Consider the following 1,136,147-nt stretch of genomic DNA (forward strand, 5'->3'; position numbering starts at 1 on the left):
GCAAAGAGAGAAAAGAATAGAGAGAAAAAGAGCAGGAGCTCAGGGAGTTGAATGATAACATGAGATGCAACAACAAACATGTCATGGGAGTTCCAGAAGGAGAAGAGAAGGGTAAAGATGCAGAAAGAGTATTTGAGGATATAATAGCTGAAAATGTCCCAACTCTCATGGAAGAAATGAACTTACATGTCCAAGAAGTGCAGCATAACAATCAGAATAAATCTGAATGGACCTATTCCAAGAAAGACACATACTACTCAGAATGTCAAACATCAAAGATAAAGAGAAAATTCTGAGAGCAGCAAGGGAGAAGCAAACTATTACATACTAGGGATGTCCAGTAAGACTTAGTGTGGATTTCTCATCAGAAACCATGGAAGTGAGAAGACAGTGATATGATACAATCAGGATACTGAAAGAGAAAAACTGCTAGCTGAAAATTCTTTATCCAGTGAAAGTGTCCTTCAAATATGAAGGTGCATTTAAAACGTTCACAAAGAGAAACAAGAGAGTTTGTAAAAAAGAATCCACCTTTGCAGGAAATATTAAAGGAAGCCTTATTTCCCAAAAGAAAAAGGCAGGAGAAAGTGGCTTTAAGGGGAGTATAGAAGAAAGACTAGCAGAAAGGGTAACCAAAATAGTAAAAAGACAGATGAAAATAAGATGTGATATATGAAAACCAAAGAAAAATGGTAGAAGTAAAGAATCCATTTACAGTAATATCATTGAATGTGAGTGGATTAAACTTCCCAGTTGTATTAGTCAGGCAAGATGAATGAAAATGAGAACATGATTTATAAAACTCATGGGATGCAGTGAAGGCAGTGCTGAGAGGGAAATTTATAGCCCTAAATGCCTATATTTAAAAAAGAAAAAAGAGAAAAATCAAAGATCTAACTGAACAACTGGAGAAATGAGAAAAAGAACAGTAAACCATTCCCAAAGCAAACAGAAGGAAAGAAATAGTAAAGATTAGAGCAGAAATAAATGAAATTGAGAACAAAAAATAGAGAAAATCAATAAAACCAAAAGCTGGTTCTTTAAGAAAGTAATTAAAATTGACAACCCCTAGCTAGACAAACGAAAACAAGTACGACAATGCAAATAAATACAATCAGAAATAAAAGGGGAGAAGTTATGACTGACCCCACAGAAATAAAAAGGATAATAATAGGATATTATGAGAAATCATAAGCCAATAAACTAGACAACCTAGATGAAATGGACAAATTCCTAGAAATGCACAACAGCCTACACCAATGCTACAAGAAATACAAGAACTTAATCATGTTTAAAGATATTAAATCAGTCATCAAAAATCTCCCAACATGCCAGTGTGGCTGAATGGTTGAACACTGGCTTCCCACATATGAGGTCCCGGGTTCAATCCCTGGACCCAGTACCACAAAAACAAACAAATGGGGAAGTGAATTTGACTCAATGGATAGAGCATCCGCCTACCACATGGGAAGTCCAAGGTTCAAACCCCGGGCCTCCTGACCCGTGTGATAAGATGGCCCATGCGCAGTGCTGATGTACGGAAGGAGTGCCCTGCCACGCAGGGGTGTCCCCCTCATAGGGGAGCCCCATGTGCAAGGAGTGGGCCCTGTAAGAAGAGCTGCCCAGTGCAAAAAAGTGCAGCCTGCCTAGGACTGGTGCCACACACACACAGAGCTGATGTAGCAAGACGATGCAACAAAACGGGACACAGATTCCAGGTGCCACTGGCAAGAATACAAGCAGACACAGAAGAACACACAGCAAATGGACACAGAGAGCAGTTGGGGGAGGGGGCAGGGAAGGGGAGAGAAATAAATTAAAAAGATAAATCTTTAAAACAAACAAACAAACAAAAACTCTCAACAAAGAAAAATCCAGGACCAGATGCTTCACAGGTAAATTCTACCAAGCATTTTGAGAAGAATTAACACCAATCCTGTTTAAACTCTTCCAAATATTGAATAGGAGGGAAAACTACCCAACACAGTTTATGAAGCCTACATTACCCTAATATCAAAGCCAAATAAAGGGACTACAAGAAAAAATTACAGACCAATTTCTTTAATGAACACAGATGCAAAAATTCTCAACATAACACTTGCAAATTGATTCCAATAGCATATCAAAAGACTTATCCATCATGACCGGGCAGATGTGGTTCAAGCAGTTGAGCACCTGCTTCCCACATGGGAGGTCCTATGTTCAGTTCCAAGTGCCTCCTAAAAAGAAACAAAACAAACGAACGAACGAACAATGAACAAACAAATGAAAATAAAACAACTCAGGGCAGCTGATGTGGCTCAGTGGTTGAGCACCAGCTTCCCACATCCTGGGTTCAATCAATCAATATACCACATTAAAAAGTTGAAGGGAAAAAACCACGTGATCATCTCAACTGATGCAGAAAAGGCATTTGACAAAATCTAACAGCCTTTCTTGATAAAAATACTTTGAAAGATAGGAATAGAAGGGAAACTCCTCAGTATGATGAAAGGCTTATATGGAAAACTCAACAGCCAGCATCATACTCAATGGGGAAAGGTTGAAAGCTTTCCCTCTAAGATTGCGAACAAGACAAGATACCTACTGTCACCATTGTTACTCAACATTGTGCTAGAAGTTCTAATTAGAACAATTAAACAAGAATAAAAAAATAATAGGCATCCAAATAGGAAAAGAGGAAGTAAAACTCACTATTTGTGGAGGACATGGTTTTATATTTAGAAAATTCTGAAATGTCTATGACAAAACTAATTAAGCTAATAAGTTCAGCAAAGTGGCAGGATAAAAGATCAACACCCAAAAGTCACTAATGTTTCTGTACACAAGTATTAACAATTTGAGGAGGAAATCAGGGAAAAAATTCCATTTACAAAAGCAACAAAAAGACTCAAATACTTAGGAATCAAATTAACCAAAGAAGTACAGGACCTCAATGCAGAAAACTACAAAACAATGCTAACGGTAATCAATGAAGACCTAAACAAATGGAAAGACATGCCACGTTCATGGATTGGAAGACTAAATTTCACAAAGATGTCAATCCTACCTAAACTGAGTTATAGATTCAAAGCAATACCAATCAAAATTCCAACAGCCTACTTCACAGAAATAGAAAAGCCAATTACCAGATTCATTTGGAAGGGAGGGCACCTGAATAGCCAAAAAAGCATTCTGAAAAAGAAGAGGGACATGGGAGGAATTTCACTGAATTGACCTTGAAACATATTACAAAGCTACAGTGGTCAAAACAGCATGGTATTGGCATAAAAATAGAAACATTGATCAGTGGAATAGAACTGAAAGTCCAGAAATAAACCCTCTTCTCTGCAGCCAAACCTACCAAGTCTGTGTTGACAGGACAATGCAATCTCTTCAACAAATGGTGCTAGGAGAACTTGATGTCCATAATCGGAAGAATGAAAGAGGACACCTATCTCACTCCCTATACAAGAATTAACTCAAAATGGATCAAATTCCTAAATATAAAAGCCAAGACCGTAAAATTACTAGAAGAAAATGTAAGGAAACATCTTAAAGACCTTGCAGTAGGTGGCAGTTTCTTAGATTTTACACCCCAAGCACATGCAACAAAAGAAAAAATAGATATTTGGGACCTCCTCAAAATTAAACACTTTTGCACCTCACAGGACTTTGTCAAAAGGGTAAAAAGGCAACTGATTCAATGGGAGAAAATCTCCGGTAATCACATCTGATAAGGGTTTAAATCCATGATATACAAAGTTACTACAACCTACAATAAAAAGACAAATGACCTGATTAAAAATGGGCAGAAGGATTGAATAGATATTTGTCCAAAGAAGAAGTACAAATGGGAAAAAAAAATTTAAAAATGTTCAACATCACTAGCAATTAGGGAAATGCAAATCAAAACTACAATGATATCATTTCACATCGATCAGAATGTCCACGATTAAAAAGACAGAACTACAGGTGTTGGAAAGGATAGGAGAGATAGGAACACTTATTCACTGTTGGTGGGAATGCAGAATGGTACAGCCACTGTGGAGGACTGTTGGCAGTTTCCAAAGAAGTTTAAGGTAGATTTGCCACCTGACCCTGCAATACCACTACTGGGTTTATACCCAGAAGAACTGAGAGCTGTGACAAGAGCAAACATCTGCACACTGATGTTCATAGCAGTATTACTTACTATTGGCAAGAGTTGGAAAGAACCAAAGAATGGATAAACTGTACTGTATTCACACGATGGAATATTATGCAACTGTAAGAAGAAATGAAGTCATAAAACACACAACATGGATGAACCTGGAGAACATTATGTTGAATGAAGCAAGCCAGACATAAAAGGACAAATACTATATGATTGTGCTACTATGAACTAAATATATTGTGTAATCTCATGGAGTTACTTTTTTTTAATGTTTTTTTGTTTTGTTTTTTAAGATTTATTTTTTATTTATTTTCTCTCCCCACCCCGCCCCACTCAGTTGTCTGCTCTCTGTGTCCATTCGTTGTACGTTCTTCTGTGACCACTTCTATCCTTATCAGTGGCATCAGGAAACCATGTTTCTTTTTGTTGCATCATCTTGCTGTGTCAGCTCTCCGTGTGTGTGGTGCCATTCCTGGGCAGGCTGCACTTTCTTACGCACTGGGCGGCTCTCCCTACGGGGCGCATTCTTTGCGTGTGGGGCTCCCCCACGCGGGGGACACCCCTGCATGGCAGGGCACCCCTTGCGCGCATCAGCACTGCGCATGGCCAGCTCCACACGGGTCAAGGAGGCCCGGGGTTTGAACCGCGGACCTCCCATGTGGTAGACGGACGCCCTAACCACTGGGCCAAAGTCCGTTTCCCTGGAGTCATTAACTTGAATACAGATCACCAGAAAATTGAATGAGTTTAGAGAATGGAAAGTTGAGGGTTAAGTTGTGCAGAATTGGTAAAAGGGATGTGTGTTAATCTTCGGAAATAAACAAGAAATGTGAAAGTCCAACATAGTTTTTGTAATTATGTGGGTATGAAAGTGGTTTAAAGGGAAAGTCTAAGGTCAGTGATATTACTAAAAGGAAAGCGAGGGGAAGCGGCTGTGGCTCCATCGGTTGGGCTCCCGTCTACCATATGGGAGGCCCTGGGTTCGTGCCCTGGGGCCTCCTTGTGAAGGCAGGCTCGCCCGCACGCCACAGAGCACCGCCCGGCCAACAAGGGCCGTGGAGAGCCAACTCAAGCAAGGTGACCCAACAACTACAACAAAAGGGAGACAAGCAAAAACATGGAAGAGTGTGCAGCAAATGGGCACAGAGAGCAGACAGCAAGCAAAAACCAAGGAGGGGGGGATAAAAAAATAAAACACAGGGAAAAAAATGACTAAAAAAAAAAAGGAAAGCTAAAAAAAAGTAACACGGATCTATAAAGCATAGTAACACTGCATATGAAATATGAATGTAGATAAAATTGCATACATAAGATCGTTTTTCTTTGAAACTGAACAAATGTTTGTTAACTCTACAAGATGTTACTATCAGACAAAAAAACCTGCATTATGTTAAGTGAAAGAAACCAGACACAAAATACTACATATTGGGAAGCAGACTTAGCCCAGTGGTTAGGGCGTCCGTCTACCACATGGGAGGTCCGCGGTTCAAACCCCGGGCCTCCTTGACCCGTGTGGAGCTGGCCCATGTGCAGTGCTGATGTGCGCAAGGAGTGTCCTGCCATGCAGGGGTGTTCCACGCATAGGGGAGCCCCACATGGAAGGAATGCGCCCCGTAAGGAGACCCACCCAGCGCGAAAGAAAGTGCAGCCTGCCCAGGAATGGCACCGCCCACACGGAGAACTGACACAACAAGATGACGCAACAGACAACTGGGGAGGTGGGGATGGGGAGAGAAATAATAACAAATAAAATAAAGTATAACGTATTGTATGATTCCATTTATATAAAGTGTAAATATAAGTCAATTTATAAAGATGAAATTAGATTAGTGGTATGTAGGGCTGAGGAAGGACTGCTAAGGGGTGTGGAGTTTTTCTTTTTGGAGTAATGAAATTGTTCTAAAATGTTTTGTGGTGATGAATGCACAGTATTGCGACTTTACTAAAGTCATTGATCATAAACTTTAGATCATATAGCATGAGAATATATATCAATGAAACTGCTTAATAAATAAATGACTGTGGAAAAATAGCCAGAAATAGCAGCTGTGTACAGCAGGGGAAGCATAGAGAGACTGAGAGGTGAAGAATTTTCTTGTCTGTCTTCTGTTTATTATTATTAGTGAAATAATGAAAATGCTGTAATAATGACTGAAGGGATGAATGTCCGACTATGTGATTATACCAAATACCATTGATTGTACGCTCTGGATGAATTGTATGCTTTACTAATATTTATCAATAAAATTGATTTGTTTTAAAAAAAAAGAAAACATAGAGGAACCTAATTTATACTGAGGGCTCAGGGACAGCCTCCAAGTTGAGAACTAGAGGATGAATGGGAAGAAGCAATGGAATCTGGGGACTTGGGAGGAAGAGCGGGACGAAAGAGCCTTCCAGGCAAGTAGAAGGCCTGTGCGGAGGCCCTGAGGTGGACGCGAGCTGGCTGGGTTGGAGAACACGAGTTGCTGGTTGTGGTAGGTGGGCAAGAAAATCTGGGCCGTGAGGCTGGAGAGGACGGCTGGGCCAGCTGCACCAGCCCTCTGGGTTGCCTGGTTTCCTGTCTTCCCGACAGTGCAAGAGAGGACCCATTTCCTGCACTTTTGAGACCAGCAATGTTTAGAGGAGCTGTCTTCCTGCATTACTTTATTGTGTGAACATTCCTTGAGTGTTGCCATTCCTTGATTTTCAATAAAAGTCGTCTTGAAAATTATGTAACAGCTCCCATTGAGATGGTCAGATTAAAAATGCACATCAAATTTACTTCACAACATTAACCAAATTCCCTGAATCCCTGTGCATCCCAGCCTATTTCTTCTATTTTAGGACTTAAGTATGAAAGAAATTTCCTGTTTCTGTAAAACCAATTTGTTCATGTAAAGCGAACTGTGTTTGCTCTGGTCAGTTCACATTCCCAGAAGCTCCCTCGGGGGTCCTGGATCCTGCCTGGTTCTAGCCAATGAAATGCAAGTCCTGGGTGGGAGGGAGAATGCTGGGCAGCGGAGGTTTTAGATTCATGCTCTCCAACTCCATCCCTGATGCACCTGGGGCTGCTGAGCCCAGGGCTCCCAGTTTGTGTCTCCTCTGAGCTCTCAGAGCATCCTGGGATAAGCCTGTCATCACAGACCCCACACTGTTATTTAATTTTCCCTCTTTGTGCTTAGTATTTATCGAATAGATGCATTATATTAGCAGAGGGTTAGAAAACATCTAAATTATGGTACAGCATTCAATGGAACACAATGCAGCCATTAAAAAGAATATTATAGGGGAGTAGATGTGGCTCAAGCAATTGGGCACCATCTCCCATGTGGAAGGTCCTAGGTTAGATTCCTGGTTCTTCCTAAAGAAGACGAGCAGATGCTGCAATGAGCTGATACAACCAGCAGGTGCTACAGACTTGGCAACAAGCAGACACAACCAGCAGATGCCACAAAGAGCAGATATCGCAACTGCCACAATGATCAGGCACTGCAAGAGCAGATGCTGCAACCAGCAGATGCCTCAAACAGATGACACAACCAGCAGGGAGTGGAAGTGGCTCATGTGGTTGAGCACTCACCTCCTCCATGGGAAGTTCTGGGTTTGGTCTCCAGGGCCTCCAAAAGAAAACAAGCAGACAACAGGCAGGCATCTCAGGGTAGGGGGAGAGGGGGAAGGGAATTAAAAAAAAAAAAAGAATACCATAGATATATACATATTAATATATAAAGATGTCCATGAGCTATTATATGAAGAGTCAAGTTACAGTACATATATGGTACAGACGTATTTTCTTTTTAAAACTGTATATACATATATACATATGTATGGGGGGAATGTCTATTTACTTACACATTTTCCTATATCATCTGAATTTGTTGCAGTGTTCATGTATTGCTTTTATAATTAAGATGAATGAATGAACAAATGGACATTTTAGGGCCCTCATAGGGGTCAGTAGAGAAGGAAATTTGACCTTTAAGTTTCTCTCTCTGACCTAACTACCAGATCTGAGACCTGTTCTGTCAACCCCATATTTGGACAGTAATTTTTTTTTACCATTTCCAAAAGTTGTTCATGATCTAATAAATAAAAAGGAGGTTCATAACAGGATTACCCCATTTTTGAAAAAAAAAATATAAAGTTCTGCAAGAAAATTGCTAAAAGGGCTATCCTTGGGTCTAGGGTGGATGAGGAGAAACCTGTGCTTTCTATTACTTGACTATTTTACAATGTGTACATCTTCCTTTTACAATCAGAGATAATAAAGGTTTAATTTTTAAAACTGTTTCCATATTTCCTTTTCATTCACAATTCATTGTCATCCAGTAAATGTGTATTGGGCATCAGCTACATACCTGCCATGGTGCTAGCTAGTTTTTCTTCTTAAGAAAACTCCTAAGTCTTGTAGGGAAGACTCACAGGAAAACAATGGGATGTGAGAGGATATATAATACAAAGTATTACAGGTCATCCCATCTGCCAGGAGAGTCAAGGAATCACCAGGGAAGGGGTCACTAGGCAATGTTGCTTAAGATGGGTCTTGAAGGATGTATAGGAGTTTGCCAGTTGGACTAGATGAGGAAAGACTTTCCAGAGAAAGAGATCACCTTATATAAAAAAATCTCTTGTAAAAATATGGATGAATCAAATAGGATAATCCTGTTCATGAACAGCAAGTAGATCAGGGTGGTGGAAACCAAGGGGATATGGAGAGAGCATGGCCTAGAGTACCAGACATCCTAGAGAGGGTCAGAAACCTTTGAAGGAGCATGCATGAGATGTAGTACAGGCATTATTTTCCCCTTTAGTAGTTGAGAAAACTGAGTTACAGAGAGTTTAAGTGACTTGTCCAAGGTCACATTAAGGGATGAAGCTCAGCTGGAACTTGAGTCTAGGAATCTTATGTTTCAAACCACAATCCCTGCTGGGCCAGGTCCTTTCTTTGAGAACCCTCCGATGTTCTGGTTTGAACTACTTCAAGTTGTTATAAAGGAAGGACAGGGAAGTGGATGTGGCTCAAGTGATAGGGCTCCTGTCTACCATATAGGAGGTCCAGGGTTTGATTCTTTGGTCCTCCTGGTGAAGGCGAACTGGCCCACGCAGGAGTGCTGGCCTATGCAGGAGTGCTGGCCCACGTGGAAAGCGGGTGCAGTAGGATGATGCAACAAAAAGAGACACAGAGGAGAGACAATAAGAGATGCGGCAGACCAGGGAGCTGAGTTGGCGCAAAAGATTGAGCACCTCTCTCCCACTCCAGAAGGTCCCAGGGTCAGTTCCCTGTGTCGCCTTAAGAAGACAAGCAGACACAGAAGAACACACAGCAAACGGACACAGAGAGCAGACAGCGAGCACAAAGCAAGGTGGGGGGCGGGGAGGGGGGCACGGGGCGGGGAGGGGGGCACGGGGCGGGAAGGGGGATAAGTAAATTTTCTTTTTAAAAAAAAGGAAGGCCAGGGCCAGCCTCACAGTAGGCTCTGACCATGCTGACCACACCCTTGTACCTAGAAGTCACAGGAGAGTTTTCTCTAAGACAGATTTTCCTGGTAAATGGCATGTACACACGTACCCTTAGAAGTTGGTGAGCGCTCTTTGAAAATGTTGAAGAAGGCAGGTCTCCTGCCACTCTCCTGTCCTGGGAAACCACTTTCCACCCTTGATGCCAGCAAATTAGTAGTACTTAAGCCTCTTGTTCCCACCCAAGACAGAGGGCCATCAATTTACAGGCGCTGAGACAGACACACCCAGATTTTCATGATATTACATGGGCTTTTGAACCAGGAAGACTGGATTCTTACACACCATAATGGCTAAAATGAAAAGACTGACACTTTCAAATGTTGGCAAGGACATGGAGCAACTAAAACTCATACATTGATCATGGGCAGATATAATGGCCCAACCACTTTGGAAAGCTGTTTGTCAGTATTCAATAACATTAAATACCTACTCTAAGATGAACATTCAAAATAGCCTAAAATTGGAAACCACCCAAATATTCAACAGGAGGATGGATTGATAAGTTGATTGGTTTGTTCATAAAATGGAGTACGGTTTAGATACGAAAACATGGACGAATCACAGAAACACCAAATTGAGCCAAAGAAGCCAGGCACAAGAAGCCTATGATTCCATTCATCTTCTTCCATATTAGACTCAACATACTCTTCCATAGTAAATCTCACAAAAGATTCAAGAATAAGTAAAACTAATCTATGAGGATAGAGAAGTTAAATAGCGGTTTCCTTGGGGTTGGAGGGAGTGGGTATTTATTAACTGGAAGAGGCATGAAAGAACTTTTGGAGGTGATAAAAATGTTCTATATTTGATTCAAGTGGTGGTTACATCGGTGTACACTCATTTAGCACCGATAGCTCAATAAAGCACTGTGTGAGGAAGAAAAAGAATGAGAGAGAGAAAGAAAGAGAGGAAAGCAAGTTTGGTTCATAGTTCTACCACTGTGGCCTTGCTCAAATTACTCAGCATTTCTGAACCCCTTTCTTCATTTCTAAAATGAGGATGATAAAAGTACCCTCTCCTAAGGTTGTTTTGAGGGTCAAATGAGATAATATATAAAAATCTCTAGGTACAAGAGCCTGCAAAATACTAAGCGTTCAGCCACCATCTCCTCCTCCAGGAACTGGCCTCTGAGGTCTCGTCCCTGGAGAAGGGTTCCTGCTTTCATGTTGGGTCAGAGCTCCAGGCCCTGCTGTCACATCCCAGGTCACCCAGTGCTGTCACACCCGCAGAACCCACGAGGCTCCAGTGACTAGAAAGACGTTTCATCGAACTCTGAACCGGAAGCAGCAGCGGCAGCTGCTAATCTGTGACCCGAATATAGCTATCCATTATCTCTCTGTGGTTTCTCGTTTCCCTGACAGAGGAAACGCCCACCGCTTTCTTGAAGTTATTCTAAACACTCGGTTCCTTGTTTAGCTCCGGCAGGATAATGTTACCCCTGGGCACTCCCGGGCTCTGGGCTCTGGCCTTCCCTGCCAGCCTGGGGCTCCCAGCTCAGCAGCCAACCTGCCCTGGCAACCCCCTGCTCCCCTCGGGGGCGCAACCAGGGGCAGGCAGGAAAGAGGCCAACTGTATCGAAAGGCCGTTGGAAGAGGAAAGAAAACAAAGCAAGAACCGCAAATACAACACCCATTTTCTTGTTCCTCTTCAAGAAACCAGTCAGGCAGAACTGACCCTTTGGACAGGATGTGTCACCAGGTTCCTCTCCTCATCGCTAGCTTCTGAATTATTCTTCATTCCTAGCTGCTTCCTTCTGGGGCCTGCGTGTCCAAGTCTGGTTCTAGGGAAGCAAATCTGTCCTCCTAGTGAGTTCACTCTCCAAGAAGGGTGTGTAGAGCAGGCTCAGGTCTCACATTTGAGCAGAAGAGCCCGAGTCACTCTTTTTTTCCCCAGGAGATACTGGGGTTTGAACCCAGGACCTCATACATGGGAAGCAGGCACTCAGCCACTGAGCCACACCCACTCCCCAATGAGATGCCTCTTCTGTTTGCTTGTCTTTTTTTAGGAGGTACCGAGGATTGAACCCAGGACCTCGTACGTGGGAAGCAGGTGCTCAACCACTCGAGCTCCGTGCGCTCCCTGCAGTTCACTCTTGTTCTTACAGCTCTCAGGGCTGAGGAGGCTCTCAGCCAAATTGCAAAGCAGGTAAAGTTTGTCTTCGGACTCTCCTGCTCCCGTCCACCCCTTCCCCAATCTGTTCCTACCAAAGGTTTTAGGATACCACTTAAAACCTATGATATTACTGTGTCTGGGGGATCATTCACTGCGAAGAATGAAGGATTTCATGTGTTATCTCTCTCAGGGGTACTTAAAATTTAAAAGAGGAATTTAACGAGAGTAATGCTTAAGCCGCCAAATGACTAAATTTCTCATTGACTTCTGCGCAGCTGTCTTTGGCGGGGCGGATGCGTTTTTAGGCTCTATCAGGCCCCCTAGTGGTTGTCACTTCTTCTCGGATCAGTTCCTCAGATGCAGATGATACAGCCTGACTCTAGCTTAAAAGACCGTTTTGTAGGGGAAGGGACCGGACTCAAGCAGTTGAGTGCCTACCTCCCACATGGGAGGTCCCGGGTTCGGTTTCCGGTGCCTCCTGAAAAAACAAACAGGCAAAACAAATGATAAAACCAACTCAGGGAAGCCGATGTGGCTCAGAGGTTGAGCGCCGGCTCAACCTCAGGCCACATGTGAAGTTCTGTGTTCAATCTCTGGCTCCCCAGGACTTGGGGGGAAAAAGGCTGTTTTCCGAGAAGGAACAGGAAGGTGAAACAAAATAGGGAAGTTGTAAAAGCAGGTGGATGCAAAGACCACGTGTTCAAAATTTCAAAATTTGCTTTTACAGCAAAGAGGAATAGAGGATCAGTGGGGGGAATTCTGAGGCCCAGGGGAAGCAACACCAGACTAGCAGGGATGAGGCCGGCTTGGTTCTGCCCCTAGCTGGGACCTGCGTCCCTTAACCTCATTCCTTCCAATTAAACTATTCCGGTGGGAGGGAACATGTGGAGATGTTTACAGTAGGCACCTCGGAGTGTGGGACTGCAGGTAGATTTGGTTTTCTGAATGCCTCTACCAGCCGGGTTTAATCAGAGAAGCAGAACTACCAGGAATGATGTAGAATAAGAGGTTTATTAAAGGAATTTGATGCAGTTTTCTGGGAGCTGGTCAGGCAGTATGTATATGACTTATTTCTGCTGCTGGTGTTGGGCCCGAAGTCAGGAGGCCAGGCAGTGGGGAGGACAGATGTGAAGGACGGGAAGTCAAGGACAAGCTGGAGCCGGCCAGAATAAGGGGGTACCGCAGGGGTGCATCAGGCTCCCCGGGCTTCCAAGCAATCAGTGGGCAGGAGAAGCTGGGCCCTTTGCCATGGAGCACAACACACACCTGGCTCAGGGGTTGGAGAAGCCGAAGGACAGATCTTGTGGGAGCTGAAGCAGCTGTGGTGTGGCCCCTTGCCAGGGCGAGCCGAGACATCCTGTGTGAGTTGCAAAAGCGCCCAACGCTACAGACCTTCTGAGCATGAACATGGCTTCTGCTTTCCAAATCTTGCATACATTTTCTTGTGGCTAACCCCAGCCCAGAACCTATTCAGGGAAAGAAACTCTGGAAAATCTTGTTCCAGTTTAACTAAGTAAGCTGGCATAGCACAGTCACCACGATGCCTTTCTATATTTCTATGTATACCTTCTTCAGTTAGCATGTACTACTTTCATAACCAGGAAAAACAAAAACTTTAAAACCTCTAGAATGTCCTCCAAATATATGAAAAGGTACTCAATTCATTAAGCATCAGGAAAATGAAAATGAAAAACACATTAAGTTATCCCTACACAGCCATCAGAATGGCTAAAATGAAAAAGACAGACAACACTAATTGTTGGGTGAGAACGTGGAGTAACTAGACCTGTCATCCACTGCTGGGAGGAGTATAAATTGCTACAACCACTTTTGGAAAACTGCAATATCTACTAAAGAGCATACACATAATCTGTGAGAAACAATTACATCTCTAAAATGCACGTATTCACCAAAAGATATGGATAAGAGTGTTCATAGCAGCATTATTTTTAAGAGCTTATACCAGAAACACTCCAAACATCCACCAACAATAGAATTAATGGGATAAAAAATAAATAAAAAACATAATATTAAGTGGAAAAAGTCAGAACGCAAGAAGGTACACACTTATAATTCCATTTATTCCAAATTCAAAAGAAGGCGAAATGATTCTTTCTGTTGATCTGTGTAGAGGGGTCACCCCTGGGAGGGCCTGAGGAGGTGGCACGTGGGGTGCTAGTGATGCTGCTGCTTCATTTAGGTGTAGACCACAGGCAGTGTGTTTGCCTTTCGAACATTTATAGAGCTGGATATTGATGATTTGTGCACTTTTATGTATATATATTGTCCTTCAATAAAAGTTAACAAAAAAGCAAAATAAAAAATCACTGATCCTTAGTTTAGGGCTCTAATAATACCACTCGTATCACAAGTTGAGGAGATCAAATGCAATAATATTTTTACATTGCTTGGGGGGAAAAAAACCCTGATGAGTATTTAGACATAGCAGTAAGAAGAGAGAATAATTGAGCTGGGTTGATAGCCTTTTTTTTTTTTAACTTTGAACGAGAGAAGGGAAGTATGTGTGCTGGCAGGGGAGGTGCTGGTTAGTGGGTGTTAAGAAGGGAAGACAGGTTTCCCAGGCCCTTATCAGCTTCTGTCATGGCCTGGCTTCATGTCGCAAGCACTTGCTCTGCTTTCTCATTTGAGATCTCGTGACCAAGAAGGAAAAGTCACTGCCGGTGAGGTCAGTCCCTTGACGGGCGGGAGGCGGTTCTCCAGCCCCCGAAGCCAGCCCAGACCGGATGTCAGGGATACCTACGAGCTCTAGGAGTGCCTTTGTGTCTGCGTGCCACTCCCCGAGTCTGCACACAAACCTCATCCGTGACCATCTCTGCCTCCAAAGCTTCTCCGCTCACCAGCAGCCGAGAGAAACACCAGGTTTATAAATTCCACCGGGGCTTTGAATGGGAGTCTCAGCACGACCGTAGTAGCACACAGTGTGGGAGGCTGATTTGCTCCCGGGGCGATGACATGCTCACTGAGGTCAACTGGTTCTTTATTTGGCTCCAACCCCAGCAGCAGCATCATGTGGAAAGGGGAAGGAACCCACAGCTCAAGTATTTACTCTGAAACAGAGACTAAGAATCACAGAAGAATCTGTCCTGGACAATACCACTGGAGAGAAGTTACTTTGTTCCCACTGTGTGCTCATCATGACACATCCAGCCAGACATCCAAGCGTCTCGGAGCCCAGAAGAGGGATCAGGACTCAGCCAAAGCCCTGGGTTGGAGCTCTTAAATCTGGATAGATTACCTTAGGCCACCAGTTCCCATTTTGCCCGGAAGCCCAACCAATCTGAGCATTCTCTTCTACTGAAATCAGGTTAAAATAAACGCCAAGTACCTGTGTATAAACAGAAGTCTGGAATGACAACAGTAGTAATCTCTGAGTGGTAGATGGGGTTCGATAGCTCTCTTTTCTTTGTACTTCTATAGGCAGCATCTATAATGTTTAAGTACCCGGTCTTCAGAGAAGAAACACTTGAGCTCAAATCGCTTTGCCATGTAGCCAGTGGGCAAGCCACTTCATCTGTATGAACTTTATTTTTCTCCCCTGTAAATGGGGATAATAACTTACTTACTCGATAGGTATATCATGAAGTTTGAAAGCGCTTTAGGGGGGTGTGGGCAGAAGGAGGGAGGGACTCAGCCTTGGAGCTAGGAGGGACTGCAAGCCTTTTTGGCCTCCAGCTGAGGCTCCATTGGGCTCAGCTCTGGGACACTGCCCCCTCCACGCCCAGCGCCATTGCCTGGATTAGCTCTACTCTGGGGACAGCTCTGTTTCCCAGAGATGCTTGGGGCATGCTGGCCACCAGGGGCTTCCTGGCCAGGGCCAGGGTCCAGGGTGACCTGACCAGCTCAGCACAAGGCTCCTCTCTTCATCTCCCGCTCTGAACACCGTGGCTGTGAGCACAGTTCTAAATGCTTCAAAATGGTTGGCCCGCTGGGGCCGCCTTCTCTTTAGTCCCTGGCGCTGAGAATGCGTTCTCTTTTCACTAAGACATTCACTGCGAGGACATAGTCAAGAGAATTGATTGAGACCCAGTTCTTAGGGGTACCGGCCTCCCTCCTCTTTCCTGTGGCTGTTCCTTGTCCTTTAAGGGGAGGCTGGCTCTGGCCCTCCAAGCCCGGCAATCCGCACAGGCCAGGGGCTTTGCTTTCTGTCACACTGAGCATGCCTCCTGCAGCCGCGGCCGGGCCACACATTCTCCCATATTTGGGAGTAAACCGGAGACGCGGAGGCATGTGGGTTTCTGTTTAAAATTCCAAAGCCAGCAGGGCATATATTATCCATTTCCTCAAATCCAACATGCTGTAAGAACATGAGTCAGAGGCGGATAAGCTGCTTCCCAGGGGAAGCAGTGTCAGTTGGTTAGTGAATATAATTACACAAGGACAGTGTTCCCTGGCATTAGCTGCAGATTAATGCAGAGGAAAACAAGATCTCCATCTTGAGTTCACAATATTCCTGCCACGATAACACAATTTCCCCAAGCCCCCCTGATCAGGGGAGGCAGCCCAAGGGGCGCAGGGAGACCCCTCAATGACCACTCCCCCCCCATATAAATGAATAATACCAATATTAGGGGCCTGGGGGGAGCATGCACATTTTCTATTATCTTTAATGTGTTTTTGTGAAAGGGGTCACATGTTAGCAATTATCAGTGAGGTTTATTTCATCTGATTGAATCCACTATCACCCCAGGTTGGGGGACTGAGAGCAGATTCTGGGGAACTAGAACTTGGGGCAGGTAAGATGTGATGAGCAGTGGGGAGGATATTGGATTTCCTGCACTTTGCGCCCCAATGGAGACCTTTAGGAGGTTGTGTCAGGAAGCCAGGAAGCAACACGGAGGCCTTGTGCTCCAGAAGGGCTAAGGGGGTGAGGGGTCCAGGAGGGAAGTTAGGAAATGGGGAGGGGAGGTGGGCCTAGCAAGCACTGGAGGCCGATGGCTTCTGTTGCACACATTTACCCAGAGAAGCCCTTCCCAAAGTCATGGAATGGTAAAATAGACTCTCAATCCTGGAAAGGCCCTTGGAAGTCATTTAATCCAACTCCTCTTCAGAGAAGAGCAAAGTGAGGCCCAGAGAGGTTAAGTAATTTGTCCAAGTTCACCCAGCAAGTTAGTGGTAGAGTTGAGATTTGATCCAGTTCTTTTTTTGTCTTTCTACCAAGTTGCTCCCAGGCACAGTTTCCGGGAATGACAGAAGCTAACTGCTGTCTGACTTAGGCTGGCCCCACTGGTCCACCCCACAAGTATCTACTTGGTCCTACCTTTTCAAATATAACTTCTGGACAGGGTGCTAGAAGTTGATGCCAAATCATTCCTGAGAAAGCATATTCTCCTTCCACTTAGGCCCTCCCAGCTTCTGCAGTATAAACAATTTCAAAATATGCATCCTCTTAACTCCAGTTTAAAATGTGATACATTTCATATAACTGAGGTTCAAAATATCCTGTTAATGGGAAGTGGACTTGACCCAATGGATAGGGCGTCCACCTAGCACATGGGAGGTCTGCGGTTCAAACCCCGGGCCTCCTTGACCCGTGTGGAGCTGGCCCACGCGCAGTGCTGATGCGCGCAAGGAGTGCCGTGCCTCGCAGGGATTTCCCCCCCCCCCCCGCATAGGGGAGTCCCACATGCAAGGAGTGCGCCCTGTAAGGAGAGCCACCCAGCGCGTAAAGAAAGTGCAGCCTGCCCAGGAATGGCGCTGCACACACGGAGAACTGACACAAGATGACACAACAAAAAGATACACAGATTCCTGTGCTACTGACAACAACAGAAGCGGACAAAGAAGAACATGCAGCAAATGGACACAGAGAATAGACAACTGGGGGGGGGAGGGGGGAGAAATAAAATCTTAAAAATATATATATATATATATATATACTGCTAACCACATCAATCTTCAAGGGTGAAAGAAAAAGGGAAATTGGATTTTCTTTTAACTCTGTGATGAAGCATTCCTCCTTCCACGCCAGCCGCCTTCCTTTTGAAGCAAAGAAGTTAGACATATAATTGATCAGTGTGTTTCCTTGTGTTTTTGTGTTTTCAAGTGCCTTTTCTGATGTATGTCAAGGCATTTTGTTTTGCTTAGATGTGAGATTGTACTCCTTCTGCTCAAATAGGATGGAAAAGACTTTTCCAAATAAGGAAGTTTTGGAGTGTGTGTGGCCCAGGCAGCTGTACGCTATTGCTAGAGTTCTCAGTACAGTGACTCCAGTAAACCAGGAAGTAGTTGGGAATTCATGGACACTATTGCACAGCTGAACCATTGTGGGGGGGTGTCGCGGGGAGGCTGCCAACAAAGGACTGTGGGAGCCAGGGATGCTTAACAAATTTACAAATTTGTAGACATGGCAAACTTTGACTTTGGCACACTCCTACTCTCTCTTGACCTTCCCTTCTTTTCACCCCCAAAGTTCCACTAGGGTTTGCTCTCTATCCAGAATGGGAAGAGGATGCTCTGCTGCTTTGTGATCAGACAGAATTGGGTTGAAATCCCAGCTCTTCACATGCACTCTATGTGACCTTCAATAAGTTACTTAACTTTTTGAGCCTATTTCCTTTCTTTTAAAGTAAAAATAATAGTTCTTATTTCATGCAGTTATTATAAGGAGTAAATGAGCGAGTAAATGCAATATGCATAGTTTGCTCTAAATTTCTCTTCCTTACACTCTAAAAGTACTCTTTTTCCAACCTTTTTTTAGTACCTTTTCTACTATCAGAACACTGTAGTTTGTGTCAACTGTACTTAACTAGGGGTTAGGAGAAAGGCATGATTATTAAAGTAATTTGTGCTCGGGTGTGAGTAACTACAATAAAACTTTATTAACCTTTATGAATTTCTAACTGCTGTGGTCAGAGATGTTGTAAGTGAAATGAGGAATTTCTTTGTGGTTAGGGGACATATTTTCAATGTCCCTTAACTTAGAGCAGTAGGCCTTGTTCTATCTACACCTAAGTTCTACTCAGTCTCTTAGGGTAAGAGAAGACAAATGCTCCATGAATGTCTATAGAATCCTGGACACTTGATAAATAGCCTCCTTCTTTTTCCTCTCTAGACCGTAGAATGCTAATCATATAATTTTAGACACTGTTGAAAAACACATGCTGTCTGATATCGCTAAAGTCTAGATCATAACATGGCAAGAGTCTTTGACAAAAGCATCTGACCTGTCAGTTCCTCAAAAAGTTAAATATAGTTACCATAGGACCATCAATTCCATTCCCAGGTAGGTACCCAACAGAAATGAAAATATATGTCCACAGAACAACTTGTACACAAATGTTCATCGCCGCGTGATCCACACTAGCCAAAAAGTAGAAACAACCCAAACGCCCATCAACTAGTGACTGATAAATAAAATGTGGGCCTTCCATGCAGTGTGGAATATTACTCAGTCACAGAGAGGAATGGAGGCCCGATATGTGCTACAACATGGGTGAACCTTGAAAACATTGTGAAAGAGCCAGACACAAAAGAGCACATTTTGTATGATTCCATTTATTTGAAATATCCAGAATAGGCAAATTTATAGAAACAGAAAAATTAGATTATTGCCTGTCTAGGACTTGGCGGGAGTGGATGGCTAATAGGTATGGAGTTTCTGTTTGAGACGAGACTTGAGCACAGTGCTTGCTACCTAGTAGGTTCCTGCACATTGATTGATGAAAAGGCCACAGGTCTCCTGAGGTCTGAAAATGGCCCTGGCATTCTGTTAGGACTTCCCAGTGAGTGGCTGCTTGTTGAGTCCACGCATGGACAAGAAGAGCCAGGAAGTGGGCCCCACACATGCACTGTTCTGTTCTCTGGTTCTCCTCACCAGAAACGTAAATAAGACAAAATGTGGCTTCCAGAGTACATTTTAATAGTTATTTATAGTATTTCTGCTGTTTCCCTTTAAAATCTAATTCCTCTTTAAGTTCTGGAAATAGAAGCAATATTAGTAAAGGGGAATTGTTATTTGAGATTGGTGTCACTAGAAAAATCATGTATTTCATAATTCCACAGTCTTTGAATAAAAATGGAATGCACAAATCAGCTACAGGGAGATGAGGCAGGATTGTCTTCAAGATGCTCAATTGCTAGTAGATTTCTTTTTCCCTAAAACTAAAGGACTTCAGGAGTCAAAAAGGAGTTGAATTAGAATGGCTTTGTTTCAAAGATCCAAATGATCAATGGAATATATTGTTTGTATTTATTTCAGGATCAGTTTTGATAAAAATGGTACCACTCAATTTCGTGAATTGTATTGCCCAGGAAATTCTCCCTCCTGATTTGTAAAATGGGAAAAAAAATAACTAATGCACAATTCGGACCTGAAATCAGCAGTATCCATTTTCTCAGTTAATCTAAAACACAGACACCAAGGAAGCAGGATCAAATTGCTGTTTGCTAGCTTAAAGCATGATTTGATAATGTGAGAATGCACAAAATTAAGGTTGACTTTAAACTCATTTTTTAAATTGCAAAAGCAATGCATGTTCATTATGAAAGTGTAAAAATGCAGCATTATGTGAATTAATAATAATTATTAATAATTAATAAGCATTTACAATGTGCCTGACACTCACAATATTACTTATGAGGTAGTAATTATTCTATAGTCCTCCATCTTACAGATCAGGAAAACAAAACTCAGAGAGGTTAAGTAACATGCCTAAGTTCACACAGCTTTTAAGTGGAATTTTAAATGCAGAAAATTTTAAAGTGGAATCAGGATTTTAAACCATGCAGTTATACTTCAGCACCGAAGCTCTTGAGTTCCTTTATAAGTTTGAAGTAAAGGCCCCTATGAACTTCTCTAACCCCCTCCCCCCAAATTAACCATTATTAACAGTTCACTACATATTAGAAAAATGAAGTTTAATAATGGGGAAAAAATTGACTTTCTCATAAAAATACCAATTCATGGACCCAGAGATGTGAAAGCATATGTCCACACAAAAACTTGCTCATGAATATTTATAGCAGCAGCATTCATAATAGCCAAAAAGTGGAGACGACCCAAATATCCATCAGTTAGTAATCGATAAACAAAACATGGTTTATTATTTGGCGTATTATTTGGCAATTAAAAAAATGAAGTATTGATAGTACAACATAGACAAGCCTTGAAAACATTATACTCAATGAAAGAAACCACACACAAAGGACCACACACAGTATGATTCCATTTTTATGAAATTTCCGCAATAGGCAAATCCATAGAGACAGGAAGTAGATTAGTGGTTGCCAGGGCTGGGGGTAGCGTAGTAGGGTAGAAGGGGGAGTGACTGTTAATGTGTAGGTTTCTTTTTGAGATGATGAAGAGGATCTAAAATTGATCATGGTAATGGTTGCACAACTCTGTAAACATGCTAAAAACCATTGAATGTTACACTTTACATGTGTGAATTTTATGAGATATAAATTATATCAATAAAATTTAAAATTTCAATTCATGATGGTGAAAGAACAATATGATCAAAACCCATTTGGGTGAGTTCTTGAATAATGAATGAGCTTGTTGTTCAGATATGGCAAGATTATGAGAGAAATGAGAAAAAGCACAATTTTAAAAACCACAAGAAATAACCACAAAATTACATGCTGGCCAGTAGAGGGAAGAAGTGTTAACTTACACAAGAATCTATAGCATGTCTCTGAAAAAAAGAAAAAACATTCATCTGTTTTGCTTTGGTAATTTTTAATTAAGGGATTAAACAAATATTCCCTGTCCCACCCCCCATCTTCTAGTAACCTCTAATCTGCTTTCTATAATATCTCTGCAAATTTGCTTTTACTAGTCATCTCCAGTAAGAGATATCATACCATATTTGATCTTATGTGCCTTGCTTATTTCACTGAACATGAGGTTGTCAAGGTTCTTTCATGTTGCACAGTCTCAGACCTTCATTTTTTTTTAAAGATTTATTTTTATTTATTTCTCTCCCCCCACTCCCCCGTACTCTCCCCCCCCTCCATTGTCTGCTCTCTGTCCATTAGCTGTGTGTTCTTCTGTGTCTGCTTGTATTCTCATTAGGCGGCTCTGAGAACCGATCCTGGGACCTTCTGGAGTGGGAGAGAGGCAATTACTCTCTTGCGTCACCTCAACTCTCTGTTCTGCTATGTCTTCTTATTTTCTGTCTTCTGTGTCTCTTGTTGCATCATCTTGCTGCGCCAGCTCTCGGCGTCGGCCAGCACTCCTGGGCGGGGTGGCTTTCCCGCACTGGGTGGCATTCCCACACAGGGCAGCACTCCTGCGCAGGGCGACATTCTGGTGTTAGCCAGCACTCCGCATGGACCAGCTTGCCACGTGGGCCAGCTTGCCCTCACCAAGAGGCCCTGGGCATCGAACTCTGGACCTCCTATATGGTAGACAGGAGCCCAATTTGTTGAGCCACATCTGTTTTCCCATTCTTTCTTATAGTCTAATAATATTCCATTTAATGTATGTACCACATTTTGTCTATCCATTAATTTCTGATGAACACTTGGGTTGCTTCTACCATTTAGTTATTTGTGTGTGTGTGTGCTGGAGATAGATATATATATATTTAAATATATTTTTTATTTATTTTTAAAAGATATGTACCACTTGGCTATTGTGAATAGTGTTGCTATGAACATTGGTATATAAGTATCTGTTTGAGATCCTGTTTGCTTTCTTTGGGTATATACCTAGAAATGGTATTGCTCATGCTTGGTTCTTCATTTATTTTACATGATTTTAAATATAACATTTCTGGCAAGAAGACAAGCAAAATCACTATGGTGGTTTGGTAGCTGATCTCCAAAGAGCCCCTGATAAACCTCTTTTTTTTTAAGATTTATTTTTTATTATTTCTCTCCCCTTTCCAGCCCGCCCCCGAAGTTGTCTGTTCTGTGTGTCCATTTGCTGTGTGTTCTTCTGTGTCCGCTTGTATTCTCGTCAGCAGCATGGGGAATCTGTGTTTCTTTTCGTTGCATCATCTTGCTGTGTCAGCTCTCCATGTGTGTAGTGCCATTCCTAGGCAAGCTGCACTTTCTTCACGCTGGGCAACTTTCCTTATGGGGCGCATTCTTTGCACATGGGGCTCCCCTAAGTGAGGGACACCCTTGTTTGGCATGACACTCCTTGTGTGCATCAGCAATGCACGTGGGCCAGCTCACCACATGGGTCAGGAGGCCCTGGGTTTGAACCCTGGACCTCCCATGTGGTAGGTGAACTCTCTATCCATTGAGCCAAGTCTGCTTCCCCTTTCTTTTTTTTTCAAAGATTTATTTTTTCTTCCCTTCCCCACCCTCCCCCCCTGCAGTTGTCTGCTCTCTATGTCCATTCACTGTGTGTTCTTCTGTGCCCGCTTATATTCTTTCCAGCGGCAGTGGGAATCTATGTCTCTCTTTTTGTTGAATCATCTTGCTGTGTTAGCTCTCTGTGTGTGCGGCGCCACTCCTGCACAGGCTGCACTTTTTTTGCACTGGGTGGCTCTCCTTATGGGGTGCTCTTCTTGCGCATGGGGCTCCCCTACACGGGGGACACTCCCAAGTGTCATGGCACTCCTTGCATACATCAGCACCGCGCATGGGCCAGCTCATCACACGGGTCAGGAGGCCCAGGGTTTGAACCCTGGACCTCTCATGTGGTAGGCGGATGCTCTATCTGTTGAGCCAAATCCAATTCCCTAAACCTCTTTTTATTCATGCTTTTGTGTAATTCCCTCCCACACAGAAATTGGGTTGACCCTCATTTTAACCAAGAGAATATAACAAAGTGATACTGTACTGGTTCCTGGCAATTTCCCAGTTTGCACTGTTGACAGTCCTGAACCACCACATCTTCTGGAGAGATTACATGGAGAGGTGACTTGGAGAGACCATGCTGAAAGGGAGGGATCTGATACTCCATGGAAAAAGAGATTCAGCCACCCCAACTCCCCAGCGAGCCCAGCCTTCCAGCCTCGTTCCAGACCCGTGGGTGGGCCCTCCTGGACGTTCCCATCCTAGAGAAGCCCCCGCGTGACTGCAGCCCCATCTGACAGCACCGGGAGCAGAACTTCCCAGCCAAGCCCCGGCAATCTGCAGAATCGTGGGGATCACCCAAGGACGGTGTTTTAAACCTCTGAATCTTGGAGTGGTTTATTATATATCGACAAATAACTAACTGAAAGGAATTTGTTGTTTGTTTTGTTTTCTCTAAATTCCTAATTCCACAGAGGTGCTGGTGGGCTTTGCTGTTCTTAGGGCCCTTTAGGCATGGAACTAACAGCACTTTTTCTTTTTAAAAAACTTTTTATTTGGAAATAATTCAGGAAGTTACGGAAGAGTACACAGAGTGTCCCTCTGGCTTCACCTAGATCTTCCACTTGTTATTTCTGAGTCATTTGAGAGTAAGTTGCAGACATGATGCACCATTGCCTTTTAATATTTCAAATTGTATTTCTTGAGGGCAAGGATACAGAATAACCATCAAAACTGGGAAATGAACACGGATCAATATTACCATCTAATCCAGAGACCCCATTCAAATCTCATCCACTGTCCCTTTACTGATCCAAGACCCAATCTGGGATCAGGTATTGCATTAAGTTGTCATGTCTCTTTAGTTTTCTTCAATCTGGAAGAGTTTCTCAGTCTTTAGGTCATCTTTCATGACTGCAATAGCTTGTTGTTGTTTTTAATTATTATTTTTTTAATTAGAGAAGTTGCAGGTTTACGGAAAAACCATGTAAAAAATACAGTGCTCCTATATAACCTCTATTGTTGGTACTTTGCATTAATGTGTTACCTTTGTTACAAATGATTAAAGGGAAACGGACTTTGACCCAGTGGTTAGGGTGTCAGTCTACCACATGGGAGGTCCGCGGTTCAAACCCCGCGCCTCCTTGACCCGTGTGGAGCTGGCCCACGCGCAGTGCTGATGCGCGCAAGGAGTGCCCCGCCACACAGGGGTGTCCCCCGCGTAGGGGAGCCCCACGCGCAAGGAGTGAGCCCATAAGGAGAGCCGTCCAGCGCGAAGGAGGGAGCAGCCTGCCGAGGAATGGCGCTACCCACACTTCCCGCGCCACTGACGACAACAGAAGCGGACAAAGAAACAAGACGCAGCAAAAAGACACAGAAAACAGACAACCGGGGGAGGGAAGGGGAATTAAATAAATATAAATAAATCTTTAAAAAAAAAAAAGAATATTAAAATTGTACTATTAACTATAGTCCATAGTTTTTATTAAGTGTATTTCCCCCTATATACCACCCAATTATTAACTCCTTGTATTAATGTGGTAGATTTGTTCTAATACATGAAAGAATATTTTTATACATGTACTATTAACTATAGCCATCGTTTACAATAGGTTCACTGTGATATATAGTGCTTTTAATTTTTACTCTTGTAACATATATACAACCTAAAATTTCCCCTTTTAATCACATATATAGAATTCAGTGCTGCTGATTATACTCACAATAATGTGCTACCATCACCACCATCTATTTCCAAAACTTTACAAGCAACCCAAATAAAAACTCTAAAAATTAAGCTTTAACTCCCCTTTCTCCACCCCTACCCCAGCCCCTGGTAACCTATATTCTAAATTTAACTCTATGAGTTAGTTTATTCTACTAGTTCATATCAGTGGTATTATACAATATTTGTCCTTCTGTGTCTGGCTTGTTTTACTCAAAATAATGTCTTCAAGATGCAGCCATGTTGTCACATGTATCAGGACTTCACTTTTTTTTTAATGGTTGAATGATATTCCACTGTATATATATATATATATCACATTTTGCTTATTCACTTATCGTTTGATGGACATGTGGGTAGATTCCATCTTTTGGCAGTTGTGAATAATGCTGCTATGAACATCAGTGTGCAAATGTCTGTTCAAGTCCCTGCTTTTATTTCTTTTGGGTCTATATCTAGTAGCACGATTGCCAAGGTCATATGGAATCCTGAGGAAATGCAAAACTGTTTTCCAGTGTCTGTACCATTTTACATTTCCTCCAGCAATGAATGAATGTGCCTGTTTCTGCACATCCTCTTCAACACTTGTAGTTTTCTGTTTTTGTTTTTTTTAATAGTAGCCATTCTAGTGGGTGTGAAATGGTATCTCATGGTGGTTTTGATTTGCATTTCCCTAATAGCTGGTGATATTGAGCATCTTTTCACGTGCTTTTTAGCCATTTGTATATACTCTGGAGAAATGTCCATTCAAGTCTTTTGCCCATTATTAAATTGGGTTGTCTTTTTACGAGTGAGTTGTAGGATTTCTGTATATATTCTGGATGTTAAACCCTTATTAGAGATGTGGTTTCCAAATATTTTCTCCCATTGAGTAGATTGTCTTTTCACTTTCATGATAAAGTCCTTTGATGTACCAACATTTTAAATTTTGATGAGGTCCCATTTATCCTTTTTTTTTTTTTTCTTTTGTTGCTTGTGCTTTCGGTATAAAGTCTTACCTAACACAGGATCCTGAAGATGATTCCCTATATTTTCTTCTAGGAGTTTTATAGTCCTAGTTCTTGGTCTTTGACCCATTTTTACTTAATTTTTGTATAGGGTGTGAGATAGGGGACCTCCTTCATTCTTTTGTATAAGGATATCCAGTTCTCCCAGCACCATTTGTTGAAGAGACTATTCTTTTCCAACTGAATGGACTTAGCAGCCCTGTCAAAAATAATTTGGTCAGGGAGCAGGTGTAGCTCGGTGGCTGAGCTCTGTTTTGCATGTATGATGTCCTGGGTTCAAGTTCTGGTACCTTCTTGAAATATAAATCAATTGGTCATAGATATGTGGGTCTATTGCTTTCTTTTTTTTAAAGATTCGTTTTTTATTTTATTTCTCTTCCTTTCCCCCTGACCCCATTGTCTGCTCTCTGTGTTCATTTGTTGTGTGTTCTTCTGTGTCCGTTTGTATTCTTGTCAGCGGCATGGGAATCTGTGTCTCTTTTTTCTTGTGTCATCTTGGCACGTCAGCAATCCGTGTGTGCGGTGCTACTCCTGGGCAGGCTGTGCTTTTTTCGCACGGGGTGGCTCTCCTTGCAGGGTGCATTCCTTGTGCATGGGGTTCACCTTTGTGGGGGACACCCCTGTGTGGCTTGACACTCCTTGCGTGCATCAGCACTGCACGTGGGCCAGTTCACCATATGGGTCAGGGGGCCCTGGTTTGAACTCTGGATCTCCTATGTAGTAGGAGGATGCTCTATCAGTCGAGCCAAATCCACTTCCCTATTTCTGAACTTAATTCAATTCCATTATGATGTCAGTAGTTTTGAAGAGTCGAAGCCAATTTCGGTTTCCCTCTGTTTCTTCATGATGTATATATTTTGCCAGGAATGTCACAGAAGTGATTCTGTGCTAGTCTCTGTACATATGGATTGGCACATGATGTCAATTTTTACCATTAATAGTGATGTTAACATTTATCACATCATTGCCATGGTGTTTGCCAGGTTCCCCATTGTAAAGTAATTAACAACTGTTTGGTGACAAGAAGCTTTGCCATGTAAATATCTTGTTCTTTATCAAAATTTTGCTAGTCTTACCATCCATTCATGATATTAACCTGAATAAATTATTACTCTGATGGTTACCTAATGGGGATTTTTAAAATCCTGTCATTTCTTCTAGATTTCTTAAATAGGATAGAGCTTCTCTTTCCAATCATTAATTTCTTAATATCTGTATGGACTCAGAATTTTTATTTTACTCACAAGGTCACACCTGTTATCATCATTATTTATTTTGATACTCAAGTTGTCCCAGACTTGGCCACTGGGAGCCCCTTTATTCTGGTTACTATGTCTTATAGACATGTCCCCTTCATTCTTTTTATTTATTTATAATTTATTTATTTATTTATTTCCCCCCCTTTCTCTCCTCCTGCCCTGCTGTTTTTGCTGTCTGTGTTGTCTTCTCTTCTCATTTTCTCTCCTCTAGGATTCACCGGGATTTGGTCCTGGAGACCCCTGATGTGGAGAGAGGTTCCCTGTCAATTGTGCCACCTCAGTTCCTGGTTTCTGCTGCACTTCACCTTGACTCTCCCCTTGTCTCTCTACGCATCATCATCTTGCTGTGTGACTCACCTGTGCAGGCACTGGCCCACCACACAGGCACCGGCTTGCCATGCAGGCATGCTTCTCTTCTTCTTTTTCACCAGGAAGCCCTAGAGATCGAACCTGAGTCTTCCCATATGGTAGGTGGAAGCTCTATCACTTGAGCCACATCTGTTTCCCTCCCCTTCATTCTTTGAGTACTTCTTTTACTTTTTTGGTATCATAAAATATTCCTAACACATCTTACATTTTCCCTGCTGCAGAACTGGAGCCAGTCATTTCTCCAAGGAGCTCTGGATTCTTTTAGTGGATAATGGTATTTAGTAACCAAGCTCTAAATATGCTTTTGGAAAGACATTGTTTTCAGGGCCTCTCAGTGGACAGAGTTAGAACACACACACAACTATATTCATTAAATTTTTAAATCTATCATCTATCTAATCTATCAATCACTTATCTAATATGTATCTATTACCTGTTAAAGACCATGGTACCAATAACCCTGATTGCTACTCAGTACTACAGGGTTTACTCTGGACTTCCCAGTTTCCATATTGGTGACACCTTCCTCTGATTGTGAGAAACCTGTATTTACATATTTACTTATTTGTCCGACCCCAGACATGCTAACCTTTAGCAAGACACTAGCCAAAAGCTCAGCCCCAAAGAAGGGGGGAAGAGGAGATGGCTTTCCCTCCCAGTATGTCAGAAACTTAAACAATGTATGTTGGCAAACATTTATGAATATTCAACTGGTTTGACCAAGTAGTTCACAGACCCTTCATTAGGTACCAGCAATTGAACCCAGGGGCTTGTACAAGGGAAGCAGGGGCTCAACCACTGTTCCCAGATGAGAGTTGGGTTTTTTTGCTTGTTTGTTTTGTTTTTATTTTTAAGAGGTACCAGGGATCTAACCAGGGACCTTGTTCATGGGTAGATGCTCAACCATTTGAACTACATCTGCTCCGCCCTTCATTCTTAGGCAACAAAAAGGACAAGCAAGTTTCCTTAAAGCCCCGCATATATTATTACTAAGATCTTAGCAAACTAGATTTTAAGCTGCATCTCTGAAATCTGTGAGATTGTGAGGTAGAATGAATTATGTTTAATTTCCTTCTCTAAGATTAATAGAGCAAACTTTGGTAAATTTCCTAACTTCTCTGAAATAAAATTTCCTCTTCTGTAAAATGGGATTGATGAAAAGGCATTACTCTTTTGAGGATAAAGGAGACAATGTATGTGCAATGGATTGTCCTAACAGAGACTGGATCTTGACATTTGTAAGGCAGAATAAAAAACTGTTAACCTAAAAGTTACAATGCAATTCCTGCCTTCTAGCAAGTGAAGACTTCAATACACATTTAAGGCAGATTGTCCTCTCTTCTGGGAAAGCATCCAGTTTGTTTTTTAAATTATGTAAATGTAAACAAAGTATCCATCCATTGTTCTTGAAAGAAAATCAAATACAGTAAGTAACTTAAATATAATTGCTGTAGATCAATATGTTAAATGTTTGATAATGTAAATTGGGTATACCTTTTAGCAACCTTGGAGAGCAGAGTTCAATCTAGAGTTTTCTACCTTTGGTCTTTTTTATGCCTCAATTTCTTGGGCTAGTTACTAAAATTTGCCCAAGATTTTTTTCAGTAGTCCCAAACTGCTTCTGTTCTCCACCGCATATAATCTTACTGCCCTTTCCAGACCCTTTTGATCAGTAAATTGATACAAATGGTTAAATTATCTCTGGACTGGAAGAGACAGGAGCACCTAAAGGTAAGATTCAAAGTCTGTGAGAAATTAATCTGGTTTTAACTTTAAAGTCCTAATCAAGTTTCCTTAACATTTCTATGTAGCAGATAGCTTTAACCAAAGGCTACATTGGAAACAGCAGAGAACAAAGGCAATGATTTAGAATTCTCTTATGGACTTTACCCTTTTTGACCTGGAGAAGAAAAAGGAGATAGAAAGAAAGAGGAAGAAAGTGGACAATCCATTGACTCACTTAGTATTGATGAAGTTTTATTGAACTCTCTTTGGCTCCAAAATTCGGAACAACTCCGGGCTGAAGGGCTGACAGTGGACAATAGAGTTTCTCTTCCATTTTGAGGTGCCTTTTGTTTGGGCCTGTTAGTGGACTTGATAGAGAAGAAGCTTAGGCTACTGTACTTGAAAGACATATCAAATACAAGTATCAAGTACTTCTACTTGATAGGAGAGAAGCTGAGGCTACTGTAGGTCCCTAGGTTCGCCTAGGTTGGAGAAGGGGTGGTCCTATCTCTCCAATCTGTTTGTGGGATCTTGTCTTTGTACTTTGGGTCCTTGCAGGTGGTCCCTACATAATATGAAAGATAATTATCCTATGGGTTCCAAGTCAATTCTAAACATATGCCTAACACTTTTAACTAATACTCTATGGTGACACAATTAGTTGGTTAACCCAACTACTGCTTCCCTTGCCTACCTCACATTATAGGGACTGAAAAAGCAAGTTACTCACTTCCTTGTCTCCCAATTTAGATAAAAGTTTTAAGGAGGATTTGACTTCTGCTTTTTACCAAGATGGAGTAATAGGAACCATATTTACCTCCTGCCTAATACAATGGGGGAAAAAAAATCACACAATATAAATGAAATAGTTATTTCAAACATTGGACAACAGGTTGAGAATGATAGTGATCTGAGAGAAGGGAAACAAGCAAAGTGAGCATTTCTATTTCTGCAAAGTCCTTATTTTGCTTTCATTTTTGAAAGGTGTGAACTCTGTGGATTGTTCCACCTGCCACTTCCAGATGGTTCTTTCCCCAGCTTTGGATAATTTCCTCACATGTGTGTGCTGAACAATGCTCAGCTGAAGACACAAGGGTGACCTGCTGCTGCTCTCTAGAGTTCTCCTTTCTGTGTAGCTCTCTCCTTCCTGATACTCTTTCTTGTGAACTAGCCTCCCATATCTCTTGGTCCTCCCAACTCTACCCTCCTCAGATCAAGGAGACTATTAGCCTCATTAGGTTCCTTCTCTCTATACTAGCAGTAAGCCAGAGGAATTGTAAGCCTCCTGAGAGGCTTCTGGGATAGTTTTTCTTTTACTGCTGCTATCCATCCGTGCTTCCTGCTTCTTTGGATGTGGTGTTCATTATTAGAGCTACAGCAGCTTTTTTTTAAACCACGAGGCAATAAGCTTGATGATGAAAAACCCAAACATAAAGGATGGAAAAGCAAAGACAGAAAAGAACTAGAATCCTTGAAGACTGATCAGCCAAATCAAAGCAAGCAACTGTCAATCTCCAATTTTTAATGTGAGCAAAATAAATCCCTATTTGTTTATATGCCCCCAAATATTTACCATTACATTCCTATTTGTTTATGCCCATCTTAGATTTTTTGCTATTGGCAGCTCAAAGCATTCTTAATGGGTACATATATTCTCTGCAGTAGTTTTAGTTGGCTCATAAATGTTTAGACTAAAACAATCTACTCTTTATCAAAACAAAGAATATAATAATTTTAAATAGTGACATACTAAAGTCATTATTATAAAAAGGGATGATTATCATTATCAATATATTTGACATATTGAAGACTGTAGTTGATGCAATAAGATAAAAAAAATATATATGGGAACAAATGTTCAAAATATAGTGGCCAAGTAAATTTGATTTTTCAGATGATATGGTTGCATAAGAGAAAAACCCATTAATTATTTATAATTAATAAGAGAATTTATCTCATGGTAAATCTAAAAGTAGCTTTTCTTCAAGTTAGAGATAAGGTCCTAGAAATGCTAATAATAAAAAAGCTATCCCAGTTAGCAACAAACTATAAATACTTAGCAATAAGTTTAATAAAAAAGGTGCATCTCTGTACGAAAAAAAAATCATTTTACTGAAGAAACACAAAATAAAACCTTTATAATCATCATATACAAAGTCTATATTTTAAAATACTATTTCCAAATTTATCTGAGGGTGGGATCATGAAGGTTTTTCTCTCAAAGTCTACCCATCCACAAATGACCAGCTAATGTCTGCCAATGGTCAGTTAATTAGGAAGTTATGCCTGAGTTTCCTATATTTTTCTTTGGTGCCCAAGCTAATGGTGCTGAATTCGATGTCCTTGTCAGTAGCACATCTGAAAGATGTCTGTTATGGTTGGGAAAATGCAGAGCTACCAGATGCTGTAGAGTCAGACTGTGTGACACATACAGTTAACAGTTGAGCTGGACAAGATAAAAAGTTGCAGATGATGATGAGCAACTTCTAAATGATCTCGGATGAAGACGGATTGGAGATAAATGGGTGCTATGCCTTGTGAGAATGGTTTACTAAATTTATAAATTTCTTGGATAAGATTTCTTCCATGAATTTCTGAAAATTGTGGCATTCCTGTACCAGGTACTTTTAGGGTTGGAGAGGCATGTTGCCTCCTGAGTCAGACTGTATTTTCCATATGTTCTTACAATGTGATTTTTTAAAAAAAGATTTATTTATTTATTTACTTACTTACTTATTTCTCCCCCCTTCCCTCCCCCTCCCCACCCAGTTGTCTGTTCTCTGTGTCTATTTGCTGCATCTTCTTCTTTGTCCGCTTCTGTTGTTGTCAGCAGCATGGGAAACTGTGTTTCTTTTGGTTCCATCATCTTGTTGTGTCAGTTCTCCGTGTGGGAGGCGCCATTCCTGGGCAGGTTGCACTTTCTTTTGCCCTGGACGTCTCTCCTTACGGGGCGCACTCCTTGTACATGGGGCTCCCCTACGCAGGGGACAACCTGCGTGCCAGGGCACTCCTTGCATGCATCAGCACTGCACATGGGCCAGCTCCACACGGGTCAAGGAGGCCCGGGGTTTGAACTGTGGACCTCCCATGTGGTAGATGGCCGCCCTAACCACTGGGCCAAGTCCACCACCTCAGTGTGATATTGATGTTCCTCCATTGAGGAGTGGGATCTCCCTAGAATCTGGTCAGGTGTGACTAAGGTGGAAATGATATTCATTTTTTTTGAGGTTAAGTTAGAAAAGGTGATACAGCTTCTGTCTCGCTCTTGAGCTCTTGGAAGATGTGCTGTTGGAGCTCTGAGGTCTGTGTAAGATGTGTGGCTACCCTGAAGCTAGGGACACCTAGAAATAGAAAGAAATGCTTGAAGAGTTCCATCCATTCAAGCACCCTACTCTTCAAGTCTTCCCAGTACAGGTATCAGGTGTATGAGTGGAATAGTCTCTTCAAGATGATCACAACTGTAGCTACCATCTGACTGCAAGTCATGAGAGACCCTCAGCTAGAACTTCCAGTCAAGCCATTTCCAAATTCTTGAGCACAGAAACCATGAGCAATAACAAAGGATTATTGTTTGGAGTGATTTATATGCAGCAACAGATAATGAATACACCTCCCCATTATACTAGATTTTTAAATTTATTTTCTTCCCATTCCCTTCCCCCCCACCCCCCGTTGTCTGCTCTCTGTGTCATTCACTATGTGTTCATCTGTGTCCGCTTGTATTCTTGTCAGCAGCATCTGGAATCTGTGTCTCGTTTTTGTTGCGTCATCTTGCTGCGTCAGTTCTCCATTTGTGTGGCGCCACTCCTGGGCAGGCTGGACTTCCTTTCCTGAGGGGCAGCTCTCCTTATGGGGCATACTCCTTGTGTGTAGGGCTCCCCTATGTGGGGGACACCCCTGCTTGGCACGGTACTCCTTGCGCACATCAGCACTGAGTGTGGGCCAGTTTACCACATGGGTCAGGAGGCCCTGGGTTTGAACCTTGGACCTCCCATGTGGTTGGTGGACACCTTATTCTTTGGGCCAAATCTGCTTCCCATACTAGACTTTATAAGCAAAGGAAAGAAGGCCTGTTGGGTAGGCAACCAACAGTGTTTACCCCTCTCATAAGTAATAAATGTGTTAAAGCAACAATGTAATGCCTACGAAAATAAAAATTCAAGGATATTTTTCAAAGCATTACTTAACAATAGTGAAAGATTGGAGCCAACCTAAATGTCCAATAATAGGGAGATGGTTAAGTAAATTATGGTTCTTGTACACTTCGAATGTTATATGGCTATAAAAAATCATATTTTTGAAAAACATTCAATGTCATGGGTATATGTTCTTGCTATAATAATGTTAAAGTGAAAAAAAAGAGGAAGAAAAATTGAACACTTAAAAAGGGTGAATTTATGGTATGTAAATTATCTCAAAAATTTGAGAAAAAACACACAGAAAAAAAGAACTAAGGTAATATAATAAAATGTTAATAGTAGTTATCTCTGGGAGCTGAAATTTTATGTAATTTTGAGCAACCTCCTTTGTAGCTTTCTCAAACAGTAGAGAAGATTGAAGTACAATAAAAAAAAGTATGAACATTATTAAAAGTGTAAAGCTCAAATTGATTTAAAGCCACGTAGAATTTAAAAATTATAATCGGTCAAGAAAAGAGAAGAGCCACACTTCTTCAAAGTGATGGGGAAAGTGGTTGTGGTTTTGGGTGGGGGTAGGGAGTGGGGTGTGGTGTACATGTCGGCATCTGGGGGTGAAGGGGACGGGGAAGATTGCCAATTGACTGAACCACTGTGTGGTTTCAGTGTGGGAATGGTGTGGAGAAGGGGCTGCTGAGGTGGTCTAAGTTGAGAGAGAAGGTGCATCTGTACTGGGAATGTGGTGTATGTGTGTTTGTGTAAGTTGAAGGTTCACCCATGTGGGCAGGAGGTGTGTGTGTTGGTACTGATAGGTGTGTTTTGAGAAGCTGTAAGTCCATCCTTAGACACATAGCCAATATACAGCAGCCCAAAAATGAATCAGAAGGACAGCACACAGAAACATGAAGAGAAACTGAACATCTCAACAAAATATAGAGCACTCAGGCTTTATACCAGCTGTATGCTTGACTAAAATTTCCATGACTTGTATTCACAACTGACAGTTGCTACTATGTCTCAATTTCCCAGTCTGTGTCATGAAAGAGAGCTATACTATACTTCTAGTTTTTTATCTACTTCAGAGAATTGCTTTGGACTTAAAATAATTGAAAATTTTCCCATGTCGTGGGGTACCGTGTAACTTAGAAATGCTAAACTTTTACCTGCCTTTTAATGTTCCCTATCGTTAATGCCCTTCAGATGAATAACATGGCAAAGAGTCATGCTGAACTAGCCACAACCAAAAGCACATTTCATACAGTTCTTAACCTCTGCGGGTCAATATCTTGTGGAAATTTTTCCTTTCATCCTTATCTTAAAGTTGAGTGAACATTCATATCAGTCTGACTAACTTAATCACGGTCTCCTAACAGGTTCCCACCTGCCGGCCTTGCTCATTCTGGAATGTCTGCCCTCTTGCCTAACCAAACATCTGTCCTTTAAAGGCCAGATTTAGGCCATTTCACCATCAGTTCTTTCTTACCCTCGGGCCCATAGTGATCTCTCTCTGCTTAGAACTTAAGTACCACATATTTGTGACTTAATTTTCTTAGTTTAGTGCAGACTATGAATTGACTTATCAGCTAACATTTTTTAAAAGTGCTTACTACGTGCTAAACCCTTTATATTGAATAATATGAAAAACATTGTTATCGCCACTTTATAGAGATGAGAAAACTGAAGCTTTGTGTATTAGTCAGGGTTGTCCAGAGAAACAGAACTGGTAGGATATATACATATTAAGAGATCTATTATTGGAATTGGCTCATGCAAACGTGGAGATTCGCAAGCCTTAATTCTGTAGGGCAAATTGGAAACTCTGATGAAGGTGAAGTTGAATTCCCCAGGAGAAGTTGTTGGGCTGAAGTAGAGACAGGAATTCTTCTTTCTGACTTCTGAAACCCTCAGTTCTGGTTCTTAAGAATACCAACTGATGGGATGAGGAAACTCCCCTCACTGCTGAGGACAATCTCCTTTGTTGACTATAGATGCAACCAACTGACCCTAGGTACAAACTCATCCATGAAATACCTTCACAGTAGCAATAAGGCAGTGCTTGCTTGACCAAACAACTGGGCACCATAACCTAGCCAAGTTGACACATGAATTTAACCATCACATTTGTACCTTGCCAAGTGTCGAAGTGGAATTGTGTGGCTTGGTACCCAGCTATAAATCCGGGGTTCCATTGTTGTGGAAGAAGAACAGAATGGATATTGGGGGACATCTAAAAGTCTCTGTCACAAACAGACAATAGACAAGTATAAAATGGTCATATAAAAGAACAAGTGTGGTAAGTGCTGTGAAGGAGAGAGGATTAATACAAACTGCTCATGCCAGGACCTTGTACTGTGAAATCATAAGGAGAAATGCACCTTGAAGGTAGGTATATTAGTATCCCATTGCTGTGTAACAAATTACCACAAATTTAGTGGCTTAAGTCAACACCCATCTATTATCTCACAGTTTTACAAGTCAGAAGTCCTGTACAGTGTGGCTAGGTTCTCTGCTCAGTATCACAGGCTGAAACCAAGGTGTTGACTGGACTAAGTTCTCATGGGGAGATTTTTGGGGAAAAAACTTCTTCCAAGCTCGTTTTTGTTCCTGACAAAGTTCCTTGCAGCTACGGGACTTCCTTGCTGGCTGTCAGGTATTCAGCTCCTAGAAGCTACCTGCATTCCTTGACACACATAGCCTCCTCTGTCTTTAAGCCAACAATGGCTTGTCAAGTCCTTCTCATGCTTCAAATATTTGACTTCCTCTTCTGTGAACAGCTTTAGAAAACACTCTGCTTTAAAGGGACTCATATGACTAGGCCAGGTCCAGCTGGATAACCTCTCAATTTGGTGTCTATGTCACATATAATGTAAGCTGATCACAGAAGTAAAATCCCTCATATTCATTTATTTGGGGCTTATGCAGAGTAAGTACACTATGGGTGGGAAATCTTGGCTGGCATCTTAGAATTCTGCCTACCACAGTAGGTAAGACGTAGACAAGCAGACAGAGCTGTCTAGGTGGGAAAGAAATGTGGGTAAAGGCTCAAAAGTGAAACTCCACCAGGCCTTGTGAATAAGTTTATTTGTGACTGCTCCAATAGTAATAACATCTCCCCGGTACTGAGGGTGCCCTGGGTGTTTTATATAAGTGCACACTCACCAGGGCCTTACGGCAGCTCTATGAGGGTGGTATTATCCTACTTTGACAACGAAGGAAATTCAGGCATAGAGACAAAAAGTAACTCACAAGTTTTCTATCCTAATCAAGTTGCAGAGCTGGTATTACGGCTTGAGCTCGGGATCACTCTGAGTTTGTGCTCTTTGCGTTGTTTAACCTGCCCATCTGTGGGCCTGGGTGGGGAAGCAGAAGACGGTAGAGTTTTTCTGGGCTCAGATCACAGAGGTCATTGACATTACAATGTGTTCACAGGTGCCATGGGAGACTTTAGCATGAACACATTAGAACTAATGTGGGGGAGGAGAGGAGGGAGACAGAAGCGGATATGGATGTGGCTGGCACAGAGCACGTGGACTGCATGCGCAAGGTGGTATTTTAGGGAGGTTACCATGACCAGTCAGCAGTAGCCTGGATTACAATATTGGAGGCAGGGACGTTAGGTTAGTTAAAAGACTACTGCATGATCAAACCTCTTTGTCCTGCTGCCAATTTTACAGGAAATATGTAGGATAGAAGAAAACGTTAAACTGCAGAGAAGCATACTATCAGCAAAGTGGGGACAGAGTGGGGATTATAGGAAAAAAATCATATATAGCCCTGTCACCTAAATATAACCATTAATGTGAAGCAATGGACAGAAAAACATCTGGTGATAGGACTAGACAAAAGTTTTAATAGTTTTGATGAAAGGCTCCATAGGGAGGCGGAGTTCCCAGGGAGCCAGTTACAGTTAAGAGTTGGTCACCATCAACCAGGGTTACCATCTGTGTAACCAGGACTGGTTTCATGGTTGTGCAATCAGTGCAGTTGCAGTGTCCTACACTCAGATGGTCCCTACCTTTGGGGTCTGATGTGCTGCAGCCACTGTTAATTCTTCATAATTTTATCTTTGAGTTTGTGCTTTAGAAGTGAAGTTCAATCAGACAGTCGTGCAGGCACCAGGGGCTTGGAGCTTCAGCTGATGCATGGTCCTGCCTCCTGTTGCCTCCCTAGAAGGTTCTCAGTTGCCTGCTCCCCTCTCTCCTGGCACCCTGGCCCTGCCTGCACTTCCTCTCCTTGCCCCTTCCCAGGGACTGCTGCTGCCCTCTCCCCCAGTGGCCTGAGCACAGGGAGGGTCAGAGTTGGGTATGTGCTCCTTACAGCATCTTGGCCTGGGGCCATGCTGTGTTGGGCATGGCCACCCTAAACTGGCAATGCCACAGTATGTTTGATGGTCACTTGGGAGGGTTGAGCCTCTCACCCACCTCTGGTCCAGTTATAAGTGTGGAGGATGAAATATCTTTGGGGGTCACCTACCCATGTGGATTGGGATGGTAGGTCTCTGGAAAGGGGACTTGACTCCCCCATCCTCAGCTGTGGAGCAGCATGTTGGGCCTGTGTCTGGCAGGAGGGGGATCCCAGCAGGCAGTGGGTAATATGGGTACTGAGTTATGGGGCTGGGCCCCCAAAGTTCCTGGAAAGGTCTACACTTGCAAAGTATCCTTATGCCAAGAGAGTGTGACATAAAATAGCAAATAAAACCCACCATGTCAGATTGAAGAAGAGATGACGGAAGAAAGGAAAAAGCGTTACATTATAGTATCTTTAATAGCGCTTTTCCCTGCTTTTTGAACAAGGGGACCCACATTTTATTGTTCCATTGAGTCCCACAAATTGAGCAGGTAGTCCTGAGTGTAACTGGCTTAGACAAACTGCAGAGCTTCAGTTTCCTCCTCTGTGAAATGGGGGAAGGATATTATAAGGGTATTGCATACATGTCAATTTAAATAAGGGTTTATTACAGGGCCTAGAATTTAGCACCACAGAAATGTAATTTGATATAGAAAGATAGTAGTCCACTGCCTGCAAGGATATGGAAGCAGTAAAAAGTGAAGGTATTATGAGAAGGAAAAGTGCAGGATTTGGAGGTATGCACAGCAGACACAGTGGATACATAATATAAAAAAAAATAGCTTCAGAAATTACACAAGACTACACGTTGTTTTGCGTCTTTTGCAAATATTTGGGAAATATTTGCATTTATTTGCATATGACTTGAGGATCTTTTGCTCTGTGGCATTAGTGAAAGTGTTTTGTCTCAGAATGGGGAAGCTTGGACAAGAGTAAGCCATTTGAAAGATGTCGTATACAAAGTGTGGTGTGATGACTGGGTAATTTTGTAGCATCTATCGAAATATGAAATCTTCGTACTTTTGCACTTGTACTTCCCTCTAGGTATCTGCCCTAAGTGTACCTGTCCACATCACAGAGACAAGTACAACGATGTTCATTTTTAGTGGAAGACAGATTTAGTGAAAAACATGTTTAGTGAAAAACAGAATCCAATCTAGACGTCCATTACTAGGTTATGTAAATTACGTTTTATTTCAGGCAATGGAATACCACACAGGCATTAAAAAGAATGAGGCAGGCCTATACATAGCCAGCAGGAAAAGATAATCAAGAAGTTTTAATTAAGGGGGAAATTCAAGTTCCAGGAAAATGTTGAGAATCCCATTTACATATAAAATATGTGTCCAAGTAAATGCATAGACGAACTTCTAGAAGGCTACAATCCACAATGGAGTATGTATGTGTGTATAAATGAATGCGCCGCTCATGTTTCTCTGAGCACTTCTGTTATTCGAGCCTTCTACCGAAAACGTTTTCAAGTATTCTCAGAGGAAATCGAGAATTTTGAGGCCTCTTATGAAGGGAAAAGTTGGAGAGGGGGCGGCGAGACCCAGGGCCCCTCGGCCAGCTCCGACTGGCGCCCGCGGGCGGCGAGGTGACCCCGCCCCGCTGTGGTGATTCCGCGGAGGGGCGGGGCTCTGCAGATCCGAGGCGAGGGGCGGTCCCGGGTGCGGGGCCACCCGACTCCAGCCGCACGCTCCGCTCCCTCCATGCCCTTATAAGGAGCGCCCCGCGTTAGGGCTCGGGAATCCGGTGCCAGTTCCTGCGGCGCAGCCCGATCCCGGGCCCCTCCCTCGGGAATGGGGGCGGGGCGGGGCTTGGCGGCGCCGCGGCGGCGGCGGAGCATCTCGAAGCGCGACCAATAGGAGCGGCGGCCCGGCTCGTAGCGGCGCTGCCATTGGGCGCGGCGGCGCGAGGGGGCGGGGCGGCGCGAGGGGGCGGGGCGGCCGCGAGCCTGGTTACGCGGAGGGAAGCCGGGCGTGCGAGTCGCCGCGCCGCTGCCAGCCCGAGTGCGCCCGTCCCGGCCGCGCCGACCCGCGTTCTCCTCAGCCCGCGGCTCGCCGCCCCGCTCGCCGCCGCGATGCCGGTGTTCCACACGCGCACGATCGAGAGCATCCTGGAGCCGGTGGCGCAGCAGATCTCGCACCTGGTGATCATGCACGAGGAGGGCGAGGTGGACGGCAAAGCCATCCCCGACCTCACCGCGCCCGTGGCCGCCGTGCAGGCTGCGGTCAGCAACCTCGTCCGGGTGAGCGCCGGGCGCGGGCGCGGGCGGGCCGCGGTGCGTGGCCGCGGTGGGCGCGCGGGCGCGCGGCGCCGTGACCTTGGGCGAGCCCCCCGCCGGGCCCCGCCGGCCGCCAAGTGGCCCTGCGCCCCGTGCCCGCCCCGCGCCGGCCTTCTCGGGAGCGCTCGGCGAGGGGGCCTTGGGGAGCTGCCCGGCGCCGCGCGTGGCCGGGGTGGGCGCCCGGCGAGGGAGGGTTCCCAGGGGGTCCGTCGCCTCTTGCCCTCCGCGGGGCAAGACCCCACGTTGGCTCCCTGGGCGGCAGCTGCTTTTCGGCACCCCCCCTCCAGCCTGGCCTGCGGGCTGGCGGACTCCCCGGCCTGTCCCCTGCCTTCCCTCCCGGGGATCCTTTTTGGAGCCCCGCTGTTCTCCTCCTACTTCTGCCCCTCGCCCCGAGACCTGCCTCCCCCGCCCCCCTCCCCGGCGCTCCCCGCGCCTGGCCCTTTTGTCCACTTGTCTGTCTCACTGGCCACTCGTCTCTGTCCGCCCCAACTCCCCTGCTGGACATTTCACCTCTCTCTGCTCACACCTCTGGCACGAACACCGGATACTTCCCTTACGCAGTAATTCACGGCCACGAGCCCCTTTTCCCCTAAAGCTGCAGCCTTCCTTTTATTCCCTTCTGTGGAGATTTCCACTTGGCGTTACCTGCTGTCAAACTGCTTCCTCCCACTGGGGCCTTTCAGACTCGGGGGCCCTCCCCCCGGCCCCTCCTCCTGGCGGGAAGCAAGATGGAGCTGCTGCGAGAGGCCCGTGGGATCTGGGATCTGCAGCCCCTGCTGGAGAGCAGGAAGGGGTGCCCCCTCTGCAATCCATAACTTTTTTTTGGGGGGGTGTGCTCAGTGATTTTGCAGACCCCTGCGGCCCACAGCTTGTGACTGAGAACTGAGGTGATTCCTGGGGGAGGTAGAGCTCACTTCTGAAATGGAAAAAAGGGTGTTGTCACCGATTCCCAACGCTCCCCTGGCTAATATCTTACTTTTCTTTCCCACTCTGAGTGGCTGACTCAGACGACTGCTGCCTGTGAAACTTTTTTTGGAAAAAGTTCATACTGCTCCTCCACTGAGCCGTGTAAATAATTGTGTCAGGACAGTTGGGAGGTTGGGAGGCAACTGTGGGTGTGGGTGGGGCTCCGGTGATTTATCTGATTAGAACACTTTCCTCTCTAGAGTCACTTCAGCTGCTGACAGTCTTTCTCAGTCTTCGGGGGCCCCTTGACTGTCTCAGGCAGTTTGGGAAACTGGTATCTAGGAAGACTGGGAGACACCACTGACCAAATTCCTGGTCGGGTAACAATACTGTATTTATTCTGAGTGTCCAATTCTACATTATTCTTGTTCTTTTTATAACTAATTTTAACCTAAGACTGGAGAGTGCTTTCTTAGGTAGTGTTTTGTCTAACACGGCTACATTCCAGGTCTCCATTTTTCAACAAGTAGGAGACGATGTAAAGAGACAAGGTAATAGTGTCCTTCTATGTAGCGGTGCAGGAAATGAAATCTTAAAACCACATGTTGCACTTGGAACAGAGCTAGTGTAGTCTAAGGACTGATCTCTAGTTAGGCTATTGAGAAAAGTTATTTATGAGCTTCAGTGCTATGAATTGATAAGCATTGACGCCTGCTGTGTAGGGAGCATTGTAATGAATCAGTGGTTCTCAGATTGAGGTGTACATAAGAATCACCAGTGGGGCTTTTTAGAAATAAAGATGTCCAGCTCCCACCTCAGACTTACTGAGGAGCTCTCAGAGGTCGGGTGCAGGTCTGTGTGTTTTTAAGAAGCTCCGTAGGTGGTTGTGATATATACCTGAAGTTAGATAACACTGTTTAATAGGCACTGTACGAAAAAAAAAAAAGAAATAAAATAAGGCCAGATATAAACTGAAGAAAAATTACGTAAAGTTACATACTTCCCAACACATGCAAAAGAAGAAATTTGAGATTGGCTGGAGATATGAAATAACAGAAAGTGGGAAGGGTTGTGCTGATAAGTAGCAAATCATGAACAAAGGTATTTGTGAGTGAGTCACTTTGTAGATTGTCTTGATTGTAGATGAAGAGGCAAGTTGGAGAGAAATTGGAGCTGATGTTGGCTCATGACATATGGACAGTTTAACAGAAGGCCCTATGCAACAAGATGAACAAAGAAAGAAGGGAAGGGAGAGAATGAGAATGTGTGAGGAAGATTTTATATGGGCTGCTTTCTGGGGAGACCAGAGGACCTACCAATTGTAGCCCTTAAATATATGTTTCCAAGTATTGTTATAAATTGTATACCTACCTCAAGTTCCTAACTTGATTAGGTCTTAAGAACAGGGTCCATTTAATATTTCTTTATATGCTCTACAGTTCCTACCCTCAACATTGGCACACAGGATGGATGGATTATTTATTATTGAAGGAAGGAACTATGGCAAAGGACACACATTTGTAGTCTTTTAAGATTAGTTGGTCATGAGAAAATTGAGGGCCTGGAGTATGGGTGTGGTAGGGAAAATGGAAAAGGAATTAATCAGAAATAAGATGGAAGAAGAATTAGCAGGACTTGAGAATGGACAGAACTCTGAGGTTTTGCTAGGAAAAAAAACCTGGTGTTGCCAAAAAGTAATGAAACTTGTTTTTGAACAGATATTCTGGAATTTATATAATCCAGGTGAGGGTTCTATTCCAGTGCTGCTCTTAGGGAATTTCTTTCAGATTATTTACATTCATATGCCAAATTAGTCTTATTTTGGTCAAGAAAATGTGCATTTTGAAGAGGGCATTCCTTAGCCCAACTACTTTATTTAACATCTTGAGTATAAGTGACTTTTAGATATTTCTGAAATTTACCAGATGAAGATCTAATTCTCAATGCTGAGTAGTCATTTATCGAACAGGTATTTATTGAGACCTTTTCTATTGCCAAAGCAATAAGTATGATATTGAGTAGAATAACTATGATACTGGATAGAAAGTCCTAAGGGGCAATAAGGAAGTAAGATGCTGTGGAAAGTCGGAGGTAAATGAGATTACTTTTGAAGAGAGTGCCAGAGAAGCCTTCTTGGAGGAAGTAACATTTGAGCTGGGCCTTACTTAAAGGCAGGTGGGATTTGAACATTTAAAGATGTGCTAAGGAAGGCATTGGAGGTGGAGGGAATTTTACAAGCAAAGGCACCCAGTTGTTGAGAATATGAGGACCAAGTTTTGAGTTAGGGCAACATTAAGGCAACTAACTATGTTCTTGAGGATAGGACTCATTTGGATTTGTAATTTCATGTATATTTGTTAAACAAAAGTAGTCTTTTTTTTCCTTTCTTTTTGTTGCGTCATCTTGTTGTGTCAGCTCTCTGTGTGTGCTATGCCATTCCTAGGCAGGCTGCACTTTCTTTCGCGCTGGGTGGCTCTCCTTAGAGGGCACATTCCTTGTGCATGGGGCTCCCTTACGCGCAGAACACCACTGCTTGGCAGGGGACTCCTTGCGCACATCAGCACTGCGCATGGGCCAGCTCCACACCGGTCAAGGAGGCCCTGGGTTTGAACTGCGGACCTCCCATGTGGTAGGCGGACGTCCTGTCCATTGGGTCAAGTCCGCTTTCCAAACAAAAGTAGTCTTGACATTTTATATACATATCATATCTCAACTGAGTCATCGCTTTTACTCCACACTTAAAAGAAAGGAGTAGGATGGGAATATATACATGTCCGTTTTTACTTTGCAGGATTCTGACAAGACCATTTTTTTAAAACAACTTTATCGAGATAGAATTTACATATCATACAATTCACCCATTTAAAGTGTACAATTAAATGTTGTTTTTAATATATTGGCAGGGTTGTATAGCCATCATCACAATCTAGTTTTCGAGCATTTTTCTTTGTCCCCCAAAAAAGAAACCTCATATACATCCTCAGCCCTAGGCAACCACCAGTCTATTTTCTGTCTCTCTATGAGTTTGCCTATTCTAGACATTTCATATGAGTGGAATCATATATGGTCTTTTGTGTCTCGCTTCTTTCACTTAGCTTGTTTTCATACATAATACATGTATGATATAGCATGTATCAGAATTTCCGTTCTTTTTTATTGCTGAATAATAGTCCTTTGTATGGAATAAGACAATTTTAAACAGTATTTCTGGTACCATATTAAGATGAGAAGGGGGAGGAGAGGTGAGGGTGGGAAAGGAAAAATGCAGAGACACAGGAAGCTCCAAGGATGGGATTCAGGAAGCATTGTGAAAATGTTGGAAGGCTTAGACTGCCTCACCTTGTAGTATGGTATATAAATTTTTCTTTTTTTCCACTTGACCATTATAGTCACTCCAGGTTTATTAATGGGTTTTCAGACATGTTGCCTTCTCCTTGGCATCTGAGGTCATGCATTGTAACTGTCCCTTGGGCTCATGAAATATTTATTTTGGGAGTTTTTGTGGCTTTGACTTTTATGAGCTTTACCCATATATCATACTCTCTTGGAACTAGCTCTGAGACAAATAGCAGCATTGTCTTCACTTTAACGATAGAGGGGAAAGGCTGCTCTGCTCTTAAAAAGAGATAAGCAATTAATTTGGTCCTTTGTAAATTATCAACACTAGCACCTGAAATTACTTTTGCTTTGATATTGTTTTGGTTGGTGTTTGACTTATTTCAGCTGAAAATAAATAATAATATTTGGATGATAAGCCTGTGGGATATTGGTTTTCTTAACACTTTTCTCTTTTCTAGTTTTCTAAATGAACATATAATTTAAATATTAAGGAAAAATTTAATAATTAATAACATTCATATAAGCCCTATAATCTCCTAACAATCCTGTAAGGTAGATATTGATATGGTCCCTGTTTTACAGACAAGGCAACTGTAGCTCACAGAAATTAAGTAACCTGCCCACAGAGGCACAGCTAGTAAGTGGCCGAGTCTGGACTCAGCTCTGGTCCTCTTCCTGTGGGTCCTCTGCTTTTTTCCACGCCACATTCCACCCCACTCAGAGCAAGCTTGTTAAATATCAGTGGAGGTTCTCCACTTAGAATCAGAAGCAACAAGAATGTCATGTCATAAAGATTCCACTGGCCCTGGGCCTGACCAGGTTACCTGTGTGTAGCCTTGCTGTGGCAGAGCTTTGCATGAAGGGCCCAGATGAGAAGAATGATGGGAAGGTAGGGCTTGTTTTATAGCTGCACTCAATTTCACAACATTTTTTTCTTTTTTAAAAGGAAGAGTAGATATAGATCAGCATAAAAGTCTTACAGATGCAAAACAGATAAAGGCTTTTTATAGTATCTGTGCTTGCTTCACACGAAGCCTTAAATTAGAGTTAAATAGGACTTCAGATGGCTTTAGAGAACCATGAAGTTTCATTTGAAAAACTTTGTCTCCAGTTCAAAAGAGATACAAGGAGACCCATCTGAATATTGTTCCAATAATAGTTAACATTTACTCATGTGACTATTTGAAAGAATAGAAAGTTTTTGGAGATTGTTTCTACAACTATACCTATAATTTTAATGGCATCCCAATTTAAATGTTTGTTCATATATATCTACAGAGTGGAAAGTTGGGTTTTTCCTAAGCTGTTTTATAAATGGCACTGTTGTAACTCTAAGTGGACAAAATAAGAGTCAGCAAAAGTCCTATGGAAATGCCAACAACAGTAGACTGTTGGTTTTTCCTTTTATTCTCCAGGAGTAAGGGCAGCATCAAGGCAACTCTAATGGGGCCAGAACTCCTTTTGATTTTAACATTTCTGATATATTTGTTTAAAAGCAAAGTCATTTTATATACTTATTAAATTACTGATCATTATTTACATATAAAATATATTTTATATACATCACAAGTGAGAGGGTTGTCAATTCAAAAGCTTTCTATCAACTTCCTGGGAATAGCCTTGATATCCACAGCAGACAGTCCAGCATAGCATGTATATGCTCCCTTATCCACATCTCCTTGTTCTGTGTTTATCTTCTCCACTAGATTGTAGGTCCTTGGTGGCAGGGACCTTGTCTGTATATGTTCACCCCTTTATTTTCAGTGCCAGGCTGGTCATAGGTATGCACTGTAATTTTTTTTTTTTTTTTTTTACAAAACATATGCCTCGTACTTATTTTTTCATTTGCAAAATATTTTAATAGTAATTATTGTGCAACCAACATTTTCCATCCCCAGCTTTCAAACATCCAAAATAACCAAATTGGAACAGCCTTATCAAATTCGCAATGTGTTTTTTTTTTTTTTTTTTTTTTACTGAAACAAGTAGAATAGACTGTATACTAGAGGGAGGAATGAATGGCTGACTGCCCATTGTTTGAGATAATAAAAGTGTTCAGGCTATTTTGGGTTGTGGTTCTCTGTTTCAGAGTCATTTCAACTATGCAGACCACTTACAAGATTCATAACTGTGAGGATATGTTGCCTCCTATCTGAAAGTGGCTTTAGGCTTTTAAATTCTCTTCTTGGGAGTGTCTTTTTAAAATTTAATGATTTAGACCAGGTGTTGATATATTATTTGGAATCCTGCTGCTTTGTACTATGAGTCATGAATTCCTCATAAAAGATCTTTATTTCCTTGAACCATATGGTAAGAGACAAAGATAGCATAAAGTTGATCTGTTGTTTTTGCCTTTCTGGCTGATCTGGGCCCAGTCTTTTCATTAGATCTTCTGTCATGGTTATGACAATGGGGGTATATTTTGAAATAATAAACCTGCGTTAGAGCAGTGTCAAGGAAGTATGGTACTTAATGAGCAAATGTCAGATATTAGCTGGTATCTCAGCAAGGTTCTCTCCAGAATAATGCTCTGTGCTAAGAATTCTTGATGAGACAAGGTCATTTAATCAGTTCATGTGCCTTCAGGCAAGTCTGCCCCTAAACCTTCCATACTTATAAGACTAGAGGAAGAAAATATAAACTTCTGCCTTGGCATGTTTAAGCTTCAGTGGCCGTTAGTATTATGTAGTGTAAATCCTTCAGAGTGAGCTTTATGGAGTGAAGTTCAAATCTGTAGTAAGATTCTGAAACTTCAGTAGAACAAAGTAGATAAATTGGAGGAAGGACCTCACACCGGAGACTTTCATGTATCTTTCTATTCCTTTACATTAGACCTGTGGAATTCTTGCACTATGTGTTTGGGTAGATTAGGCTACTAAGACAGTTAAGTATAGATAACCCCAAATTTAGAGTTACATGGGTGCTGGAGCTTTCTTTTATCCAAACATTTGTGTGACTTGTTCTGTTTCCATTGGAAGTGGTTGTGAAGAGGAAGGTTATCTTAACTTTTTTCTTCTTAACAATTTACGCAAAGGTTTTTTAGGGAAATAAGTTGAGATTAATATGTAAGTAGGGAATTTTTGTTCATTTGTGTTTTTATCATCATAATTGAAGTATTTTATCCTTTGTACAACACTAAAAACCATACAATTGAACAGTATAATATTAATAATCACTTTTTGCCATGCTGAGCCTTCATGATGCTTAAAAAAAATCACATTTTTTTCTTCTTACAAAAGTATTACATGTTCATTGTTGAAAACTTACAAAATCTATCTTTACTCACATTTTTATCTGTTTCCCAGCCTTTTGCAGTCTAGTTGAGTTTGATTTGTGCTTTACTGTCTTTTTTTTTAAAGATTTATTTTATTTATTTATTTCTCTCCCCTTCCCCCCAGTTGTGTGTTCTGTGTCCATTTGCTGCATGTTCTTTGTCCGCTTCTGTTGTTGTTAGCAGCATGGGAATCTGTGTCTCTTTTTGTTGTGTCGTCTTGTTGTGTCTGCTCTCCGTGTGTGCGGCGCCATTCCTGGGCAAGCTGCACTTTCTTTCGCGCTGGGCGGCTCTCCTTACAGGGCGCACTCCTTGCGGGTGGGGCTCCCCTATGCGGGGGAAACCCCTGCGTGGTGCGGCACTCCTTGCGCGCGACAGCACTGCGCATGGGCCGGCTCCACACGGGTTTGAACCCCGGACCTCCCATGTGGTAGACGGACGCCCTAACCACTGGGCCAAGTCTGCTTCCCCTTTACTATGTCTTAATCACCTTTTTCCTTTACCCCACACCAATTTGTGTTTCCCTGCATAAAAATACAAGCTTAACTATATAGAGCAGCAGTGTGGCAGTTTGATATTATTTATGAATTCTGAAAGATATTAATTATGTTTGTAAACGGGTCTTTTCCTCTGGGCCATGATAACCTTTGATTCTATTAGATTCAGCTGAGATGTATTTGATTAAATTATGTTAAGATGAGGGCTTTGATTTGACCACATCATTGGTGCCTGCAGGGTAGGGTTGAGTCCGGATCCCTTTGGTGGGCTGATAAAACAGACTCACAGAAGAACCCAGAGGAAGAGAGACAGCTCATGAGATATGGGAGAGGCCCTGGGAAGAGAGAGGAGCCTGATAGTCTATACCTGTCCTGGTGAAGAGAGCAGAGCAGCTAAGCCCAGAAATAAATGAGCCCCAGGGGAGAGATAAGCTTTAAGCCAACCTACAGCTGAGATCAGAAGAAGCTGGAATCATGGAGCCTTATAAGAAAGAAGGAAGGCTCACCCCTCACAGACATCTCCCACCATCTTGCTTCAACACATAGCCAGTGACTTTGGGTGAGAAAGCACCTCTTACGATATCGTGAGTTGGACTCTTTAGGGCCTCATGACTATAGGCTTTTATCCTAAATAAATATCCTTTATAAAAGCCAGTAGGTTTCTGGTACTTTGCATCAGTACTCCTTTGGCTGACTAATACAACCGGCTCCCCTCCCTTTCACCATTAAAACAAACAAACAAGTAAAAATAATAAACCTTTAATTCACTTTCTTACTCAAGAATTTGTAAAGAAGAGTGAGGAAATCCAGTCTGCTACAACATCCCAGGACTTTCTTGTCCTGTTTGGCTGTGCAAGCTAACTGCTATTTCAGTAGGTGTGGAATGAAATAAATTCAAAATAATGAGCTAGTTTCTGAAAAATACTTCTAGTCTATTTAAGTATATGCATTATGTGTAGACAAATGAATAAAGTCTAATAGAATAGTTGGGAAAGGGGGATTTATATAATTAAATATATGAAATTGGGGATTCATAGTTTTCTTTCCATTCATGCTTTGTTGATTTTGTGTTCTTATATGCTGGGTTATGAGTCCTTGGATGATTGGTTACATTGTGGGTTTTTCCTTCCCCTGCCCTCCCTATTTCTATAGGGTATCTTTTTGGTTTCCTGAGGGCAAGGCCTGGATCATAATCTTCCTTTTTTTTTTTCTAAAGCAGTTTTGAGATATATTCACATACCATACAACCCATCCAAAGTGTACAATCAGTGGCTTTTAGGGCACAGAGTTGTGCAATTATCACCACAATAAAAAATAGAACATTTTCTTTACTCCAAAAAGAAAAACTCCATACCCCTTAGCAATCACCTCTCATTCCTCTATCCTTCCCCAGCCCTACGCAACTGCTAATCTAATTCTCTCTATATAATTTTTTATATATTTATTTTATTCTTTGTCTCTATAAATATATTTATGTTTACATTTTATATAAGTGGAATCAAACAATATGTATTACTTTGTGTCTGGTTTCTTTCACTTTGCATAATTTTTAAAAATTATTGTAACTTTTAATTAGAGAAGTTGTAGGTTTACAGAAAAGTCATGTAAAAAATGGCATGTTCCCATATACTGCCCTATCGCTGACGCTTTGGATTAGTGTGGTACCTTTCTTACAATTAATGAAGGAATATTAAAATATTATTGTCGGGAAGTGGATGTGGCTCAAGTGATGGGGTTTCTGCCTGCTGTGTGAGGACCCAGGTTGAATCCCTGGGGCCTCCTGATGAAAAAGAAGAAGAGAAAAGCATGCCGGTGCAGTGAGCCAGTGCCCATGAGAATGCCTGCATGGTGAGCCACTGCCTGTGCAAGTGAGTCGTGCAGCAAGATGACGACACATCAAAAGAGAGGCAAGGGGAGAGTCAAGGTGAAACGCAGCAGAAACCAGGAACTGAGGTGGCGCAATTGACAGGGAACCTCTCTCCACATTGGAGGTCACCAAGATTGAATCCTGGTGAATCCTAGAGGAGAGAAAATAAGAAAAGACAACACAGACAGCAAAAACAGCAGGGCCAGGAGGAGAGGAAGGGGGGAAAGTAAATAAATCAAATAAATCTTAAAAAAAAAGTTATTGTTAACTATAGTCCATAGTTTACATTAGGTGTATTTTTCCCCATATACCACCCTGTTATTGACACCTTATAATAGTGTACATTTGTTATAATTCATGAAAGAACATTCTTATATTTTTACTATTAACCATAGTCTAGCATCCACAACAGGGTTCACTGTGTTATACAGAACCCCTGTTTTGTTTTCTAACTTTCCTTTTGGCAGCATACATGGTCCAAAACTTCCCCCTCCAACTACATTCACAAAAATAATTCAGTTCTGTTAATTACATCTCACAAAAATGTGCTACCATCACCATTATCCATTTCCAAATATTTACAATCAACCTCAATAGAAATTCTGCACAAATTAAGCATCAGCTCCCCATTCTTTACTCCCAGATCATATTCTTTGTGTTGGCTTATCATAGCCCCTTGCTTATGGTAGTCCTTTGATAAGTGGATTGTGCTTTGATACTTGATATGCCAGCTAGACATTATAGGTTATTTCATGATGATGAGGATAGCTCACTGTGTTGCCTCCCTTGGGAGGCATGAAGATTCTCATTTATTGCCCTCAAATGTTGCTATATATTAAATGCCTATCTAATCACAAAGAGAAACAAAGATTCACAAATTAAAATATATTGGGTTGGTTACTTTTCAATTCCAAAATTTCATGTCAGCATACCAGATTGGTATCAGTGGTGTGTGTGTGTTTTGAGAGTGAAAGGTAGTGAATCTTAGAACTAAATCTGTTTAATAAATACTGTTATGTTGCAGAAAATAGACTCTTTGGCCCAGAGAGAATTTTGCACTGATAAAATTTCCAGTTGAATGACTTTTAAAGGAAAAGTGCCTGTATTTCACTGCGGTTCTTACCATAACTGGCCAATATCCAAGATAGTCATTTCACCTTTTGAAATAAGCTTAAGTTATTCCCATGAGTAAGCTTCCTGTGAAGAAAGAGTAATGGCACATTTATCCTTAGAGTTGAAAGTTGAGGGACTTCTATTATCTAGCATCCTTACATTTCCAGCCTTTTCTCTGTTCCCACCCCACTCGTGGAGAACTGGCTCACCTTTTATCTGCATGGTGGACATGTTCTTATATAATTAAAGTAGGTAAGTATATATGAATGTGCTAGTAAATCATATAGAAAAAAATTCTATAATAACAGTTCTTAATTTTTTATGCTACATCTGTTCTTCCCAAATAGCAAAAGTATGTATCACATTCTAGCAATGTACATTGTTCAGTGTTGTGAAGGATACTAGGATATAGAAGATATATATATATATATGGCCTCAAATTGCTTAAAATACAAGTGGAATTTTTAATCTTATAAAAGGTATCTCTTACCTATATCCTCTCTACCTATGAAATTGTTGCAGAATTGAAATTATCCCTCTTAAAGGATTGTGCAGTAGTACTATAAATACAGTGTTTTTTATTCCTTGGAGTGATGGACAAAATATAAAATGGTAGTAATGTGGGGAAAAATGATAAACACACAGTAAAACCAGCTGCAGATAGAGAGGGGTGAGCTGGTGGTAGACTCCATAGTTAGTAAAGGACCTTTGAACATTAGTCTAACTTCTTTCTGCTTTTTGTACCCAAGGCACTCTAGGTTTTCATTTCTTCCTGTGCACAGAGCTTCTTGGGCTCTGGGCCTTCCCATATGCTGTACCCTTTGTCTGACCTGCTTTTCTGCAGTTCTTGACTTGACTAGTTTCTGTTAATCCTCGGGTTCCATGTTGAATGTCAATTTTTCAGGGAAGCCTTCACTAATTATACTTCCCACCCTAGATTAGGTCCCTCCATCATATGCTCTTGTAGTCCCCTAAATATTTGTCCTTATTGTACTTATCACAATTGTAAGTAATTATTTGTGTGATATTACTTGTGTAACATCTTTCTCCCCTCTAGAGCCCCAGAGGGTCATATATTGGCTCTGCTTGGTTTGCCCTTGAATTTTTAGCACCGCTCATAGTGCTTGGCACCAGTAAGATCATGAGAAATATTTGCTGAATGAACAAATGTTTGTTGAATGGGAAGACCATTTGCTTCCTCCCTATTAAAAACTGTTTAAGCTTCTTTAGAAAAATATATATCATGCTGTGGGTGAATCTTGATGAAATTGAATGATCAATTAGGAAAGTAGCTGTAAATCATTGCTTACATGTAGTCGGATCATCTAATACATGCTTTCTGAATGAATGAATTTCAGATAGAGTCCTGGGGGTGGGGTTGGAGGGTAATCCTGCCCAACACAGGATTATGCAGAATATGTAAATGTGAATAAAAATATAACATGGATTTGATGTTCTCTGTTAGTTTTGATCCTCTGCAAATTAAAAGAATAGCCAACTTTGGCAAAATTCATCCAAAATGAGTTAACAAATTCCAAAGTCAGACTTTAGATACAGATACTAGCTAAATTAGCATACAAACATGACAAGGATCTTGGGAGGCAATAGAGTATAATGGTTAAGAACAACATTCTAAAGTTAGACTCCTAGGGGTTCAAACCTCACCGTTGATACCTGTAAGGTATGTAATATTGTTAAAGTTATTTAATCTCTATTTCTCATAGTCCTTCTTTGTAAAACAAAGCTAATAGCAGCACATGACTCATAGTGGTGTTGTGAGGATTAAATCAGTTCATAAACATGTTTAGAATTATGCCTGGCACATAGTTAAGAGCTCAGTGAGTGTTAGATATTATCATAAATATATTTCTCTGATTTTTTAGTCCTATTTTAAATGTTAGTCTAATGAAAAGGCAGTGTTGATTTAAAAAAAAAAGTCTAGGCATAGTTTCTTACTTTTACTCAACAAGGCAAAATGCCAATGAAAGCTTTCAGTAGACTTCCATATGTTGTGGAATATACAGTTTTACCAACTGGGGAAAATATCACTCACATTTTTAAGTGTCTAAACCTCTGATTGCCAGTTTCCCATGATTAAAATCAAAACCTAAATGTTTGATAGATCTCCCTTTTGTTTGGAGCAATAGTGAGGAGAAAAGTACTATTTTTTCCAATTTGAAAGCAAGAATTAGGATTTAGGATATGGGGTTTTTAGCCCAAGCATTCATTGTCTTATTTTCTGAAAAAAACTGAAGGGGTGGCCTGGTCACTCACTGAAATAGTAAGATGGAATCAGCCTTCCAGATAAGAGTCAAGAAGTATGACAGTTTGTGAAAAAGAATTCATCTTATTCTGGAACAGCTAAATTACTTTAACAAATATTTAATGGGCACATATTATGCCAGGTACTGTTGTCTGAAAGGAGAGAATCTCTTTCAAGACAGGAATAACAGAGTTGAAAATGAGGATCAGGGGACCATTACTACTATTTTGGAAGATATGCTCACTATTTCCAGTCTTTCACTGGTTTTCTAGAAAATTTTCAACATGCATATTTAACTTCAAAGTCTTAAATTAATTTGCATCCTTACTGTTTTCCTGATTAATATAAGGATCTTAAAACATAATTCCCATTGTGTCCCCTGTTGTCTAAGATTTCATTTCTGCATTGACTTTTTTTCTCTCCACAAATTAGACACTATTGTTGCCTTAAACAGTCTTTTCTTTTGCATTTGTCTACATATATATCATTTTCTTTGAGATGCAAGAGAAATGAGAACAGACCTTCCTTTTGGGTATATTTTCCTTTTTATCACTTTGAAGATACTATTCCACAGTCTTCTGTCTTCAAATCAGCTATCATTCTAATTGTTATTTCACATTGGTAATGTCTTTTTTTGCTAGGGCTTTTAAGATCTTATTTATCTCTTGGGATTTTTTGAACTCCCTGATTTTGAGGATTGATTTCTTTCGTCAATCCTGGACAATTCTTAGCCTTCATCACTTTGAATTTTTGCCTCTTCCCTCACTCTATTCTCTCCCATTAGAAGTCTAATTAGAGATATATTTGACTTTCTCATTTTATCTTTCATGTCTCTGAACAGTTTATATTTTCCATTTGGTAATTTCTTCAGCTCTTCCGGTTTGCTAATTCTCTTGCAGCTGTGTCTAATATGCTGTTTAATCCATCCACTGAATTTTTAATTTAAATGACAGCATCTTTCATTTCTAGAATTCTGCTTTGTTCTTTTTCTAAATCTGTTTGTCAGTATTGATAGTCTCTTGTTCTTTCATCATACTTTTACTGCCATATGAGGCCTGGATTCTGTCCTAAGGGTATAAACCTCGATGGGCCTGGACTAGGTCTGTGAACCCAGCCTCTGATGACCCGGAGCAAACATGTAAACGAAGTGGGACAAAGGACTTTTTTGCACAGTTTGGTGGGAAGACAGGAGGGGAGTTAATTCTACCTGAGGGAGGCAGTGTTTGAAGCACAAGGAAGAGTTTGCCAGCCAGAGAAAATGGGAGAGCCTTTGTGTGGAGCTGATAAAAAGATAACAGAGATGGGCCTGTGCAGTTAGGGAGTGGGGACGGTTTAGTAATGAGCCTCTAAGGTAGATTGTGCCAGATTATGAAGGGATTTTTTAATATGCTATAATAAACAGCTAAAAATACTTCATATTTTAATAGGTAATAAATTCACCTGGTTCAAAATTGAAAAGGTACAACAAGGTGAAAGTGAAAAGTCTCCCTCTTGTCCTTGATGTGAGTTGCTTATTTTTTTGTTTTGTTTTTTACTAGGTACCAGGGATTGAACCCTGGACCTCATACATGGGAAGCAGGCATTTAAACCACTGAGTTGTACCCACTCCCTTCTCCTGTCCTTGAACTCCAGCCACCCTGTTCTCTCCTACCAAGTGTCTTGGGTATGCTTCTAAGATAGTTTATGCGTATTCAAGCAATATGTATTCCCTTTTTTATACAAATGGTGATTTATCATATACATATTGTTCTGTTCCTTGATTTTTCTCTCCTTTAATATATTTTGGAGAACATTTCTTGTAAGTACCTAAAGAGCCTTCCCCTCTTTTGTGCATTTATGTAATAGTCCAATGGTGGTTATAACGTAATTTATTTAATTAGACCCTTATGGAAGCACATTAGATTACTTGTGATCTTTTGCTATTTTAGGTAATATTGCAATGAATGTCACAGTACATATGTCATTGTATGCATGTGCAAATACATTTATAGGATAATTCCTAGAAGTAGAACATACTAAGCATAGGATGTTAGACAGCAGAAGGATTTTGAGCTGGGATATAATGTGAACAGTTTAGGGGTTTGGTAAGATAACCCTGGTAGCAATGAGAAAGATAGACTGAAGCATGAGACACTGTGGTTGGGGAGCCATCTATCCAGGCAAGAGATAGTGAAACTGCCATAAAGCAGCAAGAGGAATGTGGATAGAGAAAGGGCAAATTCTAGAGGGAGCCTCTTTGTTACTTAATTTATATTTGAATTCATAGTTCTCTCAATTTTAAAAATAAGTCAATAAAGCAAATGAGATTTAAAAATCATTATTTCATTTATCCTTAGGAAAACTCTGTATGGTTATTATCCCCATTTTATAGATGAAGAAACTAATGCTAAGGCTCAAAGAATTTGAGTAAATTGCCCAGCTTCCAGTGCTAGTAATTGGTGGGCTTTTTTTTTACCAGAACTTCAGTATTTTAATTATGCAAATGAACCCATTTTAAAGTTCAGGACAGAAAACCTAGAATCCCTATCAGATCTAAAAGGTGGCAACAGGGAAGCGGATTTGGCCCAATGGATAGGGCGTCCACCTACCACATGGGAGGTCCGTGGTTCAAACCCCGGGCCTCCTTGACCTGTGTGGAGCTGGCCCATGCGCAGTGCTGATGCGTGCAAGGACTGCTGTGCCACGCAGGGGTGTCCCCTGCGAGGGGGCCCCACACGCAAGGAGTGTGCCCCATAAGAAGAGCTGCCCAGCACAAAAGAAAGTGCAGCCTGCCCAGGAATGGTGCTGCACACACGGAGAACTGACACAACAAGATAACACAACAAAAAGAAACACAGATTCCCGGTGCAGCTGATAATGATAGAGGCAGTCACAGAAGAACACACAGCGAATGGACACAGGGAGCAGACAACTGGGGGGAAAGGGGAAAGAAATAAATAAAAAATAAATCTTTAAAAAAAAAAAGGTGTATATATTAAACAAGACATGCCCATACCTTTTTGCTCTCATGTGGAAGAAAGAAAAGTCTGAATATAGTGGCTAGTAGCATGGATTCTCTTATGGAGATCCTGGAAGAAAATAGAACAAAAAGGTCAAGTTGAGGTAGGATCTTGAAAGCAGTCTGTATGGGAAGGACTATACCTACCCTTGACCTCAGGTTTGTCATTGGGTTGTTGTTTTTTTTTAAGATTTATTTTATTTATTTAGCCTGCCCCGTTGCTGCTTGCTTGCTGTCTGCTCTCTGTGTCCATTTGCTGCACATTCTTCTGTGTCTGCTTGTCCCCCTTTGTTGGGTCATCTTGCTGCACCAGCTGTCCATGGGCGTGGGCTGTTAGCGCTCTGCAGGCATGGGCCAGCTTTCCTTCACAAGGAGGCCCTGGGATGTGAACCCAGGGCCTCCCATATGGTAGACGGGAGCCCAATCAATTGAGTCACATCTGCTTCCCTGCCATTGGTTTTTTTGCTTTGTTTTGTTTTGTTTTTATAAAGAGTATTTATTTGGGGTAGAAGCTTGCAGTTACCAGGCCATAAAGTGGTAAGTTACTTCCCTCACCAAAGTCTATTGCCACGTGTTAGAGCAAGAATGCTGTTGATGTCTGCCAGGGTTCAGGCTTCCTGGGTTCCTCTCTTTCCAGGGATCATCTCACTCTGGGCTCAGCTCCTCTGTTTTCTCCACAGTGTCAGCGGTAGACTATGAGGCTCTTTAGGCTTTGCCTTTCTCCACAAGGCATGCTATAGTTTATCAGGCAACTGGCTCTGTCTCTCTCCCCAGGGGCCATTGGTTTTTGTTTCTTTTTTTTGTCTTTATTTTTTTAATGTTACATTAAAAAAATATGAGGTCCCCATATACCCCCCACCCCCCTCACCTTACTCCTCCCCCCATAACAACAATCTCCTCCATCATCATGGGACATTCATTGCATTTGGTGAATATATCTCTGAGCACCGCTGCACCTCATGGTCAGTGGTCCACATCATAGCCCACAGTCTCCCCCATCCATCCAGTGGGCCATGGGAGGAAATACAATGTCCGGTAACTGTCCCTGCAGCACCATCCAGGACAACTCCAAGTCCTAAAAATGCCCCCACATCACATCTCTTCCTTCCACTCCCTACCCCCAGCAGCCACCATGGCCACTTTCTCCACACCAATGCCACATTTTCTTCGATTACTAATCACAGTAGTTCATGGATAGAATATCAGTAAGTCCACTCTAATCCATACTCTATTCCTCCATCCTGTGGACCCTAGAATGGCCGTGTCCACTCCACATCTATATCAAGAGGGGGCTTAGATTCCACATGGATACTGGATGCAATTCTCCTGCTTTCAGTTGTAGGCACTCTTGGCTCCCTGGTGTGGTGGTTGACATTCTTCACCTCCATGTTAGCTGAGTGGGGTAAGTCCAACAAACCAGAATGTAGGAGCTGAAGTCTGTTGAGGCTCAGGGCCTGGCTATCACATGGTCAGTCCAGAGATTCAGGTCCCCTGGGTATACATTAAACCCCAGCACCATCTACAGTTCCAGTAAAAGTAACAGGAGAGGCTTGTGAACAAAGATCACATCTGAGTCCAGCTCCATCACACAGAAACACAAACTCCAAAGTAGGGCCAACTGACATGGCACTGAACTCCATCTGCCATGACCATAGAACCTATGGGTCTCTGTAGCCCTCAGAAGAATAATCACTATTATATATTCCAGACTGGCATGGAACATCTATGCTGTTATGATGTTAAGCAAAAAACAGTAGGATGATATGCTTAGAATGATTCCATTTTGTATTTTGCTTTATGTAGAAAAGTATGTATTAAAATGTGGTTACATTTGAGTGATGTGATTTCAGATTTTTAAATTTTTTGCTTCATTTGTGTTTTCCCCCTTAACAATGAACATGTGTACCACCTTTTCAAATTGAGGTGAAATTCACATAAAATATATATTGTAATATATAATATATTTTAAAGTGACTGAGCATTTAGTGCATTCACAATGCATGTATTACTTTTGAAATGAACATGGCTAATATTTTTCCATATCTTTTGTTTTTTACATCATTCTCACTGCCTAAAATTGCCTTTTTTTCTTGCTGAAACAGGCACAGCTCAGCTGCTAACCTCTTTATGAAGTGCTTGCTGGCTTGTTAGTTGAAATTAGTCTTTCTCTTTGCTGTGTTCTCATAAGGCTGTATTATCTTACACTTTCATGATTTGGGCTACTTGTGTTTGTGTGGGTCTCCTGCTCCTTCCTCCACCCCCGACTCAGCTTTCAGTTTTGAGTACTAGAAGGCATCTTGTGCTCCCAGAGAGTAGGATTATTTGCATTTGGTAGATGGCGTAATGTTGAATCTCTTGTATTTGCAGCACCACAGTTTTTTTATTCCCCCTAAGAGTAGTACTCTGTCAGAGCAAGAAAAGATAGATGAAATTCTGAGTCACAGTCAGCAGGATGATTTTAAAATTCTGAGGGTAGTGATATGTATGTACACCAGATGAATACTCTTTCCTAATTTGGGAAGACTGCTGAAAAGTCTCTGGAGCATAAGTAAATCAACATCATCTCTAAAGCTGCCCTATTTATTGCATCACCAAAACAAAACATGAATGCTGCATTTTATCTGACATCCAGGTAGACAGAGGACTCTGTCTTTGAACTGGAAGCTCCAATTTGGACTGTTTTAAACCTTCTATTAAAAGACAAATTCTTCAGTTAATCTACTTCAGTCATATACTATACTCATGGCACTGGTGAATGGGAATGCAAAAATCTTTGTCTTTTTTTTTCCTTCTTGTCTGGAAATTGTTCTCTTTGGTTATGTTTGCCAGGTAAATATTCTCTCTCTTCTCCTCCCCCCCATCCCCGTCTCTCTCCCTCTCTCTCCCTCTCTCACTCCCTCTCTCTTTCCTTCTCTCACTCCCTCTCTACCCCTCTTCCCTCACCCCCTCTTCCCCTCCCTCCCCTCCCTCCCCCTCTCTCCCCCTTCCCCTCCCTCCCCCTCTCTCCCCCTTCCCCTCCCTTCCTTCCTTCTCTCTCTCTTCATGTTCTGTTGTCCTCCTTTCCCTGTCTATTTTCTTCTTTTCCTCCCTCAAAGCTACCGTTCTAGATCAGGCTTTCATATATTCCTTCTAGATTATTTTCTCTTCTAATCTCCCTTTTATTTGCTACTGCCAGGAATTTTCTTGCTTAGAAACCTTCTGTGTCACCCCTCCGCATACACACACACACACTTCTCACCCAAAGTCTTCTAAATTAATTTAGATCCCTTATTCTAGCTCTTAATGACCATCACCCTCTGCCTCTCCTTTCCTATTTTATTACTTCTTTAAGGAGAGCAGAGGACAGCAAACAGTGGCTCTGAGACCAAATCCTGCCCTCTACCTGTCCCTGTCTGCCTGTTTTTATATTGCCTGGGTGCTAAGAATGGTGTTTATTTTATTTTATTTTATTTTTAAAGGAGGTACTGGGGATTGAATCCTGGACCTCATACATGTGAAGCAGGTGCTCAACCATTGAGCTACATCTGCTCTTCTACATTTTTTTTAAAATCAAAAGAAGAACAATATTTTGTGTCATGAAAATTTTATAAAATTAAAATTCAGTATCCATAAAGTTTTATTGGCACAAAACCAAGTCCACATGTTTCCATATTGCCCATGGCTGCTCTTCCACCACAATGGCTGAGTTAAGACATTATGACAAGAGACTGTGGCCCACAAAGCCTGAAATACTATCTATGACCTAGAGTTATAGATTTGCAGCATTGTAAATCTATAGATTTGTAGACCTCATATGTGCTAATCCAACTCCCTCATTTAAAAAATGAGAAGAACATGGATTCTCAGACATAATCTGTGTCAGAGGGCTCAGAACTTGGTGAGTGGAGAAGCCAAAATCAGAATCCAATGCTCGTCCTCCCTCATCATAGTTCACCTCCCATGAAGCCTCTTGGCATTTCATGAATAAACCCCAGACCTCCTACCCCTACTTCTCAGCACATACTGCCACTTCTCTCTACCTGCGATACCTTCTTCTCTCCGAAATTACACCCATGCTTTAAGGCTCAGCTCATACATCTCCTCCCTGATGACTCATCTGATCCCAAACTGGATGCCCTCACTTTGCCTCCTGACCCTCAGAGTGCTAAGTTTTAACTCCCTTTGATGTTCACCAGAGTCATTTATGTGGTCCTGATGTTCTTCCAGACCATAAGCTCCCTGACTCTCCATCTCTGTGTCACCTGAGGATGTGTCATCTGCACAGTGCTTTACACATAGACTGCTTAGGTGCTAATTTAAAGAATTAATTAATCTAAAAATGGCAGGATATAAGAGATGCCTTTAACATCTCTAGTTTACTACTGTTCTCTTAAAAACAAAAGGCAGTGGAAATAGAACACCACAGAATAATAGTTTCAATAAGATCAGCTATATAGGAACTTTTATAGAGCATTTATCTACATCACAGTTGATAGTAAATTGATAAGGTCAGTACCCTGGGGAGAGAACTTGAATTTGTCCTAAGGAAGATTATGTAGTTGTGTGTGTTTAACTAAGCTCTTAATGTATTTCTTGATTATTTGGCTTATAGAAACTTGCTTGCTAAGGTAGGAATTCAAACTTTAAAATCAAATTCATCAGCGAAAACCTGCCATGTTCTCAGTCTTCAGGGATTCTCTGCTGTTATATCTCTCATCTAAGCTCTCAGTTTGAGAAAGGAAACTCGCAGATTTCCAGTTATGAACTAAATATAGCCGTGTATTCTTTAGCGAACTATTAGGAGTGAACCTGGTATTTAGTAAGGACTGAGGATAAAAGGATCGCAGATTAGTGTATAGGTGTTTTGCCAGTATTGTCTTTAATATTTTCCTTAAAACAATAATGAAAGAGATGGAGTAATGGACTCTTATTTCTGGCTAATTCTGTTTCTTCCTTTTGCCCAATTGGGAATAAGTTAGTTGGGACCTTAGAGCTGGAATTTAGAGCTGATTTAGTTGTCTGGGGCAGTGGTTCAACATCTAGGCTGCAGTATTGACATTTTGTATTAGTAAGCAAGTGAAACAAAAGGAAATACACTCATCCTGGTATAAGTTTTCTCCAGGTTTAGACCAAGGCTGTATCTAATCTATTAATGTTATGTGAAGAGCAGTAATGAAATACAATCTTCAAAAGACTCACACAGCTAGTATTGCTGGGGATAGTTTACAGCTCTTTTTCTATCATGCATCTCTGCCAGCTTGATCTGGAAATGCTGCAGCTGTTCTCTTATTTTGCTTTTCAGCAAGTTTAGAACCAAATCTGAGCTCAGCCTATATGTAGTCAAATGAAATTTTGTTTGCAGTAGTTGAAAAGAAAGGCAAAAACATTAAGAAGAAAAGTCGAAGGTAAAACTTTGGGGGCTTATTTAGTTAGTATGGGTACCATAAAACGAGTCATTTCTGTGAACATTTAATTGGCAGCTTTAGCCATTTGGCACATTGATATTACAAAGCATAGAATTTCCAGTTCTGGCTGCTTGTGAGAAATGTTTGTAGTTTGAACAAGGAAATAGAGTAGTTTTGCTTAGGGCCTTAATTTAATGGGTCAGTGTGTCTATTAGGGCCTAGAGTCAAATTCAATTACTAAACTGTAAAAGTGACTGTGAATAATCTCCAATTAGCAAGCAGGATCGCTTCCAAGATTAGTAAAGACTTTTAAAGACTTTGCCCCTGGGTTACTATTTCACCTTTTGGCCACACCTGTAAATTTATTTATTTATTTAAAGGAAGACTACCTTTTTGTCAGTCCAATTCCTTGTTTAATTTCAAAAGCTAAGTGAGACCTGGTTGACTTAGTTGATTGTTCCTATATGAATAAAAGTTAAGAAGCTGAAGCTACTGGATCTCTAGTGAACCTACCCAATCTTGGCTCTGGAAACCTTGCAGCTTCTAGGAATGAAGATCAGGACAAATGGACATTAATTGTCAGACTGTATCCTGATGTTTATATTTATTTGCCTGTTATGAGCATGAAGTTTATCTTGTGTCAACCGCTTATAAGTTCCTCTTGCCATCTGATAGATAGCTCTGTAGAATTACAGAATCATGCACTGTAACAGCAGAAAATCGTTAGACATCATTGAATTCCACTCCCTCATTTTAAAAGGACATAGTAGAGCGGTTTAGGAATAGAGCCTGGGTGTGCGGAAGTCAACTCCACTCTGTGTGTGATTTCAGGCAAATCAGTTAACCTCTTTTTGCCTCTGTTGCTTATCTTAAAATGGGATAATAATGGTACCCACCTCAAAGGTTTGTTATAAGAAAATGGAAATTACAAAGATAAAGAGACTAAAGTTTATTTAGCACCTGTTATCTGCCAATGTGCTCTTTTAGGTGCTTTACATATGTATTACATCATTTAATCCTGAGGGGATTGTACTTTTCCTATTTTACCGATGAAATTATCTCAAAGGAATTAAGTTAGTTGCCCAAGGACACAGAGCTAGTAATAGCAGAGAAATGAAATGAAATTCAGTTGACTTCATTCTAAAGTTCCAGTTCTAAAGTTCCAGCTGTTGCTTTCTAGGATGGGAACAAGTACCTAGTATTTGTAACATGGAAATGAGTTGCCTTACACATATACATTTACAAATCGGTTGTTTGGAGCTATTTTTCTATAGAAACAGTGCTTTATGTGGTGGTTACATGCCCAGCTTATCTGCAAACACTACAATGTAATTGAAATACTGCAATTTTGTAAACTAAAACTGTTGAAAAAAATTGCTTTTGCAATTCTAGCTATTAAAAAAAAACACAACCAAAAAATAAGGGATGTATTTGAGATTCTATGGAGTTGCTGGTGGAAGGCTCTGGGTTCTGCGCTTCTAGGTTCTTGGCTTATGGCATATAAAAGAATTTAAGGACAGACCATAGGGTAGGCAAGGAAGTAAAGAACTTATTAAAAAACAAGAAAAGAGTACACAGCCCTTAGTCATGGCCTGTGGGCTTGCCCAGCACCTGGGGTCCCAGGTTAGGCTTTTTAAAACCTTTACTCCTCCGGGTGATAATGTTGGGGAGGGGCCCTGGCTGTTTGCTGTTCTGATTCATTGCCTTATGACCCCGCCTGTTAGCTCGCAGTGGCCCAATGAGGAAGCCTCTTTGTTTATCCGGGACTTCTCCTTGATCCTGTAGAGAGTTCCAAACACGATCTGTCGTCAGGGCCGGGCGGGGGCGGGGGGAAGGAATCCCTCTGAAGGTTTCTGGGGCGGGGTCTTGTGGCCATATTTTCTGCTGTGTCTGCTGTGACCCAAGTCTTTCCTTTCCCTATGCTAACCTGCCTCAGAGTGATAGTACTTTGAGAAAGCAGGTTTGGTTAGGGAGTGGGGAAGAAGATGGAGCAGGAGAATTCTGGTGGGGCCTCTGAGAAGCTTTAAGGAGCTAGGCATTTAGAGTACAGGAACGTTCTACATTTGATAACTCTTTGAGGGCATGCAAAGCACGTTCATGTGCATTATTTTCTTTCCCTTATAATCATGCATGAGACAGGACAGGTGGTGATGTCAACATAATTTTCTTTAGCAATATTTAGCTTTCTCTTGTTTATGCTTTTAACCATTATTTTTTTCATTAGCATGTGGTTGCCCAACTAGTCACCTGAATAGTCACAGAGTTTGTAAGTGTATTGAAGAAGGAATGAAAATAAAAGGAATAAGGCTTTCCTGAGCTAATTAATTGTGCAAGAATTAGAAGGAATGGAGGACAGATATGAAAGAGATTCTGTATGGTTAAATGGTAGAATTAAATGTTAATCTATTTTACTAATTATCCTTATCACTTTACTTATTTTGGCTGGCATTTATTTTCTGAACACTTACTATGCCCCAGTCACTGTTTTTTCAAGGCTGTGAGGGAAAGAGACAGATCCTACCCCAGATGAATTTGCTCTTTACTTGAAGCATCTACGAAAGAATACAATGATCCAGTGATCCAGTGATCTCTTCCCTCCCACCAGTGTTTATGAATCAGCAGTGGATAATTAAAAAGAGTGGGGATAATACTGAGTTCTCATTTTTTTTTTTTTTTAAGATTTATTTATTTATTCAATTTCCCCCCCTCCCCTGGTTGTCTGTTCTTGGTGTCTATTTGCTGCGTCTTGTTTCTTTGTCCGCTTCTGTTGTCGTCAGCGGCACGGGAAGTGTGGGCGGCGCCATTCCTGGGCAGGCTGCTCTTTCTTTTCATGCTGGGCGGCTTTTCCTCACGGGCGCACTCCTTGCACGTGGGGCTCCCCCACGCGGGGGACACCCTTGCGTGGCACGGCACTCCTTGCGCGCATCAGTACTGCGCATGGCCAGCTCCACATGGGTCAAGGAGGCCCGGGGTTTGAACCGCGGACCTCCCATATGGTAGACGGACGCCCTAACCACTGGGCCAAAGTCCGTTTCCCTGAGTTCTCATTTAAGTAATCTTTTTAGTAGCTAAATAAACTTGAAAACTAAAGGAGATTATTTGTGAAAAATAATCCTTTTATTTTCCATAATTTTAGCTTGTTTTCTTTGTCAATAAAGGCAAAACTAAAGGGTAGGATATGGGGAACCTTTATATTATGTAGCATTTGCTTATGTATGTTTGAAATAAAAATGGAAATCACTTTAAGTAGGAAGTGATATTCTAAATGAGTCTAAGAATATTTATCACATATATGTCTTGTTTGGGAAGTAAGGAAGTGCACCTGAAAACTTTGAAACTGAAATCAAATTCAAGTTCTGCAACTTTCTTAGAAAAGTAACCTCTCTGAGACTCCTTTTTAAAGTGAAGAATTTGATTTATATTGCCAAATTATTTTTCACTCTCAAATTCTCTATGAAATTGAAGGAATGTATATTGTGTTCCTTTGAGAAAGTTAGGGAGAAAGTGGGTCGTAGAGAGAAATTTTCTGTACTGATTAACTGTTCTGCTGTTAATTTGATGGTTGTCCAGAGAACAAGTATAAATGCTTGTGAAGTCTCTAGAATACTTTTTTTTTCACTTTTTAAAAATATGTTTATTAGAGAAATTGTGGGTTTATAGAACAATCCTGCATAAAATAGTGGATTCCCAAATACCACCCTGTTATTAACACCTGCATTGGTGTAGTGCATTTGTTAAAATTGACGAAAGCACGTTTTTATAATTGTATAATACTATTGATTATAGTCCAAGGTTTAGAAGACTCGAGCTGAGGGAGAGAATAAGATATTTGCAAATTGGAAGCCTGCCCACAGTATCTTCATAAATAGGGATCTGGTGAGCAAAGTTACTTTGCTAACATTTGTCTAGCCTTAGTTGATACACTCAGTCTCAAATTGGGTTAGGATACACAGCTGCTGCCACGGCATCTTAACTTTGGTTCTCAGGAAAGTACGTGGTATCAAATGAGCTGTTTGACAGAACTTGATGCAACATGGTTCATCTGCTTTTAATCCTTCTGATTGAGTTATTTATACACATTTAAGTTAAATTGTTGGCAGTTGATCAAAATTTGAACTTTTCAGGCACTAGTGGTTTCTCATTACTTCACAGATTATTTACCAAGAATATCGTTGATACCTTTTAGAAATTTAGTCTATATTTTTCTCTTTATTCTCTTTATGAAGGCCATGCATACTCATTTTATAAAAATCTGCAAAGTATAGAAAAGGATTAACAAGAAAATAAGAATTGTCCAAATTCTGCCTCCCATAATGTGTTTCCTTCTAGTCATTTTTTTTCAATTGTGGAATATATATTTGGGAGAGAGTGGGACATTTCATTATTAGTGAAATAGCTGAGGCATAAGTAACATTTCACATACTACTCATGATATTGGGGAACTTGTCAAATGTTCTGTGCTCATTAAAGATAGACTCTTATTGGTTAAATCCTGTAGCACAAACTCAAATAGGTAGTGAGTGAATCAGGCCGGTTATAGGAACCAGGGAGTGGTGGGGCCTCTGGTAAACTGAATAATGCAGAACTTGACTGAAGAAAAAAACTATTACTATCTCCAGCTTATTTTTCCCATGGGGAAACAGGATCCAGTGTTACCAGATCTTCCTAATTTTCAAGAAAAACTGGAAATCAAGATGTTTTTTGATGCAAAATTTCCCATTTTAAAAAATACTGTACCTTTTCAAACAAAATATGTCTCTGGGCTAGAATTGGCCTGTATACTGTCAATTTGTCACTCTTGACATAAACACTTTTCAGACTTTTCAAAGCTTCCATCAAGAAGAGTACTTTTTTCCTTTATTTTTAAAGTTTTAGATGACATAAATGTTATATAAAAAATATAGAGGATTTCCATATACATCACTTCCTCTCCCTCCCACGTTCTCCCCCATAAAAAACATCTTTCATTAGTGTGGTACATTTGTTACAATTGACAAACACATATTGAAACATTGCTACTAACTATGGTCCTTAGTCTACATTATGATTTTTACTTTGCACCGCACAATTCCATAGGTTTTGACAAAATGTATAGTGTCCTTCATCTGTCACTGCAATACCATGCAGAACAATTCCAGTGTCCCGAAAATGTCCCATGTCACACCCATTCTTCCCTCCCCCACTCCTTAGCATCTCTGGTGACCACTGTCTTTATATCCGTGTTAAAAATTATTCTATTACTAGAATAATAATAAGTCTACTTTAGTCGATTTGCATTCCCCCCTTACGTTTGTTCATTCCTCAGTATTGAGGATTTGGGGATGGTGGTACCCACTTTGTTTCTGACTGAGAGGGGCTTAGATCCCATGGGGCAGGTGGATGGAACTGTCTTGCTTGCTGTTGTGGATACTCTTTTTTGGGGGGATGGGCATTGTCCATCATCATCCTTTTGTTAGTTGTCCTTGGTGAGTCCCATGAGCTGGAGAGTAGGTGTGGCTGCAACTCTGCTGAGATTCAGGGCTCAACTGGCATATGAACAGACCAAAGATTAAGTCTCTGGGACATATATTTAATGGGTATAGTGCTAATTATAAGTTCAAATAAAAGGGACAGAAGAGCCATTTGTAGGAAAATTATAAATGAATTTAACTCTGATACATTAGGGAGATAGGTTATCTTATATTCCAAGGTAAGGCCCCCCGATGGGCTGCCAATTTCCTGGGGTTGCCTGCCCTGCCTATAGTGTCCAGATAGATGCCTCTAGAGCTCTCAGGAGCAGCCCTATTTGAGGCATTGCTTACTGTGGCAGTCAGTGAGATCCTCCTGAGACGTGCATAAGCATAACCTCTGGAATGACCTCCTGACTTATATTGAAATCTAAAAAGGGCACTTTTACCACTAATAAGGAGGAGGTGATGGACAAACAACATACCAAGGAACCAAGAGTGCCTACAACTGCAAGCAAGAGAGTCCCATCCATCAGGTGTATGGGACTGAAGCCCCCCTCGATTAATGGTGGAGTGGACATCACCATTCCAGAGTCCTAAGGATTGGGGAAATGAACTATGGACTAAAATAAACTTACTAGTATTCTGCTGTAGACTTACTGCGATTCTGGCAATGGAAAAAATACCATTGTTGTGGAGGCAGTGACCCATGGATTAGGGATTAGGGAGAGGGAAAAACAGGTGTAATAGGGGGGCATTTACGGGACTTGGGAATCATCCTGAATGACATTACAACAACAGATATTGGCCATTATGTATCCTGCCATAACCTACAGAGTGGAATGGGAGAGAGTATAAACTACAATGTAAACTATAACCCATGCTTAGTGGCAATGCTCCAAAATGTGTTATCAATTGCAATGAATGTACTACACTAATGAAAGATTTTGCTAACATGGGAAAATGTGGGAGGTGTGGGGAATGGGGCATATGGGAATCCCCTGTATATTCTCTGTAACATTTATGTAATCAAAGTATCTTTTAAAAAATAAAAAAAGTGAAAAAATAAAATAAAAAATCACTTTTATAAAAGAAAGTTTAGAGAGGAGTTGGATGAGGAAGTTCTAAGAGTGGCTTAAGGGTGTTTTTCAGTCTGTCTAGATATAAGCATGGTAAAACCCAGATACCCACAGAGATCACACAGTAACAGAAATGAGTGAAATGGACTAGATATTAAGATTACAGGGAATGGTACAGGAAGTATATTCTTCTGCATGGGACATCCTTTGTGAAGTCCCATACAATTGTTCCTTGCTGAAATGCAGGCCCAATATGGTAGATATTCAGATATTTCAAGAGATGTCAGCAATTTAGATACAGGTGAATATTTTTTTTTTTTAAACCCTGTGTGGAACAAACAAAAACTACCTATAGCCAAAATTATGTATGAAGGCCACTAGTTTGCAACACCTGGCTTAGGTCATTTTCTCCTAATTATGTTCTACAAATCCTAATTACATTGTAGGTTAATAGGTGTTATTAAAAAAAAAAGTTCGTGGTCAAATTAATTTGGGAAATAGTGAGATAACACAAAATTAAACAGATTCCCTGACTGAAGTTTATCTTAGATCCCTAAGAAGGCTAATGTGCATTGTAAATGCCAAAGAAGAGGATATAACTTACAGATACTAATAATTACAGTTATCGCTCTAGTGCCACCCATTTCCCCCATCATTCCTCTCCTTGCAGAGGAAGAGGTCTTTCTACCTGTTCTCCAAATTCTGTCCCACCTGTCTCTTCAGGGACCTTGCTTAATAATCAGTCTCTCTTCCTATCATCTTTCCTTCAGTCTGTCAACATGCTTGGTTTTCTCTTATTTAGCAAAACGATACCTTTTTCTTTACAACATGACAAAAATTAACTCCAAATGGATCATAGGCCTAAATGTAAGCAATAAATACTATAAGGCTCTTAGAAGAAAACAAAAAGATTAAATCTTCATGACCTTGCTTAGACAAAGCCTTCTCAGATACTACACTAAAAGCATGAATGACAAAATGGAAAATAGATAAATAGGACTTCATCAAAATAAAAAACTTCTGTGATGCAAAGGACACCATTAAGAAAGTGAAAAGACCCACAAAATGGAGAGAAAATATTTGCAAATCATATATCTAATCATATATCTAATAAAGGACTAATATCCAGAATATGTAAAGAAGTCTTACAACTCAATAATAAAAAGACAAATAACTCAATTAAAATATGTGCAAAGGATCTGAATAGATGTTTCTCCAAAGAAGAAATACAAATGGCTAATAAGCACATAAAGAGATGTCACCATCATTTGCTACCAGAGAAATGCAAATCAAAACCACAGTCAGAGCGACACAGTTCTGTTACCCCTGTTCTCATTTCAGACATTTTCTTCTCAGCAATTTTCACCAACATGTTCTTCAAACAGCCCGGTATCCTAATGCTGTGTCTCTTGATTTCATTCATTGTTCACCGGTTTTAGAACCACCTGATTGCTTGTTACTTCCGGATTCATTTCTCTAGCTAAGGCAAGTGAACTGTGTAACTATCCATTTGCTTATTGGACATCTCCACCTGAACATCCCAGTTACTAATTTGTTTCCCTCCCAGATCTGGCTTTCTTCCTGTACTACCTATAGACCCAGTCCTTTGAAAGCCTGGGAGTCATCCTAGATTTTTCCTTTCATCCTCCACATTTGAGTGACACAGAGAGTCATCTCTCACATCTTTCCTCTTCTCTCCGTTCACACTGCTGATACTTTAATTCATCTTTGGTTTATCTTTCACCAAGACGCTTAAGGTCCATGAGATCATCATGGTCTGCCGTACTGGGCATGTAGTTTGTTATTTAAATATTTGTTGACTGGATGAATGAATTAACAAATGAACTTTTCTTCCCAGTTTCCTTCTCTCTGATCTGTTCTTCACATTGCTGTTAAATTTATCTTTTTTGAAATGAAAACCTAGTAATGTCTTTTGCTTAGACCCTCTAAGTAATTTTCTGTTACTTAGAGGATAAAGTCTAAACCCATTGCATTCATACCTTCCATGATGGAGCCCTCTTCTGATTCCCCAGCTTCCTATCCTTTCCACCCAGTACCCTGTGTTCCACCTGGGTGGCTCTAGGTTCCCTGAACTGGCCATGCTTTCACATAATGCTGCCTCACCAACTGTTTTGCTCCTAATCCCATCACACCTGGAAATTTCTTCGTCATCCTTCCTAGAGAGTCTTCCTCTGTGAAACCTCCCCTATGTCACTGACACACAGCTGAAACTTGGATGTAATTCTATTAGAGCATACATTACATAGTATTGCAGTTATTTAAGTGCTTGTCTTGTAGGCAAGGACTGATAGAACTTATTTTTGTATCCCCTTGATATACATAATGCCTATCACATAGGAAGTACTCAATAAGTGCTTGATTATATGAATGAATGAGAAGAGCTCAGCATAGGACAGAATCCTGATTTTTCTGGGTATATAGCTTCTCTCTCTCTCTTTTTTTTTTTAAGATTGATTTATTTATTTCCCCCTCTTCCCACCCTGCTATTTTTGCTGTCTGTGTTGTCTTCTCTTCTCATTTTCTCTCCTCTAGGATTCACTGGGATTCAATCCTGGAGACCTCTGATGTGGAGAGAGGTTCCCTGTCAACTGTGCCACCTCAGTTCCTGGCTTCTGCTACACTTCACCTTGACTCTCCCCTTGTCTCCCTTTGGATGCGTCATTATCTTGCTATATGACTCACTTGAGCGGGCACTGGCTTACCACGTGGGCACTCGTGTGGGCACTGACTTGCTGCACAGGCACGCTTTCTCTTCTTTTTCACCAGGAGGCCATCTTGTGGATGATATAAGGGGCACCAGTGAGAGGGTGAAAGGAACAGCACAAGACCATCATCACTGCAGGGAAACAATTAATATGAAAGTGTTGCTAATAGTGGGTTATGTACCTACATTATTATTATCCTGTGTGTGTGGCCCAGGCTCAGGACACACTAGGCCCAGATCCACATCGGATTGGTTGTTCTTCTTTTTCTTTTTTTTTTTTTAGGAGGTACAGGGGATTGAACCTGGGAAGCAGAAGCTCAACCTCTTGAGCTGCATCCGCTTCCCTGTCCTTATAATGGATTGATCAGCCTAACACTTGTGCCATAAGGGACATAACACTTGAGCCAAACTAAGGACATGCAGATAGTGCCTGTTCTCTTGTCTGGTCACAATCAATTGGCCTTATAGCTTGGCTTACATTTCCATCATATGTGTCCTGTTGTCTAAATACATGAAAAACCCCTGTTGGTTAGCCTCTCCCCACCACACTTTTAAATGTAATACTCTATATAATTACTTTTACGGTACAAATCAGTAACAGTCCTCCCTGGGGTGTTTTGTCTTGCTGTTTTCTTATATATAATCTAGCTAAAGGAGACATTTATATTAGCATATTTTTAAAGTCTGAGTAGTGCGTTGAACCAGTTGAGCTTTTTTTGCTGGAAAGAAACCAAATCCCTCTACTTACTGAACCAGATTGAGTAGGTTGTGATGAAAGGAATAACAATAACAACAGCAGAAGACAAAGGACCTCTCACATAGAATTGTGAACTGAAGTCACATGTTGGACAAAAGATATTTAAATTAACTACTGAATAAAGTAAGAGCTCTTCAAAAGAAACAGGGCTTCCTGCCAAGCCCCCTAAAAATGCCCTCAGGCCTCTTAGTCACTGTACCATTATTTCAGTTTAAGTGTCTAGGGATGTTTTATTTCTTATCTCATTCTCATCCCACCACCTAGTGGACACATATTTGGCACTTATTGCCTGTTTATTGAATTGAATGGAATCTGTCCTCCAGTTAAAGGCAGTGCTCTGAAGAAGAAAATAAAAGAGAAATAATTTTAGCAGTGACTAGACCCAAAAAATCTGTTTCTCTCAAAACTGGGATAAAGTTTAGAAGCAATAGAATGTATTATTATAAAGTTAAGTTCCTCCAAAATCGTTGTTTTTAAAAGCTTACTTGAGGGAAACGGACTTGGCCCAGTGGTTAGGGCGTCCGTTTACCACATGGGAGGTCCGCGGTTCAAACCCCGGGCCTCCTTGACCGGTGTGGAGCTGGCACATGCACAGTGCTGATGCACACAAAGGGTGTTCCCCGCGTAGGGGAGCCCCACATGCAAGGAGAGCGCCCCGTAAGGAGAGCCGCCCAGCGCGAAAGAAAGTGCAGCCTGCCCAGGAATGGTGCCGCCAACACTTCCTGTCCTGCTGACGACAACAGAAGCGGACAAAAGAAATAAGATGCAACAAATAGACACAGAGACCAGACAACCGGGGGAGGGGGGGGGGAATTAAATAAAATAAAAAATAAATCTTTAAAAAAAAATAAAAAACTTACTTGAAAAACCTTCTCAGAGCTGAGACTTGACTTATTTTTCTTTCCTCTATTTTTTTCCTTTACCCTGTAACATATAGATCTTTTTTATAGAGGTAATAAGATTTATTTTAAGATTAAAAATTAGACATTTGATTTAGTTGAACCCCATAATCATAAAATGGATAAAATATACAGGAAATGAATGCCTTTAAATTTTGTGTTTATTAATCATTGTAATAAAATGATTGTTCCCCCAAAAGGCCTTAAGGTAGAAAAACGAAACTTAAAGGTAAGTTTCCTTTATTAGAGAGGCTAAAAGGGAGTTTGGTCAACTCATAATAGACAAGGAAGGAGACACCTAGCTAGGTAGATCACAAAGTGTAGAAGAAATATTTGAGTGATTAAATGATTTATTTAAGGTCACAGAGCCATTTATTATCTAAACTGGAATTAGAAACCAAGCCCCAAATTTCCATGCATGTACTCTTAACATGTATGTAGTAAAAACATATGACTTAGCCAGCCAAGTATTTTGATGACGTTTACATTCAAGCCCTGGTGCTGCACAGGTTCGAGAATCTAGCATTGTGACTGACCTGCTTGTTTGCAAAGCTGTAGCCTGTATGGGTAAGTATGCTTCTCCATACTAAGGCAGACCTCCAGGAATGTGTTTGCATAAGTCATCAAAATTCCAGCCAGATAACAAAGAACATTTTATGAATGAATTTTCTTAATTGTTTGTTCTACTGTATATTTATTTGGAAAGGATCGTGCTATAGAAACTGTTTCTGTTTTGCTGGTGTGGGGAGTGAGTAGGAAAGTACATTTCCTATCATCTCCTGATTGGCAGCTTAAAAACTTGGAGGTTTGTCTTTGGGTCTCCAAGATAGGCTTCTCCAGTTATTCACAAATAGATGCCTAGAAAGGACCTGTACATTTTTAGAAACTGGATTCTTTGGAAGCTCTTGACTTGATTCTTCAGCGATCAGGATACTCAATTGGAAAGATCTAGAACAGAGGATGACAACTTTTTAATAAATGGACATGTCATGTTCCATAATCCTCTGCTTTTACTTGGCACACAAAGTCTTTCTGAAGCTCACTTCAGTTTACTGGTCTCATTTCTTGTACTGAAGGCACACCAGCCTGTCTTTCTTGTCCAGTCAAAGCACGTACTCAAACACATCTGGATCTTTGTCTTATTCACTAAGCTTTAGCCACTCTGGCCTCCTTCAGGTTCCTTGAATACACCCTGAATAGACCAAGTTTATTTTTATTCCCTGTTCTTTCTGCTTGGCTGGCTGATCCCTCACTTTCTACCTAGCAAATTCTCTTTTTCCAAGCCTAGCTCCTCCTTCTGTGAAAAGCCCATTGTAGCAGTTTGATATTATTGATTAATTCCAAAAAGAAATATTAGATTTTGTTTATAAACTGGTTTTTTTCCTCTGGGCATATGAGATTATATTGGATTCAGAGGTTTACCTGATTACTTAATCAAGTAAACCTCTTGTGTAAGTGGGGTATTGAGTACCTGCCCCTTGGTGGTGGTGGGGGGGAGAGACTCGCAGATAAAAAGCATGGCAAAGGACAGAGTTGAGCATTTTTGATGTTGGAATTTGATGCTGAAGCCTTAAGCTGGAGCCCTGAGAAGAGAGGAAGGAACCCAGGAAGCCTGAACCCTTGTCAGCAGCCATCTTGCTCCAACATGTGAAAATAGATTTTGGTGAGGGAAGTGACTTATGCTTATGACCTGGTATCTGTAAGCTCCTACCCCAAATAATTACCCTTTATAAAAACCAACTGATTTCTGGTATTTTGCATCAGCACCCCTTGGCTGACTAATACACCCATATAGCAAAGGCATAAATAAAGATTATTCAAGCAGCTGCATGAAGTATGGCTTAGAAGGGGAGGCAGGAGAAGGTGACAGGAAGACCAGTTTTAGGAGACAAGCAGACAATGAAGGTCCTGTAGACCTGCACTGTCCAATATGATGGCCATTAACCACGTGGCAATTTAAACTTAGATTTGAATTAATTAAATAAAAGTGGGGAGCAGATGTGGCTCAAGCGGTTGAGTGCCTGCCTCCTACATGGGAGGTCCTGAGTTTGTTTCTGGTACCTCCTAAAGAAAACAAGCAGACGATGAACAAAAACAATGAGCAGACAACAAGCAAAAAACCACAATAATGAGCAATGAACAAAAACACATGAGCAGACAACGAGCAAAAACAAATGAGCAAAACAATGCACAAACAGATGAGGGAGCCAACAGAGGGAAGCTGATAAAAAATGAGATAAAAGTTAAAGCTCAGTCCCTCAGTTATACTAGCCACATTTCAAGTGCTCAGTGGCCTCATGTGCCTAATAGTTACTGTATTGGGCAGCACAGATTAAGTAGGACATTTCTGTTATGACTGACAGTTGGACAGCACTGCCAAAAATCAATTCCCCGAGTAAAGGTGGCATTCATTCTAAATAGTCATGTTTTATGTGTTGTATCTTATAAATAGGGCTGTTCATTGTACCTAAACTAATTCTAGGCTGAATAGATTGAGAATTGGAGAGATTGTAGATATTACCAATGCAGGTATGTGTACAGCTTAGAATAAAGAAATCAGATTTAGTACTCATCACTTAAAAACGAGGGGGGGAAAAGCTTTGAAGTAAGTATCCTGTATCACTTGAGTATGTTTTATCTATTTCTCTTCCCCCTTTTGCCTCCACTCTTAAAAAAAGTCATAGAAGAATTAAATAAAATCATTCTTTAGTAATTACCTCTCCTAGGGCCAGAATATTTGCTATTTGCAAGCCACTTGAACGGCTTTACCCTTGGATGACAAATCTTTCTCATATATGAGCCTTCTAGCATTGCTGCCTTTGAAGACGTTTCATTTAAATTATTTAGTTTATATGATCTTGACATTTATTTGACCTAGAATTCATTTTTGTTTTCTCTTTTTCTTCCAGCCCTTTCCTCTTCCCATACTCAGCCCTGGCCCCCAGTCAGGAGCAAGTCCTTTTAGTTCTGTCTCCCAAAAATATCACAACTGTGCTTTCTTCTTCATCTCTACCTTCACGTCTTCTTCTAGGTTGCTCCGCTCTCTCTGGATTACTCCAATAGCTTTCTAATTGATCTCACTATTTCCTCTCTTGTCCCTGCAATCAGTTCTCCATGATCTTCAAAAAAATAAATCACCTTTGCATTTATTTGCTGCTGTTGTCTCTGAGTGATATGAGCAGTTATACGCATGGGATAAAATAATATTGGGCTATTGTAAATCAAAATGGAGTAACCATTTCATCTCTTCTCCATGGTTTAGACATTGGTAAAATCAATCAATCAGTCAGGGGAGCAGATGTATCTCAAATGGTTGAGTGTCTGCTTCCCATGTATGAAGTCCTGGGTTTGATCCCTGGCATCTCCTAAAAACAGATGAAAAAACCAGCTCTCACTGGGGAGTGGATGTAGCTCAGTGGTTGAGCACCTACTCTCATGTATGAGGTCCTAGGTTCAATCCATGGTACCTCATTAAAAAAATAAAAATGAAGTAAACCAGAGCATATCAATCTTTTGTTAAGAATCCTGCTTCCTTTGTACTGAGAAAAGATTTCAAACACCTTACTATGGTCTAAAAGGCTCTTTATAATATGGCCTTTGCCTTCCCCCCAACTTCACACTTCCCTTACTCACTAAGCTTCAGCCACTCTGGCCTTCAGGTTCCTTGAACATACCTTGAATAGACTAAACTTATTTTTATTTTCTGCTCTATCCCCAAAACCTAGAACAGTGCCTGGCACATGTAGTTGTGCATAACAAAGGTTTATTAACACTGAATGAATGAATGAATGCTTTCTAAAGGAGGTATAAGAAAAATGTGCCTTCCCCACCCCCCATATGTATAATATGTATGTATAATAAAAGGAATTTCCATGTGTCTAAAATGTGAATACTGTTGTAGGCCCTTTATAGTTAATGTGAACCAGTGACTTTGTGGCTGAACATCATCTTTTACTTCATGAAGTCATGGCCCCCAGCTTTTTGAATGGTTGGTTTTAGCTGGAAAATAAAGCGAACAATACATCTGGAAATATTCTGTCGTGTTTTGATCTGAGAAACTCTAGAGAACCAGCTGCTGATTTGAAAGGCTTTTATTATGATACAGACAGTCTATTGTCTGCAAAAGCACTGGCTATTACACAGTGGTATATGTGTGCTGCTTTTTCTGAGCTGTTAACTTGAGAGAAAAACTTGTATTCATTAACTTATGCATGACTTGTATTTCTTGAGAATAGTTTATTGTGTTATATTCTTCAGCTGATTTACTGTGCATTTAGAGATTTTCTTTCCCTGTTCTTTTTTTCTTTCAAGTAAATCAAATGTTAGATGGTTAAATAGCAGGTTTGAGATACTTTACATTCTGGGTTGTAAAAATTTCATAGATTTCTGCACTAATATGTGGTTTATATTTATGACTTAATACTTCTAGGTAGCTTTATGTTGATAAAATGGGTAAATGTTACCATTTACTATGTTAAATTTATACTTCTTGTAGAGTGCTTTATAATATTTGATATAGTGAAAGAAAAATTAACATCCAAACCCAGCATAGGAAAAATTTTGAAGGAAGTGAGTACGTGTATTATTTATAATACACATGTGTGTACATACATACAATCTGGTTAGTGTGATTTTTAATACTTTGATATAACCTCTTCTTTTTGGCCATTACTATTTATGTAAAATGACATAATTAATAAAATTATTAGGTAATAGGAAATAATTGCATCTAAATGTGAGCGACTCTGCAAACAATACTACTGCTGTTAACATTTTGTTTTCTATTTTCAGTGTTTTGCCTTTTACACGTGGACTTTTTTGTTTTGTTGTAATTGTAGTGCATTTATTATTTTCTCTCTCCTTTCAAATGAAATATAATATCATAAATGTTTTCCCATAATCCTGAGTCTTCATATCCATTGCTTTAATAGCCCACAATACCCAGGGTAAAAGATATGTCATAATTTACTTGAACTGCGCCTCACTATTGGAGCAATGATTTTACAGATTTTTTTTAACTTATAACTAATTATAAAAGTGAATACTTTTGTGAATACTGTTATTCCCACACTTGGTATTATTGCTTATAAGAGATATTCTCAGAAGCGGAATTCTTAAATATCATTTTTATGATGCTTAGCACACATTACCAAATGTTTTTTTTAATTACCATTTTACCAGATTACCATTTTATATCGCCAACTGCAGGGTGGAAAGTTCCCTATTCCATTGTAGCATTCAGCATTACATATTATTTCTTTTTAAGTTGCTCTGATATTGGGGGAAAACACCATGTTGTTTTAATTTGAATATTTTTGATTATTGGTAAGTTGCATATTTTCATGTTTGGTTTCTAGTTTCAAAGTCATAGTAGCTTCAAATATTTTTACCAGTCCTAGTTACTTCTGTTTTTTTCTATATAGTCACTTTAACCTAATTCACTTGATCCATGTACTTCATTGTATTTTTTTGAGATACCCAGAGTTCGTCAGTGAAACACATATTTTCAATGATGAATTTCTTTTTTTCTCACGATGCCTTTATTTTTTTTTTAAGATTTATTTTTTATTTATTTCTTCCCCCTCCCCCTCTCCCGTTGTCTGCTCTCTGTGTCCATTCGCTGTGTGTTCTTCTGTGACCGCTTCTATCCTTATCAGCGGCACCAGGAATCTGTGTTTCTTTTTGTTGCGTCATCTTGTTGTGTCAGCTCTCTGTGTGTGCGGCGCCATTCTTGGGCAGGCTGCACTTTCTTTCGCACTGGGTGGCTCTCCCTACGAGGCATACTCCTTGCACGTTCACAATACTTATTCTGGAGAAGGAGAAATACAACATTATGGTTGTACTCCTTATTATCCAAGTATATTGTAGAAGCATATTATGGGAACAATTTTAGTAATTTCAAAATAAAAAAATCCGTAAATTTCCTTTGAATTCTGAAACCCCAATGATAGATTATGTGTGAAGTATATGCTTCACATACATTTAAGTAAGCGTTTTTAAAAGCCTGAAAATTCAGATTTGAATTATGACCCTTTTTTCCTCTCATAGGTTGGAAAAGAAACTGTTCAGACCACTGAGGATCAGATTTTGAAGAGAGATATGCCACCAGCATTTATTAAGTGAGTAATTAAAAATTTCTTCTGTTGCTAAGCAGAAGTAATTCTGTAGTTAGGAGGAAAAGTAACTGATTCTAGGAGCAAACCCCCTTCCATACTGCCCCCCCCCCTTTAAAATATAAAACATCTGTCTACAATTGGAATTTCAGCTTTTCATCTTGTCAGCACTCAGCTTTCCTCCTGTTGATTTTAGTCATTGATATTCAGCATTTTGGACATAATAATTTTTAATTAGAGCATGACTTCCGAGTTTTGTTTTCCACAATAGAAATAATTCAGAAACATATTCTGACTATAGCATATGTGAACTTGAATGGTATACTAAACACCTTTGCTTGGAGATAAGGGAATACCAGTAGATACAAACTTTCAAAAAAATGATTGTGACACATTTCAGTAGCATTTGAAATTTGTTTTATTTTCATATTATTTAATACTTGTACAAATAATTTCCAGACATCTTAACCCATCCTAAATAAAATGAGCAGCAATACTATCTTTGATTACATACGTTTTCTCAGGTTATTGATTATGATGTCTCCAAATGATGGCTTTGTTCCATGTGGCAGTCAAGTCATGAGTACAGGTAAAGACTGATGCATATGACAATGGAAACTGAAGTGCAGAACTCCTACAAATCAGTAAGAACAAGGCAAGACTATTCAGTTAAAAAAAAGGGGGGAAATCTGAATGGGCCATAAACATGAAAAGGTGCTGAATTTCATTAATCATCAGGAGAGTATAAATTATTTTATTATAAACCTTTAATTCAAAAGTCTGACAATATTCAGTTGATGAGGATGTGGAGCAATTGGAACTCTTGTACATTGCTATTGGTAATGTAAATTGATGCAGCCACTTTGGAAAACAGTTTGGCATTTAGTAAAGTTGAAGAGAGGAAGTTCTACTCCCTGGTATATTCCCTATAGAAACTTGTGCACATGCACACCAAAATCCATATACAAAAATATTTATATCAGCATTGTTCATAATGACCCCCCTGGTCTATCTACAGTAGAGTGGATAAAAACAGTGATAGTCATAAACTGAAATATTAATCTGTAATAAAATGGAATGAATAAATCTCAAATAATTGAGAGAAATGAACAATATGTAATTAGATAGAATGGTTCCATTTATTTAAAGTCCAAAAACATGCAGAAGTAAACTATATTTCTTAGGGATGTCTATTTATATTGTAAAAATAGAAATATAGGCAAGGAAATAATTATCACAAAAGCTAGGGTAGTGGTACCTGTGGGAGGAAGGAAGACAGTTATATTCAGGGAGAGACACATGGGGACTTCTGAAGTGGTAATGTTTTATTTCTTGATTTGGGTGATGAGTTACAAGGATGTTTGTTTTATATTATACATATGGTTTATGTAATTTTATCTGTGTATGCTATATGTCACAATGTTAAACAAAGCCAAAAGTGTTCTTTTATCCTCTTTGTGTCCTATTATTTCCATTGAACAAATGCAAAATTTTCACCCATATTGATGTCTTCTTTTTAACTTGAGTGGGTGCTTCTACCGCTACATTTCTGTTAATTTTGTAAAATGTCTTCATGTGTCAGGAAGTAAGGTACAGGAAGCATCTGTTTTTTGTAGAAGCTGTTTTGTGGTTGTATCTTTTTGACTTGCCTTTATTGGACTTGCTGATTTCCAAGATTCTTTCCAGTTCTAAGCTCTGTGAAGCCTATCATGCTATTCCATCAGCATGGTAACAGTGGGAGGAATCCTATGCTGTCAGTTAAACATACCATGATTTAACTTGCATTTATCTTACATTAAAAGCACACCTCTTGTTTATACCAGGTTGTCCCTCACACCCTGGAAGGTATAGAGCATGATGGGATAGTTTGTACAGCCTAGTGGCTTTTGACATCAGGTGGGTAATTGGACTAGATGGCCCCTAAAAAAATGTTCCTTTCCACCTTGAGATCATAGACTATGAATATCATTTGGTGTAAATGAATTTCATTAGGAAAGTCATTTCTGCTCATTCCCAGAGATATATCCTTGATGTAGGTTTTGTACTCTCACAGGTTTCTTGGGAATTTAGAAAAATTAAAGAGAAATATGTCCTAGTTGTGATAAAATTTTCAAAAAATTAACTAACTTGAAAGTAAAAAAATTAAAACTTCATTGCTCTCCATTGGTAGTAATTAGGGCACAACACCTTACTCTCAAAATTGGTAATAAAATGGAAGAATTAAGCATTGATTCTGCCTTTCCTGTACACGCTTTATCTCAGGGTAATAGTAAGGGAATTCTAACCAATATATAAAGGAAGGGATGACAGAATTGTGCAACTTTTAGCAAAACAGCTGATTCAGGGAAGGATCATCAATGGATGAAACCATTCTGGGATTTTTACCTTCATCCTGCCATGGGGAAAAAATCCAGAACTCCATGGGGACTCAGGGAAAAATAGTTTATTATGACCAATTCAAAAATTTACTGGGCAATTTTTAAAAAGTATATAACTTAATATGCCATACTCTGAAATATTACTTGAAAACAGCCTGGAGTACAAACAACAATATGACTGTGGTTGTCAAACAGATTTGGGGCAGATAAATATTCTGGCGATTTAAAGCATGATGCCTTTTTTTTTACTTTTCTTGCTTTTATTTAGAATGCAAAGTTGAAGCAGAAAATAACTAAAGTAGATGCCTTGACTGGGAGGGGGAGGGGACAGAAAGAGAAACAGATGGAAGCAATTAATGACATCCTTGGAACTGTTGAGTAGGACATTCTTTTGGGCTGTTTGGTTGATGTTTTGAGTTTCCAGGGCATGATAGACTGAAGCTTTCTCTGTATTCTACTTTCACAAGGATTTCTAAATAGTGACTGCTTAGGCAACAGTAAGGAATAAAATAAGTTTAAAAAAAATTGTACTTAGTTTTAACCTCTGCTCCTACAAAGTCAGGGCTTAGAAAACAGAAGGCTCTTGGTCTGTAGATAGAATTATACCTAAGCCACCCAATATATATTTAAAGAATTTTCAAGGAAAGATATGCAATTTTCAGTATTTTTGACATTCTCAGGATTTAAGATTCTCAAAATCAAATCATAGGCTATTTGTGTGACTGGCAATTAAAGGCATTTTGGAATGTTGGAGAATGTGTAATATAAGTTAAAAAGTATATATTTGAATTGTAATTGTTGATGGGGGACCTCCCATCCTTAGGTAATTCCTTATTGTAAAAGTGAGAACTGTTTTAATATAGAACAAGATTTGCATTGTCATAGGAAAGCTTTCTCTTGGGTGGAGCAAAAGTTATCTGATCCCTGCCAGGTAGAGTTCACAATTTACTAATGTTACCCAAGATTGCAGTAATAGTCACACTGTTGCACAAGAGGTGTAGGGTTGCATAATTACCATGGAAATGTCTGTGCTCTTCATTACTTCAGGAGTGCAAATGGCCCTTGTTAAAATACGTATGACTTGTCCAGTAAGAAGTCATTTTTTCCTTTAGAGGCTGTCAGCAAGGGAGTCAGCTTGTATTTTATGTCATCATCCTCCTCAGGCAGCAGTCGCAGTAATTACCATTTATGTGTAATTGATTGATTAATAGGCTAGAAACACTAGATGGTTAATTAAGTTTATTGATTGCCTTTGTGGGTCTAGCATGCTAGATGCTACATAGAACAGCAGTTCTTACCCGTGTATACGAATGATCACTTGTGAGATGTGTTATTAAATACAAGTAATTTTTTAAAAAGTAAACTTTATTTCAACTTAAAAAATAAAAAAATGAAAGGCAGCTTAACAAATTATGGATGCATTACACTAAAAAATTCTGTCCAAGCACATTTATCCCATTTAATCCTAAAAACAAACTTAATTGTTTCTCCAGTGTTCAGAAAGATATATAAATGAGCACAGATTGGTTAAATGACATAACCAATGTCTCCTTGTTAATGAAGAAAATGAAGGGAAAAAAATCATATTCATATTTCATAAAACTAAACCCTATATTCTTTTTTTTTGGCCTTTCACATTTATATATTACCTTTTTTTGCCTTTGCTACAGAAATATATTACTACTATCAAGTAATTTTTAAAATAGTAATGTATCAAAATTTGCAAATGTTTTCAGTGTTTTTTTCCTTCAATAAATTGAGTATATTCAAAGTCACATTTATAATAATCCACTCATTTCTGATCACCAGGTTTTTTTTCCCGTCTTCCCTACTTTCTATAGATTATAATAGACTCACTTGCTTTTTACTGTGCTTTCTTCAGTGGGAGAGAAGTTAATGGATTTGTAACTGTTGAGACTGGAAGTTGTGGATCATCCCAAGTACACCTGTGGGGGTGAAATATTTGTGATATTCATTTTTGTATTATGGAGGAACAAAGGTGGAAAACTGCTGCAAAAAAATGAAAAGAAAAGAAATACTCCTTGGCCAATATATAGGATGAATAATAAGTGCAAGTGCTAAAATGAAGAATATACTAAGTGTCAAACTGACCAGATTCGTTTTCTGTCAGTGTGGATTTGCTTCAAACTGATTCTTTATAGGAAGAAAGTATTTTTTTTTTTTTTTTAAAGATTTATTTATTTATTTAATTCCCCCCCCTCCCCTGGTTGTCTGTTCTTGGTGTCTATTTGCTGCGTCTTGTTTCTTTGTCCGCTTCTGTTGTCGTCAGCGGCACGGGAAGTGTGGGCGGCGCCATTCCTGGGCAGGCTGCTCTTTCTTTTCACGCTGGGCGGCTTTCCTCACGGGCGCACTCCTTGCGCGTGGGGCTCCCCCACGCGGGGGACACTCTTGCGTGGCACGGCACTCCTTGCGTGCATCAGCACTGCGCATGGCCAGCTCCACACGGGTCAAGGAGGCCCCGGGTTTGAACCGCGGACCTCCCATATGGTAGACGGACGCCCTAACCACTGGGCCAAAGTCCGTTTCCCAGGAAGAAAGTATTTATGGCAAACTATTTTATTTGCCTTGGAGAAAATGTTATTGCAGTATATATTGGAATTTCATTCTTATTTCTGCAATGGAACAGAAATGAATAAGGGAGGCAGTTTTTGGATCTTATCCAAGATCCTATTCTGTTTGGTATTTGAATGCATCAAAAGGTGTCACTACTGGGTATCAACTCATTGGAAAGGGCATAGTGCACATTTGTCAATTGGCAGGCAAATGACAGTATCATTTAGAACTTGGAAGTGTTGTCACTTCTTGCTTTAGTGCTACTCTGAACAGTCTGCTTGAAGTCATCAAAACTTGGATTGATTCACCAGCTTGGACTATTTTTGAAACATATTGTAACATCTAGGCATTCTCAGTAAGAGAATGTTCCTGAAATACTATGTTTTTTCAGGGTGCACTATTGCTACATGATTGCATTAACAATATTTTCTGGTTTAATCCTTAAATTTTGTCAGTTCAGTACAATTACAGTCTATATTTGTATTATTTTACCATCACTGAAATTCACATGCAAAGAAAAATTTGAAAAGGGTCAAAATATGTGAACACTTACTTTAGATCTCTTTTGACCTAAAGTAATAGTGTCATATTTTTAGATCACCAGCTCTTATATTTAGCTTTTTCTTTGCTTATAATCTTGAACACTCAAAATAATTTGTGATGAAATTGATGTTTTTAAATTCTCTTATGGGTGAAAGTGCCCAGAACATCTTTATTTAGAATTCTTTGATCATTCCACTGAACACATTTTGCTTGTCTGAGCCTGGTGTATTATTCTAATGTTTTGTTTTTTTAACTCAAGTTTTTTTTTTTTTTTTATTTTTTTTATTCTTTCCATTGCTTTTTAAAAATATTTTTGTCTCTTAGCATGGGTGACCAAGTTTTTGTGAGATAATCATTCACATCTGCCAGCTGTCTTGCTGCATTTTTGACCTAAAGCAAGCATATTTGAACTATAAATAGTTCACCTTTGGACTTGATATATTAAACATAATTTCACAGACTTTCTCAAACAAAATAGTTTGGAAAGTTTTGAGACTTCTCAATAATGAAACCTGAGTCATTTTGTTCTACATAGTTTGCCAGGGATTTAACCCTTTGTTTACTTTATAATACTTTTTATGATTAAGAAATAAACAAAACTTTAAACATGATACTTTGTTTTCCAATGTCTAGAGAGTAATCAAAATCACAGAATTGAAGGGAACTTAAGGAGAACTTAAGGGAATTCACATTTATTGAATATCTATTGTGGGCCACGTGCTTATATATTTTCACTTTCTCAAATAATTCTCCGTACAATGACTTCAAGGTATTGAGGAGCTCCTTTTACTCAGATTTGACAAACTTTAACTAACCCATGGTCTCTCAGCTAGTAATTGGCAGGAAAGGTTTTTGTTAGTGGTCTCATGGCCTCCACATCCTGTTCTTGGCACAGTCTAACCTTCCAGGAAGTCATCTGGTCCATCCCTTGGTCTCCAGACAGTACTAACTCTTAAAAAATAACAATTTACACTTTTTCTAAGTATTTCCACAAGAAGGAATATTACAGGTTATGATTTGTGATGTACTGCAATGTCTTGCATTTCTTAAGCTGTAAAGGAATAAAGTCAGAAAATGTTCAAAGTTAAAAGGAATTAGAAATTAATCTAGGAAACGGACTTTGGCCCAGTGGTTAGGGCGTCCGTCTACCACATGGGAGGTCCGCGGTTCAAACCTCGGGCCTCCTTGACCCGTGTGGAGCTGGCCCATGCGCAGTGCTGATGCGCGCAAGGAGTGCCCTGCCACACAGGGGTGTCCCCCGCGTAGGGGAGCCCCACGCACAAGGAGTGCACCCATAAGGAGAGCCGCCCAGCGTGAAAAGAAAGAGCAGCCTGCCCAGGAATGGCGCCGCCCACACTTCCCGTGCCGCTGACGACAACAGAAGCGGACAAAGAAACAAGACGCAGCAAATGGACACCAAGAACAGACAACCGGGGAGGGGGGGAAATTAAATAAATAAATAAATCTTTAAAAAAAAAAAAAAAAAAGAAATTAATCTAATTGCTTTATTTTACAAATGAATTGTCATCTGCTATTCCTACGCCACTCTCCAAAAAACAAATACCAAAAGCAATTATTATCTTGACTTTTCCTGTAGAGAAATAGTCTCAAGTCAAGAAGTTCTCAAAATGTAAAATCTTAAAACTGCAATAATTTAAATTCTTTATTGTTCTTTCCTATAAGAACAATATATAATATATAAGAGAGCCTTATATACATAATTCCTTTATCAAATTTCTATGAGCTGGAGAGTTTATGTTGTAGTTATTTAATCTACTTCATCTTGCAAATAAGGAACCCGAGAGACTCAGAGAAGCTAAGTTCTTGTTGAAAGTCGCCTATTACATAAATGGCAGAGGCAGGATTCAAATCCTGAACTGTCTAACTCCAAGGCTTGTGCTTATTCTTGTAGGCTAAGCCCACTTTCTCACCCTTCTTCACAAGAATCTCTTGTAATAGTTATTGTGAGGTTCAAGTGAGTGAGAGAATATATGTGAAAATACCTGGAAAAAAATAAACACTAGGTGATTATTGGAGTCCTTCCTTATTTTCTCAGTTTTTTCTTCATAATAAATAAACCCAGTTACTTTTAAATCATTTCTCACAGATATTCTACCCCGCCTCCCTCCCCCCATATTATGGTCTCCTGTAGTAAGACTTTTGCTTCTTAAATCATTATTGTTTATCTTTATTTAATGTTTTTCTGTATCTACTAAGATAATCATAAGTGTTCTCCCTTACTCTGTTAAGATGGTCTGTGGTCTACAACATGAATATAGATGTTCTGATCACAAACCATTCTTGCATTTCTAGCATAAACCCTACTTGGTTGTGTGTTTTTTTTTTTTTAAAAAGTGTTAAATTCAATTTACTAATATTTTAAAAGAATTCTGCTTCTTTGTTCATGCAGGAGACTGAGCTATAATTTTCCTTTCTTGTACTTGACCAGTTTTGGTGTCAGGATTATTTTAGCTTCATAAATTAAGTTCTGCTATTAAGTTTTTATGAAATGTTTTTCATAAGATAATCTGTTCATGAAAGTTTGGTAAAACTTTTGCATCTGAAATTGTCTGGGTTTATTGTGTTTTGGAGGAGGAGAGTTGAATACACATTTAGTTTTTTTGGTTGTTGTGTGATTCCGGTTTTAAAATTTCATTTTGAGAAAATTTTGGTAATCTGATAACATTCCAGGAAACTATTTCATGTAAGCTCCCAAATTTATTCTTGTAAAATTTATAGTAAATTATTAGTTTTCATCTCTGTTGATCTCTAGTTATAACATTGTTTTTGTTCTAATATTATTTCTGCCTCCTCTTTTCACTAATTTAGAGGCTTATCTGTTTTATTAGCTTTTTTTCCTCTCCAATCATCTATTTCATTGACTAATGCACTCAGACTTATTATTTTTCTTCTTTTACTTTCTTAAATTCATTTCTGTGTGTTTTTATATCTCTTTATTCTAATACCTTATTTTCAGTTTTTTAATCTTCTTGTTCAGTCTTTCTTTTTAAAAATGAATATATTTTAGGCTCAATTTTGCTCTATGTCCTACTTCAAGTTTAGGTTATGGCAACGGGTACTTTAATAGTCACTCAGCCCTAAATATCGTTTAATTTTGGTTGTGAATTCCTATAACTGTATGAGTTATTTAGGAGTGCATTTTAATGTTCTCAAACTTTTTTTACAATATTTTTATTGTTTTATTTCTAATTTAATTGCATTGTGTTCAAAAGACATGATTGGGATGCTATCAATTCTTTGAAATTTTGCGAAGCTTCGTTTGTAGCTTAGTAGGCAATCAGCCTTGGTAAGTGTACAGTGCGAAGAGGAAGTGTGTTCTCTTTTGCTTAGGTATAATCTATTTAAATCAGGCCAATGAATAAATATTATTGATCAAATTTTTATAGCCTTATTACTATTTTGTTTCTTTGAACTATCAGTTTGTAGTTGAGATATGTTGAACTCTCCCACCATGATTGAGATATGCTAAAATCTTCCAAGCTAATTGTAGATTTGTCAGTTTTCCTCATAATTGTCAGTTTTTACTTTGTTTCAAAGCAATATTGTTAGGTGGTTACAAGTTTAGTTTTTTTTCCCTCCCCCTCCCTCCCCCACCCTGCTGTTTTTGCTATCTGTGTCCATTCGCTGTGTGATCTTTTGTTACCTCTTTTTATCTTCTTGTCTTTCTCCTCTGGAATTCACCAGAATTCGATCCTGGGGACTTCTAATGTGGAGAGAGGTTCCCTGTCAATTGCACCACCCCAGTTCCTGGTCTCTGCTGCACTTCACTTTGACTCCCCCCTTCGTCTCTCTTTTGTTGTGTCATCATCTTGCTGCGTGACTCACTTGCGTGGGCACTGGCTCTTTGCACGGGCGCTCAGCTCTCCACGTGGGCACTGGCTCACCGCATGGGCACTGGCTTGCCACACGGGCACTTGGCTCACCATAAGGGCACTCAGCTCGCCACGCGGGCACCCGTGTGGGCACTCATCTCACCGTGCAGGCTCTCGGCTCACCACTTGGACACTGGCTCACTGAGCAGGCACACTTTCTCTTCTTTTTCACCAGAAGGTCCCAGGGATTGAACCCAGGTCCTCCGATATGACAGGTGGAGGCCCTATCGCTTGAGCACATTTGCTTCCCTAAGTTTATGATTCTTATGAGTCCTGAATTTTATTATTTTTGGTGTATATTTTTCTTTTTAAAAGTGAGTGTTAATGATGTTAGCCTGCTGTTGAATTGTTTCTGCAAACTTTGCTCTTTTTACAACACCCTCGTTTTTGACAGCTTTCCTCATAAGCAAAAATATCCTTTTAGTGTCTCTATTTCACTTCATTCTGTTTTTAGGTATCCATATCTCTAACTTGTCCATGACATTTCGCTGTAGAACAGTGATTGCCAACTTGTTTTCATCATGAGGACCTTCAAATAATAATAGTGAGACTCTTTATTATTTGTTGATTGAGAAATGCTTAAGAACAAAATACAGAGTGAGTTTAATAATGTTTTAAAATAAATTGTTATTTTATTGTCACAACAGCATCCACATACATTTAGAAACTTGTGGTATGTGTATCTGTCAGACACACTTGTTTCTATGTTCAGCTGTTTCTGCCCTAACCTTGGTATGAGATGGAGGAAGGATTATAGGAGCAGATACACCTGAAGGTAGCAGAGTTGTTGGCTGAAACTTGCAGGCTCAGAATCTTTTCTCCTTGTACTGATACCAGATTTAAACGGGATGAAGAAAGTGGGGAGAAAAAATAGGACTAGTTATTCAGGCTTTAAAGGATTAGAAAATTGTGACTTATACTCTACCTTTCAAATAAGCTCCCTTCCAGGACTTGGGGAGCAGTGACACTTAAAACCCTCCTGTTCCCAACCTTCTGCTTCCCTTTCAGTTATGTCAGCTCCCTCGACGCAGGCAGAATCCTCAGTTTTGTTTGAAGGTGAAGTCAAAACTGGCGGCACAGCCTCCTATTCTCAGGTGAAATAAGATAATTTAGTGAGCCTGTGGTTTTTTTTGTGTGTGCATGTTTTATCATCTCAGTATGCATGTTCTAGCAAAGAAGGGTTTGGTGTTACTCTTAAAGGCTTTTGAAAGTTCTCAGCATAGCTCATTCTGGTTTTTAATTTTAGTTTTTGGTCGTACACTTGCAGTGTTCTGTACTATCACTGTTTGGCCTTAAAAGAATGAGAAGACCCCTCTGCATTGTGTTGGCGGTTTTAGGGAATTGGGACAGGGAAAGGAATAATTCATGGATGAGGCCTGTGGGATCTCTAAATCTAGGAGCACGTGGTTGGAACAGCATGTTTTAATGTTATCACATTGTGTACACCCTGATGGGTTAGTGCTATGTACTTGAGACTTGTACTAGATTAAAGCTTGTCAGTGTACTCTGTGTTCCTGAGTCACTCCTAAAAACTCTATCTATGCTTGCGGCCTTCACTCCGGTTTCTGGATGACTAACGACTAAGGATCCTTGACCTTTCTCAAAATGGTAACTCCAGTAGCAAAACATGTTAGCTGGTACTGAGCTGCCACAGAATGAATCTACTTCTGCTGTTTTAAAGTCAGATTTGTGCCAAATGGGTAGAATATAAAGGAACAATTTCCACACATCTCTCTGAGTCTTTTGAAATGTTTACTTATATTATCTATATTATTATTTTTATCTTATGTATAAATGCAAAATATCTGAGGAGAGAATGAGCTGATTATAGAGGCAGTACTTCCTATTTAAGGAATGCTAGAAAGGCCTAACTGGTAGTTGCTGATGGCTGAAATTTCACTGGAACTCATTCCTCAGGTTAACAATTTAAATATTTAAATATCTAGGAGAGAATTTTTGATGCCTCAGGAGCCATTTTCACTTAAGTATGGATTGCTTTATCAGACATTTGGTAGAGGGTAGGATCTAATAAGTGGGAACGCAAAGAGAATTTGAGATCCCCTGTCCTCTCACACAGATCTCATATTCATGAAGGGCCTGGATGTTAATATTATCTTCATGAGGCTATTTATCCAGTCACAGAAGAAAAAAGGAAGTCTTAAAAGTATATGTTTAATGTGGAATTTAAATTATTAAATCTAAGTACTTAATACTACTACCATGTGTATGACCCTTCATTTGTAAATATGATGAGCTTCTTGAACTTGGAAGTCATCTGAGCCCATTTTCATCTGAGAGACCCTGCCCAGATAGCAAGGGAATGTCTCAACAAGGGTAAAAAGAGAGAAGTAATAGCCCTCTCACTCAGTTTTTTAAAAAGGTTTATTTTTATTTATTTCTCCTCTTCCCCTTGTTGCTTTGTGCTCATAGTCAGCTTTCTGTGTCTGTTCGTTGTGTGCTCGTCTCCTTTTTAGGAGGCACCAGGAACCAAACTTGGGACCTCCCAGGTGAGAGGGAGGCACCCAAATGGCTTGGGACACCTCTGCTCCTGCTTGTTGTGTCTCTCATTGTGTTTCTTCATTGTGTCTCTTCTGTTGCTGTGTCAGCCCATTCCATCAGCTTGTTGTCTTGCTCGTCTTCTTTAGGAGGCACTGGGAAATGAACCCAGGACCTCCCAATTGGTAGGTGGGCACCCAACTGCTTAAGCCACATCCGCTTCCCTGGATTTTTTTTTTTATTTTTATTAGAGAAGTTGTGAGCTTACAACCTCTCACTCAATTTTGCCTGCCAAATAATTATGCCAGGATCAGACTAGTTGGAAATGACAGTGATGATGGTGCTGGGTACAGTGACAGCAGTGAGGAAAGCATTATGATGAGCTGATCACATTCTTTTCCTTCTTTCCACCAGTGTCCTTCCAGTCTCCCAGGGGAGGTCAGGGCTTTGTGTGATTGGCTATGCTTGAGGCCTCATCAACTCTGTCTGAAGCAGAGGTCCCAGGATGTAAACACCTGCTTCCTTGGTTGTGCCAGGGTGGCCTGCCTGCCATGAAATCAGATTTTCAGGTGTTCTGCTTCATAGCACTTCAGTGTTTAACAAACAGAATGCATTCTTGTGACAAAATACCTAAATGACTGTACTGTCTTAATGTTTGAGGTTAGGTTTTATTAAAACAGTGAAATTGATACAGTATAAATTTTTTCTCCCCCCAAACATGTTTTGGAAGGGGACTGTGAAAATTTAACATGTTGAATGTTTCAGAGAGCTTTAAATTATGGACCAACGTATATCTAAATAGACCTGTCAGACCATCTCCCTTTATATTATTTGTCCAAAGTTTTCTCTCCTTTCTGTGACTAAACTAGTGAGCCAGGATAGGATAATTGATTTTTATAGAGGCAGAGTGAGATTACTTGGCTTCTTGGTGAGTGAGTTACCTGGAGTTTGTGATGGTAGACTGCCCTCCCTGCTAGAATCAGGCCTATTGCGAATGTATGGTATTTTTCACAAAAAGGCCTCGCTGGTATGTGTATGTGTGTGTATGTGTGAGAGTTATTCTATTGGAAAAACAACTCAAAGAGATGCTGTGAAGAGCATCCTCTTTAGAAGCAGTGCTGAGCTTGTGAGGGTAGAAGGGGTGTTGTCACCTTTTTCCTCACTACTTTCCTAACATCCTCAGGTAGAACTGATTACTCCCTCCTTTAGGCCCCTGATACTTCTTTGAGTACATACTTCTAAATACTAATTTGTATTTGTTTGTTTACATGCCTGTCTCCTCGTACCAAGGTGGTAACCCCTTGAAGGTAGGGCCTTTTTACTTTAATCTTTCTACTAATAGGATTTATATAGTGTGTAGTAGGTACTCAATAAGTTAGAGGAATAAATATATGAAATAATTCAACTAAAGGAATTTAAGATCAGTAACACTTCCGGATGCACTCAGGAAGAGCCTATAAAAATGACCTGTGGGGAAGTGGACTTGGCCCAGTGGTTAGGGCGTCCGTCTACCACATGGGAGGTCTGCGGTTCAAACCCCGGGCCTCCTTGACCCGTGTGGAGCTGGCCCATGCGCAGTGCTGATGCGCACAAGGAGTGCCCTGCCACGCAGGGGTGTCCCCCGCGTAGGGGAGCCCCACGCGCAAGGAGTGCGCCCCGTAAGGAGAGCCGCCCAGCGCAAAAGAAAGTGCAGCCTGCCCAGGAATGGCGCTGCACACACGGAGAGCTGACGCAGCAAGATGACGCAACAAAAAAGAGACACAGATTCCCATGCCACTGACAACAACAGAAGCGGACAAAGAAGAACACACAGAGAACAGACAACCAGGATGGGGGGGAGGGAGAGAGAAATAAATCTTAAAAAAAAAAAAAAAGGCTTGTGGCAATTTTTTTGGTACTCTATTTTTGTATTCTATTTTTCTTAAGTAAAATAATTCATTAACTACAAAATTCAGCATAAACTTAAACTTCTTCATTAGAGATAAATCAAAGCACATAGAACTGAGTAGTTTGGCCCCTTCTTCTAAATTATACAGAGTTATATCATGTGGTAATTCTGGTGAGAATGGATTAATGGGTCATGAGTGAGCATAGTTAGGGGTCCCATGTGGCTGTCATTGGCCCATTTGCTTTATTACTTTTTTTTCAATTCAGTGCATTAAGTTTTTTTTTTTTTGTATTTTTAAAAAATCTTTAGATTATATAAATGTTGTTTTGAAAATATAGGGAATTCCCATATACCCCATCCCCTCTCCCTCCCACTTTCTCCCCCATAAAAAACATCTTTCATTAGTGTGGTACATTTGTTACAATTGACAAATACATATTGAAACATTGCTACTAACTATGGTCCTTAGTCTACATTATGGTTTTTATTTTGCACCACACAGTTCCATAGGTTTTGACAAAATGTATAGTGTCCTGCATCTGTCACTGCGATACCATGCAGAACAATTCCAGTGTCCCTAAAATGTCCTATGTCACACCCATTCCTCCCTCCCCCACCCCTTAGAACCTCTGGTGACCACTGTCTTTATATCAGTGTTAAAAATTCTTCTATTACTAGAATAATAATAAGTCTAGTCGATTTGCATTCCTCCCTTAGTTTGTTCATTCCTCCATCTTGAGGATTTGGGGATGGTGATACCCACTGTTTCCGACTGAGAGGGGCTTAGATCCCGTGAGGCGAATGGATGGAACTATCTTGCTTGCAGTTGTAGATACTCTCTGTTTTTTTTTGGGATAAGCATTGTCCATTATTACCCTTTTTTTAGTTGTCCTGGGCAAGTCCAATGAACTGGCAAGTAGATATTGGCTGCAAGTCTTCTGAGATTCAGGGCTCAACCGACATGAACAGACCAAAGATTTAAGTCTCTGGGACGTATATTTAGTGCATGTGCTGCTAATTATATGTTCAAATAGAAGGGGCAGGAAATGTTTTACATCCAGTACTTTTATTTTTAGGAGGCACTGGGGATTGAACCTGGGACCTCGTACATATGAAGCAGGCGCTCAACAACTGAGCTATCCCTGCTTCCCCCATTTGCTTTATTTATTATTTTTTAAAATTTTATTTATTTTTCTCCCCTTCTGCCCTCGCCCCCATTGTCTGCTCTTGGTGTCTATTCGCTGTGTGTTCTTCTTTGCCTGCTTGCATTCTCGCCGTTGGCACTGGGAATCTGTGTCTCTTTTTTGATGTGTCATCTTGCTGTGTTAGCTCTCTGTGTGTGCGGTGCCACTCCTGGGCAGGCTGCGCTTTTTTCGTGCAAGGCAGCTCTTCTTGCTGGGTGCACTCCTTGCATGTGAGGCTCCCCTACGCAGAGGACACCCTGTGTGGCACAGCACTCCTTGGGTGCATCAGCACTGTGTGTGGGCCAGCTCACCTCACGGGTCAGGAGGCCTGGAGTTTGAACCCTGGACCTCCCATATGTTAGGCGGATGCTTTTTCAGTTGAGTCAAATCCACTTCTCCCCATTTGCTTTAGAGCATAAGTGTTTTCTAAAAATTAGGTTGAAGATTCAGTGACAGAGAGAAGCCTTAACCTGTACTAGTTGATTAATTTAAAGTATTTAAATCAGTATTTTTAGTATATAGTCAAAGTGTGCAGTTATTTAGGAAACTGACCTTATCCCTCCTGTGATTCTCTAAAAAAAAAACTTTTTAAAAATTCAGATTTGTTTTATTATGTAGACTACCACTTTAAGAAGCCAGGCAGCCTAAATGTTTAAATCAAATCTAATTTTCCACAAACAAAACAGACTCCTTCCTGTTCTGACTTCTGGTTAGTCATGGTAGGATTTGTTCTGGCTCTTCGGAGTGCCATTAAATTTTAATGTACAGATAAGATATCTTTGTGTAAAAAAGAAATGTTACAGTATCTGCTTTGGCCCTATCATTTTACCATGCAAGAGAACCTTCAGTGGAGAATAAATGTTTCCTGCAAACTTGTTCATTTCTTTTCTTTTTATCCTTTTTTTCCCTTTCCCAATGGTGGTTATTTCTGTCATTAGTTTTTAGTTTTTGTTTTGAAACTTTGAAAAACTTATGCAGTAGCTTGGTCCTTGTAAACAGGGGTAGCAGAAGAATTGCATTCTATGATGCTTATGTTTGTATGCTATACTTTCATGGAGGTTCATGATCCCTGAAAATAAAATAACCTTTGTGGCTCTTTAAAGTTAATGATTTTCTTCAATGATTTCTATAGGATAGGTGATTTCATTATTGCCTCTATTTGGTGAAAATTCATTTATTTGTCCAACAGATATTTATTGAGCATTTCTTGCATGCCAGCCGTTGTACTCTGGAATGAATACATTAATGAACAAGGTAGGCAAGGTCTCTGGCTGAATATACAATCTGAGATGACTAAATCTGAGGGAGCACTAAATCCCACAGGAGCACGTAGGCGAGGGAGGCATCCATAGATTTGGTAGATAAGTGATGGTTTCCTGAAGGAAGAGGTCTTTAAAGCATACTGTAAGAGAATAAATAGGAGTTAGACAAGCAAAAGAGGGGAGGGAGAGAGGTGTTTCAGTTAGAGGGACTATTGTATAAAAAACTTTTAAGCAAGAGGTCGTGGTCTTCAACTAGTGGTCTTAGAGTGTGGTTGGCTATCTCTAAAGGACTTCTGAAATATTTCTTTTGAGTATTTTAAAGTTTTTATTTAAATATTTTTTCATTGTAAGTTTAAATAGTTGCAAAGCATGTGTTTTCTGCCATACTGTGTTTCATGTACATGTCTTAATATATTTCTGTGCAAATTTAGCTGTAATTTTAGCTCATTTAATTTATGGAAAACATCTGCCATATAACTTCTTTCACAAAACCAGTCTTCATTGTCTAACTAGTTAACCAAATCAGATTTACTTTTTTGACTTTACTTTTTAAAAAGTTTTTTCTTTAATCTCTCAATTACCTTTTAAAGATACTTAAATAATAAGAAAAAAAATCTTTTATATTTACACACATAGTTACTATTTCCAGTACTCTTTATTCCTTTGTGTAAATCCAGATTTCCATCTGGTTTCATTTTCCTTTTTCATAAAGGAATTCCTTTAACATTTCTTATACTGCAGATTTGCTAGTAATTAATTCTTTTCAGCTTTTGTATGTCTGAAAAATCTTTATTTTGCCTTCATTCTTGAAATATATTTTCACTGGACATGGAATTTTAGGTTGACAGATTTTTTTCTTTCAGTGCTTTGAAGGTATTGCTCCCCTGTCTAATGACTTATATTGTTTCAATGAAGACTGCTATTTTTATCTTTCTTCTTTTATATATAAAGTATTTTTCTCTGGCTGCTAAGATTTTCTCATTATTATTGGTTTTAAGTAATTTGATTAAGTTGTGCCTTGGTATACTTTTCCTGATATTTTTTATGCTTGGAATCTGGAGTTTTGTAGTTTTCATTATGCTTGGAAAAATTTTGGGATTATTTCTTCACATATGATATTTTTCATCTTTAATTATTCTATTTGCATCTTTTTTTTTTTTTTTTTTTTTTTTAGTATTTCCATTTGTCTACTTAGCATGCCCAGTCTTTTCTTTAGCTTTTCGAACATATGGAATACAGTTATAATAATTTTTTTAAAGTTTTACATTTTTTATTTTTTATTTCTCTCTCCTTTCCCTGCCCCCACCCCCATTGTCTGCTCTCTGTGTCCATGTGTTCTGTGTCCGCTTGCATTCTCAGTGGCACTGGGAATCTGTCTCTGTTGTGTCATCTTCCTGCGTCAGCTCTCCGTGTGTGCGGTGCCACTCCTGGGTGGGCTGCACTTTTTTTTCATGGGGTGGCTCAATGCGGGGCGCACTCCTTGCATGTGGGGCTCCCCTATGTGGGGGACATCCCTGCGTGGCACAGCATTCCTTGTGCGTGGCAGTACCACATGTGGGCCAGCTCGTCACACAGGCCAGGAGGCCCTGGGTTTGAACCCTGGACCTCCCACATGGTAGGCAGATGCTCTTATTGTTTGAGCCATGTCTGCTTCCCTATAATAATTTTTAATAGGTGATAGTTTCCTAAAGGAAGAGACGTTTTGCCTACTAATTCTGTTGTCTGTGTTATTTCTGTATTGGTTTTGAATGATTAGTTTTTCTATTCATTATGAGTGCTATTTTCCTGCTTTTTAGTGTGCCTGGTAATTTTTGATTGACGCCAATTTCCTACTGCTTATATAACAAATCACTATGAAATTAGTGCTCTAAAACAACACGAATTTATTATCTTATTAACTTTATTATGGAGGTCAGAACTTCACATCGGGTCAGTAGGGCTGTGTTCCTACTGGAGACTCTAGTAGGAATGCATTTACTTGCCTTTTCTAGCTTCTAGAGGCTCTCTGCATTCCTTGGCTTGTGGTCTCATATCACTCCAACCATGGCTTCCATTGTTGCATCAACTCTCCTGCACCCATTGTCATGTCTTAGTGAAAAATGCCTTCAAAGTGCTGAGAAAATAGCTATCAACCCAGAATTCTGTACTACTGAAATAGTCTTTGAAGAATGAGGGCAACCAAATATTGAGAGTTTTTTACCTGTAGACACTTACTAAAGGAAATTCTAAAGACTGTACTTCACACAGAAGTTGAATGATTCCAGATATAAGGCCTGAGATACAAGAGGGAGTTATAAGCCAAAATACTGGACAATTTGCTGGTCAATACAAACAAACTTTGATGTATAAAACAATAATAATAATAATATCAAACAAGATATAAAAGCTTAAAATAGAAGATAAATGAAAAAAGCAAACATAAACATGAAACAAAAACATGAAAACAGTAATAGAATAGTCAGGAAGGGAATAATTGAATACATATCCCAAGATCTTGTATTATTTGGAGGTAAAATAATATTTGCTTTAGGTTTTGTCTGTGTGTGTGTGTGTGTAGGTATGGGGGATTGAGCCCAGGACCTCATACATGGGAAACAGGAGCTCAACTGTTGAGCTACATCTGCTCCCCAATGAGAGGTAGTTTTTCATTTGTTTGTTTTTAGGAGGTTTTGGGGATCGAACCCAGGATCTCGTACATGGGAAACAGGCACTCAACCACTTGAGATATATCTGCTCCCCTTTAGATTTTTAAAATGATAAGTGTGCATGATAAAATATATAGGTTAACCATAAAAATAATTGAAATAGAGTGTGTAACTGCTAAAGTAATGAAGGGAATAAGAAGAAATAAGAGAGGGGGAAAAAACCTCAATCCAAAAAAAGGACAATGTAAGGAGGGGAAAAAAAGAATTTGAAAAAAAAATAGGGCACAGAGAAAATAAAAAGATGTAGAAACAATATGAAATATACCAGTAATATTAATAAATGTAAATGGACTAGATTAAGTTAAAACTTGTTTAACTTGATTTAAAAATTTATCCATGTGGTATTTATAAAGTACACAGCTACAACAAGGACACAGAGATGGAAATAAAAGAAGGAAAGATAAACCTATCAAAGTAATCAAAGAAATCTGTTTTGCTCTATTAATATCAGACAAAATAGACATTAAGGCAACAAACTTTTGGAGATAAAGAGAGGCAATACATAATGATAAATATTCAGGTTATCAGAAAGATATAATTATAAACATATGTATGTAAAAAGATAGCTGTGATATATATAAAACAAAAGGAACTACATAGAAATGGACAAATCTAGTTGTTATGATGGGAAATTTTTAACACTTAGTAATTGATAGATAAAATGGCCAAAAACTCAGCAATGATATAGAAATTTGAACAGTACAATATGTAAAACATTTCACCTAACCATCAAAGCACATTCATTCTTTTCAAGCAATGTAGAAAATTGTAAAAATTAATCATGAGTTATACCATTAAGCTAGCTTCAACATATTTCAAAGCTTTGTTATCTTACCACATTCTCTGACACAATGTTTTTGAGTTATAAATCAATAATGAGGGAAGCAGATTTGGCCCAATGGTTAGGACGTCCGCCTACCACATGAACCGCCTACGGTTCAAACCCAGGGCCTCCTGACCCATGCGATGAGCTGGCCATGTGCAGTGCTGATGGGTGCAAGGAGTGCACCCCATAAGTAGAGCCGCCCAGCATGAAAAAAGTGTAGTCTGCACCAGGAATGGCACCACACACATGGAGAGCTGAGGTAGCAAGATGATGCCAAAAAAAAGAGACACAGATCCTGGGTGCCGCTGACAAGAGTACAAAGCGGATACAGAAGAACACACAGCAAATGGACACAGAGCAGACAACTGGAGTGGGGAAGGGGAGAGAAATAAAAAAAATAAATAAATAAAAAGAATCAATAATGAAAAGATAACAAGAAAAGTCTCTTATATTTAGAAGTGTAATTTTAAGTTTTCAAACAACTCATTTTCAAAGAAATCATAATGAAAACTATTTAGAACTCAATAAAAAAATCATATCAAAACTCTTGAGCTCATAAACAAGAGGAGAATAAAGCTCAGTTTCATTAGTAACAGAGAAATGCAAATTGAATTCACAATAATTTATTTTACACTGGCTAGATTGGCAAAATTAGAAATTCAGACAATGCCAAGTGTCAGTGAGGTTTAGAGTAATTGTGAACACTGCTGATGGGAGTATGAAATTGGTATAATGACTTTGGAAAACTTTTTGGCATTGCCTGGTAAAGTTGAATATGTGCATTTTTTATAACCCAGAATTTCTGCTACCAGATATGTCACCTAAACTCTGAGCATGTTTACCAGAAGCTAGTAAAAATATGTTCATAGCAGTATTATTCATATTAACACCAATAACAAAAACAATTACCTAGAATACCTCTAATTTCTAACCAGCTGTAGAATAGATAAGTTGTGGTATATATTCATCTAGTGGAATACAGCACAGTAGTTACACTCATCAATGTGATAGATCTCAAAACCATAATATTAAAATAACAAAAGAACAGTCACAGACACTTACTTAACAGTATGATTCCACTTATTTAAAGTTCGAATACAGGCAAAACCAAATAACATATTGCTTAAATATGTACATACGTAAGTAGTAAAAGTACAAAGAAAATCAAGGGAATAATTAGCACAAAATTCAGGATAATAGTTACCTCTGGAGAATAGGAAGGGGAATTTGGGGTGGGGCTTCTAAAAAACTTGGTAATTTTTTTTTTCTGAAGCATGATTGTTGGGTACATGGTATTTGTTTTAACATAGAGCTCCTATAGTCGTTTATGTGTGTGATTTTATTTTGTGATTTATAAAAATATGAAAATATCCTCAACCTCACAGTAATAGGAAGGAATGTAAATGAAAACTATACTGTGATACCAATTTTGATCTGTCATATTAGTGAAGATACAAAAATTTGATTTCACACTGAGTTGGTAAGACTGTGAGAAAACAGGTCCCCTCTTGCAGGTAGGAATGTAAATTAATATAACTTCTGTGGAGGGCAATATGGCAACATTTGTCAAAATTACAGATGTCTGTACCTTTGGTGCAGCAATTCCATTTCTGGGTAAAACAGTGCAGAGATTGTGCATTGTATGATCCTATTTGTGTAAGAAATGGGTGAAGCATACAGATTTGTTTCTGTGTGCATAAAGTATCTTTTTGAAGAATACAGAAGAAACTTGTAACCTTGGTTGCATGTGGGATGGAATTTGAGTTCCTGGTAAATGGTGGGGAGAAAGAAACTTCACTATGCCCTTTTATTTTTATGTATGTATATCAAATTTGTGTAATATATATGAATATACATGTTACATAATTTAAAATCGAATTAGAATTTTAATTTAAATAACAAGAAGGAAAAGAAGACAGCCAGTCCTTTAAAACTAATCAAATACTACATCAGTGAGGTTTTACTGTTTATGTGGATGATTAGTTGAATGGATGAATACGTTTTATTTTATTTTATTTTTTTGAATGAGTACATTTTAGTGCAAGAAGGTCAAGGAGAATACTGTTGCGTTCTTCTTTTAAACAAATTGCCCTGCCCCCACCCCCCACTCTTGGCTGATCTAATGGTCTGTGTTAAACTCAAGTTCAGTTATTAATGCTAATGACCTTTTAATTAGCAAGATAATTTTATAGAGCTGTTGTCAAACAGTCCAGTGGACTCTCAAACAAATCCATTTAGCTAGGTGAATGAGAAATTTATGCATTACCTCATACTTTTCCCTTGTGTTTCCTCCTAATCCTTTTCCTCATCTGGTTTTTAAATTCCATTTAATATAATGCTTTGGAATTGCATTTCCAGATGTTAAATCTGAAAATGCTGTCAAGGATTTCAGTTCTTTGTGCAGTATCTTTTAATGGCAGTGTGCATAGAAGAGGTAGGAGTAAGGAAACAAAGAGGTTACACATATATAGGAACCTAAAACAAAAGGCCCCAAACATTTTCTCATTATTTCTTGTTGCCAGGAAATAGCGAAGAACGAGGGCTTAATGGAGCGAGTGAATGAATGAATGAGTAAATATGCTGCTCTTAACTCTAAATTTTAAAATCCAAAATCCTAAGTTTTATTATCAATTGATCTTAGCAGTTTCCCATGTAGGGAAAAAATGTGAATTTACATGTTTTGCATTTGCACGAGCTGGTCTTCTGTTTGGTGTCTGCCAGTGAGTTAACTCAAGTTCCTCCACACAGGGTTGAAAATGCATGCACCAAGCTTGTCCAGGCAGCCCAGATGCTTCAGGCAGACCCATACTCAGTACCAGCCCGAGATTATCTAATTGACGGATCAAGAGGAATCCTCTCTGGCACGTCAGACCTGCTCCTCACCTTCGACGAGGCTGAGGTAGGCAGCCCGAGGCCCGCGCAGCTCTTCTTCCTCTCTAGCAGGAGGCTGAACACGAGTCTGGTTACCTTACACAGGTTTCCAAGGACTTACAGGTCTTTTCTAGGTCCCTTCCAAAAAACGTTTGGAAAGGTATAACCCGTCACTTCTTAGCTTCTTATATTCTAACAAAATGTCACTGCGATTTTTACAACTCACCCATTCTTGAGAAATGACCGAACCTTCCCCAGATAAAAAGCTTAGTCTTATAGACCGTAATGGACGATTGATACTCGTTTAGGATGAGAAAATGATGAATAAGCTACACAGCTGCATTACCATATTTCTTACTCATTGTCTACCACTTGGCTGAATACTCAAATGTATTTTCAGGTTCGCAAAATTATCAGAGTTTGCAAAGGAATTTTGGAATATCTTACAGTGGCAGAGGTGGTGGAGACTATGGAAGATTTGGTCACTTACACAAAGAATCTTGGACCAGGTTAGTCATACCCAATTTTTATAGTGAAATTTTTAATGGATTGTCCATGTTTGATCAAAAAGAAAGGGGTATGCCGTACCTTCTCCCTCTGCCTTTTTGCAGAAGACAGGTAGTGATCTGTTGGGCTTTTAGGTGTCTATCCTCTGTTGATGGAGCTGATGCTGTTTCTACTGAGGAGATGTTGTTGTCCCTGAAAGCTGAAGCTGCTTTCTAAAAATCCTGGCCCTGTCTAATGAATTAAACCAGACATTGCAAATGTTGCTGGAGAATGTAGGAAATACTTTTCTATTACTGTAATGCTGAAGGCCACCCTGAATTCTGACCTCTCCATTTTACATTGCACAGCATTCCTTCACTGTCTGCCAGCTGGCCGGTAGCTCTTTCTGACCTCTTAGCTTTTAATTATCCCGCCTACTATTATGGATTCTTTCCCTCGCCCAAAGCTTCATAATATAATCAGACCTAGAAGGAGAGGACAGCTACTGTAGTTGAATGTCACTTTGAAATTATTGTTTTTGCTTCTGAGAATTAATTATTCAAAATAGGTGAACAGATACCAGCTTGTGATATTAAAGACATATAATGTGAATTTGAGAGTCCTTAAAATATGAATGAGATCAAGCAGAAAACCCGTCAGAGGTTTAGCTTGTCAGCATTAAAGATCACATACCACATTATAAGAGTCTTTTGACAGAATATTTTTAAGAGAAAAATGTTCTTAAGTGACTTGTCTTAAGTGAAATGTTGAATTTTAAATTGACAGTATTTTCACAAGGTTCTAGTGTAGTCATTTTGTAAATTTATGAGAGTTAAGAATTTCTGTGAGCCAGCATTGAAGATCACTGGGAAATGATTTTCTTTGATGACTTTAGAGCAGTACTCTTTAAACTTTCTTATAGCGCTGGGAGAAAAAATTCCCCCTAAAAGGTAGTTTATGCAAAATCCCAACATATAGTGGAGCTGTCCAGATGAAGGAGGGCAGCCCCACCTTTCCTACCTTCCTGATACTCTTTGGTGGTCTGTGAGACAACTCAAAAACTCCTGGGAGGAGTTTGAAAATCAAATCTTTAGAGAATCATATAGCACCTTTGAATATTAACCAAAGTAAACAAAGAGTGCTGGCGGCAGGCTGATTCCAAAACACCAGATGCTTTCAAACACTATCATCATTATAATTATTTTTATAAATTTCTTTTTATTTCTAATTATGAAAGTAGTATATGCTTATTTTGGACAAATTGGAAAGTACAGAAGAAAAAGAAAAAGATAAAACAGAACGTACTATAGTAATTCTTGACTTTTTTCTGGTCACCAGAGTCTCAGTATTAGGTTCGTCTGAGAGTCTTGCATAGCATAGACACAGTGGCCAGACATGGAATTAAACCTGTATACATGGGAGCCTGGCAAAAATATTTCCCCCTGACTGGTAATTTATTTTTTGCAAACTCTATTCATTTTGGTATTTTTTGCATTTGTGAATGTATTTGTGTCATACATATGAATACTATATTTACAATTTACATCTAATAAGTTGTTTCTGTAAAAAAGAACAAAATTGCATTAAGCCAGAATGGTCCTGAAAAATTTCTACATTAAAAATGCTAGAGTTATGACTGCTTAAATAAGTAGACAGTTTGGACTTTCCTAGTAATTCCTAATAGGTATGGACAGAGAAAGCCAGACTCATGGAATATTTCACTACTCACCCGTACAATTTGCTCCTTTTGCACCAGGAATGACTAAAATGGCCAAGATGATTGACGAGAGACAGCAGGAGCTGACGCACCAGGAGCACCGAGTGATGTTGGTGAACTCAATGAACACTGTGAAGGAGCTGCTGCCAGTTCTCATTTCAGGTATTTCCTGCCTGTACTTTATTTCATAGGAAAAAAAATGTTAATGTGTTCTAACCTATGAGGTTCATTTTCTTTTGCTGCTGCTTTGCATGTCCTTCAGTCTGGGTAAAAATAAGACTTGATTGATGGGGTATGACATGATGACTATAGCCGATGGGCTGAGAACTAGTATTCATCTCTCTAATGCTCTCCTTACCCTCCCCTTCGTTTGAAACTGCCCTTCCTGTAACCTAGTTTTGTTCTCCTAAAGCTCGTACAGGCTGTTTTGCTTGAGCTGGAATTTCCTCTAAAAACTCTACAATCTTGAATGTATGGAAGTTGACACCTATATTTGTGTTATGGAAAAGTAGTTAGGACCTGGAATGGATATTCTAGTGATAAAGAAGTGATATGTGATAAAGCTGTAACCCAGAGCCCTTTTAAGTATTATATTAACCCAATTTTTCCTAAAAGATACTTATTTGTTCTCTACATTTATGAATAGATCAGATCTACGCTCACCAGCTGGAACCACCTTCCCATTAGGCAGAGTCCAAAACTGCAAATGCAGTGGTTGCTTTCTCAACCAGTAAAGGGAATCGCTCTTATTGATTGTCTAGTCTGTGCCAGACATCTCAAGATTTACATAGGTTATCTTAGTCAATCGGTAGGGAGCTTTATTTTCTGAATCTTTTGGAGGCATGTCATTTTGACCCTCACCTACTGCCTACCTGCTTTGGCATTCAGTTAGTAGCTCATAAAAGAAATTTGAATGTAAGAGTTCAGAATGTCCTCATATGAACTAGAATGGGAAACAAAAAATTATAAGTAGAATCTTATAATCTTGGTAAGAAATGTGTTTTGAGGCCAGTTGTTCTATGTGGCAGAAGGCTTGTTGGGAATAGGGTTTCTTTCTAATTCGTATAACTCACCAAAGTGTTAGTTGTTAATTATTTTATGAAAAGATACTCTCTTTTTCTACTCTGAAGTCTCTGCCTTCTAGCTAGGTCTGATATAAATGGAGACACAGAAACAGACACAGAGGAAAAGGAAGCCACTCTATTGATCCTGCCATGTGAGAGAAAGGAGTCCAGTATCACCCAATTCAATTTTTTGGAGTTAGAAAGTTACTTTTATATGTTGAGAGAAATCTGGAAGACAAACTATACTTTTGGATCTTTCACTGGGATTGGGGATAGCAGGATACCCTAGTCACAGTTTTACTGTTTTTATCTTGTCCAATTAGGTTTGTATTGGATGTGGCCAGTGGTAGGGCCAGGATAATAACTGGTTTAGAAAGAGATTGGATGTTGCTTTAGTTTGCCAAAGGGCTGCCTATGCAAAGTACCAGAAATATGTTGGCTTTTATAAAGGAGATTTATCTGATGTAAAAGCTTACAGTTCCAAGGCTGTGAAATGTCTAGATCAAGGCATCAGCAGAGTTACATTCTCACCAAAGTCGTCTGCCGTATGTTAAAGCATGATGGCCACCAGTCTCTACCATGGTCTCTACCTTCCTCTCCAGAATCTGCTGTCTCCTGGAGCTCAGCTCTGGGCAGCCCGACACAGGGCTTTTCTCTTACCAGGCTTCCTCTCTCAGTCTCAGCTGCTCTGCTTTCATTCCAAGTTCAACTGTGAGCTCTTGGGCATACGGCTTATCTCTCCCTGGGCCTTGGCTCTTTGAGCCTCTTAGGGGCTTCTCTCCTTGAGCTCAGCTGTGGGTGAAACTGGACTCCTTTCTCTCACATGGCAGGATCAATAGAGTGGCTTCCTTTTCCTCTGTGAATGTCTGTTTGTGTGCCTCTATTTGTATCAGACCTAGCTAGAAGGCGGAGACTCAACCTGAGTCACGCCTTACTGACATAGTCCAGTTGAAAGGGTCTCACACCCACAGGAATGGATTAGTTCAGAAACATAATCTTTTTCTGGGATTCACAAAATTCACACAGTTACAGATATTTTGTTATTCTAGGTTATCAGTATATACATGTCAAATTAGTTTGCTGATCATTTTGTGTGATGTTTGGTACCTTGAGTTGCTTTGCAGTGAAGTTTGCTGTTATAGGAACATTATTGGCAGGCTTGCAATGTTTGTTTTTTATGACCATATAAGTCCAAAGCATATATTTAAAGCTTGGAGCATCTTGTATGAATAATGTTATTCAGGAAGATTAAATTTCAAGCTTAAATTCTGATCTTTCATTTATTTTTACAGCTATGAAGATTTTTGTAACAACTAAAAATTCCAAAAACCAAGGAATAGAGGAAGCTCTCAAAAATCGCAATTTTACTGTAGAAAAGATGAGTGCTGAAATTAATGAGATCATTCGTGTATTACAACTCACTTCTTGGGATGAAGATGCCTGGGCCAGCAAGGTAAAGTGTCATTTGGAGTGAAATTGAACAAAATCCTGAATTCTCCCCTCCTAGGGATTTTGACTGTCATCTCTTTCACATTTTATCTTGTAATTGTATCTAGCACAAGAACACTGAGATATTGAGAAAGTAATTTCCCCTTCACTTTTATTTCATGAATTACTTGCTGCCTTTGCAGATTTTGTTTCTTATCAATGTAGAGTAAATAGTCATGTGGGATGAATCTTGGTTGAAGTCTGAGAAGTGTAGCTTTCCTTCAGGCTGGGGTTTCACTAGTGGGGCTGGTGGAAGAATTCTGGCATGCCGTACATGCCCCTTAGAAAGGGCCCCAGGTGAGGGAGCCCTGGCAGTACTTTGAACGCTGCCTTTTTTGTGGGTGGTTGTTGCCAGGGCACTAAATAAGATACAAAATACTCCTGTGATACTGAACCATGTGGAAAACTTTTCCTCAACCAACCTTTGACCCAGAAAAATCTACAGAGGCAACTCTTGGCAACTCTTGATCATTTCATTGTCCCTAAGGAAAACATAATTAAAATAATAGGTTTCGTATTTTCAGCTAGTTTGAGGAGTCCCTTAGGAAAACTTAATTAAAATATTAATTTTCATATTCATTAATTAAATTGAGGGGTCCGCTCTCCCTTTGTCTAGAATCTTTTCTTGGGCTCCTAAGGTGTAGGTGAATTCCTTCCAGAGCCTGTGAGCAGCAGGCTGCTCATGCTCTGATCTGTTTCTCCCTGTGTAGTGACTGTGAACAAAGCTTCCAGATCTGGGGGAACAGAGCTACTAGGCTCACAGTTTCCTTGCAGGAGCTCAAGATGCAGGCAGTGGTGTGAACACACTGTCTCCAGGATCTATCTTCCCCAAGTAGGATTGAAAAGTGGTCTCAAGGGCCACCCACCTGGCCAATAGCAGAGCTAGAAAAGGGAATTTGTAGTATGACTTCTGTTGGGCCGTTCAAAAGGGCCATGTTTGTCCTCTAGAAAGCCTGGAGGTGAGGTCAAAACAGGACCTAAAATCACCTTACCCAGAAAGGTAATTTAAATATGCAGACTACATTAGTCATCGTATATAACAGTGGATTTGTTTACAGAAACATTCTCATTAATGTGAAGTTCTTGAACAAGTTCTAAGACTATTTTAAATATAGATATTACCTAAAAACCATTTTAAGTCTTTGATGCTTAATTTTGCTTTTGCATACTTTATAACTTTCACTTCCCTGTTATGACTTCTTTATGCATCTTTTTTCTGTTCTGTTGTTTGTTTTATTCTTTTTCTCACGTTTAGAAGGTAAGCTTTCTCTTGCCCTCCTGTTTCTTTTTTTGCTTAAAACGAGAAAAAGCATGTCTTGTGAGGTTTTCTTTTGTGCTGTGTGCCGTGCCTTATTCCGTGTGCCGGTGTGTAGCACTGTGCTCGAATATGCGTCAGAATGTGACTGAATCTGGGACCCTGGGCTGTGGGGGGCAGGCTGTTTGGCTCTGGCTCATATTGAGCTATTCTTTTGGGGAAAACAAAAGGAAAAGACATTATTCTGGGATATCAGGCTTTCTGTATTTCGTGGGTGCTTTCATCTCTGTGAGCAGGCTCCTGAGAACGTTTTTGCCTGGTCATTTCCTCGGATGTTATTTGAGGCACAGGTTTCCCCAGGGTGAACCCGGAGTTACCCGTGGGCCCTGCGCTTAGGAAAGATGACCGCAGGCTGATGCCATCTCTGTATTTGCCTCTCCCACCAGTCTCCTTTGTAGGCTCTAGAATTTGGCTTTTAGAGATCGGTCATTGATATTTTAAGCCATAATGAAAATGGGTAGACTAGCGTGCTTAGATGAGGTACCTGCCTTCATAATAATCATAGGCTTAAAAAAAAAAAGCAAGGCATATCTGTATCTAAAGGTTTCTAACTTGTCAGTCGCTCACTGCATGTTCTGTCTCTGCTACAAAGTCTGCCATAGTTCTCCATGACCTCATGTTTCCCTAACCTAATCTCTTTTTTATTCTCTCTCCTTTGCTATTAGCAGATGAGAAATAGAAATAAGAGAGAAGAGGTATTGCAACTGAAATCTTCTAATGTTTTCAGAGAGGAAAGGTCATCATTTAGTAAATTGCATTTCGTCAGTGTTAATGAGCTTTATTTTGTGCAAGTACCATTGAGAGCTGCTTCTTTAAAAAAATGTCATCAGTTGAGTTTTTCAGGATTAGGATTAGGAACTAGAGGGGATATACATGGGAGATAGACCTGGGCCTCACTGCATATAGTCCTGTAGCTGATCTAGGAGAAACGAGATTGTTTTGGCATTCTAAAACTAGCTTTGCCAGGAATGGAAGAACGAACGTAAATTAAATAAGTTCAGCCAGAAGAAGCTCAAGTACACGATATCAGAAATGTTTCTTTTTTTAACCCAGTTTTGCTTTTGTTATATATTACCTAGTTCAAAACTTAAAATGGTATATAAACCTATCACTTATCTTTATTAAAAATGATAAAACAATTAAAATGACATTTTAAAAAGATACACATGAATCTTGCTCCCAACCCTTTCCCCATCTATTCTATTCCCCCCCTCACTCCCTAAGAATAATCACTTTTATTAGTTGTAAGAAATTTAGAAAAAAATGTTACCTTGAAAATGAAAATTGGTAACTAGTTTAGTAGCAGGATGCATCTTTCAGTGCTCAGCTAAAAGCTGTGAATTAATCAGAGACCTTGTGTCTTCCTGTGACCATGGAGTTCCCATTCTGATTAATGATGTATCTTTCATCTCCTCTCATATCTACCAATGAAGAATTAACACTCTCTTACCATACTTGTTTCATGCTTCCCCACTGGTGCAGTTTTCTTCTGGAAAGTGGTGATTCCTCTAGAAAAGTGGGGGAAGAAAGTAAGTGGAAAAATTTTTTGGTAAAAGTGCGTCTTGCCAAATAAGTTAAGATTTTAAAGAGGTTAGCTGATCATTTTAGCTTTTATACTATATTCAAACTGCAGATTTATATTTTTAAAAGTAACTTTGACTTCCATTTTATTTTGAAAATAAAAATCATCACATCCTAAAATCAAGAATCAACCTTCAGTGACCATTGAGATTTAAATTAGTATTTTTCCTGAGAATATTAAAAAAATATGCAAGTTAAACACAATTCTAATTCTACCCTTTGTAAATTTAGTACTCTGTATTTGCAGTTTTATATATAATAATTTTTTTTTTTGTATTTAATCTGCTTGTGTATCCCATGCTGAAAATTAAAGATGAAGTCAGAAAGACTTAAAAAGCGTTTCATTGCTATGAAGTTTTGAGCCCCACATAGGCGTTTCTTAGCTCTGCCCCTTAAGTCATTGGATAGTTTTATTCAGAATTTGTTCCTGTGGTCGATCTCTGCCCACTGTGGTCCTAGGCTGGTGGTGGGTAAATGCAGTGACTGAGTCAGATGGCTTCCACAGAAGATTGCTGTACTTTACCAAAGAAGGAAACATTGGTTAGAACATGCGATCTTGTAATACTTGCCCTTCCTGTAGACCACTGAGATTTAAGGGTTGATTTTTATTTCTTTTTATTTTTTTTTAAAGTTGTATATGAACTATTTTTTATTAGTCTCTTAGTGTTTTATTTTAGCAGCTGATATAATGAAGGATTTATTTCTAGGAATTTGAGATAGTTGAGGCATTTCTAACTCTTTATTCTCTTCCCCACCCCAAAAGGGTGAAAATGTCAAAAGGCCGAAAATGTCAAAGGAAGTGATATTTCCCTTCTGATCTAAGTGATCGTTTGGTTGCAGCATCTGATTGTGTGCTCATAGGTGGCATTGGTTTTTAGAACTGGGCAGGTACCCTTGGAGGTGCCTAGCAAAGGTAACGAGCCTGTAGTCTTCAATGTGGTTTGTAAGATTTTGTTCTCCTGCCCAATCTGTTCTTTCCAGAAACATCTTTATTTAAAACATTGATTTGGGGATGAAAATGTGGCCAGAAATGGGATGGAGTGGAAAGGGTAGGGAGGGGAGATGTGAGCCAAAGAAGGGATTGTAAGTTGGGCACTGAAAGACAGGGAGTCCTTACCCTTCATATTTTACATTTTAAAGAGTCTCCTGCTACATTACTTCACTTCTCTGACTGCGCTTCCTCTTGGTTGTTTGTAGGAAGAACTCACTATTATTCACAGGGGTTCCTGAAGTCTAAATCTATATTAAGTTCCAGGAGTGTTTCAGTTCCTGGAAAAGCATGTAAAATGGGGTTCCTTTAGATTGTCCTTCCACCTTCTGGTATTCAGTGAAAAGTACCAAGGCCTTGAGCTTTTTTTGTTTTTTGTTTTTTTTCTTTTAAAACTTAGAACTCATGAAAGTTTTATGGCAAAGGAGACTGTAGGAAGAGGGGACCTTTTCCTCAGCTTTCCTTAAAGCCTCATGATTAGACCTGTTTTTTTTACACTCACTCTAAAAAAAAAACCAAAATGAAACCAAAAAAAATCATCAGGTAAGGAAGGGATTGGTAGAGACTTTTCTCTTTCCTAAATGAAGGTATAGATTTTTTGTTTTTTACTCTTATATTTCATACTCAGATTGTTCTCTGGGAATTTAGACTTACGTGACAAGGTTTAAGAAAAATCTATGTTGTTTGCCATAAGGGTGATGGTTATTTTTATCCTTTAAAAATATATCTCGAAGTTGACTTCTCCTATTCCTAATCCTCCAGTGAATTTGCTTGTATCATGTCTGTTAGTATACTTTTTATGTTACTATACATTATCTCACTGTCATAAAATACTGCTTTTCAAAAGAAATATACATGAGATTCTCAGGAGACCAAAATACTTGTTCCCATAGACACCTTTTTTTAAAAAGAAGAAATCAGATTATACAAATGTCCCATAGACACTTTTGTTTTTAATGGATATAACATTAAAATTTATTATGCCTAAATCATTATTTAGAATCTGCCCCATTCCAGAATTGTCTAAAATGCATACTACTAAAAACTTTGAAACCAAACGAAGTTTTAAAATGCAACTTATTCCAATTTTGCCATTAATTCTTTTTGGAGAAAATAGTCACCTCAATTTTAATTTCGTGATGTTGTCAGCTCTCTCCCACTGAGGAGTAAATTACTCACTTCCTGAGAATCACATTCTTTGCTTGCAGTGTATTGGCAATTTGACCTTTATTAGGAAGAAAAAAAAGAAATGATTTGTGAGGATACTGAATAAGGGCAAAGCCAATTTTTCCACTGTGTTTCAGATCATTTTTTGTGCCATGAAGAATAAAAGTAGTCATTTAGGCTAGTGAGGATTATGAATTTGATTTCTAGAGCTTATTTTTTGGGCAGTATTAACCAAAGTCAAAATTAGCAAAGGAGAGATTTGCTGATGTAGAAAGTTAGTGGAATCCTTTGCAACTCCTTTAGTAAAAGAAAAAACTTAGATTTTATTTGATAGAAAATAATGAGTTTTGGAGTCAACAAACCTTAGATCAAATTGGGTTTCTATGATTTATCAGTTGTATAGTAGGCAAATTATTTAACCTTTCTTAATATGTAAAATTAAGAAGTTTGATTAAATTTGAGGTTTGATGAGATAATGGGGGGGGGGGATGCCTAAAACAGAACATACCATGCAGAAAATGCTCAATTAAAGTTAGTTTCCTAATGAGTCAGTCTTTAATATGAGAGCAGATACTAAATAATGTCTGACCTTCATTCCCCTGAATTTAGATTTTTTGAAATATAAAAAATATTCTTTGGTTTGTGCACTGAAAATATAAGTATCCTAGGGAAATAGTTATTTACACGTTTTAAATAGAATATTTTTACATTGACTTAATCTTTTTGAGAGATTACATATATTTTCTGGAAGCTTGTGATATTTAATCTGTATCTAGACAAAGTTCTATAACTTGAGTTAGACCCTTGAGGTTATCAGAGTTGACTTTGAGGTTAGGAGTTACTTGAGGCTCTCTTTAAAAAGGTATTGATTTGGACCTCTCTAATTTGGAAATAAGCTAAGGTTCACACTTGCATACTTTAGATAGGGGATTTGCTGAACAACGAATATAAAACAAGATGGAAGCGAGGAGCAGGTATTTAAACCACTGGAGAGAGTCAAAGCACTTTCAAAATCCCACTTGCTACTTGTACCAATTACAAATGGATTTTGAAATAGACCTCCCACGACTCTGGCTCAGCAACTTTTTATTGCCAGCTTCCATATAAGTTGAAAGTAAAAAATACTCTCAACATTTTTTCCCTGTGATTTAGATCATCTCCTTTTAGTTACTGTGGCTGAAGATTTTCTGTTTAGTGCCTTTGATAGCCTAGTTTACAACCAGGGCACAATCTGTACCTGTTTAGATGGGGAAGGAGAGATTTCTAAAGCTGAGAGTCCTGTGATTTGAACACGCACTTTGGAAAAGCTGGGGTCAGGCCTGAGGGCTTCCTGGGCTTATTTCTGTCAGTGCTGTCTTGTTTGAATTGGAAGTGGGGGAAAGTTGCCCCCTTGTGGAAAACTGGTGATACAACACCTTTAAGAGGCCCAGGTCTGCAAGAGCTGGAAATTGAAGAGTTAGGCATTTAGAGCATTGCATCATATTTCAGAGGTTAACTGTGCTTTTATAGACTGGACTCTAGGAGTCAGTTCCCTAGAGCAAAAGAAAGACAGACTGTCTTAAGGCTAAGGTCTTAACTGTAGACTTAAGAGATGACCAGTCTGTCACTTCTAAAGATGGGTACTTGGGTATCTGTAAAATTGTTCTCTTCATTTTTTTGTATTTAAAAAAAGTGGCTAGCTTTTTGTCTCAGATTCTCATCCTGTACCCTAGAAGATAGAAGTTATGTGCTATTCATCCTGAATCTTGTTGTGAATAATAAATTGAGACTCACTTACTTTATCCTCCCTCTTCTTCCAGGTTAGGGACGGTAAGGAAAGAGAAGGCTAGGAAGATCTTTCTCTTGTATTGTATTTAGTGGCTTATTTGTAGAATTAAAATCAAATTGCTGGCAAGTGGATGTGGCTCAAGTGATAAGGCCTCCGCCTACCATATAGGAGAACCTGGGTTTGATCTCTGGGGCCTCCTGGTGAAAAAGAAGAAGAGAAAGCATGTCTGCACAGTGAGCCAGTAACCGCGTGCCCGTGTGGTGAGCCGAGTGCCCACGTGGGGAGCCCAGTGCCTATGCAGTGAGCTGAGCGCCTGCTCGAGTGCCCGCATGGCGAGCTGAGTATCCACGTGGGTGCCTGCGTAGTGAGACAGTGCTTGTGTGGTGAGCCAGTGCCTGGGCAAGTGAGTCATGCAGCAAGATGATTACACACCAAAAGAGAGATGAAGGGGAGAGTCAAGGTGAAACTCAGCAGAGACCAGGAACTGGGGTGGCGCAACTGACAGGGAATCTCTCTCCACATCAGAGGTCCCCAGGATTGAATCCTGGTGAATCCTAGAAGAGAAGACAAAAAAAAAAGAAAAGACACAGAAGATCAAACAGTGAATGGACACAGCAAAAACAGCAGGGTGCGGGAGGGGGAAAACAAAACAAATTGTTAGATTAACATTCTGTTTTCTTTCTTCACCAGTAATTCAAAGCCTTTTAGATTAATTAAGTATAGTGAGACGTGATCCAATGTGTGTGTGTGTGTGTGTGTATTTCAAAATGAGATGTAAAAGAATGGTGATTTGTGGCACCACATACTAATGAGGCTTCCCTTAAGCTGGGAGGGCTTTGGCAGGGCTGCAGTAGATGAATGTTGACTAGTGGAAAGGCTGATAATGAGGCATGTGACAACAGGGCTTTTCCTGCTGAAGACAGTCAACATCTTTTGGCTTGAGCGATTGTTAGCAGTTTTTGCAGTTTTAGCAATAGGAACACCAGGAAACAGTAGAATTAACTGGAGATTTGCATGCAAGATGCTGCATTTTGACAGAAAGAAAAGTTGCAGTGTGGTGAGATTATTTTAAGGTGTTACAGAACTATCTTAGCTAGTGTATGTTAATATTGTCACTTCTTCTCTGTCTTACTTTGTATCACAGTATCTCAGTTTTTGCAAAGAAAATAATGGTAGGGATTTTTCTTCAAAGGACACTGAAGCCATGAAGAGAGCGTTGGCCTCCATAGACTCCAAACTGAACCAAGCCAAAGGTTGGCTCCGTGACCCCAGTGCCTCCCCAGGTAACCTTCTGGCCCTGCTTTTCTGGTAGATACAACAAAAGGCTAAAACCAGGCAAACAAAATGAAAGAAAGCAAGAAATCCTTCCATAATCTCATAAGCCTGAGATGACTACTCTAACATTTTTGGGCATTCTCTGTTCTCTGATAGTTTTGGCTAGGCATTACCGGGCCTTCTCACCTGGGCTGTATCACTTCTCATTGTGGAGGAATAAATCAAACAGCTGGGCACTCTTTGCAAAGTTATTAGTTCACTCTTTCCCTGAATTAGAAAGGTAATTGTTTTGAATAAAAGCTCTTCTAGTTCCCATTGGGCAAACTTCCACTTATGTCAACAAAGTACTTAATTAAGCAGGTTAAATGATGATGCCAATAAGAATTGGAAGGCAAAGTTGATTATGTAAAGATTAGATCCAAATAGGTTATTGAACTAGGCTTTATGGATTTTCTAATCTATTATTTATTCAGTTTTAGATTAATATTTGAATGAATGTGGAAAGCCTAATGGAGGTTGGAGGTGCTAAGTACTATTACACTGCTTGAGCCTCTTTTCATCATCCATACTCTTACCACAAGCTGCTTACTATCTCCAGATGGGTGCGGTTCCAAGTATCTTTTTTAGCAATGTCTGTGGTTGAAACCTCACCTTATGGTTGTAAGGGCACTGTTTGGCTGTTAGCTATCAGATGCAGTGCCTTCTCTTCACTTGCCATTGATAATCAGCCATTCCTCCATGAATGAAATGACTTGTAAAGTATCCTTTCTAAATAAGGCATCAACAATGAGATATTGAATATCTCTTTTTATTTTAGGGGATGCTGGTGAGCAGGCCATCAGGCAGATCTTAGATGAAGCTGGAAAAGTCGGTGAACTCTGTGCAGGCAAAGAACGCAGGGAGATCCTGGGTACCTGCAAAATGCTAGGGCAGATGACTGATCAAGTGGCTGACCTCCGAGCCAGGTAAAGTACTTCTGCTCTTAATAGGGTAACACAGAGGATCTCATTCCTACTGGAAAGCAAGTCTGCCAATTTTACTGAGTATTCTTTGTCTAATAGATAACATAGATATTATATTCTATTAATTCTTTTGAGGTTGAGGTGGCACTTTCCCATTGCCGAAAGATTTTAATATGCAAATACTTTGTAATAAAGTTGAAGCTTATTCTGTAATTGGAAGTGAAATAAAAATCTGGGTATTCAGTTTCTCGCCATAGGTTTGTGGAAAATAATGGGCAGTGATGAAGTCTGGAATGGGTAGATAATCCTTAATGAAGGATGGATAAAAAGAAACCTAGAGTGAAAACATTGGCTTTATTTCATGTGTCATTTTTAAAATCAGTTAAGTAGAGATTATACTCTAAGTTAGCAATTTCTGGGCTCTTTTGAGTTTATATTTCATTGTTATTCATTTAGTTGAATAATTCTTTTACCTCACACTTAATACTCCTCAAGTTTTGACTTTAAATCATTGTCCCCTCCACAAACTAAATATATATAGTTTGCTATTGAAAAAAACTCAATGTAATATAGATATTTGGAAGCAATCCATGACGTTCTAAAAGATCCTCATTTTAATGGAATTTCATGGTATGGACATTAAGAAAAATTGAAGTATGATGAAACTCTACTGCAGACAAAGTTTAATTTTGTTTGAGAACGTCATGAAATATCTTGATAATTAGTATAAGCAGGGCATCCATACAAACAGGACTTGAAGTGCTTCTCGATATGTTGTTTACCATGCACCTGATCTCAAGTGTATTCCCATAATAGACTTAAGAACACAGATCTTACAGGAGTAATTCTTTTATGAATCAAGATACCTTTTATAATCTGATGAAAGTCATTAACATCTATGTAAAGAGATGCATATAAACATCCCGCACAATATTATATATAATTTCCAGAGGTTGGTGGACTCACTGTAGTCCTGGAAGCTCAACTGGCTTCAGGTTAAGAGTCTCCACCTTAAAGGAGAGAAGGAACAGCCTAAATAAACATGATCCCATTAGGCTCAGTGAGCCTTCCTCTCCTGCTGCAAAAGCATTCTCTCCTGTCATGAACATGACAAGAACTTTGCAGAAAGGACAAAAAGTTCTGTTCCCATTTGGAAAAATGCCAGTGCAGTTTGACAAGATTCTTGGCTCTTCTAATTTCTCACTGTTGGCTCTTTTATCTGCAGCCTTTTCACAGAGTGGTAGACAGTTTTCGCTTGGAATTTCCAAATACACAGTTGTATGTGTTTAGAGAATGATGGATACGAGCAAGAGAATGGGGTAGTTGTTCAGTGGGCTCAGCCATGAATCTTGGAAAGAGAAAAAGTTAGAAGAGTGGTGAGTGGCTGTGGGCTTGCTTCACAGTAGAGCCGGCAATATCCTTTCATGATGAAAGATTAGCAAGCTAACTCCTTGTTATTCCTTCTTAAATATGCCCCGCTCTTTAGCATTATGGTGGCTGAAAAGTGGTAACAATTTCCTGATTGATATTCTTCTATCTAGTCAAGTAGGATCTCTAGGTTTCAAGTACATAAGTCCCAAAAGTACTTAATAAGCTTTTTGTTTTGAGTGAAAAAACTATGCAGTCTATAAGCAATTTTGCTATTTCACAGTAGAACTCTTATACCGAAAAGGTTCCTCACCATTAGATTGAAGGGCAAAAGCCAATTAAATCAAAACGAGTATGTTTCCCCTCAAGTGTAAGTAAAAAAAAGTGTAGTACTTTTTATACCTGGCAATGAATTTTGGAATTCATTACCTTGAGTATTGTATAGATGAAAAATAGAGATGGAGTATAAAAGAAGATAGATGAGTGAAAGGCAGATCTCTACTATTATTAAGGAAGGTAATGATATTTTGGAGTCTGTCCTAAAATTGGAAACTCAGATTAGGATGATTAGCTGCTCTACCAAATATTAAAATTTCTGCCCTTATCATTGAATTTATCAGGCTGGGTGGACTAAAAAGTATCTGAGCTTGCATGGCAAATTTTATGTTGTTATGACTTGGAACGTCTTTTACTTAGGGAAAACAAGGTTCCATCAAGCATTCCTCTTCAGAGAGAGGAAAAGAGTAAAATTTGTTATTTAGGAACTTAACGGTGAACAGTGGTTTCTTGTACCCTCTGTACTACCTTGTTTTGATATTTACAGATTACATAGGAATGGAAGGTAGGCATTTAGAAATTATCTTTAGGTTCATTATAGGGATAATAATTCAATAATATATAATATATAATAGGTTATATATTTGTGTTGCTGTATTTGCCAGAGTGTTCTCAAAGATATATCTTGATACTCAAAGTAATTCTCTTAGATAAAGCAGGACAAGTATTGCTACCTATAACACCCTCATTTTATGAGTTAGACAGCTAACATCCAAGGAGGCTAAACAACTTAAAACAGGGTTCTCCAGGTACCAGCAGTCAGGATTTGAACACAGATCTGCTTGGTCCCCATGCAGTATGCTTTTACACTGTGTGTGAAACACTATGTATATTTGTCCATAAATAAGACAATCTAATATGCTATTTCTAAAGCATTTATTATTATGGTTACAGAACCCTCCATAGCAGTAACACAAAGCACGTTTTCCCCCCAAAGTATAGTTTTGATTACATAATCACTACCAAAAGGAAAAATCATTATCATCAAAATTTACAGGCCTGGTCTTCAAAGTGGTAGTAGAGGTCCATGAAGCTAATGCATATATATTTTTTAAAGCAAAGGAGAAAATAGATGGTTTAGGTGTCTTGCTTTGTTCATTTCTGTGTTTTTTGTTTGTTTTTTTTTTTTGGTATGCATGGCATCCCAGATTTACTGGGGAAGAGGGAAAAAAAGAAGACATACTAACAAAAATAAAAAGGACATGTTCTTTGCTGTTAGGAATATTTTGCTGTTAAGTATTAGGGCGAGTACAGTGGCAGTCAGCATCTGTCTGTTTTGAGTAGAGGACAAGGAGCATCCCCAGTGACCATGCAGAAAGCCCAGCAGGTGTCCCAGGGCCTGGATGTGCTCACAGCAAAAGTGGAGAACGCAGCCCGCAAGCTGGAAGCCATGACGAACTCGAAGCAGAGCATTGCGAAGAAGATCGATGCTGCTCAGGTAGGAATGATGGACTTTCAGGCAGGGTCGGGAAATAGGAGAAAAAGAACAATCCACAAATATCCCCTCTCTCTCTCTAACTGTCATGCCTGGGAAAGAAAGAGTAATTTATTTCCTGGCCTGTTCCTGTGGGTGATAATGGGTGTTTCTGAGTGATAACTGATTTCTCTGTAGTTGCCTAGGTTTACCCCTCCCCTACCGCTACGGATTTAGACTAATGATTTCTGATATCTTCATCTCATTTTGACTACTTTGATTAGTTAAAAGTAAGCATCCTTAGTACCAAGAGAATCCTAGTTCCTTATATAGATGACAATATATTAAAATGTTCCTCAACTCAGAATTCACAACCATATTTGGTCAAACCAGTGTCAAAGGGTTAAAGTTTTCCGATACTAGTTTTCTGTAAAGTGATTTTCAAGCATTTCACCACACAAATATTTAAGAAACTGCAGAATTAATGTGATTAATACAAAGATGAGGCCAATCTTGTGAAGATATTTTATTCTAATGAGGATAAAGAATCGTTATTGAAAAGATGAAGGTTTGAGTGGATCTTTCCTGAGCTAAGACATATGTAAAACAATAAGGATCAGTGTAAAAAAAAAAGATTACTGGCATGTTGTGTGAGTACTTTAGGATTATTTTTTATGGCCTTATTAAGTTTAGTAAGATGTGGTTCGTGAGTAGATCACATTTGCTTCTTCCCCATTTCTATGTGTATAGAATTGGCTTGCAGATCCAAATGGTGGACCAGAAGGAGAAGAACAAATTCGAGGAGCTTTGGCTGAAGCTCGGAAAATAGCAGAATTATGTGATGACCCTAAAGAACGAGATGACATTCTACGTTCCCTTGGGGAAATATCTGCTCTGACTTCTAAATTAGCAGATTTAAGAAGACAGTATGTATTTAATCCTTTCACTTGGCCTTGAATCTTTCTCTCCTTTCTTAGCACATACGTAGTTGAATTCTCATAGGTTAAGTGCACGTGAAGTGTTTCTCCACTATATTCTCATTGATTTTGTGTGAGAGGGCTAGGTCAGATGTTATCTCTGCTTTATAAATGATGTAACTGAGGTTAGGGATTTGTTTCTGATCACATAGTTTTAAATTAATAGAAGGATGTTAAGAACTCCTTTTTTTTCATTAAAACAAAACAAAACAAAAAACCTATGCAAGGCCTTTTCCTCTTACATGATGTTTGAGCAAGACAACTTTTGTGGTTAGCTCTGGAAAGACTCCCGCATGTGTGTATATGTGTGTGTGTATGTGTGAGAAAGAGAGGCGTGTAAGAAGGTACTTGTTTTTCTTCCTTAGCAATGTTATATCTTAAGTAGAAATTACAAAGGATCTTCAAAATACATCCAACCTCCTCACCATAGCTTCTTCTCTTAAAGGCTTTCATGGCACCTGCTTTTGACTATTTGGAAAAGAGGTATTGCTTTCTTCTTTTGATAGTTATTTTTTGCTCTTTAAGCGCACACACATGCACATACACAAAAGCTCATGCCAGTGGGGGGAAAAAAAGAACACTAAGGAAGGCAATTGTAAAATAGTAAAAGTTGTTCTTTGTAGTTCTCCAGTATTGTTCTCTGGGATAACCATAGTCAAATATCTTGCAAGAGATTCCTTTTCATTTAATTTGCATGTTTTATTTCCTTTCCTTCCATGGGAGAGTGTCTAAACTTTTTCCGGTAAGAAGTGCTTTAGAGTTCTTTGAAGTCTTTTATTGACTAAGACTAAGAGGGCAATGTTGGCTGAAGAAAGCAAACTTTTGTTTAAGGATGTGAAATAGATTTGGTGGGAGCAGGGTACATATATTTTAGTGGGGACGGTGCAGTAATGGAGACTTTTTAGGTAACAACTCAAATTTGATTATATAGTTCAGTCATTTGTGGATTTCTGCTTTATGCTCAAAATCTTGAATTATTCATGTGAGAAAAATATTTTTACCAATTTTAAAATATAATTTACAAAGTTATATCTATGCTCATTAATATTAAGACAGTAATGCTCCAAAATGTGTTCATCAATTGCAATGAATGTACCTCACTAATGAAGGATATTGTCCAGGGGGGAAAATGTGGGAGGTGTGGGAAGCAGGGCATATGGGAATCCCCTATATAAATATATATTTTTTAATGTTTATTTCTCTCCCCTTCCCCCACCCATCCCGGTTGTCTGTTCTCTGTGTCTATTTGCTGCGTCTTCTTCTTTGTCCACTTCTGTTGTTGTCAGCGGCACCGGGAATCTGTGTTTCTTTTTGTTGTGTCATCTTGCTGTGTCAGCTCTCCATGTGTGTGGCGCCATTCTTAGGCAGGGTGAACTTTCTTTCCCACTGGGCGGCTCTCCTTACGGGGTACACTCCTTGCGTGTGGGGCTCCCCTACGCAGGGGACACCACTTTGTGGTAGGGCACTCCTTGCACGCATCAGCATTGCGCATGGGCCAGCTCCACACGGATCAAGGAGACCCGGGGTTTGAACCACGGACCTCACATGTGGTAGGCGGACACCCTATCCATTGGGCCAAGTCCGCTTCCCTGAACATTGTTTCTTATTATTGAGTGGACTTGAGTTATAAAATGAGTCAGACTCTTTATATGTTCATATGGTTAGACTCTGAAGTCTTTGGAATAAGGTTTGGAGCAGTTTTCTCCTTTTGTTATCTCCCTATGTGATGTATTATGGTTATCTTTATTTTTTTTTAATCAATTTTATGAAGATATATAAATAAAGCATACAATTCAACCAAAGTATAAAATCAGTGGTATCTGGTATAATCACATAGTTGTACATTTATTACTCCAATTATTATTAGACAATTTTCATTATTTCAACAATAATCAAAAAACAAAAAACAGACAAAAGACATCACCTCTCAATTTCTCTATGCTTCCCCTGCTGTACTTAGCTGCTATTGTCTTTCTTTCTTTCTATGTTGATGTTTCTGTAGTTTTTTTTTTTTTTTTTAGGAGGTATCAGGGATTCAACCCAGAACCTCATATATGTGAAGCAGGTGCTCAAAACTACTGAGCTACACCCACTCCTCTGTAGAGGTATTTTAATTGCAAAGAACTAGCTCAAATAAAAAGTGGGAGTTTATTGAGAGCTACAGAGGAACCTAGCAACTTGAAGTGTGGCTAGGCTTTGTGGCACCTGAAAGTACCTTTCTCCTATTAGTAGTTGTGTAGAATCTTTTATGTCTGTTTCCTTTTTCTTTGGGGAGGGAGGATTTTTTAAAAAGTTTTGTTACTGGAGAAGTTGTGAGTTTACAAAACAGTCACGCATAAAATACAGGATTCCTGTGCACCACTCCATCACCCACATCCTGTATTGCTGTGGAACATCTGTTACTTTTGGTGATGGCACTTTTTCTTATAGCTGTACTTTTTAAAAAGTAAAAAAAAATTTTTTTAGTTAGGGCCATAATTTATTAAGGAAAGGAGGGAAGAGAAATTGGAGAAAATAACATATTATGGGTCCCAGGTAGAAAGAGAAAGATAAAGAGGGCTGATTTATCAACTACAATTCCCCAATAAATATTACAAAATGCCCAGGTTTACTTGCGTGCTGTTCTAAGCAGGGGAGAAAGGGAAGAACAGCTGTACTATTTTTTTAAAATAATAATTACCTTTGTTACAATCGATATAAGGTTATTAAAATTGTTCTATCATCCATTATTTATATTATTTTTCCTCCATACTCTACCTATTATCACCACTTTGTATGGATATCATGTTTGTTAAAATGCATGAAAGAACATTCTTATACTTGTACTATTAACTATAATTTATCATCTACAATAGGGTTTACTGTGTTGTACAGTCCTATGTTTTATCTTTTAATTTTTATTCTAGTAATATATATATTCTAAAATTTGCTTTTTAAACCTATTTACCTATAGAGTTTAGTGTTGTTGATTACACTCACAATAATGTGCTACCTTCACCACCATCCATTTCCAAACTTTTACCATCACTGTAAATAGAAAATCTGTTCAAATTAATCATCAGCTCTTTGAGGAGTTTTATAGCCCTGGTTCTTAAATTTAGGCTTTTGATCCATTTTTTTACTTAATTTTTGCGTATGGTATGAGACAGGGGTCCTCTTTCATTGCTTTGCATGTGTATAGTCAGTTTTCCCACCACCATTTTTGAAGAGACTATTCTTTTCCAGTTAGCAGCCTTGTCAAGTATCAATTGTTGATAGATGTGTCTATTTCTGTACTCTCAATTTGATTTCATTGGTCAATATATCCTTATTATAGTACCATGATGTTTTGACCTCTGTAGCTTTGTTATATACATTAAAGTCAGGAAGTGTGAGTCTTCCCATTTCCTTCTTTTTTCAAGATGTTTTTGGCTATTTGAGGCCCCTTATCCTTACCTAAATTTGATCATTGGCTTTTCCGTTTCTGCAAAGTAGGCCTTTGGACTTTTGATTGTGATTACTTTGAATCTGTAAATCAATTTGGGTAGAATTGACATCTCAATGATATTTAATCTTCCAATCCACACAATGTCCTTCCATTTATTTAGGTCTTTGATTTCTTCTTAGCAATGTTTTGTAGTTTTCTGAATATAAGTCCTTTACATCCTTGGTTAAATTTATTCCTAGGTATTTGATTCTTTTATTTCTTACTGGAAATGGATTTTTTTCCCTTGATTTTTCTCTTTAGAATGCTCATTCCTAATGTAAAAAAAAGCCTGCTGATTTTTGTGTGTTGATCTTGTATCCTGATACTTTGCTGAATTTGTTTATTATCTCTAGTAGCTTTGTTGTAGATTTTTTCATGGTTTCTAAATATAGGATTATGTCTTCTACAAATAGTGAGTTTTACTTCTTCCTTTCTGATGGAGGACTTTTATGTCTTTTTTTTTTTTTCCTAATTGCTCCAGCTGGAACTTCTAGAACAGTGTTGAATAACAGTGCTGACTGTGGGCATCCCTGTCTTCTTCCCGATCTTAGGGGAAAGCCTTCAGTCTTTCATCACTAAATATGATATTGGCTGTGGGTTTTTTAGATATGCCCTTTATCTTGTTGAGAAAATTTCTTTCTATTCCTATCTTTCAAAGTGTTTTTATCAAGAAAGGAAGCTGAATTTTGTCAAATGCCTTTTCTGCATTAATCAAGATGATTATGTGGTTTTCCCCCTTCAATTTGTTAATGGGATGTATTACATTAATTGATTTTCTTGTGTTGAACCACCCTTGCATACATGGGATAAAATTCACTTGGTCATAGTGTATAATTCTTTTAATGTGCTCTGTTGGGTTAGATTTGCAAGTACTTTGTTGAGGATTTTATCTGTGTTCATTAGAGAGATTGATCTGTAATTTTCTTTTCTTGTAATATCTTTATCTGGCTTTGATATTAGGTTAATGTTGGCTTTATAACATGAGTTAGGCAGTGTTACCTTCTCTTCAGTTTTTGAAAGAGTTTGAGCAGGATTGGTATTAATTCTTCTTGGAATGCAATGATTTGTAGAGTTCACCTGTGAAACCATTTGGTCCTTCTCATGTCCATGGTTTCTGATGAGAAATTGGTGCTTAGTCTTATTTCAGATCCCTAGTATGTGAAGAATTGCTTTTCTCTTGATGCTCAGGAGTCTCTCTTTGTCTTGGCATTTGACATTCTGATTACAGTGTATCTCAGAGTAGGTCTCTTAGGATTTATTCTGTTTGGAGAACACTGTGATTCTTGGATATGTATATTTATGTCTTTCATAACATTTGGGAAATGTTTTGCTCAAATATTCTTTCTGCTCCGTTTCCCTTCTCTTCTTCTAAGACAACCGTGACACAAATGTTTGTCCACTTCATGCTATCAGTCAAATCCCTGAGACCCTGCTCAATTTTTTCCACTCTTTTCTTTATCTGTTCTTCAGTTTATAAAATTGATTGTCGTGCTTCCTAGTTTGCTGATTGTTTTTTTGACCTGTTCAGATCTGCTGTTGTATGTCTCTACTGTATTTTTTATCTCTTCTGTTGTGCCTTTCATTTTCCCATAACTTCTGTTACATTTCTGTTTATAATTTTTCTTTACGTTCACACAGCATCTTCTTAATATGCTTTATCTCTTTAGTCATATTTTCCTTCAGCTTGTTGAATTGACTTAGGAGATTTGTTTCAACATCTTTGATTAGTTGTTCCAAATTTTTGTTTCTTCTGAAGTTTTAATTTGTTTCCTTGACTGGGCCATACCTTCCTGTTTCTTAGCATGGCTTGTAACTTTTTGCTGATGTCTAGGCATCTGATTGTCTTGATGAGTTTACCCTGCAGGTCAATTTCTCTCTCTTGTCTAGGGTTTTATTGTTGACTGGCTTCAGTTAAGGCTCTTCTTTAATGCTTGGTTCAACTTATTCTAGACCTTTAGAATAGCCTGTGTTTCACTGGCCAGGTTTTTGCAGCTCTTCATCTGATTCTTACCCTGGATATTGGTATAATTTTTAAGGCTACACTTTTTGTGCAATTGTTTCACCCCTGGAAAAAGCTTCCTTTCCTTTATTTCTCCTCTGAGAATCTTAATCTGCTCTTTTTATTTTTGTTTTGCTGCAGTAGTAGTATTTTTCCCCCATTTCTTTTTTTATCTGTAGCTGGCTTTTCCTGGAGAGCATATTCTAGGGGGAGGGTCACCCTGGAGATGACTTTTGCAAGTTAGTATTACCCAGTCAGAACAGGGCAAAGGACCGATGAAGGGCACGATGAAGGGCACATAGACCGGCTCCAAAGTGCCCTGGGGAGGTGTTAAAAAATGAATTCCAAAAGCTACTTTGATGGTCCTTGAAGCTGTGCTTCTCTGGTGCTGTGTCTTTAAATCTCCAGGGCTGGTTGAAATAATAGCTTAAAGTGGGACCCAGGGATTTGAATTTGCAAATCAAAGGCTATGATCAGTGCTCTGCCCTGTACAGTGATCAGTGCTCTGCCCTGTACAGCTCCGCTGCCCCCCCCCCCCCCCCCCCCCCGTACTTCTTGTTTCCTGTCCTTTACTGTCAGCAACTGCTAACCAGGGACTAGATCCAAAGGTGACCCACCCTGAGAATGGGGATGGGCATTGGCAGCCACCACGTGGAGAGAGCTACTCCCTTTTCTTTACTGTAGTTTATCAGCCTCTAGATGCTGGATGCTGTACAATGTTCTTTTGGCCTCCAAAACTCCAGAACAGTTGTTACAGACAGTTCCTGGCTGTTTATTAGCTGTTTTGTAGGAGGACTGATTCTGGAGCTCCCTGCTCTGTCATCTTCCCTGAAGTTTTGCATGTATTGGGACTTTTTCACCTGGCTTTGACCTGCCATTGCCCAGGCTTTATATGACTTTCCAGCTCCATTCCACCATTGGCTGACTCTACAGTGATTCTGAAGATGGACCAAAGGCCATCTACTTCAGAATCACCTGGGAAGGTTGTTCAAAATGCAGATACCTGGACCCTGCTCCAGTTATGCTGAATCAGAATCCTTTTTGATGATGGCTTTAACAAGTTGTATTTAAAAATAAGATCCCATTTACCACAGTTTAAACACACACAAAACAAGTGAATTTTATTCACGCAAAACTTTGAGAACCACCAAAATCTAATCGGGTGCGTTGTCTGACTGTGGATGTGTTGTGTTTGAGTTAGGTAACTACCCAGTCCAACCAGTCTGGCAAGGATTAGAGATTATGAGATACCAACATAAGCCAGTGCTTTTAGTAGCTAAGATCAAGGGCTCTGAAGTCTGTGCTGGGTTTGAATCCTGAATCCACCACAGTTAAGTCATGGTACCTTGGGCCAGTTAGCCAACCTTTTTTGTGCATCAGGTTTGTATTTTGAATAATGGGGCAATCCTTTTAGATAGAAGTAAATACCAGTAGTGAGGATTTTTTTTTTTTTTAAAGATTTATTTATTTTATTTAATTTCCCCCCCTCCCCTGGTTGTCTGTTCTTGGTGTCTGTTTGCTGCGTCTTGTTTCTTTGTCCGCTTCTGTTGTCGTCAGCGGCACGGGAAGTGTGGGCGGCGCCATTCCTGGGCAGGCTGCACTTTCTTTTCATGCTGGGCGGCTTTCCTCACGGGCGCACTCCTTGCGCGTGGGGCTCCCCCACGCGGGGGACACCCTTGCGTGGCACGGCACTCCTTGCGCGCATCAGCACTGCGCATGGCCAGCTCCACACGGGTCAAGGAGGCCCGGGGTTTGAACCGCGGACCTCCCATATGGTAGACGGACGCCCTAACCACTGGGCCAAAGTCCGTTTCCACAGTAGTGAGGATTAAATGAGTTAATACAAGAAGAGTGTAACAGTACCTGGTAGAGTTAGGATGCAAAAGATATTACTGCTACTAGTACTACTACTCCAACTACTAGTCCAACAAAAATCATTGCTGTCTGGGCCCACCTTTACTAGGCGCTGTGGGTACCAGTGTTTTCAGAGACCGCAAGCTGAGAGGTCAGTTAACCTAGTACCCTTGACTGCTCCAAACTCATGTTTAATGTTTTCATTGGGACAGACAAAACGACCTGAATTTAAATTATTAACTTCTTATTCAAGGTCCAATAGGTAAGCTACTCTCCTTTCAAACCAAGTTAGTGATAATCATTCTTGTCATTGGCAATTAAGTCATCTCAGTGTAAATAGTGTCTGTGTATAACAGGATGGCTGTGTTTTTTCCCTCTGCAGGGGGAAAGGAGATTCCCCAGAGGCCCGGGCACTGGCCAAGCAGGTGGCCACAGCCCTGCAGAACCTGCAGACCAAGACCAATAGGGCCGTGGCCAACAGCAGACCTGCCAAAGCAGCTGTCCATCTGGAGGGCAAGATTGAGCAGGCACAGCGGTGGATTGACAATCCTACCGTGGATGACCGCGGAGTCGGTAAGCTCATAGGCACGCTTAGCCCTCAGTAAACCAGCCTCAGTGAAAGCAAGCAGAAGTACTATCTGTAATTAGGTGCAGGAGGGGTTCTTCAGCCACTGGTGAGTAACTTACTCTTCATGTGACTATTCTCAGATATGGCCAATATGATTCCTGTGATTTAATCAAGAAGTATTAGAGAATACAGGACTTTCCTGTAGATAAATAGAAAAGTCTTCATGTGGGAATTGAAACTTTGAACTAATTACTTCTAGTCCTATGTATGCTTCTACTCTCTTGTATTTCTTAATTATTATAGTGCTTGCAAAGTGCCCAGTTAAATTTAACTTTTGAAAATGAATAAAAGGCACCTAACTACCAATGTTATTTTCAGCTGTGAGAGTTCCTGCATCACACAGCTACCTACCTAGAAAGCTATAGAGTTGATAACCTGAAATTTTGATTTTTGGAAGGCTTTAGAAATAGCTCTATAAGAATGTAGGTCATATTATCATAGCAAGCCTACTGAAACTGAAAAATCTGTTTATTCCATTTGCTGTATTTGTTGGATAAAAAGGTAAATTTTTAAAACATTGCTATCTACTATTGGTAGAGGTTGGAGAATCAGGCAGCTATATAATTTACAGGTGGGAGAATAAATTGATACAAACTTTATGAATGGCAATTTGGTATTACATGTTAAGAGTTTTTAAAAAGTTCGTACTCATTGACTCAGCAATCTGACTTCTAGAAATTTATTTTAAGAATTAATTATACATGTTTCTAAGAATATAGATGAATGTGTATAAACAGTGTAAATGTTTAATAATAGGTAAATGGCCAAATAATTATGGTTAATGTGATAAATTTTACAGAGATTTTAGATTATGATTTTGAAGAATATTTAATAATGTGAAAAAATGCTCATTTTAAATAAAAAGCAAGGAATAAAAGTTAGCATACAGTATGAGCCAGTTTTGTAAAAAGTGTGTGTACAGGTGCATGCAATGCACAGAAAACAAACTGGAGGGAAATGTTCTAATATATTCATCCCTGAGTGATGGGATTATGGGCAGTCTATTCTTATTTATACTTTTCTGTATTATGTATTTTTTTTCTGTTTTTCTTTTTCAAAAAATCCACTAAATTTTATTATTTAAAAAAAGAGAGTTACCAGAAAGGCTCTGCAGTTGCTGTCCTTGTGAGTTTCAGTGTTTTCCTCTTGGTCCAGGTCAGGCTGCCATCCGGGGGCTCGTGGCTGAAGGGCATCGTCTGGCCAATGTCATGATGGGGCCTTATCGCCAAGATCTTCTTGCAAAGTGTGACCGAGTGGACCAGCTGACGGCCCAGCTGGCTGACCTGGCTGCCAGAGGGGAAGGGGAGAGTCCTCAGGCGAGAGCGCTGGCATCTCAGCTCCAAGACTCCTTGAAGGTAGAACTCAGGACCACCTACCATTAAGTTTCCTATGCTTACTATTACTGAAAAACTGCGAGAGAGAGGGTTTTTTAAAAAAAAAATAGATCATTTATTGAGTCTAGGAAAAGTGAAAAGAGGGTGACCAAGGATATAAGGAAATCCAGGCTGATTAGGGAAAAGCTCACCATTGTTTGGCAGCAGCTAAAGCTGTATTCCCCAAATTTCACTCAGTCAAGACTTGCTTCATGATTTTTGCTCTATATACTTACCACCTGTACTTTTATTTAGTCAATATTTTTCTTAAAATGGACTCTTTTTTAACTTAAATTTATTTAAAAGAAAACTTTGTAATAATCCTGCAGTCACGCGTTTGATGAGCTAGTTGTATTTTTTCTAATATTCATTAAAAGAAACACATAATTACTAGAATAAATGCATTTGTTTATGTAACATCTAAAATCATCTCAGGTGTTTCTAGACAGTACCTGCCACTCACCTTTAGAAACACTGGGAGTGATGGAGACATCTTCGTATAAATTCAGGAAACTTAAATTGGACTAAGGGTGATAACTAGACAGAAAGGTTTTAGTGACTTCTATGAATCTTCTTCTTTAGACCCATGTTAAGAAATGCATACATATATTGATTATCAAGTTTTTCTAGAAATTTAAGAAAACCTGGAATGAAAAATTCCCGTTCTTGTTTTCTTTCCTCTTGAGATAATAACATGAAAATTAAGTTTCTTATGTAAAATGAGGAATTTGGCACTGTACCCACCAATCCTTACCATTACTGTGATCATTATCAAGCTCCTTTGGCATTGGGAATAGCCGCATGACCTTCCTCAGGTTCAGCCTCATGATCCTCAGTGTCGAGGCCACTAAGAAAGGAAGGACAATTCCTTGATTGGGTGCAGTCGTCTCTAGGGAAATGTGATCATGTCTTACCCCTTCTACTAGAGAGCAGCCTCTTAGAGGGTAGGATTTATGTCCTACACCTGTTCTGCGCTAGCTCAGTGCTCTGTACACAGTTGGCACTCACTAAATAAATGAAAGAATGTCAGGGAAGTGAAGAAGGATATCGGTAGAAGTGCTTGTTGGACATTTCTGGCAATTTTCATTTGTAACCAATGTTTTCAAGGATCTGAAAGCCCAGATGCAGGAGGCCATGACTCAGGAGGTGTCAGATGTTTTCAGTGATACCACAACTCCCATCAAGCTGTTGGCAGTAGCGGCCACTGCCCCGCCTGATGCACCCAATAGGGAAGAGGTAGGTATCTGAGGTCTTCTGTTTCTCCTGCTGAACTGTGATCACAGTGTACCTCATGGCAGTGGTTGGGAGATTGTGGATGAACAGGACGAGGGGGAAGGCGCCTTTTAGTCACCAGCTATGCCACTAGGAATGTCTTTAGTTGTAAACAATGAAAGACTTAGTTAGCAGAGACTAAAACATTTAGGGGTACATGATTGTTCTTAAACCCACAACTTCTCTAATAAACAAATAGACATAAATGGGTGTATTTTTCTTCATATAGCAAGAAACTTGGAGGTCCGTAACCTTGGCATTGGTTCAGCAGCCTAACACAATTAAAGCTGGCACCTCTGTGATTTCCTGGTCCTGTTCTAATGGTGTGAGTTAGCAGTATGGTCAAGACAAGAAGAAGTGAGAGACGGGGTGCTCCAGTAATAACTGCCTTTTATTGAGGCTCTTTATTCTCAACACAGAAGCTAGGGTGATCCTTTTAAATCATTTGATATTCTTCAAATGCTTCCAGTGACTCCCCACTGCAGAGTAGAGCTAGAGTCCTTACAATGAACAGAAAGGCGAGGGGGTACTGGTAATTCAGCTCTCCAGGGGGAGAAAGCCCTGGTTTATAGTACTTGTTGATTTCCATGATATAAATATTCCCACCTCAGGCGTTTCAATGTGACATCACTCAAAGTAAAGTTTGGAAGAGGAGGCCTAGCTGGCTCTTGTGAGCTGGTGTGAGTAGACATCAGCTGGCTTCATCACACCACTGAGCAAGACCTGTGTGGTCTGGCCCCCACTGAGCTCTCTGGCCACTCACGGAACCCCGCTTCTCCTTCACCCTCCTCTATCTGCACTGGACTCCTCACATTGTATTTCTAGTATTCCTTGTCTATTCTAGAATGTCCTAATCTTGCAGGCATTTGTGCTTGCTGTTTTCACTGGTTTTCCCACAGTTAAATATAGGTACTATTCACTTACTTTCTTCAGCTTTCAAATCAAATGTCAGTTTTGGGTGACCGCTTATATAAAACAGCAGTCCCACATCTGCTCTAGGCCTTTCCTAATCTTGCTCTTCTCCTTAGCATTTACCTGTTTTACTGGTGGTGGTTGTTGATCTGCCTCCCTCACATTTGCATGAAAGCTTCGTGTGGGCAGGGACTATGTTTTGTCAATGCTTATTCCCAGTTCCTAAAACAATGCCTGGCACATTGCGGGTGCACACTAAATACCTGCTGAGTGACTGGATGAACGTGAAGGCTTTCCCAGAAATCTTCCATGAACCTTTGCTTATGCCTCAGTGGCTAGAATTATCAAATGGCCACCCCTAACTGCAAAGGAATCTAGGAGAGCAAGTATTTGGTTTTTCAGCCTCTATTGTGTTGGCAGTGCAGGATAAGTGGTTTGGGAATACTTGTCAGGTCAGGCACACAAGACAATGCAGAACTCTTAAGTGGAGATCTGTGTTATTCTTATTTGTTAATTACCCCCATTTTCCTTCTCTAGCCACGGTTACTGGGCAGTTCAGTTAGTCGTTTCTGAGGCTGAGATGATTTGCTGTATTCCATTCCAGACTTCTCTGAGTTTTCAGAATAGCAGATCCAGCTATATGCTGGTCTTCTCCATCTAGATACTTCATAGGTCTCTCTGTATGTCTCGTCCTTCTCCTGTTCTCTGGACATTTGGGAGTTGCCATTGACTCTTCCTTTCCTGTACCTTCTCCTTCTTCATTACCGACTGGTAATGAAGGCCCTGCTAATTTGATCTCAGAGATAGTTCTTTAATCCTTTCCATTTTCTGTCCCTGCTTCCACAGCTCCTCTAGTTCCGGTCCTTGGCCCCTGCTGCCTGTCTGACTGCACAGCCCTGGCTGGTCTTCTTTGAATCTGTCACTAGGCCACCAGTGAAAGAAGAGTACAAATCTGACCCTGTTATTTTCCTGCTTATACCCTTCAGCTCTGTGAGCTGGTTCCATAATACCCTCTCTGTATTTGTTTCCCAGAAACTTGCCTTTTATTCATGCTCCAGCAATACCTAATTGCTTATAACTTTTCACGTACTCTGTCCTTTCGCTCTTTCATGTCTTTGTTCTTTCTGTCTCTCTGCCCAACTCTCTTCTCCTTCTCTTTTGGATAATTCCTATTTATTATCCTTTGCTTCCTGGATAGGTCAAGTGCCTTTCCTTTTGTTCCCATAGTATCAGTGCTTAGCTCTATTATCACGTGTCGTGCAATGTATCATATTGTTTATGGACCTTTCTCTCCACCCAGAGCCCCCACTAAACTATAAGCAACTTGAGAGGTTTTGTCTTATTCATCCTTGTATGCTCAGCACCCATCCCAGGGTCTGAGCTATAGTAATTGCTCAATAACTTTTGGTTGAGTGGCAAGAAAAGCAAACTAAGCAGTTAAGTCAGAGGGAACAGCACACCTGGTCTGGGATCTCGTGGTCAGTCAAGGTAGGCAAAGCCCTGCAGATCTAGAGCACAGGACACCAGCTAAGGGAAGAGCTAAGGGATGGAGGCCAGGAGAAGGGAACTAGGAGGTCAGGGATCTAGGCAGAACATCTGAGCATTAAAGGACAAGAACCCAGGTAGCTGAATCCAAACAGGAGGCCAGGGGGAGGAGACTTCAGTGGATAGACACAGAGCCCTGGCGATGAGAATGGAGCCTGGCAATGAGCCAAGAGGCCTTCTAAAGCAGGTGGTCATTGGAGACTGTCTGCCAAGAGCCAGACCTACCAGGTATGGGCAGGTAGACCTTCAGGAGGGAGCAGAGGAGAAGAGGGCGTCTGCTAGGCAGTTCCTGACACACTCTGTATAGTTTAAACCCGACCCAGTGCTGTTCGATATACCTTGCTTTTTTTAAAATAAAATTTTATTGAAGTATATCATTCAAACATGAACTTACAAAACAAACATGCATATCCTCTTATGGCTCTTCCATATATAACCACCACCAACACCCTGCATTGTTGTGAAACATTTGTTACAAGCTATGAATTAGCATCATCAAAATATTACTACTAACTGTAGCCTGTATCTTACATTTGATACACTTGCTGTTGAAGCTTTGGTTTATCTAATAATACTATCCAAACAAATGACAGAAGAGCTTTTGGTATGCTACCTTGCATACTATCCATGTAAAAGGGAAAATTAACATTTTAAAATTTGAGAACTGCACGAACAATTTAGCAGTGGGTAGTTTTACATTTTGGGTTAAAGAAAGTCAGCCTTTTTTGCCCTTGTGTTCAGCATGAGCGTGAGAACCAGCTTTCATGTGTCCTGTGGAGGTCAGGGAAAGATTTTTTACAACATCGATGGCAATGGGATATAGAAGGGATGGTGCCCTAGGGAGCAAGAGCTCAGGTTAGGATTCTCTGTGGGTAGTCTTGACTTTTAATGCACCCAGGCTTCTGCAATGGAGTTTGGACTGAGTTTGTCTGTCTTCTTTAAATTAGATGATAAGTTTTGTGGGAGTGGGGATTATTTAGTCTTCATATTCTGTGAATTCCTTGTTGCACAGTACATAGTGCTGTGAATCCTCCTTCCACAGGTAAGCACTGGGTGTACTGAAATTCATGTGTGTGTGTGTTTGTGTACAAATACATGATGGCTATGGCCAAAGTTCTGAGGAAGTTCTGAGGCCAAGCTTAGCATCTGAATGTTATTTTATTAAGTAGGATTTGATGTCATCTCTAAAGTCTTTGTTCGAGAAGTTGCTGCCTCTGCTTAAACAGACTTTTTCTTAGACTACCAGACCCAGTTTTTGAAGTGAATTTTCTTGAGATCTTTGTTTTTTCCTCAAGGTATTTGATGAAAGGGCAGCTAACTTTGAAAACCATTCAGGAAGGCTTGGTGCCACTGCAGAGAAGGCGGCTGCTGTGGGAACTGCTAATAAGTCAACAGTGGAAGGAATTCAGGCATCAGTGAAGACAGCACGAGAACTCACCCCCCAGGTTTGGCTTTTGCTGATTTTTCATTTAAATTCTCATCATGTGTTAGTCATTAAAAAACTAATTATAGAACAGTTTATATACATTTTTGGGAACTTACTGTAAAATGCTATTAAAAATACACACAGTGGGAAGTGGGTGTGGCTCAAGCAGTTGGGCTCCCATCTAACATATAGGAGGTCCAGGGTTCAAAAACCAGAGCCTCCTGGTAAAGGCAAGCTGGCCTGCACAGAGTGCCGCCCTGCGCAGGAGTGTCAGTCAACTTGGAGAGCTGATGTAGCAAGGTGACATAACAAAAAGAGACAGAGAGGAGAGACAGAACACACAGTGACTGGACACAGAGAATAGACAATGGAGGGAGCGGGGAGAAAGAAATAAATCTTAAAAAAAAATACAGGGAAGCGGACTTGGCCCAGTGGTTAGGGTGTCCATCTACCACATGGGAGGTCCACGGTTCAAATCCCAGCCTCCTTGACCCGTGTGCAGCTGGCCCATGTGCAGTGCTGATGCGCACAAGGAGTGCCGTGCCACGCAGGGGTGTCCCCTGTGTAGGGGAGCCCCACACGCAATGAGTGCGCCCCATAAGGAGAGCCACCCAGTGCGAAAGAAAGTACAACCTGCCCAGGAATGGTGCCGCCCACACGGAGAGCTGACACAACAAGATGATGCAACAAAAAGAAACACAGATTCCCGAGCCGCTGATAACAGAAGCGGACAAAGAAGATGCAGCAAATAGACACAGAAGAACAGACAACCTGGGTGGGGGGGGAGGGGAGAAAAACAAATAAATAAATAAATCTTTAAAAAAAATTACACAGTCATAATGTCAAACTCAGTGCTCTCTAGTGTTAGGATTATAGGGGACTTTTTACTTTATCCGTTTTTGTATTGGGATTTTTTCCTGCAATGACCATATATTGGGAAGCAGCTGAGGCTCAAACAACTGGACTCCTGTCTACCATATAGGAGGTCCAGGGTTTGATACCCAGGGTCTCCTGGTGAAGGCGAACTGGCCCGTGTGGTGAGCTGGCCCACGTGGAGTGCTGCCCTGCACAGGAGTGCTGGCCCACATGGAGAACTTGCATAGCAAGATGACACAACATAAAGAGACACAGAGGAGAGATAATAAGAGATGCAGCAGATCAGGGAGCTGAGGTGGTGCAAGAGAATGATCGCCTCTCTCCCACTCCGGAAGGCCCAAGATCGGTTCCCGCAGCCGCCTGATGAGAAGACAAGCAGACAGTGAAGAACACACAGTGAATAGACACAGAGAGCAGACAATGGGGGGTAAGGGGTGGGGGGTGGGGGGAATAATTTTTTTAAAAAAAGACCATATATTAGTTTTGAAACTAGAAAGAAAAAGTCCCCCTCCCCCATGTATATAGGAAACTATCTGGATAACCTTGAGGGGTTGGTTAGTTTTGATTTTAGAGATATACCTTTCCCCAGATCTATGAGGGTTTTTCAAATTCAGCTGTGTCCATAAACTGATGTTCCTATTTCTACTTAATTTTATTAGTAAGAGCTAGCTAGTATGCTGTGAAAAGTATACTGAAAAATTGGGAACAAAAGAAAACAAGTTAGACAGGAATTAAAATTCTGATAGGTGATAGGTATTATTAAAAAATATTAGATGTTTTCCTGTATTCAAATTACAGAAAATTCACTATTTTTAAAATTCATTTATTCATCAGCTATTGAGTACCTCTAATAAATTAAAAACTGTGCTTGATTTTATAATTCTGTGATACTGCCTTAGGTGGGAACTTGGAAGGAGAGACAGGGAAATAAGCATTTCTTTTAAATCTTTCAACTTTTGCCCATTTGGCATGTTGACAAGTTAGATACTCTTGACAAGTCACACACGTGAATTTCTTTTAAAAAAAAATTCCATAAAATATGGACAGTTCCTCTCATATAGAGTTTCAATAGAAAACTGAGATTCCTAAATAAGAGAAATAGGAAACTGGGTTTTAAACACCATTGGAAGAGCAAAGGACTTGGAGACAGATGTAGGCTTGAATCCTCTGTGACCTTGAGGCTTAATTTCCTCCTCTGTAAAATGGAGATAATTCCTACCTAATGGATTGCACTGAGGATTAAGAAGATGTGTGCACAGCACACTGCGCCTGTAATTCACCAGATCCTCAGTAGATGTTAGTTCCTTCCCTTTGTACTATCTTTGACTAGCTGGAGCTCTGGAACAAGTCACTAACTTCCCTGAGTCTCAGTTTTTGCATCTGTAAGGTGGACCATTACCTGTTCTGTCTCTCTCACAGGGTTGTTGTGAGGATGTAGTAAAATAATGGATGTGAAAGTGCTTCTTTAACTGTAGGCAGGTATTTGTATTGTATTATTCATCAATCAGTTTTCTTTTGAAGTAACACATGCACACCTATTCACGTGGTCACTTTATTACTTTCTTGCAGTCAGACTGTGACTGTGAAACTATGTACAAGGTTCCTTCTCAGGAGCTGTGTATGAGATCAGACGTAAGGTATGTGTCCAGGCTTAGGTTCAGCCTCAAAAGAGACTTCCCTGTGAAAACCAATTTTTGAATTTATAGTGCCATCTGTAGGTAAAGAAGGAGAAAGCTTCCCCGATGTTTGTATTTGAGGGTGAGGGCACTCTGGTGTTAAAAGGCTGTTTTGTCATTGCCAGGTCGTCTCCGCTGCTCGCATCTTACTTAGGAACCCTGGAAATCAAGCTGCTTATGAACATTTTGAGACTATGAAGAACCAGTGGATTGATAATGTTGAAAAAATGACAGGTAGAGTCTTGTGCAGAGTTCATGTCTAATCGATGAGGAATGACTTCTGAGAAGCCCGAGCAGGACGGGGCATGTCCCTCCGCTGTACTTGGATAAAGGGACAGCTGTGTGTTGGGCAGTGTCCTTGGCCCTAGGCAGGGCTGCAGAGCAGCAGGGCGGCTTCTCATTCAAGCCTTGCGACTTTGTCTGAAGAGGGACTCTTTGAGTCTCTTTTATTTGAGTGCCGTCCTCCTGGTGTGATGTTTATTGTTAAAGCTCCTATCTTCTTTTTGAACAGTGTCTTTGCCCAGTCTGAGTCAGAGTTTGGTTTCAGAGGCTGGGAGGCGGTGTTTGTGGATACAGTAAGTGTCCTTGTCATTTTCAGTGGGTTCCCATTTCAAGGAGCCACAATAGCTACCATTTAATACAGCTTGTCTCAGAGTTTCTTCTACCTTATCAACTACATAGTTAAAAAAAAAAAAAAAAGAAGAAGCCAACCACCAACAAACCTGTGTCTGTGCAGTTGAAGTGGCACCTCCGAATCTTCTTCATTCTCTGTGGAAGGAGGGATAGGAGAGAAGGGAAAAAATGAGAAAGGTAGGCCCTTTGGCTTCCCAGTAAAACCTGCTCTGACAGGGGTCCATAGCAGCCAGAGATGAAAGTGGAGCTTCCGAGGTGTCTGAAGAGAGGTAACCGAAACAAGAAACAGGCTGTTAGGGTTATTGGAATCCTCCGCGCAGCTCATCTTGAGCACTACAAGCTGCCAACAAGCAACAGGTGGCTGGGGAGGGAGCCGGGAAGGGAGGAAATGTTATTAACAGAGAAGGTGCTGATGCGGTGGAAGTTTCAGATGCAATCCTTATTTCTTCCGAGGTCATTGCATTTCTGGTTGACTGTGGTGGACTCAAGAAGGCTGCTGACCACAGCACCCTTCCTTGCTTTAAGGGTAGTATTCAGTGAGAAGCTTTTGGTTGTGCGGGAAGAGCTTTGAGCTGCAGGAGCGAATTCTGGATCTTGTACCTTCATGTGAGAAGCTTGAGTGGACAACAGGGTTTCAGAGTCTCTGTTCTTCTAAAATAGAAAATAAATTTGCTTTCTGTTCTCCTGACAGGGCTGGTGGATGAAGCCATCGATACCAAATCTCTGCTGGATGCTTCTGAAGAAGCAATTAAAAAAGACCTGGACAAGTGTAAAGTAGCGATGGCCAATATTCAGCCGCAGATGCTGGTGGCTGGGGCAACCAGCATTGCTCGTCGGGCCAACCGGATCCTGCTGGTGGCCAAGAGGGAGGTGGAGAACTCTGAGGATCCCAAGTTCCGTGAGGCTGTGAAAGCCGCCTCTGATGAATTGAGCAAAACCATCTCCCCGATGGTGCTGGATGCAAAGGCTGTGGCCGGCAACATTTCTGACCCTGGTAAGCAATGCATGGTATGGTTCCCTTCAGCTGAGAGGTTACCTTAGGAAGCTGACAGAATGGTGAGAGAATATGCACTCCACAACTTCCTTATCCCAAGTTGGGAGCAAAAACTACAGAGTTAATTTGAGAATGCTCGATTAACTTTTTTCTGTCCAAATCCCTGCAACGTTGGGAGGGTTGTCGCAAGTAAGCTTCTCTGGACTAGCTTCTCTTGCTTTCTTAATATTGTCTGGCTAAATAGTTCCTGGTCCTGTTTATTCAGCCATTATTTTGGAAATTTCTCAAAAGATGCATGATAATCAGTTCGCTAAACGTTTAGCATATGTAACTGGTGTAACTTCTCTTGTGATTTTCTTGAAATAGTTTTTTTTTCTTTGTAAAACTGTCTGTCAAATCTGGGGGGTTTAAGGCATCTCCTAGAACTCCCTTCCCCTCAAAGAGTCTTTGTTGTCTTTAGCTGGATTTTGACCATGTTTTCAACACTACTAAAGCAGATCATAATTGGAATCACACATTTGTCTAGTTAGAAACATCTGAACTTCCTGTCCTGAGCACCCAATGTATCGACGAATAGAATCCAGTCGATGTGCGAGAGCGGGAAGGAGGGGCTGCCCTGTCCATCCCTGGCTCAGGCCAACTCACCATCAGTAAGGACGCAGTCATTTTCCCAAATGGAGTTTCTAAGTTTGAGGGGGTTCCTGATTTCCAGCTCAACACAGGGGTTAACTTGCTGAAAGTCCAGGAGCGCAAAGGAGCAGAGAGAAAGGTGAGAAGTCCTCCGGGGAGCGAGTGTGTGCCCAGCCCACAGCTCACCTCTGCGGTACCCTCCGTCGGGCAGGCTGCTGCTCAGGAGAGACGTGGTGGGCACCACCTGAGCCCCAAAGAGCCGCGTTCACTTCAGGGATCTCCTGACCGCCTGTCAGTAGTTCAGGGACGAAGGGACCTGAGCACAGCGGGAACAGCTGACTTCCAGCTCTTTGCAGGCCACAGGGCATCTGCCTTGTCCTTCATTCCGCCCCCCTTCGGTGTCTGCCTGCGATGCTTACTGGCAGCTTCACATCCAGCTTTTGTTAATGGAAACCAGTTCTTCTGCTGGACAGACAGTGCTCCAGGGCACTGACCTGCCCCGCTGAAAGTGAGGGTATCTTGTGTTTAGGCCTGCAAAAGAGCTTCCTGGACTCAGGATATCGGATCCTGGGAGCTGTGGCCAAGGTCAGAGAAGCCTTCCAACCTCAGGAGCCTGACTTCCCACCTCCTCCCCCAGACCTCGAACAGCTCCGTGTAAGTGAATTCAGAGACGGGGAGAACTGAGCAGCAAGGTGTTGGCACTATAGCAAGGGAGAGGTGACTGTATTCTGGAGCCTCAGTCACCAGGTGACTTGGTTTAACTTTAACTGAGCTTCACCGGAGACAGAACCTGATTTTTATTCCTAGATCCAGTGGAGTCCACAACCTAGTGCTTATGTGTGGGGTGTCTGGGTAGGGGGTGACAGTGTGTTGGCCTGCTATGATGGGGAGTGGCTGGAGAGGAGCTGGCTCTGGTAAGTGTGGATTTGATGAGTATTGACAGTTTATTTTTCACTCAAACTGTAACTTAAAATCTCTTGATGCCTCCCCGAGGTACCGTGATTATATTCTCCCGCAGGCGAATGGTCTAGGAGGAGGCTAGCTTGACAGATCCTAGAAACAGAAATGGTGATTGGTTTTAGACATGTACTTCAACAGTGTTGGCAATAGCTGGACCTTGAGTATAGCCCATTAAGACAATAGTTTCTTAGACCCTCTTTGATTTACTTTCCTATTTTTAATGTCAGCAAAAGATCTAAGGTGATTGATAACAAAATTGGATCATTGTGCCCATAGATAAGGAAGTGTTTCCCCAGCCTCCATCACTTCCTTTGATTCTGTCCATCTGGATGGGTGAGGGGTGTTCCTCTCTTCTTACATGATCAGTAATCATGGCCTTGGCCAAGGTCCTAGAGATCGCTCAGCCTAGCCACACATCATTGACAGACGAGGGGCCTGAGGCCCAGGGGAGAAGTTACTTGCCTACACAGTTGCCTTTCAGCAGAAACAGAACCAGAACTTAGGTCTGTTGGTACTGTGAATGCTTCCCTGGGAAAGGACCAAAACACTAGCTACTGGCTTCTTGTTGGAGAACCGGGAAGAAAATATGCTACTGTTGAGATTGAAGCAGATGGTCCTTGTGGCTCAGTGTGGGCAGTCTCTGGTAGAGTGAATGTGGGTAGCTCTCCTGGGCTGCTTTTTAGAGGAAAGAACTCTAGAGGGGAGTAGTTTCTAGGGCTTTAATTTACAACCTGGTGATTCTCTTCCTTAGCTAACAGATGAGCTTGCTCCTCCCAAACCTCCTTTGCCTGAGGGTGAGGTCCCTCCACCCAGGCCCCCACCACCGGAGGAGAAGGATGAAGAGTTCCCTGAGCAGAAAGCTGGGGAGGTGATTAACCAGCCAATGATGATGGCTGCCAGGCAGCTCCATGATGAAGCTCGCAAATGGTCCAGCAAGGTAAGGAATGAAGCGTTTCTTGTTGAGAAAGGATGAAGAATCAAGTGCACAGCCCAGGAGGAAGGGTCTATTTGGAAAGTCATGCCTTCTCTCTGCTTTGGTTCCTGTGTTGCCAATAGCATGCTCCTCTCCTTACTTGTGGTTGAGTGAGGTGGTTTCTGGTACTTGGTGTTTTCTCTTCTAGCAGCAGAGAAGTAGGGTGCCTGAGGTTTGAAGAGTGTTCCTTTCCTGTTTGTCCATTAGTGTCAGCTGTCCCGACCCTGAACATTTGGGTTCTTTTTAAAACGACTTTTCTTTCTTGGGAGTGCTGAATGTTTTTAGATGCCCTCTTGCTAATTATTAGAGCACCAAACATGAAACTGTCTTCTTTGGGCTCTGCTTCAATTAGATGAAATGTTTGTTTTCTTCCCTCTATTCTTTTTTCGTAGAAGCAGATAGATTGGTATCTTAGAAACACGTGCTTTGTCCTTTCTCAGAATCATCTTCTCTATCAAGTAAAGACAGCTCCATGCTAACTCCAGCTCAGCAAATATGAAACAGTGTAAATATTAATGTGGTTGGTGAAAATTTGAATGCTGCAGCAGTCATGCCCCTTGAATAACTTGCCTAATTTCCCCTAAATATGAAAAGTAGTAGTTTTTCTAGACAAGAGCTAAATATTATTGCTAACTTGCAATGAAATGTAGTTCTGAGTTCTAAACTGTTTTTAATATGACCCTGTAGCTTTGTTCACGCTATCTGTTTACACTTATCCTTTTCACATTCTCAACTCTCTCAAGCTCTTGTATTGAATGTAGTTCTCCAGGGACCTCTTGCACATGCACGTGATCTTGAATTTTTTTCAGGCTGAGAAATTGACCTTGTTTTAACTCTGTTCCCTGATTGTTAGCTGTGAGCCCAGGTTTTAAGAAGGAATAGAGAGACTTTGCTGGTTTCTAATGGACCTTACCTGTGGAGTCCTTTATAATGGTCTCTCTCTAATTGGGGCATGCACCCCCGAGGGACCATGAGGCAGAGTGTCAGTGGGCATGGGGAGTAGGGAAAGGTGGCAAGGAAAGTTGGTTTTACTCACAGATTTTAAATTTACTTACCATTTAAATTTAAATTTTGTTCCAGTAAACTCAGCTACATTATGGGTGCAATACAACATACATGTGATTATAAGGATGAAACTTGAAAGGCTTTGAAGTGCAGATGGTATTGGCGTGCACATTTGGCCCACTCCACTATCTGTGGTCAGAAGTCCTTAGGTCTGACTTAGGAGGTTTGGATCATCAGGGGGTTGCTGACTTTGAGCTGTGAAGGCAGGAGCTATTTGCAGGAGCTACTCTGAACCCCAGCAGCAGTGAACTGGCTATTCCTACGAGCAGTGGGGATGAGTCTTGGTTGAGACAGAGTTTAGGTTCTTCTGTGTGGTGCCTGAACCCCTTGTCGGTCCTGAATCGTCCAGCCTTGTAAACACCTGAAGAAAGGCTTCCTCTGCAGGCTGAGACCTTCAGGAGCGATAGCAACCTCAATTAAAATTCTACACAAATGTCTGTTTTCTCTTGGTCAGAGATGTTTGATTGAAAGAACCTGTATTTACCATTCTTGGTCTAAGTGGTTTGGCTTCATTGGGGCAGTTCCTTTTATTTTCTTTCCACTCCTGCCTATCTTAGTGTCTGATCTCCCTTGGCTTTTCTCCTGGCCTTTTAGAATCCCCATCCCTGGTACTAAATCCATTCTCTTCCCCTCATGTGCACGCAGTTTCGCATTTCTCTGAGGGCACCTCTGAGCTCAGCCTTGGTCAGTGGCCATATCCATATGTTGTTTTATCTGTGAACTAGATAAGGCAAGTTCGGGGTGAGAACCCTATTTTGCAACAGAAGAGATTTAAGTTGTACCCAGTGAGAAGCTTCCTGAGGTGGTACAAGAGATTGTGGAAACTCTGTCTCTGGAGAACTTGAGGGGAGAGAGAGTTGATCTTAAGTGTGGTTTTCCTTGAGGTGGAAAGCCAGATGTGGTGTCTTATTGAGGCGCCTTTGAGTTGGGTGATTGTGGGGTACTCAGTAAGTCTTCTTCACTCACTGTTGTGTTTTTCCTACCTCTTTCGAGTTTGGTTTTGCTACCTCCAAATTTGGGGGCTTTTAACTCCTGAAAGAAATAGTTACCTGGGTCTGGTAGCTGCAGAGCTGACCCAGGTTGCTTCCCACATCCTAATATCGAACAGTGTCCATAGGAGCCAGCAGGGTGTTCACTTTATTATGTTCAGAGCAAGTTGTATGGCTGCATTTATCTTTTTCCCTCTGAATTCCTTTCAAAGGCACTCAGCTACTATTGTTTGGCTCATTAAAAAATATGACATGAGAATTAGTCTTGGCAAGTTTAACTTTGGTGTTAAGCATATAAAAAGTGAATGTCATTTGCTTCCTTGGCACAGATAAAGCTGTGTAGACCCTCTGCCTTAGAGTGAGTCTCCTTCCTTTACTCACCATGTGGGGCTCCGGCTGAGTGGTGCTGGGGCTGAGGGCTCCTTCTCTGTGGAGCGTGGTTCATCTGGCTCCTGTGCCATTTTCTTTCCCATCCCTGTCGAGCTTTGGTTACTAAACAAGCTGAAGCTTAGTTTCCAAAGTCATACTGCTCTTACTAACCTTGTCCCTGTTTCTCACCCTTCCCGCCATCGACAAAGCCGAGTAACCCAGCTGCTGAGGTGGGTATAGGTGTTGTAGCTGAGGCAGATGCGGCTGATGCTGTTGGGTTCCCTGTCCCCCCTGACATGGAAGACGATTACGAACCTGAGCTGCTGGTAATGCCATCCAATCAGCCGGTCAACCAGCCCATTCTGGCCGCGGCTCAGTCCTTGCATCGGGAAGCTACCAAGTGGTCTAGTAAGGTACTGATTAGCACCCCCAGTTGGGGGCTGCTCCAAATGCATCCGGCCATGTGCAGCCTTGACACATTGCATCACTCATGATCTGTGCAGTCCTGTGAGTCTGAGCAGGGCGGGCATCTGTCTGCACCTTATTGTTAGGACTGGCTTCACAAGTTCAATAGGTCTGCTAATGCCAGATTAATTGAATTGCATTTGTGTTTGGGGGCTGGAGAAAGATGGGGTCACTTTTTGAAAGGATTCCTTTTCTGACCAACAGTTGGAACCTTAAAGCTCTTGGGAAGCCATGGGTGAGTCTCAATGACTTCCAGGTCAGGAACCATTGTAGACCATTCAGGAGGTCACCTGACCTGACCTTTGAGCTTTGCCTGCCCCCTGCTGACCTCTCACTGATGGCTCCGAGGCAGATTTGATCTGAGCCAGAAGCGGCTTTCCATGGCAGTGTCTCTGGAGAGGACTGCTTGCTGCCCTGCACTTGGCTGTGTGGCAGATGCTGGCCTTGAGGGGCATCCCCGGGAAAGAGGGCTTCACTGATTGCTTGTCTAGGTGTCTCAGTGGGAGTGGGGAGGAGTGTGCAAGGCTGCAGGGGACTGAACCAAGCTAGTTGACAGGGAGGGGGATCACTTTTTTTTTTCCCTTTGAAGATGGCTTGTGGCAAGAAGAAAGGGTTTGAAGAGTGATGGGTAATAACTAACCCCGGCACTACACTGTCTTCTAACCAAGGTCATGAAATCCTGGAATGATCCTAGGTCTGCACTGGAAGAGGAGGGCCAGAGGGCCTTGTCCAGCACATCCCCTTACCTTATGACTTCCTCTAAAGGACTGCCTTCTTCTCTGCCTCCTTTTCATACCTGTGTCCTGTTTGGCCTCAATTACCGCCTGAAATGTCACACACCTCCTGTGATAAACAGTCAGCCGCTTCACGGTGCCTGTGGAGGTCTCACGGAGCACCCTGCAGTGGCATGGTTTGTGTATGCCTCACTGCATTTTATAGAAATTGAAAAGCATGAGGGGAAAAATGAGTAGAGCCTGGATTTTTGGATAGTTTGGAACATTGCCTTACCACTCTATAGTTGTTGATATTTTTGGTTATTAGCCAAAACATGAGTATTTTTGGGGGTATAACGTAAATTACTTATACATTTCTTTAGTATGTCCCATGAGGATTTTAGTGAACTAAAAAGTCAGGTCTAAGATAAACTGCCGTTAGTTGGAGTAGGGGTTCAGTGTAGAGCCTGACTCATGATTTTTATTTTTCTGATGCTTCCCCAGGCTTCACTTAGCTGAGGGGACTGAAGAATTGATTCTTGACCTTTTTAAATGTGGAAAAATAAAATATTGTGTTTTTTTTTCAGGCTAAGAGGATAAACAAGAGGCAGTAGGGGGAGGACAGGGGCAGTCTAGATCAGAAAATGTATCCCCCCCTTTTTTTTCTTCAGGCTGAAAATAGTTTCTTGGGGTTTTAAAATTCTAGTTCAGCAAGGAGAGTTCTCGATTGCTGTTTGCAATGAGGGTATGGGTGAAGAGGATGATTTCAGCATCTGGAAAGGCTCCTCTGCATTTTCCCCCTCAGGCCAGCTCTACTGCTTTCCCCTTTAGAAATGGAAATACCTGTTTAACCATGGGGTCTTGTCCCCCATTTCGCTGTGGTAATTAACCTGGAGATGCTGAAGTGCTTGTTTAATGCTGTGCCTGGGGCATACATTTTGCTCTTTCAAACTAATATCCACATCTTCCTTTTTTCAGTTGGGTGCTATTTCTTTTTCTCTAATCCAAGGCTAGGAAGAGTACCCTGGGTCACTTTTCTCTTTGTTTCTCCAGTGCTATCCGTAAGACTGAAAAGAGGTCCTTTTATCCTCTTCTCGCCCTTCCGGAAGGGCTGCTTGGGTAGCAGGCTCCCTCCTCTCTTTGCGCTCCTGCTTCCTGAGTTGGCCAGAGGGGGCACCGGGCATCCCACTGTACCTTTGCTTCTCTCTAGGGCAATGACATCATTGCAGCAGCCAAGCGCATGGCTCTGCTGATGGCTGAAATGTCTCGGCTGGTAAGAGGCGGCAGTGGCACCAAGCGGGCACTGATTCAGTGTGCCAAGGACATCGCCAAGGCCTCAGATGAGGTGACTAAGTTGGCCAAGGAGGTTGCCAAGCAGTGTACAGATAAGAGGATTAGAACCAACCTCTTACAGGTATTGGGGAAAGGAGGCCGTGGTGGTGGTGAGGGAGGCATGTGTCAGAGGGGGGAGATGTGGGAGTGAGAAAAGCAGGAGAGAGAACTGGGTGAGTAGGGGAGGAAGAGGTACTTCAGTGGGGTATGAAATAGCAGATGGTAAATTCACATGTATTTGGGAAAGACAGATTCAGAAAAGTTTATTTCCTAATGAAATGAAGGGACTTTAAAGTTTCCATTTCTGGAGAAAGAGGGACTGTGCCGACCTTGGGCAGAAAAGTAGTGGAATCTTGCTGCTACTTAATTGAGTACCTTCTGTGTGGCAGTCACTGGAATACAGAGGCGGACAAGTCTTGCCCTCCAGCAGCTTGCATGCAAGACAGACTTGGAAACACATTAAACTTTCTCCGTAGGTATGCGAGCGAATCCCAACCATAAGCACCCAGCTCAAAATTCTGTCCACGGTGAAGGCCACCATGCTGGGCCGGACCAGCATCAGTGATGAGGAGTCTGAGCAGGTATGTGTGTGTCTGCTGCTTCTGGTTTCTTGCCAGCAAGTCAGTGCTATTTTGGAGCAATTTAATTCAGCTTTGGAGAAATTTTACAAGTGAATTGAGTATTCAGTATGTGGGATGCACTATTAGATCCTGTGTTGGTGAGGTGTGTCAGAAATTTGGAATTGAAAGTAAACCTATAGCTCTTATGCCACTTTTATAGATGGGAAATTGGGCCTAGGGGGAGGGTGTCTGAAATAACACTAAATCAGTGGCAGAGCTGGGAGTCTACTTAGTTCTTTTCCTTCCCTGGACTAGGTTTTTGGCTCTCTTGAGGCCTCTCCCAGTGCCTGTCCACACTCACCCACTGCCTTCTTTCGGCTAAATATTCCAAAATTTAAAAAAAGATAGAAAGTGACATTGTGGTAGAGTGGGAAAAACACAGGGTTGCACATGACGAAGTCTGGAGTCCTCATCCTGACTTTCTTGTGTGATTTCAGTTGGCAAGTCTCTGCATCTCTCTGGACCTCAGCCCCTTTTTTGACCAAATGAAGAGATCAGCCGATCAGAAATGCTAGCTTAGAGTTAGGACTCTCAGAGCCTACAGACCCTTTGAAATTGCATGTGCAAATTTTGTGCATGTGAGCCTTTTTCTGGGAATGAGTCCACTATATCAAATCCTCAAACGGGGTCTTTGAATCAAAAGTAGTTAAAAATTATGGGACTAATTGATCGCTGAGTTCCCTGCCTTTGTATGATAGCCTTGTGAGTTTGTGTGTTTAGGTGAACTTATTTAGATTTTCATGGATTTATAAGGTGGTTGGTTGCATGGGTGGTCTGTTCATTTGGTCTTTTTAAGAAATTTGTTTGTTCATTCATTATTTATGCAGAACCTACTCTGTGCCAGGCACTGTCTTAAACACTGGGGGTACAGCAGTGAGCAAAACTCACAAGAATCTCCATCCTTATAGAACTTAAATGTTAGTGTGGAGATAGACAAACAGACAAAAACTCAGGTAAAATATAGAGTATATCAATTAATGGTGATGGGCTCTATGGAGAAAACTGAAATAAGAAAAAATTGAGGAATGTTGGGCTTTGGGGGCAGCGGGCACTAATATAAAATAGGGTGAGCAGGTGACATTTGAGCAAAGATCTCAAGGAGGTGAAAATATTCCTAATAGAATAGAATAGAACCTAGGGGGAAAATATTCCTAATAGAGGGAACAGCAAGAGCAAAGGCCCAGAGGCAGGCAAATGTTTGAAGGCCAGGAAGGAGTACCTGCTATCTGCTGTCTGAGGGCACAGCACACAATCAGTGATGGATCCAGTTTTAGGTTCTTTCCAGTGATCCAGTGAAAGCACCAGTAATTTGAGCAAGTACACTTGATGGCAGGTACAGGTGGATTAACTGCAGTCCACCCACCCCTGCCTATAGCCTTTTTAGGGGGTAGCTGTGTTAGGGACTATGAGTAATAGAAGGTTCTTTCCTTGCAGGCCACAGAGATGCTGGTTCACAATGCCCAGAACCTCATGCAGTCTGTGAAGGAGACTGTGCGAGAAGCAGAAGCAGCTTCAATCAAAATTCGAACAGATGCTGGATTTACACTGCGCTGGGTTAGAAAGACTCCCTGGTACCAGTAGGCACATGGGCAAAACTCTCTGGCACAGAAACCCCTAAGCAGAAGGAAAACGATCAGAGTCCCAGGAGCTTTCCAGAGTTGCTGGGCAGTTGAAAGCCACATCCTGGGCTGTCACACCAAAAAGGATGGGGCCTCTTCACATTAGAAAACATTTGTACTCTTTTGTCATGGAGGACACTTTGAAATGTGTCTCGTATAAAGCTTATATTCTCAAACACAGTTATACCTGTGCACATTCTATCCCAGTAGGCAGACTGGGTTTCTAGTCCATGGACTTCACATAAGCTCAGAATCCATGAGTGAACACTAGCCAGGCACTCTGCTCTGCCCTTGCCCCTAGGAGCCAGGTCCCACAGAAGAACCCTTTCTGCTTTCCATTCCCTGCTCCCACTCTCCCTTTTAGGTTCCCAACTCTCAGGGCCCAGGCAAGTTAGTTAAGAAGGAAATCACTGTGCCTCCAAAACTGAACTGGGCTTTCCATGTTGCTGCTGATTCTGCCTCCCTGCCCTGGGCTGTGCTACCTGGGCCCTTTTCAGAAGTGAGCTATGCTGCTGCAGGGGAAGGGTAGTCTCTGGGGAGTCCTAGCATATGGGCCTGGGTGCATTTTCTGTCTTTGTCCAATTTAATCCTAGTTTCCCACAGTACAAACAATACCATTTTGTCAGAAGGAAATCACAGAATCACACGATTCTGTCTTCTTCCCGCCTTAGAACAATGTTTGCGCTAGGGAAACTTCCTGTTCAATTTCCTAGCCCACACCTGCTTAGGTAGCCATCCTGTGAACACTGTTTTCTGGTGCTTTCTGCCACTGGAGGGGCAGAGTACCGGGGGGTGACCCTGCCCAGCCTCCTAGCAGGACCACTTCCAGGTGCTCCATGCTTTGTCACTGCCTACAGAGGCCTGTGCTGAGGCCTTTTCATTCATTCTTAGCTCTTATTGTTCTTTCTGAGCTGAAATGCTGCATTTAATTTTTAAGAAATCATGTGTCCTATTTTGGCTTTTGTAGTTTTCCTCTAAACCTTTCCTAAACAAGATTTTAAAGATCTGTAGGGGGAAGGATATGGCTCAAGCAGTTGAGTACCTGCCTCCTACATGGGAGGTCCTGAGTTCAGATATTGGTGCCTCCTGAAACAAAAACAAACAACAAGTAGAACAAATGAGAAAACCAACTCAGGGAAGCCAATGTGGCTCAGTGTTTGAGCACTGGCTTCCCACATATGAGGTCCTGGGTTTAATCCCAGGTTGTACAGAGGTTGTTCCTCTGTAATTTTGGAAGACCCTTTTGAAATTTAGTCCTAAGAATTGGTGCTTGCCCCCAGGAGTATTTATTGGAAAGGCAATCCTGTCTGAAGGACACTTCCTACCTGAGGGAGAGTGGTATCTGCAGATGGAAATTCTGACACTGCTGGGGATTTACATGATGTACCAGTGGGAAACATAGTTCCTACCCCCTACCACCCCCACACAGCCACGCCCTCTGCTTCCACCTCCTCTCAATAGGATTGATTGTTCAAGAGAGTAAAGGGTATGATATTTAATTATCACTGTAATAAGTTTCCTATTAGGCAAAGTGAGAGAGAAGGCAGTTTTTCTTTTTTGTCGTCTAAGCATTCCCCAGCACATGAAAGGACATACTTCTTCCTAAAGCCAGACCCAGATCAGTAAAGGAATAAGCACCCTTGCCTGAATGTCTTTCCTGTGAACCCTTAATTTGTATTAGATTTCAACATTGAATGTGTAAAACTTGTCTTAAGTTGGTCCTGTACACTCAGGCTTCCTCTATTTCATTTTATCTGAAGATTATTTTCAAGGTCCTCAGTGTATTTGTATAGTTGCTTTCCTGATATAAATGCAATATTAATGCCTTTAAAGTATGAATATATGCCAAAGATCACATTTCACTTTACTTAGAGGGAAAAAGAAAAATCTTACTTGCTTTTAAAGTTCTTCCAGTGTTTTCAGACATTGGTTCACACTTTATGCCAGATATGCTCCCCGCCCCCATATCAGTACTCAGTAAAGCAAATTTCAAAAAAGGAAAAAAAAAAAAAGCCCTGAATGATTAGATGTCATCACTAAAAAACTACATTTATAAGCTATGATTTGTTATATGCAAGTATTTTCTGCCTCTTCTTTTGTTCTGTTTAAAACAATAAAGTGCATTTGTATACATAATGCTTTACATGATGAGTATGCTTGCTTTAGCAAGAATTTTTAGGTTGGGGTTCTCCTTTGCTTTCAAGACTAGCTAATGAAAGTAATCCTCAAGATCTGAAACTAACAGTTTTAATTTAATCCAAATATGGTATTGGGTAAACTAGAAATCAGCAGTGGGTTTATTTACTTAGTAAGGATCTATGTGATAGACAACATTGGGGTTTATGAACTAAAAGAAGTGACGAAGGTTAACAGTAGGAAGAAAGCAGAAAGATGATGTGGATCACAATCCGACTAAAAGTCTTCACCTTAGAAAGCCATTCACGGAGACCAAAAGGTGAAGCTGGTAAGTGTGCTGGAGAACCACAGGTCCATTTTTTATATTCCAAAGCCCAATATAGGAAAGTAGGGTTGCCAAGGGACCATCAAAATTATGAGGCATTAGCTTTGGGGGACATATTCCTCTTCTTGCTTGAGGGAGCTCTAAAATAGGGACACGCTTTTGGAACAGAGCTTGGCAATGCTGCTTTTGCCTTATTTTCTAGGCAGATATCATTAAAGGGGGATATTTGGTACTGCTGACTGTATTTTTCACTGCTTTAACTTAGAAAAGTTGCTAATGTGAGTAGTAGATTCTAGCCTGTTTGAGGGAAATGTCCAGCTAATGAATTGGCTCAGGGTCTCTGCAAACAGTATTCCTAGCCACTTCCCATATGTTCACTGGTGTTGCCTTCCGTTGTATTGTAGTGATTTTCTCAAATCATTTGATGCTAAGGAAATAAGCAGCATTTTCCAAGTGTTCTGTTGCATCACTTCTGGAATGACTCCCTTCAGATGAATTCCCTTTGAATAAAATGATGGTGACTCCCACGTGCAGAAAATGAACATCTACTTCATTTGCTTTTGGGATATACTCCCTTAAGAATTTAAAAAAAGGGGCTATTGTGGGATTATCTGGAACTCTTGGCTTGAGAAATATTTCACTACTACTAAGCATTCATGGATCTTTGTTATGGGTAGGTGGTGGTGGGAGAGTAGCTCTGATCCTTTATTGCTCCAAGTCTGTAACCAGCAGGGTGATGCTTAGAGAAAGCATGCATGACTGTTGATACACTGAAGTTAGGTTAGGAGCACCATGCAGCAACCTCACACCTTGTGTGATGATAAGAGAATAAATGTGATTATATTCAGCTTGCTCAGGCACTGAGATATGAGAACGCTCAATTAACAGTCAAGCTAAACAAATCACTTACTGTATTCATCTTTTTATTGACAATATAGCCAGAGCTAGAGAAAGGATTTGTTGGAGTCTATCATATTAATAAATACAATAATTTAATTGTAAAAGAAAACAGTTGGGAAGTCTTAGCAGAAATCTCTAGAGGAAAGGGACTCTTGGAATACAATCTGGTTGTATATAAGAAGACTGCCAAGGAGGAAAACTGGACAGTCCAGATACCGGTGGTTGAGATGAGGGATTCTGCAGAAAGGAAAGCAAATCATCTGTGTTGCTCTTTTGAGGTAAAAACTCTGAAGAGCAAGGCATTAAAAATGAAGAAGAAATTGAACTGGGTAACCAATCTTAGGCAAAGAGAATAATTGGCAACATCTTGATTTTAGCTACTGATTTGAGACTGGTTACCCTAGGCCAAAAATGGCCCTTTCTTAGAAGAAAGGCAGGTTGAGTGCCTGAGGCAGGCCAAGGTAAGAATGCTGCTGTATAGTGGGTTCCTTGTACCAGCACCAACCACTAGCCCTTGACAGGAGAGATGAGATGTAAGAATTATCTTTAGCATGATAAGGGAAAGGGAGTTAAAAGCTGAGAAGAGTAAAGAAGAATGGAGCTACATGAAGAAAGCTAATAATATAAGAACAAGAAGGAAACAGAACCAGCACTAATATCTTGACTTTCAGCCTTTTTCCATTTTTTCATGTCTGATGAGGCAAAAATAACTGAGCAGGGACTTCCACTTCCAAGCTACTGGAGTGAAATGTAGACTGACTTGCTCATCACGGTCAATGTGTTATCAGCAGTCTTACTGAGGATTTTATTTATGTCTCGACGTAATGAACTTGTCTACTTTGTCAGTACAGTAGAGACATTCATGTACTCCAATGACAGTGATGACAACAGTTTCAGGAATCTACTGAATATAGACTTGGGAAGCACAAAATATGAAAAGGAAGTCCCCCCTCCAGACAAAAGATGCAGGCAAATTTAAGCGCTTAAGAACAAAGAAAAAGATGAGATTTAAAAAAAAATCAGAGACGACTGACTATTGAGGCAGGCACATATTCCTCCTTTTGCTGAAGTGGGGTGCGAGGCATTTAGGCTTACTGGTTTTAAGTGGTGTTGATAAGTTTTATAAAACATGAAGATGGCAAAGGCTTCAGCTTAAGTTTCTTTTTACTAAATTTACTTAAGACCTCAAACTCTTGTGCTTGCAATAACTTTCTAAAAGCAGAAGTAGTGTTGCGTTTTATTACCTTAATAAACTATTCACCTCTTTGAAACAAGTAATTTTTACTGTGCTATCTAACAGCTGAACCAGTGGCACAAAATTGAGATGGTATTTACTGCAGCAAGGTCCCTGTAAATCAAAATCTGAGCTTTATGTAAAAATCTTATTTATAAAAAGTACAATACTAAGTACAGTGAGAATGGAGCCTGGAGCAGCAGTGCTCCCTGGCAGGGCCGTGTAGAAGTGGCTTTTGCTACAGTGCTTGCTTAATGGCACAAGTGAAAAGCTAAATAAGGCAAACACTTTAAGAGGCAGTTTTCTGTAAACTTCTTGGGGTGGGGGCCTTTCTCTCTTGGGACAAATGCTGATTTGGGATGGGTAAGATCAGAAGGTATGACATTTGGCTATACCTGACACATCACATCACAGATTAGGACAGCTCCTGCTGGCTGATACCAGTTTACTTCTTTTTAGGAGAGAGGTTATCACTGTAGCCGTCTGCCTTTAACTGTTACAATGTGCAGTGTCCAGCTTCTACCCCCTATGGAGGAAATCACCTCCATAATCTTTCTTACTGAAAGATACAAAATAAGCTAAGTAAACAGAAAAGTTTCCTTAGCTTAAAGCTCCATAAGAACCCTACAATGATTACTAAGCTACTTTGTAAGGGGTATGTAGCTCGACAAATGCTTTAACTAGAATATGTATTCCCTCCCACTTGGTACCCAGTAGTGATAAACTCTAATGACACTTGGAAAACAAACTGATCTTGAGGAATTTTGGCTTCTTCTCATGTTCTCACTTGGAACTTCCCAGCTTTTGTGACATATTTGACTCCTTTAAACGGCTTATATTTCTCCCCATACATGTCTAAGCGGTTTACTTTCAAGCCTGTGTCAAAAAGAAGAGGTAAGGAAAGGAAAAAATTATCTTCCTGATCATAAGAACCAACACAATATTTGTTTAACAATGCGCACTTATCAGTAAATCTATATTAACCAATGTCCCTTCTACCATTCATGCTTTATGGCACTGTGAGGGTATGGTTTTGGTGAAAACTCCCATGTGGACAGGAGAATGTCTTTAAGGAAAATTCCATTTTGTCTGAGTATGACTGTATCCCTCTTTGGTGCCTAACTGAAGGTAGGAGTAAGGGGAAGCTCTGTGAAATAACGTGGTCCCCAAAATCACCAGTACCTGAGAGGTTGGTCACACAGTGTAAAGGCAAACCAAACCTGTTGCTCTTTCTAGACAGGGAATGTTAATTACCATTCTAAGTTCCCAATAGTTGAGCTCAGCAAAACTCAAATTACCCTTAAACAAGTACATGGTTACCTGAAATAGCAAGCTGTTGGATCTTGAACTGTATGTTGAGGCTTGGATTCTCTTCTGGCTTGGGTGCTCCAGACTGTAAATTAACCAGTCCTTTAAGATTTGGGAGCTTCTGTGGAGTAATTTTTCCCACATCCCATGTTAGTACCTTAAAAACAAAATAAAAGCCAAAAAAACACCTGAACCACTTGGTAAAGACAAATATTCCATCAACTTCAGTACAAAACGAAGCAGAGTCTTAGAAACAAGAGACTTGGAAATCTACACAGTTTTACCACTAATTGGTTCTGTGACCTTGAACAGAAAGGAAGAATGGAGAACCAACATTTGTTGAATATCAACTTTTGAAATATAGCACTGTGCTTAGCACTACTCATACATTATTTCATAATAACATCTAAATTAGGTTATGTCTTTTTTTTTTTTTTTTTTTTTACAAAGGAAGAAATTAAGGCTTAGATTTAGAGATTAAGTGACTCACTCAAGGTTACAAAGCTAGAGACAAGGTGGGATTTGAACCTAAGACTGATTTATAGTATTTTTTCCATTATACCACTTTCTTTACTTTTCCCTGGGCCTGTTTATTTTTCATAACATTAGAATGGCTTAGATTGGTGTTTCTAAACTTTGTTCAAATGAAATCTTTAGTATAGAAGCTTAATGGTAGATGAAAGTAAAGCCGTTATAGCTGAAGATGGGGTTAAGGGCCAAGGATCTTCACTTCCTAGTCTTGAGTGATCTCTGGGGAGGTTCTTCAAATCCTTAGGACTGGGCTGGATGATCTTTAACATTCTATTATATCATTCAGAGATACATACGCCTTTTCATTTATCAGGCAGCTCATCAGTGATTCTGTTGTTGAAAAGAATCATATTTTTTAACACAAGCAAGGTGAGAGAAAATTCATCTTTTATAGCTTCTCTGAAAACTGTCTGCTAGAAACATGTACATGTAGGGTGAGGAAGCAGCTTTCCTGGTTCAACATCCCCTATGAAAGGGTATGAAATGATGCTTTTAAACTAAAAGGGAAGAGAAAGGTCCTAATGATCAACTTCCAGAGAAAATTTGACAATTACTAGACTCTAACATAGTCTTATCTCCACATTATGCTTTTCTCTTTTTAAAAAGCTTTTCCATCTTCTTTCTCATTAGATCGTGGAAGGAGTCTCCAAATTATCAATGGTTAAGTAAAGATACACTCTGAAATCTCAGTGGTGCAGTCTATTCTGTTCACCTTGTCATTAGCAGATTCAAGATTCTCTCCACAGCCAAGGGCAGAAGCACAGCACAGTAGGTTCTCTAGGTTTTGGTAGGAACTTTAGTTTTTGTTTTTTTTTTAAAAGATTTATTTTATTTATTTCTCTCCTCTTCCGCCCTCCCCCCCAGTTGTCTGTTCTCTGTGTCCATTTGCTGCATGTTCTTCTTTTTGTTTGCTTCTGTTGTTGTCAGCGGCACGGGAATCTGTGTTTCTTTTTGTTGCGTCATCTTGCTGCGTCAATTCTCCGTGTGTGCGGCACCATTCCTGGGCAGGCTGCACTTTCTTTCGCCCTGGGTGGCTCTCCTTACAGGGCGCACTCTTTGCGCGTGGGGCTCCCCTACGCGGGGGACACCCCTGCATGGCGGGGGACTCCTTGCGTGCATCAGCACTGCACATGGGCCAGCTCTACATGGGTCAAGGAGGCCTGGGCCTTGAACCACGGACCTCCCCCATGTGGTAGATGGGCGCCCAAGCCACTGCGCCAAGTCCACTTCCCGGAACTTTAGTTCTGAACAAGATACTGCCACATCCCATTCCTCCCCCCTGTCCCCCAATCACAAAATAAAGATTACAGAAACACTTGCTCACTCTTGATCTGAAGTGGCTGTACCTTGGTGACTGGATCAAATGTATAGCTGCCTTGTGTTGGTGTCAGGTTCATATTCAGCACAACTTTTGGCATGTGAACTGTCACTGTAATTCCTTCAATAGTTTTTCCCATATTCTGCTTTGGTCCAATGGTAATATCAAATCTGCCACAAGAACTGTTCTCCTTAAAGCTGATGCTATGTTTCACATACACTGGAATTGCCACTAGACTAAAGAGAGAAGAAACAAAAGCATTTATACACAATTAATGGTGTGGGACAGCTCCAGAGGTGGCCTGAAAGCCTAGGTCCAGAGTATCCTTCCCTGTCTCCAACCCCAACTCTTGTGCCTTCAGTCTCCAGAGCTGTAAAATCAGTATCTGCATAAGGTAAAGCTGGGTACAGCACAATGTTCTCATACCATTGGATGGGAACTGTATGATTTCTGAGCAACAAGTATACAAATCAAGATAGAAATCTGAAGTTTAACTGCAGTATGAACAATTGAGGCAAATGGCCCTAGGTAAAAAAATGAATTAAGATCTCATAGAATAATTCAAAATTCTACAAACTAACTAAAGCAGTTCCTATGTGATGAGCCAAAACAAAAAACAAAACAATTCCTCTGCTTTTAAGTCCTATCCTGATATTACCCAAATACTTCATTCTGTTTTGAAAAGGACAAACCAGCTACAAATCACCATGTTAAACTGTTCATTTAAACTCAATAAAGAGAAGAGTGACTTTTTAAAGCTGGTTAGATAGGAGATGTCCTAGAGAGACATGGAAATAGGTTTGTCTCCTGCTGTTAGCAATGAAGTTTACAGCCGATGGTATAATTAAGATACGCCTTCATGGTTTGCTCAGGTCATGCATTTTCTAAATTCCTACTCTCAGCTATACATTTTACTATGGTCCCATTAACTACTACTCTATACTTTTAGATTCAAGGTACACTGATTACTTTAGACATGTATTTTAACCAATTTTCACTGGGTCTCCTGTGACATAGCTAAAGGGAGCAATGATGAACTCAGGTATCCAACTGCCAGATGAAATAGGAAAAGGTAAATTCTACCCATGACATTGGAAAATGATGGCAGATTCTGGATGCTCCATTAACCTACTTTTGTGAGCTGACACGGTATGATATTAGTCGGAAATTTCCATCTGGAGGAATAAATGACAAAACTCTTTCAGATTCCCAACGCTTGAACCTGATGCAGGGGTGGAAGCTGACATCATCCAGAAGCCTTGGGTTCTGCCAGGAAACAGGAGACAGCCATATTCATAGAGTAACTGTACACAGATATTATGAAAAATTATGTTCTTTAAAGACAAAACAATCATATAAAAGTTTATGATACTTTATAGTGTTTTATAGTGCTTTAAAAGTTTGCAAACACTTTATATATCCATATTTATATTTGAATCTCAAGAACTCTATGAGAAAAGGTGAGTAGTAGAATTTCCATTTCATAGATTAAAAAAATCAAAGTTCAAAGAGCTTAAGGTCAACACAAATTAGTGGAGGAGGACCAGAACTCATTTCTCTGGATTGTTCTTAACAAGAGTGATGCTGAATCTAAAATGATGTAAAAGTCCAATGCCCTTTCATATCAGTTGATAATTTTGTAAAAAAATGACACTGTAGATTTGTAGAAATAAACCAGCCAATTTAAGCTGTGTCTAGCACACTCAGGCAAAGCCCTTTCCTCAGCCTTTCCATAAAGGCCATTTTCATCATGTAAGCTATTGTCTTGGAAAGCCATACCAGGAATATTCTGAGATAATCCTTTGCAATCTTAAGATGCAAACCTGTCTCAGTAATTATCATTTATTTGGTGTTCCCTATATGTGGCTGGCATGCAAAGGGCTACAAAACAGGAGAGCAAAACTTACCATGAAAGAAAGGGAAAGATCAGGCATTCCAGACAGTTTAATGCAAGCATCAATGACCCCCTGAATTTCTGCAAAGACTGTAGATCCTGAAGAAAGAAAGAAAATGGTGATAGCATCAATGGAATCTGGGTCTGTACTAGAGTTATCACTATATCTGGAGTACTGGAGATCCTCCAAGGGTGTCAGACTTACTGAAAGCTTTGCACCTCTATTAACAGGTCAGTGGACAGAGGATCCATTTACACCAGGCCAGACAGCATCTTCACTGAGTGCCCTGGTCTGTACCTAACTCTGGTTGGAATGTAATTCAAAGGAAAATCAAACCTTTTTCCTTCATAGCATCACCCTTGTAAGACTGCTGGATATGAAGTTAAAATATTTCTAAATTCTAGAAACAAGTTTCTCAAGAAATGGACTAAGCTCCCTACTAATTTAAAAGAAATAAGAGCTATGATTTATTATTCTGTAGGATGTGATACATATAATGAAAAGGGCACACAGGAGAAGATATATTGGCAATAATTCACAATAACTCATCATCGTCATACCAACTAGCTATCTGAACTTAGGCAGGTCACTTAACCTTTTCTGGGCCTTAGTTGAATTACGTATTAAAATGGCAGATTGGATTACGTATTTTAAATAATAAAATTTTATGATTCTAATAGATTATTTTGTCTGGTTAAAAAAAGAGGCAGAAAGGGGACTCTAATAGTAGTACTGCACATAAAATTGAAGCTAAAGAATGATATATGAGGGAAGCAGATTTGGCTCAATGGATAGAGTGCCCACCTACCATATGGGAGGTCCAGGGTTCAAACCCAGGGCCTCCTGTCCCATGGTGAGCTGGCCCACGCGCAGTGCTGATGCGCGCAAGGAGTGCCGTGCCACGCAGGGGTGTCCCCCACATAGGGGAGCCCCATGCGAAAGGAGTGCGTCCCGGAAGGAGAGCTGCCTTGAGTGAAAAAAGTGCAGCCTGCCCAGGAGTGGCATCACACACACACACAGAGCTGATGCAGCAAGATGACGCAACAAAAAGATTCCCGGTGCTGCTGACAAGACTGTAAGTAGATACAGAGGAACACACAGCAAATGGACACAGAAAGCAGACAACTAGGGGAGGGGGGGGGGAAGAGGGGAGAGAAATAAAAAATAAATCTTTAAAAAATAAGAATGATATATGATAGATGCTCAATAAATGTTAGAATGAATAAATGGCAATAAGAAGAGGTATATAGGGAAAAGACTGGATTAAACGAAGATATCACAAAACCTCATTTAAAATGTTTTGGAAATCTCAACTAAAGTGGTTATGAAAATGATATATAACCCTGGGCAAAACAAACATTCTTAAACCATGAGAAATGAAATGCTTTTCTGCTTAAGCCATACTGCCAAGGGATTTCAATATTCTTACTGCTTGTGTCAGCCGAGTAAGACCATATGCACTCAATTACCTGATTTATCTATAATTGCATCTATTTCTTCAATGACATCAAAATAGGCTTCGTTGTTTGTATACTTTACCCCTGCCCGGCGCCATGGGATGTTGGATAGCTGCCCAGTGGGGAGTGTGTCCCCAACATTACTACTGCCTAGAAATCAGAAAAGGAGAAAGCAAAGCTGATGCATGAAATGGTCATCAAAAAACCTATTAACAGGAAAAAAAAAAAGAATGCTTAAGCTGCTTCTTCAATGTTTGGGCTTTTCTTTATTAAAGTTGTGGATAGTTTCCAGGAGAATTGTTGGAGACACAGCCATATCAACATGATCAAATTTCTAGAAGACAGAAATAGGCCATTTGGTCCTCTCTACCCGCCACGCCAGTTAAATCCATTTGCTTATCTTTTGCTTCCTGTGTGTTAGCAGTAACCTAACCTAATTTCAGCAGCTGAAAAACAAAATCTAACGCTACAAAAAGAGGCTGGTTGTTTAAAACCTGCTGATAAAATGTTTTCACTTAGTATACAGAATGATATCTAGGTCCTTTGGTATTCAGCTTAATTTTACATGAGATACTGCCAGGCAGACCTCAGTGGAGTAACTGAAGAACATACTTTAGCTTTCCCATTTTAAGGTCAGCATACCCATACGGCTACAATATGGCAAATGTTTAATATCTGGCTAATTTCCAGGAAAACTGACATAGGTCTGGAAATAAGTCTGGTTGTCTAAAATAACATAACTTGAGCTGTGACATTTAACATTTTGGTTACTTTCCATTTCAAAAGCAGAACATGCTTAATAAAGAAAATGTGGAAAGTTCAGAAAAGTGATAAAAAAACAGCCTATCTTCTAGTCATCAAAACATAACTACCATTAACATTTTGGTATATTTCTTTAGAATTTTCCCCCATACATAGGTTACAATTATTATTTTTTCTATTTTAATAATTATGTTTTTTTCTGATTGTACTTTTATATATAGTTGCAATCATACCATCTATATAATTTTATAGTCTGCTTATGGTTGGTGTTCCTGCCTCCAGTTTGTTGTCTTCCAGAATAATCTTCCAAAAACATTGCTCTACTTCCGTTATCATCTTACTCAAAAAACTTTCAATGTTCCTCCACCAGCTTTATAATTAAAGGTAAACATTTAGCCTAGCATTCAAGGACTTCCTCAGCTTTCCTTAAAACAGTCCTTGCTTCAGCTAAATGAATTAATATAACATCCCCTTAATAAAACTCAGTTTTTCATTTGTTTTTTCTCTCATACAGTTCTGTCTGTGGTGAATACTCTCATTCTTCCCATTCTTACTAAATTCTACTGATTCCCAGGGCCCTGCTCCAGGGTTACCTACTCTAATTCATCCACTGAACTATTCTCTTGAACTTTATAATATACTGCCTTATGAACCTGTCATATTCTTTCATTCTATATTTCAATAACTTTTTTCTGACTATAAAATACATTTCAGAAAATTAGGAAGTGTAAAGCAAAAATAAAGATTATCTGTATTTCCTTACCAGGAGTTAATAAATAGAAACATTTTTTTTTGTGTGTGCATATTATATATAATTGAGAAATTAAAATACATCTTCTGCATAGATGTGGAGGAGATATACTCTGTGGTGAAGTCTTAAATTTTCTACAATCTAGTAATTGTGTAGTTGCAACATAATGGCATATTAAAATGTAGGTTTATAATCAGACTAAATGTTCCTCTAAGTTAACTCATGTACTGGCTTTTTTAGGGTTAACTGGTAAAATTCAGTTTTGTTATTTAGTGTTAAATAATAGTAATAATATTGTTGTGGTCTGATGGAAAAACCTACAACAAAAGAGTAATAAACAAAAGTTCTTTATCATGTAAGACCTAGCCTTTATCCATGAAAAGAAATATACATCTATTTTGATATCACCACTACTTCAATTCTGGCCAAATTTACTACCTTAATAATCTGTCACAAAATAAGCAGCAATGAGTTGTTTATAAAGTTTTAACTGCTCAGTTCCTAATAGAATGTTTTTGCCTTACCTGTAATAGAGTTGACGACAGAACGTAGAATTGTTGGTGGTTTAATCAGTTCTTTCAAAATGTTAGATTCAGTAGCCAGTGGAAATCCATTGTCTAACATTTCTTCCAAGAGCTCATATACTATGACCACATTATCCTTAATTGCAGCCTCTGAACACTCACCAAAGTAGTCCTAACAAAACAAACATAATTTATACAATGGAAGGCGCAGGGAGGCTTGCTAAGTACTTTTTGTTCTGAGGGTAAACTTACATTAGCATAATTCACTGTCTAAGATGTTGAAAATATGTAAAATGGGAAAAAAACCTCTATAGTTCCTGATACCAATCCTCAATATTTTGTTAGTATTTTTAGACAAATTAATTCCTGTTAAATTTAGACAAATGAATTCCTGTTAAATATTGTGTCAGAAATTCACTGAAATACTCAACAGGAACGTGAGCTATAAAGTACATTTGCCCTGATTAGCTAGCTACCCAAAACACATATAAATAAATTTAAAATCATTTGTACATTCAGTCAGATGAGAAAAATAACAAAATCTAAGTATTAGAGTTCATAACTGATATAAATCTTGGAATCATCCAGAGAATTGAATGTGGAGGGCACTATTGTTTCCTGAGGACATAATTTGTTAAACACACACACACATATGAATGAAAACATGGCTTCCATGACTAGGAGATTGTACTGTTTTCCTAAAGTAGTCATATGTGCCACAGTACACCTTTCAGAAATGAGTTTATGAATATACTTAACTGAAAAGAGGAACAAACAAGAGAGTGAGAAAGACTGAGACTACACATCAAAAGCTGTTTAAGTGGGGGAATAGATGTGGCTCAAGCAGTTGAGCACCCACCTCCCAGGTAGGAGGTCCTGGGTTTGGTTCCCGGTACCTCCAAAAGACTACAAACAACAAGCAAAAACAATGAGCAGACAATGAGGGAAAAAACACAACAAGCAGATGAGAAAAAAACCAAAAACAGGGAAGCGGACTTTGGCCCAGTGGTTGGGGCGTCCGTCTACCATATGGGAGGTCCGCGGTTCAAACCCCGGGCCTCCTTGACCCGTGTGGAGCTGGCCATACGCAGCGCTGATGCGCGCAAGGAGTGCCCTGCCACGCAAGGGTGTCCCCCGCGTGGGGGAGCCCCACGCGCAAGGAGTGCGCCCATGAAGAAAGCCGCCCAGCGTGAAAAGAAAGAGCAGCCTGCCCAGGAATGGCGCCACCCACACTTCCCGTGCCGCTGATGACAACAGAAGCGGACAAAGAAACAAGACGCAGCAAATGGACACCAAGAACAGACAACCAGGGGAGGGGGGGAAATTAAATAAATAAATAAATCTTTAAAAAAAAAAAAAAAAAAAAAAAACCAAAAACAAAACCAAAAAAAAAAAAAACAATGAGCAAAACAATGAGCAAACAATGAACAGACAACAAGCAAAATAAAATAAGCAGGGAGATGTAGCTCAAGGAGTTGAGTGCCTATCTCCCACATGAGAGGTCCTGGGTTCAGTTCCCAGTACCTCCTAAAAGAAAGACAAGGAACAAAAATAACGAGTGCAAACAATGAGCAAAAATTAGCAAGCAACCATGGGGTGGGGGGAGGAGGGAGGTGTTTAACTGAAGAATATCATCATGTGTCTTACCCTCAAACTAACATGGGAAATTTGAGTTCTAAAGGTCTGATGAATAACCAACCTGAAAAGTGTCAGCAACTCGATGTAGGAACTCAATTACAAAGAGAGGTGGCACTTCAGTCTGTATGACAGAAACAAAGAAGAGCTTGTCCCGGTAGATACTGATGAGGTAGTGGTGAGGTGTTGGAATGACAGGTGGTACATTTTCAACATCTGCAGCTTTCTCTTGAGCTTCAAAGAAATAATCACAGACAGACTGGCTCACAACACTTTTCCAGTGCTTTTCTAGAAATATGTCACCGGAACAGTTTATGAGAAATAGACTGTGGATCATTTTCTGTGGGGGGAAAAAGTTTAAATTGATTATATATCAAAAAGTATTCTTACATTACATTGACACTAAAATAAAAGACATTACAAGAAAATTACAGATGAATTTCCTTACAAATAAAGATGCAAAAATCCTTCACTAGGCAATCTAGTTCAGCAACAAATAGAAAAGATTATACATCATGACCAGTGGAATTTATTCCAGGAATGAAAGTTTGATTAAAAAAAAAAATCAGGGAAGCAGACTTGGCCCAATGGATGGGGCATCCGCCTACCCCATGGGAGGTCCGTGGTTCAAACCCTGGGCCTCCTTGACCCGTGTGGAGCTGGCCCATGCGCAGTGCTGATGCGCTCAAGGAGTGCCCTGCCAAGCAGGGGTGTCCCCCGCGTAGGGGAGCCCCACGTGCAAGGAGTGCACCACATAGGGAGAGTCGCCCAGTGTGAAAGAAAGTGCAGCCTTCCCAAGAATGGTGCCACACACACGGAGAGCTGACACAGCAAGATGATGCAACAAAGAGACACAGATTCCCGGTGCTGCTGATAAGGATGGAAGTGGTCACAGAAGAGCATGCAGTGAATGGACACAGAGAGCAGACAACTGGGGTGGGGGAAGGGGAGAGAAAAAAAATCTTAAAAAAAAATCAATGTAATACAATAGTAATAGAATGAATTAAGGACAAAAACCATCATCATCTCAAAAGGTACAGAAAAGGCATTTGACAAAATCTAACACCATTACATGAAAAAACTCTTAAACTAGGAATAGAAAAGAATGTCCTCAACCTGATGAAGGGCACCTATGAAATCCCCCACAGCCAGCATCATACTTAATGGTGAAAGACCAAAAGCTTTCCCCATAATATCAAGAAAAAGACAAGGATGTCTACTCTCACCACTTCTGTTAAACATTGTACTGGAGGGCCTAGCAAGGGCAATGAGGCAAGAAAATGATATAAAAGGCTTCCAGATTGGAAAGGAGGAAGTAAAACTATTCCTATTTGCAGATGACATGATCTTGTATACAGAAAACCCTAAAGTATCCACACACACACAAAAACTATTAGAGCTAAAAAATAAGTTCAGCAGGATGTAGGGTATAAGATAGACATATAAAAATTATTCTATTCCTATACATTAACATTAACAATTTGAAAATGAAATAAAAAAACAATTTCACTTACAAGTAGATCAAGGCGACTAGTAGAATGAAAGTTACAAAACATTGTTGAAAGAAACTAAAGAAGACCTAACTAAATGTAAAGACTTCCATGTTCATGGATTGGAAGATTTAATATTGTTAAGATGACAATACAACAAAAATCGAGCTACAGAATCAGTTCAACCCCTATCAAAATCCCAGCTGCTTTATTTTATGAAAATTGAAGGGTGATCCTAAAATTCATGTGGAAATGCAAGACAATCAGAATATCCAAAACAAAAAGAACAAAGTTGCAGGCCACACACTTCCCAATGTCAAAACTTACTATTAAGCATCAGTAATCAAAACTGTGGAACTGGCATAAGGATAGACATATAGACCAATGGAATATAAGTGAGAGTCCAAAAATAAGCCCTTACATATAAGGTCAACTGATTTTTGGCAAGGGTGCCAAGACCATTCAATGGGGAAAGAAGAGTCTCTTCAACAAATGGTGCTGTGACAGTAGGATAACAACATGGGGAAGAAAAAAAAAGAAGTTGCATGGACTACTATTTCGCACCATATACAAAAATTAAGTCAAACTAGATAAAAGCTTAAATGTAAGTGCCAAAACTATAAAATTCTTAGAAGAAAACAGGCATAAATCTTTATGCTCTTGGATTAGGCAATAGCTTTTCAGCTATGTCACCAAAAGTACAAACAATAAAAGAAACTGCTAACCTGGACTTCATCAAACTTAAATACTTTTATATCTCAAAGGACACTATCAAGAAAGTGAAAAGACAACCCACAGAGTGGAGAAAATATTTGCATATCATATATCTGACAAGGGCTACTATCCAGAATATATAAACAAGTTTTAAAACTCAAAATGAAAATACAAATAACCCAATTAAAATACGGGTAAAGGATCTGAATAGACATTTCTCCAAAGAATATATACAAATGGCATGTACCCCCATTTAGAGGTTTTTAATCTTAATCCACATTCCTGCGTGTGTGACTCCTCTGTAAATAGAACCTCTTGAAGACATTATTTTTAGTTGAGGTGTGGCCAAATTGAAGCAGGATGGGTGTTAATTAGGATTATTGGAAGCCTTTAAAGACCACTGGAGAAGACTAAGAACATCACTATGTGATGGAAGATTGCCCACACCAAACCCAGAAGAAAGCAAGCCTTGCCTATATCTAGATTTTGGACTCTTTCTTTCTTTCCTTTTTTTTAAAAAAGATTTATTTTTTATTTATTTCTCTTTCTCCCCCTCTCCCCCCAGTTGTCTCTCTGTGTCTATTCGCTGTGTGTTCTTCTGTGTCTACTTGTATTCTTGTCAGCGACACCGGGAATCTTTGTCTTTTTTTGTTGCATCATCTTGTTGTGTCAGCTCTCTGTGTGTGCGGCACCATTCCTGGGCAGGCCCTTTCTTTGAGAGGGGCGATTCTCCTTACAGGTTGCACTCCTTGCGCATGGGGCTCCCCTATGTGGGGGACACCCTGTGTGGCACGGTACTCCTTGTGTGCATCAGCATTGTACGTGGGCCAGCTCACCACATGGGTAAGGAGGCCCTGGGTTTGAACCCTGGACCTCCTGGGGTAGGCGGACGCTCTATCAGTTGAGTTAAATCCTCTTCCCTGGACTATTTCTTGCCTCAAAATCATGAGCCAATCATTTCCCATTATTTAAGTCAACCCATTGTGTGGTATTTGTCAGAACAGCCTGGCAAACTATGACATCAGGGAAATGCAAATAAAAGCCATGTGAGAGACAATTTCACACCCGCTAGGATAGCTATATAATCAAAAAGGCAGACAACAAGTGCTAGAAAGAATGTGGAGAAATTGTAACCCTCACACATTAATGGTAAGAATGTAAAATGGTGCAGGCACAGTGGAAAACTGTTTGGCAGTTCCTCAAAAAAGTTAAAAATAGAGTTACCTGATGATACTCCTAGATATATATCAAAAGAATTGAAAACAGGTACTCAGGGAAACGGACTTGGCCCAGTGGTTAGGGCGTCCGTCTACCACATGGGAGGCCCGCGGTTCAAACCCCAGGCCTCCTTGACCCGTGTGGAGCTGGCCCATGCGCAGTGCTGATGCGCGCAAGGAATGCCCTGCCACGCAGGGGTGTCCCCTGCGTAGGGGAGCCCCACGCGCAAGGAGTGCGCCCATAAGGAGAGCCGTCCAGCGCAAAAGAAAGTGCAGCCTGCCCAGGAATGGCACTGCCCACACTTCCCAAGCTGCTGACGACAACAGAAGCAGACAAAGACACAAGATGCAGCAAATAGACACAGAGAACAGACAACCGGGGGAGGGGGGAGGAATTAAATAAATAAATCTTTTAAAAAAAAAAGAAAAAAAAGAAAACAGGTACTCAAATACTTACGTGTATGTTCATAGCAGCACTATTCATAATACCAAAAGGTGCAAGCAACCCAAATATCTATCAAGAGATCAATGTACAGGGAAGTGGACGTGGCTCAACTGATAGAGTGTCCACCTACCACACAGGAGGTACAGGGTTTGATATCCAGGGCCTCCTGGCCCATGTGGTGAACTGACCCACATGCAGGGCTGCCATGTGTAAGGAGTGCTGTGCCACGCAGGGGTGCCCCCCGTGTAGGGGTGCCCCATGTGTAAGGAGTGCGCCCCGCAAGTCACACCATGTGAAAAACGCAGTCCACCCAGGAGTGGCGCGGCACACCCGGAGAGCTGACAAAGCAAGATGACGCAACAAAAAAGAGACACAGATTCCTGGTGCTGCCTGACAAGAATGCAAGTGGACACAGAATAACACGCAGCGAATGGGCACAGAGAGCAGACAATGGGAGGGGAAAGAGGGAAGGAGAGAGAAATAAATAACATAAATCTTAAAAAAATAACAAACCAAGAAATGAATGGATAAACAAAATGTGGTATATAAACAGGGAATATTAGTCATAAAAAGTAATGAGTTACAGATACATGTTACAACATGAACTTCAAAACATGTTAAAGAAGCCAGTCACAAAAGATCACACATTGTATGATTCCATTTGTATGAAATCTCCAGAATATGTAAATTCAGAGAGATAGAAAGTAGGTTAGTGGTTGCCAGGGGCTGGGGTTGGGGTGGGGATAAGGGATGAGAAAGAGGGGTGAATGGTAATTGCTTTGCTGTTTCTTTTGAGGTGATGAACATTGTCTGAACTGGACAAAGGTCATGGTTGTAAAACCCTGTGAATATACTAAAAACTACTGAATTATATATATTTAAAATGATGAATTTCATGGTATGTAAATTGTATCTCAATTAATAAAAACTATTCTTAACACCTTGAGCCATATAAATCCACTCTCACGTACATATTCAACAGAAATGTATACACAAGGGCACGAAAAATAAGTATATGAGTATTTCTAACAGCCCAAATCTACCACAACCCAAATGTTTACTAATACTACAATGGAAAAAATAACTAACATTTATAAAATAAAACATTACAGAGCAATGAAAATGAAGTAAACATGTATGGCTCTTATAAACATAATGCGGAACAAACAAAACTAGATACAAAAGAATACATACTGTATGATTCCATTTATATGAAGATCTAGAACAGGCAAAACTAATATGGTACAAGAAATCAAATGGAGGAGAGTGGAAGTAGTGACTGAGAGGGGGATAGAAGAGTGGTCTTCTGTGGTTCTGATGTTTTATTTCTTGATCTCAGTAATATTTACAAGTTGTGTTCATTTTGTGATAATTCATTGGGTTTTATGTTAATACTTATATACTTACCTGAGTATAAGTTATATCAAAATAAAAAAGTCTATTTTCTCTGCCGTATGGAGAACAGTGGAAAAATGTCTAATTAACTTGTCTCTTTTATGTGGATAGCATCAGTATCAGATGTTTAATCTAGGTGTCTAATCATTCAACATTAATAGTACTGTATAATAAATGCAGCCTGAGGAGAAAGAGTTTACTATCTCTGAAATTACCTTCTGTGCATGGCAATAAATTCCAATGAAATAAGGAAGGAAGGCTTTCCAGAACTGATTCATTCAGTTCTGTTGACACAGAAAACAATGACATCAACCTGACCAGTTCTTTTTGGAGGAAATGAAGTCATTTATTTTATGAAAGCACTGACATTTAAAGACTATATGGTGATGAGTTCCCCTTCCCATTTGACATATGTTCAGTAGTTATCAAGTAAATAATACTAAGACATTTGCTTTAGTAACTACTTATATTAATGAAGTCTAAATAGTTTAGGGTTCCTGTTTATTAGGAATAAAAAATGTGTTTTTATTCAAAGCTATCTGTTTAAGCAAGCAATCAACTTGTGTTGGTAGCAATAAACCCTAACACCTCAGGCTTGGGACCTGCTAAATTTTCCCACTGTATCCAGTCAGATGCTTGCTTAGTAGGTTTGCTTTGTGTTAGACATATTTCTATTTTGGTATTTGTGATGGTTAAGTTCATGTGTCTACCTGGCTAGATTATGGTGCCCAGTTGTTTGATCAAGCAAGCACTGGTCTCACTGTTACTGTGAGGATCTATCATGGATTTCAATTATCACTAAGTTGAGTGCATTTACGGCTGATTCCATCTATAATCAACTTAAGAGAAGACCTTCAGTGATGAGAGAAGTCTCATCCAATCATCTGAAGGCCTTAAAGGGAAAACATGATTACAACACTTAGAAGGGAGAATTTCAATCTCTACTTCAGCCAGGCAGCTTCTCCTGGGAAATTCCTTGAAAACTTTTATTGAGTTCTCAACTTGTGGTCTGCCCTATGGAACTTGAATTTGCCCTGGTTGTGTGAGCCAGTTTTTATAATAAATCTCTTAATATTTATATCTCTTTATCTCCTGTTGGTTCTTTTACCTTGGAGAACCCTGACTAATACAGTATTAAAACCCACAATAAGTGGGTTTAAATCTTGGCTCTGACACTCATTGCGTGATCTAAGCTAACTGACTACCATATTGGACATTTCTGCATTGAACGTGTTTCCGATAATTAGTCCCTAAGGGCAGGTAAGAGCAGGAGTTCCAGATTCAACTGGATCCTACATGGGCTTTCAAGTTTAATTCTCAAGCTTTTAATTTTTTTCTTCAATTCATTCTACCATCTCCACCTAAACTTTTCAAATTCGATATATTCCAAACTAAACACATCATCCGTTCTTCTCAAAATTCCTCAAGTGAGAGCTCCTAATTTTATAGAGGAATCACCCTCTTGGTCACCTTGGCCATAAACTTTAAATTCAATCCAAAGCCCCATATCCAACCAGTCACATCTCATAATATTTCCGTACTCCCTGTCACCTCTGAGGTAGCTCCCCGTAACCTCCTCACGGTATTTTCCACCCCAGGCGCATCCAGGCGCCATCCTCCAACAGGACGTCCGCTCAGCTGTCAGGGGTTTTGTTCTACAAAGTGGAAGCCTGCACCTGAGGTGCGAATCGTGGGCGCTTTAGTTCAGTGTGTGTGACAAGATCTTTCTCCCGAGCCAGAGCGTGAAGAAAGACCCTAAATAACTTGAACCTCGCTGGCCCGAGGAGCTGAGAACACCCGGCTGCAGGTGCACCGCTTCCTTCCGGCCCTGCTGGCAAGAAAGCACTGGAGGTCGGGAGGGAGGCGCGGCCCCTACGCACAGCACGGGAGACGCTCCCGCCACCTAAGCTGGAAACAGGAGCCCCAGGTATTAGGCCTACTCCCCATTTTCCAAGTCGTTCCCAGAGTGCAGACTTCCACCCCTCACACTCACCCCGGTACCTGGTCCCGTCAGTGATTCGGCGCCAGGTCCTCTCCCGACCTAGGCAGAGATAGCTGAGAAGGCCGTAAGGACCCAACAGTTGGAGTGCCCAGGAGATTGCCTGACTAACAGCTTCAAAGACACGGACTCGGTCTGCAGTATTGGAAAGATTAAATAAGCCGAAAGAAGTTAAATGAGAGGAAAGACGTTTCTTGAGATTGAGGATCTAAATCTTCTAGGTCATCCAGGATCTAGAAGAACGGGGATTTCGTACCTTCTAGACGCAGGCACTCATCCGCGGCCTAACTCAGTCTGGGGTCCCCTACAGGCGGGGGGGCGGAGTCAGGAGGGGCGGGGTATTGACTGTGGGGCCGATGTTACCCATCGGCCAATGGTTGTGGACCGCAGAGGCACGGACTGGGCGGGGCCTGAGGAGGCGGGGAGAGGGGCGTGCTTTGGAGGAAAAGAGGCGGTGATGCGGGAGGGGCGGGGCGCACCGGAGCAGAAGTGGGGTGGAAACGCGAAGATGGCAGCGGCCGAGGAAGAGCCGAAACCCAAAAAGCTGAAGGTGGAGGCGCCGCCAGCGCTGAGGTGAGCGCTGCCGGACGTGGGGAGGAGGGTGGCAGCGGCTGCCGCAGGCCAGCGCCCACGTGGGGTTGCGCGGCCCTGGCGCTGGGTGGTGTCTTGCTGCCGGCGTGGAGCCAGCGCGCGGTACCGGCTGAAGGGGAGCTGCCCGCGTGGCCGCGACTCCTCTCCCGGTGCCCGCCCAATTTGTCCGAGTCGCCACCTGCTCCCGAGAGGCTCAGGCTTCGGGCGCCCTTGACCAATCAGCGTGACCCGCCTGGGGGCAGAGGCGGCGCGCGCAGGCTGCCGGCGCCACGTGCGAGTCTCCTCGGCTGGGCGGGTGCGACCCTGGAAGACCAGACTAGACCAGTATACAAACGGCCACCTGCTCTTCTCCAGGGACCCGTGGGGGAGAAGGCCCTGAGCCTGCCCCATCCTGGGGCAATAACAACTACTAGTGAATTTTCGGGGATTTTCCGGAAAGTTTCGTGGAAGGGCGCCTTGACCTTGCTCTTGGCACACATGCTGAAAGCTAGCAACTTTGAAGACCCTCTCCCTGGGACCCTGGAGTCCTGGGACCCAGATCCCACCTCCGACGCATTGTGGGGTGGCATTTGGCTGAATGGATAGGAAAGGTTAATTTTTCTTTTCTCTTTGCACTTTTGAATAACAGTGGACGCAGTTCTGTCCCTGACACCTGTCTCGCATGTGATTGGCATTGCAACTTTTACTAAAAAAAGTTGTTTATTAAAAAGACTTTAACCCTAAAGTAAACCATGTACTGTAGTTAGTAGTACAATTGATAAAATGCTCTTTAATTAATTGCAACATATGAATCACACTAATGCAAGGTGTTAATAATAGTGGTATATAGAAATTCGATTTTATGCATGATTTTTTAATAAACCTACAAATTCTCTAATTAAAAAAAAATACAATGGTTAAAAAAAATACCTTTTCCTAAATAGTATGAAGTGCAGCATCAAAATCACTTGACGATTTTGAAATCACTGGGAGGTCAGTGATTTTTCTGTCTAAAAATAGACATAAACTGATTTAAAACTATTGGGGCACTCCTGATCCAAATCATATCCTATTTATTCCAACATCATTTTTCACCTCCGAAATAATGAATCACTACAGTTGAACAGAAAAGGTCACTTAGGGGTCTGGTGATGTGGTCAAGCTATTTTGAATGGTGAGTTACCAAATCCCTGCCAATGCTTTTAATGTATTCCTGCTACTTTCAAAGGTTTAGTGTGCCTATTTTACACTTATAAAATAAACTTTTTTTTTTTAACTTTTCAAGATGTCCCAAGTTTTAATATAAAGCTTTCAAACTCTACATAGAGTAAAGCAAAAACGTTTGAATCTGATCTACCTGGGTTCCATGCATGTGCTTACCTGACTCTGCCCTTCATTGTAATATTTCATTCACAAAGTGTTCCTCACCAAATTGGAAGATAGATACACCTTTTTTGTACTGTCCCATTATACATACAACCCTTGGATTTTCTTAGTAAAATACTTTATATGTAATGCTTATCCATTTTCAATGTACTTTCCTATTTATTATCTTATTGCACAGCTCTGTGATTTAAGGAGGACAAGAATTCTCCCATCTTGCAGATGTGGAAATTGAAGCCCAAATGAAACAACTGATTAAAGAATTGAAATATGAACCCAGCACATTTGGGTGCAAGTTCATTGATGCTTTACTCTACCATCCTTGCCTTTATGCAGCCACCCAAGATATGCTTCTCTCTGCTTATGCATCCCTAAAAGTAATGATAAGTAATAACGTTTAATACTTAAGTATATATGTCTAGGCACTGTTTCAGCAATGTACCTATTGTAACTAAGTCACTTCCCCCAATAATTCTATAAGGTGGATACTATAATTATCTCCATTTTATGAATGAGGAAACAGGCATAGAGAGATTAAGTAACTTGATCAAGCTCATCTATCTAGAAAGTGATGACGCTGGGATTTGAATCCAAGTATACTCTTAAATACTATGCTATAATTGTTAACTTCAGTTGACCAAAAACACCCCTAGTGAACTGTTAAGGCAGTTTTTGTTTCTCTACTTTCTCTTCTGTTTTCTGTTAGTGTAAATAATTGTTTATATTAACATATGTGCTTATGATACATAATAATACTTAGATATATATGCTGTAGTTTGTATGTCAGTAGTGTCTATTTAAATTTGTTGACCTTAGGCAACTAAAACTCATTTTATACAGTATCAACTTAGTATCATCTGTAGACATGAGCTTAAATTCCTTTGAGGGTGAAGATAAAAGATTGGACACTGTTGAATACTGGGACAAATCTCTTAATCTTGTGCAAAGACACAAAAATTGGCAATTTATGCTTTCATTATATTAGTTTGGCTTTATATGTCACAGTATGATAATGCATTGAGAGGTTGGACTGCGTCATCTGTGATGACTTCCTTAAAATTTAGGAATAGCTACCAGTTTTGGTTAACTCTTTAAGGAGAATGACTTAAAAAGTCTAAGCGTAAATTTGATGGGTAGAATCAGCCAGTGGGGGAACAAATTTATGATCTGTATTTGTAGATGTCAGGGAAAGGATTTAGGCCCTATGGAAATTTCAGTTAGCCCTAGGGCAGTGTTTCTCAACTAGGGGAGATTTTGTCCCAAGGAGGCGTTTGGCAATATCTGGAGACTTTTGGTTGTCATAACTGGGTGAGGGTGGGGAGTGCTACTGATGCTTATTGGGTAGAGTTCAGTGATGCTGCTAAACATTCCACAGTGCACAGGGCAGCTAGCCACAACAAAGAATCATCAGGCCAAAAATGTCAGTTGCATTGAGGTTTAGAGACTCTGTTCTAGGGAAAGCATCCCACGGTCACCTTTCTTTCTTAAAAGTCCATTATTTTTCTAAGCTGGTTTGCCTCTCAGAGTATAGCAGTTGCTAAAGGTGGAAAGAAAGAAGAGACTCCAGCATGTTTTCAGCTGGGATTGGGGAAAAGAAGGGAATACTAATTGAGTACTTACTGTATGCCAGGCATTATACTAATGCTTTATATATGCTATCTCATTTGATTCTCTCAGTACCTCTGAGATGGGAGCAATTTTCCCTGGGTTACAGATGAGATATTTGGGACCGAAAGAAGTTAAAAAGCATTTTCAGGACTGCTGCCTAAATGAAGGTGTTCCATGATGATTACCTATGTATTTAGGACCACTTAGTTTTCTTTCCTCTCGTTAGGAAATCTCATCCAACTTCATTTCTTTAGCAGTCACCTCTACAAGGATTCACCTCCCTGCAGTGCGTGTTGAACAACTGCCAAGTCTGCTCTTTCAGTCATTCTTTTAAGTGTCTACTATTTTAGGCATGGTGCTAGAAACTGGGTACATAAATAGAAAGAGATAAGATATAGGTACCATCCTCCTGGTTTGAAATGAGTGGGGTTTGGGAAAATGATACCTGAGCACCCTGAAGGATGACTAGGAGTTAGCCAGGTATAAAGTAGGGGAAAAGTGCCTGGCTTTATAGGAAGTTTGGAGCCAGAAATGTGAGTGCTGCCTCTGTTAGGAGACCACAGATGGTTTGGTTTGACAGAAGCAGAGGGCTTGGTATCCAGGCTTTGTACTGGATACTATCATGTGTGTAATCTTTCCTTCTCATTGTCTGTAAACTCTCAGACCCTAATTTCAACGGCCTGCTGAATTATCACCTGACACTTCAGAGTCATACATATCAACCTAAGTTAATTTTTTATCCTAAACCTGCACCTTCTCCCATGGTTCCGGTGTCTGTTAATGGTACTACTATCTCCCTTTCTCCAAAGTTTGAAACCCAGCTATTTGACTCATTTTCTATCCACATATGGTTATCAAAGTTGGTCTTCCTCAGTAATCTTTCATAAATGCCTTTCCTTTTCCATTCCTGCCACCACAACGCAAGTGTAGACTTTATCTTTTGCTTAGGTTTTGTACTGGCTTCCTAACTGGTCTTCTGTCTCTAGTCTCAAGTTCTGCTTACTCTTTTTCTGGCACATCTCTGCTTCATCATAGTTTCAAATATTTTTAAGCTCTGAAGTTGTTGTTACAATGGGTTAAATGCTAAGAGTCCATATCATAATTTCCTCAGACATCAGCAATTAAGGATTTTTCCTGATCATGACTTTTAACAACACTAAAAAAACAGCAACAAAAACAACTGTGATTTTCTCATCAAGTACTGAATTTTTCCCAAATTATTATTACCTAACCTTTTCACTTTGTACTGATTTTATTCTTTCCCTTCATCTCCTACCTCACCTGTGTGGGTGGGTTTTTTTTTTTAAGGAGGTATACCGGGGATCAAACCCAGGACTTTGTACATGGGAAGCAGGTGCTCAACCACTGAGTTACTTCCACTCCCAGTGAGAGTTGGTTTTCTCGTTTGTTTGCTTTGTTTTTAGCAGGTATTGGGGATCAAACCTAGGACCTCTTGCATGGGAAGAAAGCATTCAACTGCCTAAACTACATCTGCTCCCCCTCACCTGTGTTTTTAAACCACATAGTAGGAGTGGTTTACTCAGTGGTTGAGCACCTGCTTCGCATGTACAAGCTCCCAGATTCAATCCCCAGTATCTCCTAAAAATTAAAAACTAACAAGCAGGGACGCAGCTGTGACTCAATTGATTGGGCTCCCATCTACCATATGGGAGTCCTGGGTTTGCATCCCAGGGCCTCCTTGTGAAGGCAAGCTTGCCCATGCCCACGGAGAGCTGATGGACCACGCCTGCAGAAAGCTGATGGCCTGTGCCTGTGGAGAGCTGGTGCAGCAAGATGATGCAACAAAGGGAGACAAGCAGACACAGAAGAACACACAGCAAATGGACACAGGGAGCAGACAGCAAGCAAGCTGCAAGGGGGGGGATAAATAAAAATAAATAAATCTTTAAAAACCAAACCAGGGGGAAGTGGATTTGGCTCAATGGATAGAGCGTCCGCCTACTACATGGGAGGTCCAGGGTTCAAACCTAGGACCTCCTGACGCGCGCAGTGCTGATGCATACAAGGAGTGCCGTGCCACGCAGGGGAGCCCCACATGCAAGGAGTGCGCTCCGTAAGGAGAGCTGCCCAGTGTGAAAAAAAGTGTAGCCTGCCCAGGAGTGGCACTGCACACACAAAGAACTGACACAGCAGGTTGACACAACAAAAAGAGACACAGATTCCCGGTGCTGCTGATAAGAATATAAGCGGACACAGAAGAACACACAGCGAATGGACACAGAGAGCAGACAACTGGGGGGGCAGGGGGAAGAGGAGGGAAATAAAATAAAAATAAATAAATCTTTAAAAACAACAACAACCAAAACCAAAACAAACAAACAGCACATATAGTAAACCCAGGAAGGGATATCTATATATTCCATAATCCCATCTTCCAACACATTTTTTTTATCTTTAAGAAAATTCTCTGGAAAATGACTTTATTTCTATAACCTGAGCATATTGTTCTGGGAGTGGTCTGTTTTGAAGATTAAATGAGAAAAATAGATGAGAACCCTGGAAAACAGAAAGGATGATCCTGTGTCCCAGTGTTTTGTGCAGTGCCTGGTCTTTAGGAGCTGGTAAATTAATGTTGAATGAATTATTAGCATAGCATAGAGTGGGACTGCTAACCTTCACTTTTCTAGGCCCTTGTTATTTATTTTCAGAAGGGCAGTTATCAAGGGCAATTATATTTGTTGACCCCATTTAGCTAAGACCTCTGAAGTACAAAGCTAGTATGATCTTATTTTACATTTGTTATAGGGGCCAAAAGTTACACAAACACATAGAAAATTCACAGTTCCATTCTTTTCTTGGACAATTCCTCATTGATCAGTAGGGCATTTCAAGATGGAAGACAATGGAAGGTGAAATAATTGTACCTTCCCAACTTTTTCTCCCAACCATAAACAGAGTGCCTGGCACATAGTAGGTGTTGAGTAAATGTCCAGAATCATAGCTGATAAATGGCAGCATCAGATCTAACTTCACAAATGGATTCATTCCAATAGCTGGTTCTTCCCCTAGTTTCAGAATCATGACTTCCTGTTCATTATGCTGTCTGTGATCAAGAATACTCCAGTTCTGTCCATAATCTGTAATTTGCATCAGCAATTCTGCAGGCATGAAAGCGTTTTAAGGCTCGAAGGTCAAAATGGAGGGATCAGAATGCTTTCTCCTCAAAGTCGCTACCTATCCTTGGGGTTCCTTGACTTGTATCCCTCATGTCATTTGGTAATGTCCTCTCCTCTCTAGAACCTTTTAATATTTCAATAATGCAGCCTAAAAGCATTTTGACTCCTTTTGCTAGTCACAAAGCCTGGATGGATGGTCCAGGGTATCCAGAATAAGCATGGAAGTGCTTGAAGCCCAGGGAGAGTGGGAGAGTGGGAAGGGCTCTAGAAAAAAGCCAGGCATTGAAACTATGTTTTTGATTTAGGGTAGACCTAGATTAAATAACACAAAAATAAAGTATGAGGCTAATCTGCTTCGTTTTACTAGGAATATGATTCTGATTCCCTCCTATCAATTAAATTCTGCCTATTTACAAAATGTTCACAATTCAGTGTGTATGTGTGTGTGGGGGAATAAAAGTTATAAATAGACTTCAGGTCAGGATGGAGTTGTCAGGCTAGAGCAGTGGTTATTAAGAGCATGGGCTCTGGAATCAGACATCTAATTGACTACTAGTGATCTTGGGAAGATTGCTTAATAGCCTTGTGCCTCTGTTTTCTCACCTATAAAATGGGCATAATGATAATTTTTACTTCAGAAGATTGTTGAGAGGATCTGATGACAAAATAAATATAAAACTGGCACAGAGTAAGTCTTTAATAAATGTTAGTTCTTATTGGTACTGCTTTTGGCTCTTAATCTGCTCCAAACACTGCAATTACAAATTAAAAAAAGAAAGTGAAAAGATACAGATATTTTCAAAAATAAGATAAACATTTCCAGGACAAAAAAATGGAAAAGAAACATGCAGTTAGACTCCTTGGCTCAGGAGCTGGTGGAAATAGCTTGTGCAGAGGAACTGAAGTCAGACACCTTGGATAAAACCAGGAGCTGGGTTGGGCCTGGATGGAAGGAGGCTGAAAGCACCTGCTCATGGCTGTTGCTTTAAAAGCTGTGGAATGGAGTGGTGATGGATGAGGCAGAGCTGCCAGATGGTTCAGCTTCAGGAAACGTAATTCCCTGCTATCACCCAGAATAGGAGCACGTGCTGAGAAGTCTGCAGTGCTAGGAGGGAGGTGTCTATCTGAAAACCACTGGGAAAAGCGGGGAGAGTCTGAGCCTACAAATTTGTAAGGAAGACCAATACTGAGAAACAAACACAAGCACCAGGAGATAAGTTTGCTTGAAATCTAATGAAAATATTAGAGCAATTTCAGAATGACTTCCAGTATTTTAAAGATCCTTAAAAAAGACAAAAACAGTAATGACCATCAAAAAACAAGAGGTTACAAATCAAAATTTGGTAGATATGAAATAGATAGCCATGTAAAAGATAAAAGTTATTGAAATTGAAAACAAAAAACAAAATAGGTTGGTTAAACTCTAGATTATACAAAATGAAAGGAAAATTAGTGAATTGGAAGTTAATACTAACTCATCCAGATGTAGCACAGAGCAAAAAAGAGGAGACATAAGTATATATTGAGAGGCACCACTTACATCTAGCTGGGAGATGCAAAAAGAGGAAATCGTGTGAATGGTAGAGAAGCAATGTTGGAAGAGATAAAGGCTGAGAATTTTCCAGAATTTAAGAAAAACCAAAGTCCTCAAGTTGAAAGGTCATTCCAGGTACCTAGTAAGATTAAAACAAAAATTCACACTAAAACTTAGACAGATATGTGTTAATATAATTAGATTAACATATATTCATATTAATGTATATATACAAAGAGACTAAAATTAGACACCAGAAATGTAATTGTTATTATTACTAGGTGATAGAATTATGGATTATTTTTATTTTCCATATTCTTTTTTGTATTTCCCAACTTTTCCACAATAAGCAAGTATATCAGGAGAAACTTGGTATACACTGAATACATATTTTGGCTAAGAACTGAGTGTCTTAATGGAACCATTATAGAATGGACCTCTGGGATACCAAATAAATATGGAATAAAATAATTATTACAATTTTATTATAGGTTGCAATCTTTTAATCTGCATTTCTGAAATCCAGAGAGCTCTGACAACTAGAAGGTTTTAAAAAGCTTGAGATTAATTAATTTGGCAACAAATCTTGAACTGATATGAGACTTTTTTCGGCATTTATTTGTCCCACACAAATTTACATGTTTTACTATAGAAATATTGTCTGTCTGGTAATGGAACACTGCATGAAAACTTCCTGGGTGGTTTTCAAAATATGTAGTACATGAGCTGTGTTATCTTCCTAAAATCCATAAAATTCTGGTTTCCAAAACATACTTGACCCCAAGCGTTCAAGAAAGGGATAATGAATTTTTTTTTTTTAAAGATTTATTTATTTATTCCCCATTGACCTGCCCCTGCTTGTTTGCACTGTCTGCTCTTTGTCCATTTGTTGGCATTCTTCTGTGTCTCCTTGTCTTCTCTTTTCGTCTTCTCTTCTTGTCTTCTCTTTAGGAGGCACTGGCAACCGATCCTGGGACCTTCTGATGTGGGAGAGAGATACTCAATCACTTGAGCCACCTCAGCTCCCTGGTTTATTATGTCTTTCACTGTCTCTCCTCTGTGTCTCTTTTTTTGTTAAGTCATCTTGTTGTGCCAGCTTGCTGCCAGGCCAGCTTACTTTCACCAGGAGGCCCTGGGAACCAAACCTGGGACCCTCCATATTGTAACTGGGAGCCCAATCACTTGAGCCACATCTGCTTCCCAGGGATTATGAACCTTTATTTAAAAAATTTAATAGTCAACTTTTAAAAGTTTTTCTACTCTGTAGGAACAATACTTTCTCATTAGGGTCAATTACTAGATTTTTCCTGTAGTCCCCATTCTGCACTGCATTTCAAAGATTTTTTTCACTAACTTCATAATAGGTATTATTGATGGGGATGTCACTGAGTTGTTAGGCTTTACTTCCTGTCTAATAGTAACTGACTAAGGTAAAGACTTCTCTTCAGCTTTTGGATTGCTAGATTTGGAAGACTATTTTACTGAAGTGGTCTCATAAACTAAAGTTTTACATACTACTTTAAAAAGATATTTTCTGAATATTTTCCAAAGCAGACTTATAGTTGTTGCCCTCACATTTTAAAATAAATTTTATTGGTACATATTAATAAAGCAAACAATCCATCCCAAGTGTACAATCAATGGTGTTTGGTATAATCACATAGTTTTGTCTTTTTTTTTTTTTTAAAGATTTATTTTTATTTATTTAATTCCCCTCCCCTCCCCCAGTTGTCTGTTTTCTGTGTCTTTTTGCTGCATCTTGTTTCTTTGTCCGCTTCTGTTGTCGTCAGCGGCACGGGAAGTGTGGGCGGCGCCATTCCTTGGCAGGCTGCTCCCTCCTTCGCGCTGGGCGGCTCTCCTTATGGGTGCACTCCTTGCGCGTGGGGCTCCCCTACGCGGGGGACACCCCTGCGTAGCACAGCACTCCTTGCGTGCATCAGCACTGCGCATGGGCCAGCTCCACACGGGTCAAGGAGGCCCGGGGCTTGAACCGCGGACCTCCCATGTGGTAGACGGATGCCCTAACCACTGGGCCAAAGTCTGTTTCCCAGTTTTATCTTTATCACTTCAATCTTTATTAGAGTACCTCACATTTTTTTCCCCAATGTTTTTGTTTGTACTTGCTTGGACTGTGGCTTTATATGATTTCGTTAAAAAAAGGTTTGTTTATAAACTTAAAATCTTTGAAAAAATTGTTCATGAACTTAAGATTTAAAGAAATCAGTTGGCGGGAAATGGACTTTGGCCCAGTGGTTAGGGCGTCCGTCTACCATATGGGAGGTCCACGGTTCAAGCCCCGGGCCTCCTCGACCCGTGTGGAGCTGGTGATGAGCAGTGCTGATGCCCGCAAGGAGTGCCGTGCCACGCAAGGGTGTCCCCCGCGTGGGGGAGCCCCCACGCGCAAGGAGTGTGCCTGTGAGGAAAGCCGCCCAGCGTGAAAAAGAAAGTGCAGCCTGCCCAGGAATGGCGCCGCCCACACTTCCCATGCCGCTGACGACAACAGAAGCGGACAAAGAAACAAAAGCAGACAAAGAAACAAGACGCAACAAATAGACACCAAGAACAGACAACCAGGGGAGGGGGGGAAATTAAATAAATAAATAAATCTTTAAAAAAAAAAAAAAAAAAGAAATCAGTTGGCTTTTAACATAAAACACCTGAGTTCCCATTTGTGTTTTGCATACATCATTTCAGCATCTTCTCTAGACTAGAATAAGTAGATATGTACAACAATTATCATTTAATAAATTCTTACTCTCTCAAGACATGTTAGTTTGGTTACTGTATTAACAGGTTCCCATTATTTGTCAGCAAGCTACATTTAGTTACTCATAAACCCTGCTATTTTTCTGTGTTACCTGCAAATACAGGATTAGAGATATGAGGGAACTTTGTGATCACATGATAATTAATCATTAACAAAATTAGGGATATCAGAAACCATATTGAAGTGGCCAGTTGGCTGTTTGCTTTCCAGAGGCTGAAGCTGAACTTGGTACATCCCTAGAGATATAAATCTTTTAAGTATCTGAGCTACTCAATCAACTTACATACTTGGGAAGTTCAGCCAAATAAGACTTATTCCAGAAGAGCATCTCTTGCCTATTGTCCTTTGGTATTGGTTTTATTTCTCACATAGGTTGTTTTCAGGTAAGAAGAAAGATGGTGGTCCTTACCACAAGGCAAAATCTCATGAAAGCAAAGAAGAGATTTCTTTTTCCATATCCATGTATCAGTTACCTGCCCTGCCTGGGTTACATACCCCTGCACCCCGCCCTTGAACGAATTACACTTGTCAGAGGTGGGAATTTTAGCCTGCTTTCAATACATTCTTACAGCCTCCCTCCCCTGTATGTATGTGTGTGGGTATGTGTGTGTGTGTAGGGAGGGTGTGGGTATGTGTAGGTGGTGGTACTATATGTGGGGGAGCAGGTGGCTGTTGAGGAGGACACTGTTATCATCAGCTCCACCTGGACCTGTCATTTCCCCCAGCAGGAGAAAAATCCATTATTGCAGGTATAGAAAAGATTTATTAAAAACAAATAAAAATCCCCCACAAAACTTTATACTCAAAGTGTTGTAGCCACAGTGCTATTTCTCTATACAAGTTTCCTAATCACCCAAACTGGAAATGGCTCCTTCTCTAGCAGTTTGTACTTTATACTTTGCTTTATAGCTGTATAAAGTGTACATATCATCTTGCCAACTGCTACTTAAGGTCAGGAAAGTAGTTGAATAGCTCTCAGTGCCTCACAGTTGATCACTTCATTGCAACATAAGGGCTCTAAAGTTTTGTTGAATTAATGAAGAAGCTCTTAAATGAAAGCAAATTATTTTATTAAAGATGTTTTAAAGTTAAATTTGTAGCACTCAGTAATGCAAAATGGATTCATGTATTAGCTGTAAATTCTTACGTATTCATTGGCATTGATATTAAGAACCCTTACTTGAAAACACTTCATGGTCCTTACACCTTTTGTTTTTCTTGTTATATAGAGTGAGTTTGTGTAAGAAATAACTCCAATACCAGGAGGATAGTAGAGGTAAGAGATGCACTTCTAGGTAGTATAATTCTGCTGACTGGAGTGAATTTAGACTTTAATAATCATTTCTTGCATTCATCCATGGGGAAAATTCCCTCAATAAATATATTTCTCCTTTATAAACAGAAACATTTTATTAAGGTATATATATGTATATGCAAAACATTTAGTATACATATGTGTGTATATATATATAAATTGTTTATTTGCTAAATGAATGAATTCTCTGAAAGGGAATTTACAAAGAAGATCTCAGTGACCTATCAGAATGATGAATCTCTTTGCTCTGGGTTAGCAAGTCTTTAATTAGCTAAGCTATTTACAGTGTAATTAGAACTCTAAAAACCTTGAATGTTAGCAATACTGGTTCTGAGTTTTGTAGTGTACATGTAACTTTGTGTGCTATGAAACCAGTGGATAATATCACAATTCCCTTTCTGAGAAGTTTGTCTCTATTGACTTATCTAAGAAGGGTTACTTGAAAACAACGACAACAAAATAGTAAAGGAATCAAATTCAGATATCTCAGGTTTTCTCAGATTCCTTAAGCATGACATAGCAAACAACTGTGTTTTACTCTCAGCTCTAGAGCCGAAGTCAGAAAATGAATTTCAGTGTTTGACTACAAAAAAATGATCTGCTTTAAAAATAAATGGTATTGGGAAACGGACTTTGGCCCAATGGTTAGGGCGTCCGTCTACCACATGGGAGGTCCGCGGTTCAAACCCCGGGCCTCCTTGACCCGTGTGGAGCTGGCCATGCGCAGTGCTGATGCGCGCAAGGAGTGCCCTGCCACCCAGGGGTGTCCCCCGCGTGGGGGAGCCCCACGCGCGCAAGGAGTGCGCCCATGAGGAAAGCCGCCCAGCGCAAAAAGAAAGAGCAGCCTGCCCAGGAATGGCGCCGCCCACACTTCCCATGCCGCTGACGACAACAGAAGCGGACAAAGAAACAAGATGCAGCAAACAGACACCAAGAACAGACAACCAGGGGAGGGGGGGAAATTAAATAAAAATAAATAAATCTTTAAAAAAAAAAAACAAAAAAAACCCACCAAAAAACAAAAAATAAATGGTACTAATGTGTTGTCTTTGAAGTTAACCACATTAAATATTAGAACATTTTCTTGTTTTATAAGCATGATTGAGGAAGTCCTTAGGTTCCTCCTAAAATAGAGTTCCTCTGTAATGGTTCTTCCTAAACCGAGCTGAGACCTTAGTTATCATTTATAGTTTTGAGTTTTTTTGAAGATTTAAGAGGTTAAGCTGTAGAAGTGATACAGACTTAACATCGCTGGTATATCTGTTCTCACCTATCAAGATGAGCTGATTATATTGCATTTTCCCATGGGATAGCATGCTGATGCACACTATATAGTATGCTGACAATATTCTACTTTGTTTTACTTATCATCCAAATGTACAGAACTGGATTGTTTAGATTAGCGATATTACAACAAAACATGGTTACATTATTAAATTCAAGTACTAAACGTTTTGCATTAAAACTATTTTTTTTAGTTAAAAAACTTGAAAAGATGTCTTTTTGGGGGGGAAGCGTAGGTTCTTTTGTACATGGTAGGCTTGACTTCTTTGGGCGCACTCATCCTTGTTTTTGAACAACCTGAAAGTGTTCTGTAGAGAAAAATATAAACTTCTAGACTTACAGTGACAGAGCCTTAGAATTGGGAGGGAATTTACATTATCTTTGCCTAAGCTTCTACAAAAGTGAGGAATCCCTTTTTTAGTACTCCTCTTCCCCATTTGTGCAGCATTCCTCCCCTAGATTCAGTGCATATAAGGAAAGAGTATATTTTCTCTTCTAATAGAAAAAAAAACACATCAGAGACCTTTGACCTCAGTACTATGTTAAGCTTCAATAAACCCACATTCCTGAGAAGACTTACTAGTGTCCTGTTCATACCAAGTCCAGTTCAGAGGTCTCTAACTAACTCATTTCCTTGGTTGACCAAGATGTTCCATCTTTACACTCTAAATTAAACTAGTTAAAGCAAGTTCTCCCAGAGTTTGCCTTTGAAAAGCTACTTTGGTTTCTCCAAACACAGCGTGGGGAATGCTGGTGGGAAATGGGGGTGGGAGGAGGTGAGAGGAGATGGCTAAGAGTACACATCTCCCAGACAGAGTGAGAAATATTCCTCTCCCAGAGCTGGGATTTCCTGCAAGTCATGGAGCAGTTGTTTCATGTATAATAAAGGAATACGTTTTTTTTTTTTAGGAGGTAGCAGGGATTAAACCCAGGACCTCGTACATGGAAAGCAGATCTCACAGTAAGATGTAGCTTTTCAATAGTTGGCAATTTCATGTCATTTTTGAAAACTCTTTGACTATATTTAGACTCTTCAGATTGTTAGTACTTGACAAGGTACTTAAAAGTAGAAACTAATATTTATCATGTACAGTCGTGGGAATTGAACCCCAGAGAGGTTAATTGAGATTGGTAAGGTAACACAGCTGGTAGTATCTGAGGTGAGGTTTGATCCCAAGTTTTATAACTTCCCATTGTATTAGGTGCTAGAACAAAAAATCGATTTTCTTCGGGGCTTTTTTTTTCCTTTCCAAGATCAGGATAACATACTTAAGATGGTCTATCAAGCCCTTCCATTTATATTTTCTTACTGATCCTTACAAGAAGGCCACCAGGTAATCAGCAAACTTACTTCTGTTTTCAGCTAAGGAAATAGATCTAGAGACTCCGATTGATTCCCTAAGTTGTGAGCTTGCATTTCATATTCACCATTATACTAGGAAGATACAAACTGAGAAGTTGTCAAAGGTGAATTATTCTGTATGTGCTAGAGCAGCACACCTATTTAAAGAAATTTTGTGGCAGGTGTTTTGTAAACTTTTTGTAAATTTTTGTCTTTCAAGTTTTCTTGTTCACACATATGTAGTTATCTCCTAAGAATAAATATTCTCTTGTGGCATGTACTTAATGGTATGCTTTGCAAGTAGATTGACTTGGTGAACTTGAATTTTAAGCAAATTGTGATTTCTAATTAAATGTGTTTGAAAACCAATTTTGCTTATGTTTTAGAGTTAAAATGTTTCAGTTAAGAACACAATTTTTAAGCTTTAATTTACTTTGGAGACTGCACTTTTTCCTAATATTAACAATATAAATCTTATGTCTTTAGAATTATTATAAGATAACCATTGCTATCACTATTTACAGATGAAGAAACTGAGATTCAAAGAATTTAAGTAATGTGCCCAAGGTCACACAGTTAAGTGGCAGAAATAGGATTCTGATCTGAATCTGTCTTATTTTCATATTTTTTAGTAATTATATGTAATTTTCAGGATTGTATAAATAACAGGTTTCTTATTTAGGAGTGATTTATGTGATTAAAACTTTAGACAGGCCCTTTGCTTCAAATAGTATTCCTTTAGGGGAGCAGATGCAGCTCAGTGGTTGAGCACCTGCTTTCCATGTACTAGGTCCTGGGTTTAATCCCTGCTACCTCCTAAAAAAAAGTATTCCTTTATTATGCATGAAACAATTGCTAGTAATATTCTAAAAAGCTATTAATCTTTTAATGCTGTTAATGATTTAACATTTTATAAAAATGTTCTACTGGATCTGAGTGGCAGTTATGAGGAATCCTTTTCATTAGAAGTGACCCACAGTCAAAATTAGCCTTGAAGCTCATACAAATTTTAAAAAGCAACCTTTTTTGAGAAAATGTAATATTCACTTTGCAGAATAGCACAACACTTCATTAAACACAATTGATAATGTTTAAAAACCTCAATTTCATAGTACTGGGTATTATTTATATTGTACAGTTGAGGGATTTAAAGCCTAGAGAGTTGTGACATCAGTAAGGTAACAATGAAAGTGGGAAAAGGAAGTGTGGGGAGAGCGGAATATAGATCTGTGAACAGGGAGGGGGAGGAGGAAAACAAGAAGTGCTAGAAAAGGAAATGTCTCAATTCCCTTTAGCCATTTCTGATTTTTATATGACTTCCAACCTCAGGCATCTCGACTTTTCAGATTTTTACTCAGCTCATGAGTATGTGAGTTTATGAGAAACTTACATTACCTATGGTTGTTGGCATGGTGCAAGGAAAAGAGATTTGGATTAGGAGTCAGGACACCTGGATCCTATTAAGTAAGGTTTCTGCCTAGATTTCTGTGCACCCCTGTAAAGTGAGTAGCATCAGCTAAAATGTTTTTCAAATTTTAGATTTTGCAGTCAATTTGGTGGGCCACACAACTAGTATTTTATAAAAGAGAAATTGGATACAAAATGTCAGTGCTCCAAACCTAGTAAGAGTCAGGGTAGTTTAGTGAACATTGTTTCAGTTATGTGTGTGTGTATGTATATATATAGGATGCAGTGTAAAATGTATTTTTCATCCTGAGTTTGGTTTGTTATTCTAAAACTTGGTATCTTAAAATAACATTTTTATTAAATTTCATAATTTTGCTGTTCAGGAATTCAGGCAGGCCCTGGCTGGTTGACTCTTCTGCTCCATGTGGTGTTGACTGGGAGCACTGGAGCTATTTAGCTGACAGCACATCTGATCTGGAGGGTCCAGGTTGTCTTTACTCACATGCCTGGTGCCTGGAAAGCTTGACTCAGTTTGGCTTCTCTCCCTCTCCATGTGGTTTCTTCAGCCAGGGTAGTTAGACTTCTTTCACCATAGGTAGCTCAGAGCTCTGAGAGACCAAGAAGGAGATGTCAGTCCTCGTAAAGGCTAGCCCCAGATCTAGTATCTTATTGATCAAAGAAGTCACAGGCTAGTACAGATTCAAGGGGAGGGGAAGTAGACTCTTGTTCTTTGATGGAAGGAGGAGTATCCAAGAAATTTTGGCTATTTTTAATCTGCCACAGTTATAGTAAAATAGTGTTGAAAACATGACTAAATTATATCCAAGCTCTGAATTTTTGTTATTGCTGTTTGAAAGATTATTGCTTTTATTTTATTTTTTTCCAGGAGGTACCGCAGATTGAACCCGGAACCTCTTCCAGGCAAAACAGGCACTCAACCACTGACTTACACTTGCTCTGCAAGATGATTACTTTTTAATAGTTGTATTTCCCCACATGGAGAGATGTGTTTATTTTTATTTTATTTTTTTATGGAATACTGAAGGTTTTATGTTTTGAAGAAGTGACTTAATGTTTAGAAATTTCTGTGGAGTCTTAGATGCCTTTGCTAAGGAACACTACCTAAAAAGTCTAATTGGCATAAAAAAGAAGCAGCCTTCTTAAAATACCTGAAGATTGCATTTGGAACTAATTTTAAACCCTCTTTTCATACACACTCAATCTTAGGCTGCATTTTAGTTGAAAAACCTGAAAGAGAAATCTGCCACCCCATCCTACCCTTCAGTAAAGAAAGCAAAAACATTGAATAAAAGAAAAGTTTTTAGAGGTCAGTTCCATCGTTAGCAAACCACCAGGCAAAAATATTTCTTTTGGCATTTTTTTCATATAAAATTACATATTCAGTCTAAAACCACATTTATTTTTACACTCACATAGAAACATCTTCTGGGTGAAATCATAATGGGATATTATGAAATATGGATGTTTATAAAACTTCCAGACTTATGTCAGAATATTTTAGGTTTCTTTAGTGAAACCATACTGCACAGTAGTAATTATCTCCAGTTCAGGAGTCAGAGTACCAGTGTTTGGATTTCTGTACTGTAATGTGTGACTTTGGGCAAGTTATTTAAACTCTTTGAGCTTCAGTTTCTGTAAAACGGTAATAATAATATATATCTCCTGATAGGATTAATGTGAATTTCAAATGGGTTAGTGCTTGTAGAATATGTCTCATGGTATCTGGCACTTGTTTTTAGTGTATCAATAGGAAACAGTAGGCATTCTGGACTAAGAAAAAAACATCTTTTTCCTAAGTCTGTCTCCATCCCTTCAGTCTTCTCTCTCTCCAGCCTTCCCCTTTTAGCTCAGTAAAGAGCAGCACCACCCACCCAGTTTCTCAAGTGTAAAATCTGGAAGTTACTCTTAATTCCTTTCTTTTCCTTTGCCCCTTAACCAGTCTGCCAGCAAATCCTGTCTGTCTACCTCCAAAATGTGTCCTGGATCCATCTTCTCTCCATACCCACCACTATCTTTGTGATTCAAACCACTATTATTTGTCACTTAGATTACTGTGGTAGGCTTCTAATTTGGTCCTTCTGCTTTTGTGCTCCTTTTGTCCATTCTCCACCACTACAGGCCGGGTGATCTTTTAAAACAAAATTAGATCATGTCATTCTTCTGTTTAAAAAACCTAATTACAGTGGCTTCCTGTTCTGCTTATAACAGAACTGAAGCTTCTTAGCCTCATAAAACCTAAGCTGATCTGTTCCTTGCTCTGACCATATACCTGTCTTTGTCTCATCCTCCTCTTTCTTTCACACTGGCCTCCTCTTCTTATCTCAGGGCCTTTGCACTAGCCATTCTTTCTGGAATGCCCTTCCCCTCACCTGCCTCTTGCTTGTCATGCAGTTCTCTCCTGGTGGACGCCTTCTCTGGCTGAATCTACAGTAGACTTTCTCTGTGGGCACATCAGCTGGTTTTAATTCTCTGCGTGGCACTTATGTTCATTTTGATTATTCATCTGTGTCCCCTTACCAGATTGGAAGTTCTTTAAAGGCAGCACACATACTTGACCATTGCTGAATCTGTAGTATCAGGGCAGTAGAATAGATGCTCCATAAATATTTGTTGAGGTCATGAATGAATGATTCCTAAAAATTTGTTTGTGAAGAAGTAGAATATACCAGATCTATGGTGAAATGATAAAAATAAAAAAAATCTTTTATATATAAAATATATTTCATAACATAATCCTTTGGGTAGGGTTGTCTCTTATTCTGTGATATCTTTCCTACTTTTTTTTTGTGTTAAAATGTCCCTTTATGAAATGATAGTGTTATTCAGTTGTAGTTAAAAAATATGTTTTTACTTCACAGCATAAGTTATTGGGAAGCACTCACATCCTGTACTTTTAGACCAGAAGTTTCAGAGATTTGTAGTTCACTGAAGAATAAAGCAGCACCATTTGGGTGTGCCTGGGAGTGTATTTTGTTGAGAATTCTTACAAAATAAAGTTAAGTCAATCAAGTGTTATTGTAATCTTCAAATTCTTCAGGGATATAAATTATCAGGTTCTGTTTAAAGTATGTATTCTGTTTGCATATGTAATACTAAAGGGAAACACCATAAGAATCTACAGATAATTAAAAAGAACTAAAAAATAATCTTTTATTATGTTTTTTGGCAGAGTTTAATACGTATAGCAGTATACCTTTGAATAACCTTATCCATAATGAAAACTAATTTAAAATTGCATGACTTTTTTATTGCATCACAATTGACCAACTCAAAGAACAAAACAAAACAATTTGTGTTGAGACACAAGTAGGCAGTCCTTTCTTTCAGTGTCTAATAAGAACTGAAAAGGACCTAAGATGTCACTAATGACAAACTCTTGTGTTTCAGATAAGGAAACTGTCAAAGAGACGACTTATCAAAAGATATAAAGTTATCAGTAGGTTCAGGGTTAGAATTCCTAATCTCCTCACTTCATACTATGTTATACTATCGTAGGGAGTCAAGTCTTAAGACATTTCTCATTTTGGAGTGTGATATAGCTTGCTTTAAAAAAATGTTATTTAAATTGAGGGAAATTATTTTTAAGTAGCATGTAGGGAAGACATTATTGTCATGACAGCTGGCCTATGAAAGGCTATGCAAAGCTCTAAGAGTGGTATTTATACTTTTAACTTTTGTTAATTATAATTTGAAATTCTTAACCAAGAAAATCATGGACATTTTGTTTTTATTATTCCTGTCTTAAAGAATCTTTAAAAATGTACAGATGAGACATTTATATAAGCCCAGATTCTCTAAAAATAAAGGTGGTTTTGATAGTTGGGATTTAAAAAAGTACAAGTTTAGAAAAAGGGCAGGTGGAGTAGATGTGACTCAAGTGATTGAGTGCCTGTGTCCCACATAGGAGGTCCTAGGTTCGGTTTCTGGGGCCTCCTGAAAACAAACAAACAAAAATAAATGAAAAAACCAATTCAGGAGAGCTGATGTGGCTCAGTGGCTGAGCACCGGCTTCCCACTTATGAGGTCCCGGGTTCAATCTCCTGCCCTGGTACCTCAAAAAAAAAAAAAAAAAAATTAATACTTAAAATATACCGATCAGTATTAACAAGGAAGCAAAAACTCTCACATAATTTTACTTCCCAGAGACAACCAAGAATAACATTTTGGTGTGTTTCTTTTTAATCTTTGGGGCAAATATGGCATTTTTTTTTTTAAGACATTCAAAATCATACTGTATATTCCCTTAGTTTGTTTGCTTTTTTCAGTGAACATTATATCACAAGCATTTTCCTACATCCTTAAAAAGTCTTTAGTGTGTGGGTATAGCCCAGAGGTTGAGTACCTGCTTCTCATGTATGAGATCCTGGGTTCAATCTCCAATATCTCCTAAAAATTTAAAAAAAAATAAAAAATTTAAAAAAGAACGAGGCATCTTTCAAAGAAAAAAGTCTTTGGAAACATTTTCTAATAGCTTTATAACATTCTACTCTGTTTAATCATTATGCTATTTTTGGGTTATTTAGAATATAATAATTTTTTGCTATTATTAATGCTGAAATGAATAACTGAGTATACAAATTTTTGTTTCACTTTGGTATATTTTTCTTACTATAGTTGCCTAAAAGTGGAATTGCTGACACATATTGCCAAAAAGCTTTCTAGAAATGTACTAATTTATACTCCCACTAACTGTGTGAGAGTGTTTTATTACACCTTAAGAACACACTGATTGTATTTGAAGAAAACCTTGCTATTATTTGGGGGCATTTATTGAAAAAATTACTAGGTTGGTTCTATATTTTGTTATGCTGCCCCAGATTCACTTAGCTGTTTGGGGTAGCTATCTATTTGCTTTAATAGTGGCAGGCTAGCCTCATGATTAAAGTAGATAGAATACTTACTTTTCACTCTTACCTTAAGCAAACTATTCTGACCCATTTATCTTGCTTGAACTATTTAAGTTGTGAGAAGGCCAACTATTGATTGCTTTTCCCTAAAGTTGGAGAGTTGAAATAAATTGCTCAGAAAATTGATCAAGAGTTTAAGTAGTTACTCAGTAGCTAACTGTTTGTGTGTTTGTGTGTATTGAGAAAGTCTGGATGAAAGGAGAGGATAGGGAAAGATTAGGAAAAGAGCATGAAAGACTGAAGAAGGAAAGGTACAGTAAATAAAAAGAACTTATGTCTTTACCTGAAAACACAAAAAATAGAAACCTTGTGCTTTACCTTTAAGATACCTTCCAGATTGACTCTGAAAGGAGCCCTGTTTACTCAGATATTTTTTGTGTCTGTAACTGCTGAAATGAGTGATACCTAGATCCATTTTAAGAGAAGCTTTCGGTAAGTGGTACTGATTGATATGAGTAAGAAACATTTAAAGTTTTGATTGTTAGATGCAAAGTGCCGCCATCAAAAATAAGTTTTCTTTATTGTTGAATGTGGTGTGGCTTCAATTTGATTAACTATTTTTATATTGCAGCCCCATATCCTTCCTTAATTACATAGAGTTGGGTATATTTGTTAAAAAAATAACTATAATTTCTAGCGTAGTTGTTTTGGTACCAAACTTAGTGTTGCTTTTTAAAAAATTTTACCTTATTGTTAAAAATCAAAAGTAGAAATTGTGGAAGAATGTTAAGTATGAGCAGAAACTCATTTTATTTTTCACAAAGCCAAGTTCATGTTAGCTTTGTTTCCTGCTTTTCAGAGATGTAATTTTAACTAGCCTGATAATAATATAATAAATATGCGATGTACCACTCTTTTAGACACTTTACTACACATAATTACATTTTAATTTTCAAAATGCCCTGAAAAACAAGTAATATGTGAGTGAAAAAAACAGATAGGTTAAGAACTAGCCCAAGGTCACACAGCTCATAGGAAGTCAAGCAGGGTTTTCAAATCCTTGCTTTCTCAGCCTGGTTCAGAAACCAGAAGATTGGCAAGATTTGGGAGTATAAAGAAATGTAAGATCTTAGCCGCCAATGAGCTCTATTGAATCATGTCTGCATTTTAACAACCCTCAAGTGATTTGTATGCATATTAAAAGTCTGAGAAAAAGCATATGCTGCTTCCCATATTAAAAGTTACAGTGAGTTTTTGAAATCATTTTTTAAGGATCATTCCTTGTTTGATTTCAATCCATGTGGATTATCTATTAACATTTTCACAATAGGAGGAGGGAACTGTTGCAATTTGTCAGTGTCTCAGCTGCTTCAAATTGCTATCCAGCTGCTGCTTTGATTCAGATCCTGTTTTAATCTAGAGGAATGACTAATTCTGCCTCTGGACATTTAATCAAAGTCTTAACACACCAGGTATATCTCAGTGTTTTAGCAGCCTTTACCTATGGGCCAGACACAGATTTGTTGTCCATGGTTTCATTCTGGGTAGGCATTTCCTAAATAAAAGAGAATAATGCTAAAAATAGCATTTTTAAGGAAACAAAATCTTTTGGAGTATTTGATGGTTTAGATGTTTAGCAAGGAAACACAGAGCTGTGTACACTAGCTTCCCTACTAATTTCATTTTGTGGATGTAATTCTGTCACAGGGGCATTGATCACAGCAGGAAGAAAAACAAGGCCACCTGATTAGACTTTAGAACAGCATTGTCATTTAGAAGTATATATGCCAGACCTATATAATTTTAAGTTTTCTAGTAGCCACAATAAAAAAGTAAAATTTAATTTTAGTAATATATTTTACTTAATTCAACATATCAAAATATCATTTCAACATGTAATTAATATAAAAATTATTGCTGAAGTATTTTTATATATATATATTTAATACAAAATCTTGAAAAATCCAGGGTATATTTCACATAGCATCTCAGTTTGGATACTAAATTTTCAATGGTGAAAGTGAAATATAGTCCAGTCAAAAAATGCAGTTGTTTTTAATGGAAAAATATCATATAGTGCTTCAGTTTTAAAAAACTAATAAAAAAAAATTCAATTCTTCATCACATTACTGCATTTCAAGTGCTCAGCAGTTTCATGTTGTTAGTGGCTCCCATGTTGGATAGCATAACTTTAGGAGGAACTTCTGAAATCAGAATAAAATGTAGGAAGCGGACTTGGCCCAGTGGTTAGGGCATCCGTCTACCACATGGGAGGTCCACGGTTCAAACCCCGGGCCTCCTTGACCCGTGTGGAGCTGGCCCATGCACAGTGCTGATGCGTGCAAGGACTGCCCTACCATGCAGGGGGTGTCCCCCCGCGTAGGGGAGCCCCACGCACAAGGAGGGCTGCCCAGTGCGAAAGGAAGTACAGCCTGCCCAGGAATGGCGCTGCACACACAGAGAGCTAACGCAGCAAGATGACGCAACAAAAAGAAACACAGATTCCCGGTGCCGCTAATTAAGGATAGAAGCAGTCACAGAAGAACAAACAGCAGATGGACAGAGAGAGGAGAAAAGGGGGGGGGGGGGGGGGATAAATAAAAAATTCTTTAAAAACAAAGAGTGAAATATAAAGTATTTTAATATTTTTTTAATATTAAGGGCCTAGAAAAATGAGAATGCTCATATTTCTCATCAGCAGATATTATAAAGTTATACATAATATTGTCTCCTGATGTTGGGCTGTGTTTCTGATGTAACTGAATTCAGACCATTGAAATTGATCATTATCCTATAACAGCAGTAAATGCCAGAGTTATAGTCTGTTAATATAATAAATTTTATCCTACAGAGAATAAAAAGAAAGAAATGCTGTTTAGGTCATAAAGCATTCACTGAGTACTTTTTTCCTTCCCACTCTTTCCCCAGTCGAAAATAATTTGCCTGTCTTGTATTACTGGTTCGCAGTTTACTTCTTAACCACACTAAATTGTATTTAGGGCTGGGCGTTATAGTTCTTTCAAAATTTCCCCCCCTTTGCTGTTAGATGCTTGCCCTATATCGCTGCCTATCATTCAGGAAAATGTGATAATCTCGTAATTATGTGCAGCAAACAGGTTAGTTTTAGTTGGGTTAATTTTGACCCCGAGGTATGTAGGCTTCCAGTTTTCAAACTTATATGTGTACCTGGAATCACCTGGAAACTTGCTAAAAATACCGGTGCCTGGGCCTCACTCTTCCAGATTCTGATTCACTAGGTTTAAAGTGAAGCCCGCACACTTGCATGTTCAAAGAGCCATTCTAGTTCTGATGTCCAAGAACGTTTGGGGATCCTCGGTCTAAAGCAATCGTCTCTTAAAGGCTGCGGTTCCTAATTCGGCATCTCGAGCTGCTGTTGCCACACATTCGATTTTCCCCCAGCCTGAGGTTTCCCAGGTGATTGCTTTCTAATGTAGATGGGTTTTGCAGGCCGTTTAGCACCATCGCGACAGTTCCTAGGTTTCCTGGCCAGTGTTCTTTTCCCAGGTGTTCTGGCGACCTGAGCTGGCCGAGGTGAGACCGTAGCCATGTGACTGCTGAACCAGTTGCCAGTCGAAGCAGCCATTTTTGAGGCGGGCATCCCACCTCCTGCCCTGCAAGCCGCGAGCTGGGAACGCTGTTACCAGGACTCAAGATGGCCCCCGCGCCCGCTAGCCCCGCGGCTAGCCCGCGCGCCCGCCGGCCGGCACGAGACTGGCGGGCGGCGGGCGGTGGCCCGCGGCCCGGGGGCCGGTCTCGGGCTGTCGGCCCGGGGCGGAGCGCCCGCCTCCCTCCGGCGGCGGCCAATCAGGGGCGCCTGGCCGGCTCGGCCCGGGCCGCCGCGCGCGGGGTGTGAGGACGCGCTCCCAGTCGCGGAGTGCCTGAGCAGAGGAGCAGTTGCCGCGGTACCTGCTGTGCGGGTGCGGAGCATCGGCGCGGGCGCCGCTGCGCGGGGCAGGAGGGTGAAGCCATGACGTCCGTCAGGTAAAGAGAGAGGGCGACCTCCTAAACTGCTGCCTTGCGGGGCGGCTGCCTTGCGGGGCGTCCGTCGCCCGCCCGAGAACTGTCGCCACTTCTCCTGGGTGGTCTGGAGCCTCGCCAGTGCCCCCGGTTCCCCTCACGTCGGTGGTTCTCCCCGCACTTCTCATTTGGTCATTTTTGCTGTCCTCAGAAGTTTTTGGGGCGGTGGCAAATGGCAGAGCCCTGTAAGTAGCCACTCCGCGGAGGTGACTGTCGTCCAGATTCCAGGGGTTGAATCTTGCTTGTGTGTGTAGAGGGTTTCTTCTGAAAAAGTGTAGCTGCCCTTGTCCTCCGCGGTGGTCGAGGGCCCGAGAGAGTGTGGCATGCACCCAGCGTGTGTGTGTCCATGCCTTCACGTCAGGCCGCCTGACAGAACTTCATGGTGGCAATGGCCAGAACTGCAAAGTGACGCAGGTAGGTTGCCTCCAAGTTGTGAAATTGTGTGTCCTTAAAAATGTTTGCTTATGATGGGAATTAGTACTTTGGTGCCATCTGTTTACTTACTTTTATCAGAGGAGCTCAAGTGAAGAGAGTTTTGTGAAATGCGATGAATGCAATAAAACAGGAACTTGCCCCCAGTGGCTCTTCCAGACTTTTGAAGATTCCCTTTTGTTAATGATACAGGATAATGGGCCTGTGCACTTTCTGCATTGCCTCAACTATTTACAAAAAGAGAGATGAAAACTGCCTTACTTACCTAGTGTTTTTACCTGCCCCTTTTAAAGTTGGCCTCTGCCTTTTTCTCCAGAGTAAGACACCCCAGCACAGATGTGAAAACAGTAAGTTAAATTCTTTTTTAAAATTTTATTTCTCTCCCCCTCCTTCCCCCCCCCCCCCCCCCCCCCCCCCCCCCCGCCCCAGTTGTCTGCTCTCTGTGTCCATTTGCTGTGTGTTCTTCTGTGACCACTTCTATCCTTATCAGCAGCACCGGGAATCTGTGTTTCTTTTTGTTGTGTCTTGTTGTGTCAGCTCTCCGTGTGTGCAGCGCCATTCCTGGGCAGGCTGTACTTCCTTTCGTGCTGGGCGGCTCTCCTTACGGGACGCATTCCTTGCGCGTGGGGCTCCCCTACACGGGGACACCCCTGCGTGGCATAGCACTCCCTGTGTGCATGAGCACTGCGCTTGGCCCCCTCTACACGGGAGGCCCGGGGTTTGAACTGCGGACCGCCCATGTGGTGGGTGGATGCCCTAACCACTGGGCCAAGTCCGCTTTCCCAGTAAGTTAAATTTTGATCTATGAGCTTCCAGGGGCCTAAGTCCCCAGTAATTTAACAGCTTTTTAATGGTAATTTTGACTATACAACATTTAAGAGGTAAGTTTCAAACCTAAACTTCAGGTAAGATAAAGTAAAATGCAAGTCACCTGAATTTGGATGTAGGTGCCTTAGATTGCATCATTCTGTACTAACGTAGAATGTAACTATCTCATTCAGAAAGAAATTCAGGTGTTGAAACATGGAGACTCACAGGGAAAGATTTCACAGTCACTTCTATTGGGGCATATACATCTAGCTTTTAAAACTAACAATATTTTAAGATGCAGTAGGATTATGTTGCTAAATCAAGAGTTAATCCCCACTCCCCTTTCCTATTCTCATTCCCATCACAGCAGTCTCCTATTTAAGGCAGCTGCTAATTAGGCCTCTGGTCAAATAATTTCTATGTTAAGAATCAGCTTTTATGTGGACTCAAGGACAATTGACTACCATTCTGCTGGCTGCTACTGCATGGAGAAGCACCCAAGTCTGAAGCTTCTACTGTTTAGTAAGTGACAGCAGTATGTCTTTTAATATAGGTGTTGAATGGGTGTTGTTTTCAAAAGGCTGATTTAAGTTTGCTACCATCCTTATTTGACTTATTGTGAAAGAACAGATAACTGCTAATAAAGTTAGTCTGTTTCTTCAGACTTCAGTCTGCATTTTACATAGTCTTGAGTAGAAAAAAGATTGCTAGTTATTATCTAATACAACTACCACATTTTATACCTGAAGAAACTGGGACCAAGAAGAGTTGAGGGCCTTGTGCAAAATAGATTAGTAGCAGTTAGGAAACTAATCCAGATCACCACAGTTCTGTCATGCTGCCTTTATGGGTATAACACACTAAATTTCCTGAAGAAGCTGCTTCTATAGACAAAAATGTATAGTTAAGTATTGTGAGAGACAGCTATAGTACCTCTTGCTTTCTTTTAGTCTTGCAACGTGCTTGATATCTTAGGCTTAGGAGAAAACAAGGAGACTATTGAGGCAAGAAGATAAGGCATCTTTTTATGGTGACTCTTTTAGTAAGTTGATAATGCTACAAATACCAGCCATTTCCCAGTGAGGATTGCATTTAATACAGTTGTATCATACCTTTAGTTTTGTAAGAGGGGAATAATTCAGATGCAGGTTTCACAGTTGTAATGTTAGGCATGTTCTTGGTTTTCTGTCAATAAAATAGGTTTTATTGGTTGTCTTTTACTGATGAGAGAGATCAAGGTCACAAATTTTCAAAATCTGACTTCCTGTTCAGTGTTCTTGTTTTTGCCCCATACTTAATATAATTGTTCCTAAATATAGTAATATTTTGCTCTGCAGTGACTATGTAAGAGTGTAGGATTGGAAATCAATGAGGACTAATAGGAAGTCAACATACCTGGGTTCTAACTGAAGATCTTTTTCTGAGTTACTGATCTTTCTTTTCTCTTCGTTCTGCTCTGGACATTGGTTTAATGAAATAACTCAGTGATGGTGATGTTAGTATGTATTCCACAGTGCTTTTAAATTTTAAAACATTTTTATAAATGCTATATGTTCTTATTAAAAAGCATTTTGAGTCCTCAAGAGAATAATATCATCTGAAAAGAAATGCCTAAATCATAAATTTTAAAATAGGAAACAAACTTACCTAATTCCCTCATTTTACAGTTAAGAAACTGAAGCCCAGAGATACTGTAACTTGTTCAAGTTCAGATAAATAATTTCATATCTTGAACTAGATCTCCAGACTCCTGGTCCAATGTAGCATTCAACTATTAGTTATTCTAATGATTGAAAACAAAAGCATTTCTTAAAAAACTTAACATCTTTGAATGAATATGGCTGGAGATACTGTCTTTGATTTTCATAATTTGTATTCTACTCTGCTACATCATTACTGAGCCTAAAAGTTAGGTTTTTAAACCCCAGTTATCCTCCAAGAACAGCTTTTATCGTTTTCTTTGTTATGTATTCAAGATTCCAGCTTGTCTGTCTTTAGGAAATTATGGCACATATTTGAGAAATTGAAGCTTTTTGTCATTTTTAATTGGTAGTCCAGTAGGAAAGTCAAAGCCTGTATTAAATCTAGGACACGTGTGAGAATACACAATATCAAACTGAGAGGGTCTTAGCGAAAATTTTTTTGCCTTTTCTTTCTCTCTGTTGTACCTGGAAGCCCAGAATGAAGTAATATGTCTTTATTAGACAGTAGTAGAGCCCATGATAACACTTGGATCTTCTGACTCCTACTATATGCACTTTCCACTGAGCAATGTTCTTTCAAAATCTCTTCTGAATATTGCCTTGTTTTCCTAACATCAGTGTCTAGTCTGGTTTTGGGCAATGGTTACAGCTTGGGTTTGGGCCAGCAAAGACTGGGAAAATGGGTGGAAAGAGAGGCAGAGTGTTTGCTGTAAAGCAGAGTAGCCCTATTTCAACTCTGTACTCTGGCCTGCCCAGACAGACCAGGTTTGGTCTAAGACTATTCTGGGATTCTGGAAATGACTGTCCCCTACGCTGTATTCTGGAACTACTTCTGTGGTTCAGGCCTACGTTGGAAAATTTATATAGTCTGTGGGTGGGGTCTTGGGATATTTTTCTTCTAACACTCAGGATATTTTGAGGTGCAGCCACTAGGATCTGCCAAACCACTAAAAATGGGGAACATTCATATGGAGTCGAAATCTGGCTAAGATTAAAACTACCTTTGTTGAATTGGTTTCTTTACAGCCTTGAAACAAAATTTTCAAACATTTCTTTCATAAGAACTGTAAATTTCAGATAATGGCACTAACTTTTTAGGATATAGAGCTTTTTGCTGGGGCAAATGAGCTTTTTAAGTGAAATTGTTTCAGTTATGAAATATTTTGAAGAACTAAATCAGTTTTTCTCTCAGAACCATGCAGTGTTGTCTGCTGTTAATTCTCATATTTATAAATAGGTCATCTTTGTTTGAAAAAGCATACAACATTTTCTGACTCCAAATCTTTCTAGCTACAATATTGCTACATTAAGCAGAACTGTCAAAGATAAAACAGGAACTAAAATGTCTAGACTGAATATTAACACTTTCCTGCAACATTAGTTAACTATCATGTCTCTTTACCTCTTCTTACCTCCTTGGTTTTGAATTAATAAAAAAAAAAACCAAAACTGTAATAAAGCATAACTATGGACTTTTATCTCTTAAATAACAAAACTTACTTGTAAATAGGATGACCATATGTCCCAGTTTGCCAAGGACATTCCTAGATCATGCTTGTTATCCTGGCAAAATTATTAATAGCGCCTCCTTTATTCTCAAAAGTGTCCTGTTTGGATTACAGATTATCTGGTCACCTGCTTATTCACTATAATAATACTTATTCACTACAATAATTTTTAAATACTATTTTTAAACAAATTTTATTGATAGGTATTAAGAAAACATAGTCTTCCAAAGTGTAAAATCAATGGTATTTGGTTTAACCACATAGCCGTGCATTCATCACTTCAATCACTGTTACAGCATTTTCATTATTTCACTAATAAAAATAATAAAAAATAGACGAAAATTCTTCACCTCTCAATCTCTCTGTGCTTCCCCTGCTGTACATAGCTGCTATTTCTGGCTGTTCTTGCACAAATATTTATTTATTTTAAGCAGTTTTATTGAGATATATTCACATACCACCAAAAAATTTTAGAACAATTTCATTACTACAAAAAGAAGTCCATACCCCTTAGCAGTCACCTCTCAATCCCTCTGTCCTTCCCCCAACCCTATATAACCACTCATCTAATTATGTTGACATTATGTTGAGTGAAGCAAGTCTGACACAAAAGGACAAATACTGTATGACTGTGCTACTACATTTTACACAAGGCAAGCGAATTTGGCTCAATAGAATATAGCATCCACCTACCACATGGGAAGTCCAAGGTTCAAATCCAGGACCTCCTGACCCCGTGTGGTAAAGCTGACCCATGCGCAGTGCAGATGCGTGCAAGGAATGCTATGCCATACAGGGGTGTCCCCCATGTAGGGGAGCCCCACGTGCAAGGACTGCGCCTCGTAAGGAGAGCCGCCCCGCACGAAAGAAAGTGCAGCTTGCCCATGAATGGGGCTGCACACACGGAGAGCTGATGCGGCAAGATGACGCAACAAAAAGAGACAGATTCCTGGTGCCGCTGATAAGAATACAGGCAGACACAGAGGAACATACAGCGAATGGACACAGAGTAGACAACGGTGGGGTTGGGGAGGGGAGAGAAATTGAAAAAACAAAATAAAAAACATAATATATTTAGCTTTTAGCATAATATGGGTCACCAGAAAATAGAATAAGGTTAGAGAGTAGAAAGCTGAGTGTTAACTTGTGCAGAATTGGTAAAAAAGGATGTGTATTACTATTTGGAAATGACTGTAATAATTTTATCTAGTAGGTTTTGGTTGGTGAAATGTTATTTAAAATAGGATCATAAGATAGGTTACTATTATCCTGTTCTTGCTAGATTTGGATTTTCACAGTTTATCACACTTTTCGGAACATATGTTTCCTTTTCTATAAAACAGATCATAACAATACCTATCCTACAGGGTTATTGTGAGAATTATTAGGAGGTAATGTATTTAATAATGTTTTATAAGCTGTAAATTGCTGTATAAGCATTAGTCATTATGTCAGATATGTGCTCCTGAAAATTCAATTTAAAATGAGTGATTTTAGCTACTTAGGGATTTTGCTATTTAATGGTGCAAAGACAGCCTTTTAAAAGTGTTTTGTTTTAAAGGGGATCAGGGAAATAATTTATGGTAGTTGGAAACGCATGTGGGATTGAGGTATTTTTGTGTGTGTGGGGGGGGCAGGAATTCCAACATATTTGTATGTTAAAAGGAATGATCCAGTAGAGAGGGAGAAATAGATGATGCTTGACTGAGAAATGGGGTCAGTATCCTTGAGTATGCAAGAAGGAATAGGATCTAGTATACAAATGTAGGGATTGGCCTAGATATCTTCAGGGACACAAACATTACCTACTCTGTTCACTCTTAAAAATTTTTTTTTAATGATATTATGCAATACAATTTACTTAAAATGTAATGTACATTACAATATACTTTGCATAATAAAGCACACAGATCTTAAAAGCTCAGTGAATTTTGACAAATATATATGATTGTGTAACCAATACCTATGTCAAGATACAGAAAGCCTTCAGACATCTCCCCACAAAGTTCCCTCCAGTACCCCCCTTTTTTTTCTTTTTAAAAAAATTTTTATTTTTAAAGAAGCTTTAGATTCCATATATGTTACATCAAAAACATACTAGATTGCCATATACCCTACTCTTTCCCACTCCCACACTCTCCCCATTAACAACATCTTTCATTAGTGTGGTACATTTTTACAATTGATGAACACATATTGAAGCATTGCTTCTGACCACGGTTTTTAGTTTACATTATAGTTTACACTTTTCCACTGCACAATTTTATAGGTTTGACAAAATGTATAAAGATCCATATCTGGCATTGCAGTGTCATGCAGGACAATTCCAATGCTCCAAAAATGTTCCATGTTCCATCAGTTCTTCCATTAGTAGAATAAGTCTAGTTTACTCCATAGTTGCATTTCCCCCTTAGGTTTGTTCATTCTTCAATCTTAAGGATTTGGGGATGGCGTTGCCCACTCTTTCTGATTGAGAGGGGCCTTAGATCCCTTGGGGCAGATGGATGGAACTCTCTTGCTTACAGTTGTAGATACTCTGTTTTTTTGGAATGGGCATTGTCCATCATCATCTTTTTTAAGATTTGGCCCTCCTCCCTTCCGCCTCACCCCCCTGTTTGTTTATGCTTGCTGTCTGCTGTGTGTCTGTTTGTCCTCTTTTTAGGAGGCACTGGGAACTGAAACCAGGACCTCCCATGTGGGAGTGCCAATCACTTGAACCACATCTGCTCCCTGCTTGTTGTGTCTGTTGCCATGTCCCCTCTCTGTCTTGCTCATCTTCTTTAGGAGGCACTGGAAAACAAACCCAGGGCCTCCCATGTGGTAGGTGGGCGCCCAGCTGCTTTAGCCACATCCTCTTCCCAGTCATCATCCTTTTGTTTGTTGTCCTGGGCAAGTCCAATGAACTGGAAAGTAGTGTTGCAACTCCTCTGAGATTCAGGGCTCAACCAGCATATGAACAGACCGAAGATTTAAGTCTCTGGGACATATATTTAATGAGAATAGTGATAAATATAGGTTCAAATAAAAGGGGCATAAGAATCATGTGTAGGCAAATTATAAATGAGTCTAACTCTGTTACATTGGGCAGCATATATTCCAAGGTAAGACCCACTGACAGGGTGCTGAATTCCTGAGATTTTCTGACCTGCCTATAGTGTCTAGATGCCTCTAGAGCCTTCAGGAACCCCCGTTTGAGTTGTTAAGTTTTTTTTTTTAAAGAGGTACAGTGATTGAACCTGTGACCTTGTAAATGGGAAGCAGTTGCTCAACCACTTAGCTACAACTGCTCCTTGTTCCTCCAGTCCCCTTTTAATCAGGCCCTCCCAGCCCACCCAGGCTCTTTCTGATTAGTGTTTTGCCTATTCTAGAACTTAATGCAAATAGAATCATACAGTTCTTTTTTTTTTTTTTTTTAAAGATTTATTTATTTATTTATTTATTTATTTATTTATTTAATTCCCCCATCATCCCCCTGTTGTCTGTTCTCTGTGTCTATTTGCTGCGTCTTGTTTCTTTGTCCGCTTCTGTTGTCGTCAGCGGCACGGGAAGTGTGGGCGGCGCCATTCCTGGGCAGGCTGCACCCTCTTTTCACGGTGGGCGGCTCTCCTCACGGGCGCACTCCTTGCGCGTGGGGCTCCCTCACGCGGGGGACACCCTTGCGTGGCACGGCACTCCTTGCGCGCATCAGCACTGCGCATGGCCAGCTCCACACGGGTCAAGGAGGCCCGGGGTTTGAACCGCGGACCTCCCATATGGTAGACGGACGCCCTAACCACTGGGCCAAAGTCCGTTTCCCTACAGTTCTTTTTTGTATCTTGTTACTTCAGCTCAGCATAATAATTTTGAGCCTCATCCATTTTGATGTGTATATCAGTAGTTTCTTTTTTATTGCTGAGTAATATTCCATTGTATGGATATAGCAATGGTTCTCTTGTACTTTGGGATTGGCTACAGTGAATAAAGCTGCTGTGACATTCTTAACGTTAGTCTTTGTGCGAACTTGGATAAAAACTTAGAAGTGGAATTGCTGTGTCCTAGGGTAATATATGCTGAAGAGAAGCTATCAAACTGTTTTATGATCTGAAAAATTTATACATTTTACATTCTTATCTGCAGTGTTAGGAGGGTGCCAGTGGTTTCACATTCTTGACAGTGTTTGGCACTATTAGTCCTTTTGAGTTTAGCCATAATGATGGATGAGGGGTATTTCTTTGTGGCTTTAATTTGCATTTCTTTGATGGCTAATGATGTGCTTGTTGGTCATTTATCAAGGCTGACCCAGTCATGACCACTCCATTTCCTTTTTTTTTATCCCCCCCCCCCCCCCCGTGGCTTGCTTGCTGTCTGCTCTCAGTGTCCATTTGCTGTGCGTCCTTCTGTGTGTCTGTATTTTTTATTTACCATCCCCCCCCGCCCCTTGCGGCTTACTTGTTGTCTGCTCTCTCTGTCCGTTTGCTGCGTGCTTTTCTGTATTTTCACTTGTCTCCCTTTTTGTTGCCTCACCTTGATGAGTTGGCTCTCTGCGATGCTTGTGGGCTGGTGGCTCTCCATGGTATGAGGGCAAGCCTGCCTTCCCAAGGAGGCCCTGGGACGTGAACCCAGGGCCTCCCGTATGGTTGACGGGAGCCCAACTGATTGAGCCACAGCCAGTTCCCTCCATTTCTCTTTTATTTATTTGTATATATTATTATTATTTTTAACCAATCCATTTCTTGCTGCTATTTTGGCTTCAGTTAAGGCATTGATTGTAATGGAGTTTTTTCTTTCTCCCATAATGGGGGAAGTGTTGGGGATTGAATCATGTCCCACACAAGGCATGTTCAGATCTCAACCCTTGGTTCTGTGGGTGTGAACCCATTTGTAAATATGACCTTCGAGTTGTTTACAAACTGAGTGGGGGTAGGCTTTAATCCTAATGGCAGAGGTCCCTATAAGCAAAGGAACTTGGACACAGAAGGAGAAACCATGGGGAACAGCCAGAAGCCAGAAGTTAGTGGAACCAGAAGAGAAAGGAGAAGATTCAGCTATGTACGTTATCATGTGACAGAAAGGCCATGGACCAGAGGTTGCTGGGAGACAGCTTCAGAATATCACAGTCTTCAAGGAGAAATCATTGCCTTGCTGATGCCTCGGATTTGGACTTTGAGTTTCAGAACTGCGAGCCAATAAATTCCCATTGTTTATGCCTTTGTATGGTAATTGTTTTGGCAGTTAGGAAACAAACTGTTTTGGTACTGGAAAGTGGAAAGTGAGGTGCCGCTATTGGTGGAAGGCTGTGGGTTCTGGGCTTCTAGATTCTTGGCTTATATTGCATAAAAGAATTTAAGGACACCTCATAGGGAAGGCAAGGGAATAAAGAGTTTATTAAGAAACAGGAAAAGAGTACACAGTCCTAGACATGGATGCGGACATGCTACAGGATGAGTTGCACGTATGGGGCCCCAGGTGAGGCCTTTTTAAAGCCTTTTCTCCTCCCCCTTTATATTGTTGGGCAGGGGCCCCAGCTTTTTGCTATTCTGATTGGTTGCCTCGCCTATTAGTTCTCAGGGGCCAATGGTGAGGCTTTTTGTTTGAAGGTATTGGGGGCTTCCCCTTGACCCTGGAAAGAGTTTCAAACGGGATCTCATGGCCAGGGTCTCTAGGGATCTTTCCAGCAGCCTTCCCCTTAGAGGGTTTGCGGGTGGGGCCTTCACCTTGTGAAGGTGTGGTCTGTCCACCATGTTGTCTGATGGGCAGGTTTTCTACTGGGTCTTCAGCTGTGACCCAGATCTTCCCTTTCCCTGTACTAGCTTGCCTCACTGCTGTGACAAATACCTAAAGATGTGGAAATGGTGTTGGAGTTGGATAATGGGTTAGAGGGTGGAATAATTGTGAGATGCTTGTAGAAGAAGCCTAGATTTCTTTGAAGAGACTGTTAATAGGAATGTGGATGTTAAATAGACTTCTGATCAGGTCTTAGAAGGAAATTAAGAATGTGTTATTAAAAGCTGGGGAAAAAAAAAAAAGCTGGGGAAAAGGCCAGTTCCTTTTTATGAAGTGGCAGAGAACTTGGTGAAATTGTGTTCTGATGTTGGATGGAAAGCAGAACTTGAAAGCAGTGAACTTGGTGTTTAGTTGAGGAGATTTCCAAGCTAAGTGTGTAAGGTGTAGCCCGGTTTCTCCTTGTAGCTAATAGTGAGATGAGGGTAGAACTGGAAACCAATGAATAATTTGGAAAATACTTGGCCTGCCCATAAATCTTGCTCTGAGACTACGGCTAGTAGTAGCTCTATTAGGGACCTTCCTGAGACCCAGAGAACAAGTCTTCATGAGAGGGTTTAACCAAACAATCCTTGCTAAAGAGCGAGGCTGATCATCAATTCAGTGAAGTTAGGACTGGAAATGCAGTTATCCAGGAAGAATCTATGGAAAGTTTACTTGTCTGTTTTGGACCCACTTTCACTTGCATGCAAAACTGATAAGATTTTGGCGCAATTTATATGAGCAGAACCACTGCCATCCTTGACTGAAAGGGTCAGAAAAGGCACAAATTGAAGGAAGAATGACTTTAAGGATAGAACTACAGAAGCAAAAGTCTGGACTGAAAGGTTCTCAGGCCAAGAGAGCAGGCCCGCCCATGTGTGTGGAAAGGGTAGGTCTGTGGTTGGAGCGGGGAGACTACCTGCTCTGGAGCTTGGAGGGGATAGGTCTTGTGTCCTGTTTTTTTCAGGGAGAGTCAATACTTGGAGATAGGGCCTCTATTCTGGTGTTTGGGGAGAGCTTGGCCACCATTCAGATGCTTGGAGAATAGAGGGCCTTTACCTCAATGTTAGAGAGAGAGAGCATGGTCACTGGGTAAATGCTTGGAAGGGGTGGGACTACTGCTCCAAAAGACCCTGAGGACAGGGAAGTGGACTTGGCCCAGTGGTTTGGGCGTCCACCTACCACATGGGAGGTCCATGGTTCAAACCCCGGGCCTCCTTGACCCATGTGGAGCTGGCCCATGCCCAGTGCTAATGTGTGCAAGGAGTACTCTGCCACACGGGTGTCCCCCACATGGGGAAGCCCCACGTGCAGGGAGTGCACCCCGTAAGGAGAGTCGCCCAGTGTGAAATAAAGTGCAGCCTGCCCAAGAATGGTGCTGCACACAAGGGAGAGCTGACACAAGATGACGCAACAAAAAAGAAAACACAGATTCCCAGTGCCGCTGATAAGGACAGAAGCGGTCACAGAAGAGCATGCGGCGCAGCGAATGGACAGAGAGCAGACAACTGGGGGCGGGGGGAGGCGGAGAGAAAAATAAATAAAAAATAAATCTTTAAAAAAAAAAACCCACAAAAGGCCCTGAGAACAAAACATTGATCCATAGATAATTCTCAGAACTTAAGATCTCAGACCTTGAGATACAGTGGTTTGCCCTGCTAGGTTTAAGACTTGTTTGGGACCTGTGACCCTTGTTTTCCTTCTAATTTCTACTTTCGGGAGTGTTATGTTTATCCTATGCCTGCCTCATCATTGTATATTTGAAGCAGATAACTTGTTTTCTAGGTTTAACAGGTCCACAGCTGGAGAGGAATTTTGACCCAGGACAGACAACATCCAGAACTGATTTTTGACAAGACTGTACTTAGCATTGTTATAAAACGACAGGGAGCAGGAGGAAGAAGTGTGATATGGGGCATTTTCAGGACTTGAAGTCGTCCTGAATGATACTGCAGGACCTTGTATATCCTGCCATAACCTACCAGATGAATTGGGGGAAGGTGTGAACTACAACGTAAACTATGGTCCATGTGGTGTGGCAGTGCTCCAGGGTGTATTCACCAAATGCAATGAATGTGCCTTACTGATGAAAGGGGATGTTGATGTGAAGGAGTGGAGGTGTGGGGGTATGGGAGGTGGAGGGTGCGGGGGAGCGGGGTATATGGGAACCTCTTTTTTTTAAAAAAAAGATGTATTTATTTCTCTCCCTTTCCCCCAGTTGTTGTCTGCTCTCTGTGTCCACTTACATTCTTGTCATGCGGCACCGGGAAACTAGCTTTTTTTAATTGTGTTATCTTGCTGTGTCAGTCCTCCATGTGTGCTCCTGGGTGGGCTGCACTTTTTTTGCGTGGGGCGGCTCTCCTTGCAGGGTGCACTCCGTGTGCGTGGGGCACTCCCATGTGGGGGACACCCCTTCATGGCATGTACTCCTTGCACGTGGCAGCACTGCACATGGGCCAGCTCACCACACAGGTTAGGAGGCCCTGGGTTTGAACCCTGGACCTCCTATATGGTCAGTGGATGCTCTTATCAGTTGAGCCACAACCACTTCCCTCTTGTGTTTTTTAACATAATGTTTTGTGTGATCAATTTATCATTTTTAAAAAACAATAATAAAAAAGAAAAGAAAAAATCCCACGATCAGGTTTCTTTTGTTATATTTATTCCTTGCAATTCAAGTAATCATCCTTTGTAAGTGGCTTTGGGCTACTCAGAAATGTTGTCTAACCTGTAATAAGCAAATAAAAATTAAACTAAGCTAGTGATTAGGTTCATTTTATTTTTGTTAATTTGTGTCCATTTTGCACATCAACTTTCAGAATTATTTCTAATTTGTGCTTTTTTGTCTTTTTTTTAAAAATTTTAGTGAAAATATTCTTTTTGGAATGGGAAATCCTCTTCTGGACATCTCTGCTGTAGTGGATAAGGATTTCCTTGACAAGTAAGTATTAGATTCTTCACATGTACTATGTGGAACTTATACCTGAAGAAAAACTCAAGAAAGTTTTATAATTGAATTTATTATCTGTCACCTTGAATCGGAGGAAAACTGAGGAAATTTAAACACATGATTAAGTTAAACATACACTTATTATTTGACCTAATCATTCTGCTCTTGGCACCCAAGAGAAATAAGAACATATGTCCAAGAAATGTTCCTGAATATTCACAGTGTCTTTGTGAAAGCTAAAAACTCGAAATCACCAATGTCCCTCAACTTGTGATTTGTTAAGCAAATTGCTTAACCATACAATGGAATACTAGTCAGCAATAAAAAGGGAGCGAAGTATTTATTGGACGAAACTGAGAATAATTGTGTTGAATTGAAAGAAGCTAGACAAAAAAAAAATCATGTATTGTATGATTACATTTATATGAAATTCTAGAAAATTCAAATTCATCTATACTGGCAGAAAGGAGATCATTAGTTACATGTGGATGGGGCCAGGTTATGATGGAAGAGGAAAGGAGAGATTACTCAGCAGGGAGCTTTTTTTTTTTTTAAATTTCTTTGTCTTTCTTTTTTTTTAGTGTTACATTAAAAAAATAGGTCCCCATATACCCCCCCACACCCCAATCACCCCGCTCCTCTTATAACAACAATCTCCTCCATCATCATGGGACATTCATTGCACTTGGTGAATATATCTCTGAGCTCTGCTGCACCACATGGTCAATGGTCCACATTATAGTTTACACTCTCCCCCAGTTCACCCTGTGGGCCATGGGAGGACATACAACGTCCAGTAACTGTCCCTGCAGCACCACCCAGGACAACTCCAAGTCCTGAAAATGCCCCCACATCACATCTCTTCTTCCCACTTCCCACCCTCAGCAGCTTCCATGGCCACTTTCTCCATCTCAATGCTACATTTGGTTCCATTACTAATCACATTAGTTCCAGAATAGAATATCAATAAGTCCACTCTAATCCATACTCTATTCCTCCATTCTGTGGACCCTGGGATGGTTATGTCCACTCCACCTCTGTATCGAGAGGGCACTTAGATTCCACTTGGATGATGGATACAATTCTCCTGTTTGCAGTTGTAGGCACTCTTGAGCAGGGAGGTTTTGGGGTTATGTTTATTACTTTGATGGTGTTGATGATTTTACATATGTATAAATGTATGAAAACTCATCACATTGAACACTTTAAGTGTAAATAGTTTATTGTCCATTACACCTCCAGAAAGCACATATGAACAAAACAATCAGTTGAACTTGAAATCATTGGTTTGAAGTTAGATCTCCTTTATTTGTGAGATGTTTTCTTCAGGAAGCTACCAATTCATAATCATTCCTTAAAAAAAAAATAAAGAGAAAGTAAAAAAGTATTTGAAATTTTATTATAGGTAAAACTACTTTAATTGTTTTGGTAACATGCTTTTAGACATCTCTAGGTGCACATAACCTAGAGATAAATGTTTATTTTTATGGGGTAATACTGTGTGCACTCTTATGTGTAGTTTGCCCTTTTATATGCAATAGTGTGTGGGATGAATATTTTTTAAAAGTTCACATAAATAGGATCAGAATGCTTTTGACCTGGCAGCGTGCTGACTGCTACTGTGAAATCAAGTAGCTTCTTTATTTTACTAGCAACTGATCCTAAATGGCTGTCTGAAGAATTTTAATATTTTTATTTTGGGAAGATTTTAACTTTTAACCTCAATTTTGAAATTAATACTTAGAGATAACAAGGAAGTTTTTGGATTCAAACCATAAAAGGTAGAGACTTCCCTATTATTATGTCCTTGACCCTTTCTTCCAAAATGAATTTGAAAATGTTTCTTATTTTAATAGGATATGCTTAGCCTTGTATTACAGAGCAGTCTAAGTAAGTATTTTACATTTGAACTGTGTAAAAATAAATTATCCCAGAATAGTTTGCTAAGTACTATACCAAGGGAATTAAATATATGCTTATTAGTGTCTTACACTTTGATAGTGAGTTAACTATCAAAATTATTTTCATGAAATATTTGTATTTGTGGTTCTTTGTGTGTTAAAGCATTTGGCCTTATCAATAAAAACTGAGGTAAAACTAATACTAGTTAAAAACAGAATTAGTATGGAAGGTTTTTTTAAGGGAAAAATGTCAGTCTTTTGCAGCATCTTCGACCTCTTTCCTTGCTTTTAGTGATCTTTTTCCAGAAGAAACCATTTTAAATTCTATTTGCTGTTTTTTCTGGTATCTGCCTGATTTCAAGGAAATATACTAATATTTCTGTGTGTGATTTTCATAAAGGTGCTTGATTGGAGACACAAAGGATAAAAGTTCCTTTGATGTAAAGAAAGGATCTAAGAACATGATTACATGAGGATGGCTTCCAGAGCAGAGGACACAATAGCACTCCATATTCAAGGGGCAAACTTCCTGGCCTTCAAGTCCCTATGGAGAAGATTACCTAATCATGATATTGGGTGATGGAGAGGATTTCTTCAGACTCTCTGAGAAGCTTGCTTTTGCCATTCTTGGGTTTTTTATACTCACGTGGTCTTTTTAACTGTTGAAGAGTTTCTGGTTATTTACCACCTTGCTTACCAGGTTTTAGAAACTGGTAAAAACTGTAGCACAATCTGACTGTAGAGGCCCAATTGGGTAGAAACAGGTGAGAAACTGAGGCCTACCTACAATCATGTAAGTGAGCTTGGAAGTGGATTCTCCATCCCCTGTTGAACCCTGAGGTAACTGCAGCCCCGGTTGACAGCCTGACCTCATGAGAGACCTTCAGCCAAAATGGCTCAGCTAAGCCACTCCTAGAATCCCGACCCTCAGAAATTGTGTGCGGTAATAAACGTTTGTTGGGCCAAGCCGTTAGAGTTAAGTTTTTATTCAGCAAAATATTACTAATAAATAAAAAATATTTTTTTCCAAATACACTCAACGAATTCTTAAAAAGTTGGTATCCATGGCTGAAGGGCTTTATTATAGCTTGATTGTGCTAAAAGCCTACCTTTTTTGAGGGGTGACCCCTAATACTAGTATTTGGAAGTCATCTTGATCTCAATTTTTCATGGAAAATTCTTATAATTTTCTTTCTGGTGGGCAGGGGAAGGGGACTAGAGGTACCATAATAGGCATTTTCATCTATATCTATGGGCTGTTCCTGTTGTGCCTCTTGTCCCTCTTGCCCCCTGGTTCAGAGCTTTTGTTTGGTCCTCCAGAGACTAAATTTCTAGTTTCTTCTAGGAATTCTAAGTTGTGATGGTGAGATGGCAGTCAGTTTCCCCCCTTCCCGCCCCCCACTTTTAGCTTCATGCCTTATCCATGTCCTCTGAGGTACTTGGTGCCTCCGGAGATGAGCTGAGACTCAGGGTTTATTAAGCATGTATTAAGCATATTTGCATATGATATCATTTTACTTCTCATGACTACTTTATGAGATAGATATTCTTATAAGGAAAACTTAGATCTTAAGAGATTTGTCCGTGATCACAAAACATTACAGAGTAGAGATTCAAAATCTAGGTTTGTTTTAATTGTAAAACCTGTATTCTTTATTCTCTGCTATATTATTAGAGGTATTAGTTTGAAAGTGAAAAACTCAGTTACATATCTAGACATGTAAAGGTTTATATTTGTGAAATTGTGTTTTCCTTCAATTATAGCCATAGCTTAGTTGAGAAAAATGTATGTAATTTGTGCCAAAAATTGTTAATGCTTAGTTTGAATGTATGTGTTAGAATAGATGAGTCAGTTTCTTTGTGAGTGATTGAAAGACTCAACAATTTTCTTGTTGATTGAGTTTTCAAAACAAAGCAGTTCTTGTATTGGAAGGTTGGTAGGTTGCCTAGAATTGAACTGATTCCAGAATAGAGCAAGCATTGCTGTGATTTAGAAATATCAACTAGATATTTAATAGTCATCCAAAAATTAAATATTTTTTTTCCTGGAATTCCTCATTGTTGATTTAAAGCTACTTTTTCCACAGAATAAAAAAAAAAAAAGGGATCTTTATCTAATTGGAAAAAAAAAAAGATTGACATGTGAGAGGCAAATTAAACAACTGAAAATTAGTAGGAGTCCTTGTGGCAGGAAGTAGGCTACTGAAAAGAATCTTTTCTAGTGTTTTGAAGAGACACAGTGGATATGAGGGGAGTAGAAAATTGGGAATTACAGATACTTCCACATAAGTACTGGTTTAATTTTGGAAAGGTTGTATTTTAAGAGGAATGGGAAAGGAAAGAGTAAGACAGGTGTGCCTTGGCTTTTCCTGATACTTGATAAATAACATGGTAGTAAGAGGAATGAAATAATTAAATGGTAATTGGGAAAGAAAAACCATCATTCGAAACACAAATATTCAGTTTTAATGAAGGGAAGCTAAAGTAGCTGAGGAAATATAGGTTTTTCTGACAGATCTAAATATTTAATAATATATGCTATAAATACTAGATAAATCTTAGTTAATATATGCATACATAAAAGATTACTCAGTGTTCACTCTAAAAATATTCAATGTAATAATAGCTGGTCATAAATTTCGGTGCTAATTTTCAATGTCAATAATTTACAAGTAAATTATTTGTATAAATGAAGATGCATTACCACTATAATGAGTGTATATTAAATTTGAAGGTGGGGGTAAGGGGGAAAATTTGAAAGTGAAAAACTGTTTGTAGTGTCACATAAGACTCCATATGTTAGGTTAAAAATGATCATTGTTTTGCATTAAAATTAATTGGAAAGTGCTCTGACATTCTTGTAGTTAATTTTTTATAAAGCTATTTTATTATATTTTCTTAAGTTTTAACATTATTCTTAGTTCTTTAATTGGCCTTTACCTTAGGTCTTTAATTAACATTTAGGGGTTTAATTGTTTTTTTTTCCCCATTAATTTCTCATTACTAAATTCTTAAACCATACATAAAATAAAGCAGAAGATAAAATTTAAGCATTTAAAGATTACAGAGATTTATAATTAAATATAAAATAGAAACTGATCCTGAAAGGGGGGTGACACATTGCGTTTTATCCATTTTTGAAGGTTTGGAAACATAAACCTTTCTATCTGTTCACAAAGGGTATGAAATAAATGCATTAACAATGTTTGTGATTCTCAAGAGTGCTCTAAGAGTACATCCTTTTGTTCATTAATGAGAAAGTATTTATCAGTGATTTGGAATAGTCATAGAAAAACCATGCTAAATTTATAAGGGAAGGCAATATGCAGGTCATGTTTCCCACTGAGTTGGCTCTACCCCCAAGAGAAAATCATTTATGGAAAAGTATTTTATTTGAAATCCATTTTTATTTTGAAACTTAATTTGAACTTTATATCTTTGGATGTGTGATTTTAAAAGGAGCTCACTGGTTCATTCTTCATTATGATTGCTATTCTAAATTTGGAGTCAAGCATGTTTACACATTAAGCATCTCCAATTTCATATGCACTATTTAATGTAAATTTGGTTTAATTTATATGTGTGTATATAAGAAGTTGTGAACTTAGAAAACAATCATGCATAATGTGCAGAATTCCCATAAAACACCCCTCCACGAACACCTTAAGTTGTCGTGAAACATTTTTTAAAGATTATGAGAGAACATCATCAGACTATCACCACTAACTATAGTCTGTACCATATTTTAGGTTTATTTTTTCCATACCCCCCTATTATTAACACAGTACCTTTTTTGACACTTAGGCAAGAATATTACAATATCGTTGTTAACTATTGTCCATAAGCTACATTCTATTTTCCCCATGCATCCCCATACTCTTACCACCTTGTAATAGTGATGTATATTTGTTCTAGTGCATAGAAGAACATTCTTATATTTCTACTATTAGCTACAATCCTCATTTGCCTCCAGGTTCCCTATATTCAGTCCCTAGATTATTCTCTAGTTTTCTTGCGGTTAACATTTATAGCTCTAGACTACCACTTTCTGCCACAATCCCATTCATAAACCAGCTGTGTGATAACTGTTATACTGTGTTACCATCAACTCTTTCCATTTCCACACTTTTATAGTCAAATTACTTAAAAATTCTGTATACATTGCATATCAGTATTCCTTCTCGGTCCTCATCCTGTCTCCTAGTAACTTATATTCTTGGTTTTAACTCTGTGTTTATCCTTCATATTTAGTTCATATTATTGAGTCCATGTAATATTTGTCCTTTTGTGTCTTGCTTATTTCTCTTAGCAAAATGTCCTCAAGGTTCATCCCTGTTACCATGTGTCCGAACTTCACATTTCTTTCAGCAGCACAGTATTCCACTATATGAATATACCATATTTATTTCTCCCCATCTTCTCCAGCACTTATTATTTTGTTTTATTTTAATAATGGCCATTCTATGAGGTATGAGGTGATACCTTATTGTAGTTTCGATTTGCATTTCCCTAATAGCTAGTGATATTGATGAATTTTTGTCATTTGTATGTCCTCTTTAGAGAAATGTCTATTTGTCTTTTGCCTGTTTTTAATTGGATTGACTGCTCTGCTTTTTTAAATTTTTAATTATATATTTTTTAGTTTTTTGCCTAATCTTTTGTTGAGTTTTATGCTCTCACTATAGCACATGGCAATCAAACCCATATCAGATACTTGGTTTCTAAATATTCTCCCATTGAGTGGACTGCCTTTTCACCTTCTTGACAAAATCCTTTGAATCAGAAAAGTGTTGAATATATATCCAGTTCTTCCAGCACCATTTGTTGAGTAGATTGTTCTGCCCCAGCTGCGTGGGCTTGACAACCCTGTCAAAAATCACTTGACCCTATATACTTATTGTTTATGTATGTTCTTGTATGTTTTTCAAAAAAAAAAATCACTTGACCAGAGATGTGAGGGTCTGTTTCTGAACCATCAGTTTGGTTCCATTGGTCTGTATGTCTGTCATTATGCAGTGCCATGCTGCCATGCTGTTTTTACCACTGTAGTGAGATAATATGATTAAAAAGTCCAGAAGTGAGAGTCCTCCAACTTCATTCTTCCTTTTTAAGATGTTTCTGGCTATTTGAGACCCATTACCCTTCCAAATAAATTTGACAATTGAGTTTTCCATTTCTTTAAAAAAGCTATTGGAATTTTTATTGGGACTGCTTTGAATCTAAATGAATTTGGGTAGAATTTACATCTTTTTTTAAAAAATTAATTTTATTGATACATAGTAATGAAGCAAACATCTATCCAGAGTGTACAAAGTGATTATTTGCTATAAGCACATAGTTATACATTTCCTCACTTCATCATTGTTAGAGCATTTTCATGATTCCAATAATACAAAACAACAAAAATAAAGCATCATTTCTCAATCTCTGTGCTTCCTCTGCCATACATAGCTCTATTCTCTTTCCATCTCTCTAGTTTATATTTTGTAAAACATTCTTAATATATGCAGTATTATATTACTCATTCATATTTCACTTGAGGTTTCACTATGTTATACAGTCTCACGTTATATTTTTTATTTTTTTTTTAAGATTTTTATTTAGTTCTCTCCCGTCTCCCCCCCCCAATTGTCTGCTCTCTGTGTCCATTTGCTGTGTGTTCTGTGTCCACCTGCATTCTTTATTAATAAAAATTTTTTTAAAATTTATCCCCCCCCCCATTGTGTCCATTGGCTGTGTGTTTTTCTGTGTCCACTTGCATTCTTGTCAGGTGGCACCGGGTATCTGTGTCTCTTTTTGTTGCATCATCTTGTTGCATCAACTCTCCATGTATGTGGCGCCATTCTTGGGCAGGCTGCACTTTTTTCACACATGGCGGCTCTCGTTGTGGGGCGCTCTCCTTGCATGTGGGGCTCCCCTATTCAAGGGACACCCCTGCATGGCGCAGCACTCCTTGCACGCATCAGCACTGCGTGTGGACCAGCTCACCACATGAGGCAGGAGGCCCTGAATTTGAACCCTGGACCTCCCACATGGTAGGCGGACACTCTTATCAGTTGAGCCAAATCCACTTCCCTCTGCCTGCATTCTTGTCAGCAGTACTGGGTATCTGTGTCTTTTTTTGTTGTGTCTTGTTGCTGTGTCAGCTCTCCATATGTGTGGTGCCATTCTTGAGTGGGGTGCACTTTTTTTTGCATGGGGTGGCTCTCCTTGCAGGATGCACTCCTTGCGCATGGGGCTCCCCTACATGGGGGACACCCCTGCGTGGCATGGCACTCCTTGCGTGCGGCAGCACTGCATGTGGGCCAGCTCACCATACGGGTCAGGAGGTCCTGGGTACCAAACCCTGGACCTCCTATATGGTAGACGGATGCTCTATCAGTTGAGCCACATCCGTTTCCCATGTTATATTTTGTAGCTTTCTCCTTTTATGCCTTTTAATTTCCAGCTTTATTCCGTTATTATATAAAATTATAAAATTTTGTATAATTTTGATCTTTAAATTTATTGAGACCTGTCTCATGACTCAACATATGGTCTATCTTGGAATAAGATCCATGAGCACTTTATTTTTTTATTATCATTGTAGATTTTTATTTAAGATTAATAGGAAATAGCATGTGCATTGATTCATGCTTTATTCTGCATATACATGAGCACTTTATTTTTTTATTTTTTATTTTTTTTAAAGATTTATTTATTTATTTAATTTCCCCCCCTCCCCTGGTTGTCTGTTCTTGGTGTCTATTTGTTGTGTCTTGTTTCTTTGTCCGCTTCTGTCGTCGTCAGCGGCACGGGAAGTGTGGGCGACGCCATTCCTGGGCAGGCTGCTCTTTCTTTTCACACTGGGCAGCTTTCCTCACGGGCGCACTCCTTGCGCGTGGGGCTCCCCCACGCGGGGGACACCCTTGCGTGGCTCGGCACTCCTTGCGCGCATCGGCACTGCGCATGGCCAGCTCCACACGGTTCAAGGAGGCCCGGGGTTTGAACCGCGGACCTCCCATATGGTAGACGGGCGCCCTAACCACTGGGCCAAAGTCCGTTTCCCTACACGAGCACTTTAGAAGAATGTAAATCTTGCTGTTTGGGGCTGCAATGTTCTGCATATGTGTATTAGATTTAGATCATGTATTATAGTATTCAAACTTTTTTTATTGACCCTTGCCCAGATGTTCTATATAGTGATGAGAGTCCTGTATTGAAGTCTCTAACTATTATCATAGAGACTTCTTTTTCTCCCTTCAGTTTTGCTAGTGTTTGCCTCATGTAATTTGGGGCCTCCTGGTTAGGTGCATATACATTTGTGATTATTTCTTCCTGGTGAATTACCCCTTTTATTAATATATAATGTCCTTCCTGTGTCTAATAGCAGTTTTTATTTTATTTAAAAAAAATTTTTCCCCCTGAAATGGCTCCCTCATCTGTTTGTTTGTTGGTTTTGCTCATTGTCTTTTTGGCTTGTTGTCTGCCCGCTGTCTGCTTGTTGTCTGTCTGTCTCTTCTTTTGGAGGCACTGGGAGCTGAACCTGGGACTTCCCATGTGGGAGGCAGGCACTCAACTGCTTGAACCACATCCTCTCCCTGCTTGCTTTTTGTTTTGTTTTTTTTCTCTCCCCTTCCCTGCCCTCTCCTCCCCCACCCCAGTTGTCTGCTCTCTGTGTCCATTTTCTGTGTGTCCCACTTACATTCTTGTCTGTGGCACTGGGAATCTGTGTCTCCTTTGTTGCATCATCTTCCTGCGTCAGCTCTCTGTGTGTGCGGTGCCACTCCTGGGCGGGCTGCACTTTTTTCAAGCTGGGTGGCTCTCCTTACAGGGTGCACTCCTTGCGTGTGGGACTCCCCTACTCAGGGGACACCCTTCCTGGCAGGGCATTCCTTGTGCGCATCAGCACTGTGCGTGGGCCAGCTCATCACATGGGTCAGGAGGCCCTGGGTTTGAACCATGGACCTCGCATGTGGTAGGCGGATGCTCTGTCCATTGAGCCAAATCCTCTTCTCCCTGCTTGTTTCTGCTTGTGGTCTGTGCTCATTGTTTGTCTTCTTTAAGAGGTACCAAGAACAGAACCCCATGCCTCCCTGTAGGAGGCGGGACCCAATTGCCTGAGCCATATCTGCTGCCCAACAGCTTTGCTCTTAAAGTGTGTTTCATCTGATTTTCTGATTTAAGTCTAGCTACTCCCCTCCCTTTTTTGTTTTATTTTTTGTTTTTTGTTATTGCATGCATGGAATATCTTTTTCCAGCCTTTCACTTTCAATATATTCGTATCCTTGGGTCTAAGGTGAGTCTCTTGTAGACAGCATATAGATGGCTCATATTTTCTTATCCATTCTGTTTGTATCTTTTGATTGGGGAGTTTAATCCATTAATATTCATGTTACTACTGTAAGGGCAGTTCTTCACTCCTTTTGACTTTAGGGTTTTATTGTTATTTTCACCACTCTTTTTTACACTTTTAGTTACTTTTACTGATATAATCTTCATTTCTAGACTCGCTTCCAGGCCTCTGTCTCCTGTCTTTTCAGGCTGTAGCACTCCCTTTAATATTTCCTGCAGATCCTGTCTCTTGGTTACAAACTCTTTCAGTTTCTGTTTATCTCTGTGTATTCTAAACTCAGCCTCATTTTTGAAGGACAGTCTTGTTGAATGTAAGATTCTTGGTTGGCAGTTTTTCTCTTTCAGTATCTTAAATATATCACTGCCTTCTTGCTTCCATGATTTCTGATGAGAAATCAGCATTTAAGCTTATTGTGCATCCCTTGTATGTGATGCATTGCTTTTCTCTTTCTTCTCTTAGGTTTTTCTTTGTATTTGACCTTCAGCATTCTTATTAATACGTGCCTCGGAGTAGTCTGTTCAGAGTTATTTGGAAGGGTGTACGTTGTGCTTCTTGGACATGGATATCTATCTCCTTCAGTAGGGTTGGGAAATTTTCTACCATCATTTCCTCACATATTTCTTCTGCCCTCTTTCCCTTCTCTTCTCCTTCTAGGATACCCATGATGTGTATGTTTGCATGTCTTTTGCCATCATTTAGTTCCCTGTTTAATTTTTTCCATTCTTTATCCTTTTTCATGTTCATTTTCAGAGGCCATGTCTTCGCGCTTACTGATCTTTCTTCTGTCTCTTCAAATCTGCTGTATATACCTCCAGTGTGGTTTTTTAAATTTCACTTTTTAAAAAATTTGGGTTTTTGTTTCAGTGTGTTTTTTATTTTGTTTATTGTGTCTTCCATTCCTTTATTAAGACCTGCTCTTTTTCTTGTATGATTTCAAATTCTTTTTGTGCTCACCCAGCGTCTTCTCAATATCCTTAATCTCTTTATCCATCTCATTGAATTTATTAAGGAGATTTGTTTGGACAACTATGACTAGCGTTCTCAACTCTTTTATGTCATCTGCAAGTTTTGCTTGTTCCTTTGGGCCATATCTTCCTATTTCTTTGTATGGATTGTAATTTTTTGATGGGGTCTTGGCATCTGGTTTACTAGATGTATTTATTCTGGGTGCAGTTTCTGTCTTTAGGACTTTCTATTTGATTGGCTTTTTTTCCGCAGACCCACTTTGATACTTGGTTCAACTTAATTTGGAACTTTTTTAGTAGCCTGTGCTTAGTCAATCTGAATTTTTCATCTCTTTTTCATCTGTCTCTTGCCCTTTCTCCCTGCCTGGTTGCATGGTCAGAGCTGAGGTTGTGGTTGGTACTGTAAGCCGTTGAGGCTGAAGCTGCGTGCGTTGCCCCAGCAACCCATGAAGCTTTTCCCACCTTTCTTCCCTGCTAGGGGTTTGGACAGAGCTGCAGCCTTGTGCAGTAATCCAAGCTGTGCACGCCTAGACCACTTGTAATCGTCTGGAGAGGCTGATCAAGCTTCATGCCCCTTTCTTCCTGCCTGGGGTGGATATGGGGCTGCAGGTGTGGGCAGCAAACCAAAATGTGTATATCTAAACTGGCCATAGTTGCCCAGAAAGACTGACAAAGCACTGGCCCATCTCCTCCCCTCCTGGGGAGGGTGGGAGAGATTGAAGTCTCAGAAGTATCCCAACAGTCTATTCCATGTGGACTGAAAGTGCCTTCAGTTGCCCCGAGAGTTTGAGGGAGTACTGTCCCTTCTGCCCTTTCAGGAGTGGGGATGGAACCACAGGAGTGCCCCAAAATCTCACTTGTGCAGGCTGAAAACACCTGAGGTTACCCAGAGAGGTTGAGGAAACACTGTCGCCCTCCTGTTCTTTCGGGGTGGGGAAGGAGCCATAGGTGTCCAACGGTCCAGTCTGTGCAGGCTGAAAATACCTGCAGTTGCATAGAGAGGCTGGAGAAACACTGTCCCCCTCCTATCCTGTGGGGGACGTGTAGAGCCACAGTGTCCAATAACCCAGTCCATGTGGACTGAAAGCGCTTGTGTTGCCCAGAGAGGCTGGAGAAACACCACTCCGCTCCTATCCTATTGGGGGGTGGGGAGAGAGCTACAAGTGTCCGACAATTCAGTCTGTGTGGGCCAAAAGCTACTGCAGTTGCCCAGAGAGGCTGGTGCAAGTCCCTCCAGTTTCTTCCCTGCAGGGGGTGAGACTGAAGCTAGGCTATGGCTGCAATCCAGCCTGAGCTGAAAGAAGCTGGTTCCTACAGTTAACTGTGATTTTTAATCAACTTCACTTCCCCTCATGCTTTGGGTGGAGTTAAAGTGGAGGCTACTGGTCACTTTCTGACTTGGACAGGCTCAAACTTCAGCTGTTCTTTGGATTAGACTTTAGCCAGTCGAATTTACTAACCAGTTGATGAAGTTGGTGCCTGACCATCTCTTCCTCCCCCATTTTTGGGATATGGAGCTTCCAAGTCCAGCCATGGAATAGCTCTTGAGCAGCTTGTGCTGCCTGAAGGGTTTGGGCACCAGTGTCTGCGACTTGGAGCGCTCGACTCAGGAATCTTCACTGCAGATGGGTAGTGTCCTCTTGTTCTTTTATGGATGTTGCGAATGCTCTTCTGGTCTCCTGGGCCCCCCAAAACCGTTGTTTAAATAGCTCAGGGTGGGAAACGGACTTGGCCCAGTGGTTAGGGCATCCGCCTACCACATGGGAGGTCTGTGGTTCAAACCCCGGGCCTCCTTGACCCGTGTGGAGCTGGCCCATGTGCAGTGCTGATGTGGGCAAGGAGTGCCGTGCCACTCAGGGGTGTCCCCTGTGTAGGGAAGCCCCACGCGCAAGGAGTGCGCCCCGTAAAAAGAGCCGCCCAGCGCGAAAGAAAGTGCAGCCTGCTTAAGAATGGTGCCACCCACACGGAGAGCTGACACAACAAGATGACGCAACAAAAAGAGACACAGATTCCCGTGCTGCTGACAACAACAGAAGAAGCAGACAAAGAAACGACGCAGCAAATAGACACAGAGAACAGACAACTGGGGTTGGGGGAGGGAGGGGAGAGAAATAAATAAATCTTTAAAAAAATAAAAAAATAGCTCAGGGTGAATGCTAACTGTACTATAGGACAAGCTGACTGTTGGAGCTGCTTCTGCTGTTGCCATCTTGCCCCTCTCCCCTGAATTGATTTTTGTATGTGTTATGAGTAGAGATTCAATTTCTAGAAAGTTTTCCTTATGGGGAACTAGTTGTGCATCCTTTACCCATTGATCTGTAATACTATTTTTTTTTTTCTATAACTTGGTTTCTAGGTTCTCCATTAGTTTCTGTTCGTCTATTTTAACTACTTATTATCTTTATTACTATAGCTTCACAGTAATTCTTGATATCTGGTTCTGCAATAAGGTTCTCCACTTTAAGAATTTTCTAAGTTATTGTTGATCCTTTTCCATATAAATTTTGAATGAGATGTAAACTTCCACAAAAATTCTTTCTGGGATTTTCTTTGGGATTGGATTAGATTTATTAATTTGGGAAAAGGAGATCTTTACTACCTAACTTTTCCTGTCTATATGTATATTTCTTTATTTTGGGTATTTTATGTCTTTCAAAAATATAAAATTGAAATACATTAAAGGACTAAATGGTTAGGTTTGTTTTCTCTTAGTCACATCTTATGATAATAATCATTGCTGATTTTTTAGTTTCAAAAATGATAAAGAACAAATTATTGTTTTTGGAAAAACAACCTATCTGTAAGTGGTGATGGCAATGTATGTCTACCATTTCATATGGTAACTACTAGTCATATGTGGCTCTTGAGCATGTGATATGTAGCTAGTACAATTGAATTTTAAAATTTCATCTAGGTTTAATTAATTTAAATAGCCATATGTGATTAGTGGTTATCATATTGGACAGTACAGCATAGTTTTTTTTTGGTAGAGTTTTATGGTTCCCTTTACAGGTGCACATTTTTAGTTTTATTCTAGGCATTTTATTTTATTTATTGCATTTCAAAAATAAAGTTGCTATTGTGGGATTTTTTTCTGTAACATTTTGTAGATTATTGCTGATATTTGGTAATGTTATGTGAATATTTTTCTTTTACTGGCTACTTTGTGAGCTGCATTAAAATAAAAGAAATGTGCTCTTTGGAATTCTAAATTCTTAGAAATTGAAATAGAGTGGTATTTGACTCTGAATCTGTATATTATTTTACATATTAAGTGATTAGTCCTGAGTTGCTTTTGGGTTTCCTTAAGTAAGACCTAAATTATAGATACTAAATGAACACAGATTCATTTATTAATCCATCATGTTGCCCCAGATATTATAAATTGGTGTTCATTATGGATTCTTTGTTATTCAGACCTGACTTTGGCTGAATATCTGGGAAATGATACTTGTGAAGATTACCTAAACATGGATAATTATTATTTTTTAAGAAAGTGCCAGGTATTTTTTAAGGAGGTCCCAGGACCTCATACATGGGAAGCAGGTGCTCAACCACTGAGCTACCTCCACTCCCCAATGAGAGTTTTTTTTTTGTTGTTGTTGTTTGTTTTTAAGGAGGTACCAGGGATTGAACTTGAGACCTCATACATGGGAAACAGGTGCTCAGTCACTTGAGCTATATCTGCTACCCCCCAATTTTTTTGTTTGTTTTATTTTTTTCTTAGGAGATACTGGGTATTGAACCCAGGACCTCATACATTGGAAGCAGGCATTCAACCACTGAGCTATATCCACTCTCCAAAGAGAGTTGTTTTTTCGTTGGTTTGTTTTGTTTTTAGGAGGTACTAGAGAATGGACCTGTGACCTTGTTCATGGGAAGCAGGCACTCAACTGCTTGAGCTACATCTACTCTCTTGGATTTATTTTTAATAATTTCAGGCCAATATGAATTTTGCGGGCACCTTCCTCGTGTTCAGCATTATACCACATACTGGGAATACAAAGTTAAATATGAATTAGTGTCTGGTTGAGGAGACAGACTAGAAAGAAATACTTCATTACAGTGGAAATAAAAGAACTTACAGTGGCATTATACAAAAGAGTGTGCTCTGGAGCCTAGCTTTTTGACCTTGGTTATCTTGTTTAATCTGTGGAAGCCTTTGTTTACTCATGAGTTATATAGGAAATGATAAATAGGCTTGAATGTGATAGTGTATGTGCTTGGCCTATGTTACTTAGTGTTATTGGCTACTAAGGAGATGGAATATCTCTCATATTCTCTCCTAAGGGAAATGGAAAACACCTGAGGGTATTTAAACAAGGTGATGACATGGTCAGAGTAGGTGTTTAAGAATTATACAGACTTCTGTGTCTGCAATGGAGTAGTGGATTTGAGTTGCTAGATTAAAGGAGAGGAGGCTAGTTAGATTTATTGAGATATGGTAACCTAATCATTGTAGTTAGAACAGTTGGGAGAGAGTACAATAATATTTCAGAGTTAAAGGTAGGACTTGGTGATTGATTTCATGAATAGGGCAAAGCAGTGAGGTGTGGCAATTCCAATTTTTGTTACGGTGACAGGGTAGATGGTATTTACAATTGAGTTAGGGAATATGAGAGGAGGATCATCGTAGTGCAGGTGGATAGTTTGATTTCAACTTTGTTCATGTATGAGATGATTAAGCAATATCTAGGTGGGCATTTTCAGGAGACAGTTTGATTTATATTTCTTGTAGGTAAGGAGTGATAGCTGGAGAGAGTGTGCACAATAATACACATTTAATTGTACATTGACATGTTATTTAGTAAATGTTTATTATTACTACTATTACTATTATATTTATTATTATGCAACCAGGAGTTGAGCTTTTCTAGAGAAAGTGTAGAAAGGAAAAGAATTGGGCTGCAACACAGAACATCTAATGGATGGAATGATAAAGAATACTTATGGAAGGAATCTGAAAAGAAATTGTGAAATTAGCAGAAGTAAACACAGGTCGTATGAGGTATAGTGGGTTTGTATGACAGAGTGGTCAATAATGTTAGACAGAGACGTCTAATCCACAGATTTGACAATATGATGTGTTTGGTGACGTTAGCTAGGTAAATCTCAGTGGAGTGATAGAGATAAAACGGGATGTGTGGTATAAAATGGGCTGGTTGTATTGATGTAATTCAAGAGCCAAGAAGTGGCATCTTCCGAGTATCAAATGTTTTAAATTTCCTTTAGTGAAAATCCATGGCTAGTCATGTATTTTCACTAAATAATTATCAACGATTTTTTTAAACCAAAGAAACATAAGAAAAATTTAAGAATACAGAGAATATCTGTGTTATGAATCAAGGTTTAAATTTAGTTCAATTTTTTTTTCCTTCATCACCTTCTAATTGAGTTTTTTTAATTCTCCGCCCCCCCCCCCATGGCTTCCTTGCTGTCTGCTCTCTGTCCATTTGTTGTACGTTCTTCTGTGTATCTGTATTTATTTATTTATTTATTTTTAAAATTATCCACCCCTCCCCCTTGCATCTTGCTTGTTGACTGCTCTCTGTGTCCATTCGCTGCACGCTTTTCTGTGTTTTCACTTGTCTCCCTTTTTTTTTGTTGTTGCGTCAGTTTGCTGAGTTGGCTCTCAGCTTGCGGGCCGGCGGCACTCCTCAGCGCTTGTGGGCCAGTGGCTCTCTCTGGTGAAAGCAGGCTCGCCTGGAAGTACCGCGCAGTGCCGCCTGGCCCACGAGCGCCGCAGAGTGCTGCCTGGCCTGCAAGTGCCACGAGAGCCTACTCAGCAAGGTGACACAACAAAAAGGGAAACAAAGCAAAAACACAGAAGAGCATGCAACAAATGGATACAGAGAGCAGACAAGCAAGCTGCAAGGAGGGGAGGGAAATAAATAAAAATACAGACACAGAAGAACACACAGCAAATGGACACAGAGAGCAGAGAGCAAGCAAAAAGCCGCAAGGATGGGGAGGCGGGGGAGGAAAAAAGTTACTGGAATTGCACCTTATTATGAGGTAAATGAGGCCATTCTTTAGTTTCTTTAATTTTTTCAATTCAGCCCTTTCCACAAATAATACTCTTTTTTAGAATAAGACAATATTTAGCATCAGTTTTATTTCTTTTTTCCTTCAGAAGTATATGTTGCTGAAAAATCTGGTTCCCGTAATCAATTGGATGTTAATGGTCAGGGTTTTATTTAAGTAGTATGACGTGGTCACTTGGGCTCCTCTATCATCAGATGATCTGTCATCAAAATTATTTATCTGAAAGCCCATAACTTGATTAGGTTCACCTTCATTTTTGTTGGAAGCAAAGAATTAGAAACCACCTGACTTGACAGTTGCTAAAGTTCTTAGGGACATGCAATTCTGGGTAATAAACCAAAAAAGGCTTACTGACTAACTTAAATTGTAACTATTAATTATATCTGATTAGTTACTTTCTTAGAGGCATCATGTTTAACTTAATTTTTTCAGAAAGTACTCGGAAAAGTTAAAAATTGTTCATTTCAATTTACCTGTATCAATATTTTTTGATAAAATGTTTTTATCAAGTGCTTTAAATGTATTTCATTCAGAGTTATTCAGTTTAAGGCCACTGTCTGCTTTATAACCTCATTTGCAAAACATTTCTTCATTGTCAAACCAATCAGATTTACTTTCTTTTTTTTTTTAATTTAATTTTATTTATTTCTCCCCCCCCCCCCGCCCCAGTTGTCTGTTCTCTGAGTCCATTTGCTGCGTGTTCTTCTTTTTGTCTGCTTCTGTTGTTGTCAGCAGCACGGAAATCTGTGTTTCTTTTTGTTGCATCATCTTTTTGTGTCAGCTCTCCGTGTGTGCGGCGCCATTCTTGGGCAGGCTGCACTTTCTTTCGTGCTGGGTGGCTCTCCTTACGGGGCACACTCCTTGCGTGTGGGGCTCCCCTACGTGGGGGGCATCCCTGCATGGCAGGGCGCTCCTTGTGCGTATCAGCACTGTGGGTGGGCCAGCTCCACACGGGTCAAGGAGGCCTGGGGTTTGAACTGTGGACCTCCCATGGGGTAGGCGGATGCCCTATCCACTAGGCCAAGTCCTATTCCCCAGATTTACTTTCCTGACACAAAAGTACCTGACTTCATTTTTCAGTTCAAATAAATGGGTTGATATATGTCCATGTATAGCCATCTTCTGATATTTTGTCCTTGGTAGATAGATCTGAGAGCAAGGAGCCTTGTTTTAAAGTTTGTTGCCTGGAAGAAATAATTTGACACAGTCTTTGTCTTTTTCTTACTGGAAATTCTCTAAACTTTGCTTCATAGGAGGACTTTTCCAGAAAGTAATGAATCTTTGATGATAATCAGGGTATGGAAGAGATAAACTTTATTATAAATAAAATTTGTCATCAACTTGTGCTTTATTCCACAGTGTATCTGCAAATAGAACATTCTATCACAATTCCCATTTCTAATTTCTAGCTATATTCTTTACAGAAATATTATATAAAACAGGATTCACTGTAGTCAGTTTGTGGTACCTTAATTAAAGAAGATTTTACAGACAAAAATATTGCTAATCATTTCTTGTGTAGCACTCCAGAGGTTCTTACACCCTAGGCAATGTAATACAGTTCAATTCAGGATGAGTGAGAGTGTGCTGTTCTTTTTATAATGTGGGTAAGGGCACTTGTGAATGGGGAGGTTGGAAAGGAGAACCAACGTGACTTTTCCACCCAAATCTCTGGTGCATTTTCAGGCAGATTAATTTTAATGAAAAGGCTGAGTGCAAATGGGATTGAAAATTTGAGAGTTGTCCATGAAACTATCTGTTTATCCTTCAGAATGTTTATTTACCTTCAGCAGTGTAAATATAGGCCACTTTGAAAGACTCTTACCTAATGGTTAAGGGAACCTATATTTTATGGAAAGGGAGACGAGACTTAGATGAAATACTTTCCTGTGTTCATTGAGCTATCAAGTGGTTCAATCAAAGCTTATTTTTCCCACTATGGCCTATTACCTAGTACATAGCCTGGTGCATGATGAGTTGATAACTGCATTTTTTTTTTTCTTTTGAAGTCAAAACCAAAAGCTTTTGTGTGTGGTGTGTGTGTGTGTGTGTGTGTGTGTGTGTGTATGGGCTATAACTATGGGAATTTATTAGCTTACAAGCTTACAGTTTTGAAGCCATGAAATGTCCAAATCTAGTCATTATTAAGATGAATGCTTGCTTTCTGAAGATTGCCAGCTATAGTTTCTTGAATTTTGAACTACTGGATGCGTCTCACATTATAGATGTGAGAAGGTTATTGAAGCTATCTTGTGATTTCAAACCATCCTCTAGTTGATCCCCCTTCAGTCCCTTGGGTGTTGTTAGTAGAAGTGACAAATAGAATGGCCAAGTACCATTTGCTTGGACATGCCTAATGTTTCATCAGTTAAGACAGAGACCTATCTATAACTATAGCAATGCTTGTTTGAGGGGGTAAACTGACTGTGTGGATGGTCAGATGTTCATGAGGCAAATGTACTTACATGTTTGTTTAACCAGTGTAATTTTGTTCCTGTTATAGGTATTGTCTGAAACCAAATGACCAAATCTTGGCTGAAGAAAAACACAAGGAACTGTAAGTGTATTAAACGCTAGGTTGTACATAGTTTACACTGTCTGTGGAGCCAGTATATGAAAACAATCTTATTTTTAAAATTATATAAAATATAAAGATGTAGTTAACACTATGGCCTTTATCCTAATCTGATTAGGATACTCTACATTAAATATTGAGGAAGTTAATATGAGGAATAATTGTTCCCATATGTGTATTAAGATATGTAGTATTGTATTCTATCATCTAGACTTAATTAAGGGCATTCTGGGAAATAATATTTCATTTTCTTTCCCCAGATAAAATATTAAATTGTCATTGTTAATTTTTGGCTCTAATTCAGTTGACTCCCCCGACTCCACGTGAAAGATGGAGAATTTTTTTTCTTTTGTTGATTAATACAAAACTAAATTCCTAGCTATTATTTAGCAGAAAGTAAAGCACTTTAAATACAAAGTTTGAAATGATGATAGAATTTTGTCACCTCTTTAGATTTTAATGTACTTAAATTGCTTTCACCTAAAAAAATTGTACATATGATTCTGGGGTTTCTCCATTGCTATTTTTCTGTCCTATTATACTATTTAAAAGACTATCACTTCACAGCAACTGTGAGGGTTTTAGTTAAAAATAATAGTTTTGGGGACTCTTCTAATGCTTCTCATTCTTCTTATCCTAAGAATGCCCAAAGAGAGAACCTAAAAAAAAATATGTTCTTGTTTTTAAATTAGCCTATTTTTCACCCTGTGTACAGTAAGGAAATTCTTATAATGTTGATTATTTTGTAAACTCAATATCAAATAATAGTATAGAATTTAGATTTTGAAGAATTCAAGGCCAAGTACTCCTTCAGGTTGGACCACACTTATTCTTGGTAATAGTTCAGGTTATATCCTATTTACAAATAAATATATTGCTGAATTTTATAAAGGTCCTTGGGAGTTTCTCTAATGTCTGATGCTCCCTACTGTTAAAGACATTTTATTTTAACATCTAACTCAGGTTTTGTTTTAGTTTAATGTAATATTCATCTGTTCTCACCTATATGGAGAACAACTTTTTGTTTAGTTAGAGTACTTCAAGGATATTATTTCCTTCTCTAGATTAATAATTTTCCTAGGTATTTTTTAGCTTTTTTAGAAGCCCTCTCCTGAATCATTTCCAAAGTTTTTTCTTTCTTCTCTTTTTTTAAAGGTATCAAAATTTTAATAATTGTAAGATGGTAGGACCAATGTGTAGGGAGGGAATTTCTTACAGTTTGTATATCTTATTGTTATGCTAGCTTTTCATTGATCAGTATTTTTGTATGTTTTCTATCACCATTTGATTATAATCTCCATAGTGTGTACTCAAATATATTGTAAGCGAATTTTGTGCAGTTTCTTTCTTTACTGCCATGAATAGTCAGTGACAGATGGTACCTTTGACTGTATTACTGATTGGTTACTTCTTATTTATAGGTCTGGTAACAGAACTTTTTTGGTTTGGAAGTTAAGGTAGTCAACCAGCCTAGAGGGTCATTTGGCCTTGGTAGACTATGACCTGTATTAAAAATACCAGAAATCTCCTTTCAAACAATGTATCCATATTATTTAATATGTAACCCATATTAATATGTTTCTCCCCTTGAAAAGTTTTTAGTTAAGATATCATTCACCCCATGGGTAGAGTTTGGCCAACTGAACTTTTTTTTCTTATATTTTATTGTGTGAAATTTAAACATATAGTAACATATAGTATGTTACCACCTAGGTATTATCAGTAACATTTATTTGCTTTAACACTTACCTCTTCATTCTTCTTTCTACCAATTTATTCAGCAGTTTTTTTAGATGCATTTCAGAGTAAATTGTAGACATCAGTATGCTTCCCCTTAACTATTTCAACATGTGTACTTATTAGTCAGGGTTCTCTAGGGAAACAGAATCAACAAGAGATATCTGCTGATAGTAAGAGATTTTATATGAGTCTCTCACGTGACCATGGGGATGTACAAGTCCAGGTTCTGCAGACAGGCTGCAACCAGGGGCTCCAATGAAAGTCTGGTGCAGATCTTTGATGGGTTCTGGGAGACGATGGCTGTCCAAAGATGACCTGGGAAATTCTCACTCAATGCTGGAATCCTTTCCCTTTTAAGGCATTCAACTGATTGGATAAAGCGTCACTCAGTGCTGATGGCAATCTCCCTGATTGATGTAATTGTAATCAGCTATCTATGATTTACCACTACAGTTAAGTCAGTGGTGACTAAAGTCCATAATGCCCTTGTATTACAATTAGCTCAGTGCTTGCTTGACCAAACAACTGGGCACATTTACCTGGCTGAGTTGACACATTAGCCTAACCATCACATGTACCATCAGAGTGGGGGTCTGTGGAAAGATTTTGGGGGTTGTGAGCTTGAACTGAAAATTCAGAAAAACATGATTTATTTTGATTAGTGTACATGAGTGTAGTGGATAACTGCCTACAAAAAGATTGATAAGGATGATGGAAATGGTTTTATGATACTGTGAGAAAACTCTAATTTCTAAATATTTGCCAAAAATGACCATTTGAACAGATGTTGAACCATGTTAGGTTATCAGGTATTGAAATTATGGGAAAGTTGTAAAACGTAATTTTGAATAATCCTAAATTTTAATTTAAAGACATGCTTGATATTGAGTTTCATAACACTATCTGCTGCTATGTTCTGAGAAGAAGTCCGTGGATTTCACCTGTCTGGCAAAGGAGTTTGGGGAACAAAAAAGATTAAGAACCCCTACCCTAGAGGGTTCTTTTATGTCCCTTTGCTGTTAATTCCTACCCCCACCTCCCAGAGGGTAACCACTTATGATTTTTTTCCACCATAGATTAATTTTGGCTGTTCAAGAATTATAAATGGAATCATACATACATAATGTCTTTTATAAGGCTTCTTTCACTCAGTATATTTTTGAGTCATCCATGTTGTTGCATGTATCAGTTAATTTTTATTACTGATTACTATTTTATTTATCCATTCTTTCCTTGGTAGACATCTTGGACATTCCCATTTTTTGGCTATTATGTATTAAATTGCTATGAATATTTTTGTACAAGTCTTTTTGTGAACATACTTTCATTTCTCTTGGGTAATTAGCCAGGAGTGGAATTGCTAGGTCCATAGGATAGCAGCATATTTAATTCTATAAAAAACGGACTGGTTTTGTTCCAAAATAGTTTTACCATTTTACATTCCTACCAGCAATATATGGGAGTACCAGCTGCTTCACATCCTCACCAACTTTTTTTTTCTTTCCCCTCTGGCCCCCCTCCCCACTGTTGTGTGCTCTCTGTGTCCATTTGCTGTGTGTTCTTCTGTGTCCACTTGCATTCTTGTCAGTGGCACCGGGAATCTGTGTTTTTTTTTGTTGTGTCATCTTGCTGCGTCAGCTCTTCATGTGTACGGCGCCACTCCTGGGCAGGGTGCGCTCTCTTCTCATGGGGCGGCTCTCCTTACGGGGCGCACTCCTTGTGTGTGGGGCTCCCCTACACGGGGGACACCCCTGCGTGGCACAGCACTCCTTCTGCACATCAGCATGCGCATGGGCCAGCTCACCACACGGGTCAGGAGGCCCTGGGTTTGAACCCTGGACCTCCCATGTGGTAGGCAGATGCTCTATCAGTTGAGCCAAACCCACTTCCCCCTCATCAACTTTTGATGATTTCATGTTTCTAATTTTAACTCTTCTGATGAGTGTGTAGTGATATCTCATTGTGGTTTAACTTGCATTTCCATAATGACTAATGATGCTGACATTTTTCCTTGTGCTTATTGACCATTCATATAGCTTCTTTTATGAGGTATCTGTTCAAATATTTTGCCCATTTAAAACAAATGGGTTCTTGGTCTTCTTATTGATGAGTTGTTGGTATTATTTATATATCCTGATACTAATCTCGTGTAAGATATGTTTTTTTCCCAGTCTTTGGCTTGCCTTTTTTGTTACTGATGTCTTGTGATAAACAGAAGTTTTTAGTTTTGGTGAACTCTATCAACATTTTTTCTTTATGAAGGCTGCTTTCTTTGATCTAAGAAACTTTTGTCTGTCCTGAAATTATGAATATATTTTCCTATGCTTTCTTTTAAAAGCTATATGTTTTAACTTATTTTTAAAAAATGGATTTATTTATTTCTCTCTCCCCCCCATCTCCTCCGTTCTCTGCTCTCTGTGTCCATTCACTGTGTGTTCTTCTGTGTCTGCTTGTCTTCTCATTAGGCAGCTCTGGGAACCGATCCTGGGACCTTCCACAGTGGGAGAGAGGGGATCATTCTCTTGCACCACCTCAGCTCCCTGATCTGCTGCATCTCTTATTATCTCTCCTCTGTGTCTCTCTTTGTTGCATCATCTTGCTGTCCCAGCTCTCTGCGTGGGGCAGCACTCTGCACAGGGCAGTACTCTATGTGGGCCAGCTTGCCTTCACCAGGAGGCCCTGGGCATTGAACCCTGGACCTCCTATATGGTAGATGGGAGCCCAGTTGCTTGAGCCACATCCGTTTCCCAGTTTTACCTTTTATGTTTTGGTCTGTGATCATTTATATCTGTGTATGTTGTGAAGTAGACGTTGAGGTTAATATTTTTTTCTGCGTTGATATATAGTTATTCCAGCACCATTTGCTGAATGTACAGCCTTTCCCATGTCCATTTGGCTGCTTTGACCTTCATAGAAAATCAGATGACTGTAAAATGGTGGGTCTTTTCCATTCCCCTGATTTATTTGTTGATTCTTACGCCGGTACCACACTATAGTAAACACTATAGTCAGTAGTGTAAGTTCTCCCACATTGTTCTCTTTCAAGATGACTTTGGATATACTAGATTTGTTACATTTCCACGTGTATTTTAGAACCAGCATGGCAATTTCTATAAAAAACCTTGTTGGGATTATCATAGGGATTATGTTGAATTTATTTAGGGAAAACTGACATCTTAACAATATTTGGAAAAATAAAAATAAAAAATAAAAAAATAAAAAAAAAAACAAAAAAACAATATTTGGGTCTTTACTTTTAGCAGTGGTTTGTAGTTTTTCAGTGTAAGTCTTGCATGTCTTTTTTGGCTAACTGATTTTTTAAAAAAAATTATGTATTTATTTATCCCCCACCCCCTTCATTGTCTGTTCTCTGTGTCCATTTGCTGTGTATTCTGTGTCTGCTTGTCTTCTCTTTAGGCAGCACTGGAGACCGATCCTAGGACCTTTCAGAGTAGGAGAGAGGTGCTCAATCTCTTGCTCCACCTCAGCTCCCTGGTCTGCTGCATCTCTTACCGTCTCTCCTCTGTGTTTCTTTTTGTTGCATCATCTTGCTGTACCAACTCTCCATTTGGGCCAGGACTCCTGTGAAAGACCAGCACTCCGCTCAGGCCAGGTTGTTGCACTGGCTGCACTCTGCGTGGGCCAGCTTGCCTTCACCAGGAGGCCCCTGGAATCGAACCCTGGACTACCCATATTGTAGTTGGGAGCCCAATCACTTGAGCCACATCCACTTCCTCCAATTGATTTTTAAAAATTTTATTTTTGACATATATTTTTTGCTCTTTTGTGGTAACATAGAAATAATCTACAGTTAGCCATTTTAACCTTTTTTAAGAGTATAGTTTAATGGCATTAATTACATTTACATTTGTGCTGCCTCAAATAATTGAGATGATCATGTGATTTTTCTTCTTCAATTAATATAGTGTATTGATTGATTTTTTTGTGTTGAACTACAGCATTATTAAGTGAAATAAGCCACATACCAAAGGACAAATATTGTAGGGTCTCATCAATATGAACTAAATATGATAAGTAAACTCACGGAGTTACACTCTAGAGTATAGGTTACTAGAAGATAGAATTAGGGTGGAGAAGGGGGAGCTGATGCTTAATTTATGTAGAATTTTTAATAGGGTTGACTATAAATGTGTGGAAATGGATAGAGTTGATGGTAACACATTATAGTGAATATAACTAACACTGCTGAATTATAAATGTGATTGTGGCTGAAAGGAGTAGTTTAGGGATGTAAATATCAATTGAAAGAAAGCTAGAGGACAATCTAGGTTCTGTGTAACAGTGACCTCAGCAGTCAGTGAAGATTGTTGTTAATAGTACAAATACAAGAATATTCTATGAACTAGAACGAATGTATGTCCCTATTACAAGGTGCTAAGAATATGGGGAAAATGTAACTGATGTAATTTATGAACTACAGTTTTAACAGTAATATTGTAATATTTTTGCATTAATGGTAAAGAAGGTACTATATCAATGCTAAGGGTCAATAATGGGGGTAAGGGATTTTTTTCCTATTGGAGTAAGGCAAACATTCTAAAATTTACTGAGGCAAAGACAACACAACTCTGATGAAACTGAGAGCCACTGAGTGTACCCTTTGAATGGAGTGTGCAAGGCATGGAACAATATCACGCAGTGAACCATGTGGTAGATGATGTAATGTGGTTAATAGTACAAACGTGAGAGTGTTCTCTCATGAATTGTAACAAATGTACAGTACTAATACATCATGTTAATAACAGATGGTTTATGGGAAAAAATACACCAAATGTAAGCTATGAACCACAGTGAGCAATAGTATTTTGATGATGCAATTTAGAATTGTTTCTTTTACTGTTTTAGCTGCCTGGAAACTATTTCTCTGCTTTTCAGGACAAAATCTGTTGTGGGGGAGGGAGCCCAAAACAAGTTCCCTGGTTCAGTCTTTCAGAATTCCACCAGATAGACTGGCACTGACAAAAAGTACTCCAGCATGCACAGAGTAGTTGTTGGAACAGGGCCACAGTGGGAGAGCAGGCTGGCTCCACGCTGACTGGGGAGGTGTTGGAGGAGTCAGTAAGGTCCCTGGGAGCTTCTCCTGTGGATTTTGGAGATAAGTTTTCTTGATTTGGCTCTCACCCATTTACTGCATTGTGGAGGAAGGGTACTGATTCCTTTGCAGCTTACTTGAGAGCAATTGGAACAATGGTAGCTCTCAGAGCCAGCCCCCAGTGATCTGAAGTAGCTGAGTAAAAGCAAGGATCAGAATCAAACCACACCTTCCCCAGAGTTTGTAGTACTAGGTCTTTACATCCAACCTGGCACCAGCATGCTGCACCAGGATCCTGGGCTAGAGTCCTTACTGCTCCTTGCTATAAGGTTAGGTAAAGGGGGATGACACCTACTGCAGAGAGGTTGGAATTCACCAGTTTTCACTGCAATTTTCCAGTCTCTTTTTCCATGTCTTCCTTGGATGCTGCTTGGTGTTCCTTTAGACTCTGGCATTTCAAAATAGTTGTTTCAGACAGATCCTCCAAGTTCAATAGTTGTTTTGGTAGAAGGACTGGCTCCTGGAGCCTTTTACTCCCCCATCTTTCCACAATTCCTTCCCTCCTCCTTTTGGAGAAATATGTGTTTCCCTAGACTTACCATTAGTCGGAATTGGATTATGTATGAGTTTTGGTGTCTCATTTAGAATTCATTTAGAGAAGCAGAACTATTGTGAGTATTATGAAGTAAGGAGTTTATTGTAGGAATTAAAACTTATTGTGGGAGAAAGTGAAGAATTCAAAGTTTAAAAAAAGATCAGAGGAAAGTCACTAATCACTTCTAATGTAGGGTAATTTGGTGGAGCTCTCAAGAACTTGGTAGGTATGTCAACTGCTGGAGTGAAACTGTGAAGGCTGCTGGTGCGTTGTGGACTTTCTGTACCTACTACCTTTATGAATTTCTAGTGATGCATCCAGTGGTCGGCTTGGGTTGCTGTTAGTCAGCAGGACCAGCATTGTTCCATTGTTTGCGCTCACTGTCTGGTTCTGTGTCAATTCATTGTGTCCTTGTCTTCTGTTTAGGAGGCACTGGAAACCGAACCGAGGACCTTCCATGTGGTAAAGAGGTGCTCAATTGCCTGAGTCACCTCTGCTCCCTGCTTTGTTGCATCTCTCATTGGGTCTCCTTCATTGTGTCATCTTGTGTCACCTTGCCACACCAGCCGGTTGTGCCAGCTTGCTGTCTTGCTCGTCTTCTCTAGGAGGCACCAGGAACCCCCTTGAGACCTCCCATGTGGTAGGCAGGGGCTCAATCGCTAGAGCCACATCCGCTTCCCGAGATATAGTTTTACTTTAGCAAAGTTGGTGTGATATTAACTACCATCTGTTGGCTAATAACTTAATCTTCTGAACTTAATTTCCTCATTTGTAAAATGATAATTCTATTTTATTTTAAAAGGTTTCATGAGGATTAGGCAAAAATTATTATTATTATATATGTGAAAATGTTTTGAACTGTGAAGAAGTATAGAAAGATCAGTTGTGGTATGGTTTATTTGAATATGTTATTGATTCTAAAAAACTTCTTGAACTGGCTGCTGTTACTCATGGAGAAGCTGTCTCAGATATAATTGTAGGTTTAGTTTAGTACTTTACTATTTAATTATTGTTCATTATGCAAATGATTTATTTAATCTGTCCTTCTCCCTTTTCAGTATATTCATTTAACCCTTGAGGTATATAGCGCCTGGATTTTAGCATAAAGTTTTTGAGAAATAAAAAATGGTAATGCCTTCTTTGCTCCCCCAGTTTCTTAATTTTTTTGGCAAGAATGAGGTATTTCCTGGAAACTTAATCCAGAGCTTTTCTGTCCAAGCATGGTTCATTGATACCTTGCTACAAACAGTTTATCTGACATCATTTCACTCTGTGATAGATGAGGGGTGAATGTTAATTGAGGGCACTGTGGGATGGAGAGAGAAGAATCTACTGCTATGCTGAAATATCCTTGATCTATGAGAAACAGCTACATTTTGAGAATGAAGCTGTGGGAGATATTTTCATGGAAATTAGTCTAGGGTTATAGCCACATTTCCTCCTAAAGATTAAGAGTTGGGAAGCAGATGTGGCTCAAGCAATTGGGCTTCTGTCTACCATGTGGGAGGACCCGGGTTCAATCCCTGAGGCCCCCTGGTAAAAAAAAAAAGCATGCCCATGCGGTGAGCGGCGCAGCAAGATGATGATGCAACAAAAGAGAGATGCAGGGGAGAGTCAAGGCAGGACACAACAGAAACCAGGAACTGAGGTGGTGCAAGCGACAGGGAACCTCTTTCCACATCAGAGGTCCCTGGGATTGAATCTTTGTGAAGCCTAGAGGAGAAAACGAAAAGAGAAGACAAAAAGAAACAGACACAGAATATCACACAGTGAATGGACACAGAAGGCAAAACAACAGGGTGGGGTGGAGGGGGAGAAAAAAAAAGAGTCAAAGCTTTTGGGAAAAATATAGATTTGGGGGTTTTGAGGGGAATTTTTACTATTATTAGCTAATTGAATCCTTTAAACAGTCTCTGTACCAACTATAATTACTGACTTCATTTTGGAAAGTATTAAACAGGCAACATATGTTAAAAGCAAGGAAGGAGGGCATGATTTTAATTACTTTCATGATCTCATTTAATCTCATAGCAGCTCTATCTGGTAGATAAAATCATTTCCATTTTATAGATTAGTAAACTGAGGTTTGAAGAGATTCCATGGCTTATTTTATAGTAGTAAGGGTAGAACTGTAATTGATTTCAGATCTTTTTGACTGAAAGCCTATGTGCTTTTTACTTTGGATATGTTTTGTGAGTTAGGAAAAATATCTTTTTTACTTTTTTGGAAGAATTGATTTCATAAAGTATTATATTTCATAACTTTTAGTATGGTTTACTAGAAATATGCCACAATTTGGCTGTATTTTTGTTTTTTTTTTCAAGTTGACTGTAAAACATTAGAGGATAATCTGAGCTCATGTTGATGAATGGAAATCTGGTATTTCCAAGACACTAGATCTTTATTATAAATTTATTCTTTGTGACTAACTCCCTCTGTAGAAATTTGTTAAGATAGCATCTTCATTTTTTCCCATTATTTAAGTGTTTGAAACATTATCTAGAAGAGATTATAAAATTCCCCTTGTCAAATTTCATTTTATCTTCTCATTAGTTCAGAGTATTTTTCTTGTTAAAATGCTATCTTTGTAAGTCTGTCTCACTTTGTATATACTAAAGTTTATTAGTGTATACACACACACACACACACAGAAACCTCCTTCTTTAAACAGTCCTACTTTAGTGTTTGTTTTTTTTTTGAAAACCAGAGAGAGGGGATTGTGAATTCTCAATCTATAGTTCTGAAAGTCCAGAGGAAGTAGGAAAAAAACAAATAGAAGATTTAAAAAAAACAAACAAAAAATCTGGACTTTAAGTAGATTCTGTTCATCATATTTGAAGACCACAAAACTAGGGATGAAAACATGCTAATTATGAGATAGGAAAAAAACCTAAGTACAAATGCTATTTTAATTTACGAAAAATTTGCTATTGTTATTGAAGACTTTTGCCTGGATCATGCATGGGTAAGCTTTTAAACAAGTTTGCAGGATAATTATCTTTGAACCCTTCATTCATATTAAACATGCTTATTATACTGTCAAAGTATAATATAATTTTTACAAAGAAATGCATGCAATAGGGTGGTAAAAGAAGTTATAGATGATTCTTTGACGTCAGGATATCATTTAAAAGAATAAAATTGAACCAGTTTTATTAATGTAACAAATTCATCCTTAATTATATTTAATGCACGTATTATTCATTTGAAATAGAAATATTATTTTCCTATATTGCTTAAAAAGATATAAGGACAAATTTTTTCTGGCAGTTCTTATCATCTTTAATCTTTTTTACCTGTTGCTTTCTCACAATTTCTAAGGGATAACTAACCCGCCATCTGCTTCCATTAGATTCTGGAGAAGTCTCCTGAAGTGGACTTTCCTTTATATTATTATGGGTTACTTAAGTGTGTGCAATCTTGCATTTTAGAAAGAACCACATGGAAAGGAGGAAAGGCTCTCTGAGGTGTGGAGAGTGAATTGCTAGTGAAGAGATGAAATAGTCTTGTTACATAGTATCCTTCTAGAAAATGTTTTACATTGCAATTCACACTCTTATCTCATGTGTCCATTCACAACTGAAAGAAGGTTTGCTGTCTCTTCAGTATGCACAAAGGTGTCCCTCAAAGAATAAACAAAAAACCTCACAAAAATCAAACTATGATGAGTCTCCACAATAAAGGCATCAGCATTTTTACCTTCTTTCCTTGTAGGAATTAGTACAGCGCTCTCTTGAATTTGGTTTAGTCTATGTATCACATGTAGTGGTGTTAATGTTACTACTCCCTGAATAATTTTATTTAAATTTTTCTTTATATTGGCTTTGTTTATTTGTTTGTTTTTTGAGGTACCAGAGCTGGGGATTGAGCCTAGGACCTTGTATGTGGGAAGCCAGTGTTCAACCACTTACCACATTGGCTCCCCTGACTTGGTGTTTTCTTTGTTTGCTTGTCGTTTGCTTTTTTGTTTTTCAGGAGTCACTGGGGAGAGAACCCAGGACCTCCCATGTGGGAAGCAGCTCAACAGCTTGAGCAACATCCACTCCCATATGTTGGCTTTTTAAAAAATTAGCCCCATCTTATTAATGTATAAAACCATGGGTTTATATGTTAATTTAAATGAATAATTTTTAAAATAAGAAATAAAATTGTCTCAACTACAAATTATCATGTATCTCCTGATGTGATGTACTGAGAAAGATGCATCTTCACATGTATAGTCCTACCAAAAAAGAGAATGTGTGAACCTAATCATGAGGAAACATCAGACACACCCAAATTCTCCAAAGAAACTAGCCTGTATTCTAGTCACTGTTAAGAAAGATAAAGAAAGAATGAGAAACTTTTCTAGATTAAGAGAAACTAAAGAAACATGACAACTAAATGTAATGTATTATCCTGGATTGGATCTTGGGAGTGGAAGGGGGGATGCTATAAAGAACATAACTGAGACAGTTTGCAAATTTGATATGGAATGTAAATTACATAATAGTATTGTATCAATGTTAATATCCTTAATTAATGACGGTACTGTGGTTATTAAAAGACAATGATCTTGTCCTTAGGCAATAACATACTCAAGTATTTTGTGGGAAAGAGTACTAATGTATGTAAAATATTATACAATTGGCTCAGCAATAATTATAATGAATAGTTATATATATAGTGAAAGAAAACATTGTGGTAAAATGTTACTAGGTGATATAGATGAAGTTTATATAAGAGTTATTTGTATAATTCCTGTAATTTTTGAATTTGAAATTATTTTATAATTAAAAAAAAATATTTATTATTTCTCTCCACCTCCCTTGTTGTCGACTCTCTGTGTCCATTCTCTGCATTCTTCTGTGTCTGCTAGTTTCTTTAGGCAGCACCAGGAACTGATCCTTGAACCTTCCAGAGTGGGAGAGAGGTCCTCAATCTCTTGCTCCACCTTAGCTCCCTGGTCTGCTACATCTCTTATTGTTTCTCCTCTGCGTCTGTTTTTGTTATGTCATCTTGCTGTGCCAACTCTCCACTCGGGCCAACTTGCCATGCGGTCCAGCACTTTGCTCGGCCAGCTTGCCATGTGGTCCAGCACTCTGATTGGGCCAGCTTGCCTTAACCAGGATGCCCCTGGAATCGAACCCTGGACTATGTCTACCTGGTAGACGGGGTAGACGGTGTCACTTGAGTCACATTCACTTCCCTATTAAGAAGTTTTAATAAATATTGTCTAAAGTTTCATCAATGGTACACTGTACTTTGGAAATCACTTGACTCTTTGGGTCAGCAATGACTGTGCTAGATATTTTCACAAAGGCAAATTTTTTAAAAGAAAACTTTGGAACTTCTTTCACCCTAATTTTACCAACTTCTGTTCATCTTTTAAGGCTCAACTTAGATATTAACTCTCTGGTGGTCTTCTCTATTGAATATCTTTCCTTTTACTCTGCGATTAGTTAGATGCATACCATTAGGCAAACTGGAACTAGAATACTGGTTTTGAGACTTAACTGGTTATGTGACCTTGGGCTAATTACTTATTCCTTTAAATGTTTCCTCATCTAAATTATGAGAATGATAACTTTATAGAATTATTACTGTGAAGATTAAATAATTATGCATGTAGAACAATTCCATGATGCCTAACATGTGAATAACTATTTCCAGTACTACTTTTACTATTTTTCATTTGCGCTTGTCTTCCCTTGTAGACTGGGTCTTTCAACACAGGGTCCATATTTCATTCATCTTTGTATTCCCGGGCCTGGCACATGTTAGATGCTTAATAAGTATTTGTGAATAAAGTATGTTTCTAAAGATAGTCTGCATTGTATCTCTGTTGTTTTCAATTCATATATTTGTATAGTTTAGTTTTAAGTGGGTTTATAGTTAAATTACGTTTTCATGAAAGTAATCATGTTTAATAGCAGACTGCTTTAAGAAAATAAGGTAGACTTGTATGATATAATTAAGTGCCTTTCTCATTTGTCCTTAAATTTTACCAATTTAATCTAAGTAGTATGTTTATTTGTAATTTGTCATCTTTTCTTAGCAGAGAAAGATGCTCCTCCTTCCCACCCAATATTGGGACTGCTTATGTTTTTAAGTGGGACTGCTTATGTTTTTAAGTGGCTTTACTTCTCTCTCTCTTTTTTTAAAGTTTATTTTTATTTCTTTCTTCCCCACTCATTGTTTGTGCTTGCTCTCTGTTTGTCGTCTTCTTCTTCTTTTTTTTTTTTGGTAGGAGGCACCGGGAACCAAACCAGGGGCCTCCCATGTGGGAGGAAGGTACCTCATCGCTTGAACCACCTCCACTCCCTGTTTTGTTGTGTCTTTCATTGTGTTTCCTCAGTGTATCTCTTAGTTTTGTCATCTTGTTGCATCAGCTTGCTGTCTTGCTTATCTTCTTTAGGGGATACCTGGAACTGAACCCAGGACCTCCCATGTGGTAGGTGGGAGCCCAGCTGCTTGAGCTACATCGGCTTCCTGGCTTTATTTCTAATAAGCCACTGACAGCTAGTGTTAAGGATCAGATTTATCAAGTTTTGTATAATTTCTGTGTATGCTCCCTTAAGTCTGGATTCTAAAGACTTTTTTTTTCGTATTACTATTTTTAAGTTTCTTTAATTAGAATATTTTCTTCTTTTTAAATATGTGGTAGATGAGAGCATAAACTTTCGTAACTAATTTTTTCTGAAGTATTATGATGTCTTTGGCTGCACTTAACAGATACCCAACACTTGAGCCATATTCACTTCCTGTAGAGGATTTTTTTTCTTCTTCTCCTTCCCCACCCTGCTATTTTTCTGTCTGTGTCCATTCTCTGTGTTATCTTCTGTATCTGTTTCTCATTTTGTCTTCTCGTTTTCCTCCTCTCGGATTCCCTGGGATTCGATCCTGGGGACCTCTGATGTGATGAGAGGTTCCCTGTCAATTGCACCACCTCAGTTCCCGGTCTCTGCTGCACTTCACCTAGAATCTCCCCTTTGTCTCTCTTTTGTTGTGTCATCATCTTGCTGTATGACTCAGTTGTGCCAGCACTGGCTTACCGCATGGACACTTGGCTTGCTGCGCAGGCATTTGGCTCGCCCTGCAGGCATTGGCTCCCCACGCGGGCACTGGATCACCATGTGGGCATTCAAGTGGGCACTCGGATTGCCATGTGGGCACTCACGCAGGCACTCGGCTCGCTGTGCAGGCACTTGGCTCACCACACGGGCACTTGACTCACTACACAGGCACTTGGCTTGCCATGCGGGCACCCACATGGGCACTTGGCTTCTTGCGTGGACACGTGGCACACTGTGTGGACACTTGGCTCACCATGCAGGCATACTTTCTCCTCTTCTTAACCTGGGTCCTTCCATATGGTAGGCGGAGGCCTTATCACTAGAACCACATCCACTTCCCTGGGAAGAACTTTTTAAATAGAAAGTTCTGCCTTAATTTTTGTAATGCTAGTACATATTTATGCTTTTCATTACTCTGCCCAGCTTTCTTTTGTTAATATGTCAGACTTCGGGTAAATTATAGCAATAATGCTGTGGTTTACTAAAGATTATAATAGTCTCTAATCTTCCAATATTCCTAAGAAATATTATTTGGCCTCTTGTCAACACATTAAATGAAGGAGGTATTACTGCACCATTTTATTTTGAATTTGTTATTTATTGTTATTATTAATTTCTTTCTTACTAGTTTCCTTATTGATCCTAATTATGCCCTCAGGAATTACATAGTATAAATTTGATATGTTTTCTATAGGATGGTTTGCAAGGTATTTGAAGGTGAGTAAACTTTTTTTAAGGGTTGAAACTGGCAAATTTGTATCCCCAAGGCTCAGTAAATCCCTGTATTTGTTGACTGTTTTGATTGAGCACTTAATGTGTGATAGGATGAATCACTGTCTTTCATTAATTTGTATAATTGAGGGATTGTCTACTATTCTTAATTTAGACTTGTAATCTGGAAAGTATACCCTGAAAAATGTACATTTTCATAATTGTTTTATCTTGGTCTTCATTAGGCAAGTATTTTAAAGCTACAATAATCTAACCCTTTAATCCCATTATTAATTATTTATAAAAATGAATATGGTATGATATGAAGCACTTTTTATTGCTTATTCAATTTCACCATCTGGGAAACCCCTATGTGAAGTAGCAGGCCTGCTGACTAGTAAGCCTATCTTCTTTTTTTGTCTATTAATAGAATGAGGTTATCTCATTGACTTTGGAATTGGTATTGTTGACATTGTTGTCACTATTATTATTTAGTATCCTTTGTCCACATTTGTAAGACAGAGTAAATAAAGCCATTAGATTGAGTTTATCTTCTAGGAATGATTTACATACAGTTTTATGTCAATTATGAATTTTATTTCATTTAAAACTTCTATTTTTTTTCAAGATCATGGTCTTTTTAAGACCCTCTGTTGCTCACGGCCATTTTAGGAGTAAAATTTTTGATGGTAAAAATTGAATGTGTTATCAGCTTAAAATGAGTGATTCCTTTTGCCATCAAAAAATGTATCCATCTTAATGATTAAATGTGGTTCAATTTTCAAGAATATTTTTACTTGCTAACTTAAACTACTTTTGATTTTTTGTTCTTAATACATTATAAATGATTTCTTCCTATGTAGTTTTTCGAAAGAGTGTTAATAAGGTAAATGTGGAAAATTTTAAAAATCTATTTTAAAAGGTAATACCACCAGATGGTGCTGTTTCGCCTGTTTTGTCTTTTAAAATGAACCAGCTAAATGAATAGAGAACTTTAAGAAGTATATGGAAGATATCTTAGTATTAATATTGTTTAGGCATAATATTTGGTGGAAGATGAGCTAAGTTGAAGGAAATATTCAAATATGGAAACTTGTATTCGGCACTGTGTGCTTACATTAATAAAGATAGAGACTAATTTCCAGAGTTTATTTGGCTGAGAACCTTCTATTGAGTCTAAAAGTATTAAATAGGGAAGCCGATGTGGCTCAAGTGATATGGCCTCCGCCTACCAAATGGGAGGACCTGGGTGCAATCCCGGGGGCTTCCTGGTAAAAAAGAAAAAGAGAAAGCGTGCCTGCGCGGTGAGCCGAGGGCCCGTGTGAGTACCCACGTGGTAAGCTAGTGCCCGCAGAAATGAGTCATGCAGCTAGATGATGATGCAAGAAAAGAGAGATGAAGGGGAGAATCAGAGTGAAGCGCAGCAGAGACCAGGACTGAGGTGGCACAAGTGATGAGGAAACTCCCTCCACATGAGCGGTCCCCAGGATCGAATCCCAGTCTATTCTAGAGGAGAAAGGAGAAAAGAAGACAAAAAGAGAAATAGATACAGAAGATCACACAGTAAATGCACACAGATAACAAAAACAGCAGGGCCAGGGGAGGGAGAGGGGGAAAAAGTATTAAATAGATAATTTTCTCAAGGCTGAGGTATATGTAAATCCTCTCACTGATCCATTTGCGTGACAAAAGCAATTATAAAAGCAGGTGTGTATTACAAAAATTTATGTTTCAAGTTTTCTTTTGACATAAACAATATTACTCTCTTACTTGGGGTATATAGTTATTTACGAATTAGGGAAAGCAATTTGATTATTTTATGTGTCTTGAGTATTTCCCAAGTAAGGAGAGTAAATTTGGCTTGAGTTTTCATTTTTTGAAGAGGGAAAAATGACTTTTCTAAATTGTATATTAGGAAAGAAGCAGCTCTGTTGTTAAAATACTAATTTTGATGCTTCAGGTGAATAATTACCCTTTATAATTAAAATGGTAAGTTAATGAAATACAGAGATCTTTTAGTCAAGTATGAAAAATGTGGCCAATTCTTACTAAGGTTTCTAGGTTTTTAATATGCTTACTTAGATTGATGTATTTGTAGGTGTTGTTATAATTATTTGGCAATGACATTACAGTCTATGCCAACAATGATTTTCTTGGTATATATTTTTAAAAAAATAATAAGGTGTGTTGGGGGGAAAATACTCCAAATGTAAGATATGGCCTATAGTTAGTAGTAAGATTTTGATGATATTCTTCCATAATTTGTAACAAATGTCTCACAATGCAAGGTGTTGGTGGTAGGGTGATGTATGGGAGCCTTGTATGATGTTATGCATGTTTGCTTTGTAAATTCACAACTTTTACTATACACTTATTTATGTATGTTCATGTATGAATGATATAAACAATAATAATAATAATAGGGTGGTTTTGGGGAAAAATACACCAAATGTAAAATACTTTGGTTAGTAGTAATATTTTGGGGATGCTCTCTCACCATTTGTTAAAAATGCACCACAACACTGCAAGGTATTGGTGGTAGGATGAGGTATGAGAGCCCTGTATGATGGTATGCATGTTAGTTTTGTAATTTCACAACTTTTACTATATGTTTATTGTTTATGTATGTTTATGTATGAGTAGTATATGTCAATAAATTTTTTAAATGAAAAAAAAAAGATTATGAGCTTTCTAAGGCTCTGTCTGAACTTGTTTCATAGCATTTTTTTTTTACTTTGTATTATAATTATAGAAGAGGTGTCATATCCCTCCTACAAGAATGTAAAGTTCGTCATGCCTTGTTTTCCTCATTAACCATAGCCCATTGTTTTATATATGTGACATACTTTGGCGATATTGTGGGTTTGATTTCAGAACCCACTGCAATAAAACGAATATCACAATAAAGCAAGTCACATGATTTTTTTGGCTTCCCAGTGCATATAAAATTGTTTATAAATTCTAGTCTATTAATTGAGCAATATCAATATGTCTAAAAGAACAATGTATACCTCAATTAAAAAATACTTTATTGCTAAGAAAATGCTAACTGTCATCTTAGTCTTCAGTGAGTCATAATCATGTTGGTTTGAAGGTCTTGCCTCCATGTTGATGGCTGCTGACTTAGGGTGTTGGTTGCTGAAAGTTGGGGTGGCTCGTGGCCAATAAGACAACAGTGAAGTTTGCTGCATTGATTGACTCTTCCTTTCATGAAAGATTTCTCTGTAGCATGCAGTGTTTGATAGCCTTTTACTTATGGTAGTACTTCTTTCAGAATTGGAGTCAATCTTCTCAAACCCTGCTACTACTTTATCAACTAAGTTTATGTAATGTTCTAAATCCTTTGTTGTCATTTCTGCAGTGTTCACAGCATCTTCACAGGGAGTAGATTCCATCTCAAGAAATCACTTTTCTTTGGTCATCCATAAGAAGTAACTTATCATCCATAAAAGTTTTATCATGAGGTTGCAGCAGTTCAGTCACATCTTCAGGCTCTACTTGTAATTCTGGTTCTCTTGTTGTTTCTAGCATATCTGCTATTACTTCCTCCACTGATGTCTTAAACCCTTAAAGTCATCCATGAGGGATAATAAGACTTGAAAGTTGAAATGACTGTGATCCAGGGGCTGCCGAATAGATGTTGGGTTCGCAGGCATGAAAACAATATTCATCTCATTGTAGATCTCCATCAGAGCTCTTGGGTGGTCAGGTACATCGCCATTGAGCAGTAATATTTTGAAAGGAATTTTTTTTTCTGACGAATAGGTCTCAACAGTGGGCATAAAATATTTAGTAAACCATGTGGGTAACAGATGCGCTGTCTTCCAGACTTTGTTGTTCTAGTTAAAGAACCCACAAGAGAATCAGCCTGTCATTTGAAGCTTTGAAGCCAGACATTGACTTCTCCTCTCTAGCTATGAATGTCCTAGGTGGCATCTTCTTCCAATAGACGGCTATTTCATTTACTGTTTAGTGTAGCCACCTTGGTCAGTAATGATAGCTCGATCTTCTGGGTCAGTTTCTACAGCTTCTACATCAGCACTTGCTGCTTCACCTTGCACTTTTATGTTATAGATATGTTTTTTTTTTCTTAAGCCTCATGAACTGACCTCTGCTAGCTTCAAAGTTTTCTTCTGCAGCTTCCTTACCTTTCAGCCTTCATCCAACTGAAGAGAGTTAGGGCCTTGCTCTGGATTAGGTTTTGGCTTAAGGGAATGTTGTGGCTGGTTTGATCTTCTATCCAGGCCACTAGAGCTTCATAGTTTCTGCAGTAGGCTATTTCGCTTTCTTATCATTCATGTGTTCACTGGAATAGTACTTCAAGAACTTTGCCTTTGCACTCACAACTTGGCTGTTTTGTGCCAGAGGCCTAACTTGTGGCTTGTCTTGGCTTTCAACCTCACTAAACTTAAACAGTTCTAGCTTTTGATTTCAAGCAAGAGCCAGGCAACTCTTCCTTTCACTTGAACCTATGGTATGGGTTATTAACTGGTCTAATTTCAATATTGTGTCACAGGGAACAGGGAGACCTGAGAGAGGGAGAGACATGGGGAACTACTAGTTGGTGGAGCACTTGTTTATTGATTAAGTTTGCCATCTTATATGGGCATGGTGTGTGGCACCCTAAAACAAGTAGAGTAGTAACACCAAGGATCACTGATCTCAGATGGCTATAACAGGTATAATAATGATGAAAACATTTGAAATATTGGGAGAATTACCAAATGTGTCACAGACACTTGTGAGCACATGCTGTCGGAAAAGTGGCACTGATAGACTTGTTTGAAGCAGGATTGCCAGAGAACTTCCATTTGTAAAAAACAATATCTGTGAAGCTCAATAAAGTGAAGCATGATTAAAAAAAGGTATGCCTGTAGTAACGATCAGTGTATATTGCATGAATGAGTAATTTTTTCTTTATGCCAAAATAATCTGTGTTATAATAGAAAGGAAAGTATTTATATAGGTTTTTCCCATTTGTAAGAATTTCCATAATAACAGAGTATACTATATCCTACGGTTTTTATTTTATACTTCTCTTTTGAAATGGCTTTTTGTAGTTGGTTTACCATCTCACTAGAATTGCTTAGAGTCACATAGTAATGCATTCTATCATCATAAGGATAAGTAGGGTGTATTTTTAGTTCAGTTTTTTTTTTTTTTTAACTAAAAAATTCTGTTGTCAGCCAGGTTTCATCTGAATCTTGAGTATTAGAGATCATTTAGCCCAGCAGTAATCAAAGTGCGCTTCAGGGACTTGGGGTCACTTCCAAGACCTTTTACGTCTGTTGAAGACGGAGCTATTTTAATACTCCAACCTTATTTGCTCTTCTCACTCATCCTCTTCTAAGTGTAAGTGGTGTTTTTGAGAGGCTACATGATGTGTAATATAATGATTGAATGCATAAGTATATGAGATTCTAGCTGTATTCTATTAAGCCAGATATTAAACAGATTTTCAAAAAAAGGTAAAACAATGCTCTTCGCACTGGTTGTTCTTTTGGAAATAGTTATTTTTCATAAAATGTTACTTATGTTGACATTTAGTGGGTTTTTTATTCTAAAAGTAAATTAAGAAACATGTATTTTAAAAAATTGTTTTAAAATATGTTTTAAAAAATAGGGAAGCAGATGTGGCTCAACTGATAGAGCGTCCGCCTACCATATAAGAGGTCCAGGGTTTGGTACCCAGGGCCTCCTGGCCCATGTGATGAGGTGACCCATGCGCAGTGCTGCCACGTGCAAAGAGTGCCATGCCACAGAGGGGTGCCCCCCATGTAGGGGTGCTCCATCCACAAGGAGTGTGCCATTGCAAGGAGAGGTGCCCCATGTGAAAAAAAAAAGCACAGCCTGCCCAGGAGTGGTGCCACACACACGGAGAGTTGATGCAGCAAGATGACACAATAAAAAGAGACACAGGGATGCGGATGTGGCTCAACATACAGAGCATCTACCATATAGGAGGTGCAAGTGTTCGATACCCAGGGCCTCCTTGACCTGTGTGGAGCTGGCCCACGCACAGTGCTGCTGTGCGCAAGGAGTGCCCTGCCATGCAAGGGCGACCCTGCACAGGGGAGCCCCACACACAAGGAGTGCGCCCTGCAAGGAGAGCTGCCCCACACGAAAAAAGTGCAGCTGGCCCAGAAGTGGCGCCACACCCACAGAGAGCTGATGCAGCCGGATAATGCAACAAAAAAGAGACGCAGCTTCCTTGGTGCCACCTGATAGTGCAAGCAGACGCAGAAGAGCACACAGGGAATGGACACAGGGAGCAAACAATAGGGGGAAGGGGAGAGAAATAAATAAAATAAATCTTTAAAAAAAAAAGTATTGAGGACTTCAAAGGGCTTTCATGTTATGGGTTATATTTACCCCTACTTAATAGGCATTAAAACAATTTTTTTGTTGTTTTTTAAAGATTTATTTTTATTTATTTCTCCCCCCTTGCCCACCCTCCAACCCCATTGTCTGCTCTCTGTGTCCATTCACTGTGTGTTCTTCTGTGTCCGCTTGCTTTCTTGTCAGGTGGCACTGGGAATCCGTCTTTTTTTTTTTTTTTTAAGATTTATTTATTTATTCCTCCCCCTCTTCCCCATTGTCTGCTCTCTTGTTTCCATTTGCTATGTGTTCTTCTGTGTTCGCTTGTATTCTCATCAGGCAGCACTAGGGATCCGTGTCTCTTTTGTTGCATTAGCTCTCCTTGTGTGCAGCACCATTCCCAGGTGGGCTGCGGTTTCGTGTGGGGTGGCTCTCCTTGTATAGGGGCCACTCCTTGCACAGAGGGCACCCTTACATGGGGGCATCCCCGCGTGGGCTGGCACTCCTTGTGCGCGGCAGCACTGCACGTGAACCAGGTCACCACACGAGCCAGGAGGCCCTGGGTATCAAATGCTTGGACCTCCCATATGGTAGACAGATGCTCTGTATGTTGAGCCACATCCACATCTTCGTGTCTCTTTTTGTTGTGTCATCTTGCTGCATCAACTCTCCGTGTGTGCGGTGCCATTCCTGGGCAGGCTGTGTTGTTTTTTTTTCACGTCAGACCCTCCATATGGTAGGTGGACGCTCCATATGGTAGGCGATGCTCCATCAGTTGAGCCATGTCCAATTCCCTCAATACTTTTTAAAAGTTGTAAAAAGTTGTAAGATCAAAACATCTGAGGAATTGCTGATCCTAATTCTTTATCCTCATTTCACAGATGAGGGTGCATACCTATTCACAGATCAGTCACTCAGAGTGGCTAAATGATTTAGACAGGCACATACTGTCAGTTTTTGGCTTAGCTGGTACATGTATTGTTGAATTCTGACTGTTTTTTTTTAGGTATTTGGCTGATCTGATATTGCCCAAACTAGTACAGACCCTGAACTCCTTAAACTGTTTTTTTTTTTTTTTTTTTAATCTGAGATACTGGGGGCAGGGGATTGAACCCACCACCTTGTGAGAGTGAAGCTGGCACTCAACCCTGAGCCAATAAGTTTCCATTGTTTAAGCTGACCCATTGTATGGTAATTGTTGCAGCAGCTAGGAAACCAAATCATTGCCTTTAAATATTGTATTTGCTTGTATTTAAATTAAATCTTTAATTTGAGCAGAGAGTTAATCTCTGCAAAATAAAAGTTTGTAAATTTTTACTTTAAAAGCTACTTAGTTCAGTAGTGTATTAGTCAGCCAAAGGAGTGCTGATGCAAAGTACCAGAAATCTGTTGCATTTTATAAAGGCTGTAAATGATAAAAATGACTCAAAATAACAGGTTATAAAATTAACATGCTGAAAATCAATTGCATTTGTATACAATAGCAACAATAAAGATAAAATACTTGGGTATAAACTCACCAACAAATGTCTGAAATATATACGAAGAAAACTACAATCACTTTAAAGACATAAAAAGTCGACTTAACAAATGGGAAGACATCACTCATTTATGCTTAAAAATTCATAAGTTATCAAAATGTCCTTTTTTCCTAAGTCAATTTATAAATTTCATGTTTTCCCATGAAAAAGATACAGAGAATAAGAAAAAGAAAAGTTATGGGGGGGGGGCGGGTCTAGTCCCAACAAATATTAAAACATACCACAAAGCTTCTGTAATTAACAGAGAGTACAAAAATAGATCCAAGTACATGTAAGTCTAGTACATGATAAAGGTGGTATCTCAAATCAGTGGGTCAAGATAGACTCTTTAGTAAATGGTGTTAGGACAGCCAGCAGTCTCTGGTGGGTTATTCCTCCAACAATATGAACATATGTATGCTCAGAATTATTTATTGCAGCATTATTTTTATTTGCAAAATTTTGGAAACTACTGAAACATCTTAGCACAGGAGAATTGTTAAGTGATCTCTCCATGCATTGAAGCACTATGAAGCTCCAGAAAAGAATGAGGAAGACCTTTGTGAATTGATATGAAGTGATTTCCAGGATATATCAATGAGTGAAAAAGAAAATTGCAAAAGAACATACATAATATGTTAGTTTCCCTTTGTGTAAGAAACAAGGGGAATTAACTATCCAAAATTACTCATCTTTATTTAAAACAAAAACCGTACATGCAGAGGAAGAGTAAACTTGAAAATAGTGAAGTTAGTTACCTTCGAAGGACAGCGATTGGGCAGAATGGAAAAGATATGAGACACTTCTCTACTTATATATTTTTTTGGTATGGATTTGGAAGCATGTTTATGTTAATATATATATTTTTAAATTAAATCAACAGGGATTGGTGGTGGTGGCATGAAACCAATGGATCTGATTGTTTTTCAAGTGAAAAACCTAACCACACGCTAGGGGGAAATCTAATTAAAGTAAAATTCTCCCATTCTTGGGTAGCAGGTAGTGTGGAAGAGTGGGGAGAAATGAACAAATCTGGAACTTTTCATGGGTTTGTTTTCAGTAGTGGTAAGATGATGTTGAGAGACAAATTTCTCACTATCAAGAGGGAATTACAAATGGGAAATGGGGAAGAAAGCAAGAGAATACTTAGCTGTTGGAACGAAGTTGGCAGGGTCATTGTGGACTCATGATTTCTAAAATGTTTATATTGTATATATATGAATACAGATGCATATATATTAATACATATACTTATGTATGTGTGCTTATGCACATATATTATACATATCTTTCCTAACCCTGTCCACTGAAATGGCCTAATGCGAAGAGACTCAGTAACAGCACAGCTATAACCCAGCTCACCATTTCTTTCTTTTTTAAAAAAGATTTACCTATTTATTTCCCCCCCTTCCTTCCTCCCTGCCCCCCCAGTTGTCTGCTCTCTGTGTCCTTTTGCTGTGTGTCTGCTTATATTCTCATTAGGTGGCTCCGGGATCCAATCCTGGAACCTTCTGGAATGGGAGAGAGGCGATTTTTCTCTTGCGCCACCTCAGCTGCGTCTCTTATTCCCTGTGTCTCTTTTTATTGCTCATGCTACACAGGCTTTCTATGTGACCCTGAACTCCTGCATGGGGTAGCATGCCTGCACGGGGCAGTACTCTGTGCAGGCTGGCACTCCTTTACCAGGAGGCCCTGGGTATCAAACCCTGGACCTCCTATATGTTAGACAGGAGCCCAATTGCTTAAGCCACATCTGCATCCCCCAGCTCTTCATTTCTAATATCATTCTTAGCTAATAGAACCAGAACTCCTTGGGGAAAAGACTGATTTCAGGTCTGGAGCATGTGATGTTTATGATAAGCCTGGAATATCTTGTTATGTCAGAAAGCAAGGAAGTATGTGTTACAGGGACACAAGCCAACTTGAAAGAAACTGACTTACCAAATCTGGGACCAGTTGAGCAACAAAATGATTAAGGACTGTATTGAATTATAGACCATTGGGTAAAATAGGAGCTCATGAATACGTATCAATAATTTTTAAAAAAATGAGGAGAAAGTACAGCTCTTGCTTAAAATAAAAAGCAACGTGTTGGCTGGAAAATGTGGAAAGAGTACTGAGAATAGCAAATCATCATTCTACAAAGATCATAATAAACATTGGTTCAGGAAAAATCATTGAAGGTTGTTAAATATAGGGTGGAAAGTTTGATGAGGAGCAACATAATTACATGGTCTTAAAGGGTTTTCCCACAGATAGTCTTATTAGTTGCAATTAATTAATAGTAACCACAGAGATGAGAAACTGGACAAACACCTTGACTGGGTTAGCAAAATGAACATCGCCGTGAGGGGCAGATGAGCATTGTGTGCCTCCAGATGTGATACCATGAACAGGATATATATGCCATCACTTATGTACTATTCCAGCTAGGAATGGATAACCCGAATGTAAGTATAAGGAAAAAATCAGATAAACCCAAAATGAGGACTATTTTGTATTTTTAAAAGGAACTTCATTTTTCAAAACTATCAATATCTTAAAAGGATAAAGCCTTTTTTCAGATAAAGTAGGCTAAATAGACCAACTATAATGAATATGCCTGGGTAAGGGGTATACTGATGTTCTTGAACTATGCTTTTATCTTTTCTTTAAACTTGAAATTATTTCCAGATGAAAAGATAAAATACATACATGCACATGCAACTTAAATGTTTGTCTCAAACTGAAATAATATATTCCATGGGTAGTTCTATAAAGATAAAACTCTGGGAATGGTTTTCTTCATTCCAAATATGTAAAAAAAAAATCTTTGTGTTGATTCTAATTTTTTTTTGTCTCCCCTTCCCTCCCCTTCCTTTTCCTCCCCTTTCCTTGTTTACTCTTTTTTTTTTTTTTTTAAAGATTTATTTTTATTTATTTAATTCCCCTCCCCTCCCCCGGTTGTCTGTTTTCTGTGTCTTTTTGCTGCGTCTTGTTTCTTTGTCCGCTTCTGTTGTCATCAGCAGCACGGGAAGTGTGGGCGGCGCCATTCCTCGGCAGGCTGCTCCCTCCTTCGCGCTGGGCGGCTCTCCTTGTGGGTGCACTCCTTGCGCGTGGGGCTCCCCTACGCGGGGGACACCCGTGTGTGGCACGGCACTCCTTGCGCGCATCAGCACTGCGCATGGGCCAGCTCCACACGGGTCAAGGAGGCCCAGGGCTTGAACCGCGGACCTCCCATATGGTAGACGGACGCCCTAACCACTGGGCCAAAGTCCGTTTCCCTGTTTACTCTTTTGAACAAGTACCAGGACTTGAAAACCAAATGTTAGGAATAACATTATGGACTTTGGGGCAGTACTTATTTAAAGTAGGATTCATTAGTATTCGCATATTGACCCCTGTAAGCGTAATTATTTTGCTCTCATTTTTAGTTGGAGTGTCATCCTTATGAAGGAGAAGCTTCTGTGTTACTAATTAAATTTTAATTCATTTTACTTTTTATTTGTTCTCCAAGACTTCTCGCCTACTTGGTACATTTTTTGGAATTGGAAGGAGAAAAAAAAAATGGATTAAACACTGTGTCTTTTCCTCTTAGTATTTACTCTATGTTGATTCATTGTGTTTTCTAATAATTTATAACTCCTCAAAAGTAGAATTAATGGAAATACAGCAAGTAGTTAGAAAGAATTCTTTCCTGTAATTTTAAATGTTGTACTCTTGAAATGTATCAATAAGGTTATATTTCTGTTTAAGGCACCCTGTAAAATCACTAAAAGGAGTTTGGTGAATTTGCTTTCTTGTGAATTCTATCCTATGTCTTTCTAAATATAGAAAATAGCATAGCTAGAAGTCAGAAATTTCAGAAAAGTTTAACAAATATATCAAAACAAATATTAAAAACATAGGAAGGATTAATATAAAGGATTAATATAAACTTACTGACTTTGATGTAAACTGACAGGTATGGTTTCTTCGTATCATTTTGAATGGTAGCTTTGTTCCCTTCCTTGTCTTTGCTGTTTCAATGTAATGAGAGTAGTGGATGTGTATCCTTCCTGCCTCCCTCCCTCTATTTCTAGTTTCACTTCGGTTTTTGGTTACGGTAGTAAGGTCCAGACTTACTGAAATTTCAATTTTGATAGGGTTAAAGCCATTGAAAATTTCATTTGTTAGTCTTGCAATAGATAAATAGTTTTTGAAAATTGATTTAAAATTGGCCCACTAGTTCCACTGATTTAAAGTGCCAGAAAAATTTATCTGATTTGAATGGAGATAGTTGATTAAGAGACCAGATGGAACACATGGTTCTTAAGAATACGAAGAAGAAACAAGAAGAAGGAATAAAATTAATCTCAGTATTTTAATCTAATTATATATGTTGTGTGTGTACATAGGTATGTAAGAGTGGATGGGGAAAAATTGAGAGAATTTACAGAAATCCAATTCCCATAAACCCATCATGCAGCAGAAGAAATATAGTGTTATCAATAGCTTGGAGACTCCCTGTTTGCTCCTCCTGGATATTCTTCCCTCTCCCAACTTCTCCACATGAGTAACTATTCTCTTGAGTAAAGCTTTTTTTCCCCTTAAATTATCCCTTTTCTTTATAATTTTACCAGAAATATGTATTTCTAAACAGTGTGTTCTTCAATTTTGTTTGTTTTTTAACTGTATCAAGTTAATGTTTTTGCCTGCTTCCATGGTTTATCCCAGTTGGTGCATATAGCTGTAGTTCCTTGGTTTTCAGTGTTGAGTTGCTAGTGTTCTATTGCATAGTCATACCTCTCTTTATTTTTCTATTTGCCTGGTGATGGACATTAATGTTTCCAGTTGTTTTGCAATTATGAACAAAACTGCTATGAACATTCTTGATGTGCCTCCTGTTGTCCATATGCAACAGTTTATCTAGGCAGTGCTTGCTACCAAACTATTGTCAACTGCAAGTCACACTAAGAATACATTTTATGCAGCATGTGTGTGTGCACAGAGATACCTCCCCCCCGAACTGAAATGAATATTTCATGAAAAAATACTCTAACTAAATATAATAAAACAAAAACATAACCAAGTTTATAGTAAATATGATTTCTTACAGCTAGACAAATAACCTCAAAATAAACAATATAAAAATGAAAATTTGGAAATATTTATGAGAAGATTTTATGATGGGTATTTTTGCCTAATCAAAAATTCATTCCAAATTAACTGCATACAAGAACAATGCTATGTGGTCATCTGGTACGGTATTGAGCCTGTTGGTTTTCTTTGTTTTTAATTAAGTCAAGTTCGAAATCCTTGTTCAAACTCTTAGTGAACAATATGCTTTTTCTATTTAACAATAGAAATTTCTTGTTGTCTTAATCTTAAAGTAATTCATTCTGTTTGGCCATCAAATTTTATGTGATTATTGACTCAAGATTTAAAAAACAAATAGAGCTTTTATCCAACTGTTTTTCTCTAATGTTTCTACTTTCTCTCTTGAAATTAGTGATGAAATATTTTACACAGAGAAGTGAGAAGTTACAATATCTCATTTAGTTCAAAACTGTCTTCATTAAAAATGTAATGTTCTCTTCAATAAGCTGCATAATGTTGGGAACTTATTGTAACTAGGTAACTAGGGTGTTTACTTTTAAGAATTATTTACCATAACAATATTAGCTTCTGGAATTCTTAGGTATATCTGTTGTGTTAAAATATATAATTATTTCTTCCCTATAGTTTCACACTTTCTTCTTTAAAGGTGTTGAGAATAATATATTAAATATACCTATTTTGTCCAGCCAGTTTATCAACAGTATTTGCCAGAGGAGATTTTCATTCACTAGAAAAAAAATAAAGTTATATTTTAGTCATGTAGTTTTTGCCATCCACTCTCCTTAGTGTTTTGTTTTGTTTTTTTAAAGATTCATTTTATTTATTTCCTTCCTTCCCTGCCCATTGTTTGAGGTCACTGTCTGCCCTCTGTGACCGTTTATTGTGTGCTCTCTCTGCTCGTCTTCTCTCTAGGAGGCACCAAGAACTGAACCCTGGACCTCCCATGTGGGAGAGAAAGCGCTCAATTACCTGAGCCACCTCAGTTCCCTGGTTTGTTGTATCTCTCATTGTCTTTCTTCTTTGTGTCTCTCTTGTTGTGTCATCTTTTTTTTTTCATCTTTTTTTTTTTTAATGTTTATTTTTAACTTTTCTTCCCTCCCCGCCCCGTTGTCTGCTCTCTGTGTCCTTTTGTCTTGTCAGCAGTACTGGGAATCTATCTCTTTTTGTTGCATTGTCTTGCTGCGTCAGCTCTCCGTGTGTGGTGCCAATCTTGGGCAGGCTGTGCTTTTTATCACATGGGGCAGCTCTCCTTGCAGGGCGCACTTCTTGCACATGGGGCTTCTCTACATGGGGGACACCCCTGCATGGCACAGCACTCCTTGTGCGCATCAGCTCTGTGCGTGGGCCAGCTCACCACATGGGTCAGGAGGCCCTGGGTTTGAACCCTGAACCTCCTATATGGTAGACAGATGCTCTATCAGTTGAGCCAAATCCACTTCCCTGTTGTGTCATCTTGTTGTGCCAACTTACCTTATCCAGGAGGTACTGGGAATGGAACCCAGTGGTAGGTGGGAAGCCCAATTGCTTGAGCCACATCTGCTTCCCTTAGTATTTTCTTAACAACCAATGTTATATCAGTATTTTTTTTTTTGTAAGTGTGAATTTGGCTAGTTTTAATATCTGAACAAAATATTTTAGAAAGTTGGCTCTTCAGTGAGCTTTTTATTAAATTAATAGTTTGTGTTACATTTTACCCATGAGATTTGGTAGAATTTCTGTGTCAGAGCTTCATTATGTTAAACAGTGATTCCAAATAACTATTTTAGTAGTCTCCTATTTTTAAGAACAATCCAATCCTAGTTTTCCATTCAGATTTGTTGTTCTATCCCTTGTAATTTCAGTAATAGTTTTAGTCTAATTTACATTGATCAACAGTGTACTTTCTAATTCTATAAATATTTTAAACCAGTCATATGGGGGTTAAAATTTTTTTTTTTTTAATTTTTTTATTTTTTATTGACTTTGTAATAATATTACATTAAAAATATATATGTGAGGTCCCATTCAACTCCATCCCCCCACTCCCCCTCTCCCCCCCCCAACAACACTCGTTCCCATCATCATGACACATCCATTGGATTTGGTAAGTACATCTTTGGGCACCTCTGCACCTCATATACATTGGTTCACATCATAGCCCATACTCTCCTCCATTCCATCCAGTGGGCCCTGTGAGGATTTACAATGTCCGGTGATTGCCTCTGAAGCACCATCCAGGGCAGCTCCATGTCCCAAAGACGCCTCCACCTCTCATCTCTTCCTGCCTTTCCCCATACCCTTCGTCCACTATGTCCACTTTTCCCATTCCAATGCCACCTCTTCTATGTGGACATTGGATTGGTTGTGTCCATTGCACCTCTATGTCAAGAGGAGGCTCAGATTCCACATGGATGTTGGATGCAATCCTCCCATTATCAGTTGTAATCACTCTAGGCTCCATGGTGTGGTGGTTGTCCTTCTTCAACTCCATCTTAGCTGAGTGTGGTAAGTCCAATAAATCAGATTGTAGGTGCTGGAGTCTGTTGAGGCTCAGGACCTGGCTATCACATTGTCAGTCCAGAGATTCAAATCCCCTAAATATATCTTAAACCCCAACATTAACTGCACCTCCAGCACATTGGCATGAAAGTCTTATGAAGGGAGATCCCATCTGAGTCCAGATTCATCACACATAAACACCATTTCCAAAGAGGGGCCATCTGCCCTGGTAGTTAACCCCATCGGCCATGACCATAACTCCCGATGGTCTCTTTAGCCCTCAAAGGAACCAATATCTGGGGGTTGTATCTGCTTTATCTGTCTCTCTGACTCTGCTCAGTTGTGCATGAGGGCAAACCTTCTGCCAGCCTCCAGACTCTTTTTTAGAAACTCGTAGCCATATAAACTCATTTCTCCTTTCCATTTCCCCCTTACTTTAGGTCAAACAGCATTTTAAAGTCATGGTATTTTATGTAGACATGGATATTCTGCTGATCCGCATTGAACCTTCCGTATAAGGTCATTTTCCAGTTGCATCATCAGTTGGTAGTTGATAGTGGTCCCTCGTTGCCAGGGAGGCTCATCCCCGGGTGTCATGTCCCATGCTGGGGGGAAGGCATTGCATTTACATGCTGAGTTTGGCTTCGAGACTGGCCACATTTGAGTAACATGAAGGCTGACAGGAGGAAATTCCCAGGCACAAAGTTGTTCTAGGCCTTGTTCTTATTTTGGGTTTATCAGCTCACAAGCATAGTCATTAGCATCAGGGGCTCACTGTTGAACCCTCACTCCCTCCCGGTCCCCGCCACTGTACCTGGGAGACTGTCGCTGCTCCCCTAGGGACCACGACAGAGCACCACTGGCCAGGAACCCAGTATCCCCCCTACTGTGGTTTTTAATTGTTGCCACTATGAGTATATCCAAACATTACCATGCACCCTGGACATATGTTCTGTACAGCTCCCTGTCAGCCATATATCACCTGTCATTGGTACCCCATACCAGTATCCCTCCATTGCCATTGTTGAAACACTCTGTGGTCCAGAACTCCCCGAAATTTGAAGCCCAATATAATTTCATGGTCCCTTGCTAGGGAATGGCATATAGCGATGAGCTTAAAGGATAGATAAAGAACTTGGATAAAGTTAGATAAAGAACTTACATAAAGAATGTTGGCTTGAAAAAATTCCACATCCTATCTTTTTCTTCCCCCCCCCCCCCCCTAATTATTCAGCTTTTCTTCACAGGAGTCCTAGACCACAGCAATGTATATATATAATATACAGCACTCCCACACATCCACCAGAAAACCTTTTCCCTTCTACAGTGATACTCTTACGCCCTATTCATATCATATTTACTTAAAGTGATGTACAGAGTCTGAGACATTAGCTTTCTAACAGGGTGACATCTGTGCTTACATTGTGGTGCATACTTTAGGATACACAGTTCTTTACATTTTTAGTTATCCTATGTTTTACATTATGGTTTACATTATCAGTCTGTCATCTCCTATATGTTATAGTGTAATATTACATGTTTTATATCCATCCTTGTGTACTCTCAAGAAACTCCTCTCTTACCCCCCATTTACTTTGGTTCCACACATTTAACGTCCATTTTCCCTTGCACCTTGGTGTCCTCAGTGATAGCCAACCTCCGTTTCCTGAGGAGCCACTTCCAGAGATAGATGGAATAGTGTTCAGGTCCTAACTTACTCAACTGCCCCAATGCCCTGGGAGCCACCCTTTCTCTCGAGGGATAGTTCCCTCTATTTGATGGCATTAGTCCTCCCCAGGATGTGGGTCCACCCCCACTCTCACTACTTGGGTTTCTACCCCATGGTGTCACCCACTCTGGCAGAATGAGCATTTAGGCATTCCCCAGGAGCCCGTCCTGCATCAGACCCTCCCCTCCGAGCATTCTAAACAGGTAACTCTCTTTATTATATTTTGATATGATTTTCTCGGCATTTTACCCTCCACCAACACCTGACCCTCTCCTGGTTCGTATGCTACCCCTCCCTCCCCCCACTTTTGGGCAACGTTACCCATCCGTCCCTCCCCAGCCACCCTCAAACCCGCAAAGCCCCAAGCAAAGGCAACCCCTTGCCCCCCTTTTATCTCTTCTTTGTGTTCATACTTACCACCATCTCGTCTTAAATTCGACCCCTGCAGACATCGGCTCATATCCTTCCTCCACCCTCCGATTTCCTGTAAGCCTATCGTTCAGTCTCTTGCTATCTAGGGCAGCTTGTTTATTTCATATCATTGAGGTCATGTAGTATTTGTCCTTCAATGTCTGGGTTGCTTCACTCAACATAAGGTTCTCAAGATTCATCCATGTTATCACATGTGTTTGTAGTGTGTTTGTTCTTACAGCCGAGTAGTATTCCATTGTGTGTATATACCACATTTTATTGATCCACTCATCTGTTGATGGGCATTTGGGTTGATTCCAACTTTTGGCAATAGTGAACAATGCTGCTATGAACATTGGTGTACATATATCGGTTTGTGTTCTTGTTTTCAGTTCTGCTGGGTATATACCCAGCAGTGGTATTGCTGGGTCATATGGCAAATCTATGGCTAGTTTTTTGAGAAACCGCCATACTGTCCTCCAGAATGGTTGGATCCTTCTGCATTCCCACCAGCAGTGGATGAGTGTTCCCCTTCCTTCACATCCTCTCCAGCACTTGTATTCTTCTGTTTTTTTCATAGCTGCCAATCTTATGGGTGTAAGATGGTATCTCATTGTAGTTTTGATTTGCATTTCCCTGATAGCTAGAGATTTGGAACATTTTTTCATGTGCTTTCTTGCCATTTGTATTTCTTCTTCGGAGAAGTGTCTGTTTAAGTCTTTTTCCCATTTTTTAAATGGGTTGTTTATCTTTTTATTTTCAAGATATAGGAGTTCTTTATATATGCAAGTTATAAGTTTCTTATCAGATATATGGTTGCCAAATATTTTCTCCCACTGTGTGGGCTCACTTTTTACTTTCTTGACAAACTCCTTTGAGGTGCAGAAGGCTTTAATTTTGAGGAAGTCCCATTTATCTATTAGTTCTTTTGCTGCTCGTGCTTTTGGTGAGATAGTCATAAATCCATTTCCTATTACAAGGTCCTGTAGATGTTTCCCTACACTGCTTTCTAAGGATTTTATGGTCTTGGCTCTTATATTTAGGTCTTTGATCCATCTTGAGTTGATCTTTGTATAAGGTGTGAGATGGTAATCCTCTTTCATTCTTCTACATATGGCTATCCAGTTCTCCAGACACCATTTGTTGAATAGGCCACTCTCTCCCAGTTGAGAGGGTTTGGTGGCTTTATCGAATATTATGTGGTTGTATATGTGAGGTTCTATATCAGAGCTTTCAATTCGATTCCATTGGTCTATGTGTCTCTCCTTATGCCAATACCATGCTGTTTTCACCACCGTAGCTTTATAGTATGTTTTGAAGTCAGGTAGTGTGATTCCTCCAATTTCGTTTTTCTTTTTCAGTATGTCTTTGGCTATTCGGGGTCTCTTTCCTTTCCAAATAAATTTCATAGTTAGTTTTTCTAGTTCCTTAAAGAAGGCTGCATTGATTTTTATTGGGATTGCATTGAATGTGTAGATCAGTTTTGGTAGGATAGACATCTTAATAATGTTCAGTCTTCCTATCCATGAACAAGGAATAGTCTTCCATTTATTTAGGTCTTCTTTGATTTCCTTGAACAATCTTGTATAGTTCTCGGTGTATAAGTTCTTTACCTCTTTAGTTAAATTTATTCCTAAGTATTTGATTTTTTTATTTACTATTGTGAATGGTATTTGTTTCTTGATTTCCTCCTGATCTTGCTCATTATTGGTGTACAGAAATGCTACTGATTTTTGCGCATTGATCTTATAACCTGTGACTTTACTAAACTCATTTATGAGTTCTAGAATCTTCGTTGTAGATCTCTCAGGGTTTTCTATGTATAGGATCATGTCATCTGCAAATAATGAAATTTTGACTTCTTCCTTTCCAATTTGAATGCCTTTTATTTCTGGTTCTTGCCTCAGTGCTCGAGCAAGTACTTCTAAGACAATGTTAAATAGGAGCGGAGACAGTGGGCATCCTTGTCTTGTTCCTGAGTTTAGAGGGAAGGAGTCTAGGATTTCTCCATTGTAAACAATATTGGCTTTAGGTTTTTCATATATACTCTTTATCATGTTCAAAAAATTCCCTTGTATTCCAACCTTTTGGAGTGTTTTTATCAAGAAAGGGTGCTGTATTTTGTCAAATGCTTTTTCTGCATCAATAGATATAATCATGTGATTTTTTTCCTTCAATCTGTTTATATGGTGTATTACGTTGATTGATTTTCGTATGTTGAACCATCCTTGCATACCTGGGATGAATCCCACTTGGTCGTGGTGTATAATACGTTTAATGTGTTGTTGAATACGATTAGCAAGTATTTTGTTAAGTATTTTTGCGTCTAGGTTCATTAGAGAAATTGGTCTGTAATTTTCCTTTCTTGTGATGTCTTTGTTTGGCTTTGGTACTAGGGTAATGTTGGCATCATAGAAGGAGTTGGGTAATGTTCTTTCTGTTTCGATGTTTTGGAATAGTTTCAGCAGGATTGGTGTCAGTTCTTTCCGGAATGTTTTGTAGAATTCACCTGTGAAGCCATCTGGCCCTGGGCTCTTCTTAGTTGGGAGATTTTTAATAACTGATTCTATCTCTCTGCTTGTGATTGGTTTGTTAAGATCATCAATTTCTTCTTTTGTCAATATGGGCTGTTTATGTGTTTCTAGGAATTTGTCCATTTCCTCTAGATTGTCATTTTTGTTGGAATATAGTTTTTCAGAATATCCTCTTATGATAGTCTTTATTTCTGTGGGGTCAGTGGTGATATCGCCTTTCTCATTTCTTATTTTGTGTATTTGCATCTTCTCTCTTTTTTTCTTTGTTAGTGTTGCTAAAGGTTTGTCAATTTTGTTAATCTTCTCAGAAAACCAGCTCTTGGTCTTGTTTATCTGTTCAAGTGCTTTCTTATTTTCTATTTCATTTAGTTCTGCTCTTATCTTTGTTATTTCCTTCCTTCTTCTTCCTGTTGGGTTGCTTTGTTGTTGTTTTTCTAATTCCTTCAAATGTGCAGTTAGTTCTTCAATTTTTGCTCTTTCTTCTTTTTTGATATATGAATTTATGGCTATAAACTTCCCTCTCAGTACTGCTTTTGCTGCATCCCATAAATTTTGGTATGTTGTGTTATCATTATCATTTGTTTCAAGGTAGTTATTGATTTCTTTTGAGATTTCCTCTTTGACCCACTGTTTTTCTAAGAGTGTGCTGTTTAATTTCCAAATCGTGGTGTGAAATCTGGGCTTCTGTCCCTTGCAAATCTCCAGCTTGACTCCACTGTGGTCAGAGATAATGTTTTGTATGATTTCAATCTTTCTGAATTCGTTCAGCCTTTCTTTGTGGCCTAGCATATGATCTATCTTGGAGAATGATCCATGTGCACTTGAGAAAAATGTATATCCTGCTGTGTTTGGGTGTAGCGATCTATATATGTCTATTAGATCGAGCTCCTCTAATATACTATTCAGATGTTTTGTTTCTTTGGTGATTCTCTTTTGAGATGTTCTGTCCAGAGTTGATAGTGGTGTATTAAAATCCCCCACTATAATTGTAGATGTATCTATTCTTTCACTTAGTTTTTCCAGCGTTTGCCTGACGTATTTAGAGGCACCCTTGTTAGGGGCATAGATATTTATGATTGTTCGATCTTCTTGTCAGATTTTCCCTTGGACTAAAATGTAGTATCCTTCTTTGTCTCTCACAATTGTTTCACATTTAAAGTCTATTTTGTCTGATATTAATATAGCTACTCCTGCCTTTTTTTGGTTATTGTTAGCTTGTATGATTGTTTTCCAGCCTTTCACTTTCAATCTCCATGCGTCTCTGGGTCTAAGATGTGTCTCTTGTAGACAGCATATGGATGGGTCATATTTCCTTATCCAATGTCCCAGTCTGAATCTTTTGATAGGTGAGTTTAATCCATTGACATTCAGTGTTATTACTATCCAGGAATTATTTGTGTTAGCCATACTTTGATTGGATTTGTGTTTGTCATATTTTGTTTGTATATTTTTTTTTGGTCTTTTTTGTCGTTGTTGTTGGTCTTATACTCTCCTCCAACTTTGCCTTTCCTGTTTTTTCCTTTCTTCCTGCAGCACTCCCTTTAGAATTTCTTGAAGGGGAGGTTTCTTGTTGGTATACTCTTTCAGTTTCTGTTTGTCTGTGAATATTTTGAACTCTCCATCATATTTGAATGCTAGTTTAGCTGGATAAAGTATTCTTGGTTGGAAATTTCTTTCCTTTAGTACCTTGACTATATCATACCACTGTCTTCTTGCCTCCATGGTTTCAGAAGAGAAATCAGCACTTAATCTAATTGAGCTTCCCTTGTATGTGATGGTTTTCTTTTCTCTTGCTGCTTTTAGGATTTTCTCTTTGTCTTGAGCATTGGATAATTTGACAAGTATATGTCTTGGGGTGGGCCTGTTGGGGTTTATGACTTGTGGAGTGCGCTGTGCTTCTTGGATATGTACATCTGTCTCTTTCAGTATATTTGGGAAGTTTTCAGCCATTATTTCCTGTAACACTCTTTCTGACCCCTTTCCCTTCTCTTCACCTTCTGGAATGCCTATAATACGTATGTTTGAGCGTTTTGCATTGTCATTCAGGTCCCTAAATCCTAATTGGATTTTTTCTATCTTCTTATTGACCCCTTCTACTATCTGTTTGATTTCTGATGTACTGTCTTCCACATCACTAATTCTCTGCTCTGTCTCTTCTAGTCTGCTGATATTTGCTGCAAGTGTATTTTTGATTTCTTGAACTGTGGTGTTCATTCCCATCATATCTGTTATGTTTTTGCGTATGTCTGCAATTTCCCCTCCAAGTGATATCTTCATGTTGTTAACCTCTTTCATTACTGCATCAAATTTGTCGGTGATAAATGTTCTAAGATCTTTCATTGCTTGTGCCAAGTTTTGCTCCCCTTCGTGATTATTGGTTTGTTGATTGGATTCAGCCATGTTTTCCTGATTATTGGTTTGGTTTGTAGATTTTTGTTGCTTTCTGGTCATCTCTTTATTTTGACGAATTTAATCAGTTCCTTAGCTTCTTTGTCTGCTCTTGGAGGTTAATTAGTTGTTATTTTTGCATAGGTGTTATATCTTCTCTTTGTCAGATTTTTCTTCTTATTCTAGTTACTTGTTGTTGGTTAAGTTCACTTTAGAGGAAAGTATTAGCGTTGGGGAAAGGCAATTGTGTAAGCAAGGGAAAAGTGTAAAGTTGTATTGGTGATGTATGTTAACAAAGCAAGAATATGAGATCTGGAAGGATGGAGGTTAGATTCATGTAGATTGTATAGAGTTATAGCTGTAGGTAGAGTACCTTTTATGAAGTAGATGACTGAATTTGGGAGGAATATGGTATGAACTACAAAGCTATTGTTTTCATGAGAGAGGGAGAAAGAAAGGAGAGGTAATAGTTTCAAGAGTGGATAATAGACAGAAAACAGAACAAAGGTATTAGAAATTAAGAGTTAGACACTTTGTGGATCAAAGAACGGGCGGTTGGGGGTGGAATATAGGAGAGACAGTAGATGATAGTGGATATCAAGATGCAGGGGAAGGGGGATAGTGTAGGTAGCCTAAATCAGTTCACACAGAAATGAGGCAGTGGAGGATCGGAAAACCCAGCAAATGTGAGGTGTTCCCTGTAGCACCTATTGTATACTTGAATTAAAATAAAAATAAGTGGAAGATGAGGGACAAGAGGGAAAGAGAAAACCGAAAAAAAAAAACTAATTATAATAAAGAAAAAAGAAAGACAAGAAGAAAGGAAGAAAGAAAAAGAGGATGGGCAAACGATGGGGAACGGATAGGGAGAAGAGAGATACAGGTATACACGTGTCACAATTGCAACACTATCTAAAACAACAACTTCCCCCCGCTTTGCCCTAAAACCCCCCGTCTGTCTGCCCAAATGGGTCTGCAAGCACCTCCCTTCCCACAAACCCCCAATAGGCCGCCCAGGGCCCACGAACTCCCCAGTACTGCAGATGCTCCAAAAAAAAAAATATAAATAAAATAAAATAAAGTAAAATAAATTAAAAAAAAAAGAACAGAAACCCCTCCGCAGGCCCGGCTCCGCCCGCCGCGGAGGCTTGGACCGGCTCTGCCCGGCTCCTTACGCCGCCTCGGCCTGGCCTGGCTCCGCCCGGCTCCGCTCTCTACAGCGGCCCAGCCGGCTCCCACGTCCACCTCCCGCCACCGCGGCCTGGACCGGCCCCGCCCGGCTCCGTACCCGCCGCGGCCTGACCCGGCTCCGCCTGGCTCCGCTCGCTACAGTGGCCCGGCCCAGCTCCGGCGTCCGCCTCTCGCCACCGCGGCCTGCACCGGCCCCGCCTGGCTCCGTATAAAATTTATATATTACAAAAATCTTAAATGGTCTTCCCACATATGTCTCATATACACGAAAGAGTAAAGCAACTTGAAATATTGCAACTCCTATCAAGTTGGATCATGAATTTTATACTAGGCTAAAACTGAATAAACACTGTTTCTTGATATTCTGGATTAGTACAGATTTTATGCAATAGTGTATTATCACCAAAATATATAGCTTTTGTTAGTTCTTTTATTATTAAAGAAAAATGTATCTACACAATCTAAAAGTAAAAAAAAAGTGTTCAATGACTGCATGATTCATTTTCTTTTGCTAAGGGTTAGGCAACTAAATGATGATAACAAGAATGACTAAGAATCTTTCTGGTAACTTTGTCTTATCTTTTTTCTTTCTCTGCAAATATTTCCGGAATGTTGAGCATGCTGTGTTTCCAAGTGTATTTATTTTTTTCTAAATAGGTATTGTTTGTTAAGACTTATACTCTCTTGGAGGAAAAGTTATCTCGTATTGTCCATTACTCTACCAGGCTCACCAAGTATCTTTACTTTTGAAGGCTTTCATTCTTGTTATAAAATACCATTACACCTAATACTTAGGGTTTATAATTTTTATTAGTTTTTACACATTTGTTTAAAGGTCTGCACTTTTTTGGAATGATGATCAAGTAAAATCTCTGAATGAAAAAGAGATGCAGTTTCCCAGTACTGCGGGATAATGCAAGTGGACATAGAAGAACACAGTGAATGGACACAGAGAGCAGACAACGGGAGGGGGAAGGGGAGAGAAAAAAAAAATCTTACTACTAACAATAGTCCTTATCTTACATTTGGTGTATTTTCCCCCAACCCACTCTGTTATTATTTTTAAAATATATCTTTATGACAGAAGTTGTAAACTTACAAAACAATCATTCACATGTGCAGAATTCCCATACAACACCCTTCTATCAACACACCACACCATTGTAGAACATTTGTTACATAGTATGAGATAATACCATCAGATTATCATCAGGTCCATAGCATACATTTGACACATAAGAAAGTCATTTTGAAAGTGATTAAAATTACCTTATATTTAATTTGTTAACATAAACTCAATCAGTATGATATAAATACATTACAAAACTGTAAAAATTGAAGACAACTGCAGTTTTATAGATCACTCAATTTTTACCTTTTCTCTTTGATATTATTTTATAATATGTATTTGCATTTTAAGAAACTTAAATGGTTCATTTGTTATTTAATAGTCACAGTTTCAAAATCGTATTTATATACATTTTAAATAAGGAGTGTGCTGTTATTAATACTTGTTTGAAAAATATAGGTGTTATTAAAGCAATTTATAATTTATTGACACCAATTCAGCATTCTATATTATTTTGGAAATTTAATTTAAAATAATATCTATATAGATAAGATACTTTAATCTTTCTACAAGACATTTTTATGGCAGTATGGGTTGTTATAACTAATTATGAATGAATAAAATTTATACTATAAATATATAAACCAATATATGATTAAGATTATTATTTTCTGATATTAGATTTCTACTCTAAATGATTACTTTAATCTAGGCAATAAATTTAAACCATAGAAAAAATGCAGTGTAACTTGTACTGTAAATAAACTGTTAGCAATGAGCATCACAGTGAGATCTGATAGTATATGAATTATTCACTGCAGGCTTATTATCTCTGTGTCATTACCATGTAAGATAATGAACCTAATTACTATGACTTTAAACTCAGGGGAGTGAGCAATTTCTGGGTGGAATTTTCTGGGCTGTATTTGGTGTGTGCAAGTACATTGAGATAACTATTGACACTAATTCTGTATTCTGTTGCTAAGATAATCTTTTCCTTATTTGCTGCTTTGTTGATAAATTGTTTTATATTTGTTTTTAGAATAAGAATTATAGGATTTTCTCTTGTTTCAATTTCTTTTTAAAGGAGTTAAGAGAAACATTTAAGTATTTAATGTGTTCTTTTTATTGTAATTCAGTATTGTAGGTAGACAAAATAATGTTGGAATGTACTTTTCATTCATTCCATAAGTTAGCATCATCTGTTATAATACATTACCATAAACAATATAATTACTTGAAAAATCAGGGCTAAAAGATTAATAATCAGTTTTCTCCTTTTAAAGGATTTGGACTAAAATGACTTACTTTCAAAGTATTCTGTTTTAGCATATAGCCCTTTCTAATCTATAATCTTGTGTCTCTGATCTTAATTTAAGATTTTGATGACCTTCTTGCTTTTATTTTCTCTTTTATATTATAATGTAAATGATCTGTAATAAGCCATCCTAATTAAAGTTAGTAAATTCATAACTGCTTCAATTGTACACTAATCATTTATACACTAAATTAATTCTTTAGCAGGGTACAGTATATCATTAGTTGGTTTCAAACTTAATACAACAGATTTAAAAGTAATCAAAATTTGAGGCATTTTATTTAGTTAAAAAAATTAAGAATCAATGTCCAGTAATTAACATATCAACTGTAATAAACTAAGGCTCATTTCTAAAAAGTGAGGAAGTGCAGCTACCATTGATGTTCATTGTTGAGTGCTATGAATGGAAATGGAGATTAAGGGATATGTTTTGATGTTAATACTATAATACAATTTTGTTTTCTACCTTTTTTCTTAAATTTTTATCATTGTCTTATGATTCTAAGTGATTTTCTATGACATGGTTTTTTAACATATGTAATACATAATATATATAATATGATAGAGACATACCTTAATTCAGTTCTTTAAGCCTTGTCATGACCCAAATAAAGCATATTTACTACTAATGTGTTCTAAACATGTAAGTATATGCTTAAATGTAATGTTTCCTAAATTATGTCAAAGAAAAAAGACTAATATAAAATATAAGAAATTATATTTAATAATTAACTTGAAAACTTTTAGCAAAGTGATCTTTTTTTTAAAAATTAATTAATTATTTATTTATTTTTAATTACATTATGAAAAATATGAGGTCCCATTCAACCCCACCGCCCCCGCCCCCCACTCCCCCCACAGCAACACTCTCTCCCATCATCATGACACATCCATTGCACCTGGTAAGTTCATCTCTGAGCATCACTGCACCCCATAGTCAATGGTCCGCATCATAGCCCAGACTCTCTCACGTTCCATCCAGTGGGCCCTGGGGGGATCTATAATGTCCCGTAATTGTCCGTGAAGCACTATCCAGGACAACTCCATGTCCCGAAAATGCCTCCACATCTCATCTCTTCCTCCCGTTCCCCACACCCAGCAGCCACCATGGCTACCGTTCCCACACCCATTCCACATTTTCTCTGTGGACATTGGATTTAGCAAAGTGATCTTTTGTTATGATTTATTCTTATTGAGATAGTGTCGTACATGTGCCTCAGAATTGGTAGGAATGGATTTTGAAATTAAGGTAGCAATTTTTCTCATTTCGTCATTGATTTAAATGATTCAGACTGAATTTTATTACATATTTTTTCTCTACATGTTCATATTTTTAGTTGCGAATACTCCCTTTCCTACACAGCTTTCTTCCTAATAAATTAGTATTTCTTTGTTCCTCTTTTATTTATAAAAATGTTCTAGATGGTGGGTTTCTAAGTTTTGAAGTCTATGTTAAATGTACTTCACCCTTTTGAGAAAATTAAGTTATTTTGGTACCAAATGTCAGGGAGCTCCATGGGCCTTTGATCCATTATATCTCAGGATCATTTTTTAAAAACTCAAAAGTAGTGTATGCACACGGTTTAAAAATCAAATAGTACAGATGGTCTTATAATTAAAAATGAGAAATTCTGCATTACATATCCTCAACCCCACTCCCCATAGATTTTTAACTATTTCTGTTTTGAGTACTTGTGTTTTTCTATACCTATGATAGGATTATATATTATTTCTTGATATTTCTGTTTTTCCATTTTATGATTAGATGAATCTTTATCTCCTGTCACTTCTACCTTTTCCTCTACCCTTCCTAGTTTTGATCACTGTCTTTTGTTCCTAAATTGGTTATTTTGTAACTTAGACTAATATAGGGAAACATAGTTCATGTTTTATTAGCTGTGTTCCTTGCTTTCTACCTCTAAGTGTCCATTAATTATTTTGTTTACTTATTTTTAAATTTTATTGATGTATGTCACTCATACATGAACATATGTAAACAACGTAAATAGTAAAAATTGTGAACTTACGAAATAAGCATGCATAACATCATACAGAGGTCCCATACATCACCCCATCACCAACACCTTGTATTGTTGTGAAACATTTGTTAAAAATTATGAAAGATGGGAAGCGGACTTGGGCCAATTGATAGGCCGTCCACCTACCACATGGGAGGTCCGCAGTTCAAACCCCGGGCCTCCTTGACCCGTGTGGAGCTGGCCCATGCGCAGTGCTGACGCGTGCAAGGAGTGCCAGTGCCACGCAGGGGTATCCCCCGTGTAGGGGAGCCCCATGCACAAGGAGTGCACCCTGTAAGGAGAGCCGCCCAGCACGAAAGAAAGTTCAGCCTGCCCAGGAATGGCGCTGCACACACGGAGAGCTGACACAGCAAGATGACGCAACAAAAAGAAACACAGATTCCTGGTGCTGCTGATAACGATAGAAGTGGTCACAGAAGTACACAGCAAATGGACACAGCAGACAAGGGGGCGCGTAGGGGGGATAAAAAAATAAATCTTTAAAAAAAATTATGAAAGAATATTGTCAGAATATTACTACTAACTATTGTCCACATCTTATATTTGAGGTATTTTCCCCCCAACCAACCCTATTATTTTTTAAAATATATTTTTATTACAGAGGTTGTGAATTTATAAAACAATCATGGACATATTAGAATTCTAATACAATGCCCCTTAACCAATATACCACACCGTGGTAGAACATTTTTTACAGATTATGAAGTTATGAGATAATATCTTCAGACTGTTACCACCAATCATGGTTCATAACATATTTAATGTCCATTAATTTTAACATCATCAAAGTCAATAATGCTAAGGATTTAACAGTAATTCTTGCACCTATTTGTAAACACCTATTAGTATTCTCTTACCTTTTCCCCAGTGCTCCTGAAGCAACCACTTCCATTACTATTAGCTTGTTTTTTCTGGTACTACTTATTTCTATGTAATTTGCTTATTCAGCTTTTCTTGATTAACCTATTTTAGATGTTGTCTGTTGACCTTTTTATGATGGTTTAGAATTCACACTACATAGTTACTCCTCTATTTTAAAAAATTACATCATAATGACCATGTAAGTATTGAGTAAAGTAATGTATTATATTACATTTGTTTATGTAAACAAATTTTGGGGTTCTCCCCCCTCCTCACCTCCCTGTTATTTATTGCCTTTGCTTAGTGTCCTATAGGCTGATTTGCTAATTTCCCCCTCAAGGTTTCAACAGGTCTCTTAGGCACCTATCCTTTTTTTTTTTTTGTATTTCAACATAGGTCCAAAAACTCAATGAATTTTTTTTTTTACTGGAGACCTTCTTTACCCTCTCTTCTGTTTTAATTACTTCTTTTTACTTTCCACAATTCTGGTCCTGGAATTCCCCTAGTTGCTCTTTTGTTGGATAATTTGCTTTTTGGTTGTTTTCCCTCATTAGTTTACTCCCTTGTTTATCATGTGATTAAAAAAGAATGTGTGAAAAGAAAAGTTTTGAGTACTAGCAGACCTAAAACCTTCAACATTTGATTGGTATTTTGACTGGGAATGATATTGTAGTTTGAAAATAATTTTTCCTCAAAATTTTGCATCCGTTGCTCCATTAGTAGCCAAGTGTTGTGTTCTAGTATGTGACCTGTGCTTTCCTTTTGTTCCCCCACTTTTGAAACTTTTAGGGAGGATTTGAAACTTTTAGGTAGGATCTTTTCTTTATCCCCTATTATTCTGGAATTTCTTGATGTGAATTTTTTTTTCTCTGTGCTGGGCATGTGATGGGCCCTTACAGTCCAGACTTAAATGTACTTCCTGCCATTTTTTTTCTATATTTTTAGGTAATTTCTTCTCTCAGTTTTCTCTCTGGAGCTCTGTTTGTTTGTTTTTTTTTTTTGTTATTGGTTTTTATGCCAATTTCCTATTAATGGATATTTTGGGTTTTTCTAATTTTTCACTACCAAAAACTTGTATTTCTTTTTCTGCATGTAATTTTACAAAATTGTGCCAGTTTTTCTCTAAGAGATAACTAAAAGGAATATACATCTTCTTTGAGTAGATGCCAAATTGTCTTTCATAACAGTTACGTCAGGTACTTAGGATAGACTGTTGTAGTGCTGCAGTCTGTTTACATGTGCCATCAGTGCTGTTGGTGAACACATGACATTTAATAGTTCTCATAAGCTTTTTTTATGGATCATTGGTAAGGTTGAGAGCTTTTTTTTTTTTCTTTTTTGGCCATAAGACACAAGATGTTTTAACCTTAAATTCAAGATTTGGCCTTTACTCTGTTCTTAAGTGCTTCCTCTGAGAGAAGAAAGAGGGAATGAGGGAGAGGTTTTGAGATTCTCCTACTTGTTGACCTTTAAATTCTGAAATGAAACTTTAACACAGAGAACTGCTTCATCAAGCCCTGTGTATTTCCAGTTTATCATATATTTTTTAACTTTTTTTGGTCTTTATTTTATTTATTTAATGTTACATTCAAAAAATATGAGGTCCCCATATGCCCCCCACCCTCCCTCACCCCACACCTCCCATAACAACACCCTCCTCCATCATCATGGGACATTCATTGCACTTAGTGAATGCATCTCTGAGCACTGCTGCACCACATGGTCACTGGTCCACATTATAGTTTACCCTCTCCCCCAGTCCACCCAGTGGGCCACGGGAGGACATACAATGTCTGGTAACTGTCCCTCCAGTATCACCCAGGACAACTCCAAGTCCTGAAAATGCCACCACATCACATCTCTTCTTCCCACTCCCTACCATGGCCACTTTCTCCACACATTTTCTTCGATTACTAATCACAATAGTTTATGAATAGAATATCAGTAAGTCCACTCTAATCCATACTCTATTCCTCCATCCTGTGGACCCTGGAATGGCTAGGTCCACTCCACATCTATATCAAGAGAGGGCTTAGATTTCACATGGATGATGGATGCATTTCTCCTGCTTTCAGTTGTAGGCACTCTTGGCTCTTTGGTGTGGTGGTTGACCTTCTTCACCTCCATATTAGCTGAGTGGGGTAAGTCCAATAAACCAGAGTGTAGAAGTTGCAGGTCTGTTGAGGCTCATGGCCTGGCTATCACATGGACAGTCCAGTCCAGTATATCATATTTTGTGTTACCAATTCATTAAGCACAAACAGAAGCCAACATGGAACACATTTCATACTGATAAATAAATAGGTAGTTTTGTTCATTTCGTATTCATTTACTGTATTCATTTAATCATGTGTTAAATCTTTGGGGATACAGTAGTGACACTGTACTTCCTCTCCTGGAACTTAATAGTCCTAGGGTTTGGTAAGAGCTTTACCAGTAAAACTGTATCTTGTGCTTCTCAGCAACAGCAGCATTGGCTAATCCAAGAAAACTTTTAAACTGGGTGAAAGACTTGCTGTAAATAGAATATGATGTCTGCTTGTTTCTGTTTTCATGAACACTTCTATTAGCTTTTTTTTAAACTAGGAGAGAGTAGAGTGTCTTATTTGGCAAAAAGACATAAAACTCATAATTGCTATGAGTTCTTCAATTGTTGCAAAACAGAAACATTTAATAAGGAATTGAGCAAAATAGTTCCAATGTTATTTAAAACATATGTTATAGTTGACCTCATACCTAAACGGCTTGGTTCAGGAATTCACGAATTATCCCATGGGTAATTCTTATAGCAAAGATTTATTTTTTTCATGCTGAAATACTTGATTTCCGTGAATACTGTACAGGGAATTGTATAAGAAGTTAAAAAGTCGTAAGGAAAGAGAAACCTTACCTTTCTACTGCTTTACTAGGAAGTAGAAAACACTTCTGGTGATAGGTTGTGCTTCATCATGGAAATATAGTTGAGTATTTTAGGCTTTCACAAATTTGATTTCATTGTTCTTAATGATGGATGTTAGTAAGCTGAGAGATGGAAAGAAATTAAAGAATAAAGAGTAAGTCTCAAACATGCATGTGGTTGTGTTCCACAGTTTATAGTATAGTTTTCTTGTTTTTAGTTTTTCCTTATGAAATATTAATACGTAAAACATTTAGCAATACTATAACAAATATCCATATACCCAGTATCTTACTTGGTCATATGTTAATACTGTAATATATTTGTTGTTTTTTTTTTTTTTTAAAGATTTATTTTTATTTATTTAATTCCCCTCCCCTCCCCCGGTTGTCTGTTTCCTGTGTCTTTTTGCTGCGTCTTGTTTCTTTGTCCGCTTCTGTTGTCAGCGGCACGGGAAGTGTGGGTGGTGCCATTCCTGGGCAGGCTGCTCCCTCCTTCGCGCTGGGCGGCTCTCCTTATGGGTGCACTCCTTGCGCGTGGGGCTCCCCTACGTGGGGGACACCCCTGTGTGGCAGGGCACTCCTTGCGCGCATCAGCACTGCGCGTGGCCAGCTCCATGCGGGTCAAGGAGGCCCGGGGCTTGAACCGCGGGCCTCCCATGTGGTAGACGGACGCCCTAACCACTGGGCCAAAGTCCGTTTCCAATACTGTAATATATTTGTAGAAGATTCGCAGGGCATAGAACATTGCAGATACACTTGAAGCCTTCTGTGTACCTCTCTGCAATTCCATTCTCCCTCTTTCCAGAGGTCACTGGTATTCTAAGTTTGATGTTTATAGCTGTATTGCTTTTCTTAGGGTTTAAACTATATATATCCATGTGTCCGTAAACAATTTGAGGGATTGGTTTACAGTTCTAAAATGTTACATTAAGTGCTATTTCACTCTGTCTATCCTTCAGTTAGTTTTTCTGTGTGCAAAATTATATTAAAATTATCTGTTGTTTATACTCAGATCTGTAATTTATGTCATACAATAATGCAATACTGTATTAATATTAATATTGTAGTAATGTAATATAATAATATGTATGAATATGTCACAATTGTTCTCTGATTGAGCACTTACAGGTTTTTTTTTCTCCCTGCCCCTTCCCCCCCCCCACTGTTTTTGCTGTGTGATCTTCTACGTCTATTTCTCTTTTTGTCTTCTCTTCTTGTTTTCTCCTCTGGGGTTCACTGGGATTCTATCCTGGGGATCTCCGATGTGGAGAGAGGTTCCCTGTCACTTGTGCCAACTCATTTCCTGGTTTCTGTTGCATCTCACCTTGATTCTCGTCTCTGTCTCTCTTTTTGTTGTGTCATCATCTTGCTGCGTGGCTTGGTGCCTGGAGGCCCTAGAGATAGAACCTGGGGCCTTCCATATGGTAGATGCAAGCCCAATCACTTGAGCCACATCCACTTCCCACCTTATAGGTTTTTCACCATTAGAAACATTGTTTCAATTAAGGTTCTTGTATTTACCTGTTTTTGCATGTGTGAAAAATTCTCAAGGGTTGCACTGTCCAACAGGGTAGCCACTAGCCATGCATGGGTATTTAAATTTAAATTAATTAAAATTAAATATAATCAGTTCAGAGCCTCATTTCCAGTGTTCAATAGCCATGTGTGGCCAGTGGCCATTGTATTGGGTATTATAGACAGAATATTTCCATTGCAGATATTTCTTTTGGATAATGCTTCCTAGGGTTTACACATGCAATTGATGGGTCATATTGCACTTATTGCTGAATTGTTCTTGCCAGCAACATCTGAGAGTTCCCTTTTTCAATGCCTTTCTAAGAGTTGTTTTTTCTTTCTTTCTTTCTTTCTTTTTAGGATGCACTGGGAACTGAACCCCAGACTTCCCATGTGGGAAGCAAGTGCTCAGCTGCTTGAGCCACATTCACTCCCCAAGAGTTGGTTTTTATCAGAAAGCTTAATTTACTTAAATTTTGATAGGTATGAAGTCTACCTCATTGTAGTTTTAATTTACATTTAAAAATTTTTTATGAGTTGAGCATCTTTTGCTATTTATTTACCTTTCAGAGTTCCTGTTAGTTTCTTTGCTCTTTTTTTTTTCTGTTGTATTTAAAATTGCTGATTTGTAGTTCTTTATATTTCTGTATACTAATTCTTTGATTATATTTGTTGCATATTTCTGTGCCCAGTGTGTGACTTGTCTTTAACTTTGGTTGTGGTGTCTTTTGTTGTTTTTACATAATTTTTATAATTTATTATAATCAAGTTTATCAATCTTTTTCTTTTATGTTTTTCCTCTTATATCTTAAGAAATTCCTTCCTACCCCTAAATCACAAGAGTTTGCTATGTATGGTCTCTATATTTTGTTTTTTATTCAATTGGATATAATTTTTATATATGTTGTGAGGTAGTGTTTGAGATATTTTGTCATATATGGATAACCAGTTATTCTAGCATAATTTTTTGAACAGCCCACTATCATATACCAAGTTTTCTATGTATGTATGTTTCTGGGTTCTCTAGTTTGTTCTGTTGGTCTGTTTATTACTATACTAGTACTTCATTTGAATTTTCTTAAAATAAAATTATTTACAATGGTGTTTACATGAAGCCCTCCTCTCAAAATTGATTTAACTGATGATAAACTAGAGGATTGTAATTTGCAATACAAAATATTAGAAAATGTTATTACTATTAACAACTGACTCAAAAACATTATTTTCCTTGATAGTATTTGAAGAAAGCTCAGCTCAATTTTCAAAGAGTAACAAAATGGGTGACAACTTTTTAAATGTCAGAACTCTTCCAGATAATGTAAAGTGGTGGATGGGCCTAAGATTTCGGAGATCTAATTTTTACTTTTAATACCTTTCGTTTTCTTCTTAGATATAGCTGGTTCATTTTTCACCACTTGAATGATTTACCACCAATTTTATAAATTGGATTTGTGCTTTGGCCACAGTGTAAAAAAAAGAATTAAAAAAAAGCTGCATAGGCCATATAAGTAATTATAAAGCAAATGGGCTTTGGAGACACACTGTCTGTCCATCCAATGATTTGTAATCTTGTATTGTCGATGGGAGACTCATGATGATAAAATGTAGGTAAAGCACCTTGCATGGTACCTGGCAAAGATCAAGGCAGTACTAAATAGTTGTTCCTAAGGTAACTGGACAAATTGTTAAAGTAGATTTAGAATAATTTGATGTGTGTGTATATATATATATGAATGGGAAGGAAAGAAGGAAATGGCTTTGGAAAAGTTGTTAAAGACAGGAACAATTGGAGAATAGCAGCAAAAGGCAGTGGAAGACGACAGTGAGTTAGCTAGTGCCCAGTAAAAGACACTAGGTGGTGCCATTAGCCTAGACTGCCATTCACTGAAGACTGAATAGCTTTGGGATAGAAGGCTAAAAAGGCAGTCACAAATTAAGGGCTTAGTCAGGAATTCTTTTATTTAAAGGTATGAATTGATTTATTACAAGTGATATGAGAGTTCTTCTGTATTCTCTTTGAATGGTCATTTTGAAAAATTTTCTCTGAGGTAGTTTTAAAGAGTTAGTCCACCAAATAAATTGTACTTTAAAAGTAACATCCATTTGTTTTCCAGTTTTAAAGATTATATATAAAAAAAATTTCCATTTAGAACTCATATTAAAACAAGAAAACAGATTTTCACCTTGAAATGATACAGTCAGAAGGAACTTGGTGTTTTAGCTAACTAGCCTTTGTGGGTCCTAGGTCAATGAAAAACCTATTAGACTTTTTGAGATACTGAAAATCGTTCCTTAACCCCTGTTACTATCCTTTTAGGAATAATTGAATACCTGTTTAGTTTCTGGGGATGGTTTAAGCCATGAAATTTTTATTGATAGCTATATTGAGCAAGTGGCAGAAACTTCAGTTGAAGCTTGATCCAGTGGCTCAAATAATGTTACTTAGACCCTTTTCAACAGTTAGCTCTGCTTCTTTTTGTATTGAATCCTCCTGCAAAGGACCATTACTTCCTAGAGGTAGGTAAGCTGCCAGCAGCTGAAGGCTTACATTCTTACCACTTTTTTGTCTCTGTTCTATTGAAAAAGTTGTGGTGTTATGTCATCTGTTTGGCCTGCCTTGGACTACATATCTACTTCTGCAGCTGGAGATAGAGTTATCCATCCTTTTGGTGGAAATTATGGATTGAGAGTGTTGGACGGATGGTACCTTAAAAGCAAATTTGGAGTCTTGGAAATGGAAGAAAGTGACTGTGAAATGACGGTCCTTTCTATAAGAAAATCATCTTAAAGCTATTATTTTCATTCCTTCAGATTTGTTTTTACTTTAATCACATCGCAGTTACATACTAGTTATGTGACTTCTCAGAGTCCATTTGTTCATTGGTAAAATTGGGGATATGATGCCTATTGATATAGTTATCGTGTTGATTAAAATAAGATAATATATGTGAAATGCCTAGCCTATTGTCTGAAACACATTATATATTCAAGAAATGTTAGCTCATCTCTAAGATGGTTATTAGCTAGACAGTTTTGTATTTTATCAATATTTGCTCAATGTTTAATATTGTCTATTTTCTGTGAATATCACAAACATAACTTTATAACCAATTTTAAAATCATCAATTTAACTTATTGATTACAACTCCCAGAGCATAAAATGACAATTGATAGATCGTATCTTATTCATGACTTACCTGTATTCATATACTTATATTGCTTGTGCAGATTTAGCTTGTGAAAGATTTTTGTAATTAATCTATGTTGGGAAATCTTTAAAGTCTAGCAATAAATATAGTGAAATTGTGATAAATGGTTCTGTTGTTTGGGGAAATAATATAAACTGCTTCATATATTTGTGAAGAATGAAAGGAAGTTGGCAGCAAGGGAAAAAGAAGAATGATTAAGTATGGTTTAAACTTGTTTTTTAATTAAAGTACTTCATTGCTGTATATAATATACAGAAATGTATTTTAAATTTAAGTAACATTAATTTTTCAGTTACCATTCATCTTTATTAAAAAATATTGCTTGTATTTATCATAATTTTTTCTACCAACTATAATAATGCTTTTATAATCCATTTAAGTTAACTGGTATATAGTCTCAAGAAAAGAACCTCCATAATAGTTTTTAAACTATTTGAACATTAGACATCTGGAAACCCACATTTCCAATAACTAACAATGCACTTGAAACTCTAGATAGTCACAGAATAGAACTAATCTTTTTCCTTATAACATTATGGTGTTATATCATTGTTTGACTTATGCCATATTTAAATCTGGTTAGCTACAAGTTGTGTTATAATGGTATCTTTTTATTCAGAATTGATAAATATCAAAGTAAAATATAAAGAAGTCTCTTTTACTTCTTTTTACCTTATAAAATTTATAGACTGAAAGTCACTTCAGAGCAAGAGATGGGTGAACTGATGGAACCAGTCATTTTAGTGTTGGTATAGTGTTAATTATTCTGTGCTGTGTTTGCTTTGTGTGTGTTTTAGTTATAATTCATTTTTAAAAATATTTTCTTGTGTAGATGTAAAAGCAGTCAGAATGGGTAATCATAATAAGGAGAGAGAAGTAATCATAAGGAGAGAGGTAATCAAGATGATGGAAATAAAAGTAAGAGAATGTTTCAAAAAATTGAAAATGGTGAAAAGTTGGTTTGTTTAACAACAGGAATTATTTTGAAGCACAAGGCAAGTAGTAAATTTGTGAAAAGTGGTATGCCTATGCCCCAGAAAACTATTGCTTAGTGGATTCTATTTATTGATGTTTATCATATAAGAAATTAAATTTGAGACATTAAAAATTAATACAGCTAATGATAGCTATAATAAACCCATTACATGTTAACATAAATAACACATTTTTATAAAAAAAACCTGTATTTTCCATAACAAAAAATTGTAAAATGAGTGGCATTGTTTTACACTTTTGCAAATTCCTGTGTTCCTCACTTAACAGAAGACAGCTGTAATCTCCTCTGCTTCCACGTTTGATCTATTACAATGTGTTGTTTTGGTTGAAGTATATGAAGGAAATATGCCTCACAGTGATATATAAATTACACAGGGAAGCGGATGTGGCTCAAGTGATTGGGCTCCCATCTACTTATGGGGGGTCCTGGGGCCTCCTGGTGAAGGTGAAGCTGGCTTGTGCTGCAGAGAGCTGTCCCCTGCTGTGAGCTGACACAACAAGATGACACAACAACAATAACAACAAAAAGAGACACAGAGGAAAGATAATGAGAGATACAACAAACCAGGGAGCTGAGATGGCTCAAGCAATTGAATGCCCCTCTCCCACATTAGAGGTCCCAGGATCGGTTCCTGGTGCCTCCAAAAGAGGAGATGACGGGAAGAGAAGACAACACCGAAGCAAACACCGAAGAGCTCACAGTGAATGGACACAGAGAGCAGACAGCAAGCGCAGGCGGCAGTTGTGGGGGGAGGGGCAGGATAAATAAATCTTAAAAAAAAATTACACAGGTAACCAGAGAATGCTATAAGAGCACATAGATGTATTGAGAACAAACTTAATTAATCTTTGAAAACACACATATTAACCCCCTAGATCTGTTAACGTAAAAATTCTAAAAAAAAAAAGTACATTAAAAAAAATACAAGAATACACAAGCATCCATCCCATTAGCCTTCGGAGTGATGTCATCATGCTATTCAGCCTCTGGAATACTTCACAGTCATGAGAGAATAGTGGGAAAGGCAGATTTATCTTTGTTTTATCTTTGTGGATCCCCTAAAGGATTTTGGGAAGAATGTATGAAGGGACAGTTCATTTTAGACTAAAGAGCAAATGGAACTTAAGCTGTTTATAGATAAAGGAGCTTCTGCATTGAGAATTTTTCTTGGTATATTGTATATTTATCCCAGTATCAACTTGTGGAGCTTTTTCGTTTGTTTTTTTATTGTTTTCTATTTGTTTGTTTGTTTGTTTGGAGGTTTTTGATACCTTCAAATTAGCAGTCCTTTAGCAGAGGCATGGAGACAAGACAGATCTTGGTTAGTGTTTGCCAGTGCTTAAGTCACAATTCTAATGTCAAAAATTTTAGCGCTTACATTTTATTGATCAATTGCTTTAGCAATTTATGTTTTTATTAGTAGGGACTAAAAGTATATCTATTTATATATTTTTATTCAAGCATATTTTAAGGCAACTTTGCTTTAAATATAGTTTTTTCTTTTTAATAATTAATGTTTCTTAAAATTCTAACCATGTAGTATGACATAGTCACTTCACATTCTTGCTTTAGCTTGGATTTCCCATTGATAAGTCAAGCAAATAAATACTTGTTTTTCTGAGTTGAAACCACTTGTGTTGCAAATCCATTGAAATTAAATTATTTGTAGGGGTTTAACATGTAGGGAAACGTTAATTATTCAGAATATACTTAAGTTATGATGTGTAGATGATTTGTTTATTCTCTTTATGTGACTCAGACAAATTACATGTTGTTATTTGCATAAAGGGGAAATGTTCCTAATATCGTGTGCATTACTAAAAGTTACATATAAAATTTTCCTTGTAAGGAATGTGGCTTTTTCACTCATCTCTGTTTCTTATTCAATATCTGCAAAAATTTAGATTTATCTTATTTTTTAAACTTTTAAAAATATACATTCTTGTTAGAGAAGTTGTGAGCTTACAGAACAATCCTGCATACTGTGCAGAATTTCCGTACATTTCCCTTCCACCAACACCTTGTATTGTTGTGGAATATTTGTTACAGATTATGAAAGAACATCAATCTTGTAATAGTGATATACATTTGTTCTAGCTCACAGAAGTACATTCTTGTATTTGTACTATTAAAAAAAAAACCTTTATATTAACAACTTTATTTCAAGTTCACAAAATAACAGGAAAAGGCAGCTCAACAAGTTATGGAAACATTACTCCTAAAAGGTTCTTTTTCAGGCACTTTTATCTCATCTGATTCCAACTGCTAACTCACTTGTTCCTCTAGTATTGTTAAAAATACACAGATGAACACAGATTAATGACTTAGTAATGGTCTCATTATTAATGAAAAAAAGTGAGGAAAAAAAGCTCAATTGTATTCATCTCTCACAAAACCAAATTCCATGTTGTTTTTTTTTTACCTTTAGAATTAATATAGTACCAGCTTTGCTTTTGCTACAAAAACATTACAATGTTGTTATAACTGTAGTTCATAAATTACATTAGTTATACTTTCCCATGTATCACCACATTCTTAACACCCTGTAATAGAAGAACATTCCTATATTTATACTGTTAAGCACAATCCTCATCTATTCCTGGGTACACTATGTTATTGAGTCCCTAGATTATTCTCTAGCTTTTTTTCAATTGACATTTATGTTAGTAAACTTTCAGCCACAATCCCATTTATAAACCAGTTGTTTAATTATACTCACCATAGTGTGTTACCATCAACTCTATCCATTTCCATGTTTATAATATAAAGAGAGTGGAACAAAAAGATAGGAAGCATTATTGGTTGCAGGAGTGTTTGCTAATAAACTCTCAGTCTCAATGGTTTGCCTGGCTCTCTGCCCATAAACAGCAGATTAAATAGGAAGAATGGTTGATAGACTCTAGGAGGATAACTCTCTGACTTCATTTAGAACATTCTCACTCACAATGCTTCAATGGCATGGATCTTCTGTTTCTTTAACAGATAGATGCTTTTTCCTACCTTGGGACCTTTGTATATTCTGTTTCCTGTTGCTGAAATGTTCTTCCTTCTGGTCTTTGTAAGGTTGGCTTCTTATCTTTCAATTCTCATCTCAAATGGCACCTTCTAAGAGAAGCCTTCCCTGCTGAAGCTACTGAAGTAGCCATGCTTCCCTCTCCTGTCACTCTTTGTCTTGGTCACCCATAATGCAGGACATTTATCACTATCCGAAGCGATTTTCAGAGAATCCAAATTGAAACAAGGAGGTTTATAGACTTCATGTTGTTCTTGAATCCTTTATGAAATTCTATGCAACATATTTTTGTGGGTAAGCATTCTTCTACAGCAGTGGTTCTTCATCTTTTTGTTCCACAGACCCTTTTGCCAGTCAGGTGAAATCCACGAATCCCTTACCAAGTCCACACTATACTGTATATTATTTAATAAAAATATCACACCTGCACCAACACGTCCCAGTAAGAATAATGTTTTTTTTTGAATTTTCAATTTAAGCTCACGGACCCCTAGAAATCTTTCTGTGGACCCCTGATTAAGAACCCCTGGTCTACAGCTTTTACCATATTACTGGTAAATAGGCTTGAAAATTGCAGGTCTTTCTCATAAAGGACTTAAAGAGATCAGAAGGAAAGGCTTTTGATTTTTTTGGATTCAGGGTCAAACTCAATATTGTAAACCTTTGAATCTGGTCACTATCAAAGCCAAAGCTTTGTTGATATGAGGGTATTCTCCCGTGACACAGCAATTAACTCCCTGCCAAGGGCCTCTGGAGCTGGTTCTGTTACACTGCTGCAATGACTCTTGGAAGTTGTGAAAAAAGTGATGGCTGGTATTAAATGAAGTAGAGATGTCAGAGCTGCATGGCAGACATATGAGCAAGGGATCAAAAGTCTCAGAGAAGTGAGCATGCTAAAATGCACGTATTATGTAAGGTTGGAAAACTCACCCATTTTCCTTGGTGGTGGGTGTTTGGAAGACACTCTGTTTATTAAGTTAATAAGGACTGCAATGGTGAGGGAACACCAACAGCATAGAGAAGCTCAGTAGTGGCTGTTTGTTTTAAGTGGCAGATTTTAGAAGATGCTTTTACAAAACCGGGCTCCCCTTCCTCTAGTCCCTGCATTCTGCTTTCTGTTTCTCTGAATTTGCGTATTTTATTTATTTCATAAAGTCATACAATAGCTGTCCTTTTGTGCTTTGGCTTATTTCAGTCAATATGCTGTCTTCAAGGCGCATTCATGTTATAGCATGTGTCAGCACTTCATTCCTTTATACAGTTGAATAATATTCCATTGTATGGATATACCACATTTTGTTTATCCATCTGTTGATGGCCATTTGGGTAGTTTCTGCCTTTTGGCTATTTGGTGTACAAATACCTGTTTGAGTTCTTGCTTTCATTTTGTTTTTGGTATATACTTAGAAGGCGGGTACCAGGCTTATAGTAATTCTGTTTAACTTTTTTGGGAGCCACCAAACTATTTCCCACAGTAACTGTACTATTTTACATTTCTACCAACAATATTTGAGAGTTCCTATTTCTCTGCAAACCCACCAATATTTATTTTCTGTTTTCTTTCAATATTAGCCATCCTAGTGGTGTGAAGTGGTATTTCATTGTGTTTTCTTTTTTAAAGATTTCTTTCTTTCTTTCTTTCCCTTCTTCCCTCCCTCCCTTCCTCCCTCCCTGCCTCCCTCCCTCCCTCCCTTCCTTCCTTCCTTCCTTCCTTCCCTTCCTTCCTTTCCCTTCTTTCCCCTCTTTCCTTCTTTCCCCTCTTCCCACCACCTCCCATTGTCTGCTCTCTGTGTCCATTCACTGTGTGTTCTTCTGTGTCTGCTTGCATTCTTGTCAGTGGCACCGGGAATCTGTGTCTCTTTTTGTTTCATCATCTTGCTGCATCAGCTCTGTGTGTGTATGGCGTCACTCCTGGGCAGGCTGCACTTTTTTTGCATGGGGCGGCTCTCCTTGCAGGGCACACTCCTTGCGTGTGGGGCACCCCTGCATGGCACGGCATTCCTTGCGTGCATCAGCACGGTACGTGGGCAAGCTCATCACACGGGTCAGGAGGCCCTGGGTTTGAACCTTGGACTTCCCATATGGTAGGTGGACACTCTATCAGTTGAGCCAAATCCGCTTCCCTCATTGTGGTTTTGATTTGCATTTCCCTAATGGCTAATGATGTTAAGCATCTTCTCAGGTGCCTGTTGGTCATTTGTATATCTTCTTTGGAGAAACGACTGTTCAAGTAAAATATTTATTTTATTTATTTCTTCGCCCTCCTCCCTGGTTGTTTGTACTCACTGACTACTCTGTGTTCATTGTGTGCTCGTCTTCTTTTTGAGGAGGCACCAGGAACTGAACCTGGGACCTCCTATGTGAGAAGGAGGTGCCTAATGGCTTGAGCCACCTCTGCTCTCTGCTTGTTGTGTCTCTCATTTTGTTTCCTTGTTTTGTCTCCTACAGTATAATCTTGTTGCATCAGTTCACCACGCTAGTCCATTGCATCAGCTCACTGTCTTGTTTGTCTTCTTTAGGAGGCACCAGGAACTGAACCCTGGATCTCCATGTGGTAGACAGGCGCCCAACTACTTGAGCCACAGCTGTTTCCCTCTTTTGTCCATTTTTAGATGGAATTGCTTGTTTTTTTGTTGTTGAGTTTTACAGATGTTAAAAGTTTTTCTCTTTTGTTGGTTTTGTGACTCAAGATCTTTTCTAACTGGCTTTGGTTTATATAAATGAAAGTTACTTACTTAAATATTAATATTTGTACCCATCTGCCTTACCATATTTTCTTATTACTTGTAGTAAGTTTTCAGTTAAATTTTGCTGGGTATTTTTAGTCATGCAATAATAAGAGCGTCAAGAAGTAATAATAGTTCTATATTCTTACTATTTATACTTCTTATTTCCTTCATTTTTTCTAACGGTGTTGGCTAATATTGCAGTATAATATTAAATAGTAGTGGAGATAACAGGCATTCTTGATTTATTTCTAAGTTTCCAAGTTAGTGGCATCATAATACATTCCTTGGTACTTCCCTCACCTTCCAAAAGCTCTTTTATAGGCTCTTTTTGTGAATTTCCACCACGTGACCCTGTCGCCATGCTTTGTGTTCATTGTCATACTTCATAGCAGCTGCTTTTGGCAGAGCTTACATGTCTATATTTATATCTGGATATCCAGTTGTCCAAAACCATTTTTTGATTACTCCATCTTTTCCTTATTAATTTTCAATGCCTGCTACTATATTTGTTTCCTAATTTCACTGATAAAGAAATGTTTTTTTCACTATCTGTGATATTAATATTTTGTGATTTCTAGGAGGAAGAAAAGGGTAACTCTTCCATGAACATTAAAAGTTCTAGTCAGAAGTTTCAAAATGAAAGGAGTTTTCTGAATTAACTGCAACTCCATTTTTCTTGTTTTCTGTGTAGAATTGAAATACTTAACAGTTTAAGTTTGAGTGAGCTTACCCTCTCTCTACCCCCACCCCTTCCCTTGGGATGCTAGCTGTTGTAAAACCAGCTTATCCAAAGTAGACATTTTTAGATTTAGCTATTCTAAATCTTAGTAGTATGTTTTAGTTTTATTTGTTGTCAAACTTGCTTTTGTGTTTTTGAGACAGTGCTCCATTGTTTTCTAGCTTTCAGTGTTTGCTGTGCAGAAATCTGATGCCATTCTGATTCTTGATCCTTTGTTTGAAATTTGGCTGTTCTATCCTTTTAGAAATTAACTTTTACTATCATTTTAATTTCAAAGGGCTCTTATTTATTCTCCAGTTCTTTTCTTTAATAGCACCTATTTTTGTCTCATGGATACAGAATCTTCTCTCATCTCTCTGAGGATATTAATAGTAGGTTTCTCTCATGTTTTTTTTTTCCCCACATGTCTCTCTTACCTCCAGGCTCTTGTCTTTTATTTTTTATTTATTTTAGCCTCTGTCTTTCATAGTAGAGGTTTTCTTCAAGTGTCTGGTGATCTTTGCCTCTTTGCTTACTTTTAAGAGTGGGAAAATAAAAAAGCCAATAAATGTGCATGGGTGGGACTTGTTGGCTGTTTGCTTCTCTGTGAAATGATTCAGCAGAAATTATTCTGTTTTGTAGCACAATTCCTGGTCTTGATATCTTTAGATCTTTTCTTAGAGTAGGTGGATTTCAGGAAGGTGTATTTTCAACTCTTACTTCCTTCGGGGAGTCAAGAAGAAGAAAGTTAGAGGTCCCAAAGTTTAGCATGTAAACTTTCTGTTAATCTCCATGTGCTCAATATGTTTTTCTAGTTCTCTTTTTTGCCTTTTCCAGAGAATGGCCCTCCAGTCTTTGCCTGGATGAGAAAGAGAGGCTTCTGCCCGATGTAGAGTGTAGGAGTGGATCCAGAAGGCTAGCATCTTCTTAAACATTTGTGCCCTACCTTTCCTCTTATTTCTCAAGATTCTTAATACTACTTACTGTGTTGCTTTTTAGGGGTACAGCAGCATAATTTTTTTTTTCTCAGTTTTTCCCCTTATTTATTTATTTTTAATGTTACATTAAAAAAATATAAAAGGTTCCCATACACCCCCCAACCCGCCTCACCCCACTTCTCCCACATCAACAACCTCCCTCATCATCGTGGCACATTCACTGCATTTGGTGAGTACATTTTGGAGCACTGCTGCACCACATGGATAATAGTTTACATTGTAGTTTACACTCTCCCTCAGTCCATTCAGTGGATTATGGCAGGATATATAATGTCCAGCATCTGTCCCTGCAATATCATTTAGGACAACTCCAAGTCCTGAAAATTCCCCCACATCACATCTCTTCTTCCCTCTCCCTGCCCTCAGCAACTACTGTGGCCACTTTCTCCACATCACTGCTACAATTTCTTTCATTACTAGTCACAATAGTTCCATAGTAGAATATCACTAAATCCACTCTAATCCATATCTTATTCCTCCAATGTGGACTCCAGGATGGTGTTGTCCACTCCACCTCTGTATCGAGAGGGGGCTTAAATTCCACATGAATGATGGATGCAATTCTCCTGCTTGTAGTTGTAGGTACTCTCATTTCCCTGGTGTGGTGGTTGACCATCTTCAACTCCCTGTTAACTGACTTGGGTAAGTCCAACGAACTAGAGAGTAGGAGTTGCAACTCTACTGATGCTCAGGGCCCACCTGGCACATGGGCAATCCAGAGATTCAAGTCTCCTGAGTATACACCAACCCTAGTGCCAATCACAGGTTCAGTAAAAGTGACAGAAGAGGCATGTGTAGAAAGGTCACATCTAAGTCCAACTCCATCACACTCAGGAACACAAATTCCAAAGTAGGGCCAACTGACACGGCACTGAATTCCAGAGCCATCTGCCATGACTATAGAACCTGTGGGTCTCTGTAGCCCTCAGGAGCACCAGTACCTGGGGTTGTATCTACTTTGGCTGTCTCTGGGGAGCAGCATAAATTTGATTGCTTTCCAACCTTGTTCTGGTTTTCTTCACTACTTTTTAGGATTCAACTTTATTGGGTCTGTTAAGTTAGTCACTGCTCTGCATTCTGCTTTCCAGTAACCAAAGTTTTTCTCCGTTATTTCCTTTCCTTTTTTTTGTACCTTAGAAGTAGTTTTAGAGATTTTAGGAGAAAGAGGTTTATGTATGTACTAAGTCCTTTGATTTTTACTGAAAGTCTGGTACATTTTTTTTAAAAGATTTATTTATTTGTTTCTCTCCCCTTCCCCCCCAACCCCAGTTGTCTGTTCTCTGTGTCTATATGCTGCATCTTTGTCCGCTTCTGTTGTTGTCAGTGGCACGGGAATCTTTTTGTTGCGTCATCTTGTTGTGTCAGCTCTCTGTGTGTGTGGCGCCATTCTTGGGCAGGCTGCACTTTCTTTCATGCTGGGCAGCTCTCCTTACAGGGTGCACTCCTTGCACATGGGGCACACCCCTGCGTGGCAGGGCACTCCTTGCACACATCAGCACTGTGCATGGGCCAATTCCATATGGGTCAAGGAGGCCCGGGGTTTGAACTGTGGGCCTCCCATGTGGTAGACAGACGCCCTAACCACTGGACCAAGTCCGCCCTCGGTACATATTTTGATGCATAGCTTTTATCTTATTTTGTCTTTCTTAATTCAAATGGAAAATTATTGCATTATATAATTGTTTTCTAGTGAGATATTTGGTTAATAGATCACTATAATTAAAGTTGTCCACATTTATATATAATAGGTATTATATAATATATGTAAACTGTTCACTGGAAGCATATAAAGGAAATAATGATTATGGTCTATTACTACATGCAAGTTGTGAAGATTCTCTTGATTTGATGCTTTGCTTTTGCTATTGCTGACTTGATGCTCCAGTTTTTATCACTTAGGTGCCCATGTGCTTTATGGATGCTGGATTCTTTTTTACCTTCAGGGACAGAATCTGAATTAATCTAAGCTAATGACGGTTATTTCGTTCCCTTTGCCAGTGACTGATTTAGTAAGAAGTAGCCAGAAGACTTGAGAAGAAGTTCATTGGGGGGATTCGGGCTAAGTTTTTTCTTTTTTTTCCTTTTTTTCTTTTTTAAGAGATGTAAGGCAGGGTATTCTCTTCTGACTTTTAGACATTATTAGGTAAAGTGATACTTGTAACTAATGAAGGTACTTGACTCCATTAGGAGACAAAAGTCATCACATTAAGGATGGCACAGGGAACACTGAGGAACCTACATCCATGATGATTATTTTTGAGTCATAAATTAACTAGCCCTGGATCTGCTCTCACTGTGGACTGTTAACGTGAGATAACTTAGAAAACCAATCAAGATATTACTTGAAAGTAGTTAAAAGAATCCTGAGTAATCAAAGGTGCAAATTACATAAATATTGAAGATCAAAACTGCAGTTTTCTGAGAAGCTAGGGATTGTTTTTCGCTAAAATGAGATGAATTGGAAATGTATATCATGTTCTTTCATTATTGTTGCCTTTGCACGTAACTTGAGTGGACCTGATGCTTTAATTGTTTGTTAAAAATGGTAATTGTAATCTTTTGTTGTGGTATGATTTAGGTTGATCTGACATTTTAATAGGTCTGACTACTTGGACTGATTAAAAAATAAATTTATTATTTGTTGAAAGATGCACATTTTCATCATGAAATTGGTTTTCATTTTTTTAATCAGTGACTTGTCTTGCCAAAGCTTATGAAGCATATGTTTTTGATACCAATGTTACTTTTAATTAATATTTTAGATGCAAAAGGTGACAGTTTAAAAGATTGTTTTGTTAGTAGCTTATTCTTTAAAGCAAGTGGCATTTGGTTTTATTTTACAATAGAATTTAATCATACATGTTTTTTGTTAAAGTAATGTTGCCCAAAAAATCTTTTATTGAACTATTTGTGGTGAGCTTTTTAAGGATGTTTAAGATTTCACATGCAGTTTAACTGATCACAGATGAAGTTGTAAATTAATACCTCATGAGCGTATTTGACTGCAGGGCATTGTTTGTGAATCAAAACTGCTTTGTTCCTGTAAACTGTTAAAAGGGTTTAAGCATATAGATTAAAATTGCATGGTGATACCAACGTCTTTATGAAAAGACACTGTAGTTGGATCATTTAAAATGTACTAAAATATTATGAATAGCCATAAAATGTAATAATTCCCTTAAGCTTTTAAGGTTGTAGGATTTAGTTTTATTCCTTTGTTGGACTTAAAACTGTGTACTGTAATAAGTATAACCATTTATATTGTATAGTGATAAGAACAGTTGAAGTTTCCCAGAAAACATGTATTTTTGCACAAGAATTCATATTGTTTTTACACAAGAATTACATTTGAATCACTCTCTTCCCAGAACCTTTAGAACAAACAATTGTTCACTGATATTTTGTTGTATAACATCACTAAATAAGCAAGCCTGGTTTAGAGTAAAATCAGTTTTTGTTTTTGTTTTTATAAAATATATGGAAATCACCTGAATGTAGGATGTATTCTTTTGGCCATGACAAATGGTCAAGTACCTATTGAAAAAACACTTGAGAATAGTCTGGGACTTGTTCTCAAAGACAGCAATAAATTAAAAGGTAGCGGAAGCAAGCTTTAATGAACCTCTTTAGTCAATTAGGCAAATCCTAGTTAGGCAAAGGGAAAACCTGGGAAGCTTTTGGAGTTCTGATCTGTACTCCCCTTTTTGACAACTCCACATTCTTTGAAAACTTTATCTGTTTTGCAAATATTCTGTTTTCTGCTATTTTTTTAGTTTCTGTCATGTAGATGAACTTTCCAGCACTGGTTCACCTACTTCTTGTGCTCCTTTATCATTACTCCTTATATCTCCATTCCACTTTAGCAATTTTTTTTTCTGACCACATTCTGAGCCTTATCCCTACCCAGAACTGTTTTAAAACAAAACAAAACTACATCAGCTCCTGTTCATTCCTTTCTAGTTTCACTTTATCTCTATCCAGCCTTAGTGGCATGTTTAGTTATTTCAGGCATATTTTACCATTATTCTCAATTCGCTTTTCCCTCTGATCCTGCCAGTTTCTAAACCTGGATCACTTTAATTGTGTCCCTTGCTTCTTGACTTATCACTGTCAACTTTGTCATATTAGACACTTCTAGCCATCTTTGATCCCTACTTTTTAAAACTTCATAATCTCTTTTATGTGATGCTCTTACCATCTGAAGTGGCTCTCAAATATCACCTTTCTTTGCTATTTTCATGTTTGTGGTCCTTATCATGTCTTGCATTGAGTACCGTAGTCCTTTCCTTGCTTCATTTCTCCAATGGTTCCCTTTCCCACTTTTTCTATCCCTGAAACACAGGAGGGATTTGGTCTCCACATACCCTCCTACCACTCTCCCCGCCACTACGTAAATAACAGAAGCATCCTTTAATAATAATGCTCAATGGGTGCCACGTTTTCTGGGTCTGAGTGTAGATTTTGTATGTGTATGATTTGTGATTTGGTCTTGAAAACACCCTTCCAAGATACTAAAGAGTCTTTTGCAGGTGTTCCTTAAATCCATTTTCTACAGTGCCACAGGAGACATCTTTCTGAAACAGGAATTTATTCATTTTACAAATATATAACAGCTTATTTTGTGCCAAATACTGGACTAGGTGCTGGTGTTAGGAAGAGAAACACTAAGGTATTTTTTGAAAGAAATATTAGACAGAGGAACAACTATCATGTAGTGGAACTTTTATTAAGTGCTAGGTACTTTATGTGCTTATCCTTCAATGTAGATGTTATCAGTCACTTTACAGGTGAGCAGACTGAATCTCAGAAATTTAGTAGTCAAACAGCTAGTAATTTCAGTAAGCAAGTAAGGCATGTTGTAACAGATACTTGAAAAGGGGGCTCTGAGGGCATCAGGGAGAGAGAGCTAGCTTAGATTTGGAAGATTAACATTAGGGTAGGCTTCACGGAGAGGATGGTGCCTTAGGCTCAGTCTTGAGAGAGAAGAAGTTTGCTGGATAGACCAAGAAAGTGATAGGAAGGTGAGTGTGTGGCATGGTTATACTGGTGAGCAGTATTTGCAAAAGTACAGAGATATGGAAGGTATTTTATAGGAATACCCAAATATGACTGAAGCATAAAGCATGAATTGGAGAATTGAGAGTGATTTTCATAAACAGAAAGGCATTAAATCAGATTGCATTTTATATGTATTCTCCTAAAAGGTTTAGATTTGTTTTCAGTAGATGATTTTAAATAAGAGAGTTAATTGAGTAATCAGTGTGGATAACAAATTAGAGGAAGGCCTTTCGGGAATAAAAAAGACCCATTACACTATTTTATGAGAAATGAGACCCTAAAATATGGCATTGGTAGATTTGAAGCCATTTGGGAGGTGGAATCAAGAGTCTTAGTCATTGATTGGTGTAAGAAGTAAGTGAGAGGAATGATTCCTCAGGTTATACTCAGATTGGATGGGTAGTTGTGTCAATCTGAGATAAGGCATATTAATAATAATACATAGTACATAATGTAAGATATCCTTAACTCACGAAATTTGTATAATCTGCTTCCTAAATGGTCTCCCAATTTTTTATTGACATGCATTCTTTAAAGACTTTGGCAGATTATGGACATTGAGGCCTTTTAATTTGTCAAGCCTTTGCTGATTGACCAGGGGCTCAGGTACGTTCTGGATCCTGAGAGAGTGCACAGAAGAAGTCACGGGATCTGTCCATGTACTGGAAACTCTTGAGTTTAAACAGCTTTGGAACTTCCTGGTTTCAGATTCTCCAGGATTGAAAACAGATGGATAATCTTGCTAGGTACAGCAGACACACAAGGAAGGAATTATTGATCCTGCTTCATAGACAATGAAATTGAAGTTAACTTGTCCAAGGTCAGGAATATGACTCCCAATATACCTAAGGGCCAGTAGGTCTGGACCTTAGGAACTTCAGAACTGTCATTTATGCATTGTGGCAAATCGTTCATGTATGAGACCATGTTCGGTGCTCACAAAAATGCAATCATGATGTAGTCATTATTATGTCCATTTTACAGATGAGAAAACTGAGAACAGAGACCTGCTTTTAGTCCCATAATTAGGAATTGACAAAGCAAGATTTGAATTTAGGTGGTCTCATTTATCCTGAAGCTCAGGATAGAGATCTCAGATGAGAGGACTAAGTCACAGTATAAGGAGATCATCATTAAATATATTTTGTCTAAAGCTTGAGTACAAGATTATTTGCATTGACATAGAATTATTTGATTTAGAAATATATTTTGTAAGTATATCTGTACTTATGTTTTACTTAACATATTTGAAATATTTGTAAATAAATGAATAAAATTAATGTGGAAAGTTTCTAATTACATAATTTTGGGGGGCAGGTAGTCATATAAAGTAAAATCTATTATTGAAATTGTTAAATCAGCCTATGGTACAATGAATCATGACTAATAGAAAACATATAATGAAAGACAAGATGGGATGAAATGGTTACCTCTTTGAAATCTTAAATGATACTAGAGATTATATAAATCTTATTTGCAGGAAAAAATCAAAGTAGCCATAATATACAGAAATAAACTTTTTAAACTTCTCACTAGGGTCCTTTTTCCTGAAGGTCTCATTGTTTTTGCCAGCTTATTTTAACTATTAAAATACTACATTGAAATTGAGCTATCTTAAGGATGTCTAATTTACATACCCCTGGTGTGGAAACTTGACAGCTATATAATATAGGAAGTATTTCATGACCTTTGAGGAGAAAAAGCAAACGTGCTGGTTCCAACCTTAAAAAGGAAAATAAGGTCTAAAATGGGTAAAATCATTCCTTTTTCTTTTTGATATCCATGGATGGTATTTTGTCTTAAATTATTTTCAGAGATTTAAAAAAATGAAATGTAAGTGATGTTTTATAAGCCTGTGTTACAATTGCTATTTTGTGGGAGTGAGGGGCATGAGATGAGATGGGACTTGGAAAATTACTTTGGAGGTGAGAAATGAAGATTAAAAAAAAATTTTTTTTTAATTATATAAAAAAACATTCATAGTCTTTTTTTTCTTCATGTATTCTTTCTGATTTTAAGTGTTACATTTATTGTTGAGACTTGGGAAAATAAAAAAACAAATGAAAAATAGAAAGAATGGAGCTGCCTTTCTGAAAGAGATGACTACTTCAGGAAAGTAGCTATCAGTTTACTTTCTTAAATTGATCTTTTTCAGCAAACTTGGCTCTGTAGTGAACTACTGTGGTGAATCCTATTTTGATGATTTTTTATGAAACAAAAAAGATGTCAAAAAGGACAGGAAAGTCTCTTTTGTCATAATATACATGAAAATTCATGCCTTTTGGGAGAGTTATTTCCTTAAAATAAATATATTTACAGGCATTAGGATTCTTGGCTATAAGTGACAGGAAACCTAACCAGCACTAGCTTAGGCTAAACAGGAATATAATAATTCAAATTTACTGCCAAAAAAGTAGGGGTGTTGTTTGGCCTTGGCGATGACTAAATTTAAGGACTCAGACATTGTCAGAACATTCTTCTGTTCTTTCCTCTGCCTGTCTCTAAGAGTTAGCTTCAGTTTGTCAGACTGCCTCTCTATACTTCTTGCTCTCTTTTTTCGGTTTGACATCCTGTGTTTGTAATGGTCTTGGACTAATTTTTTTTTTTTTTCATTTGAAAAACTATCAGTTCTGCTCATTAACTTGTAATTTCATATATTGTTTTTACAGTTGCTTTAATATGCAAAATAAACACGCAGCAAAAAATAGCTTGGTTTAAGGTTTGATGTCAGATTTACAATGTATTTTTTCACTATTCTTCCTCTAAAGGGTAATCGCAAATGAAATAAGTGATTTGACTCTCATTTGTTTAATGGCTGAGAAAGTCTTCCAGTTTAATGGTGGTGATGGTAGCACAACATTGTGAATGTGATTAACCCACTGAACGGTATGCTTGAGAGTGGCTGAGTTGGGAAAGTATATGGTATTTCCCAATTAAAAAAAAGAGAGACTGAAAAGACAATAACAACTAAATGTGGTATATGATCCTGGACTGGATTTAATTATGGAGGAGATGAGGCCAAAAAGAACATCATTGGGACATAAAAAAAAGTGGAATATAGACTAAGCTTTATGTCAATTTAAATTGCCTGAACTTGATAACTGTACTTAATGTGATTACATAAGTGAATATCCTTATTCTTAGGAAAAGTATATGGGAGTATTAAGTGTTCAAGGACCACAATCTATACAGCCTCTTAGATGTTTAGGTGATGGATGGATGGATATAATGATGCAGGAAATATAGAAATTTAAAAAAGTGGATCTGGGTGGGGATATGTTGGAGTTCTTGGTATGGGTTTTGTATTATTTTTGTAACTGTCCTGTAAGTTTGAAATAATTTTTTTTAAAGTTTATAAAAGTTTACCTTACTGACCAGTAGATAAACTTTCGAAAGTATTTGTGACCTTTCTATTTACTAAGGCATTACATGCTTTTATGAAGGAGACAATTGTTTTACCTAAACAATGAGAAAAATTAGTTTCATTTTTTTGGGATTTGTGAAGTTTCACCTTTTTTTTTTTCTTCCCCTGAATACTGCTTCTTTTTCCTAACTTTATGTAGTTACAGGATTTTCTTCTTGCTTACCATCTAATGTGCTATATGTATTTTTTAAAAGTGACCCTTTAAGATTGCTTTTCTGAAGAGACACTGAGTTTTCTAATGTTGTCGAAGAGGTTATATTTAGCTGTTGGTATTTCAAGTTGGAACACTTCATTCTACTGTGTCTTTAGTTAATGAGTCATCTGGAGAAAATGGGCTGCCTCTTGCTTTTAGGAAGAGTTTGTAGCAAATAATAATTTAAACACCATAGGAAAGTTTCTGCCAAATGTCAAAACTAAATGCAAAATGTTTTGTAATACTTTTTATTGCTCATATGTAAAATATATATTCAAGAATATAGAAACGTTTTGCTTATTATTACTCCCAGCTCATCAAAACAAAAATAAAAATCTTGATTTCACCCATAACTAAGCATTTTTTACCAAAGCATTGTGTATATTGTTGTGTGAGTTATAGACAAGTTGGAAGCCAGCACAGACTATCAAATTCCTTCGTACACAGAATATACAGTGGTGGTCAAATGAGAAATGTCACTAACTGGGGAAAGTATTTTGGTTATTGAAATATTAATGTCTTTTTTCAAGTATGTTTATATTAGATCAGGTGAATTTCAACAGGGTTTTTTTTGCTTGTTTTTTTGGTTACCTCATATGTATTTAGTGTGACGACCTTACTATATTAGGAAATCTTTGAGGGGTAGTTAGATGGCAAAAGATGTAGGAGACACTGATTCTAATTTTGGTTACCTTTATATTAGATATCGCACAATAACTGCATCAGTTTTTTCATCTATATAATATTTTGTTCTTCATGGCTTTTCATGTAGGAATGAAGTGACACAGACTAACCACTGACTAGAACCATGAACGGTGGTGTCTTTATATTTTCTTTTTCCTTTTCTCAAATTTATTTTCTTAACTTGGATTTATTCATTCATTCCATTTGTTTAATATGAACTGCTTTGTGCTGAGCCTTGTCTACTATATCAACACCACCAGTCCCTTACTCAATTTATGCATTTAACAAAAATCATCTGGAAAATACTGGAGGGGAATTTGGGTTTTCAAGTTTCTCTCATTCTGTAGCATTCCTTTTTTCATACTGATGGCAAATTTATCCTTCTAGCTGTTCAGGCTGCCTTTGAGTTATTCTTGACTCCTCTCTTTCATATTCTATATCCAATCTTCTAGGAAATCCTATGGGCATCACCTTTGAAATATATCCTCAATGTGTAATCACTTCTCATTGTTTCCAGTCTGAATCTACCACTTTTTTTTTCAATTATTATTTTTTTATTTCTCTCCCCTTCCCCTTCCCCCAGTTGTCTGCTCTCTGTGTCCACTCGCTGTATGCTCTTCTGTGTCTGCTTGTATTCTTGTCAGTGGCATTGGGAATCTGTGTTTCTTTCTGTTGTGTCATCTTGTGTCAGCTCTCCATGTGTGTGGCGCCACTCCTGGGCAGGCTGGACTTCCTTTCGAATGGAACAGCACTCTTTACAGGGCGTATGCCTTTCGCATGGGGCTCCCCTCTGCGGCACTCCTTGCGCGCATCAACATTGTGCATGGGCCAGCTCACCACATGGGTCAGGAGGCTCTGGGTTTGAACCCTGGACCTCCCATGTGGTAGGTGGACACTCTATCCATTCAGCCAAGTCTCCTTCCCTGGATCTACCACATTTTATTTTTCTATTCATTGGTTGATAGACACTTAGGTTGCTTCCATCTTTTGGCAATTTTGAATAATGCTGCTATGAACACCTGTGAAAATATCTTTTTGAGTTCCTGCTTTCAATTCTTTTGGGTATATACCTGTTAGCACTGCCTTTTCTGCATCCCATAAGTTTTTATTTTTTTTAATTTTTAAAAAATTTTTTAAATTTTTATTTTTTTCCCATAAGTTTTGGTATGTTGTGTTTTCATTTCATTTGCCTCAGGATATTTCCTTATTTCCCTTTTAATTTCCTCTTTGTCCCATTGGTTGGTTAATTTCCACATATTTTTAAACTTTCCATTTTCCCCTCTGTTACTGATTTCTAGCTTCCATTGTTATAAGGGAAGGTACATTGTATGATTTCAATATTTTTAAATTTATTGAGACTTGTTTTATGACTTACGTCTCTCCTGGAGAACGATCCATGTGCACTAGAGACAAATGTATATTCTGCTGCTGTTGGGTCAGGTGTTCTCTTTATATGTTAGTTGTGGTTGGTTTGTTGTCATGTTCAAAGCTTCTCTTTCTTTATTGATCTTGTAGCTAAATGTTCTATCCATTACTGAAAAGTGGAGTTGTCTATTTCTGCCTTTAATCTGTCAATATTTTCTCATATATTTGGGGGCTCTGCCTTTATGTGCATATATATTTATTATTTTTATGTCATCTTGTTGAATTCATCCTTTATCAGTATATTGTGATCTTCTTTATCCCTCATACAGTTTTTTACTTAGTTTTATATGGTATTAGTATAGCTACCCCAGGTCTCCTTGGTTACTATTTGCATGGTATATTTTTTTCTGTCCTTTCACTTTCATTCTACTTGTGTCTTTGAATTAAGGTGAATCTCTTGTAAATAGCATGTAGTTTTGTATCCGTGCTTCTCTTTTTGACTAGAGAGTTTAATTCATTTACATTTAAATTAGCTACTCATAATGCATGGCTTTCTTCTGCCATTTTGCTATTTGGTCCTTGTAAGTCTTACATCTTTTTTGACCCTCAGTTCTTCTGTTAATGCCTCCTTTCATATTTATTTGAAATTTTGATAGTGTACCATTTTGAGTCCCTTCTCATTTCCTTCTGTATATATTTTTCAGATATTTTCTTTCTGAAAATGGTGATTACTTTGGGACCTAAATTTAACATCCTAAATCTGTAACTGTCAAATTCAATTTGATACCAGCTTAACTTCAATAGTATATACAACACTGTTCATAATCTGCTATCCCCTCACCTTTTTGTTGTACTTGTTGCAAATTATATCTTTACACATAGTATGTCCAAAAGTATACATTTATCATTACTTTTTATGCATTTGCATTTTAGAACCTGTCAGAAAGTAAAAGTGGAATTAAAAACCAAAAATACAATTGTACTGGCATTTGTAATTACCCATTTGGTTACCTTCGCTGGATATCTTTATTTCTTTATGCCTCTTTGATCCACTTCCTGGTTTTCTTTCCTTTAAGTCTGAAGAACTCCTTTCAGTATTTCTTGTAGGCCAGGTCTAGTGGTACAAACTCCTTCAGGTTTTCTTTTCTTGGGAATGGTTACACCTTCATTTTTGAAAGATATTCTTGCCAGATATAAAATTCTTGATTAGCAATTATTTTCTTTCAGCACTTGAACTATTTTGTCCCACTTCCTCCTTGCTTCTCATGAGAAATTGACACTTAATCTTACTGGGTCTCCCTTGCACAAAACTTGTTGCTTTTCTCTTGTAGCTCTCAGATTTCTTGTCCTTGACATTCAACAGTTTTACTACAGTGTGTCTGGAAGGGTATGTCTTCAAGTTTATCCTGTTTTGGATTCATTGGGCTCCTTGAATGTATATATTCAATGCTTTTGTTAAATTTACCAGTATTTCTTTAATATTACTTCTGCCTCTTTCTTTCTTCTCTTTCTGCGACTCCCAAAATGTATATACTGTTATGTTTTATGGTGTGCTACAGGTCTTTTAAACTCTGTTCACGTTTTGTTGTTGTTTTGTTTGCCTTTGAGTTCACTGATTCTTTTGCTAGATCCAATCTGCTATTGAAATCCTATAGGGCAGTTTGTATTTCAGTTATTGTGGTCTTCATCTTCTGTATTTGTTTGTTACCTTTTTAAAATTTCTCTCTTTATTGCCATTTTCATATTGTTCATTCATTGTTTTCTTGATGTCCTTTAGTTCTTTCTCCATGTTTTCCTTTATCTCCTTGAGCATATTGAAGATCTTTGCAAAGCATTTGTCCAGTATGTCCAAAGTCTGCTATTTTTTGTTGATGCCTTCTAAATTTTTATCTTGTTTTAGATGAGACATCATTTTCTGTATTTTTGTTTTGTATTCTTGTTGTACACTTTCCATTTTAAAGTGTTAAATTGTAGTATTTATTCCCTGAGCTGTCTGTTCTTAAGTTTGTATCCAGCTGGTAATGTGACAGATTTTCTTGTTCTAGGAACTAACAAAAATAAACCAAAGCAAAAACAACAACAACAACCAAAAAACACCTTTCACAGTCTTTTCAAATTTGGTCTGTGTTCACTGGTGCTCTCCTTCGGAGTTTAACAATACTGTCAAGAAGATTAGCCTGAGGTGACAGTGAAGTGCAAGGTCCCTCTGTCTTTTCTGAGCCTTCCCCTTGCCCTTGGCGCATGGCCTTAGGAATTCCCCTGTTTACAGGATCTGAATGTCCCCTCTATTCCCAGTGAAAGAGAAAAAAATCAGTCTTCCACTGAGCCCTATGGTAGGTCTTAAAGCTAGTAATCTCTTGCCCCAGGTCACTAGGACTCTAATGTTTCATAGACTGCTTTAGATGACCACAAGGTGCTTCTGTCTGCAGGGCAATACCTGGGAGAGTGAGCCAGAGAAGAGTTTTATGGCCTAGTTTTTCCTGTTGCCACCAGAAACATAGGCTCTGACATATAGGCACTACAGTATGCACATAGGGTTTATTCTTCTCCCTCAAGAGCACAGCTGGTGACCCACAGTGGAAGTGCAGGGCAGCCCCACAGTATGCCAGGTTGTGGGTTGGGGAGGGACCACCAAGGGTGCCACAGGCTTCTACTGTTTTTACAGCTGTGTTTTCTTGATTTGGGACTTACCTGGTAACTCTTTTACTATTAACTGTAGTTTTTAGAAAGATTTCTGTCTTAGCCTGCCAAAGGGCTGCTGACGCAAAGTACCAGAAAATGTGTTGGCTTTTATAAAGGGGTTTTATATGGGGTGAAAGCTTACAGTTCCAAGGCTGTGAAAAGTCTAACTCAAGGCACACCATAAGAGGTGCTGTTTCACCAAAGTCAGCTGCCACGTGTGGAAGCAAGATGGCCGCTGATCTCTGTTCATGTTTCAGCCTTTCCCTCCAGCTCTCCTTTTCCTCTTGAGCTCTGTGGGCCCAGCCCAGCCTTTTGAGGCTTCATGCTTAAGTGATCTTGTAGTCCTCTCTCTCCTGGCATACTGCTTGTTTTTTTCCAGGCCTCCTATATCAGTCTCATATGTTCCACTCTTTTCCCAAATTCAGCTGTAAGCTATCAGGCAAATGGCTTAACGCTCCCTGGGGCCTCAGCTGCTTGAGCCTTCTCCATTCTTTCACATGGCAGAATAAAAAATGACTGAGCTCTCTATTCCTGTGCCTCTCTGTCCCTGTGAGTCTGTTTATATCAGACCCAGCAAGGGGGCGGGGACTCAGCCTGAGTCACGCCTTACTGACATAGTCTAATCGAAAGCCGTAAAAGCAGTCTTAACAGGTAATCTAATCAAAGGCCCCTCAACTGAATTTAATACAAAATCAAAGAGTATGGTACTCAGAGGAATAGATTAGTTTATAAACATAATCTTTCTCTTTTTGGAATTCATAAATAATCTCAAACTGCCACAATGGCTCTACTAAATTTTGCTAGTTGTTCAAAGATTCTGTGATGTAAGGGCACCCTGGAGTGTCTTATGCCATCTTCTAGTTCAACTTGAACTCTCTCCTGCTTTTTATCACCATCATCTTTTGCTTGGATTATTATAATAAGTTCTTAACTTGACTCTCTGTGCTCTTGCTGCCTGTGTATTCTCAGCATAGGATACTGGTTGATTCTTTTAAAACAGAATAACTTTCTGTTTCATAACTTTCTTATGATCTAATATCATAACTCACTTAGATAAAATAAGTTGTAAAAATGGTAAAAAGAAAAAAGAATTGCTATTTGCTGATGAAATAATGATATTGTTGTAAAACTAAAAAAAATAAACTAAAATGATTAGAAACAGAAACATTTATTTACAAGGTGGATGGTAACAGAATACACAAAAATAAATAACTTTCAATATAAAATTTACCATGAATTATTTAAATTAACAGGTATATAAATAAACAGAATACTACCACACATCAAGAGATTAGTCATATGACCAAGTGGGGTTTATTCCAGAATAAAAGAATAGTTCAATATTTGGGAATGTAATATATTCCCAAATAATGCTATATTAATAATATAATTTCCCATGCTTCCCTGCCTTTTGTTCCAGAGGGTTTTTACTATTTGCCCAGGAGGTTCAGATAAACTAAACAAATAAACTTTTGTGTTATCCAGCAGCTAAACCATACTTTTTACACTGAGGTCTGACCAGCTTGTCCTTCCTTGGGTATTCTTCATGAGCCCTAGGGTACCAAATGAAGTTTTATTACATCTTATAATTTCTCTTTTAACAAAGGTAATTATATTATTTATATTAAACTTCCCCTGTTTAACTTTGTGGTTTCTTTCTCTTGATTGGACCCAAACTATGCCATATTATTAGATTTCTTGAGAAATTTTACATGATTGCTTCCACAGATACTAAAGAAACATTTGACAAAATTCAACATTCATTCTTTCATTAAATTTTTAGTGATGTATATATAGCACATATGACAGTGTGAACTTCTTTTTTGGAACCCAGAAAGAGAGAGATTATGTTTTTGAGCTAATTCATTCCTATGGGTGTGAGACCTTTTTGACTGGACTGTGTCATTATATCAGTGAGACATCACTCGGGTTGAGACTCCACCCTCTTGCTGGGTCTAATATAAATGGAGACAGAAAGAGAAACACACGTGAAAAGGAAGCTCCACCATTTTTTTAAAAGCAGTTTTGTTGAGATATATTCACATACCATACAATCTATCCAAAGTTTATAATCAATAACTTTTAGTATAATCACAGTGTTATACATTCATCACCACAAAAAAATTTAAAACAATTTCATTACTACATAAAGAAAAACTCCATATCCTTTAGCAGTTACCTCTAAATCCTTCTATCCTTCCTCAGCCCTACATAACTGCTAAGCTAATTCTATCTTTATAAATTGATTTATATTTACATTTTACGTAAATAGAATCATATAATATGTAGTACTTTGTGTCTGGTTTCTTATACTTAGCATAATGTTTTATTTTTCCTGATTTTAACATCTTGTAATAGTAACATGTATAACATTTGTTCAGTCTTATATAAGCACTATTACCCATATTCATATTTCACATGAGGTTTTATTATGCTATACAGTCCCGTGTTACATTTTTTAGCTTTCCTTCCAGTCATATAGTGGCCTTAGAATTTCCCTTTCAACCATTGTCATACCCATATAATAGCACAGCTAGTTACAAACATCATGGTGTGCTTTCATCTTTTCTATTCATTTCCAAAGATTAACATGCACCCTTTTTACCGATTGTATACAAGTTAATCCTCAGTTTTCCATTCTCTAACCTCATTCTATTTTCTGGTGACCCATATTCTAGTTTTTAACTCCATGAATTTATGCAATATATTTAGTTCATGATAGTGCAGTCATACAGTATTTGTCCTTTTGTGTCTGGTTTGTTTCACTCAACATAACGTCCTTCAGGTTCATCCATGTTGTCATATGCTTCATGACTTCATTTATTCTTAGAGCTGCATAATATTCCATCTTGTGTATATACCACCAAAATTTGTTTATCCATTCATCAATTCATGAACATCTGGGTTGTTTCCATCTTTTGGAAGTCATGAATAATGCTGCTGTGAACATCGGTGTGCTGATGTCTGTTTGTGTCACTGCTCTCATTTCTTCTGGGTATATACCCAGGGGTGGTATTTCTGGGTCACGTGGCAAATCTGTATTCAACTTCCTTAGAAACTGTCAAACAGTCCTCCATAGTGGTTGTACCATTCCATATTCCCACTAACAGTGAGTAAGTGTTCTTATTTCTCCACATCCTCTCTAACACTTGTAGTTCTCTGTCTTGTTTTATGTGGCCATTCTAATAGGTATGAAGTGATATCTCAATGTAGCTTTGATTTAAATAGTTTCATTTTATAACAAATGCAGAATGTAAAACAGTAATAACTGATAATCATTCACTCATTTGTTTTATAGTTTTAGAACCTGTTCATATATATATGTATATATGTGTGTGTATATATACATTTATTTATAGGCAAGGGAGTAAAGAGTTTATTAAAAAACAAGAAAAGAGGTAATACACACCCCAGACTTGGTTGCAGGTGTGCTACAGGGTGATGTTATATTTTAATTTTTTTCTGTTTTTAAAGATTTGTTTTTTAATTTATTTCTCTCCCCTTCCCCACCCCCCTGCCCCCAGTTGTCTGGTCTCTGTGTCCATTCGCTGTGTGTTCTTCTGTGTCCGCTTATATTCTTGTCAGCGGCACTGAGAATCTGTGTTTCTTTTTGTTATGTCATCTTGCTGCGTCAGCTCTCCGTGTGTGTGGTGCCATTCCTGGGCAGGCTGCACTTTTTTCGCACTGGGCGGCTCTCCTTACAGGGCTCACTCCTTGCACGTGGGGCTCCCCTACACAGGGAACACCTGTGTGACACGGCACTCCTTGCATGCATCAGCACTGCGCATGGGCCAGCTCACCACATGGGTCAGGAAGCCCTGGGTTTAAACCCTGGACATCCCATGTGGTAGGCAGACACTCTATCCATTGAGCCAAATCCGCTTCCCAGGGTGATGTTATTTTTGAGGAACTTTTTTATAGCCATCTGTGGCAGATAGGTAGAACAGTCATTGCTTTATTCATACATTATAGAAGAGAGAACTAAGCCTGTGTGAATAAATGACTTCTCTCACAAAAGGATGGCTTTTATATTTTTAAATGGTTGGAAAAAAAGCAAACGAATATTTTGTGGCATGTGAAAGTTACATGAGATTCAAAGTTCATTGTCTATAATTACAGTTTATTGCATGACAGTCATGCTCATTCATTCATGTATTGTCTATGGGTATTTTCCTAAGGCAGAGTTGATTAATTGTAACAGAGACGATGTAGCAGTCTTTCAAGTGCCACAAATATTGATGTGCCATGTGGAGCGAGTTGCTACCTGGTGTCTTGTTGAAACACAGGCTCAACACAACAGAAATTTCAGCAAGTCAACGCTTCATTACTTATGCAGCACAGTGGGTCCAAAAGAGCAGGCAAAGAGATTCCATTGTGGCTGGTATCCTGGGAAGGACAAACTACTCAGGGCAGAGTTGGTACCTGGCAGCTTCTCGTGCTCTGCTTCATGTCAGAGAAGAGAAACAAGTTTGTGCTGCCCAAGGTGGTGAGGTATTTATCAGGGGAAGAGGTCCTGCCACTGAGAGTTTCCTGTCCTGAAAAACATCTGGGTTTGCTTGTTCCCAGTTTCCAGATTTAAAGTCTAGTCAGGTCTTTTTGTTAGACCTGACATCTACCCTGGGTTGTGGAATGGAAATAGATGAAACATGGTCATACAACAGAGGAGGAGTTAGGGAGTAGGCGTGGCTGGGAGATGGCTGCTGAGTGTGTGTCCATGACTTCCCCAGTAGCCACAACACTTTATCATTTTAGTATTAGTACATACCCATCATGTCAAAACAAATGAGAAACATGGACTTCAGATCTCATGGTTTTCAGAGAGAGTGGAACATGGATTATTTTTATCAAATTAGATGATAAAGCACTGGATTGACCACACTCTTCCTAAAAGAAGACAATGTAAGTCACCATCGCGAGGCTAAGTACTCAAAGTATTCTAAATTCACAGGAAAGCAACTGTCATAAAAATTAAAAATGGAATATATTATCACAGCAGTTTCTTCACATGCACAAAATTGAAAGTGAAAATGAGACTGCACCCAAAGTAAGATGTCAAGTGGCTCATTTGTTAGCCAAGCAAGGAGTGCCATTACCAGTTGTGAGTTAATTAAACTGTGTTTATTGTAGCAGCTGGATAAATGTGTCCAAGGGAAATAAATTTATTAGGACTGTTAGGTTTTGTTGAAAATATTTGCTGCAATCATTGGGAACAACATCAATAGTCAATTTAAAAAGAAGGTCTTGAGTTTGTGTGGTTTTCGTCTGCTCTTGATGAATCAACAGATGTTACTGACACTGCTCACTTCTTTATTCAAGGAGTCAAAGCTATGTTTGAAATGCCTGAAGAATTAACTAGCCTCTGTACAAAGTCTGTGTAGAAAAATTCCAGGCAACAATATTTTCAAAGATGGGAAAACAGTAATTCAGTATAACCTGAAGTGGAATCCGTTAAGACATATTACAACTGATGGTAGTAAAAATATGCTTGGAACAGGAAAAGGGTTTGTTGGGCCAATCTACAAAGTGTGTGAAAATGTAAGGTTTTTAAAGCTATGGTTATTCATTGTGTTATTCATCAGGAGGAATGTTGTGGAAAATATTTGAATGTATTGTTTATCATAGAACAAGAAGTGTCAACAGTGACCTTTTTTTAAAAAAAAGATTTATTATATTTTTATTCCCCACCTCCTTGTTGTCTGCTCTCTGTGTCCATTCGCTGTGTGTTCTTCTGTGTCCGCTTGCATTCTTGTCAGCGGCACCGGGAATCCGTGTGTCTTATTGTTGCATCATCTTGCTGCATCAGCTCTCCGTATGTGCAGAGCCACTCCTGGGTAGGCTGCACTTTTTTTCCGTGGGGTCGCTCTCCTTACAGGGCACATTCCTTGCACGTGGGGCTCCCCTATGCAGGGAACACCCCTGCATGGCATGGCACTTCTTGCACACATCAGCACTGCACGTGGGCCAGCTCACCTCACGGGTCAGGAGGCCCTGGGTTTGAACCCTGGACCTCCCATGTGGTAGGCGGATGCTCTATCAATTGACCCAAATCTTCTTCCCAACAGTGAACTTTATTTGCTTTCATGAATAGACAGTTTCATCAGTTTTTGTCAGCAATTTAAGCAGAGTATTTAATTGGCCCTACCACCCATCACTTTGAAACATGTAAAATCTCATTATAGATGGTTAGCAATCAGTTTTGATGATAGGGAATACAAACTTTGAACTCCAATTAAAGGAAATATTCCTTCCCCAAAATAATTATATTCTTCATTAGTTTGAAAAACAAAACCTTTTATTCTGTTATTACATCTTGAATTTTCTCAGTAAAATTTTTTGTAATTTTTTTCTCTTGATTTACAAGTACCTTCATAATATCCTTAATTTTGTCTCAACTCTCAAAGCCTAAAATATTTCTTGCCTGTTCCTTTACAGAAAAAGCTTGCCTCCCCCTGAAAGAATAATAGTATGTCAAATTAGCAACGAGTAGTGCATTGGGTTAATTGTCCTTCATTCTCATTTTAGAGTTCTTGCATTTAGAAAATATTAAAAATGTTAGGGAGCAGATGTAGCTCAAGTGGTTGAGTGCCTGATTCCCATGTGGTCCTGAGTTCAATCCCCAGTACCTCCTTAAAAAAAAAAAGGAAAAAATAAAAGTTCAAATTTGGAAAAATTTATGTCTTCATATTGTAACTTAAATCTTTGAAATGTTGGAGAAGTGATTCACTTGTAAATTATGTATCAGTGGAGTATATCCTGTAGAGTATTCTGCAACACTTTTCCCGTGAGTTACTTTGGAATTGAAGGCTTTTTGCAAGTTTTACCTTTGTTTATTTTGCTCCTAAATTGACAGATGATGGTTTCAGTATATACTGAAAATAATTTATATTCCACATTCCACATTGTACTGAATGTGTTGTTGGTTTTCTTTTTTCTTTTTTCAACAATATGAATACTTTAAGTTAGAAAGCTTGATGGACAGTTTTATTTTAAATTCTATTGTGAAATTTAAGTTTTAGGATCTCATGTAGCATGTAGTCTTGATATATTTGATATTATATATTTTGACAAATTATCTTTTTTATTGAACAAACTTTTGCATTTATATTAACTTGATGCATAAGAAAAACGTGTCTTGAATATTGTTTGACTTTTGGCTTTATATAAATTAACCCATTTAATCTGTGAAATAACTTTTTGAGAGTTTATGATCCCATGAGAGTTTACAGCTGGTGAAACATCTTTCACAAAAGAATATTTGTTATCTATTCAGAAGTAATGAAGCATAATAATGAAACAATCACCTGTAAACACATCATTCAGTATTCTTTTGTTAGCAATTATAAAAGAATTATTAATGGTTAATTTCTGGTTGTTAGTATCTCAATAAAAACATTATATTCTCATGATTATTTTATAATTAAGACTTGAGCCCTTGTCTTTATTTTTAGTTTCCTTTTATGACACATTTTAGTCTCTTGGCACTTTACTTTTGAATTACAGTTCCTTGATTTTTCCCCCCAAGTCTGTTTATATTCAGTGGGATTAAAAACACACTTGCAGTTTTAGAGCAGATTTATCATCTATGCTTCAGGCTGTTCTTTAATATGGAGCTCTTAAGAATGAATATCATAAGCTATTCCCCAGATGTTTTTAAACTTAAGCGAACTTCTGGTTTTCTTTATTGGAATTTCAGTTAGTATTTGGAAGATGAAAGAAAGCATCTCCTCAATATCTAAACACTTTACATATTGGTTTTAATATCTTGCTGCAAAAATATGTATAAGATAAAACGCCTATACTGGTGGAATGTCAAGATCCTCGATTTTAATGGTCATCAAAATGAAAATTACATTAACAGTAATGTAAAAATATTGAGTTGTTTTTTTGTTGTATGTACTTTTGAATCTGCATTGTTTAATGGTCTAAGTGTTGTTTCGCTGTAACATCTGTTTAATTGTTTAATTAGCTGTGCTGTAGATTTTGTTTTTCATTACATCATAGTACAGTAGGGATTGAGAATGGTTTTATCAAACATTTTCCAAAAGTTTTGTAAGTTTGATTTTTAAAATTTAAATATGTCAGTCATCTAGTTCTTTTTTTAAGAAATGCCTCATTAAAAATTCTCTGCAAAATCCAGACATAAGTTATTCCTCTATAATTATAAATATAGTTGGTAACATTTATTGAATGCTTACTATGGTAAAGGGCTGACATGATCTTCACAGGAGAGTGGTGATGTTTTGTATTAATTGAAAGGAAGATAAATAGTAAATGAAAGGGTGAAATAGTATGCTCAACATCCCCCCCCCACACACACACACATACACACATGCACATGCATACTGCACACACATACAGTTTCTTATCCTGAGCTACTGGAGGGAAAGCAAGTAGGAGAACATTATATTTTCTCAGTTGTCTTGAAATAATTTTGTTTTGTTTTTTTTACCACTTAGCATCATATCTATGTGTGAACCTAAAATTTGCCTTACAGCTAAATTTCTGTTTAATAACAATTCTCATTTTTCTGAGTTCTTATGTCTTACTTTTCTATGGGTGGGACACAGGGAAAACCAAATCCATGTTAAATTCTTTAAAAAAATACTCCAGGAAAACCTAACTTTGTTAGAATTTTTACGGTTTGGTAATTTCTTTACAATTTTCTTGAAAATCCAACAATAGCAGCAGCAGCAGGATCTCTCATTTCATCCTTCCATAGTTGGTTCTCCCATTCATCATTTATCCATGTTTTTGAGTGTGTGTACTTAGTATCTGTCAGGAATTATGCTTAAATATTGTAGAAGACAAAAACAGATACAGTCTTTAATACCCTGTCTTACAAATCCATGTCATACACTTAGAGGAACATGGAATTAAGGCCAGGTCTAATACCAGACCTTTTGCTTTTAACCATTAAGGAATGTTTTCCTTCTTGAAATGCCACTCTTCCCTTGCTCTTTTTCTGTCAGGTGGGTGTTCTTTTCTTTTATTTCTGCCTTCTACTTTTAAATATTGGTTTATATATACTCTCCCACCTCTACCCCTCTGAACTCTTCTCTTGTATTTATCCTGTTTATCTTTGGGTTTCTCCCTGTTTGGAATTTGCTGAACTTCTGCAGGATTATGTCTTTAATCAAGTCCGTGAAGTTTTCTGCCATTAATTTTTTTTTCAAAACATTTTTCTGCACTGTACTTTTACTCTTCTTTTAGTACTTCATTGGTACAAATATTTGGTCTTTTAATATTATCCCATAGATCCCTGCATCTGTTCATTTTTTTCTTCAATCATTTTTCTCTTCACTTTGGGAAATTTTTATTGATCTGTCTCCAGGTTTACTGACTGTTAACTTTGCTCTGTTTTTCTATTGACCCCATCAGGGAGTTTTTAAATTTCAGTTACTGAAATTTTCAGTTCTAAATTTTCTATTTTTTCTTCTTTATAGCTTCTGTTTCTTTTCAGAGACTTAATTTTTCCAGATGTTTTAAGAATCCAGGGCTTTGCAGTTCCTTGTTTTCTCCTTTTCAGTTCTCTAGTCAGAAAACTTTGTTTTCCCAGCAGTACACTTCTTGCAACTATACCCATTCTGGTGCTAAGCATTAGGCAGACAGAGAGAAAAAAGGAATGAGGTTTTGTCCCATCGTCTTAAGACTACAGCGCCTTTGATTGGAGAAGAACTTATGTAAGAAAAAAAATTTAGAAGAGAAAGAAAAGCAGGGGCTATCTCCATTTTCTCTGAAATTTAAGAAACCCCTTACCTGCTCCTCAGATCAGAACTAGAGAGCTTCTGTTGGTGCTCTCTTTGTACATGGACATGCCTATTTCTTGGTTTCTTGCTTAATTGAACTGTGGCTGGGCATACTGGAGGTAAAAAATGGTAAGTTCACACTTGGTTTGATAATACTTCCACTTTTGATCTTCTTTCCCAATCTACCTATTACTATTATTTTTTAAAATATTTATTTATTCCCACGCCCCCCCCCCCCCCAGCCCCATTGTCTGCTCTCTGTGTCCAATTGCTGTGTGTTCTTCTGTGTCCACTTGTATTCTCATCAGGTGGCACTGGGGATCTGTGTCTCTTTTTGTTGTGTCATCTTGCTGCGTCAGCTCTGTGTGTGTGTGTGGCACCACTCCTGGGCGGGCTGCAGTTTCACGTGGGGTGGCTCTCCTTGCTCAGGGGCCTCTCCTTTCACGGGGGGCACCCTTACGTGGGGGCATCCCTGCGTGGGCTGGCACTCCTTGCACGCAGCAGCACTGTGTGTGGGCCTGCTCACCACATGTGCCAGGAGGCCCTGGGTATTGAACCCTTGGACCTCCTATATGGTAGGGTCTATCTGTTGAGCCACATCTACTTCCCAACTATTATTATTTTTTAAAGATTGATTTTTTAAAATTTCTCTTCCCCCTCCCCCGCTCCGCCCCAGTTATCTGTTCTCTGTGTCCATTTGCTGTCTGTTCTTCTCTTTGTCCGCTTCTGTTGTTGTCAGTGGCATGGGAATCTGTGTTTCTTTCTGTTGCGTCATCTTGTTGCGTCCACTCTCTGTGTATGCGGCACCATTCCTGGGCAGGCTGCACTTTCTTTTGCGCTGGGTGGCTCTCCTTATGGGGCTCACTCCTTGCACATGGGGTTCCCCTACACGGGGGACACCCCTGCGTGGCATGGCACTCCTTGTGTGCATCAGCACTGCACATAGGCCAGCTCCACATGGGTCAAGGAGGCCTGGGATTTGAACCGCGGACCTCCTGTGTGGTAGATGGATGCCCTATCCTCTGGGCCAAGTCCGTTTCCCCTATTATTTTTTAATAGTTCTCAAATTGCTGCTCTATGCATTCTCTTCATTTTAGCTGCATTTGGTGGGGAAGCAGAGTGGAGTGTGATTTCAGTCTGCCTCTAGTTTGTCTGTTTCTTGAGTTTGACCCTCTTGGGCTTTCATTTAAGACCAGAACAAATAAGACCCCCAGAGGTTTCCAGCTTAATTATCTTTCTGCCCCACCTACCTTTAAAATTTGGCAAAAATCTCAAGGGAGAAACTGATCTTTTGTTTTGGGCCCTCAGTTTCCAATTAAAAAAAAAATCATTTTAGCCATAATTGCTACAATTCCTGTCAGTTTCCCTCTCCCCCATCCCAGTCTTCTGCTAAACCCCAATCCTTCATTTCCACTTCTAGATGGAACTAGAATAGATATGTCCTCCCTCACCTGCCATAGGAATAGGATACATGTGGATCCTTAGTTTTAACTCTCGACTCCCAGGACTTTCATTTCTTTCCTGTTGTGTTTTCAGGTCCTCTTTTCTTGGCATATCTTTTTTTTATAAGCACAGCCAGACTGGGAGGGCTTTCTGACTTTCAGAGGATTTTGGTTAACCTCCTTAGCCTACCATTCAGTTTTAGAATTCAGCAAATGTGGTGTGGGATAGACCTGCTGTGTATTTGAGGTCCTTGAAATGTCAAATTTTGACTCTCCCAATGCTCCTGCTCAGAGCTTTGCTGATTTCTTTTACTTCAGCATTGGTCCTCCAGCCATGCCCACAATCCTCAATCTCTGCTTATTCCCAGAATTTGCAAATGTGGCCAGGTGGGCAAGCCAGTTCTGGCCTGACCCTTTAACAGTTCTCACTTCTGTGGAAATTTATCTATTTGATCATTTCTTTTTTTTTTTTTTTTAAAGATTTTATTTATTTATTTAATCCCCCCCCCCCCCCCCCGGTTGTCTGTTCTTGGTGTCTATTTGCTGCGTCTTGTTTCTTTGTCCGCTTCTGTTGTCATCAGCGGCACGGGAAGTGTGGGCGGCGCCATTCCTGGGCAGGCTGCTCTTTCTTTTCACACAGGGCGGCTTTCCTCATGGGCGCACTCCTTGCGCGTGGGGCTCCCCCACGCGGGGGACACCTCTGCGTGGCACGGCACTCCTTGCGCGCATCAGCGCTGTGCATGGCCAGCTCCACACGGGTCAAGGAGGCCCGGGGTTTGAACCGAGGACCTCCCATATGGTAGACGGACGCCCTAACCACTGGGCAAAAGTCCGTTTCCCTGATCATTTCTTCAATAGCTCTTTGGAACCTTAACAATATGATTTACTATTTATTTGGCTTTTTTTTTTTTTTTCAGTGTGAATGTTGGCTGTGACTCACTATTAGGAGTTCCAGTTACTTATTTTTTTAAAAATTTATTTATTGATTTATCCTCTCTGCCCCCCCCTCTTTGTGGCTTATTCCATTCTTTGCTATTTCTTCTCTGTGTCCATTTGCTGCGTATTTTTTCTTTATCTGCTTGTTTTCCTTTGTTGTGTCATCTTGCTGCACCAGCTCTCTGACACACACAGGCCGTCAGCTCTCTGAGGCCCACTGGCCATCAGCGCTCCACGGTGCATGGGCCAGCCTGCCTTCACAAGGAGGCACTGGGACACAAACCCAGGGCCTCCCATGTGGTAGACAGGAGGTCAACTGATTGAGCCACAGCCGCTTCCCCCAGTTAGGTTTTTTTTTTTAATTTTTAAAAAATTTATTGAAATATCACTCATACATAAACAATACATGTATAATAGCTGTGAACTTACAAACCAAAGATATATAACATCAAACAAACATATATAACATCTCACCCTACCACCAATATCTTGCATTTTTTAAACCTTTTTAACTAACAATTAAAGAGCATTGTCAAAATATTACTACTAAACAAAGTATTTTCCCCTAACCAATCCGATTATTATTATCTTTACATCATTTATATATGAACATATTTAAATATTTAAGTGTATAGTAAAAGTTGTGAACTTACAAAGCAAACATATATAACATCATTCAGGGGTCCCATACGTCAACCCTCCACCAATGCCTTGCATTGTCATGAGACGTTTGTTACAAACTGTGAAAGAACACTGTCAAAATCTTACTACTAATCCTAGTCCTTATCTTATATTTGGTGTGTTTTCCCCCCAACCCACCCTATTATTATTTTTTAAATATATTTTTTTATGACAGAAGTTGTAAACTTATAAAACAATCTGCACATGTGTAGAATTCCCAAACAACACCCCTTCATCAACACACCATAATATGGTATGTGTCATTTGCTACATACAGGTAAAATAATATCTGACTATTACCATGTCCATAGTGTACATTTGGCTCACATTTTCCATACTGCCTCAGTATCAACACAGGACATCTTTTGTATAGATGCAAGAATATTATATTATTACTACTAACCACAGTCCATAGGTCACTCCAGCTATATTTTTCCCATGCTTCTCCACATTCCCAACACCCTGCAGTAGTTATATACAGTTATTGTAGCTAACAAAGGACACCTCTTGCATCTGTACCATCAACTGCAATTCTCAGCCACCTCTTGGGGTACTGTGCTATCCAGTTCCTAGATTATTCTCAAGCATTCTGTCAATTGGCATTTATATAACTGCACTACCATTTTTAGATACATCCCCATTTATAAACTAGCTGTTACTCACTGTGTGTTACCATCCACTCTATACATTTCCACAGTTTTACAGTAAAGCTAATTAAAACTAATACATGCACTAAACATCAGTAGTACACTCAGTCCTTCTCTTATCTCCTTTGAGAATCTACCACCTACTGCCAGGTCTTGAAGATATTTTCCAGTAATTTCTACTAGAAGTTTTGTGTTTTTTTAAAAAAGAATTTGTTTATTTATTTATTTCTCTCCCCTTCCCCGCGCCCCCCAGTTGTCTGCTTTCTGTGTCCATTTGCTGTGTGTTCTTCTGCGTCCGCTTGTATTCTTGTCAGCAGCACCAGGAATCTGTGTCTCTTTTTGTTGCATCATCTTGCTCCATCAACTCTCCATGTGTGCAGTGCCACTCCTGGGTGGCCTGCACTTTTTTCATGCGGGGCAGCTCTCTTTGCAGGGCACACTCCTTGTGTGTGGGGTACCCCTATGTGGGGGACACCCCTGCATGGCACTCCTTGCGCACATCAGCACTGCACGTGGGCCAGCTCACCACGGGTTGGGAGGCCCTGGGTTTGAACCCTGGACCTTCCATGTGGTAGGCAGACGCTTTATCAGTTGAGCCAAATATGCTTCCCTCTTCTAGAAGTTTTATGGTTCTTGCTTTAATTTTTAGTTCTTTGACAAATTTTGAGTTAACTTTTGACTAAGGTATGAGATAAGGGTCCTCTTTCCTTTTTTCATCTATGGATGTCCAATTCTTTCAGCACCATATGTTGAATGGATTGTTCTGCCTGAGCTGTGTGAGTTTGACAGGCTAGTCAAAAATCACTTGACCATACCTGTGAGGGTCTGTTTCTGAACCATAAATTTGCTTCCATTGGTCTATTGTGTCTGTCTTTAGTCCAGTACCATGCAGTTTTTACCACTATAGGTGGGTATTATGATTTAAAGTCTGGAGATGAGGGTTGACTTTTCCTTTTTATGATGTTTCTGGCTATTTAGGACTCCTTACCCTTCCAAATAAATTTAATGATCATGTGTTCACTTTTTTCTTTAATGCTGGTAGAATTTTTATAAGGATTGCATTGAATATATATCAATTCGAGTAGAATTGATGTCTTAATATATTTAGTTTTCCAATCCATGAGCTTGAAGTGTTCTTCCGGTTATTTAGGGTTTTTTTTTTTAAGATTTATTTATTTTATATTTATTCTCTTCCTTCCCCACCCTAGTTGTCTGCTCTCTCTGTCCATTCGCTGTGTGTTCTTTTGTGTGCACTTCTTGTCAGTGGCCTGAGAATCTATGTCTTTTTGTTGTGTCATCTTGCTGCGTCAGCTTTCCGTGTGTGTGGTGCCATTCCTGCGCAGGCTGGACTTTCTTTTACGCTGGGTGGCTCTCCTTATGGGGCGCACTCCTTGCACATGGAGCTCCCCTATGTGGGAACACCCCTGCATCACACGGCACTCTTTGCGTGCATCAGCACTGCGCGTGGGCCAGCTCCACACGGGTCAAGGAGGCCCAGGGTTTGAACAACGGACCTCCCATGTGGTAGGCAGATGCTTTATCCATTGAGCCAAGTCCACTACCCTATTTAGGGCTTTTTTGATTTGTTTTAACATTGAGTTGCAGTTTTCTGAGTACAAGTGCTTTATATCATTGGTTAAGTTTATTCCTGACTATTTGAATTTTATCTGTCATTTTATTTTCTCCACTCTTTTGACATTTTTAGTTACTTTTATTGATATAATCTTCATTTCTAGACTCTCTTCCAGGCCCCACTCTCCTATCTTTTCTTTTCAGGCTCAAACACACCCTTTAGTATTTCCTGAAAATCTGGTCTCTTGCTTAGAAATTCTCTCAGTTTCTGTTTATCTGTGAATTATCTAATTTCGCCCTCATTTTTGAAAGACAGTCTTGCTGGATATAAGATTCTTGACTGGAAGTTTTTCTCTTGTAGCATCTTAAATATATCAGACCACTGTCTTCTTGCCTCCATGATTTCTGCTGAGAAATCAGTACTTAATCTTATTGGATGTCCCTTATATGTTATGCATTGCTTTTCTCTTGCTGCTCTCAGAATTCTCTCTTTGTCTTTGTCCTTTGAAATTCTGATCAGTATGTGTCTTGGAGTTGATCTCTTTGGATTTTTTTGGATGGGAGTATTTTGTGCTTCTTGAACAGGGATATCTGTATCCTTCAATACGGTTTGGAAATTTTCTACCATTATTTCTTTAAATAGTCCTTCTGCCCCTTTTCCATTCTCTTCTGGACACCCATGACAAGTATGTTTGCATGCCTTTTGCTGTCATTTAGTTTCCTGAGACCTCGTTCAATTTTTTCCATTCTTCATCTGTTCTTTTGTATGTTCACTTTTAGAGGCCATTTCTTCAAGCTCACCAATCCTGTCTTCTGCCTCCTCAAATCTGCTATTTTATGATTCCAATGTTTTTTTTTTTTTTTTTTTTTAAAGATTTATTTATTTATTTAATTTCCCCCCCTCCCCTGGTTGTCTGTTCTTGGTGTCTATTTGCTGCGTCTTGTTTCTTTGTCCGCTTCTGTTGTCGTCAGCGGCACGGGAAGTGTGGGCGGCGCCATTCCTGGGCAGGCTGCTCTTTCATTTCACGCTGGGCGGCTTTTCCTCACGGGCGCACTCCTTGCGCGTGGGGCTCCCCCACGCGGGGGACACCCTTGCGTGGCACTGCACTCCTTGCGTGCATCAGCACTGCACATGGCCAGTTCCACACGGGTCAAGGAGGCCCGGGGTTTGAACCGCGGACCTCCCATATGGTAGACGGACGCCCTAACCACTGGGCCAAAGTCCGTTTCCCTCCAATGTTTTTTAAATTTCATTGATTGCACCTTTCATTCCCATAAGATCTGCTATTTTTCTATATATGCTTTCAAATTCTTCTTTGTGCTCATCCAATGTCTTCTTAATATCCTAAATCTCTTTAGCCATCTCATTGAATTTATTAAGGAGATTTGTTTGAACATCTATAATTAGTTGTCTCAACTCCTTTATGTCATCTGGAGGCTTATGTTCTTCCTTTAACTGGGCGATAGCTTCCTGTTTCTTGGTGTGGATTGTAATTTTTTGTTGGAGTCTGCACATCTGGCTTCCTAGAGTATTTACTCTGGGTGCAGTTTTTCTCTTTATTTTAGGGCTTCCTATTATTTCTCCCTTGCTGGTTGCACAGTAGGAGCCAAGCATGTAGTTGGTGCTATAAGCTGTGGAGGCTCAAGCCACCCTCATTTCACCAGGGACCAATGAAGCTTCTTCCAACTTTCTCCTTTGCTAGGGGTAGGGACAGAGTCACAGCTATGTGGAATAATCCATGTGCAGGCCTAGACTGTAGTTTCCCAGAGAGACTGATGACGCTACACATCCCTTTCTCCCCTGCCTGGGGCAGGGATGGGGCTGCAGGTGTGGGCAGTAATCATGCAGTGTGGGTCCAAGATGACCGCAGTTGCCCTGGTAGACTTTTGAAAATCAGTCTGTCAGCCAAAGTTACCTTCATCTACCTGTATAGGCTGATCCTCAACCTCCTCCCCGCCACAGGCAGGGCTGAAGCCTAGGCAGGCTGCAGGCTGATCCCCGGGAAAGAAACTGGTTCTTGCCGAGACTGAGAGTTTCAGGCAGCCTGGCTTCCCCTCAGGCTGGGGCAGAGTCAGAATGGTGGCTACTGGCTTCTTTCTAACTTGGGCTGGTTCATACCCCAGCTGTTCCAGGGTTATCTCTTAGCCAGCCACGTCTACCAATCAGTAGCTGAAATTGGCAGCCAACTGTCTCCTCCTCCCCTGTGTCTGGGAAATGGAGCTTCCAATTCCCATCACAGAACAGCTCCTGGGGTGGCTCGTGCCACCAGAGTAGAATGATCACTGGCCTTCGTGGCTTGGCCGACAATTTCCCCGAGAGGCTGGTGCAGGTCCCCGCAGCTTCCTTCCTGCTGGAGGTGACACTGGGGCCTAGGCTAGACCTACAATATGATCTTGATGGGAAGAAGCCGGTCCCCACCAGCACTGGGATCCTCAGTCTACCCTGCTTCCCCTCGTGCCAGGCACGGAGTTAAGATGGCAGCTACTGGCCTCTTTCTGACTTGGACAGGCTCAAACTTGAGCTGTTCCCAGGATTATACTGTAGCCCACAGAGTTTCCTCATCAGTAGCTGAAATTGGTGCCCAACCGTCTCTTCCTCCCACATTTTGGGGTAGTGGAGCTTTCATTTCTAGCCATGGAACAGCTCCCGAGGTGGCTTGTGCCTGCAGTGGATGATGGGCACCGGCCTCTGTGGGGTGGAGCGCTCTACATATGAATCTTCTCTGCAGATGGGCAGTCTCCTCCTTCCACTCCCCCAAGGACATTGTAGGATGCTCTTCTGGCCTCCTGGCACCCCCAAACAGGTGCTTCAGCTAGCTCCAGAGAGCTCTGGGGGTTTGCTATCTGTCTTGTAGCAGGAGCTGACTGGAGAAGCTCCTTACTCTGCTGCCATCTTGCTGGTTCTACCAGTTATGTTTTGATAAGAGATTTAAGTATTTGAATGTTTTTGATCGGTGAGATTTTTGAAGTTTGGTAGAGAGAAATGATTAATTATTGCTTGGATATTTTCTCTCTATTCCTCTTATATATGTTTCTAGAATTTTTCTAAGATGAGAAAACCTCAAGCCTATTACAAGCAAAAGCAAACCAATTATATATATATACTGCTTTGGAACGGTCTATGGACACACAGATGACCGTTTGTGTTTAACAGGAGACTATTCATCTCATTTTGAGAACCACTGTTCAGAGATATTTCTCTTTTCCTTAGTTATGGTTGTTCCTTATATGGTTTAAAAAATAAATGTCAAACAGTCATATTCGTTAATGAAAAATTTAAATTGGTTTATTGAAAAAGAATTTTTTTGTGTTTTTATAATTGAAACTTAATATACTATGCATCTAAATGTAGGATAATTCATTTTATTTAAATCATCTATACTTACATATGAAGTACTTCTCAATAGTACATTTGGTGATTTCAGTGCAAAAAAACTTCAGTTATCTTCAAAGTTAGAAATGGAAATAATGAAAGTTTTAACAATTTTAGAATTGAATAAGGGCTTATCTAAGCAACATATGTTAAAACTGCTTCCTTATCAAAGAAAATAAAATTAGTGGTTGGAAAAATACCTTCAAGTTACAATCCTTATGAACTGATAGTTTAACCTTAGTTTTGAATGATTGTTACTTTTCACATCTTTTAAAAATACACTTAAATATAAACACATGTGGGAAATGTTCTTTTGGCTTTTATCAAACTGACGTTTAAGTGAATTTTTTTCAACCTCACTAAACATTTGTGGTAAAAGATTTCAAAGCTTTGAATCTTATAATTTGCCTATGGATTTTTCCCCTTTGCATTATTCTATTAACATTTGGTCTTAATAAGTATAACCTGTTTAGAATTACTTATGTTTTTCATTCATTTGTTTAGATGAGGCATTTAGGAAAGAACTTCATCAGAAATTCAATTTTGTAGTTATGAATGCTTTCTTAAGAAAGTTATATTTTTTCAGTTTATTGTAAATGTTTTAATTAAGTGTATTGTCCCTCATGTCTCCAGTCGTTATGAAATGTTCAGAATGTCCAGTGTTCAGTTTCTGTGCTATAGTGATGTTAACACAATGCGATATATCCTGTAATCCTCTGATGCATGCTGAGCTCGCTTTCGCTTTTTTTTCCTCCTAAGATTCGGATAAAAGAGTGACTTGAGTTTCTTTGAGTGTAAAGCAGTTGTCCTTAGATAGAATAAATTGTCAAGCAGGGTTTTATGGACACTTTCCTATTCATAGTTCTTATATCTTGTTTATAAGTACTTTTTCATACAGCTTTTGGTGCTAAGTTATAGGGTGTAACCATGAAATTTTCTTTATTTCAAGTAGTGTTTGCTTCATAACTAGAAAAATTACACGTTAAAAATTGAATAGCTATTTATATTCTTTAATTTTGTCTCTCGTTTTCCTTATCACTTCTCTGTACTTTTTCTATTTTTCTGACTTTTTAGTATGTATCTTCTAGGTATATCCTAAAAACAATCAAGCCACAACTGCCTTTATTTAAAAAGTAATTGCCACAGATGTTTTATTCCAAGTAGTCTCATTTTTATTTTATATTATCCTAATGTATTCTTTTTTTTTAGTTTATTTTTTAAAATTTACTGTTCATTGGAACACCATTGGCCATGAAGAGAAACTTGTGTTTTACCGAAGAAAAATATCTAAACATCCAAAAACTTATGGGGGAAAAAATTACAAAATATAGAATAAATTTAAAAAAAGGAAAGGAAACTTTGAACCTTATGTACTGAGCAAATGCCAGGTCTAGCAAACATATGCTAGTCCTCGATTACTTATTGATTTAAAAACAAATGAAAAAACCCCACAAAAATAGTAAAATATAAAAACTAATTAATGTTTTCTAGACCCTGGGAAAAAGAATTTTCAGCAAAGTCCAAAAATTTAAAGCATTCCTTTCTTTAATTTTGTAATTCTTTACTGTGGAATAGTTCAGGATGTCGCTTCTGTTTTAGATAACTGATAACTGAGCAAGGAAACATAATTGGATTATAAAATTTTTGCTTTAATAAAAGTTCCTTAAACATAATTTTTTTTTAAACTTTTATTTATCCTCTCCTTCCCCCAGATGGTTTGCTCATCTGTCTGCTCATTGTTTGCTCACCTTCTCCAGGAGGCAGTGGGAACTGAACCTGGGACTTACCGCAAGAGGCGAGTGCCCAATGGGCTGAGCCACATCTGCTTCCTGTGGGCTGTGGCCTCTGGCCTCTGCTTGTTGTGGCTTGTGGCCTCTACTTGTTGCAGTGGGGGTGGAGTCTAGCTCCTTTTGGCAGGGGCGGAGTCTAGCTCTGTCAGGGTGGGAGATAACATCTGCTCATCTTCTTTTAGGAGGCACCAGAACCCTAATCAGGGACCTCCCATGTGGTAGGTGGGCGCCTAAGTGGTTGAGCCACATGTGCTTCCCTAATGTATTCTTAATTACTTGGTGGATCTACTCGTAGTTAAGCTGTGTTAGTTGTGAGAAATTGATCAAAAGTCACTTAAACTGAGTTTGGAGGATAATGAATCTGAATGTCTTATCCTTCCTCAAAGTGTAAGATTAACAAGAGACCCAAATAGAATCGCACATGACCTTCAGAATTTCTAGGAGATAGAACATACCAAGAATTTAAATTATTTGTAAGTAATAGAATAAACACCATAAGAGCTCTATTGAGCAATTACTGCTTGTATAAGCTTGTATGTTTGGAGAGCAGGGTTAGGTGGAAGACTTAAGAGACTGTCAAAATGAGGAGAGTGGGCATGGAGAAATTAGATCAAGAAGAGATAAATCACTCCTGAAAAGCAAAATATCCAACATAGGTCCCATACCTGTGCTTTGGACTTGAGTTAGGATAAGGGGACCCTCTTCCCAGTGTGTCATCCCTGTCCATTCCAGTTAATCTCCATTTTGTCCTGACCTCAGAGCCAGGAATATCACTGTGGGGAAGAAGGGAGATAGATCATGGAAAGGGAGAATATAAGGATTGGGGAAGAAAATTTTATTTGATTGGAGTTGGAGAGATCCATATGAACTGGTGATTTCAAATAATTTCATATATACAAAGTACATCTTCCTAGGAAGTTCCCACTGAGGTATTATAAATGTTAAGACACATGACATATACAGCCTACTCTCAAATGGTTCAGAAAAACTAAGTATATATTGATAGAGCAAATGAAAAAACATATACAGAATGTTAAAAATTGTTGAATCTTGGTAAAGGATGTTCAGGCATTCTCTGTTATTCTTGTAAACTTTTCATAAGTTTGATAACATTTCAAAATCAATATTTTAAAAGCAAGTCTCCTAACCTGTACATTTGTGTCTTCACTTAGAAAGTTGAGATAATTGTATTAATCTTACCTATCCCATAAGATTGTTTTGTACTTCAAATGTGTTTCATCTGTGTCTTTGCATGTCCATGTTTGTGTTTATCTGTTTAAATAGGTAGGTAGGTATATATAGTCTTTTGGAATTATCTAGATCATTTCCCTAAGCACTGTTTCCTTCCTTCCTTCCTCCCTTTCTTTCTTCTTCGTTCACTCCCGCTTTCCCTCCTTTCTTTCCTCCCTCCTCCTTTCTTTCATAAATCAGGTTTATCATGGTATATTGAATATAATTTAAATACAGTAAAAGTCACCCTTTTTATGTGTATAGTTATATAACCGTTACCAAAATGGAAATGTTTCAATTTTCCCCAAAACTCATTCCTTCATAGTCTCTTACTCCTCCTACGTTCAACTCCTGGTGAGCAGTGATCTGATTTCCCTCCCTATAGTTTTGCCTTATGCTGAATATCATAAATGGAATCATACATTATGTAGGCTTTTAGTTTGACTCTTTCATGTAGCATAAAGCTTTTGAGATTCAGCTAAGTTATTCAAAGTATTAATATGTTTTCTTTTTATTGCCTAGTAGTATTCCATTGTATAGATGTACCAAAATTTGTTTACCCATTCACTAACTGGTTGACATTTGGGTTGTTTCATGTTTTTCAGATTTTAAATAACACTGCTGTAAATATTTGTGTACCCAAACTATATGGTTGGTTACTGTTTTATTTTGTAAGAAATTGCCAAACAGTTTTCCAAAGGGGTGTACCATTTTTCATTTCCACCAGCAAGTATTAGTTTCAGTTGCTTTACATTCTTGTCAGCACTTGGTATTGTCAGTTTTTACTTGTGTTTTAAAGAAGTCCTTCTAATTTCTGTATCTCCTGGTGGTTTTAATTTGTATTTTCTTATTGGCTAATGACATTGAACATTTATGTGTATATTTGCCATCTGTATCTCTCCTTTGGTAAAGTTTTTATTAATTTGCTTAGGTTTTTCTTGTTTATTTTCTTACTGAGTTGTGAGAGTTCTTTATGTATATAGTATATTCTTTTCAAAGTTAATATATTAGGGTAAATATAAAAAGTATTTATGTGGTAGAAATGAACAGTACAATAGTAAGTATAGTTTTGGAATAGTTGATCAGTCATGTTTAAGTAAGAAATTATAAACAATGCTTTAATGCCAGTAGTAAGTAGACTCTTAATTTGACATATTATTCAGACTGAACATAGATTGTCAGACTTGTCTGGAATTAATTTTACTTAGTTTATTTAGTTATACTTAGCCACTTCATTTTTTATAGGAGTGTCACTTAGTTTTTTGTTCTTTCATTTTTTTTTTTTTTTGGAATGTCGTTTAAAAAGTTAATATTTCTAAAGTTTTCTATTAAATCCCTCTATTGTTTATGTAATTTTGTGTTTGACTTGCTGGTTTACATAATTGTTTCCTTAATTTATTTAGGGTTTTGAAAGAGATTTTTGGAAGCCATTTATTATTCTTAGAACCTTCATTAAAAAATAGGAAATCAAAATGCCCTAGATTTAAATTTTTTTCTTTGAACATTACAGACTGAATTAGCCCATACTTGATCCTTAGATTATAGAGTTCAAACTTCATTCACTCAGATACTTATCCTTGGATCACAGTGAATGGAATTAAGAATTCTGTAATTGTTTTTCTAAGGTATAATGAATATACATGGTTATGTTAGCATCTTCTAACAAATACTGTTTCCTTAGTTGTCACAAACCTGATTACTTTTGTGTGCTGGCTAGTCTTAATTCCTGAGAGCTAAATTTTCTAAGTTGAGGAGACATTTCTCATGGGATATAATGTATTAGTCTATGGTTGTTTCTGCTATTATCCAACCTCTTAAAACCAATGAAAAGTCATTTATTCTTTGTTCTTCATTCTAACTATGTAATGTAGAAACTGGCTGGGAATCTTAGGAAATGACCAGTACACTTTAATGACAACCAGAAGAATGTAGCCACTCTATCTTCTGTATAGCATCACTTTCATTCAATTGTTCAGTTACTGATGTTTCCATAACCTACTACCCATGTTGTAGTTAGTAAAATAATCAGTACCTTTAAGCAAGTGAATCCCTCTGTAACATACCATACTGTATCTATTTCCATTAAAGCTTGTGCCTTGATTTCAGTGCCAAAAGAGCTTTTATTTTTGGGGAGGGATTATGTTAACTTGCTTATGTTTACTTTTTGGTCATTTAGTCACTGCCCAGTTGTTCCACAAGAAATTCTTTGTTTCTGCCGGCGCCCTACAAATTTTCTTTGTGTACATGAAAAATGCATTATATTCAGTAGTATGCTTATGATCATCAGCATTATTTTCATTTTTACCAGAAGTCAGCACTATCTTTGTTTTAGTGGACTTCTAATTTCCATATTCAACCATTTTCATACTATTCTGAGGTGGTGTATATCTTAAGAGATTTAATACTAAATTAGGATCAAATGACTGATATTTAGTCACAGCTTTGCCTATGACATTAGCCTTTGACAGTTTCTCCATTGCTTTATACTATGTTTTTCTTCTCAAAAGCCAAATAGATTGCTATCACATGAAATTTTCGAGGATTATCACTTGTTTATGAAGTATTTCATAATGTGGTGTGAATGCGGAAAGCCATTACTTGGAATTAAATTTTCCTATACATTTCTTGAACAAGTATTAAAACTTCTTTAGAAGGATGTAGTATTGTTTTTTGCTCTTTTCTGTAAGGCTAGTCCTTAAGAAATTCTGAATTGAATTCCAATGACAGTTTTTATTTAAATGTTCTTTTTTAATGAAAATGTTTCCATTATAAAATTAATATAAGCACTGGTCAAATTGTACAAAATATAAAAAAGAAAAAGGCACATAGTATCAAAAATGTTGTGCATATGTTAAAATATTTCCTTCTGATCATTTTCTGTTAATTTAAAATAATTTTTGTATTTATTGAAGTATATCATTCATACACAAACATACATAAACAATAAGTATATAGTAATAGTTGTGAACTTACAAAACAAACATATATAACATCATACAGAACTTTCATAACTCACCCTACCACCAATAACTTGCATTGTTGTTAAACCTTTTTAACTAATGATTAAAGAGCATTGTCAAAATATTACTACTAAACAAAGTATTTTTACCCAACCCACCCTATTATTATTATCTTTATATCATTTATATATGAACATACATAAACTATTAAGTGTATGGTAAAAGTTGTGACCTTATAAAGCAAACATGCATAACATCATATAGGGGTCCCATACATCAACCCTCCACCAACACTTTGCATTGTCTTGAGTCATTTGTTACAAATTATGAAAGAATATTGTCAAAATCTTACTACTAATTATAGTCCTTATCTTATATTTGGTGTGTTTTCCCCCAACCCACACTATTAATATTTTTTAAATATATTTTTTATGGCCAAAGTTGTAAACTTATAAAACAGTCATACACATGTACAGAATTCCCAAACAACACCCCTCTATCAACACAACACACTGTGGTGAAACATTTGTTACAGATAAGATGATATCATCTGATTGTTATCACATCCATTGTGTACATTTGGCTTACATTTTCCATACTGCCTCATTATCAACACAGTACATCTTTGGCACAGATTCAAGAATATTATATTATTACTGCTAACCACAGTCCATAGATCATTCCAGTTGTATTTTTCCCATGCTTCTTCACATTGCCAATACCCTGCAGGAGCGATGTACATTTGCTCTAGCTCACAAACGACACTCTTGCATCTGTACTATCAGCCACAGTTCTCATCCACCTCTTGGTTTACTGTGCTATTCAGTTCCTAGATTATTCTCTACCATTCTGTCAATTGACATTCACATTCCTAGACTGCCATTTTCAGCCACATCCCCATTTATGAACTAGCTGTTACTCACTGTGTGTTACCATCCACTCTATACATTTCCACAATTTTATAGTAAAGCTAATTAAAACTCCTACATATATTAAACATCACTAGTCCATCTCAGCCCTCCTCTTATCTCATTTAAGAATCTACCACCTACCACCAGGTCTTGAAGATATTTTCTTACAATTTCTTCTGGAAGTTTTATGGTTCTTGCTTTTATTTTTAGGTTTTTGATTCATTTTCTATTAATTTTTGGATAAGGTGTGAGATAGGGGTCCTCTTTCCTTCTTTTGGCTATGGATATCCAGTTCTTTCAGCACCATTTGTTGAATGGTCTCTTCTGTCCAAGCTGTGTGGGTTTGACAGGCTAGTCAAAAATCGCTTGATCATACATGGGAGGGTCTGTTTCTGAACCATCAGTTTGGTTCCATTGGTCTATGTGTCTGTCTTTATGCCAGTACCATACTGTTTGGTTTTTTCTTAAAGATTTATTTTTTATTTATTTCTATCCCCCTCCCCTCCCATGGCCTGCTCTCTGTGTCCATTTGCTGTATGTTCTTATGTGTCCACTTGCATTCTTGTCAGCAGCACCAGGAATCTGTGTCTCTTTTTGTTGTGTCATCTTGAGGCATCAGCTTTCTGTGTGTGTGTGGCATCACTCTTGAACAGGTTGCACTTTTTTTCGCATGGGGCCTCTCTCTTTGCAGGGCGCACTCCTTGCATGTGGGGCTCCCCTACCCAGGGGACACCCCTGCATGGCATGGCACTTCTTGCGTGCATCAGCACTGCGTGTGGGTCAGCTCACCACACAGGTCAGGAGGCCCTGGGTTTGAACCCTGGACCTTCTATATGGTAGAAGGATGCTCAATCAGTTGAGCCAAATCTGCTTCCCAGTACCATGCTCTTTTTACCACTATAGTTAGGTAATATGGTTTAGAGTCTGGAGATGAGAATTCACTTTTCCTTTTTATGATGTTTCTGGCTATTCAGGACCCCTTACTCTTCCAAATAAATTTGATAATATTGTTTTCAATTATTTTTTAATGCTGGTGGAATTTTTATTGGGATTGCATTGAATCTGTATATCGATTTGAGTAGAATTGACATCTTAATGATATTTAGTCTCCCAATCCATGAGGATGGAATGTTCTTCTAGTTATTTAGGCCTTTTAAAATTTATTTTAACATTGAGTTGCAGTTTTCAGGATACAAGTGCTTTACATCATTGGATAAGTTTATTCCTGACTATTTGAGTTTTATCTGTCATATTTTATTCTCACCACTCTTTTGACATTTTTAGTTACTTTTATTGATATAATCTTCATTTCTAGACTCTCTTCCAGGGCTCTCTCTCCTGTCTTTTCTTTTCAGGCTCTTGTACACCCTTTAGAATTTCCTGAAAATCTGGTCTCTTGCTTAGAAATTCTCTCAGTTTCTGTTTATATGTGAATATTCTAATCTTGCCCTCATTTTTGAAAGACAGTCTTGCTGGATATAAGATTCTTGGCTGGAAGTTTTTCTCTTGTAGTGTCTTAAATATATCAGACCACTGTCTTCTTACCTCCATGGTTTCTGGTGAGAAATCAGTACTTAATCGTATTGGATATCCCTTATATGTTATGCATTGCTTTTCTCTTGCTGTTCTCAGAATTCTCCCTTTGTCTTTGGCATTTGACATTCTGATTAGTATGTGTCTTGGAGTTAGTATATTCAGATTTTTTGAGATGGGAGTACGTTGTGCTTCTTGGACATGGATATCTATGTCCTTCAATAAGGTTGGGAAATTTCCTACCATTATTTCTTCAAATATTCCTTCTGCCCCTTTTCCCTTCCCTTCTCCTTTTGGGACACCCATGACATGTATGTTTGCATGCCTTTTGCTGTCATTTAGTTCCCTGAGACCTGGTTCATTTTTTCCATTCTTCATCTGTTCCTTTGTTTGTTCGCTTTCAGAGGCTGTGATTTTGGTCCTGGCTTCCCCTCAGTCTGGGGGCAGAGTCAAAATGGTGGCCACCTTGGACAGATTCAAACCCCAGCTGTTCCTAGGGTTATACCTCAGCCCACTGAGCCTACTAATCAGTAGCCAAAATCGGTAGCCAACTGTCTCCTCCTCCCTTGTTTTTGGGAAATTGAGCTTCCAATTCCAGCTACAGGACAGCTCCTGGGGCAGCTTGCGCTGCCAGAGTTGGACAATCACCGGCCTCTGCAGCTTGGCTGGTAATTTCCTGGCGAGGCTGGCGCAGGTCCTCGCAGCTTCCTCCCTGCTGGAGGTGGGGTTGGGGCCTAGGCTAGAGGTGCAACGTGTTCTGGATGGAAAGAAGCTGGTCCTCACCAGCACTGGGATTTTCAGTCCACCCGGCTTCTCCCACTGCCAGGCGCAGAGTTAAGATGGCACCTACTGGCCTCTTTCTGACTTGGACATGCTGTTCTCAGGATTATACTTTAGCCCGCTGAATTTACTCATCAGCAGTTGAAATTGGTGCCCAACGTGTCTTCCTCTCCTGTTTTCGGGAAGTGGAGCTTTCAATTCTAGCTGTGGAACAGCTCCCAAGGCGGCTTGTGTCTGCAGTGGAGGATGGGCACTGGCCTCCGTGGGGGAGCGCTCTACTTCCGAGTCTTCTCTGCATATGGACAGTCTCCTCCTTCTTTTCTTTCAAGGATGTTTCAGGATGCTCTTGTGGCCACATTAAACCCCCAAACAGGTGCTTCGGATATCTCCAGATAGCTCTGGGTATTTACTAACTTCCCTGTCACAGGAGCTGAATCTAGGAGCTCCTTATTCCACTGCCATCCTGCTAGTTCTCCATTTTCAATTAATTTATTTTATAAAATAATCTGATATTTTCATTGAAAAGCAATTATAAGGAGTTTCCTTTATTATGTTTTAGTTTTCATAACTGCAAATATTATGTCATACATTTTGTATTCTCTAGACACTATCTTAATTTTTTGTCCTTTAATGTCATTTTTACACATTGTTTAGCATATTTATTCACAGTATTTTGTTCTTATTTTCATAAAATGTCATAATTTCTTCCTGGAATAATACAACAGATAGGTAATTTTAATAGTGTTATCATATTCCTTTCAGTGATAATTACTGTAGTTTACTTAAAGCATTCCTTTGTTTTTAGATATTTAGGTTGTTTTTAGTTTCCCTTTATTGAGTATGGTAGGAAGAGCAGTTTTGGCATATAGCATTTTTGATGATTTGGATTACTTCCCTAAGGTAGAGTCCCAGAAGAGGTATTTTATGATAACGTGTAAACATTTTTGTTATTTGATCTGTATTGCCAACTTAGTTTCCTAAAGAGTTCTGTTACTAGCAATGTAGTGGTTATGCCAGCTTTTCAAAAATTTTTACACCCCTCTAATGCTAAGATTTATACTTTAAACACTTGCCTGTGTTTCAACTTGTTTCTCAGGATATGCCACATTATTTTGTTTTATCCTCAGCTCTGAATATTTTTTTCTCCCTTAACTGTCAAATTGCAGTTTAAATGTTAAACTTTTCCTTCCTCTTCATTCAAAATCACTTTTTTGCTTTGTGTTTTTGTTCTGTTTTGTTCTGCATTTAGTTCTTTTTAAATAATTATATGGAAATTGCCATTTTTCTTCTATTACAAAATGAAGTTGATTTTTAAAATTTTCTTATTATGGGCACGTTATTACACAGATAAATATATAGAAGATCCATAATTGTTCCTAATTTGGAAATAGCCATGTTAATCCCTTGATTATTGTATTCCTCCAGATCTTTTACAATTCTGTTTGCAAAAAAATAGGATTATATTGTGCCTATTCTTTGATGACTTAATATTTCCAAATTGAAATATATGGAAAATACGTATCAATAACTATATATAGGACTATAATGTTTTAAATAATTTAACTCCTTAGAAGAAGCAGTGCATACACACAGTGAAAACTAATTAAAGATAAAAATTGATCAGTTCTCTCCAAGACTTCTAGGTTTGGAAAATGGACCTACCCTACCATTCACCAGGATTTATAAAAGGCCTAGATTTTTTGTGATCTAATATCTTCCCCAAAAAAAAAACAATAAAAAATTTTAAAAAAAGTAAAAAGGCCTAGATTTGGAACAAGACCAAATTCTTCCTTTACCGCCACTGTTATTTGTTCTTTAGCCATGTTATGCTGGAGGTCCTAGTGTCTGCAGTAGTCAAGAAACAGGGAAAAGCAAAATTGCTCTTATTCACAAATGATGGTTAGGTATGGAGGGCAAAAACACAGATAAATCATTGGAATTAGTGATTTTAGCAACTTAGCTGGATTTTAAAAATTGCTATGAGGAACTATATTTCTAAAGGGCCATCTACAAAGAAATTAAGTTTCAGCAAATAACTTTTACATAGTATTAAAACATAGAAAATATGAAGTAGTAACATATAAAAGATGTGCAGGATTTATGCCTGAAATTATTAAATTTTATTGAGAATATTAAAGAACAAACTAAATAAATATACTTTATATTTTTTTATGGATTGAATGATTTAATTTTCCTTTTTCCTGTATATATAGAGAGAACCAGTGTATTCCCGTGTTTATACATGAACCTCTATAAACAATATGTGTGTAGTATAAGTTGTGAACTTACAAAGCAAATGTGCATATCATCATACAGGGCTCTGGTATATTGCCCCACCATCAACACCTTGCATTGTTAAGAAACATTTGTTACAAACTCTGAAAGAGAATCCTTCAAAAGAGCAGGGGAAGAGGTCTGGTCCCCTGGGGAGATGTCCTGCTCCGGTTAGAGATGGTAGATGGTGGCTCCTGATGCCACTCTTCACCTGAGTGGTAGATTTTTATATATCCCAGGGTGAGGGGGCCCTCCACTGCTCAAAAAAGCATATATCAAGCAACTGTTGTGCAGAGTTCCAGCCCTGGCAATCAGCTGAGGCTGCTTATTTCCAGTTTCAGTTTCTTGTTAAAGGTATGGTCAGGCTGTTCTGTTTCTGGGTAGTTTGTTTTTGACAGTTGAGACCTAATGTCTTCCCCAGGTTTTGAAAGGAAATATATGAAAACATCTGCATGCAAACAAGAGAGAGGGGAAAAGAAAGCAGGTAGGGGAAGGCTGGGAAATGGCCTCTGAGCCATGTTAGTGCACTTGCGCTATTATACCTCTTCTTCCTTTCTCATGTTTTTATACATGTTATTTTATTCTTTTTCATTTTTCTACTGAATGGCTTTATGGCTTTAAACTATATATATCGAACATTTTCTTTTAAATTTATTATTTATAATTGAGATGTTTATGGACTCTTTTCCATGAAGGTGAGGAAATTGGCACCTTTTTCCTTCCATGAAGCTAGTAGCTACCTTATTGTACCATTATGGTTCTACATCAGTATGGTTTAAAAAGAACATTAATTTTGCTAGATGCTCTAGAGAAAAAGGATTACATGACCAAATAAGCTCAGGAAATGTTTATATATTTTTTTTCCATCTTGAATTTTCACAGTGCCTGTGAGCACATTAAAAGCTTTGAGATGTTCTGAAACAAAGAAACCCATTTAACTCTTACGTAGTTTTTCTAAAATTTACAAGGTCTCAGAACCCTCTATGGTCTATGGTTTTAATTTCCATACCTAACATTATTGAGTATTTCTTACATGCCAGTTGCTGTTTTAAGCATTTTATCTAAGTCATTTTATTTAATTCTCACTACAATTTTATTGAGGATGGGTGCTATGAGCCCTGATTTACCAGTGGGAAACTGCAACATAGGCTTAAGTGACATGGCCAATGCTACAGTAAATGGGACAGCAAGAATTCCAGTCTGTAGCCAGTTTCCAGCCTTTCTCCCCCAGGGTGTGGTGTTCTGGGCCAGTTGACCCTTGGTCCTTTACTTTTCTGTTACATAGCAGTGTACACGGTGATGTCTTCTTTCTCCTTAGAAGTCTGTTGACTTCCGACTTCTCCCTGTGGCTCTCTCCCTCCTTGTCTGAATTACATTCTGTTTATAAAGGACTCTAGTAATCTGGATTAAAACCCATGATTTAGTCAGGCTACTCCTTAACTGAAGTAACATCATAAAGAGATCCTTTTTACAATGGGTTCTTATCAGGGATTGGGATCTGAACATGCCTTTTATGGCTGACATGGTTCAATCCCCAACAATCAGTATGCTATATGCCTTCCAAAGTAGAAAGTGAGATATTTCATTAAACATTTTTCATTATACTTTTCCAAGTTCTTAGAAATTAGAGTTAAGTTGGTTTACTGTGGTTTTAGTTCTTCCCAAAATATTATAGCTATTTGGTTCTTAGTTGTTTGAAAGGAGAAATTGGTGATAGATGAAAGAAAGGATGGCATATTGGTTCCCTAAGGGCTGCTGTGACAAATTACCACAAACTGGGTGGGCTACAACTACAGAAATTAATTTTTCAAAGATTTGGAAGGCCGCAAGTCCAAAATCAAGTCAGCAGGGTCCCTCTGCCTCTGAAGAGTCTAGGGGAGAATTCTTCCTTGCTTCTTCCAGCCTTTGATGGCTATCAGCGTACTTCGGCTTCCTTGGCTTGTGGCTGCATAACACCAGTCTCTGCCTTTGTCTTTTCATGGCCTCCTCCTCTGTGTGTTCTCTTCTTCTGTCTATTATAAGGATACTTGTCATTGGATTTAGGGCCTCCCGGGATAATCCAGGATTATTTCAAGAACTTTAACTCAATTAGATTTATAAAGACCCCTTGTCCAAAAAAGGTCCCGTTCACAGATTCTGGTGGACATATCTTTTTGGGGACCATCAATCAACCCACTATGCATGGGATCTAAAACCTTTGGAGCAATTGGTTTTTGAAATGTAAGGAACTTTAAATGAACCCAGTAATCTATCACTCTGTATTTACTTTGATCATTTACTCTCTTTCTTCCCCAATCTCTATAATTGATCTTTGGTGAAAAATGCAATTAAGAGAAGTAATTAAAAGAGAACTACCCCTACCCTCACACTGCCACGACTACTCACCTGTCTGCATTGTGCCCATGACTTTGCCTTCTCTCCTGTTATTACTGTATTGGTATTATTAGCGATACATGAATACTGCTGTCAAAATTTTGGACTGCTTTGCTAAATGTGTTATTGAAATCCTGGGATTCCATGGAAGGGTTCCCAAGTCAATTGGAATTTTGAGGGTAGGCAGAATTCCATTTTCCCTACTCCTGATCAAACTATCTCTGCGGTTATTTATTTATTCATTCATTCATTTAAGTTTCTGTGAAATGTTTAGTTTGAAAAAAGGACTCTATTACTTTACTTAAAAAGTTTTAAAATATACTTTCCAATACTGAAACGTTTGCGTACTCTACTTATACATCCCCATCTTTCCCTTCTTTGACCTTCTGTAGCACTTGCTGTCTATGTTGTATAATTTTATTGGATAACTTGCTATTTTAGAATTTTCTCAATTTTTTCACATGTATTCATCCATTTGTCCACTCAAAAATTTGTGAATTCTTTAAAATTAACATCCATACTTATGCTACTTGCTTATTGTCTGACATATAAGAAATATGTGGTAGGGGATATTGAATTGAAAAACATTAATAAATGTCATTTGATTGGAGAATCATTCAAATCAGTGTCCTTAGTCCCCTGGCTAGGTGTATATGTTTGTACATGTGTGGGTGAACGTGTTTTATTTTTTATGTAAAATTTCATAAGTAGTGACTATGTATCTGTTTCTCTGATACCAAAATAATGATATATCAGTATTTAGGTTATTTTTTTGCCTTTATTTGGTAGATACAGAAATTGTGTTACCAAGAGCATAAGCAACTTGCCTTGAACCATGCAACCCAATGTAATTTACCAATTCTATAAATTATAAAATAATCATTATGATATCTAAAATTATTTTAACCATATTAGAATATACATTTGTAGGGATTTAGAAATCATTTAATTTAGGAAAATGTGCATTGCTTGTAAATAATAATTTATTAATTTTAATTTTTCTCCTGTTTTGTTTAATGGTTAATTATGGATAGCCTATACATTTTATTTATTTTTTTGTTTAAAAAAATTTTTTTAATTCTATTTTTTCCTATACATTTTAAATTCTTATGGGTGTATGTTTATGGAAAAAAACCTTCAGTATGGACATTTAGAGCAGTTATTTGTCACACAGTATTTTAATTCATTTATTAAATAGTTATGTAATTCCCAAATTTGCACTAAGGTTGTGATTCAGTACAGTTCTTATCTAGATTTGCATTGCAGCAAATGAAAGATGCTAACTTACTTTTTTCTACTGTGATTTCCTCTTAGGTTTGATGAACTTGTAAAAAAATTCAAAGTTGAATATCATGCTGGTGGCTCTACCCAGAATTCAATGAAAGTGGCCCAGGTTGGTTAATTAATTTTATAGTTATAAGAAATGGATTTCAAAATGATGTTAGAATTTTTACTATTGTGCATGGTTCCAATCTATATTTTGTTGCTGTATAATAGATTTGTAGATTAAGAATTGGGCTTTTCAAATTTTAGTTCAGAGTTTCAATATTTACTTCTTAATAAAAATAAGATATATAAATACTAGTTATATTTGTGGCATCCCTACATTGTTTCCAAGACTAGCTAGTATCTGTTTTTTTTTAAAGTCATTGCCTATCTAATAAATAAAATTATTTTATTTTAATTGGTATTTTTTATAATTGATAAGCTTGAGCATCTTTTCATATGTTTATTGTGTTTGCATTTCTTCTTGATTTCTGGCCAAATCCTTTGACCGTTTTATATTTTAAAATGTTTGTGTATGCATGTGTATATATATATGTTTGTATGTATAAGTCTATATATCTATATCTTTCAATATATCTTTCAATGATTAAATTAATAAACTCATTTTGGCATATACTTCTGTCACCAGCCTAACATAATCTTGAGTGAGAGTTTTATTGATCTGGTTAAATTTTGAACTTTGAGGGCCATGGTAAAAAGCTTTATATACCTCTGTCTTACCTCTGCAGTTTAAAATTAGTTCAAAATCCCACTCATTGCAGTCATAGGTCAACTCTAATGGGCTAGGGTCATTTTGTATTTTTATTAGTTAATGCTTTCGCTTACAATTCTAATTAACTCCAAGGACTAGAGAAGTGAAAAATTGACAACTGAGATAGAGAACAATTTCTTTTCATTTGAAATAACTCTAGTTGATTTGCACTTATAGTGTAATTACCCCACATACTTCTCAAGCTTAGATTTGATCACAATATTAAAGTATTTTAGGTTATAAAAATTCATCTTTATGAGGTCATCTTTGTGCAGAGCCCTGAGGAGAATGTCTTTGTACTTTTCATTTGATTTGTATTGTTTTGGTAAATTATCTTGCTGGTCACTTTGTGAACTCAGGTAATAGTAAAAGGCCAATTTACTTTTTGACCTTAGATATCAATCCTAAGATCTTAGTCTATCAAAGCACATTCTACTATGTCTTTAGCCTTTTCTCTTCCTAGGTCTTGAGGGCCATTAGCATCCCACTAATGAGGTCTCTCCTTTCATGGATATCTTTATTGCTTTCTCCCTTCTCTGTTACCCTCAAATTTATTAGTATAATAACTTTTATCCTCTCAAATCTTAGCTCAGATTTCTACCTAAATCACATTCATAAAAGTAATAACTGTTTTTATTTTGTATTTTTCAGCATATTACATATTTATTGTGACAATGAATTTTTATCCAGTGTTCTTATTTTTTTTATGGTATATTTGGAGTTGAAATTCTTTCTGATTCCCAGATTAGCAGTCTTTATTTTATACCATATGCAGAGCAATTCGCTTCTGTTCACCAACATTTATTTGTATATGTAAAGCACCATGTCATATGATAGATACAAAGATGAACAGGAAATTTTCCTTGTTTAAACAATTGTTGCTTATGAGGTGAAGAGAGAATCAGTATGTATGAATATTCTGGTAGTGTGGCCCTTCTACTCACTAGGGCAGGTGTTCTTAACCTTTTTAGTTCCACAGACCCCTCTGCCAGTCAGGTGAAAACCAAGGACCCCTTACTAAGTCCACAGTATATTGTGTATCATTTAATAGATATATCATACCTGCACCAACATGTTCCCACAAGAATAAAGTGTTTTTAGATTTCAATTCATGCTCACGGACCCCTTGTTAAGAACCCCTACTCTAGGGTTTCTTGTACCCTAAGTTGTGTCCCAATTTTCTCCCTTGATTCTTGCGGTGGGTTTTAAATTGTGATTTTATTATCTTAATTTGGTCTTTGCTGCCCTCTGCGATACCTTGTATTGTTCTATACTTTGAGGCTACCATTGCTTAAAGGTAATTTCTCCACATTACAGCAAGTTTAGATGTATTTTTCCTGGTTTTGAAAGTTGGAAATAACTTAATGCTCAATGATAGAGGAATAGATAATTCATGGCAAAGCCAAATGTTGGAACCTTATTCAGCCATTAATGAAAGTAATTTTTAAAATAAAATTGAAAAGTGCTCATAGTATGAGTAAATAAGATGCAGAATTATGTGGTCCTAATTTTGTTGTTAAGCATATTATTTAGGTGTTTGTGTATGTTAAAAAAACTATAACAAAAGACAACTTAAAAAAAGACAACTAAGTATTTTCTGAATGGTAGAATTATGGTTGATTTTTCTTTTCTTCTATACTTCTCCTGTACTAAAATTTTTCCCTACATTACTTTGGTATTATTTTTTAAATATTTAAAAATAGGATATTGTTGAATTATAAACATATGAAATTTAAATGGATTAGATATGCTAAACATTATTTTTTTGTCAGAATTTTAGGGAGAGTGTATCTGTTCTTGATATATTTTGTAGCTCTTTTTCTGTCAATTTTATAATCTTTGAGTACCTTGAGGGTCGAAACCATATCATATTAGCCTTTGTATCCCAGAGTTTTCAACAAGACCTGGAACAAAGTATTCAAGTAAATGTTTGAAGGAAAGTGAATGTGAGTCTATAGAAACATAACTTTATTTTAATAACATTAGATATTAAAAAATATACTATAGGACCTTTAAAAATTACTGCAGAGCAAGACTAAGACTCTTGTAAGCTTATTGTAGGAGACTTATTGGACAGCTCAGCTACATGAATTTCTTTCTAGAATAGTTCTAATTCTGTCCTACTAACATTACATGATAGTAGTTTTGACATTAACATGTTTACCGTACTGTGGATTTTGATTTTATCAATGATTTGTATTGTATTTATGACAGTTTTATAAATTCTATAACATAATCCAAATCTTCTTTTATTATAAATTCAGGTGAAAATTCTTCCTACTCATTTTTCCTTTTTCTATAACTACTATCCCTATTAATAAAGGTTCTATTCAGAATTCATAGTGTGATTAATTGCACTTTTTCCAATGAAAATCATTATGAACCTTTTTAAGATTTTTGGGTAATCCTTATATATCTTCAACAGTTTTCTAATAAAAATTATTATTTTCTTATCTATTCAAAATATAATTTAATTGATTTTTTAAAAAGAATGCTTTTTTTTCATTTTTAAATTTATTTCTCTCCCCTTCCCCTCCCCCCCAGTTGTCTGCTCTCTGTGTCCATTCGCTGTGTGTTCTTCTGTGTCCGCTTCTATTCTTGTCAGCGGCCCCAGAATCTGTGTCTCTTTTTGCTGCGTCATCTTGCTGCATCAACTCTCCATGTATGTGACTCCATTCCTGGGCAGGCTGGACTTTTTTTCGTCCTGGGTGGCTCTCCTTACGGGGCGTACTCCTTACGCGTGGGGCTTCCCTACACGGGGGACACCCCTGTGTGGCACGGCACTCCTTGCGCACATCAGCACTGCGTGTGGGCCAGCTCCACATGGGTCAAGGAGATCCTGGGTTTGAACCATGGACCTCCTATGTGGTAGGTGGATGCTCTATCCATTGAGCCAAGTCTGCTTCCCAGTTTAATTGATTTTTTAAATATCTGTTTTCCTCTGCTAGTCAACTACACATTTCAAACTGATTTTCAACCCTAGTTTGATTATCAGGGTCTCTTGGAGAAGTTTTTAAAATACAGATTTCTGAGCTTTTCTTTGGTTAGAGTGCTTTGTTTATTAAGTAATTATATGTATACAAATGCAAACATGTACATATTGTTCTTTCATTGAGATAATTGTAATTAAGGCCATAATTCCAAAGTGTCTTTTATTATGGCAATAATTTTAATGGTAGTCAGCATGTTTTATCCCACCTCCACAGAAATTCAAAGTGTATGGTAAAGCCTTCTAGGTGATTACAACCTCAAAAGAAAATACTAAATAATTGTTGCTCTAAAGAGAAAACCCTAATTTGAGGGCAATTTCAGGTACAATTGGTTGGTTTCTTGGAATCATTTGCTTCTTAGCTTTATTTATATATTTTTAGATCATTTTTACCTATAGTTTGTTTTAATCTGGGTAGAGACTAATTTAAAAAAAGTCCAAAATGAGTGAGTTGGGGGGGAAATACACCAAATGTAAGGTATTGGATAGTTAGTACTAATATTTTTTAATTAATTAATTAATTTTTTATAGCCCCCCCCTTCCCCTCCTACCCCCACCCCGTTGTCTGTTCTCTGTGTCTATTTGCTGGGTCTTCTTTGTCTACTTCTGTTGTTGTCAGTGGCACAGGAATCTGTGTTTCTTTTTGTTGTGTCATCTTGTTGTGTCAGCTCTCCGTGTGTGTGGCGCAATTCTTAGGTAGGTTGCACTTTCTTTCACGCTGGGTGGCTCTCCTTACGGGGTGCACTCCTTGTGCGTGGGGCTCCCCTATGTGGGGGACACCCCTGCGTGGCATGGCACTCCTTATGCTCATCAGCACTGCTCATGGGCCAGCTCCACACGGGTGAAGGAGGCCCAGGGTTTGACAGACGCCCTAACCACTGGGCTAAGTCCGCTTCCAGTAGTAATATTTTGACAATGCTCTTTCATATTTTGTAACAAATGTTTTACAACAATGCAAGATGTTGGTATGGAGTAATATATGGGAACCTTGTATGATAATATGTATGTTTATTTTGTAAGTTCATACTTATTATTTATGGATATACATGTATGAATGATAAACTTTAATATTTAAAAAGTTAAAAAAATCTGAAATAGAATAATAAGGCAAAAAGGTGGGCAGCATTCTTTTTAAGGTCATAGAATGACAGGCTTACCCAAATACTATATGAAAGAATGTACTGTTTTGGACACACAGCCTACTATTGATTAATAGTCGCTGACTTAATTTTTGCTGGAACATTTATGTTAGAAGAGATGCAAAAATTTCTGTCCTGTAGAAAAGATAGCCTCAATGGTTGATTTTTTACCCTGAAGGGCATTAACCAGTTTTATATCTAACCTCGTACTGGTAATATAATTCTAACATTTGTTTATTAGCTGTTCTATAAATAGGTCTTCAGTGCTATTAGAATTAATCTCAATATCTTATTGGTTTTCTCATGAATTAATATGTTAAATAATATCTTTGAGACATGCTTATTTTATGTTTGCATAAGAATTTTGTGTTTAACTTTCTGGAAGTTATATTTTAACTGGAATTTTCAGTATGAGTCTTGATTTTAAGTTGGTTTTTGCCAATGTTTTATATATATATGGTACTTTTTTTTCAGTACTCATTTGAGTATGTAGGTATGTTTGTGAAATTTAATGCATGATTTAGCAGTATAAAAAAGATTTTATGATTCTGTACATGAAGGATAGAGCATCTAATTTCTTTTCTGTTTTTTAAATTTATTTGATTTTAATGACTCTGTCAGCATTATCAATACCAGTCATTGGACTATAATGTATTCATGTCCTCTGTAGCCTTTACTATATTTAATGCTGTTTTCCACTACACTATGAAAATAGTGATAATTCCTTACCATTATATAGTTGTTGTTTTTTTAAATGGTTTTTATGGTCTGTAATCTCACAAAAATATGGTTAACATTTGTTGAGCACTTTCCATGCCAGCTATGGTGTTAAAAGATTTATATATATATTATCTCGCTTAACTCTCAAACTCCATATTGGGGATTTGGGAAAGATGACATTGTCAGCCTACTTTTTAAAAGAAGATTTATTTATTTATTTACTCCCCACCCCCACCCCCATCCCCTATTGCCTGCTCTCTCTGTCCATTTGCTGTACATTCTCCTGTGTCTGCTTGTCTTCTTTTAGGTGGCACCAGGAACTGATCCTGGACCTTCTGGAGTGGAAGAGAGGTGCTCAATCTCTTGTGCCACCTCAGCTTCCTGGTCTGCTGTATCTCTTATTGTCTCTTCTTTGTGTTTCTTTGTTGTGTCATCTTGGTGCACCAGGTCTCTGCTCGGGCCAGCACTCTCTGTGGGCCAGCTCGCCACACAGGCCAGCTCACTTTCACCAGGAAGCCCTGGGAATCAAACCCTGGACCTCCCATATGGTAGATGGAAGCCCAATTGCTTGAGCCACATCTGCTTCCCAGCCTACTTTTTTAGTCTCTCCCAATTCCCTTCTAAGGATAGATAGGACAACTAGGTAGCAAAATAAAAAAGTCTTAGCATTCAGAACAAAACTTAGTGCATGGTATCCATATGAATTCCTAAACATTGTTATACTGTGATTAACCACCAGCATCAACAAACGCTGCATGGTTGTGGCATACGTGTGAGAAACTAGACAATGGGAGGGGATTTGGCATATGACAAGGTCAAAGAAGCAGAACCTCAAAATAGCCAACAAGTATAACTGGAAAATTTGGCAGGCCGATTTAAGAACAGCAGCTAAAACTGAGAGGTTTTGCCCTGTCCATTTCAGGGTTGCACAAGGGGTCCATAGTAAAAATGTCCTAAGAGACTGAAATGGTCTAGGCCTGTGAGCTGTAAAATCTGATTGGCCAGGTCTCCTCTCTAGGACAGGTCCCCCATGCTGAGGAGAAATTGATAGAAATGGAATAAAATTTGAGCATGAAGGGAAAAGAGAGAGGAAGGAAAGAGAATGTCCAAACCAAAATGGGGAAGGAGATGAAAACAAGGAAATCTCAGAAGCAAGCCAAAAAGTGATTTTGAATACCACACCAAACAGGGCTCTCTGAGGTTAGAAAAGATTTCTTAAACTCTGCTTCATTTTAAAAGTTCAGGAAAACTAATTTAACATAAAAATTAGCTGCAAAATAGTAGTGAGTCAAATGCCACAGAATGATTAGGAAAAAGAGAGTAAGAATCAGAATAACTATCCTCCAGAAAATGAAAACGTACCAGAAAGATCTCAAAGAACAGATCAAAACTGAAACCTCCTATTTCATCATGAGCTAAAAGGTATTAAGGAAGTGATAGAAGAAATGAAATAAATTGAATCAGAATTACAAAATCTCATAAATGATGTGACAGAATCAGGAAAGAATTTAATAGAGGAAAAATTATTTCATATATTAAGACTGAACTAGAAGGAACAGAAGATTAATGCACTAAGATATAGAAACAGGAAAAAATTGCTTGAAATGAAGAAAGATTAAAAATTTGAATGTGATAGATGCTGAAGATAGGCATATCTGTACATACAGATGCTAGGAGTTTTTGAAGAATAAAACCAAAGCAGGGAAACAATGTGTACTAAAACATGTAATTCAAGAAAACTTAATCTACATAAAAAGATTTGAATCTACATGTTGAAACCACACACTCTATTCCCAAGAATCTTGACCCAGAATGATTGTCACCGAGACATAGTCTAGTAAAATTACTGGACTAGGGGAAACGGACTTTGGCCCAGTGGTTAGGGCGTCCGTCTACCACATGGGAGGTCCGCGGTTCAAACCCTGGGCCTCCTTGACCCGTGTGGAGCTGGCCATGCGCAGTGCTGATGCGCGCAAGGAGTGCCGTGCCACGCAAGGGTGTCCCCTGCGTGGGGGAGCCCCACGCGCAAGGAGTGCGCCCGTGAGGAAAGCCGCCCAGCGTGAAAAGAAAGAGCAGCCTGCCCAGGAATGGCGCCACCCACACTTCCCGTGCCGCTGACGACAACAGAAGCGGACAAAGAAACAAGACGCAGCAAATAGACACCGAGAACAGACAACCAGGGGAGGGGGGGAAATTAAAATAAATAAATAAATCTTTAAAAAAAAAAAAAAAAAAAAAAAAAATTACTGGACTAGGAAAATAAAAGTATGAACTTAAAAGGGCACAAGATTATTATGAGATATTTTAATGCAATGCTGTATGCCAAAAGAAAGTGACATATTTAAGATAAGAAAAGAAAGTGTGAGCCAAAGGATTTCATATCTGTTTAAGACTGACAGTATTTAAACAAATGGGCATTACTGTTTTCCAATGGAACTTTTATTTATAAAAACAGATAGACACTATTTTGACTTGTGCACCAGTGTGCCCTCTTTTGTATCTGAGAACAAACTTTAGTCAAGAGACAGATTTAAGAACCAGCATTAATTCCTGCCATTTAAAAAGCCAGTGAAAAATACCATTTTGTAAAAAATTCCATTTTGCGGATGAGGAAACCGAGGCTGACAAAATTTTAGTAACTAACATCAAATAACACAGTTAATGATGGAGTCATTTATTTATACCACATCTGATTTGAATTCAGAGTCTGTGCTCTTAAACAGGGTTGTAAACTGGTTGCTTATAGCTAAATATGACCCATTCATGGCCTCATCTCTTTTTTTTTAAAGTTTGAATAAATTGCCAACAATTGGGAACTTGTCATGTGTTATGTAAAGATCTGAATTCTTAATTTCTCTTTATAAACTGGAATATCTGGACTTAAATTTCTGAGCAGCAATTTTCTGCTGGGCTAAGGAGGTATTTACTCTTTGAGTAGTTTTTCTTTTCTAATTTACCATGAATTACATTCCTCATTATTACTTTCTGACATTAAGATAAAGTTACCAACTCACCAGTTTTAGCATGGGATGTCCTATCTCTCAAGAAGCCCTTTCCTGGGATACGAAAAGCTCCCCCCCCTTTTTTTTTTGGGTGATGGGCTGACTACAACACTGATTTTAATGTCCAATTTATGTGACATAAATTATCCATCTTCTGTATTTTCTCCTCACCACCGATGTTGGCAACTATGATTTGTGGTTCACAATAACAGATCATGCATTGTTGTATATGACTTAAGTGCATGTCGTAGATGGAGTACCAGAATAATGGTCCCTCAAGGGTATCCATGGCCAGCGCTTAAGAACATACCTTACATGGCAAAAGGGATTTTGCAGATGTGATTAAGATTATTGGACCTTGGGATGGGAAATTACTGTGGATTATCTGAGGGCCCAATCTAATCACATGAGCTCTTAAAAGTAAAAGGAAGAATGAATGGTTCAGAGATTTGAAGCATGTGAGAGACTTGACCACCTGCATTTGAAGATGAAATAAAGGAGCCCTTATTTGACATCCAGTCAGGAAATTAGGTCCTCAGTGCTACAGCTGTTTTTTTCTGAATTCTACCAACATCTGAATGAACAAGGAAACAGATTCTCCCTCTAGACCCTCCAGAAAGGAACACAGTTCTGCCAGTGCCCTGATTTTAGCCTGGTGAGACCCATGCCAGTCATTTGTCCCTTGTCAAAGTAAGATAATACATTTATGTTGTTTATACTGATAAGGTTATGGTAATTTATTTTGGCAGCAGTAGAAAACTAATACTTTGTGTAACAAGTGCAAATAGTAATTGTGAATGTTAACAGTCTGTCTTTGACTTCATGGATTAACTGATGTACTGTATATTGAGATAGTGCTAAGTTAATTTTTAACATTGTAAATATTGTGGCCATGTTTTCTAAGAGTTTGGATAAAGAAACTGACAATAATTTCAATACTACTATCATCATGGCCCAGATATCACCAAAAGGAAGGCTAAATGACCATTTATTTCATGAAAGACACATAACTGGATAACCAAAACAGAGCATACTTCATAATATGCAGAAAATAATTTAGGATTGGACATGGTAGAGAAAGTGATTTGAAAACAAATATTAAGACTGAATCTCATAAGTCCAAGATGAGATAGGAAAGTACTTCTAAATCAATCAAAAGTTTAGTTTCCCCCTAAAGCAGGGGTTCTTAACAAGGGGTCCATGAGCTTGAGTTCAAAACACGTTATTCCTGTGGAGACATGTTGGTGTGGGTGTGATATATTTATTAAATAATACACAATATATAGTGTGGGCTTAGTAAGGGGTCTGTGGTTATCGCCTGACTGGCAAAGGGATCCATGGAACAAAAAAAGTTAAGAACCCGTGCCCTAAAGACACCAATGCTTAGTGTAAAATACCAAGCTTTTAATTAGGTTGGGCATATCACATAAATGAACATGCATTATCATATTTTTCCCTTGATTATTGTATGAAACGATAAAGTTACGTCTCCTGATTGAAAGGTTGCAACTCAGTTGTCCTTTGGCAAACTGAAGAGGGCATTTTGATAAAGGCTCTATTGGTCCATTATAGCACAGAGTTCTTCTGTTAGATCTTACCAACCATCATGCTTAATACAGAATATCAAGTGATGTATCAGATCATGGCCATAAAAAAATATTCCCTTTAGTTCTTAGGTACTTTGATTTGTCACATCAAGTTCCTGATGTTTTTTATGCAACTTCTGACAACATAAAAGAAAATATTGTTGATATCTTGTCCAAATACAATCAAGACTTTTTTCCTCTATCTGCAGAGAGTGAAAATATAAATATTGGCAAATTCCATTCAGTACTAAATTCCATTAGTAAAGAATATTAAAAGAAGACCATGCCTCTTCAGTATCACCTCACACCTTATATACAAAACTGCTAAAAGGTGGTATAGTTTGTTTCTTTGACATTGACCCTTTCATTATGAACTTCTTGGGTCCTGTTTCAGTTTTCTCAAAATGTGTGGAAGCACTTAATGAGATTTTTTTTAAAGAAAAAGAAGAGGAAAGTCTCGTTGGACAAGATGGCTATCATTGTTGCTGATCATAGGAAAGATGTCCTATACGATATTTTCAAACTGTGGGACAAGAAGACTGTCTCTTGTCTAGTTTGGCAATATGTTGAGCATGAGAATGGGGGAAAGGATGACAGAAAAGCAGAAATTTAGCTGCTATTTCTCCAAAACTGATGATATTTGAAGAGGCCATAAGGAGCCAAGAAAATACTCATGCAGCAAAGGAATGTCTCATTTTCAGGAAATAAGTTTGCTTCAGAGCTTAAATAGATGTCACCAGAAAAGAGCAGCCAAGTTAAATAGGACTTTCTCAGTTTCTTTACTAAAACTGTAATTTACTTGGAATCCAACATTGGCTTCACAAATTACCACTATGCTTTAAAACCACTTCTTGGAGAAAGAATTTTATATTATGACACCCAGTATGCTTCTGAGTGTTTCAAAATGATGGACATTATAGACATGGATAGCCTGTATGATGAATGTATAAATGCAAAGGACATGATTGATAAATAGCTGGCATAGTAAAACAAGCCTGTAGATACAAGGTAGTTGGACATTTTTTAGAGCTAGAACTAGTTCCTGTACATCTAAACACCTGCTATTGCTAGTAATTAAAATCCTAAGTATTCTATGCTTAAACATTTGTTGAGAGGATATCATACTGGACTGGCACTGGGAATTAATGAGCTTGCTAAGAGTCATCAAAGTGGGTTTTATGTTTGATAATATTGTTTTATCACTACCTAAAAGAAGGATGTCCAAATTGTGCTAGTCAATTCAGACAAGTATTATTAGAAAAGGAGACAAAGAGTGAAAAAAGTAAAAATATTCTATTATTTCATGAGATAGAAAGAAACATGCTATTATTTTAAAATCAAATATAGGTAATATCTGTTTATTAGTTTAGCTGTAGTCACTTTCCCTTTAAAAGTGTTACATTTATGTATTGTAAGAATATACTATATAGCTTACAAAATTTAAATATCAAATGAAGATTTGAGTTAAAATAAATTGGTATATTTATTTTAATAGAAGCATTTATGAAGATATTGTTATATTTTCCTCATTTTATGTGTTTTATTAGTCCTACAATGAAATATTACTAGTTGTCACTGTTAAGTAGTCCTGTTCTTTTGTTAAATAGCGGCATTCATTTATCAGAAAAGTAAATAATACAGAATAATAGATAATTTCAAATAAATATCCTTTTTTTCTTTTTTTTACATTAAAGTAATAACATGTATAATTATCATATAACATTATATGTATATATTTTTTGCCTTGTATAGCTTTGTCCTGGGTTGGTTCTCTAAAAAGTTGGTCACCCTATGTTTAGACCGAGGGTCCAGTGTTTTCTATTCCCATACTGGAGCTATTGGTTTTCTTAAATCAGTCTTACTTCACTCATTTATATTAATTCTTTGCAATCCTTATTCTATACTACCGTATGTTCTCTCAGACATTAGATTTTCACAGCAACCTTTCAGAGAGACAAGCAAATGTGGTCACTGTTTTAATGAGAAGGATTCTGATTAAATAAGATAGACAAAATCCTATCGCAAGTAAAGTAAGCCTAGGAGACTTAGAACCCAACTGGTAACATCAGATTGTTCTCCTTACTGGCAATGTTTCTTTTCCCTGGAGAACCGGGTTTTGACTTCTCTGTATGTTAGAGATTTTGAGTAGTGTGTCACATACTCTATCCACTTCTTGTCTACTTCAATTTGGGAAGAATTGGAGGTTGTCAGAGAGAGTTAAGTATCCATCATTATAAATACAGTTCTGAGTAAATTGACTCTTTCTTTCATGCTTCTTTGGGACAATAGTTTTCCTTGATGCATAGATACCTTTTTTACTCCTTGGAGGTGTATGCTTTTATCTGACATTGAATTTTTCAGAAGACTGGTGACCAACTACATGAGATATTTCTGTATTGTTTTAAGTTATAAGACTTGACTCGTTTTTTTTTAAAGATTTATTTTTTATTTATTTCTCCCTCCTTTCCCACCTCCCCAGTTGTCTGCTCTCTGTATCCATTTGCTGTGTGTTATTCTGTGTCCACCTGTATTCTTATCAGTGGCACCCGGAATCCGTGTCTCTTTTTGTTGCGTCATTTTGCTGTGTCAGCTCTCTGTGTTGTGGCACCATTCCTGGGCAGGCTGCACTTTTTTTTGCGCCAGGCGGCTCTCCGTACAGAGCGCACTCCTTGCACGTGGAGCTCCCCTACGCGGGGGACACCCCTGCATGGCACAGCATTCCTTGCGTGCATCAGTGCTGCACATGGGCCAGCTTATCACATGGGTCAGGAGGCACTGGGTTTGAACCTTGGACTTCCCATGTGGTAGGCGGACACCCTAACCGTTGGGCCAAGTCTGCTTCCCTATTTTTCCTTGCAATACGTACAATGTTGAGGCTATTTGGATTTTTATGCCTATTCAATAATAAAGAGTGAGCATTTTCCTGTTGCTTTAATAATGCCTATCTTTCTAAATGAAGTATATATTTCTCTCATTGAAAGCAAAGATCTTTGGGGGTAAAATAGTACTTCTTTGTTATAGTAGAAATCATTTCATGGAAACTATTATATCTGTATATGTTCCTTGCCAAACTCTGGTCTCTCCTGCATTTTACTTAAAGCAAGAAAGGTGAAATTAAGCTCCTAATTAAAGATTTTCATCTGTAATGATATAACCGAAGCCATGATTTTTTTTTTCAACACAAGCATTAAATATTTAGCTCAGTTTCTTTTTGACTACTCTGATCCTTATTTCCATTTTATAATTTCTTGCTTTGTACTTGGATCCTAGGCTTTTCAGTCTTCCAGTTTCACATTTTACTTCCATTTAGTTAAACCTCCATATCTGTATTTAACTTCTAGTAATTTTTTTAATCAGTTTTTCTTTATTATAATTAAATTTAAGAGAACTGTGTAAATGCCAGTGTGTTTACATTTTTATACCTGATTGCTCCTAAGGGGATGCTTTTAACTATCTTTTTCATGTAAAAAATTATGCTGTGAACCACTTTTCAGAATTAGGTTTTACAGCTTTCTCCAACCCTAAGTACAGTGAATTCCTAGTAACATTAAAAAACAATTTATAGAATTTTGTTGAATGAAATAGAAACATGTTAAACCAAAGTGTGAGAAATTGTAAAGGTGATATTTCAAGAATCATGTAACTTTTCCAATTGACTCATGGTATTTAGAAGTTAAAATTGATTAAAGTCATGAGCCTATAAAAGGAAAATCTTGAAAAATCCATAGCATAGCTACTAGAGCTCATAAGTTCTGTAAAGTGGCAGGTTACAGTATCAACACACAAGTATCAGTGGTGTTTCTATACACTAGTAGTGAGCAATCCAAAGAGGAAGCCAAGAAAAAAATTCCATTTACAATAGAAAATAAAGGAATCTCATATCAAGGAATAAACTTAACCAAAGATGTAAAGGACTTAAACATGGGAAAATGTGAATTATTGCTAAAAGAAATTAAAAAAGACCTAACAAAGTTGGAGCACTCAAACGTCCTCATTTTTAAACTTATTACAAAGCTGCAGTACAAAACAGCATGAAACCGACCCAAGGATGGCTACACCAACCAGTGGAATCAAATTGGCAGTTCAGAAATAAACCCTTACTCCTATGTCCAACTGATTTTTGACAAGTGTACCAGATCTACTTGGTGAGAAAAGAATAATCTCTTCAACAAATGGTGCTGATGTAATTGAATATCCATGTTCATCAGATTGAAGGTGGAGCCCTACCTCACACCATATACAAAAATTAATTCCAAATAAGAATAAAAACTATAAAACTCCTAGAAGAAAATATAGGGAAACACTTTAGAATCCTGTTAGCCATTGGTTTCCTAGACTGTACACCAGTGTTAGCCATTGGTTTCCTAGACTGTACACCAAAAGCACTAGCAATGAAAGAAAAAAAAAGATACATGAAACTTCATCTAAAATTAAAATACTGTGCATCAAAGGAATGTATCAAGAAAGTAAAGAGACAACCTACAGAATGGGAAAAATACTTGGAAACCATGTATCTGGTAAGGGTTTAATAACCAGAATATATAAAGAACCAAACAAATCAACAATGAAAAGACAACAGGTACAAATAAAAAATGGAAAAAGATGTGAATAGACATTTCTTAAAATATATAAATAGTTGATAAACACATCTGGGAAACAAATCAAAATGACTGTGATATACCATTTCATACCCACTAGAATAGTTACTATTTTTAAAAAAGGAGAACAGCAGATGTTGGAGAGGATATAGAGAAATAGGAACCTTATTTCTCCAGCGTGAAATGGTACAGTCATTGTAGGAAACAATTTGGTGATTCCTCAGACAGTTAAGTATAGAATTACCGTATGATTCAGCAAGCCTGTTTCTAGGTAAATAGGTCAAGGAATTGATAACAGAGACCTGAACAGATATTTGCATATTGATATTCATTGCAGCATTGTACACAGTTGCCAAAATGTGGAAGCAACCCAATTGTCTGTCAACAGATGAATGGATAAAATGCAGTATATACATCGAGTTGAATATTATTTGGATAAACAAAATGTGTATATATACAGTGGAATATTATTTAGCCATCAAAAGAATGAAGTTCTGATGCATGCTACAATGTGAATGAAATCGAGGACGTCATGTTTAGCAAAATAAGACAGACACAAAGTAAGAAAAATTGTATGATTTCCTTTATATGAAATAAGCAATCAAATTCATAAAGACAAAAATAAGAATACACATTATCTGAGGCCAAGTGAACCACGGGGAATGGGGAATTAATTTCAAGCTGGTACAGACTTTCTGTTTGGGGTGATGTTAAATTTTGGTAATGGAGGCACAACTTTTGGGGATGTAATTAACACCACTGAGTTTTATCTTTGAAAATTAACAAAATGGAAAATTTTAGGCTGTATATAAGTTATTGGAATGAGGGGAGGAGGCACTTAGAGCTGTGCAACACAAAGAGTGTATGCTAAAGTAAAGTGCATATTATAGTTAATAGTGTAACTATAATAATAACTCATCAATTGCAACAAAGGTATCAAACTAATGCATAATGGTAATAATAGGCATCTCCCCCACAGAACGTTTGAACTACCTGCAAAAACTGGCAGAAACATCTTTCTTAACGCTCCAGAAAACAGTTAAGGAACTGCAGTAGCAGGGCAAGCTCTGAATCAAGAGAAAGGCTTCTTAAAAGTAGTAGGGTCTCTTGGGTCCCTGACTGGCCACTCTTCCACCCCTCCCTCGCTAGGTAGGCACAGAACCAACCCATGCTCCCAGGACAGATTCCAGGTTCCAGCTCCAGAGAGAGCAGAGTAACCCTCATGCATGTAGTGGAAGCATACATTCTTGACCCAACAACTGTGATTTGATTCTCATTTGTTTAATAGCCGAAAAAGTCTCCCAATTTTATGGTGGCTATGGTAGTATATCCCACTGAATGGAATGCTTGGGAGTGATTTAGATGGGAAAGTTTGTTACATATGTTCCTGCAAAAAGCCAAAAACCAAGCAACTGAAGAGACAATTTAGTGCGATATATGATCCTGGATGGGATCTAACAGGGAAGGAGTAAAGGCTCAAAGGGACATTATTGAAATGAAAAAAATGGGATATGGACTGTAAGCTTTTTATCAATGTTAAATTTTCTTAAAATTGATAACTGCACTTAAGGTGGTTATAAAGTGAATATTCTTCTTAGAAAAGTATGTGGAAATAAGTGTTTGAGCAGCATGATGTAATTAACCTTTACTCAAGTGTTCAGATAATGGATTGATATACTAGATCAATGGATGGATACAGCAAATGTGGCAAAAGATTGTGGTCAATCTGTGTATTAGGAGGTGAAGTAGGGTACTTGAGTTTGCTTTATAGGGTTTGTAATATCTTTGTAACTGCCCTGTAAGTTTGAAAGTATTTTTTTAAACTGTTAAAAATAATGTTAATATTAGGGAAAACTCCATGTGTAAGAGGGGAGTATATGGAAATCTCTACTTTCTGCATGATTTTTCTGTAAATTACTAACAATTAAAAAAAATTAAAAATAATAAAAATAAAATAATCCAATGAAAGTTGAAAGCCTCATTTTGCTTTTCTTTTGTAGACCTTTTTCATGTTAATCTAAATTGTTTTTCCATATTTAAAAATATTATTTTTGTTTGCCTCTTTTTGTGAACTATTTCACCTGGAAAAACTAGAGGTTAAAATGCTTTTTACTAGACATACCTCTGGGGATCTGGGAGAAGTCCACACTGCTTAGATCTGAAAAGAAGAAATGACATTGGAGTGATCAAAGAGAATTCTCTGTTCTAATGCTTTACACCTGGAGCAGTTTGTAGAAATGTCATTAGGATGACTGTATTTATATATATGAAAGCAGGATGTGGCAGATGGTGATGTAACACAGGGTCTCCTCAAACCTTTTTACAATTAAAAAGGAGGTGCCTGTTAGTGCCAATTTTAAGATTAAAGAATAGTTTTAAGCAACATGGATCTTATAGAAATAAAGTTGATTATCCAAATTGCGATTTCATCTTGTAGTTTTTAAAACTTTAAATATGAATTAACACCTCCCTGCTTAGTGGATTTTTTTCTTTGTTGACTTAGATTGTGAGATATTTTTGTTTCTAAAAAAAAGGTGAAGAAAGCAAGGTTTTAATGTGTTTTTGATATTCTAAGTTATGTCAGATCTGTCAGGTAAAGCAAAATCACTGTTCCTTCTTTCCTTGCTTTTTTTCTTTTCTTTCTTACAGTCTTTCTTCTTTTTGCCTTCGACCTTGTTTTTATACTTTGTGTTAGAGAGCTTGTCTTACCACTATCACTAAAACACGCTTTTAGATTCATCTCATTAGTTATGCTTCTCCTCTGAAATTGTCTATTGTAGGTTTACATGCACATTTTACAATTATCCACTTCATAAATGAAAGGCATATCTCTACTCTTTTGGGCTTTGATGTACTACATTGTCCAGGGTCTGACATTAACCAAGGGGACAATTTGAGACAAAAATTTCCGTAAAAATACTGGAAGCGATAGGCGTGAATTTTATCCAGGGGATAAAAAAGCCAGTATTTCATCCCTTATCATTCTATCTTGGAATTATTTTCCAAGATAATATTTTTTCCAAGAAACATTATTTTTTTCTCACTGATGGTGTATTCATTTATCTGAACTGAAAAATAGAAAATAAAATGCTTGAAAGAATTTTTAATTAAACCTATAGTAGATTCCTTTTTAAATGAAAAGTCTTTTTAAAAAGAAGATAACGATTGATCTCTAATTTATCAAAATTTATTTAAAGTCTAGTAAAGGCTTTCTCTTCCACAGCATACTCCTAAAAGCCAGGGTTTGTGAAGTTTTGTGGTATTTCTTCTTAGGTTTTCATGTCAATTTCCAGTTAAATAAGTACCATGAAAGCTTAGAGCATAGTGTAGAAACCAGGTTTTGACCCTAATCAGCCTCTTTTTTTCCTTCCATGGGTTAGATCACTGAAAGTATATAAAAAATGCCCTCATGTTTCTGGATGCTAGTGAATCAAGAATTGCTCCAAACCTTAATATCTAGTTCTTTGAACCTATTTGTTCTGCCTAGTTGGGTTTTTGTGTGTCCGCATCTTTCCATTTGTTGTTTCCTCTGCCCAGAATGGTCTTTACCATAACCTTTTTTCTTCCCTTCTTTTGTTCTCAACTCACTTATCATTTCTTCAAGGAATTTTCTCTGATCTTTCTATTCTCCATATTATAAGCTCCTTTATTGCCATGCATATCTCTTTATATAGCACTTAGTCCAGCTGTGCCCATATATTTATTTGTGATATTCTTTGGTAATTTCTTTCTTCCTCTCTAACTTATATGGACATTGGTCATGTATTTTTTGTTTATTCATCACTTTATCCAGATTACATAACTCAATATGTAACATATAATGAGCACATAAATGAATATGTCTCTATATTGCTTTGTATTATTTGACCCTTTGATGATAAATACTTCTATGTCTAGGTAAGTCATCCCTAGATCATGCCTGAATTTGCATTCTAGGATCAGAATCTATTTTATAGCCTTTTGTCAAGTGAAAAACCAACCCTGATTTTAGATAAGGAGAGACTTTATTTGAAAGGATATTTCAAGAGGGAGGAAAGTGAGTAATGCTATAGGCATTGCTATACTTGAAACCAGCCTGTTTGTTCTAGAGACAAGCTGCTAAGGAGGGATTTGTATACAGGCTCAGGCTGAGTGTGGGTCAAAGTTCAGGAATCTGGGGGAAGGAGAGGAGGGTAACAAAGTTTAGTCAAGTGAAGGTAGCTAATTAATCAGTGGATACAAACACTTGGACTTTTTCAATAAGTGAGAAGTATATTGGTTGGACGAATGGATATTTGCTGACCAATGCGAAACTTTTTTTGGATAACAATAGCAGGTGGATTGCAGGTAGTATGTAGTTAAAGAACTTTGTCTTTTTGTATTTGTGCACCTAGATTATGATTTAATAATTATATAACATCGTTACATACTAAACAATTACTTCATTTTCATTGGTGAGAATTTCAGAAATAAGAGATCTGACCAATAAATAAGAGAAACTGAGAAACTTAGAAAAGCGATACCAATCATAGTCCTTTATGAAGATGGAATCACATTTACGCAAATGTGAACAAGTATAATAATATGTATCATTAAATCAGATTTCTTTCCATTTCTGTTAAGAATAGTAATTTATACCTATTTATTGACCACTGTGGATTTGTGCTTTAGGTAAGTTGTCATTTATTCTTATATTAAAAATCAAAAAAAAAAAAAAGGTTTTGTTCAGTTCGACTAACATAGGAAATTAATATTTGAAATATGCTGTTTTTTTTTTAACTTTTAAGTACATAGAGCATATCTTTAAATTGTGTGAAATGGGTCATTTTTTTCCTTCCCCAAACTTAAAGATTTAATCCTACCCTGAGGAAAATTTAACCAAATGTGAACTATCATAGTCACTTATAGTATCATTAGTGATTTAATTTTTTAAATTAGGTATTTTCAATGCTTAACTATCTCTATTAAGTCCTTAAGGGATGGATCTTAATATTATAGTAGTAGTGGCAACAGGTTTTATATAGGACTTGGAACATATACAAAGTTTCATATTTGACAGGATTTATACTTTTGAGAGTCTGTATAGTAGGCTGATAAACAAGCTCTGCTGTTGGACTCTTCTACAAGTAATTAACCTGGCCTCTGAGACAGTGTGGCAGATTTCACACTTCTTTGAGATACCAGGGGCCAGGGATTGAACCTGGAATCTTATATGTGGGAAGCTGTCACTCAATCCCTTGAGTTTGTTTTTTCATTCATTTTGTATTGATTTCACTTGCAATTTCTTCTTTGATCCACTGATTATTTAGGAGTTTGTTGTTCAGCTTCCACACATTTGAGAATTTACTTTTTCCTGTCTGTTATTGATTTCCAGTTTTATTCCACTATGATCTGAGAAGGTGCTTTGTATAATTTCAGTCTTTTCATTTTTATTGAGAGCTGTGTTGTGCCCTAACATGTGGAGTATAGTGGTGAAGGATCCATGGGCACTGGAGAAGAATGCATAACCCACTGTGTTTGTTTGTTCGTATTGTTCAAGTTCTCTGTTTCCTTGTTGATCTTTGATCTAGTTGTTCTATCTAATGATGTGAATGGGATGTTGAAGTCTCCAACGATTATTGTAGAAATGTCTCTTTCTCCCTTCAGTTTTGCCAGAGTTTGCCTCATGTATTTTGGGGCACCCTAGTTAGGTGCACTGATGTTTATGACTGTTATATCTTCCTGGTGGATTGCCCCTTTTATTAATATATAATAGCCTTCTGTGTCTCTTACAACTTTTTTGCATTTAAAGTCTGTTTTGTTCAATATTATTATAGCTACCCCTGCTCTTTTTTGGTTACTGTTTATGTGGAGTATCTTTTTCCAATCTTTCACTTTCAACTAGTTTGTATCCCTAGATCCAAGGTGAGTTTCTTATAAGCCGCATATGAATGGCTCATGTTTTTTATCCATTCTGTCAGCCTGTATCTTTTGATTGGGGAGTTTAATCCATTCATATTCAGTGATATTAATGTAAATGCATTATTTACCTCCACCATTTTATTCTTTGGTTCTCATACGTCATAGCATATTTTCATCTGTCTTTTTACTCTTTTGTTTATCCTTTCTGCTATTCTTTCTTTTATACACTCCTCCAGGCCTCTCTCTCTCTTATCTTTTTCTTTCAGGTTCTAAGGCTTTCTTTAATATTTCCTGCAAAGGTGGATTCTTTTTTTTTTTTTTTTTTTACAAACTCTCTTAGTTTCTGTTTGTGAATATTTTTATACTCAGGTTCATATTTGAAGGACAAGTTTTCTGGATAAAGAACTCTTGGCTGGTAGTTTTTCTCTTTTGGTATCCTAATTGTGTTCTCGACTCCAGGATTTCTGATGAGAAATCCACACTAAGTCTTACTGGGCATCCCTTGTATGTGATGGTTTAGCTTCTCCCTTGATGCTCTGAGAATTTTCTCTTTATCTTTGACATTTGACATTCTAAGTAGTCTGTATTTTAAGTAAGTCTATTTGGATTTATTCTAATTAGGGTACAGTGTGCTTCTTAGATATGTAAGTTAATTTCTTTTGTGAGAGTTGGGAAATTTTCTGCTTTTATTCCCTCAAATTCTCTTTCTGTCCCTTTTCCCTTCTTTTCCCCATCTGGAACTCCCATGACACATAAGTCATTTCGTTTCATGTTGTCACTCAACTCTCTGAGCCCCTGCTCAATTTTTTCCTTTCTTTTCTCTCTTCAATTTCAGCTGTCTTATTTCTTTAGTATCACTTATTCTTTCTCTATCATTTCGAGTCTGCTGTTGTATGCCTCTAATGTGTTTGTTTGTTTGTTTTTTAAAGATTTATTTTATTTATTTCTCTCCCCTTCCCTCCCCCCCAGTTGTCTGTTCTCTGTGTCCATTTGCTGCGTGTTCTTTGTCCGCTTCTGTTGTTGTCAGTGGCACGGGAATCTGTGTCTTTTTTTTGTTATGTCATTTTGCTGTGTCAGCTCTCCATGTGTGAGGCGCCATTCCTGGGCAGGCTGCACTTTCTTTCCCGCTGGGTGGCTCTCCTTATGGGGCGCACTCCTTGTGCATCGTGGGCCTCCCCTACGTGGGGGACACCCCTGCGTGGCGGGGCACACCTTGCGCGCATCAGCACTGCGCATGGGCCAGCTCCGCACGGGTCAAGGAGGCCCCAGGGTTTGACCTGCGGACCTCCCATATAGTAGATGGACGCCCTGCCCTCTGGGCCAAGTCTGCTTCCCTCTAATGTGTTTTTTTAATCTCACCTTTTGTGTCTTTCATTCCCATGAGCTCTGTTACTTTTCTCTTCAGGATTTCAGATTTCAAATTCTTCTTTGCGCTCCCTCACTGTCTTCTTGATGTCGTTTTGTCTTTCAACTCATATTGTCTTTCACCTCATTAATTTGATTTTGGAAGCTTGTGTGGATCTTGCTAATTTGTTCTCTCAAATCTTGTATCTCTTCTGGGGCTTTGATATTGTCCTGCTCTTGGGCCATATCTTCTATTTTCTTAGTATGGCTCATAATTTTTTGCTGACACATCTGATTAGGATGTCGTTAACTCAGATGATAAGTTTCTCTTTTGTAGGGATTTAGTAAGAGGAGGCATTGTTTTACTATTTCTCTTTGATTATTAGCTCAACCTTGTTAGGATTGTCCCAGCTACGTGGTCATAACTGGGCTCTGGACCCAGTAATTGATTGCAGACCCACTTCCTAGGACCTTGGCGTGGGAGGCTATAAAAGCTGGAAAAAGCTTCTCTCACTTATTTTTAATTTTCCCATGTGCACTTCCTTGGTCTGCCAGCAGAAGGCACTCTTTGGCAGCCCTCTCAGTTCAATACCCATTTGGAGTGTGTTTATTGTGACACAGGCTAGATCAATGTAGTGGAGCTTCCTGCCTGGAGGCTAGGAGCCTTATAATTAAAATTTTCTCTGTGACAGTTCTCTAGCCTTCTGTGGCAGCCCCCTCCCTTCTCCCAAATAGGAAATATTTCTACTGCCCTCTGGGTCCTCAACAATCAGTCCTGGTTAGTAAAGAAGTAGATTGGGAGGGTCCCAAGGTAAACAATGGCCTGATCCCACCTAGCCTGGAACCTGGGACACAACAGACCAAATTTGTGTGTTAAAAGCTGAGTTAGCCTTAGGCTGTGTTTATTTCTTTCCCCTTTCCTGGGAAAGTGCAAGCTGGGCAAGCCTGGGGATGGTCCCACCAGGACTGGAAGGCTGGTGGGACACAGCAGACCAAATTTGTGGGTCATAAGCTGAGTCAGCTTTGGTCTGTGTCCCTCTCTTTCCCCTTTCCTAGGGTGATGGATCCCTGGAGGCCCTGTTCTGGAGCCCCCATTGTCTGTAGCTGCAGACCCAGAGGCCTGAGTATTTTAAAGTGCCCTTAGTGTGGAGGAGGGTGCCAGCAGCAGCAGCTGGTTACAACTCACAGTTCTGTCATCATTATTCCCCTCCTTTGTCCCTATCTCCTTTGGGAAGTGTCCAGCCTTGACCTGGTGTCCTAAACCCTGGAAGATTTTTTCCCAGGCTATTTCAGCCTGTCTTCTAGCTGTTTTTCTGGAGAAGAATCCCATGTCTTTCTAGTCTGCCATCTTCCTGGAAGTCTTTAAATGATTTTAATTTTAAAAATTTTAACATGTTAGTAAATTGAAAAGTAGAGAAAGGAAGAAGAACAACAGCATTCTCTTATTTGTTTTTTATTTTCTTCCAATTGTATGTGAGTGTGTGTGTGTTTACATAGTTTCTGTAATTTTTATCAGTTAGGGCAAACAAATTGTTTCGCTCTGTTTCTTAAAATAAGCCCAGGAGAGCAGATGTAGCTCAGTGGCTGAATGCCTGCATACTACGTATGAGGTCCTGGGTTCAATCCCCGATACCTTCTTAAAAATTAAGTAAGTAAGTAAGTATATAAGTAAGTAAGACCAGTTTGTATCATGTAGCTTCACAGAGCCACTAAAATACTATTTTAGGAAAGATAATGTAGGAATAGTATTCCAAATCAAAGAAAGTAGTCTAAGTATAGCATATTTCCTGAGAATAGTGCTCAATTCTAGGAACTATATATTTAGATGTACATGGCAAACTTTTTACTTGCTGTACATATGACCTTGGACAAATTTACTTGGTTGTTTTGTGCATCACTTTGCTCATTTATACACTGTAAAATAAGGATATGGATAGTATGTACCAGTATATAAAGGGCTGACATGTAAAAGCATTATGATAACTCTTATTAGATTTCATTAGCATCATCATAATCATTAATAATTTTGTGGTTTAATTTCACAGAATTTTCACAAAATATTTATATCAAATAAATAATATACATTGGACAAAGCCAGTTTCAATTGGTTATATATTAATATTCCCAGGTACTTCTAAATTTATTTTTAGTTTTATATCATTAAATTTCTGCTCTAACTACTGTGTCCAGTAACATTCATGGTATTAGAAGCTGATTTTAGATATCAGCAAATGTCCCTCTTGGACTGAAGTGTGTGTCTTCATTTCATAAGTGTTATCTACCAATATTGTCTGTTCTCCTTTAGATTAATCCTGAAAGTTCATCTTCCACAGAATAAATGAATTTTTAAAATATAGAATAGACACATTTAAAAAGTATGTCCATAAGTTCTTTAAAGGTGGAGATGAAGTTCCCTTCTTTTGAATATGGGCCAGACCAAATACCTTGCTTCTAATAAACAGCATGTTTGGCAATGATAGTGTGCTATTTCTGAGGCTAGATCTTTTAAGACATTGCTGCTTGTACTTGATTTTTTCTTTGGACACCCATAACAGGATAGTCAACTGCCTTGCCACAAGAAGACTCAGTCAACCTATGGAGAGGCCTTCATGGGGAGGAATTAAACACTTCCACCAACAACTAGCCCCAACATGTTAGCCATGTGAATAAGCCAGCCCAAATCGAATCTTCAGGGGATTGGAGTCCTGTTCAACTTATGCCTGCAGCTTCATGAAATAACCTGAGCCAGAACTGCTCAGCTAATCTCCCAAATTTCTAACACACAAAAAAATGTGAGTTATTTTTTTATCACTTTAAGCCAGTTTTTTACAGTAACATAACTAGTATGCGTATAGTCCAAAATTCAAAATTTACAAAAGTATATATAGTGAAAAGTGTAGAATTTTTTTCCTGACTCTATAATCCACTCACCCAGTTCACATCATTATATTATTTCTGTAACCAGTTTCTTGTGTATCCTTAAATTCTATTCTTTTACAAGTAGGTCCATCTCTATTAAAATGTGTGTATTATTCATATATATTAGCATAGTGCGTACACACTTTTGTGTCTTGGGTTTTTATTTCTTAATGGTATATCTTGGAAGTTGTTCCACAGGAGTGCAAAATAGATCTATCTAATTCTTTTCAATGGCAATTATAGTCCATTTGATTCTCAATTTGTCATTCTTATCTATCTTTATTTAATGAATCCCCTGTTGTTGGACTTTTGGGTAGCTTACAAATATGCTTCAGTGAATACGTTACTATACGTTTCATTTTCCACCTGTATATCAGTATAAAATATTCCTAGAAGTAGAATTGCCGGCGGTATTAATTCCCTGGTGGGAAGCGGATTTGGCCCAAAGGATAGGGCATCCACCTACCACATGGGAGGTCCAAGGTTCAAATCCAGGGCCTCCTGACTCATGTAATGAGCTGGCCCATGTGCAGTGCTGGTGCGCGCAAGGAGTGCCGTGCCATGCAGCGGTTTACCCCAGCGTAGGGGGAGCCCCATACACAAGTAGTGCTCCCTGTAAGGAGAGCTCCCCCATGTGAAAAAAGTACAGCCTGCCCAGGAGTGGCGCCTGCATACATGGAGAGCTGACACAGCAAGATGATGTAACAAAAAAGATGATGCAAGATGATGCAACAAAATGAGACAGAGATTCCAGGCGCCGCTGACACAAGCAGACACAGAAGAACGCAGCGAATGGAGACAGAGAGCAGACAAGTGGGGGGCGGGGTGGGGAAGGGGAGAGAAATCAATAAAAAATAAATCGTTAAAAAATGAATGAATTTCCTGGCTACTAAAACAAATACTGTACAATAGGTTGGCGGAACCAACGGGTATTTATTAGCTCACAGTTTTGAGACTAGGAGAAGTACAAACCAGAGGTGTCAGATGGTCATGCTTTCTCCCCAAAGACTGTTTGACTGGGACTGGCTGCCCTCAATCCTTGGTTCTCAGCTTTTCTGTCATGTGGCAATGCACGGGGTGGCCTCTTTTCCTTTCTCTTCCAGGTTCTATTGACTTCCAGCTTCTGACTGCTCCTCGTGGCTTCTCTTCATGTCCAATTTCCTGTGTTTATCTGGATTTTAGACATATTGGATTAAAGGGCAGCCTCATTCATTTTGGGCGTACCTGAACTTTATAACTTCTTAAAGGTCCCATTTACAAATGGGTTCAACCCATAGGACCAGGGGTTGGAACCTGAGCACTCTTGGATGGGGGGCATGATTCAATACCTCTAAGGGCATTGGCATGAAAAATTTCTCTATTAGGTGTCAGATTTCACCACATGAAGATTTTGCAACTTTCATTTCCACCAGAACTAAATGGATTGGTGTGGTTTAAACTACCTTCACCATTTCAGTGTTATTAATCAAAGTGTTGTTTACCAAGATGATACATGAAAAATAATTTCCCTTTGATAGTTTACATTTATATTTTCTGGATGAAATTAATTACTTTGATGGAGTGAATTATTTTCCAAGAGAAATGAATTTTTAAAATCATTTTAAAAGGCATAGAAATGTGAATGAATGACTACCTTGCCAATATAAGAAATAGAGCAAATTATCAAAGAGCTTCCTCCCCACAAGAGCATACTTCTGCATTGTTTCACTGGGAAAATGTTCCAAATCTATAAAGGACCGGATAATTCCAAGATAATTCTAAACAATTCAGAAGCATAGGTTAAAAAAACAACAAACAAAAACTTCTGATTTCTTTTTTAAGAAGCTGGCATCTAACTGGAATACTATAACCCAACAAAGATAGCAGAAAGAAAAACAAGAGCATAAAACTAAAAGAAAACTACAGATTAATACTACTTATGACTATTGTTATTAAAAATCTCTAATAAAATATTTCAAAACAATTCATGAGCACATTAACAATAGACGATGACCTAGTTGTGTTAATTCTGGGAGTGCATGGATGGTTCAATTTTTAATAAAACAATATTTGGACACATATCAATAAAACAAAAGCCAAAAATAGTATCTGCCTTTTCGTAGCCAAAAATCGTCCATTCTTGATAATGGATGTGTACTTTCTCAACTCCAATACCAACATTATATTTAATGGATAAATACTAGCCAAGGGTTTTCATTATCACTACTATTATTTAACACTATTCTGACATTGCTAGTCAGCTCAAATAGATAAGAAAGCTAATATAAAATTTAAAATAATTAAAGAAAATTAACACTGTTGGTGCTATTGTAGAATACCCAACAGAATGAAGTGAAAAACTATTAGAAAGAATTTTAAAAATGACTGGTTTTTAAAATACTTGAAGCATTTAAATTAACAGGCTATATAAAACTGATTTACAGTAGTAAAGACATTGTTTTTAACCTTATAGTCTTTGCTACCTTCCCCCATTTATATTTCCTATTTTTATTTAAACCTTTTCTTCCCTCTTGTTTTCATTATCTTCTCTCCCTGTTCTCCCATTGCTATGTAACTTTATACATTCATAGTATTGAGCCAGAAGAGTAATTTAATTCCCAGAAATATATGGCTTATATTTTACATCACTATTATACCTTACATCTAAAAGTAAATAAATAAGCTACTCTAGCTATGGTTTATTGTTTACAGATGAAGGGAAATGGCCAAATTTAATTTTACATACTACAGTGTGTTTTGGAAGTTTTCAATCATACTTCCAGTTTTGAAAAACCCTTTTGATTTTTATTAATCATGAGCATGATATTTTTGAATAAATAGTGTGATGAATGATTATACAAGCCATTTTACTGCAATCCAAATAGGAGAGCCTGAATAATTGAATTATGTTTCCCAGAAGAATAACAGGATAAATTGGTGGCAATACTATATAACATTAGTCTGTATTTCTATTTCTTTAACTTTAAATAATTTGTTGCCTTTAGCTGAATTATATTTATTGAGTTTTAATTAAATAGAAATAAATTTTGCTAATGTAAAAAATCAGTATGTACTGTGATTAGTAATGTCATACTCTGTCAATCTGATGCTGTTCTAAAAATTACTCATCATAATAATATCACATTAGTGGTGTGTGTGTTGGGTCTATGTGTGTAATTATGAAAGACCCTAATATGATTGTATATCTTTTAAAGTGCACAATATACTCACATATTTTCTATCACCAATTTTTTAAATGGTATAGCATAAAGAAATGTATTATGATGAGACTATGAAAAGATAAATTTATGGTTAGCTTCCAGATCTGCTCTAGAGTATATTACCATCTGGTCTCTTTGGAGACTCTTATAATTATTCATGGGAATGTATTCAACACAAGAAAGCATGGTTTGTATATTGGCAGAAAGTAGAAATTATGAGTAGTTTAAACCATATGTAGTATTTTTAGAGTGAGGGAAGAGAAATGAACTGAAGAGCTAATTGAGAGTCATCAGTAATGATGTGGTTTGTCTCAATTTTGTTAGAATTCTTTCATAATTAACAAAATACTGTGCACTAAGAAAAACTGTATGCACTAGAAATACGACAATAACTACATTTGAAGTATTGTTATCTTCATTTTCATCAGCGAAACATAAAGTGGTTTCACATAAATCTCGGTGTAAGTCTCAGAAGCAAGATGAGAAATGTATGTTCAATTTTGACGGCTTCATGTTCACAGTAAAATAATTCTGGAAGAATGCCTCTTTTAAAGGTATTTGTCTTAAATTTAATGCAAATATAATATTTTAAATAATTATATATATATATAAATATCCTCTTGGTAATCAGAAGTATTTTATAATGTTTCTGAAGCTTAAGCTGGTTTAATAGTAAAGGATAAAAATCAACTTTCACTTTTCTAATCTAAGATTTAGGTGAAGAGAGGTCTATAAAAACTAAGATGACAAATAAAAAATTGAAATTGTCTATTCTTATTCAGCTCTTTTAAAAGAAAAATGCCTAGTTGGAAATTTAAATTTGTGATTAAGAATGAGAAATGCATTTGTAGTTTTAAAAAGATATCGTATTAAAATTAGGGTATCTACTGTAGTGTGCAGTTAGCAGGAAAATGTATTACATCAGATGGTATGTAGTACTTTAGAGAGCTAGTATGGTGACACAAATGACGAATATAATTCCACAGAAGGCATGGGCATTAATAATCCAGTCAGAGAGGAAGAATTTTGTTCTCTCTCATGTAACATAAAACAGATGTTACATTCTATTAAAAACCTTAACTACAATGAATGTTTAGATCAGTGGTCAATAGGAAAACCATGAAGAATGGTTTAACAATTTTCAGAATTTATCCTGTTTGCCAGTTAATATAGTAGTGGGAAGGTGGAGGGAAGGCTGCCAAAGGGTTTTGTATTTTGTATATCTTAATTTACAGAGCAGAAAGCCAATAGTAAACTATACAGATTTTTAATGGATTGTGTTTTGCCAATTTAAACTATTTTTTTCCTCAGCAATTTTTATGAAGGCCAAAAGATTAGAAACCATGAATCCTGATTTAATAAATTTGGAAAGGTTGTTTATCTGAAAGGGAAATTATTTTAAGTTCAAAAGAATGCTTGGAAATATTGCTAAATAGTTGGCAGCTGAAAATAAACAGATGCATAAAGGGGCACCAGGGATGTTATCACAAGGTCCTAAGAATCTTTTTTTTACGATTTACTTTTCTTCCATTTTAAAATTATGGTATAATTTACACACAGTAAAGTCAGACTTTTTTAGTGTACATTTCTATAAGTTATAGCAATAAATACATACAATCATGTAGCCACTACCACAAACAAGATGTAAAACAGTTCCGTCACACTAAATTTTCCCATGCTACTTTGTAGTCAACGTCTTTCTGTACCTCAGCTCTTAGCAATCACTGCTCTGTTTTGGTTTTCAGAGACAATCCTCTTTGCTTGATGTGCCAAGACTGTAAGGCTCTGGCTGCTCTTTTTCCTGGGGGCATTTATTAGAGTTGTTTATACAGCTGGTAAATTTGAGAGATGAGGTAATGTCTGTCCCTAGACGAAGAGCAGGATTAGTTATTGCTTGCTGTAAAATTGGTGGATTCCCCAAGCTCAGTGTCCCTCAGCTGTTATGTAAACCCACTGCATATACAGCATCCATTTTGGCAATATCACATAACCCACAGGTGACTTTGGATTAAGGAAACTGGTGTAAATATGCTGATGTTCTTGTGCCTTACCATGAATAATAGAGCCCTTTGTCTCTTACCCAGGAGTCTTGTATCTTCTGCCAGCTTCCATGAAGTAGTAGCAGACCAACTTATCCACTTTTTAAAATATGGTAAAGTCAAATTCCATACTCTGGTTTTCTGTCCTGATAGTTTTGCATTTTCCAGAGTTACATATAAATGGAATCATATGATACACAGCTTTTTTTTTAGTCTGGTGTCTTCCAGTTGGCATAAATGCATCTGAGATTCATCCATTTTATTATATATCAGTGGTTTGTTTCTTTTTATCACTGAGTAGTATCCCATCCTTTTGGTATCCGTCCTCACTAGAGAAACATTTGGATTGTTTATAGATTTCAGTGCTTATGAATAAAGCCACTATACTATAAACGTTAATATACACGTTTTTGAGTTAATGAAAGAAACTGCTCCAATGGACCTGTACCATTTTGCATTCCTACCTGCAGTTTACACTTGGTTTGTCAGGTTCTCTTATTTTATCTCTTCTATATCATTGTTTTCATTTGCACTTTCCTAATGATGTTGAGCACATTTTCTTGTGCTTATTTGCTATCTGTATATATTATTTTGTGAATTGCCCAGATCTTTTTCTGATTTCTTTTATTGCTTTTTCTGTAATTATTGTATTTTAGGAGTTCTTTATATATTCTGGACACAAATCCTTTATCAGATATGTATTTGCAAATCTTTTCTCCCCACCTGTAACTTGTCTTTTTATTTTCTTTATTAGTATCTCTTGAGCAGAAGTTCTTCATTTTCATTAAATCTAGTTTAGCAATTTGGTTTTTTTATGGATTGCGCTTTTGTTTCTTAGTTAGGGACTCTTTGCCTAATCCATTGTTTCAACATTTTTCTTCAAAATTTTGTACTTTTTTTTTTTACAGTAAGGTCTCTGGTCCATTTTTAGTTACTTTTTAATCTATTTTATTGAAACATTCATAAACCATACAGTCCATCTAAAACTGTACGATCAGTGGCACTTGATATAATCACAGAGTAGTGCATTCATCACTTCAATCAATATTAGAGCATTTTCCTTACTCAAAAAAAAAAAGAAGAAAAAATTAACAAAAAACAAAAACAACAAAATTCCTTCTTCTTGGTAGTCTTGTCACACTCTTTTTCTATCCTTCTCCTATCATACATAACTGCTATTCTATTTTTGTATATGGGCTGAGGTATAGAAGAAAGTTCTTGTTTGTTTATTTATTTATTTGCTTTGGCATATGGCTATGCAATTGTTCTTTTACCCTTTCTTAAAATCTTTTTCCCCGTTTTAGTCCCATAAACTGCTTTGTACTTATTTCCAAAATCAATTGTGTGATTGTATTTCTGGAGTCTATCTTCTGTCCCATTGATCTTTATGTCTCTTCTCCAATGTAGTGCTGTCTTGATTATTGTAACTTTAGAGTAAATGTTCATGTGTTTGCATTTTGTGTTCTCTATAACATTTTGTTGTTTTTATATTGATGTATAATGTTTCACTATTGTTGAACTTATGTGTATATATTTTATTAGAGAAGTTGTGAACTTAGAAAACAATCATGCCTACTATGCAGAATTCCCATACAACACCTCTCCACCAACACCTTACAAACATTTGCAGATTATGAGAGAGCATCATTAGATGCTAACTATGGTCTAAAGTGTACATTTGATATATTTTTTCCATCCCCCCCATAATACCTTTTGACGTAATGGACATACTAGAAATTATGTTTTTAATATGCAGAGGAAAGTATTGTTAATTTACAGTTGAAGAAAGGTCTTAACTAGTAACTAATAAGTATACAAAGTAAATAGGTAGGAGGAAGAGGAAGGTATGTACACCTTATTTATTGTCACTGGTTATTATCTTCCAAACATTTTTATTTTTAAGGAGAATTATTATGTTGGGTGGTTTAATTTATGTAAGTTTCCCCAGCAATGGAACCCAGGACAAGAATTTTAAAACAAGTGGCCCATTTGGGAGCTATAGGAAACACTGTCAGAGGTAAAGTATTAATACAGGGAAACGTATATGACTCAACCAATTGGGCTCCCATGTACCATATAGGAGGTCCAGGGTTTGATGCCCAGGGTCTCCTGGTGAGGGCAAGCTGGCCCACGCAGAGGACTGGCCCACATGGGAATGCTGCCCTGCGCAGGAGTGCCAGCCGACGCGGAGAGCTGGCGCAGCAAGATGATGCAACAAGAGACACAGAGGAGAGAAAATAAGAAGACGTAGCAGAACAGGGAGTTGAGGTGGCGCAAAAGAGTAATCGCCTCTGTCCCACTCCGGAAGGTCCCAGGATTGGTTCCCGGAGCCACCTAATGAGAATACAAGCAGACACAGGAGAACACACAGCGAATGGACACAGGGAGCAGACAACGGGGTGAACAGGGTGGGGGAGAGAAATAAGTAAAACAAATCTTTAAAAAAAAAAAAAATGGGGAAGCGAACTTGGCCCAGTGGTTAGGGCATCCGTCTACCACATGGGAGGTCCGCGGTTCAAACCCCGGGCCTCCTTGACCCGTGTGGAGCTGGCCCATGCGCAGTGCTGATGTGCACAAGGAGTGCCGCCCACGCAGGGGTGTCCCCTGCGTAGGGGAGCCCCACTCACAAGGAGTGTGCCCCGTAAGGAGAACCGCCCAGTACGAAAGAAACTGCAGCCTGCCTAAGAATGGCGCCGCCCACATGGAGAGTTGACACAACAAGATGACGCAACAAAAAGAAACACAGATTCCTGTGCCACTGACAACAACAGAAGCGGACAAAGAAGACGACGCAGCAAATAGACACAGAGAACAGACAACGGGGCGGTGGGGGGAAGGGGAGAGAAATAAATAAATAAATAAATCTTTAAAATAAAAATAAAAAAGAGAATAATACAGGGAAGACAAATCAGCCAATAAAGTTATTAAGCCAACTACCACACTAAGTTTCTGGAACTTTATTCAGCATAGAAATTCTGGGAAAATTAGTTTAAAAATCAGTTTCAGTATTAACTCATCTGAGGTGTGAGAGAGTGAATGTGTTTCCTGTTATTAGTTATGAAGTATCTGGTGCTTATTTTGGACATAGCAACATTTAGCAGTTGAGGGGAGAAGCCCTCAGGTATAGAGATGTAGATATTAGCTGTTGGAAATAATTTGGAGCTAGGGGAAATGGTTGAGTCCAAAGAGTATGAGAAGGGCACTGAAAGCATCTGCTCCATGTTCTGTGGCTCCTGAGTGTCTTTCCTGTGTTGTCATAATAAATAGCTTTAATCAAATCATTCCAATGATTTTTCCAAATAAATTAGATTACATTTTCTATGCTTATGTTCGTATCAACTTTTTATTCATAAAGCTTCCTTACATTTTTAAATATTTATCTCTGTTACTTTACTATTTAATTACCTAGAAGGGCTTAGTAAACACAGACTTGGACATATATTTGCCTCTTCCCTTTTCAAACTGTGTATTAAAAAATGTTAAGTGATGAAAGAGGATATGTAAGATGGCAAATAAGCACATAAGGCCTTGTCAATATCATTAGCAATCAGTAAAGTACAAATTAAAACCACAAAGAGATACTCTTTCATACATTATCAATTATCCAAAATAAGAAAACTACTGACAGTAGCAAATGCTGATGGGGATGTGGAATGCCTGGATCTCTCATACATTGCTGGTGGGAATGTAAAATGGTCCAGTTACTCTGGAAAACAGTTTGGCTATTCCTTTAAAATTAAACACACACCTACCATATAATTCAGCAATCGCATCCCTGGGTATTTCTCATAGAGAAACAAAATCTTAGGTTCACACAGAAACTATTAGACAAATATTTATAGCAGTATTATTTGTAATTGCCACAAATTGGAAACAACCTAAACGTCCTTAACAGGTGTATGATTAATTGTCATACATCTAAATAATGGAACGCTACTCAGCTTTAAAAAGGAAGAGAGCATTGACACTGGCAACAACTTGAATGGAGCTCTAGGGCATCATACTGAGTGAAAAAAAGCCAATCTCAAAAAGTTCCATAGAGCATGATCCCAGTTTTGTAATAGTCCTGAAATGACAACATTATAGTCATATAAAGCAGTCCCGTTTTTGCTGGGGGTTAGGGATAATGGGGGAGAGGGGAGTGGATGTGATCGTGAAAGGGTTGCGCCAGGGAGCTTCTTTCTGGTGATGGAACACTTTCTGAATCTTGATTGTGGTAGTGGTTACATAAATCTGTACAACTGATAAAACTCCATAGAACTACACACACACATGAAAGAGTGCATGTGAAAACTAGTGAAATTTGAATAGGGTCTATAGTTTCGTGCTATTACAATATCAAGTTCCTGAATTTGATAATAGAGTATGGTTACATAATAGGTTACCATCAGGGGAAGCCAGGAATCCTCTGTACTATTTCTGCGAGTTCTTGTGAATACAAAATTAGTATTTAGTTATTCAATTAGTTTTATTTATTCATATCCTTTGTATCTTAAATCTAAGATAATTCTCTGTTCATGACACTGTAATCACATGATATGTATTTTTGAAATAGCCTTTTGTACAAAGGCTTAAAAATACCATGAAACTTATTGCTTAAAAATACATTTTGTAAATGTTTTTTCTTTGCCTGTTACTTTCTTAACCTGTTCACAAAATTCCAGTATTACAAATATAAATAAAACAGCTTTTATTTTCAAAATGATCCAGTTTATAGAGGTACCTTTTTCTCCAGAATTCTATACTGTAAATTAATTCTTATGGTCACCTGTCTCAATGATATAAATATACTCCCTCTGTCTATAACTTTCATTTTATACACATGACCAGTTTTTACCTATTTCATATACCTCAGTTAAACATCACTTTCTTGTGGTAGTTTTACGTCTGATACACCTTTTTCTCCCAAATCTGAGTTTGGTGCCCCTCCTATTTGCTCCCATACCAAATCACCCAACTGAAACTGTGGGTATAAGATTCCAAATACTTCCTAAATCTCAAAATGAACAAATAAATTATTCAAAACATGAGACCACCCAACCTATTCTAGTGACTTTTAACAGAGATATATGTATAACTGGTTTAAGAAGAATCACTCCCTAGGTACAAGATCAATTGCTGTTCATTTTATTCACCTAAAGATAAATCACTTTCACAGATTTTGCAGACTTCTTCTTTTCCTGAAAAAATGATTTATTAAAGTGGTGGTTTCTTTACTGTATCAATGCTGCCTTACTCTCTCCTTTATAATTCTATATTGAAGGAAGCAAGAGGCCAAGGGTAGTCTTGTCTGTGCTGTTCTTTATTTCATTGTTATTTTAAAACCAGTTGATGAAATTGCCTTCCATTTTTGAAAGGCCATTTTTCACCTATGTGTAAGAGAATTTAAGCAATCTGAGCTACCATTGATGGATTCCATTACTCTAAATTCTTTACTTGGTTTAAAAATAGCATATTAGTTCATAGTCATTTAGCCTAATTTTAGGATTAAACTCTTTCAATCAGAAGAACCATATTTTTTGTGAGTGGAGGGTAAGGAAAAAGTGTTGAACACTGGCTAAAAGTCTAAGTAAATTTTTTTTTAACATTTCATCACGAATCTGTATTTTGAATTGTTTGTATTATATGAGAAAAACTTAGTTGTTTCTCTCTATTCTCTTATATTTTTAGACAACTTAAGTAATATATCCTTTGTTTATACAACTAATGAAATTTCATTTTTAAAATGTTTTCTAATCTAGGTTTTAGATGATATGTTTCTAATTTCTAGTTAGAAAACTCTGATACGATCCAAACTGTAAACAGATCTTTTATGAAAACAAGGGCATAGGTCGCATTTGGTTTGATAGAACTCTGGACTACTGTAGAAAATCTAGCATACAGTTTCAGTGTATATAGTTATCTGGGTGCATAGACTGACAGATTAAGGTATCAGAATGGAGTCAAGAAAGACATATAGGAAGGGAAATTTGGTAAGAATCCATATGAAACTGGCAACAAGTGGGGAAAAACTGAGGAAAATGCTATTTGTGGAATACTTATTTTCTACTCGTACTGTTTTATTGTTATAATGCAGATATAAATTTTAAATAAATATGTAATTCTGAAGACTTAAAATGGCTAGCAAATTTGTATAGCTGTAAAATTCAACTTGTTTGAAACAAGGTGCCTCAATCCATTAACAAAGTATGTAGAACAAATGTCCCTTTTTTGGACTAAATCAATGAAGAAACAATTTCTTCATTAAATATTTAATCAGTGCCCACATGTAAAATATAATTAAAATAGGAATAGTATAATGTGTAGAACTGTGGAAGATTGCCTTTGAAATACTGTGGTATAAATCCCACTAACTTCTTCCCTAAGAAATATTTCCTAAAGATTGTAAGACTGCTCTATTCTTTGAACATATAGAAATTTAGAGAGAAATATTACCATCTGCTTGAAGAACACTTCTTATTTTATTATGCTATAGTTTTGTGATATCCAAAGTTAGTTTTTTGCCCAATGTTATTTTTTTCTTCTGTTTGATAATATCCTACCACGAGTATATTCAAAGCTGAGTGTCCTAGATTTATTTCCTTCATATATGATTTTAATCATTTGAGGAAATGCTAGACTGTTTTCCAAAATGACTCCACCATTCTACATTCCCACCAGCATATAAGGATTCTGATTTCTCCATCTTGCACTTCAGGGATGTGAAGAAGTGGTATCTTCTTATGAGTTTACATTTTACCGTGAGTAATGATGCTGAGCATCTTTCAAGGGCTTGCCATTTGTATGTCTTCCTTGGAGAAATGTCTATTTAGATACTTTGCCATTTTTTTATCTGTTTTTTAAAGATTTATTTATTTATTTCTCTCCCCTCTCCTCCCCCCAGTTGTCTGTTCTGTGTCTATTTGCTGCATCTCCTTTGTCCGCTTCTGTTGTTGTCAGTGGCATGGGAATGTGTCTCTTTTGTTGTGTCATCTTGTGTCAGCTCTCCGTGTGTGCGGCGCCATTCCTGGGCAGGCTGCACTTTCTTTCGCGCTGGGCGGCTCTCCTTACGGGGCGCACTCCTTGCGCATGGGGATCCCCTACGCGGGGGACACCCCTGCGTGGCAGGGCACTCCTTGCATGCATCAGCACTGCGCATGGGCCAGCTCCACACGGGTCAAGGAGGCCCCGGATTTGAACCACGGTCCTCCCATGTGGTAGGCAGACGCCCCATCCATTGGGCCAAGTCTGCTTCCCACATTTATTTTATAAATAAGAAAGTAAAGCCGAGGTACATTAGGTATGTTGCTCAAGATCATAATTAAATATAACTCAATTAACAATTTTTTACTTAAATTTAGATGCGACTTAGATGATTCTCATACAAGTAGATTTATATTTTTTATTTATAGTTTATTGCCATTTAAAATAGTGTTCCACTAGTGATATTGATCAGTGTTTTACAATTATAATAAATAATGTCAGTTAATCTAAATTTTCAATGATTTCCAGTTTCTAATCCGTTTGACTTTTGTGTCATATTCTTATGTTTTATTTTTTCCTTAAAATAAAAATTTCTTAAAACTGTGGGGAGAGGAATCATTAAAAACATTTAATGCAAGATTAAAAGGGTTCCCTAATGTAAAAGAAAAGTAAACTTGATTTTGGAAATATTCCATTTATTTGACTTTGTATATAGACTTCCTTAAGGATTTAAAGAATGCTTTTATGAATTTTTTTTTTAAGTTGCAACACAGAAACAGTTTGGAAAAGATCTCGAAATCCTTCTGAGTGTGAAAAAGATTTTCATTGTCACACACACAAAATCCCATCACTTTAATCAGGGTTTAAAAATATACATTAAACAAAGTGGTGTGTGAATTGTAATATAGGCAATTAAGTCTCTGGCTTTGGTTAGTCCCTGACTGATTACTACTGTTGAGCAGAAGTTGCATATGAGAGTAGGAAAAAGGGAACTCATCATTCTCTTGAGCATCTGGAATAAGTTCCTGCCAGAGGCAAAATAGTAATTTTTATCTCCTTATCAGTATAGCAAATCCTATGCTACCCTAAAATGAATCACATGCCCAGCTTCCTTGACTCTCACAGACATATCCCAGTGTCTTATGTGAAATTTTTTGCTCAGAAAATTGCATATCTGTTGTCCCTATACAATTATACAATTCATTCCTAACTGGTAAAAATTTCCCTTTGAAACAGTTCCTTTATCCTTAACATTATTTGATAATTATCTGTGAGATCCTAAAGTGGGTATTTAAACAATCATTATGTTTGAATGAAATATCAACTCTGAAGTACTGCTTAAGGAAAATCATGATAAATGTTATGTCTTTTATTTAGAGAAATGCTCTGTTTGTATATCTTCATATAAACTTTATGAAGATCTAGGATGACAGAAACAGTCATACCAAGGAGAGGCCAGGTGTGATGAGAACTCAAAGACTATATAATATAGAAGGAATACTTCCTGCTTTGTCATCAAGTGCTGTGTGATCTTGAGCAAATGACTTAATCTAAGTTTCAACTTCTTTACCTATTTAAATGAGTATTTTAGACTGACTCCCAAGTTCCATTATGGGACCAAAATTTCATGGCAACTCCCAGGTTTTGGTGATACTGTTTATTATCTAAGTAAAAAAAAGAAAACATTATTCTATTCCAAAGAAAAGATATAGCACTTAAATTTTAGTTGATAGGTATCTTATGGTTTCCACTTTTCACTCTGCTTTCAATTATGTATTATGTTTGTTGTATCATGATTACTCAAGCAAAATGCGTTTGTTGTGCAATGATTAAGCACAAGCATCAAGGAAAATTTTGAAGATTGTGGTAAATCACTAAAACTTCAGGTATTTGTTCATTCCTTGGTTTTGGTTATACTGTGGTCAATTTTTTTCTAATTTTCTATGCATATCTTGAGAGTTTGTTATTTGGCCAAGCTTACAAAGCTAGATATTGTGGTCAGACTAAGAGTAGAAACCAATATTTCCTGACTAAATTTACTCTTACAAGGTAAACCACATACTGGTTAAAGTGCTTGCTTTCTCATCAGATCACTTCTTGCAGTAGTTCACAAGGCATATACATATATATATGTATAAAATTTGACTTTTTAAAAACTTCTTGGGCAAATATGGCTCAAGAAGTTGAGGCCCTGCCTCCCACATGGGAGGCCCTGGGTTTGATTTCTGGTGTCCCTAAAGAGGACAAACAAAACGAACAGATATTGAGCAAAAACAATGAGCAGACAACGAGCAAAACCAAACAAGTAGGGAGTGAATGTGGCTCAAGCCGTTGAGCGCCCACCTCTCACATTGGAGGACCCAGGTTCGGTTCCCAGTGCCTTCTAAAGAAAAAACAGAAAACAAGCACAAACAAGCAAAAATAATGAGCAAAGAGATGAGGGAGCCATCGGGGGGTGGAGGGTGTTGGGGAAACTTCACTGTTAACTGGAGGAACAATGAAATCACCCAAAGTGGTAGAAAAAAAATATTTTATATAATACATAAAGTATTTAGCCTTAATCAAGAGTTAACTATGTAATGTTTATGGACTAAGGCTTAATTTCATTATAGCCCCTCTTAGGGGTAGTGGTTGTTTCATATAGCTTTTATCTTTTTTAAAGCTTAGTATAGTGCTAGAAATATAGAGCATGGGAATGAATTACTTGGGGAATTCTCAGAAACTGAACAGAAAATAATATTATCCTTGGAAGGCTTTTAAAAGCTGTCTTGTCCACCTCTTTCATTAAGATATTTAACCCTTCTCACTTAGGACAATCTAAACATTTTTTCTGTTATAGTTTAGTCTATTCCTTTTATCTTGTCTTCCATCGGAATTGGGACAGTTAGTCTATGTCTCTTCTAATTCTTACAATATTTAAAACTCAAGTTTCCTCTATTTTATCAAGCATTTATTTGTTTATAAATACTAAGGACTTTATATATAAATTCTTAATTCTTGTATATAAAGTTACTCTTCTGCCAACCAAATCTGCCAACCCACACAAATAAATTCAATTTACATTACTACTAAGTATATGTTTATATGTGTATATATGTAACTGAAAAATTACATATATACTTGCAATGTACATTGGTATTTTTTTCTATGCTGTTAGATTTTTTAATGATGGCTGTCACCAGTTACAATTGTCATCTGTACAGTTATCATACAGATATCATCTTTTCTGTTAGATTTTTAAATGATGGTTGTCACCAGTTACTGTTTGAAAATTACTCTGAGAGAGATTAATTAGAATAAATGGAAGACTCTTCTTAGTCCTGATTGTATAGTAGAAATTATTGGATGATTCATCTCATAAGATGGTCTATATCTTATTGCAAATGGATAGTTTTCTTTCCTTTTTTTTTCCATTTGGTAGCAAGTGAGTAAAAAGGACTCCCGTTAGTATATTTCTAGAAGTCCATTCAAAGTCCTAAAGTCACAAATAATCAATTGCTTATTAACGATCTTTTATAGGCTAATACACCTAAACCGTAAAATACTAATCTTTAGCTTTGATGCACCTCTTTTTATCACCAATTACAGATAGGAAACTGCATGTTGGGAGACAGTTCTCCATGGATCACTCATGTTCCTGTGCAGTCTGGGCATTCTAAGCAAAGGCATTTACAATGCCAGTGTTTGTATACGGAGACATTCCAGGAGAGTTATGCTAGACACGTGTCCCTCCCTGGAGACATCCCAAGGTAATAAAAATAAAGGTCTCTTTCTCCTGGCTGGAGTAGGTTTGCTTACAGTCTAGGGTAATTAGTAATCTCTCTCTCTTGAGCTGAGTAGAGCTGCAGCCCTACATAACAACATAGTTTCTTAAGTTTAGGCTTACTTTCCTGTTATGCTCTCCACTACATAGGAGCTTGGGGAATGGGCACTAAGGACATTGCTTCGGTTGCTCCTTTTGCCAGGGGTAATAAACTATCTTTGTCTTTGATCCAGAGGTCTTGAGTCCTCGGGCAGACTAATTTGTTAACTTGCAAGTAGAGTTAAATATCTGACTTAACATTGTGGTTTATAGAAGTTAAGTTATTTGAACAAGGCTATGTTGTTAGTGAATAGCAAAACTGCAATTTGAACCTAAGTCTTTTTCAAAATCTGGAATACTTTCTATGCTTGCTTCTTTACATTGATGAAAAAAACTAGGAAATATGGTGCTAATGACTTGAATTTGGTATAAATAGATAAAATAAATAATGTCATATTTTTATGTGTATAATCTTTGACCCATGAGCAGCCTTCATTGTCTGAATGTTTTTCACCATAGATATTAATTGAAAAAAGTGATAGGCTGGGGTATATGAGGAGTGAAATTCTATTTATATCAAATTTATGTATGTGCTGTGCACTATTGAAAAATAAAAGTTATTTTTATTCGTTAAAAGAACTACTTACTAGTGGCCACAAAATAGGAACACTAGAATTTTTATCATTTTTCTCAGCAATTAGATTTGTTATGCAGACTGAAAAACTGTGAATTTATTCATAATTTATTTAACATCAGAATGTTTAAAATAGTCTAAATTTATCTCATAATTGTGACAGAAGCAAAATTGTAGTACATTTTTATACTTGTTATATCACAAGTATATAAGTATATCACAAATACTGGTTTCAAGTAACAGTGTTTATGTGATATTCTGAGTATTATTAATCCCATGTTTACCTGGGTAGTTTATAATGTAAATTACCCCTGGGGAAACTCTAAGGGAATTTCCTTATATTAGCATTAGTGTGGACTTTTAAAACCAACTGGAATGAACACTTGATTTAACGTTACTTGTGCCTAATACAAACCTAAGTTTCATTCATTTCAAATTTTATTGTCAAATACAGATACAGGGTATGTGAAGATTAAATTTATGACCCGAAAACTATTCCTCATTCTATTTTGAAAATCTAGGCAAGAGTTTATGCAAAAACACATGGATTACCCTTTTTTTGTCTCTCCCCTTACCCCCCCTGCCCCAGTTGTCTGTTCTCGGTGTCTATTTGCTGCGTGTTCTTCTTTTGTCCTCTTTCTGTTGTTGTCAGCAGCCCAGGAATCTGTGTTTCTTTTTGTTGCATCATCTTGTTGTGTCAGCTCTCCATGTGTGTGGCATCATTCCTGGGCAGGCTGCACTTTCTTTCACGCTGGGCAGCTCTCCTTATGGGGCGCACTTCCTGCGCGTGGGGCTCCCCTACGTGGCGACACCCCTGCGTGGCACGGCATTCCCTGTGTGCATCAGCACTGGGCGTGGGCCAGCTCCACACGGGTGAAGGAGACCCTGGGTTTGAACCGCGGACCTCCCATGTGGTAGACGGCTGCCCTAACCACTGGGCCAAGTCCGCTTCCTGGATTACTTTTTTTATGAGTATAATTTTATAACAGTCCCTCCACACCACACAAAGATATATATTCTCAGACTAGGAGGTAGGAAACTCTATTACTACAGCCTCCATCCTTAGAGCAAATCTTTAATCTGTGTTTCATTACAGCAGACAGATAAAGGGATTGTTTTATTTATTAAGCTATTGTCAACAAATATTTGTTTCATTTCTACAGATTTAAGTATATCTGAAACTGTTTACAAGATTAATTGGAAAAAAGTTTTTACACACATGCGTAAAATTTGTATGTATTGACTACTTATTAACTGAATTACAGTTATTTGAAAATATATATCATGCCAGAAGAAATGAGAATGATAGCAGATAAATAATGGGCAGGAACTAGTACCTGCTTAAAATCATGCAGATTGGTACAGATGCTAAATGTTTCCAAACACAGTTGGGACCCCAACCTGTTCTTCAATCCTTTTGTTTCTGATCAGCTTTCTTTTTTTTTTTTTATTCAGAATTTACTTAAATAATTTATTCCTATCCTATGCATGACTCCTATCTCTCAACTGAGAACTTCTCAACTTCTATTAAATCATTTGAGGCTTTATGTGGAAACCTCTTATATTTTTTAAGGTAATTTTTTTGGTGATCTATGTATCTTTTTTAAAAAAGACAAATAAAAATTATTTTTTAAAAAAGAAGTAATCTCAATGTCTTGTATGTAGCCACACTTAATTGCATCCATGGCTATACTTTTATTTTTGCTACCCAATATCTGAGGAATGGATATTTTTCTTCTTTCCTTCTATATTTAAACTTCTGATTTGGGTTTTTCTTCTCAAGCTTTGAGTTGCCTCTCAAAATTTATCGATACCCAGGACTTTATTAACTTTGTTATAAATGTGCTTGAATTTTCTCCCATCCAAATATAAAATAAGAAATCTCTCTCCAACATCCACCTTATCTAACCTCTTTCCTTTTCTGTTAGATTTCTTGAAAATGTAGTCCACACTTCTTTATCTCTAGCTTATTCAATTGCTTTCACCACTTCACTGAAACTCAGCTGGCACCCCTGACCTTTAGGTTGCCAGATCTACTGAACACTTTTCAGTTATCTCATTTGACTAATCTGTGGCATTTATCACTGCTGACCTTTGAAACTTTTTTCTATCTTACTTAGCTTCTGTGATACCTCTCTCTCCAGGTTTTCCTCCTCTTCCTGTTTTTATGCCTCCCTTTCCATAAATGGATCTTTTTATTCCTAGTCTTTCTCCAGTGTTTCTGTCCTTCCTTCAGTCTTTAACCCAAGGCTATCATGCTGTCCTTTGTGTTCTCAAAATCCTTTGCAGATGAATTCCAACTTCCTTTCTAACAGATTCTAGCACTAAGCTGGAATGTTATAGACACTATTTGCGAGTTTTTCTCCTTTATCTGCCTGGTAGGCTTAAAAAATTTACCCTATGTATCACTATTTCCCCCTATTAATGTGTTTAGTACATACATAACGTTGTTTAAACATTGCCTCTATTGGGTTCCAAGATATCTTCCTCACCCCAAAGGAAACCCCTTACTCATTAAGCAGTAACCCCTGATTTCCCCCTCCCTCCAGCCTCTGGCAACCACCAGTCTGCTTTTGTATGGATTTACCTATTCTGGAGGTTCCATATAAATGGAATCGTACAGTATACGACCTTTTGTATCTGGCTTCTTTCACATCCATGTTTTAGCATGTGTCAGTACTTTATACCTTTGTTTTTTGTATGACTGATGTTCCTTTGTATGGATATACCACATTTTGTTTATACATTCATCAGTTGATGGACACTTGGATTATTTCTGCCTTTCGACTCTTATGAAATAGTGCTGTCTAAACATTGAGTACAAATATTTGTTTGAATGCCTGTTTTATTGTTGAGTTGTAGTTCTTTATATTTCCTGGTTACTAGGCCCTTATTATATTAATAATTTGCAAATATTTTCTCCTATTCTTTGGGTTGTCTTTTTACTCCCTTAATAGTGATAGTGTTTAATTTTGATAAAGGCCAATTTATTTTTTTATTATTCCTTGTAGTTTAGGCATCATATCTAAGAAACCAATGCCAAACCCAAAGTCATAATAATTTATCCCTGTTTTTTTTTACTAAGAGTTTTATAATTATAGCCCTTATATTTGTTAGTTCTTCAAACCATTTTTATTTAATTTTTGTATATGTTGTGAAGTAAGAGTCCACCTTCATTCTTTTGCTCATGATGTCCACAGCTCCCCATACTGTTTGTTGAAGAGACTCTTATTCTACCATCGAATGATCTTGGCATCTTTGTTGCCACCTAGTTGATCATAGATGCATGGAATTATTTCTGGACTCTCAATTCTATTCCATTGATCCTTAGGTCAGTGGCTCTTATGCCCATTCCACAGTGTTTTCATTGCTGTTGCTTGTTTTTTTTTTTTTTTAAACTATATGTTATATTTATTAAAGTGGATTATGGGTACATGTGTTCATTTTAATAATTTTTGTGATTGACATGTTATATATATTCTTTTCAGTGTTCTCAGAAATAGATAAAACTTTTAAATTTTAAAAACTGTAAACTGTAGTGGATGCTCATAGTCTTGAATTGCTAACTAAAACTTCCTCACCAAAACTAGCTTTAAAAGTGACCATGTCGGGGAGTGGGTATAGCTCAGAGGTTGAGCACCTGCTTTGCATGTATAAGGTCCTCGGTTCAACAAGATCCTGGGTTCAATCCTTGGTTCCTCCTCAGTTTCTTCCACTTTGTCAGTGTTGGCAATCATGGAGGAAAAGAAAATACATGCGTGGTCGAGCCGAAGCGAATCTGCAGGCCGGGTGCCGTCTCGGGCCGGTCGCCCTCAGCAGTCTGGGTGGTTTGGGTGGGCGGGTGGACGGCGGCAGGGCCAGGCCTCTTCCCCTTCCCCCGCACCCCTCCCCTACTGCCGCCCCACCCGGGCTAGAGAGCGCTAGGCCTGGAGTAAGTTTTGAAATTGGTTAAGTGTAAGTCCTCCAACACTATTTTTCTTTTTCTATATTGTCTTTTCTTGACTATTTTGGGGCCTTTGAATTTCCATATGAATTTTAGGATCAGCTTTTCCATTTCTGAAAAAAAATGTCATTTGGATTTTGATAGGGATTGCATTTGGAGGAGTATTGCCATCTTTACATTATTTAGTCTTCTAATCCATGAACATGGGCTGTCTTTCCATTTGTTTAGGTCTTTTTTCATTTGTTTCAGCAGTGTTTTATAGTTGTTGGTGTATAAGTCTTGCACCCCCTTGATTAAGTTTATTGCTAAGTGTTTTTTTCTTTTTTTTTTTTAAAGATGTATTTTATTTATTTCTCTCCACTTCCCTCCCTCCCCCTCCCCCCCGCCCCAGTTGTCTGCTCTCTGTGTCTATTTCGCTGCATGTTCTTCCGTGTCCGCTTCCATTGTTGAATTGTTGTCAGGGGCACCAGGTATCTGTGTCTGTTCTTGTTGTGTCAGCTCTCCGTGTGTGTGGCCACCACTCCTGAGCAAGCTGAACTTTCTTTCGTGCTGGGCAGCTCTCCTTATGGGGTGCACTCCTTGCGCATGGGACTCCCCTACGCAGGGGACACCCCTGTGCGGCAGGGTGCACCTTGTGCACATCAGCACTGCACATGGGCCAACTCCACACAGGTCAAGGAGGCCCGGGGTTTCAACCGTGGACCTCCCATGTGGTAGGCGGATGCCCTATCTATTGGGCCAAGTCTGCTTCCCTTATTGGAACTTTATATAAATGGAGACACAGAGGGAGAAACACAACAAAAGAAAGCTGACTTTTTTGACCAGCCCCATGAGAGAAGAAGACTCAAGGATCATGAGTAGCTAAAGCTGGAACGTGAAACCCCCAAGAGACTGGACCCATGGAGCAACTCAAGGCTGAAGAGACTAGCCACATGCCTGATAGCCCACAGCTGAACTCGGGAAGAAAGTGGAAGAGCCTAGACTGAGAGGAGGCCAGGAAGGAGACAAGCCATATGCCTGATCATGCATGGCTGAACTCTGGGAGATCATGAGCCTGGAGGGGAAGGCAGGGGCCTTAGCAGAGGTCAGCTGCTATCTTGCTTCGCCATATGGCAGGATCTCAGGATCACCAGTAGCTGACTGGTGAGCAGACAACATCTCTGCTTTTGCCTTGATTTTGACATTTCACGGCCACAGAACTGTAAGCTTTTACCCTAAATAAAACTGCCATTATAAAAGCCAACTCATTTCTGTGGCATCGGAGCCCTGTGGCCAATTGACAGAAATTGGTACCAGGAGAGTAGGGGCCATTGCTTGCAATTACCAAAAATATTGAAATGGCTTTATAAATGGGTAAGGTGTATTTTTGGAGGAATTGTGAGATGCTTGATAGAAAAGGCCTAGGTTACTTTGAAGAGACTCTTGGTAAAAATACAGATGCTGACGATACCCTGATAAGGCCTTAGATGGAAATGATGAATATATTATTGGAAACTGGAGGAGAGGTGATACTTGTTTTAAAGTGGCAGAGAACTTGGCAAAATTGAGTTCTGATGTTGGAAGAAAGGCAGAACTTGAGAGTAATCAACTTGGATATTTAGCTAAGATTTCCAAGCTAAAAGTGAAAGATGCAGGTGGCTTCTCCTTGCATCTTGTAGTAAAATGCAAGAGGAAAGAGATAAGCTGAGAACTGAACTCCTGGGCACAAAGAGCCCAGAAATTGATGGTTTGGAAGATTCCAAGCTTCTGGAAATAAAGCCCCCAGAGGATAGTGCCCCATGTAAGGACTTAACTAAACTCAGAACTAGCCAGCCATTTCCTTAGAAGTCAGGGGTGGAAATGCCATTATCCAAGAAGGACTTGTGGAAAGTTTTACTGTCTGATGGCTTGGACCCCTATGAATTACATGCAAAACCAACAAGCTATTTGCAGTCTTGTGTGAATGAAACACCATCAGTGAGGCATGACTCTGCCCTCTTACTGGAGTTTTTTATAAATGGAGACACAGAGAGAGAGAGAGACAGAGACAAACAGAGACAGAAGCAGAGACAGAGAAAAGAAGCCACTACTTTGATCCTGCCATGAGAAAGTGAAAGAGAAGATTGCAGGAAAACAAAGAAGCCCCTAGAGGCTGAGAGAGGTCCCAGAGTCTAGAAACAGCAGAGCACAGCGACATGGAAAGAAGCCCCCAAGAGACTTGCCCATGTTGCAGATCAAGGCTGAGGAGTCAAGCAGCCCTGCCATGGGCCTCTTCATCCATTGCTGAACTCCAGGAGATGGTAACCCTTAAGAGGAAGGTAGCGACCTCTGCAGAGATCATCTGCCATCTTGCTTAACCTCATGGCTGACTTTGGTGAGAAAGCATCTCTGATGGTGCCTTGATTTGGACATATCATGGCCTCAGAACTATATTATTTTCCCCTAATAAAATCCCCATTATAAAAGCTAACCCAGGAAGCGGATTTGGCTCAACTGATAGAGTGTCCATCTACCACATGGGAGGTCCAGGGTTCAAGCCCAAGGCCTCCTGACCCTTGTGGTGAACTGGCCCACTCACAGTGCTGATGCGTGCAAGGAGTGCCATGCCACGCAGGGGTGTCCCCTGCATAGGGGAGCCCCACGTGCAAAGAGTGTGCCCCAAAAGGGAGCCCCACACGCAAGGAGTGCACCTCGAAAGGAGAACCACCCTGTGCAAAAAAAGCACAGCCCGCCCAGGAGTGGTGCTGCACACATGGAGAACTGACACATCAAGATGACACAACAAAAAGAGACACAGATACCTGGTGCTACTGACAGAATGCAAGTAGACACAAGAACACACAGCGAATGGGCACAGAGAATAGACAACGGGGCAGGGGGATCGGCGGAGGGGAGAGGGAAAAAAAAAGCCAGCCCATTTCTGGTACTTTGCATTGGCAGCCCTTTGGCAAACTAAGACAATATTCATACAGGATATTGCTTTGTAATTTTCTTGTGATGTCTTTGGCTTTGGTAATAGGGTAATGCTGACCACAGAGAATGAGTTAGGAAGTATTCCCTACTCTTCTATTTTTCGGAAGAGTTTAAGAAGGATTTTTGTTCATTTTTCTTTAAATATTTGGTAGAATTAGCTAATGAAACCATCTGGTCCAGGGCTTTCTTTTTGTTGGGATGTTTTTGCTTACTGAATCAATCTCTTTACTTGTTACAGGTCTATTCAGATTTTCTTTTTCTTCTTTAGACAAACAAAGTTTCTTGGGAACAAAGTCCATTCTCCCTTCTAAAGAAGGTACCCACAATGCAATGGATTGCAGTTTTCTAGGCTGTTACAAAGCTGGGGAGATGGTGGCACTAGGGAAAGTTAAAATGCCACAAAGATCTCTTAGTTGTCTTTCTACCAGTTAAGGATTTGCTTGGTTGATGTAAACCTTTGACTATCATCTAGAGTTACAGTAAGGCTCATTCTGATGCTTTCTGCTAGAATTTTTGGTATTTTGGGGAAGATGAACCCCCAGAGTTCCCTACTCTACCATTTTTTCCTGTCTCTCATCTTTTTTATCTTTTTCTAGCCCCCCTTCTTATGGTAGCACATAAAGTCATTCATGATCTCGCCCCTCATTGCCATTACTACTTTATTTCTCAGTTCCCTACACATACTCTTTATTCGAGACATACCCTACTAAAGGCTTTTTTTCCCGCAGGCTCATGCTCTTTCAGATTTTCATGCCCTCAAATATGCTGTTCCCTCTTGTGTAATATTCTTTGCTTTCTGGGTTTGTTTATTCTGCTGACTCTTAATCATCTTCAAAGTTTAGCTCAAGCATCACTCTGGGAAACCTTCATGATTTTCCTGTCAAAAAACACATAAACATATTGAGGACATTTATCAAATACTTATTAAAATCCAAGTACCCAGGACATACAATAGTCTTGTATCATTTGTGTTTTCCTGAAACTTGTTGTCTTAGTGATAACTATTTCCTAGTTTTAAACCCAGGAATATCTTTTTAATGAACAGATCCAGAAAGTTCATCAAAGAAAGGCTACCTTTTGACCGATAGAGTTCTCTATTATTATATGATTTGTTTTTCCTAATTCTTTGAATATTATCAGCATCCATAATTATATTCTCAAGTTTTCTATGGACCCTACCTGCTTAAACCATATTAAATTATTTTTCATCTTTGCACTAAAACACACAGTATCTTTTGAAAATTTTAATATAGAACATTCCCATATAACAGGTTTTTCACACTCTAATATACAGTTATAAAAAGGGTATAATTTTTTATAAATTAGCTGAAGTAAATGCTAATAGTTTTCTCTGTTATCCACTTTTTTTTTCTGTTTTAAAAACTATCCTTTGCTTTCTTGTTAGTATTTCACATTTACCAGGTTAAGGTGTCAGTTGCAAATCAGAAATAAAAGTATTTTGACAATCTTTCAAAGAATCTTTTTCATTGAGGCTAAAGGGATACTGGATTACAATCAGCATTTTAATGTTTTATAGAGAGAGAAACAAAATTATAAAACTGTTATCAATATGCTGTGAAACTCCACACTTTTATGTGCCCATATACCGTAATTGGAGCGTTTTTAAGAAGCAAGAAGAGATCTCTAAATTAGTTTATACATTTCCTTTCTGCCTATGTTCTGTGGATTATTAAATAGAAAGTTTACAAGGAAGGAAAAAAACATCTGTTATAGAAAGCAAGGAAAACTGAATGTATTTTATCTATACTAATCATTGTTACAGTAAGCATTAGAAAATGTAATATGATCATAGAGAAATGACTGTTGTGCAAATATGAAAAGATTTAAATATGGTTTAAATCTAAAGTGGCACAGAAAGGTACTTTAAAAATCATTTGCCTAGAACTGTTAAACCGGCATTTTAAAATTCTGGTTTAGCATTTTTAGTTGGAATGTACTTTATGAAGGGGATCTATAAATCCACTGAAATGATAACCTATTAACATGTGCGTTTTTTTCTGTGGACATATTATCAGGTCCTTAAAAGATATCCAAGATTCAAAAAAATGTAAAGAACCACTGATTTAAAGTATTGATAAAGGATGTGGTAGATACTGCATTATGTATAACTGATGAGAGACATGGAGGCTATCCTATATGACCATTTGATGTCTTTTTTAAAAAATTTAATATTACTGATTTTCTTTTTGTGTGAGTATTTGCTGACATTAAAATGCGTTTAGGGGAAATGGATGTGCTTCAAGGGATAGGGCTTCCGCCTACCATATAGGAGGACCCAGGTTTGATTCCTGGGGCCTCCTGGTGAAAAAGAAGAGGAAGTGTGCCCATTCGGTGATCCAGTGCTCATGCAAGTGAGTCATGCAGCAAGATGATGATACAACAAAAGAGAGATGAAGGGAAGAGTCAAGGTGAAGCACAGCAGACACCAGGAACTGAGGTGGCACAATTGACACCTCTCTCCATATTAGAGGTCTCCAGGATCGAATCCTGGTCCTAGAGGAGAAAAAATGAGAAGAGAAATAGATATAGAAGATCACACAGCAAATGGACCCAGACAGCAAAAACAGCAGGGTGGGGGGAGAGGAAGGGGGGTAAAAAAGTAAATAAATAAATCTTTTAAAAAATATTTTTTAAAATGCAATTAGGGAAGTGGATGCGGCTCAAGCGATTGGGCTCCTGTCTACCATTTGGGAGGTCTGATTCCTGGGGCCTCCTGTTGAAAGACAAGCTGGACCGAGCAGAGAGCTGGCTCATGTGGAGTGCTGGCCTGTGCAGCAAGCAGACCCAGGCAGAGAGCTGGTGCAGCAAGATGATGCAACAAAAAAAGAGACATAGAGGAAAGTCAATAAGAGATGGAGCAGACCAGGTAGCTGAGTAGCATAAGAGATTCAACACCTCTCTCCCACTCCGGAAGGTTGCAGGATTGGTTCCCAGTGCTGCCTAAAGAGAAGACACAGAAGAATGCACAGCACACTCATTTTGAGTTAATTTTTATATAAGGTGCAAGATAGGGTCCTCTTTTTTTCTTTTGGATATGGATATACAGTTCACCCAGAACCATTTGTTGAATAGACTGTTCTGGCATAGCTGGGTTTTAGTAAATAAAATTTCCTTATAAATTACTTAAAATACTTTGTGATTATTATTTGTGTTAGAAATTATTTGATAAACTAGGAATAAACTATCTTGTGAAATGGTGATTATACTCTATTATTGCCTGTTGAAACAAATTCAACACTTAATTGTTTTGGCAATCATTTTCAAAAGTTGTATACCTGTTATGAATACATCAGAAGCATGAAAAATGAACATTTAATTGAAAACCAAAAACAAGCCAACAAAAAATTAAATCACAGTGTATTAATCTGCCAAAGGGTACCAACGCAAAGTACCAGAAATTTGTTGACTTTTGTAAAGGGTATTTATTTGGGGTAAAAGCTTAGAGTTAGAAGGTCATAAACAGTCCTACTTAAGGTTGCTTTCTCACCAAAGTCAGTTGCCATGTATTGAAGCAAGATGGTTGCTGATTTCTGCCTAGTGTCTCCTTCCTGGACTTCCTCTTCCTCTTGTGGTTCCATGGGCCCAGCTTCTTGATCTCACCTGGAGCCTGGCGTATTGCTTGTCTCTCAGGACTTCCTATATCTGTCTCTGGCATAGGGCTTGTTTCTTTCTGGGCTTTCTCAGCTGCTCAGCTGCAAACTATCAGGCGAATGGCTCCTCTGTCCCAGGGCCCCAGGATCAAACATGACAGAGCTCTCTTTTCTTGAGTTTCTTCCGAGTGAGTGTCCATTTACATGGGCCATCCAAGGGGCCAGGGACTCAACCTGAGTCACACATTACTGACTTGGTTAAAAAAAAGCCCTAATCTTAACAAGTAATTTAATCAAGGGCCCCTCAACTGAATCCAATATAATCAAAAGGCTGTCACACCCAGAAGAATAGATTAGTTTGCAAGCATAATCTTTCTCTTTTTGAGACTCATAAATAATCTCAAACTGTCACAGTATGGGATAATATATCTCTTTTATCTTTATTTTCCTTTTGTGTTTCTGAAGTCTAAAGATGTTTACGTTAATTTTGTTGTGGCTTGTATAGGTACCTATCAATGATTCCCCAACTCAAAGGTGAAAAATAATTTAACCGATAAAGGTCTAATTTCATTGTTCTAACCTGATCATCCTAGCTTCAGAGTTTAATTAACTCTCTTTTGTTTTTGCTGCATCATGTCTTCACATTGTACATTATCATCCCTTATAATTATTTGTATGAAATATAATATTCTGATCTCTGACTAAAAGCTTTCATACTTTGCCGTTTTCTCAGACTCTTCTGTTTTACCATTTCTTCAAGTGCATAAAATACTCTTTTTTTTTTTTTTAAAGATTTACTTATTTATTTAATTTCCCCCCCTCCCCTGGTTGTCTGTTCTTGGTGTCTATTTGTTGCGTCTTGTTTCTTTGTCTGCTTTTGTTTCTTTGTCCGCTTCTGTTGTAGTCAGCGGCACGGGAAGTGTGGGCGGCGCCATTCCTGGGCAGGCTGCACTTTCTTTTCAGCTGGGCGGCTTTCCTCACGGGCGCACTCCTTGCGCGTGGGGCTCCCCCACGCGGGGGACACCCTTGCGTGGCAAGGCACTCCTTGCGCGCATCAGCACTGCGCATGGCCAGCTCCACACGGGTCAAGGAGGCCCGGGGTTTGAACCGTGGACCTCCCATATGGTAGACGGACGCCCTAACCGCTGGGCCAAAGTCCGTTTCCCCATAAAATACTCTTGACCCACTAAGCTTCCTGCCAGGAGTACTCCAGAATTTGCCATTTCACTGTACTTGAACTCTTCCCTCTCATTTCTTATGTACCCTTGTCTTTTCATTCCTCAAAGTCTAGCCACCAATTTAGATCAGTCTGATTAACCATATACTTTCCTTATACCTTGGATACTGAGGCCGTTAGAAGAAAACCATGGTAATACTATGTGAATTGGTCTCATTGCAAATTGCTGGTTTCTAAACCCTCACTAAGAAAGCTGTTTCTGTAATATTTTGTGTAATAGTTTTTCTTTTTAGAAATTCTTTTGAAGATCTCCTTCTCATAGAATTTTAAATAAATACTTTGTTATCTACCCACTTGGAGGTTACCCATTTCCAAAGAAGGAATGAATTCTTGCCTGATTGCTCTAGCCAAACCTCTTGCACTATGTTGAACAACAGTGGTGATACTGGGCATCCTTGTCTTGTTCCTGATCTCAACAGGAAAGCTTTCAGTCTTTCACCATTGAGTACAATGTTAGCTGTGGGTTGTTCATATAATGCCCTTTAACATTTTGAGAAAGTTTCCTTCAATTCCTAACTTTTGGAATATTTTCATCAAGTAAGGGTGCTGTCTTTTGTCAAATACCTTTTCTGAGTCAATTGAAATGATCATGTGGTTTTTCTTCTTTGATTTAATAATGTGGTGTATTACACTGATTGATTTTCTTGTGTTGAACCACTCTTGCATGCCTGGAATAAAACCTACCTGATCATGATGAATAATTCTTTTAATGTGTTGTTGGATTCGATTAGCAAGTGTTTTGTTTTTTGTTTTTTTATCCCCCCGCCCCTTGTGGCTAACTCGCTATCTGATCTCTGTGTCCATTTGCTGTGCGTTCTTCTGTGTGACTGTATTTATTTTTATTTATTCTACCTCCTCCCCGCTGCAGCTTGCTTCTTGTCTGCTCTCTGTGTCCATTCGCTGCACGCTTTTTTGTGCTCTTACTTGTCTCCCTTTTTGTTGCATCACCTTGCTGAGCTGGTTCTCTGAGATGCTTGTGGGCTGGCGGCACTGCAAGGCACTGGTGAGCCTGCCTTCACAAGGAGGCTTTGGGATGTGAACCCAGGGCCTCCCATATGGTAATGGGAGCCCAACTGATTGAGCCACAGCCACTTCCCTAGCAAGTGTTTCGTTGAGGATTTTTGCATTCATATTCATTACGAAATAGGTATGTAATTTTCTTTTTTCATAATATCTTTTTCTGGCATTAATATTAGGATGATATTGGCTTCATAGAATGAGTTTGGTTGCTTTCCTTCTGTTCAATTTTTTTAGAAGAGTTTAAGTAAGATTGGTATTAAATACTCTTTGAATGCTTGGTAGAATTTACCTGTGAAGCCATCTGGTCCTGGGCTTTTCATTTTGGGAAGTTGTTTGATGACTTTTTCAATCCCTTTACTTGTGATTGGTTTCTTGAGGTTTTCTATTTCTTCTAGAGTCAGTATAGGTTGTTGGTACATTCCTAGGAAATTTTCCATTTCGTCTACGTTGCCTAATTTGTTGGTATACACTCATTCATAGTATCCTCTTATAATCTCTTTTATTTCTGTGGGGTCAGTAGTAATCTCCCCATTTTCATTTCTAATTTTATTTATTTGCATCTTCACTCTTTTTTTTCTTTGCAGTCTAGTTAAAGGTTTGTCAATTTTGTTAATCCTCTTGAAGAACCAACCTGTGTTTTATTAATTCTCTGTTGGTTTTTCCTCTCATTTCATTTATTTCTGCTCTGATCTTCGTTATGATCCTTTTGCTTGCTTTAGGAATAGTTTGCTGTTCTTTTTCTAGTTTCTCCAGCTGTGTAGTTAGGTCATTGATTTTAGCTTTCTTCTTTTTTAATGTAGGCACTGAGCCATAAATTTCCCTCTCAGCACTGCCTTTGCTGCATCCCATAGGTTCTGATATGTCATGTTCTCATTTTTATTCATCTCAAGGTATTTACTGTTAGCTCTCGCAATTTCTTCTTTGATCCACCGATTATTTGAAAGTGTATTGTTTAATTTCCATCTATTCATGAGTTTTCCCTTTTTCTGCCTGTTGTTGATTTTCCAGTTTTATTCCATTATGATTAGAGAAAGTGCTTTCTATAATTTCAATCTTTTAAAATTTATTGAGATCTTCTTTTTGACCCTGCATATGGTCTATTCTGGAGAAAAATCCATGAGCAATTGAGAAGAATGTATATCCTGCAGTTTTGGGGTAAAATGTTCTGTGTAAATCTATTAGGTTTAGTTCATTTATCATATTCCAGCTCTCTGTATCTTTTTTTTTCTTTATAAATGGATTTATATTTGCATTTTATTTGAATGGAATCATACAGTATGTAGTACTTTGTGTCTGGTTTCTTTCACTTAGCATAATGGGTTTTCTTGGTCTGATGTTAACATCCTGTAACATTAACAAACATTTGTTCAATTTCAAAGAAAAACAGTCTTATATATGCAGTGTTACCCATATTCAAATTTCAAATGATGTTTTACTTTGCTATACAGACCCATGTTACATTTTTTTAGCTTTCCTTTTAATAATATAGGTGACCTTAGACTTTCCCTTTCAACCACTGTCATACCCATATAATAGTGCTGCTAGGTACAAAGATTATGCTGTACTTTCACCTTTTCTATTCTTTTCCAAAGATTAACACAAATCCTTTTACCAATTCTGTAAAAGTTAACACTCAGCTTTCCATTCTCTAACCTCATTTTATTTTTTGGTGACCCATATTCAAGTTTTATACAATATATTTAGTTTATAATAGGGCATTTATTCAGTGTTTGTCCTTTTGTGTCTGACTTGCTTCATGCAACATAATGTCCTCCAGGTTCATCCATGTTGTCATATGCTTTATGACTTCATTTCTTCTTACGGCTGCATAATCATTGTATGTATGCCCCACAATTTGTTTGTCCACTCACTGGTTGATGGATACCTGAGTTGTTTCCATCCTTTGGTAATCGTGAATAATTCTGCTGTGAACATTGGTGTGCAGATGCCTGTTCATGTCACTGCTCTCAGTTCTTCTGGGTATATACCCATTAGATGTATTGGCGGGTCACATGGCAAGTCTATATACAACTTCTTAGGAACTGCCAAAGAGTCCTTCACAATGGCTGTACCATTCTACTTCCCACCAACAGTGAATAAGTGTTTCTAACTCCTCTCCAACACTTGTAGTTTTCTGTATTGTTAAAAGTGGCTATTCTAATAGGTGTAAAATGATATCTCATTTTAGCTTTGATTTGCATTGCCCTAATCTCTAGTGATGTTGAACCTGTTTCATATGTTTTTTTTTGCCATTTGTATTTCTTCTTTCGACAAATGCCTATTCAAGTCTTTTCTCCATCTTTTTAATTGGATCATTTGTCTTTTTATTGTTGAGTTATAGCATCTCTTTATATATAAGAATAGTAAACCCTTATTGGATATGTGATTTCCAAATATTTTCTCCTATTGAGTCAGCTGCCTTTTTATCCTTTTGACAAAGTCCTGTGAGGTACAAAAGTGTTTAATTTTGTGGATATCCCATTTATCTTTTTTCTTCTGTTGCTCGTGCTTTGGGTGTAAGGTCCAAGAAACTACACAAGATCTTGAAGATGTTTTCCTATATTTTCTTCTAATAGTTTAATGGTCCTGGCTTTTATATTTAGGTCTTTGATCCATTTTGAGTTGATTCTTATATAGGGAGTGAGATAGGGGTCCTCCTTCAGTCTTTTGATTATAGATATCAGTTCTCCCAGCACCATTTGTTGAAGAGATTGTTTTGTCTTGTTTACATGGACTTGGTAGGTTTGTCAAAAACCAGTTGAGGGAAGCAGCTGTAGCGCAATCAGTTGGGCTCCCGTCTACCATATGGGAGGGCCTGGGTTCATGTCCTGGGGCCTCCTTGTGAAGGCAGGCTCGCCTACACGCTGCGGAGAGCCTCCGGCCTGGGTGCCACAGAGTGCCACCAGCCTGCAAGCGCCGCGGAGTGCTGTCAGTCCACATGACCTTAGAGAGCCGACTCAGCAAGGTGACACAACAAAAAGGGAGACAAGGAAAAATGCAGAAGAACACACAGTGAATGGACACAAAGAGCAGACAGTCAGCAAGCTGCGGGGGGGGGGGGGGGATAAATAAATAAATTAAACAAACAAACGAATAAATAAATAAATAAATAAAATTTTAAAAAAGGGAACAGCTTTAATGTGAAGAAAGTATTGAACTAACTCAAATTATTGTATCTGCCAATTAATAATGTACATGATAAAAACCATTGACTCTAATTGGATTATATATTAAAAATCATCATTTAAAAAAAAAAACCACCAGTTGACTGTCTATGTGAAGGTTTATTTCAGGATTCTCAATTCTATTGCACTGATTGATGTGTCTGTCTATATACCAGTACCATGCTGTTTTGACTACTGTAGCTTTGTAATATGTCTCGAGGTCAGGCAGTGAAATTCCTTCCATGTCACTCTTCTATTTTAGAATGCTTTTGGCTATTTAGTTGCACTATCCCTTTCAAATAAATTTGGTAATTGTCTTTTCTATTTATGTAAAGTAGGCTGTTGGAATTTTGATTGGTATTGCATTGAATCTATAAATCAGTTTGGGTAGGATTGACATCTTCATTCATGATATTTAGTCTTCCATTCCATGAACTGGAATATTTTTCCATTTGTTTAGGTCTTCACTGATTTCTTTTAGCATTGTTTTGTAGTTTTCTGAATATGGGTCCTGTATTTCTTTGTTAAATTGATTCATAGATATTTGAGTCTTTTAAGAAGATTTGTTTGAACATCTATGATTAATTGTATCAACTCCTTTATCCGGAGGCTTAGCTTGTTCCTTTGGGCCCTATCTTCCTGTTTCTTGATATGGATTGTAAATTCTTGTTGGTGTCTTGGCATCTGATTTAATAGATGTATTTATTCTGGGTGCGGTTTCTCTTTTTATTGTCAGGCTATTTGATTGGCCTTATGCTTCAGCTCCTCTTTGATACTTGGCTCAACTTATTTTGGAACTATATAGTAGCTCATCTTTAGCCAGTCTGATTTTTGTCCAGCTCTTTGTCATCTTTTTCTTGCCTCTTCTCCCTTGGTGGTAGCAGAGTAGGAGCCAAGGATGCAGTTGGTACTATAAGCCATAGAGGCTGAAGCTGCACTTGTTGCTCCAGGAACAGAAGGAGCTTCTCCCACCTTGCCTCAGCCATGTGCAATAATCCAAGCAGTGCTGGCCGATACTGTTTGCAGTTGCCTGGAGTGACTGATTAGCTCCACAGCCCTTCCTCCCTTGCCTGGTATGGGTATGGAGCTGCATAAGTGGTGACGGCCAAAACTGACTGCACTTGTCCAGCACCTTCCATTCCTCCTGCCACATCAGGGGCAGGTTTGGAGCCAAAGGTGGTCAAACAGTAGACCGAAAATGGCCAGAAATGGCTGCAGTTGCCTGGAGAAGTTGAGGGAGAACTGTACTTATGTTGAACCATTCTTGCAATCCTGGAATTAATCTCACTTGCTCATGATATATCAATATTTTAGTTTAATGTTGGATTTGGTTTGCCAGAATTTTGTTAAGAATTTTTGCATCCGTATTTAAGGAAATATTGGTTTGAAATTTTCTTTTATTTTTTGAGCTTTTTAAAATTGTTGTAACATGGTGGGAACCAGCAAGATGGCAGTGGAGTAAGGAGCTCCTAGAGTCAACTCCTGCTATAGGGCAGTTAGCAAACACCCAGAGCTCTCTGGAGCTAGCTGAAGCACCTGTTTGGGAGCTCCAGGAGGCCAGAAGAGCATCCTGCAACGTCTTTGAAGGAGTGGAAGGAGGAGACTGCCCATCTGCAGAGAAGACTTAAAAGTAGAGCGCTCCATGCCACAGAGGCTGGTGCTCATCCTCCACTGGAGGCACAAGCCATCTCGGGAGCTGTTCCACGGCTGGAGTCGAAACTCCACTTCCCCAAAATAGGGGAGGAAGAGATGGTTGGGCACCAATTTCAGCTACTGATGAGGAAACTCTGTGGACTACAGTATAATCCTAAGAACAGTTCAAGTTTGAGCCTGTCCAAGTCAGAAAGAGGCCAGTAGCTGCCATCTTAACTACATGCCTGGCATGAGGGGAAGCAGGGTGGACTGAGGATCCCAGTGCTGGTGGGGACTGGCTTCTTCCACCAAAATCATTTTGTAGGTCTAGCCTAGTCCCCAGTGTCACTTCCAGGAGGGAAGAAGGCTGTGGGGACCTGCGCCAGCCTCTCCAGGAAATTGCCAGCCAAGCCACGGAGGCCAGTGATCATTCTGCTCTGGCACGAGCCACCCCAGGAGCTGTTCTGTGATGGGAATTGGAAGCTCCATTTCCCAGACACAGGGGAGGAGGAGACAGTTGGCTGCCAATTTCGGCTACTGATTGGTAGACGTGGCTGGCTAAGAGATAACCCTGGAACAGCTGGGGTATGAACCAGCCCAAGTTAGAAAGAAGCCAGTAGCCGCCATTCTGACTCCACCCCAGCCTGAGGGGAAGCCAGGCTGCCTGAAACTCTCAGTCTCGGCAAGAACCAGTTTCTTTCCTGGGGATCAGCCTGCTGCCTGCCTAGGCTTCAGCCCTGCCTGTGGTGGGGAGGAGGTTGAGGATCAGCCTATACAGGTAAATGAAGGTAACTTTGGCTGCCATAGATTGAAAATCAGAAGTCTACCAGGGTAACTGCTGTCATCTTGGATCCGCACTGCATAGATTGCTGCCCACACCTGCAGCCCCATCCCTGCCCCAGGCAGGGGAAAGGGATGTGAAGCTTCTTCAGTCTCTCTGGGCAACTACAGTCTAGTCCTACACGTGGATTACACCACATAGCTGTGCCTCTGTCCCTACCCCCGGCAAAGAAGAAATTTGGAAGAAGCTTCATTGGTCCCTGGTGCAATGAGGGTAGCTTGAGCTTGCACAGCTTACAGCACCAACTACATGCTTGGGTCCTGCTGCACAACCAGCAAGGAAGAAATGATAGGAAGCCCTAAACTAAAGAGAAAATCTGCACCCAGAATAAATACACCCAGAATAAAGACACCAACAAAAAATTACAGTCCACACCAAGAAACAGGAAGCTATTGCCCAGTTAAAGGAAGAAGAAAAGCCTCCAGATGACATAAAGGAGTTGAGACAACTCTTCACAGATATTCAAACAAATCTCCTTAATAAATTCAATGAGATGGCTAAAGAGATTAAGGATATTAAGAAGACACTGGATGAGCACAAAGAAGAATTTGAAAGCATACATAGAAAAATAGCAGATCTTATGGGAATGAAAGGTGCAATCAATGAAATTTAAAAACATTGGAATCATAAAATAGCAGATTTGAGGAGGCAGAAGAAAGGATTGGTGAACTTGAAGAAATGGCATCTGAAAGTGAACATACAAAAGAACAGATGAAGAAAAGAATGGAAAAAAATTGAACGAGGTCTCAGGGAACTAAATGACAGCAAAAGGCATGCAAACATACATGTCATGGGTGTCCCAGAAGGAGAAGAGAAGGGAAAGGGGGAAGAAGGAATATTTGAAGAAATAATGGTAGAAAATTTCTCAACCCTGTTGAAGGACGTAGATATCCCTGTCCAAGAAGTACAATGTACTCTCATCCAAAAAAATCTAAATAGACCAACTCCAAGGCACATACTCATCAGAATGTCAAGGGCCAAAAACAAAGAGAGAATTCTTTTTTTTTTTTTTTTTAAGATTTTTATTTTTTAAATTTATTTCTCTCCCCTTCCCCTGCCCGACTCCAGTTGTCTGCTCTCCGTGTCCATTCGCCGCGTGTTCTTTTGGGTCTGCTTCTATTCTTGTCATTGGCACCCAGAATCTGTCTCTCTTTTTGTTGCATCGTCTTGCTGCATCAGCCCTGTGTGTGTGTGGCGCCACTCCTGAGCAGGCTGCACTTTTTTCGTGCTGGGCGGCTCTCCTTACGGGGAGCACTCCTTGAGCGTGGGGCTCCCCTACATGGGGGACACCCCTGCATGGCACGGCACTCCTTGCATGCATCAGCACTATGCATGGGCCAGCTCTACACGGGTCAAGGAAGCCCTAGCTTTGAATTGTGGACCTCCCAAGTGGTAGGCAGATGCTCTATCCATTGAGCCAAATCCGCTTCCCAAAGAGAATTCTGAGAGCAGCAAGAGAAAAGCAATGCATAACATATAAAGGATATCCAATAAGATTAAGTGCTGATTTCTCACCACAGACCATGGAGGCAAGAAGACAGTGGTCTGATATATTTAAGATACTACAAGAGAAAAACTTCCAGCCAAAAATTTTATATCCAGCAAGACTGTCTTTCAAAAATGAGGGCGAGATTTGAATACTCACAGATAAACAGAAACAGAATTTCTAAGCAAGATACCAGATTTTCAGGAAATACTAAAGGGTGTGCTAGAGCCTGAAAAGAAAAGACAGGAAAGAGAGGACTGGAAGAGAGTCTAGAAATGAAGATTATATCAATAAAAGTACCTAAAAGTGTCAAAAGAGTGGTGAAAATACAATATGAAAGATAAAACTCAGATAGTCAGGAATAAACTTAACCAATGATATAAAGCACTTGTTTTCAGAAAACTGCAACTCAATGTTAAAACAAATCAAAAAAGCCCTAAATAACTGGAAAAACATCCCATGCTCATGGATTGCAAGACTAAATATCATTAAGACGTCAATTCTACTCAAATTGATGTATAAATTTAATGCAACTCCAATAAAAATAACACCAGCATTAAAGAAAAAATAGAAAACATGATCATTAAATTTATTTGGAAGGGTAAGGAGTCCTGAATAGCCAGAAACATCATAAAAAGGAAAAGTGAACCCTTATCTCCAGACTTTAAATCATAATACCCACCAATAGTGGTATAATCTGCATGGTACTGGACTAAAGACAGACACAATAGACCAGTGGAAGCAAATTTATGGTTCAAAAACAGACCCTCACAGGTATGGTCAAGTGATTTTTGACTAGCCTGTCAAACTCACACAGCTCACCCGTTCAACAAAGGGTGCTGAAAAAATTGGACATCCATAGCTGAAAGAAGGAAAGAGGACCCCTATCTCACACCTTTTCTAAAAATTAACTCAAAATGGATCAAAAAAACTTAAAATAAAAGCAAAAAGCTTAAAACTTCTAGAAGAAATTATTGGAAAATATCTTCAAGACCTGGTGATAGGTGGTGGATTCTTAAAGGAGATAAGAGAATTTCTGAGTGGGCTACTGAACTTTTAATTAGCTTTACTGTAAAGTTGTGGAAATGTCTAGAGTGGATGGTAACACACAGTGAGTAACAGCTAGTTTATAAATGGGGATGTGATTGAAAATGGTACTCTAGTTATGTAAATGCCAATTGACAGAATGCTTGAGAATAATCTGGAAACTGGATAGCACAGTACCCCCAAGAGGTGGATGAGAATGGTAGTTGATGGTACAGATGCCAAGAGTGTCCTTTGTTAGCTGGAACAAATGTATGTCACTACTGCAGGGTGGTGGGAATGTGGAGAAGCATGGGAAAAATACAGCTGGAGTGACCTATGGACTGTGGTTAGTAGTAATAATATAATATTCTTGCATCTATACAAAAGATGTACTGTGTTGATACTGAGGCAGTATGGAAAATGTGAGTCAAATGTACACTACGGACATGGTAACAGTCAGATTGATATTATTTTATCTGTAGCAAATAACACACCACATTGTGGTGTGTTGATGCAGGGATGTTTGGGAATTCTGCACATGTACAGATTGTTTTATAAGTTTACAATTTCTGTCATAAAAATATATTTAAAAAATAATAATAGGGTGGGTTGGGGGAAAAACACACCAAATGTTTGATAAAGACTATGACTAGTAGTAAGATTTGACAGTGTTCTTTCATAGTTTGTAACAAACGTCTCATGACAATGCAAGGTATTGGTGGAGGTGATGTATGGGACCCCTGTATGATATTATGCATGTTTGCTTTGTAAGTTCGCAACTTTTACTATCCACTTAATTGTTTATGTATGTTCATATATAAATGATAAAAAGATAATAACAATCAGATTGGTTAGGGGAAAACTACTTTGTTTAGTAGTAATATTTTGACAATGTTCTTTAATCATTAGTTAAAAAAGTAAAAACAATGCAAGTTTTTGGTGGTAGGGTGAGATGTTATATATGTTTGTTTGATGTTATATATCTTAGGTTTGTAAGTTCACAGCTATTATACACTTATTGTTTATGTATGTTTGAGTGATATATTTCAATAAATTTAAAAAAAAATTGTAACATAAAATTTGCAATTTTCTCTCTTTATTTTTTTAAGTTTATTTTTTTGTGCTGTCTTTATCTGGCTTTGGTATCAGGGTAATCCTGGCCTCATCAAATGAGTTCTGAGGTAAACTCTACTCTTTTATTTTTCATATCTTTTTATTTATGTTAGAATTCAGCAGTGTAACCATCCGGTCCTGGACTTTCCTTTGTTGGGAAATTTTGGGTTAACGGTTAAATTGTTTTACTTCCATAGGTCTGTTGAGAATTTTCTACTTCTTCTTGCTTCAAATTAAGTAATTTGTATATTTCTCAAAATTTGTCTATTTCATCTAGATTTCCTAATATGCTGGTGTATAATTGTTCATAATAAGCTCGTATAAACTTTTTTATTTCTGTCAGATTGCTAGTTATGTCCCCACTTTCATTCCTGATTTTAGTTACTTATGTAACTAAATGGAAATGGAAACTATGAGAAAGAAGAGAAAACAGAAGTAGTGCTCTTTAAGAATCCTATGCAGTTTTTGACTGGGGTTTGGAACAATGACCGTCCCCACCTCTCTGAAATAGCTGATCCAAAGCAGTGATCCATGATCAGACCACACTCCTGGATCTTGAAGTACTAGGTCCTTATTGCCCACTCCAGCTCCAGCTAGCTGTCCCAGGAACTTGGGCTGTAGTCCGTATTGCTTCCTGCTATACGATTATGTGGTGTGGTATGTGTAGAGGCTGCACAGAAAGTAAAATTCATAATAGACCACAATTTTCCAGTCCCTTTCCTCCAACTCTTCCCTGGATGCTGTACAGTGTTCCACTAGACTCCAGAGTTCCAAAATAGTTGATTCAGACAGTTCCTGCCTGTTTAATTGTTGTTTTGGTGAAAGGACTGATTCCTAGAACTTCCTACTCTACTATCTTTCTACTCCACTATCTTGACATCATTAGGAAGAAAACAAGCATCTCAATTGAAAAAGCCAACAAAGAATGGTTGGATAATTCATGTAAGAAGAAATATGAATCACTAATAGATGAATTCTGTTCACCGAATGAACAATCAAAAATTTTGAAGTTAAATATATATATTACGTAGTTGTATGTCATATTGGTAAAAAATACACTGGTGAGTATATAGTGCTAGAGATGATATGAAACAAAGAATACTTTTATACCCTTCTGGATAGGTATAAAGGTACACTTTATAGTACAGCAATTTGACAGTACCTTTACAAATCAAAAATGCATATAATCTTTGTCTCAGTAATTACTAGTTTAGGTATCTTTTCTATAGAAATACTATTTGCATAAGTAGTATGTAATATATAACACTGTACAGGGAAACAGTATTTATAATATAGAAAACTGAAGATAACCTAGATGCTCCTCATTAGTGTATATCTATATATATGGAAAATGAGCCAGCTATTAATTTTTAAAAGTATAATAGCAGATAGCATTTATTGATTGTCAATTATGTATCCATAAGCATGTTTTTGAAAGCCATTGGTCCCATATGATTAGGATCACAAAGATTTTCCCCTGTGTTCTTTTAGAGGCTTTTTAATTAAGCTTTTATATTTTTTTGGATTATGATCCATTTTGAGGTATTTTTGTATGCAGTTTCAAGAACAGGTTGAAGTTCACAAAAATATATGACTTTGCATATACATATGAATTTATTCAACTATGGTTGCTTGTTGGAAAGCTATTCTGTTTCCACTGAATTGCCTTTAAACCTCAAAATCAGTTGTCATGGAATTGAGAGTCCAGAAATAAACCTATCCATTTATGGTCAATTAATATTTGATAAGCATGCCAAGACAACACTCCATTAGTGAAAGAATATATTTTTTGGGAAATGATTCTGGGAACACTGGGTATCCACATGCAAAAGAATCGAGTTGGACATCTACTGCCCACCATTTTCAAATATTGTTGGTGAAGATCTAGAGAAATTATGCTGGTGAGATTATAAAATTGTGCAGATGCTTTGGAAACAGTGGCATTTCCTCAAAAGGTTAAAGATGGTTTTACCATATGACACAACAGTTCTACTTCTAGGTATATTTCCATGGAAAAGGAAACATATGTTCTCACAAAATTTTTACATGAATATTCATAGCAGCATCATTTATAATGATAAAAAAAGTGGAAACAACCCAAATATCTATTAATTGATGAATGGATAAACAAATTATTGTATGTCCATAAAACTGAATATTATTCCACAACGAAAAGAAATTAAGTATCCTTTTTTTTCTTTTAGGAGGTACAGGGATTGAACCTGGGACCTCACATATAGGAAGCAGGCAATCAGCCACTGAGCTACACCCACTCCCCTTTGAACACTTTATACACTTTGGACGAATTGTATTATTTACTTATAGGCATCAGTAAAATTGATTTGTTAAAAAAGAAAAGAAATGAAATACCAGTACATGCTACAACATGGATAAACTTTGAAAACATTGTGTTAAGTGAAAAGTCAGTCACAAAAGGCACATGTTGTGTGATTCCATTTGTATGACATGTCAGGAATAGATCTGTGTATAGAGGCAGAACGTATTGCTTAGGACTATGGGAATAAGGAGTTTAGAGAGTGACTGCTATTGAATATGATGTTTCTTTTTTGAGTGAGGAGAATTCTGGTTATAGTTGTTTTTTGTGATTGTGTTTATAGTTGCATGACTGTAAATATAGTTAAAACCATTGAATGTACAGTTTAAATGAGTAAATTAATGTCATATTGATTATAAAGAAAGAAGTACTACTCTATTTGCAGAAAACATGATTTTCTCTGCAAAAAATCCTAGGAAATTCACGGAAAAAAAAGTACAATTAATAAATGAGTTCAGCAAGGTTGCAGGATATATGATCAATATGCTAAAATAAATTTTATTTCTATGCAATTGCAATGAATAAACTGAAGTGAAATTAAGAAAATTTCATTTAAAGTGTATCAAAAAAATGAAGTCCTTAGGAATAAATTTAACCAAATAAGTGTAATACTTATACTGTAAAAATATCATAATATTATTGGAATAACTTTAAGAGAACCTAAATAAAAGGAACAACATTCCATGTATTTGATAACTTAATATTTTTAGGATGCCCAGAATCTCCAAATTGATGTGTAGTAAATTTCCTGTCAGGGAAGCGGACTTGGCCCAATGGATAGGGCATCTGCCTATCACAAGGGTGGTCCAAGGTTCAAACCCAGGACCTCCTTGACCCGTGTGCAGCTGGACCACACACAGTGCTAATGCGTGCAAGGAGTGCCCTGCCACACAGGGATGTCCCCCGCATAGGGGACCCCCATGCGCAAAGAGTGCGCCCCGTAAGGAGAGCCGCCCAGCACAAAAGAAAGTCCAGCCTGCCCAGGAATGGCGCCTCACACAGAGAGCTGATGCAGCAAGATGACACAACAAAAAGAGACACAGATTGCCACTGACAAGAATAGAAGCGGTCACAGAAGAACACACAGTGAATGGACACAGAGAGCAGACAACTGGGGGGGAGGGGGAAGGGGAGAGAAATAGATTTTTTTAAAAAATCTTTTAAAAAAAAATTTCCTATCAAAATCCTAGCTGGCTTCTTTTTAGATATTGATAAGTTGATTATAAGAGTCACATGAAAATCCAAGGGACTCAGAATAACAAAAACAATATTAAAAAAGAACAAAGTTGAAGGTCTCACACTTCCCAAGTTAAAAACTTAATATGGAGCTACAGTGTGGTCCTTGGATAAGAGCAGCATATAGATCAGTGGAATAGAATTGAGAGTACAGCAGTGAGCCATCACAGTTATAGTCAGTTGATTTTCAGCAAGAGTACCAAGAGAATTCAATGGGAAAAGAGTAGTCTTTTCACCAAATTGTGCTGGAAAAACTACAGATCAACATATGAAAGAGTGAAGTTGGACCCCTTCACACCATATACAAAAAGTAACTCAAAATGGATCAAAGACCTAAATGTAAGAGCTAAAACTATAAAATTCTTTAAAGAAATCATAGGACTTGATCTTCATGGCCTTAGATTTGGCAATAGTTTCTTAGATATGATACAAAAAACAAACAACAAAAGAAAAAATACAGTGGACATCATCAAAGTTAAGACTTTTTGCTTGTAAGGACACCATCAATAATTTGAAAAGACAACCTAGACAATGGGAGAAAATTTTTGCAAGTCATGTATCTGTGGCATCCAGAATATATAAAGAATTATTACAAGGCAATAATAATAAGGCAAATAACCCAATTAAAAAATGGGCAAAGGATGTGCATAGATATTTCTTCAACAAAGATATGGAAGTCACCAACAAGTACATGAAAAGATGCTCAACATTGTTTAGCCATTAGGTAAATGCAAATCAAAACAACAAAGAGGTATCACTTTCTACCCACTGAGATGGCTATTAAAAAAAAACCAGATAATAACAAGTGTTGGTGAGTGTGTGGAGAAATTGGAACCTTGTGAAGTTGTGGTAGGAATGCAAAGCTTTGAAAAACAGTCTGGCATTTCCTCAAACAATTAAGCATAAAGTTATCATATGATCCGGCAGTTCCAATCCTAGGTAGATGCCCAAGAGAAATGATCTACAGAGAGAGAAGGTAGATTAGTGGGTTGCTTTGAGATCAGGGTTTTGGGGGAGATGTCTAAGAGGCATGGGGATTCTTTTAGGGGTGATAAAAATGTTCTAAGATTGATTGTGGTAGTGATTGCCCAACTGTGAATGTTGAATCTAAGACTTTAAATGGGTAAGTTGCATGTTGTGGTGAATTACATCTCGGTAAAGCTATTATTTTTTTTAGAAATTCATTATTTGAGAAAGTATTCATTCATTAAATTATGCGGTACTGGCAAATGCTATAAAAATGTCTGATTTGTTAATCACACTACCAGCCTCAGTAAAGTACTATTTAAGTATCAAGAATTTCATCATAGGTGCAGAGGTGCCCAAAGATGTACTTACCAAATCCAATGGATGTGTCATGATGATGGGAACGAGTATTGTTGGGGGGGGGGGAGAGGGGGGGTGGGGGGATGGGGTTGAATGGGACCTCACATATATATTTTTAATGTAATATTATTACAAAGTCAATAAAAAATAAAATTAAAAAAAAAAAAAAGAATTTCATCATGGTAGATATGAGTTTTACAAAATTATAATTTTCAGTTGAAATCTCAAATTTTACTACCAGCAATACATGCTGACTTTTTTTTTTTTTAAGTTATAGGCTTACTTTTTTTATTTTTCAAGAAATGTCTGCCATATACCCATGTCTCAATAACAGCTGTTTGTCAGTCGGTATTTCAAATATAAATAGGTTAGCTCAATCACTCAAGTTCTTTTCCTTAAGAAACCATTGTACTTCATTCATACTTTCAGTTTCCTCATACAAAATATCAAAAAGAGTTTAAGAGTCCATATTTAATAAAAAATCAATTTTGCTGCTGCTTCAAAAAAAAAGTTTGATTAATTTGGTGTTTTTTTCATACACGCGTAGGAGATACAGAATACACTGACAGCTCGATTCTACTGCCTTTATTTGTGCTTAGGCACGAGCAGATTTACCCACCATTGAATTCACCCTGTCAAAGCAAATGTCAACACAGTAAAAGGCAAATCATATCTTAATATTATTGTGAATGTTGATTTCACCTTGCAGATTTACTTACGCCACGTTGAGAATCTCTGGCTTATACCATGTGATGGTTAGGCTATTGTGTTAACTTGGCCAGGTAATTGTGCCCATTTGTTTGGTCAAACAAGCACTGGGCTAACTGTAATACAGGGGCATTTATGGACTCTAATCACCACTGACTTTACTGCAGTGGTAAATCATAGATAGCTGGTTATAATTACATCAGTCAGGGAGACTGCCATCAGCAGTGAGTGATGCTTAACTCAATCAGTTGAATCCCTTAAAAGGGGAAGTGATTCCAGCATTGACAGAGAATTTCCCAGCTCCTCTTTGGACAGCCAACATCTCCCAGAACTCGTCAAGAATCTTAACTGGACTTTCATCGGAGCTCCTGGTTGCAGCCTGCCTGTGGAACCTAGACTTGGGCATCCCCACGGCTGCATGAGAGACTCTGATAAATCTCTTACTATTGACAGATATCCCTTGTTGATTCTGTTTCCCTAGAGAACCCTCACTAATACATACCATAATGGTGTCCAATACTTCTTCTTTAATCCTGACCTCTATCTGTATCTACAAACCTGTGGTTCTAATGTTCCAGTAGATAACTCTGCCCAAATATTCCCATAACTGTGTATGTTCCAAGCTCACCTCACCTTTCTCTGGTCTGTTCTTAAATTATCTTTTTTGCATCCATGACATAACCAACTACCACTCATCCAATTAGAAACATTATAGTCATCTCAGCTTTACATTCTCCCTCACCCCCCCACATCTACTCAGTCCCAGGTCTTATCAGTTTTGTATCCTAAAATGCCTTTTACTGTTGCCTCCTTTCCTTAGAATTCCTTAACTTGTCTCCTATAATATACTGAATAGCCTTGTGGTTCGTCTTCCTGTGTCCCGTCCTTGTTTTCTCTTCCTTTTTATCAGTAACTGAAGGGTCTTCAATTTTACCGTACTTAACAGAGTAGCCTGACACAGTTTCATCGATGCTGACATAGAAGAGAGCCTCCTATCTCAAAAAGGACTTCACTGCCCAAGTCACAGCATAAAGCATAAGCTTCACATTTGCATTTGTTTTGATTGCCTCTCAAGTCCCAAGTGGGCACAGGTGGATGCTGTGCTTACAGTGAGTTTGCATTTCACTTGAAGGTCCTGGACTTAGAAAACCCCAACCTTTTAGTTGGACTTCTTGGGCTTTGTCATCAGGGGGAGACACAATCTCTACCGTCTAAGGCTGTTTGCTATATACATACACTTAAAAGAAATGTGAGCGACCCATGGAAATTGTCTTCCAACATTTTCTGGCCAGTCTTCTTATGCCCAAGTTACCTTTCTAAAATGCAGATTTTATTGTATAACTCTCTGGCTCCTACCTGCTTTTCAGTGCCATGGACCACTCATTTTTTATACGATATGCTATTGTGGAACACATGTTTTAATAATTCGTATTGAATACCATGAGCATAGTGTCCCTCTGCATCTTTGCACATAAAACTTTCTCTTTAATTTTCTTGTTCTCAGCCTGGTAAAATCTTCAGCCTCTAAGAATGAGCTTATTTGTCATTTTCTCTTTGTCCTTTTTTTAAGATTTATTTTATTTATTTCTCTCTCCTTCCTCTCCCCCAGTTGTCTGTTCTCTGTGTCCATTTTCTGCATGTTCTTCTTTGTCTGCTTCTGTTGTTGTCAGCGGCACGGGAATCTGTGTTTCTTTTTGTTGCATCATCTTTTTGCGTCAGCTCTCCGTGTGTGCGGCACCATTCCCGGGCAGGCTGAACTTTCTTTTGGGCTGGGTGGCTCTCTTTACGGGGCGCACTCCTTGAGGGTGGGGCTCCCCTACGCGGGGAAACCCCTGTGTGGCAGGGCACTCCTGTGTTGCAGGGCACTCCTTGCGTGCATCAGCACTGCACGTGGGCCAGCTACACACGGGTCTAGGAGGCCCGGGGTTTGAACTGCGGACCTCCCATGTGGTAGACGGACGCCCTAACCACTGGGCCAAGTCTGCTTCCCTCTTTGTCCTTTTCATTACTCCCCAAGCTCCTTGGTACTTTCAGAATATTTTGTCCATATCTGTAATATAAGACTCGTATTTTAATTGTTCCCATGCTGCCTCCTCCACCAGATTGAGAATGTCTCAAGATCTTATCCATGTTAGTATTCCTTCTTAGAGTACTTCAGATGTAACAAGAGCTTAATAGACATTATGAGATTAACAAGTGTTTAATACTATTGTGGGTACCCTGTAATGTTCTTATTTTGACAATGTTATAATTGACTAATAAGCTTCTTCTTGAACTTTCTACATGTAAATCTTTGTCCTAAAAGAACTCTGTATATTTTAATTATTGGATCAAAACTAAAACAACAATATTGTTGCTAGTTTCTTATCCCCAAACATAAGAAGAAAATGTTACCACCCACATAATTGATACTGGCATTCTGCTCTTTTCCATATGAAAATGGTATTTTTGCCTGTCAGATAAACCTCTCAGATAAAAAAAAAGTGGTTTCCCATTATTTTGATTTGCAGATCTTCAGTTACTGTGCTAAAAATACATATGTTTATTGTCCATTGCTATTCATATCATTGCCCAGCTTTTTTTTTTATTGCAGTTTTTCAAAAATAGATACATGCAAGCTAAAGTATGGGTCCACCAGAGATATGAATATACCTGGGAAATTGTCCTTTGCCTCACCTGGCCTCACAGTCACATCTTGGGAATATGGTGCAGTTGATACCAGTTGCTTATACTTCATGGATAGTTCAGGTTCAAAGCTATAATGTCTAAGATAGTTGGAAAGTGCCATAAGCACCATAAGACTAGCAAAGGGAGCTTCTTGAAAGACTTCATGGCATCCTCACCCTGAATAGGAAGTAGCATCAACAGTGGCATCCTTAATACAGATATGACAGCTAATGAACATGCTCTTCTCTCTGTGAAGTGCTGCTGATTTTCTCACTGTGTACAGCCATCTCTGTACTTTTTAAATGCTTATACTCTTTACTCACATCAAAGGGGTGTATATATCATTGCCTGTCACTGTGGGCATCACTCCATCGGTCACCATTGTTCTTATAACAATCTTGCTGTTCTTTTTCTTGTTGATTTTTGAGAGTGCTTCATATGTTAAGGATACTGACCCTCCGTCCCACCCTACCCACATGCACTTCTTTTTCCTGGGTAGTGACCGTAAATTTCAATCTAGTCAAAGCTATCTGTATTTTCCTTTATAGTGTCTGGTGTTTATGCCATGGTTAAGAAATCTGTCCCTGCCTTAATGTTATTAAAGTAAATAGCCAAATTTTCTTCCACTCCCTTTCGAGTTATATTTTTTACATGGTTGAAGTGTGAGTTAAGGGAATGGCTTTCCCCCCCCCAAAATAGCATGTACTTACCCAGCTTAATTTACTGAGTACTTCTCTGACTTACCATCTCAATGATATGTTACCTATATCTTATATTGTATTGCCATAGGTACTTGGATCTATGTTTGAACTCTTCTTTTCTATTGATCTATTTCACATTTTATCAATTGCAGTTACCATATGATACATTTTTTTCTCTCCCTTTCTCCCCTCCCCCAGTTGTCTGCTCTCTGTGTTCATTAGCTGTGTGTTCTTCTGTGACCGCTTCTATCATTATCAGCGGCACCGGGAATCTGTGTCTCTCTTTGTTGCGTCATCTTGCTGCATCAGCTCTCTGTGTGTGCGGCGCCATTCTTGGGCAGGCCGCACTTTCTTTTGCCCTGGGCAGCTCTCCTTACGGGGCGCGCTCCTTGCACGTGAGGCCGCCCTATGCGGGGGATACCCTGCGTGGCATGGCACTCCTTGCGTGCATCAGCACTGCGCATGGGCCAGCTCCACACGGGTCAAGGAGGCCCAGGGCTTGAACCGCAGACCTCCCACGTGGTAGGCAGATGCCCTATCCATTGGGCCAAGTCCGCTTCCCATCATATAATACATTTTAATATCTAGTAGTAAAGTTCTGTCCCTACTCTCCTTTCAGCCCCCTTCCCTGTCATTATTACTCTTCTTTTTCAGACTTTAGTCACCTGTTCTTCCAGATAAACATAAGAATCATATTGATGTGTTCAAATTATTACCTTGGAATTTATAGGTTCATTGGAAAGCAGTGCATTTTTATAATAATTTTTTAGGGTAAATGTCTTCTTTTTATGTCATTTAACTTCCTAGTTTGTGTTTATGTATGCATCTTTTTTAGAGTAGAAAATTTCAAACCTATAGAGAGTAGAGAGAACTATGTAACAAACCCTGTGTACCCATTATCGAGCTTCAACATTTTGTGCAGCAACTCCCAGATACCTTGTCATATCATCTATAAATACTTCAGATTGCCTCTCTAACAATGACACTAAAAAATAAAATTACCATGCTATTTACCTTATGAGATTAATTCCTCATATACCATTTAACATCCAGTTCACATTTCAGTTTTCATAATTTTTCAAAAATATATTTGTATGGTCTGTTTATTAAGAAGCAGAATCTAAGAACTCAAACATGGCATTTGTACCTTGACTTTTTTAGTAGGTAATTTCCTTCCCTTTTTTTTTTTTTTTTTGGTATCAATGACCTGTTTTTAGAGAAACTGAGCTCTTCTATAAAATGTCTCACTTTCTGGATTTGTTCAGTTGCTCCTGGTAGTTAGATCTAGAAGTTCAATTACATTCAAGTTTCCTTTCTTTCGGCAAGAATCTTTTCAAAGAGGTGCTCTGTAATTTATTTTGTATCCCATTTGACTCTTAATATTATTCTGCCTTTAGTGATGCTAAGATTTATAAGTGAGTTTATGTGTGGTTTCTTCTTGCTACCATCATGTATAGAATTTTTTTCCTTATTGTTTTTCTCTTTAGGAACTGGACATCTTACCAAACTCTTTTTACTATTTCCAGTAATTTTCCAGTGAAGTCTGTTTGGGGACCCTTACAGAATAGTGACTGAAACTTGAGCTTTGGGAGCTAGTCTCTCTAGAGTTAAGTCCCAAGGAGGTTACTTAACCTTTCTGTGCCTCAGTGTTTTTCATCTGTAACAAGATCATAACAGTACCTACCTCATAGGGTTTTTAATGACGGTTGATTTATTTCTCTTAATTGGTAGAAAATAAATGTTTTTGTTTTTTACTTTTCTACATCTCTTGCAAATTGTGATGTTATGCTTTCTAATATTCAATATTTTTAATGCTTTACTTAATTTTAAGATATAATTGTATTGCCCCTAACACTTATTAAATAATAGCTGTGATTACATGCATCCTTCAATAACATTAATAACTCTTTCTCAGGAATATTTGATGGTTATCATCCAAATAAATTTTTAGTATCCATTGATCGGTTTCTTTCCTTTGATCTGTTAATAAAATACAATTCATCAGTTATTTATTTGTTATATACTGTGTTTCAGATGCTGGGATGCATCAGTAAGCATTACAGACAAAAATTCCAGTTTTGTGGAGCTCACATTTTAGCAAGGGTGAGAGATAGAAATAGAATAAATGTAGTAAGTAAATTAGAAGTTGAATAGTATTTGTTGTTGTTTTTTTCTTATAGAAAAGCACCAGGTTTAATACCTTACAAAATATAAATGGAACATGAGCATTCCTGTAAGATACAACTCAAGTGTCGAAATTGAATGATAAATGTAATTGGATAATCGTTATAATGAAAAAGTCTAGTTGGTTAAAAAACAACATAAATGATAAAAATATTTTATATTAAACCATAAAAGATAAAAAGTATTTTAAAATGTGCAACAAAACTCTAGCCACTAAGTTTAAACCTTGATTTACAAAAAGTAAATATACATACACAATCTTTACATTTTACATATTTGTTATTTTTACATGATGTTTACTAGTAGGGCAACGGAAAACAAGAAGAGGTGCTCTTTCAACCATTTATACACAGAAAAAAATCAATGTGGGGGGTGGTGGAAACCTAAAGTAGCAGCTAAAACAGGAAAAGACAAGGACTTTATTAGTGGAATCATCAGACAGACCTCACCACACCTGCAAGCTAGGAAACAAGCAGTTTTCACTTCAAGACGTCAGTGCAGGGACTCAGTGTCCCTATTTGAATACTATTTGTGACATTGGGAATGTAAGAGCAGAAGGAGCGTTTAACCATATTAAATAGGATGGGTGGAACAAAGTTTCTTTGAGGTGAGATTTGAGTAAAGACTTTTCAAGATAGAAGAGGAGTCATGTTTATCTGGGGGAAGTCTATTCTCATGGAGCATTCAGTGGTTTCTAAGGGAGAGCATGATTGGCATGTTTCAGAATCCTACCTGAGTTGAGCATGGTAGTAGCAGGATGTGGAATGTATTTGGACATGAGGTTAGAGAGGTTGTAGCAGGCAGTGGGTAAGGGTGTGTTTTGATCCTGCAGGACTTTATAAAACTGTTGTAAGGATTTTTGCTTTTTATGGAGTAAAGTTGGGAGTGTGACAGTGTTTTGAGCAAAGGAAAGACATGCTCTGACTTACCATTTTAAAATAATAGTTCTATGTGCATGAATCAAGGATGCAAGCAAGAAGATGACTTAGGAAACCATCAACAATTCAGGTGATAAGATATGGTAACTTGGATTGGTGATTGCAGTGGAGATCATAAGAAGGGGTTGAAACCTAGAAATAATTTTTTTTCCTAGAAATAATTTAAAGATAGATAGCTTTTCTAATAGACTGGATATGGGATATAACTATCTCCTTGTTTCCTCTCCTTTAATCCTTTCATACAGTAACAAAAGTGATACTTAAGTTTGATAATTTCACTTTCTTGTTTAAAGCCCTTTAGTGGCAAGCTGTTGCACTCTGAATAAAATTTATTCTCCTTACCGTAGCCAACAAGGCCTGCATGATCTAGCACCTGTGTATTTTTCTAACCTTATCTTTGTTATTTTCATTTCCTTCATTGAGCTCCAGGCATACTAGTTTCAGTTTTGTGTGTGTGTGTTTTTTTTTTTTTAAATATGTCAAGCTCTCTCTTGCTTCCGAATCATTGCCCATGCTCTACCCTGTTTTTGGAAAGCCTCCCCACCCACAAACTCCCCCTTGCATGATTGACTTATTCGTGTACTTCGTGTCTCTGCATAAATGTCCTTGAGCTTGTTTTGACTACTCTATTTAAAGTGGATTCCTTCTTCCTCCCAACACCCCCCCCCACATTGTCCTCAGCCATTTGTTTTTTCCTTTATAGCATTTATTACAATTATTTAATTTCTGTTTAGTGTTTTTGTTTGTTTTGTTTGTTTTGCTTTGTTTGGACTCTCCATGAGATAGGGACCATGTCTGGCTGTTCATCTGTTTTGCCAGTGCCAGCATGTTGCCTGGCCCGTAGAACCATTTCCATAAATATTTGTAAATTGGATTGACTTACTGAGTAAATAAAAAAATGAACAAACAAAATATTTATATTCTATGCTAGACTAACAGCCCTGGATGTTATACCTAATTTAGGTTTTGATACAGCCTTATTATTATGATGATGTTCTCCATCCTGAATCAGCAATTGCGTACTGCTTATTATTAAAAGGTCATAAGTGGTTCTTTATCACTAGAAGAATATTTCTTCATTGCAATTCCTTTAGTTATTAATGTCTAGGTAAGTCTTTAAATTTCAGAACATAATTATATTCACGCAGTCATATGACCTGTCAGGGAAATGTTGTCAAGTGAAATGTGAAACAGTCGCTTTTAGAGGTGCCCCCCTACCCCCGTCTCCTTTTTCCTCGATGCTATTATCCTAGAGGAAGGGAGGGAAAAAAGAGAAATCTATGGTGTGAGTTCAGGTTTACAACAGTAAGTGTTTAAGAAATGGCCCTGTTACCATGACAACAGATGCATGAATTTCATGTGGAAAATTTTCAGCATATGGGACTGGTAAAATTGTAACATCACTTTTCTCTCTGGTATAGAATTGCTCTTTGCCTAGTTGAAAAAAAAAAAACCCTGAAAACCCCTGTGAAAAATTAATTTTTAAGTGTTCCTATGGTACTATTTTCAAATCATTTATTATAACTTAAAAATTATAGCTAAAAGAATATATAGTTTCCAGAGATCTGTCATGCAGAAGATTAAGCATTTGATTTGACATTAAAAATTACTTTTCTAATCTCTACTAGATCTTTGCTAAGTGGTAAATAAAATGATGTATAGTTTAATGTATTGGGAGTTCTTGACAATAGAAGATGACCTGTCACTTTATAGATTCCTTTGCCTTAAATGCTTTCTAACTCCAGTAGAAGAAAGCTTTAAGTGCTCTGTCATATTTGCAGGCTTTTATAGTAGAAGAGAACAGCAGTCAGCAATGATGATAGAAAACGATGGCAGGTAGACTTAAAACATCATAAAGCACAGAGACAATTGTGTGTAATGCCTTGAATTGAATCTTTTTGAATGAAATGATCAGCCATATGTGCCACCCTTATGGACCCTGTAAGAAGAGGAGAAGAAATGTGCCCTAATGCTAACTGTGCATGAAATTGCAGTGTTAGGAGATATTGACCAGATGTTTCAATCTCAACAAATAGCTTGTTATGTGACTGAGTGAAAATCTCTTTGCTGCTTTGATCACATACACCTTGAAGGAAGGGGTAATTTAATCGAGGCTGTCATAGTTCATCATTGTCAATAAACTTTGGCTTGACCTTTGCCGTATGTTTTTGATGTTGCTACTCATACGTGTTGATGGGCAGATGTTTACTGCCGTGGGGGATTTTGTTTTTTATATACTGTAGGTCAGAACTAGTAAAGGAAAAGGGTTTTTCTCAGTTCTTCTCTAGCTCTCTGGTTATTAATTGGCATCCTTCTCCTTGGATTTTAGAGTTTTGGGGCAAGTGTTCAGCTTTTGTAGAGTTTCTGGGTGAATGTTTTCTTACCTCGTTTCTTCCTGCCTCCCTACCTCTCTGACCCAGTTTTAATTTGCTACAGTAAATGTCTATGGTTGTTTCTTCTTATTTTGTATGCAATATATTCTTCTCTTTCTTCATAAAATTAGAGAATCTTGGAGCTGGAAATAGTGGATCTCTTAGAACATCACCACAATTCCGAGTTTCACAGTTGAGGAAATATAAAGAGATTTGAGTTACTTCCACAGGTTCGCACACTTACTTATTTTCCCAGCAAGATCCAGGTCTGAAGACATGTATTCCAATATGCTTTTCTTTACTTGCCTTTCTTTCTTTATATCTAGAGTAATGATTAAGGGTATACCTTCTAATCAATCAGACAGACATGGGTTTTCATCTGAACTCTGACGCTGATTTACCCTCTCTATTTTTTCGTCTGTAAAATGGTGGTTTAGATTAAATTAGATAGTATAGTAGGCATAATGCCCAGCACGTAGTAAATATTCAATAATTTAGCTCTGAGCTATTGTTTTTAACTCCTCTTGGGTTAATCAGTGTTTTCTTAGCTGAAACTTGGGTTTTTGTTGTTTTTTTAACATGATTTTCTTTAAATTACTGGGTGAAAATATTTGGAATATATGGGAAATATGATAAAGTTATTTTTAAATTATGAAAAATATATAGAGACTAATAAGTATTTTAAACTTCAGAGTAGCTACTTTAATCTGAAGATGCTTGATGGTATTGCCATGTATATTTACAGCCTTCTTTTACTGGGACTGAAATTAGCTATTTCAATTAATGTGGACAAGCTACATTGAATTTTTTTTTTTTTTGTCTTTATCTTTTGTAATATTACATTAAAAAAATATGAGGTCCCCATATATACCCTATCCCCCTCACCCCACTCCTCCCATATCAACAACCTCTTTCATCATCATTAGACATTCATTGCATTTGGTGAATATATTTTTGAGCACTGCTGTGCCACATGGATAATGGTTTACATTATAGTTTATACTTCCCCCAATCCACCCAGTGGGCCATGGCAGGACATACAATGTCTAGCAACTGTCCCTGCAGTACAACCCAGGACAACTCCAAGTCCTGAAAATGTCCCCACATCATATCTCTTCTTCCCTCTCCCTACCCTCAGCAGCTACAGTGGTCGCTTTCTTCACATCAATGCTACATTTTCTTCCATCACTAATCACAGTAGTTCCAGAATGAATATCAGTAAGTTCACTCTAATTCATACTCTATTATTCCATTCTGTGGACCCTGGGTATATTTATGTCCACTCCGCATCTCTATCGAGAGGGGGCTTGGATTCCACATGGATGATGGATGCAATTCTCCTGCTTGCAGTTGTAGGGACTCTTGGCTCCCTGGTGTGATGGTTGACCTCTTTCACCTCCCTGTTAGCTGGCTAGGGTAAAAGTCCAATAAACTAGAGGATAGGAGTTGCAAGTCTGTTGAGGCTCAGGGCCTGGCTATCACATGGACAGTCCAGAGATTCAGGTCCCCTGAGTATACACCAAACCCCGTGCCAACCACAGGTCCAGTAAAAGTAACAGGAGAGGCTTGTGAACTAAGATCACATCTCAGTCCAACTCCATCACACTCAGGAACACAAACTCTAAAGCAGGGCCCACTGACATGGCACTGAACTCCATCTGCCATGACCATAGAACCTGTGGGTCTCTGTAGCTCTCAGAAATACCAATACCTGGGCTTTATCTACTTTGGCTGTCTCTGGGACCCTGTAAATTTTGTTTCTGATGACATTTTCTAGAGAACTTTTTTTTTTAAGATCTGATTTCTCCTTAACAGATCCCTGTTTATTCCAACCAAAATGAAAGACTCACTTCTGAGTGCATAAGTAAGAAACTAAAAGGAAAAGTAGACTTGGCTTTGAAAATTGTGGGAAAACATAAAAGTGGAATGTATCCTGGCATTTTATAGGATCCTTGTTGCTTAAAGGCTTCTGGTCAAAATCAGACTGAATAGAAACCTGAAGCCTGCTATAACACCATATTCAGGTATTATCTTTCATCACATAGTTTTGGAGACCTTTGGAAATTAACCTTTGCTACCTTTTTATAAAAATGTAATTTACAGAAAGTAATTCAGTAAAAGTTTTGAAACATATAAGTTTTAAAAAGCATTTTAAAGTTTAGATAGATAGCTTTGGATTTAATTATGTTCTTGATTAATTTAATGCAATCCTTTAACTCTTATGTTTAAATAAAAGAAAGAAAAAGAAGACTTCTTGACTGCCTGTAGCTTCATCCCATCCTCCCAGCCCCTTCCCCCGCAGGTAGGTAGCCTAGACCCTTTTAGGAATCTGATGAAATCTGTGAATCCTGAAAAGTACATTAAAGCTTCCTTAGAATTTCAGGGGGTTCGTGGATTCCTCCTTCCCCTCACATATACCCTGTACTTAGGGGTCCATAGATTTCATGTTGGTCCAATCATAAAGCTATTTATCTTTGAATTTTGCCTAAGAGAAATGGGGAACCATTTAAACACCTTTTTGGAAGAGCAGTAGTTTGGAGGGAAGCAGAATTGAAGACTGAATGAGATGTTTTTGCAAATGGAATATTTCACCATAAAAAGGAATAAAGTCCGGATGCATGTTACAATATGGATAAAACTTGAAACATGCTAAATGGAAGAAACCTGTCACAAAAGACAAATATGTTACAATTATGTTTATATGGAATGTCCATAGTAGGTAAATAGACAGATAGAAAGTTGATTAATGGGGAAGTAGATCTATCAACTGATAGAGCATCCACCTACCACATGGGAGGTCCAGGGTTCAAACCCAGGGCCTCCTGACCCGTGTGGTGAGCTGACCCATGCACAGTGCTGATGCGCACATGGAGTGCCGTGCCATGCAGGGGAGTCCCCCACATAGGGGACCCCCACGCGCAAGGAGTGTGCCCTGCAAGGAGAACTGCCCCACACAAAACGCTGCCCGCTCAGGAGTGGCACCACACATGGAGAGCTGACGCAGCAAGACAACACAACAAAAAGAGATGTAGATTCTCAACGCTGCTGACAAGAATGCAAGCGGACACAGAAGAACATACAGAGAGCAGACAATGGGGGGAGGGGAATGGGAGGGGAAGGAGAGAGAAATGAGTAAAAAATAAATCTTAAAAAAACAAAAAAGTAAATTAATGATTACCAGGGGTTGAGAAGAAGGTAGAATGGGAAGTGAATGCTAATTGGTTTGGATTTTCTTCTTGAGGTAATGACAATGTTCTGGAGATAGATAGTTGATGATTGCACAACCATGTAAATATAAAGAAAATCAATGAACTGTACACTTAAAATGGTGAATTTTATGGTGTGTGAATACATTACAATTTTTTTTTAAACTGAAAAAAAAAAAAGAAGTTTTTGCAGTATTCTAAATGAGACAAGGTGCTGGCCTGCACTAAGACAGCAATGACAAAGATGGAAAGAGAGAGATTTGCAAGAAATTTAGGAATGTGTAGTGGGCAAATAGTCTTCAGTAAGCATTTGACATTCAGTAGCCCAGTCAGGACTAAACTAAAAATAGAAATGAGGAGTCATGTAGATGGCAACTGAAATCATGGGAATAGATTAGATCACACCTAGACGCAGTGTGTAGCGTGAAAGGAGCAGGTAATCCTTGGATCCAGCCCTGAGGAACACTAAAGGATGGGGAGAAAAAGCCTTCAAAAGTGATAAGAAAGTCTTCTTTATCCATTATGACTAGAATGATGCTCCCAAAATAGTATTCAAAAAGTGTTTGTGGAATGAGTTGAATGAAGAGATTAAAAATTATTCTTTTCATATCTCAGTGCCCTGTTATCATCATCATCATCATCAATACTCTAGGAGACAGTATCTTAGGCAGTTTGCTTACATTATGTCATACAGCTTTTACAATAATTCTGAAAGCAAATGTAATCTCTGATCAACCCTACAGATGGGAATGAATTTATATACATCTGAATCTAAAGTTTATGTGTTTACTACTAGGCCAAAGCGTCTCAATAGATGGAATTGGGAATAGATGTTAACAGGTACTTAACATAAAAAAATAACAAAAGAACCATTGCTGGATATAATAGTAGAATTATTGGGAAACGATTTATTAATATCATACTTGCCAGGGGGAAATGCAAGTTTTAGTAGGAAAGGATTACAGCATTCTAGGTATTGAGGGTAATGAATTCTTAATACAATTTATGAAAATTTTGTGTTTTACCCTTTCTTACTGATAGTGTGGCAGTCATCTGAGAGGATTAATTCCGTACTCTGGGTGATATATGCTATTTTCCTAACCAGTCTACTTCAGTTTTTATTTCCTCATCACCCTTTGCAATCTGCTTGTTGCTGTTATTTCCCAGTTTTGACATTTAATTTATTTTAGTTGTGCTTTACAGTTTTCCTGAAATGCGTCATTGAGTTTTCTGGTATAAGATTTCCTCTCTTTATCTTGCAACTATTTTAGCATCTAGATATTGTTCTTCACAATTCTATTATGAATTGAATTAGCATAAATATGGCATTATTTTAGAAGTGACTGGCTCTTGAGTATCACTGTCAGTTATATCATCCTAAAAATTGCATTTAGGTGACAAAGAGGAAATTCACCTGGAAGGTGAAGTTGATATTAATGGAAATCTTTCTATATATTGTTAAAGACTCTTGGTGTGAATCTTAATATGCCATTTATTCCAGTCCTTATTTCAATTCAGTTGTAAATTTTCTGCTATTAATGAGACATCATCACTTATCATCTCACTCCTTTGCTCAAAAACCCTCATGTGTACCCTTCTACCTACAGAACTTCTACCTGCCTGAACTACAGAATTTAATGATCTTGTGTCGATCTACCTTTCTTATTAATATTTTCCTTCTCCACAGTATCTCTATCATCATTCTCCTAATAGTCCTTTATTTATCTTTTTCATTGTTTTTGTCAACACTATGTTCTTTAGTTTCTCCAATTGTATACTTGATACTCACAGGGGCTCTGCAGGATATCTTAGAGTTTTGAGGGAAACAGTGACATTTGTCAGATACCAGATGAACTCCTAGCTACGAATATTTCACCTTTTTAATATTAGGTGGCGTCTTATCTTTGCAAACTGGGTTTCTGATGGTTTCTTTGATGAAAAGCTAGTGCTGCACAAAAAATTAGTGTGAAACAGGAAGTAAGGATGGTGATAACCAAGCAGATAACCAAGGATTGAGAATTGTAAATTGCCCAAGAGGCACTAAATTGGAAATATTTGTTAAATTATTTAGGACTAACTACTTAATAAATGGAATTATTAAGTATTACTTTTGCTCTAGGCACAATGATAAAATCACTAAGACACAAAAGGAGCTGCGTGCACAATCTGTGCCTTTACTTTCCTTCCAGTGTATAGCCATTTTTCAAAATCATACCTATCCTTCAAAGACCAGTTGATAATGTCACCATCTCCTGAAGCTTTTTCTGATCCCCTCACCTACAATTAATCTCCCTTTTGGGTGTTTTCTAGAACTTTATTTACTATGTAAATTTTAACTTTCTGCCGTTATTTTAAATTGAATTAAACTAATTTAGCTATTTATTTGAAGTTACCAATTATGACTGGGGCTTTCCTGCTTTCCAGTTAGGTGCAGTTACTTACAGAAAGGTGAAAGCCCTTTATACTCTGTATTTAAGTGATACAAATATAATAATAGGGGAAACGGATATGGCTAAACCAATTGGGCTCCTGTCTACCATAGAGAAGTCCAGAGTTCGATGCCCAGGGCCTCCTGGTGAAGGCAAGCTGGCCCACATGGAGTGCCAGGCCATGTGGGAATGCCGCCCCGCGCAGCTGTACCGCCCTGCGTCGGAATACTGCCCAGTGTGGGAAAGCCACCCCGTGCAGAAGTGCCAGCCGATGCATAGAGCTGGCACAGCAAGATGATGCAACAAGAGACACAGAATAGAAAATAAGAAGATGTAGCCGAACAGGGAGTTGAGGTGGCACAAGAGAGTAATTGTCTGTCTCCCACTCCAGCAGGTCCCAGGGTTGGTTCCCGGAGCTGCGGGTAGGGTGGGGAAGAAATTTAAAAAAATAAATCTTAAAAAAAAAGAAACCAAATACAATAATAGGTTTCATTTATTGAACCAAAGTGCACATCCTATTAATTTATTTCAAATTTTTGCAATGATCATAGATTATATTATCCATACTTTTTTGCATTTTTATTAGCAAATTTTTATTGTCTTTTTTTTTTAAAGATACATAGATCATACAAAATGTTGCATTAAAAAATATGAGGTTCCAACATACCCCACTCCCTACCCCACCCCTCTTTTCCACATTTTATATTTCAAGAAATTGGGGTTTAGCAATGTTTGTTTCTCTCTTTACAACATACCTGTAAACCTTTGATTATTCTAGCTTCCTTGCCTTTCACTATTGTTTATAGAATCAGCTTTTCACTATCCTCAAAAACACTTTTGAAATTTTGATTGGGATTGCATTGAAATCTATGGATCAGTTTGGGGAAAAATTGCTATCTAAAGAATATTGAGGGAAGTGGATGTCGCTCAAGGAGTTGGGCACCTGCCTATCACATAGGAAGTCCCGGGTTCAGATACTGGTGCTTTTTAAAGAAGATGAGCAAGACAGTGAGCTAGGACGACAACGGTGCGGCAAGTGATGCAACAAGGAGACACAATGAGGAAACAATGAGAGACTCACAAGCAGGGAAAAAAGATGTCTCAAGCAATTGAGCACCTCCGTCCCACAAGCGAGGTCCCAGGTTCGGTTCACAGTGCCTCCTAAATAGAAGATGAGCAGACATAGCACACAAGGAATAGACTCAGAAAGCAGACAATGAGTGCAAACAACGAAGGGGACAGGGAAGAAATAAAATAAATCTTAAAAAAAAAAAAAGAGTATCGAGTTTTCTAATCTACATGCATGTCATAGCTCTCAAAGTATATAGGGTTTTGCTTTTTGTTTTTTTTCACATCAGTCTTTTATACTGTTCTATGTATAGGTCTTGCCTGTATTTTGTTAAATTTGCCCTTATATATTTCATTTTTAATGCTATTTTAAATGACATTGTGCTTTTAATTTTGATTTCCAGCTGTTCCATGATAATGTATGGAACCATTAGATTCTCGTATATTAATTTTGTATCCTGAGACCCTGATAAACACATTTTTAAATTCTAGAGCATTTAGGTAGATTCCTTATAATTTGCTGTATACATCCTAAGCCTGCACAGGTTAATATCCAGTCAAAGTCTCAAGGAGAACTTTATATAGATTTTAGCTCATTCCTCTCTTAAACCCGGTCCCACAATTTCTAGTCTCCTGAGTCTTCTCGAACTCTTATCTCTATCCCCTCATTTCAGTGAGAATGCCAGGCTCTGTTTGGCTTCTTTCCCCTTGAACCATAGTTTGGAAATTGCCTTGTGGCAGAGAGCCTGCATGATGTCAGGGCTCACCTTATTTCTTTTCTTTCAGAGATCACAGCTCTGCCCTGCCTTGGTTCTATGTCTGAAGACAGTTATTGTTTCCTTTTGGTTCCGCTTTCTAGTTGTTTACAGTACAAGGTTAATTCTGGACCCTGCTCGCCCTCATGGCCAGAACAGAAGTTAAAGATAAGTTTTAAGGATATACTATACATATATAAATGAAGAGAAGCTGGGCAGTTTATTTCAGTTGAAAAAAGTACCATAATCAGAAGTTAAGCATAAGGTTGGATTTTTCCTGGAGAATCTGAAAATGTAGTGGCAGTGACTTTGAACACTGTCTTTTTAATCTTTCTATCCCATGGTAGGCACACATTAAATGTTTACTGATTGTCAAAATAGTAGAAAACAGATTAATTAGATCTTGGTGACATTTTGTTTTTGGATTAGAGTTAAAATTCTAACAGAACAGCTAGCAGATTAATTTAGAAATTAAAAATCTAATGTTGCAACTTTTTCAATAGTAACACTTTACTCAGCTAGATTAAGTGCTTTGAGGCAATTAACGTGGCTTCTACTTTGTGTCTCTGCTTTGGCCTACTAAATTCTAATGCTAGATTCACTGACTTCTGGGTGGGAATCACTTATCCAAAGTAAAATTCTCACATTTTATTCATATCTAATATCCTAATATCAGAAATGGCCAGAATTTCCTCTGCTGAAATATTCAGTAACTCAATTATAATAAAGCATGCAAAATATTTGTTTGCCCCATTTTGCCTTGCAGATTCAAGTAATATTAATTTTTAATGGAGACATTTCAATGCATTTAAATTCTGAATATGGAATCTTTCTAAGTCATTTTTGAGCCAGGCCCTTGATATAGCCTTTATTTCAGACTATGTTTGGAACAGATAAGCTCTCAGGCTTTAATTAGGCTGAATTACATTATAATGGCTTCTCTCTTACTGAATGAAGTTTCCTATTATTTTGATGTCATAGTAAATTACTTAATCATAAAATTGTTATTTCTCTTTGTTTTTTATATTTTACTACATAAAGCAGATATGCTGATAATCTAATCATTCTTTCTCCATGAATAAAAGTGAATTACAGAACAACACATAGATATTCTCTGCTGTTAAATTTATACTTTCCTTGAATGTGATTTATAGTGTTTAAAATCTGCTAGGTATTGTTATTGGTTAAAGTATTGCTTAACTTCATATGTTTACTCATTTTATAAATGGAGTGATAATATCAAAGATTGAATAAATTAGATTTAAAAAGTATTATTCTTTAAAAGATATGATTAATTTATAGTGTCTTTGGCCTACCCATTTTTTAGGAAAATTTTCTAAATTATAGAAAAGTAGAATAGTAAAATTAAATGTATACCCTTCATATTTCACTTTCTTTCTCTGTGTATAAATATGTGTATGTATCTTTACACTGAATCACTTGGAAATATTTATCTCCTAAGAGCGAGAGTATTTTGTTACATAAGCATAAATATCAACACAGTCATGAAATTAAGCATTGATACAATATATTTTTCTGATATATGGTTCTTTTTCAACTTAACAAATTGTTCTAAACAGTATTCTTTATAGATATATATTTTTTCCTGATTCCAGGATCCAGTAAGGACCACAGATTCATGGTATATTTTCATGTTTCTTTAATTTACTTTGATTTGCAGTAGTCTCTTTCCTACTTTTTGTCTTTCATGACATTTCCTCCTGTTAAGAGTCCATGCCAGTTGCTTCTAAAATGTGCCACAGTCTCTGATTGCATCATCATGATAAGATTCAGTTTGAACATTTTTGACAAGAATACTACATGGCCAATACCATGGGTTCTGATCGTTTCATAGCAGGAGGCATATAATGTCAGTTTATTACCTTATTGGTGAGGCTTAGTATGATCATTTGGCTAAAATGGTATCCCTCAGATGTCTTCTTTGGAAACGTCTTTTCCCTTTATTACTAATATGTAATCTGTGGAGTGATACTTTGATAATATGTGTATTTTCTGTTCCCACAAATCCTTTTACTCACTGTGGTTTTAGTGCCCATTGATGGTTCTTACCTAAATCAATTAGTTGAGGCAAAGTGGTGATTTTCTAATTCTATCATACCTTCTATATTTATTAGCTACCTTTTTCTCTGAAAACAAAACAAAACACCTTTCTTTTTCTACTCCCCAGCTGTCTTTTTAATATGAATATAGTACCCATGGGTGTTTTGTTTTAATTCAATGTGTTATAATCTTATAGCAACTTTATTCCTTTTTGATGGTCAAATTATCTCACATTGTCCAGCGAGAGCCCATTCAAGCTGGCTCCTGTGTCTTTTTTTACATGACTCTGTTAAACTTTGAGCACTTCCTTGCTTTCTGACACACATGTTCCAAACTCACCATCAATTTTCACTTTTCCCATCCTGTGATCATTTGACAAAGTAGACTGCTTTGTGGGGAAGGATAGCCAAGATGTAGGCACTATGTGTTCTTGCTATGTGTTCTAAAAGGATCATTTCTTTTAGGCTTTTCAGTGGACAGAATTAGGCATTTATAAATTTTAACTGATAACTCCTGTTGAAATCTAGCAAATCTAGAGATTTTTCCTCATTTTGCCTCCTTCTCCTACTGTTTAAGCATAGTTCCAAACAATATGAGTTTTATATTCATTTGCTCTGTCCTACAATTCATGCATTTTTTTTCATAAGTACTACACCAACAATAAACCTACCAAATAAAGTTCAAGATTAAAAAAAATTTTTTTCTGTTGTTCCTTATACTATATCCCACTAAGGATGTGCAGTCATAATAGTGTATTAGAATATTATTTTTTTCTGTGATTAGTATTTTCTTTGTTTCTGTTGTATTTACCTTCAGAGTTTGGTTTGGTATTTTTTCAAATTGAATTGAATTTTAACATGTTTGAAAAGTCAAATTTATATGAAAAGGTATATTCAGAGAAATCTTGTTTCTAACTCTCTTCCTCGTATCTAATACCCATAGAAAAACCATTTTCTTTAGTTTCTGGTTTATTCTTCCTGTCTTTCTTATTGGAAACTCAGATAAGCAAACTCAAAATTATATGTAAATTCTAAAAGAATATGTGTATACACCAAAAGAACATACATGTTCTTAATTCTTAATGATTCTTTTTAAAAAAATTTTTATTTTTATTTTTAAATTTATTTATTTTAAAGAAACTTAGATTATACAAATGTTACATAAAAATATGGGGGATTCCCATATGCCCCACTCTCTCCATTTCCCACACTTTCTCACATTAACAACATCCTTCATTAGTGTGGTACATTTTTTACAATTGATGAACACATTGAAGCATTGCCACTTAACCATGGATTATAGTTTACACTCCGTCCCATGCAATTTTGTAAGTTATTACAAAATATATAATGACCTGTATCTGCCATTGCAACGTCATGCAGGACAATTCCAATGTCCCAAAAATGCCTCCATGTTATACCTATTTTTTACTTTCCCTCCCCTCAGAGGCTCTGGTGGCCACTGCCTTTATATCAGTGATACAAGTTCATCCATTGCTAGAATAACAATTAGTCTATAGCAGAATAATAGTAAGTCTACTCTAGTCCATTGCAGTTGCAGACTCTCTCTGTTCCTTGGGATGGGTGTTGTCCATCATCATCACCTTGTTAATTGTCCTGAGTGAGTCCAATGAACTGGAGAGTAGGTGTTGCCACTCTGCTGAGGTTCAGGGCCTAACTGGCATATGGTTGATCAAAGATTTAAGTCTCTTAGGCATATACCTATCAAGTATAGTACTAACTGTAGGTTCAAATAGAAGGGGCAGAAGAGCCATGTGTAGGGAAACCACAAATGAGTCCAGCTCTCACACTGGAGAGCATAAATTCCAAGGTAAGGCCTACTGGCAGTGTACCAAATTCCTGAACCATCTTCCCTGCCTGTGGTGTCTGGATGTCTCTAGACCCCTCAAGAGCCCCACTATTTGAGGCACTATTTACTGTAGTCGTCAATAAGATCCTGCTTAAACATGCAGATGTGTAACCTCTGGAATGCCCTCCCAACTCACTTTGAATTCTCTTAGCCATAAAAGCTCATTTGTATTTACCATTTCCCCCTTATCGTCAGCTTCTTTTTTCAGGTACATTGCCAGTTGATGCCTGGTAATAATCCCTTGGAGCCAGGGAGGCTCATTCCTGGGAGTCATGTCCCATGGCAGGGGAAAGGTAGTACATTTATTTTTTTTTTAATTTTTTTAGGAAGGTATTTTTAGATTATATAAATGTTACATAAAAAATGTAGGGGATTTCCATATGCCCTGCTCCCCACACTGCCCACATTTACCCACATTAACAACATCCTTCATTAGTGTGGTATGTTCATTGCAACTAATGAACACATTTTGGGACATTGCCACTAAGCACAGATTATAGTTTGCATTGTGGTTTACACTCTCTCCAACACTATTCTGTAGGTTATGGCAAGATATATAATGGCCTATATCTGTCTTTGCAGTATCATTCTGGACAACCCAAAGTCCCAAAAATGCCCCCATATTATACCTGTTTTCCCTTTCCCTGGCCTCAGAACCTCCAGTGGCCACTGCCTCCATATCAATGATATAAGTTCTTCCATTGCTAGATTCACAATAAGTCTATAGTAGAATACCAGCAAGTCCACTCTAGTCCATCGTGCATTTCCCAATCCTAAGGGTTGTGGGATGGTGATGCCCACTCCACCTCTAATTGAGATGGGGCTTCAGTCCCATAGAGTCAGTGAATGGGACTCTTGCTTGCACTTGTACACTCTCTTGGTTCCTTGGTATGGTGGTTGTGGTTGTCCCTCCTTACCTTCTTGTTAGTTGTCCTGGGTGAGTCCAATGAACTGGAGAGTAGGTGTTGCAACTCCATTGAGGCTCAGGACTCAGTTGGCACATGGACAGCCCAAAGATTCAAGTCTCTTGGACATCTACCTACCAATTCCAGCACCAACTAAGCCGATGCCATCTTGCTGGACCTCCCTTAATCATTCTTAACACATAGCATATATATTCTAGAAGCTTGTTGTTTTTTTTTTTTGTCAAATGCTTTTTCTGCATCCTTTGATCATATGATTTTTCTTTTTTCGCCTTTGATATGATGGATTACATTAATTGGTTTTTAATGTTGAACCAGCCTGGCATACCTGGCCTAAATCCCACTTGGTTTTGGTATATAACTTTTAAAATTCATTATTGGGTTGATTTGCTATCATTTTGTAGAGGTTTTTGCATCTCTGTTCTTGAGAGATATTGGTCTGTAATTTTCCTTTTTTGTAATATCTTTTCTTTTGATATTAGAGTAATGGTCTCATATGAGTTAGAAATTATTCTGTCTTCTGTTTTCTGGAAAGGATTGTATTGAATTGGTATCATATCTTCTTTAAATGTTGGGTCAAATTCACTAATAAAACCATCTGGGCCTGGTGCTTTTTGTTTTGGAAGGTACTTAATTATTGATTCAGCTTCTTTAGTAGTAAAAGCCTATTCAGATCATCTACTTCTCCTTGTGTAACTTTTGGTAGATTGTGTCTTTAGAACCTTGCTTTTTTCATTTAACGAAATACCCTGAATATTACTCCATATCATTTCACAGAGCTTGTCTTTAATTCTTTTTTTTTTTTTAATTGGATGTGTGGTACATTGAGTAGATTTATCATAGTTTGTTTGTAGACATAAATAGTTTATTTATGGATGGGCATTTGAGTTGTTTCCAATACTTTGCCATTACAAATAATGTCTCTATGACTACTTATATATATATGGTGTTTCTTATTTGTAGACATGTATTTTCAGGGTAAATTCCTAGAACTAAATTTGTTAGGTTATTGGGTAGTTACCACATCTTAATCCTACAGTGTTCCTTTTGTTACTTATTGCTTATCTCCTCATTGCTTTACCTCTGACATGTACATGCATTTCTTTTATCCTCCAAATATTTGAGAATATGATGAGTTTTTTACATCTTTTGACTTTAAATATGAAGTATTTTGCTTCCTATAAGTGTTTGAAACAAAGTAGGTGGTGGTTTTAGAACAGCTAATAAAAGTATTACAAAAGGGACTTGAAGGGATTTCAGTGAAGGTATTTCAAATCAGTGAAAAGTATGCATTTCATAAGAAATCTGGTATCAATTTTTTTTTTAAAGATTAATTTTTTTTTTTTTAATTTCTCCCCCCTGCCCCCAGTTGTCTGCTCTCTGTGTCACTTGCTGCGTGTTCTTCTGTGACCACCTCTATCCTTATCAGCAGCATGGGGAATCTGTGTTTCTTTTTGTTGCATCATCTTGTTGTGTCAGCTCTCCGTGTATGCGGTGCCGTTCTTGGGCAGGCTGCACTTTCTTTCCTGCTGGGCGGCTCTCCTTACGGGACGCACTACTTGCGCATGGGGCTCCCTTAAGCGGGGGACACCCCTGCGTGGCAGGACACTCCTTGCGCGCATCAGCACTGCCATGGGCCAGCTCCACATGGGTCAAGGAGGCCCCTGGTTTGAACTGCGGACCTTCCGTGTGTTCAGTGGATGCCCTAACCACTGGGCCAAGTCCGCTTCCCTCATTAATTTATAGCAAAGAAATTAACGTCTGTGAGATACCTTATGAAAACAGATATTTGTAATTAGAATTCTTAACCTTTCTTATTTGAGTTTTTAAAAGAATTTACTGGGCATAAGCATATACTAACTTAATTTACATATGAATAATGGCAATAAGTATGACAATAATAGTGGAAATAACAGTTCGTGTATACTTTTATGCTAAGTTATGTGTATACATTAAGTTATATTTTAATTCATATTGTTTCATTTGATCCTCAACAACCTTAAGAGATATTTATAATTATTATCCTCATTTTACACAATTTCCATAAGAGGAAAGTGAGGCACAGAGACAATTAAATGATTTGCTCCTACATACCTGAAAAGTTGTAGAGCCAAGATTTGAACCCAAGCAGTCCTAAATAAAGAAGTTTAGGCTCTTTATGACAGTACTGTAATATCTTTATTGGGACTCATTATTATTTTCCTAGATCAAACCATCATTTGACCCGATGTCTCTGTGAGTTTAGATTTTGAGCTTAACTACCATGCTCTGTTTCTCTCCCTTGATGTAGTATAATAAGATTTAACATGTTTTTTAAATAACATACCAAACTTGTTACCATAGGTGAGAGTACAAAATTGAAATTCCATTCATAACAGCCACAACTTCTCACAAAGCATCCTTTTTTGCCACTGTTCATGGCAGAATATTGAGCTATGTGTACCATTTTTCCAACCCATTAATAATTTATGTTCCTCTTTTTCAGTGGATGATTCAGCAACCACACAAAGCAGCAACATTTTTTGGGTGCATTGGAATTGATAAGTTTGGGGAAATCCTGAAGCGAAAAGCTGCTGAAGCCAATGTGGATGCTCATTACTATGAGCAGAATGAACAGCCAACAGGAACTTGCGCTGCTTGCATCACTGGTGACAACAGGTCAGTGTAATTCCAAGGGAAACACTATATTAATTGAATATATATACACTGGTAAAATCTGAATTCCAATCTGAATTTGAAATTTGAACCTCCCATTTATAATTGCTTTTAATGTTTCATAAACCCTTATTTCCTTTCTCCTTTATTTTTTTAATTGATCTCTTTTGAGACTCTTGTTATCGTCAGGGTTCATAATAGGATTGTAGACATGGAATGGAAGTTTAACATTTTCTAGTTAGAAAAGGAAAATATTCTACTCAATTTCTTGTACCTAGTTTGTTACTGAGCTGTGATTTGGATATTTTCACCATATCCTGAGATTGGAATGTTAAAAATAATATATATATATTATATATGCACACACACATATATGTAAAATCTATGTTCTTTATATAAAATACGACATGACATCCAGTTTTCTATGAATTAGCTCATCTAAGGCATTTTCGTAAGTACTCATTTATCTATATTAAAAACTCCAGTTATGGGTAATGTCCTGTTTAAGAAACAATTTGTTACATTTCTATACAATTTTGCTTATTAGAAAAAATCTTTACATGAAGTTGAATGTATCTGTCAAGTTCTTCCATGCTTGATGTATTTGTTTCTTTTGTAGCTATATGGAGTTATTCCTTCAGTACATTCATCCATTGCTAACATTGTTCTACCATGTTGTTAATTGACAGAAGCTTTTTTCTTCTTTGCAAGGGAAAAACAAAATATCTTTCCCAACTATTATATTGTTAGAATCATCAAAGATTATCTTTGTGAATAATGAATCACTAGAAATTTTGCCTCTCTCATAGTTAGAAATGTTTAAAATCTGCCCTTTCTACTCTGTCTCCTTCTTTCCTTTACCTTTCCTTCTCTCCTTTAAATAACAAAATATAACTTCCAAGAATAATAAGGGCACCAGAGCCATTTCTTGATATGTTGGACTTAATGATTTTCAGTTTCCAATAATCCTTCCATCTATTTGTGTTTTAAATGCTAAACCATGGAAACATTGAAATATATTTATTTAGACCTTTGTCTTAAGTAAGGAAAGGATATGCTTTAAAGAAAAAAATATAACCCATGACTGTTAACATTTGTTTAGAAAATGAGAACAATTGGCAAAATTATTTTCTGAATTTTGGGTCAGAATGAGAAAGAAAAGTATATTAATTTATAAGTAATGTAAATATTTATTTCATTATTTTTATTTATTAGGCAATAAATAAAAGATCTATGTGCACTTCTAGCAAGATTTTAAGTGCAGTTTCCTGCTTAGATTTACCAACTGCGAAACTGGCAGTTAGCAACTATAGAAACTAATTTTAATTGATTCCTGTTCTTCAAATGTAAATGGTTTGCAAATTAACTTCTCATAGTAAATATGGTCCACATTTCTATGTGTTTCAACATTAAAGTAAATAGAATATATATAGTATACTGATGCTTATTTTTATAAAGGTATTTTTATTGCTATAGTAGCATAGGTGTGTGGGTTTTTTGTTTTTTGTTTTGTTATGTTTTGTGTAACAACATAATGCCTTTATTTCTTGTCTGTATTTTGAACTGACATTTTAAAGTAGGTAATCTTATCATATTAGTACCAAAAGTATACTTAAATGCCAGTTTCTCAGAATACCAGGTGAGGCTTAGAACAAGGATTAACATAGTGTCTCTGTTTACTCAAAGGCAACACAGAAATCTCAAAATGTTCTCAAAGCAAAATTTCATATTTTATTAAAAATAAATATACAGCATTTTTGAGGAATAAGAATTGAAATGTTATAAAACAAAAAAGTTTCAAAAAATACTCAGAATTAACTGTGTGCATAAACATGGTAAATTTGGCTATGGTAAAAGTAAAATCTACTTGCTTTTTTCTTTGGTTTAGATCCCTTATAGCTAATCTTGCCGCTGCCAATTGTTATAAAAAGGAAAAACATCTTGATCTGGAGAAAAACTGGATGTTGGTAGAGAAAGCAAGAGTTTGTTATATAGCAGTAAGTATTTACTTAATTCATGTTTCTGGCACTTATTGACACTACAGATTATAGTTGTTGCCTTTTGTGCATTTTTTCATAATTGTCAAAATTATTTACCTGCCTCAAAGCGTATGTTAGGTTCACTACTATAAATACAGAACAAAATAGGAACATTCTACAGTAACATAATTAGTACTGTTTACCTTCAGTTCTGTGTCTATAGATAGGTTCGTCTATCAAAACACAGAATTATGTATTAAATCAGTTTCTTAAAGGTCTTTTGAAATCTGCAAATTTACATTTTACGTTTTTAGGCCACTTGTGAATGATATATGCATTGTGTGGAAAAATACTATTAGCATAAGTACTCACTGCAAGCTCAGTTTATTTGCCTAAAAAATCCTAATTGCTATTTATTCCATAGTAATTACCATGACAGCTTTTAATTTAATATTTCAGAAACATTGATAACGACAAATCTCTTAAATCTGAGAATGAGGGCAGCATGCAATCTGAATTATTAAATCTTCTGACATAAAAATAATTGGTTAAGAATTCATTTCTAAAGTAGGACTGTATTCAGAATCCATCTGAATTAATCACTCTTTGATGAGCTTGTTTTTATTTAATATGTGTTAAATGTGGCTGATCACAAATAAGTAGATACCTAAGAAAAATTAAGTGCACCTCATATGCATATAATATGTGGTTTTGTTATAACAGCTGTTGCCATTCCACTACCTGAGCTGTGTGGAACAGCTGGTAACAAAGTGTAAAAAATTGATTATCCAGTAGAAACATGTTTATTGGAAATATAATTATTTCTTTCAGTCTAGTGTTAATGCCTTCTACAGCATATTTATGTGCATTGCTGTAGGCTTTACAAGGTTGTTATTGATTCATCTGTATAGCAAATCCTATCCCTTTAAAACTGTCAAAAAATGTTTCCATTGAGAAGATGATATAAAGGAAAGTCATGCTATCTCTCTTGCATTGCAAAAATTCAAGATTTTCCCCCTTAAGTATGTTATATTTTATTTTACTTTTTATTTTTGTAATAAACTATTTTCACAGAATTTTTAGATTTATATTTACAGAAAACTTGCACTGAAACTATAGGGAATTCCCATACTCCATACCCCCATACACAGTCACCCTGATTATTAACATCTTACATTAGTGTGATATATGTCTTACAACTGATGAACCAATATTGAAGCATTGCTACTAACCAAAGCCTGTAGTTTACATTATGGTTTTTACTTTGTGCTGTACAGTTTTACAAGCTTTGACATATATGTAATATCATGTGTTCGTCATTGGAGTATCACATATAACAATTTCACTGCCCTAAATATGCCCTCTGTTCCAGTCATTCATCCGTTCCCCTCGCTTCTAAACCCCTGACAATCACTATCTTTATATCAGTGTTATTTTATTTCTCAAATGGTCTCAGTTTTCACTAATGTCTTGGTGGCATGTTTTGGTAGTGTAATTCTTTAGCGGGGGTTTATGTACTCTTTCAAGTCAAGTAATACATAGTTTAAGGCATAATATGTTATATTACATATTTATATTGTGAAATATGGCAATATATTTTGCTAAGTGCTTTTTTAACTTGACAATTACAGTTCTCTTTAGTTCAATATATAGTAGTTGGCCCCAAATTATGAGCACCCAACTTGCAAATAACCCATAGTTTTAATAATTATATACTATAATGTATCTAGCCATTTTTGAGTAAATGGAATTTTTATAGCAGTATTAATGATTTATACAAAGTGCAATTTTATACAAGGCCTAGAAGTATTCAGTGATCAGTTTTGATCAAATTAATAAAGAAGATTGAATTATTATTGAAACTTTCATGGAATATTCAGCCAGAGTAAATATAAAAATCAATTCCAGTTGATATTCCTGCTGTGAGTTCTTAGGTTCTATTTCAGTAATTTCATTAAAAAGTATATTCTTTCATATTTCCAGGTAAATCTATACTTTTCTCAGAGTCTGGCTATTTCAAATTGGCTTGAAAAATAACCTCATATTGGATACCAGGGATGTTGTGTATTCTTGGTGGACATTCAACAAATATTTATTTTGATAACAAAGAATAATTCTTATTCATTCAAACATATGAACTCTCTTCTGAAATGTAATGTTATTTCCATAGAGTAATTCTGCACTTCCTTTAAGTCTTTAATTCCCTTTGAGCTTAGACGACTAAAAATTGAGATATTGCCTAATATAGCCATTTCTTATATTTGCTTAACACACGAATTATGTTGAGTAGATATATCTCTACCTATTTTGACAAATCAGCAGAGGTCCTATTGCCCCCATTCTTTCAGTTGCTTTAGGTTAGCAGTCTCAAACATTAATCTTATAAACTATTTCTGTTTAACAAGTTTTGATTTTCTAAACTCTTTAATTAGAAAAATGTTGATATAAAGAAGAACGGCGTAAATCTATTCAACAAACAATTAAGACATCTCTTTGCATTGCATAAAATAAACTAGATCTATCTACTTGGCTTTTCTTGCCACTGTTCTGTAAGTTTATGGAAAAAAACATAATGCCAAGCATCATGAGCATTTTTTTCTTTATTACTATTGTAGTTATTTTCTTTGTCACATAATGCAATGAATCTACAATGTAGAATTTTACATCAAAAACTTCCCTGATAAAAAGCTGAAATTGAATATGGGTATGTGGAGCAAGTTACTGGATGGTGTGTTATCTTGGGAACACAGGCTCAAGCACAACAGAATCTTTTAGCAAATGATCTCTTTATTACTTATATAGTATAGTGGGTCCAAAAGAGCAGGAAAAGAGATCCCATCATGGCTGATCTCCCAGGGAGGCCAGTTGCTTGGGTCAGTGTCTCTGGATGGCCAATCCACACACCTCCCTTTTCCTTGGAGAACAGAGACCACGTGGCATGTATTGTTGGTATGTTGAGTATTTATACCTCATGGGGCGGGGCCTTGTCACTGAGGTTATAAAGCATGTATCAAGCGACCTTTGTATAGATTTCTGACACTATCAAGCAGCTAGAGCTGTTTGTTTCAAGTTTCAGATATGATCAGGCTGCTCTATTAGACCTAACACCCCCTGCTCCCTACCGCCCCCCCATCCTTGCTGTACAATTGAAACATATTGAAAAAATGGAAAAGGATGGGTGTAGGCATGGTGTTGGAGATGGCCTCTAGGTGTGTATGTGAGACTTCCCAAGCAGGCAAGTTGAGATCTTTTTTATCTTTCTTGAGAGAAATTTTTAATTATGATGACTTGAGGGTTGCTACTGGATTCCAGGGGTAATGCTAAACATCCTACAGTGCACAGAACAGCCCCTAACAATGAAGAATTATACATTCCAAAATAACAGTAGAGTGAAGGTTGAGAAACCCTGGTCTGTTCCCTACTGCTAGGCAAGACTTTCCTGAGTACTCAATGCAATGCCTCGTGAATAATGAGTTTTTCCAATCTAGGTGGTGGGGACACTATTTGCCATATGTATACCCCAGGCACAATTCCCTCTAAATTCTACCTCTAAATACTTTTTACTCTTATAGTTTCAAATGGTTCTTTCCCAGGCACTGATCACTATTCTCTTTTTTTTTTTTTAAGCAAATTTTTGTCTTTTTTTAAAAGATACATAGATCACACAAAATGTTACATTAAAAAATATAAGAGATTCCCATATACCCCACTCGCCTCCTCCCCACTACTCCCATATCAACAACCTCTTTCATCATTGTGGCACATTCATTGCATTTGGTGAATACATTTTGGAGCCACTACTACACTGCATTGATTATAGTTTACGTTGTAGTTTCCACTCCCCCCAGTTCATTCAGTGGGTTATATATCAGTGGATATATAATGTCCTGCATCTGTCCCTGCAGTATCATTGAGGACAATGCCAAGTCCTGAAAATGCCCCCATATCACACCTCTTCTTCCCTCTCCCTGCTCTCAGCAACTCCCAAGGCCACTGCCTCCACATCAGTGATAGTTTCTTCCATTGCTAGAGTCACAACAGTTCTATAGTAGAATGCCAGTAAGTCCACTCTAATCCATATTTTATTCCTCCATCCTGTGGACCTTGGGATGGTGATGTCCACTCCACCTCAAAATTGAGAGGGGGCTTAGATACCACATGGCTGATGGATGCGATTCTCCTGCTTATAGTTGTAGACTCTCTCGGTTCCCTGGTGTGGTGGTTGACCATCTTCATCTCCCTATTAGCTGACCTGGGTAAGTCCAATGAACCGGAGAGTAGGTGCTGCAACTCTGCTGAGGCTCAGGACCCAGCTGGCACATGGACAGTGGAGAGATTCAAGTCTCCTAAGCATACACCAATCCCAGTGCCAAACACAGTTTCAGTAAAAGTGACAGAAGAAGCAAATGTAGAGCGGTCACATCTGAGTCTAATTCCATCACACTCAGGAGCACAAATTCCAAAGTTGGGCCCATTGGCAAGGCACTGAACTCAAGAGCCATCTGCCATGACCATAGAACCTGGGTGTCTCCGTAGCCCTCAGGAGCACCAGTACCTGGGGTTGTATCTATTTTGGCTGTCTTTGGGATCCTGCTGAGACGTGTGTAAGCGTGACCCCTCTGATGACCTCCTGACTCATTTTGAAGTCTCTTAGCCATATAAACTCATTTGTCTTTACCATTTCCCCCTTTTATTCAAGGTCTTTTTCTAGTTGCATCACCAGCTGGTGATTGGTAGTAATCACTTGGAACCAGGGAGGTTCATCCTCAGGAGTCATGTCCCACTCTGGGGATTAGGTAATGCATTTACATGCCGAGTTTGGCTTAGAGAGTGGCCACATTTGAGCAACATGGAGGCTCTCAGGAGATAATTCTTAGGCACTTTGCAGCTTTAGGCCTAGTTGAAATTTCAAGAACATAGGCTTATAAGCATAGTCATTAGTATCAAGGGCCCATCACTGGACCGTCCTTCTTCACTGGTCTTTGCCCTTGTCCTTGGGGGATCAATATTCTCTTGAATCCTCAAGAGTGACTTAAGGGTTCTTTCTGCAGCTTTCATTTTGAATAGTTGCTATTAGAATGTCTTCATATTTACTGATCTGTCTTCTGCAGTGTGTAATCGTCTATTAATCCTGTCCAGTGTATTTTTCCTTTTTTTTAGGAGGTAGCAGGGATGGAACCCATGACCTCGTATGTGGGAAGCAGGCACTCAACCATTGAGCTACATCTGCTCCCCAATGACAGCTGGTTTTCTCATTTCTTTGTTGTTTTGGGGTTTTTTGTTTGTTTGTTTGTTTGTTTTCAGGAGGTACCAGAGATCAAACCTGGGACCTCATACAAGGGAAGCAGACACTCAATCACCTGAGCTACATTCACTCCCCTCCACTGTATTTTTTTTTTCACTTTCTTTTAAAAATTTATTGAAGTATATCACTCATGCATAAACATAAATATACATAAATAGTAAGTGTATAGTGATAGTTGTGAACTTATAAAACAAACATACATAACATCATGCATTGTTCTCATACCTCACCTCACCCTACCACCAATATCTTGCATCATTGTAAAACATTTTTTTAACTAATGATTAAAGAGCATCCTCAAAATATTACTACTAAACAAAGTATCTTACATTTGGTGTACTTTTCCCCCAACCCAACCTATTATTACTATTACGATTATTACTATATCATTTAGACATGAATACATAAAAAATAAGTGTGTAGTAAAAGTTGTGAACTTACAAAGCAAACATGCATAACATCAAATGGGTCCCATACATCAACCCACCACCAATACCATGCATTGCTGTGAGATGTTTGTTACAAATTATGAAAGAATATTGACACAATCTTACTAAATATATTTTTGTGACAGAAGATGTAAACTTAAAAAACAATCATGCACACATACAGAATTCCCATACAACATATATCTGTCAACACAGCATACCACACCGTGGTAGAACATTTGTTACAGATCATGAGATAATATCATCAGACTATTATCAGGTCCATAGCGTACATTTGGCACACTTTTCCATACTCCCCCATTATCAACACAGTACATCTTTGGCATAGATGCATTAATATTACATTATCACTGTTAATCACAGTTCATAGGTCACTCCAGATGTATTTTTCCCATGCATCTCCACATTCACACCACCCTGCAATAGTGATGTACATCTGCTTTAGCTCACAAAGGACACTCTTGTATCTCTACCTCAACCACAGTTCTTATCCACCTCTGAATTTACTGTGTTAGTCCCTAGATTATTCTCTAGCTTTCTTTCAATTGTTATTTACATCCTTAGACTGCTCTTTTCATCCATATTCCTATTTATAAACTGTTACTCACCAGCTCTTCCATCAACTTTATACATTTCCACACTTTTACAGTCAAATTAATTAAAACTTCTACATATGTTAAGCATCAGTAGTCCATTTCAGCCCTCCTCTTATCTCCTTTAAGAATCCACCACCTACCATCAAGTCTTGAAGATATTTTCTTACATTTTCTTCTAGAAGCTTTATGGTTCTTGCTTTTGTATTTAGGTTTTTGATCCATTTTGAATTAATTTTTGTATAAAGTGTGAGACAGGGATCCTTTTTCCTTCCTTTGTCTATGGATATCCAGTTCTCTTAGCACCAGTTATGCAATGGGCTATTCTGCCCAAGCTGAGTGGGTTTGACAGGCTAGTCAAAAATCACTTGACCATAGATGTGAGGATCTGTTTCTGAACCGTCAATTCAGTTCCATTGATCTGTGTGTCTGTTTTCATGCCAGGACCATGCTGTTTTTACCACTATAGCTAGATAATATGATTTAAAGTCCAGAAGTGAGAGTTCTCCATCTTTGCTTTTCCTTTTTAAGATGTTTCTGGCTATTCAGGGCACCTTATCCTTCCATATAAATTTGATAATCATGTTTTCCTTTTATTTAAAAAATACTGGTAGAACTTTCATCAGGATTGCATTGAATCTGTATCAATTCGAGTAGCATTGACATCTTAATGATATTTAGTCTTCCAATCTGTAAGCATGGAATGGTCTTCCAATTATTTAGGTCTTTTTTATTTCTTCTAATGAAGAGTTGTAATTTTCTGAATACAAGTGTTTATATTGCTCATTAACTTTACTCCAAAATATTTGGGTTTTATCTGTCATATTTTATTTTCACCATTCTTTTGACACTTTTAATTACTTTTACTGATGTAATCTTTATTTCTTGACTGTTTTCCAAGATTCTTCTGTCTTTTCTTTTCACACTGTAGTATACCTTTTAGTATTTCTTGCAAAGATGTTCTCTTGGTTAAAACTCTCTCAGTTTCTATTTATCTGTAAATACTCAAAATTCACCCTCATTTTTTATGAAAGACAGTCTTTCTGGATATAAGATTCTTGACTGGAAGTTTTTCTTTTACATTATCTTAAATATATCACACCACTATCTTCTTGCCTCCATGGTTTCTGATGAGAAATCGGCACTTAATCTTATTGGGTATCCCTTATATGTTATGCATTGCTATTCTTTTGCTGCTTTCAGAATTCTCTGTCTTTGGCATTTGACATTCTGATTAGCATGTGTCTTGGAATTGGTCTGTTTAGATTCATTTGGATGGGAGTATGTTGTGTTTCTTGGACATGGATATCTGTGCCCTTCAATAGGTTTGGGAAATTTTCTCCCATTATTTCTTCACATATTCTTTCTGCCCCTTTTCCCTTCTCTTCTCTTTCTGGGACCCCTATGACATAGAATGTTGGCACGTCTCTTGATGTCGTTTATTTCCTGGAGACCTTGCTCAATTTTTTCCATGCTTTTCTTCATCTGTTTTTTGTATGTTTGCATTCAGAGGCCATTTCTTCAAGCTCACCAATTCTTTCTTCTGTCACCTCAAGTCTGCTAGTATATGATTCCAGTGTATTTTTTATTTCATTTACTGTACCTTTCATTCCCATAAGACCTGCTATTTTTTCTATGTATGCTTTCAAATTCTTCTTTGTGCTTATTCAATTTCTTCTTAATAGCCTTTATCTCTTTAGTCATCTCATTGAATTTATTAAGGAGATTTGCTTGAACATCTATGATTAGTTATCTCTACTCTTTTATGTCATCTGGAGGTTTATCTTGTTCCTTTAACTGGGCCATATCGTCCTGTTTCTTGGTGTGCATTGTAATTTTTTTGTTGGTATCTTGGCATCTGGCTTACTAGATATATTTATTCTGGGTGCAGTTTCTGTCTTTAATTTAGAGCTTTCTTTCCCTTTCTCCCTTGCTGGTTGTGTAATAGGAGCTAAGGATGTAGTTGGTGCTGCAGGCTGTGGAGGCTCAAGGTACCCTCATTGCCCCAGGGACTGAGAAGCGTCTCCTAACTTTCTCCTTTCCCAGGGGTAGAGACAGAGCCACAGTTATGTGTAATAATCCAAGTTATGCAGGACTAGAGTATAGTTACCCAGAGAGACTGACAAAGCCTCATGCTTCTCTCTCCCTTACCTGGAGTGGGGATGGAGCTGCAGGTGTGGGCAGCAATTTATGCTGTGCTGGTCCAAAATGACCACAGTTGCCCCGGTAGATTTCTGAGTATTCAGTCTGTGCCAGCCAAATATTCCTGCAGTTACCCAGAGCAGCTGGTGCAGGGCTCACCAGCTTCCTCTCTGTTAGAGGTAGGACCGAAGCCTTGGCTAGGGCTATAGTCCGATCTGAGTGAAAGAAATGGGTCTCTACCATCACTGTGATTTTCAGTCAGCCTGGCTTCCCCTCATGCTGGGGGTGGAGTCAAAATGGTGGCTACCAGTCTCTTTCCAACTTGGACAGGTTCAAACTTTAGCTCTTCTTAGGGTTATACTTTAGCCAGCCACATTTACTAATCAGTAGCTGAAGTCGTTGGCCAACCATCTCTTCCTCCCCTGTTTTTAGGAAATGGAGCTTCTAACTCGAGCCCCGGAACAGCTCCCGGTGCGGTTTGTGCCACCAGAATATGATGATTCCTGGCCTCCGCGGCTTGGCCTGTATTTTCCATGAAAGGCTGGCGCAGGTCCCCCCAGCTTTGTCCCTGATGGACGTGGGGTGGGGCTTAGGGTAGGGCTGCAGTGTGACCTGGATGGAAAGAAGCTGGCGCCTACCACACTGTGATTTACAGTCCATCCCGCTATCCCTTGTGCCAGGGGCAGAGTTAAGGTGGCAGCTACTGGCCTCTTTCTGACTTGAACAGGTTCAAATTTTGGCCGTTCTTAAGATTATACTTTAGCCTGCCACATTTACTAATCTGTAGCTGAAGGTGGTGCCCAACCATTTCTTCCCCCCCCCCATTTTTGTGAAGTAGAGCTTCTAATTTGAGCTGCGGAATAGCTCCCGAAGCAGCTTGTTCCTCCAGTGGAGGTTGGGCACCAGCCTCCGTGGTGGGGAGGGCTGTCCTTATGAATCTTCTCTACAGATGGGCAATCTCTTCTTCCATTTCTTCAAAGATGTTTCAGGATGCTGTTCTGGTCTCCTCGAGCCCACTAACAGGTGCTCTGGTGATTACTACCTGCCCTGTGGCATGAGCTGACTCTAGGAGCACCTTACTCTGCTACCATCTTGCTGGTTGTCTCCCTCCACTGTATTTTAATCTCAGACATTATCATTTTCATCTCTTCAAGTTCAATGTGGGCCTTTTTTACTGCTGCCATGTCTCCATTCAAAATGATCATTTTATCTTCTGCCATTATTAGCTTATGAAATAAAGTTATAAGAACTGTTTTAATGTCCTTGTATAGTAATTCTCATGTATGTTTATTCTGGGTCTTACCTTGGCCTTGAATTGTTTCCTCATATACGTGTACTGAAGACATGAAGGGAAATCTCTGAAGATCTCCAGAGGTCTCTCCTTTTGTAACTCTTTCTCCTCTGAGCAGCTTTCTTCTCTTGGTGTTCTGCCCATGTGAAGGCCACCTTAGCCTTCCTCAACATTGGAGATTACCATGCTCTATTTAGGTGTCCCCCACTGAACTGCAGCCTAGAAAGTCTCTCTAGGGACTAGGTCAGAATAATTGTCTGAAAACAGCTTTCCATTTATTCAGCTGTTTATGGTAGAGTTATACTCCTTCTTGGTTGGCAGCAGAAGTCCCAGATTGATTTTGATTTTTCCCTTTTTTAGGTGACTTGCTTTTTCTGCAAGGTTGCCTAAATAATATTTTGTTTTTATTTGAGCCCATTAATAACTTAATCAGGATATATTTCTGTGTTCATTGTTCTATACTGACTTTTCCTAAAATGTGATATTTGTTTTAAACTTCAGGTTTACTTCTCAGTTAACCCAGTCATTTCTTTCTTTCCCTGTGCCTAAATTTTATTTTTTCTTTCCTTGACCTGATTATCAAAAAATGATCAAGGGAGTGGATGTGGCTCAAGCAGTAGAGCATCTGCATCCCACATGGGAGGTCCCACATTGGATTCCTGGTGCCACTGCACCCACCTCTGTTTAAATCCGCATGGAAGACCTAGTAACTGACCTTGTTCTGTACAGCCCTGTCTCAGGTCCCTGTGACTGACCCTGGTTTGCTACCCCAGGCCTGTTCAGCCCCTTCATGTTTTTTAATGAAGGAACCTCTGTTCAGCTTCACTCCAGTTATTCATTAGTACCCCTAAGTTATAAAATATTCGTATTTCTACAGACCAGGGAGGCAGTTTTGGGCCAGAAAGCCTCTGTATTCCATTGCTTATGCAACCAATAAAAACTCTTTCTCTCTTTGAAACCCCATTGTCTCAGGAATTGGCTTTACAGATGCATTGGTACCTGCTTTTGCTTGGTATCAGTATTTATACTAAAAGATAAGATTGTATAAAACATAAGAAACTTTGATCATTTTGATTAATTATGTAATTTTAGAATGTACTTGCAATATTCCTGGCTCTGTCATGAAAAATATGGTTGAAAATGAAGGTTATACTGAAAAAAATTTTTTAAATAATGGTAACCAGATAGATATAAAATTTAAAGGAAACAATCATTGCTTTAACATATATGTTTGAGATTTGCATTTTTAAAAATTGGACAGTTGAAGATAAAAAAAAGTTTCACTAATTTATTGGTAATTAAATTGCCATAAAGCCTATTAGACAATAGAAAAAGCCTTTGTGACATGTTTTGAAACCTATGTAATTTTAATATATATACAGTAGCAGAGTAAGTGAACTAATGGGTCCTTTTAAAAAGAATTTAAACTATTCTATGAATGACAGTTAATTTAATAATGTCATAGTTCTGTATATTTATAAAGCATTTAAATCGAGTTCAAAGCACTCTAGTTTGTTAATTAGTCTTTATACTATTCTCCTGAGATTATTAGTTAAGGAAGAGGGATTGTTGAACTACTTCCAGCTTTATTTTTATCATTGCTTTCAAATGCAGTTTTTTATTTTTATTTTTTAATATAATCTGGACTGTAAGTAGATGCTTTCAGGCATTTATTTATTTATTTTTAAGATTTCACTTATTATTTCTCTCCCTCCCCCCACTCCCCATTGTCTGCTCTCTGTGTCTGTTCGCTGTGTGCTCTTCTGTATCCACTTGCATTCTTGTGAGTGGCACCAGGAAATCTGTCTCTTTTTGTTGCAACATCTTGCTGTGTCAGCTCTCTGTGTGTGTGGCGCCACTCCTGGGCAGGCTGCGCTTTTTTCGCGCGGGGCAGCTCTCCTTGCAGGGTGCATTCCTTGCACGTAGGGCTCCCCTACACGGGACATCCCTGCATGGCAGGGCACTCCTTGCGCGTACCAGTACTGTGCTTGGGCCAGCTCACCACACGGGTCAGGATGTCCTAGGTTTGAACACTGGACCTCCCATATGGTAAGGTGGACACTCCATCACTTGAGCCAAGTCCACCTCCCAGTTTTTGAATTCTTATGTATTGTAACTACCATGTTTTGGTTTAATCAGTGATCATCATATGGCTTTATTCTTGTTTTTAGCTCAAAATTTTTACCTGTTCCATTCTGGATTGCTTTATTAACTTCTTTAGGAATCAATTATGAAGTTTTAAACCTTTGTTAGAAAATATCCTCACAGGTGACCTTAACTACCTTTGTAAATTCAAAGAATAAAATGAGAAGAAATGTGGGGTTATTTCTTCTTTCTAGAGCTATTCATGTTTGTATATAATTCCTGACACTTAATACATATGAATATTTGTTATTCAGGTGTTTAGACTTTGATGTTCCGAGTTGACATTCCTTCATATAAAGCCCAAAACTATTCAAGACGTCTTTGTTTAACCTGGAAGCAATATATAGTTTTAAGACTCACTTAATTATGTTGCTTTTTAAGCATTAATATTATAGCTCAATTTTTTATTTTTTCATATTCCATGTTATTGATGTTTAGTGAGTTACACAAATGATTCGTCCTGAATAAAGGCAACCTTTGATTCTTACTAGAAAATTTTTTTCAAATGAAAGTATTATTACAGTGTTGCCAGGGTGGGCCTCCAGGTTCTTGCGGACGTTGGGAGAAAGAATGCAAGGACACACCATATTTTAAGCAGGCAAGTATAAGAATTTAATGAGAAGCAAAAGAAAGAGTATAGACTTGAGATATCTTAGAGTACAGGCATGCTCAATGGCGAGATGTGCAAGCTGGGGCTGGGGTTAGGCGTTATTAAGGTTGCTTTTCGTCCTCCTTCTTCCTGTATGCTCAGTAGGGATTGTGACCCCAGTGTTTTGGATGGGCTCCTTTCTGGGCTTCCCATTGGCCTATAATGTAGCCCCCTTTATCTACCCATCGGTTTCTGGGGACCAATAAGGGGCCCTTCCTGTTTAGGGCCCTCTGGGGCTTTCTCAGCCAGGACTTTCAAATGGGACCTCATGACCAGGTTCTTGGCAGGGTTTCACCTGTGATGGTTACAGCTTTGTTCTCCATCTGCCTGCCTTCCCTTATTTCCTATGCTAACCTGTCACAACAGAATCCTATTTGTGTTTATTTTCAATTTCTCTAGAATTCTTCTTTCTGAGTAGGTTAAATTTTACCACTATCATTTTCTTAGAGGCTGAGCTTGTATTTTTGTAGATAAATATTTTCTCCAAGTTGGGTACTTTATTCCCCTTATCCCTGTAATTTTTCTTAAGTTTTAATGGAAGGCCTACTATTTTTGCCTGCTATCAAAAGTAAAACTATCTATAAAGAGGGAGAGAAATCTTTGGAAATATTAATGTTATTTTTCTTTAATCAGAATAATCTATTTACATACCTAGAAGAAGTAGGAGCGTTTTCATTATGGAACCTTAGCTCCCTGTAAATAAAGTTTGGAAGTTTTTGTGTCCTGGAATTTGTGTGTGTGTGTGTTTGTGTCTTGGAATTTTATGTGAGATGGAAACTATATTATGTGCTAATTGCCTAAGAATGCAACAAAATAAACATGTATAGCATTTTAATTGTTGAGACAGTAGGCCCTTTTACAGGGCCTCAAATTAATTAACAGACCATCTACTGAATTTTTTCCACTTGTATTTCAGGCCAATCAGCAATTGCTTGAGAAAATGAAAATTTCTAAATCTCTTTACTAAACATGATTATGTCAGGGAATATTTATCAACATTGATAACTATTCATTTTTGTATGCTAGTTATCATATCTTTGAAATTATATATAAAATGGACATAGTCTATTTTCTATAGAAGTATATTTGTTTTCCAGTTTGAATACTGAACAACGTAATATAATCTTTATAAGTTAGTTTTATTTAGCCTGTATGTTCTGTTGTACCTATCCACCCAGATAAATAAAATTGGATTTAATCTTTTTAAAGGATTTTATTGAGATATAATTTATATGTCATAAAGTTCACATGTTTAAAGTATACAATCACTGGTTTTTAGTATATGTACAGGGTTCTGCAGCCATTACTATAATCTAACTTCAGAACATTGCATCACCACAAAAAGAAACTTCATGTCCATTAGTAATTAATCCTCATGCACCTGGATCTAATCTTTTCTTTTTTCATTGAATCTTATATCCACATCACTCAGTAATTTCAGCAATATTCAGGTGTTATGACTAAAAAATATATACATTTTCCTAAATTAAGAAAATAACGAAAGTCACGATAATTCTTTTCTGATCTCTTGCTCTTAGCTTTTTCTCTATCATAGGCATACTAAAAAGGCTCTTTTAAATTTGTGTTTCCTTTTATTTCTTCCTGATATAAAGCCACTACATTTTGGAGTCAATTAAATTTGAAATGTCAATTAATTTTTTTTTTCTGATTTGAGTGGATAGCATGTGGGAATTCATGAATGTCAAATAACATTTCCCAGGTATATTGATATGCTTAGTAATGACTTTTTTTAAATTGTTTCTCTTTTAAAGGAGGTTGTAGGTTTACAGGAAAATCATGCATAAAATACAGAGCTCCCATGTACTTCTATTATTAATACCTTGTATTAGTATGGTACATTTGTTACAATTCATGAAAGAACATCTTTATATTTGTATTATTAACTATAGTCTGTGGTTTACATTAGGGATCACTGTGATATATAATATTTTTTATTTTTCTTCTAGCAGCATAGATACAAACTACAATTCCCCCTTTTAATCAAATTTAAATATATAATTCAGGGCTGTTAATTATGTTCACGATAATGTGCTATTCACCAGCTTTCATTACCAAAGCTTTTCCATCAAACCAAATAGAAACTATACACTTTAAGCATTTTTGCCCCATTCCTACACTATTTGTCCTTGTGTAGTAGTTTTTCAGCTCTGAACCTTCCCGGAAAAATTCATTTACTCATACAATTTTCGGAAGTTCATAGATTTTTTTTTTTTTAAGATTTATTTATTTTATTTTATTTCTCCCCCCCCACCCCAGTTGTCTGTTTTCTATTTGCTGCGTGTTCTTCTTTGTCCGCTTCTGTTGTTGTCAGCAGAACAGGAATCTGTGCTTCTTTTTGTTGTGTCATCTTGCTGTTAGCTGCCGTTCCTGGGCAGGCTGCACTTTCTTTCGCACTGGGCGGCTCTCCTTACGGGGCACACTCCTTGAGCGTGGGGCTCCCCTACGTGGGGGACACCCCTGCATGGCAGGGCACTCCTTGTGCACATCAGCACTAAACATGGGCCAGCTCCACACAGGTCAAAGAGACCCGGGGTTCAAACTGTGGACCTCCCATGTGGTAGACGGACGCCCTAACCACTGGGCCAAGTTCGCTTCCCAGGTTCATAGATTTTAAATGAGTTTTTGCTAATTCTTAGAGTCCAGATCAAGAACCCCTATTATATTAAGTAGTGATTTAAATTGATATGTAACTCTACCTATAGTTCCATATTAGAGAGTTGTCCATTCTGGATTTCTAGAACTTTTCTTACTGTGGATATATATTTGCTTTCTTACATCAGGCAAGAACTGGTTTTGCAAAAGTATATTAAAGTGGGCAAACAGATTCAATAGTAAAATAATGTGGTTTAATGCCAGCAATAAGCAGTGTTCTTTAAAATCATTCAAAGAATTTTAATTTATTTTCTTGTAAAAATATCTGTATTTTTTAACTACATGAATATAACCAAAGACCTTTTTTTCCCCCTGAGACCTTTTAGTACCTAGTTCTTCTTTATAAATATTCCCTAGTGTCACTTTTTTTTGAAGATTTATTTTTTATTTATTTCTCTCCCCATCCTCCTATTGTCTGCTCTCTGTGTCCATTCACGGTGTCTTCTTTTGTGTCCGCTTGCATTCTTGTCAGGCAGCACCAGGAATCTATGTCTCTTTTTGTTGCGTCATCTTGCTGTGTCAGCTCTGTGTGTGTGCAGCACCATTCCTGGGTGGGCTGTGCTTTTTTTCATGCAGGGCAGCTCTCCTTCTGGGGTACACGCCTTGCACAGGCGGCTCCCGTACGCAGGGGATCCCCTGCATTACATAGCACTCCTTGCACGTGGTAGCACTGCACATGGGACAGCTTACCACATGGGCTAGGAGGCCCTGGGTATTGAACCCTGGACCTCCTATATGGTAGGTGGATCCTTTATTAATTGAGCCACATCCGCTTCCCTCCAATGTTATTTTTATTTCAGGCTGCCAAGGTGGTGATTGTGATGTTTTAAGGTATACTATAGCATTTTCACTTCCTCAGATGAGCTAAATTCAGACTATACTTTGTGGGAGGTTTGTTATATAGTATGTAAACATTAGTAAAACTCAGAATATCCACTCATTCTTAGTTTCACAGATGATTTTATAATACTTAGTGTACTCTTGGGTATATTAAATTATCATAACCAAACAGCAATCCTGAAACACACCATTCTTATAAAGTCATGTTTCTGAGAACATCAGCAAACTTTGTATGACAAACCATGTTAATTTCCATAACTAGCATTACCAAGAGTGGTAGTGTTTCTAGGCATGGAGAATCTCAATAAATCCACTAAGATAGCAAGTATCAACTTTTCTAATCATGAGACCTGATTTCCTTCAATCCTACTTGAATCATTTCAAAAATGATAAGCATCCTCTTTTTCTTATCATGGATTATAAAGTATTTATCTAAGTACACAATATATCAAAACACAATATTTTGAATCACTATTTTTTAGTGCCTCATGTTCATGTTATGAACAACAACTTCATTCTGCCATGTTTTATACCATATTTACAATCACAAATGATTTTTGCCTTAAGTGGAAAAGAAACAGCTGACAGATATATAGGTTAATTTGCTTTTTAACATTGCAGCAAACTGTTCTGTGATTCTTTTGTGCGTTTGAGGCTGTTTAGTGGAGAGAGAATTTATCAAGCAACATTTGGGGGACATTGGCCTTTGTACCCTTTCCTAAATAAAGTTAAACAGAAATCTGTCAACCCAAGAATAAAATATTTCTTTGTAAATTCTCACCTGCAAATTACTGATAATGGAAGGAGCACCTTTTTAATCCTTATATTTCCTTTCTCCCAAAACCAGCCTTTAGATTATAGATAAACTTCCCAGCTCAGTAATTAACTGAGCTCAGTCATTGCACCCCGTATCATGTGATTTTTTTTTCTTGGGTGGAATACATTATTAGAGCACTTACACAGCCAGTCTAGCTGCAGCAGCCCGGGCGGCAACAGCAGTGCCATTTTTCACAAAGAAAATGTTGAACAGGAGCCAAATGTTTGGTGGCAGTCTGTTGCTAGGAAATCAAGGTCCTGAGGCGATTAATGACAAAGCAAGCAATAACAAGAAGGCAGAATTACAGATTTAAAAGAGAAAAAAGTGGTTGGTGTTATAATTACCCAAAGAAATCCGCACTCATTAAATTGGCTGTTTTTATGATTGACTTTAATTGGAGGTTAGCTCAGATATTTAGCTCCTTTCCCACCCCTTTAAACACACACAGGCACATAATCTGCAGAACTGCAGACTTGTTTTTCTAAGCATTGAGAGGAGCTTGCCCTGTAATTTGATCCCCACTGACAGATGCATTTTCTATGCTGCCATTTTGAATTAACCTATTGTAGAACAATTTTCTTCAGCCCTGTTGAATAAAACATCCAGTCTGATTACCTCCAATGGATTTGATAGAGTAAAAGAATGTACTTCTCATTGAAGTAGATTGTTTGCATGAACTCTACTGATTTTGGACTCTGCCAATAAGCACAATCATTTGTAATAAAATTTCAAAGAAATCTGTGGAGAGAAGATAATGACATCCACCCTTTTATAATTTAATATTTGGGTACCTGCATCAAAATAATATTATTCTTATATGATAGCTTGCTTTTTTCCCAGTAAAATTGTCACATGAGTTTAGGAAAAATATTCTGACTCTTCATTTAGAAGACTGCTGATATTTTTAGGAGTAGGATCTTGTATTTATATGCTTCAAAGTGACCAGTCTACCTCCCCACAACCATATTTTAATTACAGGAGTCAATATGAATCAAAGCACTCTGTTGCAGAAATATGTTTAATATATAAAATATTTAACTAAAGCGATTTTAAGATCTGCTTGTTTTACTCAAACATATGGGATGCTTTTTAAAAATTCCTTTATTTAAGTTTTCTAGCATTTGATAAAGCATATTACCAGAAAAGTATAGATCATTCTTTCATGAACAAATACCAGAGGAAGCTTCACAGTTTATTTACCTTTCAGAAGCCTTTAGAATAAAGTTACATGATGCTACTGCTCTCCAGATTTCTAATCAAACCCGGGAACAAAAGAGCCAAGCACATTCTATCTGACAATACACACACTGCTAATCAGATGCCAATGCCAAGCTGTCTGCTTTGTTAAATACTTAGCTTCCTAGAGGCAGGAAGACAGCTGCTATAAGTATGATGAAATTTGGTAGTTCAATCTATTTTTGCTACCCTTGGGCTACCAAGATACTGTTAATTTGGACCACCCCAATTGGTACACTTTAGGGAGTTTTTTAAAGTGTTCGTAATTAAAATGATAAAACATCATTATTACATTGAAGACCTTCTGTAAGTTTTACATTTGGCAGATACCTACTGAGATAACCCCAGCATGTAATTTACAATGATGTAATGGTTGTAATTGCATTTTGGAAAAAAAATAAAAGAGGAACTATAGGAGGCAAGCGCTTCCATTAGAAGTTTTAAAATCGGCTTCTATTTCATTTAAATCTGCTTCTATTCCCCAGTTGCCTACCCATAATTAACTATAGCACCCATAAACCTTAAGAAGATAGTATCTGAATATTAAAAAAAAAAAAAAGTTATCAAACCAGGCACTACCACCAGGGGGAAGAAGCTAAAAACTTAAATGTCTCAACTGATAATGATACTACCAACAAATAGATTTTGCTGCTTAAACCTATATAGCTAACCACTTTCCCCAGATGACCCTACCTTTGGAGACATGATTCTCAAATTTAAGTGAACTCTATGTAGATTTAACACACTATTTAAATGTAAATTAAAATAAAAACTTCCATATCCTAGTGATTTTTTAAGGGAGAGAGAGTATAAGTAAGCAAACTGAAGATTTTTATTTTTCTTTTATCTCCCAATCTATGTGAGGAGCTATTCTTCTGAAGATGAATGTACTTTAGAACTATAAAACTGAGCATCTATCATATGTCTTCTATGAAAACCAAATAATCACGTAACTGATATAGCAAATTGAATAGCTCCTAAGGTAGTGTTTTAGATTCCTAGTTGCTAAAACAAATGCCATGCAATATATTGGTTTAAACAAGAATTTATTGTTTTGAGGCTAGAAGTCCAAAATCAAGACATCATGAAAGTGGGGCTCCTGCCCAAGATGCTTGGTCTTTGGCTTTTCTGTCACATGACACTGCACATGGTGGCCTCTCCTGGCTGGCTCTCTGGCATTGTCCTGTGGCTTTCCCTGTATCTGAATTTCGTTCTTCTTATAAAAAGGGCTCCAGGAATAGGATTAAGGCCCTATTAAGTTGGGCCACACTTTAACAGAAGTAACCTCATCAGAAGTTCCTATTTACAATAGTTGCAACCCACAGAAATGGATTAAGATTAAGAACATGTTTTTTAGGGATATGTAGCTCCAAACCACCACAGGTAGTTTTCCAGTTTGTTGTTGCCACAGTGTATTTTTTTTATCGTGTATTTTTGTTTAATATCTCTCTAGTAATAATTGAAAATTCAGCCTCAAATATTTGTGTGTATAGCTTGTAGATTCTTGGAAGAATATTTTATACATGCGGAAAATAGGTGCTTGGGATCAAAACCCAAGTCTCTTATCAAAGTTGATCTCACAATCTCACATGTTACAGAATAATTCCATGCTATAGCTAATTAAAGAACTCAGGTGTGTTTTCTCCAGTCTAGAACTCTAAATTGGTATATTACAACCTCTCTCTGATTTCTTTAATTAGTTAAAATATTAAAAATACGTAGACTGGGGGAGAAGAGTAGTTGTCTACAAAGGGGCACAGAGGGCAATTTTTAAGATAATGGATCTCTTCTCTGTGGTATTAGAATGGTGAATACCTGACTCTACATTTGTTGAAGCCATAGAACTATATATTATAAAGAATTAACTTGATTAAAGTATGCAAAATATTTTTAAATGGCGGGGATCCCAGGATGGAGTGCAGACTGTAACAAATAAATATTAACTGTATTATGAATGTATGGCATAACCTCACTGAAGGGGTGGGGATAAAAGGAGCTGACCTAAGTAATAAGTAAGCTTAGGTCACTACTTTTGAAAGTGATGTTTGATTGTAAAATTAAGTTAAAGACAAAGGAACACTATATAAACACTGTATTCTAATTGGTAAATTTGTTTTTCACAGGGATATGGGTTGACAATTCTGAACCTGCTTTGCATATATACTGAGGTTGAACAGATAAGTGGATGGTGGATGAAATAATAATTACAGAAATAATTGCAGCTATGTGTGTATATATGGGTTTAAATACATACATATATTTCCTAGCTCTGTCTACTGAGAGGGCCTAGAAGCAAAACATCCAGTATTAACAATCATACCTCAAACCCAGATCTGGAGGATTCTAGGGCTGGGGCAGGGAAAATATAACATGAGCATGGAGTATCTTGTGGTGCCAGAAAGCAAGAAAGTACTCAGAAAAGAAAAAGGTGGAGGATATAAAAAAGACACGAGCCAACATGACTTTCCAATGGCCAGAGCTAGAACAATCTGAGCAACAAAACAAATCACATAATATTGGATTAAGTCCAAGTTATAAGATAAATATACATGAGTTCATAATTAAATAAATAAATAAATCAGGAGAAGAGATAAATCTTCCTATTGAATAATATAAAAAAATAATAAAAATAATAATATAGGATCCTCCCCTTCTCTAGGGTGTGGAGCTTGATGACCCTCCCTTGAGTATAGGCTGGATTTAGAGATTTACATCCAGTCACTTTACTATTATTGTTTCCAGTAGAGAAATCTGACAAATAGCTACCAAAAACAAATGATTAAGGCTAATATCACAGTTGAAAAGTATCATGTACTTTCTAACCTTGTGCTCACAGGTTAGAGGAAACTTCACCTCTTGGTTATTTTCCTCCAACCTATAGCCACAGTCTAATCCTGAGAAAAACATCAGACAAATCCAAACTGAGATGCATTCTACAAAATAGCTAAACAGTATTCCTCAAAACTGCCAAGGTCATAAAAAACAAACTAAGACTAAGAAATTGTTCACAAACAAGAGGAGAAGAAGACATGACAATTAAATGTAATGATTTTTTTTGTATTAAAACCCCAAACAGAAAAAAGATACTTAGTATAAAAAACAGATGAATTCTGGAGTTTAGTTAATAGTAATATATCAATGTTTGTTTTTTAGTTTTGTTTTTTTGTTTTTTTAAAGATTTATTTTGTTTATTTTTTCCCCTTCCCCCCCATTGTCTGCTCTCTGTGCCCATTCGTCATGTGTTCTTCTGTGTCCGCTTGCATTATCAGGGGGCACTGGGAAACTGCGTCTCTTTTTTTGTTGTGTCATTTTCCTGTGCCAACTCTCCATGTGTATGGCGCCACCCCTGGGTGGGCTGCGTTTTTATCACGCAGGGCAGCTCTCCTCGTGGGGTGCACTCCTTGCCCATGGGGCACCCCTACGCGGGGGCTCCCTTGCGTGGCACAGCACTCCTTGTGCACTGCAGCACTGCACGTGGGCCAGCTCACCACACAGGTCAGGAGGCCCTGGGTATTGAACCCTGGACCCTCCAAATTGTAGGTGGACACTCTATTAGTTGAGTCATGTCCGCTTCCCTGTTTCTTAGTTTTGACAGATGTATCTTGGTAATGTAAGATGTTAACATTAGAGGAAACTGGATAAGGGTATATGGGGATTCTCTGTATTATATTTGCAATTTTTCTGTTGATCTAAAATTCCCAAATAAAAATGAACTTAAAACATACACTAAAACTCCCATGTACTCACCACCCATCTTAAGAAATAAAATATTACCAATTTCTTTTTTTATCAGTTTCTTTTAATTTCTATGTGTCCCTTGTAATCCCATAACTGTCCACCCCACAGGTAACCATTATCTTGACTTTTATGATTATTCCCATGCTTTTCTTTATAGGTTTACCACATATGTATCCCAAATCATTCTACTGTATATCTTAACCTCTTATCCATTGTTTCCCTTTCTTTGTCTTCTTTCTACATTCTATATAATTTCTTCAGATCTGCCTTCCAATTTTTCTGTCTTCAGAATGTCTTAAACTCTGTTTTACCTGTCCATTGACTTTTTTTTCTTTTCTTTTTTTCCATCTAATAAACTTTATTTTTAAAGAGGCTTAAGATTATAGAAAAGTTACATCTAAAGTATAAGGGATTCTCATATAAACTGACTTTAATAACCATTACCTTATTTTTCATTTCCAGAAGTTATTGTTTCTCTCAAATCTTCTGCTTGTTTCATTATTTAATAGATTATCACTTCCTTCTCATATTTACAGTCCTCTCATTTCCTTAAATATTTTAAATTTACTTGTTTTCTATTTTGTGCTCAGAGTAATATTGAAATGTTTTCACTGGCTCTTCCTCAAGCTGCCTTATTTTCTTGTGTGTTCTATGATTCTTCTATATATATACTGTTAGCTTATATTCTTTATTTGTGGTAATTTTTGTGGCTGAGATGAAGGTATGTTTCCAAAGAGAAGATTCACATTTGAATCTTCCACTGGACATGGTCAACCTGGGAGAATTTGGATTTAAAGTTTTGTGAGCTGCACAGGTATCATGAGTTTCAGATCCATAAACTTTCACGAGGGTGGGCTTGTACTTAAATTTTCAGGGATGATATTTTTACCTCCACCCAGAATCAAGTTTGAAACTGGCAGACTTCCTTACTGACTAGTTCTGAAGGGCTGACTTACTTTTTCACTCCTACACTAAGCATGTAGCTCTTTGTGGTCCCAGCTTTATGTGGCAATCTGGAATTAGACTCTTCATCTTTGATGTACTCCAAGAATTATCTCTAAACCTTGTGCTCAGTAGTGTGGTAGGAAATAATGAGGAACTAGCTTTTGGGAAAATGAAGCTCTTGATTTGTACCATTTACTGATTCCACACTCTGGTTGATTTCAAGCCACCAACATAAAAGTCATTGATCAGAAAGTTGGGAAAAGATAGGTGCAGGTAGCTCTCATGAGCCATTTGCAAGCCAGCTATGACATACCACTGCCAGCTCTGCACATGGCTGTGAAATCTGAAGCTCAGTTCAGAGGGTGTGGCATATCCCCCAGGATGAAAGGTTTGGGTGTTTGCTTACCTCTCTAGATTTCCATTTGTACTTTGTTTTAGGTTTCTGGGTATTCTGTGCCAATACAGCAAATTTTTTTTTTAAGATTCTTTTTATTTGGACCCAGCATTTGTTTTCAGCAAAAGGGTTGTGTTAGGGTACCTTATCCAGCTTACTGCCAGAAATAGAAGTCCTTTTTGTGGGAAAATGTACTTTATGGGATTGAATTTAATTGTAAAATTAATGCATAATAAGTATATCTGACTTGAAAAATATTAAAAAGTACAGAGAATATTAAAATCACCCATAATTCCATCACATACTTCTTTTATATGCATATACATGAATATCTCTTTGAGTATTTATGTAATTTGTGAATCATACTATATCTACTATTTTATGTTTTTGTTAGTAATATCTAATGAATATATTAAATATTCCTATATAAATATGTCCCTCCCCCAAATTACATGTGAAAGTAAAGATCAAAACAGGCAGATAGGAATTAGAAATCCGTATTATAATCCAGGAATAATCTTTTGCTAAGGCTGTTCATTACAGTATTATTAATAATAGCAAATTGTTAAAAACTATGCAAATGACTAAGCATAGGAGATTGCTTGAATAAACTATGGTACATACGCACAACAGAGTGCTATACAGCTTTCAATGAACTGGAATACTCTAGTTTTTCTTTAAACAGATATGGAGTGATTTCCAGGATGTATTATGTGAAGAGGAAGGCACAAAAAAGGATATATATTATGCTACCTTTTATGTAAGAAAAAGGAAAAATAAAATATGCTCATATGCAGGAAGGATAAAGAGGAAAAAAAAAACAGCTCAGTTACGTACAAGTGGTAGAGTGGAAAGTGAGGTAGAAGAGATACAGGAGGGACTAGCACTTTGTGTAGTATAATTTCTTGGTATAGTTTTGAACATTGAGAACATGTTAATATCTTATATATTCAAAAAGTAAAATAAAAATGGTAAAGGCTGGATGGGGTACCTAAAATTGTAGGCAAACTGAAACTAACAAACTTGTTTGTCAAAAGTCAGACGAATACTGTGTCCACAGTGAAGAAGGTTAAAATGGGAAGAAGTGGGGAAGAGGGGACTAATCCAACTAATTTATGAGCACAGTATTAGACTATATACCTTCAGTTTGGGGCAGAGTAAGAGAAGTGGAAAGAATTGCAAAAAAATCCTGAACTCTTTTTAGTAGGTTTATTTATTGTCATGGTATGAGTGAGGCAATTCTGAAATTTTGAGCCAATGAATAAATAAGTTGATATATAGAAGCCCAGGTTCTCTCTGTGGAAGAAGGGACCTAGAGATATGGAATGGGGAAAGGCTAGGAAGAATAGTGTAGGATGGATTGGATTGGAGGTATTTCTGTAAATGTGTGTGCATGTGTATTTATTTGCATGTGCATGTATTTGTATGTATGTGTATGTGAATATATATGAATATGTTCCCTATCTCTGTTATCAAACGAAGCTATTTCCCACTAAGTAGTAGCCATTCTAGAGGTATGAAATGATAGCTCATTGTGCTTTTGATTTGTATTTCCTTAATGACTAATGATGTTTTCATGTGCTTGTTGGCTATTTGTATATCTTGGAGAGCTGTCTATTCAAATCTTTTGCCCATTTTTTAAATTGGGTTGTTTGTCTTTTCGTTGTTGAGTTTCAGGGCTTCTTTATATAATCTGATATATCCCTCATTGGATATACAGTTTCTAAATATTTTCTCCTGTTCTGTAGATTGTTTTTTGTTTTCATGATGAAGTCCTTTGCACAAAAGTTTTCAAAATTTGGATGAAGCCCTATTTATCTATATTTTCTTTTGTTGTTTGTGCTTTGGGCATAAAGTTTAGAAACCATTGCCTACTGCGAGGTCCTAAAGATAACTTCCCTGTGTTTTCTTCTGGGAGTTGTATAGTTTTGGATTCTTATATTTATGCTTTTGATTGATCAATTTTAAGTTAATTTTGTATATGGTATGAGGGAAAAATTCCTTTGCATTTGGATATCCAGTTCTCCCAGCGCCATTTGTTGAAGAGATTATTCTTTCCCCAATGAGGCACCCTTGTCAAAAATCAGTTAGCCATAGATGTCACGGTTTATTTCTGAACTCTCAGTTTGATTGCATTGGTCTATATATCTGTCTTGTGCCAGTAACACATGATTTTCATCACTGTACCTTATGTGATTCCTCCAACTTGGTTCTTTTTCAAGATGGTTTTGGCTATTTGGTGCCATTTACTGTATTAGTCAGCCAAAGGGCTGCTGATGCAAAGTACTGTAAATCTGTTGGGTTTTGTTTTTGTTTTTTAAGATTTATTTTATTTATTTCTCTCCCCTTCCCCCCACCTCCCCCCCACCGTTGTCTGCTCTCTGTGTCCATTCACTCTGTGTTCTTCTGTGTCCCTTTGTACCCTCAGTGGCACTGGGAAACTGCATCTCTTTTTTCTTGTGTCATCCTGCTGTGTCAGCTCTCCATGTGTGTGGCATCACTCCTGGGCAGGCTATGCTTTTTTCACACTTGGTGGCTCTCCTTGCAGAGAGCACTCCTTGCACGTGGGGCATACCCAAGCGGGGGCGCCCCTGCAAGGCACAGCATTCCTTGAGGGCAGCAGCTCTGCACGTGGGCCAGCTCACCACACAGGTCAGGAGGCCCTGGGTATCGAACCCTGGATCTACCCATATAGTTGGCAGAGGCTCTCTCTGTTGAGCCATGTCCACTTCCCTCTGTTGGGTTTTATAAAGGCTATTTGGAGTAGAAGCTTATAGCTACCAAGCCCTAAAGAGTCCAACTGAAAGTACCGTAAGTGCTACTTTCTCACCCAAAGTCATTTTTCATGTGTTGAGCAAGATGGTAGGCGATGTCTGCGAATGTTTAGCCGTCCTCTTCCCCTTCCTCTTAAGGTTCTGTGGTCCCAGCTTATTCCAATCTCAGCTGTAGGCTGTAATAAGTCTCCCCAGGCTCATTTCTCTCCAGGCTCACCTGCAGCTGTAAGCTATCAGACTCATTCTCTTCCCAGGGCCTCTGCTGTGTTTATGGAGCTGTGTCTATTCCTCTGTGTTCCTCTCCAGTGTATTTACATCCCCAGTCTCAAGCATTAAAAACTCAAACTCTCCCCTTTGCTCTGTTGTTTTCTCTGTGAGCCCCTACCATGTCCTACTCATATGGCTGAATCAAAACCCTAATCATAATTTAACCAAGTAAAAGTAAAACTTCGGAATTTACTACAGTTTAATATGCCCAGAGGAACAGACCAGTTTACAAACACAATCCATTATCTATTTTTGGAATTCATAAACTGTACCAAACTGCCAAACTTCCCAGAGGAAATTTGATTTGCTTCCCCTTTTCTTCACAGAAGGCTGGGGACGTTTGTTGGGATTGTGTTGTATCTGTAAATTGCTTTGGGTAGAATTCACATCCTACCAATATTTAGTCTTCAAAACATGAACACTGAATGTCCTTCCATTTATTTAGGTTTTCTTTGATTTCTGTTAGCAGTGTTTATAGTTTTATTTGTACAAATCTTAATTTACATCCTTGTTTAAATTTATTCCCAGATATCTATTCTTTTAGTTACTATTATAAATGACATTTTTTTCTTGATTTCCCCTTCAGATTTAAAAAGAGGTTGTCCATTGCTAGTAGAGAACAACACTGCTGACTTTTTTGGTATCAGCTTTATTGATATAATTCATATACCATACAATTCATTCTTTTAAAGTATACAATGTGATGGTTTTAGAATATTCATAGATTTATAAAGGTTGGTTTAAAGTTTTGTCTGTTTATTGCAATAATATCTATATCATCTCAGATTCTTTTTTTCCCCCTGAATATGGGTCATATTTTCCTGTTACTGTGTATGTCTGTGGTTTTTTAGGAGGTACCTAGGAATGAACCAGGACTTTATACTTGGGAAGCAGGTGCTCAACCACTGAGCTACATCTGCTCCCCAATGAGAGTAGGTTTTTTTGTTTGTTGCTTTTATTTGTTTTGTTTTTAGGAGCTACTGGAGATTGAATCCAGGACCTTGTACCCAGGAAGCTGGCCCTCAACCATTGAGCTCCACCTACTTTCCTCTAGTGACTTTTGAATGGATCCTGGTCATAATGAAGGTTATATTGTAGAGAGTGGATTTTGTTATGTTCCTTTGAAGAGTGAGCTTTTAACATTTCTGTTAACATTTTTGTTTGTTTCTGTAGTGACAAAATCAGTCATGACCTCTGCTCATCAAACAAGCCAATCTTAGATATGCTGCTGCTTCTGCCAGCAGCTGGGGCCTGGAGTCTGTGAGATCACTTTCTATACCAGCCATCCTCAGCCTCATTAGCTCTGTTCAGCTTCTCTAGCCACAGTCTCAGGGGTGTTTGTTGTTTGTCATTTATAGCTGTAGCTAATTTGGGTGGTTTGGGATCAATAGCAGATATCTAACATAGCATTTGACCGCAATTTGGGAGAATCTTATTAAAATTGCAGACTTTGAATTACATGTAGCAGTATGCATCAGTCTCTTCATTGTTAGTCTTTTATAAACAAGACTGAATTTCTGATTTGGCATAACAGTTTAATTACTTAGTTCTTTTTCAGTTTTCTTCTCTTTCTAAAACTATTATATGGGGAGCCGATGTGGCTTAGTGGTTGAGTGCCAACTTCCCACATACCAGGTCCTGGTTTCAATCCCAGCCCTGGTACATTTAATTAATTAATTGATTAATTAAAATAAAACTTATATGCATCACATAGAGATAAATATGATTTTCCCATAAAGCTTTATATTTCTATATTTTTATATTGCTCTTAATGAAACTTGATTGTTTCTGAAACCACATTCTTAGGATATACCGTACCTGGGCCACTCACTCCCTGTGAGCTCTTTGTAAGTTGAATGCTTTTTTAAAATGTTTGAAAAGGGCTTCTGAATTCTGGTAATGGCAGAGTAGTTTGGTTGGGATAACTCTCCCACAAACAATAATTATACACCTGCTGAGTTTGGAATTTGAACACTATTGATTTTTGCATGTTGATCTCCTACCCTGCCACTTGACGGAATTCATTTATTAGTACTAGTTGCTTTGTTGCAGATTTTTCCAGATTTTCTGTATATACAATCTTATCATTTGCAAATAGGGAGAGTTTTACCTCTTTTCCAATTTAGATGCTTTTTCTTTCTTTTTCTTGTCTAATTGCTCTGTCTAGAATTTTCAGCATAATGCTGAATAGCAGTGGTGATAATCTTGTTCTTGATCTTAAGGAGAAAGATTTTAGTCCTTTAACATTGAATATGATATTACCTGTGGGTTTTTCATGAATGCCTTTTATCATGTTGAGGAAGTTTCCTTCTGTTCCTATTTTTCTGAATGTTTTTACCAAGAAGGGATGCTGAATTTTATCATTTGATTTTTCTGTGTAAATTGAGATGATCATACAGTTCCCCCCCCACCATATTCTATTAATGTGGTATATTACATTATTTAATTTTCTTATGTTGAACCACCATTGCATACCTGGAATAATCCTACCTGATCATAGTGTATAATTCAATTCATGTTCTATAGGATTTTGTTTGTTAGTATTTTGTTGAGATTTTTTGCACAGATATTAGTCTGTAATTTTCTTTTCATGTGGTATCTTTACTTGGCTTTTGTATTTGGGTGATGTTGGCCTCATAGAATTAATTATGTAGTTTTCCCTCCACTTCAATTTTTTAGATGAGTTTGAATAAGGTTTTTCTCTTTTTTTTTTTTTTTTGAGGTACTGGGAATGAACCTGGGACCTCATGTGTGAGAAGCTGGCACTCAACCACTGAGCCACATCAGCTTTCCTGAGTTGGTTTTTTATCTGTTTCACTTGTTGTTTGCTTTTGCTTTTTCAGGAGGCACCAGGAACCAAACCCAGGGCCTCCCATGTGGGAGGTGGGCACTCAACTGCTTGAGCCACATCGGCTCCCAAGGATGGGTTTTAATTCTTCCTGGAATGTGTAATAGTATTCACCAGGGAAGCCATCTGGTCCTGAACTTTTCTTTCTTAGGAGGTTTTTGATTACCAATTCAGTACCTTTACTTGCTGTAAATCTTGCCAAGCTCTTCTATATCTTCTTCAGTCAGTGTAGGTAGTTTGTGCAGTTCGAGGAATTTGTCCATTTCATCTAGGTTTTCTAATTGTTTGACATACATTTGTTCATAGTATCCTGTTAAAATCCTTTTTATTTCTGTGTGGTGTGGTGGTAAGAATGTCCCCCTTTTATTTTTTATTTTAGTTATTGTGTCATTTCTCTTTTTTCATCATCAGTCTTAACTAAAGATTTGTCTATTTTGTCGATCTTCTCCCTATTTTTCTTTAATTCTGTATTCCATTAATCTCCACTCTTTTTTGTGTTTCCTTCCTCCTGCTCCTTTGTGTTTGCTGGTTTGAGATCATTCTTCTTGTCTAATGTAAGCATTTAGAGGTATAAATTTCCCTCCCTGCTCTACCTTTGCTGTATCCTGTAAGTTTTCGTATGTTGTGTTTTCATTTTCGTTCATTTCCAGATATTTCCTAGTGGTGCATTGGTTAAGAATGTCTTGTTTAATTCTACATATTTGTGAATTTTCCACTTTTCCCTCCATTTTTTTTTTCCATTTTAAAAACAATTTATTGGAGTGTTTCATTCAGACATGAACATACAGAAAAAATAAGAGATAGTAAAAGTTGTGAACTTACAAAACAAACATGCATAGCATTGTACAGGGCTCCCATACATCACCTCCCCACAAGTACCTTAAATTCTTGTGAAACATTTGTAACAAATTATGAAGAATATCATCAATGTATTACTAGTTACTGTAGTCCATATCTTACATTTGGTATATTTTCCCCCCAACCCACCTTATTATTTTTTTGTTCATAAACCACATAATTTATCTAAAATGTACAATCATGGCATTTTGTATAATCACCAAATGGTGTATTCATACTTCAGTCAATATTAGAGCATTTTCATTACTAAAAAACAAAAATCACTAACATACCCGTAAGTTAGCCCTACTAATTACAAATCCTGTGATGTGCTTTCATCATTTCTATTCATTTCCAAACATTTCCAGACAACTTTTTACCAGTTCTGCATAAATTAAACCTCAACTTTCCATTCTCTAACCACATCCTACTTTCTGGTGACTTTATATTCTATCTATTAACTCCATGAGTTTGCTCATGATCTGCGAAATCATACAATGCTTGTGCCTGGCTTATTTCACTCAACATAATGTCCTCCAGGTTCACCAACCTTGTCATGTGCTTCACAACTTCTTTTCTTCTTACAGCTGAATAATATTTTCACATATTTGTGGATTTTCTACCTTTCCCTCCATTATTAATTTCTAACTTCATTTCTTTGTTATTGGAGAATATAATTTTATATTTTTCATATTTTTATTTTAATTGAGACTTGTTTGCAACCTAACATATGGTCTATTATAATAGCCCTGTCAACTTGTTGAAATGATACCTTTATCAGTATGTCATGACCTTCTTTGTTCCTCCTAACAGATTTTTACTTGGAGTCTATTTTTTCTGATATTAGTACAGCTACCCCAGCTCTCTTTTGTTTACTATTACAAGCTGTACTTCTTCCATCCTTTTACTTTGAACCTACTGTGTTTTTGATTTGAAGGTAAGTCTCTTGTAAGCAGCATATAGCTGGGTCATGCTTTTTATCCATTCTGCCAATTTCTGACTTTTGACTGGAGAGTTTAATCCATTTACATTTAATGTAACTACTGATAATGCATGACTTTCTTCTACCATTTTGCTTTTTGGTCTTAGTAAGTCTTACACCTTTTTTGTTCTTGTAGTCTCCCATTAATGCCTACCTTCATATTTAAATGATTTTTTGTAGTGTACACTTTGTCTCTCTTATTTCCTTCTCTGTATTTTTGAGATATTTTCTTTTTGGTTACCATGAGGCTTAGATTTAAAATCCTAAATCTATACCAATAATGTTCCTTTTGATACCCGCTTAACTTCAGTAGCATACACAAACACTATTCCTGTAACTCTCCATCTTCCCACCTTTTTGTTCTACTTGTTACAAATTGTATCTTTATATATTTTATGTCTAAAGCCATAAATTTTTTTCCAGTATTTTTATGCATTTTCATTTAAGAATCTTTAAGAAGTAAAAAAGGGAATTATATACCAAAAAATGCAATGCAATAGTATTGTCATTTATAATTATGCATATGGTTACCTTTACTGGAGTTATTACTTTATCCCTCCTTGATCCACTGGCTTGTGTTCTTTCTTTTCAGTCTGAAGAACTCCCTTTATCATTGCTTGTAGGACTGGTCTAGTGGTGACAAACTCCCTCTGCTTTTGTTTGTGTGGGAATGTCCTAATTGTTTACTTATTTTTTAATGAAAGCCCCACCAGATATAATATTCTTGACTGGCAGTTGTTTTCTTTCAGCACTTTAAATATTTTTTCCCACTGCCTTTTGGTCTCCATGGTTTCTGATGAGAAATTGCCACTTAATCTTTCTTACTAGGGAGTCATTGGCATAGCACATTACTTTTCTCTTGCAACTTTTAGAACTTGCTACTTGTCCTTGGCATTCAACAGTTTGAGGTTCCCTGGGCTTCTTGAATGTGTATATTCATATCTTTTTCTGTCATTATTTCTTTCAATAATTTGTATCCGTCTTTATCTCATTCTTCTCCTTCTGGGACTCCCATAATGCATATATTAGAATGCTTAATTGTGTATCACAGGTGTCTTAGTCTCTTTTCATTAGTTTTCTTTCTTTTTTCTATCTGCTTCTCAATCGTAATCATTTTAATTGCCTTATCTTCAAGTTCTTATTCTTTATTCTACCAGTTCCAATCCCCTATTGAAACCCTTGTTAATTTTTAAAAAAAGATTTATTTATTTATTTATTTACTCCCCTCCTCCCCCCCCCCGCAGCTTGTTCCATTCTTTGCTGTCTCTTCTCTTTGTCCATTTGCTGTGCATTTTTTCTGTATCTGTTTGTCTCCCATTGCTGCGTCATCTTGCTGCACCAGGTCTCCACAGTGCACAGTCCAGCCTGCCTTCACAAGGATCCCAGGGCCTCTCATATGGCATCCCAGGGCCTCTCATATGGTAGACGGGAGCCCAACCAATTGAGCTACAGCTGCTTCCCACTTAAGTTAGTTTTTCATTTCAATTATTATGTTCTTTAACTCCAGTATTTCCATTTAGCTCCTTTTTAAAATTTCTCTCTTTATTGAAATTCTAATGTTATGCATTTATTGTTTTCCTGTCAGTCTTTAGTTCTTTCTTCAAGTTCTTTTTCCTTTATTTCTTTCAGCTTATTGAAGATCATTTTTTAAATGTCTTTGTCCAGCATATACATAGTCTGGTCTTCATTGTTTCCAAATTTTTACCTTGTTCCTTTGGATGGGCCATGGTTTTCTTTTTCTTTGTTGTTTTGTAATCTTTTGTTATACACTGTATTTTTTTTTTTTTTACTTTTATTCTACTTTATTTTATTATATAGGACAATCATTAACCTTGCTAAACAATGAATACTTTCCTTTTTTAAAAAATGCCACTCTTTATTCTAATTTTAAGTGCTTCTCTTTGAATATTGATTCATCTTATTCTTAGGTTTATAGTATCAAGTTATCTTTGATTTCTTTCTTTTTTTCACTTTTTTAAAAGTTGAAATTTATCCTTCATACATGAATATCCATAAACAAGAAGTGTATAGATAAGTTATGAACTTACAAAACAAACATGCATGTCATCATATAGGGCTCCCATACATTATGCACCACTAACACCTCGCATTGTTGTGAAACAATTGTCACAACTATGAAAGAGCATTGTTAAAACATTACTACTAACCATAGCCAATATCTTACATTTGGTGTATTTTTTCCCCAAACCACCCGGTTAATGACACCCTGTATTAGTATTATATATTTGTTATAGTTCTCATATTTATCCTGTTAACCATAGTCCATCTTACACCACAGGATTCTTTGTGTTACACAGTCCCATGCTTTGTACTATCCATTCAAAGTGTATACTCAGTGGCCCTCATTTTTATCACAGAGTTGTACTGTCATCACCTCAGTCAATTTTAGAATGCATTCATTACTCCAAAAGGAAAAATCCCATACCCCCTTACACTGCCTGCATTGTTGTCCCTTAGAATTGATGTAATATCTTCTTTGCCATTGCTGTAAAAATATTACAATATTACTGTTAACTATAATCCATAAGTTACATTAGTTGTTATTTTCCCGTGTATCACTGTATACTTATATACTTAACACTTTGTAAAGGAAGAACATCCTTATACAGTTAACCACAATCTTCATCCACCACCAAAATTACTGTTATACAGTACCTACAATTCTCTAGCTTCCTTTCAATTGAAATATTACAGCCACAGACTCCCCCTTTCAGCCTCAATTATATTTATAAATCAGCAGTGTTAGTTATACTCACTATAATGTATTACCAAACAACTCTATTCATTTCCAAACATTTAAAACAAATCTTATTAAGAATTCTACATAGGGAAGCAGATGTGGCTCAAGCAGTTGGGCACCCGCCTATCACACTAAAGATCCTGGGTTCAGTTCCCAGTGCCTCCTAAAGGAGACAAGCAAGACAGCAAGCTGACATGACTGGCTGGTGTGGTGAGCTGATGCAACAAGGTGACACAACAAAGAGACACAAAAAGCAAACACAATGAGAGACACAAGTAGGAGTGGAGGTGGCTCAAGCCATTGGACACCTCCTTCCCACATGGGAGGTCCTGGGTTCAATTCCCAGTGCCTCCTATAAAAAGAAGACAAGCACACAACCAACAGACGCAAGAAAGCAGACAGTGCACACAAATAACGACGGGGGGGGCAGGGAGAAATAAATAAAATCTTTTTTAAAAAATTCTATATAAATTAAGCATCAGCTCCCATTTTCAACCCACATTCAATTTCCTAGTAACCTGTACTCTGGAGTTTACCTCCCATGAGTTTACTCATTATTTTAGTTCGTATTACTGAGAACAGAGTATTTGCCCTTTTGTTTCTGACTTACTTCACTTTCTTTCTTCATGTTTTTTTCCCTTTATTTCTTTGAGTATACTGAAGATCATTTTGTAAAAGGTTTTGTCCATAGTCTGTTCTTCTTCTTTGATTATTTCCAAATTTTTACCTTGTTACTTTGGGTGGGCTGTCATTTTCTTTTTCTTTCTTTGTCTTGTATCTTTTGTTGTACACTGTACATTTTTTAATATGTTAACTCTGGGATTTAGTCCCTGAACTGTCCATTTCTTAAGTTTGTATCCAGTTATGACATAGATTCTTTGAGTGCCAGTAGCTAAAAAATCAAACAAACCAATAAAAAAGGTCTGTTCACAGTCTTTGCATCCTGCCCCTGCACTTTGAATGTCTTAAAACAGGTAATCTTTTGCCCCAGACTGGTTTAATTTAATTGTTTCTTACACTGCTTTAGCTATCTGCAAGCTGTTTTTGCCTACAGGACAAGTTCTGGGAGGCAAGTCAGATATGATTATCCTGGTTCACCTGAGAGATTGGCACCAACGTATCATCACCAGTGTATATGCTCATAAGGTTTATTTTATTCCCTCTGAACACAGCCAGGGGCCCACAATGGGAGTGAGGGCAGGCTCTACTCCATGTTGGGAAGGAGTTAGAGAAGGCACCAGCCAGGAGCTTTTTAAAGTTGTGTTTTTGTGATTCACCATTTACACAATTATTGCAACACTTTAACTGTTTTCCTTAGTTTTAAGGAAGATGGCTCTGCCAGATTTGCTTGATGTTCAAAGGTTCTGTGGGGAAAGGGCACCCTGGAGCGTCTTATGCTGCCACCTTGGTCCAATCCTTTTCTCACAAAAATTTTTCATAGGTTGGTTGTTCGATTTGATAGAAAAAGAGGAGGTAAGGGTGACTCAATTTACCCGGTTCATGAGAATGATATATAAAAAGTAATATGTTGGGAAGCGGCTGTGGCTCAATCAGTCAGACTCCCATCTAGCATATGGGAGGCCCTGGGTTCGTGTCCCGGGGCCTCCTTGTGAAGGCAGTCTCACCCACACGCTGCGGAGAGCTGCTGGCCTGCAAGCGCCGTGGAGAGCCGACTCAACAAGGTGACACAACAAAAAGGGAGACAAGTAAAAACACAGAGGGGCACGCAGCGAATGGATACAGAGAGCAGACAGCAAGCAAGCTGCAACGGGGGGAAATAAATAAAAATAAATACAAACACACGGAAGAATGCACAGCAAATGGACACAGAGAGCAGACAGCAAGCAAGCTGCGGGGGGAGGGATAAATAAAAGGTAATATGTCACCTTATTTTTTTATATCGTAGGACATATAATTGTCACATGTATCAAAATGTGTATATGTACATGACCCAAAAATTCCTTATCTGTAGGCAAACTTGCACTGGAAGCTAAATATTTTTTTATGGTAAACATAGAATCAGAATAAGGTGATTTAATATCATCTGAACAAGGCATATTTATGCCAGAAATATAAAATATAAAAAGCCAAAGCCTGTGGATTTAGGCCTCCTAAATTACTTTTTTAGGCCTCCTGATATACTTTTTTTAGGTAGTAGTATCATTTATCCTTCTTTCTTAACTTTCAACACCAATGCCACTCGTACTCCCAACACATTCTTTCTCTAGATCTGTTAATATATTCAAACAGGATATGTTACATCCTTTTCTGCTTTATTTAGTTTATGGTTGGCTAAAAGGCAGAGTTACTATTCCTGATTTCCATTTCTTTGAGGATGCCTGTCATTGTGTTCTTATGCTGACATTAGGTGTGATGGTTAAGCTCATATGTCATTTTGGCCAGGTAATGGTGCCTAGCTGTTTGGTCAAGCAAGCACTGGCCTCATTGTACTGTGATCACATTTCATGGATTTAAATCAGTGATTTGACTGTATCTATGGCTGACTACATATATAATCAACTGAGGAGATTGCCTTCAGTAATGAAATTCATCCAGTCAGTTGACGGCCTTAAAAGGAGAAGTGATTTCAGCACTCAGAGAGAGAATCCCCATCTCTACTTCAGACAGCCAGCTTCTCCCAGGGAGTTCATGGAGAACCTTCATCTGAGTTCCTAGTTGCAGCCTGCCCTACGGAATTTGGACTCATGCATCCCCATGGTCGTATGGGACAATTTTTATAAAATCTAGTAATATTTACAGATATCTTCTGTCAGTTCTGTTTCCAAAGAGAATTCTGACTGATACAACAATGATATATGATTATAGACAAATTTTTTTACTTGGATAAATGTAGTACTGTGGTAGATATTATTGAAACTGAGTTAAGTGGTATATTATTTACCTAGAATTGCCAAGGAAATAAGTGAATCTTAAACAAAGGAAACACTGAGGGAAACCCACTTTAAAGTTTTATATTTCAGATACATAAATAAAGCTATGAAGATATGTTCGAATTCATAATCATCTTTCCTATTCAATTCTATGAATATAATTTAATTTTTCTTCATGACTCAGGATTATACTCATACTTTCTGTTTTCTTGGAAAGTGAAAAATCTAGCTAATAAGTTTTGGAAGAGAGACAAAGTATCAAAGGCTAAGTTTTTAGCATTTGGTTTTTCTTGGACCTTTTCTGCTTCTTGTTCCTGTATGTAGTCTGCATTCCTCAGATTTCAGTTCGTGTAAGGTTTTACTTTGCCAGGTGAGTCAGCATTAGGTCATATGTGTCTTTTAGTTGGTAGCTCCTTTGACTCTATGAAAGCAAATACTCTTACCTAGTTATCAACCTAACATAGAATTATTGCATTGATAAAATTAGCAAAATGGATCATCAATAAGTGTTTATATTGCAAATAGCACATCAGAGTCTCATAAGCTCATTTCATTAAGAAATTTACATACACAATAGATTTTAGAGTACATATTCATGATGGAAGTCTACTTCCACACTGTTTGTGTTTGAAAACATTCAATAGCCAGTCTTGAATTTAAAAATTTATTTGAATGCTTAAAGAATTTTAAGTGTTCCTTTCCTTAGCTCTAATGCTAACCACAGTGCTTTTCTAAACTGCTGAGAATGGACTGAAAAATCTGCTGAGAGTTGTAGATACTTATCTGCCTAATTGAGCCATCATTTGTTGACATGAGGAAAACCATGTGACCTGCTTAAATGCATCTCTCAGTAGCAGCAGGAGGCTAGAGTGTGTTTCATCCAAGAGTAACACTAGCAGCAATATTATTAGACTTGTGAAAATAGCTTGGGTTATGAAATGCTTGTAGTAAAAGATGAATAGCAATATAAATGCATATAATTATAATATAAACAGTAAATAGTGCATTTTTTACTTTTACTTTTATTTTATATCCACATATTTTGATCAGTTAAGTCAGTCATTCATATAGTAGCTGTTTACTGATGTTCACAATTGCTAGATATATGTTAAGGGGATTGTTGACTTGTCTAAATTGATTCATATGAAAGCAGCAGATAAAGGTAAAATTTGTGCCTTATCATGGAGGACTTTAGCAACTAAGCAGTATTAAAAATTTTTAAGTAGGAAGGAAAATTATAGGATCAAAACTCCGCCGGAAGTTATAACCTGATCTGGTTTGTCTTAAACTGGAGGTGTGAGAGATTAGGTCTAGGCCAAAGAGTTTAAGAGTCTTACCTAAGATAACAGTAAGAAAGCCGTAGAGTGATGCAAGGTGTTGGAAAGGAATGTTTTTGTGTATTAGAATAAAATGAGTTAGATGTTATCCTTTTGCGTAACTTGAGTGAATCACGGCTCCGTTAATAAACCCAATGGAAGAGATGATTGTCTAGGTATAGAATTAGTTTGCTTCAGGCCTTGTTACAATATAAATGCCAACAGTATATGCCAAGTCCAAATTCAACTCTGAATCTTGGGAAGTAATAGCTGTAGGTGCAGATTTGGGGGACAGCCATAATGATGAATTTGGTAAAGCCTTCAGAGTATTGCAATTACCAGGAGATAGAATATAAAAAGAATACCAAAAGTAACATCTTGAGAATGCTTTCTAAGTGGAAACAGATAGTTTTAAAACCAACAGAGGAGGTAGAAAAGGACAGTTCTGAAAGACAGGATTTTGTAACTGAGTAAAACAACTAATGGATTTGGTGATTATACCACTGGTGACAGTAAAATATAATTGACTAGAGCAAAGTATGGTCTGATAAATATTTGCTTCTAGTCTGGAATGAGATAGATACAGAAATTAAGAATAAGCATATTGGATGTAGCCTAGAGTGTCTACAACTGAAAGCAGGAGGAGTGCATCCAGTATCCATATGGAATCTAAGCCCCCACTTGACATGGATGTTCAATGGACACAACTAATCCAATGTCCACAGAGAAAATGTGGAATGGGTGTGGGAAGGGTAGCCATGGTGGCTGCTGGTTTGGGGAATGGGAGGAAGAGATGAGATGTGGAGCCGGTTTCGGGACGTCGAGTTGTCCTGGGTGGTGTTTCACGGACAATTACGGGACATTGTAGATCCCCCCAGGGCCCACTGGATGGAACGTGGGAGAGTGTGGGCTATGATGTGGATCATTGACTATGGGGTCCAGTGATGCTCAGAGATGTACTTACCAGGTGCAATGGATGTGTCACGATGATGGGAGCGAGTGTTGCTGTGGGGGGAGTGGGGGGTGGGGGCGGTGGGGTTAAATGGGACCTCATATTTTTTTAATGTAATTTTAAAAAATAAATAAATAATTTAAAAAAATAATAATAAAGGAGAAAAAAAAAGAATAAGCGTATTGGAATGTAATGTAATATATTATGACAATAATAGCACAAAGGAGGAGGTGTGTTAAAGTAAGGAAATGTGCCCAGATGGTAACCTAAATCAGCGGAAGAAATAAGAGGACTGGAATGGTAAATAAGAAGGTTAATATAACAAATGCTATAAATTTCCCTTGTTCCCTTGTCTTCTCTCACCTTCTTAAAAAGACAAAAAATATGTATAAAATAATAAGTTTAACAATGTATTGATGACTGTGTGGCATATATAGTTAATATATTTAATAGTAGCCCCAAAGTCGGGAGAGTCTAGGGCTATCTGGCAGTAAAGGTTCTTTAGCTCACTGGAATTAAGTTAGAATAATCTGAAGTAGAGTCTAGTAAGTCAAGGTATATATGGTTAGCCATAGTACAACCAATTAGAAAAAATCTTAGAAATATAGTTAAAAGTCATTAAAGGATAAAAAGTTGTTACAGGTCCCATATAAATATGCTCAGCTGATTTTTGACAGGATATTAAATGGAGGAAGGAAAGGGTAGCCTTTCCAAAATGTTCATACAGCAATTGGGCATCCTTAGGCAATAAATGAACTTTGACCTAAATATCACATCTTATACAAAATTCTCCTTAAAATGGATCACAGGCTTAAATGCAAGATGTAAACTATAATATTATAAACTATAATACTATTAGAAAAAAATCAAGGGAGAAAATTTTACGAATCTGGGTGTAGGCAAAGAGTTCTTGGACTTGACAATAAAACTCAATACTTAAAAGGAAAAATTTATATATTAAAACTTTTTTCTCTCTGAAAGTCTATATGAAGATGATGAAAATACGAAGTACAGACTAGGAGAAAGTATTTACAAGCTCCTTATCTGATGAAGGATTGGCAGCTAGAATATTTAAAGAAATCTCAAAATTCAATAGTACAAAAGCATGGGAAGTGGACGTAGCCCAGTGGATAGGGCGTCCGTCTACCACATGGGAGGTCTGCGGTTCAAACCTTGGGCCTCCTTGACCCGTGTAGAGCTGGCCCATGCACAGTGCTGATGTGCGCAAGGAGTGCTGTGCCATGCAGGGGTGCCCCCCGTGTAGGGAACCCCCACACGCAAGAGTGTGCCCCGTAAGGAGAGCCGCCCAGCGCAAAAGAAAGTGCAGCCTGCTCAAGAATGGTGCCACACACACGGAGAGGTGATGCAGCAAGACGATGCAACAAAAAGAAACACAGATTCCCATGCCGCTGACAACAAAAGAAGCGGACAAAAAGAACACACTGCAAATGGACACAGAGAACAGACAACTGGGGCGGGGGTCGGGGGAAGGGGAGGGAAATAAATAAAATAAATCTTTAAAAAAAATAGTACAAAAGCAGGCAACACAATTAGAAAATGGGCAAAAGACATGAACAGACATTTCATTGAAGTAGATATACTGAAGGAAAATTAGCACATGAAAAGATGTTCAACATCTTTAGCCATTAGGAAAATGAAAATTAAAAATGAACTAAGGTATCACTGTGTACCTGTCAGAATGACTAAAAATTTTAAAATAGTGAAAATAGCAAATGCTGGTCAGGTTGCAGAGAGTCTGGATAACTCATACTGCGTTCTTCTGTGTTGTATTTCTTTTATTTCCTCTCCTCCCTTGCATCTTGCTTGCTGTCTGCTCTCTGTATCCATTTACTGCACGGTCTTCTGTGTTTTGTTTTGTTTTTTTTGCTTGTCTCCCTTTTTTTGTTGTTGTTGCATCACCTTGCTGAGTTGGCTCTCGGCAGTGCTTGCAGGCCGGGTGGCTCTCCACAGCATGCGAGCAAGCCTGCCTTCACAAGGAGGCCCGGGATATGAACCCAGGGCCTCGACATGGTATACGGAAACCCGACTGATTGAACCACAGCTGCTTCCCGAAATAATACTTTTATAAAAGCAAACAGACTATTGATACACAAAAACAACTTAGATGAAATTACAGGGAATTCTGCTGAGCAAAAAAATGGCAATCCCAAAAGGTGACATATTATTTGATTTCATTTGTGGAACATTTTTGATACAAAATTTTAGAAGGACAGATTAGTAGTTGCAGGGAATAGGGGTTGAGTGAAGGAGAGTGAGAGGAATGTGAACATGATAATAAAGAGCGATATTAGGGATCCTTGGTGTTGCAGCTATTCACTATCTTGACTGTGGTGGTGATATCCTAAACTAAGCAGGTGATAAAACTTTATACAACTGGGTGTATATATATAAGTTATTGTACACATATAACATACACACAAGTACATGTGCAAGTGAGAAAATATGAATAACTTTGGTGGATTGTATCAAAGTCAATAGCCTGGTTGTGATATTATAATATCCTAGAAAATAACCACATAATGCAAAGAAAGCTGTAAAGGAAGGAAAAAGGAACAACAAAGACATGAGACCCGTAGAAATTTTTAAAAATCAAAATAGCAGATGTAAATCCAGTTATAGCAATAATAGCATTAAATATGAATACATTAACCAATGCACTCAAAAGGTCAGAGATTGTCAGACTGATAAAAAAGCAAGATCCCACTGTATGCTGTCTACATCAGCCACAATTAGAGTCAAAGATATAAATAGGTTGAAAGTAAAAGAACAGTAAAAGATATTCATGCAAGCAGGAACAATAAAAGAGTTGGAATGGCTGTGCTAATGTCAGACAGTATAAACTTTAAAACAAAAAAACTGTTAGTAGAGATAGACTGATATTTAATAATGATAAAAAGTACAATTTATTTGGAAGATTTAACAGTTATAAACATTCCTACCTAATAAAAGAGCTCCCAAATTTATGAACCAAAAGTTGACAGAACTGAAGAGACAGACAATTCAGCAATAATGAGAAAACCAACTCAGGAAAACCAACGTGGCTCAGTGGTTGAGTGCCAGCTTCCCACATACAAGATCCCAGGTTTAATCCCTGCCCCCAGTACCTCAAAACAAACAAACAAAACCCAAAAAACTTAATAGTTCAATATTTAAGCAGATTTAAGTAACAGTATCTTCTCCAATCACAACAAAATGAAGCTAGAAACCCTTAACAGAAAGGAGACTGGAAAATTCACAAATATGTGGAAATTAAACAACATAGTCCTAAATAACCAATAGGTCAAAAAAGAAATCACAGAGGAAATTAGAAAATACTTTAAGATTAATGAAAATGAAGACACAATATACCAAAACTTGGTATGGGATGGAGCTAAAGCAGTGCTTAGATGGAAATTTACACTTGCTATTGCCTCTATTTGAAAAGAATAAAGATCAAAAAGTATTAACCCTAACCTTCCACCTTAGGAAACTAGATAATATAAAGAATAAACTAGATCCAAAGCCAGCAGAAGAAAGGAAATGATAAATAGTAGAACAAATAAATTGAAGAGAATAGAAATACAATAGGAAAAAATCAATAAATCTTTGAAAAGATCAGATTGAGAAAACTTTAACTAGAATGATGAGGACAAGTGAAAGAAAACTCAGATTACTAAAATCAGAAATGAAAGAAAGGACATCACTAACAGCCTTACAGAAATCAGAGATATAATAAGGAAATACCATGTATAACCATCTAATCCCTCCTAAAATGCCACCTCCATGAGAAGGAAAGATCCTTTTCTGTCTTATTAACTACATTATAGTAATTATTATAGTTACTAGATTTAATGTACGCTTGATATGTATTTGTTGAATCTTATTTTTTCTGCATAGTCCACAGTGCTAAATTCAAAGTGGTCTGATATCTGATATATATAAATTGGTGGATGTTGTATATCTCTTAATTTTTTGTCATTTTCATAGTGGGCCTATTTCTTTTCTTTTTATTCGTTATATTATCACTTTTTTCATTGTATGTCTTAAATTTCATGTGGGCATGTTGAAATGCATACCCTTAGTTAATACTGTTTGTTCTCTAATTGTATGTCTTCTATATACAAATTCTTATCTTCAGTGTCATAGCTACCGCCTCTTATACCTTTATGTTAAATTAGACTGCCTAAGAAAATGTCAAGTGGATTTGTTGCTTACGGTCCATGTTCTGAACCATGATTTAATTCTGGAAGTTGGGGTCAGCATTTTTGCAAGTTTTTAAATTGTAACACTTTATAAAATGTTATATGTAAAACAGTGAGTAACTTTTTTGTTTAATACATTCTAAAAGCTGAGAAAGTTATTTCTTTAGCTTTTACCGAGATAAGTTTAAAAATTTTATCAAAAAGGATTATAGAAAGAACAGATTTATAGCTACTGTCTGATATATGAGCAGAATCTCCATGTTCAACTATACCAGACTTGCCCTAGTCTTTCTGGTGCATAATGCCCTTAGCAAGTACCTTTCAACAGCTTTTTCAGGAAGCAATATTTTCCTTCAGTAAAAGGGTCATTGTACTGTCTTTCTTTTTCCTTCTCCTGTCTTATCTTTTGAGTTCAGGAAGTACTTTAAATTTATAGGCAGCTTTGAAGGCATGAAGCAAGTTCAGCCCCAGAAGTATTTCCTGTTATGGCATTAATCTAATTCCATGAAAGTAGGACTGATTTTTCATCTGTAAAGTAGATAAAGTGCCTAGAGCAGCCAACCATTATTCTGGGTTATCATGATAAAGAGGCTTAGTTTTGACACGAAAGAGTTTATCAGCCTAACCAGTGAAAGATTTCATCCTTTTTGTTGAAAGATATGTTAATGGATTATAATCTGTTGTGGCTTCCTAAAGAAGGCCCCCTTTCATATTGAAAACGTTTACTTAAATCAGAAAATATGGTTTTCAGGTCTTTTTAATTTGCCAAGTTCAGTAAATTAAACAAAAATACTGTAGGCATGGCATAAAATTAAATCTCTATTTTATGTTCATTTTAATGTTCCACTTGTCTCAATCTGAAGTAGCCAGAAAATTGCAGTACAAACAAAATTTCAACATATAAACGTCTCTAATATTACCATCTATGTTTGGTATTAGTAGTCCATCTTAATTATTAGGTCATATGTAGAAATAGATTTCTCATAACAAAATATTCCTTTTAATAGTCATATGGTAAAAGTTACTTGGTTATGCATGTCTTTTGCTAACTTATTTTGAGTATATAATACTTGCAAATGATACATAATTCAAAAGGTACAAATTCATCTTTTCTCCCTCCTTGTCTTCTATTTCTCCACCCAAGCTTGGACATTTAGATTAATGCTGATAGCTTGGTATAGGTTAAAGAATTCTTTAATTTAAAAGTTGATTCCACAATGGATATATTTGTGGTATTTCCTTGAATAGTAGTAACTTACTTCAGTAAGTGGTAGATTTGGGACTGGCACTCAGGTCCTCTAATACCAGAGCCCACGTTTATAGCCATTATACTGAAAGTTCTTGGAAATAAGCAGCCATTCCCCAATTCTGCCCCTTATACTTGAGAGGAACAAAATATTCCAATAAACAATATTATAGGTAGTTTTTTGTTTTGTTTATTTAAAAATAAGTGATCTATTCATGTTCACAAACAAAAATGATGACATTATCTTATTATAGATATTAATGTTTTAAAACCTGTATCATCTCTATCTCCAATCTGTACATGAAAAATCTCAGGACATTTGGAATTAGGTGTTAGCGTCATTAAATCAGTGCATAATTGCATATGATCATCATTTCTCAATTGTGAACTGAATAGTAACATTCTTTTCAATCCTAGAGAGCATTGTGAAGGTAATGTGATTTCAAATGTATTCATTTAACCAACATTCATTGAGTCTGCCTACTGAATATACCTTTTTAAGCACTGTGACAGGTACAAAGATGAAGAAAACATGGGTGCTGTTTTTATAAATTCTCAGCCTTCTAGAAGGATAATACCTATTGTGATGAGTGCCAAAAAGAAGTGTAAGCACTGTAAAATAATCTAGGAACTGAAAGAAGAACTGACTTTCCTTAATGTATCTGAGGGTCTCCTCCGCTAAGGTCCAAATATAAGTTAACTGTAGTTTTATCACCTGAATACTAATTGCAGCAACAAACTCAGGGCCTTTCTTCTACCTTCTGAAAACAGATACACACAAAACAAGAGATATTAATAAGTATTTGAAAAGATGTTCAACATCATCAGCCATCAAGAAAATGCAAATTAAATCCACGAGATACAATTTCACATCAACTAGGATGGCTGTAATAAAAAAGATATTAACAAGTGTTGACAAAAATGTGAAATTGGAATCCTCACATACTTCTGGTAGAATGTAAAGTAAAGCAGCTGCTTTGGAAAGCATTCTGGCAGTTTCTCAAAGGTCTAAACATAGAGTTACCATATTACTCAGCAGTTTACTCCTAGGTATATTCCCAAGAGATCAAAACATGTATCTATTTTAAAAACTGGTACACAAATTCTGATAGCATTATTCATATTAACCCGAAATGGAAACAACCCAAATATCCATCGGTTTATTAATGGATAAATAAAATGTGGTATAACCATACAATGGAATATTATTCAACCGTAAAAAAGAACAAAGTTCTGATACATGCTACAAAATGGATGCACCTTAAGATCATCATGCTGATTGTTAATCCTCCCAGGGCTCACTGGATGGAATGGGGGAGAGTGTGGGCCATGATGTGGACCAATGACCATGAGGTGCAGAGATACCCAGAGATGTACTTACCAAATGCAATGGATGTGTCATGATGATGGGAATGAGTGTTGCTGGGGGGGGAGGGGTGCGGTGAGGGTGGTGGGGTTGAATGGGACCTCATATTTTTTTAATGTAATATTTTTACAAAATCAATAATAAAAAAAAAAAGATCATCATGCTGAGTGAAAGAAGCCATTTATAAAGGGACACATTGTATGATTCCATTTATATGAAATGTCAATAATATGCAAATCTGTAGAGACAGAAAGTAGCTAGATGGTTGCCTAGTGATGAGAATATATGGGGAAGTAGGGAGTGAGTGCTAATTGATACAAGATTTTTTTTGGGGGGTTAGGAAAATGTTCTGTGATTGATCATGTAATTGTACGTCTCTGTGGATATACTAAAACCCATTGAATTGGATACTTCATATGGATGAATTCTATGTGAATTATATCTCAATAAAAGTTATTGCTTTAGAGTCTAAGAGACAGATAAAGTAGATACAACCCCAGGTATTCGTTCCTTTGAGGGCTAAAGAGACCCACGGGTTCTATGGTCATGGCAAATGGCCCTTCTTTGGAGCCGGTGTTTCTGCGTGATGGAGCTGGACTCAGATGGGATCTCTTTGCACAAGACTTTCATGCTACTTTACTGGAATTGTAGTTGGTGTTGGGGTTTAAGATATATTTAGGGGATTTGAATCTCTGGACTGACAATATGATAGCCAGGCCCTGAGCCCCAACAGACTTCGGCTCCTACAATCTGATTTACTGGACTCACCTCACTCAGCTAAGATGGAGTTGAAGAAGGACAACCACCACACCATGGAGTCTAGAGGGCCTACAACTGAAAGCAAGAGGATTGCATCCAGTATCGATGTGGAATCTGAGCCTCCTCTTGACATAGAGGTGCAACGGACACAACCAATCCAAGGTCCACAGAGAAAAGGTGGCATTGGAGTGGGAAAAGTGGACATGGTGGCTGATGTGTATGGGGAATGGCAGGAAGAGATGAGAGGTGGAGGCGCCTTTGGGACTTAGAGTTGCCCTGGATGGTGCTTCAGGGGCAATCACTGGACATTGTAAATCCAGGGTCCACTGGATGGAATGTGGGAGAGTATGGGCCATGATATAGACCATTGGCCATGGGGTGCAGAGATGCCCAGAGATGTACTTACCAGGTGCAATGGATGAGTCATGATGATGGGAGTGAGGGTTGCTGGGGGGGGGAGTGGTGGGGTGGGGGTGGTAGGGTTGAATGGGACCTCATATTTTTTTAATGTAATATTTTTACAAAATCAATAAAAAAAAGTTATTGCTTTAAAAAGATGTTAAAAGAACTTTTAGACTGCTTAGATCACATGGCACACCTAGGAACAGAGCATCCAAAGAGATTCATATTAACAAGTAAATTTATTTCCAGTAAAGGCATAGAATTATAGAGGGAAAGGCATGTAATACCGCAAAGAAATGTATCTTGTAAAAGTGTTATTACTGCTATTTTATTTCTTATTTTCGTTGAAATGTGAATAAGACATTAATGAATACGTTAATACTGTGATGGTGTTAATGTATTCATTACACTGTAGTCCCTATTGGATAAATAGATTGTAGTATTTAGAATAAAACTCACGTGTTGGTAAGCAAGTGTGGAAGAAGTGATATCAGAACTTGATAGATCGTTAGTTCTATCTCTTGCAGTTACATCAACTGACCTACCTGCTAGTATCTTTGGCACATTGGTCAGTCCTTCGCTAGACTATCCAGTGTGCGCAAATGAGCAAGCTGCTCTAAGTTAACTTGTAACTTAAAGTGCATTTGTCCACAAAATAACCTCATATACAAATACTGGTTAATTTCCCACAATAATCCGTGCATGCTTTTCCCTTACTGAAGTTAAATTGAAGCATTAATTAGGAAAAAAGGAGGAAACCTGCAGTGAAAAGGAAGAAAGAAACTTCTCATTCCTGAGGATTGATCCTGGCCCCAGATTTTGAATTTTAAGTGGGGCAGATTTGTCTGTTTTGTGATAAACACATAATTGGATCTTAGTAGACTTGCTCATCTCCTGCTTGATCCATATCATAGAACAGATTTGAACCTTTTTCTTTTTTAAGCATCAATATCTTTGAATTGTTCTCAAACCTTCCCTGAAATGATTCACACTTTCTAGAGTAATTTTGAAATGTTTATGATAATTTGTAGATAAGGGAAGTCATTACTTTGTAGCTGGGGGGCTGGGGAGAGTTGGCATACTCTAAGGCAGCTTCTTCCTCTGGCAGCATCTCTCTCCTACGACAATAATAAAGATATATAATTTATGGAACATGGAAAAGGAGAGTTTGGTCTTTTAAGGAAGGCATTTTTTGTTAGTCCAGAGTTGAGGGGATTTAGATACTTTTTCTTTAGGAGCTAGCAGTGAGTTCAGGAGTGATGGTTATTAATATCTTGATCCATTACTTTTTATTTTTGAAAAAAGATTTTCTTCTCATGGTGGTTCATTTGTCTGACTGCTATATTTCCCACCAGAAATCACAAAATCCATTTTCTGTGACAGTATAATAATTTTCACAATGTCTGATTATAGTGTCACATACACACAGAGGATTGAAGATACGGGTTAGAAAAGAAGCAGTCAGAAGACATTGAAAATAAACATCTTGATGTATATTTTTAATGTCATAATCACTAATTTACAATAACAAACATTAACAATGGTTTATTAATAGATTGTTCAATATTTTCATAAAGAATCAATTCATTACATGCACATTTATTTTTTAACTACTGGCCCAGGTGTTTTTCAAAAAAAAATTCCTTTTATCTTGCCATTCTGAAATGAAATTTATACATTTTATACAGCTTCTGTTGAAAAGACCTTCTGTTAAAATCAGTTCCCATAGCTTGACATATCTTGAGTAACTAATGATTAACATGTTAATAGCAAGTGTGAATGTCATTAATGTATCTATAATTAATTTCAGTGTTAGCACCTTATGCTTATTATTCATTCCTCAACTGAAGGAAAGATTTTCTAGTTTATAACTGTGGCAATTATATATATAATTTTTATTTAATAAAGGCACATAAAGAATAAAGTTTGATGCTATTAGTAATTGCCTCCTTTGTTTATAACATGCTTTCATAAACATTCTTTTATATAATTTGTTATTATATCGTATTTTTTAAGTCCTTTGGGTGAAGGAAAGTAGTAGAAATGTAAATGAAGCAACATGGAATTGTTTGGAATTGTCTCTAATATCACATCTTAGTATGTTTTCACCTGCTTGAAGGAAAGAGTAAATTATTTCCTGAGAACCCCACAGTTATATAGCTAGTTCCACCTCTGATCTGCTCTGAGGCATTTAACCTCTCTTAACCTTGGTTTCCTTATTTAGAGGAAGTGACTGTTGAGTCTTACCTAAATCATAAAGTGAGTGCAAGTAATTGTTTACTGAGAATTCTAAGAAAGGCTAATGGAAAATGTCAAGTATAAATTAAGGAGTTATAACTGCTCTCCTCCCTCAAAGGAACTGCAGTTCATGCATTGAAATTCTATCATGAATCTATCTTTTATATATATATACATAAATGAATATATATAGTATTTTGATTTTAGTTACTTCAGTAGTGATTTAGAAATAATTGAAGCATACAGGTTAAATAGTTTTTTCTTACACTTAAATAGTAGATTAACCAAAACCCAATGAATAAGTTGGGACAGATCCTGCCAGGTAAATGCTAAAAATGAATATGCTGTAACTTTTTTATTTTACACTGATTTAAGATTGATAATTTATCTCTGTACTCATAATAACTTGACTGTGATTTTTGTTGTTGCTCTGCCACTATGTAACCCTTGGTTAAGTTACTCACTTTCTCAACAATCCTTTCAACCCCCCAATCTTTTAATATGCTGATGTTCATTGTGAATTTTTCAAGAGATAGATGATATATGCAGCTTTAAAAACTCTTATTTGTCACTCAAGCCTTTTTTCCAAGAGAGCTTTTCAACCTCTCCTGTAGAACAGTTTGCTAAATACTAAGCTAGGTTTTGTGTGGGAAAGTGGGTGATGAAGGTAGAAGAGTAGATAGAGGGCAGAAGGACTTTAAGGCTAAGGAGTGTAAACTCTGTAAGCAGTTGGGAACCATAAAATCTTTTTAAGCATTTAGGAACAATACTAGTGAGAATTAATTGGCCACTAGCATTTAACCCTTTATGTTCATGGTTCCCAGATACGTAAAGTGAATAAAGTATAGAAATCAAAGATGATCAGCTATTCTTCAGTTTCTTTTCTTGTTTTTAGAGATTGGAAATGTTAAGAGACAATTGTAAACCCATCAACATTATTTGCTCTACTTTGTATACCACAGTGATTTTAAACAAACTTTTTACATTGATTTCGTAGGCCAAAACTTATTTGATTAGTCTCTAAAGCCCCCTATTGTCCTCACTCACTGATTTTCATTTAGGAATTTAACAATTTTGTTCTGCTTTCTTAATGCTTTACCCAAAGCATTTCAAATCTTTACCCTTTCCAGTAATTATTTCTATCAACTGTCTTCTTTTAATATCTGTAGGCTGATTATTAAATTAGCAACTGTGCTATTTGCTATATTTTCTTAAATACCCTGCCCGCACTCTGCCATGTAAGTGGGGAAGAGTGACTAAGGAATACTTCCCAATACTACAGTGCTGAATGCAGATTATTCCAAAGCCTTGGCTAATGACATATTCTTTTCCTCCAATACCCTGCCACTCTGTGTCAGTTTCCCATCTTAGTTCCTTCATCTATAAAATGGAGATCATGATAGCACTTACTTCAAAGGGTTGTAAAAAATCAATTTAAAAGAGACATAAAAGTGCTTAATACAGTGACCTGAAGTACCACAAAGCACATAGTAAGTGCGCAATGAAAGAATCATTATACAGTTAGGGAATCATTTCCTTCAGAGTTTATAGTATAGAAGAAAGAGTTGGGGCTATGGAATTAGATAGGTTTGCATTTGAATTCTAATTCTGCCACCTATTAAGTATGTGACCTTGGACAACTCTAAGCCCCAGCTTTCACATCTGTGAAACAGGAATAATAATATCTATTTCATTAGATTATTATGGGGATTAAATGAGGCAGTATATATCCGCTACCTCTTATATCCTCTTTCTAGACAGACTTTCTAGGCTTTCCAACTTGCCACGGGATAAGTAACTTTCACATGAAACCATGCCATCTTTACTCTGTGACACTGCTCATTGCCTACCTCTGTGTAAAGTTACACAAAGTGTATGTTGACATATACTTACTGTTTTTTTTGTTTTTTAAAGATTTATTTTTATTTATTTAATTTCCCCCCCTCCCCTGGTTGTCTGTTCTTGGTGTCTATTTGCTGCGTCTTGTTTCTTTGTCCGCTTCTGTTGTAGTCAGCGGCACGGGAAGTGTGGGCGGCGCCATTCCTGGGCAGGCTGCTCTTTCTTTTCACGCTGGGCGGCTTTCCTCACGGGCGCACTCCTTGCGCGTGGGGTCCCCCACGCGGGGTCACCCTTGCGTGGCAGGGCACTCCTTGCGCGCATCAGCACTGCGCTTGGCCCGCTCCACACGGGTCGAGGAGGCCCGGGGTTTGAACCGCGGACCTCCCATGTGGTAGACGGACGCCCTAACCACTGGGCCAAAGTCCGTTTCCCTACTTACTGTTTAAAAGAACTTCTCTTCAGTTTTTCTCTATAACTGTGCCCCTTTAATTGAAAAGCAAAGTTTAGCAAGGAATTTTTAAGAATCCCTAATTTATATCAATACTAGTTCTTGTATTCACCTCAGTTCAAACTTGCATTGACATCTTATTTTGTATACACACATACACGAACATATATAGGCTTTCTTAATAAACAAATTGCTCTCTTTTTCAAGTAAAGACCAGAGGAATATGTTCCTTGAAAATTCATACTATAATATGGAATAATCAGGTTTTATCAGTCGGGATTCAACCAGAGGAGTAGAACTAGAGGAAGAGAAATTGATCACAAGGAATTGGGTTTTGTGATTGTAGGGGCTCACTAAACAGCCAGGGGAGATTAACAGTAGCCTAGAACTCCCCGGGCACAGGTTGAAGCTGTTACGCATAGGTGGAATTTCTTCTTTCTGTCAGGGAAACTTCAGCCATGCTCCCAAGGCCTTCCAGCTTATTCAGCTGTGAAATACCTTCACAGGAACACTTAGATTGAAGAATTAGAGTCTGTAGCCTAGCGATGTTGTCACAGAGGATAAATTTTTTGGAATAGCAAGTTCAAGGTATTTGGTCTTTAAAGAATTGTTCATATTATAGCATTCTATTTTATTTTTTGAAAACCTGTTATATACATAGTGGAGTATAAAGGAAACAAAAAAGATATCTTAAATTCTTTTCAGATCTTAACATCTTGAAGTTCTTACAAATATTTTTCCTGAAATCATTGATTAAGGATTGACAGAAGAGCTAGAACCTGAATGATAAATATGATTTAGATGAATGGAAATGAAGGTGCATTGTGTTCTGGAGTGTGATTAGTAATGGATTGAGAGAAGAATATGTGTGGTGACTAAGAGGATAAAAAACTGAAAATATCAAGGATTCAACTAGACTGTGGACTTTAATGTATGTTATTTAGCCTTGTATCTCCATGTTCTGGCACAATATGTAGAAAAAAGGTGGTAAACAAGTGTTTGTTAAGTAGATTAAGTTAATGACCAAAAGCATAATTTAAATCCTATCTATTTTATAGTGGGTTCCATCATATGCATCCAGATCTGGTTAGAGTCAAAAGCACCATATCTGAACAAGTATTAAAAATCGTTATAGTCCCAATTTCAAAATTAGATGAAATCATTTTCTAACACACACTCTCCCACACAAGAATGTAAACCCTTTGATGGCAAGAATTATTGTGCAATTTTGGATGCTTTTCTCAGTGCTTTTTTGCTTTGTATTGAACCAGATACTTAATAGATATTGCTTGCTGAATCAATTAAAAATAACATACAGAAAAAATTCAAAGTTAGTTTTTAATGTTTGTCACTTGAGACTGAGAAGAGAAACCAAAATATTTGAAATATATCGTGTATTTTAGGAGGCACCAGGAACTTAACTTGGTATCTTATCCCTGCCAAGCAGGTCTCAACCACTGAGCTGTACCTGCTCTGCAACTGTGTTTCTACACTTCTAATTAAGTATTAGAAAAATGTCAAAAACTAGTTTCCTTTTCATGATTAAAATTTGTAGGAATCCTGGTTCCTCTGCTTTTTACTATCTTCATTAATAAAGGAATTTTGCCTGGGATTTTTTGACAAAAGTAAAATAATAGTTCTACTTATTTCATAATTTTCTTTTCAGTTTTTCTTGATTTTAGTCAGCTAACGAGTGTCATGAAGATTTCCATGTGGGGAGGGGGAAGGAGTAAAAAGTATCCTAACCTGATGGCTTTTTAGTGATTTTATTAGAAAGATAAACATTGCCTTATTGTTTCTTCTAGGTAGTAAAGTTGTCTGTAAACTAGGTAACAAAACGCAAAGCAGTGTATTTTACTTTCCCACTTCCCCCCACCCCGCCACCAAGAGACAATAAAAGCAGTGTTCCACTGGAACAATTTGCTAACTATGCTTTCTTAGGGAGTAGTGGTAGCTTTTTATCAGATGATTATAGATATAATGAAAAATGCTAGTGAAAGAGGAGAATACTTTCTTTTGCTTGAAATGTCACTTAAAATTTAGAAATGAAACCTATTTTCTAAGGTGACATCATCACTTGCAGTGCATTTTCATCAGATAACCCGATCCACTTTTGCTAGCTATTCAGAAAAAAAGGTGGGGGTGGGAGGGCTATAATATAGCAAAGCTACTGAAGTGACTATTGGAGTGTTTCATTCCATCTGTCAAAGCTTCACAGGGAGTAAGAATTTGGCACAAATATGTAATTCATTCTCATTTTACAAAGAAGTGAATGATAGAACAAAATCGTCTTAAAATGGAGTAAAATGCCAGAACAAGTGAACAGAAGAAAACATAATATAGTATTTTTAAAAGAACAGTAGCAATATTCTTAATATGAAAGAATAATTATATAAATAAATATTTGCTTACTCTTTCCTTTATTTAGTATTTGGGGAAAAGAAACTTGAAAGAGGTAGATAATCATATATGTGATTAAATATTCCAATTTCCTGTTTTGCTTCCTCATAATGGAAGGCCTTATAATTGATTGTTCAGAGTGTAGACATACTGTTACACAAAAATCAAGCTCCATATAATCATGCATTAAAAGAAAGATATACCTTACCTTGAGTAAATAGTTGTGTTTTTTTTAGTAAGTTTGCAACAAAGAAATAAGACTTTTGGTTGAAAAAGAACATGAATTATGTATCTTAGATAAATCAATTTTTAAATTTCAAAATAACCTAGAATTTTATCTGCATTTGGATAATGTCATTGGCTAGAATGTGGAAATAGGCATTCATTCTACTTGTCAATAGCTTCTCTAGAACTGAATTATGGTATAAAGCGTTGTGGTGCTCCCTACTTCACAGCTGTTAATGATTTGCTGTTTCTTGCAGAATTTTTGATGTTAGTCTCTAATTGATCAACACACATAAATGTGGTAGAAAGAAAGGAGCTTAGATGATGTACACACTTTCTTTTTTATTTTAACATTATAAAACCTTGAATTTATAAATAGATTTAGAAACCCAGTCCTTTTGATATATATCAGGAAGTTTATAAATGGGAGCCTCGTATTGCTACAGAAATAATAATATAAGAATTCTCAACCAATATGTTAAAAAACAATCTTTCATGGCAAGTTAATTCTTGGTCAGCATTTTCATATTGATTCTAACTTGTCTCATGACTGATCACAAGTTTTTGTGATTTCAACTACCATGTACACTTAGTGATTATAACTAGAACAGCTGTTAAAGGATTCATGGTAAACAAGTACAATGTGATGAGCAATTTTCTGGTTTGCTTCCTGCCACAGACTATAAGAACTTTTTACCACTCTATGTTACTATAATCTCTAAAGTTTTCAGCAATGCTCAGTGGTAATATCCTCAAAAAAAAAAAAATTTTCCTGTTTTACTATAATAAAATTAAGAACTTATATAAGCTTCATTCTTAACAGATATTTATACATACTTAATCAGATGTACTAATTTTTAAATTAGCCTCATTTTGCAATAATTTCTCGCCCTGGTTATTTGAGCAGTTCACAGTTTGACATAAATTAGTCTAGTGGTGATAGAGATATGTTTAACTAAAATTCAAGCATATTTTTATAGATCTTTCTGAAAATCTCATGAATTAAATGATTTGTTACAAAGGGTCAAGAAGTTATCAAATTTTAAAATCTGGTACCTTCCAGATATTTCTTTTTTTTTTTTTTTTAACAAAAGTCCAAACAGTGAATGGCTAATTTGCTCAACATTTCAGGCAAAGATGCATTTCTGTAGGACTGAAACTATGCATCCTATCTCCTTGACAATGGCTTTAATTACCTCAGCTTAGCCTGATCAATATTTGATCTTTTTCTCACCATACAAATATGTTGCTTAGACTGTCTCTTTCTCTTCCTTTTGGATAATTTGCAGCCATGTGAGAATGGTTTATTCTGTTTGTTCTCCCTGGCTTGAGGCCAGGGGTCTCTTTTTAGTAGAATGCAGTTCATTGATGTGAATTTTGTTGGTCTCCTGGGTAGTTTTTCACAAATTTAAGGCAATTAAAAGGTTTTATATGGCATTTCACTTTAAATTATTAGAGGTGTTTCAGTGATTTTGCTTTTAAAAATTATTCATCATTTTATGATTATTTCCTTTCCCTCTCTTTTCTCTCCCCTTCCCAACTATAAAAGTCTAGAAAAAAGGTTTAAAGCAACCATATCATTGATTGATTTCATAGCAAGTAACAATTTACAAACTTGTAAGTTAGTAAATCTTAATATTTTAATTAACACAATTTTAAAGGAATAGTGAAATTTTGGTTTTGTTTTATAAGAGCAGGTTTGTTTTAAGCTTATATATATTCCTGATGGAATCAATAATAATTTGGAGAATAATGACAAGAATTGAATCTATAAGTTATTTAGCATTGGCTGAAAAAGCATACATACATTCTAAGCATTTCCTTTTTTTAGTGAGAGAGTATAGTCTTTCTAAATTGGAACTTCACTAATAACAAAATTTTCTCATAGCCTACAGAGGTACATAGTATTGTTGGGTTTGTTTGTTTGTTTGTTTGTTTTTAAGGGACTGGGACCAGGAATTGAACCTGGGACCCCATATGTGGGAAGCCGGTGCTCAACCACTGAACCAAATCGGCTCCCCTGAGTTGGTTTATTTTGCTTGTTTTTTTTTTTTTTTTTTTTTTTTTTTTTTTTTGAGGCACTGGGGACCAAACCTGGGGCCTCCCTTGTGGGAAATAGGCGCTCAACCACTTGAGCCACATCTGTTCCCTGTGTTGGTTCTTTAACTTTTCCAGTAAATGGATATTCTTCTAGCACATCAGAAATGAGAGTGTTAAACAAAGGTCACTCAAGTCATTAGGAATGCCACAGCATTAATCAGGTTATAATCTTTTTACTTCACTTGTATGTGGGAATCATTGCTACCATTTCTCTATTCCTTCTCTATTCTAAAAATAGTTTTTAAGTTTGTTTTCTTAGTATATGTCAGTGGCATAGTTTCATTCACTACTTCATTCCATTGTTTCATTAGGTTACTTGATTATTTTGAAAAAACCGTTAGTACTCACAGTCAAGGTGACTTGGAAAAGTTTTAAAGTATTGCAGTGAAGATATGAAAAAGTCATATTCATTTATGCAATCATTCATGGTGTTTTTATAATTTAAAAACTTTTAGATATAAAAAGAAAAACAAATATTTATTAAGAACTCTATAGTATAGCACATACAGTGTATTATTAATAGCTAAGTAGATAAGATGAGGAGCAAATGTGTCTCCAGCAGTTGTGACTCCTGCCTCCTACATGGAAGGGCCCAGGTTTGGTTCCTGGTGCCTCCTGAAACAAAACAAAACGAAACAAAAAACCCACAAGCAGAAAAATGAAAAAAACATCTCAGGGAAGCCAATGTGGCTCTGACGTTGAGCACTGACATGTGAGATCCTTTGTTCAATCCCTGGCCCCTGGTACCTAAAAAAAAAAGCATTAACCTATCAGGATATAAATCTGAGTTCTACTACTTAATAGCTGTAATCTTAGGCAAGTTAACTTCTGAACCTTACTTGCTTCATCTGTAAAATGTGGGTGCTAATAATACCAACCTAATAAGGATAAAATGAGACTATAAGTATGTGTAGAACAGTGCCTGATCTATAATAAATACTCACTAAATGCTTGCTATAAAGATATTTTAATTTTTATTATCTGACAAGCTGTATGTTAAATGTTGTATATATACTATCTGCTTTAATCATCAAAAGTAACTAATAAGTGCATGTTATTATTTGAATCCCTATTACAGAGGGCTCAGAGAAGTTATTAAACTTATCCAGAATCACACAACTAGCAGGATGTATAGCCAAGGATTTGAACTCAGATATGTCATACTCCAAATCCAAAAGCTGTACAGCCTTCTGATAATGGTCTTATTTCCCAAATGTTCTCTTCTACTTACTTTTTATGATTTAAGAAGCTCTTTCAACTCTTGTAAATTTCATATTCCCCAATGAGTTTCTTTATTCTATAGTTAAGTGAAGAATGTCAGAGAGAGAAGTTGGATCCCAATAAAAAGAAAATTTGTATATAAAAGAAATAGCATCTTTGGCAAATAGTTTATTTGGCATAAGAGACCGACAGTTAAGGAGGACCTCATTTTATGCAACCAATATGTAGATTTACCCTTTGCATAAATTGAAATTTGTGCATAATTGTGAGCCCCATACATGTTTCTTGCTATACTTCTTTTATAAATAAGGCAAATAGACACTCTAGTAACAATAAGTAAACAAAATTGAACATAGAATTAAATTTTTATTTCTCTCTGCCTTTATTTTTTTGTTCAAAGATTTATTCCTTTTTTTCTCCCCCTCACCTCATTGTTTGCACTCACTGTCTATTCTCTGTGTTTATTCTTTGTGTGCTCATCTTCTTTTTTTTTTTTTTTAAGGAGGCACCAGGAACCGAACCTGGGGCCTCCCATGTGGGAGGGAGGTGTCCAATTGCTTGAGCCACCTCCGCTCCTAGCTTGTTGTGTCTCTCATTGTGTTTTCCTCCTTGTGTTTCTTTGTTGTGTCATCTTGTGTCAGTTTACTGCTCCAGCCCATCATATCAGCTCACTGCCTTGCTCATCTTCTTTAGTAAGCACTGGGAACTGAACCCAAGACCTCCCATGTGGTAGGTAGGCGCCCAATTGCTTGAGCCACATCTGCTTCCCGCCTTTATTTTATTTGATTGCCAATCATATATACCTGGATTCATGTGTTTATGTAAAATAAGGTCCTACTGTATAAGGATAAAGACAGAGTGATGTTAGCAAGATTGTGAATAAGATATCACAAAATCCCATTGCCAAGAGAAACATTGAAACACAAGTAAAAACTGAACAGACTTTCTGAGAACTCTGGAAAACAGTCAAAGGTTAGCACCAACCAATAGAATGCTAAATAAAAATTTTAAAGAACAAACAAACTTAAAAATTGTAGGAAAGCCTGTGGCACTTAGACTAGACCTACTTCCTTCACTCCCCCCCCCCCCCCCGCCCCCCCAGCTTAGTGCAACAATAGCTTGTACTGTCAGTGTGGGTCCCTTGTTCCAGGTTCCAGAGGGAGCAGAGAATCTGTTATTCTCATATGGGTGTGTATATAAGCTTGTTCCGACCCCTCTGGTGGCTTCCTGAAGGAATGATCTAAAGTGCTTGTCCCCATCTAAACTATCACAGAACTTGTTCTGGATAGAGAAGTGGCTGATATGGCCACTAAAACACTGTGCGATGAGGGAACAATCAAAGCATAGCCACTGGGGCAAAAGGTTACAGTTGAGAAATACAGTAAAGTGCCTGGGGTCCAAGAGGAAAGGCTGCGAAGAATTTCCTGGGAAAAGTGGGGCATTTGGAGTATCTATGTACACAGGGGAATTTATATGACCACAACATGCCCAAAGCAGTGCTCTGAAAAAAAACCTAAGAGGAACCTCGGGCCATTCTCTATTCTCAGTGAATGTTGGATGAGCACTGAAGGAGACCCCTAGCACAAAGATTGAAAGAGATGGTCTTTTACTGCATTTTTGTTTGTTATTTTTTGTTAGCTCTGGATATTCAAGCAAATCTTTGTAGTAACACTAGATGACTCCAAATTAATGGAACAGAGATTTCAGTGACCACACAGGAATATAATCTTTGCATAAAGAATTTATAAAATCACCAAATAAATAGACTACTACTGTCTTTAACAATTAAAAACAACAACAACAAATTAGTAAACACTGGAGAATGGGGTGTTCTGATTTCCAGAGTTGGCACATTAAAATATTCAAATGTCCAGATTTCAACCAAAATCACAGGGCATTCAAAAAAACAGGAAAAGATTGCCCAGACATTGAACTTATAAGACTTTAAAAAACTGTATTAAATATAATCAAAGAGTTAAAGGAGAGCATGGACAAAAAGACCAAAGGAAAGCAGAGAAACAATATATGACTAAGATGAAAATTACAATAAAGAAAAAATTAAAAGGAGTCAAACAAATTCTGGAGCTGAAAAGTATAATAATTGAAATTAAAAATTCCCCAGAGAGGTTCAATAGCAGGATTTGAGCTGGTGAAAGAAATAATCTGTGAACTTGAAGATAGAACAATTGAGATTATCCAGTCTTTGGAACAGAATGATGAAATAATGAAGAAAAGTAAACAGAACCTAAGGGATCCATGGGACACAATCAAATATACTGGTATACATTAGGGCAGTCCCAGAAGGAAAAGAAGAGGGAAAGAGGCACATAGAATTTTTGAAAATATAATGGCTAAAAACTTCCCAAATTTGACAAATGACTTGAAGATACACATCCAAGAGAGTAAAAAAAACCTCCAAATAGCATAAACTCAAAGAGATCCACACCACAACCCATTATAGTTAAACTGCCAAATGTTAAAGACAAGGAGAAAATCCTTAAAGCAGAAAGAGAGAAGTAACAGGCCACATGCATGGATTTCTCAACAAGATTAACAGCTAATTTTCATCAGAAACTGGATTTAGGGGGATGACATATATATAGTGCTGAAAGGGAAAAAAAATAAGCTTTCAACCAAGACTTCCTACATTCTGCAAAACTCTTTCAAAAGATATGGGAAAATTTGAGATATTTTCAGATCAGATTAAAAAAAAAAAAGCTGAGGGAGTTTGCAACCATTAGACCTGCCTTACGAGAAATTCTAAAGGGAGTCCCTCAGAATGAAGGAAAGAATACTAGACAGTAACTCAAAACTCTATGAAAAAATAAAGAGCTCTGTTCAAGGTATATAAATATAAATGCCAGAGTTGTGTGGTTTTGGTTTGTAACTCCACTTTTTTATTTCTTATATGATTTAAAATTCAGATGCATATAAAATAATTATAAATTTATGTTTTGGATACACAGTCTATAAAGTAATTTGTGACAAGAACAACAAAAGCGGGGACCAAGTGGGTTTAGGAATTTACTTTGTGCATGCTATTGAAATTAAATTGGTATCCATTCAGACAAAATTATTTTAGATTTATGATGTTAAATGTAAGCCTCATGATAACTAAAAAAAATCTTAAATATATATGTATAAATAGAAATGAGAAGGTGTTCAAATGGTTCACTACAAAAAATCAGTTAAGTACAAAAGGAGAGGTGACTTATGCAATCTAAAATTTCTGTATAATGTTTATTGTACAGAGGGAAAAATACAAAAGGTGGCAATAATGGAGGAAATAAGGGACAAAAGCCGTATAAGATAGACAGGAATCAGCAAAATGATAGAAAGCCTGCATTATCAGTAATTACTTTAAATATAAATGGATTAAACTAGCCAATCAAAAGGCAGCATTATCAGAATGGATAAAAAAGGATGGTCCACCTATATGCTATTTACAAAAGACTCACTTAAATTCAAAGATGCAAATAGGTTGAAAGCAAAAGGATGGGAGGAAAATATTCAATACAGATAGCACCCAAAAGAGAGCAAGGGTGGCTATACAACTATCATACAAAATATATTTTAAGTAAAAAACTGTTACAAGGGGCAAGAAACATTAAATATTGATAAAAGGATTAATTCAGCAAGAAGATATGACAATTATAAATACATATGCACCTGACAACAGAGCCACCAAATATATGAACAAACATTTATATATTTGAAGGGAGAAATAAACAGTCCTATATTAATTGTAGAAGATTTTAATGCACCACTTTCAGTATTAGGTAGAACATCTAGGTAGATGATCAGAAAGGAAATAGAGGATACTTGGAACAACACTATAAACCAAATAGTCTTAACAGACTTCTAGAACACTTCATTCAAAAGAGCAGACTATATATTCTCAAGTTGCACATGAATCATTCTTTAGAATAGATCATATGTTACATCCTAAATACAGCTTATTAAATTAAAAAGTATTGAATTCATATAAGATATCGTTTCCAAACACAAGAGAATGAAGCTGAAAGCAATGACAGAAGGAAGACTGGAAATTCACAAATACATGGAAATTAAACACACTCTTAATGGGTGAAAGAAAGCACAAGGGAAATTAGAAAATGCGTAGAGGGAATCAGATGTGGCTCAAGCGATTGAGTGCCTGCTTACCACATGGGAGATTCACGGTTCACTTCCCAGTGCCTCCTAAAGAAGACAGCGAACTGGTGCAACAGGCAGGCACTGTAAGCTGACACAAGATGACTCAACAAGAAACACAAGAAGGAGCGGGGACGGGAAGAGAAATAAATAAAAAAATAAACCTTAAAAAACAAAAACAAACAAACAAACAAAAACCAAGAAACACAAGAAAAAAAAACATAATGAGAGACATAACAAAGCAAGGAGCAGAGGCTCCCGCTGCCTCCTAAAGAAGATGAGCAAGACAGCAGGCAGACCCAATGGGCAGGTGCGGCAAGCTCACACAAGATGGCACAACAGGAGACACAAGAAGAAAAACAATGAGAGACACAGCAAAAGCAGGGAATGGAGGTGACTCAAGCAATTAGGTGCTTCCCTCCCATATCAGAGGTCCCGGGTTCATTTCCCAGTGCTCCTAAAGAAATAAGGAAGATGAACAGACATAGCAAGTACAAACAATGAGGGGGTAGGGAGAAATAAATAAAATCTTTGGGGAAAGAAAAAAGAAAATGCATAGAGACAGTGAAAACACAACATGTCAAAACAATGGGATGCAGAAAAGGCAGTGCTCGGGGGAAATTTATATCTGTGTATATCTCATTTATATAAGGTAAAAGAAGAAAGATCTTAAATCATTAACTTCACATCTTAAACAACTAGGAAAACAAGGGCAAGTTAAACCCAAAGTTAGCAGAGGGAAGGAAATAATAAGAGCAGAATTAAATGAAATAGAGACTAGAAAAAAACTAGAATTAACAAAAGTAAGATTGTTTTTTGAAAATATGAATAAAGTTGACAAACATTTATCTAAACTGAGAAAGATAAAAAGAGAAGATGCAAATAACTAACATGAGAAATGAAAATGGGACATTACTGCCACCTTTACAGAAATACAATGAATTATAAGAAGATATTGTGAACAATTGTATGCCAATAAACTAGATCATTCATATGAAATGGGCAAATTCCTAGATGTATACAAGTTACCTAAACTGATTTAATTAGAAATAGAAGACATCAACAGATGAATAAAATTGCAATAGTAATCAAATACCTTGCAATAAAGAAAAGTCCATGACCAGAGGACCTCATCATTCAATTTTAACCAAACATTCAAAGAATTAATACCGGTCTTTCTCAAACTCTTCCAAAAATTTGAAGAGGAGGGAACACTTCCTAACTCACCATAAGGCCAGCATTACCCAGTACCAAAGCCAAATAAAGACATTACAAGTAAAGAAAATTACAGACCAATACCCCTAGGAATACGGAAGCAAAAATCCCCAACAAAATATTAACAAACCAAAACCAACAGTACATTATAAGGATTGTACACTATGATCAATAGGATTTATCCCAGGAACGCAATGGTGGTTCAATGTAAAGCAATCAGTGTAATACACCACATTAATAGAACAAAGGGGAAAATACACATGCTCATCTGAATTTAAAAAAAGGCATTTGACAAAATTCAATACCTTTTCTTGATTAAAACACTCATAAAACTAGGAATAAAAGGTAACTTTCTCATCATGATTGAGGGCATATATGAGAAAACCACATCTAACATATTCAGAAAGCATCCCCCCTAAGTTCAAGAACAAGACAAGGATGTCTGCCTTTAGCACTGCTATTCATCATTGCATTGGAATTTGTAACCAGTGTTGTTGGTTAAGAAAAAAAAGAAAGAAAAGGCATCCATATTGGAAAAGAAAAAGTAAAACTTTCCTTATTTGCAAATGACATGATCCTATTATTAAAATTTCCAAAGAACAAAGGAACAAAGACGCAGCAAATAGACACCAAGAACAGACAACCAGGGGAGGGGGGGGGGGGAATTAAATAAATAAATAAATCTTAAAAAAAAAAAAAATTTCCAAAGAATCCACAAGAAAGCTTACTAAAGTTAAAAAATGAATTCAGGGAAATGGATGTGGCTCAACTAGTTGGGCCCCTACCTGCCACATGGGAGGTCCCGGGTTCAGGTTCTAGTGCCTTCTAAAAGAAGATGAGCAGATGCCGATCCTGCCGCAACAAGCAGATGCTACAAGACAGCAGACACCACGGCCTATGGGAAACAGATGTGGCTCAGGCCATTGGATACGTGCCTCTCATGTGGGAGGTCCTGGGTTTGGTTCCCGGTGCCTCTTGGGGAAGGCAAGCGAACAATGAGCAAACAGACAAGGAAACCATCTGGGGTAGGGGGGATAAGTAAAGAAAAATAAATCTTTTTTAAAAATGAATTCAGCGTAGTAGCAGGGTACAAGATCAACGTGCAAAAAATCAGTTGTGTTTCTTTACACCAGAAAAAATAGATTGTTTTTGTTCTTCATTGGAATAGACCCATATACAAATTCATTTCAGAATGCCTAACTTTTTCTTTTATGTTTGAATAAAATTGAGTAAATACCTTCTGCTTATTTCTTGGCTATTCAGAAGCAGCTTACAGTGTTGACTTCCTCAATTATATAAGAAATAAAGTGGTTTATTAATTCAAACAATATGATCAGAAGCTCCATGTTTGATTTCTTTACTCAAGTGACTTTCATTCATGTAAAATTGGAAACACTTAATCTTTTTTTTTTATAAATTGTTACCTCACCTAAATTTAATGAGTATTTCTGAAACAATTTTTATTGTGCATTTTAGTAACCTGGACTTAAGACACACAAAACTATTCCTCTAAGCAAACCTTTGAGGAGGAATTTTGGAATCTTTTCAACTTCTAAAAAATGTCCTTTCTTGTGTGGTTTTACCTGCCTCTCTTACCTGTCTTCACATAACGTTCTCTGAGCCCCAGCTACTCTTGCCTTCTTTCAGTTTTGATCCTTTTCTGCTAGGGCAGCTCTCTCATCTACCTATCTTCCTTTACCTAGTTAACTTGACATTTCCATCAGATTTCATGTCAGTCTTCACTTTCTGACTTGGTCAGTTCCACTTAATATTCTCTCTTTCATAAGTCCATGTGACAGTCACAGATTCAGTTACAAATGTTCAATGAATCCATACCATTTACATTAGGTACCAGGAATACCACTGAAACAAAAGTCCCTGCTTCCAGGAATCTTACATTCCTAAGTGGCAGGGGGAAAAGGACACAATAAACAGATATACAGTAGGTCAGGTGGCAGTAAGTACTTCGTGGAAAAATAAACCAGGGAAATGAGTGAGAGATCCACTGACATGAATGGGGAGATGGTCTCTTTTGAATGTGTGTTCATGGGTGATATCTTTACGGAAGGGACTGTTAACAGAGGCAGAAATTAATGAGGGAGCACATCATGTACCTGGATTACTTGTATCCCAGTAGAGGGAACAGAAAGTTTACATGTTTTGTGTTTTCAAGGAACAAGTAAGCCTTTGTGAGTGGGGAGAGAATTGAGGTGTGTGAGGGAAAGAATGTTTTGTGGCCCTAGAAATAGTGGTTAGTACATAGCACTGATCAGTATATATTTGTTGAATGACTGACCTCTCTGGCCCAGATCAATGCATTATTTTCATGACAAAAGCAAATAAACAAACTTTTTTTTAATTAATTATACTCTTGGCTTACCTAAGCCCTTGACTTCTAGACTGGCTTTTAAAATATCAGGAAATATGTTATATCTTCTTGACTGTATTTTCAAATTTTTACATTAAAATTTTGTACCTGATAGGATTTTTTTTTTCCCAAATGGTCAAAGTATTTTATTTCTCCCACAATTTTTTTTGTTTAATAATTTTGAATCTTTTTTTCAGGAGGTACCAGGGTTTGAACCCAGGACCTTGTACATGGGAAGCAGGTGCTCCACCACTGAGCTCTATCTGCTCCCTTCCCATAGTTTGTAAAATAGAAACATTCTGTAATTCATCCACAGTCTCTACTTCCAGGTAGCTTCTTCATTGGGTCTCAATTCCCTTTCAAATAATATGCTCTTGTTCCAGAAAGCAGTTAACTTTTCATCATTCTTTCTGTCTAAATAATATCCGAAGACAAATCCCATAGGGACAAGTATATGAACCCAGTAGTCCCATACAATCTGAAGTAAATTCACCATGATTGTGGCGATCTTGGCGCCAACAGTGACTCAAAGACCAAGGGCAGCCACGAGCTCAGCCACAGGCGCCAGCGAAGCTGCGGCCTTGGGACACACACAGAAGGGAGGGGCGGCCCTGGGAAGTTGCACTTTTTCTTCCTCTTAATGTTTGAATCTTCTCATACTTATTTTAGCTCTAAATATCAGATATATACTTAAAATAAAATGTTATGCCTCTTCTGTCACTTTAACTGAACCTGTGGTTTGCTCTGGGGTTGGTGTATACTCAGGAGACCTGAATCTCTGGACTGTCCATGTGACAGCCAGGCTCTGAGCCTCAGAAGATTTGCAACTGCTGCCCTTTGGATTATTGGAGTTACCCCGGCCAGCTAACCGGGAGGTGAAGAAGGTCAACCACCACACCAGGGAGCCAGGAGTCCCTACAACTGCAAGCAGGAGAATTGCATCCATCATCCATGTGGAATTTAAGCCCCATCTCAATATAGAGGAGGGTGGACATAACCATCCCAGGGTCCACAGGATGGAGGAATAGAGTATGGATTAGAGTGGACTTACTGATATTCTACTGTGGAACTATTGTGATTAGTAATGGAAGGAATTGTAGCACTGATATGGAGAAAGTGGCCACAGTAGCTGCTGAGGGTAGGGAGAGGGAAGAAGAGATATGCTATCGGGACATTTTCAGGACTTGGAGTTGTCCTGGGTGGTACTGCAGGGACAGATGCTGGACATTGTATGTTCTGCCGTGGCCCACTGAGTGGACTGGGGGAGAGTATAAACTACAACTTAAACCATTATCCATGTGGTGCAGCAGTGCTCCAAAATGTATTCACCAAATGCAATGAATGTCCCATGATGATGAAAGAGGTTGATGATGTGGAAGAAGTGGGGTGAGGGGGGTGGGAATATATGGGGACCTCTTATATTTTTTTAATGTAGCATTAAAAAAAATAGGAAAAATAAAATAAAACTTAAGTTGCAGGTGATGGGATTTTTTGGTGGAAGAGCCATCTCCTTCCTACAGCTTTGTTCACCCCTCCCCAGAAGATGGTCGGATGTGTTTATGTTTACATGGTACATCTTAAAGCAATGACTAAATTGATCATAAATATTAGAAACTATAAAAAAGTTAACTAAAATGTATATCATACACTCATGTATATATATATATACATATATTTTAACACAGGTTAAAAGGGCTATTAAAGAAAATCAGTACAACACTGTTTTTAGTATACAGGTAAAGAGTGAATTATGCGTCAGCACTTTGTTAGTGTGAGCAAATAGCTTGGGGTTAGGTGAAGACTTCCAAACAAAACTTTTTGGTTAATGTTTTGTTGCCACAGATACAAAAATAAAATCTGAATGATTTCTCTCAAATGATTCATGTCAGTACGGCAAAGCTGATAGAAAATACTACTCACTCTTCAGCGCAGTGTGGTGATTGAAGGCATATTTACATAAGTATTCCCATGTCTGTCCTTGTACCCTTAACTGCTGCTTCACAAACCAAAAAGTATATGTGAAATAAGATTCACTAGCTAAGTCTTAAAAGGGGTGGAAAAGGGTATGGGATAAAGGAAGGCAGAAACAAATAACTAAGTAGAAGTCATTACTAATGTATGTTTTGTTAGAGCTCAGTTCAAGTGCCCCTATCTATTTTAATAAGAATATACATATCCCAGCTACATTTAATTTGTCCTCTTTATAAAATATGTTAATGTGAAATTCCCATTAATTTTTAAAACAGATCAGTTTATAGATATATTTAATAAAGCATACAATCCATCCAAAGTGTACAGTGGTTTTTGATAATCACATAGTTTTATATTCATTTATTTATTCATGATAGACCATTTTCATTTTTCCAATAATAATATTAAAAAACAAAAAAACACAACTCATCACCTCTCCATCTCTCTAAGCTTCCCCTCTGGTACGTAGGTGCTATTCTGTTTCTGTCTCTATCGTTTGTTTTTGTATTTTGTATAAATAGAGGCAAGTAATATTATGGTATCTTGTGTCTAGTTTCTTTCTCTTAGTATATTTCCTTTTTTTTTTTTTTAACCCTACTGGGAGTTTTTTTCTCTCTTTTATTTTTTATTTTATATATATATTTTGCCTGATATTAACATCTTATAATATTAACATACATTTGTTGAGTTTCCAAGAAAAATAGTCTTATATGTGCAATATTACCCATATTCATATTTCACACAACATACATCAATAGATAGAACAACTAGACAGAAGATGAACAAGGAAACAAAGAACTTGAACAATATGGTAAATGAGGTAGACCTAACAGACATACACAGAACATGGCATCCCAAATCAACAGGTCATCCATTCTTCTCAAGTGCTCATGGATCTTTCTCCAGGAAAGACCATAGGCTGGGTCACAAGGCAGCTCTCAATAAATAAAAAAATATAGAAAGCACCTTCTCAGGCCATAATGGTATGAAACTGGAAATCAATAATAAATGGGGAAGGGGAAAAATTCCCATGATTTAAAAAAATAAATATCCAAGAAATTATAACCTCAGGTTTGCCTCTCAGTTCCCTCACATTGCCCACCCCCCACCATTCCGCCAGTTTGAAATTACCCCTCTTTTCTGGCAGGAATGGATGTTCTGAAACCTATTCCAAAGAAAAGTTCTACATTATTCAATTTGGCTTTGGAAATTTTATTATTTACCTGTAGTTCTAGTAAAGTGATACTGATCTGGTCTGTTATAAACCGTTCTATATACAATACCCATCTTACCAACTCCCACTTGTCTCAGCCTCAGAAACAACAAACAAAAGTAAATAGCTTTCTTTCTGTACCATTTATTTCTGAAATACTCATCTGACTTGCATTTAAGACTAGGCCACAGACCACCTACTCTTTCTTCCCTGATCATAGATTTCTTTTGATCAGATAAGATTTAATATGAGAAAGAACAAGAAATAATTTCCCAAAACTTTGATTAATATTAGTTTTTTTTCTTTAAACATACACACATATTCTCTTCTCTAACATATGGTAAAAAGCATTTTTTGCCAAATTATGTTCTATGAAAAGGGAGTTTCATTTCCAAATACACTGTAAAAGGTAAGGCTAGACAAAAATTGAGCAGATTTTCTTACTAAGGAACAGAACCCTTTTTTCACAGAACATCTTTTTACATCTCAAGGGACCCTAGAGTTCAGCAGGACACAGTTTAGGAAATATTAGTACAAAGAAGCAACTCTCAAGAGTAAAACATTTTCACTGCTAAAAGAAGAACGTTTTTTTTTCTCCTTGCTTAATTGCCATATCAGCCTTTATTGGCTCTTGCTTGTCTCTGAATGATTTAAAAAAGAAAAAAGTATCCAAATATGTCCCCAGCCCGACTCCCCAGTGTGCCCATGATCTCTTCTTTCTTTATAGCTTCCCTGTAAGAGCAATTCTGCCCAGAATTACATCACAGTTTATGAAATAGAAGACTCTGCTTTCTCTTCAAATTTCAAATCAGGAAGAGACTTAAGTTTGGAAGCTTGTTTCTATCTTTGACTAACTGTTATTCCACCCCAAGGGAAAAATATGGTGAAAGAACTGCCATTGAATGCTCTTTGAAGCATGCTCCTCCCAAGCTTACCCTAGATAAAGCAGTTTTTAATGGCTGAAAAAAACACAGGCACATAAAAACTCCATATCAAAATAATCTCTTTGTGCATAGAAAGTATGTGATGCTGATCCACACACATGGTAAATTAAATGATTTTGATGGTATGGGGTAGGGAGAATATGTTTATTTTTAGTGTTTATGAGTGTGCTGTTCTGAAACTGAAATTTCATACTAAAGTATATCCAATTTGTTGGTTTGATTTTTTTCTCCAAAAATTCCCAATCCCCTAGTAATCTCTAATCTATTTTCTGTAAATTTGCAGTTTCTTAACATCGCTCATAAGTGGCATCATATAATATTTGTCCTTATGTATCTTTTTATTTCACTCAGTATAATGTTTTCAAGATTCTTCCATGTTCCTGCGTATCTCATAACTCTATTCTTTCTTTTGGCTGAATAATATTCTATTGTGTGTATGTACCACATCTTGATTATGCATTCATTTAGTTGATGAACACTTGGGTTGTTTCTGCCTTTTGACTTCTATGATTAATGCTGCTAAATATTGATGTACAAGTATCTGAGAGCCTGTTTTTACTTTCTTTGGGTATATACCACATGTGGTATTGCTATTATATGTTAATTCTATATTTAACTTTTTTGGAGAAACACCGTATTTGTTTTCCATCTAGCTATATACTATTTTACATTCCCACCCACAATGCACTAGAGTTATCATTTCTCCACCTCATGTCCAACACTTGTTACTTTCCATTTTTTAAATAATAACCATCCTTGTGGGTGTGAAGTAGTATCTCATTTCCCTAAAGCCTAATGATGTTGAGCATCTTTTCATATGCTTATTGGCCATTTTGTGTATCTTTTTAGAGAAATGCCTACTCAGGTCCTTTGTCCATTTTTAAATAGGATTATTTGTCTTTTTGTTGTTGAGTTTTAGCAGTTCTTTATATATTCTAGATATTAAACCCTTATCATATATATGTTTAGCAGTTATTTTCTCCCATTCTGTAGGTTGTCTTTTCACTTTTTTGATAATGTCCTTTGCACAAAAGTTTTCCATTTTGATGAATTTGATTTACCTATTGTTGCTTGTGCTTTTGGTGTCCTGTCTAAGAATCCATTACTGAATCCCAGGTCATATGGACTATTTATAAATAAAAATAGCAATTTATATATATATATAGATAGATATAGATATTTATGATAAAACTGTAATGATTAGTCCTGCCAGTTTCCATTTTACTCAATATTCCTTTGTCAGATTATGTCATCACAATGGACTTGTAGCCAGGAAATTCTGTCTTACAGATCAATGAATAAGGAGCACTGATTTTCTAATAAAAGACACTATTGTAAAATTCAAATACTGCTCATAGGGGTTACCGGTTTTCTGTCTTTAAATTTACAGTGCATCTTCTGTAATTGAAGTACCGAATACTTACTTAAAGCAAGTCCTTTAGAGTAACCAGTAGAATATAAACTTGAGAAGCCAGAAATAGAAAACATGTCCTTTTGATAATGTCATTTACATTCACATCCCCAATTGGTTCATCTGTTATATACTTGTTCCTTTGTCTAAAAATAATCTTAGCAAATAACAATAAATGTGATTTCTTTCTTTACTCAAATAACATCTGTTTTTATCTGCACATTGATTCTGTTTCAAAATTTTCTCACCTTCCTAGAATGAATGGCTTATGTAGCTCTATATTATTATCATTGTCAGAGCAAAGACTTTGATTCTTTGTTTTAGCAGACTGTCTTGGCCATACTATTTACATTTCATTTCATTGTTTTGTTCTGATTTAAAATGTGGGATATTTTAGAAATATCCCCAACTCTTCTCTATCTCATAAATAATACTATTTTTCTATTTAGCATAAAGTCTTACAAATATATACTCCCTTTATAACTTACATAGAGCTTTACACATAGTAGGTGTTCAGTATGGTTAATGATGATTATGAACTCATATGTATTTTGTAAGTTAAATATAACCTCTGCTGTTTGCTCTACTTTCTTAGCTAGACTTTGCTTAACAGGTATTAGACTTTAATACTTTGTTTAGGTAATGGTAAATTCATGGTATATCTTCTAAAGTAAACTTAGAAAAACATTTTTGCAATATTTCCAAATTGTAGAATCGTACATAATAATAAAACATCTTATCTGTACTAGGATTTTATTGTACAATAATTACATCATTTTCATGTGCTACATTATAGCCTGTTAACTAAAAATAAATGAGTATTTGAAATGGAAAATGAAATTATCCTGTGGCCTGAAATATCTTAATTCAGTTTTTATTACAGGTTGCATATGGTATCTGTTAGAACTGTGAACCTATGCTGGTTGTTGAATTATTATGTGGATTAACTGTTGCATTTGAAAGTTATTGACTTTAAAAGCATGTCTGTTTTAAATCTTGTATAAATTCCTTACAGGTTTTGAGGATAGTCTCTAATCTCTTTTTTTGTGTGACTTTTTCTTTATTTGTGTTTGTTTTTGTTTTTACCAGAGCTCCAAAACCTAAGCAGCAGCAAATATCATTAAAATATCTTTAAATTAGATAAAGTCTCTAAATTATTGAACTATTGTAGGTACCATAAAAAAAAAACATTTTAATAATTTGGAAAAATTACCAAAAATTATACAACAGCTTAAGAGAGAAATCTTTCATCCTGGCACACTTAGGAAAAATAAAACTTATTCTTAAGACTACATTTTAAGAGCTTTTCTAAAATTCCATAGATCAGTCTACAGAGAAAAGTGTTTGAAAGTATAGGAAAAAAATGTTTAATTATAGGCGCTGTTCTCTTCTAGAATCTCTGGTTTTCAAAAGTTATTCAATAGTGGATCGGGTATAGCTCTGTGGTTAAGGTCTAATCCTAACCCTAACCCTATCCCTAACCCTAATGCTAACCCTCACATATATGAGGTCCTGGGTTCAATACCCAGTACCTCCTAAAAATAAATAAATAAATATAACATATGTTTCCTACATAATTTTAAAAATTTAGTGTTTGTGTTCCAGATACCCAGTAGAGTCCTATAGTTTAGTCAGAATTGAATCATCTACTTCGAAATGAGATAACAAAATAGTCCCTTGGTATTCACAGATTTAGCATTCATAGTTTGACTCAAATTTATTGTGACCTTAGGTAGTGAATGAGTCTAATCATGCACTGCAGGACATGTTTATTGTCATGTATAGCTTATCAAGTATGCATTTGATCAATAAGAAGTTTGTTTCCTTAAAAAACAAAACAAAACAAAAAGCCTTTAAATGAGGTGAGAAAACTATAGTAAGGGTAAAAAGTTATTTAACTTTTAGTTTCTTTTTTTTTTTTTTTAGGAGGTATCCAGGATTGAACCCAGGACCTCATACATGAGAAGTAGGCATTCAGCCCCTGAGCTATACTTGCTTCGTAATTTTTGGTTTAAGTATAAACATAGAAGAAAGATAACACTTAAAATTTAGAATAAAAACAAGTTTTAATTAGCATCTGCATAGTTAAGGTATTTAAGGATTTTTGAAGATCTCAGTGCTGTCTTCTGGAATTCTCAGGTAGTAATGATTCAAATTTTAACAATAAACATAGAAATATCCATCCAGTGTTAATTCCAAAATTGTATTTTTTCCAAGCTAGTGATTATTTTTTTTTAGTTGTACATCTTTTAAAACTTTTGGAAGGAAATAATTAGAGAAATTATGAAAATGCTATATTCTTTACCCCGTTTCACCAATCTTTCATACATTTTCAGTTGTATCACTATTTCCTTTTTCCCCATTGGTTGACAGAAGGCTAAAAGCATATCTGTGTTGTATAGATTATGGCATACATTTAAGGGTTATTTTCTGTTTCCACCAACTTTTATTTGTTGTATCTTGTCTTTTTTACATCCTTCTAAGGCCCGTTAATTCTTATTAGGAGCTAGGTAAGGTTTAAGTAAAATAACTACAAAGATTTAAGAAAATGTTCTTAGGAAAATGGGATCAATATTTTAAAACAGATCCTAAATACGTCTTTATAAAAAACATCATAAGCAAAACTTTTTTTAAAGAAGAGATTTATTTAACCCCTACCCCCACTGTTTTGCGCTCTTTGTCTGCTTTCTGTGTCCATTTATTGTGTGTTCTTTTGTGTCTCCTTGCCTTCTCTTTAGGCAGCACCAGGAACCAATCCTGGGACCTTCCAGAGTAGGAGAGAGGCACTCAATCTCTTGCACCACCTTAGCTCTCTGGTCTGCTGCGTTTCTTGTTTTTTCTCCTCTGTGTCTCTTTTTGTTGCATCATCTTGCTACGCCAGCTCTCCATGTGGGCCAGCACTCCTGTGCAGGCCAGCTCTCCGCTCAGGCCATCTTGCCATACAGGCCAGCTTGCCTTCACCAGGAGGGCCCGGGAATCAAACCCTGAATCTCCTGTATGGCAGACAGGAGCCCAGTCACTTGAGCCATGTCAGTTCCTGCAAAACTTCTTAAATTGAGTTTTACCCAATTAGAAAGGACTGTGTTTCTTTTATGGTTATCCTGAATTAGTGTATATCCTAGATTTCTCATCACATGTGTTACTTGTATGCTACCAGAATTATACATGGGATCTTTAAGCATCTGTACAAATGAACATTGACTTCCAAGAAAAGTCTCAGCAATACACATTTTTCTATGTTCTTTGTGTTCTGGTTTCTGGAAATTTTCATCTTTGTTAAGAATAGCATGTGGGTGTCCTCTTAGTCTATTAAAATAAGAGCCTATAAATGATTCATGGAATGATATTGTTTTTAAGTTTTATTATATCCTTTTCCCTTATAACTTGAAAGGATATTTCATAAAGTTTTAATTATTTTTCTTCAAGAGATTTAGAATCAGAAGTTCAAAAGATACCTTGCTTTTGGAAATGTACCTAAAATTAAATGTTGTTTTGTAGGGAATCATTCATTCCTATTAAACACTTACTACCATGTGTCTGGTACTTTTCTAAGGGCTAAAAATACAGAAGTGCTAAAACAAAATTTGCTCCCTTCAATGAGTTTATATTCTAGAGGATAAAGACTTTAAATAAAATCGATAGTATGTTAGATAGATGGTAATGAAAACCATGGAGAAAAATAAATCAGGAAAGGAGGTGAAGTAGTCCTTCGACAGTGGAAAGGAGTTTACTTTCAAATAGGGTCACTAGGGAAAATCTCACCAAGAAAGTAATATTTAAATAAAAATTTCAGGAAGTTAAGAGAGCAAGTCATGGCCATATTAGGGGGAAAACGATTTAGACACAAGGAATGAACAACAAGTACAAAGGCTTTTGGTCAGGAGTATAACATGTATGAGAAACAGCAATGAGGCTCATATATGGAATGATCAATGGGAAAAATAGTGGGAGATGTAGTTTTAGAGGAAAGAGTGGGAGAGGGCATATTGAATTAGACCTTTATAGGCCATTGTAGAGTTTGCTCTTTCCCCTGAATGAGAGAAAAAGCCTTTAGTGGATTTTCTTCAGAAGAGGAAAATAACATGACTTACATTCTATGTAGGATTATTCTGGGTGCTATGTTGAGAAGGAACCAAATAGGGCAAAGTTAGAAATAGGGAGATCAATTTGAAGGCCATTGCGGTAATCTTGGTTGAAGAGACGATGATTTGGGCTAAAGTGTTGCCAATGGAGGTGGTGAGAAATATAAGATTCTGGATATTGTTCACAGGTAGATACAATAGAATTTTCTTTTAGATTAGAAGTGTAGGGTGTGAGAGAAAGAAGTAGGTCAAAATGGAACTTCCCTTAAATAAGATAGGGAAAACTGGGATAAATTTGTCTAGTTTTATATAAATTATACACTTTTTTTTTATCATTGCCAAATATCCTATGCCCAATACGGTACCTTTGTCCATAGTTGGATAAGTGATAGATATTGACTAATTTCATATTTTTCTTTGTCCTGGACTTGATTAGACTTTGTTAAACACCTATGTTTATAATGAATGAATTGGTTTCTGCTTCTTAAATTTGTCAGTGTCATTATTTATATTTTATTTATTTATTTTTTATTTATTTCTCTCCCCTCCCTCCCAGTTGTCTGCTCTCTGTTTCCATTCACTGTGTGTTTTTCTGTGACCACTTCTATCCTTATCAGTGGCACCAGGAATCTGTGTTTCTTTTTGTTGCATCATCTTGTTATGTCAGCTCTCCACGTGTGCAGCACCATTCTTGGGTAGGCTGCACTTTCTTTTGCGCTGGGTGGCTCTCCTTATGGGGTGCACTCATTGTGCGTGGGGCTCCCCTACGCAGGGGACACCCCTGCATGGCAGGGCACTTCTTGCGTGCATCAGCAGTGCGCATGGGCCAGCTCCACACGGGTCAAGGAGGTCCGGGGTTTGAACCGCGGACTTCCCATGTGGTAGGTGGATGCCCTATCATTGGGCCAAGTCTGCTTCCCATTTATTTGTATTTTATAATGGGTTATATAAAGCTGTGAATGGATATGTAACTTGAAGTTTCCCCCCTCCCCCTTACTAATGTTAAATAAAAATACACATATATGATGTTTTTTGTCTCGGTGACATATTTGTAATCTTCCCCCACCCCCACCTTTTTGGCAAACTTGTTTGAAAGTATAATGTTACAAGTTATGTCCTGGGTATACTAGAGCACATGTGTTCAATACAGTTCATAAATGGAAGCAGCTGGTTTCCTGTGCAGTTAAGAGGAGGCATGCACACAGCTGAGATCTTCAAACTTCAGAACTCATTGGATTCAGTTTCTATCCGGTGTAGGCAAGCTGTGATTTCAATTAGTGGAAATGTGTAACAAGCTTCTTTAATGGCTTAAAAAATTATTTTGTTTCTATAGTTGAACTGCTAAATCTGGTTAATGTTCTTTCCCCCTGCCCTCAGTCCCAACTCACCCATCCCTACCTCTTGATAAAGAACATTACTCCTATAGTCTTAGTTTTACACTTGAATCTGAAAAGGCCTTGGCAAGGAGAAAAAAGTTATCTCCAAGGGAAAGGCTGAATTCATACACAGGAACTGCAGGATTACTTTGGCGTTTTACTAGTCCCTTGTAACACTAGCAAGTCCCATAAATACCTAATGGAAAAACAGCAGCAAATGAGACCTGTAGCAATCTTTTGAGATTGAATTCATGTTGCTGAACATTTTTTTGAGGTTGCATGTATAAAGGTCAAAGGAAAGTGGATAGATTAAAGTTGCTGATTTTTGCAAACTTAAGGCCACTTGTAAAGGTTTCTCTTACCATGGCAAGAAAATTTCAAGATAAATGGCTTTGCTTCATTAGCTGAAATGTCATGTCTTCATTTAATATCTGTTACCCAAGACTGTTAGTGATTTAGTAGTATTTACTTGTTATAAATAGAATCCTCAATCTAAGTTAACAAATGTAGATAAAGAAATTAATTTGTAAAATTGCAGCTCTTCCCAACAAGAGCTTTTGGTAACTGAACCTCTCATTGTTTAATTTTCTAATTTAGGAGAATTACTTTGTTTTTCACTTTAGAATGTTTCTAGATTACAGGTTCCAAGTTTTTATTTTATGACACAATGGGATACTTTGCAAAACATGATCAAATTCTCAAAAGATTATTAATAAATATGTGTTGTTGCCATTTATATGTTTTTAATGATTCATTTTACACATTTTCAGATAATATGGAATTGAAATATATAAACAAAGTTTTCTCTTTTTTTTGAGTGTAGTTTATTGATGCAGTGGCATAATTACCCCCTTTTTTTCCAATTATTGTAACTGTTACACTATTACAGTATAGGTAAAAATGACTTCAAAGGAAGGACAGTAACATCTTTTAGCATTAAAACAAAAATTTGTGGATGCTTTTACTGTTCTCTTTATAACAGAATAACCTTCTAGCACTATATCACTGTTGTTAACCTGTATCAAAGAACTGTGAATTACTAGGGTAATTCATATTAGACTTAGTTCTGTTAAAAACAATAAACTGCCATTCCTCTACCTTGAAGTGATACTACAAAAAGCCACAACATGTGTTACCCCGAAGTTATAGATAATTTATTTCTCCAGGGATTTCCTTGGGTCTTTGATTTCACAGTCCAGATTGCCCAATTTATTAATACTTAGAGAACCAAAGGAATGAGATAAAATTTTGTGACTTATTAAATTTAGTGCTACATTATAATAAAAAGTTTTCATGGAAATTATCCAGATAATGTCAGAGTAGAATAGTAATATATGAAATCTTTTGTTTTTTATGATAGTTTGAAAATTAATAGTAAAACTTTTTTTTTCTAGGAAGTGAGATTATAGAGGACTTTTCACTTTCTATGTATTTCTCTATTTGATTTTCTCATGACAAACATATTTCTTTTCATAAGGAAAATACTAGTTTTCATGTTTTACTTGTTTAGAATTATATACTGAACATTAACTACTCTTATAGTGCCTGGAATCACAATGGATATAAAATGTTATTTTTGCATGATATTTCAGTTTGCAGTCATAATTCATTTCTATTAACTCAGGTAATATCTTTGGAGAATTGGATATAGAGAGATCACATATCATAATCAATGACAGCCATTTCTCAAACCCAGGTCCCCTTTTTCCTTTATAACACACTTCCTCATCAGTTCTCACTACACTCTATAGGTAATTTCCTCCTCTAAACTTTTAGTATTTTATTACACTTTTAAAGTACAGCCATACTTCTCAAGTGCCAGTGACCATTCAGTACTGTTTCTATTCAAAGGTCCCAGGTGGGCAATGATTCTGATTGGAAAAGAGGGAGAAAGTGGTGGTGTGGCTAGAGGTATTAAAAGGCACTTAGGAATGTAGATTCCTACGGTTTCTTCATTTAAAGAGAGCCTTCTTCCCCCTTCCTCCTCAAGACAAAGACTGTGCCTTAGCTGATCCTAATGCCACACTTACTTTTGAGACTGCCCTTTAGGGACATCTTTGGGACTGTTTCTCATGTTGTTGAGATCAGGAACTCAAACTTAAATTGAATCAAAAGCTCCTTTACTTTTTTTAAAAAGATTTATTTTTTATTTATTTCTCTCCCCTTCCCACCCCCCCCCTCCCAGTTGTCTGCTCTCTGTGTCCATTCACTGTGTGTTCTTCTGTGACCGCTTCTATCCTTATCAGCAGCACCAGGAATCTGTGTTTCTTTTTGTTGCGTCATCTTGTTGTGTCAGCTCTCTGGAGGTGTGTGCGGTGCCATTCCTGGGCAGGCTGCACTTTCCTTCGAGCTGGGTGGCTCTCCTTTGGGGCGCACTCCTTGCACAAGGTGCTCCCCTATGCAGGGGACATCCCTGTGTGGTACGGCACTCCTTGCGTGCATCAGCACTGCGCATGGGCCAGCTCACCACATGGGTCAGGAGGCCCTGGGTTTGAACTGTGGGCCTCCCCTGTGGTAGGCAGATGCTCTATCAGTTGAGCCAAATCTACTTCCCTAAAAAGCTCCTTTACTTTTCTAGTTTAAAAACCAAAACAAAACTTTTATTCTCCAATCTTTCATAAGTAATTTCTAGTGATCCTTTCAAATATTCTATGCAGTCATGTCGCTTTTTAATGAAAATTTTTCGTGGAATGCTTTTTAGTATTTTAACTAGCTATAGAGACAATCAGTAAAATTTATAACCTGTGCTGATTAGTAGAAATTTTATGAAAGTGTCAATATCATGTAGTGGATAGAACATTAAATGGCAAATTAGGTTTTAAATATTGTTAGGGATAGTTTGCCTCTAATTTATATTGTGTGCAAGTTTAATAATGTTTCATTAATGGTGTAGCAGTTTGATATTATTGATGAATTCCAAAAAGAAATATTGGATTATGTTTGTAAACTGATCTTTTCTTCTGGGCATATTAGATTCTGTTGGATTCATAGGTTTACTTGATTAAGGAATTATGTAAAACCTCTTATGTGCCAGTAGGACATTGAATCCCCCCCCTTTGGTGGCTGGGGACTCACAGATAAAAGACATGGCAAAGGACAGAGTTAAGGGCTTTTAATGTTGGAGTTTGATCCTGAAGCTGGAGCCCCACGGAGAGAGAGAGAGCCGTTTTGCCTAATAATCTACAGCTAACCTTGTGGAGAGAGGCAAAGCCTAGAGAGCCTCATAGTCTACAGTTAACGTTGTGGAGAAAACAGAGGAGCTGAGCACAGAGGAATGCAGGAAGCCTGAACCCTCACAGACATCTGCAGCCATCTTGCTCCAACATATGAAAAGAGACTTCAGTGAGGGGAGTAACTTATGCTTTATGGCCTGGTATCTGTAAGCTCCTACCCCAAATAAAAACCCTTTATTAAAAACCAACCAGTTTCTGGTATTTGGCATCAGCACCCCTTTGGCTGACTAATACAAATGGTAATCCTTTAATATCTTCTAATGCCAATTCTATGTTAAAATTTCCCATATCATTACAGTAATCATGGCTTGTTTTGTTTTGTTCAAACAATAATCCTGACAAAATATTTATATATGTATATATGTATGTATGTATGTGTATATACACACATATATATATATCATCCAGTTTTGAGATCTTTATTCTGTAATGGATCTTTTCTCCTACAGTGCCCCCTGCCCCTCTTTATCCTCCATGCCATTCCCATTGGTTTGCCAGAAAAGGCAGGTAATTTGTCCTGTAATGTTCTATACTCTGAATGGTTCAGTGCTTCCTTGTTCTGCATTTCCCATTAAGAGCTAGAGCTGCATTATCCAATATGGTAGCCACTAGCTACATATGGCTATTTGCATTTAAATTTTTTTAAATTAAATTCTTCTGTCACACTAGCCACATTTCAAGTGCTTCGTAGCCATATTTTGCTAGTGGTTACCATATTGGGCAGTGAAGAGAAACATTTCCATCATCACAGAAAGTGATAGCGTATAAGGAACTGATGCATTTTTGTCTTTTCCTGATACTATTTTTTCTTTTTTCATATTCTATATTCTATTCTATTCTGTTCTATTCTGTTATGTTCTATATTCATATCTAGTTGTCTCTGTACCACTGTGGGGTGTATTAGTTAGCCAAAGGAGAGCTGATGCAAAATACCAGAAATTGGTTGGTTTTTATAAAGGGTATTTATTTGGGGTAAGAGCTTACAGATGCCAGGCCATAAAGCATAAGTTACTTCCCTTTCCAAAGTCTATTTTCACATGCTGGCGCAAGATGGCTGCTAATGTTTGCAAGGGTTCAGGCTTCCTGGGTTCCTCTGCTCAGCTCCTCTGTTTTCTCCACAGGGTCAGCTATAGACTATCAGACAAACAGCTCTGTCTCACTCCCTGGGGCTCCAGCTTCAGCATCAAACTCCAACATCAAAACTCTAACATTAAAAGCCCTCAACTCTCTTCTTCGCCTTGCCTTTTATCTGTGAGTCCCCACCCACCAAAGGGGTGGTACAAGAGGCCCTACTGGTACAAGAGGTTTACATAATTCCTTAATCAAGTAAACCTATGAATCTAATATAATCTAATATGCCCAGAGGAGAAGATCAATTTATAAACATAATCCAATATTTCTTTTTGGAATTCATCGATAATATAGAACTGCTACATGGGGTATTGTCAGATTTTCTAATTTTAACCAACTCTAATGGATGTCTCATGAGTATTTATTCTTCAGTAGTTTTAATTTGAAATATTTTTAGATTTCCAAAAGAGTAATAAAAATGTTCTAAAATTGTCTCATCTGGTGACAGCACAGCTCTGTGATGAGACTGAGAACCACTGGTGTACACTTTGGGTAGATTGTGCAATACATGGGACTCCATAACACTGTGAACCCTGTGGTGGATGATGGATGGCGGTTAACAGGACATATATGAGAATGTTCTCTCATGGACTATAACAAATACACAGTGCTAATACAGGGTGTTAATAAGAGTGTGGTTTGTGGGGAAAATACACCAACTGTAAGCTATAGACTTAAAGGTAGCATTAATGTTTTAAGGATATTCTTTCATCATTAGTAACAAATCTTCCACAACAATGCAAGGTGCTGGTGGTGGGGCGATATATGGGAAATCCTGTTTGTTATGCATGATTGTTTTGAAAACTCATAACTTCTCTAAAAAAAAAAAAGATCAGCACTAAAAAACAAGATTATTATTGCAGAGAAATCTCATATACCTTTCATCCAGTTTAGCAGTTCTCGTACTGCTAACATCTTATATAACTGTGTGTTTGGTATAATACTGTTGACTGAACTACAGAATTTATTTCCTCCGTTTTTGAACTAATGTCCTTTTTTCTGTTCCAGGATACTACTTATTTAGTAGTCATGTTTTCTTAGTCTTTTCCTATCTTTGGCATTTCCTTAGTCTTTCCTTGTTGTTTATGACCTTGACGTGGTGAAAAATAATGGTTAGGTATTTTGCACAATATCCTTCAGTTTGGGTTTTCTGACATTTTCTTGTGGTAAAACTGAGATTATGGATTTGGAGAAGAATGCCAAAGAGTTGATGTTGCTTTCTCATTGTATCACATCAAGACATATGAAATATCAACCTGATTTATTACTGGTGTTGGTAACTTTAATCACTTTGTTAAGCTAGTGTCTGCCCAGTTTCTCTACTGCAAAGGTACTCTTTTTCCCTTTCTATACTTGTTCCTTAGAAATGATTCACCAAGTCCAGCCAACAAGCAGGGGAAAGAGAATTAAGCTCCACATCCCGGAGTTAGGAGTATCAAAGAATTTGGATACAGATTAAAGCCGCCATAGTAATTAATAAATATTTGGGGGGAGATACTTTGAAACTATGGAAATGTCCTGTTTCTTTTTATAGTTTTGCCCATTGATAATTTTCTATTTATTTCATTCCTTCTACATTTATTAATTGGAATTCTTTTTTAAAGAAAATTTGTCCCTTTTCTCCCACTTCTTTATTCAGCCATTGCTTACATCAACATGGCCTCCTGGATTTATTTAGTTTTCATTCATTTATTTTATTAGAGGATCTTGAACACAGGCGTCATTTAACATATCTGTGCTTCAATGTACTCATGTCAAATGGAGTTATAAAAGTGCGTATCTCTTAGGGTTAGGCAGATTTCATCTCAAGAGATACATAAGGATATAATTAGCAGAGAGTTTTTGTAATAAATATAAAAATAATATCCTGTCTAGAGAAATTCAGAGAAGAGAGGGCTGGATGGACAAAGGAAGGTCTTATGGTTTGGCTACAGCTTAGAGAACTGAAGAAAGGAGGTTTATTCCTACCAGGGATAATGGCTTAAATAAGGCCACCGGTTGTATATCCAGTGGATAAACTGCTTGTGTGTGTGGGTATGTATGTTAAAAAAAAAATCATTTTTTTTTTAATGCTTAGATTTTAATTACATTCTGATTTTAAGAGTTCATTTTCCATCTGCATCCTGTTTCTGATAGCCTTTTTTGCCCAAGGCATTCTTTGAAACAGGGACATACCTACTCCTGAAAATGCTATTATTGTGCCAGACTCAGAACAATATGGGATAATTTTCTGATTATTCTCCTACCAGATCACATTATGTTGGCTCAACCCAAGGTCTGTGTAACTATTAAATGCTAACTCACAGAATTAAGCCAATTTCCAGCTTTTCCAGTTAAAATAGAATGCGCAAACTTTTTTTTTTTAAGACCTAAGACACATTATTATTCTAATTCACTGAAACCACCAAGTAACATGGAGAAAAAGTGTCTCATGTAAGTAGGAACAATATACTGGAGTTTGGAATGCTTTCTTAAAGTCTTTAAAATAATGTAAAATGATTTGAGTTTTTATAATCTTTTTGACTCACAAATAGCCATATCAATTTTATTTTTAATGTAATAATGTTTAAACCCATATTTTTTAAAGCATTACAGAATTTAAACAGTATTTCTGAAAATGAACTATTATGGCCATCTTTATATACTTTAAAATACCTTCCCTTTATTCCTTCTTCCCAAATCCATGGCATCTGATTTTGGAAAATATTTCAATAAGGAAGAAAGTATGTATAGTTTTAAAATATTTAGGAACAGTTTTCCAAATTATTTCGGGAAATAAAAACTTCTTTGTGCATTCATTGCTATATTGATGTTATCAATGTGTTTCTGTAAAGATACTTCTAACTTTGAATAGATTTAACATATGGTAAATGTTATATGTTATGTAATTAATGATAGTGTAGAACTATGTTAGCCCACAAAATATTGCCAGGGATTTACTAACAGCCACAAATTTAATTATACAGAAGGGGAAAAAATTGCAGTTCAAAATGCACTTTTGTCTTTTTGCAGCCTCTCTATATCTAGATGGTATCAGAGATATTGTATCCATCCCTATGCAGTATATATACTCCCAGAATGCAATGCCACAATTAAAACAAAACTTTAGAGCTTATTTAGCTCTAATAGTTATTTCCATAGTGCTAGTAAATAAAAGAAAACCCTTTGACCCAGTGTATCAGCTTAGATTTTCTAATTTAAATGAATCAGAAGTCCTAAGACTTCATCACCATTCATCTCTGCCTGATAACAAAGGTTTTTGTGGAGTTTTTTAAGCTTTTTTTTTTAATCCTTACGCAAGTCAGTTAATTCATCTTTGTCTTGTTTTTCCATAGAAGAATCCAACAAGATGATCCCACAAGCCTCTTCTGACTTGAAAAGTCTATGGATTTTTTTCCCTTAATAATTTAGAAACTTACAGATTGCTTCCCAGGATGGAAATAGTAATGTATACACCCCAGTTCCAGGTATTGGATCAGATTTACATCCATAGATATCTGTGATCAATTCTCAAAAATATGATATAGTGGCCAATCACTTAGGCCACTTATCCTTATAAAGATCTAGGTAATTGTAATTGGAAAGGAAAATTATACCTTGCTCATCTTTTTTATTCACAGTGCCTTTTATCGAGAAGATATTCACTGTTTGTTGAGTGAATAAAATGTCTTTACCTTGTGCATCCCATTTTCTTAAAATCTTATTTTATTATGAAAGTGTTCAAAACATACATAAAAGTAGAAAAATGGTATAATGAATCCCATATACAAATTGCTCAGATTCAACATTTTAAGGTTTTGCCACACTTGCCTTAATCTGTTTAAAATTTTTTTTTCCATTGAAGGATTTGCTTTCAAATACTTGACCCTACATATTTTAAAGAAAGCAGTTTTAATTTTTGACACAAACCAATAGGCAACAAGCCAAATCTCCTTTCATCTTTCTAACAATTGACTATATATTTGATATGTCTTACCATTAATTTGATAAATGCTCTTTCATTTTCAATTTGTCCTTAGTAACCAAATAGATAAGTAAGGGTCTGGGTTTATTTGAATTCTTTGAATTTTTATCATTCTAATGTCGTTCTATCCCTCCTCCCATTCTAACTTATGATAGTAACAATAGTAAGTAGTATGTGTTAAGAGTATGAGGATTTGGAGCTGGGAATCTCAGCTCAAATTTGGATGTGAACAGGACATATAAGTCCTTTCAGCCTCAGGGTGTGCTTTTTTGTTGTTGTTTTACTTTTTTCTTTTTCTGGTGTGTGTTTTGTTAATATTTAATTTTGAAATAAATTCATATCCTCAAAAGTTGCAAAAAATTTTTAATGTATTCCCATATAATATTTTACCATATTTGATTTATCATCTGTATAGTTTTTTTCCTAAACCATTTGAGTAAGTTGCAGAAATGCTTCTTTACCTGCAAATACTTCAGTATGTATTTACCAAAAATGGACATTTCTTACATAGCTACAATATAACAATCAAAAACAGTAAATTAACATTGATAAAGTATTATTGTTTTGTCTAGAGACCTCACCCAATTTTTCCCAACTTGCCACTAATGTCCTTTATGGTAAAAGAAAAAATATATCATTCTTGGATTCAATACAAAATCACAAGTTGCCTTTAAATGCCATCGTCTCTTTAGTCTCCTTTCATTTTACTTTGTCTTTCATGACTTTAATATTTTTCAAAAATACAGGCTGTTTTGCAGAATGTACCTTAATTTAGGTTTTGGGTTGTTTTTTTTTTTAATGTTTCCTCACAATTAGATTTAGGTTGTGAATTTTTGGTAGACTACCACAGATGTGGTGGTGTCTTCATTTTGTGCGTTGTATCAGGAAATACAGGATATCTATTTGTCCCATTCTGGTGATGTTACCTTTGATTACTTAGTTAAAATGATATTTTTTAAATTTCCCCATCATAAAGTTAATATTTTCCCTTTGTAATATGTATCTTCTGACAGTATACTTGGAGACTAGGTAAATATCCTATTTCTTGTCAAATGTTCACACGCTAGTTTTGATATACATTGTTAATTCTTGTTGGAAATAGTTATTACTGTGGCAATTGGGAATTGTATAATAGTGATTTTTTAATTCTATTATTTTTTCTGCATATTTTAGTTGACATGCAACCTCAATTTTTCCATCTGTAAAATAGGAATAATAATATCCAACTATAAAAGAAAATAAAGAAGAAAAAAAATCCAATTAATGTAGTGTAGTCTTGATAAGATAAATGCTCTTGATGGAACACAATGCTTTATGACATAGTAGACTCTATAATACTAGTTTTATAATTTCAATTATGAAAGTATGTACATGACAGATAAAGAGACCTAAGTTTAAAGATCTTTAAAGGGCCATAAGAAATGTTAAAATATCAAATATGTCTTGTCTTCCCCACCTTGAATGTTTTAGTTTTACTTGATTTTTGGTGGGGTCAGAGGTGAGGTTAGAACTAATAACTATCACTTCTGTATCATTTTCATTTACCCTTAGGTAATTTATGTAGTCTTTGATAATCTGTGCAGAAAATCAATTTACATTGGACTTCCCATCATATATACAGTATTTAAAATTCTTGTTTTAATGTAATCATTAAATAAATATTATGATTGAGGCATAATACATTAAGTTTTGGTTCAATACATTAAATGGTGAAATGAAAATTTTTATGGTTATTTTATTCTTATAATTTTAGAAAGTTATTTAAAAAGGTAAATGCACATTGTTAACTCAGTTTATGCTTACGGGTTTACAGTGGAAAAAAGCAATACTCTGATGCCCTTTTTAGCTGTTTTCTGTTATTTACTTACTTCCATATTTCTATTTTCCACTCTATCCATTTTAGATTTACTTATTGTACTCCCTATTATGATAAGATGAATATTTAACTCTATTACACACATAAATTTTGCCTTTTTTTCCTCTCCAATTCTCCTGATATCGTTTTGTTAGTTCTATTCCTTCATATTATTTTTCTTCTTTGGGACTCAAATAATATGAATGTTATTATTCCTTTGCCTGTCTTCCATTTCAATTATTTTTTCTCTGATCCTTTTATTTCTTATCTCATTTTCATTCTCTTTCATATTCCTGACTTTCTTCACTGCCCCTTATTAAATTTTCATTTGAGTTTATATTCCCTTGGGTACCTTGTAATTTATTTTTCACTTCAGAGATAAATTTATTTTTGTCTTCCATTTCTTTCTTGAGTTCATCCAATTCTTTTTGCTGTTTTATTTCTATTGTTAGTTTTTGAATTTCACCTTCATATGAGTTTTCATATTTTTAAATGCTTGATTGAGTATATTTAATTCCATTTGTGATGTTGTCCAATCATTTTCTTCTGCTTTGTGGTTGTTTTTTTCTGTAACAATTTTCCACAGTTATGTGTTCATTTTCAATGATGTTTACATTAGTTATCTGTTACTTTTTCTCTTGTTCATATTTTTGGTATATTGTGGCGCTTTAAACGATCCCTTGTTTAATGGTATCCTATTCCGTCAGTACATCAAAGTGAAGATTCCTTAAGGAATTTGTTTTGGTGGGGAGTGGCAAGAGTAGGGGTTATGAGTTCTCCAACCTTGTGGCTGTTGTTAGAACCCTGAATTTCCTCCTTTGCTTCTTTTTCCCCCTTCCTGACTCAATTGCCAAAGGGACTTTCCCCCTCCTTTTTGCCTTTTTTCTTCCCCAGAAACTATGCATTTCAAATTGTGTCCCTTCAAATTTTGTGTGCTTGTAAGGCCCTCTTCCCAAACGTTTTTCTCAAAACATCTTTGCTCACCATAAAGCCTTGGGGTATGGCAGGAGTAGAGTATAAGCGTAAGCAGTCTTGCAATAGTATTTGATGATTTTTCTCTTTTGAAGTTTATGCATTCTTTTTGTCTTCTATACTGAGGTCATGGTATTTTTTATTAATTTTTCCATTCTTCTATATTGATTTGGAAGTAAACGAAGACTTAGATGGCAATCACTGCTACTCAGAAGTCCTCCACTTAATTTGTTTCAACTTTAAACACTATCTTTTCTTCTGCCTCTCTCTGGACCCTCAGCAGATCCATTCATTAAAAAAATATATTTAATGAATGCCCACTAAGTTCAAGGAATTGCTTCCAGTCCTGGAGATATAATAATGAACAAAACATACGTCCCTGCCCTCATGTATTAGATTCCAGTGATAGAGGCAATGAATAAACAAATAAATATATGAATATATAATATAATATTAGGTAATAATGAATGCTGTGTCTAAAAGAACAAGTAAATAAAGTTAGATAAAAATAACCCGTGTGGGGAGGTGTGTGGTCCTATCTACAATAGGATAACTGAGGAAGACCTCACTGAAGAAGTGATATTTGAGCAAATTGCATTACAGGACAGTAATATACATCTCCTTATATTAGCGTTTACCTTATGCAAATCATAAATGTTTTTACCACTGGTCAGGGTTCCATGATGAGTAAATCAATTAATTCTAAAGCCTCTGTAGTAGGGCAGACAGTAATGTGTACTAGATGAGAAAAGACTTTTGCAGAAAGTACAACCTCAGATTGTATACTGTTCAACTCTTTTCTCACCCTGCTTTAGAGAACTGATATTTATAGAAGAATATGTGAGGAACATATAGTCTATTCTTTTCTATAGAAACTCCGAATTACAGTCTTGGATCATTAGAAAACTATTTACTTGGTCTTTACCCCCATCTGCCTTGCTTTCATTAAGTTGTCTTGGAAGCAAGGCCTTATTCTCTCATTGAAGAATGCTGCACTAAATATTATGAAATCTGTTCTGAATTTGTTGTTGGGATGTTGTTGACGACAGCATAGTTTTATGCATTAATCAGTGTTCAATATATTAAGCTGCTTAGTAATTTATTTTCAAATATTTCTCATAAGGAAAAGGTATAAAAACAAGAGGAAAAAACAAAAAAGGTATTTTCAGTTTCTTTAAGAATGAAAACAAGGTAATGGGACATGTCTCACTTTTTACTTAATCTGAAAAGAAACTTAGGACCATATTTAGAGCTAACTGAAGATCACTGTACCCTGTATATCTTTTTCTCCCTATATCTTATCCCTTTCTTAATCTTAGTTAAATTTTCCCTGATCCTCTCTTTCTCTTTCTCTCTCTTCTTTCTTTTCTTTCTTCTCTTCTCTTTCTTCTCTTTCTTTCTCACTGTCTTGTTAATTGTGGACCTGGGCAAGTGAGTAGATTCTTTGGTCAGTAGAATGGAATTCTATTATCTCCCCAAATCATTTGTTGTCTGCCCATGGGCAAGTCAGGCAACCTCTTTGGGCTTTATTTCCTCATCTGCAAAATGAGATATTTAATAGATACAATATTTTAACTTGCAGAAGGCTGTTTTCATAAGAAATAACTTGGAAGCCCAGTGTATAAACCAAATAATAGCAGAGCTGCTGTAGTTGGCTAAGAAAGATTGGCTCAAAAGGATGAAGTAGGCAGGGCATTCCACACACTTGCTTTCTTTCCTGAATACATTTTGAAACCAGGATTAGATGCTTTGAATTTGGTGTTTATATGTGCAGAATCTCATTTGGAATGTCAGGTGGATACGTAGTTGTAGGGATACTCATTCTGATTTTGAGCCAGATAATATTAGAATTGCTTTTGAAACAGAGAAATGACCTTTACTACTCTACTGCAAACAAATCTTCTATTTTGGAGGGGACTCTTTTTTGCCATCTTCATGAAGATTTTGAGCCTCTCTAAGATAGATGAAATTCTTAAATATAATAAATGAATATTTCATTATTCTACATCAGTGGTTTTCATTGTTTTAACATTTATCAAAATCACCTGGAGCACTTATAAAAACACTGATTGCTGTTTCCCACCCACACAGTTTCTGACTCAGTAGGTCTGAGGTGAGGCCCAAGAATTTACATTTTTAACTCCTTTTGAGGTGATGCTGAAATTGCTCATAAAGTGCTGCCCTAAATCAGTGTTAAAACACATTTTGACCACTTTTCTTAATTTTAAAATTATGTCAAATCGTATAACTTAATGGATAGCCAGAGGACAATATCTAAGTAATATATAATACCTGAAAAATGATTTTTAATTGCCATGCAAAACATCCATTGTCATGAAGTAAAGTGGAGAAACCTGGTTTAAAGTTTTCATATCTAACATCAAGGGCTATCTATATCTTTTTGATTCTTGTGCTACTGTTTTAGCAATCAGCAATCAGTAATTAGGGTTTGTTTCAGCAATAAAGAAATTCTTCAAGTCTAAAAGCAATCCTTCTCCTTTGACCTGCTGGTAGCATCTGAGAAGAAAATGCCTGGATCTATGTAAGTACTTTTAATGACAATTTGACTCTTTCCTCTGTTACAGAAAACAGTTTGAAATTTGTTTTTTATCAAAACAAAAAAACAGGCCACTTAAAATGATAAAGCAATAATTTTCAGATTAGTCATTTTCTAGTTATTACATGATACTTTCATAAAATAAACAATGCAGACTCTAGAAAGCCAAAACAATTGCTCAGAAAAATAGTTGCATTTTTGCCATTTTGGAACTCAGATTTAAAACAACTGTGTCTGGTAGTATCTGGGGAGAAATCTCTGTTTCATGTTCCATTAAGTAACTACTTAGGTTTACTTCAAGATAAAATATGGCCCCAAAGAACAGTCATCTCATTGTAAGAACTTAAAGTTCATTTGTGTTCTGTATTACTTTTCTTCAAAGCCTGACCTGTGTATTTATTAAATTTTCCATGTGTATGTTATATATGAATATATGTACATTATGTATGTATGTATATACATATATATTCCTCTTAGAACTGGGGTTTTTAAAATTTTCACCAAAACCTCAATTAATTAACTTCACAAATCAGAAGTTAAAATTAGTTGCATTTCTACTGTACTAAGATTTGTCAGTTTCTGGATAAAAGGGGGTTCTCTCTTCAGACATCCCTTTAAATCTTTTTTTATACTGCACTTTTGATATGTACATGTTTTTTTGTTATTCAAAAAATATCATGTAAAACATAGCATTGAAAACATAACTTACTTTTAGAGTTTTTGAGATGGAAGGGATTCTCAAGTTCATCCAGCCCACTCTCCATCTCTAATATCTATTTTTTGCAAATGAAGAAACTGAAGCTCTTCAAGATTGACTATATTGCTCAGTATTACAAAGTAGCAGACGCAAAACCCAGATCAGAATTTGAGTATCTGCATTCCTAGCCAAGTGGTTATTTTTTCCTTTTTCATCTTATTAAATATTGATTATCTCTTGCTAGTATCCCAAGTATAAATTTTACCTGAAAACAAAGACAAAGAAACATATTCCTTTGTACCACTTATTTTAAAGAGAGGGAGACATATAGAGGGTGTTTATCAGAGTAATTTGCAATACCTTCTCAATTAGAGAAGGCACCTTATATTTTAATTCTAGTCCACATATGCTGGTTTATCAACCCCAAACTTCTACCATCTGATTATAAAAATTCAAAACTTGATTTCATTGTAGGGGAATAAAAGAGTTTTTAAAAATCGGTCAATTTTATTAGCACATTCCATAACTAGACAATTTTTAGCTTCTTGCAATGGATAAGGACACTCAGAGAGCACAATAATTTCATGAATGATTGCTTTTGCCCTACTTTTAGAAGCTAGAAGATCTGCTTTCAACAAAGTTGTTTTCAGAGGCATCCAGGAGTAGGTTGAGTGAGGTTGAGGAAAAGATGGAGAGCCGCAGCAACTAAAGCGAAATACTATCATAGTCTCTGGAAAGTGGATGTTATACTCACATGAAGGAACATACGTTGATTTGGCACTAGCGTCAGAAAATTGTTAAATGTCCTCGTTTCAAGAGAGGGCATTAAGAAATGTAATTATTGTACGGTTTCCTTTTCTCTCTCTAAACCTACTGTAATGTTCAATTTCAATAGTGAGAGATAGCGCACTATTATTGTCAGCACCCTACTTTGGATTTCCTGTTAATATTTCTATGCAACATTCTTTTCATCTGGATGTTTTTTGTTTTTTTTTAAATATCCACTTAGTAGTATGTATTTCTTCCTTTTCCTTCAGTTTATGGGTCAGCAAAATAAACCCATGGGCCAAATCCAGCCTACTTACGATTTTTTATAAATAAAGTTTTATGGGAACACAGCCTTGCTCATGCATTTTTGCATACTCTGTGACAACTTTCAAGGTGCAATGGCAAAATTGAGTAGTTGCCACAGAGACCATATGGCCCACAAACCTAAGTTATTTACTATTGGCCTTTTACAGGAAATGTTTGAGGACTCCTGTTTTAGTTTACCAAGCAGAAGGTAAAGAACAGATTCTAGATAGTGAATAAATATCACTAGCAAAGGAAAAGCTATGGGAAGGCATAGAATATGTACTCCACGTCGTCAGAGTAAAAGCTTCATGAAAAGTGAATAGTGGGAGACAACATAGGAAAGATAAATTAATGTCAGTTTTAGAGGATTTTCAATGCTATATCAGGAACTTGAGCTATATTGTTTAGGAAATGAGCTATATATGGTTTTTGAGCAAAGGAAATTTGCTAAAACAGAATGCTGTTGCAATTTTACAAAGTAATGAAGATTATCAACGAAAGCAGTATTTTGGGAAAAATGGCATAGTTGCAAGAGTTACTATGGAATTAAAAAGGAGAAGACATTAGATAATTGAGGTGTGGGGCAAAAGAGATAATAAATTTTAGATTCAAAATTCATTAAACAGAAAGAATGGAAAAATATTTATTATCAAGACATACACATATTTGTTTGTTTGGGGGACCGATGAGCTAATTTTTACCAAAGGTTTGTTAACAGAGGGATTATAGCACAACATAGGGTAGGAAGCAAGTCAAAGTTGATGACTAGGTATCTAGTAACAACTAATGTTAGATCACCCCTGTCATAGGCAATTTCTCATTCACTATATTTTACCTTCAGGGCACCCAGCTGTTATCATCTTGTCAGGGTCTTTCTCTCAATAAAATCCTATCTCCTCTGCTCTTCAAAATGCCACCCTGACATCCATATTTACTTATACTACCTCATGCAGAGTAAATTGCCTCCATTTTCTAAGCACTCTGAACCATGCCCAGGAAGTGCTTTAGCTCTCTTAAATAAAAAGACTTAACAGCTAGTGCCACAGTTCCCAAACTTTGCACTGAGATACCTGGGGTTGCTGCAGCCAAACCCACAGGGGTTTTACAGGATATTTTCCCTCACGGTAGTTCACAGTTCCATTGTTTGTGCTTATTCCTGTGGGATGATGAATGGTAGCTGTGATTAAAAAAATATATATAAATATTTTAAAAAGCAAATACCTGGTTAAAAAAAACAAAACAATGCAGAACAGGAAATGAGGATGGCAGTATCCATTTGGAATCCGAAGTTTTAAAAGTTGTACAGTACCCCATAAGCACACTTATCCCATTAGTAAGTATTTTTGTTTGTTTGTTTTTATTTCTCTCCCCTTCCCTACCCCCCCCCCCAGTTGTCTGCTCTCTGTGTCCATTCACTGTGTGTTCTTCTGTGTCTGCTTGTATTCTTGTCAGCGGCACCAGGAATTTGTGTCGCTTTTTCTTGCGTCATCTTGCTGCATCAGCTCTCCATGTGTGCAGTGCCACTCCTGGGCAGTCTGCACTATTTTTGCACTGGGCAGCTCTCCTTACGGGGCACTCCTTGTGCGTGGGGCTCACCTACGTGGGCACACCCCTGCGTCGCACAACACTCCTTGCGCACATCAGCACTGCGCATGGGCCAGCTCATCACATGGGTCAGGAGGCCCGGGGTTTGAACCCTGGACCTCCCATGTGGTAGGAGGATGCTCTATCCATTGAGCCAAATCTGCTTCCCATTTTTCAATGGAGTAAATATTTTAGTTTATGTTTATTATGTGGTTATTAAGTACTTAGTGAGTTGTTCATACCTGTTAAAAAACAGAATTGTTAGATATTTCTTAGGGCACCATGAAAAATTTACTTGCATTTTAAGTGTGTAGTGAACTGAGGTAATTTGGATCCTCTGAACTCGAGAATTGTCCAGATGAAAATAAGTATGCTCACTCTTCCCTTAGCATGTGAAAAGGCTGCAGTCTTTTCTTTTTCTTTTTTCATTTCTGATACAAAGAAATTGATGTATAGTCTCAGTAAAAACTTAATTCATCAGATATTTTAAAGTTATCTCTATATTGTGCTTTGTGCTGTAGAAAACATAAAAATAAGGAGGTGTCCTCTTGCGCTTACATGTACAATCAAGTGAGGGAGGTAAGGCATACGCAGGTTGCTAATATTAAGCAACATAAATAGCCATGAGTATTTATTTCATAACATTACATGATATGGAGATTCAAAGAGGAATGTGTACATCTGATAGTAAGAATGCTGAAAGGCTTTTTTTTCCTCTCTTTTCAGTTTTTGCTTGAAGGAGTTACATGACTCAAGTTAAAAGCAGACCTCAAATGGTTACATTATACAAGCTGGAGGTTTTTAAACTTGTGACAGGGTACATAAGGGAAATTTTCTACTCATTGCAAGGAAATCCTCACTTAACCTTCAGTGAACCACAAGCACTTAAAACCCATGAACCTTCAGCTGGTCTTCCCTAGTCAGTCCAGTCTCTACTAGGAACGGGCATATGTTCTTGCACTGGTCACCCTGTAGCTGAATCACTTCTCCATAATGTTCTTGGTGCTCCATGACAGTACCATTACAGGCAGACTTCTTAAACGCTTTCACTAGTTTCTTCTTATGGTAACCATCAGCAATCCTTTGGCAGTGGTGAGTGTCTTCCTGCCGTTTCTTGGTTGAATTCTTATATGGATATAGCCCTTGGTCCCAGCAGGAAGCAAGTCATCACTCTTAATTGCATCAGCAAAGGGTGGAAAAAGTGGAGTTTCTTGACAGTGGATAGACAATTTGATTTCCTCTTCCTCGGTGGAGAGGGCACATGGAAGAAGGCGGCAGGAGAAGGGCAGTGGGTGGAGGCTTCAGACAGCAAAAAGGCTCCGGGGGGGTGGGGCTGCTGAGTCCTCAGTGGTGGCTTGATACAGTTTGGGAGATGAAAGGCAGATTTCAAAAGAAGGGGTAAAATGTCAGCTGGTAGGGAGGGAAGATAGTCAACACTTCAGACAGAAGGTACATACATAACACATCAGATAGCAGGAACATACAGAATGACTCAGAAGATTTGTTTTGGGAGAACCAAATCATTCTTTCTATTGAAGCAAGGGCATATGTTGTGGAGTAATAGGCGCTTATAGCTGGTTTACTGTGTAAGTCAGAGTACTATTGTGGAGAGTTTTGAATGCTGGGGTGTGAGCCACTTAGACTTAATTCACTAGCAAAGAAGAGTGAGTAATTAATCTGTTAGGGATATATAGGGTGATTAAATCAAGAAAAAAGGGAGAACTTTTGGAAAGGGAATGATGAATTTTGTTTTATGTGTTTGTATTCAAAGAAAATACCTAACTGTAGATCACACAGTTCAAAAGCATACTTTTATTATGCATTAAAGCAGCTGTAGAATTCACTATTCCTGGAAATTGAGAACGTTTTAATGTTCTTGATATTGGTACAGTAATCATTATCAATAATGTTAATAAAATGTGAATATGTATGGAATATATACTACATGCCAGCACCTGTGTTAAGTTCTCATTTAATTCTCACAATTACCTTTTTACAATACAAATAAATTATAGAGACAGAAATAGATTAACAGTTTATGTATGGCAGAAGGATAGAGTGATTGAGAAGTGACTACTAAGGGATAGGGATTTTTTTTCCATTTATTTTGTTGTTTATTTTTTGGAGTAATGAAAGTACTCTAATATTGATTGAAGTGATAAATATTCAACTCTGTGATTATACCTCATACCATTGATTGTACACATTAGATGGCCCTTATGGTTTATGAATACATTTTAGTAAAGTTAATTTTAAAGAACTCAGTTACCTTTTTTCAAATAAGGATAATGATGTATTGTGGGAAACTGGCTTACCTGTTCCCTATTTGTTGCACTTGTCCCCAGTGATTGTAAATGTTGCCATACTGATGAGGAACAGCTGCTTTGGAGTTCCTAATAAAAATGATGCAGAAACTAGGGTCGAGGCTCTCAGTTTCCAGAAGCTGTGAGTTCCCTGGTCCCACCTTTATCTCCTCTCTTGTGTCTTTCTCTCTGTCCTTTATTTCGTAAAGTTCTGCATTGCCTTCCTTTGAGCCAATCTATCTCTGAGCTGATCTCAGCTACTGATGCCCAACGTGGGGCCCAAAGTGAAGCTCAGCAACTGGTGCCCAATGTGGGGCCCAAAGGGAAGCTCAGCAACTGGTGCCCAACATGGGACGCAAAGGGAAACTCATCAACTGGCACCTTAACAGGGACTTGAAGGGAAGAAGGATCTCTTCAAGCGAAATTAAAGTGGTTGTAACACAGAACCCCGAATGGTTTGGAAAGCCTTCGAAGTCCTCGAGGGTTTGCTTGTATTTCCCCAGGAGACAGAGAATGTCCTGTATGGGTACCAGCTCATCGGATAACGCCATACCTTGAACACCAAGAGATGGTAAAAGTTCCTGTGGAACCCAGAACCTCTGGTCATGCAGATGGAGAGATAGATGCTGGAAACTGCAAGGCTGGGTCTCATTCCGAAGACTAGAATGGCTTTACATCAAAGTATCTAAACTACAGAATTTGTTCAAGCATGGCATCATAAAGCAAGTATGCTTGACAGAAAGAAATTGAGAGGAGGAGAACTGGAAAAGAAATGTTGAATTATAGAAAGAAGCAATGAAGAAATTCTAGATTAATAGATTTGGAACCACTTTTGTGTTTGTTTTTTCAATGTCAGTGTGTGTTGTAATTGTTTCAGTGTGTGTAATCAAAAAAGAGAGAGAGGAAGTAAAAAAAAAAAGGAAAAATGAAGGAAAAAGAAAGAAAAAGAATGGAAGGAAAAAGAAAGGAAGGGAAAAGAAAGAGAGAAAGGTAGGAAAAAGAGAGAAAAGGAAAAATAGAAGAAAGGAAAGAAAAAGAAAAAAGGTAGGAAAAAAGGAAAAAGAAAGGGAGAGAAAGGAAGGAAAAAAAGAAAAGAAAGAGAAGGAAGAAAGGAAGGAGAAGGAAGGAAAGAATTGTCACTGTATATTTTGATACCTCTGGATGGTGATACAATTTGATAAATAAAAGGTTCTGAAAGAGCTCTATTTAAATGGCCAAAAATGAAATAAACATTTATATTATTACCTAAGTTTAAATTCAGCACTGAGTTGTGGCCCCAGGTCCAGTGAAGATGCTAAGAGCAGGACCAAGGAAGCCATTGAAATTATGTAATAAACTTCCAGCTGTCCCACAGCCCAAAATGGGAAAATAACAATAATTTGTCATTGTCTATGCCTCAAACTATACAAATCGGGGGAAATGAGGTCATTTTTGATTGAGGACTGGCCTATATATAGCCTTGCTGGTAGGAAATCTTAAGCCCATGAGAAATAAGCCATCGCTAGTTGGAAGTTTGTATAATCTCCTGTAGTTATGGATTATGTATAAAACGCTGTTCTAAACTTGGAAGAAAAATTACAAAATGTAAATACCCAACTGAGATTAACATGTGATTGGAATGTATCTAACTTTTGTGTAACCCCACATGTTTATAATAATAGTCCAGTTGCAAGCTGATGTAATGGGTATTCAGAATGCTGATCTGAAATTGTTACTTAAATAATGGCTGGAATTGCAGATGAACTACAGTCACTAAACCCTATGACTTAGGGGAAAAGTTGGGGAGGAGATATTCTGGGAGAAATGTTGCTTGTTTGTCTTTGTTTCTTTTGAACTTAGCCCTCAGAAACACACAAGGAGCCCTTCGGGATATGAAGCAGCAAGAAACCACCAAATCTGCCTTTGTTGCTTTACAAAAACAAAAACGGGGAAATGTGGGCAGCTGGCTTACCTGTTCCCTATTTGTTGCACTTGTCCCCAATGATTGTAAATGTTGCTGTGTTAATGAGGAACAGCTGCTTTGGAGTTCCTAATAAATATGATGTGGAAACCAGGGCGAGGCTCTCAGTTTTCAGAAGCTGTGAGTCCCCTGGCCCCACCTTTATCTCCTCTCTTGTGTCTTTCTCTCTGTCCTTTATTGCATAAAGTTTGCGTTGCCTTCCCTTTGAGCCAGCCTATCACTAAGCTGATCTCAGCAATGATGCCTAGGAATTAGCTCAAAGTAACATAGTTAATAAGTTGGCAGATTGGTAAATGGTTAAAATAATATGTTGGGTTAAGTGTGTGTGAACATGGACACAATTCCAATTTGATGTATGTATTTCTAGTTCTTTTAAACTCTATTAATAGTGTATATTCACCACAAGTCCCTTATCTTTTCCCCTAGAAATGGACTTCTGGAGTGCCTCATACTCCCTTTTACCTACAGCAAAGCAGTGATAAATATCCTTCTGCTTGTCCCCCTAATACCCGTCTTCTTTCTACTCCACTGTGCTACCTCCTATCATATATATATATATTTATTCAAAGATTTATTTATTTATTTTCTCTCCTACCCCTCCCCTCCCAACTCCCCCCTGCCCTGCTGTTTTTGCTGTCTGTATCCATTCGCCGTGTGATCTTCTTTATCTATTCTCTTTTGGTGTTCTCTTCTCATTTTTCTCCTCTAGGATTCACCTGGGGACCTCTGATGTGGAGTTTCCCTGTTAGCTGCACCACCTCAGTTCCTGGTTTCTGCTGCGCTTAACCTTGACTCTCCCCTTTGTCTCTCTCTTTGTTGCGTCAGCATCTGCTACATGACTCACTTGTGCAGGCATTGGCTCACCACATGGGCACTGGCTAGCCACGCAGCCACGCTTTCTCTTCTTTTTTACCAGGAGGCTTCAGGAATCCAACCTGGGTCCTCCCATATGCTAGGCAGAAGCCTTTTCGCTTGAGCCACATCGTATCCCTCATATATTTTTTTGAGGGGGTTTTATGGGATGGAATAAAAGCTGACATCTACATTCATGCTATTGTTAAGAGTGCAGGTATTTTAATCCTTAAAAATATTAAATATATTTGGAATAGGTGATCTCATTTGTGTTTCCAAAAGGAGCCACATAGGCAGGAATATCTAGGTGAATTATTCTTTTCTTTTCCGTCGGTGCATTATATTCAGTCAGTGGTGAGATCAACTTTTTTTTTAAACAAATCACTTTTATTGATACATATTAATAAAGCATACAGTTCACCCAACATGTCTGATCATTCATCACTTCAATCATTATTAGAGCATTTTCATTATTTCAATAACAGTAATAAACAAAAAACAAGAAAATTCATCATCTCTCCATCTCTCTATGCTTCCCCTGCTGTACATAGCAGCTATTTCTGGCTATTCTTACACATTTTTTTTTTAAGGAGTTTTATTGAGATATAGTCACATACCATACAGTTTTCCCAAAATTTATAAGCAATAGCTTTTAGTATAATTATTGCCAAACAAGTCTAGGTCCGTCAGAAAAACCCAAGTGACACTCGGAGAGATGGAGGAACTCAGGTTTATTGCGTGCATGGACCCAGAGGAGAGTTTGGTCTCCAAATTCTGGACCCCAAGCTGTGGTTTTCAGAGGCTTATATAGAGGGCAGGAAGCAAGTGGGAGTACAGAAGCAAATTTTGCTGTCAGCTAAGATAAAGGGACACAGGCTGAGGCAATGGCTGCTGGCCCAGATTAGCCTGCTGACTCTCACAATCAAGCTCTTACAGGTGCCCACCCTGCAGCCCACAGCACACACACACCCAAGGGCAGCATTATCAGAAAGCAGCTTGTTTCAGCATTGCACAACGGAAAGAAGGAAGGGGAAGGGGATTCCTTCAACATAATAACAATGTGTATTCATCACCACAAAAAATTTTAGAATTTCATGATTTCCAAAAGAAAAACTTCACACCCCTTAACGGTCACCTCTCAATCCCTCTATCCTTCCCTAGCCCTGCATAACCACTAAACTAATTTTATCTTTATAAATTTTTTTTATATTTACATTTTATGTAAATGGAATCATATAATATGTAGTATTTTGTGTCTGGTTTCTTTCACTTAGCATAATAGGGTTTTTTTTTGTCTGATAGTAACATCTTGTAATATAAAAATACATTCGTACAATTTCAAAGAAAAATGGTCTTATATATGCAATATTTCAGATATTTATATTTCATGTGAGGTTTTTTTTTTTTAAGATTTATTTTTTATTTATTCCTCTCCCCTTCCCTCCCGTTGTCTCCTATGTCCATTTGCTGTGTGTTGTTCTGCGTCTGCTTGCATTATCCTATAGTACTGGGAAACTGTGTCTCTTTTTTTATTGCATCATCTTGCTGCGTCAGCTCTCCATGTGTGTGGTGCCACTTCTGGGCAGGCTGCACTTTTTTCACGTGGGGCGGCTCTCCTTGCAGGGCACACTCATTGCACATGGGGGACCCCTACACGGGGACATCCCTGCGTGGCTTGGCACTCCTTGCACGTAACAGCAGCACTGCGCGTGGGCTAGCTTACTACATGGGTCAGGAGGCCCTGGGGAGTGAACCCTCAATATGGTAGACCAACGCTCTATCAGTTGAGCAATGTCCGCTTCCCAAATGTGAGGTTTTACTATGCTATACACTCCCGTGTTAACGTTTTTTAGCTTTACTTTTAGTAATATACATTTCCTTAGACATTCCCTTTAAACCACTCTCATACCCATGTGATAGTATGGCTAGTTACACAGATTATGTTGTGCTTTCACCTTTTCTATTGATTCCAAGATTAACACACATCCTTTTTACCAATTTTGCACAAGTTAACCATCAGCTTTCTATTCTCTAACCTCATTCTGTTTTCTGGTGACCCATATTCAAGTTATTAATTCCATGTAGTGTACTACTATATATTTGTCCTTTTGTGTCTGGTTTGCTTCACTCAACATAATGTCCTTTAGGTTCATCCATGTTATCGTATACTTTACAACTTCATTTCTTCTATAGCATTCATTACTTTATTTGTCTTAGTTTTCTTCTTTTACAGATTCTGTTGCTGTCATTAGTAATTACATTGTAATTGTATATGATTTATGCATTATCTTAATTGTTGTCAAAGTCAGAATTTTCCTTACAAGAAGATAGGAAATACGCTTTGTCATCATTCTTATTGGATCCTCCTACTTTTACAAAGAAATATATTTTACAGTCTCTGGGAAAATCACAAAACATGGAGAACTTATTACGAGGAAGAAAAGAATGCTGTAGGATTATTCTATTTGTTATTCTTGGTTTCTAATTTATTCTTTTTTTCAACCTGTTTTCTGACTAGTGTTACTATGTCATCTTAGTTGTAGCGTGGAAAACAGGCTAATTACGTTCTTTAGAATAGACGATAGTGGTACGTCTTAAGACACAAGCATCTGGTACTTTCAGCCTTCCTCATCAGTGCCACCTTGGTGGGGCGCTCTCTAGTTGTCAAAATATTTTTCTGGTATCACACATCCTTCCTTATTTTCCCTTTTGCTTCTACCAATAGCGCTTTATACTCCCTAATGTCACTAATCCTACATTCAGCCTGTTCCTTTTTGAGTCTTCTGTATATTCAAAGACATAATGTAGGCTTACTCCCAACTATTTATCTGCTTATTGTTTATCGTTTATTCAATAAAATCTATTGAGTTAAACTTCTCATTATTTATAAATGTCTCGTTTAGAAATTTACTTCAAGTGAATAAGATACTTTTATGTTTTAAACAATTTTATCATTAAAGTAATCTACCTACCTCAGCAAAAATTTAAAAAATAAAGGAACTATTAAAGTCATCCATAATTTTTCTACCCAGATTTAAGTTTTGTTGTATATTTCCTCTAGTCTTTTATTTCTGTTGATTTAATTTAGTTGGTAATCACACTGTACACACTATTTGTATATCTTGTATTTCATTTAACATTTTGTACCATAAACATTTCCCACTTTATGACTTTTTTCATAATCAGCTTTTACAATTTCTTCAGAATATTCTTTGTAGCAGTGCTATCCAATAGAAATATAATAGGAGCCCCAAATGTTATTTAAAATTTTCTAGTACCCACATAAAAAAGGCTTAAAATAAGGTACAATTTATATTAGTAATATATTTTATTTACTCTAATATAGCTAAAATATGTATCACTTCAACATGTTAATCATATAAAAATGATATTTTAACATTCTTTTTTTCACATTAAGTCTTTGAAATTTGATTTGTATTTTACAGTTTATAGCACATCTCAATTCAATAACCCCTAAATTTTCAGTGGTCAATCTGAAGTATAGTCCTACCAAAACAAAAACGTTGTGTTAAAGAAATATTTTACACTGCTTCAGTTTTTTAATATGTAGGGCTCAGTTACACTAGCAACTATTTAAGTAATAAGTAGCCAGCAATTCTTATTTGACCATTTATTCCTCAGTTGCTAGATATTTACAGTTTTCAGGTTTTAAATAAAATTGTTTTCCCATATTTTCATATTATCTCCTTAAAACAGAGTCTCAGAAGTAGAATTATTCAGTCAAAGAATATGAATATTGTATGGTTCTTCATATATATTTTAAAATTATTTTCTGTCCATTGCATTCCCACCAGCAGTGCTAATATATCAATTTTACCAAACTTTACTCATCATTATTACCATGTGGTTTCTTTAATTGCTTGAGAAGGAGTATTTGTCTATATAGTTATTGACTAGTGTATTTCTCTTTTAATAGAATGCTTTTTAATGTTCTTGGCTCATTTATATACTGGTTCCCCAAAGTGTGTTTGTTTTCATCTATTTGTTCAAGTTCATTATAGATTAAAGTTATTAACTCTTTTAATTATATTTACCATAATATATTTTTATGATCCTTTGCTTTTTACCCCCTTTCAGGAATGGAAAAGAATTAACTGAAATTACATTTTTATGTAGCAAATATTTAATTTTTTCTCCTTGGGTTTGAAAGTCACTCCCACTCCAGAAGTTTGATATTTACTTCTGTTTTATGACAGGTTTTCTGCATTTTGTTCTTGTTTTAACTTAACTCTTTAACCAAACTGGAATTTGTATGTTATGTGTTTGTGAGAAAAAAAAAACTAAATTAAAAATTCTTAACCTTCAGTCAAATACAGATGTTAATTCATTGTTTATAGATGAACTTCAGGGGGTTGCAGATACCTCCCTACCCAACACACACATGTACATATGCAGTTTTATGCATATGTGTAATTAGGTGGGAGTTTGGTGGCTCAAATAGGTTGAAGAACCACTGGTCTGAATGTTTCAAAATAAAAGATCTATTTCTGTACTGTTACATTCAGATCAGAGTATAATTCTAAACAAAAACATAGGACTTTTTTTTCTATATCACTTTTTCCACAATTGACAATTATATATATGGTTCCTCTCGATAGTTTTATTTCCTTTTGTATTACAATAGAATTATACTTTTGAGAGTTATAAATCCCTAAACCTTACATAGGTTTGTATGTACACACATACATATCTGTTCCACAGATAACTGCTAATGGAAATAATAAGAGTTTGTACTCTAAGATAGAAAAAAGAACCCAAATGATCACCCTGAACTAAAGTAAACACATGAAAAAAGTAAAAAGCTCAATTCCTTTCCTTAATAACAGCTTAGTTTCTAACATTCCCACATGTTTAACTTACCCTGAGAAATCTTTAAGAGAGAGTATTGAATGACAGTCCTAAGTATTTGAGATTTCCAAGCGTTAAGTCTGGCGCTGCCTTAGTTTTTGCCCATCCCACTGACCTCGGCCTTTTTGTTTTGTTTCTGTGTTCCATTTTTATGAACTAAAACATCCCATTTCACTTTCATTGTTCATTAGTATTATCCAACTTCTAAGTGTTAGAATCTACTTTATTTTTGGTTGCTTATAGGAACAAAGACTCAACAGGGTTAACTCTGGTATAGACTGAAATCCCTAATTAGAAAAGAACAGAATCTTCTTGGTTATGTAGACTATTTTCCTAAACTTAAGCAGTATAAATTATTAGCCTGCTTGTATTGCAAACTCAATACTTGAAAATTTTTTTTCTCTAACACCACTGCTTTTATTTTTGGTGATTCTATAATCTGGAACATGTGGCCAAGCAAGGATATAAATCAAGGAAGAAAAATTATGGTTGGCATCAATTTTAGTCTTTATAGTCTCACAGAGCACAAGTCAAAAATTATTTGAACACTAAATATTTATTTTTAAAAAAGCAAGAGACCATTCAAAACTGGAATTAATTTAAATTGTGAATTTGCCTTATTAAATAGCTAGTATGTTTTTGTATATTCTTTAAAAATTAACAAAATGGACGTTATACTGTCCACATCACAATATTCTTGCTTTGCGTTTTAAAGTAAACCTCACATACAACATACACACGTTGGAATGAGGCCAGATTTTGACTCCAGGGACATACTGTTCTGCACCTTAAATTACAATCAGATGTATTTTTAGAACAGATCGAATTTTCAGTCTAAAATTGGTGAGAAGCCTAATTATTTGACCAGGTTACTATTTATGTAGACCATTCTGTAGATGTCTGTGGTTAAAACAGCTGGCAGAATGCTAGCTCTGGGATGTTTTTATTTCAACCTGTAACAACATTTTGAGGAGAAATAGGGAAAAGCTTTAAACTCTTCTCATTAAATGGAAGACTAAAAGGAAGAACATGCATATTACTATGGAGACAAGATGCTGCATAAACTGTTCGTTTTAATTCTACAAATGACAGAAATAGCAAAGGAGCAGCTTGGATGCTCATAGTTTGTAAGTGACATGGCATTTTGTGGGGGGAAAAAAACAAGATGGAAATATTTAAACAATAATGTTTTCTATGATCAAATTAGTAGCTATGAATTTTTACGGGACAAGAAAATATTAATATTGTTATATTGCAAAAGTATTATTTAAAAGTCTCTCTTAATATCTCAGAATTTACAGGGCAGAAAAGTCTTCAAAGATGGATCCCAGTACACGTGACTCCTACAACAAAATTAATTCTTTTACTCAATACTGAAATATGAAAGTAATAAAAAATCTTTTCATTCTTTTTAAACTTACAAAAGTTTGCATGATGGAAGTGTTTAGTCCCTGAGTCATAAGTAAATATTTCAACCACAGTTTTGTAACTTTTGTAAGTTTCTTTTTAATTTTCAAGGTTATTTCCTCTATAAACAGCATTTCTTCCCTCTTGGTTTCCTTTGAGCCCACTACTTTGCTCTAGTTATCCTCCTTCCTATGCTGCTTCGTTCTTCTCTTTTTCCATTATATCCTTTTCTTTGAAAAGCAAAACTACCCAAACCTTACCTATTCTTAAAAACAATTGTCCCTCTCACCCCCAGATAAGAACAAAAACAATAACATCAACAAAAAAAACCTTCCCTTTCCTTCTGTATTATCTACTCTAAGGGCATGGTCTCTTGAGTCACTTGAATCCAATAAGCTGTATGACCTGGGGGTATTTCTTCTTTATCTTGCTTTCTTTATAAAATTGCAATAATAATAGTATCCACCTCATAGGTTTGATGTAAAGAAAATATGATAATAAATGAGTTAGTGTACATATACCTTTTAGAACAGTACCTGGCACAGAGGAAATGCTCAGTAAATATCAAATTATTTTATTATCATTCATTGATAAAGCTCTCAAAATAATTCATAATCCTTACCCTTAAGTTCTCACCAATCCTTCAACAACTGTCTATTTTTTATCAATGTTATTGAAATATATTCATAAACTATACAATCAATCTCAAGTGTACAAATAGTGGTATTTGGTATAATCACAGAGTTGTGCATTCATCAGTTCAATCAGTATTGGAGCAACAACTGTTTTTACCTTCATATTGAAAGTGCTTTCTCCTAATCATCAAACCCTATGGCTTTTTTTTGCTCTGACCTTTCTTTTTCTACTTCACTATAGCATAGTACCTTTAGCACCTTCTAGAAATTCCCTTCTTGGATTTGTCTATAATTTTTGCTCTCTTCATTTGCCTTCCTCTTATTCTTTCCTTTGACTTTTTTCTTTCTTCTGTCTCCTAATATTTTTTCTTCTTTATTCCACCCTTTGTCCTCTTCTCTTTCTATGTTCTCTTCCTCAGAAATTACAAACCCTGTTTTACTATCAGCTTCTTCCATGGCATTACTCTTAGTCCAACTGTCTGATAAATATTTGGAGATCCCTTAGCACCTCACTTTAGTATGAATACATGAACAGCCTCTCTTTAACATTTAAGCCGGTCTTATTTTCGATTTTTTTTTTTTTCTATTAATGGTAGAACCAGATTCAAAGTGTCTGTCATCTTATTGTTTCTGGATTTTTAAAACTTTTTATTTAGAAATCCTTTGTCGGTCTTTTGACTCTTCTCCATTGCCTTCCACATCTTAAACAAACACCTAGTCCTGTATGTAATACTACCAATATGGTTTTCTTTTACACAGTCAAATGCAGGGTTTTATTAACTTGATGAATTATTGCTATCCCAATTAACTTTCCTTCAAATTTTCCTGTAAACAGCTGTTCCTTTCCCTCAAGGAAAACTTCATTACCCGACATCTATCCCCACCCTACCCCTACATTGCCTACCAAAGGAACTCTAACTTGCCTCTTGAAGGCCCTTTTTATTTTTAACTCAACTAACCTTTCCAGCTTCATCTTCTATTACTGCCCCCTCTGTATGGTCCTTCACACACTTGTGCTCCATCCAGATCAATTTCCTACATAATCCATGTCATCTTTGCCCATAACTTTCTTCCATTTAGGAAAGCATAAATATAATTTTTAAAGAGTTTTACTAAGTTTAAAGATAAAGATGAATATGATTTTAAATATAGGTTTTCTGGCAGGAATTTTTAATTAATGTATTTTCATATTGCAATACTGAGTTACTTTCCCATAATTTATAAATTATAATTCCAAATCTTCTTCTAAAATTCATAAGGTAACAAACTATAATCTTAGTAAACAAATTATTTTTTTAATTTAAAAATATTTATTGTATCATTCGTACAAGAGCATACATAAACAGTACATGTATAGTAAAAGTTGTGAACTTATAAAACAAACATGCAGAATATACAGAACTCCCATATATTACCACACCAATAATACCTTGCATTGTTGTGAAACTTTTGTAACAAATTATGAAAGAACATCATTAAAACATTACTGCTAACTAGCCAATGTCTTACATTTGGTCTATCTCCCTCAACCTACCCTATTATTTTTTTTCATAAACTATATGATTTATCTAAAATATACAATCATTGGCATTTGGTATAATCACAGATTTGTGCATTCATCACTTCGATCAATATTACGGCATTTTTGTTACTCAAAAAAAGAGGAAAAACAATAAAAAAACCATTGGGGAGCAGATATGGTTCAAATAGTTGAGTGCCTGCCTCCCAAATAGGAGGTCCCGGGTTCAGTTCCCGATGCCTCCTAAAGAAGACAAACAATGAGCAGACATCAAGCAAAAACAACAAGCAGACAACAATAAGAAATGAGCAAAAACAATGAACAAACTGACGAGGGAGCCATTGGGGGGCGGGGGCAGAATTAGCACTACTAATTACAAATCCTATGATATGCATTAACCATTTCTGTTCATTTCCAAACATTTCCAAACAACTTTTTACCAATTCTACACAGATTAAACCTCAGCTTTCCATTCTTTAACCACATTCTGTTCTCTGGTGACTATTAACTCCATTATAGGTAATTCATAATAGCAAAATCGTACAATATCTCTCCTTTGCACCTGGCTTGCTTCACTCAACACAATGTCCTCCAGGTTCATCCACACTGTCATATGCTTCACAACTTCATTTCTTCTTAAAGCTGAATAAAAGTCCATTGTGTGTGTATACCACAGTATGTTTGTTTATTCATCAGTTGATGGACACCTGGATTGTTTCCATCCTTTGGCATTTGTGAATAATGTCACTGTGAACATCTGTGTGCAGATGTCATACATGTAACTGCTCTCAGTACTTCTGGTATATACCTAGTAGAGGTATTGCAGGGTCACATGGCAGATCTATATATAACTTCCCTAGGAATGGTCAAACAGTCCTCCGCAGTGGCTGTACTATTCTACATTCCCACCAACAGTGATAAGTGTTCCTATCTCTCCACATCCTCTATAACACTTGTAGTGTTCTGTTTTTTCAATAGTAGTCATTCTAATAGGTGTGAAATGATATCTCATTGGGGCTTGGATTTGCATTTCCCTAACAGCCAATGATTAAACAGATAATTTTTAAAAATAATCTGTTTCTTAATAAATACCTCGTCGCTTGTAAGATTTCAAACTCTTTATAACAAGATAGATGGATCAAAACTTTTCACTACTATTTATCTAATTTAAATGTAATTATGGCCTGAGTGAAACTTTTCAAATATTTTTTTAATGTAGATTCACAGAAAACTTTTAGTTTTGAGTATATAAATCTCATACAGAAATAATATTTTATACTCTGAGGTAGTGGCATATATCAAGCATATAGTATTCATAAGATGAACTTTTCTTCTTGTCATATGTTCCTATTTACTGCATTCCATTTTATAACTGTATTTTTTTGTAGGCTTTTGTATTTTGTATAGATTTCATTTGGTTTCACTGTGAGTGATTCTGGAAATGGGATTTCTAATTTTCCCTCCTTTTTCTTTATCCAGGGCTTTTTTCTTACAGTTTCCCCAGAATCAATATTAAAAGTGGCTCACTATGCTTCTGAAAACAACAGAATTTTCACTTTGAATCTGTCTGCACCATTTATTAGCCAGTTCTACAAGGAACCATTGATGAAAGTTATGCCTTATGTTGACATACTTTTTGGAAATGAGACGGTGAGTTACCTCTTTTTTTGATTCTGTTTAAAATATATAAATTAAAATCTAAATATCTGATATACATACTTGAGAATTATACAGAAAACACCTCAATTCTGACCACTCTAATTCAGTATTTTCATTTTTTTCTTCAGTATTTTCATTATTTCCTTCTTATTTAGTAAAAATTTTGTTTTTTAAAAAAAAGGTTTATTGAGGTATAATTTACATATAATAAAAATTTACTATTTTTAGTGTACATTTCTAAAAGTTTTTACCAATGCATACATAACATGGAACCACAACCTCAATCAAGATAAAGCATATTCTCATCATCCCCAAACCTTCCCCTCAAACCCAGCTCTTGACATCTACTGCTCTGTCTTCTGATCAGTAAAATAATGTTTTCCACTGAAATTTTCATAGATTAAGGTCAGGGACCTCTTAGCCTAAAATAAATATCTTATGAACTTAATTATTTTTTTACATTTTGTGTATTTAATTTTAATTTACTAAATTATGAGTAAATGTTGGTATGATATAAATTTGAGTTAAATTTCTGTAATAGTGCCATTTTTACTAATATTTCCTTGTTATAGTTGAGGGAAATAAGATAGAATTTCATTTGAACTGTTACAACTTTTGCTTTTTACAAGAATGTACTTCCTTTCATTCTAAATTAATGGATACTGATGTCTTTGTTTTTATATCATGTTTACTCTGTAGACCTTTTTTTCTTTCTCTTTTTTTTTTTTTCCTTTTTTTCTTTATTTTTTGTCTGTAGACTTTAAAAATCCATGAAATAGGGGAGCAGATGTGGCTTAAGCAGTTGAGTGTCTGCTTCCCACATGGGAAGGCAGGTGGGAGGTCCCAGATTTGGTTCCTGGTGCCTCCAAGAAAAAACAAACAACAAGGAAAGCAACTCAGAGGAGCCAGTATGCCTCGGTGGTTAAGCACCAGCTTCCTACATATGAGGTCCTGAGTTCAATCCCTGGCCCCTGGAGAAAGAAAAAAAAAAATCCATGAAATAGAAAATTTGAAGCCTTCAGTATATTTTCATATGACCTTGGCCAAGTCACTTAACTTTCCTTCATCTCAGGTTTTTTTATGTATAAAAATGAAAGTATTATAATAATCATCCCAGAAGTCCATTATGATGCTCATTTTGTGGTTTCAACATAGTTTGATTATATTTATTGGTTTTATGTCTAAGTAAGATAACTGCTATCTGCCTAGAATAACATAAAATTCAGGCTGGAATTAATTTATGAGATCACCTGTGTGAGGACTGAGGGGCCAATTTGTAGAAATATAACATGTGTGAGGATCTGCAAAGGCAGTAACCGCTTAAAATCCTACATTCTTGCCATTTGACAAACTGACATGAAAGCAAGTATAGTGGTAATTGAAACTTTCAACTGCTAGATATGTGCTGGAAATCTCATTTGACTAAAATCAGAGCATCTGAGGGAGGTTTAAGTTTTAGATTTACCTTATTGACACTTTAATTTTCTGAAGGGTAAAGGAAATAACTAGGGAAAGTAATAGTCTAGCCCTTTGGATAACACTGAAGAATTTGTTGTATCGTATATAGCAGTCTCAGAATCCTTGTGGAAAATTGATATTTGATCTCAGAGTTTATTTTATAGTCAGGGAGAATCAGACTGGCAATACTAATTATGTGCTGTGGACTTTAAGAAGATAAATTTCAGGAGTGGATGTTGCTCAAGCAATTGGGTGCCTGCGTTCCACATAGGAGGTCCCAGGTTCTTTAGGATGCCGCCTGAAGAAGGCAAGCAGACACAATGAGCTGACAAACTAACAGAGACAACAAGCAGGAAGTGGATATGGCTCAAGTGGTTGGGCACCCGCCTCCCACATGGGGGGGGGGTCCCAAGTTTGTTTTCTTGTGCCTCCTAAAGAAGTCACGCAGACAGACAGAGCCATGGGGGGAAGGGGGAGAACATAAATTTCAAAACATTTAAAAATGATAACTATGATTCCAAAGAATAAGACTTTGGAAGTAAAGACGCTTGAGATGATTAAATATGCTTTAAAAATGCAACCCTGAATATACTCAAATAACCTTAATTAGGAAGAAAATGTGGAAGGGCCTTAAAAAACATTACAGAACACACAGAGAGCTCTTTAATAAATGTTTATATTTGCAAAAGACACATAAAAAAGATAGAAAGCATTTACAGAACCAAAGAAGAATGCTAAAAGTTTGGCGGATTTAGGAGAATAAGACAGAATAGAGGGAAGTGGATATTTCTCAAGCATTTGGGCTCCTGTCTACAATACAGGAGGTCCAGGGTTCCATTCCTGGGGCCTTCTGGTGAAGGCAAGCTGGCTCATGCCAACAAGCTAGCCAGAGTGGAGTGCTGGCCCGCACGGAGTGCTGGCCCATGCAGAGTACGAACCCGTGCAAAGAGCTGGTGCAGCAAGATGACACAACAGAAAAAGACATAGAGGAAAGACAATAAGATGCACAGCGGGCCAGAGAGCTGAGGTGATCCAGAAGACTGAGCACCTCTCTCCCTCTCTGGAAAGTCCCAGGATTGGTTCCCCATGCCACCTAAAGAGAAGATAAGCAGACACAGAGGAACACCAGCAAATGGATACAGAAAGCAGACAATGAGTGCAAAACAATAAGGTGGGGGCGAAATAAATAATTCTTTAAAAAAAAACAACGAAAGAAAGAATAGAAGCCTGAGAAGAGTTAGGTTCATAGAAATGCAGATGATATCAAAATAGTCTTTACTTTTCAAAAAAGATTGATTTTACAAACCCGTAAGCTTAACTTTTGCTTAGGGATTAGTATAGATTATTAAAGGAATTATTTTTGCCCATTTAGAAGAGGAAGTGGTAATACTACAAGCTGCCACATGACTGTAGGTCATGTCAAGATAGACTTTTTTCTTTTGATATGGTTACTATTCACTTGAATTTAATTCAACAGATACTTATTTAGTACCTATTATAGCAGCCCAATAGACAGTGGATAGATCTTGAATTTCAGAAGATCTGTCATGATGCATATTATAGAATAATAAAAGGTACAGCACAATTAAAATTAGAATTAGGGGTGCTGATAAATAAATAGATTTCTTGTGTCGTGTGTCATGGTTTACCCTTAACTTTGCTAAAGCGAACTAGCAATGACTTGGTTAAAGCTATATTTGCAGATAATGTAAATGCAGAAAAAAGGAAATAATGCAACATTGTGATAAATATTACATAAGCTGAATGTCTGTCTCATAGGTCTAAAAAAAATTAAATCCATGTACTTATTATACATTACTAAAATGTCAGCATTTATCAAAGCCAAACACACTGGGCCCTTGTTTTCTTCCTGATGCTACCTTCTGTTTCCCAAAGGGGTGTGTTCTAAAAAGGAAGCTTTACAACTTTCCAGATAACCTCTGTATAAAGAATTCCTTGTCCACTAAGGCTATCTCTTCATAGGCAATGAAGGATGGAAATCACTGTGAAACAGGAAAGAAATGAAGTAAGGCCTGTGGTTGCCCAGGCTTACTGCCCAGAGAATTTCCAGGCTGCAGCACAAGGAAGGGGAACTGAGGTAAAGCCTGGCTGTCTCTCTGAATTGAGAAGATTTTGCTGGAAATTCAAGGAGTTTGCAAGTCAGAGTACCAACAGAAAAGAACTGAATACTAGACAACTAGTCTTCAAGTAAGAGTACCAGACAGGAAAGAGCTGCACAGAGAGAGATTATGGGAAATTTCTTAAGCTTAGTACTGATTGGTGCCTTTTGTGAAGACACTCAGGAAGCTTGGGAAAGAACCACCTGAAAGGATTAGAGGGAGCATTCCTCAAAGTGCCCCTAGGGTCTGTGACTGTTCTGTTACCACCAGCCGGATTGGAAAAATCTCGTTTAAGCCATGGGGATTCACAAGCATTTTGCCTCAGTAGTGGAATATAATTAGCTCCAGACTAACAGCTGCTCTGGTCCTTCCTAATTAAGCTAAAAAGCAAGACCTGAAGGATCAAACTATTTTCAACTAACTTAACTATGCTGCAGAATAAAGTTTAAAGATACTGATACTGAGCAATTGCAAGTTCCTTCTCCCCGTCGCTCTATAAAGACTGGTTTCTGAGACAGCAGGGTTTCAAAGAGAGAAACAGTTCGTTAGCAGGAACAAAGGTGGGCAGTTGCCTTAGATGACTCAAAAACTGCCTCCTCGATTTGCAGAAATTCTAATATTTTATAGCATCAGGATGCTAAGGAGTAATTGTTATGGAGTTTGCAGTTTCTTTCATTAAGAAACATTAAGGGGCTGAACAGGAGGGGAGTGGGTACCAAACCGAGGTGAGTCACAAAGTTACAGTCATTATCAGAGATCAAGGCATATGGGAGAGGGGTAAACCGAAAACTAAGTTATTAATACAAGGTTTTTCATATGAATATCAAACAGGAAGGTGGAGTGGTCATCCTTTCAATAAAAATGTTCATATATAAAGGTAAGATCCATCTGGAACGATCATTATAATAGTAGGTACAAGTGGCCATAGTCAAGGGTTAGGTCCAGCTTGAATAATAATTACAATGGCAGGTTTTTAATCGGAAATTGCCACATATAAAGGGTAAAGTCAGTCTAGCCAGTTTCAGTAATTTCAGATATCAACCTTTGGCTATTTTATAATTTTCTGAAGTGAAATGGCATCTCTGTAATGATTTAGTAATCATGATTATTTGTTAATTCTTAACCCTCAGTTACAACATGTATAGGAAGATAAAAAATGTCCACTCAAGAAAATAAAATTCAAAATGCCCAGCAGCCAATCAAAGATTACCATAGAAACAGGAAAATATGATTCATAATAAGGAGAAAAATCAATCAGTTGAAGCCAACCCAGAAATAACACATATTCTAGAATCAAAAGACAACAGCATTAAAACAGCTTTATAAATATACTTCATATTCCAGAAGATAAAGGAAAGCATAAGCATGGTAATGAGAGAGAGGATGGGAAACATAAAAAAGACCCAAAACAAACGTCAAGACATGTATAATATATCTACTGTGAAAAATATACAAATGAGAATTAATAGAGTAAACATTGTAAAAAATGTCATAGCAAAAGAATGTCCCTGTAATAAAGCACAGAGAGAACATAGACTAGAAAAAATGAAAAGCGTGTATGTAAGCAGTTGAAGTGGCCTTTTGTAATTGAAGTCACAATAGAAGACATGTAGAAGTAAATGAGGAGGGAACAGAAAATACATTTGAAGAAATAACAGCTGAAAAATTTTCAAATTTGATGAAAACTATAAGCTCTCAGTTCCAAGAAATTTAACGAACCCCAAGATCAAGAAATAAGTAGTAGACTACACCATGGTACATGTATTAGTCAACCAAAGAGGTGCTGATGCAAAGTACCATCTGTTGGGTTTTTATAAAGGATGTTTATTTAGGGTAGAAGCTTATAGTTACCAGGCTATAAATGTAAGTTAATTCCCTCACCACAGCCTTTTGCCATGTGTTGGAGCAAGATGGCTCCTGACGTCTGCGAGGGTTCAGCCTTCCTGTTCTCTAAGGCTCTATAGTCCCAGCTTCTTCCAATATCAGCTGCAGGCTAGTATAAGTCTCTTCTCTCTCCCAGGGCTTGTACCTTTCTGGGCTCAGCTGCTCTGGTCTCTCCACAAGGTCGGCTGTAGACTATCAGGCTCTCTCGTCCCTAGGCCTCTGCCTATTGAGCCATCTCTATTCCTCTGTATTCTTCTCCTGTGTTTACTTCCCTGGGCTCCAATACCAAAACTCTACCTCTCTCCTCTGCCATGTCATTTTCTCTGTGAGTCCCCCCCCACCAAGGGAACGGGACTCAACGTTCTTCTGACATGGCCCAATCAAAGCCCTAATCATAATTTAATCAAGTAAAAGTGAAACTTCTGAAGTTAATACAATCTAATATGCCCAGAGGAATAGACCAGTTTATAAACACAATCCAATATCTGTTTTTGGAATTCATAAACAATATCAAACTGCTACAGAACATAATAATCAAATTACTTAACAACAGTGACAAGAAAAACAGTTACGGGAAGCAGACTTGGCACAATGGATAGGGCGTCCACCTACCACATGGGAGGTCTGTGGTTCAAATCCCGGGCCTCCTTGACTGATGTGGAGCTGGCCCATGTGCAGTGCTGACGTGCACAAGGAATGCCGTGCCGCGCAGGGGTGGCCCCCGCATAGGGGAGCCCCACGTGCAAGGAGTACACCCCATAAGGAGAGCCACTCAGCGCAAAAAGAAAGTGCAACCTGTCCAAAGAACGGTGCTGCACACATGGAGACATACACAACAAGATGACACAACAAAAAAAGAAACACAGATCTCCGGTGCCGCTGATAAGGATAGAAGTGGTCACAGAAGAACGCACAGTGAATGGACACAGAGAGCAGACAACTGGGGTGGGGAGGGGGGGAGAAAAAAAGAAATCTTTAAAAAAAAAAAAGCAGCTACATACACAGAAACCAATATAAGGATGACTGCAGATTTCTCTTCAACAGCAATACAACCCTCAATATCATTAGTCATTAGGGAAATGCAAAGCAAAACCAATACCACTTCACACACACTAGAGTGTCTGTTATTTTGATAAGAACAATAACAAGTGTTGGTGAGATGTGGTGAAATTGGAACCCTCATTTTGCTGCTAGGAATGTAAAATAGTGCAGTACTTTTGAAAAACAGGTTTAGCAGTTCCTGAAAAAGTTAACCATAGAATTACCACTTGACCTAGCAATTCTACTCATATTCATTACCCACTTAATTTCAATACCCCCCAAAAATTGAAAACAGGCACTCAAATATTTGTATACCTATGTTCATAGCAGCATTATTCATAATATCCAAAAGGTAGAAACAACCCAAGTGTCCATCAACAGATGACTGGATAAACAAAATGTGGCATGAATAGACAATGGAATTTTATTCATCCATAGAAAGGAATAAAGTTCGGATACATGCTACAATATGGTTAACCCTTGAAATTATTAATATTTTTCTAAGTAAAATAGCCAACACAAAGAGCTCACATGTTATATGATTTCACATGTTATATGAGTTATCTAGAATAGACGAATTCATAGAGACAAAATGTAAAATAGAGATTACTAGAAACTGGGGAGAAGAGAAATTGGGAGTTATTGTTCAATAGTTTCTGTTTGTGGTGATGAAAAATTTTGGAAATAGTTAACGGTGAAGTTTACACAATATCAATGTAATTAAAGCTACTGAGCTGTACACTTAAAAATGGTTAAAATGGCTAAATTTATTTTCTCTATATATATAAATAGATCCACAGTAAAATTTTTTTAGAAAGGATGCTTTTAACAAAATTTAAAAATAAATCTATACAACCCAAAGACTGTGGAACAACGTCTTTAAAGTAATTAAAGAAAAATTCTGTCAATATTATACCTTACCTAATTGGTATAGTAATTCCATAGCTGATGAAAATAGCTTTTAGAGGACAAAGGTAAAATAAAGATTTTTTCAGCTAAATACAAGCTGAAAACTGTTTAACTTACAAAAACCATCTTTTCATCATACCAATTCTGGAAAAAAGTGTGGCTATTTACCTAATGCACATAAAGTTTCTACATAGTACTTGGCACAAAGAAAGTACTTAGTATTAGGTGGTATTGGTGGTAGTGTTAAAAGGAGTGGTTATATTACTATCTTATTTTGCTTAACTGTCTTGCTTGGCTTGGATAACCTATACTCTTCCTTACTTTGGTAAAATGTGACCAGCAGTAAAGTGAATGAGGGAAAATGTGGCTATCAGGGTACTTTCTGGTATATGATCTTCTGTTTCCAACAAGTTATTTGCCTACGAAGGTCCAGTTTTGTTTGTTCCTAACCCTTTTATCAGAATTTGTATTCATTATAACTATTCAATAAAGTATTATATAAACTGATAAAATGTGAGTGTTTAATGAGTTATATTGAGCCACCCTGGCACTAAGTAATTAATACCAAGCACCAATTAATGATGCATTTGGAGAAATGCCTAGACCAAAAGGGGGAAATAGTAAATGCAAATGAGTTTTTATGGCTAAGAGAGTCGAGCAGTCATTCCAGAGGTTACGCTTATGCATGTCTCAGGCGGCTCTCACTGTCTGCTCAAAGGGGGCGGGGGGGGTGCTCTTGGGTTATCCAGATACATCGGGACACTATAGGCAGGGCAGATAACCCCAGGAAATTGGCATCTCATCAGTGGGCCTGACCTTGGAATATGTGATAACCCATCTCCCCCAATGTATCAGAGTTAAACTTTTATAATTTTTCTACACATGGTTCTTCTGTCCCATTTATTTGAACCTATAATTAGCACTATACCTGTTAAATATATGTCCTAAAGACTTAAATCTTCCAGCTGTTCATATGCCGGGTGAGCCTCGAGTCTCCAGATTTGCAACCAAAACCTACCCTTCAGTTCATCAGACTTACCCAAGACAACTAACAAGAGGATGATTTTGGACGATACCCAACCCAAGAGTATCTTCAATTGCAAGCAAGACAGTTCCATCCATCTGCCCCATGAGATCTAAGACTCCTCTCAGTCAGAAGCAGAGTTGTGCACCACCATCCCTAGATCCTCAAAATAGAAGAATGAACAAATGTAAGGGAGTAAGGCAACTATAGACTAAAGTAGACTTACATTATTATTTTAGTAATGGAAGAACTTGTAATACTGATATAAAGACTGTGATCACCACAGGTTCTGAGGAAAGGAAGAAGGATCAATAGGTGTAACATGGGGCATTTTTGAAACATTGGAATCACTTTGTAGGATATTACAATGACAGATACCAGCCATTGTACATTTTGTTAAAACCTGTAAAATTATGTGGTGCAACGTGTAAAAATGTAACTACAGTCCATGGTTAGTGTTCATCATTTGTAACAAATGTACCACACTGATGAAAGATGTTGTTAATGGGAAATTGTGGGAGGGGGAAAGGGTGGGGTATATGGGAATCCTCTATATTTTTTTGTAACGTTTATGTAATCTCGCCTTTAAAAATAAAAAAAAAAAATTTAAGGAAACTCAATAAGGACAATTGCTTTTAAAAATTGTCATCAAATTAGATGTGGGAATGAAAAATGTGAAGGATGAAAGGAGGGGGAAACAGATGTAACTCAAGTGGTTGGGCTCCCACATGGGAGGCCCTGCGTGCCATTCCCAGGGCCTCCTGATAAAGGCAAGCTGGCCCATGCCATCATGGAGAGTGACAGCAGACAGCGAGCCCAAACAACAGGTGGGAAGGGGATAAATAAATAAATAAGGTAAAATAAGTAAATCTTTTTAAAAAGAAAAGATGAAAGGAAGAAAATAATTGTAAAAATTCTAGAAGGAATATGTACTCCAAGTGCTTCATAGGAATCTTCATAAACTATGATTTATGGATCTAGTTCTATAAGAAAGATTCTAGAACATCAGTGAGCAGACCCATGTTCAGAAGTTTTGACCCTACTTTAAATGTAAGTAAGTGAATGTATATTTTTTCAAAATGTATTTTTATTACAGAGGTTGTGAACTTAAGAAACAATTATTCACATGTGTAGAATTCCCATACAATACCCCTTCCCCAACACACCACAATGTGGTGGAATATTTGTTACAGATTATGAGATAATATCATCATTATTACCACCAACCATGGTCCATAGTGTTGAATTTATCTTTTTTTAACAAATGTTTTTGATATATATTAATAAAGCATACAATCCATCCAAAGTGTATAATCACTTGTATTTAGTATAATCACATAATTGTAGCTTCAGTATTTCAATCATTATTAGAGCATTTTTATTATTCCAATAATAATAATAAAAAACAGACAAAAAACTAATCCCCTCTCAATCTATGCTTCCCCTGCTGTACATAGCTGCTATTCTGTTTCCATCTCTAGTTTGTCAGAAAGTCTTATATATGCAATATTACCCACATTCATATTTCACATGAATTTCACTATGTTATACAGTCCCATGTTACATTTTTAACTTCCCTTCTAGTGAAATACATGCCCTTAGACTTTCCCTTTCAACCGCTGTCATACCCATATAATAGCTCTTTTAGTTACAAACACTATGACGTGCATTCACCATTTCTACTCATTTCCAAACGACCTTTTTAACCATCCTGTACAGATTAAACCTTAGCTTTCTGCTCTCTAATCTCATTCTATTTTCTGATGACATATTCTAGTTATTAACTCCATGAGTTTACATAATATGTTAAGTATCCGTAATAGCATAATCGTACAGTATTTATCCTTTTGTGTCTGGCTTGCTTCACTCAACATAATGTCCTCCTGGTTCATCCATTTTATATGCTTCACGACTTCATTTGTTCTTACATCTTCATAATATTCTGTATGTGTATACACCACAATTGTTTATCCATTCATTGGTTGATGGACATTTAGATTGTTTCCATCTTTTGGTGATTGTGAATAATGTCATTATGAACACTGTTCGTGTCACTGCTGTCAATTCTTCTGGGTATATAACTAGTAGTAATATTGCCCAGTCACATGGCAAATCTATCATGTATCTTTATATATTAAAATAAAATGTTTGTTATTTTTGATATCTTCATTAACTTGACAATTTATTAATCAACTACTATTCCTTCAATTTCCTCATCCATAAGGTGAGAGAATTTGTATGGAATTTTTTCTTATAGCTTAAAAAATGTTACGAAGAATAAAATATGGATTAGAGTGGACTTACTGATATTCTACTATAAAACTTTTGTGACTACTATAGAAGAAATTGTATCATTGACAGGGAGAAAGTGGCCACAGTAGTTGCTGAGGGCAGGGAGTAGGAAGAAGAGATGTGATGAGGGGGCATTTTTGGGACTTTGAGTTGTCCTAAGTGATATTGCAGCATCAGATGCTGGACATTATATATCCTGCCATAACCCACTGAATGTACCGGGCGAGTGTGAACCACAGAGTAAACTATTATCCACATGGTACAGCAGTGCTCCAAATGTGTTCACCAAGTGTGATGAGTGTGCCACAATGATGGGGGAGGTTGTTGGGGTGGGAGGAGTGGGGTGGGATGATGGGGGGGTATATGGGAACCTCTTATGTTTTTTATAATATAACCTTTTTTGTGATGTATGTGTCTTTAAAGAATACAATTTACAAAAATGGTTGGGGTGGGGGAGGGGGGTGTGAGTTATATGGGAATCTCATGTTTTTTTAATGTAATGTTCTATGTGATCTATTAACTTTAATTTTAAAAGTTTTATTAAAAAATAAAATAAAAAACCAAAAAAATGTTTTGAAACTGGGAAGCAGATTTGGGTAAACTGATAGAGTGTCCGCCTACCACATGGGAGGTCCAGGGTTCAAACCCAGGACCTCCTGACCTGTGTGGTGAGCTGACCCACGCACAATGCTGATACACACAAGGAGTGCCTTGCCATACAGGGGTCTGCCCTGCGTAGGGGAACGCCACACGCAAGTAGTGCGCCCATAAGGAGAGCTGCCCCACGCAAAAAAAGCACAGCCTGCCCAGGAGTGGTACCACACAGACAGAGCTGACACAGCAAGATGACGCAATAAAAAGAGACACAGATTCCCAGTGTTGCTGACAAGAATGCAAGTGGACACAGAAGAACACACAGTGGGGAAGCAGACTTGGCCCAATGGTTAGGGCGTCCGTCTACCACATGGGAGGTCCACGGTTCAAACCCCGGGCCTCCTTGACCCGTGTGGAGCTGGCCCATATGCTCAGTGCTGATGCCACAAGGAGTGCTGTGCCACACAGGGTGTCCCCCGCGTAGAGGAGCCCCACGCACAAGGAGTGCACCCCGTAAGGAGAGCCGCCCAGCGCGAAAGAAAGTGCAGCCTGCCCAGGAATGGCACCGCCTACACGGAGAGCTGACACAGCAAGATGATGCAACAGAAAGAGACACAGATTCCCGTGCCGCTGAGAACAACAGAAGCGGACAAGAACACGTAGCAAATGGACACAGAGAACAGACAACTGGGGGGGGGGGGCGGCGAAAGGGAAGAGAAATAAAATAAATCTTAAAAAAAAAAACACAGCGAATGGACACAGAGCAGACAATGGCGGGGGGAGTGGGGAATGGGAGAGAAATAAAAAATAAAACCTTTAAAACAATGTTATGAAACTAAAGATCATTTTCTACAACATTCTAATATTCAGTAACTGACTAGTTCTATTTTTAAATCAGCAGATAAAGTCTTTGTTCTGAAACCTAAAAATATTATAATGCCTAGCATATTAATTTTACGAAGTTATTCTTTTTTGTTAGTGTAACAAGCTTAACTATAGCACCTATTTTTCCTTAATTCAAAATCCCTGGTCACCTGCTACAATTGTGTTTTGTACTTTAAAATTATGCATCCAAATTGTGATTGGTTATTCTTATTAAGGTAGTTTTGAAACGAATATATATGCTCTTTTTTTTTTTTTTTTTTAAAGATTTATTTAATTAATTTCCCCCCCTCCCCTGGTTGTCTGTTCTTGGTGTCTATTTGCTGCGTCTTGTTTCTTTGTCCGCTTCTGTTGTCATCAGCGGCACGGGAAGTGTGGGCGGCGCCATTCCTGGGCAGGCTGCTCTTTCTTTTCACGCTGGGCGGCTTTCCTCATGGGCGCACTCCTTGCGCGTGGGGCTCCCCCACGCGGGGGACACCCTTGCGTGGCACGGCACTCCTTGCGCGCATCAGCACTGCGCATGGCCAGCTCCACACGGGTCAAGGAGGCCCGGGGTTTGAACCGCGGACCTCCCATATGGTAGACGGACGCCCTAACCACTGGGCCAAAATATGCTCTTTAAGTGCAACATTATATTTTTAATTTGTTTCTGACATCTTCACTGTGTACAACCAAAACATTTTCCCTTCAGTAACATCATATGTTAACTAGACTTATATGTAATAATCTTAATAATGGATATTCGACATGCAGGTAATTATATCCATCAATACCTGCTATTGCAAGCTGCTTTGTTCATTGTCTAACGATACATGACCAAAGAACTTGATGATTTTTAGTTTTCATTTTTATTAAGAAGTTTTTTTAAAATAGTGTTTTGCAAATGGTTCTTAAGAATAATGTTGTTCAGAGCTCCATAATCATTAGATAATTAACCTGCCAGGATTAAGTATACTCAACTTTGCCTCAGGATGCTTAACTCTCAAATAAGGTCAATTATCTGGCGATAATAACTGCTTTGTCGAGAGTTATCACTTAATTCCACAGTGAAACTTCATGTCACCCATACAATGCTTTCTAAAATAGTTTAAATAATAAAATACTGCTTGAAACCTGGCAGAAGTACTCAGTTTAATTTTTATATGGATTTGGAATGATATATTTTAGATCAGCCTCCCCCTCACTGGCCTAGTATTTTGAACCTCATAGATGATTACAAGTTATAAAGATAACATGTAGCTCTGTATATTCAGTTCTTTTGCTGGCAAAATTCCCACAATGGACACTTTCTTATAGGAAATCCCATTTTAAACCTATTGACCTCACAGATGATTCAGTGTATTAAAAATTTCCAGTAGAGACCAGGAAAATTGAAATTATTCTTTCTATCCTAAGTGGCAATATAACCTTTAAAAGAAATATCTAGCTTATCAACAAATGGATTATAAAACAGTGGAAAAAATTCTGGAGTTTGTTGGTGTAGCTGTTTCTGTTGAGTAGCCCTTCAATCACATTAGAATAGTAATTTGGTGGTACAGTTAAAAATGGGATACTGCTTGACAGATCAGAACATTTTAAAGAAAAATAAAGTTCGCTTTAGTTCTTTGAAACCATGATTTCAAATTTATTAAATTATAAATTGATTTTAACATTTGCCTTGGAAAGGTGTTATAATTTTCATTCAGAAATATGACATTCCATAGGATTTGTGTTCATTATTTTCAAGACCAAATGGATATGGTTTTTCTATTAAGTTATTGTTTTTATTGTTAAATTATTGTTCCTTTTGAGCTGTAATGAACAATTCATTTGAGATGCAATGTATATATTCAATTTTTGATCTGACTAAAACTAAATATTAAATATGGAGATGTTAGTTAATAGAATGGGTATTAGTACTGATTTGTTTGAACTAAGTTAGAATTCTTAATTTGATAAATAGAATACTTTTATTCCAGCACCAAGCCAACTTAGATTGATAGTTTGTGGAAAGAAAATTTCTTACAACATGAGAAAACACAAGTTTTCTTTCTCTCAATATGGTATTAATGCAAAAATGACTTCTTCACTTCCTACCTCCTCCAGCAGGGGAATGCTGGTTAGGAGGTGAATTTATTTACCCCTCCATAATTAAGCTTCACATCCATTATGCTGAGGTCAAAGTTTATCTTTCTTGTTTTGTGGAACCCAGAAATGTACCACAAGAATACTGAAAAATAAATTTCCAGAGTTTTGCTTGTTGCTGAGGACATTTAGGCTGCTACAAAATATATGTTTAAAAAATATAAAATGTGCTGTCAAGAAATATTAGCACAACAGGATGGTATTTAATTCAGGAGTGAATTATGTATGTGTTCTTCATTATTATTACTATTTTTAAAATAACAAGTGGAAGACACTTAAGATTTATGAGACTGGCTTGTCTTTAAAAATGTCATTTTAATGTGTTAATAATTACTGTGGCACAGCATGATAAGATATAGCCCTTTTCTAGAAATATTCTCATCTCTATTTCTTTAGTTCTCTTACTTTTGATTTATATTAACTAAGCTCTGGATTTTCATTTCTTTTTCTTCTAAAAAATGTGAAAATATTATGAGATACCACTGATTTAGTTATCAAATTCCCTTCATCTCTGGGTATAATAGGGAGTAACTAGGTAAAATGAGAAATTGAAATATTTCTGTAAAGGATGCTACTATCTAGATTAATTTCTAGTTAGAGCTTTTAAAAATTAATTGTATTGTAAGCCAGTAGAATGCCCTGGATAGTGGAGTAGATATATAGATGATTCAGGGACAGTGTGATTTGATACTCATCTTTTGGTAACTGTCATTCTTAGGAAAATAACTGGGAATGTAGTCGGTTGAGAAAAAAAATGAAATGTTGAGAATTTATTTTATAATGATAATTTAATAAAATGTTAAAAATAGTTTCTTCTCCTGGAGGTTTATAACATCTCTACCAATATGAGATATCAAAATAGATTAATTTAACAAATTACAGGGTCATGGATTATATATTTTATCAAAGTACTTTTGAATGCTTTTTAAAATTTTTCTTATAATAATAATGAATCTCCATCATATGGACTGAAAAATACAGAATCATGCAAGAAAAAAAGTAAAATCATCATTTGCCATATCATTAAGCATTAATTACTCTAAATATTTTTCATGTGTTTCCTTGCAATGCTTTTCCCAGATGTGTTTTTAAACTTTTAAGGAGGTAGGGGGACTTGAACCCACAACCTTGTCCATGGGAAGCTGGTGCTCAACCACTGCACTACACCCACTACTTTAAACTTTTTATTTTGAAATTATTTCCAACTTAGAGAACAGTTGTAAGACAAGCACAAAGATCTCCCCTGTGCTTTTCACCAGTTTACCAATTAACATTTGCCTCATTTGCTTTCTTGCATTTGTGTGCACACACTCCCTTCCCCCTTATCTATCTCTCAATATTAATTGTGAGGCTATCATTTTGTATGACAGTATACTATATTTTTATAAATCTATTGTTGGGCATTTTACTATTTCAATTTTTTCAACTATTACAGTTGAAAATACAGTTAAGAAGTACATCTTTGCAAATAAATCTTCATGGTAATTTTAATATCTGAGTTCATCTATCAAATATTTGTTAAGTGCTTATAACAAGGATCAAAAACAGCAAAAATCCTTCAGAAGAGGATCTTTGTGATTCTGAATATAATCAGAATGGAAATTTGGAAAAGGGATAAATTACTAGGTAATAATGTTGCCAAATTTAGCAAAGGAAAGTACAGATGTCTGCTTAAATTTGAATTTCAGATAAACAACAAATAATTTTTTAGTATAAGTATGTCCCAAATATTGCATGACCAATCTGAAATTTCAGTTTAACTGGACCCCCTGTATTTTATCTGGCAATCATAGCAGAGGTTGAGTATTCATGAAATGGTATGGGTAGATGTGATGGCAGGGAGGAGAGAGGATGATTTCACACAGAAGGAATGCCGTTAGAACCAAAGCAAGAATAATCATAGTTTGTGTGAAATAGGTTCTAGTAAAATAACCTTGTATCATTCACTGTTGTATCCCAAACCCCTTAAACAGTGCCTGCGTATTATAAGCACTAAAATATTTGCTGAATGAATAGAAGAAATTGCCCTTTAATTAAAATCAGGCTTTTTGTAACAAAAGTTACCTGTCCTAAGCAGATAAGGATCAAATTTCTGTGAGCATGTTAAATGAGGTGGAAGAATTTGAACTTCCTTCCTACCTTTATTCATTTTTTTCCTAACAATTTATTAAGTGGCTTCTATGTATCCTGTTGGGGATACATTGGTGAACAAGAAAAGACATGGTCCATACCTTTGTGGCTTTTACAGTCTAGTGGGAGAGCTAGATATTATTAAGATACTTGTTAAGACATAATTACAAACTGAATATTGTGAGGGAAATGTGTTTTATTCTAAAATAATATAGAATGAGGGTACTTTATCAAAAAAGCCTGACCAAGGGAAGCAGATGTGGCTAAAGTGATAGAGCTTCCACCTACCACATGGGAGGAGCTAGGTTTGATCCCTGGGGCCTCCTGGTGAAAAAAAAGAGAAAGCGTGCCTGCATGGAGCACAAGCGCCCACACAAGTACCTGCTTGGTGAACCAGTGCCTGCACAAGTGAGTCTCGCAGCAAGATGATGATGCAACAAAAGACAGACAAGGGAAGAGTCAAGGTGAAGTGCAGCAGAGACCAGGAACTGAGTTGGCTCAATTGACAAGGAAGCTGTTTCCGCATCAGGAGTCTCCAGGATCCTATCCCAGTGAATGCTAGAGGAGAGAAAATGAGAAGACAACACAAATAGTAAAAACAGCCAGGCAGGAGGAGGGGAATGGGGGGAGAGGGGATAAATAATAATTTAAAAAATAAAGCCAATGGATGTTACGAGAAATTTGAAAGAAAAAAAAAAAACCTGACCCAGTCAAAAGTAGGATGGTGTTGTGTCAGGGATGACAGGTCCTTCTCGTCTATGAAATCTTCATTCATTAATTTCCACCCTGAGATTTTAGAACATTCTTTGGGCTTTCACACTTGGTTCTTACACTTCATTGTATTTTTATCTTTTATATTGACAGTTTGGTTTATATATTTGATTATAAATTCTTTGAGGAAAGAGGGTTTTAAGATTTACTTTAGTCTCCTTTAGTTTTTTTTATATAACAGGCATTAATTATTTTCACACTGAGTTGCTGAAATTTTAACGGATCCTTTAATAACTATAGATATGCCATGTGGATATAAGTAACTATCTCTGGTTTCTTTGAGCATCCTAAAGACACTTATTGTGCCTACTTGACATTCTCCGTTCATAAATCTCATGACAATTGTAGGTTAGGGACATGTCCAGTGATTTGCAGTCAGGGAGCTTTGATAGCGTTGTCACTGGTGACAGTTTGAAGCTTTTTGTGCCTCCCAGGAAATACCTTCTTCAAGCTAATCAATTCCTGTGGTTGTGAAACCCTTGGATTGGATCAGATTCCTTTGGGGCCTTTGATTGGATTATTTCGGTGAGTTGTGGCCCAGGGTGTATCTTGGTCCTCTTGCTGGAGTCCTTTATAAATGGAGGACTGAAAGCAGCAGACATACAGAGGAAAAGCAGCAGACACAGTGAAACCTCAAGAGCCCAAGAGAGAGGTCCCAGAAGCCAGAACCTAGAATCAGCAGAGCACAGAGGCATAGAAAGAGACCCCTAAGAGGCTGAAAGAGAGGAGGCCCAGAGGAGAAGGGAGAGATGAGTCATATGCCTGATTACCCTCTTCTGAGCTCGGGGGAAAAGAAGGCCTAGAGAAGGCAGAGACCCAGACCAGCAGAATCTCCATTGTGTCTTGCCACATGGCAGGAGTCCAGGATCACCAGCAGCTGACCTTTGGAGAGAAAGCATCTCTAATGATGCCTTGATTTGGACATTTGCACAGCCTCAAAACTGTAAGTTTTTAACCTTATAAATTCCCATTATAAAAGTCAATCCATTTCTGATATATTGCTCCCAGCAACTCTTAGCAAACTAAAATCGTCAAATAGTAAATCAGAACAGTCATTTTTATTAATAAACTCTGCTTTCAGTATATATAGAAAATCTGACTACTACTTACCACCTCCATGCCTACCTTTTATCCGTGACTACGTTCTCTCTTGCCCAGATAATTCCAATAGCCTTATAATTTCATTCTCAACCCCTGGTCTTGTTCCCTCTGCAGCACCAAAAGGAAGATATTGAAAGTTTTTAAGTAGTGTGGAAACATCACTAGATCTGTGCTTTGACATGGCTACATAGTGTTAAGTAGATTGGTGATCTGAAGCAACTGAAACACTCCTTTCTACCATTTCTTCATGGGAGGAAAGGGAGTAGAGTTGAACTCTAACTGGCATAGATGTAAGCCATTTGGAACCAAGGAATAAAAGGTTTGTGCCTTTAGCGAAAGGAAGTTGTTGGCCTATGAAGAGGATGATTCAGGGCTCCAGTCTTTAAAAGTTTGAATGAAAATGTACAATTCAGGCTTTTAAACTCAAAGAATCTAAGTAAATATTGTGTGTTTAGAAATAATGATCGAGTTATCTCAATTTGAAGACTATTGTTAAAAACACAAATTAGAGAGTAAAATATCAAACTGATAAATCTGTGCTTTGTGAAAATGATTTTAAGGTAATGATTTATAATTGTCTATTAAATTAATAAATACACCTTCTCCATTCTAATGTTTTCATAATCAGTATTAGATGAGAGAAAATGCTTGAATATTGAAAATAATGGAAAGCCTCTAAAATGAATTTAGAGGCACGTACTCTCAATGTTGTAGTTCTAAAGAACAAATAAAGTGATCACTAATCATTCATAAAAGGCAGAAAACATAAATAGGATAATGTATAGTCATTACAAGTTAACTATGTCTCATAAATATATACTAAGATATAATGAACCATTTTATTTGTATTATAACAATATATTTGTTCTCTAAATGTAGGTTTTACCTCTAAGATTTTTGTAACCTTAGAAGATTTTGTGACTTCAATTGTACATTTTATAATCTTAGAAAGAACTTTTCTAGTGGGAGAGAGAGTGGTTTTAAGTGAATTTTCAGAGTATATGCCAGAGTTAAGAACCATGAAAAGTTCAGCAAGGAAGATTAATGGAAGGAAATGTGGTCATGTATAATTTTCCCCTACACAATAACCAATACTAAGAGTGGAAAACCATTTTACTAAAGGCAGAAAATATTTTGAGGCCATATTTGTTCTGATTTTATGCATTTACTTAGTAAATATACATACTCTTGACTTATAGATTCATATATATATGGCATAAATACATTTTAGGGTCTTTGTAGAGATAGGAATAACTTCATTTTCCCCCAGATCTTCCTCTTAATTCACACCCAATCATGAAATATGCCACATTTATCCTGCCTAAACAGTTCTTTCCACTAATATTTTACATTGATAGAACGTTTTAACGATAATGGTGGATATACCTAATCAAAATATTATTTTATATGGGTATGATAGTGGTTTGTTTTTTCTTTTTTCTTTTTTTTTTTTATGGAGTAATGAAATTCTCTAATTTTTTTTTTTTTAAAGATTTATTTATTTATTTAATTCCCTTCTCTCCCTCGGTTGTCTGTTCTCTGTGTCTATTTGCTGCATCTTGTTTCTTTGTCCGCTTCTGTTGTCGTCAGGGGCACGGGAAGTGTGGGCGGCGCCATTCCTGGGCAGGCTGCACTTTCTTTCGCGCTGGGCGGCTCTCCTTACGGGGTGCACTCCTTGCACGTTGGGCTCCCATACGTGGGGGACACCCCTGCATGGCAGGGCACTCTTTGCGTGCATCAGCACTGTGCATGGGCCAGCTCCAGCTCCACACGAGTAAAGGAGGCCCGGGGTTTGAACCGCGGACCTCCCATGTGGTAGACGGACGCCCTAACCACTGGGCCAAGTCCGTTTCCCAAATTCTCTAATATTGATTGAAGTGATAAATATAGAACTCAGTGATTATACCAAGTGCCATTGATGGTATCTTTCAGATAAATTATATGGTTTATGAACCAGAAAAAAACAATGTGGGTTTGGGGAAAATATACCATGTGTACATATGGACTATAGTTAGTGGTAATAGTTTGACAATGCTCTTTTTATGATATATTACAAATATTTCACAACGATGCAAGGTATTTGTGGTGAGGTGATGTCTGGGATCCCTGTATGATGTTTGTTTTATAAGTTCCAATTTTTACTATATACTTATTGTTTATGTATGTTTATGTATGAATGATATACTTCTATATAATGTTTTTAAAATTTTAAAAAAAATTTATAAGCCACTATCAGCTCTTATTTGAGATATTATGACATTTTGTACTTCTTTGTTTTTGTATTATTATCTTTATAAAAATGGTTCATTTTCTGAGATGGTCTCATTTTCCTAAGATAGTTTAAATATTATTCATAATTGCTAAAATACGGAACCAACCCAAGTATCCATCAACTGACAAACAACATGTGGTATATACATACAATGGAATACCATTCAGCTGTGAGAAGAAATGAACTTGGGATGTATATGACAACGTGGATGAACCTAGAGGATATAATGTTGAATGAACTAAGCCAGACACAAAAAGATGTATGGTCTCACTAATATGACCTAATTACGATGAGTAAACTCATGGAGGTAAATTCTAGAGTATCGCTTACTAGGAAATAGAATATAGGTTGAGAATGGGAGTTGATGATTAATTTATGTAGCATTATTCATAAGGTTAATTGTGAAAGTGTAGAAATTAATAGAGTTGATAGTAACACATTACAGTGAGTACAGTTAACAGTGCTGATTTATAAATGTGATTCTGGCTGAAAAGGATAGTCTCTGGACATAAATGTAAATTGAAAAGAAACTAGAGAATAATCTAGGGAATGTATAACTGATTTGGTGGTGGATTAGGATTGTGGTTAATAGAATAAATATAAGAATGCTCTTCTTTCATAAAGTGCTAAGAATATGGTGATACAATAGAAAATTACAACTAACGTAACTTTATAGGTAATAGGTAACAGTAATATTGTAATATTTTGGAACAATGACAAGAAGATATTATTTCAATACTAAATTGAAATAGTAAACTGGGGGTGGCAAGTGAGATTGGCTGCAACCAAGCACAGAGGAATCTTTTTTTTTAACAAATCTATTTTATTGATACATATATATACATATTAATAAAGCATACAGTCTATCCAAAGTGTATGATCAGTGGTATTTGGTATAATCGCAAGGTTGTACATTCATCACTTCAGTCATTATTAGAGCATTTTCATTATTCCAATGAGTTAAAAAAACAACAAACAAAAAATTATCACCTCTCAATCTCTCAATGTTCTTTCTTGGCAGTTATGGAAATCTAAAAGTGGATTGTGCCATTGTTTGCACAATGCACAAAAATCATGACTTGTGCACTGAAAGAAAATAAATTTTGTTATGTAAATTACACCTCCATAAAGCTGTTGTTTTTTTAAGGACACCATTAAGATAATGAATACACCAACCACAGATAGAAGAAAAAATTCACAATACATGTATCTGACAAAAGATTACATTCAGAATATATAAAGAACTCCTATAAGCCAATAATAAAAAAAACAGCACAATAAAAATGAGCTAAGGGAGAACCCGCAAGATGGCAGCAGAGTAAGGAGCTCCTCGAATCAGCTCCTGCTCCAGGGCAGTTAGTAAACACCCAGGGCTATCCAGAGCTAGCTGAAGCACCTGTTTGGGTGTACCAGGAGGCCAGAAGAGCATCCTGCAACATCCTTGAAGGAATGGAAGGAGACTGCCCATCTGCAGAGAAGATGCCTAAGTAGAGAGCTCCACACCACAGAGGCCGGTGCCCATCCTCCACCGAAGGCACAAGCCGCCTCAGGAGCTATTCCGCAGCTGGAATTAAAAACTCCACTTCCCAAAAATGGGAGGAAGAGACAGGTGGGCACCAATTTCAGCTACTGATAAGTAAATTCAATGGGCTAAAGTATAATCCTGAGAACAGCTACAGTTTGAATCTGTCAAAGTCAGAAAGAGGCTATCTTAACTCCACACCTGGCACAAGGGGAAGTGGGGCAGAAGACTGAAAATCACAGTGCTCATAGGGACCAGCTTCTTTCTTTCCAGATCAGATTGCAGCTCTAGCCTTGGCCCCAGTGCCACCTCCAGCAAAGAGAAAGTAGCAGGGACCTGCTCCATCCTCTCCAGGAAATTACCAGCCAAGCCACGGAGGCCAGTGATCATCCTACTCTGGCAGCACAAGCCACTTAGGAACTATTCTGTGGCTGGAGTAAGAAGCTCCATTTCCCATAAACAGGGGAGGAAGAGACAGTTGGCTGCTGATTTCAACTAGTGATTGGTAGACTTGGCTGGCTAAGATATAACTCTAGGAACAGCTGGGGTGTGAATCAGCCCAAGACAGAAAGAGGCCAGTGGCTGCCATTTATACTCCACCCCCAGCCTGAGTGGAAACTGGGTTGACTGAAAATCACAGTGATAGTAGAAATTGGTTTCTTTCACCCAGATCAGCCTGCAGCCCTAGCCTAGGTTGCAGCCCTGCCTCTGGCAGGGAGGAGGCTGGCAGGCCCTGCACCAGCCTATCCAGGTAACTGCAGGTAACTTTGGCTGGCACAAACTGAAAATCAGAAGTCTACCAGGGCAACTGTGGTCATCTTGGACCCATACTGCATAGCTTGCTGCCCACACCTGCAGCACCATCCCCACCCCAGGCAGGGGAGAAAGGGGCATGAAGCTTCATCAGTCTCTGGGCAACTACAGTCTACAACTGCATGAGTTAGATTATTTCACACAGCTGTGACTCTTTCTACCCCTGGCAAAGGAGAAAGTTGGAAGAAGTTTCATTGGTCCTTGGTATAACGAGGACAGCTTGAGCCTTCACAGCTTACAGCACCAACTACATGCTTGGCTCCTACTGCACAACCAGTGAGGGAGAAAGGACAGGAAGCCATACAGTAAAGAGAAAAACTGCACCCAGAATAAATATTCTAGTAAGCCAGATGCCAAGACACCAACAAAAAATTGCAATCCTCACCAAGAAACAGGAAGCTATGGCCCAGTTAAAGGAACAAGATAAGCCTCCAGAGACAAAAAGGAGTTGCAACAACTCTTCATAGATGTTCAAACAAATCTCCTTAATAAATTCAATGAGATGACTAAAGAGATTAAGGACATTAAGAAGAGACTGGATGAACACAGAGAAGAATTTGAAAGCATGCATAGAAAAATAGCAGATCCTATGGGAATGAAAGGTGCCATACATGAAATTTTAAAAGCATTGGAATCATCTAATAGCAGATTTGAAGAGGCAAAAGAAAGGACTGGTGAGCTTGAAGAAATGGCCTCTGAAAGTGAGCATAGAAAAGAACAGTTGAAGAAAAGAATGGAAAAAACTGAACTAGGTCTCAGGGAACTAAATGACAGCAAATGGCATACAAATATATGTGTCATGGGTGTCCCTGAAGGAAAAGAGAAGGGGAAAGGGGCAGAAAGAATATTTGAAGAAATAATGGTAGAAAATTTCCCAACCCTATTGAAGAACATAAATATCCATTCCAAGAAGCACAACATATTCCCATCCAAAATATCAAAATAGACCAACATACTCATCAGAATGTCAAATGCCAAAGACAAAGAGAGAATTCTGAGAACAGCAAGAGAAAAGCAATGCATAACATATAAGGGATATCTAATAAGATTAAGTGCTTATTTCTCAACAGAAACCATGGAGGCAAGAAGACAAGTGGTCTGATATATTTAAGATACTACAAGAGAAAAACTTCCAACCGAGAATCTTATATCCAGCAAGACTGTCATTCAAAAATGAGGGCGAGATTAGAATAGTCACAGATAAACAGAAACTGAGAGAATTTCTAAGCAAGAGACCAGATTTTCAGGAAATACTAAAGGGTGTGCTAGAGCCTGAAAAGAAAAGACAGGAGAGAGAGGCCTGGAAGAGAGTCTAGAAATGACAATTATATCAGTAAAAGTAACTAAAAGTATCAAAAGAGTGGTGAAAATAAAATATAACAGATAAAACTCAAATAGTCAGGAATAAACTTAACCAATGATGTAAAGCACTTGTATTCTGAAAACTACAATTTAAAAGAAATTTTAAAAGTCCTAAATAAGTGGAAGAACATTCCATGCTAATGGATTCGAAGACTAAATATCATTAAGTTGTCACTTCTACTCAAATTGATATACAGATTCAATGCAATCCCAATAAAAATTCTACCAGCATTATAAAAAAAATTGAAGGGGGCGGGGGGCATATGGGGACCTCATATTTTTTTAATGTAACATTAAAAAAATTAATTGGACAAAAAAAATTGAAAACATGATCATCAAATTTATTTAAGATATGGAGTCCTGAATAGCCAGAAACATCATAAAAAAGAAAAGCTAACCCTCATCTCCAGACTTTAAATCATATTACCTAGCTATAGTGGTAAAAACAGCATGGTACTGGCATAAAGACAGACACATAGCCCAATGGAACCAAATTGATGATTCAGAAACATACCCTCACATGTATGGTCAAGTGATTTTTGATGAGCTTGACAAAAAGACACAGCTTGGGCAGAACAATCCATTCAAAAAATGGTGCTGAATGAATTGGATATCCATAGCCAAAAGAAGGAAAGAGGACCCCTATCTCACACCTTATCCAGAAATTAATTGAAAATGGATCAAAAACCTAAAAATAAAAGCAAGAACCATAAAATTTCTAGAAGAAATTGTAGGAAAATACCTTCAAGACCTGGTGGTAGGTGATGGATTCTTAAATGAGATAAGAGGAGGACTGAGATGGACTACTGATGTTAATGTATGTATAAGTTTTAGTAAACTTTACTGTAAAAGCGTGGAAATGTATAGAGTGGATGGTAACACATAGTGAGTAAAAGCTAGTTTATAAATGGGGATGTGACTCACAATGGTAGTCTAGGTATATCAATGCCAATTGACAAAATGCTAGAGAATAATCTAGGAACTGAATAGCACAGTAAACTAAGAGGTGGATGAGAATTGTGGTTGATGGTAGAGATACAAGAGTGTCCTTAGTGAGCTAGAGCAAATGTACATCACTACTGCAAGGTGTTGGGAATGTGAAGAAGCATGGGAAAAATACAGCTGGAGTGACCTATGGACTGTGGATAGTAGTAATAATATAATATTCTTGCATGCGTATGAAAGATGTACTTTGTTGATGAGGCAGTATGGAAAATGTGAGCCAAATGTACACTATGTACATAGTAATAATCAGATGATATTATCTTTTCTGTAGCAAATGTTCCACGACAGTGTGGTGTCTTGATGGAGGGGTGTTGTTAGGAATGCTGCATTTGTGCGTAATTGTTTTATAATTTTACAACTTCTGTTATTAAAAATATATTTTAAAAATAATAATAGGTTGGGTTGGGGAAAAACACAACAAATATAAGATAAGGACTATGATTAGTAGTAAGATTTTGACAATATTCTTTCATAATTTGTAACAAACAACTCACGACAATGCAAGGTGTTGATGATGGGTGGGTGATGTATAGGACCCCTATATGATGTTATGCGTGTTTGCTTTATAAGTTCACAACTTTTACTATACACTCAATTGTTTATGTATGTTCATATATAAATGATATAATAAGGTTGGGTTGGGGAAAAATACTTTGGTTAGTAGTGAAGAAGCATGGGAATGACAATGAGCATGAGCATGACAATGCTCTTTAAACATTAATTAAAAAGTTTAACAACAATGCAAGTTTATTGGTGGTAGAGTGAATTATGAGAGTCCTGTATGATGTTATATATGTTTGTTTTGTAAGTTCACAACTATTATTAATCACTTATTGTTTATGTATGTTTTTTGTATGAGTGATATACTCCAATAAATTCATTTTTAGAAATAGAGCAAAGGCCTTGGACATTTAACAAAAGGATGTTTTCTAATGACCAATAAGCACATGAAAAGGGGTTCAATGTCATTAACCATTAGAGAAATTGACACAACAGTGAGATACAGTTACTTACCCGCTTGAATGGTTAAAATAGACAGTACTACCAAGTGTTGACAAGGATATGAAACAACTAGAACTCTCATTCTTCACTTGATGGGATCATACAGCAGTACTACAAATTTGGAAAATTGTATGGTGATTTTTAAAATAAAGTAAATCATATATTACCCTAAGACCCAACAAATCATTTACTCAAGAATAACAAAAACATATGTCCACAAAAAAACTTGTTCAAGAATAGTCATAGCAGAAGAATAAAGATGTCCATTAACAGGACAGTTTATCGACTAATTGGTATTGTTGTATAATAGTATACTACTAGACAATAAAAAGGAATAAACTACTGAGACTCCAAACAATATGGGTGAATCTCAAAAACATTTAAGCAAAAAAAGAGAATACGTTCACAGAATAATACATATGACTGAAATCAGAAAGCGGGTTCCTAGGTTAGGGGGTGTAATAATTAAGTGTTAAGGGGCAAAATAAAACTTTCAGGATGATGGAAATGTTGTTTATCTTGTTTTGGGTGAACATTTAAGATCTGCATCATATTTTATGTAAAGTTTACCTCAGTAAAAAAAAAATTTAATGCTGTAAATAATAGCCAGTTGCAAGCCAATCCAACAGCTCTGCTAATCTTTTTTTTTTTTTAAGATTTAGATTTATTTATTTTTTTATTCCCACCCCCCCGTCCTCCTCCAGTTTTCTGCTCTCTGTGTCCATTCGCTGTGTACTCTTCTGTGACCACTTCCATCCTCATCAGCAGCACCGGGAATCTGTGTTTCTTTTTGTTGCGTCATCTTGCTGCATCAGCTCTCTGCGTGTGCGGCGCCATTCCTGGGCAGGCTGCACTTTCTTTCCTGCTGGGCGGTTCTCCTTATGGGGCACACTCCTTGCGCGTGGGGATCCCCGATGCAGGAGACACCCCTGCGTGGCATGGCACTCCTTGCACGCATCAGCACTGCGCATGGGCCAGCTCTACACGGGTCAAGGAGACCCAGGGTTTGAACCACGGACCTCCCATGTGGTAGGCAGATGCCTTATCCATTGGGCCAAGTCCGCCTCCCTCTGCTAATCTTAATTTCTCTGTATTTTGGTCATTTTCTCATTCTGTATTCTAAGTTGGTTTGTTGGTGCTTTCTAGTACTATGTTTCTAAAATTCATTCATGTTGTGTGTGGCTGTAGTTCATTAATTTCCATTGATATATAATATTCTATTGTTGAGATATGCCATGTTTTTTCGCCTTTTTCCCTTGCCCTCTTTCTCATCCTTTGAACCCCATAACGGTCATAAATCAGCAAAATCATCAATGACTTCACATGTATGTAAAGCTTTTAACAAAGAGTTGAAATTATGACTTAGAAATATAGATACCATTAGAAATCCCTTCTATTTTTACAAGCAAAGTAAGCTATATGATTTGCATTTTTATAGTAGGGTATGAATTATATAGTTATAATGACAGCTGCCGGGTAGAAAGTTTTAACACACTAGAATGAAATGTATCTTGGAGACATTCTTAGTTTCTGAAGATCAGTATGCTCCATATGGTGCCACTAAACCAATGAGTTTGAAGAAAATATTCTGACTGCTGAAACAGCACAAAGTATGAATTATTCTTTTGAAAACAATTACACATTTATCGTCTTTCCAACTTACTTTCTTCATGAATACTGCTAACGTACATTTTATAAGTTAAAACAACTATTGAATTATCTTAAGCATATAAAGTATATTGATTTTAAATGTAATGTGCTTTATTTATGTGTAATTTTCCTCCAGGTTCCAATAAAATGATACTATATTTTCTAAGTTAGAAAGTTATTACAATGAAAACATGATTTCCAGTGCAAAATTAGTACCCTAGTTATAAAATATGGTAAAGTTTAGTACTTTCACTATAAATAAAAGTCGTGATTCTGGCATGGAGTGTTTTTTTATGTTGTTTTTTTTTCCCAGTAATCTATTTCGAGTTTTAAGTCTTTGGAATCAGATTCATTTAGCTGTCCCATAAGCCAGCATTGTGGATGGGTAGGCAGACAGAATTGTCAGAGAAGCTTCTTTTCTGTTCCTACATGGCATCATACAGAAAATTTAAACTTAAATATACAATATTATAGATACCTCATTAAATGCAGGATAAACAGTGATTGATCTAAAAGCAATTAAGGATAATCTCTAGTATTGGCCAGAAAGCCCCTAGAAAATTGAAATAACTCTGATTCCAAATCAGAGATTTCTCCCCCTATTAACTACCTCAGAATCTGATTATATGATCCTAACTGTAGACTCAAACCTCTGGAGATGATTAGACAGAACATTCTTCTAATGACCAAGACTGAGACTCCATCCTTATATCATATAGGACACTGCACGTATTTTTTTGGAAACTTACATATCTAATAATAATACTGAAACATAGGGATGAAAAGACATTATGGGGAGTAAAGCCTTATTAACTTGCTTTAAAAAAAGGAAAAGGGAGGGTAGACTTTTATTCTAATAATTCGTACAACAATGAAATTTTTTAAATGTATGTGAAAGGAAATCTAAGTTATTGCAGCTCTAGGGCACCAATTACTTATATATTGACAACTTATATATGTTTTACATGCCCGTTTGCTCTCCTGTGCACTACTGAAATGTAGTTACCATAGCAATGAACACATCACATGGTTCCTGTGCTAGTTCTAAAATAGAGAACAGCAATATGCCATATGAGCTATGCTTATTTTCTACATAAGTACTGCATATACAACTTGAGGCTCTTCTACTATTTCTCAGTACAGATAGCTTATCGTTGATTTAGAAAACTTTCAAAGTAAAAATTGGTGTAAGTACCTTTTGAGTCTCCAACCTCTCCTATGGCCTATATCCTTTGCCACAGACTCAACAAAGCAGTTTCACTAGCTTTGACCAGCAGGGATTCTGCTATTATATATTTAGCTGAATATCTTCTATAGGCTGTCTACCGTAAAGGAGATTGGGGGTTGGGAGGGATAGCATTTATGGAAACATTTTCTCAGTCATATTGACCAATCTTAGCTTTTCTACTACTGTCTTCCTTTATGTATCAAGGAAAAAATATATAGAAGTCTCTTTTAGAAGTTGAGGTGAGGAGGATGCCAGAAAGAGCTGGAGGCATGCTATCAGATCCCTTCTAGGATTGTTACTTCTCTGTAAGATTTAAGCATAGGCTGTAAAATAATGTGTCTATAGAAAAGGACTTCAGGTTTCTGTGATCCGTGCTGTCAGGTCCCCACATCTGCCTTATCCTTGCATTCTTTAGAGTATGCACTATGCTGTCAGAATTCAAGAAAAAAAAATAGTCCCTGCGGTATTTGAAACAGCCCAAGTGCTATAGCTTATTAAGGTATGCTATCACTGTGTAACTGTTTCTAACCAAGTATAAAATAAGCAAAATAAATTTCAGTTTGAGCTCATGGCTGTACTTATACCTATTGTCACTGGACCTCCACATTAAAATTTTAAAATATTCTGTATTGAAACTACTAGGAAGAGCTATGCTGCATAAACTGAAGGAATCCAGTGCTTTAGTCTTTCATGATCTTATATCCTATACTGAAATTATAGGTCCTCAAACACAATTAATAAATTTAGGAAGCCATATAGATATATGTGTTTGGCTACTACTGATAGGATATATCTTGAGTGTATATTTGTGTGTACCTTTTCATCCCTTTTATAATTTAAAAACAATATAACTCAGTAATACATAAACTATATAATATTGGATGCTTCTATATCCAAATAATTTGCAACCAAGCAAAACACATGACCAGAGATGTTATTGTAATCTTGTACTTGAAACTTACTTTTTATTTCTGGATCATTGTTTAAAATTTGGACATTACAGAAATAGATAACGCAGGAAGGAAATTCTGTCATAATCTCATCCGTATCTCATAGTGAGATAACCTCTGTTAATTAGTTTTGTGTGAGTCATTTTAGATTTTTTATTATATTAATAAAAGTATTAAAATACTCATTTTAATAAAACTGTATTAGTCAGGGTTGTCTAGGGAAACACAATCAACAAGAGATATCTGTCAATAGTATGCGATGGTGTAAGAGTCTCTCACATGACTGTGGGAATGCACAAGTCCAGGTTCCGCAGACAGGCTGCAACCAAGGACTCCAGTGAAATTCCGATAAAGGAGTTCTGGGAGATGTTGGCTGCCCAAAGACAAGCTGGGAAATTCTCATGCAATGCTGGAATCACTTTCCCTTTTAAGGCATTCAACTGATTGGCTAAAGCATCACTCATTGCTGATGGCAATCTCCCTGACTGAAGTAATTGTAATCAGCTATCTATGATTTACCATTGCACAAAGTCAATGGTGACTAAAGTCCATAAATGCCCTTGTATTACAGTTAGCCCAGTGCTTACTTGACCAAACAACTGGGCACAATTACCTGGCCGAGTTGACACAATAGCCTAACCATCACAAAAACCATATGCTGTTATGCATTTTTTTACCTAATAAAACCTCTTTTCTTGTTTGTATAAAATTATCTGATATAATTTTTACAGTACTTGTGTTATTGTCTGGATGCACCATGGTTTGTTCTATTGAGAAACATTGGGTTGTTTTCTAGGGTTGTTTATTATAAATAATGCTGCAGTGAATATAGGTTTAATATCTTTGTGAAAATATGTCTATAGAATCAATCTCTAGAAGTAATATCACCAGTTCTTAGGAAACAAATATTTTAAATTTTGATAACCTCAAGAGAGGTTCTATCAAATTATATTGCCAGTTTAAAATGACATCTCATTACTTTAATTTGCATATCTAGAATTATTATTGAAGTTCAACATCTTTCATATGTTTATATGCCATTTATTAATATATTTTCATCTTCCGTCAGTTCATTTATTCTTTGATCAAATGATTCCTTTTTTTCATACTATTATTTTTTTTCCTTTTGTTTATTGGGGAAATAAGTCTTTCATAAGTTGTATTTCTTGCATTTTGTCTTTTTTTTTTAAAGCATAGTTCTCTATTTTTTTTTCATTTTTTAATCTTTTTTTTGAAAGATGCATAGATCACACAAAATGTTACATTAAAAAATATGAGAGGTTCCCATATACCCCACTCCCCACACCCCCCACTCCTCCCACTTCAACACTTCTTTCATTAGTGTGGTACATTCATTTCATTTAATGAGTACATTTTGGAGCATTGCTATACAGAATGGATTATAGTTTATGTTGTAGTTTACACTCTCTCCCAGTCCATTCAGTGTGTTATGGCAGGATATATAATGTCCTGCATCTGTCCCTGCAATATCATTGGGGACAACTCCAAGTCCTGAAAATGCCCCTATATTACACCTCTTTTTCCCTCTCCCTGCCTTCAGCAACTCCCATGACCACTGTCTCCCCATCAGTGATATAATTTCTTCCATTTCTAGAGTTACAATAATTCTGTAGTTGAATACCAATAAGACCACTCTAATCCTTATTTTATTCCTTCATCCTGAGAACCCTGGGATGGCGATGTCCACTCCACCTCTAAATCAGGAGGGGGCTTAGATCCCACATGGCTGATGGGTGGGATATCTATAGATGCAGAAAAAGCATTTGACAAAATACAGCACCCTTACCTGATAAACACACTGCAAAAAAAGGAATATAAGGAAACTTTCTAAACATGATACAGGGCATTGTAGCAGTTTGATATGGTTATGAATTCCAAAAATAAATTATGTTTGTAATCTAGTCTGTACCTGGGCATGATTAAGTCATGATTAGGGCTTTGATTGGGCCATGTCATTAGGACATTGAGTCCTTGGTGGGTGGGGACTCACAGATAAAAGACATGGCAAAGGACAGGGTTGAGGGTTTTTAATATTGGTGATTTGATGTTGGAGTTTGATGCTGAAGCCTTAAGCTGAAGCCCTGGGAAGTCGGTTTACAGAGGAAAGAGAAGCAAGCCCCAGGAAGGGAGGAACCCAGGAAGCCTGAACCCTCACAGATGTCAGCAGCTATCTTGCTCCATACATGAAAATAGACTTTGGTGACAGAAGTAACTTATGCTTTATGGCCTGGTACCTTAAGCTCCTACCCCAAATAAACACCCTTTATAATAACCAACCAATTTCTGGTATTTTATATCAGACCCCTTTGACTGACTAATACAGAATTTGGTGCCAAGGAGTAGGAAAGTGCTTTTGCAAATATCAAAATACTGGAACAGTTTTATAAATGGGTAAGAGATATTTTTTTGAGGAATTGTGAGATGCTTGGAAGAAAAGACCTACAGTGCTTTGAAGAGACTGTTGATAGCAATATGGATGCTAAAAAGACTTTTTATGATGCGTTAGAAGTAAATGATGGGAAGCAGACATCGCTGAACTGATTGAGTGTCCATCGGCCATGTGGAGGGTCCAAGGTTCGAACCCCAGGGCCTCCTGACCTGGATGGTAAACTGGCCCACGTGCAGTGCTGCCGCGCACAAGGAGTGCTGGGCCATGCAGGGCGCACCCATCTAGGGGTGCGCCCCACAAGGAGAGCCACCTCATGCGAACAAACTCAGCCTGTCCAGGAGTGGCGCCACACACACAGAGAGCTGATGCAGCAAGATGACGCAACAAAAAGAGGGACAGATTTCCAGTGCCACCTGATAATCCAAACAGACGCAATAGAACACGCCGTGGATGGACACAGAGAGTAGACAATGGCGGGGGGAGGGGAAGAGAAATAAATAAAATAAATCTGTAAAAAAAATATATGATGAAACTATTATTCGAAACTGTAGGACTTAACTTGGAACTTGTAAGTCAGGATTGAAGATGCAGTTATGTCAGAAAGACTTGTGGAAAGGCTTACTGTCTGATGGCTTGGACACCTGCTTCCTGCAGGCTACACCAACAGACTTTTTGAGAGACTGTGTGAACAAAACCACTGTCAACCTGGAATAAAAGGGACATGGAAAGGAGAGATTGAAGGGGAAACGACTTCAAGAGGAAAAACATGGAAGCTGAGATCTAGAATTAAGATAACACCTTGGGTCAAGAGAGGAACCCCACCTATGTGTACAGAGAGGGTGAGTTTACTCCAGCAGTTGAAGAGAGTGGATGTTCCCACCGGATGTTCTGGGAAAGTTTGCTGCCCCAGGGTACAGAGAGGGTAGAGCACATTCCTCAAGGATTTAGGCAGTTAAGGTCAGCACCCCACAGGTCTGAGAGGGGTGGACCTGTCCCCCAAACGTTAGGGAAAGCCAGGTGGCCAACTCTGCTCTGAGAGGGTTGGGCCTGTGTGCCAAAGATTAGGGGGAATGTTTTCTTAACATCACTATACCATTGGGGTAAAGACTCTAACCCTGGGAAGCTGACTTGGCCCAATGGATAGGGCGTCCGTCTACCACATGGGAGGTCTGCGGGTCAAACCCCCGGCCTACTGACCCATGGGGAGCTGGCCCATGTGCAGTGCTGATGCGCACAAAGAGTGCTGTGCCATGCAGGTGTGTTCCCCGCATAGGGGAGACCCATGTACAAGGAGTGCGCCCCGTAAGGAGAGCCGCCCAGTGCAAAAGAAAGTGCAGCCTGCCCAGGAATGGCGCCACACACACGGGGAGCTGACACATGACACAACAAAAAGAAACACAGATTCCTGGTACCGCTGATAAGGATAGAAGCGGTCACAGAAGAACACACAGGGAATGGACAGAGAGAGCAGACAACTGAGTAGCGGGAGGGGAGAGAAATAAATATATTTTTTGAAAAAAGGACTCTCACCCAAAGATTGGGTAAGGTGTGGCAATTACCCCAAGGCTCTTGGAGGGAGAGGTCTGGAGCTTGGTTGACACCCAGCTGCTTGATGAGGGTGGAACCAAGAAAATGGCCCTTGGGCAAGCCTGTGGAAAGGCTAGGTTCTCAAAAGGCACCGAAGAGAAGAAACCATTGTCTTAAGAATGACTCTTAGACTGAAATCAAATGGAGGATGCCCTGCAGGTTTACTGAATTGGAGAGGATCAGTTACTCATGTTTCCCTCCCAATTTCTCCTTACTGTAAAGAAATGTTTATCCTTTTTCTGTCCTTTTGTGTATTGGAAACAGATAAATTGTTTTTTAAGTTTCAGAGGTCAATAGCAGACAAGACTTTGCCCCAAAACAAACTGTATTTCTTTAAATTGATTGTGATAAGATTTAGTACTTGCATTGTTACTGATTTAAGGTTTTTTCAAATATTGTAATGTCTTTTTGGAATTCAGAGGGTTGAGTGTAGCAATTTAATATCTCCATGTATATTTCTGTAGCAGTTTGATACGGTTATGAATTCCAAAAATAGCTATTGGATTATGTTTGTAATCTGATCTGTACCTGGGCATGATTAAGTTATGATTAGGGCTTTGACTGGGCCACATCATTAGGGCACAGATAAAAAACATGGCCAAGGACAGAGTTGAGAGTTTTTGATGTTGAAGTTTTGATGTTGGAATTTGATGCTGAAGCCTTACGCTGGAGCCCTGGAAAGTAAGCTCACGGAGGAAAGAGAAGCAAGTCCCAGGAAGGGAGGAACCCAGGAAGCCTGAACTCTCACAGATGTCGGCAGCCATCTTGCTCCAACACATGAGAATAGACTTTGGTGAGGGAAGCAACTTATGCTTTATGGCCTGGTATCTATAAGCAGCTACTCCAAATAAATATCTTTTATAAAAACCAACCAATTTCTGGTATTTGCAGCAGCACCCCTTTGGCTGACTACTACAGGTATATATCAAAGGTCCTATTTTGTCTTTTGGTTTTATTTTTGGTGTTTTCTGCTATACGGGAGTTTTTAATTTGTATGTAGTCAAACTTTTTAGTCTTTATAGCTTCTGGCTTATACCTTATTAATAACATATTATACATTTCATACACATCTAGTGTCCTCTTTCACTTATACAGAATCCAAAAGCATTTGAGGCCTATAGCATACCGAGCATCTGCTAGATAATGGGTCAGGACTGCATACACTACCTAAGAAGTGTGTAATCATATTTGGAACAATGATGTTTTAGCTAAGTAATAGACCAAATTCTCTAGAATGATTACGAGCTACTTCTGAATGTCATCTTAATGCAACAGTAACATGTAACAGAAGCAGTTTGACTTCTTTAACTCTGACATTTTGTTAATTTAGCATTTTATGTATCTTAATATTTAGAAATATTAACTCTGTGGCTAAAACATGTACTTGTCTCCAAGCTATGATATGATTGTGAAAGACATGGCTACTGGCTTTCAAACAGAGCAGAAAATTCCTTTAGATAAAAACCAAACCACAATTATTTTTAAAATCCTCATTGTACTTGTATAAATTATTAAAAAAATAAAAATTTATTGAGTACCTATTTTATTTCTGAGCTCTTGTATGAAAAAGAGAGATGTGGAATTCTTAAGTGCATAAGCACATCAAAAGTTAAGTAGTAGGGGGGAAGTGGACTTGGCTCAATGGATAGGGCATCCACCTACCACATGAGAAGTCCAGGGTTCAAACCCAGGGCCTCCTTGACCCCTGTAGAGCTGGCCCCCACACAGTGCTGATGCGCGCAAGGAGTGCCGTACCACACAGGAGTGTCCCCCGCGTAGGGGAGCCCCATGCACAAGGAGTGCTGTAAGGAGAGCTGCCCAGCATGAAAGAAAGTGCAGCCTACCCAGGAGTGGTGCTGCACACGCGGAGAGCTGACACAAAAAAACTGTCGCAACAAATAGAAACACAGATTCCCGGTGCTACTGATAAGGATAGAAGTGGTCACAGAAGAACATACAGTGAATGGACACAGAGAGCAGACAACTGGGGGGCAGAGGGAAGGGAGAGAAATAAATACAAAATAAATAAATCCTTAAAAAAAAAAGTTAAGTAGTAGGGAAGCGGATTTGGCTGATTTGGTGTCCATCTACCGTATCAGAGGTCCAGGGTTCAAACCCAGGGCCTCCTGACCTGCATGGTGAGCTGGCCCACACACAGTGCTGATGCATACAAGGAGTGCCAAGCCACTCAGGAGTGTCCCCTGTGTAATGGAGCACCACATGCAAGGAGTGTGCCCCACAAGGAGAGCCGCCCCGTGCAAAAAAAAAGCACAGCCTGCCCTGGAGTGGTGCTGTACATGGAGAACTGACACAACAAGATGATGCAACAAAAAGAGACACAGATTCCCAGTGCCACTGACAAGAATCCAAGCGGACACGGAAGAACACACAACGAATGGACACAGAGCGCAAACAATGGGGGAAGGCAGGGCAGGGGCAAAGGGGAGAGAAATAAATAAAAAATAAATCTTAAAAAAAAAAGTTAAATAGTAAAACAAATGATCATTACCCCCCCAAAAAAAAAACAATGTATAAAGACCCACACTTCACTCCAGACCAAGGCAAAACAAAACAACTAAAAAAAGTTTCAGTCTCTTCTGTGGCAGGATTACATACCAAGGAAATGTTACTGATGCTAAGTTTAGTTGCAATTATTTCCAAAATGTAAAATGAAGAAATTATTTAAAAAAAAAACACTTAATGCTGCCAGTTTAACAAGTAAGTAGTGTAAGTGTTCACCTGAGAGTTTCTGCATCTAAGTCTCCTAGATCTACTTATTTTCTTGCTTATGTGTGACATTCCACCATTGCCATTTTGTCTTTTGTGTGAAAGCTTTCACACCTATTTAATTTTCATCTTCTAAAATTTTACCATGTTAAATATTTTCCAACAATACCACAGTGTGGATAAGTTTAAGATCCTTTCCTCATCTTAGTTTTTGGCTATAGAAGAAAAGATAATGAGAAGACTAGAAGTCCGAGGTAAGGGAGAAGATGAATAATATGATTGAGGGCATAAAGCTTCAAAGGTAACCTTTGCATGCCTCACAGTTCCATCTGACTATACATGTGCCTAATCTCCACATCCACTTACCTCTTTGAAATTGATTGGGACAGTTAAAATGTTTAAAGATGTTCACTGTTTCAGCATCATTGTATTAGCATGAGTCAGGTATAATCAGAAAAGCAGAGCCAGTAGAAGTTACACATAAAGATAGAGGTAGGGAAGTGGACTTGGCCCAATGGATAGGGCATCCGCCTACCACATGGGAGGTCCAAGGTTCAAAGTCCTTGACCCGTGTGGAGCTGGCCCACGTGCAGTGCTGATGCGTGCAAGGAGTGCCGTGCCACGCAGGGGTGTCCCCCGTGTAGGGGAGCCCCACGCGCAAGAAGTGCACCCTGTAAGGAGAGCCGCCCAGCGCGAAAGAAAGCTCAGCCTGCCCAGGAGTAGCGCTGTGCGCACGGAGAGCTGACACAGCAAGATGACACAACAAAAAGAGAGACATTCCCAGTGCTGCTAGCAAGGATAGAAGTGGTCACGAAAGAACACACAGCAAATGGACACAGAGAGCAGACAACTGGGGGGGAGCAGGGCGGGGAGGGGAGAGAAATAAATAAAAATCTTAAAAAAAAAAAAGATAGACATAAAGAGATATGGATATTGAGCTTTATTACAAGGAATTGGCTTAAGTACTTGTAGGGGATGGCTAAGCAAGTTTCACTCGGGAATGGAAGATCATCTGAGGGCTAGAACCCCATGGGCAGGAAGGTTGACAGTCTGTAAACTCAGGGCAAGCTTGAAATCTCTGTCAAGGGCCTCACTTGATTAGGTCTAGCCCACTAGGTATTTTTTCTCCTTTAATTAACTTAAAGTCAGCTGATTAGTGACTCTAAATGCATCTGCAAAATCTCTTCACAGCAGCACCTAGATTAGTGTTTGAAGGAATAACTGGGAAGATTGTTCAGTCTGTCCAAGTTGATACATCAACATCAAAAACATCACAGTTATTTAGAAGTAATTTAAACAAGAATACTTTTCTTGATTCTAATTCACTAAAACACTTCCGCTACAAGTGGTAACCCCACAAATCATTTTCAGTTATTTAATAATTATACTCCACTAGCCCTAGCCACACTCAATGTATAATGCTTTGCCACTGGTCATAAAATACTTTGGAACTAAAGGGTCTCCTTAAAAGGCCTTCTGAATCTATCCCTTCATTTTACAGGTGCAACATCTAAAGCCCAGAAAGGCTGTAAACTTTATTTTTTTGATACCAAAAAAGGAACCATCTCATTTAGGAATATATTTTGGTTGACTAATCTTTCATCTGAAGCCCTATAAGAATTGTCTAAGAAAGTAGAACCCTGAAAGTTCTCCTTTTCCACTTCAATTAAACTAGTTGCCACTTTATATTGCTGTTCAAGTGATCCCGGCACCTAGAAATATGTTTCCATGTACAAAGAATATTAGGATGCAAAATTAAAATCTGGATATTTCTTAAACTTTTGTAAGATTGTGAATGAAAATGAGTTGTGTCCCTTTAGACATGTTCTAAGAAGTCTCATAAGTCTTTGTGACACAATATTACTATTTCCTCTTTGCCTTATAATTTAATTAAAAAAAAATTTTTTTTGAGGTACTGGGGCTGGGGATTGAACCAAGGACCTTGTATGTGGGAAGCCAGTTCTCAACCACTGAGTCACACTGGCTTCCCTGACTTGTTGCTTGTTTTCTGTTGTTTTGTTTTGTTTTAGGAGGTACCAGAATGGAATTTGGGACCTCCCATGTGGGAAGCAGGCACTCAACTGCCTGAGCCACATCTGTTCCCTCATTTTCACCCTCTGATATTACTGTCTAGGGTTAAGTATAAATTAAATTTGATTGTGGAGTTGTATTGTGTTTGTTTATAGCTAGTGTTCTGGAGCATGTGAGCAATTTCCCCAATACTGCCTAGGTTTCTAAAAACCATGTATTTGAAAACTATTTAGATGCCTACTGTGTGCCACATATTTCTCTTCATGCAATTGTGATCAAGATAGCCTAGTAGGAAAATGAGACAGCAGAACACCAGCATTAGTGTGTTAAGTATAGGGAAACTACAAGAGAATTATGCATGTTTGGTGTTTTTTTAGGGGCTCTCTGCCTTTCACAATTGCTGACATATAGTAGATGTTTTATAAATGCTTTTGAGTAAATAATGCCTTTTTTTTAAGGTAATGAGGATGCTTTTTTAAAGATAAGTAGCTATGGCACTTGGTACAGAACTAGGGTGATTGAAATAGATAGAAAACCAATGAAGATTCAGAGTTGTGAATGGACTCAAGACTTGAGGGTATATTGGAATTGGGGCAAATATCCTTTCACTGATTAGCGGTTTGCTTCATTTTCTTTAGAGATGGTTTTAACTTGTTTCTGACCTTTACTTGAAATTAGTGCATCACTTTGTACTAATTGGAATTGCTAGTGACCAAGTGAATATTACACGTCTATAAAAAACAGATTAAAATGGCATCCTTATTATGTTGCTGCATCACTAATCTGGGCTTCCAGTTAAATGCCAGAATATAAAATAGACCTCTTATCAAATCTGGCACATAAAATTTTAGGATCCTTTTTAATGTAGTACATGTGCTTTCAATAAATGCCTGCTTTGGCAAGAAATTAAATCAGTGTTCTTTGTGTCAAATACATTTGCCTTATAGTTTATGCTCTGTAACTTTAAAACTGTCCTTGTTAACCAGGTCAAGGGCAAAATTAAATTTGTTTTCTGCGTTTGGTTTTACATTCAACAAGTATAATTCTTCCTTGTATTTGTTATGTTGTGTTGTAGGTATTTTGTTTTGTTTCACTTAGAACAAAATTCAGAATCCTTAAAAATCTCGCCACTAAAACTCTTAAAAATCTTAAGAATCCTTAAAAATCTCTCTAAAAACTCTTCTCCAGTCTCACTGGCCTACTTTCAGTTTTCAAAACCACTGAGCTCTTTTTCCTGTCCCCTTGGGTTCTTTGCACATGTTCTTCCCTCTGCCTTGACCTATTTTTACCCCATTTTCGGGGGCTGTATTTACCCAGTTAACTTACTCATTTTCTAAGTCTCAACTTAAATATCCTTCTATCAGAGATTTATTCTTCTGCCATACCTCCAAATCACAGTTAGATTTCCCTTAATCTCGTCTATAGCACAAGTGCCCAGCACAGTGCTTGGTATGTAAAAGAATGGATAATATGCTGAGTACTTACTATATTCACTGTAAATGCCCTCATGGAATTCACTCTCTTAAGTTGAGGTCCAAAGGGTTAAGTTATTTCATAAATTTTCTTAGAGTATATCAAGTCATACAACCTTATAATTATCATGCTAACATTGCTATGAGTCCAAATCTCACTTTATTCTAATTCATAAACAACCTCTTATGCTGTTGGTAACCTGAAAAAGGAAAGGCTGAGTTTTCTTCTCCATTTCCACAGCCAACCTGGTAACTAATCTGCCACCCTATTCGTGACACAAACTGCTTCAAAATTAATGTTTTAAAACTCTTCTTCAAAGTGGATCACAAACTCATTAGTACATTTAAAATTAATGTAAGGGGGAAATTAGCATTTTCAATGAAAGAGAATAAAAATCGTGTGTTCATTTATATAAATGTTTGTATGCACATGTCTGTGGATAGCAAGTTTCAAAGTAAAGCAAGCATCTTACTGTGGGCTGTGGTCAAGAAATCATGAAAGCCACTATTTTAGTGTGAATACTGTTATATAATGATTTCCCAACAGGTATGTCAACCTGTTTTCACTTCTCAACTTTCCCAGATAAGTCTCTGTTCTCTTCATCTTTGGTTTCTAACAGTCTTTTGCTCAGAGTCAAAAGCTGGAATCTCACAAACCTCCCAGAAAGACCATTTAAATTAAATGAACCCATCAAGATTGGGGGGACTGGGAGAACTGTGGAAAGATGGCAGACTAGGAAACTCCAGAAATCAGTCCCTGCACCAGAACCACTATTAAACAGACAAGAACTGTCTGAATCAACTACTGCAAAACTTTGGAGTCCAGTAGAACACTATATAGTATCCAAGGAAGAGCAGGACAAAGAGCCTGGTAAATTTGGTAAATACCAGTAAATTGCTCTCTTCACAAGGCAGTTACTGTCACCCAGCCCTCTTCTTGCAGAAGACAGCAGCGAGGTCTGGTCCTGGCATAGCTTGCTGCTATCAGAAAGGTCCATAGAAATCCACTTTCCAAAGAGCCAGGGTGGGCATGGGCAGTTGCTGATCACGGCTTTTTATTAGTTACTTAGGATCATGGGGCCCCAGATGTGAGGACAGCCATTGTTCCACAAAGACAAAGGCAGAGGAAGAGACCTACAAATGGTATGCTTCCTCAGAGCTGCAGAGGAGAGCTGAAGCACTGCATTTGCTGAGCAAATTAAGAAAATGCAGCTTTGAGGAGCCGTGGAAGAAGTTCCACCACCCTTCCAGGCCTCTTCAGAATCCTCTCTTCAGGGCAGTCTGAAGGCTGCCAGTGCTCCCTTTGGGTCCCTGGCCTTGTTCCAGCTAGAAAAGACTGACTTGGGAAACTCCTCTCAGGTGTGCTCCCCCTCCCAGAATTTTCTCTCCAAGCCAAAGCAGCCTCAGACAATTGAAGAAATAATTGATGCAGACTGCCCAGGGAAGAGGCTTCCCTGCTTGGAGTGGAACACCCTGGAGAAGAAGAGAAAGTTTGCTCCTGGGAAGGAGAGTAGTTCTTCAAACTCCTGTAAACAGGGGAGCTCCTAAGGTCTCTAGCAAGCAAAGGCCCAGAAAAGACAAGGATGACCCTATACTTTGCATTCGCCTTGGGCCAACCTTCCTGATAGGACAACTGACACACTAGAAAATCTGTCATATTACCAGCTTGTTACAAAATCAAGAAACAGACATCTTAGGGAATAAATCCCAGAGTCACCATTTTTAAATATTAAAATTACAGTGTTCAACAAAAGATTACAATACAGAGAAACAGGAAATGATGGCCTATCCAAAGGAAGAGGAAAAAACAAGGAATATCTTGTTTAACTAATAAAACAATTCCTTTCATCTGCCCCACAATATCTAGGTCCCTGCTCAGCATGAAGCAGTCAGAACACACATCATCCCAAATCCCTCAAGATTAAGGAATGAGCAAACATAAGAGGGAAGTGTAACCAGACCAAAATAGATTTATTGTAACTGTAGTTATTTTCTTGTGTTAATGGAAGAACTTATAACATTGCTATATAGATTATGGTTGGAAGGTGTATTAATCAGCCAAAGGGGTGCTGATGCAAAATACCAGAAATTGGTTGGTTTTCATAAAGTTTATTTATTTGGGGTAGGAGCTTGCAGATACCAGGCCATAAAACATAGGTTACTTCCCTCACCAAAGTCTATTTCCATGTGTTGGAGCAAGGTGGCTGCTGACATTTGTGAGGGTTCAGGTTTCCTGGGTTCCTCCTTCCTCAGGCTTCTTTATTCTGGGCTCAGCCTTTCTCTCCTCCTGGGGCTTGCTTCTGTTTCCTCTCGGAGCTTACTTTCCAAGGCTCCAGCTTAAGGCTTCAGCGTCAAACTCCAACATCAGAATTCCAACATTAAAAGCCCTTAATTCTGTTCTTTACCCTTTGGTGGGTGGGGACTCAATGCGCTACTGGCACAAGAGGCAGATTACTTAATCAAGTAAACCTATGAATCCAATATAATCTAATATGCTGAAAGGGGAAGATCAGTTTACAAACATAATCCAATATTTCTTTTTGAAATTCATCAATGATATCAAACTACTACAGAAGGGTTTAGAAAGGAGGGGGAGGAATAAATGGGTGGAACACAGGGCATATTTGGGATGGTGAGATTGTTCTGTTAATGGTATTACAATGATGGACACATGACATGCATTTGAAAAGGCCTGTGGAACTGTACAGCACAAAATGTAAGCCATAGTGTAAACTACAGACTTTGGCTAGTGGTAAAGTTTCAATATTGGTTCATCAATTGTAACAAATGTACCACACTAATCTAAGATGTTAATAATTGAGGAAACTGTGTGTGTGTGGAAGGGGGAGGGGTTATATGGAAATTTCCTATACTTTTGGTATAATTTTTATATAAACATAAATCTAAAACTTCTCCAAAAGTAAAGTTTATTATTACAAAAAAAGTCAATGGTTATATCTTAATAAAAGAAAGAATCCAAAGACTCGAAGACAAGACAGTTAAAATGAATCAAGCTGACAAGAAAAAATAATTATAAAAAGTGAAAATAGGGAAGCAAATGTGGCTCAACCACTTTGGTGCCTGCCTACCACGTGGAAGGTCCCAGGCTTGGGTCCCAGTGCCTCCTAAAAAAAGAAGATAATCAGATGCCACCTCCTGCCACAATAGAGCTAGATGCCACCCACCACAACAGAGCTAAACGCTGCCTCCCACTGTAACAGCTAGATGCCGCCCCTGCTGCAACAAGCAGAGGCCACAAGCCATCACACCACAGCCCATGGGGAGTGGATCTGGGCTCAGTCCATGGGCACTAGCCTCTCATGGTCCCAGGTTCAGTTTCTGGTGCCTCCTGGAGAAGGCGAGGAAACAATGAACAGACAGACAAGAAAACCATCTGGGGGAAGGGAGTGGTAAATTTTTTTTAAAAATTTTTAAGGAAATCTAATTTTAAAAAGTGAAAATATTTTAATAGACCTATGGGACACTGTCAAGCATACCAATATATGCATTATGGGGGTCCCAGAAGTAAAAAAAAAAAAAAGCAAAAAGGGCAGAAGGAATATGCAAAGAAATAATGACAGCAAACTTCCTAAACTTAGCAAAAGATGTGAATATGCACATCTAAGAAGCCCAGAGAACACCAAGCAGGATAACCGTCAAGTTAAATATGCCCTGTCACATACTGGTGAACTGTCAAATGCAAAGGCAAGGAGAGAATTTTGAAAACCTCAAGACAAAAGCAATGTGTTATGTGCAAGGGAGTCCCAAAGTGCTATTTTCTCATCAGAAACCATAGAGGCAAGAAGACAATGGATTGAGATTCTTAAAGTGCTGAAAGAAAACAATTGCTGTTCTAGAATTTTATGTTCAGTAAGATTTTCTTTCAAAATTGAGGAAGAGGTTAAGACATTCCCAGATAACAAAACCTGAGGGAATTCATCACCACTAGATCTGCCCTACAAACAATGCTAAAAGGACTTCTTCAGACTAAAAGGAAAGAGCACTAGACAATGGTTTAAAGCAGCATAAAGAAGTAAGGACCTCTGGTAAAGGTCCAGTACTGTTTCACTTGACATACTGTCCTCAAGGTTCATCCATGTTGTCAAAGCATCCCAATATAATTTCTCCTTACAACTGAAATATCCATTCCACTGTATGTATATAACACATTTAGTTTATTCATGCATCAGTTGATGGACGCTTGGGCTGATCCCATATTTTAGCAATAATGAGTAATGCTGCTATGAACATCGGTGTGCACATGTCAGTTCATTTCCTTGCTTTCTGTTCTTCTGAATATATTCCTAGTAATGGGATTACTGGATCATACAGCAGTTCTATATTCAGATTCCTGAGGTACTGCCAAACTGCCTTCCACAGAGGCTGCACCATTCTTCATTTCTACCAACAGTGAAAGAGTGTTTCTGTTTCTCAGCATCCTTTCCAACACTTGTAGTTTTCTTTCTTTATAATAGTGGCCATTCCAATAGGTGTGAAATTATATGTCTCGTTGTAGCTTTGATTTGCATTTCCCTAATTGCTAGTGAAGTTGAACATGTTTTTATATGTTTTTTCACCATTCGTATTTCTTCTTTGGTTTCATAGATTTTGATATGTTGTGTTCTCATTTTCATTGTCTCAAAATATTTACTTATTTCTCTTGCAATTTAGTCTTTGACCCACTGATTATTTAAGTGTGTCGTTTAATCTCCATGTATTTGTGAGTTTTCCCTTTTCTGTCTGTTACTGATTTCCAGCTTCATTCCATTATGATGAAAGAAAGTGTTTTATTTAATTTCAGTCTTTTTACTTTTATGTAGACTGTTGTGACCCAACATACGGTTTATCCTGAAGAAGGATCCATGAGCCCTTGAAAAGAATGTATATCCTGTTGTTAGGGGTGTAATGCTCTATAAATGTCTGTTAGGTCTAGATCATTTATCATATTGTGCAGGCTCTCTGTTTCCTTATTTATCCTCTGTCCAGATGTTTTATCCAGTGCTGAGAGTGATTTATTGAAGTGTCAAACTATTATTGTAGAGATGTCTGCTTCTCCGTTCAGTTTTGCCAGTGTGTGCCTCATGTATCTAGGGGCACCCAGGTTAGGTATATAAATATTTATTATGGTTATTTCTTCTTGGTGAATTGCCCCTTTTATTAATATATAATGACCTTTGTCATGTCTTATAACAATTTTGAATTTAAAATCTGTTTTGTCTGATGTATCACTACTCCAGATCTTTTTTGATTACTGTTTCTCCATATGTAATATCTTTTTCCAACTCTTCTCTTAGGTTATGTCCTTACATCTGAGGTGAGTCTCTTGTAGATAGCAGATAGATGGCTCGTTTTTAAAATCCATTCTGTCAATCTATGTCTTTTGATTGGGGAATTCAATCCATTAATGTTCAGTATTATTCCTGTAGAGACATTTCTTCATACATTTTATCCTTTTCCTTGCATTGTCATATCTTACTACGTTACCCCTCCTAATAATGTTCATTTCTACACTCCTCTCCCAGTCTCTCACACTTATTTTTTTCCTTCCAGGCTGTAGTACTTTCTTTAGTAGCTCTTGTATTTCTGGTCTTTTGGTAAAATACTCTCAGTTTTTGTTTGTCTGCGAAGACTAAACTCACCCTTATTTTCAAAGGTTATTTTTGCTGGATAAAAAATTCTTGGTTGGCAGTTTTTCACTTTCCATACCTTAAATACCACTTTCTTCTCACCTCCATGGTTTCTGATGAGAGATCTGCCTTAGTCTTATTGAGATTCCATTGTATATAATGTTTCTCTTGCTGCTTTCAGAATCCTCCCTTTATCTCTGGTATTTGTTATTCTGAATAGTGGTGTCTCAGAGTAGGTCTATTCAGATTTATTCTGTTGTGGGTGTGTTGTCCTTCTTGGATATTGATATTTTGTCTTGGTCATTAAAGGAAGTTTTCGGTCATTATTCGCTCAAGTATTCTTTTTGCCCCTTTTCCATTCTCTTCCCCTTCTGGAAAAGTGTTCCAGTATAACACTTGATGTTTGTGTTATCAGTGTAACACTTTATGTTTGTGTTTCCCATTGTCACTCATTTCCCTGAGACCCTATTCCATTTTTCCCATTCTTTTCTCTTTCTGTTCTCCTGTCTTTTCAAGATCACATGCTCTGTCCTTGAATTCACTAATTCTGTCCTCTATCAGTTCAAATCTGCTGTTGTATGCCTCTACTGTATTTTTTTTTTACTTAATTTTTAAAGAAAAATTACATTAAAAAATATAGGGGATTCCCATATACCCCATCCCCTCCCCTCTCACATTTTCCCTTATTAGTAATACCTTTCATTAGTGTGATACATTTGTTACAATGAATGAACAAATATTGAAGCGTCTCTACTAACCATGGCCTATAGTTTGCGTTATGGTTTACAGTTTGCACCATACAAACTTATAAGTTTTGACAAAATGTATAATGGCCTGTAGTTGTCATTGCAATAACATGCAGAACCATTCCAGTGTCCCAGAAATGCCCCATGTGCCACCTATTCTCCCCCACCCCTACCCCCCAGAACCTCTGGTGACCACGATCTTTATATCAGTGTTCTTCCATTACTAGAATAATAAGTGTACTTTGATCCATGGTTGCATTCCCTCCCACCCCCTTATGTTTGTTCATTCCTCAGTCTTGAGGATTTTGGGATAGTGATACACTCTCTGCTTTCAGTTGAGAGGGAGCTTAGATCCCATGGGGCAGATGGATGGAACTGCCTTGCTTGCAGTTGCAAATACTATCTGTTTTTTGGGAAGAACATTGCCCATCATCATTCTTTTGTTAGTTGTTGTGGGCAAGTCGAGTGAACTGGAGAGTATGTGTTGGCTGCAACCCTGCTGAGATTCAGGGCTCAATTAGCATATGATATTTATCCTTTCAGGCAATATTTGTCCTTTAGTGACTGGCTTACTTCACTCAACATAAGGTCTATGAGATTAAGCCATGTTGTCATGTGTGTCAATACTTCATTCCTTCTTACAGCTGAGTAATATGCCATTGCTATGTGTACACTACGTTTTCCTTATCCTTTTACCTGTTGATGGACTCTAGGGTTGCTTCCAACTTTTGGCAATAGTAAATAATGCCACTGTGAACATTTGTGTTCATGTATCTGTTTGATGATTGTTTCCTCCAATATTCTTCCTGTCCCTTTTCCATTCTCTTCTCCTCTGGGACACCAGTGTGTATGTTTCTTCATTTTGCCTTATCATTCAGTTTCCTGAGACCCTTCCATTTTTTCCATGCTTTTCTCTGTTCAGATGCTTAGTTGTCCAATTTACTAATTCTACCCTCCACCAATTCAAATCTGCTCTTATATGCCTTCAATATATTTTTAATCTCATACACTGTGTCCTTCATTCCCATAAGCTCTGTTACTTTTCTTTACAGGCTTTCAAATTGTTTTTTATGCTCACCCAGTGTCTTCTTAATATCCTTTATCTCTTCAGCCATATTTTCCTCCAACTCCTGAATTGATTTAGGAGATTTATGTGACTATCATTGATTAGTTGTCTTAAATCCTATGTCTCATCAGGATCTTTGATTTGTTTGGCTGGTTCCTGTTTCTTAGTATGGCTTGTAATTTTTTGCTAATGTCTGGGTATCTGAATATGTTGGTAAATTTACTCTGATGGTCAATTTCTCTCTTGCCTAGTTTTCTGTTGTTGTTTTTGGTTTTTCAATTTTGGTTTGAACTTGACTTTATTATTTTGTAAATGTGAATTTTACAAAGCACTTCATAATTAGCAACCTCATCCTTTTACGTTGGTGATAGATTCTACTGCATGGTGCACCACTTGGAACCCTCAGGTTTTCCTGGTCATTGGGGATATTTCTGTTATTTAGTTATTGATACAATGTCAGACTATTTCACTATGGCTCTTTTTTTTGTTGTTCAGCTTGTTCTAGACTTTAAAATTTTCCAGTGTAAGTTAGCAAAAACCAGGGTCAATGACTCACTAATGGGGCACAAATCTGCCCCCAGGAGTTTGGGGCAAGAGACAACTAAAATTGGTTTTTCTCCTTGCAGTTCCCCAGTTGGCCAGCAGGTAGCACTCATCAGGGAATCTTTCCACAGAAGTGACTCTTTAAACCTCCACTTGCTGGTGATTCTTGTCTGGCCAGAGTCGAGATTCAAAGCGGGTTCTGCTGGCCAAATTCACTGACTATGCCCCCTGCCATACCCACCTTCCCAGGAAGTCATCTGTTCCCCCCTCAGTTGGCTACAATGAGCCAGGAGTTTTATCAAAGCTGTTTGCCTTGAGGATGGGGAATGGGTGCTATTCCCGGCCACAAGGTTTATTAACTCATAGTTTTGTTTAGGCTTTTTTGTCTTTCTGTCCTTCGCCCTTCTAAGGGATCTCTCTCAGCACTCTCCTGGTCTACAGACCCCTAAAGCAGGACCCTCAAACCACTTTTTGCCCTCTCATTTTTTGTGAGAGAATTGTGCCCTATTCCAATGCCATCTTCCTGGAAGTCCTAAGACCTACTGATTTTTGACAAGGGGGTAAAAGCCACTCACTTGGGAAAGAATAGTCTCTTCATCACATGATGCTGTGAATATGTATGTCCATATGCAAAACAATGAAGGTGACCCCTATCTCTTTCAATGTATAAAAAAATTCATTCCTAATGGATTGAAGACCTAAATATGGAAACCAGAATTATAATTATAAAATTATAAAATGGAGAGAAGCATTTTCAGGACTTATGTTAGGGAATGGTTTCTTGGACTGTAACACAAAGCACAAGCAAGTAAAGAGAATATAGATAAATGGGACCTATTGAAAATTATAATCTTTCATTCCTCAAAGGATTTTATCATGAAAGTAAAATGACAGCCTGTGCAAAAACATTTGGAAACCACTTATCTGATAAGTGCTTAATATCCAGAATATATAAAGAAGTCCTCAGGAGTGGGTGTGGCTCACATGAAAAGGCCTCCACCTACCGTATGGGAGGACCTGGATTCGATCCCTGGGGCCTCCTGGTAAAAAAGAAGAAGAGAAAGCGTGCCTGTGCAGTGAGCCAGTGCCCATGTGGCAAGTCGAGTGCCCACACGGTGAGCCAAGGGTCCATGCGGTGAACAAGTGCCTGTGTGGTGAGCCGAGTGTCCACATGATGAGCCGGTGCCCGCACAAGTGAGTCACACAGCAAGATGACGATGCAACAAAGAAGAGATGAAGGGAGAGTCAAGGTGACATGAAGCAGAGACCAGGAACTGAGGTGGTGTAATTTACCAGGAAAATCTCTCCACATCAGAGTTCTCCAGGATAGAATCCTCATGAATCCTAGAGGAGAAAGACAAGAAGAGAGGACAAAAAGAGAAAGAGATACAGAAGATCACATGGTGAATGGACACAGACAGCAAAAACAACAGGGTGGTGGAGGGGGAGGAGAAGGAAAAAATGAAGTCCTCACTCACTAGAATGGCTAACTTAAAAATCAAATGGAAAATTACAGGTGTTGGGGAAGATGTGGAGAAACAGGAGCACTCATTCATTCCTGTTTGGGCATGTAAAATGGTGCAGCCACTGTGGAAGACAGTTTGGGAGTTCTTCAGGTAGTTAATTTATGATATGATTTATCATATGACTGGCAATCCCACTTCTAGGTATATACCCAAAAGAATTGTATGCAGGGACTTGAACAGATATTTGCAGATTGGTGTATATAGCAGCATTATTCACAATTGCCAAAAAATGGAAACAGTCCAAGTGTCCATCTGCCAATGAGTGGATAAGCTAAATGTGGTACATACACAGATGGAATATTATTCACCTGTAAAAAGGAATGATATTCCTATATATGTGACAACATGGATGAACCTTGAAGACATTATGTTGAGGGAAATAAGCCAGACACAAACTGACACATATTGTATGATCTCATTGATATGAAATAATGAAAATAAACAAACAGTCAAAATCTGGAATATAGATTACCAGGGAATTAGGTAGGGGTAGAGAATAAGGAGTTAAGGCTTAAAATGTACAGTGTTTCTATTTGGGTTGATGGGGAAATTTTGCTAATGGATGATGGTGATAGTAGACTACATAGCGAAGGTAATTATCAGTGCTGAATTATATTTTTTAATGTAGTTTAATGGGGAAATTTAAGATTGTATATATGTTACTAGAATGAAAAACTAAAAAATCCATGGAACAGCACAGCACAGTGGACCCTAATTTAAACAATGGACTACAGTTAATAATAATATTAAAATGTGCTTTCATCAATCGTAACATACCACACAGGGTATTAATAATAGGATGGTATAATTGGGAATCCTGTACTTTATGCATGATTGTTCTGTAAACCCGCAACTTCTCTAATTAAATAATAATTTTAAAAACATTATTTGGAGAGAGCCACTTGAATAAATAAAATGCTATATTACATTCTACCTTTAATTTTTAAAACCCGGAAGTTTTCTCAAGCCCAGGAAAACTAATGGCATATCATCTGTTCTCTTTGGCCCGTGGACCCAATCTTTTCAAAAATTATTTTAACTCAATTTTATTGACATATATTTACATACCACGTAATCTTCCAAAGTGTATAGCCAGTAGCTTTTGTATAATCACAGTGTTGTGCATTCATCACCACAAAAAAAAAAATTTGGAACAATTTGATTACTCCACAAAGAAAAACTCTACACCCCTTAGCAGTTACCTCTCAATCCCTCCATCCTTCCCCACCCCTACATAACCACTAATCTAATTCCTTCCTTATAAATTGATTTATATTTACATTTTATATAAATGGAATCATACAATATATAGTACTTTGTGTCTGGTTTCTTTCACTTAGCATAATGTTGTGGGTTTTTTTTCATATGAAATTAACATCTTGTAATGTTAACATTCATAACATTTGTTCAGTTTCAAAGAAAAGCAGTCTTATATATGCAGTATTACCCATATTCATATTTCACATGAGGTTTTACTATGCTTCACTATCCCATGTTACATTTTTTAGCATTTAATAATATTTTCGCTTTTTTTCTTTTACTCTTTTTCTTCCCAGAATGCCTTTTCAACATCCAACATAGGAATCCTTTTTCTCTAATAAACTTTTCCTGATTAATCTTATTCCATTCTTAAGAATTCTTTGAATTTTCTCACTATTTTGTTATATATTTCTCAATATTTCTATACTTTATTACAATGTACTTGATGTATCTAAGTTATTTTGCATTGGAAGTAAGCTTATTTTGCATTATTTGTGCCCTTCCTCCTTCAACTTGCATGTGCCAAAAGGGAAAAAAAAAGTCACTTGTTTTCCTTAAATTAAATGAAATCCAATCTCTTTCCTGGTTAATTAAATATAAATCAGTTTGGGGTGCTTTTCTTTACTTCCCTAGGGCTCTCACACAAAGTGAATCTATCCGCTGGCCGTGCTGAGATGCCCGCTGTTAAACCACACAAGCTCTTACGGTTCAGAGCGCTCCTGCTTCCTGGGCAGGATCTAGCTGGGCTCTAGCTTCCTATCCTGATTATTTTCTCTTGGCCCCTCCAGGTCCACTTTTCACTCTTTTCCTTCATTTTCTGTGCCTGAGGGTGCTGAGAAAGTAAGAAAATTGTTAAGAATTAATGAGATGGAGAAAACAGGGATATAGAGCTTGTGGAACCCTAGGTTATTTTAAGGACTTTTTAAAGTCCTGTGAGCCAGAATATTAGGTGAAAGTTAAAAGGGTTCAGAAAGGGGGAGATGGAACATAAAAGTCAAACCACAAATCTGACAATTAAGCGTAGCGCCATCAGTGCTTCTGAAACATTACTCAATCCTTAACATATGCTTAATTGAGTTAATGAAACAATATTGTACACTAGCCCCCTCAACAGAATGAGGGAGTTAAAGAGTTTAACAATTACCTGTGAGACTGTGAGACTGTGAATTTTAAACAAGTGTTCAGATCAGGACAATGTTTAGGAAGGAAAAGATCCCACTTGTAATTTTTTTTCAGATTAATGAGTATGATTAAAAACTAAAATAGTGTAAAGTTTTTAAAAGACAGTTAAATAAAATCCAAATTTGGTGGAATAAAGTCCAAATTGTTATTTTCAGTTGTATATTGCATATTTCCATATGTTCTAAAAATCCTTAAGAACTTGGCACAAAGTTCTACTGCAATAATTTTTGCCTCTGAAATGACAGGTGCCTCATCTTTTATTGTAGTATGAATTAAAAATCTTATCAAGTAAGAAAACACATAATAAAAAAGATAAGTTTCTGAGCATTTACCTCCTGACTTTAGCCACAGAATCATTCTTTTAGGTCAAGAAAAATTCATATTCGGCCTCTTGTATATTCTTCCTGTCCTTTACCTTTGGCTTCCTTATGTCTTTATTTTCATTCCTTTTCATTTTACCCACATACATTTCTCTATCAGATGGTTCTTATTTCTTGTTCTGAACACATTTAAATGCCATTTATAAAATCAGAAATTCTTATTGAATCTGTGCTTAAACCTGTTAGGATTCAGCCTTATTTTTAAAATGAAACAAAAGTATTAAATGTGGATTTTAATACCAGTGATGATTCACATTTTCCAATTTGTTTGTTTTAAGGAATAAGGAGAAAGGTTTTTAAATTTTGACCCAGTAGGAAACAATAGGTATCTAAAACTGCTCACCAATTTAGGACCGTCATTTTTAATCAAATCTCTGGACTTTTTGCTTAAGGGACCCTTTTTTTTCTATTATTAATTTTTTTATTTTTAAAGAATCTTTAGATGACATAAATGTTTTATAAAATATATATATAAGGGATTCCCATATGCCCCACTCCGTCCCTCTCCCACACCTTCCCACATCAACAACATCCTTCATCAGTATATTATATCTGTCACAATTGATGAACACATTTTTTTTTTAAGATTTATTTTTAATTTTTCTCTCCCCTTTCCCCCACCCCCAAATGTCTGCTCCCTGTGTCCATTCACTGTGTGTTCTTCTCTGTCTGCCTGTATTCTTGTCAGCGGCACCCAGAATCTGTGTCTCGTTTTTGTTGCATCTTGTTGTGTTAGCTCACTGTATGGGCAGCACCATTCCTGGGCAGACTGCACTTTTTTCACGCTGGGCAGCTCTCCTTACGGGGCGCACTCCTTGCACGTGGGGCTCCCCGACGCGGGGGACACCCTTGCGTGGCAGGGGACTCCTTACGCACATCAGCACTGCGCATGGGCCAGCTGCACAGGGTCAAGGAGGCCCGGGGTTTGAACTGTGGACCTCCCATGTGGTAGGCGGACGCCCTATCCATTGGGCCGTATCTGCTTCCCAGATGAACGTATATTGAACTACTGCTACTAACCATGGACTAGAGTTTACATTATACTCTGTCCTGCACAGTTTTGTAGTTTATGACAAAATATACAATGGACAGTATCCTTCACTGCAATATCATGCAGGACAACTCCAGCATTAAAGGGACCCTTCTAAGTAGTCTGTCCATGGTTGTTAGGGGCCTCTCAAAAAAATGTTTTTTATGGCTATTGAATTTGGAGTTAGAAAGGGCTTTAGACAGGGTTATAAACCTCCCATTTTAGAGATGAGGAATCTGAGGAAGAGAGAAGAGAGTTTGTATGTTGCCTCAAAGTCACATTAGAAAGTAATAGCAAAGGAAGAGTTTCTTGATTCAAAGTCAAGAGCTCTTTCTTTTTATACCATTATCTTATAAAACTTGAAAAGCAAGCTGATTATTTACCTAAAGTTCATCATACTGCTAATATCTTAGAACTTGTCGCTTCTGTCCTTACCTATTTGAATTAACATATTTTGTGTTTATCATCTGCTTTCTGATTTACCATCTAGGAATCTTCATCACCCATCATCCCTGTTACATCTAGTCTGCATACTGCTGCTAAATAAATTAATCTTTCTAAAATATAGTTCTAATTATGTAACTTACCTTCTAAAATACCTTAATATCTCCCACCCCTTTCATCTGCCTACCACATAGTTAAATGAATTAAATCTAATCTCCTAACTCATTATAGACTTAAATCTATCTTTCAAATCTTAGTGCCCTCTGCTCCGTACTTATCCCTTATGATCCAGCCAAATTGGACCACTTGCTATTCTCAAGACTCACCTTGTATATTCTATAACTTTGTATCCATCCTTATATACAATTTCACCTAAAATTTTACAAATTTTTCTAGACTTACCTCATATCCCACTTCTGCCATAAAGCCTTTTCTTTTGTTCTCTTTTAATTTCATGGCAACCTACTGTATTGTGACTTTAAATGTTGCTTTCATCTTAATTTGTCTTATTTTTGCTTAATCAGATGAGCCTAACATAGGGCTATTTAATTTTAGTAATAAATGTATCTAATATGTTAATTGGGTGGTAAAAATTTTTGAAGCACCTGGAAGATAGTTATTCCTAATCTCCATTTACTCCCACAGCAAATGATCAAAAGATCTGCCTAGGTTATCACAATCCAGAGAAGCCCTGCAAGTCCGAAGCCTGTCTGGTACTATTAAATAGTGTCGAACATTATCACAGTGCTCACTTGGAGGCTGGAGCTATTCGTCATTATTAATGTCTGCTTTGACTCTAGCAGTTGCCAAATCTCACAATTTAGTTCACCACCTACAGAATATACCAGTATTTTGCTTTGATGGTACTAATGAGAATGCATATTTTTGTTCTTACACAATTCACTACGCAACTGTTGACGATGGCTGCTCTGTTAGCAGATGCTGTGTCTGGTAATACACGCAGTGATTGAAGGTGCTTCTGAAAACCCTGGATAGAACAGGCCCTGAGACTGTTGGTGTTCTCACATACATGATTTACAGGTTTTCTTCTCAAGAATAACCTTTCCTTTCTTGAGACTCCTGAGTTTCCTTACCACAATTTCGGGATAAGAAAAATAGATTACCATCACCTATTGATTAGCAGGGGATAATGTGAAGATGGGATAAGAGAAAGAGATGTTACTGATAATTCATAAACTCTATAATAACTAAACCCCTGTTAAACGTTGGCTGTCCAGGGGAATGCTATCCACAGTAAGTTACTTAAGTTATTCCATTTAAAGTGTGGGGGTAGGCCTGAATCCCTGCCTTACAGCAGCCCAGGCCTAAATCCAGCCTCCTTTCCTTCACCCTCTTACCCTCTTAAGAAATCCAATATTGCCTGATTACCAGGCTCTACTAGGTTGATGAGCACACCTCAGACCCCTGTTGTGTCTAAACCATCTCTAATCTGCTTTGGTCGATCAAGAATTGACTTTGCTTGTTTGTGAGGTACAGTTTATGTTAATTAAAGTTGTAACACACATCATTCCTTTCACAACAAGGTTTTAAAGACTGTTACCATAAGTGCCTAGGTTCTATTTTCAAAGCATTCACTATCTGAATCAGATCTTGCCCTTGGGATACTTCGTTTAGATAAACTTACTTCGAGAAGTCTCTTCTGAAATAAGAAAATTTAGCAGTGCATCTTGAGCTACACGTGGTGGTGTCTAAAATGATGCATGCACTGACAGTAAAAAATGACATCGATGGGTATATATTAGTGTCTGTTTACTGGGGCAGAAACAAAAGTGTCATTTTAAAGTTGTGGAAGTGTAGCACAGTGGAATATTGCTTGCTATAAGCTCATTTACACTTATGTTTCTATCCCACATGCTATAAATTTTCTAATGGTATTTGTGTCAGCAAAATAAAATAATAGCTTGTCATAAAATTGTTCTTTGTTGATAATTTACCAAGTGCTCAAACTGAGTCTGGACTTCCTATTTACCTCTGTTATTTCGTCTATATTTAGAATGTTGTTTTATGGTTTTTGTTTGGTTGTTTTTGTTTTGGGGTTGTTTGTTTTATTTTGGCTATTCTTGCTTCTTCTAAAGTTAACCTTTGGCACTTAACTTTGTTATTGTGCTATATGTTTTCATTGATAACTACTATTTGCTAGTAATGTCTGGACTAAATAAATTTTTGAGAATATAATTATAATGCACAGTAAAATATTCTTTCAAGGAAAACTATTTCCCTTGTTATTTGTGTGACTCTTGGAAATGAGACAAATATGAAAATCTTTTAGGGTAATTTCCCATGTAGTACAACTGCAGGGATGGCTCCAATACAAGTACTTTCAAGGATCACATCAGACCAGCATTTTTGCAAGTTTTTAGCCAAATCTTAGATCTCATTCTTGAAATACTCAGTGCATCTGAGGAGAATGATCTCTTATGTTTTTTAGTAAAGATTCTATTAAATTAATCACCCTAACTCATTACAGTGCACGTTTATTTATTCCATTCTATATATGAAGCACAGTTCTAGGATAGAAACAAAACTTTTGTTTCCAAGGAGCCAATAATTAGTGAAGAAAATAAACCATGTAAATAAATTATAATGAAGTATAATAAATAACAGAATCTATTTTTTATCCCAAAAATAAAGCATGAGCCAGAAGGAATCAAAGTAAATCTAAAACCTAGATAGTTGAGAGCTTCTCTTGTCTTCTTTGCTAAAGTAGTTTGAGTGTTTTGTCCTTCTCATTTGATAAATCAACAAGGATTTATTATCTATTCAGCAATATGTTAGATGCTGTGAGGATACAAAGACAAAAAGAGTTTCTGCTTTAAGATTTTATAAACTAGTAATGGATATAAGATCTCTATACAAATAACTATATTTCCAATCTGTGCAAAATTGCCACAAGAGAAGCCTTTACAACCTGAGCAAAATGCTTCTGGAATGTAGAAAATCACTTCTGGAGGTAGAGGAAGAGAAGACTGTGAACAATTCAAGGTTTCCTTTAAGCAGAAGATGGTTAGACTAACCCTGGGGTGGGAAGGCTAGAATTTTGACTAGGGTAGCTGTAGATATTCTAATCCACTTAGGGCCTACATGTGCAAGGCAACATGAAGGCTGAAAAGCCTAGTGCATGTTCAGAGAATAGCAAATATTCTAGTTTGAGAGGCTTTTGATACATAGATAAAGGAATAGTAAAAGATCAGGTTAGGAAGGAAATTTAGGGACACTTTTTGGAGGATCTTTGAAACATAGGCTATGAAACTGGAATTTTAATGAGGAACCAGTTGGTAGCTTTTTGAGCAAAGGCTAATAAAAGCTGGTGTTTAGAAGGGTGAACAAAAGTGAGTTCAAATTAGGTGAGACTAGTACCAGAGATTGATTAAGAGACTATGGCAGGGAAGCAGATTTGGTTCAATTGACAGAGCATCCACCTACCATATGGGAGGTCCAGGGTTCAAACCCAAGGCCTCCTGACCTGTGTGATGAGCTGGCCCACATGCAGTGCTGATGCACGCAAGGAGTGCCCTGCCACGCAGGGTGTCCCCGGTGTAGGGGAGCCCCATGTGCAAGGAGTGTGCCCTGCAAGGACAGCCGCCCCACACAAAAAAATCACAGCCTGCCCAGGAGTGGCACTACACACACGGAGAGCTGATGCAGCAAGATGACACAACAAGAGACACAGGGGAGAGAAAATAAGAAGACGCAGCAGAATTGGAAGCTGAGGTGGCACAAGAGAGTAATCACCTCTCTCCCACTCTGGAAAGTCCCAGGATCAGTTCCCAGAGCTGCCTAATGAGGATACAAGCAGACACAGAAGAACGCATAGTGAATGAACACAGCAAATAGAATGGGAGGTGGAGAAATAAATTAAAAATGTTTAAAAAAAAAGGAGACACTGGGAACCAAACCCGGGACCTCCAATGTGGGAAGGAGGCACCTAATAGCTTGAGCCACCTCCATTCCCTGTTTTGTTGTATCCTCATTATGTATTTTTTTCCTTTTAGTATCTCTTGTTACATCGTCTTGTTGCATCAGATTCCTGTACCTGCCCATCGCATCAGCTTGCTGTCTTGCTCATCTTCTTTAGGAGGCACAGGGAACCTCCACTCCCCGCTTTTTTGTTCTCTCATTATGTTTTTTCCCTCTATCTCTTGTTGCATCAGCTTGTTGATCTTGTTGTCAGCTTGCTGTGCCTGCCCATTACGCCAGCATGCTGTTTTCTTTAGGAGGCACTGGGAACCAAACCAGGGACCTTCATGTGGTAGGTGGGAGCTCAGTCACTTAAGTCACATCCACTTCTCAATACATTTATTTGTAAAGACTTATTTATTTATATCTCCCCCTTCTCCCCTCCTGCCCTCATTGTCTGCTCTCTGTGTCCATTTGCTGTACATTCTTTTGAGTCTGCTTGTCTTTTCTTTAGGCAGCACTGGGAACCAATCCTGGGACCTTCTGGAATGGGAGAGAGGCATTCAATCTCTTGCTCCACCTCAACTCCCTGGTCTTCTGCGTCTTATTGTCTCTCCTCTGTGTCTCTTTTGTTGTATCATCTTGCTGTGCCAGCTCTCCCTTCGGGCCAGCTTGCCGTGCAGGCCAGCACTCCACTCAGGCCAGCATTCCCGCGCAGGCTAGCTCTCTGTGCGGGCCAGCTTCCTGTGCGGGCTGGCTTGCCTTCACCAGGAAGTTCTGGGAATCGAACCCTGGTAGACATAGAATCAAACCCATATGGTAGACAGAAGCCCAGTCGCTTGAGCCATATCTGCTTCTCTCAGTACACTTTAAATATGATTACTTTGTAACTGTCTCTGTGCTGTATTACCTTCAATTCCTAATTGTTGTTGACATCTTACAGAAATTCATCATTTGTCATGGAGACTACAAAATACCACAAGCAAGCACTAGAGTTGAATGTTTTCTCTCAGATTCTGGCTAGAGATCTGGGAGACAGAAAGACAGACATGTTTCTTGATTCTATGTTTTGTTTTGTTTTTTAATTTTTTTAATTCATTTTTTAAAAATATTACATTCAAAAAATATAAGGTCCCATTCAACCCCACCACCCCCATCTTGATTCTGTGTTGTAGATGAAATACAAAATAGGTTGGCTTCCATTTCAGTGTCAAGTGAAATGTGAGCTTTTCAGAAGTATTCACTATCTCTTCTAACCAATTTCTTTTCATACAGCAAAGCTAGGTGAGTCATGCTTTTATTTATTAAATACCTAGTACATGATATATTGATGTTTTCTATGGGTTTTCTTCAATTTAATAGACTGAATTGTGCATTTGACCTGTTTCCTTTTCATGCGCATTAGTTTTTTTTCCTCTGATTTTAGGTTTTTCCTTAAGAGACTTGTGTTGACTGTTACTTCCATGACTATCCTTGCTACTTCCCACAGGCCATTGTGGAAATTTTGAGTTTGTGTGCATTGGAATCATTTCAAAGACAACAGCATTGCAATACATGGTGTTGCAATGGTGTTCCCTGTCCCCTGCCCTTCTCCGTCCCCTGCCTTGCTGTTCTGCTGCCTGTGTCCATTTGCTGTGTGGTCTTCCATGTCTATTTCTCTTTTTGTCTTCACTTCTCATCTTTCTCCTCTAGGATTCACCGGGATTCAATCCTGGGGACCTCTCATGTAGAGAGAGGTTCCCTGTCAATTGTGCCACCTCAGTTCCTGGTCTCTGCTGTGATTCACTTTGACTCTCTTCTTTGTCTCTCTTTTCTTGCATCATCATCTTGCTGTGTGACTCACTTGTACAGGCACTGGCTCACCACACAGGCTCTCGGCTCACCATGCGGGCACTGGTTTGCTACGTGGGCACTGGTTTGCCACGCAGGTACTGGTTCGCTGCACAGGCACTGGCTTACCACACGGGTGTTCGTGTGGGCAGCTTGCCACACGGGCACTCGGCTTGCTGCGCGTGCACACAGCTCACCATGTGGGACCTCGGCTCACCATGCGAGCACTCAGCTCGCCACACAGGCACTCAGCTCACCACACAGGCACTCAGCTCGCCACGTGGGCACTGGATTGCCATGCAGGCATGCTTTCTCTTCTTTTTTTCTCCAGGAGGTACCAGGAATCGAACCCAGGTCCTCCCATATGTTAGGCAGAGGCCCTATCACTTGAGTCACATCTGCTTCCCTGCAATATATTTTTTACAGAATAACAGGATTGTCTAGCAAAATGGAAGAAAAAATACTGGTTATTTGGGGATATAATGTGTTATATACTTATCCATTTGTAAAAATTCTGATAAGGGGGAATATACCTTTACATTTCACTAGAGGTAGGAGGCTATATACTACTTTGTTTTCACTCTATTATGTTAATAAGCACAAGGTAGTTCTATGGGCTCCTTTTTTATTTAATCCAGTAATATTTTGAACTATAAATGTTACTAGGTCTTCCAATTTTATTCCATCTTCTCCCTCAAAAGACAAGGGGAGCCAAAGAATAGGGGAGCTTTGTGGCTAGGCTCTACAATTAGAGGCAGAACAACGAGAAACTGCTATTGTCTTCAAAATCAGTATCACTTTACCAGATCTCCTACCTTACTCTTGTCCTTTTTTCACAATATTTTTTTAAAAACTGCATCTGGTGTACTTATCCATTTATGTTTTATACATTGCTTCCTTTCCACTTGTTTTTACCATATTTTCTAGGAAAGTTAATTTTGCAAAAATTCCAAAATAGCATCAATTCGGGCTGTCACAGTGGCTCTGGAGAGTGGAACTTGTAGTGACAATGATTATCACAACCTGACATCTTAGGAATGCTCACAGAATGTGGAAACCATAAAGGACATTGGTGCATTTTTGAACTGAGAGTAAAGGAATTATTAGAAAGCCACTTAACTAGGAGGCTGATCTTTCCCCATCTGAGGTTTTTCTCTTCCCAAAACCTCTCCTCATCTTTCTTTTTTTTTTTTTTAAAGGTTTTTATTTTTTATTTATTTCTCTCCCCTTCCCCCTGTTGTCTGTTCTCTGTGTTCATTCGCTGTGTTCCTCTGTGTCCATTTGCATTCTTGTCATGCGGCACCAGGAAACTGTGTTGGGTTTCTTTTTGTTGCGTCATCTTGCTACACCAGTTTTCCGTGTGTGCAGTGCCAATCCTGGGTGGGCTGCGCTTTTGTTGTGCAGGGCAGCTCTCCTTGCGGGGTGCACTCCTTGCGCGTGGGGCATCCCTATGCGGGAGACACCCCTTGTGTGGCACGGCATTCCTTGCATGCGGCAGCACTGTGCATGGGCCAGCTCACCACACATGTCAGGAGGCCCTGGGTGTCGAACCCTGGACCCTCCATATGGTAGGCAGATGCTCCATCAGTTGAGCCACAAACTGCTTCCTATCTCCTCGTCTAACTTTCAATGCTGATCAGTTAAGCTTTCTTATTGTCCTCCTCCTCTATAAATAGTATATAAACTCATAAGAATTGGTTATCTATCTTGTCTTTTACTGTCTTTATTAATGTGGTTTGGGTGTTAGGCTTTTGCCAGTGAAGAAAGGAAATAAGCCCTATCAAAAGATATATTGCGGGGGCGGCAGACTTGGCCCAGTTAGGGTGTCCGTCTACCACATGGGAGGTCTGTGGTTCAAACCCCGGGTCTCCTTGACCCGTGTGGAGCTGACCCATGCACAGGGCTGATCTGCACAAGGAGTGCCCTGCCATGCAGGGGTGTCCCCCTCGTAGGGGAGCCCCACGCACAAGAAGTGTGCCCTGTAAGGAGAGCCGCCCAGCGCCAAAGAAAGTGCAGCCTGCCCAGGAATGGCGCCGCACACGGAGAACTGACACAGCGAGATGACGCAACAAAAAGAAACACAGATTTCCATGCCGCTGACAACAACAGAAGCGGACAAAGAAGACATAGCAAATAGACACAGAAAACAGACAACTGGGGGGGGGAGGGAGAGAAATAAATAAATAAATAAATAAATAAATAAATAAATAAATAAATAAATCTTAAAAAAAAAAAAAGATATATTGCAGAAAGCGGATTTGGCTCAACTGAGAGAGCATCCGCCTACCACATGGGAGGTCCAGGGTTCAAACCCAGGGCCTCCTGACCTGTGTGTGGTGAGCTGGCCCATGCGCAGTGCTGATGTATGCAGGGAGTGCTGTGCCACGCAGGGGTATCCCCCGTGTGGTGGAGCCTGACGTATGGGGGGTGCACCCTGTTGGGAGAGCCGCCCCACACAAAAAATGCAGACTGCCCAGGAGTGGCACTGCACACGTGGAGAGCTGACGCAACAAAATGACACAGCAAAGGGAGATGCAGATTCCCAGTGCCACTAACAATAATGCAAGTGGACACGGAGGAATATGCAGCAAATGGACACAGAGAGCAGATGATGAGGGGGCGAAAGGGAAATAAATAATAATAACAAATCTTTTAAAAAAAGATGTATCTTACTTATCTTAAAAGACATGTTATATACAAAGGAACAAGCATAAGAATGAGAGCAGTCTTGTAGGAAACAAAGCAAGCTAAACTTGGAGCATTATCTTTATTATTTATTTTATTGACTTTGTAATAATATTACATTAAAAAATATATATATATGAGGTCCCATTCAACCCCACCACCCCCACCCCACCTCTCCCCCACCCAGCAACACTCCTTCCCATCATCATGACACATCCATTGCACTTGGTAAGCACATCCCTGGGCACCTCTGCACCTCATGGTCAATGGTCCACATCATGGCCCATACTCTCCCCCATTCCATCCAGTGGGCCCTGTGAGGATTTACAATGTCCGGTGATTGCCCCTGAAGCACCATCCAGGGCAGCTCCATGTCCCAACATTATCTTTAAAGTACTGAAAGAAAAAAATTTATCAACCTAGAATTCTATACCCAGTGAAAATATCTCTCAAAAACAAGAGCAAAGTAGACTTGTTCATACATTTAAAAGCTGAAAGAATTCACCATTAGTGGTCTATCACAGTCTATTCAAAAGGCCACGGATCCAAAAGCCCGTTATGCCAATTACCTACTATATGGTCTTGGACATATTTTAATCTCTCTGCACCTTCAGCTCTTCATCTGTAAAATGAGAAGAATACTTATTTTACAGGATTTTTGTGAGGAGCATATGGAATAAAGAAAAAGAATTGACATTTCTTGAGTGCCTCATTTATGCCAAGCACATGCTTTCTTATTAAAATGAAAATAAAATGCCCAGTAAGAGGACTAGTACCCTGAGAATTTTCTTATTGTAAGCTCTCTCTTCTCTCTTAAGTAACTGAAAAATTTGAGTTGTTCTAAAGGAAAAACAAAACCTAAGTAGCTCATCAATTTTAAATTTTGATGAAGTACTTTGTTTTCTTTTAGTTACCACCCTTAAATATGCTTAAAGGTGGGGATGAATAACTCTCCTTTCTAGACCAGACTGGTCAGCTAATAAATCACTTTGTGGAAGGGTTAAGTCTGTTGTAAGCTAAGCCTAAATTCTTTGGCCTGTGTTTTGGCTGCCTCAATTTTTTTTCCAGTTACATTTATTGAGGTAAATTTATATACCTAATTTTTATTATAAACCTATTGGATAGAGGCCTTGACTGTCTTTATAGCTATGTATTGCCCCACACAGATTTTGGCACTCAATAAATGTTAAATAATATTTCTGTTCAGCATTCCTCAGACAGGAAGCATATGGTAATAAATGTCAGCACACAGGTTGAAAATCTCCAAAAAGTTGAATGTTATATTCCTTGGAAAAACCAGTACAGATATTTTCATGAATGAAATTTATTTTTAAAGATAGGTTCCTGGGCTCATATTTTACCTGCAGATTTTCTCTATCTTCATTTAATTTACTTACAAATTAAAGCTTTTCCTCATCAGAAATAGTATAAAGTTAAAAGTAATATAACATTAATACAGTCTCATAAGAAAGTACATAAATAATTTTATAGTTAGCATAAAGAAAAGGTAATTCATATTTTGAGGGATAGCATGAGGATATAGTAAAAGGCTTAAGCAACATGTCTTTATGTTATGATGTATGGTATGCAAAGAAGTACACACAGGTAATATTTTATCATAAGACTTCATTATGATGTAAAGGTATGTCACTGCTAAGCTATTGCAGACTTTATAATGGTATCAGACTTTGACTCAATATTTTTCTCACTGGTGGATTCTAGCATGACTTAAAATCTTACTGTATCAGTAAAGTAACCATTACTTCAGAATAATGAAATAAATGTAAATTTTAACTAAACAAGAAATTATCTGAATTTGGCCATGTTACTTAATTTTCCTGAGCATTAAATTCTTCATATATCAAATGGAAATAATGGTTTGTAACTCAGGGTTATTGTGAGGAATACATGAGGTAAATATAGATAAGTGCTCAGCATGATCAGTGGAAAATATTGGCTCTCTTTTTACAATAGCCCATCTCAGTGCCCAGTGATAGCCATAACTTCATGACTTCTCCAAGCCTAAAACACATACTGCTGCATGAAAAATTACCTCCAAACTTAAACTTCAAACCAACATTTGTTATCTCAGTTCCTGAGGAAATGGAATCCCAGCATAGCTTAGTTTGGTGCCTCTGACTCAGGGTCTCTCATACAGCTATCATCAAGGTGTTATCCAAGGCTGTAGTCAACTCACGGCTCTACTGGGGCAGAATTCAGCTCAGGGAGGAACCACTTGCAGACTTCCACCTCACTCGCAAGGCTGTCGGCAAGCCTTAGGGCCTGACTGGCTGTTGTCCATGAGCCGCTCCACGGTCACTCACAAGATGGCAGCTGGTTTTCCCCAGAGCGAAGACTCAGCGCGAACGTGGGTGCATGCAGGAGAGAGAGAGAAAAAGACAGCCACTAGGTGCAGCTCACACCCAGAGGGAAGGGTTTGAATAACAGGAATCGGGGATCCTTTGAAGCTACCTATTAAACATATGGTCCGCAGGTAGGACAAATAATTCTGTTCTGAGTTCTCTGAAACCATATTTTTGAAATGGTCCCATGATCCTGCCAAGAACTTGAATTCCATAGGCAAAATTATTTTGTAGTTTCATATAAAATATTCCATTTATTCCCAACAGCTATCCAGTGCTGAGTACTGAGTAATTTACTCAAGATTACATAGCAAATAAGCTGTAAAACTGGTGCCTTAATATAGGTCTTCTGATTCTAAGCTCTGTATACTTTCCATTTTGCTAGTACTCATAATCAGTACTATCATGCATTTAACACCATTCAAAGAGAGCATTTCTTAATTATCTTCAAATCCTTGGCCTTACTATTGAGGTAGATTTTGTGTTTGCAGAAGCTGCAGGGGTGTTTTGTTTGTTTGTTTTTTGTTGTTGCTGTTGTTTGCTTGTGTTCTTTTTGGAAGTCCCAGAGATTGAACCCAGGACCTTGTACATGGGAAGCAGGCACTCAACCACTGAGATACATCTGCTTCCCTGAGAGTTGGTTTTTTCATTTGTTTGTTTGGTATTTCTAGGCAGTACCAGGGATCGAGTGCTGGATCTCGTACATGAGAAGCAGGCGCTCAACCACTTGAGCTACATCCACTCCCCTGTATTTTGTTTGTTTGTTTTAAAGATGACTTTATTTATTTTTCCCCATCCCTTCATTGTTTGCATTTGCTGTGTCTGTTCATCATGTGCTCATCTTCCTTTTAGGAGGCACCAGGAACTGAACCAGGGACCTCCCATGTAGGAGAGAGGCACTTAATCACTTGAGTCACCTCCATTCCCTACTTTGTTGTGTCTCTCATTATGTTTTCCTCTTTGTGTCTCTTGTTGTGCCATCTTGTTGCATCAGTTCACTGCACCAGACTGTAATGTCAGCTCACTGCCTTGATCATCTTCTTTAGGAAACACTGGGAACCAAACCCAGGACCTCCCATGTGATAGACAGGAACTCAGTCACTTGAGCCACATCCACTTTCCTGTGTAGTGTTTTTTGTTTTTTAAAGATTTATTTTACTTATTTATCTCTCCCCACTGCCTCATTGTTTGCACTTATTGTATCGGTTTGTCTTCTTTGTTTATTTAGGAGGCTCTGGGAACTGAACCTAGGACCTCCTATGTGAGAGGGAGGCACCTAATCACTTAAGCCATCTCGTTCCCTGCTTCGTTGTGCCTGTCGTTATGCTTTTCCTCTTGTGTCTCTTGTTGCATCATCTTGTCACGTCAGTTTGTTGCACCTGCCCATGGTGCCAGCTCGCCATCCTGCCTGTCCTCTTTAGGAAGCACCAGTAACCTCTGCTCCCTGCTTTTTTGTTGTGTCTCTCCTTATGTTTTCCTTCTTGTATCTCTTGTTGAGTCAGCTTGTTGTGTCAGCTTGCTGTGCCTGCCTGTCATGCCAGCTCGCTGTCTTCTTTAGGAGGAACTGGAAACTGAACCATGGCCTCCCGTCGGTAGGTGGGAACCCAATCACTTGAGCTACATCCTCTTCCCTGTAGTTTCTATTTGAGGAGAGTTAATTTAGGCGACATGTAACCCATACACTTATATGTATAACTTGCCTAGTCTTAGGTCACATTATTGAAATTATTTTGGCAATTTAAAATGTTCACAATTGTTACCGTAGTGAGGTTACCTCATATGTAGTGAAACATTTCCAGAAGGAAAAAAAAATACATGAATTGAGAGCCCAAACTTTTCTCCTGCTTTGGAAAAGAAACTCTTGCTTTGCTGCCGTGTCAAGCACAAAAGAGCACATGCTTTAGTGGAAGTTAACTCCCTCCCATTTATTTCAAGTAGGATGGGTAGCCAAAGACCTTTAATTTGTTTTGGTTGCAGCATGAAATTTTTAATGCATTAGGCACCATAGTTCTTTTCATTTTAATGGATTTAGTTAAAGTTACAATGAGATGCACCTTATGGGCATGAAATTGTGATGACTTATTTATATATTTAGAATCCTTAAACTGTTGGTATGGGTGAAAACTCTTAGATATGCCAGCAAATTTATTATGAATTATTTATAGTATATAAAATACCATTCATCTATTTGTTTTGTTTTTAATTTTTTTTTTTTAATTTCTCTCCTCTCCCCCCCAAACCACCCCCACCACCAGTTGTCTGCTCTCTGTGTCCATTCACTGCATGCTCTTCCGTGACCACTTCTATCCTTATCAGCGGCACCGAGAATCTGTGTTTCTTTTTATGGGGGCGCACTCCTTGTGTGTGGGGCTGCCCTACGCGGGGGACACCCCTGTGTGGCACGGCCCTCCTTGCGCGCATCAGCACTGCACATGGGCCAGCTCCACACAGGTCAAGGAGGCCCAGGATTTGAACCGCGGACCTCACATGTGGTAGGTGGACACCCTATCCATTGGGCGAAGTCCACTTACCCATCTACTTGTATATAAATTTGTTTGCATATAAATTTCTCTTAGTCTCCATAGATAGCTAGAGGATGGTCTCTCTATATATACACACATATACACAAATATATGTTATTTATGTACTTGTGTATATACTTTTCATATAGAGAAAGTATATACACATAAATTTGCATATAAAGATATGAATTTTATATACAGTGACAGGAAGAAATACCATCCTGTAGCTATTAACCTAAAACCATATTTAGGAGGTAGATATTTGTTGGATGGAGAGATGGACAAAGTAAAACAGAAACTTTGTTTCACTGAAGCCTCCCTTTTCCTTTGGCTTTTCCTAAAGTTCTGGACTCCCTCAATTATGGGAGACCTTGTGGACTCCCCGTGAGAGCCAGACCATCATATACTCAGAATCTTCTGCTTCTTCCTTGCCTTGGAGCAACAAAGTAATCTGTCTGGGGTGGATGAACTGCTTTCTTTGGATAGTCAGAAGGGACTTCTTTGGTCCTATGTTGTACCTTCTCCCTTTGTGTTTCGGGACATGACATTTCAACTTACACCCAAGGCCCCTCATGTCTCAAATCAAAAAGCAGTTTGGTGACATAAGCAGGCAGCTAATAGTTCTAAAGTGGGTTCAGTGCCTTGTATTGCAGAGCAGGAAGTCAGGAGGGCAAGGGTTGTGAGCTGTCCTAGAAGTGGTGGTCATCACACCCTTCAGATCACCCTGGACAAAAGAGAGGTGAATTGTTAGCTTTCTTACTTCTCAAAAGAACTGTGCAGAGTGGGTATGTTAGTTAGAATACTGACGACTATCTTTATTCGCAGAAGGTGGAATCATCTGTAGGAAACCCTGAAGAATCTCCATAAAACTCAAACTAATTAAGTAAATTTGTCAAGGTCTCAGGATTTAAAGTCAATATAAGGAAATTAAGTGTATTTTTGCAAAACTCATAATGAATAATTAGAATTGAAATAAGGCTGTGGACAAGTTTTATTTTAGCTCAATATTGATTCCTGATAATTCTGTGGTTTAAATAAGAACTGGGGTATTACCAGATAAAATACAGAGGAAATAGTTTTCTCCTCAATTGAATATAAAGGAAACAGTTGTCTTTTATACAGACAAACATGCACATGTTTCTCTTTCCTTTCCTATATAATCTGAAGATTGTGCTTATTAATAGTGATTTGCTAATCTCTTTAAATAACTCTTAATGTAAGTATTCCATAGTATTCATTAACCATGAATTTTCAGCCTTTTTTAAAACCTTAATTAAAAAACCTCACTTGGTTGTTGTTCCACCAGAACCCTTTTAGCCTAGTTGGTGAAGCAGCAAACCTGCTGTAAGTCCTAAATGGCACAGTATAGATGACTTTAATTATATGTCATTTTATTCACAACACTCAATTCCAGGAAGGGAAAAATGACTCTGTTTTCGTAAAAGACATATTATGTGAGAATCATTCATTGTAAACCAAAAATGATACTGTATTCTAGCATGGACAACAATGGGAACTGATTCTGAAAATGTGACCTGCCTGAGAAACTGAATAATAGTGAAAGTTATCAAAATGGAAAGAAGTATTAATGTGAAATCCAGCCCTCTCAGAAATACTCTTTCCTGGCCTGTTTGCTTTTGTTGCTTGTCATGCATGAATGAAAGAGCTACACTCTCAGGGGAGCAGTAAAGCCTCTATCAGTTGTTTATTTCCTTAATCCCTCCTCCTTTGTGATTTTTTATGTCAGATCTAAAATGGAAAGCCTGTAAATATAATGATTATCACATGGATAATCACCTGCATTAGGAACCGCCCTGCTTCTCTGCGCTAACCCTAGCTGTTCTCCACATGTCACATCCACTCTGGGGTTGGATTTTAACCTGACTGCTTCATTAGATTTGTGAAACTCAGTACGAGGCGCCCTGGGGCAGCACAGATGGGGACTTGCTTGTTTTCTTTTCTCACATTTACTGCAAAGGCACACTAAAAAGTCCTTTTCAATTTAGTCTGATCAGTTTGCGTGGAATTATCCCTGATATTTGGAACCTACCTCACTCTTCTGCCTACCGTCTATGCCACTTCTTTCTTCCTTTTTTCTGACCTAATGCCCTTTCTGTCTGTCCCATGTGGTGAATGTGAGGACCAGCGTTCTACTTAAAATTCCTCCTGGGTCAAACTGTTCCCATGTTGTTTTGTTTGTTTTGCTGAGAGGGAAAAATAAATGTTTCATCATTGTATCTACAAACACCTCCAGATCAGAGGTTAGCTGTGGGAAAGTCTGCAGTGATGTGAGCCAGCTGCCTTTTCTAATGGAGTGACTTGGGGGCACCAGCCCAAGATCAAAGGAAGGTGGGAGGAAATCAGGAGATAAGATCTCTTTAAGCCACAGAACAAGTGCTTGGCTTTTCTAGTGATAGGGCACGGCTCTGAAAACCTGTGTGAGGGGGAGCTGAGACAGAAAATTCAGTTGACTTTTCTTCAGCATGTCCTTCCTAAGGCAGAATATGTTGACACTTAGAATAGTTTACAGATGTGGAAGTGTCCTAGGGCCCAATTTCCTTAAAAAAATAACAGCTTCACACCAATTTGTGTCTTCTTGCAGTTAATTTTAGTTAGTTCTAGTATATCATAACAGGTCACAGTTAATTTCTTACTACATTTGTGTGAGCAAAACTAGATGTTAAAAACCAATTTAACTATTGTACATGAACTTTGAGTCATTAGGTTTTAGTGCAATTTTAGTCCTACACATAATTTGTTTTAACTTTATATAAATAAATAGTTCCAGCAGAGCTTTATGGTTGTCCTTTTAATATAAAAAAAAAAAAAAATAGCTTGGTTAATTATGTGACAGCTTGGAAAAGCACTACATTGATATCTTTTGAACCTTATCCTTTTCCTTGACATAGAGGCCAACAAATATTATTGACTATTGGTTGTACAAAATGATGATAATTTTTTTTTTAGCAACCTAGTCAACTTTATGTTTTTCTACTGAACAGAGAACCTTCAGCTTATCTCTTTCTATTAACTTCAGTGTTTTCAGCTCTAAACACGCATTTTGACCTTTTCAAACTTTCGAAATGATTCTCTAACTATACATATTATTAATATATTAGCCCATAACTTCATGCGTACATTTTTTCCCAGTGTTTTTCCCAACGTGTAGATAGTACCCAAATTTGTGCTGGAGACATTGACTATTTTCTGCCTTACATGGTTTTGTGCAGCAGTTCATTTCAGTTGAGTTGGATCTGCTTACCACTCAGGCTCAAATCCCATCCTTCTAATAATATCTCTTGGCAAAGATAATTTTGGAGGAATGTAAGTTAAGATGTAGAGGCTCTTGACAGTTGTCTGAAAATTTTTTTCATTTTCAGGAGGGAAGTAGTGTTGAAAAATAATATTGCCTCCGTTTTCTATCAGTCCTAATGTTAAAATATAAGCACAAAGCAAAGAATAAAGAGAAAGGATTTGGTTACACAGACATGCCTTGGTCATTTGATAACCTGCTATAAAGGCATTGGGGTATATAATAATGTTTGTCAGATTGTGCCCTTAAGATTTTTAATATCTAAGCATCTTAAAAAAGGTCCATGTTTGTTTAATGTTTAACTTTTGTTACCTGACTGTCTTTTATATTAAAGAGAAATTTTTTAACCGTTTTATTTTGGAAATTTTCAAACATATGAAAAAGAAGATTCTGAACCTCTACCTACTACATACATTAATATCTAGATTTATCAGTTAACGTTTTGTCAGTTTTGCTTCATTTTAATTCTTTTTGAAGTATTTTAGAGGAAATTACACGTACCATGACATTTGATCCCTAAATACTTCAGAAGGCATCTCTAAGAAATAGGACATTTTCTTTATCATACTCAATAAAACTGATAATTCCTTAGTTTTACCTAATTCCCATTTCATATGCAAATTTCCACACTTGTCTCCAAAATGTTTTTTTTATAGGTGATTTATTAAAAGTATGATTCAGATAAGGTCCATGCCTTTCTTTGGGTTGTTTCTGCCTCCCCCAGTTTTTCATGAAATTCACCTGTTGAAGGCATCAGTCTAGTCCTGTAGAACAGCCTACCTTATGGATTGTCTAAGTGCTTCCTCAATGTATCATTTAACTTGTCCCCCTTTCCCTGTATTTCCTATGGACTGCAAGTTGTTGAAATAAAGTTTTTAGTAATTCATGTTAAAAGTTTTTGACCAGAACAGAATACTTTATAGGTGATAATGTATACTTTATATTGCATCACAACAGAAGGTACATCATATTTGGCAGTCCCACAAGATCAATCACCTGGTTATGGTGATAACAGGGTGATCCTTCCCTTATAAAGTTATGCTCTGCTCCCAGTGGCCAGTATGTAATCTGTGATACTTTGATTCAATGGAAATATCCTTTTACCTAATGAATTTAGCATGCATTGATGATCCTTGCTTGAATCAATTTTATTACTGGGCTTGCAAAATGGTGATGTTTCTGAATCTATACATTTATTAGCAGGCATTACCTAAAAGAGAGCTTTCTGAGAGATATTATTTTAAATAAAAATCTATCTACCAGATTGTTCCATAGGTTCCATATGATTGTCTTTCTTTGCCAGGTCAAAACACCTGAACTCACTGAGGCAGCTACAGTAAAAACATGTACTACATCCTCTTTATTCCAACTTGGGAAGTGTGTTGACATTAGGCTGCCTTTTTTTTTTAATGCCAATAGAAAAAAAAGAAATCTTTTTTTTGGTGTAAGAATGAAAATTGAACTATGTGGGTATATTGAGATAATTTTGTAAAAAGAAGACTGAGTTTCAAAATGGATTATTTCTTCATTACCTAGCACTTTATAATTAACTGTTCTTTTTTTTTTTTTTTCAGGAAGCTGCCACTTTTGCTAGAGAGCAAGGCTTTGAGGTGAGTTAACCCACAATTGCACACTAAACAGATCCTAAAGGTTTTTTCTAGCTGATAATGAAGTTCTTTTGGACAGTGATTGATGTGCTATTATACTCTCAGAGCCTCGCAGCAGTTGCCATGGAAACTTGGCAGTCGTCATGGTTTCTTTGTTCTGCCAGCACAGTGTTATGACGCACTCTGCTAGGTCTGCACCCAACATCGCCTACAGATGTTATTTATTGAATTTTGAAAAGCCTCTTGGGAAGCCAAGAGGTTGGGCACGGTTTCAAGCTGCCTCTGCAGATATGGGGCCTGTCAGTTTGTTCAGTTAAAAAGCTAGCTCATTAGCTGCATTACATTTCATAAGGATTCACTGCTAAAGCAGTGGTGGAGCAAGACTAAATAGTGAAATATAATGTCGTTTAAAGAATTTCAACGCCACCACATGTAGATTATCATTATGCAAATTAATTTCCTAAAGGTTGTACTTAACAGTTGTTAGGAACCTATTAATTTAGATCTTGCTTATATAAACTTCCTGTTTGCATTTTTCTTCTCCCTTTTGTTCTTTTCTTTTTTTCATGGCATAAAATATACATAAATTTTCTGAAACTAAATATCAATAATTGGCTTTAATTTAGGCCCTGATTCTATTTTCCTAGTAGAATTATTATCCTGTCAGGATTCAAAACTCCATGTGGTTATCGTTGGCTAAATTAAGATAACAGTCAAGATTGTGTTTTTACTTATATGTAATATCCATCTTCAAATCAATTTTTTTAAAACACTTAATGTAACTGAAGCTGGATTAATTGACAGAATGAGCTGAATTGGAATCTTTTGTGACTATCACATTTATAAAGCCAGTACTATGTAGGATGCTGTGTTCTAAGCAGCAACTTGGAATGTTTAGTGATAGTAATAAAATAAATTTTAACTTGCATGAAAATGGAATACAGAAGCTCCCTCTTTACTTGCTTACTTATAGAGTTCTTTACCATCTCGATTAGACATGAACATTGACTGGATGGAATTAGTAAGCCTACTTTGATCTCTTTAGAGAAAGGTGTTATGTAAATTTGTGATAGAACTGTTATTTAAATGTACTAAAGATGGATTCATTATCAAGCAACAAAGTAATACACATACATCTTTCCGTGCCATAGGGGTTGACAACCAGACAGATTTTCCTCTTCATTAGAGTGAGATGATGAGCATGTGGTATAAGTATTCTACTTTGAATGTCCCATGAAAGAACTACTTTAGGGCATGAAACCCTGCCTCATTCTCAATTATTGGGAACTATGGTAGTTCTTTGGGTGTTTGTTTTGTAGGTTGAGTCACATATAAAAGTTATAAAGATTTTTCTGTTTTTTTTTTCCCATATACATTTCACTTTGTAATTTCCCAAACTGACAATTGATATATAGTACTAAATGTAATAAGAGCAACATTCAGTTTAATAGTCAAATGTTTGATCATGAGATTATAAGTAAAATTTCATTGATATAAAATTTTAGTAAAAATTTATATCCTCTGTTGTTGTATCAAAATTCTCAACAGATAAAAGCTTATAGAATATAAATTTGTATCCTGTCAGTTTTCTCTATTAGCATAAGAAAATGTATTTTGGTTCTATAAAATAACCAATTTTGCAGATGCGTAGAAATGTAACATGTTGCATAACAAATGAACATAATCCTGTAATAACCAGATAATACTTTTTTAAAAAACAGTTTTGCCTGACTACTTTATACTTTTGTTGCCCATTTGAGCTATATGCTTTGGCTATACCTGGTTTAAATTCAGTCTTAGTAACAGACTATTTTTGCTTTTTTCTGCTAACTAGCATCATATTAACCTTTTCGTAAGTTTTTATTTTTATTTTTTAAGGAAGTACTGGGGACTGAACCCAGGACCTCCTACATGGGAAGCAGGCGCTCAACCACCTGAGCTACATCTGCTCCCTCCATTAGTTCCTACTTACTTATTTCTGAATTGTTTCTTTTTCTATAAATCTGCCATAATTGATTATAGCGTATGAACAAAGTGATGATAATTATAATCACATACCTTATTACCTCCTGACAGAGCAAAACTGGTCTCTTGGTTATAGTGACAGTGTTATGTTATATTGACTAAGCACACAGTGTCTTAATATGTCCCTTCATGGGGTCCCTAAGACATTAGAAACATTGCAGAATATATATGAGCCATGAGTCAGAAAATTTCAAGTAATAATATTAATAAAATACAGTACTTTTATGTTATAGAATGCTATTTGGAAAATTCAGTGATTTCAAATGTCATTAAAGTTTCCTTAGTTCATTTGATAGTAGTATGAAAGCATAGGTTTAGAACTTGGTATTCTTAAAGACTCAAATAAGATTAAATCACTTTATCTTAATAGTTTTCTGTCTATAGAAATTTATTAATGCGCTCAAGTCTTCTGTGACAAACTAGACAAAGTCTACATTTTAATCCCTCCCAACTTTAATTTTACCTTTAAATTTGGAACATAATGAGAGGAAAGAAATGAAAAGATTAAAAAGGAAAAAAGGTGAGCATTTTTTTCCTTCTCACCAGCTCTGTTGTCCTACTATCTTTTCTATTATAAATCCCAATCAGTTCCCAAAGCCACTGAATTTTGCCACTGGTGATCTGTCTGTTGAAGACCAATTCAAATGCCTCTAAAAATAACCAGTGTTTATTCATCAGGAAATATCTCAGTGGCATTGTTTATGATATTCTGGTTAGCTTCTCTGCAGTTTTTAGATAATCTTTCTTTTAAGGAATCTTTAATCTTTAAAATGAATTGGGCAATTTTCAGTAGCTTAAGAGGGCACTGGAGAATGAGATAAAAACTGGAGCTGGGCAGAGCACAAAGCAGTGGAGAGGGGATATATATATATATGTGTGTGTGTGTAGGTGATGGAAAATTGCATAGTGTCTGATTTAAATGACAAACCTGCTAAGAATTTAAAATGGCAATTCTTGGGGTAAAAAGTTTCATAAGGCTTTTTATTATTCTGGAAAATCAGTTCAGACAGCAGTGTGCCTTTAAATCTACCTCATCTTGAGCTGAACCAATTAAAGGTTTTATTTTTAGAACCTAAATAAAAATAAGGTGCTTAAAAGCATATCTCATTATGAAGACTTTAAAAAACAGTATTGAAAATTGTTTTAAATTAAATAAAATGAAGAAAATACCCCTAAAAGCTAAATATACGTATTCTATTTCCATTGTGCAAGAGTATGTGCCAAATGATTCAGAAAATTAATACCTTCTCTGCTGAATTATTTATTTGCTTTTACTCCAAGCAACAAATTTTAATTTTCTTATTTTAGTCTTTAAGATATATAATATATCTGTCCACAGAGGGGAAAAGGCAATCCTTCTCCTTTTTCCTACTTTTCCCACAGCCCCTACTCTATCTAGAGGATCCCAGACTTGTTTCCATTCTTGACCAATGATTATATCTTTTTTTTTTAAGGTATGTTTTCTTATTTATTTCTGTCCCCTTCCCTGCCCCTCCCCACCACTTGTCTGCTTTCTGTGTCTATGCACTGTGTGTTCTTCTGTGTCTGCTTCCATTCTTGTTAGCAGCACCCGGAATCTGTATCTTGTTTTATTGCATCATCTTGCTGCATCAGCTCTCCATGTGTGCGGCGCTATTCCTGGGCAGGCTGCACTTTTTTCTCGTTGGGCAGCTCTCTTTACTGGGCGCACTCCTTGCGCATGGGGCTCCCCTACGCAGGGACACCCCTGTGTGGCTTGGCACTCCTTGCGTGCATCAGCACTGCACATGGGCCAGCTCATCACTTGGGTCAGGAGGCCCTGGGTTTGAACCTTAGACCTCCCATGTGGTAGGCAGTTGCCCTATCTGTTGGGCCAAATCCACTTCCCTATATCATCTTATACCACTAAGAGAGGACAAAATAAAATTGTGCTCTCCAATATTGTTAGTCATATGTGACTATCCAAATTAAAATTAGGTAAAATTAAATAAAATTTAAAATTCAGTTATTCAGTCATACTCGGTGCATTTGAAGTGCTCCGTAGCCATACGTAGCTAGTGACTGCCATGTCAGACAGGGCAGATATAGAACATACACATCATTGCAGAAAGTCTCATGAATAGCACTATAGAGGGGTGTTCATTCCCAAAGAATTCTTCAAGGTGATTCTAAGTTTCCTGTGTTTCTCACAAATACAGAAAATGCAATAATATTCTATATTTGCAACAAAGCCAGAGTTTCTGGGAATAAGACACTCACTAAGTCGGGTCCTACTGGTTAAGAGAGTGTAATACTGCTTTCGAAGGTGCCTGGGCCCCCAAAGGAGATGGTTTTTAAACAGATTAAGGAAATGAGGATAATCTTCAGATTATCTTCATTTTATCATTTATTCATTCAACAAATAGTTACAGAACACTTACTGCATGCCAAACTCAAAGACAAGGTAGACGCTGCTATACAGGGTATTGTGAAAGAGTGGGAGGGGGCCCTATTTTAGATATCATGTTCATGGAAGGACTCTCTGAAGAAGTAAAACCTGAAAAATACAAATGTCTAGCCATGACAGGGAAAAACAAGACAAGACAAAAAGAGAAACAAATTTCAGAGGAAACAGTAGCATACAGGCCCCCAAGAAAGAGCATAGTGTACTGCAAGAACTAAGGGAAGGCCGCTGTTACTGGAAGGAGTGAATGAGCAGGAGGGAAGCATGAGATGAATACCATTAACTATTGTAGGAGTTTGGAAATGTTATAGTTAAATGAGGCAATGTGTGGGAATACCACAATTGGTATTCCACAGGAATATGTAGATTGTCACACTACTGTTTAACATTTGTATCACCAGCTTGTTAAAAGTAGAGAGTATATTCTTTAAGTTATAAGGCAGGGCTAAAATTATGTGATCAGTGGCAATAAAAGCATCACTTTACAATCATAAAATACTTCACTGCTTATAAAACCTCTTTTCCTACATGTCATTAATATATTTAATGCTCACACACATACCTTTGGAGATATGTAGGGTGTGTATTGCAATATCAGTTCAACAATTAAAAAACAGACTTCATGACTTGTTCAAGGTCACATAGCCAAGACATAACAGAGACAGAACCAGAGCTTGCTTCTTTCAGTCTGGTACTCTTTACTGTACTGTACTTTATTATACTGCTCTCTCCTTCAAATTATAATAATATTAGATTTCAGAATGACTTTGAAAAAATGAGAAATACCTTGAAATTTAAATATGGAAATTCACTAGGGTAAAATACAAGCCCATATAATTAAGAAAAATAGTAACTTAAATACAACAGCAGGAATGACTTGTGGATGTGGCAGAAAAAATGATTTAGAATGAACATGCTATAGTTTTGTGATAACAAAAAGCATACTGCCAGAATTCATAAAAACAAAATAATCTGTAGGTAGCATGGAATAGTGATTGAGTGTGATCTCTGGGATCAGACTGTGAGGGTTAGCTCTGGTTCCACTACTTAGTCTATTTATGACCTTAGGCAAGTTACTTCTCTGTGACTCGATTTCTTCATCTATAGAGTGGGGATGTGATAAGAGTACCTGCTGCCCAGTGTAGTTAATATTTAATGAGCATTTTAGAACTATGTACATGTCCCATAATTCAATCGATGTGAGTTTTCTTCTACTTCTCCTACCCCCTTTTGTCTTTCTACTTCCTTATTAGATACCAAAATTGAATTCTTTTTTTAATGATATGTTTTTAAATCAATTTTATTGATACTTATTAATAAAGCATACTATCCATCAAAATTGTACCATCAGTGCTATTTGGTATAATTACAAAGTTATGCATTCATTTCTTCAATCATTATTAAAGCATTTTCATTATTCTAATAATAATAAATAAAAATCAGATTAAAAAAAACTCTACCCCTTAATAATCACCTCTTAATCTCTCTATGCTTCCCCTCCTGTACATAGCTGCTATTCTGTTTCTGTCTTTCTAATTTATTTATATTTTGTATAGATGGAGTCAAACAATATGTAGTACCTTTTGTCTAGTTTCTTTCACTTAGTATATTTCCTACTATTTTACCCTTACTGGAAGACTGTTAATATATTACTACACTAATGTCCATATTTTGCTTTGGTTGTGTTTTTGCCTATTAACAGCTTGTATTATTAGAGATTTTCAAGCAAATTCAGGATGTCATGGTTTTGGAGAATATTAAAATGAGAGTATTAAAGTAAGGAAACTAATACATACTAAGTGCATAGCATGTACATCCTCACAACCACTATTTTTAACTTTTTATTTTGAAATAAGTCTAGACTTAGAGAAGTTGCAAAAATAGAGTTGCAATATGCCCTTCACCCAGCTTTCCCTAATGTTAACATCCTATATAACCAAGGTCTAATGATCAAAACCAGGAAATTAACATTGGTACAATACCAATATCGCAACTGCAGACTTGATTTATTCTGATTTCACCAGGTTTTCCTCAAATTTCCTTTTTCAGTTCCAGAATCCATCCCATGATTCCCATACTGCACTTAGTTAACACTTCTCCTTAGTGTCCTCTTATCTATGACAGTTTTTCACTCTTCCCTTGTCATTTTTGACCTTGATACTTCTGAAGAGTACTGATCAGTTACTTTGTAGAATGTCCCTCAATTTGCGTCTGTTTGATATTTTCTCATGTTTAAGTTGCGTTTGGACATTTTTGGCAGGAATACCACAGAAGTGATGTGTCCTTAGTGCATTCCTATCAGGAAGGGACATGATGTCACTGTGTCTTAGTGCTGGTGAGGTTAACCTTGATCACTGGGTTAAGGTGATGTCTGTCAGTTTTCTTCCCTGTACAATTACTGTTTCTAGTAGTAACTATTCTTATGGGGAGATACTTTGAGCCTATATAAAATATCTTGTTTCTCTTCAAACTTTTAGTCACTAATTTTAATATACATTGCTCACAATGTGTTCTAAGGTAAATATTATTTTCTTAGTTTTTTTTTAAATGAGGAAACAGTACCTCAGAATGGTACTATACAAGGTCACAAAGATAGTTTAAGTCCAGACCGTCATATCTAATGTCCTTTGAAATTTATCATCCTGTTACGATGTGTCAGTTTAAGTGCAAAAAAAAAGAAATTACCAGGAAAAAAATTGTAGATCTAAATTGTAGTTTTGGGAGGTTAACACTGAGGTTTTTGGAAAAGTTTTTGTACTTCATGGTGAATCAGCTGTTGAAGGCAAAACAGTGGCTCTTAAGGTGAAGTAAGAAATTTAGGTGTTTACTGATAGTGAACCTAGACTGGGTGACAAAGAGATTTTGTATGAACTGTGGATGTAGAGTAAGCATTAACCATTCTGTAAAGATTATGGTGTGTATTTAGAAAGGTTGTTTTTATAAGTTTTAATTAAGAAATGTTTCTTTGATTAGATTACCAAAACTCCCATAGAATAACACATCCTATTATTATAGTTAATAATACAAATAAAATAATGTTCTTCTACGAACTAGAACAAATGTACATCACTATCACAAGGTGGTAAGAATATAGTGATGCATGGGAAAAATATAATTAATGTAACTTATGGACTATAGTGAGCAGCAATATTGTAATATTCTTGCATCAGTGTCAAAGAAGGTGCTGCATCATGCTAACAGTCAATAATAGAGGGGTATGGGATTTTTTTTCTTTTTGACTAAAAAATCTTTCAAAGGTTTACTGGGGTGATGACTGCACAACTCCGTGATGAGAGTGAGAGCCACTGAGTGTACACTTTGGACAGAATGTACGAGGCATGTGACTATATTTCACAGTGAACCATGTGGTGGAAGATGGTCTGTGGTAACAGTAAAAATATGAACGATAACAAATGTACACCACTAATACATATTGTCAATAAGGGGTGCATGGGAAAAATATTTCAAGTGTACAGTATGGACCATAGTTAGTGGTAATAGTCTGATCACGTTTTTTCATAATCTGTAACAAATGTTCCACAGCAATGTAAGGTTTTGTTGGAGAGGTGGTGTATGGGAACTCTGCACATTATGCTTAATTGTTTTGTAAGCTCACACCTTTTCTAATGAAAAAATAAAATAAAATATATATTACTTGGCCACACACCCACACATGCACACAATACATCCTCTCACAGGGTCAGTAGAAGATAACCATGAAATCTCATTCTTAATTTATTCCTTTTACCACCTTGAAGAAAGACTTCTTTTTCAGAAACATCTGATATATGCCTAGGATTCTTTTCCTAGTGAATCTGTTTCTCAAAGTGAATCTGTTTTAAAGTTTTCACCTTTCATCTTTATTAATCATCATAAGCAAGAATCCTATAGTAGCTAAACGTTTTTGTGCTAAAGAAGTTGGGAGAATGTAAGTGAGTCGATATAATTAAATGTGTGCTTTAAATGAGTGAAGACGTTATTATTATTTTTTTGGTCCTTTTGAGTATTACTGGTCATTTCTATAATCTGTTCCCAAGAACTAAGGGGATTTCTTTTCTTATTTTATCAGAGTTCAGGCTTAGTTCTGTTCTAAAATAAGCAACAAAAGTGAAATAGTTAGCATATTTGAAAGGTCAGTGGTATTGTCCTACCACTAAAGACTATTCTTTTCAGAAACAACAGATCTCTGAAAATCATTAATATTAGGTGTAATAGAAGCTTAACTTCATATATTATCTGAAAAATTTTTAAGTATTTAATGAACAAACAACATACAAATATTTCACTAGAGATTGTCTTACCTTTAAAAACGTCATATTTTCTGATGTTGCTTATAACCATTATAACTTGTCTGCTTTGCTTAACCCAAATTTTTCCATCCTATATATCCTCATTAACTTCCTTTATATCACTCATACAATTTCTCTCTAATATTTGTTTCTCTCACCATAACTGTTTGAAACTTTGCACAGCAATAGGAGTAAACTGCCAACAAAGCCAAAACTGTGGAGAGCTTTAGAGGCCCACTAAGTTCAGACAGGGATTTTTCAGTTCTCTAAAATGGGTGAAAACATGATTCTAAAAGCCCTATCTTTAGCTCAAGAGTTAGATTTCACATCAGAACATTTATGATACAAACGCCATGACCTATGCTATGTGAAAAATAGCATCGAAGTTTCTAGAATGAATTTGTAATGTTTTAACTTTATCTTTTACAGAAAATTAAGTCTAACCAAATCCAAAAACACATTTTAAAAAATTACACATCACGATCAAGAGGGCTTTATACCAGGTAGGCAAGGGTGGTTCAACACAAGAAAATTAGTGTAATACACCAGATTAATAAATTGAAGAAAAAAATTACATGATCATTTCAATAGATGCAGAAAAGGCGTTGGACCACACACGACATCCTTTCTCAACTAAAAAAAAAATTCTAAAAGATAGGACTAGAAGGAAACTTTCTCAATCTGATAAAATATATATGAGAAAAACCTATAGCTAGAAGAAGAAATGAATTGGGGAAGCACATGACAACATAGAGAAACATTGAGGACATTCTGTTGAATGAAATAAGCCAGTCACTACACTATTGTATAGTCTCACTGATAGGAATGAAATACAATGAGTAGACTAATGGAGTTGGACTTTGGAGTATAGGTTGGTGGGAGACTGAATGTAGGTTGAGAAGGAGGAGCTGATACTCAATGTATGCAGAATGTTTAATAAGATCAATTGTAAATAAGTGGTAATGTATGAAGTTGATGGTAGCACATTATAATGAGCATAACAAACACTGTTGATTTATGGATGTGACTGTGGATGAAATGGGTAGTCCCAGGGAGGTTAATGTTAGTTGGAGAACAGCTAGAGGATAATCTAGGGACTGTATAACAGTGATTATGGTGATAGATGAAAATTGTGGCTAATAATATAAATACAGGGATGTTCATCTACTATAAGGTGTTTAAAATATGGTGTGATACATAGGAAAAATATAACTAATGTAGTTTATAGAGTATAGTTAATAATATTGTAATATTTTTGTAGCAAAAGGAAAGAAAATACTATATCAGTGCTAAAGGTCAACACAAGAACACGGGGCTTAGTTTTATGAGATATGATTAAGCATTTTTTTCTTCAAATTCTTCATTTACTCGGAGACCTTGTTCATGTCATTTAACCAATTTGTGTTCATTTGCGTATCTTTCTAAACACTGGAGGAACAAGTGAGTTTGTTTTTAGGATTGTGTATGATAAAAATGCCTGGACAGAATTTTTTGGAGTAACGCTTCCATAACATTAATTTGCCTTTTGTCTGTTATTTTATTTTCTGAATTTGAAATAGTTTACTTTTTAAAAAATTAAGTCTGTGTAATAGAAGGTTAACATTTGATATTATAGCAACTGTATTATTTCCTAAGTCAGCATAATTATGCTCTATATAAAATAATTATGCTATATAAAGTAATTAAATATTGCTCTTTTTAAAAAGTTCTCTTTAATTAGAAATTTGTAATTACTGAGTATTTATTGATACTAAGGAATTATTATTTTTTAAGAATGGTAATAGTTACATGGTTATGTCTACTTAAGTCGTTCTTTTTCAGAGCTACATTCTAAAACACTTATAAATCACTATAGTATCTGGGGGTTGCTTCAAAGTAATCAGGAAGCCAGAGTTAGTGAAGGTATAAATGAAATAAGATTTGTCATAAGTTTAAATTGTTGCAGTGTGATTATTGGCTTCTGGAAGTTTATTATACTTTTTCTGTCCACATTTATATATGGCTAAATTTCTTGAAAAAATATCTCTTAATAGATGTTCAGGTCTCTCATTTTGGTTATGAGACATTAAATCCTTAATCAACTAGTAAAGTTTTGCTTTACTGTAATGATTCTGAGAGCATTTTTCCTTCTTTCTGTCAATAGACTGAAGACATTAAAGAGATAGCCAGAAGGACACAAGCTCTGCCAAAGGTGAACTTGAAGAGGCAGCGAATTGTAGTCTTCACCCAAGGGAAAGATGACACAATAATGGCTACAGGTACATGTGAGAACCGTGTGCGAGAGCCTATATTACGAAGATTAATCATTTACAACAAAATTCTATATACCTTCTCTTATAATGATTCAAAACAATGTAACTTTTTTTCATTTTAGAAAATTTTATTGTGGTATGTTAGTCATACGTAAACATGCATGACATCATACAGGGCTCCCATATATCACCCCACCACAAACACCTGCATTGTTTGGAATCTTTTGTTTTTTTAAGATTTATTTTATTTATCTCTCTCCCCTTCCTCCTGTTGCCTGCTCACTTTGGCAATTCGCTGTGTGTTCTTCTGTGTCTGCTTGCATTATCCGGTGGCACTGGGAAACTGCATCTTTTTTTTGTTGCATCATCTTGCTGTGTCATCTCTCTGTGTGTACGGCGCCACTCCTAGGTGGGCTGTACTTTTTTCACATGGGGCAGCTCTCCTTACAGGGCACACTCTGCACATGGGCACCCCTATGCTGGGGCACCCCTGTGTGGCACAGCACTCCTTGTATGTGGCAGCACTGAATGTGGGCCAGCTCACCACACAGGTCAGGAGGTCCTGGGTATCGAACCCTGGACCCTCCATATGGTAGGCGGACGCTCCATCAGTTGAGCTACGTCCGCTTCCCGTCTATCTTTTATTTGGTGTAATTTCCCCCCAACCCACCCTATTATTTTTTTGTGTTTGTTTATAAACTATGTAATTTATCTAAAGTGTACAATCAGTGGCATTTGGTATAATCACTGAGTTGTGCATTCATCACTTCAATCAATATTAGAGCATTTTCATTGCTCCAAAACAAAAAACAAACAGCTATCATACCCATATGTTAGCACTACTAATTACAAATCCTATGATGTGCTTTCACCATTTCTTTACAAACAACTTTTTACCAATTCTGCACAGATTAAACCTCAGCTTTCCACTCTCTAACCACATTCTTCTGTCTGATGACTTATGTTCTAGCTATTAACTCCATGAGTTTGCTCATTATATGTATTTCATAATAGTGATTTCATACAATATTTATTCTTTGGTGCCTGCTTGCTTCATGCAACATAAAGTCCTCCAGGTTTATTCACGTTGTCATATGCTTCATGACTTCATGTCTTCTTACAGCTGAGTAATATTCCATCGTGTATATATACCACTGTTTGTTTATCCTTTCGTCAGTTGATAGACATGGGTTCTTTCCATCTTTTGGCAATTGTGAATAATATTGCTATGAAATCAGTGTGCAGATGTCTTTTCATGTCACTGTTCTCACTTCTGGGTATAAACCTAGTATTGCCAGGTCACATGGTAGATCTATATCTGACTTCCTTGGAACCACCAAACAGACTTACACAGTGACTGTACCATTTTCATTCATTTCCCACCAACAGTGAATAAGCTCTCCACATCCTCTCCAACACTTGTAGTTTTCTGTTTTGTTAATAGTGGCCATCCTTGTAGGTATGAAATGATACCTCATTGTAGCTTTGATTTGATTTGCCAGTGATGCTTAACATTTTTTCATGTGTTTTCTTTTTCCTGCCATTTTTCTTTCTTCTTTAGAAAAATGTCAGTTCACGTCTTTTGCCCCTTTTAAAAAAAAAAAGATTTGTTTATCCCTGCCCCTCTTTGTTGTTTGTGCTTGCTCTGTCTTTTCATTTTGTATTCATCTTCTTTTTTTAGAAGGCACTGGAACTGAACCAGGGACCTCCCATGTGGGAGGGAGGCACCTAATCACTTGAGCCACCTCTACTCCCTGCTTTGTTGTATCTCTCTTTGTGTTTTCCTCCTTTTGTCGCTTTGTTGCATCTTCTTGTTGCATTAGCTCACTGTGCCAGCCCATCATGTCAGCTCACTGTCTTGTGCATCTTCTTTAGGAGGCACTGGGAAGCAAACCTGGGACCTCTCATGTGGCAGACAGGAGCTCAAGTACTTGAGCCACATCTGCTTACCCTTTTGCCTATTTTTTAATTGGGTTATTTGTCCTTTTGTTGTTGAGTTGTAGGATCTCTTTATATATCATGAATTTTAGACCCTTTTTGGATGTGTGATTTCCAAATATTTTTTCCCTTTGAGTAAGCTGCCTTTTTACCCTCTTCACAAAGTCCTTTGTGGTGTTCAATTTTAAGGAGGTTCTATTTACCTATTTTTTCTTTTGTTGCTCATGCTTTGGGTTTAAGGTTTAAGAGACCCCCACCTACTACATGGTCTTCCTGGCATTTCCCTACATTATCTTCTGGGAGTTTTATGGTCCTGGCTTTTACGTTTAGGTCTTCGAACCATTTTGAGATGATTCTCATACAGGGAGTGAGATAGGGGTTCTCTCTCATTCTTTTGGTTATGGATATCCAGTTCTCCCAGCACCATTTGTTGAAGAGACTCTTCTGTCCCAGAAAAATAGACTTGGTAGGCTTATTGAAAATCAGTTGACCACAGAGGTGAGGGTCTATTTCTGAACTCTTAATTTGATTCCAATGATCAATGTGTCTATCTTTATGCTAATACCATGTGGTTTTGACCACTGTAGCTTATAATGCACTTCAAGGTCAGGGAGTGTGAGTCCTTTAAGTTCACTTTTTTTGGAAAGATTTGGTTATTCGGGATCCCTTTCCCTTCCAAATAAATTTGGTAATTGAGTTTTCTATTTTTGTAAAGTAGGCTATTGGAGTTTTGATTGGTATTGCACTGAATCTATAAATCCTTTTAGGTAGGCTTGACATCTTCCTGATGTTTAGACTTTCAATCCATTAACACAGAATGCCCTTACATTTGGTTAGGTCTTCTTTGACTTCATTTAGCAGTGTTTTGTAGTTTTCTGAATACAGGTCCTTTACATTCCTGGTTAAATTAATTCCTAGATATCTGAGTCTTTTTGTTGCAATTGTAAATGTAATTTTTCTCTTAATTTTCTCCTCAGCTTTCTCATTAGTAGGATATAGAAACGCTCATTTTTTGTGTGTTGATCTTGTATCCTGCGACTTTTCTGAACTTATGTATTAGCTCAGGTAGCTTAGTTGTAGATATTTTGGGGTTTTCTAAATATAGGACCATGTCATCTGCAAATAGTGAGAGTTGTTTCTTCTTTCCCAATCTGGATGTCTTTTTCTTGTCTAATTGCTCTAGTTAGAACTTCTAGCACAATGCTGTGTAACAATGTGACAGTGGGCATCCTTATCTTGTTCCTGATCTTAGAGGGAACACTTTCTACCTCTCCCCATTGAGTACAGTGTCGGCTGTGAGATTTTCATACATATGCCCTTTATTTTTTTTTAAAGATTTATTTTTTATTTATTTCTCTCCCCTCCCCCCCACTCCTGTTGGCCGCTCTCTGTGTCCATTTGCTGTGTGTTTTTCTGTGTCCTCTTGCATTCTTGTCTGTGGCACCAGGAATCTGTGTCTCTTTTTGTTGAGTCATCTTTCTATGTCAGCTCTCCATATGTGCAGCGCCTCTCCTGGGTGGACAGCACTTTTTTCGCACAGGGCAGCTCTCCTTGCAGGGCTCACTCCTTGTACATGGGGCACCCCTACACAGGGGGCACCCCTGCGTGTCACGGCACTCCTTGCTTGGGCCAGCGCACCACACGGGCCAGGAGGCCCTGGGCACCAAACCCTGGATCTCCTATATGGTAGGCAGACATTCTATCAGTGAGCCACATCCACTTCCCATATGCCCTTTATTATGTTGATGAATTTTTTGTCTGTACCTATCTTTTGAAACATTTTTATCAAGAAAGGATGGTGGTTTTTTATGGTCAATTGATTTATTTTTTAATTTTTAATTGTCTTTTTTTTTTTTTAAAGATACATAGATCACAAAAAATGTTACATTCAAAATTATAAGAGGTTTCCATATATTCCACACCACACCCCATCTGGTGGTTTTTTTCAAATGCCTTTTTTTGCATTAATGGAGATAATCATGTCTTTTTCCCCTTTTATTTGTTAATGTGTGGTATGTCATGTTAATAGATTTTCTTATGTTGAGCCACCCTTACATACCAGGAATAAAACCACTTGATCATGATGTACAGTATTTTGTTGAGAATTTTTACATCTATGCTCATTAGAGAAATTGGTCCATAATTTTCTTGTAGTATCTTTATCTGGCTTTGATATTAGGGTGATGTTGGCTTCATAAATGGTGTTGGGTAATAAACCCTTCTTTTCAATTTTTTGGAAGAGTTTAAACAGGATTGGCATTAATTCTTCTCAAAATATTTGATAAAATTCACCTGTGAAGCCATCTGGTCCTGGACTTCTCTTTGTTGGAAGAGTTTTGATGATGATTCAGTCTCTTTGCTTATGATTGGTTTGTTGAGTTCCTATATAAACAATGTACCTTTAATACTTTTTAAAAATAAATATACCTACTTCCTATTCAGTAGAAAAATTTCATTTTTAAGAAGATAATTTTTAAAAATTAAATTGAGTTTAATTACTTTGATTTAGTTTATTTTCTTTGATACTTAGGATCTGAGATTTTGTCCATCTAAAAACTCTTTCCTGGAAATCATACTTTTTATTTATAAAATACTTGTACTATAATACATTTATCCATTGTGGACATATAAAATCCAGAAATAAGTTACTTCCTCAGTTTTCCCTTCAAGAAGAAAATTCACTTTTGCTTTTCCTTAGTTCTTTGCTTTTCCTTAGCTGTCAGTGAAATACTTGTGGAAATACAATAAAAGTTTCATCTAGTAAATAAACATTTTATTGATTAAAATGATGAATATTGTTAGTATAGTGCTATTTACTCTTTAGGCCAAAATGCAAAACCTTTTAATTCCATCTGAGCCATTTAGATTCAAACCAGTTAATAATTATTGTAAGCAGTAAGAATTATTAGTGTCTGTTCAGTACTCTGCCAAGCATTAAAATATAAGATACAAATCTTAAAGGTATAACTAGGAAATAAAATTATACACATAAAAATGTGAACACAAGGAGAAATGTAACTACAATTTTTAATTATTGGTGCAGACTACATAGGTTTTAATGACACTGAGAAGGAGATCAATAAAGCTTAAAGGAAGATGCCATAGAGAATATGAAGTCAATTTTTATTGAATTAAATATATTACCTGAAAAGGGTTAAAGAAATTATTGTCAAAATTTTGATAGAAAGGACCCTAGAAATAAATTCATTCCAACTTTCTTATTTTAGAGTCATCAAAAGCAAGATTCAGAGATTTGCTTCAAAATGTTTGTTTCAAAGTATTTAATTGAGTGATAGAAAGCTAAGTGGGGGTAGACATGAAATGAAATGGGCCATGAGTTGATCATTGTTGACGCTCAGTGATACATATATGGAAGATTGTTATGCTTTTATCTCCACTTGTGTATGTTTGAAATTTTCTGTAATTAAGAATTTAAAAGAAAAGAAAGTAAAAAATAATTATAAACATGTCAAGATTCAGTGATATTAAGTAACTTTCTCAAGATACATTAATATCCTTTCTTATCCTTGTATTCTAGTAAGGATTTTTAAAAAGGAGAGCAATCCAGGCAAAGAGGCACCTGGTACTATATAATGTTTCATTATTGTAGCAGGGAAAGTCATATTGTTAATATGTACAAGAGAGGAAAGAAATAAACCATGCAACAGACATCTTGCATTGATATAAACTATGTAACTTACTGTCTTCCTATGTATCTAGTCTATTCCTGCTTAGCAATGAACACTGTTTAGAAAAGTGAAAAACATAGAGGCTTTGTTTCATATATGTCCTGTAACCCTGATTCATAAAATGCTATTTAGTTGTTCTCTGTGGAGATATTCCTTTTATTCCAAGTATATAAATTGTACAAGTTCTTTTTATTTCAATAACAAATTATTGAAGTATATAAATTTCCATGATCTTTTCTATATTGAAGCCTTTAAAATTAGCCTCTCCATCCTGTGATTGAATTTTCTTATGAACTCATTTTATTCTTTAAAACAATATTATTAAATCTATTAAACCATTCTCAGGAACACTTACAAACAGGAACTTATTTGAAGAAAGATACTGGCTAATCTTGCCATTTGTACCATATGAAAATGAACTTAAATTAGAGGATGCACTATATCTGCAATGCATGATAAATACAAGATGGATAGAGAATCTGTTCAGTGGTGTCAGCTACAAAAGCTAACATGATAAATGTTAATGCAGTTTTGAGCCCTGGGATAAGCTATTCACTACACAAGCATAGCTGAATCTCTTTGCTATGTTGTTATTCATGGCAGCCAAATAAATGTCAATAATAAAAGAGAATTAAAGATTTTCATTTCCCAGAGGCAGTCCTCTAATACGGCTTGATCTTTCATTTCATTTGTAATTCGTTCTCATGTCAGGATGCAATCATTCGCCAGGCTCTGGGTGTCATGTTAAGTCATTTAATAATGATTAAGAACATAAAAATGCTTGGCCTGTGGGGCAATTCACAGAAGAGATGCCAATTTGTTATTGTTTTCCCTCCTTTCCTCTTGAATATGGATCAGTTTTTTCCCACCTCCTAGCATTAAAATACTAATGGGAGATAGGGAGGGAAAGTGTACTTTAATTTACCATAAGTGACATTCCAGAATGGCACAAGGCAGTGCTAACACACTTATTAAAACACTAATTAGGGATTATTGTGCCTTAAACCTCACACGGTAGGCTCTTTTTCAATGATCACTGCTAAGTTTGTGGCATTTAGCAATAATGTAACGAAATCTGTGTTCTTGGTATTTTATTCTAGAGACTTATCTCCTTTTGAGATATGGTATTTATAATTCCTTGAATTCTTCTTGTTTAAACTGCCTTTGAATCTAAAGTCTTTTTCTACTCATCTTGTATTGGTCATCTCCTTTTCATTTTGACTATCCATCCTCTATATCCATCCAGCCCAGAGGTTCTGTCACATATCAATTATTGCATTTCATTACCTGCAGGGTAGTAACTGACTTTCACACTTTTTTTTGAGAGAGAGAGTAATAAAAGAAGTAAGTGGACTAGGATAGAGGGCAGAAAAGGAAAAGATGACAGTCCATTTTGATCCTTTTAATAAATGTTGAATGAACCTGTTTAGTAACATGGGAATCAGATCAAGGAAAACCTTTCTGTACATCTATAAACTTTACGACTAAACTCTCTCTTTTCCTAATGCACAGCAAATGCTAATGAGGTCCTCTTATATTAAGACCTTATTATATTAAGGATTATAGTGATATGTATACCTAGTTTTAATTTTTCAAAGTTTCTACATTAAATAAGTCCCTAAAAATTAGAAAAAGCAGCAGGACTTTTGTTCTAAATGGATAATAATACATTTCACATAGATCTTATGAGACAATAAAATAGATCCACTGAAGAATAAATTGTAGACTTTTCTTTTCTGAATACTTTCAGTGTTCTTTTGGAACTCTTAGAATTGTAATTTTGCCCACAGGGAGGAAGTATGTTAGGTCAGGGGTTTTCAACTGGAAGACTGGTCCAATCCTATCAGAATCACCTAGTAAGCATTTAGTAAACACAGCCCAGCCTGCGTAAAAGCATCTTCCCCTCAGTCTGATATATCCCGTTCAGAAGTTAGAATAGCCACCCTCAAGATGTATGAGGATGAAAATAGTGGGGGCTAAGGGAAAGGGAATATAGGGTTATATATCTGCTGAAAAAGCTACATAGGCAATTTAGCAATGCTATCCTCCTCCTCTCACTTTGAAAATCATTGGATTAAGTGATTTGATAATTTTGCCTCAAATTCTGTTCATCCTGTGTAATGATAGAAAGTGTTCAACGCTGTCCATTACTCTTTTAAGAAAAAGTCAGTATGATTTTCAGTCCTGGTGCAATTCTGCACAGAAAGTAGTAATAGAAAATGCAAACTCTAAAGAAAAACAATATCAGCAAACTGGAAGAATAATGTTGGCACATCATCACAACTCCTAGTGCTACAAAATATTATTATAAATCATTTTGAAAATATCTCTACTACAGCCAAACCAATTTTAAATGATGATCTTGTTGCCCATAGATGATGTGTTCTATAACAAATTAAGTAGCTTTCTTTTAGGATGCCTATGTATGGCATTCAAGTGAGATTTTTAAAATATATATTTCTTATCTATGAATATAAACAACTGAGTTATTAGCCCATGTTTTATTTTTAGATCATTCCTGCCACGAAAGACAAGGACCTTTAATTAGTCAAGAGGTGGAATATAATTTAGAATGACATATGTGAAGCTGTCACATTCCTGACAAAGTATTATAATATCTTTGGGACATGGTTCGTATGATTTCGTGATCTCAGGCTTGTCAAGAATTGAGACTTCTTTCAACTCTCTCCTTTCTGTCAAATAGTATCTGCTAGAAGGCAAAATGGGAGGCAGCCTATACTAGCCTTAGTAAGCCTTATTATAACATTTATTTCTGGAAGGCCTTTTAAGTCAGATTTATTGAGATAGAGATTGCACATAGTAAAATTCACATATTTTTTACTAAGTAACATGTAACACCCACCACAATTAAGACATAGAACATCTCACAAAATTTGTAGTAAAGCATAATTTGCATATAAAATTGGTACAACTTTGTGAACCCATCTGTGTAACCACTGCCAGAACATTTTAGCACTTTAGAAACCACCCCTTCTGCCCCCTCCCTAATCATTATCTCTACCAAAGGTAGCCATTATCTTCTGTCACCAAGACTTAGTTATGCCTGTTTTGAAATGGAAATAACCTAGGATGTAGATTTTTTGGTCTGGCTCCTTTTACTCATTATTTTTGTGAGCTTTATCCATGTTGTTGCATATTAATAGCAATAGAACATGCTCGTTGCTACATAGTATTCCATCATGTGAATACACCACAATTTATTTATCCACTCTTGCTAATAGTCACTGCATCATTACCAGTGTTGTGCTATCATGAATAGAACTGCTATGTGCCTTCTCATTCATCATTTGGGTATTCATGGAAGTAGACTCTATGGGTTGTAAGTTACATAAATGTTTAACTTTAGTAGGTACTGCTACTTTTTCACAGTGGTTGTACCAATTTACACCCCCATCTACAGTTTATTACAGTTCTAACTGTTCCACATCTTCACCAACATTTGATCATTTGATATTATCCATGTTTTTATTTACCCATTCTGGTAGGTGTATAGTGTATCTGACTGGGTAGAGTTTTTTGTTGTTTTATAATGTATTTTTTATTTATTTTTAAAAGACACTTAGATTACATAAAATGTTACATAAAAAAATATAAGGAATTCCCATGTGCCCCACTCCCCGTACCTCCCCACATTAACAACTTCTTTCGTTAATATGGTACATTCATTGCAATTAATAAACACATTTTGGAGCATTGACACTATAGCAGTTTGATCTAGTTATGAATTTCAAAAATAGATATTGAATTATGTTTGTAAACTGGTCTGTACCTGGGCGTGATTAAATTATGATTAAGGCTTGGATTGGGCCACATGAGTAGGGTGTTAAGGGTCCACCCCTTGGTGGGTGGGGATTCATAGATAAAAGGTATGGCAAAGGACAGAGTTGGAGGGTTTTTAATGTTGGAGTTCATTGCTGATGTCTTAAGCTGGAGCTCCAGGAAGTAAGCACACATAGGAAAGAGAAGCAAGCCCCAGGAAGAGAGGAACCCTGGGTCCAGGAAAAAGCAAGCCCTGGGAAGAGAAGAGCCCTGAACCCAGAGAGAAACAAGACCCTGGAAGAGAGGAACCCAGGAAGCCTGAACCCTGGCAGACATTGGCAGCCATCTTGCTCCAACACATGAAAATAGACTTTGGTGAGAGAAGTAACTTATGCTTTATGGCCTGTTATCTATAAGCTTCTACTCCAAATAAATACCCTTTGTAAAAACCAACCAATTTCTGGTATTTTACATCACCATCCATTTGGCTGACTAATACAGCCACTAAGCATGGATTATAGTTTACATCATAGTTTATACTCTCTCCCACTGAATTCTGTAGTTTATGGCAAGATATATAATGGCCTGTATCTGTCATTGCAATGTCATTCAGGTCAATTCCAAGTCCTGAAAATGTCCCCATATTACACTTCTTTTTCCCACTCCATGACTTCAGCACCTGCAGTGGCCACTGTCTCCACATCAATGATAGAATTTCTTCCATTGCTAGAATCACAATAAGTCTATAGTAGAATACCTGTAAGTCCACTCAAGTCCATATTTTATTCCCCAATCCTGAGTATTCTGGGATGGTGATGCCCACTCCAACTCTAATTGAGAGGGGACTTCGATCCCATATGGCTGAGTGTTCACCCCCTTGGTGGCTGATAGATGGGACTTTCATCCTTGCAGTTGTAGACTCTCTTAGTTCCTTGGTGTGGTAGTTGTCTATCCTCACTTCCTTTTTTTTTTTTTTAATTTCTCTCTCCTTCCCCCCCCACCCGCCATTGTCTGCTCTCTGTGTCCATTCGTTGTGTGTTCTTCTGTGTCCGCTTGCATTCTTGTCAGTGGCACTGGGAATCTGTGTCTCTTATTTGTTGTGTCATCTTGCTGTGTCAGCTCTCTGTGTGTGCAGTGCCACTCCTGGGCAGGCTGTGTTTTTTTTTCATGTAGGGCGGCTCTTCTTACAGGGCGCACTCCTTGAGTGTGGGGCTCTCCTAGCGGGGGACACCCCTGCATGGCCCAGCACTCCTTGTGCGCATCAGCACTGTGCATGGGCCAGCTCACCACATGAGTCACGAGGCCCTGGGTTTGAACCCTGGACCTCCCATGTGGTAGGCACACGCTCTATCTGTTGAGCCAAATCCACTTCCCCTCACCTCCTTATTAGTTTCCTCACCTCCTTGTTAGCTGTCCTCCAATGAACTGGAGAGTAGGTGTTGCAACTCCACTGAGGCTCAGGGCCCACCTGCCATATGGACAGCCCAGAGATTCAAGTCTCTTGGACGTACACCCACCAACTCCAGCACCAACTATAGTTTCAAATAAAAGGGAAAGAAGAGGCATGTGTAGAGAAGTCACATCTGAGTCCAACTCTGTCACACTCAAGAACACAAACTCCAAAGTAGGACCCACTGGCAAGGCACCGAGTTCGGGAGCTATCTGCCATGACTGTAGGAGCTGGGTACCTCCAGAGCCCTCAAGAGCCCCACTATTTGGGGTAGTATCTACTTTGGCTGTCTATGAGATCCTGCTGAGACATGCATAACTGTTATCTCTCTGACAACCTCCGGACTCACTTTGAAGTCTTTTAGCCATATCAACTTATTCATCTTTACCTTTTCCCCCTTTTATTCAAGGTCTTTTTCCATTTGCATCACCAGCTGGTACTTGGTAGTAATCCCTTGGTGCCAAGGAGGCTCATTCCCAGGAGTCATGTCCCATGCTGGGGGGAAGGTAGTGCATTTATATGCTGCATTTGGCTTAGAGAGAGGCCACATTTGAGCAACATGAAGGCTCTCAGGATGTAACTCTTAGGCACTCTACAACACTAGGCTAAGTTGTAAATTCAAGAGCAGATGGGAAGCAGATTTGGCCCAATGGATAGGGCATCCACCTACCACATGGGAGGTCTGTGGTTCAAACCCCGGACCTCCTTGACCCGTGTGGAGCTGGCCCATGCACAGTGCTGATGTGCGCAAGGAGTGCCGTGCCACGCAGGGGTGTCCCCCGTGTAGGGGAGCTCCGCGTGCAAGGAGTGCACCCCGTAAGGAGAGCCACCCAGTGCGAAAGAAAGTGCAGCCTGCCCAAGAATGGTGCCACACACATGGAGAGCTGACACAACAAGATGATGCAACCAAAAAAAAACACAGATTCCTGATGCCGCTGATAAGGATAGAAGCAGTCACAGAAGAACACACAGTGAATGGACACAGAGAGTAGACAACTGTGGGGAGGGGAAGGGGAGAGAAATTTAGGAAAAAAGAGCAGAAAGCTTATAAGCATAGTCTTCAATATCAAGGGCCTATCAATGGACCATCCTTCTTCACTAGTCATTGCCCCTGCACTTGGAGGATTGTTGCTGTTCCATTGGAGAATGTGGCAGAGCTCCCCAGGTTGGAAATTCAATATTCTTTCAGTTGCTGTGTGAATCTCTACCCACTGTGACAATGCCCCATGAACATTTGAACGTATTTGTGTATTTTATATGTATGCCCAGGTGAACTTCCGCCCATGTATCCCCCATCACTGATACCACAGCAATGATCCTCCCTTGCCATACTTGTAACCCTCTGTGATCCAAAATTTCTTCAAAAATGAAGACAAGACTGCACCCACGGAGAGCTGGTGCAGCAATATGACACAAGTAAAGGGAGACAGGCAGACACAGAAGAATGCGCAGAGAATGGGCCCAGCAGATAGCAAGCAAGGAGCAAGCGGGGTGGGGGGGAATAAATATTTTTAAAAAATGAAGCCAAGAATATTGCCAAATTCAGTTAATAGGAAAATATATAATAATGGTAGGTTTAGACATATGAAATACATAATAATTTAGAAAAACTAAAACTAAAATAAAGAAATGGAAAATTGGGGTATTAAAAAAATGAAAAATGTATTTTTTTAATTTTTTGATGTTTTGCCTTGGATCACTGTAATATCACTTGTCCTGTAGGTACAGTGACATTTTCTTCCATTTCTTCCCCAGTGTCTTATTTTTTTTTTCATTTTGTCTTCAAAGAAGTTTTAAGTCAGAGTATAGTCACATACAGAATATAGGGGACTCCTATATACCCGACATCCTCCCCTTTTTCTGCCTTCCCTATTAATAACCTTTTTACATGTGGGTGTTACATTCACTGCAACTGATGTACAAATATTGAAACATAGCTACTAATAATGTCAATGGTTTACATTATGGTTTACATTTTAGACATACACTTTTTTTTGTCTTTATTTTTTTAATATTACAGTAAAAAATATGAGGTCCCCATATACCCCCCAACCTCCTCACCCCACTCCTCCCCCCATAGCAACATTCTCCTCCATCATCATGAAACGTTCATTGCATTTGGTGAATACATCTCTGAGCACTGCTGCACCTCATGGTCAGTGGTCTCCATCATAGCCCACACTCTCCCCCATCCACCCAGTGGGCCATGGGAGGACATACAATGTCCGGTAACTGTCCCTGCAGCATCACCCAGGACAACTCCCAAGTCCCGAAAAGGCCTCCACTAGACATACACTTTTATAAATTTTTCATGAAATTTAATATGGCCTGTATCCATCATTGCAAGATCATGCAGAACACGTCCATTGCCCCCTAAATGTCCCCTCTTCCATCTATTCTATTCCTCCCTCCCTCTCCCCTCGAGACCCACAACAACCACCAGGCTTCATTCCTTGAAGGACAAGATTTATAGATAACCTGCAACAATGCTGAGCACTTGACACACTAATGTGTCCTCCCCTATTAGGAACTGCCCATGCTCTTGAGAGACACATTTCCCTCTGTTAGAGAATATATCAGGGCTCCCCAGTATGGGAGTCCAACTCCCACTCATTATGTGGATCTCCCCCCACTGATACAACACACTATGACAAAATGATCACTCGTACATTCTCTAGAAGACTGCCCCAGGTGCACCCTGTCCCAAATGCACCCGCCATCCAACACCCTAAGTCAATAACCCTTCCTTGTCATATATGTCAAAAGAGTTTTCTCAACATTGTAATTTCAACCACGTACCTACCAATCCCCAGTGTTCACCTGCTCCCTCCCCCAACCCTCCTACCAGTTCCATGAACTATCTGACCCATCCTCCCCACCCTACCCCCTGTCAAGCTTGCACCACCCAACCCAGTAGTATCCCTACACCCCTGTCATATCCCTTCAGGGTTCCTTTTTAAGATTTATTTTATTTTATTATTTCTTCCCATCCCCTCATTGTTTGCACTTGATGTGTCTGCTTGTCTTCTTTGTTTCTTTTTTAGGAGGCACCGGGAACCAAACCTGGGACCTCCAATGTGGGAGGGAGGCACCTAATCACTTGAGCCACCTCCACTCCCTGCTTTGTTGTGTCTCTCATTATGTTTTTCCTCTTGTGTCTCTTGTTGCATCAGCTTGCTGTGCCTGCCCGTCACGCCAACTTGCTTTCTTCTTTAGAAGACACCAGGAACTGAACCAAGGACCTCCCATGTGATAGGCAGGGAGCTCAGTTGTTTGAGCCACATCCACTTCTCTGTTGTTGTTTTTAACTTTTTATTTGGAAATACTGTTAGACTTAGAAAAGTTGCAAAAGAAAACCAAGTTCCAATATAACCTTCACCCAGCTTTCCATAATGTTAACTTTATATAACTTTATTTGTTAATCTTATATAACCAAACTAATGACCAAAACCAGGAAATTAACTTTGATATACTAATAACTGAACTACAGACTTTATTCTGATTTTACCAGTGTTTCCTCTAATTTACTTTTTCTGTTCCAGACTCCAGTCCATTTAGCTGTCATGTTTCCTTAGTCTCCACTATGCTCCACCAATCTGTGACAATTTCCCACACCTTACTATTCACAACCTTGATACTTTTGAAGAATACTGGTCAGCTACTTTGTAGAATATCCCTCTATTTGGGTTTGTTTGATGATTTCTCATGATTAAGTTGAGGTTATGCATATTTGACAGGAATACCATAGAAGGGATGTGTCCTTCTCGGTACATCATATCAGGGAGGAATATGACATCAGTATGTCTTGTTGCTAATAATGGTAACCTTGATAACTGGGTATAGGTGATGTCTGTAATTTTATCCTCTCTCAAGTTACTATTTTCTCCATAAATATCTTGGAGGAGATACTTTGGGACTATACAAATACCCTATTTTGCCTTCTAATTTTAGTTTCCATTGGTGAATCTTGACTACAGCAATTATCACTATGGTCTTCTAATGATTATTTTCTATTTTCTTCATTCCTTCTATATTTATTCATTTGAATTCTTCCATAAGGAAGAGCTATCCCTTCTCCTGCATTATTCAATTACTTATTTTATTATCATGGACTCATGAATGTTAATTTTATTTTGGAAGGCATAATCCAATATCATCATTCATTCTTTCCTTGCTCAAATTATTCAGCTTTGGCTTTTGGGAACTCTTTCAGGTTACCTCTGGTGGCCTTATGACATGTCCCCATCCTTTTTGAATATTCCCTATTCTTAGATACCATAAAATACTCCAGACTCGTTGTATTTTCCCTGTGGCAGTCTTATAATCAAGGTACCCTGATTCCTTTTACTGGAGAATGGTATTTAGAAACCTAGATCTGGGTGTTAGATATATAAGTTCAGTGCTACTGGAGTGTCATTTTTTCTAGGTTCTTTTAGTGAACAGAGCTTGGTAATATATGTATGTATACTAATCCATGCATATCTAACCATCTATATTTATTTCTATATCTGTTTATATATTTAAAAAACCATGAGTTCAGGGAAGCAGCTGTGGCTCAATTAATTGAGCTCCCGTTTACCTTGTGGAGGACCTGGGTTCAATCCCTGGGACCTCCTGGTAAAAAAAGAAAAAAGGCCTCCCAGACCTGCACTGTGGGGTGTGGAGAGGCGCAGGCCCCCGTGTGTCAAAGTGACACGCCAAAAAGATGATAATACAACCAGATAAAAAATTAAAAAAACTTGAGTTCATACTGTTGCCTCTGATTCCAGTCCAGCAACACAAGGGTCATTCTAGCCTTTGTCCTTTCCTTGTTTATAACTTCTTATGACATTGAAAATCTCACTATAGTATGTATTTCCTAATTTATCCCACTCTGAAGTAATTTCAGAATTGCTTACCCATATGCCTGTGAGAAACAGATTTTACAGCCTTATAGTGTTCAATTAATGTAACTTTACTGCTTTTCAAAGTAACTTAGGTTGGTTCTCTTCTTTCTCATCCTTTTCAGTATGGTTACATTATTCATTTGTAATACTGTTAGGTTCACTTGTCGAAGTTTGTGTTCTATTTTGGTTTCCTTCCACATACTGCTTGTTTGTTTATTTTTTTAAGTAAAAGTCATTCTTTGCAGTATTAAGGTCTATGGGTTTTGACAAATGCATAAGACAGTGTGACCGCTACCATAGTCAGTCATGCTATAGAAAAGTTCCATTTCTCAGTTCGAGTTTTCCAAAGTGGTGGTACCAATTTGTACTCCCACCTGCTGGATATGGGACAGTTCTAATTATTCCATATCTTCACCAGTGTTCACTACTAGCCATCATTTTAATTTTAACCATTCTGGTGAGTGTGTAATTTTAATTAGAATTTTCCTGATGTGTAATGATAATGAATACCTTTTCTTCTGCTGTTGTAGTTTCCTGAGCTGCTCAAACAAATACCATGGAAAGAGTTGGCTTAAACAATGGGAATTTATTAGCTTATAGTTCTGAGGCTAAAAGAAAGTCCAAGTCAAGGCATTATCAAGGCAACACTTGCTCTCCAAAGACGTGGCTTTATGGGGCTAGCTGCCTGCAGCTATCACATGGCAAGGCACATGATGGCATCTCCTGGTGTTTCACTTATCTTCTGGGTTCCATCAGTATCCTCCCTTTGCTTCCTGTGGCTTTTTCTGTCTGAATTTCATTCCAATTATAAAAGAACTCTAGTAATAGGATTAAGACCCATCCTGACAGGTGGACTACACCTTCTTAACTGAAGTAAATTCATCAAAAAGTCGTACTGACAATGGGTTCACACCAACAGGAATGGAGTAGATTTAAGAACATGTTTTCTGGTACATACAGCTTCAAACCACCATATTTGTTTAAGGATATTTAGATATCTTTTGTAAATTGCCTATTTTTTTTAATATATAATAGTCTTTATTTTATTTTATTTTTTTCTCCGCTTGCCTCCCCATCCCCCAGTTGTCTGCTCTCTGTGTCCACCCACTGTGTGTTCTTCCATTACTGCTTCCATCCTTATCAGCTGTACTGGGAATCTGTGTTTCTTTTTGTTGCATCATCTTGCTGTATCAGCTCTCCGTGTGTGCTGCACCATTCTTGGGCAGGCTGCACTTTCTTTTGCGCTGGGCGGCTCTCCTTATGAGGCGCACTCCTTGCGTGTGGGGCTCCCCTACACAGGGGACACCCCTGCGTGGCAGGGCACTCTTTGCGCGCATCAGCACTACATATGGGCCCGCTCCACATGGGTCTAGGAAGCCCGGGGTTTGAACTGCGGACCTCCCATGTGGTAGGCGGATGCCCTAACCACTGGGCCAAGTCCACTTTCCTGTAAATTGCCTATTGAAGTCTTCTGCCCATATTGAGTTTATTGATTTGCATATTTTGAGAACAAGTTTTTTATTAGATAAATGTATCATAAATATCATCTCCCTCTCTGTGGCTTGCCATTTTACCTTTTTCATTGTGTCTTTTAATGACCAAAAGCCCTTAGTTTTAATTTAGTCCACTTCATAATTTATTTCCTTATCGTTAGTTCTTTTTTTGTGTTCTTTGAAGAAAAATCTTTGCATATCACAAGCTTATGTTGATATTCTCTTAATTTTTCTAAATTTTCATTCTTTTATTTCTTTTTTATTTTTATTTACTTTTTAAACACTTTATATTTTGAAATAATTTCAAATATACAGGGTGGTTGCAAAAATAATACAAAATGCTTACAGAGAATTTTAATATACTCCTACCCAGAAACCCACATTTACCAACTTTTAACATTTTGCTACATTTATTGTATCATTATATTTATCTAACTTTTTAAAAACATTTTAGAGTTTGCATACATCATGCTTCTTGGACACTTAATATTTCCATGTATTTTTCTGTAGCAGTTTGATATGGTTATGAATTCAAAAAATAGATATTGGATTATGTTTGTAATGGTCTGTACCTGGGCATGATTAAGTTATGATTAGGGCTTTAATTGGGCCATATAATTAGGGCATTGAGTCCCCACCCGTTGGTGGATGGGGACTCACAGATAAAAGGCATGGCATAGGACAGATTTGAGGGATTTTTGATGTTGTAGTTTAAATGTTGTAGTTTGATGCTAAAGCCTTAAGCTGGAGCCCCAAGAAGTAAGCTCACAGAGGAAACAGAAGCAAGCTCCAGGAAGAGAGGAACCCTGAGCCCAGGAAGAAGCAAGCCCTGGGAAGAGGGGAACCCTGAACCCTGAGAGAAGCAAGACCCTGGAAGAGAGGAACCCAGGAAGCCTGAATCTTGGCAGACATTGGCAGCCATCTTGCTCCAACACGTGAAAATAGACTTTGGTGGAGGAAGTAACTTATGCTTTATGGCCTGTTACCTATAAGCTCCTACTCCAAATAAATACCCTTTATAAAAACCAAACAATTTATGGTATTTTATATCAGCATCCCTTTGACTGACTAATACAGAATTTAGTACCGAGGAGTGGGAAAGTGCTTTCGCAATTACCAAAATGCTGGAACAGTTTTATAAATGGGACAGGTTGGTTTTTTTTGTTTTGTTTTGTTTTTGAGGAATTGTGAGAAGCTTGAGAGAAAAGACCTACAGTGCTTTGAAGAGACTGGTGATAACAATATGGATGCTAGAGAGACTTTTTTTTTTTCAGGATATATCCAAAATGTTTATTGGGATGGTATTCCACTCATCCTCCTTCAGGGTGCCTTTAGGGCTGCTTCCATCTGAAGGAGCATCCTTCTGTACACCTTGCTTTTCCTCGTGTAGGTTGGCAAAGGACAGTGGAGCAAACAACACACAAAACTACTGTTTGTGCATGACTGAAGACTGTGGTAATTTTTTTTTTTTTTTAGATTTATTTTTATTTATTTAATTCCCCTCTCCTCCCCCGGTTGTCTGTTTTCTGTGTTTTTTTGCTGCGTCTTGTTTCTCTGTCCACTTCTGCTGTCGTCAGCGGCATGGGAAGTGTGGGCGGCGCCATTCCTTGGCAGGCTGCTCCCTCCTTCGCGCTGGGCGGCTCTCCTTACGGGTGCACTCCTTGCGCGTGGGGCTCCCCTACGCGGGGGACACCCCTGTGTAGCACAGCACTCCTTGCGCGCATCAGCACTGCGCATGGGCCAGCTCCACACGGGTCAAGGAGGCCCGGGGCTTGAACCGTGGACCTCCCATGTGGTAGACGGACGCCCTAACCACTGGGCCAAAGTCGGTTTTCCAAGACTGTGGTAATTTTATAGCATCCTGGGCATTTACATCCATGAAGTAGGAATTGGGGCTCTGCACTAGATGCTTCTTCTTGTGTTTCCTCTTTTCCTCTTCTGGAGAGGGATGGAGGAGGTCCTTTGTGAGAGGCATGTTCTTGTGGGGAGGTTGTCACCGCCGGAAAAGCGAGAGACTTTTTATGATGCCTTAGAAGTAAATGATGAAACTATTATTGGAAACTGGAGGAAAGGTGATTTGTGTTTTAAAGTTGCAGCAGGCTTAGCAAGATTAACTCCTGCTGTTTTATGGAAGGCAGAATTTGAAAATGGCAAGCCTGGACATTTAGCTGAAGAAATTTCCAAAGTAAACCCAGTGAATGCGGCTTGGCTTCTGCTTGCAGGTTATAGCAAAATTCTAAACGAGAGAGATGTGCTGAGGACTGAACTCTCAGGCACAAAGAAAACAGAAACTGATTCTGGAAATTCCAAGCCTCTGGAAATCAAGCTCCCAAATGAAAGTGCCCCATTGGAGAACTTAACTAAACTTGGAACTTGTAAATCAGGATTGAAGATAACAGGGAAGCAGACTTGGCCCAATGGATAGGGTGTCCACCTACCACATGGGAGGTCTGTGGTTCAAACCCCGGACCTCCTTGACCTGTGTGGAGCTGGCCCATGTGCAGCGCTGATGCACATAAGGAGTGCCGTGCCACACAGAGGTATCCCCCGCATAGAGGAGCCCCACACGCAAGGAGTGTGCCCTGTAAAGGAGAGCCTCCCAGCATGAAATAAAGTGCAGCCTGCCCAAGAATGATGCCGCACACGGAGAGCTGACACAACAAGACAATGCAACAAAAAGAAACACAGATTCCCAGTGCTGCTGATAAGGATAGAAGTGGTCACAGAACACACAATGAATAGACACAGAGAGCAGACAACTGCGGGGGGGGGGGCGGGGGGAAGAAATAAATAAAAAATCTTTAAAAAAAAAAAAAAAGGATTGAAGATACAGTTACCTAGGACAGACTTATGGAAAGTCTTACTGTCTCATGGCTTGGACCCCTGCTTCTTGCATGCTAAACCAACAAGCTTTTTGAGACAGCTGTGTGAACAAAACCCCTGTCAGTCTGGAATAAAAGGGACATGGAAAGGAGAGATTGAAGGGGAAACCACTTCAAGAGGAAACCCATGGCAGCTGAGATATGAAATTAAGACATCACCTTGGGCCAAGTGAGGAACCCCACCCATGTGTGCAGAGAGGATGAGTTTGCCCCAGCAGTTGAAGAGGATGGATGTTCCTGTCCGATGTTCTGGGAGAGTTTTGCTGCCCCAGGGTACAGAGAGGATAGAGCATATTCCCCAAGGATTAGGGTGGTTAAGATCAGCACCCCACAGGTCTGAGACGGGTAGACCTGCTGCCTAAAGGTTAGGGAAGGCCAGGTGGTCAACTCGTAGTTGTGAGAGGGTTGAGTCTCTATGCCAAAGGTTAAGGAAGGCCAGGTGGTCAACTCATTGCTCTGAGAGGGTTGAGCCTGTATGCCAAAGGTTAGGGGGAATGTCATCTTCACATCACTATACTAGGAGGGGTTAAGACTCTAACCCAAAGATTGGGTGAGGTATGGCAATCACCCCAATAAATTTGGAGGGAGAGGTCTGGAACTTGTTGAACACCCAGATGCTTGATGAGGGTGGAAACAAGAAAATGGCCATTGCCCAAGCCTGTGGAAAGGGTGGGTTCCCATAAGGCACCAAGGAGAAGACACCATCTTCTTAAGAATGACTGTCAGACTGAAATCAAATGGAGGATGCCGTGCAGGTTTACTGAACTATAGAAGACCTGTGGCTCATGTTTCCCTCCCAGTTTCTCTTTATTGTAATGAAAATGTTTATCCTTTGTCCATTTGTGTATTGGAAGCAGATAAATTGTTCTGTCAATTTCAGAGGTCTATAGCGTACAGAACTTTGCCCCAGGACAAACTATATTTCTTTAAATTGATTGTGATATGATTTAGTACTTGCATTTTTACTGATTTAAGGTTTTTTCGAACATTGTAATGTCTTTTTGGAATTCAGAGCGTGGAGTGTAGCAGTTTGATATGGTTATGAATTTTGAATTACAAAAAATAGATATTGGATTTTGTTTGTAATCTGGTCTATACCTGGACATACTTAAGTTATGGTTAGGGCTTTGACTGGGCCACGTCATTAGGGCATTGAGTCCCCACCATTGGTGTGTGGGGACTCACAGATAAAAGACATGGCAAAGGACAGAGTTGAGGAGTTTTTGATGTTGGTGTTTGATACTGAAGTCTTAAGCTGGAGCCCCAGGAAGCAAGCTCACAGAGGAAACAGAAGCAAGCTCCAGGAAGAGAGGAACCCTGAGCCCAGGAAGAAGCAAGCCCTGGGAAGAGAGGAACCTAGGAAGCCTGAACCCTCGCAGACATCGGCAGCCATCTTGCTCCAATACATGAAAATAGACTTTAGTGAGGGAAGTAACTTATGCTTTATGGCCTGTTATATGTAAGCTCCTACCCCAAATAAATACCCTTTATAAAAACCAAACAATTTCTGGTATTTTGCATAAGCACCCCTTTGGCTGACTAATGCAATTTCCTATTGCTTTTTTTAAACTATGTTTTTGTTAGAGAAGTTACTATTTAAATAATGTCCTTGTTTCATTAATTCTAATGACTTATCTGTTGATATTTTTGTGTTATTGTATTTCTGCTATTAACCACAATTTATCCATAATTAACAGTAATACTGTAATATTTTTTCATCAGTCACAAAGATGTACTGTGTTAAAAACTAAGAGGGTATGAAAAAAATATACAAGTGTATGCTAGAGACCATAGTTGGTGGTAATAGTCTGATGATATTATCTCATAATCAGTAACAAATGTTCCACAATGTTGATGGAGTGTTTTGTATGGGAATTCCACACATGTGCATGATTGTTTTATTATATCACTACTTCTCTAATAATAATTATATATATATATCTGTATGTATGTATGTATGTATGTACATATGTACATATGTATATATGATTGATAATGCCCCTTTACTGTGCTGGAACTGTTTGTATAAAATTGATGTTATTTTTACTTATTTGGAAGAACTCACCCTTCAAGGTATCTAGGCCTGGAGAATACTTTGTAGGATGGTTTGTTTTGTTTTTATTTCTCTTGTTATTGGAACAGTTGTAAATTTACAGAAAAATCATGCAGAAAGTACAGACTTGAACAGTGGTTTTTAATTACAGATCCTATTTCTTTAATTAAATAGCAATGTTCAGGTTTTTTTTTCCTGTTTCCTCCTGTGCCAGTTTTGATAAGTTGTATTTTTCAAGGAATTTGTCCATTTTATCTAAGTATTCAAATTTATTAGCATAAAATTGTTCATAATAGTCTCTCATCTTCTAATTACTGTAGTATCTATACTGCTGTCTCCTTTTAATATCCCTGATATTGGAAATTTGTGCTCTCTCTCTCCTTGATTCCTCTTCCTAAAGGTATGTTTTAGTTTGCATCCTCAGAGAAGCAGATACCAAGTTGGAATTCAACCTGCAAAAGATTTGTTGGAAGTACACACCTGTGAGTGAAAAATGGAGTGGGAGCTGGTATAGGCAAGCAGACCTGTAAAATGTGGTGCAGTTCTGACCCTTGAAGAGGACAGAGGAAGAAAGACAATTTGAATAGGAAGAAGCTTAGACTGTAGTCCAGTTAAGAAAGTTTTGACAAGTCCAGTGGGAGTCCTTGAGCCAAAGTTGTATTAAGAATGTATTTAGAAGTTTTAAATAACTTGACTGTAAAAGTGTGGAAATGGGTAGAGTTGATGATAACACAATATAGTGAGTAGAACACAACTAGTTTATAAATGAGATAGTGGCTGAAAAGGATAGTGTAGGTATATAAATGTCAATTTAATATAGGGACTGAATAACATAGTGAACCCAGAAGTGTATGAGAATTTTTTATTTAAAGATTTATTTATTTATTTATTTTTCTCCCCTTCCCCACCCCGGTTGTCTGTTCTGTGTGTCTATGTGCTGCGTCTTCTTTCTTTGTCCACTTGTGTTGTTGTCAGCAGCATGGGAATCTGTGTTTCTTTTGGTTGCGTCATCTTGCTGCGTCAGCTCTCCATGTGGGCGGCGCCATTCTTGGGCAGGCTGCACTGTCTTTCGCCCTGGGCGACTCTCCTTATGGGGCGCACTCCTTGCACATGGGGCTCCCCTACACAGGGGACATCCCTGCGTGGCATGGCACTCCTTGCGCGCATCAGCACTACACACGGGCCAGCTCCACATGGGTCAAGGAGGCCTGGGGTTTGAACCGCAGACCTCCCATGTGGTAGATGGACACCCTAACCACTGGGCCAAGTCCACCACCAGTGTATGAAAATTGTTAATAGTACAAATACAAGAATGTCACTTTTGCAAGGTGGTAAGAATGTGGAGAAGCATGGGAAAAATACAATTTAAATGTAACCTGTGGGATATAATCCCCACATGTTCACCATTGTTTTGTAAGTTCACAACTTCTCTAATAAAATATACGTATATTTTAAAAAGTTGTATATCAAAGGATTCCCTTATCTCTCAGAGATATATCTCCTTAGTATTCCTGATGAGTTTCAGTCATTGACTCAGAGCAACTCATGGGAAGTGTGACCTCATCATGGACACAATAGTTGCTTAAGAGCACAGCAGCTGGGGCCACTGATCTTGTATGTTCCACACATTTTCATGGCCACCACAAGTTTTATCAATTTTTTAAAGATCAGTACTGTTTTTGTTGAGTTTCTTATTGTTGATTTTCTTGTTCTATGTTTGTTTACTATTGTTTAAATTTCCAGTCTTTACTATTTTCTTTATTCTAATTTCTGTATGTTTACTTTCTTCAAATTCAATGTCGTATTTTCATTATTTTTAATTCAAAATATTTTATAATTCCTGTTGTAATTTTTCATCTTTGATCCACAAATTACTTGTAATCCAAATATATTTTTTCTACCTATCTTTTTGTATTGACTTTTGGTGTAATTTAATTATGGTCAGAGAACAAATGCTGAGTAATTTTAGTTCTTCAAAATTTGTTTGAATTTTTGCTTTATTGCCTTGCATATGGTCAATGTTATACGTATACTATGTGCATTTCAAAACAATGTATATCCTCACATTGTTAAATATGGTCTTTTATATGTACAATGAAGTCCACTTTATTAAGTAAGTTGTTAAGATCACTTATTTTTTGTATGCTTGAGTTTTTTAAAATATTTTTTAACTTTTTTGCCATATTTGCTTCATCTTTTGTTATTTTTTAAGATTTATTTATTTACTTCTCCTTCTCCCCCCCCCCCCCCCCCCCCCCCCATTGTCTGCTCTCTGTGTTCATTCACTGTTCTTCTGTGTCTGCTTGTATTCTCATTAGGCAACTCCAGGAACAAATCCTGGGACCTTCTGTAGTGGGAGAGAGGTGATCATTCTCTTGCGCCACCTCAAGGTCCCTGTTCTGCAACGTCTTTTATTGTCTCTCCTCTGTGTCTCTTTCTGTTGCATCACTTTGCTGAGCCAACACTCCGCATCAACCGGCACTCCCGCATGGGGCAGCACTCTGTTTGGGCCAGCTCACTGCACGGGCCAGCTCTCCTTCACCAGGAGTCCCTGGGCATCAAACCCTGGACCTCCTATATGGTAGATGGGAACCCAACTGCTTAAGCCACATCCACTTCCCTAAATCATTTTTTAAATTAAAGAAGTTGTAGATGTACAGAAAAATCAGGCAGAAAATACAGAGTCTACTACCCTCCCCCCCAATAACACTTTGCATTAGTGTGGTACCTTTGTTACAGTTGGTGGCAGAATATTATTATAATTGTACTATTAATTACAGCTCATAGTTTACATTAAGATTCACTGTGTAGTATAATCCTATGGTTTTCTTTTTAAGTTTCCCCTTTTAACCACATTCAGATATATTCAATGGTGTTAAACACATTCATTATTTCTGCTACCATAATCACCATTCATTACTAAAAATTTTCCATCATCTCCAACAGAAATTCTGTACCAATTAAGCATTAACCCTCATCCCCTAACCCCACCCCAGCCTCTGGAAACCTGTATTCTAGTTTCTGAATTTGTTTTTTCTAATTATTTCATATCAGTGAGATTAAATGATATTTTTCCCTTTGTGTCTGGCTTATTTTACGCAACATTATGTCTTCAAGGTTCATCCATGTTGTCGCATGTACCAGAACTTCATTTTTGTGGCTTAATATTCCACTGTAGGGATATATCACATCTTGTTTATTCATTTATCTGTTGATGAACACTTTGGTTGCTTCCATTTGGTCATTGTTTGTGATGCCACTATGAATATTGGTGGGCAGATATCTATTTGACTCATATGATAAAATGGTCCTAGTGGAAAATAAAGTCCTAACGAGGTTTTCTTATGTTTTCCTCCAAGAGTTTTATAGTGGTGATACTTATATTTAAATCTTAGTTCCATTTTTAGTTAATTCTTATATATGGTATGATGTAGAGCTCTACCTTCTCTCCTTTGCATATGAATATCTAGTTTTCCCAGCACCATTTGTTGAAAAAACTATTCTTTCCCAGTTGAATTGACTTGGCACTCTTGTCAAAAATTATTTGGTCATAGATCTGAGGGTCTATTTCTGAATTCTCAATTCAGTTCCATTGGTCTGTATATCTGTCCTTGTGCCATTACCATGTTTTGTTTTGTTTTTAAGATTTATTTTTTATTTATTTCTCTCCCCTTCCCTGCCCTCTCCCCAGTTGTTTGCTCTCTGTGCCCATTCGCTGTGAGTTCTTCTGTGTCCGCTTGTATTCTTGTCAGCGGCACAGGAATCTGTGTTTCTTTTGGTTACGTCATCTTGCTGCATCAGCTCTCAGTATGTGCGGCCCCACTGCTGGACAGGCTGGACTTTCTTTCATGCCGGGCAACTCTCCTTACGTGGTGCACTCCTTGCACGTGAGGCTCCCCTACACGAGGGACACCCCTGCGTGGCTCGGTACTCCTTGTGCACATCAGCACTGTGCGTGGGCCAGCTCATCACATGGGTCAGGAGGCCCTGGGTTTGAACCCTGGACCTCCCATGTGGTAGGCGGATACCCTATCCGTTGGGCCAAATCCACTTCCCACCATGTTATTTTGATTACTGTCACTTTGTAATAAGTTTAAAAATCAGGAAATGTTAGTCCTCCAACTTTGTTCTTATTCAAGATGGTTTTGGCTATTTGAGGCCTTTAACCTTTTGAATAACTTTGATGTTTGCCTTTTCCATTTTTACAAAGAAGGCTATTGGAATTTTAATTGGGATTGCATTGAATCTGTACATTGCTTTGGGTAGAACTGACATCTTTTTTTTTTTTAAATAAAATTATACTGAAGTATATCATTCATACTTGAGCATACATATCATCATACAAGGCTCCCATATATTACCTCACCATCAATACCTTGCTTCTTGGGAAACGTTTGTAAATAATTGTAAAAATTATTTATAATAACTGGGAAATAATTGTAAAAATAGTACTGCTAACTATCCTCCATATCTTACATCTGCTGTATTTTTCCCCCAGCCCACCTGATTATTAACATCCTGTATTAGTATTATGTATTTGTTATCATCCATGAGTGGACATTCTCATATTTGTCCTGTTAACCAGAGTCCATCTTCCACCACTGGATTCCTTGTGTTATACAGTCCCATGCTTTGTACAGTCCATTCTAAGTGTAGACTCATGGCACTTATTTTTATCACAGAGTTTTGCTGTCATCCCCTCAGTCAATTTTAGAATGTTTTCATTACTCCAAAAGGAAAAATCCCATACCCCATTATACCCTTCTATAGTTGTCTCTTAGAATTGATATATCTTATTTGCTATTCAGCAAAAATATCACAATATTGCTGTTAACTATACCCATAAGTTATATTAGATATAAATTTCCCATGTATCACCATATTCTTAGCACTTTGTAAAAGAACATTCTTATATTTATTCTATTAGATTCACACAGACTGTCCTTCCATTTATTTTGGTCATCTTTGATTTTCTTTTAGAAATGTTTTACAGTTTTCCTTATATAAGTCCTTTACATCCTCGGTTAAATTTACTCCTAGATATTTGATTCTTTTGATTGCTTTTGTAAATGGAATTTTTTCTTGTTTTCTTCTTCCAGTTTTTCTTTGCTATTGTATAAAAATACTATGGATTTTTGCATGTTGATTTTGTACCCTGTCACTTTGCTAAATTAATTCATTAATTCTAGTGTAACTTTTTTTTCAAGTATATTTTCCTTTTTTTTTTTAGAATTATTTTATTTATTTCTCTCCCCTATCCCGCTCCTCCCCCTTCCCCTCCCCCCGCCTCCCATCTGCTCCCTGTTTCCATTCACTATGTGTTCTTCTGTGTCTGCTTGCATTCTTGTCAGGCGGCACTAGGAATCTGTGTCTCTTTTTGTTGTGTCATCTTGCTGTGTCAGCTCTCCGTGTGTGCAGTGCCACTCCTGGGTGGGCTGAGCTTTCTTCACATGGAGCAGCTCTCCTTGCGGGGTTCACTCCTTGCACGTGGGGCACCCCTACATGGCACGGCACTCCCTATGCACAGCAGCACTGCGCATGCCAGCTCACCACACGGGCCAGGAGGCCCTGGGTATCGAACCCTGGGCCTCCTATATGGTAGGCGGACACTCGATCAATTGAGCCACATCCGCTTCCCCTCTAGTTTAACTCTTGAGAGTCAGACTTACTTCACTTTTTCTCCAGGAACATGGTCCCTGAATTCTAGCTGCCTTGGAAGGCACTAACTCCAATTTCTGTCTCATCAGCCCTGGTGATTGTCAAAAGCTTTGTTGGCTTCTCTGCCTCATAGTAATAACCCTCTGCTGGGTTCTTAGACTCTTACCCAGCACCAAGAATTTGCAGATGCCCTGAAGGGAAAAACAGCTTTTAGGATGGCAATTTAGTCTTTAAGGTTATTGGATATTGGCCTCTCATGTCTTTACTACCTTGTCAGCTCTCTGATATCTTCAAAAAGATATTTAAAAATGCTGTTTTTCTAGCTGTTTCTGGTATAAGAGTTGGTTTGCTATAAAGTGTGCCATTAGAGCCTCAACTGACAGTCCCTAGTCAATGCTTTTTTTAAAAATTATAACAAAAATATGACACAAGAAATTTAAGTGGGCTTATCTATTTATTCCATAATATTCCTAGGTGACTTAGCAATACTATTTTCCTTATCTTATTTTAGGAACTGCTAGATTAAGCTTGTATTTTCCCTAAAAACCTAAATTGGAGACAAAGACAACTGAATTAGAATCCATCTTCTTGAATCCCAGTCTAGTTTAATCTGTTCTATACTTTGTCACTTCATTTTCTTACAGCAATTTTTTAACCAGGAATGTTTTTGCCCCCCATTTTTGGTTGTCACAACTGTTTATATGCCATTGGCATCTAGGGGATAGGCCAGGGGTACTACTACACATACTATAATGCACAAGATAACTGTGCAAAACAAAGAATTATATAGCCCAAAATGTCAGTAGTGTAGAGGTTGAAAATCCCTGATTTATGTTATAACTTAGAATGTGTATTTAAAGGATGAATGCTTTCTTTTTACATGTAATCATATGATCAATGCCAATAGACTTTAATAAGATAAAACTTCTTGTAGCAATATGTCTAGAGCCCCTTGACCTAAGAACCTATCCATAATTGGTTAACTGTGTTTCTCAGAGCTTATGCAAATCAGCTCCCATTCTAAGGCTTCTCTTTAGTTTGAAGTGGTTAGATCTGGAAAACTGATGGTGAATTATGTATACATACTAATGTATTTTGTTTGTGTAAATGGATATCTAGATAATTGTGACATTTAACTTCATACACACTATATTAGTAGGCCCAAAGGGATGCTGATGCAAAGTACCAGAAATCTGTTGGCTTTTATAAAGGGTATTTATTTGAGGTGAAAGCTAACAATTACTAAAGAGTCCAACTCAAGGTTGCTCTCCCAACAAAGTCACTTGCCACCTGTTGAAGCAAGGTAGCAGGCAATCTCTGCTTGGTCTCTCAGGGCTTCCTATATCAGCTTCTGGCATGGGGCTCATTTCCTTCCAGGCCTTCTCAGCTGCTCAGCTGCTCTGTTCTTTTCTTCTTTGCAAACTATTAGGAAAATGGTTCATATCTCTTCCCAGGGCTTTAGCTGTTTGAGCCTTCTCCTTTCTGTCACATGGTAGGGCAAAATGACCAAGTTCTCTCTTCTTGAGTTAGTGCCTGTTTATATCAGCCCATCAAGGGGGCAGGGACTCAACCTGAGTGACACCCCACTGACGTGGTCAAATCAAAAGCCCTAAATTGATTTTATCAAGTAAACTTAAGCCCCTTGAATTTAATACAATCAAAGGGTATCACATCCAGAGGAAGAGATTAATTTACAACATAGTCTTCCTCTTTTTGGGATTCATCAATAATCTCAAACTGCTACACATACATATACATTAGCTTAAATGAGTCCTAGAGAATGTATTCATCTTATTTTAAATGTCTCCTTCTTTCTTTTTAAACCCTAAATAATCAATTTCTATCATTGAAAGCTCCTGAAAATGTAATATAAGTGGATATTTCATTTTAAAAGTATATTACCAACTATTTTTTCAGTAATTATTGATTATACCCAATATATGTTCCTTCTGAAATTCAATTAGGCTCTAAAATTCATTTTTCAGAGCTTTAGAACTTCACAGCACAGTTTTCATTTGGCTGAAGCACTGCATACAAGTTGGCCCAGATACAAAATTTTTGAGGTGTGGCAGAAAAGTCTGATTCAGATAACTGAACAGCTAAAGTTGTCCTTGGCTAAAATGACTTAAGTGGTCACACATGAAATATTAAAAACAGTACTTGAATGAAAACTTAACTCTTGCTTTATTTTTTTAAATCTTACCAAGATGATTTATCCCAATTAAACAGCTTTAGACATTTGCATCAGCTTTAATTCATTGGTTTTTAAAAGTAACCCAGTAGAAGCCACCAGTCCAAGGGCTTTCCCCGCTTTGTGTAATCTTGGCCCAGAAAGTTCACTTACCTTTTCTCTGCTTCTATTTAGTTATATTAAATTTTTATGTTGGGAAGCAGACTTGGCCCAATGGATAGGGCGTCCGTCTACCGCATGGGAGGTCCGCGGTTCAAACCCCGGGCCTCCTTGACCCATGTGGAGCCGGCCCATGTGCAGTGCTGATGCGCTCAAGAAGTGCCGTGCCACGCAGGGGTGTCCCCCGCATAAGGGAGCCTCACATGTAGGGAGTGCAACCCGTAAGGAGAGCCACCCAGTGCGAAAAAGTGCAGCCTGCCCAAGAATGGCACTGCACACACGGAGAGCTGACACAAGATGACGTGACAAAAAGAAACACAGATTCCTGGTGCCGTTGATAAGGATAGAAGCGGTCACAGAAGAACACACAGCTAATGGACACAGAGAGCAGACAACTGGGGGTGAAAGGGAGAGAAATAAATAAAAAATAAATCTTAAAAAAAAAATTTATGTTTAGATTTTTCTAGTTTAATAAACAATTCTAAGGTTTCAAGACGGTGTCTATATTGTTTTGTCAAATTAATAATTTGCCACTTAGCCTTCTATTGATTTCTTTATCATAATAAATTTTGCCTATACTCTTATTTCCTTTAGTCCTAGAAATTTATCCACAATGAAAGGAGAGATTAAAAAATATTTTTTTAAATACACAGTATATCCAGAAAATTCAGAACTCGAAAGGTTTAATGAGAGCTGTTCAGCTGTTTGCTACTTGTGAGGAAGTAAGCAGTTTTTATTATTAAGATGACCATATAACTCATCAAAACCCATCTATAAAAACCCATATAGTTTTAAAAGTAAAATGATAACTATTAATCACACTAGGAGTGTCGTGATGAAGGAGCTAAATGATCATACTCATTACTGATATTTAAACAAAGGTATTTGGTAAAATGAGTTCTTACATTGGTTGAGGTTTTGGACTGTGTATTTCTAACATTTTTCTAATTCTAATTCAAATTTTCCTAACCATGTGCTACAAATATAACAGCTAACATAATACTTAATGAAAGTCTGAGAGAATCTCTAACCTCAAGCAAGACAAGATAGTGAGGCAAGACGACTATAGATAAAGCAGTAAAGTTACAATGCAAATAAACTTTAATCAGTATGTTTTTATTGAGTGCCTATCATGTGTCACAAATTGGAATTATAAAGATAAAACTTTTCTTAAAATGTAGAAGAGACATATAGTCTACTAATACAATATGAAAAGTGGTGTGCTATTATTATGAACTGATTTTAAAAAGGGAACTGAAGGAACAAGAAGATGGGGAAATTTTCACAAAGAAAGTGATGTTTGAACTAAGTTTTGAAGGATCCTTACAATTTTGGCAAATTGAGGTTAGAAAGATATTCTAAGTCAATGGAATAAGAGGCTTAGAGATCTTAACGTACATACAGAGAAGGAAGAGATCCTTTCAGCTGAGAAAGATTTTGTTAGTTTACCATAATTATTTGAAAGAAAGGAACCACACTTCTATTTGCTTATAAAGGCATGTTTCAGAGGAATCAATTAAATACTGAAAATGGAAAAAAAAAAAAGGTAATTAAATGCCAAGGAATAAAAAAAGCTGTGATAATCCCTCTAAAAAGTATTAGTGATCAACAGTCCCATGTGGTTACAGTGAGACAAATTTGATAAGGTTAGAAAATTTGTAGGAAAAAAGTTATATATAAATTGTGGTAGAAGCACTGGGGGAAATGCCTTAGAGAATTACCAATGATTGGCTTGGTTTAAAGATGATAAACAAAGCTTAATGCAAAAGGCTAATGAATTCAGATGTGGAGAAAATTTATACCGTGCTTGCTGAAAGAATGACTGCTAGAGTGGATCTTGTCAAGCATTTTTTTTAATCAAGGGGAAAAAATGATCCACTAATAAAACTTACAGTTGGTACTAAATTATGATATGCTGTAGATGCTATTAAAATTATAGAAATTCTGATCATGGGTTGTGAAAGTTAGAAACTGAAGTTCAAAATAGTGTTTAAGAGAAAATAAAATATTTGCCTTATTTTTAAATCTACATAGAAACAGCTGATGACATTGGGAAAATGTCTTCACTTCCAGGAGACATTCCTCCCTTAGAGGTCAAGAACTGAGTGGTAGAATCACTTAAAATTCAGAACAATAGTATTATGTCTTCACTAAAGATTCTACATTTATGAAATGTGATTAAATTCTATGATTCAAATGGATTTTTGCTGAAAACTTTTATTTTTTTTTGAAGATTTTGTTTTTTATTTATTTCTCTCCTCTTTCCCCCTGCCCCCAGTTTTCTGCTCTCTGTGTCAATTTGCTATGTGTTCTTCTGTGTCCGCTTGGATTCTTGCTAGCAGCACTGGGAATCTGTGTCTCTTTTTGTTGCATCATCTTGCTGGCACCACTCCTGGGCAGGCTGCACTTTTTTCACATGGGGAAGCTCTCCATACAGGGCACACTCCTTGTGTGTAGGGCTCCCCTACGCAGGGGACACCCCTGCGTGGTGCAGTGCTCCTTGTATGCATTAGCACTGTGCACGGGCCAGCTCACCACATGGGTCAGGAGGCCCTGGGTTTGAACCCTGGACCTCCCATGTGGTAGGTAGGTGGACACTCTATCCCTTGAGCCAAATCCGCTTCCCTGAAAACTTTTAGATAAATCTTTGTGATTGAATTTTCTAAAAAAATACTGTTCCTTCCAAGACTCACATTTTATTGAAGGAATTATTTTCAAATAGTCTTATTCCCTCCAGATATTTAAGTATCTAGAAGATCTCTAGGTCTTAAGGAAAATTGGATAAGGACCAATGGGTGGAGGCCTAAAGAACAAGGTCTAATTCCCTGGAACAGTTATAGTCAGTTCTCATTCATTAAAGTAGTTGTGTTCAATAAAGTCACAATCAAACACTGAATTAGAAAATGCTGAACTATTGCTCCTAGGGAAAAGACAGGGTTAGGTTCTTGTGAGCCTCTGGTCACAAATTTTAGTCAATTGATAATATATAACCTTGTTTTATGTATGTATGTTATTTAATACACATTAATTATATATGTTATTGATTCATTTATATTGAACTTATGGCCAACAGCACTATAGCTCATGCCTGAACTCTTACTTAATACACATTTTCTCTGTAAGTCACATCACAGCCTTCTTGTGCTTAGGAACACCAGACAGCACTTCAGCACTACACTTAGGTCCTTTTATTTTCAGTATGTTTTTAAAATTGTGGTAAAATATACATGACATAAAACAATTTTGCCAGCTTTTAAGTGTAAAATTCAGTGATACAAAGTACATTGAAAATATTATGTAACCTTCACCATTGTCTATTTCCAGAACATTTTCATCATCCTAAACAGAAACTCTCTATATACATTAAGCAATACCTCTCTATTCCCTCTTTCTCCCTAGCCCCTGGTAACTACTGTTCTGCTTTCTGTGTCTCTGAATTTCATAGGGGCCATTTTAAACAGCAAAATTGCCACACATGAAAATAAAATGCACAAAAACTTTTAAAACATGACACTAAATAAACTGTGAAAAGGACGTTTTTTAAAGGTATGAGAGCTGAATCAAGAAAGCAGAGCAGGGAAACAGACTTTGGCCCAGTGGTTAGGGCGTCCGTCTACCATATGGGAGGTCCGCGGTTCAAACCCGGGCCTCCTTGACCCGTGTGGAGCTGGCCATGCGCAGTGCTGATGCGCGCAAGGAGTGCCCCCTTGCCACGCAAGGGTGTCCGCCGCGTGGGGGAGCCCCATGCGCAAGGAGTGTGCTCCCGTGAGGAAAGCCGCCCAGCGTGAAAAGAAAGTGCAGCCTGCCCAGGAATGGCGCCGCCCACACTTCCCGTGCCGCTGACGACAACAGAAGCGGACAAAGAAACAAGACGCAGCAAATAGACACCAAGAACAGACAACCAGGGGAGGGGGGGGAATTAAATAAATAAATAAATCTTTAAAAGAAAAGAAAAAAAAAAAAAAAAAGAAAGCAGAGCATTGCCTTATTTGACCTCAGCTGGGAATGTGCATGTAGGGTGACTCAAATTTTTCACCACTCTGTGCTTGTCCTTTAATGCCTGTGAAAGCACCATAAGTATTGATTTTAGAGTTACAAATAAATTTTACCAAGGACACAAACTCACAAATATGGAAGCAGAGGGTAATAATAAGGATTGACTGTATATAGATCCCTAGCAAGGTTCGTATTTCTGTCTATACTGCTGATTAATCTGATTATGCCCATGAGTCCTGGAAAGAAAACCAGCACCTTGACCTTCTGTGTCTTACAATGGAATTTACAATTTTATTTCTGCCATAAATTAGAGATCATTACATGATTTCTATGAAGGATCAGCATTGCTATTTGTGATGATCCAAAGTAAGTATTTTTGCAGTTGGCTATTCTGGGATCTCTTAAGGCAGATGTTAACACTTCATAGCAAAGGCATATATATTTAGCCTTTTAGAACCTTGGCTCTAGTTCCTTTGAGAATTTGGCACAAAGGTGATCAAAAAAGCTTTCTTTGAAAGTGGCCTCAGGTATACCTATTTCTATCTTAACATTACTCTACAAAGGATATCTGTATCAGATTTTTTTTACTGAGTATTTTTTAAGTATACAGAGCAGTTTTGAAAAAAAGGAGAGAAATTCATATATGTGTATTTCTTTTACCTTAACTGAACAGTTGGCTACAGTAAGCTTTTAGAAGCCTGCTTGTTGGTATTTGAGCATACGAAGTAGATCATAATGGGGTCATTAGGTTTCTTTGACAGGTGATAAAAAGAACCCAACTTAGCATGCCACTTGTAAACTTATCTATGAGCATAGAGGCATTTGTCACCATTGACAATACTGACATTTATTCTGGGATCTGTTTACAACTCAGCTTCCCATGTGTTACTATGTATTTGGCAGTCCAATTCAACTTCAAACCAGAGCCAGCTTTTTCCTAATAGTTATTTTAAATTTTATCTAACAGAAGAAAATAGAAATAAATATTTACTATTGGGGCGATCATTTTTTTTCCAAATTAGTCATGCAAACCATAAAGGTTTGAGTGTTGGCCTCTTGTGCTGTTTCTCTAGTTCATAAGACAAAGCTGCGATAAATTAGGCTAAAATAAGTTAGATTTGTGATCAAGTAAGGAGACATAGTGGTTTGGTTACATTAGAAAAGTTGGGAAAGCAGAGCCAGCAGTGCCTGAAAAAAAAAAAACTTAACCTAGGTGGGACGAATGTTGAGAGAAGATACTCTGAATACAAGGGTTGGGAGCAAATCTGACTTTAAGTCAATATAGGTACAACATCCAAGGAGTACCAGAAATACTAATATGAGCACCAAGAAATTTTATTAAGTGAGCTAGGAGTCGTAAGCAGAAAAATGGGAAAAAAATTCTTAGAAGGCAACGTCATTTTGAGAGATTTATTCTTTTATGAAAAGAGTTCTGTTGGTCTTCCGTAAAGAAAGTTGGCAGGAACTGGCAATCACTATAATACCTAAGAGAACACCATAGTTAGAGCAGTCTAGTTTTAGAAGGCGGAGACTAAATATTAGGAAGGATAATCAATCAGGCTAAGGATAAGGATCTAGACTGAAGCTCATCCTACTTCCCAGGATTGATTAGTGCAGAAGACAAACTTATCAAGATAGAACAGAAGCTTTGCGGTCTCAGTTGGGCCACCACAGCTTAGATCTGCTTGTCTGAAGTAATTCCACACTCTGGTGCATCCTCTGCCCTTGTTAGGACTAGTTTTGCACTGGTACCCAGCTTTTTGAGTGCAGCCTGAACTCCAAAACCTGGGAAAGAGATAAGCAAGACAAAATGAGGAAGAAACCAAGTGAGAAGACAAGTAAAATAGAATTTGAAATGTCAGCAGATAAGGTACCTGAAGATATGGCAAGGAGTACATTGCAACTTACTTACCTACTGCATGTTAAACTGAACCACTACTGTGTATATATATAGTGGTGGGAGTAATACTGGATACAAAGGTATATGGTTCTTCAAAGAACTTATGATTTATTAAGGCAGGTAAAGTATATACCAGAAAACATTATGTAGAAAAGATTATATGAGTTTTTTTTAATTTATGGTAGAAATAATGCAGGAGTGAGTTCACTTCAAGCTAGTGATTGGGGAAACATATTTTGGAAGGGACTTATTTGTGGAATATAAGTGAGATTTTTTTTTTTTTTTAAGATTTATTTATTTATTTATTTAATTTCCCCCCTCCCCCGGTTGTCTGTTGTCTGTGTCTACTTGCTGCATCTTGTTTCTTTGTCCGCTTCTGTTGTCGTCAGCGGTACGGGAAGTGTGGGCGGCGCCATTCCTGGGCAGGCTGCACTTTCTTTCATGCTGGGCGGCTCTCCTTACAGGGCACACTCCTTGCACATGGGGCTCCCCTACGCGGGGGACACCCCTGCATGGCACGGCACTCCTTGTGTGCATCAGCACTGCACATGGGCCAGCTCCACACGGGTCAAGGAGGCCCAGGGTTTGAACCGCGGACCTCCCATGTGGTAGACGGACGCCCTAACCACTGGGCCAAGTCTGTTTCCCAAGTGAGATTTTTTGATGCAAATAAGGTATAGGAACTAGAAATGACCTTAGAGATCATCTAGAACATTTTAGAGGTTTATAAAATAATTGAGTCCTACTGCTGCTGGGAGAAATTTTGGTGTACAGCTTTTCTGGGTGACACCTTAATAATACATATCAAAAGTCTTAAAATGTGCATATGCTTTGACCCAGTAACTTTACTTACATGAGTTAAGCCTGTGGAATAGTTTTCACAAACACACAAACATTTATATACAAGGATATTCCTCACAGCATTTGTTTTAAACTCGTTATTTTTTAACTTTTTGTTTTATGCAGAATAGTACAGAAAATTTTCATATATCTTTTGCCTGACTTTCACAAACATGAATATTTTATATAGCCACAGCACAGTTGTCAAAACCAGGAAATTAACATAGCTACCATCTCTCTTTTTTTTTTAAGATTTTGTTTATCCCCTCCCCCACCTCCCCCCCGCCCCATTGTTTTGTGCTTGCTGTCCACTCTCTGTGTGTTCTTTTGTGTCTGCTTGTCTTCTCTTTAGGCAGCACCAGGAACCAATCCTAGGACCTTCTGGAGTGGGAGAGAGGCACTCAATCTCTTGTGCCTCCTCATCTCCCAGGTCTGCTGTGTCCCTCATTGTGTCTCCTCTGTGTCTCTTTTTGTTGCATCATCTTGCAGCGCCAGCTCTCTCTGCAGGCCAGCACTCCTGCACAGGCCAGCACTCTGCATGGGCCAGCTCTCCATTCAGTCCAGCTCGCTACGTGGACCAGCTTGCCCTTCACCACGAGACCCTGGGAATCAAACCCTGGAATTCCCATATGGTAGACAGGAGCCCAATCGCTTGAGCCACATCTCTTTCCTGAAACAATCTCATTAAGTATTCCACACTCTTTATTCTAACTTTTCCAATTGTTCCACTAATGTCTTTTTTCTGGTCCAGAATCCAATTCAGGATCCCATGTTGCACTTACTATTTAATCTTGTTCTCTTATTGTCCTACAATCTTTCATGACTTGACCCTTTTGAAAAGTATAGGCCAGTTATTTTATAACATGTTTCTCAGTTTGAGTTTGACTAATTTTCCTCATGATTAAATTCAGGTTAAGCACTTTTGGCAAGAATGCCACAGGCATAATATTATGCTTTTTTCAGTGAATCCTCTCAGGAGGAATATGATATCAGCGTGCCTTATAAGTGGTAATGTTTACTTTGATCACTTAGTTCAGTTGGTGCCTGCCAGATTTATCCATCGTGAAATTGGTATTCTTCTCTTTGTAATGTTAAAGTACTTTGTGGGGAGATATTTTGAGACTAGACTGTTATCTCTCATTACCCTTTTTTTTTTTTCTTTTACTCTCATGTAGTTTTGCTTACAAATTGTAGCATCCATTGATGGGTGTTGCCTGAATAATTCTCACTGTAGTGTTAGCCAAACGTGATTTCCCATTTTCAGTATTTCTTCTCTATTTATTAACCAGAGTTCTACTGTTAGGAAAAGCTTTCTCTTCTCCCCCATTTATTTATTTATATCAGTATGGACTCATGGATATTTGTTTTATTCTATGGATTATAACCCATCACTATCATTTGATGCTTAAATTGTCCCATATTTGGCTTTTGGAAGCAGCTTCACGTTGAATCTTGTGCCCTTTCAACATGCCCCTCTGATTTTTTTTTCTGCTTCTTTATGCTCTGGCACCACAAGATATTCCAGGTTCTTCTTGTACTTTCCCTCCCCCAGCAATGTTATCGGCCATTTCTCCAAGAATCTCTAGCTCCTTTTATTGGCATTAGGTATTTTCATTGCTGCATCTATATTTATTTCTATTGTGTGTATATTTATTTTTTACATTGTATATATGTTTTTTTATTTTTATTTTTTATTGAAGTGTATCATTCATACATGAATACACATAAACAATACGTATATAGTAAAGATTGTGAACTTAAAAAAATAAACATACATAACATCCCACAGGGGTCTCATACATCACCCCTCCACCAACTCTTTGCTTTGGTGTGAAACATTTATTACAAACAAGGCAAAAGCATCATCAAAATATTACTATCAACTATAGTCCTTATCTTATATTTGGTGTATTTTTCCCCCAACCCATTCTATTTTTTAAAAATATATTTTTGTTACAGATATTGTGAACTTGCAAAACAATCATACAGATGTGTAGATTTCCCATACAACTCCACACCCTGGTGGAACATTTGTTACAGATTATGAGACAGTGTCATCAGACTATTACCACCAATCATAGTCCATAGCATCCATTTGGCACACTTTTTCCATCCACCTCCATTATCAACACAGTACAGTTTTGGCATTGATGCAAGAATATTATAGTATTGCTGTTAACCACAGTCTGTAAGTCGCACCAATTATAGTTTTCCCATGTTTCTCCATATTCCCATCACCCTGCAGTAGTGATGTGTATCTTCTCTAGCTCACAGAAGGACTCTCTTGCATTTATACCCTTAACTGCAATTCTCAACTGCCTCTGGGTTCACTGTGTTATTCAGTCCCTAGATTATTCTTTAGCTTTCTTTCTATTGACAATTACTTTCCCAGACTACATTTTTCAGCCACAATCCCATTTATAAACCAGTTGCTACTCACTATAATGTGTTACTATCAACTCTATCCATCTCCACACTTTTACAGTCAAGTTAATTAAAACTTCTACATACATTTGTGTATATACAAAAATAATATATATATATATATATATTTTTTTAAGAGTGGGAGTTACACTGATTTTGCCTACTCCAATCCAACACCAGAAGGTTCCCCCACATCCTAGCTAATTTTAATTAACTTTTTAAATTTTAATTTATGTTTCTAAAAGTCAAGAACTATTCAAAAAGATATACTCAGAAAAGTGTCACCTCCCCCCTCATTCCCTTCTTCCCTGTTCTCCCATTTTTCCCATCTTCTTCCTACCCATGCCTTGTAGGCAGCCAGGATCATTAAATTCTGGTTCATCCTTTCTGTATTTCTTTTTTTTTTTTCCTAACAACTTTATTGAATGTAATTCACATCCTATATAATTTACCCACTCAAAGTGTATAATTCATTGTTTTTTAATATATTCGCAAAGTTGTACAGCCACTACCACGATCAATTTTAGAATATTTTCATTACCCTAGAAAGAAATTACACCTGTTAGCATAACTTTCCATTTCCCCCACTCTCTTCCAGCACAATCTACTTTCTGCCTCTCTATATTTTCCTATTCTAGGCATTTCATAAATGTGAAATCATGTGACATTTAGTCTTTTATGACTGGCTTCTTTTATTTTATTTTTTTTTCTTTTTCAGTAAATGTTTATTTTTTTTTAAAGCTTTTTATTTATTTTTTTTAATTATTTATTTATTCTTTTTAATTACATTATGAAAAATATGAGGTCCCATTCAACCCCACCACCCCCGCCCCCCACTCCCCCCACAGCAACACTCTCTCCCATCATCATGACACATCCATTGCACCTGGTAAGTTCATCTCTGAGCATCACTGCACCCCATAGTCAATGGTCCACATCATAGCCCAGACTCTCTCACGTTCCATCCAGTGGGCCCTGGGGGGATCTATAATGTCCCGTAATTGTCCGTGAAGCACTATCCAGGACAACTCCACGTCCCGAAAACACCTCCACATCTCATCTCTTCCTCCCGTTCCCCACACCCAGCAGCCACCATGGCTACCCTTCCCACACCCATCCCACATTTTCTCTGTGGACATTGGATTGGTTGTGTCCATTGCACATCTATGTCAAGTGAGGGCTTAGATTCCATATGGGTACTGGATGCACTCCTCCCGCTTCCAGTTGTAGACACTCTAGGCTCCATGTTGTGGTGGTTGACCTTCTTCAACTCCATGTTAGCTGAGTGGAGTAAGTCCAATAAATCAAAGTGTAGGAGCTGAAGTCTGTTGAGGCTCTGGGTCTGGGTGTCATATTATCAGTCCAGAGATTCAAATCCCCTACATATATCTTAAAACCAGCACCGACTACAATTCCAATAAAGTAGCATGCAAGTCTTGTGAAAAGAGATCCCCTCTGAGTCCAATTCCATCACGCAGAAACACCAGCTCCAAAGAAGGGCTATCTGTCATGGCAGTGAACCCCTTCTGCCATGACCATAGAACCCGTGGGTCTCTTTATCCCTCAAAAGAACCAATACCTGGGGTTGTATCTACCTTATCTGTCTCTTAGACTCTGTTCAGTTGTACATAGGGGTATTCCTTCTGACAACCTCCAGACTCTTTTTTAGAGACTCACAGCCTTATAATCTCATTTCTCCTTTCCATTTCCCCCTTACATTAGGTCAAACAGCTTCCCGAAGTCATGTTATTATATGTAGACAGGTATATTCTGCTGTTCCGCATTGAATCTTTAATTCAAGGTCATTTTCTAGTTGCTTCTTCAGCTGGTATGTGGTAGTGATCCCTCGGTGCCAGGGAGGCTCATCCCCGGGTGTCATGTCCCACGCTGGGGGGAATGCATCGTATCTACACACTGAGTTTGGCTGTGAGAGTGGCCACATTTGAGTAACATGCAGGCTGTCAGGAGGAAACCCCCAGGCACAATGCTACTCTAGGCCTTGTTCTTATTGCAGGTGTATAGGCTCAAAAGTGTAACCATTAGTATCACGAGCCCACTGTTGGGCCCTCCTTCCTTCCTGGTTCTTGCCATTGCACCTGGAGGATTGCCGCTGCTCTCCCAGGGCCCACAACAGTGACCCCCCGGCCAGGAGCGACTGGCTTCTTTTAAATGTTCATCTATGAACCTTGTTGCATCATGCATGAATACTTCATTTCCTTTCATTACCAAGTAATATTTCACCTGTTCACCAGTTAACAGGTATTTTTTTCTGTATTTCTTTATTCACAAATGAGCATATACATGAATGTTTTCTATTTCCCCCTTTTTAAAAAAAAAATTATTTTTAATTGTATTTTTTGAAGATACATAGATCATAAAAAATGTTACATTAAAAAATATAAGGGAAGCAGACTTGGCCCAGTGGTTAGGGCATCTGTCTACCACATAGGAGGTCCGCAGTTCAAACCCCTGGCCTCCTTGACCCATGTGGAGCTGGCCCAAACACAGTGCTGATGCGTGCAAGGAGTGCCATGCCATGCAGTGGTGTCCCCGCATAGGGGAGCCCCATGCACAAGGAGTGCGCCCCGTAAGGAGAGCTGCCCAGCATGAAAAAAAGTTCAGCCTGCCCAGGAATGGCACCGCACACACGGAGAGCTGACACAACAAGATGACGCAACAAAAAGAAACACAGATTCCCATGCCACTGACAACAACAGAAGCGGACAAAGAAGAACACGCAGCAAATAGACACAGAGAACAGACAACTGGGGTGGGGTGGGGGGGAGAAGGGGAGAGAAATAAATAAATCTTTTAAATATATATATATATATATATATAAAAGTTCCTATATACCTCACCCCCCACCCCACCCCCACTCCTCCCTTCCTTTTTATTTGAAAGGTGACATACTATTGATACTCCTTTATACTTTGTTTTATTCAATTTGGACTATATCATGGAAATCTCTTTGTTACATAGATCTTACTCAATTCTAACCTAAACTTTCAATGATAGGAACTATATTAATATATCCATAAGGTAGAAATCAATTAGTGATAAAAATGTCTTTATTAAATGGAAAGATGCATATAGCATATTGGATTATTTTCTTCTATAAGTGTTTAAATAAATATATGTACTCAGTATATCATATGTTTGTACAGTATGAAATTCTCCCTCCTACTTCTGTTCCCCACATATTCAGTTCCCTTCTCCAGAGTCAAACAAATCCACAGGGAGTCTGTTATACATACTATTTTATACCTTGCTTTTTCACTTTAAAAATTTTAGAGATTTTTCCGTATTTCTAGAGCTGCATGAGATTCCATTTTATTAATCCATTTGTGATATACATCTTGGTTGTTTATAGACTTTTGCTATAACAAACAAAGCAGTGCTATATGTAATGACCAAAAAAATTGGAAACTACCCAAATATCTTAAACAGTGAAATTCATATATTTTATAGGCATACAGTGGAGCATATACAGAAAAGACAATGAACAACCATTACACTCAACAACATGGTTGATTATAACAAATATAATGTTTCTCTAGGGCAGGCCCAAGTTGGCACCAAGCAGCATACCTAAAACTTGATAGAAATCATGCAGTCTTACTAGCTTGATGAGCCAGAGGAAGAGTTTGGGATGACAACATCAGGCAGAAAGGGAGCAGGCAAATTCCAGAATAGAGAAGACCATAGCAAGGTAGACCTAAATTCTGCATAAAGATTCTGCTCAAATCTCTGGATGACCTTGAATTATACATACTAAGGCAGTTTTCTAGCAGCCCAGCTAAAGCCCAAATAACTGAATGAAGATTTTGTTGCCCATTGTGGGGCACAGAATCTAGCCAAATTTAACTGTCTACTTTAAAAATAAATTGATTAATGCTTTTTATAGAAATATAATAGATTGGTTTCTAAGACAAGAGTCAGCACACTTTTTCTCAAAGAGCCAGTGAGTAAATATTTTAGCCTTGCAGCTACTCAACTTTGCCATTGAGCATCCATGGACAATGCATAAACACATGGACCTGTGTCCCAATAAAACCTTATTGGAGGCGGACCTGACCCAGTGGTTAGGGTGATCTTCTACCACATGGGAGGTCCACGGTTCAAACCCCAGGCCTCCTTGACCCATGTGGAGCTGGCCCATGCGCAGTGCTGATGTGCACAAGGAGTACCGTGCCATGCAGGGGTGTCCCTGTGTAGGGGAGCCCCACACGCAAGGAGTGCGCCCTGTAGGGAGAGCTGCCCAACGGAAAAGATAGTGCAACCTGCCCAGGAATGGTGCCACACACACGGAGAACTGACACAACAAGATGCAACAAAAAGAAACACAGATTCCCGTGCCGCTGACAACAACAGAAGCAGACAAAGACGACGCAGCAAATAGACACAGAGAACAGACAACCGGGGGGGAGGGGGAAGAAGGGGGGAGAAATAAATAAATAAATAAATCTTTTTTTACAAAAATAAATAAATAAAACCTTATTTATAAAATGTCCCTGGTATCTAAATTAGCAAAGATTTTAGAAGAATTATTTTAACTGTAGTCATAGAAAGGAAAATATGCTCATAATGAATGAACAAATAGGAAATCTCAGCAGAGAAATAGAAACTTAAAATATATATATAAATTCTAGAATTTAAAAAATACAGTTTTTGAGACAAAAAAATTCTCTAAATGCTCTTGTATTAGTTTAGGGATAGCAGAAGAGCTACCAAACTTGAATTTAGATCTATGGAAATTATCAAGTCTGAAGGATAGAAAGAAAAAAGAATGAAACAAAAAGACTAACATTTGTTTAATTGGATTCATAACAAAAAACAAAAAACAAAGAGGAAGAGAATAGGGCAGAGGAAACATTGACAAAATAATGGCTAAAACTTTCCCAATTCTGTTCAAAGACATAAAACTACAAATTGGGGAAGCTCAGTGAACCTCCAAACAAAATGAATATAAAGAAAATCATACCAAAGCGTATTGTAATCAAACTACTGAAATCCAAAGATAAAGAGCAAATTGAAAGTTGACAAAGCAAAACAGCACATTATATACAAGGAAAATTTATATGAATTACTGATTTCTCCTCAGAAAAAGGGAACTAGAAAACAATGAAACAACATCTTTAAATTCCTGAAAGAAAATTGCCAATTTGAAATCTTTCATGAATTCTATATCCAGCAAAATGTTCCTTCAAGAATGAAATTGTAATGAAGACATTTTCATATAAACAAAAAAACACATACTATGTGATTCAATTTAGATAAAGTCAATGGAGAGAAAAGTCAGTTCACTTTTGGAAGGGATTAGGAATTACAAGAAGGCATGTTTCAGCATAGCAAACCACCCCAAAATTTAATAGTTTAAAACAATACTAGAGGCAGGTGGGGGGTATATGGGGACCTCATATTTTTTAAATGTAACATTAAAAAAATAAAGAAAAAAAAACAATACTAGTTTTATTTTCTCATGATTCTTGCAATCAAGGCCAGGCTCCACTGGGCAGTTCTGCTGGTCTTTGCAATAGTCAATTGTGTGGCTGCAATTTAACTGCTGAGCTAGTTGGGGGCTGGTCTCATCTAGTATGTCTGGAACCCAACCTCTCTCCACTTAGTCTCAAAGCCAATACTTCTTCACTGGCCTCTTCAGCAGGGCCAGACTTACAATTTGTACACTCTTCTGTATGTTCACTATACCTCAATAAAAAGTCTGCTTTCAAAGGGAGTGCAAACAATAGAGAACCTGTATTTTAAAGAATATGTAGCAAAAACAGAGACTTCAATATGTAACAGAAAATACAGGCACTTCTGTGTGGTTAGTGCAGTGACTTAGTGGAGAGTTCTTGTAGGGAAATTAATAAATGATAAAGCAAAAAAGGGTAAGTTAGGGTTAGATTGCAGTGATATTTGAATGCTTGGCTAAAGAGTTAGGCTTTATTTGAAAGGATATGAGAAGCTATTAAAGGGCTTGAGCAGAGGAATAATATGATCAAAAGAATGGTTTAGAAAACATAATTTCATGCTAGTATAAAAAGTGGACTGGAAGAAGGAGTGGTTATAATCAGACAGACTAGTTTGGAAGGAACAACTTACACATTCACCAACAAGGATTTGAATTAGAATGGTGACAAGGTAATGGGGGAAAAGGTAATAAAATTTATTCATTTCATATACATTGATTGAGAACCTTCTATTATCCAGGCACTAAGTAAGGTCCTATATACATGGTCTCTACACTCAAGGAACTCACTATATATGAAATAGAAGTACAAAGAAATACTTGAAATTCATTGTAATAAGAACTATTATAAATGAATGTTTAGAATGTTAAGGAGCCAAGAAGAAGGGGCATCTAATAGGAGAGTCTAAGAAGTCCTTTATATACTTTTTATACAAGATTTAACATTAGATGAGTAGTTAAGGTTAGCCAAAGAAGGCAAAGAAGAATGTTCTGGGCAGAAGAAATAGCATTTGCAAAGGCATCGGCAGAGAACAATAGGACATTGTACATTGGGAGAATTACACATCATTTAGTAATAGCTACAGTGTACAAGCTAAGTATAGGTACAAGAGAAGAAGCTAGAAAGATAATGAAGAATTACATCACTAAGGACAAAAGACATCATAAAAGATTTAACAGGATTTAGTGACTTTATAAGAAGACAAAAATGACCCTAAGATTTTGAATTTCAGTGACTGTAAAATGATATAAAGACATGGGAACTTAGTGTTAAGAATTATATAACTTATAGACATTTTTCATCTGAGTGAACATGAAATGCCTGGAAGAACTTTTTTGTATGTATGTGTGAAGAATAATACTTAATGTATTATTACTGGAGTTCTGAAAATCAAATGCTCATTGTAAGTTCTTAAAGCCAACCAACAACCTAAAATTGATTATTGACCATTGGGACAGGGTTTCCAAAATTACAAACTGTAAAAAGAAAAATCACTGGAGTGAATATTTTTCTTAACTCAGAAAAAAGGAAAAAATTTAAATACATATAGGATAACCAAAGAAGAAACAAAATTGTTACGAATGTCCCAAAGGTCTTGTTCTAAATAATCAGTTAATTCCTTTTTCGTTTGTTTTAAAATACTGCTGTTTCAAGAACTACCAGTCATCAGCTAATGCTAGAAGTATATAATTATGTGTTGATATATGACGGGGCTGGCAGTCTCCACAGAAGACTGGCATTTAGTAGAGTACATGAAGCTGCTTTGAGTTCAGGGAATCTGTAGTTTTCCTAGAAAATAACATCTATTATTCAAATCACATACATTTATGGAGGTAAACCCACTGAGTACAGGCAATGTTACCTGAATCAATTGATTAGAAATCCAAATCAAACTTGGATACCCCAGGTCCAGATGAGTGGGAGGTAAGGTAGGGGGTGGGGGTGGGGAAGCAGGAAGGGACAAGAACTTACTAAGGAGCACAAGGAAACTTTTGGGAGTGATGAATATTTTCAGTATCTTGACTGTGGTGATGACTTCACAGGTGTAAACATATTCAAAACTTATTAAATTGCACATTTTAATACATGTAGTTTATTGTATGTTGGTCATGCCTCAGTGAAGCTCTTAACTAAAAAAAATAAACTTAGAATGGTCCGATATAGCACTTTGAGTCCTCTACTCTTGATTCATATAAAAATCTTAGCTATAAATATATATACACAACTTGAAGCAGTCCAGGTTACTTGAGTTATAATGAATTGACTGTAGTGATTTTCAACTAGAATTAGTCTTAAAGTAATATACTTTATTAAGATACAGATTTGTATATGTATGCTTCTGAATCTGCTGATTCTGGATGGTTATGTTTCCTAAATGTTGATGTCTAGGGACTGGATGTTAAGCTGTCTAGTAAGCAGATTTTGCAGTAGATCAAAACCACGTTAGATATGGCTCAAGCAGTTGAGCACCGTGGGAGGTCCCAATTCTGTTCCTGGTGTCTCCTAGAAACAAGGACAAACAACAAGCAAATAAACAAAGAACTAACTAGGGGAGCCAAGCCGATGTGGCTCAGTGGTTGGGCACTGGCTTCCCACATACAAGGTCCTGGTACCTCAAAAAAAAGAGAAAGAAATATTACTTTGAATGTTTTTTCCTTTTGAGAAATACAGAAAGATCAATATCTCAGGTACCTCAGATAATAATACTTTCAATAACACTTTTTTTGCCTTTGTATACTTTTGCTTTTATTAATGAGCTTTTCTTTCAGAATCAGGCTATTAAGGCTTTTTGACAATATCATCCTAGCTGTGAGTGAGATAAGTGTAAACTCCAGTTATTGAATTTTTTTAAAGAATTGCAATTTGATGCTTGGGTGTCATCAACCAGACGCTCTTACAATATTGCTGGAATATAACCTGCTAAAATTATTCATACCCTTTTACCCAGTAACTTCAGCTCTTAGAATTTAATCTAAATAGTTATTCAAAAATATGGGAGAATCTACATGTGAAAACATTATGTCATTTTTATGTGTAATAGTGAATAATTAAAAACAATCTAAATATAATAGGTAAATTATAATATTTACTTGATGCCGCCATTAAAAATAATGTTGTAATTTGAGATTCTCTTTGTATGTATTATTGTAAATGAAAAATAAACCAACACAGTCGGTTCATTCACTCTGTAATACTTCATCACTTATGATTTGAATTTATTTCTGAAAGTATAAAAAAGCAGGACATAAAATTTCCTGTCATTACAACCAAAATAGCAAGAGTGATCATGAAGGCAGGTGAGATTATAAATATTATTTATTTTCCAATATCTTATTTTCCTATTTGGAAACATTATCAGTTGTTTTTATTTTTTTTTAAATTTTTTTTTTTTAAAGATTTATTTATTTATTTAATTTCCCCCCCTCCCCTGGTTGTCTGTTCTTGGTGTCTATTTGCTGCATCTTGTTTCTTTGTCTGCTTTTGTTTCTTTGTCCGCTTCTGTTGTCGTCAGCGGCACAGGAAGTGTGGGTGGCGCCATTCCTGGGCAGGCTGCACTTTCTTTTCACGCTGGGCGGCTTTCCTCACGGGCGCACTCCTTGCGCGTGGGGGCTCCCCCACACGGGGGACACCCTTGCGTGGCACGGCACTCCTTGCGCGCATCAGCACTGCGCATGGCCAGCTCCACACGGGTCAAGGAGGCCCGGGGTTTGAACCATGGACCTCCCATATGGTAGACGGACGCCCTAACCACTGGGCCAAAGTCCGTTTCCCTATCAGTTGTTTTTAAAAGAACATACTCCCTATAATTAGCTTTACATGTTTAGCTATCCTAAAGTAACATGAACTACTAGTGGCTGAAGTTCTGGGGTCTCATTAGTACAGTGATAACTTAATTAGCAAATCCTCTATGAACAAAACCTCTTTTCCCTAGACTGGCCTTAGTGCAGCAGGCATAGAGAAGGATCAGTTTTTGCTGAGCTAGAATGGTGGCAGCAGGGACTAATGAGGCACGGCCTTGAAAGTGGTTCTCTCTTAGATCTAACTCCTCAGAGGCTGGCTGGAGCTGAAGCGAAGGGCACTGCTACACTCTTGGGACCTACACAGACTGGTTACCCAGGTGTTGAGAAAACAATTTCTGTGCCAAGACCATATGTGGCTTTTTGGAGACTCAGCAGGACTTTTTCTTTAGCAGAGCTTCCCTAGTGTGGAATTGAAAAGGCTAGAAAATAGCTAAGAGGGAATCCCATGTACTAGGAAGCTTCTGCTTGTTTTTTGTGTAGTCCATGTATACTTTTTCAATTCTCTAGACCTCATTTTACTCTACTATAAAATGAAAGGACTGGCTAGAAAATCTATAATGGATTGTTCAGTTCTAGTAGACGGTATGTCTAGATCAGGAGTCAGCAAACTTTTTCTGTAAAGGACTCGATAGTAAATGTTTTCTGTTTTGCAAGACATAATTAGAACTCCTCAATTCTGCCCTTGTAGCACAAAGCAGCCATAGACAATATATCAATGAATGGTTGTGGCTGTATTCCAATAAAACTTTGTTAATAAAATAGTCACCTAACCAGCATTAGCCCACCCACAGACCATAGTTTGGCAATGCCTGGTCTAGGTATTAATGTAATGGGAATGTCCATATTAAAATAATTCTTTCTGAGATATGATATAAATCTTATTTCAGAGAGACCATTCTCTCAGACTTGTTATTTTTAAAGATTAGTCAGATATGAAGTGATATTTCATTACCAGGGTTTAGCACTATGGGAAAAAATCCTGTGAATGTCCAATTAAGGAAGAAAATAATGTCTCTAATACTTATGATTGGGTTCTTTTAAGTCTTCAAAACTCTGAGCCTAATAGATAAGCTTCAATGATCTGTTCATTTTCTTTCTGATGAAATGGGCTAAATATTTCCTTTCATGATAAAGTTGTCTGTGAACCCTTGTATTTGTGTATGTATGTGTGTTGGTGGTACAGAAAGGGTTAACTGTCATGTGTGGTGGACTTCAGATTTCCCTGTATCTTGCATTGGATTTATATCTTGGTCTTAAGTTAGAGGGATTCTAATGTGGTGATCAGTCTGTCTTCACTTTAGAGACTTTGTTAATTCTCCTACATTGGGTTTTATTTAGTCAGTCTACTTTGTCTAGTCCATACATGCCAAAGCTTACTGCTGTTTGCAATAATGTCAAAGTAATTATAGGTTGGTATAATTAATTCAGGCTTATTATTACATAAAGGGATCAGCATAGTGGCATTTTATCTGCATAAAGAAAGCTTGCTTCATCTAAGTGCTGTTTGGGATCTATATATCCTAAGCTGCAGGGCATGAATTTCTTATTGGTCTATCCCACTAGCCACAGCTGTGAGCACACCAGAACTGGCACATTCTCTGCACTTATAGCTTGTCCTGAGTGAGCTGTCCTAGCACGGCGACGGCTGTAGCCCTTACTGTAATGCAGTGGTCTCAAAATATGGACCCCTTGAGGCTCGCTGAGAGCTACAAAGTCAAAACTATTTTCACAATTATTAAGACATTAGCCTTTTTGACTCTCAGTTTCAATAGAGTTTTCCAGAGGTTATATACTGTGTGATATTGCAACAGATTGAATACTGAAGCAGATATGAGAATCCAGCTGTCATCTACTAAACCAAACATTAAAGAGATTTGCAAAAATGTTTACACCATTCTTAAAAGCATAGTTATTTTTCTTAAAAATGTTATGTCAAAATGTAATAGGTTTATAAATATTTTTAAATTTCTCTTTAATTTCTTATACAGTAAATAATAATATAACTCATATAACAAAAGCTATTTGGGTTCCTTTATAATTTTTAAGAGTATTAAAGAAATCCTGGAACCAAAAACTTTGAAAACCACTACTCTAAATTCTCTGGAGAAGGTTGTGGGAAGATGGCAGCGTAAGAAGTTCCAGGAATGAGTCCCTCCACTAAAACAATGATTGAACTGGGTGGAACTGTCTGAATCAACTATTTTGAAACTCCAGAGTCTTGTGGAGCACTGTACAGCATTTAGGGAGGAGTGGGAGGAAAGAGACGATAATTTGCAATAAATACCAGTGAGTTTCACCTTCCTTGCAGCTAACATCATACTCAATGGTAAAAGACTAAAAGCTTTCTCTTTGAGATCAGGAACACAGCAAAGATACCCACTGTCACCACTGTTATTCATTATTGTACTGAAAGCACTAGCCAGGGCAATTAGACAAGAGAAATAAATAAAAAGCATCCAAATAGGAAATGAAATGAAACTTTCCCTATTTACAAATGACATGATCCTATATACAGAAAATCCTGAAAAATCCACAAAACTACTAGAGCTAATAAATGAATTCAGCAGTGTCGGGGTACAAGCTCAACTAGCAAAAATCAGTGCTGTTTCTATACACTGGTACTGAACAATCAGAAGAAAAAATCAAGAAGAATCAAACCCAGGGCCTCCCATATGGTAGACAGGAGCCCAGTCACTTGAGCCACTACTGCTTCCCCTGAAAGTACATTTTCATACTTGTACTATTAACTCTAGTCCATTGTTTACAATAGGCTTCACTGTCTTGTACAGTCCTATGTTTTATCTTTTAATTTCTATCCTAGTGACATATATGACCAAAAATGTCCCCTTTAACCATATTTACATATATACAAGTACAAAAGTAATTAAAAGAATCATATCTAGGAATAAATTTAACCAAGGGTGTAAAGGACTTGTACACACTAAACTACAAAACACTGCTAAAAGAAATCAAAGACCTAAATAAACGGAAGGGCATTCTGTGTTCATAGAGTAGAAGACTAAATATTGGTAAGATGCTAGCTCTAGCCAAAGTGATTTACAGATTCAACAGAATCCCAAACAACAGCCTTCTTTGCAAAAATGGAAAATCCAATCATCAAATTTAGATGGAAGGGTAAGGGGCCCCAGAGAGCCAATGTGTTGAAAAGGAAGAATGAAGTTAGAGGACTCATGCTTCCCAATCTTGAAACCTATTACAGGGAGCTCACGTGGCTCAGTGGTTGAGCACTGGCTTCCCACATACAAGGTCCCTGGCCAGCCCATATTCCAAAAATAACCAAAACAACCTATTATAGCTTTTCTGCCCACTTCTCTCAGCCCTCTCCCCCAGCCCTCTGGCTGCTCCAGACTCACTCCCAGCCCCTGCCCTGCTGCCACCACTGCCTCCCTCCAGCCACCCTCATGATCATCTACCCTAACCTCATCGGCCATGATGAGATGATCGCCAACATTTACAAGATCAGAATACCCTGTGATATGAAAATTATATGAAATTTAAATTTCAGTGTCCAGTTTTGTTGGAACATGCTCTTTCATTTATGGATTGTCTATGGCAGCTTTCACACTATGGCCAAGTTGAGTGGTTGTGGCTATAGGGCCTTCAAAGTCCAAGATAATTACTATGTGGACCTTTTTCAGGAAAGGTCTGCCAACCCCTGCTGTCTAAGATGAAACTGTAGAGGAAATATCAAGTACCTGGTGGCCAGAGCAGAAAGTAACTTGTGTCAATATACTATATCTGAAAATGTTGTGTACATCAGAATGAACATGAAAATGCACCTCTGCAGAACTAGAGTAGATAATAGCTGCTGCTCAGGTTTCCACTATAGATGCAAGAAAAAGAACGTCTTCATATTTTCTGTATGTCTGGTTATAAAAGCCAAGATTGAGTGGGAGAATACAGGAAATTCTAAAAACATGGGGAAGGAGAAATAATCTTTGGAACTCGGAAATAAACTTGTAAACAGCAAAAACAAACAAACAAAAAACCCCAACAACACTATTATAAAGCCACAGTAATTAAAACAGCTTGGTATTGACATAAAGGACAGACGGATAGACCAATGGAATACAATTGAGAGCTCAGAAATAAAACCCTCATGTTTTTGGCCAACTGATTTTGACATGGGAACCAAGTCTACTCAATTGGGAAAGATTAGTCTCTTCCAAAAATGGTGCTGGGAAAACTGGATGTCCATACACAAAAGAATCAAGGTAGACAGTATATATAAAAATCAACTCAAAATGGATCAAAGGTCTATATAAGAGCTAGTACTATGGAACTCCTGGAAGAAATCATAGGGAGGCATCTTTGGGACTTTGTATTAGACAGTGTTTTCTTAGACTTCACACCTAAAGCACAAACAAAAGAAAAAATAGATAAATGGGATCTCATAAAAATTAAACATTTTTGTGCATCAAAGGACTTTATCAAGAAAGTAAAAGGACATCCTGCACAATTGGGAGAAAATATTTGGAAACCACATATGTGTCTAAGGGTTTAATATCCATAATCTTTAAAGAAATCCTACAACTTAACAACAAAAAGACAAACAACCCAATTTAAAAATGGGCAAAAGGCTTTAATAGACATTTCTTCAGAGAAGTTATACAAATAGCCAAAAAGCACATGAAAAAATGCTTGACAGCATTATCTGTCACAGAAATGCAAATCAAAACCACAATGAGATACTATTTCATACCCGTTAGAATGGCTAGTGTGAAAAAATAATGGAATTTTACAAATGTTGGAAGTGATGTGCAGAAATAAGAACACTCATAATTAGCATCACTGAATTATATATTTGAATGTGATTAAAAGGGGAAAGTTAAGGTTGTATATATGTTACTAAAATAATTTTTAAAATACGTAAAACAGGATTTTACAACAAAAACAGTGAACCCTAATGTAAACCACTGACTATAGTTAATAGTACAAATATTTTTAAAAGTTCTTTCATCCATTGTAATAATTGTACCACACTAATACACGGTATTAAAGATAGAGTGGTATACTGGAACTCTGTATTTTATGCATGATTTTTCTGTAAAACTACAGCTTCTCTAATAATTTTTCCTGTCATTACTTTCATTGCTTTGATCATGGTTATTGATATCATCTTCAGTATATCCCCTTATGTAAAATATCCTCTGAAATTCCCCTAGTCAGAGATAGCACATGTTAAGAATCTAAGTTATCCTCCTAGACATCTTTCTGAGTGCTCATATGTATATTTAGTACATAATTTTATATATGTGGAATCATACTATACTTTTTCCACACTTTTTCTTCTAAGATCCTTCAGTTTAATTTTTCTATTCATTTTCTGGATTCTTATAAAATCCTAAGGTCTTCAGGTTGAAAGGGCATATTTTATTCCCAACTCAATTCAGCAATTTTTTTTAAAGCACTCACTACCTGGGAGATCCATCCATTTCATTTTTTTTTTAAAGATGTATTTATTTATTTCTCTCCCCTTCTTCCCTCCCCCCACCCCAGTTGTCTGTTCTCTGTGTCTATTTGCTGCATCTTCTTTGTCTGCTTCTGTTGTTGTCAGTGGCACAGGAATCTGTGTCTCTTTTTGTTGCATCATCTTATTGTATCAGCTCTCCATGTGGTGGCGCCATTCTTAGGCAGGCTACACTTCCTTTCGCGCTGGGCGGCTCTCCTTACAGGGCGCACTCCTTGCGCATGGGGCTCCCCTAAGCTGAGGACACCCCTGTGTGGCATGGCACTCGTTGCACACATCAGCACTGCACGTGGGCCAGCTCCACACAGGTCAAGGAGGCCCAGGGTTTGAACCACAGACCTCCCATGTGGTAGGCGGACGCCCTAACCACTGGGCCAAGTCCACTTCCCCATTTCATTTTTATAATCCCTAAATTGTTAGAAAGTTTTCCTTTGTTGAACAGAGTTTTTTCTTCTTATAACTCATTTTTAAAGATTCGTTTTATTTATTTGTTCCTCCCCAGTCCTCCCCCCACCCCCCCCACCAATGCTGTTTGCATTTGCTGTGTCTTTTCTTTCCTTTTTTTTTTTTTTTTAAGAGGCACCGGGAGCTAACCCTGGGACCTCCAATACAGGAGAGACATACCTAATTGCTTGAGCCACCTCTGTTCCCTGCTTTGCTGTGTCTCTCATTGTTTTTCCTCCCCACATCTCTTATTGCATCATCTTGTCACATCAGCCTGCCTATCGCATCAGCTCACTATCTTCTTTAGGAGGCACCAAGAACCTCTGCCCCCCACTTTGTTGTGCCTCTCATTATGTTCCCTCTTCTTGTGTCTCTTGTGTCAGCTTACCAGACCTGCTCATTGCACTAGCCTGCTGTCTTCTTCCAGAGGCACCAGGATCCAAACCAGCAACGTCCCATGTAGTAGGCAGAGGCCCAGTCACCTGAGTCACATCCACTTCCCTTCTTATAACTTGTATCCATTTATCCTAGTCAGCCCTCAGGAACTATGCAGAATATACATTATCCATCTTCTACTTTCTAATCCTTCACATATATTTAAAGACAATCATTATGTTGCACCTAAATCTTCTCTTATAGCAGTAAATATAACACACTTAAGTTGGTATTACCCAAAGGGTGCAGTTAAATTTACAAAACTCTTATATATAAGACTTTCTGTTCCTGCAGTGACTATTTTTTTCCCTTTTCAGAGCCTATTTATCTATCTACAAATTTCTAGTACTCTTGTTGTAAATAGAGCATAATACACCAGAAGAGTTCTTAGATAACTAAACTGAGCACCTCCCTAGCCTACTATATTGTCCCTTTGTTCCTTCTGTGTTCTCCCTGTAAATCGCACAGCATCCTTATCTCCTGTTTCCCCTTGTGCCTTGTGCTTTTAGTTATTTCCATCCAGTAAGTGTCTGTGAGCTGTGCTTCTTATTTAGATTTTTCCAGTATATTAATCCTACTTCCTTCTATTTTGCCTTACCTTAGGTAATTTAAGTCTTTTTAGAAAGATTCTCTCTCAGTACTCTTTTTTAGAGCATTTCAGGAGGTAACGCTTTAGATTTTGACCTTTTATATTTGATATATAAAATATATTCAAAAAAGAAGTACAGGTGAGTAATTTTTCACAAGATGAACTCCCATGTAACCACCTCCCAGGAAAAGAAAGAAAACATTGCCAGCACCTGAGCAAGACGCCTCATTCCCCTCCTGATCATCACCCTAACCTCCTCCACCACTCCCACCCCCACCAAACCAAGCACCATCTGCTCTTTTGTGGCAATCACCTCCTTACTCCTTTATAGTCTTACTACCTAAGCATGTATCCTTGAACATCATGGTTTTCTTCGCTTGTAAGTATATATGTATTCTTTTGTATCTGACTTCTTTTACTCAATATTTACTTGACATTATTTGTGTGTGTGTGTTGTGCTGCTGTTGCATACAGTTAAGGTTCATTTATTTCCACTGTATGAATATGCTACAGTTTATCCATTTTATTCTTAGTGGATATTTGGGTTGTTTCTAATTTGAATCTATTGTGAATAATGCCACTAAGAATCAATGTACCCATTTCCTTAGAAACTATACCTAGGAATGGAATTGCTAGCCTGCAAATATTCAGCTTCAGTAATAATGCCAACCTGGTTTCCAAACTGAAAGTACCGATTTTTATTCTCTACCTGCAATGTCAGAGTTATTTCTCCACATCTTCATCAATAGTTGGTATTGTCTTTTAAAAAAAAATTTTTTTAAACAAGTTTTAGATTTATAGAAAAAAATTACACAGAAAATTCAGAGAGTTCCTATGTATTCCCACCCCACCACTACCACACACACACAGTTTCTCCTTTTATTATCATCCTACATTAGTGTAGTACAGTCATTAAATTTGATGAACCAATATTGAAGCATTGCTACCATCCAAAGTCTGCAGTTTACATTACAATTTACACTTTGTGCTGTACAGTTTTAGAGGCTTTGACAAATGTATAATATTGTGATTCAGTCATTATGGTATCATACAAAACAGTTTCACTGCCCTAAAAATGCCCTGTGTTCACCTATTCATTCCTCCCTCTCCCCTCTGAACCCCTGACAACCACTATCTTTATATCAATATTACAATTACCCCATTTATACAAGATAATAACTACAATAACAATAAATATGCTTTTGTCCATGGTTACACTCACCCCTTATGTTTGGTCATTCCTCATTCTTGAGGGATTTGGGGTGACTCTGACTACTTCAGGTTGATAGTGGACTTAGATACTATGGGCCCGCAGGAAAGAATTGATTTCCTTGCAGTTATAGATACTGTTTGTTTTGGGGGTGGGGCTTGTCCATCATCATCATTTTGTTAGTTGTCCAGGGCAGGCCTAAGGATCTAGAGAGCAGGAGTTGGCCACAACTCTGCTGGGTTTCAGAACTCAACTGGCATATGAACAATCCAAAGATTTAAGTCTCTGAGAAACATATTTAACAGTTATATTGAAAATTATAGTTTCAAATAAAAGGAGTAGAAGAATCATGAACAGGGGAATTATAAATGAGTATAACTGTATTGTACTGGGGAAATAGATTTTCATGTATACCTAAATAGGACCCCCAAGGGAGTGTGGATTTCACAAGGCCATTTTCCTTGTCTATGGTGTCCAGTCATCCCTAGAGCCCTCAGGAACACTTTTGTTTGAGGCTCTGTTTACTGTGGAAGTTTTTGAGACATGCATAAACAAAACCACCAGAATGACCTCCCAGCTCACTTTGAAATCTCTCAGCCATAAAAACTCTGTTTCATTTAATATTTCCCCCTTTTTTGATCAAGGTCTTTTTCCAAATGCATTGCTGATTAGCGCTTGGACTAAGTATAGTGCACAGTCTTGTGGAAGTAAAGTCAGGAGATAGAATGGGAGTAGAGAATGATGAACCAATGCTTAATTTGTACAGAAGTTATAATTAGGTTGATTGTAATGGTTTGGAAATGGATGGAGGTGATGATGGCACAGCAATGTGAGTGTAACTAATAGGGCTGAAGTGTGTGAAGGTGGTTGAAAGGGGAAGTTATAAGTCAATCCAGGTTGCTAGAAAGAAAGCCAGAGGATAAAACTGAGGACTGTATAACACAGTAAACTCTGGGATGGCCAAGGATTGCAGTTAATAATACAAATATAAGAATGTTCTTTCAAGATTTGTAACAAAGGCGTATCATTAGTATAGGGTATTGACAGTGAGGTGGTGTAAGGGGAGAAAATGCACCTAGAGCATACTTCTATGGAATATAAATGTATTCTTTTTTTTTTTTCTTTATTTCTCTCCCCCCCCCAGTTGTCTATTCTCTGTGTCTATTTGCTGCATGTTCTTCTTTGTCTGCATCTGTTGTTGTCAGCGGCAAGGGAATGTGTGTTTCTTTTTGTTGCGTCATCTTGCTGTGTCATCTCTCCGTGTGTGCGGAGCCATTCCTGGGCAGGCTGAACTTTCTTTCGTGCTGGGTGGCTCTCCTTATGGGGCGCACTCCTTGGGCGTGGGGCTTCCCTACGTGGAGGACACCCCAGCGTGGCACGGCACTCCTTGCGTGCATCAGCACTGCGCATGGGCCAGCTCCACACAGGTCAAGGAGGCCTGGGGTTTGAACTGCAGACCTCCCATGTGGTAGACAGATGCCCTAACCACTGGGCCAAGTCTGCTTCCCATAAATGTATTCTTGTTGTCAGAGGTATGATTTCTTGAAAGACAGAGACCCACACAGTACCTAACAAAACATTAAACTTCCATCCTGGGGAAGTCCTGCTCCTTTCTCTAATAAGATGACAGAAATCTCTGGAATGTATAAGCCATGCCTACTAAAAGGAAACAGACCAATATACCCAGGTCCTCAATCTTAATGGTTGTACTTATGAACCTTATTTCTGTAAAAATGAAACTATTGTCAGTCTTTTTAATATTATCCAATCTGGAGTGTGTAATGACATCTCTGCAATTTTAATTTGCATTTCCCTGATAGCTGATGTGATCAAGCACCTTTTTTAATATTTATTAGCTTTGCAATATGCCTGTTCAACTCTCTTATTTATTGTTTTACTGTGTTGGTATTTTTGTTTAATTGATTTGTAGACATTCTTTATTTCTTCTGGATTTCAGAATTTTGTTGGTGTTAAGTGTTGCTATTATTTCTCCCACCTCATGGTTTGCCTTATCATTCTCTTAATTGCATTGAATGGAGGTGCTTAATTTTAATTGAGTGAAATATATAAAATTTTTTTCCTTTATGGTTAATTTTGTGTGTGTTTTGTCTTTCCTGACCCCAAGCTTTTGGGTCAGTGTTTGTACCTCAAGTGTTTTTCCATTTTGTTTCCTTCAACTTTTTTGTATTCCCATGTTTTAGATGTGTCTTTGTTAACAGCATGTACTTTGGTGAAATTTTTTAAATCCATTTTGAGTCTTTGTCTTTTATTTGAAACATTTAGCACATTTACATTTGGAGTAATTACTGATATATTTGACTTTAAATCCATTATTTTTTTAATTTAAAAGGTTGTAGATTTATGGAAAGATCATGTTCAAAATACAGAATTCCCATATACCTGCCCCCATTTTTAACATTTTACATTAGTGTGGTATACCTTTGTTACAACTGATGAGAGAATATTATTATAATGTACTATTAGCTATAGTCCATAGTTTACATTAGAATTCATTGTTTGTGTTGTAAAGTTTTTGGGTTTTGTTGCTGTTAAATTTTTGTTCTAGCAACATATATACCACCTAAAATTTCCCCTTACAACCTTATTTAGATATATAATTCAGTAGCATTAGTTACATTCACAGTGTTCTGTGCCTATCACCACTATATATTATCTTATTAAATTTCTTTTTTGCTTCATTCTTGCCCTTTTCTGGATTTTTTTCACCCAGGATTAGGTAGGAAATTATACACTCTTACTATGCTACCCTACCCTAGAGGTCACAGAATGCATTCTTTTTTTTTTTTCCCCTGTGGTATTGGGGCCAGGGATTGAACCAGGATCATGTATGTGGAAAGCCAGCACTCAACCACTGAGCCACATCAGCTCCCCTGAGTTGTTGTTTTTTTTTCATTTTTTGTTTGTTGTTTGGTTTTTTGTTTATTTTTGTTTTTGTTTTTTTTTGGAGGCACTGGGGACCAAACCCAAGACCTGCCATGTGGGAAGCAGGCCCTCAACCACTTGCGCCACATCCACTCCCCACAGCATGGATTCTTGATTTAGCAAAGTCTCATATTACATGGTGTGTTTACCTTTGTCCCAATGATAAAAGATCCCTAAAACCTTTCAAGTCCATTTACTTCCCTACCATTTACATGCCATTGTACTTTTTAAATTCTAAATCTCTTTTAAACCCAATAAGACATTATTATTCTTTTAATAATATTTTTATGCAGTCAGTATTCATTTAGATTTGCCCTCCTATTTAATACTTTTTGATATTCTTAGTTCCTACACCTCTGCCCTTCCATTTGGAATATTCTGTCTGAAAAATACATTTAGTAGAGGTTTTCTAATGATAAATTCTCCTAGTTTTTAATTGTTTATTTGTTTGAAAATTAGCTTCTCTAACTTTCATTTTTAAAGGATATTTTCACTGTATATAGATTTCTAGGTTGGCAATTATTTCCTTTCATTACTTTAGATATATAATTTCTGCTTTCTGGTTCTATTGTTTCTGTTGAAAAGTCAACTATCAATCTATTCATTGTTCTTTTAAGGAAAATATGTCCCTCCTACCCTCACTATTTGTAAGATTTTTCTCTTGGTATTTTATTTCCAGCTTTTTCACTGTTATGTGCTAAGGTGTGAATTTCTGTTTATGTATTCTGTGGCACTCATAGGCACTCTTGAGTCTGTAGCTCAAAGTCTTTCATCAAAGTTGAGATTTCTTATCCATTATGTCTTCAAATATTGCTTCCATACATGTATCTCACTCTCACTATATCTTCTATGTATCTTACTCTCCTTTCTAAATTTTCTACTTTTTTGTCTCATTGTTTCATTCAGGGTATTTTCTTCGGATCTGTATTCTAATTCACTAATTCTTTTCTAAGCTGTGTCTAAGCTTCAGTTAAAACTATCCATTGAATTCTTATTTTCAATTTCTATCTAAACCTATCCATTTTTTATTGTTTCTAGTCCCCTGCTGAAATTCTCAATTGTTTTTTTCTCCTTGAATAGTAAGCATAGTTATTTCAAAGTTTCTGTTTGATGAGTTCAATATCTGGAGTCTAGGATTTTGGAAGCTATGCTACAGTCACTTGCCTAGGCCTGTCTATTCCTTTTCACCCTTAATCTTAGGTGCATCTTTTTGGATTCCTAACCTAAACTGAAGGGTTTTTACCAGCACCATCTCTCTTGAAAGGCTCTAGATTCCAAACTTTCTTCTACTAGCATCAAACACCATACTCATCTCTCTAGGACTCCATTGTACCCTATATCCTGGTCTAGTAATTCTTCATTATTATGTTAGGCCTTCAGTACTTCAAGAGTTTTGTTTTTTTTAAAATATGTATTGTCTAGCTATTGTCTAATTGTTCTTGATGAGAAAGTTGGTCAAAATTATCTAGTCTGCCATTATCAAAAGCCCCTAGAACTTAAATTCATTCTGATATTTTTCTGTCCTTCTGCGTTGCTTAGGAAGCTTTTGGAGAACAGGGCTAACCCTAACCAAGGTATCCTAGTAGATACATTTTATCATCTAAAACATATCCTTCCAGATATTCTTTAGAATACTTAATGAATGTTTAGTCTGATCATATATTTTGGTTAAGACAAATTGAAGTCATTATCAAAATCAAAGAAGTGGTTACTCCATATCTTTTATCTCTTAATTTTGAAATCTGTTAGAAAAAACACAGTGCTATCTTTTTTTTTTTTTTTCTATTTGGTTTAGGCAAAGGTAGCAGCCTAAAATCTTAATTACTTAGGGCAATAAAGGTTCATTTTTCTCTCTCATTCTTGTCCTTTGCAGGTTAGCTGAGGCACTGCTTCATGTTTTCTTCATTCTAGAACTAAAGCTAAATGTACAGCCCCAATCAGGAGCATTCTGATTACATCAAATGTTCTGATATGGCAAATTGCGCCATATCAGAGAGGAAAAGGAGTGATAAAAGAGTCATAAAGTGGCTTGCAGCTCTTGCATTACTTCTGCTCACATTTTGTTAGCTGAAGCAAGTCACATGATCAAGCCTGATGTTAATGATTTGGGAGGTACAGCCCACAGGGATGAGCCCAGTACAGAGGGGCCAGTGAATACAATGTAGAGTTGTCCTGTTTTCCTTCTCAGGATTATTCTTCTTGTAATAAAACAAATATTCAAAATGAAAGATCACATATTAATTTAGAATTGAAACCAAACTGAAAACAAAAAGTCAGAACAAGCTATTGGTTTTCAAACCTTGAATTAAAGAGTTGGGTTTGGTTTTTTATTTTATTTTATTTTTTAAAGATTTTTTTAAAATTTATTTCTTCCTCCCCCGCCCCCACCAGTTGTCTGCTCTCTGTGTCCATTCACTGTGTGTTCTTCTGTGATCGCGTCTATCCTTATCAGCGGCACTGGGAATCTGTGTGTCTTTTTGTTGCGTCATCTTGTTGTGTCAGCTCTCTGTGTGTGCGGCACCATTCTTGGGCAGGCTGCACTTTCTTTCGTGCTGGATGGCTCTCCATATGGGGCACACTCCTTGCGCATGGGGCTCCCCTCGCAGGGAACACCCCTGCATGGCATGGCACTCCTTGTGCGCATCAGCATTGCCCATGGGCCAGCTGCACATGGGTCAAAGAGGCCCAGGGTTTGAAAACACAGACCTCCCATGTGGTAGGCGGATGCCCTATCCATTGGGCCAAGTCCACTTCCCTGGGTTTGTTTTAAAAAACCATCCATTGCCCTTTCTAAAGCACTAATTCCATATATGTACAGTTTTTTCAATCTGATGTTTCTTTTCATTTCTTTATTCCATCTCTTATCTAACTAATCACTTGGGAGTTTACTGTTTGGGGAGTTGAATCTTTTCAAGTGACCACTAGGCATGACAGGGCAACTCATTTGTGTTTTCCATTTTGCATTATACCTTCAGTAACTCAAAATTTTCCATACCAGCTTTTGTAGGATTTTTATATCAACAGATTTTTTTAAACTTGAGTTTTAAATTACATTCTTCGCATTTATTTTCTAATCTTCTCTCTTCTCCCCAAAGTACATTTACTATTTCTCATCCTTTCATTCATCATTTACGCCCATAAATTCTAAACTCAGAGATTCTCAGCTCCCTTATATTATGGAATTTCTCAGTTGTTCTATTGCCGGTCAATACATTTTTTAATATTATTAGGTTGTTTTCTTCAGTGTTTGAAGTTCTCTAGTGTGTCATTTTATTTTCATGCATCAGAGCAATTCCTTCCATTCTTGTAGGAAATCTCATTTTTTTTAAAGGAGAAAATTAGAATATTGAGTACTATCAAGCATTTTGTTATTTCTTAATCTATATATTTTCTAAAAGATAATATTTATTGAATAATGAGATAGTAATGTAGGTTTAGTGAAAAGGAGAGACACCTCTCTAAATATATCTGTCATAAAACCATAAATGCTACCCACCACTTTGTGACTCATGAATGATGTCTGCTTTCTTTGTACTTGGTCCAATAATAATTGGTGGCAAAGAAAATCAGAAAATTTCCAGTTGTTGGCTTTAGAAATGCATTGTTGAGTACCTTGTTTGATGGGATAAAAGCTTCAATAAATGATACCCCCCACCTGTGTGGTTAATTTCAAAATATTGTTTGTTTAACACATTGTTGTCAGTGACAACTGAACAAGAACTTTTAGAAGCAGTTGGTTTGTCTAATAATGGCAAATTTCAAGGCTATGCAAATTGTGCCAGTTCAGCCCAGCTCCTTTCTTTATTATCATATCAATTGAGTCAGTTCATAGTAGACAAAGCAAGGTTATGGGAACCACCTAGAGCATCATGCACCATTTAACATCAATGCAGCATACATGAACATCTGCAACTTCAATCTTATTAACAGAGGATAGAATGGAAGGCAATAAACAGCTTTCTTCATCATTTAATTGCAAAATAGTATTTCCTAATGTTTGCATTGTTTATCAACAGGAACTTCATCAATAATTGTATAATTATGGTTGCCTAGATTACAGCACCCTTATGCATCTTGTCATTTATTACAGAGAGGTCTGAATTTAATCTGAACTTGAACATGAGTCAAGACAAATAATATGAATCCCTTGAAATGCAAGTTGTATTAAACAGATATTTTGGATACTAGGAGAATAGCAATGTATGATTCTTCAGTCACTTTGAGGATTAAGTTAACCTAAGGAAAAGAAAGACTGAAAGATAGTGAAAATGAGGGGAAACCACTAGTTAAATTCAAACATTAGACCCATTAAACATGAGATAGGTTATAATCTTTAGAATTAATCAGGAGTAATTAGGTGTTTGCTTTAGGCCACAGTTGGGCTGAATTAAAAGCAGATTATTATGTTAAAGTCTTTCCCTGAGGCATAGAGCAGAAATGGAAGAAAACTACAAATATAGTGAAAAAAGAAAAGCTATAATGGCCAAAGTTAGAAATTCCAAATGCAGAGGAAAGATGCTACATACCTACTTAGACTTTACCTCTGTTGCTTTTGAAGCCTGGTGGTGGCATTACTCCTACCAAATGTTTGTATTTACTGTAAAAGTCAAGTACAGTCTTTAGACTGTGTGACAACAGACTTTCTTTTGGCACACAATGAAAAATTTCCAAAAAAAATGAAGCAGTGTACTCTCAGTAACATTTAAGTGTTAATGGTCAATTGGCCGTTGTCTTGCAATAGAGCAGGGAAGGGGAAATGTGAAAAGCAATAGGTACATTTAAAGCATGTACAGTATGGGGCTGGTCTGACATGTTAAATCTCTACATGAAAAGCACGTAATTTTATTTATATCCAGTTTACTTTTAAGGAAAACTTGTGACCTGTTCATAAAATTACATTTGAAATGTTTTCATTTAGAGTTAGAGCTTCCCCCTTCCCCACCAAAATTAAAAATCATTATTTTAACTTATATGTTAAGGGAGCCCCATTTGAACTGGGCTTTGTTTCTTACCATTTGCTCAAGATAGTAATTTCATTAAAATAAAATTCTAGAGTTAATGTTTCTTCCCTCTGAACAAGTCTAATTTGTCTGTTTTTATACCTTTAGTAATAATTCTCTATTCATTTTCTAACTAAATTGTTATAAATTTAGAATGTTAACTGCAACCCCCATTTTAGACATTAAGAAAATATCTAAAGAATATAGAAGTTTTCTCCATATATTAAAACAAGATGTGAAAATTATATTATCAGAAAATAAACTTGATTGCTAGTTTAGAAGTCTTTTAAATTCTATTGCCAAGCAACAAATTTATGTTAGGTTTCAACAGTTATTCCCATTTCTTCCCACTAGATTTATAAATTTATAATCAAGAAAGAAGAGTTACCTGGTATCAGAGTGGCTTCCTAGTCTTGATCTATGCTAGACAAAATCTTACATTCTTCATTTCCAGCACATTTATGCTTAAAAGAATGTGAAAGCTTGTGTCCACTATTTTTCCCCAAAGATCTAAAATATGATTCTGTCGTGATGCCTTTAAAACAAAGATACTTGATTGTGAGGAATAAAAAGTGCCTATCTAGTCCGCTGTATGTTCCCTCCACTCTCAAAGTATTTGAAGTATTCCATCATTATCAGAAAATGTGAAGTTCTCGAGTTCTAGGCTTCCAGATTCAGCTAACTAGGGCATGAGTTGTTTTTGTTGTTGTTGTTAATGTTATTGTTGTTTCATCACCTTTTTTCATGAGCAACCACCGTGGTAAAATAATATGTAATTGCTGATACTTAGGCCATGCATTATAGCTTACATAGTACATTTACTTATATTGTTTACTATGAGATCATTAAAATAGGTGAACAAATTGATGTCTGACCTGTGAAGCAGTTGTGGCTTCTTTTATTTCTTTGGGAAACTAGAAAATTTATCAATACATTAGGATTAGAGACTTTGTTTTTTAGGTTTTGTTTGCATTACTTAGACTTTTCAAAGGATTAAGTAGCATAGCATATCTTTCTTCTGTCTAGATGTAACCAATATCAAGAAGACACACCATACAATTAAGGACACCAGTAGTGCAGTCCGGGTTGCTGTAACCTGGCCAGTATATATATGGTTTCCAGATCACCCAAGTAAGTAGAAATAGTGTTATAGACTGTGAACAGGACAAGTCCAGCAGGTGCCATTTATATGGACTAGAATAGAAATAGCAGCCTCTGAAGCAGTGTGGTGTTCCAAAATTGAAAGATCTCCCATCTCCCTTCAGTCTCAGCAACAAAGATACTGATTCCTGTATTATTAGATGGAAGAACTATTAGTAGTTCAACATGACTAGCAAAGTGTAAAGACTTGATACCTCACGGCTTTTATTTTCCCCATGAATGAGAATAGTTAGCTGACAGCTTCAGAAGAGTAGACATTCAGAATGGATACCTTAGGGAGGAAATGGAAGCCCCAGCACTAGGAATTGTTATTACCACTTGTTTGAGAAGAATTGCCAGCAGTTGTCACAGTATTGGGTAGCAAATACCAGCCAGTTTTGATACAGGATCTTGATTTTCTTTTTATAGAGTTGTGCCATTCTTCTGAATCTCCTGATAAGAACTGGCAAGCCTGAATTGTGGAGAATGTGTTTGTCTAGTAGATTCCCATACATTATAGGGGGAACATTTCCTTTCCTCTGACATTTTTTAAATTGGTAGGTACTTGTCAGGGTAAGAAGTTGGGTGAAAAAAATCCAGAAAATACATCCTTCTCTCTTGTTTAGGGAATTGCCCTTTTCAACTAGGTTTTACACCAAAGGGGAAAACAGAGATTTTGTTATTTAGCTAGATCTGAGCAGATAAATAACTAGGCTTCCCTACTCTTTCCTGCCCAAATTGATCCCATTGCTAAAAACCTCCATTTCGTGTGCTTTGCTTCTATGCACCTTTCTGCCTATTATAATTGTTGATGAAGGGACCTTAAAGAGAGGATAGGTCATGTGCTCGTGTATGTTCCACAACTGGCTCTCCAGGGGGAAAAAAAAAAGCCCAGATGTATACCAATTGCATCATGGTTAAATACTCCCATCATGGCAGCTGATTTCATGCTACCAATGTGAGGTCACTGAACTTAGATTTGAGAAGAGCTTTTTTTTTCCTGAGGTACTACAGGGGCCAGTGAATGAACCTCATATGTGGGAAGCCAGTGCTCAACCGTTGAGCCATATCGGCTTCCCTGAGTTGGTGTTATGCTTGTTGTTGTGGCGCCACTCCTGGGCAGGCTGCACTTTTTCACGCTGGATGGCTCTCTTTGTGGGGCTGCACTCCTTGCGCGTGGGGCTCCCCTATGCGGGGGACACCCCTGCGTGGCACGGCACTCCTTGCGCACATCAGCACTGCACGTGGGCCAGCTCATCACACACGTCAGGAGGCCCTGGTTTTGAACCTTGGACCTCCCATGTGGTAGGCGGATGCCCTATCGGTTGGGCCAAATCTGCTTCCCTGTTTATGCTTTTAAAGGATGCTTTATTTAAGAAGTTCTAGACTGTCTTTCTTCTCTCATCCATGAAGTTTTCTATTTCAAAAATTTCCAGGTTAAGTATATTTCATCTGGGAGAATTGAATGGGGGCAAAAAGGTGATGGTAACTTACTTTTCAGCAGATACTGCAAGGAAATTCATTTGTAGATCAGAAATATTGAACAATCCCAACATAACAATTGTATATTCCTTCTTCAAAGGAAAAATAAGAAATAGCGGTTCAGAGATATTATAGATGGAACCCAATCAATGGTGTACCTGCAAATATTTAACAAGCAGCTGCATGACAAACCAAGCCCTGGTTTGTTGTATTTGCCAATATCCATGTTATAAATACTCCCACCATGCCCCACCATTTCAAATTACCAAGGTGGCAGCAGTGAATGCACAGTGGGTAGAGGCACTCTCACAAGCTGGTGTGAGCTGGCTCCAGCACACCACTGAAGACAGTATGTCAGAACTGTTCCCACCAATCTCCATCCTCGGGAAACTGAATTTTCTCTCAGGGAGTGAATTCCACTTCAATTCAATCTTTTTCAGAATAGCGTCTTTGCCCAGAGACTTTATTGAACCTCAGAAATGTCTGGTTAAAGTAGAGTTCAACTGTCAACTCCAGATCCTTTAACAGAAGGGAGAATATGAATTTGATCCTTAAGCCATTTCTAGTCAAACCCGATGCTGTAATTTCCATTCAGAAGGAATGGTAAAGAATATGACAAAGCTTTAAAAGCAATATAATATATTGTACTTGAAGGGTTTTGTTTTGTTTTTTTTTTCAGGTAATTAATCATATGTTTACCAATTTTAACCTACTTTTAAGGGCAAGAGAGATTGGCAAACTACTCAATAAAGAAAAGTGTTCCATTTATGTTGGATAAAATGGATGTTTGACTTGTAGTTATCACTGTATCCCAAGAAGACAGGTGATCTGTGAATCTAATTTAGTCTATTGGACAATAGATAGTACTCCTAACTTTTGTCAGTGTTTGATTGTCAGGGCAACCATTGAAATTGACTCCATACTTTAGGGAATTTCTATTTTATTGTACAATGTAGAATTTTTAAAAATCTCTTTCTTTTAGTGTAAACCTGTGACATTACCTTGAGGCATTATCATCTCTGCAAACAGGATTGTACTAAATATCAGTGATACTGCAGCAATGCTTTCTTGCTCTAAGATTCTTCTACTCCATAAAGAAAAGGGAGCCTTGGTAATAATCCCCTAATATCTAATGCAGATTTCTGTTTGTAAATTTGAAAATATTTGCTATTGTTACCATCAGCAATTCTAACAGGAATCTTGCTAATAAAAAGTCCACCATTAGAAGTAGTGACATTAATAGCTTTATCTTTAAGAACAGAAAACAACTTTCTCTGTGCATATCCATTTTGAAAATCTTTGTTGCACTCAGAAGGAATATACGGTTTTTTAAAAAGGTCCATTTAGAATACTAATAATGTCCATAAAGAAAGTATTGAGAGAGTGTTTGTACATGTTTGCTTGCATATGTTTTTAGGGATGAGAGGGATGGACAGAGACAGTAAGAGAGCTGTCACCCCAAAGGTAGGATATCTCACTATTGAAACTCCTTTGCTGCCACCAGAGCCCTATTGGTTGCTCGACTGTCAAACGAGGACCATTTGAAAGAACTGCTAGACTTGAAAACAATCTGAGCAATAATCTCCACATTCCACATTGTGTATTTAAAGCACATGGTTCATGACTATCACCTAATAAGTATTCAATAAAAGCTTTTTGAGAGGATGAATGGATGATATACAGATGGATATCTCATGCATTTGTCCTTTATTCTTTTGTCATTTCTGTGATCATTGTCCCAGTGGGCTTACAGGTATGCTAAACAATATTCATAGTTCAGACACATTTATTATTAGAAAATAGCTTTTCTAGACATTTGAGAGGGGGTGGGGGAGAAGCTTTTGTTTTTTAATATTTTACAGCTTTCCATCCTTTATCCTGCTCCTGCAGTAATTAGGACCAGATCACCAAACAATTAAAGCCATTGGTGTTTGGTCTCCTGATTTTTTCCATAACCCTGAGGCCTAGTGTAAATTATCTAGTAAATGCCTCTTCCTGTTCTTCCAGCCCTGAGAGCCCATGGTCTCTGTATAAAAAAGAATCACGTAAGTACAGATGTTAGTTGGATTTATATGACACCCTCATGAGGTGAATCCCATTGTATAACTAAGATCAATTTGATTGCCCTGGGTTGATCCAATTCCGGTGCAAATTCAAAGTCTTCATGCCATATCACAGCTTTCTGCCTTTAAACAGGCTCTGAACCTAGGTTCATTGAGTCACAAACATGTCCTCATTTCTGTGATGAAATGATAGAGAATAAATAACTTGCTTGAAGACCCATATCAAATCATATTTTCATTATTTCTCCAGTGTGTACATATTCAACACAATTAGATCTAGAAAGGTTTTTGGGACAGGTTGTGCAAAGTTGAATTTATTCACCATTGTAATAGCACACTACCCTCTGATTTTCAAGAAATTGCATGATTTCCTTTCATATAAGCTTTTTAGAATGCAAGATTAAATCCTTAGTAATTCCCGGAAGGAGAGTCATCGACAACTAGAAACTTTTTTTTTTTAAGGTTTTTATTTATTTATTTCTCTCCCCTCCCCACCCCCCCTCCCCCCGTCTGTTCTCTGCATCTTCTTTTTTGTCCACTTCTATCGTTATGAGCAGCACCAGGAGTCTGTGTTTCTTTTTGTTGCGTCATCTTGTTGTGTCAGGTCTCCGTGTGTGCGGCACCATTCCTGGGCAGGCTGCACTTTCTTTCGCGCTGGGTGGCTCTCCTTACGGGGTGCACTCCTTGCATGTGGGACTCTCCTACGCGGGGGACACCCCTGCGTGGCACGGCACTCCTTGCGCATCAGCACTGCTCATGGGCCAGCTCCACACGGGTTAAGGAGGCCTGGGGTTTGAACCACGAACCTCCCATGTGGTAGACGGACGCCCTAACCACTGGGCCAAGTCCGCCACTGACAACTAGAAACTTTAACTTACTTGCTTACTTGGTTTACTGAACAATCATGAGAAGTATGTTATAGTTATGCACCACTTATTCAAGATCAGTGAACAAACATAGAGTGAGTTCATACTATACTAGATTCTGTGGGAGAATCAAAGATGAAAGCAAGAGACCAGTCTCAAAAATTAGAATCTAGTAGGAATAACCATTCATTTAATAAAAAATGTTAATAGAGAACCTGCTATACTAGGCATAGCCCCAAGAGTTGAGAAGGAAATTGTCATGATTTCTTTTTCTAATGTGAATGCATTTTTTAACAATTTATTGAAGTATATCATTCATACATGTGCATACATAAACAATAAGTGTATAATAGAAGTTATGAACTTATAAAACAAACATACATATCATACAGGGCTCCCAGACATCACCCCACCACAAATACCTTCCATTGTTGTGAAACATTTGTAACAAATTATGAAAGAGCATCATCAAAGTATTATTTCTAAGTATAGTCCATATCTTACATGTGGTGTGTTTTCCTCCAACCTACCCTGTTAATTTTTTTTGTTAAAAAAACATATAATTTATCTAAACTGTACAATCAATGGCATTCGTTAAAATCACCAAGTTGTGTTCATCACTGCATTCAATAGTAAAGCATTTTCATTACTCAAAAAAAAAAGAAAAGCAAACAAAAAAAAAAACATTATCATACCCATATGTTAGTGCTACTAATTACAAATCCTATGTTGTACTTTTACCATTTCTATTTACAAACATTTACAAACAATTTTTACAAATTCTGCACAGATTATACCTCAACTTTACATTCCCTAAATGTGTTTCTTTCCACTGGTGACTTATATTCTAGCTAGTAACTCTATGCGTTTGCTCATCATATTTAGTTCATGGTAGCGAAGTCATACAATATTTGTTCTTTTGTGTCTGGCTGGCTTCATTCAACATAATGTCCACCAGGTTCATCCACATTGTCATATGCTTCATGACTTCATTTCTTCTTACAGCTAAATAATATGGCAATATGAGAAGTAAACTTGATACATACACAGGAATAAAAGAATGTGGCACAAAAATTATGCACATGGCTTAAGAGCACCCATGGGTCAGGAAATAGAAGAATATGAAGATGAATAGTAGCCTGGATTCATATCCTTAGAGGTAGGACTTCAATTAATAGAGAACCATTTTAACAGGAAAGGCATTTGTGAAAAGTTGCTCTGTTCTTTCATTCAACAAATTTTTACAGAGTACTACAACGTGCCAGGCATAGTTCTGGGTGCTAGGGATCACCAAACAAATTGCCATTTCTATAAGCCCTTCTTACACAGGAAGCCACAGTTTTACCATGATCCCTACCCTCTTCCCTGGCAACAACTCATCCAATGTAGACAATCCATAGGCCAGTGACCTATGAGCTAAGTCAACAGAGTGAATCAGTTCTTATAGAGGTGAGAATGGAGCAAATGCATAGAGATGCAGAGAGAAAGAGAACAAGTTGAAGTGAACAAGTTGTTGGACCTGGGTTTGGGCGGGTATAGGAGTATGTTGGCGTTCTCTTGTGGGGAGTTTTATTATTTGTGTAACTCCTGTAAGTTTGGAAGTAATTCAAAATAAAAAGTGTTTAAAAAGTTAAAGCAGATACACTTCGTTTAGTGAAACTATTAAAATATATGCCAAACAAGAGGGAAGTAAGGTTTTAGAGCAATAATTCCACCTGTAATTGTTTACTTGGACACTTTCTATAGAAAATTATTTTTGTATTCAAAGTAAACACTTATTCATTCTCTTATCTGTCTATATTTAGCACCAAAGACTATAACTAGAATGTGCTTGATACATATGTTATAAAAACAAAAAACAAAAAAACAAACATGAACAAAGAGGCTTCACTTCAAGCATACTGTAAAGCTAGGTAAATCAAGGTGAGCTGAGCCATGCCTTCAGAAGCAGCAATTTTAAATGAGAACTGAATCACCCACACCTAAAAGTCACATTTTAAAATTAATGATACTTTCCTATTTAATCTTTTTAAAAGTCTCAAGAATACTTACTATGTATCAATTTTTGCTGTAAGTGCTTTACATGTATTAACTGAGTTAATGCTCACAGAAACCCTATGAAATAATTGCAGAATTGTCTTAAAAGTCCTACTCTGCCATGGGATCCTGGGCAGTTGACAACCTGTCTGACTCCCAATGTCTCTATTTATAAAATGAGGTCATGGGATGATTACAGTGAGAATTAAATGAGATAAAGTATATAAAGTCCTTGATCCAGTACCTGGCATACATTAAACATTTGAAAAAGTTTAACTGTTTTTCAAACAGAGATTTTGCCACTAACTCCGGTTGAAACTTCATCACCTAACACCTGGGTTACCACAACAGCTTTAAAAATGATGTGCTGCTTGCCACTAGTATTGGCCTCTTTCTAATTCTTCTTACGTTAATATCACTGTTAAATAATATGTCTGTGTCACTTTTTCATTCAAAAGAACTGCAGTTGCATTCCATTGCCTGATGCATCAAAACCAAACATAACTTTAAGAGTCATTCCATTACGTGGCTAGACCCCACCCATCTTGCATTATTTCCTGCCGTACTGACATAGAAATTTTCTTCTACTTAGACTCTCTATTCTTCCTGGGACAGAAACATACACTGTTCTCTTTCCTCTCCTCTTTGTCCATATATTTAAAACTTATCTTAAGTCCAGTCTTCTCCAAGAAGCCTTCTCCACCTAAGTTTAAACTCACCCTGTTCTTCCCTTCTTTGAACTTCTATTGCAATTATAACAGGTATTAATTTGTATGATACTTCACACATTTTTGACATATGCTAGGTTTCCCTCTTCAATTAGATTCTAAGATCCTTGAGAAGATAGAGCATACCTTAATATTTCTCCTTTACCTCTTCGGAAGGAACTAGCAAAGTAGGAAGAGCTTGCGGCTGTGTTTAGCAAATACGTTGCCCAATTAAAGAAAGTAAGCTCCTATAAATACCTTATAAATTGTATAAGGCTTTATATTTGACAATGTGCTTTAATACTTTTGTTTGTTTTTTTGTTTTGTTTTTAAAAGAAAGAGTTTCTTCAGCAAAGTCTAGCTCCTCTAATCTGTCTTCCCTAGTGGGAAGTGCTTAGGATTTTTTTAAAAATTTTTAAATATTTTTATTACAGAGGTTGTGAGCTTACAAAACAATCATGCACATGTATAGAATTTCCCATACAAACCCCTTCACCAACGTATCACACTGTGGTGGAACGTTAAAGATTATGAGATAATATCATCAGACTGTTGCCATTGGTCCATAACATACATTTGGCACACTTTTTTCCATTACCCCCCCCACTATCAACACACTACATCTTTGGCATTATGCAAGAATATTACAGTATTGCTTTAGCCACAGTCCCTAGGTCACACCAATTGTATTTTCCATTGCTTCTCCACATACCTATGACCCTGCAATAGTGACGTACATCTGTTCTAGCTCGCAGTAGGACACTCTTGCATCTGTACCATCAACCACAATTTTCATCCACCTCTGGGTTCACTGTGTTATTCAGTCCCTAGATTATTCTCTAGCTTTCTTTCAATTGACAGTTACATCCCTGGACTACCCATTTTGGCCACAATCCCATTTACAAACCAGCTGCTACTCACTGTAATGTGTTACCATCAACTCTGTCCATTTCCACACTTTTACATTCAAGTTAATTAAAACTTCTACATACATTAAGTATCAGTAGTTCTTCTCAACCCTCCTCTTATCTCCTGATAACCTATACTCTAGTTTTAACCATGTATTCATTCTTCATATTTAGTGCATATGAGTGAAATCATGCAATATTTGGCCTTTTGTATCTGGCTTACTTCACTTAGCATAATGTCTTCAAGATTTACCCATGTTATCATATGTGTCCCAATTCCATTTCTTCTTACCACAGCATAGTATTTGATCATATGTATATACCACAATGTGTTAATACATTCACTGGTTGATGGACCCTTGGACTGTTTCTATCCTTTGGCAATTGTGAATAATGCCACTGTGTAGATCAGTGAGCAGATGTCTGTTCATGTCACAGTTTTCAGTTCTTCTGGATATATTCCTAGGAGAGGAATTGCTGGATCATATGGCAGTTCTATATTTAGCTTCCTGAGGAACCACCAACTGTCTTCCACAGAGGCTGCACCATTTTACAATCCCACCAACCTTGAAGGAATATTCCTATTTCTCCACATCCTCTCCAGCACTTAATGCTTTCTGTTTTTTTTATAATGGCCATTCTAGGCAGTGTGAGATGTCTCGTTGTTTTGATTTGTATTTCCCTAATAGCTAGTGATATGGACATTTTTTCATGTACTTTTTGGCCATTTGTATTTCCTCTTTTGAGAAATGCCTATTTAAATCTTTTGCCCATTGTTTTTATTGGATTGCTTGCTCTTTTATTGTTGAGTTGTATGATCTCTTTCTATAGAATGGAAATCAAACCCTTATCGGATATGTAGTTTCCAAATATTTTCTCCCATTGAGAGGGCTGCCTTTTTATCTTCTTGAAAAAGTTCTTTGAATCACAAAAGTGTTTAAGTTTGAGAAGGTCCCATTTATCCATGTTTTCTTTTGTTGCTTGTACTTTTGGTATAAGGTTTAAGAACACACCACCTACCACCAGGTCTTTTTTTTTTTTTTAAGATTTATTTTTTATTTATTTCTCTTCTCTTCCCAACCCCTCCCAGTTGTCTGCTCTCTGTGTCCACTCACTGTGTTCTTCTTTGTCCACTTCTGTTGTTGTCAGCGGCACGGGAATCTGTGTTTCTTTTTGTTGCTTCATCTTGTTGTGTCAGCTCTCCGTGTGTGCAGCGCCATTCCTGGGCAGGCTGCACTTTCTTTCGCGCTGGGCGGCTCTCCTTATGGGACATACTCCTTGCACGTGGGGCTCCCCTACGTGGGGGACACCCCAGTGTGGCACGGCACTCCTTGCACGCATCAGCACTGCACGTGGGCCAGCTTATCACAGGGGTCAGGAGGCCCTAGGTTTGAACCCTGATCCAAATCCGCTTCCCTACCACCAGGTCTTGAAGATATTTTCCTACATTTTCTTCTAGGAGCTTTATGGTTCTTGCTTTTGTATTTATGTCATCAATCCATTTTGAGTTAATTTTTATATAATGTGCATTAATGATTTTTTAACACAAAATTAATTTAATAGTTACAGGAAATAATTAAAGCAAGTATTATCCTCCTATTTTAAAGGAATAAAACTAAATTTAAGTTAGATTGTGAGTTGTCCAAGATCTCTTAGTTAAGTAGCATCCTTGAACTCACCTCCAACAGTCCATTCTCTGTAAGGCTGCTAGAATAAACTTTAAAAATCAAATATGGGCTATATCTTTCCTTGTTTGAAGCACTATAGTGATTTCCCATTTTGCATAGAACAAAATCCAAACCCTTATCATGGTCTACAAAACCCCCACTTGATCCCGTAACACTCATTATACTTGCGGTGACCTTCTTTACCTTAAGCAAGCCGAGCTCAACAAGCGTGTTGCTCACCCAGAACCTCCGACTTTGGATGTTCTCGCCCGGTTATCTTCACTTGGTGAGCTCCTCCTTGCCACTGAAATCTCAACTCAAAACATCACCTCCTCAGTGAGAAGGTTACCACCTACCTAATTCTCCTCCTGTCATACTTCATCACATCATCCTCTTTTGTTTTCTTCGTGACATTTATCAATATCTCAAATTATCTTGTTCATCGATTTGTTACTTCTATGTTGTCTGTCTATCCCCACTAGAATGCAGGCTGCATAAGAGCAAGGGTTTTGTCAACGCTGTTCACATTAGTATTCCCAGTCCCCAATATTATGTGCCTGACGCGATAGGCTGTTAATAAATACTGGTTGAATAAAATAGCTGAGTCAAAACCAGACTAAAACAATAGGTCTTTTGACTCCTAATCCAGTATGCTTCCCACCATTCCATTTATCCTGCCTTTCATGTAAGCACTTACACTTTTGGAACTACATTAAGAATTGGTGGTCAGAAAGATGACCTTAAGATGTGCTGTGAGATTCTCTTACCAAAGTAAAATTTCCTTCAGTTCAATAGACTAAACTAATGAAAGCAGGACTGTTATGGTATATTATTATATTAATACATTTTTTAAGATTTCCAACTAAAAAGATTTTCTGCTTTTTCTTTAATTAGCCTGAAAATTAAATTAACCCAAAACTCTTCATTCCCCCAAAATCATTGTTAATTAGGATTGTTCTATAAATGTCTATTATTAGGAGAATTTGTCATTTGTTTCATTATACTGTTTATTAGGGCAGTCTGTGCTCATATCCTGGTATGTGTGTCCAGTGAAAAGAGCAAGTCTTTCCTGGGTTCTCATATTTTTCTTTGACATAGGCTTACTTTATACTCTTAGTATAACAATTTGTTTCCTTGTGGCAGTTCCCTTTATAAAGTAGAAATAATAACATTGACTTGGCTAATAAGTAAAATAATTAAATTTAGGACCTCTTTAAAATAAAAACATTAATGCTTTGTAACATCATTCATGATAGCAGAAGATTAAAAAACAACCTAAAAGTCCAAAAGTAAAAGACTGGTTAAATAAATTATATTGTGTCCATATAGTGGACTATTATGCTACAATAAGAATATTCTCTATGTACCAATAAAGAAATATTTCTGAGTGAAAAAACTGTAGTCCAGAGAGGTCTGCATAATATAATACCTTTTTGGTTAAAAGAGTGAGGAATACAAAATGTATATTGTTTATTGTATTAGTCAGCCAAAGGGAATGCTGATGCAAAATACCAACAATCAGTTAGTTTTTATAAAGGATATTTATTTGGGGTAGGAGCTTAAGATAACAGGCCATAAAGCATAAGTTATTTCCCTCACCAAAGTCTATTTCCATGTGTTGGAGCAAGATGGCTGCCAACTTCTGCCAGGGTTCAGGCTTCCTGGGTTCCTCCCTTCCTCAGTCTTCTTTTTCCTGGGCTCAGGGTTCCTCTCTTTCTGGGGTTTGCTTCTGTTTCCTCTGTGAGCTTACTTCCCAGGGCTCCAGCTTAAGGCTTCAGCATCAAACTCCAACATCAAAACTCCAACATCAAAAACCCTCCAACTCAGGAAGTGGACTTGGCCCAGTGGTTAGGGCGTCCATCTACCACATGGGAGGTCCGCGGTTCAAACTCTGGGCCTCCTTGACCCGGGTGGAGCTGGCCCACGCGCAGTGCTGATACGCGCAAAGAGTGCCTTGCCACGCAGGGGTGTCCTCCTGTAGGGGAGCCCCACAAGCAAGGAGTGCGCCCCGTAAGGAGAGCCGCCCAGCGCGAAAGAAAGTTCAGCCTGCTCAGGAATGGTGCCACACACATGGAGAACGGATGCGGCAAGGTGACACGACTAAAAGAGACACAGATTCCTGTGCCACTGACAACAAAAGCAGACAAAAAAGAACACGCAGCAAATGGACAAGAGAACAGACAACTTGGGGGTGGGGGGTGAAGAAAGGGAGAGAAATAAATAAAAATAAATCTTAAAAAAAAACAAAAACAACCCTCCAACTTTGTCCTTTGCCATGCCTTTTATCTGTGAGTCCACACCCACCAAGGGTGAGTGCTCAATGCCCTACTGGCACAAGACGTTTACCTGATTACTTAATGAAGTAAGCCTCTGAATCCAATATAATCTAATATGCCCAGAGGAAAAAATCAGTTTAGAAACATAATCCATTATTTCTTTTTGGAATTCATCAATAATATCAAACTGCTATGCTTATACATAAAAAAACTCTAAAAGAATATGTAAGAAAGCAATAACAGTGATAACCTGATTGGGAAGTGGAAGGAATAGAAACTGTCTGAATAGGAGTCAGGAGTCTGCAGAAGATTATTTTTGGCATACCTATATTTTATATTTTCAAACCATGTGAATATGTTACCTATTCAGTAAATTAAAATTGAAAAACAATCACAACTAAAAGCAATATGTGGAAAAGCGGTTGTGGCTGAAGCAGCTGGGCTCCCACCTACCACATGGGAGGTCCCAGGTTCAGTTCCCAGTGCCTCCTAAAGAAGACAGGCAAGACAGTGAGCTGGTGCAATGAACTGATGCAATAAAATGACACAGTGAAATGACATAACCAAGAGACACAGTGAGGAAACACAATGAGAGACAACGAACAGGGAGCAGAGGTGGCTCAAGTGATTGGGCACCTCCCTCCCACATGGGAGGCCCCAGGTTCGGTTCCCATGCCTCCTGAAAAAAAGACAAGCAGACAATGAGTATAAACAATAAGGGTGGTGAGAAATAAATAAATAAATCTTAAAAAAATAATGTGGTTCTAGACTGGATCCTACACTGGATTTTTTAAAATGCTAAAAAAGACTAAATTGTTCGGACAATTTTCAAAATTGGAATATGGACCGTAGATGAAATAAAATAACAATGTTAAGTTCCTAAATTTATCAAGTATACCATGGTTACCTAAAAGAATATCCTTGTTCTTAGTAGATACACACTGAATTATTCGGGGGTAAAGGGCATAACATACGCAACCTACTCTCAATTGTTTGAAAGATTAAGTAATAATATGTGTGTGTATATGAAGAATAAGGCAAATGTACCAAAATGTTAAAAACTATTGAATCTGGCTGAACATTATATGGAAGTTTCCATATTATTCTTGCAAATTTTCTGTTAGTTTAAAATTATTTCAAAATGAGAGGATAAAAAAATCCAAGCTTGCCCCTCTCCCATCAAGATGGCGGAGTAAGAAGCTTCAGGGCTCTGTCCCTCCACAGAGCTATGAACGGCTCTTGAGAGCTGGCAGAAACATTTTTCTCAGTGCTCCAGAATACAACTAATAGGGTGAGCACTGAATCAAGAAAAAGGCTACTTAAAAGTAGTAGGATCTTCCGGGACCCTGGCCGGCCCTACCCCACGCCTCACCAGCAAAGTGCAGAGCCGGCCCCCACTCCCAGCGTGGATCCCTGTTCCCAGCTCCCAAGGAAGCAGAGTGGCCCTCGCGCACAAACTGGCAGCTTATATGTCTGGTCCAGGCTGTCTGGTGGCAGCCTGAGGTTGTTGTCCCTGAAGTTGCCCTGCATGTAGAAGGCAACTCATAGTGCTTTCCTGTGACTCTTGTGGGAGAGTGATCAATTGGATGCCCAGGGCAAGGAATCGCTGGCTGCAGGACATAGAGTGCAGTGTCCAGGACCACGAGGGAACTGTTTCCTAGGGAAGAGGAGACATTTAAACTGTGTAAATGGGGAATAGGGTAGTTCCTAGGCCACATGTGCATGCTCAAGACAACACACAAGTGGAACGTGCTCAAGACAATACACATGTTCAAGACAATACACAAGTGGAAAATACACAAGCTCAAGACAATACACAGAGAGGGGTCCCTATGCTTTGGCCTGGAGCTGTTCTTCCAACTCATTGTATGGATAAGCTTTGAAGGGAGCAGTTGCTTACATCAATTTACAAGGACTAGAAGAGGTGTTCTTTTTTTTCCCTTCTTTTACTAATTTTTGTGCTTAGCACCTGGCTTTCAAGGAAAGCTCTATCATAATACTAGCTGGATACGAGCTTAAAGAACAAATGTCTCAAAGTTTACAGTCCAGTGACAACACATTAAAATAGCAAAATGTTCAGGTTTCAACAAAAAGCTACAAAACATACAGGAAGAGATGGCCCTGGCAAAGGAGAAGATTATATGTTTTTCCAATTAAAAAAAAAAAGTAAACTAAGAGATACTGTTAAATGTGAAACATGATACTAAATGGGCTCCAATCATGGATAGAGAGAAAAGGCTCAAAAGGACATTAGTGGGACATAAAATTGGAATATAGAATGTAAACTTTATATTTAATGTTAAATTTCTTAAGCTTGATAGCTGCACTTATGGTGATTACATAAGTGAATGATTTGCTTGTTATTAGGACATGTACGTGGAAGTATTAGGAGTTCAAGGAATGTGATGCATGCAGCCTGCTCTCAGATATTCAGAGGTGGGTGGATGGATGGATGGATGGATGGGTGGGTGGATGGATGGATAGATGGATGAATAAATGATGGATAGAAAGGCCAGCAGCAGGCTGTCAGGAAGGAAGATGAAGGGTGGGCAAAGGTGGCAAATGTTAAAATTGGTAGATCTGGGTGTGTCGGGGAGGGGTGGAAGTATTTAATAATACAGTTTGTATTATTTTTGCAACATTCCTGAAAGTTTGAAATTATTTCAAAGTTTTTAAAATATTTTAGCTTAAAGAAAAATAACAGGAAAAAAAAAAAAACCCTAGCAAACAAAACCATCAACCTGCTGGTAATTTTAAGGAATGGCCAAAGTACCAGGGCCTCTTTTAAGAATCTGGTTTGTTCTGGTTTCTACCCAGTCATTCTTTTCACTTCTTAGTGAAGTTCTGAAGTCACTTTTTTGTCTCTTGCATCCCTATGGGTGCTTAAACAGAGGCAGTGGTAGAGGTGGTGACTCAGTCTACCTGGAGGTTGAAAAACACCTGCCTACCTACCTCCCAACCTGCCATGGATCTTCCTCAACAAAACAGTGAAAAAAAACCATGGCAGATTACAATATACTTGAACAAACTTTTCTCAGGATATTATCATGAGGCTGTGTGTATAGAGTGCTAAAATCTATAGTTAATTCAGTGAAGATAAGGCTACTGAAATCCTTAATTAGCTATTGTAACGTATGTAGGGATTAACCATCTCTGCTATCATTAACTTTGCATTATAGGTGTGTGAAGGTGTTTTGTTTCTGGCTAGACTGACCTCTTAAGGATTAGGTAGTAAAGCTTGTCTGCAGTAAAGTGAATAATAAATTATTTGTTTGTACAAGCTGTCTAGAGAATGTTTAAAATAGATTATTTTATACTTTAATAAGCTAAATTTTATTGTTTTAGATGAAAGTATCCTGTGGTCTAATGTAATAAATGCCACCGAACAAATCTGGTGTCAACCAAATTATCTGTCTGCTTGAGGAAGTTCATGGTGTAGTGATTTTATAGAAGCATAGAAAATAAGAATAATAATTATTCCCAATCCTTTGCCTACTCACTTTACAAAAAAATTTGGGAAGAATTGGGAAATAGTGGCTATTATGACTTTTTTTTTTTCTCTCTCTCCCCTTCCCCCCACCCCCAGTTGTCTGTTCTCTGTGTCTCCACCTGTTGCATCATCTTGTCGCGTCAGCCCTCCACACATCTTGTCGTGTGGTGCCACTCCTGGGCAGGCTGCATCTTCCCTCCCGCTGGGTGGCTGTCCCATGGGGTGCACTCCTTGCACGAGAGGCTTTCCCACGCGCGGGACACCCCTGCGTGGCACGGCACTCCCCGCGCGCATCAGCACTGTGCATGGGCCAGCTCCACACGGGTCAAGGAGGCCCGGGGCTTGAACCACGGACCTCCCATGTGGCAGGCGGTCGCCCCATCCATTGGGCCAAGTCCACTCCCCTATTATGACTTTTCTTAAGTACACCGAGTACTTGAACAAAACTAAGTGTCGTTTTTGTGTAATTAAGGCATACAGCTAGTATGTGCTATTTGTTCCTACAGCTACTGCAGGCCCGTTTCACACCTAAGAAAACTGAATCCCAGTAAGTCATGTAAGTGAGTGCTTTGGGCTTCATTGTGTAAATAATGCCCATGTTCATAAGTTTAACTTCAGATTTAGTGAAGTACTTAATATGTTCATTCAAGTTAGTCTAGAATGGCTGGCTATGAAATAGATCCTGCTGGTGAATGCTGTTTATTACATTTTTTCAATAACTCTATAAACCAGCTTAGATCATCACATTTCAGAAAATCAGAATGTACAATATATAACTGATTTTACATATTATCAAATATCATTTAATCCTTCTTCCATGATTTAGAACACATTTCTTAATCTTCAAGTTTTCAGAATCAGTTATTTTAAAAGAAATTTTCATGATATAAAGCTCTTCTTATAGAATATAATGGAGAGTGGGTTGTATCTGTACCAAACTTATGACAGCCAGTAACTATCTGATATTTTTATTTACTTATTCACACTACTAGACTACAAAAAGTGGAAAATAACCCAACTTTATTTTTCATATCTTGAAAAATATGAACTTAATATGACATTTAAGGATAAGTCATCCAGAAAATGTGTAGTAAAACTGTATTCATTTAGAATTGACCAAGAAGTCATGATTCCTAAGAACAAAGTTCAGAATAATCTCTACTGGGGAGCGGATGTGGCTCAGGCAGTTGAGTGCCTGTTTGTCACGTGGGAGGTCCCGGGTTCAATCCCCATGTCTCCTCAAAAACAAACAAGAAGCAAACAAATGAAAAAACCAACTCAGAAAGCTGACGTGGCTTAGTAGTTAGTATCGGTTTCCCACATACAAGGTCCTGGGTTCAATCCCTCGGCTCCCGGTACCTCAAAAAAAGTTAAAAAAAAAACCTCCTCAGCTCTGAATTAGGTTTTATTCATGAATAAAGATTTATCCAACCAAAAACCAATAGCTTTCAACAAGGAGTTTTATTTATTTATGAATTACCATTTATAATGTATTTGCAAATCTTTAAGTCCAGTAATTAATTCGTATATTATGTAAAATGTTTTATATTATTATATAATTTAATATTATTATAAATGATGATGGTATCATTAACTAGCTCATTTTACTTAATTTCTATTTGTTCTTGGTTTAGAGTTGTTAATTTATAGTATGATTTGCACTTGAAAATAATAAATCTAGTTTTCTTTATAAATATTTATAATTTGGACTTTTACCTAAGTCAGACTGTAACACTTTCCCAATTATTTCTAATAAAGTTTGTGCACATCTTTTATTTATTTAATTATTTATTGTCTAGCAATACGTACTGCAGACTTCCTAGAAAATTTAATCCTGGATATTTATGCCCTAACTTCTTTTTTTCCTCCCCCTCCCCACCCCCCTCGCCACACCCTGCTGTTTTGCTGTCTGTGTCCATCCGCTGTGTGATCTTTTGTGTCTGTTTCTTTTTGTCATCTCTTCTCGTTTTCTCCTCTAGGATTCACTGGGATTTGATCCCAAGAACCTCCAATGTGGGACAGAGGTTCTCTGTTGCTTGTGCCACCTCAGTTCCTGGTTTCTGTTGCGTCTCGCCTTGACTCTCCCCTGCGTCTCTCTTTTGTTGCATCATCATCTTGCTGTGTCTCTCGCTGCACAGACCTGGCTCATCATGCAGGCTTTACTAGGAGGCCCCCGATATTGAACCCCGGTCCTCCCATATGGTAGTTGGAAGCCCAATTGCTTGAGCCATATTTGCTTCCCTACTATCACTCTTAAAATAAGTGAAGTGCATAGGTATCAACCTAACAAAACACGTATAGGATCTGTATGCTGAAAATTACAAAAGGTATTACTTGCAACTGACTTTGCCTCTTAGCTTCCAGGTGCTTGTGTGCAGAATATGGAGCTCATGCCCTCTTTTTATTTATTTATTTATTTTATTAGTGAAATTCTAGGTTTACAGAAAAATCATACATATAATACATAAAGTACAGAGTTCCCGCATACCACCCTATTATTAACACCTTGCATTAGTGCAGTATATTTGTTAATTCATAAAAGAATATTTTTATAATTGAACTATTAACTATAGCCCATCATTTACAATAGGGTTTGTTGTGTTGTACAGCCCTATAACTTTTTATTCTACTAACATTTATAAAACCTAAACTTTCCCCTTTAACTATATTCACATATATAATTCAATGCTGTTAATTATTTTCACAGTATTGTGCTACTATCACCACCATCCATTACCAAAATTTTACAATCATTGTAAATAGAAATTCTACAATTTAAGCCTTAACCCCCCATTGTCTACCCCAGCCCAGCCCCTGGTGCCCTCACTCTAGATTTTCATTCTATGAGTTTACTTATTTGGCTTACTTCACTCAACATGATGTCTTCAAGGTTTATCCATGTTGCCGCATGTTATCGGGACCTAATTCCTTTTTACTGCTGAATAATATTCCAGTGTATCTATATAACCACATTTTGTCTATCCATTCATCAGCTGAATGTATATCCATTCATTACTTGGTTTGTTTCCATCTTTTGGCAATTGTGAATAATGCTACTATGAACATTGGTGTGCAAATATCTATTTGAGTTCCTGCTTTAAATTCTCTTGGGTGTATACCTAGAGTGAGATTGCTGGGTCCTACGGTAATTTTTTTTTTTAAGATTTACTTTATTTATTTTTTTGGTTAAGCCACATCCACTCCCTGCTTATTGTGTCTCTCATCATGTTTCCTTGTTGTGCCATCTTCTTGCGTTAGCTCGCCGCAACAGCCTGTCACGTCAGCTCACTGTCTTGCTCATCTTCTTTAGGAGGCACCAGGAATTGAACCTGGAACCTCCCATGTGGCAGGTGGGTGCCCTACTGCATGAGCCACATCCACTCCCCGCCCCGCCATGGTAATTCTGTACTTAACTTTCTGAGGAACTGCCAAACTGTCTTCCACAACGCATTCCCTCTCTCTTTGAATGATGAGTGACGAAGGAATTTCAAATTTTAGTGGGTGAGCTTGTATATTGAGAATTATAAAGAGAAATCAGTCTGCCTTTCTTTGGCTTTAATTGCAGAAAGCGATGTCAACACTTTTGCTGTCTTGGATCAAGACCAGAAAGATATTGTTGATACCAATGGAGCTGGAGATGCATTTGTTGGAGGTACAGATTCATTTGTTTCATACTTCCAAGTTAAATATTTCCTTTAACCCTTATCTCTACCACATAGCCAAAATTTATTAATTTAATGACTTTTAATTTCTCCTTTTAAATAATTAACTCCTAATGTTCTTTCCATGTCCTTGTATTATGAGGTGATTTCACTACAGGAAAAATATGTGTTTTTGCTGTAAAGATAATTTGCTGTTATGTATATCCGAATCATTTTCACAAGATTAATTGTATCTGTCAGAATATTGGATAAACAAGCTGCATCAAGTACAGAATATAGTACATTCATAGCCCTTCAGGCTTAAATGTTAACACATTGTTGTTCTATAAAACAAGTTGTGGTGAATATTAAATCGTATGCTAATAACTAAGGTTAATGTCTTTGGATTATGTCCTTTAGTTAGAACATCTGTTTCTAACACAATAATTGGGTGTTTATTGTACAATGAAGGGTTAAATTTTTGCCTGATTGAGACTCATTAAGAACTTGCAAAATTTATAAGAAGTAAATAGCTTTTTGGGTGAGTATTCAAAATTAAATCATTATAATTGGAAGATTCTCAGCCTGTCGACTTAGATCAGGGGTTCTTAACCAGGGGTCCATGAGCTTGAATTTAAACTAAAAAACATTTTTCTTGTGGGGATGTGTTGGTGTGGGTGTGATATATTTATTAAATAATACACCGGGTAGTGTGGACTTAGTAAGGGGTCCATGGTTTTCACCTGACTGCAAAGGGGTTCGTGGAACAAAAAAGGGTAAGAACCCTGACTTAAATTGATCTAAAACCTGGTTCAAAGATTCTTTTGATGAGTCTAAACTTCTTGCTCCTAAGTGTAGTTGACCATTGTCTCCCTCTCTGTAGAGAGGAACTTGAATCATTAGAAACGGAAGTTTAAGTTTGTGTGATGCTTTTAATTTAACAATACTGTTAATAAAATATTTAAGTGGACTTTGCCACCAACATAAATTTTTCATTTTTTCCCTTTATGAAATTATTCGTGCAAGGTCTTAAATGAGCTATTACCATTAAGTTAGTAGTATCCTTATACCCTGTCCTCTGGAAAGAATACATACCACAGATAGCATTCTACTTTACTATCATGCTTGCATTTTTCATTTCTTTGCTCTAAAAGGCTTCATCATTGATAACTTGGCAGTTAATTTTTCTATTCTGTACTGCCTCAGAGCTATAAACCCATGTAAGCTAAAAATACCATGTCCAGAATTAGACCAAATTCTGTAATACATTAAAGAAACACTAATAAGTTCTTAGTTAGAAATTGGTTAAGCCAGAAATCTTTTTCCAGAATTCATAATAACTTTTAGACTTGTATCCAGTGTGTACGTTACATAAAACACTTTAACTTTCTTAAGACAGCAAGTGCTCTATTTCTCTGAGAGTCAGTAGGACACATAATGAGCTCATCCTGTTGGTGACCCAGTGAGGCATTTCCCCTGGTCCTAGGGCCCTGGACTGCCTGGCCCTGCAGCGAGAGACTGCGTTATAGCCACCCAACTACCTGTAATGCTGCCAGTACTAGGTGAGGGCTTAGCGCTTTTATGAGGAAGAGAGAGGCCATCCTCAGGATGCTGAGATCCATACAGCTGCTATTTGTACTGTAATTAGGGCAAGCTACCTCATTAAAGCACCCGGGCTTTTTTGTTAAAGATTTTCAGCCTTTCTCCCACTCCACTTAGCCTTATTATACTTATTGTTGGGGTACAGGGAGATAAGAGGGAGAAAAGTACAGAACACTTTTTCTGTAAAGGGCCAGATAGTTACTATTTTACAATTTCAAGACACATACAGGCTGTATTGTGTATTCTTCTTTGTTTGTTTGCTTTCTCCCTTTTTGTTTTGTGTGTTTAGTTGTGCAACCCTTTAAAAACGTGAAAAACTTTTTTAGCTATCCAGCTGTACGAAACAGGCCACGGACTGGATTTGCCCCCTAGGCGGTAGTTTGCCAACCTCTTGTATAGAACATCGGCAGCTTCCTCACTTTATTCACTTTTATCATGGCCAGAATCTAAACACAGGATTTCACTGTGCACTGTTGAAATCAGTACTGAGAAAATGGAAGGCAGCCTGAAACAAGACCAGACTTCACTGATGACATCTCAATTAGGTGGTCATTTTTCTCACTTTAAACCTAATCTGGTCAGTTGCCATGGTAATCAGGTACTGAAAGACTAGGTCATGGTGTCTAAAACAGATTTGCAATAGGATGAAAATGTCAGTTTATCATCTAATACTTGTGTTGGTGTGATCAGGTGATCAGCGTCATCTGTCTGGATAAATAAACCTAGATAGGAATAGCAATAGGTAACATTTACATAGCAATTACTAGCCAATCACTATTTTAAGCACTTTACATATATTAAAACTCATTGGATCTTCATAATGCCTGCTTGAGGAAGGTTAATTTTAATCCCACTTTACCACTGATGAGGAAACTGAGGCACAGAAATTTTAGGTAATTTGCCCAAAGTCTCACAGCTAGACAATGGCAGAGCCAGGTTTAAACCTAGGCGGTGTGGCTCCAGAGTCAATGCTTTTACTCACTGCACTCTCCTGGTTCTCTAAACATCGGGAAAATCTCATCATTAGGAACAAGAACCACAGACCAGCCTTCTGTAGCTTGTTTTGCCAAAGAGAATCTTTGTATTATCTGAATAGATAATGTCATTTATTGAACACAAGCTTTTATTATCTGATAAGGTTTGAGGTCTCTAGGCCAAGATTGTTGCAGAAAAGAAAGAGAAACTAAAAGGTAAGAGAATCGAATGATTGTAGTCCCTGGTGAGTTTGAACCAAGAGCTTTTTGCTAAGCAGTAGAATCGATTGCACTACAGAAATACGGAAAGCTGAATCATAAACTTTGCTTGGTCAGCATGGAATTGGAGTAAGGAGAGTTATTGAATCAACTGCTTAATAGCACCAGGCTAAGCTACCTGATGCATCCATCTTACAATGAGATAGTCTCGTTAGTTGGAAGTACCCAAATATCCATTGGTTAAAACCCCCTGCTCCCATCTCCACAACAGGGAAAACCTTTTTCTTAAGATTGGAAATATTCCCACCATTGGACGATTCCCTCTACCTTGGACATGAATGGAGAGGCAGTGGCAACTTTCACGTTTACTTTGTTTTCCTTTGCTTTACTGCCTGATTAACATATCCCCTTTCTAAGTGACACAGTCTATCTTTAGATAGCTAATATATTCATCCTGATACTTTCAAGTTGTGCCGGAACAACAGTATTTCTGTCTTTTGTAACTTTGCATTATCTATATGATAGTCCCCTTTGTGGTGATTTAATTCTCAGAGGAACAATAACTTTCTTTCCATTAATTTCTAGCTCTTGGAGAAAACCTCACTCTAGCTACCAGGGGCTAAGTACATGTCCACATACCAGAGTGCCTTGTGGTCTAAAAAGAACTTAAAAGATACATGTCTTCATCGTGGCTATACATATATAATTTTAAATGAGTATACCAAATGCACGTAAATTAAATTTGTTGTTCCATCTCAAGGGCTTAGTGACAAATCCTCTCGCCCTCTACCAGGGTCTCTCCTGTCCTGTTTGGAGACCATAGGTACTTTTTAACATTTGCCCTTTATTTATCAGTAGCCAGCTCTCACGGAACTACCCTTTCCACATTCCTCCTCAAAAGCCCAAGTGCTAGAATTGTGCCCTTGAAAATGGAGACAATTCTATAATCTCTAAGTATGATTTCATAATTTCCCAGGTCAGGAGAAAATTTCTTCCTGTTGTCCTGCTGTGCTTTCTCACAGCAGGTCTGCCTTTTCATTTGGAACCCTCTTTGTCACTGCCATAGTAACAAATGGAAACACTGAGAACACTTTGTGACAGGCACTGTCATTGTTCCCGGTGAAATCTCTTCCCCTGTGTCTTCCCAGTAAATGAAACTGAGAAGAAAAATCATAACAAATAACATGAAAGGGGGCCTAATCAATATGTTCCCACCGGGCTGTCGATACCAGCCTGTGTTAATCTAATATGATTTAGTTGTATGTTTTATGGCAGCTGTAGGAGTATGGACTAGACCTACAAATCATCTTTAGACTAAAGTGAGAACAACAGTGACAGATTATGCCCAGGGACATATTTACAACTCTAAGGATAAAAAGACTAGAGACCTCATCCAAGGACCAACATTCTTAAGATTAAAAAAAAAAAGCTTTCATTAATTGCTGTTAGGAGCCAAGCAGCCATACATAGCTTAGAACATTTTATTTTGAATGATAGTAAAGTAACTTTGAATACTTTCTTTTCAAAATGGTCATGACACTTTTTTTTTTCTTTCTTTTTTTTTCTTTTTGAGCTACCAGGGTCCGGGATTGAACCGAGGACTTCATATGTGGGAAGCTGGTGCTCAACCACTGAGGCACATCAGCACCCCTGAGTTGATTTTTTTGTTTGTTTGCTTGTTGTTTGATTTTTTTGTTTTGGGGAAACAATAGGAACCAAACCCAGGACCTCCCATGTGGGAAGCAGGTGCTCAACTGCTTGAGCCACAGCCATTCCCCTTTTAATAGGGAAAATATATTACCCTAAAAGGTATTACCTACAATATGCAAGTGACTCTTACAGCTATGTAGTAATCACAACGTAAGTAACCATCCTGTTTCCCATTTAATAAAAAGGAGCATTAATTTCACCTTCTAATTTATGTTCATATCAGAACTTTGATAAAAAGATTTAGTTTTGGGGAAACAGACTTGACCCAGTGGTTAGGGCGTCCATCTACCATATGGGAGGTCCGCGGTTCAAACCCCGGGCCTCCTTGACCCGTGTGGAGCTGGCCATGCGCAGTGCTGATGCGCGCAAGGAGTGCCCTGCCATGCAGGGGTGTCCCCTGCATAGGGGAGCCCCACGCACAAGGAGTGCACCCCGTAAGGAGAGCCGCCCAGTGGGAAAGAAAGAGCAGCCTGCCCAGGAATGGTACTGCCCACACTTCCCATGCCGCTGACGACAACAGAAGCGGACAAAGAAACAAGACGCAGCAAATAGACAGAGAACAGACAACCAGGGGAGGGGGGGAAATTAAATAAGTAAATAAATCTTAAAAAAAAAAAAAAAAGATTTAGTTTTCCAGAACAGGAATGCTACTTCCTCTTCGTATAGTGCCTGTCTATATTTCTGAGAGCCATAGGAATTCTCTAAATTATGTTAATATTTTCTGCCCCTCCTTGTTTGCACAAGACCAAACATTTGTAGCCTCTTCTCCCATTCTTTTTTTTTTAAGATTTATTTCTCCCCCCTCCCTCCATTGTCTGCTCTCTCTGTCCATTCACTGTGTGTCCTTCTGTGTCTGATTGTATTCTCATTAGGCATCTCTGGGAACCAATCCTGGGACCTTGCAGAATGGGAGAGAGGCGATCATTCTCTTGTGTCACCTCAGGTCCCTGGTCTGCTGTGTCTCTTATTGTCTCTCCTCTGTGTCTCTTTTTGTTGTGTCTTCTTGCTGCATCAGCTCTCCATGTGGGCCAGCACTCCTGTGCATTGTGGGGCAGCACTCCTGCATGGATCAGGTCACCACACAGGCCAGCTTCCTTCACCAGGAGGCCCTGGGTTTCAAACCCTGGACCTCCTATATGGTAGACAGGAGCCCAATTGCTTGAGCCATATCTGCTTCCCTCCCAGTCTTAACTGTTATTTCATTGTGCTGTGCAAAGAATTGGTGCAGAATTCCTGTGTTTTTGTTTTTTTTTTTTTTTGCATCATTCCTTTCCTTCACCCTCCAACTGAGAAGACTAGAAAATAACTTGGTGAGTATTAAATATATTCTCTCTCACACGTCTTCACTCAGAAACCAAAACCTTCATGTGGCTCACTGTCTGCTAGAGAATTTTCTTGGTGGTGACCAAGATGACAGGCTGCCCCACCCCAACTTTACCCCTCATCATCAACAACACCTTTTCCTATTTTTCTACTCTAGTGGGACATCTTTTGTGTTTTATTTCTTAACCAGAAATTTTCCTTAAAATCATCAAATGAGCTATGAAATTGGCACGATCATTAGGAATAGGAGACATTGACGGTAAACAGCAGATCAAGTCCATTCAGGGGAGAGGAAGAAAGATTTGTACCCTTACACAGTAATAGGAAGCTTCCAGATGAGCTACACTAGTGTTACACTTCTAGAGATTAACATAAGCTAAAGCTGAACCAGGACCAAATTTCAAGAACCCTGCCTGAGATTCTTTGAGCCTTTGTTGGTTAAGAGAGGTAAAGATGATCCTATTCCAACCATAACAAAAAAGAGAAATCACTGTGATGATATTAAGGAGGTGAAACCTGGAATTTCCCACAAACCCAAATGTTCTCTCAAAGATATAGTATGCTGGATAGCCTCCATAGAGAAGCAATTATAAACAGATAATTGGATTCAAAGGACTTTGTCTTCTTGGGATTTGGACAACACAGAAACAGTCTGAGCCATGTCAGAACCAAAAGCTCAAATGTAAACCTTAGGTTTCCTATATTTGATGGTTATTGAGAAATGTTTATTCCAAGAAAACTTTGCTGATATTTATAAGACTTTATTTTGTGGCAGAGGATCAGAGGAGATGTCATAAGCAAAAAAAAATTGAGTTCTTTTTAAAAACAGAATTAGGACATGACAAATTATGTGCATATCAGTTTCCTGGCCTAGAGTAAGAGTTAATCAGAATGAATTTGAATTCTCTAATAGTCCCAGCTGCTAGTACATGGATTTGTTCAATTTTATCTACCTTATCTTATTCATGCAACATGTTTCACTTAGCTTTTGCTGCATAACAAACCATTCCCCAAAACTGTGACCTAAAATAATAACCATTTATTTAGGTCCACAAAGCTGAGACTTGACAGTTTGGGCTGGTCTTGGAGGGTTTGAAAGATTAAGTAGCTTGCTCAAGGTCACATTGAAAACCAGATTGCAAACTCAAAGTTTGACCTCAAAGTCCTTACCCTAATCATTTTGATATACAACAAAATGAAAGCAATAAGGGCAATATAGTAAGTTTTTCATAAAGCTAATATATTTAATTTTAAATCTTTTCCTCCTCCTTTTGGGGATTTAAATTCTTCTTTCTTTTTTTAAGATTTTTTTCTCCCATCCCCTCTCACCCCTATTGTCTGCTCTCTGTGTCCATTCACTGTGTGTTCTTCTGTGTCTGCTCGTATTCTCATTAGGCAGCTCTGGGAACCGATCCTGGAACCTTCTGGAGTGGGCAAGAGGCAATCATTCTCTTGCACCACCTCACCTCCTCATCTACTGTGTCTCTTATTATCTTCTCCTCTGTGTCTTTTTGTTGCATTATCTTCCTGCGCCAGCTCTTTGCATGGGCCAGCACTCCTGCGCAGGGCAGTACTCTGCACAGGCCAGCACTCCACATGGGCCAGCTCCTCACGCGGGCCAGCTTGCCTTCACCAGGAGGCCCTGGGCATCAAACCCTGGACCTCCTATATGGTAGATGGGATCCCAATTGCTTGAGCCACATCCACTTCCCTTTAATTATTCTCTTTATGAATAATTTTGGTGAGAGTGGATTTTTTTTTAATGTTCTTACCTAGTACTATTAAAAGCTTGGCAATCCTGTGTTCATTCCTAAAACAATTTGGGGTCATTCTTCCGTGAAATCCAAAAGTCTGGGAATCACTAATTTTACAAAATTATTTGTCTACTTTTTTTTTAATAGCACTAAAATCAAGATTAATGATGACTTGAATGCTGTTAAATTTTGGACTAATTACCCATTTCTTCATATAAAACTTTCTGGATAATGATATCTTGATAAGTAGGAATAAAAGAGTCACAGAACAGTTAAGTATGATATGATGCCATTTATATTTTCTTCAAAAAGCCCTTGTGTGTTTGTGTGTATGTTTACAAATGCATAGAAAAGAAAATTCATGCCAAACTATTAACAATGGACATACAGGGTAGTGGGCATATGAAATATTAACTTTTTACTCTATATTCCTGAGTGATGTTAGAAGTTTTTACAATATGCTTTTCCTGGCTTTGTAATTAAAGTACTTTATAATTCCATGTAGGTTGAGTTGATGCAGAGCTGACCAATTAGGAACCACTAGAAGTCTTGGTCATGATAAATAGGTCATTAAACTATATGATAATTTTTATGAAATGTTACCTCTGATCTTAAAAACTATTTAATATCAGGAAGGGAGTCTGAATAAAACAAACATTAGTAACATGATTCTAAATTAACAGCTACTCTCATTTCAGATATATTAGTTCCCAAACCTTGGGTAGAGAGAGGCTCTTAATTTATTTTTCAGTTAACATTAATATAAAATGTCAATAGCTTAGATATGTGTATTTTATTTCTAGCCCACAAAACAAATGACAAATTAAAAATAATTTCTTCCATCAGATGCTCTTAAAATTTTAGAACCACCCTCCTCTGAGGAATTGTCAGTTGATCATATGTAGGGTTGTTGGGTGTTCTCTCTTTTTTTTTTTAGGTACCAGGACCAGGGATTGAACCCCATACCTTGTATGTGGAAGCCAGTGCTCAACCACTGAGCCACATCGGTTCCCCGAGTGGTTTTTTTTCATTTGTTTGCTTGTTTGTTTGTTTGTTTTTGTTTTCAGAAGGCATTGGGGACTAAACCCAGGCCCTCCCATGTGGGAAACATGTGCTTAACCGCTTGAGCCACATCCACTCCCATGAATGCAGGTTTTTAAAATTGCATTAAATAATAGCAATATAAGTTATTTTGTTTATGGATTATGGCATAAACACAGCCTAATATAAAAAAAAAAAAATTAGCAAGATTACTATCATCTCCTTATTCCAACAGCCATGACTTTGTCCCAGTAAGTCTTTTTGTTTTTCACTATCTTGTTTAGAATGTTAAGTCCATAAGGGGGTACTTAAATTACATTTTCTTGTTTTCTGGTTTTCAAATTGTTTTCACCAGGGAAATTCTTTTCAAATGAGATCCTATCTGAATCAGAGTAGAACAAGGTCAAATGAATCCCATTTGACCTTATCCACATTTTATTTGGTGGTCATGACGCAACTCAATGGGATGAGTTGATGTTATGTCTTAAGACCATGGTCTATTCAAAAGTCCCCATTTGATGGATGATGAAAGTGAGACACAAAGAAAAGTAAAATGACTTGTCCAAGGAAGTTAATTGCAAATATGGGATTAGAAGCCCGATCTCCTGACTCATTAGTTCATGACCCAGGAGTTAGATGTTCATAACCCAAATGAGAGTTGTTATTTAAGCAGTCTGTTATGAAGGCCTCTTAGAAGTACGTGAGTCAATATCCCAAATGCCTAAAAGCCTTTGATGTACATTTTCTTGACATTTGGGTATCCAAGGTTACTTGTCTTTAACAGTAAACAGAAGCATATGCTAAGCTTTTATTGGGGAAGTACATCAAGAGATCACAAATTATGTTTGAAATTCAAACGCTGGCCTGATCTGTACATTTTTGTTCCATGAAGAGGAATGATTTTTAAAGCAGTGCTTTGAAAGGGGTAGGGGTGGAAGGGCACCTTATCTCTGTAAGTAGAACATGACATAGTAGCACTCTTCAGGGGCTTCGTTCCTAAGTGAGGGGCATTTAAAAGTCTTTTTTTTTTTTTTTTTTCAGATATAATATCTCATGCTATGTTAATAGAAGTTTCCATTTTTGGTCACCACAAAGAGGAAATAATAAGTTATCTTCATAGCTATAGCACTGACCACTTGTCTTTGTGTAGGAGGATGTGTTGAGCTGAGCTATTCTAAGGGTTTGCTCTTAATTGACTTCCTGTCCACGTCAGCCACTGAACCATCTGACACCGCTTAGGCTTTGGTTTTCATTATGCAAATACCTGCTAGGTCAGACTTTACCCTGGCAGGCACTGTAGCTTTTTAAGTTATTTAAAAATGTTTGTTGATATCCTTTGCCCTGAAAAAATCTGTATTTTCTAACATACAGGTCACAAGTTGTAATTTGAGTTCATGAGTAGTTGGTAGTCAGTATGAAGGCAAAACAAAATTTTACTGACTAGACTAGACAGAAAATGAAAGGAAAAATTGTACATCTGAGCACTTTTCAGTGGGGGAAACTATGCCTTTGTCACATCTGGATAGTCTAAACTAGCCAAATTGAAATGGGAATTTCCTGCCAGATGTTCTTTGAGCAACCTGTGGACATCTAAAAGTACGGTATGTAAGTCCTTGTTTGGTAGAACGATAGCCACTATGGAGGCTTGTCCCTAATAGATAGTAGATATTTTATATGTGCTGCTTCTAGTCAAGAGGTTGTACAGCCTATGGAAACCAACACTGTTTGCTATTGGAGCAAAAATATGGAAGGCCTGATTTTAGAGGTGCACTATCAGGTCTCACAGATATTATAGCAAGAAATGAACATTGACTTGAAGTGACAAAAGTTTTGTTTGAGTGATAAAAAGAAGGTAATACTGAGCCATCACTGGTATTCTAGACAACTTGAATACTGGTATTCTAGACAACATTTTATAAAGTCAGTGAAGACCAAAATATGTCCCTAAATATGAAGGAAAATAAACAATCTGAACAATCTAAAATGGCAGGAAAAAATAGCAAGTATTTACATCAGCTTCCTATTCCAGATGCGCATGGGAAGTAGAAAGTGAAAATTTCATTCAGAAGAGCTGTGCACAAAAGCTAGGAATGCTTTATCCAATAGAAACAAGAAACATTTTTAAGAGGGAGAAAAAGACTTTCTACATGATCTCACTGTTTTTGTCAACCTCTGCAAGGGAAAATATTGACATTTCCCAGACTGTTTGCTCCAGCTTTCTGATCTCCTGCAGTTTATTTTTATAACAATGTTATCGATGAGCCTCTTACCCAGCTCTCTAGGTTTAACTGAGTTGAGTCGATTTGTTACCACAGCTTCAAGTAGCTGTTACAGAACAAGCAAGACATCCTAATAAAGCTGTAAACCTGTTTACTCAAACAGAGTATTGATTTTACTTGGAGAGGGAGAAGCCAGTGCTTAACACAGTGTCAGGGTGAATGAATTTCACTGCAGTTTTTCATTGTCATCTGTCATGGTTGTGAAACACTAAGTAAAGCCATCAGAGGATAATTAGACGTACCAGAAATTTAGCCCCTAAAATCAGTTAACCACTTGGGAGTTTTGCAACTTAATTAGCTTTCATTAAAACTTTCCTCTAGTAATAATAGTCAAGCACTTTAACTGTGCTTTCAGGTAGAGCAAGATTTCAAGGTTGTGACTTGTTAAATATATGAATTTAATGGCTAAGGGTTTTCAGACTTTGTCTCACTCTAGTAATTAGGCTAACACTAGAACACAATTAGAGTCAAAACCAATGTAAAGAGACAGTTATCCGTACTCACTCCAGAAGAAATACATGATTCTTCTGAAAAGCTGATTTTAATGATGTAATGAAGCAATCATAAAACATTTAAAATGCACGACTTTGAGATATAAATATCTGGTTACCATTTTTATTAAAGGTAAATGTTTTTGTAACATGACATCATCTAGACACATAAATAAAACTGTCATTGCCACCATTGTTTCTAAATACCTTGATTAAAGAAGATTAAAAAATATTCTAGTTTGCCTTAAGTTAGTCATCTCTTAAGGATAAAAGTTGATGCACATCCGTGCAAAAGATAAAGGTCAGAGTGAGGAGTTAGTTACTATCTATGGAAACTCCATCAGCTGTTGAACCTGATGAGAGGTAGTTCATATAAACACTTTACCTTCCCACTTGGAAATGGCTGGGAAAACATCACAGTTGAAAAAAATCACTTATCTAGGAGGATGAACAAAAGAAAAAAAACCTAAAAATTTATTATAAAGTAAGTTTGACCATCATATTATATTTAAAGTGAGTCTTTCCATCTCTACAATTATTTATTCAGTGTCTTACAGTAAACTCCTCATGCCTTCTTTTTTTTTTTTTAATTTATTTCTCTCCTCTTCCTCTCCCCTCCCACCCCCCCAGTTGTCTGCTCTCTGTGTCCATTCACTGTGTGTGTTCTTCTTTGTCCGCTTGCATTCTTGTCAACAGCACCGGGAATCTGTGCCTCTTTTTGTTTGGTCATCTTGCCGCGTCAGCTCTCCGTGTGTGCGGCTGGGGCAGACTGCGTTTTTTTGTGTGGGGGGTGGCTCTCCTTGGCAGGGCATACTCCTTGCACATGGGGCTTCCCTACACGGGGACACCCCTGCGTGGCACACACTCCTTGTGCACATCAGCACAGCACTGCGTGCGAGCCAGCTCACCATACGGGTCAGGGGGCCCTGGGTTTGAACCCTGGACCTCCTATGTGGTAGGCAGACACTCTATCCATTGAGCCAAATCCGCTTCCCATCATGCCTTCTTACACTACGGCCCAAGCCTACCTAAATGACTAACAAAGTTTATGATAGCTAAGGGATGACCAATTTGAAAACCTAAGGGTAACAGACTGTCAAAAAAGACAGCAAAAGATGTTGTAGTTTTCTTTGCCTTTGAAGTGTTGTCAGATGTTTATCTGTAAATGGGTTCTAAGCCTAATTCTACCCTGAGTTTAGTCTTTAAGCCATGACTCTTTTAACTATTCAGCTAGTAGCAGGTCATAAAATTTTAAGTTACATAAAAAGGCAACACTGGAGTGCTTTCTTTTAATTTTTCAGAAGGTAGAAAAGGAAATTGATTGATCAGAATTGTATTTAGATCTTTCTTCTATATTGAAGTATTCAAAAACAAGGAAAAGAAAATATTAATTTATTATTTTAATATAGCATCCTATTTCTAACGCACATGTGAAAATTCCCACAATACAGGATTTTATTTCATTCTGTTCAATTATCTTGAAAATGACAGTGCTTGTGGTCATGGTAGGGAAAGTAAGATATGGTAGGGTAGTCATACTTTAGCTTGAAGGCACTTTTTTTGGCGGCGGACTTGGCCCAGGGGTTGGGCGTCCATCTACCACATGGGAGATTCACGGTTCAAACCCCGGGCCTCCTTGACCCATGTGGAGCTGGCCCACGCACAGTGCTGATGCATGCAAGGAGTGCCGTGCCACACAGGGGTGTCCCCCGCATAGGGGAGCCCCATGCGCAAGGAGTGCACCCTGTAAGGAGAGCCGCCCAGCGCGAAAGAAAGTGCAGCCTGCCCAGAAATGGCGCCGCACATGCGGAGAGCTGACACAGCAAGATGACACAACAAAAAGAAACACAGATTCCTGTGCCACTGACAACAACAGAGGTGGACAAAGAAGATGCAGCAAATGGACACAGAGAACAGACAACGGGGGTGGGGAGGGGAGGGGGAGAGAAATAAATAAATAAATCTTTTTTTTTAAAAAAAGGCACTTTTTCATCTGACTCCTTTGGCTGAAAGGAACAGAAATCCATTTCATCTAGCTCAGGCTAAGGAATTTTTAAAGTACATAAACATTAAGGAAGACATTATAACATAATGGTTAAGACATGGGTCTCAAAGGATGTCTCGGGTTTGGGTCCTGGTACCACCACTGACAGTTGTGGGTAGAATGATGGACAAGTTCCTTAACATTTCTAGGCCTCATTTTCTTCATCTGTAAAAATGAGGGTAATGAGTATCTACCTCATTTAAGTTATTGTGAAAGTTAAATGAAAGAATGTTTATAAAGCACTTAGGACAGTGAATGGCACATATTAAGAATTCATTAAGTAATATGTACTATAAGAGAAATCTCTAAGAAATTCCAAACAAGAGCCACAACTGACAAGTTTTCACTGAGATTGGAGCCAGATGGTGATTTTAGAACTGTAGCAGCAGATGTTCGTGGTTCTGCACTCCAGTGCTTACTCATTAATGTTCCTCAGATTCATTGTCTGTGTTTGTTTCTTCCTATCTCACAAACACCTTCCAAGTCATTCTTTGCTTCCCATTCTGGCTCCTGAAAGAGAACACTAAGTTAAATCACTTTTTGTTCCACATCGTAAGTAGACTATAAGAACCATAAGTTGTTTGCCCTTGGATCAGATGCCCACCCTTTGGTCCAACTAGCTACAGCTGTGGTAAGGTTTGATTTACATACACAAAACATCAACTGATGCCCTCAGCAGTGCTGGTGTTGAGGGGATTTTCCTTGAAAGGGTAGTGCATGGGTGGACTCTATTAACATGTGTAGTATCCTTTTGCATGCCTTGTCTATACCCTTTGCACATTTATAGTTCTGAAAATGTTACTATCTACAACATGATTCTTTTGTCACACAATATATGAAACATCAAATATCCCATAGCTCAAGTTAGAATCCTAGGAGTCATTCCTTTTCCCTCTGTCCAAATATTCAGTGAGTTCTTTTGATTAAATTTTGAGGATATATCTCATATCTCAAATCCATCCACTTCTCTTTACTTCTCTGCCATGATTTCAGTGAAGGCCAGTTTTCAACTTACTACCATAGCTTCCTTACTGATCTGTATGTTTTCACTCTTTCTTGCACTCCTATTTTCTACACAGTAGCCAAAATGATCTTTTTAGGAAGAAATCAAATTATTTCACTCCCCTACTTACAGCCCATTTAGTGATTTCTAATGCCATATAGACTGCAAAACAAGCTGCTTATAGTCACCTAGAAGGATCTATATGATCTGCCTATCCCTCCATCTTTATTTCATGCCACTCTCACCTTTGCTTACATGCTCTATATATGCAATCTTCTTTCAGACCTTAGATGCTTTGCCATTTTATAAGTATTCACATGGCTTTCCCTCCTAAAGCTGTAAAATCTTCAAGGGCAAACACTATTATTTATTCATCCTCAAATCCTTTGGTATCTAACACAGTGCCTAGAAATGATAGGTATTAAGTAACTGCTAGTCATTTGAATGAATCAAGGTACTTTTGATACACATTATAGGTTTTTACTTTCTTTTCATTTGCTTCTTATAATAAAAATCAAGTGTAAGATGAGATCAGGTAGAGCACCATGGTTGAGTGCCTGCTTCCCATGTACAAGGTCCTGGGTTTAAAAAAAAAAAAAGTGTAAGAATGGTAGTGGCATGAGCCTAGTAAATTGAGGATTCACATGAGCCAGTTTTCACTTACATATTATTACCTTTGCTGATGCTGCCAAAATAATAATATATTAGTAATAATTAGCCTTTAAGTGCCATATGCCATGTGACAGTATATACCTGATAATCACTGGTATAGATGGTAAGAAATTTAAAGATCTTAAGAGAGTGTTCACTTCGGCAGCACATACACTAAAATCGGAATGATAGAGAAGATTAGCATTGCCCCTGCGCAAGGATGACACGCAAATTCGTGAAGCGTTCCATATTTTTTTTTTTTAATTGAAATAAAATAAAGATCTTAAGAGAAAGCAGTCCTGTTAAAGAGAGCACATAAATCGTCACTAAAGGGTAGAGATCTAAGAAAGATAGAAAATAAACAAAGAATTGAACATCAAATTGACCCAAAAAGACAGCACAAATTTTGGACAGGGAGGTGGGCAGAGAGAATATAAAGTTCAGCACCATTGGTTAGTTGCTATAAAATATTATTATCAGGTTTGCTTTAATTGCATGGTAATGCCTCTGAGAACAATGGTAATTACATGATAACTTACGTTACTACTCTACATTATCTCCTAATAACTATGTAATTAACTTGTCACTATTAGACAGTGTAAAGTTTGATATTACTCATGTATAAAGAATATTGATAAACTTAAATGAATGAGCTGGGGTGGGGCCAGGAATGAAGCAGTAGGGAAATCCTAGCATTATAGCAATCAGGAATGCAAATGATTCATTAGGTCATTGAAACCAGTCCTCGAGGATAAGAGCTAAAGCCATGGAGAATACCAGCAGGATGAGGTGAATCATGCAACTTTCTGAAGATAACATACATATAACAAAGTGAATAAATTTACAACCATTGGAATAGATTGATACATTTGGGATATAATACATATATATATATTTTAAATCAATTTTATTAATGCATATTAATAAACATAAATCCATCCTAAGTGTATAATCAGTGGTATTCAGTGTAATCACATATTTGTGCATTAATCACTTCTTTCTTAGAGCACTTTCATTATTCCAATAATAATAATAATAATAAACAAAACTAATCACCTCTCAATCTCTCTATGCTTGCCCTACCATACATAGCTTCTATTCTTTTTCTTTCTCTCTAGTATATTTGTATTTATATTTTGTAAAAACTGTCTTATATTTAATGCATATATTTTTAAACATTTCATTTTATTTTTTGAGGCTTTCTTTTTAAAGTAGATATTAAGAATTTTAAAAACGAAAGTGGAAAAACACTTCTTCCACCCGTCTCATCTTACCAGCATTTTGGGTTTGTATGTATGGCCTTTGTTTCCCTGCTTCAAAGGTGCTAAGGCTTAAATCTGTGTCCCATGTCCTCTCAACCCATTAAAACTTTTTAAATCCCATCTCATTATAAACCTCAATTGTTCTACTGAAAATCGTGTTTCGTGATAGCCACTCTATTCTTCTACAGTGTTCCTTCTTGCTTAATTCTTTTAGGAATTCTCCCAGCAATCCCTGTGAGGGAAGCATTGGTCCTTGAATTTCCATTTCAAACGATACAACCTGATTGACTTGGCATGTAGAGAATCTGTTTTAGTCTCCTGGCTGCCGAAGCAAATACCATGCCGTGGGTTGGCTTCAACAACGGGAATTTCTTGGCTCGCCATTTTGAGGCGAGGAGAAGTCCAAAATCAGTGTGTCAGTATGGCCATGCCTTTTCCCAGAAGACCTTGGTGTTCTGTGACTGCTGCCACTGGTTCTTGGTCCTTGGCTTTTCTGTCACATGGCTATGCACAGGGTGGCCTCCATGGCTTCTTCCTCTTCTGAGTTCTCTTTGCCTTCAGCTTCTTGCTGCTCCCTTTGGCTGTCTCCCTCTCTGTGACCTCCCCATAAGGCCTTCCATAAAGGACTCTAAGACCCATCCTTACTCAGCTGGAGCACACCTTACCTGAAGTTGCCTCATCAGAAGGTCCACTTACAGTGGGTTTGTACCTACAGAAAGGGATTAAGTGTAAGAACATGTTTTTCTGGGGTACCTAGCTCCAAGCTACCACACTTCATATAACTTTGTTTGGGAAAGAAAGACTGAACTAGGGACCCTCTGAAACATGGCTTTCTATGTTGCCTTCTCTAAAACTTCCTGTATTTCCCTAAACCTAAGAAAGTAGTGAAGATATTTATGTCCTTGAGTAATCTAGGAAGAGTGACTGATTTTATTATACGTATTTTTTTTTTAAGATTTATTTTATTTATTTCTCCCCCTTCTCCCTCCCCCCACCCCAGTTGTCTGTTCTCTGTGTCCATTTTGCTGCATGTTCTTCTTTTGTCTGCTTCTGTTGTTGTCAGCAGCACTGGAATCTGTGTCTCTTTTTTGTTGTATCAAATTGCTGCATCAGCTCTCCGTGTGTGCGGCACCATTCCTGGGCAGGCTGAACTTTCTTTTTGCGCTGGGCAACTCTCCTTATGGGGCGCACTCCTTGCGTGTGAGGCTCCCCTATGCAGGGGACACCCCTGCATGGCAGGACACTCCTTGAGCACATCAGCACTGCGCAAGGGCCAGCTCCACACAGGTCAAGGAGGCCCGGGGTTTGAACCATGGACCTCCCATGTGGTAGACTGATGCCCTATCCATTGAGCCAAGTCCTCTTCCGTCATTATACTTAAACTGATAATAATAGTAGTTTACTTTGTAGAAAGTTCTGTTCTCAGGCATTACAATTATTAATGAATTCCAAAGGCATGAATGGAGAACTGTTAAAATGAAACATCACTTAACTAGAACTCTTGAATGAGTTCTTCTTAATAGCCATTTTACTGACTAGTTCAGTGCTCCCACACTGTTTTTTAAGATAATGTTTATAGGCCTTTTTCTGATTATAAAAATAATATTGCTTATTATAGAATATTTAGAGTATTTAGGAAACAGGCAAAGGAAAAAGAAGAAAATAAAAATTATCCCTGCAATCACTATCTAGCAATGATAATATTGGCTCTTTACACACACACACACACAATTTTGGTTTTTACTATTTTGAAGGAACATGTTTCTAAAATGTATTGCATGGGAAGTGGCTGTGGCTCAAGCGACTGGGTTCCCACCTACCACATAGGAGGTCTTGGGTTCAGTTCCTGGTGCCTCCTGGAGAAGGCAAGTAGCAGGCATGGTGAGCTCATGCAACAAGATGACGCGACAAAGAGAGAAAGAAGAAAGGCAAAGAGAGACATGACAAACCAGGCAGCTGAGGTGGCTCAAGTGATTGAGTGCCTCTCTCCTACATGGAAGGTCCCAGGTTTGGTTCCTGGTACCTCCTAAAGAAAGACAAGCAGACACAGAGAGCACACAGCAAATGGGTACAGAGAGCAGACAGCAACCGCAAACAACAAGGGAGACAGGAATAAATAAATTAAATAAATCTTAAAATAAAATAAAATGTATTGCATGGATCTGACCAAAGACTGAAAATAGAAGGAAAAACATGTAGGAATTTAATTAAGTTAGGATTTAACACCAATGGATACAGGAACACTGTGTACTGTCTTTGTAACTCTTCTCTAAATGTAAAATTGTTTCAAAATAAAAAGGTTTTAATAAAAACATTAGAAAAGGATGGATTATTTAAGATATGGTAGTGGAACAAAAAATGTAAGCCTTTCAGGAAAAAATGAAAGTTCATCACTCTCAATTAACCATACTCTAAAATAATTTCCAAATGGAGTAAAATGTTTAATGAGCATAAATAAAGAAAATATGGGATAATCTTTCTCTAATCTTGTGGTATTAGAAGACCTTTCTTAGCCTAAATTTAATGGAAAATATATTAAAGAAAAGATAAATATATCTATATAGCAATAAAAATAAAAGACAAATGACAAAAGCAAGGAAAGTACTTGCAGCAGACAAACTGGGAATGTCCCCCAAAATTTAAATATGTGTGTGTGTATTTATCAACTTAAAAGAGAGAGAGAGAGAAATATCCATATTATCCCAATAGGAACATGGGTAAGACATGTCATCAGGCAGTTCATAAAAGGAAAAAATACAAATGGCCAGTAGCATGCGAACAAGAAAAAAGTCAACCTCTCTAATAAGCAAATTACTGTCAATTAAAACAAGATTCTGCCTTTTACCTTTCAAATTAGCAAACAAATTTTGAAATACCATTATTGGTGAGACTGCCATTGGGAATATATATTAATATCATTTAATTGGAAAGGAAGTTTGGCAATACGGATCTAAAGCCTTAAAAATTATTAATTACTGTTTTAGTAAGCTAGGCTGCTGACAGATGATACCATAAAATGGGTTGGCTTTAACAATGGGAATTTATTAGCTTACAAGCTTACAGTGCTTAGGCCACAAGAATGTCCAAATCAGGGCACAATCAAGGTGATGCTTTCTTCCTAACACCAGCTACTGTTGATCCTTGGGTCCTCTGCCACATGGCAAGGCACGTGGTAGCCTCTGCTTGCTCTCCTCTCTCTTCAGGTTTCACTGATTTCAGCTTCTTGCTTCTGTAGCTTACTCTCTTTTTGAATTTCATTCCCTTATAAAGGACTCCAGTGAAAGGATTAAGACCCACCCTGGGCCACACCTTAACTGAAGTAACCTCATCAAAAGGCCCTATTTAAAATAGGTTTATACCCACAAGAATAGATTAAATTTAAGAACATGATTTTCTGCTGTACGTAACAATTCCAAACTACCACAATAACGTTTAAAGAAATGTATCTTAAGGAAATTACCTATGTGCACAATGACATATGTAATTATATGTAATGTAAACCATTATAAGAATGTTTTAAGAGTATTTATCACAGTATTATTTATAGCACTGAAAATTTTCAAAACAACCTAAATGTCCAATAATGAAATTAAGTAAATTATGCTATATCCATACTTAAAAGCATGGTAGTGAAGAATATTTAAGAATGTAGTAAAATGTTCTTAATATACTTTTATTGCAGAAGTAATATTCATAAGTGGTAAAAAAAAAAAAATACAAACCGTACAGAAGGGTATGCACACTACTTCAAGCCTCTACTTCCCCTTCAGGAGGTGGCTCTGGTTGCTAGTTTCTATTGAATCTTTCCAGAAATATGCTATGCCTACACACATTTACAAATGTATACATACCCTAGATTTTCCATTCAAATGAAAGTATGCTGTGCTTACTGTTCTATACTCTTGCTTTTACATTTAATAAATGTGGGAGATTGTTCCATAAGAACACATATTGATCCACTTCATTCTCGTTATCCTACTTTATATTGTTACATTGCATGGATCTAACTGGTCCCTCGAAGGTTTTTTGTTTTGTTTACATAAATCATATAACTGTTGTTTTTTTTTAAGTAGTTATATTCACACACCATACAATCCATCCAAAGTATGTGATCAGTGGCTCTCAGTATAATCACAGAGTTGTGCATTTATCACCACAATCAATTTTAGAACATTTTCATTTCTCCAAAAAGGAAAACCCCATACCCCTCATACCCCTGCCCCCATTCTTGACACTTAGTATTAGTGTGGTACCTTTGTTACAATTGATGAAAAAATTAAAATACTACTGCTAACTATAGTCTAGAGTTTGCATTAGGTATATTTTTTTTCCATGTATACTACCCTATTATTAACACCTTGTAATAGTGACGTACATTTGTTCTAGTTTATGGAAATACATTCTTAAATTTGTACTATTAGCCAAAGTCATAGAGGGAAGCCAAAGTAGAAAAGGCAACAACTGCCTTAATCAATCAGGTTTTTATTTAGAAGCCTATGTTGATGTTTCATATACTCCAGTATAATACAACCTATTACTGTTCTTTTGAATATATTGAAAGGCATGTTCACAGAACCTTACCCTTCATTTTCAAGAGCATATACTGAAAATGACCGCTAGCAAAAAGGACTGCTAAGGATGAATAGTCTTTTTTTCTATTGAGCACACAGGCCAAGTCCGTTATTTAAGATTTTGCTTCTCGAACTCTTGTTAAGCCTCGAATCTTTTTTAAAGAGAGCAAACAGCTTTTTTAATATCTACAAATCATGTTTATCTGCTATAGCATTTGCCAACCATACTCTACATCCTGACACTGTATTTCAGTGAATGAAATATGAATCAGCACTTTGTTTACTATCTGACACAGTATTTTTTAAAAATACTTGTTATTGTTGGTATTTTTCCCTAAAAAATGCATTGTCGGAATAATATTCCTAAAATATAAAGAACTTTTAAAAATAGAGCCAGGAGGAGAGCAAAAATCCTATAGAAAAATGAACAAAAGATATGAACATACAATTCACAGAAAGCGATTTTTAAAATATCCTTTAAACATATGAAATTATGTTCAACCTCACTCATAATAAGAAAAATGCAGATTAAAATTACACTGGGGCAGCGGACTTGGCCCAGTGGTTAGGGCGTCCGTCTACCACATGGGAAGTCTGTGGTTCAAACCCCAGGCCTCCTTGACCCGTGTGGAGCTGGCCCACGCACAGTGCTGATGCGCGCAAGGAGTGCCGTGCCACGCAGGGGTGTCCCCGCGTAGGGGAACCCCACGCGCAAGGAGTGTGCCCTGTAAGGAGAGCTGCCCAGCGCGAAAGAAAGTGCAGCCTGCCTAAGAATGGCACGCCCACACAGAGAAAATGACACAAGATGACGCAGCAAAAAGAAACACAGATTCCTGTGCCGCTGACAACAACAGAAGCGGACAAAGACGACACAGCAAATAGACACACAGAACAGAAAACTGGGGTTGCGGGGGGAAGGGGAGAGAAATAAATAAATCTTAAAAAAAAAATAAAATTACACTGATACTATTTCTAACCCATCAGATTGGCAACAATTCAAATGCTTGACAGTACATTCTATTACTGAGGTTGTGGGGAAACAGGAGCTCTTATACATCACTAGTAGAATGCAAAATGGTTCAACCTCTGTGAAGGAGAATTTGACACTATTGAACAAAAGCATATAAGTATTTACCCTTCAATGCAGCAGTTATACTTCTAGACACTTACCCTGAAGATATACCTTCAATAACACAAAAATACATATGTAGAAGGTTTTTCATTGCAGCGTTATTTGTAATTGCAAAATATTGGAAACAACCTAGTCAACCATACATAAGGCAGATAGGTTGAATAAACTGTGGGATATCCACAGAGAGAGGTACTTGAAACAAATGAGGAAGATCTTTATGAATTGATATGGAACAATTTCCAGGAGGTAATTTTAGGTAAAAAAAAGCAAAATGCATAGGCACATTAACTCCTTTTATGAAAGAAAGAAGAGGAAATAAGAGAATGTACATCTATCTGCTAACTTTTTCAAAAATAAACACAGGAAGATAAAAATCAGTGAAATGCTTTACCTTCAAGGAATAGGCATCAGGAGGTATAGGGCAACTTCTCTGGGTTAACCTTTTTATAGATTTTACTTCTGAAGCATATTAGTGTTCTGCATATTCAGAAAAATAATATTAAATTTACAAGGATGAGAGGAACTAAAACTGAAAACAAACTGAAACATATGAACCCAACTTTTGCTCCATTTTTTAAGTAAAATGTTCCACACTGAAGGAATTAAAAAGAAAACTAATCTAAGTAACATACTGAACTTATTCGATGATGTGAAAGAATAGCAAACCAATCCTGAACTCTTTTTTTCCCTTTTTTTAACTTTATTTTGTACATTTAATTATTGAAAATATAAACAATTAAACACTAAAAATGAGGTGGAATAAAAACATACATTTCTCAATTAAATATACTCAATACCTATACATTTTTTTTGAATCATGGAATATGTTACACAATATACTTGGTTCATAGTAATGCCATCATGCAGTATTTGTCCTTTTGTATCTGGCTTGCTTCACTTACATAATGTCCTCCAGGTTCATCCATGTTACCATATGCTTTACGACTTCATTTCTTCTGATAGCTGCATAATATTCCATCGTGTGAATAGACCACCGTTTGTTTATCCATTCCTCTGTTGATGGACACCTGGGTTGTTTCCAGTTTTTGGCAATCGTGAATAATGTCGCTATGAACATCAGTGTATAGATGTCTGTTTGTGTCACTGCTCTCACTGAAATCTTTTTATTAGATGCTTTTTGAAGAACTGAGAGTGAAATGGTCCTGAAATTATTTTAGATATATTAAAAAATTGAGCAAATAAATAAATGTGTTGATATTGTTGGAAGCTCTCGTTCTCATTAAAGAAGAAGAAGGAACTTACAAATATGGAATGGGGGAAGGCAAAAAAGAACCCTGGGCGGGGTGTGGATTGGAATTGGAAGCATCAATGACAACTCAATTTCTGAAATTGTTCTGTGTGTACATAAGTATGTGTACATTTATGTATATAAGTATGTAGGTGTGCGTGTGTATATATATGCATACTTTCTAGCTTTGTTCCCTAAGATCCAGTAGCTTAGCATATACTTAGCACTCAGCTTTTCGTCTCTAATCTTATTCCTTGAGAAATGGCTGATTCCAGGGCTGGGAAAGGGTGGGTACAAAATGAGCACAAGATGAGTCCAGACACCTTTTGCCAGAAAGTAAGGAAGTGCTTAAAATGCGGGCGTGTCCAAAGACATAAGAGCCACTCTGAAATGCTACCACTGGCAAAAACTGGGAATTTTGGAACCAAATTAATTAAGGGCTGTATACAATGAATTACAAACCATTGAAAAATAAGTATCTGTATGTCATTATTGATAATAAAGAGATAAAAAATAAGTAAATGGGCAAAAAGGGAAGGTTCTTGCTTATAGTAGAATGTTAAGTGCTGACTGGAAATTGTGGGAAAAGTGCTGGAGTTGGAAAGTCATTACAGTGTAATTTGCTTCAGTTAAGAATCATGAATGGATACTAAATATGGAAGAAAGGGTGAGGATTTTTGATGTGGAGCAAAATGTTTGCATGGTCTTAAAGTAGCTATCCAAAGACGTTTGTTACCTGAAAAAGAAGAAAATAGTAACTATACAATGGTGAAATAGGTCAATGCCTTGACCAGGCATTCAAAATTAGCATCACAAATGCAGGGCAGATGGTCGTCATATGCCTCTAAATGTTCTCCCCTAAGAAGGACTTAACATAATTTATTTTGTATTCTGACCAGGAACATAATCCACATTTAAACGTGAAAAAATATCAGAGAAACCCAAAATTAGAATCACTCTAGTAAAAAGAGGATGGCTGTATTAAAAAATGTTCATGTCATAAAAGTGAGAAAAAAAAAAGACCGAGACTATGTTCCAAATGAAAAAAGATTAAAGTCATGACAACTAAATCCTAGACTAGATTCTATCATGGAAGGAAAAATGTTATAAAGGGTATTAGAGTATAATAGACAAAATTGAATATAGACACTTGATTGGATAACAGTATTGTAATAGAGTTACTGAAGTTGATAACTGAACTGTGATTGTGTAAGAGAGAATATCCTTATTCTTAGAAAATAAAGGCACACTGAAGTATTTAGAGGTAAAGAGAGCAAGTTTGCTTTCAAATAATTAAGGAAAGAAAATAATACAGAGAGAGAGAAATCATACAATAGAGCAACATATTACCAATTAGTGCACTTGGGTAAAAGAAATACAAGTGCTTTATTTTTTGTTTGTTTTTTCTTTTTTAACTTTTTCATTGTAGTAACATATATGCAACTCGAAACTTCTCATTTCAACTGCTTTCAGGTGTACAATTCAGTGGTGTTTATTACATTCAGAAATATTATACTATCATCACCAACATCCATTACCCCAATTTTTTCATCACCTGAAACCAAAGCTCTCCACCTTTTAAACAGTAACTCCTTACCTACCTACCTCCTAGGCCCTGGAAAACCTGTAATTTACTTTCTGTCTCTATAAAATTTATTTATTCTAGGTATTTCATATGTGTGAGATCATACAGTATTTGTTATTATATCTAGCTTATTTCATTCAACATGATGTCTTCAGGGCTCATCCATGATGTAGCATGCATTAAAACTTCATTTCTTTTTATGGCTGATTAATATTCCTTTGTGTGTATATAACACATTTTGTTTATCCATTCGTCTGTTGATGGACAGAAAAGGTGGCTTCTACCTTTTGGCTATTGTGAATAATGCTACTATAAACATTGGTGTACAAATATCAGTTCGAGCCTCTGCTTTCAGTTCTTTGGGGTATATACCAAGAAGTAGGATTGCCAGTTTATAAGGTGTATTAGTCAGCCAAAGGAATGCTGATACAAAATACCAGAAATTGGTTGGTTTTCTTTTTTTTAAGATTTTTTAAAGTTTTTAAATTCCCCGCCCCCGTCCCCGTCCCCCCAGTTGTCTGCTCTCTGTGTCCATTCGCTGTGTGTTCTTCTGTGTCTGCTTGTATTCTCATTAGGTGGCTCTGGGAATGGATCCTGGGACCATCTGGAGTGGGAGAGAGGCGATTAACTCTCTTGCGCCTCCTCAGCTGCCCTGTTCTGCTTCCTCTTCTTATTGTCTCTCCTCTGTGTCTCTTGTGTCATCTTGCTGCACCAGCCCTCTGCGTCGGCCAGCACTCCTGCACAGGGCTGCATTCCCGAGTGGGCCGGCACTCCACGTGGGCCAGTTTACCCTCACCAGGAGGCCCTGGGGATCAAACCCTGGACCTCCTGTACGGTAGATGGGAGCCCAATTGGTTGAACCACATTCATTTCCCTGGTTGGTTTTCATAAGGGTATTTTTTTGAGGTAGGAGCTTACAGATACCAGGCCATAAGCATAACTTACTTCCCTCACCAAAGTCTTATTTTCATGTGTTGGAGCAAGATGACTGCCAACATCTGCGAGGGCTCAGGCTTCCTGGGTTCCTCTCTTCCAGGATCTTGCTTCTCTCTGGGTTCAGGCTTCCTCTCTTCCCAGGGCTTGCTTCTTCCTGGGCTCAGGGTTCCTCTCTTCTTGGCGCTTGCTTCTGTTTCCTCTGGGAGCTTAATTCCTGGGGCTCCAGCTTAATGCTTCAGCATCGAACTCCAACATCAAAAACCCTCAACTCAGTGCTTTGCCATACCTTTTATCTGTGAGTCCCTACCCACCAGGACTCAATACCCTAAGGATATGGCCCAATAAAAGCCCTAATCATAATTTAATCATGCCCAGGTACAGACTAGATTACAAACATAATCCAATATCCATTTTTGGAATTCATAACCATATCAAACTGCTACATAAGGTAATTCTATGTTCAACTCTCCGAGGAACCACTAAATTAATATCCACAGTGGCTGCACCATTTTACAGTGCTACCAACAAAATCTCTGCATCCTGCCAACACTTGGTATTTTCTGGTTTATTTGTTTTGTTTGGTTTTGTTTTTAAATAATAGCCATCCTAGTCTTTTTTTAAAATAATAATAGCCATCCTAGTGAGCGTGAAGTGATTATCTCATTGTGATTTCAATTTACATTTCCCTAAACCAATGATGTTGAGCATTGTTTCATATTGGCCATTTGTATATCTTCTTTGGAGAAATGTCTATTCAAGTCCTTTGCCCACTTTTAAATTAGGATATTTGTCTTTTTTTGTTGATTTGTAGCAGTTCTTCATATATCCTTATCAAGCATGTAGTTAGCAATTATTTTCTTCCATTTTATAGGTTAGTTCTACTTTCATGATAGTGTATATAGATGTTTTTTGTACTATTTTTAGTATTGCAACTTTTCTCTGAGTTTGAAATTATTTCCAAATAAAAAGTTTTCTTTTTACCAGAGAATTCATAGTTTTACAGAAAAATCATGCATAAAATACAGAGTTCCCATATACCACCTATATTGGTCAGCCAAAAGGGGTGCTAATGCAAAGTACCAGAAATCTGTTGGCTTTTATAAAGGATATTTATTTGGGGTAGAAGTTTACAGTCACAAGGATATAAACGAGTAAGTTACTTCTCTCACCAAAGTCTGTTGCCAAGTGTTGAGCAAGATGGTGAGTGATGTCTGCCAGGGGTCAGCCTTCCTCTCCCTCTTAAGGCTCCGTGGTCCCAGCTGCTTCTGATCCCAGCTTTAGGCTGTGATAAGACTTGTTTCTATTCCCTGGGCTTGTTTCTTTCTGGGCTCAGCTGCCCTGTTCTCTTCAGCAGCAGACTATCAGGTTCTTCAATCTCCTGGGCCACAGGATTCTCTGTGTATCTTCTCTGTGTGTCTACTTACATGTGACGTTCTGTTTTATCAGCCCAAAGGGGGCTGGGACTCTATACTGAGCCTTAATCGCAACATAATTTAATCAAATTTCTCAGCTGAATCTAATATAATCAAAGGGTTATCACACCAGAGAAAATGACGAGTTTACAAACATAATCTGTAGTTCTTTTTGGAATTCATAAATAATATCAAACTGCCATACCACCCTATTATTGCCACCTTGCATTATGAGGTACATTTTTTATGATTCATGAAAGAACATTTTTATAATTGTACTATTTACTATAGTTCATCATTAGCAGTAGGGTTTATTATTTGTATTGTATAGTCCTATGTACTTTTGTTTTTGTTTCAATTTTTCCATAGAAAAAGTTTTTTAATGTACTTTATGCAGACTAATAATTGAAAATATAGACTTAAAATCATATTCGCCCTGCCCTGCCCCATTAAGATGGTGAAGTAAAAATTTTCAGGGCTCCCTCCCCCATCAGAATCTTTGAATAAGCAGCAAGAACTGACAGAAACATCTTTCTCAGTTCTCCAGAAAACAGCTAAAAGACTGTGGTAGCAGGGCATATACCAAATCAAGAAAGAGGCTTCTTAAAAGCAGTCGTATCTCTAGGTACCCTGTCTGGCCTCTTCCCCACCCCCACCCCCTCTGCTCAGCACCAAGCCACCCGGTTCCTACTGCAGATCCCTGGTCCTGGTTCCAGAGGGAGCCCATGTATGCTGGGAGCATGGATGTCTGGCCCAGTTTGTCTGGTAGAGGCCTAAAGTACTCACCACCCCAGAACTTGCCCTGCCTGTAGAGGGCAAGTCAAAAAGCTCTCCTACAGAACACAGAGAGTAGCCAAGTCATGCTACCTAGGGCAAGGGATTGCTGGCTGTAGAACAGATACTGCAGTGCCTGGACAGTAAGAAGACTGTTGCCTAGAATGACAGGGTCATTTATAACCACATAAACAGGAGAATTACTAAAACCAGAGCTAGGATCAGGGAGGCTCCTACACTTTGGCCTGGAGCTATTCTCAATCAACCCATTGTATGGATCATCCTTGAAGGAGACCTCTTACATAGGTCAATCTGCAAAGATTGGAAAAGGTATTTTATTTTTCTCTTCTTTTTTATTCGTTAACTCCTACCATTCAAGGAAAATTCAGTCATAGCACTAGCTGAATCCAAGCTTAAGGAACAAATGTCACAGAGTCTAAATTCCAGCAATAACACACCAATATATCAAAATGTCCAGGTTTCAACAAAAGTTTACAAAACATACAAAGAAACAGGAAGTGATGACCCAGGCAAAAAAGATTAAAACATTAGAAACCATCAATAAGGAGGACCAGACCTCGGACTTTCCAAAGACTTTTTAAAAATGGGCCGAAATATGCTCAAAGAGCTAAAATCATGGACAGATTGTTAAAGGCACTCAAGAAAAGGATAAACACAAGGAGAAAATCAATAGAGATATGGAAATTGTGAAAAGGAATCAAACAGCTGAAGACCACAGTAACAGAAATTAAAGATTCCCTAGAGAGGTTCATTAGCAGATTGGAGCTGGCAGAAGGAAGACTTAGTGAACTTGAAGATAAGAAAATTGAAATCACCCAGTCTGATGAGCAGAAAAAAAGAAAGAAAAGTGAACAGAGCCTAAGAAACCTATATAATGGCTGAAAACTTCCTAACTTTAATGAAAGATATCAATATATACATCCATGATGCTCAATGAACTTCAAAAAGGATAGTCCTAAATTTAATAAAAGATATGAATATATACATAAACCCAGATAGACTCGTGCCATGGCATATTATAATCAGACTGTCAAATGCCAAAGATAAAGATAGAAGTCTGAAAGCCACAAGAGAAAAACAACAATTTCAATAAGATTAAGAACCAATTTCTCATCAGAAACCAGGAAGGCAAGAAGGCAGTGAGATAACATACTTAATGGCTGAAAGAAAAATATTGCCACCCAAGAAATCTATTTCCAGCAAAAATCTATCTTTCAAAAATGAGGGAGAGATTAAGACATTCCAGATAAACAAAAGCTGAGAGAGTTCATCACAATGACACCTGCCCTGAAAGAAATGCTGAAGAGAACTCTACAGGTTGGGAGAACAGAGGGTTATAGGAATATGGTTTGTATGTGCAATTCAAGTTGAGTTGGTATCAAAGCACACAAGATTGTTATAGATTTAGGATGTTACATTAAGCACCATGGTAACTACAAAAGAAAATATCAGAGATATGCAAGCTCAAAGAGGCAGAAATTAGAGTACAGGTTAACGGGCAGGTGCAGGAGCAATGGAAAGTAAATGCAAAATGAGTATAGGGTTTCTATTTGGGGATTTGGGAAAGTTTTCATAATGGAAGGCAGTGAGAGTAGCACAATATTCTGAATGTGATTAATCCCATTAAATGGTGTACTTGAGAGTGATTAGGATGGGAATATTTATATTTCATGTATGGTCCTACAATTTAGAAAAAGATAAAGGGAGGGAAGGAGAAAGGGAGGGATGAAGGAGAGGAAAGAGGAAGTTAAGTGTGCAGTACAGGATCCTAGACGGGATCTAGCAAGGGAGGAGAAAAGGCATGAAGGGACATTATTGGGGCATATGAAAAAATTGGAATATAGACTGTAAGCTTTATATCACAAAGTTCTTGAACTTGATAACTGCACTTAAAATGGTTACATTAGTGAATTTTTTTGTTCTTAGGAAATGTGCATGGCAGTATTACGTGTTTAAGGAGCATGATATATAAAACCTACACTCTAGTGTTCAGAAAATGGATTGATACATAGATGGATAGATGGATGGGTGGATGTGTAGACCTATAGCAAACCTGAATAGATAAACAGATCAGGATGATCCTTTAAATGTGGCAAAATGTTAAAATTGGTGGATCTGGGTATCTTAGGGTATCAGGGGTAGGGGTATGTTGGAGTTCTCTATAGAGGGGTTGTATTATTTTTGTAACTGTCCTGTAAGTTTGAAAGTATTTCTAAATTACTTCAGGTACAAAGAAACCATATATATATATATATGGTTTCTTTGTACCTGAATATATATATATATATATATATATATATATATATATATATATATATATATATATATATATATGGAATCTGTATTCATGTTATAAAAGAATTCCCTATGACTCTTTAAGTATAAGTTCCCTTTGTTTATTTCAACAGTTTTACCCAGCTTTTTAGATTTACATCAGCTACTTCTTGAAGGTTCCACTTACATCTGATTATATAATATCTATAGTTCATCTTTGTTGATTTTTAAAAAATAGATGATTGAAAAACGATATTCAATTAGTGCAAAGGTCTTAGCAGCTTTTTCAGCATTCAGGATTTCCACTTGTCAAAGCAAATGACTCTTCAGAGTACTTCACTTCATTCATCAGCTAGCTCTTCTCTTAGAAAGAGGATGCTGGTACTTAGGCTTCTCAAAAATATTTCGTAGACATAAGCTTTTCTTTCCTCAGAAACATCATACCAGAGGAATGAGGAAAACAGATGTTGCTTGTAAGGCTTCTACTAGACGTGTTTCCATTGTAAGGTGATCTGACTCTGAATTTGGCATCTGCTCCATTCACTGTACGAGCTGAGCATTTTACTCTCACAGTTTGGAAGAAAGTTAATATTGACCTTTGACTATTACCTGAAAACCTAGTGATAAAATATTCTTACTAAACCTCTTAGGGAGTGATTTCACGGTCCAAGCAAATGTCTTCAAAATACCATTACTCCATTAACCATATTAATTTTATTCTTTGTTTGGGAATACTTATTTATTTTACCTGATAAAGAGTATTCCCCAAGTCTGGCACAGACAAGCCTGTTTGGTCAGGATGGTAAAAAGGAAAGGACATAAATTTCTTATAAAACACACACACACTGCCATAAATTTCTTATAAAACACACACACACACACCCTGCCATAAATTTCTTATAACACACACACACACACACACACACACACTCCTGCCGGGGCTGCTAAGGAGAGGCCCAGTAATCAAGCTAAAAACCAGTCTCTCCTTATCATTTCTTCTTTTGAGTATTGAGTACTGCTGTTTCCCCTGAAGGGAAAGTAGCCTCCAGAGTCTTCTGTTCTTGACCTATCTTATTTATAACCATGATACTTTTTTTTTCTTTTTTACAGTTTTATTGCGGTATAAGTGACATTCAATAAATTACACATACTTAAAGTATACAGTTTTCTAAATCTTGACGACTGTGTTCACCCATGCAGCCATCATGCTGCGTGTATCTCTTACTCCCATGCCCCTTTGTAAGGCTGCCTTCCTGTCCCTTCTCACCCCATTTGGGTTGTTTCCAGTTTGTGCCTATTACAGATAAACCGCTGTGAACATTCATTTACAAGTTCTTGCGTGGATATATACTTTCATTTACCTTTGGTAAAGACTTAGAAAATAGAATGGTTGGGTCATATGTTAGGTATATGTTTAACTTTTTTAAGACATTGATAAATGGGTTTCCAAAGTGGTTTTACCATTTCATGTTTCCACATTCAGTATAAGAGAATTAAAACTGATCCGTACCCTTACCAACACTTAGTGTGGTCCATTGTTTAATTTTAGCCTCTCTATTGGGTGTGCAGTAGTATCTAATTGTGATTTTTATTTGCATTTCTCCAGTGAATAACCATGTTGAACATCTTTTTATGTGCTTATTTTTTATCTGTCTTCTTTGCTAAAATTGTGTTTTGCTCATTTCTCGTTGGGGTGTTTCTATATGGTTGTGAGAATTTTTTATGTATTCTAGACTCTAGTCTTTTGTCAAATATATGTTTTGTATATAATATCTCCCAATGTAGCCTTGCCTTTTCATTTTCTTAAATGTCTTTTTAAAAGAAAAAGTGTTCAATTATGACAAAATCCAATTCTTCTATAATTCTTCCTTTTGGGCAAACCCAAGGTCATTAAGATTTTCTCCTATTTTTCTCGCAAGAGTTTTATAGTTTTAGCACTTACATTTAGGCCTATGTTCCATTTCCACTTAAATTTTATATACAGTAAGAGATATTTCATTTTTTTAACACAATTATTGTAACACCGTTTGCTTAAAAAATTATTCTTTCTCTGTTAAATTGCTTTGGCACCTTTGTCAAAATCCAGTTGAATATATATAAGTAGGTTCACTCATGGACTCTATTTGTCTATCTTTAGGCCAGTACTACAGTGGTTTTGGGGGGTTGTTTTTATTTAGGAGGTGCCAGGTATTGAACCCAGGACCTCAAACATGGGAAGCGGGAGCTCAACCACTCTACCACATCTGCTCCCCCATAGTATCTTTTTTTTTTTAAGATTTATTTTATTTATTTATTTCTCTCCCCTCCCTCCATTGCCTGCTCTCTGTGTCCATTCGCTGTGTGTTCTTTACGGTCTGCTTGTATTCTCATTAGGCGGCTCCGGGAACCAATCCTGGGACGTTCCGGAACGAGAGAGAGGTGATCATTCTCTTGCACCACCTCAACTCCCTATTCTGCTGCGCTTCTTATTGTCTCTCCTCTGTGTCTCTTTTTATTGTGTCATTTTGCTACGCCAGATCTCCGCATGGGCCAGCACTCCTGCATGGGGCAGCACTCCGCGTGGGCTACTTGCCATATGATCCAGCTTGCCTGCATCAGGAGGCCCTGAGCATCGAATCCTGGACATCCTTTATGGTAGACATTGCTTGAGCCACATCCACTTCCCTCTATAGTATCTTTAATATCAATTTCTAATTGTTCACTACTTGTTTATACAATTGCTATATATACACACACCCACATTTCTAGTATAGAAATACAATATAATTTTTGCGTATTGAGCTTGTATTCTCTAATTTTGCTATACTCATTTATTAGTTCTAGAAACTTTTTTCTAGATTCCTAAGAATTTTCTGCGTAGACAAGGATTTCTCAACCTCAGCACCACTGACATTGTAGTATGTTTAGCAGTATCCCTGGTCTCTACCCACTAGATGCCACTAACATGCAAACCCCCAATTCCAGTCTGACAATCACAAATGTCTCCAGTCATTGTCAAATATCCCCTACGGGACAAAAGCTAGTTAAGCCTGACTAGAACTGTCAGAACTGCAGTTTTGTTACAAACTGCAGACATAGATAATCATGCCATCTCCAAATAAATACAGTTTTACTTATTTTATAATCTTGATATCTTTTATTTCCTTTGCTTGCCTTATTGCACTGGCTAGAATCTCCAGTGAAGTGATGGAGAGCATGGATAAAAGCAAACATTCTGCCTTGTTCTTAATTTTAAGGGGGAAAAGTTCTGTCATTACCTCTAATAATGGCATTAACTGTAAATTTTTCATAGGTGCCCTTTATCAAGTTGAGAAAGTTTCCTTCTTCCCAGTTCTTCCTTGTTTGTTGAGAGTTGCTTTTTAATCAGGAATGGATATTGGATTTTGTCAAATGTCTTTTCTGCATCTTTTAAAATGATCTTATGCTTTTCATTTTTTAGTTAAAATGGTAAATTACATTGATTTTTGAATGTTAAACCAATCTTGCATTCCTAGGAGAAAACCCACTTGATCATGATTTACTATATTTTTTATATGTTGTTAGATTTAATTTGCTAAAAATTTCCTTTAAAATGCTTATGTCTATGTTCATGAGGAATTTTGGTATCTAGTTTTCTGATTTTGGTATCAGAGTGATGGCCTCACAGAACGAGTTGGGAAGTAATCCTTCCTTTTTAATTTCCTGAAGAGCTTGCATATAATTGATAACATATTTTCTTAAATGTTTGGCTGAATTCACCAGTGACACCATCTCAGTCTGAAGTTTTCTTTGTGGGAAGTTTTTTGACTGTAAAATCTATTTATTTAATAGATTCAGGGCTATTCAGGTTATCTGTTTCTTCCTGAGTGAGCTTTGATCATTTGCCTCTTTCAAGAAATTTGTCCATTTCAGCTAAATTGCCAAAGTTATTGACGTACAGATGTTCATAATATTCCCTTATTATCCTTTTCTATGGATAGATTCTAAAATATTTTCAATGTTCTCAGTCCCAATATTGGCAATTTGTGTCTTCCCTCTTTTCTTTCTGATCGTTCTTCCTAGAGGTTTGTTAGTTTTGGCCTGCCTGGACTCCCAGGTCCATCTTCTCAACTCGGTGAGACCACAGGCTCTGCCCAGCTTGTCACCTCCTGTGTTACAGGCTGGCAGCTCTCCAGGCAGCAAGCAAGAGCAGTTTTGTGGTTCACCTCATTTGTTTTCTTCTTTTTCATGGCAAGGTACAGACCCTGTATTGCCTGGTGTACAATATTGGAAAACTGTTGTTTCATGTGTTTTGTCTTCAATTTAATTGCTTCTGGAGGAAAGGCAAGTCTGATCCCTTTTTTTCTATCTCGGACAGAAGCAGAAGTTCTTAACACCATTTTTTATCTTCTCATAATTTATTTTAATGTCAAGCTGGTTCTTGGTACTTAGCTACAGAAATTATTTCACTGGTACTTTGGGGAGTGAGAAAGAGAAAAAGAGTCCTTCATAAACTTTTCCTTTCTCAAAGTTGTACTTGGAGAAATATCCAGATGGTATAATTTTGTCCAAATAGCAGTGTGCTAGGAATAACAGCAATCCAGGAGGAATCCAAAGGGAAAATGGATAACTAATAACTTCTCCGCAGAAAGACCCAATGCAGCAACATTTGGCTAGTATTTCTTATGTGTTTCTCTTTTGCTTGCAACCTTTTATTCTCAAAGCAAAGAGAAGGCATCATAATTTAGGCCTAGAAAGACGTAACTGAGATGATAGCAAGTTGTTATGTCCCAACTGAAGCTCTTTAGCAAAACTATTAGGGGAAGCTCCCGATGTTTGGCAGAAAAGCTCCCAGCCCTTGAGGATTTTCCGCCACTGTCAAGGCAGAAGAACGGGATAAGTGCTTGGCCATTTTTTGGTCTGATATAGTATGACAGACCTGATCCTGTTACCCAATACTCATGTTCTTCCCTTTTATCTGTGTTTCAGGTTTTCTGTCTCAGCTGGTCTCTGAAAAGCCCCTGAATGAATGCATTCGTGCTGGCCATTACGCAGCAAGCATCATAATACGACGAACTGGCTGCACCTTCCCTGAGAAGCCAGACTTCCACTGATGGACGAGTGGGAAACCCAAGCCCAAGAGGACAGACACTGCCCCAATTATTTCCTGAGAATTCCCATATTAATAAAGAAGAAAATCATCTGCCATCTTTTCCTGCTATAATAATATTCAGTCTTAATTTAGAGGGTACAATAATGCTCAGTAGAATTTTTATTCTCAACCTTAAAAATGATGTTTCTTCCAGTAGTTTGATAGTGCCACTTAAATGTCAATTAAACAGCAGTATAACATTTCAGTAGAAATTTTTATTTAATTTTCAATTACTTTGTAAATTCATGTGTATTTAGCATATTGATCAGGGTTTTTTTTTACATTTCTGCTTTGAATGCAGATGCAATTTAATAATATAATAGAATTTTTTAAAGTGGGGAGCTGGTGTAGCTCAGTGATTTGAGCACCTGCTTCCTATGTCCAAGGTCCCGGGTTCAATCCCCGGTACCTCCTTAAGAAAAAAAAAAAAGCAATTAATCCTAATATTATACTATGGCTTTTTATACGAGTATTTTAATTTAGGATTATATATGTGTGTATATATGTGTTTATACATATATATATGTATGTATACATATATATATATATACACAAGTGTACATATACATACCACATATATAAATGATAAATGATCAGGCAAGGTACAGAAATATTTATCTTGCTAAGCTATGCCAAATAATCTCTTCAGTGTGCACTCAAACATATAATAAACTTTGGATAATTAATTTGCCAAATTTTAAGTTGTATTGCAATATTGAAATCATAATCTTATACTTATGGTACTCTGTAATTTGATACAAATAAAAATAAAAACTTGTCATATAGATATTTTTCTGTCTTTACCCTGTGCCCAATGCTCAACAAACTAAGGGAAAAGGATCATCATTTAATCCTGGGTCCTGCAATGAGATTCTAATTTTCTGATGGAGATAGGATAGAAGAACATATTACACTGAAAATAACTTCATAGTTTTGGAGATCAATAAGTCACCTTATGTGTGTTTTAAGAAAGACAAAATGGAATAATAGAATCTCTGGAATCAGGCCTAACTAGCTTTTTTGACTTTTGACAAATTAGTCAGCCTTTTTGGCCTCAATTGCCTCATCTTTGAAACAAGGCCATAGCCCCTATGTACAAGATCATTGTCATTATTGAAGAGAAAATACCAAGTGTAAAGTGCTTGGTACAGTGCCTGTTACATGGGTGCTTAATAAGGAGCAGCTATTTTTGTCACTATGATTATTGCTGAAGAAGAAAAGTGTATGTTTATAAAACTGAATTTGAACTGTGGAAAGGGTTTAATGTTTTGTTTTAAATTTAAATAAACCTAAGGTCTCCCATGCTTGCTTGTCTTTTTATAATTGAGATTTAATTCATATACCATTAAATTTACCCTTTTAAAGTGTGCAATTCATTGGTTTTTATTTGCAAAACTGTGCAACCATCTAATCTACTTTCTGTCTTTATGGATTTGCTTATTCTAGAAATTTCATAGAAATGGGATCATATAATATTTGTGCCAGGCTTCTTTCATTTAGCATAATATTTTCAAGGTTTATCCATGTTGTAGCAATACTTCGTTATTTTTGTGGCCAAATAATATTCCATTGCATGGATGTATCACATATCTCATTTTGTTTATCTGTTTATCACTTAAAGGACATTTGGGTTGTTTTCACTTTTTCACTATTATGAATAATGCTGCTATAAACATTCATGTGCAAGTTTTTCTGTGAAAATACATTTTCAGTTCTCTTGGATATTTACCCGAGAGTGGAATTGCTCAGTCATATGGTAACTGTATGTTTAACTTTTTGAGGAACTGCCAGACTGTTTTCCAAAAAGACTGCACCAATTTATATTTCCACCAGCAATGTATGAGGGTTCCAATTTCTCCAGTACTTACTATTATCTGTCTTTTTTATTATAGCTATCCTACTAGGTGTGAAGTTGTATCTGCATGTGGTTTTGATTTTCATTTCCCTGATAACTAATATGTTGAGCATATTTTTATATGCTTATTGTCCATTTGTTTATCATCTACGGAGAAATGTCTATTCATATTTTCTGCCTATTTTTTAATCGGGTTATTTATCTTTTTGTTGAATTGTAAGAGCTCTTTATATATTCTTGGTAGTAGTCATTTATCAGATATATGATTTGCAAATATTTTCTCCCATTCTGTGGTATATTTTTACTTTCTTGATAATGTTTGAAGCACAAAAGTTTTTACTTTTTTTTAAAAAAAGCATTTTATTATGGAAAATATCAAATATATACAAAAATAGGCAGACAAGTATATGAACCCCATTTATCCCTCACTCAGCTTCAACAATTGTCAAGCCACACTAATCTCAGTTCATCTCTGCCCCCATCCAATTCCCATCCTCCCATATTACTTTTTTTATTGTCTTTTTTAAAAAAGATACATAGATCACACAAAATGTTACATTAAAAAATGAGAGGCTCCCATATACCCCTCTCCCTACCCTCCCCCCACTCCTCCCATATCAACCACCTCTTTCATCAGTGTGGCACATTCATTGCATTTGGTGAGTACATTCTGGAGCACTGCTACATCACATGGATTATATTTTACGTTGTAGTTTACACTCTCCCCCAGTCCATTCAGTGGATTATGGCAGGATATATAATGTCCTACATTTGTCCCTGCAGTATCATTCAGGACAACTCCAAGTCCCGAGAATGCCCCCTTATCATACTTCTTCCCTCTCCCGGCTCTCAGCAACTCCCATGGCCACTGTCTCCACATCAATGACACAATTTCTTCCATTGCTAGAGTCACAATAACCAGTAAGTCCACTCTAATCCATATTTTATTCCTCCATCCTGTGAACCTTGAGATGGCAATGTCCACTCCACCTCTAAATTGAGAGGGGATTTAGATCCCACATGGCTGATGAATGGAATTCTCTTGCTTGTACTTGTAGACTCCCTCAGTTCCTTGGTGTGGTGGTTGACCATCTTTACCTCCCTGTTAGCTGACCTGGGTAAATCCAACAAACTAGAGAGTAGGTGTTACAACTCTGCTGAGGCTCAGGGCACAGTTGGCACATGGACAGTCCAGAGATTCAGGTCTCCTGAGCATACACCAACCAAAAGATTTTACTTCTGATGAAGTACATATTATTTTTCCTTTTGCCAATTGTGATTTTGGTGTAGTATCTAACAAACTTTTGCCTAATCTAAGGTCATGAAGATTTAAACCCATCTTTTATTCTAAGTGTTTTATAGTTTTAATTTTTCTTTTAAGCCTTTGGTGTGTGTGTGTTCAGTTTATTTTGGTCTGTGATGTGAGTTAGGAATCTAAATGAATATGTTTGCATGTTTTTATCCAGTTGTCCCAGCAGCTTGTTGAGAATACTATTCCTTCCCCTATTGAATTGTCTTGGCAAAATCAATGTAAAAAACAGAAGAATTCAATGTAATGTATTATATCTGAACTCTCAGTCCTATTCCATTCATCTATGTGTCTGTCCTTATACCATTCCATACTATCTTGATTACTATAACTTTGTAGAAGTTTTGAAATCAAGAAGTGTGACTTTTCCAACTTTGTCCATCAAGGACAAATATTTTGAGAACTAGGATATCTTTATCTCATGAAAACTATTATGGCAAGTCTTTCTCTTACATCAGTAGTAGGGACACTGACAAACTTTTTCTACTCTTCTTTTTTTTAATGAGAAAATATCCTTTTTTCTTGTTATATTTCTTTTTTTAATTAATTTTTTTTTATTTTTAAAGAAGTTTTAGATTATATAAATTCTACATAAAAAATATAGGGGATTCCCATCTACCCCACTCCCTCCCTCTCCCACACCTTCCCAGCATCTTTTATTAGTGTGGTACACTTGTTACAATTAATGAACACATCGAAGCATTACTACTACCCATGGACTTTTGAGAAAATGTCTTACTCTAAGACTGGATTAAACATCACTCATCAGCTAGGCTATTCTGACAGTCACTGTACACTGAATTTCCAAAAGGTGCTATTTGGTATTATTTAACATGCATACAGATCACATGTAACATTGTTGTAATAAAAAAATAAAAAATAGTCATTGGGATATGGGTCAGTTTGTCCTTGAGTAATGGCATACTTTTTTAAAAATTTGGAATACTTTTTTCATTAATTTTGGTTTGGTTTGTTTTTTTGTGGGATTTTTTGTTTTTGATGAAGAAAAAAATGGCTTGTCTAGCAACCTAAAGCTCAGGAAACCTGCTCCCAACCTGCCCTTAGGCATTCCTCTCTGGGGCCTAAGTTTTCCATCTTTTTTTTTTTTTTTTTTAAGATTTATTTTTATTTATTTAATTCCCCTCCCCTCCCCCGGTTGTCTGTTTTCTGTGTCTTTTTGCTGCGTCTTGTTTCTTTGTCCGCTTCTGTTGTTGTCAGCGGCACAGGAAATGTGGGCGGCACCATTCCTGGGCAGGCTGCTCCCTCCTTTGCGCTGGGCGGCTCTCCTTACGGGGCGCACTCCTTGCGCGTGGGGCTCCCCTACGCGGGGGACACCCTTGCGTGGCACGGCACTCCTTGCGCGCATCAGCACTGCGCATGGGCCAGCTCCACACGGGTCAAGGAGGCCCGGGGTTTGAACCGCAGACCTCCCATATGGTAGACGGACGCCCTACCCACTGGGACAAAGTCCGTTTCCCAAGTTTTCCATCTTGAAGTGGGGAGTAGGTAACTTGGTCCCACTTCATAGCATCTTTGTTTAAAATGCATTTGAAGGAGGACATTTAGTATGGGAGAAAATAGTAAAGTTGTCAGGAGATTTGTGTTCTAGCCCCAGCTCAGCATCAAATAGCTGTTGACCCTTTTTCTTTTAAAAGATTTGTTTCATGTCTTTATTCCATCCCCCGTCATTGTTTGTGCTCGCTGTCTGCCCTCTGTGTCCATTTGCGGTGTGTTCTCCGTGTCTGCTTGTCTTCTCTTTAGGAGGCACGAGGAACCAAGCCTTGGAGCTCCCATGTCAGGGAGAGGCGCTCAATCACTTGAGCCACCTCCGCTCCCTGCTTTGTTATGTCTTTCCTCTTTGTATCTTCTTGTTGTGTCAGCTCACCATGCCTGTCCATCACGCCAGCTTACTGTCTTGCTCATCTTTTCCAGGAAGCACTGGGAACCAAACCCAGAACCTCCCATGTGGTAGGTGAGAGCTCAGTCTCTTAAGCCACACCTGCTTCCCTATGTGACCCTTTTATTCTATGTAATTCACAGGATGTAGATGCTTTAGTGGCATCTCTAAAGTACAGTTATGTCGAGGACCAGTAATTTTAACAAGGCTGCCTCCCTGAGAAAGGAAGTTTTTACCTGAGGGTGAGCAAGAAAGGCCAAGGCCATTCTTTGTGTCTCTGATAATGCTAAAGTTTTTAAATTTTGATGAAGTGAACACAGGAAACTGAAACCTAAGGGGAGTACCCAAATAATCTGGAGCAAATGATAAAGTCACCAGAAAACTGCTTCTATTTCCATTAGGTGGATAAGAAGTGGTACCAACTATCTAGAGACAGGCATGGTACCAAAATATTAATATAGCAGAATAAGATAGAGAAAAAAGAGCAATAGTGGCTATTGCGTTTTCTTCTAGTCCTTATGTCTATGATAATGTAATATGAAAGATTTGGGGAAGAATGAACTTTTCTTTTAGATCAGGGTGAGGAAAACACATTTTTTATCAAGTCCCAAACAACCTTGGCCAAATCTATTATTCTTACACAATTTTGTGAAGCAACTATTGGACTTTTTTCCCTTCCAAAGTACTCAAAAATTACTATAAAGATTATTTTAGACATATAGAAGCCTACAAAGGAAGTCTGGCAGTCTAAAAATACCACTCGTGTTAAAATATAAAACTATGCACTTAATTCATTTCTGTTACTCCATCACCTCAGAAGAGGTATCCATTTAATATTTCCACTGGATACAATAAGTTAAAAATGCAAACTGTTTCTTTCTGATTGAGTAGTAAGTAGTTCTATGTTCAAGTCCTTGGCGACTTGCACAAGTTCTTCAACTGTTCTGAGCCTTGATTTGTTCAACTGTAAATTGAGGAAAATATGGTCTCAACCACCCCCAGTGAGAGTGATAAGAGAATGTGTAAGTGAAAACATTTTATAAATAGCAAAATAAATTTAAATATATAAAGTAGGTTGATACTTTATAACGGCACCCATTGGGGAAAGGAGTCTTTTCAATAGATGGTCCTCTAACAACTTGATATCCACATGGGGAAAAAAATGAACCTTTGACCCTTACCTCACACCATATACAAATTAATTTGAGATGAATCATAGTCATAAATATAAGAGCTAAAACTATGAAACTTCTAGAAGAAAACAGAATATTTTCACAGCTTGGTGATAGGCAAACATATCTTGGTTCAGATCCAAAAAGCACCAACCATAAAAGAAAAAATGCTGATAAATTCAACTCCAAAAATTAAATATTTTTGTTCATTAAGAATATGAAGTAGCAAGCTACTAGTCAGGATAAAATATTTACAACATATATATGACCAAGAACTTCTATCTAGAATATATTAAAAACTGCTGAGGGGTAGCTGTGGCTCAAGTGGTAGAGCACTTACTTCTAACATGGAAGATCCCATGTTCAATTCCCGGTGCCTCCTGGGAAGCAGACATGGCTCAACTGATAGAGTGTCTGCCTACCATACGGAGGGTCCAGGGTTTGATACCCAGGGCCTCCTGATCTGTGTGGTAAGCTGGCCCATGTGCAGTGCTGCCGCGCACGAGGAGTGCCGTGCCACACAGGGGTGCCCCACGCGCAAGGAGTGCACCCTGAAAGGAGAACCACCCCACGTGAAAAAAAAAGCACAGCCCGCCCAGGAGTGGTGCCTCACACGTGGAGAGCTGATGCAGCAAGATGACGCAACAATAAAGGGACGCAGATTCCCAGTGCCTCCTAATAAGAATCAAGCAGACACAGAAGAACACACAGTGAATGGACACGAGAGCAGACAACAGGGGAGAAAGGGAGAGAAATAAATAAAATAAATCTTTAAAAAGAAAGAAAGAAATTCCCAGTGTCTCCCAAAAATCAAACTAAAGCAAAACAAATGAAAAAGCCAACTCAGGGAAATTGATGTGACTCAGTGGTTGAGCGCTGGCTTCCCACATACAAGGTCCAGAGGGCTCAAGCCCAGCTCCAGTACCTAAAAACAACAACAACAAAAACAAACAAACCCCATACAATTCAATAATTAAAAGACTTTTAAAAAAGAAGATAAGAATGGCCAGTAAGCACACAGAAAAGTATTCCACATCATAGTCATGAGAGAAATGAACGTTAAAACCATAATGAGATACTACTACACCAGAATGACAAAAATTAAAATGCCTGACAGCACCAAAATTCGGAGAGGGTATGGGGCACCCCTGCCAGTAGAAGTGCAAAATGGAAAATCACTTTGGAAAAAGACCTGGACATTTCTTAGAAAATTAAATGCACACCTATCCTTTGACCCAGCCATTCCACTCCGGGTATTTAGCCATGAGAAATGAAAGCACATGTCCACAAAAAGACTTGTATCAGCCTGTTTATGGCAGTTTTATTCAGAGTTGCTAAAAACTGGAAACAGTGTTGTCCATCAGAAGGAGAGTGGGTAAACTATGGCATATTCAAATAATGAGCAAAAGAAATTACTGATACACCCCACAGCATGAGTCAATCTCAAAAACATTTTACTGAGTGAAAGAAGCCAGATATAAAAGAGTGCAAACTGTATGAATCCATTCATGTGAAGTTCTAGAACAGGTAAAACTAAACTATGGTGAAAATAAATGAGAATCATGCTTGCCTTTGTGGGGAAAAGAAGTGGAAACTGGGAGGAGGCTGATTGTGATGTTCCATAGCACAAGAGGGCTTGGGGTACACAGGTATATGTATTTATCAAAACTCAGGGAATGGGCTGCTTAAGGTGTGCTATTTCACTGTATTTATATTTTATCTAAAAAAAAAAAAACCCTAAACAAAAATTGAACTCTAGTTAATGATATACATGCTCATAGAGATGAAATGTACTATTCAACTAAACTGTGAAATACATAAAAAATTAAGATGGACTGATGAGTGGAAAGAGATGAATCGATCACTAGATAAGTGATAAATATAGCTAAATGTTAATTGTAGAATGTAGGTGGGGGAAAGATGGATACTCACTGTATAATTTTTTCATCAATTCTCTTCAATGTCTCCTAATACAATGTTGGGAAAACATATAATAAAATGGAATAATAGAGAACCCTATTAAACTTGATTAATAGCAATACCTCATGAATAAGGTAAACAGCAGAAGAGACAAAACCCTGCCCTCAGCCCCCAATCCAAATTGCATGAACCACCCCTGCAAACACCAACCAGACTTTTCCCCACCCTGACCCCTGAACTCACTGCATTTTGCTTCGGCTGCCTCTGGAGAATCTTTTCCCCGGTCACCAGGAGATTCCTCCTTGTCAAATCCAACGGCCCTACATCGTCTTTTCTCAGCACCTGACTTGGAAAACACGTTCTCTTGAAACTCCTTATTCCCTGTTGAGGAATCCTTCCACTGTCCTTCTATTAAATGGTAGGGATACTCCACCGTCACAAGCCTTTTGTCACTCTGTAAGCTCCTCGTGGGCGATCACTTGGACTTCCATGAATCCAGCTCTTACTTTATTACTCTAAAATCTCTGTTTCTAACCCTGGTCCCCACCCAAGCTTTAGGCTTCCTTGCAAAGTATTTTGCATATTTCCTTAGTGTAGTTCATACACTCATAGTACATCATATAATTCTTAATATATCTGCCTTCTTACAAGGCAAGACTATCCCATTGCCACTTAGTAGGTGTGCTGAATAAATATTTGTTCAGCGAAGGCCTTTCTTCTCCAGAGCTCTGCAGTGAGTCAGAAATTTATGAAAGGCATATTATCTGGTTATACTTCTGCTCACACTCTCCTTACTGTCACTCTGTGACTTCGGTACTTTCTTCTCTGAGAAAAAGCCATAATACAGGGGATTTGGAACTTGAGGACACCTGGACTCCATTCCAAGCCCTGCACTAATTAGTAAAGGGGAGAGTCATTCCACCACTCTGAACTTCAGCTTCTCCTCTTTCAAAAGAGTTAGTATGATTATGAGATAACATTTAAAAAAAAAAAAAAGCTTATTTCAAAGGAAAATTAAAAAAAGTTGGGTGAAACATTGCAAAGACTTAGGACAATATCTAATATGCCCCCACTTCTTCATTCTTCAGTCAACAAACACTACATGCTAAATAATAATACGCTAGGTGCAGGAACATGGCACTCAGTGAAAGATGTGTGTTTGTTTTCTTGTGTGTTTTTTATTATTCTGTATAATACTGTTTCCTCCCCACCCTGGCCTCCCTTGGCCAAAATACTTTTTCTCTGATTCCTCCTTTTAAAGCTGCTTCAAATACTGTTAATAGCATATGCTTCAGAGTCAGACTTCCAAGGTGTGCATCCCAGCTCAGCTACTTTCTAACTGTGAGATATTGGGTGAGTTCCTTAACTGGGTTGTTGTACAGAGTAAAAGTGTTCATACATATAAGTGTTTAGAATGGTATCTGACACTAATAAAGTGCTTAAGAAGTGTCAGCTATTATTTGCTACCTATGATGTTCATACTTACCCTTCCCCCAGGTACAAGTCAGCAATTAGAGGCTTCTCATTGCCTTAAATAACTTTGCTCGGAAGTTCATTATGCTACGAGGATAAAGTACGCCATATTCTAAAGACTTAGAGGATCAACATCAGAGAAAATGGCAGAGCAAGGAATGCCAAAGTCCAGCCCTCCAAGAAAGCTACCAAAAGCTGGCAAAAACTGTCAACCTTTTCAGAACTCCGGACGCTAACCAAAAAACTGCAACAACCTGGTGAGTCCTTATTCAAGAAAAACAGCTACATCTTGGTAAAAACAACGCTCTTGCCCTGGTATTTCACCACAACCACCACTAAAGTCTATAGATTATTTTTGTCCACCCAGTAGGAAACCCTGCACCTATTAGTACTCCTTGTTCTCACCACCACCACCCCCGCCCACTCCCTTCTCAGCCCTAAGAAACCACATTAATCTACTTCTCTATGTATAGATTTACCTATTCTGGACATTTCATATAAACAGAATCACATAACATGTGGTCTTCTGTGACTAGCCTCTTATACTTAGCATAATATTTTCTAATAATGTTGTGGCGTGTATTAGTACTTCATTCCTTTTATGACTTAAGTAATATTCATATGTATGGACATACCACATTTGTTTATCCATTCATCAGTTGATGGACACTTGAATAGTCTCCACCTTTTGGCTATTGTGAATAATGCTACTATGGACATTTGTATAGAAGTATTTGTGTGGATATATGTTTTTATTTCTTTGGGGTAGATATGTACAAGTGGAATTACTGGATTGTATGTTAACTCTATATTTAAAACTTTTTAAGGAACTGCAAAATTTTCCACGTGGAAGCATCTTTTTACATTTCCACTAGTAGTACATGAGGGATCCAATTTGTCCACATCATCATCAACCCTTGTCACTATCTTTTTTTGCTGATGCATATTATGTAGGGTTTGCCGCCTGCCCTTTTATTTTTATTTTTAAAGAAGCTTGATATTACATAAATGTTACATTAAAAATATAGGGAAGGGGGAAAGCAGATGTGGCTCAACTGATAGAGCATCCACCTACCATATGGGAGGTCCAGGGTTCAAACCCTGGGCCTCCTGACCCATGTGATGAGCTGGCCCACGTGCAGTGCTGATGTGTGCAAGGAGTGCCCTGCCATGCAGGGGTGTCCCCCACGTAGGGGAGCCCTGTACACAAGGAGTGCACCCCCATAAGGAGAGCTGCCCCACGCGAAAAAAGCACAGCCCGTTCAGGAGTGGCACCACACACACCGAGAACTGATTCAGCAAGATGACACAGATTCCTGGTGCCACTGACAAGAATGCAAGTGGACACAGAAGAATACACAGCGAATGGGCACAGAGAGCAGACAATGGGGGGGGGAAGGGAGAGAAATAAATAAAAATAAATCTTAAAAAAATATATATATATCTATATAGATATAGATATATATATACACATAGGGAAGGGAGAAGATTGCCTCAGATGGTTGAGCGTCTACCTCCCACATGGGAGGTCCCAGATTCAGTTCTGGATGCCTCCTGAAAAAACAAACAAGCAAAACAAATGACAAAACCCAGGGAAGCCAATGTGGCTCAGTGGTTGACTGCCAGCTTCCAACATACATGGTCCTGTGTTCAATCCCCAGCCCCTAGTACCTCAAAAAAAAAAATACACACACATCTAGAGAGGGGATTCCCATATACCCAACCCCCTCCCCTACACACACTTTCCCAGATTAACAACCTCTTTCATTAGTGTGGTACATTTGTTACAATAAATGAACATATACTGAAGCATTGTACTAGCCAAGGACTATAGCGTACATTATAGTTTACACTTTGCCCCACACAATTTTATAGGTTTTGACAAAATGCATAATGGCTTGTATCTGTCAGTGCAATGTCATGCATGACAATTCCAATGTCCCCAAAATGCCCCTATGTTGCACCTATTCTTGCCTCTCCATCTCCTCAGAACTTCTAGTGGCCACGACTTCTACATCAATGATACAAGTTCTTCCATTGCTAACATAACCGTAAGTCTACTTTAGTCCATAGTTTCTTTCTACCCTTTTGTTTGTTCATTCCTCAGTCTTGAGGATTTGGGGATGATGATGCCCACCCTGTCTCCAATTGAAAGGGAGCTTAGATCCCACGGTGCGGATGGCTGCAACTGTCTTGCCTGCAGTTAATCACACTCTGTTTTGGGCGTTGGGCGTTGCCCGTCGTCACCCTTTTGTCAATTGTCCTGGCTGAGTCCAGTGACCTGATGAGTAGGTTTGGCAGTGCTGCTGCACTTCAGGTCTCATAGGGACAGACTGAAGATTTACGTCCCTGGGACATTGAGTGCTATTTATAGGTTCAAATAAAAGGGCAGAAGAGCCATGTGTAAGGAAATTATAAGTGAGTCTAACTTTGTTACATTGGGGAACATATATTCCAAAGTAAGGCCCACTGACAGGGTGCCAAGTTCCTGAGATTGTCTGCCCTGCCTCTAGTGTCTAGATGTCTCTAGAGCCCTCAGAGTCCTGCTGCTTGAGGCCCTGTTTACTGTGGCAGTCAATGGGATCCTGCTGAGACGTGCATAAGCATAAACTCTGGAATAACCTCCCGACTCACTGTGAAGTCTCTTAGCCATAAAAACTCATTTGCATTTAATATTTCTCCCTTTTGGTCGACACCTTTTTCCAGATTCAGCATAGCTGGTGCTTGATACTACTCCCTCAGTGCCCTTGTGGGGTTTTTTTAAGATTTATTTTATTTATTTATCTCTCCCCGCCCCCTTGTTGTTTCGCATTTCCTATATCTGTTCGTCTTCTTTGTTTCTTTAGGAGGCACCAGGAACCGAACCTGGGAACTCCAGTATGGGAGGGAGGCACCTAATCACTTAAACCAACCTCTTTCCCTGTTTGGTTGTGTCTCTCATTATGTTTTTCCTTGTGTCTCTTGTTTTGTCATCTTGTTGCATCACCTTGCTGCACCTGCCCATAGCACCAGCTTTTTGTTTTGCTCATCCTCTTTAGGAGGCACCAGGTACCTTTGCGCCTTGCTTTGTTGCATCTCTCGTTATATATTTTTTCTTCTTCCTGTCACACCAGCTCACTGTCTTCTTTAGGAGGCACCAGGAACCAAACCACAGACCTTCCCTGTGGTAGGCAGGCGCTCAATCGCTTGAGTCACATCTGCTTCCCAGTAGTGCGTTTATATGCTGAGTTTGGCTTAGAGGGAGGCCACACGTGAGCAACAAGGAGGCTTTCAGGAAGTAACTCTTAGGCAATATATAATATTAGGCTAAGTTTCAATTTTCACCAGAAAAGATTTGTAAGTACAACCATCAGTATCTTTTTAATGGCTTTTTTTGAGGAAATCGCTGTCGCTGTAACAGCTGCGCCTTGGCTCCCCGGTCTTCCTGACTCACCTCTCTTCACTCTCGCTGAGGAACATGTCTCAGCCATGGCTTTTAAGGACACCAGAAAGACGCCATGGAACCAGAGGTGGCGAGTCACCGCATTAGAATTACCCTGACCAGTTGCAACGTGAATTCTCTGGAGCAGGTGTGTGCTGACTTGATTAGAGGCGCAAAGGAAAAGAACCTCAAAGTGAAGGGACCAGTTCAGATGCCTACCAAGACTCTAAGATCAGTCTAAGGAGACCTCCTTGTGGAGAAGGTCCAAAGACTGGGGATCATTTCCAGATGAGGATCCACAAGCGACTCATTGACCTGCCCAGTTCTTCTGAGATTGTTAGGCAGATTATTCCATCAGTACTGAGCCAGGAGCAGAGGCCGAAGTCACCATCACAGATGCTTACATCAATTATTTTAACAGATATTGTCAGTTGCTAAAATATATATATATATATCGTTATAATGATAGCTATTTGCTATTTTAGTGAGTGTGAAGTGATATCTCATTGCAGTTTTTTTCATAAATACTTTCCAAACTTTATTTACTTATTTTTTATCTATTTTTCTCCCCTCCCCCCCCCCCCAGTTGTCTGCTCTCTGTGTCCATTCGTTGTGTGTTCTTCTGTGACCGCTTCTATCCTTATCAGCTGCACCAGGAATCTGTGTTTCTTTTTGTTACGTCGTCTTGTTGTGTCAGCTCTCCATGTGTGCGGTGCCATTCCTGGGCAGGCTGCACTTTCTTTCACCCTGGGCGGCTCTCCTTACAGGGCATACTCCTTGCACGTGGGGCTCCCCTACATGGGGGACACCCCTTCATGGCACAGCACTCCTTGCGCGCATCAGCACTGCGCATGGGCCAGCTCCACACAGGTCAAGGAGGCCCAGGGTTTGAACTGCCCTAACCACTGGGCCAAGTCCACTTCCCATCATTGTAGTTTTGATTTGCATTTCCCTGACGACTAATGATGTTTAGCATCCTTTCATGTGCATCTTCTTAGGGGAATAATGCATTTTCCATTCCTCTGCTCATTTTTAAATTGTGTTATTTGTCTTTTTATTGTTGAGTTGTAAATGTTCTTTATATATTCTGGATGGAATTCCCTTTTTGGATATATGACCCGCAAATATTTTCTTTTCTGTGGGTTGTCCTTTCATTTTCTTGATGGTATCTGCAGTGCAAAAGTTTCTAATTTTGATATAGCCCAATTTATCTACTTTTTTTCTTTTCTCACTTTGCTTTTGATGTTATATCTAAGAAACCATTGCCTAACCAAAGCCACTAATATTTAATCCTGCATTTTCTTCTAAGGTTGTTATAGTTTACCTCTTGCGTTTAGGTCTATGCTTAATTGTGAGTTAATTTAAGTGTCTGGTTTGAGGTATGGATCCAACTTCATTCTTTTGCATATGAATATCCAGTTGTTCTAGCACTATTCTCTCCCCCATTGAATTAATTTGGCTCCCCTATTGAAAAACAGTGGATCATCAATGTATGGGTTTATTTCTGGACTCTCAATTCTGATAACTGATTTTTATTAAAAGTCCAAAGGCAATTCCCTGGATAAAGGATATGTTTTTCAATAAATGGTGCTGGAACAATGGGATAATTATTTGTAAATAAAAAAGAAAGAAGAAAAACTTCAGTTCACATCTCATACAATATACAAAAATTACCTCAAATGGGCCACCAACCTGAATGTAAAACCTAAAATCTGTAAGAATCCTAAAAGAAAACAAGAGAAAATATTTGTGATCTTGGGTTAAGCAAATAAAAATTGGGGGAAATCCGTGTAGCTCAGTGGTTGAATGCTGCCTTCCCACATACAGGGTCCCAGGTTTGATTCCCGGCCTGGTGGCTTAAAAAAATTTTTTTTCAGATACGAAACCAAAAAGCACAGTCCCTAAAAGGACAAACCAATAATTTGGACTTCATCAAAATATAAAAGTCCTGCTCTTCAAAAGACACTATTAAGGGAATGAAAAGATAAGCCACAGAGTAAGCACATGAAACAATGCTCACTGTCATTGATAATTAGAAAATGCAGGGAAGCGGACTTGGCCCAGTGGTTAGGGCGTCCATCTACCACATGGGAGGTCCGCGGTTCAAACCCTGGGCCTCCTTGACCCATGTGGAGCTGGCCCACGTGCAGTGCTGATGCGCACAAGGACTGCCAATCCTACGCAGGGGTGTCCCTGCGTAGGGGAGCCCCATGCGCAGAGAGTGCACCCCATAAGGAGAGCCGCCCAGGGTGAAAGAAAGTGCAGCCTGCCCAGGAATGGCGCCGCACACACAGAGAGCTGACACAACAAGATGACGCAACAAAAAGAAACACAGATTCCCGTGCCACTGACAACAACAGAAGCGGACAAAGAAGACGACGCAGCAAATAGACACAGAGAACAGACAACCAGGGCAGGAGGGGAAGGGAAGAAAAATAAATTAATAAATAAATCTTTAAAAAAAAAGAAAATGCATATTAAAACTACAAAGAGGTATCTCTTCACACCTAATAGAATAACTGAAATTAAAACAACTGACCATACCAAGTACCGGTGAGGATTTAGAAGAACCTGGAACTTTCATATGCTGCTGGTGGGAATATAAAATGGTTCAATCACTTTGGAAAGCAGTTTGGAAGTTACTTAAAAAGTTAATAGGGAAGCAGAGTTGGCCCAATGGATACGGCATCCGCCTACCACACGGGAGGTTCAAACCCAGGGCCTCCTGACCCGTGTGGTGAGCTGGCCCACGCTCAGTGCTGATGTGTGCAGGGGGTACCATGCCACACAGGGAGTGTACCCCGTAAGGAGAGCTGCCCAGCATGAAAAAAGTGCAATCTGCCCAGGGATGGCGCTGCATACATAGAGAGCTGACATAGCAGGATGACACAACAAAAACGAGACACAGATTCTGGGTGCCGCTGACAAGAATACCAGCGGACATGGAAGAGCACAAAGCGAATGGACACAGAGAGCAGACAACCAGGGGGCGGGGGGTGGGGGGGGCAGGGAAGGGGAGAGAAATAAATAAAAAATAAATCTTAAAAAAAAAAAAAGTTAAACATAGATGTAATACCTAGCATGTAATCCAAACAGTCCATTCCTAGGTATTACCCAAGAATACTAAAAGCATATGTCCATAAAAAGATTTGTACATGAATGATCATAGCAACTTTGTTTGCTATAACCCTATGATGGATACAATTGAAATGTCCATCAACAGGAGAATAGTAAACAAATTGTGGCATATGCATACAATGGAATACTATTCATCAGTTAAAAGTAATGAATTATTGATATATTTAAAAACATGGATGAATCTCAAAATAATTATATACTCAGTGAAAAAAGCCAGACAAAAAGGAGTACATACTATATGATTCAATTTATGTAAAATTCTAGAAAAGGCAAACGAAACCATAGTGACAGAAAGCAGGTCCATGTTTGCTTAGGAATGATGGGAAGTGGGATGGGAAGGGGTGGGAGGAATGTATTTCAGAGAGGCCCAAGGGATCCTTTGGGGTAATGGGTACTTTCATTATCTTGATAATTGTGATGATTTCACAGGTGTGCACATGTCAAAACTTACCCAATGGTATGCTTTATATTTGTGTGTTTCACTGTATCAATTATGCCTCAGAAAGCTGGTTTAAAGTAACAATGTGTTGAGAATATAAAATGGTGCAGCCATGTTGAAAAGCAGTCAGGTAGTTCCTCAGAAAGTTAAATATGGATTTAACATATGACCCAGCAATCCACTCTGGTGTATCTACCCGAGAGAAATGAGAACATGTGTCTACAAGAACTTGCACACGATCCATAACCACATTATTCATAATAGCCCCAAATTGGAAACAACCCAAATGTCCACATCAATTGATGAATTGATAAACAAATGTGCTTTATCCATACTATGGAATATTATTTAGCAGCTGAAAATAGGAAGTACCGATCCATGCTACAACATGAATGCACCTCAAAGACTTCATACTAAGTGAAGCCAGTCACAGAAGACCACATGTTCTTTGATTCCATTTATATGAAAACTCCAGAATCAACAAATTTATAAACACAGAAATTAGCTTAGTGGTTGCCTAGGGTGGGGGATGGAAGTGAGAGAAAGAGGAGGAAAATGGGGAGTTACTGCCAATGGGTACAAGAACTTCCTTTCTGAGATGATGAAAAAGTTCTAAAATTGGATTATGGTGATGGCTGCACAACTCTGTAAATACACAAGAAACCACTGACTTGTATGCTTTAAAATGACTGAAATTTATAGTAGGTAAATTATATCTCAATGAAGCTGTTAAAAATTGCCTCTGTAGCCGGCATTATGTTTCTATTGGACGGTGCTGTTACAAAGGAACACAGCTTGGTCCAAAATTTTGGCCATTGGTAAGGATGAAGACATAATGGTGCTTATTATATGCCTGTCCTGCATATAATAAGTACCCAATAAAAATTTGCTTGTTTTTAACATAAGACAAATGTTGCAACATATTGGAGGTAATATTTTGACCCCATATTTTTTTTAAAGCCACTATATGTAAAATATTTTAAATATTCCATTTACATTTGCTAAGGAATAATTAAATTCCCTGAAGTTGGCTTGAATATAAAAATTTCTTTCAAGTCTTGGATAGTTTTTGTCTTTTGGGACTTCCCTGCAATCAGTAGAGGTGCCATTCCCCTGCCTGCCCATTCAACGTCAGACTTCCCTTCCCATCTGAGCAGATTGCTGCACAATTCAGAAGGAAGCTGTCTAATCAAGAGCCACCTAGTACGGGGTCAGCATGTGGCTGCCTCAAATCTTAAATCCACCAAATGGATTTTGTTGAGTTTGCTGCCAGAATCAAAAAACTTTATGATCATAAGCTGAAAACAGGATGTCTATGTGAGCTTTGGGCATGTTGGGGACTGGACATTTATTTTTCCCTAAAGGGTGGAACTTTTCATTTCTTCTTCAACAGAAAAGATGATCCTAAAATATACCTTATAGAAAATAAATACATACGAACTCTGGTGATCAGAATGGTCGCCAGAGTTGTCCATGCCCCAATCCCTGGAGTATGTGAATATGCTATGTTATATAGCATAAGGGACACCGCAGAAATATTAATAATTAGGGTGGCAGAGCTCAAAATGAGGAGCTGGAGTATCTGGGTGAGCCCAATCTAATCCCATGAACCTTTAAAAGCTCATGGTTAGAGGCAGGAGAGATGAGGCAGAAGGGGAGGTCAGAGAGAGCCAAAGTGTGAGGACAGACGCCCTGCTGCTGGTTTTGAACCTACAGGGAGCATCTCAGTGAGGAGTCCAGGAAGCTGCATAAGCAGCCAGGAAACAGGGATCTCATCCCTACAAGGGCAACGAACTGAATTTGACCCCCAGTCTGTACGAGCTCATCAGCAGATTCTTTCCAGAGCTTCCAGAAAGGAACACAGCCCTGCTGTGTTCAGCATTGTGGGACCTGAGGAGCGAGACCAGTTGAGCTGGCAAAGGCCCTCTGCCCACTGACTGAGAGAGGAGTTTGTTTGTTTGAAGCTACTAGCAGATAATAAGAGATAAGATAAGAAATAAGCTACTGAGAGGTAATAACCTACTGTGAGATAATAAATGGGTGTGGTTTTAAAGATATTAAGTTTGGCGTCAGACTTGGCCCAGTGGTTGGCCCAGTGGCTAGGGCATCCGTCTACCACATGGGAGGTCCAAGGTTCGAACCCCGGGCCTCCTTGACCTGTGTGGAGCTGGCCCACGTGCAGTGTGCCCCGTAAGGAGTGCCATGCCACGCAGGGGTGTCCCCCGCATAGGGGAGCCCCACGCGCAACGAGTGCACCCCATAAGGAGAGCTGCCCAGCATGAAAGAAAGTGCAACCTGCCCAGGAATTGTGCCACACACACAGAGAGCTGACACAACAAGATGACACAACAAAAAGAAACACAGATTCCTGTGCCGCTGACAACAACAGAAGCGGACAAAGAAGAAGACGCAGCAAACAGACACAGAGAAGAGACAATGGCGGGACAAAGAAGACGACGCAGCAAACAGACACAGAGAAGAGACAACGGCGGGGCGGGGAGGGAGGGACAAGGGGAGAGAAATAAATAAATCTTTTTTTTCTAAAAAGCTACTAAGTTTGTGGTCATTTGTTACACAGCAATAGAAAATGAACACAAAAGTTAGAGTTGAAAGTACAGATTTCAGAACCCCATGTGCTTCTTAGGCAAGGGGATGGTGCTTAAATTTAAAATTTGGAGAAACATTCAGGGATAGAAATAAAAATAGTGTGAGGGAGATAATATCAGATCACAGAACCAGGGCTTTGTGCTCACAGGTTGGCCTTGACTTTGTTACTCTGCAGCGGGAATAGAACCACCTGATGAATTTCGCTATAGCTGTACAAATTCAGAAAGATGCAGAGGATGGCAAGAACTGGGAGGTTTTGGTCTCTTATCTGTCTGATGTCTGCGGCGCCTAGGAAGATTCTGTGAGGAAGCAACAGCAATGGTGCTGCTTTTTGTCCCAGGTTTAGAATCTTTGGAGTTTTCTACTGACTTTGCACAAAACCAGTCACTCACCTGCACGCTCCAAGGGTACTAAAGAGTTTAGGATGAAGGTATATACCCAGCGTCCTCACTGGAAACAGACAGAAACCCCTTCAAGAAGTGAATATACACGGCCATTGTCGCTCCTTGAGAGGACAGGACCAAAACGAGAATGACATGTCTCGTTGCCGGGCTTGTTGCTGTTGTGTCGTATAGATCTTTCTATCACTTCACTCTATCGATGTCTGTAAATTCTTTCAAAGATCTGAGATTCAGGAAACCTGGAGGTTTTTCACAGTTCTAAGTTTTCTTGTCGGAACTTTATAATTTAATGTTATTTTTAAGGTATGGGAATGAAACACTTAATTCCAAAGTTATATAAACTATAGAAATAACGGCAAGTTTTCCAATTTATTTTTAAAAACTATACACATAGGGCATACATACACACATGCACACAGACACACACAGAACACCAGCTAGCCTGTCTCATTTAGGATATTTCTATGGAATGTATAAACATCCTAAACAGGATACTAGCAAAATTTTTTAAAGATTTATTTTTTATTTATTTCTCCCCCCACCCCCTTCTCCCTCTTGGTCTGCTTTCTGTGTCCATTCGCTCTGTGTTCTTCTGTGTCTGCTTACATTCTCATTAGGCAGCTCCGGGAACCGATCCTGGGACCTTCTGGAGTGGGAGAGAGGCAATTACTCTTACATCACCTCCACCCCCTGTTCCGCTACATCTTATTTTCTCTCCTCTGTGTCTCCTGTTGCGTCATCATGCTGCACCAGCTCTCAGCATCGGCCGGCACTCCTGCATGGGGTGGTTTTTCACGCTGGGCAGCATTCCCACACAGGGGGCACTCCTGCATGGGGCAGCTTTCCTGCGTGGACTGGCTCCACGTGGGCCACTCACCATGTGGGCCCCTTGCCCTCACCAGGAGGCCCTGGGCATCAAACCCTGGACCTCCTATATGGTAGATGGGAGCCTAGTTTTGAGCCACATCTGTTTTCCAATACTAGCAAATTTAATCCAGCAATACAGAATAATGAAATAATATTCCATTCCCAAGCAAGGCCTGTCCCAGGAATGTGAGGACGTTCAATATTTTAGAATCTATATCTATCATATACAGATTGTGCCTGTTTGTCCACTAATGCAGACTTGGTGAACACAGTAGACAATAAGTATTTGTTGAATGACTAAACTAATATTCACTATCAATAATCAGTTTGAATAAAATTGAAATGATACAAAGAAGATTAGCATAGCCCCTGCACAAGGATGACACGCAAATTCGTGAAGCGTTCCATATTTTTTACTCTAATGATGTGGCGCTACATACTTGTGATTAAACTTTTTTTTAATTTGGTTGTAAAAAGTAATAATAATAATCAGTTTGAAAATAAAATGAGAAAATATTCCATTCAAGTAGCAATAATATATATATATTAGTATATTATTATTATGAGAGAGAGAGACAAATCAGGAATAAACTTAACAAAAAGTATATAAGATTTGTATGAAGGAAAAAGCAAAATTTTACCAAAGTACATAAAAGAAAATAAATAAATGGCAGACATGTCACATCCCTCAATGGGAAAATAAAATATTATAAAGATGTCAGTTCTTCTCAAAGTAATTTATAAATGGAGTGCAGGTCCCATTAAAATCCCAAAGAGATTTTAGTTGAGTCACAAAGTGTTTTGGGGGAAGCGGATATGGATCAAGCAATTGAGCTCTCACCTACCACATGGGAGGTCCCAGGTGTGGTTCCTGGTGCCTTCTGGAGAAGACAAACAAGGCAGCAAGATGGTGCGATGGGCAGGAATGGCAAGCTGATGCAACAAGAAGACGCAAAGAGGAGAGACAATGAGAGACGCAACAAAGCAAGGAGCTGAGGTGGCTCAAGCAATTGAGCACCCCTCTCCCACATGGGAGATCCCAGGTTTGGTCCCCAGTGCCTCTTAAAGAGAAAAAGAGCAGACATAGAGAGCGCACAGTGAATGCACACAGAGAGCAGACAACAAGCGCAAACAATGGGAGGGGGGTGAATAAATAAAATAAATCTTTTAAAAAAAGCGTTTGGGGAAAAAGAAATATGAGGGGATATTTGCATAATTAAATATTAAAATCTATTATAAAGCCACAGTAATTAAAACAGTGAGGTTTGGCACAGAATAGACAGATTAGCAAAATAAAATTTAAAACCTTGAAGCCTACCCAAGAGTATACAAGTTTAATAGAGATAGCATTTAAAATCAAAGAGGAAAAATCTGATTCAAGCAAACAGTGATGGGATAGTTGGTTTCTATTTGAAAAAATGAAGTTAGATTTCCCACAACATGCCAAATCATCCAGATAAATTCCAAATAGACATATTTTTTAAATTCCTTAGACAAAATAACTAGAAAAATATATAAAGTATTTCTATAATGTTGAATAGTAAAGATTTTCCCAAGCAGAATACCTAAAGCAAAAATCATAACAGATGCAGAGATTTTATCTATATAAATTTTTTAAAATTTGTTTGATTTTTTAAAAATTGAAAAGACAAATTACAAACATAAAATGATGGCAGCATGACAAATAGACAAAGGATTAGTGTCCTTAATATCGAAAAGACTTGCAGAGCAAAAGGAAAAAGACATACGTCCCACTAGAAGAAATGGATGAAAGGTAATTCATAAAAGAAGAAAACAATAACAAAAAAAATAAATGCTTATCTTCACTAATAAACATGGAAATGCAAATCACAAGAAGATACTTTATTTTTTACCTCTCAAATTGGCAGAGATGCAAAGAATGATAAAAACAAATGCTGGGAAACAAGGACTTCATATAATGCAGTTAAAAACCTTAAAAATATGACCTGGAGGGAAACAGTGTGGCTCCACCAAATGGGCTCCTGTCTACCATATAGGAGGTCCATGGTTCCATCCCTGGGGCCTCCTGGTGAGGGCAAGCTGGCCCACGCAGCGAGCTGGCCCACTTGGGAATGCGGCCCCGCGCAGGAGTGCCACCCTGAGTGGAAAAGCCGCCCCGTGCGAGAAAGCTGCCCCACACAGGAGTGACGGCCGATGCAGAGAGCTGGTGCAGCAAAATGACACAACAAGAGACACAGAGGAAAGAAAATAAGATGTAGCAGAGCAGGGGAGCTGAGGTGGCACAAGAGAGTAATCGCCTCTCTCCCCCACTCTGGAAGGTCCCAGGATCAGTTCCCAGAACCACCTGACGAGAAGACAAGCAGACACAGAAGAATACACAGCAAATGGACACAGAGAGCAGACAACGGGAGGAACAGGGTGGGGAAGAAATAAATAAAAAATAAATCTTTAAAAAAAAACGACCTGGAGATGCTGTACCTAGGATTTTTTCTGAAGAAAAGATTAAGCAATGTCTGTAAAGGTTTACGGCTAAGGATGGTCATCACAGAATTCTTTAAAATAGCTTTAAAAACTTATGTATTCTTGTTTTTTAGTTCAATAGTGTATCTACGTATATTATATTGGGGGCTAGGAAAGAAAAGAGCCCCTCTACTGGGCTCTATTCAGTGGGAGCTTCTTGACCCACAGGGCTAAGGAAGACTTTGAGGAAAAGTTGTTTGGAAAAATCCAGGTGTATTTGCTCTGTGTGTGTGGCGGGTAGAAGGGATGAGGTGAAGAAGTGTGAAGGCTCCTCACACTCTCCATCTTGCCTCAGACTGGGTCCTGGAACCCTGGGGTGGAGGACGCCCCACTTTCAGTCCTGCTTCTTGGGATTGTGGACGGCCACGTAGTGCTAGAGAACAGCCAGCAAGAAGAGCGACACGCCCAGCAGGTTGGCAAAGGTGGTGAGCTGCACGTCCGTGATCATCCCGACCAGCTCCGCTCGCCCTGATGCCACCAGCTCACCAGCTCGAGGGGGGAGCTCTGGACCGGAACTCCGCTTTGCCAGCTCAGGCCCAGAGCTCAGTACTTCTGGCCGGGCGGCTCAGTGGGCAAGAGTAGTGTATTTTTGGTAGACATAATTAAATGCTCTGCAATTAAGGCTGCTTTGGGAAATCATAGTTTATATATACAAAGAAATACTACCTAACCCTTAAAAATCATGTTGAGGGAAGCAGATGCAGCTCAAGTGATAGGGCTTCTGCCTACCATATGGGAGGACCTGGGTTTGATCCCTGGGGCCTCCTGGTGAAAAAGAAAAAGAGGAAGCGTGCCTGTGCGGCAAGCCAGTGTCCACGTGGCAAGCCGAGTGCCCAGGTGAGTGCCTGTGTGGTGAGCCAGTGCCCACACAGCGAGTTAGTGCCCGCGTGGCAAGCCTACTGCCCGCGCAAGTGAGTCATGCAGCCAGATGATGATGCAACAAAAGTGAGATGAAGGGGAGAATCAAAGCGAAGCGCAGCAGAGACCAGGAACTGAGGTGGCGCAATTGACAGGGAACCTCTCTCCACATCAGAGGTCCCCAGGATCAGATCCCAGTGAATCCTAGAAGAGAAAAAATGAGAAGAGAAGACAAAAAGAGAAACAGATACAGAAGATCACACAGCGAATGGACACAGACAGAAAAACAGCAGGGCAGGGGGAGGGCACCGGGAGGGGTTGGGGAGAAAAAATGTGTTGAAAAGAGCTTCCCAACTGTGTGACGCAGGCCACATTTAACCTCTCTAAGCCTCAGTTTCCATATCTACCTTCTAAAGTCTGCTGTGGGGATTAAATAAATCCACTTCTATAAAGTGCTTGTAAGTTCAGTGCCAGGCGTTCATTAAAAATTCACTGCTCACATATGTGTTATGATTGGACACTAAATCTTAAAGTCAGTGATCCTGGCTGGAAAGGACCTTTAACAAGCATTTTTGAGTAAATGAAATATGATGGCTATGATGGCGGATTTGACTGAGAAAATTGTGTTTGGGTCAAAAAGAAGATGTGATAAAGTAATGAGACTGTGGTTTCCTATGACTAGGGAGGAAAGGCCAAAAAGAGGACTTTCAGAAGTATTTAAGCAGCAGCAGCATATTGAAATAAATGCGTCCAGCCTCACAGGGCTAATTCTTTAGAAGACAAGACTCATTTAGATGTAGACATTGCTTTTTTTTTTTTTTTAGGAGGTAGTGGGGCCTGAACCCGGGACCTCACCCATGGGAAGGAGGCGCTCAACCACTGAGCTCCGTCCACTCCCCGCCTCTTTTTAAACATGTTGTTTATGCTGTTGCTTTATGGCCGCAGACCCGTCGTGCCTCCCTTATCCTTTCGGAGCCCCTGGCTCGTGTTCAGCGCAGCGGCAGATTCTCCGTCCTGGCCCTCTTAGAGCTGATCCTGTGGACTGTGTTGTAGTGGGGCGGCCGCCGCTGCCGTTCCCTATTGCCCGCGGAGAGGCTCACGCTCGGCTTGGTCATGGCGTCCCCTGCCCCGGGCTCAGCAACTAGAGACTGAGGAGGTTCCAGGCTCTGCCTGTCACCCAACTGTGCGACCTGAGCCAGCTTAAATTATGCCTCTGAATCCCAACTTCCTTGTCTATAAAATGAGAGAGAATTGTACACCAGTGTTCAAGAGAGCATAATTCACAATAGCCAAAAGGTAGACACAACCCGAGTCCATCGACAGATAAATGGATAAACAAAATGTGGCATGTACACAAAATGAAATATTATGCAACCATAAAAAGGAATGAAGTTCTGACACGTGCTACAACATGGATGAACCTTGAAGACATCACGTTGAGTGAAATAAGCCAGACACAAAAGGACAAATATGTTATTTCACTTACATGAAATACATAGCATAAGTAAATTCATAGAGACAGAAAGCAGGTGATAGATTACCAGGAACTGGGGGAGGGAGTCGTTTCTTAATAGGTACAAAGTTTCTGTTTGGGACGATGTTGGCACAATATTGCAAATGCAATCAACATCACTGAATTGTACGTATGACAGTAGATAAACTGGGAAATTTTGTGTTTTGTATGTCACCACAATAATTTTTTAATGAAATAGATGATACTCTGGTGTTGCTTTGTTTTGTTTTTCACTACAACCAGAAAGAAATTAAACGTCACCAAGTACACACAACACACAACGGAAGGACATGTTTCACAAATGCCAAGGCCACTTCCAACTCTGAACATTCTGTTTTTCTAATGGAAAATGATCTGGACAAGAGGCAAAAGCCCAGGTCATTCGTGGCCGCCAGCCTTAGGGAATCCTGGGCAAATTTCTTCACCTCTTCAAAGCCCTTCTCTATATAATCAGGTGCCTGCGTTTCTAAAATTCTGTGTTGTGATGAGTGTTCAATTCGACAACCATTTTCCGGGCACCCTGTGCAGGCACCTTCTAAGCTTAGGGCTACAAAGGGCATTGAGTCAGTGACCTGCCCTCCAAGGACCCATCGCCTTCCGAGTGAGCACAAGGTGCAAGCCTGAGCCAGAGCTGGTTTACAGCCGGCCTGACCACGCTCCCCTGCGCAGTGAATATACTAGGAGTTGCCAAACACATTTATACTCTGGAGGAAAGGTGTTTTTTGTTTGTCTTGGTTGTTTTTGTTTTTGTTTTTGTTTTTAGGAGGCACCAGGGATTGAGCCTGTTTGGTTGGTTGGTTGGTTGGTTTAGGAAATACCAGGAATTAAATGTAGGACCTGGTCCATGGGAAGCAGGCGCTCGACCACTGAGCTACGTCCGCTCCCCTGAAAGGGGGTTTTGAAGGGGAGCCTCTGGCTGTTCTCTAAGGTCAAAGTCCGCTTAAGGCAGGCTCTGATGATATGGACAAATGCTGCATGCCCTGCAAGTTACAAAGGAAAAATGCAGAACACGAAATGTGGCTACCTGCTGAGTTAATTATCTCGCTGCAGTTTAATGGTGCTTTTGAGCCCTTGCTCCCCCACCCTATGCGTTGTTTATGTTAGCAGTTAGAATCTTTAAGAACCAATGTCATGCAAAATAATTATATTCTTAGTAACACCAAACATTTCCTCATTTAAGACCCACAGTCATATCATATCCATCGGATCACTTTCCATCAGAGAATACTGTTTGAATTATCAGCTCAAAAACTGATAAAACAGTTGGGAACTGCCCAACAAAGGCAAATGCCAACACAAAAAAAAACTCTCCAAGCCAATCAAGTTTATTTCTAAGGCGGAACACAGCCTTGAACTAGAGGTCTAGACAGCAGGTGAACAGCCGGCGAATAATCGCCTTCAACAGGATCAGCGCTTTAAGGACCGCAGAAGTAAATAAGATCTTCCGCGTGAACAGAAGGCCTTGGTTGGGTAAAGATGAGACACACTCAGGTTTCCCTTCAGCTGCACAGTCAGAAGTAGACTCGTTGCTGGCTCGAGTGCGAACGCCCAGCTGTAAACAGCTTGAACAGCTCTGTGGGGCCCGACGATTGCCCCGTTGAAAGGCAGGACGCGAAAGTACTCCTCGTTTCCAGGGGTTATTCTGCGAGCCTTAGCAGCCTCTGGGTGCTTTGTCCTGCTTCCCCTCCATGCGAGTGAAGTCTCCTTGTAGGAGCCCCAGCTCCTGCGCTCGTTCTCTCACGGTTACTGTTTAACCTTTACGCACAGCAGGGAAGTAAAAGGTAGAGGAGCTGCCCGCAAAATGGGCCCATCCTAACGCCACAAAAGTGGAATTCTCTCTCGAGAAACTGCAGCGTAGCCACAGACCCATGACTGGGGTGAACTCAGCATAGTTTGGGGTAGAGTTTTTTGGAAAGCAGTACGGTCACCCAGAAAGCCACTGCACGCCCTGCAGTCATACATGTTTGTTGCTCTAGCCCTGGGGAATCAGCTCTGTTGAAGACCAGGTCCCTGCTCTCGAGGAGCTCAACGTGCAAGTGGGCGAGAGAGATAATCAACAAACAAATGCACCAGGTGTCAGGTGGCATCCAGGGCAGGGGAGAATGATAAAACAGGGTTGGGGGTCAGAGGCTGAAGGGATACAAATAGCTGAGACAGGAGGGATGCAGGAAGAGACCCTAGCAAGGGCAAAGCCCCAGCTGGGGTGTGCCTGGCATGTTGGGGGACCCCAAGGTAGCCCTGCAAGGAGCTGGTGGCAGGAATTCCTCCCGGTAACCTCTGACAGGACACGTTGAGTATGACGGTGATTAAAAAGCTTCCTGTGTGGAGGCAGAGGTGGCTCAAGTGATAAGGCCTCCGCCTACCATGTGGGAGGACCTGAGTTCCATCCCTGGGGGGTCCTGGTGAAAAAGAAGAGAAAGCGTGTTTGCGCAGCGAACCAGTGCCCGCATGGTGAGCCGAGTGCCCGTGCGGTGAGCCGAGTGCCCACACAGTGAGCCGTGTGCCCGCATGGCAAGCCAAGTGCCCCAGTGGGTGCCCGCATGGAGAGCCAGTGCCCGCGCAGCGAGCCAGTGCCCATGTGGCAAGCCGAGTGCCCGCATGAGTGCCTACACAGTGAGCCAGTGCCCGCGCAAGTGAGTCACGCAGCAAGATGATAAGGCAACAAAAGAGAGACGAAGGGGAGAGTCAAGGTGAAGCGCAGCAGAAACCAGGAACTGGGGTGGCACAGCTAACAGGGAACCTCTCTCCACATCAGGGGTCCCAGGATCAAAATTTGGTGAATCCTAGAGGAGAAAGACGAGAAGAGGAGACAAAAAGAGAAATAGATACAGAAGATCACACAGCGAATGGACACAGACAGCAGAAACAGCAGGGTGGGGGCGGGGGAGAAAAACAAAAAAGAGGTTTCTGTTAAAATCCGTGGTGACGCTCTCCCCAGCGCATGGTGGCTCCCTTCTGCCCAGGACTGGTCCTCACACCTTCTAATGCCTCCACCTTTCTCCTGAATTTGATATTTTTGAAGGACCAAATTGGCTGAAATCCAAGCAGCCTCAGAGGCAAAGCCAGAATAGAACGAAATCAAGAAAAGTAAATCTGGTCTTAAAAGTATTTGTAAAACCGGAATATTATTCAGCCATAAAAAGGAAAGAAGTTGATGCATGGCGCAACAGGGATGACTCTTGAAAAGATTATGCTAAGTGAAAGAAGCCAGACACAAGAGAATAAACACTGTATAATTCCAGTTATATGAAATATCTAGAATAGGCAAACTCATAGAGACAAAAGTACATAGAAGTTGCCAGGGGCTGGGGGAGGGCGAATGGGGGGTTGTCGTGTAAGGGGTACAGCATTTCTGTCTGGGGGGATGAAATGGTTTTGGTAATAGATGGTGGTGACGGTCACACAACATTGTAAATGTAGTCAATGCCACTGAATTGTACACTTAAAATAGTTAAAATGTCAAATGTTATATATGTTAATACTATAAAAATGAATTAAGATATATTTGTAAAAAAATAAAGAAAATAGGTCGGGTTATTTTCTGTTGATCTACTAAGTTACAAACACTATACATATATTATCTTATATATAGATATGACTATTCTCATTTCAAAGATGAGAAACCAGCACCTCAAAGAGATTAAGCAAAATGCTTTAGATCACACAGTTCTTGGAATCAAGATTTGAACCCAGGGAAACGGATGTGGCTCAACCAATTGGGCTCCCATCTCCCATATAGGAGGTCCTGGGTTCGATGCCTCCTGGTGAAGGCAAACTGACCCACGTGGCAAGCTGGCCCATGCACAGTGCCGGCCCATTCCCTTGTGTGGGAATGTCGCCCAGCGCAGGAAAGCTACCCTGCGCAGGAATGCCGCCCCGACGCAGAGAGCTGGCACAGCAAGATGATGCAGCAAGAGACACAGAGGAGAGAAAATAAGAAGACATAGCAGAACAGGGAGGTGAGGTGGCACAAGAGAGTAATCGCCTCTCTCCTGTTCTGGAAGGTCCCAGGATCCGTTTCCGGAGCTGCCTAATGAGAATACAAGCAGACACAGAAGAACACACAGTGAATGGACAGAGAGCAGACAATGGGGGCAACAGGAAGGGGAGAGGAGAAATAAATAAAATAAATCTTAAAAAAAAAAAATTTGAATCCAGACAGTCTGACTCTAGAGGCCATGTTCTTTTCCACTCCACAAAATCTCCTCTTACATACTGATACGGGCGTTCTATACCGTGGAACCATGGCCAACACAGTGGTACAAAGTATTGTCAAGGACCACCCTTCACAGTGACCCCCTATAATTGTTTGTACATAGTGGCTGTCACTTAATTCCCCAAATCCAAGAGTTCTCCTAAATGTGTGCCATGTTCCCCCTGCAAGTCGGGTCATGCCACAGCCGAGGAAGTGGCGCAAGGTCCAACTTCAGACCAACCCACATCTTTTTTTTTTTTCAGATTTATTTGTATTTATTTCTCTCCACTCCCCCCCGCCCCGTTGTCTGCTCTCTGTGTCCATTCGCTGTGTGTTCTGTGTCTGCTTGCATTCTTGTCGGCAGCACCAGGAATCCGTGTCTCTTTTTGTTGCGTCATCTTGCTGAGTCAGCTCTCCACGTGTGCGGCACCACTCCTGGCAGGCTGCACTTTTTTTCACTCAGGGCAGCTCTCCATGCAGGGCACACTCCTTGTGCATGGGGCTCCCCTATGCAGGGACACCCCTGTGTGGCACGGCACTCCTTCCGCACATCAGCACTGCACATGGGCCAGCTCACCACACGAGCCAGGAGGCCTGGGTTTGAACCCTGGACCTCCCATATGGTAGGCGGATGCTCTATGAGTTGAGCCAAATCTGCTTCCCCCAACCCACATCTGAGCTGGTGCTGTGGACCGGCAACTCATGAGACCATGGCAGGGAGGCTCAGATGTTAGAGACATTGTCATAGCCTTTCAGTTTAACTAGGACTTTCTCTGAGGAGGCTTCACTTCTAAAATAAGGCTGAATGTGCAGCTTTCACACATGCAATGGCATGAAGAAGCTAACAGTTCCCTTTCTCCAGGGAAACTTCTAGTATGTGGAATCATGGGATGGGATGGGCAAATTCAGGCCCATTCACTATTCCGTTTTTTACCAAGTGATTATCCTGTGTGTGCTTGAACACTTCAGTTTCCAGGGAACGCATCGCCTCCTGGGGCAGTTATTCTGTCCTTGGGCAGCTCTGACTGTTAGAAAATCCTTCCTTACACCGTGCCGAAATCTGTCCTCCTGAAGTCACTGTCCTGTGAAATGAGCACACTTCCAGGAGGCTACACAGTGCGCTTCTGATCCCAGTTCTGCACGGAAGCCAAGCATTTACTATCTTCCCCTATTAATACAGTCACAGTGGTTTTGACATACTATTGAATCATATTGAGATTTTCATCAATTAAAATCTCAGTGGTGGGAGCAGATGTGCCTCAAGCGATTGGGCACCTGCTTCCCACATGGGAAGTCCTGGGTTTGGTCCCTGGTACCTCCTAAAAACAAAAACACAAGCAACAGGCAAACAGACAGAGGCCAGCTCAGGGGAGACAGTGGTTGGGCGCTGGCTCCCCACACACGAGGTCTGCGCTTCAATTCCCGGGCCCAGGACCAAACAAACAAACAAACAAAATCTCTCAGCGGTGGGGAGTGGAAGTAGCTCAAGTGACCGAGCACCTGCTTCCCAGGTACAAGGTCCGGGGTTCAATCCCCATGACCTCCTAAAAACAAAAGGACAAACAATAAACAAACAAAAAAACAACTTTCATTGGGGTGCAAATGTACTCCGCGGTTGAGCGCCTGCTTCCCACGTACGAGGTCCTAGGCTCAATCCCTTGTACCTACTAAAACAAAAAATCTAAGTGTTTTCTTTCTCTTTGGTTTGTTACGTTAAGCCCAACAGCTGGGTCCACATGGGTACGGTGGTTTAATGGACACAATCACAAGCCTATTTCATCTCTATTAAGCTTTTCACTAGACTTCAGTCTAGTGAGGAAACCTCCCGGGATCTTAATGTTGAGACCCATTTTCTTGCTATTCCTGCACTTTCACTTCGCCTGTGATGATTTGGGGACGCATCTCACCGACAGGGGCTCAACATCAAGCGCTGACAGATGCTGTGGACTGACTGTGAATGGATCAGCCGGGCTGGTGGTCAGTGCTCCCGCTCGGAGTGCCAGGGGCAGCGAGCTACTCCAGTGGCTTGTTGCTCTGCAGGAATGAAAACACGCTATTGTCAGATCTCCAAATCTGCAAGAGAACCTGGAGTTATAATTTTTTTTTAATGTAAAGTCATTTGATTTTTTAAACAGTGATTCCGTTTTTTAAAAAAATTTTTCCTTTATTTGAGAAGTCATAGTTTTATAGAAAATCATGCATAAAATACAGGATCCCCATATACCTCCCCACCGCTAACACGTTGCATTGGTGTGGCACGTCTGTTACAATTAAGGAGAGCAAATGTTTACGTGTACTCTCACTTAAAGTCCACAGTTTTACTTAGGACTCACTGTGTACTTTAATTCCACGGATTTTTAAAAAATATCTTTATTCTGTTACCAAATATGCAATCTAACATTTCCCCCTTTTAATCATATTCAGATGCATATTTCAGAGCTGTTAAATGCATTCATAATGCTGTGCTACCATCACCCCCGTCCATTCCCACCATGCCACACGGGAACCTGCACGTCTGAAGCTTTAGCTCCCCATCCCCTACCTCACCCATCCCCTAGTAGCCTAGACAGGAGTCTAGATTCTGATTCTATGAGTTTGCTTAATCTAATTTTTTCAAACCAGTGAGATCATCCAATATTTGTCCTTCTGTGTCTGGCTTATTTCATTCAACGTGATGTCTTCAAATTCTTTTTAACAGCATGTGAGCCAAAAAAAAAAACGTCTAGGGAACAGATACCTCCTGTGAGTTCCTAGTTGGCATTTCGTCCGTGTGGTCGTTAAGCGCATTGAACTGAAGGGACAGTGGTCAGAGCCTGTGACACACACTAGAAACCACCCTCCAGAGCTGCCTGAATGCATTCACCAGCACTCTCTGGACGTGGTCCTTCAAGCACTCCCTAAACCCCCTACTAGACTAACATCCAGCCTACCCCTCGCCACCGGGCCCAGGTAACACTGGAGACTGCTTCAGAGAGGACGCCGCGCTATCTCAGAAAGGAGGATAAGCAGGGGGTCAGAGGTCAGGCTCTGGTGTCACGGGGGCGGGGGGGTCTGGTCTTCCCTCTGCCACTTGCTGGCTGTGTGGCCTTGGGCAAATCCCTTCACTTCTCTGTGTTTTACTTTCCTATCTGTAAAATGGAGATAAGAATAATATCTATTTCACAGTGTTGATGTGGGTATTTTACAAAATCCTATGTGCTTAGCACATAGGAATTACTTGATCTATTTTACCTGCACTGTTGTTGTTGCTACTGCTACTGTTATTACTAGGAATGACAGTCTTATCTCTGGGATCCACTGAAGATGGTGACTGGGCAATGGGAACAGCCCAGAGGGTGCAGACGAGATGCCCTGGAGACACACCCAACTTACGTCATCCACTCGTGGTCCCTCGGCAGGTCTCCTCACCACAGTGCTAAGACTCTTCTTGGAGCAAACACCTCCAGCAGTGAGAGGAGAAACATTCACTCTGTCTTCGTGCAACACAGACCAGATCATGCCACTCCTCTCCTCAAAAGCTTTCAAAGAGGGAGCGGATGGGGCTCAAGTGGTTGAGCTCCTGCCTCCCACATAGAAGGTCCCGGGTTCAAATTCCCAGCTCCCAGTACCCCCCCCAAAAAAAATAGGCTTTCAAAGAGCTTTCCTTTTTCTGACATTCTTCACCTGTCATTTGAGGTTCTCCCCCACTAGTCTCTGCCCACATCTTGAGCTCATCTCCTAAGACACCCTCTCCAGAGTGTTCTGTACACCTGCCTCTCCATTCCCTGAACATGCCTGCGCCCTTCCATATCCACCCTGTGCACCTTTTCCTCCGGGGAGGTGTCCTTGTCTTACGTGTCACTGACTAAATCCATTCCACCTTCAAGCCTTGTGAAATGCAGGGAGTGGATGTGCTCAGGTGGTTGAGTGCCTGCTTCCCATACGCAAGGCCCTGAGTTTGATCCCCAATACCTCCTGAAAACAAACAAACAAACAAAAAACGACTCTCCTTGGGAAGTGGATGTAGCTCAGTGGCTGAGCACCTGCTCCCCACGTACGAGATCCTGGGTTCAATCCCAGGTACCTCCTAAAAACAAACAAAACAACAAAAAAGCCCTGGTGAATTCAAGGCCCCCGTGGGGAAGGGAGCCGAGGCTGTGCTGTGGGCCTGGGTGCCATCACAGTGCTGAGTCATGGGTGCTGAGTCATGCTGAGTCATCCGTGCTGAGTCATGCTGAGTCATGGGTGCTGAGTCATGCTGAGTCATGGGTGCTGAGTCATGTTGAGTCATCGGTGCTGAGTCATGCTGAGTCATGGGGCAAGGCCCAGGCGCGTGCGCCTTGCCAGTCTGATTGGCAAGCCCCTAAATTACCATATCCCTATATTTCCCCCCTTCCCCTCCTCTTCCCCAAACTCGTCTGCAGATTGCGCATGAACCCACACGCTCTGGGCTCTCCCAATAAATTCTCCTGCTTCTTCTGGCCGGTGTTTGTGTGAGTTCGTAGCGCGGTCCTCTTCGCTGCAGCTGGTTTGCGGCCCGGCGGCGGTTCCCGGAGCGAAGCAGAGAGTCGCCCCGACAACCCATATCCCACGCCAGCAGGGGGAGGAAGGCCCTCTCCCCCTGCGGAACAGGTCCACGAGGTGCAGCCGACCAGCCGCCTTCACCGTGGGAATGTCTTCTTCCTTTGAAATTCTTTAGCCCTTTCTGTTTCTACCACTTACTTGGCATTTCGCATATTCTGCTCTCTACTTGTGCTTGACAGGAAGCGACAGGAGAAGAGAGTCTCATCTTGGGCTTTTGGTGACCATCCTCTCACACACACGCACCTATGCACACACGCCACGCCAGCCCACACCGCCCCCGCCACATGGCACGAGGCAGAGAACATCAAGAATGCTCAATAGAGAAGCAGACTTGGCCCAGTGGTTAGGGCGTCCGTCTACCACATGGGAGGTCCGCGGTTCAAACCCCGGGCCTCCTTGACCCGTGTGGAGCTGGCCCATGCACACCCCATAAGGAGAACCACCCAGTGCGAAAGAAAGTGCAGCCTGCCCAGGAATGGCGCCGCACACACGGAGAGCTGACACAGCAAGATGACACAACAAAAATGAAATACAGATTCCGGGTGCCACTGATAAGGATAGAAGCAGTCACAGAAGAACACATAGTGAGTGGACACAGAGAGCAGACAACTGGGTGGGGAAGGGAGAGAAATACATAAAGAAAATAAATCCTTAAAAAAAAAAAAAAAAGAATGCTCAATAAAGAAACACTTGGGACTGAATGAATGGCCGGAAGCCCTGTGCCTTTCAACAGGAATAGCCCAATAAATTCCACCAGTACTGCCTCCCGGCAGGAGAGGCCACACCGAGGCTCCCACGGAGGGCGAAGCTGCTGCCAAAACCCAGACGCGCCCTGCGCAGCCGTCCACCTGAATCTAGATTCTGCAACGCGGCCTGCGGGTTGACAGCCTGAACCACAAGCCTCGGCAGCAGAGCTCCTCGCCCACACGCTGGCGCCAGGTGCTAAGGAGACTGGCCGCAGTTACTCAGCCAGCTCGGCCCGGCAGGCCAGCGGGTGCAGGGGCGTGGGAGGCCTGCACCCAGGCTGTGAGGCCAGGAGACCTGTCTGCAAAAGCAGCCCTGGCCTGGACGGGGGAAAGAAGTGATGAAAGTCTAGAGCCTGAAGATCCAGGGCTGGATGTTGCAGGGGGATGTGTACTGGGTTGGGGGGGGGCAGATACAGAACGACCTGGAAAGTCATGACTGAATGAACAGGGACAGAACCTAGACTCGGTCAGGTTCATTTCCCCAGTTAGAAGAGCTGTGCGATCCTCGGAATAGGAAAGAATGAAGGAAACCATCAAATTTTAAAAGGTATAGAGTTGGGGGTACATATCTTAAGAGACCCCCCCCCAAAAAAAAATAAAAGAAATACAGAAACCAATCAAATGACGTAAGGGTTGAAGATCTCCATGAGTGAGCCAAGAAGGGGTTCTGGCTGTGCGATCGTTCTTGAGTTAGGAAGTCACTGAGAGAGCACCTTCTTCAGTTGGCTGTTTTTTGTTTTTGTTTTTGTTTTTCTCAAGATATTTCTTAATTTCCCTTGCAATTTCTTCTTTGATCCACTGGTTGTGTAACAGTGTGCTGTGTAGTTTTCACCTATTTATAAGTTTTCCAGTTTTCCTTCTGTTATTTAATTTTAGCTTTATTCCACCATGGCCTGAGAAGATACTTTGTATGGTTTCAATATTTTTTAATATATTAAGATTTCATTTGTAGCCTAACATATAGTCTATCCTGAACAATATTGCTTGTGCACTTGAGAAGAATGTGTATTCTGCTGTTGATGGATGGAGGGTTCTGTAAGTGTCCATATGTCTAACTGGTTAATAGTGTTGTTCAAGTCCTGCATTTCCTTATTCATCTTCCGCTTAGATATCCTAGCAATTATTTTTTTTACATTTTTAAAAAAGATTTTATTTGTTTGTTTTTAAACTCCCCCCTCCCTGAGATGGCTCCCTCGTCTGTCTGCTCATTGTGTCAGCTCACTGTGTCTGCTCCTCTTCTCTAGGAAGCACTGAGAACTGAACCTGGGACCTCCCATGTGGGAGGCGTGTGCGCAACTGTCTGAGCCACATCTGTTTCCCCCTGGCTGCAGAGTCTACTGGCTGCAGTGTCTGCAGGTTGTGGTGTCTGCTCGTTGCAGCATCTGCTCATCTTCTTTAGGAGGCATCTGCTTGTCTTCTTTAGGAGGCACTGGAAACCCAATCCAGGACCTCCTGTGTGGGAGGCAGGTAGCCAACTGCTTGAGCCACATCCACTCCCCTTCTGTCAGTTATTGAAAGTGGTGTATCAGGGAAGTAGATTTGGCTCAACTGATAGAGCACCCACCTACCACATAAGAGGTCCAGGGTTCAAACCTAGGGCCTCCTGACCCGTGTGGTGAGCTGGCCCACGTGCAGTGTTGATGTGCACAAGGAGTGCCGTGCCATGCAGGGGTGGCCCCTCGTAGGGCAGCCCCAAGCACAAGGAGTGTGCCCTGCAAGGAGAGCCGCCCCACGTGAAAAAATGTGCAGCATGCCCAGGAGTGGCACCGCACATATGGAGAGCTGACACAGCAAGATGACGCAACAAAAAAAGACACCGATTCCCGGTGCTGCTGACAAGAATGCAAGTGGACACAGAAGAACACACAGTGAATGGACACAGAGAGCAGACAACTTGGGGGGGGGGGGGGGAGGAAGGGGAGAGAAATAAAATTTTTTTAAAAAGTGGTGTATCAAAATCTCAAATGATTATTGTGGAACTCTGTTTCTCCCTTCAATTCTGTCAATATTTGTATCATATTTTGGGGCTCTTATGTGAGCTGCATTTATGTTTTTTAATCATTATACCTACTTGTTGGATTGAACCTTTTATCAATATATAATATCCTTCTTTGTTTCATATTCCTTTTTGACTTAAAGTCTGTTTTCTCTAAAAATAATACAGCCACTCTGACTCTCTTTTGATTACTGTTTGCATGGAATAACTTTTCCATCATTTTACTTTTAACTTCTTTCTGCCTTTGTACTTAAAGTATCTTGCAGACAGCACAGAGCTGGAACATGCCTTTCATCCAATCTGCCCACATCTGCCTACTTTTTAAAAAAACAAATCAATTTTATTGATATATATTAATGAAGCATACAATCCATCCAAACTGTACAATTAATGTTATAATCACATAGTTGTGCATTCATCACTTCAATCATTATTAGAGGACCTTCATTATTTCAATAATAATAATAAGCAAAAAACAAGCAAACAAGGAAAACCTTCACCTCTCAGTGCTTCCCCTGCTCTACATAGCTGCTGTTTCTGGTTATTCTTGCACAATTATCTATTTATTTATTAAGCTTTATTGAGATACATTCACATACCATATAATCTATCCAAAGTGTATAATCAATGGCTTTTAGTATAATCAAAATTTGTTTTTGTGGTGATGACTACAAAAAAATTTAGAACAATTTCATCACTCCAAAAAGAAAACTTCCACACCTTTTAGCAGTCCTTTCCTAGCCCTATATAACCACTCATTCAATTTTATCTTTATAAATTGATTTATATTTACATTTTATATAAACATCTGCCTTTATTTTTTATTTGTTTTTAAAGATTTATTTTTTCATTCATTTCTCTCCCCTTCCTCTCTCCCCCATTGTCTGCTCTCTATGTCCATTCACTGTGTGTTCTTCTGTATCCGCTTGCATTGTCAGGCAGTACTGGGAAACTGCCTCTTTTTTGTTGCATCATCTTGCTGCATCAGCTCTCCAAGTGTGTGGTGCCACTCCTAGGCGGGCTGCACTTTTTTCACATGGGGTGGCTTTCCTTGCACCCCTACACGGGGGCGCCCCTGCATGGCACAGCACTCCTTGCACATGGCAGCACTGCGTGTGGGCCAGCTCACCATACAGGTCAGGAGGCCCTGGGTATAGAACCCTGGACCCACCATATGGTAGGGGGACACTTTATCAGTTGAGCTACAACTGCTTCCCAACATCTGCCTTTAATAGGGGTGTTTAATCCATTAACATTTAAGGTAATAGCTGAAAATTTACTTTGGCCATTTAGCTATTTGTTATCTGTATGTCTTGCATGTTTTTTGTTCCTCAATTATTCCATTACTGCCTTTTAAAAAAAAAGTTTGGTTACTTTTTTGTAGTATGCCATTTTGTTTCCCTTCTTCTTTCCTTTTGCCTATATTTCTTTAGTTATTTTTTAATTGATTATCACTGAAAATACAATGAACATATTAAACTAATAACGTAGTTCAGCTAATACCAACCTAGTTTCAACAGTATACAAACTGTCCACTCCTATGTAACTCTCTACTCCTATATACCTCCATCTATCTCCCATTACATTGTTACTGTCTCAGATAGTACCTTTATACATTGTCTGCCCATTAACGTAGATTTACAATGTTATTTTATTTTTTTATTAATTTTTAAATTCAATTTATTTACTATGGTTTTTTCCTTCCCTTCCCCCTCCCCCTGCTGTTTGGCTGTCTGTATCCATTCATTGTGTAATCTTCTGGGTCTGTTTCTTTTTGTCTTCTTATTTTCTCCTCTGGGCTTCACCAGGATTCAATCCCAGGGACTTCCAATGTGGGAGAGAGGATCCCTGCTGCTTGCACCACCTCAGCTCCTGGTTTCTGTTGCATCTCACCCTGACTCTCCCCTGCATCTCTCTTTTGTTGCATCATCATCTTGCTGCATTGCTCACCGCACAGGCCTGGCTCACCACACAGGCACAACTTTACCGCGAGGCCCCTGGGACTGAACCCGGGTCCTCCCATACGGTAGATGGAAGCTCAATCGCTTGAGCCACATCCACTTCCCTACAATGTTATTTTACACATACGACTAAGTCATATGAAGCAGTTACAAACCAAAGGTACAATAATAGAGAATTTTATATTTACCTATGTAATTACCTTTACCAATGTTCTTCATTTCTTATTGCCTTGAGTTATTGTCTAGTTTCCTTTAATTTAGCCCAAAGAAACTCCATTTCTTTATAAGGCAGGTCTTCTGGTAATGAACTCTGCCAGCTTTAGTTTATCTGTAAATGTCTTAATTTCTCCTTCACTCTTGAAAGGTAATTTTGCCAGATATGGAATTCTTGGTTGACAGTTTGTTTATTTTTCCTGAGGACTTCAATGTGCCATCCATGATTTCTGGTGAGAAACCTGATGTTAATCTTATTGGGGATTCCTTGTATGTGATAAATCACTTCTCTCTTGTTGCTTTCAAAATCCTCTCTTTGTCATTGGTTTTGACAGTTTTACTATAATCTGTCTTAGTCTAGCCTGCTTGGAATACATTAAGCTTCCTAAATATCTATATTCATGTCTTTCATCAGATTTGGGAAGTTCTGGGCCATCATTTCTTCAAATACTTTTTCTACCTCTTTCTCTCTCTCTTGTCCTTCTGGGCCTCCAATGATGTGTGTGTTGGTATGCTTGAAGGAGTCCCTCAAGCTCTGTTCCTTTTTTTTTTTTTCATTATTTTTTCTGTCCTTCTCCTTCACTGGATAATTTCTATTTCTTATCTTCAGTTTCACTGGTCCCTTCTTCTGCCTGTTCAAATCTGCTACTGGATTCATCTAATGAGTTTCTTTTTTAATTACTGTACTTTACAGTTCTAAAATTTGTTTGGTTCCTTTTTACAATTTTCATCTCCTTATTTTGTTCAGATGACATTTTCCTAATTTCCTTTAGTTCTTTGTAAGTGGATTCCTTTAGTTCATTGATAAATTTAAGATGATTGATTTAAGATCTTTGACTAATAGTTCCAATGTATGAGCATCCTCAGGAATGGTTTCTGGCAAATCCTTATTTTCCTATTACTGGACCATGTTTTCTTGTTTCTTTGTGCGTTTTATAATTATTTGTTGAGAACTGGACATTCTGAATGTTATGTTGCTGTAATTCTGGAAACCTAGTTGCAAGGATTTTTGTTGTTAAGGGCTAGATCAATCAATTTGTGACTTTTCTAAAGTATTTTTGCTTCCAAACAGGGAATGGAAAGTGTCAAGAGGAAAAAAAAATAGGTGCTGCCTCTTTAAAACTCCTCTGTCACTATTCCCTGAGAGGGTCTAGAACAAAAGCCACCTTAGGACCCCCTTACAGGGTTATTGGAACCCTCAACAGCAGTGATAGGCAATCAGACCACACAACTCCAGAGTCTGGCGTATTAGGTCCTTAGAGCCTGCCCTGCCGCTAGCCGGCTGGAGGAGCCCAGGCTGCGGTCCCCACTGCCGCCGGCCGTGCAGCTGGGGGTGGGGAATGGTAACTGCTGCCAAGAGGGAGAACGTCACTAACGTTTACAGTGCTTCCCTGGGAGCCGCACAGTGTTCTCCTAGACACCAGAGTTCCAAAGTAGTTGATCCAGTTTTCGCCAGTTCAATAGTCGTTTTGGTGGAAGGACTGATTGGAGCTTCCTCCCCCATTTTCCCACCAGCAACTATAAAAAGGATTCGGCACACTGGTGTGCTGGTAAAGGTTTGGCAGCGAGTTCTCCCCAAAAGTCCTGATTTTGCAGATTCCAGTCATGTAAATAACTCAAAATGGCCAATTTCAAACTTCTAGTGGGGGGCCCAGAATGTGGAGTTAAGAAGAGATGTGTACAGCACCCTGGTCGCGCAGGGCACCCTGATCTCTGCATCCTGTCATGGTCTCCGGCAAGAATCCCACCAGCAGACCAATCCTCTGGGAGGTCTGCAACTAAGAGTAAGACTGTGAGGCAACCTCAGGGATTATATGAGTCGATAGCTCCAAAATGTATGTGCAGTAATATAAAAGAGCCTAGGGTAGGTTGAACTATGTACCCCAGAAAAAACATGGTGTTTTTTAGAAATACGTATTTGTTTATTTCGTTTGTTACAGAAAAGCATGCACATAGAAGAACACAATTTTTTTTTAAATTTTTTATAAAGTTTATTGTACCAGTAGAAGATTTTTTTGTGGACAACGCTATTATTATTTTTAAAGATTTACTTTATTTATCTATTGCCCCCCCTCATTGTTTGTGCTTGCTGTCTGCTCTCTGTGTCCATTCACTGTGTGCTCATCTTCTCTTCAGGACACACCAGGAACTGAACCTGGGACCCCCAATCGCTCGAGCCACCTCAGCGTCCTGCTTTGTTGGGTCTCTCATCGTCTTTCCTCTTTGTGTCTCCTGCTGTGGCAGCTTGCCGTGTCTGCCCATCATGCCAGCTCGCTGTCTTGCTCGTCTTCTCCAGGAGGCACCAGGAGCTGAATCCGGGACCTCCTGTGTGGTAGGTGGGAGCTCAGTCACTTGAGCCACATGGGCTTTCAGAAGAACATAATTTTTGACCACTACCATCTACAACAAACTCAAGTAAAGTTAATAGGATATTTTATTTAGAATCCTATTCAGGTAATATGTGTGTCGTGTGTGTATTACACAGTTTTTCAATTGAGCATATATGCCATTGCTGTATGTAAACCTATATGACAACTTAAAATCTAAATATTTGAGGTGCTAAAAGATAATAGGGACACCATCAAGATATTTTAATTGATAATGTTGTAATGCTTAAGACAGATATAGTGAAATAGCTAAACAAAATAACTATATTACTTTTATTTATTTTTTAACAAGTCAATTTTATTTATGTATTTATTAAAGATTTATTTTTTATTTCTCTCCCTCCCCCCCCCCACCTCAGTTGTCTGCTCTCTGTGTCCATTTGCTGTCTGTTCTTCTGTGTCTGCTTCCATTCTTCTTTTTTTAAGATTTATTTATTTATTTCTCTCCCCTTCCCCCCCCCACCGCCCCAGTTGTCTGTTCTCTGTGTCTATTTGCTAGGTGTTTTTCTTTGTCCGCTTCTGTTGTTGTCAGCGGCACAGGAATCTTTTTGTTGCATCATCTTGTGTCAGCTCTCTGTGTGTGCAGCGCCATTCCTGGGCAGGCTGCACTTTCTTTCATGCTGGGTGGCTCTCCTTACAGGGCGCACTCCCCGTGCGTTGGGCTTCCCTACACGGGGAACACCCCTGCGTGGCACGGCACTCCTTGCATGCATCAGCAGTGCACGTGGACCAGCTCTACACGGGTCAAGGAGGCCTTGGGTTTGAACCTTGGACCTCCCATGTGGTAGGCACATGCTCTATCTGTTGAGCCAAGTCCACTTCACAACAAATCAATTTTATTGGTACATACTGATAGAGCATAAATCTATCCAAAATATACAATCAATGGTATGGGTATAATAACATATCTGTGCATCATCACTTCAGTCATTCTTAGGGCATTTTCATTATTCCACTAATAAAACAATAAGCAACAAACAAAACTCATCACCTTTTAATCTCTCTGTGCTTCCCCTGCCATACACAGCTGCTATTCTTTTTCCTTCTCTCTAGCATATTTTTATTTATATTTTGTAAAAACGGTCCTATATATGCAATATCACCATATTGTGTTTTACATGAGGTTTTAACTGTCATATATAATACCATGTTACAGGTTTTTAAATTTTTTTTATTTATTTCTCTCCCCTTCCTTCCCACCCCCAGTTGTCTGCTCTCTGTGTCCATTCTCTGTGTTCTTCTGTGTCTGCTTGTATTCTTGTCAGCAGCACTGGGAATCTGGGACTTTCCATGTGGTAGGTGGACACTCTATCAGTTGAGCCAAATCTGCTTCTCTACAGTTTTTAGCTTTCCTTCCTGTTCTTAATATTTATCTCATGGCTTTGGGTGTGAACCCATTGGAAATAAGATCTTTTCTTTTTAGGTAAGGTGTGCACCAACTGAATGAGGGTGGGTCTTAATCCTGTTATGGTAAAACTTATAAAAGAGAAAGCCTTGGGGAGGAGGCAGAAGCTGGAAGTCAAAGGAACTGAAAAAGATGGGAAGCGGTTGTGGCTCAACTGATAGAGCAACCACCTACCATACGGAGAGTCCAGGGTTCAAAACCCAGGGGCTCCTGTCCTGTGTGGTGAGCTGACCCGCGTGCAGTGCTGCCATGTGCAAGGAGTGCCGTGCCAATGAGGGCTGCCCCCTGCATTGGGGTGTCCCATGCACAAGGAGTGCACCCTGCAAGGATAGCCGCCCTGTGCAAAAAAAGCGCAGCCCACCCAGGAGTGGCGCCTCACACACGGAGAGCTGATGCAGCAAGATGATGCAACAAAAAAAGCGACAGAGTTTCCCGGTGCCACTTGACAAGACTCCAGGTGGACACAGAATAACACACAGTGAATGGACACAGAGAGCAGAAAATGGGGGGGAAGGGGAAATAAATAAAATAAATCTTAAAAAAAAAACAAAAAAGAAAGGTAAGGACATCATGTGATGAGGATACCAAAGAACCCAAGGAATTCTGGCCAGCATAGCATGCTATGAACCCTGACAAGAAGCAACCCTTCTAGCCTCTAAAACCATAAGGCAATAAATTCCTGTTGTTGGGAAGCAGATGTGACTCAAGCAGCTGGGCTCCTGCCTACCACATGGAAGGGCCCAGGTTTAGTTCCTGGTGCCTCCTAGAGAGGATGAGCAAGACAGCGAGCTGACACGATGGGCTGGCACAAGGAGCTGATGCAACAAGATAACACAGTGAGATGATGCAACCAACAGACACAACAAACAGGGAACAGAGGTGGCTCAAGTGATTAGGCATCTCCCTCCCACATGGGAGGCCCCGAGTTCGGTTCCCATGCCTCCTAAAAAGCAGACAAGCAGAAAGTGAGTGCAAACAATGAGAAGATAAATAAATAAATATATATATTTTTAGAAGTTTCTGTTGTTTAAGCCAATCCATTGTGTGGTATTTGTTGAAGCAACTGGGAAACTAGGACCTTACCCTTAGTGAGTCTCTTTCAAAACCAGTAAGATTTAGAAATAAGCACGTAAATGTTTAAAAGAAGCGAACTCAAAGCATTTTTGTGTTAAGATGTTTGGATCTATTTGGTATTTTGTTACTTAAAATGCTTAAAAGAATTTGGCCTGTTGGTGTAACAGCTCAGCCCTGTCATTTCAGTTTCAAGGTGTAATCACTCCTCCTCTTGCTCTTCCTTTCCCTTTCCTTCAGTCCTAAAGCCATTAGGTGAGGCAGAGCAAGTCCGTGTCTATGGAAGGCGGGTGGGGAACTCTCACATCCTAGGAAGGGCCAGGAGGGCTCCCCTTCAGGTCCGGGGAAATGGCCTGCTGTGAAATGTTAGAGCCTGAGCAGAGAGGCTTTTACAGTGAAATGCTTTGTAAAAGTTACCAAATAGTCCAAGAAGAGTTAACACGAATGCTACTCAAACTCTTCCAAACAACTGAAGAAGAGGGAACACTTCCCAAATCACTATATGGAGTAAACATCATCTAATACCAAAGCCAGATGAAGATACAAGAAAAGAAAATTAAAAGCCAATATCGCTCATGAATATAGATGCAAAAATCTTCAACAAAATACTAGCAAATTGAATCAAACCGTTTATTAAAAGAATTATATACCATGATCAAGTAGGATTTATCCCTTGCATACAACAATGGTTCAACATAAGAAAATCAATGAATCAATGCACCAAATTAATAGACATAAGAAAAAAATCACATCACCATCTTAATTGACACATTTCTCAACATGATAAAGAACATATATGAAAAACCCACAGCTCACATCATACTCAGTGGTGAAAGACTGAAATAATTCCCTGTAAGATCAGGAACACAATAGGCTGCCCACTGTAACCACCATTATTCAATATTATACTATAGTCAGACCAAATAGACGGGGGGGGGGGAGGTGTGGGAAGCATCCACGTTGGTAAGGAAAAGTAAAGCTTTCTCTATTTGCAGACAACCTGTTCCTAAATATAGAAAATCCTGTAAAAACTAAAACAAAGCCACCGGAGCTAATAAACTAACTCAGCAACATGGCAGTGTACAAGAGCAACACCCAAAAATCAGTAATGCTTTTTTTTTTTAAAGATTTATTTTTATTTATTTCTCTCCCCTTCCCCCCCAGCCCGTCCCAGTTGTCTGTTCTCTGTGTCCATTGGCTGTGTGCTCTTCTGTGTCCACTTCTATTCTTGTCAGCAGCACTGGGAATCTGTGCCTCGTTTTGTTGCGTCATCTTGTTGTGTCAGCTCTCCGTGTGTGGCGCCATTCCTGGGCAGGTTGCACTTTCTTTCATGCTGGGCAGCTCTCCTTAAGGGTTGCACTCCTTGTGCATGGGGCTCCCCTACACGGGGACACCCCTGCATGGCACGGCACTCCTTGCGCACATTAGCACTGCATGTGGGCCAGCTCCACACGGGTCAAGGAGGCCTTAGGTTTGAATCATGGACTTCCCATGTGGTAGGCAGACACTCTAACTGTTGAGTGAAGTCCGCTTCCCAGTAATGCTTCTATATACTAGAAATGCACAATGTGTAGAGTAAATTAAGAAAAAAAAATCTCTTTAAGATAGTGACTAAAAGAATCAAACATAGGTGGCAGACTTGGCCCAGTGGTTAGGGTGTCCGTCTACCACATGGGAGGTCTGCAGTTCAAACCCTGGGCCTCCCTGACCCGTGTGGAGCTGGCCCATGCGTAGTGCTGATGCACATAAGGAGTGCCCTGCCACACAGGGGTGTCCCCCACGTAGGGGAGCCCCACGTGCAAGGAGTGAGTCCCATAAGGAGAGCCGCCCAGCACAAAAAAAGTGCAGCCTGCCCAGGAATGGTGCCGCGCACACGGAGTCCTGACGCAACAAGATGACGCAACAAAAAGAGACATAGATTCCCGTGCCGATGACAACAACAGAAGCGAACAAAGAAGACGCAGCAAATAGACACAGAGAACAGACAACTGGGGTAAGGGGGGAGGGGAGAGAAATAAATAAATAAATAAATCTTTAAAAAAAAAAAAAGAAGACTCAAACATCTAGGAATAAATTTAACCAAGGATGTGAAGGGCTTGCACATGGAAAACTACAAAATATTGCTAAAACAAAGAAGACCTAAATAAATGGAAGAACATTCTCATGTCCATGCATTTGAAGACTAAAAGGGGGGAAGTGGATTTGGCTCAACAGATAGAGCGTCCGCCTACCACATAGGAGGTCCAAGGAACAAACCCAGGCCTCCTGACCCATGTGATGAACTGGGCCACGTGCAGTGCTGATGCATGCAAGGAGTGCCGTGCCACGCAGGGGTGTCCCCCATGCAAGGAGTGCACCCCATGACACAAGAGGACACAGAAGAACACACAGCAAATGGACACAGAGAGCAGTCAACTGGGGGGGGGGGAAGGCAGGGAAGGGGAGAGAAATAAATCTCTTTTTAAAAAAAGATGATGCAATGAGATGATGTAACAAAGAATAACCATAGGGAAACACAATGAGAGACACAGCAGGAGCAGACGTGGCTCAAGCGATTGGGCACCTCCCTCCCATTTGGGAGGTCCTGGGTTTGGTTCCCAGTGCCTCCTTAAAAAAAAAGAAGATAAGCACACAATGAACAGACACAAAGAACAGAGAGTGAGCACAAAACAATGAAGGGGAGAGAAATAAATAAAATAAATCTTAAAAAAAAAATTCTCAGATAAACAGAAGTTGAAGGAGAACATCACAACTAGATCCACCCTACAAACAATGTTAAAGGGATTTCTTCAGACTGAAATGAGTGGACATCAGACAGTGGTCCAAAGCAGCACAAAGAAATAAAGACCTGTGGTAAAGGTAACCATCTGGGTAATTATAAATGCCAGTGCTATTGTATTATATTGCCTGGTATACTCCACTTCTTACTTCCTACAGGTTCTGAAATGAAAGTGCATAAAAATTAATGATAAATCTGTTTTGGGGCATATAATGTACAAAGGTATAAGTGATAACAAGTTAAAAAAAATGTCAGGGGATAGAAGGGTATAGGAAAAGTATGTGTGCCTGCTATTGAAGTTAAGTTGATATCAAAACAAATGTAATTATTATATATTTAAGATGTTAAATATTCATCCTATGGTAACCACAAGGAAAACAGATGAAAAATATATCCAGATAGAAATGATAAGGCTTTCAATAGAGGCCAACACAAGAAAGCAAATAACTATAAAAGTAGGCTTTACGGAAGTGAAGGACAAAAAGACGTAAGACTTAAAAAGGCTAAATAGTGAAATGGCAGAAGAAAGTCCCTTATTAGCAGTAGTGACTTTAAATGTAAATGGATTAAACTCTCCAATCAAAAGACAAAGGTTGGCAGAATGGATAAAAAAGCAAGACCCAACTATTTATATGTTGCCTAAAAGAGACTCACCTTAAAGTCAAAGATACAAGTAGGTTGAGCATGAACGGATGAAAAATACATATACCAAGGAAGTAGTAATCCAAAGAGAACTGGGGTGGCTATACTAATATTGGATAAAATAGATTTTAGTTAAAAACAGTTAAAAGGGGCAAAGATGGTCATTATATACTGAAAAAAGGGTCAAGTCTACAGGAAGATACAACAATTATGAATATATATGCACCCACACAGAGCCCCAAAATATATGAGGCAAAAACTGACAGATTTGAAGGGAGAAATTCATGGTTCTACATTAATAGTAGAAGGCTTTAACACATCACTTTCAATAATGGATAGACTATCTAAACAAAAGATCAGTAAGGAAGTAGAGGACTTGAATAATATACTAAACCAACTAGAACTAACAGACAGATATAGAACACTGAACTCAACAAGAACAGAATACAACCTTCTTCTTGAGAGCACATGGATCATTCTCCAGGAAAAGACCACATGTTGGGTCACAAAACAAGTCTCAATAAATTAAAAAATATTGAAGTCATACAATGTATATTCTCTGACCACAACGAAATGATGCTAGAAATCAATAACAGAGGGGGAAAGGAAAGTTCACAAATATGTAGATTAAACAACATACTCTTAAAGAACCAATGGGTTAAAGAGGAAATCAGAAATAAAATTCAGAAATATCTTGAGGCAAATGAAAATGAAAATGCATCATACTAAAACATGGGATACAGTGAAGGCAGTGTTGAAAGGAAAATTTATAACTCTAAATGCCTATATTAAAAAAGAAGAAAGCCTTCAAATCAGAGACCTAACCTTAAAACTGCAAGAAATAGAAAAAAAGAGAGCAAACTAAACCCAAAGCAAGCAGGGGGAAGGAAATAACAAAGATCAAGCAGATAAATGAAATAGAAAAAGAAAAGTATAGAGAGAATCAACAAAACCAAATGTTGGTTCATTGAAAATAATAACAAAATAGACAAATCTTTAGCTAGACTGACAAAAAAAAGAGAGAAGATACAAATAACGAAAATCAGAAATGAAAAGGGGGGCTTTATTACTGATCCCACTGAAATAAAAAGGACTGTAAGTGGATACCATGAACAACCATATGCCAATAAATTAGATAACTTAGATGAAATGGACAAATTCTTAGAAACAAACTACAAAACTATGTATGTGGACTCAAGAAGTAATAGAGGATCTCAACAAACCAATTACGAGTGAAAAGATACTGGATTACTAATCAAAAACCTCCCCAAAAAGAAAAGCCCAGTATCAGATAACTTCATAGGGAAATTCTGCCAAATGTCCCAAGAAGAATTAACTTCAATTCTGCTCAAACTCTTCCAAAAAAGTGAAGAGGAGGGAACACTCCCTAACTCATTCTACAAGGCCAATGTCACCTCATACCAAAACCAAATAAAGATACCATAAGAAAAGAAAACTACAGACCAATATTTCTTATGCATATAGATGCAAAAATCCTCAAAAAAATACTAGTAAATGGAGCCCAACGGAATATTAAAAGAATTATCCACCATGATCAAGTGGGATTTCTCTCTCATATGCAAGATTGGTTCAATATAAGAAAATCACACAACTGAGCAGAGTCTAAGAGACAGATAAAGTAGATACAATCCCCAGGTGTTGGTTCCTTTGAGGGCTAAAGAGACCCACGGGTTCTATGGTCATGGCAGATGGAGTTCACTGCCATGTCAGATGGCCCTTCTTTGGAGCTGGTGTTTCTGCATGATGGAACTGGACTCAGGTGGGATCTCTTTTCATAAGACTTTCATCCTACTTTACTGGAATTGTAGTTGGTGTTGGGGTTTAAGATATATTTAGGGGATTTGAATCTCTGGACTGACAATATGATAGCCAGGCCCTGAGCATCAACAGACTCCAGCTCCTACAATCTGATTTATTGGACTCACCTCACTCAGCTAAGATGGAGTTGAAGAAGGACAACCACCACACCATGGAGCCTAGAGTGCCTACAACTGAAAGCAGGAGGATTGCATCCAGTATCCATGTGGAATCTGAGCCTCCTCCTGACATAGAGGTGCAACGGACACAACCAATCCAAGGCCCACAGAGAAAAGGTGGCATTGGAGTGGGAAAAGTGGACATGGTGGCTGATGGATATGGGGAGTGGCAGGAAGAGATGAGATGTGGAGGCGCCTTTGGGAATTGGAGTTGCCCTGGATGGTGCTTCAGGGGCAATCACCGGACATTGTAAATCCTCCCAGGGCCCACTGGATGGAATGTGGGAGAGTATGGGCCATGATGTGGACCATTGACCATGAGGTGCAGAGATGCCCAGAGATGTACTTGCCGGGTGCAAGGGATGTGTCATGATGAAGGGAGTGAATGTTGCTGGGGGCGGGAGTGGTAGGGTGGGGGTGGGGGGGCTGAATGGGACCTCATATATATATATATTTTTTTTAATGTAACATTTTTACAAAATCAATTAAAAAAATAAAAATAAAAATAAAAATATATATAAGGAAATCAAATTAATGTCATATACCACATTAACATAACAAAGGGGAAAACCGTATGATCATCTCAATCAATACAGAAAGGACATTTGACAAAATACGTCACCCTTTCTTGCTACAAACATGTAGAACACTTCCTCAACATGATAAAAAGCGTATATGAAAAGCCCACAGCTAACATCCTACTTAATGGTTAAAGACAGAGAGAAACATATAAATAAATAAATCTTAAAAAAAAAAAAAAAAAGACTGAAAGTTTTCCCACTAAGATCAGGAACAAGACAAGGATGCCCACTATCACCACTGCTATTCAACATTGAATTGTACTGAAAGTTCTTACCAGAGCAATTATGCAAGAAAAGGAAATAAAAGCCATCCAAATTGGAGAGAAAAAAGTAAAACTGTCCCTATTTGTAGATGATATGATCCTATACAGAAAATCCTGAAAAATCCACAGCAAAGCTCCTACAGCTAATAAATGAATTCAGCAAACTGGCGGAATTCAACATCCAAAAATCAGTAGTGGTTCTATACACAAGCAATGAACGATTTGAACAAGAAAGCAAGAAAAAAATCCATTCACAATAGCATCTAAAAGGATCAAATACCTAGGAATAAATCTAACCAAGGATGTAAAGGGTTTGTGCACAGAAAATTACAAAATATTGCTAAAAGAAATTAAAGAAGACCTAAATAAATGGAATGATATTCTGTGTTCATGGGTTGGAATTAATTGACATTAAGATATCAATCCTGGGAAGCAGATATGGCTCAAGTGATAAGGCCTCTGCCTACCATACAGGAGGACCCAGGTTCAAACCCTGGCCTGTGCGAGTGCCCGCCTGGTAAGCAAGTGCCCACATGAGTGCCTGCATAGTGAGTCAGTGCCTGCGTGGTGAGCCAGTGTCTGCGTGGTGAGCCAGTGTGTAGGGAACCAGTGCCCACGCAAGTGAGTCAGGCAACAAAATGATGATGCAACAAAAGAGAGACAAAGGGAAGAGTCAAAGTGAAGCACAGCAGAGACCAGGAACTGAGGTGGCACAATTGACAGGGAAATTCTCTCCACATCAGAGGTCCCCAGGATCGAATCCTGGTGAATCCTAGAGTAGGAAAATGAGAAGAAAAGACAAAAAAGAGAAATAGATACAGAAGATCACACAGCAAATGGACACAGACAGCAAAATCAGCAGGGCGGGGGTGGGGGTGGAGATGGAGGCAGAGGTGGGGTAAAAATAAAATAAATAAATCTTTAAAAAAAAAGATAGCAATGCTACCCAAAGAAATGAATAGATTTAATGCAATTCCAATCAAAACTCCAGTATAAACGTCTTTACAGAAATGGAAATGCCAAACATCAAATTTATCTGGAAGGGGCCCTGAATAGCAAACGTCATCTTGGAAAAAAAGAATGAAATTGGAGGACTCACACTTCCCAATATTAAAACTTATTACAAAGCCATAGTAATCAAAATCGCATGCCACTAGCACAAGGACAGACATATAGACCAATGGAATTAGAATTGAGAGCTCAGAAATCAACCCTCACATATATGACCGACTGATTTTTTTATGAAGTGGCAAAGACTACATAATTGGGAAAGAATAGTCTCCTCAACAAATAGCGCTGGGGAAACTGGATCTCCATTAAAAAATAAATAAAAAAGGGAGGATCTCTACCTCACACCATTTAAAAAATCAACTCAAAATGGGTCAAAGACCTAAATATAAGAGCTATAACTATCAAACTCCTAGAAGAAAATGTAGGGAAGTATCTTTATGAGCTTGTGTTAGGCAATGATTTCTTAGACTTTACACCCAAAGCACAAGCAATGAAAAAAAAAGGTAAATGGAATCTCATCAAAATAAAAACATTTGTTTCTCAAAGGAATTTTCATGAAAATAAAAGATAGTGGGAGAAAACATCTGAAAACCACATATCTGATAATGGATTAATATCTCTTTTAATATAAAGAGATCCTTCAACTTAACAGCAAAAAGACAAACAACCCAACTTAAAAATAGGCAAAAGACATGAACAGATATCTCTCCAAAGATGTACAAAAAGCCAAAAAGCACATGAAAAGATGCTTAGCATCATTACCCATCAGGGAAATGCAAATCAAAACCACAATGAAATACCATTTCACACTCATTCGGCTGCTATTAAAAAAAGAAAAGAAAAGAAAAGAAAGTGTTGGAGAGGATGTGGAGAAACAGGAACACTCATTCATTGCTGGTGGGAATGTAAAATGGCACAACCACTGTGGAATACAGTTTGGTGGTTCCTCAGAAAGCTAAGTGTAGAACTATAATATGACCCGGCATTCTCACTACTAGGTATATACCAGAAGAGTTGAAAGCAGGATTTCAACAAATATTTGCACACTGATGTTCACAGCAGCATTATTCACAAATTCCCAAAAGATGAAAACAACCCAAGTGGCCATTAATTGATGAATGGATAAATAAAATGTGGTATATACATACAATGGATTATTATTCATCTGTAAAAAGGAATGAAGTCCTAGTACTTGTGACAAGTGGATGAACTTGACAGCAACATGTTGGTAAAATGAAACAGACACAAAAGGACAAATATTGTATGATCTCACTGATTTGAAACAATTAGAACAAGCAAAAGAGTCAGAATCTGAAATATAGGTTACCAGGGGATGGGGTAGGGATAGGGAATGGGAAGTTAAGTCTTCAGATATGCATTCCTATTTAGAATGATGGAAGTGGTTTGGTAATGGATGGTGGTGATGGTAGTACAACATTGTGAATGCAATTAACAGCACTGAAATACATATCTGAACATAACTAAAAGGGGAAATTTTAGATTGTATATATGATTACAGAATAAAATGTTTTTTAAAAAAGAACAGGAGGCAGCTTGATTGGAGACAACAGGAGAAACAAATAATTACAGTAATGGATTGTATGTAGTGAATAAAAAAGCAAACACACAAACATATATAAACTGAAAGTTGTATTAGAAACAATATTTACATAGTTTGAAATTACATCTCCACAAACTTCTTATTAGTTACAAAGGGGATAAAAAGTTAAGTTTACAGTGGAGAAGACTGACAGACATCATTATACGTGATGAAAGGGCACATAATCGGTCAAAAGAAAAGTTGAAATCATGTACCAAACAGGCTACAATAAGAACAACACAGGGAAGCAGATTTGGCCCAATGGGTAGGGCATCTGCCTACCACTTGGGAGGTCCAAGGTTCAAATCCGAGACCTCCTTGACCCGTGTAATGAGCTGCCCACACGCAGTGCTGATGCGCTCAAGGAATGCTGTGCCATGCAGGGTGTCCCCCGCGTAGGGGAGCCCCACACACAAGGAGTGCGCCCCGTCAGGAGAGTCGCCCGGAGCGAAAGAAAGTGCAGCCTCCGCACGCACAGAGAGCTGACGCAGCAAGATGACGCAACAAAGAGACACGGATTCTGGGTGCCGCTGACAAGAATGCAAGCGGACACAGAAGAACACACAGTGAATGGACACAGAGAACAGACAACTTGGGGGGTGGGGGGTGGGGAGAGAGAAATAAATAAAATAAATAAATCTTAAAAAAAAAAAAGAACACAGCATCACTTCCGTGATCTTTCTGCCCAAGATTCATAGTCTGAATCTGATCGTGATAGCCAAACCAAGGAGTACTCTTTCAAATAATCAGCCAGTCCCTTCAAAAATATCAAAGATATGGAAGTCAAAGAAAGACTGAGAAACTCTTCCAGGCTGAAGGAGAATAAAGGGACATGACAACTAACTGCAGCACATGATCCTGAGCTGACTGCTTCTGCTAGTCAGGACTTTCTGAGGCCTGTCAGCAAAACTTGAATGAGGTCTCAGGATTTAATGTAAGGAACACATTAACATTAATTTCGTGTGTTGTGGTTATGTAGGAGAATGTCCTTTTTTATAGGAGATACACGCTAACATAGTCAGAGGTGATGGGGCATCAGATTGGCAACTTCCTCTGATATTGTTCAGAAAAAAAGTTCTTGGTACTATAATTTCAACTTTTCTATAAATTTGTTCTTGCATCAAAGCTATGTAATTAACTAATTGATTTAAACATGTAGTTATTGAGTAGAAATCTCACTATGTTTCTACACAGTAGCAAGACATTTAAGAGAAGTCTAGGTTCACCATGTTATGTTTAATTTATTAGATTTATAAAAAGTACTTAGGTGCTTGGGAGGGTTTATCAGTTAGATAACTGAAGCACTTTTAAAAGGAAATAGAATATATTACATTTATAAATGCAGCTTTAAATGGTTGAAAGTATTTAACCAAATCTGTAAATGGGATATTTAAAGACTCCTTTAAAGTAATTGTTAAAATTTACTAGACTTATAAATAGTACAGGGTTTTCAAGTTGAATTTAAAAGTCTAGTGAATGTTAACTTTTTTTACTGAGTTAAAATTCACGTAACATAAAGTCAACCGTTTTAGAGTGAAAAATTCAGTGGCATTTTAGTACATTCACAATGTTGTTCAACCACCACCTCTTCCTAGTTCCAAAACACTTTCATCACCCCAAACGGAAACCCCATACCCACTAAGCGGTAGCTCTCTATTCTCTGCTATCCCTAGCCCCTGCCAACCACCAGTCTGCATTCTGCCTCCATGGATTCACCTACTGCAGATAATTCCGATAAATGAAATCATACGGTCTTAGTTTGCCAGGGCTGCTAGGACAAATACCACATAATGGGCTGGCTTATAAACAGGGATTTATTGGCTCACGGTTTGGAAGGCTAGAAATCCAAGTCAAGGCACCAGCAAGCCCATGTTCTCTCTCAGAGTCCGTAGTGTCCTAGTGCTGGCTTGCCACAATTTTTGGGATTCCTTGGCTTGGATCTCTGCCCCTGTCAAATGACGAGCCCACTCTCCTTGTATGTATTCTGGTTTCCCCTGACGTCTGGTTTCCAGCTTCTGGCTCTTGTGGCTTTCTCTGATTTACTGAGTGCAACTTTCTTCTCTTTATAAAGGACTCTGGTAATATGGATTAAGGCCTACTCTGATTCAGTTTGGCCACACCTAAACAGGATCTCAGACCACGCTACTCACACTGAATCCACACTTCAACTGATAATACATCTTCAAAGGGTCCTGTTTACAAATGGGTTCACATTCACAGGACTGTGTAATAAGATTAAGAACATGTCAGGAAATGGATGTGGCTCAACCAATTGGGCCCCCGTCTACCATATAGGCGGTCCAGGGTTCAATGCCCAGGACCTCCTGGTGAGGGCAAGCTGGCCCATGTGGAGTGCTAGCCCATGCGAGACTGTGGCCCCACACAGGAGTGCTGCTCTGCATAGGAATGCCGCCCTGTGTGGGCAAAGCTGCCCTGCACAGGAGTGCCGGCCAACGCCAAGAGCAGCTGCAGCAAGATGACGCAACAAGAGATACAGAGGAAAGAAAATAAGAAGACGTAGCAGAACAGGGAGCTGAGGTGGTACAAGAGCGTAATCGCCTCTCTCCCGCTCTGGAAGTTCCCAGGATCAGTTCCTGGAGCCACCTAATGAGAATACAAGCAGACACAGAAGAACACACCGTGAATAGACACAGAGAGCAGACAACAGGGGGAATGGGGGAGAGAAATAAATAAAATAAATCTTTAAAAAAAAAAAGAACATGTCTTTGTTGAAGTTCCTAATTCAACCTACTATACATACAAGTGTGACTTTTCTGCCTTCTTTAATTTAGCATATTTCTGAGGTTCATCCACACTAGAACATGTATCAGGGCTTCCCGTTTTTTATGGCTATAATATTCTACCAAGTGTATATAACCCCCCATTAGTTTGTCCATTCATCCATTGATAGACATTTGTACTGTTTCCACCTTTAGGCTACGTAAATGAGCATGAACGTACATGCATTTGTTTTATTTCTCTCCCCTTCCCTCCCCCCAGTTGTCTGCTCTCTGTGTCCATTCACTGTATATTCTTCTGTGACCACTTCTATCCTTATCAGCGGCACCGGGAATCTGTGTTTCTTTTTTTTGTTACGTCATCTTGTTGTGTCTGCTCTCTGTATGTGTGGCACCATTCTTGGGCAGGCTGCACTTTCTTTCGCTCTGGGCAGCTCTCCTTACGGGGCGCACTCCTTGCACGTGGGGCTCCCCTACACGGGGAACACCCTGCGTGGCAGGGCACTCCTTGCGCGCATCAGCACTGTGCATGGGCAGCTCCACACGGGTCAAGGAGGCCCAGGTTTGAACCGTGGACCTCCCATGTGGTAGGCGGGCACCCTATCCACTGGGCCAAGTCCACTTCCCCATATGTTTTAATTCTTGGGGTATTACCTAGGAGAGAAATTGCTCCGTCATATGGTAATTCTATGGTTAACTTTTTGAGGAACAGGCCAGCTGCCTTCCACTGTAATTGAACAAATTTGCATTTCCATCAGCAATGTATGAGGGTTCCAATTTCTCCACATACTTGCCAACACTTGCTATTTTCTAAATTTTTTATTATAAACAATCTAGTAAATGGGAAGTAGTAAGTACCTAATTGTGGTTTGATTTGTATTTTCCTAACGACTAATGATGTTGAACAGCTTTTCATGTGCTTATTGCCCATTTCTATATCTTATTTGGAGAAATGTCTTTACCATTTTTTGGCTGGTTTGTTTGTCTTTTTGTTTTTGAGTTGTAGAGTTCTTTATATATTCTGGATACAAGTCCCTCATCAAATAAATGATTTGCAAATATTTTCTCCCATTCTATAGATTGCCTTTCACTTTATTGGTAATGTCCTTTAATGCACAAAAATTTTTAATTTTGATGAAGTACAACTTATCTGTTTTTTCTTTTGTTGCTTGAAATAATAGTGTCATATCTAAAAATCTTTTGCTAAATCCAAGGTCACAAAGATTAACTCCTGTGTTTTCTTCTAAGAGTTTTGTGGGTTTAGTTCTTATATTTAAGTCACCAATCCATTTTGAGTTAATTTTTGTATATGGTGTGAGGTTGGAGTCTAGCTTCATTCTTTTGTAAGTGGACATCCAGATTTCCCAGCACCATTTCTTGAGGAGACTATTCTTTCCCTCATTGAATGGTGTCAGCATTCTTCTTGAATATCAATTGGCCATAGATGTATGGATTTTTTTCTGGACTCTCAATTCTATCCCATGGGTCCATACATCTATTCTTCTGCTAATAGCATACTGTTTTCACTACCTTTGCTTTGTAATAAGTTTTGAAATCAGGAATTGTGAATATTCCAACTTTTTCTTAAGATTGTTTTCGCTATTCAGGGATCATTGTAACTCCATATGAAAATTAGGATTGGCTTTTCCATTTCTGTAAAAAAAAAAAAGCCTATTGGAATTTTGATACAGATTGAATTGAGTCTATGGATCACTTTGGGTAGTACTACTATGTTAACAATATTAAGTCTTTCAATTCCTGAACAAAGTATATCTTTCCATTTATTTAGGTCTGTCGAAGCTTGATATGGTTATAAATTCCAAAAATAGATATTGGATTATGTTTGTAATCTGGTGTATACCTGGGCATAATTGAGTTATGATTAGGGCTTTGATTGGGCCACATCATTAGTGCGTTAAGTCCCCGCCCTTTGGTGGGTGGAGACTCACAGAAAAAAGGCATGGCAAAGGACAGAGTTGGGGTTTTTGATGTTGGAGTTTAATGCTGAAGCCTTAAGCTGGAGCCCCAGGAAGTAAGCTCACAGAGGAAATAGAAACAAGCCCCAGGAAGAGAGGACCTGAGCCCAGGAAGAAGCAAGCCCTGGAAAGAGAAGAATCCAAGAAGCCTGAACCCTCACAGACGTCAGCAGCCATCTTGCTCCAACATGTCAAAATAGATTTTGGTGAGGAAACTAACTTATGCTTATGGCCTGGTATCTGTAAGCTCCTACTCCAAATAATTACCCTTTATAAAAACCAACCAGGAATACTGATATGGGATGTTATTGACAGGATATATATGGTTGACAGGGAGTTATACAGGGCATATGCCCAGGGTATATGGTAATGTCTATATATACTCATAGTGGAAACAAAAACAACAGCTGGGGGGGTACTGGGCTCCTGGCCGGGGGGTCACTGTTGTGGGCCCTGGGAGAGCAGCGGCAATCCTCCAGGTGCAACAGCAAGAACCAGGAAGGAAGGAGGGCCCAACAGTGGGCTCGTGATACTAATGGTTACACTTTTGAGCCTATACACCTGCAATAAGAACAAGGCCTAGAGTAGCATTGTGCCTGGGGGTTTCCTCCTGACAGCCTGCATGTTACTCAAATGTGGCCACTCTCACAGCCAAACTCAGCGTGTAGATGCGATGCATTCCCCCCAGCGTGGGACATGACACCCGGGGATGAGCCTCCCTGGCACCGAGGGATCACTACCACATACCAGCTGAAGAAGCAACTAGAAAATGACCTTGAATTAAAGATTCAATGCGGAACAGCAGAATATACCTGTCTACATATAATGACATGACTTCGGGAAGCTGTTTGACCTAATGTAAGGGGGAAATGGAAAGGAGAAATGAGATTATAAGGCTGTGAGTCTCTAAAAAAGAGTCTGGAGGTTGTCAGAAGGAATACCCCTATGTACAACTGAACAGAGTCTAAGAGACAGATAAGGTAGATACAACCCCAGGTATTGGTTCTTTTGAGGGATAAAGAGACCCACGGGTTCTATGGTCATGGCAGAAGGGGTTCACTGCCATGACAGATAGCCCTTCTTTGGAGCTGGTGTTTCTGCGTGATGGAATTGGACTCAGAGGGGATCTCTTTTCACAAGACTTGCATGCTACTTTATTGGAATTGTAGTCGGTGCTGGGTTTAAGATATATGTAGGGGATTTGAATCTCTGGACTGATAATATGACACCCAGGCCCAGAGCCTCAACAGACTTCAGCTCCTACACTTTGATTTACTGGACTTACTCCACTCAGCTAACATGGAGTTGAAGAAGGTCAACCACCACAACATGGAGCCTAGAGTGTCTACAACTGGAAGCGGGAGGAGTGCATCCAGTACCCATATAGAATCTAAGCCCTCACTTGACATAGATGTGCAATGGACACAACCAATCCAATGTCCACAGAGAAAATGTGGAATGGGTGTGGGAACAGTAGCCATGGTGGCTGCTGGGTGTGGGGAACGGGAGGAAGAGATGAGATGTGGAGGCGTTTTCGGGACGTGGAGTTGTCCTGGATAGTGCTTCACGGACAATTACGGGACATTATAGATCCCCCCAGGGCCCACTGGATGGAACGTGAGAGAGTCTGGGCTATGATGTGGACCATTGACTATGGGGTGCAGTGATGCTCAGAGATGAACTTACCAGGTGCAATGGATGTGTCATGATGATGGGAGAGAGTGTTGCTGTGGGGGGAGTGGGGGGCGGGGGCGGTGGGGTTGAATGGGACCTCATATTTTTCATAATGTAATTTAAATAAATAAATAAATAAATAAAAGAAAAAAAAAAGAAACAAACAAACAAAAAAAACCAACCAATTTCTGGCATTTTGCCTCAGCACCCCTTTGGCTGACTAATACAAGGTCTTTAATTTCTTTCAGTGTTATTTTGTACTGTTGAATGTTTAAGTCTTTAACCTTCTTGCTTAAGTTTATTCCTAGGTGTTTTTTGCAGGGAAGGGAGTGCTATTATAAATGCAATTTTTTAATGTCCTTTTTGGATTCTACATTGCTACATATAGAAAAGCAATTTTTTTTCTGTTTTGATCTGTACCCTGCAACTTTGCTGAATATGTTTGTTAGCTTTAGTATTTGTGTCTCTGTATGTATTTTCTATATATAGCATCTTACACTCACAAGAAGAGATAATGTTACTTATTCCTTTCCAATTTGGATGACTTTTACTTCTTTTCCTTGTTTATTTGTTCTGGCTAGGCCATCCAGTACAGTGTTGAACAGCAATGGTGAAAGCAGGCATCCTTATCTTGTTCCTGATCTTAGGGAGAAAGCTTTCAGTCTTTCATCCTTGAATATGATGTTAACGGTGGGGTTTTCATAAATGCCCTTTATTTTTTTAAAGATGTGATTATTTCTCCCCCACCCGTCATTGTTTTTGAGCTCACTGTCTGCTTTCTATGTCCATTTTCTGTGTGTTCTTCTGTGTCTGCTTGTCTTCTCTTTATGGGACCCGATTATGGGACCTTCCAGAGTAGGCGAGAGGCACACAGTCTCTTGCACCACCTCACCTCCCTGGTCTTCTGCATCTCTTATTGTCTCTCCTCTGTGTCTGTTTTTGTTGGGTCACCTTGCTGTGCCAGCTCTCCCCGTGGGCCAGCACTCCTGCATGGGTCAGCTTGCCTTCACCAGGAGGCCCTGAGAATCGAACCCTTACCTCCTATATGGTAGATAGGAGCCCAATTGCTTGAGCCACATCTGCTTCACCATAAAAGCCCTTTAATATGTTGAGGAATTTCCCTTCTATTTCTAGTTCTTGGGTGTTCTCATCATAAAAAGATTCTAGATTTTGTCTAATGCTTTTTATGCAATGAGATGCTCATGTGGGATTTTTTTCCTTCCTTCTCTAAAGTGATATATTATATTGATTAATTTTCTTATGTTGAACCACTCTTGAATTTCTGGTATGAATCTCAATTGGTCATGGTGTCTAATCTTTACATTGTGCTGTTATATTCAATTTATTAATTTTTTATTGATGATTATTGCATCCATTTGCATTAAGTGTTGGGTAGGTCACTGGTATGTTAAGCAGACATCTCCCAGCTCTCGCCTACCATCCTTCTTTTCCCTTCTTGCTTGTCTGCATGGAGGTATCTGTTATGTTTCCACTCCTTTTTGTTTGCATGCAGATATTTGGTATGTTTCCATTTGTCCTTGTTTGCATGCAGGTGTATGGTGTTTTCTAATTTTGCAAGAGGCCACAGGAAACTGGGGGAGACATTAAATCTTAACCAGCCCTAGCTGCTTGCCAGGGCACAAAGATCGTTCACAGCAGGGCTCCACCTTTCCTCCCCCGCCACCCCGGAGTATTTAAAAGCCCAGCATTTGGGCAATACAGGTGTCCCATCTCTGACGCAGAGGTGGGCACATGGAGCTGTCATCCACTTACCCTGACCCAAACAGTTGGTCTCCTCAGGGGACCAGCCACTTGGGCTCCTTCCCCAGGTCATTTGTGCTATTTAACAATAGTACACAACTGCCATTAACTCTCAGAGACTTAACACGTTAAAGTTTATATCTAGTTCATACAAGGTCAGTTGTTTGCCATGCAGTGACGCAAGAATCCAGGCATATTTCATCTTATAACTTCACTATCTTCAATCATTGCTTGTAACAAGGGAAAAGAGAAGAGAGGAGAATTCTTGCCTGTTCTTAAATGAAGTTCCACTCACAGTCCTTTGGCTAGAAATAAGTAACACATTCCTGCCTATGCATAAAGGTGCTAGAAAATATAGTCCTTCTGGGTGCCCAGGGAGGAGAGGAGAATCAGATCTGTTATCTACCATAACAGGGTATTTGGAGAGAGTGTATTGATTAGAAACACAGGCTTTGGAGTCAGATGGACCTGGATTAAAATAACTAGGTTTAATATGGAGGATCCTGGGTTCAATCCCCAGGGCCTCCTGACCCATGCGGTAAGCTGGCCCATGCGCAGTGCTGCCGCGTGCAAGGAGTGCTGTGCCACACAGGGGCACCCCCGCGTAGGGGTGCCCCACACGCAAGGTGTGCACCCCACAAGGAGAGCTGCCCCGCATGTAAAAAGCACAGCTCGTCCAGGAGTGATGCCACACACACACAGAGCTGACACAGCAAGATGATGCAACAAAAAAGGACACAGATTCCCAGTGCCTCCTGATAATACAAGTGGATGCAGAAGAACACACAGCAAATGGACAAAGAGAACAGACAATGGGGTGGGGTGGGCGGTGAAAGGGTAGAGAAATAAATAAAATAAATCTTTAAAAAATAATAATAACTAGCTTTAAGTTATTTTAACAGTGTGACTTTTAGCAAGTAACTTCTCTATACTTCCCTATAAAAGATTAATGATAACTACCTCAGGTAATTGTTTTAAGAATTAAAAGATGATATACCTTATTACAATGTAAGTACTCAAGAAATAGTTATTTCTATTACCATTATTATTATTGCTTGGGAATTAATCAGTTACCTCTTTCTTGGAGATATCCAGGAACTAGCCAAAAATTTATCCATTACAATGTGAAAAAGATTCAAGCTTCAGAGAGTGGGTCAGGCTAGACCTTTAAGGACCTTTTATGGAGACTCTGGTCTACTCTAATGGCAGCAGGAGATGAGAGAACTCAGTGTGCAATGGAGGAGTGAATGGGAAGAGACGGCCATGGTCATCATCAGACATCACCTACAGAGTGACTCATAGGCAGGTAGCCCCAAAGGGAAAGCACGGAGTCAGAAGGTCTGACTCTCTTCTGCTCATTTGAAAGAAAAAGAGTCCGCGCACTGTCTTTTCAACAAATGGTGCTGGGATAATTGGATCTCCATAAGCAAAAGGATGAACATGGACCATATAAGAATGAACATACACCATAAACAAAAATTAACTCAAAATAGATCAAAGGCTTAATGTAAGACAAAAATTATAAATCTCTTAGAAGAAAACATAGGTGTAAATCTTTGTGAACATGGATTAGGCAATGGCTTCTTGGTATGACACCAAAAGCATAAACAACGAAAGGAGAAATAGACTTTAAAAGCTTTGTTCATCAAAGGACACCATCAAGAAAGTGAAAAAACAGCCCACAGAATGGGAGAACATGTTTGCAAATCATGTATCAGATAACTGACTTGTATCTAAAATATATAAAGAACTCATACAAGTCAACAATAAAGACAATTTAAAATAAGCAAAGAACTTGAATAGGCATTACCCTAAAGAAGATATGCAAATGACCAATAAGCACATGAAAAGAGGTTCAATATCTTTATTTTATTTTTTTAAAGATTTCTTTTTCTCCCCTTCCCTCCCCCCCCCCCCCCCCCCCGCCATTGTCTGCTTTCTGTGTCCATTCACTGTGTGTTCTTCTGTGTCCGTTTGCATTCTTGTCAGCAGCACCGGGAATCTGTGTCTCTTTTTGTTGCATCATCTTGCTGTGTCAGCTCTGTGTGTGTGTGGCGCCACTCCTGGATAGGCTGTGTTTTTTTGCATGGGGTTGTTCTCCTCGCAGAGCTCATTCCTCCAGTGTGGGGCTCCCCTACAAGGGGGACACCCCTGCATTGCAGGGTACTCCTTGTGTGCATCAGCACTGCACATGGGTCAGCTCACCACACAGGACAGGAGGCCCTGGGTTTGAACCCTGGACTTCCCATATGGTAGGCGGATGCTCTATCAGTTGAGCCAAATCCACTTCCCAATATCTTTAACCATCAGAGAAAGGCAAACCAATACCACAATGAGTAGAGCAAGTGTAGCTCAGTGGTTTGAGCACCTGCTTCCCATATATAAGGTCCCAGGTTCAATTCCCCATACCTCCTAAAACAAAACAAAACAAAATCCACAGTAAGGTATACGTGTTACTCACTGGGATGACTATAAAAAGAAAGACAGATAATAACATGTTGGCAAGCATGTGGAGAAGCTGGAAACCTCATACTTTGCTGGTGGGAATGTAAAATGGTATAACCACTTTGGAAAACAGTCTGGCTGTTCCTCAAAAAATCAAATAAAGAGTTACCACATGATACTTCCATTCTACTCTTACGTATATACCATGAGAAATAAGAACATATGACAATACAAAAACTTGTACACATGATGGTTCCTTAAAAAGGAGAAAATAGAATTACCATATGACCTGGCAGTCCCACTTCTCGTTATATAGCCCAAAGAATTGTAAGCAGGGACTTGAACAGATATTTGTACACCAGTGTTCACAGGAGCATTATTCACAATAGCCAAAAGATAGAAGCAAGCCAAGTGTTCATCAACAGATAAATGGATAAACAAAATGTGTTATATACACTCAGTGGAATATTACTCAGCTGTAAAAAAGGAATGAAGTTCCAATGCATGCTACAACATGGATAAACCTTGAAATCATCATGTTGAGTGAAGTAAGCTAGACACAAAAAAGACAAATGTTATATGATCTCATGTATATGAAACACTTGGAATACGCAAACTTCATAGAAACAGACAATAATTTATAGATTACCAGGTGCCATGAGAGTGGGGTGGGAAGTAAGATAGCTGAATGGGTGAAGAGTTTCTGTTCGAAGTGATGAGAAAATAGTAGTTATGGATATCAGTGATGGCAGTACAATATTGTGAATGCAATTAATACTACTGAATTGTACACTTAAATGTGGTTAAAGTAGAAAAATTTGAGGTGTATAACTGTGGGTTTTTTTCAAAGATTTATTTTATTTTTTATTTATTTCTCTCCCCTTCCCTGTCCCCACCGCCCCCATTGTCTGCCCTCTGTGTCCATTCACTGTGTGTTCTTCTGTGTCCCCTTGTATTCCTGTCAGCGGCACCCAGAATCTGTGTCTCTTTTTTTGCGTCATCTTGCTGCATCAAGCAGCATCATCTTGCGTCATCTTGCTGTGTGTGCGGTGCCATTCCTGGACAGGCTGCACTTTTTCGCATTGGGTGGCTCTCCTTATGGGGCTCACTCCTTGCACATGGGGCTCCCCTACGCAGGGGACACTCCTGTGTGGCAGGGCACTCCTTGCGTGCATCAGCACTGCACGTGGACCAGCTCATCACACAGGTCAGGAGGCCCTGGGTTTCAACCTTGAACCTCCTATATGGTAGGTGGACCCCCTATCCGTTGGGCCAAATCCACTTCCCTGTATAATTGTTAGTACAATAAAAGTTTAAAAATTTTTAGAAGGGAAAAGAAAACACTTGTATACAAATGTTCATAACAGAATTAATCATAATAGCCAGAAAGTGGAAACAACCCAAATGTCCATCAACTAATGAATGGGTTAGCAAATTGTGGTAAATCCATACAAGGAAATATTATTCAGCCATAAAAAGAAATGAAGTACTGATACATGCTCATTCTACAACATGGATAAATTTTTTTTTTTTAAGATTTATTTTTATTTCTCTCCCCTTCCTTCCTCCCTGGCCCAGTTCTCTGTTCTCTGTGTCCATTTGCTGCATGTTCTTCTTTTTGTCCGCTTCTGTTGTTGTCAGTGACACAGGAATCTGTGTTTATTTTTGTTGCATCATCTTGCTGTGTCAGCTCTCCATGTGTGCGGCGCCATTCTTGGGCAGGCTGCACTTGTTTTCACGCTGGGTGGCTCTCCTTACGGGGTGCACTCCTTGCGCGTGGGGCTCCCCTACACGGGGGACACCCAAGTGGCATGGCATTCCTTGTGCGCATCAGCATTGCGCATGGGCCAGCTCCACACCAGTCAAGGAGGCCCAGGGTTTGGACCACGGACCTCCCATGTGGTAGATGGATGCCCTATCCACTGGGCCAAGTCTGTTTCCCAACATGGATCAATTTTGAAAACACCATGCTAAGTGAAAGAAGCCAATCACAAAATGCTACAAAATACATAGTCTCCATTTGTATGAGATGCCCAGAATAGGCAGATATATAGAGACAGAAAGCAGATGAGTGGTTGCCTAGGACTGGCGGGAGTGGGGGGGGAAATGGGGTGTACAGGTTTCTTTTGAAGGTGATGAAAATGTTCTAAAAAATTGATTGTAGTTATGTTTGCACTAATCTGTGAGTATACCAAACATCATTGAAAATTGTACTTTAAACCAGTGGATTGCATGAATGTGAACTATGTTTTACTAGCTGCTGGGCTACTCAAGCAAATATCACGACATGGGTTGGCTTAACCAATGGGAATTTATTAGCTTCCAGTTTTGAGGCTAAAAGAAAGTCCAGCTCAAGGCATTATCAAGGTGATGCTTCCTGCCCAGAGCCTGGGGCGTTCTGGGGCCGGCTGCTGGCGATCCCTGGTTCCTCGGTCACATGGCAAGGCACATGGTGGTCTCTTCTGGTCTTTCCCTTCTCTCCCAGGTTCTGGCAATATCCAGCCTTTGCTTCCTGTGTCTTTTTCTCTTTCTGTCTAAATTTCATTCAGATTACAAAGGACTCCAGTAACAAGATTAAGACCCATCCTGATCGAGGTGGAACAACTTAACTGAAGGACCTCATCAAAAGCTCCTCCTTAGAATGGGTTCACACCCACAGGAATGGATTAAACTTAAGAACATGGTTTTCAGGGGGTTTATACAGCTTCAAACCACCTCAAACTGTATCTCAATAAAGTGGCTAATTTTTTTTTTTTTAATAAAAAGGGAGTCTGTGTGCTTGCCAAACAGGACGTGTTTTCTTTCTTGCAAAGGCCAACTGGGTTGTGACACCTGCCTCTCCCTGTTGTTACTCTTATGTTCAGAACAAGACAAATGTCACCACAGGCATCGATGCTCTCCTGCCGGGAGCGCGGAAGGCCTCTGCTCTGAGAATTTAAGCAGGGGGAAAAATGTGTCCTCACCTTTCATTCCAAATTTAATGGTCGCTACAACTTGTTCTGCATCACCACGATTTGTGTGCTTTTTTCCTGTGTATCCATTTGGAGCACGAACACTTAGCGAGCCAGCCACCGTGGGCTCCCACAGAACAAACTCCATGTCCTTGTTCTGCCAAGGCTGGGGGAGGGAGCTGTTTCTGCTCTGGAAAGGCAGAGATCAACCAGAAAATGTTTGGCCACCGAGGTCCAGATGAGAAAAGAGCCATCGGCAAGGTGGGGACAGATGGAGGGCGGTTTCCGCGTTGGACTCACTGGTGGAAACTGTCAGGTCACAGAGGCCCAGGCGTTACCCTCTTCACTCATTCACTGAATTTTGATTAAGTCTCTGCTTCATTCCAGACCCTCTTCCGGTCTCCTGGGGTACACGAATGACAAAAACAGACAAAATTCCCTGCCTTTGTGGAGCTGATGTTCCAGTGGGGAGAGAAAGAAGCAACAGACACAGTAATTTAGTAGATGGCACGGCATGTTACAAGGTCGTAAGTGTGATGGGTCTGGACATACCGCGGAGCAGGTGGGGAGAGTCAGGGAAGGGGAGAACTCAAGGTGAGGGTAAGGACTGCGAGTGGACACGAGAGCACAGACCTGAAGATAAGGGAGCTGGCCCACGGCGCCGCGCCCGGGGCTGTCCTGCAGGCAGAGGGGACGGCCCTGCGGACTGGGGGAAAGCGCCTGGCGTGTCCTCCATCGCGGGGGCTGTCCTGGCTGAGCGGGCTGGCCTCTGCCACCAACTGGGCCCCCGGCCCTCCACGGGTTTCCCTTTCGGTATCCTGGAGGCTTGAGTGGTGGTTTCTAGGACCGCTGGGGACCCTTCTCACTTGAAACTCTGGTAGCCGATTGACACAAGGGTAGGAAAGATGAAAGATCAGAGGGCAAACACCACCTCTGACTTATCAAAGTGTTTACAGTGGTCACGAAAGAGCCCGAGGTGGCCGCCAGGTGGAGAACACTGGACGCAGAGTCCACAGACCTGAGCAAGCGACGGGGTGTGTGACAGACGCAGCCTGACTTTAAGAGGCTGGCAACACCAAACGCCGTCCCAGCCCAACGTACCTACGCAGGACGCGTGGAGCGTGCTCTGATTTCACAGGGGTGACTTACGTGTAGACACATGCATTACCACTGTGTGTGTATTTTCACCCATTGTTTAGAGAGAAGCATACTGCTTTGGGGAACGACTCCTACAAAATTCACTGAAATGGATCTATAAAGTCTAATATGTATTTAAAAATATAAAAAGGGCCAAATACGATGTCACCGTAACAGCAGTGTGCCAATTAGGATAAGTGACATGCAAACAACTCCAACCCTTACTGTTTTATAACGACAAGGTTTATTCCTCATGCAAGCTCTGTGCCTGTCAGGAGCTGTCTGGGGCCACTTCTGTGTCCCCTCACTCTGGGACGCAGGCTGGGGAAGCAGGTATCCTCTCGAACCTTGCTGGTCCCCATGGCAGAGGGAAGGAGGCAACGGTTTTCCTCTCACAATTGAGTGCTTCAGTCCAGGCACAGGGAGGGCTTCCTCTCCCGCTCACTGACTAGACTTTACAAGGCCCCACGCCCCCACAGGAGGCCAAGGCAGGCCACTCGGCCATGCCAGGAAGACTGAGAGCTGGAAATACATGGTGAACAGCACACATCACTGCCCTGAACCCATCTGTCAGAGCGGAATGGCATTCCGACAAGTGGTCACAAGCAGACTCGGCCATCAGACCACAGCTCAGCATCCACGTGCCGCTGTTGTGCCAGGACTGCTTCTCGATGTGCCACGACAGAAACAGCCAGCTCTGAATAGAGACATGTAACAAAATAGTATGGTTATTCTTGCCACAAAAGAATGTCTGTGAGTGGGAAGGAGCATGACAAGGTCAGACTTCGTATTAGATTATGTATTTTTAAAAAAGGCAAGAGGCAGCCTACCTTCTTAGCCCACTTTTAGCCTACGTCCTCTGAACAAGAACCAATAGAACCTGAATGCCTCAGGAGCAGGCACTTAGAAGAAAAACACCAAGTTCTATTTTGGATGCGCCAAATTTGGAAGAAATGGTGGAATAGCTATGGAAGGCTGGAAGTGGTAGGCAGATAGCAATGTAGCTCCAGCTCTCAGACCAGAATTTAGAGGTACATGTTTAGAAGTTATCTTGCAATGAGGCAGAAGTTGATCCTGGAAGAATGACAAAAAGGTCAAGGAGAAATAGTCCTTTTGCAAAGGCCTGCCTTATCAGTGATAGCCACTGGACACCGAACAAGAGAGACCACGGTGTGGGAAGACCAGGACGGGAGCTGTCTTGAAAGCTGAGTGAGGAGAACATCTCCAGAAAGAGGGGTGAGAAAGAGAGGCCACCAGATCCTTGAGGGGAGCCAAAGGATGGGATCCCAGGATGGAAAGGCAGGGGATCTCCACTAGCAAAGGCTGCGGATTTCGGCCTAGACCTGCCTGCCCGGGAGAGCGATCCTCGACCTCCACGCTTGCTCGCCTGCCCCTTCCAGTGCACCCCTCTGCGCGGCCTGCCCCTGCCTTGGGACTCTGAGTTTCTGGGCACCTGGGCCAGTGTTTTGTCCACTCGGACCTCCCCAGTGCCTGACACTTGGGAAAGATGTGATAAATGTCTTCAACAAATGGAGAGAGGAATGAATAGAAAAACACTGTCTATCCAGAAACTAGTGAAGACTGAAGCTAAGGGTGCAAACAGGGGGAAGTGAGAAAATAGGGAAGAAAAAGTAGATACATTTTGGGTTACCTCAACAAATAATGTATTCAGCCCCTCAAGGAGTAGAGGGCCTCAGGGAAACACAGGGCTGCTGGTCACTCAGGTCCTGTTTTTGAGGCACACACGGTCCCGTGGGTAGAGGCCATAGGCCACGTATAACTGACGCAACAGAATGAGGGAAGCACTTGAAGCAACACACAAAAGGCATTATAGAAGAAACGCTGTGGATATTTAAAGGGGGGAGAGGGAGAGAACGTAAAATAGTAATCCTGGACTAACTGGAAGCAATTACACAGTGTGAAATAATTGCGTGGTTCTTTTCCTTGGTGGGTCTACTCACCCAGATGATTACTCACCCTGATCTATCTGAGTAATCTGATTTACAAATGGTAAAAATCTAAGGTCATATGGCCTCAGCCTGGGGTAGGCACAGAAGGGGCACAATGGAATAGGAGCCACCAAGGGCCAAACCCCAGCAGAATGCACACCTGGGCACCGAGGCCCTGAGGGGCTCTGCTGGACCATCCTGAGTTGACTCCAAATTTGAATTTAAGTGACACCAAAGGAGTGTAAGTTTCCATTGGCATACAGCATCTCAGCCCTTGGGAAGGGAAAGGTCACATACAAATTAAGAGATGGAGACAACACACCATGGTAAGAGAAAAAAGGGTCAAGACACGAAGTAATAGAAGAAATAGATGCCTTCAAACTATGAATGGTAAATGTGACAGTTTGAAGATCTTTTATTTTTAAAGATTTACTTTATTTATTTCTCTCCCCCATTGCCTGCTCTCTGTCTGCTCCACTCGCTGTGTGTTCTTCTGTGTTGGCTTGCATTATCCAGTGGCACTGGAAAACTGCATCTCTTTTTTTGTTGCGTCGTCTTACTGTGTCAGCTCTCCGTGTGTGCAGCACCACTCCTGAGCGGACTGTGCTTTTTTCACGCCGGGCAGCTCTCCTTGTAGGGCGCACTCCTTGCACGTGGGGCACCCCTTGCACATGGCAGCACTGCGCATGGGCCAGCTCACCACACAGGTCAGGAGGCCCTGGGGATCGAACCCTGGATCCTCCAGATGGTAGACAGATGCTCTATCAGTTGAGCCAAGTCCGCTTCCCTGAAGTTCTTTTTTGAATCGCAAAATATTACGTACTTAAACTAATCTATTCCTGTGGGGTGGTACCCTTTGTTAGTATTAGATTGACTTTAGCTCAGTTGATTAGATTGCTTCTGATTGAACTACTGAGACATGACTCAGATTGAGCCCCCACTCTCTTGCTGGGTCTTGCTGCTGTCAGCTCTCTGTGTGTGCGGCCCCACTCCTGGGCAGGTTGCACTTTTTTTGCACTGGGAGGCTCTCCTTATGGGTTGCACTCTTTGCACGTGGGGCTCCCCTATGCGGGGGACATCCCTGTGTGGCACAGCACTCCTTGTGCACATCAGCACTGCACGTGGGCCAGCTCATCATGCAGGTCAGGAGGCCCTCAGTTTGAACCCTGGACCTCCCATGTGGTAGGTGGATGCTCTATCTTTTGGGCCAAATCTGCTTCCCTCTTGCTGGGTCTTTTTTTTTTTTTTAAGGTTTTTTTTTTCTTTTTTCCTCTCCCCTTCTCTCCCGCCCCCCCCCCCAACCAGTTGTCTGCTCTCTGTGTCCATTCACTGAGTGTTCTTCTGTGACTGCCTCTATCCTTATCAGTGGCACCGGGAATCTGTGTTTCTTTTTGTTGCTTCATCTTGCTGTGTCAGTTCTCCGTGTGTGCGTCGCCACACCTGGGCAGGCTGCACTTTTTTCGCACAGAGTGGCTGTCCTTACGGGGCACACTCCTTGCATGTGGGGCTCCCTGCGTGGCACGGCTCTCCTTGCACACATCAGCACTGTGTATGGACCACATGGGCCAAGGAGGCCCGGGGTTTGAACCTTGGACCTCCCATGTGGTAGGAGATGCCCTAACCACTGGGCCAAGTCCACTTCCCTACTGGGTCTTATATAAATGGAGACAGAGAAAGTCACAGAAAAAGGAAGTTGCCATCTTGATCCTGCCATGTGAGAGAAAGGAGAAAGTAGAGAGAAAGAGAGTGGTCTCCAGGTTCACCTCCAGCTGCAGAAAGGCAGAGACACCCCGAGAGGCTGAGAGAGGTCCTGTACTCTGGAATCAGCAGAGCACAGAGGTGTGAAAAGAGGCCCTCAAGGGGCTGGGCCCATGGAGCAGCTCCAGGGTACAGGCCCATGACAGACACCTGATCACCACATGGCAGGGTGCCAGGATCATCCGTAGCTGACTGTGGTGAGAAAGCACCTCTGATGCTGCCTTGACTTGGACATTTCACAGCCTTGGAATTGTAAGCTTTTACCCTGAATAAATCCCCTTTATAAAAGCCAATGCATTTCTGGTACTTTGCATCGGCAGCCCTGTGGCAAACTAAGACAGTAAATCATACAAATATTTATAAATCAGAAAAAAAGGAAACGAAACTATAATATAATCATACTATAAAAACATGTATATTACTTTTATTAATGAATAATAGCCTTCAATGATTGAATGTTTACAGAGAGTCAGACATTGAATATACTATTTCATTTAATCCTCATCACAATATTGCAAGTTTTTTAAAGATTTATTTTATTTACTTTCCCCCCCATTCCCCCTGTTGTCTGCCCTCTGTGTCCATTCACTATGCGTTCTTTTGTGTCTGCTTGTATTCTGATTAGGCAGCACCAGGAACCGATCCTGGGACTTTCCAGAGTGGAAGAGAGGCAATTAGTCTCTTGCACCACCTCAGCTCCCTGTTCTGCTACATCTTATTTTCTCTCCTCTGCATCTCTTGTTGTGTCATCTTGCTGCGCCAGCTCTCTGCATCGGCCAGCATTCCTGTGCAGAGCGGCATTCCCGCATGGGCTGGCACTCCACGTGGGCCAACTCACCACATGGGCCAGCTTGCCCCACTAGGAGGCCCTGGGCATTGAACCCTGGACCTCCTGTATGGTAAAAGGAGCCCATTTGGTTGAGCCACATCCGTTTCCCTGCAAGTTGTTATTAAAACCATTTTACAGGTGAGCAAACAGAGGGTCATGCCCAAAGTCACATGGCAGGGTTGGGACTCAGACACAGATCCTTCTGAGCCAAAGCCTGGGTACATTCACCAAACCATATTGCCTCACTGGAGCAGAAGTGGAAAGAGAAGGGAGGAAGAGGAAAAGTGGAAGGTAAGGGTAGAACAAAGAGGAGGAAGAAGAAAATAAGAAGAAAGGAGGTGGGCAAGAAGATTAGAGAAGCAGATGAGAGAAGAGGACAAGGAAGGGACAGGAAGCCTGTATTTCTGAACTGGGGGTGTGAAGAGAGATGACCTGGTTCCATTTAGGCAGTGAGAGTGACACGATGACAAGGACACACCTGCTCCCTAGAAACCTTTAAACTGAAAATGTGGAACAGGTGCTGAAAGTTGCCAGCCATTGAAGAGAAGTCCAGGCACCCTCCTTAGCCACAGGAAGACATCTGACCAGAAAGTAGAACAAATCTCAAGGAGTAAAGCACCTCCAAAAGGTGAAGTAAAGACCGCTGAAAAGCCACTCCTGCACAAAAGCAATGAGAACATCGGCAAAAATTACCAAAATCAATTTTTTTTGTAATGCTGAAATCAACCAAAGCGTTAACCTAGTTAACCAAAGCAATAATCTGAGAAGCGTAAACTCAAGAAAAGTCACTTAATCTTGGTAAGAACAACGAGCTTGATGACACTTGCCCTCTTCTCATTGCTCTCTACCCAGCTTCATGGTAGCCTTGAAAACCAACAGCCTCCCAAGTATGGTAGCTGTGAAAAACACCAGTGTGGCAACCACGGGAGGGGGTGCATGGGTTCAAGGCTCCCCCAAAGCCCTATGACCAGATAATTCTCATTATTTGACCTGTCTGGCAATTCTCTGGAAACCACATTCAGAAGGCTATTTGACCTGCTCAGAGTTTGCTCACTCCTGGGATACTTGCTGAAAATTGGGGCAAACAAGAGCCTGACCAAACAAGCCAAAAGGGGAAACTGGAGAATGAGATGTCCAAAGGGGATTTTGAAATGCCCTGATATGTTTCTGGAAATTTGGAGTGCCACATAACTGTACAGGGTTCTATGCACATCTAAGAAAGACCTGAGAAAACCCTAATTTCTGTCTGACCTTGAGGCTATGAGGAAGCAGGCAGTGAAGGTTAAGGCAGAGCAGCTAACTGCATGCTGGGATATTTAAGGCATGCCCTAACCTGCACACAGAGACCCTCAGCAAAAGCTGGAAGACTGATTGGTTCAAAAAATTTAAGGAGGGAAGCAGATTTGGCTCAATTGATAAAGCATTTGCCTACCATATGGGAGGTCCAGGGTTCAAACCCAGGGCCTCCTGAGCTGTGTGGTGAGCTGGCCTATGCGCAGTGCTGATGTGTGCAAGGAGTGCCATGCCATGTAAGGGTGTCCCCCATGTAGGGGAGCCCCACACATAAGGAGTGAGCCCTGCAAGAAGAGCCACCCCACGTGAAAAAAGCACAGCTTGCCCAGGAATGACACCGCACACACGGAGAGCCGACATGGCAAGAAGACGCAACAAAAAGAGACAGGTTTCTGGTCCCACTGACAAGAATACAAGTGGACACAGAAGAACACACAGTGAATGGACACAGAGAGCAGACAACGGGGGGGAGGGGAGGGGGAAGTGAAGGGGAGAGAAATAAATAAAAATAAATAAATCTTAAAAAAAAAATTTAAGGAAATCTCTGGTAACTTTAGCTGACTCCTAAGCTAATCAAGTAAAGACTTCAGTGCCCACACATGACAAAAAATACAGATTTTACAGAATTAGCTAAGGAAAGTCACTAAACAACTGCAACAACACATCAACAAACAAAAATAACAAACACAGTTTGGGGGATCTGATTTCTATAGTTGCAACATATAATTTTATTTTATTTTTTTAAAGATTTATTTTATTTATTTCTCTCCCCTTCCCCCCACCCGTTGTCTGCTCTCAGTGTCCATTCTCTGTGTGTTCTTCTGTGTCTGCTTCCATTGTCAGGTGGCCCTGGGAAACTACATCTCTTTTTTGTTGCGTCATCTTGCTGTATCAGATCTCTGTGTGTGCTGCACCACTCTTGGGTAGGCTGTGCTTTTTTTTTTTCACTCAGGGCGGCTCTCCTTGCAGGGCATATTCCTTGTGCATGGGGCACTCCTACGCAGGGGCGCCCCTGCATGGCAGGGCACTCCTTGTGTGCAGCAGCACTGTGCATGGGTCAGCTCACCACACAGGTCAGGAGGCCCTGGGGATCAAACCCTGGGCCCTCCATATTGTAGGCAGACATTCTATCAGTTGAGCCATGTCCAATTCCCCACAACATATTATTTTATTTATTTATTTATTAAAGATTTATTTTTTATTTATTTCTCTCCACTGCTTCCATTCTTATCAGCGGCACCGGGAATCTGTGTTCCTTTTTGTTGCATCATCTTGTTGTGTCAGCTCTTCGTGTGTGCAGTGCCATTCTTGGGCAGGCTGCACTTTCTTTCGCGCTGGGCAGCTCTCCTTACGGGGCACACTCCCTGTGGGTGGGGCTCCCCTACATGGGGGACACCCCTGCATGGCAGGGCACTCCTTGCTCGCATCAGCACTGCACTTGGGCCAGCTCCACACGGGCCAAGGAGGCCCAGGGTTTGAACCGCGGACCTCCCATGTGGTAGACAGACGCCCTAACCACTGGGCCAAGTTCACTTCCCAAGATATTATTTGAAATGTCTGGTTTTCAACAAAAAATTATGAGATATACACAAAACAAAACAAAAATAAACAAACAAAAACCAGGGAAGTAGAACTCATACATAGGGGGAAAAACACTCAACAGATGTCTCTGAGAAGCCTGAACATGGGACTTACCAGACAAAAACTTTAAATAAGCTATAGTAAATATGTTCAAGGAAGTAAGGTATGAGAGTGATGCCTCACCAAATAAAGAATATCAATAAAGAGATAGGATTTTTTAAAGAACCAAATAGATACTCTGGAGTTGAAAAGTACAATGAATGAAATGAAGAAAAAAAAATCTCTAGAGGGTTTTACCAGCAGATTTGAGCTAACAGAACAGAGAGCTAAACTTATATGCCATATCATAAAGGACAAACCCACATTAACATCTCAATAGAAGCAGAAAAAGCATTTAAAAAAATTTAATACCATGATAAAAACACTCAACAAAATATGAATAGAGGAGAACTTCCTGACCTGACAACAGGTCTCCTGAAAGACTGACAGACAGCATAATACTTAAAAGAATGACAGCTCTTCCCCTTACCCATAAATGGGAAAACTTAATATTATTAAGATGGCAATAATTCTCAAATCAATAGAGTCAGATATGATAGTTAGAGTTAGATATGAAATACCTTTCAATATCTCAACTGCTTTATTTGCAGGAATGAACAGACTGATCCTAAAATTCATATGGAAATGCACAGGACAGGAATAACCAAAACAATTTTGAAAAACAAGAATGAAGTTAGAGGACACATTTTCTGACTTCCAAACTTACTACCAATCTATGGTAATAAAATAGTGTGATACTAGTATAAAGGCAGACAAATAGATCAATGGAATAAAATTGAAAGTCTGGAATATATATGCACAAATTTACAGTCAGTTGAGTTTTGACAAGTGTGCCAAGACAATTCAATGGGGGAAAAGACAGATGGTACCTAGACAACAGTTTATCCACATGTAAAAGAAAGATGTTGGATTCCTACCTCATGCCATATAAAAAATTACATCAAAATACATCAATGTTTTAAATGTAAAAGCTAAGAAAACATAGATATAAGACTTCAAGGCATTGCATTAGGTAGTGGTTTCTTATATAGGACACCGAAAGGATAAGAAACAAAAAAAGTACATTGGGAAGCAGACTTGGCTCAATGGATAGGGCATCTGCCTACCACATGGGAGGTCCGCGGTTCAAACCCTGGGCCTCCTTGACCCGTGTGGAGCTGGCCCACAGGCAGTGCTGATGCGCCCAAGGAGTGCCATGCCACGCAGGGGTGTCCCCCGTGTAGGGGAGCCCCATGCACAAGGAGTGAGCCCTGTAAGGAGAGCCGCCCAATGTAAAAGAAAGTGCAGCCTGCCCAAGAATGGCGCTGCACACACAGAGAGCTGACGCAGCAAGATGACACAACAAAAAGAGACACAGATTTCCGGTGCTGCTGACAAGAGTACAAGTGGACACAGAAGAATACACAGTGAATGGACAGAGAGAGCAGACAACTGGGGAGAAGGGGAAGGGGAGAGAAATTTTATTTAAAAAAAAGAAAACACATAAATTGAACATCATCAAAAGAAAATCTGTTGTCCTTGAAAGGTCACAATCAAGAAAGTGAAAAGATAACCCAAAGAATGAAAGAAAAATAGGAACTTCTATCCAGAATATGTAAAGAACTCTTACAACTTAAGACAGAAAGGCAAATAATCCAAATTAAAAAATAGGCAAAGAATCTGCATAGATATTTCTCCAAAGGAAAAATGCAAATGATCGAAAAGTACATGTAAAGATCTCTATATTAGTAGCTATTAGGGAAAGGCAAATCAAAACTACAATGAAATACAATTTCACACCCACTAGGATTCTATAATCAAAGAAAAAACAGAAAATAACAAGTGTTGACAAGGATGTGGAAAAACTGGAACACTTGTACACAGTTGATGGGAATGTAAAATGGTACAGTCCCTTTGGAATACAGCCTGGAAGTTCACAAAAGTTTAAAGATAGTGCTATTATATGACTCATTCATTCTAGTCTGTATTAGTCAGGGTTCTCTAGGGATTTTTCCCTAGAGATAACAGACAGGAGATAATTGCAAATAGTACAAGATTTTCTAAAATTGTCTCACACAACCATGGGGGTGCAGAAGTCCAAATTCTGCAGGGCAGGCTGCAAGCCAGGGACCCAGATGAAGGTCCTCACTGAATCCCCCAGGAGAGGCTGGCTGGCTGAAGTAGAGATGGGGATTCTCTCACTGAATGCTGAAATCACTTCTCCTTTTAAGGCCCTCAACTGATTGGATGATATGCCACTCACTGCTGATGACAATCTCCTCAGTTGATTGTAGATGTAATCAGTCATATATGCAATCAACTCACTGATGATTAAAGTCCATGAAGTTCCATTGTATTACAATTAGCCCAGTGCTTGCTTGACCAAACAACTGGGCATCATTACCTGGCTGAATTGACATATTAGCCCAGCCATCACAGTCTACCCATTTGAACCTGGCAGCCATACACATCACCTTAAACTATACGTAGTCTCTAAATAAAAATAATAAGATAGATAATAGATAGATAGATAGATGATTGATAGATAGATAGATAAACTTTTTTTTGCCTAATACTCAACTGTCTGTATACACACTAAATCCAGAATAGGGTGATAGGGTGCAAGTCCTTGGGTAATATCCACTTCTAAACTTGACAGTCCTAAATTCTACGTGAAACTAATGCAACTTATGTCATATGATAAGGGGAAAGAATAGGGAAGAAAACAAAGGTATTTGTTTTATGTCCATATACAAACATAGTCATAATAAAACAAGAAAGAAATATTCATGACCATTATATTCCTCATTTCTGTAACTGGCCACATGGTTGAAGTGTTTTTTTTAATATATATATTTTTATATATTTTAAAAAGATACATAGATCACACAAAATGAAGTTCATATTTATCACTACCTTCTTCCACTACCATTCCATGTTCCCTTTACCCTCAGCAAGCATCTCAGCTGGCCATGGGTCTTTGCCTGGTGGGGTGACCCAAACTTTCATTCCTGAAGATTCTGGGCCATTATTAGTCCTGCTTGGATTGAGTTGTTGCAGTTTTCCATTTACTTTAATCACAGGACATGGTAGTACTAAGAAATGCCCTAAGGAATACCCTGTATTCCAGGCAAACTCTTCTTTATCTCCATTGTATAGGTGCAGGCCTGTTTCCCCTTGATAGTCAGGCTCAATCCCCCAGCCAGTACAGTAATTCCCTTCTTTGCCTGTTGATTCAGAGGCATGAGTACCCAAAGGTGGCTAGGTGGCAGTATTAACTTCCAGTTCAATGGAATCATTATTGTATTCCTCGGTGGAAGTACTCCTCCTTTTGGAACTAAGATCTAAAGACCAGCAGAACTTAACGTTTCAGGGACAGGAAGCAAAAATTTTCTTAGTGGATCACTAGGGGTAACAGTGAGTGGTGCCACTCCCATTTCCCCCCTTGATTCCCGGACCCATGAATTCAGGTTATGGGAGAAACAGCACCATAGAGTGGACGCTGATTTAGAACATACACAGCTCGTGGAGAGCATTGCCCAGCCCTGCAATGTATTGCCACCTAGTTGACACCATAATTGAGTCCTCAAAAGGCCATGTCACCATTCTATCCAGCTGCTTCAAGATGATGGGGAACATGATAAGACCAGTGAATTCCATGAGCATGTGCCCATTCACACGCATTTGCTGTGAAGTGGGCTTCCTTAATCAGAAGCAATTCTGTGTGGAATACCATGGCAATGAATAAGGCACTCATTAGGCCCATAGATGGTATTTTCAGAAGAAGCCTTGCATGCAGGGAAGGCAAACCCATATCCGGAGTATGTGTCTATTCCAGTTAGAACAAATCACTACCCCTTCCAAGATGGAAGTGGTCCAACATAATCAACCTCCCACCAGGTAGCAAGCTGATCACCTCGAGGAATGGTGCCATATCAGAGGTTAAGTGTCGGTCTCTGCTGCTGGCAGGTTGGACACCCAGCAGTGGCTGTAGTCAAGTCAGCCTTGGTAAGGGGAAGTCCATGTTGCTGAGCCTGTGCATAGCCTCCATCCCTAGCACCATGGCCACTTTGTTCATGAGCCCTTTGGGCAATGACAGGAGTGACTGGAGAAAGAGGTTCAGTGTTATCCACAGAACTGTTCATCTTACCCACTTGATTATTAAAATCTTCCTCTGCTAAAGTCATCCTCTGGTGAGCATTCATGTGAGACACAAATATTTTCATGTTTTTTGCCCACTCAGAAAGGTCTATACAAAATACCTCTTCCTGGGAAGAGGACTTGGCTCAATGGATAGAGCATCCACCTACCACATGGGAGGTCCAGGGTTCAAACCCAGGGCCTCCTAACCCATGAGGTGAGCTGGCCCTCGCACAGTACTGATGCACACAAGGAGTGCCATGCCATGCAGGGGTGTCCCCTGTGTAGGGGAGGCCCACGTGCAAGGAGTGCGCCCCATAAAGAGAGCTGCCCTGTGCAAAAGAAAGTCCAGCCTGCCCAGGAATGGCACCACACACACGGAGAGCTGACACCGCAAGATGACGCAACAAAAGGGGACACAGATTCCGGGTGCCGCTGACAAGAATACAAGTGGACACAGAAGAACGCACAGCAAATGGACAGAGAGAGCAGACAACTGGGGGGAGGGGAGAGAAATAAATAAAAATAAGTCTTAAAAAAAAAACAAACAAACAAATACCTCTTCCTCAGACCGCTTTGTCACCAATTTTCCAATCATGTTCCTTCCAAGTCCCTGACCATCCAGCCAAACTATTGGCAATAGTCCATGAATCAGTGTACAAATGCACCTCTGGCCATTTCTCCTTCTAAGCCAAATGAACAACCAGGTGCACTGCTTGAAGTTCTGCCCACTGGGAGGATTTTCCCTCACCAGTGTCCTTCAGAAATGTCCCAGAAAGGGGCTGCAGGTGCTGCAGCTGTCCACTTTTGGGTGGTACCTGCATATCGTGCAGAACCATCTGTAAACTAAACTCATGTTTTCTCTTTCTCAGTCAACTGATTGTAAGGAACTACCTAATAGGCCATAGCTGTGGGCTGGGAAAGAGAAGGTAACGTGGCAGGAGTGGTGACCATGGGCATTTGGGCCACTTCCTCATGTAACTTACTTGTGCCTTCAGGACCCACTCGAAACCTAACACGTATATTCCACTTTATGATGGGGTGCTGCTGTGCACACCCAACTTTATGATTTAGTGGATCAGACAATACCCAACTCATGACAGGCAACTCAGATTTCATGGTAACTTGGTTGGCCATGGTTAAGCATTCAGTCTCTATTAAGGTCCAGTAACAGGCCAAAAGCTGTTTTGCAAAAGGAGAGTAGTTACCTGCAGAGGGCTTTACTCCAAAACCCTAAGGATCTGTGTTGTGATTCTCCTATAGGGACCTGCCAAAGGCTCCAGACAGCATCTCTGTTTGCCACTGAAACTTCCAGCACCATTGGATCTGCTGGATCATATGGCCATGTGGTAGTGCAGCTTGCACAGCAGCCTGGACCTGTCTCAGAGCCTCCTTTTATTCTGGTCCCCACTCAAAACTAACAGCTTTTCTGGTCACTCAGTAAATGGACTGAAGTAGTACACCTAAATGAGGAATACGCTGTCTCCAAAATCCAAAGAGACCAACTAAGCAATGTGCCTCTTTTTGGTCATAGGAGGGACCAGATACAACAGCTTACCCTTCACTTTAGAAGGGATATCTCAACATGCCCCACACCACTGGACACCTAGAAATTTCACCGAGGTGGAAGACCCCTATATTTTTGTTGGATTTATCTCCCATCCTCTCTCACACAAATGTCTTACCAATAAGTCTAGTGCAGTTGTTACTTCTTGCTCACTAGGTCCAGTCAGCATGGTATCACCAATATAATGGACCAGTGTGATGTATTGTGAGAGGGAGAGATGATCAAGTTCTCTGTGGACAACATTATGACGTAGGGCTGGAGAGTTGATATTCCTCTGAAGGACGGTGACTGTACATTACTGTCCTTGCAAGCTGAAAGCTGTGGTCCTTACTAACAGCAATTGAGAAAAAAGCATTTGCCAGATCAAGGTGCATACCAGGTACCAGGGGATGTGTTGATTTGCTCAGGCAACAATGCCATCTCTGGAACAGCAGCTGCAATTGGAGTTGCCACCTGGTTTATGATAATCCACTGTCATCCTCCAAAATCCATTGTTTTCTGCACAGGCCAAATAGGAGAGTTGAATGGGGATGTGATGGGAATCACCACCCCTGCATCCTTCAAATCCTTGATGATGGCACTGATCTGTGCAATTCCTCCAAGAATCCAGTATTGCTTTTGATTTACTATTTTGCTAGTTCTAGTGGCTTCCACCTGGCCTTTCCTACTATAATAACCATTACTCCACAAGTCAGAGATCCAGTATAAGAGTTCTGCCAGTTGCTGAGTATGTCTATTCCAATTATGCATTCTGGAACTGGGGAAATAACCACAGAATAGGTCCACGGACCCAGTGGATGCACTGTGAAACTGACCTGAGCTAAAACTCCATTGATCACCTGACCTCCGTAGTCACTGCTCTGACTGGTGGAACACAGTGACATCTTGGGTCTCCTGGAATTAATGTCACTTCTGAGGCAGCGTAATAATTCCCAAAATGTCTGATAATTTCCTTTTTCCCAATGCATGGTTACCCTGGTAAAAGGCCGTAGGTCTCTTCGGGGAAAGCTGGGAGGAAGATTAACAGTATAAATTTTTGGCAGTGTAACAGGATCCTTCCCCAAGGAGACCTGACCTTCCCCTCATTCAAGGGGCTCTGGGTCTGTAAGCTGTCTGAAGTCTGGGGATTGATTAAGAGGCCACGACTCTCTGTTTCTGTAATTCAAGTTAGGGTTTTGTTCAGTCGACCTAGAACTCTTCTGTTTATACAGATCAAGTAGGAATTTAGTAGACAGCCCATCTGTTTTACTTCTAGGTACCCCTGATCTATTAGCCAATGCCATAGGTCTATGTGGTTCAGACTCTTTTGACGGCTGCTTTGCGTCGGCCTTTCACTGTGGTAGCCCCACCCACCTTGTCTGTGGCGATTAAGTGCTGCCACTTGACTTCTGCCAGCCCGGATCATCCCCGTAGTGGTTAAAGATCCTAGTTCTGTGACAGCAGTTCCCACAGTAATAACTGACCTACAGAGAAGAGCAACTACAGAGCTCTTCATGGAATGTGGAGTTAGTCTCACAAATTTATTCTTCACAATCCTGGTGAAAGGTGTGTCCTCTGGACATCCCTGGTGTGGATGGGCAGGTCTTAATTTGTATGTCCGTTCTAGCATTCCAGTCCCTTTAAGCCTTTAGATTCCCTCATCCACAGTGTTCCAGGGTAAATCTGACGTCTTGACCTCAGGCATCATTGACCATCTTTTGGTACATGTTTCAGTCAGCCACCCAAACAAACTGTTCGAGCCCTTTCTAAGCCCTTGAGCTACAACACTGAATCTAGAATCTCTGCTTAGTGGGCCCATATCCCCCCCTTTATTTTCAAAGATTTATTTTATTTATTCCCCCCCACACACACACTCATTGTTTGTGCTTGCTGGGCGCTTGTCTTCTCTTTAGGAGGCACCAGGAACCAAACCTGGGAACTCCATGTGGAAGAAGGCATTCAATCGCTTGAGCCACCACAGGTGGTCTGTTGTGTCTCTCATTGTCTTTCCTCTGTTTCTCCTTGTTGCATCATCTTATTGCTTCAGCTTGCTGTGCCTGCCCACTGCACCAGCTCACCTTCTCCAGGAAGCCCTGGAAACCAAACCTGGGACCTCCCATGTGGTAGGCAGGAGCGCAATTGCTTGAGCCACATCTGCTTCCCCTATCCTGTACCCTTAATATTCATTCCCACACATATTCTCCTGATTTCTGTCTATATAAACTGGAAAACATGCAGTTCTTTTAGAGTATAGTGTACTTCCTCAAGGGTCACCTTTGTACTTCACCTTCGGGGGCTTGTGATTTTAGTCTAGTTATATGTCTGGAAGAGAAGGGGGTGGTGGGGGTGGGCAAGGAGAAAAATTACAAGTGTTTTGCCAGCTAATTGCCTCAGGGCATTTCCCTTGCAGTTTCTTTTGATGAGACAGGATTACTCTCTTCAGGCATGGGTTGGGTGGCAGACTCCTCAGGGCAGGGTGGAGGTTGGGTGTGCAGGCTGTGGTGGGGTGGTACCCTCCTCAGGGTGGGGAGGGGGTTGGGATTCCTTCTGGCAGACTGGAGGTTGGACAACAGGGGCTTGATGTTGGGTGGTTTCCTCAGGGCAGACTATTACAGGCTGATCTGGCAAAGTCTCAGCAGAATGTAGGGTTTCAGCACTCCCACTGCCATCAGCAGCCCACAGGTCTCCAGCCCAGTCCTCAGGACGCCGCTCCTTTCTAGGCAATGCCCTCACTTTAACAGCAGACACCCTGCAAGGCTGAGATTTTAGTTTCCATTATAAATTTGCTACTCATACAGTGAGACTCTGAGTCTGGTTTTTGGAGATCTTAAGTCTATAACTACACAGAACAAGATTTTCAGAGCACACAGAGCTTTCACATCATTCATGGGGCACGAAAACTGCAAATTTGAATCCTTCAGCTCCTCCCTTTCTTTTGTAACTGTATCTTGCGTATTTAGGAACAGCCAGCCAACATCATTGTAACTTTTAGTCATATCCAGTGGTGATATTTTGTGTATCTCTATTGTTATCAGAATTAATATTTGCTTTGTGTTTATCTGTTGTTTTTTCTGATTTTCTTTAGTTCTTCGAACGTGTTTTCCTTTAGCTCTTTGGGCATATTTAGGAACAGTTTTTAAAAGTCTTTGTCTAAGGGGGATGGGGGGTAAATGGGGACCTCATGTTTTTTTAATGTAACATTAAAAAAAAAAGTCTTTGTCTGGAATGTCCCAGGTCTGATCCTCCTCCCTGATGATTTTTAATGCTTTAATCTTCATCTTTGCCTGGGCCATCACTTCCTGTCTCTGTATGTTTTGTTATCTTTTCTTCCAACCTGGACATTTTGATATTTTAATGTATTCTTGCTGGAATTTAGACTCTGCCGGTTCTTGCTGGTTGCTCGAAGCTTCTGTGGGGAATGGAACCCTGGAGCATGCCCCTCTGCCATCTTGATTGGGGCAGGACCGCTTTAGCTTTAATCATGCTGCCCAGCGGTTTCCAGCAGTGTAGGAGAGTGCCAGTCACTCAGCCCTACCGGCATTTTGTTGCTGTCAGTGACTCAATGTTCAGGAGCTGACACCTCCTCTTCAGAATAGAATGATCCTTGCCATAGGGACTGCAGTGAGTCCGGGTGGAGTGAGTCCTCTTCAGTGCACGCTTGTCTAGGCTAGCCATGGCCAACCTAACCTTTTGGGTGTTCATTATTGTTTAGTTTTTCTAAAACTGTGATATATTTCAAGCCAATAAAAAAAAATCAAAAACAATATAATCAATACCATATCTCACCTCTCAGCTGTGTCAAGTCTTAAAATTTTGTCATACTTACTTCAGTTCAAGTTTTTAAGACAAAATATTATAAACCAATTACCAGTCTCTCTCCCCCTAAAAATCAGAGGTAACTACTCTCCTTGATTTGGTGTTTATCATTCCCTTATGTTTTTATACTTCTAGTATATATGTATGTATACATAAACAATATAAATGATTGTTTTCTATGTTTTTAACTTTACTTCAATTGTATTATTTCATAAATATTCCTTCTGCAGCATGATTTCATTGGTTAACATTATGTGTTTTTTCCTGATGCTTAGCCGTGTTCATTCATCCAGCAAGTGTTTGGGATGTATGGGTAAACAAAGCTGTCAAAGATCCCTGCTCTCATGGGACTTATATTCTAGCAGAGGAAGACAGAAAGTAAACAGTAAACATCATTATATGGGAATCATATCATACATTTGAAAGCAATCATGCTATAGAGAGAGAAAGGACAAGCAGAACGGGACAGGAGGGGCTAGGGCATACCAAGGAAAGGAGGGTCTGCCGTTGTAAACTGAATGGTCTGGGGAGGTCTCCTGGAGAAGGAGCCAATATAGTAAGACATCCAGATAACGTCAAATAACGATGGGGTGACGTCAAATAATGATGCGGTGGGGTGGAATGCTGATCACTAGGGGGTTGTAGGCCATGTAAGGTTTTTACCTTAATGCAAAGGAAATGAGGAGTCATTGAAGGGTTTTAAGCATAGGAGAGACATGATCTGAGTTAAATTTTGAAAATGTTGATACATGTAGCAGCAGTTCATTAATTTTAATTTTTGCATATTGTTCCACTGTATGATTGTACATAAGTGTTTGTTTATTCATTCTCCTGTTAATGGACATTTAAATTCTTTCCACTTTTGTTTATTTTATACAGTGCGGCAGTGAACATCTGTGTACTTGTCTCAGATCACATGTGGGAGAATTTTTCTAGGCAGGATATTTGCCTTTGCAACTTTGCTATTGCCAGATAGCTCTGCAAAGCCAGTGTCCCCCTTTACACTGCCTCAAGCTGGGTATGTAGGTTTCATTTGCTGCACAGCCTCACCAGTACTTGCAATGGTATCTCACTGTGGTTTTCATTTGCATTTCCCTATCGCTGGTGAAGTTGAACACTCTTATCACCTGTTCATTTGTATGGGGGTTTTTCGACTGATGGTTCATGTTCCTTGATCATTATTCTATTGAGATAATTTCTCCTTGTTTTTTTTTCTCTCCTTGTTTTTAAATAGAGTTTTAGGCATTCTATATGTACTCTAGGCATTGATCTTTTGTTGATCATATCCAATCCCTTTTTTGATTATATGTAATGTAAATATCTTCTCCCCTTCTCTGGTTTGCCTTCATTTTTTAAAATGACATCTGTTGTACAGCAATTTTTTTATTTTTATGTGATTGAATTTTTGAATCTTTTTCTTTCAAGGTTTGTGCTTTTTGTGCCTTGCTTAAGAAATGCTCCTCTATACCAAGGTCATAAAATTTTTCTCCTAGTCATCCTTTCTCTACCTTCGTTGAGAAAATCAATCTGGTTAGTGTTAAGAGGAAAGGGGAGAGGGAAGCAGATGTGGTTCAAACAATTGGGCTTCTGCCTACCACATGGAAAGTCCCCAGTTCAGTTCCCAGTGCCTCCTGGAGAAGGTGAGCTGGTGCTGCGAGCTGACGCAAGAAGATGATGCAACAAAAGAAACACAAAGAGGAAAGACAATGGGGGACACAACAAACCAGGGAGCTGAGGCGGCTCAGGTGATTGAGGGCCTCTCTTCCACATGGGAAGTCCCAGGTTCGGTTCCCAGTGCCTCCTAAAGAGAAGATGAGCAGACACAGAAAGCACACAGCAAATGGACACAGAGAACAGACAGCAAATGCAAAACAACAAGGGGGTGGGGGTGGGAATAAATAAATAAAATAAATCTTTTAAAAAAAAAAGAGGAAAGGGGAGTACTATTCTGTCCCTTCAGAGGTGACTTCCCTGGGATTCCTTAGTACTGGTTTCATGATTAAACTCTTTGTGGGCAATCATACTTCCCCTATTTACAGGTTCTGGGGAAAGCTTTACTAAAATATCCAAATCCTAGATTTCTATTTAATAGACCTGGGGTGGGGCCCAGGAATCTGCATTTTTATTTGCTACTAAAGAGATTTTTTTTTAATTTTTAAGGAAGCACTGGGGATCCAACCTGGGAAGCAGATGCTCAATCACTGAGCAACACCCACTCCCCATAGAGATTGTGCTTGAGCCACTCTCACAGGCGATTTGCTAGATTTAACCTTGCTATGCCTCAGCCATGGTGAAAGGGGATGTTAAAGTCCCTCCCTGGAATGGTTCTTCTATGGATAATGAGTCCCATGTGTAAAGGGCCAGCCTGGCCTGGCATGGGGCAGCTCTCAGCAACTGATGGATCTTCATTCACCCAGAAGGCCCCATGCTCTGGGTTGGGATGGCCCCAGCCTTTCCCCTAGATGCATCTCCCACCCTACTCCCAACCTTGGACAAGTCACTTAAACCCTTGAAGCCTCAATTTCAAATCTGTAAACTGAGGCTAATAATGCCTGCTCTATAAGGTTGTCTAAGGACTGGAAATGGCATATAAAATGCTGGGACAGTGCTCAGCATGAAGCACTGTCAAAGGGTCTGTGCAGACTGAGAGCTGTATTTTCAGCTCTGAAGAATCTGAAACTTGAACTTCAGAAGCTGTTCTCACTGGCGAGCCACAGCCTAACCATGCACTTTCTATGATAAAACTCCACTCCGCCCCCCCACCACAACCCGCCAGGGCCTAGAACTATCCTGGAGACCAAGGCGCTTTCAGTAAACGTTTGAGAAATTAATGTGTACTTTCCCAGTACAAAACATGATGTTCATATTCCAGCAGAATCTCCAAAGAACTCTAAAACTGGAAAACTATTTTTATTATTTCATTTCACAGGTGCTGCTATGGAGCTTACAATATGTCCAGCCCAGTTCTAAGTGCTTGATAGAATTTAACTCATTTGATCTTCATAAAACTCTGCACAGTAGATACTATTATCATGATTTCCATTTTATACATGAGAAACTGATCTCAGGAGCAGTCCTGGGCTGAGAGACTGAATTCAGTAGGAGGACTAGACACTGGGGAGAAGGTGATTCTACCACTGGCCCTTCTTAAGCCATCTGCCTCCAACTGTTGTGGTTTAGTACTGGGGGAAAAAACCTTTTGAACTGAAAATGATACATCTTTGAGCAATATTGGTTCTAAATTAATTTTGCACTTTTAAAACCCACGGTTAGAGGTTGAAATGTGTCCCCCTAAAAGACATATTAAGTCCTAACCCCAAGTCCTGTAATGTGTCCTTGTTTAGAAATAAGGTCTTTGAAGATGTTGTTAATTAAGATGAAGCTTAGGGCAATATGACTGGTGTCCTCATAAGGGAAAAGTTGGAGACAGAGAGACAGAGCGGGATGGCTCTCCGTGTCCGTCGATCCCACCCCCACTCCCACCCCGGGCCCTGGAGAAGAACTGAGATGGTGCCTGAGACTCCTCGTTCACCTACCCGCAGCCACGGACCTCCTACCCACCGCTAACTACCCTTCGGTCTTATTCCACCAGCCTGTAGCAATAGAACTTCTGGGGGAAACGGACTTTGGCCCAGTGGTTAGGGCGTCCGTCTACCATATGGGAGGTCCCCGGTTCAAACCCCGGGCCTCCTTGACCCGTGTGGAACTGGCCATGCGCAGTGCTGATGCGCGCAAGGAGTGCTGTGCCACGCAAGGGTGTCCCCCGCGTGGGGGAGCCCCACGCGCAAGGAGTGCGCCCGTGAGGAAAGCCGCCCAGCGTGAAAAGAAAGAGCAGCCTGCCCAGGAATGGCGCTGCCCACACTTCCCGTGCCGCTGACGACAACAGAAGCGGACAAAGAAACAAGACGCAGCAAATAGACACCAAGAACAGACAACCAGGGAAGGGGGGGAAATTAAATAAATAAATCTTTAAAAAAAAAAAAAAAAGAACTTCTGGTTGGTCTTCTGAACTCTAATCCTCCAACTCAAATTATACAAAGTAATCTTTCTAAAGCACAGTGTTATGTTTAACAAAGTCAATAATGAGGCTCATTCTCTACCTATTAAAATCTAAATTCAGTCAGATGTTTAAAGAACTCCATAGATCTCCATCCTTTAGCAACTGGCAGACAAGAAGTGCTCGCTCTTCCCTACGTGTTCCAGTTCCAGGTATGTGTGGGTTTTTTTTTTTAACTTATAATGAAAAAATTCAAATTCATTCAAAAGTAGAGAATATAGCAAATCCTTCCCAATTTGAGTAGCTGTCAACATTTAGCCAATCTTGTTGCATCTGGACTCCTGCCAACCCCCAAAGCCCTACACACTCCCATTTTTTGACTCATGCTCTTTTTTCCCCCTGATTTTTTTTTCCTGATTTTCAATAACATTGCTTATAAAAATTTCAAGTGTTACCAAAGTACAGTACAAAGAACATGAAAGCCTCTTATAAGCCCACATTCCTAAAGTAATCATTATCATAGTTTGTTGTAGGTTCTTTCAGGATTTTTGCTGTGCATTTAATAGCATATAAACTAATTAAGTTTCTGCAGTATCAACAACCATACTTGATCTGCTTTGCAAATTGCTTTTTCCGCGTAACAATAGAACTTGGGCATGTTTCATATTAGCCCATGCAGATCTACCACGGTTTTAGCAGCAGGATTTTATTATACTATGTTGGGCTGTAATCTGTTTAAGCAGTCCCTTATTAATAGACAGGTGAGTGAGTAGTTTGTCTTTCCACTATTACAAACAAGGTACCAGCGAACATGGAACATGATTTTACCTCATGTTTCTACAGTTGTACAAGTATTTCCATGAGAAAGAGTCCCAGAAGTGGAACTGCTTGACCCATAGGTAAGGGCATGTTTAAACAGATATTGCTAAATGTATGAAAAATGTGTAAAAGTAACTTTTGCCACAGTCCCAAGTATTATTAATCTATCTAACCTTTGCCAATATGATAAGCTAAAACTGACATTTCATTATAATGTAAATGTGTATTGGTTTAGCTATCTGTGAGTTTGGACATCTTTTCATAGGCCTGCTGACCAAACATCAGATCTCCAGTGAGTAGGGTTGGAGAAGGTGGCTTTAAAGGCAGAGGAACAAACAATGGGGGGGAAGGGTCAGCCTGGAGAGGTGGGTGGATTCTAGATAGCCAAATGCCCTGAGGCTGGACCGTACTTCAAGCTAGAGGGAACTACCTGAGGGCTTAAACCACGGAATGAACGGGTCAGATTCTCTGGGCTCAGACTTGCTGTCTTCCAGCAGAAGGCCTGAAAGCCGAATGTTTGCTTCTGCTCTTACTTCCCAAAGGAGCCTTTCCCCACTCAAGTCAGGCTTCCACCAGCCCTCACCCCAACTAGTCTTCTCCCTTCAAATGCACCAGCCCTCAAATAGTTTCAGTCAGTATCAGAGGGTAAACTTGGGGAACATCGGAAGACTGGGACACAAATTGTTAGAAGAAAAATTTGTAAAACTAATACTTGAATTCCTATATGTCTCAGTGTGTATGATAGCTAATATTAAACTAAATTACTCCTTGCAAAAGACTTGAATTCAGAAAACTCAGTTTGTAGTCACGAAATTCATTCAGTCAATCAACAAATGTTTGCCAAGTGCTTCCTGAGGACTGCCACTTGACACTGGGATAGATACAAGAAAGAACAAGAGACTTGGTTTGGGGGAAAATGACATTTTCATTTCAAAAATTTTGCCAGTATCAAAATATTATAAACAAACGCAAAAACATTTGTAGTGCTAACACAGAGAGAAAGTGAGAGTGAGAGAGACCCTGATCTATTCAAAAGAATAAATGTTGGGAAGTGGATTTGGCCCAAAGGATAGGGTGTCCGCCTACCACATGGGAGGTCTGCGGTTCAAACTCCCAGCCTCCTTGACCCGTGTGGAGCTGGCCCATGCGCAGTGCTGATGCACGCAAGGAGTGTCGTGCCACGCAGGGGTGTCCCCCGCGTAGGGGAGCCCCATGCGCAAGGAGTGCACCCCGTAAGGAGAGCCGCCCAGCACGACAAAAGTGCAGCCTGCCCAGGAATGGCGCTGTACACATGGAGAGATGACGCAACAAAAACGAGACACAGATTCCAGGTGCTGCTGACACAAGCAGACACAGAGAACAGACAACTGGGTGGGGGGGCAGGGAAGGGGAGATTGAAAAAAAAAAATCTTAAAAAAAAAAAGGATAAATATTAAAAGCAAAAAATATTTTCCTGTATTTAAAAGATAACCAAAGATTTAAAGATAACCAAAGGAGATAGCAGAAAAATGTAGAAAAAGAACAATATATTGGAAAATAAACTACAAGTGAACAGGAAACTATAATGAAAAAACATGTTTGAAAATGTGACCCACCTGATGATATGGTTATAATATACAAGAATCCTGGAGCAACTAAGTCTTTTATCAAAAATGCAGAATGTGAATCTTATCATGAGGAAATACCAGACAGAGGACATTCTACAAAACAACCGGACTGTAATCTTTAAAAGCATCAAGTTCATAAAGACTAGGAAAGACAGAGGAATTCTTCCAGTTAAAGGAATATAAGATGTGACAACTCAATGCAACTTGTGGTCCTGGATTGGGAAAGAAAAAGAGAGGCAGGGTTTTATAGGGACAATTAGTGAAATTTGAATATGAACTGTGGATTAAATAGTAGTAATTTAAAAATGTTAAATTTTCTGAATTTGATAATTGTGCAGATTACCTAAGAGGATGTCCTTGATGTTAGGAGCTAAGGCTGAAATATTTAGAGGTAAAAGTCTATAATTTACTCTCAAATGATTCACTAAAAAGATAATTATACTACGTATAATATAGAGAGTAATAAAACAAATGTGGCAACGAACAATTGGTAAATCTAGGTAAGGGGCATACTGGAGTTCACTGAACTCTTTTTGCCACTTTTCTGTAAATTTGACATATTTTCCAAAATAAAAAGTTAAAAATAAAAAAAAGCCTTTTAAAATATGTAAAGGAAGGGTAGAGGTGATTGTTTAGAGTGGCCGAATCATGCTCTCTGGGAGGAAGGAGTGAACCTCATGAGCAGAGCCAAATTGGATGCCCCTTAGAGACACACTGATGTTGCCTGCTCTTGGATTGTGACTCTTTCAAATCGATACCGATGGCTGAGCTCTCAGCTGAAACAACTTTGGGGACGAAGTTTTGTCTCGCACCTCTGCCAGGTGAATAGTAAGCAATAGATAAGACCCTGGCAGCAATGCCTAGCCTGGCCCAGCCCTGCTAGCGTCTGAAAGTTATCCTGTCTTCCTTTTTTTAAAAAAAATTTTATTTTATTTTATTTTTTTGTTCTTCCCTGTGAGGACAGGAACACAGTAAGTTTCGTAAGTTAGGGTTAGGTTCAGGTTAGGTTCATTTGCATGACATACCTGGGCCGCCCTGTTCTTTCCTGTTAGAAAGGAACCTTCCTTTTCCTCGTAGGCCCTTGAGGAGACACACTGAGGGTCTTCTGAAGCTGTGGATGAGGGTCTGCCCTTCAGCCAAGCCAGTAGGGAGCCGGAGCTGCGCACAGTGAGTCGTCAAGGGGCTCGAGGTAGTCCTGGTCGGAGCCTGGGGTGGGTCTGTGGACTCAGTGTCCTGAATGCTAAGACTGTTGACCTCTGAGGCTGGGGTACCTTGAGAATGCTCTACAAGTTGAACATGACTGTTTCATAGCAGAACTTGGTCGAAAATGAGAGTGTTTTTCCCTATGTACTATGCAGATTTGCCTCAGAGCCACCCACAGATGGTGGCATTCGCTCATAAAGTGGAACTTTTGCCTATTAGGGGAGTTCAGTGGTGAACTGCATAGTCACGGCCCCTGTCCTCATTGGGCTCAGAAAAGAGTGCGAAGAGTTCTTTGGTTATGACAATACAGCATGGCATAGCGCAGAAAGAGCAAGTACCTGGAGCCTAAACAATATATATTTTGAATTAAAGTTTTTCTTGATTAGGAACAATAGTTCAATGGCAAAAAAACACAAGTGACAAATTGACGAAAAAGCATTTACACAGGTATGTTAGCTGAAGGGCTGAATCAATTTTTTAAAAAAAGACCTACTACCCAATAGAAAAGGAGGCCAAAGGTACTTGAATAGACAGTTCAATGAAAAGGAAATACAAATGGCCCTTAAACATAGGAAAAGGTGCTCAACGTCTCTCATAGTAAGAAAAATGCAAATTGAAATTTCAGTGGGATACCATTTTCACATTGGCAGGGACAAAAGGGTTGATATCACCGGGGGAAGGCTGGGAAACAGGCTCTGGGCTAGTTGATCATTGCTGTAAACATTTAAAATGCACATCCTTTGACCCAACTATGCTGGTGCTAGGAATTTATCCTACTTAAAACTTGCAAATGTCACACTGTTAAGTGAAAAAAGCAAGGTACAGAACAGTGCACATCATAGCCTATTGATTGAGTTGAATATAAAATCATTTGGCTGTACCAGAATTTTCTTAACTTTTCCCTTCATGCCAGGTATGCTGGCTTCATGTTTTTAGAATTATAAGTCACGCTTCGGCAGACATCTTTTGCGCATGAATCTTTGCCCACGAATCTTTGCCCACATCTCAGGTTATTTTCCTGGGACAGGCAAGATTACTGGACTAAAGAGAAAGAAAAATGCATTTAGGATAACCACTGCAGCAACCATCATCATTTGTTAGGCTACCTGTATTTTATTTTTCTGTTCATCCTGATAACAGCCTTATGAGGTAGGGAGTGCATCCCCATATTGTACTTGAGGAAAGGCGTTTAAGGAGGCAAATGAGCAACTGGCCTCGGGCACACGGCTGGAGTGGTGGGATCAAACCCATATGTACTTGACTCTCAGAATCCTGCTTTAGAGCCAGCTCATCTGTCTGGGGCCTTTTTAAGGCTCTTGATAAACATTGTCAAATTACTTTCTGAGACCCCATCAGTTTACACTCCCACTGAGAGTGCCCAATTTACCACAGCTAGGCTAGTGTTTTCATTTTGCTAATTCTAAGGGGAAGAAACAGTGTCTGTTTTGATTATCGAGCCTTCCATAACTAGTGAATTTGAACATTTTTCATACTGTTTATTGGCTATTTGTACTTTTGCTCTTTTGTTACTTGTTCATGTTGGACTACATATCTTAAAAACATACAAAGCCTTCTTAAGACTGTAACATGTCACTTCTCACCTGCTGTCAGTAAAGACACTGGCCGTCGGCTCGTGGGCAAAGGCATGGGCTCCCGGGCCTCGCCTTCACTCTGTAGACTGAGGTCGGGGAGGCCTGGGACAGCGAGGAGAGATCGGGAGCGTCCGGCTTGGGAAAGACAGACGGCAGAAGGGAGGTGGGTGTGGTGCTTAACAGAACAACACCTAAGGCACCACTTCCGCGTTACTTTCTGTCGGTGTAACAAATGTCTGCGGCTACCATCACAGAAGGACTCCTTCCTTCCGCTGGATTTTGAGGCCAGGCTGGTGAGGGCCTCGGGGCTCGCCGGCTGGAAGCACAGCGGGGCAGAGCTGAGCCGGACTGTGCAGGGGGCGCCCGGGAGGGAGCCTGGCACTTTCCAGAACTTCCGGTCCTGCCATTCCCAGCGCCCTTCTCCCTGCACAGGCCGCTGCTCCGGCAGGGTCCAGGCTGAACGAGGCAGGGGTCGGCAGCACGCGGGCTCCCCGACTCCGGAGGGGCGCGGCCGGGCGCGGAGCCAGGGCAGGGCGCGCAGAGGCAGTGCCAGGCCCGGGCCCTTGCCGCCCTGCGCGGCTGGGAGAGAGCGGGAGTGCGGGCACCGGCGAGGCAGGGGAGCGAGGGAGTCCCGAGGCAGGCCCGAGGGGAAGGGAAGCTGATTAACCCGACCCGGGGAGGGAGGCAGGCGCCTTCTGGAAAAGCCTGCTCCACTGAGTTTTGTGCGCCTGACAGCGGCCCTTCAGCAAGGTGGATTCTTTCATAAGGGTCTCATTCACACGCTGCCAAGACATCCACGACCTATTCTTGAATTCACACAAAAATTAAAAGAAAAACAACAGCCCGGCTAATTTAGCAACTTGCAAGATGCAGCTGGTGCCCTTTGCGCGCCGAAACGGGCCGGGCCTTCCGGCCCCCGCGTGGCCTCCCGCCTCCCGCCCCCGCCTCGGGGAGGTCTTGCCGGAGTTATTTTGTATCCTGCGGCTCCAGGCCGGATTGTGACAGCTGAGTGACTTAGCTGGCACCGTGGGATGCGGAATGACAAAGGCGCAGAGCATCGGGCCCGGTGGCGGCGGGGACTGGCTGGGGAGGGCGAGCGCCAGGCCTGGAGCCCCTGCTCCTGCAGCTGCCTGGGTGAAGCCATTGGGGTCCCCCCTCGCTCCTCTTTCTGTAAAATAACCCTTGTATGAAAAGTAAGTGAGAGGTTTTGTAGGTCAGAAAGTGATTCTTCCAGGGTTCCTGAAGCCTGGAGGTAGTAGTTAGGCCCCAGGCCTCCTCCAGGGCTGGCCCTGGACCTTTCTTTTTTCTGTTGCTTTTTTCTGCCTTTCACAGTTCCAACAAGTGTCAGGTTTCCTTCCTTCTGCCCTACCACTGCCTGCCCCCATCTTTGTGCCTCCCCCTCCTGGAGGGTGACAGCTTCCTCCTAGGCCAAAGCCTAGGGCTTCAGTGCAAGGGGGAGGGTGTGGGTGCTACAGGGTTGCCCTTCAAGGTGCTCTCGGAGGCAGCATGAGGCCGGCAGGACGCTCAGGCCCACCCTGGACTTCTGAACAGCGTGATGGGGCCACTTTCAGGGAGCAGGGCCCTGGGGCCTGGGCGTTGAGCTCAGACGGACTGGGCTGCTTGCCTTCATTAAGGGACAAAACCAATGTACTGAAACGCCTGCCTGGGATTTCTGACCTCTTGCAACCTGCTCAACACCCCAGAGCCACAGTTTGTGGCCACAGTCTGTAAAATGGGGGCTAATAGCAGTTCTTAAGAGGATTGTTGTGAGGATTATTAAATGAGTTAATGCAGGGAAATCACTTAGCACTGTTAAGTACTCCATAAGTGGTAGCTATTATTAATAAAGTTGTTTCACCAAGCACTCCAAAGCCATGTTCAGCAAACATGCTCCCTCAGTCCACTTCATCAACCCCAGTTCCCACAGTATTTATCCTCAGAGGTTTTGAGTGGAGCCACAGAATTACGTAACATCATGCCCAACATCACTTCCCCATACCCTTTGGACTGTCAATAATAAAATGCACTTCCACTGGCCACCTTGCAATTTCAGTCCTAAGTTACAGATCATTTCTTAGAGCTCCAAGAATAGGCCAAGATACTGCAAAGAGGACACTGAAAGGAGTTGGGAGCAGAATTCCTTTCCCTTAAGAAGCAGCATTTGTATTCCCAAAGCAACATCTGTTTTTCAAAAAAAAAAAAAAATCAGTTTATAGTCATGAAAAAGTTTGAAAGATTTGGAAGCCAGCAAAGCTCTTTTGTTTAAGTACTGAGGTGGTTCTGACTTGCTCTCTTCCCCTATAAAGGTAAAAGAGTAGGAGTCTAACCTGAGAATACAGCCCCAGGCTTTCACAGCTTCCATTCATCTGGAAGAACTGATCCACCCACAGGTTTAGACTTGGCCCAGTGGTTAGGGCATCCGTCTACCACATGGGAGGTCCGCGGTTCAAACCCCGGGCTCCCTTGACTCATGTGTAGTTGGCCCATGCGCAGTGCTGATGCGCGCAAGGAGTGCCCTGCCACGCAGGGGTGTCCCGCCCAGCACAAAAGAAAGTGCAGCCTGCCCAGGAATGGTGCCCCACACACGGAGAGCTGACACAACAAGATGACGCAACAAAAAGAAACACAGCGTTCCATGCCGCTGACAACAACAGAAGCAGACCAAGAACATGCACGCAGCAAATGGACACAGAGAGCAGACAATGGGGGTCTGGGGAAAAAAAAAGCATTAAAAAAAAAGATTAAAAAAAAAATACTATGGGAAAGGTCCAAAAGAAAAACTTTCATCCTAACCTTGGCCAATAGGCAATGAGCCGGGGTGCTTGGAGAGGGAAGTGCTTTTACCCCCAATGACATCGTCACTGAGATTTAGGGAAGGTATTTGTAATTACAAACTGCATTTCTATTCAGGGATTGTTTTAATTGAGGTTAATAGTAGCACTATTGCTGCTGTAGCAGAAAAACTTCAACAGCTCTTTGGCATAACACAACAAGGTTTACTTCTGTTATTTGTCTCTGCTCCATTCAGTCACTCAGGGTAGCTCATCGCCTGGAGCACATGGCCTCCTAGATGCTACCAAAGGGAGAGAAATGGAGGATGACTCATCCTGGTTCTCAATTTCCTCAATCCAGAAATAACTCACATCATTTCCACTCATTGTCTATTGGGCAAAACTAGCCACATAATTCCAATTTAACTGGAAGGAAGGCGGGGAACACTAATCTCTGCCACAGCAGAAAAGACTACAAACTCAACTAATAAAGTGAACTTGGAGTTGTTCTTTCAGGCCATCAGTTATGATGCAGGAAACAAAATCTCAGAATCATTATAGACTGTTTACATCACTTGATGTGTGGCATTGCAATTGAAAGCAAAACAGACCTCAGTCCCAGATAGTAGATCTACCAAATCACATCAGCCACTGAAATGGGCATATGGAGCAGGTTAATAGGCTGAAAACTCCAAGGGCAGCTAAAACAATTGTGGGGGTAGAGAGGAGCCCCTCAAAGTACAGTACTCATGATCTTGGAAAGCCAAGATGGGAGCAGATCCAACATTGCTATGGTATACATATATATATAAGCATGCATACCATAGTAAAATTTATATAGATATATGTATATATATGTGCATGTGTGTATTGTATTTATATAGCAAATGTAGTACATATAATATATATAGAATATACCCGTTTGGCTAATGCTAGAACATTAGATTTGAAAGACACCGTCCAACACATACACACAGCTTAGAACAGTGGCTTTAGATTGGGTAACAGGAAGTACTACTTTACAGTAGTTAGGAAATGAATTCATCCAACTCTTATATATTTAATGAATGCCTACGATGCATAAGATATTGTATAAAATATTTAAACTTTTAGGTTTACAGTCTAATTTATGAATTTTAAAAGATTTTAAACATATAGATAACAGAACTGTGATTTTTTTTTCAATTAGCAATAATCGTGCCTCAGATAAACCTCATTGGCTATGATACTGCCACTGCGCAAAGTTCCATAATTTTTAAAAAATACTCAACATTATTGATTACTATCCTGTACAGGGCATTTTGGGGAATATAGATAAATCAAACCCAATCTCAACCCTGAAGGATTTTATAGATGAGGTTGTTATGATGACGCTCAACCATGTCTTCCAGAAAGCAGTCCCTTGTTAGCAATACCAGAAACAGATATGAAGCTGGGGCGGTGGCTCACTGGTCTGACATCACTGGCCTTCTCTGGGATGTGTTGCTAATTTGAATGATGTGATGCTGGCTACTTTGGGTACCTTATGACTGGAAAGAGAAATTCAGACACCCTGTCTGTAATTATGTTTTAAAAAATGGAAATATTTCCAGACATGGAATGATTATGATACATGTAACCCATCTATGGAGTCTCAAAATTTTAGTAAGTTCTAAAATGCCACTTTTTACTGCCCTGGTTCCCTCAGCTGAAAATTTTACCCCAATCTTCAGTCACAATAGAAATAATGACTGAGGTAAAATACTAGAAGAGTTCTTGTCAAAATATCACCTTTCAATTTTTTTCCTATTTTTTCTCCTTGTTTTCTCTCTTTCTTTATTATTCAAACATTTTATGACAAATAATGTGTAGAATTTTCATAATTAGAAAAAAAATATGGTAAGAAAAAGGAGGGAAGCGGACTTGGCCCAGTGGTTAGAGTGTCCATCTACCACATGGGAAGTCCAGAGTTCAAACCCTGGGCCTCCTTGACCCGAGTGGAGCTGGCCCACGCACAGTGCTGATGCGCACAAGGAGTGCCCTGCCACTCAGGGGTGTCCCCGCGTAGGGGAGCCCCATGCGCAAGGAGTGCATAGAGAGCCGCCCAGCGTGAAAGAAAGTGCAGCCTACCCAGGAATGGCGCCACACACACGAAGAGATGACACACCAAGATGACGCAACAAAGTAACACAGATTCCCGTGCTGCTGACAACAACAGAAGCGGACAAAGAAGACGACGCGGCAGATAGACACAGAGAACAGACAACCGGGGCAGAGGGAGGGGAGAGAAATAAATAAATAAATAAATAAATCTTTAAAAAGAAAAAAGAAAAAATAAAGTTATTCAGAAGTTTTACTCTTTCATCAATTCTTTAGGCACTTTACATACAAGAATATTGACCTTTTGGGAACCACAGGGTGAGTTAATATAAATTACTAAGGCGGGAAACGGACTTTGACCCAGTGGTTAGGGCATCCGTCTACCATATGGGAGGTCCGCGGTTCAAACCCCGGGCCTCCTTGACCCGTGTGGAGCTGGCCATGCGCAGCGCTGATGCGCGCAAGGAGTGCCGTGCCACGCAAGGGTGTCCCCCGCGTGGGGGAGCCCCACGCGCAAGGAGTGCGCCCGTGAGGAAAGCTGCCCAGCGTGAAAAGAAAGAGCAGCCTGCTCAGGAATGGCGCCGCCCACACTTCCCGTGCCGCTGATGACAACAGAAGCGGACAAAGAAACAAGACGCAGCAAATAGACACCAAGAACAGACAACCAGGGGAGGGGGGGGAATTAAATAAATAAATCTTTTTAAAAAATAAATAAATAAATAAATTACTAAGGGGATGGGAAGCAGATTTGGCTGAATGGATAGGGCGTCCGCCTACCACATGGGAGGTCCAGGGTTCAAACCCAGGGCCTCCTGACCCGTGGGATGAGCTGGCCCATGCTTAGTGCTATGCATGCAAGGAGTGCCATGCCACGCAGGGGTGTCCCCCATGTAGGGGAGTCCCATGCACAAGGAGTGCGCCCAGTAAGGAGAGCTGCCCAGTGTGAAAAAAGTGCAGCCTGCCCAGGAGTGGTGCCTTGCACACAGAGAGCTGACACAACAAGATGACGCAACAAAAAGAAACACAGATTCCCAGTGCTGCTGACAAGAATATAAGTAGACAGAAGAATACACAGTGAATGGACACAGGGAGCAGACAACTGGGGGTGGGGTGGGGGAGAGAAATAAATAGAAATAAATAAATAAATAAATAAATTACTAAGGGCAGAGATTTAGAGATTACTATTTAACTAACTTGTAGGATTTGGGGCCTGGCTAAGACTTTAGAGATGAGGTAAAATAAACTCCCTTGATTAAATCTATCCATTAATTTAACAAATATATCTTGAACATCTACTCTGTACCAGGCACTAAGGATATAGCTGCCCACCTGGAGCTTACTGTCTCACAGAAATCCCAAGTTTTAAGACAAATTCTGACAGTGATTTGCCCAAGGGTACACATTAGCTGTTGGCAGAGATGGATAAAAATCTGAATGTCCTACTCTCAATTTGGTGCTCTCTCCACCTTTTTTTTTTTTTTTTTTTTTGCCAGTGGCCTTCATAACCTTTATGTTCTTCTCTACTGAAGATAGAATAAGAGAAAATCACCTCCCATTAGATGAGCACATTGGGGTAGACATATTGGAGAAAACTGTTAATGGTTAACATGACCTACTCCATCTTACCCCTGGAAGGAAGAAAGAAAGGAAGGGAGGGAAGAAATGTGCATGTTGGTGTAAAGTTACCATTCCTTTCATGGGAAGAGTAAGCCTTTATTCAGAGAGCATGTCCTTCTTACTATTTTGGGGGTTAAAATGTCCTTTTCTTCTATTACATGGCACAGATAGTGGATGGCAGTTCGGTTTCCTTTTTCTTTTTTTTTTTTTCATTTTTAACAGTGTTAAACAGTGTTGAGATACAATTCACATGCTGTCCAATTCATCCATTTAACATGTACAAGTCAGTGTTTTGGGGGATATTCACAGAGTTGTGTAACCATCACCACAATCACCACAACAAATTTTAGAAAGTTGCCATCATACCAAAAAGAAACCATGTACCCATTAGCAGTCACTCATTCCTCTTAATTCCCTCCAATCCTAGGCAACTATTAACCTACTATCTTTCTTTACAGATTGGTTTATTCTGGATCCTTTATATAAATAGGATCATACAAAACCTTTTTTTTTTTTGGAAACTGACTGCTTTCCCTTAGAATGTTTTCAAGATTTGTCCATGTTGTAGCATTCATTCTCTCCTCTTTTTTTTTTCCTTTCTTTTTAAGTTCTTTACTTCATTCCTTTTTATGGCAAAATAATATTCCACTGTATGGATATGACACATTTTGTTTATCCACTTGACAATTGGTGAGTATTTGGGTTGTTTCATTTCAGCTATTATGAATAATGTTAAGAACAGTAAGCTTTTGTTTTCATTTTTTGGGATGCGGACTTTGCCCAATGGATAGGGTGTCAGCCTACCACATGGGAGGTCCAGGGTTCAAACTCTGGATCTCCTTGACCCATGTGGAACTGGCCCATGTGCAGCACTGATGAGCGCAATGAGTGCCCTGCCATGCAGGGGTGTCCCCCACGTAGGGGAGCCCCACGTGCAAGGAGTGTGCCCCATAAGGAGTGCTGCCCAGCGCGAAAGAAAGTGCAGCCTGCCCAAGAATGGAGCCGCCCACATGGAGAGCTGACACAACAAGATGACACAACAAAAAGAAACACAGATTCCCAGTGCCACTGATAAGGATAGAAGCAGTCACAGAAGAACACACAGTGAATGGACACAGAGAGCAGACAACTGTGGGGGGGGTGGGGAGAGAGAGAAATAAAAAAAAAAAAGTTTTCATTTCTCATAGAGTGGAATGACTCGGTAATTCTGTTAACTCTCTTGAACTCTGAGGAGCTTCCAGACTGTTTATTGTCTGTTGTTTTTATTATGCCACGCTAGTGGGTGTGAAGTAGTAACTTGTGGTTTTTATTCTTAAAAAATGATTGTAGTTTTATATACATATATATACACACACACACATATATTGCCATTTTAACCTTTTTTTTTTTTTTTTAAAGATTTATTTATTTAATTTCCCCCCCTCCCTTGGTTGTCTGTTCTTGGTGTCTATTTGCTGTGTCTTGTTTCTTTGTCCGCTTCTGTTGTCGTCAGCAGCATGGGAAGTGTGGGTGGCGCCATTTCTGGGCAGGCTGCTCTTTCTTTTTCACGCTGGGCGGCTCTCCTCACGGGCGCACTCCTTGCGCGTGGGGGCCACGCGGGGGACACCCTTGCGTGGCACGGCACTCCTTGCGCGCATCAGCGCTGCGCATGGCCAGCTCCACACGGGTCAAGGAGGCCCGGGGTTTGAACCGCGGACCTCCCATATGGTAGACGGACGCCCTAACCACTGGGCCAAAGTCCGTTTCCCTTAACCATTTTTAAGTGTACACTTCAGTGGCATAATAGTTACATTTACAATGTTGTCCATTATTAAAACTTTTCTTGATCCCAGACAGAAAGGCTGAACTCATTAAGGAATAACTCATGCCCCATTCCCTCCTCTCCCCAGTCCCTGGTAATCTCTAATTTACTTTCTGTCCCTATGAATTTGCTTATTCAAGGTATTTCATGTAAGTGAAATCATGCAATATTGTCCTTGTGGGTCTGGCTTATTTCACTCAACGTTTTTTTACAAGGTTCATCCATGTTGGAGCATATACGAGCACTTCTTTTTTATGGCTGAATAGTATTCCATTGTAGCATGTACCGCATTTTGTTTATCCATGCATCTGTTGATGGACACTTAGATTGTTTCCATCTTTTGTCTATTGTGAATAATGCTACTATAAACATTAGTGTACAAGCATGTGTTTAAATCCCTGTTTTCATTTCTTTTGGATAGATACCTAGGAGTGGAGTTGATGGGTCATATGGTAATGCTAGGCTTAACTTTATTAGGCACTGCCAAACTGTTTTCCACAGTGGCTGAACCATTTTATATTCCCATCAACAATGCACAAAGTTCTAATTTCTCTTCATCTTGGACAATTATTTATTAGTTATTTTCCAATTTTTTTTTAAAGATTTATTTATTTCTCTCCCCTTCCTCCCCCCGCCCCTGTTGTCTGCTGTCTGTGTACATTCACTGTGTGTTCTTCTGTGTCCACTTGCAATCCTGTCATGCGGCACCGGGAAACTCACTTTTTTTGCCGTTGCGTCATCTTGCTGTGTCAACTCTCCTTGTGTGTGGTGCCACACCTGGGCAGGCTGCGCTTTTTCCACACAGAGTGGCTCTCCTTGTGGGGTGCACTCCTTGAGCGTGGGGCTCCCCTTCACGGGGGACACCCCTGCGTGGCATGGCCCTCCTTGCACACAGCAGCACTGTGCGTGGGCCAGCTCACTACACTGGTCAGGAGGCCCTGGATACTGAACCCTGGACCCTCCATATGGTATGTGGACACGATATCAGTTGAGCCACAACTGCTTCCCTTATTTTCCGATTTTTAAATAATAGCCATCCTAGTGAGTGTGAAATGTATCTCCTGGTTTTGATTTTCATTTCCCTGATAGCTAATGATGTTGAACAACATTTCATGTGCTTGTTAGCCATTAGTGTATCTTCTTTGGAGAAATGTCTATTCAAGTCCTTGCCCATGTTTTAATTAGTTTTTTTATTTTTTTGTTGTTGAGTTCTTTATACATTCCAGATATTAAACCCTTATCAAATACATGATTTCCAAATATTTTTCTCCCATCTCTAGATTTTCTTTCCATTTTTTTCATAATGTCCTTTGGTGCACAAAAGTTTCAGATTTTGACAAAGTCTAATTTATCTATTTTTTTCTTTTGTTGCTTGTGATGTTTGTGCTATACCTAACATGGTACCATATATAAAAAACACATTGCCAAATCCAAGGTCTTGAAATTTTTCCTCTTTGTTTTCTTTTGAGAGTTTTATATTTTTAGCTTTTATATTTAGGCCATTGATTCATGTTGAGTTAACTTTGGTATATAATGTGAGGCAGTTAGTTCTTTTTCAAAATGTGCTCATGATTGAAATTAAATGTTGGTAGCGCTGTCATTTCCTCAAAACTTTAAAAAGTTTTACTGGTCTACAAAATCTAGGAGATTGGGAATCACTAAATTAAGCATTGAGGTAGTAACTGGGTAGATGTTCAAATATTCTTTGGTACAGCCTCTCATGTTAAAAACCAAGTCTTTATTAAGACTTTCCTATGTTGATTAGTAAAGGGCCACCTCACCTTGGAGTCTCAAAACAAAAATAAAAACAAAAATTCCCTGACAGTACTATCATTTCAGCAATATTTAGCTAATTTATAATTTATAATTCTTCTTCAGAATCTCTCACTTGATGCTGAGGTTTCTTCCTGAGGCATCACCTGGCTTTGAAAAAAATACGATGAAGGGACCCCACTCTCTGATATTCTTATTTAATTGGCTTGAGGTGGAACTTAGGTGCTGAAATGTTTCAAAAGTTCTCAGGTGATTCCAATGTATAGTCAGCGATGAGAACCTTAGGTATAGATGGTGCGTCTTTATTACGTAGCATCTATGTGTCAAGCACTAGGGTGTTACAGAGATGAACAAGCAGGTCTGTGCAGTAGAAAAGCTCATGGCCTAGTTAGGAAAACAGACAAGCAGCATATGACAACACGGTATTGGAAGAGCTTTTATTTATTCAGTAATTCAACAAATATAAACCAAGTACCTAATAAGGGACTGAGCTGTAGTAAAGAAATACTCCTAAGTCCTGGGGGCTACCTGGGGAAGACCAGGAAAACTTCAGAGGCGGCAGCAGCCAAGCAGGGATTTGGAGATCTTTTTCAAGGTCTTCATCAGATAAGGTAGGGAGCAAGGGCATGCCTGCAGGGAGGACAGGGTGTGCTGGGCATGGAGGAGTGTGGTAGGCTGGCAGAAGCTAGAGACCTAAGATACTGGCTAGGTGCAGATGTGCACAGTCTTCGAGGTGGCTGAAGGAGTTTGGACTCGATCCAGAATGCATTTAAAAGCCACTAAAGGTTTTAAGCAAGACGCAGGAATGGTGTGGAAGTGTAGAATATTGGTATTTGAAATGACTCAGGCTGTTCACTCACACAGCTAGAGCTTAAATTTGCTGGCCAGTTTAAAACTAATGGTATGATGACCCTCCTCCCTTCCCTCTTGACTGAAGTAACCAGACATTGTGATCTTGTGGGGACAGAGTTTCTGATCAATGAAGGTAAAGCAGTTGGAAGGGAGGTGAAGACCAAAATTTCTCAAGTGACTAGTCGAACACACAATTCATCACTGGCTGCACCTAGGACAAATCAATTTACAGTGTCTGGTTGCTGCCTCCTTACCCAAGTTTCATTCCGGAGGACTTGTTAGTGCCTGTAAGCCTCTAAGGATGTGGTACCTCTTATCAGACTGTTTGATTTGCCTCAGAGCAAGGAAACTCGAAAGACCAAACTCTCCTGGTTCCCTTAGGCTCCTGCTGTCTCTCTGCATTTCCTTATCCTTACTCAGGACTCCAGCACAAATAGGTCAGACCACAAAATTGTCCCAGTGCTGGATACCATAACCTCCTGTAAGACAATCACAGGAGGAACATTTCCTTTCCAGTTAGGGGTTGGGACAAGGAATTTGTTTTAAACACTCATTCCCAGATCATTTTTTGCCAGTGATCTGTGGACCACACTGAGTAGAATGTCCGCAGTTGGGAGTAGTTCTGGTCAGTGGTGGCTTTTGGCAGCTGTTTTTTTTTTTTTCTTTTGGGGGGGGGGGTAGGAGGGTGGGTCAGATGAGTCTCTCAATTCATAATTCTCTAGCACAATGCACTTGCAATTTTTGCACTTTGCTTAGTTTTCAATTCAAATTAGTCCAGGTTAATGTCTTAAATTAGTTGTTAAGCTTAGCAGAGGACCTGAGACACCACAGAGAAAGATTTGAGGGTAAGTATCTTTGTTTTCCTTTCTAGTCCCACTTACCTGAAGAGCCAGGATTTCTCCAAAGATAAGTAACCATAGAGCGGAATCTGAGCGAAAGCAACAAAATCTCTTATCTTGCCACACCTTTGTTAGAGAACTGTGTCTGTTAAAAACAGAACTCCCAAAAACATATCAAGATGTTGGATGAACACACTCAGCTAAGATGGAGTTGAAGAAAGACAACCACCACACCATGGAGCCTAGAGTGATTACAACTGAAAATGGGCGGATTGCATCCAGCATCCATGTGGAATCTGAGCCTCCTCTTGACATAGAGGTGCAATGGACACAACCAATCCAATGTCCACATAGAAGAGGTGGCATTGGATTGGGAAAAGTGGACATGGTGGACAATGGGTATGGGGAAAGGCAGGAAGAGATGAGAGGTGGAGGCGTCTTTGGGACATGGAGCTGCCCTGGATGGTGCTTCAGAGATAATCACCGGACACTGTAAATCCTCACAGGGCCCACTGGATGGAATGGAGGAGAGTATGGGCCATGATGTGGACCATTGTCTATGAGGTGAAGAGGTGCCCAAAGATGTACTTACCAAATCCAATGGATGTGTCATGATGATGGGAACGAGTGTTGTTGGGGGGGGGAGAGGGGGGGTGGGGGGGTGGGGTTGAATGGGACCTCACATATATATTTTTAATGTGTTATTATTACAAAGTCAATAAAAAAAAAAAGAAACAAACAAACAAACAAAAAAAAGATGTTGGATGAAGAGATTTCTCTTTTCTGTGTTCACCAGGTCCTGGGTTTACAGGAGCACAAGTTTAGGCAAACAAGACCCATTTCTTTCTAAGGTGTTTCTTCAGTTCTTGATGCACTGGAAATCCATGTAGAAAACTTATTAATGATAAGGAGTATTAGTTGCTTATAAAGCCCCCTTAATTTATTGGCTGAAGACATTTTAAATGTGGAGTTTTTGGATTTTATTGTCTTGGGTTGCTTCCTTAATGCACTTTAGAATGTACAGACTTGGGGTTCAAATACTTGTTTTTAATTGACATAGTTTATTTATTTATTTATTTTTAGGACACAGTTTATTTTTATTGCTTCAGATAAAATGTAGTCTGGGGGACTCAAATGTAACTTACAAAATAAAGTGCATCTGGACAGACCATAGGGGGAAAAATAGAATATAAAGGCTAAAATGTCTACCAGGATTCTTAAGTTTACTTAGTAACTTCTTGGAGAATAAAAATCCCAGCACCTGCGTTATTAAAAAGCATTACCTTATAAATGTCCCTCTCTTTGAAATACCTCAATGAACTAGACTAAATTATGAACTAATGGCTTGTAAAAATTCACCTTGAGCAAGCTACTGAAGATACTAAATAAAAGAGAGACTCTAAGCAAACTCAAACTGCTGTTTGTTTGTTTTTTATCAGTAATGTAATCCAAAAGTAGCCAAGCGGATGGCTGAGTTTTCCCTGTGTTTTGTTTCCTTGGGCTGAGCTTCTGAATGCCAAGATTTAATCTAAAGAGGCGTGTGTTTTAAAAACTAACAACCAAGTAATAAAACACCTATAAAAGGAGGTTTATAATGGAAACTGTGACAGTTTTGAGTGTAGTATTACAACTCTTCTGCTCCCCTCTCCCTTTTTCTATCCTTTCATCCAGCTCTGTCCTTTGTCTTAGCTCCTTTCTCACCTTGTTGCCAAGAAGCATATAAGTAAGAGGAACTCACACCCCAAAGTAGCAGACTATCTTTAAAAAAAAGTGAAGCAAGTAATGTGGTCTTCTGCATTTGGGGACAGGGCTGTTTTATTTGTGTGCGATAAGAATGAGCTAAGTTGCTCTAACGAAGTACCTTCCTAGTTAGTACAGTGGTTTCTAATGGGGAGCTGAAGATGCTGCTGCTGCCGCTCTGAACCGTCAGTGGCAAGAAGATGTAGGAGTCAACCAGTGCAGGAAGCCGGGGGCCTCCTCTCCCTGGCACCCTACACCACCTGCTAGGGCCCAGTATCATCCTGACTACAGGGGATAGACTTCAGTCAACAGGTGGTCCACCCAGGCCACCATGTCTGAAACTTGGTTATTATTCCTTTTTTAAGCTATAGTTCTCCTCCCCCTCCTGATGAAACAGCGCCTTGGAAGGTAAACTTCATGCACAAACTCTGCAGGAGCCATTTCTCGAGGCTCCCTTTCGTATTTTCTGAAGCCTCCCCAGGAAGCATCCCACCTATCGTCGGGAGGATGGAGGCACACTCAATGTGGGAGCGTCTGAATGGCCTCGCCTGGGCGGCTAGAGGAGCCCCCAGCCTCCCTCATCTGGGCCTCAGGAACTCGAGGGGCCCAGGGGAAGCCTGGAAAACCGAACTTCGCCATCAGCCTTCCTTTGCGCCTTGGCTGGAACAGAGGGGGGAAGGGCCCCCCAGCGGCCGTCCCCGCCCCTCCCCCAGCACCTCTGCCATCGGCGGGGCTCCCCAGCAACTCGCAGGCCCGGGCGAGCGGGAGAGGGCATCTTGAGGGGCAGCTTCCCCCTCCAACCCGCGACGGGCATCCCCACTCCCACCCAAAGGAGCCGCCGCCGCCGTGCCCTGTCCGCAGTTGCTGAATGTCACTGCTCCCTCTTCCTCTTGGTCAGGGTAGACACAGCTCCCGAGGCATCCCCCACCCCCAAACTGTCGCGATCACCCGAGGGCGCAAGGCCCGGGCGAAGGGCGAAGTTTGGGGCCCACGGCGGCGGGAGGGGGGGCGCGTGGGCGAGGACCGCACCTCAGTCCCGGCCCCGGCGGGCACACTCCCCTTCCCGAACGGCCCAGGCGCCCCCATCCTCCCGCAGACACCGGCATCCCCGCCCTTCCCCGAGGGCGGCGAGCGGAGCCCCCCAGGGCGGAGGCAGGTACCCCCAGGGCGGGGACTGGGGCGGGCGGGGTCCGGGCTGCGCCCCCGGCCGGGCCCGGCGGGCTAGCGGGCGGCGCGGGGGGAGCGGGGCTGGGCGGCGCTGCCTCGGGCTCTGTGCGCTGCAGCCCCGAGCCGAGGAGGAGGAGGAGGCGGAGGAGGAGAAGGAGGCGGCGGCGGTGGGTCCCGGGCGGGGGGAGCGCGGCGCTGCGGACCCGGGCGGCTGGCAAAGGACGAGGCGGAGGCTGAGGAAGGCAGCGGGGAGACCTGGGCTGCAGCAACAAAGGGCAGCGAGCGATTGGCCGGGCTGCAGGCGAGGTTAGCCGGGGACTGGGGTGGCCGGAGGCAGCGGCGAACGGTGCACGTGCTTGCAGACACGGGCGAGTGTGGAGCCGGGGGGTGCATGCCCGGCGGGTAGGGGCTTGCTCCCCCTCGGGATGGGATGGTGAGGAGGCTGCAGCGACATCGTTCTGCCTGCACCCGACCTGGCGCTTGCAGGGTAGGGGTGTGTTTGGGGGGAAGGATGCGAGCCAGGGGGCGGGCGAGTAGTCGCCCGGGACGGGACGGGAGAGAGGGTGGAGGAGGGGGCGGGATGGAACGCTCCGGGCGGCGCGCCCGTCCGCGCACTCCACCGCGGGAGGTGGCGACTGAGAACCTCGAATTTTAACTTCGCGTGCCCGCCCGCGCGCGCCCGCCCGCCCCCACCCCTAAATCCTGCGGCCGCCGCCAGCGATCAGCTCTCACACAAACTTTAGCTGCGGGCTAGGGGGATTGGGTTGAGTGGGGGAGGGGAGAGGGAAAGGATCCCCCTGATTGGCGTTGTTTGCAGCCAATAAAGCCAAGCGGCTCTCCTGCGAGTAGACCCAATCCATTTCTGGTGGCGGAGTGGGCGGGTAGGTGGAAGCAGAGGTGGCGCCGTGTCTGGGAGAGAGAAAAAGGGCTGGACCAATAGGTGCCCGGAAGAGGCGGGTCCAGCGGTCTGTTGATTGGTACTGGTAGTGGGCCCTCCCCCGGGGTGGTGCCGGAGGGGGGGATGATGGGTCGAGGGGTGTGTCTATGCGGAGGCGCAATGACCGGCAGGAACCTGCCCCAATGGGGTGCAGACTGGTTAGTGAGCGGGTGACGGACAGACCCGTAGGCCAACGGGTGGCCTCAGGTGTCTGCGGTTTTGTCCAATGGAGCAACGCCGGGGCGGGGCCGTAGCTCGGGTTTAATGAGACTCCATTGGGCTGTAATCAGTGTCATGTCGGATTCATGTCAACGACAACAACAGGGGGACACAAAATGGCGGCGGCTTAGCTCCTACCCCTGGCGGCGGCGGCAGCGGCGGCGGAGGCGACGGCACCTCCTCCAGGCGGCAGCCGCGGCTTCTTTTTCAGGCAGCGGCAGCGCCCCCAGCAGGCGCGGTGGCGGTGGCGCGTGGCCAGGTCTGTCACCCGCCCCCCCGCGCGTCCCCAGGGGGAGGAGACTGGGCAGGAGGGGGGCGGAAAGGGGGATCTGGGGCCTGCGACGCCCCTCCCACAGGCCTCTGCGCGTGGGTCACCGCGGGGCCGCTCGGGGTCAGGCTGCCCCTGAGCGTGACGGTAGGGGGCGGGGGAAAGGAGAGGAGGGACAGGCCCCGCCCCTCGGGAGGGCCTCCAGGGCAAGGGGCGGGGTTCTAAGGTGGAGGGGCGGGGCGAGGCCGGGGTGGGGGCGGGGTTCGGGTAGTGGGGAGGTGGGGGCTTGGAGTGGGTTTCTAAGTGGCACTGAACTGGTAAAGCGGTGGGGGGCCGGCGGGGTCGGGGGAGGATTGGTGAAGAGTGGATGGGAAGGGAAACTAGGTGTGGAAGCAGGTGCAGAAAGGAGAATAGGAAGGGGTGCAATTTGGGAGATGTGGAAGGGGCACCTAAGGACATATGTGAGGGCCGGTGAAATGCTTCGGAAGGCGAGATTGCAGTTGCCTGGGAGCAGAGTAATAATGGGTTTGGGTGTGATGGTTCTGGAGAAAGGAGTGCAGTGTAGGTGTTGGTTGTAGTATTGGCCCATGTGAGGAGCAGTTGGAGTGCTGTGGTGGAAGGAGTTATCTGGGTGAAGCGGCATGTTGGAATAGGAAGGAAGTTTACTATTTAGAGGTATACGAAGGCATAGAACAAACATGGGAGGAAGGGATGGTTAAGATTTAGGGGAACTCTGAAACATGATATTGAGACAGCAGAGCAGACTTAAATGTGGAAGGGAGTGGAGGGTGGCTACTTAGAATTTACAAAATATATCTGTAGCAGAAAATCTTAGGGGAATTGGGGGTTCAGGGGAGTGGGAGAAGGCAGGTGTGAGGAAAGATGGGCGCGGCTGGGCAGTATAGGTCCCCGTGAGTGTGGCTTGTGGACCGCACCAGGATTGAGGATGAGGCAAAGAAAGGTGTTGGTTCCTTTGGGAGACAGGGTTGTTTGATAGGTTGGGTTTCTTGGTTGAAATTTGAGTTGCAGTCTTGAAGATGGGACAGCAGAAGCAGGGCTAGGTGTCCCAGGAACATGTACGCACACTATGTTGGGAAAGACCATTGAGTATTTTTACATTTGCAAGTTCTTTGGTGTGGCCAGAGAGCAAGGAATGACTGAAGATGAAACTGCAAAGGCAGAGGAGGGCCTGCCGGGTAAAGGAGTTTAAGCCCTGCAATTCAGAGAAGACGTTGGAAAGTGATAAAGACAGTATTAGGTGGGTGTTGTCAAGGGATAGGATGAAGTTTTACATATGGGGCAAATAGGAAAAGAAGTAATTTTGGTATAGAGGTATACCAGGAAATTTCAGGTAAAGAAAATAAGAAGACCTAATATATGGACAGAAAGTGGGAGTAGCGGTTGGGAATTAGTTGTATTTGGATGCAGTTAGTTCTTTGGTTCTCAAAAAAAAAAATTATAACCTTCTCCTTGGCTTCCCTATACATCATAGATTTTCTGGGGTAACCTCAAAACAAAATACTCCATTATTCTTCTTACAGATCCTTCACAAGTGTCAAAATGAATTGGAGACAGTATTTTTATGTGTTTAAAAAGGAAAAGATGATATATGTATATATGTTTCAGAAAGTTCCCAGTTCTTAGCTGGGAACTTTAAGTTTGGGTTGAATCTTGTGAGGTGAAGTGATGCCTAAAAAAAGAAAAAAAAAGATAATGACAGAAGTAGGTTTTAGAGGAGGAGGTGATGACATGGTCGGTTAAAGAAGTTTAGAAATTTTGCCAGCAAATGGTACCTAGGCCTGAGTGGAATGACTGTGTCATTGTGATTACACCATGTGTTTATCTAATGCATGCCTTGTGAAGATAAGGTGGAAATTGCTGGATGTAAGGCATAATGTGAATGAAAGGTAAAATAGAGTGAGTATTGGAAGGTAGTTGAGGAAGTTCAGTAATTACCTTAAGATTCTTCAGAAACTTTCTTGGACTTCCACATTCCAGTTGGAAGACCTAACTAATTGGTCTGGCTTTACTAAAATGCCAGGATTCCTAAAGACAACTTTTCAGCCTCATAGATGATTCTCTACAACATAGCCTTCAGTCTTCCACATACATACACATGCCTGTGTTTGTATAAAGTGAGAGAAAAGGAAGTTGTTTTTTTGAAAATAGTTACGTGTGAGCTATAATGATCAGTCTTTGCTTGCATGATGGTAAATGATGTATAGATATGAGAAGTGGGATGCCTTAATTTGCATTTCAAAGCACTGTGTAAAACTTTTTTTAAATTAGAGAAGTTGTAGGTTTACAGAAAAATTGTGGCGAAAGTATTCCCATATACCTCCCCATCCTCACATACCCATAGTTTTTCCAGTTATTCCCTATTATTAGCACTTTGCATTGGTGTGGTACCTTTGATACAGTTGTTGAAACAACATTATTATACTTATGCTATTAACATTAGCCCACTGTTTACATTAGGGTTCACTGTTTGTGTTGTATAGTTTTGTTTTTGTGTGTGTTTGTGATAACTTATATACTACCTACATTCTTTAATCCCTTTTCAAATATACAGGTCAGTGGTGGAATTCAAAAACGTTGTGCCTAGATTACTATCATCTGTTGTCAAAACTTTTCCATCACCCCAAATAGAAACTCCATACCAAGTAAATATCTCTTCTTCCCTCCCTCACCCAGCGTCTGATAACCTGTATTCTAGTTTCTGACTTTATGAATTCATATATTTTGCTTATTTCATATAACTGAGATCATGTAGTATTTATCCTCTTGTATCTGGCTTATTTCACCTGATGTTTTCAAGGTTCATGCATGTTGTATGCATCAGAACTTCATTCCTTTTTAGAGCTGAATAATATTTCATTAGGTGTATATACCACGTTTTGATTATCTATTCATCTGTTGATAGACTCTTGGGTTGCTTCTACCTTTTGGCAATTGTGAGTGATGTCGCTATGAACATTGGTGTACAAATACCTGTTTGAGTCCCTGCTTTCAGTTCTTTTGGGAATATATGTACAAGTGGGATTGCTGGTTCATCTGGTATTTCTATACTTTTTGAGGAACTGCTAAACTGTTTCTCACAGTGCCTACATCATTTTACATTCCCACCAAAAATGAATGAGCGTTCCTTTAAGCACCTTTTTATAGAACTCCTGTGACCTTTTGTCTGCTAGTAAAAACTGCATATACCATAATTTTTGTGTCATCCATTTCACTGGTGCTTGATACTTGAGTTGTTTCCAGCTTGGGACAGTTGTGAACAAAGCTTCTATGAGCATTCCTATACATGTCATCTGGTACACATGTGTACAAAGTTTCTCTGAGGTGTAAAGCTTGCACTGTAATTGTTGATTGATTGCTCCGGTGACCATGTATCTAAGTTTATGCCTGTTGTTTCAGTGTGATTATTAATACGACACATTTGAATTCTGAAAAGTGTCTGTTATGTGGTTGCCCTAGTGGTAAGATAGGCATATCTTCAACTTTACTAGGCACTAAACTGTTTTCCAAAGTGTTATACTGAGTTACAATCCCTCCATTGACATTTCCATTCTCTCCAGAGTTCCCATTACTTCTCGTCCTCTCCAATTCTCAGTATTGTTAGCTTTTCAAATTTAGGTTACCTCATTAGTAATCAGGTTGAACAGCTTTTCATGTATTTATTGGTCACTTGTACTTCCTCAGTTGTGAAGTTCCTGTTCAAGTCTTCCCAGCCCTTTTACAAAATTGAACTGTGTTTCTTTTTTGCTATTTAGAAGTTCTTTATTTACTCTGGATATAAGTTCTTTGTTGTCTGTATATGTTTCAAATGCATTCCATTCTGTGCTTGCCTTTCCACTCTCTTTGTGGTATCTTTTAATGAACAGAAGTTCTTAATTTTAATGGAGTCAAATTTATTGGTCTTTTCTTTTATGGTTAGTGCTTTCTTTGTCTTGTTTTAAGAATTATTTCCTACCCTGAGGTCAAGAATATATTCTTCTATGCAGTATTATCTTCTAAAAGCTTTATTGACCTTCGAAGATATATAACTATGGGTAAAATACACTCTTCTTGACCCCAGCCTCACCATTACCAATCTATTTTTGCTTTTTTTCACTTCTATTCTCTGCTTGAATTTTTACTTGTCTGCAACTATAGCTAAGAGCCCGGTGCTACTTCACCTGTCTCTTAGGAGAAAATGGTCATTTGACAGAAGTTCAGCCAAATTAGATTTTACAGGTCTCCAGCTGATTGCACTGCCCTTTTTCCTTTTGTAAGCTAACATTTTATTGTGTTCCTGCTCTGTGTCTACCACTATCTTGGTTCTTCCATATTTGTTATCTCAATTATTCCTTTTAGCAATTCTGCAAAATTGGGGTTTTTCTCGTTTTTACAGACAAGAAAACTGAGACTCAGGTTAAGTAACATGTCCAATATTCCACAGTTTATGTCATTGGCAAAGCGGGGACTTGACCCCTGTACTTTGTAGTTCCTTCCTGCCGCAGCATGCCTACTTGTCTAATAAGATTTCAGAAGCCTATTTAAAAAAATGATTTATTTATTTATTTCTCCCCCTTCCCCCCCCACCCCGGTTGTCTGTTCTCTGTGTCTGTTTGCTGCGTCTTGTTTCTTTGTCCGCTTCTGTTGTTGTCAGTGGCACGGGAATCTGTGTCTCTTTTTGCTGCATCATCTTGTTGTGTCAGCTCTCTGTGTGGGTGGTGCCATCCTTAGGCAGGCTGCACTTCTTTCACACTGGGCGGCTCTCCTTACGGGGTGCACTCCTTGCTCGTGGGGCTCCCCTACACGGGGGACACCCCTGCATGGCAGGGCACTCCTTGCGTGCGTCAGCACTGCGCATGGGCCAGCTCCACACGGGTCAAGGAGGCCCGGGGTTTGAACCCCGGACGTCCCATGTGGTAGATGGACGCCCTAACCACTGGGCCAAGTCTGCTTCCCTATTTTTGATAATATCCCAACCAATGAGAATAACTTTCTTACTTTTAATGTAAGTAGTCCTAGTCAAAGCCCGCTTAAGTAGCTATTGTAAAACTGGATAAAATTATCTGCCTCTCTGTGTATTGTAGAGTAAATACAGTTAAGAATGACCAGAGGACCTTCAGGGGTCCATGACAGGGCTTTAAGAGGTTCTGTAAACCCCTGAAATTGTTTGGAAATGTGTGTATATACATGTTTTCATTTTTTTTAGTAGGTCCATAATTTTCTTCAGAGAAAAGAAACTTAATTTGTTTTCAGGTTGTATCTGGATAGCTGGTCTGAAGATGTCTGTAATAAAGTTAACACAGAATTCTGAAATGACCTACCTTTTCAGAACAGACTTAAAAGTTCAGGTGTTTTGTCTTAATACGTTGTTCTCAGTCTTTATCATTAAAAACTGACTAAAGCTTATGTATAATTAGGGAGGAATCTAGGATTGAGTAGGAATTTTTAGTGTCAAAAAAGGACACTAAATTTAGTTGATTGTGTCTAAGTGAAAGTGCTTTGTTATAGTATCATCATTACTAATCAGCGTATCCTGGCTCCAAAAGGCCTGATGACTTCAAATGACTTTCATCTTGTCTCTAAAATCCTGTGTTTTACAAGGGATCACATTTCCTGTGAGGTTCCTAACAGTGTGATTAAATTTTAGAGACTGAAACTACTGAGCACTTAAATGCAGGGATGACTGTGCAAACGTAATTCATAAGCTTCACCAGGAGATTTGGGACATGTCTCTACTAATTTATGATGATGATGTTGAAACTAATCTTTGCTAGGATTATGGAAGCCATAATAGTTTATTGATGTTTCAGTTATTGTTTGTTGAGGCAGATTTACACAATTATAGTTTAATGGCATAACAAGGATATTGTCAACTAGGAAAGCATGACATGAAAAATTAAACTTCCAATTAATATAATATGTATTAGTTGAAATGATAATTTTCATGGTGATTTAGCCTCATAGAAATCCTTGGAAAACATTATTAGCTTATGAATTGAAAACTCTCTGTGTTAATGAGTAGTGAGAAAGAACTTAGTATTACTCTAAAAAGATGGGGAATTAAATATTGAATTCAACTAATACTCGTTGAGTGCCTGCTCTGGGCTTCCTACTGAGTTAGACTCATAACTTTAAGTTGAAGAATACTGAGCTGTGGAGAGATAAAATACTATTTGCTTTTGTTTGTTCCTTCAACACCCCTCCAACCCATACTGGACAGATAACTATTGTTAGAGGGATTCAGACATTAAAAATTGGGGTGTGTGGACTCCACTATGTCTTACGCACTTTCCTTGTGTTTCCTGTTCCTGCAGTTGCTTCCTATTACTTCATCTGTTATGTTCACATGCTTCAACATGGTTTTTGCCACATCCAGCTTTATTGCTCATCCTTCTTCAACACATACCTGCTCTACGCAGGCACAAGGACTCCCTGTCCCTTGTGTTTGACTGTTCATTTTTACCTTTGTGTCTTTTCCTAAATTCCCTTTGTTCAACCACTGATGCATTCATTTAACGAATGTACACTGAACCCCTTTTATGTTCAAGTCGAGGTGCTGGGAAACGTTAGGGCATACAAAGATGAATCAAACATGAATCCTATCCTTAAGAACTTTATAGTCTAGTAGGGAGATGAAATCAGTACATAAATAAGCATTATACAAAGTGGGAAATGAATGCTAAAATAGTAGGAAAGCTGAAAGCTTCCTGTCGGACAAAGAGATGGGGTTCTGAGAAGTCATCGTTTGCACTGGGCCATGCAGGATTTGAACTTGGGGGGGTATCCAGGTTCAAGGCCCAATTTAAGTCAGATCCTTTCTACCCATCCACACTTCATGTGGTTTCAGTGAGGTATGGTCACAGTTGTTTTCAGTCTCTTTCTCTTCTTTAATCAGAGGGATCCTTTCTTTGAAGAAAATTGTATGGGAAGGCCCAACAAATAAAACAGTTCAAAGTGGTGCTGCTCTATTTGGGTTCAAGGGTCTGTGGTGGCACTGGTGTTCAGCCCACAAGGAGCACTTGCTGGAGGTTCTGAGGCATTTTCTCACAAGGGCTCTGTTTTAGTTTGCTAAGGGCTGCCAGTACAAAATGCCAGAAATGCGTTGGCTTTCATAGTGGGAATTTTTTAGGGTGAAATCTTAAAGTTCCAAGGCTGTGACAATGTCCATATCAAGGCATCATTAACATGCTGTCTCACCAAGAGTCAGGTGCTGGTGGTCCTGGACTTCTGCACGTGGACCCACCCAGGACCTTCTCCAGGATCACTTTCTCCTCAAGCTCACCTGTGGGCAATCAGGCATATGGCTCTTCTCTCAGCCTTTGAGACTCCATCCCTTCCTGTAGCCTCTGGGCACCACAGTAGGTGTCAGAAAGTGGATGTCACAGTAGGTGTCAGTAGGTGTCAGAAAATGGATGATATTATTATAGTTCAGTGCTTCATTATTTCTTTATTATTTCTTACATGTTATGTTCTGTACCTCTAGCTTGGTAGTGAACTTGGTGCTTACACTTGTTTTGTCTTCCTGACGGCACTTACTACGGGGTTGTATGCATGGAACATCATCTTGCTAAATATTTGTTGGTTTTTCTTTGATTAGTACTATAACCTGACCTCCCAATTCATGGTTTGGGCCTCAGTCATTGATTTTAGGGAAGTAGATGAATCCAGTACTTAAAAGTTAACAAATTATCACCATATAGATGATGTTTGATGTTGTCAGATAGCTGACATTTGTTAACTGAGGACACTGTTATGAGCACCTGTGTCAAAGGTCTGTGCTGGGGTGTTGTAGAAGAAAAAGAAGTCAAGGTCCTTTCCCTTAAGCAGTTTATGTTCTGTTTGGGAAGATACAGTTAGGATTTGTGGATCCTCACTCACTTACATAATGGACATGCAAAAAACCTAGGAGCTTATGAAAGTGAGAGAGCTAAAAATAACTGTTAGCAAGTAAAACTCACAGTGACAAAAGTAAACTCTTATTAATCTTTATTTTTTTCTACCACTGTTTTTGGCTCACCCTTAATCTCCTGACTTGAGTGTTATGACATTAATTTTGAAACACGCTTTTAGTAAAAGCTTGGAGGAGGCCTCACATAATTATGATCCAGGATATTTTGACTCTTCTTATGCTGACATGAATATTTCTGAATATTTATATAACACTAATGAAAGCTAAAAGCTTAGTGTTGGACTAAGCATTTCTCTAGTTCTGTTTAGAATAGTTTGTAATGAATGATGTAAACAGTGTTATTATTATAAGACTGTATGATACAACCATGTAATTTACTCATATAATTTTGTAGCTTAAGAATAAAATAATGCAAAACCATAGAAAATAAAATAATTAAATTTCATGTGACTTGAGTTCCCAGAATTAATTTAGAATGATTCTATTCCTTTTTGATGGTGCTTTGGTCCAACTTTCAAGTTTTTAAAGAGAAAAATGAAAAGAAAGTGATAATTTTAGAGTTTAAACTTGTGATAGAATAGCCTATCTACATATGAAACAAATCCTAGTGCTCTGAAAAAGAGAAATGGTGTGGATAACTCCGAATCAGGGCAGGGGGAGGATTTCTATTGGCTTTGAATGAATTATGCATTTTCTTCCTAGTTAGATACTGCTTAGACCAAAATTAAATTGGTTTTCAATCTATTCTCTTAGCTTATACCAATTTACAGTGGGGCCAGTGGGATGTCAGAAACAAACCAGCCTACGATTAAAAAATTTGCAGTAGATAATATACAAAGTGGATAATATACATGTATTTAGTTGAGAATTGGCTACAGATAAGAGACTTCTGATTTTGTTCCTATTCTAGCTGTGTATTTTTTAAAAAAAATTTTTATTTTAAACACTGTGATTCTGCTTGGAGCAAAGAGCTGCTGTGTTACATCTGCTTCTGCCTAATTAACTCGGTTGGTTGGTGTCAGATGAGAGCTAATTTTGAGATTAAATTGAGGAGTGGGGTGTGTGTCAGTGCCTGGGGGAGGGGAGAAGGAGGCTATAAGGTTGCTTGGTTGTTTCATGTAAGATCAAAATGCAGTTTTCTCAGTTGTGGCTTTTAAATTTATTTTCTGCCTTGAGTAAAAAGAATCACTACTGTCTGAAAATGTGGCCTATGTAAACACACACTATTGTGGAAACTGGTATACCCTTTTTCAGGTGAAGTTATTGGCCATATCTTGACAGTCCCAGTACTTAGGTACTAGGTGACCTTTGGGACAAATAGTTAATGCTGCCTGGAAAAGTAAATGCAGACCTTAAAAGAACGCTTGATGTTCTTGTTTTTTTCTGGAAAAATGTTTTACCTGCTTGGCTATTTGAGTAATGGATTTTTTTCATGGTTAGATTCTTTCTAAGGGCTCTATCATAAACCTGATTTTTAAAATGTCGGGGAAAGTTCTGGCATTAAGAAAGAGAGAAATTTGCTTCTTCAGGCAGTGCCCTTGGGGCTTCATTTCCTGTCCTAAATTCCATGATCATAAATACCTTTTAATGGTCTGAAAGAGTTAATATATCACTAAGTGTGCAATGTACTAATAAACTCATTGCAGCTGTTTGTGGAAAGTTGTGGAGATCATAGATGGTTGCTGCATTAAAGGGTTGTCCTTAGGCCTAAATTAACAGTTCCTTTTTTTTTTCTCTTTTGGCAGATTTGCCTGAAGACCTGGACAATCTTCAGTTTGTCATGGACTGTTAAAACATTTGGAGTTTCAATACTGGTAATTTTCCTTTTTTATTGTTTTTAATATATAAAATGTCTTACTGAAATATGTTGGTAATGAATTTGAACGATTATTTGGATTGTGGGTAAGGATTGTGGTAAAAGCTTGTCATGAAGGTATATTTGGGGTATTTATTAGTTATGAAATGCATTTTGTTCTAAAATATGTTCATTTGCTTGTGTTACCAAAATGCCTGAAACAACTTTGCAATATTAAATACTCTTCTGTGACCTCTCCTCCTGCTTCCTCCAGTTGTATTTTGTGCAGTCAAATTAAATTAGTAGTGATTCATCCTGAATAAATGATGAAAGATGAAATAATTACTTGGACACAGTAAAATGTCTTCTAATGAAATTTTGCCCCAAACTATTTTACTTTGGAAAAATCAGTTTCCTGTTCTAGACTTACTAACCCAAGAATGATTCCTGTGTTCTATCCTGAAAGTAGTTGTGCTATGAAAGCCAGTGATTTCATTCCTAAATACACTGTGTTCCAATTGTAACATTTTTGTCAATGATTTATATAATGACACAAAAGGGAGCTCTTATTAGATTTGCAGATGACTTGGATGACAGAATCAGGATTCAAAACCACTACTAACAGTTTGGAAAATAGACTCAAACCAACAAGCTGAAATTGAACTGTAATAAATTAAAAATTCTAGGATTTAGATTTACATAAGGAATGGGAGAGAAAGACTCAGCCTGACAGTATTTTTGGAAAAAGGTCTGGGCTTTTTAGTTGACTGCTTGCTCAGCATGAGCCAGTTGTGTGGCAGCACTGTTAAGAAAGTTCATGTAAACTTGGGTTGCCCAGATAATTGGTTAATGCCCAGACTGTCAGATTTTAGGATGAGCACTAGCCAAACTAGTGAGCAACCAAGAAAAGGAGGTACTTGGGAACCATGTGAAATGTGGAAAGGTTAGAAAACTGGGATGGGGTGGTTTAAGGTAGGGGTGGAGGGTATGGTGGGATCTAGTTGCTAGTAGTTTTCAAAATATAATAATTTGCAAATATTTGAAGACCCATGATATTGAAGAAATAATAAGAACCTCTTGGGATTGTTCCAGGGCTAACTGGATTAGTAGATAGAAGTTATGGGCAGGCACATTTCTGACGTCTGTGAGCAAGAATATATAATGATTAGAGCTGTCCAACAGCAGATGGAGCCTCCTTAAAAAGTGACAGGCTCTCAGCCACTAGAAGTATTTTAAATAGAGACTTGTGGCCCGTCTGTTGGGGATATTGAACAAGGGATCTTTTACTGAATGCCTACAGGTGGCACTAGATGACCCTAAGGTCCTTTCAGCCCAAATTTTTGAATCAGAGGGAAAGAAATGGAGTGAACCTACAGTTTACTGATTGCAAAGACAATCCTTTTGAAATGGCCCCTTTCTAGCTCACTGAAAAGTACAGTCCAATGGCCCAATTGTTTTTCGGCAACAAACCAGGATCTTTGAGAAAAAATATTTTTTTCAATGTCTGTCCAAAATAAGAAGAATGATCTTATAGTCCCTTTGAGGTATATTCCTTACCTAAACAAATGGATAACCAGTGATAACTTAAATTTTGTATTTTATGAGACATTTTTCTAAATGTATAGACTTTGCATTTGATGGTAATGATACTGTATACTGAGTATTAAATGCTGTTTTCACTTAATCCTTTCAACAGTCCTGTGAGGAGTGTGCTATTATTGCCCACAGGTGAAGCTAAAGTCCCTTAGCCAGGGTTTATCCACTAGACATTGGCAGGGCTGTGATTCAAACCCACCTCATTCTGACTGCAGAGGTAGAACTAGCTAGAGTGTGCTAGCTCAGGGGAAAAGAGAAGAATGCTGAACTTGGTTTTGGAATGATGGCATTTGAGGCTTAAGTCTGCTACTGACTGTTACCTTGGGTGAGTTACGTCTTCCCCTGAGCCTCAGTTTACCAATAGAGTTATCCTGCAGATTAATTGACAAGTCACACGTGAACATGCTCTTTAAACTCTAAACCATAAAAAGAATTAAGTGGATATTATTAGTGGAGAGCAGGAGTAGGGTCTTGTTGGGAGTAAGTCTGGCCCTTCTCCCATTCTGGTGCTCCTGCGCATGTACCCAGTATCAGACTGGAGATGTGTAGTGGTTTTTGTGTACATCAGGAGACTTAGAGAGCAATACCACTGTCCATCTGGAATCAGATTTTTACAAACCAGCCTGCTACTAAGCAGTTTAATGAGCTGACTAGGTTTTAAGATACTTAGTTGTAACAAATGTACCACACTAATGAAGGATGTTGTTAATGTGGGAAGGTAGGGGAGGGGGCAGGGGAGGGAAGATGGGAATCCCCTCTATTTTTTTTGGTAACATTTATGTAATCTAAAGCTTCTTAAAAAATTTAAAATAAAAAATTTGAAGGTGAAGGGTTGCATTACTATATTAATTCCAGTTTTCCAACTCCTAGGTTTAAATCCTTTACAAAGGGCTAGGAGGATATAGTACCGTAGAAATGGCTGGATGGGAATTTTCTTGTGTGTGAGACTTGGGAAACACAATACCTAGCTGAAACAGAAGAAATAGTATTATTGCCCTTTTTTTTTTTTAAGTTTAAGGTTTCTTTAAGTAAATTTTAATATATGTCCATCAGATTTTTGTAACAGAATATTCTTTGATATTAATTTTACATGTTGGTATCTATTTACCTTGACCCAGTTTCATATAATGTAGTTTATTTCAATAAGGGTGATTTATTAAATAAGTGTAATAAATGTGATCTCTTAAGGCCCCATAAGTTGCTTCATATAAATAACAAGTGAAAAATCCTAAAAAACAAATAAATAAATTCCTTCCAAGTCTGTGACCCAATTTCTGGTTGGAAAATATGGGCATGGGATCTGTGTCACACAATACCTTCTTCTTGTAAATACTTCCATGGACATTTCAGGGGGAATCTTTGTCTTACTAGAATTGCAGCTCAAAAAGTATACTAAAGCATTTTTATTTTTAAAAGTTCCATTATTAAGAGTCTTTTCCTCCCCCCTTTTTTTTATCCTTTAAGGTCTTAACTTCTAGTTAATGATGTTCTTCGCCCGAATGCAGTCTTGCCTGTGGGTAAAATAAGACGACTGTCAACATTGCTTGTTTGTCCCCTTTATAACCTCTTAAGGATGGATGTTTGTAAGATGTTGCTTAATATGGTCTGGAACACTCTACCCATTTATTGAATTGTAAATGACTTAAATGTGCAAGTTCTGTTGAATACAAGGAGAACCTCTATGGGTAATTTTTGTATCGAAGAAGTCATTTATCAACCATGGTAAAACTTGCAAACCCACTTTATACAGAGTGGATTCTTGAAGCTATACAGAAAATTAAAAAGCAAAAGCAAAGGCCTTCTGAAGAGAGAATCTGCCATGCGGTCAGCACTTCCCATGGGTTGGATAAGAAGACAGTCTCTGAACAACTGGAACTCAGTGTTCAGGATGGCTCAGTTCTCAAAGTCACCAACAAAGGCCTTGCCTCCTATAAGGACCCAGACAACCCTGGGCGCTTTTCATCAGTTAAACCAGGCACTTTTCCTAAGTCAACCAAGGGGTCTAGAGGATCATGTAATGATCTCCGCAATGTGGATTGGAATAAACTTTTAAGGAGAGCAATTGAAGGACTTGAGGAACCAAATGGCTCTTCATTGAAGAACATAGAAAAGTATCTCAGAAATCAAAGTGATCTCACGAGCACCACCAATAACCCAGCCTTTCAGCAGCGGCTGCGACTGGGGGCCAAGCGCGCGGTGAACAATGGAAGGTTACTGAAAGATGGACCTCAGTACAGGGTCAATTACGGTAGCTTAGATGGCAAAGGGGCTCCCAAATATCCCAGTGCTTTCCCGGCCTCGCTCCCACCTGTCAGCCTTCTTCCCCATGAGAAAGACCAGGTAAGTGAAGAAAGAACATTAAAATATTCTAAATATTGCCCATGTGACTTTTACAGTTTCAGTTAAATTTTATATAAACAAAAGTTCTGAGTAAAGTTTGGTATAATCACATGTTACGCATTCAGGGCAGGCTTTTATATTCTAAAATGGTATATTGTTTTGTATTCGTTTGCAGCATATTAGGAGCATTCTCATTGGTTAACTAAGGATTTAATGTGGTAATCATGGGATTTGTTTTTTAAACAAAACATTGTTTAAAATTGTGAGTCAGAATGCTTGAAGGGAGAAGGATACATAACTTTAATCCTTCTTCCTCAAGGCAGGATCAATCTATATTTCAAAAATTTAAGAAAGGCTGGTGCATGTCCATTTCCTTTCTATTTTCAGAAAAGAAGAATTCACTGATTTTTAATATTGACGACCTGTGCATTCTTGAAATTGTTTTAAGATGTAACTGAAGTCCTTCCTGTTGCAATTTAAAGTCCTTTGTTGTCTAGTCTTCTTTGTGTATAGGTGAATGTTTATTCTGTCTCCTACAGTTATCTTTTCTTATATATGCTTGTTGTCTGTCTTTTGAGCAAATGAATACATTGGTATCAGTTAATTTTACATTTTGTAAACCATTAACCACAGTTGATAGGAAAGGTGATTGTATTTAGAAATGAAACACAAGCATTAGGAAAAGGTGGGCTCCTAATGGTTCGTTTTTCTTTTTTCACTACAAACCCTGGAGATGGACCCTATTTCCTTCAATGAGAGGAAGTCCAGCCCTAGAAACTGGGTAGGACCAGGTGGTTTGCCTTTCTGTGGGCTATTCTGAAACCTGGAATTTATTTCTTAACCACATTTTTATTTATTTATTTTTCCCTCAATATTAATTTTATCCTTTGGTGGTAGTGTAGTTAGGTTTGTGGAACCTACCCAGTTCTTTGTGAGAGGATGTGAGCATAAAGAAAGAAGAAATTGTCTTCTTAATCACATTTGTTTAAAAAAAAATACAGAAAAGTGACTCAAATCCTAATTCCTTTGTCTGGCACAGCCATCTTAAGTACCTCTTGTTTCTCATTAAATATTTTTATAAATGCTTATACCATGAGGAAATTCCTTAAGGGAATGTGGAGCCATTTCTGGATGGAGGTGGATAGCTTTATTTTTAAAACATGTGCATTATCCAAAGGTATTTTAAGGTTTTATAATTATTAGGTTATATGGACTAATTCAGGCACTTTAACCTTGCTTATCGTTTCTTGCCAACCTTCTCATATTTTTTTTCATACTGTATCTGTATGGAAGTATTTTCAGTCTAAAAGAAAATTCATATCTGAAAGTGTCTAATATTGAAAACAGTAATTTATTGCTTACCATGCATTAGCTGCTGTTCTTTTTATAATGATGATCTTTAAATTGTCTCTTAGCATCATCATCATAACAAGGAAACCTGAGAAAATGTGTCCTAGAATTTTTCTTTTTACTGAATGAAATTTGGAGGTTAATTGTCTTGAAGAATTATATTAATGATCTAATTCTTCAAAAAAAAAAAAAAGGACAAATAAAAGGAAATAAAAATCAGGTCAAGTCAATTTGACACATTTTTGTCGTATTGTACAGTAGCATTTTTTCCCTTAAAAATGTAATAAACTACATCATAATGTCTTGCCCTTTGAAATTAAAAGTTGTAAATAGTTAAAAATCATGTAAACTCGCTAAGTAAATATAATAGAAATTCTTAAACTTGGATCCATAAATGAACTTGGATATGTAGACCACAAATCCCCTGAAATCATATGTAAAGTTATGTGAGTATATCTGCATGTTTTTCTAGGGTCAGAGGTTTTATCTGGTTCTCCAAGGGATCCAAAGCATCAAGCAGCCCATTGTGAACATTTTCATACTATAGAAAATATTTTGAGTTTCTTTTACTAAAATCATCATATGCAAATTGCTGACCATTGGTTAATTCTGTGCTTTAGGTGCTAAAGTTGGATCTGTGTATGGATTGGTTACACTATAAGTTTGTATATAAAGGACTTTTTGTAATAAATTCAGAAGACAGATTATATCATTCTTGATGTGCTAGAAGTGGTAAAGTTTGCATTGTGGGAGGAAATTTATGATATAAATTTGTGGGAGGAAATATGGACACTGTCTTCAGAGATGGAGTGATCTTAGTTACAATTTAGTCAACTAAAGTGTTTCAAAGAAGCTGTTGTTATTGTTAGTTTTCCTGAGAGTTTCATTAAATGATAAAACTTAAAAATAGTCAAAATAATAATTAACATATAAATGTTGGCAGTATTCAAGTGCTTTGTGTTTTTATCTCCTTGGCTCATCGCTACAACGGGGAGGTAGATTTTTTTATCCCTATTTTACAGATGAAAAACTGAGTCTTAAGTAATTTAGGCAAGGATACTTATGGAACTGGTGAGTGGGGAAACCAACTCTAACCCACCTAGGTAGTCTGACTCGGTGCTATTTACTGCTGGCCTGAGTACTGGTCACCAGTGGTGGCTTTTCATTTATAGTGAATGTTATCTCTTCTAGTACCTCAAATGGTTAGAAACATCACACACCCCGCCCCCCCAATAGATTTCCAGTATTTTAAACTTGATAGTTACAATAAGCTTATTACAGTTTTTGAGGCAGATGCTATTTATAATATTAGCAATATGGGAAAGCAGTAAATCTGTGTCTAATTAGATTTAACATCATCATCATTCCTATGCACGACTGCTAGGAGGAATACAATGCAAGTTAAAATAGAAGGGCTCCTGCCTTTCTGAAATGTAATTGCACATCTTCTGATAGTCTAGAATTCAAATTGGGTATTACCACACTAGCTCCTTAGCATAGCTTCTTTGTATTTACTTAAGAAAGCTCTCTTTGGTGAGGTGATAGGGAAATGAATTAAACCAGTGAAGATAAAACTTTATCTTTGACTTGGGGAGGAAACTCTTAAAGGATAGTATTAGTGTTTCTCATTAAAAGTGGTAAAGCTCAATTAGGTCAGATTATGAGGACTTTGGAAAGTCAAATATTCTGAGAGACTTCAGTTATCACCACACAGTTAAAATTCCATTTGAACATTTGGACTTTAGCATTTTTATTAAATCAGTTTAGCTCAATTTGAACAGGTTCCTTGGTATTTCACTTTTTTGAGAATATCTTCCTTAAAATTTATTAAGTGTCAAATGCAGTGTTTCCAGTGTAGAACGTAATATGGCAACTCTCTGTGTAGCCAGTTGTAGTTAGAATGAGAGACATTTAACCTCCCACCAAACAAGGTTTTTGATGTTTTTCTCTTGAAGAAATAAAATAACTGTATTCGAACCTTCCAAAACCTTTCAAACATAATTACAAAAACAATGATACTATCAATAAGGGGAAAAAAATAAGGTTGTCTTTTTTTTTTTAGCTACTGGGGTCTGGAATTGAACCCTGGACCTAGCATGTGGGAAGCTGGCACTCAACCACTGAGGTACACCAGCTCCCCTGAGTTGGGGGGTTTGTTTGCTTGCTTGTTTTGTTTTCATTTTTAGGAGGTACTGTGGATTGAACCTGGGACAGGTTCTCAACTACTTGAGCTACATCTATTCCCCAGGGTGACTTTTTGTGTTTTTTTTAAAGATTTATTTATTTATTTACTCCCTGCCCCTTGTCTGCTCTCTGTGTCCCTGTGTCCATTCACTGTGAGTTCTTCTGTGTCTGCTTGTTTTTTCTTTTAGGCAGCACCAGGAACTGCTCCTGGGACCTTCCGGAGTAGGAGAAAGGCGCTCAATCTCGTGCACCACCTCAGCTCCCTGGTCTGCTGCGTCTCTTATCTGTCTTCTGTGTCTCTTTTCGTTTGTGTCAACTTGCTGCGCCAGCTCTTCACGTGGGCCAGCATGCGACACGGAACAGTACTTCTGCATGGGCCAGCACGCTGTGCCGGCCAGCAAACTGTGTGGGCCAGCTTGCCTTCACAAGGAGACCCTGAGAATTGAACGGTGGACCTCCTATTTGGTAGATGGGAGCCCAGTTGCTTGAGCCACATCCACTTTCCCAGGATGACTTTTAAAAAGAGAACAGATAATTTAAAAAAATGGGGCTGAAGACACAAAACTATGATAAAAAATCACTTGTTGTGGTCTTGGCTTGTTCAGTTGTTTATTTTGTCCTTCCTTCACCCTCTTCTTTAGGAAGAGGGGAGATATTTTGTTAGGGTATTTGGCAATGTTATCAATAAGAAATATTTCCATAAGTTGAAGATAAATGTACATCCTACATCAATTTCTTGTACTGTGTAAATGCCGTAAATTAGAGAAATTTGTCTTTGGAGTCTCCTTTGATTTTCTCTGCTCTGTCCTCCCCTCCTCTCCAATTCCTTATCATTGCCCTAGAGCAGACCCTCCTCACTTCTCCCTCGGACTTTTTCCAATTGCCTGTACATTGCGAAGGACCATTCACTAGCCCATATTATATTATTCTTTGATATGGCAGGCTTCCAGAAATATCTAAGCCCTAGGGGAATCATTCACAGTCTCAGGATCTATGAGCAGAAATGTGTGTATTTTTCATCTGCTAATTATAGAGAGTCAGAATGTCGTCCTCTCTGTTGACCTTCCTAGTTTTTCTTTGAATTGGTGTCCTTTGTATTGAAGAGGTCACATTTCTCAGAGAGCGCTTGGCTATGTGTATTCAACTGAAAGTTGGATAAAGCCCTAAATAACCTTGCTTTTTACAGCTTTGCAAAACATATTTCTCAAAATAACCTGTATTTTGAAATGGGTATGGATAAAAGTCATTCTCACAACAACTGAACTCAGACTGTCAGAATCCTATTATAATGTGAAAGACTAGGTGGATCAAATACTTTGTTCCATGACCAGGGAAGGAAAAAACTGTACTTCATGTTGTTCCTGTAATTAAGCTTTAGAAGTTCTTCAAAATAACAGAGTATCTGAAGACTTTTTGTGAGCAGACAGTGCGGGTTGTTGAGACATTGTTGAGAGAGCACTTGGATTGTCTCAAACTAGTTAGCTGGGTCAAGGGAAAGATAAAATTAAGAGTGAATGAATCTTTTTATTGCACTGTGAGGCATGACAGCTTGTTCCACTTTTGAGCGTTTATCAAGATGGGACTTGTCTAGACTCCTAATGAAATAGGCTTCAGGTAAAGTAGAAACATTATGTTAGAGAAGTTTTGATTGTTAAAATGAATGTTAAACATTCTTTTTAACTCTTTGGATCTTAGATGTATTTGATACCACAGCTGCCTTTTCTACAATGCACGATCCTGTCCTGAATGATATATAGATGAGTCTATTTTCTGATTCCTGGATGTTACTTTCTTCCAAGTGTTAAGCCTGCTAAGAGTGTACTTGACTAATTGCAGCTTTCAGGAATTTACTGTTGAAGTCCATATAACTATTTGGCTTATTTCATCTACATTTATTTTACTTTCAGTGCTAAGAAAATGTGTATTTGATAGCTTTGAAGTCCATTTATCGTTGAGTGCTGATTGCTCATTTATTCTGATTTTATCTTGAATGGCAAAGATTTTATTCACCTTTTTCTTTCAAATTTTATTTAATAAGTGGTACATCTTTGTTTCTTGGAATGAAGGTCTGTATTTCTTTGATATATTTTACCTTTGTATGTTATTTTTTAATACATTAGAAAATACTATTTTCTCATTGCAATAGCTGATTTTAAAGAATTATTTTGATTGTAAAATTTGCCATGTTTGCTTTGTTTATAACTTTAATTTTCTTGCCCTGTGCATAAAACTACAGACGATTTGACGAAACTGTACCTTTTTAGTCACATTTTATTTAAAATGGGAATCTTCACATGTAACTTTGATCTCCAATTTATTAATGTTTCTAAGTACATAAACATCAATTAGCTCACCAAATTAAAGTTAGCAAATGAGTCAGCCATGTAATTTGCGACATTTCGAGTTATAAGGGGTGTAAAGGAAAGTATGTTTTTATTTGAATGAGGCTGCTCTTATCTGTCTTCAGATGGTGATGGAGAGTTTTGTTTGGCTTGCCTGTTAGGAAGTGTTCATGACTATTATTATGATTCTGGTTGGGACTGGACTACTTTCCTAGAGAAGTCTCCAGATTTCAACTGTGAGGCTGGTCTTTTCAAAGATACAAAATAAATACTAATCAGTATCTAGGCAAAATCCAGGAAGGATTTGTGTTAATTTGACAAGTGGGTTTAGAATTCTTTAGCCACTATTTTTTAGAAACCAGCTTTGTTCATACATCCTTTCTCTAATTTGCTTCACTTTTGATCTTTGATAAACCAGCTGTGATTCTGTTTCATTAACAAACTTAACTGGTTAACAGATGTTTGTTTTGGCTTGATCGTATCCTTTCTATTAGAAACAGGATAGGCACACATAGAAACCATGCTGGGCCTTTCCTGTCTGTAGCTAGACAGGCATTTTAGAAGAACAACTTAATTTTATTTACAAGTCCAATTTTTGTTCCTCTTGCTATTATTGCAGGTATACAAACATTTTAATTCTTATTCTTCCCATCTGGGAGCTGTTTTGTTGTTAATCCTCCATATAATAATCCAGCAGGCCCTCTTTTTTTTTTAGCATTGCAAAATTTTAGCGTTCAGGAGAAAAAGGTATTGCAGAAGAGGTGACCGAGGTATCAGTGACTCTCTTACCACAGCTGAAAGGAGAGACTGGGCCTAGGCGGTGAATTCAGATAATTTCTGACATCTTCTTTGATGTCAGTAAGCTGCCATGTGGAAAGCACTGAGGCCTTCAGGAAGGAGGTGAGCCTTGGTCTGGGCTGCCTGCAATACCCGGCAATGTGGGCCTGGAGCCAGAGGGAGGGACTTGAATGTTTTTGTAGTAGTTTTGATGCAGTCAGTCCTAGTCTTTGTCCATGGTTTCCTGCCATGCTTGTGACCCTCTCAGATCACAGATGGGAATGATGAAGTTAAAGAAACAGAGAGAGTACAGATTATCTGGAATAAGGAAGCAATAGCATCAGGACCAAAGAATGCACAAACTGAAATCCAGTGTGGAGTACATCAGCAGATGATTCCTGTTTGATTTTTGAGCAATATCTTTCCAAAACTAGTCTTCCACTATCTGAAGTTTCCACTTTATAACAAAACCCAATTCCACCATTGAGCCTTGAGGAGTAGCTAAAGCAGCAGCAAATTGGATTTCTTGGTAGAAGAGTGTGGGCTGTTTGAAAAATATCACCTATTTCAGTTGGACTGTTGGTAGTGTGTGTGGAAACCTTGGAAAGGTAGGAATTGGAGGGCACTATGAGGATATTTCCTCCAACTTTATAAAATTATAATAGTTCAGAAAAATGGGAAGAATAGTACAATGAATACTTTTTCACTTAGATTTACTTGTTAACATTTTAACACATATTTTTATCCTTTCTATATGTGTGTGTGTATATATATATATTTGTATATGTATGTGTGTAGTGTGCCTACACACATAGATAAATGCGCACACATACATACACATACATAGTTTTTGGTCAAACTATTTGAAAACATATGGCACACATTGTGCCATTTTGCCCCTAAATACTCGTATATCAAGAACATTCTTTGCATAACCAGAATACCATTATCGCACACAAGAAATTCAACAGTAAAACAATGTTATCTAAAAGATAGTCCATATTTCTGCAAATGCCCCCAAAATGTCATTTAAAGATTTATTTTATTTATTTCTAAACCCCTTTCATTGTTTGCACTTGCTGTCTTCTCTCTTCTCCGTGTCCTATCATTGTGTGCTTGTCTTCTCTTTAAGAGGTACCAGGAACTGAATCTGGAACCTCCCGTGTGGGAAGGAGGCACCTCCACTCTGTTTGTTGTGTCTCTCATCGTGTTTCCTTGTTGTGCCTCTGTTGTGTCATCTTATTGTGTCAGCTCATTGTGCCAGCCTGTCGCGTCAGCTCACTTTCCTGCTCGTCTTCTTTAGGAGGCACCGGGAATCAAATCTGGGACCTCCCATGTGATATGTGGGCATCCAAGTGCTGGAGCCACATCCACTTCCCCATTTATGACTTTTGATTTTTTTCTTTTGTTATTTTTCTTATGATTTTTGATTTTTGATCCAGGACCCAATCAAGGATCATGCACTGCATTTGGTTGTTACATCTTTAATAAAGAATGGTTTCCCCTCCTTTTTTGCTTCTCATGACTTTGACATTTTTCAGGAGTCTGGGCTAGTTATCTTATATAATATCCTACAATTAGTATTTGTCTGATTGTGTCCTTATGTTTAGATTCAGGGTGAATATTTTTGGCAAGAATAGTGCATGAATGATGTGCATTTCCTCTTGAGTCCTACCAGGGGAGGCGTGGCTTTAGGTAGTCTCATTATTGGTGCTGCTTATTTGATCAGTCGGTTAAGGTGGTGTGTGCCAGATCTCCCTTTGGAAAAGCACCTTTCTCCTTTTGTAATGAATAAGCGGTCAGTATGGTGATGCTTTTAGACCATGTGTGTATTTCTTTCACCCAGTATGTATTTTCACCCAGTGTGTATTTTCTCTTGCTGCTGTAACAAATGACCACAAACATAGTGGCTTAAATGACACAAAATTATCTTACAGATCTGTAGGTCAGAATAGTGACACTGGTCTCACTGGATTAATCAAGGTGTCAGCTGGGTTTCGTTCTTTACTGCAGGCTCCAGTGGAGACCTTTCTCCTCACCTTTTCCAGCTTCTAGAGGCCATCCACATGCCTTAGCTCACGGCTCCTTTCCTCCTTCAAAGCCAGCCATGTTGATTCTGACTACAATGGGCCCAGCCTACTTGGATAATCCAGGATAATCTCCCATCTGTAAGGCCTTAGTTTAATCACCGCTGCAAAGACCTTTTGCCATGTAAGGTAACATATTTACAGGTGCCAGGGGTTAGGAACAGGATTGGCAACAGGGCATTATTCTACCTACTTCCCGGTGGTTTCTGCATCCTTGCCTACATCAGTTTTTGCATTAGAGGTTGTAAACCTTCTAAGGTTCTTGGTGTGACATGGTCTAAGTCTGCTGATAAAGGAGTGGATCACATTTTATGGGAGTAGTGCTAGTGGAAGGCTATGAGTCAAGAGGCCCAAGTTCTAGATCTGATGGTACATCCTGAGTCATTCCCAGGAGGGCAGGGACAGAGGCTGCCTTCCACTTCCCCTTAGTGTCCTTTACTTACAGTTTAAGAGCTGAAGAATGGATTTGGCAGTAACAGCTTCAGATTTTTTAACAGTAGGAGTTGGGATGTTCAAAATGTTTTTTTGAGAAGAGCAGTTAAAGTTGTATGGAAAGATGTTTAAGTGCCTGCAGAGTGCACAAAAAGGTATAAACCAATTTAATAAGATAGGCCCTTTGGTGACGTTTTTAAAGACCAGATAACACGTGAAGAATTTTATGTCTTACTATTTAAAATAGGATGCTTAATTAGAGCATGCTAAATAGGCTGAAAGAGAAATTTATTTATTTATTTACTTATTTTTGTATTTTTTTATTGTCTATTTAAAAAAAATAGATCACACAGAACGTTATGTTAAAAAGCATAAGAAGTTCCCGTATACCCCCCCAGCTTCCCCCCCCACCCCATCAACATCCCTTTCCCAGTAAGGCACATTCATTGCATTTGGTGAATACACCGTGGAGCACTGCCACACCGCTTGGACCATAGTTCACATTGTAGTTCACACTCTCCCCCAGTCTATCCAGTGGGTTATGACAGGATATATAATGTCCTGCATCTGTCCCTGAAAATATCATTCAGGACAACTCCAAGTCCCGAAAATGCCCCACATCACACCCCTTCCTCCCTCTCCCTGCCCTCAGCAACTCCCGTGGCCACTGTCAATGATACAATTTCTTCCATTGCTAGAGGTACATCAGTTCTATGGTAGAATACCAGCAAGTCCACTCCAATCCATATTTTATTCCTCCATCCTGTGGACCCTGGGATGGCAATGTCCACTTCACCTCTAAATCGAGAGGGGGCTTAGATCCCACATGGCTGATGGATGTGATTTTCCTGCTTGCAGTTGTAGACACTTTCCGTCCCCTTGTGTGGTGGTTGACCATTCTCAGCTTCCCGTCAGCTGACCTGGCTAAGTTCAATGAACCAGAGAGTAGGTGTTAGAACTCTGCTGAATCTCTGGACTGTATATGCCAGCTGGGTCCTGAGCTTCAGCTCAGTCCAGAGATTGAAGTCTGGTGGTGTATGGACAGTCCAGAGATTGAAGTCTCCAGAGCATACACACACCCCAGCACCAGTCACAGGTTCAGTAAAAGTGACAGAAGAATCATGCATATAGAGGTCACATCTGAGTCCAATTGCATCACAATCAGGAGCACAAATTCCAAAGTAGGGCCCACTGGCAAGGCAATGAACTCCAGAGCCATCTCTCATGACCATAGAACCTGTATGTCTCCATAGCCTCAGGAGCACCAGTACCTGGGGTTGTATCTACTTTGGTGTCTCTGGGATCCTGCTGAGACATCCGTAAACACAGCTCCTCTGATGACTTCCTGACTAATTTTTTTTAAAGTTGTAATTTTTAAATTTATTTCTCTCACCTTCTCCCCACCCCCATTCCATTGTCTGCTCTCTGTGTCCATTCACAGTGTGTTCTTCTGTGACCGCTTCTATCCTTATCAGTGGCACCGGGAATCTGTTTCTTTTTGTTGCATCATTTTGTTGCGTCAGCTCTCCATGTATGCTGCGCCATTCCTAGGCAGGCTGCACTTTCTTTCACACTAGGCGGCTCTCCTTACGGGGTGCACTCCTTGCGCATGGGGCTCCCCTACGCGGGGACACCCCTGCATGGCAGGGCACTCCTTGCGCGCATCAGCACTGTGCATGGGCCAGCTCCACACGGGTCAAGGAGGGCGGGGGTTTGAACCATGGACCTCCCATGTGGTAGACGGACACCCTATCCATTGGGCCAAGTCTGCTTCCCAACTAATTTTGAAGTCTCTTAACCATATAAACTCATTCGTCTTAACCATATAAAGTCATTCCTCTTTACCATTCCTGCCCTTTTATTCAAGGTCTTTTTCTAGTTGCATCACCTGCTGGTAATAGTAGTAATCCCTTGACACCAGGGAGGTGAAACTAACTTATTTAAAAGGAAAATATTATGTAGTTGGTTGTATATTATGTTCTTTCAGTTTTTAACAAAACTATAGAAAAATACCCATTCAGGCAAGATTCACAGAGGCAGTTAACCTCTAGAACTCTTCATTTCCCTTTAATTCACAGTATTTTAGCAGAAGCTTTTGAAATAGCTGCATTGAGTTAGAATGATTTGGAAATATTGACTGTTGTCAGTATTGTTAAAGAATAACTGTTTAGTTATCAGCCTGTAAGTGTGCTTTCTAGAGCTGATATAAAAGATGATCTCATCTGATGAGCTCTGACCCTTAGTAAACCTTCCAATTTATCTCATTTTCCGCTAGCTACTGAAATATAACAAGGTGGCTACAATTACATCCTTATGAAGCATTTATACCAACTTACAGAATCGCTGCTTTATCGAAAAATTGTGTAATATCTTGATTTCAATTTAACATGGCATGTTGGTTAGCAATAAGTCTTGCTAGCTTGTGAACACAAGCCTGCAGGCAGTTTGGAGAACATTGATCAGGTACAAATTGTATGTATTTTTCTAGCTTCTAAACATTTCAGAGCAAAATGAAACAAATAGTTACCTTAGAGAGCATGACTTTTCATGTCATTTTAAAATCTGACATAGTGGAACATCACCGTGTATCTTACAGAAGTCCCTCGACTCTCCTGAAATACATGATTTGTGTCTGTGACCTTTTAAGCTTCCCATTTAGTCTATGAATACAGCAAAGGCAAAAGAACATGGTTAATACATTTACTTGTGCCTTGGAAGATGTGCATTATAAGCAGTTCATAGTGTATTTCGAGAATCTCTAGAAAACATGCAAGAAGTTGTTTTCTAATCACTTAGTGCTCACAATGTACCAGGCAATCTTCTAAGCATTGAATATATATATAAAATAATTTTACAAGAACCCTGATAAATATATAATGTTATTAACTGAATTTTACAGGTGAAGAAACAGGCAAGAGAAAGTAACTGCCTTAAGAGTACACATTTAGGGAGTGTTGGAGTTGGTGTTTGAACCCTGGCACACAGGTTGGAGTCCAGCTAGTTCACTACCTTCTATGCCTCTCATTTATTTGGATGAAATCAACACATCTCTATTTTTTTTTTTTTTCCAAATAAATTTTTTTTTCTGTGTGGGAAAGGATGCTCTTGAGCCAGTGGGGAGCAAGTGGGCTCCAGACTTCTCCAAGTCCACATCTTTTTGCCTCCAATTCTTACGGGTCCAAGGACAGAAAACCACTGCACACCTTTGTAGGAGGGTTCATATACATTTGATAATTCTGTTTTCAGTGTTTAAAAAAAATGCTGGTGGAATTTTTATTGGGACTGCATTGAATCTGTATATCAATTTGAGTAGAATCGATGTCTTTGTGATATTTAGTCTTCCAGTCCATGAGCATGGAATGTTCTTCCAATTATTTAGGCCTTTTTTGATTTCTTTTAACATTAAGTTACAGTTTTCAGAATACAAGTGCTTTACATCATTGGTTAAGTTTATTTCTATTTGAGTTTTATCTGTCATATTTTATTTTCCCCACTCCTTTGATACTTTTGGTGACTTATTGATATACTCTTCATTTCAAAACTCTCTTCCAGGCCTTTCTTTCCTGTCTTTTCTTTTTAGGCTCTAGCACACCCTTTAGCATGTCCTGATAATCTGGTCTCTTGGTTAGAAATTCTCTGTTTCTGTTTATCTGTCAATATTCTAATCTTTCCCTCATTTTTGAAAGATAGTCTTGCTGGATACAAGATTGTTGGCTAGAAGTTTTTCTCTTGTAGTATCTTAAACATATCATACCACTGTCTTCTTGCCTCCATGGTTTCTGGTGAAAAATCAGCATTTAATCTTATTGGGTATCCCTTATATGTTATGCATTGCTTTTCTCAGAATTCTCTTTGTCTTTGGCATTTGACATTCTGATTAGTATGTGTCTCAGACTTGGTCTCTTTGGATTTTTTCGTATGGGAGTACATTGTGCTTCTTGTATATGATACCTATGTCCTTCAATAGGGTTGGGAAATTTTGTACCATTACTTCTTCAGATGTTCCTTCTGTCCCTTTACCCTTTTCTTCTCCTTCTGGGACACCCATGACACGTATGTTTGCACATCTTTTGCTGTCTTTAAGTTCCCTGAAACCTTGTTTAATTTTTTCCATTCTTTCCTTCATCTGTTCTTTTGTATGTTCACTTTCAGAGGCCATTCCTTCAAGCTCACCAATCCTTACTTCTCCCTCCTCAAATCTGCTATTATATGATTCCATTGTTTTTTAAAAATTTCATTTATTGTGCCTTTTGTTCCTGTAAGATCTGCTGTTTTTCTATGTATGTTTTCAAATTCTTCTTTGTGCTCATCCAGTATCTTCTTAATATTCTTAATCTCTTTAGCCATCTCATTGAATTTATTAATGAAATTTGTTTAAACATCTATGATTAGTTGTCTCATCTCCTTTATGTGATCTGGAGGCTTATCTTGTTCCTTTAACTGGGCCATATCTTCCTGTTTCATGGTGTGGATTGTAATTTTTGGTTTGTGACTTGGCATCTGGCTTACTAGAGTATTTATTCTGGGTGCAGTTTTTCTCTTTAGTTTATGGCTTCCTGCCCTTTCTCCCTTGCTGGTTGTGCAGTAGGAGCCAAGGATGTATTTGGTGCTATAAATGTGGAGGCTCCTTGCCCAAGAGCTGATGAAGCTTCTCTCAACTTTCTCCTTTGCCAGGGGTAGAGAAAGAGTCACAGCTATGTGAAATAATCTAACTCATACAGTTGTAGACTGTAGTTGCCCAGAGACTGATGAAGCTTCCTGCCCCTTTCTCCCTTGCCTGGGGTGGGGATGGAGCTGCATTTGTGGGCAGTAGTCCATGCAGTGCGGGTTCAAGATGACTGCAGTTGCCTTGGTAGACCTCCAATCTCATTCTGTCTGTGCCAGCTAAAGGTACTTGCAGCCACCTAGACAGGCTGGTGCAGGACCTGCAAGCCTCCTCCCTGCCAGAGGTGGGGCTGAAGCCCAGGCTAGGGTTGCAGGCCGATCTGGGTGAAATAAATCGGTTCTTACCTTTACTGGTCACTGTGGTTTTTGGTCCTGGCTTCACCTCAGGCTGGGGGCGGAAGCAAAATGGCAGCTACCGGCCTCTTTCCCACTTGGACAGATTCACTCCCTAGCTGTTCCTATGTTTATAACTCAGCCAGCCAAATCTACTAATCAGTAGCCAAAATCATGGCCAACCATCTTCTTCTCCCCTCTTTTTGGGAAATGGGGCTTCCAGTTTCAGCCACAGAATAGCTCCTGGGGCAGCTTGTGCTGCCAAAGTAGGACAATCACTTGCTTCCACTGCTTGGCTGGTAATTTCCCTGAGAGGCTGGTGCAGGTTCCTCTAGCTTCCTCTCTCTCAGAGGTGGGGCTGGGGCCTAGGCTAGACATGCAGTCTGATCTGGATGGGAAGAAGCTGGTCCCTACCAGCACTGTTTTTCAGTCTGCCCTGCTTCCCCTCGTGCCAGGTGTGGTATTAAGATGGCAACTGCCGGCCTCTTTCTGACTTGGACAGGCTCAAACTTTAGCTGTTCTCAGGATTATACTTTAGCCTGCTGAATTTACTCATCAGTAGCTGAAGTTGGTGCCCAACCGTCTCTTCCTTCCTCGTTTTTGGGTAATGGAGCTTTCAATTCCAGCTGCGGAACAGCTCCTGGGCACTGGCTTCCAGGGCGTGGAGCACTCTACTTGTGAATCTTCTCTGCAGATGGGCAGTCTCCTCCTTCCATTCCTTCAAGGTTGTGAGAGGATGCTCTTTTGGTCTCCTGGAGCCCCAAACAGGTGCTTCAGCTAGCTCCAGAGAGCTCTGGGTGTTTACTAACTGCCCTGTAGCAGGAGCTGACTTCTAGGAGTTCCTTACTCAGCCGCCATCGTCCTGGTTCCTCTCAACACGTCTTGTTGGTTCCTCTCAACACATCTCTATTTTTAAAAGATTTATTTTATTTATTTCTTCTCTGCCCCCTCGTTGTTTGTACTTGTTGTGTCTGTTCATCTTCCTTGTTTCTTTAGGAGGACCTGGAACTGAACCTGGGACCTCTGATGTGGGAGGGTGGTGCCTAATTCACTTGAGCCAACTCTGTTTCCTGCTTTGTTGTGTCGCTCATTATGTTTTTTTCTTGTGTCTTTTGTTGCATCAACTTGCTATATCTGCCTGTTGTGCCAACTCATTGTATTTTTTAGGAAGCACTGGGAACTGAACCAGGGACCTCCTGCCTGGTAGGTGGGAGCCCATTTTCTTGAACCACACCCACGTCTCCACATCTCTGTTGAATTCTTGTATTGTATACAGCATTGTACTAGTCACCATGAAAGTTATAAAAAATCATATTTAAATGGTAATTAAAATTTCTGGTTGCCAAAACTTGCCAGCTATATGATTACTTCTCAAGTAACCAGGGGGGTGATCTCATTTTCTTTAGGTATGAATAATAGCAAATATAGTACTTACTGTGAGGCACTCTGAGATAGTACTATTTTTCATCCTTACTTTACAAATAAGGAAACTGAGCACATGACACTAAAGGGCTTGTCCAAGGTCACATAATTATTATGTGGTATAGCCAGGCATTGTGGTTCCAGAGTGTGTGCATTTAAGCATTCTAGTATACTGCCCCTAATTTTCCTTCTGAAGAAAATATTTTAAAGAGAAGTTATATAAAAGTTTCATGTTAGGTTTTTATAAACATGGGCCTCTAAGTGCCTTTTTAGTGTAATAGGAGTTACTGAAAATACTGTTAAAATTTATTACTGTGACCTCTTTTAAGGTAGCTTTTCCCAAACAGTGTTCTGAGAAAGAAATACTCTTCAAGATGTTAATGATGCTCATAATGTTCTGAGATTGAAAGTCTCTGAGAAGTTCTGAAGTTTAACTTGCTTAACCCACAGTTTCCCAAGATGATTTGATGATGGGCCACTCTTCTCTCTTCTCTTGTTATTCTCAAAACAGCCATTCAGTAGTATAGAAATCTTTGCATTTGGTTAAACCCAGTTTGGGTAGTGCTGATGTAAGGTTATACTAATTCCTTTCCTCGTTTTTCCCAAATATACACTCTAAAGGAAACCATTGATTAATCGGCCTTAGAGTTTATGCTTCAGAATAGAAAATCAAAAGTCATCACATTTATCCCTTGTCTTTATTATTATATATTAATTTAATATTGCCCTGACAGACTTTTCTCTCTTTGCCTTAGTAGAGCTGTTGTATGATAATTCTTCTACTAGAGAATAAAATTTGATACTTGCATGTGATCCTTGAGATTACCCAGTCCAGGGGTTTTAAACTCAGGGTAAGGGGATTCTGTGAATCCCTGAAATATGCAAAATGTTGGCTTTATATACTTATGAGTATTCTTCTGGAGCCATTTGCCCCTTCCTCAAGTCATTCCCCAAACTTTGCCATATACTAGAATCATTGCCCAGATCACATCCCCAGCAGTTAAATCAGATTGTCTGGGGTGGGAGCCAGGCATCAGAACTATTTAAAGATCCCCAGGTGATGCCAGAATCACTGTCTTGGGCAAACTTTCTTCTTTTGTATATAGGATTTCTATGGATGAGGAAACAGTCTAGAGGTATTACTTGGGCAGGGCCCTAGTTCTTGGTAAGAGAGAACATATCTAAGCAGGGTTCTTAGCCAGGGGTCTGTGAGCTTGAATTGAAAAAAAATCAACTTATCTTTATTTTCTCTGACCTCTGATATTGAGTGTCATAAAACTCTGTGCTGCTACATTCTGAGAAGGGATCCGGGTTTTCATCTGACTGGCAAAGGAGTACATGAAACAAAAAAAGGTTAAGAACCCCTTTTCTAAAACGAGTTGCAAGGAAGTGGCTCTGGAGCCAGAATGCTTAGGTTCAAATCCTAACCTTTCCCCTTGGCACGTGCTGTCTGGGTCTAGGTTTCTTCACCTGGTGCGTGAAGACAAGCACATTGGGTTTAGTCTACCACAGTCGTATGGCCTTGAGATACTGAGGAGGGGAGCTCTTCCTGTGCTGTGACAAAAAGGGCAACTGAGGCCAGGTTCTTGAAGGTCCTTATCACCTTCTAATGAAGACCCCCTCTCCTTTTGGATAAGACTTGCACTACTCACATAGTAGGCCATGAATGGCTAACATCTGTGTTTCTTCCCCCACCTTTTGTTATTTAAATAATCAGAAAGGGTCTATGCTTTCAGAGTAATACATGCTCACCGTTCAGACCTTGAAAAATACAGTTTCAAAGATGATCTTCTGTTGCTGTAAATTCCTTTCAAGAGGTAACAATATTAAAAGTTAGTATTTTCTGGGAAATGGATGTGGCTCAAGCAGTTGGGCCCTGCTTTACCATAAAGGAGGTCTAGGGTTCGATGCCGAGGGCCTTCTGGTGAAGGCGAGCTGGCCCATGTGCCAAACTGGCCTGTGTGCCAAGCTGACCCACATGGGAGTGCCGCCCTCCACCCCATACAGACGTGCTGGCCGATGCAGAGAGCTGGCACAGCAAGATGATGCAACAAGAGACACGGAGAGACAAGAAGAAGATGTAGTAGAACAGGGAGCTGAGGTGGTGCAAGAGAATGTTCGCTTCTCTCCCACTCTGGAAGGTCCCAGGATCAGTTCCTGGAGCTGCCTAATGAGACTACAAGCAGACACAGAAAGAACACAGTGAATGGACACAGAGACCAGACAGTTGGGGTGGGGGGAGAAATAAATAAATAACTTAAAAAAAAAAGTTTTCTTACAGACTTTTCTACATATGTATGTTTATATTATATATATATTTTTAAAGTTTTATTTATCTCCCTCCCCCCCCCACCCCGTCTGCTTTCTGTGTCCATTTGCTGTGTGTTCTTCTGTGTCTGCTTGTCTTATCTTAATTAGGTGGCACCGGAACCAATCCTGGGACCTTCTGGAGTGGGAGAGAGGTGCTCAATCTCTTTTTTAAATTTAATTTAATTTAATTTAATTTAATTTAATTTAATTTAATTTAATTTAATTTCTTTCTCTCCCTTTCCCCCCCAGTTGTCTGCTCTCTGTGTCCATTCGCTGTGTGTTCTTCCATGACCGCTTCTATCCTTATCAGCAGCACTGGGAATCTTTGTTTCTTTTTGTTGCGTCATCTTGTGCATCAGCTCTCTGTGTGTGCGGCGCCATTCCTGGGCAGGCTGCACTTCCTTTCGTGCTGGGCGGTTCTTATGGGGCTCACCCCCTGCGTGTGGGGCTCCCCTACACGGGGGACACCCCTGCATGGCATGGCGCTCCTTGCACACATCAGCACTGCGTGTGGGCCAGCTTCACACGGGTCAAGGAGGCCCAGTGTTTGAACCTTGGACCTCCCATGTGGTAGGCGGACGCCCTATCCATTGTGCCAAGTCTGCTTCCCGCTCAATCTCTTGCACCACCTCAGCTCCCTGGTCTGCTGCATCTCTTATTGTCTCTCCTCTGTGTCTCCTTTTGTTTTGTAATCTTGTTGCGCCAGCTCTCGGCTCGGGCCAGCTCTGCTTGGGCCAGCACTCTGCAGGTATATGTGTGTGTGAGGGTATGTGTGTGTGGGCATCTACTTTCTTCCTAGGCCTTTTATCTTGCTAATGTGGTAGAGGAAAGGGCGGATCCCTTCCTTGTTTTTTTTATAATCTTTTCTTTGATTACCAATGACTTGAATGTTTTTGTATGTTTATCGGTCATTGCTCAATACCAGCAGCATTGTCATTATCTCTCAACCTTTATTCCTATGCCCTTGGGGCAACCATCTTCAACTTTTTCCGTCTGATTTCTTTTGGAAGTTAGATTTCAGTATTTTTAAACAACATGCTTATACTGCTATTCCTGATTTTCAATTTTAGACATTATTGATTTCTTGACAGGGAAGGTAAGAATTAAGATTTCTTATATACAGTATACCCTTGCACTATCATTACCCTTATTGCTTAGGTGAGTATTTGTATTCAGTGTTTATATCTTTACAACTATGTAAATCTTATTCACAGTTGAGTCAAAAGTAGACTGTTATCAATTTTTGTGATTTTCTTTTATTGCTTTTATATTTAGGAAGTTCTTACCCATTGTTAGTTCAGAGTCAGGCTGTGTCTACTCGTCTTCCTTGTTTCTTTAGGAGGCACCGGGAACCAAACCCAGGACCTCTGATGTGGGAGGGAGGCACCCAGTTGCTCGAGCCACCTCCATTCCCTGCTTTGTTTTGTCTCTCATTATGTTTTTCTTCTTGTGTCTCTTGCTGCATCAACTTGCCATGCCTGCTTTCTGTCTTCTTTAGGTGGCACTGGGATCTGAACCAGGAACTTCCCATGTGGTAGATGGAAGCTTAATTGCTTGAGCCACATCTGCTTCCCCATCAGTAATTTTTAGTTTGGTGAATGGCATAAGGCCTTTTTTTTAAAAAAAAATAGTTAACTGATAGTTCAAAGATCATGTATTGAAATTCTTACTTTCCTTACTAATTTATGATGCTTTTATTAAGAAAATCACATAATAACTTTATTAGAAATCTTGTTCTCTCCTAGCTTTCACCTTCATTTTTGCCTTTGAAAATTTTAATTAATTTTCCAACTTTTATTTCCCTTATTTAACCCATGGAGCTTTCTAGCTTTGCTTTGGAATGTAGGGGGAGGAGGGAGGAGATCAGAGGCAGATAGCCTTAGTGGTACAGTGTTCCCATTCCTAAGAATTTCTAGAATATATAGTTCTAAATATATTGGTCCTTCAAATTATTTGGGTCTCTAGAGGGTCTTTCCTTGCTAGCTTTATGCGGCAGCTTCTCTTTCACTGTCTCCTTATAATCATCTTGTGATTCTGAGGACTCAGAAAAGGATTTATTTTACCTGATTAAATAGGAGCTGTAATGATATAAATACATTTGTAATTTGTCAGAGATCCTTTTTGTATTAAAATGACATAGTTGGAAGAGAGTGGGTTTCTTTTTTTTAAATTTCTCTCCCCTTCCCTGCCCCTCCCCCCAGTTGTCTGCTCTCTGTGTCCATTCGCTGTGTGTTCTTCTGTGTCTGCTTATATTCTTGTCAGCAGCACCGGAATCTGTGTCTCTTTTTGTTGCGTTATCTTGCTGCGTCAGCTCTCCATGTGTGCGGTGCTGCACCTGGGCAGCTCTCCTTACGGGGCGCACTCCTTGTGCGTGGGGCTCCCCTATGTGGGGGACACGCCTGCATGGCACAACACTCTGCGCACATCAGCACTGCACATGGGCCAGCTCCACACGGGTCAAGGAGGCCCGGGGTTTGAACCGTGAACCTCCCATGTGGCAGGCAGATCATTGAGCCAAATCCACTTCCTAAGAGTGGGTTTCTTGTTGGGCTTGCCTTTTGGTCCCTACCCCGACCTTACCAAATGAGAGTGATCTTTAGTATTGTCTTAAGGTTTGCATAGGGTTTTGGCAAACAGCATTCTGCTAGCCACACCCTTCCTTCACTTGATATTCCTTCAAGAGGCCTCAGAAATACTGAAGTACCTGGGCCCCCAAGGGGCAGCATGGCCCTTGGCTTCCCAAGTCTCCTGACTGTGACTCAGTTCCTTTTACTGATTTCACAGTGAGGAGCGAAGAGATTCAAGAGACCTTGGGCTGCTAAACCCTCTTTCCCCTGGCCCCCCTCCATCCCCAGACTTTGGTGAAGGTTATTTTTTTTTGGTTAAGATTGATTGATTGATTGATTGATTGATTGATTTCTCCCCCCTTGCGGCTTGCTTTCTGTCTGCTCTCTGTGTCCATTCGCTGTGTGTTCTGTGTCTGCTTGTCTCCCTTTGTTGCGTCCTCTTGCTTCACCAGCTGTCTGCGGGCATGGGCTGTCAGCTCTCCATGGGCGCGGGCCGTCAGTCTCTCTCTTCCTTTCTTCACAAGGAGGCCCTGGAAGCGAACCTAGGGCCTCCTATATGGTAGACAGTAGCCCACAGCCACCTCCCAGTGAAGGTTAATTTTAGCTTCCTCATAGTTAGAGCTTTTTATTGGGCATTTAACTCTCTTGAGGAAAAGAAAGATTTTTCTGAGATTCAGACTTTGGTCCTCAAGATTGATTATTTAAGGTTGCTGAATAGCTAGGTTGGAGTTTGGGGCCGAAATGGGAAGTTTCCTCATTCTATCTTTCCTTCTATCCCTCTACTAATTTATCCATCCCAAAATGAGTTAGATGGACACCCAAAGATAAAGAAAAACAAATATGGTTCTGGAGATTTAGATGTTGCCAGTTCTGAATGCCCCTTCCTATTTTAACTTTGTTTAGCTTCTACTCATTCTTTAAGACTCAGTTCAAGCATTGCCTTCTCTGAAAAGCTTCCTTTGAACCTTTCTTTATGCAATTTCCACACTGAGCCTTACCTCTCCTGCCAAATGACGTTCATTAATAATGCCTTGCCCACTAGACTGAGTGTCTTGAGGGCAGGTATTTTTTTTTTTAATTAAAAAAAATTTCTTTGTCTTTATTTTTAAATTTTAGATTAAAAAAAATGAGGTCCCCATATGCCCCCCCACCCCCCTCACCCCACTCCTCCCATAACAACAACCTCCTCCAACATCATGGGACATTCATTGCACTTGGTGAATACACCTCTGAGCACTGCTGTACCACATGGTCAGTGGTCCACATTATAGTTTACCCTCTCCCCCAGTCCACCCAGTGGGCTATGGGAGGGCATACAATGTCCAGTAACTGTCCTGCAGTACCACCCAGGACAACTCCAAGTCCTGAAAATGCCCCCACATCACATCTCTTCTTCCAAGTCCCCACCTTCACAGCTACCATGGCCACTTTCTCCATCTCAATGCTACCTTTACTTCCATTACTAATCACAATAGTTCCAGAATAGAATGTCAGTAAGTCCACTCTAATCCATACTCTATTCCTTCATTCGTGGATCCTGGGATGGTTATGTCCACTCCACCTCTGTATTGAGAGGGTGCTTGGATTCCACTTGGATGATGGATGCAATTCTCTTGTTTGGAGTTGGCTCCTTGGTATGGTGGTTGACCTTCTTCACCTCCCTGTTAGCTGGCTGGAGTAAGCCCAATAAATCAGAGGCTAGGAGTTGCAAGTCTTTCGAAGCTCAGGGCCTGGCTATCACATGGACAGTCCAGAGATTCAGGTCCCCCGAGTATACACTAAACCCCAGCGCCAACCACAGGTCCGGTAAGAGTGACAGGAGAGGCTTTTGAACAAAGATCACATCTGAGTCCAACTCCATCACACTCAGGAAAACAAACTCCAAAGTAGGGCCAACTGACATGGCACTGAAGTCCATCTGCCATGACCATAGAACTTGTGGGTCTCTGTAGCCCTCAGAAGAACCAGTACCTGGGATTGTATCTACTTTAGCTGTCTCTGGGACTCTGCTGAGGTGTGTGTAAGGGTGACCCCTCTGATGACCTCCCGGCTCTTTTTTGGAGACTTATAGCCATATAAACTCATTTGTCCTTTCCATTTCCCCTTTTTATTCAAGGTCAAAAGCATTTTTAACTCCTGATATTACATGTAGGCTGAGATATTCTGCTGGTCTGAGTTGACCCTTTTATTCAAGGTCATTCTCCAGCCACATCATCAGCTGGTACTTGATAGTAATCCCTCAGTGCCAGGGAGGCTCATCCCTAGGAGTCATGTCCCACGCTGGGGGGAAGGCAATGCATTTACATGCAGAGTTTGGCTTCGAGACTGGCCACAATTTGAACAATATGGGGGCTCCCAGGAGGTAACTCTTAGGCACCCTGCAGCTCTAGGCCTACTTCTTACTTCAGGTACACAGGCTCACAAGCATAGTCATTAGCATCAAGGGCTCATTGTTGGACCATCCTTCCTTATTGGTCTTAGCCATTGCACTCAGGGGATTGTTGCTGTTCCATTAGGGAATGCAACAGAGCTCCCCTGGCCAGGAACTCCGCACTCCCCTAGCTGTTGTTCCCAACTGTAACCACTATGAAAATATCCAAATATTTTTGCACCCCGCACATATACCCTGGAGCATTCCCTCCAAATCATGCGCCCCCCACCAATAACACCCCACACCAGTATTCTTCCCCCACCACTGTCGAACCCCTCTGTGGTCCAAAACTTCCCTGAAAATGAAGCCCAATATATTGCCAGGTTCCATTAATAGTAAAATGGAATATAGTGATGAGTTTAAAGATTAGATATAGAATACATACTAATTTAGAAAAATTAAAGTAAAAATAAATTGGGGTATCAAAAATTAAAAATTGGAAAAGCTTTCTATTTGATGTTTTGCCTTCCATTCCTGCAATAAATGTTGGAGGGCAGGGATTTTTATTGTGTTTATCTTCTTAACCTCGAATTGTACTTAATTCTCAATGTGCTCAGTTAGTACTTTCTAAATGATGGGAATCTTGATTTGAGTAAATTTTGTTTCTTGATGTGTATCTATTTGAATTTACATGCTTGGAGTTTGTTGAGCCCCTTCCTTGTGTAGATTCATGTCTTTCGTCAAATTTAGGAAGTTTTTGGCCATTATTTCTTCACGTATTCTTTCTGCTCCTTCTGGGGTTTCTATTATTTATGTGTTGATATGCTTGATGCTGTCCCACAGTTCTCTGAGGTACTGTTCATTTCTCTTCATTCTTTTTTGTCTCTCTCTTCCTATCTTCAAATTTACTGATTATTTTGCCAGCTTAAATCTCCTATTGAGCTCTTTTTATGAATTGTACTTTTAAGTAATTATACTTTTCAATTCCACAATTTCTCTTTGGTTCTTTTTTGTAACTTGTGTCTCTTTATTGATAATCTTTACTTGGTGAGGCATTGGTCTCGTTTTTCTTTTTTTTCTTCTTCCTTTAGATACAGTTCTTTTCCATTCTTTCAATATATGTATAATAGCTTATTTAACTATTTTGTCTACTAAGTTAAGATCTGGTCTTCCTATGTAACATTTTCTATTACATGCTTTTTTCTCTGGGTGTGGGCTGTACATTCCTATTTCTTTGCATGTTTCAAAAAATTTTTTTGTTGATATCTAGACATTTTTAATAATATAGTGTGGATACTCTGGAAATTAGTTTCTTGTTCTCCTTAGGGTTTGTTGTTGTTGCTGTTTGTTGAGTGTATTTCCTGGACTAATTGTGTAATGTCTATGTTTTTTTTCCATGTATGCTCTCTAAAGTCTTCACTTGTTTGACTTAATGGTCTGCTAATCATTGGAAAGAGATTTCCTTAAATGCCTTGAACCAATATGTTTCCCAGTCTTTGCTGAGGACTATCTTTATGTTGGGTGTACTTTCATAACTGGAATGGGCTATTTACCACTCTGCTTTAGTTGTTACTTTCTGCTTGCGCGGAGCTTTAGGGTTAACCGGAGATGAGAGCTTAGTGCCTTCTCAGGTCTTTCCTGGACTTGCACCCAGCCCTGCACATGCACGTGGCCTTCTAAAATCCCAGGAATATGTCAGAGCTTTTCAAAGTTCCTTATGTACATTTCATTCTTCAAATTTTCCTTTTAAGTTTTTTGGTTAGGCTCTTATTAGTTCCAGTGACCTGCCTCAGGTAGCTACAATGTTAAACATTTGCTGCTCATCATTTTTGACAAATGCCTTGGAATAGAATGTTTGCACAGAGTCAGCTCAGGTCAAATAAAGGCAAGCACTGAGAATGAAGCTTTTCCAGGGACCTGTCAACCAGGTCATATAATGACAATTTTCTGGGGATGGTTTTTGGAGACATGCAAGCTGATCAGCCCCTCCGGTGGCTGCTAGCCACTCTTTTTAAAGCTACCAAGGTCACAAGGCTGTTGTTTTAAAGTCTGTTGCAGAGCTGGGGAGAATGGGAATAGAGTAAGTTAAAACACCACAAGATTCTCTTACTAAGGCTTAACTGCTTTCAGTCTCTTTTTGTTGCATCATCTTGCTGTGCTGGCTCTGTGCTCTGGCCAGCACTCCGCTCTGGCCAGCACTCTGCTCAGGCCAGCTTGCATGCGGGCCAGCTTACCTTCACCAGGAGGTCCTGGGAATCAAACCTTGGACCTCCCATATAGTAGATGGGAGCCCAATCGCTTGAGCCACATCCGCTTCCCTAAGGTTACCTTTCACCGAAACCCAGTTTGTAACACATGAACCCCTAATCTGATTTACGAGTTTCTAGGCACAAGCAGACAGTCTTCAGCAGGGGTTGGGATCATTTCTTGCCTCATTATCTTGTTCAGCTCGCCAAATATGTTGGCGGAGGGTTCTGGATTCTGGGCTTTTAGGTTCTTGGCTTATGTTGCATAAAAGAATTTAAGGACACACCATAGGGCAGGCAAAGGAGTAAAGGGTTTGTTAAGAAACAAGAAAAGAAATACAGGATACAATCTAAGACATAGACTGTGGGTGTGTTGCAGGGGGAGACACGTGCCCATAATATGTTTTATTTTTTTGGTAGGCTAATTCTCCCTTATTAATATTCTTTTTCAGAATATTCATGACTAATTGTACTTGCTTGTTTTTCCTTTTTGATCTTTTAATATGGTTAGGTTAGTTAAAAGAATTGATTTCCTGGGAAGCAGATTTGGTTCAAGCATCCACCTACCATATGGGAGGTCCAGGGTTCAAACCCACGGCCTCCTGATCCATGTGGTGAGCTGGCCCACGGACAGTGCTGATACACGGAAGGAGTGCCATGCCATGCAGGGGTGTCCCCTGCGTACGGGAGCCCCATGTGCAGTGAGTGTGCCCTGCAAGGAGAGCCGCTTGGTGTGAATAAAGTGCAGCCTGCCCAGGAGTGGCGCCGCACATATGGAGAACTGACACAGCAAGATGATACAACAAAAAGAGACACAGATTCGCGGTGCCACTGCCAAGAATCCAAGTGGACACATAAGAACACAAAGTGAATGGACAGAGAGAGCAGACTTTGGGGGGGGGGGTGGCGGTCAGGGAAGGGGAGAGAAATAAATAAAAAATAAATCTTAAAAAAAAAACAAAAAACAAAACAAAAAAGAATTGATTTCCTAATATTTAACTATCTTTGCTTTATGGGCAGGAATTTCACATGGTCATGATGTATTACTTGTTTAATGAATGGCATTCTTTTGAATAGTAAAATTTCCTGGCATATTTAAAATTTTCAGTCTTCATAAGCATGTCTATTCAGTAAAGAAGTATTCTTTTTTTTAAGATTTATTTCTCTCCCCTTCCTCCCCCCCCCCACCTCCCTGTTGTCTGCTCTCTGTGTCCATTCTGTGTGTGTTCTTCTGTGACTGCTTCTGTCCTTATCAGCAGCACCGGGAATCTGTGTTTCTTTTTGTTGCGTCATCTTGTTGTGTCAGCTCTCCGTGTGTGTGTGGCCCCATTCTTGGGCTGGCTGCACTTTCTTTTGCGCTGGACAGCTCTCCTTATGGGGCTCACTCCTTGCGCATGGGGCTTTCCTACGCGGGGGACACCCCTGCGTGGCATGGCACTCCTTGCGCGTATCAGCACTGCGCATGGGCCAGCTCTACAAGCATCAAGGAGTCCCTGGGTTTGAACCTTGGACCTCCCATGTGGTAGGCGAATGCCCAATCCATTGGGCCAAGTCCTCTTCCCAAAGAGTATTCTAATTATAGCAAGCTTATTGCCCACCCTTTTGTTATGCTTGTATTAGGGGACCAGACTGCATGTGTATATATGTGTGCATGTGCACATATGTGTGTGTATGTGTGTGAGAGAGAAAGCACCATATTGGGTTTTAGGAACTATGATGTAACACATCATAATACATGATATATCCAAGTTTGCATTTAACAAGCCCTAGTTTAATAGATTTTTTACTAAAATAATTTAAACTAAGTATTCTTTGCTGTTAAGTTGAAACCAAATATGTCTAATGGGTTATAGTACTTGAAACATACTGGTGGCAGCATAGTAAATTAAAAGAATATGGGGGGAGGTGGATGTGGCTCAAGCGATTGGGCTCCCATCTACCGTATAAGAGGTGGCCCGTGTGGAGTACTGGCCCATGGAGGAGTGCTGGCCCACGCGGAGAGCTGGCACAGCAAAATGACACAACAAAAAGAGACACAGAGGAGAGGCAATAAGAGACACAGCAGACCAGGGAGTTGAGGTGGCACAAGAGATTAAGCACCTCTCTCTCAGTCTGGAAGTTCCCAAGATCAGTTCCTGGTGCCACCTAAAGACAAGACAAGCAAACACAGAAGAACACACAGTGAATGGACACAGCAGAAAATGAGGGAGGGGGAGGGGGGAATAAATAAATAAATCTTTTTTAAAAAAGAATATGGGCATTTAAAATTTAATATTTGTATTTATTGGCTTTTAAAAAATGCATAGCTAATGTAAAAAATATGAAAAACATATAGAAGAATAGAAAGAGTAATAGTTGGTCCTCATTGACTCTGTGGTCTTTGCCCAAAACAACATTTCAAAGGCAGTCATGGTTAGTGGTTTGTATCTATTTTTCCCAGGCCTTTTAAAAGCATTTGTACATAAATATTACATATACATTTATTATTATTATTATTATTTTTAAAGGATTTATTTATCCCCCTCCCTGTTGTCTGCACCTTGTCCATTTGCTGTGTGTTCTTCTATGTCTGCTTCTATTCTCATTAGGCATCTCTGGGACCCTCTGGAGTGGAAGAGAGGCGATCATTCTCTTGTGCCACCTCATCTCCCTGATCTCCTGCATCTCTTATTGTCTCTCCTCTGTATCTCTTTTGGTTGCATCACCTTGCTGCGCCAGCTCTCTGCGTGGGCCAGCACTTCTATGCTAGGCAGCACTCCTGCGTGGACCAGCACTCCACGCAGACCAGCCCTCCACATGGGCCAGCTTGCCACACGGGCCGGCTTGCCTTCCAGGGGGCCCTGGGCATCGAATCCTGGACCTCCTATATCGTAGACGGGAGTCCAATTGCTTGAGCCACATCTACTTCCCTGTTATTTTTTTTAGCAAAAACATTTCAGCATACAGCTGTATGGTCTGATAGTGACTCTGTCTTCTTTACATCTGTAAGAAGGGGAGGTCTTAAATGTATTCACGTGTGCTGTAAATATGTGTTTAGATTAATAGAGATTTTTCCTTTCCTTTTTTTAAAAAGCAGTTTTATTGAGATATATTCACTCCTTTTCTTTTTTAATTAGTTAAGTTGCGTCCTCCTACTTCCCTCAATCTATTGCTTAGTTCAGTGATTTTCAGACCAAAGTGTGTCTCCATCACAATTTTTGCCAGTTTCATATATTTTCTTTTCTTTCCTTTTTTTTTTTTAAGATTTATTTATTTATTTAATCCCCCCCCCCCCCCCCCCCCGGCCAATTTTCTGTTCTCTGTGTCTATTTGCTGCGTCTTGTTTCTTTGTCCGCTTCTGTTGTCGTCAGCGGCACGGGAAGTGTGGGCGGCGCCATTCCTGGGCAGGCTGCACCCTCTTTCGCGCTGGGCGGCTCTCCTTACGGGGTGCACTCCTTGTGCGTGGGGCTCCCCTACACAGGGACACCCCTGCTGTGGCAGGGCACTCCTTGCGCGCATCAGCACTGCGCATGGGCCAGCTCCACACGGGTCAAGGAGGCCCGGGGTTTGAACCGTGGACCTCCCATGTGGTAGACGGATGCCCTAACCACTGGGCCAAGTCCGTTTCCCATTCATATATTTTCTGTATTAATTATTTTCTTACTATTTTCTTTCAGTCTCCTCACTAAATAGTCATAACAACCAAATACCATGTATGAACTTTGTTTGGCTTCTATACCAGAAAACAAAACAAAACAAAACAAAACAACAACAAAAAAACCACTATCAAATCTTTTGGGGGAATAACTGGGTAGATTTGAATTTGGACCAGATTACTGGGGAAAATGACATTAATATTGATTTCCTTCAGTATGTTAATGGTATTCGGTTATCCAGGATTATGTCCGTGTTCTTACGAGTTAGGAAATACCTTCTGAAATATTAAACGGTGAAGTGTTGTGATATTTGAAACTCATTTTCAAATAGTTCAGCAAAAGAACAACAAAAAGTGTGTGCATAAATGTGCATGTGTGTAGTGGGATACAGGCTTAGATAAAAGTATGAGGCAAAAATATTAATAGGTGAATTTACGTGAAGGGCATACAAGTGTTCATTGTCCTAATCTTTAAACTATTCTGTGGGATTGAAATTTTTCCAAAATGTAAACTTGGAAAAATAAATGTAGTTAGAATAATCATTAAATATTAAATTGTTTCACTTCCTTTACTTGAAATAGATTTCCTGAAAAAGGAAACTGTATCATTACAGTAAGTGGAAAACAAGCATTCCTAGCCATAAATAGACAGTAACTGTAGAAGTTATAATAAAACAAAGTTTTATTAAAACGGAGCTGGATACTGTTGCCTGCCAAGGCTCTGAGCCTGAGGCCTGTTCTCTCACTGAAAGATTAGGAAACGTTAGAGAGGTGTTAAATATACATTAGCACCAAACTAAGACTTTCTCCTTCACTTACTGAGAGGGTGTAAAACAAAATTATAAAAGGAACATCTTTCTCACTCTGTGTGAGTCACCTCACCTCAGATCATCTCAAGTCTTAACCCAAAGCATCTTACGTTCACTAGTGATGGAATCCCATACTTTGGGAAAATACCCCATCAGGTAATCTAAGTGCATTGTGTTAGAAAGACAAACTGATATATTGAGTTGTGTTTATAGGGCCCAGTATGTATTTATTTACCTTATATATTGAATTATCAACTTCATCATTATTACTATTTGGTAGGTTTGAGAACTAGAGATGCATGTTTAGCTGCATGGTGTCTTGGCTTAGGCAGATGTCTAAATTATTACTGGTTTCTTGCTGTGCAAATTTCTCATGTAGTTGAGATTTTGCTGTTTCGTGCCCCCTCCCCCGCCAGTTGTTCCTGCTATTATCTGGAAGGCACTAGGTCACTTTGCCTGTTTAACAATGAAAGGACCCAGATCATGTCTGTCTCACATTTTGTTTTCCCAGTACAAGACTCAATTGAATAAAACGTATTATCCATCTGGCCTGGGAATCTCAGTGGCACTCAAAATAATTTACTAACAAGTCCTTGGGTCATGATATCTTGAAATTTCCTCAGAGTTCAGCTTCATTTTAGCTGTTGCTAAGAGAAATTTCATTGACACGAGGGACATGAGGACATGTCTGCACGCTGCCAGTTGTTTTATAGGCATTTGGCTCTGCCGCCTTGCAGATGGTTAGACTCTGGGTGGTGGGTAAATGTGTGCTGATTATCTTATTGAATTAAGGTAACCTTTTGTCAGTCATTGCATTCTGCAGACCAGTGGGTCAGTGAGCAGCTGCTCCGTGTGACTTGGTTTGGGTTTCGAAGTAGACAAGGCCTGTCTTAGAGGGTGGTCAGTCTAATCCAGGTATTCAGCAAAGCATATTGAAAGCCTTCCTTCCCTTTTGACTCTGTTTTCTGTTCTGATGGAAGTGAATGAACAAAAACATTTCTAGTTTTGCTCAGTTAACTAACTGATTAAAGCAGTGGTTTATGAGTGTTTGGCTGAGTACTGAAGAATTTTTTATTTAAAGTTTTGAGAAATATATATATATGTTCCTAATATCTGATGGCTGATCAGTTGGAATTATACTAATTCTATGGAAGAGGCTATGTTTTTGTTTGAAGATACATGGTAGAATAATGGACTTTTAAAAAAAGTTTATGTTCACAAATATTCCAGAACTAAAAGCATGTCTTAAAATATCATCTCCAAAAAAAAAAAAAAATACCATCTCCTGGCAATGTCCACCTGCCTGATTTTTGTTTGTTTTATTTTTTATTTTTTTTATGCTTAATAACTTTTTAGTGAAAGAATAAATGAGTAAAAGAGTGAAATATGACAACACTTTATAAAGCAAGACATTCTGAAATGGCTCTTTAAGGGCTATTTAAAATCTGTCATTTTTATATGAACTCTTTCTCAGATTTCTGGAAACTGTTTCAGGAGGCTTCTTTTTTTTATTTTATTTATTCATTTTTTTAAAAAAAATGAGGCTTCATTTTTAATAACGAGGTTCTTAATTGTTGAAATTCTGTTGTTCATTTCTCCTTTAGGAGAATTTTTCTTTGGTTTTTTTTTTTTACTCTGGATTTTGTTTAGGTGGCTTGAGAGAAAATAACCACAAGTTGGTTTGTTTATTGTTGACAGAAATAATTTAACATTAGAAACCATCTATCTAATTTCTCTATTTGGACATCAGTTGGGACCTGGAGATTTAAAAAAAAAATCCAAAGCCCACTTTTTCTTTTAGATATATGTGCTAGTATTGATCATAATACCTGGCACTCTTTATTAAGCACATATTATGTCCTGGGCACTGGACTTAGCTCCTTTCATATGTTCTTTCATTTTATCCTCACAATGTTTTTTTTTTGTTCTAAAGATTTATTTTACTTAATTTATTTCTCTCCCATCCCCCATGTTGTTTTACACTTGCTGTGTCTGTTTGTTGTGTGCTCATCTTCCTTTTAGGAGGCACCAGGAACCAAACCTGGGACCTCCCATATGGGAAGGAGGCACCTACCTAATTGCTTGAGTCACCTCTACTCCTTGCTTTATTGTACTCATTATGTTTTCCTCCTTGTGTCTCTTGTGTCAGCTCACCATTCCAGCCCATCACATCAGCTTGCTGTCTTGCTGGTCTTCTTTAGGAGGTACTGGAAACCAAACCTAGGACCTCCCATGTGGTAGGCAGGAGCTCAGTCATTTGAGCCACATCTGCTTCCTCTCACAACAATTTTTTAAAGATTTATTTATTCTCCCCACTCCCTTGCTGCCTGCTTTTGCTGTCTGCTCCCTGTGTCCATTGCTGCACGTTCTTCTGTGTCTGCTTGTCTTCTCTCCTCGTCTTCTCTTTCGGAGGCACTGAGAACCTATCCTGGGACCTCTCATGTGGGAGAGAGGCATTCAAACGCTTGAGCCACTTTAGCTCCCTGGTTTATTGGTGTCTCTCTCTCTCTTTTTTTTTTTTTGGTATCATCTTGTTATATAAGCTTGCGGCACGGGCCAGCTTGCCTTCACCAGGCTGCCCCTGGGAACTGAACCTGGGACCGCCCATAAGGTAGACAGAAGCCGTCGCTTGAGCCACATATGTTTTCCTCACAACTTTTTGAGGCAGGTTTTAATATAAGCTCCATCTTAGAGATGATGAAATAGCATCCCAGGGAGGTGAAGTAACTGGTCCAGTGTCGCACAACTTACTAGTAGCTGGGCTGTGTTGGAGTCCAGAGCTGACAGATTCCAAGGCTCGTGTTTGCATCTGCCCTGCGGCTGTTTGAATGAAGATGAGCCTGTTATGGAGCCACAGTCTGGGGTCAAGTTTAAGTGTGAACTAAAAAAATCCCTCCTGCCGTTTCAGGACTTCAGAGTCTAGTATGTCTATGCTTGGCTTATTAATGGTAAAAATAAATAATAACTTTAAAGAAAAATTTTTAAGGGTGAAACACTGTCTATGATCTTACCGTCTTGGCCTCACTGTTTTGTTTTTGCTTATTTCTTTCTAGAGTTATCTGTATGCATGTCCTTTTACAGAACTAATCCAAGCGTATCTGCAGCTATGTATTCTGCTTTGTAAAAGATATAATATTTCATAAATACTTTACATTTTAAATACTACTCTTTAAAAAAACTTTTCCTTATTTGCACTTTTTGCAGTCTGATTATATGTTTATTTGTTGGGTTATTTTTTAACTTCTCTTACCCCTCTCAGTAGGAAAGCTCCATGAAGACACGGACTTTATTGTTCGCTCACCTCTGTTAAATTAATGCAAACAGTTATGTTATCAATTAACTAAATTCAGTGTCTGTTTGTTACTACTCATTCAGAAACAATTGGCTAGATTTTCACCAAACTTGGAAGGTTTTTGGAGGATGTGTTTAGGATCCATGTCATAAGTTTTCTGGTCCTTTGTCAGAAGAATCATAGAGATTTCAAATATGGGACCTGAAAGTTCCAAGGGCAGATTGTTAGAATTGGAGATGTTGGTCTGCATTTTAGAACTGAGCATCTCCTCACTTGGGCTGTTCCATATGTAGATCCAAGATGAATGGCACCAAGGATCTCTTTATTTAACAAACAAAATAGTCTATTAAAGGAGCTAATTCTAGTTGCTCTTTCTCATCTCTGAAGCTCTTTTGTGAAATAATGAAACAAACTAAGCCATGCAAATGTTTTGACTGTAAAAGAAGTGACCGATTGATCTATTGGTGCCTGAGGATAAATTTGGTTAAAAGAAAAGGCCGTTTGTGTTATTCATAACCCTGTGGGCTATATATAGTATTTATTAGAAGTAAAAAGTATATCAGAGAAGACAGTACAGTTGGGTAAGAAAGCCAAATGCCTTGTATTACAAAGATCTTATTAAGAAAATCTCTAGACATCTGCAGATGGAAAAAAATGGAGAGTCAAAAACAAAAGTTTTTTTCAATCTCTTGACTTTTCAAAAACTAGTTGTTTTGAATTTATGCCTTTGAATCACTTGGAGAGCAAACAAACTGGAGCTAGATAATTGCCTCCCTGCCTCCCCTCCTTACCTCTGTAGGTTTTTTCCTGTGCACACTCTGCCTTGCAGGTTTCTAGTTTCTCCTGTAGGCTCTCTTCTCCTCCAGCTCTCACAGAGGATTTGTCTGCAGTCCTTCTGCCCTGTCTCTCACTAACCCATTTCAGTGTTCTGTGTAGCAGAATGTTTGCCAAATAACCACATGCTCTGGAACCTGTGCTGGACATTAAACCGATAATTAAATATGCCTCCTGCCCTGCACATGTCAATACATGGCTATGTATGTGGAGCCAAGGCCAGAATCAGCAGCCCGGGACAAGAAGTTTGGCAGGTTTAGGATGATGGATGCATTGTCTTGGGAGTAATAATGAAAGTGGAGAGAAGAGGACATATCTGAAATAATTTTGAAGGTGAACTAATGGGATTTGCTAATGAATTGTATGTGGTGGCTAAGGGTAGAGAAGGAGATAGATGTTACCCCCTTGAAACACCCTGATGGTCACAGACAGAATTCTAATAGAGTCTTCTTCCGAAAGAGCTCTCAACAACCCTGCCCTTCCCAACTCAATTCAGCCATGCTATAAATAGTTAATGCAGATACTTTCTTTACCCAGAAAACAAGAATATAGATACAAAGTCAGTGTTCTTCAGTGGAAATATGCTTCAATGGAAGTTGTCTCCCATTAGTTGGTTGTGATAGCAGTGTAGTGGGTTGTTACTAGCTTTGAGACAAACAACCAAAACAAAACAAAACAAAACCTAGAATAGAAAATATGTCTCATGTGGAAAGGTTAAGTAATGTTTAATGAAGCTCCTATTTTATTAAATATGTTCATGCTAGGTCATGATGTGAAATGTGTTTATTAATTTCATTTGTCATCAAAAGTTGGAAAATTGCAGGCATAATTATTGTAAAAGAAGCTTCTGTTGTCACAGAAGTCCTGCAGCCCCCGTGGGAATAGGAAAGCAAAAGACAGACTTACTTTGTTGGTTACTGTTGGCTACCCCATGTTGTTTATTTCTTCAATGATTGATGAGTTATAAGTCAGTGTTTTCTTAGTTGACTTTGTAGTGACTCTCTACTCCCAGTCATGAAGTCAACACATTTATTGAGTGCCTACTGTGTGCCAGGCATTCATTGTTCTAGGCGCTAGGACAGTACAGTGAGCAGGACAGAAATCATCCTCAAAGAGCTTCCATTTAAACATTTTCTAGAAAAACCACAAGATTTCTTTAATTCCATTAACTGACAAGTGCTGTAAAGATTTTGTAGGAATTGTCTGGGAAGATCTCCCTGAACAGGTGACATTCGAGTTCAGACCTGAGTAAAAATGAAGATGTAGGTAGCCTTGCCTCGGAGAAGAGTATCCCAAGCAGAAGTAGCAGCCAGGCAAAAGCCCTGACTTGAAAGCAATCCCAGGGTGTTAGAAGGAAAGAAGGCCCTTGCAAGTGCTGTGTGGAATCCAGCGAGAGTGGAGGGAGATGAAGTCAGATGTTGGGATATCTTGAGATAAAGCTAACAGGATATGGGGTATAGAAGAAGATTTGAGGATGGATCTGGGTGGACAGTGGTGCCATTTACTGATCTAAGGAAAGGTGGGGGCAGGGTGTAGAAATAATTTGAGTAAAACAATCAGTAGTTCTCTTCTGGCCATGAGTTTGAGCAGCTTATTGGACGTCCAGATAAAGACACAGGGGAGTCAGGTAGTATTAATATTTGAGATTGTGGGATAGAGGTCTGAACTGAAGCTACAAATTCGAGAATCATCAGCATATAACTCACTCAAAGAGTGAGGCTGGATGAGCTCACCTGGGAGGAGAATGTGGATCAGAAGGGCTGAGGCGAGCCCAGGGCTCAGTTAAGAAGAAGGAACTGTCAGGAAAAGGAAGCAAGGTGTGTAGAAGTCTAGGGAGGATGTTTTCCAAAGGAGGAGGCGTTTGTATCAATTTTTGTAGAGCTGGCTGCCTTATGTTTGCGCTTTGGATCTGCTAGTAGCAGGGTGACCTTGGGAAGTTACTTGAGAACTTGCTTAATTTATTTGTGTGAAATGTATGTAGTAAAAAAAAAATTTAAAATAAATTGATGATAATTGTATTCATTTTCACAGATAATTGTGTAAATTAGTTAATGCACATGAAGTACTTAGAACAGTCCCTAGCATATATTTAGAGCTCAGGAACTGTTGTTTATGGTGGTGTTGGTTGTTAAAAGGAAGGTCTACATCCCAGATCAATATAGAAGCAAATATTAATAATACTGGCCATAGAGATCTGTATGTACTATGTGATAGTCAATTTTGTTTAGCAAGTTCTCTTGGGTAGAAAATTAAAGCAATCTTGAACCATGAGGGGACCTTGTTACTAGAAGATTACCATAACTTGGTAATACTAAGTGACCCTAAAATCCAAGTAATAGAAAATTGCCTTTTTTAATTTGCTTTCTTTTTTTTTTTTTAAAGAGTTTTTTTTCCCTTCCCCATTCCCTCCCGCTGTTTTTGCTATCTGTGTCCATTCCCTGTGTAATCTTCTGTATCTATTCCTCTTTTTGTCTTCTCTTCTCATCTTTTTCCTTTAGGATTCAGAGAGATTTGATCCTGGGGACCTCTGACGTAGAGTAGAGGTTCCCTGTCAGTTGTACCACCTCAGTTCCTGGTCTCTGCTCTGCTTCACTTTGGGTCTCCCCTTTGTCTCTTTTTTGTTGTGTCATCATCTTGCTGTGTGACTCACTTGCATGGGCACTGGCTCACCGCGTGGGCACTGGCTCACCACGCAGGCATTTGCACAGGCACTTGGTTTACCATATGGGCACCAGCTCACTGTGCAGGCATGCTTTCTCTTCTTTTTCATCAGGAGGCCCTAGGGATTGAACCTGGCTCCTCCCACATGGTAGGTGGAGGCCTTATTATTTGAGCTACATCTGCTTCCCTAATTTGCTTTTTTAAATTATTTCTTTCCCCTTTCCCCACCTTGTCTGCTCTCTGGGTCCATTTGCTGTGTATTTTCTTGTGTCTGCTTGCATTCTTGTCAGTGGCACGGGAATCTGTGTCTCTTTTTGTTCTGTTATCTTGCTGCATCAGCTCTCCATGTGTGCGGTGCCATTCTTGGGCAGGCTGTGCTTTTTTTTTTTTTGCACGGGGTGGCTCTCCTTGTGGAGTGTACTCCTTACACATGGGGCTCCCTTACGCGGGGGACACCCCTGTGTGGCATGGCACTCCTTGGCGCGCATCAGCACTGCACGTGGTCTAGCTCATGGGTCAGGAGGCCCTGGGTTTGAACCCTGGACCTCCCATACGGTAGGCGAATGCTCTATCAGTTGAGTCAAATCACTTCCTATTGATCACGTGTTATCCTTTCTTACTTTCAAGGCCCAGGGTGGGGGTCCTATTGATTTTTACTCTGCTGTTGCATCTTCATACAAATTGTCATCTGAAGGTGTTTCTTAGATTTAACAAATGAAATCTCTTCTCCTTCCCAGGAGGAATTTGTTAAACCAATCAAGTTCAAAACTCTTAATCCCACTCCTTTCTAGTGTGAGCACTCACCATTTTATTCATCTTGACTAAACATGCAATCTCAAGCATCTTAAAAGGTGAATAGAGCTCGTTTTAATTAATGACTATATACGGAATTTTATCATCATGAAATTTATAAACCAAGAAGGGAACAAATATTTACATTTGCAACTTCATGTCATCATTACCCACTATTTGATGAGCACTGAAAATGTAAATGTATGGCAGTAGGAGAATAGGCTTCAGCTTCCTAGGAGCACATCTGCTCTGTTATGTGGGGAATATGGAAGGGACATGTGAGTGTTCTTTCTTTGTGACTGGCATTTTTTGGTTTTAGTACAAAAACTTGTTTTTATAAACTAACCTTCACTTTTAGTTTTTTTGTGTTTCTTGTAGTACCAAGACATCCCTAAGTACTAAGGCAAAGTTTTATTTTGAGGAGTTATGCTTTGGTAGCTATCATATGGAATGATTTCTCAATTTAAGTAGAGCTTTTATCCCAAGGCAAAATTAAGTCAACCAATATCCCAGTATTTTTCTGGGAGCAAAATAATGAAGGGCTGAGGTTTGTGTGTCAAGTGGGCAGTCTAATACTTGACAAAGGAAGACTTTTCAGTGTGCTTAAATATGTGTGATAGTTCAAAAATCTCAATTGAAAGAAAAAAGCTTGTTTAAATACCCTGAAATGATTTAGAAAAATGTGGGTGGGGTGGGGCAGAGAGCTTGCCAAGCTCTGGGAAATGTATAATTTTTTTCTACAGAAAGTGCAGATGGTGATTATTATACTATGCCTTTATCTAAAACTGATTTTTAGGTCACTTAGGCTATTAAAATACATTTGATAGACCAATTTTTTTTCAAAGCATCAAAAATAAATAAGGTAAAAGAACAGATAAACTCTATGACTAGAAGGAATAATTGTTTTAAACATCATGGAAGCTAAGGAGAAAAGAGAAAGTCATTGGGTTATAAAATTCTCATGTCAGATAAGGAAGTAAAGAAGTTAGAGGGGAGAGATTTTTTTGCCTGGCTTTCTTGAAGCTTCAGGGTAATTTATTTTGGATTCTTAATTCTTTATAATCAACAATGAGTAATAATACTGGCAGTCTTTCCTCCTGCCTTTCCTCCTCCTTCCACATACCTGATTATAAAAATAATCCATGCTGGTTGTAAAAAAAGAAAAAAGAAAAATTTCAAGCAAATTGGAAATACATGTATCAAAATAAAGTCTCCCTGAATGATATCAAATCCCTGTCCAAGAAGACGTTTCTCATTTCTCAACCCACAGAGAGGGAAGACATTAAATCACAACTCAGTGGAGACATTTTTGTAAGGAGTTATGGTGATAATCAGTTTAGCAAATATTTATTAGGAACCTTGGTTTTGCCACTGTTAGGAATAAAGCGGTGAGAAAGACATTCTTTCCTTTAAGAAGCTGAAAGACTAATGGGAGTCATTGGTTCAGTCAGTGGTTCCTTAAATGTTTTATATTCATTCATTTACTAGTATCTGTTGCCAGAATAGTCCATAGTGGTCAACCAGCGAGAATCATGAGGAATATATCAGTAACTACCCATACACCTAATGCTAATGATTTGCGCTAGGTACCGGGGCTTGGAGTGAATAAATTACTTTGAGAGCAGAGAAGGAGAAATTTGTTTTGTGAGGGGAGATTTTGCAGAGGAAGGTAATTTTTAGGTTGGCATTTAGAATCAGAGTCCACCAGGCAGTCCAACTGTGGCTGAACAGAGTATGGTGCAGGGAGGAGAAAGAGTGATAAAAGATGATGCTGTAAAGATGACAGAATTGTGTCACCTGAAGACATTTGAACTTTTTTCTGTGGGTGGATTTTTAAGCTGGGGAGTAAAGATTTGTCTTTTAGATCCATAAAATGCATAAGTGTGAAATCTTGATTGTGGGGTAGAGAAATGGGAGGCAGGGAGCGAGCTGGTAATTGAGGTAGGAGATAACTGGGGTCTTGGGTATAGGACGTGTCTACAGGGGTTGAGACGATGGACTAAAGTATAGAGACATTTCTAATCTAAGTTGTAAGGGATGAAGGGAGTGGAGACTATGAGGGATGACAGTTGTGGAGGAGGACAGGACTCTGGGAATTCAGGATTTTTATTTTTTATTTTTTTATTTTTTATTTTTTTTAAGATTTATTTCTCTTCCCTTCTCCCCCCAACCCAGTTGTCTGCTCTGTGTCTATTTGCTGTGTGTTCTTCTGTGACCGCTTCTATCTTTATCAGCGGCACCGGGAATCTGTGTTTCTTTTTATTGTGTCATCTTGCTGTGTCAGCTCTCCGTGTGGGCGGCACCATTCCTGGGCAGGCTGCACTTTCTTTCACACTGGGCAGCTCTCCTTACGGGGCACACTCCTTGTGCGTGGGGCTCCCTTACGCGGGGGACACGGCACCCCTGTGCGCATCAGCACTGCACATGGGCCAGCTCCACACGGTCAAGGAGGCTGGGGGTTTGAACCGGGGACCTCCCACGTGGTAGGCGGATGCCCTATCCATTGGGCCAAGTCCGCTTCCCCATAGTCTCTTATTAGTAAAGGTATTACTGGGGAACGGACTTGGCCCAGTGGTTAGGGTATCCGTCTACCATGTGGGAGGTCCGCGGTTCAAACCCGGAGCCTCCTTGACCCGTGTGGAGCTGGCCCATGTGCAGTGCTGATGCGCGCAGGGGGTGCCCTGCCACTCAGGGGTGTTCCCCACATAGGGGAGCCCCACGCGCAAGGACTGTGCCCCGTAAGGAGAGTCGCCCAGCGTGAAAGAAAGTGCAGCCTGCCCAGGAATGGTGCCGCCCACACAGAGAGATGACACAACAAGATGATGCAACAAAAAGAAACACAGATTCCCGTGCTGCTGACAGCAACAGAAGCAGACAAAGAAACAAGATGCAGCAAATAGACACAGAGAACAGACAACTGGGGTGGGGGGGAGGGGAGAGAAATAAATAAATAAATAAATCTCTGTATACGAGAGTAATGCATGTCTATAACAAGTTGTTTCACCTTGTGACTACTAATGTAATTTGGGAAGAAACCTGTCTTTGTTAAAGATTTCCGCCCCCCCCCATATTGTCCACATTTTCCCAGATCTATTTCATAGTAATTTGTGGTTCTTTATGTCAATAGAGATGTTGTAGCCAGCAGACTGAGATTCTGACTTAGAAAAATATTTTGTGAGATTGCTTACTTTTAAAAATTGTCTTTCTTTAAAGAGCTAATTTCTTCCCTGTTGGATTCAGTTTAAAAAAAAGAAGTGTAGTATTAAGATTAATATGTTAATGTTTTTGGGTCCACATACTTTCTTCTGACTTTATCTTTTGGAGAAATCTGTGTCAGTATCAGGACCATACTTACAATACACTTCCAATGACCGAAGGTTTTTTTTTTTAAGAAATTAAAAACAGCTAAATAAAAACTTCAGTGAATGATAGTGTGCATATTCCTCATAATTTACATGCTATTGAGACAGTGACTCATACATTAATGTTTTCTCTTGAGTTCCTGGTTTATAAAAAGATTACAAACAATTGGCAGTGGAATTGAATAATGGATGTGTAAAACGGAAGGGAAAAATTTTTATCACTTAAAAAAATTTTTTTTTAAGATTTATTTTATTTATTTCTCTCCGCTTGTATTTTTGTCAGGTGGCACTGGTGCCTTTTTGTTGTGTCATCTTACTACATCAGCTCTCTGTGTGTGTCGCACCACTCCTGGGCAGGCTGCATTTTTTGTGCAGTACAGCGCTCCTTGCAGGGTACACTTCTTGCGTCTGGGGCTCCCCTGCATGGCAGGTGGACGCTCTATCAGCTGAGCCCCATCTGCTTCCCTACCACTTAAAATTGTTCTGAGAATTCAAGGTTAGTGAGCCTAGTATGGTGCTACCCATCATCGTCTGAGGATTCTTTGTCTTCTCACAAAAATGTATGGTCCCAAAGGAGAAAATGCAGTTTGATTTCATGATGATAAACAGCTCTTTAACGACCATGGTGTCAGGTGTAAAAGGAGATCACTGTTAAAGCTGAAAGTTAAAGCTGATGGTTTGTAGGGTAATGTGTGAGATGAAGTTAAAGATGATGTTGCTTAGGTGTCAACTGTTGGCCACCCTCGACATCTCCAGCTGCCCTCCTGTCAGGATTTCAGGGATGGATTTCCTTTGACCTGTCATAGGAAGTCATAGGCCTTAGGATATAGCAGAAAACTGAGCCTACAAAGTCGAAGTATGAGCCGTTTATGACTCATTTGAGTAGTCCTCTAGCACATCTCAATAAGATTTCCTTAGGTAATTAAAGCTCAACTTATTATACCATAATAAATTGGATGTGTAAAGTCCATGTGGTGGCCAGTCCAATGGAAAGTCATAAATACGTACCAAAAATGTGTAGAATTCACACTTCAACATATTTTGTATAATTAGTCTGTCCTATTACCTTGAGTTAGATGCCTTCTGCCCACAGGATTCACCTCTCCATCATCATCCACTTGTGTTTTGATTTTTTTTCCCACTGTGTACTTTTTTTTTAAAAAAAATATTTATTTATTTATTTAATTCCCCCCCTTCCCCTGGTTGTCTGTTCTTGGTGTCTCTTTGCTGCGTCTTGTTTCTTTGTCCGCTTCTGTTGTCGTCAGCGGCACGGGAAGTGTGGGCGTCGCCATTCCTGGGCAGGCTGCTCTTTCTTTTCACGCTGGGCGGCTTTCCTCACGGGCACACTTCCTTGCGCGTGGGGCTCCCCTACGCGGGGGACACCCTTGCGTGGCACGGCACTCCTTGCGTGCATCAGCGCTGCGCATGGCCAGCTCCACACGTACTTTTTTTTTAAGCTTTATTTTATTTATTTATTTCCCCTTCCCCCCATTATCTGCTCTCTTGTGTCATTCGCTGTGTGTTCTTCTGTGTCTGCTTGCATTCTTGTCACGCGGCATTGGGAAACTGTGTTGCTTTTTTTGTTGCGTCATCTTCCTGTGTCATCTCTCCATGTGTGCATTGCCACTCCTCTGCAGGCTGCGCTTTTTTCGTGTGGGGTGGCTCTCCTTGCAGGGCGCACTCCTTGCGTATGGGGCACCCCTACGCAGGAGACACCCCTGCATGGCACAGCACTCCTTGCACGTGGCAGCACTGCATGTGGGCCAGGAGGCCCTGGGTATCGAACCCTGGACCCTCCATATGGTAGGTGGACACTCTATAAGTTGAGCCACAACTGCTTCCCTTACTGTGTACTTCTTACCTTCTCATTGCTTATACTCTAGGGGGAGAAAACTTTTCTATCTGTAGAACTGGAGCTTTGCTATCTGGGACTTTTACCCACATGCTGTTGAACTAGTCTCAGTGTTCCTATAAAAGGAAAAGAAGCTCCCTCTCTCTAATTCCCCTAAATGTGTATTTTATCTGTTAAGGAATGTTGGCATTTAAGTGGAGAGAGGAGAGAAAAAAACATCCTACATAGGGGTTTCATTTCTTTTAATTTACATACTCAATTCAAATTTTGAACTCTTAGAAGCCTTGAATGGTTTTTATTTTTATTTTTTAATGAATACATTTTGAAACTCCTGGGTTAAAAATTTTCTAGGTGTTTACACACACTGCTCAGTCTGCGACATTAAAGGTTATAAAAAAATTCATTCCCTAAATGACCATTAACCAGTAATTTTATTTACCTAGACAGAGGATTCATATAATTTCATGTCTGTATTGCCCTCTGCATAGCATATTAATTTTGGCAGCTGGAGCTAGATGAGACTTATGTTTAAATTTTTCATTGTGGTGAAACAAATATGAAGAGCTCATCAGTGAGAGTAATTAAAGGAGCAGTGTATTTTTAAATTTAATTATGGCACTTTAAAAAATATATGTATATTTTTAAAGATTCTTAGATTATACAAAATGTTATACACAAAAATATATGAGATGCCCATATGCCCCACTCCCCACACCTCCCACCCTTCCCCACATTAACAACTTCTTTAATTAGTGTGGTACATTCATTGCAATTGATGAACACATTTGGACCATTGCCACTGAGCATAGATTATAGTTTACATTGTAGTTTACACTCTCTCCCACTCAGTTCTGTAGGTTATGGCAGGATATATAATGGCCTGTATCTGTCATTGCAGTGTCATTGAGCACAATTCCAAGTCTTGAAAATGCCCCCATATTACACCTTTTCCCCACTCCCTCAGCACCTCCAGTGACCACTGTCTCCACATCAGTGATATAATTTCTTCCATTGCTAGAATCACAATAAGTCTATAGTAGAATACCTGTAAGTCCACTCTAGTCCATATTTTATTCCCCAATCCTGAGGATTCTGGGATGGTGATGTCCGTTCTACCTCTAATTGGGAGGGGTCCTCAATCCCATATGACTGATGATTGGGACTCTGTTGCTTGCAGTTGTAGACTCCCTCGCTTCCTTGGTATGGTAGTTGTCCATCCTCACCTAATTGTGGCACTTTTATGATCTGATATTTATTGTTTGGAGGCTAAGAATTCTTTGGGTTTTTCAAGACTTGCAGTACATATAAGCAGTCTGTCCAAAAGAACTTTCTGTGATGATGGAAATACTCTATATCTGTTCTGTCAACTGTGTGTGGCTACTGAGCACTTAAAAATGTGAGTTCTATCATTATGGAACTGAATTTTAACTTTTCCCTAAAATTTAAATTTAAGTAGTCACATGTGGTTGGTGGCTACCACATTGGACAGCATGATTCTCGAGCATATAGAACATCTCCATTTACTATAATGCCATCCTGGGGCTCTCAGGGTTCCTAGTTTTTGGTTGGGAAGGTGAGGCTGGTTAAATCTGAAGCTGATAATGGATGATACTGCCATTAAACCTAAGGAGATATTTCTTTAATAAAGGTACAACTTTATTAAACTTAAATGTATTAGAAATGAACTTTGAGAAGGCAAATATTAAGCCCAAAAATAATTACAATATAATTAATTGAACAAATATTTAGATTACATTGTCTCCGTATAAAAGATGTATTAAATGTTGTGGAAGACTCAGAGATGGGTAAAACTTAGGCGGTCCCATCAAGGAGCCTTCTGTTTGAATTTTTTTAGGGAGGCTTTGGTGGGCCACAGGGGAAGCTCTGTCCAAGGGGGAAGTGTCTGGAGCACAGAATACCTCGTGGGATATTACTAGGTTGTTCACGTTAGGCTTTGGCATCAGTGCTTTGCAGGGTGGTTGGGGATGTAACAGCAGGAGGAGGAGCCATTTACATCAGGGGTAGTAAAATGCACGTTACCTCCTAGGGTTGACATGCAAGGTGGATTTTGAGTTGAGGACAGGTTGTCTGGGACTGGAATTTCCCCAGATGTGCCTTGCTGGACGCTCTGCTGAGTTCCAGATGTATTCAAGCAGGTCTCTCAGGTCATCACTGCTTCCAGAAGATGGACTTTCCGAAGACTCTGGGAAGCTGGAGGCATAGACATGTAGATATAGATCCCACCCCACACAATTCCTCCTCATCCAGGTGAGGAGAAATTCTTGATGAGTTCAACCTAACAATTGAGGATGTCTAATGTATGTAAATATTCCCTTCAACAGAAGTGTAGCAATTCCTTGGTAAGGCAAGGTATAAAAAAGTCTCAGCAAGAATTCAGCTTCGTTTTCAAATCTGGCAGGATGCTCCCTGAGCTCAGTGCCATAGTTGTCTCTGCTCCTACTTGGAAACCCAGGGGCAAAGGAAAAGCCACAGAAAAATAGGCTATATATCTGCTCCTCCTGTTCCTCTATGCAGCCACTTTACTTGCCCATTGAAGTCTGTGCTCTTGGCCAAATAAATCATGAACTTATAGCAGAGTACGTGTTCTACCAATCTAGGACCCATCCCACTGAGCCAGGAACCAGAGGCTCCCTAAGTGCTGCTTGGAGTCAGGGAACTTGGAACCTAACTGACCTGGGCCTTCTTTCTATCAGTTGGGTGAGATGTGAGGGCCTGAAGCATGAAGCTCAACCAGGCATGAGCAGTGGGTTATGGCATAAGAGAGCAAGACTGTGTATGCAACGGGGAGCTGGACACAGAAGAATTAATGACCTGATGCAAATGTGGGGAGAGAAGAACCAGCCCTTTCCCCTTGGCTCCCTGGAGAGGGGATTGTGTCACATGGGCTGTGACTCCTCAGACCAGGGTCTAGTCAGCAGAGTTACCCAGTGCTCTGAGGTTTGTTTTTGCCAGGTTAGGGATGCAGTTCCCCAGGCAGTCCTCTACATCTGAGCCTAAAGAGAGACTTGGCAATCTTTGCACAAAGTATCCAGACCCTCCAGCTCAGGAATCCATCACTGATAGCGGGCACTTGCCTCTCCATGTGGCTGGTCCTTGGTCTCTGGTCTTGGGCCATGTTGTCAGGCTTATCAGGTTGGCAAACGTCAGCTGGAATGGAGTGGGCTTCTGCCATTGACACTACGGAAGGGTATTGACTCTTCCTGAAATAATGCCCAGAGGCTGGTATAGAACCGCCTGGCACCTGCTCCTTTCAGAGGTGGGGTCAGGATAGCTGTGTGGAAATTCTGCACTGTGTGTGTTGTGGGAGAGGCATCCCACATCCCTCCAAGCACTGCCAGGATGGAACACTATGAAGTTCACAAAGAATGGGTTGCATATCAGAAGAAAATATTACCTCTGTGGAATCAGTCAGGTACAGATGGGGGAAAATGAGTAAATTTAACTAAAGATTTAAAATGCCTCTATCATCAAAGGCTAAACCACAAATAAAATGAAAAGACAAATAACAGATAGGGAAGAAATAGGCCATATGTAACAGACAAAGGATAAATACAAAGAGTAAGAATAATCTACAAATTAATAAGGAAAAAATGATAGAAAAAATGGACAAAAGATATAATAAAGGCATTTTGCAGAAAGGAAACTCAGATGGCCAATTAATATGAAGAGATGCTTAACTTGACCAGTAATTAGGAAATTGTATAACAGTCTTATGATCTTCTTCCATCAGACTGGCAGAAATTTAAAATATTAGTAATTTCCTATGTTGGCAAGGGTAAGGAAAAATGGGTAATTTACATATACGGAGAGTGAAAATTGTTCCAGACCTCTTTTTTGGGGGGGCAGCTTGGCAGTATCTATGAAAATGAAATCACATGCCCTTTGACTCAGTATTTTGCTTCTAGAGAATTACACATGGGACATATTATTCTAGCTTTGTTAGTAATGCTGAAATATTGGGATGTTTAATAAGCAGTGATACAACTGGCAATGGAATATTACGTAGCACCTAAAAAGAGTGTGTTAGATGTGTATGCAGCTGATATGGGAATCTCTCCCAAAAACATTTTAGTGACAAAAATCAAATTACAAGGAGCCAGTGTAGCTCAAGTGGTTGAGTGCTGGCATACCACATATGAGGTCCTGGGTTCAATCCCTGGGCCCGATTTCTACACACACAAAAAAATCAAATTACAAAATTATCATATTTATGTTTTTAAAATATCCCTTAAAACTAGATCTAGTTCTGTGTACATATGTGTTATGCAAATGAACTATATACATATCTATATGTAATACGCATGAGAAATACTTACATCAAGTAAATCAGTTTAGATTCTATATGTATTGTATTTAGTGGGTTCTAAAACTTATGCTTTTCATATTTTAACATTTCTGAAATCAAAGTATTCCTTGCAGTTTGTTGAATAGTTTAAACTTTTTTTCTTGATGAAACATAGTGTGGCTAAGTGATGAGATCTTAGGTTCAATGAAATACATATACATACTTTGACAAAGGACTCCAAGGAAGGGATTGGGAAGGGATTTGAGGAGGTGTCAGTGGAGGCTTCATCTGTATTATCTGTATTTGAATTTTTTTTTAAACAATGAAATTGCATTCACTTTTTGTGTGAGGAAAAAAAATTATGTTTAGAGGACCTAGGATTGCCTAGATGTGTGATACTGGAGCCATTTCTCTACATGGTTGATACTTAGCTTGTCTGAGAACTTAAAGTTTGTCTGAGAACTTAAGGCATGGATGACTGAGAGATGGTTCAGCTCCATTAAGAAGTTAAGTAGCTCTGAACATTTAGTGGGAGAGAATTGAGAGCTGAGGTCCAAGACTGGTGAAGCAGGACTTCAGACTTCAGTGTCCAGGGCCAGGTGCTCTATTGTTACCTTTACTGTCTGTGGGAAGATGTTGAAGTTCTCAGCCTGCATACTGTGCCATATTAGCCAGGGGTAATTATTGTAGGGTTACTCCTCTGTGGACCAGGAGTTCCCTGGGGCTCTGGGGCTAGCTTGGTCTCCGTGGTGTGCAATCCACTGTTTGGATAAGGGATTTATATGATGAGGTGGAAAATAGGTCAAAGCAAAGCACATTACCCATTGCCACTGAAAGGAAATGCATCGTCTAGGTAGAAAACGAAACCCTAGTGGGGAAGAACCAACAGAGTAAATTGACTTTTAAAGGAGGAGTGGTAGGGGGCTAACAAGAAGGGGAGAAGGTGTTTTGCCATAGGATGGGGGCTGAGCCTGCTCTGCTGGAGGAGCCTGTCCAGAGGATCCTTGTATGTAAACAGTGTAGGTGTTCATCAGTAAGAGCCACGCCATGAAGAGAAAAACGGGGAGTTAATATAATAGTGATGTTGTAAGCAAAGATGACTATTAAAAAAGATAGAGTCTGGCTTGTTGTGAGAGGACAGCCAAGGCTGTGGGAGGCAGAGGAAGGAGAAAGCACTGGGAAATCAGGGAAGGAATCTTGGCAAAGTGGCATCTGGGATGATCTTTGAAGAAAAAGTAGAATTTAGACATGTATGTGATTTTAAGGAGGGATGCAGAAGGCAGGGAGGGCCAAATTAAAGACCATTATGACCAAAGGCGTAAAGGAGAATATGAGGACCTGTTTTCTTGGAGAACAAGTCTGTAAAAGAGAAGCAGTGGGAAGTAAGATTGAAAAGGTAGATAAGGACTGGTCATGAAGAGCTGAAAATGCCAGTTTTTAAGGAGTTTGACCTTGATTCAGCAAGCAGTAGCTTTCAGTAGGCGCATGTTTTGTATTTAGTCTTTTTTGGTTACCAAGTCTTTTTGTTACATCATTGACTTGAGTTTTTTGTTTGTTTTTTTTTTCTTTTTGATAGAGTATACACTCGTTCCAAGTTTATTTTCTAAGGATTTTATGATACATGTTTAAACCTTATGCTAAAGGTACATAGAGCAAAGTTATTGTTTTTTTCTTTCTTTTACATACAGATGGTTGAATTTCAAAACTACATTGGTGCTACAAACTTTTTGTTTTGATTTTGTTTTTTGTTTGTCTTTACTGTTTGCCTTCCAGCATTTGCAAATAACCATTTCTCTTTCAGAGGAGATCATAAGAGATCCTAGTATTTATTTCCATTCAAGAAAAGCAAAGAGCTGTGTTCTATATGAAGTACATAAAGGAGTGGCGAAATTGAATATGAAAGATTCACTGAGCAAGATGAGTGAGAGATTAAAATGGGTGAAGCAGATCCTTTTTACCTTGTTGTAGTACAGTTTGAAGCAGCTTCTCTTTTCCTGGCAATTCCTTCCAGACTTTCTTTCAAACCTGGCCACCTTTCCATTGCCAGCTCAACCTTAATGTTTACTGGTGCTACTGCGTGAGGGCTGCCTTTGGCAGGGAGCCTCCAGTCAACTTTCTGGATCTGATTTTGGCTCCCAGATGCCCTGCTGAACTGAGCTGACTTTAGGAATCTGAATGTGGAGGGTCAGTTTTGGGTAGGAAAATGAGGTAGCACCTCCTGCTTCATCTGCCACGGTGGAATTTATCAGATCCTCTTGTTTCTCCCTAAATGGTACAAGGAGTTGCACTGAAATGATTATTCATCTTTATCTATGTTTTAAAAAATAATAATTCCAGTAATGTGTCACAATATGCATTGTTTATAATTTTGGAAAATTGGTATTTTAACAAGTAACCACTTACAGATTTCAACGTGGCAATTAACATCATCTGACATTAAAAATTAAATAATAATAAGAGTCATCAAAATTGCATTAGCGATTTTAGCCCTTCTGGGGGCTTTCATTTTTTTGTTGACTCTGACTGATGATGGCATATTGTGGTAGTGATCAGAGCTGTGTTTTTACAAATTATTTTTCAGTAGGTACAATATTGGCATGTAATGTACACTGGCAGAAATAATCTTGTTTATCTTTGCCAGTGTTCTGACTCATATTCTTAGTTTTTTAAGGAAGAAGATAGGGAATGTTTGTAAAATATTTGTTGTTCACTTTAGATTACTCACTGGTGGACGGTGGCAGGTTCGATGGACATTTCCTTCCTGTCTCCTAGTAGTCACAGGGTGGGCTCACTGCTCAGCTCAGCCTCTTGACTGCTTCCCTTCTGGAATTTAAATCTCTCCAGAGTGTTACAAAAATACAGAGCCAGAAGTGGCAATGGAATTACAAAAATTACCAAATGTCCTTCCTGGATAGTCCCAGTTGCACACACCAATATTAATGTAAGTGGGCTTATCCTGGATCTTAGTACATTTTGCACCGATACCTCTAACCACCTTTATGCATATAATCACAACTTTGAGCATTGGCTGATTGACAGTTCAAGCTATTGCGTGGTGATACTGCCTGCCAACCAACAGTTTGGGCTCAGCAGTGTTGGCATCTTTTTTTCTGTGCAACTGTGCCTATTATGCAATTATTTGAATATTTAATAGAGGACAGAATTTCAGATTGTCCTCTGAGGGAAGCTTTAAACTTCCGTGGAGGTTCCTTGGGAACCTGACAACCAGGTACCTCAGTTTGAACTTTAGCCGTTACTATTTTTCTATCCCTATCACAATACAAATACATGTGATAAGATGTTAAATGGGAGTTTTCCTGTGGTCTACAAGTTTGGCTAAGGTCCCAAAGCTATAATCATAGGCGGTAGGCACTCATACAATTGGAAGAGAAATGCTAGAAGCATCCATTACAGGGCTTGCCAAGAGCTGGCCACATGGGTCCTGCAGCCATTACCACTCCCCATCCCTCACCAAACCTGTGGAAATGGATTCTATCCAAAGAACTTTTAGGAGTAAAGAGTGCTTTTTCCTTAGGGAATTAAGGGCATCCCTCTTTCATCTTGTTGAGCTAGTCACCAGCCCCATGCCCTTATAGGATTAGAATGGATTTTTTAGAGAGTTCTTGAGAGAGTGTGATACCATTTCTCCTGGAGTTTGGGGATGTCTGGGAATAGAGGCTAGTTCTCGCTCTCACCTAAAAGCAAAGGTGTGGTAGGGGTGGTAGGGGCCAGTGAGTGGAAAGAAGGCAACAAAAATCTTGCCATTTCCTATGGGCCAGATGGCCTCCATGGAGGGCATCTGGCTGTGAGTCGTCTAGAATGCCCTTCCTGCCTGAGAAGGCTGCCAGCCAGGTCCAGGAGCTCAGCAGAAAGGCTGTGGGTGACCCACAGGGCAGCAGCTGAGAGGAGGCTGGAGAGAGGAACCAAAAGTGTACCACTGCCTGCATCAGGCAGTGTGAAGCTCCTAGCAAAGGTTTGCCATGAGAAATAGTGGCATTTGGACTCCCATTAATGGCAACAGATAGTCGACAGCCAAGAGAACCACAGACAAGTGCATAGAGTTTCCCTTTCGTCAAACTTGCCCCTTTTCACTACCCACCCTTTCCCCACTGCTGGTCTCGGGAAAAACTTCACATTGGGTGAAAATTAGTTTTGTTATAGACTGGATTGGACTTTATTTAGTTTATGTTTTCTTTTTAAACTTTGGGGTATAAATCAGTAGTTACTGAACTCTGAAAATCATTCTACGAAGGCACAATCAACAATATCAGCACCAATAGGTTAGAGCCATTTCATTTTCGTACCCTGCAGATTTCAAGCATATAACTTGCCAGCAATTACTGTATCATCTGAGAAATTTGAAATTTCACTGGAAGTTGAACACTTTAGATTTGTTAACTCAGGATACAGCCAATATGGGTCATGTCTCCATATTGGCATTGGGTTGGGGACCCTTATGAATTAGCCTGAAACTTTTAACTTTCAGTCATGTTTTTATGGTTAAATAATTTTAATTATGAAATACTTTGAACTATAGAAAGTTAAAATAAAATGACATGTTTGGATCAGGTCTTCAGAATCTTCCCAATCATTCCTATAAACAAAGGCATACAGCTCAAATCCTATTGTTTTACCTAAATGCTTGGGCAAATTTTGTCCCCATCAATCTTTCCAGCTTTATATATCACCCCCTTCACTCTGCCATCCCTTTTCTTTTCTTTTTTTTTTTTTTTTTTTTAAAGATTTATTTATTTATTTAATTCCCCCCTCCCCTGGTTGTCTGTTCTTGGTGTCTGTTTGCTGCATCTTGTTTCTTTGTCTGCTTCTGTTGTCGTCAGCGGCACGGGAACGGGAAGTGTGGGCGGCGCCATTCCTGGGCAGGCTGCTCTTTCTTTTCACGCTGGGCAGCTTTCCTCACGGGCGCACTCCTTGTGCGTGGGGCTCCCCCACGCAGGGGACACCCTTGCGTGGCACGGCACTCCTTGCGCGCATCAGCACTGCGCTTGGCCCGCTCCACACGGGTCGAGGAGGCCTGGGGTTTGAACCGCAGACCTCCCATATGGTAGACGGACGCCCTAACCACTGGGCCAAAGTCCGTTTCCCCTGCCATCCCTTTTCTATCTAAAATTTCACTAACAATATTATACCTTTTACATACCTTTGCATGGAATGTGGGATACCTTCCTTCCTCCTCACTGTACCTTGTTTTTCAGGCTTGTTTTCCTCTTCCTCCCTTAAGACTCAGACTCAGCCCAGATGTGAAGCGTTTTCCTGTCAGTGAGCAGCTCTCCCATCTCCCAGCCTGCTTTAGAGCACTTGTCCTGAAATTTTTGTGAAAAATTTTTATGGACATTCCCCCACCCCAATCTCTTGAAGTACCTAGCTTAAGGTTTTGTCTATTTATTCCTATGGCCTACCCCCAATATCTGGCCTGTGATATTTGTATACTTTAAATATTATATGGGGAAGTAGGTTTGGCCCAATGGATAGGGCATCCATCTACCACATGGGAGGTCCAAGGTTCAAACCCAGGACCTCCTGACCTGTGTGGAGCTGGCCCATGCACAGTGCTGATGCACGCAAGGAGTGCCCTGCCTGCCCTGCCACGCAGGGGTGTCCTCCGCGTAGGGGAGCCCCACGTGCAAGGAGAGCCGCCCAGTGCGAAAGAAAGTGCAGCCTGCCCAGGAATGGCACCACACACACAGAGAGCTGATGCAACAAAAAGAGACACAGATTCCCCGTGCCGCTGATAAGGATAGAAGCGGTCACAGAAGAACACACAGCGAATGGGCACAGAGAGCAAACAACTGTCTGGGGGGTGGGGGAAGGGGAGAGAAATAAATAAAAAATAAATAAATATAAATATATGTAGAAAGAAAGAACAAATGTCTTTTTATATATGTATATATGTATCTATCTATATATAGATACACACACACACACACCAGTTTTACTTCCACATATCCTCTTTTAATTCTATCTGGTAAGATTTTGGCAGCTAATTGTAGATTTTATGAACTTACATTGGATTGCCTTTGTCTTTGGTTATAAAAGCAATAATTAGAGGAAATGATCCTTTTGAAAGTTTGTTTAATGAATTTTCCTTCTTTTAACTGTAGTGCTTTAAATCTTATTTCAAGTAAACTATATATATTTTTTCAAGTAAACTTTATTAGTTCACAAATTATTTCACTGCAGATCAGTATTAAACCACAGTATTATAATGATTAATTGCCTTTTAAATTCCTTATAGACTTTTCTTTGGTGGGAGGGGGTCAACAATCAAAAAAGAATTTATTGACTTTACATTTAGTACTGTTTACTCCGCTTGATTATATTGTTCAAGTGTGAATTTGTGTGTGGTATAAGATTTTGCCATATTGAAATTCTGTTTTCTATGAAACAAATTGCCTTGTGGTTTATTAACTACTGGTGTTTAAATTTAATGGTTTAAGGTTTCAGAAAGGCTTTTCGGGAGGTATTCAAAAGCTTTTATTGTAATCCTACAGCCTAACCTTTTGGTTTCATTGCATCCCTTACCACCCTTGAAACAAACACAGGCACAGCCACATACCCTGGCATGAATCCCAGCGTTCCTTCCCTCCTCCCTTACCCTCACCCCAGTGTGGCATGAAATGTCTGTCCCAGGAATAATCTGTGTGCCTGAAGTCATGCTGTTTTCTGCATAGGAAGAATGCACTGGTTTGCCTAGAGCAGTGGCCTGACTGTTAGCCATTCTCTTGCAACACCCTCCCCACTTGGTGGCGGGTTATGCACCTACCTCTTATCCCTTAGTCTCATTAAGTTGATTAGCTCTTTTTACCTGCATTAAGCCTTGTGGGCAGGGAGAATTTAGTAAGTCATGAATACCAGGAAGACTTTCTTTTTTCTGTCACCTCCTAGCAAGGCATGTTTTATATCCTACAGAATATAAAGATGGTATCAGCATCTACTTTGTGTCTTAGCAGTCAATTTTATCCAAGCTGAACTTGAGTTTTAAATAATTTCAACTGGTATCAAACTTAAATCACTAGTCGGAAAGATTCAGCTTTTCTATAAATAATGTACTCTATTAAAATGTAAATTTGTTCACCGTGGGTTTACATTTGCAAATGAACACTGTGAACCTATAAGCACAGGAACCTATGTTGCATTTTTTTTTTTAATTTTTTTATTTTTTATTGACTTTGTAATAATATTACATTAAAAAATATATATGTGAGGTCCCATTCAACCCCACCCCCCCACCCCCCCTCTCCCCCCCCCCAACAACACTCGTTCCCATCATCATGACACATCCATTGGATTTGGTAAGTACATCTTTGGGCACCTCTGCACCTCATATACATTGGTTCACATCATGGCCCATACTCTCCTCTATTCCATCATGTAGGCCCTGTGAGGATTTACAGTGTCCGGTGATTACCTCTGAAGCACCATCCAGGGCAGCTCCATGTCCCGAAGACGCCTCCACCTCTCATCTCTTCCTGCCTTTCCCCATACCCTTTGTCCATTATGTCCACTTTTCCCAATCCAATGCCACCTCTTCTATGTGGACACTGGATTGGTTGTGTCCATTGCACCTTTATGTCAAGAGGAGGCTCAGATTCCACCTGGATGCTGGATGCAATCCTCCCATTTTCAGTTGTAATCACTCTAGGCTCCATGGTGTGGTGGTTGTCCTTCTTCACCTCCATCTTAGCTGAGTGTGGTAAGTCCAATAAATCAGATTGTAGGTGCTGGAGTCTGTTGAGGCTCAGGATCTGGCTATCACATTGTCAGTCCAGAGATTCAAATCCCCTAAATATATCTTAAACCCCAACATTAACTGCACCTCCAGCACATTAGCATGAAAGTCTTATGAAGGGAGATCCCATCTGAGTCCAGATTCATCACACATAAACACCATTTCCAAAGAGGGGCCATCTGCCCTGGTAGTTAACCCCATCGGCCATGACCATAACTCCCATGGGTCTCTTTAGCCCTCAAAGGAACCAATATCTGGGGGTTGTATCTGCTTTATCTGTCTCTCTGACTCTGCTCAGTTGTGCATGAGGGCAAACCTTCTGCCAGCCTCCAGACTCTTTTTTAGAAACTCGTAGCCATATAAACTCATTTCTCCTTTCCATTTCCCCCTTACTTTAGGTCAAACAGCATTTTAAAGTCATGGTATTTTATGTAGACATGGATATTCTGCTGATCCGCATTGAACCTTCCGTATAAGGTAATTTTCCAGTTGCATCATCAGTTGGTAGTTGATAGTGGTCCCTCGTTGCCAGGGAGGCTCATCCCCGGGTGTCATGTCCCACGCTGGGGGGAAGGCATTGCATTTACATGCTGAGTTTGGCTTCGAGACTGGCCACATTTGAGTAACATGAATGCTGACAGAAGGAAATTCCCAGGCACAAAGTTGCTCTAGGCCTTGTTATTATTTTGGGTTTATCAGCTCACAAGCATAGTCATTAGTATCAGGGGCTCACTGTTGAACCCTCACTCCCTCCCGGTCCCCACCACTGTACCTGGGAGGCTGTCGCTGCTCCCCTAGGGACCACGACAGAGCACCACTGGCCAGGAACCCAGTACCCCCCCTACTGTGGTTTTTAATTGTTGCCACTATGAGTATATCCAAACCTATGTTGCATTTTTGAGTGACTTTTTGCCTTTGGAAATTGAAAAATTTGGGGCTATTTTATTTCTTAGAGTTTGAAAAATTCTTCAGTTGTAGATATTTTTTTGCCAGTTTAGTTAGGATTTCAACCACACCAGGAATAACACACACTTTAAAATTATTATAAAACGTAACAGGCTCTTATGTATATATGTGGATATTTTCTTTGTCAATAATAAATCAGTGTATTTTGTTTAGTGCAAAAGAATGGCAACAAAGTGTTTATTGTAGAACTTTTATCTTAATAAATGTGAAATGCGTTTGTAAAAAAAAAAGTTAAAACTAGAATTATGGATCATCAGCGAGTCATGGTATATAGCTTTCCTTTTCTTTAATACCCGGAGGCAGTGTTGTGATAGAAAGAATATGAGCTTTGGACATGGACTTGGTTATTCTGACTTGGTTCCTGTGACTGGTTATAATCAACCTCTTTGACCCTTTTCTCATTTATAAAATTGGAAGGGGGTTAAATAAGGCCATGTTTGCATGTAGTGCATGATATTAACTGATTTATTATCTCTAGACAGCAACTTAGATTTTCTCAATGCTTTCAGAGGGTGCTGTTTGTTTTTTTAACATCATTTCATGGGTGGTTACTACTTTTATAAGGTGGGTAAGGTAGGCATTACTCTCACTGTGCAGCTAAGGAAAACAGTCTCAAGGGAAGCACAGCCAGTCTATGACAGAGCAAGAGCTCCAGCTTGGGTCTCCTGGCCCCATATCCCATGGGTTTCCCACAGGAATGTTGTTAAATTCTGCTATGGCAGAAAAAGAAGCATAAAATGATTCTCCGTTTATAGTTACCTTCATTTTCCAACATAGATATATCTTGGGGGAAAATGAACCTTTGAGTTTTTTCATCTCCCAGATGTTCCTTTATTTAGTCAATTAATCCATGGAATGAAAACATCTTTTCATATATTTATGGAAGCAAGTGCTATTTCTATGAAAAATTGGATAATAGATCTCCATTTCAAATGAATTTTTAAAACTCCATCACCCAACAAGCAGTTCTTAAATAATTTTTCCTTATTCTGAAGTGTGTAATTGTTGGGGTTTGAAGGTTTTATTGCTCAGGGTCAATGTACTGTAGTCATTCTTCTTTGGTACTGAAGTTTGTGCTCTACTTGTTAATAGGTGATGGCCTATGCACAGTTAAACATTTCTTTTCTTGGAAAGATGAATATGTCAGGTATGGCAGTATTTCACTGAAACAAATTCTCCAAGTAACATATCAATACTATCATCATTATTTTTATTTTTTGGTCTAATATTTCATAGCTAGTATTTATCATTCCTATACAGGTCTAATTTGAACTAATTTAAAACATCTCAGATGTAAGCAGCTTTCTTTTAAACATATTGGAACATGTTCATATAATTCTCCTGATGCTCTTCATCATAAATTAGTGATCAGAAATGAGGTGTGATTCCTCAGTCCCTGCCCAGAAGAGCTAAGTAGGAGCTTACTGTAAGTTGAAGGGAGTTTTGCCCTAACTCATGGATTGTCAAGAATGAACTCTTGTTGGGTTTGATTGATCATTGATAGATTGCAGCGTGGTGTATTTGAAAGCTATTGAATGCAACGTAACAATGCTTAATAAAATCTTTATTCTTTTAGTATAATGAATAAATACATTGCAACAAAAGTTTTAAAACTTTAAATGAATCACCCATATGAAAAGTAAGAAAGGAGTGTAAGAAAACTTTAGGACATGTTTTCTGTAGAACTTCAGAAAATAGATTAGTAGGGTTCTTAGAGGGTGAGTTTAGATATATCTTGGGCCAGAAGAGCTTTTTTTTTTTCTTCTCATATAGAATCACAGATAATGTTAAAGCTAATTGTCAGACTTCTCTAGAGACATCTAATATTCAAAACAGGAAGTAATGTGTTTGTTTGTTTTCCCCAAAGAGCAGTAATTAACCTTAAGAATAGTTTGGTCAGTTATAGTAAATTGTTAATAGACAGGCTTTCATTACAAATAGAATAGGATTTGCTCTTCTCATCTGATTGATTCAGGCAATTCTTTATCAGAGACACGAGAGTCATTTGAAACAATATATAGGTGAAAACTTTACTGGCTTTAATAATTTGTCCTTACGGAAAACAATATCAGGTTTCTTGCCACAACATTGATTTGTGTTTTAACTTTCTCACTTTAGTAGCTGCCTGCATCTCATCTCACAATCAGATATCTAGTTGTGCCTATTTGGCCTGAGGGAGTTTTATATCACCTGGTTGTTTTTGTGGCTGGTGTTTGCACTGTTACACAGATTGGTTGAAATGAGGTTGTTTCACATGCATTCCCTTTTTCTTTTCCATTCATCCGTGGACATGGTGAGTATTATGTAATAATAATAACTAAGATTTATTATGCTTATTTTATGCCAGGTTCTAAGCAATTTACATATATGAAGTTATTAATATAACAATCTCTAAAAATAAGTAATAATAATAAACAATACTCTTCTTCTTCCCATCTTTCAGATAAGGAAAATGGGGCACAGAAACATTAAGTCATTTGCCTAAGGTCACACAGTTAGTAGCCAGTAAAGTAAGGCTGTCTAGCTCTAGACAACTGTATACTTTTAACCACTGTACTTTAGCTCCCTCTTATGAGATAATGAGCTACTTCTGAAATCATGAGAAAAATGGAAAAATGAGAATATTTTACAATTTGGGAAGAAAAAAAAAATTACCTAGTCTTCAATTACTCCAACAACTTTTTAAGAAACTCTTCCCAGTTTTGCTCACCTGCTATATATTTTGCATAATTACAATCATAGTCTCTATATAATTCGTATTCTAGTTTTTTTTTCACTTAACATTACATCAAAAAGCATTTTCTGTATTTCTTCATAATCTTCATAATACACTTTTAAGTGAGCTGTGTAGTTTACTATTTGATGACTATACCAAATTGATTAACCATTCTCCTGCAAGTGTACTCTTTGGTGTTCTTTTTGTTATTGTCATTTATATTAATTGGTTTCTTTTCTTGGAAGTGATAGTAACCCAGCTCAAAGCAGCTTAAGCAAAACATAATTTTTGTTCATGTACTTGGAACGTGTGGAGGTGGGTTAGGCAGTTTGCACCAGTTGCTCAGAGGATATGGTTGGGGTTGTTTCTTTGCATCTTGAGCTCCACTCCCTTTGTCTACTAGCTCCTTTTGAATATTGGTTCTCTTCTAGGGGTTGGGAAATTGCTGCCCACATGTCCTGCTGGGTTAGCAATTCCAGCCCCAAAATGACTTTTCTCTCCCAACACTCATGAAAACAGCTCGTCTGAAGCCTTTGCTGACCCACCCCTTATATCAGCCAGGGTCACCAGAGGCCGGGGGACTCTCATTTGAAGTATGTGTCCACCTGTGTGCCTGGAGGTGACGGCACTGTGATTGACCACTCTCTAGGACCAGGAGTGGAAGAGGGGTTTCCAGAGTATAGGGGAGTGATGTACCAGAAGAAAGGAAAGGGGTAGGAGTGTGCACAGCAGCCACAAGTAATATTAATAGCAGCCACAGTCTATGACATAGTGCTGTAAAATAGTTAAAAAATTCCTGGGGAGCGAATGTAGCCTAAGTTGTTGAGTGCCTGCTTCCCATGTACAAGATCCTGGGTTTGATCTCTGATACCTCGTGAAAAAAAAGAAAGAAAAAATTGTTCACTGGGGACAGGTATGAGAGGTTAAAATTCTAGACTGTTTGTCTAGGTGTCATTCCATGTTATATGAGTTTTATTTTTTGTAAGATTTATTTTATTTTATTTTTTAATTTATTTTATTTTTTTCTCTCCCCTTTCCCCCGTTGTCTGCTGTGTCCATTCATTGTGTGTTCTTCTGTGTCTCCTTACCTTATTAGGCAGCACTGGGAAACTGCGTCTTTTTTGTTGCATCATCTTGCTGTGTCAGCTCTCCATGTGTGTGGTGCCACTCGTGGGCGGGCTGTGTTTTTTTTTCACGCAGGGTGGCTCTCTTTGCAGGGCACACTCCTTGTGTGTGGGGCACCCCTACGCTGGGGATACCCCTGCTTGGCACAGCATTCCTTGCGCACGGCAGCACTGTGCATGGGCCAGCTCCCCACACAGGTCAGGAGGCCCTGGGGATTGAACCCTGGACCCTCCAACCCTCCATATGGTAGATGGACGCTCTTATCAGTTGAGCCACATCTGCTTCCTGTATGAGTTTTTTTTTTTAAAGATTTATTTATTTATTTCTCTCCCCTTCCCTCCCGCCCCAGTTGTCTGTTCTCTGTGTCTATTCACTGCGTGTTCTTCTTTGTCCGCTTCTGTTGTTGTCAATGGCACCAGGAATCTGTGTTTCTTCTTGTTGCGTCATCTTGTTGTGTCAGCTGTCCGTGTGGGCGGTGCCTTTCTTAGGCAGGCTGCACTTTCTTTCGCACTGGGCGGCTCTCCTTATGGGGTGCACTCCTTGCGCGTGGGGCTCCCCTACGCGGGGACACTCCAGCGTGGCACGGCACTCCTTGCGCACATCAGCACTGCGCATGGGCCAGTTCCACATGGGTCAAGGAGGCCCGGGGTTTGAACCACAGACCTCCAATATGGTAGACGGACGCCCTAACCACTGGGCCAAGTCCGCTTCCCCATATGAGTGTTTAAAGCAGCAAGTCTTTAGCTACTCTTTCACCTAATTCACCATGAAAGCATATAAACTGGGTATTCCAACTGCTTTGAATTATTTAGATGTGTCTTTTATATTTTATATTAGTGCTTTTGTAGGTTAAAAAAATCTAATCACCAAGGCCATCTATTTGCATGTGACAGCCCTCCATTTAATACAATAACTTCTGTTGAATCCAAATTTTTGCTCAACATGTACTGTCAAGTTACTTATCAAAGCCAACTGAATGAATGATTAAAAGGTTCAGATCAAAAGCAACTGACTTAACTTCATGGAGGTTTTCATCCTTTAATTTAAAATGTGTCTATGGCTAACTGGTTATCTATCACATTTTATAAAGAAATATTGATGGCCTGTAAAGTATGTGGTGACCTCACTTCTGGCTGTGTGGGCAGGTCTCACTGCAGGCCTCTGAAACATTGGTATTCCTATAACCTTTGAGGCAAGATGTGTGTATAGTGTATTAATGAGCTGGTTGAAGTGATGTACAGTAATTTCATCCTTGGGTAAAAACAGATGTGAAAGATTCTGTTTTAATATTTAATCAGGCTCCAAGCCTCTGTTGGCTTGTTTAAGTTGACCTGACAGCATTATACCTGAAAACACTTTGAATTAAACTCTGAGTGCTTGACCTTGTTCAAACAGTTGTAATTTAATAAGGCTGCTGTCTTGGTGGAGATAGCGTGGCTAATAGGCAAATCCTTTTCTGGCTAGGATTGCTGTGTTTGTGAGCGTTGTAGGTGGGGAGATTCAGAGATTCCCATAAGCTTTTGGGCAGAACTGAGATTTGAAGAAGTAAAAATTCTAAATTAAGAAATTGTCTTTTAGAAGACTTAAAAAAAAAAACTTGTTTTAGTGTTTAGTCTTATGAAAGTAATTTTTTTTCTCATTTGCAACATCGTTTTAGGCTCGTTTTGATTGAAATGAATGGAAAATCATTTGTTAAAAAGCAAGGGCTGGAATCAAAGAATCTTTGTAAGAGCTGGTGGCTCACTATGGCTCCATCCATCCATCCATCCATCCATCCATCCATCCATCCATCCATCCATCCATCCATCCTTCCAACCTTCCCTATCCCATCCCTTCTGTCTCTCTCTGTTTTTGCCTTCCTCTTCACATTGCCTTTTCTCTTCTCTTGGCTTCCTCAACCTGTATTCCATATTCCCGCCCCCCCCCCCCCCCCCCATATCTTAGCTTCTGTTCACTCATTTCTATTCTCTCATGCTGTCAGTTAACCATGGCCCTTTTTAGTTTCAGCTCTCTCATCTCCTTTCAGCTATAGCTCCTGCAGTTAACACATTTGTTTCCTTGCTCAGATTCTAACTAATCGGGTCTGATAGTGTCTACTAATCTTTTTATGCCATATTAGAGCTGCTTTGTGCATTCTAGAGCTGGGGGCTATGGAGAGGACAGTGTTTGACTTGAAGGAAAGGTTAGTAGGGTGAAATACCATGAGTTACCCAATATAAATACTTATGAATATATTTGTTTGTTTGTTTTTTCTGCTACATGCTTATTAGAGAATATAAGAAAATAAAAAATTAATAAAAAGGCAATTCAAATCACCTGTAATCACACTATTCTAGTTGCTAATCACTTTGGTATATTTCCTTTAGTGTTTTTTCTTTATATATAAACATTATGTATACATTAAACCACTCCCCTCTCCTCAATTTAGACTCATAGTGGTAATATTTTAAAGGTCTTCATATCTGTCACCAGTCGCATTTGTAGGAATACTCTATGAGTCCTGTATTAAAAGTTGTGTGACTTGGTATAGCTGTTTCATTTAATTCTTAGCCTTCTGACTAATATTAAGTGCAGCATCATTAATCATTTTATTTTTATTTTATTAAAAGAAGTTTTATCCATATACCATACAATCTAATAATTTTCTTTTATCTTCTCTTTGACTTACATTATTTATCAACCCATTTGGGAGGAGTTAATGTGGATACATTTCCATCTTTCACTGGTTCTCATACTAAGTAGGTGTTCAGCAAATATTTGATGGGTCTACACTTTTCTTAAATTTTATGAAACTTAGTTTCTGTGACATGAGAAAGAAATGGGAACTATCCCAATTGTTTTGAAATTAACGAGCTTTTTGACAGTGCATGTGGTCTGTGAGCTGTCTTTTGTAGAAAGCTGGTGGGCTTTTCTCTTCCAGGAGCCCTTCTAGGGTGGCATTCAGAACCTTGTTAGATTTTCTCCAGTCCAGCCTGGCAGGCAGAATTCCAAGAATGACCCCATTGACCCTTGCCCTTTGTATAATCTCTTTCCCATTGAATGTGGGTAGAACCTATGAACATGATGAAATACCACACAGTGATTATATTAAGTTACATGGCAAAAGGTAAACTATCCAGGTTGGCGTAATCTAATTGCACAAGCCAATTAAAAGCAAAGTGTGCTCAGTCTGGTGGGAAGAAAGAGATTCAAAGCATGAGGAGGAGTTGAAGGATTTGAGGTACTGTTCCTTTTGAAGATGGAGGAGTCTGTGGAGGGGTAGCCCCTAGAAACTGAGTGTGGCACCTGGCTGACATCCAGGAAGGAAAAGGGGACCTCATTCCTACAGCTACAGGAACTGAATTCTGCCAACACCTGAATGACCTTGGAAATGGATTCTTCCCCAGAGCTTCCAGATAAGACCCTGCCCAGCCAACATCTTGATTTTGGCTCTGTGAGACCCTAAACAGAGAACCCAGTCTGCCTGCCTGGACTTCTGACCTACAGAACTGTGTGCTCATAAATGGGTGTTATTTTAAGCCATGTGTGTGTGGCAATTTGTTACACAGCAATGGAAAACCAATACAGTCTGAGTCTGGCAGATTCTTAGTCTTGTCAGATTTTAACTGATTTTCTGTGCATATCAAGAGCAGAGCTTTCTTTTGGGGGCAGACTCACAGTAGGCCAGCTCAAGAGATTAATATATAAAGTCAGGAAACTAGTATATTGTCCCAGGGGATGAAATGCTTAGTTTGAATTGTTAGTACATTACCTCCCTGAAGGCAGACCTGTGCAGGAAGCCTAGCTTACATTAGTGAGCATGGCATCTAAACTAGGGGAGTTTACTACTTTCAGTTGTATCAAACATCTCTCTCACAAAGGGGATGACCTTCCATAGCCCCCTTTTTTTTTCTACTTTATTTTTTTTATCTTTTTCTCTCCCCTTCTTCCCCCACATTGGCTGCTTGGTGTCCATTTTGCTGTGTGTTCTTCTGTGTCTGCTTGCATTCTTGTCAGCAGCACCGGGAATCTGTGTCTCCTTTTGTTGCTTCATCTTGCTGCATCAGCTCTCCGTGTGTGCAGCTCCATTCCTGGTAGGCTGCGCTTTTTTTTGTATGGGGCGGCTCTCCTTGGGGGGGCACACTCCTTGCATGTGGGGCTCCCCTATGCGGGGGACACCCCTGTGTGGCATGGTTCTCCTTGTGCGCATCAGCTCTGCACGTGGGCCAGCTCACCACACAGGTCAGGAGGCCCAGGGTTTGAACCTTGGACTTCCTGTATGGTAGGCAGACTGTCTTATCAGTTGAGCCAAATCCGCTTCCCCTTCCATATCCCTTGACATTGTTGAGACTCCTTGTATTAGTTGTTTTTTTTTAAGATTTATTTTTTATTTATTTCTCTCCCCTCACCTCCCCCCCCCACCCCCCCCCGGTTGTCTGCTCTCTGTGTCCATTCGCTGTGTGTTCTTCTTTGCCTGCTTGTAACCTTGTCCACGGCACCGGGAATCTGTGTCTCTTTGTTGTGTCATTTTGCTGTGTCAGCTCTCCGTGTGTGTGGTGCCACTCTTGGGCAGGCTGCGCTTTTTTCGTGTGGGGCAGCTGTCCTTGCGGAGATCACTTCTTGTGTGTGGGGCTCCCCTATGTGGGGGACATACCTGTGAGGCACGCACTCCATGCGCACATCAGCACTGTGCATTTGCCAGCTCACCACACGTGTCAGGAGGCCCTGGGTTTGAACCCTTGGCCTCCTATGTGATAGGTGGATGCTCTTATCAGTTGAACTAAATCCACTTCCCTTGTATTGGTTTATTTATTTATTTATTTATTTTATTTTATTTCCCCCCCCTCCCTACCCCAGTTGTCTGTTCTCTGTGTCTATTTGCTGCTTGTTCTTCTTTGTCCACTTCTGTTGTCAGCGGCATGGGAATCTGTGTTTTCTTTTTGTTGCGTCATCTTGTTGTGTCAGCTCTCCGTGTGTGCGGTGCCATTCTTGGGCAGGCTGCACTTTCGCCCTGGGCGGCTCTCCTTACGGGGCACACTCCTTGTGTGAGGGGCTCCCCTACATCCGTGCACACATCAGCACTGCGCGTGGCCAGCTCCACATGGGTCAAGGAGGCCCAGAGTTTGAACTGTGGATCTTCCATGTGGTAGACGGACGCCCTAACCACTGGGCCAAGTCTGCTTCCCTGTATTAGTTTTTGATTGCTGTGTAACAAAGTGCTACTATTACAGGTTAGGACATAAAAAAATTTATTGCCTCCTAGTTTCCATGGGTCAGGAATCCAGGCATGAATTAGCTGAGCCGTCTGCTCAGGATCTCACCAACCTAAAATCAAGTTGTTGACTGGGGCTGTAATGTCATCTGAGAACCAGGGTCCTCCTCTAAGCTCACTGTGCGACTGAGGCCCTCTGCTCCTAGGGGCCTCCCTCCCACGGGCCCCTCTCTACAACATGGCATTCTGCTTCTTCAAAGCCAGTTGCCAAATCTCATCACTGACCCTTTAAGAAACCTTCTAGCTGATAAGTTCAGCCCACCCAGGATGATCTCCCATTTGACTGACTCAGAAACAGTGGAGGGAGTGGGTGTAGCTCAAGCGGTTGAGTGTCTCCTTCCCGTATTGAGGTCCCAGGTTTGATCCCTGGTATTTCATAACAATACAAACAAGGAAACAAATGAAAAAACCAACTCGGGGAAGCTGGTGTAAGCTCAGTAGTTGAGCACTGGCTTCACATATGAGAAACCTCGAAAAATAAATAAATAAATAAATCCAGTGGATTTGGGACCTTAATTGCACCGGCAAAATCCCTTTGCCTTTGTCATGTAATGCGACCTAGTCATGGGAGTGAAATCTGTCATAGGGGCCATTGTAGAATTCTGTCTCCCACACTTGCCTTAGGCTCTGCATCCGCTGCTGACTGACCACAGTATTGTCTGGTATCTTCTGTCGTGTTAATACATTCAGTCTTTGGAAGTCCAGGCTTGGAAGCCACTTCACATCTCTAGAGTGACTACTTAGTTCTTCTCACATTCAGTACAGGTAAATATTAAAGTTTACATTTGCAAAGAATTTTATTTACTTAATCTTTCCCCCTTTAGAAGTTGGGGATAGTGATGAGAGCGAATGTCTTCACTTTAATTTCCAAGGTCCTGACAGCATTGGCCTCTGTGATTTTATAGTCTAAAGATTTTAGATTGTTGTAGAAATTCTATCCTCACTGGAATTTCAAAAATTTTAACTTAACCATTCTACCCAATAGATGGAGATATTGAGGAGAAGGAAGTGAGTTGTTTGAACAGTTAACTTATTAACCAATAAAGAAATATGTATGTTTCTTACTTACTTTTTATATCTTGCATAATCTCTATGTTATGACTTCCAGTAAAAGACATAGATAAAGTGATTTAAAAAATGTCCTATTATGGGAATTTTGTCAGTCTATAAACATAGATGTCCTTGCCCGTTAAAATGAACATCAAAGATTCCAAAATGTTTCCGTGAGGGTAGATTTTTATCGTTGCCTATCTGAAAGATCATTTACTCAGGCCACACTGGCCAGGGATTTGGCAGAGTTAACCTGGCCCACTCTCTAGGGAAAACACCAAGAAATGGGCAATGAATTAATAAGTAAAAAGTGTTTTTCTGAGCTGTAGGTGGTGAGTTGTTGATGGAATGTCGGAAAAGCTAGGAAGTAGGCTAATGGAAGAGGACATTCAAACTCAGCTGTTAACTTTCTCAGGTGAGCAAAACCTAAGGTTTCTGCTGCTTTTTGCTCATTTTCCCTGGTTTGGAAGTATCTTGTAGGTTAAACATACAGACCTAGGAATCAGGCTGTGTGAGATAAATCTTCATTCCTCCATTTAACTCAGACCCCCTGAGCCTCTGTTGTCTGTAAAATGAGGGTTAAGTGAGAGTCCTATAAAGCACTTAACACCATGCTGAGCACTCCGTGGCTGGCCCTGGGGAAAGGGGCTTTGGTGGGAGCCTTCAGCCCCAACAGGAGGGTTAGAATTGCTGTCGCAGGGTGATAATAAAAAGCAGACTGACTTCTAGTCTGTTTATTATTGTTTTAACTTTCTCTACAGACAAGGTATCCCCTTATTGCCTGCACCCTGGGTGTACCACTCCTTCCACCTACCACTTGACATGACTCTGCCTTGCATGACTGCTGAAAAATGTGTGCTGCTTTTGCTTTTCTCACGTTTGAGCTGAGTTGTATATTTTCATTAAAGGGGAGATGCTAGGAGAACATGATCTCATAACATTTGTGAAAAAGGAGTGTGGTAGTTTGAGGTGTTCGTAGAACCGGAAAAGATTATGTTCTTAGAGCTAATCCACTCCTGTGGGTGTGAACCTTTTGTAGGTGTGATCTTTTAGTGAGATTACTTCAGTTAAGGGCCATTGATTAGATACTTAAGTAGGGAATGACCCAGTGTGGGTCTTAATTCTCTTGCTGGAGTCCTTTATAAATGAGATAGATATGGAAAAAGACATGGGAATTCAGAGAAGAACCTGCAGAAGCTGAGAGAAAAAGCCATAGATGGAACAGCCAGAAGCTGAGAGTAACAGAGCCCAGAAGAAAAGGCAGAGAACTGCAGATGTTGCCGTGTGCCTTCCCAGGTGTCAGAGAAGTCCAGGATCACCTACAAGCTTGTCTTTGGGGAGAGAGCATTACCTGATGATGTCTTGATTTGAACACTTTTTTCAGCCTCGAAACTGTAAGCTTGCAAGCCAGTATATCCCCATTATAAAAGCCAACCCTGGAAGTGGATGTGGCCCAACTGATAGAGCATCCATCTACCATATGGAGGAACCAGGGTTTGATTCCCAGGGCCTCCTAACCCATGTGGTAAGCTGGTGCACGTGCAGTGCTGCCATGTACAAGGAATGCCATGCCACGCAGGGGTACCCCATGCACAAGGAATGCGTGCAAGGAGAACCACCCCACGTGAAAAAAGCACAGCCCGCCCAAGATTGGCACTGCACACATGAAGAGCTGACACTGCAAGATGACACAACAAAAAAGAGATGCAGTTTCCCAGTGCTGCCAGATAATGCAAGTGGACGCAGAAAAACACACAGTGAATGAACAGAGAGAGCAGACAATGCGGGGAAAGGGGAGAGAAATAAATAAAATAAATCTTAAAAAAAAAAAAGCCAACCCATTTCTGGTATATTACTGTTGGCAGTTTTTAGCAAATAAAAACAAGGATTATGTAGAAAATTTGGTTTAATAAAATAACAAGTCATAGTGTAGGTACAAAATGGCACAGTAGGAAGTTTTACAAATTGTTCCCTCTACTAGAAAATTAAAGAACTGGAAAAAGAGACTGGACTTAAGTTGGTAGTAATCCTGGGACCAGAATTGAAGTTCAGAATAACTACAGAGGTGCCAGAGAAAGAAAGAGGCTGCCTAGAGTTTACCTTTTAAGTTAAAGCAGGAACCAGTAACCAGCCCCTTGGCTGTGGCTGTAGCAGCACAGCCTGGATTCTGGAATTGTCTGCCTGGGACCAGGAAAGGCAGAGGAAACCTTCTCTAAAAATTGAGTTTAAGGGTTGAAGTCTGTCTGGGGAATTCCTGAGGGACCAGCTTGGAAGCTGGCCTCAGCTTTGGTACCTCTGGATAGCAGTACTTCTAGCCTCCCACAAGTATCCACCTGGACCTAAAGAACTAGTGGATTCTTTTTGTTTCTTTGTTTTTGTTTGTTTGTTTGGTTGGTTTCCTCCCTTGTGTGGGCATTTTCTGGTCTGGAAGATCCTGAGGGCACAGCATACTCTGGTGTTGGTTTCAGTCCTCTCTGCAGCAGGGACTTCTAGCCTCACATGAAATATCTACTAGGACTTAAAGACCCAGTGTACTTTTTCATTAGTTGAGTTTTTTCTTGCTTTTTCTTTTGTTGTTTAGTCTGGAAGGTCCCTGAGGGAATAGTAGAAGAGAAAAGAATGAATAAACAATGAACAGAGCCTGAGAACCTGTGGGGTACCATTAAGTGTACCAATATATACATCATAGGAGTTCTCAAAGAGAGTAAAACAGGACCAGAAAAAACATTTGAAAAACAATGGCAGAAAACTTTTCAAATCTGATGAAAGATATGAATATACATATCTGAGATGCTCAATGATTGCTAAACAGAATGAACCCAAATGGATCTGCCAACATATTATTATCAAATAGCTACAATCAGAAAGGAAAATGGTTCTCATTACTGGCCTTAACAGAAGTAAAAAGGATTATAAAAAAATGTTATGAACAATTATATGCCAACAAACAAATAAATCTAGAAGAAATAGAAAAGTTGACTCAAGAAGAAATGGAAAATATCAGTAGACCTGTAACAAGAACAGAAATTGAATTAATAATAAAAAATCGTCTACCAGAAAAAGTCCAGCACCAGACAGATTCACTGGTGAATTCTACCAGTTAAACAAGAATTAATACCGATTCTTCCCAAATTCTTCCAAAGAATTCAAGAGGAGGGAATACTTCTTAATTCATTTGATGAGGCCAAAAGTACTATGATACCAAAGCCTGTCTAAGACACCACAAGAAAAGAATAAGAACGATTTTCCTTATGAATATAGATGCAAAAAATTTTAACACAATAATAGCAACCTGAATTCAATGTTATGTTAAATAGGCTATGCATCATGATCAAGTGGGAATCATCTCAGGAATGCAAGGGTGGTTTAACATACGAAACTCAATCAATGTCTTATACGATGTAGAATGAAGGGGAAAAAACCCACAGAATTATCTCAATAGATACAGAAAAGTCATCCAACAGAATCCCCAGTACCCTTTCTTGATAAAAACACTCAGAAAACTAGGAATATATGGAAACTCTTTCAACATTCAAAAGGCCATTTATAGAAAACCTGCATCTAACATACTCAGTGGTAAAAGACTTAAAAGCTTTCCCCTTAAGAACAGGACTGAGTCAAGGATGCCTGCTTTCACCACTGCTATTCAATATTGTACTAGAAGTTCTTGCCAGAGCAATTAGGCAAGAAAAAGAAATAAAAGGTATTCATATTGGAAAGGAAGAAGTAAAACTCTATTTGCAAGTGACATGATCTTATATATAGAAAACTCAAAGGAGTTCCACAAGAAAATATTAGTGTTAATAAATGAATTCAGCAAAGTGGCAGTATACAAAATCAGTACACAAAAGACAGTTTTGTTCCTATATAGTAGCTATGAACAATCTGAAGAGGAAATTAAGAAAACAAATCCATTTGTGTTTTTTTTTTTTTAATTTTTTTATTTCTTTCTCTCCCCTTCCCCTCCACCCCAGTAGTCTGTTCTCTGTATCCATTCTGTGTGTGTTTTGTGTCCACTTGTATTCTTGTCAACGGCACTGGGACTCACTGTCTCTTTTTTGTTGCATCATCTTGCTGCGTCAGCTCTTCATGTGCGTTACTCGTGGCAGGCTGCACTTTCTTTTGTGCTGGGTGGCTCTCCTTTTGGGATGCATTCCTTGCGTGTGGGGTTCTCCTACGCGGGGGACACCCCTGTGTGGCAGGGCACTCCTTGTGCGCATCAGTACTGCACATGGGCCAGCTCCACACGGGTCAAGGAGGCCCTGGGTTTGAACCGTGAACCTCCCAGGTGGTAGGCGGATGCTCTATCCATTGAGCCAAGTCTGCTTCCCAACAAATCCATTTGTGATAGCTTCTGAAAGAATAAAATATCTAGGAATAAATTAAAGAATACAAAAGTCTTATATACTGAAAATTATAAAGCACTGTTGAAAGAAAGTAAAGACCTAAATAAATGGCAAGGCATTGCTTGAACAACTAAGGTTCAGGGATCTAAATATAAGAGCTATAACTATGAAAGTCTTAGAAGATGATATAGAGGCAAATCTGTATGAACTGGAATTCTGCAATGAATTCTTAGATGTGACACCATAAACAAGAGCAACAAAAGAAACAAATTTCATTTCATCAAAAAAATTTTTTTTAAAGATTTATTTTTTGTTTCTCTTCCCTGCCCCGCCAGTTGTCTGCTCTTGTGTCCATGCACTGTGTGTTCTTCTGTAACCACTTCTATCCTTATCAGCCGCACCAGGAATCTGTGTTTCTTTTAGTTGCGTCATCTTGTTGTGTCAGCTCTCCGTGTGTGTGGCACCATTCCTGGGCAGGCTACACTTTCTTTCGTGCTGGGCGGCTCTCCCGGGGCGCACTCCTTGTGTGTGGGGCTCCCCTAGGCGGGTGACACCCCTGTGTGGCACAGCACTCCTTGTGCGCATCAGCACTGCGCATGGGCCAGCTCCACATGGGTCAAGGAGGCTGGGGGTGGGAAACGGACTTTGGCCCAGTGGTTAGGGCGTCCGTCTACCATATGGGAGGTCCGCGGTTCAAACCCCGGGCCTCCTTGACCCGTGTGGAGCTGGCCATGCGCAGTGCTGATGCGCGCAAGGAGTGCCGTGCCACGCAAGGGTGTCCCCCGCGTGGGGGAGCCCCACGCGCAAGGAGTGTGCCCGTGAGGAAAGCCGCCCAGCGTGAAAAGAAAGTGCAGCCTGCCCAGGAATGGCGCCGCCCACACTTCCTGTGCCGCTGACGACAACAGAAGTGGACAAAGAAACAAGACGCAGCAAATAGACACCAAGAACAGACAACCAGGGGAGGGGGGAATTAAATAAATAAATAAATCTTAAAAAAAAATAAATAAATAAAGCTCAACATTTATTAAAAAAAAAAAAAAAAAGGAGGCTGGGGGTTTGGACTGCAGACCTCCCATGTGGTAGGTGGACGCCCTATCCATTGGGCCAAGTCTGCTTCCCATATTTCATCAAAATAAAAAACTTTTGTATGTCAAGTGAAATTATCAAGAAAGTGAAAAGACAGCCTACAGAATGGAAAAAAATTGTTTCAAACTATATATCAGATAAGGGTTTACTATCCAAAATATATAAAGTCTTACAGTACAATAACAAAAAGATAAACAACTCAATTTAAAAATGGACAAAGGGGAGCTGATGTAGCTCAGTGGTTGAGCACTGGCTTCCCACATACAAGGTCCTGGGTTCAGTCCTCAACCCAGTACCTCAAAAAAAAAAAAAAAAAAAAAAGAAATAAAAGGACAATGGACTTGAATAGTCATTTCTCCAAAGAAGATATACAAATGGTCAACAAACACATGAAAATCTGCTTAACATCATTAACCATTAGGGAAATGCAAGTTAAAATCACAGTGACATGGTTTCACACCCGCAGAATGGTTTTTACTTTTAAAAAAGAGAAAGCGAGAGAGAATGTGGAGAAATGGTACTCTAGTGTATTGTTAGTGGGATTGTAAAATGGTGCAGCAATTGCGGAAGGCATAAAATGCTAAATACACAATTGCCGTTTGACCCAGCAATCCCAGTCTAGGTATCTGGCCAAAGAGAGTGAAAACAGGGTCTCAGATACTTGTGCACCAGTATTTATAGCAGCATTATTCACAGTAGCCAAAAGTTAGAAGCCAGCCTAGTGTCCATCAACAGACAAATGAATAAACAAAATGCAGTACACACACACTATGAAATATTATTAGGCCATAAGAAAAAGTGAAGTTATGAGACATGCTGCAACATGGAAGAACCTTGAAAACATGCTCATTGAAATATGCAAGATACATAATGACATAAATTGTATGATATCAGTCCTAAGAGATGACTAGAAATAGCAAATTTGCAAAGATAGAAAGAAGATTAGAGGTTACTGGGAAAGGGAAGAATGTGGAAAGGAGGGAAGGGAGGGTGTCAAAAAAGGACAAGTATATATATCCAAACATATCCATACTAACAATATATGTAAATGGATTAAACTTACAAAATGAAATAAAATAACAAGACATTATTTTTATATGATTGTAAGCTGTTGTGGTGAACTTTTATAACGTATGACCTGAAAAATTGAAGGAAAAAAAAGCAGCAACTGATTAATCAAAGAATGTGGAAGGTTTGTTTTGTTGGTCCAGATCCTAAATATTGTGATGTTTCAAACATGAATTCAAACATGAATTCGTTTACGTTCAGTCTTCCATTTTATCTATAAACTGTACTTAAAAGACAATAGTGAACAAAGTGCAAACTTGACCTTGGCAGTCACAATGCTTCACAAAAGTGGCCTCAGCTGACTTTTCCTGACTCATCACCCATAGGCTCTCTATTCAAGCTAAATTTATTATCTCCTGCTGCTGCCGGGCCTATTCTGAATCTCTGAAGTGTCATTCCTTCTGCCTGTCCCAAACTTACCTTTTGCAGTTTACCCTTAAGCTCAATCAAATCTTCCTTTCCTTTAGATACATGGTACTTGCATGTATAGCTCATTCCACTCTTCTAACCTACAGATGTTGGTTGACATTCTTCATGATAGTTTGAATTTTGTGAAGCCCAGAAAAGATAATATTCTTGAACTAATCCATTCCGGTGGTTGTGAATCTGTAGATTCAATTAAGGGACACTTTAATGAGACTACTTTCAATTAGATTGCTGTAGGGCTTTTGATTGGACTGCATCAGTGAGGTATGACCCAGGTTGGGTCTCTGCCCTCTTGCTGGGTATTATATAAACTGAGAACATACAGAGAGGAAGAAGAGAAACATTGAGGAAGGGAGCTCTGCTGTTTTGACTCAGCCACCGGAGAGAGAAGACTCAAGGTTCACCTACAGCTGCATAAGGACAGAGAAGCCCTGAGAGGCTCAAGGAGATGAGGCCCAGGGAGAGATGCCTGGTCGCCCACAGCTGAGCTCGATGAGGAAGTAGAGAGATGGGTAGACCTGCCATTTTGCCTTGTCATGTGGAGGACCCCAGGATCTGCTAGCATCTGACCTTTAGTGAGAAAGCATCTCTAATGATGCCTTGATTTGGATGTTTTGCAACTTTGAAACTGTAAGCTTTTATTCCAGATAAATTCCCTTTATAAAAGCCAACCCATTTCTGGTATTTTTGCATTGGCAACCTTTGACAAACTAAGACATTCTGTGATCAAGGCAGGATGACCTCTCGTTTGAGTAGAGGGGATGAGCTGTGAATGTTAGAAATGACCATTTTCATGGTTTCCTGAATTTCACTTGTCCCATTCATACCTTTTCAGAATGTATCTCTTTCATATCTACCTATCTTTTTTACTCTTACTACACAGATAGATCCAAACCAAAAACCACTGTAATTTGCTTAGACCATGGGCAAGGACTTTCAGAACATTTTGGAAGGTATCTTAAGAGATTCTCCAGTACAGAATTCTCTTGAGGGTGGTTATCTTGTTCTGTCTTCACACCTCCAGGACTGGATGGAGTCCTCTTTACACACAGTTTCTGATTTGACCGCACATTTGTCAGAAGAGTATCCTTTGTATTGAGCCTTAACACTTGTCTTCATTCTGATCCTGACCAGTGCAGTCACACTGGACAAGACAAAGTCATCTGCTTCATGATGGCTTTTCCAAAGCAAAACTTTGCAATAGTTAATCATTTGAACCTTATAAAATTGCTTATATTTAACTCTTTTCACCTATTAAAATGGCAGTTTCACATGGGTCAACAATATATCCCTCCTGATTCTCTGCTTTTCCTGCTTAAATATTCTTCTAGTTTAAATAATCTATCAGTTAAGTCCTCAATGTGTGTTCTTGGTTGATTTTTCCCCTTGATCTATTTTTTATTACTATATTTTAAGCCTCATGTACTTGGCCCACTGAAATGCAGATTCTGCCTTTCCCCAAGTCAACTATGAATTATTTCTCAACTTCTTTCCTTTTTGGACTCAGAACCAAGGTTTCTTAATTACAATATCTACGCTATATATATAAACACACACACATGCGCCAAGAGGTTGGGGGAAAGAAAGTAAAGGGGACGTGAAAAATTTGAAAAGTAATAGTAAGAGACAGTCATCTTGGGAAGTGGAATTGGCTCAAGCAGTTGGGTGCCCACCTACCACATGGGAGGTCCTGGGTTTGGTTCCTGATGCCTCCTAAAGAAGACCATCAAGACAGCAAGCTGACTCAACAAGATAACAAGATGATGCAATGAGGAGATACAATAAGAGATAGAACAAGCAGGGAGTGGAGGTGGCTCAAGTGATTGAGTGCCTCCCTCCTACATGGGAAGTCCTGGTGCTCCTAAAAAAAGAAGATGAGCAGGCACAGGGAGCACACAATGAACAGAGTGTACACAGTGAGGCAAACAATAGATGGGGGGAGAAATAAATAAAATAAATCTTTTTTATAAAGGCATAGTCATCTTGGCCTTAGAATATAAATGAGGCTGGGCCTATTTCCTAAAATCAGTTTTAGAGTTTCACCTCTTGGGAATGTGGAAGAATCAATACCTGCCCAGCTCTTCAGGGGCTGGGTACAGCCTACTGTATCACATTTGGGTTTCGCATTACACTGGGATGGGACTTCCACATCTTTCCTGGATTATCTTCCCAGTTGGTGCATGAACTCCCAGCTATCTCCTCAGACTTTCTGCTGTGTGCTGCTTTCCCTTAGCTCTCTTGGGGTCTGCATGGAGCTTGGCCTTTGGATGAGGAGGGGTTTCTATGGCCAAGGTGCTTTTTTTTTTTTTTTTTTTTTTTTTTTAAATTTTTTTATTTTTTATTGACTTTGTAATAATATTACATTAAAAATATATATGTGAGGTCCCATTCAACCCCATCCCCCCACCCCCCCTCTCCCCCCCCCCAACAACACTCGTTCCCATCATCATGACACATCCATTGGATTTTTTAAGTACATCTTTGGGCACCTCTGCACCTCATATACATTGGTTCACATCATAGCCCATACTCTCCTCCATTCCATCCAGTGGGCCCTGTGAGGATTTACAATGTCCGGTGATTGCCTCTGAAGTACCATCCAGGGCCGCTCCATGTCCCAAAGACGCCTCCACCTCTCATCTCTTCCTGCCTTTCCCCATACCCTTCGTCCACTATGTCCACTTTTCCCATTCCAATGCCACCTCTTCTATGTGGACATTGGATTGGTTGTGTCCATTGCACCTCTATGTCAAGAGGAGGGTCAGATTCCACCTGGATGCTGGATGCAATCCTCCCATTTTCAGTTGTAATCACTCTAGGCTCCATGGTGTGGTGGTTGTCCTTCTTCAACTCCATCTTAGCTGAGTGTGGTAAGTCCAATAAATCAGATTGTAGGTGCTGGAGTCTGTTGAGGCTCAGGACCTGGCTATCACATTGTCAGTCCAGAGATTCAAATCCCCTAAATATATCTTAAACCCCAACATTAACTGCACCTCCAGCACATTGGCATGAAAGTCTTATGAAGGGAGATCCCATCTGAGTTCAGATTCATCACACATAAACACCATTTCCAAAGAGGGGCCATCTGCCCTGGTAGTTAACCCCATCGGCCATGGCCATAACTCCAGTGGGTCTCTTTAGCCCTCAAAGGAACCAATATCTGGGGGTTGTATCTGCTTTATCTGTCTCTCTGACTCTGCTCAGTTGTGCATGAGGGCAAACCTTCTGCCAGCCTCCAGACTCTTTTTTAGAAACTCGTAGCCATATAAACTCATTTCTCCTTTCCATTTCCCCCTTACTTTAGGTCAAACAGTATTTTAAAGTCATGGTATTTTATGTAGACATGGATATTCTGCTGATCCGCATTGAACCTTCCGTATAAGGTCATTTTCCAGTTGCATCATCAGTTGGTAGTTGATAGTGTTCCCTCGTTGCCAGGGAGGCTCATCCCCGGGTGTCATGTCCCACGCTGGGGGGAAGGCATTGCATTTACATGCTGAGTTTGGCTTCGAGACTGGCCACATTTGAGTAACATGAAGGCTGACAGGAGGAAATTCAGGCCAAGGTGCTTTTAAACCCAAGTTTGGACTAGCATGAGTTCTATAGCAGACCTAAATTTCTTCCCTCCAATTTCTTGTGCATATTTTATGTAGTGCTCAGTGCTTTTTACCTGTTGTTTGTTTCATAGGAAACTTTTTGGGGCATTTGTAGTATTTGTAGGATGAGGAGAGCGACCAGCTTCAACTTAGATCCCAAGCCACTATAAGCGAGTAGTGGAGTACACTTTTGTAATTAACTGACCTTCCCCTAAAATTCTCCCTCTGTTTATTGTTGTGCAGCACCCTGTTTTATTGAGGCTATTTGCCATATTGAATAGGATGGAACAAGGAGCAGACACTGGTGCCTTTGTTCTGTCAATCAGCTTATTTGCTTATACTGTAATTTTTCAGCCAATTAATTAATTCAGATGTCTTTGAACTGGGTTTTCTATCTTCTCTGTTATTATAGCATGAAAAGTATTTGTTACCTGCCTTTTTTAAACTCCCAGTACCCCTTTGTCGGTGACATTTTCTGTGTCTAGCATCAAATAACCTTATCAGAGGAAAAATAAGCTTAGTTTCTGAGACTTAGTGCTTCGTGACTCTATCATAGCTTCTAGAGTTCACCTCTAGGTTTGAGAAATAATGTTTAATTTTTTCTAAAGTTTTTTGCAGAAGGTAAGTGCAGTATTTTCTTGTGTGTAATTTCTTAGATTTATCTTCCTTGCTTTTTTGTGTGTGGCATTTGCCTGTGTTTAGTCTTCTGGCACCTCTCTCATTCTCCCTGACTTTTCAAACATAAGAAGCTATAGATCTGCAACCTCGATTTTAAGTGCTCTTGGATTTGAGAGGGAGTGGAATGTGAACTTGTATAAAACAGACATCACCACTCATCTTTTTCACAGGAGCTATGTATTCTTTGGGATGTTCATCTTGTCTGGTCTCCCCTTGCCATTTTCAAGATCCTTTTCTTTGACTCTCAATAGAAAAGAATATCTTCCATATTTTTGTTTTTTTTTTAAAGAATATATTTTGTAAAATATCTTTACTCCAACATCCTAAGTCACTGTATCTTAGTTTGATTTCTCTGGGTAGCCTAGCAGAGTATGGTATGCACAAGGATATTGGATAAACCCGGTTTGCATTCCTTTGAGCTTCATGCTCTTAAATGACTCTGTGTGTGTGTGTGTGTGTGTGTACGTGCGTGCGCACTTGCCCAAGAACATACTTTTAAAACATTGATCTAACATAAGTTTTTACTGTGTTTACTCTCTGTAGACCTTAGTCTTACTTGGCATTTTTACTGTTCCATGCCATTTTTTATAGATACCTGTCACTGGTTTCTTTTGATACTTCCCTGTCTTTCTTCTCAACATGATTTTAATCTTTTGTAATTTTTCAGATTCTGACATCCATTTCAAGCTGTTTCCCATTTAAAAGTATTTTGGTGCATTTTTTACCATGACTATATTTATATATATGTTCATAATCTGGAAAAAGTCAATAAATATTGGTGATTAATTGTTTTAAAGCAAATTCTGTACATTTCCAGAATTGTTCTATATGCCCTTTTAAATTACAAGGCACTTCTAAACTGATTTTCCTCTCAGCTTTTCTTTGGCAGCTATTGAGCTCAGTCTGCAAATATCCGAATTCCCTGCCTCTTAAAGGAGTCTTGATTGATTGTCTTGCATATGTATGGTAGTTGAAGTTGGAGGGTAGGGTAGGAATTCCAGCTTTCCAATAGATTTTCTAATAAGTAGACGTTCAGATATATCACTTCCCATATCGTGAGTCTATTTACGCAGAGATTTTGCTGTCTCTTATATTTAGCTCTTTGCTAAATAGGTACAAAGGATGATAGCAGTTAGTGTCCTGTTTTTTGTATACCTATTATGACACTTCCCTTCACTTCATATGCTGTGACATTGCCTACCTACATCAAGTCCCTTTAATGACCCCTGTGGTTTTAGTGCCATACCTGATGTCCATGCCATGCTGCTGGTATAGCCAGCGCTTCTCCCAGGGCTCCCTAACCTCAGGCCCTGGGGAGACAGCAGCTGGAGAAGCAGTCTGTTTTTGACAGCAGTGTCCTTGTTGCTATTGATCAGGTTGTTTAGTCAAGTGAAAAAAAAAGGATCTAACAGCAAATGGTAGTTATAATGATAATCCTGGAGATAAATGTCATGTGAAGTACTTGAATTTGGGACATGAAGAGGGAGAAAAGGGTAAAGGGTACATGTAGCTGGAGGGGGAGGTTTGGCAGAAAAAGCTATTCAGTGTAGTTATTTTGTGTGTTTGTAACTGCAGATATTTTTGGTTAGGGAAATCTAAAGTTAAGCATCCCTGGTAAATTTTGAAATAGATGTTTAAACATGTTCATAATGGTAACTGCTTCTAGAATTCACTGTCCTCAAAGGATTGAATTATATTTAGATTTTGTTAAAGAGGCACATTACCTTGTGATAGTTAAGCAGCAAATTTGTATTTTAAAAATTTGTCCTTGAGAGAGAGAGCGCATGTGCACAAAGGTGAAAGAAAACTTGTATCCATAAGGCCTGCTCACAGGTGTGCTTCCTGGGGACGTGAAGTGTCCTGCAAGGGTCCCCTCGCCTCCCTGGCAGGATGCTGTGCCCTGATACCTGTCTCCTGTTTCTCTAGTTCTCAGGCCCAGGACCATAGCCTGTCTTCAAGCCTGGCAGGAGCCTTAAGTGTTATTTATTGAGCAAGTCAGTAACGTTTTGTCTGCACAGTGTATCACTGTAGTTTATTATTGTTGTAAAATATAATTAGGTCATCCACAAATTAAAAGTTCTGTGACACAAAGCAGATGCTGTTCTCACACAAAAAAGAGAAATATAATTCAATCATATTTATCATTTAAATGTATTCTTTTTAAGTGAAGAATTGTCATGTGGGTAGATTTCAACCTAATTTTTTTAACATTAGATGCTTAGAACTAATTTGGATTTAGTTAATTCATTATTTAATCATATTTAGTGATTTCCTGTAAAGCAATTCATTTTCTCTGGAAAATTTTAGGATCTTAAAAGCAAGGGATTTCAGTCAAATTTGGTAAGTTTCAAGCAGTTGGCTCAAGAAATTAGGAATTTCTTTAATAATGAGCCACCTTTTAAAAAATTCAACCATTTAAAAAATCTGTTTAGTTAGGATATGATTCCAGTGAACACTTAGTACAAATTTGTATTTTTTTCTGTTGACACATTTTACTTTCTGCAAAGTTTAGTTTATAGTGATTCCTTAAAAACAAAGAAAAAATCTTTAATACAGAATTTCACTAAAACATGCTCTTACTTTGGTAAAAGGATGTTTGTAATCGTAATAAACTATTACTGTTTGTAGTTTAAAAGAATCAGTTGTTTAAAGCATCCATGTAGGTTTCTTTGTTTTTTTGAGGATCATACGGAGACTGATAAATGTATACTCTGTTCCCTCCCACTGATCTAAAGTCTTCACATTCTGAATTGTCCTCACTTCATCATCAGTTCTTCAGGTACAGAATTATCTAGTTACCTTTCTGTTAAACTGAAACAGTTTCAAAAAGTTGCTTGGCTGGTGGATCAATTCAGACCCACAGCTTCAATATTGCTGCCCATTGCTCCTGTTATCCATGTTCTGAAGATGATCTAAAATTCGCTTTTATTACTTGTAGTACTGCTATTTAGATCTATAATTTTCTACTTTGTTTTTGCCATTGTAGTGACCCTATGAGGCATCATAATGCCTTAATGATAACTTGTCTTGTAGATGACTTTTGCACTTTCACTTATATCTGTATTTGTAAATGAATTACTGAATAGTGCTTTATTTGATAATTCATTTTTTTCTCTAAGTTAAATTGACCATCTCCCACATTTGATTTTTGCAACTGAACAATTTTCTTGGGGTCATTTAAAAACATTCTGTTCTACAGTAGAGTACATTGCTTAATATAGAGCTTTGTTTTATGTGCAGTGGTGTGTCAGAATGAAATATCTGCCCAGTAATTTTGAATTTCCTTGTATTAGGATTTACATATTCTTCTGTATGTTCAAGGAGTGCATATAATGGTGACAGAGTCATGTTTTTTTATTGACTGTACTGGGCCAAGACATATTTGCAGATATATTGAGTTTGCTTTACATTTTTCCCTTAATTTATTTGCTTGGCTTTGTTTTTAATTATTCATGATATGTGTATACATGAATTTATTCTTGGTAAAAATTCAGATGGTATAGATAAAGCAATACAGTTCCTTTGGACTCTCCATTATTTATTTGCACTAGGTATCTGAGCACTTTGTGACATTTCTACTATTTGATAAAATAGTTCAAGCCAGCAAGGACTTTAAGAAGAATTTCTTAAACTTTTTATTTGAAATAATTTAAAATTTACAGAAAAGGTGTAAAAATAGTATAGAGTTCACATATACCCCTTACCCAGCTTTCCTTAATGTTATCCACTTATATAGCCAGGAAATTCATTGGTACAATAGTATCAACTAAACAGCAGCCCTTATTTGAATTTCACCAGCTTTCCACCTAATGTATTCTTTCTGTCTGGGGATCCAATTCAGGATTCCACACTGCCTTTATTTTCTTTTATTTTTAAAGAAGGTTTTACATAAATGTTACATAAAAAAATATAGGGTATTCCCATGTGCTCTACTCCCTCCCCCTCACATACTTTCCCACATTGACAACATCCTTCATTAGTGTGGTACGTTTGTCACAATTGGTGAACATATATTGAATCATTGCTACTAACTGTGTACTATAGTTTACATTATAGTTTACAGTCTGTCCCACACAATTTTGTAAGTTATGGCAAAATATGTAATTGCCTATATCCATCATTGCAGTGTCAAGCAGGACAATTACAATGTCCCAAAAATGCCCCCTTATTCTTCCCTCTTCTTCCCCTCAAAACCTCTGGTGGCCATTGCCTTTATATCAATGATAAAAGTTTACCATTGCTAGAATAATAATAAGTCTATAATAGAATAATAATAAGTCTACTTTAGTCCATTGTTCGTTCCCCAATCCTGAGGATTTGGGGATGGAGATGCCCACTCTGCTTCTAATTGAGAGGGGCTTAGATCCCATGGGGAAGATGGATGGAACTATCTTGCTTGCAGTTGCAGATACTCTCTTCCTTGGGATGGGCGTTGTCCATCATTACCTCCTTGTTAGTTGTCCTGTGTGAGTCCAATGAATTGGAGAGTAGGTGTTGCAACTCTGCTGAGCACATGGACAGAGTAAAGATTTTAAATCTCTGGGACATATATTTATCAAGTATAGTGCTAATTATATGTTCAAATAAAGGGGGCAGAAGAGCCACGTGTAGGGAAACTTTGAATGAGTGTAACTCTATTACACGGGGGAGCATAAATTACAAAGTAAGGCCCACTGACAGGGTGCCAAATTCCTGAGCTGCCTGCCCTGGTTATACTGTCTGGAAGTCTCTAGAGCCTTCAGGAGCACTGCTGTTGGAGCCACTGTTTACTGTGGCAGTCAATGAGCTCTTGCCAAGATGTGCATAAGCGTAACCTCTGGAATGACCGCCTGACTCACTTCGAAATCTCTTAGCTATAAAAACTCATTTGTATTTCCCATTTCCTCCTTTTGGTCTTTTTGCAGTTGCATTGCTAGTTGGCACTTGGTAATAATCCCTTGGTGCCAGGGAGGAGGCTCATCCCCAGGTGTCATATCCCATGCCGGGTGCCGGGGCTGGGGAAGGTAGTGTGTTTATACACTGAGTCTGAGAGAGGTCACATTTGAGCAACAAGGAAGCCCTCAGGAGATAACTCTTAGGCAGTAAGTTTTACTAGGCTGTTTCAATTTAACGAGAAAAGGTTCATAAGTAGAATCATCAATATCAAGTACCTGGCTTAATAGTCTGTCTTCCTTCACTAGGCACTGCCCTTGTATTCAGGGATTCTTGCTGTCCTATTAGAGAATGTAGCAGAACTCCCCAGGATGGGAATTCAGTATTCTTTCTGATATTGTTTGGATTTCCATCCAAGATAATGAGCCATGAACGCTTGAACATATTTTTATGTCTTAGAAGCATGCCCCAGATGAACCCCACCCCAAGCATCTCCCCATCACTGATACCCCGCAGCAGTGATCTTACCCTGCCACAATTGTGACCCTTCTGTGATCCAAAACCTCTCCAAAAATGAAGCTAACAAATAAACCAAACAAAATTTATGAGAAAATGAAATAACAATAGTTTAAAAAATAACAAAACACACGAAGAATTTTTTTAAAAATTTGAAATAATAAAAGTAAAGTTTTAGGCATTGTCTTTTATCACTATAAGATCTGTTGTCTCGTATGTACAGTGACATTTTTTCTGTATATTTCCCCAGTGTCTTATTTTTTTTTCATTTTATCTTCAAAGAAGCTTTAGGCTACAGAAAAGAATATAGGCGATTCCCGTATACACAATGTCCTTCCCCTTTCTGCCTTTCCCCTATTAATAACATTTTACATGTGGATGGTGCATTTGTTAGAACTGATGTACAAATATTAAAGCTTTGCTGTATGGTCAGTGGTTTACATTATGGTTTACGCTTTGAACCGTACACTTGCATAGGTTTTGATGCTCTGTGTTCCATATATTCTATTCTCTACCCCCCTCCCCTTGGAACCTGTGCTAATGACTGAGTTTCAAATTTTGAAGAATAAGATTCATAGTTACTTGTGCTATTGGTTAGCATACTGTACTTATAAGACAGTGCAGTTATGGGGACACTTGTGGGCACACTACCCTTAGTTGTTTCACCCTAGTCTCCTCTGACTGTGATAGCTTCTCTTTCTTTGTTTTTCATGACCTTAGCAAATAGTTTGGAGATGCTTACTATGTGTTAGGTGCTAAAATTGGTGCTTGGGGGTAGGGGAGATAAAAGGATGGATAAGACATGGACCTTATCTTTTAGCTCTAATAGCCATATAGACAAGTAAAGTCAGCACAGTGTAGTTAGTACCTTCTGTATGTAAAAGGCTTTTGTACTATTTGAATAGAGAGTTACTAATTCCTTGAGTAGCAGTGTTGCAGTGGACTGCTTAGAAGAAATGACATTTAATCAGTGCCTTAAAATATGAGGAAGCATTTCCTTTTGGAGAACTGGCATGGAAAAGGAGGACATTATGGAGGGACAAAAATATTTGACCTAGAAGCATGTGTTTGTGGATCGGCAAATCACTTAATAGAAATGGAGTATAGTATAGCATCTATGGAAAATATAGTGAGAGATGAAACTAGAGAGGTAGTTAGTAACCATCTTTTTTGTTGCTTTTTAGTAAATCCTCATACTAGTGGGGTAAATTTAGTTTTTAAAAAATTTTTCAAGTTAACCATACTTATGAGCATTTAATGTATAATAAATGTTTCTAATTTTAGAGTGCACAAAATTAAAACACTATTGTCCTTTGGAGAAACAAATGATTGTGTTCAGCTGTTATAGTAGCATAGAATGTCTTTTTGATTCTCTTAATATAAGTATACGAATTCATTTTATAGTATCTATTGAGCACTTGTTATGTGCTAGGCACTATTTTAGGTGACAGAGATGTAGCAGTGAAGAAAACAGAAATTCCTGCTCTTGTTTTAATGCATTTAAGGTAACCTGACAGTGCAATTCAGCAAGTATTTGTTGACTGCCTAGTATGTTTATGTTCAATGCATTATAAATAGGCGCTAAGGGGATATACAAAATGAATAAATATATATTGGGTCTTGAAAGGAGAGAAGAATTTAGATAAGAAGGAAAGGTATTATACAGAGAGAAAAAATATAAAAGTAAAATCTAAACTACCTGGCATTTGGATTTTATTCTTTGGCAGAAGGGAATAACAAATCTCTTTCATTATTTTAAAGTGATAAATTTACTACTCATAATGGTTAAACATTTATTTAGTGCTTACCATGTGCCAGAGACTGGTCTAAACATATTTGTATTAATTCTGCTAATCCTTTTAAAAATCCCATGAGGTACTATTGCTATCCCTTTTTTTAAAAATTACCCCCTTGTGGCTTTTTGCTTGCTGTCTGCTCTCTGTCCATTCACTGTGCGTTCTTCTGTATCTGTATTTATTTTATTTCTCCTCCCCCCTTGCGGCTTGCTTGCTGTCTGCTCTCTGTGTCCATTCGTGGCACGCTCCTCTGTGTTCTTGCTTGTCTCCCTCTTTTGTTGCATCACCTTGCTGAGCCGGCTCTCTGTGGCGCCCAGCTGCCCTTGTAGGCTGGGCGGCACTCTGCAGCATGTGGGCGAGCCTGCCTTCACAAGGAAACCCCAGGGACAGCAACCCAGCGCCCCCCATATGGTAGATGGGAGCCCAACTGATTGAGCCACAGCCACTTCCCTGCTATCCCTTTTTTATAGATGAGAAGCCAAGACAGAGAAAGGTTAAGAAATTTGCCAAGGTCATACAACTCTATAACTCGGAAGCTAGGTTATGAATCCCAGCAGTCTGACATTAGAACCTTTGCTCGTAATCACTGCATTATTTTGCCAGTCTCCTGACAGTGTGAGGATAGACAGGAGAAGGAAAGAATGCAGGTGAGGGAATCACTGGGGAGGCATGAACCGTATTCCACTTGGCAAAGAAGTGCCCTGAGGTAGGGAATGATATTTGGATTAAAAAGAGTTAATGCATTCAAGAGAATTTAAGAACTGCATTTGATAGGATGCTGATGATTTACTGGGTCTGGAAGATGGTGGTGGAAGGAGGAGATAAAGATAACTCTGCCTGGGATGACGCTGACGACACCAACTGAGAGAGCCAAGTCAGTCCTGCCCAGGAATGGTGCCGCACACACGGAGAGCTGACACAGCAAGATGATGCAACAAAAAGAAACACAGATTCCCGTGCCGCTGACGACAACAACAGAAGCGGACAAAGAAAAAGGGCAGCAAATAGACACGGAGAAGAGACAACGGGGAGGGGGGGGGTGTTAAATAAATCTTTTAAAAAAAAAAAAGAGCCAGAGATGTAACACTAACTCGTGTAAAGGTGTCTTACACATGAATGACAAAGCTGAAGGTCACAGTCCAGATTAGGTAGAGATAAATTTGGAATTAGAATAGATTTTACAAATGCAGGATTCTGATTCTGATCTCTTCCTGATTCTGATCTCTTCCCTTTGACCAAGTAGTAGGCTTCTCTGAGCACTAGGACTTCTCCTGATCTTTCTCACTAGGTAACTAGTCAGGGAAGGCAGAGATTGACTCTGGATTGTTTACTGAGGCATTCCTGTATTACTACCTGGTAAATAATAGATATGAAACATATATTTGAATAACTGAATGGATGGATTTTCTGAAATATTTACAGTCATCTGGTAATCTTTGTCTTTTAACTGGAGCATTTAGGTGCATTTACATTTTTAAAAAACTTTTAGTTTTTAATTTTTTTTTTTAGGAGGTACCAGGGATCGAACCTGTACGTGTGAGGCAGGCACTCAACCACTGAGCTGCACACCTGCACGGGTCAGCACTCCATGTGGGTCAGCACTCTTTGTGGGCCAGCTCACCACATGGGCCAGCTTGTCTTCACTAGGAGGCCCTGGGCATTGAACCCTGGATCTCCTATATGGTAGACAGGAGCCCAATTGCTTGAGTCACATCCGCTTCCCTATTTCTCCTCTTTTTACTGGTTTCCTAGAAGTTTCAGTTTATATTCTTATCAACATCTAATGTTAATTGATAACTTTGAGTTAAAGTAAGTTTCTTTCATCTTCCCAGACAATGTAAGAATCTTTATAATACTTATCTTCTACTAACACATACACTATTGCTCTAGTGTATTTAATTGCATCTAATTTACCCCAACAAGCCATTATTTTGTACAGTCAATGTTTATTTAGATTTATCTACATAGTTACCACTTTTTGTTCTTTTTATCATCTCTGACCTGCCATTTAGCATCGTTTTCCTTCTTGTATCCTTAGAAATCCATTAAGTCAGGTTAGCTGGCACAAATAGTTTTTGTCTGTCTTTATTTCATATTCATTCTTGAAGACTTTTTTTTCTGTTCTAGAATTCTGGGTTATCAATTATTTTCTTAGAATACATTAGAAATATTATTTCGTTGCTGTTGCTAATAGTTAAAAGATTTACTGAATGCATGCCATGTGGCTTCTGACTTGAGTTGTCAATCTAAGCTATTCCTTCCTCTGGCTGCTTTAAAAATATTTTTTTGATTTTTATTTTTGGAGTTTTTCTGTGATATATCTAGATATGAATTTCTTTTTATTTATTCTGCTAGGGATCTGAGAATTGGTATCTTTCATTAGTTCAGGAAACTTTTTTCACCATTATTTCTTCACATATTCTCTCTACTTTATCCTTTTTCTACTCTCTTTCTGGGTTTTAGCTTCTCACTGTATGCCCTATGCCTCTTATTCTTTCTTCTTTCTCTAATTTATTCTTAATTTTCAGTTACTAATTCTTTAACTCTTTCTAATCTGCCATCAAACTCACTAAGTTCTTAATTTCAGCTATTGTAAATTTCAATTGTAGAATTTTTTCAGTTATTTTTCAAATTTGTCATGCTTTGTGGTTTTTAGTTCTCAAATCTTTAAACTTAGTTTTTTCTTTATTTTTTTTATTGTGGTAACATACACACACAACCTAACAGTTTCTATTTTAACATTTCCCATTTAATACTCAAGTATACATTTCAGCATTGTTAATAGAGTCACATTGCTGTACTACCCATCACCACCATCTTTTTTTAAAGATTTATTTTTTTTATTTCTCTCCCCTTCCCCTTCTCGCCCCCCCCCCCCCCACTTGTCTGCTCTCTGTCCATTCACTGTGTGTTCTTCTGTGACTGCTTCTATCTTTATCAGCGGCACCGGACATCTGTGTTTCTTTTTGTTGACTCATCTTGCTGCATCAGCTCTCCGTGTGTGTGGTGCCATTCCTGGGCAGGCTGCACTTTCTTTTGCGCTGGGCAGCTCTCCTTACGGGGCGCACTCCTTGCGTGTGGGGCTCCCCTACGCAGGGGACACCCCTGCATGGCAGGGCACTCCTTGCACACATCAGCACTGCGCATGGGCTGGTTCCACACGGGTCAAGGAGGCCTGGGGTTTGAACCTTGGACCTCCCATGTGGTAGGCAGGCGCCCTATCCATTGGACCAAGTCTGCTTCCCATCATTACCACCATCTATTACCAAAACTTTTCCATCACCCCAGTTAGCTTGTTTTTAAAATCTTTTTCAATATTGTAAACATTGTTTTACAGTCTGTCTATATTTTTAATATCTGAAATTTCTGTGAATCTCATTCTTTAACTTGTTATTTCTTGTAGTTCTTGCTGATGGTGTTTTGTCTCTTCATGGACTTGATTATTTATATGCTGGTATTATTATTTTTTAAATATTAATTTATAAATGTCTATTTGTTTATAAATATTTATTTATAAATTTCTCTATTTATTGTTGTCATTTCCACTCGCTTTATCTGTTGTGTGCTCTTCTTTTTAGGAGGCACTGGAAACTGAACCCAGCACCTCCCATGTGGTAGAGAGGCACGCAGTCACTTGAGCCACCCCCCCCCCTTGTTGTGTCTCTCATTGTGTTTCCTCATTGTGTCTCTTCATTATGTCATCTTTTTGCATCAGTTCACTGTGCCAGCCTGTCCTGTCAGCTTGCTGTCTTGCTTGCCTTCTTTAGTAGGTACTGGGAACTGAACCTGGGACCTCCCATGTGGTAGGCGGGCATCCAACTGCTTGAGTCACATCCATGTCCCTACTTTTTTTTTAAAGTATTCATAAAAATAATTTGAGGCCTATAATTTTCCTGTGCTTTTGACTTGTGCCTAGGTTGAACAATCTAAGACCTGTTCAATCCAAGTTCAAGATTCAAATGTTGTGGGTTGAGCTGTAAGTCCATATGTAGACTGGTTTAATTATGGTTCCTGTCTCCCCTTCTGTGTAGCCTAGCTTACACTAGGGAGTGGCCTACTGGAGTCTCCCCCTTTTTAGGTTCTAGAAAACCCCACAATTTCACCTCAGTTTCTCTACTTGGATTGATAAATGTCCTCCGGGCAAAAGAGCCTTTGAATATTGGGTTTATCTATCTAGCTTCCTCTTCTCACCAGTCTTGGACAGATATTTCATCTCTATCTTATTTGCACTTTGGTGCTCTTATGAAGATGTATTTAAATATGTTATCCAGCTTTTTAAATTGTCTTTAGCGGGAGATTGGTCTGAATTATCTGTTCTACCAATACAAGAAGAGTTTATCTCTAGCATTTACTTTCTAAATGCTAGAGTATTTTAGTTGGATTGATTGTATTTTACATTTTATTGGTCTTGTGTTTTGTTTTGTTTTTTTTTTTAAGATTTATTTTATTTATTCCCCCCCCCCATTGTCTGCTCTATGTCCATTCTCTGTGTGTTCTTCTGCGTCCGCTTGTATTATCAGACAGCACTGGGAAACTGTGTCTCTTTTTTGTTGCATCATGTACAACACTACTCCTGGGAGGGCTGCACTTTTTTCACATGGGGCAGCTCTCCTTGCAGGATGCACTCCTTGCACGTGGGGCTCCCCTACACGGGGGTGCCCCTGTGTGGCAGGGCACTCCTTGCGCACGGCAGCACTGCGCATGGGCCAGCTCACCACACAGGTCAGGAGGCCCTGGGGATCGAACCCTGGACCTTCCATATGGTAGGCAGACACTCTGTCAGTTGAGCCAAGTCCGCTTCCCTAGTCTTGTGTTTTCAGTCACATTGTAAATTTTATGGACTACAGCCTCATCTGTTATTTCTTATCTATTTCACATAGCAGTTAATACAATGGTAAGTGGGTAGTTGGTACTCTACAACTATCTCTTGGTTGACTGAGTGATTAAAGGGGCAATTCTCTATCCCCTAGTGATTTTTCTTCCCTGTTCATAAGTCTGCTTTTGTCCCTTAGAGAGATTTGTCATAATTTTGAAATAGCCATATCCTTTTTTCACCTTCCCTTGCTGTTTTCACTTAAAGGTAGGATACCCCCAATTAAAATAACCACTGAACTTCTGGGCTAAAATAGTAATAACACAGCAAACTTTTCTTAATCTTAATTTGTGTGTATTCTAAAAGGAAAGATTATTTAGATTGCTTGTAAATCTAAAATTTTAGTAATGAGAATATTCATGTAGTGATTTCTTCTCAGTTTGATTTGCCATGGATTTATTTTTATATCTCATTTTGCTTTATAATCAAATGATTTCCTAGTGGATAACTGTCATCTAAATATTAATAAACTATAAATCTTTTGAGCTTTCAGTTCCTGAGTGCAAACTGCTCTTTCACTCTTTTTTTTTCTTCTGTATCTAATAAGAATTTTCCAAACACTGAGTAAGAATGGTATCACCAAGGAGGTTGTAGATATACCTTTTTTCTTTTTTTGTCTTTAGTTAACGTGAGCTGAATACTTGGTATATTAAAAAGGGACTTCACTGTTGTATTCCCTCTCCCAATTTGTCCCTGCTTTTGGGGGACAATGCTAAAAGACCCTTATAATTCCTCCTCACCATTGCTTTTTCTGTACCTTGGCAGTTCTCTAGTGGTTGCTTGAACTATTGGTTGTCAGACTGACCTGGGTTTGTTTCACTTGTAAACAAAATGGCTTAAGCCACTGTTGATTTTTGTGACAGCTCAGTTGCTTAGAGCAAGGTGCTAATGAGACACGGGTCAGAGGTCCAGGCTCTGAGTGGGTTAGTCAGCTTTGCTCTGGCCCATGGCCACAGACCCTGACTCCCCTTTGCCAGCTGTCTCACACATGTAGGCCATGGCTCATTATGGGGACAGAGCAGGGGGTGTAGATAAGACAAGGCAAATCTATCATCTCTGCCAGAAAAGACAACTCCTACCGATAGGTCAGTAACCTTTTCATTGGGAGGACAGCACATTAGTATTAGCATCTGTAGATGGGACCATTTGAGTGTTTCTTTTAAAATAAAAACCAAACTTACGTTTTAAGTGCAGTTGGAAGAAAGTTTATAATACTGCTGTTACATTTTAAATACATGTTTGAAGATAAGGATGACTTTTTAGTTTGTAAAATATGAAGTTTTAATCAGGGATTCTTAATATTCTCCAAAATTGAATAAGCTTTAGAAATCAAATTTGATAAAATACTGGAAGTAAACTACAAAAGAGGCAGGGGAGATGGAAAGCCTTTGAAGGGTTTTGAGCAGAGGAGGTTCATGATCTGACCTAGGTTTTAACAAGATGTTTTGGGTGCCTGCGTTGAGAATAAACTGTAGGGAGGCCAGCCAAGAGGCTGTTGGTATAAATCAAGCAAGAGATGATGTTGCCTTAGACCACGTAAGGGAGAAGTAGACAGATTCTGGCTATAGTTTGAAGTAGAGCCAAAAGAATTTGTTGATGGACTGAATGCAGAATGTAAAATGAGAGGACTTGAGAACTGGAAGGATGGAGTTTTATCATTTACTGATATGAGCAGATAGTGGGATAGTACAGGGGAAAGATGGCACATGGTAGAAGGTAGTTTCTACCTTTAATTTTTTAAAAAATTTATTTGTATTTAAAATATCCCCTCCCCTGCCTCCTGGCCCAGTGCACATGCACAGGGCTTGATACTTGTTTTTATTCTGAGTTTGTTACTGTAGATTTCCTGGAATACTTAATAAAAAACTATAAATAAAGTAGTCGTAATACAGCACATTTTGTCCAGATTTTTTAAACATCCTTCATAAGCTTTTGGATTCCATACAGCAACTTTTTTTTTTTTGCCAGTTTTGTGACTAATTGGGTTAGAGGTTAATAGCAGGACGTTTTTATAAACATCAGTGGGAGTGGTGTATCCAAATGCAAAGTCGTATTAGGCAAAGACTCAAAGAATGGGAATGACTGAGAAACATATTACAAGCAAAGTGAATATTAGGAGTTTTAACTTTGAAAGGAAGGGACATTACCCTTGGAAATAAATACCTTAGTTGGATGTTTTCTGCTTAATTCTTGTGGTAGGGTTAAAAAAATTTTTTTAAAAAAATCACTTCTGAACCATGAAATTGACTAACTTAAAAATCTGTAATTCAGTGACTTGTTTCCTACTCTGCTGATTGGGCATTACTCCTTTTGCCATATAATTAAGTTGAGTTTTGTGCCTTCTAGCCAAGAGAACCACTCTTCTATCTCTTCATAGGCCAGTTAAATACTTCCTAGTGCTCTGTGATGGAATCAGATGATGGAATCATTCAGATTCCTCTATTGAATTCTCTCTTTACTCCCCAACTTTTTGTTTCATTTAAGCTTGGTCCATAAACTATTTTTTAACATCTGAAGCTAAAGGTCTAATATGGAATTTATGGAATGGTAGAGGAGATCTTTTAGCCTCTGTATCCAAACCAACATGTAAAATCCTTTAATTGTGAGATAATAATTCTATACTCTTCTCCTCCCTCCTACTATACTACCCTTTTCCTTTTTCCTTTCCACGAAAATTTCAGTAAATACTTTTTTAAAAAAAAATTTATTTATTTCTCTCCCCTTTCCTCCCATTGTTTTCTCGCTGTGTGTTCTTCTGTGTCCACTTGCATTATCTGGCAGCACTGGGAAACTGCATCTCTTTTCTGTTGGCATCATCTTGCTGCTTTAGCTCTCTGTGTGTGCAGCACCACTCCTGGGTGGGCTGCGCTTTTTTCATGCGGGATGCACTCCTTTCGTGGGACACCCCTACACAGGCGCCCCTGTGTGGCACAGCACTCCTTGTGCACAGCAGCACTGCTCGTGGGCCAGCTCACCACATGGGTCAGGAGTCCCTGGGGATCGAACCCTGGACCCTCCATATGGTAGATGGACTCTCAATCAGTTGAGCCATGTCTGCTTCCCTGGTAAATACTTCTTAAGCAGTGCCTGGAGTTAGTCTTGTCCCAGCCTTTCTTTTCAATAATATTTATTTTCCATAATTATCACAAAGGCATTGGTAATCACAGTGATTGGAAGAGAATAAAGCATTTGGTTAAACCCATACCTGGAAATTGAGTCACTTTTAATGCTTAAATTACCTTCACAGAATAACATAGATTCTCTTGGATGAGTGCTTGTCGCTGCTAATTTTATCTGCAGAATGGTCTTTAAGAAGATATCTGTGCAAGATTGAATGTTCCTTAATCTGTGTTTTCAAAGCTCTTTAACTCTTGTAATGTCATTACATAGTATTATCATTAATTTTTAGGTATAATTCTATTCTGTTAATCTGGGAATTCTTTCATAATACAATGGCTGATATACATCCCTTCATTCATTGGAAGTATGTGTTAAGTATTCATTATGTGCCAGACTCAACATGTGTACAGTAGATAGGGCAGTAAACAGGACAGATGCCGTTCATGCTCATGGAGCTTCCACCCCATTGGGGGTGGGAAGGAAAGGAGCCAGGAAACACACAATAGTGCAGATAACTGCAGTTACCCTTGTGATGTGTGCAGGACACGTGAGTGTGTAACTGGGTACCTTTATGTATATTGTGAGCACTCAAGTAATTATTGAATTTAGATATACCCTTGAGTTTTCAACTCATCAAAAAGTGGGCTGTCATTTTTTTTTTTAATTGTATCCATATTTCCTGCAGACAAATAAGTGCAAACTGCTTATTTTATTTTTAAATATCCATTCCCAGGTCCTTTCTTGGAGATGGGGACAGGGACTGGGGAGTTATTGCTTAATGGGTACAGAATTCCTGTTTGGGGTAATGAAAAAGTTTGGGTAGTAGTTGGTGGTGATGGTAGCACAACCTTATGAATGTCATCAGTATTACTTGTACACATAAAAGTGATAAATTGGTAAATTAAAATGGTAAATTTTGTGTTATATATTTGGAACTCTGCATGTGTTCTAGTCTTCTTCACCTAGCATTGCTCACCTACCCTTTAGGGCAAGGAGCATGTTATATTTATCTGAGAAATCCTAGAGTTTGGCCCACTTCACAGGGAGGCATTGGACAGAAGTTTCTTTAATGAATTAGTGTATTTGTTTTGGTCCCTCTGGAGATCCCTGTCCTGACTCTCCGTGGAAATGCTTGAAGGAGTAAGCCTTACCCCTTCATTTTGGGATATTTATTCTCTTCTCACAGGATTGTGTGGATCAAATGTAATAATGAAGTAAGAGTTATGCATATTGAATAAATATAATGCAGTGGAGTCATAATCAACATTACTCTTACTACTTGGAATCCAGATTCCAGAAATATAATTAGAAAATCTTCCTGAGGACTGCAGTGTTCTAGCTTTGACCTAAATGTTGCTGTAATAAACAGTTTCTACCAATTAGTGTGTTGGCCCCGTAAAGGTCCTTCACAAGGCCCCTTTCAGGCTTCTGTACACCGCTTCTGCACAACCGCCCCAGAGTAGACTGCTAATGAATTAGGAGTCATATCTGTCAATTGGCAAGCGACTGCTGAGAGCAGATCCCTGTGAGGTGAGGCCTTGCTGTTTCTGATGAGGCCTTGCTGTTTCTGTGGGTATAAAGAAACCTCTCACCAGAGCCTGAATGATTCAGGAAATCTAAACTGGGGAGCCAGCAGCTCAGCAGGAGATGCCTCTACTTGGATGGTAAGAGCCTTTTTTGGCTGTGACAGACTTGCTGGGGAAATTGAAAATCTCCTTTTAAAAAAATAGATAATTTAAATTCCTATCTGACTCAGAAGTTGGGCAAGTAGCAATGGGCTGGGTTATTCACCAGTGGTGGTGTGAGGGATGGAGGGGAGAAGAAAGGAAAGCCCCAGGGATTCTGGGTTATATCAGCCTGTCTCCCTAGCCCCTCACTCCTTAGTGGTCCATAGGCTTCTTTCTCATATAGCTTCGATTGGACCCTATTTTTCCTACCCAGTTGTCTCTGTTGATGCTTTTGCTGTTTTATAAGCATCTAGCACAAGTGCAATACAGTCAGACTGTTTGGCAGCTTCCACATTGATTTTTGCCCTTGGACTCTTTGCTGTCCAACCTAGGAACAATGCATACCAAGAGGTCATGAGCTACCTCCAGTGCTTGTGGATGAAGGAGACCCTCTGAACTGTCATGAGAAAAGGGCTCCACAGGCTTATGCAAGCTGTCCCCGATTGTGAGTCAGAGACCTGAACTCATCAACATAGAGTGTTCCAGGAAAAAGATGGTCTACCAGGCATTTTATTATTGGGAATTTTCTTTTAACCATGTTCATCAAGAGTACTAATAATCGGGAAGCAGACTTGGCCCAATGGGTAGGGCGTCCGCCTACCACATGGGAGGTCTGCGGTTCAAACCCTGGGCCTCCTTGACCCATGTGGAGCTGGCCCACGTGCAGTGCTGTTGCGCGCAAGGAGTGCCCTGCCACGCAGGGGTGTCCCCCGCGTAGGGGAGCCCCATGCGCAAGGAGTGCACCCCGTAAGGAAAGCCGTCCAGTGTTAAAGAAAGTGCAGCCTGCCCAAGAATGGCACCGCACACACGGAGAGCTGATGCAACTGAGAGAAACACAGATTCTGGGTACCGCTGATAAGGATAGAAGCAGTCACAGAAGAGCACGCAGCAAATGGACAAAGAGAGCAGACAACCGGGGCGGGGGAGCAGAAATTTTTTTAAAAATCTTAAAAAAAAAAAAGTAGTAATAATCAACATACAATGCAGAAATAAAGGAAACATGAATTGTGTTTTATATATAGGCATATAATCATATAGTTATCAGTTTTTTAAAAATTTTTAATTGGGCTCAAAACTTTTGAAATTGTTGCTACTCTGAACCAGGATATCTGAATAAAGCAAGTATCCGTTGCTTAACTGTGCCAGATGCAAAAGTTTACTTTTTCTTCCCCTAATCAAATCATCTCTTTTCAATAGATAAATAATGTTTTGTAAACCTGCTATGTCCTGATGTGTATTAGGCCCTGAAGGGATATAAAAAGTGTAAGGCACAGTCTCCTCTCACAAGAAACTAGCAGTATGATTGAATGGATAAGACATGCATATGAAACAGAGAATGCTGAGTGTTTTGGATAGTAATCAAGTATAATAGTATGTGGTTCCAGTTTTAAGTGCTGTGAGTGCAGGAAAAGAGAGAGATGAAAAATAAATATTATTTAGTAAAATCCACTGCTACAGAAGAAATGCATATTTGTAATGTTTGCTATTCTCCTGTCAAGAAGATCAATTTGAACCATTGGTCAAATTGCTGGCAGAGAGCCTGATTTTTATTGATTAGCTATTTATATCATTTGTCATATGAATTTACCTTTTTAGAGAAATGAATTTTTAGTGTTCCTACATAGTTTTAAAAACTTTAGAGACTTCATAGTCCTTTTCTTGAGAAATTAAGACATCAAGTCAAGTATTTATTAAGCATTGACTTTATGCCAATCCCCTGTACATTTTTTAGGTTTTTTTTTTTCGACAACAGTAACGTAACCTTGGAATGATGCCTCTTAAGATGCCTTTGATAAGTACAAGATGGTGAGCTGAGCTTTTAGCCAAGAACCTTTGTTTTCCCTTGCTGAATATTTTTTATCTTGTGTTATGTGGTGAAACTTAGAGCTGCAAAATGCTGGAAATGATCAGACTGTTTTTGTCCAAGCTTCATTCTCACCATTGTCAGGATTTGTTTACTGATTTGTAATTAATTAGATAAAAATTTGCAAAGCTTTTTGGGCTCTATACTGGGAAATGCTACGAAATACAAATGGTGGTGGTTTGGCCCTCACCTCTTATATCTGACATATCTGTCACAATTTTATGCCTCTCTCTGCCAAACAAGTTATTTTCCTCTAAATGGAATTTGAAAGTAATCATTTATTTTGAATGAAATTGGTCTCTCCTACCTATTGTTAGGGAATTTAATTTTTCTATCCAGACTTATGATCTATTTTTTATACCTGCCAAAAAAAATCCCCAAATACTGGCCGCTTGAGTTCTGGCTAATGTTTCCAGGCACTCTGTTTTGAAAACATTCCGTTTCTACCCTGTGTTACAGATGCTCTTGCATACAGGCAAATCCTGTCATAAATATTTTTCAGTGAACATAAAGTATTTAAAAAATAAATGAGTGGCAGTGTTATCGTTAGTCATACATTGACTGAGTGCCACCATGTATTCATCATCATGTATAGGACAGAGGCCAAGACACAATCCCTCCTTAGTGTTTTTATAGTCTAATTATCTGTGAAATGGTCATGTCAAAAAATCCAAGGAGCCATCAGCTGGGCAAATTGTTTGCAATTATGATTAATAACTTGCTATGGGTAATTAATAGGAAAATGTATGTGGTTTCTAGTGGGCTGCTAGTTTCAGATATTCAAGTAGTAAATGTGAAATCAAAATAATTCACACTAAATAAAATAATTCTTTTTAAAACATCCTGGGGCTTAATTCTTACCAGTGTTTTAGCTGCTCAAGAAAAATGTAAGTGCAAGTAGGTTATATCCACTCTTTCATTTGGTGATATTATTGAGGTCTTAAGAACCAGTCAGGGGAAACGGACTTTGGCCCAGTGGTTAGGGCGTCCGTCTACCACATGGGAGGTCCGCGGTTCAAGCCCCGGGCCTCCTTGACCCATGTGGAGCTGGCCTATGCGCAGTGCTGATGCGCGCAAGGAGTGCCGTGCTACACAGGGGTGTCCTCCGCGTAGGGGAGCCCCACGCGCAAGGAGTGCACCCATAAGGAGAGCCGCCCAGCGGGAAGGAGGGAGCAGCCTGCCGAGGAATGGTGCCGCCCACACTTCCCGTGCCTCTGACGACAACAGAAGCGGACAAAGAAACAAGACGCAGCAAAAAGACACAGAAAACATACAACCAGGGGAGGAGAGGGGAATTAAATAAATAAAAATAAATCTTTAAAAAAAAAAAAAAAAAAAAAAGAACCAGTCAGGGAAACGGACTTTGGCCCAGTGGTTAGGGCGTCCGTCTACCACATGGGAGGTCCGCGGTTCAAACCCCGGGCCTCCTTGACCCGTGTGGAGCTGGCCATGCGCAGCGCTGATGCGCGCAAGGAGTGCCGTGCCACGCAAGGGTGTCCCCTGCGTGGGGGAGCCCCACGCGCAAGGAGTGCGCCCGTGAGGAAAGCTGCCCAGCGTGAAAAGAAAGAGCAGCCTGCCCAGGAATGGCGCCGCCCACACTTCCCGTGCTGCTGATGACAACAGAAGCGGACAAAAGAAACAAAGAAACAAGACACAGCAAATAGACACCAAGAACAGACAACCAGGGGAGGGGGGGAAATTAAATAAATAAATAAATCTTTAAAAAAAAAAAAAAAAAAGAACCAGTCAGTGGCAAAGTATATCTGAAAACTGTTGGTTTTTTTCCACATACTGTATTATCTTCGAAGTATTTATTTTTTTCTCAATTATTTTGAAATACTTTGAAAACAACAGTACCTACTTAGACCTCTTTTGTGCCTGATAGAAAGTATTTTGTGCTAGATAAAATGTAAACAAAGTATTAAGACTGGCCTACACAATGCAAATATTTGTTTAATTCAGTATTTAGATTGGCGTTTTGTGGACAAAACAAAATTTGAATTCGCCTCCCATTTTTAAAATGTATTTATTTATTAAAAGATTCATTTTTATTTATTTCTCTCCCCTTCCCTACCCACCCGCCCATTGTCTGCTGTCTGTGTCCATTCGCTGTGGGTTCTTCTGTGACCGCTTCCATCCTTATCAGCGGCACCGGGAATCTGTGTTTCTTTTTGTTGCATCATCTTGTTGTGTCAACTGTCCGTGTATGTGGTGCCATTCTTGGGCAGGCTGCACTTTCTTTCACACTGGGCGGCTCTCCTTATGGGGCGCACTCCTTGTGCGTGGGGCTCCCCTACGTGGGGGAAACCCTGTGTGGCAGGGCACTCCTTGCGTGCATCAGCACTGCGCATGGGCCAGCTCCACACGGGTCAAGGAGACCTGGGGTTTGAACCAGGGACTTCCCATGTTGTAGGCAGACACCCTATCTATTGGGCCAAGTCTGCTTCCCTTCACCTCCTATTTTGACTAACATAGACTTAGCTGAATTGAGACATAGTGAGTATAGATAAAAATTTTATGTATTTGAATAGGAATTTTCTCAGTTGCTTGCAGGTGTACTCTTTTGGTAATTTTCTTTTAAGAATTATTTTATGGTCCGCTTGATTTTTTTTTAATAGTAAAACTTATCTGATGAGATAGGAATTGATATTGGTTAATCAAAAATGTTGTTTAAAAGTGGGGAATAAAAATACTAGATATATATCTTTAATCTTTTATTCATATGTTAACTTATAAAATGTGCATATACTTATTTATTTGCTTGTTTTTGTGTATGTATTTGTCAGTTATTTGATGGTGGCTCTAGGCCATAGAGAATACAACTCTTTTTATATTCATAGTTGGATAACAATATTTAATTAAGATATTTAATTACAATAACAGGCATAACTGACATTAGCAGGTTTGAGAACAAACATTTAATCACAGAACTCAACAAGTGGAAGCACAAGTACGTGGGTGTCCTAGACGATAACCTATTAGCCACTAGCTTTGAGCATTTTGAAGGGAAGTGAAGAGCTTTTCAAGGCAAGGGTCATATCTTCTCATTCTTTGTCCTAGACGATAACCTATTAGCATTCTTTGGATCTACTATCGCATAGTTGATAGAGAGTATATACTCTTGTACAATTGGAGAGAGTAGCTGGTGCTCAGAAAGGTTGATTTAGCAAAATGTCTACATCAAACACAATAATGACTCATACCTGCTTACAACTCCTGACTTCTTTTGAGCAGTTACCATATTGCTATACACTGTCCTAAGCACTTTAGATATATGATCTCATTTAATTCCCACAACAACCATTGTTATTCCCATTTCACAGATATAGAAATAAAACTTAGCAGACTCAAATCCTTGTCTGAGGGGAATGGAGGTAGCTCAGTGATTGAGCACCTGCTTCCCATGCATGAGGTCCTGGGTTCAATCTCTGGTATTTCCTTAAAAAAAAAGAAAGAAAAAAAATGGGAGAATATTCTGGTCTAAAAGGGACTAAGGAAACATAATCAAATGCAATGAAAGAACTTTGATCATATCCTGATTAGAAATCTAATTCTAAAATACATTAGTGAAATTAAACTAAGTATTGGATGTTAGATGCTTTAAAAAAAAAAAAAATTCCTTGCCTAAGATCTCACAATTAGAAAATGATAGAACTAGCTGTCAAACCCAGGAAGTCTGAGTCCAGAGGCTGTGCTCCAAACAGCTTTTCAGAAACTTTCTATAACAAGTTCTGAACACTGAGATGAATATTAATCTCCCTTAACCAAACTAAATGGAAAAATAAAAAATAAAATGGAGGAGACTTTTGCTAAATAGGACTGAAGCCTTAGAAAGGCCTCTTCAGAAGATGAGATAGGGAATGGGGTCCAAGCATGGTACTGTCTGCTACCCAGTGAAGGAAAAAATGGACTTATCCTGTGAACCCTTTTATTTTCTACATGTAACACCTGAATGAGAATAGTATGTTTATTGAGCTCTCACATCTCATTGCTGGGTGACATCAGGGAGCTATTTTTCAGGAGAGCTGTCCATCTGTTCTCCTACAGGAACTCCTGGATTCGTGCCACTGCCACTTGGCTGCCTGCTTCAAGAGAGCCTGAAACAGTGATGCTCACACCAGGAAGAACAAACAGGCTGTCCTCCTTAAAGTATCTGCAATTATATCACCATAATTAGAAATGAAACCTTTTTTTAAAAGTAAATTGCACCTCACGAGGACAGACTTTCTGCTTATACACCATTTTCCTCTACTGTTTCACATGCTGAAATGGGGAAACAGATCCCTTGGCCTAATGACAGTTCATTGACTTGAGCCGGGAGACCCAGATTCATCACATCCCTTAAGCTTGATTTGTGGCCTTGGAGTACTCCTTTCCCCTTTCTCTTCTTTAGTTTGTGGAGTTATATGATAAGACTAATTGGCAATATAGGAAATGTTGCATGTTAGTTCCCTGGAAAAAAAGATAATCTGAAATCAAATAGCTCATTAGTAGAGACTACGGGTTTGGGTAGCTTGTGGTTAGTTTGAGTCTGTTGTCATTATTGTAAGTGATAACATTGGGTGGTTTTACAGTGTTCAAGGAGAAGCAGGTCATTGTTGAATTTTGCCTGATGGTTTTGAGTTTGAGTAGATGTTGGTTAATTCATGAGCCCCAACTGCAAGGTAGATGTTCAGTATTGATTAGACATGTGCCCCTGTTGTATGCTGTTCAAAAGGACTCCATTGTGAAATACTCCTAAAGCTAAATCAGTGTGCTACTAAGGTGGTTTCCCTCCATAAGTGTTTATATTTTATCCCTTTTAACTAAACGAGAAAGGCTTTTAGGAATTTCTGTGCTCTGGACTGTTTAAAACAACAACAATAACAAAAAACTATCTGTATCTTTGGAACAATCTACTCATATGTTAACAGTTCCAGGTGAGTGTAAATTATTCATTTGTACATCTTAGCTGAGGATAACTCTGGCTGAACCAAAGAGAGACAACATATAACAATTTCCTTTGGAAAATTATCATCTTTATTTTGGTGACATGGAAAGAGAACTTTGTTCAGAGCATACCCAAATACTAATGAAATTTCTAGGGCTTTGAGACTTTGGTACTCATAGTGTGAGAATTTTTAAATGCCTACAATTTCTGTCATGATCAATGCAATGTTAGTAATTGCTAAACAGAGTCACTACACTAGGAAGTTTTCTGCCTTGGCAAGTTTTTCTGAAGACTTGAATTTAGAGTAATTTCTGGCTGACTTTTTCCCCTCAACATACAGACTTACCCAGGAGAACACCAGTCTTTTTATGAACTCCATTAAACTAGGTCTGTCTTTCCCTTTTCTTTGCCTTCTCTTCCAAGTGCCTAGAATGGGCTGTTAACCTCCTGCTGTTTGAACTTCCTGACCATGCCAACTCTTTCTAAAATCTTTACTGGGGCTTCTCATTTCCTTTTCCATCTACTTTAGCTGTTCACCCCATGCATCAAAGCCAGTCACCAGCAGACTCTGGATTATCTCATTTCTCTGGCCTGCTGCTTAGGTCCCTGCCTTTTCTATCCACTCATTTTAAAGTACCTTGTTGACTCACTACCTTAGTCTTTGGGCCATCTTCCTAACACTGTCATTTTCTTAGATTCTCTTGTTAGTAAGTTGACTTTTTAATTTTATTCAGAATAACTCTTGAAATTCCATCTTTTTTAAAAATAGTTTTGAATTAAGTGGAGAATCTGATGGTATCCTCTATATTTACTTTGGCAATAATAAGTCTTGCATAGCTTCTTCCTCTAATGTCCACCTGGTTGTAAACTCACCTCTGCTTCGTGCTTCCAGAATGAAACTTGCCTTTACTTTGATTTATGTGTAATGACAGTGCCTCATTACTGTTCTAGTTACTGTTCCTAATTTAGAGATTCATACAAGAATTAAGAAAGCAGGCTTTGAGGACAGTACCACTTGCAGCTGTGCTCCTTTGGGCCCATTATTTAACCTTTCTTTATTGCAGTTTCCTTCTCAATGAGAATGGAACAGTAGTCTTACCTACCTAGTTGAGATCATTTAAGTAAAGTGATTAACACAGTACTTGGCACACAGTAAGCACCTAATAAGTATTAGTTGTTGTTGCTGTTATTATTTATTGGGAGCAGATGATGAGGAGCACAACCCCGTATCATAAAAACACACACTCACAAACATACATACATAGACCATATACATATACATACATACAGTTTGGAAAAATATTTAGAATTATAATTTCTAGAAAATGAAAAAAATGCACACTTTAAAATACAAAACATACAAAACTCCTGGTTAGTGAGGCATGGATTTAAACAAAAAGGGGAAAATGCTTTACTAGTTGTTTTGGCATGCCTATTCAAGATCTGGCATTAGTGGTTTGGTCTTTGTTTAAAAGAACCTTAGATGCTGTCTGAGTGGGTACTTGCATGCTTTTGACTGATGATTAGAATGATAAATTTTCCTTAGGAAAGTTTCAAACCAGGTATGGTCTACCTAATTTTAAGTACATGAAAGAGAAATTGATTTTGTTTATAAAAGGATGGTATTAAAGTAGAGCACCCTAAAGATGATTGTACAAATGGACTGCTGAGATAAATCTGTCATGAGTTTATGCATACCCCCTTTAAAGTCTAATATACCAGGGAACAGATGTAGCTCAAGATGTTGAGTGCCTGCTTCTAGGTATAAGGTCCTGGGTTCATTCCCAGGTACCTCCTTAAAAAAAAATTCTAATATGTCTTCAAATCAGCCATATTTAGCATGAGAATTATTTATTGCCTTTGTTTTCCTAGTTTTGGTGCATGTAAATATTCTAATAAGGAATTTTATACACATGCTGAAGATAATTTTGGGCTGATAAGTATGTTTTCTAAATAGAATACTTACCAGCCTTACATTATTTATGTTTGAAAATGTTGACTTGATATTGGTGGATCACTTTTCTAATTACTGACTTATTCCTGACTTACCAGGGAGGTATCAGTGAAACATTTACTTTAAAAATATAAATTATTTTATTTTTTCTTTCCCTCTCCCTCCCCCACCCTGCTGTTTTTGTTGTCTGTGTCTATTCACTGTGTGATCCTCTGTATCTCTTTCTCTTTTTGTCTTCTTTTCTCTTCTTTCTCCTCTAGGATTCACCGGGATTCGATCTTGGAGACCTCTGATGTGGAGACAGGCTCCCTGTCAATTGCACCACCTCAGTTCCTGGTCTCTGCTGTGCTTCACCTTGACTCTCCCCTTCGTCTCTCTTTTGTTGTGTCATCATCTTGCTGTGTGACTCACTTGTGTGGGCACTGGCTCACCATGCGGGCACTCGGCTTACTGTGCAGGCACTGGCTCGCTGTGCAGGCACTTGGCTTACCACGCAGGCACTTGGCTCGCCACGCGGGCACTTGCATGAGCACTCGGCTCACTGCGCAGACACTGGCTCACCATGTGGGCGCTCACGTGGGCATTCAGCTCACCACTTGAGCACTCACACGGCACTCGGCTCACCATGTAGACTCTTGCCTCGCCACGCGGGTACTTGGCTCGCCACGCAGGCACTCATGTGGGCACTGGGCTCACCATGTGGGCACTCAGCTTGCCGCATGGCCATCCACATGGGCACTCAGCTCACTGTGCAGGCACTTGGCTCACCGCGCGGGGCATCGGCTCACCACATGGGGCATTTGGCTTACCACCCAAGGCACTGGTTCACTGCGCAGGCATGCTTTCTCTTCTCATTTTTCACCAGGAAGCCCCAGGGATCTAACCTGGGTCCTCCCGTATGACAGGCTTTATCACTTGAGCCACACCCACTTCCCTATAAATAATTTTAAACAGGAAAATGGAATCTTTAAAAATAATTACAACAAGCAATTGAATATGCTGGTGTTTTTTTGTGTGTAGTGTTGGAGGACCCAGGAGTGTGCATTGTGCATGTGACTTTACTATATATTTTTCTAGTGCTACTAGTCATATCTTAGCAGTGACCACTATTCTGGGTATAAATATTACTCAGACGCCCTTATTTTAATTTTATTTATGTAACTTTAAAGTTTATATCTTTTCAGATGTTTGGAAAATAAAATTCTTAGAGGAATTGTGAGGGAGGGTGGTATGAGAGAAGTGACCAGAGTTTCACTGTTTCATGTTTGTAACTTTCGTTTCTTTTCAAAAGTAGATTTATTCCTAGTGATACAAATTGCTGTTTTCTTTGGCAGGCATTAGAAACAAGTCTATGTGAAATTATGTAATGTCTGAAAAGTTATATTCGTGATTAATTGGCCAACCCTAAAATGGTATTTGTGTGTGTGGAATAAGGCGATCATGCTATTTATTTGGCAGTGAGTTAAAGTGCCCTTGCTCAGATTGGGTTACTCTAAAGGGCTTTTTTGACTGAGAACTGTGTATTTAACTTGATCTCCAAAAGCGTAAAATGTCTCTTGGAAGCCAAATATGCTAAAATTCATATCGTAACCAAAGTTAGTCTTAGGATAACTTCAAAAGCAAGCTGTTCTACTCTATCACACCTTAGTTAACAAATAAAGCCAAGAGGTTTAAAACAACATCATCATCTCTATAGCTTCTGAAAGCACAGCTAGTCTTGATTGTACCAAGGGTAAATTGTATTGTCACATACTACTTTTAAATTCTTCTTGGCCTTGACCCAGATGGATCAGTTATAATGATGTCATGGACTTTACAGGACAGAAGACTTTTGAACAATTGCCCTCTTCTGTGTGTGAACTTGAGAAATGATAACATGGGTTACTAACGAAGAGTGAGAGTGAACTTGATCACTGACAACAGAATAGTGTAGTGGTTCTGTCTCCAGACAGCCTTGGGAAAGTTAACTTCAGTTTTCTGATCTGAAAAGTAGAGCTAAAATAGTACTTACCTTTTGATGTTTTAAAAATTAAGTGCTTATCTGGCTATCTCTTCATACTCAGTGCCCTTTAAATGTTTGCTGCTGTTTATTATTGCTACTACTACCACGACACCTGCTACTACTGCTTATTATTACTATCACCATGACCATGCCAATTTCTGCTGTTCTATTGTGGCTCCTCCTGCATGGCCTTAATTTAACTCCGGGGTTTTACCTTTTTTGTGAATCCTCATATTGAAACAATAAAACACATCCCAAGTTAAATATGAGTTATTTTGCTTTGGTGTTTTTTGTTTGTTAGTTTTTTAAAATTTATATTATTTATATCCTTACTACCCAAAAGTGTGATACACAGACCAGCAACATCAGCACCACCTTGGAGTTTTTAGAAATGTAGAATCTCAGGTCCTATCCTAGAGTTACTGAAGCAGAATCTACATTTTAACAAGATCTCCATGTGTTTTGTTTGCACATTAACGTTTGAGGCACACTGATCTACATCATTTCTTACCCCTGCCTATTCCCCAAATAATACGAGTGATTTAGAGATGACTACTGGCAGTGGGCTCCCAGCAGTATCACTCGAGCCAGGCCCTCAAAACAGGCATATTTCAGGTCATTGGAAAGATGAAGGAAAGAAGGAAGAGAGGAAGGAATGAAAACCAAAAATATTACTGACAGCAGTAATATTATAAAAAATTCTGTGGATGGGTCTATGCTCATTGACTTCAGATTATTCTTTGTTATGACACTGAATATGGAAAGGGATAATGAAATTTTGTTGGCTGTTAAATATTTCTGTGGCCTTGTAAATCCAAGTGATCAGTAAAATTGACTTGAAGAGTTTCCGTTTAACTCATGATCCCATATAAAGTTATTAGGCATTCTTTGTTTTCTTAAAAAACAAACAAACAACTCAACAGTGCAATCCCCTCATAATCATGCTTTAATGATCTTTTTGGTGTGTAAATATTTTTAATGTGATCATTAAAGCACATTGAATAGGAGAACAGATATGAGTCCAGATTTTGGTTTCCTATTCTCTGTGTCCCATGGCTACTGATTCTATTTCTGCGTAATTTGTTTCCTCCAGTGTAAAGATTGTGAGGATATAGGAGAGCATTTAACTTTGATTAGCATGAATTATATATGGTTGTGGAGGCACAGCTTAATTCATATTATCACATACTGGGGGATGATAAAAACTATTCCCTTTTGACATAAAAATAATTATTTTGTAACTTGGCCCAAAATTCAGGGAAAAAGTAAATAGAAACAGGACCTTTGAATTCATTTTTCTAAAGTTGATTTGAAAAACAAATTAAAATTAAAATATGGTACAATTTCCAACTATTAAATTGCCAAAGGAAAAAAAAAATTGAAACTATATTAAGTTGTCAACTTTATACCTGTCATTAGGGGTATACAGTGTATAAACCTTGTAAAAAAGGCCCATGTCGGGAAGCAGATGTGCCTCAAGCAATTGAGCTCCTGTCTACCAAACAGGAACTCCTGTGTTTGGTTCCTGGCGCCTCCTAGAGGGGACGAGCAGGACAGTGAGCTGACCTGATAGGCTGGTGCGGTGAGCTGACGCAACAAGATGATGGTGCAAGAGGCACAAGGAGGAAAACATAATGACAGTCACACAGCAGGGCAGGGAGCAGAGGTGGCTCAAGTAATTGAGTGCCTCCCTCCCACATGGGGGGTCTTGGATTGGGCTCCTGGTGCCTCCTAAAGAAAGACACAGCAAATGGATGGAGAATATAAACAATGAGGGGGTGGGGGAGAAATAAATTTTAAAAATAAATCTTAAAAAAAAAAAAAAAAGCCCATGTTCTTTGACCTAGCAATTTTACTTCTAGGAATCTTATCTTATGGGTAGACTCACACAGGCAAAATGCATGTATGGACATTTTTATAGAAGTAAAAGAATGGCAATAACCTCAGTTATCTATCAGTATGAGACTGGTTGTAGTATGCTTCAACTGTTTTTATAAGGTGTTACATGTGTGTGCTAGGACAGTCACTGACAGTACTGCCTTTGGAAAAGGCATTGAAGGACCAGCATTTTAGACAGCATTTTAGACTTAGTATCCAGTCAATATATTTCTGTTTAGATTTTTTTTTTAACCAAGTGTATCAATTACTTAAAAATCAATAAACTAGCTCTTACATTGAGGAAATTAAAGCCATGTCTTTAACATCCATGTTTTATTTTACCTTTAAAACTTGTTCATTAACATAAGGGGAGAAAGTAACCAAGTTAGACTTACTGTTATTGTAGTAATGGAAAAACTTGTAACACTGATATAAGATAGTGGTTACCCGGGGTTCTGAGGAGAGGGGGAGGGAAGAATAGGTGGAACATAAGGCGTTTTTAGGGCGTTGGAATTGTTCTGCATGATATTGTAATGACAGATATGGGCCATTATACATTTTGCCAAAACCTATAAAACTGAACAGTGCAAACTGTAAACCTTAATGTAAATTATAGACCTTCGTTGGTAGCATCGCTTCAATATTGGTTCATCAGTTGTAACAAATGTACCTCACTAATGTAAGATGTTATCAATAGGGGAAAATGTGGGAGGGGGAGGAGGAGGGTTATACAGGAATCCCCTATACTTGCAGTGTAACTTTTCTGTGATCTAAAACATCTCTAAAAATAAAGTTCATTATTATATAAATAAATGTTCATATATGTAAACTCACTTATGTCTCTGGGGCCCTTGGACTCAGAATCATTAATAGTGGGCATTACATTTTTGGTGGCCTCGCTGCTCTATATTTAAGCTGCTACACTTTGGAGTCTCCCTAGCATAAATTATGTGTGATGTCCTAATCATTTAGCACCATGGTTCTTAGGGATCAGTATCTCTTTGAAGCTTTTAAAAAATTATGATGCCTAAGTCAATCCCAGACTCATTGAATTAAAATTTGTGAGTGTGACTTGGGCATGTGCATTTTTAAAAGGCTCTCTAGGTGATTCTGATGTTCATACCTGGTTAAGAACCATGTCTAGAAAGGAATTCTTGGTAGGGTACCTCAAAAACTGAAATACCAGCTCTACTCCCCCAAGCTACCAGGAGTGATGTAGATTTGGTGGCAGAGTAGAACGAGTGGCCCCTTTTTATCCAAAGAAAAATAGTCATATGGGTTTCTCTGTTGTGTTGGAATAATAATGATAATGATGGAGATTTAAACAAATCAGATTTCTGCATTAGCATATTTCTGCAAATAAAGAAAATTAAAAATAAATACGAGGAAATTGAAAGCTGGTTCTTTTAAAACATCAATAAAATCCACTTTTCTTTAGCTATACCAGGCAGGAAAAAGAGAGAGGGAGAGAGACTGAAGATAGAAATTAGCAATACAGGAATGGGAGAAGAGACATCACCCAAGACGTAAAAAGGATAAGGGAGTATTTGGAACATCTTCTTGCCAAAAGACTGGACAACTTGGATAATATGGGAAAATTCCTTGAATATCCCACAGCTTACCCCCAAAAATATAAAATCTGAATAGCCCGATATCTATGAATGAGAGTTCATAATTATAGTCTTTCTTTAGAGAAAACTTAAGGCCCAGACAACTTGCCTGCTGAAAACTATCAATTTAATAATACAGATCTTGAGACAATTTCTTTTGGAAAACAGAAGAGGCAACCTTCCAGATTCATTCTAGGAGACCAGCATTATCCTGATACCAAAACTAGCCAAAGACATTCAAAAACAGGAAACTGTGGACAAATATTCCTCATGAATATACATACAAAATCTTTAAAAAAATGAGTAAGTCGTATGCGGACGGCCCGGGGCCGGGGCCTGAGCCGCAGCCTCTCTGTCCAGATCACAGCCAGACTCTGCACCAGTTCTGCTGCTCCAGCTCAGCCCGTGTGCTCTGCCTGTGTGGAACTGGGCAGCTGCTGCTGGAGGCACTGCACCTGCCAGGCGGAGGAGTGCGCTGAGGAGCTGCGCAACAAGGTTGTAGACCAGTGTGAGAGGCTGCAGTACTGGCCTCAGCAAGTACATGGCTGAGGTCCTGCTGGGGAAGAACCAGAGAGTCGTGAGCATGGCCAGCACGGCTTGGGAGCTGGTCATCCAGTGCCCGAGTCTGGTGAGGAGTCTGTGCAAGAGGGAGGAGTAGGGGTTGCCGGAATAGGTACACGGGAAAGAGGAGTGGGCCTGGAGAGCATCCTGACACAGCCAGTACGCTGCGCTGAGGCACGGTAGAAGCTTGACGCTATTGCCACCAGCCTGGTGGACATGCTCATCCATCTGGATGACCTCCAGCTCATTCAAAAGGAGCAGGAGATTTTTGAGAGGACCGAGGAAGGACAAGACATTTTGAATCCTTAGGAGTCGGAGAAGTTAAAAGGTGAAGTGCACTTAGTATCCACTCCTGACCAGCACTGGGCCACGGCAGTTCTCAGGTCCCTCTCAGGCATGGAGGACTTACGTATCTATGAAAGGACTGTCAGTCCCTTCATACAAGTGTCAAATGATTGAAGGACCTGACCTTGAGTGCCAAGAAGTCCAAGGTCTGTGCAGATGGCCCAGTGTGCTTTGACCACTGGCCCAGTTCCTTGGCTACCGCCTCCCTCCAGGCCAGGCTGCACGCCTGGTTGGTGACTGTCTATAACAGTTGTGCCTATAAGGTGCGTGTGGCCTCAAGCCAGCTGCCCTGCAAGGGTTCTGGCAGTGACTCTTGTCTGGGCCACAGCACCTTTCCTGAGTCCTCTTCTGCTATGAACAAGACTTAGTTTCTCACACCCTGGGCAGCACAAGCCCCTGGAGCTGCTGCGTTGCCCAGCCTGGCTTGGTGTGCTGCTGCACTTGTAGAGCTGCTGCTTTATGGCCCAGCCTCAGCCCCCCATTTCCAGAGCTCCTTATCTCAGTCTTTGATGTGGCCAGTCAGACTCTTTTCATCGTTCACTGACTTTTGGTCACAGGGAGTCCTGGCATATCTCCTTACCACCTTCTCAGATCAGTTTCTACCCACTATTCAAGGTAGGGTGGAATAGACAAAAGGACAGACATAATGATCAGTGGAACTGAATAGAGAGTCCAGAAATAAACCTAGACCTTCATGGTCAATTTATTTATATAGGGGAACTTGTAGGTTTACAGAAAAATCATACAGTACAGAGTTTTTGTATGATCCCCCCTCCCCATTTTCTCTATTTTTACCACTTTGCATTAGTATGGTACCTTTGTTACAATTAATGAAACAGTATTATTATACTATTAACTATAGTCCATAGTTTACATCAGGGTTCTCTGTGTGTTATACAGCTCTATGGGGTTTTTAAAAAAAATTTTATTCTAGCATATATATAACCGGAAATTTCATCTTTTAACTACATTCAAATATATAGTTCAATGGTATTAATTACATCACAATGTTGTGCTACCATCACCACCATCCATTACCAAAACTTTTCCATCACCCCAAACAGAAACTCTGTACCCATTAAGCATTAACTCCCAATCCCCTACCCCTGTCCCGGCCCCTGGTAATCTGTATTCTAGTTTCTGACTCTATGAATTTATTCATAGTATTCCCAGTAACTAAGGCCACACGTTCTCCATTAGAAGAGAATCTGGTAGCACATCATAGAGTCCATTATGACAGACAAAAGATTTTTGGGGAAAAAAAGAGTACAAAAAAAGCCATTATGTGAATGGCGGTTAACCACATGAAAACACACACCCCTACATACTGTAGAATGGCTAAAATTTAAAAGACTGATCAATACTAAGAACTCTCATAATTGCTGGTGGGAGTGCGAAATGGCAGAAGCATTTTGAACACTTGGGCAGTTTCTTATCAAATTGAACATACAATTCTACTGCTAGGAATTTACACAAAGAGAAATGAAAACAAGTACACAAGAAAGACTTTTGCATGAATGTTCATGTTAGCTTTAACCATATAGCCAAAAACTTCGAGCCCAGATGTTAATCAGTAGGTGAATGGATAAAGAAATTGAGGTATATTGATACAATGAAATACTATGTTGGGTTAAAAGGAGTGAATTGACACATGGAAACAACATGGATGAATCTCAAAACATCATGCCGAGGAAAGGAAGTCACAAAAGAGTTCATGCTGTATTGTTTCAGATATGAAATGCTAGACCAAAGAATGCTATAGAGACAGCAGATCTGTGGTTGCCTGGTCTGGGAGACGAGGTGAGACTGCAGAAGGACTAGAGGGAAGTTTTTGGGATGGGGAAAGAGTTTGCTATCTTGATTGTTGTCACTACGTGGAATTCCACTTTTGTCTACACATTGATCTGTATACTTAAAAAAGGTGCATTTTATTTTATCTCTGTAATACCTAAGTAGATTTTTTAAAAAGTAAAATTAAAAAAATTGTAAATGGGGGTTTATGTTCATGAGGGGTACTGATTGGTCTTTACTTTTCTTGTTTTATCCTTTTCTGGTTTTGGCATCAGAGTTATAGACTGGCCCCATAAAATGAGTTGAGAAATATTTCTTCTCTCTCCTTTTTCTGAAAGAGACTGTGTAAAATTGGCATTGTAGTTTTCTTAAATGCTTGAAAGTTCAGCAGTAAAGCCATTTGGGTTTGGAGTTCTTCATAGGGAGGTTTTTCAGTTATGAATCATTTGCTTTAATGGGCATAGGATTATTCTGATTTTCTCTTTCTTCTTGTGTTATAGTTTTGCATTGGTGTCCATCAACGAAGTCTGTTTCATCTAAATTGTCTAATCTGGGTCATTGACTTAATTTGCCAGGACTGCTATAATAAATACCACGGGCTGATTGGCTTAAATAACAGAGGTTATTGCCTCACAATTTCAGAGGCTAGAAGTCCAAAAGGTCTCAGCAGACCATGCTTTCTCCAAGTCTGTAGTGTTCTGGTCATGACTTGCTGGCAATCCATAACTCAGTCTCTGCCTCTACCTCCTCCTCTGCCTTCTGTTCCTCCTCTTGTATCCAAATTTCCTTTGCTTATAAGGACGGTAATCATGTTAGATTAACGCCCATCCTGCTTCAGTTTGGCCTCATCTTAATAGGATCTTCCAAGATCCCATTTGCAAATGAGTTCACACCCACAGAACCGGGAGCTAGGACTTGAACATGTCTTTCTGGGAGATATAATTCAGTCTCCCACAGGCATAAAGTTGTTCATAATATTTCCAATTCGTTTAATTCTTCAGATCTGTAGTAATACCCCCTCCTTCCTTCCTGATATTGGTAATGTGTCTATTTCTTTTTCCTGTTCAGTCTAGCTAGGGGTTTCTAATAAAGTTAAACATATACTAAGCCTTATGATCCAGAAGCTCCACTCCTAGGTTTTTTATCCCAGAGAAATGAAAACATATCCACAAAAATACTTGTATTAGAATGTTCATAGGAGTTTTATTCACTTTAGCCCTAAACTGAAAACAATCTAAATATGGATCAACTATACAGAAAACTCTTTAAAAAAGAAAAAAGAAAAAACCACTCAGTAATAAAAATCAATCAGTTGATGCTATGTGCAACAATATGGAGGAATCTCAAAAACATGGCAAGTGAAAGAAGAACTACACAAAAGAATTCACTGTGTCTGTTTCTATTTATGTGAAGTTCTAGAACAAACAAAATTAAATTATGGTGGTAGAAATCAGAATAGTGGCTGCTTTGGGAGAGTAGGGACAGGAAGGGATTGTCTAGTTAGGAGGGGGAAGAGAAAACTTCCTGGGGTGATACAAGTGTTTTATATCTTGATAGGTATGTGGGTTACATGTGTGTATCTGTTTATTCAAAAGTCATCCAACTGTGCATTTCATTATACTTTAACAATACTTAAAACTTTAAAATTATATACATTAGTGAATGTGAAGATTCTAAATGGCCAAACATGTAAAATGTTTGCCCTCATTATTATATGCTGTTATTGTATCATTTCTTTTTTACCATTTATGTGTTAAAAAAAGAATATAATTTTTAAAATGATGAGAACGGACCAGGTACGAGAATATCACGTTCATATATTCAACAAATATTTAACAGCTACAGTGTGTATAGTTCTTTACTATGTGTGACAGTTAAGGTAAACCAAATGAGGGTCTCCTTCAGGGAGCTCACAGTATACTAAAGCTTTGACTTAAAATATGCAAAAATTTACTCATCTCACAAAAATAGTTAAAATACTGTTTTCTACCTGTAATATCCCCTTAGTAGGTTTCTGTAGGTCCTTAAAGTTCTAAGAAAGCAACCTTAAAAATTCTTGCCTGGGGGAAAATGTATCACATGAGATGTTTCTCCTCCTGGTCTTGCCAATAGCTTGCCTTATGCTTTATGCAGTTCCACACAGCCTGAAGAGATACTGTAGCACCAGAGAGCGGAGTCACTGAGATAATGCCCTGGCTTAAACATTAGTAGGTCTAGAGCCTCTGCCACAAACAGGATTTAGGGATGAGTCTTTCATGATGCAGAACTAACTCCTGAAAACCAGGTCAGAACTCTTTGATGTTTGGGTAGTAATTATCTAAGCAATCCTCTTTTCCTACTGTTTATGAATACTGTAATTGAAAAGGTCAGAGTATTCTAAAACCACAGAAACAAAAACAAGAAGTTAGGTGCATGGAAAGTCTGTACACCAGATGGGTTGCATACCCGTAGGGCAGCTGAGAATTAAATGTGGTAATGGAACTACACTGCTTTTATTGGTTCAGCGAGGACAGGCACTTAGAGTGCCCATTGTGTTCTGCTTGGCATACTTTGGGTGATGAGTAAACATCAGTTAATTCATGGAACAATGAATATTAGTTAATTAATATTCACAATATTAGTTAACTCACTGAAGAGCTGCCCTATAAATCTCTGTGAATGTGGAACATTGTGGGTGGGGTATTGATCCTATTATTGAGAAAGTGATTAAACATGTCACTTTTCTGGCTTGTTAATATTCACCTACCTGTGTCTCATCCCCTCATTCTTCTTCCTGTTTGGATCACATTATCTTCTATTCAGTTGCCTGTGTCTCCTCTGAGCATTTTTGCCGGTTTCTCTTATTAGGGTTGACAATAAGAATATCTGTGTTCCCGCTGTGCCAAGGCAGGGTTGTTAGCACCACATCTAGATTAAAAGGATGTCTTGAAAACTGCTGATTTGCTATCCTTTAATCTATGCCTTACTCCTATTCCTCTAGCCTTACTTAGAAGAGAGTCCCTTTTGCATAGATGATTTGCAATATAGAATTTCTCCCAATGGCACACGTTGCATTTTTCCTCAAAAAATTTAGCGCCAGAGTTTTCCTATTCTTTTATTGTTCTTCCCATCATTAAGATAGAATTTCCACCCACATTCTTGTCAGTTTTCTTGTCCTTAAGAAATGTGGTCTCTAAGTTTGGACCTGTTTTAGTCAAAGTTCTTACAGCACTGAGGCTGTGTATCACTAAAGGAACCACTAAAGATTTGTGACACTTGAATGTGACTTGATTTTAAAATTCCATTTTTCTAAATCTAGACCAGGGTTTATATTGCTAATATCGTGACATGCTTACCAAAGAGAACAGTTTGCAAATCCAAAGCAGACTTCCTATAACTATGTGTTGAATTTCCAGCTGTGTTGAATCAGACTTTGATCCCTCTTAAGAAGATAAATGCAATATCTGCAGTTTCTAATGGTAGGGGAGGAGGAGAGACTTCCAGATGAAATCTTAAAAGCCAAGTCCCTGTCCAGATAAGAAATTGAAGGCCCAGGAGAAAGCGGTTGTTTGATTGTCCTTTTTTCAAAATTTGTCTGCTTCATCTACCAAACACAAAAAAATAAAAACAAATGCTTTGCTATTGTTATAATGCAGTGTGCAGAATTAGATTTGTTTCCTTCCAATGGAATCACTTTCCTTAATCAGCACTCTTACAAATGGCACACCTGCCTAATTAGGAACAAGTTCTAGCCCACAAGATACAGTGTGTTTCATTTAACTCTCCACAACTGATAACTGTTGTGACAGATATTCTTAGAAAATCCATCTTTTTCTCCTCTTCATTTTCCTTTGTGGTTAAGCTTTTATTATTTTATGCTTTTGAATCAGCCTTTGATTGTGGGAATTTTCCCAGTATGTGGTCATTGATAATTTTAAAAATTACCCTTTAAATGAAAAAAAAGTGACACATTTTTATGGATATGTGTAAGGGTTGTTTTTAAAATTATTTTATTATATTTTAATATTTTATTAGATTTTATTTGCTTTTTATCACCCTTCAAATGCAGAGAAGCCTAATCACTATATAGTGTGACAGGGAGGTAAAATACAGCAGTCACTATCAAGATCTCCATACATTAACAATAATAAATCCTCTTGCCCAGAGTAATACAGAAACTCAACCCACAGAGCCGGTGGGGATGATGTAGTGCTCCCTTACAGAACCAATTACCCACAGAGAAGTATAATGAGCAGGGGAGGTAATGCAGTAGAAATCTATACAGCAAGAGTAAATTTAGGGTGACATTGTTGCCTGTGTAAAGTCTTATAATAAGGCTATCTCCAATTAACATCTGGAAAAACTATTTAGGCACTGCTCAGGTTGAAATTCATGAAGGAATTGTATCAACAGTCTGAGGATAATACAAAAGGGTGCATGAGTGTAGATAAAACATAGGCATGTCACGAACAGAGTTCTGTTCTGCCCCGAGGGATCTTCAGAGGTGATGCTAAGAGAGAATGCTGGTCCCGAACCTTCTTGCAGAGGGATGGCTGTCCTGCCCATAGCCACAGCAGATGCCGCTGGGAACCAGATAGTGCTCCTCACAATAAAACGGTTTACATCATCACAGGAAGCCCCTCCTTTTAGAATTAGTCTATTTCTGAAGACCACATCTTAAGTGGATTGCTGTAAAGAAAAATCCTGTGTGTATGATCTATGTCCTAATTAGGAGTGGGCTTTGGCTTTATCTGTTCAGATATCAACTTATCAGTTGGGTAAGTGGGTTAAGTGGCAAAATAATGAAGTCTGGCTCTTCATTAGGTAAGTATCAAATAGATACTTGTGGGGGAAAAAATTAGTGTGCTTTTAAAATCAACAGGAACAATTTTCAGCCTCTGTTGTCACAGTGTCATCAATTGCAAGGTTGGGGAAAGTCATTTCTTACCAATAATAAAGCACCAAAGTTTAAAAGTATTTCTTTTTTGACATAGTTTAGACAAACTTATGCTCTTGTTATACTTTTGTCACTCTCACTGCAACCTATTCATCTTGGGTTCTTTCCTAAGAAGGAAAGAAGGGTAGGGGGAGACAGACCTAGTAACTAGTGACTGTGCAGGGTCTCACATCTCTTACATACAACCTATGTTGACGATTGCTGAGAGAGCCTTAATAATTAATATGTATGGTAGTGGTGAGATACTTTTCCTCCCAGCTGATTTTTTGTTTTGGTTTTGTCATGTCAGGTTATACCCATGGGAGTATACTGCAAAAGTAAATGTCACTCATTATGCATGTTAGAGTAGAAAAAAGCCCTTTAGAATAGACAGTGATGGAGCCTGCCTTGCCATTGATGGTTGCTTTACACATCATTTTGTAGTCATTAAGGTCTCTGTGAAAATAAAATTCAATATTTCTGAGCCTGTTGAACCAGAGGAACAAGTTCTTAACCTCAAGACAGTTTGATCATTTGCTCATTCATTTATTCAACAATTATACTTTCAATGAACAAAGTCTCTGCCTCATGATGGAGCTTATAGTTGAGTAAGGGAATAAAATACATAAATAAATAGTGTATAATATGCGAATTAGCGATAGGTGCTGTGAAGAAGAATAAACCAAGCTATGGAGAACCTAGAGGGGTGTGGGTAGATTGCAGTTTCAGAGAGGATGGTGATAAGGTGATTGTGGCATTAAGTGCAAAGGGAAATGAAGAACAAACCACCAAGAAAGCAAAAAGCAAAGGACTTGGAGTCAGCAGGCTGGATCCTCTGGCTTATAGTTCTATGGACATAGAGAGGCATTTCACTTACCAGAGTTCTGGAGTTATGGAAAATTGAGTTGTCTGAGCTCAACTGTAGAGAACATTCTCCAAAGATGCCACTTCAGGGTTAAGGATTTATGCTCATCTTCGTCTGCTTTTGTGGTATTATTCAGTTAAGATTTTATATTTGTTAGTGCTTTTCTTCCTATGACATCTTTTACTTTTGGCTTTCCTTCTATTCAATCAGTTACAGGCCTCTTGGCTCTTAGTAGGACATTTTCTACCTTGTGGTACTCTCTGATTAATTGAATTTTTTAAAAATCCTCTAAGATTAACATTTATCACAGGGCTCAGAGAATCAAAGTGTTTCATAGAGTAATTTAAAAACTCGAGAACATCATTTGTGCTGCTGTTTTCTAAGAACTTTAAGTTGTTTGGTCTTGTTTTCATAGCCACAATGAATTTTCAATAGTTGTAACAACATTTGAATAGAATTTTATAGTTTACAAAGTACTTTCACATACTCATTTGGCATTTGAACTTTAGCAAACCTAGAGCTAGACAACATGGATGTTATTGTGCCCTTTTATAGTAGGTAAGGAAACCTGAGTCTCACTGAACAGAATTTAAATCCAGTTCCTTCCATGATGCAAGTGTGAATGATAAATGAAAAATGCAGGATTGTTGTAAACACTTGTAATTAATAAAATGGAATGTTTTCTAAATAGCTTCAAGAAAGTTGGAGATGATTCAAGGGGCTGGTAGAGCTATAGGGGATTATCAAAAGAGCGGGGTATCCCTCACCACCATGAGTAGACACCAGGGGTTGACCTACAAAACCCTGTTTTGTGTCTTTGTCAGGAAGAGGATATGAGCCTGGATAGGTGCTGATCTAGTACATGAGTTTTCATTTACTTAGACTAATAAGACACCTCAGGGCAGAAGCAAAAGTAACCATAGAAAAATGTGAAGCTTCTCTCCTCTATGACGTTATGCCCATTTGTTTTGTAAGTTTACAACTTATATTATATACTTACTGTTTTTGTATGTTCATGGATGAGCGAAATACTTCAATTTTTAAATGAAAGCAAAAAAACAAAAATAAAATAAAGCTTCTCAAAAATTTATTGTTCTGGATTTGAAGAATGTTTTCTCGGAAAAGACTATTTGATGTTGAGATTCAGAGTCCTGAAGACTCTTAAAATGTCCTTCAAGTATGTTAGAATCAATAGAATGTTAGAACTGAGAAGGGCCCTAAGAGATAATCTAACCATAGAACCATTAAAATATTTGATCTGGAAAGGACTATTGAAGAGTCCCAGCTCCCCAGCTTATGAGAGGCTGCTTTCTACACTGTGGCATCTTCACCATCCCTAGGGGGCCCATCTGGCCTCTCAGTGATCTCTGCTGATAGCAGGGGCCTTTAGAAACTTCCTCTAGAAGAATCCATTTCACTGCCAAACCACTCTCTTAGAAAGTTTAACTCTCACTTTGACAACCTAAGTTAGTCCAAGTTTTATACTCGGAAATCATGGAGAACAAACCTGATCCCCCTGCCTGGATGAAGACATAAGTTTATCCCTTCCAAACAGTCTCTCCACGGCTAAATAATCTCAGTTCCTTCAACAGGTCATAAATTTTGTTTTGTTTTACAGTTTGTTTGAATCATGATCAAGACAAGGTCCACACATTGCATTTGGCTGATAATGCCTTTTAAATCTCTCTTAATCTGTTGGTTCTTCCTCAATAATATCTCTATCTTTTCCTCTCCATTTTCCCCTCTCCCTTTTAATTGATTTGTTGAAGAAACTGGGTCATTTGTCCTCTAGAATTTTGGTGCATTGTACCCCTTGATGTATAGATTAACATGTTCCTCTGTCCCCTGTGTTTTTTATGAATTGGTAATTGGATTGAGGTACTTAATTTTGTAACTGTTTGCAATCTACCTATGTAGTAGCTCATTCTAGATCTTTCCTTTTTTTGAGAATGAAAGGGGTGCTATTTTATTTTTTCTCTAGCTTTTTATTTGGAAAAGTTTTAAAAGTACAGAACAATTGGAGGAATATTATTTTACATAGATTCACCAACTGCTAACATTTGGCTACAATTGCTTTGCTTTTTCTCTCCCTTTGCATATAGGTATAAAAACACAAAGGTTTTCTTCCTGAATCATTTGCAAATTGCAGACCTCAATACTTTACTCCTTAACATTTCAGCACTTAGATCTCCTTAGAACAAGGACATTCTGCTACATAACCACAATTATGTACATTCAATAAATTTATATTAATATCCGGTTTTTATATTATCTAATGCATGGTGCATATATAGATTTCCCTCATTATCCCAACAGTGTCCTTTATAGCCATGGGTGTTTTGCTTTGTTTTGCTTTAAATCCAGAATCCAATCAAGAATGGGGAATTGTGTTTAGTTTTCACGCCATATTATTCTCCTCTAGAACAGTGGCTTGGCACTTTTTTTGGGTCTTACATGCCATTAATATTTTTTGAAGTCCAGGACAGTTGTTTTACAGAATGTCTCTCAATTTGGATTTGTCTGATTGTTTGGCACTTGTTTTACAGAATGTCCCTCAATTCAGATATGTCTGATTGTTCCTGGTGATTAGATTCAGATTAGATGTTTTTGGCAAGAATACTGCATAAGGAATGCTGAATCCTTGCGCAGCACCCCTTGCGCAGGCTGCCCCATATTGGTGATGTTATGTTTGATCAAGGGAGTGTCCACTAGATTTCTTCATTGCAAAAGTACCGCTTCCCACTGTAGCAATCTATGGCATATTAGTGGTTGACTTTTTAATCGTTTTAAAAAGCATGTGCTATTGGTCATGGGAGAAATTGGATGGAAGAAATTAGGAGTACATTAGTAAAGAATTATTGCTACTGATGGAAAGATAATTTTAAAATATTTTGTTTTTTCCTGAGGGCTTTCTTTTCTGAGAAAGGAGAGAAGAGGAGGGTAGGTAGCAAAGGTGAGAAAAGGGCTGCAGGAAAGACAAGACCTTTAGGTTTGAATTCCAGCTCTACACTTAAACCTGTGCAACTTTAGAAAAGTGGCAACTTCCCAGATCCTCAATTTCTTCCTTAAAATGGGGGTAATAATATACATCCCTTGCAGAGTTGTTAAGATGATTAAATGAAATGGTATATGAACAGCTTCTAGCCGTAGAACTGCCCAAGATCATTGCATAGAAGATGAGGAAAAGGTGCTTCCAAAGCAGAGTTAGCATAGTTTGCTGGATATTTTCATCATTAGACCTATCCGTGGGCATTAAATTCTCAGGATTAGTTTGAAATATTCAGGCGTAGTGATGAGAAGACCTGATCAACAGGTTAGATGTCTCTGTGAAATTTCAAAGAACTAAAATCTTGGAGTTTGGTTCCATTTTCAGAACTCTTAAACATGACATGTCAGTAATGGACTTGTGTAGAATCAAGCTGCCACTTACTCATACTTATGTCTGGCTGCAATCCATTTTAATCTATTATAAGGGATTATTTTTTGAAACAGTTTATATGTGGCCTGATTGAGAGTGGTGAATCATAATGATTCTGTGACCCATTTACATGCATTACTGTAAAAATTTCATTTCATACAAGTGACAATTTTTTAAAGTTAATTAGACTCAGCTACACTGAGGTTAGCAAAAAGTGCTTTGAATTATCAATAATTCAGCAGGGCAGACATTTCTGTATAATGCAGTGGTTTTATAGAGTATTGTGAGATAGTTATCCTTGAAATAAATGGTTGTGAGCTCTCATCAGTGAGGTGGGGTTCACTTGAATGTAGTGTGAAGGGATAACGTCTATACTTTCTATTATTGGGCAGAGTGTGGGGCATCAGTCTTTCTGGCCATGAACTACTAGCAACCTTTGTCCTTTGTGTTACCTTTAGTTAAAAATGAAAAAATGAGCTTGAATGTTGGCTGATGGCCATGTCTTTCTTACAGCTAAAAATCATCTGGGAAAGAAAAATGGGATTGTCGATCTGGATTTATTTCATTGCATGAATGATATGTGACATTTTGTAAATTATTTATCACCTGCAAGGATAGCAGCAATGGCTTGAACACTGTTATAGCAAATGAAAGCAGGAATCCCATTAGTACAAGGACTGAGTTTTAGCTAGAATCTATCAAGGGAATGTTGTCACTTTAAAACCAGATTGTTCTTTTAATTGCTATTTAAAGGAACAAAAGTGTTCCCAGGGTACTGCAGTTGAGCAGTTGCAAGTAATAACTATGGATCCATAATTATGCAGTGCTGATTATCTGGCATTTAAAAAACTGTGGCTGGAGTCAGTGACCAATTTCTTATAGCTTGTCTTTTCTGGTGTTTCCAGCACAGAGTGTTTTATAACTGTTTTTTTTTTTTTTTTTGCCAGGGCTACAAAAATACATTTGCATTAGCTACCTCAGAAAGTAAAGCCTGCTCATATCAAAAGAGCAAATTAAACTGAAAATAAGAGTGAGATAATGTATGCTCATTTTGGAAGATAAAATCAATAGTCACATTGAAGAATTTTATAAATGCTTGGCTAGAAGATAAATTCTGATTTTTGATGACATGTTGTCACAGTGAACCAGTACATTTGTTGAACTCATAATACCCATTTGAAATATTATCTTAGAGATGAGCATGGTTTGTTTTAAAGCTAGCATACATTAATAGCACTCAAAACCATTTTCCATGCCAACTGTGCACCAGGTAATGTATTAGCCAATTGAGAGAAAGTGAATGAACAAATGAGGTGTATATTGGGCCTGCAGCTTTATTCTCTGCCAATATATATATGTGAAAAGTTAGATTTAGCAAAATCTTGTTTTTAATTAACATTAGAAGACATTTCTGGTTGGGCTGGGTTTTCTTACCTTGTGTTCTTGATTCATAGATTCAAATACAAAGATGTCATAGTAACATTCAGATGGCTAGCAGATAGCATGTCTGAATATGCAATAGAATGTTAATTTTCAGGCAGTTTGGGCTGTTCAGAACAGTCTGACCCGATCTGTAGGCACAGTCAGCTATTCATGTGGATGGGAGTGGTAAGTTACAATGGAGACACTAAAATATATGCAGATTTATACATTGTTAAAAACAGTCTCCATGGTGAGAGTAAAAGGGTGCTGGGGGTTAGACAAATGTTTTCTCTTATGAAGTGGTCATGTCACAGAATGAGAGCTGATCTCCTTTGTGTGGCATGTTGCGGTTTACTGAAGACGTTGTACCAGAAAGGCCTTGCTAATGGTCTTTAAATCTTCTTGGGTATCCCCATTGAAATTTTTTTTTATCCCCCCCACCCCGCCATGACTTGCTTGCTGTCTGCTGTTTGTGTCCATTCACTCTGTGTTCTTCTGTGTGTCTGTATTTATTTATTTCATTTTTATACACACACCGCCCCCCACCCAGGGCTTGCTTGTTGTTTTTGCTCTCTGTGTCCATTTGGTGTGTGCTCTTCTGTATTTTTACTTGTCTCCCTTTTTTGTTGGGTCACCTTGCTGAGTCGGCTCTCCATGGCGCTTGCGGGCTGGCGACACTCTGTGGCGCCTGCAGGCCGGACAGCACTCCACGGTGCTTGCGGGCTGGCAGCTCTCCGTGACTTGTGGGCCAGCCTGCCTTCACAAGGAGGCCCTGGGACGTGAACCCAGGACCTCCCATATGGTAGACGGGAGCCCAACTGATTGAGCCACAACCGCTTCCCTCCCCACTGAATTTTAAACTCCTTGCTTAGTTCTAACTCTATTATCATGACACCTTAAAACATACCAGTATTTTATGCCAAATATTGAATAGGTGATTAATGGTAACTTCCATTACAACATTTGATAGTTTAAACAATCCTGACCTAACTATATGAAATTCATGGACTATATTGCTGAATAGATTAATCAATTTATTATAGGCAGATAGATTGTGGGAACAAATGAGATTTGAAATGAATCCTTAATAACACAAAGGATTCCCATTTCAGGAAGCTATATAATATGTAAAGGTCTTTCATTGGTTTAATAAAAATTACTTGTAATCTGAGTCTTATACACTGCATTTAATGGTATTAATTTGGGTAATACTTTAGTATAAAATAATCCAAGAGGTTTTTGTATTAGCAGAAAATATTGATTTGAATACCGTATTCAGCAGTTTTTCTTTTTAAAGAACTATAAGTTTTTTTTACTTGTTTTAACTTTTGAAATGGAGAACTAACAGTATTTTATCATTTTAATTTTATCGTAGCCTCGTGCCGATCCCATTCCCATATGTAGCTTCTGTTTGGGGACTAAAGAATCAAATCGTGAAAAGAAACCAGAAGAACTCCTCTCTTGTGCAGATTGTGGCAGTAGTGGTAAGTGGGTATTTCTTGGTATGTTTGTATCATGACTCCTCATTATTATAGTTCATACTATTTAGCAAAAATATATTTGTTATTTAAAGCAGTTATTTGGTTATAGCATAGATTTTTAAAGTAAAGGGAGGTAGAAGGAAAAAGGTAAGTGTGAGTGTATTGGTACTGACATCAATATTATGGTATACATTTATATACTTTATATTAATGTTTATAATTAAGCTTTGATTACATAACATTGGTAATTATAGGTGAATTCAATGTGGAGAATTTTGAACTTTCAGCTGACTACAACTGGGCTCTCTTTTGCTTTCTAAAGTCTAAAGTCTCAAATTTAAGAGATATTTGAGTTAAAGTATATATAGTGTTTCAGGTCATAACAGCTACTAGTGAAGTGTAATATTACAGCCCAGCTCTCTGTGACTCAGAAAGGAAAAAAACAGTGTTCTGGAAACTGCAACAATAGAATAAAAAAATCACAAGGCATGAAACAAATTCAGATTGTCTGTAATAAGACAGGGAAGAGTGGTCTGTACAGAAGGTGTTGTTGAAATTAAGGATTAGCTGGGTAGGCGCTGTACTATTGACAACTTGCAATCCCAAATGCTTTCAAGGTAGCTCTCACCTCTGCCTTTTTTTCATCGAAAAGAGACCACACCTCCAGTTTTATAACAAAATTTTAAAAGGCAAATTGTGCTTACTTTGAAAGAATTTGTTTTACTGGCCAACCTTCCTTCTTGTTTAATAGGTGATAACTGCCTACTGACATTTATCAGTCAACAGATTGGTAGTTACTGGACTTGAAAAAAATTAATCTCTTTATATTAGTGATTTCCTCTTCTCGACTAATGAAACACCCTTCCAAAGTATTATTTTAAAATTTATGATTATTTCTCAAGTTATGTCCAAAAAAAGAAAACAAACATAAAAACCAAACCTGCAAAGCACCATAGAGTACTCTCTTTTAGAATGTCATTATAGTATAGTGATTAAGAGCAAATTCTAAAGCCAGCCATAGCCCAGCTCTTCTACCTTGAGTTACTTAACCATCTGAACCTCAGTTTCTTCATTAGAAAACTGGAGATAATGGTAGCGTTTACCTCTTGGGTTTTTTGGGAATTAAACTAGAGAACACAGGCAAATAAATAGCTGAACACAGGGTCTACAATAGCTATGGCAAGTATACAATAAATGCCAGCCGTTGTTATTACTTGACATATTTGATTTTGTTGTCCTTGATTGCTGTAAGAAATTTTAAGTTATATCCCCAACTATAACAGCATCTTGATGGTTGGATAAAGGAAATGTTTCAAATACTGAGGAATGACAGTATTGTGTGATGATTCTTGCTCCTCATGTGAAGGTTTAACTTGATAGGCCCTGTTGTATTTCAGCAGCTTTGGGGACCTGACGAGGAGGACAAGAGCCCTGGAAATAAGACATTTCAAACTGTGTTTGAGAAATGCATTCTGACAGTCTTTTTGATGGGCTTTACAGATTCATTAAAATTCTTTTACCTGGCCATGGAATCATGGATAGTGACAAAAGGGCATGGAAACATTATCTGTATGCTCAGTTTAATAAATTTCAACCCTACTATCTCCGTTTTATACCAATGAGATAGTGCCTAACTCATCAGTTCTGACTCTGTCGTTATCTTTTGGGTTTTCTCATGAGGCTCATTCTGAATGAATTATTCTTCTGTGTAACTTCCCAATCAATTTAGTGGTGTTCACTTGTCTAGGGTGTACCCTTTGTAAAACACCCTTCACGGTTTTATTTCTTCAGTATCTGTTCGTCTGAGTGCCTAGACAGATTAAAGATGTACTTAATGTGGGAAGAAAAGTTCCTTTCATATATTTCCTTACCTCTAGCAGCGGTTTATAAGGAATTCAAGATCATTATCTTGTAGATCATAGCTTTCAAGGCCTTCTTCACAGGGTATGAAGGTGTAATTCTAAACAGGTAGATCTTAGATTTTCTGATGTAATCAATCTCCCTTCGTCTTTCCCAGATTGAAGACCTGCCAAAGAAGAGGTTTGATCTCCTTTATACTTTGAGGTCACTGAATTTTTTTGCCTTTAAGTTTCTTAATTGTGTTCATAGTTTTTCAGGTCAAGCTAGGGGTATGTAGTTGTAGTGTTGTTTTCTCTTTTCAAAAACACCCTCGTTTTCTCTTTTAACAAATGGAAAAGAATGAATTAAGGATACTGTCCACAAAGGCTTTGTAGCTAGAGTCACCTTAGCCAGTCTCCCCCTCTTCCTTCAGGTAGAGAGAGCCAAAGACTTTGGAGTCCCCTGCAGAAATTTAAGCCCTAGGGTTACCATGCCCCTTTGTTTGGGATAGAGGATGGCCTGGAACGTTCCTCTGAACTCTGCAATGGAATCTGGCTCTAGTGTTGAGGTTCACTGAATCGTCTCCTCAGTTCACTGGACCAGTCTGAATTTGGCTGCTTTAGTAAAAAAAAACTGTTGTTCCTAACTCAGGGAGATGCTTTGTAGACGTTTATTTCATATGATAGATTGGATGGATAGACTTGGTTGTTGTTTGTTCATCTTCGAATAAAATTAAATATGTCTCATTCTAGGGGCCTTGGGGATTTTTAAATTATACTGCTCTGTTCTGTCACCTTGGTAATTATAGGGGGGGGGAATTAATATCCTGGCATGGCTCAGCAGTGCCAGCTTCACAGTCCAGTCCATTTTCTCAAGTGGGAATTACAGATTGTTTGGTATCCCGTGTTGGCCTTATGGATATGGCCACTTTCTCACACTCAGAAGGATCCATCGGTTCTAGTGTTGAATTGAGACTGTTTATAATGATCAAAGGGATTCCTAATGTAAGATGTTTATGTGAAAAAATACCCACAGCAGTATAAAACCAGAAAAAGGAAATATACTTGGCAGCCCATAAGGAAGATTGTTCCTAAATGTGTTTGCCATATGTGTCCAATGCTTTATAGTAGCCTCTATCTGAAGTACCATTTGTATGATGTCACATTTAGAATCTGCTTAGATTTCATAGCTGTGAGTAATAAATGTTTCCTTCTGCTTACATCATAAAGTAAATCCAATTAGAAATTTCTCTATTTTAAAGATGACTCAGTGTTGCAAATGGGCAACATTTTAACTATTTTTATTTTGCTGCTAAAAGTTCTTATTAAAACAATAACTCATGTTTGTGTGTAGTAAAAATGTGAGGTGCATAGTGCAGGGAGCCCCAAATGTGGTATTTCCAGCCCATTGTTCCGGTTCTCTTTGCTGCTTGCTGGCTATGTAATTCTCATTTTCCTGACCTGTAAAATGAGGGGGATAGTGTCTGTACCAGTCTCCGCACGGCTGTGGGGAGGCTCCAATGAGATCATGATGTGAAGATCATCTAAAGATGATCTTCTAGACATGAAGATTGTCTAAAACATTAGACAAACAACGAAAGATTATTCTGACCACTAATAATACAAATGTGGGAATCATTAGATCGTCTTCAGGTCTGTGGAAATGTTGGGAGTAGGAAGTGATTTTACTTGACTTTCATGGATCAACCTACTTTGAAATTAACACTGTTATATTCTCTTTGCCTCATTAAGACCAAATTATCTTTAATTAGCTTCACATAAGTATTAGATATTATACCAAATGAAATTTTGTGTCTGCTACTCAGATTGCTGGGTGGTTAAATCTTACTTACAGATGAGTTGTATGCATGTGTGTTTTCAAATTAGCAAATCTAAGATAAGTGTACAGTTCAAAATTACCACATCATTCTAAGTGGAAGCTCATTGAAACTGGAAGAAAGGCTGCTGTGATGCAGCTGGGAGAGTTGAGAAAAATCACCTTCATACGATAAACGGAGCAAGAGCTATGGGGTAGATAGAGTGTCAGCCCTCCCTTGGGAGACCTGAAGTCTTGTCTCTCTTTGTGTGTTAAATTTGAACAAAACCTGCTTGTCTTCCAGAGGGAGCTCATAGGTGCAGTATGTGGATAAATAAGGATATAAAAAGGATTGCTGGTTTCTTAAGGTAAATGTGGAAATGCCCCAGGGAGGATGGTTGGTTAGTCATTAAGTTTCACGCTGACTAGACACTGATTTCATAATTAGGTTGGGAAGAGCACCCTTGACTAGAAGGAAACCCAAAGATAGAATCCAAAAAGGAATAGAATAGGTGGGGAGAGGAGGAGGAAGGATGGGTCAGCCCCCCATCCCCAGAAGCCCAAAGCAGAATTGTCATCCATGAAGGAAAGTGGGAAGCAGATATCGTGCTTTTAGCCTTTTTACCTGAAACTGTGCTTGTCAGCCTCCTTATAACCAAATCTAACAGTTACTTTTTCCTCTTTATCAAAATCTGATGGACATCTTTCAGTCCATACTGGATACTCCTCTCAGCCATAATTGACCTTGTTGAGAATTCTTTTTCCCAAAATTTCTCTTCCTTTGGCTTCTGTGGCACCATATTTTCCATGTTTTTCTCTCTAGCACCTGCTCGCATATCTTTTATGAGCTCTCTATCCTCTGTCCATTCGCTAAGTATTTCCTCAGGTATGTCCTTGGGCCTGTATTCCTTATTTTGTTTCATGGCTTCTCCTGAGCTCCAGACATTAGATCTAAATGTCTACAGAACTTCTTGGACGTACTATAGGCTCCTCAAAGTTAATACCCAGAACAGCTCACCAATCTTGCACTGCTTCCCACATGCCAAAAAATAAAAAAATAAAAACAAACAAACAGTATCTACTCCCACCGAATGATTTCCCATTTCAACAAATGGCACACCATTGGCCATTCATTCAGTTTCACAAGCCAGAAATTTGGACCCAATCTTATCTCCTCCTTTGCATCATTCTCTTGCACCAATTAATCACCAAAACCACACTGATTCTACATTTGAATATATTCATCAACTTTTCCATACCCAATCAACCCCACTCACTTCTGCTTCCTAAATCTAATCTTGACCCTCTTTCCCCTCACCCATTTTCCATACTATAGCCTAAGTTACCTTTTAAAATTATAAATGTGATCACAGAATTTCCTATCAGTTACCAGAAGGAAAAATCCAACTTCTTTAATATAGTCTGAAAGATTCTTCTAGATTGGGCTCCTATTAATTCCATCCCACATCACTATTCCCTTCATCTTCTGCATCCTAGTTATTTTTTTTTTTTTTTAAAGATTTATTTATTTATTTAATTTCCCCCCCTCCCCTGGTTGTCTGTTCTTGGTGTCTATTTGCTGCATCTTGTTTCTTGGTCTGCTTCTGTTGTCGTCAGCGGCACGGGAAGTGTGGGCGGCGCCATTCCTGGGCAGGCTGCTCTTTTTTTTTTTTTCACGCTGGGCGTCTCTCCTCACAGGCGCACTCCTTGCGCGTGGGGCTCCCCCACGCGGGGGACACCCTTGCGTGGCACGGCACTCCTTGCGCGCATTAGCGCTGTGCATGGCCAGCTCCACACGGGTCAAGGAGGCCCGGGGTTTGAACCGCGGACCTCCCATATGGTAGACGGACGCCCTAACCACTGGGCCAAAATCCGTTTCCCTGCATCCTAGTTATATTGGACTTCTTTCCTTTCCTTGAATTTACCCTGTTCTCTTTCTGTGCACATTCCGTCGCCCTTTTGCCCACCCCCATTGGTCACAGATCCACTCTTTTGGAAGGCTGTCCCCTAACGTAGATTCTTCCATAGCCCTGATCCATACCATCATCACACATTAATGTTAATTCTTGTTTGATGTTTATCTTTCCTGCTAAACTATATGATTGGAAATGCTGGGAACCACATCTGTCTTTTTTCTCACTGTCTCCAGGATTATTAAATATTAGTTGAAAGGACAGATGGACAGAATGTCAGATAGTCAGCCCAAGGGACCCAGTATCTAACTGTATGTTAGTTTTTTTATTGTCATGTAACAAATTACCACAAACTTAGTTAGTGGCTTAAAACAACTCAAATTTGCTATCTTACAGTTCTGTAGATCAGAAGTCTTGACATGGGTCTCACCAGGTTAAAATCAAGGTGTTGTCAGGGCTGTATTCCTTTCTGGAAACTCTAGGGAAGGATCTGTTTTCTTGTTCACCTGGGTTGTTGACAATTCAGTTCCTTGTAGGACTGAGATCCCATTTTCTTGTTGGCTGTCAGGCAAGGGCCGTTCGGCTTCTAGAAGCCCACCCACGGTCCTTGGATCATGGCCCCCTTCTTCCATCTTCAAAGCCAGCCACAGTGGGTGCAGTCCTTTTCATGCCTCAAACCTCTCCTTCTTCTGTCCCATCTCTAATTCAGCTAAGAAAGGCTCTTGCTTTTAAGGACTGATGCAATCAGATTGTGTCTACCCAGATAATCTATGATAATCTCCCCCTTTTAGGGTCTGTACCCCTAGTCACACAATAGGGCAAAGTCCCTCTTGCCATGACAGGTAAAATACTTACAGGTTATAGGAATTTGAGTGTAGATATCCTTGGAGGACATTATTTTGATTATGACAGAGCCTATATTTTCTTCTCCCTTAGTACTTCATCCAAAGATCACTTCTACCATTTGTGGTCCCGTTATTATTATGTTATTTTTAATTTTTAATTTTTTCATTTTACTTGGGTACTTGGTTTTAGGCTAGATAAAACTACTCTAAGCTACTGATGCTTAATTGTTTATATAGTAAGAATGCTTGAGTAAATGAATATATATATATTACAGCTGTCACATCTGATAAATTATAAGCCACAAAAATAAAACAAATTCCAGAAGACAAACCACCAAGAATTGTCTCAGCATAGAGAACTAGAATTTTAGAGAAAATTATTGGGTTTATGCCCCAGAATGGACTGTAAGAAACTATATTATTGATATTATATTATCCATTATTGATATTATAGTATCAATAATATATATATCATAATATATCAATAGCATTATTGCCCCCAAAATGGACTGTAAGAAATTATATTATCAATAGCATTATTTTCTTTTATCTCATTTTTATAGACAAAGCATATCAAGGCTCAGTTACAGTCTTTTCTGTTAGTTTAAAATTGGCCATGAGAAAATAAAATGGAAATGTTTCTTCACCCTTCAGCATCCTTTGCAGAATCAAAGAAATTTAGAGCTGGAAGGGATCTATGGTCAATTCTCTTGGGCTAAATAGTCTGAAGAGTTTGGAATTTGGCAAGGTAGCTTAAATGGTAGAGGTGAGATTTGCTTCAAGTGAGAAAAAGCATTAGGAGGAAGAATATTCCTTGCTCATGATTGAAAATGGCTGAAATCCATTAATTTTCAAAATGTGTAATTATTAAAAAGCACTATCTTTCATAGGATATCTGTGAGAATAAATAGTAAATTGTAATAAGATGTGAATTACTTTAGTTACTGAATATTAAGCTGTAGGGTACAATAGCAGATTTTAACACAGAAAAATTTAGTGCATGAAATTGAGGTCATATGTGCCAGTGATGTATGACTTACAGGAAGTAATAAAAAAGGGGGAAAAAAAGAAGTAAATGGTATACTTTTAAGCTGATGGGACCTATTTTAAGAGTGGAATTTAAATTGCTGTTCTTTAAAAGTTGAGTTCCTTCCCCCCTTCACTATACTGGGGAAGAGGGGGAGGGGGAACCTGATCAAAGTAGACCGCTCCCATCCCCCTTTGGAGTGTATGTCTTAAAGGCGACAAGCAGGCTTTGTTTGCTGCTCCTGAGCAGACGGAGGTGCTTGATACCACTTTAATTATTTAAACTTATTCCTCTGCATTCATTTGAATGAGAGAAAGCCTTGTGAAAGAATGGTGTCATAGGTTAAATGTATCTGCCTGGGTGTCTCCTGCCTGAGATCATAATCCAGTGACAACATTTTTTTCTCTCGACATCTTAAATACAGATGTTTAGATTTTTTTCTTAAACTCAGGAATAGTGTGCTTTTATTAACGGTATCGATGATTGATTTTGAATGTTTTTACTTCAAAAAGCCAAATCTCCTGGTGGGTGGAATTTTATGAAGCACCTGTTATGCTTTAGGGAGGAGGGACTTTTTGGCAGCAACCCAAAATACATATTTAAACAATGAGCCTGCCAAAGTCAGGAAATTATAAAACAGTTTTTAAATTGCAGAATCTGCTTTTTTAAAAAAAATTTTATTACCCCTCAGGTTTCCTTTGCAGCTTGGCTATAAGTTCTTTCACATGGGATTCACTAATGTTCTTACAATTTTAAGACCAGATCTAGAAAAATAAAATTAAGTATAGCCATCTCCCCAGGTTTATGTGAAAAAAGACTATCAGATTTTAGACCGAACAGCCTTCAAAACATCTAGGCATACACTCCTCAGACCTTTTGGAGGAATCTATTACTTATTGCACCATCGCTCGGCTCTTTGAATTGTACCTCAGGGTCTCCAGTTTTCCTCTGTGACGTGAGTAGTTAAGAATTGGTGTGTGGAGAGTTGCTAGGTCAAAAGTGTACCCCAAGCAGTGTGGGAAAGCTGAATGCTCAAGAAGATGAGGAGAACCCTCTGAGGGTGTGTTCCATTAGACGTGGATCTTTCCACTTAACTGTCCCTCAGATTCACAGTTTCTGCTACTTCTTCCAGAATTTTAATTCAGGGACCTAGACAAAAGATTGGCCCACCAATAGGATATTCTTTGTGTATTATTAGTTTGTTTATATGTATGCATTTATGTATGTAGGCATTTGTAATTATATTATGTTAAGCAGCCCTACCCTGATTTTTTGTTTAGCTAATTGTTGTTTTTTAGTTTTATGATTTCATCACATACAGAGAGCGGGAATTGTCTGAACTCTGGCACTCCCCTCACAGTCCGGCAAATCAGAAACTCTGGGTAAATGGAGGTTGATGAAGTTGGTGCTTGCCAGTGCTCTCACAGAAGGCACAAGAGGGAAAATGTGATCTGAACATAAAATATCTTCAAGTACTCAAAGACTGTGATTAGAATTGGTATAAATTTTCCACAGTTCTCTGAGGGAAAACATTTGTATAGCCATTCCATTCCATATTGGTGTGGGGCTGGGGGGGTGGTGCGCAGAGCAGAAAACAGTCTGTGATCTGGATTCTCTGATCTTTTTCTGTTTTTCGAGTTCCTGAGGTTCTTGGGCTGGCCTCATCAAGTGTCAAATATTAGGGAACTGGGAGTTTAAGAGAAATCTATGCCACTGGTACCATAAAGCAATTTGCTTTTTATTCTTACAGGACACCCATCCTGTTTGAAATTTTGTCCTGAATTAACAACAAATGTGAAGGCCTTAAGGTGGCAGTGTATCGAGTGCAAGACATGCAGTGCATGTAGAATCCAAGGCAAAAACGCAGTGAGTATGTCTCCCAGGAGCCAGCCACCAGGCAATAGTTCATTTCAGTCCTGAGGTGTTTTTGTTTTTGTAGAGTATTTCTATTTCTTTTTCTAAGTTTTAACTACACATGACCAGCAGTAATTTTGGTGCTCCTTCATAATATTTCATTATTGATCATCTGAGAACATACAAATTTTTGGCCTTTTCCAGTTGGTTTTAGTCTCATTCAGTCTCTAATATGTTATGTTATAGGATAATATGCTTTTTTGTGATTCCTGTGATAGAGGATTCCATATGGAGTGCTGTGACCCACCACTTTCCAGGATGCCAAAAGGTGAACATTTAAACCGTATTAAAAATGCTTTTTATTAATTGATCATTAGCCTTGACCTGATGTCTGACAACTGAGAGGCATACAGTTTTCTTAAGCATTTTTTCATCCCTCCCCATCTTCCCTATGTTTGCAGGTTTAGCATAGGCTATAAAGAAAGGAGTGTAAAAGTATTTGGTTTGGGAAGTAATATATATAATAAAGACTCTAATTCAAAGTAATAAAAAGACCAGCCCTCTCCCTAAATGACTCCCCTATTAGAATTAGTTTAGATTGGGTAGGTAAAAAATTTAGAACACTCTCATGTTATTCAGTACAGTGTTCAGCGGTATGAAATCATGTTTTTGGTGATGGTGATAATGATAACTCCATATGACAAAAAGCCATCACATTTTTTCTCGGCCACTTGTTGATATTTTGAACGTGAGAGTCTGAACTATCTTGTAGCTGATTGTCTGATAATATGGATTTTCTTCTTTTTCTACTAAGTCAGCTTAGCTCGGCTTCTTTTTCTCATTTTACAAGGTAGTAAACATTTTAAAAATAAAATTCCCTTTTTATTGCAAAATTGATACATATTCATTGTAGAGACTTAGAAAATATAGGTGGGCAAAATGGAATAGAAAGACAATTCATTTGGAAATTCCTTGCTCACTCCCATTCCCATTAAAAAAGAAATGGAGCATTCTGTATGTGTTTTGGTAACCTTATTTTCCCGCTCCCCGCCCCCCCTTAGTAATAGATTGTAAGCATCCCCACATCATTAAATGTTCTCCTAAACATGGTTTTTAATGAGTGTGTAGAACTCCGTAGTAGAGAGCAGGAGCTACAAACTTGGTGACCATGGGCCACAATATGCTTTGTTGGCATTCTATTTTTTTTTTTTTTTTTTTAATTTGAAATTGAATCCTTTAGGTTGGAAGTGCATGCTTCATTTTTCCACAACCTACTCTCTTGTCCTACATTCTGGCTTGCTTCAGTCACATATATTACACCTGGGTGAATCTTGAAGGTATTTAATTTTGCATCCGCATGCATAAACAACCATCATTTATTTAACCATTTCTACTGTGGTGGGCATTACAAATGTTTCCAATTTTTTATCCACAATTATTTCCTTAAGATAAATTTGTATGGGAGGAATTGCTGAATCAAAGGCTTTGTACATGAAGGATTTCAATGTTCATACCAGCTACTAGTGTATAAGAATACCTGTTGCCATGTATTGTGGTCAACACTCACCATCACTGTATTTCATTGAGTCTAAGATACGTGTTGTTGTTTTATTAAATATTTTAACATTTTTGAGATTGGATACAGCTTATAGTCAACAGTGTCTTTGATTCAGTGAAATAAAATATAGTATTTAAAATTTTTACCAGTTTGGTAGTAGGAAAAAAGCGATCTTTGATCATTTTTTTCTTTTGAGTAATGAGACAGCATTTTTTCTTATGCTTATAGGCTTTGTTTATCATCCTTTGTGAAGTGCCTGTTTTTATACATTAATCATTTTTCTGTTGTTGTTTTCACCTTTTTCTCACTGATTTGCAGAAGGTCTTTATATTTGTATGTAGTTAAAGCCATGAATCTTTTTCTGTATGGCTTCAGTCTTAAATGTCAGTCATGCTTAGATTATATAAATATCCACATATTTTCCCGGTAGTTTTAGCATTTTATTTTTTCATGTTATAATATTTCATCTGCCTAGAATTTATTTTTGTAAAGGACAGGGACATAATTCTGTTCCTTCCAGATGGATAGCTATTTGTTCTATCACCAGTTATTGAATCATTTCATTCTTTCCCCGCTGATTTGAAATAGGACCTTTTGATATGCTGAATCTTTAGTCTCTGTAGGTTGTTAAATTCTTATCTCTGGACTTATTTCCCTATTGCAGATCTCTAGTTTTAATTATTATAACTCCACAGTACTTAAATTTAAAATTTAAAAATTTTATTTTATAGTGATAATGTTTTTAATGTTGAAAAATTCCAGAAAGAGATGATAAAACAAATATTTTCCTAGATGTTCCAGAAATTCAATGAATTGGAAATGTTGTCTTTTCCACACACGCACATAGCCATATATAGATCTCTGACAAGAGCAGGTTTTCATGTGTATTTATGTGGGGGGTAAGGTTTGGGGACATATTAAGAACAGCCTCCTGGAAGGGTTCTGAGATAAGGGCAGCCCACTGCTCTCATCACCTTCTCCCCAGGAAATTGACCTTTTTACTGATGGCTTCCTGAGGAGAATGACATGAGAGAATCTACTTTCTGCAGTAAAGTTCTACAAACAGGCATCCTTGGACAGCTTATTAAAGCTGCTGTGTATATTTAATATCTTCTCCTAAAATGAAACATTAAAATATTTCTCTCATATATATATCAATTCAGGGATGTGGATTTGCCAAGTCTGCAGACCAAAGAAAAAGGGAAGAAAACTACTTCATGAGAAAGCTGCACAAATAAAACGACGATATGCAAAACCCATTGGACGACCGAAAAATAAATTAAAGCAACGATTGTTGTAGGTTGAGATCTTATCAAAAGAAATCTTTTATGTTGTGCTTTAAATTATAGGTGATTGCAAACCAGCTCCCCCCTCCCCCTTAGATTCCGTTAGACTTTTTTAGCATCATTTTTACAAACTCAAGGGTGAGGAATATTTCTCTATTTGCATAAGATGTGAAAAATTTTTGAGAATAACATCTTTATAATTACAGTTGGCATTTTGGGGTTTCCTGTTGGTTGTAGCTTTGATTCTAAGGGACATTTTTCAAGCAGCAGAATGTAAGAATTGGAAAAGGTCGTTCAGCCTACTTTTTTACTGGCTGAGCATTAGAAGAGCTTACTGGTAGAAATATTCTTATAGAAATTTTAAAACAAGGGAGGGATTTGTCTAGGTCAAAGTCAAAGAGACCCTCTCTTCTTCTGATACTAACTTAGTGTAACAACTTTTTAAGATCCCGCTTATGAAATAGGAGCTTCTGAGAAACCTGCAAACGACTGTCCTGAAGTTTGCCCCCAAAAACTTTAGACAGCAACATTTGGTATGTGCACATGTGTGCAGACATATATGCAAAAAATATATTCACATTGACCTGCAGGTCTATTATGATAACCCAGTGTCCCCTATTCTGTTGCCATGTAGTTGCCATTAAAGCTCAGCAGAGCATTTAGCAGGAATTACCTGAAGAGAGAAGTAGAAAAAAGCTAAGGGATGAAATGGATAGGTTTTTTAACCTATGCAGAGTATAGATTTGACTGTCATTAAAAGTGCTTTTCAATGAAATGAGTAGACTTGCATATTTGAAGCAGTTCTGTCAGTAGACCTTCAGGTTTCCTGAAAGGGTCATTGTGATGTAGAAATGAAGAGGAGGGGCTCTGCACACAGTATGGACAATGCCCAAGAATATTACTCTTTTTACCCCTAGTTTTATCTGAAGCAGTTCACTTTATTACCTGCTCTCAAAAAGTAATATCCTCCAGTGACTTTATCTCCCAAAGGAGAAATATAAAATGCAGGCACCTTTCTAGAGTTTTCTAAGGAACTTTATGGGAACCCTTTAGCACATAGACATTTTTTAGTGAGATTTTTATTAATATTTCTAGAGGCAAACCTGAAAACTATTTACGACTAAAATCTCTCACGTTAGCATCATTTGAAGTAGAAATGAAATGTTTTTTGCATTCATCCTGTGTAAGCATTGTTCTCGAAATGGGACTGTATCCTCAGGGCCCAATTATAAAAAACAAATTAGGATATAAACTTTCTAAACAAAGGACACAGCTGAAAATTGCATCTGGCACCAATCCTAACTTATTTTTTGTCCAAAATTGTCCTTTGAGCTTAAGAATTTTTAAGGCAATCTAGGGAATTTTCCTTTTTTATGCTTTATAAGCATATTAGCCTTTCTAGGCAATCAATTCCAGATACAATCCAAACGCAGCATTCTGATGTGCCGCATTTTAGATTGGATGAGTTATTTATTGGTTATGTGTCTTCTAGTGACACTGGACATCTCCATCGTTAACCTGATTTGGCTGAATCAGTGGCACCAGGCAATGGCAAGCTCCTGGCAATTGAACCACCTCAGATGAGCCAACCAGCCTTGCCCTGCTTATAAACCGCTCTAGCCTCCCCTTCAGCAAACTACTGAAATTTGTTCATTCAGTCTTTCTGTTCAAGATGAGCACTAAAACATGCTATTCTATTTGTACTTACTTAATATATTTTTCTAATTTATTATATCATTTTCAGGATGCCATGTCTTCATTATTAAGCCTTCAGCTAAATTGATCATTTTAAAAGTGCTTTCTTGGGCCGCAGCACTGGCATAATTCACATGCAGATGTTCCCATTGTATTAAATTCTGCTGCAAAGTGGGTAGCTTTCCAAACCCGAGCCTGAGGTGAAGGCAGTCAGCTGCTATTCGTGTACACAGCTGCAGCTGCGATAATGGGGTGACTGCGCAGCAGGACGGGCAGAGCCCAGCATACAAGCAGTGTGCAGATGCTGGTGCCAAGTGTCTGATAATGGCCATGGTAAATGTGCTGCTTCTTCACCAGACTTTCCATGTCATGTCTGACCCGCTGTAGCTTTTCTTTAATCATTACTTCAGTTTTTTGCAATTGTTGTCCTTTTTTCAGCAATATTTTATTCTGTAACTAATTGTTTTCTCTCCTAAGAGAGTATCATTGGTTTTCTTATCATCCTAGGCATTAACTGCTAAGGGGGAGAAGGTATCTTTTAAGGTTTTCTCTACAAATTTTATAGATATACCCAAACTCTATTTACATAAATTTTCAAATTGACTTAAAAATTGCTCTTAATGAGAGATTAGATAAACTTATTCTTTTATATCCAGACAACACATTTGACTTATTTCCTTTAGTACTTTAAAAAAGATGTCTCAGGAAATCATAATTACTAGGGGGAACTCTATTTTAATTTAGTGATATTAAAGCATTGAACATGGTTTTAGTCTCTTCTGAATTTTTCATATTTTAGTGCTGTTGGGTCCACATGCATTCTTCCCAACACCTGTTGGAAGGGCACTGGGAGAATCATGGCATGCAAGTGCAGTTGCTGCTATAGTTTTAACAGAAAAAAACATCTAGGTGGTGGCACACACACAAAAGTAGTTCTTAGGGGTGCAGTTCAGTTTTTGACGTTTCAGCACATTGAAGGGACGAGTTGCTATAAAATTGCTTTTAGATATCTTTATCCTTCTTTCAACTGCTGATACTATTCTCTAAATTTTTGCCTAGGTCTGTAACCAGTGATGAAGGATCCATGAATGCATTCACAGGAAGGGGGTCACCTGGTAGGGGTCAAAAGACTAAAGTCTGTACCACACCTTCATCTGGTCATGCTGCATCTGGGAAGGACTCAAGCAGCAGATTGGCTGTTACAGACCCCACTCGGCCTGGTGCCACCACCAAAATCACCACCACCTCCACCTACATTTCTGCCTCTACACTTAAAGTTAACAAGAAAACCAAAGGGCTCATTGATGGCCTTACTAAGTTTTTTACACCATCACCTGATGGTCGCAGATCACGAGGTGAAATAATAGACTTTTCAAAGCACTATCGTCCAAGGAAAAAGGTCTCTCAGAAACAATCATGCACTTCTCATGTGTTGGCTACAGGTACCACACAAAAGCTAAAACCTCCACCTTCTTCACTTCCACCCCCAACCCCCGTCTCTGGTCAGAGCCCCAGTTCACAAAAGTCCAGCACTTCCACTTCTTCTGCCTCTCCCCAGAGTTCTTCCAGCCAGTCCAGTGTGCCCTCCTTTAGCAGTCTTACTAATAACAGCCAGCTGAAGGCACTCTTTGATGGACTTTCTCATATCTATACCACTCAGGGACAGACTCGAAAGAAGGGACACCCAAGTTATGCACCATCCAAACGTATGCGTCGTAAAACTGAATTATCTTCCACGGCAAAATCTAAAGCCCATTTCTTTGGAAAAAGAGATATTAGAAGTAGGTTTCTTTCTCACTCGTCCTCCTCCAGCTGGGGGATGGCTAGAGGACGTATTTTTAAAGCAATTGCTCACTTCAAGCGAACAACTTTTCTTAAAAAGCACAGGATGCTAGGCAGATTAAAATATAAAGTGACCCCTCAGATGGGGACCCCCTCACCAGGGAAGGGGAGCTTGGCAGACGGAAGGATTAAACCTGATCAGGATGATGGTAAGCAAAAGGTCAAAGCTCCAACCAAACCTGCGTCCCATCCCTTTTTCCCCAACCCTGGAAAAAAATATATAAATATATATATATATACAAATCAATTCCTATTTGTCACATAGGTCTTAGCTATTTCTCTTGTTCTCACTTCACTTTCATACAGAAGCAGTGAAACTTTGACCTTTTTCTAATGCTGACTAAACCTCTAAAATGTTGTTTTTCTAACTAATACTCTCCCCCCTTTTATTATTTATTTCCATTTGTAGTGACACTAGGACCCCCAGATGCCTGCATAGCATTGCTTATAGCTTTGTAGTCCCGCATGAGTAGCCACTGTCATGCTTCGCCATGTGCTTTCCCCTGCTGCCTCTTCAGCCCTGGTGCTGTGCAGTCGTGTGCTGTCGGTGCTTCCAACGTGGGTGGGGTGGGGGTTCGGCTCTTCATCTCCCCCTTCCCCCCGCTGCTTTTTCATGACAACATTCATCCTGCCTCAGTCTCAGCAAAGCCTCATCTGTGATTCTGTGATGTGTGCTTTTGGATGTGAGTGCGTTTGTGTGTATTCACCATAGGAAGAAAACCAATTTCATAATTTCATTGAACAAATTGGCCCATTACATTTGCTACCCTTTATAAAACAAAAAAGCAAAAATACGTCATTTGGACAGAGTGGTAGATTTTATTATTTCAAAGCCAAAAATGAAAAGTCTGTAACTAGACATTGATATAACTTCTGATCTTGGTTGAAACATATGATTTTGCTTTGTTTTGTTCTTACTTTCTCTCCTATTTACTATAGCTATAAAAAGATGACAGTGATAAAATTCCAATAAAAATTTGGGTACAGCAGGGAAAGGGTACTGCTGGATCTATGAGCAGTGCTTCGATGTAAAACTTATAAAGTTCAAGAAAAAGCCAATCCCTACTTGCCCACTATGCTAATTTGGTACCATTTTGGTAATATAAGGTGGTTACTGGTGATGCAAGTCAGTGAATACACTTTTTGCTGGTTTTAAATGACAGATACTGAGATCAAAATAAGCATCAAACAAGAAAGTACAGATGTAAATATGATTGGAAACAAGGAGACCGTTACTGAAGAAGATTTGGATGTTTTTAAGCAGGCGCAGGAACTTTCTTGGGAGGTAAGGCCAGAATACCATATTTTAGTAACAAGAATATGTGTTTTTTAACTATTACTATGAAATTACTGCTTTGATTTAATAGACTCCTCCTCAAAATCCCTTGTGATTCTTAACTGTTACCATGCTCATTCTTGTCGAATGTACATTCCAAAGCAATGAGTTTGTAGAGTTGTTTCCACTCTTAAAAGTAGGTGAGGAGGGAAACGGACTTTGGCCCAGTGGTTAGGGCGTCCGTCTACCATATGGGAGGTCCGCGGTTCAAACCCCGGGCCTCCTTGACCCGTGTGGAGCTGGCCATGCGCAGCGCTGATGCGCGCAAGGAGTGCCGTGCCACGCAAGGGTGTCCCCCGCGTGGGGGAGCCCCACGCGCAAGGAGTGCGCCCGTGAGGAAAGCCGCCCAGCGTGAAAAGAAAAGAGCAGCCTGCCCAGGAATGGCGCCGCCCACACTTCCCGTGCCGCTGACGACAACAGAAGCAGACAAAGAAACAAGACGCAGCAAATAGACACCAAGAACAGACAACCAGGGGAGGGGGGGAATTAAATAAATAAATAAATAAATAAAATCTTAAAAAAAAAAAAAAAGACCTACTGAGTGAGAATCACAGATTTAAAAAAAAAAAAAAGTAGGTGAGGAGGGCTCAACTAGTCTCACAAAACAAATGAGAGTAGTAATAGTTGGGGCAGATTTTGAAAAGCCCTGGAAGATGTGAAGGAATAGAGATTTCTGATTATTTTTGCCTAAATTTAGAAAACGGCAATTTGAAGTCTTTAACAAAAAGAAGAATGTTGCTTTTAAATTTACCAATACTTCTTCCAACACAGATGGCTGACCATATGAAAAATGCCTCATATTTTTATCTATTCGGCATTGATGAATGCAATATTGAGTTTCATTCCAGTTGTAGTCATTTTTTTTTCATTGTCTAGTAATTTCTTTATCCCACTTAAAAAATTAACTCAGGTTTTACTGTCACCAGAATATTGAAAGGTAAGGCTTCTTTGAGAAGTCCAAAATTTTTTGTTATAAATTGTTAATTTCTTACGTCAGAAGACAGCATTCAGTTTCTATGGGACAATAGTTACAATTAGACTCCCTATGTCATCCTACTTTCTATCCCTTTTATGCTTTTAGTAGCAGCCACTTGGGTTAAATGCCTCTGATATGTTTGTTCTACCTTAGAGGCTATCAGATAGTTCCATTTCTCATTCTGGCACTTTTAGGATATATTTATTGGTTTTCATTCAGCTAAGATAAATGTCAAGGTTTGAAGTCCTTAAATATTATCATTTCTTCAGCCTACTTCTGGCATTCACGAATAAACATGATGAGTAACAGGCCATTATCTGAAGAATGTTGCTAAATCTAAATCTCTTCCTTTTCAACACGGTAAAACTGGCCTTTTCACTCAAGAAACTTTTCTTGTTATTTGTCAGGTACTGTACTGGGTACAATGGACATTAAACCACAAACTACACAATTGGTTACTTAAATCCAATTGGGTTAGGGGAGCAGATGTGGCTCAGGCTGTTGGGCAGTCACCTCTTAATGTGGGAAGTCCTGGGATAGGTTCCCAGTGCCTCCCAGAGAAGGTGAGCAAACAATGAGCAGACAGACGAGAGAACCATCTGGGGAGGGATGGAAAGTGGGGTAAATAAAGTAAATAAAATAAATCTTAAAAAAAAAATACAATTGGATTAAGTATTACCTAGCGAACTAATGGAACTGTGAGCCTGTGTAACAGCAACATTGTTTTATATAATCTCATCCTCTGTTTTAACATTGCAACAGATCCTTAAATTCAGTGCAATAGACATTTGTATATAATTACTTCCCAGTCACTTCCTGTCTTTGCAGTACTGTTTTTTAGGGTATTAGTTTGTTTATATAAGAATCTTATACAAAGGTGATTATTATTTCACAAGGGCCTACAATGCTTTTTTAAACAACATGAAAATTCACAATGAAGAGTAGTGTTTTGGTCTTGACAGATTTTCATAGGCATGATGAATCAAAAAGTAAGTGAAGAGTAACATTTTCATAGGCATGGATGAAAGAATCAAAAAGTAAGTAAAGAGTATCTTCTTCAAATATTTATATTTTATCTTGTTCTTTTCTTTCTCTCTGACAGAAAATAGAGTGTGAAAGTGGAGTGGAAGACTGTGGCCGGTACCCTTCTGTAATAGAATTTGGGAAATATGAAATCCAGACCTGGTACTCTTCGCCTTACCCACAGGAATATGCAAGGTAATGGAATAAGCCTGACAGATGTGTAACTTTAATGTAATGAATCTGAGGTAGGAAAATCTTGATTCTAAAGCAGGATTCAAATGATTTGGGGATATAAATTTTGGTACTTTGAGTGCTGTGAGCACTATGAGTATTCTGAGTATTCTGAGTGCTTCCAAAACTATTACTTTGACCAGCACCTTTTTATTGTATTCATGGTGCTATGTAAACTCCTTAACACTTCTCAGTTATACAGACATTAGAAATTTTACCTATTAGCTTCTAGATCATGCTTTCTTTCACTGTATAATTGAGCAAATGTTGGTTTTGTAAGAAAGCATATCTAGAAAAAAAACTTTCTTTTAGCCATTGCAAAGTTTCGGTAGAGTTTCTTCTAGTTACTTTTTTTATTCTGTTTTATCTCTGATTTCTGTGGTTGAGTTTCTAAGGTGTTTCTAACAGAAATGTAGCAAAAGAAGAAAAAATGGGAGAAAGTAGGTGAGTGAGGGTAGCAAAAGGGACTCTTCCTTAAATTTGAACAATCTATTTGTGACTAAATTGTTCAGAGAAATAAAGAAGAGAAAATAATGGTATTGGAGTTTTCATTTATCTCGAACTTAGATTGGCTGTGAGGAGAATATAGACTCCACAAGTGGGTATACTGTGAATTGATTTCTTCATTCAGGTACATCAGGATATACTTTATTACTATCTTCTCAATTTTTTTTAGCCTGCAAAGTTTCCAGTAATTACACATTTGCTTTCCTTCTAGAATAGATGTTGTCACTTTCTCTACCATGTGGGTGTCTGGCCAATCATATAACTGGAGAAAATGGGGAGGATATTCTAGAAGTTAATTTGCAAACTAAGAGTCAGGAGTCTTGGTTTCTCTTCCCAGCTTTTTACCACTTTGCTGTGTGTTCTTGAGCAGTTTTTTAAAAATGCCTGTGAACTTTCAATTGTATGGGTAATCAAAAGTCGAGTTCCCTGAGAGCTTTGAATAAATTTTGCACTTTAAGGCAAGTACTCAAAGCTACTCTTGTCTGTGTCTATCTCTTCAAAACCTCACTCCCATTCTTGTACCCCAGAGTGGTACTGTACAAGAAAGTGTTTCTAAACATTTCCTTGTAAATACCAGCAGTGTCCATTTAAGCATGGATAGAGTACAAGAATGAATGTCCTAATTTTTAAGGTGGAGAGAAAATTGTCAGGAGTGAGAAGGGTGTTTGTCTAATGTTACTCAAAGAGTCAGTACAATTGATAGAAAGCAAATTAGCTCTTTCAACTTACAGTTCTACATTTACTGCATTTCACTATGTAGCTATTAAGATAACTTTAAAGTTAGCTCATCCAGAAATGAAAATGAAAACAATGCAATTCTCAGACTTCTCTGCTTCAGAAATATGCAGGTATTTTTTTAAAAATAAAATCACTTCTCATTAAACAATTATTGCAGTCATACCACTGGCCATATATGGTGTTAAAAATATTGACATTATCGGGAAGCGGATTTGACTCAACAGGTAGAGTGTCTGCCTACTACATGGGAGGTTCAGGGTTCAAACCCCGGGCCTCCTGACTCATGTGGAGCTGGACCACACACAGTGCTGATATGCGCAAGGAGTGCCCTGCCACACAAGCTGTAACCCACATGCAAGGAGTGCACCCCATAAGGAGAGCCACCCTGCGTGAAGAAAGCACAGCCTGCCCAGGTGTGGTGCCACATACACGGAGAACTGACGCAGCAAGATGACACAATAAAAAGAGACACAGAGTCCTCCTGCCGCTGACAAGAATCCAAGGGGACACAGAAGAACACACAGCAAATGGACACAGAGCAGACAACAGGGTGGGGGGAGAGAAATAAATAAAAAATAAATCTTAAAAATATGTATATATATTTGCATATATTATGCATCTCTGACAGTCCTAGAGCAGTTAATGTCTGCTGCTAAGCTTTCCACTATAGATGGAAGAAAAAAAGCCCTTGTGCTGTCTGTCTCTCTGTTGTGGCAGCCAAGATTTGAGTGGGGGAATACAAGAAATCCTTAAAAAAAAATTGACATTAAACTTGGAATTTGAAAAAGAATTCTTGGTCTGCTGACATGATGGCATCTTTACTGTTAATTTTTAGGCTGGTGGGTACAGGTCAAAAGCCCTTTCTTTCTCTAGAACGAGGGTTCTTAACCAATAATCTGTGAGCTGGAATTGAAATTTAAAAAACCGTTCTTGTGGGGATGTGTTGGTGCAGGTGTGATGTGTTTATTCAATAATACATAGCGTAGTGTCGAGTTAGTAAGGGCTCCATGGTTTTCACCTGACTGGCAAAAGGTCCATGGAACAAAACAGGTTAAGAACCCCTGCTGTGACCATATCTAAGAAAACAAATGATTTGGTCAGGAAGTAAGACAGCCTGCATTATTGGTTATATTGAAAAGTAATGTAAGGGTTTTATGTTCTTTATTGTTAGTTGCTACTTGTTTCATATGCACTATTTATAGCCTTTTTATGCCTTAGAAAAAATTGAACGATGTTTACTTTTTTTCCCCTCTGAACAGTATAATCAATCTGATAGACTCTTTGATTTTTAAACTTGTAACAGATTACCAAAGCTTTACCTGTGTGAATTCTGTCTTAAGTATATGAAAAGTAAAAACATTTTGTTAAGACACTCAAAGAAGTGTGGATGGTTTCATCCTCCAGCAAATGAAATTTACCGAAGGAAAGACCTTTCAGTATTTGAGGTAAGCATGTGTAATTAAAAATCTAGCTTTTGGAAACCTGATATTCCTAATTGTTGACTGTGTACTGATTTGTTTCTAGAAGGTACAAAGTATATTATTTAATTTCAACATTGAAATTCAGAATGCTCCTTAAAATAATCTCTGTGTTTTATAATGTTTATCTTACCATATTAAGCAACCATTTATTTTAGATTGATGAAGATTCCCTACTTTATCAATTCACATTTTTGTCTTTTCCCAAATCCCCGTCTACACTAAATGTACGCACCAGTGAATTTATGATCTCCTCAGCCTTTGTAAATTCTACATTCTTTGGCAGGAAAAATTAGCTTTGTTAAGCAACTACAGCCAATGTCTGGCAGGTGCTCATTCTTCCAGGGAGTTGTGCAGCTGTATCTATCTCTTCAATACACATCCACCTGTGTTTCCACCCATTTCTTGGCAGGATGGATAAGCCTTTCGGTGAGACCCCAGCAGATGTTGGGCCTCCACCCCATCTGGATAGCTGGCCTCCCCTGGAGAATTTCACTATTCACAGGAACCCCTTGTGGCCACATGTCTGTCATTGTGGGTTTCTTAAAGACATTTTGTTTTTTCAGAATTAATTTAGTAGCAGAAGATCTTTGACTCTGTATAGTTCCATTGTTTAATCATGTTTTGATTGTCAATTTCAGGGATCCAGTTTGGCTGAGTCAGTTATACCTTGAGCAAGTCAGGCCTTTCTTTTATATTGTTGTCTATTCATAGGACTTGTTAATTCTTACCATCTTATCTTCACTTCACTCTTACTACCCTCCCTTGTTATTTTCTTCTCTGTTGCCCACCTTGGTGCATTGCTTTTCCTTCCTGGATATTGAGAACAAGCCTTCCTTGCACAGCAGACATAGTAGCTTCTTTATCTGAAATGCCCAGCCAGCCCCAACCAATCGAGATCCACAGAGCTGCTGTCACAAGTTTGTCTTTCCTACTGGCTCCTTTCTTGATGTCTTGGATCTTTTCTTCTAACCAAAATAAAATGGACATCACTGTCTTTCATTGTTTCCCAAAGGACAAAACACATTGTTAGCCTTACTTAATTGGTAAATAAATTGGCATGAGTCTGCCTATGGCTTTGAAGTTCTCATCCAGAGAGGGCAGTCTTCCCAGGGGTAAGAGAATCAGCCTCAATAGGCTGGTAAGAATGGTCTCCTCTTCCAGGGCAGGTGCTTTTGGACCATACAGTGATGAGAGGGCAAAATCAGAAGTGGGTTTGTAAAATTTATGCATGAAAATAATTGGAGCAGTTAAGTTTGATGAGTGCCAAGGTTCCTGTTCTGGAATCTGAGTTAATATTTAAAATACAGCATGTAGGAAACTTTTCTCTTAGCAGGTTTCCTAAATAACTTAAAATAAATGAGGAATAATCACAGATTAATACTTTCCTATCTTCTCTTCACCTGTTGCTTTGAAAGCATGCCTTATTGAACCTTTCCCAACTGATGAGAATTTTGCTTCAGCATTGTTTCATCTGTAATTATTTTTCTGATCCACAGATATATACATCTCTGTCTTTCCTTTCTGTAATGTATTACCATGTCCAAAAGGACCATATTCCCAAATACAAAAAAACTTCCTTTAATTAAAGAGGAAATTGTATCCTCTGTGCCCATTGCCCATATTTGATTATGTTTCATCCGAAGGAAATTGTTACATGAAGACTAAAAATCATTTGTATAATATGAGAGCTGTATGGTCCACAGGAGATTCAAGAATGGTCAAGTTCATTGTTAAAGAGCTCTGGTTGGCAAATAACTGTTTTCCTTAAGAAAAGTGCTAGGGAAATTCTTCTTGAATCTGCTGTGCTTTCTGTTTTCAACAAGTAACTACTTTTGATTAAAGAAATTGGCATCTGTGCCTAGTCTCCTGTTTATAACCATCAGTATCACAGCTTGAATCTTTTATTTTGAATAGAAGTAGACTGTAATCATGGTACTTATTGTAGGTTGAAATTCATCTCACTTTCTCTTTAAGTATTCCCAACATAGAAATTTTGTCTTTTCCAATTATATTTAAAATGATGCTTGGGATAATACCAAAAGGGAAGCAGCCTCTTTTGCCTATCCACGATTCTGGGGAAACAGAATAATATAGTTCATTTATTTTATTTTTGTGTGAAGCCCTTTTGAAAATAATATAAAGATTAACTTACTTGTGAAGTGTTTTGATCTGTTTACATTTCCTTTAATTCAGATTTACTTGGTTCAGATAAAGAGAAAGGACATGTCTGATCATTTTTAATTCAGAATACATTACAAATAAAAATTACTCCATTGATAGTGCTTTGGCCTTTATCCAGGTAGCTTAACCGAGAAATACAAATGGTAGAATTCTGAATTGCCAAATGACAACTATTTTCTGGTTAACTCTATACTTGTTTAATGGAGTGTTTTAATCTCTCAGTTTAGGATTTAGAAATAAAAATAAATACTTTCTGAAATACCATATGGAAGAAACAACTTTATATTGAGTGGTATTTTTGTGTAAAATAATGTTGTCTGTTTCTTTTGCTAGGTTGATGGGAATATGAGCAAAATTTATTGCCAAAACCTTTGCTTGTTAGCCAAACTCTTCCTGGACCACAAAACGTTGTATTATGATGTCGAGCCATTCCTTTTTTATGTCCTTACAAAAAATGATGAAAAGGGCTGTCATCTGGTTGGATACTTCTCTAAGGTAAAAACAAGAGCCAGCATGACCTTCATTTTCTGTTTCAAATTGTTTTTGGTAGAGCCCAATTCTTTGAACAGGGCTTTTTTACGACTATAATTTGAATAAATGACACATGTTTTCTGGAAAGCTCAGGTTCTTGTTCAGAGCTCATTAAAACAACAATAACAAAAGCCCCTGTGCCTAGGAAGTGTGTAAAGGAGCTGTGCTCTGTGTGCTGTCTTGACTGTCAGCATTCATGTAACGTTACAATTGCTGCCTTGCAGACCACCTAGCATCTTTGAATTTCTAAATGTTAAGCTTATTTCCCTCTTCCCCTCAAGTAGAGTCAATGTGAAGGTTTCAGTGTAATGTAGCATTTAAGAGAATTCTCATTTCTCCTCGTTACATTCCCTCTGTGGTCATTAGTATCTCAGTGAGTTAGGACATTGGCATTTGGACAGTCAAGCTTATATAATGACTGGTTTTACACTTGCGTCTCTTATTCTCTGTGCCATTGTGTTAAGATCTAAAGTGGCTTCACCTTTAGAAAGCCTAAGAATCTCCAGCTGTTGGCATAGGAAAGCCTGACATACTGGGTAGATATTTTGTCTTTTTCTGTGGTTCGGAGTGATTTTCTCACATTCTTCTGCTCAAAGGCTTCTGAGAAACAATAACTCATATGCAATTAAGAAAAACTGAGTTTGGAGATCTTTACCAGGTTATGACAGTTAGGAAATAGTTTAATGTCCCAGAGTGGTATGTAAACAGAGAAGGTAGTTATGAGCATACGGTAAATTATCCAAACCTGTGTTTCATTTACTTTATGATATAAACTTTTTTCATATTAAGTGATAAGATTAGTGAATTGTAATGAGTGGATTCTTGTTTTACATAAATGAAATGCTTTATAGAAATGACATTCTCAGTGAGATCAAAAGAATATATATGAAGACAAAGATACTTTGCAAACTGTAATTGTTCTAAAATTTTAAGAATCAACTCAGAGACCATAAACAAAGATAGGAATAAGTGACAGCACTCATGAGAAACTGTCTCTATGTTTTAATTCATATATTTGGTAAAGCTCTAAATTCAAAAAGAAGAAAGTTATTGTACACATTTAAGGTTCCACAGATGACAGAGAATTAACACAGATTAGTACAAAGAATAAGAAATACACTTACAAGATTTTGGATTTGTAAAGATCTTTTTCTCCAAAGAGTTAAAAAGAACAGTGGTCTTGATTGTCCTCCCTGTTAGAAAATGGTGTTTGTCTAAAATGTATGTGAGCTTAAATGTAGAGCTTAATGATGCTTACTGTCCTTTTCCTGCTGAGTCTTCATGTTGCCTCTGGTTAGTTGGGACTTGCCATTTGCAGCTTTGCCTCTCTTCCTCCCAGATTGCTTAATATTTGTACTCCAAATAAGATCAACTTCTCTCATTTTGCCACATTTTCTTCTATAGTATGGCTGCAGCTACTGCCCTTTCTTTTTATACTGAGGACACTAATATTCTTTTGTTACATGTATATAATATGGAAATAAAGGAAGAATATATATATACACACACATATCTATCTATATATTCTTTGATGTTACAGTGAAACAAAAAGTGATCTAAAAAATAATCATATTGAGAGACTAAATACAAATCAGACCATCTGTGGCCCTTTGGGGTTATACCTAAGCCAAAATATAGAACATATTAAAAAAGCAGCTCAGGAATAGCCAGAGAATGGCCAAGATTATGTGGATGTGACTTTTCAAGCACATAATATATGAAGGAAGGAAAGAAGCAGTTATTTTATCTATAGATTAAAATTGAGCTGTAATAAGGTGTTTTTTGTGTGTTTTTTTAAAAAGGATCTCTGTTGGATTGGATTTTTTAAAACTCCTAAAGGTAAGAAAAGCTCTGGAGAAAGAAAGAAATGGCCTCAAAGAGGAGTCTTTTTTAACCCAGAGTGCATCTCTTTTTAGAGGAGTAACCCATTTGTCTGACTTTGCAAAGTACACTAATTATCTGAACCTTTGGCATTGAGGTACACATCCAATGATGGACAATCCATCTTCTTAGGAAAATTGGCACACATTATTCCTTCCTCCTCATTTTTTATAGCCTCCAAAGACAGCTATGAATATGCAAAAGTTGTGAGCACATCTTTCTTACAAAGAAATCTTTAATTCTACCCTGTAGGGTTTTTTCCACAACCATTTCCTATGATCTTGCAAATAGGTTCATTAAAGATCTGGGTGTTCCAAAGTAATTCTTTGATGTGGTGGTTGGTACCATTTGTGGTCAGTCTTATTTGTGGTTTATGTCTGGTCAGAGCATTCTCAACCTCAAAAGCCTTTTTCAGATCTTCTCTGTGTAGGTTTTGGCGACTTCTATGCCTCCTGAATAAAATATTGCTACGCTAATGCCATATCCCATGAAAATTGCAGATTCTTTCTTAACTATAAAGCTGTTTCCCACCATAATCTTTCCAGTCATCCTCCTGGTTTCTGACTGTTGGTAACATTTGGGCCTCACTTTTGTTTGGAGGCTTGAGGGTTTCTTGTTATTGCTGATTTGTTTTGTTTTGTTTTGTTTTCCTGTTTTGAAATGGAGATAAATTATTTCTCTAGCTTTTTAGTTTTACTTTTTATTCATAGGAGAGATGTGTTTGTGCAAAAGCTACCCACACATATACTATTTTAGTTTCACTGGGGCATTTGCTCAAAGGCAGAAGACAGATTTTTGTTGCAGAGTTGGAAGTTATTTAGCAAGGTAGCTGGCTAAGTCCTAACTTACCCTGCTTGGTAGCTCTCTGGATGGTATTTTCTCCATCTCCCAAGTTGTCTTTATTCTGTCTCATTTGGTTTATATTTCCTTGGAATCTTTATTCACAAATTTTATGGTACCGACTTTCAAGAATAATTGAGAGGCATGCTTGGAGTTGTTGTTAGTTGATAGCTTGATTGATTAACACAGTAGGATTATTCTGCTTGATCCTGACCTAACACATTGGCTCACCTTAGTGGAATATTTTACAAGTGCTGGGAATTGCCCACTTCAGCAGAGCTCTGACATACTTGATCTGTTTCTCCTTCCCTTAGGAAAAGCTTTGCCAGCAGAAGTATAATGTCTCCTGCATAATGATCATGCCCCAGCACCAAAGGCAAGGATTTGGACGGTTTCTCATTGATTTCAGTAAGTTGAAGTGCTTTATTTACTGTCATGATCCAGGGAGCTGATGGCGTTACGGGAAACAGTAACGCATAAAACTTTATTTAACCTCTGTTGTCTTTATCAAGAGATAATGGGTTTTCCAGTTACATTTACATAGGTTAGAAAATCTTCCTCAAGTGAAAACTATACTGCTGCTCAGGCATTGTACTCTAGGAAATTGAGACTTGCTCTCTCCTCAGTGTGACTAGCTCACAAAGCCATCACACTGAATGAACGGGCGGAATTCCTTTCCACTCGATGGTGCTCATGCTCATTAGCACCAAAAGAGGCAATTATTTGTGATTAAAGCTAAAGGAAGTGTTATTTAAAAGGATTTTCAGCTTTCTAAAAATTTGCCTATAATCCTTGTACTATACTAAACAGGAAAGGAATAGTTGCATTTAGAAAACTAATTCTTTAGATAGCTTATCCTTTGGGCCTCTCTAATAGAAATAACTATACTAGGTAGTGTTAATTTTCTTTGCTATTCTGGAAATTTTTACATGTTTGTACCTAGAGGTTTCCCAAGAAACATTTATTTTATATACACTTGATTATCTTGTGAACCTCCTCAATAAAAATTGGAATAAAATATAAAAATATACACAGGCTAATGTAAAAAAAAAAAATCAGTAGTGCTTTTCTCCTTGTTTATATTATATTGGGTGTATTGTCAAAGTGACATTTGGAGAATTGATTAAAAATCCTCAGATAAGGTGAAGGCCAGGTATCCCATAATAATAATCATCTCTGGCAATGTGAAAATCTGTCACTAGGAACCATCTTTATGACCAAATTGCGGTTTGTCCGGTTTTAAACTAAAAGAAGAAAAATGTATGAAATCACATCATCTTCATAAGCTACATCAATGTGAAAACCACAATGCAAATGCACTCAAGGAAAACCAGGAAGAAATATGTTGAGTCTAATTCATTATTAGTTATTGAACTACTAAAAGTCTGGGTATAAAGTAAATGTAGCAATTTTTTGGGTAGATTTCTGTAATTTATTGACATTGAAGCAAATATTTTTGGTTGAGTATTTTTTATATTTTTAGGTAATATTTCTAGTTAATAATTCATTACTCCAGTCTTATCTGTTCTTTTCTGGCCTAGTTATCCAGGAATCTAGTTATCCCACGGAGGGTTATCTCACAAAGAATTCACCATTTTTATTTCATGGAGTTCTAGCTGTGATCACTTGTAAGGGCAAAACAGATTGTCTTTGTTCAGTAGTTTTCTGTGGCCATCAATCATAAGTTATTCATAAGTATTTAAAATAACTTTCTGGTGTACATAGTAGCCAGCCATTCAAATTTTAAATTTTTGATAGAATCTGTGCGCCTACTGAGTAAGGCAAACTCCTTAGCTCAATATTCAAGGTCTTCCAATACCTAGTGCTATCCTATCTTTTAGGCCTTTTCTTCTATTAATCTCCTTTTTTTGCTTATATTCTAAGCATGTTCCCATATCTCCATTCTTTGTCCAAGCATTCCCCTTCCCTGAAATGACCATTTCCTCCTCTCCCAACCTCTATTCATATTTCAGTGTTAACTCTTAGGATACCTTCTTCTTTGTACGCAGTAGGACAGTGTACTCAGTAATTGAATTTTATGCGTTTTTGGTTTTTTTACATTAAGTACTCAAAGTGGTAGGATCACTACACACAGTAATTTTATATCTGAAAATAAAAGGGACTGGTACTTAACCGAATGCAAGTCTCCAATTACAGCAGCATCTTATTTATATAGCATAGCATGCTTTGGCACCCAGGTAACAGATATTCCCCTGAATAAGCCAGATAACAAAGGCAACCCACTTCACGTGCTAAACCATTTAGTAAAAACTATGTTACTGTTTGTTTGGTTTTTGTTTGGTTTTTTAAAATTAGAGAAGTTGTAGCTTTACAGAAAAATCATGCATAATACGTGGAGATTCCATTTGCCATTCTCTTATTAACACCTTGCTACCCTGTGTTTTTAAACCTGAACTATGGAACACAGTGTCACCTTTTCCGAGTGATAGTTCAGAGGCATCATGATGAATGCTTATCCATCAGTAGGTGTCCAGGCGTATGTGCTGAGGGTGTGACTTTCCTGTACCCTTGGCATGGCTCCTGTACTGGGGTAGGTTAAGGAGTGTGCGGGATGGTTTGAGTAAAGTTGAAAGAGATTGAAGTTATTCCCCAGAGGAGAAGAATTTTATAACACTCAAAGAAAATGGGACCTTTTTTTTTTTTTTTTAAAGTTAGGCCAGTAAAAAGAATTTATTGGGAAATGGGGGAAAGAACAGAGCTTGCTGAGAAATGGGAGAGCAAGATGAGATGGAAATATACACCAAGGTTTGGTGTAGGCTCCTCCAGGCAAAGAAGGCTGGGACACCTTTTGGTTAATGTCCAATTGGATGGTCAAGTTTTGTCAATTTGGAAAAGGTTAAAATGATAGAAGTTGCGTCTCTGTCTTCTCTTGAAGAATGAGAGGCGGTGCAGCCCCTGGGTCTGGTGTCTGGGTGGCAGCTCTCTTCTGGAGGGAGGGAGGAGGCATTCTTCAGTGCCTCGGTATGAGCACTGGTTTCCACTCGAGATCTCTTAGGAGGGGAGTCCCAGATGTCCTTGGGCTCATTGTTTAACGTAAATAGGTGAATGAAAGAATACCCAGATAATGTGGAACATGTCTACTAAGCAGCCAAGATTAGGATGAGTGAAGCAAAGCAGAATTGAACTACTTATTAAATGTTTGGACTTAAGATCGTTCACATTGAGATCACTGTGATATCAGTAACAAGGTGCCTTACAAAATCATGGCAATACAGAGGAAAAGATTGGGGTGATGAGTTTATATAGACCTGGGAATCAAGGTTATTATTCTAGTCTTTGCCTTCTTGGTTTTTCTAAAGTCCTGTTTGTATTGATTCATTTAATCCTCACAGCAGCAAATGAGATTTGTGCTTTTTAACCCCATTATACAGATGTAGAAATTAAGGCACATTTACACAAAGTAAGTGACATTGTTGTGATTTGAACCTTTTGCCTATCAAGTTAGCAAAGATTTTAAAATTTACTCAGATCTAACTCAGTTGACGTAAGGTGAACACTTACCTTTATACAAGTGTGTAAATGGATAACCATTCTCTGGAACTTTCATAGCATGTAACAAAACCTCTAACAGTTATTTTTACCAGTTAATTTAAAAGGGGATATATTCTAAGGAAATCAATGAAGTGGATTAACTTTTACATTTAATATAGCTGAATTGTTTTGATTTGAATTATTTATTTTTTTAAATAGTGGGCTTCCTTTGGAAAAACATGGATATAATACCAGGAGAAAATGGAATCCTTCACAGCCCTGTCACTCAAAGAGTTAATGTTTTGGAACATTTGTCCTGTATTTACTATGTCATTATTTGTAATAGGAAAAAATGCCTGAAACAGCCTTGATATTCAAAAGTAAGAGAGAACCATTCCCTGGAGAAAATTATACTACATCCATAAATGGAAATTATTAGCCATTAAGAATTATGTTCTGAAGAATTTTTAATAAATAAGAAAATGCTTAAGATAAATAAGTGGCTTTCAAAATTGTGTGTATAATAGGTTCTCGAGTATGTAAAAAGTATTTGCACAGAATAAAAAGAGTTTGTGCACAAAAAGGCAGGAAATACACTTCCAGATTATCTCTGGAATTAGAATTACTGGCAATTCTTATTTTCTATAATTAAAAAGAAAATTATTTTTAAGAAGCAAAAGTCCACGAAGGCCTGACCTAAAGCAGTGGAAACAGAGATGCATGGAAACAGAGGTGCGTAGTAGTGTTCAGTGAACCCTGGTTGAACTGAGCTTGGAAAGTGCTGCTTTGGACATCCCCATGCAGTTGTCCGTGGAGTCTGGTGCTCAGCCAGGGGTTCTGTAAAGAGGGCGCGACTGGAAGTGGTGGGCGCACTTTGGTGGTGAAGCCATGGGTGTGGGCAAGGGTTACAGAGAACAGTGTGTTGGGAAAGGTGGCTGGGTCTAGAGTGCCTGGAGGTTCATGTTTAAAGGACTAATAGAGGATGGGAGGCTCCTCAAAAAATTGAAAGGGGTCCCAAAGTAGGAAGAAAATCAGGGGAGAACGTGTCAGGGAAGCCAGAAGAGGTCAACATTTCAACATTGATAATGAAAATCACAGCTCTTAGCTAACATTTCTTGAGTGCTTTTCCGTGTGTCTGGCTCTGTCACCTGAATTTCACACAATAACTTACTTAATCCTCACAAAGTCCCACAGGACAAGTTAACTGTTACCATCTCTCTTTGGGGACACAAAGACACTAAGACACTTTACTGAGATCAGCCCGTGTTCATTGCCTCCAAAGCAAAATGTTAAGGTAAAGTGTAAGAGGTATACTTTGGAGGACTGGGATTTAAGTGGAACTTGAAGAGGGTACAAAAAGGTTGACTGTCAAAGTCTTGGGGTGCGGGGTAGTGGCATAGAAACTGGTGGTTTTTGTTTTTAAGCCAGAGAGGCTGCAGTATTGCTATGTATCAGTAGAAAACAATCAAGGCATTGTTCAAAGGAGATTGAAGGAGAAAACAAAAAGTGATATCCAGATGGTTTTTTATTACAAATTCAGAAAAGCCCTTTGATGAACTTCAACATTCTTTCCTAATTTTAAAAAATAAAATCTACTAACTGGAATTATAAGATTTCTAAATCTTATGTTAATTTTTTCTTCTTTATTTTGAGCCTTGGCTTAATCTAGGGGGAGGACAAGCACATGTAACTGAAACTATAAAGGGAAGACAGCCTATGAACTTATATCTGTAGTTTGTTGAAACTAGTATATCAATGGCAAGGTTATCAATTATGTAAAATATAAATTCATTGTAGATTCCCACATTTAAAAATTAATGTCTATTATTTGTAGAATAGTCATAAAAACTTGTGAGCAGTTTCAATTCATGTCTTTATTTATTCATTATTAAAATATTGCACAGTATGTCAGTGTTGTCCTTTATGGAACAGGACTGCAACTAGAGGAAGGAGTAATTGAATGGATTATGCACTCCAGGAAATCCCCTTTGCTGACCTTTTCTGTGATCATATATATTGAAGGCTTTGGTCTTGGCTTATGTGAGGTCTGTATACTACTTTAAAACTGAATGTGTAATTAGTATGTGCTGCCAGAAGATGGTGGCACATGACCCGGTTTTATGCCTACAAGTTACGAACTTGGTTCATGTATGGTTAGCAGTGTTCTTCTACTTGTTTCCTTTTCTAAAAAATGACACTATCACAACTGGAATAAGAAAAATAGGAAATGCAATAAACTTTTAAGGACACATACTTCCAGGTACAATTTTATACATTAGTCCTTCTCACTGAGTATTAACTGGTGCGATTTTCCCTGCCTTCTTTCTTTTCCCTGCCTTCTTTCTTTTCCCCTCCTTATTCTTATCCCGGATCTCTTGCTACTTTTCTCAGGTCCCACAACCGCCTGGAATAATGATTCCAAGCTTGTCTTTAGCCTTTTTATAGCTCTGGGTTGATTTCTTGAGGAAGCACCACATAGGAAGAGAAACGCATTTACTCTCAGGTTTCCTGCTTCCTACTTCTCTGTCCATTTTAGTCCATAAAGTAGAATTAGAAAGAAAGCCACCTATTTCCCTTCCACCTAGAAGGGTGTGATGTCAGGAGACAAATCATGTCCCATCTCAATGAGAAAGCTGCTGCTTCCCTCATATCTTAGATTCTAGCTACTGGCTTAAGTATTTGTGTTACATGGTATCTAAATACAGGAATACATTGTGTAGTAGTTCAGTTTGCAAACTGGCAGATTTGACAATCCGCCTTCAATAGACTGCTTTGTTTAAAAGAGCTTCTACTTACAGACTTTCCAAAATACAATTTAAGTAAAACTTAATAGGCCTTTTTAAGCAGAGATTTGGAATGGTTTTATCCTACATTTTTGGGAAAAAAAATTTAATACTGAATTGCCAATCTCCTATATGAGATTAGGAGTTAGAATTTTAGAATCTGGTTCGTTGGGTTCCAGGAAGCCATGTTTTACCTATTGGTAAGCTCTAGGGAACCAGGACTATACAAGAGTCACTAGCTCTCTTAGACGGCATGTCAGATAAAATATCGGGGAATACAGATTCTCTTCAGGAGCTGAGTCCCAGGCCTGCCAGGCCCTGGTGATATACTACACTTACCCTCCAATGGTCTCTGGGTATCACTGTGCTGTTGTATTGACTTAGGGCTGCACTTCCCAGCGAATGGCCTGAGAATGGGTGGCCCAAGAATGGGTACCAGTAGGCAGAGATGTTACTCCTCCAGCGCAGGTTGGCCAGAATTCCTATGCCTGTCACCTCACCCTGAGCCATCTCATCCTTTTACCCCAGTGAGAAATTAATTTTTTCATATCCATGATGAGGTACAGGTCATGAAGCACTCACTTGGGGCATAAACTCTCTCCTTGTTAGGCTGTGGGTAAATATTTCACTTTCCTCATTTAGGAACCCCCACAAGTCAAGCATCAAAGGTGTGTTCTTCATCAGAAGTAAGTTCCATGAGGGCAGGGGTGTCATTCTGTCTTGTTCCCTACTATATTCCCAGATCCTGAAAGGGTTAGGCAATAGGTAGATCTTTATTAGTTGTTGAACAAATGTGGAGTGCATTACCATGGGAAGAACTTTCTTAATGTGCTTTTTCTTCTTACGTGTGATTTTTTGGAAGAAGAATTTTATTTCATTAGAACACAATCAAATGATGTCAGGTATACCCTATCTTCCTTTGAGAACTAGTATGTTTGTTCTTGGTACTCCTGCTTTGGGCTCTTCTGCACAAGTGCAGACTCTATCTTCAGATCATTTAAGTTGCAACAGGCAAAAGATTGTTATTTTCTACTGTAAACCTTGGCCAGAGAAGGGAGAGCTGTGGCATAACTAACATTTCATTTGGTTTGACAGATACTTATCTTTCCCTTATTTTCCTTTTATTAGATAATTTTTCCTGGATAGATTTATTTTGGAAGGAAACTCTAGTTTCCATGGAAGGAAATTTAGTTTTAAGAAGCTATCAAGAAAGGTTTGCCTGGCTTTTCCAGCAGCTTCCCTCCATGGGTGGTGAGCACAGTCAAGGCAATCATTAAAGAATCATAAAGTTATGCTTTCGAAATGGTGCCAGCATCCTTCATAGGCTTTTCTAAGAAAGGGAACCCTGTGCCCCTGTGCCATGACACTGTTGGAAGATAGGAACAGCAGCTGTACCCCCAGGCCTTGGCTGGGTTTTGGAAGATGTGTTTTGACCTATGTAATCATGTGTAATGATGACATAAATTTTAATAGGATTTTAGTCTGTAATATAATAAGGAAGATGGCTATTTTTCCTTATTTTCTCATCATATGTTGCACTAAAAGCCTTTGTCATTACTGTTTTATTACATTGGGCTGAAGTACAATATGTTTTAATATGCTAAAGATAACATCAAGTTTGAAAATTGAGCTCTCAGTGATTTATTTAGAGGTTGAGTGTTACTGAATACATTGAATGGAGTTGCATGAGGAAGTGCTGCTGAGTTATTTATGTGTCTTTTTTTTAAATTAAATAACAGCAAATAAATAGCTCTTATAGAATAGTTTGTATTCATTGCTTCACTGAAAACATTGTAAATATGAAACATAAGGTCTACAGTCTCCCTTATTTTTTCTGAAAGCTACTATTTTGCCTTACATAGCTCACAATTTTTTCAAGTTTTGGCATTCAGGTGGATTTTTTTTTTATACAAATCTTTTATCTGTTTGAATTTTTAACATTGACTTGGCATTTGCAGTGAGTCATTTGGAAACCCGCTTTGCTGGGAGAAGTTCATTTAGGTAATTAATATCAGAAATACCTGATCTTCAGTGATAAATGGAACCTTAGCAATGCCCAGTTCATCATGAGGGCTGGGACTTATTCACCACTGACCCCCAAGCCACCAGCACAGTGGCTGGCACCTAGTGAGTGCACAATAAACATTTTTTTTGAGGGGGGCGGATGAATAAATAAATCCCAAGTCTAGTCAAACTTCTTCATTGTATCCATGACAAAATGTACCAGATTCACCCAGCTAGCTAATGGCACAATGGATGCTCAGATCTTCTCAGTGTTCAGTTGTTTTCACTTATTTATCCCTCTGTAACTTGCTTCAGCAAACATATTTTGTATAGATTCACCAGGGACAGCCCTGGTGATGAGGACATGGGAGGAATGGCCCAGGTGTTGCCTGTGGAGTGGTGGAGGGGCCAGGCACAAAGAGAACTCACTGCTCAATCCCAGGTATAGGAGTCAAGATACAAAGTTCTGGCATTGCCGAGGAAGCAAGGCTTCCAACTCTTCTTTCCATTTTCCCAGTTAAGATATCTGCAAGGGATGCATTTGTCCATTGTTAAAACAAGACCAAGAAAGATTTGTTCCTCTTCGTTGAAGTTAGTGCTATACCTGTTTTTTGTTTCAAGGGAACTGTTGCCCTGAACACATTTTCCAGCTTGTAGTAGAGACATTATGCTTGAAATAGAACATTTTAAGATAAAGAGTTTGCCAAGCCCCTCTTATGATATTTGTTACCATGGAACTTATGATTTCAGCTGCTTGTGAGATAGTTTAATTTTTTTTTTTTAATGCCAGTTCAATTTGGGGTAAAGTAAAAGATTTTCTGCAACTTGTTTAGAATTCTGTTAGGAAAATATTAGTTAAGAATCTGATTTTTTTCCCCTCCCCATAGATTTGTGGTTAACATGATTTTACTCTAATATCTGTGCTACATTTTCATGTTTATAAGTATAAAGCCTTTGTTTTCTAATTATTTATATCAGGTCCTGCTTTGGATTAGCATCATAAAGAAACTCTTTTTTAACAGAATTGTTTTAAGTTGATGTTTATAGTGTTTAAAAATAGTTGAGTGGATTTTAAAAGTAATTCAGTTGTATATATAACCATTTGTTCTCATTGAAAAATAATATGCAATGTCATTGCATAGCAGAAGATACTGAAAAAAATAAAGCTTAAATCCTGAGAAAATGTAATACAGGTGGACCTCACTTTATGCAATAGATTTACATATCCTTTTCTTGGGATGTCATCATTTGGAGTCATCATTTGAAATGAAATGGAAGCATGCTTTCTGTATAAGAAGAGCATTCCTTCTTGTCATATTAGATGGCAAGGAAGCAAAGTCGGTTAGGATCATGTCAAAAGGGCTCAGGATTCAACAAGAAGAGGTACTCTTTTGGCAATAAATATTAACAATTGCAATCATTGAAACACATTAAATATTTAGATACAAGTTCACAATGATATTTTAAAAACTAATTTAAATAATAAAAATTAAAGCTCACAGTATTAAAATTGGGTAACTATAAAGCATTTATCCTGCCTTTCCTATAAGAACTATACCACTAAGTAACCAAATAGTAAATGAGGGGAAGCATCAGTTTGTAAAAACATTTCAGTTAATGAATGAAAATAAAATGACAGAATTAAAACATCACCATTTTCGCAAACCCTACCCCTTATGAATGAATGAATCTGGACATTGAGCAACAACAGCTACAAACAAAAAAAAAAGAGGGATAATCAGAAATTATGTGCCTTCTGAAGAACAAGGAATATACCTCTACCTGTAGACCTGCCAATGGGGTCAAACCCAAGACTGATCAAGCCTCTGGATCCAGCTGCCAATTTTCACGTCATACAGAGGAAAGAAAAACCTACTGAACCACATTTTGAATATGCAGTCAGCAAAAGCCAAAACGGGGGCGGGGCGGGGGAGGGGGGGATTCTGCAGTGCAGATGGCCCTGTTCTTCAACAGATACATTGTAAGGAAAAGAAAGGGAGGAAGGCAGAACCCACAGATAAAAGAGATATAACACAGCGAATGGACACAGAAAGCAGACAACGGGGGGGGGGGGGGGGGTTAAAATCTTTTTAAAAAATAAAGAGTTATCAACTTTTTTTTTTTTAATATACGCTCTCCTAGTACCTGGGATGGTTTGGTGATAAAAGTATGAAGAAACACAAGGGGTCACTGTAAAAGGCAGGCTAGTGGTTATTTATGGGGCAGTGTTTTGGAAAGGAGGAGTGATTGGGATGGGATAAGTGAAGGGTTTTCCAGGGTAGCTGGCAAACTATTTTTTGACCCTGGATGGTAGTTACAAGGGTGGTTGCCTTATAATAAATTCATTAAGCTATACATTTGTTTTGTATCCTTTTCTATATCTAGGAATAGATATAGTTGTGTAGTTTTTTATGTCTATTTTATGTTTTTAAAGTAAGTGATCCTCTTAAAATGGGAAAGTTATGGCCTATGGTATCTGCCTTAGAGTGTGGGCTTTTGTGACTCTTAGAACTGGAAAACTTTTTGATTTATTGGTGGCATTGTATTCTTGATGTTTTAAAAAGAGAGATGAGTGTCTCACTGTCACTGCTTTAAGACCAAAATGTGAGAGTCCACAGTTATCTGGTGTACTGGCCTTTGCAGATTTTTTTGTGAAGGAAATATCCTGAAATTTACTAGTGTCATATACTCTCAGTGTTGACAGAAAACAGCAATCTCTAAATTATGCCTCCATTCTTAAACCTAAAGGGGCATCATTAAAGGGTTGTGTGTTGACAGAACAGAGGACACAGGCAAGGAATAGGGGTGCGAAGAAGAGATAATATATCATGTAGAGGCCAGAAAAATAAAGGAAGAGACACTATATAGCATTGGAACTTAGGCGCTCATTTTCTGTTTTCCTTTTTCTTTTTCTCCCCTCCCCTCCCCTCCGCCCCCCTCCACTCCCTGCCTCTCACTTCCCTTTGCTTTGCTCCAAAATGAGGGAAAGCAGTGCTAGTAGGCATTGTAAATGTGTGTAGGAAATTGCCCTTCCTTCCTCTCAGAATACTATTAAAGCGGTTCTGAAATATGGGACAGATCTTGAGGCACTAGAAAGAGTGCTTACAGAAGAGAAAAATACATTAAAAGTTAGATTTTTTTTAAAGAGAAAAAGTTTAGAATGTTTAAATGTGCCGAAACTAGGTTCTCCTGGTTATTTTTTTGCAAAAGCAGGCATTTTCCTTCTTAAGCTAATTCTCTGTTCCTAGATTAGAAGTCCTGCCCTGTGGTTTGCACAGTGTTTGAGCTTTTCCCCATGAATTTTGGGAAGCTAATGAGACCTTTTCCTACCAAAACATAAGATGCCTCTAAGAATTCTGACAGCCTTCACCCCTGCAACTTTTGGTTGCATCCAGTTAAAATTGCAAACCATGATGAATGTTATTAGAGAGGAAATAAAATGATTGAAACCTGTGAATTTGTTTCAAACGTTGTTTATTTTACCAAATAATTTAGATAAATCTTTCTTGAAAAGGAAGAGAAATCACCCTGTTTCATTAATAATCTGGAGCTTTTCAGAGGATTACTTTGAAATACTTCCCTGTCAATTTTTCCTCAGTTAAGCACAAACTTTCTTTGACCTGATCACACATAATTAAATAGCTGTTGAGGGTCAAAACCAACTAGAAAGCCAGCCATTCTGTAACTCTATCTTCATTCTCCTGCAAAATTAAACAGTAAATTTGTTTCAGTTCTCAAGCAGGATAATTATGAGAGATAGTTACATCATTTATAGTTTCATTTAGTTGTCCATCATACACGCACACCTAGGTATGTATTTCCCCATGAGTATCCATGTTGTATTTTGATTTGTAAATGATGATTGCAGTGATTGATTCATTGCAATGTAGCATATTGAATTGATTTTTTAAGAGAGAATGAACTTTAGCTGTTACCATGTCCATTTGAGTTCCTGTTGTTTATGTATTTTGTGATTCTTGTGTTCAGAAGCTGCATACTAGCAAACAAATTTAATTCCCAGGGCTTTTTTTTTTCTTTATTACATTTGGAATCCAAGAAGCACCTACTACACAATAGGCACTATTGATCACACTACTAACTCCTTCCAATCCTTTGAAAATTGAAGGGGATTCTTTGATTAACAGTGATCATACAGCAGAAAGACTCAATAGGGATAAGATTAATATATTGTTGCTAAAACTGTGTTAATACTATTATAGTGACTAAGTCTCAAGTCTACTGCTGATCTTAAACAGTGGACAGTGGTGGCTCATTCAGAGAGCTTTAGAGAGAAATATCCTAGACCTGCTACAGGTATCATATACCTGCTACATTAGGGCTATATTACAGGTGTTTTTGTTTTTCCAAAAGCTGTCATCTAACCCCAGCCAATTTGGGCTTTAAAGTTCCTTTAAGATTAAAGGCTGGATGCCTGCATGGCACCAAATACACTGTCACTTAATTGAACTCCCCATCCCCCCGGCTCCCCACCCCCCAGTGCACATGTGCTCCACATCTGTCAAAACGGGCTCTTCAGGAGCCTTGTAGGACACAACCATTCTTCACCACAGGCTTTCTAGCTCAAACCTGGCACGGAAGTAAATGGGAGATGAATAAGAAGTGAAAAGAGAAGTTTCCATTTCTGTGGACCAGGGGAGTAGGACCATTTGTCTAGCTAGCCTGGGGACAATTGGAGATAGTATCCCTGCCTTAGAGCCCACGTTTCTAGCCAGGGATGGTCAGTAAGATAGGATGAAGGGCTGGGCTTTGATTTTAGGAAGTTATTTCAAGGATTGACAAATTCTCTTTTGAACTGTACTTTGTTTGAAAACAAAGAAAAATTTTAGAGAGATTTTGTTTCCACTTTCTTCTTCTTCTCTCTTCAGCCTTGCTGTGTATTTGTGTTTGCTGTGTGAAAACTCGTCACCCAAAATTGGAATTAAAACATAACTTTGTCCTATTTTTGAAATTACAGCTGGCATTTTAGGGGGGTTGTGGGATAACAAATGGAAAGGCAAGTTGCTTGTCTGTCATGTCTCCCAAAGCCTGGTTCTCAAATCAGAGGCAGTGTCCACCCTGATTGTACCTGCCCGCCCCCCCCACCTGTGACTGGCTATTAGAATGAACTTTTTCAGCTCTTCCCCCCCTAACCTCGTACTATAAAAGTGGGCAAAGATACCCCAGCTTTTGTTTTTAGTAATTTATTAAAAGAAAAGTTAAATTGCAATTTTTTAGCATCAAGATAATGGGCACACAGGTGAATCATTACAAATCTATGCAGTTATTTGCTTGGGGTGGATGTTTTATTTGAAGTGTGTTTGTTTTTAAAGCCGACTTTAAAATCTTTTACCTTTATGATGGTAAATTTTTGTTATCAAGATTTTTTTAACTTAGATGTGAAACTTTATCCAGGTTCCAACTTGAATAGCAGCCCAAAGGGCAGATACTTAAGATGCTTTTTTGCACTTATACACTACAGAATTAAATTACTTCCTGAAATCATTTTTCAGATTCAATCTCTAACGTGGACTTTGGCCTATTTAAAGAAAAGAAATAATTTTAAAATGCCAAATTACTCCATCTTTATATATATATACACACATATATATTTGTTTTTTTCCTAAAACTTTCTAGAATTTATAAATTCTTTAAACTGTATAAAAATTTTTTTTTTTTTTTAATTTTGTCTTTTGTTAGTTTCTGTCATGTCAAAGGCCATGGCGGCTGTTCTTTGCCATTAACATAACCAGAAGTATCTCTGAATGACAAAGCAGAGCTTTATTTAGGTTTGTGATAGGTAATGGGCTTTATGAAGAATTTGGTTACTTACCAAATATTTTTAAGTAAAAAGCTTTTTAAATTCTTGCTTTCCCCAAATGATTTTAGTTAGGGAATAAGTAATATTGACAATATAAGATCTCTCATTCCATGACTGTTTTATACAAATTGGTTCATCTTTCAAATCCATCCCTGTGTCGTGGGCATCTCATTGTCCTAACAAGGAAATTCAAGGACTGAATCTATATCCATGGTTGGTCATCTTCTTAAAAGAAAAATTACATTCCAGTAATGTACCGTGCCAGGACCTTAGTTGTCCTGGCATGACATATACAAACAGTATTCCTCAGGTGAATATTTAAAGAAATGTAATTTCTGTGAAGTATATCGCAGAGCTCACTTTACCAAGTGAGTGTCCTCCTTCCTAGCCTCAACTCTTTTTAGGTGCTCCATTTCCCCCAAACTTTACCTTCTGCTTGGACCTCTCATTAGGTGCGACTGCTATCACTACAGCCTTTGGGGTGGCAGAAATGGAGAAATGGGATTGGTGCTGCACTGCTATTAATATACTGACCCAAGCATAGTCCACAAGGCCCTTCCTTTCCTTAATATAAATCATAATACATCTGAGACAGGGAACAGTTGAAGCTGTGTGGGATATAGGTATCAGTAGTTGTTAAAAGCCCCTAAGCGGGGAGTATGGCTCAAACGGTTGAGCACCCACTTCCCACAGGGGAAGTTCTAGGTTCAATTCCAGATGCCTCCTGAAAAGACAAAAACAAACAACAAGCAAAACAAATGGACAAACCAACTCAACTTAGGGAGGCCTATGTGGCTCAGTGTTTTGAGTACTGGGCTTCCCATTTACGAGGCCCTGGGTTCAATCCCCTGCCCCTGGTGCCTCAAATTACATACATACATACTTACATACCCCTAAGTGATTCTGATATGCAGCCAGTGATGAGAACCACTGGGCTAGGCTAGAGAGGATAGACAGAAGAGAAATAAACAGAGACATTCTTACTGAATTAGATGATCAGTTATAAAAATACCATGGATCCATCTCAGTTACCACAGGGGCCTGTGTCTCGCCCTCATCCTGTTCTTGCCACTGCCAACTCTGGAACACATTCAGAATATTTGCCTTCCTCAGTACACGGGCACTGCAGAGGGAAGGGAGTCCCTTTTTCTGCCTGCTTGCTGCCCTATTTGTGAGTTCGTTTTCTATCCGAGCACACTTTTCCCTGGGTAACTGACACACAGAACGATCACTCAAGGGAATCCACACCCACCCACAGAACGTGGAGCACATCTGGTAAATCCTGGCCTGGTCTGTAGCTCATCTACAAGCTGCAGGGAGTCGTGGCCTTAACGTACATCTTCCACAGGGGCAAACGAAGGCCACCATTCCTCTCCCGAGTGGGCATGGGGGTGTTCAGTAATAATAAATTCCAGTGCCTCTCCATTTAATTGAGGAAAAGCTGAGCACTGGAGGTCTGCTGAGGAACTTGTGGGGCCTTTGAGAAGAGAGATCTAAGAGAGGGGCTAGAGAAACAGACTGCTCTGTGACCAGGGCAGCCAGGCTTCCTGGCCTAGGACATTTCCTCAGGGACACCCTTGGTTCTAGAACATTTGGGTTCTGCTGAAGCCCTTAAGTGGCCATTGTTTTGTTTTTTGTTGTTTTTGGCCATTGTTTTTTGTGCTGTGAGGGGCTTGCTGTTTGCTGAGGGATGTCCTTGAGGTTAAAGACGTAAAGGCCAAAGAGAATTTGGCGGCCACAGAACTGTGCTTACTGGAAACCTTGAGTCTCCAGTTTCTTGAGACCATTCCTGAAGCGGAAAGTTTTTTTGATGGCCTCTTTCTTTAATAAAATTTAAATTTGAGTGGCGGGGCTGGGGGGTGGGAGGAAGATTGAGGGAGAACTTCATTCTGAGGCAATGAAATGATTTTCATTCTCAATCTGATTCTGTAGAGCAGTCTGTCTCCTTCCTTCTGTCCAAATTTTATTGGACAGAAATACGTAAGGGTATTTCCTCACTCAAATGATCACCTTGAGATTTCATTCATTGAATATCTTAAATAATAATCATAACTGATACTTACATAGAGTCATAATTCCACATAAACTTTGTATTAGCAAATGAGCTAATTCTTAAGACAACCTGAGATATAAGTATGGTTATTATCCCCATTTTATGGATGAGAGAGCTGAAGCCCAGCAAGGTTAAATACATTGCCCGAGGTCATATAGCTGGCATGTGGTTTCCATTCCAGACAGTCTAAATCTGAATCCCATGCTCTTAACCAGTCTATAGTGCCTCTCAAAGTTTGGTCCAGGGGCCCTGGGAATACCCGAGACCCTTTCAGAGAGTCCACAGGGTAAAAACTCTTTTGAAAATAATAGTAAGGTATTAATTTGTCCTTTTCACTCTCATACTCTCATGAGTATACAGTGGAGTTTTCCAGAGGTTTCATGACCTTCCATGTCACAATAGATTGAATGCCAGAGCAGATAAGAGAATCTAGCTGTCTTCCCTTAAGGCAGATATTAAAGAGATTTGCAAAAGTTTGAAACAGTGCCACTCTTCTCCCTGTCTTATTTGTGTTTTAGAAAATGTAGGGTGTTGGTTCTTTTTGGTTAAAAAATTTTATTGAAGCATAAGGGGTTTATTATTTTTAAATAACTTATTATTTTTTCAGCTTCCTCAGTAAAGCCAATAGATACATAACTCTTACAAACAAAAGCTCCTTGGGGGGAGGCAGATTTGTCTCAACTGATGGAGCATCCACCTACCATATAGGAGTTCCAGGGTTCAAACCCCAGGCCTCCTGGCCCGTGTGGTGAGCTGGCCCACACGCACTGCTGATGCGCTCAGGGAGTACCGTGCCACGCAGAAGTGTCCTCCACGTGGGGAAGCCCCATACGTAGGGAGTATGCCCCTCAGGGAGAGCCGCCCCGTGCGAAAAGGGCACAGCATGCCCAGGAGTGGCACTGCACACACGGAGAGCTGATGCAGCAAGATGACGCAACAAAAAGAGGCACAGATTCCCTGTGCCGCTAACAGGAACGCAGGTGGACACAGAAGAACATGCAGCGAATAGACACAGAGAGCAGAAATGGGGGTGGGGAGAAAGGGGAGAGAAATACATTTTTTTAAAATCTTTTTAAAAAAAAAGCTCCTTGGGACCTTAAATAATCTTTTTAAATGTAAAGGAGTCTTAAACGTTTGAGAACCACTGATTTAACAAGAAACCCTTGCTATTCAACTATGGTCCACGGGGAAGGAACTATTTAAAAATGCAAAAATCTCAGGCCTCTCGCCAGACCAACTGAATCAGAATCTGAGTTGTAACAGGAGGCGATTGTTTAACCCAGTGAAGGCTGAGAAGCACAGGCATGACCGCACAGGACAAAGCCACCCTGCGTCCCACCACCAGAGGTGTTAGGGTCTGAGAATTTGGGGTTCTTACAAGTTCCCAGGTACTGCTGCTGTGGCTGGCCTGAGGACCACCCTTGGAAAACTGCTTGTCTGTAGGAAATAGACTGGGATTCTGAGAAATCCCATAGGACTGTGAAAGAGACTTCTTCAACTTCCACCTTTTCAAAACCAATCACTGAAAAGAGAAAATGTCTGCAGAATTCAAATCTCCTATTTTTGCTAGGGTGTTATCTATCTTTTTAAAATGGGAAGGAGTAAGATTTCAGGCAGGTCACAGGGCATTTTGAACAATCCTACTCTCTTTAAACGATGTGAGGGCTAAGGCTCAGCTTCCTGCTGCACTAATTGCAAAATTACCACAAAATTTAAAGGAGGAGACATAAAGAGCCTGTCGAGTTCCTTTTTCACTCCTTATACTGATAACATGCCATTCATTTCCTTGGTCACAATGCTGCTTAACCCCAGAAACCAGTAACAGGTGAGCGTGGACCTGTGACTCTCTGTCCTCAGTCAGGGGCTACATGGGTAGTGTCATCAGATTCCTTCCACTCAAGAGGTGCCATAAATCCCTTGCCTGGTGGCAAGTTCCCACCCAGGCTTGCAGCCCCAGGGCTGTCTACTGATACCTTTCAGCAAGGTTTGCTGAGCTAAACAGGTGGCTGATGAAAGGTGTGTAATCCTTAAAGATTATCTTGCCCTAAAAGCATCCAGTGACCCACAAACTTACATAATCCAGACAGATGGGAGCTCGCCGGAGTTTACACTTTTGTGTTTGAGGGAATTCATATGGTTTTGTTCTAGGTAGTAGAAGATGGAGGTGTGCAAGGGTGAGATGTGAGCTGCCTTGGTGGGATATATCCTTATCCATGTCTCATCCTTGCCTGAGAATATTATTCCAGTTCTGGTTCTGTCTACAATCTTGAGATATTATTAGTTTTTAAAGGAAGGAATGTTTCATATTAAATGAAGATTAACCTTGCAATTATTACACTGAGAGTTAAGTTGATTTGGGAATTTGGGTCTGCAAAAACAATTCTTGACCTTGTCTAGATAGTTCCTTCCTTATCCTAATGGATCTGTCTACATGAAGGCAACTCTCTTTTTTCTCCCCCTGGGAGAAATTTAACCATTTAACCACAGGAGACCAAGACTAGTTAACTTGAGAATTGATTCTCTTATGACAATTAGATCAGCCTTAATGGAGGTAGGTAAATTTGGGCTCCCTGCAGTACAGCTTAGAAGTGCTTACTTTTTATAGGTATCACATTGTTCTTAGTTTCCCTTTAAGCAAAAACCTTTAAAATCTTTTAAATTAAGTGTGTGGCCCATGCACTGAAACTCAGACCTCACCTTTCCCTGGGTAAGTAGTTGCAGTGAAATTAGAGAAGAGCCAGCTCTCTATCTCTAGTATCAGATAGCTGACATGGGTGACAGGTTTATGGGCCAGTCAGCTTTCAATTACCAGTCTCCCCATCATGGGTAAGTGCTGTTCACCCAGCACCTCTGGCTCACGGGAACTTTAAAGGGAATTGTTTTTACCAGCAATTAATTATATTGCAGCTACTGGGATTTGTCTTCCAAACATCACTTTGTTTTCAGTCTGAAACAGGCAGGTTTCCCCAGGGATAGTTCATGTTTTCTGATTGAAAGTATCCTGAGTTAAGGAGAGGTAGTAGAGCACCATGGGAATCTATTCACCAGGGGTATTGTACTTGTTTCAGATGCTTCAGGATAATAACACCGGCTTCCAAGATAAGTGCTTTTTATTTCCCTGCATCTTAGATCAATTATTTGGAATCTTTTTGGTAAGTTAAACTTAAGAGCTATAACTTAAACCACCACATCTCTATAATTAAATACTCAATAAATAAATGTTCTTACCAAAAATTATTCTGTCATTGGGCTTTATAGGAATTATGATTGGAGGCGCCTAGAAAAGGTAGACAGAAACAAACAAAAGGTGGCAAGAAGTTATTTAAAACATTCCATGTTACAAAGGCCAAAGTAGTGAAGCACTACCAGCTACAGCTTTTTTGAGGGAAAGTACCTGCTGCTGGTAAAATTTTAATTATATATTGCATCAACCTCATGCACAAATGGAGTAGAGTAGACATGACACAGATTTTCTTCTAAACTCTATGTTGTAACACATTATAAGTGATTTCACTTAACTAGTATGGAATCAGAAATTTACCCTTGGTCATTTTGGATTCCATTTAATACCACGAAGGAGGAGATTTTGTGGCCTTACCAGTGGCTCTCAGCATTAGTGTAGGTTCTTTGAGCGTCTCTCAGTCAGAGATGAGAAGAAAAAACCAGTCGTAGGCAATGCGGCGAGCCCCCTGGGCAGTGGCATGTTGTGGTCTGAAATGGTGGTGCGCATCAGCCCTGAAAACCTGCCTGGTGTTTTCTGGTAGGAGTTTTGGCTTGCAGTTTTTCCCTCTCCAGCACCCAGGAGAGGAAGGTATTACTTCTGGTGGGTTTTGGAAGCTGTTCTGCCTGCTAGCATTTGCTGGGTGGGGGGTGGGGTGTTGCAGGGGGCGGGGCATTTGCTGTGGAAGCCGGATGGACCCAGGGCACCCAGCTCCTCAGGCTCATTGCCCCACTGCTCTCTCCCCTCCCCACCTTGGGCCCCTGAACTCTGCTGGGGCAGTGGCAGTCACAGACCACAGGCTGTGTCCCAGCAACTTATCATGCAGGAGTAGCAGGTGCTGAGAGGCCCATGCCTAAAAAGCTCGCTCTCCACAGACTCCAAGTTGCCTGATGCTTCAGGGCCTTACTCACTTAGTCTCAGGCCCTGAAAAGAAGTATCTGTATTATTTCAGGCTGGAGATTTTGGGTTTTTTCTCTTCAGGATTCTGACTGCTGCCCTTTAGCCCAGAGTAGGGAGTGTGGGAAGGAAGAAATATATAAGTGTTTCCCTGGTAAGGTAGGCCCAGGTGGGGCATCACAGTTGGGGCTGTAAGGTAGAGAAGGCACATACCACCTTCGAACACTTTGGTTTTACAGAAATCCTTCTGCTGGCTGAGAGGATCCTGCCTGCCCCCGTCTGTGGGGTTCAGATAAGAACCAATGAGTGCCTAGGAAATTCCACCATTACTGCAGGGGCCTTTTAATTGAAGGATCTCATGGCCGTATCACGGTTCTGTGGTTCTTTCCCCCAGGAGTGCAGCGCTGGGACCTCCAGCCGACTGAGTACATTTCTCAGCATGTGCCAAGGACTTAGGAGGCAGGTGACGGATGTGCCAATTATCTGTGTTCTGAGGTTTGGGCGCCCTTTGTGTGCTGGTGATGGAGAGATCCTCTCCATGTTGGCAGGGCACGATGGGGGCTGGAATCAGCACAGTGGCCGTCACTCTCAGCTTTCCTGACACGGTGCTATCGAAAGCCTCATTGTGTAGCCGAGTGACATGTTGACAGTGGTTTGACTGTAAAATTTTGTGGTGCTTGTTTGTATTCAATCAAATACTATGCACTTAAACACGCGTTAAAGGGACAAATAAGACAAAAGACTTCTGGAAAACCTAGAAGTTAAATTTATGCCTATTCTTCATAATGACATTCAGATTAAAACCATCAAAATGCAAAGTGCTATGGTTATACCCCTCTGTGGTTCAGGTCGGGTTTCTTCTATATTTCCACATTATCTGCAGTGTTTTTTGAGAGGTAATAAAATGCAGTGGAGGAATTGATTCCTCGTGTAACAACAACAAAAAAATCCAAAACTGAGAAAATTCTTGAGAATGCAGCCATTTTGGAAATGTAGATAAAGGAGAATGCTGAAGATTTGGGTGGTTTACAGAGCAACATGATTTTGTAATTGCTGCCACCTACTGTATGTGGTTGATGTTTGTTTAAATTTAGGAAGTTCTTGAAGGTGGGGCTGTTGAAATAGATAATTATAGCAAGGTAGACATCATTAGTTTATAGCATTTCTTCTCTACTCCATAAGTGGCTCTTAATTACCGAGACAGCCGCCAGCTTTCATTCATTACGTTCAAGTGGATTTAAAGGTTTTCTCGTTTTAAAGTTCCTTTGCCAAAGAACCTTCTCAGTAATGCTGTAGAATTCACATTCAGAAGCTTAGCATGCTCAAGGGTTTTTTGAGTATATATGAAACAGTTTTATTTAAGGAGCTTTTTTTTTTTTTAAATTTTTATTTGTAAGAGCAATGATCTAGGGGTTGGATTTTAAATTTCCATGAAAGAAGTGAAAATAGAGCTAGCAAAGCTGATATAAGTTGCAGCAGTTGACTTAAAAGACATTCATTTATGAGTCCTGAAACAAAGCTTCAGATTAGCCTGCTAGTTAAATTTAACAAGCAGTATAGAATCTGAGTCAACAGAGGCCCTTCTCTTTTATTAAGACTCAGCTGTCAAAGGGTCATTAGGTCCTTCCTGTGGAAAACAACTTTCCCATTAATGTTTGGGGTGGTCCTTAGCCAGGAATTCTGAGGAAGTGCCTGACAGTTCGTTTTTGAAGGAATCTAAAGCTGGTGGGGGACTTGGCTGTTGAGACTTATAGAAGGAATATCTTCAAATTTAGCTTTTTAGTCTTTGTTAAATATGTCATGGTAAATGTTTGGAACGCTGCTGCTAGCTACGTGAATTGACTTACAGTGCCACTATAAAAGATTTAGAAGCATAAACTTCACGGAGATCAAATCATTGTAACTGGAAAGAGGTTACATGTATAAAAGTTACGCATTTCTCTCCAATGTGATGTTTTTACCTTGTTGCTGCCTATATTATTTCTAGTGACCCTGTTCAAGTTCTCGGAACAAAATAGTGAGGTGGACTTTTGCTTTTTCTGCCCTAGGCTATTTGCTTTCTAGAAGAGAAGGCCAAGCAGGGTCTCCTGAAAAGCCCCTCTCTGATCTGGGCCGGCTCTCCTACCTGGCCTATTGGAAGAGTGTCATCCTAGAGTATCTCTACCACCACCACGAGAGGCATGTCAGCATCAAGGCAATAAGCAGAGCTACTGGCATGTGCCCACACGATGTCGCCGCCACACTGCAGCACCTCCACATGATTGACAAGCGAGACGGCAGGTGAGCACCAGGCCCTGGGTGACACTGCTGCCTCCCAGGTACCGTCCAGCAGAAAGTTTCACCTGGGGCTTATGTGGATACATTTCAGGGAAAGAAGAGATTCCCTTACGGTACTAGCAAACCCTTTCTCCTGGGAAGTGGATTTGGCTCAATGGATAGGCCGTCCACCTACCACATGGGAGGTCTAGGGTCCAAACCCAGGGCCTCCTTGACCCCTGTGGAGCTGGCCCATGCGCAGTGCTGATGTGCATAGGGAGTGCTGTGCCACACAGTGGTGTCCCCCATGTAGGGGAGCCCCATGCACAAGGAGTGCTCCCTGTAAGGAGAGCCACCCAGCATGAAAAAAGTACCGCCTGCCCAGGAGTGGCGCCAGTGGCGCCACACACCTGCAGAGCTGGTATCAACAAAAATGAGATACAGATTCTGGGTGCCACTGACAGGAATACAGGCAGACACAGAGGAACACACAGCGAATGGACACAGAGAACAGACAACTGGCGGGGGTGGGTGGGGAAGGGGAGAGAAAGTTTTAAAAAACCCAAAAACCTTTCTCCTAAAAAGAAAACACAAAATGACACCGTTTTCAAAGTGTTGCTCTATTTTCTGATTTCTCCGAACCTGGGTACTATTAGTGCTAACATATGTCAGTATGTGAAGGTGAAATGAAATTTCAGCCTTCGATTCACTTTCTTCTGCCTTATCACATTACAGATTTGTCATCATTAGAAGGGAAAAGTTGATATTGGGCCACATGGAAAAGCTGAAAACCTGTTCCCGAGCCAATGAACTTGATCCAGAGAGTCTGAGGTGGACCCCAATTTTAATTTCCAACGCTGCCGTTTCTGAAGAAGAAAGGGAAGCTGAAAAAGAGGTAATGATTGGCATCATTGGCCTAAGTTCTGTGACTTCAATCTTGTAGCATTCTTTAGCTAAGAAAACTATTAACATCATTGTCAAAAGCTTGGTTCTGTACAAGATAGCTTGTGAAATGATATGGGACTAATTTACCCTAACTGAGGTTGCATGGTAAGACATGATAATTTTATTGACTTGAGTATGAAAAATGAAACATTTATCATTGATCACAAAGCAGCATTTTTCACTACTAGACAGCATGTAATCAGATCAAATTTGGTGCTGAGCTCCAAGGCTGCAGTGTCAATCGATTCTTTGTGTTTATGAACTTGCTTAAAGTGCTCCATGCCAGTGAGCATGTAATGTAGTGATGAAGGACTCAAATCAATTCACTGCATCATTAATAGTGCTAAATATCCCATGAAACTCATTCTTCTTTGATTTGTTATCCTAACTGATGCGAAAGGGTTCTGAGATGATGCAGCTGGAATGCTGCTTGGCTGGCTAGCTGGATCAGAAACGACTTAGAGATCCTTTGCCTTTGATCATGAGAGGCTCTGGCTGTGTTGCTGCCCTCTCACTGGCCCACCATTTTCACCCTCCCCCCCTTAGGCTGAGCGGCTAATGGAACAAGCCAGCTGCTGGGAAAAGGAGGAACAAGAAATCCTGTCATCTAGAGCTAACAGTAGGCAATCACCTGCAAAAGTACAATCGAAAAATAAATATTTGCATTCTCCGGAGAGCCTGCCAGTGGCAGGGGAGCGAGGGCAGCTGGTGGAGCTGTCTAAAGAGAGCAGTGAGGAAGAGGAGGAGGAGGAGGAGGAGGAGGAGGAGGAAGAGGAAGAGGAGGAGGAAGAAGAGGAGGAAGAGGAGGAGGAGGAAGAGGAGGAGGAAGAAGAGGAAGAGGAAGAGGAGGAAGAAGAAAATATTCAGAGCTCTCCCCCAAGACTGACTAAACCACAGTCTGTTGTCATAAAGAGAAAGGTATGTATCTGTTTGGATTTTTAGTCTGAGTCAGTTTCAATTAAATCTTATTTGTCATTGCAAACATTCTATCTCTTAGTATTTATTTCACTCTCTGCTCCTTAGAAGTAGTTTATTTGTATCCAGTCCCACTGATGATATCTCATAATCGTTTATCTTACAGTCAAGATTGTGTTTATCTTTTGAGGTGTGTTAGTACTGCAAGGAGGAAACTGGTGACAGGTCAGTTTTCTAATCTAGGAGCTACTGCCATCTGCTGGTTTGCAGCAGTAGAGGCAATACGGTTATGGGAACAGAAAGGGGTCCTAGAGTGCCTTCAAACCAACCTTTGGTCAATTCTGATGAAAACACCATGGCCTAGAGAGACCAGGAGACTTGTCCAAGGTCATGCAACCCTTTAGAGACAGAGCCAAGACCAACACCCAAGACCTTAAGCCAAGTGCTCCTGATGCTGTCTTGCTCTTGGTGAATTGTTAGAGGGGATTTTAGACACTTGCTTTTCATGCTGATATTTTGCATTTGTGGCCAACTACACACTCTGGCGTTTCTCACACCTTGGCAGCCTGGTGGTTTCTCTGAAAATACCCTTTCATTTCCAATGGTACAAAGAAGGTAAAAACTTGATTTTGTATTTAGGTAGTATCTTTCTTAAAAATTGCTCAGCTTAGATCTGATATCTTTATCCTCGATATCTACCTGTGGCAAAGAGAAGGACCAGGTATTACTAGTATCACCAAAACTAAATGGAGATTTAAAAAAAAGAAATACAAGTTAAGACTGTGCCCCAAGACCATCCTAGGTCTGAGTATCTGTCAAGGACCTTGCCATTCTAACTCCAGGCTCAATGTTCTTACTTCTAAACTTGGCAGTCTGCTAGGCCAAGGGCATCTGTGGGGAGATGGTAGAAAGGAACATCCTGTCATCAAAGGGAAGTCCGGCTTATATGTAATGTTTTCATTTCTTACAAAGAAAATTTCTTCATGTAGTCTATATATAACAAGAAAATTATTTTAAAAACATCAAGAACCAGAATCATCTAAATGAGCCACCCTCATATAAATGGACTCAACCTAAAGAAAATGGATTCTTTATATTGGCTCTGAGCATGTTGGGGCAAACTCTAGTGGATAAGGGAGGGCAAGCAGACTGAGGGTGATTAATAACCATAAATGTTCAATTACACAATATGCTTATCAGCTTATATGTATGCTTCAGTGAACACTTGAGTTAAAATGGAAGATAATACATAATTCTTGGATATAATTTATCTAGAATTTGAATCTTAACCAAAGATTTTGAACACTTCTTTGCATTCTATTTTCAACAATTTTTTGCCTACTAACAGATTATATTTTTATATAACAGATGTATTTATAACACATCTGTTATTCCTGTCTGAATTTTGTACCATTAAATAATTTTTGCAAAAAAATAAAAAAATGAAAAATAATTTTGCTTGGGAAAAAATATTTTATAAATTGCAATTATGGAGAATTATTTTTGTGAACCTGTAGTGCAGTTAGCAGAAAATGTTTTACATACCTTTTAACTTCTTAAACTTAGTATGCCTTCTATATTAAAATATTTTCCAAAATTATCAGTTGCTCACATCCCAGCAGTCACTAATACATGGCTCTATTAACATTTTAAACAGTGGAGTAATCCTTTCTTCTTAAGTACCCTTTCCTCTCTTTCCTTTTCGTAATTCCTGAAGTCCTGTGAAACTGGGAACAAGCAGGCTGGTCTTGTACACTTTCCTGCTTGCCATAGTGCTTTGCATGTAGTAGGTGTTCCTCAAACAGTTATTGGGTATTAAATGAGTGACTCAATAGCTAATTACTGCAACATTTATGGAAACAATTGGTGTTCATAACAACCTCAGTATCTATGATGTCCTGGACTTTAGATACTGAAGCCAACAAATACCACTTGGAAAATATAGGGCAGAAAAGCAAGGTGTTTCTTTAAAAATCTACAGTTGAGCTTGTTCCCTCTTACAGCATCTGCTTGAGTAAAACAACTGCTTTATTTGGAAAATACTTGCCCATATAGTTGCAACCCAAGAGGGATGTTAAACATCAAATGGAAGGTTAAGTACAAAGGCATTACAGAAGTCTTTACATGTAAGATGCTCAGACACGCATTCAGTACATGTTCGCTGCATATTGACTCAAGCATTTAATTTCTCACGAGCTCTTATGTATTATGTTTGGAATTAATTTCAGAGGCCTTTTGTACTAAAGAAGAAAAGGGGTCGTAAACGCAGGAGAATCAACAGCAGTGTAACAACTGAGACTATTTCGGAGACAACAGAAGTACTGAATGAGCCCTTTGACAACTCAGATGAAGAGAGGCCAATGCCACAGCTGGAGCCTACCTGTGAGATTGAAGTGGAAGAAGATGGCATGAAGCCAGTCACAAGAAAAGCATTCCAACATCAGCCTGGGAAGAAAAGGCAAACAGAAGAGGAAGAGGAAGGAAAAGACAATCATTGCTTTAAGAATGCTGACCCTTGTAGAAGTAAGTGGAGGGATTTTAAAAATCTTACCCTTGTGAGTGTTTGCATATGACTTGCTGCCAAAAAAACCAGGTTCCTGGAGCTATACCCAAAGGCTTCTGTGGGGTTGTACCAGCCTACCTGAAATAAGTGCTCCTCTGTCCTTTATCCATCATAAAAAGTTCTGTTTCTTCTTCCTGGGATTGAATTTGATATTAAGCAACTTCTAAGGCCAAAACCTTCTTCTAAGTGTGTTAATCTTACTTTGAGAAATTGGCTTATCTCGGAAAACTTTGAAGTCTGTCAATAAGAAACACACTACATTTCCTTGATTCTGGTTCCAGTTTCACATTTAATATTTCTGAAATCGGGGTATAAATTATTATCATTGTCAACATAGAAAGTGATTGTTTTTTTCCTGGAAAACAAATATTCATAAATTGATGGTACATCTTATTGTCAGTAGTGTCTCAAGATGTCTTGCTACCTAGAATTATCTAAGCTTACCCACACAGCTGTATTTGCTTTGATAATGTCAGCTAATGTAGAAATCAGAAGAAATTTTTAAATTGCTATTTTATAGTTTGCTGTTGACAGGGACACTCCTACATCATCCTCTTAAAAAACAAAGGTAAACACCAATGTTTTGTCTTTGATGCCCTGTATGAAAGTAACCAACCCTTTCTTGTGAGACTGGGATCTTTGCTCCCAGCTGAATAATGAGAGTTTGTGGTTCAGTCTCTATCCACTCTACAGATGAAATGACTTCAGAAACTTATTTTATTCCGTTCTGGGGATTAAGCCATCTCATTTTCCTGGGAACCACGGGTACATCCCTGTAGCTCAGGGGTTCTCAACAAGGGGTCCATGAGCTTGAATTGAAATTCAAAAACACATTATTCTTATAGGGATGTGTTCGTACAGGTGTGATATATTTATTAAATAATACACAGTATAGCGTGGACTTAGGAAGGATTCCATGGTGTTCACCAGATTGGCAGAGGGGTCCATGGAACAAAAAAGATTCAGAACCCCTACATGAGAATATCTAGCTCCATGTCTGACAAAAAGCTAGTCTAGCTTTTTGAAAAGTCACAATCTTAAGAACATAAGCAGGTAAGCATTGTCTTGACTCTCTTTTTTTTTTTTTTTAAGATTTATTTATTTTAATTCCCCCACACACACCCGTTGTCTCTTCTCTGTCTATTTGCTGCATCTTCTTTGTCCACTTCTGTTATTGTCAGCGGCACAGGAATCTGTTTCTTTTTGTTGCATCATCTTGTTGTGTCAGCTCTCTGTATGTGCGGCACTATTCCTGGGCAGGCTGCACTTTCTTTCACGCTGGGCAGCTCTCCTTACGGGGCGCACTCTTTGTGCGTGGGGCTTCCCTACACAGGGACACCCCTGCGTGGCAGGGCACTCCTTGCACGCATCAGCACTGCACATGGGCCAGCTGCACACGGGTCAAGGAGGCCCGGGGTTTGAACCGCGAACCTCCCATGTGGTAGACAGATGCCCTAACCACTGGGCCAAGTCTGCCGCCATGTCTTGGCTCTCTTAAGAATAATGTTGCCATATACAATATTTTTTTTTAAAGATTTATTTATTTATTTCTCTCCCTTCCTCCCCGCCCCAGCAGGTTGTCTGTTCTCTGTGTCTGTTTGCTGCGGCTTCTTTGTTCGCGTCTGTTGTCGTCAGCGGCACAGGAATCTGTTTCTTTTTGCTGCATCATCTTGTTGTGTCAGCTCTCCATGTGTGCGGCGCCATTCCTGGGCAGGCTGCACTTTCTTTCACTCTGGGCAGCTCTCCTTATGAGGCGCACTCCTTGCGCGTGGGGCTCCCCTACGCAGGGGACACCCCTGCATGGCGCGGCACTCCTTGCGCGCATTAGCACTGCGCATGGGCCAGCTGCACACGGGTCAAGGAGGCCCGGGGTTTGAACCGGGGACCTCCCATGTGGTAGACGGATGCCCTAACAACTGGGCCAAGTCCTCCGCACTATATACAATATTTTGACAGCAACAACTACCACCTGCAGAGAGAGATTGTTTTTTGGGGAAAATAGAGCCTGATTTCCACTTCTTGGGAGACTTTGAGTCATTACTGCCTTCATTTTCCATTTTGCCATTTACCTTTCAAAATTCTAGGTGGCCATGTTATATCTGAGGCCTTTCAAATCTTCTTTCTTAAAAATAATTAGCAAAAACTCATCTTCTGATTTAGGAAGGAGGCATTCCTATTAAAAGGATATAGGTTCATTCACATAAGGAACAAGAACATGGACTCCAGGAGCCTTACAGTACATGGTGATTACGTTCCCAGTGTAAAGAGAAATGAAACAGTTTGAAAGGCTTGAGATGACTGTTAACTCAGTATTGTACTCAGCACTTCTGAAGGACTTTTCTATATCACAAGTGCCTTCTTTGCAGCTAGCCAATTTGAATGTAATACTTGCAGGTGACTTAATGTGTAATGCTTTTTATCACATAAATGAGTCAAAAGCTTAACCTCAGAGGCCCTGATTAGATTAGAAATCACTCCCTTCTGGCTAAAGGGATTATCTGGTCCATGCTGATGATTAGATCTTATGTTCTCCAAAATAGTAATTCGAATAAGGTTATTGCTCTTTGTAAAGTTTTTCCTTTAAATTGACCTCTCTAGGAGACCAGTGTGCTCTTCAATTTTCTAAATATAGTAAAAAGACTTGGGTGTTTTGTATATATATATTTACTTATATAGGTTTTTGTATTTACGTAAATATTTGTTTAGATTTATATTCATATGTACAGTAAACATAAGGTCAGCTGAACTTCACAATTATGGATTATGGTTTGTTTCCAGTTGTCTTTAATATTCAGGTTTTAATTAAGAGCTAATATTCAGGTTTTAATTAAGAGGGGCAGGCTACATTGTCCAAAATACAATGGGGACAGAATTAGTGAGCATTTAAATTTAGGTAGATAATGTTATCTGAAAGCATTTAGAACCAGTAAATGTCCACAACAGAAGGTCCTTTTCTCAGATTAAATAAATAAGTTAGGCTACTATTCAGTTCTTTTGTACAGGGGTGATAAGGAGATAAACTAACATTAACCCCTTTCACTTGTATTTCCTAATTTGTAAATGTTTAAATTTATTTATTTTTACATTGTGGAACTCTAGGCTTTTGCATCAGAAGAAAGTTCTGTTAAACTCGAATAAGTTTATTATAATTGCCCGTATCCTGTGCTCCCTGTTAAAAAAAAAAAAGGCACAATTTTCTGTTCAGTAAGTATGTATGGGTATGTGTAGCATATGTTTTCCTAGGCTTGGTTATTTACTTGGTTTATACCACAGTGTTATTCTATATTAGTCTTGATCAGGTCTTTACCCTCAACTCTTAAAATGCTAAATTGAACGCTGTATTAGCTAAACAGTTTCGAGAATGCATTCAAGTTGTTTATGGTTATGCTCTCTAAGACTTTGTTTTTCTTCCTCCCCCTCTTCTCTCCATCTCTTTGCTAAGACGATATGGATGATGATGCAAATACCTTGAAAGAAGGCAGTAAAGACAATCCTGAACCTCTAAAGTGCAAACAGATATGGCCAAAAGGAACAAAGCGTGGTCTTTCTAAATGGAGACAAAATAAAGAGAGAAAGACCGGATTTAAACTGAATTTGTACACCCCGCCAGAAACACCTATGGAACCTGATGAGCAGGTAACAGTGGAAGAACAGAAGGAGCCTTCCGAAAACAGAGTCAGCCCCACTCCCATCGGGACTGAGGAGGAGGTCAAGGAAACTGTGGAGGCCCCACTGCCTCAGGCTGAAAACCGAAGGGAAGAAACATGTGCACCTATGAGTCCAAATAAGTCACCAGGTGAAAAGCCAGAAGATGACCTAATCAAACCTGAGGAGGAAGAGGAGGATGAGGAGGAAGAGGACGAGGAGGAGGAAGAGGAAGAAGAGGAAGAAGATGACAGAAATGTAAGAAAAGATCCAGATGGTGCTAAAAGTCAAGAAAAAGAGGAACCAGAAATCTCCATGGAAAAAGAAGATCCTGTGCATTTGGATGATCATGAAGAGGAGGAGGAAGACGACGAAGAGCCCTCTCACAATGAGGACCATGATGCAGATGATGAAGATGATGGTCATGTTGAGTCTGCTGAAGTGGAGAAGGAAGAACTCCCAAGAGAAGCCTTCAAAGAAGCACTGGAGAACCAGGAGGCTTTTTTAGACCTTAGTGTTCAGCCTAGTCATTCAAACCCAGAGGTCTTAATGGACTGTGGAGTTGACCTTACAGCTTCATGTAACAGTGAACCTAAGGAGCTTGCAGGGGACACCGAAACTGCACCTGACTCTGATGAGGAACCCCCAGAAGAACAGGCACAGAAGCAGGACCAAAAGAAAAGTGAAGAAATAGATTCTGAGTTCAAAGAAGGAAACACAGCAACCATGGAGATTGACTCTGAGACTGTTCAGGCAGTTCAGTCTTTGACCCAGGAGAACGGTGAACAGGACGACACCTTTCAGGATTGTGCGGAGACTCAAGAGGCCTGTAGAAGCCTACAGAACTACACCCATGCAGACCAAAGTCCACAGATTGCCTCCACCCTGGATGATTGCCAGCAGTCAGACCATAGTAGCCCAGTGTCATCTGTCCATTCTCATCCTGGCCAGTCAGTACGTTCTGTCAACAGCCCAAGTGTTCCTGCCCTCGAAAACAGCTATGCCCAAATCAGCCCAGATCAAAGTGCCATCTCAGTGCCATCTCTGCAGAACATGGAAACCAGTCCAATGATGGATGTTCCATCCGTTTCAGATCACTCACAGCAAGTCGTAGACAGTGGATTTAGTGACCTGGGCAGTATCGAGAGCACAACTGAGAACTATGAAAACCCAAGCAGCTATGACTCTACCATGGGTGGCAGCATTTGTGGAAATGGCTCTTCACAGAACAGCTGCTCCTATAGCAACCTCACCTCTAGCAGTCTGACACAAAGCAGCTGTGCTGTCACCCAGCAGATGTCCAACATCAGTGGGAGCTGCAGCCTGCTGCAGCAAACTAGCATCAGTTCTCCTCCAACCTGCAGCGTCAAGTCTCCTCAAGGCTGTGTGGTGGAGAGACCGCCAAGCAGCAGCCAGCAGCTAGCTCAGTGTAGCATGGCCGCTAACTTCACCCCACCAATGCAGCTGGCTGAAATCCCCGAGGCGGGCAACGCCAGCATTGGATTATATGAACGAATGGGTCAAAGTGATTTTGGGGCTGGGCATTACCCGCAGCCATCAGCCACCTTCAGCCTTGCCAAACTACAGCAGTTAACTAATACACTTATTGATCATTCATTGCCTTACAGCCATTCTGCTGCTGTAACTTCCTATGCAAACAGTGCCTCTTTGTCCACACCATTAAGTAACACAGGGCTTGTTCAGCTTTCTCAATCTCCACACTCCGTCCCTGGGGGACCCCAAGCACAAGCTACCATGACCCCACCCCCCAACCTGACTCCTCCTCCAATGAATCTGCCGCCTCCTCTTTTGCAACGGAACATGGCTGCATCCAATATAGGCATCTCCCACAGCCAAAGACTGCAGACTCAGATTGCCAGCAAGGGCCACGTCTCCATGAGAACCAAATCGGCATCTCTGTCACCAGCTGCTGCCACCCATCAGTCACAAATCTATGGGCGCTCCCAGACTGTTGCCATGCAGGGTCCTGCACGGACTTTAACGATGCAAAGAGGCATGAACATGAGCGTGAACCTGATGCCAGCCCCAGCTTACAATGTCAACTCCGTGAACATGAACATGAACACTCTCAATGCCATGAATGGGTACAGCATGTCCCAGCCCATGATGAACAGTGGCTACCACAGCAATCATGGCTACATGAATCAAACACCCCAATACCCTATGCAGATGCAGATGGGCATGATGGGAACCCAGCCATATGCCCAGCAGCCAATGCAGACCCCACCCCATGGTAACATGATGTACACGGCCCCCGGACATCACGGCTACATGAACACGAGCATGTCCAAGCAGTCCCTCAATGGGTCCTACATGAGAAGGTAGGCAACATGGGCAGTCACAGAACTGGGCATCACTCTTGGATTGATCTGCACAAATACCTTTGAAGAGTACGATTTCAAAACCAGCAATTGGTGTGAATGCAAAAAACATTTGTTGGCACCATTTAATTAAAAAAAAAAAAAAAAGCTGTATGCAGCAGAAAGCCTTATACAAGTTGTTTTTCCTTTTTTTTTTTTTTTCCTTTTTCTTTTTTGGTACCTTCGTTTCTGTTACTTTTATATGAAATTCTCTGCAAAGGAAGGCCTCTCTTTGGACTACAATTTGGAGGCGGCCACTTGTGCCTGCTTCCATTAAACAATATGGATATCAAGCCCCCCCAAATTATCTGTTTTAATACTGAACCTAGAGCTTTTTTTCAACCCCTTTCCTGTCCACTCCATGTAAATGCCTTTAGCATTTCAGTTATTGTATATTTTGTTTAAGGTGACACTTCAGCATGCCGCTAATGTCTTTGTTAGTGACAGTGCATTTTGTAGTACTGTACAAGTGTTGTGCTAACAGTAAGCCATTTCTTAAGTTTTTTGCCTTGATTAGGGTGCCCTAATTTGAGGGTTTAAAAAAAAAAAGTATATTTTTGTTAATTATAAAATTGTAAAGAGCTATAAAAAGCTATTCCCATTTGGTTAGTCAAAAGGGTTTTATTGCTAAATGTTTGGTGTAAAGTTGAGACCCTTTTCCATTTTGGTGACAGATTTCTTTGGGGAAAAAAAGGCAGCTTTCTGTTTTATAAATGCAGACTTCTGTTTATTGAATGAAGCATATCTCAGTGTTTATCTGTCAGGTTTTGAAACATTTCATATATGTCCAAATACTTGGCAGGATTTAAAAAAAAATAGTGAATTTGGTGTAAAGTTGCTATTTTATGGAAATGCCTCTAACTTTACATTTTCATTCCATCTGTAGATTTTTCTATCTTTATAAAATATTGAAGTTATTTTTTAAGGAAAAATAGAGCAGTAGCTTGTGAATAGCTCAAACTAAGCTAACAAATCGCATGTAAAAAAGCAAAAAAGTTATTTGTGTCTGTTTCTATCGCTTCCTTTTTTGTAGCCTTTGTACCTGTACAGGGTGACTGTAAGGGCCAAGCAGAAGAGGCGTAATCCTTGTATAAAATAGGAGCCAGCGACACTCTTGTATTTATCTGTTCTTTTTAGTCAGTCACTTCAAAACAAAAGAAAAAAAACAAAAAAAAACACAAAACAACAAAAAAAGCTGTACATTTTAACATAAAATAAATTATGATGAGCCATTTTTAGCCTCTTGTGTCCTGTCATATGATTGATATTATGAATGACCAATTGAACTGTATCATGTGTCACATCTCAGAACACATACACATTTGGGGAAAATAAATTATTTAGTGTAAATTGGACTTAAGAGATTTTCTGATTTGTTTTGACTTTGGGGGTGGGGGTTGGCAATAAATAAGAGTGATATCTAATAAAACCATCACATATACCAAATACCTATTTAATAAATTAATTTATAATGGATTTTAATGCTTTTCATGAAAGTTTATTTTATGCTAGTGCATACCTTCTGTATGCCAATCATTGTCTTTAAAATAAAGTGAATTTGTTTTTTTCGTTTTGACTTTGATCTTCATTTGCAGGGGGATCCCAATGCACGCATATCCAGTTGCCTCTATTTGTACAGTCTATATAAACACCTCTTGGGGCCTTAGTACAGTGGTAGCAAACTCGATTTTTATAAAGAGCAATATGGAAAAGCACCCACTTTGAGAATGTATGTTTGAAAAGTCATTTGCTTAGGGTGTGAAAGTTTTGCTCTGTTGTGGACGATTGATTGTATATTTTCTTTAGAGTCTAAAGTTTAAACACATGAAAAGAGTGTATGTTCACCAAACATTTATTGAATGATGTTTAGAGAAAGTTCTGCCTATGTCTTAAAACTTAATTTGGCTATTCAAGCACCAGGTCTAGAAATGAGTGCTTGAATTGGCACGCATGTGAAACTGGCCCGTTGAATTCTCAGTGTTTAAACACAAGGACTCACAGATCTAGGAAGCAGGTGCCTACAATTACACCTCTTGGTGAAAGAAAGCTACTTTTCTACCAGTGGTTGAACACACCGAAAAATCAGGAGTTGGACAGATCATAAACACAAACCTCAAAGTGGACTCAAAATATTTCTGTGAAAAGACAAGATAGTACAAATACCCAGGCATAAAAGGCCCCTTACGGAGAAAGGACACACAACTGGTGTGCGACCTTGTGCTCTGGCCCTTATTGTTACTCTTCCTTCAAAGCATATAAAGCATCCTGGGTTTAGTATTAAGATGTTACCTTTTAGTTCTTTCCTTCTACAACTGCAGAGTCAAGGGCAGGAGAATCCGTAGTGGCTAAAGGAGGGCTTCAAAGAAGAGGCTTCTGCAAGGGCCATCGTCTCAAAGGGGAAAAAAGGAAAGGAAATGCCTCTAATCCTGCTTCAGAGTGGCAAGCTACAGGCTTTCGGCCTCAGGTGTGCTGCTTGTGTGAATTAGCTGCTGTGTAATTTCAGGAGCAGCCAAGGATGGGGGAGGAAGGGGTAGGAAGTGTCCACACGTCAGCCAAGAGGCTGGCTGAGCCTGGGAGGTGGGGTGGTCCCTGCTGCCATTCTGATTGGAAAGCTCCACACAACTACCCATGGGTACCCCTTGAAACCTAGTGTTTTGTCTCAGCTCTTGGAGGCTGAGCTTATTGCCTTTCCTCTTGTGTTAAGACGTTTTGGGGGCTGAGATTCCTCTCTGTTCCTGTTGGTAATGGCCTGCTGATGACACCTTCTGGTTTGTGGGATGTTTGGGCTCTATTGCCCCCAGACCCTGCCTGCCTCAAAATCCTCTAGGGAACACCCCTCACTGCCCAACCTGCCAGACCAGAATCTAGGAATGGTACTGGGTTTCAAAGGCTCAGCATAGCCAGGGATGGAAGCACCAATCCTGGCCCAGGTTCCCAGCATCCTTTGAGGGAAGCAGCACAGGAGAGAGACTATTAGTCTGAGATGCCCCTACAAGGCCCTGGACTCTCCTCCACACGGACCCACCCTCACTGGAGAAATCAGTTCAGACCTGAATGTGACACCAAGGTCCTGGAAACCCAGAACTTGGGCTGAAATATGGTAGCCATTAGTTTGAGATTCGCTGACAATTAGGCCACGTCATTTAAAACCAAAGAATCAAACAGGGTTTTTGTTGTTTTAGGAGGTAACAGGAATTGCACCCAGGACCTTGTTACATGCGAAGCAGGCACTCAACTGCTGAGCTACATCCACTCTGCAATGGAAGTTGGTATTTTTGTTTGTTTTTGTTTTTAGGAGGTACTGGGGATCAAACCTGGGAACTCATACATGAGAAGCAGGCACTCAACCACTTGAATTAGATCTGCTCCCCCACAGACTTCAGTTTTAAAGAGCTGACGTTGTGCCTCTGCGGGTGTGAAGGCACTGGCCTTTCCAGCATGCTAGAGGATCTTTTTTAGAAGTGATGACTGCCAATATTGTTACAAAGAGTTTTCACAAACAGTCCTCCCATGTTATGCATAAATCACCCTGTGTGGGAAATGGGGCCATTGTCTCCAATATACAGATTAGGAGATTGAGGCTCCAAGAAGATAATTTAGTTGCCCAAGCTCTCCCAGCTAAAATTTGTGAGCTAAAACAAACCCAGGTATCCCCTGGAACACATTAAAAGGTCATAACTTGTCATCTCTCTGATTTAAAGACTTAGCTAATGAATACAAGATACTCCAAAACCTCCTAAGTGCTGTACAAATATAGGTTGCTTTGTTGTTTTACAAGCAAGTTTTGGACTACTGTCAGCCTTCGATACTCCAAGTACTGTTTATATTACTGAAGCAGTATGTTCAATTTCGTTGTATCCTGGCTTCTGTAATTCCACACTCCTCTTTTTCCTTCCCCTCCCTTCTCAGTCATCTTTTCTGGATCTTCCTCCTCTACCCAGGTCTAGCTCTAAATATTGATGTTTCACAGCCCTCTGGCCAGGTGCTTCCATACTCTTTTCTCTCATTATCTCATCCAGTACCATGATTTCAAATTCCATCTCTACAAACATAACACCCAGAATTATATCTCCAGAATAATACCTGAACTCTGGGTTCACGGTCAACTGACAGTGGACACCTATATGTTTATAGATATGACCTAATTTAACTGTTGGTTTCCAGCTGGCCCCACCGAAAAACTGAATCATCCTTCCTTTCTCCCCCACCTCTCATCACTACTTGAATCCTGTCAAGTCTCCAGAACTCCAAAATAATCTTGAATACTAATGCCGTGCCCTCTCTAAGTCCAAGCCATCTTCGACTTTCCTGTCAACAGCTCCAACAACCTCCTACCTGGTCTCGTCTCGCTTCTTAAATTCCTCCAATCCATTCTCTATACGTCAGCCGGAGTGATTTTTCCCCCAGAGTGATCTTTTTTTTTTTCATTTCTCCCCCCACCCCCCACCCCAGTTGTCTGTTCTCTGTGTCCATTTGCTACATGTTCTTTTGTCCACGGCATGGGAATCTGAGTCTCTCTTTTTTTGCGTCATCTTGTGTCAGCTCTCCGTGTGGGCGGCGCCATTCCTGGGCAGACTGCACTTTCGCGCTGGGCAGCTCTCCTTACGGGGCGCACTCCTTGCGCATGGCGCTCCCCTACGTGGGGACACCCCTGCGTGGCAGGGCACTCCTTGAGTGCATCAGCACTGCACATGGGCCAGCTCCACATGGGTCAAGGAGGCCCGGGGTTTGAACCGCGGACCTCCCATGTGGTAGACGGACGCCCTAACCACTGGGCCAAGTCCACTTACCCAGAGTGATCTTCTTAAAATATAGATCCTACCATCCCCCTGCTTAAAACCCTTCAGTGGTTTTTCTTTGTATTTGGAATAAAATATAATCTCTCTACTTGACTCCTCCTGTTCTTTCCCCAAATCGCGAGCTCCAGCCTCACGGATGGGTAGTTCCTCAAACACGCGAAGCACCTTGCCACCTGGATCTTCACCTGCACTGTTCCTTGGCCTAGCATGCCCCTCCCCATTTGAAAGTTCTGTTCTTCCTTCTAGTCTCAACTTACCCATCTCCTCAGAAAGGTCTTGCTTGACCACCCCATTTAAAGTGGATTTCTCCCCCATTGTTCTCTTTTTTTTCTTTTGCCCCATTGTTCTCTTAGTACCTAGTTCCCTTATAGCACTTTAACACAAAGTGTATTTGTTTTTACTTTGGGCCTCCTGACCCAGTTTTTGGCACATGGTATTGTAAGAAATGAAGATTAGTTTTCACATAAAGGAAGAAAATATTGATCAACCTGGCAGCCTACTGCCTCAGTCTCCCACTCCTGGGTTAAGCAGGAACAAAGGAAACCAGCTTAAGCCAGTCCTATAGGCTGCAAAAAAGATGGCCAAGAAAGAGCTAAGTCAATACCAGTTCAGCACTAAATTCCATTCCTTATTTGGCAAAGGGGAGCAGGTAAAAACTAAAATGGTTGGAATGTGATGGGGGAAGCGGTTAATCACAAGCTTTTGCAAAGGAAAGTTAGATCTTCTCATATAGGCTGTAACTTCTGAAGTATCCAGTCTATGGAGAAACAAAAGAAGGGCTTGAGTGCTAGGCTTAGGGGTATAAATTGTGTCATTTCTCTTTATTCGGGGCGCCAGCCACATTTTCTGGTTGTGCGCCCCTTCTTGCAAGATTGAGAATAAATTATTTTCTTCTCCACAATCGGGTGAGCCTTCTTTTCTTCCAGAAGAAGATTTCTTTCTAACAGTAGATTCTCCTAAAGAGCTTGGAACACTTGCAGAACTTTCTGCTCACCTTTACTCCTACCTCCAGCTCCCAACTTTAAAGTTCTCTGATCCTGCTTCCCTCAGCGGGACTCATCCCCACAGAGAGGTGGGAGCATGGAGGAAGGTGTAGGGATGCTCTAGAAAACTCCAGCCCTTCCATCCTTCCCACATAGAGAGTCGTTTAAATATAAATATTTCATTACTGTATTTTAAATATAATATTTCATTAAAATACACATTAATTTCTATCTGGATAAGAAATAGATGACTGAGTTGAAGCGTCTACCAGGTCCCAATCATGGGGAAATCTAAGTAGGGGCTACTTTGACCCTAGGGTCCCTTTTGGTCTTTACCTCTTTCCCAAGAACTTGTGTATGGCCCCTTGATACCCCATGTGCATTATTAAGCACTGCCATTATCTCTGGGCATTACCCCATGGCAGGCTTGTTTGCCCTGCTCCCAGCCAGCTACACACACTATGGCTGATCCAGCCTGATCTTTGTTCAGTTCATCTCATAACAATTTCGGAGGGAATGTTTCCCCCTTTACAATCTTGGCACGAAGATGCCCCAATTTACTGCACCTTTATATTTCCATTTCATCTTTGCCTTTTTGCTTCGCAACCATTTTAATGGCGTTGTTTCAGGTTTTTAAACATATTAGAAGACCAATATTCTTGCCATGAGGGGGTCTCGGGGGAATCCCCGCCTTGCATATGTTACAGGAGGACGCAGACTCCTGGACTGCGAGCTTCTCCCAGAGCAGGCCTCGAGCAGTCCCAGGAAGCGGGGCGCAGCCGCAGGAGCCCAGAGCCTCCCCTCTGGCACAACAGCAGGGCAGCCCCAGAGTCACAGGGTGGCTCTCCGGCCAGCTTTCCACACCTCTTGAGCCCCTGGGCACTATCCTCCCTCTGCCGAGGATTTCTCTTGCATTCCACTGAACACCACAACCAAACTGGAGAATTGGTCCCTTCTCCCACTTGCCCAGTAGGCCTTTATCTTTTTGCTTTCTCAGGGTGGTTTCAGTTTCTGATCCTTGACTCCTGACACCTCCATCAACATCTCTCCGAGTACAGTCAGGGTTAGGGCTCCTGCTTCCAGAAGCCCTCCTTCCCCGCTTCACGCCTGCTGCTGCTTTCTCCCCGAGAGTGAAAATCACAGTCCTAGGAACTGGCTTCACTCTCACGGAGGGGAACTCCACACCTGAGCTCCCAGGGCCGCCTCAGCCCTCCCGTTCCACCACAAACACGTTTGGAAATACTTCCTGGCGTGACTGAAGACTAGCCAGGGCTGCTTTGACTAGAATTAAAGTGAAAGGCGCTCACCCGAGTGCTGTTTCTCTAAAGACTGTCTCCTTCCAAAACCGAAGTCAAACTTACTTGTCCAGATGTAGCACAGTCCTTTCGTTTGTTTGTTTTTTTACTTTGCACACAGTCCTTTTTAACTTTTCTGGGTGGTGGCTCTGGCTGAGGGTCTGAAGAGCCCTGGCTCCCCGAGGAAGGTTGGGGAGCTGCGGCAGGGGCCTCGGTACAGGTGAGGCAGAGCCCACTCCCCAGCCTTACCGAATGCTTTGCTCTGAGCAGCTTACTGAGAGCCTCCGTAGATGGAGACCAAGCCCGGGGATTCCACCGAAAAGGTGAAACAGGGCGCAGAGACCGTAAAGCAACACGGGATGCCCCAGGGAGGGGACTTGCTGGTAAGAAGTGCAAACTCCCATAACACGGCTCTCCCAGATGCTCTGCTGTGCTTAGAAAACCAATTCCTATTTTTAAATTATTTTTATCAGAATGTGACTTTCAGACAAAGCCAAACGTTTAATCACAGTGCAATGCCTACACATTTTAAAATCCTTTTCTGCTTCCACCTTCCCAAGGGGGGTTAAAAACAAAACAAAACAACTCGGGAGTCTCCGTGTGGATGGGTGTGCTCATCTGTAACCAATTCTACTGGGCAGCCCTTCTCCCTGATTTTGCTGTGCAGCCAAATTCTCGGCCCTGCCAGGGGGCGGCTTTGGATCCGCTCCGCGCACCAGCACACACACCCGGGAAGTTTAAGATTGTTTGGAAGAAATCAAGCTTTGGTTTCACTGCCCCTTCTCCGTGACCAACGAAGTCACAGGACAGAGCTATTTTCAGCCTTCCCCTCTCCGTTCCCCAGTGTCTCCGCTCACCCCCGTGAGGAGGGTCCTACAGCTCCTTCTCGGCAGCGTCCTCCCCATCCGCACGCTGGGCCTGTCGCCGCTGCTGCACCAGCTGCTGGTCCAGCTCTCGGAGCTGCTTCAGAAAGCCCCGGTTGGGGAGGACACAGCGGTTCTTGGCCACTTGTTGGATGGCGTCCACCAATGTCATGTTCCTGTGGATCATCAGGTAGGCCAGGACCAGGGTCGCAGACCGGCTGCGGCCCATGGCGCAGTGAACCAGGATCTTATCTGCAGACGAAGTGGGGAGAAGAGAAACCCACGCTGAAGGGCAGGCAGGGTGGCATGGGGGCAAGGGTGTGTGGAGGGTGCTCAGGCCGCCCCTGCTCAAGTCCTGATGCTCCTTCCCACTTTCGTACGACCCTGGGCAGCTTACAAAATGGGCATGCACCTCAGCTTCCCCTTTCGTGACATGGGAATCAGAGCAGCCCCCACCCAGAGTCTTTGGTGTGATGATAATCTGTGTAAAGCACTTAGCGCATGCCTGGGCACACACCAAAGGCTCAAGAAATGGCAGATATTATTGTTGCCTCAGTAAGGCAGAAGAGGAGGAAAATAAAACTGATGCTGCCCTTCCTGCCTGCCAAAGTACCTCCAAGTGAGAACTCCTAAAGCAGTGGGCTGGGGAAAGAACTATCAGTTTTTTGTTTTTGTTTTTAAGTGCTTATTCATTTACTTTGAATAGGGCAGTCTCTAGAGTTCAAATTTCAAATGGTGCAAAAGGATATCCATTGAAAAACTCCCTCCCACCCAGGTCCTCAGCTCCCAGAACCAACAATTATGACCAATTTCTTCTCCCAGAGAAGAAGAATCTGTTCTTGTACGTAACAAAAATATATTTCTTCTCTTCTTTTTCTGGCCCAAACGGTAACAAGCTTGACACACTTTTCTATACTTGCTTCTTTCAAAAACAATATACTTTGGAGACTTGTGTCTATCAGCAAAGGAAGAGTTTTCTCTTCTTTATTGGAGTTTTCTTGTGGCTGCCTAGGGTTGCCCTGGATGGATGAACCACCGTCAACTTTAAATGGCAGTGCATTCAATGGGAGACCCTGGAACGCCCATGCCGTGGGCTGGAGGGGAGTGCCAGAGGAAGGCGTGCTTTCTGCACTCTTTGCAGTGCTGCTGAATGGTTCACCCTGGGTGAGCAGAGAGCTCCCTCCAGCCCTGCTGAGATGGAGGGCGCGGCTGCTGGCGGGAAGCCACAGGAGCTACTACCCCCGCCCACCTCCTTGCAGACCTGGGCTCCAGACACAGCTCTGCTGTGAACCGCCAGCCGGGTGACGGGTAAGTCATGCAGCCTCTGGAGCCTCACTTTCCTTAACTGTCAAATCAGATCAATGAGCAAAGCCAGTTCAGTAGAAATCCCATGGTCAGATTTTTAAAATAAGAAAGAGGGTCCTGCGGTAAAAGCAGGGAATGAATGTTCTTAGGACTTAGGTGACATATATTATTGTCTAGACCAGTGGTTTGCCAAGTGTAGGCCACAAACCCCCAAGGACTCCTTCCAGGGGATCCGTGAGGTCAGTAGTATTTCATCATAGTGCTGTGCTGCTATTTGCCTCCTTCATTCTGTTGACATTTGCACCGATGGTGCAAAGGTAATAATAGTGGGTTAAACTGCTGGTGCCTGAGTCACGGCAGAGGCGCCAACCTATCCTGGGAGCTGTTGCATTCTTTACCACCACATACCCTCAGCAGGGGGAAAAGCCAATTTCCCTTAAGAATGTCCTTGATGAAGCAGTAAAAATTAATTTTATTGAATTTCCACCCTTGCAAGCACTTCTTAATGTTCTGTGGGATGAAAAGCGGCGTACACATAAAGCACTTTGATTGTGTACCAAAGTACGATGACTGTCTCAAAAGAAAGTACGTGGGAGATTGAGTTGCGAGCTGAACTAGCCACTTTTTAATGAAACACCATTTTTACTTAAAAGAATGGATAACAGAAAGCCATGGTTATTTAAATTTGCATAGTTGGCAACATTTTTCTCAAAAATGAACAAAGTGAGACTGTCACTTCAAAGAAAACAACTGTGTTTAGTTCTCAAGCAAAATAGGAATTTCAGAAAACTTTGTGTCACTTTGAGCTTGACAGTTTCCCAAGTTAAGATTTTTCTGGTAAGACAGGTGGTAACATTCACAATGTGATTTTTTGATAAAGTATAATGAATCATGCCAACTTTTGGGAGATCTCCATAACTCAGTGAACCATTATTTTCCAGATAACCAAAGCAGGATATTATAAAATCATGCATAGGTAAAACATCAGGCAAAGTGCAAGGCAGACCAATGGATTTCAACTTAACAGTATGAACCTCAGTGATGTGATTTCAGATTCCACATCACACGAACCTTTAAGAAAACATCATTTGAACTTCAGGGTAGTATCAGAGTAGAATACCCACAATTATCTAAAAAGAGTATTAAAATATTCCTCCCTTTCCAGCTACATATCTGAGTGAGACTGGGTTTTATTCATGTATTTCAACCAAAACAACACATCCCAACAGACTACATCCAGCTGCAGATATGAGAAACCAGTTATGCCTAACATGAAAGAAATTTGCAAAAATGTATAATCATGCCACTCTAACTCCCTAATTTTTTTTTTTGTAGGTCCTTGAACCCGGGACCTCTTATGTGGGAAGCTGGCACTCAGCCACTGAACCACATGAGCTTCCCTGAGTTGGTTTTTTCGTTTGTTGTTTGTTTTTGGTTTTTCAGGAGGCACTGGGAACCAAACCATGTGGGAGACAGGCATTCAACTGCTTGAGTCACATTCGCTCCCCCTAATTGGTTTTTGAAAATATCTTTGCATAAAAATGTTATGGTATTAATATGCAATGGGTCTATTTTATTATTTTTAAGTGAATAACTATTTTAAAATTTTTTTCTGTTTTTATTTCTAATCATTATTGATAGATATAACCCACATGAAAGCTCTTTGAAGTCTTTAGTAAATTTTGGGAGTAGAAAGGTATTCTGAGACCAAGAAGTTCAAGAACCAGAGGTCTAGAAGAATCTCCACAAGATAAAAGCTCTTTGGCCACCACCATGTCATCAGCTGAGCCCAGCTGAGAAGCCACGATGAGAATAGCTTCCCAATCCTTCAGGCCTCCCTTTGTGCCATTCTAGAACTCCCAGTGTATAGACACACTTTATCTTTTTTCATCCTTGATACAATCCTTCAAGGTTTTATTTTCGTTGTCCCTGCTTTACAGGTGGGGAAAGAGGTGGAGAAAGGTGAAAGCCTTGCCAGGTGTCACCTGGAAAGCTGGTCCCAGCCCTAGAAGTAGTTAAATGCAGCAAATTATTGAAAGCTTACCGCATGCCAGATGCTGACCCCTATGTGAAGAGCTGGGGACAGAGAAAGTAATGAGCTCAGGCTCTCCGGCCATCCCTACCGCAGCCACCACTCACATCCCAGTGGCCTTCCCGCCCTGAGGTTATGGGGTCGCCCTGCTTGGGTTGAGCTGGCTGGGCAGCTTGAGCTGTGTGACCCCTGAGTCTCAGGCCTGGGGCCTGTAAGGACGACCAAGAAGACATTCCTAGACACTGACGGGTTTGGGGAGCATCAGCGGAAGGAAGGAACATTCTGAATGGCTGCAGTTCTGCCGTGTCCCTCTCACCTTCCTCATGGGACTTCACCCAGGACAGTGATGATGTCAGCAGCCTCAGCTGGATGAGAATCCAGGAGGCCCTCAACACCGGGCGCCCAGGACTCTTCTCTATACCCACCATGCCTGGCACAAAGAAGTGCTCTACACGTCACTGTTGGAAAAAAATTTTTTTCTTAGGGAGTAGATGTGGCTCAAGTGGTTGAGCACCTGCTTCCCACATGGGGAGGTCCCAGGTTTGGTTCCTGGTGCCTCCTGAAAACAAAAAAACAACAAACAAACAAACGATAAAACTAACTCAGTGGTTCAGAGCCGACCTCCCAAATACGAGGTCTTGGGTATAATCCCTGGCCCTGGTACCTCAAAAAAAAAAAAAATTTTTTTTTTAAATATCATGCATGAAATACAGGATTCCCATATACCACCCTATTATTAATATTAACACCTTGCACTGCATCTGTGGAACCATCTGTGGGGTATAACTTATTTGTTATAAGTGATGAAAGTTCATTTTTATAATTGTACTATTAACTGTAGTCCATAGTTATAACTAAGGATTCACTGTGTTGTGCAGTTCCATGGATTTTCTTTTTTAATTTTTATTCTGGTGCTATATATACAACCTAACATCCCCTCATAACCACATTCAAATATATAATTCAGCATGTTAATTACGTTCACAATGCTGTAAAATATTTTGTAATTGAGGTGAAATTCACGTGACTTAAAAGTAACCATTTTAAGGTGAAGGAGTCTGTGGCATTTAGAATACCCACCACCTCTATCTAGCCAAAATATCTTCATCACCCGCAAAGAAAACCCTGTACCTATGAAGCATAAATGTTTATTTTATCATAATTCATTTCCGTGCACGTGCAACAGGGCTAACTGGGCAGCCCTCACACCCGCCCCTCCACCCGGCGAGCTCGCAGGTGCACGGCCAGGCCCTCCTGGCGCTTCTTCACTGGGCAAGAAGCAGGAAGCAGGAGCCCCGACGCTGTAGCAGCGTTGGGGGAGGCTGTGCTCCTGGGGTATGGACACGTCCGGCCAAATGAAAATCTACCTCTGGCATTCTAATCCCCACAGATGGTTCCAGAGGCTGCCTGGCCCCTCGCCAGCTCTGCTGATAACTAAAGCGTTTCTTCCTCTCCTGGCAAAAAGGGTAATTCTTTCTGTCATGACTAAATACTTGAAACAGACGAAAGCTGTAGTTCATTAGCCCTTGTGGGAGCCTGCAGTCTAAGCAGGAAGGAGGCGGGAGGTGGGGGAAGGGCGAGAGGGGACTCGGGGCTGCGTTTCCCGAGCCGCTCGCTGCTGGCAGCCACGTGCGCCGCAGGGCTCGCCGGGATAAAGCCGCTCCGCAGGCCGTGGGGGGCGGTGGGCCCCGACCTCAGGCCCGTCCCCAGCCCCCCCGGGGCACCGCTCAGCGGGCTGTGCGGCTCAGCGGGGCGCCAGGCCGCGGGGCGCAGCGCTGGGTGGAGAGGGACCGCTCTCGGGAGGGCTGAGAGAGCTGCTGGGCGCGCGAGGCTGCGCTCGGCCCCCTCCCGGCCGGCCCCGCTGCACCCGGGAAACTCGGAGGCTCTCGCGAGGTCGGGGTCAGCCGGGCGCGGAGCTGGCATCTCAAAGGTGTTTTGGTTAGATAAAATCCACTAACGCCTAGCCTTGCTCTGCCCTCGTCCTCTCCCGAGCCCTTCACGGCAGGCAGTCCTCACAAGCACCCGATGGGGTAGATAGCGTCGTTATCCCCGTTTCACAGATGGGGTAGCCGAAGCGCCGAGGAGCGACGTGCTCGCGTCACACAGCTAGGCAGGGGCGGACCCGCGATTCAAGCCCAGGCCGCCCGACGCCGCAGGCCCGCTCTCCAACGCCGTGCAGCGTTGCAAGGGTGCCAGTATATGCAATTCGCACCTTCGCTACGAGCAATGCGTGCTGATGCGTTCTGTTCTTTTTTTTTTTTTTAGAAATGCCAGTCACACCTCCTAAAATGATTTATGACCTACTAATAAGTCACAATCTCTGTTTGAAATCTGCTGGTTTCGATTAAATATTTCTCTCTGGCCTTGGCCATAGGGTGAAGTTCCACAATCTTCTGAAGATCCAAATCCAGAATCTCGACTGCTTTTCAAATGTGTGTCTTAGGCACTGACGGGAAGGTAGGCCTCCTTGTCAAACAAGTAAGACATAGGGCAAGCATGTTAACCCCCGAGCCCGCCGGCCCTCGTAAGCAACCCTCCTTGGTTTCGTGAGATGCTCCTTGCCCATCTCCCACTCACTGTCTTGGAACCTGTCTTCCTCAGCAGCTGTGCAAAGGCAAAATTCACACTTCTCCAAAAACAGTTCTTAGCATGTGGAAATCCTCAGGAAAAAGGGCTCAAGGTGTGTCATATGAACAGCCTGAGCAGGGGGCGGGAGTGAGTGCTACAGGAAGGCAGGAGAGGCTTAAAATGCTCAGTGAAAATCAGGTTTGGTTAAAGCTTCGAAGCACCAGAGAATCAACCTCCTACTCAAATCAAACTTCATTTATTTATTCATGTCTACCTTATCCATAATAGATTTTAAGATGGCTTCAAAGGCAGATCATGGACTGTGTTTTGGAAGGAAGGAAGGGAGGCAGGGAGGCAGGAAGGAAGGGAGGAAGGAAGGAAGGAGGGAAGGGAGAGAGAGAGGGAAGGAAGGAAAGAAAAAAAGGAAAGAGAAAGAAGCAAGCAAGAAAGAAAGGAAGGAGGGAAGGAGGGAGGAAGGGAGAGTGATGATACTAAAATCTGGTATTTAGAGCCGTAAAGCATCTGTCCTGCAGTTTCAAAAGATTTCATTAAATTAAAACCACACTAAATCACCTCTGAGGATGCCACACCAGGAGCTGTTAAGAAAGTACAAATGGGGTTCCTGTGGCAGTATTTTGTCAGTACTTCTTTGTCTGATGAAGAATGACACATTCAGTTATTTTAAATCCTATAACTAGCTGGAATGACTCGCTTTTCCATTTTACCTCCTGTAGAGCAAAGTGTCCAGATGCTCAAAATAAGGGCAAAGGGCCCTTCATGAGGCCAAGTGAGGAAGGAGTCCCCACAGACAGGCGATGCCCCTGGAGCTGTCTGATGAGCTCTGAGAGGCTGGACACCTCACTTGGCTTCTCTGGGCCTCTGTTTCCCCAGCTGTCAGGGCAGGACTGGGTTAGCTTATCTCTAAGGATTTTCAAGGGTGATCGGCGTTGCCTGTGTAGGGGAGAGGTTGGAGGCCCCCCAGGGCTTGTGACAGGGACCCCAAGCACAGCTCCACAGCACCACAAGGGGCACTTGTACAAAAGGCAAACAGGCCTGGCCGTGAGGGTGGGAAGCAGTACACTTGGCTGAAACCAGTCAAGGAAGAGCATGAAAGCGGAGAGGCGCCTTGCCTTTTGGCCACACTGGCCTTCCACACCGCTTACATTGAGAGCATAACAATAAACGAAGATTGGTTCTGGCCCTAAACTACTACCGTAGCGCTAACGGAGCAGTCGGCCACCTGCAGTTGGCTGCACGGGCGGCGCCCCGCCTGCTCCGGGGCAGGCCTTCCGCCCCGCGGCCTGCGACAACGCCCTGTGAGCCAATGAGCATTTCGTTCAGTTATACTCTGGGCACAGGCCAAACAGATGACCGTCAGATTTCTTTTGTTTGGCCTCAAAATAGCACTTTAAGACCTTTTTAATTTGTTGCCAACACTTAAAAATTGAGTGATTTTACGTAAAAATCCAGATGTGAAACTTCTCTTGAAAAGGCACAAGATCCACCATATCGCCTTTGAGTCTCCCAAGACACGAATTGGCTGAGCCAAGGGGCTGTGGGGCTGTCTGCTTAGCTGGAGGCATCCCCCACCCACAGCCCCATGCCTCACCTGCAGCCAGTGGCATTCATTCACACTCTTTGCCAGGTCCTGAAGCGGTGGCATTTGAGCCCCTGACTTGAGGGATTAGATACACAAGTGAAAAGGACACTGAGCACTGAGCCCAGCCTGCCTCCCTGGCAATGGGGTCATGTCCTGCAACCTGTCCCAAGCCAGCTGGTCTAGTCCCCACACCCCTGTCTGCCCATTTTGCCCCCTGATGTTCTCCGATGTGTGTTTGTCTCTCTGCCCTGTACCTCCTTTGTTACATGCCTGCGGCCAGCTGGTCTAACAGCCGTGATCTGCACCAGCTGATACCTCCCATCAGGGCTCTGTGATCTGAGAGTCCCATTCTTTCCTGATTTGGTAGTTGTGGGGAGGGCTATGACCCTAAAATGGCATACCAAGAGAGGCTGTCATGTGTGTATATTGTACTAGTTCAAAGTTGGAATGTCTTTTTTTCATTTCTTTTTCTTTTGGGATTGGAAAATTTATTATTATTATGTGAACATGCTGGTGGGGTTATATGCTTCACGGTACACAACCTCTCTTTATCAAACACATCTGAGAGCCTGCTGTGCGCCAGGTTCTATGCTAAGTGCTTTATGTGTATTACTCTCCTGATCCTTATTATAACCTTTCAAGGTAAATATCTTCATCACCAGATGGAGAATCCAAGGCTCAGAGAAATCACGTCATTAAGTAGGTTGTGTGGCATGAATTTGAGCCCAGTCCTCACCAGATGGAGAATCCAAGGCTCAGAGAAATCACGTCATTAAGTAGGTTGTGTGGCATGAATTTGAGCCCAGTCCTTTCTTTTCCAAAGCTTGGTAGACTCATTCCATTAAGGAGAAGTTCTAAAATATAGTAAAGGTTAGTGAAGACATTAAACAGAAACTGAGGGTTTGGGTTGTTGTGGTTTTGTTTTTTTCATGCCAAATATGTTTTTGGTTAACTTCAATATTCTTGGAGGCAAATTTGAGCTTATGGTGATATGGCAGAGTCCCATTGCTTTTCTAAAATTTTTATCTTACTTGGACACGCAGGAAGTATTTAATACAAAAGACGGTTCATAAATAGACTCATAAAGGGACGACTTAGTAAGGAGGCATCCCCTACACAAGCACTTCATATCTGTGTGATTTTCACAATGTGGCATTGCTTTCTGAACCAAAATAATGACAAACTGTTGGTGGCTGTGGCTGGCCTTGGGGCCAGAGCCACCTGGGATGGCCATCAAGGTCGAGGACTCTCCAGTTGACATGAAGCAGGTGGGTTTGTCAGTCAGTGAGCCTGGTAATCTCACTCTCTTGTGGCAAGAAAGGCTTTCAGTAACTGGAAACTCTGAGTTATGTGATGGTCCACAAAGGGGTGTGACTCATGGAGAGGGCCTGAAGTCAGAGCACCATTTGGGGAGTCAAGTCCCTCTGGCCTCTGCGGAATGCCACTAAAATACACCCTGCAGCAATAACTGGGCATATTGTCTTACCCCTGATGCATACCTAAGCTGTTCCCTTCCCTTCAAAATAGGCTTGTAGACTTTACGTGGATTAGGGGCAGCTAAAACTGCATTTTGAGGACTAGGACTGTGATTTAAAAGGTGGATAATTAAAGCAGGTAAATGTGGAGACTGGCATGCAAAGTCCAGAGTCTCAAAAATACTTTGCCATTTATAAAGATCAGGTTGTCAGCCGAGTGGGGGAGGCCTTATTAAGGACTGAGTGTGACAACTGAGGAGGGTGGTGAAGGCGGGGGTGTGTGTGGGTGGAGCCTGTTAGCTAGGATGGCTGGCAGAGGAAGTTAAGGTCTCCACAGATGCCCACTCAAGTGGGCTCCCTAAGAATTGCCAGGCATGGAAGCCATGCGCTATTCGTAGGGTTTGGGCTCAGGCATAATTAGTGTCTCAGCCACAGTTCCAGGTTTGAGGACACCCAGACCATCCCTGCTGTATGAAAGATTAGGAATGTTCCCTGGGGAAGAGCGATGCAGGCCAAAGGCCTCCCAATTCAGTTTCCCCAGAGCTGCACGCAAGGTCTGAACCTCATCAGGCAGCCCGTTAGGGGTGGCAGGTGCTTGAACATTATCCCTCAACCACAAACAACCCTCCAAAGACCTTCTTAAGAGAAACGCTATCTTAGGGTAGGGCGCTTCCGGTCTGGCCCAAAGGGCGGGGCTACGTGGAAGGCGGGGCCTCGGCCTGGGGGCGGGGCCGCGGGCGGGCTTCCGGAATCTTACTGTGGTCGTCGCGGAGCGCCGCGTGGATGAAGGCGGCCGCCGGCTGGAAGAAGACGCTGAGGTCGAAGGTGGGCAGGTCGTCGGCCTCGACGCCGTGGTATTCTATGGCCATGTCGCGGTAGAAGTCGGGCCCCGTGTCCACGTTCCAGCGGCCGTGGGCCGCGTTCAGCACGTGCGTGAAGCCGGCCTTCTGTAGCCCGTAGCGGTCCAGCGCGGTTGCCCTGGATACAGGGGAGAGAAGCGGGTCGCTGAGGCCAGAGCTCAGGGAAGCTCGGGGGCTGCCCACGGGTTTCTCCCACCGTTTCCGGCTTCCAAAATAATGTCTTGTCGTTGCAAATGAAGGGCTTTCCTAGTCCCAAATCCCTGCTTATCAGCGCCATTTGGCGTGGGTTTTGAGAAGGCAGAGAGTTAAGGGGGATGGGGTAGGTGGGCTGTTAATTCCTCCATTGATCTTTCGTCATTCACCCAATACCGCAAGGCCTAGCTCGGCACTGTTAGGAGGTGGGGATGCAGAAACTCACCAGGCGATTCTTCAGAGGGTCTGTTGAACTGGCAGGGCTTGGTTGTATCACCTGCAGTCAGGGAGAGGCCACCTTGACAGCCTCTCTGAACTCTCCTGATGTTTGTAGGGTTTGGGGTTAAGGCATGTCTTGGGTGTGGGAATTTGGGGGGAGGCGGGGATTGGACAAAGTTCTTGATATTGATATTGGCGGGATAGGTGGAAACAGTGCACAACAGTTGCTTGATGAGTGAGTCCTTCCTTGGATGAGGAATTGTCCTGTGGAGGAGGGCTGTTTGAATAGTATGTTTGGAAAAATTGGTTTAGGAGAAAGTTCCTGAAGCCAACAGTGAGGTTAAGTAGTGATTTACAGCCTTATCCTTTTTGGGTAAGAATATCTAGGAACGAACAGTGAAGTCATGTTGAGGGAGGCAGTCTTGGAATATGAAGAGACTAAAAGGCAGCATAGCGTAGGCAGGCGCAGAGGTAGGCTGTCAGAGATAGCTGGAGTGATACCTGACCTGAGGGGTCTGGAGAGCCAGCAGTGAACACTTGATGGAGGGGAAGAGGGAGACAAAGACACATCAAGGAAAGGAGGTAGCACAAGCTAAAATACAGAGGCTGGTGATAATGAAGGCCTTTCAGAATGCATGCATTATTTCCTAATCAATTATGTATCCCCAAAATGATTAATTTGAACTCTTGTGAGCCAGGTACTGTCCTGGGCATTGATGATGCATAAATGAATTGTCTAGCCAAGGTCCATTGGGAAAGGACAAGTGAATAAGCAAGATATTAGGTTGGTGCAAAAGGAATTGCGGTTTCTGACCGTGAATTTGAAATCATTAAAACTAGGCTCAACACATCTTTATTAATCAAAATAGTAACTATTACAAGCAACACATTTTTGCCAATAAATAAGTTTATTCCTGTAGTGCAAAAATCCGATCTTCAGGATTCGATGAACTCTTGGAAAGCATTTTCTGCATCATGCTGATTGTGAAATCGTTTTCCCTGCAAAAAGTTGTTGAGATGCTTGAAGAAGTGGTAGTTGGTTGGCGAGAGATCGGTGAATACGACACATGAGGCAAAACTTCATAGCCCAATTCATTCAGCTTTTGAAGCATTGGTTGTGCGACGTGTGGTTGGGGATTGTCTTGTAGAAGAACCAGGCCCTTTCTGTTGACCAATGCCGGCTTTAGGCATTGCAATTTTTGGTGCATCTCATTGATTTGCTAATCATACTTCTCAGATGGGATGATTTCGCCGGGATTCAGAAAGCTGTGGTGGATCAGGCCAGCCGCAGACTACCAAATAGTGACCGTGATTTTTTTTGGGTGCAAGTTTGGCTTTGGGAAGTGCTTTGGAACTTCTCAGTCCAACCACTGAGCTGGTGGTACCGGTTGCCGTATAAAACCCACTTTTCATTGCACGTCACAATCCGATTGAGAAATGGTTAGTTATTGTTATTGTATAGAATAAAAGAAGACGACACTTCAGAATAACAATTTTTTGGATTTTTGGTCTCATGAGGTACCCACTTATTGAGATTTTTCACCTTTCCAATTTGCTTCAAAGGCCGAATGATCACAGAATGGTCGACATTGAGTTCTTCGACAACTTCTTGTGTAGTTTAAGAGGATCAGCTTTGAAGATTGCTTTCAGTTGGTTGTTGTCAACTTCTGATGGCTGGCCACTATGCGTCTCATCTTCAAAGCGCTTGTCTCCTTTACAAAACTTATTGAACCACCACCGTACTGTATGTTTGTTAGCAATTCCTAGGCCGACTGTAATGATGTTGTGAGTTGTCTCCACTGCTTTATGACCCATTTTGAACTCAAATAAGAAAATCACTCGAATTTATTTTTTGTCTAACATCATTTCCACAGTCTTTAAAAATTTTAAAATAAATAGCAAGTAATGTCATTAGGAAAAAAACATAAAGTGAGAAATGCATATTAAAATGATATAACATCACCATATTTATTTAAGAATGTATGCCAGTATCAAATGGCAAATTTCAACAATGCAAAACCACAATTACTTTTTCACCAATCTAATTTGAGATTGCAGTAAGTGCTGTGAAAGACTTAAACCTGATGGATACAGAATGACTCTGTGTCTATTTTAGAGAAGGTGGAGGCATTTAAGCTATACCCTGACGGATTAAGAAGGCATGGGAGAGGTGAAGAATTCATCCAGGCAGAGGGAACAGCAAGTGCAAAGAACAGAGAGGAGACTAGTATGGCTGTTGTAAGCAAGGGGGATGGTGACACATGAGGAAGGGGGAAGTGCTCGGGGCTAGACCGTGGAGGGCCGTGGGCCATGGGGAAGAGTTTGGATTTTACTTTAAGTGTGGTGGAATGCTATTTTAAGCAAGGGTTTTATGCAGGAGGTGAATGTTTTCTTTTTCAGAGATCAGACTGGTTACTGAGTAGAGTTGTTGGAAAGGAGCAATAATAAAAGCAGGGAGATCTGCTAGAGGCTATTGCTGTTGTATGGCTAAGAGGCAAAGGGTAGCTTCGCTTGGATGATGGTGGTGTCTGTTAAGAAGGTCTGGAGAGGTGTCGAAGAAAAATGAAAGGATTCAAATTTTATTTTGAAAGAGGAACCAGCAAGACTTGCTCATGGATTGGGAACAGGAGAGGGAACGGGACTAATTTGGCCAAAGCATGGGATGTGAGAGGAGAATCTGGAAAGGTTTGGAGAGAGAGTAGGGGCGTGTGTACCAGGATCTGTATTTGGGGATCGAGGATAGCTTTTGATAGAGTCTGAGAAAGGGTGACCCAGTGTGGCCTTTAAGACATCATCTGCGGGAAGCGAATTTGGCCCAATGGATAGGGCATCTGCCTACCACATGGGAGGTCCGCGGTTCAAGCCCCGGGCCTCCTTGACCCCTGTGGAGCTGGCCCATGTGCAGTGCTGATGCACGCAAGGAGTGCTGTGCCACACAGGGGTGTCCCCCACGTAGGGGAGCCCCACGCGCAAGGAGTGCACCCTTTAGGGAGAGCTGTCCAGCGTGAAAGAAAGTGCAGCCTGCCCAAGAATGGCGCCACACACACGGAGAGCTGACACAAGATGACGCAACAAAAAGAAACACAGATTCCTGGTGCCACCGATAAGGATAGAAGTGGTCACAGAAGAACACACAGTGAATGGACACAGAGAGCAGACAACTGGGGTGCGGGGGTGGGGGGAGAAAATATATCTTAAAAAAAAAGAAAAAGACATCATCTGCCTCAAAAGTACCAAAAGTACCAAAAGTACCAAAAGTGCCTCAAAAGTACCAAAAGTACTCTACTGCTCAGGGAAGAGGTGACTAGGGTCTAGAACCATAACGGTAAGAGGGCAAAAGATAAAGTAGCATTGTGCTCTGTAGAGGACTCTTCTCAAGGCCGCTGGTGGAAGGGTGTGGACAGAAGTGACCATCTTGGATGCCAGCGTGGACTAAGAGGAGCCCTGTGCCAGGAACACAGGCCATGGCCTAACGGCCAGAAGCCCCCAGTTCCTGGAGTTTTTTGTTTGCTATGAGAAGAACCACAGTGGAGCCCAGTGTTTGGAAAGAAAGGCCTGAGCACAGGCACTGAGCATTTAGGAACATTTGAACATGGCCCATTGGAACCGAGGCCTGGGAAGGTGGGAGTGCCAGCCCCCAAACCCCCGAGGGTGGCTCTCAGTGCTGCCATCCTGACTAGGGAACACATTCTGCTTTCAGTTTTTCCTTAGAAAGGTCTGGTTTTCATTTTCCTTCTTGCCCCAAAGTATGTATACAACAAACATCATGCTTTGGGGACATAGATCTGCACTCAATTAAAGCCTTCACTAACGCAGTCCATCTCGCTGAGCAGTAATCAGGCTCACTTTGAGGTTGAGCTCAGTGGAAAAATTAAATTTAACTGTCCTTAGCAGGAAGCTCTTACCCACCGTAAAGAGTGTTCTCCCTGGGTTCATCAGCTGGGTTTCAACAGAGTAAAAAAAGGCTGTTTGAATAAGTAACAGTTTGTACTGTGCTGCCTTTGGGGTCAAAGTTCAGGGTAGATACACAACCAGACGAGCATGACACCTCCTTGTTCACCCCACACGGCTGGCCTGTGTGTCTGAGGGGAGGAAGGGGCTGATGTGGGCCATCTGGCTGCCCAGACCAGGAAGGGAAGGCGGTGTCTTCACACACTGCTCAGGATTTCCCCCCTGGCTTGGGATATGCAGGGTTCAGCTGAGAGATCAGGAGAGTATCCAAGGCAGAGTGGGAATCCACAGATAAACAAAGGGACTCTTAGCAAACAAGCTGTGATGGGGGGCAGGGGAGACACTGTACCTTCAAGGCACATCCAGGTGGCCCAGCCTCCCTGCTCAACAGTTAGGGGGGGTGGGGGGGTGGGGGCAGGGAGGGTGGTATCAGGGAGTATTTGGCACTGTTTGTTTTTGATTTTTTAAATTTCAGGACCACCTTCTCAGATATGTTATGTGGGAAAGGGACTAAGCTACATGGTTGTTTTGAGGTGACAAAAGGCTTTATGCCCCTCTCCTTGGCCCACTTAAGTACCTCTTCTGAAGGAGAAACAACTTCAGAAGAAGCACAGATTGAGGAAGTTGCTTCTAAAATCTAGATGCTGCAGAGGCCTTAGTTTCTGGTTAAGAAAAATCCTTGATGAAACCAGTCTGTTCATTTTTAATTGATAAGTCATGTAATTACAAAAATAATACATGCTCAGTGCGGAAAACCTTACCCCCCTGGAAAAAAATCCCTTTATTTCTACCTAATAGAGGTAAAGACTCTTAATTTTTATGTAAAATCCTTTAGTTGTTCCTTTATGCATAGGTTTGTATATTATAAAGAGATTTGGGGGGGATACAGTATTGTATATACAGTTTCAGAAACTTTGACATGGTGATATATTGTAAACATTTCCCTATGTCAACACATAGCTTTAAACCTGATTTAAGTAGCTTCATGCAGTTTCACAATACAGGTAGATCCCAATTTTACCTTACTAAGTTCCTGTTATTTTTTGACATTCCTTTTGTCTCTCTCTCTCTCTTATAAGAAACATTGTAAGTGAACCACTTCACTGTATTTCTTTGGGCACATCTCGTCTAGATCCTTAGGAGTGATTTTTAGAAGTGGAATTGTTCAGTCAATGGGGATGAACATTTTTATTACTTTTTATACTGGATAATAAACTGCTCTCCAGAAAGTCTGATCACATTTGCATTCTGATTTTTATTCTTTGCTAATTTCATAAACAAAAAAAAATGGTGCCTCGTTTTCATTAATTTGCTTTAGCACTGAGGTTGGACACTTTCTCATGTATTTATTGGCCTCATGTATTTTGAAGAACACTGTCATATCCCCGATTTTGACCTAATTCTTTTTAACCCTTCTCCTTTCCAGTGAACCTCTGGCCTAGCTCTGGGTTCTCCAGGTTATAGGGCCAAGACAGTGACTTCCTTCTTGCATGACCCAATTTCCTGAGTCAAAGCCCTTCCCTCCCTTCCTCCTCCTCTGGCAGGGCCCAGCCTGTTTCCAACCCCTCTGGAGTTCCTCCCGAGATGCATGATGAATGGCAAATCAGAGCACTCCATGAGGGCAGTCTCCTAGGGCAGTCAACCCCGACATTCCGTTCTTTAAGATCCCTGAGCAGGGAAGTGGACTTGGCCCAGTGGTTAGGGCGTCCGCCTACCACATGGGAGGTCCGCGGGTCAAACCCCGGGCCTCCTTGACTCATGTGGAGCTGGCCCATGCACAGTGCTGATGCGCGCAAGGAGTGCCCTGCCACAGGGGTGTCCCCCGCGTAGGCGAGCCCCATGCACAAGGAGCGTGCCCCGTAAGGAGAGCTGTCCAGTGCGAAAGAAAGTGCAGCCTGCCCAGGAGTGGCGCCGCACACACAGAGAGCTGACACAACAAGATGATGCAAAAAAAAGAAACACAGCATCCTGTGCCGCTGATAAGGACAGAAGCGGTCACAGAAGAACACACAGCGAATGGACACAAGAGCAGACAATGGGAGGAGGGGGAAGGGGAGAGAAATAAATAAATAAATAAATCTTTAAAAAATAAAAATTTAAAAAAAGATCCCTGGGCACACTCCTGACCCCAGCCTAAATACCTGAGCATCTGCCCAAAAGCCCTCCAGATGCAGTGCTCTTGCACGGGGGACAAGGGACAAGCCCTGACTACATGACTCTGCACAAACCTTCCAGCAGCTTCCTGGAAGAAGAAAATGAACTGTCCCCGTGTTCCCAGGATTCTGCTTTGGGCATTGAAGAAATTCCACTAATGACCTGTGCAGCTCTTCACACCTTGTGTCTGCTGAAAACTGGCTGATTTCCCACACCTTATCATGGACTTCTGTTCACCAGTGATCCGTATCATGCATTCCGGCATCTTATTTATTCTGATATGTGTGAGGCTGTTGCAGTCCCATGTTCCGTGAATATGACCCTGATGGTGACCTTCACCTCCTCTACCTCTTCTCAGCTCCCAGTCAGTGCTACTGGATGTCCAGCCTCCAGCCTTCATCTTTTCTCTGGTTTTTCCAAAACACGATCCCAGACCATGCTCAACAGGATTCCCAGGTATGCTTGTTGAAAGTGGGGATTCCTGGGCATCATCAGTGGAGCTGTATCTCAGGAAGTGGGCCCTGGGGAATCTGCCTTTTTCTCAAGCTCCCCAGGATGTTCCTCCTTGAGTACCACTCTGAGGAGCACCACCGCCATTCCTCTGCCTTTGGTACCCAAATGACATTCATTTTTCTCACGTCAGAGCCGTAGGCAGACCCATGCTTCCACTTAGCATTTTTCTACCTGCAGATTCTTCCAGAACCACATCCAATGTGCCTTGCATCTGATTTACTGTATTTGCCCTCAAGCCTGCTGCTCTTTCTGTGTAAGTGGGTGACATCACTATCTTTCTTGTCACCAAATCCAGGAACCTTGGACATTACAGGCTCTTCCTTCCCTTTACCCCTAAAGCCAGTTGCTCACCAATTTCTGTTGTCCCAAACTGTTTGTATTAAATATTTCAGTCTACTGCCTCATTCTGTATAGTTCAAGTGCTTCTCGTCTCTCAACTTGACCATTACCGTGTTTCCCAACTGGGTTCTCTGCCCCATTACCCTCCCTTGTTGCTTTCAGAATTCCCCTCCTACTGCTCTTCTGCTTACAGTCATTCAGGCACATCCCAGCTCCCAAAGCAGACTCCTAAATCCCTCAGCCTGGCACAGGACGCCGTCGCCATCTGCGCCCTGGCCAGCTCTTCGCTCTCCCACATCCAGCCACCTCAAGCTCTGGCCCTTCCCTGAACATGCTTCATGCCATCCCGCTCTGGATTTGCACATGCTGATGGCTCAGCCCCTTTCTCAGAGCACTCTGGGCCTACAAAGTCCTTTTTCATCACGACTTAGCTTAAATGTCACCTTTTACAAAGCCAGTCAGACTGTCCCTGGCAGAGTTACTTTCTCCCTTTGAACTTTATGCAGCTACCTCTAGCAGAAGCATATTAGCATTTTAATTGTTTTCAAGGCTCTCTGCTCCTTTTTACTCTCTGAGCTCATCTCTCCTAGCCTTCATTCCTTATTAGTACTTAGCCTAGTGGTGAGTACACAGTCAGTGCTTAATAAGTATTTGTTAAATGAAGTATGCATTTTACGTCCAAAACTGCGCTGAAACTTGCTTCTGGGCAGGGATTACAGATTACATTTCTGTACCTCTTAGAGCCAATTAAAAGGCAAAAAATGTAATTGTGGGCAGATTTTTAAAACGTGGAGCACATTTCTAGCTCCTTTCTGACTTGGTTACCCCACCTGATGAAAGTGAAATTCACTCTAGTTTCTTGGGTGCTCTTGCTACGTGCTGATGATGAATCTCTTTGGTTTTGAAGCCTCTCAGAAAACCCAGAGCTGACAGCTGTAGTTTATAAGCTTCAATTGTTGTGTGAATGAAACAACTGAACCTTTGGGAGCCTCATCTTCTTTATTTGTTAAATAGAACCAATTAGACTGGCAGCACTTTTCCTCAAAAGGTTCTTGTAATGTTGAATGATGCAAATTGGGGAGGGGAGACAGTAGAAAATTGTACTCAAATTGCTATCAATGGTTATTTTTGGATAGTGGGAATTTTTATTTTCTTCTTTTTGTCTATTTGTATTTTGTAGATTTTCTGCAGTGAACGTGTCATATTTATTTAATACGTGTTTGTGTGTCCTTATGTTTTTGATAATCAGTTTCCTGATTATCTCTTAGGAGAGATTGACTTGCAGCATCATTATCGGGTGTCCTTAGAAATGTTAATTCTTACTAGGAATTCTTCTGCCCCACTCCCCCCACTCTAGTCCTCTGAGACTGGAGGCTTAGAATGGAAAGAGAATACAGGGGAGGCCTTGTTTGAGAAATGATGTTGTCTTAAAGTTTGGACTTGGCTTTCCTCTAACCGTGAAAGGAAGTGGGCAGCATTGCTTGAGGCTTCGTGGAGAAGCTGTCAGGGCTGGCTGGGACGTAGGCATCTCTCAACGGCAGCTACCTTGCCCACGAGGTGGGAGGTGAGGGGGGTGACATTTGTGCCTAGGTCAGCTTCGTGCTTGGAGATTCAGAGGGTCCAGTTTTCTAGTTCTCTCCAGTAGCATATGCCATGTTAAATGGTCAGCCCCGGCAGTAGTTTTGCTGCCTCCTATAATAGCTGGGTCCCACCATGGAGAAACAGGTCAAGATTCAGCTCTGCTTGGTACCTTCAGGCCAAAACAATTCCTTCCTTTTTTGGGGGTTGTGGCTGTCCAGGTGTGCTATGGAAAGCCCTCCTTTGGGGAGTGCCTCGGCTGATTTGCCTTCACGTCACCTTCCAGCCTCTTTCTTCCCATGCAGATCAGCCCTGGACCTCCCTCTGGTTCTGGACTCTGTTGGCCCACTGGGAGTGGAAGGAGCAAGACAGACCCCCTGGAAATCGAGCTCAGGCTGGGTGGGCTGGACAGGGATTTGGGAGGGGCAGCTGGCTGTTTATGTGTTCAGAAGTCAGATCTTGGAGGCAACTGTGGTTTCTCCAAAAATGGGAAGGCAGATGCTTAGGGCCCTCAGCATTCAAGAGGCAGAGCAGCTTACCAGCACCCTGATGTTGGCTCACAGGGATGCCCAAATCCTGGAAAAGAGATTTCTCCATTAACCTGTTTCAGCTAAGCTGCCCTGCCTAGGAATTTGCAGTCACTTTGGCAGTAGCCAGAATATCTCCCCTCCTGCTGACTATGGGGGGAAAAAAAGAAAAAGATAAAAAATTTTGCTAAGCATATGTAAGATATGAGTGAGATTAGGGGGAGGATATTTAAATTACAGAAATCTAGTGCTTTCAAGCATACTCAAGCACTTTTGAAGCACCCGTTTAGGGTCTGCTGATTGATAAGAGAAGATGAATCATTCTTATCCATCCTTGATGCCAGCCCCTGGCTCTCTGGAGGGCAACACTTGGTTAACCTAATTTGAAGCTAATTTGAATGACTTAAAAGTAATACAACAAGTATGTGCTTGAACCTAATAAAGCCTAATTTATTTAATAGAACATTCCATAAAGAATTTTATTTTAGAGCTAGAAGGGACTTTTGAAATCAGCCCTTTATTTTACAAGTCAATAGTCACAGAACAAAAAAGTGTTTTGCAGAGGTCCACTTGGACTCTGGGCCTGAGTCCTGCTTTACTCTCTGCTGATCCATACTTCCCATTGTGGAAAACATAGACCCCTTTCAAGTAGTGGGGAATGGGCGAGGAGAAGAGGTTGTCATTTGACTGAGGAAGACTTCCCAGGAGGATATCGACAAGGTGGCCTGGTGGCCTGACCCAGCTGAGCACCAGCCCAGCCCCCTCCCTTCTGGGGTCTCTCCTCCCCAGGCTGTGGGGGTGGGGCCACCTCTTTCCTCCCCCTTCCGGGTAAGCAGTGGGACTTGGACGTAACCAGGCACCCCACTCCGTGAATGCCCTTGGGAGAACTTGGGATTTTGAACATGCTTTAGAAATTCTGAAATCCAGAAGCCTTGGTGTGGGACTGCCTCCTCTGGCCACCCAGGTCCCAGGAAGGCAAAAACAGTGCTGTGGACGGAAGGAGGAGTGGGGTGAAGAAGGTCCATGAGAAGGGAACCTTGGGTTCACAAGAGGATCTCAGGGGAGAAATTTGGCCCAGGGGTGTCTACTGTAGCCAGGCTGCCCCTTAGCCCAGAGGGGCCTGTAGTGCATAGTGCCATGGCTGTTCTTTACCTCTTCTATACATGAGAGAATTTCCAGAACACCATCTCCCCATCCAAATAGTTGACACTTCTTGAGTATGTATGTGCTAGGGTTGTTGGGTGCAGGATTACGTATCTGTCTTATATGTTAACCTCTTGAATCCACGTTTTACAGGTGAAGAAATGAAGCTCAGAAAGCTAGACTGGTTAGCCCAAGTCCACACGGGAAGCAGACACTGTGGTTCAGTCCTTCTGCCTTCCTCCATGGAAGGAGCATTTGAGAAGAGAAGAGAGGGAAGAGAGAGGTGCTTCTTGGGGTAAGTCTGGTCCCCACGCGTCCCTGGTCAGGACTCCAGGAAGGGACGGTGGCTCTGGCTGGCTGCCCCAGGACATCCAAGCCTCTCTCCTGTATCCCCACACCTTGACTTCCAGAACCTTGGTGTTGTGCTTTAAAAAATCTTAGGTGCTTTCAGAGAAAGGACAACCGTAACCTAGATGCAAATATCAAATTAAAACTGAGCTTTGTGCATGAGTGGCCAGCTCTGAGCTTTCATACCTCTGGCCACACCCACAAAGAGACCAGGAAGCAAAGGCAGCCTGGCCTGCTCCCAGCCCTGGCTGTAACCTCCTAACCTGCGTGGACATGAATTGCTATTTTAGCCGCATTTGGGAGTCTCGTTCACCTTAAGTGGGTGGTGAAAGGGTGGGCCCTGAGCAGAGATCAGGACCAGCACCCAGCTACACTGACCTTAGTTCCACCCTCCCCGCCCCCCAAGCTGCACGTGCAGGTGACCCAGGCCTGACTGTGGAGCCTACTTGGACTGCTTGTGTGTGTGTAGGGATTCGTTCAGGAAGAGCTAAATGGGATTGAAAGGGCAGTGGCATTTCTTTGGTTGAAGGAGGCAAGTTTGTATCATTGCGTTAAATCCTCCTGCCTGGCACTCTGCTAACGAGAACATCTGTTCTCTCAGACAGTCTCAGTGGCTTCCTGATAAGGTTCTTTGGCAGGCACTCAAGCCTTTCCCCAGCTGGCCCCAACCTACCTTTTCAGATTTCTTTCTCACTTAATGAAAAAATATAATAACATTTGCATTTATCTATTAGTTGATAATTTACAAAATGCTTTCTTCTTCTGTACTTTTTTAAGTAACCATTTTTAGAGATGAGGACACAGTCTCGGAGAGGTAAAAGGACCTGCTCAAAGTCACTACACCGTACAAGGGGGCTGTGGTAGATGTGTTACTGTTTAGAGTGTTCACCGCTCTTCCCAAGGGGTAGATTATTCTTAAAACCCCATTGGTGTGAGGCTTTGGCAGGGAATTGCTTTGGTCGTTGAAATGTAGGCATAAAATGACGTGTAATGTCTCTCTTTCTCTCTCCGCCATGAGGCTGACAATATCTGAGATAGTAGCTGCTCCCCAGCCTGAGTCTTGGCATGAAGGTGACATGGAGCCCAGACAGAGCCAGCCCAACATGGACAGGGAACGTGGGAGAGAAAGAAACTGTTGTTGTGGGAGGCCCCCATCTGTTATTGTGGCACAGTTAAGTCTACCTGACCGTACAAGGGTAGAAATCAGATCAATCCGAGATCTTCTGGAAGTACACTTCCACCGCATTCATCCCCTGTATTCCAGATAAATCACTGTGTTCTCACCTTCATACTTTATCTCATCCTCTACTTAGAATTCTGTTGAAATCCTAGCCATCTTCCAAATCCTACTCAACCCTCTTCTGTGAAGCTTTCTCAGAGCCCTCATAATACCAAGCACTTACTGAGCATTTGCTGCGAGCCAGATCCTGCACTTGACACTTTACTTGTTTTAATTCATTTGCACTGCATCCTATGGGATAAGTCCTATTATTGCTGCCATATAAGGAGAAGAAAGGGAAGAGAACTTGTCCAAGATTACACAACTGGTAATTGGCAGGGTCAGCTGAGATCCATCCTCTTTCCACGCCACCGACGGCTTCTCTTTCTGTTCTGTGTTACATTTCTATACATCTCTTTTCTTCTCCTCATCCAGCCAAGTTTTCCTGATCTGGATTTGGGTATAAATTCTACCACCTACTAAAGGAGCAACGTTGGGCTGGTCACTTAATTTCTCTGAGTTTCAGTTTCCTCTTTGTGTTCCCCACAGTATCTAGCAAAGTGCTAGTAAATACTGACCAGCTGAATGACTAAATCATAGCACTTTCTGAGCCTTGTTTGCCCAGTTGCAAAATGGGGGTAAGAATGGCACTTCTTTCCAGGGTTGCTGTGGGGTGTAAGTGATGCCTAATGCATGGCATAGCACGTGCTAAACATTCAGTGCAACTTAGCTGGTATTACTATCATGAGTCATAGGTAAGGTAAATATAAAGTGTTACGGATGTGCAGAGGGTGAAAATGCACCTCTCACTGGGGATCAGTGAAAGCTAGCTTCGTGGCAGAAGCAATATTTGAGTAGATTTTGAGGTGTGTATAGGATCCAGACACAGAGATGAGGGGAAGAGAAGGGCATTTTAGACAAAGGGAACAGGCGTGCATAGAGATGCAGAGACTTTAAGGCAGGATGAGTTTTAAAATCTTAACCTAATCTAATCTTAATCTAGGGTTTGATCTAAGGAAATAATCCTAAATATGGAAAATCTTTTCATGCATAAAAGTGCTCATGCAGTATTACTCATACAAGTGAAAACAGGGAAATAGCCAGTATGATCAACAAAAAGGAAATGGTTAAATAAACATATCTATTTGATAGATTAATCTATATTTATTATAATTAAATATATGAAAATTATGTAATATGGGAAATTGTTTATGAAAAGATGCTATGTGGAAAAAAATATAAAATAATTAATATGGTTACAACTATATAAAAACAAATTTTAAAACCAAAACTAATCCACAGTTAAGGAGAAACAACTAAAATGTTAATAGGAGTGGCCTTGTAGTAGTGGGCTTTGGTGGTCGCTTTAGGAGATTTACAAGTTTTCTTCCTGGCCCCCACCCTGATCAGGATGGCAGAGTGAGAAGCTTCATGGCCTGATTATTCCCTTCCCCCCAAAGAAGCTTTAAATAACCAGCAAGAACTGGCAGAAAATTCTTTCTCGAAGCTCTGGAAACAGTTAAAGGACTGCAGTGATAAGGCGAGTGTCAAATCAAGAAAAAGGCTACTTAAAAGCCTTAGGATCTCCTGGTGCCCCGGCTAGCCCCTTCCCCACCCCTCACCAGCTTGGCCTGGAGCGAGTCTGTGCTTTCAGTATGGGTCCCTGGCCCTGGTTCCAGAGAAAACAGTGACCCTCCCATACTAGGAGCATGTATGCCCAACCCAGTCTGTCTGGTGATGGCCTGAGGGACTTGCCAACCCAACACTTGCCCTGCGTGTTTCAGAAGGCAGCTCCCTGAGCTCTCCTACAGAATGCCAGGGGAAAGGAATCAAGTCATGTGGCCTGGTGCAGGGATTGCTGGCTATAGGACATATGGTGTAGTGCCTGGGACCCTGAGGAAAATATTTCCTAGGGAAAAGTGGATGTCCAGAACTTCATAAATGGAAAATTTCCAACAGCCATACATGTATGCCCAAGACAAGATACATGCACAGAAAGGACCAGGGAGTCTCCTACATTTTGAACTGGAGCTATTTTCTAAACTCATTGTACGGATAAGCCCTGAAGGAGAGCACTCACACAGGTCAATCTGCAAAGAATGAGAAAGGGTTTTTCTTTTTTTTCTTCATTTTATTTTTGTTGTTGTTGTTCTTAGCTCTAGCATTCAAGGAAAGGTCTTTCATAACTTTAACTGGATACAAGCTTAAAGAATAGACTCCTCAGAACCTAAATTCCAACAATAGCACATTAAAATATCAAAATGTCCAGGTTTCAACAAAAGGCTACCAAACACAGTGAAATAGGAAGCGAGGTTCCAGGCAAAGGAGATTAGAGCATTTGAAACCATCAGCGAGGAGGATCAGACCTGTAATATTCCAGACAAAAACTTTTAAAACGTGGTCCTAATTATGCTTAAAAAGCTAGAGGAAACATAGACAAAGAACTGAAAGACATCAAGAAAATGATAGATGAACACAAAGAGAATATCAAGAGAGATGGAAGTTATGAAAAGGAACCAGACAGAACTGAAGACCACAGTAAAAGAAATTAAAAATTCCCTTTAGGGTTCAATATCAGATTAAAGATGGCCAAATATAGGATCTGTAAACCTGAAGATAAGACAACTGAAATCATTCCGTCTGAGGAGCACAAAGTAGACAGATTGAAGAAAAGTAGACAGAGCCTGAGGAACCTGTGGGACACCATCAGGTACACCAATATACACATTGTGAAAGTCCCAGAAGGAGAAGAAAGAGGAAAAAGGGGCAGAAGAATATTTAAGGGAATAGTTACTGAAAACTTTGCAAACTTAATGAAAGACATGTCCCTACACATCCACGATGCTCAACAAGTTCCAAACAGAATAAACCCAAATAGACCCCAGTCATGGCATATTATAATCAAATTGTTGGATGCCAAAGAGAAAGAGAAATTCTAAAAACCCCAAAAGAGAAACAACATGTCACATACAAGGAGCCTCCATAAAATTAAATGGTGATTTCACATCAGAAACCAAGGAGGCAAAAAGGCAGTGGGATAACATATTTTAAGTGCTGAAAGCAAAAAAATTGCCAATCAGGAATTCTATATCCAGTAAAACTGTGTTTCCATAGTGAGGGAGAGATTAAGACATTCACAGATAAACCAAAGCAGAGGAGGTTTGTCATCACTAGTCTGGCACTGCAGCAGATGCCAAAGAGAGTTCTACAGGTTGAAAGGTAAGGACAATAGACAGAAGATTGAAGCGGCGTGGAGAAATAAAGCTCTGCAGTGAGAGTAATGGAATAGCATGGATAAGTATAATTGCCAGTACTATTGTATTTTTGGTATATGACTTCACTTTTTTTTAAATTCCTATAGGATCTAAACCACAAATGCATAAAATAATGATAAATCAGCAGTTTGATTCATAATGATAAATCTGTAATTTGTGACAAGAACTCCATAAATGTGGGGGAATGGAGGAGTATAGGAACATAGTTTGTGGATAGTATTGAAGTTAACTTGGTATCAGGGCAAATGAGATTGTTACAGATTTAGTATGTTAATTTAAGCCCATGGTAATATAAAGAAAATTTCAGAGAATGTGCTAACTCATAGAGACTAAAAGTAGAGTACAGGTTGCCAGGGCAGGAGGCTGGGGAAATAGGCAGTGAATGCATAATGGGTATAGGGTTTCTGTTTGTTTAGATGGGAAAGTTCTAGTAACGGAAGGTGGTGAAGGTACTACAATATTGAGAATGTCATTAATCCCATTGAATGGTATGCTTAGGAGTGACTGAGATGGGAAATTAAAAAAAAAAGACAGTGACAACTAAAGGCAATACATGATTCTTGATGGGACCTAGCAAGGGAGAAGAGACATATGAAAAATTGGAATATAGCCTATAAGCTCTGTGTCAATGTTAAGTTTCTTGAACTTAAAGGTAAGGTGATTACATAAATGAATATCCCTCTTAGGAAATGTGCATGGCAGTTAAGTGTGCAAAGAACATGATGTAACAGCCTACTAGTAGCAAGTGTCCAAAAAACGGATGGGTGGTTGGTAGATATGGCAAATGTAGCAAAATCTTAAAATTGGTGGATCTGGGTTTCTGGATGGGAGGTATGTTGGAGTTCTGTATGTGGGGTTTGTATTATTTTTTAATTGTCCTATAAGTTTGAAAGTCCAAAATAAAAAGTTTTCTTTTGTACAATGACCACTCTTTTATTGCTATAGGTGACTTATTGAGTGTTAGGCACTTCACTATCATTTTACAAATAGTATCTCATTTAATCCATACAACTCTTATGAGGGAAGTTCTCTTACTACCTGTGTCAGTTTGAGATTATTTATGAATTCCTAAAAGAGATATTATGTTTGCAAACTGGTCTGTTCCTCTGGGCATGATACCCTTTGATTGTATTAAATTCAAAGGCTTTACATTTACTTGATTAAATCAAGATTAGGGCTTTGATTCTACCATGTCATTAGGGCGACTCAGAGTTGCCTCCTTGGTGGCTTTATAAACGGACACTCAATCAAAGAGACAGGAGAATATACACAGAGGAATAGAGAGAGCTCCATTGACATGGAAGAGGAGAGATCAGCTTTGATCCTGTGGCCCCAGAGAGATGAGCCATTAGCCTGATAGTTTACAGCTGACTGTGTGAAAAGACCAGAGCAGCTAGCCCAGAAATGAGCTCTCCAGCCTATGCCTGAGATCAGAAGAAGCTGAGCCCACAGACCCCTAAGAGGAAAGAGGAAGCTGAACCCTTGCAGACATTGGCAGCCATTTGCTTCAACATGTGGCAACAGATATTTGGTGAGAAAGTGCCTCCTATGGGACCTTGAGTTGGACTTTGTAGGCCTTATAATTGTAAGCTTCTACCCCAAATAAATACCCTTTATAAAAGCCAACAGATTTCTGGTACTTTGCATCAGCACCCCTTTGGCTGACTAATATATTACCTTATTACAAATAAGGAAACTAATACAGCTATATTTCTCTTTACAATGAGCGTGTTATTTTTACAATAGGAAAACATTTGCTAGGTTTAATTTTTTATTATTATTAAAAGACAAGAGATTCATGTTTGCCCTCCCATGCACACATATACACGCTTTTTCAGCACTTCCAACAGTATTATAGTAAGCATTGTTGCATGTTTTCTTATATATTGTATTCTGAAACAGATATTTTGGACCAAAGTGTAGATGTACCTTTTTTATTTTAACTTTTTATTTTGAACTAATTTTAGGCTTAAAAGAGTTGTAAAAACAGCACAGAGATTATTTGGTAATAAACAGACATGAAGAACTGAGACATGGGACAACTTCAGTGAGCCTTGAAAACATACTAAGTGCAAGAAGCCACATATCAAAGGCCATGTTCTCTCTGAGTCTATTTATATGAAATGTCCAAAATAGGCAAATCCATAGGAACAGAAAGCAGGTAAGTATTTGCCTAGGACTGGAAGGAGGGGAGAAATGAGGACTGAGTACTAATGAGTATGGTGTTTCTTTTAAGGGTGATGAAAATATTCGGGTATTAAGCACATTTCATAACTCTGCAGATGCTTAACTTCTTCCTGCTTCAGTTTCATAGTCTTTAAATTTGGAGTAATTGGATGACTTCTTTCACTGAGTTGTTGAGAGTATAAAATGTGATCATATATGCAAGATGCTTAGCATAGTTTCTTACACATAGTGTTCTAGAAATGATAGCCATTATAATTATTAACAGTGTTTATAGTTGGTGCTTCGCAGTTGTTGGAGGAATAAGGAATGATGCCTTAAAATTCTGGAGGAGGAGACAGGGACCTCGACTTTCCTAGGCCTGCCATGCTTTCCGACACATAAGTTAATGTGCTGCTATGCCATATGCCTGAGAATTGATTTTATTCTTGGTGGCATTACGCCCAGTTAAAAGATGACATTTCCAACCTCCCTTGCAGCTAGGGGCAGTGGAAGGCTTGGGTGACTTCCCTTTGGATGCTCTTTTTCTCTTCCTTTCCCTCTACCTTCCTGCTGTCTTTTTTTTTTTTTTTTAAAGATTTATTTATTTATTTAATTTCCCCCCCTCCCCTGGTTGTCTGTTCTTGGTGTCTATTTGCTGCGTCTTGTTTCTTTGTCCGCTTCTGTTGTCATCAGCGGCACGGGAAGTGTGGGCGGCACCATTCCTGGGCAGGCTGCTCTTTCTTTTCACGCTGGGTGTCTCTCCTCACGGGCGCACTCCTTGTGCGTGGGACTCCCCCACGCGGGGGACACCCTTGCGTGGCATGGCACTCCTTGCGCGCATCAGCACTGCGCATGGCCAGCTCCACACGGGTCAAGGAGGCCTGGGGTTTGTTTCCTGCTGTCTTGACCCTATAGTTGATGCTCTGTCAGCAATCTTGGACTGTGTAGCAACCTTAGGAAGGATGCCACACGCTAAGGCTGGTGGAGCAGAAACACAGGAGCCCGAGTCCCTGAGAACCCTGGGATCACCATGCTGTCCCTACCAGCTTACCTTCCTCTGGACTTCTTTTATGTGTGAGAGAAATAAACTCCTGTCTTGTTTAAGCCCCTTTTCTGAGTTTTCTGCATACAAAGGAAAACCCAGCACTAACTGATAGACTTCTCACAGAACAAGTAATGTAAAAAGCAAAAAGCTCATATCTAGGAAGTGGGGAGGGGTGTGACCTGGGGAGAGGGTGGCTGCACCCTCCTGGGTGAGGCCAGAGGAAAAGTTCAGCCCGGACACTTACTCATCACCAATGTAGAGCTTGGGCCAGACCTCGTTGACGTGGGTGTACTGGGGACTGCCCTTCCAGAAGAGACGCTCCAGTTCGAAAGCTCCAGGGGTACAGTAGTCCTCCTCCTCCTCCTCTTCCTCCTTCTTCAGCAACAACTTCTTGGCAGATGCGCGGGCATTCTTGAGGCTTGTCTTCGGTTCTCCGGATGTCATTTTGGAGCCAAGGGATTTTCTTTCCTTTCTGCAGCTGGCCTTGAGAGAGGGTCATTCAGGATTGGGGTTAGCAGGGGACACAAAGGCAGAGAGTGGACTTTATAAGAAGAGGTGGGAATAAGCCCATCTTAAAATTTGGCCAGTGTTTCCCTGCTGTGCTCTCTCTTCCTCTTGCCAAGCCACATAGGTAAACAAGGACGGCCATGATGACAGTTAAACTATGTCCCCCACATTCCAACCCCTTCCAGAGTGAGGGTGCTGGGGCCTCTCACATCACCCGGGGTGGGTTTGCGGCCAACATCAGATGGGCTTTTGGCATAAGAAATCTTTGTGGGCAGCCAGTCCTTTGCCACCTATTAGATTTACCCCTCCTTTGGTGCCTGCTTTTTCCTTTATCTGACTGGAACGTGCTAGTTAGAATTCTCAGCCTGAATGGGAAGGCCCAGAAGGTGCCTGGCCTTCAGGCCTGTGGTGACTCTTTAACACCCGGGTTGGGAGAGAGGTTCCGGGCTAGGAAGCCCTGTCTGCAGACTGAGGCGTGGATCTGGAGAGCTCATCTGGCTCTGCAGGTGGAATGCAGGTGAAGAGCTTCTATTGTCCCCAAGGACACTGATTAACCATGGAATTAGGCAGCGCTTTCCCCCTGAGCTGTGTGAGTCACACAGTCCTGTGAAGGATGTTATACTCGCTGTGCACTGATACTGGTGGGAGAAGAAAAGGGTGGAGTGACTGAGCACCGTGGAGGTGAGTGACAGGGCAGCGGTGTTATTTGTTTAACAAATCCTCACATTTGGGAATCTTTGTGCCAGACACTGTTCCAAGGGCGTTACAATGATTAACTCGTATGATCTTCGAAACAGCCCTGTGAGGGAGGCAGTGTTCTCTCCATTTTACAGATGAGGGGCATTGTATATCAAGGGGGCTCGTAACACGTGGCCTTAGTCTTCTGAGAGGGCGAGATGTAATGTGTGGAGGGGCAGGTGGTATAAAGGGTCAGTAACTTCAAAGACCACTAGGATTGTGTCAGCAGGACTCAGACTACAACTTCAAGAGGCTCCTACTTGTCAAAAATGGGACAATTGGAACATTCAAATAACTGCAGTGGGCTAAAACACATCAAGCACTGAAATCATAATGATACTTCAAAAAAAATCCAAAAAAAAACGTGATGTCAGGGAACCAGCTCATTTTTGTGAAGACTGGTAAATAAATGGTAAGAATCTAGCATTTGTTGTTCCTTTCCCGTATGAACTGTACTAGGGTTTAGGGAAATTTTCTTTTATACAGGTATTCCAGGTAACAATAAATTAGGAGGAATCACCATTTTACACAACCACATGAACTAACTAGGCATTGGGTGCTGACAGGTGACAAGAGAAGAAACTATCAGGCATTACGTGCCTTTGGAGGAAAGAATACTCCATCAACACCAGAGCAGCCTTGGCAAAGAAAAACCCGAATCTTCCCAGGTCTTCAGAGTCTAGCTCTGACAACCAATTTACAAGAAACTCAGAGGATAGCAGAACATGTTAAATTATGCCACAGGACCACGTTCTTTAGAAATACATACTGAGATAGTTGCAGATAAAATGATGTCTCGACTGTACCTCGAATATAATATAGTTGGAAAAAATACATATAGTTAGGAGGGGATACAGTTGAAGATGTGAATGAGGCAGGGGGTGGTGGATGGTTGTTGGGGTTGGGTGATGGTTGCAAGGTTGTTGCTGTTTATCTTTGTGTATGTTTGAAATTCCCCATAATACAAATTTGAAATGAGAGGGAAAGGGCTGAAGGAGTTGGTTTTATCTTTAAGGAATTTGGTTTTCCCCAGTCCGCAGTAGATGAATCAAAGGATTACTAGCTAGCACCGTGCACCTGTGGGGATGGCGGGGCGCCAGGATTTGTGACCTTCTCCAGCAACATCTGATGTGTTGGGGTGGGGTTGGGGGCAATGGGAGCAGAGGTGACCTTCTACGGAGTCTTTCTGACCACAGTGTGAAGACCACCTCCATCATCTGGACCCTGATTCCTGGACTGCACCCAGGACCTTATGGATGGCTCTGATGGTGGGGCGTGGGAGTCCGTATCTTAACAGCTCCCAGGTGAGTCTGATACTCACTAAGGTTTGGTAATAATTGCCCGACAATGTGGCTAAAGGGTCAACAAGCTTTTGTGGTTAAGAGAATTATAGGAAGGGTATGCAGTCAAATGCCTTCCATCTTCCCATTGAAGCAGGAATCCAGGTCTTTAGCCTGGAATAAAGGAATAGGGCTGGGAGCAGCTGCTCAGGGTCCCCTTGAAGATGGGCCCTCCATGTTGTTTATCTCTGTGCCCTCAGCATCTGGCATGTAGCAGGTGCTCAGGAAATATTTGTTGAATGAAAGAATGGCTTAAGGAATGAATGGAGTAAGTGAATGAATGACTTAGGGCATGACTGAGGGGTGAATGAATGATAAAGGACTGTGAGACCTGTGCTAGGGATTCAGTTAGAGCTTGGAAAGCAGGATGGAGCCTCCGAGCTTATTTGGAGGAGGGGTAGAGGTGGGTGCAGGCTATAGGATGAATGGTGTCTCCTGTGGCAGGTGGTTGCTCAACCCTGAGCTGGACTCTGGAGCCTACCTGCCCCTTTCCGGCCAGGAAGGGAGGAGCTGCTTCATGGGATGCCCAGACATCTCAGATGCAGGAGCTGGCACAGACACCTCCAGCTCCTAAGCTGATAGGAATAGCTTGCCTTGCTTTTAGGCCCCACAAGGCTGTGCGCCTTTATTTTGAGAGCTCTGTCCACCGTGGCAGCAGCTCTTCTTATTCCAGAATGATGAGAAGCTCGGCACCCCAAACCTAGATTGGGTGGTTTAGGTAATTTTGAATGCTTCCTGCCACCAAAAGAAGCTTCGGAAGGGGCGATTTTTGGGAGATGCTGGAGTAAGTTGCATGGCAAAACCTCTGCCTGCCTCCTTTGATTACTGAAGCTGACCTCGCCCGTGGTGAGGCCGATTCTCCTTCATTATACTGTGGAGGGAACTGTCCCCATCCCCGTCTCCGTGCTGAAAGCCTCGGCTGGATTTCCAGACAGAAGAGGAAGTGGTGTGGTCTACCCAGAGCAGCTTGGCACGCAGAGGGAGCTCTGGGATCTATTATCCTCTAGCGTGCAGATTTGATGGGGAGAGAGAACAAAGCCCAGAAACCACAGACCTGTAATCTTTCCAAATCCTGAAGGCGGCTTGTGTGCATCCCTCTCTGCATGGCCCCCCAAATCTCTGATTCTCAGAGAGGCCAGGAGCGTCTGTTTCCCAGATCACAGCCAAAATAGAAGGGGAAGACAAATCAGTGCTGTTTGGTTTCCGTAGATTCAATCCTGGAATCTTTGGAAACCCAGAGATTAACTGCCAAAGTCTTGACGACACACACAATATCAGTCATAGACTAAATGTCATAATGAGAGCTGGGCATGTTGTCAAAAGAGGCCTCCAGGTTCCTGTTACAGCTTTATGTTGAAAGACTTGGTCCCAAGAAGCTAAACGCTGACTCTGAAGGCTACTTGGATTGTACAGAGCATCAGCCCATCACCTCCTCGAAGTGTGGCATTCTCATCCTTCATGGAGAGGCCAGGTAGATCATAAAGAGGATGAGAGTGGGTTGAGTGTCAATAAACAAAACAAGACAAAACAAACAAACAGAATCCTGACCATTGGCCTTAGACGGGAGGCATTAGGTAGTGGTGGGGACTGGCACACTAGAAGGTAAATGGCCCATCTGAAGGCGGAAGCAGCTTGCTATTCTGTGTGGAAGAGTTAGTACTCCCAGGAGGTATCACCCAGTGAAGAACAGGAGTTGGGTAAACACTCCCAGCTTCCTCAATCCTGAATAGGACAATTTTATGTTATGTTCTTCATGATCTCTCAGATGTTCGCCAGTGGGCTCGAGCCCCAGTTGCCCAGACTGGTGACCTGCTTTCTCCCCCAGCTGTCTCCTCACTTCTCCATGCTGTGCTTTCCAGATCACCTCACTGATAAACAACTTGCACCCAAGTGCTGGGTGTGGGGTCTGCTTTGGGGGGAGCCCAAGCCAAGCTACAGCTCATTTTAAAGCATTTAGAGTTGGTAGCAGAGTAATGAAAGCCAAGCAGGAGCTAGACCACTTGTTATCTCAGAGGCCTGAGGACTTTGTGAAATGGTGGCCTTTTCTTTGAAGAGCTATTCCAGGAATAATCAACACAGAGACCCCTTGTGAATTCTGACTCTGACCATTTAAATATTTGATGGTATAGCTTGTTTGGGGGTAAAGGTTTCCTGTGCCCAATGAAAAAGACCTCAGTCTAAATTCAAAACTCTATAATTTGGACAGCATAATTTAAATTTATGCAAATAAAAGCTCAAACCTTTATATAGTTTTTTTTGGTGTGTGTGTCTTTTAGGTACCAGGGCTGGGCATTGAACCTGGGAGCCTATAAGTGGGAAGCCAGCTCTCAATCACTGAGCTCCATCAGCTCTCATGAGTTGGTTTTTTCATTTGTTTGTTTTTAGGAGGTACTGGGGAATAGAACCCGGGACCTCATATGTGGGAAGCAGGCCCTCAACTGCTTAGCTATATCCTCTCTCCCAGTTTTTTTTTTAAACTAGAAAAAAATACATCAAAATGTCAAAACTATGGGTGAGTGTTAGGACTGAAGGAAATGTTTTTCTATTTTCTGTTTCAAGATTCTTTTACTAGATAATCATAGATAATATAGATTACATAGATTACATAGATAATCATATTTTATAACTGTGCTGGCCATACAGAACAGTCTTAGTGGGAAGTGGCTTATGAGTTCTCATTTGCAATTTCTGCTCTTCCTTGCGTGCTCCTGGGACCTGGCACTTCCCGGGGGCAGCGTGCTTGGCCTAACGGGAGGCAGAGCCGTTGGCTCGCGGACCTTCCTGCTCTTATGGCCCCAGTAATCTCTGACGGTCCCCTGATCTGCAGGTGTCATCCTCCCCAAGCTCCGTTTTCTTCTTTGATAAAATGGAGCTGTAACTAGAGGAATAAAGATGCTTTTTAAAAACCAACCAGTAACAACAAAAACAACCTGAATTCTTGCTTTCTGAGGTGGAGGACGGGAGACGATGCATGATTCATTTCAGTGGGAAAATTATTAAGAAATCTCTGTGGAACCCTTCAGTGTACAGAGATCGACTAGAGTGTGCGAGAGAGGGTCATCTTTTTCAGACCCACAGTACCCATCTCTTGATGAACAGAAAATGCCCTTTGAGGCTCATTTTGATGGAAAAAGATAAGTCCTGAAGCATGGTATAGAAAGTGGTGGAATTAAACACAGAGGACTGACGTGTTCTGTCCAGTAAAGCAAGGAGAGTTTGAGTTTCCCAGAATATCCCCTGTAGGGGGGGTGGGGAGGGGTCTATGAGGAGGGAGGAGGGAGGAGGGAGGAGGGAGGAGGGAGGGCTTGGGAGGAGGAGGCAGCCAGGTGAGGAGTTTCTGGGGTAGAAACAGCTGGTGGAGTCTTGAGAACAGGGATTTCTAATGTTCACATTAAACTTAGGGGTGCCCCCTAGCTCTTTCAGCCCTCTCGTTGTTACCCTAAATCTTCAGTGAAACTGTTAAGATGATAGCCTGGGTTTGTGGTTGTCTTGAGAAATCAAAGGGCAAGAGGCTTTTGCTAATAGAGAGAAGAGGCCAGAAGTCTGTGAAACAAAATATGCAGTATTACTCCATTCTTAAACAAAATGCATCTCACCAAAATACTGACACCAGCTGTATGCTTATTTGGGGGTGATGAGATTACGGGGGGTTTTGAGGCACAGAAGGTGGACTCCAGGGCAAGGCCCACCCAGGCGCTCCTCAGTTCTCACTGAGTGCCTGAGCTCCTGATGGCGGCAGCCGGGCCTAGACCTGGGTGTGTCACAGGTCATTCCAGTCTCGCAGTGCTTCCTGGGAAACCAGGGAGAATCCAGATTTTATGCATCCTGAAGCAAACATACCATTTTCTTAAGAAAAAGAAAACCAGAAAGGTACAAGTCCTTTGAAGGGGCTGGTGCAAGTGCAGAGTTCTGTAGTGTCAGGGCAAGTCCACCTCTGAGAAGCTTCCTTCGTGCCTGACTGGAGACGGACCCCGCTGAAGAAGGCAGGCCTCCCCTCATGGCAGCGTCAGGGCCCGGGTCCTGGACTTCGTTTAGCCTGGCCTTAGTCTAATCAGAGTCGGCCAACGTCAAGGGCTGTCTCGTGGGTCATGGATGGAGTTGGGATATGACATCTCTTTCATCCTTGTCTTTACCTCAGAATTTAGGCCTGGCCCTGCCTGGCAAGTTTACTCAAGTATCCCTGTGTTAACACAAGGCCAGGTGCTGGGCCAAGGCAGTACAGGGGAGGAGGCTGGGCCAGGGTGGGCTGGGCAGGGCTAGAGGGTCTCTGCCTTCCAGAAGTTGGTGGTCTAGTAGAGCATTTTATAACCTAATCTTTAAAAAACAGGTGAACAGCAAACAAAAACAAGACAAAATCCAACTCCTTTCCCTCTAGAAGGTGTTCTTTGTCTGGGTATAGGTGTCCATTGCATGTGTATGTTCCTGTTCCTAATGCCTTGGGATTGTGGGGCAAGTTAGTCTTTGCTTCAATGCATGCATGCCACATTTCTTCCACGACACCACCCAAGTTGGACTTGGAATGTGCTTTAAGAGAAGGGGGAGAGGAAAAATGTTATTGTGGTTGGGTAAATTACTCCATTAGGAGAATAATATCCACCGCTGGGGTGTGTAGGGGGGAGAGAGTTTGGCAGCAGCGTAGGTGTATAAATATACATATCCTTAATTTACTGTAAGTCAGTGCTGGTCTTTATGCATCTTAAATCTGTAAAAATGATCCAAACTAGGAAATAAAAGTTGTGGATTTTTAAAGAAATTAAAACTTGGACATGAAAACCCAGGAATTTTTTCATTGCCTATAATTTAATTCCTAATGTATCAGGCATAATTCACATTTAACAGATTTTTAAATTTTCTTTTGGATTCTGGGTACTTACAAGAATGTTAATGGGAGGCAATTATGTGAATTAATAAAACATCTTTTTCATTAAAAAAACAACTTTCATTTAAAGAGACAATTAATTCAATATTCCTTCTCTCATGGTGTAGATGTCATTAACTTGTTTGGTTAACTCTTCAGATCATTTCAGAGTGCTTCAGGGTGGCAAGTTATGAAGTCCTAATTGATTTCCCCAGTCTTGGTTTGATGGAGTCTGGCCTCCTGGAAACTGTGAGGAGGCCAGAGGTCTATACACAGTTTCCTTCTCCGACAAGCCAGCCGAGATGACCCTTGCTTCTGTGGCCAGGGTGGGAAGGAGGCTGTGGCACTGACTGGGGACAAGAGGCTGAGATGCCTTCCCAGACCAGTGTGGGTCCTGACCCCTGAGTAGCTGGGCCTTTGCTTCCTCTGAAAAAATGTGGCTGTATTACAGGCAGTTTGTGGGAATTAGGACTAGATGGCCTTTTAGCCCACATCTCTTGAGAATCACTTTCCACTGCACATCATTTCAGAATACAAAGCTGCCTTGTGCTGGGAAGGGCAAGGTGGGGGGCAGGTGCAGAGTGTGGGGGAGTGGCCCCCCACCCTCCATCTCCCCCATGAGGCCTGGGAAGGCTGGGCGTCAAGGCTCCCATCTCAGAGAGTTGCTATAAAGTCTCACGGAGAAATCAAGAATCTAGTCAGACTCTCAAAGCAAACGTGGACAAGGATCATTGCGGCTGGGACTCACCCCGGCAGCCTTGCCTCCCCACCCCTTCAGATGTTTGCTCTATTTGTGGTCACAAGTGTAAACTCCTGAGGGTGTGGCTGGGACCCTTCAATTTGCATGCCCCCTCCCCAAGGTAAAAGTACCCAGCACAGAGTGGTATGAAGTGTGGAAAGAGCTCCCACTGGCCTTTGGGGGTCTCATATACCTGGGCTTCAGCTTTCTCATCTGTAAAATGAGGATAATATCCACCTCATTGATTGTTTGATTAAATGAGATAATATAAACAAAGTCCCTGGCACAGCAGCCTGGGCTCAGCATGTGGGGGAGGAGTGGGGGAAGCCCCAGCTGTGTGAGAGTTAAGTTCTGAGCCAAGAACGGGGGAATGCGTAGGACTGTGTCGGGAAGTTGAGGTGGCTGGGTGGGTGTAAGTGGAGCTGCTCATTCCCCTGTGGGTGGTGGCTCCTGTGCTCTGTATGGAGTGCAGGTGAGGGAACTTTTGGGAGTAGGAGCAAGGACTCTCCAGCCAGGTAAGCCGTGCCAGGCTGCAAGGAGACTCGCCCCATCTGCTTGTGGAAGTTAATGGAGGCCCAGGATCATCAAGGGCCACCCGAAGTAGAAATTCAGACACCATCTGCTTGGGAGTCAGACTGAAGAGGACAGACAGGCCCTGGCCCCTGGCCCTGAGACCTGGAGCGGCTGTCCTGGGCCCAGGCCTTCCTGGGGGAGGATCCAGTTTGGAGTGTAGACTAAGGGAGGCAGGAGCACGAGAAGGCCACCCCCCCCACCACCACGGAGAGGCCCCCGGGCACAGGGATGTGGCAGATTCTGTGGCACATTGGGTTCCTGGATCTACCCGTTTGGGCCATGTGACCTTGGGCTAAGCACTTAGCTTCTTTATGTCTGTTTCCTCAGCTGAAAAGTGGAGATAATGGTCTGCATCCTTCACAGAGCCAGTGCAGTTGTGAGGAGTAAACCAGTTAACACTTACAAGGAAGGCTCTGAGAAGAGTGCCAGGCACAAAGCACCAGGAAACATTTCAGACTAGTATTTCAGAGCTGTGCAGGGTCTGGGGAAGGTGAACCCCAGCTCCCTGAATGGGGGAGGCAGGGCTGACCTTTTCCAGATGGCCTCAGATGGGCCTTAGCAGGGTAGCCAGAAAATGCTGACAGACACGCCTAGGGCCTCCCCTTCACCCCTCAGCCTCTGTGCGGTTAACAATAGGCACCGGAACTCCACCCTCAGACAGAAAGAACCCAAATCCCTCTCTGTCCTGGGGGTCAAACTAGGCCTGAAATGTCCCCAGTGAGGGCGTCCTGCTTGTCAGATGGTGGAGGACCCATTTTCTCTGCTCTCAGCCCTCAGCACAGGTCTGCTTTTGCCCCCAGAAGAGCCTGCAGGGCCAACGGCCTGCCTAACTCTCCAGACCCCAGGCCCAGGCCCAGGCTTTCTTTGTAAAAGACTCAGCTCAGAAGCCCTTCAGGCACAATCTGTAAAGGTCAGCTTTCTGACAGGATTTTCTCATGAAGAGGACTATGAGGGGCCACAAGGAAAGTTCAGCACAGCAGAAAAGCACTGAGTATGGGGGCCTGTCGGGTGTGGTTGTCCTTAGGGAGGGAAGCCTCTTCACATTTGCTCCTTCGGCCCTTTTCCTTCTTACTTGGGAATTTTTTCACTTGGAACATTTTCAGCTTCCTGAGCAGTCAGAGTCCCCCGACTCCCAGCAGCCCTGGGGTTCCAGGCCCATGAGGGACTGTTGGGGCCACAGGACATGGGGCACTTTGTCTAATGGGAAAGCCCTGGCCTGAGACGCGGGCCGCCCTCCGGCCTTCCTGCCCACACGCGGTGCCATCTCGGTCAGCAGCTCGGACCCTGTGGCCCAGCCTCCCGTCTCCACTAGGCAGTCATTCCCAACCCCGTCTGCCCGCCAGAACTGGGAGAGGACCGGGGAAAGCTTCAGAAGCAGTCAGTGTCCAAATGATAATTGGTAGAGCCTAGGACACAGGAAGAACTCTCAGTCCTGGGGTTTTAAGTACTCATTTGTACTTGGTGCTGCCCTGCATCTGATGTGAGCCAACCCAATGCCTCTATCCGCACCCCTCAAGGAGATGTTTGTCCCCCCAATGGACAAACCTTGTTGGAATATGATACATGATACAGCACATCCAGTGCCTCAGAAGGGCCCAGTGAGCTGTAACCCGCTACATTATCCTTTAGAAATGACTGTTGAACTGAAAGCTCAGATTTAGAGGAAGGAGAGTGGAGAAAATTCCATGGAGTCTCCAGAGAAAGGACAAGAAGACTTTGACACTAAAAGGATGTCAGCTGTTCCCTGCAGCCCCAGAAACAGGGTGGAAAAGAGGCTTCTACTCCCCGCACCCAGACAAAGCACTTGTCTGACCCAAGCAGAGCCGCCACCCCTGCTGGAAGGCCTTACCTGGAGCACTGGGGCCTCACCGAGCCAGGAGGTGCTGGTCTGTGGGGTGTGTGGCAGACACACACCCCGCCACGCGGACTGGCATCCAAGAGCCTATTTTTAGGGTCAGAGCTGCTGACGCCGACCTTATGTGCTGCCCAGTCTGAGAGGAGATCTATGGCATCTGCTTGCAAAATGATTCGCCAGTGTGACCTGAAACCCTTGACTGGGAGGCCTGTACCTGGAGCCCACACATTTGCCCCCAGCGCAGCCACAAAGGCAGGACATGTGGCCTCCAGGGCGGGGACAGGAAGGGGAATTTCCAGGCTTTGTGTTTTTTTTGGATGGACAAGGCCAGGTGTCTGCAGGGCCCTGGACTGGGCTGGGTCCTGGAACAGCTGGTACAGGGAGGTTTGCCTGCTGGCGTGGAGCCTGTGGAAAGGACAGGGGTGGCCCAGCATGGAGAAGAATTCTCCATTCCAGACTCTCCTAAGAGTTTGAGGAATCGTCTCTGGGGGGTTGGATGGGACAGATACTGCATCACACAGGGTGATAAGTGAAACTCCCAGAAAGACTGTCTAGCCATAAACTTAAGGATAGGTTTGTATTGTGCCACTTCCTGTGTAACATCTGGCAAGTTAGCCAACCCTTCTGGGCTTCAGCAGGGATAATAATCATAATGCCATCCTCTTAACGTTGTTATGAGAACTAAACAATATAAAATACGTAAAGTTTGTAGCACAAAGCATGACACATTGTAAACATTTAGAAAAGGCTAGATGGTATTAGTATGCCAAAGATATTCCCCATTCAGTAGTCATTTCAAGGCGTCTCTTTGCTCTTCCTTCTCTCAATCTCCAGCTTCCTTATCCCAGCCTTTTTTGCTCCAGCTCTCCCCACCCTAAGCCCTAACTATTTGGCCCCTCCGTTCTACACTGAGCAGTTTTGTCCCTGCCAGCCCTTTCCAAGTTTGCTTCCCCACAGGCTCCCCTTCACACTGTCTTCTTGTGTTTGGGGCCATTATATTGTCTTCTGCGACTTTGTATTTAGCAAACCAAAGATCTTCACCATTTGCAGGTTAAGCCATTTTTATTTTAGGGTTTTATTTAGAGTGATTATGTCTGCCATTCTTATTTGTTATGAAACTGCTGAAAGACTTTTATTATATATTATTATAATTATATATATTATTTAACTTTTATTGATACCTTGGTGCAAAGAACAATCACACGGCTAAGTCACAGGATCTGAGTAGAATGAGATTGAAATGTCAGAGGCTGAACGTCCTGTTCAGTGCTGCGGTCAAAACACCAGGGTCAAAAGGCCCTTCTGCATTTAACCCAATGAAGTAAGGCAGAGATGCTGGAATTGACAACTAGAGAAAGATTTCCTCCTAACTGGGAGCTTAAGGGAGCAATCCCAACCCAAGTCCAGCGCTGAAGGGGAAAGAGAGAAGCCTCTAAAGATGTGGTTCATCAGGAGGCAAAAATCAATAGCTAAAAACATTTGAGTAGATGGTTGAGAGAGAGAGAATTTCATACCATCTGCCTAGGAGGATGTGTAGGTGAATAAAGCCAAAAGAATTAGACGGGTTGCTGGGTTAGATTATTAGAATAGACCCTAAATGTGTGGTTGACCAGAAGGCTAGCAACCCCCTCCCCACACCTCCTATCCCCCTAATCCTTCATGCTTTAAATTATGTCCCAAAGGAAATGATGAGGTTGGGAAGGGTAGAAAATGACATCATCATTTTTAAGAAACTATAGGAAACCCTGGAAAGATTTGATCTGTCTTCAAGTAGCCCAAGGACTAACCTGTTGCAAAACAACAGCATTTTCTGCACAATTCTCAGGGCAAAACCTGGACAAGGGTAAATGCCCCAAGACCTTCAACAGGGCCAAGAGCTGTGTTATATGAGTGGAGCCAACTCACCACCCGTAACAGGATGGGAGCACACCAAATGAATTTGTGTTGTGTTAAGCCGCTGAATTTGTGGTAATTTGTTACAGCAGCAATAGGGAACTAGTATCTGAGGCTTGCCATCTAGGGCCCAAGCCTCATGTATTAGTTGCCTATTGCTTAAAGGCTCCTTGGGTGGACATCTGAGTGTGCATGGAGGCTGAGTCCAGCGAGAGCCCAGAGGATAGGCTCCCTGCGCAGACAGCCCAGAGGGGAAGGCCACACCTCTGTGGTAGGTGCGTGCAGTCAGGTGGCTCTAAGTCCTCTGCTGTCCTAGAAGTCTTTTTCTTCTTCCTTATTAAAAAAAAAAAAAAAAAAAAAAGGAATGGGGCCGTTGCAATGAGGGAAGGTGAGTGCAGGTTCACCCTGCTGGGTGCCTAGACGCCCATCACCTGTGAGAACCAGTGGAGTGTCCAGCAACTGGATAGGCGCCTGTGAGGCGGCCAATCAGTAGCCACACAGAGGACCCACCCCCTCCTCAGCCCTGCCCACACAGAGTTGGGACCCACCCGCTGGGTACCAGCCAGACATTTCAGGGGTCCAGGGTGTGGGTCCAGGGTGTGGGTCCAGGCCTGTCCCGTGTGTGTGAATGGGGAGTGGGTGCAGCATGAGCATGTGTGGCTGCCGCGTGAGTACGTAGGGCTGCGGGGACGTGGGGGGCATGAGTGTGTGTGCCCAAGGGGCTGAACTGGCCCCAGTTGGGCCAGAAAGCCTTTGACTGGCCCTCCCCTCCCAGTCCCTGGCCTCCCTGGCTTTGGGGCCTGGACCCCTCTGGAACCAGTTTCCTGATGCCCCGGGCAAGGGGAGCCCAGCCTCTCCTCACCAGCTCCTTGCCCGTTTTAACTGGACTTCCCGCCCTCCTTCCCTGCCTTCCAATGCCTGCAGCCCAGGAGTCGAAACTGCAGTCCCATAGATCTCTTGGCCAGACCCTGGCGGGGGCCTGCACACCCATATTCACAGGAGGCCTCACCTGTAGTTGCTTCTGTCTAGGGAACCGGGGCTGGGCTGGGACAGCCACCGGTCACAAACCCTTCAATATAGCCGAGATACAGGGGAAAAAACACACGAAAAACAAAAACAAAACAGCCCGAGGCCCATGTTCTGCAGAAAACCCAGAGCTCTCGCCAACATCCTGGAGGATTTTCCCTCTAGGAGAGGGAGGGCGGCTGTGGTTTCTCCCCGAGCCGTGCCGTGGTAGCCTGCACGCCTCTCCCCCTTCACTAGCCCCCCCTGGACTCACTCTTTCCACCTCACCCCAGGCTTGATACCACCCTCTTCCCTTAATTCCTCAAAGCACCGTTCACCCACGGCCTTTGTGTGTGGCAGAGGGAACCCCAGCACAGAGCGGGAGACAACTCCAAATTCAATGTCCCGCCTCCCTCTTCTTAGGAAGTTGGTGACTAGGCCCAGTCCCTAGGGAATGTCCCCCTGGCCACGTCCCTCCATAGACTTCCATCCCGGTACCTGCCATGTTTATGAGGCCCCTCTTGGTGTGTCCTGTGCGTACATCTTGCCTCTTCTCTGGTCTTGCTCTCTCACTGCTCTCTAGAGCTGAGTGCCTAATGAGCCTCCAGATTCCTCTTCCCTCACCACCGCACAGAGCAGGTCACTGCCCTCAGAGTCTCAGCCTCCCGAGCCGACCGAGCCTGGGGGCCTCTTCTTTTTCTCACCGGAAGGTCCATTAAGGCATTTCCCAGATAAGCCACCTGTCCAAAAGGGAATTATTCTACTCCCCTAGGTGGTACCATCCTTGGCCCTGGCTGCAGGGGCTCCTGTGCTGAGCTTGGTTTCTAGAGGGCCCTGCATATCAAAAACATACACACAAGGGAAGCGGCTGTGGCTCAATCAGTCGGGCTCCTGTCTACCATATGGGAGGTCCTGGGTTCATGTCCCGGGGCCTTCTTGTGAAGGCAGGCTCGCCCACACGCTGCAAAGAGCCGCCAGCCCACAAGCGCTACAGAGAGCCGACTCAGCAAGGTGATGCAAGATAAAGGGACACAAGTAAAAACACAGAAGAACATACAGCAAATGGACACAGGGCAGACAAGTCACAAGAGGGGGGTAAATATAAATGAATAAACAGACACACAGAAGAACGCACAGCGAATGGACACAGCAGACAGCAAGCAAACTGGAAGGGGGGTGGATAAAAACAAAAAAGCATACACATAAGCATTAAGATCCAGTACACATCCATTAGAATGTCAGCAAATGAACAAAAAGCTGATAATTTGAAGTGCTGGTAAGAATTTGGGGGATGGGGTTGTGGTGCTGCAACCCTTTGTCTTGTTCATTACACAGCCCTACACATTTGTCAAAACCCGTGTAACTGTACACCAAAGAACGTGAACTCTGCCATATGCAAATTTAAAAAGAATGCACGGGTGACTCGCTTACTTGGGATCTGGCAAAGTGTGGCCCATCACTGTCCACTTTTGTGCCTGTCACCATCCAGGCCACAGGTGACACTTTTTCCCTTCTCTTGCTCTGTGTCCTCAAAACAAATGGTAACTGAATCTGAATCTCTGAAGGTTTGTGGGCTGTGTTGCCAGAGGGACTCTGCTTGAGGGTAGGGGGAAGATTTGGACTGTGGAAGGGCTTAGGTGAGAGAAAACCCATTATTTCCCTAGCCAAGTCCATCCGCTGAGCATGCAGAATCCTGCCCTGCCGGGCGCCCAGTCTCCTTGTGCTCTGCCTCACTGTCCCGGGGGTTGGCTGGAGCTGGGGGGAGGTCCACGACAGCTGAGGAGTGTTTTGATTTATTAATGCATAAGATTCTAAGCAGTTTATCTATGTAAGGCTAAATGTAATGAGTGTGATGCATAATGCCTATTCATTACATTGAACACTAGAATTGCAAATTCCTTTTTTAAAAGTATTTAATAAGATTTAACAAAATTTTCAAAAAAGCACGTTAAAGTGTGCAGGTTATTTAGATAATTTTGCTTTAAAACTTTGATACTCAGTATTTATATATGTCTTTCACTCTTTTTTTTTAAGGAGGTACTGGGGATTGAACCTGGGACCTCGTATATGTGAAGCAGGCACTCAACCACTGATCTGTGCCCACTCCCCTCTTTTTTTTTTTAAAGATTTATTTTTATTAACTTAATTCCCCTCCCCTCGCCCAGTTGTCTGTTTTCTGTGTCTTTTTTTTTTTTTTTTTTTTGCTGCGTCTTGTTTCTTTGTCCGCTTCTGTTGTCGTCAGCAGCACGGGAGGTGTGGGCGGCGCCATTCCTCGGCAGGCTGCTCCCTCCTTCGCTCTGGGCGGCTCTCCTTATGGGTGCACTCCTTGCGCGTGGGGCTACCCTATGCGGGGGACACCCCTGTGTAGCAGGGCACTCCTTGCGCGCATCAGCACTGCGCTTGGGCCAGCTCCACACGGGTCAAGGAGGCCCGGGGCTTGAACCACGGACCTCCCATGTGGTAGACGGATGCCCTAACCACTGGGCCAAAGTCCGTTTTCCTCCCCTCTTTTTTTTTAATTGAAACTTTTGAATATTTTAGGAGAAACAGGACTCTTGAAAATGTGCATGGAAATAATTTTACATTTCTAATTGTTTTCATTTACTTTACATTAAAATGATTTTGAAAAAAAATAATTTTGGTTCACCTTGAATTCAGTTGCATTTTTATTTTCCATCCTTTCGATCAGCACTGTCCAGTAGTAATGTAATACAAGCCATGTATATAAAATTTTCTAGTAACCACATTAAAAGTGATAAGAAACTGGTGGAATTAATTTTAGTAATGTATTTTATCTTCCTGAATATATCCCAAATATTTTCATTTCGACATGTAATTGATACAAAAAATTATTGAGGTATTTGACATTCTTTTTTTTCGTACTTTTTGAAATCTGGCGATTTACAGCTCATCTCTGTTAGGACTCAACACATTTCGATGCTTACTAGCTACGCGGGACTAGGGCCCCTGTCAGGAGCAACGGTTCATTGCGAAGAAGACAAGTCAGGACGGTGGTAGGAATACAGCATGGGGCTCAGGCCTGACCATCCTTCCTTTTCCTCAAGTGATTACAAACCTTCTTCCTCCTCAGCATGGGTTGTCCCCAGTTCCTAAAGCCTGTTGTGATGGTGCCTCCGCAGCCTTCTGTGGCTTGCCCCAGGGGTTGCTGGCCCCAGGCCAGGCAGTGTTGTCACGGAGCTGTTGCCTCTGACTTGCTGACGGCTGAGTGATGCGAGGACATCGTGTTTGAAGAGAAGGCCCAAGAGCTGGGGCTGTTTCTCTGAAATCGATGCCTCTGTTTATCACCCTGGCTGTCGTAGCACTAGGAGTGCCTGCCATGAGCCTCCTGCTGGGTGGCTCTGGTTTAGCCTCTGGAGCCCTGAGGACCCAGGCCTGGGCAGTGGGCAGGGGTGCCCTCCTCAAATTCCTTTTCCCAGGAGACTGAATGCCCAAGGCTGTCAGTGATCTCTGCAAACTGGTAAATTGTGTTGCTGTTAACACCTCTGTTTTCATGCCAGGACTTCTTTTATAGATAGATGGCTGTTTCTTCTTCATGGCCTGTTAGTGCATCAGAGTGGCATTGATGAGGCGGCATTGGTGAGGCTTGATGGTGTGATCGTTTGCGTTTGGGAGGCAGGAAATGGGTGAAAGGCACATGTTTTCAAAACACACGAATTTGGGTTCAGATCCTGCCTCTGCCACTGAACTCTGAGTCTGTACAAGTCCCTTAAATTCTCTGAACCTATTTCCTCATCTGTTCATTGGAAATAACAAGATCTGCCTACAGGTTTATCAAGAGGATTAAATAGATAATGAACGTAAAACTCTTAGCTTGGAATAAGCCACCCATACATGTTAGTCATTGCTAAGTTATTCTCACTCTCCCCGAACCCCAAATTGTCTTAGCATCCACTGGATGGATTAAGAAATGCCAAGTGAGGATTAAATTAACAAACCGTTGTGTTGGGAGCTGAAATCTCCCTGTGGATTTGGGAAACATTTCCTGTGGTGAGGCCACAGTTGTGTCCAGGCCCTGTTCATGAAGCAGGGCCTGGACAGGGAGAGGCAAGCAGGGCCTGTCCGGTGAGCTCCCAACCAGCAGGGAGAGGGCCTCTGAGCACACGCTTGCAGTTCCACGAGGTGAGGCTTGTGATGGGGCTTCTCTGCCCACAAGGACGGCCCAGAAGAGGCTGAGGAGCAGCTGCGGTAGGGAGACCCAGGAAGGAACACAGAGGACCCCGAATCAGCCGTGGCCCCCCAAGGAACAGAACCCCAGACCTTGATGAAGGCTTGACCTGGGGGGCGTGAGCAGGCCTGAGGGAACCAATGAGGGATGCCGAGGCACACAGAAATGAGCAACAGTGGACAGCTGTGGAATACACGTGTGGCTGTGACCCAGCTTCATGCAGCGTACACAACCCCTTCGGGGAGCGCAGAGCAACAAGGTGGCAGGAAACCACGTGCCTGCCTGACCTCTTGGGGCCAAGTCGCCTCCTGCTTCTCTTGACTCCCCATCTACCCCTCTAGACAGTGACATGAGAGAGAAATCAGTGGCTGTGGCAGTTTGATATTATTTGTGAATTCCAAAAAAAAGAGATACAATTATGTTTGTAAACTCGGCTGTTCGCCTGAGCATGATACCCTTTGATTGATTGATTGATTGATTTTTTTTTTAAGATTTATTTATTTTATTTAATTCCCCCCCTCCCCCGGTTGTCTGTTCTTGGTGTCTCTTTGCTGAGTCTTGTTTCTTTGTCCGCTTCTGTTGTCGTGAGCGGCACGGGAAGTGTGGGCGGCGCCATTCCTGGGCAGGCTGCTCTTTCTTTTCACGCTGGGCGGCTTTCCTCACGGGCGCACTCCTTGCGTGTGGGGCTCCCCCACGCGGGGGACACCCTTGCGTGGCACGGCACTCCTTGCGCGCATCAGCACTGCGCATGGCCAGTTCCACACGGGTCAAGGAGGTCCAGGTTTTGAACCGCGGACCTCCCATATGGTAGACGGACGCCCTAACCACTGGGCCAAAGTCCGTTTCCCCCTTTGATTGATTTAAATTCAAAGGCTTTACGTTTACTTCCTTAACTCATGATTAGGGCTTTGGTTCAACCAAGTCGTTCGGGCATGCAGGGTTGAGTCCCCGCCCCCTTGGTGGGCTATATAAACAGGCAGTCACTCAAGGAGAACATAGAAGCAGATATATGAGAGAAGAGGAAGGGAGCTCCATAGACACGAGGATCCTGTGGCCCTGGGAAGAGAGATGAGCCATTTGCCTGATAGTTTCCAGCTGAAGAGAACAAAGCATCTGAGCCCTATGCCAGCTACAGCTGAGATAGGAAGAAGCTGGACCCACAGAACCTTAAGCGGAAAGAGAAAGGCTGAACCCTCACAGATAATTGACAGCCATCGTGAGTCAACACGTGGCAACAGACTTTGGGTGAGAAAATACCTCTTACGGTACCTTGAGTTGGACTCTTTAGGGCCTTGTAACTGTAAGCTTATATACCAGATAAATACCTTTTATAAAAACCAACATCACCATGAGTAAATATAGGTAGACCTTTATCTCACACCATATACAAAAATAAACTCAAAACTGATTCCATTTATTTAACACAGAAATATAAATCAATTTATAAAAATGAAATTTGATTAGTAGTTATGTAGGGCTGTGGAAGGATAGAGGGATTGTGAGGTGACTGCTATGGGGTATGGAGTTCTTTTTGGAGTAATGAAGTTGTTCTAAAACATTTTTGGTGATAATGAACAATATTGTGATTATACTAAGACCCACTGATTATACACTTAGGATAGATTATATGATATATGAATATATCTCAATAAAATTGCTTTAAAATAAATAGTTATATAAGAAAAGCCAGAAATATCAGCTGTTCACAGCAGGGGAAGCATAGAGAGATTGAGAGATGATATAATTTTTGATTGGATTTTTTTGTTCATTATTATTGAAATAATGAATATGCTCTAATAATGATTGAAGCGATGAATACACAACTATGTGATCATACCAAATAACATTGACTGTACACTTAAGATGGATTATATGCTTTACTAATATCTATCAGTAAACCTGCTTTTAAAAAAAACAAAACAAAACAGATTTCTGGTACTTTGCATCAGCACCTCTTTGGCTGACTAATATGGTGGCCCTTTTTTTTTTAGGAAGTACCAGGGGTTGAACTCAGGACCCCATACATGGGAAGCAGGTGCTCAACCACTGCGCTACACCCACTCCTAGTGGCTGTCCTTTTAAGCCACTGCTCTTTCGAGTCTCTGTTACAGTAACCTAGCCTATACCCTAATGCATGCAAAGACCAGCGTGGCTGGAATAGAGGGAGGGAGGGAGAGAGTGTTAGACCATGGTAAAGAATTTGGGTTTTATTCTAGTGAGGATGGTTACATGATCTAATTTGCATTTTTTTAAAAACATTTATTTTATTTATTTACCCCCCCTTTGTCGCTTGTTTGCTGTCTGCTCTCTGTGTCCATTCACTGCCACGTTCTTCTGGTCTGCTTGTCTTCCTTTGTTGCATCATCTTGCTGCGCCAGCTCTCCATGGGCGTGGGTGGTCAGCTTTCCACAGGCAGGAGTCAGCTTCCCTTCACAAGGAGGCCCTGGGATGCGAACCCAGGGCCTCCCATATGGTAGACAGGAGTCCAATTGGTTGAACCACATCTGCTTCCCCTGATTTGCATTTTTAAAGCAACACTCTAGTGTGTGGAGAATGGAATGTAGTGAACAAAAGTAGAGGCTGGGAGATCAGTTGAGAGGCTCTTCTAGGTGTCTAGACAAAGGGTGCTGGGGGTTTGGCCAAGGGCAATTGCAGTAGAGGTTGTAAGATGTGGGTCAGAGTCTAGATATGTTTTGATGTTAGATTATAAAGGATTATCTGACGAATTTGATGTTGGAGGGTTTGCATGTACAGGAATAAATGAAACAATAGAGAGCACTTAGCACAGGTCCTGGCACATAATTACTGTTGCTTTTGTTTTGTTTTTGTTTTTGTTTTTTAGGAGGTACTGGGGATTGAACCCAGGACTTCATACATGGGAAGCAGGCACTCAACCACTGAGCTATATCTGCTCCCCAGAATTACTGTTATTTTAATAATAGCTTTCTGACTCTGATGATGCAGCTCTTCCCTCCACAAGCCCCTGGTGGCTTAGGTTAGGAAAGAAACTCAGGCTTTATTAAGCGACTCATTACTGCCCCTGAGGCCAGACTCAGGAGAAAAGGGGGGGTACGTCAGTGGCTAAGTCCCAGGACCCCAAGAGACCCCTTGTCACTCAGTCAGCCAGGCTTGGAATGGGGTGAAAATGTCCTTGCTCTGCCTATCACCCATACAGCAAATAATTACTGAGCACCTACTATGTGCTGGGCAATATTCTAGAAACTGTGGAAAAAATAACAGTAAGACATATTATGTCACTGCCTTCACATTGCAGATATTCTTTGTACTAGGATGTACAGAGAAAATGAAGCATCTTTATTTTTTAGCTCTTCTGGTCTTCTCCATGAGCCCTGCCATACCTTGCTCGGAATTGAGGACACGGGTTTGCTAAATGACGATATCCGTCTCTTCCCAGTCTAAAGCTCAAGCTGTCAGGTTCTTTACCCTTTGTCTTGCCCGACGTGGATCCTGGAGATGCATCAGTGTTTATTGCAAGAGGCAAGGTGGGGAGGGAGCTTTCATGCTATAGGGCCCTTGAGCCAGGGTGCAGCTCACCCAGGTTGGTGCAAAATGATCTTCTAGAAGCCTGAATGGGTCAAGAGGAAAGCCCCCCTTCAGTTTTCCCCTTAATCTATAGTGGCACCCCCACCTATATCTGTGACACTGTCTTAGAGAAGGGAGGCCACCACCCATAGGCCTCTCTGCCAGCTGCCCCTTCCTCTGTACCCTTCAACCATCCACTTCCTTTTCCTTTTTTGCTGGATCATCCTCTTGGCCTCCTTCTACCAGATTTGGCTTCCCTTTCCCTCTTCTTGGGGCTATCATGGCAAAATGACTTCCAGAGAAGGTTGACTTTTTCAGTATAAGTAATTTCCTTGGAATATTTGGGACAGACACTAAAAAAATATATTTATTGTTCATCTGAAATTCATATTTAACTAGATGTCCTATATTTATCTGGCAATTCTACATCTGGACAATTTAGTTATTGGGGAAAAGAATATTTCAAAATATTATACCTGTTACAGGGCTGAGCGCTGCTGGCCTCTTGACTGGACAGACTCAGAGGGGCTTCTTGAAGGGGGAGGCTGCCCCTGCCCCCAGCCTGTCTGACTACCTTCCACCCCAGGTATTTCCTCAGGTGATCACACACCTCCCCTTCCCCCCAGCATGGGCTGGTCCCGCTTCCTTGGAGGAGCCCATTGCGTGTATCAGGAGGAGGGGGAGGGGGTGAAGGAACTGATTGGGCTTCCTGCCCTTCCTCCCCAAATCACACTAGGCAGGCCGCCCCGGGATGTGCAGAGTCCCATTCTGTTGGCAAAGGGATTGCTTACCTACAACTTTTATGAGAACATTTTTATTGAACTATGATGGAAAAAAGGAAAAATCCAGTGCACTCCAGATTTTTCTCATGAGCCTCCTTCAGACATGCGTGTCATGAGTGTGTGAATCCTCACAGACTTCGTTTGGTCAGACCACACCAGAGTTTTTGTTGAAAAAATGAGGATGTTTTTATATAAGAGACTCAACTCTTTTCTCTTAATCTGTAAATTAAGTACTGGTGTAAACGTAAGCTGAGAGTCATGCAGGCCTGTGAGACTTTACATTAAGCTATACTCGTGTTTGGAGATTTGGGATTTACGAAGGAGGGCTACATTGGCCATTACAGCCTAATATCCTAATGTAAGTTTATAACCATATTTAAGAAACTTGTAATAGACTGCAGAGCCTGTTAGGTATGTAAAACTGCTTGGGAAAAGTTTGTAAATCATACACATACATACAAAGTAAATCCAGATGATGTCCTTTTAGGAATAGGCTGGTGGTGACCGCCCTGCTGTGCCCCACTGCTGTGCTGAGAAACTGAAAAGATCACGTCTCTTGGGCTCTGCACGACCATCCTCCCCAGCTCCCTACCAGGAGGGATGGTGACTTAGTCTCCTGGAGCTGCCGTGGCAAAGTTCCACAAACTGGATGGCTTTAAACAACAGAAGTTCATTGTCTCGGTTCTAGAGCTAGAAGCTCTAGCTAGCTGGAAGTCTGCTAGAAGTTGGCAGAGCCCTACTTCCTCTGAGTGCTGTAGGGAAGAATCTGTTCCACGCCTCTCTTGGCACCTGGCTATGGCTTGCCAGCGCTCGATGGTGTCCTGTGCCTCAGTTGTCATATGGCGTTCTCTCATCTGTCCACTTCTCCCCATAAGTACACCGTTTGTATTGGATTAGGATCCACCCTCATTCACTTGGGCCTCATCTTAACTAATGACTTCTTCTAAGATCCTGTTTCCAAATAAGGTCACAGCATCGAGGGTTAAGACCTGAACGTGTCTTTTTGATGGACAAAATTCAACCCTTAAAAGACGGAGATCCTCTTTTCCTTCCCAAACCCCTGGATGTCACAGTAGGAAGGAAAGGAACTTCCATTGAGCCCCTGCTGAGGGCTGGATCTTTACTTCCATCCTCAGAACAGGCCTGTGCGTAGCTGTAATTCTCTTAGATTCACACGCGAGGAACTGGAGGTTCAGAGGCATTAAGTACCTGTGCAGGCTTGCACAGCTGGCTCAGGGGTGGAGTCCGAATGAAAACCTGGGTCCACATGCGTCCAAGGTCCTTTTCTTCCTGCCACCACCCCACCCCCCAGGCAGTGGCTCAGCTCCTGGTGGTGGTGATATGGGAATGGTGGGGGTGCGTTCTGACCCCCTTGGTAGGGACAGATTGCTGTGTCTCAGGGCAGAGCTAGAGTGAGTGGGACAGGTCCAGCCAGCATCTCTGTGTGGTGGCCACTGAGGGCCTGAATCTGCTGACTCATGCCCTCCCAAAGGGACTCGTTGCTGTCATGCCCTGTGATCTGATTGAGGTTCAAGAAATGAATAGATGAGGTTTTCTCTGGGTGGCATATGATAGTCACACTCAGGTGGCCTCAGGATCTAAGTTTCCCCCAAGGACTCTCCTGGTGACTGGGAATGTCTCTCAGGATACATTCCAGGGCTGGGTGAGCATGGGGTCTCCTTGGTGCAAGAGGGACCTCTTCTCTGCTTTGCTTCTGATACCCTGTTGCTATCTCGTGACCCTCCACCGTTCCACTTCGGGGCTCCCTCATGGCTTCTGCTTCCTGACTTCTCTCCAGGCAGAATCCCCCCCCCATACACACACACCCCATCCTAATCTCTCTGACTCTGTAAGTCTCCCATTCGTCTCCCCAAGAGAGAGGCTTTAACTAGGTCAGCAGTCCCCTGTCCTGCAAAGGGCACCTTTCAAGGCAGCCCCTTACTTCAGGCCGCCGCCCCCTCGGGTTGGAGATTTAACGGTTAAAATCAGGCTTGGCTGCAAGTAACAGAGACTTGAGACGCGGTGGCTTGAACAGTACAGTACAGATGCTGCTTTCCAGCGCATGGAGGGGAGCCTGGAGGAGAGGCAGCCCAGGACCGGCAGGGAGCCTAGCCACCCCATTCCCACCCGGGCAGCCCGGGTAGGAAAGGGAGCAAAAGGACACATCCCTTCCTTCGAAAAGAGAATCCCACACGATGATTCCACTTACATCTTATTGGCCAGAACTTAGTCACTTGGCAACACATACCAGCAAGGGAGGCTGGGAGATGTTCTGCTCCTGCTGGGCGCATTGCCACCCAGCTAATAATTGAGGTTCTTCACCCAAGTAAAAGACGAGGGTGGAATTTTTAAAAATCATTATTAGTAGTAGAACACTTGTAGGTTTACAGAAAAGTCATGCAGAAAGCACTGAGTTCCCATGATATCCCCTTTTCACACCCACAGTTTTCCCTCGTATTACCAGTTTGCATGGTTGTGGTACTTTTGTTACAGTTGATGAAACGCTATTATTATACTAGTAACATTAGCCCATTGGTTACATTAGGGTTGACTCTTGGTGCTTATCTACAACCTAAATTTTTCATTTTTATTCCTTTTTGAATATACAGTTCAGGGTTGTTCATTACTTTTACAAAGTTGTGCCTTGATTGCCGTCATCCATAGTCAAAACTTTTCTATCACCCCAAACAGAAACTCCATACCAAGTAAATATTAACTTTCCACTGTCCTCAACCACTCAGCATCTAATAACCTTTAGTCTACTTTCTGACTCTATGAATTTGCATATTTTGCCTATTTCATATAATTGAGATCATATGGTATTTGTCCTTTTTCATATCTGGCTTTTTTTTTTTTTAAACGCACAGGAAAATTCCTAGCCATGCTTTTATTTATTTTTTTTTTTTTTAAGATTTATTTCTCCCTCCTCCCCCCTCCCCATTTGCTGGGTGTTCTTTTTGTCCGCTTCTGTTGTTGTCAACGGCACGGGAATCTGTGTTTCTTTTTGTTGGGTCATCTTGCTGCATCAACTCTCCATGTGTGCGGTGCCATTCCTGGGCAGGCTGCGCTTTCTTTCGCTCTGGGTGGCTCTTCTTACGGGGCACGCTCCTGGCGCATGGGGCTCCCCTACGCAGGGACACTCCTGTGTGACACGGCACTCCTTGTGTGCATCAGCACTGTGCATGGGCCAGCTCCACATGGGTCAAGGAGGCCCGGGGTTTGAACCGCAGACCTTCCATGTGGTAGACGGACGCCCCAATCACTGGGCCAAGTCCGCTTCCCTCATATCTGGCGTATTTCACTCAATATGATGTCTTCAGGACTCATCTGGGTTATTGCATACAACAGAAATTCATTCCTTTTTATGACCAAATAATATTCTATTGTGTGTTCATTTTATTTATTCATCCATCTGTCGATGGACAGTTGGGTTGCTTCCACCTTTTGGCAATTGTGAATAATGCTGCTATGAACATTGGTGTGCAAATACCTGTTTGAGTCCCTGCTTTCAATTCTTTTTAGCATATTCCTAGAAGTGGGATTGGCAGGTCATATGGTAATTCTATACTTAATGTTCTGAGGTGGGAAACGGACTTTGGCCCAGTGGTTAGGGCGTCCGTCTACCATATGGGAGGTCCGCGGTTCAAACCCCGGGCCTCCTTGACCCGTGTGGAGCTGGCCATGCGCAGTGCTGATGTGCGCAAGGAGTGCCGTGCCACGCAAGGGTGTCCCCCGCGTGGGGGAGCCCCACGCGCAAGGAGTGCGCCCGTGAGGAAAGCCGCCCAGCGTGAAAAGAAAGAGCAGCCTGCCCAGGAATGGCGCCGCCCACACTTCCCGTGCCGCTGACGACAACAGAAGCGGACAAAGAAACAAGACGTAGCAAACAGACACCAAGAACAGACAACCAGGGGAGGGGGGGAAATTAAATAAAATAAATAAAATCTTAAAAAAATAAAAATTAAAAAAAAAAATGTTCTGAGGAACCACGAACTGTTTTCCACAGCGGCTTCACTGTTTTACATTCCCACCAACAATATACAAGGATTCCTGTTTCTCCACATCCTAACACTTGTTATTTTCTGTTTTTTAATAGCAGACATTCTAGTGATTGTGAGATGGTATCTTATTTTGATTTTTATTTATATTTCCCTGATGGCTAATGACCTTGAGCATCTTTTCATGTATTTATTGGCCATTTATAGATCTTCTTGAAATGCTATTTGTATTAGTCAGCCAAAAGGGTGCTAATACAAAATACCAGAAATATGTTGGTTTTTATAAAGGGTATTTATTTTGGGATAGAAGCTTACAGTCACAAGGCCCTAAAGAGTCCAACTCAAGGTACCATAAGAGGTACTTTCTCATCCAAAGTCATTGGCCACGTTTTGGAGCAAGATGGTAGGTGATGTCTGTGAGGGTCCGGGCTGCCTTCTTCTGCTTAAGGCTCCGTGGTCCCAGCTCCTTCCCATCTCAGCTATAGCCCCTGTCTCCCGGGGCTCATTTCTGTCCGGGCTCAGCTGCAGCTTTAGATTATTAGGCTCATCTCTCTTCCCAGGGCCTCTGCTGTGTTCTTCTGTGTGTTTATTTCCTGGGGCTCCAGCTCAAAACTCCACTCTCTGCTCTGCCCTCTGGTTTTCTCTGAGTCCCCCCCCAGCAAGGAGGCAGGGACTCGACACCCCACTGATGTGGCCCAATCAAAGCCCTAATCACAACTCAATCAAGTAAAAGTGAAACCTCTGAATCCAATACAATCTAATATGCAAACAGGCCAGTTTACAAACATAATGGAATACCTATTTTTGGAATTCATAAATAATACCAAACTGCTACGTTATTCAAGTCTTTTTCCCATTTTTCAGTTGGGTGGTGATTTCGTCTTTTGTTGAGTTGTAGAATTTTGTTATATATTCTGGATATTAAACCTTTATCATATATGTGGTTTTCAAATATTTTCTCCTTTTGAGTAAGTTGTCTTTTACTTTTGAGATGTGCAACAATTTTTGATTTTGATGCAGTCTCATTTGTCTATTTTTTCTTTTGTTGCTCCTGATTTTGGGGTAGTCAACTGTTGCCTAACACAAGGTCCTAAAGATGCTTCCCTATGTTCTTTGATTTATTTAGGCCTTCTTTCATTTCTTTTATAACGTTTTGTAATTTTCCATGTATAAGTCCTTTATATCCTTGGTTAAATTTATTCCTAGATATTTGATTTTTTAAATTGTTATTGTTAATGTAATTTTTCTCCTTTTCCTCTTCGGATTGTTCACTACAAGTGTATAGAAGTACCACTTATGTTTGCATGTTGACCTTGTACCCTGCCACTTGGCTGAATTCATTTATTAGCTCTAATAGCTTTGTTGTGGAGTTTTCAGGATTCTTTACTTATCGGATCATGTCATCTGCGAATAGTGAAAGTTTTACTTCTTCCTTTCCTGTTTGAAGGCCTTTTATATTTCTTTTTCTCACCTAATTGCTCTGGCTAAACTTCCAGTACAAGGTTGAATAGTAGCAGTGACAGTGGGCATCCTTGTCTTGCTCTTGATCTTAGAAAGAAAGCTTTCTGTCTTTCTCTATTGAGTAAATTAGTTGTGAGTTTTTATACATGCCTTTTATCATTTTGAGGAAATTTCCTTCTATGCCGGTTTTTCTGAGTGTTTTTTGTTTGTTTGCTTTAGGAAAGTATGCTGGGGAAGCATTGTGGCTCAAGCAATTGGGTTCCTGCCTATCACAACGGAGGTACATGGTTCAGTTCCCAGTGCCTCCTAAAAAAGACAGCAAACTGGCGCAATGGGCAGACACAGCAAGCTGGTGCAACAAGATGATGCAACAAGAGACACAAGAGGAAAAAAAAAAACATAATGAGAGATACAATAAAGCAGGGAACCAAAGTGGCTTGAGCGATTAGGCACCTCCCTCCCATATTGGAGGTCCTGGGTTCGGTTTCCGGTACCTCTTAAAGAAACAAAGAAGATGAACAGACATATCAAGTGCAAACAACAAGGGGGTGGGGAGAGATAAATAAATAAACAAATCTTTAAAAAAAAGTATGCTGAATTTGTAGAACACCTTTTCTGCATCAGTTAAGATGACTCTGTGTGTGTGTATGTGTGTGTTTCTTTATTGTACTAATGTGGTGTTTTACATTAATTGAGCAACCCTTGCATGCCTAGATAAATCCTACTTGATCATGGTATATATTCTCTTAATATGCTGTTGGATTCAATTTGCTCATAGAATGTATTGGGAAGTGTTTTCTCCTCTTCAATTTTTTGGTAGAGTTTGAGCAGGATTGGTGTTAATTCTTCTTGGAGTGTTTGATAGAAGGCAACTGGTCCTGGACTTTCCATGTTGGGAGGTTTGATTACTCTTGTTATTGGTCTGTTGAGATCTTCTGTTTTATTTTGAGTCAGTTTAGGGTAGTTTTTGTGTTTCCAGGAATTTGTCCATTTCATCTAAGTTATCTAATTTGTTGTCGTACACTTCGTATTACTCAGCCAAAGGGGTGCTGATGCAAAATACCAGAAATCTGTTGGCTTTTATAAAGGTTATTTATTTGGGGTAGGAGCTTACAGAAACCAGGCCATAAGGCATAAGTTACTTCCCTCACCAAAGTCTATTTTCATGTGTTGGAGCAAAGTGGCTGCCAACGTCTGCAAAGGTTCAGGCTTCCTGGATTCCTCTCTTCCCAGGTCTTGCTTCTCTCTGGGCTCAGGGTTCCTCTCTTCCCAGGGCTTGCTTCTCTTTCTTCTGCATGCTTACTTCCTGGGGCTCCAGCTTAAGACTTCAGCATCAAACACCAACATCAAAAAAACTCCAACATTAAAAACTCTCAACTCTGTCCTTTACCATGTCTTTTATCTGTGAGTCCACACCCACCAAGGGGTGGGGACTCAATGCCCTAATGATGTGGCCCATAAAGCCCTAATCATAATTTAATCACGCCCAGGTACAGACAAGATTGCAAACATAACCCAGTATCTATTTTTGGAATTCATAACTGTATCAAACTGCTATACACTTGTTCACAGTATCTTTTAAAATTCCTTGTATTTCTGTGGTGTCAGTAGTAACATACCCTCTTTGATTTCTGATTTAATTATTTGCACCTTCTCTCTTTTTTTCTTTGTCAGACCATCTAAGGGTTTGTTAATTTTATTGCTCTTTTCAAAGAACCAATTTTTTAAAAATTCTGTTGTTTTTTTATCCTGTATTTTATTTATCTTCACTCTAATCTTTATTATTGCTTTCATTCTTCTCACTTTGCATTGACTTTGCTCTTCTTTTTCCAGTTCTTCCAAGTATGAGATTAGAGGTGTGATTTCTTCTTTTTTAATATAAGCATATAGAGCTATACAGTTCCTTCCTAGCACTGCCTTCACTGCATCCCACAGGGTTTTTTTTTTAAGTTTTTTTTAAAAAAATTATTTATTCGTTTGTTTATTTATTTCTCTCCCCGTCCTCTCCTTCCCCAGTTGTCTGTTCTCTGTGTCCATTTGCTCGTGTTTTTTGTCCGCTTCTGTTGTCAGCGGCACGGGAATCTGTGTTTCTTTTTGTTGCATCATCTTGCTGTGTCAGCTCTCTGTGTGTGGCACCATTCCTGAGCAGGCTGCACTTTGTTTCGCGCTGGGTGGCTCTCCTTACGGGGCGCACTCCTTGCGCACTGGGCTCCCCTACGCGGGGGATACCCCTGTGTGGCACGGCACTCCTTGCACACATCAGCACTGCGCATGGGCCAGCTCCACATGGGTCAAGGAGGCCCGGGGTTTGAACCGCGGACCTCCCATGTGATAGACGGACGCCCTAACCACTGGGCCAAGTCCACTTCCCCATCCCATAGGTTTTGATATGGTTTTTCTTTTTCATTTTCATTTGTCTCAAGATACTTCCTAATTTCCATATGATTTTTTCTTTGATCCACTGATCAGGAGTATGCTGTTTAGTTTTCATATATTTGTGGATTTTCTAGTTCTCCCTGTGTTATTGATTTCTAGCTGGATTCCACTGTTGTCATGAAAGATGCTTTGCATAATTTTTTAAAAAATTTATTGAGACTTGTCTTGTAACCTAACTTGTGGGCTGTCCTGGAGAGTGATCCCTGTGCACTTGAGAAGAATATGTATTCTGCTGTTTTGAGTACTGTAGTAAGTCAGCCAAAGGGGTGCTGATAGAAAATACCAGAAATCTGTTGGCTTTTTTAAAGGGTATTTATTTGGGGTAGAAGCTTACAGTGATAGGCCATAAAGCATAAGTTAGTTCCCTCACCAAAGTCTGTTGCCATGTGTTGGAGCAAGATGGCTGCCATCATTCAGCCTTCCTCTTCCTCTTAAGTCTCTGTGGTCCCAGCTTCTTCCAATATCAGTTGGAGGCTGGCATAAGTCTTGTCTCTCCCCTGGTGCTCATTTCTTGCTGGGCTCAACTGCTGTCTTTTCTCCACGAGGTCAGCTGTAGACTATGAGGCTCTCTAGGCTTTGCCTCTCTCTCAGGGATGTGATTCTCTCTGGGCTCAACTGCTTTGCTTCCTCCAGAAGGCCAGCTGTGAACAATCAGACTAATGGCTTATCTCTCTTCCTATGGCCTCTGCCATGTCTAAGGAGCCATCTCTATTCCTCTGTGTTCTCCTGTGTGTTTACTTCCCAGGGTTCCAGCATCCAAAAAACTCCCAACTCTGTCCTTTGCCATGTCTTTTATCTGTGAGTCCCCACTCACCAAGGGGCGGGGATTCAAAGCCCTAATGACATGGCCCAATCAAAGCCCTAATCACAATTTAATCAAGTAAAAGTGAAACCTCAGACCAGTTTACAAACATAATCTAATATCTCTTTTTGGAATTCATAATATCAAACTGCTACAAGTACAGTGTTCTGTATATGTCTATTAGGTCTAGTTCATTTCTGTCTAGATGTCCATCCATTAATGAAAGTCGTATATTAAAGTTTCCAACTATTATTATAGCAGTGTCTATTTCTCCCTTCAGTTTTGTTAATGTTTGCCTCATATATCTTGGGGCACTGTGGTTAGGTGCGTATATTTATATTTGTTATTTCTTTGTGATGGGTTGACCCTTTTATTAATATGTAGTGTCCTTTTTTGTCTCTTGTAACAGCTTTTGACTTAAAGTCTGTTTTGTCTGATATTTGTATAGTTACCCCAGCTCTCTTGGTTCAAACTGTATGGAATATATTTTTCCATCTTTTTACTTTCAACCTGTGTATGTCTTTGAGTCTAAGGTAAGTCTTTTGTAAACAACATATAGTTGCATCGTGCTTTTTAAATCATTCTGTTTTGTGTGATCTATGTATCTTTTAAAAATAAATAAAAATATATTTTAAAAATCATTCTGCCAATCTGTGCCTTTTAATTGGGGAGTTTTATACATTTACATTCAGTGTTATTATGATAAGGCAGGACTTCAGTCATTTTGTCCTTTTTTTCTTATATGCCTTATATAATTTTTGTTCCTCTTTTCCTTTTTTGCAACCTTCTTTTGTGTATAGTTGATCTTTTGCAATGTGACTGATCCCTTATTTCCATTTCTATATATATTTTAAATACTTTCTTTGTGATTACCCTGAGATTTGCTTTATGCAACCTAAGTCTGTAACCTACTAGTTTGAAATGATATGACTTAACTTTAATAGCATATCCAGTCTCTGCTCTAGTACCCCCTCTATTTTCCCTCCTTATGTTGTTTTTGTCACACATTACCTATATATTTTGCATGTTATATTAGTCAGCCAAAGGGGTGCTGCTGCACAGTACCAGAAATCTGTTGGCTTTTATAAAGGGTATTTATTTGGGGTAAAAGCTTATAGTTTCAAGGCCCTAAAGATTCTGATTCAAAGCACCATAAGAGGTACTTTCTCACCAAAGTCAGCTGCCATGTGTTGAAGAAAGGTGGCAGGCAATCTCTGCCTCATCTCTCCTTCCTTCTTAGCTGTTCAGCTGCTCTGTTCTCTCTGGCTGCAAAATATCAGGCAAATGACTCCTCTCTCTTCCCTGGGGCTTTAGCTATTTGAGCCTTCTTTCTGTCACATGGCAGGACTGAGATGATCAAGTTCTCTCCTCTTCTGTGTCTATGGAGCTCCCTCTTTTCCTGTGTGATTTCTTTAGTGATTGTCCACTTATATCAGTCCACCAAGGGGGAAGGAACTCAACCCTGAGCCACGCCCTACTGATGTCGATTCAAAACCATAATCTCAGGAAGCAGATGTGGCTCAAGTGATGGGGCTTCCGCCTACCATGTAGGTGGGCCTGGGTTTGATCCCTGGGGCCTCCCGGTGAAGGAGAGGAAGAGGGGTCATGCCCTCTGGTGAGCCAGTGCCCGTGTGAGTGCCTGCGTGGTGAGCACAAGTGCCTGCGTGGTGAGCATGAGTGTTCACGTGAGTGCCCGTGTGGTGGGCCAGTGCCCACGCAAGCGAATCACACAGCAAGATGATGGTACATCAAGGGAGAGACAGGGAGGGTTGGGGTGAGGTGCAGCAGAGACCAGGAACTGAGGTGGCACAATTGACGGGGTCTCTCTCCACATCAGAGGTCCCCAGGATTGAATCCCAGTGACTCCTAGAGGAGAGAAAATGAGGAGAGAAGACAACAGTGGTTGGGAGGAGGTGATGGGGGAAAATAAATAAATAAATCTTTTTAAAAAAACAAAAAACCCTAATCTCAACAGGTAATTTAATCAAATATCTCTCAGGTGAATCTAATGCAAGCAAAGGAGATCACACCCAGAGGAACAGACCAGTTTACAAACATAGTCCTTCTTTTTTGGAATTTATAAATAATATCAAACTGCTACACATGTCCATAACATGGAAATATGATTATTTCTTATTCAGTTGTATTCTAAATCTTACAGGAAATAAAGAGTAGCCTTACATACTAAAGATCCCATACTACTGGGTTTTGCATTTACCCATATAATTACCTTTACTGAAGATCTATATTTCTTCATACTACTGCAAGCTACTGTATCCTGGCCTATCCTTTCAACCTGGAAAACTTTGTGTTTCAGTTTCCCAGCTGCTAAAACAAATACCATAAAATGGATTGGCTTAAACAATAGGAATTTATTGGCTCATGGGTTTGAGGCTGTGAGATGTCCAAAATCAGTGCTTTAGCAAAGTGATGCTTTCTCTCCAAAGACTGTGGTGTTCCTGGCCTGGCTACTGTGTTCCTTGGTCCTTGGCTTTTTCATCACATGACAATGCATAAGATGTTGAAAAGGCTGTTGTCTTCTCTTCTGGGTTCCACTGACTTCCTGCTTCTGGCTGCTCCCACCATGGCTTTGCTCTCTGAGGCCTCCTTTAAAGGTGTCCAGTAATAGGCTAAGAACCATCCTGATTCAGTTGGTCCACATCTTAACTGAAGTAACCTTTTCAAAAGGTCCTATTTACAATGAGTTCACACTACACAGGAATAAATTAAGATTAATGTGTTTTTCTGGAGTTCATAGCTTCAAGCTACCATACTCCCTTTAGAATTTCTTGTTGGGTAGGTCTCTTGGTGCAGACTCTCTGGTTTTGTTTATCCGTGAATGTCTTAAACTCTCCCTCATTTTTGAAGGACAGCTTTTCCAAACAAAGAATATTTGGCTGGCAACTTCTCCCTTTCAGTAACTTAAATATGGCATATTATTACTTTTTTCTTCTGTGGTTTCTGGTGATAAATTAGTACTTAGTCTTGTTGAGGATCTCTTATATGTGATGAATTGTTTGTCTTTGGCATTAGATACCTTGATTAATATGTGTCTTGGAGTAGGTCTATTAGGGTTTATCCTGTTTGGAGTTTATTGCACATCTTGGACATGTATATTTATGTGTTACATAAGATTTGGGAAATTTTTGTCATTATTTTCTCATATATTCTTTCTGCCCCTCTTTCTTTCTTTCTGGGCTACCATAATGCATATATTGGTTATGCTTCATGTTGTCCCACAGGTCAACTCTGCTCACTTTTTTCATTCTTTATCTGCTCTTCTAATTTATGATTTTGATTTTCCTGTCTTCTAGTTCACTGATTCTTTCTTCTGCCTATTCAAACCTGCTGTTGAACACTCTACTATAGTTTTAATCTTTATTATTGTGTTTTTCATCCCTGTAAGTTCTGTTGTGTTCCTTTTTAATTTTCCTAATTCTTTTTTTCATGCATTATCTTAATATACTTTAGTTCTATAGCCATATTTATTTCTATCCATATTTTCCTTTTAGCTCCTTGAATTGATTTAGAAGATTTGACATAATGTCTTTGTTGTTCCACTGTCTGTTTTTCCTGTGAAGTTTTAATTTGCTCACTTTAGTGAGCCATCTCTTCCTATTTCTGTGTATGGCTTGAGATCTTTTATTAATGTCTGGGCATTTGATCGTTTTGATATATTAATGCCAAGAGCCAGTTTCTCTCTTGCCTAGGGTTTAAGTGTAGATTGGCTTTCTGTTAAGGCTCTCCAACACTTGGTCCACTTTATACCTTTACAGCAGCCTATGTTTAACAGTTCAGATTATCTCAGATCTTTCTGCACCTGCCTCTTGCTGTGTTCAAACATAATATTAAGATTACCCCATTATGAAACTGACTTGGCCCAGTGGTTAGGGCATCCGTCTACCACATGGTAGGTCTGCGGTTCAAAGCCCAGGCCTCCCTGACCCGTGTGGAGCTGGCCCATGTGTGGCGCTGAATGCGCACAAGGAGTGCCGTGCCACGCAGGGGTGTCCCCCACGTAGGGGAGCCCCAGGCGCAAGGAGTGCACCTGTAAGGAGAGCCGGCCAGCGTGAAAGAAAGTGCAGCCTGCCCAGGAATGGCGCCGCCCACACTTCCTGTGCCGCTGATGACAACAGAAGCGGACAAAAGAAACAAGACGCAGCAGACACACAGAACAGACAACCGGGGGAGGGGGGGAATTAAATTAATTAATTAATTAATTAAAAAGAAAAAAAGATTACCCCATTATATATAACTGTTTCCCTTCTAAGAAAGGATTTATTTTCCTATCTTCCTTCTCCAGAGTCCTGGGTTTTCTCTTTGTTTCTATACACATTTTTCTCCCTAGCTCCTCACTTTAGTCAACTCCTCTCCCATGCTCAGGTTCACCTTTTCACTCCAGCTTTCTTTCTTTTTTTAAAAGATTTATTTATTTTTACTTATTTCTCTCGCCCCCCCCCCTCCCAGTTGTCTGCTCTCTGTGCCCATTTGCTGTGTGTTCTTCTGTGTCCACTTGTATTCTTGTCAGTGGCACCGGGAATCTGTGTCTCTTTTTGTTGCTTCATCTTGCTGTGTCAGCTCTCCACGTGTGCAGCACCACTCCTGGGTAGGCTGCACTTTTTTCATGCAGGGCAGCTCTCCTTATGGAGCATGCTCCTTGCACATGGGGTTCCCCTACATGGGGGACACCCCTGTGTGGCACAGCACTCCTTGCGCACATCAGCACTGCGCGTGGGCTAGCTCCACACGGGTCAAGGAGGCCCTGGGTTTGAACCCTGGACCTCCCATGTGGTAGGCAGACACTCTATCAATTGAGCCAAATCCGCTTCCCTCACTCCAGCTTTCATCTCTGCGTCTTCCCTGACTTACAGCAGCTCAGTTTCCACTTTTCATGTGGCTTTTTTGCCTCCTGTAATTTCCACATTAGGCAGTTCCAACCCATGGTGTCAGATGAAGTCAGCATTTAAAAACACCCCATTTTTCCATTTAGGTGTACCAGCAATTGGGAATCAGGCTGAGAGTTGTGTGACTCACCAATAGTTCCACATGGGTTGCTCTGATTCTCAAGAGACTGCTTTATATGCACATGCATGTCTACTGCTAGGTTCTGTTTAGCCTTGGATCTATGTGGCTTTTGATCCCTGTGCATGAATGCGTGTGGGACTCTTAAGTTGCTGCTGTTGTTGGTTCTGTGGTCAACGACCATGGCAGGAGGTGCCTGGGCCAAAGCACTGTGTTGGGGAGAGTTCCCTACTGGCAAGTCTGCACTGCTTTCCTACCTCTTTGTGTGCGTGTGTGTGCTTTTTTAAAATTCCATCCACTGTTCATGCACCTTTCTTCAATCTCTATCATCCTCCATAGTTCCAGACAAGTTGAAACTGCCCTTCTATTTAGCTGTCGCTAATGGGAAACATTCCCAGGGATGTGTCATACTGCCATCTTGATGATGTCACTTCAGAAGGATGGCTATTGGGAGACCTATGGAAGTCTGTGCCCAGATGTTCATTCCAATGTAACCATCTATGGCTAGGACAGCAGAAACATCAGGTAGAGAACATGTGACACAAGGAATCTCTGGGAAAGAGGCACTGGCGTAATAGTCACCCGGTGTAGAATGTACAAAGTACATATCTATGCGATACAGTTTAAAGGCACTGGAAGAACCCCCTTCTCTCTACCCAAGTTCTCCCCTAAGCAGTTCTGCCTTCAAGTTCATCATTCAAGTGCAGCAATGCCTTCCCCAGTATACCTTTTAAAATGTGCATATGATCCTAGGATAATTAGCCCGTCCTCAGTTCTTTTTTTTTTTTAATTTACACCCCCCCCCCCCCCCGCCATTGTCTGCTCTCTGTTTCAAATCACTGTGTGTTCTTCTGTGTCCATTTGCATTCTTGTCAGAGGCACCAGGAATCTGTGTCTCTTCTTGTTGTGTCATCTTGCTGTGTCAGCTCTCTGTGTGGCACCATTCCTGGAGAGGCTGTACTTTTTTCTTGTGGGGTGGCTCTCCTTGTAGGGTGCACTCCTTGCGCATGGGGCTCTGCTATGCAGGGGACACCCCTACGTGGCATGGCACTCCTTGCACACATCAGCACTGTGCATGGGCCAGCTCACCACATGGGTCAGGAGGCCCTGGGTTTGAACCCTGGACCTCCCATATGATAGGCAGACACTCTATCAGTTGAGCCAAATCCACTTCCCTGTCCTCAGTTCTTTATACTTAAATGTGTTTATTATTTCTGCCTGATCAGCTACCCTCCTCCCTAAACCACTACCAAAATCCAGATGGTCCCAGAAGTACCAGTTCCAATCTTCCAGGGCTCCACTAAGCTGGAACCCTGGAAGACTAGAAAGCTTCTCTGACTGTGTCACAGCTATGGGTCACAGAGGCCCCATCTGGACACACAGCGTGTGGGAGGCAAAGCCAGAATGCCCATGCAGGGACATGAAAGAGGAAGGGGCTTGGGTGAGGAGGGCAGATGACTGGCTGATGAAAGGCTCTAAAGTAGCAGCTGGAGTGCAGGAAATCCCAGAGGAAGGGAAATCCTGGCAGCTCCCAAGGAGAGAGGCCCAGGCTAGCCCTGACATCATGTGGCTCAGTAAGCCAGATGTGGAGATTAATGCAGAAACCCAGCGGAATAAACTAAGAAGTACAGGGCGACCTAAGGAAAAGGAAAATAATGGTACTTGCCTCCTTTAGACTGCTAGGGAGGCCAGAACAATTCCATTAGCTTGGCTGGTACCCACCAGGGTGGTACATGTGTAGTTAGGGGTTGGAGTGGGATATTCCCCTTTCAGGTTTCCTCAAACCAAGTTTCCCCCAAAGTTCCAGTGGCTGCAAAATGGGAGAGGAAATAGGCCAGGCTATGAGCTAGCCAGCAGACCCCACAGGGGGCTTCATGGTAGACAGGAATTCTTAGGCCTCTCATCACGAGTTTATTGACATGGAAGGTAGGGCAGCTGGAATCTAGGACAGAGCTGGGGCGAGTGAGAGGGCAGTGTACTTTCTAGCATCCCCTCCACCTTGCCCACCTTGAGGTCTTTGCCACCAGTATTCTGTTTGGGCCCTTAACCATCTCCTCCGATCTCAAGTAGGGCTCTGGGGAGATATAATCCAGGGCTATTTTGTCATCACTTTTCTATGTAGCTTCATCTTCATGCACTCAGCATGGGCAGATGTGGCTTCTCTGCCTCCCATCATTCACCCATTCCTTCAGAGGTTAATTTAGTGGTTAACAGGCAGGGCGTTCCATCAGACCTGGTTTCTGGCTCTAGCTCTGCCACTGCGCTATCTATCTATTGCTGCATAACAAACTACCCCAAAACTTACTGGCTGAAAACAAGAACCATTTTCTTACATGCCTTGGTTTTGTGGGTAATTTAGGCAGGTTCGGATGGACAGATCTCCTATTCCACATGGCACTGATAGAGGTCACTTGGCAGTATTTGACGGGCAGATACACTGCTCTGGAGGGTCCAAGAAGGTGTCACTCAAAGGCCTAGTGCCTTGGTGGGCACGGCTGGAAGGCTGGGCACAGCTGGGACTGTCAACCAGTTTGCCTATACTTGGCCTCTCCTGCATGGCAGTCTTGGGGGTTAGTCAAGACTTCTTTCATGGTGGCTCAGAGCTCCCAGAGAGAGTGTTCTAAGAGACCCAGGCAGAAGTTGCAAGTCATCCTGTAACCCAACCTCAGAAGTCTCAGAATGCAACCTCTGTCACCTTCCATTGGCCAAGCAAGTCACTAAGGGCAACCAAGAATCAAGGCTCAGGAACCTGATAGGAATGTTGGTTCGCTGCCTGAGTTTGTGGTGTGATTCTACCAAGGCTAGCTAAGTGACCTTGAGCAAGTTTATTTAAACTCTTTGAACCTCATTTTCTCATCCATAAAATGGCAATACTAACAATAGTACTTACCTCTCAGGGCTTCTGAGGATGAAGTGGCTTGATATGTGTAATGCTGTCATCTCAGTGCCCGGCTGTGGAAAATCATGCCCATGAGCACCAATACCTGTTTTCCTCTTCTTCCTGGGCATCTTGCTAGACTACATTTCCCAGCCTTGCTTGCAGCTAGGTGTGGTCATAGGACTGAATTCTGGCCCCTGGAACTTCAGGGGAATTGATATATCTAACCTCTACATCCTCCAAGCTTGCTTTTCTCCCCACCTCCCACCCCCAAGTCCTACTAATCAGTCTGTGTTATGTGAGAGAAATAAAGCTTTGTTTACTTTAAATCACTGAGGTTTTGGGGCTCTTTGTCATAGCCATTAGCTTACCCTGACTAATGCACTGGTACAAAAGCTACTCTCATTAATGTTAGCTGCTATCCTGGCCTAATCTTTCTGTGTCTGTGTTCTCATCTATAAAACAGTTATGATGGGACCTACCCCAAAGAGTGGTTGTGAGGATTAAAAGAAATAACGTATAGTTTGATTTATTGGCTTAACTTCCCTTTGATTCACAGCTATTTCATCTTCAATACTGGGTCATCATTACCTTTTATCATGAAGCAAGTATAGCATAATAAAGCCTCTTATAGGTTTTAAAAGGATAACATGAATTTGCAGTTTTTTGAGGCAGGAAGCCAGTATTAATACTATTGTTTTAATTCAAAATATTTCCTAAAATTCATTTAAATTGATGGGTTTCAAAAGCTAAATACTTAGAGTAGTATGATTGAAATCCTTTGAGAATACAAAAAAAGATATAACAAATATCTATATTTCCACAACTCAGCATGGTTAAATTTAACATTTTGCTATATTTGGTTCACCTTTTCGTAAAGATATAAAACATATTGAGGATAAAACTGGGGAACAAAATGAAATGGTGTATCTAAAGAACATAGCATAGAAAAAAAGAAAAAATAATAAAGAACATAGCAGAGAGGCTGGAATATCCTAAGTAGTAATTGTCCGCTAATTTTTTTTAACTTTTAATTTTGAGAACATTTTAGATTTACAAAAGCATTGTAAAGATCGAGACTTTTCTTGTATACACTTCACCCAGCTTCCCCTAATATTAACAGAGGCTTGGTACATTTGTCAAAATTAAGAAATTAGCTTTGGTATATTACTATTAACTTAACCACAGACTTTATTCCAATCTCACCAGTTTTTCTACTTTTGTCCTTTTTCTGTTCCAGAATTCAACCCAGGACACCATGCTGCATTCAGGCCAGATCATTTTTAATGATTCATCCATTCATTCAACACAATGAGAGTATGGCCAACTTTTAGTCCAGAGCCCAGGGAGTCTGTGTAGCACTGATGCCAGAGTCTCTTCAAATTCTCTGACAAGAACTGCAGCTATCATTTTGAGCTTACTACATCTTATACAAGCATTTTCTGTATGCCCCACTTAGTCCTTACAACAATCCTACATGTTGGTTCTTATTTCCATGTTACAGATGGGGAAACTGACGTATGGAGCAATTAACTGAGGTCACACACATTGTAAGGGGCAGAGGTAGGATTTGAACCTGGCTCCAAAGTCATGGTCTTAACAGTATACCATTACTCCTCTCAAAATACCACATCAGTGATGGGTACATTGTCACAGACATCCTGAACTAGTGTGGCAGATGGGAATGCATCCTGGAGAAGGTGCCACCCTGAAGTTCAGCCTCTCTTTTCTCAGGTGTTCTGGGGAATATTTGATGTTCCACCACCTGCTTCTTCAGGGCTTCCCTTCCCTTCTCTCCCTGTAGCCCTAGACTCTGAGCCCAACCCACAGAGCCCAAGAAACTGACCTGCTGAAATCCAAGCCCTAGGCCTGGGGTGCAGCTCTGTCTCATTCTCTGGTCACCCCTGCCTCCTCTCCCCCTGCCAGACTTGGCTGATGATTTAGAGACAGGCCTCTGGAACCACTGTTTTGGGTTCTACTGATGGTCCATGAGCAAGAAGTAGCAATAAGGGCTGAGTTGTCAGGCAGAGGGAGCTGCAAGGGAATCAGGGAAAGGGAAGTTGGACTACCAAGCAGAGGGTGGCTTTGTCTCCTCTGGATGACTGGAGCAGCACTTTCTATCTCCAGGCCAAAGTGGTCTTGACTAATTTTGTCTGGACCCTGTGACTAAGCTGGGAACAGCAGCACCAGCTTTTCTCTCATACCTCTCTCTCCTGCTAGGATCCATATCCTCTGGAAAAGGCAAAGATTGCACCTTAGGCTTAACATCCAGCTGGGATTAGGACCAACAGCTGCAGTGAGGTGAGCAGAATTGCTGACCTGGCTGTACCTGCCCTTTGAGCAAGAGCTCACAGATTTTGGAGCCAGGGAGTGGCATTTCAGCCCCATCTCATCTCTGAACTTCAGTTTGTTCATCTGTAAAATGGGGATATTAATTCCTACCTCCCAGGCAAGTCTACAGTTGTGTAGTTTATGAATTGCAGAAGGGGTGATATGGGGTTAAAACCCAACCAGTGTGCTCATCTTATCAAGCTGAGCACCTTGGCTTAGGGATATATCTGCTTGGAGGGAAGGGACACCTTTTCCTCCACTGAGCTGGCTGCCTAGGGATAATTCCGCAATAAAGGGTGGTTCAGGAAGTGCATTTGGCTCAACTGATAGAGAGTCCGCCTACCACATGGGAGGTCCAGGGTTCAAACCCAGGGCCTCCTGACCTGTGTGGTGAGCTGGCCCGTGTGCTGTGCTGATGCACCCAAGGAGTGCTGTGCCACACAGGGGTGTTCCGCGTGTAGGGAAGTCCCACACTCAAGGACTGTGTCCCGTAAGGAGAGCCACCCTGTACGAAAAAAGCACAGCCTGCCCAGGAGTGGCACTACACATATGAAGAGCTGACGCGGCAAGGTGACGCACTGAAAAAAAGAGACACAGATTCCCAGTGCTGCTGACAAGAATACAAATGGACACAAAAGAACACACAGTGAATGGACACAGAGAGCAGACAACTGGGGGGGAGGGGGGAAGGAGAGAGAAATTTTTTTAAAATCTTTAAAAGAAAAAGGGTGGTTCATCCACAGGGGAGCACCTTTTTCTAATTTATACAAAGGTGTAGTTCTGCTCCCAAAGCTATGAGAAGTTAAATATTAAGCTCTCAATTTTATATTTAATTACTGTTTAATTATTTTTGCCATTGCTGTGATTAGTGTGTGTGCAGAGGGTGCCTACATTATTCTGCCTAGGGCAGAGGAGGCAGAGCCTTGCCTGGCCTCACTGCAGTTCTCCAAAAACCCTTCATGGGAGCCATGGTTCAAGGTTGCTGACCAGAGGAAAAACACTTGCCCTCTGGAAATAGACCAGATAGAGTAGAGAAAGACAAAGACCCCTTGATCCTCCCTCCCAGGAAAGGGCATATCTGGCTCCAGAAAGAAAAGGGCTCAAAGGTAGCTCAAGACCAGTTGACCAAGATGGTGGTATAATATGCTACAGGGCTCTGTTACCCCACAGAATTTTTGAATAACCAGCAAAAACTGGCAGAGCCATCATCCTGAAAATGCTGGAAAACAGTTAAAGGTTTGTAGTAACTGGGTGTGGTGGTTTGAAGCTGTGTGTACCCCAGGAAAAAACATGTTCTTAAATCTAATCCATTCCTGTGGGTATAAACCAACTGTAAGTAGGACCTCTTGATGAGGTTACTTCATTTAAGATGTATCTTACCTCAGTCAGGATGGGTCTTAATCCTATCACTGGGGTCCTTTATAAAAGAATGAAATTCAGACACAGAGAGAAAGCCACAGGAAGCAAAAAGATGAAACAGAACCCAGAACAGAAGGAAGAGACTAGGAGACACTGCCATGTGGCAGAGGAGCCAAGAATCGTCGGCACCCAGTCTTTGGAAAGAAAGCATCACCTTGATGATTTGGACATTTCCACAGCCTCAAAACTATAAGCTAATAAATTCCCATTGTTTAAGCCAAGCCATTTATTGTGCTTGTTTGGAACAACCCAGGAAACTAAAACACTAGACAAGTGCCAAATAAAAAAAATGCAACTTAAAAAAACAACAGAAGCTCGTGAGCCTCTGATGGCCCCTTCCTCATCCCTTACCCAGTGTAGTGTGGAGCTGGTCTTCACCCTCATTGTGGATCCCTGGCTCTGTTCTGGAGGGAGCAGAGTAACCTCTATGCTCATACAGGGGTGCCTGTATAATGGTGCCACTTTATGGGGTGACAGCCTGAAAGACTGAAGCAGAACACTCTGGTGTCTGATGCACCCTCCCAGAACATGCAGCTTGTGGACAGCTAAAGCAATGTAAGAAACAATTAAGTCAAAGCATCCTGGGGCAAAGGATTGCCCACTTTAAGACCTACAATAGAGCACTTGGGGGTGGGAGGGGGGAGTCTATTTCATAGTAGGACTTCTAAGACCACAAGCAAGCACAAGCCCAGCACATGAATTGGGCTCAGAAAAGAGGGAAATAACCCCACACTTTCGACTCAGGCTGATATTGATAGGAGGGAGGGCTAAATTCTTAAGTAGAGTTCCAGCCAGTACAGAGCCAATTTGCAAATACTGTCAAAGGAGTTTTGAGCATTGGTTTGTTTGTTTTTGTCAGCTCTTGGAAACTCAAGGTAATCTCTTTCATATTACTAACTGGACACAAACTTAAGGAACAGGAAGCCAGGGACTGTATCCCAGAGTTAACACATTAAAATGTTAAAATGAACAGGGCAAAACAAAAGATTATGGGACAGACAAAGAAACAAGAAATGATGGTCCACAAAAAGGAACAAGTTAAAAATTCAGAAAAAAATCAATGAAGAACACCAGACTTTGGAGATAAGAAAGAATTTTTTAAAAAATGACTTTCAGTGTGCCCACAAAGATAAAGGAAAACAGAAAAAACTAAAGGATCTCAGAAAAATGATGAATGAACAAGATGAGAATCTCAATAAAGAGAAAAATTTAAAAGGAACCAAACAGAAATACTGGACTTGAAGATTACAATAAACTGAACTTTTAAAAATTCCCTAGAGGGTTTCAATAGCAGATTAGCAATGGTAGAAGAAAGAATCAGTAAATTCAAAGATGTGAGAATTGAAATGATTCACGCTGAGGAGCAGAATGAAAAAAAGAATGAAATAAAGTAAACAGAGCCCAAGAGACCAGTGGGACAGCACCAAACATACCAATATATGCATTATGGGAGTCCCAGAAGGACAAGAGAGAGAGAAGGGGGCAGAAGGAATATTAAAATAATGGCAGAAAACTCCCCAAATTTGATGAAAGATATGAATGTATACATTCAAGAATCCCAAAGAAAGCCAAACAGGGTAAGCTTGAAGAGAACCACATCAGATATATTGTAGTCAAAATTGTCGAATGCCAAGGACAAGGAGAAAGTTCTGAAAACTGCAAGAGAAAAGCAACATGTTATGTAGAAGGGAACCCCAATAAGATTAAATGCCAATTTCTCATCAGAAATGATGGAAGCAAGAAGGCAGTAGGACAAAATATTTTAAGTGCTAAAAGAAAACAATTGCCAACCAATAATTGTATATCTGGCAAAAATGTCTTTCAAAAATGAGGATGAGATTAAGACATTCCCAGATAAACAAAAGGTGAAGTAGTTTTGCCACCACTAGAAAAAGAAGAGCAAATTCAATCCAAAGTGAACAGAAAGAAGGAAACAAGAAAATGAGAGTGGGAGATAGATGAAATAGAGAATTAAAAAATAGCACTTTTGGGACTTGGAGTGTCCTGGGTGGTACTACAGGGACAGATGCTGGACATTGTATGTCCTGCCGTGGCCCACTGAGTGGACTGGGGGAGAGTGTAAACTACAATATAAACCATTATCCATGTGGTGCAGCAGTGCTCCAAAATGTATTCACCAAACGCAATGAATGTGCCATGATGATCAAAGAGGTTGTTAATGTAGGAGGAGTGGGGTGAGGGGGGTGGGGGGTATATGGGGACCTTACATTTTTTTAACATAACATTTTTAAAAAAGAGAAAAAAAACACAATAGAATCAACAAAACCAAAAGTTGCTTGTTTGAAAAGATCAATAAAATCCACAAACCTTTAGCTAGTCTGACAAAGACAAAAAGAAAGAGGACACTAATAACTAAAATCAGAAATAAAAGGGGGCCATTACTACCTACCCCTCAGAAATAAGAGGATACTATGAACAACTGTACACCAACAAATTCAATTATGGACAAATTCCTAGAAACATGCAAATTACCTATATTGACTCAAGAAGAAATTGAAGATCTCAACAGTCCAATAAAAAGAAATTGAATCAGTCACCAGAACCTCCCAATAAAGAAAAGTCCAGGACTGGATGGCTTTACTGGTAAATTTTACCAAACACTCCAAGAAGAATTAATACCAATCCTGCTCAAATTCTTCAGAAAACTGAAGTGGAGGGAGCATTTCCTACATCCTTCTAGGAGCCAACATCACCCTAATACCAAAACCAGATAAAGATACCACAAGAAAAGAGAATTACAGAGTAATTTCCTTATGAATATAGATGCAAAAATCCTCAAGAAAATACTAGCAAACTGAATCCAACAGCACAGGAAAAGAATTATGCACTATGATCAACTGAAATTTACCCATGTATGCAAGAGTTGTTCAACATAGAAAAATAAATTAATGTAATACATCACATTAACTGAATGAAGGAAAAAAACATATGCACATCTCAGTTGATGCAGAAAGGGCATTTAACAAAATTCTGCACCCCTTCTTAATAAAAACACTTAGAAAAATAGGAACAGAAGGAAACTTCCTCAACCTGATAAAGGGAATCTATGAAAAGGCCACTGCTAACATCATATTCAATAGTGAAAGACTGAAGGCTTTCCCTCTGAGATCCAGAAGAAGACAAGGATGACCACTGTCACCACTGTAATGTAACATTGGACTACGAGGTTAGCCAGAGTAATTAGGCAAGAAAAAGAAATAAAAGCCATTAAAATTGGAATGAAGTAAAACTTTCACTATTTGCAAATGACATGATCTTATATAGAGAGAGAATCCTGAAAAATCCATTACAGAGCTACTAGAGCTAATAAACGAGTTCAGGAAAGTGGCGGGGTACAAGATCAACACGGAAACATCAGTGGTGTTTCTACACACTTCTAGTGAGCAATCCAAAGAGGAAACCGAGGAAAACATTAAAATTTAAAAATTTAAATAGCAATGGAAAGATCAGATATCTAGGAATAAATTTAATCAAGGCAATGAAAGGATTTATACATGGAGAACTACAAAACATGGCTGAAAGAAATTAAAGAAAATAAAAGGAAGGACATAGTGTGTTCATGAAGTTGGAAGACTAAATATTGTCCAGATATCAATTTTGTACAAAGCAATTTACAGATTTAGTGCAATCATGATCACAATTCCAACAGACTTCTTTGTAGAAAGGAAAATCCAGTCATCATGCTCATGTGGAAGGAATAGCCAAAACCATCTTGAAAAAGAAGAACAAAGTTGGAAGACACACACCTCTTGATGTTAAAACTTATTACAGAGTCACAGTAATCAAAACAGGATGGTACTAGCCACAAGGAGAGACATATAGACCAATGGAATTGAATTGAAAGTTCAGAAATAAATCCTCACATCTATGGTAAATTTATTTTTGACAAGGGTGCCAAGTCCACTTCGTTGGGAAGGAATGTCTCTTCAACAAATGGTGCTGGTAGAACTGGATATCCATATTCAAAAGAATGAACATGGGCCTCTACCTCCCACTATATACAAAAATTAACTTGAAATGATCAAAGACCTAAATATAAGAACCAACACTATAAAACTCTTAGAAGAAAACACATGGAAGCATCTTCATGGCCTTGTGTTAGGTAATGGTTTCTTAGATTTCCCCCCAAAAGCACAAATAAAAGAAAAATAGATAATAGGACTTGTTCAAAATTTAAAACTTTTGTGCATCAAAATACTGCAGTTAGCAGTAATATAATATTCTTGCATCTATGTGAAAGATGAATTATGTTGACAATGAGGCAGTATGGAAAATGTGAGCCAAATGTACACTATGGACATGGTAACAATCAGATGATATTATCTTATCTGTAGTAAGTGTTCCACCACAGTGTGGTGTGTTGATGGAGGAATGTTGTTTGGAAATTCTGCACATGTGCATGTTTTATAAGTTTAAAACTTCTGTCATTAAAAATATATTTAAAATATAATAGGGTGGGTTGGGGAAAAAACATACCAAATGTAAGATAAGGACTGTGATTAGTAGTAAGATTTTGACAATATTCTTTCATAATTTGTAACAAACATCTCATGACAATGCAAGGTGTTGGTGGAGGGTTGATGTATGGGGCCCCTGTATGATGTTATGCATGCTTGCTTTGTAAGTTTGTAACTTTTACTATACACTTAATTGTTTATATATGTTCATATATAAATGATATAAAAATAATAATAGGGTTGGTTGGGGAAAATATTTTGGCTAGTAGTAATATTTTGACAATGCTTTTTAATCATTAGTTAAAAAGGTTTAACAATTTAAGTTATTGGTGGTAGGGTGAGTTATGAGAGTTCTGTATGTTATATATGTTTGTTTTGTAAGTTCACTACTATTATTATACACTTATTTATGTATGTTTATGTGTGAGTGATATACTTAAATAAATTAATTTAAAAAAACCTACTAATGGGATAAAATATTTGGAAATCACATACCTGATAAAGATTTAATATCTAGAGTATATAGTAAGCCCTAAAACTCAGCAACAAAAAGCCCAACCAACCAATTAAAAATGGGCAAAAGACTTAAATAGACATTTCTCCAAAGAAGATATACAAATGGCTAATATAAGCACATGAAAATATGTTCAACATCGTTAAATATCAAGAAAATGCAAATCAAATTCACAATGATATATCATCTCACACCCACTTGAATGGCTACTATTTTAAAAGGCAGATAATAAAAAGTGTTGGGCGGCGGACTTAGCCCAGTGGTTAGGGCATCTGTCTACCACATGGGAGGTCTGTGGTTCAAACCCCGGGCCTCCTTGGCCTGTGTGGAGCTGGCCCATGTGCAGTGCTGATGCGTGCAAGGAGTGCCCTGCCACACAGGGGTGTCCCCTGAGTAGGGGAGCCCCATGTGCAAGGAGTGCGCCCCGTAAGGAGAGCTGCCCAGCACGAAAGAAAGTGCAGCCTGCCCAGGAATGGCGCCGCACACACAGAGAGCTGACACAACAAGATGACGCAACAAAAAGAAACACAGATTCCTGTGCCGTTGACAACAACAGAAGCGGACAAAGAAGACGCAGCAAATAGACACAGAGAACAGACAACCGGGGTGGGGGTGGGTTAGGGGAGAGATATAAACAAATAAGTAAATCTTTTAAATAAATAAATAAAAATAAACAGTGTTGGAGAAGAGGTACAGAAATAGGGCTACTCATTCATTGTTGGCAAAAATGGAAAGTGGTGCAGCCACTGTGGGAAACAGTTTGGCGGTTCCTCAGAAAGCAAAGTTACAGAATTACCATATGATCCAGCAATCCCACTTCTAGAATTGAAAGCAGGGACTTGAACAGATATTGGCACACTCATGATCATAGCATAGCAGCATTACTCACAGTTGCCAAAAGGTGGAAGCAACCCAAGTGTCCATTGATAGATGAATGGATAAACCAACTGTGGTCTATATATATAATGGAATATTATTCAGCCATAAAAGGAAATGAAGTTCTGATCCATGCGACAACATGGATACACTTTGAAGACATCATGTTGAGTGAAGTAAACCAGACAGAAAAGGACAAATATTGTCTGAGCTCACTTACGTGAAATAATTAGAATAAGCAAACTCAAAGAACCAGAAACTAGAATACAGGGGCCAGTGTTGGGGTAGGGAATACGGATTGCGTGCTTAATTGGCACAGAATTTCTGTTTGGGGTCGTGGATGGTGGTGATGGTAGCACTACACTGTGATGTGTTATTAGCATCACTGAATTGTATATAGTATATTTGAACGTGGTTAAAAGGGGAAATTTTGCTGTATATATGTTACCAGAATAAAAAATTTTAAAAAACCATAAAACTGTACAACACAATGCATGAACTGTAATGTAAACAGTGGACTGAAATAAACAGCATAATTATAATAATATTATTTCATCAATTGTAGCAAAGTATTCAAAGTACTACTAATAAGGAAAACTGCATGTGTCGGGGATAGTATGTGGGAACTCTACTTTCTGCATGATTTTTCTGTAAACCTACAACTTCTCTAAATAGTAAGGGAGGGAGGAAGGAAGGTGGCTTGAGAGGGACTTTGTGTTGGGATGAGGGTGTCAGGTAAGCCAGTGGTGACTGGCTGCACGCAGGTGGGCAGCTGAAGCGCTGGCAGGAGCAGAGGTGCCTCTGAAGGCAGACCCAGACCCCAGCCAGCCTGAGACCCTCTCTCCCTCAAGGTCTCTGTAGAGAGAGCGAGTGGCAGCTGTGCCAACCTGTAGCTGCTGGTCTGTGGAGCCACAGAGCTGTGCCCGAGAGTAGGCTTCTAGCCAGAGGACAAGGGGCCATGGGAATCTTGAGCCGAGGGGATTGCCATCTCTGAAGGAAAGCCTGGTCAGAGGCACCCAAGTGGAGGAGAATGACAAGATGCCAGGCAGTTAAATTTAGGTGACAGGAGAAGGGGAGAAGCCCAGAGCAGGAGACTATCTCTCAGGCTTGGGGGCTCCTGGAAGGGCTTCTCTAAAGAAGTAGCATTTAAACTGAGACCTGGAGAAGCTGGAGTTAGCCCAGCAGAAAGGGGTTGAGGTGGCACAAAGCATTCCACTGTGAAGCACGTGCAAAGTACCCGAGGTAAGAGAGTGTGGTGCCTTCTGGGAGCTGCGAGAGGGTTACCATTTCTCTATTGAGCAGTATATATGGGAACGGAATTACAAAAGATGGCTGGAGATACGGGAAGGCTTCTGGTAATGAAGCACCTTGATGCTTTGTCAGAGAGTTTGTACTCAGGGTTTTAAGTGGAATGACATAATCAGATTTTCACTTTAGTAAGATGTCTGCCTGCAGCACGGAAATTGGGAGGGGGCAAGGCTGGAGGCAAAGGGGTCTGTTAGCAGGCTGTTGGAAGAATTCAGGTAAGAAGTGAGGGTAGCCTGAACTTGGGTAGTCACTGTAAAGACGAAGGTAAGGGGGCAGATTTGGGAGGTATTTCAGAAGTAGAATTGATAGGCTCATTGGATGAGAGGCAGGAGGCCAGGGTAACACCCGTCACGAACTCGGGTAACATGCTGTGGGAACCCTTCACTGACACAAGGCACTAGGGCACTAGATACAAGAGTCAGTCTGGGTGGGTTTGATGAAAAAGTTCAGCTGAATATGACGTTCCATGTGCAGTACTGATATGGAGGTGGCCCACGGGGTACAGAGGTTTTGCTCAGGAGGGAATGTGCCACACTGGTCTGGAGTCATCAGCATAGAGATAGGAACTGAAGCCATGGGAACCCTGAGCAGAGAAGAGGCGTGGGTTAAAACCCCGAGAAGCCTTGACAGCTGATGCTCAGCCAGAGGAGGTGAGGGCTGAGTGGGAGCAGCCAGGCAGGCAGAATGAAAACCAGCCCATTAATCCTCATAAGCTGAGAAGCGGGTTTGGCCCAATGGATAGGGTGTCCGCCTACCACATGGGAAGTCCAGGGTTCAAACCCAGGGCCTCCTGACCCGGGTGGTGAGCTGGTCCACGTGCAGTGCTGATGTGCACAAGGAGTGCTGTGCCATGCAGGGGAGCCCCACATGCAAGGAGTGCGCCCCTTAAGGAGAGCTGCCCAGTGAGAGAAAAGCGCAGCCTGCCCAGGAGTGGCGCTGCACACACGGAGAGCTGACGCAGCAAGATGACACGACAAAAAGACAAGACACAGATTCCCGGTGCCACTGACAAAAATACAAGTGGACACAGAAGAACACACAGCAAATGGACACAGAGAGCAGACAACTTAGGGGGCGGGGAAGGGGAGAGGGAAAAAAACCCTCATAAGCACCTTGGAATGTACCATTTAGAGGCGAGGAACCTGGGGTGCTTTCTGTATTTTATTTTATGAGAGCATGAGAACCAAGAAACTCAAAGCTAAATGTTTTGCTCTGTCGTACAGTTACCCTCCGCCTGGGATTTCTGGTGTAAGTGTCTCCTCCCCAACCCCCATCCTCTTATTTAACACCCCTGTTATTTTTCAGGGGTCTGTAATTTTCATCTTCTGGGAAGTAAAGTGTAAATGAACAGAGTGACTGGATCTAAGAGATGCTCCTTGTGCACAGAGAGCTTTGATCGTCGGCTTTGGTTAAGGTGGGAGGGGAGAGGATAGTGAAGCCTCACGCTTTGGTCTTATCCCGACACCTTAACTCTTG

The 1,136,147-nt window shown here is 39.3% G+C and overlaps 5 protein-coding genes, 2 long non-coding RNA genes, 4 other non-coding genes and 2 pseudogenes across 27 annotated transcripts; 9 read left to right on the forward strand and 4 right to left on the reverse strand.

Moving 5' to 3' along the window:
* Positions 1-39,956: 39,956 nt before the first annotated feature.
* VCL (vinculin) lies at positions 39,957-150,026 on the forward strand. 2 transcript variants are annotated; one of them, XM_058299084.2, is made up of 22 exons: positions 39,957-40,281; positions 78,911-78,981; positions 101,473-101,623; positions 101,996-102,104; positions 103,838-103,960; positions 106,155-106,315; positions 114,362-114,452; positions 115,262-115,409; positions 118,395-118,548; positions 119,275-119,450; positions 127,203-127,393; positions 128,604-128,803; positions 129,929-130,057; positions 133,846-133,995; positions 136,654-136,762; positions 137,853-138,155; positions 139,315-139,439; positions 140,497-140,682; positions 143,351-143,554; positions 145,530-145,733; positions 146,128-146,232; positions 147,706-150,026. In XM_058299084.2, the coding sequence occupies exons 1-22, from the start codon at positions 40,114-40,116 to the stop codon at positions 147,850-147,852; spliced, it is 3,405 nt and encodes a 1,134-aa protein (XP_058155067.1). In that variant the 5' UTR covers positions 39,957-40,113; the 3' UTR covers positions 147,853-150,026. The 2 variants fall into 2 exon arrangements, with proteins under 2 accessions (XP_058155067.1, XP_058155068.1); XM_058299085.2 differs by lacking the exon at positions 143,351-143,554.
* On the forward strand, positions 76,001-76,130 carry LOC111763336 (small nucleolar RNA SNORA20). Its single transcript, XR_002796222.1, has one exon. It is a non-coding gene; the product is annotated as a small nucleolar RNA SNORA20 (small nucleolar RNA).
* Positions 150,027-151,257: 1,231 nt separating the features above from the next.
* AP3M1 (adaptor related protein complex 3 subunit mu 1) lies at positions 151,258-170,265 on the reverse strand. 3 transcript variants are annotated; one of them, XR_011649056.1, is made up of 10 exons: positions 170,183-170,265; positions 169,921-170,061; positions 162,731-163,006; positions 161,032-161,203; positions 159,007-159,144; positions 157,550-157,635; positions 156,775-156,908; positions 155,649-155,878; positions 153,806-153,950; positions 151,258-153,361 (listed from the first exon to the last, which is right to left on the reverse strand). XR_011649056.1 is itself a non-coding variant. In XM_071215870.1 (10 exons), exons 3-10 carry the CDS (start codon positions 163,001-163,003, stop codon positions 153,261-153,263), a joined length of 1,257 nt encoding a protein of 418 aa, XP_071071971.1. In that variant the 5' UTR covers positions 163,004-163,006; positions 169,929-170,061; positions 170,183-170,263; the 3' UTR covers positions 151,258-153,260. The 3 variants fall into 3 exon arrangements, 2 of the variants coding, with proteins under 2 accessions (XP_071071971.1, XP_004455143.1); XM_071215870.1 differs by having other exon boundaries at positions 155,671-155,878; positions 169,929-170,061; positions 170,183-170,263; XM_004455086.5 differs by having other exon boundaries at positions 155,671-155,878; positions 170,183-170,262.
* A 30-nt stretch (positions 170,266-170,295) lies between these two features.
* On the forward strand, positions 170,296-743,728 carry ADK (adenosine kinase). Of its 8 annotated transcripts, none has more exons than XM_058299089.2 (13): positions 195,012-195,143; positions 195,928-195,958; positions 196,789-196,943; positions 208,241-208,315; positions 228,074-228,127; positions 335,280-335,358; positions 428,107-428,279; positions 430,165-430,273; positions 538,370-538,540; positions 610,920-610,955; positions 621,832-621,946; positions 706,864-706,950; positions 742,194-743,728. In XM_058299089.2, the coding sequence occupies exons 4-13, from the start codon at positions 208,260-208,262 to the stop codon at positions 742,316-742,318; spliced, it is 1,005 nt and encodes a 334-aa protein (XP_058155072.1). In that variant the 5' UTR covers positions 195,012-195,143; positions 195,928-195,958; positions 196,789-196,943; positions 208,241-208,259; the 3' UTR covers positions 742,319-743,728. The 8 variants fall into 8 exon arrangements, with proteins under 8 accessions (XP_004455145.2, XP_012379384.1, XP_004455146.1 ...); XM_071215871.1 differs by lacking the exon at positions 195,012-195,143 and adding an exon at positions 195,194-195,593; XM_071215872.1 differs by lacking the exon at positions 196,789-196,943.
* Positions 722,181-722,285, forward strand: LOC111763335 (U6 spliceosomal RNA). Its single transcript, XR_002796221.2, has one exon. It is a non-coding gene; the product is annotated as a U6 spliceosomal RNA (small nuclear RNA).
* Positions 743,729-763,157: 19,429 nt separating the features above from the next.
* Positions 763,158-763,269, forward strand: LOC111760222 (U6 spliceosomal RNA). Its single transcript, XR_002793979.2, has one exon. It is a non-coding gene; the product is annotated as a U6 spliceosomal RNA (small nuclear RNA).
* Positions 763,270-839,882: 76,613 nt separating this feature from the next.
* On the reverse strand, positions 839,883-840,006 carry LOC111760221 (U4 spliceosomal RNA; annotated as a pseudogene).
* Positions 840,007-850,756: 10,750 nt separating this feature from the next.
* KAT6B (lysine acetyltransferase 6B) lies at positions 850,757-1,050,256 on the forward strand. 6 transcript variants are annotated; one of them, XM_058299090.2, is made up of 18 exons: positions 850,757-850,934; positions 861,704-861,772; positions 864,814-865,689; positions 988,207-988,315; positions 997,502-997,617; positions 997,852-997,933; positions 1,000,327-1,000,459; positions 1,003,204-1,004,135; positions 1,005,150-1,005,271; positions 1,007,401-1,007,516; positions 1,010,101-1,010,242; positions 1,012,793-1,012,954; positions 1,016,026-1,016,119; positions 1,038,027-1,038,258; positions 1,038,970-1,039,129; positions 1,039,726-1,040,097; positions 1,042,323-1,042,617; positions 1,046,100-1,050,256. In XM_058299090.2, exons 3-18 carry the CDS (start codon positions 865,069-865,071, stop codon positions 1,048,646-1,048,648), a joined length of 6,237 nt encoding a protein of 2,078 aa, XP_058155073.1. In that variant the 5' UTR covers positions 850,757-850,934; positions 861,704-861,772; positions 864,814-865,068; the 3' UTR covers positions 1,048,649-1,050,256. The 6 variants fall into 6 exon arrangements, with proteins under 6 accessions (XP_058155073.1, XP_058155075.1, XP_058155077.1 ...); XM_058299092.2 differs by having other exon boundaries at positions 850,758-850,934; positions 1,003,204-1,003,586; XM_058299094.2 differs by having other exon boundaries at positions 850,759-850,934; positions 1,003,204-1,003,259.
* LOC111760224 (small nucleolar RNA SNORA38) lies at positions 877,947-878,077 on the reverse strand. Its single transcript, XR_002793981.1, has one exon. It is a non-coding gene; the product is annotated as a small nucleolar RNA SNORA38 (small nucleolar RNA).
* Positions 973,019-974,438, forward strand: LOC139439116 (B box and SPRY domain-containing protein pseudogene; annotated as a pseudogene).
* DUSP29 (dual specificity phosphatase 29) lies at positions 1,039,032-1,095,811 on the reverse strand. 2 transcript variants are annotated; one of them, XM_004477378.2, is made up of 5 exons: positions 1,095,737-1,095,811; positions 1,085,377-1,085,615; positions 1,066,361-1,066,581; positions 1,056,618-1,056,875; positions 1,039,032-1,039,118 (listed from the first exon to the last, which is right to left on the reverse strand). In XM_004477378.2, exons 2-4 carry the CDS (start codon positions 1,085,574-1,085,576, stop codon positions 1,056,634-1,056,636), a joined length of 663 nt encoding a protein of 220 aa, XP_004477435.1. In that variant the 5' UTR covers positions 1,085,577-1,085,615; positions 1,095,737-1,095,811; the 3' UTR covers positions 1,039,032-1,039,118; positions 1,056,618-1,056,633. The 2 variants fall into 2 exon arrangements, with proteins under 2 accessions (XP_004477435.1, XP_004477434.1); XM_004477377.2 differs by lacking the exon at positions 1,039,032-1,039,118 and having other exon boundaries at positions 1,055,082-1,056,875.
* LOC131278754 (uncharacterized) lies at positions 1,061,195-1,128,663 on the forward strand. Its single transcript, XR_011649057.1, has 4 exons — positions 1,061,195-1,061,426; positions 1,062,335-1,062,417; positions 1,077,233-1,077,374; positions 1,124,986-1,128,663. It is a non-coding gene; the product is annotated as an uncharacterized lncRNA (long non-coding RNA).
* LOC139439236 (uncharacterized) lies at positions 1,087,627-1,116,485 on the forward strand. Its single transcript, XR_011649058.1, has 2 exons — positions 1,087,627-1,087,681; positions 1,112,827-1,116,485. It is a non-coding gene; the product is annotated as an uncharacterized lncRNA (long non-coding RNA).
* Positions 1,128,664-1,136,147: the final 7,484 nt, after the last annotated feature.

Source organism: Dasypus novemcinctus, chromosome 6 (assembly GCF_030445035.2).
Source record: "Dasypus novemcinctus isolate mDasNov1 chromosome 6, mDasNov1.1.hap2, whole genome shotgun sequence".
In the NCBI taxonomy this organism is placed as follows: domain Eukaryota; kingdom Metazoa; phylum Chordata; class Mammalia; order Cingulata; family Dasypodidae; genus Dasypus; species Dasypus novemcinctus.

What these genes read in the sequence shown, in the direction of transcription:
- VCL (XM_058299084.2), top strand. Translation starts at nt 40,114, where the DNA reads ATGCCGGTGTTCCACACGCGCACGATCGAGAGCATCCTGGAGCCGGTG. An exon ending in AAGATGCCTGGGCCAGCAAG is followed by an intron (nt 106,316 to 114,361) that starts GTAAAGTGTCAT and finishes TTTTCTTCAAAG; the next exon opens with GACACTGAAGCCATGAAGAG. An exon ending in CACGAGAACTCACCCCCCAG is followed by an intron (nt 133,996 to 136,653) that starts GTTTGGCTTTTG and finishes TGTCATTGCCAG; the next exon opens with GTCGTCTCCGCTGCTCGCAT.
- AP3M1 (XM_071215870.1), bottom strand. Translation starts at nt 163,003, where the DNA reads ATGATCCACAGTCTATTTCTCATAAACTGTTCCGGTGACATATTTCTA. An exon ending in TGTCGTCAACTCTATTACAG is followed by an intron (nt 159,145 to 161,031) that starts GTAAGGCAAAAA and finishes TCTGATTTCTAG; the next exon opens with GCAGTAGTAATGTTGGGGAC. An exon ending in CATTTGATCCAGTCACCAAG is followed by an intron (nt 153,951 to 155,670) that starts GTACAGCCACTT and finishes TTTGTTTTTAAG; the next exon opens with GTACTAACATGGGATGTGGG.
- ADK (XM_004455088.4), top strand. Translation starts at nt 170,300, where the DNA reads ATGGTTGTGGACCGCAGAGGCACGGACTGGGCGGGGCCTGAGGAGGCG. An exon ending in TGCATCACTGGTGACAACAG is followed by an intron (nt 428,280 to 430,164) that starts GTCAGTGTAATT and finishes TCTTTGGTTTAG; the next exon opens with ATCCCTTATAGCTAATCTTG. An exon ending in TGGAGATGCATTTGTTGGAG is followed by an intron (nt 706,951 to 742,193) that starts GTACAGATTCAT and finishes TCTGTGTTTCAG; the next exon opens with GTTTTCTGTCTCAGCTGGTC.
- KAT6B (XM_058299090.2), top strand. Translation starts at nt 865,069, where the DNA reads ATGGTAAAACTTGCAAACCCACTTTATACAGAGTGGATTCTTGAAGCT. An exon ending in TGCAGATTGTGGCAGTAGTG is followed by an intron (nt 988,316 to 997,501) that starts GTAAGTGGGTAT and finishes TTATTCTTACAG; the next exon opens with GACACCCATCCTGTTTGAAA. An exon ending in CTGTTGTCATAAAGAGAAAG is followed by an intron (nt 1,040,098 to 1,042,322) that starts GTATGTATCTGT and finishes AATTAATTTCAG; the next exon opens with AGGCCTTTTGTACTAAAGAA.
- DUSP29 (XM_004477378.2), bottom strand. Translation starts at nt 1,085,576, where the DNA reads ATGACATCCGGAGAACCGAAGACAAGCCTCAAGAATGCCCGCGCATCT. An exon ending in AAGCTCTACATTGGTGATGA is followed by an intron (nt 1,066,582 to 1,085,376) that starts GTAAGTGTCCGG and finishes CCCTGTATCCAG; the next exon opens with GGCAACCGCGCTGGACCGCT. An exon ending in GGCGCTCCGCGACGACCACA is followed by an intron (nt 1,056,876 to 1,066,360) that starts GTAAGATTCCGG and finishes CTTCGTCTGCAG; the next exon opens with ATAAGATCCTGGTTCACTGC.